General features: G+C 39.4%; 3 protein-coding genes, 4 long non-coding RNA genes, 1 other non-coding gene and 3 pseudogenes across 17 annotated transcripts; 9 read left to right on the forward strand and 2 right to left on the reverse strand.

Annotated features, from left to right (window-relative positions):
* Positions 1 to 1534: 1534 nt before the first annotated feature.
* Positions 1535 to 127494, forward strand: Cpvl (carboxypeptidase vitellogenic like). Its single transcript, XM_087206592.1, is given in 12 exon segments — positions 1535 to 4223; positions 13658 to 13776; positions 30488 to 30601; positions 31690 to 31748; positions 33165 to 33244; positions 38161 to 38227; positions 51058 to 51180; positions 51709 to 51840; positions 55770 to 55868; positions 57404 to 57577; positions 88512 to 88694; positions 127107 to 127494. Coding segments are annotated over 12 exon segments (1476 nt in total). The 5' UTR covers positions 1535 to 4005; the 3' UTR covers positions 127215 to 127494.
* Positions 74290 to 84466, forward strand: LOC147829206 (wee1-like protein kinase 2 pseudogene; annotated as a pseudogene).
* On the forward strand, positions 116154 to 121814 carry LOC147829207 (glutamine synthetase pseudogene; annotated as a pseudogene).
* A 20606-nt stretch (positions 127495 to 148100) lies between the features above and the next one.
* Positions 148101 to 159296, forward strand: LOC147829208 (uncharacterized). Its single transcript, XR_015449315.1, has 2 exons — positions 148101 to 155982; positions 156476 to 159296. It is a non-coding gene; the product is annotated as an uncharacterized LOC147829208 (long non-coding RNA).
* A 5693-nt stretch (positions 159297 to 164989) lies between these two features.
* Positions 164990 to 280611, forward strand: LOC147829209 (uncharacterized). 3 transcript variants are annotated; one of them, XR_015449313.1, is made up of 3 exons: positions 164990 to 165248; positions 188282 to 199076; positions 208487 to 280611. It is a non-coding gene; the product is annotated as an uncharacterized LOC147829209 (long non-coding RNA). The 3 variants fall into 3 exon arrangements; XR_015449311.1 differs by lacking the exon at positions 208487 to 280611 and adding an exon at positions 199656 to 208478; XR_015449312.1 differs by lacking the exon at positions 208487 to 280611 and having other exon boundaries at positions 188282 to 193404; positions 194030 to 208478.
* Positions 165244 to 170074, forward strand: Tril (TLR4 interactor with leucine rich repeats). The gene has a single exon (XM_004839495.4). The coding sequence runs from the start codon at positions 166108 to 166110 to the stop codon at positions 168541 to 168543; it is 2436 nt and encodes an 811-aa protein (XP_004839552.1). The 5' UTR covers positions 165244 to 166107; the 3' UTR covers positions 168544 to 170074.
* Positions 277764 to 695839, reverse strand: Creb5 (cAMP responsive element binding protein 5). 8 transcript variants are annotated; one of them, XM_087206598.1, is made up of 14 exons: positions 695680 to 695759; positions 685617 to 685643; positions 683413 to 683426; positions 675079 to 675092; positions 620230 to 620301; positions 614419 to 614512; positions 602424 to 602545; positions 529350 to 529522; positions 380152 to 380278; positions 374161 to 374271; positions 297487 to 297810; positions 293163 to 293390; positions 285100 to 285208; positions 277764 to 284195 (listed from the first exon to the last, which is right to left on the reverse strand). In XM_087206598.1, exons 1-14 carry the CDS (start codon positions 695757 to 695759, stop codon positions 284032 to 284034), a joined length of 1659 nt encoding a protein of 552 aa, XP_087062724.1. In that variant the 3' UTR covers positions 277764 to 284031. The 8 variants fall into 8 exon arrangements, with proteins under 8 accessions (XP_087062724.1, XP_004839553.1, XP_087062719.1 ...); XM_004839496.3 differs by lacking the exons at positions 675079 to 675092; positions 683413 to 683426; positions 685617 to 685643 and having other exon boundaries at positions 695684 to 695839; XM_087206593.1 differs by lacking the exons at positions 675079 to 675092; positions 683413 to 683426; positions 685617 to 685643; positions 695680 to 695759 and adding an exon at positions 692186 to 695062.
* Positions 637534 to 649635, forward strand: LOC147829210 (uncharacterized). Its single transcript, XR_015449314.1, has 3 exons — positions 637534 to 637585; positions 642759 to 642896; positions 649008 to 649635. It is a non-coding gene; the product is annotated as an uncharacterized LOC147829210 (long non-coding RNA).
* LOC147829211 (FUN14 domain-containing protein 1 pseudogene) lies at positions 652488 to 669499 on the reverse strand (annotated as a pseudogene).
* A 97-nt stretch (positions 695840 to 695936) lies between the features above and the next one.
* LOC110348072 (uncharacterized) lies at positions 695937 to 703010 on the forward strand. The gene is made up of 5 exons (XR_002393040.2): positions 695937 to 696030; positions 696871 to 697006; positions 698223 to 698338; positions 701253 to 701346; positions 702211 to 703010. It is a non-coding gene; the product is annotated as an uncharacterized LOC110348072 (long non-coding RNA).
* Positions 703011 to 876597: 173587 nt separating this feature from the next.
* LOC147829212 (U6 spliceosomal RNA) lies at positions 876598 to 876704 on the forward strand. Its single transcript, XR_015449419.1, has one exon. It is a non-coding gene; the product is annotated as a U6 spliceosomal RNA (small nuclear RNA).
* The last annotated feature ends 32186 nt before the right edge of the window (positions 876705 to 908890 follow it).

A 908890-nucleotide genomic window follows, 5' to 3' on the forward strand; every position in this document is an offset into this window, starting at 1 on the left:
GAGGTATAAATTATTGCTATCATGGCTGATGCCAAGCTATGAAAATGACTACTGAACAGAGTTGGAAAGAGATATACAGAAGCAAATCAGACCACCAGACCAAGCAAAAAAACATGAGTCCAGATCTCAGATAATAGTAAACTGTTCTAAAATTGTTAGGAAGTAATGAGCTTTGAGTATATTTTAAAACCTATGCTTTAGAATACAACTCATTCCACAGTAAGCATTTAGAGTTTAATTTTTACCAATGGCTATGTTGAATAACTGGCTCTCAGTTTTCCTGGAAATTTAGCCATCAGCTCTCTTGGGCCAGCTCTACACACCAACAGGGACACAAAGAAGTTGTTGTCTTGCCAGAGTCCACTGATGAGTAGCAGTGGCAGAGCCAGAATTGATAGTTCTGTTTTTATAATCAGAACTTCCTTGGAAAGATTTACTTATCTATATTTCTGTTTGTTTATTGCATTGTCCAACAGTCTGTGAGAAGGATCATTACAGGCTGATATGAGGCAGTGGTCAGTATTTCAATAACCAAAAATGGGACAGTGAAAAGCAGATTAGATTTAGAGTTATAAATAAATCCTAGCTTTGAGCCTTGGCCTTACCAGTTACCAGTGGTGCAGCCTTGATCAAGTCAATTACTCGTCTGGCTTCAGTTTTTCAATCTGTCAGATGGAGAAATTGGGCCACATGAACATTTAATGTCTCAGGCAGGTCACATGACTCATTGTTTAGATCAGTCATTAAAACAAGTATTTGCTTAGTACCAATTATCTGCATACTTGTTATGAACTCTAGGTAGAATTAAATGTGAATATAATCATAATAATGTAACACCAGCTTGCCTTTATGCAGAGCCTTCTAATTTACCAAAGAAAAATTTACTTTGAGCGTTTGAGGTCTTGAGGCTTTAGAACATCATGACATGTATTCATGGAATGTTAAGAGAAAGAATGACACATTTTAGAACAGCAAACAGAAGAAACACAAGAGGTCATAACCAGGTAGTGGTAAGGAATAGGAACAAACATTTTTTTTGCCATGTCTATTAATTCCTTCATTTGTTTTAAGAAACAGTAAAAAAAATCATAAAACTACTTTTTTCTGATTATAAAATTATTATAGAAAACTTAGAAATTCTTAAGGAGTATTTAATAAGGAGAAAATACCACACAGCCAGTCTAGTATTGTGTATTTCTTTACCTGTTTTCCAAAACGTTCTCAGTCGTCATTTTACTTACTGTTCGCAATTTTGTCTTTTTGGTGTACAGTAACTGATATCTTATTATAGGAAGTTGAAGTTGTTGATTGTTTATTATTCCTAAGAAAAATAGCTCCGTTTAATATTTTAGAATTGTACATTTGACATACAGTTTCCAACTATAATATTTAAAATTTCATAAGACAATTTTATCAGATCATATACTTTTGAACTTTAGTTTGATTCTGTCAAAATTATTCAATTTCACCTAGATTTTATTCCATTTTTAAACATTATTAAGAGAAACATTTTGCCTGAATTCTTCAGTATGATATATTTCAACTGGAAATAGCACTCATGTTTTTATATTAAAGTAGATATAATAAAGTGTATAGTTAATAGACTTTATTCACTTTCTATGGGAGATAGGCTGTGTGTAGTATAGGGTTTATTAGTTTAGAAAGTGCTTAATAAGTGTTTAATAAGTTTAAAAAGATTCAGGCTAATTTAAGATGACCAGAATCATTTGAGAAGAGTGTTACAAAAACCTTACTGGAGCATTCATGATAATAGCTTTTATTATCATTAGGAGAGATGACAACTAAGCATAGTTGAGGAACTCTGTTAAATGAGAACTGTGAAATGAAGTATGTTGTTGCTTTAATTCACCTACATATTAAGCCATGACTCAAACTGGAATTGATTAAAGGTTGATGAGATCTACTAAACTGACCCAACTCTAACATTTGTGTATTAGATTTATGTCAATTAAAACAAGAACAGTTTTACCTCTGTCATTCTTTAACATCTTTGAGTCAACCTCTGCTTTATAAGGGAAGTGCTGTAACTACCATGGTTATTTAAATATTAATAGTTTCCATTAAAGGGCTCTGGAGGTTTGCAGCTGGAAGACTGAGACTAGATGGCATGATTGGTTTCTTGTTTCGCCCCCTCCCCCCACCAAGGGATGGGGGGACAAACCTCTTACTGGAAGAGCTTCTTCCATTATTTTTTAACATGGCATTTGTTTTTCTGCATTAGACAGTAGGAATTTTTATTTCAGGGAGTCTTTGAAAGTAGCTATACTATTTAAACATCAGCATAACACATAATTATAAAAAATATCTTAACAGGGCCATAGTGGCCATTACCCTTGGGCTTTTGGGGAACTTAATTTCAGTTTTTTAAATTCATTCTGTTCTTCATTATAGTTAATAACAGGCAAAAGCATTTTTCAGCTCTCTATTGTATTTCTGTGGGCCTATTTACATTAAGTGTGAGGAATTCTATTAAGTTAATTCTGGGAGACAGGACAAGGGTCATATATTCAATCAAGTTATGAGTATACACTTTGGTCTTGATAGGGAAATGTTGCTGAAAAGCTTTTTAAATTTGCTACAACCAATATTTTCATATTATGCCAAATTGATTTGCAATAAGCATGCGGTTAATAGATTTTTACACATTTTGTATTTTTAAAATGTTCTAATGGCTTGGCATTTTAAAGCACTGAACAATCAGAAGCATTGTATTTGCATAATTGTATATTTCTTTTGCATCTGGAAATCTGAGTGAATAGAGTGTTTATTTAATGTATTTTATTTAGAATTTAGCACTAAGAACTTGGATCACGCTTAAATAACTAGTGGTAGCGCAGAATGATGAAATGGCAGTGGAGGGGTGGTCATGTGCTCAGCAGGGTCAGGATTAGGTAGAGTCAAGAGAGGCACTCACCCTAAGTGGAAAATTGGAGAGAATGTTAAAAAAAATAACCTGAGTAAGCAAGATAAATAGTACTTTAATGCAGTGTTTGAAAAAACATCCATATAATGGAGGAAAAATCTATGGCAAAAACAAAACAAAACTATCCTATAGTGCTGGCCTCAACTGAAGTCAAGTCCTGGTTTCTCTACTTTCACACCCTTGCCCCAGAAACTCACTTGTGTCATTTTTTTAATCTAAAGTTGGTGATAAGAATTCTCAGTTTCTTGATAGATTTATTAGGAGATTCAAATCAGCCAAAAATACATGGAAAAGCTCATTGTAAACATGACATACATTTATGTGCAAAAGTTTAGGTAGCTAACCATACTATTTTAAGCCATTATGATGATCAGCCCTGATAAATACTCTCAGCAAGCATCAGATTTGAAGAAGCTCAGAAAACTTTGTTGCCAATGTATTTTGGGGCCTAAATTCTTGAGTTTACCTGTAGGTAGTAATGGAGCAATGGGGGAGGGACCTGAAAATACTACTCCTCTCTCTTTTCTTTTTTCTTCCTTCTTGGGGACATAACCAGAATCCATTGCTCATTTTAAATTCTCCATGGATCACTGAGGTCTTCTCACCTTTGCTCAAACTGCTATTCCATGCACTGGTAATTCCTTTGCTAAGTTCCTCCACCTTTTATTCATATCACCTTTGGTAAGGACATCACCTGAAATGAGCTCTTAATCTTCTGCCCTCCTATAGAGGCAGAATGGTCTCTACTACTCATTTGGTGATCAGTCATAAACTCCTCCTTGTCTTGAGGTTTTAGCTTCTCTTCCACTAAGTTTACTTTCTAGGCCACATTTTAAAAATATATAAATTGTTCTCCAGTTACATTATAAATATCTAAAAGAATCCCTCTATAGGTTGGGAACATCCAAATGAGCAGGGTCTGGATCTGTCTTAATCGTGGTGCTCTTCAAGGTGCTTGGCAAAGAGCCTTTCCAGTCAATGAAAAAAGTTTTTGAGGGAATAAATGAATTTGTTGCATGTAAAGGGGCTAGGAAATATTGATCTTTGGATTTATTTGTGAAATGCTACTGTTTTCCATCCTAGACTCTGAAGAAATGGTTGGTGCCATGTGGAAGGTGATCGTTTTCATGGTCCTGCTGACATTCAGTCCCTGTGATGGTCTGTTTCAGTCCATATACCGAAGGGCCCAGGTATCCATGCCACCTAAAGGAGATGCAGGACAGCCTTTACTCCTTACCCCTTACATAGAAGCTGGGAAGCTCAAGGAAGGTGAGTTTGAGTCAGAAAACCACTGGCATACTTTCAATAGTTTGGGATATTTTCTAAGCAGTTATCTCACAAAAAGGAAAATATATTCTGATATTTTTACTTGATTGTTTTATTTTAAATATTAATGATTTGATGTCACATATTATCTGAGTTTTGAGCTAACATGAGAATTAGGGTTGGATTATTTATGCAGTCGAGTTGCAGCATTTCTACTTATAAAACGAGTGAGTGCCTGTCCCCAGTGGGCACTTGACAAGGCTGCTGCTAACCTGGAAACTGCCTACATGTCAGTCAAGCATTCTGTGTGAACTTATTTGCACATCTCAGCAAAGCAAGGTGGACCACCTTGTACATATGAAAACTAAAGGAACACATGGAAGGACTTGCCAGAGTCCACGCAGACACCATCTGGTAGATGCTGGCTTCCCATGCAGATGGCATCACCACATCCACTTTGCTGTGCCCCCTCGCCTGGTGAGTTACACACATGGCTAGGCCTCAGTTTTCTCATTAATAAGGTGGATATTTCACAACTTGCCCAACTTGCACAGTGTTAAAAGATTCCAAAAAGAAAAACCAGGTGAAAACTCTGTAAATTACTCTCCAAATATTAGTGTTTTCTAATGGATTTATTTATAGAGTCTGGGGTTTGCTATAACTATTGTTAAAAGAAATGAAAAAAAAAGAAAAGAAAAGTATAATTTGGTGTTATCAGAGGCTAAAATTTATGCACCCCATCTGCTTTTAATGCTTCTCTGTGCTTAGGTAAGTTGCTGTGTGGATAAATGACTTCATTTCTCTGGAGGCAGCTATTTTGAGGAGCCCTGTAAAGAGCAGCAGAGAAATGAGGTGTTGACTAGAAGCAAAGGTAGGGTCAATGAGGATCTTTAAGAGGACAGGAGAAAAGGTGTGTACTGATGGCAATGACAGGGGAGCACTGGGGTGAGGGAACCACTGTCGAGAGACTGTGTTTAAGGAGGAGGGAGACCTAGAGGCATTGGCATCTGCTCAGGAGCCTGACATTTATCCTGAGAAACACACGAGAAGGCAGAATTTCTCCCTGTGCACCTAGGAGGTTGGTAGATGGGATGGGATGGGAATGGTAAATGGCAATTTTAGGGGGAATGATCATTTTAGAGATCAAAAATAGGTCTAAATACTCTATAACGAAGTTTAAAATAAATAAGATTTTCTTTATTTGAAGAGTTCATACAGCAAACAGGGAACAGGATGTCATCATTTTTGTTTTCTTTAAAATCAAAGCATTCTTGTATCTTAAGGGTATGTTTAAGTCCTGCTTATATGTCTTTTTCGGAAATTCATGTCTATGTCGGTTCCAAGTTTTACCATCTCTTTCTAAAGAAAGGTGTGAAGACTTTGATAGTATGTTCAGTGTATTTTAAAAAGGACTCATTTTTCCTTGATGTGGAAAAGTTGTGAATAGATGGCTTTCTGATTGTGTAGGCAAATTCTGTTTTCATTTTTCTTTTTTCTCTCTCTCTCCATCCATTCAGCTTTCCTTTTTACCTGGGGATTGAACTCAGGGCCTTTGCACAGAGCTATATCTCCAGATTTTCTTTAAAATTTTTTTTTTTTTTAAATTTTGAGACAGGGTCTTGCTAAGCTGCTCAGGCTAGACTCAAACTTGGATCCTCCTGCCTCAGCTTTCCAGATTGCTGGGCAGCATGTTCACCCAGACCTGAACTGGATCACAATGCACTCATTTTAGATTCCTTAAAAAATAGATACTAATGACTTCACTTAACAGTAATTCGATCAGACCATTTACTTTAGAACTGAAAAGGAATTAAATAATCATTATAACCAAACCCTACCACTCCATAAATGAGAAAATCAAGATTCAAATCTCTTACAGGACTTGCCTGAGGGGATGCAGTTAATAGAGATGGGGTACCAGAGATGTATGTAGGACCCAGTCTTCAGACATCTGCTCTGTGATTTGCCTGCTATAATTTAATTATTTGCTAAAGAAGGTGTGGTCTTCTGAAGACGAGACACACACGCAAAAAACAAGGAATAAGGCAGTACACCCTAAAGTTCTAAAATATCACAACAGAATTAGGTATGCTGGAAATTTTGAGAAGAAAGCTATTGGTCAACATAACTGAGGGGAAAATATGAGGTGTGTGTGGACAAAAATATGGCAAATGTTTAAATAAAAAATATATTAGAGTAAAAGACACATTGCCGTTAATCCCTGCAACACTGCCTTTCGCTTTGAACACTGTTTTTCCATCATTCTTGCTGCTTGCTGAAGTGGTTCTGGAAGTCCTCTTTTGTGAGTGTCTTTAGTTGTGCTTATCTGGCTGCCTCAGTGTCCTGAATAGATTCAAAATGTTTATGGTAATTTCTGTCAAATAAAAACATTACAGTGTGTCCTCATCCATATTATTCACCAAGTCTGCCTCTTCCCTAAAGTCAAAATGACCATGAAAGAGAAATGTTTTAAATTGATTCAGGACATCAAGGCACCATGCAACTAAAGATACTCATGAAGAAGGACTTCCAGAACTACTTCAGAAAGTGGCAAAAATGATGGAATAAGAGTGTTCAAATCAAGAGGGAGTTTTTAGGGGAGGATTCATATCAACGTCTCTTACTGTAACAAATTTTTTAAGAAGTTTAAACAGTCACTGGATATTTTGATCATACTCCTTAATACTATTACTAGTAGTAAAAATAATAGGTAATAACATTTTGTAATTATATCCCTAGTGCCCAGCATAGCACTAGTATGTAATAAGCACTCAATAAATATTTATGCAATTTAAATTTGAGTCATAACCATGTGCCAAGTATTGTGTTTCTACATCTATTAGCTCAGTAAATACTCATAGCAACCCAAATGAATGTATACATATCATTCCCATTTCATAGATAGAAAACTGAGGCCCAGAGAAATGAAGTACTTTGTCCAGAGATCTAAAATTAGGAAGTGGCAGAGCTGGAATCACAACCTATGCCTGCCAGTTCTAGAGCCAGAACTACGGACCACTCAGCTATGTGATTTGCTTGACATGCAGGTGTGGGTAAAATCTGAGTAAGAGAGAGAAGTCTGTGCCTGCTGAATGAGGGCAATAGCATAAAAAAGGCATTAAGTGAAAGTGACCATGGAGTGTCTGTGTCATGCATCTGATAAAACCAAGTGAAAAGAATGTTGAGAAATCCACCTGAGGGCTTTTCTACATCCCTCCTCTTCTGCTTTTTTCACCTATGAACATTTCACCATGACTGGCACAAGCAGTAGCAGAGAAGAGTCCAAGGCGGGTAATTTATCTTTTGTCCTTCTGTGTCGAGCCTGGTAAATCTTCATCCAATCAGTGACAGTGTTTAAGATATTAAATCTGTATATAATGTCACTTTCCAAAGTTATGTTATACAAGCAGAATCTTTGAATGGAATTTTAAGTGGCTGATCCAAAAGCTGATACATCTGGGCATTCAGATGCAATCCTGACAACATAATTAAGGATAATCTTATTCATCCGCTTTACTGAAGTTCAGGAAGCTCTGGACAGATGGTCAGCTCTGTCCCCTAATTCCCTTTTGTTTATCAAGTCTGTCAAAACCCTAGGAACGTGTGTCTTAATATCTCAGTGGAACATTTTTGAGATAAACAATAGTTCACAAAAAGACAAGGGATTTTTTAAAAATTTTCAATTAGCTGGCTTGGCTTTATGTAATTGTAATTACATATTTACTTTCTCTGCAGCTTAGAGTAAATCCTTACTTTCTGACACAAAATGAATACAAAAAGCAATTTTAGCATATTTGTAAACAGCGCATTTTCACTAATTTTAAAGAATATTTTGCTGTTGGGTCCTAATTTACTACCTATGGGTTGGTAGTGTCTTGTCTATACCTGTGATGATTCAAGTGTTGTGAATCTAACAGGCACCATAAGAAGCTGACTCAAGCTGTTCTTTGTCCACACGCCAATCTTTTTGAAAGTGTTAATATTGTAAACACTAGTAACAGCACTAAGTAACAAGGAGGAAGTGAAATCACTTCAAAGAAAACCTTTTCCTTTTCTTAACTGTTTTGAAACATTTGTATGGTGAGTCATGGTGCCAGGAAGATAAAAATTCCTGTGTCCTGGCAGTTTGTTTCCACATTCCATTAGTAGACTGTGGAAGCATAAACAGGACATTCAAAAATACAAAAAAAATCATATTAGTTGAAAGAACTTCCAATCATTTTACTGTGATTTGCTGAATGGGAACTTAAAATGTGAAACAGGGCAGAACACTTTTTTATGGACTATGTCACTAGGGAAAAGGTTTTCTAATGTCTTAAGATATCCACAAGGCCTGCCTTCTTTAGAAGGTTTTTATAAAAATAAGTGAATCCTAGAGCAATGTCACTGTGGCTGTTATAGTTCATTCATTATTTTCTCATTCACTCACCCATTCATTTACATTTATTCATTAAAATGTATTTATTGTATGTCTTTAGTGTGAATCAGCATACTAAGTCCCAAAGGATACAAAGGTAAATAAGATAAATTTCCTGCTTCCCAACAGCTCCTGATGGAGGGGGGGGAAGGGATGAAATGTTCCTAAGTACAAGGTAGGAGAGAAGCCACTTAGGCATCCCCAGGAAGGGAAGGATGAGTGAACATCTGAATTGTTCTGAGAGCAGGCCAGCGGACCCTGGGCTGCTCTGGTCTGGGAGACAGATCGATTCAATCATCTTTGGCCCATATTCCATTCCCTCCAGCTCCTTTCTATTATATATTTTTTCTTTTTCTCATTATACTTTGACCCTTCTCATTTTTCTCTGTCTTCTTTCTCAAATATGCTCCTAACTTGTTTACCTCTCTCTGCTCAGTCTACATCTCACCATTACCAATTCTCAGTTTTTACTTTTGTGCCCTCTTTTTTGGGGAGTGGATGGGTGGGGGTATCTCTGTTTGTTTTTCAGAAGAATAATGGTTTTGTTTAAGATACGTCATAGGCATTGTGAATGTTGTCTGACCCTGGAGGGTGATCTTTCTTTGTGCTATTCAAGAGTAGAAATAAAGCAGAGGACAAGGAGAAATGATAGCTGGAAGGAAGAGTGTGGAGAGGTGTTAAAGGGAGCCAGTAAAAACCACATTCCACAGATACCTCCCTTTCCTTAGTTTTCAAAATCTTCTCTCTCTTTTTATTGCCTTTTTCTGGTGGGAAGATGTCTTAGTACATTTGCTGTTGCTGTAACTGTGTAGCACAGACTGAGTAATTTACAAAGAATAAAGGTTTATTCAGCTTATAGTTCTGAGGGCTAGGAATTCAAGGTCAGATAGCTGAATCTGGTGAGGTTCTTCTTGCTGGTGGGGACTCTTCTGCCATATCCTGGTGCAGTGAATGGCATCACCTGATGAGACAGAACATCTCAAGTCACCTTTCTCTTCCTCCTCCTGCAAAGCCACCACCTGGTTAGATTAGGGGTCCACCTTCATGGTCCTCCTTTAACTTAAATTGCCTCCCAATGGCCTCACCACAAGCAGATTAAATTTCCACTCCTGAGAACTCACAGTGGGTATTAAATTTCAGCATGAGTCTTGGTGGGGACCTTCAGACCATCATAGGAGGGACATGTCTCACTGGGCAGATAATGGGAAGAGCTACAGTGTTTGGATTAATCATCCTTCCCTGGGAGAACTCGGCTGACCCAGAAAAAGGCAAATCTTCCAGACTTCTAGACTTCACTTGGCATGGCCCATGGGCTAATGATAACTGTGCCTGTCATTGGTTAGACCTTTACTTTAGCTCCAAGTCCCTGCTGAGCATGTTCCTAAGCATTTTCTTCATTTGATCCTTACCAGGTGCCCATGGTGAGGGAATCAGTATCCTCATTTTCCCCAAAAGGAGAGGCTCAGAGGTAATGAGACTTGCTGGGGGCCTAGTTGGGATTACAAATCGAGGTCTGTCCAACTGGGCACCCCATGCTCTTCTCTTATGCCAGCCTGGCAGGGTCCTAAGGCAACCAACTGCCCATTGAGACCTTTCCTTTGTCCCCACCATGGCCTCTACTCCCACGTGCTCCCTGTTCCCAATCCTCAGGTACATTTCACATGTATGCGGCAGGTGACAATAGCTGTGCTCCCTCCAGGTGTCTTCTCCCTGCAGGTTGAGCATGTGAGGACTTGTGTATTCCTGTGGTCCTAGAAGGTATCCACCTTTCATAGATGAGAAGCTGAAGCACAGAGGGGCTGATTGCTGCCTGATGGGTCACAAAGCTTGTCTATGGCAGCACTGGGATCCACACAGTGCTCAGAAGGAACTGTGTTCTGGATGAGGTCCCCTTTAGGGAGGCATGCCCATTTTGAAAGAGGAACTTGCAGCCTCTGAGTCATGTTGTGTTGGTGAAAGTTTAACCACTAGCTTTCAGCAGGGCCAGGACTGTAGCACCAATTCCCTGGGATATAAACCTTCTTACTACACCTGATTTCATGCAGTTGGTGATGTGGCTGAGGGCTGAGCTGGGGACAATGCTAACGCAGTGTTCCACAGCCTGTTGCCTCCTGCCCAGAACTGAAAGTCTCCACTAAAGGACGCTACTCTTTCACCCGGACTTCCCCTCCTACTTTCTTACCCTCCACTCTGTTATCTATTTTCTATTCCTTTTCCACTCCCTTTCAAATCACCACTTCTCCCATTCTCTGCTATTTGCAGCTGCTGACTAATATAATTGAGAGGCCTTGTAGCAGGGCAGGGGAAGTAACAAACCCTGCAGCCTGACTGCTACCATATTTCCCCGAAAATAAGACTGGGTCTGATACTAATTTTTGCTCCAAAAGATACAGTAGGGCTTATTTTCAGGGGAGGTCTTACTTTTCCATGTACAACAATCTACATTTATTCATTTAGTCCTGTACAAAAATCTACATTTATTCAGATACAGTCATATCATCTTCTTCTAGAACATCATCATAGCTCTCTCAACCCCAGTTCTAGCCTGAATTTCTTGTGACTCCATTTCCTGTAGAACCACTGGCCCCAATCTTGCATGTCCAGCCACAGAGCCCTCTTAAATGAGCACTTCTTGTCCATGCAGCCTGCTCATAGTGCACTGGCAACACAGTTGTCAGCCATTTTATCCCATGAATTCTTCACCCAAGTCATAACGTCTTGCAAGCTAGGTTTCCCCAAGTTTCCATTAAATCAAGTGTTAATTGAAGACTTACAAGACAGGAGTGGCAACAAAATGATGACAGTGAAGAATGATGGTCCACACAAAAGAAACAAAAGATTGCAGGCACTAAAATTCGGAAAACATTTCTTTATTTCACATGAGTGCCTTAAGTGCATCTGTTACAACAGATGACATATTGAATTATAAAGATTCATATTAGGCACAACCATGTCTGTTCACTATCAAATGTGCATGTTATTCGTGCATTGTATCTGTACTTTGATCACTGGGCAGTTAGTCTGGAGTTCATCTGTTTATTTTTTTATTCATTAAGTTTATTGGTACATTTTAGATATACAGTATGATGACATTCATCATGGGAATTTGTACCTTTACATAATATATCTTGGTTCTTATTTTTTTCTCCATTCCCCTGCCTTCTCTTCAACCCCTCCACCCTTCCCTGTTTACAAAGACTTTGTTTCTGATTTCTCATATTTATTCCTTTCCCTTCTTTCATTTCCCCTATCCCTCCTACTTCCCCTTCCCCTTTGGACCTTTTCTTCCTATTTCACATTATCTAATATTCATGTTGATCCTTATTTACACTATCAGGTTCTCACACCAGAGAAACTATTTGGTATTTACACATGTGTGTCCAGTTTCACTTAAGAGTATGGCCTCAATGTGCATCCATTTAGCTATAAATGTCTCTGGTTTCTCATTCTTTATGGCTGAGTAGTACTCCATTTTATAAAAAAAAAAACACATCTTCTTTATCCAGTCTCCAGTTGATGGGTAATTGGGCTGCTTCCAATTTTTAGCTATTACAAACTGTGCTGCTATAAACATGGGTGCACATATATAGCTGTGGTATGATTCTTTTAATTCTTCTGGGGTAGCCAGCAGGGGAATAGCTAGGTCAAATGGGACCTCCAATCCTAGTTTTTTGAGGTATCTCCATACTGATTTCCACAGTGGTTGCTCCAGTCTACACTCCTACCAACAGTGGAGAAGGGTTCCTTTTTCCTCACAGCCCCGCCAGCATTTGTTATTGGTTGATTTTTTGATAGCAGCCATTCTTTCTGGAGTGAGGTGGAATGTCAGTGTTGTTCTCATTTGCATCTCTCAAATCACCAGTGATGTTGAGGAGTTCATCTTTTTATATAGGCATTTACTTCTCATCCAAAAACACTCACTTGGGTATTTACAAATACTTAATTATAATTTATATTATCATTTATTCTAAGTATTAATATCAATACTATTTATTTACATTTAATTATATATTAATGTATCATTTTATAATTCAGTATGTCTATCACATGTTGCAGTGGATGTACTAAATTTGTCCATCTGGCTGACAATCTTAACTGGGATTATTTTTGCGCTAGAGCTTATATTATAAGCATCTTAAAAAATCTTGCCAGGGCATATTTTCCAGTTAGGTCTTATTTTTGGGGAAACATGGTAGATTTAAATCCCAGCTCTCCTTCACTACCTGTGTGACCTTGGGCAAGTTGCTTAATCTCTCTGTGCTTCAGATTTCTCATCCGTAAAGTGGAGATAATAATTATGTCTCCCACATAATGCAAAGCCTTTGGTACAGTGGCCTTAATTCCTAACTCTTGTGAGTATCATTTACACCTAGGTGTCCTCAGCTGTCTGAGGATACCCTCTTTCTCTTTCCCCATCCCTGCCCCTCTTCTGCCATAAGAAAGCCAGGATCTCCTTGTTCTACAGTGCTCCATATATGGTTTCCCCAGAGGAGCCGTGAGATCACCCCAGCTCATTGCTTGCATCTCCCCTCTCCCCACCACCTCCAGACCCCAGGCCCCATAGGCCTCAGTCCCCACCCCCCATGCAGGAGACTGTGGAGAGCACAGCCCTCCCCAGGCCTGAGGGCCACTGAGATGCATCATTTGCTGGCACCCTACTTCTTTTGGGTCATGTGACTTTACCTTGCCCCTTTCTGTGTGGCCCAATGTGAACATGGTGGTTTACTCAAAGTGTAAAAGGTGATTTTCTTTTCATCTTTAAAAAATCTTACCCAGTTCATAAAATATTTTTGGATCACACCCAAAAATAAAAATGCTTAAAAATGTCAGTCATCCCTGGCAAAACTGTTAATACAAATGATGTTGGATTGGCCAGAGGAAGCTGAAATTTGCTGTGGTAAAATGCCAAGCCCCTTGGGCCTCCTGTATCACTTCTTCCCAGATCTAGTTCCTGGGGAAAGTCTAAGACTGAGATGGCTCATGCGGCACTTTTCTCTAATCCCTGGGTACATTTTCTCTTTCTCCACCAGGGAAAAAATGAGTTTGGTCAGACCTTTTTCAGAACTGAATGTGGAGAGTTACTCTGGCCACATCACTGTGAACAAGACTTGGAACAGCAACCTCTTCTTCTGGTTCTTTACAGCTCAGATAGGCCATGAAGGGTCCCAGTGGGAGAGCAGGTGGTACCCCTTGCTTTTGGGAATGGGAATATATATAAATGTGAAGCAACTCTGAGTGACATTCCTGTTTATGGGCAGGAAACAAATGTTTGTAGAGGTTAGAGGGGGTCCAACTTTTATTTGGAATATTAGTACTACCACTTTCTTCCTTCCTGCTACAGTCTTCTTCCTATCTTTTTATTGTTTTGTTCTAAAAATAGTAGGGTTAGGATGGACAGTGGGGCGCCTACCCCAGGAGGTGGAAAGGAATGGAGAGTTGCTGAAATGAACAGGTAACATACATGTAAAGTGAGTCCACCTTGCTCTCCTATGGATGCCCTGTCTGTGGACTGTAGAGGTCACTCACCTTTTTAGGTCTCCGTAGACACATCTGGGATGTCTGACCCTTTGCCAATACTATTTAAATAGCTCTCTTCCAAGTGCATGGAGTAGACACTTTAAGTTTTGGGGTGCTATTGGGAGTATTGATGGAGGTGTTACGATGCTTAAATTTTATCCCACACACAATGCAGAGTAATTTTCTATTTTTATTCTCTACAGTGGATTTGCTTTAAAAGGCAGAGAAAGCAAAGAAGAGCTATCCTTTGGAGGGTGGTATTCATATTTACATATGATTTACATATAGCAATATTACATATAATAACTGGTAAATTGCTTAAGCCAAGGTCATTTTCAAGGTAAATTGTTTTTACTGGTACTGTTGGGCTATATTTTCTTCACTTTTCATTTCTGCTTTCTCAGCCACATGACCAGACCATTCCAAACCAGTCTGTTGTGGGGTGGGATGAGGTAGGATGGAGATGGGGCATATGAGCAATGCAGAAGAATTCCAGGTATTTTTTTGGTGTGAGACTGTCACCTCTAGACCCTAGAGAGTTTTTAATTTCTCTCTTAGCGGTTACTGTTGAGTGCGGAAAGTCAGGTGCCTTCAGCTCAGCATTTAAGGAGAATCCCTCAGGGCAGGACAGGTGCGTGAGACGAGGTCAGCACCAAGTGTGAGAGCTCTCCAGCCTCCCATGCCTGTCCTTGTGGTGCCCAGCTGGAAACCGGAGTGGCAAGGAATATGGTGGTGCTCTGTCCCCAGAGCTGTTCTATCAGGCACAGAGCAAGATGTGGAAGGCGGATAATGAACCGTCAGAAGCAGGCAGAAAATAACCAGCTCAACTGTCTTAAGGAGACTTGTTATAAATTAAGCTTAGCCTAGAAATGTGACCTCTTTCTAGTAGCTGGGATTTTCTTTTCTTTTCTTTTCTTTTCTTTTCTTTTCTTTTCTTTCTTTCTTTCTTTCTCTTTTTAAAATTTTGGCCATATTTGTTTCAGACATCAGATATATACTTGAGTCCATCCTAATTTAATGATTTTTGTGAGTTCCTAACAAGTTTTTATTCTCAAAATCATGTTTGTTTCTTGACTTCAACATCTATATGTATTTTTTCCACACATCATTAACTAATCTCTATTTACTCCCCAAAGTCTACTACCCAGGTCTCTCTGAAGTGTCTTACTTAATGATCTAGAAAAATATAAATATGGATTTATTAAAGACCAACATATAAAAATTGTACATCTTTGTGGGATACCATGTGATGTTTTGAAACATTGCACATATTTTGGGGTACCAAATGATACATGTATATATTGTATAATGTTCAAATTAGGATAAGCATATTTATTTCCTCAAATATCTATCATTTCTTTGTGGTGAAAACATTTAAAATCTTTTCTGCTGGCTTTTTGGAAATATTCAAGACGTTACCAAAATCTCTAGTCACCAGAACGTCTCCTAATTGTAACTTACTACCTATTGACTATCCTTTCCCCAAACCTTCCTATGTGCTACCCTCTTCACCTTCTGGTAACTACTCCACCCTCAACTTCTGTAAGATCAACATTTTTATACTCCTCAGATGAGTGAGATCGCAGAGTAATTGTCTTTCTATGCCTGGCTTGTTTCACTAAACATAATGTCCTCCATTTCCAGTCATGTTGTCACAAGTGACAGGATTTCGTCTCTATTTATGGCAGAATAGTGTTCTACTGTGTGTATTTACCACATTTTCTTTGTCCATTCATTAGCTGATAGGTACTTAGACTGACTCCATTTCTTTTGGTGGGAATGTAAATTCATACAACCATTATGGAAAATAGTATAGAGGTCCTTCAAAAAATTTAAACTAGAAATACCATATGATCCAGCAATCCCAGGACAGGGTATACATACCACCAAAATGAGATTAGTATGTGAGAGAGATGTCTGCACTCCCATGTTTATTGCAGCACTACTCACAATAGCAATAAAATGGAATCAACCTGTTTTCTGTTTTTCGGTTTCTTAAATTCTATGCCTTCCAGAAACTATTCTATACACTCGCATTTTATATCACATCTATCAATATCAATGAATACAGTCATTTATTAACTTCTTTGCATTAGTTTTCTTTGCTATGATAATAATTTGTCACAAACTGAATGTCTTAAAACAATGTTGATTTTATCATTTCACAGTTTTTGGGTCCCAAGTCTGACAAAAGTCTCAGTGAGCTCAAATGAAGGTGTGGAGAGGACTTTGGTCCCCCGGATGCTCCAAGGGAGAATCCATTCTCCTTGCCTCTTGCAGTTTCTAGATGCTACTTGCCTTCCTTCGCTCATTCCTTCCCCTGTTTTTGAAACCTGTAGTGCCAGGCTGAATCCCTCCTTTAGCTGAATCCTTCTCACGTTGTGTCACTCTGATTTCCATCCTTCTGTCATTTTGCTTTGTCTGATTCATTTTCTGCCTCCTTCTGCTGCTTTCAAAGGCCTTTGTGATTATGCCCAGATGATCCAGGATAATCTTATTTTAAGGCCAGTTGATCAGCAGGCAGCCTTATCTCCCCTTTTTCCTGGAACCTAACAGAGTCACAGATTCTGCAGATCAGGGCATTTGGGGGGAGCTATTATTCTGCACAAAATAAATACCAGACGATTTTGTTTAGACTGGTAATTCTCAACATGTTCTTTCTCAGTGACCCTCACATTTTGTAGTGTTTAAGATTCCCTCTGACTGGTTCTGCTGCCGGCCTCGAAAGTGCAAGGTCCTGATTTCGATCCCAGGTACCAAAAAAAAAAAAAAAAGATTCCCTCTGACTTCCCTTAGAGATTCTGACTTCTAAATTAGGAGAGGCCCATAAATTGCAAAATTACCAGGTGGACCACACTTCCTGAAACCACTGTTTTAGCCTCTGGGCCTCTGTCCTGTGCCTGTAGCTGCTGGCCCCAAAGTGGCCCACACTTTCACTGGAGAGAAACACCTAGAGCAGTCAACCAAGCTGGAGAGTGTGATTGTTCCCTGTACCTATGCGACATGGGGTTAGAATGGGCGTCCAGAGGGGCAAGGGCAACCTTTGGAAATCAGCTTTCGTAATCCTGCTTGGACCTGTTGAGCTCAGCCTCCACCCCGCCCATCTTCCTCTTCCTCTTTGTTCCCTGACCCACTCCTCAGCTGCAGAAACCTGATTCCTTTCTCTTCTGCTTTGTTACCTCTTTATATACCAGTAAGTTCCTCACTGACTTCTGAATAATCCGGATTTGTAAAAACAAGAATTAATAGTAAGGGAAGAGATCAAACAGAAACAAAACAAAAACCCAGTGTTTTCTTTCTTCCCCTCCCCTTGAGCAGGTGAACAGTTTTGTCTAATGTAGAGGGTGTCCCTGGACCATAAATGGTTCGGGGAAAGAGATTCAGGTTCTGCCTGTCCTGCTGTTGCCAGAATAAGTCCTGAAACCTCTGTTCTTTAAACAACAGCTGGTCAGTTAGTGTTTTGTAATTTTTCCTCCTTAATTAATGAAAACCTGACCAGATTATGTTCTTTTAGATCCAGTTCTATAGACATGAACACATCCTTACGTGATCCAAGAAGACATAAAAGTCAGGCCATCAGAACAGGAAAGGTCTTTAAGTATGTGATGTTCCATTGGAAGTGGTGGATGCAGCTTTAGGGAGAGAGGGACAGAGATGGAAAGACAGTACCATAGACAGGTGTCACCATCGGGCAGCTGGGACTAATAGTTCCCAGACTTCCTCACCAAGAAGCCCACATGCAGAGCCAGATACAGCTTCTAGCTGTAAATTATACAGCAGGACCAGTGCAAGGTGAAGTAGATAAAGGCATGCAAGAAGGAAAAGCACTTTACTAAAACAGGGGGAAGGCCCTTTCTCTGGGCAGAAATAGGAGTTCTTTGTCCATCACAGGGAAGCAGCTGACACTGTTTGTCATCAGGAGAGAAATGACCCTTTAAAAAACCAAAGGTAGAGAAAATAGAGATCCAGGAAGGATGCCATACTTGTAATATCCTCTGAGTAATTTTTTGGAATGCAGTGTCTCAAATTAGTTTTTGTCTTCCTGTTATTTCTGAGACTCCCTTTGCTATTGTATACAAATCAGTACCTAATAAATTCCAGAACTCCAAATTGGTGTGTGGTGGTAATAGAGCAGGAGAAATGAGTAGGCATTCTGCCTGGCATAAAAAGTATAATGAAACCAATAAAAACTCAACAACTAGAGTGGCTGTTGTTAAGTGTACATTGACTACATGCTAAGCACTGGCTTTTTCTTATTTTAGCCTTATAAGAGTCACAGGAGGGAGGAATTATTCTCCTCATTTTATAAATGAAGAGGATGGCAGAAAGTAAATAATTAACCCCAAGTTACCCAAATAGAAATTGGCAGAACTGGAATTTAAAACTAGGTCTCTAACCCATAAATCTTTCCTTTTGACCATCATGTGTTAGATACTGAGAAAAATAAAAGGTAGTCATGGAAGGCAGTAGCATGTGTATAAAAGTATTGCTCTTTAAGCTAGTCAGGCTTTGGTAAAAGTGGCTCCACCTCTTGTGCCACATGTGACCTCAGCACATTTCCTCATATCTCTGAGCTTCAGTTTCCTTGATTTAAATTAGGGATCAAAATAGTTACTAGGCAGTGGTTTTGAAACAGCAGCAATATTGTGGTTTTTTGAGTAGTGCCTGATACATAGTAAATACACCATAGTTATTGTTATTTCATTATGATTATGGTTCCTTTTGTGTTATTAACACAAGTACTGCACTATGCACAACTAAGCCAGTCACAATTTGGGAGATTAAAGAAGACCGAAAATGGAAGGAAATTCCAAATCAAAAGGACCTAATCACCAGCCAAGAATGTGTACTAATTGGTATTAGATAAGGAAATTACTAAGTAACATTGGGATTTGCCATATTTAAGAAGATAAAGGACATTTAGATTATTAGTGCATACAATTATCTTCCTTCTTATTAGAGATCTCCAATATTTTACTCCATCTGATGTACTCTGGAGTTGTGTAAGCAAAACTTACAGATTAATTACCTCAGATATCATGGGGCCCAATCTGGGGGAATTAAGAGTTAGACTAGGACCTTTTATCTGTAGTTCCCATCTTGTTCCTCTGACCAAGGAAATGGCTGGGATTCCTGGAATCCTAGCCTCTGTTAGCTGATCACACAGGGCTGAAACAGGGTGAGTCATACTGGCATCTGGGGCAGCATAGAAGGAGATACTCAGGATTTTGCAGTGTGGACCATGTATAGTCAGATACCAGCAAAATCAAGGTGGCACAGGATTAGGCTAACAGGGCACCCTTAAATCAATCATCCAGTGAAGGAGAAAGGAACTGCCCTGATGAACCTAGTCCAAAACAGAAGGTGTTCGCTCTTGTAGTATAAGAGTATATTCCGAACTATAAGTGAGAGCAAGCAAGACAGCCTCTTCTGGGAATGAAGGGATAGAATCAGGCCTCTCAGGACCTCCATGTGGTGCCAGGTACACTCACTTGTCTGGGCATCTGAACTTCTTCAGGAAAAGTCTGTGGTAGAAGTCAGCCAATTGGCTGATCCTCATTCGAACTACCTAGGAGCTTAAAAACTATGATGGATCCCCCTGTTCAGTGTCCAGCCCTAGCTAGTAGGGACTCTGGTCCTGCTAACCTAGAGAGGGCCCAGGGATCAGTGTTTCTGACATGCTCTGTAGTGACCCCAAGGCAACTAGTCATTGGCTTGAATCAGAAAAAAGAATGGGAAGGTCAGGACAGAGATTCTAATTCCAGGCTATAGATCCTGGCAGTGTAACTCAAGATAGGACATTTATACTTCCTGAGCCTCAGTTTTCTTGCATAGAAACAAAGATGTGAAACCAAGGAAATGCCTAAGGTTTCATTCCATTCTTGCCTTCTTTTTTTATAGTTTAAGCCAGGTTGCCTGCAAGAAATGTTTAAATGTGCTGCCTAAGCTATAAAGATAACCAGGAGCTCTACACCAGAGTATGAGCTGAGTGAATGAGCTCTTGAGTTTGCAGCCTCTCTGGTAGCCTCTAGGATAGTCCCTCACAATCTTTGTCCTTTGGTGTATGTGCCTTTGTGTAGTCCCTGCCCATTTGGAACCAAGGCTAGCCTTTATAACCACTGCACAATGGCAGAAATGATGTTGTGGCTTCAGGCTGGATTATAAAGGGTAGGGTGGTGTGTACCATCATCTCTTGAATCCCTTATTTGAAGGGGGGACAGATGCTATGCTGGGAACCCCTTAAAGCAGCCATGTAGAGGAATCCATGTGGAGAGGAGATGAGGCTTCTGCCTTTGAGCAGCACCAAATTTGGAAGAGGTTGATCTAGCCCCAGTCAAGCCTTCAAATAGCTTCAGCCCAGATGTAAATTGACTGCAACCTCACAAGAGACCCTGAGCCAGGACTACCCAGCCAGACCTCTCCAAAGTCTTGACCCACAGAAAGCATGAATGACAATATATCATTGTTTTCTTAATCCATCAAGTTTGGGAGAGATGTTATGCAGCACTGGATAGGAAATACTCCCCCTTAACTTGTTCATTTGGGCTGTGACTATGATATCTTGTGACAGGTGGCATCTACTTCCTAACCTTATGGCATGGGAACCTAAGGATTGGTGATTACTATGGGTGTGTGTGTGTGTGTGTGTGTGTGTGTGCTGTTGTTGTTGTTGTTGTTAATAGTGGTATTTTGCCACTTGATTTCAATTCTCCCTCTTACTTTCTCCTCAAGAAGAGTTTTAAGCATTTTGCCTGTTCACTGAGTTTGATATTAAGCTTTGTCAGTAGAGGGAGCTGGAGGGACACTGCAGGAGGAAGTTGGCTTCTCTTCCTGTTCTCTATCCTGTTTTGCTTTTTCTTGGCCTTACTGCCCAGCCTTGCCATCAGTGCTTTTGTGAGAACATCCAGTGACACTCAGCCTTAGCCATACACCCCAGGCCACTAAGATCCTCAGGAAAGGTTACAGCCCTGGCTCTGTCCAAGTAACCACTTGGGTGTGCAGCCCCCAAACATGAACATCTTGTATATTTGTCATTTTTTTATAGCTGGGACAAAATACCCACAACTTAAAGGAGGATACGTTTATTTTCAGTGGATTCAGTCCATAGTTGGCTGGCTCCAAGGCAGAAATTACATGGGAGAATGTGTATGCCATTCTCCCATGTGAAGGGACTGTTCACATGGTGGCCAAGAAGCAGCATGAGAGAGAGAAGGGAAGAACCAGGAACAAGTATACTACACCCTTCCAAGTCATGTCCCTAGTGATCCACTCCTTCTGACCAAGCCCCACCTCTGAATGTGAGACTTTTGGGGGACATTTTGAATCTAAACTATAACATTCTGCCCCTCACCCCCAGAAGGATCATGTTCATGTCATTATGCAAAATACACTTAGTCTATCACTAAGAACCATCAAAATCTTAACAGTTCCAGCATTGCTGAAAAATCCAAGTCCAAAGTCTCTTCTTGTACCCAAGGCAAACTCTTAGCTGTGAGCCCCTGTAAAGGATAAAAAGAAAGTTAAATACTTCTGATATTCAATGGCACAGGGTAAACATTCCCATTCCAAAAAAGGAGGAATAAGTGGGTAGACAGAAATCAGACCAAAGCAAGACTGAAATCCAGCAGAGCAAACATTAAATTCTATAGCTGCATGTCCAGCATCCAGGAAGGGTCGTTGGGAGATATGAGCGCCAAAGAGCTTGGGTAGCCTTACCTCTATGATCTTGCTGATTGCAGCCCACATGGCCTTTCTTTTGTACTGTCTCCACTTACTGACTATGGCTTTCCTTAGCAGATGCTCTATGTATTTGTATCTCAAATTTCCTGGGGTTTCCACTTAATTTCTGCTTTACTCTTACAACTGCATGTACTGCCCTGTCATGGGCTCCTTGCAGACACTGTGGCCCTGTCATATTTTTGCATGGCCTGAGGCTTCCTTATGATATCTTGGAGAAGCTTTCATAACCTTATAACTCTTGCATTTTGCATGCCTGAAAAACCAGCATTCAGTGGATGACACCAAGGTTCACTGCCAGCTTGAGCAACAGTAAGGCCCCCTTGAACCACAGCTGTAGCAGCCGCTGCGTATCTGGATGGCTGAACTTAGGCACTTCACAAGGCAGCCCTGAATAAGCAGGGTGACCCTAAATGAGCAGGCTTCCCAGGGACTATGTCTTCTCAAATGAAACATTTACAGTTTTGCATCCTTGAGCCTGTAATGGGTAGAGTCTTGCTGATTTATGAGATGCCCTCAAAGCATTTTTCTTCATGTCTCTGTATAAAGAAATTAGCTTCTTCTTAATGCTACTCTTTTCAATATATGTGCTATCCTTTGTTCCAACTTTGCAGGTGCTCCCCTTTCAGGTGAAACTGTGTCTCACTTGTACCTAACCACGCTTGTGTTACTTAGGCCTTCTGAGGCCAAACACCGCAACTTGTAACACAGGTAAAGATCAAATGTTTTCAGCTGAAAAAATTAACTGATTAATTGCAGAGTGAAAATTTCTGAGTGGCTTCAGTCTTCTGATTGGATCCTAAGTGATAGAGCCACCCATTATTTCTCTCCTGCTCAGAGACACCCAAGCAAGAAGTGGACTGGCATGAGGATCCAGGAAAGGCCTTGGAGCTGGAGCACAGCAGCCAGTTTTTCTCAGCTCTGTTCTGTCCAAGGCCACAGTTACACTCACTGTGCTTTGTTCTTCCCACTTGGCAGGTCAACGTGCTTTGCTTCTCCTGGCATTGGGCTGATTTGGTCAAAGTGCAGTTTCCAGGTTTCTTTGTCCTTAGATTGTACAGTCGCCAGGGAATAATGGCTTCTCTTTGTACTACAGTATGATTGGCCCACTTTGGATCAGGTGTTCTTCCTTGATCCAATCAGATAAGGCTGAGAGTGCTGAGTCATATGATATAAATATAGTGAATGGGCCTTCTCCATGATGAATGGAAAGTTGGTTCTTAGAAAAGGAAATGTGGGCTAGACAGATTTCTTAAAATACATCTGCTATAGGTGGCTACAAACCCATTGGCAATGCAAGAAAGATCTGGAGAACATGACAGTTGTCTTCTTCATGCTCCCTTATTTATCGTCTCTTTGTCCTTATGTTATCAGGGATCTGGAAGAACAGAGGGTTATAAGAGACAAAGCAAAGAGAATGAAGTAGCTAAAATGATAAACTATAGAGCAATATATTCATAGGGATGTTTAAATTCTGCAAAACTTTTGAGTACCTGATTCCCTTTGGGTAATGAAAATTTAACGTGAAGAAATAAATAACTAACCTTTTCAGTCATTTTCTTCTGGTACACCATGAAGAGAGAGTAAGACTTCTTCTCCTCCGCCCCCCCATTCCCATTTTCCTACAGATTTTTGGCAGGAGGCACAGACAGCAGCCATAGCTACTTGGGAAAGGGATGAGGTCCAAGTAGGAAGATTAGGGAGGAGGATAGAAGAGAAGATGCTAATGGGCCTGAAGCTGATTCAAATTGATAAATCAAAGCATGATGGGAATCTGAGGGAATCTTGAGAATGGCATAAAGAGGACTCACACAGAAGAACTTTTGAAAAAGTTAATTTTCTATATGATGATACAGTGACAATGATTGTGGTAAAGGCAGACTGAGCGAGTTTCAACAGCAAGTACTACAAGTAAAATTGCTTTGAAAATCACAGATGTTTTAAGCAAGTTGTTCATATGTGTTGGAAGTATGTGTGTGGAATTAAAATAGTTTTACATACCTATTTAACAACTCCAGTCACAAAACAAATTGCTTTTGAAATGCAACCCTCTGCCTTGATTAACACCATTAGTGTGGCAGCTGAAGTACCAGTGGAAGGGAATCTGTGTGGTAAAGTGGGAGTCCATTGAAAGGTCCTTGGAGGAATTTAAAGACATTTACTTGGGGGTACTAATGACTTCAATTAAGATAGAACACGTTACTTAAACCAAGCAAATGCTCAGGCTCTGCATGTAGAAGTGTGAAGAAGGCCTTAATTAATTTACTAATCGCACTTCCTATCTTAAGTAGTACCATGGATTTGGATCTATTAGTGGTTTAGTTTTTGTTTCCTCTCCCCAATTGTAGTATCTTTCCTGGGGTAGAAGGAGAAGGGTGGCTACAGTTTTGTACCCAGCCCTAGGGGTCAGAAGATGCCCATCTGCTTTGAATGACTTCTTGGTCCAAAGTGTTGCCCTAATGTGATGAGATGTCTAACATTCCCCAGAGCCGTCCTAATAAAGTCCTCAGAACACAACCATATTCCTGGAAAGTACTGTAATTAGCAAGTCTTTAGGCCCCCAACCCCATCTATTATCTCACCCTTTTAGTGTCACGCAAACGGTCTAAGTGAGGTTATCTCTACTGTCTCTCTAATGCAAAGGAAAACCTGGGGTCTATCTGATGGGAGATGAGGTGAAAATGAAGACTTGGAGCTCATTGTGGTGATGCTACCTAGGCAAGACATAGCCATCTGGAAAGAAGAGGGGCAGATTAGTAGTAGTTTAGTTTCTACGAGTTTTGCTTGCTTCAAATGACAGCCCATGAAGACATAAAGTAGATTTTGTTTTCACCATCATTGTGAATAAGCAATGAAATGTGCTAGTGTAAGAAGTAGTGACATTTCCTTCTGTAGAAAATCTGACACAGAATAGGTAACTTGCCTCCTGGGCTGTTCATCTGGAACAATCCCAAAGGAAGGGGTATCCAAGTTCATGAATGGCCACCAGGGGTCGCCAGAATAATTGAAAGGGCTTCTGAGGTAAAGCCCCCATTGTTTCTTGTTCTCCAAGGAAGGGTCCAGCTTTGTTAGACCTGCATGCCCACCTCTTCTGTTGCTAGACATACTTCTCACTGAAAGATTTAGGATTCTTTTGCCCCTTTTACAATATTTATAATTTCCTTTTTTATCATTACTTCTTGCTACAGTACTTAGATCTGTAAGTTGTTAATAGAGATTTGATTTTCTTTCTGTGTAACTGTTTACCATTAGAGTACTCATCTTAGCTCAAGTATTCCCTCGTCAAAGGCTCTCTTTGAGCATTCAACCTACTGACCCTCTCTTACTCTTCCATATCATCCATCCATCTATCCATTTGGTTATTATCTGTCTTCCCACTCCATCAGAAAAAAACAATCATTAAAAAAAAAAGTACGAGGCACTGTTTTTAGTGCTGTACATAAATCAACTGTATAAATCTGCACAACAGCCTTATAAATTAGAAATTATTATCTGTATTTTCAAGCAGAAGACACTGAGACTCAGAGAAGTTACAAAACTTCCCAAGGACACACAGCTGTAAAATAGAATAATTGAAGTTTCATCTCTGGCAGTCTGGATTCAGAATCCATTGTTCTTAACTGTTGAGTATTCTGCCTGACCATGAGTAGGAGTTAGTCTGCATGCACAGCTCTAGACAATGCCCTGTGAGTAGTTGGTGTTATGTTAGATGAATGAATGCAATGTACTAAATTTATAGTGTCATGCTGTTCGGCTGAAAGATGGTATGTACTGCTGGGAAGAGATGTCCACAGCAGGCTGTTGAGTGAACACAGCAGATATAAATGATTGATTAGATGTAGCCTGATCCTATTTGAAAAAAAATATATAGCATACTTAACAGGGATAAGATATATGAACGCATGTGTGTGGCAGCGTATATATATTTATGTAGCATACACAAAAATCTGAAATGGTAAATATCTCTGTTATCATTTCTAGAAAGGGAGATTTTTTAAAAATACCAGCATTGAAAAAAAAGACTTTAGATAAGAATAAATACTCATTTTAATGCCGGTTATGGTGGCACATGCCTGTAATACCAGCACTCAGGAGGGTGAAGGAGAAGGATCCCTGGGAGTTCAAGCCCAGCTTGGACTACACAGTCAGTTCAAGGCCACCCTGAGCTACATATGAGTCTCTGTCTCAAAAACAAAAACATGCACACACCAAAGAGTAGATACTTCTTTCATCATATTAATAGTCTTGAATTTTTTTAAAGCTTAAAAAATAAATGCACTAAATCTGTTTGATACATTCTTGAGTTATAGTTTTAATATGATTAATATTTTTAAAATTCTAAGTTTGGTGACACTGTAAATAAATTAAAGTAGTTATTTCTTACTTCATTTCACTTGAAGTTTTGCAATGTGGTTTTGTTCTGGATGTTTTCATTTACTTTTCTGTTTTCCTAAGTGGGGGGCAGGACATGGGAGAAGGTCTCCATCTCCACGATTGAGATTGGAATGTACTATTTTAAGGATTATCCATAGTAATTTCATGTCATTATTGTGGACATATAAGTTAATACTATGTAGTTAATATTGTGAATCTTGACATTATGATGTCATATTATATGTCTACCTGCAGTGGTAGAATTAACTCTTGGGTATTTAGCATTAGTCACACAGGTCTTTATTTTCTGGTACTGACTTTTACATTTCATCCTAGATAAGGGCAATACTAGTTTGCGGACTGGTTGGCTCATCCATGTAGAAAGATGTAGCGTGGGTTTTCTTTAAAAACAGGATTCTTCAGGGGTTGTTGAGTCTCATTCACCTCCTTCAGGAAAGTTTGAGAACCCAGGTCAGCTGAGGTTGGAGGTGTGTGTGTGTAGCTCTTATTAGTTAAGCATTCCAAGAATGCAGTGTCCTGTGCTTCACGGTTGCATAAGAAAGACTTTTGGCACCATGGTGTTTGACTTGACTTTGTAGTGTGGCCTCTCAGGGTCAGGCATTTTTCCTGAGAGTCACTTTCATTTTGCCAGGTCACAGGAAGAGACACAGACATGCATGGCTAGGAGAGGGAAGGGTGGAGGTCTGGCAAGGATGAGCACAGACCAGAGGCCTGGGGGATCTGACAAGGCAAATTCCTTCCACCTCATAGATTCACAGCCCTGCTTGCAGGTGAGAACCACCTGACAGCTTTTAAAAAAGACTTGGGGTATCTGACTCCTCCAGACCAAGGGAAATGCAATCTCTGCAGATTGAGCCTAGGCAGGAGGATTTCTTAAAAACCTCACATGATCCAAACTTGAGTGACCCTGGCTCCCTGGGAGTGCTCTGTGGCCTCTGAGAGTTCACATGGACATTCATGGGGGGTGAAGGGGGCTGGATATGCTCGGGAATCAGTGGGCCACTGCATCTCACATTCCCCAGGAGGCCAGAAAAGCAAGGGTGACTTCCTTCCAGATCCTATGGTTTTTCTACCCCTTAACATGTTATTTCATGCCACTCCTGAATGATTATAAATAGAAAGTGATTCAGTGAGTGGTATTAAACAGCAGGAGAGAGGATTTGAAAGGAGATAAATGTCATATAGTCAAACATACCACACACCATGGGCCCAGGCAAATTAAGGCAGAGCTAGTTATTTCTGTAGCAAATTTCACATGGATTTTTTCATCAAAGCATCCATCCAAGCCTGTGAGAAAGGCATTATAACCATTTGGCAGATGAGGAAACTGAGGCCAAAAGAAGCAGAGAGCCAGGATGTCTCAGCTATTGCATGGCCAGAAAGAGCCACCCGCTGCCTGGATCCCAAATCCAGGGCTCACTCTCTTCCTCAAAGCATTTAAAAGCTGTCTTTCATTTTAATGTTTCCTGCTGAGACTTAGCAAACAAGACCCTGGTTCTCTCAATGTGACCATGAACATTTGAACATATGAAGCAGGAAGACTAACTTGTGAAAACCAACCAAGGAAGCTGTGGGCTAAATAGCAAGAAAAAATTACCAAACAACCCAGTTTTCTTCTCCTGTTTATCCATAACTTCCTGGTATTTATCTAAAAGGATTGTTAATATTTGCAGAATGTACAGTCGGGTACCACTTAATGATAGGACATATTCTGTGAAATTCACTTCAGCCAATTTCATCACATGAACATCATAGAATATATATGCATAGACTGAGATGACTACAAATGTCATAGTGTGGTATAATCTCATGGTACTGCAGCTATATGTGTGATCCATTGTTGACCAAAATATCATTATGTGGTTCTATATACTACTCTCTAGGCTTTACAAAAAGTAATTTATTTAATCCTCCCAACAACTATATGATATATGTAAGTGCTGTTGTTAATCTCCATTTCACAAGTGGCACAACTGAGGTCCAGAGAGCTTAGGCAGCTTGTTGCAAGTCACTCAGCTTGAGGGTTTTAAAACCTACATTTGAGTCCCAGTATTTTGGAGCAGAAGCTCACATACTTGGCTAATGTACTGTGCTCTTGTCGCTACAGCCCTGTTGATTGGAAGTCTCTGTCTGATTGTGGGCTCCTACTCTTTCTACTTCTTTCCTTAATTGTAATAATCATTTACATTTACTGTTATGGCTTGTACTGGATGTCCCTCCAAAGCCTCATGTAGGCATAGATAGGGCTTGTTGGAGGTGGCTGGATCAAGGAAGTGTGATGCTGGGACCAAGTGGGTGGCACCACCCAAGGGCCGGGTAACCTGGATGAAATACAAAGGCAGGCTTTCTTGCTGCTGTCATTGCTTGCTGCTTGCTGCCTTCTTGCCTGCCCTGATTTGCCATGGACTGTTTATTCTCCTTGATGTCCCTCTGTCATGCCACCTTGCCTTGGAGCCAGCTGACTATGGACTGAAACCTCTACAAACTCCTCTAACTTTCAGTGTTGAGTATTTTGTCTCAGCAATGAGAAAAGTAACTAAGACATTTACTGTGCTTTTATTATGCATTAGACATTGTTCAAAGGCTTTGATTATGTCACTTCATTTTTTCATGCTTAGAATGGACCAAGAGGTGGCCTCTCAGGTGAAGGCTGTTCTCTAGCCCATGGCCATTCTCACCAGCCCTCTCAGCAAAGGAACCCTTTCAGAGCTTCTAAGGGAACCTCTGGCAGATTTTTGGTGCTGGAGAAGTCCCTCTGTGCCTTCTGTCATTGATCAGGTCTTTCCTCAGATGCTTGGCAATGACCTCCCAGTCACTTCTGCCACATTAGCTTTGCCCACAACCACAGCCTCCTCACTTAGTCCAGGCAGATGGAGCCCAGCCACTCAGACTTCAGTGGCACTGTTGTGTGTCTGTACACTTGGGGAAAGTAGGATGGGGGAAGATTACTTCATTCTGGCTATAGTAGTAGAATCTTTGTTTGCTGAGCCTGGAGGACCAAACATCCAGAGAGCAAGAACATCAGTGAAGGTCACCGTTAGATCCTGCTCTGAGCCCTGTAGGGGCCAAAAGACTGTCTTTCAGTGACTCTAGAGGACTCACACTTGGCCAAGCCCCACTGCTCTCCCTACCCACTTCCTTCCTGTTGGAGGATTTGCTGGGCGTCCATTTCCTCTGTCCAAAGATTTGCTCCCTGGCTCTCCACATGGGGCTGGATCCTTCTCTACCTTCAGATCTCAGTTCAGCCCTCAAGACCTCATTGAGATCTCTGCTGCACCTCCTGTCTAAAGTGAGCTCTGCTGCTTTCCAGCCCTCCTCCTTTCCTTTTCACACTCCTTAATCCTATTTTTTCATTACTCACTGTCTGTATTTCTCCCTTTGAAACTGTAAGCTCTGAAAGAATGACAGGGCTTTCTTTTTCTTTTTCACTCACTCCTCAGCTAGGTACCTCATGCCTAGCTGGGTATCTAGCCTCTATCAGTGTTCAATAAATGTGTGCTGACTGGAAGAATGAAAAAACCTTCTGTTATCGGAGGTGAAGGTATTGACACCATTGCCAGGAGCTGATTTTCAGCATTCATGCTCTGCCAGTGACCTTTCTAATTTATGTTTCTCTCAATCCCCTAATAAATACCTGGCTTGCTTAGGAGTTTGTGACTCTTATCTGCATCAGCTGAGAGACCCTGGGAGCCTGTCTTCACCTCAGTCTTCCCAGTGTTGAAGGAAGTTGCTCTGTTCCCTTTGTTCACCTTCTTGGAGAATAAAATTAGAAAGCCTACTTGGGTTCTCAGTGAAAGGGTGAGGAAAACTGTCACTGAGGAGAATGAGTTCTTTGTTGTACCTCAGTTTGAAATCTAGAGGTGAAATGGAGGAGCCTCCCATTCCTAGGCAGTGTGGTAGGTGTCTAGCAGCACACACAAGCAAAGCTTCTACATTCAAGAGGATTTCTGTCTATTGGCAAGAAAAGACTGACCTGAATAACAAGAGTCAGCAGCATGGAAAGCAAATACTAATTCCCCAAAACAAGAGATGACCTATGTTTGTAGTGGAGAGCGCTCCCTGGGGTCTAGGAGGGCTTTGTTAGATGTAACCAAAGTGTGGAAAGCAAAGAGGCTTGGGGGAAGCGTACTTAGATGTATTCTGTGGCTTGGTGAGTGTTTTGTGGCTTGAGGAGTTTTCTCTGTGGTTACTGGCTTTTCTGTTTCTCTAGGTACAGCCAGAGGATGCCCCAGTTGTCCTCTGGCTCCAGGGTGGGCCAGGAAGTTGATCCATGTTTGGACTGTTCGTGGAACACGGACCTTACGTCGTCACATGTAACATGACTGGTAAGTGTTGCTTGGACTGTATTTCCTATGCCGAATCCTTCATCTGCACCTTATATCTGCTCCAAAACTAATTTAGAGTAAATACCGACCCACTGGGAATAGTTTAACAGTTCCAGATTATAATAACACAACTTTCTGCCAGTGCCTGTCCAAGGAGGAGGAGCTCCACTCGGGTAAGTGTCCCGACTGGCCTACTTTCTCCCTTGAAATTTGGGTGAAAGGTTCTAAGCCATTTTCTTAAAGTCTGCTGCTGACTCAAGCATTCTCGGCTTACAAAAACAGTTGGTATTTATTACTATTTGGAAGAGTCCTCTTGCATAGGCCTAATGGGGGAAATTATAACCCTAATTATTCACACCAACTGAACCCTTTATGGTTCAGTTGCTTGAATGATCTGATATTGTGGAAGTGAGATGGGTGGGGGCTGGGCTTGTGGAAGGAATGGAGAGAAGGCCACATCTGGCTGGAACTCAAGTTAGACTCCATTTTATCGTCTAATTTGTGGGAGATTGTTTACTTTCCCTGGGTCAGAATTCAGAGTTTGTACTGGCTTATGACACATTACAAACACTTGTGAACAGGTTTTCTTGAAATTGTTGCTCTCTTCAACAGAGAGAGAATGGGTGAGCAGAATGGAAATTAACAGGATTTGGATGGTCAGGATAATCTGATTATAGGTCAGGATGGAAGGACATTATGGCATAGGTGGTTTGTCCATGTTTCTTCATGAACTAGTTGCATGGGCTTTTGTTTTTATTTTATTTTATTTTATATTTTATATTTTATATTGGTACCCGGGATTGAACTCGGGACCTTGCGCTTTCTAGGCAGACGGCAGAACCGCTGAGCTAAATACCCGGCCCTCAAGCTTAATTTTAAATGTAGAAACCCTTCTGGGTTGGGGAGAAGTCATGGAGAAGAATGGAGAGGAGAAGGTCAAAGTGCTGGAGTCTGGTCCACACTGCAGCAGCATGACACAGTGTCACAGGGACACCCAGAATTCACTAGGACAGGTGGATGTCCTGGGCTCCTGACTAGAGTGAGCATGTTTTGTTAATAACTCAACCTCAACCCTCTTCTTTTAATAGTTCATGCCAGAGATTTCCCTTGGTCCGCCACACTTTCCATGCTCTACATTGATAATCTGGTAAGTAGGACATGGCCCTATGAGATGTCTCTCTGTCCATGTGAAGTGTCTCATTGCTGGCTTCTCTGTCATTTTTCTTTTCATTAAGTTTAGTTATGTGCTACGTAACAGCATTTCAGTCAATAGCAGACCACATGTACTATGGTGGTCTTACAAGATTGTAATGGAGCTGAAAAACTCCTGTTGCTTATGATTCATACTATAACTTTGCAATGTTTAGATACACAAATATGTATTGCATTATAATGGCTCATGGAATTCAGTCCAGTAACATGCTGTATAGGTTTGTAGCCTTGGAGCAAGGAGTTGTAAATATATATATATATGTATATATATATATATACATATAACATACAGGGGCTATAAATACCATCCTTTTTTCCCAATCTATAATTGTATATTTAAAAGAATGTGAATTAAATGTTATGTTCTCTGAGTGCTTGGGGAAAAAATATTCACATTTGGGGAGTGCATTCCTTATACAAATTATTGGCACAAAATCCCTCCTAGCTTCTTTGATTAATAGCTCAGGTGTATGAACTTCTAAGTGTAAGGCAATATTAATTTAAAATTGGTCTTCATTATTGTAAAACTCCTTATCTACTGAAGATGAAATGGCAATATGGCCATATTTCTCACTAACAAAGAAAAGAAGAAGAAAAAACTCCACATAAGGCTAAAGAGTTCCTTCTTGACAAGACCAAGCAATAGACCCTCCAGATTTCAGAAAGGGGACAGCCATGGTCCTTTTGATTCTATAGCAAGACTAGAAAAGGTGAATTCTTATTCCTTAAGATAATATCTGGCAAGCTGGGTGTGGTGGTGTACACCTGTAATCCCACCCCTCAGGAGGCTGAGACAGGAGGATTGCTGTGAGTTTGAGGACAGCCTGGGCTACATAGTGAGTTCAAGGCCAGCCCAAACTACACAGTGAAACTCTGTCTCAAAAAAAAAAAGAAAAGAAGATAACATCTGGCAGAAATCAAGACAGCTTAGCAGTGGCCACAAGGTAAATCTTTATTTTGTTTAGGCTTTGGAAGTGAGAGGAGTAGGTAACACTCATCATCCTCTTGTGTATATGGCTAAAGGCAGGGGTGATGGCAATAATTTGAAGTCAGTCAGGTGTGGTGGTGCACTCCTGTCATCCCAGTGCTGTAGGAAGCTGAGGCCCAACCTGGACAATTTACTGATTTAGCAATACCTTGTCTCGAAACATAAAAACAGTCTGGAGATGTGGCTCAGTGTGAAAGCACTGGGTTCAATCCCTAGTACTGTAATAGCAATCAATCAAGAAATCTGAAGTCAGAGGCTTGGCCTTTGGAATAAGTATGGTCACCTTCCAGTGTGGGTGCTACTTGGAGGCCCCAAAGCACACATGTCTCTGTGTTTATACCTGCTTCTTCATTTCCCCTTCAGGTGGGCATAGGCTTCAGTTTTACTGATGATCCCAAGGGATATGCTGTCAACGAGGATGATGTTGCGAGAGATCTGTACAGGTGAAATGCCCTGGCTTTCTCATGGTCTCTAAAAGCAAGCATTTTTCTATCTCATTAGGAAAATTCTTCCCCTGCTAGAACTAGTATTCTTTGGCCCTTGTCCAATTTCTGAAAAATTGTTAGAGATACTTTTATCTAAGGACTTACATTCAAGTATATGCACAAACACATGTATACACTCCTAACACAGTATACTTTTCACTTTGTTGTCATTGATAATCATGAAAGTACCCAGCAGAGAAAGAACAAGAGGTAATACCTTCAGGCATTTTGTAATTTTGTGAAAAAAAATTTAAGAGAAAATAGAGACAGTGCAAGTCAAAGATTATTTTTTAAACCTTTCAGCCAGCTGTGTTAGAAATTTGTTTGTTTTCCAAAATTTTGTCTAACTTTGCATGTGCCAGAAGATATCTTTCCAGATATTTGTTTGTCTTCTTTCCCAGGATTTCTCCTTTTGTGACCTTCAGATGCAATTTTTTACTCTCTTGCTTCTCTTTCATTTACTTTTCCAAGCTGAAAACGTGGCTCTGCTAGCCATTCTCTTCCTTTTCCCTTTTCTGTTACAAAATTTTCGTTTTGTTTTTTTTAAAAAAGGAAAAATGTAAGGCTATAAGCCTGATTAAACACTATATAAATATACTTTATTATATAAGTTATATAGATAATTTCTTCCCTTCTTTTTCTTATATCCATTATAACTATTTTTAATACTTTAAAACAAAAAGTAAATGACCTTTCATATTTGGTCAGATTTTTCCAGTCTATAACTATTCCTTGAGACCAAGTTCTGATTTCTTTCAGGTCAGTAGGGTACCTACCACTTGATGTATCCTGGCAATCTACTAAAAGGACTCGACTGCTCAGGAGTTAACCAGCGGCCCCAGCCCACCTCTGCCCATATTCTTCTAATTGTTGCTTAAGTGAACCTAGCCCATCCCCAAAGTGAAAATGTATCTGATAGGATCAAAGTTTTCTGATCTCTGACAAAAGCTTTTTATTTTATAGTTCTTTCTCCCCAAGGCAGATAGATGACTGGGGAGAGAGGAAAGAGAAAATTCTGGGTCTTTTTCTCAAAAACAACATTCTTTCCCACTGCTGAACCAGGAAAGTATATGACTGCTGTCTTCTCCATTTTCATTTTCCGTCTGATGTTTTTCTGTCTGATACTTTCAATTTCGGAGGGAGAGTTAGGTCTGCACATCTCTGCTCCTAGGTACCTCGGATCCTCACAGACAGCCCCTTTCCCTTTCCCTCTCCCAGCTCCTGCTCTTTCCACAGCCAGGACTAGATGGCTTGAGAAATTGACTCAAGCATCCTGTCTCTCATTTAGCACTATGGGCTCTCATTCTTCTAATAGGAAACCTACTCTGCCCACCCCCGCGCCAGCCCTCTCTGGCTTAAATCCAAACAAGCTCAGTTGTTTAACTAGCAAACGCCCTGAGGGTAGAGGTTCTGTATTAAAGAAATGCATCAGCGCCCGGGAAGACAGAGCAGTGCAAAGCCCCTGTCTTCCCCCACCCTAAAGATGCTCCCAGCTTCCCATTGACCCTCAGTGTGGATATTTACTGCTGACATGTGGTACATCTCCTCTTGCATGACATGTAAAGAGAACCTATTTCAAAGCATCCATTGTTTATAGCTGTTTTAGTTCTCTTTGCTTCAGGCTCTAAGAACTGGAAAATAGCTAATCAAGGGTAGTGCAGAAAACTGATTTCAGCTGTTTCCTTTATAGTTTACACTACTCGTTTCCTTTTGTGACTACATGTTTCTCTCCGGCTCTCCAGATGGGTGTTTGAAATAAGAAGGTTGCTTTGAAACGTGTAAATGGGCTACTACTGCAGATTTAAAGAGTAGGCCTTTCTTCTTCTCCCTTTGAAAACCATATTCCTTTTTTTCCCTGAAAACCCCATTCTTTTTTCCTATTAACAGTGCCTGGTTGTAAGGAGTAGCCTCCTAAAGAGGCATTTGCCGTTCACATTTATGCTCTTTTTCTTTGTGTTCAGAAATGCAATTTTTTCAACTAACAAGATGTTAATTAAGATTCTCTCTTGTTGTCTCCACTTGGATTGTACTGTTAATACACAGGAGGCCAAATTTACTAAAACATAATAAATGTGTCATTTTAATTAGGATATCCTAGCTGGTGGTACTGTCTTTGTGCCACTCGTTATCTGTGGAGTCACACTGTATGCCAGAACCCAGCCCTGGTGCTGGTAAACCTGAAGTGAGCAGCTGCACAGCCCCTGCTATCCCAAAGCTTGGGGTCTAGTTGTACCTGAAGTCATTTCTCAGCTGCCAAATAAGAGTGCTACTGTCATTCTGTTCTTGTGTTGGTTTCTAATGAGAACTGCTACGATTGGCTAGATGAGAATTCCTGGGAATGCAGTTATGAAACAGATTTCCTGTCTGGGCAGAGGACACTGTGTGATCCATGCAGGGTGGAGAGGAGCACAGCTCAGCCACCCCGGACATGGAAGCACTGAGAAGAGGCCCCTCTTGAATTCTCCAAAACAACGGACCCACCAAGATTCTCATTGCTGCGTTTGTTTCATTTCATCCTCAGTAACCTTAGCTACACTTGCTTGGCTTTTGTTGGTATGAAGCTCTTGCTTAGATTAGTTGAATTCCATCCTCCCGGATATCGTGTTTAGTATCCTCCTGACACCATCAGAACTGACCAGATTCCAGCCCTGAGTTTGGGTCTACAGTGCAAGATCATTTCCACCCACCTTCTCTGTCCCACGTCCACTGACTTCCCCTTTCAAAAAACTGTCTCAGAAATAATTGTCGCCTGGTCATTCTTCCTTGGAATCTCTGTTTCTCCTTATTGTCCTTCAATGTATCTTTCTGCCAGCAGATAGCCTTTAACTAGAATTCTGTTTATAGATATGTTCTTTTCACCGTGCTGCTCAGGTTGGCAGAAGGAATCAGTTGGAAGATGCATGCTTTCTGTGCCACATAATTCTCATCCCTGGACAAATGCAGAGAGACATATATGTATATGTAATCTATTTGATCAGTTCTCCTTCTAGAATTTGAAGTTTCACACAGGCATGAATCTGGATTCTATTTTTAAGTAGACCCTCACCATGCAATAAGAAGAGCCTTTGAATTATAGTTAAATGAACAAGTTAAAATACAGTTCATCTAGTTCAATGGCATATGTGAATCTAGTTTACTAAATTAGCCCTTTTCATTCTTTGCCTCTGTGTAAAAAGACCTATAAAGGGCTTGCTTTAAAAAAGGTCAGTTTTTAAAAATAGATTAAATGTGAAATTAAAACTCTATAACTTCTTCAGAGTTCTTTGCTTTGGAAAATTCAGCTAGAGAATTTTGGCATTTCCTAGCCAGAAGTATCTGGGAGCCTAACTCCTTCAATTTAGATTGCCACATAAAACACAGAATGCCCAGTTAAATTTGAATTTCAGATAACCAATGAATAATTTTTTTAGAGTAAAGTATATGCCTGACAATATTTGGACATTCTCACACTAAAATGTTATTTATCTGAACTTCACATTTGATTAGACACCTTGTATTTTAACTTGCTAAATCTGGCAATCCTAATCACTGTTCAACAAGTACTACAAGGAAATAAGCTTTCAGCTGAAGCATAAACCTTATCAAGATTTACTCTATTATATTATCTATTGCTGTTCCAACAAGCAGGATGATATAAAGGAACTAGTCTTTAGTTTGAGGGTAGGAGAGGGAAGGGTGAAGAATGATCTCCTATTTTTATCTCTGCTCCAAAGCCAGCTTATTTCTAGCACTAACATGGAAGCTATAAAAATGCAGCTTCCCAGATTTAGTTACTACAAAGGCCACTATAAATAATAAAATAGAGAAATGCACCGAAACTCTGCAGTAGTGTTTCATGGTGAATTTTTATGGAGCCTTTGAAAATTAAGTATAGCCAGGATCATGGTGGTTGTAATAACCCAATTTTGCCTCCCTGTAACCCTTGAACTTTCTCCCTCTCATGGGTTCACAGAGCCTCTTTGCCTTTCATCTTCTCTTGATGGTTTGTGGTGATTAGTCCCTCAGCGGGAAGCTGGGCCAGAAACCCTCCCTAGCTTCTCAGGCCTTGTAATCTGGGTCAGAACATTCATAGGACTTCTGAGTTTCATGCACTTTTATCTCCTTTTTGAGAGATTTTGGTCAAGTAGATAATTATCTAAATATCCACCCTTTTCTTGCTTAATATGAAATAATTCCTTGAATCTATTTAAGTTTATTTCAGATAACTCACTACAGTCTTTAGTAAATGTGACTTCTGTTTCTGAGCTCAGCGATCACTTTAGTGCCTGTTGTCATTGCTAGTTTCCCTTTAGATTATTTGGTTATTAAAACACTGACACTGTGAGAATTCCGTTAGAAATACATTATTTAGGGTCCCTCGCCATGGGGGTTGGTCAGTAACTAGGGATCCTATTGCTTCTCCAGAAACCTAGGTTAATGGGGCTCTAAATGGTTACATAAGGGATCACTAAATAATCTGAGACAGGAGGATTGCAAGTTGGAGTTTAGCCTGGGCAATTTGGCAACACAGCAATTTAGTGAGACCCTGTTTCAAAACTGAAAAAAGCAGGACTGGAAATGTAGTTCAGTGCAAAGGCCTTAGGTTCAATCTCCAGTAGTGGAAAAAAATGCTAAACAGGTGAAAGCAGAGATTTGGAAATCTGCCTGGAGTGTTGCTGTCCACTTAGTATCATATAAGCCCACAATATTTTCTAACCACACAGAAGGCAGTATTATTATGCCCACAAAACTTAAAAATGCCCTACAGGTGCTCACAACAGAATGGTATCTTATTTTATATAGGAACCCTTATTGTCAAAGGGTTAGAGTTGGTAGCAACACATAAAATGATTTTGATGCATTTTTTGGATTCATTTGTTTTGTTCTTCTTGCAGTGCACTAATTCAGTTTTTCCAGTTGTTTCCTGAGTATGGAAAGAATGATTTTTATGCCACTGGGGAGGTGACTTGAAGACATATTTTCTTGTGTGCTTTAAGCATCATCAGGCCTGAAATATATTGACAACTGTCACTTATTCATTAAAATATATATATAATGCATGCATAAATGATGTATATTAATATTGAATCATTCCATATTCAAAAATCTCAAGTTGTCTTCAAATGATCTTCTGTAGTTATTTTTAATCAAGGGCTCAATAAAGGTTTATATATTAGGATGGGTACAATGGGTTGTCATGTTCAGTCATCTGCCTTTTGTATTGCTGTCATTCGTGGTGATGATTTTGAAGAGACTAGGCCATGTGCCTTGTAGAATATCCCATATTCTAAACTTGTCACATGCACTCCTCAGTGCTTAGATTAGGTGAAAACATCAGGAGCCACATTATGTTTGTAACTCTTTAAGGTAATGCTAACCTGGATCAATTGGTCAAGGTGGTGTCTGTCACAGCTCAGCATTGTAAACACATCTGTTTCTACTTATAATTAATAAATAATCCAAGACCATGTGAACATCTGTTCCCCCAAATCTCTCTCCCAGTAGTTTTAGTATCTATTGATGACCTCTGTCAGAATTTGTTATTACACTGGGTGTTACAGTAGTTTGATTTCTCTAATCTCTGTTTGTATAGGTATCATCTGGTATTCTTCTGTAGAAAAGACCTCTCCTTCTGCTCCCTCTCTGTCATTTACTTTTTTAAAAATCACTGACTCAAGCATTATTTTTACTTAATCCATCAAATTTTATTGTGATCATTGTTGTTTTTATGCTTATGTTGTTCTAATTTTGTATATGGTGATCCCCTTCAAGCTGATTCCTGTGCCCTTATGACAATCTTTGAACATTTACTTGTGTTTTGTCACAAATACACATTCTAGAAGCATCTTTTCCTAACTTAGCCCTTTGTCACAGTTTAGTCTTACATGTCTTTCAGAAATCCCTGTGGTAAAGTTTTTGTCCCTAAGCCCATGGTGCTGTTGGGAGGTGATGGAACCTGTAGGAGATAGGAACTAGTAGTTCTCATTAGGTTATTGGCATATGTCCTTGAAGGAATATTAGGACCTAAACTCTCCTCTCTCTTTATTGGTCACCCTGCTTCCTCCTCCATGCACTCCTGCCATGATATACTGTGCCATCATGTGCCCCAAGCAACAGGGCCAGATGACTATGGACTGAAACTTCTGGAACCATAAACCAAAATTAACCTTTTCTCCTTCTAAGTTATTTATCTCAGGTATTTTGTCACGGTGACCAAAAGTTGACTAACATACATACTCTGACCTGTCATTTATTCTAGGAACCCTGGTTCCTTTTCATTGGAATGTTATTTAGAAACCAAGTTCTGACCACTAGATATACCATTGCTACTAGGTTGTCATTTCTGTTGGACTTTGTCTGTGAACAGAGTTAGGAAACATAGTTTTTGTCATTGCTTTTCCTCATTGCTGAGACAAAATATCTGACACCCAAAATTAAGGGAGGAAAGGTTTATTTACCTCACAGTTTGTACAGGTTATAGTTCATAGTTGGCTGTCTCCAAGGTAGGATGGCATGGCAGAGGGGCATTGCAGAGGAGCATTGCAGAAGAGAAACAGTTCATGGTGGGAAGAAGGCAGCAAAGCAGCAAAGTAGCAAAGAAGTGGCAAGCAAAAAGCAGTGACAACAGTAGCCCTCTTTCTGTACCTTATAGTCTATCCAGGCTACACACCCTTAGGGTGGGTAGCACTCACACCCGGGGTGGGAAACCCTTAATCCTAGCACCACACTATGAATCAATCCCAGCATCACATCCTCTAGATACAGCCACCTCTGAAAAGCCCCACCTATGATCACATGAGGCTTTGGGGTACATCTAGAGATGAGCCATAACATAAAAATAACTTACCCCTCTTCCCATAATTCTAATTCCCCATCACAGGGTTCTTTTCTCCTGTCCACGCTGCTTATCTGTATAATCCTTTCTCATTGAGGCCCGTGGTTCTTAGCAGCATCATGATGTATTTACTTTTGGTTGAATCCTACAATATACCCCAGATGGCTTCAGAATTGCTAGAGCAGTATTTTTTTTTTTTTTTTTTTGGTACCAGGGATCGAACTTGGGACCTTGCACTTCCTAGGTAGGCAGCAGAACCACTGAGCTAAATCCCCCCAGCTGCTAGATCAGTATTAATGGCCAACAAGAAACCTCCAAATTTCTTTTCTGAGGACTTTGTCTCTTATTCTTCTTTGGTCCTTTCAGTTGGCTTTGTGCCTTTCTGGTTTCGTTCTCAGGTAATTTCTTTTCACCTGGTACCCCTATCCCCTCTCCCCATCCCAGTGCTGGTATACATGACTAGCTCAAATTCTTTTTCCCAGCAATCCCATCCATATTCCTGAATCAGGCATTTGGATCACATGACCATCCAAGAACGAATAACTTGGGTCAGAGGGAAGGAATGTGCAAATTGGCCAGCATGGTGCCCAGGCCTATCCTATGGCCCTGGGTGGGGAAGGATTTTGCTGAGTCCTCCCCGTCTGAACCTTCAGGCCAGAGTGTGGGAGGTGAGTGATGTCCAGAGAAAGATCCAAGTGTTGATACCAGAGCAAGGGCTGGGAGGATCCTGGACAAGCACATCCACAAATGTTCATGCTAAGGGAATGAACGAAGAAAATGGTTTCCATTTTCCAGGTGAATGGGAAGCTCATGAAACTTTCTCTTCTTGAGCATGCTTTCTTCTCTTTCTAAGCTATTTGGGAAGGATGATGAACATATTGTACTGGAGGGGTTTTTTGGCCATTTGTCCAGTTGGGATTATTTAGGAGCTCTACAAAGAAGTTCTTGCTATTTCTTGCCTTTTAACCAATTTCGGAAGCAGGTTGGGGAAAGGGGTGGGATGTGATACTCTGGCCAATTGATGGCAACTCTGGAAAATGCCTGTTCCTTCCCCTCAACAGAAGAACAATCTGCTGATCTGTGTAATTGCTTATCTTGCAAGTAGTGTGGTGAAGTTGTTAACCATGATGTTGACTAGTCAGTAAAACTGCCAGATCTTGGGTGAAAAATTTGATTTACCTATTTTGTTTCTGCTTGGTGGTTTTATGCATGTTATTTCCAATTGTATGTAGGAAAGGACAATTTTCCTTTTACATCCTTCACTGCCAGGATGAATATTCTTAGGGAAATCTGTGCCTTCAAGTGATGGAGGAAGATGTGGATGAGGACAGGCAGGGCCTGTGGTAGGGAAGCAGTTACCGGGTAGCATCATTTTCATAAGAACCACACAGATCCATTCGGTCTGAGGGCACATCTCTTGTTAGAAGGAGGAACATGGAATAATGGTGCCTCAGCAGTCTGTTATTATTAGAAGTTATGTTTCTCCAGTCTACTTGGTTGCGTCTGTTTTGTCTTCTGTATTAAGTTCATGAGGAAGAATGAAGAAGGGGAAAAACTTCTGGATTAGTAATTAGGAGGCCTGGGATCTCACAGGATGATTCTGGGAAAATCTTTTAATTTCTTGGACCTCTTATTTTCATCTTACAATTAGAGGGGTTGGTTTTAATATTAGATCACTTCCAAGGGGGTGTTTTGCTTCATTAGAAGTTTAACTGCAGTTACCTAGACTTACCCTCATAATGTCTATATATAATTATAGTTTTAACATAGTACCAACCCACCATCCTGGCTTTCCACCTGCTTCCCCCTAAATGATTAGATTTTTCTTGAAAAGAAAATCCTTTCTTTTCTGAACTCTTAATTTGCTCATACTCTTAGAGAGGGTGAACAAATAATGTCACTCAATTTATAGAATCGTCCTAGAAAAATAAATGCATAAACTCAGAAATTGTAGACACTTTTCAATGCCAATGCAGTGGATCTAATATACCCTTCATATTTGTGTGCTGTGAATGAAGATAGCCAGATGTTCAAAATGCTGAGAGCAACAGTTCAGAGGCTTGATTTTGGTGTAAGGGAGTCTGGAAATAATAATAATACCTGCTGCATACCATTGTTTTGAGCATTTAACTGGATAATCCTGCTTGAGATTTACCATAGTGACTGGCTGTGATGAGCACCTAACACATGATGCCCCTTATTACCATTCATGTTGAAAAGCTGGATTGATCTGTTATGGCTCCAAAGCATATGACCCAATGCATGTAGACAGGGGCTGAAGTGTTCAGAGAAGCTCTGCTGTCTCGTTGTTGGGATGTGACATCGTCTCCTCTGTTCTGTGCCTGTTATTTTGAGTTTCTCCCTCCCTCCCTTCCTCCTTCCCTCCTTATCTCTCTCTCTTTTTCTGGTGTGGTACTGGGGATGGAGCCTAGAGTCTTTTCCCTGGGGCCTCATGCATGCTTAACAGACAACCTATTGCTGAACTAAGTCCCCAACCAAAATCATTTTTAAAAGAAATAGTTTATTTTGTCCAAAAGATGAAGATGGAGCTTAGAAGTGGACCTTAGAAGTTGTTTTTTTTTTTTTTACGGACAGCAACAAAATTTGTCAGGTCCTATACCAGGCTCTTGGGGCCCACTGTGCAGACCAGAGAGAGCAGTGTGGGCCTGCAGTGGGCGCAAAGGAAAAGGAGAGCTGCTTTGTCTCTTTCCCTTCTTCTCTTTATTTCTGCCCAGAACACCAACTGGAATTAATTTTCTCTAAAGAGAGACAAATGTGTCTGTAAATCACCCTCCTCAAGGCATGAAAAAAATGCACTTCAAAAGGAAACAAGCTGCGTTTAATTCCCATAATTAACTTTCTTTTTAAGTGTTATCCTTTCCAAGCCAGTAACTATTAGCGAGACTGCTCTTGTTCCTGAGGCACAGACACACTGTACAGTCCTCTTCAGCATCCTCAAGTCTCACTAAATAGTTAAAGTAAAATAGCCCTCACTGGAAGGCAGGAAGGTGCCAGGACCAAGGACATTGCCCATTGTTCTCTGAGCAGCCAGCTTTGTGGACCACTGTAGGCATGGGGCAGTTTAACCATGGATGGCCACTGTCAAATGGCAAGGCGTAAGGTTTGAACTGGGCACCTTTTCATTGGCAGAAAAGGACCGATTCCCTCTACAAGAAATTTTGGGTCCCTGGTTAGTTAGAAGGCCAAATACAGGAAAAACTCTGAAGCTAATTAAATACTACTTATGAGCTCAATGGGATACTTTATTTTTGTCTGCATGGATAGAGTCCTGTTGGGAGCACAGTGTCTGAGAACTTTCATTGATAGCACTGTGGTCTATCACAGTGAGGTGGCAGGGCCCTCCTGCCATGTTTGCTTAATTTGTGTCATTGAATACTAAGCACAGTGCTTCCTGAAAGGCTGCTATTAGATAAAGTAAAAATAGTGATGATATTACTCTCCAGTATCTTTTCATCTCCCTCTCATTGCTCCTGTCACCTTGCCATATGTCCTAGGCCCTAGGGACTCTTCTTTTCCAGGACCATCCTATGCCCAGGCTCCTACTCTTAGTGTTCCACTCCTTGATTATATTGTGCTTGAGCTTATTTCTCCATGTCTCTTCCATTCCTGGCATGATTGTTCTGTTCTCATCCCCCACTCAGACGTATCAGCTCATTTTCCATTAGAAAGGACATGATAAGTGAAGCCCAGTACTACCAATATGTTTGTATTTGAATAGAAAACAGTTGCCTGCCCATAGGAAGATATTTTTAGTAGGGGAGTTATAAGCACTAACATGCAAGTAGAGGGCTGACATCAAAGTCTGGATGGGAGAACCATACTAGCAATAGGCCTGGAACCATCCTGTGTAGGCCTACACCATTAACCTGTTAATCTAGGTTTGGGTTCATAGTCAGGGCATGTGGTGACTAGAAGAGCTTCAAAAACATCTAGTTCATGTTTTGTTTTTGTAGATCTCATATGAGAATATTTATTTAGAATGAATCACACAGCAGGCATTTTACTAAGCAATGTATTACCTCAGTTAATCCTCATTGCCACTTCATAAAGTAGTTATTGTCATTATCCCCACTTTACAGGTGAGGTGCCTGAGGCTTAGAGACATTAGATATGGCTCACCAGTGCCTCCCAGCCAGAAAACAGGGGATCCAGAATTGGAAGCTGCGAGCCTGAAAACTGTAGTGTAGGAATGAGCTGCAGGATATGGTCCTACTTGGGAAGATGCTGTCTGGAGCTGGGCCTCCTCCTTCAAACGCTGTCTCCTTCCTCCTGAGCAGATCTTCTTTCCATGGAAGGGAGTCAGACATCTTTGTTCATATTTCCTGCAGATTCCCCAGGGTTATAACCTTATATAAATAGAAAAGAAACTCTCTTGTTCTCTGAATAGCTCTTGTCTTTTTGGCCAAATCTTAGTTTTAATCATAAAGACTTGGCTTTGATCATAAAGTTTTATAGAGTGAATGGAAGTTTCAAGTGATATAAAGACTCGAGGTCCTTGGAATGCAATTATTTCTCAAGGCTTGGAACTTGCTGAATTTTATTAGATAGCATTCAAGCTGTTTTAACTCTTGCGCCCATGACAAATGTCTATTTTCAATTATGCCTGTCTGCACTTGCCAGTATTTTCTTTTAGAATTGGAGATGGATTTGTGACTGTTTAATGAGTTTAGTATTGTAAAAAATCAAGGTTTGAGCTGCAACCTGAACGAGGGCATATGGAAATGTTTGCACGTTGGACCTCCAGCTTTTGGAGAGTCCATCCAAGTCAAACCAATACATGTTTATCGAGTCTTTAATGCATGGAGAACAGGAGTAAATCAGAAGTCATTATGAGCATTTGCTGAAGTGAACTACCATTCCAGACTGAGCAGCTAGAAACATCAGTAGTACCTGATTAGATGGGATGTCTGGGTTGGGGCAGGAAATGCTAAGTTAAATCTATTACGCAGCTGCTACCTTCTGAATTCTATCTACAGAGAGCAAACAATGGGCTCCGTTTGTTGACTGTGGCCCAGAATGTTCATACTCTTTATTTAAAAGTCAAATTAACTCTAGTCTTCATTTTAAACAAAAAAGTTTATTCATCTGGTTGAGTCACCTGGCTTCAAGCTGGGTTTCTCCAAATTGGCACCCAGGTCAGAGTAAGAGGGAGAAAGATTCATCTTTTTCACCTATGCTTGTCACAGTGGATTTTTTTTTTAAAGATGCATCTTCCCAATACTAAAAGAGAATGTACCGTTTGGAAGGCAGCACGTACCTTTGCATGAATTTATGTGACTAAAAGTTGGCTGCAGATCAGAATCTAGCTGTTGTGTGTCTATGCCTGTAGGTTTTGCAAGTTTCTTTTTAAGATCATATTCAAGAGAAAAGAGATGCTCTGATAAAATCATATTCTTGATAGAAGCATTTTTTTAAGCTTCAACAATGTGGTCTCGAAATTAGATGACACATGGTCTAGAAATGTCTAGGAAGTTGTAGCGATTACTACAACACTGAAGTTCCAGCTTTCCTCATTCATTAATTTTCTGAATTGGCCCTTTGAAGGCCACACTTCTCTCCTCAGTGAAAATGATGGTATTGAGTGAATAAGATGCTATCTGCCCCAGGGCTAAATGAAGTCAAGGTTGCCCTCGCCTAATCCTTGGCTCCTGCTATCTATTATACGCAGGGTTTTCACCCGTTTTTGTGGCTTCCTTTGTGTTTTTAATTTTTAAGCCATTAAAGTTATCTTCTTCCCTCTAGTCCATCACCATGTATAGTGACAGCTCTGACATAATCTAGGAAGAGTTGGAAGACAAGGCATGTATATCACTCCAGCCACTTCCTTTGTTTCTGGTGATGTGGAGGAGTTCTCACCAGCCCAGGCATGAATTTTTCAAAGAAGCATCATCCCAGTGAGTGGCTGAGTAAGTCAGGGCAGAACACAGCAAGGGGCTCAGTGATGCTCAGGGTCCTCCACACACCATTGCTGATGCTGAAATCCATCATCCACTCTTTCTGCCAGGCAGGCGTGGGAACTAATGCCTACCTCTGGATGGGGAAACGCCTAGGCTTAGGTGCATCTTTTCCAAAGCCATTGCTCGTAGTCACTGATAAAGTTCTGTGTGTTTTACCATGAAATGTATACCTAGAAGCAAGGCAGAGTTTGACTATAACTGTGTCTTATTCTTTTCTGCTAAACTTCAGTAAGAAATTTAGCCGACTGAGAATAGCTTAAACAATGGTAACTGCAAACATATGTGAAATTTCTGTCAGAGGACTTTGTTTCCATTGTAAGATTATTCTCTGACTTTTTTTCCCCCTTCTGGAGAAGTGGATTGAAGCTTAATTTTAAATATGGAATCTTATTTCATCTCTGAAAAGTAGCTAGGTGGCAGGGGTATAGTAAGTCAGCTATGAATGTTGTTGAAACATGTAGGAAGGGAGAGATTCAAATGGAATACACACTTACAAGTTTCTTTAAGTCTAATTTCATTGTACTTTTACACATCTGGATAATTAACCAAGCATTACATTCTCTCTAGACTATTTTTACAAGTACAATATGCTCTTCACGTGATTTCCATTAGGCTCTTCCAAACATTTAAGTACTCAGAAAGATTACAGACCAAGATTCAAAACTACTGTTCCACTATGATGTTGAGACCTTTTTCTCATGGGGGAAATAAAAGATCGAGAGCTGAATTCTGAAATCTTTTTGGTATAGTAGGAAAATTGGAGGTTTATTGCTTCTTTAAGCTCCAGCAAATGCAAGTGTGTACAAACACATTAATATCTTTGGTTGTTCTTCTTCTTGGAGGTGTGCTCACATATGGTCACGACAGGAAAAATTAACCAAACAAGAGCAGTGCTAGAATTGGCAGCTTGAAGCTCCTCTAAATATTAGAAAGAAAGAATAAGGGGAAATTAAAATCCAGATGTGTCAATTGGGAATGTTTGGATTGTCCTGTAAGATATTTATGTTTTATCTGGTAAACTTTTTATTTGAAGGTCACTGCCAAAGTCTAAAATAATGTGTCAGATAGTTTCTGGCCCCACTTTTTCTCTTTCCTTTTATAATTGCTTTGATGTAGCTCTGAGCTTTTATGAGGCCAAGATCTGATCTGATGTTAGGAGCTTAGTGTTAATTCATAGACACCATTGACCAGCTGCTGCCCACATTGGTGAACACCACGGGGAGGTCAGAGAAACGGCGGGACTGAGAGTTCCAGCTGTGGTTACTATTGTCATTATTAAGGACAGAACTCAGAACAAAAGGAGCAAGCGTTCTTAAAAATACGAGATCACAGGGCTAAGCCTAAGGGACCACAGAGGCTACTTCTAATTTTAAGAGAGTTACATCTTAATCTTTCCCCTAAAATATGGGGTTCTATTCTATTTAAAATATATACAGACAGGGGAAAACTAGGTAAAATATACTTGATTTATTATGTGATTTTCATTTGAAGTACTTGCGGTGGTCAGAGATTGTTAAATTGAGAAATAAAAATTTCAGAAAGAATAAACCTGGTTTTGCAAACAAAAAGAAAGATATCTCAACAAAGAGGGTGAAAATTGAAATTTCCTTATATGTTTTTATGTCTGTTTTCCAAAAAGTAGTCCTATAATTGCCTGCCATGTGACAGCCTGAGTCACTCATCCAATGGAATGATTAATGAAAAAAGCAATGAAGGATTTGTCACATTGTCACAAAGCAAGGAAGTGTGTGATTGTGACTAGAAGTAGGAAAATGAGATAAGTATCATCACCATTAGGTTAGCAGATGTGGACTGAATATTGAAGAATCTGTTTATGGAAGTGATTATAGAATTAGCCATCTAACTGTCTTGTTTTTCATATATGATCAGCTTAGAAGCAAGGAATAGATAAAAACAAGATTGGGTCCTAGTGTGGGGGATGAGAGACCCCTGGTGCATTCCTGATTTGAGTATGATTTTATGTGAAAAACGATGGTTTTGTAGATGGAATTCATATTAGGCACATGACTGAAATGCACAGACCTGCTTGTTTTCATGATTGCAAAATATAGGAAAATAATGTTTACTGTAAATGGACTTAAATTAAAGTAAGTGAAATAACCTGGTTCACAGTAGATGCTCAAAAGTCAAGTGAGTGTTCCTTCTTAATTTCCTGCTTGGTCATAGGCCAGGTGCACATGATGGTCACAGGAAGAAGGGGCCCATAAAATTGTGGATGTCTTAGGCTAAATCACTACCTGCATAGTGATTTCAACTGTATCCCCTTCCATCTCAGAAAGAATGAAGTCAGGTGCTTCACTGGTAGGCCTAACCCTAAGAAAGCCTGAGAGATAGTATCACTGAATAAAAGATAAACTTTTTAGCATTTGCACTAATTTCCAATAGAGAAAAATATTTAGAAATAATGTTAGGTGAGTCACTTATCAAGTATGTTTTTATGTACCTACATTGTGCTGGGTAATATATACTCTGTGGGAGTAATAATTCATGAATTGATAAACTTTGCTCCATCACATTTAAGTCAAAGTTTCCATAATGTGTTTTCAAAAGACATTGTGAGTTTTACAAGGGCAAGCTTTGTGCCTTATTCATTTTTGTGACTTCTCAAGTATCTAGCATTAATGCCTTTGACAAAAGAGTTGTTCAGTAAGCCATTATTGAATAAAGACTAAATAATATGTCTCTACCAATGAAATAATTACTCAAAGAGGTGTCCTTTTTTGTATCTTACAGAAATTTTATTTCAGAAATGTCCACTTATGGCCACTAGCAAGAAAACATACCAGGGCCGGGGATTTAGCTCAGTGGCACCATGCCTGCCCTGTAAGTGCAAGGTTCTGAGTTCAATCTTTGGTACAAAAGAAAGAAAACGTACCATAGTTATGCAAAAAATCAAATTTTAGATATATAAACATCTTTATAGCTAAAATGTACTTATGAGTATGAATGAATAAACTGCTTTGATTCAATACTTTGCCTAAAAATTTATTACTGCATAAGAGGAATGCATCAATGAGGAGATCTTGTATAAATTACATAAATTATATTTTTTTATTATTAACTTGGAAGAAGTTTAAATTTTGGAGTACGGTCTGGTCCAGGTTTGGTCTGGCTCCATCACTTAACCTCTCTGTCCTGATGTCCTATCTTGAAATGTGCATAATGGTGTCCCCAGCATGTGGCTCTGATATGGATTAACTAAGACCTCTCAGGGGTTCCCAGCCTTTGAACCACAGACCTCTGGAGAGCTCTGGAGACAGTGCAAGGATCTGTGTACTTGAAGGTACCCACAGGAGGGTTATAGTCCCTCTTGAACATATATGCATTTTTTTGAAATGCATGAAGATTCATCCCTTTGAAAGCTGTCCATTGAGCACTAACAAATAACATCAGGCACAGTGGACATTAATAAATGAAGCAGTTGCATAGCCCTATATTCAGGGATCTTCTAGGTTGGGTGGGAGAATAATAGTGCATAAGATAAATAAATGTAAATTTATTGGACAGTGATAAAGACTAAGGGTAAAGTAAAGGAGAGAAGGGGTGTATACAAATAGGGAAGAAGGAATATTTTTATTTATTTATTTATTTATTTATTTATTTATTTATTTATTTTGGTACTAGGGATCGAACTTGGGTCCTTGTGCTTGTGAGGCAGGTGGCGGAACCACTGAGCTAAATCCCCAGCCTGGAATATTTGATTTTAGATAGGTGGCTAGGGAAAGTGTCTCTTAGAAGGGCTCATTTAAGGAAGTGAGGAAATGAATTATATGGGTGTCTGTAGGAAGAGCATTCCAGTGGAGGGAACGGCTAATGCAAAAGCCTGGTGGACATGCTTGGATTATGTATAAAACAGTCTGGGAGCCAGTAGCAATAGAGAAAAATGAGCAAGAAGATAGTAGTGGATAAAGTGGAAGAGAGAAAGGCTTATGTAAGCCTTATGGTCCAGAAAAGCCCTTTGCTTTTACTCTAAGGTGGGTGCGAAGTTACTAAGACATTTAACCAGAGAGGTGGCCAGAGCAAGTAATGGAATGAGGATATGAAAAAACACCATACTGTGAATACTTTCTGATAGAATACATAGAGTTCGCAGGCTTGGCTGATCTACTTTTGTGGGATGCAAGAGGAAGAAATACATATAAGGAATTGACAGCAAGATTTTTGAGCTGAGCAATCTGGACAGAGTTAACGTGAATTGAAAGGGAAGCTTCAGGAAAGGTTGGGGATTGGGAGCTTCATTTGGAACGTAGGAAATTTAGGATCAGACATACAAGATGCTAAGAGGACAACTTTTGATGGAAAAAATACAAAATTGTTTAAAAAATATTACTGGGCCAATTGTAGCACTTTTTTCAGCATAGTCTAAAAGTAGAACTATTATCATGTTTGTTAGAGGAAAGGATATCCATGAAATCTTTTGACCTTGGAAAAGGACCTTATGCTACAAAAATATTGGGAATAAAGATAAATTCAAGTGAAAATTTCAGTGGCCAATAAATATTATTTTCTGTTTCCCCATCTATTCCTTTAATATACATTGATTTCAAAATTTGTATCATTATATAGATTTTTGAAGTCTTTAGGTTTAGACAAGATTTTTTTCCCTTTCATAAAGCTTGAAAGGAACTTTCTGTTTAAGAAAGCCCAACAGTTATGAGAATTGCGTTCACTGTCTTACATCATTTTATTTTGGAAGGAAGTTAAAATGCTGACTTTTATTATATGTTTGTTATTTTTGGTGTACCTAAGCTATGACTTACATGTCACTTGGTGCTGTTGGGTATGTTAAAAGAAGTGAGAGACAGAGATTTTTGCTATTGTGGAATTGGCAATGTGAAGGCAAGATGGTACCTCTGAAGGAAGTATTGCTGTGTCACTGTTATTTTAATTAGCTTAAGCACATGTAATTGTACTGGTCTCAGTTTGTGACTGTCTATTCTAACTTCTGTCCTTTTCAGTCTTATGCAGGGAAATATGTACCGACCATTGCATACTATATCCACTCTCTCAACCCTGTGCGGGAATTCAAGATCCACCTGAAAGGAATTGCTCTTGGAGATGCATACTCTGATCCCGAATTGGTAAGTGTCTTGAATTTTCTTTCCCTCTTGTCTCTTAGAGATATTAGATCCTTTTTTTTTTCTGGTACCGGGGATGGAACTCCAGACCTTGCACTTGCAAGGCAGATGCGGTGCCACTGAGCTAAATCCCCAGCCCATTAGATCCTTTTTGATCAGAAGAACACTATTCTTACCTTACAGGCCTTACTTGATAAAGGGCAGTTATTAGATGACTTTATGACTTAAATCTTCAACTTTATGTTGTAGAAGATGTCACTCTTCTATGACAGCCTACCTTCACTGTGAGTGCAATAGAGTGTGCATCTGTATCTGTGTGTGTGTGTGTGTGTGTGTGTGTGTGTGTGTGTGCTGGCACAGGTGTGAACTTGTGTGTTTTGTGGGGTGCATGTGTATGATTGTCTTACTTGGCCAATTCCAGCACAAAATTGACAATTACAAAGGGTTACTTTGTGAACCAAATGAGTTTCCCAACCCCTCCATCTTTCTCTCTCTCTCTCTGGCATTTGTACATGTCTCTTTTGTCTTCAGATTATTGGGGGCTATGCAGCATTCCTGTATGAAATTGGCTTGTTGGATGAGAAGCAGAAAAACCACTTCCAGAAGCAGTGTGATGAGTGCATAAAACACATCAAGGAGCAGAATTGGCAGAAGGCCTTTGAAGTGAGTTCTCGGGCCCTGTGCTGCCCTTGAGCAATTAAAACCAGCTGAGGAGAGGGGGAGTCAGTAGAAGCACCATGGTGCTCAAGCATTTCTGTGTGAGAGAAGGAATATCTGTTCTACTGTCTCAGATCACCAGGGAGATGAATGGACGCATAATGAGGAAAAGAACTGTCTGCATTTCTTTGAATTTACTTTGTCTGTGTTTTAAACCTGCAATCATATTGGAGTGTTTATCTAACTGTGCCTTTCATTAACTATTCAGATTTCGTTAAAAGCTGTAGGACTTAAAGGCACACCCGATCATATGGAAATCAGAAGAGAGGCAACCTGGGAAGTGGATGCACAACATATGCTCTAAGCAATTTAGAAGGGTTATGTCCATAAATAGAGGTTCAGCTGGAAAAGTGACCACAGTGTGCACCAAGTGTTGCATGTTCCTGTGTATTAGGAACAAAGATTGTGAAGTGTGGTAATTTGAAACTTTTATGAAGAGCCATTGGTATTTGTGAATGTTGTTACATTGCTGTCCTAAAATTAAACTAGAGAATCTGATAATATGGTTATATTTTTCATCCATTTGGTTACATAAAATATAAGAGGGTAATAAATACTATGATAAAGAGAGCTAAATGTTTTGGTCCAGTGCAGAAAAAAAAGCCATGCTAAAACAATCTACCTTAGGAGCAGCTTGCTATGTTTACTAAAGAGTCATTCTGTTTGACACATTGGTCCATGAGACAAGGACTAAATTTTGAGGACTTTAATCTGCTTGTTATTGGACATACATACTATCACAGTATATATACCTACAGTTGTGATGGTTAGTTAGGCAAAAGCCTGATAGTAATAGTCTTCTGATTACTGCTGATCCTCTGGTTCAGTTCAAAATAGGAGAAGTACGAACTGGGAGAGAGAGGGAGTAACTTGAAGTCATCCTCCATTATACAAGTATACTTCATTTTTCAGGACACTGCCTGAAATTTCCCAAGGCAGTGGCAACCCTTACTCTGAATTCTGATGGCACCAAGCTGTGCAAATGGATTGAGAGAGGGAAGTCCCTGCCATCCCTAAGGGCTCCAATGGGCCCTCTTTTCTGGGTCAGGAACCAGATGTGGCTGCTATGTATACAGTCAAAGTTTCTTCTGCTTTTGTAAATAGGAAGGATGAAGGATCTTAGAGGAGACATATAGAGTTGTGTTCCAGCTTGCAATGACATTATTATTATTATTATTTGGTACCAGGGATTGAACTCTGGGCAATGACATTATTTTCAAGATTGGTTTTAGACAATCTGCTATTGGAGTCAGAGATGGGATCAAAGATCGAACCTTTAGAATTAATACCAAATTTTATGGGGCGTGACACCAGGTGGCAAGTGAGATATTTGATATGTTTTTGAAGAAGCATATAGGGATTAAGTAGTGTAAAGAACATGAACATTTGAGAAGCCTGAAGGTATGAAGAAAGCAGGTAGGTGATTGTGGCATGTGATATAAAAGCCTAGAAACCCATTGGATTAGGAAGACTGTTGAAATGATTGAGTCTTTTATGTATTCAGAAACAATAAGAATATGGCCCAGGAGATAAAATGGAGTCTCTCCCCAACCAGATTCATCAGAAAAACAAACAAAAATGAACAACAAAACTGAAAACCTTCAAGGCTTGGGATGTCTTGTTGATCATTGGTCCAATATCTTGAGTGATGAATTTAAACATAAAGACCTTTGATTTTTCAAGGAAAATGGGGAGAATAATAGGACAGTAAACAATCAGTGACTGAAATATGTATTGTCTGTAGTGAAATCCTGAAATCAAAGAGAATGCAAATGCTAGAATCTTGAACCTGTTTGATGCTCTGATACTTTAATATTATTTCATTAATTGAAAAGCAGTAACTCACAGGTGGAAGAGACTTTAGAGATAAGAGTGTAATACATACATGTGCACACATTTTATTGTAAGGATTTTGGGGCCCATGGGGTGCAATGAATTGGAGTGCTGTAGTTTTCAGACATTCTATAAAAATCCTATTATAGCTTAGAGATTTTGCAGTGTACACAATGGCTGCTCCTTGGTCATGTCTTATCTCCCTTCCTGTGGCAGTGTTCTGGATTGCAGGGTTCTCCTTGTGAAATGAGTTATAACTAGGAGCTGAACTTCGTGGGTCTGGACCACCCACCTTATTTGTTTGACAGCAGATAATGTGTTACTCTTTCTACCACTATCAGTGGGGTTTCTTGGGCCAACTACTTAACTTTTATGTGTCTGTTTCCTCACCTAAAATTAGGGTCATAATATCTTATAAGAAACCTAAATTCATGCTTGATGATTTGTTTAAATGTACTGAATTCATTTTTTTTTTTTTGATACCAGGGATCAAACTCTGGACCTTGTGCTTGCAAGGCAGCAACAGAACCACTGAGCTAAATCCCCGGCTCTGAATTCCTTTTTTAAAGTCCTTTCAAAAGAACTCCTTGCAACTTAATGTCACACACATCGCTCAGATCCTTGTTCTCTTCTGTAACTATTCTCTTCATCTTCTTGCTCTCCCTAACCATTGCCCTGCGGTGATGATACTGAGTCCCCTGCAGCAGTGCTACATAAGGACTGTGCTCTCTCTTACTTTCTTTTCCCACTGTGCTCACGGGGATAGTTGTAGTGTCTTTCTTGCTTCTCATCGTGCCTCCTCTTAAAGCACTGAGCTTTGCAAGTCATGTCTTCCATCACTTTTTACAGTACTTAACTACCGGTGTCAGGATCACTCCTTCTCCGGCTAGTTTAACTCCTGCCTCTTAAGTGCCTTGCTCATGTCATAATTCCTGCTGATTGCAGTATCTGCATGGACGATTCTTTTAATATTTAATCCCTCAATTCCTTAGCTTTCTGTTTTTCAGTGCTCATGTTCTGCTTCTTAGCTGTACATTTCCATTACCAAAATCAAAACAAAACATAAAACCACCAAACACTCCATAATTTCAAATTTAAGCATCTATCTCCAACTACTACCTTCTGTTCTTCAGCTCACTTGTGCTAAAAGACCAACTCTAACAGTCCTGCAACCTGTTCCTTTTCAACCTGTTGATCTTGCTACCTCACGATCATCTCCAGCTCCTCAAGTCTTCTCTCTAACTTACACCCAAGGTCATACATTTCTGACCTTTAAGCCCCTTCACTCTTCCTCCATCTCCTTTGGCTACACCATAATCCTAGTTAAATCCACCTTGCTGCCACTTCCTCCCTGCCCCTGCAGAACTGTATGTGGCTGGAGACATGCACACAGGCCTGCTGACCCCACTCACCCTCTGCTGAGCCTGAGTTTTCCATAACAGCAGTCTATAGATAAGATCTACTAGCTCCAAGCCCCTGCATCTAGGCCCACATCCTTTGTCCTCTCACCTTCTTATCCTGTGGGTTTATGATCTGAGTTAAGGCAACCCTTTCCATTAGGCTCCTTCCCACCATCAAGGGCTCTAGGCTTGCTGTTTCTTCCACCTGTAATGTTTTTCCCCTAGTTCTCTCTATGACTTGCTTCCTTCCATCCAGCTAGATCTTAACTCAGATGCTACCTTCTAAGTGATACACCCTGCCTGCAGTGTTCCCTGCACATGAGTTTGTACACCCATGCCACCTTCTATGACAATTCTCCTTATTACTCTCTAACCTACTACCTACTACCTGTTTTGTCTAGTAATGCTTCTTGATTGTCTCCTCCTAGAATCTAACATCCAAGAGGTAGGATTTTGGTCTGCCTTATTTACTGAAGTTTCCCCAATGTCTAGGACGGTGCTTAGCACAGAGATGTGCAATGAATGCTTGGTGAATGAATCAATGAAGGAATGAAAAGTTTCCAACCAAATGAAATGACAAAGGCCCATGTGTGTTCACTCTCCTGACATTTATCTTTTCTTTCTCCCTCTCTTCCAACCTAGGTGCTGGATGAACTGTTAGCTGGTGACTTAACAAGCAAGGCTTCTTTCTTCCAGAATGTGACAGGATGTACTAGTTACTATAACCTTTTAGAGTGCACGGTAATGACAAGATGTTAAAAACCATAGTAATGTTTGCTTAAAACATTTGGCAAAAAAAGCTTTCTCTGATTTGGGAAATATTATATCTGATTTTATACCAAACAGATATGTCCAAACTGTAGTGCTTGATTTGATCCACTGACCTGTGGGATTTAGTCACTGCCAGTGTTGTATACATTATCATCTGGTCATAGAGAATGTGATATTCCTGATAACACAGAAGGATTTCTGATGAGCCCAGTACACTCCTCTCCACCAAAAGCTTGTTACGTGGAGGGTCCCTTCACAAAGAAGGGGCAAGCTGGGACTGCAGTCCTAGGTGATCAGGTCTCAGTCTCAAGCCTGGGTATTAGTGTCATCCAAATGCCCACATTCTTTGTTCTATACTTAAGATGGCTTGGATAATCAAAGCTGCCACCGCATTTATGAAAATATTTGCTTTGTCTTACTTTTAACTTGAGATGTTTAGTGCATTTAGTATGGCCCTCACTTCAAGGCCTCAGGAATATTTCCTAAAGTAGTCAAGTAGTTTCTTTCATAAAAGTAGGCCAAAGTTGATGTTTTTTATGTAGAACTAATCAAATAAGAGAAAAGGAACCAAAGCAGGGGTTTGGATTTGCATAATCTTTGTCTAGATTTGACAGTACATTCAGTTTTTTAAATTGCCTCATGTGTGAACTATTTGTAAACATAACATGGTCAATTTCAGTGGAATTTGCCAACTCTGTGGTTTTGGATTTAGATTCCACCAAGAGCAGACCACATATTAAGGAAGAGAGAAACTAATTTGTGATTGTATTTTTTTTCTCTACAAAGTAATATATTCATAGTTAACAAAAATTTTTGATGAAGTACAACATTGTTGAATCAAAAGCCTCATGGTTTTTTGTCCTTTTTTAACTTAAAGTTTTTTTTTTAAAGCATTTATTATTTTTTATTCCAGCATAATAATTATTGCAAGATATTTGTGGAGTGTTTTTTTTAATAAGGCTCATGGAGAAATTTCTTTTGTCATGTCTCCTTCATAAAGTATCACCTGTTTTTACAGCTGATATATTTCTCCTCTTTAAGTTATAGCCAGTTGATATTTTTGTATGGCTTTAAAATCAGCAGAACACAAAAAAGAAATTTTTGACTTTTAATCCACCACCCACCCTAGGCCCTTTGAGATGCACTTGACCTTGCCATAGCAACCAACAAGGAACCACCAATTTGGATACTCTCACCTCCTTTCCCTATCTTTGCCTCTAAGGGATTTTCTAATTGTAGTCACAAATTGCAAAAGATTAGTTTCTGAACAGGAAAGTTCAGCATTTGCAGATTGGAATTGGCTGCAAGAGTACCACATCATTCATATTTATTTGTAATAAAAGAAGCTCCTTAAATCACCTCAAAACCTCCCAGTTAAAATTTCAAGACTGTGGGCAATAGTCATGTCACATCTTAGGTACCGTGCTACATGTTATGAGAAACTGGCAGCTTTTCCTGACACAGAATCGTGTTCCCTAATTTGTTTCTGATGTACCCTCTGCTAGGATCCTGAGGACCAAAGATACTATGAGAAATTTTTGTCACTCCCAGAAGTGAGACAAGCTATCCACGTGGGAAATCGGACCTTTAGTGATGGAGCTGAAGTTGAAAAGTACTTGCGAGAAGATACAGTAAAATCGGTTAAGCCATGGCTAACTGAAATCATGAACAATTATAAGGTAAGCAAGGAACTTCCTTCATTGTCTATTTGAGGAACTTTTCAGATTTCCCAGAGTAGAGATGAATTTCTTTGATTTTAATTTCACTTCTGCATTTTTTTTACTTTTATGTTACCTCCAAACATAACGTCTTTGACTTCTTTGAATTAAATGTTTTATTATTTTTCTTTTTAATTAAACTATTTCCTCTAATCAGTCTTTAAAATAAAGTTCCCAGTGGCACTTCCCAGATCTCACTCTGAGAAAGAAAAGGGAACACAACAGAAAAGATGACTGGCCTTTTGTAAGAGTCAGTTTTTCTTTAGTGTTTGCTTAATAATATGGATTGCAATGGAGTCAGGAATAAATGAAATCAACCGGTTGTTCCAAAAATGCACTTTGCCTAATAATTACATTCATTCCCTTTATGCAGTGACAGTTGTTTCTGTATCTGCTTTACACCTAACACTGCTGGGCTGTCAGTGTCTGAGCACATTGCTGTGCCGAGGCATATGAGTCAGGCACTGTATCATCTGGTTAGGGTGTTCTGCCTGATTTGCTGCTGGAGATATCAGTGGAAATGAAATCACAGGAAGTTGCCCTGCAGACTCAGGGAGAGGAGCCATGGATCCTAGAACTCTGGAGCAAGTGACAGGGGTGAGGGCATCCTGAGTAATGTTATTTCTTTCCCAGCTGCTGGTCTCACACTTCCTCCCCTCATCCTCCAGGGTTGTTATCATTTGTCCTAGGGACATCTGTGGGGCAACCCTGAAGGGTAAGTGTACTAGAGGACACTGGGTGTAGCTTCCTCCCTACATCTGGCAGAAGCAAGTGTAATACTTGGAACAAGTAAAAAAACAGGGAAGCCCGAACTCCATAAAGTAGCTTTGAGTGAATCAGAAGAAAAGGTATCATTCCCTTAAAATCTTTATTTCTATTTCTCAGGAATCATCCAATATATTGCTTTTGTTAACCCAGACTTTTTATAGCCATTTGCCAGCATGAAGAATATTCATTTCTACCATGCTTCTGTTAGCAGTGTGGACCCTTTGGATTGTTCCGTGTATGGTCTATAGTACTGTCCAGGGAGTCCCTGTCCAAGTGTTCCCTTACTAGACAGTATTTCAGTGGAAGGCCCACTTTTCTGGTCCTGCCCTTAGTAAACAAAATTTGACATGTGAATTTTGTTCAGAATAATTTACGGCCAAGTGTATACACTGTCTGCAGACCTTTCACAGGCCCACAGAATTGATGAAATACTTTCTAGGAAAGAAAGGGTCTAACTGGAAGAGACTAGCAATTCAACCATCCTGATGTTTGGTTCTCCTGGGCACATATGATGGCCTTCAGTGCTTGCCTGCCGGGGACCTCCTCTGACCATCTCTAAAAAGCACTGTTGCCCGTTCTCTTCTCTGAGCTCCACTGTGGTTGTACTTAGCACTCAGTACTGCCGTCATGGGCTCTCAGTCTGACACCTGTACTAGAACTGACCCAGAGCAGATATGCATTGCCAAGGAATGAATGAAAGACAAATCAGTACTATACTAAAAAAGATATCTAACAAAACAGTCCATAATCCATTAGGAATTTATCTTCCACAAGTTCACTAAATCAAAAAGAGCTTAGGTCTTGTGTTTTAAGACATAAATAATCTGCTCTAATATAACATTAAGGAATACTGAATGGATTTGTTGAGTGGAAGTTCTCATGTACATTATCTGTGCTCTTGAGAGACATGTATGATTCCTTTCTCAGCCATATAAGGACCGATGATGTGAACTTGGCTAATACTGACTAATCACTACAGGATGTTCACCAGATCGATGAAAGAGCATGTAGTGATTGGAGGGATGCTACCTTTCTGTTCATGTTGTTCATGTAACCCAAAGCCACTCTTGTAGTCTGCTCAGGCTGCTGTAACAAAATAATACTCCATTGGATTGAGTAATTTATAAGCCACAAAAATGTATTGGTCACAGTTCCGGAGGCTAGAAGTCCAGTATCAGGCACTGGCATCTAAGGTCTGGTGAGGGCTCATTCTGTGCTCCATAAATGATGCCTTCTTCTGGCATCCTTTCATGGAAAAAAGGCAAACAAGCCCCAGACTTGGCCTCTTTTATAAGGATATTAATCCTATTCATAAATGTTCTACCCCCCCCACCCCGATTTAATTTCCTCAAAGTCCCCACCACTCAATATGGTGGGAATTAGGTTTCAACATAGAAATTTAGGAGGGAGTCTATAAATATTCAACCCATAGCACCTATCAGAATAAATTCCAGTGGAATCAGAATATTTTTATACTTTCAACTCTGAATTAGTTTTCAGAAAAAGAACAATTGAGTGATGCAGATAACCCATGCTTCTACAAAGAAAAGAGAACAAAATGTGCAGTGAAATCTGAATGCAGACCATCAGTGGCCACTTGGCACACAGATGCGTGTTTGCTGGTGCAGCTGGCATTGCCCTTTGGCAATGATTATCTCTGGCTTGTCTGTTATTGATGACATTGATGACGAACTTCAGTGTAAACATAACAGATTTGGAACAAGTTAGGTTGGCTTAAGACATTGGTACCCTTATGGTCATATTTATTTGAGACTCAGTTCTCATTTGTCAGAGAAAGTATAGGGCTTGTTTCTATTCATAGGAACAGAGGAACAAGTCTTTTCCCAGCACTAGATTTATTTTAGCCACTGTAGAATATCTCTGGCAGGGTGAGGAATGCCTTCTGATGGGAGAACATTTTCATATAGTTCCTGCATAAACATTAGTTTCTGTGTAAACTACTAGAAAATGTAATCCTCTTTTTACAGTGATCTAAATGAGGTGTATACTCAAAAGTCATTTTCTCTTCAGTAATTTCAGATGTGTGAGTGGAATCCTGACATACATTGGCAGAGTACAAAATAACTGGAATGAGAAATAATCTGTTGGACTATATGACTTCTTTAGGATTAAATCAGTTCAAAATATTATTGGTATTCTTTGAAGTTGGCAGGGAAAAGAGCAAGGTGTCATACACGTTTTCATGTCACACTTACTGAGTTTGAGTTCCAGTTCCACTGCTCACTGGCTGTAGTCTTTTGCGGGAGAACATGTGCACTCTTTGTGTGTCCGCTTACTTATCTGTAAAATAGGAATAAGAATGGGACTTAAAGTGTGAGTTTTTTTAAGGTTTAAGTGAGATTATGTATGTAAAACACAAAAAACATGTATGTATGTAAAACTTTTGAAAAGTGTCTGGTGAGCCAAGCACAGTGGTGCAGGCCTATAATACCAGCTGTTTGGGAAACTGAGGCAGGGGGATTACAAGTTTAAATTTTGCCTGGGCAACTTCGTAAGACTTGTCTTGAAATAAGACATTTAAGAAGGGCTGGGAATGTAGCTCAGTGCTAGAGCACCCAGGATTCAATTCCTAGTACTGAAAAAAAAGTGGTTAGTGGTTAGAAAGTGCTTGTGAGTATAATTTATTACCAAGAATGTTCAACAGAATTTTACCAAAAGCCTCTGAGATCCTGCTACATATAAAAGTTATACAAGAAACTCTAAAAAACAGAAAAATAAAAAAGTTTTAATAGGTCACCAGTTTCATGTCAAGATGTAAGGAGTTTAGAAGTTGCCACTCTGTCCTAACAGCAGTAAAAAACAGAATAATAAGCTCTTCTTGATTTTGTGTGAAAAAAAAAAAAATGAGGTCACAGGGTAAACAACTGCCCTTCAAGTTGGAGAGCCAAACAGGGGCCTATAGAGAGGCCAGCTGACTGGAGCAGAAACCCAGGTATGGAAACCTCTACAGAACAAGAGGTGAGGTGGGAAACCTGGCACTGTAACTGATGAATTACTACACACCCAAAGTGGTCAAGTCTGAGCGTTTAAAACTTCAGGGGGATGCAGTAAAGGAGAGGAGGACTCTATACTTTTGTGAATTTTGCATCCAAGAGGACAACCTGGTTCTCATAGTGAATATTGGAGGAAAATTCTTTAATGGTTCCAGCAGGAAGAAGGGAGAAGTAAACATTGTAAAATATGTTAGAGCATTCTGTTTTTAGCGAGGCCTGCTAGCAGGACAAACTGTTTTATGAGAGCATAGCTTACAGGAGTTTTCTCAGAGCCTAACAACTCGAGGCAGATAAATATAAATGCTCCTCAACTTAAAACGATATTACAGGGCTGGGGATTTAGGTCAGTGGTTTCGGCGCCTGCTGTGCAAGCGCAAGGACCCGAGTTCGATCCTCAGTACCAAAAAACAAAAACAAAACAAAATGATATTACATTCCAATTAACCCATGGTAGGTTGAAAATATCATTAGTGAAAACTGCATGTAGTACAATCTACAGACATCATAACTTAGCCTACTCTAACTTAAGCTCAGAACACTTACATTAGCCTGCATTTGGGTAAAATCATCTAACACAATGCCTATTTTATAATAAAGTGTTAAATGTCTTATGTACTTATTGAAGACATGATGGGATGTGAAATCACAAAATACAGTATCCAAAAAAATGCAAGCAGCATAATGCATTATATAGTATGGTTGTTTACCATTATGGTCTCATAGCTGACTGTGAACTGCAGCTGACTGCCACTGCCCAGTATCTTGAGAGAGTATTGCACTGTATGTGGCTAGCCTTGGAAAAGATCGAAATCCAAAATTTGAATTTCTGTTGAATATATGCCATTTTCACATCATTGCAAAGTCAAAAAATTCTAAGTCACCCATCTTAAATCAGGAGCTCCAGCTCACTTTAGCCTGCCACATCACGTAAGGAAAATATCCAACTTCTGCCCCCTTAGGCCCATCTTGTTTCACCTGGGTGGAGGAACAACTGAGACACACTGGTGAAGTTAACAGTTCAAGGGCACGGGCTTTGAAAAGACTAAGGCCTGATAGTAGGACTGTAGAATATGTCTCCTACCCCTACATCGTACACCACATTACTAAAAGTCTATTTGCTGAACTTCTTTTTACCCAGTACATTATGACCAACTTTCAATAAAATCTTACAAGACATACTAAAAGGCAAAACATCCAGTTTGCAGAAACTGAACAAGCATCAGAACCAGAATCAGACATAGCAGGAATGTTGGAATTATCAGACCAGGAATTTTTTTTCAAATTATGATTAATATGCTCAGAGCTATAATGGAAAAAGTAGAACAACATGGAAGAACAGATGGATAATCTAAGCACAGATATGGAAATTCTAAGAAAGAATTAAATAGATATGTTAGAGATCAAAAACACTGAAACAGAGCTGGGCATGGTGGCTCATGCCTGTAATCCCAGCACTTGGGAGGCTAAGGCAGGAAAACCACTGTGAGATTGAGGCCAACCAGGACTACATGGCATGGTCAAAGCCAGTCTGTACTGTACAGTGAGACGCTATCTCAGAACAAACAAACAAAAGCAAAACAAAACGCTATAGCAGGAATGAAGAATGCATTTGGTAAATTCATTAATAGATTAGACCCAGATGAGGAAAGAATCACTGAGCTTGAGATATGAGGATAGAAACATCTTAAAACTGAGAAGCCAAAAGAACAAAGGCAAAATACAAAAAGAATATCCAAGAACTGTGGGCCAACTAAGTAAGATGTAACCTAGGCATAATGAGACTATCAAAAGGAGACTAGAAAGAAAGGAACAGAAGCAATAATGACGGAGACTTCCCCTAATTTAATGTCAGAAACCAAACCACAGATGGAGCAAGCTCAGGGAACATCAAACAGAGTAACTCCTTCCCCCGAAAACCAAAAAACTAGGCACATCCTATGCAAGACCTTTTCAGTCAAGAAATTGAAGGAATTTATTAAAAGACCTTTCAAGAAATGTTTTTAAAAAGTTCATTACCCAGGCGCTGTTGTGCAGCCCTATAATCCCAGCTACTCAGGAGGATGAAGCAGGGGGATCACAAGTTTGAGGCCATCCTGGGCAACTTAGCAAGACCTTGTCTCAAAATGAATTTTTAAAAGGGCTGTTTAGTGGTAGAACACTTCCCTAGCATGCATGGAGCTTTGGTTCAATCCCTGGTACCACAAAATAAAATAAAATAAAATATATTTTTAAAATCTTCAAAGAGATGAAAAATGATGTAGGTCAGAAAAGTAGATCCATATAAAGAAATGAAGAGCATCAAATAATGAGTAAGTTAAGATGAAATGATTGCCTATGTAGAAAATTCAAAGAAATTGATAAAAAAAAACTTCCAGAAAATTATAAAACAATTATAATAAGGTTTTCAAGATATAAGGTTAATATACAAAATCAGTCACTTTATGTCAGCCTTAAACAAGTGGAATTTGAAATTAAAACACAACAATATTTACATTAACACCCCCTCAAAATGAAATACTTAGATATGAATCTAATATGCATAAGAGCTGATGAGGAAAATTGCAAAACTCTTATGAAAAGTATCAAAGAGTTAAATAGATGGAGAGATATTCCCTGTGCATGGATAGAAGGACCCAGTTTTGTTAAGATGTCAGTTCCTCCCAATTTGATCCACAGAGTCATCGTAACCCCAGTCAAAATCTATCAGCAAGCTGTTCTGTGGATATGGGCAAATTGATTCTAAAATTTTGCATTGAGGGTCAAAAGACTCAATAATCAATACAACAGCGAAAAAGCATAAAGTTAGAGGATTGACAACATACAACTTCAAGATTTACCATATAGTTACAGTAATTAAGGCTGAGATTTTGGTAAAAGAATAGACGAATAGGTCAGTGGAACAAAATCAAGAGCTCAAAAGTAGGCCCACATAAATATACTCAACAGTATTCAACAAATTGGAAAAGCTCATGAACTGAGGAAAACCAGTTTTTTCTACAAATGGCACTGGAACAACTGAACACCAACATGCAAAAAATAAGAATCTAAACAAAGATCTTACACCTTCACAAAAATTATTTCAAAATGAATCAAGGATCTAAATGTAAAACACAAAACTATAAAACTCGTAAAAGATAACTTAGAAAAAATGTAAATGACCTTAGATATGGTGATGACTTTTTATACAACACCAACGGTACTATCCTTGAAGAAATAATTGTGAAACTGGACTTTATTAAAATTAGTAAGTTCTGCTTCAACAAAAAGCAATGTCAAGAGAATGAGAAGATAAGCCACAGACTTGTAAAAAATAACTGCAAAAATACATCTGAAGATAGATTATAATCTAAAATATACGAAGAGGGGCTAAGGATATAGCTTAGTGGTAGAGTGTTTGCTTAGCCTATGCAATATCCTTCAATCCTAAGCTCTGCAATATATACAAAGAACATTGAATGCTGAAAATAAATGAGCTACCATGGAGGAATCTTAAATATATATTACTTAATTAAAGAAGCCAATCTTAAAAAGCTACATACCGCATGTTTCCAACTATATGGCATCCTCAAAAAGGCACAACTATGGAGACAGTAAATGATCAGGAGTTGCCAGGAGTTGGAGGGAGAGAGGAATGGACAGGTAGAGAGTTTTTAGAATAGTGAAACTGTTCTGTAGGGTACTAGAATGACAGATGCATGTTTTTATGCAGTTTTCAAAAACCAGACTAGCATCAAGAAGAGTGAGCTCTACTGTAAACTGTGTATTTGGGGTGATTTAATGATGCTTCCATGTAAACTAAGTAATATGCATTTTAACAAATGTACATATGTGGAGCATGCCAATAGTAGGCAATAGTGTATGGAGGCAGCAGGTGTATGTGAAACCTGTACTTTCTGCTCACTTTTGTTATGAATCTAAAATTTCTTTAAAGATAAAATGTATTTATTTAAAAAATAAAAAGACTTTATTATCAGCCTAGTAAGATATTGATACCAGTATATTTGATAAAAGGTGAATTCAACTCCTACTTCCAGCAGAATGGTAGAATAGACGTTGTAAAGGACTCCTTCACTGAAGTTCAACTAAACCCAGGATAAATGACAACAAACACATTGTAATGCCTTAAACAGAGGGACAAGTCTGAGTTGGCTGTGGTGGCAAATATGTATAATCCCAGCACTCTAGGAGACTGAGGCAGAAGGATTGCAAGTTGGGCAATTCAGCAAATTAGTGAGACCCTGTCTAAAAATAAAAAGTTGTAGAGCTCAGTATGAGGCCCTTGGGTTCAATCCCCAGTGCCACATAAAAGGATGAAAGGAAGGAAGAAAAGAAAGAAGGAAGGAAGAAAAGAGGTGATCTGAAATCAAAAATGCAAAAACACCACCACCTCCAAAAAAAGACAGAGAGCTGAATCCTGTGGGGCAAGATCAGGAAAAGCAGGATGGCCTGAAGGGCCAGTGTCGCATTGCGGCAGTTGGCCACTGTGCTGAGTTTGGCCACTATCCTGTGCCTCATAAAGTGAGGTTGCTGAGTTGACAATCCAGCACCAGGCCTGTGAAGGGCCTGATCTCGTCCCATGTTGGTAGTGATCTCTTGCAAGCAGCAGAAGTAAATATGCAAAACCCAGAGGTGTTTTAATCTCATATTTTTCATAGCTAAATTCATCAAAATGTAAATTTGTAATTAAAAAAATCATCTAACACAAGTAAATGGGGTACCATGACTTGAGAATAAACAGAAACATTTGTAGGGAACGTGCATAGCTGAGGTATTTAATCTATGGGAAATATGTTATAACCAATGTGAAAATATCAAATATGGCTAAGTGAATTTGAAGGAGAATAAGTTAGCAGTTAAAATGGCATAGTAGTTGAATTTAAAACTAAATGCTTGGGTTAAAAATAGATTAGACATTGCTGAAGACAAATTTAATGAATCAGAAGATACATCTGAAGAAATTAACCAAAATGGAACACAGGAAGAAAAGAGATATGAAGATAAATCAAGAAGAAAATATTTAACATGTGTCTAACCAGAATCATTGAAAGTGAGAATAGAAGGAGTGAAAGAAAATCAAATTTTAGGAAACAGAAGTTGCTGAAAAATTCCATACTTGATAAGTCAATCCGCAAATCCAAGACGCATGAGTAGATCAAGCAATGGGGGAGAGAAGGAAAGTGAAAAAAATTAGTACAGTACTTAAGCTTATTTTAATGAAATTCAACAATACAAAAGCAAAAGCGTTATCTTTTAAGAAACAAGAAAGCAAAAGGCTATCTACAAAAGGAGAGCAATTAGACTGAAAAAGACTCCTCACTATCAGCAATGGAAGGCAGAGCAGTTGAGTAACATCTTCAATGTGTTAAAAGAAAATATTAATAATCTAAAATTGTGATTAAAGCTATATTACAAGTAAAAAGGCAGAATAAAAGTATTTTCAGATTGAACAAAAATGATTTCAAATGCATTTAGAATAAACAGATTTTTCCCTGAAGGAACTTTTAAAGACTAAGAAAAAGAAATAATCCCAGCAACAATGTCTGAGACACAAGAAATATTGAACATGGAAACTGAAAATTTTAAATGAAATTGCTAGTAACTTTTTTGAAAAGTCTGATATGTGCATTTTAAAAAGAGAACAAAGATACTGAACATGAATAATGTAATCAGGCTGATTTACTCAATATTTGTATATCTATGACCATGATAATTATCAAACCTTAAATACTTTAAGGAATTTGCATCATATGTCACATTTTCTGATTATGATTAAAGTAAAGATCAATAACAAAAATAAACATAAAAGTATGCAAAAATAGAAAAAATCATAATTATTTATTAACTCATGAATTTAAAAAAAGCTAAAAAAGAGGACGACCTCAAACACAGCAAGAATTTTAAAAGGTATTACAAGAATACTAAAGAAAAGCTTATTCCAGACACTCTTAAACAGATAATATGGACAAAAATTTTGAAAATACAACTTTAAAAAGTGATTCAAGTAGAAACTGAAAGGCTTAATAGTCCTAATCATTGAGTAAATTGAATTAGTAGTAAAAAAAAATTTACAAAGAAACATCATACCAAAATTGCTACAAATGACAATTCTACCAAACTTTCAAGAAATTGATTATCCCAGTCTTATACAAACTTTCACAGAGAATAGAGAAAGAAAACACACTTCAGTCGTTAACAGAGGACTATGTCATATTACTACCAAATTAGATAAGAAAGAGAAAACCATAGGGCAATCTCACTTAAGAATACATGTGTGTGTAAAAATCTTAAACATATTACTTAAAAGTCCTAATCCATCAGATGAAAAAAAAGATCATTAGGTTGATGCCATGAATGTAAAAACATTTTCCCATTAAAAAAAATCTATCTTGTAATTTACCACACTAAAATGTTAAAAGAGAGAAAGGATTTTCATTTTAATATGAATTGGATAAAATTTACTCCCCTTTAGAATAAACCTTTTAACAATCTAGAAGCAGTATTTATGTTGGATTCCTATGGTTGCTAAAACAAATTCATCCAATAATTTGATGGGATAAACAACAGAATTTTTTCTCTCACAGTTCTGGAGATAAGAAACCTAAAATCCATTTCATTGGGCTGAAATCAAGGTGCTTATAGGGCTACTCTGCCTCCAGAGGCTCCATGGGACCGTGCATTCTTGATACTTCCAGCTCCTGGTTGTTGGCTTGTGGCTTATCATCCCACTCTGCCTCTGGGTCCCATTGCCTTCTCTTCTGAGGCCTACCTCCCTCTCTAAGAATGCATGTGATTGCATCTAGAGCTCTCCTAGATAATTCAGGATCATTTCCCCATCTCAGCATCCTTCAGAGAATCACACCTGCAAAGTCTTTTTTCCATATAAGGTATCATTCACATGTTCAAGGTAATAGGAATGGATAGCTTTTTGAAGGAGGCATTGTTCAGCCTACAACAGCTAGTGACGATAAGATTTTCTTGATGTGATAAAAATCTACCCAAACCTAAAATAAATAGTATGCTATCTTATAAAACATAATAGAATTCCTTTTAAAATCAGTTTGTAATGATGTAACAAATAATTTATAGGCAAAAATTCTAATGAAGAAATGTACAAGAATTAATGGAGTAGAAAATCATTATTTGACAAATACTACAGTAGTAGCTGTTTCAGGCAAGAATCATCAATGGATTCTAAGATGAGTGAATGAAATATTATGAGAAACAGGATATTTAAATCATTTCAAAGTATCCCCTTAAAAATACTTATTATGAAGGGGAAAATGGGGACACACCAGGTATACATGAATGAAAGTTAGCATCACCAGTAATGGTACAAATCAACATGATGTGCCTCTTAATGAGTTGTACTGGGAAGAACACATTACCACTAATGTGATATTCTTTCCAAAATGTGTAGCATTAATTTCATCATGAGGAAACATCACACAAACCAAACTGAGGTCATTCCACAAAGTGGAATACTCATAAAAGTGGGTATTCATAAAAGATCATGAAAGGCTAAGGAATTGTTTCTGATTGGAAGAGACTAAGGAAACTTGAAACTAAACATAATGACCCTTTCTTGGAGCCAGAGTGAGGAAAAGATTATTAGTGAGAAGCTGGAAACTTTTGAATATTCTGTAGGACAGAAAATAATAATAAATAAATGTTAATTTCCTGGTTTAGATAATTATACAATAGTTCTGTAAGTTGTTAACATTTGGGAAGCCTATGTAAAGGATATACAGGAATTATTTGTACTATTTATCAGATTTTTTTGAAATATAATTCACATATGACAAATTCACCCTGTGGCTTTTAATGTATTCACAAATTTTTGCAACCATAGCTACTAAGTTCAAAACATTTTTATCACACCCCGCAAAAAAACAAACTCTTATCCTCTAGCAATCACTCTCACCCTTTCCTACCTGCTAACCCCTGGCAGCCACTAAGTGATTTTCCATCTCTATAGGTTTGCTGTTTGGACTAATTCATGTACATAGAATGGTGCAATATGTGACCTTTTGTGTCTGGTTTCTTTCACTTAGCATAATGTTTTCAAGGTTTGTCTGTGTTATAGCATGAATCAGTATTTCATTCCTTTTTACTACCAGTTTCTTTGTATAGCTATTCTTCATTTTATTTATCAGTCAAAAGACATTTTGTTCCACTTTTTGGCTATTAATAATGCTGCTGTGGACATTTATGTACAAGTTTTTGTGTAAGCATAGTTTCAGTTTTCTTTGGTAGGTGTGTAGGAGTGGAATTTACTGGGTCATTGTGTTAACTCTGTATTTAACATTTTGAAGAACTGCCAGAATTTTCTGAAGTGGCCTCACCATTTTCATTTTCACCAGTAATGGACGAGAAGTCCATTTTCTTCATATCTTTGCCAACACTTGTTATTGTTTGATATTTTGATTATAGCTATCTCAGTGAATATAATGTTATTCCATTTGGTTTTGACCTACGCTTCCTTAATGACTAATGATGTTGAACACCTTTTCTTCTTTGTTCATTTTTAAATCTTTGGAGAATGTGTGTCTGCATCTTTTGCTCGTTTATTTTAATTGGTTGTATTTTAATTGGTAAGCAATAAATGTTCTTTATATATTGCAAATACAAGTCCCTTATCAGATACATGATTTGCAAATATTTTTCCCCATTTTCTGGGTTGTCTTTTCATTATCTTGATAATGTCCATCAAGGCCGCAAATTAGTTTTGGTCTAGTCCAGTTTACCTGTGTTTTCTTTCATTGCCTGTGATTTTGGTATCATATCTAAGAAACCAGTGCCTAACCCAAGATAACAAAAAATTTTATATTTTCTGCCAAGAATTTTTTAAGTTTAGCTCTTAGTTTTCATCAATAGAAATTAATAAACTATACCCAGATGTAACAACATGAAGACTCTTAGAAACATAATATGGAGTGAGGAAAGTATGTCACAGCAGGTCACAAACAGAATATGCACAAAAGCAAGCACAAGTGGTAATATCTGATTGTAGGATACCTGCATTTATGTTAAAACTTTTTTTTTTTGGTACCAGGGATTGAACTCAGGTCCTTGTGCTTGCAGGGCAGGCGGCAGAACCACTGAGCTAAATCCCCAGCCCACTGTTAAAACTTATTTTACAAAGGGAAGAAAATTTTAAACCTGAACTTCAGGATAGTGGTAATCTCTTTGGGAGAGACAGAGGGTGGGACAGGACAGAAGTACATTGGGTAGATTAAATGGTATTCGTAGCATACTAATTCTTAAGGGATAGTGCATTTGTGATTGTATTTATTATGCTTCCAAACTTACAGATATACTACAATATTTTTTGCATGCCTTGTTCTTTTTTATTAGAATTATTAACACATTATATTTGAACAAATTAATGGGATTCTCTGATATTTCTTTTCATGCATACATCATGGATTGATCACATATGTTCTTTATCATAGGTCAAATATACATAGTAAAATTTTAAAGGAGGCAGGCTGTGGTTAGTGTTCTGCAGAGAATTAGTTGACCATGTTGTGACTACTCAGTGACCATTTGGACTACTCAGTATGGCAGAGCCCTAAAAATCTCTCTACAGGCTTTAGAAAATTGTGAGGCATTATAGTGAAGGCCATGACACTCATCTACTCTCAGAGAATTCTACCAATTTTCCTCACTCATAGAACATGATGACATAATTCAAAATAGCAGAAAACTAAATCTTTTGTCTCTGCTCTGCATACCTAGTGGGAGACATATGATTTACTTTGCAAATCACATTTCCTTACATCTCCCTGGTGGTAGCTTTGAAGTGCATTCAGGGTCAGAAGTCAAGTGGCTTGGAACTTAACTTCTATCTTCCAATCTGTAAAATTCTATCTATCTTTCAGGCAACATAAAAGCAACTGTCTTACTTGTTTTGTTTACCACTCTATATTCAAGGCTTAGCACAGGACCTGGCACATAGTGGACACTCAATAACTTTTAATAAATGGAAGAATTATCATGGGAGCAAAGGAAATGATGAAAGGTTTGACAGAAAGTAGATGTTACTTAATACATTTTACTTCCTTTAATCTTCCCTTTCCCTATCATTCTGAGACTGTATTTCCATGACAGCTGTGATTCTCATGGCACCTTTGTATAGTAAGAACCTGGGAAACTTTTAAAAATACCTAATTATGGCCCACTCCACCAAAGATGCTGATTTAGCTGCCTGGCCTTGCAAATAGCACATAGTAGTGCGCAATACAGTTGGGAAATAAAAGAAGGGAAAAAAGCAGGATTTAAAAGATGCAGTTGAAAGAACCACAGATGGCAATAAGCTGTCTTTACAACAAATTGATATTCAATTATAAGTACAAATAATTTACCATCTGAATGTTCCTTCCTCTTTTTAATAGAAGTTAAAACAAAATAAAAAATATAAATGCATTTATATTTTGATTATAAGATATATTTTGGTTTTTGAAGAGTGGAACGTGGTGGTAGGTGGATAGGGCATCTCTAGAATCTTGGAAACTTAGCCCATATTCTGCAAGAACTGTTGGCTTTGAAACTTCTCCTTGTAGAGACTCCCTGATCCCTTAGTCCTTCGTGATAAAGGAGTTTCACTGTTTTTGTTTTCCTAAAAGATTTTGTAAATGTTTTCAAATTCTCTTTGTCTTATTATAATACTTGCGTTCTTAAAAAAAAATAAACATATATGATGTATTTTCAAAGACTGTGTAAATAAGTGCTTGTGTGTGCTATGTATTTCCCACATGAAACCATTATTTTAACAAATAGGTGCTATAGCTCTATTCACAAAGGCCATTTATATCTAAAACCACCCACTACTCTTGGATTTGAGGTTGCTCCTATTGCAAAACTGCCTGGAAGACTGATGCAGTTTTAGAAGGTACCATTGCCAAATGCCACTTCTTATCAAAATATGCTTGTGCTTTTAAAAGTTAAGTGGCTTTGGGGTAGAGCTTAATATGCTGTGTTTAAAAGTTCATCTAGTCAGGAAATTGTAAATATAAAGTTACATTTCCCTGTCACTTATCATTCTACAGCTCATTAAATTTCACCTAATTGCATCTTCAGAATTCAGGATCTTAATGTTTCTCAGCTTCACTACCAGACTGAAATCTTAACATCCAGGTCATTAGTTTTATTTACTGATCCTAGCCCATCAAAAGATCTTCATTTAGGAATGGGTAGTTTCTGATTTATGGATGTGACACAGAAGTTTGAAAGGTAAAGATTTCTAGTAAGTCTAACTCACGTTAGCAGCCTAATTGCTTGTAGCATTTCCCTTAAGAATATCTCCTGATGACAAAATGTGGATGGTACCGTTTCCCAGGAAACTAGATTTGATAAGTGTGTAGCATACCAAGATGAATTTAACACTTAGTGAGCCTAATTCTTCAGTTGTTAGTTGGATCCATGCTTCCCAAAAACCACAATGAAGAAGTCTGACTTTATTGACCTTATCTGTTTGCAGTCACTTTTCTTCCCTTTGACGATAGTGAAGGCAGTGCCAGCACCACTCCATGAAAAACTTGACAGAGAAGAAAGTAGTTCCCAGTGAAGCATGATGGAGGAGAGGGATGCTTATTCTCGGACATTTGTTTTATGTAATTGTAGCCTATAGATAAGCAACTGCCAGTCTGCAGGCAAATAAAAGGAGTATCCACTCAAAAACGAACTTATTCTGCAGAATTTCTTGGGAATTCATTTTACTTGTTTTGGTTAGCAAGCATAGCATTAATTGTTTTTTTATGACACATACTTCTTGACTTTAATTTTTTTTAATCTTTAAGCACTCCAAGGAATACAGGGAAAAGTGAATACCAATAAATTATGAAATAGAATTTTACTTCACCTGAATTTGCTATACTTTTGACATCTTTTTCTGTTTTTTACAATTTTTATTAGGGGCAGTGTTCAAAATAAGTGCCAGTGTGTGCGGTTTTTTATTTTTCTTTTTATTAAGCCATTCCTTAACATATCTTACCCCAGGAATTGTTTTAAGTTGCTTTGGTTGATGCACCATCATCATCTTGCAAGGACTTTATTTTGTTATTTGAAAGTATTTCATGCTTAAAACATTAGACAGTATGTTGTAATTTATGACAACAGGAAAAGTACAGTTTAGTCTGAAGTCGCCCGTGTATGGCAGGGTAAGGGTGCTTGGGAGAGAAAGATAATAAATGGCAATAGCATTTCTTTTGCAGATTCTAGGAAACTAACAATCGATGAGCAAGGAGGTCCATATTTAAATCTAGTTGCTAGGAATCCAACTGCGTGAAACAGACAATTCCATCAGTTGTCTTTACTTTGAAAAGATAAATTAGGAAAGGCTGGAGGGAGTATTTCTTTCTGGATATAGTTAGTAGTATTTATTAGCAATAAATGTCATCATGCTGAGCATTCAGTCTTTATTATTCATGCCACAGTATAACAGAAGCAAATGAAAAAAGTTGACACAGTTATTTTAAAGGACTGGACGTCTATAACAGTGCATGCCCAACATCATCCACTGGAGTGTAGGAGGATCTAGTACAAATTTAATTACCTTTATAAAGGAAACAATGGACTTTAGGCATGTTTAAAATATGGATTGGCCCTGGGGTTGCTAATTTAGTTTGTATGTTAGAGGGTCACAAAATCAGATAGGACAGAGTCAACATGCAAAGCCGAGCTTTTGGTTTTGTGTTTACGTTTTTAATCATCAGCATCATCATTTGAATCTATTTGCCGCTCAGGCTGACCTCATGTCCACAGCTCTTCCCACAATAGTTCCTGTTCTTCCATCTGAGAACAGATGGTCAAAAGTGCCATAGTTACTACCTCCAGGGCTCTCTCAGGACCTTTTCGTCACTGGATTTGCCCAGCCTACATGGTAGAAGCTGTCCTGCCACACCTTTGCCATGGCCAGTCTGTGGCACCTACTTGCTTATTATTATTATTATTATTATTATTATTATTATTATTATTATTATTATTATTGCTCCCAAGTCTTGTCATTGGGGAGTAGTCAACACAGCATTCCTATATCACTGCGACTGAATGAAGCTGGTGCCTTCAGCCACACTTTCAGAAAGAAGAGCCCTGGGCAGGTGCCCACCCCTGACCTCTCTGTCTTGAGTTTCCTGCCCCTTTGTAGGGCTCTCTTCATTCTGCTTATTCAGCTTGTTCCTGCAACCTGCTGCCAGTCCCCTTATTTGTTACAGTGATTTCCATCATCCTTTTGAACCCATTTGACATTCTCTGGAAAGAAAAGGAAAAGGATGCTTTATTCTCTGAACAGGGGGGAGTTTTGTTTTTGGAAGAGGAAAAACCACCAAAAAACCTAATTGCAAGCTAATGGGGTGGCTTTGATGAATAGAGCTATTGAGAGCATGAGGCAGAGAATCTTGCACCTGACTGATACCAGGTTTTCCTGTGTAGATAAAAACAAAGAGCACAGCAGAAGTTAGACTTTTCTCTCTTAAGAAATATTCAGTTAGGAAAAGTAAGCCAGTCAATCAGGCTCTTGCTTCCTTCTGTGAGATCAACCTGGTTGGAAACTTTTCATTAACGTCACTACCCACCTGGTGGGGGTCTGGGGATTGGTAACAGGTGGAAGTTAGACTCCAGGAAGTGGCTTTTCTAGCTCTTGGGATGAGTGTCTACTGGCTGTCACTCTCAGTCACCTTGTACGGGAAAGACAAAATAATCCTCATCCAAAGAAAACTAGAATTTTCTCAACCTGGAAAGCAAGTATGTTATAGGAGAAGGTTATGTCAGTGGCCCAGCCAGACTCCACAGTGGACAGCATGCACCCCGCCGATCCTCACTGAATACTCTCAGCCTGCCTTCCATTAGCCTTATTCTTTTCAGTACCTTCTGAGCCTCTAGATTTATGGCTTTGTAAGTTGCTTAGCATTTCTCCTGTGACAAGGCTGCCTTATTCTCTCTACTGGCACTTGGGGTTACTCTAGCTGGGAAGGGTCATCTCCCTTACCAGTACTGTATTAGAAACAGTATTTCTGGTTTCCCTACCCCGCCATATAATCCTTGGTGAATCTACTCAATTTTTAGCCATGCTATTGTGTTTTAAACGTGAGGAAAGGTGGTATGCCAGCGCTGAACAACAGAAATATAATACAAGCTACTTACATAATTTTAAATTTTCTAGGAGACGTGCTAAAACTATAAAAGCAACAAGGGAAATCAATTTTAATAATATATTGTCTTTAATGCTATACATTAAAAATATAGGGCTGCGGATGTAGCTCAGTGGCATAGCTCCTGCCTTCAAGCACAAGGTCCTGAGTTAGATCCCCAGTAAAGGAATATATATATATATATATATATATATATATATATATATATATCTTGCAACCAATACTAGAAAATTATTGAGGTATTTTACATTCTTTACTTTGCACTAAGTCTTCCAACTCTGATGTGTATCTTAGACTTATAGTACATCTCAATTTGGGCTAGCCACATTTTAAGTGTTCACTAGCAACTGGATTGAGCGGGATAGGTTGTATGTACTTAACTATCTATAAATTAGAGCATTTTTTATTTGCAAGGCTATTTCTGTGTTGGTTAGCTTGTGTGCGGATGTATACTTGTTAATTAAATACATTTAATGATGTGAAAAGTGAAAAAGAAATTGGCCCCTTGACTCAACTTCAGGGAAGTAAAAGCATTGGCAAGCACATTATAGTATTTGGATATGACCTTTGAGTGTTATCTTGAAGCTGACCTCTGGAAACCAGGGAGGACAATTCTTTTCTGAGATTAGTCTGGGAAGTTGGCAAGTCTGCTTCTGGGGTACTTGCAATGCATTCAAATCCAGTTATTAATCATGGAGATTTTGAGCGCAGAGGGGATGAGACAGAGGACATGAGAACCAGAACGAAAGACTCCCTAGATTGGACCTCCAGGACTTTTATATTCGAACTATAGGAAAATATCATTCTAGACCATTACTAAAAGTCATTTTAAGTGGGCTGTTGCAGGTTGTTAAACTTTTAAAGATCCTGGAATTGAAGGGGTGGTTTTCTGCATCCTTTTCAAGTTGGCTTTGCTTCTTATTCCCATCTGAAAGCAGCTAAATTATTTAGCATGAAGTTGCAAGAAAGCAGCAATAATTTTTTTGGCTGTAAGATATTATTTATGTAATCACTGGACACTCAGACACGTTGGTCCATTTTCATTTCTCTTTATGCATGTTGGCAAAACCAGCTTGTAGGGTATTGGCAGGCATATGGTGGGTGTTTATTCTCAGCTCACTTTCCCTCTTCCTTTGTCTTCGTTTTTGCTTAAACTTGGAAACAAAACTTCTCTCTATAAGAACAACTTGGTTGCAGAAGTGACTGTTGTTTCATTTAATAGTTGCCTTTTTTTCTACCCCAATCTTCTCTGAGCAGCCGTAGGACTTAGGCTTCCTGTCATATCCCTAACTCCCTGCAAGATCTCCAGGAAGAAAGAGGGCTGAAAGTACAAGCCATGGGTAACTGGGGCCAAGCCCTTGTCCAAAGAAAGGATAACAACTCTACCTCTTAAACGTTATGCTCCTTAGCTGAGTTAACGTCTTTTGTTTGGCCGCTGTGCTTTTGGGAAACTCCTGGGAATTATCAATTGTTGAGCTGGATATTAGTGAAATTGATTCTCTTCTATTTAGAGGAAAAGCTCCGGTGGGTCATACTAATTGCTTCAAGCAGAAAGAACTCCTGGCTCCATTGGAGTTTGTAATAGAAGAATGATCAGTAAAGCAGCCAAGAGAGGAAGTGTGGAGGGCTATGTTGTAGGAGTTTCATCGATTTAGCATCTGTAAGGAAGTTTCTTTTTAAAAATTTTTTTTTGATTAGTGAACAGGAGAACATTCAAAAGTAAGACAGATAGAGGCCAACTGGGAATGCTGTGCAGCCTGGAATAGCTTAGGCTGCTGTTCAATCATTTCCCCAAACAGGAAACCACAAAATGTTAGAGATTAAGGTCACTAGATCATTGGGAAAAGAGCATAACTTTGTCTGCAAAGTATTATGATGTATTGTAAATGGGCCAAAATATAAACATAAATCTTTCGTCTAAAAATGCAACAACAAAAACCCAGCCTTCTCACAAAAGCACATTTGCTTTCCTGTTGTACTGAGAGACCAAAGCCTCCTCCTGCCCAATTTTCTGTAATTTTCCTAATAAGTGGAGGAATAAGCAGACTACAAGGAGAAAAGCTTTGTGATCTCTGCCGGTGACACACGTGTTGTGTTTTGTTGTGTTTTTTAACAACACAAAAAGGTAAAATTTAGGTCAGTAAATGGACTGTGGGTGGTTTATTTTCAATTGTATACCTTTATACTGGCATCAATAAAGTACACCAAAATGCATATTTACATACAGCTCTGCCTCAGGTTTTATAGTATATATGAAAAGCATGAATCTTGTTTTTCACATTTGATTATCTGGTGGCATCCCCTAAATTTATCGAAGTGAAAATCTGAGTCTAGAGGGTATGGGGTCTCTCCAGATAAGTCTGCAAGACATTCTTCTGCTGTTGTCTTTGACTAACATGGTTGGCTGCTTTCTGTCCACCTCAAAAATATTTTAACCTTTAGAGGCATAACTCTGTAAAATAATCATCATCTGATTCTGCTTGTAAAGTCTATACAAGGGAGAGGATTTCTTGCTGAGAGTTAAATCTATGAATAAACTAATGATGTATGTATATCTAGAACCTGAAACATTTATGGTTTGTCAAAAATGACTGAAGTTTTTAGGAGGGATTAAAAGAAAGTGAAACTGACATTTTTTGGCCCCTCTTCCAAAGAAAACTTCAAGAAGAAAAAGAGCAAACTTGCCTTTCCTCTTCTAATTATTCACTGCTTTGAAAAGTTGTTTTTTTTTAATCACCCATATTATAAGGACGAGGATTAACTCTTTTCCTATCTGGTCCTTGGGTGCTCAGGCTCTTGGCTCTTCAAAAATATTTGTTGAATAAATAGAGATTTCACATGAGCTGGTTAAACAAGCAAACAAGCAAACAAGCATCCTACATACCCAAGTGAGCTTCACTCTTCTCCCACTCAGACAAAGGCCATTTCCTGTCAGTTTCAGATGGCAGTGGCACTCGACTGCTTGCAGTGCCATGGAGGAAATATATGAACAGAATTGAATTGAGACCTAGTGATCTTTTGACCTCTCTCTCTCTCTCTGTCCCATCTCAGAGACACCTCTTCTTAAAAAATAAAAAGCCCCCAAACATTACCACAAGCGTTGAATAAGTGACAAGTGCCCTGTGCCCCTGCCCTGTGTGTAAGGACACTAGGGAGGGTGAGGCTGTGTCTGATGGGGAGAGCCACTGCCTGTTCTCAGCTCACAGTGGCCGAGTGGAAATACAGGCCCAGCATGGTCAGACTTCCCAATATTGATATGTAGGCTGTTTTAGTTTGGGCTCCTATGACATCATACCATAGACTTGGTAGGTAAAAAACAACAGAAATTTATCCGTCGTGGTTCTTAAGACTGTAAGTCTGGGGTCAGAGTACCACCATGGTCACTTCTGATGAGGGTTCTCTTCTGTGCTGCAATTACTATATTGTATGTTTAGATGGCAGAAAAGAGTACTAGAGCGCTCCCTGGAATCCCTTTTGTAAGAGCTCTGGTCCCATTCAGGAGGGCTCCACCTTCATGAACTTATCACCCCCCAAAGCCCCACCTCCTAATATCACATTGGGGGTTTCAACATAAGACACAAACATTCAGTCCATAACAGTGACATCCAAATGGAAAAAAAATAAAACCACTATTAAAACAAAATGAATATATCTGCAAGCTGAACACAGGTAATTTATCCTTCATACAGAGTAATAAAATTGGTAAAACTCTGTTCCTCCTATCTGCCTTCCCCAATAACTCTTGGATATGGATATTCCATTTCACAGAGAGAGGGAGTAGATGACATATCCAAGATCACTCTTGGTAAGTGCAGGTCTTGGTGGGCTGGGCCAGGCTGGAGTTAAACACTTTCATTCACTTCTGCTGTTGTGTCAGATCAGTGACACAGTACAGTTCTGTTAAAATTCTAACTCTGATATCCCAAGTCACAAATCTAATCCACAGGTAATATTTCATTTGGAAATTGTTGAGCTGTTATGTATTTTATCTTACTTCAAATGTGGTGACAGTGATTAACACCATTATCAAAAATGTTCGGTTTTGAACATTTATTTTATGCCTGAAATGCTTAGAGCATCACATGCATTATATTATGTAATTCTCCTGGTTCATATTTATTTTTCTTATACTCACTTTACAGATGAAGAAACTGAGTTCTGGATAGATGAACTTAATCAACATAATTCTGCTAGTTAGTCATAGAGTTAGGATGCAAATCTAGCCAGAGCCTACCCCCTAAACCAGTGATGGCAAACCTTTTAGAGCTTTCAATGATAACCACCAGCTGGCTGCAGCACACATGCTATAGGTTTGCCACCACTGCCCTAAACAATAAAAAACTGTCCTTCATTCTAAAGAGTCATGCTTTCCTTTAGGTTTGCTCCCTGTGTTTGTACACATAGAACAAACCACTGTTTGGTGTGTTCTTTGGGGGTAGTGACCCTAGGCAGTGCAAGAGGGCTTAGAAAGAAGCACACAGTTTGAACTCCTGTAAATACAAACTTGAATATCTGTCACCTAGTGGATGATCATGGGCACACTAGCTCACCTTGCACTCTGCCTGTTTGTGTCTGAAATGGAATAAATAGCACCTATCTTACCAAATTCTTAGCACAGTTCCTGCAACATAAGAATGAGAGAGCACTAGTATTACTCAAATTTTTCCCTTAAAAAGCTATACTCTTTACTTTTCTAGCATTTAAGCATGGGAAATTCCTTGTGATCTTGAATTCCATACTTCAAAATTACATGTGTCTTTAGAGGAATAATTTTTAAATTTATGATTTTAACTTTCAAGAAAAGATTGAGCTACCACAGCCAGTGTGTGTAAAATCAATAGTGAAGAGTATGTGATCTTAGGAGTTTAAATACACAGAGTTTATTCTAGCTGGATGTCCTCTTCCTGTTAGCCTATATCCAAAAGAGACAACCAGGTATCCAACACAAAAAGACCATCTGTATATTCTGAAGGAATGGAAGTCTTTGAAATCATTATCAGATTATCAGCTTGCTCAAGAAGGGGAAAACTAAATGCACTAACACCTGTCCCACATCAAACTCTGGGCTAGGAGCTTTGAGTACATGTTTTCATAGATTCTCACTGCAATTTGGTGTAGATCTTACCATCTTCATGCCCAGAAAAGGGGACAGAAGTTCTTGGAAGTTAATCCACATGTTTGAGTATTGCCAGTCACAGCATGTTAGCATGAATGCCTTTGGTCCAGTGGTGCACACAATTGTATTTCATGGTTTTTAGCAACAGAAACAAATCTAGTTACTTGAAGCTTTAGAGGAATTGATGAGAAGACAAGATGGGTCACAGAAGTCATGGAAAAACTAAGATGAAGAAAGACAAGGGTCAGGGAAAATCTCGGGAATCTAGTAGCAAAACAGTGGGCAACTCCTCAGGGAACTCTGTGTCCCTCTGCCCACTTTCTAGGGGAAAGTGTGTGAGTGTCATGTGCTCATCCTTCACAAGGAGCAGGCAGTGCAGCATGATTGACAGGCACCACTGAGGCTCTATCCACCAAGAGCAAGGCTCCCCGAAGTATAGTCAAGAGAGAAGAGAGTGGATACTGACAAACAAAAACAGCAGATGATACTATACTGCATTGTATAAAACCTCTAACTATTACAATTCTCCACCCAGTGATTGTCAATAGATTCGGGAGGGGGCAGGCACTGTGCAAAGGCTGAAGATGCAGCAAGTATTAAGAGTCCCTGTCCTTGAGTTTTTGATAGAATTCCGCAGCAGCTTAAAAAAGGACACTGCCTACAGCAGGAGTGAGGCTTCTGCCGCCAACTGTGACATCCTTGTCTGTAGAGTCACAGAGAGGAATGAGCAATGTCAGCACACTGGGGCAAACAGGCTGAGACTATTTCTAAACAGGAGACAGGGGCTGTGTCTCACACTCAACTAGCTCTCAGATTCCGGAGGCTTTTGGTAGCACTAAACCTTTAGTTGTGAGGAGTCAATGAATGCTTGTTGGTTTGAAAGAATTGAGCTCCTTTCTGACATAATTATAGGAAAGAGTTTGGGAGTTCTGAAATTCGTCTGGCACCTCATTGTACTGGTTTCTGTAACAGCAGAGTGAAGATGGCCAGGGCTGGGGATTTAGCACAGTGGTACCATGCCTGCCTCGCAAGCGCAAGGTCCTGAGTTTGATCCCCGGTACTAGGAAAAAAAAGTGGAGATGACCAGTGTAATCTTTCTTTCTTGTCCCTACTTCATAAAGGAGATAAAAATTAAGCCATATGCCAATGAAAGCACTTTGAAAATTAAAAAATAAAAATGCATTTTTCATCATTACCTTTTGACAAAGTTTTAAAAAATCCTTATACCAGGCACGGTTGTGCATGCTTAGAATTCTAGCACTTAGGGGGCTGAGGCAGGAGGAGGATTGGTATAAGTTCAAGTCCAGCCTGAACCACATATAGCAAGACCCTGTCTGAAACAAACGAAAATAAAAAAAGCCTAAGCTGTTAGCTGATAGAGATAAAGGCAAGCTGAAGTTGTGGAACTTGTTGCTTTCAGTTCTTTTCTCCTTCTGTCTGTACATTCATTGTTCCCTTCTGAGAGATCTCGCTACATTATAATCACCTTCACTGAGATGGACGACAGAGGTGTTAACAAAGGGCCAAGTCAGAAATTACACGTTTCCTTTCATGAAGAAGAGTCTGAGAATGAAGGGCAGAAGACAACACAAGGAGGCCCTGAGCCAAAGCCCCAAGAAGAGCAAGGTTCAGGATGTGAAAACCTCAAGCCCAGGCACCAAGAAAGATGAGACTCAAGATTCAGAGACCCCAAGTCAAAGCCCCCAAAAGGGCGAGGCTCAGGATGTGAAGACCCCAACCTAAAGCCCCAAGAGGGGTGAGGCTTGCGATGTGGAGGTTCCCAGGACTCCCCTCAAGAACATATCTGAACTCTGGACATCTCAGGAGAAAGAGAAGGACGTCCAGGTTCGCTTCTGAAGACTCCAGGACCACAGCGTCCCAGGTATCCTGTGACACCAGCACCAGCTGCTCATAGGAGCAGCCTGCAGCAGGGTGACAACCCTTCCACTCCCAAAAGTCTGTTGAGCCAGCGGATGAGTTCTTCAGCAAGGAAGGTCCTCTCCGGAAGCTCTAAGCATTATGTGGCCCACACCTGGTTACCTCATGGATGAGGCCTCCTCACTGTCTCTAGTCAATATTAACCCTTTCACCCCTGAGTTCTATAAGAAAATAGTCCTTCAATCAAAGGGCAAGAGGAAAGTTCCAGGAGATCCTGAGGAAGCTGGTGCAGAGAAAGGCAAAGTACAACGAATGCTGCCTCCCAAGGAAAGTATTCTATGAGGAGTTAACATGGCTTCCTGCTTTGAAAAGGAATTCTTGGAGCTAGAAAAAATTGGAGGTGGGAAATTTGGTATAGTCTACAAGTGCATTGAGAGGCTGGATGGATGGGTTTATGCGATAAAATGCTCTACTAAACCTTTGGCACTATTATCAAAAGAGAATTTGCTTTCGCATGAAGTTCACGCTCATGCAGTCCTTGGACATCACCCCATGTGGTATGCTACTATTCCTCATGGGCAGAAGATGACTGTGTGATCATTCAGAATGAATACTGCAATGGTGGGAGCTTGCAATCTGCTATATCTGAAAATATGAAGTCTGGTAATCATTTCTAAGATCCAAAACTCAGAGGTATCCTTCTGCAAATTTCCTCGGAGCTTAAGTATATCCATAACTCTGGCATGGTACTCCTGGACATCAAGCCAAGTAACATCTTCATTTGTCATAACACACAAGGTGATTCTCCTGCAGTCCTGGAAGAGGTTGAAAATGAAGCTGATTGGTTTCTCTCTGCCAGTGTAATATATAAAATTGGTGACCTGGGACATGTGACATCAATAAGAAAACCCCAAGTGGAAGAAGGAGATGCTCGCTTCCTAGCTAATGAGATTTTGCAAGAGAATTACTGAAACCTTCCCAAAGTCAATATATTTGCCCTAGGATTAACAATTGCAGGGGCTGCAGGGACAGAGATTTTACCCTCCTGTGATGTGGTGTGGCATCACATCCGCAAGGGTAACTTTCCAGACATTCCTCAAGAGCTCACAGAAGATTTTCACAGTTTGCTTTATTCCATAAAGCCCCCAGAAAAAGATTTTGATCACCGAAACTTCCTCTTACAAAATGGAAAAACTAACCCACTTGAAGGCCCCAAAATTTCAAGTCACCCTAAATAGCATGTAAGCCAAGATCACAAAGCTACTACAGTTTCTTATTAGCAGTGGTCTCAGGTACAATAATTGGTCGCCACTTTTCTTCCCAATTGTTATATTCCTAATGCTACCTATCAACAACTTAAGTATTTCTTACATTTTCTGATGAATGAGAATACATGAGTGTCTGAACTGAAAGAATAAAATAGCCTTAGGATTGTGCTGTTGCCAATTTCTCACCAAAGATCCCAGAAAGAAAGAAAATTTGGCTTGAGTTGAAGTAAGACCTTACAAGAAAATGTGCCTGGATTTAGACAGTGCTTCCCATGTTATATGTCGCTACTCCTAAAGGAGAATTTCCAGCCTCTCTGAGCAACAGTTTTCTTAAGGTATTTTGTGAATGGAGCCAACCTCTCTGATATTGTATTTGTTAACTGAATGCCTCCACCATTATATGAGGTGGGTAGAGATAAGACCACAAATAGTGTGGATATGCTTGGGCTAGTTATTAACTTGTGAACCAAAAGCACTGGAGATGGAGGGCTCAAGGGAAAGGCGATGTGCTGTTCTGTCTCAATTTGTCTTAACCCTTTTGTGGCTGTTGATTGGTTTTGATTTTCTGGTTATCACCAGTTTCTCTTGATTTTGGCAGAATTTGGCTTTGTTTCCTGTGATTTTAAGCATATTTTTATTCAAATCCTTTTCTGTGTTCATTTTAGAGGGTAGAATATTTGTAAATAAAGGTTTTATCTTGTCCAAAAAAAAGAAAAAGCCTATAATCTAAAAACTTATTCACATCTCTCATAAATGCTTGAATTATGGAATGTATTTTTTAAAGATTGTCTATGAACAAAAATTAAACTTTATGACTAGTTGTCATGAAAACTTCAAAGCTGTACCATTTTAATTATTCCAAGTTACTCTCCCAAAAAACCCATCTTTTGTCAAACTGAAGTACACAGCCTCTTAGAATTTTTTTTATTTTGCCATTTTTTTAATATAAAAAATTCTAACCACATTGACCAAAAAGAAAAAAGAAAAAAAGAAAAAACTAGACAATAGTCAAGCTAAAACAAATTCACCATACTTTGTCTTAATTGCCAGGATTTTGATGTCTTTCTTCCCCAAGTTTGAAGCACATTGTTAAATGTAATAATTGCAGAGTGAAAACAAATAGAATCATGGTTTTTTTCATTGATTTTTTTCGTATGTAAACATTTTTCCATGTCACTGCATAACCAGCTATTTCAGTGACCTAACCAGCCAGCCCTTGAGGAACTGAAAGGAAAATCTCTGAAAGGAATGCCTTCATTCCTTAATCAAGACCTCACAGCTGACCAGAAAGGAAAGTGAGTGTTCCGGGCGCTGCCTGGTACAACACTGGAAACCAACTCAACCAGTCCTTTCCTATTTTGCTCCAGTCATTCTGACAAGGGAAGTGTAGCTGAAAGCTGCGTTCATTTCCGTCTCTGCTCCTCTGGCTTTAGAGTTTGTTGCTTAAAATACCAGCAAGCCTCAGGGGTAGGTTTGTCCCAAACTGTCCCAGTTTTAGCACTGATTGTCCTGCATCCTGGGAAACTCCTCAGTCTGGGGCAGACAGGGAGGGTTGGTCCTCCTACCGGGAGAAAAGTGGGTGAGTGTGTGCAAATCCATCACCATCAGCCAACGTGTCAAGCTTTGGTGCTGCCCTGGGACTTTGAAGGTCAGGATGGAGGTAGCCAACATAACCACACCCACCTGGCTTCTCAACTCACAGACACTGGCTCCTGCAGTTTCTCACCCACCCACCCAGCCTACAATGGCAGCCTACAGGCACACACAGGATGTTGCTGTGGGCAGTTAAGGGAGTACATACAAATTTCAACAAAAATAAAAGTGCCAGGATTCTTATATTGAATGCTGGCCACCTTTAATGCCAGTTCTAAAATCACTTTGCTTGATCATTGTATTAGTCAGGATTCTCAGAGGAATAGAACCAACAGAATATAGATCACTGTAAGAGAATAATTGTTAGAATGCCACACACAGTCAGAGGTTAGTCTCACAGTAGCTATCTGCAGGCCAGAGACCCAGGGAAACCAGTAACTGCTCAGTCCAGCAGCAGGGAGCCTCAGAGACCAATGACGCAGTCCCGTTCTGAGCCCAAAGGCCCAGAGGTCCCTGGAGAGCCACTCGTGTGAGTCTGCATTAAAGGCTGAAGAATCTGGAGTCTGGTGTCCACAGGTGCAAAAACTGCATCCACTCAAGAAGTGTGGCACGGGCACACGCACAGGTTTACCCCTGCTTTTGCCTTTTTTGTTTTATCCAGGCCCCCAGCCGATTCGATGGTGCCACTCACAATCAAGGTGTGTTTTTCTTCCTCAGTTCATGGTCCCACACGTCGCTCATCTCTGGAAGCACCTTCACAAACATACCCACAAGTGTGGTGTACCCAATTTTCTAGGTGTCTTCTAGTCCAGTCAAGATGACGAAGAAGACTAACCATCACAATCTTAATTCTGTTTGCTGTTGTTGTTGTTATTGCATTTGACTAAAATGCCCTTTGCTTTGCAAAGGATGGACTTCCGATTGCCTCCAAAGGTAGACCTTCTACATATTGCATGCACAGAACTATGCAGTTCAGACCTCCACTGCTTTGTTTCAGAGAGTTGGTGCTCTTGTTTTAACGAGGCTTAAGAAGGGACATACCTCAGTTCAGTTCAATAACAGATCCTGTACTTCTGTGCATATAAACCTGTTTTTTATTGTAACCTGTGGATTTTGCTATCGCCCCTTAAAAATAAAAGAAAATTCATATTGACTTTCGAACATAGTACTTATAGCAAAGGTAGCTGGAAGGAATCTTCTGGAAAAAGATACAAGCTGCATATAGTGGCCATGGAGAACAAAAATAGATAAATACTTGTATATTTGCCTGTTAATCAGCACATTTTGAATGAATACTAAAAGAGGAATTACTTTGTACATGATTATCTTTCTTAACCAGCTATAATCAGGCCTTCCTAGAATGGTGAAGTATTTAGGCTTTGTTTGCTGGTACCTATCATATATAATTGCTTCCATACTGTTGGCCAAAACAGCTGTAGAAGGTTTTGCATAGGCCATAAGTACTCAGGGCCTTTGGGGTAATTGTTTTTGTATAAACAGTGCAAATATTTTGTTGCTGTAGTTGAGCTGAACTTTTAAAAGAAGCTTTAAATCTATCAGGACTTTTTCCTGTGGGTGTCTGTGAAGGAGCATGGGGTGGTGATGGTGACTCCTAACATGAAAGGCTGCATGTTCCTGCACTAGGGGCCCAGAGCTCTTTCATCTTAGTCTAAATCCTGTCCCACTGCTGCTTGAGGATTTGGAGTGTGTAAAACTCCTGGACTTTTTAATTATGTTTAAGCCTTTTAAGAAGCCCATACCATGAAGGAAGAGATGGAAACATATGCAGGTAACATTTGATATCCAAATAGAGGATTCAGCCAAAGTCTGTACTCAGCCCCAATCACAGCCTCTAAATAGATCAAAGGTTACATGAAGTTAAGGAAAACTGTTCTGATGAGTAGAAGAGCAATACTTTATGATGACTAACGTTCTGTTAGTTTCATAACATAACAGTAGGAAACAGATGGAGAAATTACGTAGATTTCTACCATCTAAATCAACTGTATTACTTTTTTTCAAACTTCATTTTGTGCATATAAATGGATATACTGATTTTACACTCATAACTGTGATATACCTTATATTTGACTTTCAGCTTTCATACTTAGCATCATATATAGGATGAGCATTTCCCGCATTGTGATGTGGTTCAAAGATTTTAAATGGGTTTACAATATCAAGTGAAATGCCTCTACTCCTGCATATTTAACTACTTAGCAATTATAAGACTTTTAGATTGTGCTTTGAGTTCTTAGAATGAGATTCAGTGAATATGATTATGTAAATTTTACTTATTTGGGCTTATTTTTATAGAATACACTCCATAAATTGAGGTTACTGGAACATAGAATCTCAACATTTTTAAGTCTTTTCACACAAATTGAAAATTGTTTGGTGGGCAAGGAGAAGAGTTACTTCAGCATTGTTTTTCCTATGATATCTATCAGTTTGTAGGGGGGAAATTGCATTTGAGGACTAAAGGACATTCCTTTCTTTTTGACAAGTGGCACGATATTGAAGAAAAGGATGCCTTGGAAGTGAGATAGCAAGCATAGCTCCTCCAGTCGGTGACAGATCTGAGGCACCCACATCTATCTTTCTGCTTCAAAAAATTATGGTTGTTACTGAACTCAGTGTAGGCAGACAGAGCAATATGGATTAGCAACACCTGAGAGAAAGCCCCATTTGCCAGCTCCTGCAGGGTCTGAATGTGAAGTTAATGAAATGCAGGCTTTGTGAAATCCTAAGTGTAGTATTCTTCAGTTGCACTAAAATAAAACCAGAGTCCTAGCTATACAATCAAATGAAGCACACATACACAGGCATAAATATATATATTTCCCTGGGTAATACAGCACAAATATTTCTGCAACCAAGAGCGGACCTTTGTAGATTACTATGAAGAATAAAACCAGCAACAAAGTTGCTCTTATGTATGACTCTCTGAAAGGAAGTGACACTCTGATCTCCAGGCTGGCCTCTTTGAGCACTGTATCAGAGAAGTTCAAGTTTCCTTTTCTCTGTTACTGGCTCACTCTCTGTTTAAATCAATTCACTGGCTTCATTTTTCTGAATCTTGTGTTTGCGGATGGCTCGATTTCATTTCAGGTTCTGCTATACAATGGCCAGCTGGACATCATTGTGGCAGCTTCCTTGACAGAACGCTCCTTGAGGACCATGGACTGGAAAGGAACCCAGAAATACCACAGGATGGAAAGAAAAGTTTGGAAGATCTTTAAATCTGATAGTGAAGTGGCTGGTTACGTCCGGCAAGTGGGTGACTTCCATCAGGTATGAAAACACTTGGGGGCATGCATTCCTGGAAATGGGATAGTAGGATTGAAAATAAAACCCAAGTGCCAGTAAGACATAGCTGGCCTAAGCAAGGCATGGAGCAGCCAACATGTCTGTTCTGTGGCCCAACTTTCTACAGACAACAGTGGTCTAAGTTCATATTAAAGTACATAGGAATAATGCCAAGCACTGTGGCACATACCTATAATCCTAGCACTCTGGGAGGCTAAGTTCAAGCCCACCCTGCATAACTTAGAGACTTAGTGAGACCCTGTCTCAAAATAAAATAAAAAGGGCTGAGGGTGTAGCTCAGTGGTAGAGCACATGCCTAGCATGTATGAAGCTCTGGTTAAATCCCCTGTAGTAGACAAAATAAAAAAGTACATAAGACTTGATTCAAAGCAGAGAAAGTCTAGACTTTGCTCAGGAGATAAGAAGATAATTTAAAAAGACAATACTCAGCCCTAAGGAGCAAATGATTAGCAATAGTCTATTTGGGAAATAAGCGGAGCTTGCCAGATCTGTGACCACACTTTTGAATCACATATACCGCCTTTGGACAAAATCTCTCTAGCTGATACCTCTAATGTAATCTCAACTTTAGGAATCAGACATTAGTTATGTAATTTTCTTTTCTTGCAACATCCTTTTCAATTTTTGGAATAAGAGCACTCTGGCTTCTCGAAACAAGTCAGGAAGCATTTTCCTTCTTTTAAGTGTCTCAATTAGATCTTTCAAGTGTTGGAAGAAGCCATTGGTGAGCCACCTTGCCCTGATGGGTTTTTTTGGAGTAAACTTTAAATTACAGAGTCAATGTCTATAGCTAATATGGGATTAAGCACCTTTTCTATTTCTTCATGTATTAGTTATCAGAAGCTGTAATTTTTTCAGAACTTTATTTCATCTAAAATTTCAAATTCATGAGCAAGCTGCTTTTATAGTGTCATCTTACTGTCATTTATTGTCTCTTGAAATCTGTAGTAACATCAGTAATTGTTCCTCTCTTGCCTGAGATATAACAAGTGTGTTATTTTTCTCAAAGAACCAATTTTTGTCTTTGTTGTATTTTTCTTTCTATTAATTTGTGCTTTTATCCTATTTTCTTCTTACTATTATTTCCCTGTGTGTGGTTTAATATTCTTTTTTTCTTTAGCTTTTTAAGATAGATACTTAAAACATGAATTTTCATCCTTTCTTCATGGCTAACAGAGGCATTCAATATGTTGAATGTCTTAATCATGGCCGTAAGTGCACCCTAAAATTCATCATGTTTTTATTATAATTTAGTTAAAAAGTATATAATTTCCATTTTGTTTTATCTTCTTTGGCCAATGGATTATTTTAAATTGTATTGCTTAATTTCCTAACGTTTTGTGTATACTGTTCTTGCATTTATTTCAAGAATAACATACTCTGTTACAGCTCTGTGATCAAAAAACATATTCTTTATAATTTCAGTCATTTGAAATTTACTAATACTAGTTGAAATACTAATTATTTAAAATACTAATTATTTTTTGCACATATTCCTTATATATTTATAAATAGTATATATTCTTCACTTGATTGTAATGTGTTATATGTCACCTAGGACAGTTTTTAATAATTTTGTTGTTCCTTTCTTCATATCTCCCCCCCATACCTTTGTTCCTTATTTGTCCCATTAGTTTAACAGGAGAGGTCTGTTAAAATCTCACACTGGAGATTTTCTATTTCTCCTTTTAGATCTATTTTTACTTTTTATTGTGTCTCTTTTAAGCAGTGGGTAGTGGGGTTTTATTTTTGATGGATCCTGACAATATTTTTTAATTGGAGTAATCCATTTACATTTAATGTAATTGCTGATTGTTTTAAAATTTACTGTTTTACTATTTGTTTTCTATTTGTCCCATGTGCTCTATATTTCCTTTTTCTTATTGCACTCTTCTGTATTACTCATGTTTTGTATAATTTTATCTTTTCTCTTCTACAGATTTGTTAGCAATAAATTATTTCAGTTGTGTTTAGTGATGATACTAAAGTACGATATAAATTCTAGACTCATTTAATCTAATAAATTAGAATGTCACCGCTTTTTGGATAAATGTAAGATCTTCAGAGCACTTAATCTTTTTTACTGTCTATCTTGCTTTTTGTGTTTTTCTTTGAAAGCTGTATCTAGTTTAGATACTATACATTATTTACAGCATTTGATACAGCCAGTAGTCACTGAATGTCATCCACATGTTCTCCCTTTTTCAGTTACTCTTCATTTCTTGCATTTCTGGCCTAAATAAATCTCCTTAGTGTTTATTTTAGAAATATTATGTTGACAACAGCATCCCTATTTTTGTCTTAAAACGTCTTTCTGTTCCTTTTAATTGTGAAGGACATTTCCTATGTAATAGAATCTTAGCATGGCAGTTATTTTCTTTCAGCAGATAAAAAAGATATTGCTCTATTGTCCTCTGACTTGCAACAGTTCCAATGAGAAGTCCACCATTAGTTTTATTGCTGAAGGCAGTCCTAGTTTTATTTTGGATTTTTTTTTCCCACCTGACCACTTTTAAGATTTCCTGGTTTTGGTTTTCCAGAAATTTTACTCTTTGCACTTAACATGGTAATATATGTATATATATCTTGCTTGGGTTTCTTGGGCTTTTTGAAACTATGGCTTGAATTCTGTTAATTTGGAAAATTTTCAGTCATTCTCACTTTAAATATTGCCTTTCTCCACTCTCCTTCTAAGGCTGTACTTATAGGGATATTAAACCTTTTTATTTTATCTTTTATAGCCCTATTTCCATTCCTTTTTCTCTGCATGTTTCAGTTTTGATATTGTCTACTGACATTTCTTTTACTTCTCTGTTCTTCTGTACTGCTATTTCTTTTTTGTGTGTATATGTGTGTGTACTTTTATTAATGCATGTTTCTATTATGGATAATGATGTTCATTTGTGAGAACTGGTACATGCATATAATATATCTCATTTTGGGGGGTACTGGGGATCGAACTCTGGATCTTGTGCTTCTGAGGCAGGCGCTGGAACGACTGAGCTAAATCCCCGGCCCTAACATATCTTGATCTTTTTCAGTCCCTCTCTTTTTCTTCCCTTATCCCTTAATCATCTTCCTTATTTCTAAGAGTCTACCTTCTGGTTTCCTATGATCTCTTCTTTATTTTATTAATTTATAGTTTATGTTTCTCATGGAAGAGAAAGCATGTGATATGTAGCTTTCCGAGTCTGAGTTATTTCAAGTGAAATAAGTCTGTTGATCTCAAGTCCTATTCATTTCCCTAAAAATGACATTATTATTTCATTTTTCTTTATGGCTGAATAATAATCTATTGTGTGTGAATATATACCACATTTTCTTTATTAATTCTTCTATTAAGGAATCTAAGCGGTCTAGAGGTTAGCTATTGCGAATTACATTGCTAGAAACATGGATATAGATGTGTCACTGTAATCTGATGTCTTTAGTTCTTTCAGGAATACACTCAGGAGAGGTATAGCTGGGTCAAGTGGAATTTCTACTTTGAGTTTTCTGGGGAATCTCCATACTGATTTCCGTAATGGAAGGATTCCTTTTCCCCATATATTTGTCAGCATTTGTTGTTTTTTATGTTTTTGATGATAGCCGTACTGACTGGGATAAAATGAAATCTCAAAGTTATTTTGATTTGCATTTCTCTAATAACTAAAGATGTTGAACATCTTTTTAAAAGTTTCTGTGCAGTTCATCTGCCTGTATTTGGATGGGTCATTTGTTTGGGGGTTTTTCCTTTTGGTTCTGTATATATTCTAGATATTAGTCTTCTATCAGAAGAGTAGCTACCAAAACTTATCTCCCATTTTGTAGGTTGTCTTTTCATTCTGTTAATTGTCTTTGCTGTGCAGAAGCTTTTTAATTTGATGTAATCCCTTTTGTGGGTTCTTGGTATCATTTCCTGTGCTATTGGAATTCTATTCAGAAGTCTTTGCCTGTGCCTATGGCTTCAAGTGTTTCCCCTAGTTATATTCCAGAAGATTCAGTTTCTGGTTTTATATCTAGGTCTTTGATCCATTTATATTTGATTTTAGTATAGGATAAGAGATAGAGATCTCATTTCAATCTTTGTAAGTGAAATTTTCCCAGCACCATTTGTTAAAGAAGCTGTCTTTTCTTCAAAGTATGTTTGTGGCTCCTTTGTCAGAAAATCATGTAGCTATAGGTTCATGGGGTTGTTTCTGTGTCTCCTGTTCTATTCCATTCTGTCTTTATGTCTGTTTTCATGCCAGTGCCCTGCTATTTTGTTATTATAGATGTGTAGAATAATTTGAAATCCAGTATTGTGAGGCCTCCAGCCTCTCTTTTTTGTCTCAGGACTGCTTTGATTATTCTTAGTCTTTTCTGATTCCAAGCAAATTTTAGGATTGTCTTTTCTATTTCAGTGAAGAATGTTGTTGGTGTTTTAAAAGGCATTGCATTAAATCTATAGATCACTTTTGACAATACGGGGTTTTTTTGCACTTTATTAAATTCTTTTATTGGTGCATTGTAGGTATACAACACAATTACATTTCTCATTGGGAATTGTACCTTTACATAATGCATCTTGGTTCTTATTTTTTCCCCATTCCTAGTTATTTTAACAATGTCAATTCTACTGACCCAAGCACAAGGGATGCCTTTTCATTTTCTAATATCATTTTCAATTTCTTTCTTCAGAGTTCTGTAATTTTCATCATGGAAGTCTTTCACCTCCTTGTTTAGGTTGATTCCCAGGAATTTAATTTTTTTGAAACTATTATGAACAGAATTGTTTTCCTGACTTCTTTTGTAACGGGTTCTTTATTAGCATATGAGAATGAATTGATTTCTGTGTGTTGATTTTGTATCCTGTCTGCTGCTATTTCTAGCATCCTGTTTAACTCATTTATTCAGTTTTAAAACTGAAATTTGCCCCTCCTTTCAAATTCACGTGGCTCTATACCAAATAGGGCTATATGTGGAGATAGGGCTTATCAGTATTAATTAAGATAGATTGGAATCATAAGGCTGAGGTTTTGATTTAGTGTCCTTAGTGTCCTTATGAGAAGAGACACTAGAGCGTTTGCTGGCTTGTGCTCTCTCTGCCCTGTGGGATACAAGAAGGTAGCCATCTGCAAGCCAGGGAAATGATCCTTACCAGAAACTGAACTGGCCAGCACCTTGGCCCCCACAGCCTCCAGAACTGTGTGAAATAAATTCCTTCTGTTTAAGCCCCTAGCCTTTTGTATCTCATAGAACTGTTGAGAGCACTCGATTAAATTAGTAAGTATAGAGTATTACCTGACTCATAGTAAATTTTGTTATTTTTATTTTTTAACCCTAGATCATTAAGAAATATATATATATATATATATAATAAAATTCAAATCTGGGAAAATATTTCATTTAAAATCAACCCACAGAGAATAGTAATATAGTAAGAATAGTAATATTCAGGTATTCAAGGCAAATACGAATGTGGAGCTGCCAAGGAGGGATGGATGTCACCTCTCCTGTGCCTGGCCTGCTTTTTGATGAGAAGCACAGCAGCATACACAGGGTTTCCTCCAGATTCCTTGAGTGTTGCCTCCACCACCTGTTTTTTCTGTCCCCCGGATAGCCCTGTGCAACACTCCAGTGCCTGGCGCTGCACACATATCTTGCTTGGCTCCCTGCACAAAACGTCCAGCTTGGGAGGCCAGATTGCAGCTTCAGGGCAGCGTGTGCCACAGAGGTGGGAAGAGGAATTGGCTGCCAGTCAGAAGCCGGTGGCAAATATCACACTAAGCCCGCTGACTCTTCTTGTCAATGCAAAACACATTTCGAGATGAAATGGCGCTTCTCTGGCTGCCAAAAACTGGGTAACAAAAGAAGCAGGGTCCACATATGTTTGTGATAGGGAGCATTTTACCACGCAGCAAGAGATCTGCATTTTATGTAGGTGATTTTAAAATGTTGGCGCAGATCCTTCCCCCTTAGTGCTTCAGAGTTGGACTGGGGGGCGCGTGGAGATGAGGAATGAAGGAGGAAAGGGCTCCCATGTGAACAAAGGCATTCTCTGTGAGGCTTGGATCTGAGAATACTGTCCAAATGTCAAGCGTCTGATAATGAAGAAAACGGACCTCAGCCACGGACTTGCTTTTCAGTATTAGACACACAAAACAGAAGCGCGGGTATGTATCGGCCAAAAAAGAAAGCACACTCTGCCAACCACCACAGCTCTTAATTTAAAACATTGAAACCAAAGTAGATTTGTCTCCCTGTGGTTACCTAAAATGTCTACTTCAAGGTGTGACAGTTCTCCTTGGGGAGCAACCGGCAACTGAGAGAGAAAACTGTGCTCCCCACAACTCCAGATACCACCCCCACCCCACCCACACCCACACACATCAGTGCAGCCTTCCGAGGGCAGGTGAAGCATGAGTGTTCTGAGCTCATCTGTGGGCTCTGACCTGGAAGACAGCGAGTCTCTGGTATTCGTGCCATTCTAAAAATCAGACCCTGCCTTTTAGTGTCATCTGAGGCCCAGACTTTCTGAGCCTTGGTTTGTCTGTCAAATGCAGGAATGCAGGGTATGGAATGAATTACCTCTAAGAGATCTTCTAGAAAAACCTAAAATGCCTATTTTTTTTTAATCAATGCCAAGAGGTGCTCAGCTCAGTTAGCAGAAAATTTGACTTCAGCAAATCTTATAACTTTCTGTATACTTACCTATATGTGTGAATATATATATATATATATATATATATATATAAAATTTTCTGTTTATATCTGGGGAGGGAGAGAGAGAGAGGGGGAGAAGAGAGAAAGACTATATATAAGTTGCAGTTCCCAAGCGAAGGGTTGACCAAGATCATGGGTAGCCACGCATGGTCATTGGCCCTGAGCACTTACTAATGTTATCTCTGGTCCCAGAGGTCTGATCCTTTGTCTTTGGCTGTGCATACTCCATGGTCATCATGGTCCAGGCCACCCTGCTGCTCCTTCTGGGATCTTTCTGTGCCCTTTTCCAAATGTTAAAGTTGCTGGCCTGTGTTGATGTTTTCATTGCTTTCAGAACGCATTCTGTTTTGTGCTTACATCATCAAGTTGTCATAACAGCCCCAAGGACATTTTTTATTATGTTTTGGTGTTTGGTTTTTTTGGGGGGAGGGGGTGGGTACCAGGGATTGAACTCAGGACTTTGTGCTTTTGAGGCAGGCACGGTGCCACTGAGCTAAATCCCTGGCCCCCCAAAGACATTTTGAATCCATATTTAGATTTTTTAAAATTTTAATCAGAATTATAGCCACACTGGTGAATTGCTTTAATAATATGCTTCTAGTTTAAACTCCATTAAGCTAAATGTCTTAAAGAAAGCAATTATTTCCATTTTTTGGCTTTTATTTTAATAAAGATAGTTTTGAGATTCCGTGAGGTTTAAGTCATTCATCAAATTTTCATTCTTGACAAATCTTAGCAGGTGTGGGTTCTGCTATCATGCATGAGTTTTGCACAATTAACAACAAACCTGATTTTGCTGATTTTAGTTTGAGTGATGGGTATTTTTTTATTTTATGTTTTTAGTATCAGGATCCCTGCAAGTTTATTCAGTAATTGATGGATGGATTATCTCAGCTGGTAGCATTGTATAGTTGGAACCAACATTAGATCTCATTTTCCAGGTGAAGACCTGAAAGGTTAAAGACTTGGAGATTAAATGACTTTCCCAAAGTCTCCTTCATATTTCTAGTCCTTACTGAGATGAGATCCCCATCCCCCTAGCTCCCAGCCCCATGTTTTCCTACTGCATAAGCATACCCACTGCTAAAGTGATAGAGTGTCAGCAGTATATGTACCAAGGCAGGTGAAATCTGTCATAATTAAAGCAGGCCTGGGAATTAATGGATTTCACACCTGAATCCTACCTTCCATAGACACAGACTGCCAGGTTGTTTTTAAAGGTACTCACTTGAGCTTAATTGGTAATGAGTCCAGATTCATCCAGTGGTAGGAAAGCTTGTGGCTTTATCTACAAACTTGTGATATTATAAAAGAACACATACTGGAATTGGGGCAGTGTACAGAGAAAACCTGTTGGGTAAGGCTGTGAATAAGAGAGAGCTGGGCAGGGAGGGCAGGGAACATCCTCCGGCTCACAGTCTGGAGCTTGGAGCAGAGCTGGGAGAATATCAGAAAGGGAATGTGGGGGCTTGATGGTGGGCTCACAGGCACATGTCTTCATTTTTAAGCAGTGAGGAGCTGCTAATGGACTGTTGTGTTTTTAAGGGGATTGAACTCAGGACTGTTGTGTTTTTAAGTACATTTTCATAGTTTTGGGAGGGGGCAGGAGTTTAAAATGGCAGCAATAGGAATGAATTTAGGCTGGAAGACCCTGGAAATAGTGTTGTGTTAGGAGCTTTTTAAAAAATTAGTGTATTTTGCATTACATAATACATTCCTGTTAGGAAATTTATATATTATATATCATATATTTTATATATGATAATTATATATGATATATATCATATCTTGATTCATTCATATATAATATATATCCTAATATATATTGATTCATTTAGCAACTTTGTTGGGAGGAGATTCCCAATCTATTTCATAAGACCATCTTCTTGACACTTGATTCTCAACTCCTAAAAATAGAGGCTGAGGGAAGTAAGTTTTGAGGTATCCCATTATGAGAGCTAGGTGTCCTCAGGATGAGCATGGCATGCTGGTGAACCTGCTCCCCTTCTCAGCTGTAGTAGCACATAGAACCCCTAAAGCACAAGCCCTATGCCAAGACTTATACCTCAACCCTGCCCCTGCCCCTGCCCCAGGCTTGAGGTATGGAGGCCTCAGATGTATGCTCTCCCTCACTCTCCTCAAGGACTTCTCCCAAATGTCCTGTCTTCCAACAGAAACTAGAAGGGCTGGGGATTTAGCTCAGTGGTTCCACCACCTGCCTCACAAGCACAAGGTCTCAAGTTTGATCCCCGCTACCAAAAAAAAAGAAGAAAAAAAAAACAACAGAAACTAGGCCTCTACAGGTTACTTCAAGAAAAACAGAAGGCAAAGAACACAGCATGCCCAAAGCTGACTCTTCTGGAGATCTATCACATTGGAGGGTGGTTAATGAGAGGAAGGTGGACTGTTGTGTTCAACAGAGCTGGTTTGAATTTCAGGTTTGCCGTTTTCTAGCCATGGGCTAATTACTAGTTAATTCTGTAACATTTGGGTGGGAGCCATTACTTTATAGGGATGCGGGGATGGTCAGAGGAGTTGCTAAGGGTGGCTACCAGTTCTTCAGCATTTATGAGAGCTCAAGTGTGGTCTACCGTGCACCTTTCTATCCAGGAGCTTATGGAATCTCGTTGCTACCTTGCAAACTGTGTCATGATGTTTACTAATTTTTAAAGGAGAAAAGAGAAGCTTTACCTAACAAAATTTGCTTCAGGCTTCAAATAGTAATGGTAGCTAAGAAGGAACAGCCCAAGTCTCAAACTTTCCACCTTACCACGGTATCACTAAGTGCCTGTGGAGCAGCGAGGGGGCTGAAAACTCAGACTGCCCAGATCTACGACACATGCCCACCCCTCCCCGAGAGTATGTGGTGGTGGCAGTGGGGAGGGGCATGTGGTGGTTTACACTGTACTTGGCAGCATATGCAGACCACATACCATTTTGTTGCCTAAGGGCAAGAGCACTACTTACAAGGAGAAGGAAACTAGAGAAAGTGTATTATACGGAGAGAAAGCAATACCAACCACCACTTGCCAACTGTGCTTTCCTAAATCTAACATTAACATTAGTTTGTTTCTTTGACTCCCAGCAATTCAAAAATTTAGGAAAGCATCACCACAGTAATTGCAATGGAAGGCTAGAATTTGAAAGTTTCTCCAGACAATCCACAGTGGGAGTAATAGAGCTAACCACCTGCCTTTCTTGGATTTTCTGTCCGCACTTCAGTTTTTTAGGATTTTAACAAAACTGGGAGCATAATGAAGAGTGATTTTCCAGAAGGTCTTCCCCAAGTCCTTGATTGTACTGACGTGACTAGAGGAAGCAGACAGCAGCACATTCAACTTGTGCATTTCATTAGTTCAGAGAGGATGAACTTTTTAAAAGAACTGAGTAAAGTGCCTGTTGCATAGATTTGAGACAATGATTACCAAATATAGTTGACTCCCTGGAAAAAAAAATGTTGGCTCTGTTACAGCAATTTTTTAAATGAATTTTATTGGTACAGTTTAGGTATACAATATAAGGACATTGATCATTGGAAATTTGCACCTTTACATAATGTCTCTTGGTTCTTATTTTTTCCCCATTCCCCTGCCCTCCCTTCAACCCCTCCACCCCTCCCTATCTATATAGACTTTGTTTCCATTTTTTCATTTTCTCATATTAATTCCAGTCCCTTCTTACCTTTCCCCTATCCCTCCCACTTCCCCTTCCTATTTCACCTTATCTATTATACTTTTTAGTCCTTATTTACCCTTTCAGTTTCTCACACTAGAGAAACTATTTGGTATTTACACATGTGTGTTCTATTTATTTCATTTAAGAGTATCACCTCAATGTGCATCCATTTAGCTATAAATGTCTCTAATTTCTGATTTTTTATGGCTGACTAGTACTCCATTTTATTTTTTAAAAACCACATTTTCTTTATCCAGTCTCCAATTGATGGGCAGTTGGGCTGCTTCCAAGTTTTAGATATCACCAATTGTGCTGCTATGAACATGGATGCACATATATCACTGTGGTATGATTCTTTTAATTCTTTGGGAAAGATACCCAGCAGGGGAATACCTGGGTCAAATGGGACTTCCAGTCCTAGTTCTTTGAGGTATCTCCATACTGATTTCCACAGTGGTTGCACTAGTCTAGACTCCCACCAGCAATGGAGCAGGGTTCCTCTTTCCCCACAGCTGCACCAGCATTTGTTATTGGTTGATTTCATAATAGCAGCCACTCTTTCTGGGGAGAAGTGGAATCTCAACATTGTTTTCATTTGCATCTCTTGAATGACCAATGATGTTGAACATTTTTTCATATGTTTATTTGCTATTTCTACTTCTTTGAGAAATGTCTGTTCGCTTCAGATGCCCATTCTTGGACTGGGTCTTTAAATTTGGAAGGTCTGATTTTTCAGAATTCTTCATAGATAGATTCTAGATAGTAGACCTTTGTCTGAGGAACAGCAGGTGAAAATTTTTTCCCACATTGTGGGTTGTCTCTTCACACTGTTGGTGGTTGCTCTTAATGTGTAGAAGCTTTTTTTCTTTCTTTCGTTTTTTTTTGGTACCAGAGATCAAATTTGGGACCTTGTACTTGCAAGGCAGGTGGCAGAACCACTGAGCTAAATCCCCTGCCCAGAAGCTTTTCTAGTAAGAAGAGATCCCACTTGTTGTTTTGTTTGTGCTAGTTGACGAGTAACTGAGGTTTTGTTCATAAAATCGTTTCCTATACCAATGTCTTCAATTCTGTTCCAGCTGGTTCAGCGTTTCTGTTTTAATATTTAGATCTTCATTCCATGGCGATTTTGCTTTAGTGGTGAGAGATACAGGTCTAGTTTTAATCTTTGGCAAGTTGAAACCCAATTTTTCCAGCACCATTTATTAAAGAGGCTATCTTTCCTCCAGTGAGGGTGTTTGGCTCCTTTGTTGAAGATGAGATGGCTGAGTGTGTCTGGCATTGTTTCTGCATCTTCTAATCAGTTCCACTGGTCCTCAAGTCTGTTTCTTTGCCAGTACCATGCTGTTTTTATCACAGTAGCTTTATAGCATAGTTTCAAATTGGGGGTTATGATACCCCCTGCCATGTCTCTGTTGCCTAGAATTGCTTTTGCTATTCTAAGTGTCTTCTGGTTGCAAATGAAATTTTGGTTTGTTTTCTCAAGGCCCATGAAGTATGCTGCTGGGATTTCAATTGGGATTGCATTGAGTCTTTGTACCAGTTTTGGAACTATGGCCATTTTACTATGTTGCAAGGGATGTCTTTCCATTTTCTGATATCATCTTCAATCTCTCTTTTCAGAGTGCTATAGTTTTCAGAGAAGAGGTCTTTGATTTCTTTTGTTAGGATGCTTCCTAGGTATTTCAGTTTCTTGGATGCTGTTGTGAAAGGAATTATTTGCCCTGTTTCTCTCTCAGTGACTTTATTGTTCGAGTATAGGAAAATTATTGATATTTGTGTTGACCTTGTATCCAGCTGCTTTACTGAATTTGGTTATTAAGTCTAGAAGAATTTTGGTGGAATTCTTGGGGTCTTCTATATAGAGTATCATGTCATCTGCAAATAATGACAGTTTGACTTCTTCATTTCCTATCTTTATTCCTTTTATTTCTTTCTCCTGTCTAGTTGCTGTGACTATTGTTTCCAAAACTATATTGAACAGGAGTGGTGATAGTGGACATCCTTGTCTTGTTCCTGATTCTAGTGTGAAGGATTTCTGTTTTTGATCATTTAGTATGATATTGGCTATTGGTTTTTCATAGATGGCTTTTATCAGATTGAGGTAGAGACCATCTATTCCAATTTTTTGTAGGGTTTTATCGTAAATGCATGTTGGATTTTGTCAAATGCTTTTTCTGCATCTATTGAGATGATCATATGATTTTTGTTCTTGGGTCTATTGAGATAGTGTATTACGTTGATTGATTTGTGTATGTTGAACCATCCCTGCATCCCTGGGATAAATCCCGCTTGATCAGGATGTATGATCTTCTTGATGATCAGTTCTGCATTCTATTCGCCAGTATCTTATTAAGGATTTTTGCATCTATGTTCATTGGTGAGATTGGCCTATAGTTCTCTTTTTTGGTTGGGTCTTTCTCTGCATTGGGGATCAAGGTGATGCTTACTTCCAGGAATGAATTTGGGAGTATTGCTTCCCTTTCAATTTCATTGAAGAGTTTAAACAGGAGTGGCAGTAGTTCTTCTCTAAATGTCTTGTAGAATTCAGCAGTGAAGCCATCAGGGCCCAGGCTTTTCTTAGTTGATAAGTTTTTAATTACATTTTCAATTTCATTGGTTGATATTGAGTTGTTCTGAATTTTTCAGTCTTCTTCGTTCAACTTTGGTAATTCATACGTATCTAGGAATCTGTCCATTTCTTCTGTGTTTTCCATCTTATTGGTGTATAGATTCTGGAAGTAGGTATTGATGATCCTCTGGATTTCTGCTGGGTCTGTTGTAATTTCACCCTTTTCATTCCTAATTGCATGGATTTGGGCCTTTTCTATCCTTCTGATAAGGTTGGCTAAGGGTTTGTCAATTTTGGTTACTTTTTCAAAGAACGAACTCTTGGCTTCATTGATTTTCTGTATCTTTCTCTTTGTCTCCATTGCATTGATTTCTGCTCTGATCTTTATAATTTCCTCCCTTGTATGAGCTTTGGGGTTGTCCTGCTCTTCTTTTTCTAGAAGCTTGAGGTTCAGCATCAGGTTGTTTAATTGGGCTCCTTCTGTTTTCATAATATGAGTATACACTGCTATGAATTTCCCTCATAAGACTGCTTTCATTGTGTCTCATAGATTCCGATATGCTGTATTGTCATTGTCATTTAATTGAAGGAACTGTCTGATTTCTTCTTTAACTTCCTCTGTGACCCATTGGTTATTCAGAAATGTGTTGTTCAGTTTCCATGTGTTTATGAAATTCTTGCGGTTTCTTTTGCTATTGATCTCCAATTTCATCACACTGTAGTCTGATAATATACAGGGGATAACTTCAGTTCCTTTGCACTTACTTAAACATGTTCTATGTGTGAGTATGTGGTCTATTTTGGAGAACGACCTGTGTGCAGCTGAAAAGAATGTTTATTCTGATTTTGTGGGGTGGAAGTCTCTGTAAACATTTGTTAAGTTCATTTGTTCAAGAGTTTGATTGAGTTCTAGTATTTCATTGCTTTTTTTGTCTAGTTGATCTATTTGTGACAATGGGGTATTGAGGTCCCCCACTATTACTGTATTAGTGCTTATTTGATTTTTCTTGTCCACTAATACTTGTTTTATATAGTTGGGCACACTAGAGTTTGGTGCATATATATTTGTGATTGTCATCCCTTCCTCTGGGGTTGTTTCCTTTACAAGGATGTAGTGCCCTTCTTTGTCTCTTTTAATCAGTGTTGGTTTGAAGTCCACTTGATCTCTAAAGAGGATAGCTACCCGTACTTTTTGAGGGGTTCCTGTAGGATACAGTATTGTTTTCCACCCTTTAACTTTCAGTCTATGAGTTTCTTTTTGAATTAAGTGTGTTTCTTGTATGCAGCATGTTGTTAAATCTTGTGTCTTGACCCATTCTGCCAGTCTGTTTCTTTTGATTGGTGAATCGAGACCATTAACATTGATGGTTATAACTGATATGTATTGACTTATCATTGTCATGACTTTTTATTTTTATTGGATTCTGACTCTTTGCTTTAATTTCTTGTTGTGCCAGTAGATTCATTCTGCTAGCCTTCCTGGGGTTGTGCTCTTCATTGTCTTTTCCTAGGATTTTGTCTAAAATTTTTTGGAGTCCTGGTTTGGTATTCATGAAGTTCCTAAGGTGCTCTTTGTCATGAAAGTATCTTATTTCTCCATCAATTTTGAAAGATAGTTTTGCAGGGTACATCAATCTGGGTTGGAGGCTGTTTTCTTTTAGGGCTTGGAATATGTCACTCCAAGCTCTTCTTGCCTTGATGGTTTGTGTTGAGAAGTCTGCTGTGATTCTAATGGGCTTTCCTTTGTTTGTGATTTTTTTTCTTTTCTCTAAGTGCTTCTAGAATTTTGTTCTTCTGTTGGGTTTCTGGAATCTTAACTAGTATATGCCTATATGTAGTTTTTTTTTTATTAATGCTAGTTGGAGTCCTGTATGCCTTACTTATCTGTATACCAAGTTCTTTATCCCTGCTTGGGAAGTTTTCTGCCATCACTTCTGTGAACAGTTTTTTTATGTCATCTGCACTCTCTCCTTGTTTTTCATTGACTCCAATCAGTCTTATGTTATTCTTCCTTGCATGGTCTAGCCGCTGCTGGATTGATTTCTCATGGTCCCTTACAATTTTAAAGCAATTTTTCTTTTCCTGGTCACTAAATGCAATCTTATATTCTATATCTGAAATTCTGTCTTCACATCGGCTCATTCTGCTGCATAGACTTTCAATGGAGTTTTTAATCTCCTGGAAATCTGTTTGTATCTGTTTTATGGATTCCATTTGTTTCCTATGTTGGGATTCCATCATGTTCCTCAGCTCCTCTATTTTTTTTTAAATCTGTGTCCTCTCTGGATTTATTAATCATGTCTTGCACTATGGGCACAATCTCTGCTATTATCTGAGAAATTATTTTTGATTTCATTTTTCCCAGATCCTCTTTTGTTGCCAGTTCAGGGAGTCTAGGTAGTTGAGTATCAGATTGTTCCATCACCCTTCTCTTTGGTGTTTGCTTTAAGTGATCTGGAAATCTGGTTTTGAGATTTGTCTAAATGTCTTCTCATTTCGGGGGATGGGGGAGGTGTGCTGGAGGTCCCTGGGAGACTCATCTCCTTGGTTCTAGGAGCGGCTCTGTTCCTCGGTGCTGGGAGCAGTGGTGTTACACCATTTTTTAAACAGAATGTGCATCTCCCTTTCCTCCAGTTCTGTTTCCTTCTACAAAAAGGAGTGTCCTAATTCATGGATTCTGAGTCTCCATCTTCTAGACCAAAACCAGTGCATGATTCTCACACTGCACCCCCACCTCTGAATAAGAACTGCATTGCAATCACAGGTTGGGTTTTCCAGAAGCAGCCATTGAGGCAAAGTTTGGTACAAATTGTTTAGGAGGGCATCAACACCAGTGGAAGGAATGGGAAAGTAGGATTGGACCAGGAGAGAAATGAAACTATGATGCAGGCCAGACAAACTTTCAGGAAGCTCTGGGAAAGGCATTTCCACATTGGGCCAAAATAGCCGGGACTTTCTGTCCCCAGCTGCTCAGTCACCAAATGTGAGCTGCCCTAGGTCTGGTATCACCTTGGGAAAGGCCACTCTCTGCAACTGAGGCCACCCCGAATGGCTGACAGCCTAGTGTTGTCTGCTGTCCCTGAAGAAGGGACGCATAGTACCTCTCTCTGTTAGTCACAAAGGCCACCCAGGTAATGTTCTTGCTAGCTCTGAGGAATGGGGACACAGACAGAAGGAGCTGGTGGTTTGCCAAGGACCGATGAGAAATTGGTCTTCTTTTGTTGGCATGATACACAATTTTGCCTAAGCTTTCTTTGCAATGTCTTATATCTGCGTCAGAAAGATCCATCGGGCCTTGGTTTTCAACTCATATCAATGTTCCAAGACTCCAACAACTGATCTTTCAAAAAAAATCAAGAGTTATCAGTAAATATTTTCTTTTTCCATTTATTTATTGTGGCATAACAAATCACTACAAAACCTTAAAACAACAATTTATAATTTCTCACAATTATGCACATTGAGTGGGCTCAGCTGGGTGGTTCTGATTCACAGGGGGCAGGCCTAGGTCACACATACAGCTGCATTCAGCTGGGAGCTTTACTGGAGGTGGGACATCTGAGAAATCCTCTCTTCTCCAGTGCTGCCTTGATGTAGCCTCTTGTGTAGGAGTTCTTCACAGAACTCCAGCTTGGCTCCCAAACTGGGAAGCAAAGGGTGCCAGTGCCAGAGTCCTAGAATATTCTTTCCATTGCATTGCATCAGTCAAAGCAAATTGCAAAGGAAGGCAAAACTCTTCTTGGAGGGAAAGAATGGCAGAGAATTTGCAGCCGTCATTAATCCACTACCTCTCCCTTAACATCCATGTCTCAATCCTTACAGATGCAGATTCCCTGGCTTTCTCTCCAGAGATCTTGGCTTTATTACTGTGGGGTAGAAACTGAGCATTGGCGTTTAAGGTTCTTAGGGGATTCTAACCTGCAGTGGGTTGGGGAACTCTGAAGTCTGCTGCCTTTTGTCCTGTTGACACTGCCATGCTTCCATCTTGTGGGAACCCCGTGTGGTTTATGTGTGGAGAAACTGGCATCCTGATTTCTAAAGGCTGCCCTAAACCCTGGCCTGTTTCACTTACTTATAGGCCAACCAGAAATTTGAGAATATAGTTTTACTCTTAACAAACCAGCAATTGAGTTGAAGCATCACACTGAAAGAAGCGTCTCCTAGTTGCTTGTATCCTCTGACACAGCACTTGTTCTCTGAAATCCACAGCCCAAACCTTGAGCTACAGTTTAGACTTTATTCTGTGCCATACATTGTGAGTTTACAAGTCGCCTTTGTTCACTCAAATCACTGATAGACTGTTGGTAACGTAGACTCGCAGAAAAGTCCTTTATTTATTCAGAGTTGGAGCTTCCTTTTCTCAGCAGAGTTCTGAGCTGTACTGAAATTACGTGCTCCTGGTGTGTGACACAGAGAGTAGTGCATCTGTGCTGCCCTCCAACAAAGAACCGACTGTGTCATCCGGGTTGGAGTTGTGCTTCTCAGCAAAGGCACGGTGCACCTGCCACAGTGAACTTATTCCTGGATTATTAATGAATGATCAGGTAGTATAATAGATTTATAGAATTCCATGTCAAAGGAAAAACAAGTGCAGAATTTTAGAGTGTGGAGTGCTATTATGAATACATGTGCTATTTCCATTAGGTTATTTAATAACTATTCATTACTTAATAAGAACTTTAGTAAGTTCTTAATCTGGGATACATACGGTCTATGGTTTAGATTCAAGGAGTCAGTGCACTTAGAAAGGAAAAAAGAATCACATCTTCAGTTTTACTAACCTCCAAAGGAAATGGTATTTCTTTATGAAATTTAGCATTACTTTCCGTGTTGAATGTAGACAACAAATCACAATGGCATTAGCAATAGTTTTGACTTTATCACTAATAGAAAACAAATATTTTCATATCACATGCACTGTCATAAATACCTTGAAACTTTTATGCTCATCTCTACTTTAAAATTAGAGTAACTATTAAGCCCACTGATTACTTTTATAGAATATATTAATATAGAAATATATATATACACACACATATAAGCCTTGTCACAAAGTTGTGTTTTACTATATTATTTCCATGTGATAACATCATTTGTATACTCTAATGTATGTATGTATGTACAATTGGGTTTCTGTATCCCTTGTTTCTGTATATGTAGATTTAATCAACCACAGATTGGAAATGCAGTTAAGCCTATGATGGTTGCATTTATACCTAGCACATACAGACTATTTTCTTGTCCTTATTTCCTAATCAATACAGATTAACAACTATTTGCATAGTATTTACATGACATTAAATGTTATAAATAATCTAGAAATGACTCAAAGTGTCCAAGAGGCTGTGCACAGGTGATATGCAAATATTGTGCCAATTAATATAAGAGACTTGAGCATCCACTGATTTGGGTACGCATGGGGAATCTTGCAAATATACTGAGGTATATCCGTTTATGTATTTGTGTTTCTAGAAGAGTGAGACATTAATCGGTTTGGGATATTGAAAACATTATTGTAGAAGCCAGCCCCCGACAGCCATAGGGATCTTTTGCGTGTGCATGCACGCGCGCACACACACACACACACACACACACACACGCACACGGAGGAAGATTTGTTATTAGGATGAGTTGAGTTAATGCTTACAAACTGCTTGACGCTGTACATGGTGTCTTATTAGCATGTAATAAATATCTGTTCCCATTGCTCTTACGAACCCCTCCCAGCATTCATCTATTTTCACAGTGTAAGAAGTCCTCCTTCTGCTCATGCAGTCCTCCCAATACTATCATGCAGAGTATAGTATTAAAAGTTCAAATGATGAAGCAAGTTCAATAGCATTTATCAGATAGTCCTGGAACTACTACCATTGTGCCCAGTTATAGCTTCATGGAGACCAGGAAACTCTTGGTGAGAGGTAGAAGCAGCAGAGAAAGCTAAAGGGGTGTTTGACATTTTGGCCACATGGCAGCCTACTTTTTTTTTATTAAATTCTTTTATTGGTACATTGTAGGTATACAACACAATTACATTTCTCATTGGGAATTGTACCTTCACATAATGCATCTTGGTTCTTATTTTTCCCCATTCCTAGCCCTCCCTTCATGCCCTCCACCTTTCCCTATTTACAAAGACTTTATTTCCATTTTTTCCATTTCTCATCATTTTTCCTTTCCCTTCTTTCCTTTCCCCTGCCCCTCCCACTACCCCTACCCCTTTGGACCTTTTCTTCCACTTTTACATTATCGATTATTCATTCTAATCATTGGTACATTTTAGGTATACAATATAATGACATTCATCATTGGAAATTTGCACCTTTACATAGTCTCTCTTGGTTCTTATTTTTCACCCTTGCCCAGCCCTCCCTTCAACCCCTCCAGTCCTCCCTATTTACAAAGATTTTGTTCCTATTTTTCCATTTTCTCATATTAATCCCATTCCCTTCTATCCTTTCCCCTAGCCCTCCCACTTCCTTCCTCTTTGCCCCTTTTCTTCCTATTTCACATTACCTATTATACATTTAGTCCTTATTTACACTTTCAGTTTCTCACACTAGAGAAACTATTTGGTATTTACACATGTGTGTCCTATTTATTTCACTTAAGAGTATGGCCTCAGTGTGCATCCACTTAGCTATAAAAGTCTCTAATTTCTCATTTTTTATGGCTGAGTAGTACTCCATTTTATAAAAAAAACCACATTTTCTTTATCCAGTCTCCAGTTGATGGGCATTTGGGCTGTTTCCAAGTTTTAGCTATTACAAACTGCGCTGCTATGAATATGGGTGCACATATATCACTGTGGTATGATTCTTTTAATTCTTTGGGGAAGATCCCCAGCAGGGGAATAGCGGGGTCAAATGGGACTTCCAGTCCTAGTTCTTTGAGGTATCTCCATACTGATTTCCACAGAGGTTGAACCAGTCTACACTCCCACCAGCAGTGGAGCAGGGTTCCTCTTTCCCCACAGCCCCGCCAGCATTTGTTATTGGTTGATTTCATGATAGCAGCCATTCTTTCTGGAGTGAAGTGGAATCTCGGGGTTGTTTTCATTTGTATCTCTCAAATGACCAGTGATGTTGAGCATTTTTTCATGTATTTATTTGCTATTTCTACTTCTTTGTCTGAGAAATGTCTGTTCATTTCAGATGCCCATTTTTGGATTGGGTCTTTAAATTTGGGAGGTCTGATCTTTTTAAGTTCTTTATAGATTCAAGATAGTAGACCTTTGTCTGAGGAAGAGCAGGTGAAGATTTTTTCCCACATTGTGGGTTGTCTCTTCACACTGCTGATGGTTTCTCTTGCTGTGCAGAAGCTTTTTAACAAGAAGAGATCCCATTTGTTGATTGTTTGTGCTAGTTCACGGGCAACTGAGGTTTTGTTCATAAAATCTTTTCCTACACCGATGTCTTCAAGAGTTCTACCTAACCTCTGTTCCAACTGGTTCAGAGTTTCTATTTTAATATTTCGATCTTTAATCCATTTTGATTTTAGTTTAGTGCATGGTGAGAGGTATAGGTCTAGTTTTAATCTTTGGCAAGTTGAAGCCCAATTTTTCCAGCACCATTTATTAAAGAGGCTATCTTTCCTTCAGTGAGGGTGTTTGGCTCTGTAGTCGAAGATGAGATGGCTGAGTGTGTCTGGCGTTGTTTCTGCATCTTCTAATTTGTTCCACTGGTCCTCAAGTCTGTTTCTTTGCCAGCACCATGCTGTTTTTATCACAGTAGCTTTGTAGTATAGTTGCAGGTTGGGGGTTGTGATATCCCCTGCCATGTCTCTGTTACCTAGAATTGCTTTTGCTATTCTGGGTCTCTTCTTATTCCAAATGAATTTTTGGATTGTTTTCTCAAGGTCTATGAAGTATGCTGCTGGGATCTCAATTGGAATTGCATTAAATTGATATAGCAGTTTTGGAAGTATGGCCATTTTCACTATATTAATCCTTCCTACCCAAGAGCAGGGGATGTCTGTCCATTTTCTGATATCATCTTCAATCTCTGTTTTCAGAGTGCCATAGTTTTCAGAGAAGAGGTCTTTGATTTCTTTTGTTAGGTTGATTCCTAGGTATTTCAGTTTTTTGGATGCTATTGTGAAAGGAATTATTTCCCCTATTTCTCTCTCAGTGAGTCTGTCATTGGTGTAGAGGAAAGCTATTGATTTTTGTGTATTGACCTTGTAACCAGCTACTTGACTGAATTTGGTTATTAAGTCTAGAAGACTTTTGGTGGAGTTCTTGGGGTCTTCTATATAGAGTATCATGTCATCTGCAAATAATGACAATTTGACTTCTTCATTACCTATCTTTATTCCTTTTATTTCTTTCTCTTGCCTAATTGCTGTGGCTAATGTTTCCAGAACTATATTGAAGAAGAGTGGTGATAGTGGACATCCTTGTCTTGTTCCTGATTTGAGTGTGAAGGATTTCAGTTTTTGACCATTTAGTATGCTATTGGCTGTTGGTTTTTCATAGATGGCTTTTATCAGATTGAGGTAGAGACCATCTATTCCAATTTTTTGTAGTGTTTTTATCATAAATGCATGTTGGATTTTGTCAAATGCTTTTTCTGCCTCTATGGAGATAATCATATGGTTTTTGTCCTTGGCTCTATTGATATAGTGTATTACATTAATTGATTTTCATATATTGAACCATCCTTGCATCCCTGGGATGAATCCCACTTGATCAGGGTGTATGATCTTCTTGATGATCTTCTGCATTCTGTTTGCCAGTATCTTATTAAGGATTTTTGCATCTATGTTTATTAGTGAGATTGGCCTATAGTTCTCTTTTTCAGTTAGGTCTTTCTCTGCTTTGGGGATCAAGGTGATGCTTGCTTCCAGGAATGAATTTGGGAGTATTGCTTCCCTTTCAATTTCATTGAAGAGTTTAAACAGGAGTGGCAGTAGTTCCTCTCTAAATGTCTTGTAGAATTCAGCAGTGAAGCCATCAGGGCCCAGGCTTTTCTTAGTTGATAAGTTTTTAATTACATTTTCAATTTCATTGGTTGGTATTGGGTTGTTCAGAATTTTTCAGTCTTCTTCGTTCAACTTTGGTAATTCATACGTATCTAGGAATCTGTCCATTTCTTCTGTGTTTTCCATCTTATTGGCATATAGGTTCTGGAAGTAGGTATTGATGATCCTCTGGATTTCTGCTGGGTCTGTTGTCATTTCACCCTTTTCATTCCTAATTGCATGGATTTGGGCCTTTTCTTTCCTTTTTCTGACAAGGTTGGCTAAAGGTTTGTCAATTTTGTTGATTCTTTTGAAGAACCAACTCTTGGCTTCATTGATTTTTTGCATCGTTCTCTTAGTCTCCATTGCATTGATTTCTGCTCTGATCTTTATAATTTCCTCCCTTGTATGAGCTTTGGGGTTGTCCTGCTCTTCTTTTTCTAGAAGCTTGAGATTCAGCATCAGGTTGTTTAATTGGGCTCATTCTGTTTTCCTAATATGCATATTCACTGCTATGAATTTCCCTCGTAAGACAGCTTTCATTGTGTCCCATAGATTCCGATATGTTGTATTGTCATTGTCATTTAATTGAAGGAACTGTCTGATTTCTTCTTTAATTTCTTCTGTGACCCATTGCTTATTCAGAAGTGTGTTGTTCAATTTCCACATGTTTATGAAATTTTTTGAGTTTCTTTTGCTATGGATCTCCAATTTCATCACACTATGGTCTGATAATATACAGGAGATAACTTCAATTCCTTTGCACTTACTTAAACATGTTCTATGTGTGAGTATGTGGTCTATTTTTGGAGAATGACCCATGTGCAGCTGAGAAGAATGTGTATTCTGATTTTGTGGGGTGGAAGACTCTGTAAACATCTGCTAAGTTCATTTGTTCAAGAGTTCGATTGAGTTCTAATATTTCCTTACTTATTTTTAGTCTAGTTGATCTATCTGTGACAGTGGGGTGTTGAAGTCCCCCACTACAATTGTGTTAGTGCTTATATGACTTTTCATGTCCGTTAGTATTTGTTTTATATAGTTGGGTGCACTAGTGTTTGGTGCATAGATATTTATGATTGTCATCTCTTCCTCTTGGATTCTTCCCTTTACAAGGATGTAATGTCCTTCTTCATCTCTCTTAATCAGTGTTGGTTTGAAATCTACTTGATCTGCCAAGAGGATAGCTACTCCTGCTTTTTTTCGGGTTCCTGTCACGGAGTATTGTTTTCTACCCTTTAACTTTCAGTCTGTGAGTTTCCTTTTGAATTAAGTGTGTTTCTTGTATGCAGCATATTGTTGGATTTTGCTTCTTGACCCGTTCTGGCAGCCTATTAATAGCAAACAAAAATGGCTAAATTGAGCAATGAGGATTGCTAAAGGATTGTTTAACAATAATTCCAAACATCCCTGCTGAAAGTAAATGAGCCACATCCAGCTTTTTAAAATGATTTTTATTTGTACTTAGTTTCTAACATATGGAAACAGAGAAGAAGGGAAATATAACCACTTAGAAATATAACCACATCCCCAGTACCAGAAAAAAAAAAGAAAGAAATATAACCACAGACTATCAAAGCAAAAGTCCTAAGGATCTGGCAACTGCCTGTTCTTCTGCTGTCTAGCTTGGAGATGTGGATATTTATTTCTGTTCCTAATATGTATTGTTTTATACAGCAACCAGAGTCCCAAGGCTCAGATTCTGCCACCAGAGCTGTCTTCTTGGAGCTGCTGTGGGAAGGGACATCCCACTTCTTCCTTTGTTCAGTTCCATTGCTTCTCCCTGACCTTCCCACCTCCTGTTTTGTGACATAGGCTCCATCTCATCATCTCTATGTTGGGAAAAGCAGAAAGCAGATTGGATCTTTTAAAGATTCACTTTTTGTGAGTTTGAATACATTAATCAGCATTTTTTCTTTTTAAAAGTGAATACAAAATACATATGAAAGAATAGTTATAATGCTTGTATAAGATAAAATTATGATATTGAATACCTTTTTATTTACCAGCAAGGTCAAAAAATACTAATTAGTCTCCCTCCTCATTACCAGTAGCCTGCCTACCCTATGCCTGTGGAGTTTAACCATTATCACACATTTTGTTATTATCTTATTCCTTTTTTTGATATGAATCATTTTAGTGTAGATAAACCTATCTGTAAACAGTATTTTACTTTTTGTGGTTAATTTTATATAAGAAGAATTGTTCTTTATTTTTCAGTAACATACTTGTGCTCTTCAACATTGTTTTCTGAGATTCACCCATGTTGATATGTTCAGTTGTGTTTTTCTTTTTTCATTGCTGTATAGTATTCCACAGCGTGATTATATTGGATCGTGTCTAACTTTTTGCTACTACAAATAGTGCTGCTATGAACATCTTTGCACACATCTCCTTGTGCCTGTGTCGGTGTCACTAGGTAATTTGTTTTCCAAGCTGATTGCATCCTTACCAGGCATGTCTAGGGATTCTGATTATTCCATTATTTCAGCAAACAGTTGTATTTCTCTGTCATCATCTTTCACCTAGGCTTGTTAAATTAAAGGGGGAATTAATGTCCTTAACATTCATGATTTGTATCCTCTTTCTTTTGCTGTCTCCTGTCTTCTTTCTTGACCACCATCAAATTAAAGGACTCGAGCGTCCACACACACAGTGGGGTGTGGTGCACACATCATCACACCCACGTCTTGGTGGTGCTTTGCTCATACAGGTGTGCTTTTCTTTCTGGGATCCTGTGCTGAAGTTGGCTACCACACTCCCCAGCTTTCAATTCATTTCTGCCAACAGTGGCTCAGTAGTAAGAAATAACTAAGAAAATCTACGGGTTTCACCTTATGTCTTAATTTTCAGTCAAGCTCCGACTTCTCCCCTCAGGAAGAAAACCTGGATCCCTGACAGAGTCCTCTCTTGCCCATCACTTGTCCATTGAGGCAAGAGAGAGAAGTAATTTTGCCAGTTGCTTTGCTTCGAGTCATACCAGAAAGTTAAGGATAGGTATAATGGCTGAGTATCCTCTACCCAGTTCCTCCCCTCCCATTTCTCACATCTGCTCTATAATATCCTCTGCATTGGCCTCATTTGATTCATTTCCTAATTCTCGTCACAGAAACCACAAAGAACTGCTTAAAAAGAAAAACACTGCATTTATACAAACCAATAAAAATAGTGCTGCATTTTGAGGCCATGAAAAATACTCATGAGGGTTATCCCACATCATAAACTCCAAAATGAAACCATTTCTGGCTGTGGTGTTTTAAGAGATACATTTCAAATGTATATTTTAAGTTGCTATTGTTTAATATTTTTCCTTCTCCAGCCCCCTCCTTAGCTGGTCCTAACCAGTTTCCCGCCTCATCTGTCAAGCTGCCTCCTGTGCTTTTTCCAAGGCCCAAGTTCGGTCCCATCTGCCCCTTGTTTCCGACCTGGTCCTGACTCACATAGCTTCAGGACAGTCTCAGCCCTGCTTGAGTACTGAAGATACTTGATCTCACCTCTGCTTCCTCTTTCTCACCCTCCTTCTCAGTTAGAATCCTGAGACAACAGGAAACCCTTGTCATTCCCCAACACACACCCAGGAGTCCACTGGGATCCCCTCCCCTCCTCTAAGACCCCTCTGCTGAGTGCCTGGAAAACTATTTCCGGCTCCAGAAGCCCAGCCAGCCAGGCAGCCAGCCATGACCCTGCCCCAGCACGTCCTTCTCCTAGCTCAAAGCACAACTCCTATTGCAGGCACCACCTGGGGTTCCATAATTTAACTCTTTCATTGTCCTCCTGCCTTCCTCCTCCTCTACATACACTGTGCCATCCTGAGGACAGGAATAAGGTGTCTCTGTTGCACACACTTACCATAGTTCCTGGCACCAAGCAAAGGATCAGTGAGTGAAAATCAAATTGGCCCCTCCTTCATCCCTGCACTTCTCTCCTCTGCCTCTGAGTGTGTGTGTGTGTGTGTGCGCGCGTGCGCGCGTGCTGCATCTGTCATACAGTGCTGTGGTTACTCACCATTTGCACACACCAGTGTGTCTTGTAAGAAATGACTAGACGTGCTGAGATAATGAATAGTTCAACGTAATTCCCTTCAAACTGAAGGAGGCATTATTTAAAGATTACTTCCTTTCTGTGTTCCATAGGAGAGGGAAAAAAAGAGAAGTATTCTGAAACACAAATTTATGGAAGGACTTGGAGAATTTCATTATCCCAGTCCTGATGAGAGCGTCCTCTCCTTTTTAAAAAGAATTGGATTCTTGGTTTTTGTTTTGTTTCCTTTGCTTAAAAAATACCTCACAGCTTGCTTCCTGAAAACAAAGGAAATAATAAACAGTAGCAACTCCCAATTTTATTCTGATTATTTGCCAAGAATCTTCTTAGTTCATATGGCTCTATTTCATTAGAGAGGACCGATTAACATAAGAAAAATGCTACTAAATTAAGCAACCCAAATATGCACTTACTTAATGCTCTGGGAGCTAATTTATTGTATTATTTAAAATATAAATTGGCTAGCAGATCTATTTATTGAGGTATAACAGCTAGGCAACAATGCATAATTTTCTCTTAGCTGTTGAGTGTTTTTTAATAACCTATTGAAATTTAAAAGAGAACCATTTCATTAAATGGAATGTGCATAAATACTAAGAAGTCTAAAATTTAAAGATTTTTCTACCCATGGAGGATGGGTTTTAAAAAATTAATGGTATCTTTAAAACAAAGAGTGAATTGGGGTTTGCTTTTTAAACAGTAACTTTTAATTCTTTTAATTTGAAGTGTAACCAAAGACTCACAAACTCACTTGTGGGAATGTTAAACAGAGCTAGAAAATAAACAAATAAGGTAGAGAGTGCAGTGAGGTAGAGACAGTGGCAGTGGAAGGAACATAAAGTTGTGTTGAAATAAGGCCAAGGGTCAGCTGGATTAAAGCACTATTTTTGCCTTGGACAGTTTTTGATTGGGCAGTAAAAAGTGTTATTTCTACAAATGGGATCATGAAAATGCCATCCCATTTGGCATGCTCTGTACCCTAAATTCCTGAGTCCTGAGGACATTCAGGAATTCTGGGGCTCCATAAGGTATGAGTCAACAATAGAATTGATTCCAAATACCCTGTGTGGTCTGGCATTTTCTTAACCAGACCAGCTGTGAGCATCTCAGGGGCTCCAGTAGAAGCAGGAGGACACTGCAGATGCTGAGATGTGGCCTTGAGACTCCAGTATTGCCAGCTGTCCTGGAATGCAGAGAGGGAGGGTGAATGGAAAGGCCCTCTTCACCTTTCTGCACATATCTGAAACTCAGAGAAAATTTGGATCTTACCATTTATCCACTTCAATGGATATTTCTTCAGCTAACCTTGAAAAAGAGGAAGAAGCCCAGAATGTTTCCTCTTTCTCTGGGAGAGACAAAATTTCAGAGAATGAATGGTCCGACAGCAAATCAGAGGCATTCATTTGTATGTTTTGCCAATTTCCATGGTATAAATACTCCCTTCTTGGCTGATTTATGGTTACCTACTTGACCACTAAATTTGAAGGTGGGCACAAAGTGCATGATTTACCTTTGTTATCAAGTGAAAAGAGAGCTCAGCACACCTCTGCTATAGCCATCCTGTGCTGTTGTTCACAGGAAGCACCGCTTTAGCAGTTTGGCTGGCTCTTGTTCTGTGATACCCAGAAGACCATGAGCCAGAATCTGAGTCCTCACAACACCCTGACTGAGAGCATTGACTGCTGCAACCTCTGTCCTCCCCTCCCCCACTCCCATCCTCTCCTTGGAAAGAAACTACACATGTAGATCCAAAAGCAAGACCCTGAGGAAGTGTAAAGAGTGAACTGAATTCTGCTTTTGACCCTCTGGTGGATATCAAATATAAAATCTGAACTCGGAGGGACCAGATGAAGAAGAGAAGTTTCAATTACTTCTTCATTGCCTCAAATCCTGTGTTGCAAAGTGGGTTCCTAAAAGGGAAAAAAAAGGCAGAGCAGCTTTTTGCCATTCTGCTAAGACAAGTAAGGTCTTGCCTGGTTGACATTGCTGTGTAGGAAGAAGAGGATGTTTAGCCCTTCGTGTGGGGAAAGGGAGAGGGGGCGGAGGGAAAAAATGAGATGCGTCACGATGCTGCCCAGCTTCAGGAATAAAACGCCACAGACACAATTCAGTCTAGCATTTTGATGGAGGTTTGATTTCGCATCCAACCTGCTTTCCTACTTTAATTGGGACCTTTCCCATGGGGAGGAAGGGTTCATAATGTGGAAATCAAAAAAGCCTGGCAGATAAATATTTCACTTTCTGAAGAATGTATTATAATTCTTTCTTTCAGAAAACTACACTAATGAACTATAGCTTCTTAGTATTGTAACTTATGCTTTTACCTCCACCAATTAAAGGGGGAAACTATTATTTTGACTGTAAAAATTTGATAATGAGGATAGGATGACAGTTAAGTGCTTATTTTTTCCCTTTCTCAACCTATGGTGCAGTTAATGCATGTTTGGGGACTGAGTATCATGTAATATATTATATGCATTGTCTCTTTGGGTCCTTATAGAGTCAAATATACTAAGTGACCAACCATTCCAGATGTTCTGACTTTTTTTTTTTTTTTACCTTTAGTTCTCTATTCCTGGAAACTCCTTGGTCTCAGGCAAATTGAGAGAACTAGTCACCCTAAATTTTATCTCCATTTTACAAATGAAAAAATAGAGGCAGTTAAGTCACTATGCCAAAGTCCCAGAGCTGGGCTCAAACCCAGATCTGCTGAATCCTGGTCTACTGAATCCTGGTTCATCCTCTTAACCACCTTATCAAGTCATTTCCTGCTACACTGTTCTGTGCTTTTAGGTTTCCATTAACTACAATGACCAAGGGAAGAGAAAACTCTAATTTTCTTCATTCATCCCAACCTTGCTTGAAGTTACCAATTTCTTGGAGTTCATATAGAGGGGAAATTTTGTAACTTTTAAAAATTATTGTTCAACACATTCATAGCACATCTAACTTATCCAATGAGATGACACTAAGAGACTTAATTCAAGGGTCTTCACCACTCTGATATTAATTTTGTATCTCTCTAAAAAGAAGGAATATGTTACTTAATCAAAAGATTTCTTCTAACTTAAAGAAACCAAACATTTTCTTCCATTTATCTCACCCTTTTATCTCATCTAATTTAGGAGTCATAATAAACTCCCTTTGACCACTATTAACTTGCTGGTTGTACATGATTTTATTATCTTTCCTTTTAATGTTTACCTAAGATTAAGAAATATGTCATAATTTAAGGAAGCCAACTTAGGGTCTGTACATCTAACCAGTTTCCAAGTATGCCAGTATACTTTTCAACTCTTCAACTCAATTTATGCATTTTTGTGTAAATGCCTTTTTAAAACTCCTACATAGTTCAAACTCCAAAAGATATTATTAATATTAATTTCCATTATTTTTGCTCACATATGTAAATTTTCAATTACTCTTCATTCTTTTGTACATTTCCATGTTTCTATTAGGGATAATTTACTTTGGGCTGAACAATAGTGTTTAAAGTTTCTTTTATTGTAAGTCTGGTGGTAAAAGCTCTTTCAGCTATTTATTTACTTGAAAATATCTTTGTCAGGTCTTCATTTCTGTAGAAATTCTGGCAATTATTTTCTTTCAGAACTTTACAGATACCATTTTATTATCTTCCAATTTTCATTATTTCTGTTATCAATCCACTATCTTGCTTTTATGGTATTGAAACCAGTGTTTCTTTTCCTAGGACAGGTTTTAAGATGTTCTCTATCTTTGGTTTTATTATGTGTATTTATGCAATCAATTTTCTCTGTGTTTCTCCTATTTAGGATTTCTTAAGCTTCATCAGTTTTGAAATTTTTCAGTCAGTATCTCCAAATGTTGTTATTTCTTTTGGTCTATTCCTTCCTTATATTTTATTCTAGGACTCCAGTGGAAAAGAAGTTAAGTATTTTGTAGTCCCAAATCTTTTTTTCTCTTTTCTGTATTTTCTAGACCTTTATTCTCCAATTAATATGGAGATTTTTGGCTAACCTAGAAAATGTGAGCTTTCAGTTCATACATTTTTTTCTTCCATTGTGTTTAATCAACCACTAAACTATTGAGTTCTTAACTTCAGTTAACAATGAATAAATAACTTCAGTTCTAGAATTTACACTTTTTCTTTTTTGATATATTTTAATCCTCCAGTGAATTTTCTGGTTTGCTCCCTAACTTCTTAAATATTTTGTTCACAGTTAATTAAAACTCTACACCTGATAAAACCAACGGCTGCTTCGTTTATGGTCTTTCAGTTGTCTATTTTTTTCCCCTTGGTTTTTAGTCACTTGATCTTGTCTTTTAGTGTGCACAGTAAATTGGGTAGAATATTGGACAAAGCATATAAAAAAATGTAAGAAAAAAGATGTTATTTCTCCCTCAAAGGATTTAATTTCTTCTAGAAAACAGTTGGAGTAGGAGTAGATCACATTCATTCATCCAAGGACTGAGAGAATTGTTTCAGTGCTGGGTGTCAAGGTGCATTAGCCCATCCTATTTCTGGTTTTCCCATGTCCTTGTCTTTTGGCACCAGCCCTTGCTCCTCCTCCACATTTTTTTCCTTTAGGGATTTTCTCTATTGTGAGTTTTTGGTCTCCCTCATACTATAAAACTGTTGAAAGTTTTCTTTACTTTTTTATTCTTTCATCTTTTTTGTTTTATTTTCTTTGTGGTTTTTGCTTGTTTGTTTATTTGATTTGATTTTTGCTTGGCTTCTTGATCATAGAAGCTTAGAAACTCATGAATTACACAAAAGAAAGATCACACAGAGAGCAGAGAGAAGCACAGGGCTTGTGAGCAAAACATCAGCCTCGCTCCACTCACCTCATTCTCCTGGATGCTGTGCTTCTGCTCACTGCCCAGAACATCTTCCACTACGGTCACCTCAGCGAGTTCCCACTTGAGCAAAGGCATCAAGCAGGTATACATGTTCCTGCCTCAGGGTGACAAAGTGCAAGCCATGTATATCTGGATTGATGGCACTAGAGAAGGGCTGCACTGCAAGACCTGCACCCTGGACTTTGAGCCTAAGTGTGTAGAAGAGTTGCCTGAGTGGAATTTTGATGGGTCTAGCACTTTCCAGTCTGAAGGCTCCAACAGTGACATGCACCTTATCCCTGTTGCCATGTTTCGGGACCCCTTTCCACAAAGACCCCAATAAACTGGTGTTCTGTGAAGTTTTCAAGTGTAACCAGAAGCCTGCAGAGACCAATTTAAGACACACCTGTAAATAGATAATGGACATCGTGTGCAACCAGCACCCCTGCCTGGTTTGGAATGGAGCAGGAATATACTCAGATGGGGACTGATGGCCACCCCTTTGGTTGGCCTTCCAACAGCTTTCCCAGGCCCCAAGGTCCATATTACTGTGGTGTGGGAGCAGACAAAGCCTATGGCAGAAATACTGTGGAGGTTCATTATCGGGCCTGCTTGTACGCAGGAGTCAAGATTATGGGGACGAGCGCTGAAGTCATGCCGGCCCAGTGAGAATTCCAAGTAGGACCCTGTGAAGGAATCTCCATGGGAGACCATCTGTGGGTGGCCTGTTTCATCTTTCATTGTGTATGTGAAGACTTTGGAGTGATAGCAACCTTTGATCCTAAGCCCATTCCAGGGAACTGGAATGGTGCTGACTATTGCACTAACTTCAGCACGAAAGCCATGCGGGAAGAGAATGGTCTGAAGTCCATTGAGGAGGCCATTGAGAAATTAAGGAAGCAACACCAGTACCACATTCGTGCCTATGATCCCAAGGGGGCGCCTGGACAATGCCTGGCACCTAACTGGATTCCATGAAAGCTCCAACATCAATGACTTTTCTGCTGGTGTAACCAGCTGTAGCACCAGCATCTGCATTCCTTGGACTATTGGCCAGGAGAAGAAGGGTTACTTTGAAGACTGTCACCCTTCTGCCAGTTGTGACCCCTTTGCTGTGACAGAAGCCCTCATCTGCACGTCTTCTCAATGAGACTGGCAATGAGCCCTTCCGGCACAAAAACTAAGTGGACTGTACTTGCAGCCGCCGTTGAGCGCCTCCTAGTTCTTTGCCTTCCTCCAGCTCTTCCCCGTCTTCCAGTTGTCCTGCTTGTCCCCATTGTAACTCAAAGGGTGTAACATCAAGGTCTTTTTATTCCTCATGCTCAGTTAATCTTGCTTTCTTTGGCCAGGATAAGAGGGGTAAAGTTCTTAATCTTTTCACACCCACCCACCCCCTCTGTCCCTGTCACGGAAACTTTAATGCATTAGTTGGGACACAGGTATGGAAACAAACTGCTTTCTCCCTCAAGTGTGCTTGTCCAGTAGGTGTAGCTATCCAGATGGAGCAGATGTGTTTGTGAAACAGCAAGGGAGGAGATTTTTATTGCTCATGGTAGCTGAAAGGGGAAAAACCTGATATGGGTTAAGTGAGGATCTCTCTTGATGGGAAGCTCTATTTTCAAAGGTATAAGTAGAAATTAGAGAAGGAAGAACGGTTAGGGATCAGGGAGGAATGCCCTTTCTTGGTTTCTTGCTGCAATGCTCCCCTATTGGGGCTCCAGCCGCATCCCCATGAACACAAAGCTGAGTAAACTGGTGGATATCCCTACCTTCAAAGAAGAAAGGGTCCTTACCACCTGGTCCTCCATTTATAACACAAAGCAGAGTAGTATTTTTATATTTAAATGTAAAAACAAAAAAAGTATATATGGGTATGTGGATATGTGTGGGTTTTTTCTAAAAGGAGGAAATCATTCTAGTCACTAGGTGCCAAATTTGGTGTAGAAATAAGGATCTCCTTTTGGGTAGGGGTGGTAAATGTGGCTCTTAGTCCTTCCTTATCAAGTAAGGTTGTCCCCGTCCTGCCCACCTATCAGCAGAAAGAGGACACTGGACAGTTAGCAGGTGGATACACAGTCCTGGCCATCACCTGACCCTTGTGGTTGGGTTTAAAGACACACGCATACGTGTCCACAGCTGAGTTTAGAAGTATGAGTTGGCTGGTCAACTTGACCATGTCACTGATGGGTATAGGAGTTCTATTCTGGTGGGGCTAGCATGTCACTAAAACAGGCCTTTTGATATATTAAATTTTTAAAAAGCAAAACAAGTTTAGATTTTAATCACATTTCTAGGGTTTTTAAGTATAATTTTACAGAATTGCCTGTTTGCTTCTACTGTCTCCTTCCACTCTGCTGTCAGAGTTGGGGATAGGACTAGACAGAATTAAAACACTTGTAATTTTGTATCCTAATGTCTTTCCTCCCAGTGGAGAATATTCTTGTTTCTTAAGGAGTTGTTCTTTTAAAATAAACCCCACCTCCATTCCTTAAAAGGAAAAGACCACACAAAATGCTGGGCCCACTTCTCTGCAATCCTCTTTTTCCCATGATCTTGGTCTCTCAAGCGCTCTTGCTCTCTGTACCTTTAAAGAACATTTGTTTTCATCAAGCTTCTAGTGTTGTTCACTGGTGCGAGGTTGGTTTGATACAAGGAACTGAGTCATAATCAGAAGTGGAAATCCCAAATTATAATATTCTTGCAACTGATTAAGTAAGATGGTCCATATAGGAAGCCCTTTTGGGGTGCTGTGGAGCAGACTGAAGGTCTGTCTTGACTCCTGCAGGAAAGCATACTACCACCACCATGGTGGCTACATGTGGGCCTCTTGAAGCTTCTAGAAGCCCCTTTTGCCTCCTACTCAATAATCATGTCCAACACTATAAGTGCATGATGAGAAACATCAATGATAGTTTTCCCTGAGTGCTGCTGAAACAACTATTTCCCTTGATCCCTCCCCTGTTTATTTTTGAAAGTGCCTTTCCTCATTCTTTGTTAGGAAGTCCCTTTGGCTTGTTTTTATTCTCATTTCCAATTACCTTTTCTTTGTCATATGTCTTTATTTGAGTGCATATTCATTTTGTTTCTACTTATAGTTAGTGTCTGAAAACTAAAAGGCAAGATTTAGTAAATGTGGTGTGGAACAAAAATAGAGAAAGAACTTCGGTGTAAATCAGAGAGCTGTATAACAAGCAAGAGTCTCCAGAGTGTATGCATCACTGGGTAATGGATATCAGGATAAACCAATTGTTCATATTCTATTCCCTAAATATGCATCTCTCATAGGTCTCTTTTCTCCTGTCCTGACTAACAGCACGACCCTTTGTAAATCTACATATTTCAGAAGCCTGAAATGAGGGTGGGGGAGGGGGAGGGGCTCTCGTTTAACTTTAATATCTGGTTAATCACTGATTTTATTGGTTCCACCTCAACATTCTCATTCCCTTCCCTTTCTCCCTCTCTTTTCCATAAGCCTACATCATCTCTTACCTGATCTAATCATCTACGTATTTGCCCCTTTGCCCCAGTATCACTGCCTTCCAAGTCAGCCTCCTCACTAGATATTAAGTAACTTTTCTGTAATACATATCAGAGCATGTCACTCCCCTATTTCAACCTGTCTAGAATCTATCCAGGATAGGCAGATCCATAGAGACACAAAACACATCAGTGGTTTCCAGGGCCTATGAGGGAAAGGGGAAGGTGTAGGGTTACTAACGGGTATGGTTTCTTTTAGAGTGAAGAAAACATTCTGCAACTAGATAGTAGCAATGGTTGCACAACACTGTGAAGGTACTAAATGATACTGAAATGTGACCGTTAAAATGGTTAAAATTATAATTTATCTCAAGTGTATTTTACCATAGTGAACAAAACCCCTAGAGTATCAGATCTGTTCATCCAGATATTCACAGGAGCATCACACTTTCCTTCCGTCCTCCTTCTAATCCTTCATGGTCAGGGCCATGTGGAGACTGCTGTGTGTGCATGTGTGTGGCATCAGGCGACACTACTCTACACTCTTGGCAGTGCATCCCTCCACCCCTTCCCTACCCACTCTGTCCGTTCAGGGACCTTCTCTGAGACCCCTGAGAAGTCTCCCTGACACATCTGCATCACAGAGTCTACTTTGAATGTCCCTGAATTTAGATCCCGAATCTTGATATCTAAAAAGGTACAACTAGGCAACATTTACTGTTGGGTCCAGTATCTAGATCCAAGGAGAATAGTATCATTTTTTAAAAAATAAAGTGGAATGAAGCTTTGTTTGCATAACCCTTTTAAAATTCATGACGCATTTGTGACTGCCTTGGAACATCTAGAACACATGAATTTAGAGGCACCCCAAATATACAGTGATGGTGATGAGACTATTTTCCTCCAGGGAGCCTTGAGATTAATCTTGTCACATGTAATTATGTAATCATGACTCTGCTGTGTTTTTTCACAACCTCTAAAAGCTGCTGAGTGGTTTGTGTCCTTAATTTGTGAGCAGTGAGGTTTGGCTATAAATAACTGCATAGGTTATCTTTCAGCACTCATAAATTCATTTTTGAGATTAGCATCAGTAAAGTGCTAAATGTGAATCAGCTTGAGAACATACTTTGTGTGGGAATTTGGGGACATGTGAAACGGCCTTTGTTCCTAAAGGAGTTTTTTTCCCTGATCTTAATGACACTATGTCCATGTCATTGGGTCATTACATGTGACAGCTCAGAAATTGAACCAAGGTTGGGCCGGTTGCTGAGAAAGCATAATGCCTAGCCCTGTCAGCTCTTCTTCACCAGTTTGTTTTCATGAATGCACAGGACATGAGGGCACGGGTATGTGACTGCACATCAGGGGAAAAACACATTTACCAGGAAAAACTAAAGTGACATCATGAGTAAGTGTGAAGTAGGTTTCTAGTTCTATTCTCCCTTGATGTAAGTAGAGAATTCCCTGGCTCGCCATAGAATAGACAAAGTTCTGAGCAGTGGATCCTAACAAACAGTCTTGAGACTGGAAACAGCAGTTGCCGCCCTTTGGACTTGCTACAGATGCAGATTCTTGAGCCCCTCCATAGACCTTCAGCATCAGAAAGCCTAGTGGTTTTATATACATGCAAGTGTAAGAACCACTATTTTAAACAACTCCTTTAAGCCAAGATTACTGATACAAATATCAGAACAGTGAGTGTTCTAGGGTAGTTAAGTTGGTACAGACATCTTGATTTTGAATTTTAAATGCAGATCATTGTTGGGAGAATGATGTTAATGACTAATATTTATTGAATACCCAGGCCCAAGTACTGTGCTAAGTGTTCCATGGACAGTATTTCATTATATCTTTATGTAACTCACAATGACCCCAAGAGGTAATGCTTCTTTCCCAAGCACTGTATGGTCAAAGGAATGGAGGCTCAGAGAAGTTGAGTTACTGTTCAGTATTACACAGCTTGCAGTGCCTCTTGTCATATGTGTGCGCTCTGATTCTGGAGCCTGGCTGTAATCCACTGTGCTTCATTAGCCATAGCTCTGGTTCTGAGGGCAGGAAGACCTTTAGCTCTTGGGTGTTTGGTTTATTGCTGTTCCGGACCATTGCTGCCAAACGCATTTCCAGTTGAAGCAGCTGGATTCTGTCACACAGATGACTTGGCTAAGTGTCCTCAGCTGGGCTGAAACTGCACTGAAATCCCTCATCAGATCCCCCACTGAGGCCAGAGATGTGGATGACAGTCGGCAGGGAGAAGACTGTAGCCTGGGCCTGAGAGGAGCGAACGTTTTCTCGTAGAGCTCCAGGAAGTATCCCTTAGTCACACGCGTGTTTGTTTGCAGCCTGTGACAACCTGTGGCACGTGTTGGGTTCCAGGGCATGAGTGGGTACAAATGGTGGATGGGATCCAAGTCATTCAGACCCCAGTGACCACGGGTCAAGTATAGAATGAAGCAGCTTCCATTTGATAATGTAAAAGGGTCCAGTCCAGTCCCACATCCATAAGCATCTCTTATGACCCCAGAGGGCTGCGGAGAGTTGGATAAGTTACCCTGTGACTGAGCTTGAAAGTTTAGCTGTGATTTAACTGAAAAATCTGGTGTTTGTATCCGGTGTCAGGGTTCTAGCTGATTATCTCACAAGTGTGTCACTTGGGAAAACCACCTCACAGCTACAGTTAGCTCAGTCACCTTAATGCTCATGTGAATGATGCTGCCTCCAGTTGTGCAGTCCACAGCTTGGAGAGCTGTGAGCAACAAGTTATGGTCTATCTCATAATGTTGATTCTCCTTACCTCCAGCAAGGGTGTGAAATGGCAGGTGGCGGGGGAAGAGTGGATATATTTTAGCATAATAAATGAGATGTTTTTTCCTGCTCCATTCCCATAGATTGAAGTAGGGAAAAGGACTCAGGCTCCTAAGAAGGGCCTTGTGAAGGTGATCTTTAGTTGCTGATTGTTATTCGGCAGCTAGAAATTAGAGGAAATGATCCCAGTGTTGCATGGGTGTACTCACTCTGTCCTCTGGTGACTTTGTCCATTCTGCATAAGGACATCTCTGACCACACTGACCTCCTACATGTGGTGCCCCAGCACTCACTGTTGGTCCTTGCCCTCTAGCATTGGATCATGAAGGCTTCCCATGGTCCTCTGCTTGGGGTACTGGCTGGCAGGACATGCAAAGCCTTCATTCATCCAGGCAGAGCCCAGCTCATGGGGGCCCTCATGCTGATTAGAACTCACCTCAGCTAGAGGTGATTGAAGAGTACTTTATCCAGCTAACAATGGCAGGGGTAGCAGAGCTACACTGTGAGTCTACACTTAAGACTGGGATGGTTCACACGATTTCAACTTTACTCAAAAGAAGAAACTTTGCAAATACGCACTGAACCCTGGTTGATGTGATCTGGAGGTATTTGTGGGAATTGTATTGCTGTCCACATTTTACTTGGAATGTCAAAAGATAAGATGAATTAATGGATGGGTGGAGGGCTGAGTAAAGACATCTATGTGTAAGAAAGCAAACACAATGAATCTAAATGGTGAGCATAGGAAATTGTTTCAAATTGCCAAATGCTTTGATAACACAGCCTTGCAGGGGAACAAAGAGTGTTCTAAAAGGTGTGAAGGATTTCTTTCTGTTGTGCGTTTTCTTCTAAGAGAATCAAAATATCCCCTTTATTACTGTTAAAAGCTAAGATGGCAAATACTACTTAATGCGAGGGCCAAGTTGGCTGGCAATGAAAATGTAGTATTAGGTAGGCTCTGTACTCAGCTGCACAGACCTGGCCTAGTGTAGGCCTCCCCACTTGCAAGTTCCAGCGAGGTAAGGCCCTGCCCAGATCAGGTAGAGGGGGAGAACACACAGATCAGTCCCAAGAGGGAAAAAGACCAGTAATTTTCAAGATTTATACACATGAATAGTAAACATAACTGAGTAAAATCAAAGAAGTATATAATTGAAAACTTTCCTACCTTTAAGATACCTATTAAAACTATCAAAAGCAGGACAATCAGCATATCCAAAGGCTTGGGTTCATAGAATATATTCTGTATTTCATAAAAGCTTTAAATGCTTTAATCTGAATTAAAACTTTCCGGTAATTTAGAAGGTCCATTTCTCTAAATCTCAAAGTATCTTTTGTCTTTCTTCTTTAAGGTCATTGTTCAAGGTGGAGGACATATTTTACCCTATGACCAGCCTCTGAGAGCTTTTGACATGATCAATCAATTCATCTTTGGAAGAGGATGGGATCCTTATAATTGATAAACTACTTTTCTAAATGAGAACATCAGGAATTTTAACCTTTGCAAAGAAAATTTGGAAAACTAAAAATATCATATAGATAAGAAATATATCTTTTTATATCTATAAGATGTTTCTCATCAATAAAAATTATTTACCCTTGAAACACATGAGCTTTTGTTTTGGGGGGAGATGGTTTGTTACAAAATGAAGAGCTGTATGATTTAAATTAGAGAATAGAAGGATTGGATTCTGTGACACTGATTCATGCAGCAGTGAATAAATGAGATTTGAGACCCTTTACTAGGAATTTCTAATCCTTCCTACAGGTACATGAAAAGTGCAATAAATGGATGAAGTTGTAATATCCTGTTCTATAAATAACAGAAGAGTTTGTCATACAATACATACATCTGAAGGCATTTGTAAATATTATTGTATAAGAATAGCTGAATTATCACCCTCACAGGAACGGATGAAGTTATAACAGTTGTGAGGAAGAGATTTTTGAATATAGAAAATCAACATGAAAGGTAACCTGAAATGCTTTGAAACAGATATCTTCTATATAAAAGGAATGACATACCAGTTCAGGATAAACAGGGCTTCTTATTCAGAGATCATACTTATCTTACTTTTTCTTTATTTTTTTGTTTATTCGTTCATTTGATATTTTTTATCAAACTTCCTACAGGCCACATTAAATGAGTCACTTTTGAGTTTTAAATTCTCTACTTCCTTTCAGCCCCAATAAAGAACAACTTAATTTTATTAAGTCATTGTTGGAATTAAAATTAGAGATAACCTGGCACCAAAATATAGACCTTTAGAAAGGTACCTACATTAGTAATTCTACCACTAAACTGTCATATCCAGGCATATCCCTGTGCCTTATGCAGTGTGTGCACACATCTCTTTGAAATTCTGCAGCACATTTGGCTTCTCAACTTCACTTCCCTCTCATATTCCTGAATTCACCCTCTGGAGAATTAAATTTAAAAAGTCGAAGCCTGTTCTTGCTGCAATTATTGAGTTTGTTTTTTTTAGTTTCTCATTTTGTGCCTGATTTCATTCAGACTTGTGATCCTCCCCCTTTTTTCTTCATTGTCCCCACGTTTTAAAAGTCACCAAATTAAAAATTCTGGTCAAAAGCACATTTTTTTAAATTATGCAGAAAAAATTGGGGCAGGGTAAGGTGCAAAACATTTTTCAGGTAGCTCCTCATTTGTGCATTCTGAATTTGCCAATATGGCCTAGTCTCCAAAAATTTATTTGTAACTAATTTATTAATACTGGGTCCGTATTTCATGTAAGCTTTAATTACTTTGATCTGAATTAAAACTTTCCATTGATTTATAATGTCCATTTCTCTAAATTTCACAGTGATCTTTTGAGGTCATGCACAGAGGTGGTAAAAAATTTGAGTTGTCTAATACACATTCCCAACTGAGGTTGAACAAATGAGGGCCAGGGATTTAGCTCAGTGTGCCACGCCTGCCTTGCAAGAGCAAGGTCCTGAGTTCAATCCCCAGTACCAAAATAAAAAAGAAAAAGAAAAAAAGGAAAGAGAACAAATGGGACACTCTACCTTTTTGTTCCAGCTTCCATACTGGAAACAAGTGTCCTTTTCCAGTTGTGCTTAGTGCCACTTTTTGTGCTTTTAATGCTTAGCATTGCTGATTTTGCTGTCTAAAATGATCCTGAACGTAGTACCTAAGTGCTGTCTAGTGTCTCTAGAACGTGCACGCACATGTGCGCACACACACACACACACACACTCATGTGCTTTATGGAAAAAAGTTTCATTCAGTCCTGAGTTAAACTGCTGGCTCTAAATTCAATATTGATGAATCAACAATATATATTGAGTAAGGTGACTAAGAAACATATGCAAAACAAGGTTATGTGTTGATAGGTTGACAGGAATGTGGTGATGAGAAGCTAGAAGCAACCTAATCTTACATTTCCCTTAGGAGCAATGGCTCAGAATTTGCTAATTCAGTGTTAATGGAGATTTTCTAGAATATAGCTACAATGAACAAAGAGATTCAGTTGTGTTTACAAAGCTCTCCCTATAGGAGCTGGTGCACAATAATAGCTCAATAAATGGAATCATGGATTTTTCATTTTTATTACCTGTCTGCCCCAGGTACTAAGACAGTGGGGAGTATTGGAGAAGGTTAAGGACACAACTTGCCAGACCCTCCAGGAGCAACCCTTGCCAATTCATCAGAGGCTGATATCCCATGGAGATGGAATCTGAATCTGTTTTACAAAAAAAGGGAGAAAAGGGTAGACCAGAGACTAAAGAAAAACAAGTTTTTAAAATGTAACTGGAGAGATTCCTAGCATTTGCACCTTCTATGGGATGTTCAAGACAATTCATTAATGTGCAGGGAGAAAATTCTAGAATGTCTATACTTGTTTCATTTCAAAATGAGAACATAGTAAGCCTTACTAATATTTAACTCTAGATACTCAACATGCCCTCCCTCAGCCCAGATGTGAAGACAGTCCAGTGACCCATGTGATAGTCATTACTGTCAGCAGACAACAGTACGGAGTGGGAGCTGTAGAGAGGAAGGCCCCAGAGAAGCATTTCTCATGGCTCTGGGTCCAGCATGTTTCCAAGAATTGCAATTACAGGCATATAGGATGTTGTCATTGTGATTAATTTTGTGTGATTAATTTTATAAAAACAAAACCTTCCAACAGTAAGGCCTTTATAACACTTGTCACATGAAAGGGGGTGGCCTCTTGGGTCTCGTACCACCCTAGTTAGAAGCAGTCATACAGTCTTTCTTTGATAAAGACGAGCGCTACAGACTTGCTGTCAACTCCTGTCACAGCAAGTGGCTACTGTGAGTGTGTCTCTTAACAGGTATCGTTTATTATTTTAAAAAGCAAATTCTGTACAGTCCATCCTTGCAAGGTAAAAGTGGTAATTTCACAATTAGAAAGTTAATTTCTTTTAAAAGAAACTTGAATCTATGGCAACAGTGTTTTGAAAACAGATGTTTGGAAATGTTTCCATCTTAATTACAAGCACATTACAAAAATGAAAACATCCCTAAAATCCAAGAAAATACCAACAAAAGTCTTTATATAAAATCTAGAGGGGATTGAGAAATGAGCTTTGGGAGTTCAGCTTGTGGAATGAGACGTTTCTTTCATTTGGATCTACATATTGGTGTGAAATATCTTTTAGTTGGACTTTATTTTGTTGTTTTTGTTGTTATTTTCTTTGGTACCAGAGATCAAATTAGAGACCTTGTGCCTGCCAGGCAGGCTTTGTGCCACTGAGCTACATTCCCGGCCCTTCAGTTGGTCTTTGAACCAGTTATTGAAATAAAGGAAACATAAAACCAGGGGTTTAATTACTATTTTATAAAAGGGTAGCTCAAAAATATCTGAAAATATTAAAAGTTATTCAACATGTTGATCCTATCAACAGCATTAATATTTTAGAAAGCAAAAATGTCTTGCGTTATTAAAAGTCAAATACAATTTTTTAAAGTATTTTAAATTTCATCTGTATTTTATTCCTTTTCACTTTGATTAAAATTTCATAACATAAGTATCACTTATACAGTAGTGGCATGATCATACTTTATAAACAGAAAAGCACATTTTGGGGGTATGTCTTCAGCATGTGTCTGTCTGTCTGTCTATCTGTCTGGGAATCTAAGCCAAGGCCTTGCACATGCAATGTGAATACTCTACCACTGAGCTACATCTCCCATCAGCAATGTTTCCAAGATAGTATTGACAGAAAAAGAAATGTACAAACCATTTCTTGAGAGGACAGAAAAAGTCTAATTCAAAAGTAGCCTTAAATTCTGCAGCAATTTTCTTTAAGTTTAAAAGCATCTAACGAAGGAGAGAGGAGAGGGGGAAAGAAGTAGGAAAGGAGGAAGAGAGAAAGGAAGGTAAGGAGAATAGGAGGGAAGAAAGAGGCAGTGGAATGCATGATGTGCCTTATGTTGAAAGTTTTGCTAATCAGATTTTTGGAAACTCTCAGAGGCAGAATCCCCTCTACTGAAAATGAGCTAATGCACATTTGAATTGTGATTCTCAGGAAATTACTGAGTTGTCATTTAATTATTTATATGAAGTTCTCAAATTATCTTTTCTCATGGACCAAAAACATGATAAATACAGCCAGAAACCAAGGCCTGAGATCTTGCAACAAGTTTCCTGACTTAAACCCTGATTTACAAAAGGTCTGGGATCCTTTCCTTTCTTCTTGTGAATAACAGCACCCCTGCTGTCATAGCTGGTGATAAGAGTGTCAGTCGTAGGCCATTTAATCCCCTAGTTCTAAACTCAGAAACGATATTCCTTGTGCAGAGCTCTGGAGCCAACAAGCCTGGCCCAAAGATGACGGGCTGAGGCCATTTTCTCCACTGTCACAGGAAGAGTTTGTCCCCTGGGATGACATACAGCTACCTGCACAGATGTGTTTACTTTTTCTTGCATGTTGTAGTAGTTATTGCTATTAAAATCCTGAAGATTTAAAAAACATTTCAGAAAAAAAATCTGAAAGTAATTAATTTTGTTGCCCCTAAAACAGCAAGCCTAGGAATTAAAAGCAGACTGTTGTGATTTATATCTGTTAGAACCCAGGGAAAGACATCTGTTCAATCATTTTAAAGGGATTTCTGGCAACCTCAGGAGTGTGACTCAGAGCTATGCGTTTGCCTGGGCTCTGTGTGTTTGAGGAGGAGGCCGGGGCTGTGCATACTGCTTAAATGGATCTCACAGGAAACTTTGCTGCATCTAGCTAGATCTTTGGGGCAAACATAAATCTTTTTCTTAAACTGCTAATTTTCAAATAGTAAAAGGAATTGTTCATTGCAGAAAGTTAAAAGGAAAAACCTCCCCTCACCAATTCCATACCACACCCACTGCAGGCCACTGGTAACTCATCCCAGTCCCAAGACTGCACCCAATGGGTAAGCCACAAGGACTACCACCAAAAGAAAGCCGATATGGTGACCAGAAGAAAGGGCACCTGGACCCCCGACAGCCCAAAGCCAAAAAGTGCCCAGCACGTACAGATGTCAAAGCTCAGCAAAGGATTAAAGACAATCTCTCCAGGCTTGTCATTCAGCAGGAACAGTCATCGGTAGTTTTCCTAATATCCCAATGTATAATACAATAAAAACTCACCCGTACAGTGAGCAATTTCTGATGATACATTACATTCTTGTACATGAGTCAAACAGGGAAAAAAAGGACTTGAGAGGGCTGAAGGACGGAAGAATGTTATCTGTAGAGAGGAGGAAAATCCAGTATTTCTATCCATCAGCCCCATGAACAGGAAGTTCCTTGCATGCCTGATTCAGTAATGCTTCAAAGCCTTTCATCGTGGTGGGCCACAGAGAGCCATCAAGGGGACAGGACCTGTTATGGGTGCTAAAGACACACAAGCAAAGCTTCCCACTCCCCTGACCTGCAGACCTTTCGAGTGGGGGAGAGAGTGTGAGACAGGGAGTGACCACTACCCAAAGAACTAATCCCAGAGTGCTATGTGCTTTATAGAGGAAAGCCCAAAGTGCTGTGCAGCAGAGAGTAGGAGTGACAACTACTTGAGCCAATGAATGAGGTAGCAGGCTGGAAACTCTCAGGAAATAAGCAGCACTAGTGATGAACCTAGTCCTCAAGAGTGGTGAGGCTCTGGGCACCCAGTACATCTGCCTTCTCTCCTCTAATTTTTATCCTCCATCCTCTAATAGCTCATTTTTTTGTTGCAAACTCTGAATTCTAAACTGACAACCCTAAGATTCTATAATGATAGCATAGGAGGTAAGACTCCCATATTAAGATGATTAGAATAAATCCGTAATGATCATGCTTCCCTTTTCCCATCTTGTCTCCTGAGAGCCAGGGAAAGATCTAGAAGAAGGTCATCTCTTTGAAAGTCCTTCCATTAACTGCCTCAGTGGCATGTGTAATGGAATTTCTTTACTAAAGTCCTCACATGCTGGATGGGAGCATGCTGACAGGCTGTCCTTTACCAAGTTCCCATTTCCCCCAGAGAGGGGAACATTCTTTAAGGAGGATTTTTTGAAATGGTTCCATAGTGTGACTCAATGGAGGGAAATGCTAGAGGCTTTGGAGAAAAAATAAACAACTTAAAAAAAAAAAAAATATATATATATATATATATATATATATATATATATATATATATATAGCTTCTATCAAAAAAGGCTTTGAGTGATGTTTCCCTGAAAAACTGAAGTTGACCCCAGACAGAATGGAGGGAGAAATGTAGAAGTGTTTTGTTTATTCAGATGAGGTTGTTCAGAGTGAAATTTTAGCAAGATGCATCTCCCCGAGTAGGGCTGTGTAGGGCAAAGGAAATGGAATCCTTAATACATCACAGCTCCCTCAAATGAGTGCCTCTCCCTTGGAAAACCTTGACATTTGTTAGACTGGAGCCTCAAAATATGTCCCTAAAGTTCTAGTGTCCTCCCTCTGTCATAAGAAATATATTTTAACTGAGCCAGGCTCTGTGGAGCTTTGTTTCTATGCTCAAAAGTTTTCCTTTCTGACTGGTTAGAGAGAGAAGGAGGAGGCACCAGTCCAGGGAGCATGTGAGTCTGAACCCCAGTTCCAAATTTTCTGTTATTTCCAACTCTTCAGTGGACTCTCTCTCTCTCTCCCTCTCTCTCTCTCAGCTGTAATACAGTAAAATGATTTCATAGTCACATATTCAATTGAGAAGCATTACAAGGAAGAGAAGAAGAATTCAGCAATCCTGTGTTACCAGATGAATATGTCCAGATATGATAACCAAAACCAGATGGCTTAAAGCTACTCTTGCCAACACCCACGTGGAGGTGTGTGTGTTATTCTTTCCTACTTCTTGCTCTATGCAAATCCCGACATTACCAACAGCAGGTAGCATAAAATGAAAACCAGAGGCCAGAATCTAGAGGGACAAGAATAGTATGGAAGTCTTGGAAAAGACACCAAAAGAGGTAGGTAAGTGTTGTAATCCTAGCACTCTGGGGTGCTGAGGCAGGAATATCTAAAGTTTGAGTCCAGCCCCAGGAACTTAGTGACTTAATGTGTCCAACCCCCAGTAGCAAAAATTAAATAAAAGTTAAATAGAGATAAGTTCTGGAAGCATTTGATGCAACATCTGGTAGCCTCCCCAGAGAGGTCAGTGAGCTTGGGGCTCACACCTACTCTGAAGCTCAGGAGCAGGCCCAACAGCCACCTTGGAAGCCCTAAACATTACTAGCCTTTGTGATGAACTGTTTCTCCACCTCTGCCCAAACAAAGCCACCAAGCAAAGCAAACAGCTTGGCATTTGAAGTAGAGAGCAAGTGACAGTGAATTTGTCTTGGGACAGAATCTCAACAGCAGGAAACAGACCATGTAAGTGAGGGAGCTTGGCACCGAATAGTCAGCTACTTTTTTCCATGTGTACTATGCTGAGAGATTCTGGCATCTTATTAAATTTCTAAAAAGTAAATTTCTAAATAATGTCATACCTGTAAGTAAGGAAGAGCATTTTCTAGCAAAATCCCAAGAGCATAAAAACTTAATTGTGCTTCAAACTGAAGATACAATCTAAAGGCCATAAGATTATTCTTCTCATGTCTGCCTGGACAAATTTCACAAAATCACCATCAAAGGATACAGATCATTTTGTTGCTATTGTTGTTTGAGTGTGTGTGTGTGTGTGTGTGTGTGTGTGTGTTACTCCCACCCTCTCCTTTTTTAAAGTTTTGAGACAGGGTCTTCTAAGTTACTAAGCTGCCCAGTTCAAACTTGCATTCCTCCTGCCTCAGACTTACAAAGAAAGAAAATGTGAGACTGCAGGAGTCTTCTTTTTGTTCCTCAGCAACTGATGCTTTATGTTCTGCCATGCAGCTGCTTCAAACTGTGTTCAAGCTCAAGCTTCAAAGTGCCCCCTTCCTCTCCACACAGGGCTCGTCTTCCACTGGACTGAGGAGACCAGAGCGAGCCTGCCTTGGCACCTGGCTTCTGCTGCAGCAGCATCCGGACCCCCATTCTCTTCCCATCACACAACGTCCTGACCTTTCTTCTGAGCTCCTCCCCACAGCTCCAGCTGATGCAAACTCTGATTCAAATGACAGACTGGTCACCTCTCCCTCCACACGAGCACACTCCCTTGGCTGTCTCCGGGAAATCTTCATGTTTACTAGGCTGGAGTCTCAGAACAGGTCCTTACAGGTTCTAGTTTCCTGTGTCATTTGAAATGTAAGTGTCTGCAATTCTCCAGTCTGCTGAGAACCTGACCATTTTTACAGTCACCATTTTCCCTTGTCCTCTTATATTCAACCCATGGCTAAAGCCTCTCTGTTCTACTTCAGCAGCACCTTTGGCCTCTCTCTTCTTCCCCTTCGGTTTCTAGACCATTGCAGAGGCTACTGGAAGGCAACCCTGCTTCTAGCCTTCCACAAGCCCCTCCTCCTATCCACCCTCGACAGCACTGCTACTTCAGTTTCTGTGCACAACCTGATCTGCTCAGCCCCTGACTCCATGGCTGCGGAGTGCTGCCAGGATGACGTCAACTCCCCTCACAGATCCCCGAGCTTTGAAGGCCTGCCACAAACTGGCTCCAGGTACCTTTTTTGGTTTCTTTTCCCACTGCTCAAATGCATCAAGTCAGAAGAGATTATTTACCTTCACTCACACACCACCCATTTTCTCTTTGCTCCTGCCTCTCCTTCTATTCATCAGGCTCCATCAAATGAAATCCTGCCAAGCTTCAAGGCCCAATTAAAAATATAAGATGCCATTAAGCCTTCTGCCTTCTTTGGTTTCTTTCTCCACTCCGTTCTTCCAAATAAAACCACTTTCTGCTGTGTATGCTCTGTCTTATTTCTGAAACACACATCCCCGCCTGCTGTCAGTTATGTGAAGTTTTCCCTTTTCTTTTGCTATTCTGGCCAGAATCCATGGACTCCACACTGGAGGGCCTTGCCTCAGGGAGCTGAGCTGCAGAATGACAAGCAGAAGGATACTGAGAGTGCTTCTGTCTTTTGCTTTCCAAAAGCCAGAAGCCCAAGGGGTCTTTCTCTTGTTCATTGCTGTATATCTGCTATCTAGAACAGTCCTTGGCACATAGTAGGCACTCATTAAACATTGTTGAATTGAAGTCAGGTTCTCTTCCTCAAGGGAACGCTTGTGATTCATGTATTTAAAATGTCAGGAATGAATATCTGAGGAAGCAGAATGCCTTGGCAAAAACATCAAGAAATGCCAGACTTAAGGTAATTTCCCCAATGGAGCCAGTTCTGTGGGTTCTGCTTCTGGGTGAGGCTCAGCCATGCCAGACCCTAGAGAGGGAGAACTGCCAGGTGGAGCCTCTAGGGGGCTGCAGCCACAGGGAATGAGGTTTTCAGCCTTTCTTGGGAGCAGCAGGAGGACACCAGGCGTGAGGGCCCACAGGGACAGGCAGGATGTGATAGCCTCCTGGCAAAAGACTCTCCCCCAAATCTCTGTCACTACTAGGACTCTGTAACCCTGACCACAACCCTGGGCATTTGTGAAGAGACAGGAGGGGAGGAACAACTGAGATGAGGGTTCCCACTTGCCCAGCTCAGTGGAAACTCAGATGAATGGCAATAACGTCCATTAAAGCCGAGGTGGGGAGGCGTATTTATTATCACCTGAACTTGTGTGTTGATATTCATTCCTGATATTTTAAATACATGAGTCCCAAGTGTTCCCCTTGAAGAAGAGAACCCGACTTCCGTTCAACTCTATTTATGGAGTGTCTACTATGTGCCAAGCACTGTTCTAGATGCTAGGTATACAGCAATGAACAAGAGAAGGACCCCTTCCTCCAAGACATCACATATTCGTGGGAGGTCACACATTCCTCTAGAGATGCACAGTGACCAGTGAGGCAAAGGAAGTGTGGGCAGGCTAAGGGGAATAGAGTTTGAGTGTCAGGAGAGGCCTTGCTGACTGCTGACCACTGAGAAGGGCCCAAAGGAAGGGCAGCCATGATGATCCCCATGATTGGACTAGAGGAGGACAGAATGGGCCCTCGGGACCAGAGAGGGCCCAGACCCTGAGAAGAGAATAAAAGCTCAGCCACTGGAGGAGGGTTGGGCTGACAGAGCCCTGGAGGGAGACAGATCAAGGTAAAGGCATTCGACTTTCTCCCTTCGCTTCTCCCTAGAGTGCCAAGCACACAGTATGTGCTCAGGAAATATTCATTGGCCAGAGGATAGACCACACATGGCGATTTATGCCATACTTAGAAATCACACATAACACATGAAATTATGAATTCAGGAAACACAAAAATAACCCATAAACACGGAGTACAGATAAGGCTACTTTTAAACTTTCAACATTTTTTCCTCTAGTCTTTTATTACTGGTACATTGTTTTCTTTTTCCATACTGGAAATATTACGCCTGTTTTCTTCACTTCATCATATTATACATTTTAAATATCATCCTTTAAGTCACTGCAACTCTGTTTCTCTCTAATTGGTTTTAGCAACTTGGGCAAAGTCATTTTAAGGTGACCAACTATTTCTAGGACCACAGTGGATGCTCAGTAGCCACTAAATTGTATGAAGAGGGTAACCCATGGGCCACCAAACCCTGAAGAACAAGGCAAGTGGCAGGGACAGTGTGCTGACCCATAGGCTCCCTTGCTGCAGGATACCAAAGTCTGGTCTCCCACCCAGGGAAACCCTGGGCAGGGGCTTGTCATGATGATCAACATGGTCCCTGTGAAAATGTCTCCTCCCCATTTGGGGTCCAGGTACTGGATGATTTCCTAGAGAGGCATTCTGTTCCCATCAGGCCTCTGTTGTTACCTCTATCTGTTGTTATCTCCCCTAGCTGTCCCTAATTCTCTGGGTGAATGTCTCAGCTTGATTTAGCACCACTACTTGTGGCTTCTTTAAGGAATAAGGCTATTTTTTAACAAAATGAAGCATAGATCAAACCAAATAAAACCATCCACGGATACAACCAATCATAAATTGGAAAACACAAAATATATTTATTTTCAATGTCCAAGATTAAAACTCTTATTTTATGAAAATAAACATGTGCTTGGGTATTAAAAAAAAATCAGAAAGGTCTTAATAGAAACCAGACAGCAAGTCTAAGCTCTTCCCTGATGTGCCACCCATTCATTCTTCCATCGGCTTTTGGGGACAGCTCTCTGGAAAAGCTTTGGGGCCTCTGTGTCCCAGGAAGAGAGAGGGCCATGCCCTCTCTAAAAAGCACAGTTCTGTTAAATTTTTTGGAGCACGTGCAAATTTTACAGGTGAATCAACATGTTTATGGTCTGAAGATGTTTTTGGCTCTGTTGAAGCAGTTTATTCCCATGAGCAACAAATGAATTTATTCAAGACTTGCATTTTAGGAAGGAAAACAAACCTGAGGCAGGACAAAATTAATGGGAAACTTAAGGAGTAAAAAACCTCACCACCACCAACAAACAGTCCTCAGTTTGGCTGAGATGATTAAAACCAGATGGAAAATGGATCCCAGGTGCCCAGGCGGGTGGGGTGTCTAAGGACAGAGCAGCTTCCTCTTGGCTGGCACTGCCAACAACATCCAAATCACTTGCAAAGCAGAGAAGTATTTCCTTCCTTCCTCTTTCTCCCTTTCTCTTCTTTTTCCCTTTCCCTGGAGTTACAGGGATGTTCTATGTTGGAACTTTTCCAAGTGAGAAGGTGTATGATGGGGCTGGAGACCAAACCTGAAGGATGGGGTAGGTGGGGCTGTGTGATTGTGGTCGTCTAGGATTGGAGATGTGATTTCTCATCACCATCCCCAAGCTGTGGCTTTCAAAATAAGACTTCCATCCCTGAGATAATAAAAGGTGCATTCATCTGCTTCTATGGCTGTCTTACAATCAATTCATGGTGGCTTATTGGGTGCTTTGAGCTTAACCAGACCTGCACATAGCCTCAAGTCTAATTCTATCACAGGGCTTCTAATGTCATCACACAGAGCCTCTGGCAACAAAGCCATTTTCCAATTGCTAATATTCTTTCCCTTCCATGCTCATCCTGCCAGAATCATTTGCAGCTCTGAGTCTGAATCTCCCCAGAAAAGATATTTTTTCCTTGGCAAGATGGTTTCCAGAGAACAATTTCCATAAGACAAATGAATATAAAATTCCTGTTCATTACAATCAGAACAATAGCAAAAAAAAAAAAAAAAGTAAAAAACATAGTAAAAAACATTCACGAACATTGATGCTGCAAGAAGAAAAGAATCCTATAGAAATTCTTCACGCAGTACTTTTTAATTTTAGTTTTTATCACATTGGTTACTACACCCATTTAGTGAAGGACACTAGTTTATTCTTCATGTCAACAATTTGTTGATGTTTTAATTCAATACAGAAGCCCTTAAGAAAAGTGACATGAGGTCTAGAAGAACAGAAACTTTTGCCTATTGTATTCAGTCATTTATTCACAGCTCCTAGCAGAGCATCTGGCACTTTGTAAGTGTCCATTTGTATGAGGTGTGATCAAAAACATGGTGAATGTTTAAATTTTAAACATTTTATTGGAGAAGAAAGAGACATTGCCATTAACCCCCTTCAGAAGAGACTCCTTCATTTTGAATGAAATTATCCCATCATTCTTTCCACTTTCTGAAATTCTGGAAGTCCTTTTTTGAGAGTGTCTTTAGTTGAGCTGCTGTCATTGCTTTGATGTCCTGAATCAAATGAAAACATTAACCTTTCATGGTCATTTTGACTTGGGGTAGAGCCAGAGTCTCATGGTACCAGATCCAGCGAATAAAGTGGATGAGGATACACCATGATGTTTTTATTCATCAGAACCTGCAGTAAACATTTGATCAATGTGCAGTGATCATAAAATATGATGGATGTTGGAAGTTTAAAAAGTTATCACAGTAAGAGATACATCGTCATTAATCCCCCCTCAAAATACTCTTTACTTTTAACACACCCCATCATTCTTGACAATGTGTTCTTTATTATAATAAGTTTTTAAAAATTTAAACATTCACCATATTGTTCGATCACCCCTTGTCTTGATTGTTGAATAAAATGAGGTGTTTTCTAGTGAGAAACTGTGAGTTTGGCCAACTTTTGAATTTTGTGATGTTTTATGTGAATCAGTGTTATTTATTTATCTTTAAGTTAAGGAAATTTTGACCTAGCTCCACTCTTGGGAAACAATGAGGTCCTTGAAATGGAATTTTTAAAACTTAGCTTATTTAAGTGGGCCTGGTGGTGCCCAGCTGAAATTCCAGCTACTCACGAGGCTGAGGCAGGAAGATCATAAGTTCAAAACTATCCTGGGCAACTTAATGAGAGCCTGTCAAATAAAAAGGGGGGGGGGAGGAAGGAAGGAAGGAAGGAAGGAAGGAAGGAAGGAAGGAAGGAAGGGAGGGAGGGAGGGAAGGGCTGGGGATGTAATTGAGAGGTAGACAGCCCCTAGGTTCAATCTCCAGTTTCAGAAAAAAAATCTAACTTACTTTAGATTTGTAAACTACTACTAGGTATCTAGAAATTCAGCCCTTTCTTTAACTACAAATAAAAACTCTGTTTTGTGTGGGTATTATTCACTTGCCTGTTGCTGGGACAAAATACCTGACACCTACAACCTAAAGAAGGAGAGATTTATTTGGCTCAGAATTTCCAATGGATTCAGTCCAAAGTTGGCTGTCTCCAAGGCAAAAACACATGGTGAAAGGGCCTGGCGGAGGACATCTGCTCACCCCATGGTGACCAAGAAGCAGAACACAAAGGGAGGAGCAGGGAACAAGAATACACCCTTCTAGGTCACACCCCCAGGGACCCACCTCCACCCAGGCCTCACATCCCAACACCACATTCAGCTATTAAACTCATCAATGGATGAATTCACTGACAAGTATAACACCTCTACGATCCAATCACTTCCAAACACATGAGACTCCTCTGTTAGTTACAAGTTAAGACCTGCCAGCAATAACACACTGATTATTCCCCCTCCTTTATGACTGAGAAGAAGACTCTAGACTCAGGTAGAAGAAATATAACTCAAATTAGATATGGTAATCATCTCAATTCCCTTCCTCTTTGGGTAAAACATAAGTGTTCCGTTATGAAAAATACTCCATATTGTTTTATCCTTCATCACTGTTAGCTACTTGAGCCAGTGGTTGAAGAGTTGAGAAAATATACAATTTCAACCTCTGCTTTTCCCAGTTAAAAAGAGATGATTTAATAGTTTAGAACTCCAGCAACTATTGGCCCCATTCCAGATGAAGCTGGGCGGTGATTCTTAAGTGACTTTTTAAAAGTTTCTCTCATTTATAATGAAAATATAAACTAAATTCCAGACTGTTGCATGACCTTGACTCACAGAGAAAAGTCTGTCCCACAAGTGTTGACAGCTAAGGAGGAAGCCATTGGTACTTCCAGCAATAAAATTGGGGCTGGGATGAAAGAAGTAGAACTGAATCCTTTAAACAAAAATTCAGATTAAAAATGTGCATTTTCTGGGATTTTCTTTAAAGCTGAGCATAGCAGATATTATGGTTTATTTCTAGATGTCCCTCAAAGCCACATGTGATCATAGGTAGGGCTTTTGGGAGGTGATTGGCCCATAGGGTTGCTATATTCATCAGTAGATTGATTCATCCACCAATGAGTTTATAGCTAAAAGTACAGTTTGGGGGGTAGAGTCTGGTTGGAAGAAGTGGGTCACTGAGGGCCTGACCCAGAAGAGTATATCCCTCTCCCTGGCTTCTCTGCTTGTTCTCTGCTTTCTAGCTGTCATGCCCCTCAGCCATACTGTTTCTTCTTGAGAGGGCCGGAGATTTAGCTCAGTGGTTCTGGCGCCTGCCTCAAAAGCGCAAGTTCCCAAGTTCAATCCCCGGTACCAAAAAAAAAAAATCATCATCTGTTTCTTCTTGAGAGCCAGCCAACCATGGACTGAATCATGAGCTAAAATGAACCTCTCCTCCTTTAAGTTTCAGGTATCAAATATTTTGTTCCAGCAACAAAGAAAGTGACTAATTTGTGATCTTGTCAGACCTAGAGCTTCTAAGAGTTTCTTCTTGTACTTCACAACTTGCATATGGAATTTCAGTAAAGAAAATAACAATGTGCCTTTGAGGTATGAAATGTTCATGTTTCTCCTGTTTTAATAGTTTTAAAACCAACTTTTGTTTTGTTAAATGTGTATATGATCCAGTTCCAAACTTACCTGTGGATATAACTACCCAGAAAATGAGCAAATCAATGTTACTTTTTTATCTTGGATAACTACTGTTTTATATAGTAAATGTTGAGTATTAGCTGTTCTTCTAACTATACTAGAAATGAATATAAGTGTTATGTCTTAATATTACTGAAATATAAAATTTAAATTTTTAGACTTTCTTACTTTTTCAACTGAGAATTTGGAAATGTAATTCATTCACATCTTCTAGGTTTCAGTTCCACAGGAAATGTAATTTAATAGAATTTCAGTTTCTGCGAGTTAAATGGATTTGGCTATTGATTTGTTACCAGCATTAGCTGATTATTAGACGGGTATTTTGTTATTGTGGCTGACAAGAAGGTTGACAGTGTAACAGCATTACTACCAAAAGCAGCTTTGGTCTTAGGCTCTAATTAGAATTTTTGTACCATACTAGTTTGGATTTGCCAAGGATTTATGTCTTAAAGGGATTATGTCACAGATTATAGAAGTTGAATCCTCGTGGAACAAGGTTAGATTTTCATTTTAGGCCTCCAGCTCTGGATGCCTATTGACCAGGATGGTTGTGAATATTTGAGGATTCCTGTCACATCCGAAGTTGCCATGGCAGTGTAGACTGGCTAAAGAGAAATTCTCCTAAGGGATGGCTGACTGGAAGCTGGCATAGCAATGCACACAGGACCCAAATCCCAACAAATCTGAGAGCTAGGAATAGGACAACAAAATCATCTGAACCCTTAAAGTTGAGAAGACAACAAAAGTACTCTTTAATTAATTAAAGTTGATAAAGTCAGAGAACAGTGTTGTATGGCAGCATTAGCTCAGGACTGGGGACGTCTTCCTTCTCTGTCTTGCGGAAGCAGAGGTTCAGAAGGCTGCAAGGGGACAGAGGTGGCCACATGGGGTGGAGCGCCTTGTGCTCGTCTAGTCAGTCAGCCTGGCCCTAGGTGACCAAGGGAGCAGGCTACACAGGCGGAGTAAGGAACACTGCCCACATGTCATTTAAAGTATTTCAGAATCAAGAAAAATTTTTCTAGGGAGCAGCACAGTGAAAGAGCTGTAGAATAAGCACAATAATGAAACTAATTGAACTTCTACTTGAGCTACTACTCCAGGAGAAGGCGTTAGCTGTGCAATTAGCTTATTTCCTCAAGGGAAAACTTAGCCCTATTCTTGGGAGGACCTTCCCAGAATGCTAGTTGGAAGACACATTCAGATGACATTAATCACAAAGAGAATGGGTATGACCATTGCCCGGCATCCACACCGAGCACATTTACTTATTTACTTTTTTTTTTTTTTTTGGTACCAAGGATCGAACTCAGGACCTTGAGAGGCAGGGAGTGGAACCACTGAGCTAAATACCTGGCCCATATTTACATTTTTGAAAAGCAACAAAATAAGCCTCAAGGTGCTTGCAGATCCTTTGGAAGAGATAAGGCCAGCACATACATCGATAATACTTTAGAACATTTATTAAGCAATAAACAACCAGCTGCAGATGGATGCTTTTTGGATTCCAGACACTAGTTTAACCCTATTTCAGCCATTTGGATCTGTGCATAAGAGCTTTGGCGTATATAATTCCAAATGGGGAAGACACAGACATTGCCAACCAAGTAAGTACCTTATTGATGGTTTCTCAAATGGAAATGTCCTTCATGCTCTTACTGTAAGAGAAGACTGCAAGAAACCTAAATATCTATTAACTGGGTTTTCTTATATAAATATGATGCATTCTTTAAAAAAAAACAAGTGAGTCTGAGGGAGCTTGTTATGTACTGAAATGGGAAAGTCTCTGTATCATTTTCTGTCCACATAGAAATGTAGAAATCATTATATACATTTCAAGCAGAGAAGAATGTAATGTAGGGAACTGGTTAAAAATTTTCTGCAAGGGCTGAAGAGCAACTAAGGCAGGGGTTCTTGCCTAGAGCCTGGGTGGCTGCCACTGTCCCTTGGTGGGATCTTTCGAGCAGACTCTCAGGGCTGATGTTGCTGAATTCACTCCCAGGCTGCTGGAGCCTGTAGCACATGCACTCCAGCCCAGCTGCTGTTCCCATTGCCAGAGGAGGGAAAACTAATCTAACTCTTCCCCCCCACTCTGGAGCCTACCATTGGAATGACCTCACATGACATCAGCCTGATGAGGGAAGCAAAGAAAGGGATGGAGGATGTCTAGTAGGATGGATTTGGATTTAAGAGCCAGGAGACACAATCCAGTATATCTACACTGTTGCTACACAGCATGGACACATTCCATTGCAACCACCAATAACAACACAGTACTGAGAAATAATGCTGTTTTGCTCTGGTCCCCACACAAAACTTGCAGCCTATCAGTTTACTCAAAACATCTCTCTGAGCAATACATTCTAAAAAGGTATTGTTAACTCAAAAATCAAAAGAGGTACAAAACATGGCAGTCTTTTCTTAGAGGTGGTGCCAAGTATAGTAATTTATCTTTCACTTTGGAAGGAAATGCCATATTCTCCAGAGCACAGGACCATGGAAAAGTCACCAAGGTAGTAGGCTGTGATGTTTTGGGCATTATCTCCTGCCATCAGGCATATGTATATGTTATTATTAAAGCATTTGTGGCCTGCCTTTTATCATGTCAATGAGACAGTATTCTCTACAGACTATCAAAATGGTGGAGGCCCCCATGCAGTAGGTCTTGTCTGTGAGCAGCAGATCCTTAGATCCACCTACCTGCCTGTGCTGCAGGGGCATCAGAAGGATAGCAAGAAGGCTGCAGGGATTAGGGCAGAGTGAGCAAAAATAGATGAGATCAGAGACAGATGGTGTGTGTGTGTGTGTGTGTGTGTGTGTGTGTGTGTTCACATATGTGTGTGGGGTGGGAACAGGGCTTCTCACACAGCCTCTGAACACTGTAGAGTCTTGATCAGAGGGATGGTATGACTTGATCAGCACTAACAGGTCACTCCAGCTGTTCTGTTCTATGGCGAGACAAGGCTGGAAGCAGGAGGTCACTGAAATAACCTGGGTAAGCAAAGATAGCTGTCTGGATGGGGTGTGGGAGGTGGCAGTGATGAGGGGGTGGTTAGAACCTGAATATGTTCTAAAGGTAGAACCTAATGGATTGAGCATGAAGTGTGAACAAGATTGAGGTTAAGAATAATTCTGTTTGATGTGTAAATACCAAATAGTTTCTCTGGTGTGAGAAACTGAAAGTGTAAATAAGGACTAAATGTATAATAGGTAATGTGAAATAGGAAGAAAAGGGGCAAAGGGGAAGGAAATGGGAGGGCTAAGGGAAAGGATAGAAGGGAATGGGATTAATATGAGAAAATGGAAAAATAGGAACAAAATCTTTGTAAATAGGGAGGACTAGAGGGGCTGAAGGGAGGGCTGGGCAAGGGTGGAAAATAAGAACCAAGAGAGACTATGTAAAGGTGCAAATTTCCAACGGTGAATGTCATTATATTGTATACCTAAAATGTACCAATGATTAGAATGAATAATCGATAATGTAAAAGAGGAAGAAAAGGTCCAAAGGGGTAGGGGTAGTGGGAGGGGCAGGGGAAAGGAAAGAAGGGAAAGAAAAAATGACGAGAAATGGAAAAAATGAAAATAAAGTCTTTGTAAATAAGGCAGGGTGGAGGGCATGAAGGGAGGGCTAGGAATGGGGAAAAAATAAGAACCAAGGTGCATTATGTAAAGGTATAATTCCCAATGAGAAATGTAAATGTGTTGTATACCTACAATGTACCAATAAAAGAATTTAATAAAAAAAAAAGAAAATGCAAAAATGGAAACAAAGTCTTTGTAAATAGGGAGGGATAGAAGGGTTGAAGGGAGGGCAGGGGAATGGGGAAAAATAAGAATCAAGGGAGATTATGTAAAGGTGCAAATTTCCAATGATGAATGTCATTATATTGTATACCTAAAATGTACCAATAAAATAATTTTTTTTTTTTAAAAAAAGAATAATTCTGTTTTTCCCCCTTCACTGGAAGGATGGAATGAGTACAGTATTACCTGAAATGACAGGAGGGCAGCTTTGGGAGGATTTTATATGTGATTAATTAGATTACCTCAATGGTATTTGAGATGTTTAGTATTTCAAGATAGAAATATTGTGTTTACAAAAGAGATCCAGGCCAGGGACAATTTAGGATTCTTTAAGGTAGAGACAGTATTTATATAATGCTGTCTCATTAGATTAGAGGGGGCACAGACAGGAACAAGGCCCAAAGACTGGGTCCTGGCATATTTCAACCTCATGCCATTGTGAAGGTGGGAATAAATCGGGAAACAGAAGGGAGAAAAGGCAGCTTGTAAGGTGAGAGGAGGGTGTGGTATCCCTGCAGCCAAGTGATGTCTCTGTCAAAAACTGCTGTCAAGCAGAATAATAGGAAGACCAAGTCGTCACCACTCAATAGAGAGAGAGTTACAGGTGACTTGCTGAAAGCAGTTTGGGTAAATAAAGTGGGGCACTGAAAGTTCTAGCTAGAAAAGATTCAAGAGAGTGAGAAGAAAAGGACTTGAGACAAGTTTAGACATCTTTTTCTAGATGTTTCAATGCAAAGGAGGGCAGAAAAATTGGGGACTATTGGAAGGGGCAAGTGTTTTTGAATGATTTTTCCTTTCACTATGTGAGAAATTACAGCATGTTTGTATTCTAATTGAAATGATCCAGTAGAGAAAGCAAGGGATGATGATCTAGGAGAGAATCATCAGATGACACAAGGTTGCCCCTCCAAGCAGACAGGCACTTTCAAAGGCTGCTGGGGAAAATGTAATCCAGTCAGGCTTTTTGAAGGAAATCAGCATTACATAAAAATTAGAGAGGCACATAGTCTTTGACATAGAAGTTTTATTTCCAGGATTCTAGTCTACAAATATACTAGCATCTATGTACAAAGATATTTCTATGTATTATTTATTGAAACATTGCTCATAATATAAAAACCTGGAATGAACCTAAGTATATTTATAGTAACAAATAAGTCCATGTGGAATATTGTGGTAACATTGAAAATGAAGTAGATCTATACACATAGATCTGGAAAAACCTACAAAAAGAGAAAAAGATCAAGGAACAGAAGAGTACATAGTATAATTCTACCTGTCAGGAGAAAAAAAAAGGAATAAGATGACACAAGGTTATATAAAATGTATATTTTTATATGTACATAGAACAATTTTGAGAGCTCTTACAAATATTTACTTTCTATTGGATAACCTCCAATGTTCCAATTATTTTTAAGTACATTTACTTACCTTAAAATTAATAAAGTAGGAAATGCACTGAAATAAAATAACTCTGCCCATTAGTTTATTAATATAAAATATATTTTTATATAATGTTTAAGGAAGAATGCCACAACTTTCTAGAGCTATTTTAGAAGGTAATGGGAAAGATAGCAAATGAATCCTTTTAAATTGATTTTGACTGAACTAATATCTAGCAAGGTCTTTATTCAATAACTTGCAATTTTGGAATAGAAAGTCTCATTATGTATACCCAATGTAAAATATTTTAGTTTCAAAGTGTGTTTCTGTTGTGCATACTATAAAACTCAATAAAAACATAGTGAGTTGAATCTGATCATAATTACATGAATGTCAATTCTCACCATTTGGGAAATGGGATTTAAATACAAAACATTATTTAGGCTCCTTTCTTTTAAAGGTGGGTTTGTATCTGTATATGTATGTGTTTAATGCAGTTTAGCACCTTTCATTTTTTAGCTTATTGGCCAGAATATAATGGTACTATGAACTAAACAAGAAAATCATTTTGATACAGTTAGCAAACTAATCATACCATTAACAATTGAGAAGTTATTAATTCTAGAAGAAAAGGAAGATAAGACCAATTTCCTGAAGCTGAAATCATCACTGAAGCTAGAGTTTAAAGCTGTAGCTATACAGAACAAAGGGCGAATTTTAACATAAAGATTTTAGAAATTAGTACTTGTTAAAAATAGAGAACTATATCCATTAGGTACTTCTGAGAAGGGAAAGTGGAAATTCATCATTTTTAGTGCCTGTCATCCTGGAATCTCTTATTTAGTGCTTTCATGAACTGCATTCCTAATAATGAACACACTATTGGTCTTCATAGATGACAAGACCTTGAACTGCTTTCTAAAATATCAAGGAACACTGTATTTTTCTCAACGTTTCTAGCTAGCATAGTTATTGTAATCAAATCTTTTAAAAACTAGCATTATGTGTTACCTAATATCATTAGATATAGCAATTCTCTCATTTCCTAACCCCAAGAATATCTTCAGCATTAGGGATTCTCTTCTATTTATTTAAGCAGGCATGTTTTTCTTTCCCCAGATTACTGAATTATTTATTAGGTACACAGTATTCATGTTCTATGCTAAGTGCTACTTCTCTCCCCTTTCATAACTGGAGTGCAAGTACATATTCTATTTCATTATGAATTTTAAAGACCACCTGAATCTAAAGTATAATTCATAATGATGGAAGGATAAGGGTAGCAGTATGTTTTCAAAAACATTAGGAATTTCTTGTTCACACTGGGTATATTTTTGCTGCTTTTTTATTTGCTAACAGACACTGATATATAGGCAGTGTATAAAATCTTTACACTAAGGTGCAATTATTTGTAGGCAAGAGCCACACCTTGACAGACTTCCAAGATGAAAAAGGCTAAAACTTGGTTTGTTGACGAAATGCTTGTCCATTTCAATTCAAACAAGAATTGATTGATGGAGCATTCTCAGAATTTAAAGAAGTCTATGTAAGATGCTGAAGACCTGTATTTTTTAAACTGTGGTGCAAGAGAATCATCTGGGGGTCTTGTTAAGATGCAGAGATGGATCACAAGTCTGGGGTGGGGCCAGACAGTTTGCATTCTAACAGGATGTTAATGACGCTGGCCCACAGAACTCATCTAATACAGTAAGGCACAGAAAAGAGGTCTGTGTTCCTGGTTGCATTTTATGGGAAAATTTAAAAGAAATACAGATGCCCAGGTCCCACCTCAAATCATCTAATCAGAATCTCTAGGGATGTGAGTAGGCTTTGCTCATTTGCTAATATTCCCCAGGTACTATGGGCTGAATTGTGTACTTCCCAAATTCATATGGTGAAGCCCTAGTCCCCAATTTGATGATGTTTGTAGGTGGGATTTGGTTTAGATGAGGTCATGAAATTGGGGACCTCATGATGGGATTCAGGCCTTCGTAAGAAGAGACTCATACCTCTTTCTGTCCCTGTCTTTGTGTTTCTATTTCTATCTATCTCTGACTCTGTTTATCTCTCTGTTTGCCAGCCTCTCTCTCTCTCTCTCTCTCTCTCTCTCTCTCAATGCTTTGAGAGAAACAGTAAGAGCACAGCTGTCTCTAAATCAAGAAAATTGTCTTCACCAGAACCCAACCACACCAACATGGTAACTTCAGGCTTCCTAGTACAGAGCTGAGGACAATGAACCTCCATTATCTATACCACTCAGACTACATGCAATGTTTGGTCATGGCAGCCTGAGCAAATTAACACACCAGGTGATTTGATTCTAATCATATGAATTGTAGGTAGACAGTTATTGCTAAAAGGGATATTGAAAGCATACTTTTAAGTCATTTTTAGGGCACTGACAATCTACCTGAGGAGCTAGTGCTTGAGCCTTTAAGAGGCATGAGCAGCCATGTGCAAGGCTGGGTGGGTCAGAGAGGAAGCGTGTTAAGATAGACAGAACAAGAAAGATGCCAGGGTTTGGGTAATGGGAGAAGAGGACTGTGCCACTTTTTAAAAATCTAACTGAAGTCTGCATTTTTTAAGCCATGAAATCATACTTTACATTTTACAATAAAAAGACTGCATACATATTAAGTATTCAGTTTTAAATTCTGACTACTATGTACATGCATGCAGTTACTACTCAGTTAAGATATGGAACGCTGCCATTATCCCAGAAAGTTCCTGTCCAGCTAAATGACCACCGTTCCCAGAAGCAAGTACTGTTCTGATTTCTATCACCACAGATCAGTATTGTCCGTTTAGAACTTCATAAGAATAAAATCACACAGAATGTGCTTTCGTGTGTCTGGCTCTGTTAGCATAATTATTTTGAGATTCATCCACATTATTGCATGTATCAGTATATCTAATTCCTTTTAATTTGAGTGATATTCCATTGTATATCACAATTGGTATTTATCCACTTAACTGCTTTTGGACATTTGCATTATTTCCAGTTTGAGGCTATTAAAAATAAGGTCCCTATATTATTCTTGAAGTCTTTAAAAACAAAGCAACATATTTTCAAACCAGGCTGGTGGTTCATTCCTGTAATCTCAGCACTCGAGGAGGCTGAGTCAGGAGGATTGCAACTTTGAGCCCAACCTGGGCAACTTGGCAAGACTCTGTCTCTAAAGAATATAAAATAGGACTGAGGATGCAGCTCAGTGCAAAGGAACTGGGTTCAATACCCAGTAAGCACACAAAAAGATTCATTTTTTAGTATACACTCATCTGCCTGATGAGCTCAAGACTTTGAGAAATAGTTTGGCATAGCAGTTAAGAATTTGAGTTCTTGGAGAATAATCTAGAAGTATGAAGAAAATTATGGGCTTAATATTCTTTTGACTCAGCGATCCCACTTCTAGAAATCTGGCATGTATATATTTCTGCAGTACAATGAATTCGTGAAAACCTGTGAGCTCTTAATAATGATAGAAAGAAAGAAACTAGGAAAACAATCAGTCATCATCACTGACATTATTCATGAATTCTTCTCTTTGAAGCTGATAATTAAAGGGCAAAGCATTTTCCTGTTTCCCTGGTACAGAATGTTTTTCAGTGCAGCAAGTAGATAGAGTTGATTAGGGGAAACTCTTCTTTACCAAGGAATGGCAGCTAATAAATGTAAAGGGAATGAAAATATTTTAAAAATATGTAATGAATATCAATTAAAGCAAACATTTAACGGATTTGACTATGACATGAACAGCTGAGCAAAGAGTTTACATCTGTATGGAGTTAAATATCTCCACACAAAATACTTTCTGGTCCCAAGGGGGGAAACTTCACTCTACAGCAGCAGGAGCTAGAGGAGAAGCCATCCTAACACCCAGAGGAGAAAGATACAGAACACTGCCAGAAAGTTCTGTCTACTTCTTTCTGGCCAATTCCTACCATTCCCAGAGGTCATCACTGTTCTGATTTTCATCTCCATAGATTGGCACATTCCATTTTAGAACTTCTTATGAAAGGAGAGGTACAGCTGGGTGAGGAGGGTACATAACCTGTAATCTCAGCATTCTGCAAGGCTGAGGCAGGAGGATTGAAAGTTCCAGCCTAATCTGAGAAACCTAGTGCTTTAGCAAGGCTCTGTCTCAAAAATTTTAAAAAGTCCTGGGGATGTAGCTCAGTCTGGGTTCAATCTCCAGTACCTTAAAAACAAAAGCAAAACAAGCCAAACAAATAACAGCAACAAAACAAGAATACAGAAGGATGTGCTCGGATAATCTGAATTTTAGTAATGGTAGGCACTAAATGGAAAGCATTTTCTTATCTAGTGCCAAATAAACACATTACAGTGCTCAAGATGTATTCTAGACTGAATTTATGAATATGAGTCAATCGAACTTCCAATTTGCAGAAAATATAGAGGACAGAAGGCTGGACAATGTAAGAAAACAATGGGATAAACAATGGGATAAACACTAAAGTAAATTAGTAGATGATTTTTAAAAAGATTGTTTTATACTTTAAAATACCTAACCAATATATACATTAGATATAATGCATGATCCTAATTTAACTCCTAATTTGGATAAGCCATCTTTGAGGGAGGCTTATTAGGGTAATTTGAAGATGATCTGAGTAATACATGTAATGAAAATTTATTGAAAGAAAAAGAATCACTAAAACAGGCACTGTTAAGATTCAGAGATAGTCTGTCCCCCACAAAAGCCACTGCCAATACAACAATGTCAAGAGGAGGTGGAATCTATGAGAGGCAATTAGGTTATGAGGGCTCTGTACTCACAAGAGGGTCAATGTTGCTCTCATGAATGTGGGTTAGTTATCATGAGAGTGGATTTTTAGAAAAGCAAGTTTGGCTTTTTCCTATTTCTTTTCTCACCTTGTGATCTCTTTCACACTTGCCTACTTTCCTTCTGCTTCTCCACCCTACACGAAGCAGCATGTGTTCTTCACCAGAAACCGAGGAGAAACCAAGGTGGTCCATGCAGTTGGACCACCAGAACTGTGATCTAAAATAAACTCTTGCCTTTTCAAATTGTCCAGCCTCAGTCATTATGTAATAGCAACAGAAGAAGAAGGATGTAGATGGGTAGTTTACAATTTATGATCTCATTTGAGTTAAAAATATGTATACAAAAAGATCTAGAAATGATATATATATATATAATAAAAAGTCAACAGTTATAATTGTTGGTGGGTGTATTGATATTTTATTGCTGACATAAAAACATCAAAAACTTGGTGGCATGAGCAGAGGATTTAGCTCAGTGGTTCTGCTGCCTGCCTTGAAAGCACAAGGTCCCGAGTTCAATCCCTGGTACAAAAAAAAAAAACAACCTCGGTGGTTTATGAAACACATGTTTATTATCTTACAGTTCTGTAGATCAGAATTTCAACATTGGTCTCATTGAACTAAAATCAAGGTTTGAGTGGGATAATTTCTTTTCTAGCAGCTCAGCGGTTGAATTCCTTTCCTTACTTTTCCAGCTTCTAGATCCCACCTGCATTCCCTGGCTCATAGCACCCTTACCATGGCCTCTGTCTGGATGTCCCTCCAAAGCCTCATGCTGTCTTTTTCAAAGGTAGCAAAATCTGGAATGTGTGATGCTAGGATTAAGGGTGTGTGATTATTAAACCAACCACTACAGGTAAGTGATTGGTTTGGCACCGCCCTGATCCCAGGTGGTCTGAATAAGATAAAAGGAGCAGAAAGACACTGTTAAGGTGCCTTGTTGCCTTTGCCACCTTATGCACACCATGTTGTTTCTCCTCTATGAGGCCTGCTTGCCATCCCTGTCTTGTAGCCAGCTGACTATGGACTGAAACCTCTATGAACTGCAAGCCAAATAAACTCCTTCCCTTTTAACTGTGGGTGTCAGGTATTTTGTCTCAGCAAGGAGAGAAAAGTAACTAATACAACCCTCCTCCATCTTCAAAGCCAGCAAAGTTTGGTCCTTCTTGCAGTATAGCACTCTAGACTTTTCTGCTGTCCTCTTCCACTTTTAAGGACTCTTGTAATTACATTAGGCCCTCTTGTATGCTCTAGAATAACCTTTAAGTCAACAGAATACAATCTTAATTCAACCTGGAATCTTACTTTCCCTATGCCATGAGGCCTGACATATTTATAGGTTCTAGTGATTAGTATAAAGATATCTTTGAGGTGTCATTACCCAGTCTTTCATGGTGGAAATACAGTGTTTTCTTGTGAATTTGTATTTTCTGACTTTCTACAATGTATATATCTGCTTCTGTACCAACAAAAGGCTATTGTTCATTTAAAAATAATTATAACAATGGAGGATCAAATAATACAAGTGGTAAAATTGTTGAGATGAGCACCGGGGGGGATTTAGCTCAGTGGTTCCCCCGCCTGCCTTGCAAGTGCAAGGTCCCAAGTTCAATCCCCAGTACCAAATAAAAGAATTGTCAAGATGAGCACACACCTATAAGGACAAAGAAAACATTGACCTAATTACTTTGAGAATAGATACTGGTATCTTGGAAAGTTTCCACTGGAAGAATCATAACTGCTGCAGTTCAAAAAATATATGTGAATGGGCAGATGACTTCTTCTAAAAAATGTTATCCATCAAAAGTGACTCCAGCAATGACAAGGACACTATGGTCAAAGATTCATGTGAAGAACATGCATATGATTTTTCATAAAATGTGAGTGCAAGTCCCCCTCTGTCACTTTCTAGCTGTGTGACCTTGGGGCAGTTATTTAACCTCTCTTTGCTTCAATCACATTATCTATGTGATGGGATTAATAACTGTACTTTCCTCATGAGTCCTTGGGGATTAAGTGCCTTAGTATTGTAGAGGGCTTAGAGCTGTGCCTGGCACATGACCAACACTCTGTAAGTACCAGTTGTTAATGATTATTCTTCTGGCAGATGTTTGTAGCCACCTGTCCTGGATGGAAAATCATGCTACCACCTCAAGGAATAATGGGAGTCACATACTGATTATCACGGGGTTTTTTTTAACCTGAACATACTGGAATAATTACCCTTAGGGATCACTGCTGAACTTTTCCCTAATGGTCAGGTTCCCAGGAAACACTCCATCACTAGCAGGTGACTAAATTGTATTTTGCAGAATTAACAGTTATTTAGCTTAGAATTAATAACACATCAAATGGTGCTTTCCACTCTGGGGTTCTAACACTTGTATCCTGGTGGAAAGAATGGTCTAATGATTTGTTAGTTGACAGCTTGGGGGTAAAACAAGGAAGCTGTGCAGATCTGTGAGAGACTGGTGTCAACTGTGTGATATATTCCCTGCTTACTGTGGATTAATATTAAACCAGTTGTATTCCACGGGTTGGTGAGATCAGTCAAGCATAACCTGGAAAAGCACTGTGCACTGTATAACATGCAGATTAAATAAAACAACTTATTTAAAGAACTGTATCTCTAACAAATTCCAATGGATCGAATAATGTTCCACTGAAGAAATGCAATCATTTCTTTTAATGTTTAAAGAGGGAAGGGATCATAGAGAGCATTTAACCTACTGTCCCTCAAACCAGGTCAACAGTCCTATCTGCCATCGCTAGGATGTTTCTTATTTATTTTCTGCAGGGCTTCTCAAAGCTTTAAATATGCTCTTGTGCACCAAGTGTCTGAGACCTGGTCATGGCATGGAGAGCCAGAGTCCCCTTTTCCCTTGCATAATTTTTTTGCATCACAAGAGCCATGACTAATGATAAGAACCCTTGGGGCAAACACTGATAGATTACAACCCCACATCACTTCACGGGGCAGGAAACCGATGTCCATTGAGGTCAAATGGTTTGGCATGTGCACTAAGTGACTGCAGAGCAGGCCCAACACCTAGGGTTGTATGAGCAGCAGGAGAACCTGGCTGCTGAAGACTGTGTTCTTTGGTTCCAGGTCACCTGCAGAAGAGCAATGAAACAACAAAAAGACGGAAACAGAACCTACAAGGAAAGCTGGAAGAACCTGAGAGTGTGGCTTCCTCCTACTTTAGTTTGAATGTATTCTCTCTAAAATTCAGGTGTTGCCAATGTGATAGGATTAGGAAGTCTGGCCTTTGGGAGGTGATAAAGTCATGAAAGCTCCCCTAGGGAATGGGATCAAGACCAGACTCTTTGTTAGGTGTTACACAGGACACCAGGAAGCTATGCGTAAGTGTGGGCCTTACCTTTAAGAACTCCAGGTTCTCACTGAGAAGACATGCATGTTGAAGCATCAGGATCAATCCTATTTTCACAGCACTTGTCATGTTCTAATTCTCCCACATACATTTTCCTGTAGGCTCCTACATTCGGCAAGTATGATTTGTCCCCTTTTATAGATCAGAAAATCAACCATGGACCAGAGACTGCAGTGGCCCAAGGACAGTGACGCAGTAAGTAGACACCATCTTCCTATGCCCATATTCATCACACAGAGACCATAGTTTATGACAGACATTTGGCTTTTTATGGCAACTGCAAATGCTTTGGGGATATTTACACTGTACATAGTGAACTGTTTGAATATCCAAGGTTATTTCCATTAACAAGATTGATTTTTAAAAAGAAGGTTTATAAGAAAAACCATTTGTAACAGGGAAGGACATGGCAGGACAATGGGGAAAGCAAGAATGAATACGGCATCGTAGACAGTTTTACCAAAGATATTCAACTGTAAAAGCAAATGTTCATTGTAGAAAAATTTTGATTGTAGAGAAAAAACAAAATGAAGTATCTGCACTCTCATCAACAAAAGAAAAGCAGTGTTCAACAATCCCTTATTCCCTCAATTTCTAAGGCAATGCACACTATAAAACTTGACAATGTACGTTAAACTTTTGAATATTCTTTAGTTTAAAATATCTAAATGATGACAATTGTTTTCAGTCTGCAGAGTATGACAGCGGACAATGAAAAAGATGCTAAGACCTTTCATGTTTGAAGTTCCTCAGATACATTTTGGAAATGAAGTCTGGGTGAAGGGAGCTGTGGGGGAGTGTCTTTACCGACCTATTAGCATTCTACCAGCAGAAATATTTGATCCTGCCTGCTCCAAGGGCTCCAGTACTGTGACTGGTGTCTTTGATCTTGTATCCTGTCCCAGCATATGGTGTTACTAAGCATAATCAAAGTGCATATCTTCATAGAAAATTACAGAGACTCTGAAAAGGGGGGAATGGATGCTTCCTTCCTCTAATTTCCTTCTCTGCCATGTTCTTGGTTTTATGTAAAAAAAAAAAAAAAAAAAAAAGTTGGGTTTTTGATGAAATCTGCAAACACTTTTAGGGTATTTACAATATACATAGCCAATTACTTAACTGTCCGAGATTATTTCCATTAGTGAGATTGATAGGATGTTCTGGGCAGCATGGGTAAGGAAATGCCTCCTTCTTTGGCTCTAGAGTGACATTACAATAAGGAGACATTTGTAGCTCCAACAAAGGGAGGAGGGGCTTGACACATGTATATCCAGGTTTTGGATATAAATCTTTGAAAATTTACAGGATGAGTTGCTAATCCTTTAACCCAATATTCTTCTAAAGAGTATCAAATTCCAATGAGTTGAATGATGTCCCACTAAAGAAATGTAATAGATTCCCTAATGTTTTCAAATGTAATAGATTCCTTAATGTTTCAAGATTCCTTAATGGAAGGAATCTTAGAGAGCATTTAATCCCTCTTCCTCCAATTAAATCAGTAGTCCTATCTGGCTTTGTGGGTGCTTACTACAAATGTCTTTAAGCCATTAATTATAACAATTCAGATCAAGTTCTGAGAAAAATAGTCACTTTTTTTTCTGGCAGCAGGGGATTGAACTCAGGGTTTTTATACCAAGATACATCCCTAGCATTTTTGTAACTTTTTATTTTGAGACAGTCTCTCATTAAATTGTCCAGGGTGAGCTCAAAATTTTGATCCTGATGCCTCCATTTTCCAAAGTACTGGGAATACGAGCATATACCACCATGCCCAGCTAATCTTTTAAGAATTAAATTCCCTTCAAAATATCTGAGTTCACTTAAAAGAGGTGACAATTTCTGATACATAAATTGAAAACAAAACTCATATTTGTTGAGTTTGATCCTCTTTTTCCGCCTAATGAACATTTTGCTGTGAAGTTGCAGTGATTGTGATGAAATTGGACCTAGGCAAGCTTGTGATTTGGAATCACCTGGACCCAGAAGACTTCATATGTTCTTTTGCATGGTTCCTTATTACTGTGCCAAAGGCTTTCATAAATTGTCACTGTCACAGGAAAACTATACCGCCGAAGGACCAATCAGAAAGTCTAGTCAAAGCCAGTGCAGGGTGCACCCTTCCCCTCCCCTGGTGCTGCCCTCCTCCCCTCCTTTCCCTGCTGTCTCTTTTCCTTCCTTTTCCTTTCCCTCTCCTCTCTCTTCGCATCTCTCCCCTCCCACCCCTCCTCTCCCTCCCTTCCCTGTCCTCCTCTTCCTTTTCTCTCTTCTTTCCTTTTCCTTTCCCTCTCGTTTCCCCTCCCCTCCCCTCTCCTCCCCTCCTCTCCAATCCTTTTTCTTCTCCTTTCCTTTCCAGATCTCACTGTACCTACCATGGAGGTTGAGGCAAGAGGAATTCAATTTCAAGCCCAGCCTGGGCAACTCGGCAACTTAGCAAACTCTGCACCCCAAAAAATATTTTTTAATGGGGAGAGGGGCTGATGATGTAGCTTAGTACAAAGGCCCTGGGTTCAATCCCCAGTATTGAAAAAGACTGGAAGGAGGAAAGGAGAGAGAGAGGAAAGGAAGGGAGAACCAAGGAAGAGAAGGAAAGAAGAAGGAAGAAGGAAAGGAAAGGAAGGAAGGAGGAGAGAGAGAGCAAGGCTGGCTGATCAAGTACAGAGAAGCCCCTGCACAGCTGGACAGGTTGTTCACAGCTGCTGTCCCTCCTATGCAGTCAGTGCCAACAGCTAACTGGCCAATGCCTTACTGTACCAGTCATTACATATTTGGAATAACCCCCTGACTGGCCCCATTAGTTGGACACATAGGTGAGTGCTAATGATGAGTCTATGAAGATCCATTGGCAAAAAACCTGGGGTCAGAACCCCACGGTTCAGGTGGTGATCGGCACTCTGCCAGTACAGCAGCAAATCATACCAGAAGTTAGCTAACGTCCCTAGTGCTTAGCATCCTCTTCTCAAAATTGGGCATATGAGTAATTCTCATCTAATTGATATTTATACTAGTATGAAACCAGATATTAGATATGAAAACATTTTCATTTTTAAAAATAATTTCAAAGAAAACCAGTAATTATACATATTGAGAAAACATGAAAAACTAGAGTGTAAACAAAATTATTTCCTCATCATCTAAAGCCAACAACTATTAACATTCTTGTTTATTTGTATGAAAGCTTTAAAAATTCAGTATCTGTTACTGAATGGCCCCAAAATGAAATAAAGCAAGCCTATTACCCTTCCAGAATGATAGGGCTATAAATGTCTAAATAAATATCATTAATGTAGTGTGTAGAAATCCAAGTAAGAGAATAGTAGAAATTAGTACCATAAAGCACAATTGCAAGTCTGGTTCTTAGAAATGACAAATATTTTAATACTTCAAAATAAAGATATAGGGCCAGGGATTTAGCTCAGTGGTTCCGCCGCCTCCCTTGCAAGTGCAAGGTCCCAAGTTTGATACCTGATACCAAAAAATAAAAAAGTAAAAAATAAATAAAGATACTTTCATGCCTGGAGCATTTCCTTAGGCTACTGACTCCATTTCATTCTAGGGAAAACAACATTATATTGCTGTTATAAAGTTTCAGTTCCATGTAAACAAACTCTGCACTGTAACCATAAATAGCCTGTGGATTTGCCTTATTTCCTAAGTCATTATGTTCAGTCAACATCTGCCTTTCCTTTTTGGCTTTCCAGAGAGTCTATAGTTCCAGAGAACTGTAGTTCTTGTATATATACTAATTGTTTATACATTTTGATTTCAAATAAGCTTCTTTGGATTGATGAATTTTCCACATACATAAAAACCCACAGTGTTGGAAGCATTGTAAAGTGCCTGAAACACAGTGTTTGCTTTCTAAAAAGTTTTAGTTCTCTATTATTTTCCTTTCAAAAACTAATTGCTATTCCATTGTCTTTACCCCTGATGGCACCCCTCCTGGACCACTGGTGTATATACATTTGTCTCCTCAGCCATCCTGAGCCTTCTGAAGATGTGGCTCTTGTCTCATTCCTCTTTCCTGCTAGCAAAAAAAATATTGAAATGCCTCAACAAGTCCTTAAAAACTCTAGGTCAGTGTTTCTAAAGTTTTGATCAGACAATACGTGGGAGGTGCTAAGTAAAGTCTGTAGGCCCTGTTCTGAAGGTTCTATGGGCCTGGGCCTGTATTTTTTAGATCTCTTCAGTAAAACAGGGATAATCATATGTGGGTGGTCAGGGTAGTCAGCTTCATTGGCTTTGGCACCCACCTGGAGGACTGGGGAAGTACACTTAGAGTGTCTTGGTGAGTCATAGAAGGGTGATCTTCCATATCTGGTCCCACCCATTCCTCTCAGGTGCTCCTCCCCAGCTCCGTTCATGGTTTGCAAGAACCAAGCAGCTTTCCTCCACCATGTCCTTCTGCCCTAATGTTCCTGCCTTGGACTCAGCTGATCATGGTCTGAGTCCCCCGAAACCATGAGCTAAATTAAACCTCTTCTCTGTTAAGCTGTCAGTGTCAGGTATTGCGTCCCAACAACAGAAAATCTAATATGTCATAGTTTCTGCCATACAGTGTAGCTTCAAAAACAAATGAATCATTGTATGTTAACTGCTCATATCGCAGCCTGGCTCTCAGTATGTACTATATAAGTGTCAGATGTTATTATTGCTCTTAGATATTGATCATCCCTACTCTACAAATGAAAAATCTAAAACACTAAAATCTGATTTTTTGTTGAAAAGGTTTCAGATTTCAGAGCATTTCAAAAGTTTAGATTTTTGGATTAAGTACGCTCAACAAGTAAAAACATCTTTGGAAATATTCCAAAATACAAACACTCCAAAATCTAAAACACACCTTGTTCCAAGCATTTCAAATTAGAAATTTCCAACCTGTATGATCAGCTGATTATAAATACATGTTTTGAATTACTGTCTATTTGTTTCCTCAAACCTGAGCGACATATAAACTATCTAGTGAATTTACAAATGTAGATGCTGTGGCTTTTCTGCCCAGAGATTCTGCTTTAATAAGGCTGGTTCCTAGCCAGAGACCTGGATTCCTGTATTTTTCAAAGGGAGCATTGGCAGATATTCTGTAAACCAGCAGTTGTCTCATTCACATTCCGATCTCCAAGGAAAAGAAACTTGTCTCACAGGCTGGCATTAAGATGTGCTCGTTCACACAGAGAAAGATAACTCTGGGGGTCATTTACTAGCATGCAGAGAGACCCCTGAGGACTCTCCAGTTTCCTACTTCAAATGTGTCAGGGGCCACACTGGCTGTCTGGAGTTGGCTCATGAGGGTGAAGGAACAGCTGCCCTCCCTACAGGCCGCCCTGCCCTGGGCAAGCTCCAGGACACTGCTCCAGCAGGGTTGGCCGGCCCTACCTCCTGACCCCACTGCAGGGGAGCCTTGGCTGCAGCTCTCCTCCCCTGGCCCACCTTGTACCAGGGCAGTCCTGGGCCAACTCATGCCAGCTCCAGGGGCTACTGAAGATATGGCCTGGAATCCTCCATGCCTCTACAGGTGAAGGTGAAGGGAGCAACAAGCTCTTTAGGAAAACATAGTACATCCCTTGCGAGCCCGAGAAGATGAAGATGTCATGCCTGGGCAAGAGCACGGAGAGTCCTTACACCACACTTACATGTCAGAGAACTAGCCCAAACTCGCCTATCTGTGCATCTGACCTCTGAAACTACCCTCCAGTGCATTTGAAATTTAAAGTGCAAGCTTCCAAAAATGAAATGAAAAAATTGTTTCACTTTTGAATAGCATTCCTTCCTGCATTTCCAGTTGTGATAATGCTAATTATACATTTAAGTGTAGTCAATACTTGAGTCTCCTGGAACCCGATCAAGCCTGGATCTATCCATTAACAAAGACATTGCTTAGTTAAGAGATAGTTATTTTGATGCAGACAACTGTGCCCTTGCTTTTACTAAAGAGCATTGTTTTTCATAGAAAATTAGGCTAGCCTATGTTATAATAAAGGAGAATTTACATTTCCCAAAACATGCTTTCTTTCAAGCTCCTAGAATTTTGTCCCTGTTCTAAATCAAACATATACTTTCCTTTTACCCTCAAAGCACCTCTCGATATTGGATGTGAAAGGAGACCAAAACCCCTCTTTCCAGGTTTCACTCCTGTGTTACTAGAGGTCTCCTGGGGAAACCCTGGACACAGCTCCAGCTGGGGCTTCCCCGGGCCCTAGGGGAACATACACTTGTCACATGAGCAGCTTCCAGGAGAACGGTGGGACCAGACCCACACAGACTTGGGGCATTGCACCGAGAATTCCAGGGTCCAGGAACACAGCTGAGTCAGAGTGTGGGCTATGGCAGAACATCCCCTAAGAGGCCTGAAATCCTGCTCTTAGGAGGAACAGCACAGCCAGAGAAAGACTGGAAATGCCACCTTCTAAAGCACAGAGTTCAGAGTGGGAGCCCACATTGCCCTGGTCAGGGGTGGTGCTGTATGTATAATATCTATATGACCATAGGTATATGCTCATAGGTAAATACCATGATGTGGATGCTCTGGCCACACTTGTCCAACTCTGTGATATCACCGTCACAGATTTTAAGGACCTAGAAGGGACAGAACCAAGGAGATATTCTCCTTGCATAGCATCCACTTCGTTTATTTAGGCAGTGATTTCTCTGAATGTAGTAGTGCAAATATGATGCATTCAACTGCCTGGTGAAATCCTTAAAGACATCAAAGGGGTATTTATTTCAGATCATTATTCAAACTGGGTTGCCTGATGCTGTTAAGGAAGGCAAATGTTAGCAAATGTCATCTCAATGATGAAGATGGAAGATGTGGAAGTCCCTAAATCCTTCTCTTACATGTTTTCAGGCTTCCTCTCCTTGAGGGCTCTCTCAGCTCTGGCCAGGTAACACCACTCAACTCAAGCTCAGCACTCACTTCTCCCACTTGAGAAGCCTGCCTTGACCAGGGTGCCCCCACCCATCCCCTATCACCTGCTGCTGTCACTGCTCCCTGATCATGGGCCTCTCCGCCGAGCTGCCCTGAGTTCCACCTGTATATCTTATCAACCACTCCTGCCCATCCTCATTCTAAGATTTGGCACAAGGCAAGTTCTCACTCACCACTTCTCTTCTGCTCATCAGCAGCAGTAAGGATTCTAAGCAAATGTAATTTTGGAGTTGCTGTTATAATTCTTCATTACCAAGGGATTTAAGTGCTATTGGATTCAAGTGAAATATCATTGTAATGCCTAAAAGAAAATGGTCTGAAAATGATTCAAGCACCTGAGCATGTAGCACTAAAGGAAAGGAAACCATGAGGACATGTGGTAAAGATACCACATCAATTTACTCTGAAGTATTTAAATATCATTCATTTGTAAAGTCAGCCCCAGGCTACTCGCCTTTAAAAGGGGAACATTTGTTTAAAAGGTGGTAGTTACACTTTTCGAGAAAAAATTTATATGCACATGTGTGTTGTCACTTTATCTGTAGATTTCAAAATCTTACTCTCACTGAAACTGGATGGAAGTTGTGAGCAATACCTACCAGAAACTGTTCACACTCGACGTACAGAATGTTATAACCATTGTAAACAGTGTCAACTACACGCAGCAGATGGGTTGCTTGGAGAAAATGGGATGTGATGGAAGATCAATTGTCTTTTGACATGAAACTATGTACAATGTTATTTTACCAGCAGCAATTCAAGACTACTGGTGGCAATACTAAGCCCTGGGTAATGATACCAAAGCACAAAAGGTAAAAAAAAATATTGAATACTTTCAAAGAGCTGATAACTTTGTGTAAACTGGGGTATCTATAAGTGATGGATGGTTAATCAAACTCAAGTGGCTCTCTGAGGGCCCTCATGTACTCTGCAAGTCTTCTGTGAAGGGTCTGGAAGAGAAGAGGCTTATGAAAGGGGTGAGGTCCTATGTCTGGTATTCCTCTTCCATACCAGGCCTCTCTCAGCCTCCAGCCTGTTCTCCATCCAGGAGGTTGTGGGTGGATTCAGCTCCATTCCCTATATACCTGGGTCCAACAGGAAGTTAGCATTCTTCAAGTAGTCTTTCCTCTAAAAGTTTTGGATCGTTTCTATTGCTGGCAAAGACTGAAGGTCCTCCTGACAACTTTTTTGGCTTAAATTAGGAGTGTGGGTCCCCTCTTTGGGGCAGCCACACTTCCACAGAAGTCAAGAACTAGAGGGGCATCAGAAGGTTCTCACAATAAGAATTAAACACCAAACCATCTGGGCAACCTCCTATTTCATCTTGGTAAAGCAGACACGCTGTTTCCCAAGTTCACCTTTGACTCACTACCCCAAGCAAATCACAAGCAAACCTGGTTGATACACTGCCCCAAAAGGACTTTTCTCTCTACTTACCTGGATCTTCCACACCCATCTCCCTCCAAAGTCAAGTTCCCTGATCAGCCGTGAACTCCTCACTTCCACCCTTCCAGCGCTTTCATCTTTCTCTAAATTTAAAACCAGCCTCTATCCCTTCACTTCCCTGTATTAATTTCTCACTGGGGCAATGAAACACTGGAATTATTTTTTTAAAAAAACATTCAAGTCTTTGAAGTTTTCTCAAGACCTCATATTTTTGTCTTTCCAAAGTATTGCCCCCCACTAGATGTCATCCTGGAGGTGAGGATGTCTCTTCATTTTCCCAGCTGTTGCTCAAAGTAGATTCTAGAAAGTTAACATTTTCTGAATACCGTGGGGTGAGAATGAGCTGTTATTTTTTACAAGGTAGTCTGCATATACAAAGTTTTGTTTTGTTGATATAGGGTGTTACCAAGTTGTTTAGTTGACAGGGCTGGGCTGGAAGTGGTGTTCCTTCTGCCTCAGCCTCCCAGAGTGCTGGGATTACAGCATTAAGAGCTATCTCTTGCCCATTCTCATTTGTAGTAGGGGCTGCCCACAGGAGCTACCGATAAAATCCACCATTCTCAATTGATAATAAATTGTATCTCCCCCAACTAAGCCAGGTCTGAGCACTTCTGGACATAAGACTTTGAAAAGCACTGCAAGCCCAGGCATAAAGTAGGAGGAGGGCCTGCAGGTAACATAGGTCTGTGAAGGTTATTTTATATACATGAACGTGTTCACGGCCTCCCCCAGGGCTCTGAGACTGGAAAATTAATGGAGCTGAATCACCAAAATCTGACGGAGATAGTCTCACGGTGGCAGAACCCGTTCCAAGCTTTCTTTCTTCTGCTCTGTCCTACCGCAAGATCCAGCAAATATTCAGATCAAACACCTAGAAGGGGCGGGGCCTCTCCTCCGCCCGGGTTCCTTGTCAAAGACCAAATCACGCAAAAGTCCTGATGGGCTGAACTAGCCTCTTCAGCAGCGGCCCACCGACAGTCTTCTTCAGTCAACCTTGTGTTCCCCCAAACTTCCCAGAGAATGCTGGCGAACTCTGCGCTGCCCAAACTTGCCGCAGGCTGGCACCTGGGAGAGCAACCGAATTAAAACGGTAAGGTGAAGCGCGCTCCCACGGCTCCGCAGCGGCTGGTCTACTCGCCTAAAATAAAAAGGTCTCTGTCTGCAAATCTCGTTTGCTCGCCCGGTAATCCACCCCCGCCCCCAGCCTTGCCTGTGCGACCCGTACAGCTGTTTTTAATCCCTATTTTTCTCACTTAGCGTCCCGGGCTCTGGCTGACCAGACGCGGAGCCACTTAGTGTTTCCTCCTCCCCCTGCTGGGGTCTGTCCTCCCTCCGCCGTCTCCTTTTTCTTCGCCTGCGTCCCCGGGGGGCAGAGTGTGGGAAGAACGAATTTCCGCCCGGTTTGCTCGCTACTCGACGACTTGGGTCCCTTCCGGACGCAGCCCGCGCGCTCCCCGGGTGGTTCCACCCGGGCTGCGCTCGGATTCCCGGACCAAGACCGAGGGGGCGCCGGCTGCGGGGGCCGAGCCCCCGGGGCTCCACAGCCAAGCCGCGCCCCCAGGAGCTTTTGGAAGGGCGGCCTTCTGCAGCTGGGGAATCCGCTCAGCGGGGAGAATCCGCGCCAGGGAATCCAGCTCTCCGGACTCCGCTGCAAACAAAAAGCACCAGGTCTTGCTCCCCCCCCGCCCCCGAAAGAGTTTTCTGCAAAAATGCAACAAGTAGCACCCGGAATTCGCCGAGCGCCCTGAGCGCCTGACTTGGCCCAGCGAGGCCCGCCTGCAGAGACAGGGGCCAGCCACCGGACAAAGAACGGAGGAGGGGCTGGACTGCGCAGTGAAGTCCGAAAGAGGCCATTTAGCGACTCTGGCCAGGCCAAGGGGAATGCAGAGGAGACACAGAGCAGGCAGGCTAAGAGGACGATCCGGCCGCAGCAAGCAGGGCGGGCGGCGATGGAGGCTGACCTCGCCGTGCGCTTCCTGCTCCTGGTGTGCGGCTGCCTCGCGCTCCCGCCGCGGGCCGAGCCGGTGTGCCCTGAGCGCTGCGACTGCCAGCACCCCCAGCACCTCTTGTGCACCAACAGGGGGCTCCGCTCAGTGCCCAAGACCAGCTCTCTGCCTAGCCCGCAGGACGTGCTCACCTACAGCCTCGGAGGCAACTTCATAACTAACATCACCGCCTTCGACTTCCACCGCCTGGGGCAGCTCAGACGGCTGGACTTGCAATACAACCAGATCCGCTCTCTGCACCCCAAGACCTTCGAGAAGCTCTCCCGGCTGGAAGAGCTCTACCTGGGGAACAACCTTTTGCAGGCGCTAGCGCCTAGCACGCTGGCCCCGCTGCGAAAGCTGCGCATTCTCTATGCCAATGGCAATGAAATCAACCGCCTAAACCGCGGCTCCTTCGAGGGCTTGGAGAGTCTGGTCAAGCTGCGGCTGGATGGGAACGCCCTGGGGGTGCTGCCAGACGCAGTCTTCGCCCCCCTGGGCAACCTGCTGTACCTACATCTGGAATCTAACCGGATCCGCTTCCTGGGCAAGAACGCCTTCGCCCAACTGGGCAAGCTGCGCTTCCTCAACCTGTCTGCCAACGAGCTGCAGCCTTCCCTGCGCCACGCGGCCACCTTCGCCCCGCTGCGCTCCCTCTCCACTCTCATCCTCTCGGCCAACAGCCTGCAGCACCTGGGCCCGCGCGTTTTCCAGCACCTACCGCGCCTCGGCCTTCTCTCGCTCAGGGGCAACCAGCTCACGCACCTCGCGCCAGAGGCCTTTTGGGGATTGGAGGCCCTGCGCGAGCTACGCCTCGAGGGCAATCGGCTGAGCCAACTTCCCTTGGAGTTGCTGGAACCTCTGCACAGTCTAGAGGCGCTGGACCTAAGCGACAATGACCTGTCTGCCCTGCACCCCGCCACCTTCGGCCACCTGGGCCGACTGCGAGAACTCAGCCTGCGCGACAACGCGCTCAGTGCCCTCTCCGGGGACATCTTCGCTGCCAGCCCGGCCCTTTACCGGCTGGATCTAGATGGCAACGGCTGGACCTGCGACTGCCGGCTGCGGGGCCTGAAACGCTGGATGGGCGACTGGCACTCGCAGGGCCGGCTTCTCACCGTCTTCGTACAGTGTCGCCATCCCCCGGCTCTGCGGGGCAAGTATTTGGATTACCTGGATGACCAGCAGCTACAGAACGGGTCCTGCGCGGATCCCCCGCCCTCGGCGTCCCCGACAGCCGACAGCAGGCGGCCCCTCCTCCCCACACCCTCGGGGGAAGAGGAGATGACGCCCCCTGCAGGAGGTTTTGCAGAGGAGCTGCCACCGCAGCCACTGCCCCAACAGCGGGGGGGATTTCTAACTGGAGTGGCCTGGGACGAGGCCGCCAGGGAGCTCCTGGGTAACCACAGTGTTCTAAGGCTGAGCCGGAGGGGCCCAGGCCTTCTGCAGCACGCGGACCCCTCTGCAGCTGCTGCCATGGGCCCAGCTCCACAGCCCCTGGACCTGCACGAGAAGCCCCAGCCTGGACGTCCGACCCGCGCCGGCCCTTCCCGCGCGGACCCCACACCGACGGCCGAGCCCGCCCTTGCATCATCGCCCGCCCGCCGCGCAGCGAAGCAGCGCCTGGCCTCCGAGGAGCAGCAGGAGCGCGCTGCCCAGTCCGACGGCGGGGTTGGCCTGCCGCCGCTGGTGTCGGATCCGTGCGACTTCAATAAGTTCATTCTGTGCAACCTGACGGTAGAGGCTGTGGATGCCAACAGCGCCTCGGTGCGCTGGGAGGTTCGTGCGCACCGCAGCCCTCGGCCCCTGGGCGGCGCGCGCTTCCGCTTGCTCTTCGACCGCTTTGGCCAACAGCCCAAGTTCCACCGCTTCGTCTACCTGCCCGAGCGCAGTGACTCGGCCACGCTCCGCGAGCTGCGCGGGGACACCCCCTACCTAGTGTGTGTCGAGGGCGTGCTTGGGGGCCGAGTCTGCCCCGTGGCCCCCAGAGACCACTGCGCAGGGCTGGTCACCCTGCCGGAGCCTAGTAGCCAGAGTGGCGTCAACTATCAGCTGCTGACCTTGACCCTGCTGGCCGTCAACGCGCTGCTGGTGCTCCTAGCTTTGGCTGCCTGGGGGTCGCGCTGGCTGAGGAGGAAGCTGCGGGCCAGGCGGAAAGGCGGGGCCCCGGTCCACGTTCGGCACATGTACTCCACCCGAAGGCCCCTGCGCTCCATGGGCACCGGCGTCTCTGCTGACTTCTCTGGATTCCAGTCTCACCGGCCGCGCACCACCGTGTGCGCGCTCAGCGAGGCCGACCTCATCGAGTTTCCCTGCGACCGCTTCATGGACAGCGCTGGTGGGGGCGCTAGTGGCAGCTTGAGGCGGGAGGACCACCTCCTGCAACGATTTGCAGACTAGATGCAGGACCTCCAGGAGACCATCTCAGTGGTCTTAAAGTGCCTCTCTGGGGCCCCTCCACCCCACCTCAGTGGAAAGCCTTCTTTTATCAAATCTCCTACTCCCTTTTTGTGCATTTGCCAGAGAATCCAAGGGGACAGAGAGCCACTCACCAGTACTTGTGAAGTAAATGGATAGTACTTGGTGCTTAAAGCCAATAGTAGGGGACGGCTGGATGGTGGGGCAGAGGTGGGAGACTTTGGTGCCACTAGGGAATGGTTCCTGGATTGGATGCAATGCACTCATCTGGCCTCCTTTGGGGTAGACAGGAGTGCTTGTATCCCCAGCGTAGCCAGAAGGATTCTGGTGCATGCTTTATGTTTGCCCAGTGTCAAACAGAGGAGATTTATTTCTATTTAAGGATAAAGGAACTTGACACCATTACAAAGGAAGTTTGGCAACTGACCACACTGGTTTGGTGGTCTCTGCCAAGGAGGTTGTTGTACACAGGTGGAAACTCTCACCTAGGAACTCATGTATGTTGGCTGAAGGTGCATTCAGGAAACTGGAAGGTTAAATAACAACAGACACTATTTTTTTCTTCAACAATGTGAAGAGCTCTGATATTTAACAAACTGATGGATACAGACTGTTTTCGTTAGAGTGGGCTGTTTGATTATTTTCCTTTTAACATGAACAGGATAAGAACGCTGGGCAACTTTGACAGTAACTAAAACTTACGTACTTTCTCAGGAGACAGTTGCATGCAAGACCTCTCTGTCAGGGTTGCTCCTGTGGTTTCAATTGTATTTTTTAGACCTATTATGGAAAAGGAAATTTCAATACCAGATTTGATAAAAGAATGTAATATGTATGTAACTGATGACTCCCTAGGGAACTCTGGGTTCCAGCTCACTTACCACATCTCTGACAGTGTGTCCAGATGGGAATAAATGCAAAGTGCTTATTGCATTTTTATCAGTGACACTCACTTGACTGTGCCTACTTCTCTTGAGTTTCGGTTAAGTGATAAAAGTGATTTCCTAATGGGGAAGCAGAAGATAATTGTCCAGGCTGGGGGTAGCTCAGTGGTAAAACACTTGTTTAGCGTGAATGTGTGAGGCCCTGGGTTTGATGCCCAGCAAAACAGGGACAAAAGAAAAGGTGATTGTCAATTGACAGTGTTGCCTTTGACCACATTAATGCTTTTCTTTGTATGAAATAGATGAAAAAATTATGGAAAACAAATGTGAAAAGAAATACATCAGTGGGTGTCTGTTTCTACTAAAACCAGGAAATTGTTATGAGTATTTAAACCTCACTGTGAAATAATTATATGTTTTCAAATTAATCCCTCTACTACCCAGTGTTTTATTGTGTTATTAAATCTTATCTTTTAGTAAATAGTTGTATTTATCTTCAGTGTTTTATTTTAAACTTAGGGTTAGGCTGTCTTGCTTGTTCAGTGTTTTTAGCTATCTAGGATATTTTCGTTCCCTGATATTTATGAAGTACATGTTTATCATTAAATGGAGTGGTTGCGTGTACATTACTAATTGTGTGGTCTAAAAATGCAGTCACTAAGAGGGTATGCTCTATGGTTCCATTTACTGTAGCTATGGATTTATTAGCAGTGGAGCACCGTGGAGACCACTAGGATGGTGCTAACAGTCGATCTTCTGTGTAGGGCCGCCAGCCCTGAGGGTCGTGATGTCTCAGGGAATCCATCACAGCCCGGAGGTCCTTCAACCCAATTCACTCCATTTATGTTTGGCCTAGATTGAGCCAGGCCTGCCCTCATCCCAACCACTGAGCAGGTATCCAGGGAATCTAAATTAACTGGTTTTTGTTTATGTTCAGATGAGTAAATGTCCAGATCACTTAAACTACAGCTGCTTTTCTGGCAGTCTTATCCATGGGGCCCAAACTTAATAAACCACAGGAAATAGACTGTCATTCTTTCTTTGCTACCAGCCCTTGTTTTAGATTCAGAGCATATGGGTACATGGGAGAGGTAGAGTTGATCTCTTATTTTCCACCCACGTGGTATCTGGCACCTTTCATATTCCTGGCTTTTTTTTAATGCATAGTGTGATTCCATTTCTTAGCTATTTCTATTGCACAGCAGTGGAATATTGAGTCCCACTGAAAATCTGGAAGAGACCTCTAATTCTGTCTCTCACCCATCTTTTCAACTATAGAACATCATTGAAAATGCCTAATTCCTGCATCTGTGTTCTATTTAAAATAGTTTCACTGAAAAGTCTTTCAGTGGGAAATGAATAAATGTCATACACTGTTATGTTCAGTTATGTCAATAAACCCACTTACTAATATAAAGATGTTTTATTGTTGGAATTTCCAGATATTTTATATACTTTCCTAATGATATGATCCACTTTTCACATCAGTTTTCATCCATGAAAATGAAATGTAAACCTGAAGCTTTTCTATCCTCATTCAATGTTTTTTTACCATTTCCATGGTAGAGTATGAATGCTAGCTTAAAGAAATGGTTGTGTGACTATACCCAAAGAAACAATGAGATGGTTCTAAAGGCTGATGGTCAGCTTCAGCGTGTTTAAAATGCTGTTGAACACCAGTGATGACAAAGTGGATTGGTCTCAGCAGGCATTGCCTCTCTTAAGAAAAGTGAATTAAAAGTCAAACCCTTTGACTCTAATACAAAGAAATTGCCTTGAGTTGGAGGTCATTTTTGCTCTTACTAATCTTATGAAAAGATAAAATTCCTAAAGAAAAAAATATGCTTTTGTATGACTTAGGAGTAGTCATTTAAGAGCAGTCTGGAATATGGTGTGACCCTCAGCTCAGTGGGATTACTGCTTCCACAAGGCAGAGAATTTTCAGTGTTGCTAGGGAGTAAATAATGTGGGACCGGAATGTCTTCATTAATTTGCCACACCCCTGATTTTCACCAAAGTCCAGCAATATAGGCACCTACTGTATATTAAGAAAGTATTAAAATAGACCTGTTACTTGTAGTTAATCACGTCCCCTTCTCTTCTAAGACTTAGAGATAAATGACAACAGAGTATTTCCAGTGCCCGAGATTTATTCAAAATTTCAGACCCAGGATCAGCACCTTCACCATCCTCAGAGAATTATAGCACCATGGAGATTTAGAATAATAATTAACTGTTCAGCAGTACCAGTTATACCATGGCTGTTCAATAGATATTAAATATATCATTAGTAATAGTAGTGTTCTCCTGAACACTGGCCAAGAGGTTGTGTGAAGTTTCAGGAACAAGACATTTCTGCTTAAGTTCCAACCAATTAGAAAATTCAGATAATGAGATTACAGCCACCCTTCCCTCCTTTCTTCTAGTTAATCAGGATCTTTCTATAATTTAGGGTGGTATGATAGCTCTTGAAATGCTTCCTCATGATTCAAAAAAAGTGAATATAGTAGTATTTGACAAACATGTTTGTGTTTATTAAATTCTTGGCGTAAGTTAATTCATCCTTTAGATTGGAAGTGAGGATGCATAAAGTCTTGTGTCTGCAGTGTCTCCCATTTTCTAAACTTTTGACAGTATCCCCGGGTGTCCTTTTATTTGAATGAATACTTTGCATCCACAAAGTATTCAAAAATACTTTTTCTAGAGATCTCAGGCTCCTTTTGCATTAGAGAAACTGAGATAGTTAGATATTACACTTAGCTATCTATATTAATTATTCAATAATTACAAAAGAATAATTAGGAAAGCAATCTTCTTGTTGCTTTATCTTGGGGCAGAATATCTAATTATCCTATTACACCTGTCTGAGAGCATTTAAATTACCAGTGCTGTGATTTCTAATTGACACAGAAACATGGCTTTATACTTTGGTTGTGAAATGATATCAACTGCTAGACAGAAATAAATTGTCATACGCCAGCATTTCAAACTACAGCGTCTCCTGACTATGTAAATCCAGAACATTTCTTTCACAATGATAAAAGCCTATAATGCTGGCATTGTGCCCCAGCTCCTGCAGAGACAGGGCAGCACTGTTGTGTGTGAAGGCCTGCTGTGGCTGTGTCACAGTTACCCCCTTTTCCAAATTAGTTTTTGATGAAGTAATACTTAGCCTGCAGCTGATTTCACAACTAGCTCTTAGGACACGTATGCCAAAGCATGTGAAAACATATTTTTTTTTGTTATTGGTACCGGGGATCTAAGTCAGGTCCTTGCCCTTGCGAGGCAGGTGACGGAACCACTCAGCTAAATCCTCAGCCCCATGAAAAGACATTTTTAATAGTGGTTCACCCTTTTAGACCCTTCCCTCCCACTGTGGTGTCCTTCTAAGGATTTTTACTTCAGGAAATTAAAATTACTACCAATAAAAACAAACACCCATATCAGCACAACATGTTCTGATGCTTGTTTTCAACCTTAAATGGCTCCGCTGACAAAACTCTTGATCTTCTTTCTCATACCCTGTCCTCAAACCCACTTTGAATCAGACTCATTTCTTTCTAACCAAGTGCAGGTGACTTTTGCTGTTTGAGGTTAATCTCCATGAACACACTGGAGTAACCAATATGAAACCATTACTCCCAGGAGAAAGACAGGGTTAGGTTCTTGCAAGCGTCTGGTCACTTACCAATGCATAACGTATTTTATACATTTCTGTTGAAAGACATTCAATATGCATTGTTGATCTATCAACACCGAACTCATGGCCAACAGCACTGTAACTCATGCCAGAACAAAGTGTAGGGCAGACACATCCTAAAACACTTTGCGGTCTTCCTGTGCTTAGGGACATTAGGCTGCACTTCAACACTGTGCCTCGAGGCCGCTTTCATGCTGCAAAATCACCAACCACAAGGCACAAAAATGCTCCACCATGTCACTAAGACAGCAAAGAGGACACCTTTAAAAGTATGAGAGCTGACACAGAAAGGCAGAAGGTTGTTTGACCCCAGGTCAGAGCATGCACCAGTAACTCAAAATTTTCACTTCCCAGCGCAGTCAGCAAATGACCTCGAAAGTGCTGTAGAGAGCTGATCCTGAGGTGACAAATTTTGGTGAGAAGGTGAATTCACAAACATGGAACCAAAGAATAATAGAGCTCAAGTCTGCTTTTCATCCTCCAGCGACCTCCTGTGTCCCCGTTTCTTTACTAGATGCCATAAATTGCCTTTTAACCCCTGAGGAATCTTCTCTTTCACGTTGGTGACCACAGCTATCATTTCACAGATACTTTTGGTAGGTATGTTGCGTGTACCGAATGCACTGTTAAATATGTGCATTGTTGTATGCAAATGGATGTGCTGTTGGTGTGTGTTGTAGGTTTGCATGTATTGAGGGCAGAGGTGGGGAGGTGTGCTTTTTTAAAAACAATTTTTGCCCATTTAATATTTTCTGGTTATTCTGCTCAGAGTGTTTGCTCCCTTGGTGCGTAGACAGTTTTTACTGCTTCTTTGGGGCTTGACAGATACCATAAACATACTATTCATGTATCCTTAAACCCCTATGCACACTTCATCCTTGTCTCCATCTCTCAGGGCATCCACAAAGCAGTGAGCTCCATGCTCCTCTGCAGAAGGCAGCAGCCTCAGCTTCCCTTTTATTTATTTATTTATTTATTTATTTATTTATTTATTTATTTGGTACCAGGGATCGAACTTGGGTCCTTGCGCTTGCGAGACAGGCAGTCAAACCACTGAGCTAAATCCCCAGCCCTTCCCTTTTATTTTCAAAGGCTCCTTGAGGTGCTTTTATTCTATCCATGGTACTCTTTTACTTACCCGAGTCAGTGCCTGACTCTGAGAAGGACTCGGCTGCTTCTCCAAGGATTTCATTGTGTGCTCACGTTATATCTCACATCTTGCTTGGTCCTGTGCCTTTTCTATTTCTGCTTTTACTACTGAACACACACACTGGATCTTGTTTGTGCCTTGTGCTTAATTCTACTTAGGGTGTTGCCCTGTAGCTTGTTAGTTCATCAGTTAACCTCTTTCTTGATTCTTTTAAAAAAATTAAAACCATATTTTCAAATTTACCCCAGAAATTGCAAGATTATTTCACGAAGTTTCTATATACCCTTTACCCAGCTTTAGCAATTGTCAATATTTTTCTGTTGGTTTTATCATTCTCTCTCTCTCGTTCCCATCTGAGAAAAAACTTCAGACATAATGCTCCCGTATCCCCCAATATTTCCCTTAGGGCTGAGAGAAATCGTTTTATGCCCCTTCTTTTAGGCCACATTGCAAGGAATTGAATCAATTAAATCACTGCTTATTCAGAGTTTGGCTTTTCTTGCTGCTATCAGTGCACTACAAACTTGAAATTTCTCTAGTCTTGTGTGGGTTTGTTGGCCGAATAGCGTATTCCTAACTTTTAATTTTTTTATTAGTACATATTTGAAGTGCATAGTGTGTGCATTCCTTGTGAGGGATTGGAATGTGTGTATAACACATCTGAATTACTTTTTCATCCTCCTTCTCTCCCCTCTTCCCCTCCCTCCACCTCTTGATCCCCTTCCCACTTGAGAAAGATCTATCTCCCTACTTCCTATTGTCTATCTTGTATTGTGCTCTTCACTTACATTGTAGGTTTCTCATATAATAGAAACCTCGTGATACTTAATATTGTGTGTCTGATTTATTTCACTTAACATGGTCTCAGGATGCATCCATTTTCCTACAAATGACTCAAATTTATCCTTCTTATGACAGGGTAGTACTCTACTGTGTCAAACACCATATTTTCTGTGTCCATTCATCTATTGATGGACATATAGGCTGCTTCCAAGACCCAGCCATTATGAATTGTGTTGATATAAACATGGGCTTGCATCTATCACTGTAATATGATGTCTTTAACTCTTTTTGGAAGATACCTTAAAGGGGACTAGCTGGATCAGATGGAATTTCTAGTTTTAGCTTTTTGAGGAATTCCATACTGCTTTTCATAGTGGTTGTACTAGCTTACCTTCCCCCCAACAATATAGAAGGATTCCTTTTTCCCTGAAGCCTCACCAACATTTGTTATTTTTGATTTCTTGATGATGGCCATTTTTTCTAGGGTAAGATGGAGTCTCAGTGTTGTTTTAATTTGAATTTCTCTTATGGATAGCTATATTGAACATTTCTTCATGTGTTTATTGGCCATTTGTACTTTCTGAGAAGTGTCTATTTACTATTCACTTAAGTTCCCCATTTTTTGATTGGATCTTTTGTTTCGTGGGGTCTAATTTTTTGAGTTGTTTATTTGTTCTAAATATTATTCCTTTGGGAGCAGTAGCTGCCAAATTTTTTTCCCATTCTATAATTTGTTTCTTCCTTCTGCTGGTTGATTCTTTCACTGTGCAAAATTTTTAAATTTGATATGATGCCATTTGTTGATTTTGAGTACCGTTTCCTGTGCGGTCAGGGTTATGTTCAGAAAATCCTTGCTTATGTCTATGACTTCAAGGGTTTTACTTATTTTATCTTCCAGCACATTAAGTGTTTCTGTTTTAGCATTTAGATCTTTCATCCATTTTGATTTTAGTTTAGTACATAGTGAGAGATATGGGTCTAAATTCAATCTTCTGCATGTGGATAGCCAGTTTTCCCAGAACCTTTTTAAAAAAACGGTTATCTTTCCTCCAGTGTATGTTTTTTGTCCCCTTTGTCAAAAGTCAAATATTTCAATGTGCTTAGGGCTGTTTCTGCATCCTCTATCCTGTTCCGCTCATCTACATTCCAAGGTGACAAAGCTCAAACTGTTTTTGTCCCAGTACCATGCTGTTTATTTTTTTTTAATCACTGTAGCTTTGTAATATAACTTGAAAATCCCAGACTGTGATACCTCTGGCTTTACTCTTGTTACCCAGGGTTATTTTTGTTATTCTCGGTCTCTTCTGATATCATATGAATTCTAGGATTGCTTTCTCCAGTTCTGTGAAGAATGATGTTAGTATTTTGATTGGGATTTCATTAAATTTGTATATCAGTTTTGGAAGTATGGCCATTTGGACTATATTAGTCTTGCCTATCCAGGAACAGGCTGTATTTTTCCACTTCCTGATGTACTATAGTTCAGACTATTATAGCTTTTATTGTAGAGGTCTTTCACTTCCCTGGCTAGGTTAATTTCTAAGTAATTTTTCTTGGTGCTATTTTGAATGATATTTTTTCCTAATTTATCAGTGAGTTCATTATTGGTGTTTAGAAATGCTATTGGTTTTCGTGTATTGATTTTGTATCTTGAGACTTTGCTGAACTTAGTTATTAATTCTAGGAGTCTTGATGGGCCTTTTTTGGGGGGGGTTCTTCTATGTAAAGGATCATGTTATCTGCAAATAATGATAATTTGACTTCTTCCTTTCCTATACATACCCCTTTTACTTCTTTCTCTTGCCTAATTTCTCTTGCTAATGTTTCCAGTACTATGTATTTTGAAAAGGAGAGGTGATGGTTGATATCCTTGTGTTGTTCCTGATTTTAGAGGGAAAGCTTTCAGTTTTTCCTCATTTAATATGATGTTGGTAGTAGGCTGGTCACAAATGTTTTTATCAGATTGAGATAAGGTCCTTCTATACCTATTTTCTTCAGTGCTGGATTTTGTAAAATCTGAATCTGAGTCGGTTGATTTTTGTCCTTGCTTCTGTTTACATGATGGATTACATTTATTGATTTGCGTATGTTGAAACATCCTTGCATCCCTGAGATGAAGCTCACTTGGTCATGATGTATGATCTTTTTCAAGATTTTTTGCATTCCATTTGCAAGTATTTTATTGGAGATTTTTGCATCTACCATATATTCATCAAAGAGATTGGCCTATAGTTCTCTTTTTGGTTGGATCTTTGTCTGGTTTTGGAAACAAGGTGATGCTAGCTTTCAGGAATGATTTTGGGAATTCTCTTTCCCTTTCAATTTCATTAAAGAGCTTGGTGAGTATTGGTATTAGAAATTCCCTGAAGTTTCTGTAGAATTCAGTAGAGAATCTATCTGGACTTGAGCTTTTCTTGGTTGGTAGATTTTTTATTACTGTTTCAATCTCATTGCCTGCTATTGGAGTATTTAGGGTTTTTGTGTCTTCTAGGTTCAATTTTTGTAGTCCATATGTCTCTAGGAATCTATCAGCTTCTTCTGAATTCTCCAGTTTATTGCAGTATAGATTTGAGAAGTAGTTGGTAAAAACCTTCTGGATTTTTAGTTGGCAGTGTCCATTGTGATTTTATCTTTTTCATTTCTAATTGTATTGATTTGGGTCTTTCCTTTTTTTTTTTTTTTTTTTTTTGGTAAGATGGGCTAAGGGGTTGTCTATTTTGTTTATTCATTTGAAGAACCAACTCTGATTCATTGGTCCTTTCTATTTTATTTTTAGTCTCAGTTTAATTGATTTCTGCTTTGATCTTTATAATTTCCTCCTTTGTACTAGCTTTGGGTTTGGGTTGTTCTTGTTTTTCTTAGGATCTCAAGCTACATCATTAGGTTATTTATCTGTCTATTTGTGACAGTGGGCTATTGCAGTCCTGCATTATAATTAGGCTTATGTTTATCTGATCTTTTATGTCCAGTAGCACTTGCTTTATGAAGTGGGGGTGTTCAGTGCATATATGCTAATAATTGTTATCTCTTCCTGTTGAATTGGTCCCTTAACCAATATGTAGTAACCTTCTTTGCCTCTTCTGATCAATTTTGGCTTGAAGTCCACCTTGTCTGAAAATAGAATAGCTACATCTGCTATTTCTGATTCCTGTTCATAACTTTAGTTTTTAATAGTTTCTTTTTAGCAGCATTTATTACCTGCAGAAAAGAAGACATTTTCATGATTTTACACAATGTGATTTTGAAGGGTTTGTACATATGAAATGATATTCTTAAAATGAATTATTAAATTTGTATAATAGTTTTACTAGATGTACAGATTAATATCCAGGAATATGTTTTCTTTTTTTACTTAACTCTTTCTCCTAACATTATATAAAACATGAGAGGGGCTTTCCAAATAAAATTATTAAAAGATTACATTTATAATCAATGGTTCTATAAATCAGATTATATTTATGTAATATATGAAAAAAGTTTAAGTGAAGGAAAGTGAAGAATTGTATACTTTATAAAGCCCTGTGGTTGAGGATTTTGGTGTCAACTCAAGAACATTATCAAATATTTTATCATGAAAGCTTATTTAGACATCTTTCTAAAATTGTATTTTCTTAGAAGGAGCCCTGTCTCATAAAAGGCAATGAGTTTCTATTGCATTCGTTGAATTTAAAACCAAAATTGGTTTGAGAAGGAAGCACATGGAATAATTTACAGATGTTCCTCACCAGCAATGATTGTGAAAACCGTCTAATATTTACAATTGTCACCAAATCTCAGAATTTTAGACACCAAAAGATATCTCACTGTTCAAAGAAAACTAAAATGCTTAATTTTAAAATTACCTACATCAAAAATATTAAGTGACAACATGGCACATCTGATAGAGGGGAGAAGCTCTGTTTGAGATTTTTACCTTGCTTTTATACAAGTACTACTTTGCTATGTAAGACAAATCAAGCACAACTGAAGTGTAGAATATTTTGTTTTTTTTAATTTAATGGACTTTTATAAGCATATTTTGTGTCAGACATGATTTTAAGAGCTGTCCCTGTGCTACCTCACTCAGCCCTGCCCTCCAAAGTAGACACTGTTACTTTCTCAGTATAGAGATTACGCCGAGGCACAGGGAAGTTATGCATCTTGACCAATGTCCCTGAGTCCTGGGGAGATGCTGGAGGTGGATTCGAAGCCAGGCTGGTAGCTCCAGGGTCCTTGCCATCCATCGGTCCTGACACTTTCCACCTCGTGTGCTCATGTGATGGCTGTTCAAACACCCAGGGGTTGTCTTGAAATTCACCATGAAGAATTCTTTTCCCCCCAGTCCAGTACTTTAAAAATCATGCTTTAGTTGGAACTAGTTTGGCCTTTGTTTTGTGCCTATTTTCTCAATTTCTGTAACACCTAAAGGGTACCATCGAGTGTTAAATATTTAACCTTCATATTGCTGTATAGTGAAAGGTTAGTTCTTTCCCTTGGTCTGTGAGCTCAAGACTTCACTCTTGAATTTCTCTTTGTGTCTCCATACTGCTTGGCTAGCACAGGGTTTCTCAGTTCCTGCTTGCTGACAAAATGACAAAGCGGCAGTTCAGTCTTTTCCCACTGAGACACACATGCCAAATACAGTTCACATGAGTGATTTACATTCATGTGCTGGGGAAAGTGATTTAACGGCTGTAATTCCACCCATATATATGCATTTACGTAGTCAGGGTTGATAAGTGACAGATGCTGGAAGAGGGTACATTTGACTAAGGGTACCGCATGATTCTACTTTTCCTATCTTTAATGAATATACACAGTTCTCAAAAAGTGAGCATTTGGAAAATGATACACATTCTTTCCCTTTGCATATTACTAGTAGACTTCAGATTGCTTAGAATAAATCTGGGATTACTATGTCTTATTTATGTTAGTATTCTCATCACCTATCCTGGTGAACATAATAGGTCCTAAATAAATGCTTGTAAAATTAAAAATAAATTTTATAAAGCCTTAGTTCCTTTAGGGAGGGGATTATGGTAGGAGGAATTTTTTATTGATCATTTAAACCTACTGAAGTTTTTGCTTTGTAGGAAATAGAACAAGATATGTATGTATATATATTATATATGACTTTATTTTATATATGAATATATATATCTATATATACCTATATATAGATATATCTTTATTTTCCACCTAGTTCTCATTGTTTAGTTACTTCTTCCCTTACAAAATGACTGATACTTAAAAAAAATTCAAGGCCTGGCAATAATTTATGAATTTCTTCTTGCACCAGAAAGACAAGTGTTTTTGTGAGATAAGGGACATTTCAGCCACACTGTAAGCATGAATTGAAGTACAGGCAACTGGTCTCACCAGGTAAGTGATTATCTGTAGTTGACAGAGTGAGCAGTCTCAATGCCTGATGAAGCTGCTGACCTTGGCATATTTATCATCATTACCCCAGGGGACAGAAACCAATATCTCTGTTCTTGTGAATGCACAGCAAGAAAAGGAAGCTCATTTTAGCAGAAAAGAGTTTGTCTATATAGGTGTGTGACGTGTGCATACGTGTGGGTGGGTAGGGGAGGTACAGAGATGGAGACTGAGAAAGAAACAGAAAGACAAGAGAGAGACACGGAGGGACAGAGAGAATGTTTGCTGTCTTATATTGTCTTTCCCATTTTAACTTTCTTCTATTTTTACTGTAGAGAGAAAATGACATTGGCTCTCATCTGAAGGCTCAGATTCATAATAGATACTCCAGTCTGCAAGACTTCGAGGGGCATAGTTTTCCTTATAAGGGAGCAGAGCAGGGCTTCAAAGTATGGACAATCTGTGCTATCATCTCCCAGGCCCTGATTGCTGTTTGATTACTGGGAGGCCAGAGGTTAGGGATGTGGCCTTGGATAAGGGCTTTGCTATCTCCCCCTGCTCTACCCTGGATGGTAATGACTGCTTTCTGGCCTGGAGTTTACAGGCCAACCTTGGGACTTGGGTCTGCAGATCACACAGCTTCTTTGGTGAGAGCGGTGCAGAGTGGCTCAGAAGCCAGAGTGGGGACAGTGCTCGGTGTTCATGGTCCCAGCACAAGGGTAAGAGCCTGAGAGTGGCTTTATTCTCATGAGGAAGTGGTTGCCATTTGAATGAGGTTGCTAGGGCTGTCATAACAAAGAACTCCAAACTGGATGACAGAAATGTTCTGTCGCACGGCTCTGAAGCCTGAGAGTCCAAGATCAATGTGTGGCAGAGTCCATTCATTCTGAGGCTTTGTAAATCTTTCTCACTGCCCCCCCCACCCCGCTTCCTGTGGTTTGGTCACCGTCTTTAGAAGTCCTTGGGGGCCAGGGATTTAGCTCAGTGGTTTTGCCACCTGCTGCGCAAGCACAAGGACCCGAGTTCAATCCCTGGTTCCAAAAAAAAAAAAATTAGAAGTCCTTGGCATGTAGACAGACCACCCTGATCTCCACACTCATCTTCCCAAGGTTTCCTTCCTGTCTGTATGTCTGTGTCTAAATTTCCTGCTTTTATACAGTCACCATGCACATCGGATTAAGGACCACCCTACTCTAGTATGACCTCATGGTAAGTAATTACATTTGCAGCAATCCTATTTCCACATCAGGTCACACAGTGAGGTATGGAAGGTCAGGACTTCAACATATGAATTGGGAGGATATAATTCAACTTATTACAGCATTCAATCCTTGAATGGTTGATTCAGTTGGAAACATTTTCTTGACCATTAATTAAATAGGGGGAGGCATAACAACGGAGGAAATGGTGGAGTACTTGATGTTTTCTGGCAAAGAACTGGGGTGTGGGAGAGTGAGCCCTATGGGATGAAGTGGAAGGCTCCCTCCTTGCCCGCCAAAACAGTCATCCTTTTGAAGACTCTGACAGCATCTCGGTTGAAATATGACCTAGGGGTCAAAGAGGATTTAAGCCTCCAAAGCTTTTGCAAACTCCCCAAGGTATGTGAATTTCAGCTTCCCAGGCAAAATTATCCAAAGCCCTTGACCTTATGCCTTCAGAAACATGGTAGTACTTGGCCCAGGGGCCTTCCTTCTTTCCTGAGTTCCCGAACGTGGTGGGGTCTGATCAGGAAGGAGCAGTCTCTTGAAGAGTCCTGTCCTTTCAGCTACTTCACTTCCTAATAGTATAGTGTTTTTAAAACACATATGCTGAAGTAGAATGTTGGGTGCTGGTGCTTTGTTAAGTACTTTGTTAAGTACTTCCGTTCTCACAGAAGCCAATAATATTATTATTGGTTGATCATCCCTAATGCAAAAATCTAACATCCAAAATGTTTTGAGCACCAACATGAGAGAACCAGTGGAAAATTCCTCACCTGACCTCCTGACAGGTTGAGGTCAGGAACATTGAAAATATTCTATAAGATGGTTTCCGGCTCTGTGCAGAAGGTGTATATGAAACATAAATGAATGTTGTGTTTAGACTTGGGTCCTACCCAGATATCTCACTGTATATACAGAAGCATTCCAAAATACGAAAAAAGAAATCTGAAGTCCAGAATACTTCTGGTCCAAGCTCTTCAAGGATACTCACCTTGTGTTCCACTTTCTAGGTGAGGTAAACGGGGCTTATATTTTGAAGACTTCCCCAGGCCTCACAGGAGGCAAATCCTATACACTCCATATTTGGATGTTAATCTTTGAGGAATGTAGATTGTTTTTCTTTTAATCTTTAACATCACACTGAGATATGAATTCATTTCGGTCTCCTGTGTTAAGTGGAGACACTGAATTTAGGTGATCTCTTTAGATTCAAATCACTCTGAAATGCATCTAAAATTATGATTTTTATTTTCTTGTTTTGGATGTAAGAAGGAGAGGATGTAGCCTGTCCATATGCATTTTTTTAGATGGAATTTCAACATCTCATCATGGAATTTCCTGGTTGTCAACCAAGTATGTAATCTTTGTATCCCAGAAGGTCATCTATTTTTGTCAGCAATGGAATTATAATCTGGTCATTTGAGGGGCAATCCCTTTGGAACCTCATGTTTTTCTTTTCTTTTCTTCAAGTGTCCATGAACTTCTACTCTTTTTGCCCATGGCCAAACCAGACCAGGCACAGCCTCATTTGTACCTGGCCAACAAGTGACAGATTGCCAGTGTCACTGGCTGGAGAAGCACACTGGTTTCTCTGCTGAGACAACCTTCCACTCTGGGCACCTCTCCTGTGGAGTGGGCCAGAGACCAGGTTTTGACTGATTTAGTTCAGGAAGATGAGCTTGTTGGTGGATATGATAACGCTGCCAATAAAATTCAATTACTAGGTCCCAGAGGACCATAGCAAGCAATAATAAATTAGGAAACATGAGGTTTGGAGTCATCAGAACTGAAATTATAATGGGGATATTGAAAACCAAACAAACAAAAATCCTAAGTATTCATTTAATTATAGATGCTACAGTGTTCCCCACCAAAAAATTAGTTCATCAACTAACCCTTTGTTCTTGTTATAAAAGAATATGACTGAGATGCAGCCAAGAACATTTTCTGTTAATTACTTGGTATTGTTGTGTCCCCAGAGCACACCTGGCTTCTGGGTAATGGTTCCCATAGAGGAAGCAGCAGCCTGGAAAGGCCTCCCAAGGCCACCACACTAATCCACAGGGCTCACAGATGCTGGGAGCCCATGGCCTTGGGTTTCAGGTTGCCATCCAGAGCTGCAGTTTGAATGGGAGGTGTAACCTCAGAAGGTCCAGCTAGCACTTAACCACTGACATCCATCAGGAACGTCAAGGCTTGCATTGTCTCGTTAATTGGAACCAGCTTTCCTGCTATCAGATTCCTTTTAGTTCCTAACCTTTCCACCCTGTCTTTCTTCCTTTGTGTGGCGGTTTATAGCCTTTCCTGTTTGTACCTTCTGCCCATGAGTGGTGCACTAGAAAGCTGCTCTTGGGGCAAAGATGTCTCTGCTCACCTCCACGCCATGCTTACACTTGGGAGAATTTGTTGACATTTCTTCTCCAGAATGAATGCCAAGTGCATAAAGGGAGAAAGAACTTTAAGGTAGTCTAGCTGCAGACTCTGAGATCCATCCTCAGATAATTTTAAAGTTAAAATGCTTTGTCATTGGTGTCCTCCTTCATTGTATTTTCTTTCTTGTTGTTCCAACATCCAATATATAACATAAAACTGACAAACAGAAGGGATATGAAAGAAGATGACAAAGAAACTAAAAATATTTTCTAAATTAGCAGCATTTTCCACCTGTAGTAAAGGTCTGCTGGATACCTACTGAGACCCAGGCATTTTCTTGGCGAATTACTCCCCATCCCCATCCCCGCGTGAAGGACTGGAGGGCTGGAGCATGCTGACTTCATGACCCCATGACCCTGCCAAATCCTGACTCAAACTGGGCATGAAAGAATCTCCCAGGAGTCAGAGCATCAGCCAGTTGTTCGCTGGTGCTAGAGCTTGGCAGTGATAGAGCCCTGGAATTTGGAGCCACCACTTCCAGCCATCTGTGCAGAATTTGAGACAGTGAGAGGGCAGTTTGGCAGTGAATCAGATGTCAAGAGAAGCAGAGACTGAGACTGTCCAGCCTCAGAGACAGGCTGGTCTCTGCTTGGGCTCTGGGTGGCTGTCTCCTTCCTGCTTCTAGACCCCTTTGAAATCTGACTGTACTTTATTGGTGCTTTATTCAGTATCTTTACCTTTTTCCAATAAATTCTCCATTTTTGCTCTAATAGTCTTAAGAACTTGTTTTGTGGTTTTTCTTTTTCAACTGGCAAAAGAGCCCTAAGATATTACTATCTAACAGTATTTTCTTGGGCTTGGATGGCATTTGAGAGCAGGATTGTGAATGGTTGTACTGTAATGTCAATTAAGTAATTAATTAATTAATTGCACCACTGAGATTGAATGCAGAACCTTTGCACTGATGTACATCCCAAGCCTTTTTAATTTTTTTTTTTTTTTTGAGACAAGTTCTTGTTAAATTGCCCAGGCTGGGCTCAAACTTGCAATCCTCCTGCTTTACCCTCCTAGAATGATGGGATTACAGGTATGCACCACCATGCCTGGCTGTACCATGGTAGTTTGAATAGAGTAGACCTAGGTACTAGATGGTGAGAGTAGCGCTGGCAGTGAGAGTGGCCTTACTGGGGAAGGGCTAGCACCTTTTCTAACTGATGATCCATCCTTTCCCCTTGACTGTCACCAGCTCTGGCACGTGCCCTTGCTGCAAGCCCCTTAAACTGCATCTCGAGAGGCCTCCATCCTTCATTACCTCTCATCTAATTCAGCATTTAGCTAATGCCTTTTCCATGACTGTTGTCTCAGGGGCTTGAAAAGATGTCCTAAGATGTTCCCAGATGATGAAAACGTAATGTATTATTTCATCAGAAGCAAGAGAACTGGCAGTTTGTGGCACACTATCTTAGGACTTGCCAAGAGGAGGGAGGACTCTTCTCATTACAATGAGACGGAAGTTTCAGGACATCCAAAGGCAAAATCAGACAGAGGAGTTTACTGTCCCTTTACTCCCTGTGAAATACAATGCTAGGCGGTATTCATACTTTGCCCACACTGCTTCCTGCCCTTTGCCAAGGAGGGATTTCATGGGACTTGCCAGCTGTTCCTGAGACTGCACTGAGTGGCTGGCTGGAAACTGGGGACACACAAAAGGGTTTTGCTTGGATGCCACAGCCAAGTGTGGGGCCTCTGTCCTGGCAACTGCTGACTTTCCCTCGGGCAGAAGCCTGTGGAAATGTCTGATTCTGTCCTCATTTGGCACAATGAATGGCTAAATTCTCTCTCACTGTCAGAAAAAGAATAAGGGAGAACATCTCTAAATAAAGGATAATTAAAGAGGAGATGGTATTCTCTACTGTCTTGGTGTTTGCCATCTTACAGAAAATGTGCATGGGGCTCGATGTATTTTGTTTAAGAACTATGGTCACAATTTATCAACCTTGTATTTTCCTCTTAGAAGGAAAAATCAGAATACAAGGTGTTTGGGTCAGCTATAACACAAACCTTGACGTGTTAGCCCTGTGCCAGGTATATTGTATGTACCTCATTTAAACATCTTGCAGACCCTACAGTTTGAATACATTACTAATTGTCTGAAATGTTGTGACCTGCCTGAAAACTCACACAACTGGTAAGTAACTGAGCTGGAATGTGAATCTAAGTTTACCTGGCTCTGAAAACCATACTAATTCCACTATACTCTGATATGATATCTCTTAGACTTCCCTGATCAGGATCAGGTGAGTGCTTATTAAAATTCTCATCCTAGGTCCCATGCAGATCTAATGAATCATAATTTTCTAGAAATGAGAGCAGGAATTCACTCCAGGTGAATCTTATCAGTCAAGTTAAGTAAATGCTACTTTAATTCTTTAAATGCTTTTTCTAAATCCAATATCTTTTACAAGCTATGTACAAAGTCTTTTCATTTGATAAAAAATTTTAATTTGGAGTCATTTTAGATGTACACATAAGTTTCAGAAATGAGACAGAGTTCTCATACACTAATGAGACAGGAAGGTAGGGCATGGCCAAAATTGGTCAGGAAAAGAGGCATGAGAAGATTCTGGAACACTGTGCAGAATAGTTCCCAAATCCCTGCATGTGTATTTCTTGTGAGAACTCGAGCAGGTTTTGATATGATGACCTAGACCTGATGTCAGCCTGAGGAGTGGATGATACAAAAAGGACTGGCCATGTCGAGTTTTTGCCACTGTGTTCTCTCTTATATGGTGGCTCACCCTCATGTGTAGGGTGTATTTCTTTTCCTATTTTTACTTGGCTCATACCTGCAGAGCCTGTTTCTTTTCCTACCTTTAATAAAATTTTGCTATGGTCTGTGCTTGTCTTGACTAGTTCTTTGCTCAAGACAAAAGAACCTAGAAATCACCCCCAGAAGGAGACTGCAGCACCCCAAACCTGATAACACTACCTCTTGCCTGGTTTTCCTCATGCTAACATCTTACAAACCATGTACATTTGTCAAAACTAAGAAACTAATATTGACCAATTACTATTCACTGAACTCCAGACTTTTTAAAAAAGATTTCACCAAAATTTAGCCACATGATCTTTTACCCAGGACTCAAAGCAGAGTACCTCAGTGCATTTACTGGAGACCCTTTGGTAGTATACAGGTTCTGTAATAAGCTAAACACACATATGTCCAACAGCATAGCAGTTGCACTCCTATATGCATGTACACAAATGTATACAGTAGCACTCTTCAGTGGAAACAAAACCTAGAAACAAGCCATCAATAATAGAATTGATAGACAAATTGTGGAATATTTATGCAACAGAATACTATACAGCAATAAGGAGGAAGGAATTATTTTGTATGTGTAAAATTGCTGATGCATACAGCAAATACAGCGTTTTAGAAGTGATACCATGCAAGGAAGAGTATACACTAATCTATAGCAAAACTAATCTATAGCATTTGTAGTCATGATAGGTTTAGAGGACATGTTAGTCATTTTTTCATCATTAGAACAAATACCTAAGATTGTCAACTTGTAAAGAGAAAAGGATCGTTTTTTCACAGTTTTGGGACTTCTAGTTCATAATTATTCGGCCCCATGTCTTTTAGAGAGGTTATTCATCATGGCAGGAGCATAACCATCATATTATGCAGGAAGTGAAAAAAGAGAGGAAGGGGCTGGGGTCCCACAACATCTTGTGGAAGGAGACCCCAGGCAGGGACCTAGACTTCCCATTAGGCTCTGCCTGTCAAAGGTTTCACTGCCTCCCGAGAGCACCACGCTAGGCATCAAGCCTTTACCACATGGGTCTTAAGGTCCAAACTGAGGCAGTGAGGGAAGTGACTAGGAAGGAGCAAGAGCTTTTGGGGTTGCTGGACTATTTTATTTCTTGGTTTGGATGCTGGTAATGCAGGTGCCTTCACTTTGTGAAAATTCATCAAACTGTGTATTCAAGATTTGTGCAATCTTTTATGTTTCTTTAAATTCATTTCTTACACACACACACACACACACACACACACACACGGGCTTTACCCTCACTGACTGAATCAGAATCTCCAAGACTTCTGCTCTACCGGGTGGATTTTGAAAAAGGCTCATAAATGGTTCAAACAAGCAGGCCAGTTTATGAATATGTGAACTGTGTAGTCACCAAAGGTCATTCTCAGCAGAGTGCTTGCTTTGTTGCTGGTATTGAACTTCTGTTTTCTTTGATTTGTGTTTTGTAGGTGAAGTTCTATAAGATAGTGGAGCAGAGATGTGTGCAGAAGTGTCCACACCATGAATGTCTGCTGATCCCTGCAACTTCATTCAGGACAGTGGACTCACAATTTGTAGGCATTACGAGAGACTCAACACAATGACAAGGTAAAGGTGTCAAGTCTGTAACTGAGTAGGCAGGGAGCTGATGGTCTCAAAGGCCATGCTTTCTCTTCCAACCAGAACTTGCTTTAAATTCAGAAAGAAGGCAATGGCATCCAGTAAGTACGAAGAGCCAAGGATCCCAACCATATCCTACTTTATACCTGTTAGGGCCATGCAATAGGCAACCACCTACCCGGAAATGATGGCTCAAAAGGAAAGGAAAAGAGAGGACAGCCCAGAGCTCTTTTCCTCTGGTCCATGCTCCCTCATCTGCAAGTTGAAGACAGAAACTGTGGGTAGAAAGTGCACACCTCTATGGTTCTGGTGAGAATGAGATTCATATGAGTGCACGAGCTCGGAAATATAAACGGTTTAATTTGTGTGATTTCATGTATGAGTTAAATGTTCTTACATTAGTCTTTAAAATTGGCATTGCATAATATAAAGATGGACATGAAAAAAATCTTGCTAATAATTTAAAATTCTAAGTTTTATTTACTTGGCATGACATTAAATAACAAAAAGCATATGACAAGTCAAGTTGGAGCCTCGAGAAGGTGGCAAAAGCTTTATGTTGGTTCACTAGCTGCACCGCCCCTCTACTTTTGAACAGAGAGCCCCACATTTTTATTTTGCACTGGGTCCCAAAAGTTATGCAGCAGATACTGCCCACCCCTAGCCCAGAGCCACTGTGTCAATGAAGCCACTTAATGCAGTGGTAATTGTGGCCAGTGAGTGGAAGAACATTGTGGGGAGGACTTCCTGCCATGCGGCACAATTACAGCAGTGGAGGAGGCTTGTTTTACATTAACCAGCGCTTCCTGCTTGCCTGACCCAGGCCCCTCTGGATGACTGCTAGATATGGCCCAGGGGCCTATAGGGTTCCTGCTGGATCCTCCCAGTGGCCAAGTGCTTTGGATGTGAAAAGTGAAATGGCAAAGTCCACATGGAGCACCAGTTAGACGTTTGACCTGCCCCAGGCATCTGGCTTTCTCAGGCACCACTCTACATCAGACCACTTCATAGTTTATGTGTACTGTTGGGCAATATTTCTTTTTAGCTTAACTATGAAATCAAAGAAATATCTTCTGCATCTGCCAAACCTGCCAATTCATTAAACACAAATGGGGTGTGTCTGTGCCAAGGCAGCACAGTGGGTTTGGGACAGCAGCTTTAATTTATATCTAAAAACAAATTAGCCTAATGGAGCAGAACAGATCCAAATGGCTGTACAGCCAACGTGCACTCAGAAACCAAGCATGGCTCTCGGGCTGACTAATGAGCACAGTGGCAGGTTCCACTCTGAACTGTTCATTGCCATGTGCCTTTTGGGATAGGGTGTCACCTTTGAAAAAGATTGTCAGCAGGGGTGTGAGGTCTGTCCTTCCCCTTGGAGTGGTACCACGGGGCACATGCAGACAGCTGCTGGCTCTAGGTATGAGCTCCAATGCTTCCTGTGCAAAGGAAATGCCTGCTGGTGGCAGGGTGCAGGATTGCCCCTTGTCCTGGTGAGAGCTGGGCCGTGTGGTGGTGGGACACTCAGTTACGGCTGGGCTGGGCACAGTGAGAAGTCAGCAGCTTGCCCCTCATCCCTCAGCCCAGCCATTGTTTCTCCATCTTCTCTCATAGGCTCCCTGGTTCTCAAATCCCACCCACTCCTAATTCAGACTCATACAATGTCTTTTTTGGGACTGTACAATTGTTTCCCACTTATTCTTCCACCTCCTTCAACCTACCTGTTATGTAGAGCTATGAAAGAATTCCTTTAAAATCTCAACTTTTGATTGTTCAGACCCTTGGATTAAAATCCATTACCACGGAGTTGTGAGGACAACATTTTTTCCCACTGGTGCTTGTTCTGGTCTGAATGTGTTGCCCAAATTCATTCACTGAAATTTAATCACCAATATGATAGTGCTAAAGGGTGGGGCCTTCAGGAGTGATTCAGTCATTGCGGCAGAGTTCTCAGGAATGGGATTGATGACTTTATACAGGAGATGAAAGGAGTGCCTAAGCCCTTCTTGCTTCTGTCCTGTGAGGCAGCAGCCTTCATGGTGCCATCTTGGAAGCAGAGACCTGTCCCTCACCAGACCCTGAGCCTGCCAAGGGCTTGATCTTGGGCTTCCACCCTCTAGAAGAGTGAGGAATACATTTATATTATTTATAATCACTCAGCCTCAGCTATTCTGTTATAGCAGCACAAATGGATTAGGATGGTGCTCAAGGTCCCTTCTACTCTTTCTGGATTGTCTTCCTCTCATCTACCAGCAAGACTCCTTCCCTGGCTTTCTTCAGGGCATATTTCAAATGTTCAAACCAAAGCAGGTGTGCTGTATTCTGCCTCAGCACTGGTTGTATAACACACTCTACACTTCAGTCATCTCTTCTATCGTCTTCCTTCACCCTCCACCTCCCTACCTTGTGCCAATGGCACAGGGACTTTTCTCCTTAGCACATTGTCTGGCACATTGTAGGAGCTCAATAACTATTTGTTCACTGGACTTGAGCCTAGCTGACTTCTCCAGCTCTGCTCCTTGCCACATCCTGCAAAGTCCCTGTGCTCCAGCCACACTGCATCCATGACTAGCTGTGCTGTGCCTCCACACATGAGCACTTTTGGCTCCTTCCTCTTGCTATACAGACCTCTACTCTGCACACCCAGCACGCTCTTCTCCACCCACTGGATCCACAGGAGTCTCAGCAGCTCCATCATGCCTTCACATCAGTGTGCTCTCACTGCACGGATCACAAGAAGAGGCACTGGCTCATTCGGTCATCATCTTGCAAAGACACTAAGCAACCCTAGGAACAGACCCTGCTATTTGTGTCCCCCGCCCCCTACCCTGGTGCTTTAGATGTTTGATGAGTGATATGCAAATGGCATATCCAAAGACTCACAGCTCACTAGTGGCAGGGGACAAACTAGTGCTTACATAGTCCAATCTTCCTTCCATGGGGCTTCACTTGTTATTTCTGTCAAAGAACTCTTGAAAAAAGATTTTAACCAACTTCCTGGAAACTGACAATGTGGTTTCAGCATGCTACAGACTCCAGCTTCCTGGTCCTCCGCCTGTTCCAAAACAAACCTTTCCTTTATTTACCAGGCTCTGAATTCCTTACATTAACCGCAATGTCATCTGATTAACTGTACTATAGGTTTTAGGTATGGAGATTTTGATGAGATTTTGAAATTACTCAGACCAAAAAAAAGTACATTCTGGGAAAATTACAGAGTTTTTAGTATCTTTACCATGATATCATCTTCTTCATCAAAAATTGCAAACACATAAAAGGAGCAAAAAAAAGTCCAATAACAGGAACAAAGCAGGCTTCATAGATTCATAGGGAAGTAGGTGTTCAAGGCATGGCATGCAGGAAGCAGAGAAAGAGTTACAAGAGGAGCCAAGAAAGAAATATAACCTTCCAGGTCAGGCCACAGAGACCCTCCTCTTCCAACCAGGCCCCACCTCCTCACATCAGTTCAGCTATAAACGCTTGTGATCCAATCACCTTCCAGAGGTCCTGCCTATGATTAAATGAGGCTCTAGGGGGATATCTAGATATAAACCATAACATTTATCATCTACTTTTACAGCTCAACAATTATCAGTGGTTTGCAATGTTGCTTTTTATTCTTTGTTTAATTCTTTGAAAGCATATATTACCCATCATTTCACTTGACTTTACTTTAAAATGCCTCATTTGTACAGAATATTATATACAGTGTGTACATATGATATGCCCACACACGTGTTTATTCTCATCCATATCCATACATACATTTATTCATAGCCATGCCATTCGAATGCCCTTAGCATTCCTAACAAAACTAACAATAATTCACTGGAAATATAATAAAATTTTCACAGAGGCATTTGGGAGATTGCTTTTCTGTACCTCTGTAATTATATGACAGAACAGAAATAATGCTCCCCTAAGAAGGATATGGGTACGCATTTCACCTCCTCATACATTTTAGCTTGAATCTTGAAATGCCTCATCCCTTCTTTCTGGGATGCTTGTGAATCTGAAATTGTCTCCTCACAGAGTCTCAGTCAACACTGCTCTGGAGAACTGGGCTCCCTCCGTGACCATCTGCAGGCCCAGGGAGGGCGGTGCTCCCCATGTGCAGGAAGTCTGAAGGCTGAGGTTAAGGTTGGATTTACTCAAGGAGGCATTTTCATTTCCTAGCTTCCTTTTGCCCTGGCATCCCATAAACACAATGACAGGTAACAATAAGGGGAAGACATTCCGATTAGCTAAGTGAATGTCATCTGAGCTAAGCTTTCCAATTCTCAGTATCACCTACCCCACCCACAAAGCCACCAAACAGACATCAGGTTTGGATGACAAAATGCCCTGCAGAGACTTTTTTTTGGCCTAAAAAAGTGTGTCCTCCCTACACGATTCTCCTGGCTGCTTCTAAGGCCAGGGCTGGGGAGTCTGGAGCTCCTTGCTACCCACAACCTCCCAGCGATTCCTCCCCCTTCCTGGAGGCTTCCCTGCCCACTCAAGATCATTTCCTTTCCTTCTCAAGCACTGCTTGTTTTTGCCCGTTGCTAAGCAGCCAGGAGTACTCTGGCTGCTGGCTGTTGCCTCTGCTTGCTGTGCTGCCGTTTACATTCAGATTCAGATTAACCCCATGTGGCCAGACATCCATTAAAAATATGGGGCTGTGTGACAGTATGGAGAAGCCCTTCCAGCAGCCCATAACAAGCCTCACCGGGTTCTTTTCTAGCAGGGTTCCTTTTCTGGAAGGAGGGACATGGAATGGAGAAGGCTCCATGCCCACCACAGGCACTTGGCTTTGAGTTCTGGCCCCACCACCTACCGTGGTAACCCAGTGACTTTTAGGAAGTGGCTTTCCAACTAAGTCTTGGTTTTCTCACCTGTCAAAGCGGGTAATAACATAACAGCTTCTGCAAATGTCCACTCTGAGGCTGAAAGGAGTCAAGTGTACAGAATGTTCAGCCGGGTCCATTATGTGGTAAGAACTCGGGTTAAGGGCTACTAATTCCATCAGCAGGGCACTGACATATCTGTTGTCTGAGCTACCTTTCTCATCGCTGAGGCACAGTACCTGATACCCGTAACTTAAAGGAGCAGAGGCTTACTTGGGCCCACAGTTTGTGTAAGTTTCAGTTCTTGGGCAGCTGGCTCCAAGGCAGGACAGCATGGCACAGGGGCAAGGAAGAGGAATGGCTGCTTAAGACCTGGCACACAGGAAGCAGAGAGTCGAGGGAGGGGCCAGGAGGGAGATACACCCTTCCAGGGTGCATCCAAAGTGGCCTGCTCTGCCCACCCGCCCCACCTCCTAAGAGCAACCCAGCTGTAAGTCTCTATAATTCAATCACCTTCCAAAGGTCTCACCTATGACTATGTGAGGCTTTAGGGGGACATCTAGATATAAAGCACAACATTTATCATCTACTTTTACAACAGTATGAGTGATCTGGTTGACCTGTTGATATTTTTACTCTAAAGTAAAAAAAAAAAAAAAAAAACCCAGGCAACAGAGAGGTGGAGTAACCTGTTCAAAGGCAAACAGCTAAACTTGCATTGCAATCTGATTCCCTCATGACTCCTTATGTGTTTTTACTGCCTTGTCACAGGGTCCCGGAGCTATCTAAGTCTCAAGGTCAATTCCACCCACTTTCTTTGAAGAAGAGAAATTATTTGAAAGCAAATGACTCCATGGGCCTTGCTTCTTGCTTTGAAACAGTTTTACTTTTGATCAATATTAAATCACCCCCAAGATGCAAATTATGTGTGCATCTATTCCCTGTCTGTTTTAATGGTAATGAACAAATAATATGGACTTTGATTCAAGTGAGAACGTCAGAACTACAAAAGGAAAAATTGACCTTGAAGAACACGGTATTGAATCATGCATCCAATCCATGTGACTGGACCACAAGAAAGCTGAATTTCATAAAGGAAAAGATAATGAGAGGGTGTCATGCCACTCATGGAAAAGTAGATGATGTTAAATCTTTTTCTCTAGGCTCTTAATGACTCTAATTACCATACTACTCAAAGCGCTTTTTAGAGTCAGTTAATTCAACTGGTTGCCAAGGAGGCAGAGACTCACATAGGATTCCTGAAACTACTCTTTCAAATTAGGCTGTTTTAGCCCCAGGCTGGACTTCACTGCAGCCTAGTCTTGGTCTCTCCAAGGAATCTAGTGAGCAGAAGTGGACAAGACTTCCAACTTTTGCTTTTTTTTGGTACCAGGGATGGAACTCGGGTCCCTGCAGTTTTGAGGCAGGCAGTGGAACCACTGTGCTAAATCCCCAGCCCAAGACTTCCAACTCTTAAAGAATCAACTGTAACACTACTCAACACTAAGTGGCATTTGGATATTGTTTTCATAATTTTTGTTATATCCTGCACTATTATTTAGTTAATATTTTCTTTAAATTTACTCAGCTTGTACTTTAAAAAATTTAGCAATACTATTAGATTAGTTAGGATAGGCTAGGCTTTGCCGCAGTAACAGATAAACCTGGAAAGTGGAGTTGTTTAATAGAGCCAAAATTTATTTTTCATTCTTCTAAGATATAATGACGGTCAGATCACTTTTCGTGACAGCTTTTCTTGAAGATACACAGTGAAATTTAGATCCTGGCTCCTTCTGTCCTATAATGCCACCTTCCTTAAATGTGGCTTCTGAGCCACTGATACAGAGGAAGAGTGGCTGGAGGGCATACACCCATGGGTCAGTGTTTCGGAGGCCATGTGGTTTCCTCTAACATTCCTCTGGTCACATGGCCCCTCCTGGCTGCAAAGGGGCTGGAAGTAGAGGTTGCACAGGGCTGAGTTCAACTGCCTCTGCCCCAGTGATGGAAAGTGAAAAATAGATATTATCATTGGCTATGAAGGAGAAACCTCATGAGCAGCTGTTATGAAAGCAATGTATTTAATTTTAGATAGGTATTTTTACCCCCTAAACATCCTAGCCTGAGAGTTATTTGGTTTGTTCCAAAGATACTGGGTGGGTAGATGAGAAGGAGAGAAAAAGAGATGGAGCTAGAGATAAAGAGACAGACAGAAAAGGACAGAGAAAGAGAGGGAAGAGAGAAGAGAGAGAGAGGCTTTCTCTCCAAAGAAATCAGGAAGATCAGTAGAAAGTTTTTAATTGAGCTTGGTATGTAGCTCAATGGCAGAGTACTTTCCGATCATTCACAAGGCCCTGGGTTCAATTCCCAATACTGCTGAAATTTTTAAAAAATTAACTATTTTTAAAGTGAAGTTTATTTTTAACTGATGTGACAGCATAAAAACTGTACATGTGCTGCTGTTTCGATGTTCTTGTTACATGACTAGTCTTACCCGTGCCAACCCTAAATCAATCCTCGGTCCGGTCCCCGAAGTTGCCTGGGCAGTGTCCTGCTTACAAATCCTCTCTGGGCCGTGCTGCCCTGCAGGACTGGCCAACTGTGGCCTCGCAGACTTGTGCACGGAGGCTGACTCTGCTCAGGCTGCCAAGGACCCAGACTTGGCAATCACAGTCTTGCCCTGGAGATCTTGTAGATGAAGAGACAGAAGCACAAACCTACTTACAGCACTGGTTGGGTGGCATTCACTGTCTGACCTTGTTCCCTTCGGTTTTTCTTTGAGTACACGAATGGCCTTCAGCTCCAGGGAAACCCATTGTGGGACAAGTACTAAACTGGCCAGTGTTTCCCAGGTACTTTCAGTGGGTGCCATTGAGGCCTCAGACCTTTCCAGAGAACCAAATGCCAAGAGAAACAATATCTGCTTCAGGATGTGGGGAAGCTGGCAGCCTTGTGATTATTGAGTGAAGCTGCTAGATGCAGGTGGAAAGGTGGTAAGATGAGGGCTAGACGAGGAGGTCCTGGTCCTGCTGCTGTGTTGTGCACCATCAAATCTGGGCACAGTTGCTTTCTTAGTGAAAGCAGAGTTTTGGACCAAATGTGGAATTCCGGCAGAGTGGCCCCCTGGTTCAGAGGATGCTTTCTCCTCCAGTCCACTGCCTGTGGATGGGTGGCTTTGGGGTTCTTGCTCTGTACGTTCAGTCTCAGCCAGTCCATCCTGTTATTCTGGTGCCTTTGGGTTGCTCTTTTAGGGTTTGGGGAAATGGTGTTACCCTCATCGGTAATGTGTTTCCATTTACTTATGTCTTAGTACTTGCTTTGTGCCAGGTACTGCTCCCAGGCCCTTTTGCACTACTAAGTAATTTAATGTTCACAATAATGGGTAGGTTTTACACCCATATCAGAGACGGGAAAGCCTAGGCATGGGCAGGAAAAGTAACTTTCTCATGGTCCATTAGGTTGGGAAGCACGGAGCAGAATTCAGTCTCAGGCAGTGTGGATCTAAAAGATCTGAAAGATGGGCCGATCTGTCTCCACATGTGTCACTCAGGCCAAACAAGTGAGCACAGGGGATGCACATCCACAGGAGGTGCCTGGGTTACAGTGCCGCAGGACCGAATGGCGCTCTCCTTTGGTGAAAGCCCACACAGGTGTTGTGGACCTGCCTTCCTGCACCGTGGTTCTGTGGACATTGTGTGGACTAAGTCCCTGCTGTTGGGGTGGGGTGGGCCTTCCCGCCCATTGTACCATGTTGGCCAGCATCCCTGGTCTCCACTCACCAGACGTCTACAGCCCACGACCCCCAGCTCTGAGCGTCAAGCATCTCCAGACCTTGGCCGGTGCCCCTGCTAGGCGCTACTTTGCCTCTCACTCTTAAGACCCACTATTGGTTGAGACCCACTATTTTGATTTTATACTTTGGGCTTATGAGAAGTGAAGGCATCTAGAAATTAGCCTGTTCTGATGTCGAAGGGTTCATATATTCTATCGAATAATTCCCTCTCTTAGAAACTAAAGGCGGGAGTGAGTGGATTTGCTTCCACGGTGTTTTCTCAGTTAATTTTTGATATGGGGAAATAGCTATGGAAGAGAGAGCTGGGGAAGCCCACCCAGCACGCTCCTTTACCACCGCTCTATTGTATCTTAGGTATCTGTACTGTATCTTGGGTCGGCTGTTTTAAGGGGTGATCAAATTCTTAGTTTGCATCATATTGCCCCCTACTGGTCACTTTGTTTCGTAGCACACAGGAAGAAAGTGCTAATAGAACAGTTTGTAGAACCAAGGCCGGGTGGAGACTGGCCCGGGAGGCGGGCCTGGCTGGTGAAGCTGGGTCTCTCCCTTAGTGTTTCTCCCGGGTCCAGACGCACCTTTCCCTGCTCTGTCTTCCTGTAAGGCCACACGGCGACCTTCCCGCCCCCAGCGGGCGCTGGCCTCTTCCCGGGGTCACTGGGCCTCTGCAGACCGAATCCAAAGGTGCTTGTATTTTAAACGGAAAGAGCATCCGGCGGGTGGCAGCGCCTGTGGGGAAGCCTTTTAGGAACGCCCGGAAGAGCTGCTGCGCGGGAGGAGACGTCGTTCAGCTGAGAGCTGCCGGTGGCTCGTGCTCCTTTCTAAGCTGGACTTTAGAAACTTCCCTGGAGGTCTGTCTGCCTCCGGAGTGCTTCGGCCTCGCTCCCACCCGCAGACCATTTAGGTAACCCCAGTGGGACAAGAGAAGTGCTATAAATGCACGTATTTGTCATTTTAAGAGCTCTGGGGAGCCTACTTAAATTTCACATAACTAGAGACGGGTCTAATGGCTTTTCTCCCTGTCGATAGGTGACACTGTGCAATTAGTAACCCTATAAAGCCTTTGAGGACAGCTTTTTTCTACAAGATGGGAATCAAGAGAATAGAGACAAAGAAAGCTGCTCTATTCAATCTTGTCTTCAAGGAGGAAAATTTTAAAACTATCAATTGACTTTCTATATCTGAGCTTATTTATATATTTGACTATCTCAAAACATGATGCTCAAATAACAAACCACTCAAGCCTAGATAATGAATTCATGATCCATAGCTACATTTTTTTTTTTTTTTTTTTGGCAAAAGATGTTTTTCCAGAAAATAAAATTTTATTTAAGGGTATGGGAGCTAGGATTTCCTTTAGCAGTTAACTAAAACAGTCAAGGTGTGTAATTCTAGACTAAAGCTATTAACTTAATTCTAAACCTTTAAAGCAGGTCTGATTTTAGTTCATAGCCACACAGGACAACAAACTGAAGGTCAGATATGCAGACAGTCGGCAGAAGGCTGTGGGTCGGCAGCAGCTGGGTTCTGTAAGAGTTACAGTCTTCCTAAGATAAACGCTCACTCTTTCATTTCTGCTTTGCACAAACACACAGCAGGTGGAGATACCCACGACTCACTTTAACCTGCCTCACATTGAAAACAAGTCCTCTTCTCTTTACTTTTCTCTCATGTCAATGGCTTAAACTGAAGCCTGTGTTTTAAAGCCATAAAACAAGCATAAATGTTTTCTGAAAAGACAGAAATGCCCTAGGAGTACTGGCTGGTTTCTGAAGCTTGGTTAACCTTCTCACCTCTTGCTTTACTTGCTCTGACTCTGGGACCCCAGGTTAACAGGAGGCTGAACCCTGACAGGAGACGTTCCCCAGCAGCCAGGTGACCCCATAGGCCCGTGGGAGGTCAATGTCAGCGTCTCTTCATCTCTTCCGGGTGGCCCTTGACATCCCTTCCTGAAGGAACACTCACTGTAGGGCCCCGGAGAGGATGCGGACCCCAGGAAATCCAAGCTCACTTAGAGCTCTGCAGACACAGGTAACCAATGTCCTGGGAGCTATTTCGGGGCAAAGGCACAGGGCTGTGGAGAGCTCTATCCCAAGAGGTAGGGTTGATGGTCTTCTTTTTTCTCTTCTCTCTCTTTTTTCTTTCTCTTGTTTTGTCTTTTTTTCCCACGTGTAATACTGGGGATTGAACCTAGGGCTTTCACACTTGATGACAACTGCTGTCCATTTTTAAATTTTTGAGATTAGGTCATCCTAAATTGCCCAGGCTGGGCTTAAATTTGGGATTCTCCTACATCAGCCTTCCAGAGCTGAGATTATAGGCCTATGCCACAACTTCTGGCTGAATTGGGTTTTTTCTTTTAAAAAGTATTGACACATAAAATTGTACATATTTATGAAGTGCCATGTGATGTTTCAATACATGTATCATTGTGATAGTGCTCAAATTATAGGTAAATGTATCTATCTGCTCATTTATCATTTCTTTGTGGAAAAATCATTCGCAGTCCTTTCTTCTGACTATCTTCAGATACACAGTACACTATCGTTATCTATAGTCACCCCACTGTGCAGTAGCACACCTGAACTCATTTCTCCCGTCTCTCTGTAGCTTCGTGTCTTCTGATCAACCTTACACCACCACTTTGGGAACTTGAGGACCCTCCACATGCGGAACAGGATGAGGGCCAGGTTATAACAGCTGATCATTGCTGGTTAAAATAACTGGATGATGTTGCTAACAAAATGTCCAAAAAATGCAGGATCTTGTCTTTAGCCATGCAGCGTCCATGGCCGTGTGTAGCTTTTGTCTTATTACTGGATGGCATCTTGAAGCCACCCAAGTGTTTCGGAATAGTCATAAGAGAAGAAGATGTCTCTCTCTTTTTTTTTTTTTAAAGAGATGCTCCTACCCTATGCATTCTTCATCTGTGGAATGAACTGATGACCAAGTCTATTTAAAATTTTGTCCATTTCTCCTTCTCTCCCTTTCGTTCTCTTCTTTTCCAAGAAAGCCATATTTCAGGCATTCCACCCAGCAATAAAGGCTTCAAGATTTATGAGAAAATTTTTCAATATTTTGGGGGCTGAGAGGCAAACTAAAAACTGGAAAAGGCACAGACAGGCATGGGCAGATCCCAATTCTGTGAAACCTAAAGTTTATATGATTTAAAGAGTATATATATATATATATATATATAGAGAGAGAGAGAGAGAGAGAGAGAGAGAGAAACACATATGAATGTTTAAATTTTTGAATATATATTGAATATTGAATATATGAATGTTTAAATTAAAAATATTTACTAGTCAAAAATATTGCCATTAATCCTTCTCAGAATACTCCCCCTTACTTTGAATGCACCTATCCCATCATTTTGCCACTTTGTTAAGCAGTTCTGGAAGTCTTCTTTTGTGAGTGTCTTTAAGAGGTATGATCAGAAATACAGTGAATGTGACTGCTGAGTCCCATCCAATACAAAGCTTATAAAAAATTACAGTGTGCCCTCATCCACCTAGTTCAATAGATCTGTCACCACGCAACTTCTGGCTCTTCCCAAAGTCAGAATGACCATGAAAAGTAGGTGTTTTGAATCCATTCAAGACACTGAAGCAGTCAGGGCAGCATGATTAAAGACAGGAAAGAGGACTCCCAGAATTGCTTCAGGAAGTGGCAGGTCCAATGGATAAATGTGTTCAGAGTGAGGGGGAGTATTCTGAGTGTGACTAATGGCAATGTATCTTTTACTATAATAAAATGTTTTAAAATTTAAACATTCAAAGTAGTTTTCTATTACACCTAGCATTCAAGTACAAATGCAAAATGAAATATGAAAACTAATATCATTTGGAATGCAAAAAGGTTTCACAGGAAGTTACTGGAGACTTGAAAGGTGTATCTGACCTGATGATCTCTTTAGGGAGTTTACCCAAAATGCTTCATTAAGGATCCTTTCTGATTGTAGCCTGGCTCCTCCTGACCTGGGGCACACACTGGCTCAGTTTAGAGCTCACAGAGACCTTTGCTTCGGAAGGACCAAGGCTTGAGCTTCATTTGCTGCTTAAGGTTTGCATGTAGTTTCTGGTGCCACCTACTCAGAAGGGCCAGTAGCAGTGGCCGTCCAGGCAGTTCCAGGCCACTATCGAATGAGGGTCCCGGAAGCGTGCTGGGAGGCTGGGAGCGCATGCCCGTGAGAATATCCATCTGGGTGGGCAGGCAAGGCCTGGTTCAGTCCTGCCTGCTCAGTGCCTATCAGTTGTATGAGTTCATTCACTTCTTGGAACCTCTTTTTCTTTATTTGCAAAACAGGGGTAATTAATGGAGATTGGCATATTAAGCACACAGCAAAATGCCTGGCATAAAACAAACACACATAAGCCTTTTCCTGAGAGAAAAATTTATTTTAAACTTTAGTAGGAAAGTTATTTGTGTGTCTCTTTGCATTTGTCTGACCCCTCCATCCACTTTCACTGTTGACTACAGAAACATTGAATAGCATTTAAAACCCATTTTCCCCAGTTAATGTTCTCCAGCTTGCCTTTCATACTGCCTGTCTGATCCAATCCATCATGTATGTAATCATATTATGCATTGCCTTCTCTATGAATAAGAAATGAGTGGATGGTGTTTTGTTTTCTGCAGTTTCCCTATCATGAGAGACTAGATGCAGTATGCGGATTTCAGCTCATAGCTGAAAGGGCAGATAATAAATCATTTTCCGTTCCTGGGGTGAAGACAGGCTCCTTGGAGATCCTTTGGTGGTGTGGTCAGCACTTGGGACCTGCTCTGCTCTGGTCAGTGGGAATGGATGGAAACAGCAGGCTAGAGCCACAGCTGCCTGGTGTGGTGTGGGGAAGATTTCAAAGCCACAGTGCCACAGTGGCTTAGGTCAAGTGCCTGCTAGGTTTACACTTTCTCTCAAGTACCACTACGGGGTTTGGACACAAATAGCACCAGAGGGCTGCAGAGGGGTTCGCAAGCCTGGGATGCTGGGGAAGATATCACCTTCCCTAGCCATAAAATGGGTTTAAAATATCTTTGCCTGTTTGACTGGATCTTGTGGAGAAAAAAATGTAATAAAGTGAAAATGCCCGGTACGCACGCAGAGACAGTGCACAACACTGCTAGGAAAACGGTAGCATAGACTAACATTATGGAGCCGTTATGAATAACTTCTCAACCCACTTTTCAGCAACGACTTCTTCACACTCCTTACTGTTGCATTTTGGTGTTGCTTTACTATTTAGATAGGTTATAGCAATTATTTCTAAATGTTAAATTCTTTCAAAATAGAGCGAAAGACAACAGGAGAGATAACTCCTTCAGGCCTTCCTGGTCTTCTTCCTTTTCGGGACAATCGTATCCCACAGTGCAAACGTGCTGCTCAAAACGATGAGCTGGCGCCACCTTGTGGTATAAAGGCGTATCACCTTTCACTACTGGGCTTTGAATTTTAAATTGTACAATACTGGTAAATAAATATCAGAAAGTCTACTTTCTCTTTAAATAAAAATATACTTGTTTGTATTCATCTGTTTAAATCATATAGAAGTAATTTAAATTGAATAAAATTTGATAGAATCCCCCTAAGCTGAATTTGTGGACAACTTACTAGAGAAAGTTCCTTGGGATGGATGTACATCCTTGAATATGTGCGAGTGATGAAAAGCAGAATAGTGGCGTAAAGTCTGTCTTTCTGAATTAAGAAAAATGTATTTCTCCCAAGAGTTCTTCCTTAGTCCTCAGATGAAATAGTATACACAATGTGTATATTCCACAAAATGCATTTTAATGGGAATGTAGGGAGGGAATATACTGTAATACTTATTGAACCAAAAATGAGAAAAATTTTAAAGAGTAAGCTCCATTAGAACCACTTACTTATATTGAGCTTTATTTTATTTCTGGTACCGGGGATTGAACTCGGGACCTTGTGCTTGTGAGGCAGGTGGCAGAACCACTGAGTTAAATCCCCAGCCCACCTATATTGAGCTTAATCAAGCAATTCAAGGATGAAGTTCTTTTGAAAATGGTATGCTCACCCTGTATCGTACTTTTTACAACGGAAAGGTCTGAGAAACGATGTGTAGGTTAGGAAAACAGCACAGCAAGGGTTGATTCTCTATTATTTTTAAATAGGTTATGAATGACAATAAATATCATAACTTATTGCTTATTTAACAATGCACTGTGTAAAAGCACTTCACCTGTATTGTTGTTGAATTTCATAATTAGGAAAGAGATTCAATAATGGTTACTTAAAATTATAATGGAATTTTAAAAAATAATAACCAGTGTAAGCAGTCTTACGTTCAAGCTAGGAGGTAAGCAAGCGTCAGCCGTGCTACAAGTTCCATACCTTTGAACGCATTGGGTGGTGCTCGCCCTCTGGTGGCCACGACGGGGATTTACAGATTTAACGCATTTAACATGGTAATGAACACAAGCTCCTGGATTCGAGTTGGTAACTGTGAAGTACTGTCCAGGGAAACTGCAGCCAGTGGTATGCGGCCAGTGAAGTCCAGTCATCTTTGTTCTCATTGAATTCCTGCTGTCGATGAAAGAGAAGGCGTACTCACATCCACTGGCGTGAATTCATTGGATTCTGTGTGGAACGAAGGGCAGGAGCATACAAAATGATGGCTCACCGGCATTAACCAGGGGGCTGCATGCTATTGTCTATTTTCCTCTTTAGCTTTTAAATAAAACGGGTGAAAAATGTTGGAACCCTTAAAAAGTCACTAAAAGCATAAATAAACTGAATCATACCCATTCGGCCCATTTAAAATTGGGAGCTTTGTCTTTTACTTTATCAGTCATTCATGTATTACTTTTATAATAAAAGCAATCTGAAATAAAGAGATGAAAAAGAAAACCAAATATATCCCCCTCTAAAACAAAACATGCCTGTAAATATGATAAATGGGTCAGGTACATGTTGTAATGTATTTTGTGATTTATAAGTTTAAAATATATACCTTTAAATATTAGCACTCTTAGAGCCTGTCTGAAATAGCATACTCTAAAAGTTTTGGTAGAATTTATATTCATTCCTGGATACCTTCCTAGTTCCTGAACCAATGAAATGGAAGAGCTTACTTGACTAGAGATTTGAAATGTTTTCATTACCTGCTGAGGATTGTGAACCAGAAGTTAGAGTGAGAAATGTGTAATCCTTCCTTCAAGTTTCAGTTTTAACTATTTGTGATTGTTGGTCTTATGTTTTTTAAGTCCTTCTTTATGAAGCTGATACAAGGCAAGTAATATTTTTAGACCACAAGAATTAAAAGTCACTCTGATGCCATTTATCAATACCAGGCCTTTATATCAAACAATCGAAGGTCATTTTTGAACTCTATGTCGGATACATTACCTAAAATAAGAATAGATGAGAGGGACAGGGAAGAGGGAGAAGAGGGTTGGGGTGTGAAGTGGAGTCAGATATGAGGTGAGTTTATAAAAGCACTGAATGAAAATGAAGTTCTGAAACACTTTTGGTAAAGGTGAATCATAAATTTGGTTTGAAGTTTTCTAACAGTTGAACAAAGAAGAAACAACATGAATTCCAGAAGTCAGAGGTTGACAAGGCACAAACGAATCAGTTCAGAGAGAGAGACCACAGCTACTGGGCTGTGAAGTCAAGCAAAAATGGTTTCTTGCTCAACAGGTTTATAGTTAAAAATAAGATGCTCACTTGTGGCAGAGGAAGGGACATGAGAGGGAGGTGGGATACAAGGCTGATAAACTCCTTCCTTCTCCTGGGCTGGAGGGAACGTGGCTAGTCAGTCTTTAATTCCTCAGAAGGTATGACTGTCCATTTTTAGTGATTCCCTATTTTTGTCTGTCACAACCCCCACCCCAATGCCACCCTTCCTAGAGCACCCTGAATGTCTAACGGGTCTCTGTCAGGGTGAGCTCAAGGGATTGGATCTGCCAGACTCTTAAACATTTTTGTGTAAGTAATTAGGAATGCTGTCCGGCACCCTCTCCCCTTAGGGTATTTGCATATTTGGAGTTAGTTTTTATTCCCTTAGAATGACAGCTGGGCAGGTGAGTCCACTATCCTTTTTTTTTTCTGTTAATTTTTATGGTGAGGGCAGCACTGGGGCTTGAACCCAGTCCTCACAGTAAGCATGGGCTCTACTACTGGGCTACACCCCCAACCCTGTATACATTTCTTTCTAATAGTGGTTCCATTTCACTTGGCAACATCCTTTAGTGTCTCCTCTAACTCTTCCCTATATTTACAAATTTCCCTTTGCCTCCAGAGATCCCAGGTGGACCCTGGCTGATTAAATTATGTCTTTTTATTTACTGTAGCCTGGTGCTCTCTTCCATACATTTTATTCTAGTATTATTAATTTTCCCACAGCCATTGCCCACTGATATTCAGGGTGGGGTCTTCCACAACCCATCACCCTTTAAATCAGTCTTCAAACAAGACCATTTATTCCCAGTGGCTGATTGTGTCATTTCCCTCCACCCCTCTCCTCTTAATGTTCTTCCCTTAGCATCCAAGGTGACACATAGAAAACACTGGGCAATGACAGACTGTGATGTCCTAACCCAGGGCAATAAATGGACCATTCATCTCACCAACATCTTGGCCTCAGAAAGAGACTTGAAAGGAAAATAAACAAAGTTGTGAATTTGTGTAGGTGGAACCTTCCAGATTTCCTTTCCCAGACAGCACAAGAAATTTAGGCCAAGGGCCCATAAAAATGCAGGCAAATTTTCCTTTACGTGGGGCAGAAGAGGTGCTAGACCCATCTGGCTTCATGATGGGGTGAAAGACTAGAGTCTCCAGGGTTCCTGCTGGTTACTTTCAGTCAGGAGAACATAGTAAGGGTCTAAAAGCAGCAAACCTCACAAGTGGGCACATGTGAACCAAAGGCAGGGATGGCCTTGGGGAGGACCAGCCCTACCAGGAGCTCAGAAATCTCATCCCACTCTGGCCTGTATGATGCAGCCACATCTCTGTGTGTCACCTGCCATCCTCTATGTGCCATCTACCGTGGGACAGATTGTCACTTCTCCCCTGGGATGAGTCTGTACTGGACCTGCCGCGAAGTTGTCACTCATCTTAGGAGGAACAGAGCCACACTAGGCTGCAGCAGTGCTGCAAAGGAAGTGGCAGTAAGTGCAGTTAGCCTGAGTGAGAGGACAGATCTCACGCCATGGTCAGCTCTGCTTCTACTCTCAAGAATCACTGTCTGTGTTTAGAGTTGGTCAGCTATGAGGTTATACAAATATATACCCAAATAATAGCATTTAGGTAAATAATTTCTCTTTCAAGTATTTTGCTTAATATCAATTGATGGTAGTTCATGTGAGGAATAGAGGTTTGCAACTGGTTGCCTTTCTGGTACATTGATCTGTTGTCAACATAAAATTACACTGTTTGATTCATGTAGTTCTTTTTGCCATGAAAGTGCCTTTTCTGACATCATTTCTATCTCTGTTTATTTTTAGCTTGCATTTATTTGAAAACACTGCCTATAATGTTTTTAAATTAAAAATTAATGGTAAAGTATAGCATGCTGTTATGGCTTGTATCGAGATGTCCCCTCAAAACCTCATGCACCATGGGTGGGGCTTTTCAGAGGTGACTAGATCTAGGGTATGTGAATATGGATCAAAAGGGTATGATAATTTAGTCCACTGATTGCTTTAGCATTGTTCAGGGTGTGAATGATGAGAAGGCCTATCCTGGATATGGGTGGCACCAACCAATATGCTCGTAGCCTGAATTGAATAAAAGGGAAAGGGATGTTTGCTGTTGCTTCTTTGTTGCTTGCTGCCTGCCATGCCATGGACTGTTTCTCCTCTGCCATACTGCTCTACCTTGGAGCCAGGCAACTATGGACTGAAATCTCTCCAAACTGTGAGGTAAAATAAACCTTCCCTCCTTTAATTTGTGGGTATCAGGTATTTTGTCCCAGCAATGAGAAAGTAACTAAGACACATGCTTACAGAAATGCAAATGTAGACCTTCATGAATTTTCCATAGTGAGCACCCTACGGTAACCAGTTCCCAGCTCCAGAAAAGGAAAATCATGAGCATCCCAGAAGGTCCCATGAAGCCCCTCCCTGTCACAGCCCCACACTAGAGAGAAACATTAACACAACTTCTAGTGCCAAAAATCAGTTTTTCCTGGTTTTATACTTCATAGAAATTAAATTATATGACTTGTACTATTTTCTCTGACTTCCTTCCTTCATCATTAAGATTGTGATGTTCACTCACACGCTTGTACTTAGAAACAGTATACTCATTCCTGAATAGAAATTCCTTTGGTTGACTATATCATATTATATCCATTTTACTGGTAATGTACATCTGGGTTTTTTTTTCAGTTTATGGCAAGTGCATAGTGCCACTATGATCATTCTTAACCTTATCTTTTATGCACATACACCCACATGCACATGCATTTGTTTGGTATAAAACTGAGTCGGAATTGTTAGGTAATTGGATATTTTATTGTAGTGTTGTTATTTACTAGTAATGTAGATAGTGCCATATAGTGTTCTAGACTAGATGTAGAAATTTTACTCCAAGCAGCAGTGTTTAGTTTCCAAGCAGGGTTTAGTTTCCGCAAACTAATAGTCAGTCTTTTTATACTTTTAGTCCTTCTACCACATAGGTAGTGATATCTCATTGTGCTTTCAGTTTGAATTTTCCTAATGTATAATGATATTAACACTTTATTTTTGCTTATTTGTCAATTGAATATTCTTTTCTGTAAGGACGTACCTGTTCAATGCACTCCTATTTTTCTTTTGGTTTGTCTGCCTTTTTCTTTTTAATTTGTAAAAATTCTTTAGACATTCTCCATATAAGTCCTGAGAATATATATACAGTGGATTCTAGAGTTATGACTGGCCAGACATATGAACAACTTGGGTTACAACTGGAATTTTAGTCTCAACTTACAACCAAAGTCTTGAGTTACAACCCAAATGCCAGCTGCTTGTGCTTCCAGATGGTCTCAGATACAGATTTAACCCTTAAAGAGTTCTGGAAGGAACAGTACAACATCCTTTCCTATGTGGGGTTAATTGAGAAATCCTGAGCCAATGTCTCTCTAAGGACGCTGAGATCTGCCTGTACACAGGAGAGAGACTTTGAAGGCTGTGTAGAGGAGCTTGAGAATTCAGCTGACTAACTTGAGTTACATCCAGCCTTGAAGAATAAATTGAGTTCATAAGTCAAGGGCCCCCTGTACTACAAATATCTTCTCCAGCTCTGTGATTTGCCTTTTCACTCTCTTAATGGTGTTTTATAATGAACAGAAGTTCTTAATTCTAAAGATAGTCAATTATTTTTCCCCAGATGATCAGTGCTCTTATGCAACCCATTTAAGAAATCTTTGCTTATGAAAATAGTCTCTTAAGTTTTTGTTTTATAGGAGCCTTATTGTTTTGTCTTTTGTATTTAGATTATTCATCTGGAATTACTTTTGGGGGTGGTATCAGGTAAAGGATGAAGGAATTAACCAAGCACCATCTCCTGAAGCATTTGTACTTCTCCAATTGAACTGCAGTTGCTGCCTTTGACATAAATCACACAACTATGTAAGTGTTGCTAGATTCTCTGCCCTGTTTTCTGTTTCTGGTCCTTTTATTTATCCTTGTGCTATTACTACACTTTCTTAATTGCCTATAATTTATTTTCAACCTTTTCATGTCTTTTTAGGCATACCCCTTATTAGCAGCATATAACTTGATTGTTTTATAAGTCCACTTTGAAAACAGTTGTGTTTTTAAAAGGTTTCATTTTTTAAACTAAGGCATTTATATTTATTGTTATACTTGATGAATTTGACCTACTTTTATGTTTTCTATTTAGAATTGTTTCATGATTCCTTTCTTTTCATTGTTTATCTTACTTTAAAAATATATAAAACCAAAATAATTTTAACCATTAAAATTAATAAGTTTACAAGTATCCTCTTCATTCATGTCATTGGTATCAACTCTGTTACAGCTGCCAGTGGTTTTTCCTCAGAATTTCTGTGTTCTGTGATTTGCATGTGTCCCCCTAAGTTCATGTGTTGGAAATTTAACCTCCAAGTTCATATGTTGATGGTGTTTGGATGTGGCCTCTTTAGGAGGTGATTTGGGTAAGATGAAGACATGAGGCTGGGGCCTGCATGCTGGCATTAGTGGTTTGATAAGAGAAGGGAAATCAACCGAAGCTAGCATACTTTCTGGGACTTGCCATGTGATGCCCTCTGCCATGTCGTAAATGCAACAGTAAGGTCTATTTGGTAGGTTTCAGTCCACGGTCAGTTGGCCACAGTGCTTTTGGGCCTGTGGCCAGCAGCACATCATGATGAGAGCACCTGGCTTATGTCATAGTGGCTGGGAATTGAGAGAGAGAGAGATCGGAGGGGGTTGTGGTCCCAATATCTCTTCTAAGGTCATAACTCCCTTCCATGGGGTCCTAGCTGTGCACCTCACAGCAGCTGAGAAACAAAGAGAGATGGAGCTGAGCAGCCGGAGAGAGAAAGGGCCTAAGGATGAGCTACACTTTTCCAGGTTACACCCCACTGACCACTTCCTCCAACCAGGCCCCACCTCTAAACATTTCTGCACTGGGGACCAACCCTCAGTACCTGCACCTGTCTTTGGGGAAACTTCATATTTAAATCATAACAAACAGTAACAGAGCGATACACTTCAAAGATTCACATTTTAGTAATCCTTCCACCTTGTATTCTTTGTAAACCATTGAATAGGGTCACCACCTTTGTCATGGTCTCCTTTGTGAGCCAGAGTGCCTTCACCAGCTCTGTGGCCTTATATAAGCCACTTATTGACTCATGATCTTAGTTAACTCAATCCAGACACTGGGGTGAATTCATTAAACTCAGCCTTGGGACGTCTTACAATTAAAACTCTCATGCTTCCATGACATGTCATGTTTATTTTTTATATTACTTTAAAAATAGCCACAAAACAAACCAGCCTGCAGAAACCATAGCTCCTGTATTACTATGCTTTCCTCCCACGTAATTGCTTTTCGTTAACTTTGGGCCAGCATGTGGTGGTGTGGTAGTGAAGAGCTTGTTCTTTACAAAAATATATCTGCTTTACTCCTTTCACTGGCTGGTATGGTCAAGTTAATGTGTCAGCACCAGATGAACTTGTTTATAAGAGCTTTAAAACCGCCACTTCACAGGCCTCTGCTGTGACCCCTACATGGCTAACATAGCAACCTTTGCCCACAGACAAAGAAGAGCCTGCACTTGGGGTTAATAGAATCTTCAAAATTCTCTGACATGATGAAAGACAATAAAGACACATGAATGATGTTAGAAAACACGATGTTAGGATCTATACCCTCTTTTAGGTATCTAAATTTTAACAATGTTTTTCCTACTATTCTACACAAGAAGGAAGACATTTCTATTTAGTATTTCTGTGTTTATTTAGACCAAAATCAGTCCCTTTGTAGAATACCATGATAAGGATAATCTAGTGGATCAGTGAATCGTAACATAACCACACAATAGTGAGATACAAGTAAAAGAAAATGCAATCCAACCCTGGATATTTATCTCTGCACAACTGTAGCTGAGTTCCTTTGCACAGCAGTGTAAGTGGCCAATTTTCTTCCTCTATTTGTTTTGAGCAGTGTGTAGGGAACTCATGTCTGGGTACAAGAGCAAGATGGCCCTGCTGGCAGCAAGTTTCTTTCTCTGTTTAAGTGACTGCCTATAAAATGAAATAATTGTTCTACATATTAAAAGGAGTTTTGGTAATGATTTTAAACTTCACCTCCAAAAACTTTTTTCAGAATCCACCATAGAAATGATTTTAGCATCAAAGACATTGTTTCCAGCTTGTGAAATCCCAGGTTAACCCACAATGGAGCAAAGTTTAATCCTCAGCAAAGCAGGGTTAGCACAGACCTGTGGTATTTTAGTGCCAGAGATTCTTGGAAATGACCTGCAAGATGTATAAAAAGATTTCACCAGTGCATTCAGAGGGAGGTGAAATGAAATGTGTCCAACACTCTGCCCAGGCTGCGTTTGTCCAGCATTTTAAATGAAAGGCAGGTGTTGCTCTGGAGCTAGGTGAGACAGTGATCATAAAATACGCGTTTATCTACTCAAAGGCTGTAGGGCACATGAGCATTTACATCAAAGGCAACATTGGGCTACACAGTGACCCTCAGCCAGGTTGCACAGATACCACAGGTCAGAAAGGACCTCTATTTTGAGATGGTTCTTTTTTCACCTCCTAAAAAGCAAATCAGAATGTAAGGCGATTTAAGAATGACCCCCCCCCCCCAAAAGGGTAGGGGGAGTAACAACAAAATAAAGTGATGAATTCAGTCAACAACTACATAAATGAGCTTGGAAGTGAACTCTTCCTCGGCCCAGCTTTCAGATGAGACCCAGTTCTAGTAGACACCTTGATCCCCACAGCCTTAGGAGGAAGCCCGAGAGCAAAGCACCCAGCTCAGCTGTGCCCAGATTCCTAGGCCAGGGAAACAGCAAGGGAGGAAGTGGGTGTGGTTTTAGGCTGCTGGATTCCAGGAGAGATTTATTACCTACATGGATAACTACTGGATTCTGTGTGATATTAGAAAAACCTCTTAACTCCTAGGGGCCTCAGTTTTTACTTCTGCCTGGTGCACAGAAGGGCCCAGTAAATATTTATGGCCTAAATGATGCAAGATGAAGAGATTAGATGAGATAATGTCTAAGATAAGATCAACAGTACTTGCCTAGAAAGCTGTAACTCTTGATGGTAGATCTGAAATACAGGTTGTATTACTTTCAAGCATTGAGGAAGCGGAGATATAGAATCAACCATTGATGGGGGTGCAGATTGGCAGCCAGATAACTCTGTTATCCCAGATGTGAGTTGGCTTCTCTGGGCATCTTTACACGAGGAAGTCAAGGACTTCTGGAAGCCCTAGCAATGGTTAATGCTCTTGTATCATCTCCCTCCCACTAGTCATTTCTCAGGTTTTCCTCTGTTGATAATTTGTGAACAAGTTGAGATGCACCGTGTCTCATTCATGGCTTTGTGATAGTGCTGTTGTTCTTGAAAACTTTTATTTCATGTTTAATATTTCCAAACGCTGTTGTGCACAATAGATGAACATGTTTGGATGAATGGGTCATTTCTTCATACAACACTGGCACCACATTTTCACTGGAAACATTAGCCTACCATTTCATCAAATGCTTGCTTAAAAATGAAAATTGGGAACACCATGGTCTAGTACTTGTTAGTTAAGCTTTCACTTTTAACACTCATGCCATGCACTTCCAAGCTAAGTACATAGCAGGCATTCATAGAACTACTTGTTGATAGTTAAAGGCTGCAAGCATTTGAAAATATTTGTTGAAGCTCATGGAAATACTAAATGACTACAAAGCTAGTATTTCTTTGGTAACAATGTCTGCTGAAATGAATACTTTCAATGGGAAACAAAAGCTGGTAAAGCATTTACTTTGAATCCGTATACTTACTACTTTAAAACAGAATTCTAAACATGGAAGTCATTTCTGTATGCATATGGCATCGATTAAGAGTGAGGTCTAGGAAAATTTCTCATATGAAAGACTTTCCAAGATTTAAGTATATGCATGAGTGGGCTTGTCCTCTCGTGCCTCCTTAAAAACAGCAGCGCATCCTCCATATCTTAGCTGTCCATATTCCCCAAACATTCAAGCACAGAAACCACAGTAACCTTCACAGTTCTATCTGCATAATTACTTCACAATATTTTGCACTTTTTTGTTGATTAAAAAAAAATTATGTACTACATATTTCCCACTTTTCAAAAAGAGATACAATGAAAATGCATCTAACGCTCCCATTCCTCGGAGGTAACTATTATGAATAATTTCTTGTGTATCCTCCCCCAATTTTTTAATGTACAGACACACCACATCTAATGTAACTGGCCCTCAATATTTAGACTGGTTTTCATTATTAAAAACTTGCTGCTGTTAACTTCCTTGACATTGTGCATGTGTGCAAGTGTCTCCATTTGTAAATCCCGGGAAGTTGGAATTGCTAGACCAAATGATGCAAACATTTAAAAAATTTTGATGAATATTGCCAGACTGAGCCTATTTACATACAAAATAGCAAATACAGATCCAACTCCCACTTTCATCTATGGAGTATACATACCTATATCCCAACTTAACTTGTGTGTCACCAGACCAGTTCATCAAATGAACAACTTTCTTTTTTTACTTGATTTTCTTGACGTACTATTATGGTCAAGTGTCTTTTCATATATTTGTATTCCATTTATACTAATTTCTTTGAACTGGATGCTTCTACACCTCTTTCCTATTTTTCTATCAGATTTTTGGCCACCTCCCCCAATCCCTGCAATTTGAAAATTTCCACTAGCTCTGAGTAGAGCTGTACATTTATAGTGATATATACCAAATCCTAGATCAAGGGTTCTTAGAACAATGTAACCACCATAACATTCTCATATATGATTTTTATTACCCTTTAGCTGCCATGGCTCTGGGCTTTAAAAAATACACATGGTCTGTCTTCCACAAAATGGATTTCAATTTTTAATGTCAGCTCTTAGGGCCTCCGTTTCCCTTCCATCTTCCCCTTAATGATGTGCTTGGGGCTCAGTCTTGGCCTCCAGTATCCTGCTTCTATGAGAGCATTAACTCAGGTCCTGGTTTTCATTGGCTCTTTCTGGATTACTGTGAAGTGCCATGGTGATAATAAAAATAATTGCGTGCTTCACTTGGAAGTGTTAAAGCTAAGGGTCACTCGGAGAAACTGATTTTATCTAGTCAGTATGGGAAGGGTTTAGGAGTCTGGGACCATGGGTTTGTCTTGATCTAGCTAAGGGACTCTTCAGAGAGGCCATGTAAATAGAATATATTTATTCATTCTTTTGTTTTATGTATTTTCTTAAAGGTCACCATTTATATTCCAGTTCTCTATTCTTCATGTGTTGTTTTCTGAGAAATGCAAAGCCTACAGGGAAAATGAACAGTATTCCAGAATCTGGCTCTTTCGAGATTTTCAAAAGTAACTCTTATTGGTATCATTGGAGGCGAGGCTCCCCAGTGCGTCCTACCCCGGCCAAATGCCTGGAGGGTAATGGATTATCTTCCTCTCAGCAGATACCATGGGAGATAGTTGCAATGGTTTATGCATTCTGGCCAGAAAACACTCCCTGCAGACGCAGGGGAGAATTCTTCCTGCGTTCTCCCGCAGAGGTCCGCGGGGACTTAGCCTGGCTCAGGGAGTGTAAACCCCGTGTACTGTAAAGAGACGATCAAGGACAGCATTGGCACTAAGTGCTTGTTCAAAAGTTTCCAACTGTTCTAAGTTTTCAAAAACAGAGAGTTAGTTCTTATGCCTTTAGCCTTAGGGAATACTTAGAGAAAGTGCCTTTAAACACTCCCTCAAAATGTCTAGATTTTAGTAGGAGGAAAGAAAACCATAATAAGAACAAAGCTATTGGTTTTGTTTAGGGATAGGAAAATAGAATGGCAGGAAAAACAATAACAACAACATCTTCCATGGCAAAAACTTATGTTTATCTATGATTTTTAAAGGCATTTTCAGATGTAAAACCAAACCATGGCTGAGCAAAAATTATTTGGTAGCTCAAAAATATTTCCTTGACATGTAATTGTACTGCATAGACAAGCTTGGTAATAATGGACATCTTGGAAAATCAGCAAGAAAAATCTTTAAGTGCAATTCAAACAAACAAAAGAGCTTTCAGAGGTAGAAAAAGAAGAAAAATGAAAGGAAGGAAGGTAGGAAAGAGCAAAAAAGAGAAGTCTTTGAGGTGGAATTGTGTCTGCAGCTAAAATCTAGGATCAGGGTTATTGGAAGATTGATGCCATTACCAAGAGCATATTTAATCAATGCAATTTCATCACAAAATGTTTTTCTGCTTGTTCTACAGAGCTTAAAGGACAAAAGGTTAACAAACACTTAAAATTACTGGTCATATTAAGCTTTTGTTTTGTGATCTGTAGTCCCCAGGGAGGCCTTCAATTTGGGCCTCAATTGACAAAAGGCAGATTCAGGAAATTATTTATTTTGCTCGTTTTTCCATCTGGGCTTCTACATTAATTGAATGGATTCATTTGGTGCCATTTTTGTTCCCTTTAGAATTTTGGTCATGAAAATTAAGAATCATAATTCTAATATCTCACACAGTCTGTGAGTAATGGCAGGATACTTTATTGCATTGACCTTTCCAGTTTTCTAAGTTTTGATTTGCAGAGTTCTTTCCTCCCTTCCAGTTTACTTATTATGATTATTAATGAGGAAGCAGAAAAATGGCCATTCAGTCAAACTTTAGGGAAAGGAACATAATAAATGGTCTCTGTCTAGGATCTAACATTTGCCCCTAAATACAGTAATTATTAGGTTGCTTGATGATATGCTGAATTTTACAAGGCTCTTATTAGGGAAAGAAAAAGAACATAATAAATCCACTAATGTGGGTAATGACTGGTATGGAAATTGAAAATGGTTCAAAATTAACCCACTCCTTTTTTCCATCTTCTAAATGCCCCCTGGGTCCTAATATTATTCATCACAGAAATATACTTGCTTTTCTTTCATTTCAACTAGTTTTGCACTGCCAAGAAGCTCCAGAAGTGTTTGCAATTAAGTGCTATCTGGCCTTACCCAGGCATTGCCAACAAGCAAAACTAAAACTGAAGGAAAATATCTAATAAGTGTGCTTCAGTACACTAAGTTACAAACTGTCCTGTGAGCTCCTCATGTTGGGCCCAGTGCCAGTCCCCTGTGCCAGTCCGAGCAGCATGGGGACTGGAAGGTGCTTACTGAGTGGAAACTCAGCCTTCCCATTAGGTCCTCTGGATGGCTGCTCAAGGGTTACCTAGCAGTCTTCTCTGTTCTGTTTTCCCACTTCTGTATAATAAAAGGCAACAATATAATTAAATGTAGGGCTTTCTGTGTTCCCTTTAAAGGTGCCAAGAGACAAGGGTGAAAAGGGCATGGTGAAGACAGAGATGGGGATTGTTTAAAGGGGGGTTTTCTATTTCATAGCTTAATGAATGTTGGAGGTCAAAATCTTCATTTTTTGCAATGCTATTGTTTAACTTGTTTAATCTATAAAACATGTCTTTGAAATAAATTCTTTATGCCTATCCAAAATATACTCACATGATGAGGATAAAGCTGAAAAAATGCAATTGAAAACAGACTTTAATATCATACCAACTTTCTTGCACATATCTCTAATTGATGTTTGAAAGTTTTTAAAAGCTTAATTGAAATGGGAATGGGTTAGTGAAGATAAAAGTCAAATTCATTTAAGACCAAGTTTCAGGTTTACAAAATAAAATAGAAAAAACAAAAGAAAAACAAAAGTAATAAACCATAAAATCTCATGCTTCATAAGCTATGTAGTAAAGAATTATCTACCATAAAACAAGAACAAACATCATACTGAATAGTAAGGGATTAGAAATACTCTTATTAAAATTGGAAAAAAGAAAAAGATGTCTATTATTATCATATAATTCAACACTACATTGCAGTTTACCAATGTAATAAGATAAGAAAAAGAAACCAAAAGTATAAATGGAAAAAGAGGAACAATCAAAGCATTCACTACTTACAGATATGATTTTTGTTAGGGACTGGCTTGTATATACTTACCTTTATCCTATAATCTTAAAGTCTAACCTCTGCACCTCAGAAAGAAATCATATGTTGGAGGCAAGGTCTTGAAAGAGATGATTAAGTTAAAATGAATAGATGATTAAGTTAAAATGAGTTTTTTGGATTTGTTTTGTTTGTTTGTTTGTTTAGGATGAGCCCTAATCCAGGGTGACTGGTAGCCTTACAAGAAAAGAAAATTTGAATGTAAAAATAAAAATCCCATTCAGCATACCAATTTCAAACTTGAAATAAACACCTAGGTAGAAATCCGGCCAAAAAGCACAAGATTTTAAAGGGGGAAGCTCTAAAATTTTACCAAAATGTATTAAAAGTTTTAGACAAAGGAAAAAATATGTCATGTTCCTGGATGGGGAAAATCAATTGTAAAAATGACAATTCTGGTTTCAAATTAATCTAAAGATTCAGTGAAATGTCAATGAAATTCTCATCGGGATATGTTTTTAAGGCTTAATGAAAGGATTCTAAAGACTTTAAAGGAAAATATCAAGAATTTTATAAGCAATTTTTGAAAAATTAAAGGGGTAGAATTTTCCTTTTAGCCATGAATACGCCATAAAGATACCACAATTAAATCAATGGATATTTGTTTAGGACTAGATCAAACATGCAAAATAGAAAGTATGCATATGTACATAGGAACTTTTAATTGACAGTATTTAAAATGGATTGAGAAAATGTCTATTCAATAGATAATGTTGGGATAATTGACCCACAGCTGAGAAAACAATAAAGTTAGACTTCCAATTAAAGTTATATATGTAAATGGAATTCTAATGATTTAAAACATAAAACACTGAAAATAAACCCAAAGAATTCCCAGAAAAAATATTTTACTTTTTCACTATAATTTTAGGGCAGAGAAGACCTCATTAAGCAAGATGCAAAACAAAATTTAAAACTTCTTTGCAATATCATACATTACAATTTAGAAATCATGGAACAAAGTAGGAGAAAATAGTTATATAATATATAATAGAGAAAAAATTGAAACTTTATAAAGCAGCCTACTAATAATAAAGAAATGGTCAAGAAACCATCAGAATAATAGACACAGGGAAAAACAGTTCATTGACACTTTGAATGGCCCACAGATTTAGGAATTCTGAGCCTCATTCAATTAGAAAATCAAATAAGACAATGAAATATCAAATTGTATCAACCACTGGTAAAAATGAAAAAGATTTACATGTCAAGGCCTGGCAAATGTAGAGAAATGGATACCTTTTTGGAGGCCTTTTTGGAAGGCGATTTAGCAACATTCTGTCAAAATTAAAAGTTTATTATACCCTTTACTTTGAGAGTTCTCTTCTGACAATGTAGCCTAGTGAAAAGCGTACACCTGTGCCCAAAGACGTGCATGCACCACTGCCCAAATCTGTTCACCACAGTGAGTGCCATGCGCTGGTGTGTGCTGGCTGCCTCAGGCTTCCATGACAAACCCCACAGGCTTGGTGACTTATACCACAGGACTGATTGCTTCATTTGTCTGGGTACTGGAAGTCAGTAGGGCTGACAGGTTTCCTCCTGAGGTGTCTCCTGTGGCTTGTGGGTGGCTGCCTTTGCTCTGTCCTCACTTCATCTTTCCTCCGGGTATGTCTATGTCCTAATCAGCCTTTTTTTTTTCTTTTTCTGGTACTGGGGATTGAACTCAGGACCTTGTGCTTTCGAGGCAGGTGCAGTGCCACTGAGCTAAGTCCCTGGCTAATCAGGCTTTCTTATAAGAACACCAGTCCTATTAGATTAGGGCTCAGGTCAGTGATCTTATTGAACTTTAATTATTTATTTAAAGACACCATATCCAAATAAAGCCTTCTCAAGTATTGGGTTAAGACACGATTCAGCCTGTAACAGTTGGAAACCTCCTAAATACAAAAGAGAAAAGTGGTTGTGATACATTCAGGCTATATACAAAGGTCATTAATAATAATGTATGTCAGTGAAAGCTTTTCACAATATTGCTGAGTGAAAAAAACATGTATAATTCCACTAAATGTGAATGGAAGAAGAAAGAGGAGTTGATATGGGTATATAGCAATATGTATGCTGAGAGAGGGAGAGGGAAAGAGAGAAAGAATTGAAAGGTTATGTAGTTGTACCTCAGTATGCTTAGATCTTTTGGTATCCTCTTCCTATAGATACGAAAATATGAAAGTGTTCAATTTTTAAAAATAAAACAGCACAGAATTCATGCATAATCTGGACATATCCTCCCATTGACTTTAAATCATCTCTAGATCATTTATCATACTTAAAACATTACCTACATATCACTTCATTGGAGTGGATTTAGTGTAGTAATCAGCAGAAAGCACATTCAAGTTTTGCTGTTTGGAACTTTCTGAAACTTAAAAAAATATTTTTGATATGCAGTTTTTTGAATCTGCAGATGTAGAAGGGGAGCTGCACACCAAAGTGCCAGGGATGGTTGCTTTTGGGAAGGAGATAGAAATAGAAAAAGAGAGGGCAGGGTAGCAGGTAAAGGTTGAGTCGTGTGCTTTGCTCTGTATACTTCTCTTTGCTTACATATTCTACAATGGGAGCCAAACACTAAGTTACTGAACCAATGAAAATGACATGAGCACATACACCAAAGGAAGTTTGGGGTTTGGGATTGAACAAAACAAAATTTCCAACTATTTAACATTGTTGGGTGTTTTCAAAGTTCTCTTCAGAGTTGAGAGCAGCCCTGAGTCAATTTCTTTTCTCCCTTCTGTTTGCTTTTGTGAGGAGCATGAATTAATGTTCCGATCGCCTGGCAGAGCAACGTTAAAGTGCAAAGAGCAAAGGAGGTGTGATGTGAGAAGGGAGCCCAGCAGCCTTTCCCTAGGAGGCTGCGCCTGCCCCTAGGCCTGGGGCAGAGAATTCGCTGGGAGCTGGCCAGGCCCTGATGAGCAGGTGGAGCCACCGCCTTCCCCGCTGCAGCCACCAGCCCTGGCCTGGGATCTCTGGCTTGTCTGCATCCTGGATGCAGCCGCTGGTCCCGAGCAAAATCTTCAGAACTGACTGAAGATTAAGCCCCCCGTTGCCGGAGCTCCTGGGAGAATTGGAACTCAGCAGGAAATGAGCTGGTGAACAGGAGCCCCAGTACAGTAGAACATCAGCCCTTCTCCTCCACAGTCTAAATATTTGCCATTGTCCTCAAAATAATTTAGATTCAAATATAACACGTGGTTATTGTCACCCTCCCCATAGAGTGGTGGAGGGGTGCCTTGGGGAGAAGCATAGCTGCTAATAGAAAGTTCTTTCATTTTTCTTGTGATGTTGGCTGATTTTCCAATACTTCTACTCTTTTGTCTTCATGTGAAAGTGTCATACTTAATATACCCACCTCGAAAGCATCACGAGGCTTAATGAACTCAGTCTTGAATCTCCTTGTGAAATATAATTATCACTGTATTTATTTTATAACTATTAGAACTTTTCCTCATTTCATGGAACACCACAGCAGCCAATTCTAATTTCTCTCCAGAATTGCAGGGAGTAAAATCTACTTTCCCATTTGTTCATGATGGAGCCTGGCTTGGCAAAGGGACCAGAGCCCAAGAAGAGGGGCTTTCAGAAATGGACGAAGTGAAAAGACAATCTCAAATCTTCCCTCCCCTCTTCCTTAACTCCTCTTGAAATAATAGAGAATGGAAATTTTATAATGTGCTAAAAGTAAATGTCTCCAGGGTAAATTATATGATATATGTATTCCAAAGCTCAGTTGGATTTTGTGAGAAAAATTCCTTTGCTTTACTCTGGTAGACTCCCTATCCCTTGCTATTCACACCTGTTCAGAGCAGCATTTATGTGGAGTAGAGCATTAACTGGAACAGGTCATGCTTAACTACTAAACAAACACCATTAAGGTATTAATAAGAAGTATCTGGTATTGGGCCATCTTGTTTCCTTTTTTAAAAAGTTTTGGGGCTGAGGGGGTAGCTCAGTGGTAGTGTTTGTATAGCCTACAGGAGGCCCTGGGCTCTACTTCCAGTATTACACACACAGAGCCCTTTCATTTTTTGAAATATACACATACTGAACAGTGCACAAACCCTAAGAGCAAACTCAATGGAATTTGAACAAAGCAAATACACCCATGTAATCACCACCCATATCAAAGTACAAACTATTCCTGTCTCCCAAGATATCTTCCTCATACTCCCTCCACATCATCGCACATCCGTTAAAAGTAACGATGATGCTGATTTTTACCACCATAATTAACATTGCCTGATTCCAAAGGTTCTGTAAGTTGTATTATACAATTATAGGCTTTTTCATCTGGTTCCTTCATCGAGCAAGATGTCTGTAACAGTCATGCACATTGATATGTAAGACAACACTGCATTCTTTTCTATTATTCTATAGCATTCCATTGTAGATGAGCCAATATACTTATTTGTTCTAGTGGTGGTATACATTTAAATTTGTTCTTACTTTTGGAATCAAACTGTTAGAACTTGTACATGTCTCATGGATGAATATATGCACACATTTCTGTTGGATATATCCTTAGGAGTGGAAGTGCTGGGTCACAGGCTCTGTGTGTGTGTGTATGTGTGTATACATGTGTGCACATGTGTGTAAGATTTGGTAGACACTACCAAAAGGCTTCCCAAAGTGGCTGTCATAATTTATACTCTCATCAACAGTATATACAAGTTCTACATCCTTGCCAACACAGGCATTATCAACTTATTTTAATGAAAATAAGCGAGTAGGTGTGCAGCATCTTGCTGTGGCTTTAATTGGTATTTCTCCCATGGCTAATTATGCTGAGCACCTTTTCATGTGCCTATTAGCTATTTGGATATTCTCTTTTGTGAAGATCCTACACAAAAATCTTTGCATGTTTTTGCGTTATTTATCTTTCTTTCTAATATTTTTAAATTTTCCATTAGTCCATGTTTGCAGTACATAACGATTATATGCATTGTAAGGAGTTGGTATTGTGCATAACACACCTTAATGATTTTTTCATCCCCTTTCCGACCCTCCTTGCTCCTCCCTCCATCTTTTGTTTCCTTTCTTTTTGCAAAAGACCTGTCTCGCTTGGGCTGGGGATTTAGCTCAGTGGTTCCACCACTTGCCTTGCAAGCACAAGGACCTGAGTTTGATCCCCAGTACCAAAAAAAAAAGAACAAGATCTGTCTCCCTGTTTTTACCATTTATCCTTTTTTTTGCTCTTTAATTTATTTATACTTTGTGCTTCTCATATAAAAGAAACTATGTGATATTTAAGCTTGTGAGTCTGATTTGTTTCACTTAACATTATGGACTTAAGTTACATCCATTTTCCTGTTAATCAAGAATAATTAGAATCTTTCAATACTGAAATTTCCAATCAATGAACAAGATATAATCCTCAGTTTATTTAGTACTGCTTCAATTTCTCTCAGCAATATTTTATACTTTCTGGGTAAAAATGTAAAGATTTTGATGGATTTATTTCTCAGTATCTAGTGTTTTTGATGCTGTTACAGATTCTTATGTAATTTTTGGTAGTACATAGAAATAAAATTGATTATTACATATTAATTTTATAGCTAGATATATGTTAAATTAATTATTGACCCTAATAGTTTCTCTGTAGATTACTTTGCACTTCCTACCTGTACAGTCATATTTTCTGTGAATAATGTTAGATTTCCGTATTTCCAATCTTCATACCTTATGTTTCTTTTTGGCATATTTCATGTGCTTGGATTTCCAATATGATGTTAAATAAAATTGATAAAAGCTTATATCATAGTTTCATTTTTAATTGCTTTTTCTCAATTCTGTGTTTGAGGATTCTTTGCCACCCCTTTCCCTCCCCCCTTCCTTCTATGTTTTTTGGGTAGAGAGAGGTTAATTATTTAGGACTTCACATTTAAGTTCATAAAGAGATTGGTCTGTAATTCCTTTCTTTTTCAGGTTTTACTATGAAGATTATACTAGCAGCATTTTATCGCTCTTTATTTTCTTGAACAAGTTGCATCTGATCAGTGTTATGTCTTCCTTACATATAAGAAGAATTCACCAGTGAAGTCTTCTAGACTTGCCGTCTTTTCGGTATTGTGGTTTATATTGAAATGGCCCCCAAAGCCTTGTGTGTTTGGAAGGTGCTTGGATGATGAGGCGCTTTGCTGAATGTATTAGGTGTGCTGATAGGAGGTGGGGCCTGGTTGGCGGTGAGTCACTGGGGTGTGACCTGGAAGGGTGTATCTCCTTCCCCAGCTCCTCCCTTCTCTCTCTGCTCCCTAGTCTCCATAACAGGGGCAGATTTCCTCCACAGCAAACCCTTCTACCACGCTGATTCTGCCTTAGAACTGACAGATCGTGCATGGATCGAAACTTCTGAAACTATGAGCAAGGATAAACCTCTCCTCCTTTAAATAATGGGTGTCAGATACTGTGTCTCAGCGATGAGAAAGGTGACTAACAACTGTGGGACATTTTCAAGCAGAAATTCAATTTCTTTAATTCGCAAGACTGTTCAGATTTTCTATTTCTTCTTAGAGCAGTTCTTAAAAATTCTTTTCTTTTCAATAAAATTGTTCATTTACATTTTCAAATTTATTGTCATAAAGTTGTCCATACTTCGGCCAGCTATCTCTTGCCACGGTGGTTCTGCAGATCAAAGCATCCCAGAGCTTAGTGGTTTAAACCACCAGGAGTTTATGCAGCTCACAAATGTGCCGGTCGGTCAGGCTTGCAGGCAGGACTCGGCTGGGCACATTATCTCTCCTGGGCTTGACTCAGTCCCATGACTAACGGTCTTCTCATGTTTCTTGTAAGTTTGAAATTTTCAGAAGACCCTGGTTTTATTTGTAGAATGTCGCTCAGTGTGAGTTTGTCTAACGTTTTCTCATTTTTGGCAAGAATGCCTCGAAGAAATCTCATGCCCTTGTCAGTGTATCTTATCGAGGAGTTCATGATATTAGTATGTTTTATTGTCATTGATATTGTCTTTGGCCACTTCATTAGTGTGGCGTCTTCCAGTGGTATTTACTGTAAAGTTTCTCTTTTCTCCACTGTAATTAATAAACAACTTCAGGGAGATATTTTAATGCTATGCAAATAATGTTCTCAAACTTTTGCATAGAAATCCCTGTGTTCAATGTTTAATGGTAATGGCTTCTATTTCCATCTGTATTAACAGAAATGACTCTATATTGAAGAGTTGTTCCTTATCCCTCATTTATTTATTAAGGCATTATTTATAACACTATAGATTCATGGATATTTATTTTAACACATGGGTTATAATCCAGTACTATCATTATTTTGTTACTCAGTTCATTCCAAATTTGGCCAAGAGGATCCCTTGCTTTTTGAGCACTTCCTTATTTCTGGCACTACAAATATTTGAGGTTGGCTTGTCTTTTCCTTGACCTTGCTCCGAAGTCAATCACTTCTTTAAGGAGCTCTGGACTCTTTTATGGGAGAAAAGTGCTTAGAAACTAATTAGTACTAGGTGACCTCTCTCAGGAAAATGAGATAGGAACTATAACTATATATTCTTATGCACACATGAACATCCATTGTATGCCTCTATCTTTTGCTTATACACTAAAAACTTAAATTCATACTAAAATTCAGATTTCAGCCAACAGCACAGGGTTTATTTTCACTTCTCACTTTGTTAATTTTTTGCTTCTATCATAGTATAAAATCTAGCATTGTCTATATTATTTTCTTATTTAGTCAGTCCTAATATACATAAACAAGTTTTGGAATTGTTAAACTGCACCCCTATGAGAAACAAATTTACTAAGTAGGGTGTAGCAACTGTGTAGAATTCTTTTCATTTTTAGTCTTTAAAGGATACAAACAGAATTCTTGTTTTCCAAAGTTACTTAGGTTAGCTCTTTCCCACTTCCTCCAACGTGGTTGTTATTCATTTGTAGAGGGCAAGCTGGATTGGATTTGTAGAGGGCAAGCTGTTTTGTATTTTCTCTTTCCTTTTCTCAAGGATTTAAAACCAGACAAAAGAGTAACCCCACTTCAGTCATTTAAGTAAAGACAACATTTTAGGGATGACACACAGTACCGACAAGATGAAGTGAATCTAAGTTCCTCAATGGCTTAGTGGAGCAGAGATTTGAGATTTCCCACTACCTTTCATGTAAAAGCAGAATAAAACTTAATCTTATTCAAGCCATAGCATATGGTAGGGATGAGAGAGGTGTCTTTTTGTTATAGCAGCTTAGCTTTTATTGGCCTAACACACCATCTAATTGAAACTGATGCTATGCATGCTTTTCTGAAGATATTTGGATGCTTCTCAGGATTAGATTCTCAGAGTAGAGACAGATATAGACCAAGAAGTTACCCATGCATTCATAGATAACAAACAATCAATGAATAGATTATAACAGCAATAACACAGGTAAAATGTTTTCTTACCATGCTTTATGATCTCCAATTAGAATATTTTTCCATTGTAAACTTCATTTCCGTAACAAATATGCTATGATTTAGAATACTTGCAATCCAGCCATGGAATGTTAGTATTTTTCTTTAGTCAATATAAAGTATGCACTGAGAATTTAATAAAATAACCAGCTGGGTGACACTGAATATATTCTCCTCAGTTCTCTGGATGCACACAGAGGGAAGAAAACTGCCCAGTCGGGGAAATGCAAATAGAAGACACCTGGCCAGATAATAATTTGAACCACATCAGTCTGGAGGAGGGAGAATAGGCCCCAGAGGACTGTTCACATACCAAAGTATCAGAATGCAAAAACCGTCCAAGGAGCAATAGTTTTGTCCTGTGTGTGCCATGAACTGGGGTGAGGCCTGGTTTGAAAGGCTAATGAGATTTTGGTCAGCAGGAAATCCAGGTTAAGAATAAGAGAATGAAAGCCTGGGAGCAAGAAGGAAGGAATGGAAGAAAGACAAGTAGGAGAAATATACAAAGAAAACCAGTAAACAAGCTACATAAGCTGCATAGAGAGAGGTTAGTTCATGCTCTCCCTTAAAGGTCATAAAACTTTCCTGTGGGACCTCCCTCTGCAGATGTGCGACACGCCCAAAGGAAGCCTCTGCCGGAGCTCAGTGACACAAGAATCACACCTCATCTCAGGGCCCTTCCAGCTTTCGGCAAAGCTTTTTGAACTTTACACTTCCGCAGAGTTTCAACTTTCACGCAGGCACCTCCCTCAGGCATGTAGGAAAAGCGCCAGAGGGAACAGAGGAGCAACTTTTCTCTAAGGTTTAACTTTTAGGGCTCTGTATTTTCCAGTGGTCTCTTTGTCATGTGACCATTTATGCCCATGGTAGCTAAACCATGGGAGACCTAAGGGCTCCCACAGGAAATTTTCTCCTTAGTCTATCAAGCAGAACAGATGGTAGACCAGAATACCCATGCACTTCCCCAGGGAAAGGAGCCTGGCCTCCTCTACCTCCCCAAGGGGCTAGGTTTACATGTACAGCAAGGCTTTTCAGCTGCAGGTCCTGCATTCATGGATTCAACTGAATGTGGGTCAAAAATATCTGTAAAAATGCATCTATACTCATCATGTGCATTTTCTAATGTCCGTATTTCCTAAATAATACAGGATAACAAATATTTACATAGCACTTATATTGCATTAGGAATTATAAGTAATTTAGAGATGATTTAAAGGATGTGGGAGGGCATTTGTAGATTATATGTAAATATATGCATTTTATGAAAGGGACCCCAGCATTCATGAATTTTGGAATGAGGGAATGGCCTAGAACCAGCACACCACAAATATCAAGGAATGACTTTATTCTTTAGTGGTCTCCATATATTTTTATAGTTGTCTCTCCTTCCTAGAAAACTTTGCCTTTTCACTTTTTGTGCAAGTTTTTCACCAGAGTATGGGAATTTTTAGGCAATTTTTAGCCACTGTCAATTATGAGTTTACATTATTTGTATATGAGTTTACATTAATTACAAGTATACATTTATTTATACAGGAATGAGGATGTAAATTTCACTGCCCAGTATTTTCTAGAAGAATGTTGTCTTTTCTCTTAGAAGGTTAATATAAACTCATAATTCACACTAAATGTGTTTTTTTCATTTAGAGTGTGTTTGTGCTTTTAAAATCATCACTTATAAAATGGTAGAAGGATACATTTAAACATTCTTTAACAAACTGACTTCATGAGCTTGTTTAGAGAACAATGAAAGATAATAAAATGTTACTTACAAGCTATTAAGGATTAATTAAAATACCTAATTAAACCAAAAGATGGGGGAAAAAGAACAAGTAACAGGCGGGATATGTAGAAAACAAAAGGCAATATGGCAGGTTCAAACTTAAATATACTGGTAATTATGCTAAATATAAATGAATGAAAAAACTACAAATAAAGGACAAGTTTGTTAGAGAACAGTAAGACACACCCAAGTATATGGTACTTACATAAGACTTACCCTAACTATGAAAGATATAGAAATATTGAGAAGAAAAAATTGAAAAAGATGTAAAATGCATATATTAGAATAATTAAACTAGTATAGCTATCTTACTAAAAAATAAAGGCTTCAACACAAGAGATATTGCTAAAGAGGGACATTTTATAAAGATAAAAATATGACAAATTCAATCCTGAATTTACATTCAATAAATAAAATAGCTTTTTAATGTGTAAAGAAAAAAGTGACAGAATTAAAAATAGAACCGTTCCTACACTTACAATAGTAGATCTTTAAAACAATTTCTCTCAGCAGCAAATAGAATAAAAAGACAGAAATTGAGCAAATACACAGGAAATTTGAAAAGTAAGAGTAACACAATTTACCAAACTTGTAGAACTCTATGCTCAGCATCTGTAGAGCACACACTTTTACAATCCTCATGGAACACTTACCAAAATATGCCATATTCTTGGCTATAATGCAATCTCAACAAACCTCAGGGGATGGAAACCATATATAATGTTATCTGAATGTAGTAAGATTAAGCATGAAATCAGTGGTAATAAATAAATACTATTGGAAAAAATTCCTGTATGTTTGGAAGCTGAACCATATACTTCTGATTAACTCATGGATAAAAAATGATTACAGTGAAACCTGAAATAATATATTGAACTAGATGATTAAAATATGATATGTCAAACTTGTGGGATGCAACTAAATCTGTTCTTGGAAAGATACACACAGTTTCAAATCTATATCTTAGGAAAGAAAGCTAAGTGAACAAATAGGCTAAGCATCCATTTCAAGTAGGTATGAAAAGAACAGCAAATTAACTTCAGTAAAGTGAAAGCATGTAATAAAGATAAAAGAATCAATGTAATAAGTAATAAATACATGCATAACAGAGAAAAATCAACAAAATCAAAAGTTGTTTTTTGAAAGGACAAAACCCTACTAAGAAGTAAATCTCCACTAATACTTTTACTAATAAGTAAATCACCACTAATACTGAAAATGAGACAGATAAGAGATTATCAAAACCCAGAAATGAAGAGAGGGTTCTTGTATGGAAGACCTCAAGAGTGTAAAGAAGAAAGAAAACCAATTTTATGCAAGTTGAAAGGCAGGGCTCATTCTATAAGGTCAGCAAACTGTGAAAACAAAACCTGAACAAGGATACTATGAGAAAAGAAAATCATAGGCTTATTTTTTTCATAAACAGATTTTCAAAATCCTCAACCAAATTGAGCAAATGAATCCAGCAATATGAAAAAGGATAACCCTTCACAACCATTTTGGGTTTCCTCGAGAAATACAAGGCTGGAATGACTTTTGAAAATCTATGTAGTTCATCATGCTATTAGAAGAAAAGAGAATGCCCAGTGATTCTCCTAACAGCTTCAGGAAATAGTATTAGAATAAACCCTATTCTAGAAAAAGATTTTTAGCAAACTCGAAAATGAAGGGAGCATTTTAAAATTTGATAGAGAATCTTAAAAAAAAGAATCTATCTTCAACTTAATGTGGAAAATTGTTTTCCTTGCACTGGCAAACCAAGCCCTGAAACAGCTGGTAGACTCCTGGGGTGGGCGTGTACAGGTGGAACCCCAGACAAACTGCTTTCCTCCTCAAGCCAATATTACTGAAGAATCATCCCCTATCATTTTCTCACCTCTCAATTATTGGTTTCCATTCTGCTTTCTTTTCATTACACTGTCTCTCTTGCCTGTATTTCATTTTGCTTATTTCTGTCTATTTTCTTGGTAGTAAACTGTTGATTCCCTCTTTGGAACTGTGAGCATGTTTTCTCCAGTAAGTGGCATTTAAATACAAATTGCCAATTTTCTGAAACTTTAATATGTCTTTGTGAACTAATTTTCAAAGCTCCGTAAAGTATGCATTTGTATAGGATCACATTTACCATGTCCAGACTTACTTTTTGTGCACTGAACCGTGTATTGGACTCAACTGTGAGTCTTGTGTGTACTACATTCTCTCTTTCTGCACCTTCATAGAAAATATAAAATTCTATTCATAAACATGACTTATAATACATCCTGGCCACCGCACTTAAAAGATTGTTTGGTTTGTATGCGCCTATCTCCACTGAGGAAGCCCAAATAAACAGCCTAAGGAGTCAATGTCACCATTGAATAGAATTTATTCAACATTCACTGCGCGGAGAATGCTCAAAAGATTTGTACTGTTTATATAGAATGAGTTGTAAAGTGTGTGGTCCATTGAGAGCCAAGAGAGTTTATAACAGAGTGGCTAAGACCCCCCTGAGAAAGCTTCCAGTGCATCCAGTCACCCTGTCTTACTTTATATACATGAAGCCCTGAATAAATAGCACTGAAGAGAGGCAAAGCCATGGCTGCTCTAGAGCGCCCTCAGCATAGGCACAAATGGGGCTTCATTTTCTAATGCATCCATTGCTTTTGCAGAGTATCTCAGCTGATGTCCTGAAGCAAAAACAGAAAAGCTGAATTTTGCCAAAACTTCCTTTGAATCACTGGGAAGTCTGAATTATTTATGTTTAAAGTGACAGTTCCATTACCTGATAATGGAATATATACAGCAGCTGGAATAACTGACATGTATGTCCTATGACACCACCCGAGACCAATCTTAATAATAAACAACAAACAATAGTTCAAAACCCTTAACATCTTTTCTCTTATTCACTTAATTAAAATGTTTGCCCCTTATTCCTTCCCTTAAAAGCTAGTTGGGAGCCCAGTTACAGGGACATCAAGACTTACTATACAGTCAGAATAATTGACACGGCATAGTTTTGGTGCAGAGAAAAAATTTTGATCAATGTAACAGAGCAGAGGGTGCAGCAATCCCTTCCTATATGAGACAACTTGATAGCTGGAAGAGATGTCATTGCAGATGACTAAGGAGGTAGAAGGGTTTTTACTATCCTTAAATATGTTAAATGGGCTATCCACATGGAAAAAATCAAATTGGATACTTACCTCACACTATATGGGAGAAGCTTCAACAGAGTCAAAATTTAAATATGCAAAGTAAAAATTTTAAGGCTTTTAGGCACAAATAAAGAGAATATGCTCATGAATTTAGAGGAACAGATACAGCCTATAGAGAGGAAAAGCCAGACCTGGTGATGTCTGCCTGTAATCCTGGAATATGGGAGGCTGAGTCAGGAGAATTGCCACAAGTTCAAGGCCAGCCTGGACTACACAGTGAGTTGAAGGCCAGCCTGAACTACATAACAAAACCCTGTCTCAAAAAAAAAAAAACAACTGAAAAGAAGAAGAAGAAGGAGGAGGAGGAGGAGGAGGAGGAAGAGGAGGAGCAGGAAGAAAAGAGGAAGGAGAAGAAGAAGGAGAAAAAGACACAAAGACAAGTTTGATACATTTGACTGTCTCAAAGCTGGGACTTGCTGTTTAGCAAAATTCACCATAAAAGGAATGAAAATTGTTACATAATGGGGCAAGATGTTTGCACTCACACAACTGGCAAGAAATTGGCATCCAATGTTTATAGTGCACTATAATAAATTAAAAAACTAATAGTAATACAAAAATAGGCAAAAGAAATAAATAAGTATTTCACTAAGGGTAAACATATATGGTGAGTTACAGAGAGGAAATTTGTTCAACACCATCGGTCATCAGGGAAATACAAATTAAAACTATAATAATGGACTTGATTTTATAGTGACTTGCTAGAGTATTGATGAAGCTATGGATCACAAAAACTTTCATCCCTTGCTAGTGGCTTTATAAACTGATCCACCCACTGTGGAGTAAAATTTCAAACAACATTTGAAAATCTTATAACCCTGAAATTTCACTTTGAATTACATTGTCCAGAGAAACTCTTAGACTATGTTCTTGGAGACACATATACATTCACTAAGAGCATGATTGCTCATGACATGGAAAACCGAATAGCCTAAATGTTTATAAACAGGCGAATGAAAATGTAATATGGAAGAATGCATAATATAATGATTTTTCCATTGATTGGCGTCATATTATAATTATGTTTCAAAGTTTCTATAAGCTGCATATCTTCTTTCCATGTATCAGATATTTTATCATCATCATTGTCATTGTAATCATCAAAGAATCTTACAAATTTTAGAGATAGGATCTCAACTTCCCTGTTCATTTGAGATCCACAGAACGAGAGCCTCACAGTAAGTTTACCCTTTATCCATTCATTTTTCCAGAGGAGTGCATTCGGATTCTACTTCCCGTGTCCTCTCATCTTCCTTCCATTTTGCCAGATTTCCGCTGTTCACGCTTTTTTCTGAAATATTTCCTGGACTTTGAGCCCAGTCTGCACAGGCTTGGGAATTCTCTTGTCCTATCAAGATGACCATACTCAGACTCCTAAGACTGGCTTTCCTTCTAACCTGCTTGCCTGGCAGAGGTGGTTGAACGTTGAACAGCAGGCCCAGAGTGTGGCAGCCAGAAACCCAATGCAGAGAAGCCAGGTGAACACTAATGTTTGGGCCAAAGAGAGACCCAGGGAACTTGTCCACTGCTTACTAATTTACTTAGTAAGTTCTTAAGACAATTCCAAGAATATCTACCTTATCTAGCCCAGGCTTGGACAGCTTCTTTTTCTTTTTTCCATTAAGTTTATTGGTACATTTTAGGTATAAAATACTGTTACATTCATCATTGGGATCTTGTACCTTTACATGATGTATCTTGGTTCTTATTTTTTCCCCTTTCCCTGCCCTCCCTTTACCCCCTCCACCCTTCCCTATTTACAAAGACTTTGCTTCCATGTTTTTCTTTTCTCGTATTTTTTCTTTTCCCTTCTTTTCTTTCCCCTACCCCTCCCACTTCCCCTGCTCCTTTAGACCTTTTCTTCCTATTACACAATATCAGTTATACATTTTGATCCTTATTTACACTTTTAGTTTCTCACACTAGAGAAACTATTTGGTATTTCCACATGTGTGTCCTATTTATTTCACTCAAGAGTATGGCCTCAATGTGAATCCACTTAGCTATAAATGTCTAGTTTCTTTATGGCTGAGCAGTACTTCTTTTTATTAAAAAAAAAAAAAGCCCCACATCTTCTTTATCAAGTCTCCAGTTGATGGGCAATTGGGCTGTTTCCAAGTTTTAGCTATTCAAACTGTGGCGCTATAAACATGGGTGAGCATATGTCACAGTGGTATGATTCTTTTAATTTTGGGGGGAAGATACCCAGCAGAGGGATAGATGGGTCAAATGGGACTTCTAATCCTAGTTGTTCGAGGTATCTCCATATTGATTTCCACAGTGGTTGCACCAGTCTGCACTCCCACCAACAATGAAGAAGGGTTCCTTTCTCCTCACACCTCTGCCAGCATTTGTTACTGGTTGATTTCTTGATAGCAGCCATTCTTTCTGAGGTGAGGTGGAATCTCAGCGTTGTTTTCATCTGCATCTCTCGAATGACCAGTGATGCTGAATGTTTTTTCATATGTTTATTTGGTGGTTTTACTTCTTTGTCTGAAAAATGTCTGTTCATTTCAGATGCCCATTTTTGAACTGGGCCTTTATATTTTGGGAGTCTGATTTTTTTGAGTTCTTTATTCTAGATAGAAGACCTTTGTCTGAGGAGCAGCTGGTAAAATTTTTTCCCACATTGTAGGTTGTCTCTTAGCTCTGTTGGTGATTTTTCTTGCAGTGCAGAAGCTTTTTAATAAGATGAGATCCCAGTTGTTGATTCTTTGTGCTAGTTCCTGTGCTACTGAGTATTTGTTCATAAAGTTTTTTCCTATGCCAATGTTGGACAGCCTCTTAATCAGTAGGGATATGACACACATTGCACTGATCGAACTGGAATTCACAGTGCCAAGATTCTGTGAATTACTTAGAACACACTAAATTTTCTGCTACATGTTGCTACACTGCATTTTACATATGGGTCATGATCAATTGGATAATTGGTTCCACTTGTTCACCCTTCCCCCTATCACATGTGTTGCCATGTGACAGTGCAGCTTTTCCCAGTAGAGGTGGAGTGGACGTTCTGCCCTCCCTGACTTGGGCACAAGCAAGTGGCTTGCTTTGGGCCATGGATATTAGCAGGTGTGATGCACATGGAGACATTCTGCTTCCACTAGGAGGGGACTCTGCCAGGGTTGGCATTGGTCTCAGAAAGACAAGAGCTCTATAGAGCAGACCCGATATGAACTTGCAGCCTGGATCCAAATCAGCAAAGCTACTTTAGCCAACATGCAGATGTACTCAACAGCATAAGTGCCTATTATTGTCAGCCACTGAGTTTTTGGTAATTGACACAGTGTTATTTTGACACCAGGTGACTGATACATTGGACTAAGAATTACTATAGGCTTTCCAGGGACATCAAGTACCAAGGGATTGCTTGTCAATAATGACAGTGTTTTACCACCAAGCCATCATCACCCTTTATCATCATCATTAGGAGCCTGCAGTTGCTGAGAGCTCTGAAGCAGAGCCTCTGAATTTGGTTCCTGGCTGTGCTTCATAATAGCTGCTTAACCCTAGTCAAGTTACTGCTTTAAGCCTTAGTTTACTTATCTACTTACTGTGTTTATCTCTTGGGGATTCCTAGTATTTATTAACATATCAAAGTCACTGAGAAATTCTATAATAAAAAGCTTTAAATTTCTTTAATCTGATTTTCTCTGAAGTTATTTAACTTCCAAATCCTTTTATTTATAGAAAACCATTTACTATCTCAGAAGACTCACATCACTTGGGACATCTAGTGTAGGTCCACTGACTATTGGTTTTCAAATAATGTACCGTGGTCAGCAACCTAGTCAAATGCCCTCCCTTGCAGGATTCTTTGCCAGGTTTTAAAATATTTCCTTTGTAGAATCAATAAAACTTTATAGCTTTTATCTCATTTTCTGCTTAATATGATACTAATCAACAAAGCCTTACTCCTCCAATTTTAAGCATGAAGTCTGTGAGTAATTCTCTAATAGAACTTGACCCATTTAAAAGTGAGAAGTTAAGATCAGAACTATACAGTGTTGCCCACAAAATCACCAAGTTTCCTTAATATTTTCAGGGTTTTACACTGCTTGAAAAATCAAAACTCCACCTTTAGCCCTTGCTAAGGTATCAGATTTGCATTTTCAGTCTCTTGCTCAGCATTTCAACCAGCACTTAAAATTCAAAATGTCCAAAATTAAACCAATCACTAAGTGAAAGGATTCTTCCTAATTTCTTCAGTGCAGTCAAGGACACCACCACTCTCACTGGGATCTCAATTAGAAATCTGAGGGCTATTGGTCCTTTCTCTTGGCAATCTGTCCTCCTAAGCCCAAGTGGTTGCTGGTTCTTATAGATTTCACTACTGTCATACCCTTTATATTACACAACTTTATTGTGACATTCAAGGTCAGAAACTGCAAACTTTCTATATGAAGGGCCTGAGAATAGATGTTTTAGGTGTTGGGGGGCCAAATGATCTCTTTTACAACCCTCCTGCCTTTGTTGCTTAAAAGCAACTATAGGGAATATCTGAATGAAAGGACATGGCTGTGTTCCAATAAAACTTTATTTACAAAACACAGGCTGACAGATTTTAGAAAATGTTATAGATTACTAACCCCTGCTCCAAGCCAGCCTTTTTTATCTCCACACCTAAAATTTGAATTTGTTTAGAGATTTGCAGGTGCTTGTGTGTCTCTGTGTGTGTGTGTGTGTGTGTGTGTGTGTTTTAATCCTTTGTAAGCTTCCAGACATTCCACACTAACAATATTATTTTACTTGGAGGGATAACGTGATAAAATGACTTTCCAAATACCCTCAGAAAGTGATGGAGCCAGGATTCACACCCCTTTTGGCCAGAAAATCTAACACTCTGTTCTCAGAAGTAATCTGAATCACCACCAGCTTCTCAATGATTCCAGTGTTTTGCTTCTGTCTTCCCACTCAGCCTCATAATATGAGCACAGTCTTTTCTCCAGGAATAGCCTCCTCTGTGTCATCTCTGCTCAAACTCTTCAGTGGGTTGCCATTTCCCAGCTGGGTAATCTTCTTATCTAGTTTTTAAGACCTTCCCCACTAGAGACACAGTTGCCTTTCCAACAAAAATTACCTGGCTATCCTCTTGAAATTCGACTTGTCACCCAAAACCTATTTATCTTAGCTACAAAGAATTTTAAGATCTCCTCAGCTGTCTTGGGCTGGTATCTAGGAAGCAAAGTCTCAGCCAGAGTTTAACATGTGCAGTGATTATTAAGCAGCTTTGTGATCCAAGAACAGGGACTGCAATAAGCAACACCTTCAGCCAGAACTTGTGAGCTATGGAGCCACCGTGGTCCTTATGAGGTTTTCTGAATGAGCCAAGGTGGTCAAACCTTTTACTGCTGTGTCAGTCAGCCAGTGGATGTGGGCTTCTATGAAGGGCCACAACTTTGGACAAGGTGGATCCTTGTAGATAGGACAAGTTCTTAGAGGACCTGACTGCTAAAGGTCATATGTCACTAGCGCTCTTGGGCAGCTGGGACAAGTCCTTCATTGAAAGGGGATAATCACTGTAGTATCTGCCACATTAATCATATGTTTAATTTCCTTATAATCTCTCAATTTAACATTTCTTGTGAAGTTTATTAAAAACTGCTTTCTATTACAGTTTTGCATATACTTATGTTTCCATATTTCAATGGTGCTATTTTCCCTTTTTTTGTGTGAGAATCTTAAAGGACATGGAATGGAAAAAGCATGGGTTTCAGACTCAGATATACCTGGTATGAATGTTGCCTTTACCTCTTACTGGATATGTGAACCTGGACAACCCTTTAAACTGCCTGGGGTCATCTTTTCTGATGCAGAAAATCATAATAGCTACTTTACACAGTCATGATGATAATAGCAGGAAATAACAAATACAAAATACTTGGCCCATAGAATTCCTAGATAAATATTAGTTTCCTCCTTTTTAAGGGAAGAGACTTCTTTTGATGTCTCCTGAAGCAATTGTCACAGTGCCATAAACATATAAGGCAGTTGATACATTTTTGCTGAATTGAATCTGCAAGCTTTTAAAAATTTATTCCTATTACTGATGTGAATTCCTCATGTGTAGAAGACCTGTCCATGTTGGATCCAACCTAGAGATTTCGGAAAAAGAAATACGGAAGCAGAGAGTGAGAGATGGGGGTTGGGAGAGGGAAGGAAGTAAAGGATCTCTTACGGGTTTCTTTGTTTGCGGCAGGTTTGAGTGTCTGTATACACATGAGGCTATTGGACCACTGGGTAAACACTTCATGAGTGTCTTGTTGAAAATCTATCCCTTAAAAACCATCTGTCTTAGGAACTATAGGACAGCATCAGACTCACAAAAAATTAACCAAGGCCTTTGTTCTCATAGTTGGCAGTGCTAATGACAGTTTTGGCCCTCTCCTTGAGGCTGTAATCTCTTTTGCAGCAAACAGCAGTAAATGTCAACTCTGAAAGCCACCCAGTTTGACAACAAATGATTTAAGCACTAAGGGTGACAAGAAGACCATATTTTATTGAGCCATTGGGCTGGCTTTGAGGACTTTCTTGCTGGCATTTTATATCAGATGGGCAAAAGTGCCTACAGTAGCAGATGGGATGTGTCAGCTTGGGAACTTATAGATTTTTTAAAATCTCAGCTTGTAATAAAGGATTGAAACTGGAGCTGACTTGCTACATTTCTTTTAAAAAATAATTTTATGCCTTCTCATAATCTGCATTTAGCTAATCATAGAACTGATAATTCCAGAGAATGATTTTGCTCAAGTTCCAATTAGAAGCTAATTGGGACTTTAGATGCCATCAATGACTTTTCAAGAAATCCTTGATGTTGGAAGCAACTTCTTGATATAGCTGAAAATCATAATTTTAATGGAATATCATTAACTGAATTTTCCAAGAAATGAAGGTACAATGGCTCTCATCTCTGTCGTTGCCTGGATGCTAAGTCACAGCACTCATTTATGACCCATGATTCTGATCTGCACAAAGGTGCCCAGCCAGGGAGGTGGAGCAGAATTGAAATCCAGTCTGGGTTCAGATATCCAGCTCTGGCTGCATCCATCACAAGGGGAGAGCATTTTCTAAAACCTCAAGTGCTTTCATTGAGGACAAATACTTTTCATAATTCTATTTCTCTTTATTATGTATCATAGTATAGAAAAACTCAAGGAAAAATAGTTACCCATGGAGAGAGGCAGAAGAGGGATGTAGCTGTTATTATAAAAGGCCAACATAAGGGGTCTTTGTGGTGTTGGAACGGTGGTGTACCTTGAATGTGGTGATGGATGTACAAATCTACACATGTGATAAAATGGCATATTTACTACACATGCACAGATGAGTACAAGTAAAATGAGAACTCTAAATAAGAGTCATGTCTTGTATCAATGTAAGTAGTCTGGTTGAGATATTGTCTTACGAGATTTTACAAAATGGTACCATTTGGGGGCCAGCTGGGTACAGGACAGGGGGGATCTCCATTATTTCTTACAACTTCATGTGAATCTACACTTATCTCAAAATTTAAAAAATTAAGAAAAAACATATCCCAGACTTTACAAGCTATCTCTTTTACAGGGTGGTCTCCTTCCCACTTACGGCAAAGTTTCAGTTTTCAAGGCTAGTGGGGAAAGAATAATGGCTTACCCTGTTTCATGAATAATAACATGACTTGACCAGGACTAGAGGGAAATGATTCTTGATCACTGTCTGTGTACATTACAACAATCTTATCGTGAAGATTTTTTCCCAATGACATTTAAGAGAGAATATAAATGTGGGTGTGCTTGTTTTAAGTAAGTCCCAAGAGGCAGGAGCTTGAGCTTACAAATCTTCAGGAGTGTTTTAACAGTCTGTCAGATTCAGTTGACAATGTTTTATCCATTATGGAAGCTATTTCCATATGATAAAATTAATGGTTTAGAAGGAGATGGAGAAATTTTTTGACATCTAAGCACAAAAGTCATCCCAGGGGCTTTGCAAATAAATCAAACCCAGCATTCCCTCTGTTAATGATGAAAAGCCATGCAAGATCATGCCTCTGTTCCAGAAACATCATTAGTGGGGAAGGAAATAATAATGAAAATATGGGGAAATGTTCCAAGATGTCACATAAAGGCTGTGAAGATTAGAAAATATGAAATACTAACTAAAATGTAGGCAAACATCACAGGAAACACAGACAACACTGTGGGCATGGTAGGCATTTTCCTTTCTTCACTTTGGACAAATAACTTCAGGGGCAGAGAAAGACACCCCCAAAAGGGGACAGAGTAGAAGACAATTCTCTTGTCTCCATTTCTGCTCTCCTTCACTACTCAACACTCAGACTCCCTTGTGTTTTTCCAGGAGAAATAAAGTGATGGGGCATAGAGAATAGGCACTTCTAAGAGTATATTAAGCCACCAGGTTTTAGATGCTGTTAGTGTACTATGATCCCTTCCATTTTCCCCTCTTAATTCTGCTTCCTTTCCTCCAGGTCTATTATCTCTTTCAGATTTATTTAGTAATTTTTCACTAGTGCTGGAGGAAACTTAAGGATGGGCTCTTTTATCCTCCAAATAGCTTTAAAATCAAACTAATAAATGCACATTAGTTGAGTCTGATGGAAAATACCATTTTTTATTTTGTCAAGCTACTGCAGAAAGGGATGACATGCCGCACAAAGAAGGTGTTATGTGCCCTTGTGCTTTTGCAGTAAAATGGACAATTTCATTTATTCCTGTCAGTGCCAGCAATGAACTTGGCCAGTGGGCTTGTCTGGTCCACCAAACTGAGAGGCGTTCATTATAAAACCTTACGAAACGAAGCTGCTGCATAGAAGACATAAAAGGCAGTTGAGTTTCTTCGCCATCAGCACTGTTAGAACTACAGAAAACTGAAATTTTAATCATTGAAGAAAATGTTTTTTATTGAGAATGGTAGAATCTAACTGGTTGGTTCATGACCATCTAGGAATCTGCTAATCTTGGGCAGAAAAAGGTGAGTAGGTAAGGCTCTTTTTGTGGAAGAGTTTTATTCTTTTGCAGCTGTTGGTCAGGAATAATTTGTATTTGTACCACCCAGGTTTTCCTTTATCTAGAAAGTTGGACATTCTGGATCAAGGTCCTTGAAGAGAGAGATCATTCATCTTCTTTCCTAAGAACCTATCCTAGTGTCTCACCTGGCCCTGCCTGTATTCCCCCCAGCCCCACTGTGATGATGCTTCTCTCTCTCTCTCCTCCTGCCCCACATACTCACTGTGAACTGTGAACCTCTCCCCCACAGTGGATTCCTGTGGCTCATAGGGTCTTAGGATGAGGTCTAAAGTCACCAGCCTTGCTTTCACGGCCCTTTGTGACCTATTCCCATGTGCTTCCACAGTCACTCTGGCCTCTTGCCTCTCTGGACCCCATTAACTCCCTATCCCCTTGGCAGCCATTGTCACACCCTCAGCAACATCCTGGTGAAAGACTGCTGAGCTCCTCGACCCACTCATCTGCCATTACACGGTACTCATAGCACTGGCATCTCTCCTGGCAGCTCTGTCAGGTGGCAATTTTACCTCCATTTGTAAACTATTAAGAAACAGCTCCTGGCTTCTCATACTAAATCATAATTTTTGAGGTAGCAGGAATTGCTCTTTTTTTATTGCTTTTTGGTTAAATTCCCAGCACCTAGCTTTGTGGCAGGTACACAGTGATTGCCCAATAAATGTTTGTTGAATGGATGTATAAATGCATAATGCACAAACATGTATTGATGATTAGGCTTGGGAGTGAGGGTTGGGAGAAAGAAAGACTGGAAGGCTGTGTGAGAAAAGCAGAGAGATACAACAACTACAGGGCAGACCTAAACATTTCACGAAGGCAAAGGAGGATCATGTAATTACATCCCAACACATGCAAATTGTGCAGTGTAAACTGAGCCCATGTAAAGATAAGGGACAATGTCTCAGTTCATTCATTAAAAAAAATTCTGAAGCATCTGCTAGGAGCTGTGGTCACTGACAGATACATAGTGATGAGCAAAATAGATGAAGTTCCTGCTCTAAGAGAGCCGGAATTTTATATTTGCAAATAAAGATTGTAAATATAAATTGTTCTTAAATCTATGTAGAAAAATACAGTAGGATGAGAAGATGAGAGTCTAAAAGATATTATTTTAGATTGAACAGTCAAGGAAGATCTCTTCAATAGGGTAGCATGGAGCAGAAATCTGAATAAGGCTAGGGCAGAGGCTCATGGATCCTGAGGCAACAACTTTCCAACTAGAGAGGACAAGTTCAAAGGCCTCTAGGTTACACTGTGTTTGATGGAGGGACAGTTAGGAAGGAATGCCAGAGTCTTCTTCAGGTGTGGGGTTCTTCGTGCTTAGCATTCATGGGTTGGTGCCTGGTCATAAAAGTCTCTGCTCCTTGAAGTAATGAGGAACCTTAATCCCTCTGTACAAGCACTCAGCAACTGGGAACTGTGGGGTGCTTTGCACCTGCTCCTGACCTGACCTTGACTTACTATCCGCCTACCTTTCCCTGATCTCTTCTCACCTTGCGCTTTGTATCCAACTTGTCATCAGCAGCTCTAACTTCTCTGGACTGTGACACTGTCCCAGGGAAGTCAGGCTGCCTTGAGCTGGGGTCAGGCTCCCTGTGACCCAGATGCCTGTCTCAGGGTCTCCCTTAGGCTCTACTGGGTTCCTAGGGCAGAATCGCCCAGGATAGCCATTGACAGTCCTCACTAAGGTGTTGTCTAATAGTCCTACAAACATTAGTCCCCCCCACTTCAAAAATACCGTGTATTCTCTAGTTCTCAAGTTCAAAGGTATGCTTCTTAAGTGGACACAGAAGATAGTTCAGTATGGGTGAGGGGGTTTGTCTGCTTATCACACCTTAGTCACGTCCCTGATGTGGTCTTTACATTATCAGAACATTGAACCTGACTAGCTATGTGATCAGCAGCCCTGTGTCTCCTGGGGGAGGAACTTCACAGCTGCTGATAGCCTCTCTGCAAGAAACTTCTGTAGAAAAGAATGTAGAAAACCAATACCATCCCCTCCCTCAGAAGTGCATAGTGATACTCAGTGATAGTCTGGGAATCTCATTGGCCACTTTCCATCTTTCTCTGGTATGCAATGAATGTTTGCATTTTTGAAGGAAGACACTGTTAATCTTAAGACTAATAAAATAACATGCAGTTCCACAGGTTATGGACTTTTAACAAATGCAACTAATCATTTCTAAGGGGCAGTGGAAAGGGTTGTAGCCATGGTGGAGGTGGAGAAAGTAGGAGTCATTGTTTTTTATTACTGCCCTAACATGCTATTAAAGTAAACCTAAATATTGTAATAAAGAGAAACAATGGTGCCTTCCTTTGAGCTTGATCAGGACAGAAAAAATTATTTTAAACCCTTAAGGGTTATTATAAGATCCTATTTATAAGCATTAGCTATTAAATTATAGACAAGAACTTAGATTTCAGTTACTCATAGGATGCAAAAGGCAAGTGAGAAAAACAATAGCATCCTCCTAGTGCCTTTCTGCTAGCAACAGCATGTATTCCTCTGTTAGAGATCACTGTCAAGTTGTTCGTAGAAAGTGGCTCTTTTGACATTTATTTGTTCAGCCTAATATTTGGTTATTTCAACAATAGTTCTGTTTTACAACTAACCAAAACATGATTACTTGTGTTATGATTACTTTGTATTACTTTCCATTGTTGTGACAAAATACCTAAGGAAGTCAACTTAAGAGAAAGAAAGATTTATTTTGGTTCATAATTTCAAAAGCTTCATGAGCTTCCATGGTTGTCTCTTCATGTTGCTTTAGGACTACAGCGACACGGTACATCATGGTGGGAGAGTGTGGTAGAAGAGGCCAACTCACCTTATGACAGCCAAGAAGGCGAGAGAGAGAGATCTAGGGAGAGAGGGAGACCAAAGTTCCAGAACCCCCTTCAAGAGTGTACCCTCAATGACCTAACTTTATTAAAAGCACACCACCTCCTGACAGTTCCATCTTTTCTCAATAACACAACAGGCTGGCAACCAAGACTTCAACACCCCGGTCTTTGGGGAAGACACTTAAGACCCAAAATAGCGCTGTTTTACTAAATTAATGGGGATACATTAAAATCAAGACGGAGATGGGTTGAACATTGAATCAAGACAGAGAGGTGGATGTTTCCTCATTTCTGGCTGCCCTTTCCTATTGGCACCCGGCTTCCTGGGGGGAATTACAGAATCTCAGATCTGTGGTATAGGAATCCTTTTGGCTTAAGCTTCCCACATGAAGTTTCTTTAGTTGTTAACCAAGAATTCCAACTGATGTATACTTTACGAAGAATAAATAAAATACATAAACAGTGGCCAGAATTTCAGATATACTTAATAACAATTAACCCGAGGCAAAAGTTAAGTCAATTCCGGTCTATATTCCCAGTTGATCCAGTGGGAAAGGAACTTTTCATTTAGACAAAAATCTTCCTTCAAATCACCTTCCTCTCCACAATGACATATTCCTCCATTTTCCCCCCTCTAAGTAGCAAATAGGAAAAGAGCACACCTTAATGTCAACAGAGATGGTGGAAATAAATGGGTTAATGTTTGTGCTTTGTCTTAAACGTCTAGATAGGAAAGTGCTTTTTAGGATGGCAGATGATTATTACTGACTGTTCACTGGGGCATGCAACAGAAAAAAATCAATAGTCACTAACTTCTCAAATCAGTCAAGTTCTTTAAATCCTTGTGTATATAGCTTGACTTATTTTTAAAACTAGAACAAAATATTAGCATAACATGAGATGCTCTTACCATTTAAAAATCTGCTTCCTGTTTATTCTCCTCTATTCTTTATTCATTAAAAGCCTGTATTGCAGCCTTTGCCTGACAGGGAGGCTGTGTCTTTGGGTCTTTCTTACAGCATCAAAGTCCATACTGGTGCCAAATGAACTAGATCCAGGAATTGCTGCTTCCTACCCCCTTCACACACACACATTAATTTTTCTACATCTTCTTTATGGGCCTCTGAGATGATGAACCATCTACTCTTCATTTTATTTGCTCTGAATCCACAGGATATTAGATATGAATGGTTAACTTCCGAATCATTTGGTTTAGCCCTGTTACATTTTGAAGGACAGAAAGCAATAAGAGAGGCAGCAGCAAGGGTTAAACAATACAGCTAGTTAGGCAGTGGAGAGCAGACTGGAGTTTTACTTCTAGCCATAACTTTCCTCCTTTCATTGAAGCTGATGGATTTCTCCTATGGAAATAATTCTGAAGCATGGCCCAGTGGTTTATGTAGTAAAACCATTCAGGTGTTAAAACTATAGCCAGTGCTGTCCAACAGAACTTGCTGCTGTAGCTCAAACAGTCCATATTAACATTGTCCACGCAACTAATGGGCACTTGAAAGGTGGCCAGCTGTGACTGAGAAACTGAAGTTTTTCCCTTTTTACTGTGCAAGTACAGAAAATTCCAATCTAGCCTTCATCAAGCTCCCCCTAATGAGAATACCTTCCACAATAGTTTTGTTTGTCAGAACAAATTAGGGAAGAAATTAACCTTGGCACATTACTATGAACTAACCTACAGAGTTTATTTAGATCTGATCAATTTTTGTCCTACGGCTGTTTTCTATTTCAAGATCCAATTCAGGATCCCCATTGCATTTAGTCACCATGTCCCTTTAAGACTACAGGACATGAATTTATTTTCTTTCAGTGGTACAGAATGTTGACACCTGAAGCATTGCACGGAGCTACACTACCAGCCTTATCTATCTATCTATCTATCTATCTATCTATCTATCTATCTATTTATTTATTTAAATTTTGAGACAGGGTCTTGGTAAATCACTAAGTTGCCCAAGGCTGAGGAGGAACTTGTGGTCCTCCTTCCTCAGTCTCCCAGAGAGCTGGGATTACAAGCTTGTGCCATCAGGCCTAGCTAAGACCTGACTATTTAATTGGATTTAATTTGAGTTTAAATAGCCACATACAGCCAGGGGCTACTGAATGAACTGTGGAGTGCACAAAACCCATCCACATCCCTGGCCACCTTTAACTCTGACATCAGCCCAGTGAAGAGGCCGTCCTACTTCCAAGTTACAGAGGAGCCAGTCTGCGACTTCCGTTCTTCACATCACCAGAGACAGGCAGAGCAGCTGAAAGCTTCCAGGGTTTTCTGACCCTGAGCTGCATGCATTTTTCACCCTCCTGGTGACACATGTGACTTAAAACTCACAGGAGATTCTGCTGTAACATTTATTACTAAGATACGTGGAAAAATCTATAAATCTTAAGACATCTTTTAAAACGCTAACAGCCCTTTGGAGTGAAAAAGGTCTCCCTATTCAGAAAGGGTGGCTCCTCCTCTTGCCGACCTCCGGATCGATGCTGGAAACACAGCCTCAGTCCCTGGACCTCTTCTGTATTTACACTCTCTTCTCAAGTGATCTCATTCAGTTCTGGGCTTTAAATAACATTTATACACTTATGGGCCCCAAATTTATATGCAAGGCCTAACCCTACACCTGCTTCCCTCCTGCAGTCACGTGAATGCCTACTATGCACCTCGAACGTAGAGCTCTCCTGCTTTGATTTTTTTAATGGTACAGTGCAACGATTTGATACATATATAAAAGTGTATTGATTATGCTAAAGTAATTAGCATTTCTTTGTGCTGAAAACTTTTAAACTGCTCCCTCTTCATTGTGTCAAGAATATGAAAAATTGTCCAACTTTGATTCTTGATATTGCCATCTCAGTGAATGGGGCACTTGCTTTCCAGTTACTCAAGCTGAAAACCTAGAAGACATTCTTGATTTTATTTGCTTTTTTTCTTATGTGCAACATTAAACCACACCTGCAAGTGCTGCTTCTGCAAAATACCCATGTATCTCTGGTTGCCATCTCCTTTCTCTCTTGGCTGCTGCCACAGCTTCCAATTAATCAGTCACTAATCAAATCTCATAGCTGGGTGTAGTGGCTCATACTTATAATCTCAGCTACTCAAGAGGCTGAGACAGGAGAATTTCAAGAAGTAGGCCTAGGCAGTTTAGCAGGAGCCTGTGGTGGGGGGAAGGAGAGAGAGAGAGACGCTCATGAGCTCATTGGTACAGTGCTTGCCTCACATGCACTGAGTTCAGTCCATAGTACCCTGAGTTGAATCCACAATAATCCCCTCTCCTCCAAAACAAAGAAAGAAGAAAAAATTCATATAACTTTCCCCCTTAAAATCATTCACTGTTTCCAACTGCCTTTAAAATAAATGCCAACCACCTTGTGACTGTTTTAAAAGAGTCTCTAAATGATCCCCATTTACTTCTTTGGCTTCATTCCCTTTTTGTTTTACTCTGGAGTATTCAGGCCAATTCAGAGCTCTGTGGAATGGAAAACACAAACCCACCAAACAAAAACTCATGGGCCCCCTTATCTTGCAACTGAGATTCCTACTGTCTGGAAGTTTTGCCTCCCATTTTTCGCATGGCTAGTCTCTGTTACTAAGGTCTTAACTTAACTGTCACTCCTCCTAGAAACCTCCTGCAACTGCCCACACACCTCCTTCCACACTGCCTGATTTCTGTCTGAGCAGCACTCATCCATCTCTGAAATGATCTTACTCATTCTTTGTTTCCTTGGTTATCCCACCGGAATGTCAGTCCCATGAGAACTGGGACCTTGTGTTCATTGGGCTCCACATCTCTAGTGTCTTTAAGTGTATGCTTTATGGTAGAAACTCAATAAACAGTTAGAGTGAATGAATGAAAGATGGATCACCTACTAGTACTTATGGGTTGACCATGAGAAGCAATGGAAATTCATTCCTGTTGTCTGATTATTTTCTTAATGGACTCCAGGGTGAGCCCATCATTGGATCTGCCTCTCTGGTGAGATTAGAAAAGTGGGCAGCCACAGCTCTCTGGGCTTCACAGTCATGGAGATAGCAGATTGCACTCCAGCAGTCAAAGGCCTGGTCAGAGATAGAAGAGGCTAGGTGAGGGCAGGAACAAAAACCTTCAAAACCCCGGTGGATTAATACAAAGAAGATTTTCACTCACACAAACTCCAGTGCAATTTGGGTCACCTTCTAAAATACCTCTTCTCTATGTGGCAACTCAATAGTCAAGACTATTTTTGATGCTGTCACAAAAATACTGTCATAGAAGGGGAAGAGAGAGCTGGCAGTTTTCACCCGAGCTTCTAAATGCTTTGGTCCAGAAATGACAAACATTTATCTTCACTTCATAGTCAGCTTATTGTCACTAGTACACAATACTTGACACTCATACCTTAAGGAGGGAGAGGCTTCATTTGGCTCTCAGTTTCAGGACATTCAGTCCATGGTTGGCTGGCTCCAAGGCAGGAACATCATGACAGAGGGGCTTAGCAGGGGAAAGCTGCTCACCCCATGACAGCCAGCGAGCAGAGCAACAGCGCAATGGAACAGTGTCAAAGAGGAGTAGGCCAGGGACCGTTTACGTACTCATGGTCACACCTCCATCGCCCAACTCAAGTTGAAATATCTAAGCTTAACCACCACACAGCCCATGAGTCAGAGCTAGCCACAGGACCCTGACTGATTACAAGAAGTCTTGCATTCATGGAAATAAATGAATATTTGGTGAGTAGAAAATGTCCCTACAACAATATATCTTTGTGCGAACATAAAACAACTAATACCTCTCCACAGTTATAATCTGAAGCTCTACCTAGTCATTGCTTCCGGCTCAGCGTGCAGAATGTCTAGGTCATATAGTATCTCTATAGTATGCTATAGTATGCTGCCTATGGTATCTCTATCAGGATAGGATGAAACCCACGATGGTCCAGCGACTTGTGACCTAAAAGGACAAGTTATCTTCTCCTCCATTCATACTCAATGTATATCAGCAGGACAGGAAAAGGGCAACCACAAATACCTTTTGAACAACAGAAAACTGAAAGACAGCAGTGTTTGGTCACTAATCAGGTCCAAGTTTGCCCAGAGCCTTTAGTTCCACCCTGTAGAAGATTGTTCTTCTTTCATTATTTCCCTTGATCAAATATGAAGTGAGTGTTAGGAAACATGTCTTCCACAGAGTGCCATAGGTTTCTCAGTCCATCTTCTTTCTACTTGTAAAATATCTGCACTCAGAGTTATTTTAATCTCAAGAGAGCCTCTTTCAACTCAAGAGCAGTTTTCTTATCTGTCGACTCTGGTCAATTCTATGAGCCAGCAACCTCACCCCGCACAATTCTCACATAGAAATGATCTAATCTCCATTTCCTCGCTTTCTTACTCCGTGGTCTTCTGTGACCCAGCTTAACAGTGCTGTTTGCTTTGGTGGTAATGCTACTCCTTTCACAGGATCTGCCATGAATCTTTTGATTCAGTTAGGAAAGATTTATTGGGTACTGCATCATTAGTCTGATGTTTCTTCTGAGTTGTTTTTGATCAACTCAAATGTTTTCTCACTATAAGGAATAAAAAAGGAGTCATTTAGCCAACTCGACCAAGCCTCACATTTCTGGAATGTATTTTATTTTGTTTCTTCTTGCAAAATGGCCATTTCATTCTTGAGCTCTTCTTCTCCTATTACCACATCACATATAGTCTACATCAACTCTTCTGTGGAGCCGTGGCCACAGTAATGTCCCCTATATTATGGGAGGCAATAGACTGAATATCATGGCACCATTTTTCCAAAAGTCAACAACAATTTCCTCTCTGCTTACTGTCTACCTGCTGAATCAGTGCCATGTTTTTCAGTTTTGAGGTCTTCTGCTATAGCAGCACCCTTGTTGTAGGGAATCGTTAAGATCCTTTCAAGTTATTGTGTTCTGTGATTCCAAAATGATGTATCTTGATCTCTCCTTCAGCAAAATCCTGTTGGTCAACACTATTGTTGAAAGCATTGGGTGATGTACATAAAGAGATAAATATACTGAGTAAATACTGGTATGCAATAGTGTGACATGTATGAGAAAAATCGCACCCAACATTACCATCTAGAAATAATCATTATTAAATTTTTTATTTTTGGTACTGGGGATCGAACTCAGGTCCTTGCACTTGTGCAGCAGGTGATGAAACCACTGAGCTAAGTCTCCGGCCCAATCATTGTTAAATTTGAGGAATACACTTTGAGACACTGTGCTAGACACAGCTATACAAATATCTATAAATGTATTTTAATTAAAGTGGAGTTAGAGTATTCACAATATAAAGAAGAGGGTGGTGTGTAATCTGAAACTGTAAGTCTTCCATGTTTTGGGGTGCAGTGATAGCATGGCAGCCCAGCAAAAGAAGAGGGACAGAGAGCAAGGGACAAAGCAATCAGCATGAGAAAGGAGGGAGGAAAAGTGCTAAAGAATGTAACTGAGAGGAGTAATTCCTGTTATCCAAGAGGGTATAGTGGTCAAAGACAAGAGTGAGCTTCATTTTGGAGTGTCTGGCAACCACTTAGAGAAGGAGCTTATGGCGAGTTTCAACAAAGGACTCAAAACAGGAAGAGGACCGAGAGAGCAACGGAAATGCCAGGCTTCAGCTCTCTCTTTGGGTGGGTATCTTCCCATTCCAGGCTTTGCAAGAGCTGCAGCCAAGGTTGAGAATGAGATTAGGATCACAGTGGGAGCTGGTAAACAGGGCCCCACGCCACCGTTAAACAGTGAGGCTCTGCTTTTGGAACTCACGTTCTCAGAGCATTGGCTAAAGAGGATATGTATTTTCCCAGGGGAACTCAAGTTGGTTCAAGACTACTGGCTTTGAAGGAGAAAAAAAATTTATTGTATCCTCCCTGTATCACTTAATAAGCTATTTGACTTTGGGCAATTTATTTAACTGCCCTCATAGTCAGTTTCTTCATCTGTAAAATGGGAATAATAAAATTACTTTGGTTGTGGTGAGAAATAAATAATGTACATAAAGAGGATATAGTTAGTGCTCATTGCTGGTACCAGTCCTAATGGTGATGACATTGATGGCCATACCAAGTAGGAAGTGATGGAGACTCTCAGACTCGGTTGCACATTGTAAGTACTCAGAAAGCTTGTAATACCCCAAGGTGTAGGAGACAGCTCACCCACTGCATAGGAATTTCCTGAAGTGGAATCCAGATACCAGGACTTTAATATCTCCCCAGTCAATTCCAATGTGCGTTTCAGATAAAGAATCACTTGTTTAAGGTGACACACTTGGAGAACAGAAGTAATAACTTATTAGATTCAAATGCCTCTATTGCATTAATATTACATTAATCATATTACATTAATCAGGCAAATTTAAAGAGATTGCATTCTAATGTCATGAAGGATGGTCCAGAGGAGTAGTGGGTGTGAAATAACTTGTCCATTTATTCAGTCAATGTTTAATCTTTAGGTGCTAAGAATTAGCAAGTGCTGAGGATTACAAGATGAACAAGAGAAGGAAGCTATTCTTGGGAAGCTGATGGTCAAGTGCCAGAGCTACGCATGAAAACCTACTATGAACTTGAGCAGCAGTGGGTTCACTAAAAGATGGATCCCCAAGAGATCTCAGCTATATTTATTATGGTGAATTTCTCTTAGAAAGAAGTAATGAAATCAATATGTCAAAACTTTGATCAATTTTAGGTGTGGGTATGTGAGTGTGTATTGTATTAGGTGTTTTGCACCTTTCTGTATGTTTGAAATATTTCATTAAAAAGAATATGCTACACTGGGCTAAGTGTTACCATGGGTATAAGCTTAGGATACAAAGGGAACACAGAGGCCAGCTACCCATGTGCAGGAAGGTGGGTAAGGAGAGGTCAAAGAAAGCTTTGGCACTTTAAAAATTTTTAAATTAGGTTTTATTTTTTCTTCTTCAGACAGGGTCTTGCTATGTAGTTCAGGCTAGCCTGGACTCACTATATAGCCCAGGCTGGCCTCAAATGAGAGATGATCCTCCTGCCTCAGCCTCCGGAGTGCTGGGATTACAGCTGTGCACTACCATACCCTGCTCAGAATATTTAAATTTAGCTTTAGTTGACAAATTAAAATGATATACATTTATGGAGTATGATGTGTTGTTATCATATATGTATCCACTGTGGAATGATTAAATTAAGCTAATTAACATATCCATCTCTGCACATACTTAGCATTTCTCTGTGATGAGAACATGAAGCATCTACTCTATCAGTAATTTTAAAACATGCAATACATTATTATTAACTATGGTCACTGTGCTGTGATCACCAGAACCTATTTTCCCAACTGAACTTTGTATCCTTTACTTCATCTCCCCTTTTTCATCAGCCCCCACCCTTGATAACCACCATTCTACTCCCTACTTCTATGAGTTCAGCTTTTTCGAGATTTCACATAGAAGTGAGATCATGCAGTTTTTGTCTTTTTGTGCCTGGCTTATTTCATTTAATATGTTTTCTAGATTCATCTATGCTGTTGCAAATGACAGAAAATGTGGTATATATAACAATGGAATACTCTCCAGACTTTACAAAGAAGAAAATTCTGTTACTGACCCTTTTAAAGCAGGAAGATATCACAGAGGGATTTGCACTCTAGGAAGGTGAAGGGGAGAGAGCAGAGATACGCAGGAAGGAATATCAGTAGGAAGCCACTTGCCCAGGAGATGAGATTTTCAAAAGCCTAAGTCTATGAAGGACTCTGAGAAGAAGCAGAGACTAGAGACACTCTACAGTGAACCCGCAAACCTCAGATACCAACTGGATGTTGGGGTGAGCAAGAGCAAATGTGCGGTACTTCTTGAGTTCCTGGCATGGGCTCTGGGGAAAACACAGTTTCTGGCACCATTCATTCAGCCAGTTAGAAGAAAGGGAAAGAAGACGGTGAGTTCTTTGGGGGACATGTTAGATTGGTGGTGCTCATGGTACATTCAGTGACCACTGCAAGAGGACACATGGGTTTAGGAAAAAGGCCCAAGCCAGAGTTATGACATGGGTCATCAGAGCACTGTTCATTTCACAAGAAGAGGGGATGGATCCAGTTGGAAGGTGGCTAGGACAGGACCCTTGAACATACTTACTTTACACCCATGAAGACTGGAGTAGGGAGGTCATTCCTCAAAGAGGGCTGAGAAGAAACAGACTAACAGGAAGTAAAATCAGGAAAGAATGGTAAATGAGTTTAAAGGAAGGAATGAATTTCAAATAGAAAAGAGCCTGAAAGGCAAATCTTCCCTGGAGAAATCACCCAGACACCCACGGAAGTTATTACTGAATATAGCAATTTATTTCCAAGCCACAGTGATTGTAAGAACAAATTTGGGACACCTGGTTGTAGAGGGTAGACTTGTAGCATGGTGGGTGTATTTGTTGGATGGAAATGTGCAGTGTTATTGTGGTCAGGGAATTGGACTGGATCTTTCAGGTGGAGGTAAGAGATGTTAGAGAAGAGATGAGGTCTTTTATTGAACTCCCCAGGGTGACCTAGGACCACTGGTCTTGCTGATCAATCTGGAGAGGAGGCTCCTTTTTTCCAACCTGGCTGAGCTTGCTTTTGCCAACACTGTACAGCTCTGGTCCATTATCGGTAAGCACCACTCCTTTCCCATATATAGAAACAGTAAGCGCAAAGAAAACTCACTATGGGCTGGATGACTCAGGAGGTTTGGCAGTGGGGCAAACATGTATTTTACTTTCAGTGGTAATAGACTGAGGGCCCCCCAGGCAAAGATTGCTGTCTGCTTCTCTGCATCCTCCTCCTCCTCCTACTGTTTTTGCATAGCTCCAACCATGTGATCAATACCCACCATGGACCCTTCATTAAAGCTGGCTGCTAAGCCAGGTTTGAAAGCTGTTCAGTGTGTGAGTTCATAGGCACTCACCATGCCAGTCATGCTGTCTCACTCTATACCTAACTTTTAGTCTCTAATGTAGCAGCAGATACTGAAGCCTAAATAAGGGTGTAACCACATCTGCTCTGTCCTTCTTTGCATCTCCGGAGTTCAGCCCCTGGCTGGTGTCTACCACCAGCAGACATTTGGAAAATCATTACACCGATGGTTGAAGGGGGATGGCAGTCTTCTTGCACTCTGAATTTCTTAATGTTTTTTCCTGATTTGGGCTGCATGGGTTGCATCAGCTAGAGTTCAACTGGAGACGTACAACCGATATATAGATTAATTGGCTGCTTGCACTACTGTGGAGCTGGCTAAGCAGGCCTGAAATTCATTGCAGTCAGGACGGGAAGATGGGAAGCAGAATGGAACTCTTGTGGGCCCGGCTGAAGGTGTCCACCTGTGGGATTCCTCTGCCTCTCTGAGATCTCTGATTGTGAGGGCTTCATGCTGATTAAGTCAGGCCCATTCACAGGATGCAGTGTAATCGCCCTTAATTAAAGTCACCTAAGTGACTTCAGTAACATCTACGAACCTTCCACAGTGGTATCTAGATTAGTGTCTGATGGCATAACTAATGATAGGACATTAGCTTAGTGGGGTTGACTTATGGAAAAGTATCATGTGAGGTTAAGAATGTGGTAGAGACTGTGGACAGGTAAAGAAAAGAACTCGTGGGGGGCATGCGTGTGTTTAGGCCCAGAGAGAAGGACAGGAGGATCTGGAGAGAGAATGGGGGCTGGAATGCTCCTCCCCAAGGCCTCCCTTTGGAATCCCAGGTCCCTGGCAATCTATTAGGGACGGGAATTGTGTGACACATTGCCCAGGGAGACTGGGACCTTCGGTTCTGCTCTTTCACACATTGAGGTGAGAACGACATTCCCGGGCGGGGCCCAGGCCGGCGTTTTCTGGAGGCAGCAGCCCAGCCTGCTTGCTGCAGGACCAAAGCCGGGCTGGACAAGGCTGCCGTTTCCCTCCGTGGATTCTGGCTCTGTGTAAATTTTGTCATCGCAGCGGCAGAGGGCGCACGGGCTGAGGAAACGGCCGCGAGACCCGGGAGGAGCCCAGCAGGTGCCGAGGGCAGGTATCCCCGAAGGTATCCCCGCAAGGCGACCTTGCTCCCTCCCCGGGACGCCCACCAAGGCTGCCAGGGATCATCTGGGACGGCGGACGGACTCCTCGGAGCACAGCGGGTCCCTTGGCTTTCCTGCTGAGAGGTGGGAGGTGACAGTCGCAGGCCTTAGGAGCAGAGACCCAGGACTTCCGTGCCTCAGCTGTCAATGCTCTCAGGCCCTCCTTCTGACTCGAAGCCCAGTGGGCCACTTCTCCCCTGCTCGGGGGTTCGAAAAGCCTGTGGGGAAACCCGACAGGGCGTCAGCTCTGCCATCTGGGGTTCGCCTCCCTGACACCCCCGGGGGCCTGCGCTGTGCTTCTCATCCCAGCTGCAGCAAAGATCTGCGTTTCCTTTGTGCTTCACCGAGCCTCTCCTAAAATAGAGGCCCAGGGCAAAATAAATTTTTTTCTGTAGTTTTTGTTTTCTAAATCTTGGGGTTCAAAAGGATGTTTGCTTTAGTTGGCTAATGTCACCTATCTCTCCTTTCCTTTTTCACCTTTAAAAGTGCAGGATTTCAGGGAGTGCTTTGTAAAGTAATATAAATTTGGAGGGAAAGGAAAAGTACTGGAGGACTTCAACTACAGTTTTAATCCAATGACTTCAAACCCCAAAACTGGCTGGCTTTATGCAGCTCTCAAAGATGGTTGGGGAACGAGAACAAACAATAGATCAAACAGTTGGAAATGATAAAGAAGGGTCTCTGCACTCATAATTTGCACTGAAACACTCCTAATTTGCACAAGAGGGTCATTTAAACACTCAGGGAGATGGAGCCATAAACACATTTCTTACCCAAACACAACAAAGGTGGGGGAGGGAGGCCGTGTTCTCCTCTTGTCTGCTGTCCACACCTCTGTGGCCTCTGCTTATGTGTGGTTTTGGAAAACTCTGACAGGAATGAGTGTCTGGGAGATTTCTCAGTTGTCAAGAGGCTGCTTATATTTCCTAAAGAAACTCAACCTAGATTCATTATGCCATGTCACAGAGCAAAGATAATTAAATATTTTTCTAAGGCTGCAACTAATCCCAAAACTTGAATATGGGGGGGGCACATATGAAAGGTTTGTAAAATTTTTACTGGAAATGTGCAAAGATGTTGTGTTAAAATATCCTCAGATGAGGAAAATACTCCCTTTTAAAAAACAGTCCCTGATGATTTTCACCCATCTATTCCCAGACCTTTCCTCATAGACTTCAATTAAATAACATAACATCTCTTTTGAATCATTTAGGAAAATATTTATGTGTCAGTGAGAGCAAGAAGAATCTTTGAAAGATCTTAATAATGTATATTAGAGTAAGGTCAAACCTTGTGTTTATGGTTTTCCCTTCATTGAAATCATAGGGTCACGTTAAGGCTTTTCCCTCCCTTTATAAACATGGGCACACTGCTGTAACTTCCTTTACTTGCAATCAGTATGTCCCATGGTTAACAAAGAACTTTTTAGAGAAAAATATGCCCTAATGAAATTCAGTAATTCTTTATAAAAAGAAAAAAGGATCTTTTATATGCATTTTATATGCATTAAATATATAAGCATGGTGTGTACCTGGTAAAGTTGATTTCTGCTGACGGTGTAACCCAGGTAAATCAACAGAGAGTCCAAGGCACATTATAGGGTATACTTTATTGGGTTTTACCTTCAGGTAAAGACTTCTATTAAGAATATACAAGTGCCTGCATACCTAACCTGCCTTGTTTTCCACAGGGCTGTATACATAATCTCTCTTTTTAAATTTGTTTAATCAAAGCTTGCTATATTAAATACATTTAATTGGAATCCAGTGGTTTAAAAATATAAAAATTTACTGCTGTAGAAAAGTTTTGATTGGTGCTTTCCATTAGCGAGTGTTGTTGAGTAAAGTCTTCTAACAGCATATTTGCATTGAGAGAAGAACTGACTTAGCAAAACAGTGATGTTTTCAACTGTACAAATATATTATTTCCCATAAATATTTCTAATGAAAGAGGTGGTCTGTTTCAGAGGAAGTAACTGCAATGAAGAATTTTAAATAATCAGGGGAAAAAAGGTCCCAATCTGATAAATACTTGCAAGCGGACTGGAAGGGTGAATTATTGGGTGTGGAAAGGTAGAGTCTAGCAAACTTCTCTCACATAGGGAATGAAGGAAACTTTATGAGAGTGTGGCAGACGGCATCTGGAAAGCAAACTGTTGTTCTCTTCAGTCAGGGTCTCATCATTTCTTTGAAAAAAGAGACCTCAAATAAAAAGCAGTGTTTTACCCTAAGAAGGTGACAGTTCATGCTGGAAACTGCCAAAATCAAATCAAATCAATCAATAAAAGGAAGAAAATGTTAATACTTTTAAACAAAATTAAATGTAAGAATTTTCATTTCTCTGATTTTTTTTTTGTCAATCAGCACCCAATATTTAGTGTTACTTTGGACATTATTAGATAACAACAAAAGTAAAAATAAGATGTAAGTGTTAAAAGGACTTTTTGCTCCGTTTCCTGTTTGTGATTCTCTAACTCAAGAAAGGATCCATTTCTCAATTGTGTGCTTAAATGTGGAAGGAAGCTAGGAGTAGTTACCTTTAGCTCTCTCATAAGTAACATGTCAGGGCTGTGTCTTATCAACTTCTGGCTTCACATGCCATGTGGAAGAGTTCCCTGTACTGGACTCAGAGGTCTGAGTTTAGATTTTTCTAGCACATAATTTCAATATATTCTTAGAGTGAATTAAGTGCAATGAATATCTTCATGTTTATTACTGGTGTTGTCCTTTGGTAAATTCCTAACAACTGTAATGTTGTGCACGCTTGTGTGTGTGTGTGTGTGTGTGTGTGTGTGTGTAAGAGGGAGAGGGGGAAGAAGGGAAGAGAGAGAGAGAGAATACAAACAGAGCAGCAGGACAAGAGAGAGGCACCGGGATGCTGAGAGCCTCTGCTTTGGAATAGTATATGTTATATATTCTCCATTTCTACTACCTTATTCACAATGAATTTAAAGAAGAAGAATATTAGAGAAATAATTCTCCCTTTCTTTTTTCAAATTGTTGAGAGTTGTAGGTGGCTATTCTATTTTGCTATTGTTTGGAGATGGGAATTAAAATGTGTAATAAAGAGATTACTTTATGTGTATGAGGCTGATTCACAGATTGAAAACTCTGAGAAAGTCCAAAGAGAAACTTGTGTACACATGTTTGTTCTCTCTTTCTCTTTGAAAGCTATCATGTTGGCTGACAGTGAAAATGTGAAGAACATCTCATTCTTATTACCTCCCAGGATTCTTTCTTTGCAAAAATTAATACCTCTATTTAATGAATGTAATTCAATGACAGCAGCAAACAATACTAGTTACAATGCTATGTGTGAAAAGAATGTTATATCTATCATCAAGAATACTTTGCAGAAAATAAAATTTTATGTAAAAATTGACTTGATTGTGGTGAAAGAAAAAAGTTAATGTATTCACATTAAATAGTAAGTAGTCAAAGAAAATATGTGAAAAGATGTCAATTTCCAGATGAAATGTATTCTATTACTATTCACCTAACATTCTGATGCCCGTTTAAATTTGATTAATTAAAGATAAAGTTATGTAACATGTTAATCTTGTGGGTCAATCAAGGGAAATAATAATGATCCCAGTTCCAAGCCGGAATAGAATATAGTTGTTAACACTTTTAGTTATAAAGAGAACTGTTGTCTCAGTTACTTCCAAGCAGGTGTGACTGAATATTGATAGCTTACAAGCGCAAGCTTCTCTGGGCTTGGTGGGGTGCTCCTGTAATCCCCGAATTCTGGGAAGGTGAGGCAGTAAAATCCAAAGTTCCTAACAGCTTGGGCAACTTGGCAACTTAGCAACATCCTCAAAAATAAAAATAAAAACAACTGGGGATGGAGGTCATTGCAAAGGCCCTGGCTTCAATTCTTAGTACAATAGCAACAACAATAAAAACCCAGAAGAAGCAGCTTCATATGCATATAAGCTACCTCTATTATATCATTCAATAATAATAAGCCCCTTTATTCAGCCACTGTAAGGCATCTGCCACTGTACTGAGTGGACTCCAAAGACAATAAGAAGGACACAGATTGACCATAAGAAGGCACAAGCCTGTGGTTCTCAGGAAATTAACTCACTGTGGAATTCAGTTAACTTGGGAGTGTTCTAGTTAATAAAATGCTTCTATAAAATTTCCAAAACACATTTGGGTCAAGAAGTTTAAAACGCCCTGGATATGTGGCCCATTGGTATTCATTACTGCTTGTATTGTGAACATACCCTTATAACCTGTACCAATTTTCTCTTGCACTCTCTTCCTCTGTAATGGTATTTTTGAGGAGAGAGACTTTCTTTTTTGGCCATCCCAGGATCTGTAGTGTTGTATGAAGGAATAAGCCAACACAATTTAATAATGTGCAAATAAATTCAAATTTTAAGGAAAAATATTTTCATTAAAAATACAATTCTTGGGCCAGGGATTTAGCTCAGTGGTTTCGCCACCTGCTGCCTTAGCGCAAGGACCTGAGTTCAATCCCTGGTACCAAAAAAAAAAAAAATACAATTCTTTTTAGCACAAAGTAATGGGTATTTTAAATTAAAATTAAAGTCACATCACAAAGAAAAGTTTAAAGAATAAAATAAATAACACTCACAATTCTACTCAGCACTCGAGGAAAACCACTGGTACCATTGGTACATATGGTGTACCCTTGAGTTATGACGGGCTTGACATTCGAACAACTTGGGCTATGACTGGAATTTTAGTTTTAACTTGTGACCAAAGTCTTGAGTTACAACCTGAATGCCAGCCACTTGTGCTTCCAGATGGTCTCAGATACAAATTTAACCTTAAAGAGTTCTGGAAGGAACATTACAACATCCTTTCCTGTGTGGGGTTAATTGAGAAATCCTGGGCCAATGTCTCTCTAAGCGGACTGAGATCTGCCTGAATAGAGAGAGACTTTGAAGGCTGTGTAGAGGAGTCTGAGTCTTCATTGACCAACTTGAGTTACAACCAGTCCTCAAGAATGAATTGAGTTCATAAGTCAAGGGTCCACTGTATATTTGTCTAGATATTTTTCTGTGAACATACACCTACTTTTTAGAAGCCAAATTATCCATTTATAATATATAGTCTAAACTACTTTTTCACTTGTCAATGTATCAAGAGCACATTTTGCTATCAAAATCTATAAATACAGATTGTCCCCATTTTAAAAGGCTTTAGAGGACTGCACCATATATATATTTTTAATCAAAGTTCTATAATTAACCATTATGTTGTTTTCCAGGAGTATTTTACTTTTTTTTAGTATGAAATTGCAACTTAAAACAGTGGTGAATAGAGCTGAGGATGTAGCTCAGTGGTAAAGTGCTTCCCTAGTGTGCACAAGGCCCGGGGCTAGATTCTCAACACCATAAAACACACAGTGATGAAGAATGCATCATCTCCTGCAAAGGCCATTTTAAAAAACTTAATTCAAACAATCCAGAGTCCATTTGTTGTCACATTGTTATTCTGCTTTGCTAGATTGTGTCTCAGGGATCTTCTCCGGAGGATATATATGTAGTTCTAAAGTAAAGTAAATTTGGTTTCTTTGGCTAATGTTTGCAGTGTCAGGAAAAGAAATTATGAAACACATGAATTCTTCTTGCATTCCTGATGAATTTGGGAATAAAAAATTCTGCAAGAAGAGAAAAAATATCACTCTTCAAATTTATACCAAATGATCACAAAGTACTGACTACAGTTAAGATTTCAAGGAAGACTCATATTGTATGAGAAAAGCATGACTCTAAAATCAATCACCTTGTTGTGCAGCCAGCACTGATGCTATGTTAAGGTCTTTATTGTTGTTTTGAGCATGGTCTATTTTGAAAAAAAATAAATAAATTTCCAGAATGGAAAAATCTATGAAGATAGTAGCTCAGTGGTTGCCTAGATTTGGGGGGAAGGATTGGGAGCTGACAGACAGTAAGAAGAGTGTTTTGCTTTGGGATAACAAAAATGACCTAAGTTTCGTTGTGGTTATAGTGTACAACTCTGTCAATGTGCTAAAAGCTATTGAATTCTACATTTTAAGTTTGTAAATTGTGTGTTATGTGAATTTTAGTTTAATAAGTTTTAAAAAAATAAAAACAAAAAAATCAATTACCTTGTTACATAGACAGCACTGATGATATGAACAAAAAGCTATTTGTGAAATACTTCAGTTCTTTGTGTGGAAATGATAGTCAATCAAAATAAAGGACTTTAATAAATGGTTTGTAGACGTTGGATTCATAAAATGGCTTTAAAAAGTCAAAAGGAAAAAGAAAAACATGGTTAGAATATTTCACGAACTTCCTTCATCTCATCAGGTTCGTGAAGGAATAACAAAACCACTTGCTTTAGTTCTACCCTTTCTGCTCATTTTCTGTCATATGAGGCTTGATTTTTTTCAGTGGCACTGTTTACTGTCATTTACATATGGCTGTAAGATCAAGTAACTGATATTTTCTAATGTGAAGTTTTCTAATGTGAAGTTCCTGTGAAGTAAAAACCCACTCCTTGGGAAGCAAAAAGAAGCAGAAATCCAATTAAAACTCTGTTCAGAAAGTTCTAGAAAAAGCATTAGTGTTTCTGACTGTCTGAGTGCAGACAGATCTGGGGTAATTCTAGTGTCACTATGGAGTTTTGTTATTTCTTTGAAATCTCCAGTTTTAGGATTAAAATCCTGAGTCCTAAATGAAAATCCAGATTTGTTGTGGTGTGGGACAAGAGGCCAGACACTTCCTGCTTTGGTCTTTTCTATCTCCCATCATCTCCCACCAACACCCCACCTGGTAAGTAGGCCTCCTTCAGGTTGCTCTCATGAGGCTGATGACTGTATTCCTGGTTGCCGCACCACGTCTTCCTCTGTCATATTTTGATGGTTCCCTACTGATTTCCTAATAGATGAGGAAGGGTGAGCCTCTTGGGGAAGTTACTGTTTCTTTCCTGAGATGCTCAGTCAATAGGATTAATGCAGGCCAGGGTGGGGAGCAGGGAGGACCCAGCTGAAGTCTTGGCGAGGGCCCGAGAGTGAGCCCCACCTAAAGCTGACAGAACACACGGTCCTGGTCCAAGCTGTTCCACAGATGTGAGCCAGATGCCTTCCAGCTCCAGCTGATGTGGCTTAGTGGACGAAATGGCATCGTCCCCTTAGGAACTCTGTTGCTGATTTTTCACTCAAGAGATTTGCTGCGTGTGGAAACAGTGCCTTAATGGTGACAGCCTTTCACACTCATCTCAGGTGACCTCAGACATGGGTGGCACAGAGACAGCCCAAGGAGACCTGTGCAGAGCCCTTTGCAGAGCCTGCTTCCTGGGCCAGCAAATTCCTCTCTGGTGCAGGAGCCTGACTATATGGTCACGGGGGTGTGTGGGGAGGAACTGAGGCTGGAGGCCAGCGCTGCTGATGCAGATATTTATTATTTCACTGAATGGCTGTTGAGTGACACAGGCTCCTTGCATCCTAGCAAGCTGGCATCCATGGAACATATTTTTAACATGAATCGCAAAAGAAATAACAAGAATATGAAATGGCTAATTAGCCATTTCACAAAAGTCCCGCCTGATGACAGGTTTCTTGGTCAGTCTCTCCATTTGCTAGTTTCTGAGTGGAATGAGGTCAGAGCCCACGAATCCAGGACTCAGCTGAGGCTGGAGATGGAGGGGGAAGGAAACGAAGGAATAAGGGTGAACTATTCAGCATACCTTGATGCATTTATAAGGTACTGGTGAATTTATTACCTTCAAGAAAGTTCTGGGGACCCTTCAGATAGGGTGACCCTGGGGGTGGCCCGTAGTGGCAGAGCAAGTGACCCTAGCCAAGCCTGCTCTCTCTAAGACCTTGGTGAGATATGATGCTGTTCTCCAGGGGATTTTAAAAGCATTCAAAGCAAGTAATCCTGCTCAGTTAGAAGACTGGCTGTAGAGCCACTGTAGGAACTCTGTTTTGGTGTTTCACTGCACAAGCTATCCTAAAACTTGGTGGCTAGAATCAATCATTTTGGGTTGCTCCCAATTTTATGAGTTCTGGCATTCAGGAAGGGCTTGGCCAGGCAGTTCATCTCTGAGCTTTACCTTATTTATTGCTGTAACATTTTTTTCCAGTCCTAGGGATTCAACCCAAGTCCTAGTATGTGTAAGTGAGTGTTCAACCACAGAGCTATATCCCCAGGCCCTGAATTTTTGTAACTTTTAGATGAGTTCTCTCTACCTTTTTTTCTTTCTCTTGTGGTGCTGCAGATCAAACTCAGGGCCTCATGCATGCAAAGCAGGTGCTCCAACCACAGAGCTACATCCTAGCCTCTAATCTGGCGTAACTTTTAAATGAATTATTTTTATCCTCCTTCCCTCTCCCTCCCTTCCTCCTGCTCTCTCTCCCTCTTTCTCTCCTTCCCTTCCTTCCTCAATGCTGGGGACTGAATCTAGGGCCTTAAACACCTACTTTGCCACTGAGCCACACCTCTGGCCTCATCTTAAAGTTGAGTTAAATTATATTAATGGACTTAAGTGAATAAATGCACTCTTACTCCAGGAGCTTGGCCCCATATGTTCATTCATGTTGGCTCAGGAAGAGTGTGAACCGCAAACAAAGCTGGTTTGCTGAAGGGAGTGTTTCATTCTGTAGTTGAGGAAGAAAACCTGTACTTTCACACACAAAGTTGTGAACAAAGAAACTATGAAATCATGGAGAGTTAGTTTTAACTATCCTTTCTTTGCTATCAATCCTACCACTTTGACACCCTCCTGACAGTTCCTACCTGATGTAGCTGCAGGTCAGGATGCACTTGAATATTACACAGACTATTGACATAGGCAGGCACACACACCTACCTATCATCTGTCTGTCTGTCTGTCTGTCTATCTATTTATCTATCTATCTATCTATCTCTATCAGAAAAAGGAGGGGGTGAGAAAGAGGTAAGCTGCTTAAAACACGACTCTGATAGGATTTTTAGTACTGGCACACAGGAAGCGTTGTAGAGAAGTTAAATAATGAATTACTTTTGCCAAGTGTGGTGGCTCACACCTGTCATCCCAGCTCTCTGAGGCAGGCTGAGGCAGGAGCATCACAAATTCAAGTCCAGGCTGGATTTGAATGACTTAGTGAGACCCCGCCTCAAAATAAAAAATGAAAACTATGACAGGGGATATATCTCAATTCTAAGGCCCTGAGTTCAATCCTCAGTACTGAGAGAAAAAAGGAAAAGATTAATGTCATTCTTCTCAAATTCAAATGTAGGCCATTTTACTTATAGACTTTTTTTCCAATACATTTTACCAATCACAGAAAAAGTTGAAGCTAAAAGCAAAAAGTGTTTCTCTTACTTGGATCAAGGGTGAACTGAAGCCATACCACTGATAAGGGAGAAGTTGAAGAGCTGTGAATAGTGACTAACTTGCTTATTTCCAGAAATGGGATTTAATTTAACATTCCCTTCAACAGCTCTTAGCAGATGACGAGGATTGCTCTGGCTGCCAAGTACAGCCTCTTAGGAGATTATCTGGAAAAAAGATAATTTTCTGCACCTTGAGATAAGAGTAGGCAAAATATAGAAACAATAGTTTTGTTGTTAGGTTTAGCAATTTTAAAATTCCATATTCAGCTCTCTGATGGCTATTTTGTCCCTTAGACTAAATGTCATTTTTGCTCAGGTTTTAATGTAATCTTGGACTTTAATCACATTTCTGTAGTTTAGTTTTGCCTACCATCTAGAATGAAGACAGTATTTGCAACACAAAGGAACATGCAGACAAAAGTTCATGCTTGTCTAATTGGGAACAGATTGGAAGCTCTGAGTAGAAGGCCCTGCAACCAGTGACTGTGGGATGTCAAGAGGTCTAGCCCACCAGGGGACTCAGAAGACACTGCCACCTCCAGCCATACTTGACATGCTCATCTGGTGAAAGTTGGTAGCACCGAGGTCATATATTGTGTGTGAGGTCAGAAAATGGCTGCTCTGGGTGGAGGGGACCCACTGAATCAGAGGGATAGTGGTACCATTAGGCTTGAATGTGAACCAAGGAGCCCCATGTGACAGCCTGAAGGAGCTCATGTATGTGGCTCTAGGGTGGAGAGCTTTCTGGACAATTGGACACATGACCCTCCCAAGACAAAATCAGTGGTCCCAGTAGGGAAAAGGCCAGGCTGTGCTGTTCTTCTCAATCCATGTGCATTGTTCAGAAAGGTGCAAGTCAGCATGTTGATCACAAAGGAGTTACATGTGCAAAGAAGTTATCTGAGAAAAGTAAAGGCTCTCATCTGTGCATCATTAGACAAAATGTTCTTGCAGGTAGATATCAAAGCTCTTATGTAGGATTTTTATCTTTATTTTGTGTTGGAGTCTACTGTGGTCATGTATGTATGTGTGTACCAGATAGATAGACAGATAGATAGTAGATAGATAGTAGATACAGATGATGATGATAGCCAGGTAGATAGATAATATATATCTTTGGAATTATAGAAGTTAATGGTATACACTCACATTTCCAAGCCCTTTCTCAGTGTCATGCTCTATACTAGAAGCCATATGGGATTACAGAAACCAGTGAGCTGTACAACCAGTCTAGTTATAGTCTAGTGGGAGAGAGACAAATGCACATAAATATTGGTATGAAGCATATTGTGATAGTGCTATGTTAAGAGAAGATGAAATCACTGTGAGAGTAGATGGATTGATACATTCTAATGGGCACTATCTTGGAAAGGTTTTGTGGAAGAAGGGGCAGTGGGCCTGGGCCTGGAGAATGCAGGAGCAGTGGCGGGGTAGAGGAATCAGTGAGGTGATTTCTGGAAGAGGAAACTGTATGAACAAACCCATCCAGGAAGAAGGTGTGGGCCTTGCATAGCGAGAGGCATCTCTCGAACAATGGAGACAGAGCATGGAGATGGGGAAAAGGATATGGAAGGTGGAGAGATGTGAAAGGATAAGGTAGTTGGAGGTGAACCTGAAGAATTACATCTGGATGGAACAAGTTTCTGGATCTGGGTTTGCTTAGACACAGTGAAGAGCCACTGAGTGTGCAGGAGTTGGAGCAGGGTGTGTGTGTGTGGGGGGGTGGCAGGCTTGTGCATGTGGTGTGTGTGCCAGAGACAGAGAGAGGAAGAGGATGGGGGAGGGAAGAAGAAAAAGAGACAGGAGACCTGTGCTTCAAGAAAGAAGTGATTTGGCAGTTTGGCAGACATGAATGGCATCTGGGAGGCCTGTTTGGGTTTTGCAGCCGTCCAGCTCAGAGCTAGTAAGATTCTGTGTAAAGGAAATTGTCACAATAGAGTAGGTAGAAGCAAGTTTTATGATGAAAGCAAAAATTGCCAGGGCTTGGTGACGCATTACAACTTGGGGTTAGAGGTGGGGTGAAGGCGTGAGAGTTGTGGGAAGGGACTCAGGTCCCTGAGTCAAACACACAGGGTCTTACAATGCCTGAGATGGGAAACAACAAGAAAAAGAAGGAGCAAGTTTGTACACTCAGCACACATTCATTAATCCATGCAGACACTGACTAAGGACTGGGATACTCTTAGGGCCTAAGGCAGATACAGTGTCCCACTGGCACTGGGGAATTTGGATCAGGAAATCATGACAGTAATTTTGTTCCAAGTTACAAACTTAGAGGCTATTCTTCTAGAAGTGACTGGAGAAACATGGGATTGATTGGCTCATGAAGGAGGACATTCATCTGGGAGAAGGAGGTCTCATAAAACTATATGATCCTTCCATCCAAGTTTCATTTAGTGTGACTTAATAGTGTTTTGCTCAGAAAAGAGCACTAAGAAAGAAAGCAATTGTTTCAGGATTTGTCTCCACTAAGGATAAATACAAGAGGTATGCGCATGCGTGTGTGCCTGTGTGCGTGTATTCCTATGCATACACACAGCCATTTGGTGCCTGAAAGACGTTTGAGATAGAATAAAGCACCTCTGCCCTACAAAATCACCTATTCTTTCCTTTTCCCATGATTGCACAAATGCTTGATCTTTTTAAAGTAAAATTCACATAGACGCAGTGCCTCTTGAACAGAGATTGTTTTAGAGTTAGATTTAGATGATCCTGAATTGTTTTCCCAGTCCTGAGAGACTGGCCCACTCAGGTTTGTTAATGGTTGGACTTCTCTTGGTATTTGCTTACATACCACGATCAGGACATGTCTTCAATATTTTATCAGGTTTAAAGGGTGGTTTTCATCCCATGGCATTGTGTGGCTTACAGAATAGACTAGGAAGGAGAGAAAGATCTTGGCCTGTAATAAATGACATAATTTTAATACATATTCTGATATTAAAAGTTAGATTCATGTGATAATGAGATTGTAAGTAGGTATTACAATGCTGGTTTTCTTGTATCAGGAGAGTAGCTATTACAGAGTAGTGTACTCTCCTTAAGTGCATCTCTTTTAGCTGGTTTAATGGATGCTGGGGCATAAAAAATCGGATAGTTCTGACCTGTGTCCATGCTGCCCCCTTGTTCTGGAAAACTGGGCACTGTCTAATTGCATGATTTGGCTATTGCATACCAAAAGGGAGCTCAAATGCTTCTTATAAGTGAATACTTGGAAGGGAGTGGAAATTCATCCATTAGCTGAAAGAGCTGAATGCACTATAGGATGTAGAAGAACCACTCTGCTTGATTATTCAGTGTTTTGTAATCTGAAACTGTAAGTTAACAAGAATAAAATAAAAATGTCCCACCAGCAGAGCATTTATACTTGATCTTAGCCAAAAGGCTGAGAAGTGATTACTAGCAGAGCATTTAAAAAATTTTTAAAATAAGTGATGCAACACTAGTTGCAGCTATTCAGAGAAATTGCCAGTATGCATTTAAATATTTTCTCATCTGCTCATGGATTATAAAATAAGGTCTATTTGTAAATAAATATTTTAATGTTTCCTACTAATTAGAATCACCCTAGAAAACAAGATTTCCTACCTAACCCCTCTCTAGTGCTGGGGATAGAACCCAGGCCTTGAGCAGGCTAGGCAAGCATTCTACCATTGAGCTAATCTCCAGCCCCTATCTGTATCTTTAAACAATAGAATTCCTCAAGTTGTGCATTTGACTAGACTGCCTTGAGGATGGTATTCATGACCCTGCTTGAGAATACAGTACTTGCAGCATGTTATAGATTTTGCTATGAAAGCTCCTCAGCTCCCTTGTCCTGACTGAACTTCCTGATGGATCAACCTGTTCTTATATGAAATCAGTAGTTTTCAAATCTGAGTCACCTGCAGAGCTTGTGAACTCACAGTTCACCAGGTCTCCATCCCAGGGTTTCTGCAGGTAGATCTTGAGACATTGCATTTCTTATAGGTTCCTTGGGTGATGCTCCTGCTGGGGTCAGGGGACGACACTTTGTGAACCACTGAAATCAGTGACTTTCCGGCCCTCTGAATCAGTCACTTTCTTACCCACTCATATTCATGGGCATCCTATTATATTAGTGCAAGAATGTGCACATAAATTGTTCAGTACTCTATGGTACTCCATAGTAAAAAGGCACTATAATTATTTAGCATTTCCTATAGCTTTTCTCTGTCTTGTTTTGTTTTTTCCTGGCTATGACTTACACTGTTGCAACCTCTATGTGTCAAGAATTCAGTAGATTTCCAAGGTGTCTTAGCTGCTGGAAACTATCCAATGAGCTTAATGGAAGTTTTTCTCTCATGACAGCTGATCAACTAATAAACAAAAATTTTCTTCCAATTTTCTCATCAGAAAATGATCTGATCTCTATCAGAAAGCAGATTTTTCACAACTTTCCTAGATGTATTTATGTAAAGTAAGTGATAGATTATCCAACAGTTAAGCTTGATTATGTCAACTGGATTGGCTCAGAGCCTCCTAGGGGATTGGTGGAGGACACTTTGATCTGTCCGGGTGGATCTGAAGGTGTGACCTTGGGCACTCTATCTGGGTCCTTGCTCCTTTCTCTCTGGTGCTGTTCCCCTCCTCTGCTTCCCAGCTGCCATGAATAAAGCAACTTTGTTCCGTCATTACCTTCCACCATAATGTTCCTGCCTTGGAGCCAGGTGGCCATGGACTGAATCCCCTAAACCCTGAGCTAAATTAAACGTCTCCTTTAAGTTGTGGTTGTCTGGTATTATGTGTCATGAATAGGAAAGCTGACTAACAGAGTAATACAGCTTTAAATTTTGAATTTTGTTCTCAAGGTACAAATGATGGCTGCAGTTCTTACTTCTGAGTTTTATTTTATCAGCAAATTAAGTTGCTGCTTTGTAAAAACAATTTAGGCATACACTACGGATAACATTTCCCCTTGATGGAAATTGCAGGCGATGGGCTGAGACAGATATGGGGGGGAGGTGCTGGAAAAGGAGTGGAAAAATGTTGAAATCAATATAAGCAGAGAAGGCTACAACCTGTACCAGAATCAGTGAGTTTCTGTGGTCTTCTTAGGCCCTTTGGTTCTGTTTCTATTTCTTCCTTTGCACAACTAAGTTCTCTAAATTAAGGCCAGAAATGAAGAAGCTCTATGTGAAGGAATACTTTTCAAATTTTAATGTCTCATCAATGACCTGGGGTTCTTGTGAAAATGTGGATTCTGGGTCACAGGGTCTGGAAAGGGACCTGAGAATGAGCATTTCTACCAGCTCCCAGGCAATGCCAATGTGGCTGGTCTGCTATCACCAGGCCCAGCTTCACAGGAAGGTGTCAGGGCAGTCCTGCAGGCAGGGTGAGGCCCTAAAGCATCTCACTGATTTCTTTTCATCACTGCTGTATCATTTTGGGGGACAGGGGGAAGGAGTTACTGAGGGTTGAACACAAGGCTTTCCACTGAGGTACATCTCGAGCTCTTTAAATTTTTAATTTTGCAATGGGATCTCGATAAGTTGCTCAGGTTAGGCTTGAGGTTGTGATCTTCCTGCCTCACCCTCCTAGCTGGGCATTACAGGTGTATATTACCACTCTCAGCTTGTATCTTCTTATTTTATTGCCATTCCATCAAATGTTTGGTTCCCTTACTTCACTGCTGCCACTTACTAAGCCAGAGCTTGTGTGCTTCTCTCTGCTTGATCCAAGTGATTCTGAGGTTGTATAGTTCATATCTGGAGATTATTGAGCAAATGCTCTGCTCAGCTATTTTTCAAATCTCTCTCTTAAGACAGGCATCTTTCTCCTGTGCTCAACTGCCAGCCTGTCTCTGTTTTCCAAATGACTCTCATCCCTTGGTTTGGGTGTTTTAAAGTCAGGGGTTATTTTCTGGCCCTTCTCCTAGCTTTTGAGCACAAAGATGAACTAGGGGAAAGCAGGTGATCCCATGGCTGCTTTTGGCTCACTAGTGGTTTGGTGGGTACCAGCCCCAGCCTAGGGAGTGAATGATAGGATGACAGTTTTTACATGAAAAGGCCAGCTTTCTTCATTTGCATAATTTCAGTCCTTTTCAGTGCCTGGTGTGCATTGGACCCCAGTGAGTTGCTACGCAGGGCAGTGCAATAAATTTTTATTGAGCACCTTGTGTATTTAAGGCACCTGTGAGGATACCAGTCTAGGCTTTTAAGGTGATCATACTCAGGAGAAAAACTTGGACAAAAGGGGAATTCATGTAGGTGAAGACTGAAATAGTGTTCTACTAAGCAGTGACCCAGCAAGTCACTGCTACAATAACCCGGATGGCCAGGCCAGGCTTCTCCCATGCTTTCAAAATCCCCCAACCCGATTGTTAGCATCCATGTTAGCCAAAACAGATCTGGCTACTTCCACAGAATCTGCAACTTTCCTGAATTTTTCCTATAGCCAACATACAGTACTCAGAGATTATGTTTTGTAGCTGCAGTGGAGGTAGTTCAAATTTCTTAGCATGCAGGCTTTCCCTCAGTTTTTCACAAGTAACATTTCCTAGGCACTGTGCTGGCATTCATGAATATCACCTCACCAGGTATGTTTGGTCCTGATTTTACAGGTGCTGACTGAGGCCTTGGGAGGTTAAGTTGCAGGTTAAACAGCTAATGACAGAACCAGCATTCTGGCCTGGAAATGCTGACTTCAGGTTCTTTGTACTTTCTCCTGCCCCATGGGATTTGTGTATTTAAGGAAGAAATATTCCTTAATGCATTGCTCATTTGCAATTTTTATTTTTATTGTCCCTGATGAATTTGTGTTGTACTTTGCTGGTGAGAAGAACTTTAAGATTGTTTAAAAAATAAATACAACTAAGTGGCTTGGAGAGATTGGTTTTGGAAACTCTTTAATGTGAACCTAAATATTTTAATCTCTTATTAGTTAATGCTGTTTTGATTCAGTTACAAAGTGGCCTGGGCACAATAGAGTAAGTATCATCATTCCATCATTAATGTTTAATGCACACTGTTTGGATTTGAAGACTATTGTTGTAGTAACCAGATCTCCCAGTGCAAAGTTCCTCAGATCTGAGAGGCAGGCTGCTCACCCAAACACACAAATTAGGCCTTGTAACTGGGACAGTGTGGGAGAGTTTCATTTGAATGCACTAAAAAACTCAATGTGTAACCAGCCTTATCTTTTCTTGTTTTATTTTAAAAGAGAATTTTCTTATTTTGCTGTTCTAAAAGGCTCCCTTTGAATGATATTAATATAATTTCTAGGGCCAAGAGGTAACACAAACAAAACAAAATATAAAACCACAAAACAAAACATTGACCTAGAAATCAGAAGGCTTGGTGTCCAGTTTCAGTTGTGTGACCTTGAGTGAGTCATTTAATGACCTTGGGCCTCTGATTTCTTGCTGTAGAATGAGAAACTTGAACTAGCTATTCTCTGAAGGTTGCTCTCAGTTCTAGGCCCTATTTTCCTGTTTTCTGCTTATCCTTATAAGACAAAAGAAAATGTCCCTCCCCCCTTCCTTCCTTCCTTCCTTCCTTTCTTCCTTCCTTCCTTCCTTCCTTCCTTCCTTCCTTCTGCATTTGTCAAATTAGTCTACAAGCTATTAAAAAACAAAAACAATTCAGTGAATTATATAACCCTAACCCTACCAAAATGTAACTTAACTTCTTGCTTCTGCAAGATGGGTTCAGGCACCTTTCACCTGCTGCTTCTCTGTCCACCTCAGAATCCACTGCAAGATCCTCCTCTGGGTAGAGAAGAGAGTCTGGAGGATCTGGCAGAGGTTTAGGGGTGAGAACACATCATACTGCCCATGAAAGGTCACGTAGTTCCACTTAGATATTAGTGGATGTAGAAAAAGTGGTTGACCTGTGATTTCCCAGGAGGAAAATAAAATGGTTTGGTGAATGCATAACAATGTCTCATGCATAGTTTATTCATTACAAATATTGATTGAGTGGCTATATACCAAGCGCTGTAGTTACAAAGGAACATGACAGACTTACTTTCTTCTTATGGGTCTTAATTCTAGTGGTGGAAATTAACTGTGCTTGTATGTATGCAATGAAAAAAATATATATATATATGTAATATATATGCTGATTAACTGAGATTAAAAATAACATTGCAAGGCAATAATAGGCAATTTTTGATAACTTATTATAAACCAAGGTTGTATACCCAAGCATCATTCTGAGGGTTTCACATATACATTCCTATCTCTGTCATTTAACCCTTATAGTAGCCTCATGAACCAGATACTCTTATTATACCCATTTTGTGTATTAGAAAGCTGAGTCCCAGCAAGATTAAGTACTTTACCAGATTCTGACAGCCAGAAAGTAGGAAAGCCAAGATATAAACCCAGGTGATGTGGATGGCAGAGCCACACCCTGTCCTGCTGTTCTGAAAGTGTGTACCTGTGTGGAGGCAAAACTCACCTAGCTGTCTCTTTCTTGGTGCCTGCCCATGATTAATTTGCTGAAAACTAAGGAACACATGAGAGGGAATGTGTAAAAGCACTTTGTAAACTGGAAAACATTATAATATAATGTGTTGCTTTTTAAACCACTCCTGACTTGAAAATCCTGGATGGCTTCCTGTTTTCTACAGCATAAAACTTAAATTCACTAGACCATCACTGTCTTGCTCCTGTTTCTTTCTCTCCTCCTCATAGCCTACCACACTATACAGATCCCAGAATAGAGCAGGTCCCAGAATGGGAGCCATATATTCCTGCCCATTTGGCTATCCAGTGTCAGTACATCATTTCTTGCATTCTAGGCCAGCACTTGTTCTAAATCTTCTTTGTACCCTCCATAGTACTAAAAGTAAGCATTAAATAAAAAGTAAGGAGGAACGCAGATAATACAGATTTAAGGTGACTGATACAGACTCAGCCCTTCCCATGAGGCACAGGTAGGATGGTTTTGCACAAGACATTTTGCTCTTGCAACTCTGTTCTCAGGGGCTGGGAAATGGCAAAGAAACAACAGGAAACATGCAGCCCTCAAAGTTCAACCAGAAAGTTTGGCTTCTTAGGGTCAGGAAAGCATTTTGTTCAAAATGGAGTATATTTTGTAATACTGCTGATATGGTTTATATCTAGATGTCTCCCCAAAGCCTCATGTTCTCATAGGCAGGGCTTTTAAAACATGATTGAATCATAGGGGTGCTATAGTTAAACGTGATGTTAGGAGGCAAGGCCTGTTGGAAAAAGCAGATCACTGGGTGTGACTGAGAAGGGTCTATTTCCTCCCTGGATCCTCCTGTACTCTCTGCTTCCTGGGTGTCATAGCATGAGCAGCTTTCCTCAGTGACATGCTGCAATGCTGCTTCTGTCCTGGAGCCAGAGGACATGGGCTGAAATCCCTACAAACGTGAGCCAAAATAAATCTCTCCTCCTTTAAGTTGTATCAGGTATTGTGTCTAAGGGATGAAGAAAGTAAGACAACCACTAAAAGGTAATAGCACACTCTCCAAAACATAATGGTGGAAGTAGCTATACATGGAGAAGATTCATCTAATTGATTTGTACAGGGGCATGGTCTTAGCACTCTTTTAAATAAGAGCTACAGAAGAAAGCACACACACTTAATGAAAGCCCTGTGTTACAGCGGGAGCTTATGACCCAATGTAGCAGATGCTACCCATTCTCCATGTCACCTTTGCTCAAAGAACGTCAGAGTGCTTGGGATAATGACATGTCCAGACTCTAGGGATGGATGATGGGAAGGCTAAACCAGTGTTTCCAAACTTCTCCCAGGTCCTGACTGTAGAATCTGCTACTAATGCATAATACATTGTGCCACCATAGAGTGGATTGGAAGCATCAATATGAGGCTTGGGAAAAAAAATCTATCACATTCTCTTCATATGGTCAAGGTATGATAGAATGGATAAAATACAAATACTTTGAGAGATATGAATTAATAAATTTTGATTTTTTTCAAATAAAATATTTCCTATTTTTTAATGAGAAACTCAAGTTCGCTTCCAGAAACCTAAAATATAATGTCAGATTTTAGGCTTGCAATAAATATAATTTCTCATCCATCTTTTAATGATGATTTCTTCAAAATCGTGATAGTCATCACATAAATTGGTGGCGAGAACTGTATTTATAACCATTCAAAATTTGTAACAGTTGATATATTTTTTGAAAAAATCTAACATTTCTTAGACAAATGTAATATTAAAATTTCATGCGATAATATGAGTGTTTCAATTCCAGTCAAAATGTTCCTATCAAGTGTTGCAAAGCCATCACAAAGTTCTAATTTGTAGAATATCCAGTCCATTTGCAGATAGCCTGGATGCTACTCAATTGCACACAGGTATGTGATGTTAGGACGTGGAGCCTGGTCAGAGGAGGTGGGTCCTGAAACTGAGGAGGTCCTACCAGAGTCTGGCCTGCCAGGAGCCCCAGCTTAACTTCCCTGATCTCCAATCCCTCCTTGGACTCTTGACGGGAATCCCTCCATCCGCACGACAGGCCACCTGTTCCTGTGCATGTGTTAGGTTCTCCAGTAGCTGTTGCAAGGAAGCAGCGTCCCATACCACCATTGAGTACTAGACATTTCTCCTTATGCTCACCACTGAGTGGGAACACAGGGGGACAGCACTGGACACCACTCTATAGGCTACCATCTGAGGGGCTCTGAAAGAACATGCTTAAGCCATAAACACCATTCATGACAACAAGGGCTCAGTTTTACATGCCATAACTGTAACCTATAGGCCATACACAGTACAGTGCACTAGCTGGGAAACTCAGCTCTAAGCAAGCATGATGAGCCTGTTCTATTTCAGAGAGCTGAAAGCCACGAGTGGCCAAATGTCTCAGTTCTGGCCAGTGAAATCCAGCTAAATTGCTCAAGGGTGGAAAGAGTTAAGGGCACATTTTTATTTTCCTAATAAAAGAGGATAAGAGAGGATGTCCTTGGTGCTGATCCTTATCCCATGCCTTCTGTCTTGAGTAGGGATGTGCTCTAGAGCTTCAGCAGTGATCTTGTGACCAGGAGGAAGGAGCAAGCAACAGGGACAATCAACAACACCACAGAGCTGCTGGTGCTGATGTCAGCAAGTGTCAGGAACAATGCCAAGGCCTCTATCTCCAGACTTCTTCTTATGTAAGCAAAATAAGCTCCTAGTCAAGCCAACGGACATTAAATTGTCTGTTGTTTGTGTTCAAACCTGTATCCCTTACACATTACTATTACTATATACCTAAGGACACATAGGGAATGAAAGACATCAGACTCCTTTATTTATTCATCAAAGTATTCTTTAGGACTTTTCCATCCCTGAACAAATATAAATCTAGTTTTACAAACATTTTTAAGAAGAATAACTTAATTTTGACTTGGTATCTGTGAAGTAGGCATGGATATTCACTCTGCAATACACGCAGTTTGTCCCTCTGTTCCACACATTCTCTTTACTATGACAAGGCCCTGATATGTGGAATGACAGTGAGCTGTATCTCCTTTTGTGGATTGGGAAACAATACAACTACCTTCCTGTTAGTGTAACAAAGACTCAAAGGCTGAAGACGGTCAGGGAGTTCCTCATGGTGGCCTTAGGAATAGTACATTGGTTAGACCCCTACGACTTCTAAATAACAGAACCCACTTGAACTACCTTAAACAAAAAGACTTTCATCAGAAGGAGCCTGGGCTATATCACAGTAAAACCGTGCTGTGGAAGAGTTGTGGTGGCAGCAAGCCATTAAGAGCTGCTTAAATAGGAAATGACTATTTGCAGAGCTCTCTTTCTGTCTCTTGCTCTTGCACTCACCATGTTGACTTTCTTTCTCTGGCCACAGACAGAATTCCTTTGCTTGGCAGGAACAGCTCCTGTAGCTCCTGAAGTCTTACATCTTTTTGACACAGTTACCAAAGAAAGAGTCTAACTCCCTAAGTTCCCTGCTTGCTGTCCTGTCTTTGGTTCTCATTCTTTCACTGTGAGCTAAGAGCAGAGTCTAAGAACCTATGGCCAGAGACAATGTCATGGGATCTCTTGCAGGAGCCAGATGGATGAAGAAGCCAGAAGCTTCTTCTGGCAGGGGTTGTGAGCAGAGCTCTCTACAGAGCCACCATAGACACTGTCCCCATGTCACCCTGAGTATGTTAGTGCTGACAGACGAGATGCATAAGGAACAGAGATGAGTGTTTGCTTGAAGTCATAGGAAATCAATAGGCAATTTGGCATTAAAATACAGAACTATTAATTCTTACTTTAGACTGTTACATTCTTTTTAGGCTCTTGTCCTGCCTTCTTTGTAGAGTTTTCATTTCTTTCTTGGAGTCTTGTTGAGAAAAACTCTCCTCTTGTCATAAAGATCTTAACACAGTTACCAGAATACTTGGAAGGCATTTGGGGAGAAGAATATTTTCTAACCTCACCTGAAGAGATACTATTCCAACATCCTTCAAACATGAATGCTTTAGAATCACCTAGAGATCGTAAGGAAAATATAGCAATGATCTTTCTAGGAAAATGTGTGTAAAATTACTTGAAAGTCAGAGAGTGGAAAATCATTAGAAACATGAAAAAATACAATTTTACCCTTGCTGATGGTTCATTCTTATACTTTGAATAGGAAGGCCTACAAGTTGAGCCATATAAGTCATAAATTTTTTTAGCTTTATGAAATTCTTTTGACATTATCTTTTATGAATACTCTTTGTTTCAATTCCAAGCTTTCAATAGAAAAAGAATTCATCATTCATTCAGTAAACATTTTTTACATCTACTCTATGCCTGACTTTGTGCCAGCCTTCCCACTGCACTTTGATCTCTTGGTATATTTTAAGGGTAAGTGACTAGATTTCTATGAGGTTGTTTTAGAGATACCAACTGTTTCCCTTTAGTGATCAGTTTCTCCTCATTCCCCTTTTTGAAATTCTACTCTGCTTTCAGAAGTAGGGGGGTTGAATATCAATAACTTTGACTCTCCTGACAGAGCTGAAGCACTGATGGGGTTTGAAAGAAACACTTGGCCCAATACGGTCAGTCAGATTCTCTCTCCTGGGGAATTGGAATAGAAAGTTGGAGATATCATGGGTTGGTGATAGTTGCAGTTGGGCTCCACATCCTTACAAAATATCTATTAGTCGAGCTTTCTGGACAGGGATCCACTTCCTTTTTTTGAGACAAGAATCTCACTATATAGTCCAGGCTGGCCTTGAACTCACAATCTTCCTGCCCAGATGCTGGAATCACAGGCCTGTGCTACTGCACCTGACTCAAGGGGTCTTCTTTCTCTAAGCAAACCCAGTCAGACTAGAAGATGAATAATAAAGATCAAAGCTGGTGAACCAGATTTAAGTAAAGCATGTTCCACTTAAAATAACTCAAATATAATTGTAGTGGATTGTGTAACCAATTTTAGAGACTCAGAACAATTTTCTTTTTAAACAAAGATTAAGGAATAAGAATTGTTATGAATGAACTGGATTCTCCTATGCGATTCACTTAAGGAACATAAAGGCAGCTCTTCTGAGAAAGTACAAGTACAAAGGACATACAGGAGACCTTTTATAGCCCATTGGGTCTATCTTACAATATTAGTTTCAAGAAATTGGAAGACTGCTGACAGCTGCTACTATACCACTTCCCATGGGTCCAAGGAAATATGTTATGAATGAAGACAAGATGAAACTCAGTGGTTACTAAGAGCTTCATGACTTTATTTCCATGTTTAAACATGACCATTTTCAGTCGTAATATCATTTTGCTAGGTCTGCTACCTAACAATTATTTTTCAGATGTTATAGTTTTTCATCCTTTCAGCCATTTCAGAAAAGCATCTAAAATTGCCAAAAGGAAATAACTTCTGAAGAGGCTCCACATTTTTAGGATTTCATAACAAACATTCAGTCATATGTCACTTAACAATGGGTATATGTTCTGGAACCATGTCATTAGGTGATTTCATTGTTGTATGAATGCTATAGCATGTACTCAGGCAAAGATGACTACAACATCACAGAGCAATATAATCTTATTGGGTCCACTATCATATGTGTGGTCCATTTTTGACCAAAATGTTACACAATCTATAGCTGTATATGGGTTCCCAAACAAGACAAGTTGATTTGATAAAAACTTTTGTTGGATAAAAAAATAAAATTTGATCTAAGAACCCACCAATAACTAACCACAATAGCAAATGTAAGATGGGAGAAAATTATGAAGGTCCAGAGCTGTCAACACTCAAAGGGTAGATGTGAGATCATAATATTTTTTAAGCCAATATTAATGGCTTTTGAAATTGCAAGTGAGTGTGGAATGGTCATTAGAAAGACTCTCCTGAGAACTATGAGAATACTGAATGATTTAAATGCAAATAGAACAGATGGGATTGCATTAGAAAGGCACTCATTTCCTCTAAATTGTTATTTCCGCCCCAATTTCAAATAGTCTGTCCCTCTGTCAGGCTATGTCAGCTGATGTGTCCTGCTACTTGGTTGTAAAATATGGCTGCTCTGGCCACAGGACCAGGTGGATGGGTTGCAATATTTTGAGAACAAGGAAGAGGACAGAAAGAAAAGGGCAGGTCATCCATCCCACATATGTTTATTGTGTACCTATTGTGTGTCCACTTTTCAAGGTTTTGGGTAATAAGGGTAAATAAAATTGAAAATGCCCTTGCTCTTCTGGAGCTTACGCCCTACTTGGGGGAGTCAGACCATAAAAATAGTAGCTAAATGTAAATCATGTTGGATGGCAGTAAATACTGTAGAAGAGTCTGGCAAGGACAATGTGATTTTGGATACAGTCTGACTTCCATTTTCTAAGGCTCCCCCAGCTACCACTAGATTATTTCATTAATCCAGGTGAGAGATGCAGATGGGATGGCTTGGACAAATTCTAACAGTTAAATTGGTGCTAAATAATATCTGGATTCTGATTTTGCCAATGGATCAGATCTTGAGTATGAGAGAAAATGGAAAGTGAGGGGGAAAAAAGGAATAAAAGCTAGAAGAGAAAGGAAATGAAGGAGCTATCTAGAACATATCAAGGGCTGTTATTACCTTTAGGACTTCTCAGGAGGACAAGCCATGCACTCTAGGGTTTGAATGCCTGAGTAGCTCATATGTGATTCTTGGTTCCTAGATATAACCAGAATGTGAACTTAGAGTGCACTGTGTGTCCTGATCGTTCAGATCTGCAAATCCAAGACCTTTTACAGACAAGCATTGAGACCAACCCACTGCGCATGTGTGAGAGAGGAGCCTCAGCTAGGAAGTTGTATGGGTGAGGAATGGGAGTTAGCGATGATCTGGAAAGCAGAGAAATCTCATCCCCTTTTTCCCTCTAGATAAGAGTGACCCAGAGAGGATAAGCTTTGCTTTACAAGGTACAATGAGACTTCGTGAAGAACAGATGTCATTATCCCCAACCCTTCATTTCATCATACAAAGGTTACATATATTATTTGTATTTGAGTGCTTTATTATATTGGAATTGCAGTGATATTAACATTTGTACAAATGCACAAAATCTTGTCTCTTCTTGCTAGAAAGAGATGTAAAAATCTGACCTAGTTGAACAGTCTTAATGAACTCATTGTCCATTGGTAACAATAAATGTGTTCACAATGCAACAAAAAGCTTAACATAAAATTAAACATATTAAATGCTGCAGCAAATATTTACATGTATGTACCCCCAATTTTTCTCCTTCCAACAGGAAGGTGGTTGCTTTACAAATAGACAAACAAACACAGATGCTTTGCTGTTTATACAATGACAAACAACCCCAAGTCCAGAACTTAAAGTGACAGCACCTATTTTTTTGGGACTTCCTTAGTCAACCCTTAGTTTACACAGTGCTAAACTTTTTTTTCAATTACATTTTTTGGACAACATTTATATTACAATTGTCCTAGAACACTGCATCTGAACAGAGCCATTTTTCTGGGCCTTTTCAGAAGATTCCCCAACCCTCTGTTCATTCCAGGGAGGACACTTCAAGCTTTTCTCCCAAACAATCTTTGAAGGCAGCCCTCCTCTCTCTGGGAGGCAGGTGGGACTTAGTGGAGCTTAGAAGGAAAGCGGTGAGCAGGTCTTGTCTACTGGCTGGTTGGTTGAGAAGGGTTCTTTCTCTTAAACCCCCTGTCTTGGGCACCACTGATACCTTTCCTCGTCCCCTGCAGTGTCGGTAGCATTGGCAATTCCAATGGAGGAAACTGGAATCTAATGAGCTTATTGTGTGGAAGATTTTAATGATGTATTTAAAGCTAATTTATTCTGATCCCACATTCTCAGTCCTGAGGCTAAATGATTTTATCTTAAAAAAACAATCCTATAAAGTTCTACAATATAAAGCTTGATGTAAGAAAACTTTAAATGGCTTAGGAAGAACTTTCTAGATCCCGACTTCTAATGAGCTAGACATTGTAAGTTGGTCTGAATATAGCGGTTGATAATTATTGATTCCTTTCTGATGATAAGCTTGGAAAGGTATCAGAGTGCCACTTAAGAGTATTCATCTTTTAACAATTGCTGGCAATTTGGCTTTACCCCCCTCTTCAGCTTCGCTTAAATATTTTTTTCTCAAAAAATAGACTATTTATAAGGAAAAAAAATATAAACACTCTTTAAACAATTTGGCTACAAGCATTACATCACTGAAAAACTGCACAAGAGATAGTAAAATATTTTGAACAGACATACAACTTTTCATTTCACAACATGATGAGCTAGGTTTTTTGTTTTTAAAAATGTCTTCATTTTGGTATTGGGTTTTACTTGTAAGTTTATTGCTCCTGTGTCTTCTTATCCTTCCTTAGTCTGTAATTGTAAAACAGAGGTACTGTCCCTAATCATGTTACAAGGCCACATTGTATTTTTGAGACCTAGGAATAAAATTAATAGGGCAACTGTTATGTCAGTAGCCTCAGAGAGACTATGGCTAGGACAACTGTCAAATGTGCACCATGATGCACAAAAGAATAAGTCTCCTGGCTTATTCAGGACACTTTGGTTTGGAGGATGAGATAGAAAATTCTTAAGTGTAGCTTAGCTGCTGCCTCACATTTGTTGCATAATATAACATTTTGAACAAACATGCTATCAACAAGGAGATAAAGAGTATAAATGATATAGTGTACTGGCTCTTCTTGGCATTCTCGTAGCAGGCTTCATCTAGGCTGATGTGGGAAACACGTCTTAGCTATGCTACTCATGAATGAACACAAATGTACCTGGTGCAAATATTCTGTAAAGTATTTTAAATGATGCAGCTCAAAGCCTCCCAGGAAGGGTGGAAGAGCGAGAGGGGGTGGAAGGCAAGTTTAAGGACAAAGAATAGGTTAGAAAGAGAACGAGGCAAACAGAAAGGGATCAAAAAATCTAAAGTGCAATTTTAAAATATAAATTATTTTCAAAGCAGAAGAGATCCTAAATTGCTACGGTTCACATAGGCACAGTTTTATTCAAATTTAAATGGGTTATTTCCTTTCCCTTCTCCAATATACTTCATAATGGAGCTTGAATGGTTTAAAGCTACCACATACTGTTGGGAAGGGACTAGAAGCTCTGAGGAAGCTGGTAGTGCAAGGCCTTCTAGGAAACTGGGGTGGGGTAGAGTGAAGCAGAGATGAAGCTGATTTTATACTTTTATAAGAAAGCTGTTCCAGTTATAGTTACTGATTTCCTTTAGCTGAACTCTGCTTCCTAAATAAAAGAGCTTACTTTAAAAAGGAAAAGAAGAAATCCATGTTAAAAAAACCTGTTTAGAATGCAGATTAAAAATAACTCACAGAGCAATAAAAATCCTTGACATGTCTATGCACAGAGATCTAAGCAAACATTTCCACCAAATGATGGAGAACAGCCATCTGAAACCCTGCAAAATGAAAATACACACTACTAGAGTAGTTTATTATGGACTAATATTTAAAAAACAAATAGAACCTACAGAAGAATACTGTTCAAATGGAATGTTTAAAAATAACATTTATTAATAAATATCTTATAAAATTCTAAATTAATAGATTCCTGTTCAAATTTTGCTTTGGTCCTTGAATTCCATTGTATACATACATACATACATATATATTTTCTTAGATGGTTTTCTTAACCACAAAGAAGCACATTCTATCCTAACTGGGTGGCTAGTTTTAGAGCAATTACTGATGCTTAAAACTCCCTGGCCAAAGGCTGATCTTTTACTGTAGCTGGTTTATGATTTTAATGACAAACTCAATTAACTCACTACGATTTACTTAACTGACAGGCAACAGCCACCTGTACATTCACCACTGACACCTCGCTCTCAGAATATGCGCTCCATTTAATTTCATTGACTAGATAAGCTCTGAGAAGCATGTGCTCTGAGTAAGTCACCCTTATTATGACATATACCTTAATAGCACACACACTGCTTGTCTCCCACGAGTTGTGTTAAGAAAGTGACTTGCATACATTGATGTAGGGGTAAGAGCAAGGTGAGTAGGAGTGCAAAGGGAAAACATCTGACTTAACACCTAGTTTTGAGATTAGTACAATCATCCATGGCTGAGATTTTTCACTATACCTGTGGCATCATGGATTGGGAAATGTGTCAGAGAGAAACAATTAAGATGCAGATGCCTCCATTTAGGTGAGGATTCACCTGGCTGAAATGCTTTTAGCTATACTACGTAAGTTGTTGGCTCACAGCACATTAGGCAGGGGAGGCACTGTTTAAGTTCCCAATAGGCTGGCAATGACTTCAGAGGCAGATCCTGCCAATAAAGAAAGCCACACAGATAAAGAAAGCCACACATGGGGATAGGAAGTGCCTGCAGGACCTTCCCTCCTAAGCACTGGGGCTCTCAGGGTCATTACCACTGGTTTGCAAAAGTATGCATGGGGTGGGGGGGACTCTAACTGACTGGGAGAGGAGAATGGGTTAAAAGATGTTCTCCAAGATTGGCCAAAAGTGTAGGCTAACAAGTATAGGAGGTAACTTCAGGCAGATTCTGTGACCTAGACCTTTAGGTGAAATCCTTAGTATTGATAGGCCAAGTGTTGGATTTGACCAAAGAATCTTATTGTTTGGTATTTCAAAAACTGACAACCAGCTGGTACCTTTCATTTACTGCATTTCCATACTGTGAATGAATATACCTAAGGGCCCTGAGTATAACAAAAAGACAGTTTATCCTAATTATATATGTTGAGGGTGGTTTGCTAACGTGTGTGGTTGGTTTGCCTACTTTGCATAAAAAACAGATATAAGTGAGCTATAAATAATGCACATCAGTCATACTGTCGAGGTGCTGAATTAGGAAAACTCAGGCAAGTTTTTAACTTCAAAGGCTTTCAGGTTAACAACTAAATATTTCAATCAAGAAGTGAAAGAGAAGTAAACTAAATCATAATTTTAGTGGATTTTAGTGACAGATCACTCACTCCCTGGACATTCTGATATTACTAGTGGATTTTTAAAAAATCCATTTCATTAAGTGCTATGGATGCAGTAAAGTTTTTGCTTACTTAAAGCAAAACATAAAATAAAAATAAAATTTAAAACCCATACAATCACTTCATATAGATGGTCCTAGAAAGGAATTCTGAAAAAATTATTTTTGATTTTAAAACAGAGATACAAATGTTAATTTCTTTTCAAAGCTAAGTCTTAAACATTAGGAAACCAGTTAGGTTAAACCATTTTGTGACTGCCAGAATTTTAAAACAAACTACTAGTTCAGTATTTAAAATACTTGAAAATTATATGTTTGTCTTAAATATAATAGAAAATCCTTTTCATTTTTTTCATTTTTTTCTTTTCTTTTTTTTTCTCCTTTTTTGCATTTGTTTTGATTCTTAGACCTATATCCAAGTCCTAAATTTTACTGAACACTCAAAATCATCTTTTGAAAGCACTGCATACGTGGAAAGGTTGTTGCTAAATAGCGATTTAAAAGTAAGTTATTAGATAAAAACTGAAACTAGTTATAAAAACCATGCTTTACGGCCCTCATATTTTCTTTTTTTCCTCCAAAATAGATTCTTATACTATAGTGAGAGAGAAAAAACACATCCTTCCCTTTTCTGAACTCTTATAAAAGCGATCCATTTTGTAAAATACTGTTCTTTTCAAGCCCATAAACACTCACGCACACGCAGGCACACAAGTTAGGAGGTCAAGCATTCAAATGGAGATGAAACCAGCACTGCCTAGACCACTAGAGAGAAACATTAGCTCCTATTATTTGTGAAACATGATATTAAAACCTTAGCACAGTAGAATGGCTTGTTTCAAGGAGGCACGACTGTGGTTTGGGTCCTATCTGCTTTTCATAATGGCCAAGTCCACATTAACTTGCTGAAAATATAAATCAGAATTATTCAGAAGAGTGGAATAGCCTGTGCCACACCACATCCATGGGATTCCATCAGCAGCCAAATTGCGCCATACTGTTCTGGGCGGGGGCGGGGGCGGGGGGTGGGGGTGGCCGTGGCTGAGAGCCCCCTATGGGGACACTGAACTTGCTTTCTGTCTTTGTTTCTTCAGTAGTTGGTCTGCTTTCACCCACCAGAACAGCAGGGCTGGTTCCATAGGCTTAAGAAAAATAAAAAAAATCTTAGGCTATTAGCAGCTGATGACTGAACAATGTAATCTGTGTAGTGAATAGAGCCCTTCTGAATTATTATATAGTACATGGATTTTCAACATTATAGACAGGCCATATAAAACCAGTTGTAACTCAAGGGTGTGATGTTATAGCCCTGCATCATAATTTGGACTTTCACAATTGGGGCTTACAAAGCTCCCTTCCCTAGTGTCTCCACAGCTGGCACTCAACAGTGCTTCACCTATAACTAAGCCACCTTTTTATTTGCTCTGATTATTAAAAACATTAAATCAGGCACATTAAACATCTCCTGGTTACTATTTTGTGAAAAGCAAGAGTTGAATGAACTCCAGCTGTGGGTTACAGGCAAGTGAAGCAATGGCTACGTCTGCATTTTTGAGGTTTGTTTTTCTTTTCTTTTAACATTATTTTCTTCTTCACATGCAATGCTATAGGGGTGGGGGAGAAGACAGTTCAAATGAAGAGTCAACAGGGAGCCCAAGATACAAGGTAGGAATGAAGAAGAAAATCGGACATTTGAACAAGCGGACAAAGAGGAGAGTGGTGAGACGCTTGGGGGTTTTACTGGAACACTGACGGATCTTATAATTGTTTGTAGTTAGAGAAAAAAAGGTTGTTGGCAAGGCTGTGTGTTTACCTGGGATTCGGATGACATCACGGCACAAACTCAACATGAGTTATGATGTCATCAGGGTTCCTACCCAGTTATCTTGGAGCCGGCTCACTTAACATCTAGGTATGCCTCATTTTGGCTAAAAGCTGTGTGGTTTAACAAGATTTCATTATTTCAGGCAAAGGGCTGGACTGATAAGAATGAAACCATGGCTATATACAGAAAAGGTTCTGTTTATAAACAAGTAACTGGTACCAGAAAATTGGAGGAAAGCACCAAAGCATTTCCCAAGCTGATAGATATTAATTGCATAACTCCCTTTTTTCTTATATAACTAAGTATAAAAGACAACATTTCCCATAGTAACTATAAAAATGAAAGCCAGTCTTTGAAGGGCTGAGGAGTCTTCCAGGTCTGAGTGAATTTTAAAAATGCCCTTAAGAGAAAGGATGCATGATATGCTACAGCTCTTCTTGGAGGCGAGGTTTGACCTGTGCACTTTAAAGAATTGGATTCAGGTCTGTTCTGTGAGTAGTGAGCTGGCTGAGGGTGGAGCTTCCCACGACCTCACTGACCGACGAAGAAGTAGTGATGGTGTTATGCTGGATGACTTGCTGCTGCGGACAAGCTGGGACAGGACTTGCAGGAGGGCTACTCTCTGGACCTAGGAGAAAACACACAGACGCACACACCAATGTAGCTCTCTCTTGTGTGGACTTGCAAACTCCTCAGAAAAAAAAAATCAGTACTAGACATTTGCTTGAAATAGAAGAGTTTCACACATTTTCTTCTGGATGTTAATTTCAAAACTTCATTTTTAATCTGTAGTCACAAGACTATGCCTCTCAGGTTTATAGTTCTGAGCAAAGCCATGCTTTCTACATCAGCAGGATGATTAGATGTGTTTGGTCTTGGTTTGTGAACTTTCCATCTTGTGTTTTCAGATAGCCATCCATATATCAAATGTGGAAAAATACTCACATGTAGTGGGAGAATCTGTGTTGCTCAATCTAAAAAATTATTTGAAAATAAATTGACCTTCAGCCACAAATCACTGTTACTCCCACCATCCCCTACTCAACTTCCATTTAACTTATTGACATTTCAGATGTAGAAGCTGACTAGTGGTCTACTTTACCTACTGGTAAACTGAGAACACGTCACCAGAAAGTAATATACAGTGTATCCCAAGGCACTGGAAGTGATTCATCCAATGCCTACCTCCCAGCCCACGGATTTCTCAAGATGGATAGGCCACTGGTAATTGGCTTCCATCAGGCTACTTTCTTCCTGGCTGCAAAACTGGAATTTGGTAGGATTTTGCAATATAAAATGCTAAGGAAAGTATAGCCAGAAATTATTAGGAGGTGTTGAGCATGGTGTTGGATAGGGGTCAGGAAAGAGGGATCTCCTTGGTAGAAATGCCTGGCAGTCATTCAAGAATTCCAGTATATCTGCCTGGAAGCATAATCTACACTTTACTTTTGCTCTTACAATAAAATTCAATGCAAAATTGGTGGCCAAAAGTTGAACACACACACACACACAAAGTGAAAATAGTGACTCACTTAAATATCCTTGTGATTCTTTCTGCATGGCTGTTATTGGGCAGTCTTTGTGGGTTAATAACAATTGTTTCAGTTGGGCCACTTCGTTTTTCAACATGGAAACTTCATTCTGGAAAGAGATAAATGAAAGCCACGCTCAGGAGACGTGAGAATACAAACCCAAAGCCCAATGCATTTTCAAAAATGAAAGTGGCAAACTTTTGTATAATGTCTACATGACATTAAGGATATTATTTTAAGAGGTTCATCTGAAAACGTGCAGCTTGCCTTGAGTGTAGCCCTCACATTTACCAGGGCCTTTCTGAAGAGATTAGGTTTTAACTCAAGAGCCAAACTCAAGCATAAAAGGCTAGGTCTGAGGATTTAGCTCAGTGGTTCCACCACCTGCCTCGCAAGCTCAAGGTCCTGAGTTTGATCCTTGGTACCAAAAAAAAAAAGAAGAAGAAGAAGAAGAGTAAAAGGCTAGATCACACCCTATTTAGGTGATAGCTTCTGAAGCAGGTTTTGAAAGTGACAATCCCCTCCCCATATTTACTTACTATGTGACCCTAGGCAAATCATATAACCCAGATGACCTCCACCAACCTCATTTCTAACATAGGATTAGAAACAGTACAAAATTATTTAAGTTGTTCTGAGGATTAAATGAGGTAATGGATGCAAACACTTAACAATATTGGGTGCACAAACTAAGCACCCAATAAATTTGAGGAGAATGTGAAGGTGAGGCATGCACTGGAGAAAATTATGTACCAGGACCAGTGGCTTCCAAGTGCAGTAAGAACAGGTGGACTAACCTACTATCAGATTTCCCCCAAACATTCCACATGGGCCAAAGTGGAGTAAGCACATCCTTCTTCCCACTCGCTGCCTACTCACTGGGGCTGTGGAAGCCCAGGTAATGTGTTCACCATCTACTGGCAGGAAGATGGCAGCCCAGGGCGACCCGAGGCAATAAAATTGAGGTCATGATTGGATTCATTTGACAAGTTTAACTAGTTTGAATAATTTCAGTCTATAATCTCCCTCTCCCATATTAAAGTACTATGGATTCTGTTTTTTTTCCTTATTTACTCAGATTTCTACTTCATATAGTAATTCACAAAGGCATGCTCATAGCTTTGTAGAATAATGTTCTTGGCATTCATTGTCTACAAATAGAACTGTAGAATAGATGGCTTGCTTGAAGGTGCTTCCTCTTGATAAAAGTAAACTATAAACATCATGCTATCTAAAATAAGCAGTTTTAAAACTGTGATAAATAATACCCTCTCTCTGGCCAAGGTTCATTTGTGGCTGGCAGACATTATATTTCCCATGTAGGAAATGTTTAAAAAAAAAAAAAAAGCAGGCACACAGAAAAGGCCATTTAATGTTGCTGTCATTAAATTGAATCTACACTTGCAATATGAACTTGACTTTTCAGGCATGTATTTATCACCTAGAGTAGTAAGTTTGGGGTTCTAAAAGTTACTTAAAAATGGAAACCTGTATTAAAGAATCATTCTCATTTCTAAACTCATTTGGAGAGCTCAATGTAACATTATAAGCAACTGCATACTGAGTAACATTAATAACAAAGTAATGAAAATCTCATTTTCAAAAGCTTTTCCTTTTCTCCTCCAAACTGCAAAATAAAAATGCCTATTTCAGAAATTAGCCCTAATGATGAATAAATCACTTAACTGCACAAGAAAATTGCTCTTAAACCTGAAAACATTCATGAAGGCAAAATGCTCCTCCTACTTCTCAGTAAGTATGATTGATAAGGGGCCCTAACAGCTCAAACTGACCTTGTCAATTCTGGGGTAAGTGGGACAACTTTATTTATAGGACAATTTATTTTGGCCTCAAAACACTGACTCTTTCCTCTCTGAAATTATGCCTAAATTCAGATAACCTTTATCGTTTTCCCCAGTTCCCTCTCTGATTAAAATACCATGTATAAAAGAAAGCCACTTTCTGGCCACTATATGAAAGAAATCTGTGGCTAGAAACAAAACAGAAAAGGAAATTATGAGGGGTGTCTGTGTGTGTGCGTGTGTGCATGAAACATCATGTTATTTGCATTTAGGCTACAGAAGTAACACTTTTCTGAAATTACCACTCCCAGACACCTGCCCCTGAGTAGAAACTCTCAGGTATAGATAATGTAGACAAGAGTTCTTAGAAAATGGAATCAAGTTCCAATTTTTAGTGAATCCACACTTTTCTATTCAGACTTAAATAAAACAAACAAGGAACGTATTAAACCCAAACCCTGTTCTCTTGCTTTTTTGTATTTGGGGAAGAAAAAATAACCCTCAGTGGCTGTCTTGGAGATGGTGCGTTCAGGCCTCATTTTTTCCACCCTGTATCCCCCACAGAGCCCTGACAGGCAGCATCCGATCTCTAGGCATAAAGAGTTCATTGCCTCTTTTTAAAGAAAAAAACCCCATAGATTCCATTTTCTGGGTTTCTGCAGCTGCAAGGAGCACACCCCAAATTATTTCACAATAAACCTTTTCCTTCCATAAAACTGTTTTACTATTAAACAGCATCAACCACAGCTCTGAACAGCATATATGGGGTCCTGGCATATCACCAAAGCCTATGCAAAATATATGACATTAATGGCATTTTGTGTATAAATAGCAAACACTATTAATAAACCAGTATGCTTTAACTATATAGAATCCAAGGTTCAGAGAGTTGCAAAAGTTTGTGAAAATACAGGAAGACAGTGAACATTGTCAAAATTGAGCATCACTTAAAATATATAGGAATATGGTCATATTTCTTAATGTAACATGTTAGTCCTATTACTTAGTCAAGTTACAGTTCAAAAATGGTCAATTAATATCCTCAGTAGAGAAGAACAATTGGCCTCTTGTTTAGATCACATGCACATAAAATATTATCCTGCAAGGGACTAAGTAAAGGCCTCACAATCACAGAAATTCATCCGGCAGCAGGCAGTAAGAAAAGGACCTCTCAACTAGGACTAACAGGGTTTGAGGGTGGGGGCATAGCTCTGGGGGTAGAGTGCTTTCTTAGGGTGTACAAGTTCCTAGGTTCAATCCCTAGCACTGATTAAAAAATAAGAGCAAGAGAATAATAGGGCTTACCTTCCTAAATTACTGCACCAAGTATAAAGCAAGAGGTTTGGCCTAGTTCCAGAGTCCCTTTCAGACAGACAGCTTCTTATGCTATGATTGTTTCTGTGTGTTCTTTGTGCCTTCTACTGCAAAAGCTAATTACCTAAGTATTAACGAAGGATTCAGTCTTGATTTTTATTCATTAGTTTACTACTTTTGCTATTCTCAGAAATGCTTGTATTTCAAATCTTATATTTCCCTGGGAAGCCAGTTTTTAACACCTTAGGGCACAGTCCAAAGAACACTGATAGTTTCATCTTAGGGCAAACTTTTGTATGCCATGTATTTATCTATATTGTTGAGAGTCTATGGAAGCTTTGTCAGATTCCATAAGGGGCCTTTGGCTTAAGAAAGGTCAAGAATCACTGCCCTAGAGAAAGGAGAATAAGTTGTGTGCTGCGCACATGCATTATCAATTTAAAGATTCCATATAGAAAGACTGATGTATGAAATGCAGAAATCCTAGGCTGTACTTTAAGTAAAAATCCTTTTCAAGGTAATGTACATAGGATCACCTTGAATTCATTTTGGAAGAGAACAACCAGATAGCAAATATTTCAAAAGGTACGAAAGAAATCAAATGCGGCCTGCAAGTTTAGTAGGGAAATAAAAGCCAGAACTTCTGGAGGCATTTTCCTACTCAAAATTACTTTGCTTTATGAATTGAGAAAAATCACCATTTTAAAATTTTCTATTATATAGCTTATAATAGTTCTAGGTCTTACTATAAAAATATTTTGCAAATCTAAAGTATAAATAATTTTTGATTCTCTTGCTAAAATCAACCCTTCATTTTTTCATTTTTCTAAATAAATTTGGGTTTGCTACTACAAAACAGTCAGTCATTTAAATAGAGACCTTGAGAGGGTAGATCTCTTTGGATTATTTTTAAACCCGTAAGTTTGCCTAGGGATGAAGTAGCACCCCTGTAGAGATATTCAGTACTACAATAACATACTTTAAACACACACTCCAAAAAGTCCCTAATAGCTACATTTATACTTTTTGGCTTGGGGGGGCTGTCATTTCATTATGATAAATCCAGAATGCTTTTTGGTGTAAGCAGTAGTTTGTGCCAAAAAAATAATTATCAAAATGAGCCCTACAATGTCCCCTTTTTTGTATATTAGCTGAGACCAGGTTTGGTTGATTCTGGAACAAAGGAGTTTCAATTTGTCAAGCAACAGTTCCCATCTGGCCTATTCTCTTGCCAAGTCCCAGACCTGGGCTCATGTGTCTAAAATTTCAGCGGCAACTGCGACCATGTGTCTTTGAACTAAAAAAGAAAAGCAATTATTTCCACGGGTGACCAGATGATTTCTATATCCTCTACTGAACACAAATGATCTACTGAGTACCACATCAACATGATTTTACTCACTCTCTCCCAGAAAAATGATATTGATTCCTTCAATTTAAGGACTTTCTAAAATAAAAGGTCTCAAAGCAGTGAGTAAGGTGGATGGGAGACTTGCCTGAGTCCTCATTCTGCTACTTACTGGTTGTGTGACATTTGGGAAGACTCCTCATCTCTCCAAATGTCAGTTCCTCCCTTTATAAAATGTCAGATTGGGTGGCTTCTAATTTTTCCCTAATTCCTATACCTGTGTTGACCTCATGATTTGCTATGAGACTACGAAATAAAGTCTGGGGTTTTGATTTTTGTTTTCTTAGGTCTGGATTTTCCAGTTTGAAACTGGGCAGCCTAACTAGAAGGTTCTGTGTTGGGAAACAACTCAAAAGTGGCAGGTGGCCATCCAGACCTTGGGTATTCCGTTTGGCTGGGGTTTGTTTGCTTAGCACCTTCCATTTCTGTTTACTTAAAATTTGGCTCACTGAACCAGCCTCAAAAGAGACACCTTTTTCTTTTGACAAAGGTCCAGTGAGAGGGAAAGGGTCACTGCAAGGTAGCAGAATCGGCAACGTCCTCTCCAGTATCACAGGGTGTGACGCAGAACACTCAACGTCACAGAAAAGACTGATGGTTGTGGCTTTCATCCTTCTAAAGCAAAGAAGTGGTTGGAAAATATCAACAGCCTTTTCAGAGTTTTTTCTCTTTCTTCAGTACTGTGTTAATAACCATATATTGCTGCCTGTTGCATGGATTAAGTAGGATTTTTCCCCCTGGTTTTTAGGAGCCAGAGTTCTAGTATCTCTTTTCCTTAGACATTTTCGCTCTAAAGACAGGTAAAACAAAAAGCAAAACAAGCAATCATATAATGTATTAAGGTCAAGAAAAGGGTAAATTTACCTTACGGGTTTCCTGAAAGCAATCATAAATACGTACATATCAATTCATGAACATATCTGACCTCAAATTCAATTAGCATCTTTGCTTTGCTGGCTCCCTGCTGTGATCTTTTCATGTTTCATGCTCAAGGACTGCAGACATGATACTTGAACATGAAACACACAATAATTCTGCAAGGAATCATATTAGGTGACACTGATTTAAAAACTTGTTGGCATCTGATACATGTCAGCTAGCCACTCACAGATACTTCATCTAAGGCAGTGGTTCTTGACTCAGGCAAATTCTGTACCACCACCATGCTCCTCGGCCCAATCAGGGGACATTTGCTTGGACAAGATTTTTTGTTTGCCACAACTCGGGGTGTGGGGGATATGCTCTTGAATGCTGGTGTACAAAGGCTGAAGATACTGTAAAATATCCCACAAAGCACAGGCACCACAAAAGAATGATTGGGCCTAAAAGTGAATAGAGTCAGGATGAGAACATCTGCATGTTTCCACCATCCTCCTGCAGCCTTGGAGCTGGTAGCCAATTCCTGGAGTTTCCCCACTTCAGTTAGTATAGAATCAACCACTGCTGACATATTTGCTTGGTCCACACAGACCTGAACTTTTATTTACTTAACATGCCTGTGCAAATTAACTCATCTTAAAATGATTTAGCCTTACCCTTACCAACAATATCTGTGAAACTGCAGGTTTGATGTTCTAATTCCACTTTCAATACACATCAAAATATAAATGTGACTATGAATATTAATGTGGTTATCCACGTTCTACCTAAGAGTTTTTCACAGACTACTGTGCCTGCCAGCTTCTAGACATGGCTTTAAAGGTGTTTAGGTTCAACCATTCCTCTGTGGTTTGACTCCCTGCAATCACATCCTTGCCAAGTGGTCAGGGTGCCAATTCCCATTCACTGATTCAACAAACAGTTCCTGAGTGCGGGCCATATACAAGAAACGGGAGATAAGTGTGTGTGTGTGTGTGTGTGTGTGTAACAAGGCCCCGTCCCAATCTTTTTGTGACACACGAGCTGGGGGAACAGGGAATCATTATATTATTTTCTCCCATATCTGCTATACATTTCCCAATTTCTTGCTTCTGTCTGTCACTAACCCTGATGCATTTAGAAGGAAAAGTGAACACCATAAATTATGAAACTGTACTTTCAATGGATACCTTAAGGCCATCTCCATTTAATAGAATCAGAAATGTGAAGGCTTTGGCACCCTAATTTCTTCCTAAGGTATTGCTCAGCCATAAAGAACAAGAAACCAGAGACATTTATAGCTAAATGGATACACATTGAGGCCATACTCTTAAGTGAAATAAATAGGGCACACACGTGTAAATACCAAATAGTTTCTCTAGTGTGAGAAACTGAAAGTGGAAATAAGGACTAAAAGGTATAATAATGTGAAATGGGAAGAAAAGGGGCAAAGGGGAAGGGAAAGTGGGAGGGGTAGGGGAAAGGAAAGAAGGGAATGGACTTTATATGAGAAAATGAAAGAAATAGAAACAAAGTCTATGTAAATAGGGAGGACTGGAGGGGTTGAAGGGAGGGCAGGGGAAGGGGAAAAAATAAGAACCAAGAGAGATTATGTAAAGGTGCAAATTTCCAGTGATGAATGTCATATATTGTATACCTAAAATGTGCCAATAGAATTAATAAAAAAAAAAGATTAAAAAAAGAAACCTACATGGGTGAAGAGATGAAGGGACCTGTGAACTATGAAAGTGCAGTCTCCTTAATGTAGGCACCTTACCCTTTACCTTCTGCCCCTTGGCCATTCTCTCACAGCCTGGAACTACTGGGTTATAACCCAAAACTCTTCCACTGTTCCCGGGCTGTTTGTCTCCTATCAGCTTAGTTGTTCATTTTTTGCCCTTGGCACACACCGCCCTCCTTTTTGATGTCACATCCTCTGAACTGTACCATTTGCATATTTTGAAGGCTGCCAGAGAGGCCCTGGGTACAGCTCTCCTTCCCCTTTTGCCCAGACATTCCCAGAAGTAGCCTCAGTATAAAATGTCCAGTTAAGCTACCCACAAAAAGCTAAACTCACACAAGTATCAAATCTTGCTGACTTTGAAAACTAGATGGAAACATGGCTTTTCTTTCAGAGCACAATAATCACAAACTTTCCTTTCTTCCTTTAAACACAAAATATAGATAAATGGGCATAAGCTAAAACAACTCCTTCAACCTGGTGGATAGAAACATCTGCTTTTGGCTTGAAGATTGATTCTGTGCCAGAATCTAACTGGCTTTGTAGATATTACATCACCTACTCTACCTAAAAACCCTCCAAAGTTATTATTCCCATTTTATAGACAAGGAAACTGAGAGCCACAGAGGTGAAAGGCAGCAAGTCACTGCTGATCAGGAGCACAAGACCGCTGATCCTGTGCTCCTGAGCTCTGGCCTTGGGACTTTGCTGTGTGGGTCCTTTCTCACCAGAGTCTTGTAGATGGAGCGACTGAAAACTGAATGGGTTATTCTGTTTTGTAGAGTGTCCCAGAATTACTAAGGCTCGATGAGCAGGCCTGCACCTCCTGTGAGGGCCAGCGAAGTGTGTGGCATGACTGCTAGATCAACAAGCGCCTGCAGGGCAGGAAATGCCAGCTCTGCACAGGGCCTTGGAGTCGTGGGGGAGAGAGTGCCGGCACCTGAAGCTGCATGTTTGTCTGGGTGAGTTCTTCTGCTTTCTTTTCCAGTGACATCACCCAGACCTTCCTCTTCTGTCTGCAGCGGGTGGCAGCTGCCCGGTTCCGTTCCAGAAATTTCCGCCGCCTCTCGTCGGGATCCTCGTCCACCACCCTCCGCCGGCGCCCCCCTGTGGGCTGGGGCGGCTGTAGTGTCTGGGTTGGCTGCATCTGTTGTGTGGCTGGTGAAACCTGTAGGCACAGAGAGGGAGGACATGAAGGGCACAGGAAGGACAGGTGGGGTACGGGAAGGAACCACAGCCAGTGTTCAAATGCAAAGCACTGGAAGCCTGTTGGGTTAGTAAGCATATCCAACTTATTTTCTGTGAATGAAATAAACAATGAAATCACACTCATGAAAGAAAAGAAAAAGCATCACTGAGCTATAAAGTTTATGCTATTTTGGCCAGGTAGAGGAATGATTCATGAAAAGGTGGTCTGGTAGAGTTTTCCCTAAGAAGCATTTAGCTGAATTGCAGTAGAGGAAACATTATTTTTGCTCCTTCTGGTGTTAAAACACTTTAGCCAATATACGTCTAGGGGGTTGAAAACAAACCAGGATTATTATCACAATACTGATGAGTGATCTGCCATTTGCAGAAAATCTCTGGACAGGTCGTGGGCTCCTTTCGTTCAAATGATGTTAAAACTATGAACATTAACTAGACATCATCCCCACCGTCAGTCCTGCAGAAAGTACTCTGAAATCTCATTTTCACTCTTTCCCAGGACTAGGTGGACCTGCAGACCCCATGGGTCAGGCTGCTCCTGGGCAGGGTCTTTGAAAACACGCATTGACAGTGAAGTTGCTCTGAGTGCCTTGTACACTTGCACATGTGAGATAGTGAGGAACGGTGGTGTGTTACTGTATACCTACATTATCAGGAAATCCTAGGAGTGGCAAGGCACTTTATTAAAAAGTTTTACTATGCTTATAGACTCCTTGTAAGGTCTGCATGGAACTCAGCAACATCTAAGGGTTTGGAGACCCCCACACATACAGCTTTATTTCTCTCCCTGAGGTAGACACACAGCACCTTGTGAAATTTCCATGACTGAGTCTTTATATGTCTGGACACCTAATGCTTTCCTTAATGCACTTCACTCCTTCCTCCTTCTTCATTCTCCATAAAGGGTGGTTTTCCCCCCTCTCTCCCATTTCTCAGTCACTCAGGTTTATGGCTGTAATACCTATAAAGTTGTTTTACAAGAGACATTTAACCTGCAGGAATAACAGGCAAAAAGTTTTAAAAATGAAACCCAACAACCTTTTCTACCACATTCTAACCCTATGATTGAAATCAATCAGAATGACTGTAATTGCAGTAATAATGGTTAGGGTTGACATCAGCTCACTACTGGTGATATAGTTCAATCCTACGCTCTCAAACCTTCTATGATGAGCTGTAAAAGAATCAGGCTCAGGAGTAAGGTTGAACTGCATCTCAGCAATTTTATCTCAGGCAAAGACATTTCTGAGCCTCTTTACTAGTGATTCCTTTCCTCCTGATCACAGAGGAGTAACAAAATAAATTAATTATCTAAGGTCTTACCAGAGTGGCTGCTGCTGACATAATCCTTGTTATTGGCAAAGATGTGGCACTTGTCATTTCAGATGCTAACTGCTGCAAAGCCAAGCATTAGGTGAGAATGTGCTAACTGCTTGACTATTTTTTGCCTTTTCATTGTATTTGTGAATTAGTGATCACTTACTGCCAGCCCTAGGCAAAACTCTCAAGTAGGCAAAGCTGTGTTTTGATCTCTAGTTCAGGATCAGGATCCTTTCTTTCAATACGGTGTCTTGCTGCCCCAATTTCAATCAACTATTAATTGGTGACACTTTTCCAGTGCTTTCACCCAAAGGGGCAAGCAATGGTGGTGAGGCTTTCAGGCTTAAGGGATGGGTGCTAAGAGAAATTCCTGATGGCCATGAAGTAACACTAGGACACTGAGCTCACATTCTTATATGCACAAAATTCACAAGAAACCAGGAAAAATTGAAAATGCCATCCTAAAATCAGAATTTATGTCCCTAGCAATTATGATTACTTATTACTTTAGGATGGAATTCTTATAACAGAGATGCTCTGAAAGTTTTAATTAATGTGGTGGTGCATACTTGTAATCCTAGCCACTTGGGAGGCTGAGGTGAGGACCACAAGTTTGAGGTCAGCCTGGGCAACTTTGAGATATCCTGCCTCAAAATAAAATAAAGGAATAGGGATGTCACTCATTGATAGAGTTCCCCTGGGCTCAATCTGCACTACAAATTGATTTCAAAAAGACAGAATCTACCCCAAATCATCTTAGAATCTCACAATTACAAGACTTTCAAGAAATCAGTCTTTCTGCTATTCTGATACTCATATGGTTAAGGCAACAGTAATCAGCTAACTTGGTATAATTTAAGAATGGTATTTTAAAATACTGTCTAAATGATCCTGTTCAAATGTTATCAGCACCAACCTAGGTTATTTCCTTTTAGTATAGGATTAAAAAAAAAAGCAACAGCTGGTACAGCTAATTATAATGGCAATTAACTAATTGCATATACAATTGGCCACTTACTGACTTGAAACAGAGGGCAATTGGCTAATTGGTACTTAGCTAATGAATGGCTCTTATATTTAAAGAACTGTTAAACTCGCCTGTGAAATAACTTGCCCACAAAAGCAAGCAAATTTGGATGTTTTCATTTTCCTTAAAAATTAAGTGCATATTTGCCTGTCTTTTGGCCTGGTAGCTTCCTTTCTCCACTTTTCTTTTTCATTTTTGAGACAGGGTCTTGCTCTGCAGTCCAGGCTGGACTTGAATTCACTATATAGCCTAGGCTGGTCTTGAACTCACAGCAATCCTCCTGCGTCAGCCTGAGTGCTAGGATAACGGGTGTGTGCCACCACATTGGACCCTCTCTCCCTTTTTAACACATGTCCTATGTAAAAGTAAAAATGAGTAAAAAAGAGTAAAAATGTCCTCTGGGTGGTAAACTTCTCTGAATTATTCTGGTTTGAAATTAAGCATTGCTATCGTGTTTTGAAAACTTTGGTAGAGATCCTCTTATTTAATACTCATAAGAGCTATGAGCTTAGTCTATTATTACCCCCACTTAATAGAGGGGAAACTGAGGTGTGGGAGGTTAGTCCTCTCTGTCCACAGTCATACAGCCATAAGGTTTTCTCACTCCAAAGACCTGGACATTTGTAGAAGTTTAATGAGTAGATGAGAGTTGCTTGTGGCTGACCCACTTTTGTCAACAGCTGTCCAGGCTTGGTGTACGTTAGCACAGAGGTCCCAAGAGCTCAAAATGCCGACTGATGTGAGGTCTTGTTTCCAGAGGCAGATGATGGAGGAGACAGTGAATAAGTGGTACTTGGCGGTCCCCAGCTTCTGACACAATTCTGACCCAACTGGTTAGGATCTGGCATTGTGGACTGATGGAGGTCATCCAGCTTGAGGATCCGCAGCGTCTAGGGCTCGCTGTGTTCTTGGAGATGCTGTTCATCTGCTTACTACAACCCACTACTGTGCATGGACTCGCCTTGCAGCCTGAGTGACATAATGTCTGCCTGGTCCCCCAACTCTCTGAGTTTAGTCTAAATGTTGGCTTGCTTTCTAGCCACTCCTGATGACTCTCCACCCCTGGGATTTGGCTTTTCTCTTGGTCTGATCATCCTGAGAGCTTGGCTCTCTCTACTTCCTCCAACACATTTCTCATTCAATGGGATAAGTCACCTCTCCTTACCATTTGCAAAGCACCTTACACCCTAACATCCATCAACAAGCTTCTTTGTCTGCATGAATTGTTGCTCTTCAGATTTTAACATTTACCTTACTCAAGAGGATTGCCTGTTGTATTTAACTTCTATGTTACAGGTGTCAAAGTATGATGTTTTAAAGCATAACACCAAGAACCAGGGTTAGAATTAAGTTATTTTTCTCCTTCCTTTTCACATCTTGCATCACTAAGTTAAATTCTTCCCTACCCTCCCATCATTACTACTTCTTTTAGGACTAACTTTGTAACACAAAATATAGGCATTGAAGAACTTAAGAGTTTATATTTTTCCCTAGTGAGTAGACCTGAACTTTACTGCACTGTTTATAGAAATTTTGATTTGACAATGTCTGCTGGGTAACTACGCCTCCTAAGAAATGAACAGAGCTTCCAAGAATGTTAGATAGAAGCTGTGGGTCATCAGACAAGCTTCTGCAGGTGCCTCCAGCATGAGTGCCTATGCTGTTAAGAGGAATGAGACGGAGCGGGGAACAAGATCACGGGAAGGTCTACCTGCGCTTGGTTGCCGGTGTGCAGGGGCGGGTGTGGCGAGGTCTGGTGATGGGCTGGGTGGGCGTGGAGGTGGGAATGAGAGTGGTGATGCGGATGGTTCTGCTGGTGATGTGGCTGAGGGTGAGGATGGTGTGCTGGGTGCTGGTGCTGGTGTGGGTAGGGGTGGTGGGGCGGCAGCGTCTGGTGCTGATGTGGGTGCGAGTGCAGGTGATGGTGCGGCGTCTGGTCCTGCCGGGAGCCCATCATTTCCATCATATGTCCCATGGTGTTCATATTCCCATTTGACATGGCAGCAGGATGGTGAGTCAATGCAGCCTTCAGCCTCTGAAACAGAATAAAACAAGAGGGGACAAGTGAGGTCACTCAGGCACCTAGGGATTTTGAAGCAAAAGGAGGAATATTTTCAGTTCTGTTGTACTTCGGGGTGCTGTTGTTAGCACTTGCTACAGGTAGCAGGAGAGCTTTTCTATGAATGTCATATTTTCTTACATATTAGGATAAGTGGGAGGGTCACTATCGTTCTAACTCCCAACTGAGCCATCACAGCAACTGCATCAGACACCCTGTCAACATTTACATGTTCAGGCGGGCGTGGCAGTACTTCCTTGTAATCCCAGCTACTCCAGAGGCTGAGGCCGTGGGCTTGCAAGTTTGAGCCTAACCTGGGCAATTTAGGGAGACCCTGTCTTAAACTAAACAAAATAAAAAATAAAAAGGGCTGCAGCATTATAAAAACGTTCAGTGCTCTCTGGGTTGAATTCCTAGCAATGTGTGTGAGTGCGTGCATATACACACTCACACACACACACACACAACACACACACACGGACACACGGATCAGATATTCCACTAAAAAGGATTTCTTACCATTCAAACATTCATCATATCCTATTGCTTCCCAAGTGCAAGCACAAACCAAACAAGCATTCACTCTGATAATGCCACTGAGTGGACAGTTTCCATTTGTGTAGGCACTGTGCTTTGTAAGGGTTATAAGAATAAAAGATTTTGCTTCTCAAAAGACTTCTCAGATGCACTGGAGAACTAATTTCACATTTTAGAATGCAGTAAGATTACTAATATTATTTTATGGCTTCAAATTAGCATTAGCAATCCATAACTTCTGGAGGCAATGCATAGGTCTTTTCTATTTGTTACCATATTTCTCATGCCTCCTCCCGATAAACTAAATTTCCTCACACGACTTTTTTTTTTTTAACTGAAAGAAGTAAGTGAGGAAAGTGGAATGCTATGGCTTATTGCACTTATCTGTGTTCTGTAACAGCCACATCACCAGGCTGTGTATATTCCTAAACACAAAACAATGTTCATTAACAAGCAAACAGGCATGGACACAAATAACTTCAACTTGAATCTAAAGCTGCAGTCAGCAACTATTTTCTCCAAAGAGTCAGTAAATACTTTTGTCATTGTGTACCTTACAGTCTCTATCACAACTACTCAGTTCAGCTGAGGTAGGGCAAAAACAGCTATAGACAAAATGTAAATAAATGAACATGATGTTTTCCCATGCAACTTTTCAGGAAAAGAAAAGGTAAATTCCATATGATTTTCACATGATACAAAATATTATTCTACTTTTAATTCCTTCCTGCATCACTTAAAATGTAAAAAACATTTTTAGCTCACATTCTGAAAAAGCCAGGCAGAGGGCTAGGTTTGGCCCCGAGGCCATAGTTTGCTAAGCCCGTTCTCAGGGATCAGTTGGTAAGCAGCTCTGACCCAGTGTCTTCAAGATTGTTTTTCTTCTACACAGGCAATTATCATCCTAATCCTGAGGGGCCCAATGTGCTAAGTACTGTATAATGCATTTACTCCTTGGAAATGTATCCTACACAGAGATGAGAGCCTAATTGGCAAGCTCACATTGGCTTCATAAAGTATTTACTAGGAGACTCAAGTTCTCTCCAGATTTGTGTTCTTATCTGACTGATGACAGTGATGTGTAATCACTGAGAGAGGAGAATAGCATTTAAATGATGATGAAAGCCACCAAACTCTAGCCCTGCACAACAGTAATGATTCTCAACCATTAAACTATTAAGAAATACCAATTTAACTAATCAAAATCTTTAGTTAAACATAATGAGCCTGTACTTGTAAAAAATAAAATGAGGGTGGGATGGCATACTAGGTATAGATAACCACTGAAAACACTTTCCATATGTTGATCCAGTCACCACTTTGTCCACTTGCCTCCTCTTTCAGAAGCGATGGCTACTGACCTTTGTGAAAATAATACTGAGGAAGTTAAGCTTCCTGAACCCCTAGGAAAGATTAGCTGCCGGCATTATGTTTACTACTAAACGGGGAAGTGAACTAATAGTCCTCATCTTGCAGTTTTAGAAATGATTTCATTGTTTTTATAAAAATGCTCATTATAAAAAATTTAAGCAATGCTTAAGAGTGCAATGAAGTCAACCACACAGGAGCCAAATGGATTGTTTATCCTGGTGAGCAAACAGCATTCCAGACAACTCCACATATGCACAGGTAGGGATGAAAGAACTAGTAGGATAACTTTGTAGCAGGGGAATCATAATAAAATTTAAAACCCTTTTTGACTATGGCATAGCAAAAAAATAAAAATCAAATTAAAATTGAAGTTAAATGTTTATTTACCCAAGAAAATTTTCTGAGTGATGTTTCCAAACTTAAAGATGAAAAAAATATGAAAAATATTATATTGAAATCATTATGTTTCACTTGATTTACTGGATAGTAATGATAAACTTTCTAAAAAGCTTTTGGTAATTTCATTATTATAAAGTATATAATTACATGGTAAAAGACAATCATCTGCTGCCTAGCCTTCTCCCCTTAAGCCCTGGTCTCATTCCTCACATATAACCAGCATGTAACTTCAGACATATGCTTACATTTACAAGGATACATTTGCACAAACCCCTATGATAAGGAGTAGTTTTGCATTCTGCTCTCTATCAGTAAAAATAGCTAGCTAAGACTGACGACTAGCATTAATTGAGCACTAACTACGTGTCAGTCCTCATTCTATGTGTTATAAATATCAAGTCTCTAGTCTTCAAAACAACTCTGCAAAAGCTGAAAGCGAAGCAAAGCCATGGTAGGTGAAGGGGAGGTGCCCATTCTCTGCCCAGGAGACAAGGGGTGGGAAAGCATGTCATTCACCCTTTGCCAGAAACAGTAATAATCTGTGCAAAGCCACCACCTCATCATCAAAAGGAGAGGCAGAGAGAAAGAGAAGGAGCTACAATGTTGATGCGAGGTAGGGCTACAGGGTCTGCCAGTAGTCACAGGTTAGCCTCCTTAGTCAGCAGATGAGGGGAGTTCCAGGTACACTCTGTCTGAAGTTTGGCAGAGGGGAAGGTGGATGCAGGGAATTCCCAAGAAGTCACCTGCAGGAGAGGACCATCCAGGGGTCAGCATCCTCACCTCCCTGGTGTTTGTCGGCAACTCACATTTACATTTTCCCCACCCCAAAACATAGATATGATAAGCCTCATGCATCCCTTCTCTTTCTCCCCACTTTCTATCCCAGTGCATCAGAAGTGTCTGCGTGATGTTCAGCAGATGAAAGTCAGAGACTTTATTTTTGTTTTTTGGTACCGAGAATCAAACCCGGGACCTTGCACTTGCAAGGCAAGTGGCAGAACCACTGAGCTAAATCCCCCACCCTGAAAGTCAGAGACTTTAACATGGCCTTTGAATAGTCCATGCAGCGCCAGGTCCTGCACTCCCATCACCCCTCCATCTTCCCTCGCAGCCACACTGGCCTACTTTAGTCCCTGGAGGGAATATAATGTTTCCTCCAGACATGAGGCCTTTGTGTTTGAGACTTTTCTTATCTAGGCTGCCCTTTCCCTTTCTTCAGACATTATCTAGCTCTCAGCTCAGGACCCACCTTAGTAAAATTCTCCCTGGCCTAAATCAATTCCTATTGATAATATGGCGCCAGTTTAGAACCGTATTCCTTTTCTTTTTTTAAAAGACTTGGTTTGTAGTTATAAATAAGAGTTTTAGTATGATTATCCCATTAATATCCATCAATCATCCCAGATCATAAGCTTTATGAGAACATGAATCATTTGACCTTTGCTCAGTGTTAATTTTACAGTTTAAGCATAGTGCCAGATACATATAAGACATGGAATCAATACTTTTATAATGAATGGAAGAATGAAAATCTGAATGAATGAATGAATGAAACTTCTGAGGCTTATGACAAGGCTGCAGCCTTTTCATCTTGGAACACTAGATTCATGTAGGTAAAAATTGGTATGGGAAAATGATTTTACAATTCAACCAAATTTAGCAGAATCAGCTACAGGAGTTATGTAGGCAGATGGTCTGTAAAAGCACTGTTAAAAAGTACTCCCCACTCCCCACATGGCCTGCCTTCTAGAAAATGATGGCAAAGAAAACATAAATAAATAAGAGGAATGCACATTAACTTCATCCTGATATATTTTCCCTGAAAATGAGGCATGGAAAACTGAAAAGCTGTTTAGGAGTGGGTCATCGTGTTTTCTCTTCAATGCTACAAACAACTTTTCCACCTTTAATTAGGAGCAAATGGAGCCTGACAAATAAATACTATGCACCAGATCTTCATCTCTCAAATAATTAGCTTGTACTGTTAAGGGAAATTACTTGATTGCTTCAAGTCTGTCCTTGCATGTTTCACGCCAAGGCAATAACACTAGCGATGCTAATAACATTCCATTTAACTATTTATTCACCCAACAAATATTTATTGGGCTTTGACTAGGGGCCAGGCACTGCGCTAGGCACATTATTATCTGCCCACTATCAGCAGCAAATGGAAGACACATAAAACTAAATCTTATTTTAAAAGCAGTGGAGAGAAAAAAAAATAAACCCTTCAGTGTGGAAAGGAAGACTTCAAGCCCCCCTCAGAAAACTTCAGGCCTTTGGTTGAGTTTACCCTTTGAGCATCAGTCTTTGTCATGTTTGAAGGAAAGCAGTGAAGATAAATGATTATAAAGGTGCTCTGCATATGCCGTATTTGATATCTCCGTGTCATTTCATAACAGTTTGGAACACTTCTAAAAGTCCTAAAGAGCAACTGCACTTTAAATCATTAAAATACACCAAATATAGACATTTGTACCCCAGTCCCTGAGGGATGATAAATGACCAGTGAATGAGTCCACGCTGCATTTTGCAGAATTATTTTTCTTTTTGAAGCTGAACTGTGTCTTGTTTTAAATAATATTCTGCCCAATGCCAAGCAAATGTAAAGGAGAGAGGGAAATTAATGAGCAAATAAATAGATGTTTTTTAGCTCTAAAAACCAGGACTACGATGGAGATAGGACTGTAAGAAGGACAAAATGATTCTGTTGATTTTCCATCCCCTTCTATCACCTTCACTTATTTGAGAGAGTGAGTCAGGAGAGACCAGAGGAGCCTGACACACAGCTGGTTTCAGTCATCAGAGGTAATTTTCCTTCATGTATTTTACCAGTTCCTTGCTCACTGTTCCCAGCAGGAGGATGGACTGCCCTGGATCTGAGTCCTGGTATGAAAGCAGCTGTGGACTTCATCTCTCCCAGCATGGCCATTGCCACAGTGGCCCCACCTAGCACCTCTTTCCTGACCCACATATCTTGGTTTCGCATTACAGCAGGGACTGTGAAAGCCAGGTACACACACATTGTACAGTCATGTATGCACGTGTGCCTGCCTGAGCATACATGTGCAACACACCCACCCACACCCACCTCAGACAACTTCTCCCCCATTTACAACTCACTCGTGCCAATTAGAAACATTTGAGGGACTGTTAAAACTTTTCTTCTCTATCTTCCTCCAGGCAAATTGCTTGTGCTTTATAGACTCTGAAAGCCAAGCTGAATTATTAAACATTATTTAAAATTCAATTGGGTGGGAGATGGGGAAGGTTGGAACATTCTTTCTAGAAAGGTTTTAATTATAAACGGCTGTTGGGCAATATCAAAATGCAGAGTTTCTGGGTTAACCACAAGTAAGCTGTCTATGTACACATATGGCAAAACTCTATTCATATTTCCTTTTTAATGCAAAATAATGACCACCAATGGCCTCCCAAAAGCATTGCTATAAAATGTAATTTCTTTCCTCCCTCTACAGTCCCCAATATGGCTGGCTGATCAACAGAAGTGGTCAACATAGACCTGTCCCCCCCAAATGTTAATAAACTTGTTACCTAAAATCAAACACTTAATATTTTATCAAGAATTCAGTTTTGCCACTTGCTGTGCAGGCGCAAGGACCTGAGTTCAAACCCCAGTACCAAAAAAAAAAAAAAAGAATTCAAATCCACTTATATCTAAGTTACAGTGCTTTAATATTTTGGGAGACTACTGAAACTAAAAACATATTTACATATTTTATAACACAGCTAAAAGTAACTGAAAAACTACGAAATTCACAGAATTTTAGAAACTTGTAGACTAGAAGTATTTTGAATGGCCCAGAATATCAACAGTAGGAGACCAAAGCTTTTCCTAGATATGTGCTTTTAATACCAATGATTATTGACTTGCTGTACATATCAAAGATTTCTGAAATTAAGTCAGAATTAGCTTTAAGAATACCAAAAAACATAATAGTTATCCATTGAATTTTATAACTATAAATGTCAGGTTTAGATTACAAAATGCTTCCAAACTTAAGCAGTAGAAATAGAGGGCAGTGCCATGCTGTGCATGTGGCATTACACAAACTGCCAAGGTAGGAATAGTCTTAATGCTCCAAATCACGCTTGGGCTTCAGGACATGCTATGAGAATTATTGTATAACTCGGACAGCTCGCAGGACCTTACACTCCAAATACATTTCAAGGATGATCATTAAGATAATGAATTAAAGTCATACATATCTTAATCACTTGGAGTGAAAGATATTACTTTCAAAATTTTTATAAAGTAATTCAACTCTGACAATTCACAGTTTAAGTGTTCTTCAGCTTTAGGTTTTAGTTTGTTAATAAAATTTCAAATAAGTTCATCAGATTGGAAGGAGAGATGACCCAGGAGAGGGAGGATGCTATAAGACCTAGATAAAATATTCATATTATTTTTCATGTTAAATTATTAAAAAGTACTGATTCTGAAGATACTGTAAATGATCAGTATAAAATACAAAAAGGCATTATATTGTAAATCAACACTCTACTTATTAGAAAATAATTCCAAGGAAATTTCACAAATAAGGATGTTTCCTAAGAAAATTAGGACTTTGGCAGTTCTAGTCCAAGCAAGTGTAGGAATTGGGTGTTTGAGCAGACCTAAGTGGTAGGTGATACATTGCTTACTGATGGTTAAAAAGCCAAACAAACCTCAGAGACAAATCTTAGCAATTTCTGTACCAGCTTTTTCTATATTAACATCTGAATCATATATTAATTACAGTTCTGGAAGAGTGAGTCTTCAATTTATTCTTGTAAATAAAGACACTAATGACTGCATATCTGTAGAATTATTTTCTTTCAGATATCACTTTCCAGCATCTCTTAGACTTGGCAGCTTTTATAATTCAGCAGAATGGTGAGCATTTACAAGGCTGTATATTTTAGTGAATTTTAAAACAAACTGCTATTCTGAGAGGCAGAGCTAGTCTTAGTTCTACTATAAGACAGCTTTAAACCCTTAGTTAAATAAAGCCCATATCCATGTGACTTCATCTACTTAGCCAAAGAGGGCAGAATCCTTAACTCTCTATTCTCCCAGAGAAAGGACTGGAGGTGACACTTGCCCAGTACATGTGACGTCCTGGGTTTGATCCACAGCTCTGCAAAAAAAATTTAAAAAGCAAAGTAAGAACCTTTTTTCTTCTAACAGGATGCTGACAGAAACTCTTGACTTCTTCTGAGAATTACTAATATCCATTACAGTGACACCTGAAGTGAAACACTGGATTATGAAACAATTAAGACCAAAAAGATATTTTTCCCCAGAATCTAACAGTCAGTGGGAAGGTTTTAGTATTTGTCTCTAGGCCTTTGTCTTCTCTGCAAGACACTGGCACCCTCCTTTTCTTGAAACTGGATGATCTTTTATCTGTCTTAGAAATAATGAGAAAATGCAAAAGCCTTTGGCATCAATGGTATGTGATACAAAGCTAGCAGACAGTGTTCAAGACGGCAGGTAAAGAATCAATATCCACAAAATCTAATAAAAAGAAATTTAACAGGAATTACTGTAACATCTTATGCTTGATTAACAGAAACAAAAACAACAAAAAAAGAACCTACTGTCCGAAATAGGTTAAGGAAGATGTAGCTTGGCACAAACACATATTAAGAGAAGGATGTGTGGATTTTATTTGATTTTATGAAGTATCATTATGGACTGGAATCATCAAAATAGCTGATGTGGTTTTTCAACTGTATTCATAAAACTGGATTAGAGAATTTAATGCTACAGAGTAAAAAGCCTATTCTTTACACAGACCATGATGTTTAAAAGCTCGTGCCCCCTCATCTACTGCCCCCATCCAAAATGTTAACATCACACCTAACAGGTGCTGAGTTTTCTGTAGGAAGTATACCAATTTTCAGCTGTTGGGCATGCATGCTGCTTTCATTTTTTTCTTTTCTACAACACTGTGATGAACATTCTTGCATTCATGTGTCTTGGCATGTTTTCCTGACTATTCCCACAGATTATTCACTATTTTTAAAATCTGATTAAATGATTCATCCAGTTGGGTTCAATTTCTGATGGTGGTGGTGCTGCTGTGTATGCATCTGTGTGCATGTACAGAATAGGGGCCATTAAGTGATATAAAGGGAAGGGGCAGGGGCCACCTGCCAAGCTTTAAAGAGCCTTTATTGGGCCTCATTTTCTCATTCTATCAGTAACCCCATCCCCAGGTGCAATACTATAGGCATGTTCCTCTCAAGCCACTTAGCTCCTTAAGCTTGATGAGATGACCTCAGGTACTAATTTGGCCCTAGAAGACATATGTCGCTTTTGCTGAGAATTTTTAGAGGTGCTGATATACAGTGGACATAGAATAAGTGTTGACTGCCTGCCTGCCTGCTAAGTTTCCTGGAAGTGGGGCCTAACCATGTAATGTATTTGAAGCACTGGCTTATAATTTTCTCCATAGAAAAAAATCCTTTCTGGTGGCAATTGTAGGGAGAATAATGCCATTAGTACACACTACTCACTCCTAAAAGTGCAACACCTGCAAACTTGGGTAATCTGAGGTGAGAACTCTTATCCAGATTTTATAGAAGAAGAAAATTCTATTGGAAAAAAATCCCTTGCTATTTTACTTTGGATGAGCATTTAATCAGAAACATAGGCATAACATATGTTAGAAAAATACATATGAAACATAGAACTTTACATTTATAACTCACTATGCAAAATCCACGCTAATACAGCACTGAGTTCAAGGTTTTAATTGCATAGAAGTCAGGAAATTCAGAGTTCAAGTTCCCACAGTAAACTTCACTCCATCTGTGCATCCCAGGGCCTTTCCGGAGTGGGTGACCTAATTATTTGTCCAAAAGTGGTGCAATGAATAGATTTCTCCCCACTGCTACAGTTCTCATAATCTGAAGCAAAATAGTCAGCAAACAGAATGAACAGAGAACGTTAACTACACAAATTTTACCATTTTTAGTGCACAGCAGTGCTTGGGTGTGTGCTTGGTGATCACCTTGACAATGGTCCCACGATGGTGCCTGAGGCTGGAGCTTAGAACGTGGTGGTGTGCTGCCTGGGTGGAGGTGCCACCACATCACCCTCTTCTTTGACTGATCTTTCTCTCACGTCCCTGTGAGCATGGCTGTATTTATGGGCACTGCCCTTAGTTCCACCCTCAGAGGGCAGCTCAATCGATCTGAGGCCCAAACTTCTACATCTGAAAGCTTGACCATGAGGCTCCCAGGGGACTGGAGAAGGAGCCTTCTCTGAAACTACCTTTGTCCAGCCCGAGGGAGAGTTGTCCATAGGAGTTGATCAATGCTGTCATGTTTTGGGTTCATCTTTTGGCCAGCTGTGTGACATCAGACCTCTGTTGGAGATATTAAGTGTTCTGGTCAAGGGTTCCTGGAACTGACTGTAGTGAGAAGTCTCCAGGTGTTTCTCTCTGATTATATGATAAGCGATTTTATGGAAATACGTGTCTTATCCCTTGGTACCCATAGCCATATCTGAAGCCACCTAACACGGTCTATTCTTGTCCAGTCCTGCTTGTGCCCTTCCTCTCCATGGATGTGAGGAGGAGAATGGGAGGAAGAGAGAGAACAACTGACCCTAAAGTGTCTGCTTGATTTTTGGGGGCATTATGAGTGATACTGGCCCAAGACCACTGGACCAGTAGCCAAACCAAGTTGTTGTAATGATTTCATTAACCTGTTGAAGAAGTTCTGGGTCTGCCTGTACATAGTTTGGATATAGGGTTCTTAACCGAGTGGTCATCTGACAACACGAACTGCACATTTGTCATTAGCCTCTGGGATTGAGCTGGGAATTCATGAAACCACTTCCAAACCCTGGTCTCCCTAAGCAGAGAGGTCCTGTAGAAAACCACAGAGAGACTCAAGATGAATGCTGGTCATCACTTACAAAGCTCCCATCAAGTACATCTTCAGGGTTCTAGGAAAATCTCATCAGGGAGAACAGAGGTATGTGTGGGGAAGACAGAGCAAAACACAAAGCTCCCCCACCACTTGTCTACACTTAAAGTACTTCAAGGAGGACCCATTTATAGTTTATGAAGGATATAAACACTTCAGTAAACAGCTACACTTAAGAAGAGCTTTTGCATTATGCCCAAGAAGATGTATCCAAATCATGTCAGTTCTCATTTATCTCTTTAAAATTCCATTACTGACTGAGTATTGGAAAATATTGAGTATTCTTTAACTACTTGGCATTTTTTTTTTTTGCAGTACCAGGGATTGAACTCAGGATCTTATCCTTGAGAGGCAGGTGTGTTGCCACTGAGGTAAATCCCTGGGCCTACTACTTGGCACATTTTTAAACACTGGATTCATAGGCTCTTGCTAAGCTATTTCTTACCTCTCCATTTCTATTGTTTCCATGGTGTACGATTGAACCAGAGATCTAAATTTACTATTTCATTGCCTACAACACAAGTAATGGGGGTAGAGGGGTGGGGAGTGTGACACTACCTCTTTAAATCACACTGTCACAACTGAGTACCATTCTAAAAATGCCAAATAGAAAGCTTTCTGGTTGATTTATTAATTGAAAATGGCCTCTCAAAGAATTATCTCCTAACAAGCTAAAGATATCATTTTCATGATCTGTCTTCTTTTCTAGCTCAAACGATTTCTTTTCTGATTCCACATTTCTTTTAAGCAACTGCTTGCCAGGGACTGACAGTAATATACTGTACTAGCTTGCCCCTCATTGGTATCTTCGTTCAGAGAAGCCAAATCTCTTTGCAGATACTCAGCCTGTGAAGTAGGTGATAAAGATCACTCCTTACCTTTGGGAGATGTAGAAAATTCCTGTGCAAAAATACTATATTATCTGCTTGGAAATTAATAAAGCAAAGGAAAATAAACCCCTAGTGTTCTTTGTGGTACAGCCTACTTTGCTTGGCAGTCAAGAAAGACAGGAGGCAAAAGGGCATGACGGAAAAAGCAGGAAGGAAGAAAAGAAATACAAAGGAAAGGCAAGCAGATATGGGATGAGGGGCAGGTGCAAAAAAGCAAACCAGCTGTACCAGGGGTGAAAACATGCTCTACTGAAGGGCTTTGGTATTTATTGAATTTCAATGATAAAGCAGAATCACTCTTAAGAGAGAAATGAATTAAGACTGAGTCAAAATATTCCAAACTCAAAACAAGCTCAATTCCCTTTCTTGGAGACTTGTCCACTCCACTCTAGTTTCTAGATAAATTAAGCCCCAAAGGGGGGTTATCAAGTGGTTTCTTCCCCTTATCATATGCCAGCAAGAGAGAGTCTGAATTTGTTGTGGTAGATTAGGAAGAAATCACATCCCATAGGGTTGTTTTTTACATGAAAAACATCATATTTAGAAATTTTCCCACTTCAGTAAGGCTTTCAAACCATGCATGGTTAACCAGGGGCTAACAAAATGGTTAACCAAGCGTGTCAACCACTAAGCAAAGTGGAAATAGTGATGGCAGTTCTAGCAATGGGGAGTTGTTTTTCCATTTTGGTGACACGTTCTAACCAACACCCTGTACTCAGCCCGACTTTCAGAATGGCATGTTGTTGAAAGAGCATATCTGGGTGCCCATAGAGCATAACATGGGTAAAGCCCAGGTTACCAGGGGAAGGCCTTTCCACATTCAAGATTGTTTCTGTAAGGCACATATTGCCACTCTGGGTATGGACTGAAGAAATTTTCTCCATATGAACACATTAAGTGACCTCACCACTTGGTTCTGGTCTGACTAACTGGTGCGACCAAGCCCATCCAAGTGGGAATCACTTCTTAAATAAAAGGTGGATTATTTTTCTTGTATCGTTTCAAGCCCTACTTTTTCCCTTTTCTCTTTTTTCCCCCCTCAAAATTATCCTTTGATTTGTCTCCAAATGCCAATCAGTATAGGAAGTAAATCATATTAAGCTTCCTTGGTGGGACATGACATACTGCATTCCTTGCCAAAAAGTACAACTGTCAATAGACATATATTTGACTTCTCATGCTAGGGTAGCATTTACTATGATTGGTATGATGTTTTTTGAAGAGCTGAGTTGGTTTGTATTATTTAGCAGCTTAAAATTCTCTTTGGAAGTAGGAGTTATATGCACTAAAATTCAATTTGTAAACAAATGAAGAAAGAAATATAGTATTCTTCTGCAACCAATCCCAACTGTTTCCCCTATGGAGAAAAATTTCAAAATCAGATTCCAATAAGAGAGAACCCATCTAAGTGCTCTTGTTCATTCTATTCAATAACTTTAAATTCATTCTGGGTGCCCAATATTGCTTTGCTTCCCTTTGGCAGTTTTGCAATGAAGATTAGAGAGACACAGAGGGAAAATGGATGGAAACAGGAGTCTCTTCATTATTTTAAGTCTTTCTTGTATCACCTGATGTTTTAAAATTTTTTAACTTTTAATTTTTCATTTAAAGATAGACTGTGTACCACAGGATAAAAATGTGGTACTCTAGGAGTTTGTATGCAGGATCCATGCCAATGACATGGATAATTGCTACTATATTAATCTACCATGAGAAGCAACAGTACATTTCTCTTTAATAATTTTGGGCCAGGTTTCATGTGCAGAGATGGTAAGCCTTCTGGGTGTATATTCTCTTTCCATTCAACTATTCTTTACTACGTTGATCTTAAATAGAATTCAGGTTTCTCTAATATCCTCTGTTAATTAAGTAGAGATGTTCCTCAACTAACGATGGGTCTATGGCCGGATAAACCCACTGTAAGAGGAAAGTACCGTAAATTGAAAATGCGTTTAATATGCTTAACGTGCTGACACTGTAGAGTGTCAGTTGCTTAACCTCATGATTACGCTAAGTTCACTGCTGCTGCCCAGCATGAAAAGAGTACTATATTGCATACTGATAGCCCAGGGAAGATCAAAGTTTAGAATTTGAAGTATGGTTTCTACAGAATGTATAGTGCTTTTGAACCAGTTGAAAAATAGTAAGGTGAACCACTGGAAGTCAGAAACTATCTGTATCTTATCAAAGGGATACAACAGGGAATATTTACTTAGGGCCTATGTTGTTTTCCAAGCATTTACCAGTCAAACTCAATGAATGTACTTGTTGGGAAGATTGACCCATGTTTAAATTTAAGATATCCCTAACCAAGGGATGTGGGAGGAGACCAGAAGATACCTGTAGCAGTAGTTTAGTCGATTTCTTCCTAAATGACAATAACTACCCAAGTAAGAGGCAAACACAATCTTGTTAGGTCAACTTTTGTCATTTCAGAACTTAATAGTTACAAAATAATATCAGATGAAATCCACAGATGTCATGAATTAGACCTAATGATTGCATTAAATGATTCATGAATGTATATTTAATATTATTTTCAGTTCAAGCAAGCCTGGTTTAAAATATACTTACATAATATGAAACGTGAAAACAAACTCAGTGGAGTACTAGTGACTATGGTGACAAATATAGGTGGATTCTGTTTATTCTGAGAAAGGAAGGTTGTCAGGACAAATAAGTGAAACATTTCAAATGATATTTAAAGTCATAATCTTTAAGTAATTAGGAAAAACAGCATGACTACCATTTTAAGGAGACTGACATGTCAGATGTGCATCTGAGATTTCACAATTTGATGCTATGACAATATATGCCAGGCTAGGAATACAGAAGAGTAACAACCTTTCAGACCGATGTGCTCCTAGTGGAGCATGAATGATGTACAATTTGGGCTCGGATGTACTCAGGCTGGTTATTAAGTGTTCCAGGCTTTTTCAACCAGAAGAGTGTTTTACTCTGGCTTTGCTTCAGCTAAGCTAATGTAAGCCTCTCGCCCAAGGATTCCTTCTACCTTTCCAACTGACAAATCCTTGCTTCATTTCCTTTGGTACTGTAAAGATCATGCTGAATGACTGGCTGAGCATGGCAGCTTCTCCTCATTCTGCATTGCCTTGGTATTTAGAGGGAAGCTGTTCAGTTTAAGGCAGACTTTTTCAGCTTTTGCATTATTAAAATTTGGGGCTGGATAGTTCTTGGTTTCATTCTTTCAACATGCATTTACTGAGCATTTACTCTATACCCAGTGAGAAATAAAAACTAAAGGCAATACTGTCCATTTCCCAAGAATTCAAAATGTAGTTGATTCTATGACTTATGAGGGCAGTGTGCTATTACACATTAAATAAGTTTTTGAGATTTTAGGTCAAGTTTAGATTGCTCTAACCTGAGTTAAATAGAGACTGCCGGTGTTCTGGGGCTGACAAGCATTTTTTTTAGATTGCAGCATATCAAGTGTATTTAACCATCTCAGGTCTAAATGGGACTTATAGTCATGGCTTAAAGTGGTTCTCAACTAAGGGCAATTTTTGCCCTGTAAGGAACATTTTGGCAATATCTGCTTTTATTTGTGCTTGTTACAATTGGAGAGGATGCTACTAATGTCTAGTAGGTAGAAGCCAGGGATGCTACTAAACATTCTACAATGTACAGGACAGCCTCTACACAAAGAATTATGCAGCCCAAAATTCCAATAATTCTGAAGCAGAAAGATCCTGCCTTTGCCTGACAGCAAGGGAACTAAACTATGACTACATAAGATCTCTCCACTGCTTTAAAGGGGACATCAAAGACCATTGTGATATGGGTATAAAAATTGGTTTATATGAAAATTCAACTAAATTACAAATTATCTTTCTGACATTTCCTCCTTGTTCTTATGAAATTCATCAATGTACTCTGACTTGGAATGGCAATGATAACTGCAACATCAAGAATTTAATGTTCTTTAATTCTAAACTCTAATAATTGGAGAGTTTTGGAGCACAGTTGTGCCAAAACTGTTTCATTTCCCAGACTGAAAAACTAAAAGTCTAAGATTAAGGGCCATGAGATCAAATGACAAGTTCAAGGCTGAAGATCTGAAGATGTATTAGAACCCAGGCTTCCCTGACTACTGGTCCAGGCTTCCTCTGCTACTCTGGGGACTAGTCTGACACTCAGCTGCATCTAAAATAGTAAATAAGAAGCAAAGATGACATGAAAATGCTAACGGCATGTGCTATATATTTTCACTGGCATTAACTCAATATGTTTTGAGGCCAGGCCACTTCTCAGAAGCCACATAATGAGTATGAGCCACTGCCATGGGGGAGTAAAGGGGCAGAGTTTGCTAAACCCGCAGGCATGTGTGCCTCCTCATCTGGAGACAGGTGCTCTTGTGGCAGGATTTGCCAGCCTTCCGGTCTGCACAGGGGTAGGGGCAGATTCCTAAGCCTTTGGAGGAGTGTTATGAGGGGTATCATTGTATGTTCTTTTCTAATGGCAGTTTCTCTCAGCTTTCTTACTCTGACTTCCTAAAATGGTTATAAGACTATTATTCTGTTATTTTTCGAACAATTTCAGCCTTGTGGAGGTCTTTGAAGGGAATCTTGTAAAGCTTCAACCCTGGCATTGTCTTTTCAGTGACTTCTTATATTTGCACATGGACTTTGGCCTGTAAGGTAGGGGCAGAGAAATATACGCCACTTGTCTGAAGAAAAGTAACAATCCTGGGCTCTGAATTAGGCAGAGAACATAGCATTTCTACTTTCAAATAACCACTCAAACTCAGAGATTTCACTAACATTCTCATATGTCTTTTTAGACAGACTAAACCTTCATTTGGTCAACAAGAGTGGGGATGGGGACTTCTCTTCCACTCCCACCCTACCTTTTATCTACTGTGTATAGAATTTCAACAAGGGATGTGGACATCCACAAATCAAAGTGTCTATATACCCTCCCCTTATTTCCTTTCTCAGATCATCTGTAAAATAAAGATTATGTCAAAACAAACTTTAAATTTTAATTTTCTATTTCACATTGCTCATTTTCTATAAAAGGGCTGGAGGAAAGACATATAAAATGGGTGGTTGTGAAACTCAATACAAGTTGGTTATCTTCTTTTTCAGCATCTAATACTATTGCTAATATTCTCCTTGAAACTACCACTGTCTCCTTGACATTACTGGAACTGCCTCATGACCAAGAGAATGGAAAAAGTGTGTGGCCAGTGTATGTGTGAGTGACCATACATGCATGTGCACAGGATAAAGGAGACAGGAGAAGGTATAATGACACATGACCAGGTGTCACAAATAAAGTAGACATCTGCTCCGAGATTTTCCTTTGGCCCTTTAAGCAGGATCCTTGTTGCCATTTTTTTATTCTGTCCCACAGAGTTCAAGTGTATTCTTCAGGAGAGCTGTTTACAGCTCCACAGAGGTGTGAATATCCTGGAGTTCCAAGAGCACAACGCTTCACATTATTAGTTTAGAATGACTTCCATTCCTCTCTCCATCACCCCACTCCCACCCTCATTAAGAAGCTACTGGATCCACAGAGAAGTCTGATACAGCCAGGATTGAAAAGGCCACTGAATGCACAAGAAACTTGTCCTAAACATTGTAGCATAAAAATATAATCAGACATTAACAAGGAATGTAGTCCTCATTTTTGCCTGATTATGGTCAAGGTCAGACTTAAGCAATTACATGAAGTTTATCCACACAGATCCATTTTCATTGAAGAAAAAACATAGTCACCCTTTTGTTACATCTCAAAGCAACCCCACTGAAGGGTAGTGGACTAAGGTGCTGCTCCATATAGCAGTGAAACAGATATGCTCTGGAGAAATGCTCCTTCAGTGTGTAAGTGTTTGGGAGCCCATGAATCAAACAGATCAGAAACCCTGTGTTCACCCAGCAGACATCTGGTGTCGGTTTCCAGACCGTTGCCTGCGATAATTTGTGTGTTATTACATAAGGTAACATCCTATAATGTGAGCAAGTCTCTAAAAATGATAGTGTTAAGCAGGAACACAGACCCAGGTGCCCCCTGATGCAAGTGAACCCTGGGAGGACCTCACACCACACAGTGAGTTAACTCAAAGGCCTAATGATGTCTACACATGGATTTTGCCTGACAAGGACTGTTTATTTTTCTAACTTCGAGCAACTGCACTGGAGACCATCAGAAAAATGAATAAAGAAAATCCTCCATAAATTGTACAGGACAGTTTATAGGCTACATGGTTCTGATGAACCATCCTGAAAAACCAGGCTGTGAAAATCAATACCTTTGGTGTGACTTGTGATGAGCCTTAGCAGACAGAGAAAAGAGGGTGGAAGGAAAGGGTGCAGAAAGCCACTAAGATGTAAAAATGGGTGAAAAGTGAAGAGCACATCAGGCAGCCACTTCAATTCCAGAGTCTGGTGAGACTTTTGCAAAAGGCCTGAAAGCTGTTTGGCATTAGAGGTGGAGCGGGTGAAAGCAGACATCATAACCCTTTGCTCCTGAGCCACATCACACTCCCCTCCCTTAACAAGAATCTTGTGGGCTCAAACCACAGGCTCACATCTGAACCTTTCCTGCCAGGGCACCAGACACATCTTGCTTTCCCACAGACTGGCACAGAATTTCAGCATCCCACCACAGTGCTGGAGCTTAAGGATCCATCACTGGGGCAGCCAAATACAGTTCTCCATACACAGGGGCTGCGTCCTGGCCCTCGGCCAAAGCGAGAAGACCAGGGAGGAGAAAAACAAATCCTATAGCTAAGCAAACTGAGGAGGAGGGTGGGGCCCAGCAAGAAAGGGTTGAAGTGGCTAATTTTTCCACTTTCCCCTGCTGTGGTTAAAGCAGTGACAGATAATTTATCACACATTTTGACTGCACGCCAGCTGGCTGTTTTTTTTAAAAAAAAAAGTAAGAAAGAGTTGTTTATTAATTCAATTAGCTGGCTTATTTATCAGGGCTGGGTTAGCAGGGGCAGAGAGGAGGCCAAAGGATGCCTGAGTCAAGCTGTCTCTCCTAGGCCCTACAGGCAAGTGGAGACACACATTCTTAGCCCCCGGGCTTGAAGTGCCCCACTAGCTGTGTTTACTCTGAATACTGGGGGTGTGGCAAGAAAGCCCATCAATCGGAATGAAATACTAGGGTGGGAAGATGCACAATGCAGGACAAAGTCCTCTGAGTGACGAGAGTCATTAGTGTTTATTTCTCTTTCAGAGGTCATTTTCAGACATAATACTACATCCTTTCTGGACTCATTTTTGGTTGTTGTTTTGGAGGGTTTTTTCTTATTCACTGGCGGTTATTTATAAGCCAGTCTTCCAATATATCAGCAGCCCCCTTGGGATCAGAAGAATGATTTATTCAGCAACTGATTTATTAAAGAAAATTCACAAAAGGTATGTTAATAGCTTGCTTTGTGCCAAGCTCTGTTTGAGATACTTTCCCTTTGGTTCCTGGTTATAGTTAATCCTCACGGGGTAGATGAGATTTGGGACCATTTTACCACTGAGCCAGCTAAGGTACAGGTTTTAATCGATTTACCCTCCTGCCTTGCTCTTGGCTGACCCAGGTACTTGGTGACCTGAGATGACACATCTGCTGCTATCCTTGTGGTAACAAGTAGAAAAGGCAGGAAAAAGAGAGAGAGTTCAACAATTTTATTACTTTTATTTTAAAATAGCCACATCATAAGCAAATAGTTACAAGGTGTATATTCAATTTTGTTTTTATTCAGAATATAACAATTTCCCTCATGAGCTTTACAAATAGAGTATTTTACAAACCTGAAAGAAAATCAGTTTCGGACAAATATATTTGTCCACATAATTCAGAGTGAGTGATACTGTGAATTAAAAATGGTGAGAGAGAAGCCTAATATAAGAGTATGAGAATTTTTTGTGTGAATCGGCTGGTTAACTGAGCAGCAAATGTGACACAGAGATGTGTCAATGCTAAGGCCATATCTGTAACTTTGGTGGGAACACCGCATATTAAGGGAAGATACCATTTTTGAGCCTGTACTAGGGGTGGGTCTAGGGAGAGATATCAGGGCTGGGTCTAGGGTAGGAGAGCAAGGCACCTGAGTTTTCAATTAAATGTTAGTATTTGGAGATTTATTATGCTAGCTTCTTTATATTATGCTGAGAGTTAGAACTTCTTCATTGTACCATGTCAATCACAAATTATATGGGAGCAAGGTTTTGTTTTTTTTTCCAACTCCTGCAAATGCCCTAAATCATTTTTGTCTTTCTCTCCCTTTTTTCATCCCTTCTTTTCCCTCTGCTGTTCTTCTCACCACTGGCCAACTTAATGTTTTGGTTTATAGATTGTAGAACTAACCTTCCAAAGCCCCACCAAATACCAAATCTTTTATAATATTCCCTGTATGGACTTTCAATACCTTAAAAATGGCTGTTGATTTGTATAAAATCAAGTGCAGTTGTATCCCACATTCCTACTCACACCTTTTGTCTTATAAGTTGCCGCTGTTGGAAACTTCTGCTTTCAAAAATGGGAAGGAAGTTTAGTGGCAATGTACTAGTATTTCTTTCATTTCTTCTTTTTATTTTCAGATCAACTTAACCAGAAAGAATTCATTTTTAAGATTAGCATATTTTATCTCAGTTTGGGTGTTTCCTATTTTTCAAATGTGTTCAAGTGTTCTAGTTGAGTGTAGTAGTTTTGGTTTCTGTTGTATGACAGTTTATCAATGGAACTTTACAAATTCTGTGTGGCAGCTACATTTGGAGATATAGCAAGGCCAATATAATGATAGTCCTACCATTTATTTATCCTTTAAATCTTAAAATGATGCTCTCTAAACCTCTTAAAAATTTTCTTCTGCAGTCTTAGGTAAAAAACTCCTATGCAGAATTTCTAGGCAAAGTGAAAACAGATATATGTGCAGGCAAACATCTATTTTTGGTTGAAATATTTATTCATGTGTAGGAAAACCAGCTCAATTTAAAATTCACTTTGTTGAGGTCTAATGTATTTTTGATTCAACAATAATTCTAGTAAAAGTACAGCTTCTAATGTTCATTTTGAGCTTTTAAATATTGTAGAAAAGTCCAAATTTTCTTTCCCAGGACAGGTTAAATGCTATGTATAAATTTCCCTATAATAATAATAATAACAATAATGTTAATAATAATATAGTAATAATAATGTCTTACATTGAATGATAGACTACAGATTAACAAGAAGATTTGTGGAACAGTCCATGTCTTCTCTTTTTTAACTATCTTGTCCAACCTCTCAAATTACTGCATTTTAAATTAAATCCTTTTAAAATTAGTGAGAATATTCTTCTAACAAGTGAAAACTACCTTTGCTCTGAAGGTCTGTCTTCTCATGTGTATGGTAGGAATGCTGTGGACAATTTGCCCTTGAACATTGCTTAACCTTCTAAGTAAGCATTTCTCAGATTGACTTTTGGGGTCTGTTTCCAGAAAGTTGTCATGACAGAGCACAAATGTTACCTTTCAAGTCTGATTCATCTGGAAATGGAAATACTGACAGATAATTCCATTTGTGTAGATTCCTTAAGACCACACATCAACAATTTAGACATTCTTAATTTTCCAACTGTTATCTATTCAGCAACCTGAGCAAAAACACTTAAAAAATATATATATATCAGGCACAATAGAGATTTTTCAGAATATCTCTTGATATTTTCCCTAGAGAGTGGGAATCCCATCTGCTGTGCTAAATGCAGGATAATTGAAGGGCACTGATCTCCTCAAATGGCTTCATTCATTACTGTCTCTGGATCCTCCAGGGCATCTGTTCCTTAGGGGGTCAACTCAGTGACACCCCAAGCAAGACATGTGACAATACAGCCAATCACACGCATGCCTCATTTAGGATGTAAGATGCTGGAAGAAGCTTGGTAGAATGAATGCTTCCTTCCTTAGAGTTCAAGGTTACAGAAATAATATAATTCTATCCCTCAAATTCCAATTTAATATACATTCAGTATCTAGCACTATTTTGGCCAGCACAGTTTGAATATATTTTGCTCTGCTGTCACTATCAGCATAAACTGTGATGCAAGAAAGGGAAAAGATAGGCTACAGCTGCTGAATGCTAAAAAAAAAAAAAAGCATTGTCTTCAATGTAGTTATATGCTCTAGAATATTTCAAGAACAGCTGAAATAACCACTAGTATCAAAGTGCAAGTGACTTAAACAGGCTTGATTTTCAATTATTTTAATATAGCATTAATTATTCTTTGAATTGTGGAGTGCTTTTTTATTTCTTGGAGCTTCTTCATCTCTTTAGTATTAGGTCATGCATGAGTATTCCTGCAATTTCCCCACTTAAGATACAAGAACTAATAAAATAAGGTTGATTTTGTGTGAGAAATGTTTGGGAGTAAAGAGAAGCTGATCTGACTTATGCTCCCCAAAAATCAACTGCCTGGTTGGAGAAATAAAAAACATACACACCACAGTTTAACAACCAAAATGACACAAATGTCAAATTAGTGGGAGGGACACAAGGTGGGCGTTAGAGGAGAGCTTCACAGCATCTGGGGTGGCCAGGGACGCAAGTCATAGTCACATGGGTTTCAAGTGGGTCTTGAAGGCAAAGTGGAGGGTGACAAATATCAAGTTTCTAACACAGCTCAGAGACCTAGTCTAGATACAATAAGAATTTGTCAAAGGATGTTCTTTTTTTATTTCCCTCTGCTCATTGCCAAGACTCTTATTTACTTCAAAAGACCCTTAATGCTAATGACTTATCGAAGTCTACCCTTCTAAGAGTAGATCATACAATTGTTTGATCAATTTCATCTATAAAATGAAAAACATTATCATTGCCACCAACTGATAGCAGTCAGGCTAGGGTGGCTTGGATCAGGGAGGCAGTATAATTTAGAAAAGTGCAGTATTTGTTCTATAAGGGCACTTATTTTCCTCCTTTCTTGATCTAAGAAGGGATATACAGAAACAAGTAATTCCAGTGGATAAATATCCTATAAACTCTTCACTTTAAATCATGGGCTACGTTTGTGTCTTCCCAACCTACTTTCTGTCCCTCTGAAGCAGGCCTGGAGATGCCAGGCTGTGTTCCAGAACAGTACCCTTTCCTCTTCTTCCAGGAAAGAACTTTTCAAATAAGGCCCTAAATGCTCAGTCAGTGTTAGAGAGCACATATACACCTACACACAGTTGAGATGTGCCAACTCCTGACATGAGAATTTTATGAAGCACATCAAAGTCTCTGTTTAATTTAAGTTTATTTTTAATCACATAAAATTCAGTTTGGAAAATTGGTGCCTGGGATTTTCTGAGTCACCAGAAACTCTTTATAAGATTGCAAATCCACTGAGAAGGAAGAACTCTGCTTTCCCATGGCTGATATTTCACAGCAACAGTAAAAATGATCAGTTTCTTCAGATCAGAACAAATGAGATGAATGTTAAAATCTACAAATATATGCTATTAAACCCTAACATAGTGTCAGAATACATTTGATGTTATCTGAGTCCTGAGAAGAATCAAAGGGAAAAAGTAGCCACCAATTTGAAATAAGTTTATTTTGCTAACTTTCTTTTTAAGTCTTATTTAATTTCCCAAATAGTATTTAACATACTGATTCATATTATTAATTATAATGGTCATCTTTCCTCTCCTTTCCCAATTATTCATTTTGTTAATTTTGGCAATATATGAGGGCATTTCCTAATTTTTTAAGGAGTTTCCCAAAAATGATAATAATAAAATTAGTCATTCCATACCCACATACTCTTTATTACCTATATGCCTTTGGAAATAGTTCTTGTATCTGCAAATGAATTTCTTTCTTTTTTAAATTATTATTTTTTTATTTTTTATTTTTCCCATTAAGTTTACTGGTATATTTTAGGTATAAAATACAGTTACATTCATCATTGGGATCTTGTAGCATTACATGAGTATCTTGGTTCTTATTTTTTTTCCCTTTCCCCTGCCCTCCCTTCACCCCCTCCACCCTTCCCTATTTGCAAAGACTTTGTTTCCATTTTTTTCCTTTTCTCATATTTTTTCTTTTCCCTTTTTTCCTTTCCCCTACCCCTCCCACTTCCCCTGCACCTTTAGACCTTTTCTTCCTATTACACAATATCAATTATACATTTTTAAAATTACAATATCAAGATCTAGGAGACATTACCACAGATTTTATAGAATTTAAAAGGATACAGAAAGCATATTTCAAAAATCTGTTTTGAAATAAATTTGACAACTTCTAAGAAGTACCTTGGAAGACAAATTAATGAAACTAACTCTGGAGGAAATATAAAATTTGAATAGCACCTATTAAAGAAAGTATATTCCTAGCTTGAAAACCTACCTATATGACAAAAGCAGGCTCATATACATTTTAACTGATAAGTTATATCAAACAATTAAAGCAGAAAAAAGAAGGAACACTTCTCCCCTCATTTTAGGAACTCAACATTGTGCTAACCCTAAAACTGGATAAAGATAATAGAACAAAAAAGTATGAACATAGACAGAAATTTGTTTAACAAAACAAACTATTAGAAGTCAGATCTGGCAGTATGTAGAAAGTGGTTTTGTTATAGGGATGGCAGTGTTGGTTCAGCATTGGAAGATCCACCCCCAAAAGTCATCATTTTAACAGAGGAAAGGAAGCCATTATGATCCCGTTACTAGTTGGAGAAAAAGTATTGGGCCAAATTCTACAGCTGTTCATGGTAAAAGCTATCAGAAGGCTAGAAGTAGAACAGAAACTTCTCAACAGATTAAAGACATGTACTCCATACTTCCAGCAAGAACGCCTCATATGAATGGAGAAGATACAATGCTTTCTCCTTAAGGTGGGGAACAAGGGCAGATATGCTTACGCTTTATCTGTCCATTAAACTTTGAAACCTAGGCCCCACCAAAATAGTCTGGCAATAAAATAACACAATTAGGATAGGATTGGCAAGGTAGAAGCAAAATCTTTATATGTAGATGAAATGATCATCTACAGAGAAAATACTAAGAAATCTCTAGGAGCCCCTAGAACTTGTATTTGAATTTAGCTGGATTAGAAAACACAAGGTATATATAAAAATTCAGGTCTGTGTATACTTGCTATAAATGAAGAATTGGATATTGAAATTTAAAAGTTATGTAGGAGTACAAAGGACCTAGAAAAGTTAAAAAAAAAAAAACCGAGTTGGAAGACGTTTAGTACCTAATTTTAAGACCTCTTCTAAAGCTACAGTAATCAAGGCAGTGTTGGTGAGGAAAGACATATAGATCATTGGAATAAAACAGAGAATCTAGAACTAGAACCACACATATATGGTCCACTGAGTTTTGAAAAATTATTTAACATTAGCATTTTATAGAATATAAACTCAATTCAAGAGCCGAGGAAGAGATAGTGTTTTCAGCAAACGGCACTAGAACACCTGGTATCCGTATATAAAAAATTAACCTCAATCCTTTATTTCCATACATGAAAATAACTTGAAGGGATCCATGAACCTAAATATGAAAGCCTAAAAGTATAAGACTTTAAGAAGAAATTATAAGGGAAAATGTTTATGAATTCAGGGTAGGCAAGAACTACCTAGGATACAAAAGACATGATGCATAAAAGAAACAAATTGATAAATGAGATTCCATCAAAATTTAGAACTTTAAATGACATCATTAAAATGAAAAATAGTCCTTAAACAGACCATATTTACAATGTATATAACCAGAATATATAAAGAACTCTTAGAGCTCATTAATAGACAACCCAATTAAAAAGTAGACATAAGAAGATTGACAGTATAGCACAAAGAAAGGTGTGCAACTCTAGAACCAGAAAAATTCTAATCAGTACAAAAACAAGACTGAATTATACACTTATTAGGGAGATGAAGTTAAAAGTTTTAAAAGCCTTGTCATGACTTTTTCTTTTTGTTGGATTCTCCCTCTTTGCGTTTAATTTGTCATGCCCAGTGGATTCTTTCTGCTGGGTTTCCTTGGGTTGTGATCCTCATTGTCTTTTCCTAGGGTATTGTCTAAAATCTTTTGGAGTGCCGGTTTGATATTCATGAAGTTCCTGAGGTGCTCTTTATCATGAAAGTATCTTATTTCTCCACCAATTTTGAAAGATAGTTGTGCAGGGTACATCAATCTGGGTTGGAGGCTGTTTTCCTTTAGGGCTTGAAATACATCACTCCGAGCTCTTCTTGCCTTGAGGGTTTGCATTGAGAAGTCTGCTGTGATTCTGATGGGCTTTCCTTTGTATGTAATTTGTTTCTTTTCTCTCACTGCTTGTAGAATTTTGTTCTTCTGTTGGATTTCTGGAATCCTAACTATTATATGCCTATGTGTAGATTTTTTTTTTGATCAAGGCTAGCTGGAGTCCTATATGCCTCACTTACCTGTATGTCAAGTTCTTTTCCCCTCCTTGGGAAGTTTTCTGCCATCACTGCTGTGAACAGATTTTTTAAGTCATCTGCACTCTCTCCTCTTTCTTCATTGACTCCAATCAGTCTTATGTTATTCTTCTTTGCATTGTCTACCAGCTGCTGGATTGATTTCTCATGTTCCTTTACAATTTTAAAGCAATTTTTCTTTTCCTGGTCACTAATTGCAATCTTTCCTTCTATATCTGAAATTCTATCCTCACATTGGTTCATTCTGCTGTGCAGACTTTTGATGGAGTTTTTAATATCCTGGAAATCTGTTTGCATCTGTTTTATGGATTTCATTTGTTTCCTATGTTGGGATTCCATCATGTTCCTCAGATCCTCTATTTTTTTTATCTATGTCCTCTCTAGATTTATTAATCATGTCTTGCACTATGGGCACAGTCTTTGCTGTTACCTGAGTAATTATTTCTGATTTCATTTTTCCTAGATCCTCTTTTGTTGCCAGTTCAGGGAGTCCAGGTAGTTGAGTATCAGATTGTTCCATCTCGTTTCCCTTTGGGATTGCTGTAGATGATCCAGAAGTCTGTTTTTGAGGCTTGCTTAGGTGTCTTCTCATTTCTATGGGGGAGGGGGTGCTTCTGGTGCCCGCCCGTGAAGCTGCAATGGCGGCGGGGGAGCTTCCTTTTGGGTGCTAGAACCGGCTCAGCTTCTCTGCCCTAGGAGCTTGGGATAGCCGTGGGGGAGCTTCCTTCCGGGTGCTGGGGCTCAGTTCATAGAGGTTTCAGTCCATAATCAGCTGGTTCCGAGGCTGGAAAGGCAAACAGGCCTTGCAGAGGAGAAACAACATGGCTCACAGAAGGCAGCAAAGGCAACAAGAGCTGTAAATGAATTTCTTGAAGAAGGAAAGTATTAAGATTTTTATTAAATCTAATAAGTGTTATATCACCAACATGATTGAGAATCACATATTTAAAACAATAATTGGTTTTAATGATCACTGATAGTCATATCTCAAAAAGGGGACAAGCAGGGATAATTTCCCATCCATACATTATTTGTTGTGCCCAAAGTGCTTGAACTGTCAGTTGTCCTCTTTCAATGCATAAGTGGTCCTCTGCTTTTAAGTGACAAATTCTTGCCTTGTCACCAGTGTATTTAAATATTATACAATGTTTTATTAATTGTCCATTAAATTACAAAGTACAACCAGGAAACTCTTATTTACTTGAAGATTGTCTGCAAGTTACTACAAGCTCTCCAAATTTTCTTATGGAATTTTGTTGCTTCCTATTCTTTCCCTGGGAAGGTTAGATAGTTTCTGTATGCCTGTGCTATGTTTCCCACCATAATATGAAAATGAGTTACAGGTATGCACAATTCAGTACAGAAACATCCACAAACAAGAAGGAAAAGATCAATAAGCAGTTTTCCGTCAGGGGGATGGTCCCATAAATCACAGTAGGTTCATATGATGACATGTCCTTCAACCAGAGAAATCATATTTGCAAAGAATATTTATACATACACAAAAGACTAAGAGAAAATATTCTGTTGCTAGTAGTCATCTCTGAACAATTGGCTTACAATTACTTACTTTTATTTATTTTTATTTTCTCCTGTCTCTGTATTTTCTAAAAGTTGTGTTTGTAATTAATATACATTAAAACTGTAATTCTGAAAATTCACTATGCATCAGAAAGTTCAAAAGAAACATAGTGAAGATTTATATTTTGCAACAAAAAAGCCTCCTAATCCCTGATGATTCACAAGTCCTAGAACTTTCAGTGAGAAAACATCTGGCCAGCAGATTAATTTGTTCTTGTTCTGATTGTTTTGGGGTGATGTTTACTCTACTTCTCACTGTCTTGTTTTTCTCTTCATTCAAATATGAATTACTTACCTTGTCACTGCAATATAGTTTTATAAAAGCTCTGTATTTTTAAACAGTATTTTCTTACTAATCTCTTTATACCAGAGACATTTAAGTTTGGCAGATAAGATAAACCTGGAATGTAAATTGCTACAAAGAGTTTTTTCCTTCAAGGAAACTGTATCAAATTGAGGTTAAGATACAACCTGGAATAAGACAATGTCAATCACAAAATGGAAAGGCAAGTATGAAATTGTTAGGGAAATATAAGTATAGTGGTACATCAGGGAATAATACAGTAAATTCAACATTCTTTTAAAATTCAGTACATTGAATTGGGGACTATTATGGTGACAAATTTCATTAGGAATGATCAAGTATTGAGTTCCTCATAATAATCTACATAAAATGGTGCAAGCACTTTGGGAAACAGCTTACAGATCCTCAGAAAATTAAACATAGAGGTGCCATAGCACCCAGTAAATGTATCCTACAGAATATATCCAAGAGCACTGAAAACCCTGGTACACACAAAAACTTGTACATGAGGAGTCACTGCAGAATTACTTATAATCATAGAGATGTACAAGCAAGTCAGATGTTCAGTTGAATATAATATAGACTAATCATACAATTGAAAATTATTTGACAATAAAACGGAATGAAGTACTGATACATGCTACAACATGAATGAATGCCCAAAAGGTTATGTAAATGATAGAAGGTAGTCACAAAGGCCAGATATGATATAATTCCATTCATATAAAATATCCCAAGCAGGCAAGCCAGAGAGACGGAAAGTAGATGAGCTGTTTCCAGACGGTAGAGACTGGAGAGGGGCACAGGATGAGTGACTATGAATAGATGAATAATTTCTTTTTAAATTCTCTGAAACTGATAGTACTGATGGCTTCATAACTATAAATACATTAAAAACCATGGAATTGTATATTTTAAAAGGATGAATTTATGGCATGTGAATTTTCAAATTCAGTTTAAAAACATTTTGGCTTTCATATCATGAGATGTAGTTCCTCTAAACAACAAGCAGAGCTATTATGATTTTTAAATTATTTCAAAGAGATTTCATGTTTTAAACTTAAAAAAACCCAAAACTCAGTTTTATGATTGCTTGTAGATAGAAACATAGAGATTACAAGAAAATCCTGGTCTGCCCCGGGAAGTGAGAATGAGTTTTGAGATAGCACTGCTTCACTTCCTATCCAAGGGAACCCCAAGATCTGACTTCTAATTCTTCATCAGAAGTTGACTTGTAGTGCTCAGGGGATGGATATATAGTGTCTTTTTCCCCATTTTTAAAAGGTAGTAACATATTTGCTAGATTTCTTGTAGGGATTTAGTGCAAAAGAACAAACATGTTTGGAGTACCTACTGGGATCATGGAAAGGCAGTGGGAGCAGGGTAATAAAATACACAGGCAGATGACCTGCCTATGTTACACTGAGGTAAGTGTCCTAACAATGACGTAAAAATTGTAAGAGATCAAATGAAAATACTTTAAATGTGCACTAAGAGAATTATAAATACATTTTGATAATGGAATATCATATAATAGTGAAAGTGAATAAACCACAGTACCATAAGAAACCTGATAAACATTAACTGCAAACAACAACAAAAATATTTTAGAAGATGTACACAGTACAAAATCATTTATAGAAAGCGGGTTTATTGTATTATTTCATATACAGTTTTATATATCTTAAGCATTGCATACTTATTTTTAAAAGTTGTATTAGAGAAAAAACTTATAGGTCACTTCCTATTGAAGGAGACTGGAAGATAAGGAAAGACATTTAGGAGAAGGTGTCTGATGATTTAACACGCAGAGAGGAAGGAAAGACCTTATGGGTAAAGGGAACAGTGTAACCAAAGAAAAATAACAAGGTTTTAGAATAAGGAACTACAAACTTTCCTTAAGTAACAAAGCATTTTAAAGTCTCAGCTTCTTACAGATTTTCAAAATACAGAACACAAAGAACAAAGAGATTTTTATGAATTATGGTGCAGAAAGCTTAATACATTGAAAACAAAACATAACCAGAGCCTTGGTCTGGTTTGGAGGGTTGCAAACTTACTCCTTCTTTTTAATAGTGAGAACAAATTGGGATCCCTGGAATATACCACTAGGGAGATGGTGGGAGAATAATTTTATCCACAAGTATTAAGTTGTTGCCTGAGGACAGCTGAGTAAACAGTTTGCTGAAGTCTGTTTGAGGACTGCCAGCTAGTTACACCCATAATTTCATCTCTATTAACAAAAACAACTCGAATTGTCGCAGTGCCCTGCTTTAGCTACCCCAGGGTTTGGAGTATGTGAATTATGGAGTGTCACTTGAGGAACATTCTATAGCAGTGGGGGCTGTGTTTTGATGTCCTTTCATAACCGCCCCCCACTCCGCTGATTTATGGCATACCAGGCAGAGACCTAAATCAAAACTAGAAAATACGTGTGAAATAATGCAAAACAGAGTCGAAGGGTTGGCAATTCCATAATTATACCTAAAGGGAAAATAATTATGTAATACCATATGGCAACAGTAAGTCTCAGAAAAGCAAATGTCCATACTGTAAATGTAAAATTCTGGGAAGAGCACACACAGTTTTTGAAGAGAAGCAGAGAAAAGGTTTGTCTTTTAAAAGGACCCAGAGACAACTTTGTGAATGTTATTTGCCCTTTGGTAATAGTGTTTATAGGTCAGGAATTGAAAGTTTGAGTGAGTGGAGTGACACGGCCCTCACAAATGAATGTAGAAAATAGGGCAAAATTTGAGTTATTTATTGTTTCTGCTCAGTCTAGACTACTACCTGTAGTAGCCATTGGTTTTACCCACCAGCTGAAATTCTGGAAATGTGAAAGCTACTTATTGATAGAACACAGAAAACTCCAAGTCTTAACAGCAACTATGAAGTAGGAACTAAGTCAACATAAGAAACAACTCACACTGGTGACCTTTAGGTAAAAAAAAAAAAGTGGAAAGAATTCCTTAGTAGTCAAGCATAAGAAACTCTCCTGGGTAAGTCTATCAGTTAATGAACAACCTCTAAATAAAGGGAAATATGAGAGAAATGACCTGGGCAATATTCCAGACTCGTCTTCATGCTGGAAAGCCACCATCCATCCTGCCGAACATTGTGCAGCCCTGGTACAGGACCTGCATGCAAGATGCTAGGAAAAGATTAGGTACCAGAGGCTCTTAGTGGCCAACTTTCTTAATCAAAAATTAGCCCTAGGTCCCTCAAGTCATTCATCTGGGTGGAGCCATACCAGGGACTGCTCTGAAATTGTGTGAACTCTGGGGGCAGAAGTGACAAAAACCTCTCTAAACAGGGAAATTGGAAAAGATAGGGAATTCTTTAAGACATGTTGGAAGGCCAGGACCTTCAGGCCAAATCTGCACAGCTGTCTTTATAAATAAAAATTGTATTGGTAAACAGCCTTGCTCATTTACTCATTCTGTGGTGGCTTTGAGATACAATGGTAGACTTGGATACTTGTGAGAGACACCCTGCAGCTTCCCCTTGGGCGTGCTGGCTGGTCACAGTGTCACCCTGGTTGCTCTTCTGCCCCACATCTCAACACTGTTTAGCTGTTAAACCTGAACATTTAAAAGCCCCAAGCCAACAGGTCTCACGAGTCTAGCCATCTGAAGTGGAGTCTCTCTAAAGAGAGATTCTGCCAATTTCAGGAAACTCCACCAGCGTCTGCTCTCTGAGGAAGTGGCTTTTATAAGTGAAACTATCCCATGTTCCTGGCAGCCAAATGAGGTGGCTTCCCGAGAAAATGGGCGAGTTTCAGAGAATGACAACCACCCTTTGCTGTCCACTTTTTACCAGGCTAGGAAGAAAAAGGTGACTTGTCCCTCATGAGAAATTTATTGCCAGAGGAAAATAGAGTCTCACACATCAATCATGCAGAGGAAGACTAGGATGTTCTCTGACTCTATGAAGTACACTTATTAAACCTTTTCTGAAATGACCAAAGAAATAAAGTGACAAACAAGAAAAATCTCTTCTCCTGAGAGATTGGGCCCCACCCTTCCATCCACCCACCTACCCACAGGGAACTATAAATTAGATATTAAAGGCTCAGCAAATTGGCAGCTGAAGCTTTAAACATTACAAAGTGCCAAGTCTGGGCTCCAATACAGATGCTTTTTTGTTTTAGGCACTGGACATTTAAAAATACACTGAGAAGTTTCTGGAAGAAGTAGAGCTATAGATGAAAATTCCCACATAAAGAGAGCAAGATACAAGAAGAGATGCCCTGTTCCTTGCATGTACTAGGAGCCTGATAAGAATCATTCCATGCATTCACACAGTAACTCTCCAAGGTAGGTATTATTAACTTCCCATTAAAGATGATGCAGGGTCCTAAGTCCCAGGGTCACTAGTAAGCCTATATCCTCACTGGGCAGTATTTAAAAGACAACCACAAACCACAACTGATAACACCTCTTATTCTAAGATGGTTCGCTTGACAGGGGAACATAAACTGACTCTGAATTTTCACTCCAGAAAAAGTCTCATAAAAGGTGAGAACAGAATTTTAAGCCTTGTATTTCCCACCCCCCGACCCCTTGTATTTCTTTTTTCTTTATGCTTGTTCGACCACTGGGGCTTCAGAGACTAATTTATCCAAACTCTCTCACAGAACAAAAAAGGAAACTGAGGCATTGAAATACAGAGTCACTTAACTGAAAACAAACTAATCAATGGGTGGCAAAGCTCTTCTTTTTGGTCTTACTACTCTTTCCTACTCTAAAAAAAGTTTTTTCCAGATTTATTTAGGTATAATTGGCAAAACTATATGATTTTCAGGTGTATAAGATGATTTGATATACATCTATTTTGTGAAATGCTTACCACAATTAACTTATTTAATTTTTTCACCTAGTTGCCCTTTTTATGTTTTGTGGTGAAAACATTTAAGTAAATTTCAAGTATGTAATTCAGTATTATTAATGTAACTGTTAATCTTGATTGTTAACTTGATTGGCTTGAGAGACTTCTACGCGATTAGAAAAGCCTGCTTCCGGGTATTGAGTTATGAGGGTGTGACCTGAGGGACTGTTTCTTGACCCCTTCCTCTGTCTCAGACTCTTCCCCTGCTCTCTGCTTCCAGCCACCATGAGGTGAGCAGCTTTCCTCACCACATCCTTTTGCCATGATGTTTCTGACCTGGAGCCAGCAGACCATGAACTGAAACCTCTGAAACCATGAGCCAAAATAAACCTTTTTTCTTTTAAATTGTCAGTGTCAGGTTATTTGGTACCAGCATGGAAAGCTGACTAATACAATTAACCATAATCACCATGATGTATATTGGATCCTCTGAACTTAATTCATCTTACAACTGAAAGTTTATACCCTTTGATCTACACCTCCCCTTTCTTCCCACTCCTCATCTTTTAAATCACTATATATATTTTCTTCTTCTTTTTTTTCAACATATGAGACAGCCTAGTTAGGGGGGAAAAGAAAAAATAGTATTGGTGTCCTAACTCAAAATTTAAGGAACACCCACCTGTCATCCAGGGTCAAAAACTCTCAGTGTATGATCAATTAATAGCATCACGGTCAATGTGACCACTTTTACCACACATATCTCGGTTTTCTCTCATTTTCTTTATTTTTCTAGTCATGATAACCAAAAGAGTGAATAGGCTAATGAATGAAAAATAAACTATGATGAAAAATCCAAAATGTTCCCATTCATTAAAAAAATAAAAAGTTCCAGTATTTCTTCTCATACTTATTTAGGAGGGTGGGCTAATGAAGATATTCTTGGGCATGACTGCAAGAGACCATATAAATGACCTGGTTTTTGTTGGTTTTCTTTCCCTACCAGGTCTTTAGTGGTGGGATTAAGCTTACTGGCAATTGAGAGCAAATATCCTAGTATAATAGTCTTCCACAGATGCCCAAAAAATCTTGGAAGGAGTATGGGTCTCCAAGTGGCCATAGTTTTGCTTCTGAAGGCAGAACAATCAACTGAGTTAAAGGCAAGGTTGTATCATGTAAACTTTTTTCTTTCTTCTTTCAATAGGTTCCCTTTCCTCACAGCTCCCCTTTTTACAGTTCTCACCTCTTGTACTTAATTTTCCATCAAGGGTAGAAATACAACTGTTGAGTAAAACTGTTGTAGGGAGGAGACTGGTTCAGTATGAGAAGTAGCTTGCTCTGAGCACAATCCCACTGCCAAGAACTGGCCCAATTTCACCATGAGCAGTAGCCCCCTCTTTTGTGGGCATGGAAATGTCTGATTTTAAGGCTGGAAGATGCTCAAGTGACCCTACTCATCTTTTATATCTGATCCAATTTCAGCTTCCTGGATTGTCTTACTGAAGCAAATAACGGATCTCTTCATTTTCACCATGGTCATACTCCAGTTGTCACCATGGGGACCAGAAAATCACATTTCAATCAGATACTCAAGGGCACTTCCCTTGTCCTCCTTAATAAGGAATTAATTCTAAACCCAAGTTCCACCCACTGGAATCTACAGTTAAGTAAACTATTTCAGAACTTCAACAAGACATATACTTCAGGGCTCCCAGTCTGTTTTTTACCTGCACAGGAGGTTCATAAGCAAGCTGGGTATATGCTGAATGAGGCTACAGTTGCCCACCTGGTCAAGAAGGACTGATTTAAACAACTGAGTTTTAGTAAAAGAAAAATAAATCAAGAAGACAAATGTCATCTTACTTACAATCTGCATGTTAATGCTTTATTATTTAGAGAAAACACAGATGTTTTCTTTACTGTATCTGAGAACTGAGTTTACATCCAAGGACTCATGGTTAGAGGTCAACACTCCCTTATTTATAGGACAGAATCTTCTGAAAATTCTGGGGTGAATGACAAAGGTCTTGCTCTCGTTAGGAGGCTACCTGGGGAGAGGAATGAGACTCATTGCAGGCTGTCCTCAGTGAAAACTGTTTAATTCAGATCTCATTGACTGGTGGAAACCACCTCCTTCTGGGACAATTGTCAATATAGGTAACTCATCTGGGTGGGAGGAATCTATGTGGCATTGTAAATGGTGAGACTTGTTTAGACTGATGACTAAATTTCAGTGTTTGTGGGACCTTCTTGACATTTGTCAGAAAGTGAGTGCTTAAGACTTTGACTTACTGAGACAACTACAGCTCCAAGAGAGCCTGTGCATGAATCTCTCCTCACACATACACACTCAAGCTCTCCTCAGGTTGCCACCTTGTCCTCTAACACAGGAAGGAAAAGCACACAAACTGTAAAATAACTCATTGCACCCTAAGGGAAGGTCTGTCTCTCTCAAAATCTCCTCTTTTCTTACACTGCAGATTTACTAGTATAGGAGAATAATTATTGTATCTCATATTGGGTATTAGGGTTCCTTCACTCCTTCTTCATGCAACATGATTTTCAGATTATTTTGGTAAGGAAAAAGTTCCCTCCAGAACTTCATCTCACTTCTACATTCACAGAAAACCTAAAGCATTGGATGTAAGTGCCTCTAACAGCCACGCTCATCTCCTTGAAACTTTTCTATCTCCAAACCCTCTCTCTTCCCACAGAAGGCTTTTTCTTCCCTAGTTTATTCTTATTTCTTTCTGAAGGAAGGGAAGAAGATCCCTCTGTCCTCTCATGGCACTTAATGTCCCCCCACACCCTCCAGTACATGCCCTCAGAATCTTCTCCTCATCCTCAATCTCTTTCCTGATATATCCAACTCAGATTTGATTCTACACTGTTAACCAAATGAGTCTCAAATATGCAAGATCTCAAAATTTGAGAAATTACAGCATTGTGTTCTAATCTTATGGGGACGCTTTTCAACTATCCATTTTCAAACAGTTTAAGGACTTTTGAGTAGTTTTTCTAAAAGACTTTTCTTCAAAGTTTGATTTTTCTTTTTAAAATAAAAATTAAACTTTATTATATTTGTAGGCCACCTGAATGAATGCACAAATTCCTCAAGCAGGGATTAAATTTTAGATGGGTCATGGGAAGGAATGCTCTTTAGGGAACCACTTTTAGGTTAAAGAATTTGACAAAATGGGCTGCTTTTGTTCCCTAGGTGGTCACTCTGAAGTAGGGGCTGGAATAGAAGCAACTTAATTATTTGAAAGTAAATTTCTTCTACATAGAGAGAAACAAACAAAATGCAGGGTAGTAGAGAGGGTGTGTGCCAATTTCCAGTGTACCATCTCCCACCCCATTCCAGGTGAAAGGCTAAAAGTGCTCATTCATCTATGCCAACATCTATCCTGATTCATCTTGGAGTCTTAGGGCCATGTTGGGCTGAATGATTATTTTGCAACAACTCTAATCAGAACCACTGCCAAGTTCTAAATAAACCCAGGTTTGTTAAGATATTTACTAATAGAAAGATTCCTGGAAGGAGAGGGCAAAGTTCAAATAAAGAAAATAATGTCATGTATATATCAATGTGAAAGATGCTGGCTAACTCATCTCAGACTTTCCCTTCTCTCTCTCTCCCTCTTAGATAAGGTTTCCAGCTCGTCAGTGACATACCGCATGCAGCCCAGTCTGGTACACATAATTACACTGAAAATAAATGAAAAATAAAAAACAACTGTACATACGGAGTGAGAGAGCATAAATTAAAAACTGGGCTAAGTTACTTGAGTCCATAAATCCTCAATGCAGTCATTTTGACTTGGTAAAAATTAAGTCATGACATGAAGAGAAAACAGAGTCCTGAGGATTCCTCTTCCAGAATTTTTCTCCTAAGATGCAATTTGAAACTAAATGTGTATTACTCTTTGCTATAATAAACAGACCAAAGATGCAGAAGTAGACTTTAGTGTAGAAATAACGTTTCATGCCCAGCTCTATGTTTGAACTGGTCCACTGATGATTTGTACTCACTATACTTTTCAGAGGTTCAAAGTATGAAATCAGCTTCATTCCACGAGTTATCTTTTAAATAGAACCTCCCTTTGCTGTTTCCTAGTAGAGACTAGTGGGTAAAGGGCCAGAACATCAGAAAAGTTTGCCATGTCTAGCTGACTTGGAACCGAAGGAAGTCTTTCTTATCATTTATTCAGGTCTTAGTTATCCATGAAGACCTTTCCCCAGTGTCCATCTTCACAGCTAAATAGCCATGGTCTAAAGGGCAATCTTAAGTCCTGAGGCTGTAAACTTGACACTGCTGCCTACAAGTGGTCAAAAACTACCTGATTCAACTTCTGTGCTTTCCAGAGGAAGCTAGACAACAATTAGACAAGATTTGATAGGGCCATGTAAGTGCTTTACCGAGAACCAAATGGTGGTGGTGATAAGGATTTAACAAAAATCCTCGAATATGAAGCATCATTTTTTCTTCTTTTCACAAGATTTTTTTAAATTTTCATTTATTTACACAAACTATTTTTTAAGAGACTTTAAAGAGATGTAACATAAAGAAAATAAGTATAATGGCCAAACTAATAGTATATAACATAAAGAAAATAAGCATAGTGGCTGAACTAATAAACAACATTCAATGATTTCTTATAATGCATTAGACATGTATTAAGAAACATACAATATTGTTTATTTTTTATTTGGTGGATATTAGAACTTCCAGTTTATACACTAGAAAATTGTAGCTGCCAGAGGTCTGATTTCAAAGACCTTGCTTTTTCTCACTATATCCCCCCAAAAAACTTCTAAGATTAGAGTCAGTGATGATTTGAGGTTAATTTCCAAACTATACTGCACATGGGCATTAGCATCAGCTCTCTGTCACCTCTGGGTGACACAGGATGGTGGCTCATATTCGGAAATATACGTATGCTCTGTTATTCTTGCACTTCTCTAAGGGCGTATTACAGCACGCCTACCCTAAAGACTGCTGGGCTGAGGAGTGGGAGTGCACTCTAGGAGAAACCGATTTTCTGCTGCAGGAGGCAAAGAAGAGTCTGTCCCTTCAGCCATTCATGTCTCTACCAATATTTCCCTCTTTTACTGCTAGTGCTAACCTTCCTCCTATGATTTTTCCCTTGTTCCCTTCTCTCCTGTGTACTTATATCATGGAGAGAGAGAGGGAGAGAGAGAGAGAGAGAGAGAGAGAGAAACAGAGATGGAGGAGGAAAATTTGATTTTAGGATATTTGTTACAGATGAGAGAGGAACATTCACGTTTCTTGGAATGAAATCTTGATGAAGTTTGAATGACTGTTTTCACATTTTAAAGTGTTAGATTTGCACAAGTGTAAAAAACAGCAAACAGAAACTCTTGTGATTCTGACCTTTAACAAAAGGCTATGTTCAAGAAAAATCACACCAGACTGTGAGCAAAGTAAAGAAGTCCAACATTACCTTCACTCTCTTCAGGTTTTGTCATGACAGACATGACCATCATAGATGAAATACGCAAGGGCTAATTTGTAATAAAGTCTGCCTTGAGACTCTGCCTAATATTTTATAATTCAAAATAATAAAAATGTCATTCATATAAATAGCAGTGAGATAATCAGCTCATCTTTATCACCATTTTGATAACCAATACACTAAATATTTCACAGCAGAGAATTTGACTATAAACTTCCTAATATATAGATCTCTGAAAGATGGCATGAAGGCAAATCATAGTCAGATAAGACACTGGCTAAAGATGATTTACTGACATATCAATAGTGTGTAAATGACCCTTCTAAATCTAATTATCCTCAGAAATAAATTCTTGACAATAACAGAAACAGAAATTACCACTAGCATTTATATTTAGACTCTGTGGAAAAAAACTAAATCCTCAATTACCTCTAAAAATACACAAAACTGACCAAAGTTTTTTAAAAAACTAATAGTCAATCCATGGAGGACACTTATTTCTCACAGGGAGATACAGTTTTACAAATTAACAATATTTGCAAAGAGTTTTAAAAAGTAGAAAAGCATAATATGAAAATAAAAGGCAAATTATAGCTCAGACTTTCTCTTAACCCACCAGAATCAAATAGTCTGAGATGATCCAACAGGAATATTTGCACTAAGCAAATATTTGTACATATAAACTCTCTCACTTTAGTTTTGATCTTTCTCTTAAACATTATGAATTTTACAGCTTGGCAAAGTGTTGTGTTTTCTGTCCAAAACCCAAAAGGCTACTTTCAAAGATTAAAAGTGTAAATTTCTCTGTGAGCCTTTTTTTACAGGAGGATCAGGATCCTCCTTGCATTTTTGCGCTGGCTCATGTGTAACATTATGTGACTTTTTAATGTTATATAATTTATATTTGGGTTGAAATTTAAAAAAAATAATGAATGACATAAGAGCATGCTGGAGAACTTAGGGGTGAATTCGGGTCAATAAAAAGTGATTTTTATATTCATTGGGTAGTCACTGAAGGAAAGGACTCCAGCCCCATGCATGTAATTACTACGGTATCATCAATAAGTAGTATGTTCACACCCCTGATCCCATCATACGCTCAGATCTCAGGAGATATTTCTAATGAAAAAAATACCTGGTAAAAATCACCAACACTCCCAAATAATAGCAGGATAATTTATAAGAATACTGAGAGTCACTGAAAATATAGTCAGAATCCCTTTCAGGTCTGTGCTTTAAGCAGCAAGGCAGAGAAGAAACATGGTGCACTGAAGTAGGACTAGTTTTAAAGGTTAAATGTGGTAGGATGGGGGTGCAGGGTAGAGGTCACTTAACTACATGGGGAATCTATTGATGCTTGGTGATATTAAAGCAATAACTCCAAGGGTTTTATATTCTTGAAGACTATAATCTTCTCCCCATTCCAAGCCCATAAAGAAATAGTGGCCCATCTTTAAAAGCAAATTTTAAAAAGAGGAACTCTTCTTTTTCTATATGGCACTCTTAAAAAGAAATAGATATGTCTTTAAAATGCTCACACACCTCAGAACTTCTTAACAGCAACAAGGGAGGCAGAGGCACAAGGACGGAATTTTCCTGGTTGAGATGGCAAGCATGTTTTTACACTGAAGAAGTGGAGTTGACGGTCAGGAAAAGCTCTACAGGAAAGACGGGGAACTTCCGAGCCTATCACCCTTACGATGCTCTCAGACTGATGAAGACTCACAAGTTATGTTTTAAGCAAGGGAAGCCCACTTCTGTTACAATTCCATTTTTATTTTTTATTTTTTTGGTACCGGGGATCGAACTCGGGTCCTTGCGCTTGTGCAGCAGGCAGCGAAACCACTGAGCTAAATCCCTGGCCCAACAATTCCAAATTTTTAAACCTGATAATCTGTGTCTTTCTGGGTAAACTTTGTGATGATAAGGAACAGGTCCACACTTCAGCTTAACAACTGGATAAATAAGATTTCCTTCAGGATGCTGTGTTTATACCAACCAATGATTCAAGTCAAGATTCTTTAATGGTTTTATTATATGTCTCAGTATTAAACACAGCAAAACACCAAAAATATGTGAGGAAATAGATGAATGAAAAGAAATGAACTGTCTCTTAGTTTCAGACTGCATAAAGGGCACTGAGAGTCTGAAAAAGAAAAAAATTCCCAGTTTAAGTTTAGAACAGACAACTATTTTGCTGGAGAAAAAAGAATGCACTCAGGTTTATCTGGTATTTATTTCATTTTCTTTTATGTTGGTAGGAAGTTAGGTTCAAGATACACAAGGGTCTGGATACATAGTGATATAGAAATAGAAACATTATAAAATGCTCACTAAAATTACAGCACAGCATTATTTTGCTTTAAATTCCATAGAGTTAGTTGTCTTGCCGGAGGATATTTGCATTTATGTTCTGTGTACAATTCAAGTCCTTGTCAATATTAATGAAAGCAAATAGCAAAGTCACTTAATTTTTCTCTGGAAAATTCAAACCACCAAACATAATCTATTGAAAATTCTTTTAAAAGTAGTTGTAGGCTGGGGATTTATCTCAGTGGTGCCACAGCATGCCTCACAAGTGCAAGGTCCTGAGTTCAATCCCCGGTACCAACAACAACAACAAAAAAGTAGTTGTAACCTATGCGACCTGAAAATGCAAGCCATCATTTTAACATGTAACTCTTGAAACTTCTATTCATAGAGAATTTGTTTTAGTAAAACAATTCTATTTTATCTTGACAATGCTTTGAAATGTGGGAGTTTTAGTTCAATTCCTTGAAACTGACAACCAAAAAAAAAAATTAGCTTATGCCAGGGGCCACGGATGTAGCTCAGTAGTGCTGTGCCTGCCTCGCATGCTCAAGGCTCTGAGTTTGAACCCCGGTATCAAAAAAAAAAAAAAGCTTATGCTAAATATGGTAACCAAGTTTAAAAGCAAATAAATATGAGTGTGTCACTGCAATGCCACATGGATATTAGGGAAACTATACAGTTTTAATTTACATGACTTAGCTGGTAAGTTTGCTTCTTTTTTCTCTATATCTTTCTTCCTCTAGAAGTTTGAGAAGGATATCAGTTTCATCCTCAACAAGTTATGCTAATTTAGATTCAGATATTTCACACTATTTTTTACCTTTATATCACAAATTTGCCCCCAAAATCACTTTGCTTCCAAATTAACCAGGATCACGCTATTTTAAAAACTTTCCTAAATATTTAAGGAATCATAGAAGCCTTCCCAAGTCTTGGCTTATATAATTGGCTTATGTTCCTGAATTATCACTTTTGCTCCCCCTCCCACAAATATTTTTATAAAACAAATGATACATACACACACACACCTCATAACACTTAAAGTGACTACATACAGGAAAGAATTTGGACTGTCTCCCAGTCACACAAAAAGTTAGCTATATTACTTGCTCCAACTGAAAGCTCTTGCATTTGTGATGTTGGTACAATGCCAGGAGAAAGGAATCTTTAATTAAAGCTTGAGCTTAAATCTAATTGGATAAATGTACTGTGTGGAGATTTATGCCATGTCCCTCTCAGCAGCTAAACAGTTACCTACTCAGAAAACATCCTGCAGAAGTTGTGTCCACCGACTATTTCTCTTCAGCAAAAGCCTATGAATTTTAGGACAAAAGGGACCCTAGGGGCTGCCTAGTCCTTCATCCACAATTTATAGGTGAGGATGCTAAAGTGAGAGCAGTGAACACCTTGTGGAACCCCAGCTATGGTCTCAGCTACATTCTTCTCTGTTCCAAGAACACATTTCACACCTAAGTAAACAACTGTATATTAAAATAGACTTCTTTTCACCTTAATTTATAGTCCTTTTGTGCTTATGATCCTTGGATGCAGGCTGATTTCTGTGAAACTGTGGGATTTATTTGAATCCCTTTCCTTAGTCTTCCTTCTAACCCAATCTTACACTGTTCGGTGTCATGTCATGGTCCTCCTTCACAACATGCACTTTGTTTTAATGGGTGGGTGGCAGAGAAAGTGCATGTAGACCAAAGCCTTCAAGGGTCCTCCCATGAAGTGAGCACCCTACTTAAGTGCTACTCTTGGTTCGAGTAGAGGGATATATGTTCCTACCACTTGGAAATAAAATGAAAGATAAATTAGTTACATATTCAAAGTGCTTTGAAAATGAAAAGCGCTATTATTACACTGAATTAAATTTCTCTCATATGTTCAGAAACAATTTCATTTGTATTTGCTTTTGGGCCAAGAAAACATCATTAATATGAAAGCCAATCATATGCAGGTTTTTTTCTCCCTCTGTTATCACTTTTTCTTGTCTCTAGACATAGATCTGCCCAGAATGGGCAGATTATTATAAGTCAATGGTATATTTTGGAATGAAATACTTCATTATTTTCTTTTCTTTCTTTTTTCCTTCCCTCTTTCCTTCGGCTTTTCCTCCTCCTCCTTCCTATCTCTTTCTCTCCCTCTCTCTTGCATTACTATGGATGAACCCAGTGTATCCTTAGCATGTACTCTACCTCTACTGTTGAGCTATACCCCTAGCACTTGGAGCAAAATACATTTTAATAAACAGGTTTTTGTAACTGGCAAAACAGTCTATTAACAGGGTAAAATGCTGATTCATAAAGAGACAACCACAAATGATAATATATGCTGTCCATAAGTCAGGGTATGACAGCCCATCAGATGAATACAAACATGCAGAGGCAGCGTTAGCTGAATCAAAATCTGTGGCAGGTCTGAATCATCCCCTGGGATCTTCACGGTGGTATCATCAGCGGGACCTTGTAAACACCTTTCCCCACTGGGGAGGCTACTGTCTTAACCTGCCAGGATGCATAAGAACTGCAGAATAATTTGGCTGGTCTGGTTTTGCTACCACATGTAGACACCCAGTGAAATCTCCAGAGGTGTGTGTGGAAACTCAATCTGATTTAGAAATCAGCTCTCCTGTAGGTAATGTTGTGCTCTAATAAAGATCTGGAAATACAGACTCACATGGTGTAATTAACAGAGTTGGGAAATCAACAAGCCAGAAAACTGTTGATAGAGAAGTATTTCTATTGTTCAAAACATATTTGGGGCATTAGGAAAACAATACCAAATTCTTTCTTTTGGCATCTGCCCTTAAAAGCACATTGGTAATGAAGGGGTCATCAGAGCTGACATCATAGCATAACCAGGGGCCTGAGACCTATTTGTATGTGGTTAGCAGCTAAGTTCTAGTTTACTGCTGATGTCATTAGTCTTGCTCGGGTTAGTGAGGTAGATTAGCAAGCTTTCTTTTTCTTCTACATAATAAACGACCATGGCAAACCACAGACATACACCTGAGCACATCATGTGCTGTGAAAAGTTGCATGTTGTGTAAATTCTGAACAGTTCTCACTGCTGGGGCTGCAGGACCAGCAACAAAGTGGAGTGATGACACAAGACCCCCTTGTTTTACATTCTCTATACTAAGGCAAGTGACCCTCCATCCTGCCTGAGCACAAATGAATGTCAATGGTTTTATAGCAAACTTATGTAGAAAGAAAAGCTGGCAGCCAATGCTCCACTTGGTAAACTCAGTAGGAAATAAAGAAAATGAAGCCCTCATTTAAGGAACATGGTTTGATGTGCATGAATGTGTGCATTGTAAAAATCTAATTGTGCAGCTACACTTTCTGGTAGACTGCACATATGTACTGTAAACCCACAAAGCATACTGCACATCTGCTCTGGTGATTAAAATCCTGTGATAATGTTCTTCACATATATTTTTCTAAGAAATGCTTTGTAAGGGTAAACAACCGAAGTCGGGTTCACATATCTCACAGAAGTAAATGTCAAAATTGAGTAAATTTATATTCTATTGCCTGTTCTTCTCATTTTGGATCTATTTTTTCTTTTACTTGGCAAGATACTTAGCCCAAAACTCGACTGAGTTTTTCAATACAACGTCTGTTGTATGTGTGTTAACAAAAGTGCACTGAATAGGTATTTCAAATACTCACATAATCTTTATATATCTTTTTTATATTAAAAAAAAGTGTATGCTCACAAACACATATACCCATTGCCAACATAATCTCCAAGGGTTTCTTTTTCTATGAAGTGTTTTCTAACAAGGGAAGTTAATCACCCCGGTACAAATTAGGGGTGCTCAGGACTGAGCCATTGGCTCTTTGCTTGGCCTCTCGATAGTGTGTGCTTTTCATTAATGCTGTTCCCTCAGTGGAATTCCTGAGTCTCACTTTAAATACACTTTTCTGTAAGTCAACTAACAAAACTAATTAGGAACTGTGAAAGGCCATATTGATGGAGTAAAACTATATAAACCACTCCTGACAATTCTCCTGGAGGATGCCATACATCATGGGGCTTTGTGCTCCACTTTTAGCCCTTTTTGGGTAGAATATAAATAAACCGAAGTAAAATCTCACATTTTAAAATGACTTTAAAGAACCACATACTTCCTGAAAGAACCATTTTCAAGTTACATATAAACATGCTTAACCATTCTTTACTGCACTAAGTGGCTTGGGGACTTCACAGGGGCACAATTTGGTGACCTGCCGAATGGTGGCACGGAACCTGGCACTGTCTCCCTAAGGCTGTGGTTTGATCTGTCTCGGTGAATTGACAAGTTAGTTCAGTCACAACTAATTTGACTTTTCTTGATGGACCCCCTCAATTCACATGCCAACCTCACACTCCCCAGCTACACTCCAATGAACCGATGGCTTGAACAGGACAGAGACTTGCTCATGAGAATAACAACTACAAACCATGTGACTCTGCACAACTACAAACCACATAATGTGCAGGGGCATTGCCAAGCCAATGGCCAACGCACCTGAGCGGTGCTTCTGTGAGCTACAGAAACAGCCACTGGCCTCTTGAATGTAAACCCTGGGAGAAGGTGAGGGACTCAGATATAGGTGGGTGCAAATCCTACTCTGTCACTTATTCTGTCTGAGGTGTCACTAAGCCCCAGTATGCTCCTTATGAAAGGAGAGTACGATGACATGGGCAATAGGGACAATGGTGGCTGCTATGACTACTACTAAACACACTAGGATGAAACTACCACTCCCATCACTACCACTATTACTACTATCATGACTGCTACTACTGCTATACTACTGCTGCAAAGCCACTACTACTACAGCACTACTATCTCTGCTACAATAGGACTACTAGTACCACCACCACTACTGCCACAATCAACACCGTTACTATGGCTTCTTTCCTCTTATTGCTGCCTACTGCTTCTGTGGCACAGTAGTTAAAGGAATCTACTCTCATTGTCAGGCTGCTGCGTTTAAACGTCGTCTCTGCTACTTACTAACAGCGTAAATTACTTAATCTTCCTTTCCTCAGTTTCCTTCTCTACAAAATAACTATTGGTGAATATCTCATAAGAATGTTGTAAGAATTCAGTGTAGTAGTGTTTATAAAGAAAGCATTTAGAACAATGCTTGGCTTGGGAAACACCCAATAACAGTATGCTAAAAAGATAAGTGTGGCTGACAACTGTAATAATGCAACATGATGGGGAGTAACTGTGTTTAACTTGCTACCGGTAAACAACATGTTGCAGGCTGTCAAAACTCATTTATTAGTAGTTGATTATACAATTTTAGAAAGGTGAGTGCCTGAACCTATTATCCACAAAACTACTGAGCTGCTGTACCCAGGGATTTAAGCACTGAGTGAGGATAGCCAATTGCTCTGTCTTCTCCATCTCTTACTAGAAAGTACTGTTGACTCCAGACAGATATCTCTCAAAATCAGTCCAAGCTCTTGCCCAGTTCAAAACACATGACTGTGGTTGACACAAATAACCAATGAGAAGAAGGCCAGTTTGGAGAGCAGTTAATGAAAGTTTGGGGTTCTCAATGAAAACTTCTGAGAAAAATTTCTGCCCCAGTGCAAAATAAACAGTTCTCCATCTTGCTGAAATGCAAAGTCTGCTTAGACACAATTTACTTAGACAGAGTAAGAAAGGGAGCTGATGGGCCCTCCTCTGGATATGACGTGCCTTCGTGACATTTCTCTCTTCTATGCAGGGCCATAGAGTCACTAAACCCAGCAAGGTCTGTACATGAGGACCAAAAGGCAAATACTGTAAATCCTTCAAGGCAAAAGGGCTCGCATATGCTAGCACTATATATGCTATCATTCTTGGTTTCTGCATCTTCCTATGTTCTGTATAAAAAATTCTATAGCAATTAGTTATAAGTTCCATGAGGGGATAGAACATATTTTACTTTTCTGTATAAAATGTTTGTTAAATGACTCTATGAATTAATAAATTTGAAGAGATCTGAAACACTTCAGAAATACACCCTGTCCTCTGACAATTATAGATTTTATTTTATTTTTTTCCCCATTAAGTTTATTGGTACATTTTAGGTAAAAAATCCAGTTACATTCATCATTGCGATCTTGTACCATTACATGAGTATCTTGGTTCTTCCCCCCCGCCCCATTCCCCTGCCCTCCCCTTACCCCCTCCACCCTTCCCTATTTGCAAAGACTTTGTTTCCATTTTTTTCCTTTTCTCATATTTTTTCTTTTCCCTTTATTTCTTTCCCCTACCCCTCCCACTTCCCTTGCTCCTTTAGGCCTTTCTTCCTATCACACAATATCAATTATACATTTTTTTAAATTACAATATCAAGATCTAGGAGACATTATCACAGATTTTATAGAATTTAAAAGGATATGGAAAGCATATTACAAAAATCTTTTTTGAAATAAATTTGACAACTCTGGAGGAAATATAAAATTTGAATAGCACTTATTAAAGAAAGTATATTCCTAGCTTGAAAAACTACCTATATGACAACAGGAGGCTCATACACATTTTAACTGATAAATTATATCAAATAATTAAAGCAGAAAAAAGAAGGAATATTTCTCCCCTCATTTTAGGAACTCAACATTGTGCTAATCCTAAAACTGGATAAAGATAATAGAAGAAAAAAGTATGAACATAGATAGAAATTTGTTTAACAAAACAAACTATTAGAAGTCAGATCTGGCAGGATGCAGAAAGTGGTTTTGTTATAGGGATGGCAGTGTTGGTTCAGCATTGGAAGATCCACCCCCAAAAGTCATCATTTTAACAGAGGAAAGGAAAAAGCCATATGATCCCGTCACTAGTTGGAGAAAAAGTATTGGGCTAAATTCCACAGTTGTTCATGGTAAAAGCTATCAGAAGACTAGAAGTAGAACAGAACCTTCTCAACAGATTAAAGACACGTACTCCATACTTCCAGCGAGAACGCCTTATATGAACGGAGAAGATACAATGCTTTCTCCTTAAGGTGGGGAACAAGGGCAGATATGCTTACGCTTTATCTGTCCATTAACTTTGAAACCTAGGCCCCACTAAAATAGTCTGGCAATAAAATGACACAACTAGGATAGGATTGGCACGGCAGAAGCAAAATCTTTATATGTAGATGAAATGATCATCTACAGAGAAAATACTAAGAAATCTCTAAGAGCCTCTAGAACTTGTATTTGAATTTAGCAGGATTAGAAAACACAAGGTATATATAAAAATTCAGGTCTATGTATACTTGCTATAAATGAAGAATTGGATATTGAAATTTAAAAGTTATGTAGGAGTATAAAGGACCTAGAAAAGTTAAAAAACAAAAAACAACAAACAAAAAACAGACAAACAAACAAAAAACAGTGTTGGAAGGCATTTAGTACCTAATTTTAAGACTTTTTCTAAAGCTACAGTAATCAAGGAAGTATTGGTGTAAGGAAAGACATACAGATCATTTGAATAAAACAGAGAATCTAGAAATAGAACCACACATATATGGTCCACTGACTTTTGAAAGATTATTTAACATTAGCATTTTATAGAATATAAACTCAATTCAAGAGCCAAGGAAAAGACAGTGTTTTCAGCAAATGGCACTAGAACACCTGGTATCCGTATATAAAAAATTAACCTCAACCCTTTATTTCCATACATGAAAATAACTTGAAGGGATCCATGAACCTAAATATGAAAGCCTAAAAGTATAAAACTTTAAGAAGAAATTATAAGGGAAAATGTTTATGAATTCAGGGTAGCCAAGAACTACCTAGGATATAAAAGACATGATGTATAAAAGAAACAAATTGATAAATGAGATTCCATCAAAATTTAGAACTTTAAATGACATCATTAAAATGAAAAGTAGTCCTTAAACAGACCATATTTACAATGCATATAACCTATGACCAGAATATATAAAGAACTCTTAGAGCTCATTAATAGACAATCCAATTAAAAAGTAGACATAAGATTTTAGGGATGACCTGAGTAACAGTTGGATCTTTGGCTGACAGGATTCATTTCATTCTTTACACAGTGAGCAGCTGCCAGTCTCAGCAGCATAAATAAGCAAGGTTCACTCTTCAATCATTGTTTAACTCTGCCCAAAATGGAACTTGTAATATTCCTGGCATAGTGACATCTTTTCTTATTAATTTTAGCTGATACGTACTTCTCGCATATTACTCCCAGATTCACATTTCAAAAAAACTGATTTCATCATGTCTCTCCCTACTCATGATCCTCCAACAACTCACTGTTGCCTAAAAGATGACTGTTTCCTCAGACTGACATTTCAGAATCCCCCTGGTCTGACCTGAACCCAATGTGCCTTGCTAATTGGCCCCTCCTGCATGAATCTGTGTCTCAGTTCAGCAGGTCAACTGCCAACTCCTGGACACAGGGTTGGTCAGTGGGAGCTGATTCATCAATTTGAAAATTGATGTCCTGAGTAGCTTCTATACATATGGCCTCGTCATCCCTCTCTTTGTACTATTCTCAACAGGAGAAGCCAAAGTCATTTCTCCTTCAACGATCTGCTCATTTCCTGCCTCCTTTCCTAAGTCTTCTCTCTAAGACTAGAAGCATATTTTGCTTCCCTGAACTTCTATCGCACTTCCTCTTTATACCATGCAAGTGGCTCACTGGCCATAAACTACTTTGTTATTTACATCCTGCTCTCCCAATTCATAGAGGCGCTATGCTTCTCAGACTTCTCATGGAATCCCCATACTGTTTAACCTAGCCAACCCTTAAACTCTCATTTGTCCCCAACACAAACTGCTGAAATATAATCTATAGGGTTCAGTAACTTTAAAGAGTCAACTGTACCCATTCTTATAGTACAGCTTCAGGGAGGACTACCTTTTCATGTAGTGGGGGTATGTATGCTCCAGTCTCCGGTAAGATCATTTTCCAGGGGAGATTTTAAAGGCTATTGTTATTCCTGGTGTCATGGCACCTAACAGGGCAGATACAAGCAAAGCACTGGCATCCTTATCTTGAAAATATCTTATTACCTAAATAGGATGCTGCCTGAGGCTGAGTGGAGAGTGAAGGACCCTTCTCCATTGCAAGTCAGGAGGTAAAATGCTTGTTGGAAGAAGAAAGGAGTTCTCACGGCTCTAATAAGGATGGTGCTGGCAAGGGGCTATTTGCCAGCATGCTCGTGGCAACTGACTCATTCTTCTAAGTTAGTAGGAAGTGTAGGTAAAATATGAACTGACATGCATCTTTAACCAATCTTCTGGTGACTCAGCCTCCCACTGCAGGTGAGAGAAATGTATCATAGTGAGGTCCCATAGCCATAGCAGTGATCCCCCAGGGATCTTGTGACAGAGAAGACAGAACTGGAAGGTACAGCCTTTCCTTTGGGAGCAGGCGGCCAGTGTGGGAGTTTAAAGTGGCAGAAACTGTACACTGCCATGCTTCTGGCCACACGCTTCTCCTTACACTTTTCGCTCTCTCCTGGAATACTTGAATTATTCATAACACATGGTGCCATCACTATACACAGGCAAGTGGGGCAGCAGCCCGGCACAAACAAACCAAGGCCCTCTGGGGTGAGAATGACAGTTCTGTGACTTTAAGAAAGAGCTGGTGCACCACGTAGCAGAAAAGCCTGTAGATTCAGCTGTGATCTTACCTCACTCTCCCTTCTGCAGTGACCTCACCCGGCCACAATGCCACTATTCATGCAGATGGAGTGGAACACTGCATACAAAAGTTTCATTTAGGCACATAAACATGAATATTTAGCCTGTTTGATTAAAAATGAAACCTAGATACATGACTTTCCACAATTTGATGGGGCTGAGAAAGATTTTTTAAAAATAAGTTTAAAGACTAACCCTGAAAAGAATAATAGAAAGAGTATTTCTCTATTGGAAAAACTGCATTCCCTGGTAGACCTAGCCTTCTCTCAACTTTTCTTATACCATAGTCCAGTGATGGCGAACCTTTTAGAGCTTTCAGTGCTGCAAACAGCCCACTGTGGCATGCGTGCCATAGGTTCACCACCACTGCATGGTTCTTTGGTACCATAGATTTTCTATTTACCTTCAGAAAGTCAGCCATGGCAAATCTACCTATTGCATCTTTTTCTTCAAATACAGATCAAAATTTTAAATTCTTATTCATTTTATTTAACCAAGCAATTCATTATGCCTCTCTATAACTATGCATGCCTATAGATGCACATAAATACTTGGAATAAATTCAAAAAGTACATGACATTTACCTACTTTCAAAACTATAATCTATATGGAGTTGAAGGGGGAAGTTGGAAAGCAGTTTCAAATAATCCATTTCCCCACACATTTACCACAGCTGGGTAACTGTGGAATTATTGCTGTTTTTAATTTCTCAAAAATATCTTTTTTTAGTTAATAAAAGAAGCCCATGGTAGAAGAATTAGAAGACAAATAAGAATAAAGGAGAAAATAAATCTCAGTTGTGATTTTAACACATAAAAATAACTTCCGATCTTTGGTATTCTAATAAATTGTATGTATAAGAAGACATTAAAAACATTCTATAGCTAGTATTATAATATTTTTATTTTGCCATATATAAGTATTATGATCATTTGAGTATTTTCTCATCATTTTTTAAAAACATGATTTTAATTGTCACACCACATTTCACTATTTTCCTATTATTGGCCATTTAGATTATTTCCAATTTCCCAAATCACATCTATACTTCTTTATAATAGCACTGCAATGAATATCCTGGAATATAAACCTCTGCTTGGGCCTGTGAATTTTTAGGGCATTCTTTTAGGTGGAACTGAAGTATACAGACATTCTCAAGGCCAACAAACTCAAAGTACTTGGTACTTCTTGCCAAAGTTTTTCAAGAACGTGGAATCACATGTATGACATATAATTGACCTCTTAGCCCATGTACTTTTGGTATTAAGTATGTTATGGATCAGTATCTCCTAAAATATTTATTTTCATCAAACATGTATATTTTCCTAAACTTCCAAGTATTTTGCAAATAAGAGAAGATAAGCTCTACTTGCTTCTTTCAGAAATGATAAGTTCCACTAATATTTCTAATTTTATTAGAGGATGAGAATATATTTAAGTATTACCACAGAATACAGTTTTTTAGGGAAAAATGGGGGAAAGGGACATTGTAGTAAATACTGGCTACCAAACTGTGTAATTATCGACATCTACTAGAGAAAGTATATTTTAAATGTACCATAGCTGAAATTGCTATTTAAATTGAAATCTATGGTGAATCTTCTGGAAAAGTGAGAATTTTCTTTGTTAAAGCAAGAGGGAGAATATGAGAACTCCCTCTCTTATTATTGCAATTTTTCTATAAGAAAAATTATTTCAAAATAAAAGTCAAAAGATTAATACACTATTAATTAGCAAAGATTATTACAATATAATTAAAAGAAAAATTTTACAGAACTAAGCAAGAAAGTCCTGGAAGCTGCAAAAATCTTCCTGGATATTTACAAACCACAAGTAACAACGTGACTGAGCAGAAAACCCCCACAGTTCTGAAATGGCTACTTAAACCTGTCTTTACTGAAATCTGAGAACATATTATAGACAAAATTCATTGGATCTTCACATGGCCAGTACGCAAATTCCAAATGTAACAGTTTCCCTTTTCTGAGGAAATGACAGAAGTGGTCATCCCTACAAGCAGAGCTGAGGCTTTCCGAGAAGTTGGGAATGGTATCTGGCTAATAAAGACACATGGAGAAGCAGGAATGTCTTCCCTCTCCTCTGCATCCCCACCAGCCAGTGTGTAGCTGGCTTGTGTGGAAGTCTCATGCTTCCCAGGCTTGTGGACAACCAAACCGCTTACTTCCTTTGTTGGTTAGGGAGGAAGGGAAGAAAACTCCCTTGATGTTTGGTTGGAAGAAGCCTTGAGAATCTAAACCAAAACCTTTCACAGAGAGATAATGTCATTTAGTTCTTAATGAGATTATCAAACAATCCCTTTCTAACCTTACAATTTTTCAGAATCTGTACTCAACCAGACACATAATTGAAAGTTTCCATAGGGATAATTAGGCCTATGTTTAGCACGGTTCTGAAGGCTGATGGAAACCTGAAATTTCATTACCTGACAAATTCATTCCATAAAAATTAGATTTCATCTCTTGACACTTCAATTACATATTTAAAATGAGAATTTAATATATTTAATTGGACAATAATTGGACAATTATTACATGATAATTAGGCGTGAATGTATCATAGAAAATATACCTTCTCTGGGTTTAATTAGCACACTGAAGAAACATCAAAAATAAGACTTATTTCACATGTTTTAAACATCTTTTACTAATTAAAAGGTAAGAAGTATGAAAATGGCAAGAGTCTTTGGCTATAATAAAAAGATAACATATTTTACATTAAGCCTCAAAATGCATTGCTTATATGTCTTGTAGATCAAATACCTATGATACAGGTTAAGCATGATTAACAGACACTCATCTTCTTTTTAAAAATGAGATTCAAAATTTTTCTTGTTGGAAATTTGTAATGGTGAGTCCAGACAACTCCATACTATCTATGTACCATTTCATATAAAGCTCATAAAAGGTCCAAGAAAATTTTAATGATACATTGTTAAAACATGCATACATGTGTGATAAAACTATTTCTTAAGTGCTAAAACACAAATTTCAGGTAGTAGTGACTCCCAGGGTGAGGCAGGAGGTCACAGTGCAGGAGGACATGGGTAGTCAGAAAGGACTGGGGAAGTCTCACTTTGGGGCTGTGAGGTACGTTCACAGGTATTTATGGGCTCATTGTGCTTTATAACATGCATTTATACTACATATATTCTCATTTCAAGAAGGCTAAAGGATGAAAGAAAACCATATTCATTTCCATTTGCAATGCTGTCTATTGCTATGACTGACAGGAAATACAGTGGTCTCCCTTGTGCACATTTTTGGTTTCTGAGGTTTCAGCTACTCATGGTTAATCATGATCTGAAAATATTAAATGGAAAATTCCAGAAATAAGCAGTTCACAAGTTTTAAATTGTTACTGAGTGGAATGATATTTTGTGTTGTCCTGCTAGATCCCACACTGGATGTGAGGTATCCCTTTGTCCAGGGTATCCACACTGTACATACTACCAGCCCATTAGTAACTTAAGAGTTTATCTTGGTTATTAGATTAATTGTCCCAGTATCACAGTGCTTGTGTTTCAGTAACGCTTACTTTATTCAGTAATGTTCCAAAGTACAAGAGGAATGATGTTGGTGGTCTAGATATGCCAAAAAGAAGCTGTGAAGTACTTCCTTTAAGTGAAAGGTGAAAACACTCAATAAGGAAGAAAGATAATCGTGGACTGAGGTTGCTGTGATCCACAGTAAGTATAAATCTTCTTTTGTCTGTGAAATTTTGAAGAAGGAAAAAAGATCTGTGATAGTTTTGCTGCTTCACTTCAAATGGCAAGTTAAGGCCAGTGTGTGATAAATGCTTAGTTAAGATGGAGAAAGGATTAAATTACAGGGCTCAGTATTATCTGTAATTTCAGGTATCCATTGGGGTTCTTGGGACAATATTCTTCACAGATAAGGGAGGACTACTTCACATTTATTATATGCATACACTGATTCATTATTTAAACTTATATTTTTAGTCTAATATATCTAGAAAAGATATAGTGTACTTTACTATGTTGTGCACATTAAAAAAAAACTGTTAGTTGCCAAGAATGATGTCAAAATTCAGCTCTTGGCCTACTTCTTAGCCAATTGGATTCTACTTCTGAGACATGTAAAACTATTTATCTTGCACAAATATCTGGCAACTGCATTAAACACTTCTATTCATACTGATGTATTGGGTACCCCTAGCAACCTAACAAACACAAAATAACCTTAATGATTGCCTTGAAAAATCAGCTGATCCCATCATTATAGACATTGTTGTCACGAGACCTATAAAATGCAGATGATATTTGACAGCACTCAAAGAATAAAGTCTGATTTAATATCAGCATCTATAGTCTCTTGTTCCAATAGAAAGCAACATATAATGAACATAAGGAAAATGATCAGATTTGGCCGATATACCACAGTCTCCCAATTTGGAGTATCTGATGATTTCTTTTTCAAGAATAATCTCATCCAACTTAGTTGTATTCAACCCAGGCCCTTCTTCACTGTTGCTTTAAGCAGGTGGATGCTCTAGCAGCTGGGTGCCACTCAATGGGAAGCAGAGAAGGCCAGAGTGACTCAGACCTGAGGAGTGGCCTGTAAATCTGCCATGTGAGCACTGAGACATCCATCAGGGCGGTGTGCCCTTTCTCCACTGCTGCAGTCATGAAGTCATGGGCCTGCCATGGGGCTAACATATTATTAAAATAAATCACTGGCCTGGAGACTTGCATTTAAATACCAATTAACTCATAAGTAAATGGGAAGGAGCTGACTTGTCTCACCCAGAACATTATTTGGAGAAGTTGCTGAAATTACTACTCTCTGTTGAGGCCTCTGCTTTCACAGATGCTGAAACAGCCAAGGAACAAGGGGCTACTAGAGCATGTGCCTTAGAAAGCTAAGCTTGGATTCTGCTTATAAATCCCTTTCCAATTTTCTTTCACAAAGATAGCTGTACTTGGCTCAAGGTAGCTTCAGTAGGATCATTAACTTTCAAGAGCATTGAATGTTCATTGATGGCTGAACGAAACAATCAAATAAATAAATCACAGGCATTCACTCTTTGGTTGCTTTCTTTGTCCCTGTACAGAGGAGCTGCTACAAAGGAGAATCCACTGGAATAAAAACTGCCTTGAGAAAACCCTCTGTCTTTCACTCAGATTCTTTCCAGGCAGAATCTCGAGGCACCCAAACTCACTATCTCAGGACCCAAGACCTACAAACTATTCGCAGTTCCTAATGCACAGTGGGGCCCTGGCAGGCTGCTTTTCCTCCCTGACAGGCTTCTGAGATGAATCTTTCTTGCTTGTAATGCTCCATGCTGAGTTCTAGCTCCATTTGTTTCATAAATACTGACATCTCACTTCTCAAAGACGCAGGTGCCTCCACAAAGCCTTTCCAGGGCATTTGAAGTCTCCTCCAGAAGTCTGGGCTTTTTTTCCTGGTCTCATAACCCTGAGCTCTAGCAACCAGTCCTTCTTGACTCTGACACATTCTCTAGTTTTGACAGGATTACAATCAAAATGCCGACTCTATCCTCCAAGATTAACAACCTTTACTTTGGATAAAGAGTTTTCTCTTGCCTACACATAACGTTCTCTCTCATGACAGCTAGAGTTACAACTTGGATTTCAAAGCAGTTTATTTGCTTGTCCCATTTATAAAGACCTGAGATGCCCAAAGATTCAGGGATTTACCTCTAAATGTAGCTTATATAGAACTAGACTTGCATAGACTACCATGAAGGCAGCCCAGATCTTGCTTGTAAGAAAACAAAACACTACATGAGCTCTTCTCTGTCCTTGTTCCTAGTGACCTACAGACATGTTATTAAACCTCATGGCCTACTAAGTCATTAATTTTTATCTTGCTTATCCAAAGCCATCATGTAACAAACCTTAATCTGAAGCCATGGCCAAGAGAAGTACCTTCATTGACCTGGTGTATTGTTCTGGCTTTTCCCCTCTGGGACCAAGGACACTACCATAAGCAGGGATTGTGGAGGATTCTCTAAGGGCTACCTTCATGACTCGCTCCAGGTTCCATCTCCATTATCAGTTTTAAAAAGTGTGTTCATTCAAGTGGAGGTATATTATTAACAAATTAGAGGGAACAACTGGTAAACAGGCTATGCCTCTTCATCTACAGAGCAGGCCACAGGCACCCAGCCAGCCTAGCCAGCTCGGCCCAATGTCAGAACCTGGATCTTCCAGAGAGAGAGCCTAGGGAAAAGCCTGAGTGTCTGCCTGGCTTCAAATTAGGATTCAAGGCTATGCATCTTCTCTTTGCTCAGTTCTAGAAGCAGTAGGTGAGGCTTTTTGTCTACGGGTTCCAGACAGAGCTGCCAACAACCCTAGGACACTGCTTCCTCTGTCATTTAAAGGGGATTAGCTCTGACTACCTTTGGACAGAATTTTGCCACATTACATATAACTGTCTTGTTGCTCAGCCGCTTTGCGGCTCTGAATGTTTCTTTCTCCTTTTGGGATTCATTTTGGCTTTAGTATTAATGAGAAGTGATTAATGCCTTCATCAACTATTACTGCTGTGACACTGCTGAGAAGATTCAAAATACAGACTTTAAAAGAATGTCGAGTCACTGAGCAAGAATGGTGTGTAACATGTGTAAATACCGAATAGTTTCTCTGGTGTGAGAAACTGAAAGTGTAAATAAGCACTAAATGTATAATAGGTAATGTGAAACAGGAAGAAAAGGGGCAAAGGGGAAGGAAGTGGGAGGGCTAGGGGAAAGGATAGAAGGGAATGGGATTAATATGAGAAAATGGGAAAAATAGGAACAAAATCTTTGTAAATAGGGAGGACTGGAGGGGCTGAAGGGAGGGCTGGGCAGGGGTGAAAAATAAGAACCAAGAGAGACTATGTAAAGGTGCAAATTTCCAATGATGAATGTCATTATATTGTATAGCTAAGATGTACCATTGATTAGAATGAATAATCGATAATGTAAAATAGGAAGAAAAGGTCCAAAGGGGTAGGGGTAGTGGGAGGGGCAGGGGAAAGGAAAGAAGGGAAAGGAAAAATGGTGAGACATGGAAAAAATGGAAATAAAGTCTTTGTAAATAGGGAAGGGTGGAGGGCGTGAAGGGAGGGCAAAAATAAAAAAAATTTTAAAAAAAGAATGGTGTGTAGAGGCACATGTGTTTGTGTCTCCCTTTTTCTCTTCCTCTCTGTCTGCCTTTCTTGTTCATATAAGATTGCACACAGTACAACCCTTGTATTATTTACTTACTGCAGTGATAAGGCATCCCAGAACTGCCTCAGAAAAGAGAATCTTATTTCTAATACAGAAAACGATTGTAAGTATATGAGTTTAAAAAATAAGTTATAAACGAATCTTATTGGAACTTTTTCTAGAAAACAAAGTAGTTGAGCTTATTTTGATCTGTAAGCTATTTTCTACAGTACAGCCTAAAACTTCCATATCCATCAGCCTTCCTGCCTTAGTATCCTAAAAAATGTCTGCAGACCAATAATGCTTTCCCTTGGGATTTCATTACTGAAAGGGCTCATTAGGAAAGACATTAAAATACGAATTACCTCATAAACTATTTAGCTGTGTACCCAGTGGGAGTGTGCTTATTAGAGCCTAAGCTTTTCACGAATAGAGCTAATCAATTAAACTTCATTAGAAACCAAAAGGACCCAAACAGAATGGATAAATCAGGAACCATCTATGAAAGGACTTGATTGGAAAGAGGCATCTACTGTAACTGCTAAAGTAATGATCAGCTTTTGGATAAAGAAAGCAATTCAAACATTCCTGTCTTGGGCTGGACTCTCTCCAGGTTCAACAGTTTCTAGATGGGTATTTCTCAGGGCTTAATGTCCTACAAACCACCTGAGGGTGTTAATCCTTGACCCCTTCCCCACTGGGGATTGAACCCAGAGATTCATGCATCCTAGGCAAGTGCTCTGCCACTGAGCTTCATCCTCAGCTCCTGAGGGTGTTAATTAAATGCAGGTCTACATCTCTAACAAGCTCCTAGGTGATGCTGAGGGTCCAGGGACCCCACTTTGAGCAGCAAGGGCTTAGTTTATATAATTTAGCTGCAAGTAGCCTTCATGGGATTAAAATGGGCCACTATCCACTGATGCCACACTCAACAGAATTTTTCTGGCTGCTCTATAGTAGTGAAAGAATAAAAAAGTTGTGGGAAGACTGGACTTATAACCAAAATTTGTCTCCCTCCATGTCGCTGAAGAATTTATTTTTGCTAATATTACTGATAAATCTTTTAATATTACACTGAAAAGGTCATTATAAAACTGGCTTTGTGTCTTTTGAGAGACCAACTTCTTTTTTAAAATACATTTTTATTTTAAAATGGCATGCAGTAATTATACATACTTAGGGAGTACAGTGTGACATTTCTATATATGTACACAAAGTGCAGTGCTCTGATCAGGGTAATTGACATATTTATCTTCTCAAACATGAGCCACTTCTTTGTGTTGGGAAGCTTCAAAATCTCTACTAGTGATTTTGAAATATTCAGTTAATTGTTGTCATAGTTACCCTGCAGTTATTTGTCCTATCCACCTATATCCCTGTACCCATGAGCCATTTCTGGAGAGACCAATTTCTAATGGAAATTCCACAGCATATTTTTAGTACAGTAGAGATGACTTTTATTTTCCCCTTAGAATGAGGGCATATTTAGTCAGGCTCCGCAGAATTACATCAAGGTACTGAGCTGACGATGGTGAGCGGAAGCTTTAGGCTAGAATTCCAACAGGAGGCTTCTAGCAGATTGTTGGAGGAAGCATATGTTGTTATTTAAAAGTGGAGAGTCAGAGGGTCCAGTGTACATTAAAAGGCTTAATCTTGGAAGCCTTGGACTTTGCTTTCTTTGTTGGTGTCTCAGAAAACAGTAACAGTCACCATCTCACTAATCATGTCACTTTGAAGGAAAACATCAGCGTTGCTTCCAACCTGATTCTTTTGTGGGTTTTTTTGGTACCGGGGATCGAACTCAGGTCCTTGCACTTGCGAGGCAGGTGGTGGAACCACTGAGCTAAATCCCCGGCCCCCAACCTGATTCTTATGGGGGTATGAAGGACAGTTCTCCTGTCTAGAGACTCCAGCCTATTGCTAGGGAAGTGGCATGCTCTGGTCAGGTGAATCATCTGCTCTGGGGTGAGGGGCTCGGCTCTGCCACAGCACAAATTGGATTCTAAAGTTCACAGCAATTCATGGGCTACTGGCACAGTCGAGGCACATCTGTGCCTGGTTAGCCCTCTGAAGCCAACTGGACATCTCTAACCATTACCATCATGGTGCTGACACAGTATCGAAGACCTCAGCACATTCAGAGCTTGCTGTTGACTCACAAAGAGTGGCACAGAGCCTCCCTTCAAACTCTAGGCTGGTTTCAATCCCATCATCTAATACTAAGACCGAGAATATGGTCAAGTAAGAGCAATCATCCCATTGAGTTGCATATGTAGAGATATGGCTCAGGAACCTCAAAATCTATTCCTGGTTTAGTGACTATCACTAATGACTCAAGATCCACATTGGGATCCCTCAGGATAGCTCTCAATTCCTGATACCAATCATACTTTTAGTCTACTTCTGAGAACATTGGAATGCTAGGTGTTTACCAAAATGTGCTGAGAGAGAGGTGTGACTGGGACACATGAACACTGTTTGGACTTCCTCTGCAGACACACCAGGACCAGGGTGAGGAAAAAGAGGTCCCAGGACACAGCATCGAAGGAGACATCCACTCTCAGACTTCTGCTAACACATCAAGGGCAATTTTTTATTCATGTGCAACTCTGAGCTCAAGTGCTTTCTTAAATCTCTACCTTGGGTATCCTCTTGCCTGCTTTCCAGCTTCCAAAATGGGCCAATCTGCAAACTGCTGTATTAATGAAGGGAGAACTTTCATTGCAAAGACTGACCTGGCCAGGCTTTACAGATTCTCACAGAACTTGGTGGAATTCAAGATTTGATTTGCAAAGATAAATTATGGGGTCTTAGGCTTTTGTTTAAGATTTTAAGATTTGCTTTTGGAAACTCTTACGGGCTCCTCCCATATTCATAGGTAGAAGTACTAATTCTTAGTACCCCAGAAAGTGACTGTATTTGGTAGCAGGGCCTTTAAAGAGGTAATGAAGGTAAAAGAAGGTCGCTAGGGCAGGCCCTAACTCAATATTGACTTGTGTCCTTATAGGAAGACTAAGACCTAGTCACAGCACATAGGATAGATTGTGTGAAGACACGGCGTGAAGATGGCCCTCTACAAGCTGAGGAAAGAGGCCTGGAACAGATCCTTCCCCCATTTAGTCCTTCAAAGGAACAGTCTCATTGACACTTTGATCTTGGACTTCTAGCCTCCAGAACTGTAAGACAATACATCCTTGAAGCCACCCAGCTTATGGTGCTTTTCCTTTGTTATTTCATCTCTAACAAACCAATGCAGAAACATATTGTTTCCTAATATCCTCTTCCCTGGATTTGATTGTCTCTTCCTTTATTCAAAAATAGCCCTGAATCACTATAAACAGTGAGCAGTGGCACCTTAGGGTTGACACTGTCCAGAGGTCTTGACTCCCATGGAGCAGAAGTGAAGCAAGAATTGGGAAAAGTCCGAATTATATCGTGATAGGTGAATGCAGGCTGGTGGGATAATAACTTATGTCTTAATGAATCCAAAATACATTCTCTAGGTGGAAAACGATGTTAAATATTTCTGACATTATTAATGTTCAGGAAAAGACGAAGGATTGTTCTTGTTCTAATATGAAGTAAGCATATAAAAGTGCTTCAATTAGTTCAGCCCTGGCAGAGGGTACGTTTAATCTTTCTATAGGTATCTCCATCACTATTACTTCTGGTTTCCATGAGAAAAAGAATCAATCGATTGCTTTGACATCAAAAAGTCATAATGTATCAATCAAATGTGAGAACAGCACACTTTGGCTATTTTTAAAGGCCATGAAAATGTCGGTATTTTAAGCTAGTGGGAGATGTGTGCTCTTGCTAATGATAAATCCCAGGGACATTGATTTCTATTGTTTTGTGATCATCATTCCTCTGGTTACTAAATCCTATAATGATATGAAACTGCCATATTGAGGGTTACAATACTAAAAGAAGAAAAAGTTCAAGATGCACTTAGTTCCAGAGGTAGTGAGCAGTCTTAAAAGGAAGTAGTGCATCTTGATTGAGAAATGTTCAAAATGCTGTGCCTAAGTAGTTACAGAGTCAGAATCCCCCAGAGAGAAATGTGTTTTCTTGTTTTACTCTCCCAGAAGCCCATGTGGCAGCTTCCATGGCAAATAAAAAGTGCCGTCCTGGGCATGGTGGGAGAGGATCCTGTTCCACACCAGCCCATCCTCCTATCTGCACGTATGGGGCTCCCAGGTGCATTATGAAATAAAAGGCTTTTGTGGCAGTCCTGGGAAAGTAACCATCTCTGACATTTCTAGTAAGGAAAACTGTTTTAAGTTCTGAATGACTGACTTTTAAACACACTTTGGGAACACCACCTACGTGTGAGAATCAGGGTCTGCCTTTACTGGAGTTGTTTGCAGAAGATCTACCTGCAAGTTATAGGGGCAACACCACAAACCTTAGGAACTGTGCTCAATTCCTTAGCACTTCTGGTAACACAACAAACTTTAGTCAAACAGAAATCAACTCATTTAACAAGTGTGTAAAAAAATCCCTGTGTGACCATGATTCCATGGTGTTCCATGAACACCAAGAATGTGTTCCTGGTGATGAGAAACTCAAAAGCATAAGATCCAGATCGAGCATTGTCCTGTTGAATTTCTTCTGCCTGAATAAATATCCAACTACACTTAACTAAATTTTACAAATTACATACCAACTGACAATGGAAAAAATTAAATTCCTCTTTTCTCCCAAGTATGCACATTATCTTTCCCATTACCTTTTTATTTTCTACTGTAAAAAGACACAGAAGTAAGTCTAAGTTATCCCATTGTAAAGGATATTTTAAATAGTGTTCTGGAAAACTGTTTTCCCCATATTTCAATTATATTTTATATAATTTTTAAAGACAAGACCTGAACCTGGATCTCAGTACAATTTACATATATTTTGTTAAGATCTTTCTCTCTCATTCTTATGAATCCTTCTCTTCCTGGATAATTGGAAGAATTCTTTCAGAAGGATTTCCGTGACTGGTGTTGTCCAAACAAGGTACACTATAACTCCCAAAATGGTAAGGCCAGTGGCTTTCATAATAAGCAAGGGCTCAATTGCAGACACTCCCAACAGAGGAAAAATGCCAAACAAAAAAGGAAAATGGTCACTGAACTGATTCTACTTCCAGGAAATCTGCGTGTAATTTCATGGAATAAATGGCCAGGATGAGTTTTATGAATTATATGACTCAGAGAATAAAATGTATATATGTCATGGTTGTTTACTGCCATTTTCCCTGGACTTGTCCACAGTATCTACCCTGTAATTCACCTAGAACTGTTAGTTACATCTTTCATCTATTGGTGCATAAAATCTGCTTTTACAGATCTCTCCAGCATGCAACCCACACATCAGCCAGTGATTTGCATAATCCTTAAACACTCCCCTCTCCCAAATCCTTTTTTTAGCCACCTAATGCAAACTTCCCTGAACTAATCCATGCTCCTGCCATTTAGAAGGGGGACTATTCCGTGTAAGTTGGCACAGCCAAATGAGCTCTCTATTGTATAAAGAACAGTCTTAGTAAAAAGACATTAATGAATATGCCAGTGGAGACTGCCCCAGCTTCTCAGTTGTTTGCTGGACCCTAAAGCTGTAAGAACTTTGTGAAACTTCAATTTTGTTAAACCAAGGTAAGGAATTTAATGCCACTTCCCCATCTGAATCCTAATAGATTTTCAAGACTCAGATCACAAGCAACAACTTCACCAATCCTGCAGATGGGCCTGAACTTCAATCTCCCTTCCCCCACTCCCATTTCCTTACGCTTGAAGTAACCAGTCTCTCTTCTGAACTCAAATATAGGGGTTTTTGTGTGTGTGTGGGGGGGGGTAATTTTAATAATCCCTACCTTGTGAAGGTGGTCCTGTCAGTTATTTTGAAAACAGGATTGTGTCTTATGAATTTTAGTGAAACTTACGTCTTAAAACATAATGTAGTGTAAACAGCACATGCTTCTTGAAAAAGTAATAAATTTAAAAATAACATCTTAAACTAACATTTTAATGCTATTTCCCTTACTATCTCTATGGTTCAGCTGACTCTGCTTATTCTCCTTGGAAAATCAACCCTTCTGAGACTGTTAGTGCTACTTAATCTGGCGCCATTTCATGGAAATTCTATAATGATGGGAATATTCTTATCTGTGCTGTCCAGTATGATATCCACCACCCACATGTAGTTATTGAGTCTTGAGATGTGGCTAGTGGGACTCAGAACTGAATTTTTGATTTTATTTTATCTTAATGAACTTATATTTAAATGGTCACAGGGGGCCAGGGGCTACTGTGTTGGAGATCACGGGAGTGTGTAGGACCTTGACTCACCTGGAATTCTTCTAAAGAGCTGCTGATGAGATCACACTGCCACCAACATGAAGGTGGACTAGGAATTTCCCTTGTACTTGTGTTTTATTATGCCATTTGTTACAACATACATAGTCATCTATTTACCTGATTCCCTCATTGAAGTGTAATTCCCCCACTGCAGTTATATGTTGAGTTATATTTCCAAGAGCAAATTATAAGTGAGCATTTTGAAGGTACTAAATAAAGATTTTTTTTTTTTTTGAGTAAAAGGATGAATGGACTCACTGCTCGGTGGACTAATACAGACATTTCTTTACAACAGATTTACAAAATGGATCTCTTGGAACAAAGTGAACTGGAAACTGAGGGATTAATGGTAATGGGGTGACAAACTATCTTTGTCTAAGGAACACACTCTTTAGCCTCTTTCCCTTACAAACTCAAATGCTGCCTTATGCTTAGCTGGAATTTAGAGGGACAACTTGCTTGTAAACCCCTTGGTCATTAAGCCATGACTCTGTCCAAACTTGTTCTTTAAGAAAATTCCCAGGAGACCTAGTTCACTGCAATGATGGAGTGATATAAACATGCATGTTGCTGTGATCCCATGTTCTCATATATCCATACTGGTCTACAGAACAGCTGGACTCATTCATCAGACTTGAAAATAATCTGGTTTTCACACCCTGCTGTCATGGGTATGGTAGCTCCAAAGGGCTTGTCGGCAAAGACTCTTCATAACATGTCCCAGAGACCCAACAACCTTCATCTAAGGGATGAGGATCTCTAACCCTGCTGCTAATATTTCTTCTAAGTTCATTTGCAAAGTATAAGGAAAATCCTCATTCCAACCAATAATGATCTTAACCATTTTGGAAAGAAATAAATGTCTAAGTTGGCATGGCACTGCTTGTGTCATTTTAGGGTACAGAGTTGAGTCTCAGGGATAGACATATTCCAAATATTTGTGTAACTTAAAGTGATTTGTACAGGAATAGCAAAAGTCTATTTTAAGCAATGGAACTTAATGCTTGGTGAGCCTTTGTTCTTCTATGTAATTTTATCGCTAATATTTTAATACCAAAATATTTAATAGTATAAACTTTTTTTGTATTCATGTTTGTGAATTAACAAGCCATAACACAATAATGTGTGCTTGAGAATACTCTGTACTAAACAGTGATTTCAAAAATAAGTATTTAACTGCTTGAAAAAAGTTTGAGTTTACCTTTACATAGTTCAATTAATCAGCAAATTCAAAGTAACAGCTGCATAACTCTACTGAGTTTTAAACTCTATAAAGTATAAAGGGCTCTAGATAAAGGGCACAGCAGCTAAAATCATTGATCAAAACTAGTAGTTGAATTCTAGAACTGATTTTTGCCCACTTTTTCTAAGTGATCAAAAGTAATTCATTCAGTCTCTCTTAGTCTTGATTTTCTCCTTTGAGACTATAGGTCTTACCAAAGTACACTCTAAACAGCATTAAGCCAGTAAAGGGAAAGCATCCTTTGAATTTGGAAAAAAAGAAAAGAAAAATGTAGAGAAAGAAATTATTAAATGCTAAATGATTATCCTGTATTACTTTATTTAATCCCTAAAACCATTCTAAGAAAAGCCCTACGGCTGCCCAATTTTATAGATGGAGAAATGAAGAACAGGTAAAACAACCAGGTCACTGGGCTGGGGATTTAGCTCAGTGGTTCCGGTGCCTGCCTCACAAACGCAAGGTCCCAAGTTTGATCCCCGGTACCAAAAATCAAAACAAAACAAAACAAAACAACCAGGTCATACAGCTAAGATCCGAGCCGGGCTGTCTGATTTTTGGTGTTGCTTTGTTTCAACCAGTGCTTTATTCGGTTCCTTTGTCATTTTGGAGCACTGGGGATTGGGTCTTGTGCACAGTAGGCCTACCACTAAGCTACATCTCTAGTCCTTTTCACAAACTTCATTTTAATTCAGGGTCTCACTCAGTTGTCCAGGCTGGCCTTGAATTTGTGATCCTCTTGCCTCAATCCCCTAAGTAGCTAGGATTATAGGTGTGCGCCACTATGTCTGGCCATCCTGCTTCTCAAAGGAGGAAAAATAATTCTTACTTTACTCTTAATTCCAGTTGGGAGCAGTGGTTTCCATAAGGGCCTGGCCTGCTAGTCTATGTGAAAGGTGTGAAAATATTCTGTAGATCTTAAAATATGAGCTAACAGCTATTAACCTTATTGTTAGAGACTTGGTATTTTCCAATTTGCCATTCAAGGTTTCAAACATTAAAAAAATAACCCTTGAATTCCATGACCTGTAGTAATTTGAACTTCTGCTAGGGCAGAGGTTTGAATTGGAATGGCTCCCCAGCTCTAGGTGGGAACAGGGGCAGGACAGCAGTGTCATTTTGTTCTCTGCCTGTTCCACAGGGAAATGACGTGTGACATGCATACGTTTGGGCACCATAACAGTGCCAGGAGAATGCCTCGGGAATGTCAGGGAACTACTGGTAAACATAGTTGACACTGGTGATAAATTTTTTCTGGGTCACTGTCACTGCTTCCTTGGTTCCAACCCTGTATTTAGGCTATCAAAGCAGAGACCCAGCATGAAGGGTCACCTCTTTCCTAGAAGGACTAGGAATGTGGGCTCTGCAGCCAAATCCTTGGTTTCCAATTTGCTGGCTGAGGGATCTCAGGCACTGTCCTCTATATCATTTTATTTGCCTCATCTGTAAAGATGAAGACAGCTACCTCAGAGCATTAAAGGATATATGTAAATGCATAGTCTAAGTGCTTTCTGCATAGTTCCTCACTGAATCCTTCCCACATGGAAAGCACATGGTAAGGTGGCCCATGATCAGCACTTGATGCATATTTGCTATATTACTTAATTAATTACTCACATCCATTTATTTGACAAATAGATATTTTGTGCCAACTCTGTGACAGGTACTCAGGTCCCTCCTTCCAAGGAGCCAGACACTAGTAAGGAGGTTAGAGCCTGGGTAACAGAAGACGCACTCAGCTTTAAAGTAATTATTCATATCACTCCATGGGACCTGAACTGTTTATATTTCTTGTTTGTTTTTCTGGCTTGAGAATGAATTCAGCAACATGTAAGAATCCAGGAAGGATGATAATATTTAATATAAATTCACATACTTGCATGGTGACTAGTGAAATGAAAATAGTCAGAGGCTGATTTGTCATAAATTGAACAAGAGCTGAATCCAAGTAATTCTACCTCAGATCATTGTGAATGACACAGACACAAATCCTTCATTTACTGGAGATACTCAGGTAAATACTTAAACAAACAAAAGCTTGGCTAGATTAACAGAGGAAAGATGTAAGAGCCACATTAATGTTCCTAAGGAAGCCAATAATTTTGCAATAAGTAAGTTAAATGAGTTTAAAAATCAGATGGAGATTAGGGGAAAAAAACATAAAACACTGCTTCCAAGCAAAAGAGTGATTTAAACAAAAAATCCACAAAAATCCAAAAAGCTAGTAAACATATTTCAAGGTATGTATGTAGTCTTAGAGAACAGCAGTGGAATTAGTGAAGTAAGGTGGTAAAGCTGGTTAATAAGAATTTGAGAATATAACAACAGGAAGACAGCCTGCCCTATCATTAGTTCTCTGAATCCCAGTACTAATCTTAAGTAAGAAAAATTGCTGTAGCCAGCAGGAGCCTGAGGAGGGAGGATCACTGAGTGCAGGAGTTAGAGACCAACCAAGACAACATAGTAAGACAACAGGCAACAACTAAGAAGAAAGAGGGGAGGAGAAGAAGGAGGGGGAGGAGAAGGAGAGGAAAGAGGAAAAAATAGAGGAGAGAAAATTTTTTTTCAGGAAGATTTTAGAACTGAAGAGTCAAAGCACCATTGTGTCTTATCAAACATAGCAACTGCCCTTGGCTTGGCTGGCAGGGCTCCAGGCTCCAATGCAGAGATGTGGGCAAGTGTGGGAAGGATTCCCACTTATTCAAACATCTCTCTCATCCACTTCTCATGGGCCCTGAATCTCTACCATTTGTGAATTAATCTTTTGAGTTAAAATCCTACCTTCTCTCTGAAACTTAAAAGACACACACACACACAAACAAATCAAGAACACACAGTTTGAGATGACAGATTACTGTATGCCACAGTATCGCCTCTATCTGCAGTAGTTTACCAGACTTTCCTTCCCTCATTCTATCAACAAACATCTAGTGGGAACCTAGTAAATGAAGAAGAGATGCTGAGCTTGGGGCATGGAGCAGAAACAAACTGGCCTCTGCTCTCAAGGTGTCCAGAGGTTGGCAGGGAAGTGGGTATGAAGACAATGACATTGTGAAGCACCAGGAGGAGGAGACAGAGAGGATGCAGTGGAGTCCACCCTCTGGGCAGCCTGGCTCCTGTCCACCTGCTGGGGGTGAAAAGAGTTCATAGGGACTGTGCAGTTGAGCTGAGTCTTGACCAAAGTAGAGGAGTATGCAGAGTTGAAGGGGGATTATATCCAGAGCAGATAGGAGAGGAAAGGCAGCCAAACAGAGTAAGACAGCCTTGGGAAAATGACAGAGCTGGGCATGGGCTTTTAGAGAGGGATCTTGGTGTGCACAGGTGAAAGGGAAGGGGCCAGAATGGACAAGGCACCTGCCTGAAGCCTCTCATGCCATGGAGACATGGGTGTGGTGTGTTCCTCTGAAGGGTGCCAAAAGACAGGAGGGTGTTTCAGAAAAGGGTGCAGGTGAAACACTTTGCCAGCTCTGAAATTCCACCCAAGTGTGCTCCTTATACCACAGATCCCAGCCCCATGCTGGAGTCCATTCACTGACTTGTCTCTCTTGCAACTTTCATCTCTGGGACACGGGGCCACAGCTGGATGGGAGTCTCATCCTCCTGAAACACACTTTCTGCTCTGGTCACTGCACATACAGTTTTGAAATGAAAATAACTAGTGTATACCTTTATTGCTGGGACTTAACTATTCCAAGAACCTAATGATGCCTCTAATTCATATTAAAGCAAATATAACAATAATATAGTGCTCTCTAGCCAGCTTTTTAAACTAACAGGATAAAGAGAATTTTAAAAGGATTTCCACTGAGTAAATGTATCTTCGTTATTTTTAGACTCAAAGATTGGATTCTCTTTTGTTTCTTTAAGAAAATAAAATCCCAAACCTTTAAGAAAACTTTGCCTCCTATCTACCCCAGTGCCATAGCTTCCACCCACCTCAAAGCCTGAATTTTCTGACAGATCCACTGTACTTACCACATAAAAAACCAAATCAAGGCAGGGCCATAATCGCAAAGTGCAAAGCAAACTTTCGTTATTAGCTGTGTTGGCAAAAATCTTGGAAAGTGAAAGCTACATACATTCCAAGAAAAAGACTGAAATATATCTCTACAAAGCAGAGCTTCCCTGTAACAAGATTTGTTAAATTCCCTTTCTTCCCGCCTTCCAACACAAGCTGAACTTAATTGCACGATGTCAGGGACACACATGTGTGCACATATACACAAAGACACAGGGAAGACACGCTTGAAAACTTGTTGAGAGGGGATGTTCTGAACCAGACCATGTGCAGTGTCCTTGCCCATATTTGTTTGATTTTAGGCTTGAGAACATTAAACAAACACAAAAACCAGACCCAGCAATGCGTGTGCTGGGCTGGATGACAGAGGTAATGAACAAATATTGGGATTATATTTCACTTATTGCCATGGTGGCTGAAACAGGGTGGATACTGGGGAAAAGAGAAAGAGATCAAACTGGGCACACAATGAATCGTAGAAGAACACCCGATGGTATGTAGGAGGAGCCAGTTGTGAGGGTGGAGAAGGGAGAGCCCAGGGAAGAGATGTGATCGAAATGGGATCTGCCTCAATACCCCTTTGTGCTTGTCTGAGCAGAAGGCTCATTCACCCCTCCACATCCAGCACACTGCAGACCTCCAGAAGCCAAAGTATGATCCATGCAACCACACACTGATGAGACATGGGAACCCCGGTTGGTGGCAGGCAAAATGAAGGCAATTTGTACTAGATGTCCAGAGACAAAATAGCCTGCAAGTATTTATATGCTGGCTGGAAAGAAATGATAATAGCTTGGTCGTCTCATGTTAGGACCACCAAGTTTCAGAAGAATCAGAGAATCGAGACCATTCCTTCAATCAATCTGACAGTTTATTTCAATTCCCAGGTGACAGAGAAAGCTGTCTGACCCTCTTCTCCCCGACATGCTTTGCCTCACTAATCAACTTCTTTTTTCCCCCAATTTTTATTTTTTACTAGTATTGTTTGCAGTACATAATGATTACATTCCTTGTGGGGTCACTAATTAACATCTGCAGAAAAATGCTTCAAGAGTGGCCTTGGAATGTGCGCTCACAGTCACTGCGTATGGTTTTCTCCATCAATTCCTGACTTGCACTTGGAGAGCAAAGGTCAAGAAATCTGAAAATCAGGAATCTAGGTTCTGATTCCCCTTTTCTACTAATTAGCTTGTGACCTTAGTCAACTTTTTAACTTGAACTTCAGGGCTTTGTTTCTCAAAGAAAAGGGTTTTGTTAAAAAAAAAAAAAATTCCCAAACCCCTTTTCTGCTTCGGAATTTGGCAAATGATAGACAATAATCTCCAAGTTTTTGATTTCAAAGGCAATATAATCAAATGTATCATTTCACATGTTTGAAGTTCTGACCAGAACATGGAATGTAAATTCAATAGGAACCTGTTCTCTCTTGTGGAAATATAAATGATTACTAGCTCGTTTCTTACCAGTTATTTTGTAATCTAATCATTTAAATATTATTTTTAAAGTGGTATAGTATATTCCTACATGAAAATTTCTACAAAAAGCAGCAATGGCAGATGAAAGCTCAAACTTAAAACTAACAAGAAGAAGCTGGGGATTCTCTTAACTCTGAATTGTTGCTTTCAGTTCTTCAATAACCACTAAGCTCAAATTCAGCACTTGTTTGGGGCATATAGAAATACATTCAGTTGATGAGGCCTAGGGTTTAACAGGCATAAATTAAGAGGTGCCTGGACCTGAGCACATCTCATTTCATATAACCAACCTTTGTTCTTATAAAGGCCTTCTCTTATTCGAATAAGTCACCATGGGGACACAAGGGATGGCATGATACAGTAGAAACAGAACAAAAATCCAAGACCTGAGCTCAGGCCTGGGGTGCTATTGTGTGATGCTAGAAAAGTCACTGAACCTCTCTGTGTCTATAAAATGAGAATAGTAATAATTTTTTTTTTTGGTACCGGGGATCGAACTCAGGTCCTTGCGGTTGCGAGGCAGGTGGCAGAACCACTGAGCTAAATCCCCAGCCAAGAATAGTAATATTTTTCTTATGACCCTTCAGGGTTGCCATGAGGCTCCAATGAAACAATACACACGGGAATATGTTCCGAATTGCAAGCCACTCTACCAATACAAACTCACAGGATGATCATGCCTGGCACAACATGGTGAAGGGTCAGGACAAAGTGTCCAATGCCTAGGTTCACGAGCCTGCACCATGTTTACCAGTGGTGCATGTTTCTACAAGTTACCAACTTCTCAGTGTATTCTTTGGAAAATGAGAGGAAGAATTGTATCTCCCTCATCATATTATTGCCAGGAGTAAATAAGAACATATTGCAAGATGCTTAACATGGTTTCTGCAACATATATAAGTGCTTAACTGATGCTGACAACTTCAAATTTCCACCACAGTGCTTTAGGAGGGAAAGTTGCCTATGCATTGGATATGTCATATATATTAGTAAAAGTATAGGTTGTTATTTTTTTTTGGTACCGGGGATTGAACTCGGGTCCTTGTGCTTGCGCAGCAGGCGGCAAAACCACTGAGCTAAATCCCTGGCCCAGTATAGGTTGTTATTGTTGTCAGAAATCTTACATAATTCCTATTCATCTGCCCATTGGACAATAGTTTTCACAGTGGTGAGGAAGGAGGGTTCTGAAGAAAGTGGCCACCTTAGTTTAGTTATAGAGACACATGGCCTCTAGCATGATTCAAAAGTTAATGGGAGCCTCCTTCAAGTCCACAGCACTTCCTGCCTAGCCACAAGCTTCTGCAAAGTAGACAGTCTATTCATTCACTGCTTTTTATTCCTGCACTTTTAGGAAATGAAGCTGGAGATAATTAAAGCAAAGAGGCAAATCGAAGAACTGCATTTCTCGAGAGTGCCAGAGAGATGTTACCTGGAGACTGTCTTTTCATCTGTATACACTTTCTAGCCGGCTCCATAGGGAGTCAAACTTCCCTGTGATTTATCTGGTGGACAGTGGGTGGCCAGGGGGCACCGTAGGCAAACAGTCATCCAGCTAGCTAATTAGGGAGGAGAAAGCCAAACACAAACACATCCAGGTTGACATTCAAAACAAAGTGGATATTTAACCACGGAGTGCTTACTATACTACCCTAGTTCTTGTCTGCCAGTCTGCAAGGAGGAAATCATGAGCCAACAGAAGCTCTGTTAGTAATGTATCAGTACAGCTGACTGAAAAGGCACAATTTGGGTTGAAATTGTGGGCCGGGGTTTAGAGCCTGGACAAGTCCTTTTTATGTACCCATATCCTCCATCTCTAAAAGGCACTGGCTGTCTTATTCTTTTGCTTTCTTTCATTCATTTCTTAATACATATATTTATGTATTTATTCAATTAACTGCAAACCTAAGTATAGAGGAGGTTCTGATAATCAATGACCAAAATATAGCTCGAGCAGCCCATCAGAATGAGAGAAACAGTATTAGGTATTGATTGCTCTTAATTCCAAGGAGGACAATGGTATTCTGATGTCAATTTTTCTAAGTAACACATATATTGCTTTCTTCTCAAGGAAAAAGTATGATAGGTGTTATTTGCAGGTAACTTTCAAAGAAATTAAGTGTAGTCAGCTACTCTTTATAGGCTGACAGCTGGCTTGGACTTTATCTATTTTTATCCCCTCCTTCTCAGCCTCACCTTTGCTCCTTACCCTCCCCTTCCCGTTCCCTTTCCTTACTACAGTTTGGTTCCTTCTCATTATTTCAATTCAATTCAATCCAGTTCTCATTCCTGGGGTGTTTCACAGTTCAAGGTACCTGCATGATGCAAGGATTATCTTCAAGGAGCTTCCACTCAATCAAGTGAGAGAAACACACATATACAATAAGAAAAGACAGAAGTGTAACAAGACATTGAAGCTGGGTCAGGTAGTGAGGCCAGAGCTCTGGTAAAAACACGGGGGAAGCTCAATACTATTAAGAACTCTGCTTCCCCAGGTTACTGGAGGTCTAAACTATGCAACCATCCTTGACCCCCTATTCTTATGTAATATAAATAAAATAATTTGATTTTAATTCTGTAAGGCTGAGGCAGGAGCATTTTTAAGCCCAGGCTGGGAGAGACCTTGTCACAATATAAAAAATAAAAAGAGATGGAGATGTAACTCAGTGAGAAGGCCATGAGTTCAATCCCCAAGAATTTGATTTAATCTAGTAGCTACTGATGTCGGTAGCTATGTGACATTTTTGTCTAAAGGATCAATGTTATGTTTTAAAGGATCAAAAAGCTTTGTCACTGAAGTGTGAGGCTTGAGCCTTTGCTAAGTGGTGTGACACTGAGTCAGTTTTTAAATTTCTCAGAGCCTTTGTTGTCCTGGTTGTAAAGGGGGGACAGTGCCTTTGTCACAGTGCTGAGGACAAAGTCAGGCACAACTATACACACCTTCTTCCTAGTATCAATACTCTGTAGCCTTCACCAACTCTGTCCAAACAGAAGGTACAATCTGGGGACAGAAACCAGAGGTCTCCCCATCCCTGAAAATAGTTGTTTACCTACCATCCTTTATTTTAATCTGTTTCTGTAGGGTCATAGTCTTCTCATTATTAGTGAGACACAGACAGATATATACACAAATACTCCCTCCTCCAACTGATTATTGAGCTTCCAAATTTATTCTCTCTCTCTCTCTCTGTATGTATATATATTTATTATATATATATATATATATATTCTCTCTCTATTTATAAAGAGAGAGAGAGAGAAATATAGATACAGATATTTTGCAGTTATGGGGATTGAACCCAGCACCTCACACGTGCTAGGAAAGCATTCTACCACTGAGTTATATTCTCGGTCCTTTTTAAATTTTATTTTGAGACAAGATCACCCTAAGTTGTCCAGGCTGGGCTTGAATTTTGAATCCTCCTACCTCAGTCTCCTGAGTAGCTGGGATTACAAATGTTGTGGCTTATTATCAATTTCTTTAAGAACAAAAAAATCTCTTTCAAACTAGACAGAATTGATAAAATCCATAAAACTAAATTACAATCAGTCAGAATGATGACAAAACTAACTTAGTACACTGATACTAGACAGTTTACATTAAATCAAAAGATTAGCATGTGTGCTTCTTGATTTAGGATGACCAGATTAATGAATTTGGGAGCTTGCTAAGAACACCCAATTCACTCTATTCCAAAATAAAAAATGAGTGGTTTCAGGTAAAGAAAACAAAGGCATTCTGATGGGAAATCCCTAATCCAGGAGCCTCTAGCATAGCTATGCATGGAAAGCAATCCTGTCTTAAGCGTTAGTCCTCCTTTAAGATCTCCAGGTTTCCCGAGATACTCAGGATGATGGCTTTTGTGAGGGGCCAATGGGAGTTTGAAATGAACACGCAGACACAGGATTCCGGGGAGAACATGTCTGCAGTGCTGTGGAGTGGGCAACACCTCCCCTGGAGCTCTCTGGTTACTTGTGTGCTCTGAGAACACACCCTGCCGAGTGCATTCATCACAATAGCCCGTGTGTGACCTTAGGAAAAGTCCTTGAAAACAGTGAAACAAGAGTCTCAGTTGAAATCTGGAATCCATTCCAGTATTACACAGGAAGAAAATTAGGCATAGAACAACAAAACCCATAGTTCAGAGAAGCCTGGGGAGGCTCTGGCTGACATTAAAATCATGGAAGGTTTTTTTTTTTCTTCACTATTTGGGGTTTTATAAAAGCTTTTCATCTAAGCAGCCCCAAAAGTTGCTAGAAAATACTGTATGGCTAATAGATGGCAATAACTGGTTTCTCCAGTAAATAAAGCAAGCAGAATAAGAACAAAGATGCTGTGTGACATTAAAGTTCATTTAACACTTTTCCAAGCTTCTAAGTAAATGCTATTTTCCCAAAAGTAAGTGGCAAATATATCATTTTCCCCTTTGGATTACTGTTTTGGAAATTACAGGGGGAGCAGGAGTGGGAGCTGGGGCAAAAAGAATAGTTGTGGTCCCTGAGCCCCCAACTCCACGATCAAGTTCATCAGCCCAGACACTGTGGGCCTGGAAATACTTACTCACTTAGAACGTGAATCAGCAGAGTGGTGTGCTTGCTCAGTGAATTTAACTCGGCAAACATTTGAGGGGTGACACTGTTTTTATAAGTACAGATCAATTCCCTTTTGTTTCCAGCTGACATTATTCACTATTGATATGCCATATCATATGATTTATTTCATACACATAAATAATTATAAACCTGCACTACCTTTGGAAGCATGTTTCTTCTTTGCTAGCAAGCAGAGAGTCAGGGCATTTCTGAGTCAAGTAGTGTCATAAAATCCAGTGAAAATCAACTGGCAGAGAAATTTGGTTTGGAATTGCTTTTTAGCATCCCTCTAAAGCTTTTCAAAGTGGGTACAGACCCTGAGGGAAATAAGATTCAGGAATCATCCAACTGGGGCTTAACATCTCAGACCCAGAGCGCTTATTCTACCTGCACTGAGAATTTAATTTTGTTTTTTCTTAAGTACCTTTACAGTTCACTTTTTTATTTTTCCTTTAAAAAAAAAAAAGGTAAATGGCATTACTTTGGTCTCCAAAACAGATGCCAATTTGAACTTTATTCTGCCAGCAAGTATTTGGTTTGGCTCCACAGGGCTTAAGTTGAAAAAATATTTGCCAATTCCAAAAAGATTTAACGAGCTCTGCTGTGGGTGCTGGTGCCATTTGGCACATCATAGAGCTGTGGCACAGCAAAGAGAGCTCTCCTGACCACAGATTTTATTTGCCCAAGGTAGCCAACACTGGGAGTTCAGTTGATTTTTCGGGTCAAGAAGCTGCCCATCAAATGAGTGAAATTTCCAAGAGAAAGTAACCAACGCAGCCATCAAAAGAACCTCTTGCTGACATTAAAAAGGAAGTTCCTAGGTCTGACTTCACCCCTGGACAGGAATTGGTGGCTGACCTTCAGAGCTGTCAAAAGCACCTTTACACCAACATAGTCCCTAACCTGCCAGTCAGCAAGCAGGCCAGATAAATCTCCAACTTCTAGCAAACACCATCTTATCAAATATCAGATACAAAAAATCTGCATGGTATATTTTGCAATCATTTGATTATTTACTAATTGTGGTATCTGAATTTAAGTACATAAAAATTAAATATCTTATTTTAACTAACTGCTAAATAGTATAAGTAAGTTTATATTGCAGTGATAGACATGCACTGCTTTTAATATTATTTAGAGAATACAGATGCATAAATCTATCACCGACACTGGAAAGACTGATTTCACTGCACACAAATATCATATGTTAAAAATCCCTGAAGGTTGTCACCTCAAGTCATGTTTTGCAGTATAGGCTGCGAGAAAATAAAGTTCTCATCTTTTCAAATCAACGTCACATCTGACAACTATAACAAAAAATGCAAAATATTTCCATAATAATGTGTGCTTAAGAATCAAACGTCTATTTTAATAATATGGGAACAGGAAACTGGCATTGAAGCTATAACTACTTTGAGGAAGATGTTGGAACTCTGGATTATTTTTGTTATTTCATATGGCGAGCAAATACACTTGAACATGTCCTACCCCAACTCCCATGGATATCCCCTAACTTCAAAATATCCCTTTCTTTAACACCACATGCCAACCCAATGTTTGGAACACGATTATCTGATATCAAGGGCCTATAATAAATATCCTTGAAAGAGAGCCAGTCTCTGAACTGCCTTTTCAGAGAAAGATCTGTTCACCAAAACAAAGACAGAACCCTCTAGCTGGTTTAACTGACATTGTGGAGTCAGGGTAGAAATCAAAAGAAAGTCATGAAATAGTAAATGGATGATGATAGTTGTTATTTACCATTTTGGCTTCTGAATGCATTGGCTGGACTTGGGGAGAAGCACAGGGGTTACTGAGATTAGGACCTTGCATGCCCATGATGCTGGAGTTCACTGACATTTGTCTCTCCATCTAAGAGAAAGGAAAGCAACAGAATTAGAAGTCTGAGAAAGGCAGTTGGGGCCACAGACAAAGGTGCACTTCCCCTTCAAATGATCCTTTAGTTCTTGAAGAACTCCTGAGAAAACTGGAGGTTTTTGTGTATGTTCAGCAATGTACTCCTGAGCTTTGAACCCAAGCATATCAAAGAATCATACAAAGCACTACCTTCTGTAGAAGATTTCTCCTGTCCAAGACAACTGTTGTCCTGGTAAATCATTTCTAAACAAAATTACTGAGTATTCCACTTATGCACACATTCCAACTATCACCAATCATGCTTGTCTTTATGATTGTAAGAAACAATGTATGCATGGAAAAGGAAAAATATATATATAATACACCAAATGCTCATCTCAGGATAGTTTTGACATTTCTTTCCCCCTAAAATGTATACAGCAAACAGGAATCTTTTGGCAATAAGAAAAACATAAACTTAATTTTAAAATAATATTCTCCAATATGATGGGTCATCCTTTTGCTCTAGCTCATCAAATAGTCAAAATGACCCAGCCCTGATACTTGAGCTGCTTCCTGAGGGCATTTCCTCCTTCTCCCTCACCTGCTCAAGACTCCAAAGAGCTACCTTCTCAGGCCTCACTGCTTAGCTGGGTCTTTGGATAGGTGAAGAGAGCCACTGTGGGTTTTAGATAACACAGGAACAATGCTGACACATTATCCTCTTTCCACTTATCATCCATCTAGGATTAACACTACTCAGATACCTGAACTGCCATTTTTGTCTTCAGGGTGTTCCTATTAAGAAGTAAACACAGGTTGAGCACCCCTTATCTGACATGCTAGGAATGACAAGTGTTTTGGATTTCATACATTTTCGGGCTTTAGAATATTTGCCTAAATATAATAAGATAGCCTCAAGGCAGAACCAAAGTCTAAACACAAAACTCTTATGTTTCATAAACACCTCCTACGCATAGCCCGAAGGTAATTTTATACAATATTTTTAGTGCTCCTGCATTTTGAGTGTCACCCATCACATCAGGCAACATCATGTTGGCAAAATGTTTCAGATTTTGCATTAAGGATGCTCAACTTGTACATTAAATTTTCCATTTCAGTCTAAGAAGGATGTATCTGGTTAACTATTTTCTGTTAGTAGAAAATTAATACTTTTCATAGAATAAGCTAAATCAAGTATACTTAATGCTATTATCATACAGTAAAATAACTATTTTCTTTAGGGGGAAATAGATTATTTAATACAAATATGTTTGCATTTACCAAAAGATGGAAATGAAGAGAATGGTTGGAAATTTGGGGGAATCAAGCATTTGCTCTAAGTTAGCCTAGTTCTTGGAAATTATGGGAAGTTTCTATTAGTTTCAAATCATGGAAGATGGAAAGTGTGGCTAAGAGGGAAGCTTGAAAGTGATCATTTAACTAAAAGTCTCTGAAAGGCCCTTTCACTGTTGAAATTCTGTGACTGTGATTCTGCTTGTGTCTGCCTTCAGGGGCAGGAGCTCAATTAGGGCCCTAGTCTGTGAATTAGCATAGGTGTGAGCTATAAGTTTTCACCTGAATGACTAGAGATACTCTGCCTCCACCCTAGCCTGAATTAATTGATCAGTTACCTGGCAAGGGATGGATATGGTAAGTCAAAAGGAGCTACCCAAGGCAAATTTTCTAAATATTCCAGAGCACTTCAGCAAAACTTTTTGAGGTCTTACCAATTCAGTAAAACCTAACATTCATTCTCAATGCATCCCCTAAATCTCCAGACAGTCTAGATACATTTAATTTTTGAAATCATTGTTTTAATTAAGGTAAAATATCCTTAACATAAAATTTACCATTTTAAACATTTTTAAATACCATTAAGTAAAGTACATTAAGTTCAGTGCCATTAAGTTCATTCATGTACCCTAATTGTTAAGTCATGAAAATTTCAATAGTTCCATTGCTCTAAAAATGCATATTAGTTATAACTCCCACTCCCAGAGGCAGGGGATAGGAGAGTCAGAATAGCATTTGACTACTTACTTCAATAATGACCCTTTGAAAGAGAGAAATCCAAGCACAGATGAACTTTTGCCTTCAGTTTTCCAAAGAAGGCTCTTACAAAAGTATGGGTAATTGTCCAGGGTCTTCCAAGCTACTAGCTATACAAAGAGGTGAGAGTAGGCTGCTTGTGGCTTCTGGATCTAGAGTCGGTCAGCAATCCTTCCCATTTTTTTGGAAGTGTTCATCTATGATTGTTTCTACTCCATGACTCACAAAGTACTAGTTCCAAACAGGCTGATTTCTCTATTTTTAAAAATGGGGGCTGGGGTATAGCTCACTGAACGAGTCTTGCCTTGTACATTCAGGGCCCTGAATTCGATTTCCAGCACCAAGAAAATAAACAAAAATTGCATTTTCCATCTTGTTAATTATTGTCATACAAACAGAGTGTCAGGAGGGGTCTCTACAAAGAAAGGATTTGGTGTTCTGTGTTAACAAGTCTTTGCACCAGAAGCTGAGCTTTGATCAGGTGAATGAAATTAAGAGGCCAGGAGATGGAGTGGCTCTGATGAATGCTGGACAACATTCAGCATTACAGGTAAAATACCCAGGCAGGGGCTGGAGGCGTAGCTTGATGGCAGGGTACTTGTCCAGTATGCTGAGGCCCTGCATTGGATCCACAACGCCACAAAAAACAAAACAAAAACAGAGAACTCCCTCTTCTTCACACACTAAAAACAAGAGCTAGATGCTTCATAGGTTGCTGCACTTCTGTAAGAATAAATGGATGTTCATATTTCTAAATTATTAGTTTAACTTTCGAGATGAGAAATCACAACCCACTGAAGTATTTGTTCTTTTGTCCTGTTCTTCCTACATCCTCAGCATCGAGCACCGTACTTGGCCCATAGAAGGTGCTCAACAGGGTTTTGGAATGAATGAATGATTGAATGAATGAATGACTATATCATTTTGTTTTAGAACAAGGCTTTGTGAAATGTGTGAGTTGATAGTATGCATTACAAATCAGTTAACAATCTCACCTTCACCGAAAGACAGTCTCAACTTTTAACCCTAGGACTTACAGTTTCCCAGGGCAGGAACTCTAGGGAAAGAAGCTGCCTTTCCTCAGAAGGCATCTCATCTTCCTCTGCCATCCTCAGAAGGCCAAAGTTATAAACCTTAGCTAGTGACAGGAAACTAATGAAGAAAAGGGTTGGATTTCAAGGGCCTGAAACTCTTAGGATATACTTAGAGATTTTATATTAATTATCATTAGTAACATCAGCAGCATTCAAGGCCAAAGCTTCTCAAGCTCAGTACTATTGCCATTTTGGGTCAAATAATCACTTATTATGGGGCTGTCCTGAGTACTATGGGACATTTAACAGCATTCCCAGCCTCTGCCTACTAGTGCTAGCATTCCACTCCAGACCTGACAACCAAATGTATTCCCATTCCATTCCAGATGTGACAACCAAATGTATTCCCATTCCACTCCAGATGTGACAACAAAATGTATTCCCATTCCATTCCAGATGTGACAACCAAATGTATTCAGATACTGTCAAATAGCCCCTGGGAGACAGAATTGCCCCTAGTTACGAACTGCTGCTCTAGGCTGACACCTACTGTCATGGTAGCTATTCACACCACAGACATGGGTTTGGCATCCCTGCCTTTTTGTCTACACTGGCTCTTGCCCATGCAGTTGAATCTCTGCTTCTATCCTGGAGTATCAACAAGAAGTCAAGTTCTAGGAAGAGATAATGTGGAGACCAGGGCCAGATACCTTTTCTCTAGGCCCTTTCAGCCCACGTGTCCTACCTTTGTCCCTGGGAATGGTACACAGCTTAGCTAAACATACATACATACAAACATTTCTCTATGGTGGCATTTTTCTGGATAAGGTATAAAAGTTCTAAAAGGAAACTAATACCATATTGGACAAGAGGGATTTAGAATCTAAATGAAGACAGCTTCTGTTGCAAATCAATTGCAATTTGTTCAGCTGAACAAAAGCTGGGAGAATTGCATTGATGGTGCTGTTTTTCTTCATTTACAAAAGAGCATTATGGGTAAAATCAATCAGCTTGATCACCCATTCTCTAGCTCCAGATCACAAAGATCGTTTCCAGCTTGCACCATCCAGTCTTTGTAATGGGAAGGTCCCTTTCTCCAAACTGAGCCCTTCTCCATTCCACAGCCTACCCTTAGAAAATGAACAAACTGTTCAACCAGGGATGATCTAAGTCACTCAATGTGAGTTGAGACGTGAGTTCCAGTCACAACTCTTCACTCACAAACTATGTGACATTAGACAACTCCCTCCCACTTCTTAACTTTCAGATTTTCATCTGTAACGTGGATATTCAATAATTATTGCTACCATATCCCCACATAATTTCCAGGAAAATAAGATGACATAAAAATGTTGACAATTCCGTAAAAATGTTAAAATGCTCTGCGAGCCCTTGTTAATCTCTTGGAAAGATTTTAACTGAGTTGTCCCACCTTCTCTAGGGCTTTTGAGAACTCTTGTGGCTCTGTGAGCCAGAATACCAGCCATGTTCCCCAAAATACCATGCCAAGGAGGATGAGGAAGGACAGGGAGGAGGCCCCATGGAGGGAGAGCAACATCTCCTCCGCAGTAGTATAAATCTCTCTTCTGCATTTATCTATCATTTCAGAGAGTAGCAGTATAATATAATGATTATAAGTGGAAACTCAGTAGTCAGACTACCTGGATTTAAATCCCAACTCCATCACCCACTAGCTATATGACCTTCACCAAGTTACTCAGCACTCTGTGCTTTCATTTCCTCATCTGTAAAATCACTGGAGTAACAGTGTCTTCCTCATTGGAAAAGTGAAGGGATAGAATGCACATAGACTTCAGTAGTGAAAGAATGGGCTTAGTAGCCAAAACTCCTGGGTTCGAAATTCAGCTGTTCTGCTTCTCAGCTGAGCAAGTTAGTCGCTTTACTTTCCTCATTCAAAAGATGGGGGCAGTAATAGGACTACCTCACAGATTGTTTCATGTGTTGACAAAGTGCTTGGAAAGAGACCAGCACACAATAAGCATTCAATAAATGTTGCTAGCATGATTTACGGAACATGATATGCATAAACACATATTAGCAGCTATTATACATGATCATTATTATTGTTATTACAATTATATAATAACGTATTGGCTAGCTCATTGGCAGTTTATGGACAGTGTATACAAGCCAAACTGGACTTTGGAGTGCAGCCATCCCTCGCAGCTAAAAGAGATTGGCTCTAGAACACTCCTCCTTGCCTTTTATACCAGACTTTGTGGGTGTCCACACTCGATGTATAAGAAGGCATAGCATTTGCGTATAACCTATACATATTCTCCCATATACTTAATCTCTCTAGATTATTTATAATACCTACTGCAATGCAAATACTATGTAAATAGTTGCTGTATTGTATTGTTTAAAGAATAATGACAAGAAAAAAGAGTCTGTATATGTTTGGTACAGGTACAATTTAAAAGATATTTTCAATCCACAGTAGGTTAAACTGCAGATATGGAACACCCAGACAGACAGGGCTAACTGTGGTTATAAAACATGATCTCCTTGAGCAAATTCCTCTCCGTGGGTATTGCAACTTCACCAGTCATTAGCAGAGAGATGAGCTCTGCCTCCTAGCAAAGTGCCAAAGGACAGGATGGCCAGCAAAATGCCTGAGATGAGCAGCTGTGCCTTCGAGGCAAACAGGCACACAGCTCAGCTCTCCACACAGAAGCTGCTGCCTGCTTCGCAGTTGGATTAGATCTCAGCTTCTCCTTCCTTCTTTCAGGAGCACTGAGCCTCTGCACTTGGGAGAAGCTTCAATGGGACTCCAAGAATCTCTTACCGGCATCAAGACAGCAGAAGATCCAGGCATGGTTGGGTTAGGCAGGGTCCCAGGCATGGAGGCTGGCATGGGCTGTCTCTGTCTGTTGTGGAGATGTAGCAGAGAAGATAGAGAGCCTGGGACAGGCCTGGGAACAAAGGAAAAACACCAGACATTACTCCTGATGCCCTGGGCCTATTCACCAAGGCCCAGAACCAGTGGGGACACACACACCCGCGTCACATGTGCAGCAGATCAGAGCCAGTGAAGGGAGAGACACATAATTGAGGATATTAGGGAAATAATAACAAATAAAATACACGCCTGATTTCCTTTGCTGCTTCCTAGTAAATATACCAATTCCACTTCATTTCCTGAGCCCTGTTATCTAACAGAGACAAGGCGGGAAGCCTCCCAGCCCTGCTTCTAAGGAAAGGGCCAGGGTGGTGGAATCCTGTGTCTACTGGGAACTCAGCCTTTAAAGCATTTTAGAGCTAGAGGTCTGAGTACATGTGTTTCACCCACATTCTCCCTCACCTCTCTGCCTGGAAGCCCGCCTGGCCCTGCTCTGGATATACTTTCTGCATTTGCAGAGAAAACCCCATTCACAAATTCCTAGCAGAAATTCATTTTGAATTTTTCATACTTCTCCACTGTGAACAGAAAAATCCAGTCAGGCCACAAACTCAAGCAGCCAGACTGTGGGTCACAGTGCCGAGGCCAGCCCTTCTAGGGGTGAGTCCAGAGCACAGCCCCATCACTTCACCCATCTCTCATTTTATATAACTCGAGGTGTTAGGCTGTTTGACAGAAACTGATTTGGGCCTGACCTGCTGGACTTGGGTAAGCATTCCTCAGGGGAATACATAGTTGGAGCTGCTGCTTCAACTTGCCAAAAAGAAAAAAAAAATTAAGGCCTTAAATTGATTTAATGAGCCAGGGAATGTGGAGCTGAGGGGAAAGGGGAATTATTTGTGTTTATTAAAAATGGCAAACGAGTGACCTCCCCAGCTAAATTCTCAATCTCCTGATGTTTTTGCTCTGGGGAGCTATATAAATGTCAAACCATTAAATTAAAGATATAACAACAAACAAAATAAAACAAACAAACAAAGACCTCTCAGAACCTCAGAATCTTCCATGTTAAACAACTTCATCCGGTATGTCACGTGAGAAACTTGTACTTCTAGAATTAGTTTTTTTTCTAAAGAAAAAAAAGGAATCCCCCTCATGTGAAGAACTGGATAAGCTTGGCGTGATGGATGTTTGCTTTCCTCTGCTCCAGGAAACCACAGCCCTATCTGCAGCCCCGTAAGAGGGGTATGAGGAGCTGCTTCTGTGGAGACCATGTGCCTTCCTGGGTGACTCACAAAGAAGTGAGGATTGAGATTGTAGAAAGAACGCCAACATGTTCTTCCTTCACTTTGCTTTTAAAATTCCAGAGAAGATTAAGTTTTCCACTCTTTTTTGCCTGAGAGTTCTTTGGGAAATATAGCTAACTATCACAGTTACACATATCCTACAAGGATTAGTCATAAATTAGTCAAGATTTATATAGTTAGGGAGGTGTATATGTGAAAATAGGAAAGAATATAAAGTCATTCCTTAGAGGTTATGTCAATGCATACAAATTACATTCAGGGTTTTTTTTTAGTAGAATGTGTGTAGAAGTGAATGTAAGTAGCCAGTATCAATGAAATGAGTGTTTTCTAATCAGCAAGTGAAGTGTAGAGAGCATTTCTTGCCGGTGGGACCTCTGGAGTGTGGACTGACAATAAGACCAGGAGGCCTGTGAAGGTCCATGACCTTTCATAGTTTGAAGAGACCTCTGGTTCCAACTGCTGCAAAATACTACAGTAGATTGTCACCACTGAGTCTTAAAATCTATCTCCTTCAGAGGTGATAATGCAAGTCAGATAGGTATAGAGTGGCAATGCTTGTTTTATATTCTCCTGTCTTAACACTCTGTTTGGGAACTCTAATGAAAGGACAACAGTTGTACATCAAAGTATATAATGTTTAGTAATAGTAATTTCCTCCAGGTTCAGGATTAATAATTGGAACTCCTTCATTTGATAATGAGCAAGATTCTTGAGAATACTCTATGTAAGGCTTATTACCCACCTATCCATCGAAACAGATGCCCATACATACATCTATACATACACATATGCATGTACATAGCCTTTTGACATACATCTGTCACTTGAGGGAAAGTTTCAATCACAGACAGGAGCAAACAAAACTTGTTACAGGAAAGACAACTAAAAGCATTTCTTTATATTATGTTGATTTGTGATATCCTCAGGAACAGAGGGTAACGTATTAGCATTATTTACATTCTGTTTCTAACATGGCATACTAAAAAAAATCTTGGCCATCAGTTTTTATAGATGTATTCTTTTTAAAAAAGAAATCAATTAGACAACTAAATGATGAGAATGTAAATGTAAAATTAATTAAATTCAAAATGAGTTTTCATTCTTCCCCAAATGACCGACACTCCCAGTTGTATAGAATAGTTAGGGAATGGTATGTTTCACTGAATTCAATGTTCTGATTAGGTCAGTTATTTCCCCACCATGCATTGCTAAATATTACAATATCAAGTATTTCCTCATTAGTTAAGAAAGCTTTTCAGGGTACTGCGCTCTCTTGAGAGTCTAATTATGGTTTCTAAGTGATACCAATAAGACCAATTAGCAATACACACTTGGAAGGGAAAATGGTTATTTCAGATGCCTATATGTTTAGATTCTGAGTAATTTTGAGGTTCTTGTTTTTCACAGATTCTGTACATTATTTCCTCAACCTCACCCACAAAACTGACAGAATTTTCTAGGCTTCTTACTTGGAGTTTTAAAACTATAAAAACTGAAAAGAGTAGAATCTGTTTCTACCATCACTATGCGCATAAAGAACCAGGGCTGGAGGTGTACAGCTCAGTGGTAGAGTGTTTGCCTACCATGTGCAAGGTCCTGGAGTTCATCCACAGTACTGCAAAAACATTAACAAACAAAAAGGACCAAACTGAGGATTTATTCCATAGAAACAATCTTTTGTCCAGAATATTCGTATTACTAAGGCAAGAGTGATACTAGAATAATTGCACTGTCTAATTCCCTTTGTGTATATAGTACTGAAACAAGAATTATTATCCAATATAGAACAGTTGCATAAAACTCTTTATACTCCACCTGAATAATGCTTCATATTTTTTTGAAGTTTTTTCATATCCCTAATTTTATGAGATCTGAAACAAAGCAATGTGGTAGGTAGGTCATATTATCCCCAGTTTACTAAGAAGTAAACTGAACTCACATACATTTATATTTGCCCAAGGTCACATGGGTCATGAAAGGGAGCAAGACTTATATTCAGCTTGTAAAACAGAGCTTCCCCCATCACACCTTGATGGCTCCCATAACTAAATTACTATTGACTTTTTATGCTAAAATAAATTCATGGTCCATTTCTTTTGATATTCACACTGCTCCCTGGACTTTCCATGAAGTAGTAAAATAATGGAATACTGCTAACATAAGAAATCAATCATCTATGTCAACTTCTATTTTCTTCCTTAAAAAAGTAAACAAACAAAAACCTTCCCACACAACACATCAGTTAGAATTTGAAAATAAGATGGCAAAATAGCAATAAAGTTGTGAAAACAAAGACCCAACAGTCTTTCCTCCAGTGCAGGCTTGTTGCCATGAGCTAATAATTCCAGACTTTGAGCAAGCCGTGCCTCCTTGTTAATAACCATATGCCTCTAGGTAAAGTATTTCTACTAAAAATTATTGAGGCATGGAACAAGGTAAGATGTGTGAGCTCATGTTGGATTGTTCAATTACTAAACTGAGTCCTACAGCATCAAGAGTTTTCCAACTTGACAGATTATTCCTCTTTATACACTTGTATAAACATACTGCTTACAGCCGAAATCTATGTAAGCTTTTCTTTCAATTAAAATGTCAAGGATGACAGACTGTGTTTTCATTGTCCCTAGCAAAATGATAGGCACCACAGCAAGAGATTTCATGTCATCATTTTCCCCCCGAAGGATGTTTTCCAGTCTGGGGGTGTCTGAAAGCCAGGACTGCATCTGCCAGTCTTCCTTACCCCCAGCAAGCCTACTATTTCTAAGGAGCTAGGGACCAGGGCCTGTGCATTTGGGAGGTCAGAGAAGGGTCTCTTCAGACTGCTCTCCTTTCCTAGGTCTTTCAAAACTCTGTGGCACCCCAGGACTATCTAATGAACTATCAGGGCGGACAGAACTACCAGCCATGTGGTCACCTCAAGGAAAGGGCAAATGATGACAAAACATTAGCTCAAAAAATTGGAAGATTAATGTAAGCATGGAAAGCAGGCCATAGACATCGAAGCAATCTCGAGAAGATAAATAATCTCAGCACTTGGTGGAAGGCAGAATTTTTTTAAAAGCTTCAAGGCAAGAAAACAGAAAGAATTCTGGGCAAGAAGTAGGAGATTCGGCCACTTGGGTGCCATGTGAGAAGGGACTTTTTGTGGGCTCTCCATTTCACCTGTCTGATAGATAGACTCTAGGCTATCTCAAAATCCCTTAAGGTCTAAAATTCAGATTCTAAGTCTTGGGACGAAACCTGATGTTTTTAATCTGGCTGGGCTCTAAGATCCATTGTGAGGAGGGTAGTTTAGAACTCAGATCTTAATGTCAAGACCGCGTTTGAAAACACAGCAAGCCCCTCCAAAAGGTGTTCCTAAAAAGGGCTTTGCATTTGATTGGGCCACATTTCTTTCTTACTTAAATGAAACATTTCACAGGCAGAGTAGATGGAGTGTTCATTTGCCATTATACTTGTATTTGCCTATGAAAAGAAATGTGTGCTTCCTTGGGACCTTCTTAAGTGAAATATGTGGCCTAATTTTACAAACTAGTTTTTCTCTGGGCTGGAGAGACTGAAATGTTAAGAAGAGAACATAAATTCTTATATCTTTTTATTTTGCAGTATTGGTGATTGAACTCAGGGTCTCATGCATGCTAGACAAGTGCTCTATTTATTTATTTTTAATAATTTAGAGACACAGTCTTGCTATGTTACTCAGGTTTACTTCAAAATGTGGTCCTCCTTCCTTAGCCTCCCAAGTAGCTAGGATTATAGGTGTGTGCCACTATGCCAGATAAACTCTTACATCTTAGGAGAAGGCATTTTCTAACAAGAAATGCTTATTTAGTCATTCTCTTTTTAAAATTCCCATTTCTGTAAAGAAATAAAATTTTCAGGATAGTCAAATCAAATGAGAAATGGAAAGACAATATATTAATTATTAATTTCTTCCATTGGGTAATAATTCCATTTTTAAATGAGTAGTAAAGATCGTGGGCTCAGGACCAAGACCAGGTTGCAGTCCAAGCTCTGCCATGTATTAGCTACGTGATTGGGCAAGTTACTTGGCTTCTACTTCCTAAACTGTAAAATGAGGGTGACAGCTATATTTACTTCATAGCATTAAATGATTTACTACATGTTAAATATTTGGAAGATGACAAATAAAAATTATTTTTGTTATTATTCTGAAACTTTGACCAAACAACAGGTTAATTATCATACTTCAATAAAGAAATTTTGGCTTGGGCCAGGGATTTAGCTCAGTGGTTTTGCCGCCTGCTACGCAAGTGCAAAGACCCAAGTTTGATCCCCCGGTACCAAAAAAAAAAAAAAAAAAGAAAAAGAAATTGTGGCTTAAACCTGGGATTTTAAAGAATACCAATCCTTAGGGTTAAGGGGCTACAATTTAACCAATATAAAATGTTCAACTTTCTCTACATATACAAGATATTTTTTTTTTAAATCTACCAACTTTAGTTATGTGTTATGGTTCAGGCCTGAAATCCCAGTATTCTGGGAGACTGAGGCAGGAGGATCACAAATTGGAGACCAGCCTAGGCAACTTAGTAAGATCCTGTCTCAAAATTTAAAGGGAAAGAAAAGAAAAGAAAAAATAACAAAGCCAAAATATAAAAAGGTGGGACTGTAGTTCAGTATGAAGGCCCTGGGTTCAATCCTTATACTGGGAGAAAAATTCATCAACTTTAGGTTTCCAAACACATCTACAGAAGCAAATGGATTTCTCTCACCCACAATTTGAGCGAATTGCAAAATGACTTCACATTATTTCTTAGAAAGGGCCCTTGCAAATATTTCCTCAAAATGGAACCTAACTAGTTCCCCAGAGATCAGTCTTTAGTATCTTTTTTTTCCCTGAAAACAGTGACAAAAATCCAACAGAACTAATAATTGGGAAAACAAGAAAGCTGTCTGATACATATTTAAAAAGACAAAATAAAATTATTGTGTCAATTAAAAAGATGTTGAGAGAGAGAGAGATCATATTACCCCATTGCCCGTGTTGTTTATTGAATGAAATCATAGTCTGCACCAGTCTTACCATCAACTTCCTATGACAGACAGCAAATACATTTCCTCTTTTAACAAACAAGACAAAGAAATAGAAATATTTTGCCCTAGAAAAGGTTCCAGTACAACAGCAAGTTCAGCTAAATATGAATTCTTTCCCAATCTCTCTGTAACTCAAGAGAGGGTTTCTGCTAAAGAGCTGATATTTACCCAAAAGACATGTTCCCCATTTACTTTTCTTTTGATGACATGGACATTTAGGTGTTAAGGAAGAAAATTTGCCTGTGTATCTATATCATATTATCTCCCTCACCCCTTAGACCCCGTCTTGTTCTAAAACAAAGAATTAAACAGCAATGCCAAACAGCATCGTCATCTTCCTGATCAGGGGGACACCAGTAAGCCTGTGTTCCTGTGGTGGAAGGTGGAAACACTCCAAGGTCTGTGGCAGCTGGCAGATGACTGCTTCCCAGACATGGCCCCGGGCTCCAAACACCTCCAATTTTGATCGTTTTTCACCTTCCTGGAAGATCTTCCACCTAAGTAATCCTCACCACCTTCTCTAGACAACCACACCAAGTTGGGGACTTTTTTGGAATGTTTTCAGTGCATCCTGGACTATTCTATATAACATTTATCACTGGCTAGTCAATCGATGAATTAATGAAACAATTGATCAACTAAGATCAACTAAGAACCTAGTATGTGTCAAGTCTGACACATTCTCATTTCAGAGGGGAAAACCAGTTTGGCCATTTTGCATAATAATTTATTTACAAATTTCCACTTGGGAAAGATTTAATAACAAATAAATTAAGTGTAATTCTGTAGGCTGTTTGAATTTATCTTCAGATTCCCAATTGTAATCCATCAACGGTTGAGTAAATTTTCTTTTTGTACTGGTAAATGCACCCAGGGGCTTACACATGCTAAGCAAAGTGTTTTTTGTTTTTAATTTTATTTTGAGATAGATTCTCTAAGTTGCTTAGGCTGGACTTGAACTTAAAGCCTCCCTAACAGTTGAGATTACAGGCACATGCTATCATAGCCTGCTAATGATTGAGTGATTTTTTTAGAAGGCCTCTTTTCGCAGTAACACAATAAACTGAAGAAGTCAGAATTCTACAAGACAATAAGTATTGTCTACCATGGCAGACACAAGGAGTGATAAAAATACATTACAGTGAATGTTTAAATTGTAAAAAAAGAAAACCATCCTTATTATAGTAAAAGATACATTGCCAAGAATGATGGGTTAAGTGCGTTTGAAGTGAGGGAGAGTACCTGAGAGGAATTAAGGGCAATATACCTTTTACTTTCACTGTAATAAATCTTTAAACATCTAAACATTCACCATAATTTTTGACCATACCACAAAATTTGAGAAACATGTAGAGCCAGGCAAGGTGGCTCAGGCCTGTAACCCCAGCACTCTGGGGGGCTGAGGCAAGAGGAACACAAGTTGAGCCAAACCTGGGCAATTTAGAGATTTTAAAAGACCCTGGTTTTTTTCGTGTTTTTTTTTTTGGTACCAGGGATCGAACTCGGGTTCTTGCACTTGCGCAGCAGGCGGCGAAACCACTGAGCTAAATCCCCGGCCCAAAAGACCCTGTTTTAAAATAAAAAATTTAATAGGGGCTGGGGATGTAGCTCAATGCAAAGACCTATATGCTTCAATCCTCAGTATCACAAAGACAAATAATAAAATAAAATGATAGAAAACCAAAGAAAGAAGCTCCTAGTAGGTGTTTAATAACTATTTCTTGAATTAATGAAAACATGGATATCAAGTGTCTGATCCACCAGCAATGCGGATTACAAAAACAGTGTTCAATAAATTATCTTCATAGTGATTTATAAGTCATAAGTGAAACTTCAATTTAATTTATACTAACAGCCTGACCGAATCCATTTTTGTTCTTTAAGAGCACACATGGTTATCCCCAGGGTTATCGGTACCACTGCCCTTTAAACTCCAGCTTTCAGATGAGCCCTAGACACATTTATTTTTGCATTGATTAAATAACTTTCATTTGAAATTATATTTTAGGCATTTCATAAAGAAGGCTAAGAAGAATTCTGAAGCTCTGATCTGTCTCTAATTTACATAATGTCCTCACAGCTAGTGTGCCCCACAGTAAGGGTGCACTTTATAATGTTCAGAGCTCTGTGTGCTCAGGCACCTGATAAACTCACACCATGGTCAACCTAACTGCACCTTTCTACATCACACAGATACCCTGAGATCAATGAGGGCATTTTTGGAATCATCATCATCCGGGGTATCTGAAATTAAATATACCATACAAGGTAAATGACGGCCCCTTCTTTTTTTGAAAATCAACTTTGCACCACTTATGTCTTTATTTTATAGATGTAGTATCTGGTATCTTGGAAACCATAACTTCTTTTCCTTTAAATGAAAGCCTGGCTGTGTGAAAGCCAATGGTAGTAATAAAATATAATACAGCTCACAGATCTGCATCCTGCTGGAGCCTAAGCCTGATTTTATAGTGTATGTGCTGCATCCACTCAGGCTGAGGAGGAAAACTAGTGCTTTCAAGTGTTTTAAGCAAAGAGAGTAGTAATAGGAGGGGAGATCTGAATTTATGGTCATTCTGTTAAGACTATTAAATCAATCTTCTTTTTTCCTCTTGGCTTCTTTAATGACTGATTTCTGCACCATTAATCTGAATTAGTCATGGAGTCAGCCTGATTCATTTAAGTTAGCCAAAAACATGGCTGGATTGGTTTCTGATGTACTATTGTCCCCCCAAAAAAATCTATTTTCAAAAATCTGATAGTTCTTCCTTGTAAAGAGCTAAAGACTTTTTATAAAGATCATTTGTAAGAAATCCTCAATGCAGTTTGGCTTCGGCCACGGATCAGACATGCAGACATGAAAAGATGGCTTTTCAATCAGCCGATAACTTCTCGGTTGCATCAATTATTCATACAGTTACACTTAGAAAAGGCAAGTAAATGCAGATCAAAAGACATAAAATGAAAGATTACTTTGAATGTGGCTCAAATAAATGATGCACATCTGACCAGCTGTGGAAAAATATATCTTTATCAAGGCATATCCCTCAGTACAATTTCTTCCTGTCGTGAGTTGTTAATAAGCTTCCTCCTAGCTTCCTAAGGACAAATAAGCAGCCCTCTGATTATGAGCCTTGTCATTTGCATGAGAGTGCTGCTTGCATTCATTCGCTATAAATAAATAATTCATGAAAACATTCACTAACCTACTTGCCTGAATATTCTGCAGAGGCAAAGGCCTCCCTGAGCTTACATGCAGCATGGACAGCCCCCATCCCCATGCCAAACTGTAAACTAGCAATTCTCTTTAGGCTTCTCCTGGCCTTTCAGCTTGACAATTATCATATTTTCATTCAGCAATTTGTGGAATGCACAACCAGCACCAGCCCCTCCCACCCATATTCCAAATTTACAACTGAATTTTGCAGCTCAATGATAATGGTTTCAGCTATAAAAGACTCCAGAAAAGACAGAAGAACTCTGGAAAAGACCTATCAGATCACCAGGGCGGCTGGTTCTCTCTCTGCCTGCACATTCTCCAAGGTACCTTGCTACATTGCCCTCAGTGATAGCTTTAACATCTTGAATCCTAAGGCAGAGTCTCTTTAATACCTGGCCTGGGGAACAAAATGTATGATACCTTCCACCCAGCCATTCTCCAGAATTACTGTATTTCAGCTTCTTAGGGGCTGGCACTGTGATGTATTAGCTCCACTGATACACAGGCAGGGGAAGGGACACAGAGTGGCTTTTGGCAATTGTTATTCTATGCATGGGCTGTGCAACCTGAGGTTGCTAGAAGTTTGATTTCCCAAGTTCTACTCTTGGTGATAAAGTAATGAGGCAATGCTGTGAGGATCAATGCCGTGAAGATCTGGTAGCAGATGTGACATTCTGATACAGGGTTGTTAAAGCTATTTTAACCACCATTGAATCAAATAACCAAAATGCATGGGATTCATGGGAAACATGCTAAAAAACATCTGTATATTGTGGGAGGAAGGAGACTGAAAAGATGGAGAACTCAGAGAAGGTTTCTGAAAAGTACAAGAAAATATTAAAAGGCCAGAAGGGGAGACCAAGGGGGAAAAGTAAAGGGATTAAGAGCCTTTTAGCCAAGGAAAGTGACAGGAGAGAAGGCAGAGATAACAAAATAATTTCCAAGTTTCCAAACTCCTAGAGTCAGAGAATGGTCAGTGACCAATTACCAGTCCTTCAAACCCAACTAAAGCAGAATAATAACAACAATAAATCAGCGGTATGTAGGATTTAAATTAGAACAGACGATCTCCTGAGAACAAATAATGTAAAACAATTAAATGCCTAACTGAGGTTTTGGAATTTCCTCTTATCAAGCTCTAGAAAAAACAGATTTGTTCCTGACTGGCCTGGATTCTAGAAAGGAGGAGGAGGAACTGGCAGACCACTCAGGGTTCTAAATCAGGTGTTATTATTTTCACGCATTCCAGCCAGAGTGGCCGACAGAAATGATAGCGATGGTGCTTGCTGCTATCAGGAACCAGTACAGTGCATGCTCTTCCACAGACCAAGGGCGTGAGGGCTGTGGAACTCACTGATCTTCTGGGCTTCTCCTCAGCAAAGCCATGAGGCTGCAAAACCCTCATCACAGGTACAGTGTGAGGTGACCAGAGAGAATAGTCTGAGTGTGCTCGGCCCTTGGAGGGTGGTCAATGTGTATTCTACTCAAAAAATGATCCATCTGCTTTAGAAAATACAATAAGCACTACAATCATTTAAAAACACAAAGTAATGTTATGTTGTTCTGATTTTAATGTAAGGCATTTGGGGAAAATATCCAGAAACACCCCACCTCTCCGAAGGATCTGGGTTTCTCTTCCATGACTATGAGACCCACTGTCGTCGCTGGGACTGATCCCTACCAAGTGCTCTCACAGCTTGGGGCCGTCTCTCCTCTGGTCTCTATAGGAGACCACTAAACTTGGCACACCATGGGAGCCCCACAGAGGTTTGCTGAACGACTTGATGAAGTTATGTCATCCTAAAGTGTTTCTCATTTCCTAGCAGCTGTACCCCTATGACAGATCCATGACAGGGATCTTTAAATTTTTTTTAAAATTTTCTTTCTTTTTTTGCAGTGCTGGGGATCTAATCCAGGACCTCACACATGCTAGTCAAGTGGTCCACCACTGATCCACAACTCCAGCTCCACAATAGGAGTCTTTAAGGGCCATAGTACTTCGAACACTATCCAGATTTCTAGGGACTGCAGCAGGCTTAGTGCTGACACAAGCGACACTGTGGATGGGGGGAAGGGTGGAGTTTCTAGGAAACTGGGTACTCTTCCTTGTGCAACCTTCCCTGAGCTACCTTTCAAGTTCTCCCACTTTGCAAGGGCACTTATCATGAAGCTAAACTGATATTAATCTGAAACACTTAGTAAAATAGTAGCAATAAAGTTAGTAATAATGACATTTGGCATTTACTCTGCACTTTGCATACAAGGATCTCAAAGGGCTTTTCAACCAGCTTGTACTATTTTCTAAACTACTCATGGATGGATTGGCCACACAAGCAAATAAGCCACTGCAGGGAGGTCCTCTTCCCTGGAGACAGGGTTGGTTCTGTCATTAGGCTGTAAGACTGAAATTGTGGCTACGCTATGTGCCTAAACACACCCACTGCACACAAACACGGGCAGACATCTACGCGCTCAAAGGCAAAGGTGAGAGAAAGACACCTTTTGTCTCTTGGTCCAAAATACGCTTTTGCCAGCATTAGTCAGGTCAAACCTTGGAACTCACATTTATATTTTATAGACTTGTTCTATTTCTATATTTCTCTCACCTCTCTTTTCAAGGTATTTATAAGTACAACTGAAATATCTACATGTATTATTTGAAGGTATGAAGTTGCCAAGGGCTGGTTTTCTTTTAAGTTCATTCTGGGCAGCAAAAAGTTTCTTTAGGTTTAAATGATTAGTTAAAAGCCATGTGTGTGTGTGCATGTGTGCGTGCGTGTGTGCGTGCGTGTGTGTGTGTGTGTGTTGGAGGGGTTACATATAAAGCATCTCTTCTGAAGCACCTTTCCCTCCCTTGGTGGCCCTGTACTTTGCTAAAGAGAATGACTTGCTCAGTTTCCCAAATTATTCCCAAGACAGTCCTACTCCTACTCTCAAATAAATGTGGTATTTGGTGTTTCAAGTTTAAAACTTAATTTGGTATCATTTCAGATGTCTTCCTACAGCTTCATAAACAACTTCCCCAGAGGAACTTGGGGTCTGATTTTAATTTGTGGTAGAGTTATGGGCAAAGTAAATGTCAATTCTAGCTACAGACTATAAATCCCTAATAAAAACAGAAATGGAAAGTGACTGACAGGACACTTAAAGAACATGCCCCAAATTATGCTTGCCCACAGGAAGGAACAGGTCCCCAAGAAATCCCTTCCCTGATTGTAATGAGAGCTTAGTGCCTCCTCAGTTTCCCTTAAAACTAAGCCACTCACTCACCAGAACAGAAAGGCTGAGTTCTACTTTCTCAGGATATGTCAATCTGAAGATCGTAAAATGATAAAGCAAAGAAACCAAGCAGTGCACAGTATAGCTTTGAATGTAAACATCCTATAAGGGCCCCACTTCCCCAGCTGTTCATTTGCCTGGTGATCTTGGAGTGTGTCTTCAATGCCTCCCAGTTTTTGCTTCTTCACTAGAAAAGTGGCTGAGCTAACAGTCTTCAAGGACCTCTCTAGCCTCAACTTATATGTAGGATCCAGAGTGGGTAACCTGACTTAGAGAGAGATCCAGAAGTATTTATTTCAGGAAAGCAACACATGAGTTATAAGCAGATTTTCCTCAAAGTCAGAACAAATGGGTAATTCCTCACTGGCTGCTCTTGAACATTCCTTTTCTTGAACAAAAGAAAAGCTCCTATGGTACTTGAGTGGAGGTAACATTTAGCAAAATAGGGCAGGGACCAGAAATCCTGAGTGGGAGGAGAGGGGATAGTTCCTTCTCACAAATGAACAGTAGTCCTTTTAGGAGTGTCAAATAAAGGTTTCACATTTTCGTGCACCAGAGTAAGTCATTCATGATTTAGCAGAATAACATATTCCAGGACAGGTAGGACAGGTCCCCAGATAAGTAGTTCTGTTTTTTCATTGTGGTGCCATCAGACCCATGGGACTGGATCTAAACTGGACATTTTGAGAATGACAAGAAACCCTTCAAGTCTGTCACCTGCCAGGAAAAACACTGTTACTATGGAGTAGTAGATGCTACCTGATCCCACCTGCTGAAAAGCTAACTTTCCCTACATTGAGCCCTATGGATGATCTGATCTGTGTGGTCCATGGTGCCTGTGTTGGATTTATGTGTCAGCTTCACTGGGCCACATACTGCCTGGAGAGCTGGTTAAACACATTTCTGAGCCTGTCTGTGAAGGTGTATTTGGAAGAGATTAGCATGTGAATTGGTGGGCTGAGTAAGGCAGCAGGACTTCTCCAATTGGGTGGGGATCATGTAATCTACTGAGGTAGGTTCTCTTTTGTTCTGAGCAGAACAAAAAAGTGAAAGAAGGATGTCTTCTCTTTCTCTGTCTGAGAGCTGGGATATGTCTTCTCGTGCCTTTGGTGTAGAACTAATACTGGTGGTGTTCCTGGCTGTTTGGAACAATCAGATTAGGACTAGAATTTATACCTGCCTTTCTAGGTCTCCACTTGGCAGATGGCAGATTAATCTTCATTATTTAATGAACTAATTCCTCAGTGTAGGCAGTCAGGTAGGTAGGTAGGTAGATAGATAGATACTCTTCTACTTATGATGGAGTTATAATCTCATAAACCCATTATAAATTGAAATTATTGTAAGGCAAAAATACATTTAATATACTGAACCTACTGAACATCACAACTTAGCATACTTTAATTACACTCAGAACATTTACATTAGCCTATTGCTGAGCAAATTCAGTACGCAGTGTATGATTTAATAAAGTATTGACTCTCTCCTGTAATGAATAGAATATTATACTGGAACCAGAATGACTTTATAGGTATGCTTTGACATCATCAAAAAGTCAAAAGTTAAACCAGTCTTTCTCTCTCTCTCCCCCTCTTTCTCTTCCTCCTCCCCAATTCTCTCTGGAGAACTTTAATACAATGTTCCATCTTTAGATTACTTTCTGTAGAAAGTGTACTATGTGTCCTATATTTCTTTAAATATATTTGGTAGGACAGGATTAGAATCTATACATTAACTTCGACATTCTCATCATGTATTTCTAATCATTCACCAGGTTCTAGGGACTCCACTCCCAAAATAGACCTGGAGTACACCCACCCACTTGGCACCATTCCCACTACCAAGACTCTATTCCTAAATGTTGTCTTCTCTTATTTAGTTACTTCCAACAATTTCTGCTTCTAGTTTTATTCCTTTCCAATTCAACCTCTTCACTGCAGACCGATGATCTTCATGAACTAAAAATCTAGTCCTGACATTTCCCTGCTCAACATTCTGCCATATATTTTCTTAGGATTTAAGATCTTTAAAAGAGAAAGTATCCTTTAAATGTTATACCTCTTAGATCCCTATAGCATTACTTTCCACCCTTCTACCCACCATGGTTTTCATTCATTTCTCAGAATGTTCCAAGATCTTTCTTACTTCAAGGCCTTGATAAATCCTGAAGCCTCTGCCTGAAATCCTCAGCTATCTGCTCTTTTGTTGACTAACTCTTATCCATCCTTTAGGCCCCCCTTTATATATCACTGCCTTAGAATTTTCTGTTACTTCCAAGTAAGAGGTGTCTCTAATTTAGACAGTCACAGCACCTGTGCCTTTCCTTTGTGCTCTTTTAATAATATGTTTATAGTTAGGATTATATGTTCAGTGCCTGTCCCTTGCCTTAGATTCATACCTGTCTGATGACAGGGGCTGTGTATCTTTTAACTGCCAGAGGTAAAGTCATTCTGATTTCTTTTAACCATTGGAATAATTTGTGCTGAATTTCTGGAATATGCTGCTCCATCTGGATGGAGAAGAAGAAAGGAGAAGATCATAACATAGCTGCAAAGTTTTCTAGAAGTTAAGAGGGTTGATTCAACGTAAGAAAATGCTAAAGTGTTCACCTAGATGCTACTGGTAACAGACATTTCTGCCTTTCTGAAGTCTGAGACTATTTCTCTTGACAAGCACCAAAGCAAGAATGCCAAATGGAAATGTTCATTCCAGGGCTTATGATCTTTGTTTTAGGTTAATGCTAAAACATTCAAATGTTCTTATGACAGTTAAGTGTTTTCCATTTTTGCCAATGGTTTCAATTGCTAAAACTCTCCAGAAGGGTCAAAAGCCATAAATTTTATGTCAAGTTCCCAAGTATCAAATATAAATGCCAAATAAATGTTAATCATAATAAGGCAATAAGAACTAGTTATAATTAACTAGTATAAGTGCCATGGACTACTTTCCTTATAAGGAAGAAAACTTTAAAGATTCTTTTTTTTTCCACAAAAACAAAGTAAACAAAAGCAATGTTTTGAAACTCCAGCGTGGCCAACAGAATTCATTTCCTTAATATGGAGTGGCTTTAGGAGTGACAGGGCAAAGTGGACATGTAAGAATGGCTGTCTACTGCAAACTTCTGGCAAACTCTCTGCCTATTGGTCTACAGCCAGTGTTTGTCTTCACAAATGAATTCCACATCTTTGTTAAGTTAAGTGCTTCTCTTTTATTATTTGAAACATACTTGAAATATTTTGTTTTATGACGTCCTCAAAACTGATACAATTCCCTCCAGATCAAGTAAGATGGAAAAAATCAATTATCATTTTTTTACACTTAGAGAGACTGAACAAAAATTATGCTCCAATTTATCCACCACAATATCATTTGACGTCATATGTGAACAACTCAGATGGGCAGAGTTACAGAGGCCTTTCTGATTATATGATTCTTCATGCAAAATCCCCAAATAATTATTAAATAGACTTCTAGTGGGAGTTGATTTGTAGAAGACTATGTAGTAAGAATAATAGATTTTAAATTACAATCAATTTCTTATAAGAAAGACTGCTGCTGCCTGAACAACCCAAAATATATCAAAAGCCTGAAGTGAGCTTCTAGAAAGTCAGGCACTTTATAGAAGCAAGTCATAGTTTGTAATTCAGAGAACTGATCATATTAAGATGAATTTTATCTGACACAGTTGAAATTTCAAAGTTGGGCCTTTCAGTTGAGCTAATTGGCTTTATTCAAAATAGGAGGAATTCTTAGGACCATTTAAATCAGAAATGTTGGTTCAGAAGGCAGAGAGGGCTAAAAATGAAGCCCAGCTCTAGGAGAAACTAGACTTGTCTTTCCCACTCTTCAAAAAACCCAGTTCTCAAAACCTTCTAATGGGTTTCACTGTTTTCTTTCCAGTGCTTATCATAATCAGGGAACCACACATTTGCATCCCTAATGGACCCTTTTCAAAAGTGTGTTGACATTTCAGTAGGTTTGGAATAGCTCTTAATGCTTCTCACCATTTGGGTAGGTGCCCACAAATCTCCTTATATGACTCTCAACCTATAGACTGTCTGCTTTACTCACAGGTTATTTTTTTAATCCCTGGGAACCTATCTTAATTATACTCTTAAAAAAGTGAAAACTCAGAAGTCAGATGACTCAGAAAATGAGTATCTAGCAGGATACCCACACACAAGAGGCTGCATCTTAACTCCATTTGTGAAACTCCATTTGGTCAGTCAAAAGTATCATCTATGTGTGGTGAATTCACTTAAAAAGCTACTATTTTTACCAAAAGGAAATAGATATAAATAAGACCATCCAGATAAACATAGGTTAGGGGAGAAAGTTGAGACTGAGCAGGCAGATCATCATCCTAACACAAACCGTTCTGCATTTTATTCCTCGCATTTTCTACAAGGACTAAGAAGAACCCAGAGCCTGCAGAGGGACAATTTTAGTTTTTTGTTTGTTTGTTTGTTTGAATAAAAAATGTGATCTAATGGACACCTAACTTTTTTTAAAATTTCCTTTAAAAAAAGCATTTACTTAGCCTATGCCGTACTTCAGGAATTGTGCTAAGAGTCTAGCAGGAATAAAAGATCATTCCTGCCCTAGACAAATTAATCATCAATTAAGGGAAACAGACAAGACATGGAAAGCAGTACAGAATATAACAGGAGATTTTCCCCAAAATTGGGGGAAAAAAATGGGGCTCCAGGGAGCAGATCCCAAAGAAAAGACATGGGAATTGCTTCAAGAAAGATGAGAAGTTAGCCCTGCACCATGTGCATACATAGTGTTCTTAGGTGTGTGTATGGAGAGGCAAGGAGAGTGCTGGTGGTAGACTCCAAGCCCAGCAGTAATTGTGCAAAACAGGTTGTTACAGTATATCAACAAAGACGGGGAAGATATTAAATAACTACTATCAGTCATAGTTTATTGTGATATAAAAACAATCTCCTTAAATAACAACCCTATCTAGAAATACAAACTATCTGATTGATGTGTATGTCACTCAGGTGGATTCCCTAAGCATATCCAATCGAGAACTACATATGCTGAGAATTTTAAAGCTGATTTTACAATATCTCAGGCAGGAGGCTGACTTACAAATAGAGAGAACTGTATTGCGGGACTTTGATCCTTTTTGAATTAGGAAGCAATGGAATAAAAAGGAGAGAGATGTTTGGGGTAAGTTGGAGGGAGAGAGGGAGGGAGGGAGGCACACACAGGCAGCTCTTGGGCAAGGGACCAGGTATTTTCCCCGAATCAAAGGAGCCCTTCTTAGTCCTATTGTTCTTTATAGAGCTGCTTTTAGAAAAGGCAAAAATGGCAAGCCAGAATTTGGCCATACTTTTTCTGATTCTGAATCCTTTTCCTAGACAGAGTTTGGTTTAACTTTCTGTTGAGTATTTCTAGTTTTCAGTTATTTCTTATTTTGAGCTCAAAAAGTACAGATACACAAAAGATGGTGAGGAGAGAGGGGTAGATTTTAACAATCACCGTTATGTACTATGTTCACTGGAAAGGATGCAAGCAGTTTTCTCATTTACTCTCACTTTTGGATACTTTTTGGATACTTATTTTGCAAACAAATTAATTTCGGTTCCCTGACAGGAAGATGCTGTGTGACATGCTGCTCTAGCAAAACAATAAACAGATTTTCCCATGAATTAAGGCACAGAGTTAAAACCTGTAGACTTACATATAGCTTTTATGCAGGGCGCATCTACACTGACTTGAGAATTTTTGATAAAGTACATTGTTATCCCCTAGTTTCTAAGCCAATTTTGGCAGCGACTGAATGCACCCTTCATTTCCAAGGAAAGGAAAGAAAGGAAGGAAGAGAAGGAGGGAGGGAGGGAGGAAGGAAGGAAAGAAGGCAGGCAGGCAGGCAGGCAGGCAGGCGAGCAAACCTTGGTCATCCTGGTTTAAATATGGAAATGAAACAAGGTGGTGCCACAGAGCAAATGGTGCAGCCCAGCGCTTCTCACCCACGCTCTCTCCCTCACTCACTGCACACGGCTCACTCCAAACCCACTCCTGTGCTTTAGCATAGGAAAAATGAGGCTGTAAAAGTGTCAGGCTACTTTTGTCAGGAAGAGCTAGTAAAAAATAATTGGAGCCCATTTAAGACATAAGATGCACAACATTCATAAGATAATTAGTCATGGATGCCTAATACGTTGCTCCTGAGTTTGCTCAGCTAGGAAGAATTCTGACATGCAGAGAAGTTATAATATATAGCTTATTAAATACAGAAGCTGTATCAGAATCCAGCTTTCCGGGACCATTCTCAACAACTTGAAAAACCTCATTCCATGCCCTGCCTCCACCATAGAAAGCATTTCTACACTACAGCTATTTTAATAAGCCAATGGTTATTTTCCTCCAATCTGCTTTCATGGGATTTCCTCCCTTCTCCAAAGAAGCTGGCATTATAATGTCAGACAAATGACTGGTACAACCATGAGTAGCTCTAGACACCAATGAATAAAATATACCCACGGCTGCACATCCCTAGAGTGTATCATTCCACTTTGAAAATGGTATAATTGACATTGGGTAGTATGGGGGGAAATTCAAGTATTTTTGAGTTGTGGGGTTATTTTCTGGTAATTGCCTGACTTGAAACTTTAGTTTGTCAATCGGACACTTCTCTTAGCCGTATAAGTGTTTTTTTGTAGGGTCGAGGGTAAGGGGGTATTAAAGCAGACCTGAGAAAGTGACTAAACCCCACAGGCCTTTTTTCTTGACATATAATTGTTGTCAAAAAGATTCACTATTATGTCTGGGGATGAGGGAACTCCTTGGCATTCTGTGTTCGGTAAAAATGTCTCAAACCATTTTTCAAACATTTTGAGGTTTGGCACGAACCTGAAATCCATCTTGCCAAGCACTTCCCCCCTAATTTTTAAACCCATGTGTCTTTCAAGGGAAATTTAATCCGTATGTTTCTGATTCATTTACACTTAACTCATCAAAATGGTGTTTTGTAAGAGCCATTTGATGTTCAAGGAGTCTTATGGGCTTCTCTCTTTTTATAAGTCTGAAAAGCCTTTCTTTCTGAGAACCAGAAAATTGTATTTTACCAGCTGCGAGCCAAATGATTTGAGCTATGTTAAAAAGTGAAAAACTTGCTACATTTAGGAGGCAAAAAATAGCAGATGCAATGACATAAATAAATGTCCTCATATGTCTGCCAATTAAACATCTAGGGAAGACCACTCAAAACTCCTTTGTTCCCTGAAGAGACCATATCCCCTAAGGCCTAAGAGCAAACTATGAAGCTGAAGCAGGAAAGAACTGTGATTCTATGGCGAAAATTTCCCTGATGCTAGGGACTGGCAGTTGCGATTTCCACCTCAGGATCATTGGACACAAAACTTGCTGCATGTCATTACATAAACCTATTGCCTAGGAAATAAAATGATCGTCACATGCCAGAACTAGAAAAGACTGAATAAATTTCTGGCCCAGGAGTATATGAATTGTGTCCTGAAGCCCTCTGGGTAGTGGTGGGGATCCACTATGGGAGGAGACAGGGACCAGCTGGGGCTCTGTTTCCTATATTGACTTCCATGCAGAAGGATTTTCAAGAAAGCATTCTGAGAGTAAAGTCTGAGGATACAATGCCTTAATTTTATAAGAGTACAAAGAGGTCCCAGGAAGGAATTTTGGAGCTGGAACCAAGCTGGGGATACCACCTAGGTCTCCTGACCTTGTGCCCAGCACTGCAATGACCTGTCCCCTCTAACAGTGCTTTTCAAAGTCTGGCAGCAACTCATCGGTGGGCAAAATAGTGAGAAGTCACCAAAATCAGTTTAATGTGACATCACTAGAATTTTGGAAAAATGAATCGAATATAAGCTATCCAAAAAATATTTCCTATTTCCTAGGAGCAGGAAAGATTAAGCATGATTTTACAAAAATTATTGTGTGTGTGGATACAGAATTGGTTCCAGGACATCCTTCTCCTTCATACCAAAATCTGTGGATGCTCAAGTCCTTTATATACAATAATGTTATCTGGGTGTGGTGACACAAGCCTATAATCCCAGCACTCTGGAAAGCTGAGGCAGGAGGATTGTAAATTCAAGTTGCACCTGGTAACTTAATGAGACGGTGTCTCAAAATGTGAAATAAATAAGAAGGGCTGAGAATGCAGCTCAGTGGAAAGCCCTAGATTCAATCCCCAGTACTGCAAAAAAAGTGTAATGTTTTTATATAACATATGTACATCCTCCTATACACTGTAAATCATCTCTAGATGATTTATAATACCTAAATGCTATGTACATAGTTGTTATCCTGTTTCATTTAAGAAATAATAATAATGAAGAAAGTGTATATGTGTTCATTACAGAAGTAATACCTCCCACCAATATTTTCTATTGCAGATTGGTTAAATCCACAAATGCAGAACCCAGGAAATTGGGTGCTGACTACACATATATAAACAGACACATGTTAGTATATTGGGCTGTGATGTAAAAGTAAGTTTCACTCTGCTGTTCCTTATATCAAAAGTTTCAAAACCACCCTGTCATACAGAAAACCAGCTTTGTGTGCATCTAGTTCAGCCAATACAACTTTCCAATTTGCTTCACTAAAGATCATAGGGCTGGGAAAACCCAACATGGCCCTTCTTATTTCACCAAAGGTGGCTTCATCCACAGTTTGGGAGAAATAGGAGGAGAACAAATGGTTTAGAAGGAGAAGGGAAGGAGGAGGGAGTCAGCAAGTTGAAAAAAGAAATGGTCATGCTTATCTTGTTGTGATTTACAAACAGCAAGCCTGACTTCCCACATACATTTTCCAAGCACTTGGTTATCATTAATTAGTTACAAACATCCTTCCAAGGTTGGAAGGCACAGTAGTTCATCTACACCACGAAGCTTAGGGAACTCTAGGGAAGCTGAATACTACGGCACCTGGGTAATGGCTGTGGGAAGATTAACTGCGTTGAGTAGCTGTGCAGACTCTTGTGATAAAATGCTATGAAAGTGTTGCCTCCGTCCACTGTCAGCTGTCAGAGTCAGCCAGCCTCCTCTTCCCCTAACAGACTAGAGCTGCCTTCTATGGGAAAGGATGCAGAGTCATTCAAACAAGTGTTACCCTTTGCTCTCTTTTTTTTTTTCCAGAACTGTAATGAAGTGACAAGTTCTCTGTGGTCGCAAACTACAGGAGTCTCTGTGGGATTCAGGCACAAAGTGAGGCTGTTTGGGAATTGTGGTCTGAACAGTTCCCTAGGTGGGGAGGCAGAGGGAGGAAGCACCATGACTCGGAGCCCAAAGGTCACATCCTGGAGGTGGGTGGGTGCTGCTTCTGGGGCAGCTTCCAAGCTCTGTCCTCATCGGACATGTATTAAGTGGCCAGGGCTCAGGCAGGGAGAAGGAAGAGAGAAGAGAGTGGTGGGAAGCGGAGAGATCCTAAATCTGAGAGACTCACCCCATCTCATTTATGGCCCATGAATTCTGAGCCAAAGGAGGACACATAACACAGTCCACCCACTAAACAGACCCCAGGGAGCTTACAGCTGGGGGCAAAAAGCAAGTCATCCTGTCTGTCCCCTCATTCCTCCCTCCACAGCAGAGGGTGGAGGCTTTGCACAGCCAGGTACGTGAATGATCCCCACCTTCTGGGAATCCAGCTGACATCGAGGCCTCCTCATCACTCCTCTGGCATCTAAATTTTTCTTTGCACTCTCCGTAATTCTCCATCCCCAGAAGCCAGGATTCAAAAGAGGACTAAGATGTATTAATTTAAGCAAAAAGATAGAATCCCTGTCACTAAAAGTAGACTGGTCTGGCAGGATGAGAACTTTTGCCTTAGAGCTTGGTCCACGTCCTGTTGCCAAATGGCTTTATGATATCAATTGATTGGCCTCAATTTCCAGATCTGTAAAATGGGTGTGTTGGACTCAGCAATCTCTTTTAAGCTTCCCACCTGATCAGCACATTCAGAATAAAAAGATTATTATTCCACTGCTAAGGAAGTTCCAGATGGTTAGAGTGAATCCAAAGCAAATCATGCTGCTTGTAACCTGTACATTAGAGCTTCCTCTTTGACCTTAGAGCAAGGAAATAGCAAAAAGCAGCCATGTTCTGAGCTAAGGCAAGATGTGACTGCAGAAAAATAACCTCACTAGAGGGAGGCTGCTGCATGGTCCATGTTAGGGTGGATGCTGGTGACAGCAAAACTAAAGCAATACAACACGAGAGCAATTTACATCTACATTTATACTAAATGAGTTTATTATAATTGCTGTTATTATGATTAATTCCTGAGGAATTAAATGGGATCAGCCCTTTATTGCAAAGTGCTGCTGAGCTGACTGAAGTATTATGATAAGTAAGAAGGTCAAGAAGAGGTAGACGCAAAAGAAAAATTAATTTATGCCACATAAAAAAGAAATCTACTACTTAACTAAAAAAGGTTACAAAAATTACTTCTTCTTGGTGCCGAAATCAATTACTTTAAAGTGAGACTTTCAACCTTATCTTCTCAGTGATGATGAGACAGTTACCTAGTCTACAGTCACGGTGTGATTTTTTTTTTTCTTTGCCTACCTGCTCATGGCCTCCTTTGCATGCTGTGGCTCAGTTTACCTTTCTGGAAACATTATTGATGTCTAAAATATATCATCATCCATGCTTTCAAAGAAGCCAATTGGTTTCACTATTGAATAGTGTTTACTAAGAGCATTATATTATTGTCTCATAGATTCAATTTCATAGATGAATTAACAGTCTAAGAAAATTTCAATAGAATATCAAAAATCACATTGCTAGCAAAGGACAAAGCTACAGTTAGGACCCAGATCTGTTTAACTGCAAAACCACTCACAGGGGGCTGGGGATTTAGCTTAGCTGTGCCTGCCTTCCAACCACAAGGTCCTGAATTTGATCCCCAGTACTAGGGGGCGGCACTCACAGGGCACAGTTGCATTGGGCCATATTGATGATGAGCAGGCCACACTGTCACCAAACTGCTTGTTTTGCAGACCTTCCTTTAGCAGTGATGCAGGCCCTGTGGAGGGCAGAGGGGCACAGCCAAGTGGGAGACAGGCCCTAAGGCCTGTAAGAGGGCCAGATGGCCTTTCCGCCATTTCAGCACCTGGGGCCAGCCCAACAAGCCTTCAATTCATTGAAGATCTTTGATTTAAAAATAAAATTTGTGAAAAAAAAAAAGATTGTGGGTTCCTAAAAAACAGTAAGTCATGATCAACATTCTGGATTATACAACAAAACCTCTTGGTCCTATTTTCCCATTAAGATGAGTGTGTGTTTGCATTAAGGGATGCTTTGGCATTCATTTGGAGCCATATTACTGGTTTTTCCAGGTTTTGCTTTTTTTTGGCATATCCAATTCTATTTCAGTCATTTGGATGAAAAAAAATTGTAATGCAGAATTGAATTTTGGATATCACATGGAGAGAAAAGAAGACTTTGTAGTCAAAGAGGTCTTGGCTATTGTATAATTAACTATTGTCCCATACTCCATAGGGATAGCAAACTATTGATTAATTCTTCTTGGGTGCAGCATTGCCTCATCAATCATTAAATAAGCTCTCTTGCCAGTGTAGGGACAGGAGGAAAAGACACATGGCCTCGTTCTAAAGCATTTGTGTACTATATAGTAGACTTTACTAAGTCAAGTCAATTGCAGGTTTTAAGAGTGTAGTTCCTTAAGAAACTGTTCTTGTGCAACCAAAATTCATGAAATACACACCTCTGAAAACATCAGTCTTACATCATGCAGTTAACCAGACTAGCAAAGACTGCATCACAAAGTGAAATTTGGGCCAGCTCATTTATATTTGCCTAGCCCACGTTTTCAATGCCATCCATTTTCCTTCCTCCACTTGGCTATTCGCTACATCCCTGCTCTGTGACTCTCTATTCAGGTAGCTGCACACTCACAGCTTCCTATAATCCGATGCAAAGTGAGTTCCCTTTGAGGGCTGGAGGCTCATGAGGACCAGACAAGGGGGAAACAGAAGAAAAAACCAGAGCTTTCACTCACAGCTGCTGCTGCTTGGTTAAATACAGGTCCCTATTAGCCCACCTTGTTTTCTGTCAGGTACAGGACATAGCTCATTCTCAAGATAGTACTAATTTCTGCCTCTTAAAGTTGATCTCGGCTTCCTGACTAGTAAAAACTGTATTTTTTCTGGCGCTAGGGATTGAACCCAGGCCCTTGCACATGCTAAGCACATGCTCTAAGGCCGAGCAACTAAGTAAAATCTAAAATCTAAAACTATGCTGTTACTAAGCAGCTTGAGACATCCTAGGGCCCATTTCAACATAGATTTGCCATCCCAGCATGGAACCCTCAATGTGCCTTTGGGGCCCCATCAATGTCATAGAATTCTACCAACTTTGCCATCATATCGTTTTTCTACTTGTTACTCTGGAAGTTCCCTTCTCTCTAATCTCCAAAAGTGCCATTTGCACTACCCGAAAGAATATATAAGAGGGAGGCAGCAAGTTTAAAAGGGAGCCTCTCCCAACTACATATATACACCGCACATATACGCTATTGCAAATATAAAATTTTTTCAGTAGTGCAAGGAATAGAATCCAGTGATCATGACTGGATTCATTCACTTCCCTTTTGCTTCATTTTCCCATTTGCAAAGCTCCAGCTGAGCACAAACAGGGGTACAAGGGTCATTTTGTCAAACTGCACGTCCTATATCACTTCTTCCACTTAGGACACAAGAAAGCTGGCAGGTGTCATCGGTATAAGCCCTCACCTCACTTTAACCAGAATGGTGCCATTACTTCTGTTTCTGGCACCTGATGTGACCTCAGACCTGCTTGATTTCTAGAATTAAAAAAAGGTATCATAGAAAAGATTAGATGTGATGCTGGTTACAAGATGCTGGTTGGAGTCTGGGGAGGTGGCACCTGCAGCAGTGACTATTGCCATCCTCAATAATGCAGCAGGTGATATTTCTCCCCTGTGATCTCACCATTCACCAGGGACCTTAAAATATTACCTTTACTCCTCACCTCACCTCTACAAAGTAGGTCTGGTTATCTTTATTTTACAGAGAAAATAAAAACCAGCACAGGGAGGTTCAGTGTTCTGACAAAATCATCAGAATTAGAAAGTAGAAGAGTGATCTAAACCCAGGCCTTCTGGACTCCAAAGGCCATGTTCTTTTCAGGAGACCCACACTGCTTCTCTGATCAGTAGCTGCCTGCCTCCCTGAGATCTTCCCTTTCTTTTTATCCCAGATATGTCCAACAAGGGAAGCATGAGAGAACAAAGAGAAAGAACACCATGACTGTACTTAGCCATGGAAGGTTGGCATTGCTCTGCTCTGTGCCCAGCAGACAAGGAGGCAGGGCGTGTGTCTCTTCTGCTGTGTCACCAAAGCTGCCTCCCTCACTTGTTAACACTGACACATGAAGACAAAGCCATTACTGAGGGCAAGCCCCAAGGGAATGGAAACACGGACAGTGACACCAGAATTTCCCACCTGGCTATCTGGGGACTCTTGTGGACAAATTCATCTGTTAGGCCCCTTTCTTTATCAAGTCACAGCAGTGGTGGGAGGTTTGTCTGGGAGATGGTGAGAGAGATGTATGGCAATTCTGACCCTGAGCTTTCATATCAATGAACACAACACACACACACACACACACACACACACACATACCACAAATGAGTACAAGTAAAACTGGGAAAAGCTGAATGGATGGATGCATTGTACCAATGACCATGCCCTGGTTGTGGTATTGTGATAGTCTTGCAAAATGTTACCACTGGGGTAACTGGGTAATGGGTACATGGGATCTCTTTGAATTACTTCTTCAACTGCATGTGAATCTGCAATTATCTGAATAAAATTTTCAACTAAAAACAATCAAAACAAAACCTCTCAAACGAAATGAAACAGTCAACTAACAATGGAATGAACGGCTTTTGCCCTTTAGGTTACCATGAGTAGCCATGATGAACCAAGACAACAAAAGTGCCATCTACTATCACAGCTGGCACACAGGGAGTAGAGTGACGCTGAGCCAGCCAGCACTCCACACCTTGTCTCTCTGTCAGTCACAAGCAGGGCATTTCTGATTATCGGTGAGTAACTGGGAGCCAAGAAACATGAATTGCAATGCTCTAAAAAGAGCAACCATGCTCTTTTATTCCTGAAGAGTTCCAAGTACACAGTCGGCACTCACCAAACTATGTGCAACGACGAAGAGCCTTTACCCCAGGCTTTGTTTCAGCTCCAGGAATTTCTCCCCCAGATCAGCAGAGTCACAGTCCTTCTCTATGCACAATTAAATGGACTCCGTAGATAGATAAATGCATGAAATGTTTTAATAAGGCTATTATCCTAGATAAAAATTTATATACTTTATAAAAAGGCCACTATTTTGGAATTTGGCTGAGAACAGAAGTGTTGCGTGGGAAAATATTACATATTCCATATATATTATATATTTATATATTTTATATATTATATATATATTGCCTTTCATGATCTTTAAAAGTTTTAGACTTCAGTTTCTTTTAAAAACTTGACACTCACTTTTTAGGGGCTGAGCACTTGGCTAGCAGGTGTGAGGCCTTGGGTTTGGCAAAAATAAATAAGCAAACAAAAAGAAACCAACAACAAAAAACGAAGCTTAGTCTTACGTTAAAATTATACTAACACATCAAGCTGTGATGCACTCTTTTGGAGGAATATATTCATTATAAATATTCCTCTGCACCATCCAAAGCACAACCAAAGAAACCAAAGCACAAACACAACCTGTGCTCTTAGCACCATCTTATGAATCTGAATCACTGTGCAACCTTTTCAGAAAGTTTATTGGCCAGGTAAATTCTCCCTTGTCTCTTCTGCTGCTCTCTGAGAGACTCACCTTGGTAATTATGTCTCACTGAGGTCTCCTCATAGGTAGCATTTGAAAACTAAGAATTTCACCACATAAGGAATCTCCATGCCAAAAAGAGAAAACAAACAAAACAAGCTTTGAAGTAGGAAAAGATAACCCCTCTTCATCCTTCTCCATTCATTTCTTTTTTAGGCACTAATTCATCTTGAGTTTAAAATGTATCGTTTTGGGCTGGGGATTTAGCTCAGTGGTTCTGCCGCCTGCCCCAAAAGTGCAAGGACCTGAGTTCCATCCCTGGTACCAAAAAATAAAATAAATAAATAAATAAATAAAATGTATCTTTTTTTCTTTTTTTTTTTAAAGCTATGCCAAATATGTTTTAGCAAACTTTTGAAAGAATGCAGATACAAATGCAGATCTTTTGAGCTACAAGAGACTTCAGAGATCAGGTAAGGCTGGTTCCATGTGTAGGGAAGGGGATTATTGTCCACCTTGTCATCTCCCTCATTTTATAATGCAACCCAGATAGTTTAAGTAATGTGCTCAAGGTCGAGCTTGGGATTAGCACTCTGGCTTTTCCCCACCTCCACAGCATGCTGTTTCCTCCAAAAAGTACTTCTCCCCCACCTCTCCCCATCTACCTCTGCCCAGAAAGGAGGGAGGGCAGAAGACACATAAAAAGTTATGATTAATTACATCCAATACATGCATTAAATGAAAACATAAACCCCTTTGTGGGATGTGCCCCAGGCTGCAGTAGCCAAGGCATATTGGACTTGCTCTCTCCTTGTAGAGGCTTTGGTTTACAACTAATAATGCTGAGTTATTTCAAAAAGTATGCAGCCCAGGCTGTGCATCACGGTACTAAATGTATTTTAGGAAATAAAAACATGGCAATAATTGTCAAAACACAGAAGGGTCTCTCCGTGAGATCTTGAAAGCACTAAGCACACAATCATTTGCCCCAGTCTCCACGTATTTAGTATTAATTCCTCACTCTAAAATACTAATCAGGTGTCCCTAAGATAAATCAATCAGTTTTATTGTCTCGCCCGTTAACCTAGCGTATTATCTTGAAATTAATTCAAGCACGCGAAAGTCTTCGCAATAGCACTGGATTAAGTTCATTGTCACGCGGAACATCAGAAAGTTAAAAATCTCAAGCAAACACACAATTGCTGTTAACCTCAGGTGAAATAATAGGTGAGAAACTGTCATTACTTTTGAGGATCATTGTGTATTACTTTCAAAACCTACACTGTAAATTCTTAATAACAAATAGAATTGCACAATCATGAACTCTTCGTCCTCAGCACAACACAACCAATAGTTTTCCAGTTATTCACCATTCACTAGTTATACTAATCCCCCACTCATCCACTATCACTTCAACCTTTTATGAAAAAGACAACCCTTTTGAGCCATTTAAAAAACGAGAGAGAGAGAGAGAATCATGGTGGAAAATAATACACAGCTGTGATAATATCATGTTTTTTAAAAATACCATAATATAGTTTTACTTTTAAAAATAAAAGATAAAAAGGGGCGTCTGTGAATGATTTAGAGATTGCAGTCTGAAGCCAGTTACAGTCACTGCAATTGATAATAAACTGAAAACCCCTTGAGAGCAGGTAAATGCTTTGCAACCCTGACCCCCAAGCTCTCACATTACTTAACTACCCTGCGGTTCTTGCATTACATCACCATTCAAACGATTGGTCCCTGCATTTTAACTCTCTCCCTGTCTCCTCCGATTAGAAGCGACACCGCAGCACAGAAACTTTGCCGGGAGTTTGTGCTTTCTCGCTTTGCCTTTTATTTGTGGCCCTTTTGCTCCTGTGGTTTTGGTTTACTTGGCTTTTTACAAAAATTTTTGTTCAGCGCAGCCTGTGCTCAACTCATTCAGGTTTCTGTACTGGAACAAAAAACTCAGATTAAAGTGAAAAAGAAATGCTTCTTCGGGACAAGAAGAGGAGCTGAGGGGCTGGGGAAAGAGAAGGAAGAAGAGAAACAAAGACGGCAGAAAGGCGAGAAGGGGGAGAAAAAGAAGAGGAAGGGGAGGAGGAGGAGGATGAAGCCTCATGAACAGAAAGCAGTAGGGGCAAAAATTCTCTAAAACTGAGAAAAAGAAAATAAAATTAAAAACAAACCTCATGGACATCACTGAGGCTGAATTCCCTCCTGAGGTGCAGAACATGAGAGCTCTGGAATGAGTGTGTGTAGAATTTGAGCCAAAGCTTAACTAGCTTGAGTGAGTCATATCCTTCCCATTTGATTCCAGGCCAAATGATGATGTAATGCGCTGGCCCTTCTTTAGCGCCTAGCTCTGGCTCGCTCCCTCCAACTCGCTAGCTCTCTCTCTCTCTCTCTCTCTCTCTCTCTCTCTCTCTCTCTCTCTCTCTCTCTCTCTCTCTCTCTCCTGGGCTCGCGCTCCTCCCCCTTCTCCTTTTTAACTCAGTGCTGGTGAAGTCACCATTTAAATCTGGCAGAACTGAAGCAAAAACTTCAATGTAACCAAAACAGCCCCAGGCTGAGTTCCAGGCTCAGGGAGCCTTCGTGGTGCAATTGCCCTTAGAAACGGGTAAACAGAGGAGGAAACAGTGCAGCCAAGGGATGGCCTGACAGCTGCCATCGGAGAGCTCCGAAAAGGACCAGGGGGTCTGCAGCCGGGGTTTGAAAGGTTCTGATAGAAAAGAGAAAGTTGGTTTAAAAAAAAAATGTCCCTGCGTTTAGAGAAAGGGAAATAACAACGAAGACACATGTAGAGACGGGAATGCAGGGCGTTAGAGAGGGCAGGTTGGAAAGACCAAGTACGAAGAGCCAACTCAAGTCACCAGCCCAGGCGGGCTTCAGTTCAGAACCAGGTGACAGGGTTTCCATTGCCCAGGGCCCTTTTTTCCTGGAGCTGAATGGGGCTTTCTGTTGCTGGATGCCAACCACCTCCCCTCCAGAGACTTCTCCCATCTGACCTCCCTGTCAGCAAGGGCAAAGCCACTTCTGGTCCAAACGTGCGCCAGTGTCTGGAGCCACCAAGGACTGTGAAATCACAGCCACGTTTCTGCTGGCCCATGCTGATGGCTCTTTGATGTGCTAAAGAACCCTCAGCACCTTGCCTTTCTGGGATCAGCGCTACTTTCAGCTGACTTGTTCAAAAAAGTGCAGTTTCCTCCTTTCCAGAACGAAAGATGGGCTACCTTTCCTTAGCTTGCTGCAGGGGCGCCCAGTGAGGTAGGGCTGTCTGTGATTTTATAGAGGATACAGGGAGAACAAATAGTATGTGTGTCTCTTTTTTAATTACAGAGAGAGGAAAGACAGCCCGGGGGTGGTGGGGGGAGTCAAACATTATCCTTCACAAATGACAGTGAAGCCCTTTTAATTGCTGAATTCTACTCTCACTTCACACTTCCCTACCCAGGGCTCTACCTAGAATGGTCCAAACACTTAGTGGCTTTGTTACCATGGCTTTTTAACCCTATCTTGGTGCAGTTTTCTATTTTCCTTTGAAAAAAAAAGTAAGTTTTGAAAATGAGAAGTTCACTAGCATTTTTTTTTAAACCACAAAAGCAGAAGAAAGGCATGAGCTGCAATTTTTTTTTTTTTTTTTTTGCAAACATGATCACAGCTTTTGCTATAGTCTATTGCTCCTAATTGCTTTTGTGGCCAGTAAATCAGGTGATAAACATTTGTCCCTGTGTGTTGCAAAGCAGAGGAGATCCTGACTTCTAAACTCTGGTTTTGCACAAATCTCTTAGTTATTAAAAGTATCTTCTGCTGGGGGGGTCCGGGCTGTTAATCTGAATCCCTTGGAATTTCAATCACAGCTTCAGGGACCATCACTGTACACAGTATGAAGAGTTAAAAAACAAGAGTGGCCCAAGAGTCTGCATGACCCCTGAGGCTAGGCTGGGAAGAGCTTTCTCTAGCAGGCTGCCCTCTGGCAGGACATCCTCAATTCCTCAGTGGCTCCCAGTGACACCTTTATCAAGGCAGGCAGCTCTGAATTAGAGGTGATCAGCCATAATTATAGCTGGCGCCACTGAAGCCCGTGGCCTGACAGCGGCAAATGTGGTTGTTATAAAGTTTTGTCCACCATGTCAGTGGCCTGTATAACTCATTTACGTCTGACTCGCCAAGCGGCCATTGATTTTTCTTCTGCTGCAGGGAATAAATAAAACAACATTTGCAATAGCTCCTCTAATCCTTTACACTTTGAGGCAGGTTGACAAGATTTTGTATGAATGACTCTCTCCTTTTTAAAAGACCCATGGATCATGTTGGTTAGTATAAAGCTAAGGATTTTCATTTTCTCTGTTTTGCTTCCTGCAGTATAACCACCTCATCTGACTCTTCATAGTTAAATGTTTCCTTTTGTAAATTTTAGGCATATCAAAATAAATATGTGGTGGAGCTTTCCAAATTTGTATCTTCCTATAACTCGAGGGGAAAATGCTCTCCTAGGATTTTCTTGTGCCACCTCCCAGGCACCAGGTTAAGTTGTTAGATATAAGGTCCTTGCTGCTGTTTAACGAAGTTGGCAAAAGGGGTTTGTGCTGTGGGTAAAGACTATGTCATGTAGCTTTCAAGCAGATGATGGCTTTGGCTGACAAGCCAGGCACAGACCTCTAAGGAAACACCGGACTCACTGCTTCTGGTGGGGGGAGGAAGGGCCAAGGAGTGTGTGTGGGGGGGTGCCTCTGACCAGGGGTCATCTGACCAGGTCCAGTGCCTTCAGTGCTTCCAGAACCCAAACTCCAAGCACATGGAGCTGGCTGGTTGTACCTGATGGATGATGCCATTAAGCCACCCAAGTGCCAGAACACACTGACATCCCAATAAAACTTCTTTGGGGGTCCTGGCATGTGTTGAAATAAACTTCAGTGTTCAAAGGGGTCTGAATATTTACATTTGTGCTTAATTGTTGGAACATAAGTATCTTCCTCTGCCTCTCCCAAATCAGGCATTTTCTATACTTGCTAGGTGCTCCGCAGCCCCAACTTGACAAGAAACCTTGCTTTCCTATTTCCCTTCCTGTGAACAGCTAATGATAAAGAATATCCTGTTCCTGACAGGAAATTCTCCCGCCCCCACCCAGCCCCTCCACTCCAGTCCTGTGAAGAAGGTGTGCTTTGTAGGTAGATAGGAGCTTACACAATGTTGTGGTCCCAGAAGTAGCCCTGGCCTGCAGGCCGGGCCTCCAGATTAGCTGGCTTGTTCAGGAATGCTTGCAACGCCCTGCTCGGCAGGGTTGTCATCCTTGGGGAGAGGGTGGTGGTACCTCGTGCAGCTGTTGCGTGTAACTCACTCGGCCCCTGATGACACGTTCGGCTCCAAAGAAGTGGAAACCTCTGAGATTTGAGCTTGAGGTTCCGAATGTTTTTGGACTCTCTCCAAAACAACCCCGACAGAAAAGGCACAATTGGAATTCAGAGACTGAGGGGTGTGACAGCGGACTGCGCGACTGAGTGCACTCCCTGTGTGCCCGGGTGAATTTCTGAACTCCGATACATTATGGAAGACACAGCCAACACGAGAAACAATAAAGATCCTTCCTAGAGAGAGCTATTTTTTTTAAGATTTGCATTTATTCTCCTGAAGCAAAAGCATATTATCTCCTTGCAGACGTTGTTGTAAAAAATTTAACCCATGATTTTCAACGGTCTCAGGGGAGCTTGAGGGGCCAGATAATTCCAGAGTTAAATAAGCTGTAATGACTATCACATGTGCCCAACCATAAACCTAGTATTAAAAATTATTCAGAACAAAAGTGGCATCTCTTCCTCTTTTAATTTACAATGACCATCCAGGTGGTTTTCTAAGGCTTCCTTTGCAAATTGCTTCCAGGGGACCTTCCGGTCACAAACCACTGCACACCCACATAGTGTCATTCAGCATTCCCTTCTGCTTGGGTGTCCCATGTTTTCACAGGGGACAGAGGCCGAGAGGCTGTCTGCAGCATGCACCCTAAACCATGTGCAAGCAGGATTAGCTGGCTTAGGAAAATCACTGGGCCCACTAAACTCCAGATATGCTATAGTAAGGGAGATAGTAAGGGAGTGGTCTGTCTCCAATTACTCCTGTCTGTACTGCATCTCCTACACCCAACCCTGGCACCAAGTACCCTGACTGGCTGTTCCTGTGGCCAAATCTATTTTTAATGGACTAAAGAAGAAATACTGAATGAGTCTTAGAAAAAGGAATGAATCCCCAAATGATGGAAGGATCAGGAACCCTTGAGGGGGCCAGGAGATGAGAGCCTCTTGATTACCCCTAAAGCATCATCAATTCTGCTTACTCATAGTTGTTTTGTGAATTTTTCTTCTATTCCATCCTTAAAATATATATGTCATTGTATCACTTGAACCTATCCCAGTGTCTGAAAGGCACTTAATAATTATCTGTTGAATAAATGAATGAGTGAATGAATGAATATACCTTGTAGCTCAGGTGTTATCCTTTCCATAACCTCCCAGCTGGACCACCAGGTTGGGGTAGGAGTGCCCATTCTATCCTAGCAATAAGTCAGTTATGGAAAGCACGTATTTCCATGCTCATTTTCCTCAGCTTCTCCAGGGCTGAGGCTGCTTCTTCATCTCAGCATCCTGAGCACTTAGCAGGAGCCTGGCTCACACAGACTAGGTCCTCAGGAACTGTGATTAGTGGCACAAGACTACTCAGCCTTCCCTGCATGTGGGCCCTCCTGAAAGTTCTTGTTTCCCTTTGCCTCTTTTGCTTACACCTTTTCCGAACATTCTGGAAGACCTGGAGCATCTAGAATGGCTGGAATGATAAGCAGCTCCCAGGAAGGTTGCTGATTGGCCTTCTCCATCCTGCACTGTCCCTTTCTCCTTAGAAGCCTTTCCTTTCCTTTTACTCTCCTTGTCTTGGGTCCACATGGCAGTGATGTCAGAGTGAGTACTCTGAGGTATACATCAGAGGATCTGGCACTAGACTGTTGTCACCAAGTTCCTAATGGGTGGTCCAGGGAAACCGAAACACAAGGAGAGAGGAAGCTAAATCTTTCTGCTGGTGCTGCTGGCATGGCTCCCAGGCACCCTAAGAAAACTGCCACCAGGGCCTACTCAGGCCCAAACTAATAGTGCTATCAATCCTAACCAAAGACTCCCTAAGATCCAGGGTTAGGACTATAGGAAGAAATGGAAATATGGTGGAGAATAGTAGTCCTCACTTTTTTTTTTTGGTACAGGGGATCGAACTCAGGACCTTGTGCTTTCGAGGCAGGGGGCAGAACCACTGAGCTAAACCCCTGGCCTGAGTAGTCCTAACTGTTGTAGGTAGATGTTATAGGGAACCAGAGCCTGACAATGAGGTCAGACTGCACTAAATTCACATTTTCAACCCAAGTTGAGCCAAGGCATGGCATAGTAGTTGACCAGTACTGGCTTGGAGTAATGATATTTGGAAAAGATGGACAGATGATGACGTAAGAGAAAGAGGCCTTTGCAGAGCCTCAGTGGGGCACTGTCGTGAGGGAGGGGATTTACCAAATGCTCACTTTCCACTGTGACCAAGTGTAGTGACCAGGTCACTCTGGATTGAAGCAAGTGAGGTAGCCAAGGTACAAAATTCAAGGAGGTGATCACTTTAGGGGCAGGTTGGCCATTGCTCATCCCTGACAGGGTCTTCTTTGCGACAGCTGAGCTCTAGGGGGCCTCATAGTCTCCTTCATAGCCCAGGCTTTGGCCAGCATTGACTTACCGCTCTCTGTGTATTCATGAGCATCAGCAAGCTCGGTACAATAATATCAGGTGGCACTCTGGCCAGTTGAAAGGAGGTGATGCCTACCACAGATTGGACTCTCCCTCAAAAATGTGAAATCAATCTTTACTTTTTCTCAATTTCTCTATCCTTTAGAGTTCCATTCTGTTGTTTCACTATATTTGTTGTTTGTGTAAAACATCAAAATTATTGCTCTCTGTATCCTTTCTGTGAGAACTTGTGGAAAGCAACAGAGACATATCTGTGATGCGATGATAGCCACCATGGGCTGAGACTAGAACTAAAATTGTCTGATACCAAGTCAGGGATGCAACATGACACCTAACCTGTATCAAGGCATAAGCTCCTTTTATAACCCAGGTACAACCTGGGACTCGGATTGAGCTGTGTGTCCAGAAAGAAGCAATGTCCCTGGCTCAGCAAACAGAATGGGTAATGTATGAGGAAAGAGGACTCATGAGCTTCATGACTGCAATCAGGGACTTTTTCCAAGAGATGAGCTTTGTAGAGAAACATAAAGGAATAGAATATTTTATGGCATAACAGCAAAATAAGAAACGCAGGATTGGGGATTTGACTCAGTGGTAGAGTGCTTGCCTAGCATGCAGGAGGCCCTGTGTTGCATCCTCTGTGCTTGCACATGTGTGTGCAAGAATGAACACACACACATACACACAGAGTAAGAAATGTAGAAGGTTATTTCTCTGCTTCTCTCAGATGATAAGATGGCCTCACACCACCCATTTAGCTCTGGCTGCTTCCCCTATACACCCTAAAATGTCACTGGAGACACATTCTGAGCTGATGGTATAAATTAACACCTGGAGCTCTCCTAGTCCCCTAAACTGCTGGTTGCAAGGCTTCCTCTTTCTGGGTTGGTCTCCGTATTTCACATGAAGGCAAATTTATGGATGCCAGTACCTGGCTGTGATTTGCTAAGAGTTTTTGTCTAGAACAAGATTCTAACTTTTTTTTTTGGTACCAGGGATGGAACTCGGAACCTTGCACTTGCTCAGCAGGCGCCAGAACCACTGAGCTAAATCCCTGGACCTAGAACAGCACTCTGTGGGGACTTTCAAAACTAGTGAATAAAATGTTGTCTCTTAATACATTACAAATTCAAAACACTAAGATATCTTCTTTCTGAGTGGTTTCCCAAAAATCTGGCCCCCCCAAATTGCAACTGCAAATAAAGTTCTCTCTCAAAAAAGATTGAAGTCTTCCTTTGATACCAGCAAGGGATTGATTCCAGGGCACCACAGATATCAAAATCCAAGGGTGCTAACAAACACATGGAAACTGAATAACACCCTCTTGAACAACCAATGGGTCACAGAAGAAATTAAACAGTTTCTACAAGTAAATGAAAATGCCAGTACAACATACAGGAATCTATGGGACACAATGAAAGTGGTTCTACGCGGGAAATTCATAGCAGTGAATGCCCATATTAGGAAAACAGAAATCTAAGATAAATAACCTAATGCAGAACCTCAAGCTCCTAGAAAAAGAAGAGCATAACGAATCCAAAGCTTGTACAAGAGAGGAAATTATAAAGATTAGGGCAGAAATTAATGCAATGGAGACTAAGAGAACAATACAAAAAAAATCAATGAATCAAAGAGTTGGTTTTTTGAAAGAATAAATAAAATCGATAAGCCTTTACCCAACTTTATCAAAAAAAGGAAAGAAAAGGCACGAATCCATGCAATTAAGAATGAAAAAGGTGAAGTCACAACAGATCCAACAGAAATCCAGAGGATCATCAATACCTACTTTGAGAACCTCTACTCCAATAAAATGGAAAATACAGAAGAAATGGGCAGATTCCTAGATACATATGAACTGCCAAAGTTAAATGAAGAAGATATAGAAATTCTAAACACCCAAATTACAATGAGTGAAATTGAAAATGTAATAAAATATTTACCAACAAAGAAAAGCAAAGGTCTGGATGGCTTCACTGCTGAATTTTACAAGACATTTAAAGAAGAACTAATATGCCATTACTCTTTAAACTCATCAAGGAAATTGAAAGCGAAGCAATACTTCCAAATTCACTCCTGGAAGCAACTGTTACTTTGATTCCCAAACCAGGGAAAGACCCAACCCAAAAAGAGAACTACAGGCCAATCTCCCTAACGAACATGATGCAAAAATTCTCAACAAGACACTGGCAAACAGAATGCAGAGGGTCATCAAGAAGATCATACACCCTGACCAAGTCAGATTTATCCCAGGGATGCAAGGATGGTTCAACATTTGCAAATCAATAGATATAATACACCATATTAACAGAGTCAAGGACAAAAACCATATGATCATCTCAACAGATGCAGAAAAAGCATTCGACAAAATCCAGCACCCATTCATGATCAAAATGCTACAGAAAATGGGAATAGAAGGTCTTTATCTTAACCTGATTAAGGTTATCTATGAAAAACAAACAGCCAACATCATACTAAATGGTCAAAAACTGAAAACTTTCACGCTAAAATCAGGAACAAGACAAGGATGCCCACTATCACCACTCCTGTTCAATATAGTTCTGGAAACATTAGCCACAGCAATTAGAAAAGAGAAAGAAATAAAAGGAATAAAGATAGGAAAAGAAGAAGCTAAACTGTCATTATTTGCTGATGATATGATACTTTACATAGAAGACCCAAAAAACTCCACCAAAAGACTTCTAGACTTAATTGACAGATTCAGTAGAATAGCTGGATACAAGGTCAACGCTCAAAAAACAATGGCCTTCTTGTACATAAATAACAGACTCACTGAGGAGAAATTCGGGAAAGAATTCCTTTTATAATAGCATCCAAAAAAAATGAAATATCTAGGAATAAATCTAACAAAGGAAGCAAAAGACCTCTACACTGGAAACTACAGCACCCTGAAAAAAGAGATTGAAGAGGATACAAGAAAATGGAAAGACATCCCTTGCTCCTGGGTAGGAAGAACCAATATAGTGAAAATGGCCATACTTCCAAAACTACTATACAGATTCAATGAAATGCCAATTGAAATTCCAACAATATACTTCACAGAACTAGAGAAAACAATCCAAAAATTCATTTGGAACCAGAAGAGACCTAGAATAGCAAAAGCAATTCTAAGCAACAGAGACATGGCTGGGGGTATCACAATCCCCAACTTGAAACTATACTACAAAGCTACTGTGATAAAAATCAGCATGGTACTGGCAAAGGAACAGACCTGAGGATCAGTGGAATAGATTAGAAGATGCAGAAACAATTCCAGACATGCTCAGTCACCTCATCTTTGACAAAGGAGCCAACCACCCTCATTGGAGGAAAGATAGCTTCTTTAATAAATGGTGTTGGAAAAACTGGATTTCAACTTGCCAAAGAATGAAACTAGACCCATACCTATCACCATGCACTAAACTAAGATCGAAGTGGATTAAAGATATAAATATTAAGACAGAAACACTAAACTTGCTGGGAGATAAGTTAGGTAGAACTCTTGAAGACATTGGTGAAGGAAAAGACTTCATGAACAAAACCTCAGCAGCACGGGAACTAGCAGAATCAACAACTGGGATCTCATCTTATTAAAAAGCTTCTGCACTGCAAAAGAAACCACCAACAGAGCTAACAGACAACCTACGATATGAGAAAAAAATTTTAGCAGCTGTACCTCAGACAAAGGACTACTATCTAGAATATATAAAGAACTGAAAAAAATCAGACCCCCCAAATTCGAAGACCCAATTCAAAAATGGGCATCTGAAACGAACAGACATTTCTCAGACAAGGAAGTAAAAGCAGCAAACAAATATATGAAAAAATGTTCAACATCACTGGTCATTTGAGAGATGCAGATGAAAACAACACTGAGATTCCACCTCACCCCAGAAAGAATGGCTGCTATCAAGAAATCAACCAATAACAAATGCTGGCGGGGTTGTGAGGAGAAAGGAACCCTTCTGCATTGTTGGTGGGAATGCAGACTGGTGCAATCACTGTGGAAGTCAGTATGGAGATACCTCAAAGAACTAGGACTAGAGGTCCCATTTGACCCAGCTATTCCCCTGCTGGGTATCTTCCCCAAAGAATTAAAAGAATCATACCACAGTGATATATGTGCACCCATGTTCATAGAGGCACAGTTTGTAATAGCTAAAGCTTGGAAGCAGCCCAAGTGCCCATCAACTGGAAATTGGATAAAGAAAATGTGTTTTTTTAAAAAATAAAATGGAGTACTACTCAGCCATAAAGAACGAAAAACTACAGTCATTTATAGTTAAATGGATGCATATTGAGGCCATACTCTGAAGTGAAATAAATAGGACACACATGTAAATACCAAATAGTTTCACTAGTGTGAGAAACTGATAGTGTAAACAAGGGTTAAAATGATTAAAATGAATAATTGATAATTTGAAATAGGAATAAAGGTCCAAAGATGAAGGAGTGAAGGGAGGGGAAGGGGAAAGGAAAAGAGGGAAAGGAAAAACTATGAGAAAAGAAAAAAAAATGGAAATGAAATTTGTGTAAATAGGGAAGGGCGGAGGGGGTGAAGGGCGCACAGGTAATGGGGAAAAAAAAATAAGAACCAAGATACATCATGTACAGGTACAAACACCCAATGATAAATGTGAACGAATTGTATACCTAAAATGTACCAATAAAAGAACTAAAAAAACACAAAATCCAAGGGTGCTCAAGTCCTTTAGGTAAAATGGTGTAGCAATGGGCTGGGGATTTAGCTCAGTGGTTCCAGCTTCTGCCTTGAAAGCGCAAGGTCCTGAGTTCAATCCCCAGTACCAAAAAGAAAAAGAAAAGAAAATGGTGTAGCATTTACATATAACCTAGACACACCCTCCAGTGTACCATACACACTTATCTGAATGATTCAAGCCCTGCAATATACTCACTCCACTGGCTGTTTTCATTGCTAAACATTTTTATATGACCAAAAAACCTGCAAAGGTAACAATGAGTTTGAAGAGATTTTGAGGGTGTTAGAAACAAAAAGGAAGCCTTAAACTTCAGAACTGTCTTTGTGGTTTCATTTCTTTTCACAAAGATTCCAGCTGTAGGGTTCTATTTAATAACTGACCTTGCCTTATGCTTAGCAGAGAAGTTCACCAGCACTGATTCATTAAGAGTGTTTCTATAAGGAGAATCAGCCCTCCAACACTGCTGCCTGGAGGGGATGGGAAGAAAAATTTTTTTAACCCTAAACACAAAGCTCTTGGGCTTTCTAAATGAAATTATCTATGTTGTTATTAACTGAGCCCCTGAGTTTAAAAAGTTGCTTTTGATAAGGGAGAATGAATGAAAGAAAAAACTGCTGACCTAATAGTTTGGTTTCCAAACCCACCTCCACATTCTACTGTCCCTCCCAGGCCTGTACATGACTGTGGTTTCTGTATTTACCCCAGAATCCTGGATCCAAAGGTGCAGTTAATCCTGGCTCAGGCTGAAATTTGCCTCAAAACTTTTCAGAAAATGACCGTAGTGACTCCTTTGTCTGCAGTGGTGTAAGCTTCAGTCTTCCTGGAAGTGTAACACTGTGTGATTTAGAGATAATTTATTTTTGCCCTCTCCATTTCTATGGCAGGAAAAAAGGTATCATGATGTCCAAAGCATTTCTTTAGCTTTGTGAGTAAAAAAAAATCTTACATTTTTTATTCCTCACATATTGAAGAATTCCTCTGACATTAATAGAAACAAGAAAAATGAAATCTAAGCATCATCTGGGCCAATACCAGTGCCCAATTCCCTTCCTTTTTCTTTTTGAGATGGGGTTTCCTTGTGTTGTCCAGGTTGATCTCAAACTCCTAGGTTCAAGAGATTCTCTTGCTTCAGCCTCCTGGGTAATGGGACTATGGGCACACCACTTTGCCAGCTCCAATTCCTTTCTTTTAATATTCATGCAAAGTGAAAAGCATGCTTTTAAACTGGTGTTAGAACATAGCTTTTTGAGCAACAGGAGTCCCCAAGAATCTAATGAAACCTTGACCATGGACCTTGGAATGGGTTTGCTGTGTAGGTCACTGGTAAAACACATGCTTAGCATGAGCTAAATGCACAGCCACACAGGACACCATCACTGTATTAAACTTCAACTCTTTTCAGGTAAAGCAGAGCAGGCACATAGAGATGAATCTCAATGTCTTTAAAACTGAGCCCTGGCCTGGCATCCAGACCAGCAGATACAGGCTTTTTCTCTAGCTCATTAGTTCTCAGATTCTGTGTGTCTGAGAATCTCTGGGGAACAGAGTAAAATGTAGATGTGCAGGTATTTTCTCTAAAGCTATGTAAGTAAAGGTGGGGTCCGATAACATTTAAAAGCAAAACTACCCAGAGCTTTTGAGGCCAATGATCTATAGACCACACTACAAGGAAGACTAAATTCTAGGTGATCATCTCAAGGTCCCAGAAATTTTATAAATAAGGGCTGTAGCTGGGTGCAGTGGCATACACTTCTAGCTGCAGCTACTCAGGAGGCTGAGGCAGATGGGTCACTTGAGTGCAGGAATTTGAGACCAGCCTGGACAACAAACATAGCGAGATCTTGTCTCTGAAAAATAAAAATTAAAAAAATAGGTGCTGGGCCTATAGTTCAGTGATAAAACACTTGCCCAGCATAATGCTCAAGGCCTTGAGCTTGATCCTCAGCACCATACAAAAAAAGACATTTTAATAAATAAATGAATTGAATGAGTAAAAGAAAATAAATCCAAATACATGTGTATTTTCCTCATTCAGACTATAAAGAAGCTGTGATTTTTCCTTCTCCTCCTCTTTCTTAAAGTAAAATATCTACAGTGATCTGTTCTAAAATGAACAATGCTCTAAGAATTGGGTATAGTAGTTTTTCCAAAACAGGATGCCTACTGTGGATGGAAAGAAAACATGCATGTTCACAGTAACATAACACCCATCTACATGGATTATAGAATTGTGGTCTCCAGGACCCCTGATAAGATTAGAGTTTCCTGACCTGTGGCTAGTTTTGCAAGGCATTTCTTTTCTGTTTAATATCAACACTTCCAGATGTTTATTTTGCAATATTCCTCATCTCCTAAAGTGACAGTCACAGAGAGGAATACTGTGATGTGTAACAGAGGAGTCTCTGCTGGTGGAGTCAATCACACTTGTGGCATAACTCGGTTATTTTCTTGAACTTTAGTTGAACACTAGTTCTGGTTCTGGGTCCTAATGAATGCCACAGAGACCTGCATAGTTTCCTCCTCCAGGGTCCTTTACCCATCACTTGTCCCAAAGAATGTTTGTTTTAGCCAGTTTTCCATCACTGTGGCAAAAGCCTTTTGTTCTTAACTGGTTTCTGGTCATCTCACAAAAGATTTTAGCTCATAGTTTCAAATTTGCCCCGCTATATACACTGAGAACTGAAGGAAACCCAGTCATATTGTCAAAGGCTGGTATTTGAGACACCAGGGTGGAAGATGGTGGGGGGTATTTTGGTATGAGGATGCTTCTGGGTTCTTCAGTCTATGTTTCAGAAACATAGTAGAAGACAAAACAAGGTTTTCAGGCCTCTAATGGATGAAAGAGGAAAATAAACATGGAAACATGCAAGTAAATAATTTGAGTCATTCTACAAAGAAAATAAAATCAGTTGAGGAGCTGGAGTTCAGGGAGTGGTGCAATATTTTAGTGGTGGTATTCAGGGTAGAATTCACAGAGCTGAGATTTTACTGAGGATTGCATAGTGAGCAGGAGTGAGAGCAATGGGGAAAGAGGTACACAGAGCACACAGTGAGCACTTAGTTGAATGGGCAGGAAGTATGTGCATGTTGTATGCAGGCAAAGAAAGAGGGCTAGGAAGAGAGAGGACAGAGATAACCTAGGAGAGATAACTTGAAATAAACAACTTAAAGGAGGAAAGGTTTATTTTTGGCTTACAGTTTCAGAGGTTTCAGTCTATAGTCTTCTGGCTCTGCTAATTTAGGCGTGAGGCAAGGCAGAAGATCACGGTGGCAGGAGCACATGGAGAAGGTGATTGCCCACCTCCTAGCAGCTGGGAGAAGCAGAGAAAGGGGAGAAGAAGCCAAGGACAAGACATATTCTCCCAGGACGCTACCACGGACCCACTCACTCCCTCTTAACTCTGCCCTATTTCCTCAGTTTCCATCACCTCCCAATAGTCAATGCAATTAAGAACCCATCAATGCATGAACACACTCACATTGATGAGGTCCAAGCCTTCATGATTCAATCCCTTCCCAAAGTCCCACCTCTGAACATTGTTGCAATGAAGACAAAGCCTTCAACACAAGAACATGCGGGGGACATTCTAGATCTAAACTATAACAATGTTAAAAAAACATTTTTCAAAATTCTTTAATTATTAACCTTTCCAACTGCCACAGCCTAGAGAGGAGAGAGTGTCAGTCTACCCACATCCACAAACAAGAGTGACCTGTGAAGGGGAATGAGGATCATACCCTGTGAGTCATCAAGGGCTGCCTCTACTGCTAAGTGGGAATTAAGTGTCTGAATTACAATGATCCTCCTTGTATAATTTGTTTGACCAACTCTTTGACATATCCATATTGTTATATCATTGAACCACAGAAACAGCTACTGTAGCAGATATCACTCACAAAAGCCTAAGGAATAAATGCAGCAGAAACCCTTCCTCGGTGCTGAATGTCTGAGAAATGAATAGCAATAATTCATTAATCCATGAGTACTTATGGGAAAGAGGTGTGCAGGGAGAACATTGGGTAACAATGTTCTCAGAAGGAAAGGACAGTGGGAGATTCTAAGAAGAACAAAGAGGTCTCTCAAGTTTTAGTTACTATTCTTGTAGCTTGGGTCCACCAAGCCCTTTTCATTCTGACACATGAAGGTTTTGGCATCTCCTTCCCCAGAGAAGCCTTGTGATAGCAGAAGGGTCATGCCTCCAAGACTTGCAGAATGAAGAGATATTGATCATTATTATGGCACACATGTCTGGATGAAATCATTTAGGGTAGCAATCTTAGTCAGTGAAGTTCTAGGTACTTTCACTAGTTGGGAGGCTGAGACAGAAGGATTAAAAGTTCAAGGCCAGGCTGGGGAAGTTAGCAAGAATTTGCCTCAAAATTTAAAAAAAAAATGGCTGAGGATGTAGTTCAGTATTCCCTGGTTTTAACCCCCACCACCCACTCCCAAATTTCTGGGTACTTTTCAGAAATAAAACACATACAATTACCAACAAACAGAAAATTGCCTTTCCATTTAGTGGGCAAATTCCTTGATGTTAACTTCTTATGGCAAACTCAGAGCTGGTTGGAGATTTAGCTCACTGGTTCTGCTGCCTGCTTCCCAAGCACAAGGTCCCTAGTTCAATCCCCAGTACCAAAAAAAAAAAAATTAAACTCAGAGCCTTCCCTGTTTCAAATGAGTTGCCATTATGTGCACAAGCATATGTGTACTCCATCCCAAACTGAAATACTACTCACAACATGCACAGGATAGCACAATTGTGCAATGTTAGGTGACTTTGTACCTAGAAGGTCCCTTAACTCACTATGGAGCTGCTCTGTCTTATTCAATCAAAGTTCTGGTATTTTAACAAAGGCTATTTGGTGTTGTCTTGATCTGATCCAAACCTCAGCGAAGTGAAGATCATTCTGTTTCTCTCTCACCTTCCCTTTCACTACCAGTCTCTCTGTTTCCTGACACCCTTTTGTTCTTAACTGGTTTCTGGTCATCTCACAAAAGATTTTAGCTCATAGCTGCAAGTTTGCCCCACTATATACACTGAGAACTCAAGGAAATCCAGTCATATGGTCAAAGCCTGTTATTTGAGACACCAAGGTGGAAGATGGTGGGGGGGTATTTTGGTATGAAAATGCTTCTGGGTTCTTCAGTCTATGTTTCAGAGACATAGTAGAAGACAAAACAAGGTTTTCAGGCTTCTAATGGATGAAAGAGGAAAATAAACATGGAAACATGCAAGTAAATAATTTGAGTCATTCTACAAAGAAAATAAAATCAGTTGATGAGCTGGAGTTCAAGGAGTGGTGCAATGTTTTAGTGGTGGTATTCAGGGCAGAATTCACAGAGCTGAGATTTTACTGAGGATTGCATAGTGAGCAGGAGTGAGAGCAATGGGGAAAGAGGTACACAGAGCACACAGTGAGCACTTAGTTGAATGGGCAGGAAGTATGTGCATGTTGTATGCAGGCAAAGAAAGAGGGCTAGGAAGAGAGAGGACAGAGATAACCTGGGAGAGAAAGTGGGAGCAGTGGAGTCTTGTAGAGATAAGCCATTGAAAAGTCAAAAGAAGGGACTGGCACAATCCAATTTTTATTTTTAAGAAACTGTATTAAATGCTGGGTAGGGAATGGATTGTCACAGAGAAAGAAGTCAATTTGGAGGAATGGTTGAAGGATTTCACAATAGTCTGGGTGATTATCAAGGGAGGCTCTCACTAGGTTGGTAGTAGACAGAACATGTGGCTGAGGACAGAGCCAGGCTACCCTGTGGTAACGGAGCCAGAAGGATTATAGAGCAAGGAAAAGGAGGAATCAAGGATGATTCTCTGTTTTGACCTCATCAACTGCGTGAATGCTGTTGCTAATAGCTGTGTTGAAGAAGACTGGTACTGCAGATGATTTGGGAGGGTCAGGAGTTTTGCTGTGGGCATATTAAATTTGAAATGCCTATTAGACATACAGACAGAGAAATCAGGAAGACAGACGAGTAGGAACATCTGAGCTCAGCAGGGCAGTCAGGGCTGAAGACATCCATTGGGAATCAATTCTGATGGACTGTCTTTAACGCCATACACTGGGCGAGTCTCAGGACTGAGTCATGTAGGCTACTCTTCCAGTAAGAGGTGGGCAGAGGAAAATGAGCCAGAGAGGTGGGCAAAGAACCAGGAAAGGGCCAGGAGAGAGTATTGCGAGCCAGCTGCAGCACCAGAGGCAGGTGACCAGAAGCACAAAGTTGCTAGAAACCAGCAACTGCGTTCCTGTCACTGTGGTCTGCCTAGGAAAAGGATGAGGAGGGAACGCACTCACTCCTTTTCCCCAGGCTGACAATCCAAAAGAAAAAAAGAAAACCTCCTAGAATGCAGAAAATTGGAAGATATTATTCACAAGCAACAGAAAGATAAGGAGCTTAAAAACCACCACCACAATAAAAACTTTCTACCTGCAGTCAAAGCTTTTAGGTCCCTTAATGGCTGGGCTCCTCTCTCTTTTTTAATCACTGTTCTGGGGAATGAAAATGCTGCTAACTTCTAACTAAAGATATGTGGTTTTTATTAGCAAGAGATAAACTTCATGTCAACAAGGGCTCTGCTTTATTCATTACCACCTTGAGGTCTGGCAAAAATGATAAAATTAAAATTACCCATGGGCATTAGATAGAGACCTTCTTTGGCTTCTATGGCTAGGGAGCACCATTATAAAGAAGATTGTAAAGCATGTTTTAAAACAATAAAAGTTATTAATGCACGTTATTTGAGTACTTCTTTGACATCTCTCATTTTGAGGTGTCCCAGGGTGGTTTTGGGGAATGTGGGTGCCCGGTAATTTCCAAGAGCTGCTTTCTAAGAGTGGAAAACAGGAGCAGACACTTTCTAGATTTTTCACCATGTGTGAAAACAGATCTTTGAGACAGATTTTTAAATGGGGGGGGTGTTGAAATGTGCAATGATACCATTGTTTTAGGTCCAGGATGCCCTGGGCAAAAGAAATAGACTCGAGAAAGTCACCACTTTAAATTTCCAAAACAAAATAATAAATTTAGAACTTTAAAAACTAAGTTGTAGATTTTTTTTTTTTGGTACCGGGGATCAAACTCAGGTCCTTGCGTTTGTGCAGCAGGCGGAGAAACCACTGAGCTAAATCCCCAGCCCCTAAATTGTAGATGTTTATGAAAACCCTTATGTTGCTTTAGGTAAATCTGAATTTTGCTAAACAGTAGTGGCATTGGGTCTAGGCAAATAGGTTTCTCTCCTGAAGATGATCCATACTGACTTAGAGAAGGCAAGAAAGGTATGGTATGGGGGTGGGTAGATGCTGGGGTTCAGGAGCCCAAAGTACCCATGAGGTCACACCCTATGATGGTTATTCCAAATTTAGGCAAAAAGACCCTCAAAATTTCAAAGTATTTTATTAACTAAACTTCACAGAACATTAAAGCATAAGGATTTGAAATTCCAAGGTTTTTCATTTTGCGGGAGAGAAAATTGAGGTAACAAGAAATTGAATCAGCCAGAGCCCTGGTACCCGCTTCTAGGTTCTTTCTATTACCCCCTTGGGAGAACTGGGATCACTTTCAGGAACTTTCTTGAATTTGTTCTTGGCTTTGGGCTTTTGGGAGTGGAGGAGGTGCCTGAGAGAGGCAGGCCTGTGGGGCTCAGGGCATTTCCCGGTAATCAGGCCAAGATAGCCAGTTTCCATCAGTCAGAATTTGTCAGAGCTTGTTTCACAGTACATTATTAAATGTGCTGCTGTTTTTGTAACCAAATAAATGCATTAGGAACAGGACATTTTCCCTGCAGTTCTCTATAATATCCTGCATCTGTTCTTAGAAACAGATGAAAAGCAGTAGGGACTCTGGCCTCAATAACATCAATGTACATGTATTGCAAAGCAATCTGTGACCTCTTTCTGTCCTACTCAAACTGGCCCCAAGCTGAAAGCTGAGGTTAGAAGGTGGCATGACTTGGTCAAGAACACAGTGGTATTAACTGGATCCCGTGTCCAGTCCAGTGTGGTGGTTTTTCCCCCCATAATGTAATTGTTCTCCTTGTCTACTGTCCTACATGTGTGCTGTTTTGTATGGAGAAGTGATTTTTAAATTTGGAGGTTTTTCATTCATTGTGGTCAAAAACACATATTAATCCCTCACCCCTATATTCTCCTTTCTTGTACAGGGAATCGAACCCAGGGTCTATATTACTGAACTTCACTCCAGCTCCTGGTAAAATGTGTAGAACTCAAAATTTAACATTTTAAGCTTTTTGGTGTTTGGTGACATTAAGACAGGACTGAAACTTCTGAGGTAGAAAATAATAAAAGTATAGTAATAATTATTATAATAGAATATAAGCTAATTAGTAAGTCCTTATTAAATGCCAAGCAATGTACTAAGAGCTACTCTGTAATATTTTGCTAAATTCTAAAAATATATCTGACTCCTATTCTAATCCTTCTTTTATAAATGAGGAAACAAAGGTTCAGAGAGGTTAAATAACTTGCCCCAAGTAAACAGCTAGACCATTCCAGAGTCAATTCACAAAGTCAGGCAGTTGACTGATGTCTTCAATTCACCACACCTTATTGCTTTATCTTAAGGTCACTAAACAAAACAAAGAACTGAAAGGCTCAATTCTTTCTTGGTTTCTGTCTGATCTTTTTAGGCTTTTAAAAATTTCTTTGATTTTTTTTTAATCTTATTTTTATTTCTCCCTTTTCTCTGCCTCGTTTTAACCTTCACATACTGATGGAAACTAAGTCTCATCAGAATTTTATAAGAGGGAATTGAGAGAGGGAAAAAGTCAAAGCTCTCTTGTGTTTTCCAGGCAATTTGAGAAATTAGAATCATTTCTAGTTGAAATTAGCAGTGTCTAAGACTGGCCCAGGACACTCGCGATCATGTTTATGCTACAGAGTCATTAAAAGAACCTGTTTTCTGAGACAAGATCATGGAAGCATTTGAATTCTTTTTTCAATAAATGTCACTAAATAACCAATCTAGGATACACTTTTTGATAATAAACTGCTGTGGAAAATGTAACTCTTTAACAAGGCAGGCTGTATAGACTGGGGGACCCCCACATGCCATATAAATAGGCACATACCTCCATATTTATTTTTACATTAGTACTTCTGTTGCAGAGATTTGTATTCTCAAGCTTTTTAGATGATACATACAAAGTATGTGGAATTAAAAACAAAACTTTGGACAATTATCTCATAAAAGCCACACATTTCCTCATGCCCTACTCTTTGTATACAATTATTCATGCATGAAATATGTTTGTATTATTTTTAGGAGACAGTTAAGTTCTCCTACTCTGCATCAAGGGATGTAGAAAAGCTTTCTTTCTACTCTTCTCCCATTCTCCCATCCCTTCCTTTTCCCCTTTCCCTTTTTTTCTTCCCTTCTTCCCTTTTGTCCTTCTTTGAGACTGAACACAAGGAATAATGAGCTACATCCCCAGCCCCCAGGCCTTTTAATTTTGTTTGGCAACAGGGTCCCATTAAGTTACCCAGGCTGAGCTGGAACTTGCAATCCTCCTGCTTCAGCCTCCCAAGTAGCTGGGATTACAGATGCACATGACCTCACCTAGCTAGAACATATTCTGAATGACAGAATCACAGCAGCACAGATTCAGGTAAATGATCTTAATGGACAGACCAACTTAAAATCAAGGCAAGAAGACTTCAGATTTGTGCACTTTGCAGATTATGTGCTTACTGGTCTTAAAAACATTTACTTTCTCTTCCATATGGCAGAGTACACTCAGAATGCTGTGGAGCAGAATGGTGATTGCAGGAGAACAACACAGAAAGCAAGAAAAGCAGGACCGGGGATTTAGCTCAGTGGTTTCGCCACCTGCTGCGCAAGCGCAAGGACCTGAGTTCGATCCCCGGTGCCAAAAAAAGAAAAGCAGCCCCAGGTAGCTGGGGCTGTTGTGTCTGGTGAGTCTGTACCCAGAGTGGCCCATGACTTTGAAGGAGAGCATCCCTCCTTGTGGAGGGCACAGGAAGAAGTAGCCCTTAAGAGCAGGTGGAATTGTAGAAACAGTCACTGACACAGGAAACAGATTTCCAGAACTCACAGTAAAACAACAAATGCTCTATTTCTATGAGCTTGGCTTGAAGCCATGGTCATAAAAACCAGAAAAACTGTCTCCCAGTGCCTCTGACGTGTGTCAGTCCTGTGTTGGAGATGGAATCCCACAGTGGTATGTTGTTGTTCTTTCTGTTCATTTTGAAGTAACTTCCAATTTTTAGAAGAGTTACAGAGATAGTATAGAGAGTGATTCCTGTAGGGTCCCTCCAACATCCCCAATGTTAACACCTTATAGAACCTTTTTATGTTTGCCAAAACTAAGGGATCAACATGAAGAGTTAGTATGATATTATCAACTAAACTACAGCCTTTATTTGGATTTCATCATTTTTTTCACTAATTTCTTTCCTAGAAACTAATTCAGGACATAGTCATAATGGGGTTTTAATCATTTTACTCCTTTGCTCAGAAATAAGCTGTTTCTGATAACCAAAGTAAATATTGCTGTTCCTACAGGTGCAAAACTCTACACCATGCAACTTTGATTCATACAAAAATTATTAAAATATTGTATAAAACTACCTTCAGGTTATGCGTACAAAGTATATATGAAACCTAAGTGTATTTTATGTTTGGACTTCGGTCCTATCTGGGGTGGGGGGTAGTTATTGGGCAGCAAGAGGGCCCAAGCCTCTGGAAGATGGATGGAACACAAATCCCTTGAATGTAGGGATTGCAGTGAATTTCCCACGAAACTTCACACACTCACCTACCAGTAAAACCCAATCTATAGAGTGCTCGAGGCACAACAATGTAATTGATTCTGATGTAGATTGAAATTATATCATAAAAATAATATATCTTGAGTATCCTTTCTATGCAAAATGCTTAGGACCAAAAATATTTCAGATTTTGGATGATTTTTAGATTTTCAGAATCTTTCTCTCTCTCTCTCTCTCTCTCTCTCTCTGTGTGTGTCTCTCTCTCCCCCTGGGGATAGGACTCAAGTCTAAACATAAAATACACTTATGTTTCATATATATTTTGAACACATAGCCTGAAGGTAGTTTTATGTACATTTTAATAATTTTTGCATGGATCAAAGTTGAATGGTGTAGAATTTTGCACTTGTAGTAATATGTTGACAATCAAAATGCTTCAGATTTTGAAACATTTCACATTTTAGGTTTTCATATTAGGGAATCTTCAAACTATATAAATAGAACTGATTTCTGTACTTCCTACCTACAATACTGCATTATATACCTGGAGTAGAATTTTTTTTCAACTAAACTCTATTTATAGGAAAATCTAACTCTCTGTAAACTTATTTTGAGTTTTGTATTTTTAAAACTTATTTACTACATTAAATATTTAACCAGTAATTTTTTTAAGCAAATGGGCTCAGACTGATTTTCAGAAAACTACACCTGTGTATATAAAGGACCCATTAGCACTCAGGCGGGGATCTACCTACTGTGTCATTGCTGACACTTCCAGGGTCTCCCTGGAGGTCTCCCATAAGAACAGAGCCCACACCTAGCCATCTTCAGCCTGTGAGAGCTGAGCTGAAGGTGGTATGGCTGCCAGCCACATTACTCACTGGGATACTGAGTCATATATATTTATAAGGGGTGGGCACAGAACATGAAATATCCCTGAGGTGTTTTGCAGCTTGAATGATGCTACTGAGCCTGTGGAATGACAGGGTTCAATTTCTAATTCTGAGTATAACATCCAAGATTCATCTTCACAATTTGAGTGTTACTTATGATCCAAAGTTTCCACAGTCATGCCTTGGAGCTCAACATTTCAGCAATTTCCAAAGAAAAATGTTTACTATTTGTTACGAGATGGAAATGAAAAAAGACACCAAAAAGTAGACTCTTTTTTTTTTTTTTTTTTTTTACTATTTTCCCTTAGAAAGTTTAGACCATTTGATGCATCAGAGGTGAAATGCCCTTGATATGGGATTTTGTAATCTTAGAGTTTAGGAAACACTCTTTGTTCTTCTTTGTGCTTTAGATTTGCCTCTTAATTCTACTTGCATGAGTTCACCTCAAAAGTTAGATCATGCCCACGGTGCACTGCAGCAGCCTCGACCAGACACCTCTGCGTCACTTCTCTTTCAGGCTGAATGACAATTTTCTATCATTCTCTCAACCAGTATTTGCTGAGACTTATTGGTTCAAAACATCCCCCACTCCCCATATGCTTCTCAGATTCCTCTTTTCTACCCAAAGGGGAAAAAAGATAGATCTTACTTGCCTGTTTCTCCTCCTACCTTCTTTATAAAGTTCCTAAATACATTCTTTTAAGTTTCATTTAAACTGGGGCATTTGGTAAGTTGATAGTTATAGCATGCTCACAGCTGTGGGAAAACTGACATAAAAAATAACCATCTTAGAAAAAACGGCCCATTCACAACATGTTTGAGTTTTTATGTTTTATTAGCAATTTGGACTCATTATTGTTTGGGGGAGGAAGGAAGGGAGGTAGATGTTTCTGAAAGTTTTTTCTTTAATGTATTAAGCAGAGTTTTCCAATCAGGTTTAATCCAGCTCTGCTGGGCCCTTTTTAGCTGAGCTGTGGAGGATTCGGGCAATGCTGACCACTGGCCCCACTCATCCTCCCCCCATCCGCCCTCCTCCCTCTCCCATTTTCCCTCTCTGAAATTCATTACCCAGCAGCAGAGGTCAAGCTAGGTATTTCATGTGGCTTCCATAGGAAAATGAAATGACCTCCTTATCTCAACCTAATATGCTCTCTGATCCTTCCCAGCTTTTGTCTTTTTCTTAGTCTTTTGGGCAAAGGCGTTATTATCCCTTGGCTCACAACTACCACACTGTCACTGTGGCTTTGAATTATGACAGCCAGAAAGAGCTGGGTAATATTTAGGAGACTGAGATCACAGACCTCCCTGACACAATACTTAGCCAGGTCTGTCTTCTTTTCAGAGTTCTCATTATTTGTGCCTTTCTGGGACTTTTGGGAGAAGACACTATCTCTGAAATTCCCTTTGTTTCTAGTTTCGCTCGGTCATGGTATTAATCTCCCCTCTTGCCCTGAAAGGCTTGTGCATTTTGGTAGCGAAAAGCATTACTGTAGATGACAAGAGCTCTGTTCCTAATCTTCTGTGATCCTTGGTGAATCTTTGGGATATAAAAACAAACTGGGTGCTGAAATAGTCCTCTGCAGTATATCACTGGAAAATCATCAATTATCACACCAGCGAAAATGTTAAGTAGATATGCATCACGTCTTCCAATACCATTGGTATCCTTTCCCTAGGAACAAAGGAAATATGATGGAAAATGGTCAGCACAACAGGAGTCAGAAGAATGAAATAGGAACCCTTGGAAGGAGAAAGGAAAGAAAGAGGAGAGGGAGGGAAAGAAAAAAAAAAAACTACTTGTAGTATTTTCATCTCTCCTTAGAAAAACACTATGTTAAAAGTCCTACAAACCATTGACACTGGAAAAAATTTAGAATCTGAAACGTCAAATTTTACTTAAAAGGCTGAACTGGTTCAAGCTTCCTTGATTTGGTTCATAGATGGGAGACAAAAATGTGAACTGCACCTCTAAGTTCAGCTTGCTTTCCAGAACTAAGTTGGTAGCCTTCAGAAGGGAAGGTAGTAGAAGCTAGGAAAGCAGAAAATTCCTGTACAATAGATTTCTAGGGTAGAACTTCTAGCATTTTTATCTTGCCATGCTGAGAATTGAACCTAGAGCCTTACACATTTTAGGCAAGTGCCCTACCATGAGCCATACCCCCAGCCCTTATAGTACAGCTCTCAATACAGATCTTAGGGCCAGGAGCATGAACATCCCCCGGAACTGGCTAGAAATGCACAGTTTTGGGTCCCACCCAAGCCACAAGTCAAGTGCTCTGAGAGGGTAGAGATGGGGCCCAGGAATGCTTTCCAGGTAATTTTTCTGCATGCTAAGTTTGAGAAGCTCTGTAAAAGGAATTTAGTCTGTACTTGGGAAGGAATATTGATTACCAAGCCCTCACTCAATAAAACAGCAGTCATACTAAAGTACACACAAGAATACAAGGTACAGAAAAATGTGTTTGTTATGAGAAAATGAAAGAAGAGGATAGAGTACATGAAAACAGAGATTGGAATCTATCTGTCTATCTATCTATCTACCTGCCTACCTATCTACCTATCTATTCATCCATCCTTAGAATTTATCTATCTATCCATCCATCCATCCTCTACCAGGAAGATTAGAAACAATGAACTTCTAAAAGAAAAGCAAATACTAGAAACATATGGGGAAAGAAATCAGATCTCCATATGAAAACAGGCTTTCAGTCTCTAATACCTCAGATGCTTCCAACTGGCAAATATAAAAATGGAAACTTAGGCCAGAGATTTGCGGTTGCCTTAGAGAATCCTTAAGCCTTTGCACACAAGAGGAGAGATAGTCCTCCAGGTAATATCACATCCATTCTACTGACACACATAAGAAACGGATTTTAGTATTAGGGGCAATTTTAATCTCAACTAGACTGATACCCTCACATATATCTTCTCCCTAGGAGTTAGTATTAGATAGTAAACCTGATTGGATGGATGATAGCTAATTCACAAACCAAAGGCTCCCTTGTCCCTTCATTATCCTTCCAGAGTTTGTCCCAGGCAAGAGCTTCAGATAAGCTTCCTCACATCCCAGGACATAGTCACAGGTCATTTGGTAAGGGCAGGAGTGTGTTGTGAGTGTGTGTGCATGTGCGTGCAGTACAGGAGGGGGTTGGAGGAGAAGTCATCATCTGCAGGTAAGTGCTTAAATCAAAGTTTTCAGAGAGATGACAAGTGAGCTTTATGGTTTGGCCCCCAAAGACTTACTGCAGGGAGCAAAAAATCAACAACCTTGTACTGCACAGGTTTGAGCTGGCCAAGTTTAACCACCACCATTTCCTGCTGGAGCAAGCATGAGAGCACACTTAACCCACATTACGTCTGAAACTCTGAGAGGCAGTATAAAGTACCACTGTGGTGAAGCCACCTGGTAAAGTCCTAGAGCTTTTTAGGTACTCCGAGGTCTGCCTCATGAAAGCCCAGACCCCTTGAATATTTTGTAGAATGCACTTCCGGTTTTTGTTTCTCACCTTTTAAATAAAGCAGTAAGGTTGACCCTGAGTGATAAGGATCCATTTCAACAGACTGGATTATCAAAGGAAAGGCCTGGCTTTTTTCTGTCCATTCTCTTTTGTTTCATCTTGCAGTGATTTTGTAAAGTTCTCTGGATGATCAGGCAGCTGGAAGAGCTGCCTATTTTCCTGCTGTTCATTTTGGAACAACCACCATGTCCCTGGGGACTGGCATGCACAGACCTAATATGAAACCCACTCATAGGAAACGGATCCAAACAAAGAACTGTGTTTCCCTATTACATGATGTTTCTGCCCAAGTACAGCATGTCAGTTTCCTCCACAGCTGGCAAGTTTGCCTGTTGTTACAGGAAAAACACTTGTCATTTATTACGTTTATAATTTGTCTGTAATTTTCATAATAAATTGTTGTTATCTTCCCCTTCAAAATAATGTATTAGATTTTAAACTTTTTTAAGTGTAAGGGAAGGATCCTTGGTGTATGGATAAGTGCATGAGTGCACTGTAAAGCTTCTATAAAGCCAGAACAAAACTGAAAAACCAATCAGTTGTTGCTGATTAAAATTTAAAAAAAGAAAACACATTTCCTGAATTCTGTGACTTGGTTTCAATAAAGATGGGGATTTTATATCTGAAGTTTGGTTTCTAAATCCAGCAAGTAATTTATGCCAGTAGACATGCAAATATACCAGAGAAAATAGATAATGTGTTGAAAATATTTTGCTTTTGTACTGGAAGAGGAGGGAAGCAGTTTCTGTCTTGACATGTTGACATAGAGACCTGGATCCATGTGAGTCAGAGAATGTAGGGGCTCAGGGTAGGAGAAAAAAGACAGAATATTTAAGGTAAAACCTTTATCCTCATTCATTATATAAGTGGAAGAAACAGCATCCTCCAAGAGCGGTACATATAAGTAATACATATAATCAGTGTGATGGGAGCACAGTAGGCTGACTCAAGAAAGGCAACCAGGAAAGGGGACGAGGAGGAAGGAAGCAATTAAGGCTTTACAGAGGGGGTGATACCTTAACTTGGGTTTAGAAGCTAGGAAGAAAAATACCAGAATCAGGAGCTAGTGGTATCCTTGAAACAAGGGTCATGTTTTCATTTTTCCTCCACCTACCCATGTCCGAGAAAAAAGGCCCACTAAACTCTCAGTGAATGAGTGCTGAAAAGCATCCAGACAGAAAAAACAGCACAGAGCAAGACAAGGGGCAGCCAAAGCCCTTTAAAATGTTCAAGGTGGCAGAGGACAAGGTTTGTAGAGAAAGAAAAGAGAGGAAGCGAGCTGAGGTCAGCCTGAAAAGCCTTGCCAGTAGCGCCATGGAGGACAGCTTTTCCTTGGGAATCCAGCACATCCCAGAGTGCAGTACAGGGAAGATGAGCTCTGTTGACTTTTAAGCTAGGAAAAGGAATGGGGAGAGCAAAAGGAAGGGCAAAAGTAGAAGAGGAGGAGACATAATTCCATATTTAATTATGCTAAGGAAAATTAGGTTAAACAAAAGTAATCTAGACTTTTTTTTACTATGGAATTTCTCAGATTTTAATAAGGTGATATTTCACCTCCCAGTTAGTGTGGGCAGTACTGGATGGTAAAATTTGGTTCTGTTGGCAATTCTCCATTTGTATGAGTGATTATTTATCTCTACCTCCCCAAGTAGATTATCAGTTACAACAGGGCAAGGACTAGCTCTATTTTTGCTCACCATTGTATCTCCTCTGAATAACAGAAAACCTAGCACATAGTAGGTGCTCAAAAATTGTTGAATGAACAGATGATAGTTGCCTGGGTATAGAATTATAGGTTCAAAATAATTTTCCCTTTTTTTTTGAAGACATTTGGTCTTTGTTTTCTAGCAATTAGGGTTTCTGACGCCATTCTCTATCCTATGCTTTCATTGGTAACCCAGTTTTTTCTTTTTATTTCCTTTAACACTTACAGAACGTTCTCTTTATTTTTACAGATAAGCTATAGGCTATAATGGCTCAGCTATTCAACACATAGCACATTTTTGGCATTGCAATCAGAACAAAATCCATTATTTACAGAGAAATGTGTTCTGATAATCTTAACTCATTTGAACATAGTGCTTTAAAGAATTTTTTTGTTCCAAAGCCACACCTTTTCTTTGGGCTTGCTAACTTGAAGTTTGGGATATATCTGAGGGATCTGGGGAAGTACTCACTTAATTCTGGTGTCTTAGACACCAGTTTACTGGATGATTTCTCCCCTATTCTACTAATATCCTGCAGAAAATTCTCAAAATTTTAGATCTAGTAATAATGATACCCACTGTCATTGCCCCAGTGCTGTTTATACCACATACACACACATATACATATGTGTACATGTGTGCACACATTCCACATATACCCCATTATTTCAAGGGGAGGTAAAGAGGGAAGGTTGATATATAGACTTGGTTTGCCACCTTGAATCATTATATTTGTATTTTATTTTTGCATTGATTGGAGCTATAAAAACCATACTGAAATCTAACTAGGCTTAATCTAATCCAGATTTGCTGTGTATTTAAATTAGGAGGCAGCTGAAAAACTAAAAATAATTGAAAAATATGTTGTCACAAAATATTATGTGTTTATGTAACTTGGTTTCTCACTTTTTCTGCCAAAGGACACCATGAGGATTAACACCACAGCATTCCTCAAGGGCTTCAAGCTGCCTGCAGGCAAGGGATATCTAGCTGTAGAGCATTTTCACAGGACCCTTCAAGAAGAAACCATTTCTGGAATGAGTTTAGAATAAGCGCTTTGCAACTAATACTCTACCACTGCTCAGCAGTGGAAAAGGTACTTCTTTGCCTTTTTTTGAAACTTGGTTTACCTTCTTTTATTTAAAATATCCAACATCCTATCAGGCATTTAACTTTGAACACCATTTCCATTTTCTGAAGTGCTACAGGAACTGATTCCAGCTGCTGAGGGGATTTTCCAGGTACTAATAATTGCCTGCAAAGGCTTTACTCAAGCCTGCCTAATAAACAGGAAAAATCCCATCCGCCCAGCATGCTTATTAAGTAGGTTATTTCAAACACGGATTCTTTTTTTTTTTTTTTGGTACTGGGGATCGAACTCGGATCCTTCTGCTTGCAAGGCAGGCGGCAGAACCACTGAGCTAAATCCCCAGCCCTAAAACACGGATTCTTTTCCACTTTTGTGAGAGAAATGAATCAGTAGGTTAGTGCTCTGAGGCAGAGGATTAAATACACTATGCACTGTCATTTTGCAGATCTCTCAACATGAAGACTTGTGATAAATTATGACATCTGTATCATCTTCAAAGCAATGATTTAAAGATTCAAGACCTAGCCCATAAAGATACTATTGGGAAAGCATCCATGTATTGCGAATAGTCTGTCACATATCTCTGTGCTGTTATTTCCCCTAAAGCAAGAGGCTGCTATCTCTACCCATAGTTTTCACCAGTTGTGCAGCAGCTGTCAGCCCTTTCCTGATCCCCCTCGCCAAGCTAGAGATTCAACATGGCCTTCCCATCACCCCTTGCTTTAATCAGCTCAGAGTCTGTGAAAGCCAGGCTGCATCCTCCTGGGACCCCCAGGAACTGCTGGTGGGCTGCTGGGCCAGACCTCTGTGTGCTGTCCATCTGATAATGTCTCTCGTGTTTCTGTGGACCTCAGTGCAGGCGCTTTGTTCCCGGATGCCTGAGCTCCCTGGTGCAGCTGCAAGGACTGGCTCTTTTTGCAATGAAGATAATTGCTGCATGCACAGAACAGAAACTCCTGCCTCCTCCACCCCTGTTAAGCATCTCTACCCTGCCTGAAACTCCAAGTAAAAGGCAGTACAACAGAAGCAATCTTTAAAACAAAACAAACACTCAGATTAGTTCAAGGGCAGGGGCAGATGGGAGCTATTGTTTTGACCATAATTCTGTTTCTTTCTTGGGTTCTGCAACCAAAGAGTTGGTCATAAAATGGATTTTCCTATTTGACACTGGAATTTTTTTCTCTTATTCTTTGAAAAACAGAAGTCTGAGGCATGTATAGGAGAGGTGATCCCAAAAGGCAATTAAAAACTCATGCTATCATTTGTTTGGAAGTCATAATTTCTAATGTGCAAGCTATCTTCCACCCTTATCTGCATTTATTTGTACAGTGTGCTCTGTGTTAAGGATAAAGGTGCAAAGTAATGCCTGGTGCAGATGCTCATAGTCAAAATATACTGTTTATATAAGAGTATCCTAAGACAGACTATAATGTGCCTGCTCAGTGAGCAGATGAAAAATGGGACCAGCAGTCACCATTTGTTCAACCTGTGTTCTCGGGTGCAAAGAGATTTATACACACAAAAAGCAATAAAAACATCCTTCATATTATTTCTATGAATGAGTTTATGGCTGCAGTCTAATGAGCCATGCCAGCATATATCTAAGCAGCTGGCTTAGGATGGCTGATTGGTTCCACTACTTTACAGAGGAGACACAGTGACTAGAACAGAGGGCTTTGGAGCAACTTCTTTTTTAAAGTGTAGGCCAGGGAGTGTGATGAGGAGTAGAGTTGCAGAGACCAGATGGAATGGAGATCAGTTCAGCTCGAATGCCAACAGCCAGAGTTGTCAAAGCAGGCTCTGGCTTAGTCCCTGAATTCCTCCTGACCTGATAGGTTATATTTGGTAACCAATTATCAAGAGACATCACTTTAAAACTTTCACTTGGTCACCTACTTCTACAGTGCGTGGCATGAAATATTTGCAAACACATCACCATGTATTTAAGATATTTTGTAAAAAAACCCACAAAAAACGATATTTTGTAAGTAGGGCTGGGGATGTAGCTCAGTGGTGCCCTGTCTGCCAGGTAAGTGCAAGGTCCTGAGTTCAATCCCCGGTACCAGAATAAAAAACAAAGATATCTTGTAAGTATGGCAGGGGAGGTGATAGGATTGGTGCCTTTCAGATGGGATAAATGTATTTTCAATGGGTTTATGTGTGTTTGAAGTTTGTCTACACAGAAAATTATTCCATTATTTGAAATCTCTTGAAAACTCCCCTTTTCCTTACTTTTCTTCTTTCCAAAATAGTCTCAAGTGCTGTGCTATGAGTTGGCTGTCCTGGAATATTTTTTTGAAAAATAGGATCCTGAAAAAGAAGTTAAAATCATCCTAGGTGTAAATGTAAAAGATCAGAAAACTGGCTTGTTATAATCAAGGAGAAATGCACTACAAATAAGGTATCCTGGAGTAAACTGTAAATCCCCAAAATGAGTGGAAATACTGGCTGAGCAGAGCCGTGCTTTTTTACAAAAGTCTCCCCTACCACGACTCACCCACTCCTCTGGCCCTTCTTCCAGGCACCGGTGGTCAAAAGTTTGCAATAACAACTGCAAACGCAAGTCCAAAGGTGCGTCCAATTAGCCTTGCTGGGACACCACTTCTCCCTTTTACACTCTGGATTCAGACTTTGGATTATTTATCTACCCTGCTACTGTGAAAATCACCTGATTTTAACTCAGGAATACTGCAAAGAAGGAAATGAATAGGTGCAAATAAATGAGACTGATGTCCTTCGGTTGCTCTTAAGAAAGTTGTGTGTAGTGATATAGCCAAGAGGCTAAATCCCATATTACCCTATTGACTCTGGGAATGAGGAAGTCTCCGCCCACAGCAGTATGTATAATTTGTTTAGGTGTGATGATTATCTTGGCAAAATTCTCGTTATAAATATTTTGTTGTTTTTATTTTCAGTTGAATTAACTTTTAAAAGACAAATTTATGTCCAACTAGATTCTGGTTTTTGTCAATAGTGTCTTTCTGCCTATTATTATGAGTAAATGTTATGATAATGTCAGGTGAACAATTCACATAAGGATGGAACTGGGGTGAATTTTAGACAACTAACTAAACACATTTCCACTTCTTCTTTCTTGATCAATAGAAATTTTATTAAATTGGCTCAATTTCCTACATTTAAAAAATGTTTTGGAATGTGTTAATAAACTGTTAGCTTTCATGAGAATTAGCTAAAATCTGGATGTTATTCCATTTATGGTGTTTGCACAAAGCTCAGTTGACTGAAGACATTTAGAGCTCTCCAAACAGCATTGGTGTGTAATACAAAGATTAAAAGAAAAATCCTATGCATTCACTTGCAAATAGGACACCATTATGGAAGCTAAACTCATACACATCATGACTAACAAAATGCTTTTTCTTTCTTTTTTTCTTTTTTAGTACTAGGAATTAAACCCAGGGCATTTTACCCCTGAGTTCCAGTCCTTTTTAATTTTATATTTTGAGACCGGATCTCCCTAAGTTGCCCAGGCTGGCCTAGGATTTGTGATCCTTCTGCCTCAGCCTTCTAAATAGCTGGAATTACAAGTATGTCCTAGCAAGAAACTTTTTATAATGATAAAAAACCCATAACATAAAGTCAATTATCTTATTTAAGTATATAATTTAACAGAAACCTTTTAAATTTTATTTCATTTAAAGAATTTTTGGTGTAACTTTTCAAACAGGCAAAATGTTTAAAGGGTAATACAATAAAAAACCTACATTTCTACCACTGAACCTAAGAAATTAAAGTTACAAATAAGATTGCAGTTTCACCTGTAAACCCTTTCCAGGTCCTAGCCACTCCCCTCCCCTCAGATACTGAGGCCTTGCATTTATTTGGTGATTATCATTCCTATGACTGTCTTTAAGAACCTAGGTGTGTACATTTAAACCTCTCACTTCTCCATTAGGATGGTTTGTGTCCTCTGTGTTGCCTGGTTATGTGGGAAGTAGTAAGATGTAGTTATACTTTAATTTGAAAGAATATTGCTTATAGACCACTTCATATCTCTAAATCATTCACCATCTCATCACTGGTGAACCCATTCTGCAAACTTAAACGACAAACTGCAGCAAAGGCAAATGAATTATCCAGGGTCACATGACTTCTCAGTTGCAGGATGCAGAAGAAAACACAGAGTGGAGCCTCCCACCCATGTCTACCACTAGCCCACGATGCCGTTGTGCACTAGTGCTTCATAACATATTTATAAGTGCTTCACAATATGTAATAAATCACTATGTATTGATTTAAACAGTGCCATTTCCAAGCCTCAAAGTGCTGTACTGTATTACATACATAAAGGGCTCAAAGCACTTTGCTAGTGACTGGCAGGCAGAAGCAGCTCAGTTAGGAGCCCTGACTTTTCAAGTGGTGTCAGCAAACTGGGTCAGGGAGTGAATTACATCGACTCCTTAGAGCAGCAAAACTCTACTAATTGCCGAGGAGATATGTGTTTAGATTAGGCTTGAATAGATAGAATTTTGATTTGTACAAATCAGTGTTTTCATTGGAGGTTTGTTGTAGCTGCAACTTCAAAGGTGTTAGTATATATTGGCTCCTGGAAATGAAAGATAGCTTTAAACTGTGGAGGAAAGAAAAACAGAAAAAATCTACACACTCCTATCTGCAGCCTCAAGTGACAGGCACTTGTTAATTTCATTCAGATGTCTTTGCATCCAAAAGAAATTCAAATGGCAAGAGCTTGAGATTTAAAAATTCACCATAAAGTGGAGCCAATTGTACCGGCTTTTGTGAGAGCAAATTATTAAATATTCAAGGAATCTTGCAAGTAGGTCCTTTTGTGGGAGGATGCTAAGGACTGAACCAGAACCTCACCTATGCTAACCACATGCTCTACTACTGAACTACGTCCCCAGCCTGTGAGCAGGTTCTTAAATTGTTGGTAGCTTGAGATGGTCCATATTAGGAGCAGTCACACCATGGAAATGGGCAAAAGCTGCAAATTAGCTCCTCCCTCAGCTGGTTTGGGGATACTACTGCTTCTACACATCCTTGGGATGGTAGAGCCTGCACCTGAGTCTATTTTTTTTTTTTTTTTGTACCAGGGATCGAACTCTGGTCCTTGCACTTGCGAGGCAGGCGGTGGAACCACTGAGCTAAATCCCTGGCCTACTTGAATCTAATTTTGACTGAACTCTGTAAAGTCTTTTGATCAGCCTAAGGATTCATTCACAGATAGTTGAATGGAAAAACATCATTATATCTGACAGGTAAATAATGTGAGGCGATATCTAGCATGCTCTCTTGGCTGAGTGGGAAATTTACATTTTCCCACAATGTAACACAGGAAATGGCTAGCATGGAAATAGCTACTTCTAAAGAAATAAAATAAATGTATAATGAATGTTTTCACCTACACTCAGGCTCAGTAAAACACTACTTGCCTTCATTCTGGAGATCTGAAAGAGCATGCCGTGTCCACACACTGACAAGTTACAGAATTACTTCTGTTCCCCAGAAAACGCTCGTACCTCAAAATCCCATCACCCTAAAGTGCCTCAAGGGGAGAAATAGTACAAAATCATATACATTGTTTTGTGAATGTACTTTTCCAAATGGTAACTATAGTTATTTATGAAAACCACTTCCACACTAAAAGCCATTGTTGAAGTGGTGCCTTGGTGTCTTTTGGTTAAAAGGAATATTTTCAATTCAATGTTAACATTTTACATGGAAATTATCCAAGGTAATTACTCCAACTCTCTGCCAAATCAAACACAACTTGTTACTCATTTTCCTAATTTTACTTTCTTCCTAATTTTAGTTTCACTTATGTCTGGGGATACAGAGCTCAAGGCTATTGAAAGTCTGAACATTTATATAAGTAGAAGAAATAAGATTGATTTGGAATATCCATCATCAAGTTTTTGGAGATGAGTACAAAGGCAACTGTATGCCAATTATATTTTATTTTCCTTATACTTAAAAGATATCCTTCCATGGTTGGCATCATTAGGAGTTCATTGTGTTCAACCTATTAGTAACAGGTACCTCAGCTTAAAGCCAGTTCTTTCCCAGGTGGATATGTGTGACTGAAGAATTATGTACTAACAGTTTATTAAGTGTCTAAATTGTACACAGCATAGCTTGCATGTATGCTTGCTTATCCTCAACATTGGTATAGGATATTATTATGTGAAATCATTTCACAGATAGTGAAACTAAGGCTCAAAGAAAGTAGGGAGAGCAAGAAAGAAAGTATAGGAGACAGAATTCAGACCTGCTCTGGTTGGCTTCTTTCCATCATAACACCTGTCTCAGTATAATGCAATCTTAATTGCACCACATAACAATACTCTCCCCTCTATATCTGTTTTCTGTAAGTATGTATGCAGGCATTTTGGAAATTGGAGCCATTAAAAGTTTAGGTTACCAGAATAAATGTATTTGAAACCATAAAGTGAAAACACAATTTCCATCATAACTTTAAAGCAAGTTTAAAATGGGAGCTTTTACATCAGGAATGAAATAGGAATTATAATATGGCTATCCTGTTATTCTAAGAGCAGTAACTAATTTTGAGAATGAAAGCATCATTAATTTGAAATATTAGATTTGAGAGATTATAATTTAAATTATACATTTAAAATACTGCTACAGGTTCATCTTTAAAATTATTGTTATTTTGGGATTACTTTATAACCAAAATACATTATTTTATTATTTTTATTAATCTGCATATACTGATGCTAATAGTTTCACTTTTAACCATAAGAGACCAGTAGATCAAATGTCATTTATTCTATTTTACAAATGAGGAAGCTAAAGCTCAGGCAGATCGAAAGTAGCTGACACAGAATTAGAATTTGACTCTTATGATGTGAAAGCACAAGGGAGACTATTAGAGAAAATGAAGGGGGTTGAGGTACAGAAGGGAAGGGGTGTAACAGGTGATGAAAAGATCAAAGTATACTATGTTCATGCACAACTATGCCAAAATGAAGCACATGATTTTGTATAGCTAATAGACACTAAAAATTTAAAAACCAAAAGCCATTAAAGATGTCTAAACAACTGTCGTAAACATTAAAAAGACAATGTCAAAATGACATATAAAATCAAAATATATAATACTAAATATGATGTTGCTTCTCTGGGTCTAAAATTCCTTTTTAGGTAGGTGAAATAAGAAAACTGGTATGAGAAAAGTGAAGCAAAACTAAATGAAGCTTATGATCAGTACCTTACCTTCCAAATGAAATAAATATTTTTCATTGCTGAATATAAAGAAATTTGATTGTATGACTCTTATCTAGTGCTTCCTCTTAAGTTACCACACAAAACAGTGAACTTACAAGAGTCTGAAATAGTTTTGAAAGCACAAGACCTGGGTACAGTATGTCTGATAAAAGAATGAAAAGTTCAACTCAAAACATAATATGCACATTTAAGAATGCAAATAACACCTTGAATGGGTATGTCTTGATGGGAGGAAAGAAAGTTAAGCGAAATCTTGTGTCTGTCCTATGTTGATACTAAGGGCCTAGTGGATAAAACAGGACCAAAAAAACCTGAAACAAATAGAAAGGCCTAGAAGTCTTTCTTAAGAGTGTTTCAAGCTAATTTAAGGATTATCCCATATGTTGCTTATTCTGTATGTTCCATACATATGCAGCTGTAATATTCACAGGGCACCTGGCTGGACCACTTTTTGAAAAAGTGTTTTCTGAGAAACACTCTTTCTTTCCAGTTCTCCTCCCCCAAGAATGCAGTTATAATCTTCTGTACTATTTTCAGCACAGTCCACTACATTCTAAAAGGATAGTTAACAGTATTTTTCTAAATTGGCCTCTAGTCACTCCTGTGAGTTTCAATAAAAATTACCTGGCACATGCTAAAGTATATTTGTTAAAAGGTATATTTGTTTTACAGGTTAATTTGGCAAAAGGTGCAAGCCTACCTTTCTTACTAATGGAAAAAAATAGCAAAATCAAAATCATATTCTCCAGCCACGAGCTATCTTTATAATTCCCGTTTTGCCTTTCACCACCACTGCCAACTCCGGATTGCTGCCATGTCTGAAAATAACCCCCAAAACAGTTTTTGTGGCAAGTAATAATGTATTTTCCTTTGCTAGGGCACAGATCCTTGCTATCTTTATGTGAACCGAGGAAACATACCAGAAAACTTCAGTGCACTACACCAACATCCAATAATCAGACTGATTAAAATCAACATTTGTTTTTTTTTTCTTTTTTAAAACGAGATGATTGAATTTGAGATGTAAAGAGCCATCTGCTACTACTAAATGTGCTTACTAGTATAGGTGGGTACATGGTCAACTTTGGAAAGCAATTGGTGATGTTCTTCTCCTTTGTTCTTAAGTAATATGTGTTCCAGAAATTTTTTATTTTTCTTACATCATTGAACTAAATAACCTTCTGATGATTTGTTTCCTACTAATCTTAACATTAATTTCCTATGGAAAGAATGTACTGGACTAATTCTTAGTAGCCTGGTGTTTTGATGTTTTAGCGTTCCACTTGAGAGATTTTAGACTATCTGGGTTTACATGATTGAAACAGCATGACTATGTCCTGGCAGAAGCAATCAGTTCAGGCAGCAAAATGATGTGTAGATGGAAATGACCACACAATTGATTTGACCAAAAGCAATCAATACTGCTTATAAAGACAGCAAAAAACTGAACAGATTGCCTGGGCTGCAAGTTCACTCAGAGGCTGCAAGTCGTTACAATTTACAAAGCAGGCAAATGACAGAAAAACCTCATTTTAGAGAATCTGGGTTTCTAGGTATGTAAGAAATGCCCAAGTTAGCATCTGGCATGGAAAAAGTATTTAACAAATGTTACATTTTTGTATTTCATTATCACAGTTACAAATTTTTTTCAAACATTTCACTGCATTATGTGTCTTCCGTAGCAAGGACCACCACACAGAGATATGGGGACTATTGGTATGTACACAGCTCAACCAATGGGCCTAGATGGAAAGAGGAGCCAAAGGAAGTTTAGAACATTCTACGCGACTCAGCCCTTAGCATGTTTCAATATAGGGCAGCTTGGTGGGTTTTGATATGAGAGCTTCCTCTGTAACTTGTACTGTTTCTTATTTTGTCCTAGATATTTTCCAGTAATTAGCTGAATAATTAGCTTATTAGTTCATGACAATATTATCATTCTGATACTTCATAAGAAACCATGATGAAAGATAAGTAATTTGTTCCAAAACATAATTGTATTGATTCATTAATTCAGTCAATCAATCAATCATTCATCAAATAATTATCAATGAAATTCTATCTGTAAGGCACTACGAAGAATACAAGAGCTACCAAGTCAGGTGTGGTGGTGCAGGCCTATTATTCCAGCTCTCTGAGAGGAGAGTTTGAACCCAGCTTAGTCAACTTAGCAACTTAGTGAGAACCTGTTTCAAAATAAAAAAATATTTTAAAGGGTTGGTGTACAGCTGAGGGAGAAGGCCCTGACTTCAACTCCAAATATTGCAAAATAAAACAAGACAAAACCAATAAAATCCAGTAACACACACACACACACACACACACACACACACACACAGATACTAAGACATGATCTCTCCCCCCAAAAGATGATAGTTTAGTGGGAGAATAGTGAAGAGAAGTCTCATGTGAAAAGACAAAACAAATCTTTCTGATTCTGAATCAAATACATTCCAAGTGGGTTGAATACTTGAAAGGATGACCCATATTGTGGATGTTCCATCTGCAAGGCTATGAGTTGGAGGATGCTAAACGTTTTTGTAAAGTGCCAGATAGTAAATATGTCTGTCTTTTGAGGTCATATGTTCCTTATTGCAACTACTTCATTCTGCTATAGACAGAACATGAACAATGGCGAAGGCTGTGTTCCAGTAAAACTTTATTTGTGGACACTACAGTTCAAATTTATGTTGGTTTTATATGCCATGAAATACCATTTTTCTTTTGATTTTTCCCCATTTAAATTATAAAAATTATTCTTAGGTGGTGGGCCATTCAAAAATAGGTGAGATGCTGAATTCGGTCCATGGGCTATAGTTTACCAATTTCTGTCCTATGCTGAAGGCATTTTGGTGGCTTCCTTTCCTTGGAAAATCTTGCTAATGACCAGGAAACGCAGAGATATCAATTCCCTGCTCTTTATATAGTTCACCTTTGGCCACATATGTGAAGTCACTCTGCTGTCCAGGAAAAGCACTGTGGGCTTTCTGCATACCCCGTGAAGGCTGGTCCCTTCCTCATTAGTGGATTTGAAAGTGTTTGATGTTGCTTGTCATCCAGCAAAATTCTAGTTAGATTGCAAAAACTTCATTGGCACCTCAGAATATGGTAGGCAGATCTTCAATCAGAAAGAGAGAAAAACAAGAGGGACTTAAGAAAAGCACAGTGTTCCTTTTTTTGTTTTTTTGAATAAAAGGATCCTCAAGTATATCATGAAAATGCACAGTAATATCTTAGTAATTCTCATTAATCAAATATTGGATAATACCTTCTGAAAAATTATATTCCTCTTTTGGCTAGAGAGGTCCAGCTTTAAAGCCCACATGGCTTCACTGTCTTCACAACAGTCCTCCTGTTTGTGAACTGAGTTGGATACTCTTTTTTAGTCTATCTCCTTTAAATAAAATATTTACCGAGAGAAATCACACATTGTAGAGCTAGTCTAGGGTCTTTCCTCGATATCAATTCTTTGTGATTCCATTAGCATTTATTTTACCACTGAGGACAGACTCCACATACCTCTCAGTCCTCTCTCCAAGTATAGACCCAATTATCTTGAATTCAATATGTTTTAGGTTAAAAATATTACAAGCCTCAAACTTGTTGTAAGAACTTCAAATATCTCAGTTTTACACTATGAAGCTACAATCTGCATAAAATTTCAGCTAGATCTGCTATGTCCAATTCAGTAACTGTTGGCTACATATGGTTATTTATTTTTAAATTTAAATAACTAAGATTGAATAAACAAAATATTAAGTTCTTCTATCACAGCAGACATATTTACATCATTGCAAAAAGTTCTATTACAACATGCTGACCTATATTAAAAATAGGAAGACAATCTTGAGTTTATTTTTATCATCTAAGTGTTATCCTGACCAACTTAATTATTTATTTTTCCTGGCCAGAAGGGTTCAGCTGCAAATTTTCTAATACATCTGGAGCTACCCTGATCTCTGCCCACGTTATGAAGTTGATTCCCTCTAGCCCCTCACTAATTTCAGGAGCTCAACTGTCCTTTGAAAACATTTTCTTTTCCTGCTTAAGAGGACAAGAGTGAGCAATTTCTTCTTATTACCATCAATCTCCACTGATTATCACCCATGTTATGTTCTACATTATTCCCACAATCCATAAGCAATGTTTATAGGTTAATGTAGTTTTTGTTATCCAAAGAAAAAAATCCAGATGCAAAGTGTGTTCTTATTATTGCCATTGTTATTATACCAGGGGTGACCTTTTAGAGAATTTATAATCACCAAGAATTACAAAATAAATAGCAGTAGCAGCACAATAAAAAAAATCATACTTGCAAGAATTATTTCAAACACCAAAGGAAGACAGGAGAACACACACACATACACAAACTACATTTCAAATTCTTAATATTATTTCCAACATTCCCTTTGGGTTCTCAGGTCAAAAGTACTCTTTTCTCTCTAAAAGACTTCTTTCTCCTAAGTTTAAAAGTTTTCTTCTGCTCCTAGAACTTCAAGTTGTGAAAATACGAGTCTATTTTTTTAATCAATAAATATTTTTGTACTTAAAAAAAAGCTTTCTTCCCTGTTATCCTTACTTAGTTAATGCTATCATGGTAACCAACACTATCTTTCTCCAAAACACATGAAATAATCCTTATTCAGAGGCACTTGGAGAATGGAGAGCCTTTTGCACTTTTAACACAATCGGCACAGAGCTGGAGCAATGGGGATGGCTTTAAAACATAAAGTATGCATCGCCTCAAATGGCTCCTTCAAAATATTTGAGGAGATGACAGCACTCAAAAAGGTATGACTGAGGTTTCTCTTTTTCACTTCCTTTTGGTTTTCTTGGCATCTGTGGACTGAAATGTTGCTCTTGGAAAAACAACGTTGGGAGGAGTTCTCATTGAAGAAGGAATTTCAAATTTTCTTAACTACCTGGCTGGATTAGTCTGTTCTCCAGAGAAACAGAAATAGTAGGATATATAATGATATATTTAATGTGAGGAATTAGCTGACAGGATTATAAAGACTGATAAACTTTAGGTTTTACCATCTGTAACCCAGAGGTCCAGGAGAGCTGGGGGTGTAGCTTTCTCATCTAAATGTGCTGGCCTAAGACCCAGAGGAGCCAATAGTCTAAGTTACAGTCTAAATCCAAAGGCTTAAAAACCAGAAACACTGATGTTGAAGAGGAGAAGATGAGGGTCTCAGCTCAGAGACAAATTCACCCTTCTTATGATTTTTTGTTCTATTCAAGTCCTCAACAGATTGGACAATGCCCACTCCCATTGGTGAAGATGATCATTACTCAGCCTATCAATTCAAACGCTAATATCTCCCAGAAACAACCTCATGCAACCAGAAATAATGCTTACCAGCTATCTGAGCCTCCCTTAGTTCAATTAAGTCAACATATGACTCTGTTCACCACACAGACAAAGATTTTTCTTTAAACAAAATATTCGCCTCATGTCTACCTACTTCCTGGTACATACCACTGTCATAGAAACCTTGATTCTAGGCCAGTTCAGTTCTTCCTCTGCCTATTAAAGGAAAAAAACTCTCCAAATATTCATAAGACATGGGTAAATATTCCTTTTCTTCCTTCACATTTCCAATTTTATACTTGACATAAGCGCAGACACAAGAGTTCTATGTGTGCATACCATAGATTCTGGATACAAACAAAAAAAAAGAACCTACTTGGGCACAGTATTGTATTACGGTAACAACCAGCTCTATCCAAAATCCACAAGCAGATCAGACACTTCAGCAGGTTTTTCAAAAAGGAGGAAAAAAAAAATCACTGTCAACAGAACAACTGCACTTTTATGGTTATAATCAGGGAGATCACATTTCTAGTTTGAAATATTTTCTTTTATGAAGATTCAAAGGTAATTAGGATTCTATCATGGTAGTAATTATAATATCAAGGGACTCACACATTGTTGGATGAGAAAATGATTCTTAAAGCCGCCCACCTGTCCACAGCTTCAACTCCTTCTAGGTTTATGCTTTATTATTCATCTGAAGACTGGCCAAAAACCCAGCCAACTGAGTGAAGAGGAGCAGAACTGGAGAGTCCTATCTTGAAAATAGTACTGGAGATCTTTCATCTGAAACAAAGAGTTGGCCATAGACTGCTGGGTTTCCATCCAAGTCTCATCATGTGTCTTTGCTATAATAAGCATAAACACTCAAGTGGGTTTTCTGTGCTAAGTGTAACTGATTATCATTCACAAAGAAGAGAAACTGATAGACTGGCAGAAAGTGGTGTGAGTGGGATGACAAAGCTAACTTTTGTGGGAAAAAAGCGATACTGAGGATCAGTAGGCACTTCAATAAAAAGTTTAGATGCAAATAGATGTACTAGAATTCTTTCAGCTTTTATTTATCTTTCATTTTAAACTATCAGTAATATTTGCCAACAAAATTTTAAGTTGAAACATACATTTTAATCTCTTGACAACCCCCCCCCCCAGGTTCATTCACAAATGGCATCCTTTGTTTTCGGCTTTGGATTGGGGTGCGAGGCCTATGCTTCTAGACTGAGTTGCATTTTTGCCATAATGGGAATCAATTTTATTGATAATGTCTGGGCCCCCTGACATGGGTTCACATCAGAAGGCCAGAAATATTTCCTTGATTCTGCTATTCTGGAAAGGCTGAGGGAAAGGCTTTGAAGAAAGATGCTGAGCTATTGTTCAGCCCTAGGATGTGTGTGAGACACCCATACTAACATACTTATCCTGAGACACTCAGCTATATTACAGGGGCTGCTTTCTTGTAGAGCTCTCTTCTAGCTCAAAAAAGTGATCAGGATTGTGATAAAACTTGACACTTCTTGAAATCTTTCTACATGACAGGCACTTCTTTCTAGCCTTATCACCTGTATTATCTTATTTAGTCTCACAATAAGCTGTTGAAACAGTTATATCTATTATCTCCCTATTACAGATGACCAAACAGAGATACACAGGATTTAAATGTCCTTTCTATGGGCATACAGTTTCCTTCAGTTCAGAGAGGATGTATGTGGAGCAGAGGTTGGGGAGAAAGGATGGTCAAAAGTAACTATGGCAATAGGATGGGTACTAAAAGTGAATGGAAAATGAAATATTACTAACTACTTTAGAGTACAAGAGGAGTGCCAAAGACATGAAGACACCTAGAAATCTGATCCATACTCCAGCCTTTCAGTGACCTTGGACAAATATGCCCTAAAATTAGCTGGAAGATTCTCTTCAGGGATTTCCAAGTGTTTTTAGGATTTCCTAGGAAGGCTAGTTCCATGCAGAAATCTATTTCTCTGCTGATGGATTCTTAGATATACTCACATGACTACAGAAATTGAATGAGAAAGGAAAAAATCATAAAGTCCGGAAGTTCAAGGTAGGTGCCACTGTAAACCATCTGACTCACAACAGTTTCTAGCACTTTGGGGCTAACAAACCATTGTGTGTGTGTTGCTCCCAAAGAAGGGAGGAAGCCTATCCATAGAGAATAATGCACTAACTAAAAAATAAGGGTTAAAATCCATTATCTTCCAGTCTCTTTGTGGGACTTAATCTGTGTATACTCTGACCCAAGACTTAGCACACTTGTTTTTATCCGCCATGACAAAAATGCTCACTATATCCATATATACATTAATATCTCCTCCCATTTATATTATGTCTGATTGCATCTAAAAGTTACAAAAGAGAGTTTAGTCCGCTAGGACTACAATCACTATCTTATCAGAATTGGGGTTGGGACTAATATATGAGCCATCAATTAGAACGTTTTCCACTGCAGCAGTGAAGTTCACATCTGAAGCACATATAGCAGCCTTAGTAAGTATCACCTCACAGCTGGCCCACAGGTTCTTTCCTTGACAAATAGGGACAGGCTGATTGGCAAATCACACTAAAGTTCTTCTATGTAGAAAAGGCCTTTGTATGTGAAATGGCAAAATAAAGTTCAGCTTGAACTATTTTTTAAAAATGGAGTAAAATGAAGTTGGTAAGTGCATGATTCTGAAGAACTGAATAGTTACATTAGTATTAGTAATAGTCTCTTGCTTTCTGGAGTTTTAATTATGTCCCCTGGGACTGGAAGAAGGGTTAGGGCGGGGCATAGAGATTTTAACAGCTTATTTGGTTGTATCCCTACCTTTACTGCTGTTGAACTAAAAGAAAAAAAGGAGAAAAAAAACCTCCACAGGAGAAAATTCTTTGCATTGCAAATAAAATAGTTTTTCCCTGGTTTTTATCAGCATAAGTCCCACTAGGAGCCAACAGCCGGTTTATGTCAATGAACAAGACTTATTGTTTTCAGATTTATTTTTTATAGCTAAAAAAAAAGCATGTTGAACTTAAAGGCAACAAAGAACAATGAAGATTCTAATTTGGGGTTCCAGTGCAATTGCTGGGTTGAATATGCACTGTCTTGCACCCAGCTAATTGTGGGAGAGCTCATTAATTTCTATACTCTTGTAACTTGCTTCACATCATGGCACACACACACACACACATACACATACACACACACACACACAGGAACATATACAGACACATACACGGATATGCTTTTCTTTTTATCCAGAGCACAGATGTGTTTGCTATGTGCATTTCTGGTTTCCATGATCCACCCATAAAAACTAATGGGATAGGGACTGGAGGTCAGAGAAGCAGAAAGTCAAGAATGAAAGAGAACTCCTGAAGGAATAAGGACATTTCATCTGGGATAAGAATGAGGAGGTGACAACACTCCTCAGTGAGCTGGATCCATAAAATCTTTTCTTATTTTAGTTTAACTCACCACTTCATTTTGTCTTAAAGAAAATGATGTAGCTAGAAGAATGAGGGTCCCAAAGTACATTTTGGGGTTCTGGTCCTCCCTCCCAGAAAAAAAAATCCTGCCTGCACTCCACCACCCTTGCCATGCCTGAGTGGAAAAAGTATGCACTGAAAGTCAGCAGATCTTTGTGCTGATTTTGCCCACTACAAAGTTGCTATGTGAGTGTTAGCAGGTCAACAAATTCCTCTGGATCCAAGTTTTTTTATCTGAAAAATGGGTTTTCCAAGGGAACCATCTGGGTCCAATTTTTCTTTTTTCTTTTTCTTTTTTTTTTCTTTCTGGTGCTAAAGATTTAACCCAGGGCACTGTGCACTAAGCCTATGCTTTACCAGTGTGCTACATACATCTCCACCCTAGGTCTAGTATTTCTTGATTCCTCCTTTGAAATTATAGCCCCATCTTCTATAACCCAAACATGATCCCTCAAGATACCCTCTAATGGATGATCACTTGTATCTTGACCCTTCAAACCCAGATTCTGAACTGTTCACTTACAACTTATTAACCATTAATTTTTGAGTTCTCTGAGAGTCACATGGGACACATAATTTTCTCCAGGGTATTAACTAACATTAAGTGCACATTGTCACCTCCAAGTAACACTGCATTTCCACTGGGGACTCTTAAGGTCAGAATGAGGAAAATGGACGGAAGGCTGATGCAGAAACAAAGGGGTGGTTTTCAGTGATGTCTCTTAGGATGACACTGATCAACCATTTGGAGAAACCACAATTCTAAACTGAACCCTGTATGCCAAAGATTTACAGCTGAGGCAAGCAACAAAAATGTGCTTGAGTCTGGGACTCAATTTTAAAGGAGTGCTCAAGAAAAACAAACTATATATTAAAACTCCTTCTCAGGGCTCTGCTGCCACAATGACCAAAGAACTGAATTTGAGGGAAAGTTTTTCTCTTTGTAGCTAGGGAGCTAAGTAGGAAACACCAGCTTGAAGATGGCATGGATGTTGTACATTTGCAGGCAGTAAACAATTTTAAAATGTTATTCTGTCATATTCCCAATTTCAAGGCTCATTTTCTTCTAGTATGTGGCCAGCTCACATTTTATGATTGGTTTTAATTATGGAACTTACCCATATGAAAACTACTTCCATGGTTGTTTTTTACTGTCACTATAAAATACAAAAATGCTCTCAATCTAATTTTTCATAATGTAATTTTATCTCGTGATTATTTAATAGAAAATAATACAAAAGAAGCATTTTGTTCAAATTGCAAAATGAACAGACAAGTACTTGTAGTTTGGGCTATAGCTGCCATTGAAATTGTTATTTCTGCATTGTTGTTTTGGAAAGATAATTTCTCAGATTTGCACCAATATCACAGCACTTTTGGCATGGAGTTCATGAATGTTAAAATACTACAAGAGATGTTTTCTTTGAGCTCAAGTGGTAAAAATGGAAAACCTCTACATGACGTCAGTACGTAGATGGCGATGATGGTTGCTCATGACATTGCTATGGTGTGAGCAACCTGGGTGGAGAACTGGGCTCATGGTGCTAAGCAGGGCAGCAGGGCATACAGAGCATCTGAGGGAAAGGGGTGGTGCACTCATGCACCCATGGTGCCCTAGTACAGGTAATCACTGAGGTCAACACTTTCAATCAAATTCTTTTCAGATCTACAGACTGTGAGGCCTAGATTTTACCCCAAATGGGGAGGAACTGAACTCATTCTAGAATAGAGGAATTATATTCCTCACACACTGATGGAAAAATGGTCCTTTATATGTTTAGCTGAAGAGTGTGTGTGTGTGTGTGTGTGTCCTATCATGTTTTTTGCAGGATCAAGATTGTGGAAAACTAAAAAGACAACCAGAACCACAATCCTGTGGTCCAAGGCAGGATTCATTTCTTCTGACTCCACAGAACTGTTTCTGGCCTCAGGTTGAAATGCATTTAAGTGTTCAAGGAACCTGTTCCTAATGAACTCTTGCCTGTCCCACTTCAAATGTAGTGGGGAACTGTGTTCTGCTACAGATTAGAAAAGGCACCAGTTCAGGACTCCTTGTGGTATGTCCTTAATGGTAATCAGATAAGGCTTGGTGAGGTCTTTGAGTCCATGTTTGATTCCCAGTCTGCATTACTTAAGTTCCAGTAAGAAAGCACGTAGTGAGGAATGATAAATGCCTTCTTTTCAATTCATTCATGTATTATAGAAATTGAAAATGTATTTCTTTTATTAAATTTGGTCAGTGCTCATTTTTGAGAAAAAAGGAATATAGTTGAGGTAGAATCCAAGAAATACCACCAAAGTCCATATTTCCATTTCTTTGTTTAATACCTCTTGGGACATAAAAATTAATCCTACTGAAATGCGTAATCCCTTTGGTAGGGCTAAAGAATGTTTGTTGATATTTTAGTACATTATATTTGTTTTAAGATTTGTTTTATTGTATTCTGATTTAAGAAGAGGCTCATGCTCAAATCAGAAAATGTTCTTTTTGTAGAAAATAGTAAAGGCCAAACAAGATAAGATTATGGCAAAGAAACTTACTATACTCACCCTTGAGCATCACGCTGAATTGTAATTATTCAATTAGGCTAAAGGAACAAATGCTATTCATGTAGCATAGCATGAAGCATGAACAAGGTGTGGGTACTACACAATCCCAGCTCCCTATATTCAATTAAAAATCCTTTTGCTTTTGAAATAGGATTATGTTTTGTTAGGCTGGTCTCAAACTTCTGGCCTCAAGTGATCCTCCTGTATCAGCCTCATGAGTATCAAGGACTTTCATATATGCCACTTCACCTGGCTTTTCATTAAAAACTTTAAAAAAATATATGGCCAAATCATATTCAAATAAATGGCCCTGCTAACTTTACTGTCATACAATAAGTAATTGTGGCAAAAGGTAGATATAGACACTTCACTTTTCTGTATGGTAAAAAGAAGTACGGGAAGGATTTTCTATTTGTGATGTAACTATCTTTGCAGAGGAAACAAAATGTTAGGTTTTGTTGTCTGATCTGTAATGTGAATAGAAAAAACTCATTTGTAGATTATCAATCTTAGTTTTATCATAGATAGGACAGACTAATTTGTAAAGGCTATGCAGAACATATTATTACTAATTGAAGAAATTGTAATTATCAATTGCATTACTGTTTATGATTGTTTATGACTGAGAGAGTATGTATGCCTCCTAGCAATCAACTCTGTGTGTTTGTGTGTATGTATGTGTATGGTCTTTCTTTTCTCCATCAGAATAGAGGCTGGGACCAAGATGTTCTTGGCCAATGCTATAATGATTAATACATATTATAGGTTCTTAATCCATATCTTTGCTGTCATACCTCACAAGAACCATGTATTCAATATGCATAAGTCAAAAAATTTGATAAACATAGGGGAAATCCAGGAAGAACCATCAATTAAACATCATAAATCAATACTTACATCTGGAGAAAGAGTCTTTGTGGCAAATGAGGCAATTAATGAGGATTTTTAAAAATGCATACTAAGTTAACAAAAAAGATGTCTGTCTACAATTTAGACAAATCCATGTAATTTGAACCACTGAACCATTTGAATTCCATTTCATCCTGAGATGATCTGTGGAAGATCTCCTCATTTTTCTTGCTCAAACTATTCACCAACAGTTGAGAAACAGTGGCAGAGTAAAAATAAAAGCTAAAAGTGTAAATCACTTAGTGCTTTACATTTAAGTATGCATTCTCAAATGATTAATTTGTAAAAGTAGGACTCATTTATCAAAAATAGGACATCATTTCTCACAACCTCCTCAATTCCTACTCTAGACAAGGCAAGTTTTTCCCACTGAAGCCTTTGTCCCCTTATTCCTTCTGTGCAAATCCATCCCTCTGCATCTTAACATAGATCCTGGGAGTCTCATCTGAAATCTCACTTTCAGATACACTGTTCCTACCTAAGCATCGAAATCATCTCTCTCCCACTTCCTTTTCCCTCCTCCATTAGTCTCTGTTCTAGCATCCTTCTTATTTCCTTCATATTGAGAGCTGTCACCACTTGGTTGCTACCAATCTTCCTCTCTAGACTGCATGCATCTTGAGAGCAAACTATATCTTGACTTCTATGTAGGAAGCCTAGCAAATGATAGCTTTTCAAGAATTATCTCCTGAGTGAGTGAGTGAATAAATGAATGAATGGATACAGAGAAACTACAGGGCACTGTTGAACTAGAAATGTTCTAAACTAGGAGGCATCATGTGTTCAAATGTGGGCTTAAAAAAATAGCTCTAGCTGCAGGATAAGCTGGATAAGAGAAAGAAACTACTTAGAAGACCAGAGAAAGGGTGAAGATGGCTTAGACTAAGGCAGGTATGATAGGGAAGAAGATAAAAAGATAAATATGATGGGCCGGAGATTTAGCTCAGTGGTTTCACTGCCTGCTGCACAAGTGCAAGGACCTGAGTTCGATCCCCGGTACCAAAAAAAAAAAAAAAAGAAAGAAAAACCGATAAATATGAGACTTTTCACATAGTTTAATAATATATAAAACATAGACTGCCAGTTTGTAGGTTATAATGGAAAATGGAAAGTCTAGGATAACTATGGTGATTTATTCACCCAACAAATAATTGGGGTATAAGAGGCAAGCATAATACCTGGTATCATAGAATTTATAGTCTAAAGGAGAAGACATTTAACAAATAATTATATAAACTATTTTATCACAGCAGAAGAAAGAGTTACACACAGCGACAAGTACATAGTGTGGCTTTTGCTGAGGCAGGGGATGCAGAGACAAGGGGAAAATGTGAATGACATCAGCACCATAGTATGGAGAATCCTTGCCAATCCTTTCATTGGTAACAAGCATAAAAATGCTCTGAACACATTCTATACATGAAGGTTATTATTCTTCCCTCTCTGTATCTCTTACCCCTTCCGCCCCCAACACAGAGTCTTCAGCATGACTCTCAAAGAAGAGCGTGAATGAGTAGCACAAACATGGCTTCTGGCCACTAGCTTTGTGATCTTGCCCCTCATTTTCCTTTTTTACCAAGTGAAATGCACTGCATGAATATATTTACTTGTTGAAAAAGGAGATTAAAACATGAAAATAAAAGAACAGCACATTAAACTTGAAAAAAGAACTACAAGGAAACTGGAATCAATGGTATCTAAGGTTTCATCCAGTTCTGCAATCCTGTGATTTTGTTGCTCAATAGCGATTTGTAAGTTTTTCTGATTCTTTTGGCATGCTCAGTTGACAGGCTGTTGGACATGCTTTGTTCATGTCTTCAGAAGGCTTGGCTCACAGGTCTGGGCCACAGGCGAAATGGCATGGTGAGGGAGGGATTCAGATTGGCCAGGTGGGCTGCCAAGAATTTGGCAAGCACATTGTCAACCAGCATACGCCAAGCTGGGATGTGACGTGGCCCAGAAAACAATATGAATGAATGCATAAAAAGAAATCAAAAAAGACCCTGTGGAGCAGAAAACTGACATAAGTAGGTCTAAAAACAAAACCTTAACCCAGAATAAATATAGATAGATAACAATGACAGATAAAGAAACATAGGACAAATATGAAGAATACTGTTGACTCAACTGTGGAGTACATAGTTTTACAATGGTTAACATCTCTGCTCCTGCAGCTTGCCAGCAGAGGCAGGCATTCTAGTAACCTTTTCAGGATCACACAAAAGACTGAGACAGAGTCAGGATTGGGCTACTGATTTACATACATATCAAGTGCTTACTAGTGCCTGGCATGTAGTAAATGACCAACAGATGTTAATTATTTCTGGTACTAGCACTTAGTAGTACCACTGCTACCTCCTTTCGAACTTTGGATTCATATTTTAAATGAAGAAGAAAGTATGAGAGAGTGGAATAGGTGAATTTAAGGTAGAGTTGAGGAATAAGGTACAAAATCAAAAACCTATTGGTCCCCATGTTTATAGTGGCACAGTTTGTAATAGCTAAAGCTTGGAAAAAGCCCAAGTGCCCGGCAACTGGAAACTGGATAAAGAAGATGTGGTTTTTTTAATAAAATGGAGTATTATGCAGCCATAAAAATGAGAAACTAGACATCTATAGTTAAATGGATGCATATTGAGACCATGCTCTTAAGTGAAATAAATACGGCACACGTGTAAATACCGAATAGTTTCTCTAGTGTGAGAAACTGAAAGTGTAAATAAGGATTAAAATCATTAAAACAAATAATTGATAATTTGAAATAGGAAGAAAAGGTCCAAAGGGGTAGGGGAAGTGGGAGGGGAAGGGGAAATGAAAGAAGGGAAAGGAAAAATTATGAGGAAAGGGAAAAACAGAAACAACGTCTTTGTAAATAGGGAAGGGAGGACAGGGAATGGGGAAAAAATAAGAACCAAGATGCATCATGTACAGGTACAAGCACCCAATGATAAATGTAAACGTACTGTATACCTAAAATGTACCAATAAAAGAATTTAAGCAAAAATAAATTAAAAAAGTAAAATGGCAGGCAAAAAACCCCTATTGGTCAAACCAATCATTAGTTAATGTTAATATTTTCTATGACTTCAAAGATCACAACAATGTATATCTGACCTTTGCCCCCATTGCTGACCCCCCTCCTAGCTTTCATATGATCTAATGGCAGGCTGTCAGGGCAAGATTGTGAAAAGTTCACAGTCTTATTTTCTAACCATGTAATTCAAAATAAAACAATATTTGCGAGGCTGAGGAAAAAGGACTGCTTAAGCCTAGACACCAGCCCTGACCACATACAGAGGCCTTAACTATAAATAAATAAATAAATAAATAATCAATATTAAGATATACAATTTAAAAAGAAAACCTATGGAATGTGTATTACAATTGTAGTATATCAGCACCAATGGCCCTGTGCTAGATTAGAGGGCTGACTTCACAATCATTCCAAGCTTCCTCTCTTTCTCCTCCTATGGAAGCTGGAGGATGAAGCACTTGAAATTCTAGCTTCTCCCGCTGCAGACAGGCAGCCACCTGGTTCCACACTACAAAGACGCAGGGGACAATGGACCACCAGACGACGGTACTGAGTCCTGCCGCTCCCAGCCCCAGAGGTAGGGGCTCCTGAGCCACCGTCCCACTGCTCCTGGTCCACAGGAAGGGGCTTCCCGGCCACCATCCCTCCCACTGCTCCCAGCCCACATGAAAGGGCTTTTGGGCCACGATCCCTACCGCTGCTCCCAGCCCCTATTCCACCTCACCCAGCTCACAGGAGGTAATCCATGCAGGCGCTAACAGCCACCCCCCCATTGAAATGAGAAAACACGGAAATAAGTCTCAAAACCAAACGTCCAGATCACCTACAGCAACCTCAAAGGGAAATGAGATGGAACACTCTGATACTCAACCACCTGGACCCACTCAACTGGCAACAAAAGGGGATCTGGAAGAAATGAAATCAGAAATAATTTCTCAGCTAACAGGAGAAATTGTGCTCCTAGTGCAAGACATGATTAATAAATCTAGAGAGGAGCTGAGGAACATGATGGAATCCCAACAAAGGAAACAAATGGAATTCATAAAACAGATGCAAATAGATTTCCAGGAGATGAAAAACTCCATTGAAAGTCTACACAGCAGAATGAGCCAATGTGAGGACAGAATTTCAGACATAGAAGATAAGATTGCAATTAGTGACCAGGAAAAGAAAAATTGCTTCAAAATTATAAGGGAACATGAGAAATCAATCCAGCAGCTGCTAGATGATGCAAAGAAGAATAATATAAGATTAACTGGAGTCAATGAAGAAACAGGAGAGAGTGCAGATGACATAAAAAAACTCTTCACAGAAATAATGGCAGAAAACTTCCCAAGCAGGGGTAAAGAGCTTGACATGCAGATAAGTGAGGCATATAGGACTCCAAATAGCCTTGATCAAAAAAAAATCTACACATAGGCATATAATTATTAAGATTCCAGGAACTCAACAGAAGAACAAAGTTCTCCAAGCAGTTAGAGAAAAGAAACAAATCACATACAAAGGAAAGCCCATCAGAATCACAGCAGACTTCTCAACACAAACCATCAAGGCAAGAAGAGCTTGGAGTGACATATTCCAAGCTCTAAGAGAAAATAGCCTCCAACCCAGACTGATGTACCCTGCAAAACTATCTTTCAAAATGGATGGAGAAATAAGATACTTTCATGACAAAGAGCAACTTAGGAACTTCGTGAATACCAAACTAGCACTCCAAAGAATTTTACACAATATCCTAGGAACAGACATTGAGGATCACAACCCCAGGAAGCAAAGCAGAATGAACCCATCTGGCATGACAAGAAATTAAATGTAAAGGGGGAGAACCCAACAAAAAGAAAAAGTCATGGCAATGACAAGTCAATATGTTTCAGTTATAGCCATCAATGTTAATGGTCTCAATTCACCAATCAAAAGAAATAGACTGGCAGAATGGGTCAAGAAGCAAAATCCAACAATATGCTGCATACAGGAAACACACTTAATTCAAAAGGAAACTCATAGACTGAAAGTTAAAGGATGGAAAACAATACTCCATGCGACAGGAACCTGAAAAAAAGCAGGAGTAGCTATCCTCTTGGCAGATCAAGTAGATTTCAAACCAACACTGATTAAGAGAGATGAAGAAGGACACTACATCCTTGTAAGGGGAACAATCCAAGAGGAAGAGATGACAATCATAAATATCTATGCACCAAACACTAGTGCACCCAACTATATAAAACAAATACTAACAGACATGAAAAGTCATATATGCACTAATACAACTGTAGTGGGGGACCTCAACACCCCACTGTCACAAATAGATAAATCAACTAGGTAAAAAATAAGTAATGAAATACTAGAACTCAATAGAACTCTTGAACAAATGAACTTAACAGATGTTTACAGAGTGTTCCACCTCACAAAATCAGAATACACATTCTTCTCAGGTGCACATGGGTCACTCTCAAAAACAGACCACATACTCACACACAGAACATGTTTAAGTAAGTGCAAAGGAACTGAGGTTATCCCCTGTATATTATCAGACCATAGTGCAAACAAATTGGAGATCCATAGCAAAAGAAACTCGAAAAATTTCATAAACACATGGAAATTGAACAACACACTTCTGAATAACCAATGGGTCACAGAGGAAATTAAAGAAGAAATCAGACAGTTCCTTCAATTAAATGACAATGACAATACAACATATCAGAATCTATGGGACACAATGAAAGCAGTCTTATGAGGGAAATTCATAGCAGTGAATACTCATATTAGGAAAACACAACGAGCCTAATTAAACAACCTGATGCTGAACCTCAAGCTTCTAGAAAAAGAAGAGCAGGACAACCACAAATCTCATACAAGGGAGGAAATTATAAAGATCAGAGCAGAAATCAATGCAATGGAGACTAAGAGAATGATACAAAAAATCAATGAAGCCAAGAGTTGGTTCTTCAAAAAAATTAACAAAATTGACAAGCCCTTAGCCAACCTTATGAGAAAAAGGAGGGAAAAGGCCCAAATCCATGCAATTAGGAATGAAAAGGGTGAAATTAAAACAGACCCAGCAGAAATCCAGAGGATCATCAACACCTACTTCCAGAACCTATACGCCAATAAGATGGAAAACACAGAAGAAATGGACAGATTCCTAAATACATATGAATTACCAAAGTTGAATGAAGAAGACCTAAAAACTCTGAACAACCCAATATCAACCAATGAAATTGAAAATGTAATTAAAAACTTATCAACTAAGAAACCCCGGGCCCTGATGGCTTCACTGCTGAATTCTACAAGACATTTAGAGAGGAACTACTGCCACTACTGTTTAAACTCTTCAATGAAATGGAAAGGGAAGCAATACTCCCAAATTCATTCCTGGAACCAAGCATCACCTTGATCCCCAAAGCAGAGAAAGACCCAACCAAAAAGGAGAACTATAGGCCAATCTCACTAATGAATATAGATGCAAAAATCCTTACTAAGATACTGGAAAACAGAATGCAGAAGTTCATCAAGAAGATCATACACCCTGATCAAGTGGGATTCATCCCAGGGATGCAGGGATGGTTCAATATACACAAATCAATCAATGTAATACACTATATCAATAGAGCCAAAGACAAAAACCATATGATTATCTCCATAGACGCAGAAAAAGCATTTGACAAAATCCAACATGCATTTATGATAAAAACACTACAAAAAATTGGAATAGATGGTCTCTACCTCAAACTGATAGAAGCCATCTATGAAAAACCAACAGCCAATATCATACTAAATGGTCAAAAACTGAAATCCTTCACATTAAAATCAGGAACAAGACAAGGATGTCCACTATCACCACTCTTGTTCAATATAGTTCTGGAAACATTAGCCACAGCAATTAGACAAGAGAAAGAAAAAAAAGGAATAAAGATAGGTAATGAAGAAGTCAAACTGTCATTATTTGCAGATGACATGATACTCTATATAGAAGACCCCAAGAACTCCACCAAAAGTCTTCTAGACTTAATAACCAAATTCAGTCAAGTAGCTGGTTACAAGGTCAACACACAAAAATCAATAGCTTTCCTCTACACCAATGACAGACTCACTGAGAGAGAAATAGGGAAAATAATTCCTTTCACAATAGCATCCAAAAAATGGAAATACCTAGGAAACAACCTAACGAAAGAAATCAAAGACCTCTTCTCTGAAAACTATAGCACTCTGAAAAGAGAGATTGAAGATGATATCAGAAAATGGAAAGACATCCCCTGCTCCTGGGTAGGAAGGATTAATATAGTGAAAATGGCACACTTCCAAAACTGCTATATAGATTTAATGCAATTCCAATTGAGATCCCAGCAGCATACTTCATGGACCTTGAGAAAACAATCCAAAAATTAATTTGGAACAAGAAGAGGCCTAGAATAGCAAATGCAATTCTAGGTAACAGAGACATGGCAGGGGGTATCCCAATCCCCAACCTGCAACTATACCACAACACTACTGTGATAAAAACAGCATGGTACTGGCAAAGAAACAGACCTGAGGACCAGTGGAACAGATTAGAAGATGCAGAAACAACGCCAGACACACTCAGCCATCTCATCTTTGATAAAGGAGCCAAACACCCTCACTGGAGGAAAGATAGCCTCTTTAATAAATGGTGCTGGAAAAACTGGGCTTCAACTTGCCAAAGATTAAAGCTAGACCTGTATCTCTCACCATGCACTAAACTAAAATCAAAATGGATTAAAGATCTAAATATTAAAATAGAAACTGTGAACCAGTTGGAACAGAGCTTAGGTAGAACCCTTGAAGACATCGGTGTAGGAAAAGATTTTATGAACAAAACCTCAGTTGCCCATGAAGTAGCACAAACCATCAACAAGTGGGATCTCTTCTTATTAAAAAGCTTCTGCACAGCAAGAGAAACCACCAGCAGTGTGAAGAGACAACCTACAATGTGGGAAAAAATCTTCACCTGCTCTTCCTCAGACAAAGGTCTACTATCTCGAATCTATAAAGAACTTAAAAAGATCAGACCTCCCAAATTTAAAGACCCAATCAGAAAATGGGCATCTGAAATGAACAGACATTTCTCAGACAAAGAAGTAGAAATAGCAAATAAATACATGAAAAAATGTTCAACATCACTGGTCATTCGAGAGATGCAAATGAAAACAATGCAGAGATTCCACTTCACTCCAGAAAGAATGGGTGCTATCATGAAATCAACCAATAACAAATGCTCGCGGGGCTGTGGGGAAAGAGGAACCCTGCTCCACTGCTGGTGGGAGTGTAGACTGGTGCAAGCACTGTGGAAATCAGTATGGAGATACCTCAAAGAACTAGGACTGGAAGTCCCATTTGACCCCACTATTCCACTGCTGGGGATCTTCCCCAAAGAATTAAAAGAATCATACTACAGTGGTATATGTGCACCTATGTTCATAGCAGCACAGTTTATGATAGCTAAAACTTGGAAACAGCCCAAATGTCCATCAACAGGAGACTGGATAAAGAAAATGTGATTTTTTTATAAAATGGAGTACTATTCAGCCATAAAAAATGAGAAATTAGAGACATTTATAGCTAAGTGGATGCACATTGAGGTGATACTCTTAAGTGAAATCAATAGGACACACATGTATAATAAATAGTTTCTCTGGTGTGAGAAACTGAAAGTGTAAATAAGGACTAAAATGTATAATAGGTAATGTGAAATAGGAAGAAAAGGGGCAAAGGGGAAGGAAGTGGGAGGGCTAGGGGAAAGGATAGAAGGGAATGGGATTAATATGAGAAAATGGAAAAATAGGAACAAAATCTTTGTAAATAGGAAGGAATGGAGGGGTTGAAGGGAGGGCTGGACAAGGGTGAAAAATAAGAACCAAGAGAGAGTATGTGAAGGTGCAAATTTCCAAGGATGAATGTCAGTATATTATGTACCTAAAATGTACCAATGATTAGAATGAATAATCGATAATGTAAAATAGGAAGAAAAGGTCCAAAGTGGTAGGGGTAGTGGGAGGGGCAGGGGAAAGGAAAGAAGGGAAAGGAAAAATGATGAGAAATGGAAAAAATGGAAATAAAGTCTTTGTAAATAGGGAAGGGTGGAAGGCGTGAAGGGAGGGCTAGGAATGGGGAAAAAATAAGAACCAAGATGCATCATGTAAAGGTAAAATTCCCAATGAGAAATGTAATTGCGTTGTATACCTACAATGTACCAATAAAAGAATTTAACCAAAAAAAAAATTCTAGCTTCTCTAATAATTAGAAGTGACCTGTGATATAGTACTGTCAAATGAAATATAGTGCAGGTTCACGTCCCTGGAATAAATAGCTCAAGTAAAGCTTTGATATTTCCCTTGGGTTGGCAGCCATGGACTGCCCCTCTCCAAATTTCCTGTTATGTCAAAACAACAAACCTGAAGTTCCTTATATCCCCTCGGAGAACAATAGTAATAATACATGAAACATACAAAATCTGAAATTATAAAAGAAGGATATTAAAGATACAGTCTAAAGTTTTGAAAGGAAAACAGACCAAAGCTAGCAATGCAAAATTTGAAGGTAAGTATGATTTCAGTCTATGAACTACAGAGCTGAAGCCCTAGATGTGAGGTACTGGGGAGGACCAGTTTAACAACTGAGGCAATGACACACAGGATAGGGTTTGCAAGGTCCACAGAAATAAGGCAGTGGGACACTGGGGCCTGAGCAATGAATAATATAATGAAAATAGAGTTTCATGATGTGTACCCCACAACAATTTTTAAATAAAAATTGTTAAAATTGTTAAAATGCCAAGATCACATATAAAATACTGTCAATCTCTGACAGAAGAAACTCCAAATTATTATCAATTACCTTAATTTCATTTTTTATTCTGGGAATCTTTACTGATCAGATAGATAGGAAGATAGTCTTTAAAGTTTCAGACTCATCAATTTTCCTTTTGCTTTTTGTTTCACAAATAGACTCTTGGCTACAGATAACAGTGATTTAGAGATCTGGTCTCATTTTATAGGCAGCACAGAATTTGTGCTGCCCAATGACAGGAGACAGACTAGGTCATTATCTTCTAGATTTTGAGATGTATGACCAAGGGGACCTGAGCAGGGAAGTGGGGCCACTACTTTTGTCTTTATTATTTGGAAAAGCTCAGGAAGGCTTTACACTCAAAATCCTCCCTTCCTCCTCACCCTGCCAAGAATCACCCCAAGAGGCCGGCGGATTAAAAGAATGACCAGTGAGTTCATGACCATCATTCTCAGCCTGGCTTAAACTAGGTGCAAAGAGTAGAAATTGTTGATGGAGAGAATGCTCTCTTTACTTCCTCTTCGGATGATATCAAGATTTTTTTCTAGATGTGAGATACAGACAGAAGTAGAAGTAACTCCTAATAATCCAGGAATTCAGGCTGGGAGAATATTCATGGTGCCCAATGTTCAGCATTTCTTTGCTTCACTCACACAGGCACAGTGGAATACTTGATTTAAACTAATCCAGCTTCTTATTTGTGGGAAACGATTTTATTATAAAAGAGTTTTGTTTGTCTTGTTTTGGAATTATCAATATTCTTTTTGAAATAGCAACACATCCTATGGAATGTCAGTGGAGAGGATAAAAGTTCAGATTCTAGAGCTGAGCAATTTGAGTTTGAGCCCTATAGCACTTGTTGTGTGACCTGAGGTGAATTACTTAACTTCTCTGTGCCTTGTTTCATTAATCTGCAAATATGAATTACACTAGTGCTTATCTTATGTGTTTACCATAAGGATTAATAAAGTTAGTATGCTTAAAGTGCTTGGAGAAGTACATGGAACACAAGAAGAGGTATGGAAGGTTCAGGTATCATAATTGGATCCACTGGAACATTTATCATTTGGCCAATGAAACCTCATTATATTCTAGACACTGTTCTACCAACTGAAGACACAGAGTGAACAAGACAAATGAGAGCTCTGAACTTATGATACCTATGTTGTAGTGGAGGAGGCAGATGATAAGCAAAAACAATATACCTTTCAGGCAATGATAAATGCTATTTTGAAATGACAGTGGGTGATGTCATAGAGGGTGACTGAGATCAAGGGCTGGCCGGGCAGAAAATCCTCTCTGGATGACACTGGTCTTGAGACCTCAATTCTATCTCCTCTGTAAGGAACACTAAAAAGAAGCAAGTTGTAGTGTTCTCCATTCTCTGAGCATCTATAATGACAGGTCCTGCCTACTTTAACTTCATATGCTTTATTTACATGCCATAGATATTTTTAAGGATAATGAATAAAACATCTAAAGACCCAGATGTTTGAAAAGTAGGTGCTTGTCTCCATGGACAGTCATCCCAAATGAAGGCACCAGCAGGACAGGAGGGAAGAAGTAAAGAGGGACATTATTGCTGCAGTCCAACATCCTCCCAGGCCCTCCAGGCAGTTCAGACTTCAGACACCCATGTCCTGTCATCAGTCAACTTCAGGAAATTTTTCAAAATTGCTGCCCAATCTGCAAGGACAGAAGGTAAAGGAAATGAGAGAGGGAGGAAGTTCTGCTCCTTGGTAGATGTTGGAAATCAGGGAAAACATTACTTCTATGTTTGTTCAGTCTAGCCACCTAAAATTTTGGTATGTGTGGAAGGATAAAGACTGTTATCTTGTGGAAATGGAACAAACTTCACTTGGTTGGAATGTTAGTCTTGACTCTGATTGGAAGAACAGGGTATGAGCTGTGCTTTGCAAGTGACCAATGCTGTTTTCATTTGCAATAGTTTTTCTTTTTAACATAGGTTTAGGTATTTTAGTTTAAAGACTGCTCTTATACACATATATGGTAAGTTTCCATTTAATCCTGTTTCTCAGCTCAGAGCCTTGAAAGATGCCATTTCTAGGCCTGAAATTTTTCCTGCTCTTCAGTTGGCAGATACCAGATGATTCTTCTCAGAGAGACCATCCTTGGCCACCTTACCTAAGCAGGGTCTCCTATGCTGAGACCTAATTCCCTAATGCTGAGACCTTTCATTTAAGAAAACGAAAGGAGGGAGAGAAGAACCCTTGTCTCAGTTTGTAATTATTCATGTGTTTATTTCTGTATACCTTTCTCACTTAGACTACAGGCTCCACAAAAAGGCAACTACCCATGTCTCTTTTCTCGACAAACACATACCAAATTTGCCAGGTGCTTGGCAATGCAAGATGTTCAACATTTGTTGAAATAAGAGCCTATACCACAGACTTGGGAGGTGGACATTTTTTCAAATGAAGAAATGGAATCTCAAGAGATTAAGTGCCAGGATCACATAGCTGGTGACAGAGTGGAGGTTCTAACTTGAGGTTTGTGTTGCTTAATTTTTAAGGCTTTTTTCTACTACACAAGAGATAGAATGCAACTTGCTAATGGCTGTCAAAGGTACGATAGAGTTTGGGTTTCTAGGTCACCCAATGGGAGGAAGATTAAAGAGGTGATGATTAGGAATCTTTGACACAGAGAAAAACCAATGGTCTCAGACACATTTAGAGAGAAAAGTTTCCATATCTCTGGGTCCACTGAAGCTATCAAATGGTGGTTGAGATCATGCATTCTGGGGCTCTTTTGGTTTTAACCCCAGTCTCACTTTTAACTAGCTCTGTAACGCCAGGTAAATTACTAATGTTTGTGCCTAGTTTCCTTGTCTTTATCACAGGATTGATAATAATGTGTGAATCATGGGGTAGATACTATATATACTGTACCCAGAATATATATATATATATATATATATATATATATATATAAATAATATAAGGGAGGTCCTCCAAAAATAAATGTTCAATAAATACCGAAAAGATCTATAAACACTCCTCCTACATGCAAAAAGTCACTCTCTTAGTTAGCAGGATGATGATCAAAGTGAAAAATGGTTGAAAATATATTTGGAATTTTGGAGACTCTTAACTATACTATTGTCCTTTTTATGGAAATATATTCAACCAGAAATGATTACAGTTTTCAAGCTATAAACCAAAAATTGCCTGTTTTGTTTCCTCATGTGTATTTATATTGCTAGAATTCTGAGCCCCTGTATTTTTCTCAAACTTTTTCAACTGGTGCACACCCAGCACGATGCCTTAAGATGCAATATGTCAGGTGAAAATGAAAAACACATGTTTTATCAGCACTTGGTTTCAAGTATTCATGAGTTTCCAAAAAACAGATTTGAGAATTAAGATTTTTCCAACAGACTAGACTGAGATGCAGATTTCCCATTGTTGCTGAAGTTGCTATTAGAAATAGATAGTCCACCAGCTGGTGTTAGATGTGAGCAAAATTTTCTGCTTTCACAGATTGGGTGATAGCGGGGAATCATGATAAGAAAAAAATTTTTTTTTACCAAACTGGGATGTTGGGTCTAAAAAAAGAGAAAAACTGTGAGAAACAAGACAGTTGTCATATGGGAAAAGGATAAGTAGGTTTAGAATTATGTCCAGTGAGTAGAGCAACTCTTGTGAGTAGACACCCCCAGAAAAACATAATTGGCTTCACAGAAGCAATGTCTAATAATTCAAGCCATCCCAGTAGTTATCACATTGGCAGAATGTTGTGGGAGGCAGTAAGTCCACAGGGTCACAGAATGGGCAGAAGGTGAGCAGCCACCTCTCAGGGCTGTTTGGAAGTTAACCACTGGATGGGAAAGTTGGGCTGGGAGATTTTTTTCTAACCTTGTGAGTCCATTTTTCTAAATGTATCATAGAATTCCATCCTTCCAGGTTATGGAGCATCCATCCTAGCTCAAAAGTTTTATGTTTACACAATCACCATAAATATTGACACTTTTCTGACTGATGGTAGAAATTCAACATAGCCAAAGGACTTTACATATTTATGATGTCTCTGATAAACAAAGATTAACTCTTACAATTTATATCACCGTTCCTTATACAATGTCGAGACAGCTGTTCAGAATAAATGAATCAAGGAAGGTCAGAGGTTTGAGAACAAGACATATAACTCCCAAGAAGCAAAGGTCATCTCAGAAAAAGAATGTGGTGGCCTTGTGTTGAAGGTCTAACCCTAGAAAACCAATGAGTTTTCTGAAAACCATCAGTCTGTTCAATCCTGCCTGTCCTTGCTATTTCTTGGAGTAAAGAAACTCCCTGCTTGCCTGCATGCCTGCATACCTGCCTGCCTGCTCAACAGAATACAGAATTGTTTGTTGGTTGCTCCAGATCTTCTCTGCTCCGTTGAGAGAGGTCAGAAAGAAGAATTCAGAGACCGACAGCAGCTGAGCTTGGCTGACCTGCTCACCGGGTGTGTGATTTCAGAGCAACTCTCTAAGGGAAGGGAGGAGGACAGAGCAATAAATTAGTCAAACGAACTTTCCTACAGGACCTGCTCCATCCTCCTTGCTCAGCCCCTTCTTCACATACTCAGGTGGATGAATACTACCAATCTAAGCTTTGTTGAATGCTTACTATGGTATAAAACCTATTTGCCTGTAATACCTCATTTAATTTCCACAACAGCCTGTATTTATATTACATCAATTTTCAGAGAAGTAAATTGAGGCAGCATTTGGCCCAAGACCACATGGGTTGTAAGTGGTAAACTTGCTGTTGTAAGAGACAGGCTGATTTAGAATTTGAGTTTTTAACGACTGCCCTAAATCAAGTAAGAGAGAACATGAAGAGAGGAGGAACTGCATGTTTGGTTAAAGGTTTTTTAAAAAAATTAATCTGTTTGTTCTTAATGTAGTTAAATCTGTCTATATTCTAGGTCCATTTAGTGATCTTTACCACACTAGACTGTACTCTTTCTGCACAAGAGCTGTTCTTCTTTCTTCTCAACTATTAGCCTGGCCAGTGATAGGTACTGAGCCCCCTGGATGCTGAAAGAATGAAAACAGCACAGGAAAAGTCAAAGGAATTCTGTGTAGAGAAGTCATAGAAACATAGTAGAAGCAATTTCATGTAGCATGTTGTCTCTCATTTCTCAAGTGTTGCTGTTTGATTTTATGGGGCCACCCCTTGGTCACCATGTCTCCTGATTTCCAGAACACTAGCCATTTTTCATAGGGCTTGGTATTCTTTGAGTTCACACTTTTCTCTGCCCCACACCCGTAGCCACTACCTGTCCACATAGAAACTACTGATTCTCTGTAGAGTCATCCCCTCCTTCTCTTCTCTCTTGGAATGCAGATTTCATGTGCCACATCACCTTGACTCTGGAGGACTCTATTTATTTTCCTTGGGTGCTGAAACATCTTTTGCAAGGTCTTGAGGGGAAAGGAGACTGACAGATACTAAGTCTGCTGGGAGAGGTGACCAGACAGGAGATGGACGATAAACAGGCATAGCCGGTTGCAGTGGTGGCCATGGCGGTGATAGGTTTCAGTAAATAAACAGAGGTACATTCAGGAAACCTGTGCAGTCTTACTGTAGCACAGGCCACAAAAACCTCTCGATCGCTGTCTGCCTTTCAGGTCTAGCAGATGAGGCATATGAAAGGTACTCCTTGCTGACATCCTTGGGAGATTAAGTTGATCATGTCAGCCAATGCTATAGTTCCAGGAGGAGCTGCCTGTTAGAATGAGAGAAATTCCCTTCACTGCACTGGGGAGAGTTTCCAGATCACTGGAGAAAGAGAAGTCACTGCCACATGGCAGTAGGTGGATTAGGAGCTTTCACATAAATTGTATCATTTAAATTATAAACAATCCTGCCAAGCAGGAGTCACTCTTTATGTTCTGTAGATGAGAAACCCACATCATCTCCAAACTCACACAGTAAACAATAGCCCTGCCCTTTGTCCTAAGCCACGTGTGAATTTTTGATTTCTTGAACACTCAGTATGTGCCATGCACTGTCGTGGAAATGATTTCTACTCATTACTCTGGTCTGTCTCAGACTAAAGATGAGGTGGAGCTTCTTAGCCATGACAGGCCTTGGCCTGAGGAAAACCATAGAACTTCATCCTTTCCTTTTACTCTGAATGACTACAACTATATGGCAAAAATCTCTTTCCACATTTTAAGAGACATGTCATGGGAACCAGAACTGGCCATTTAAATGAATTTTACATATTTCTGAGCTAAGGCCTTTCAGAGTTTTGGTATTCGAATTTAAGCCAAAAGATTAATTTAGCCCAGTGTTTCTCAACCATGACCTCATGTAAAAATATTACCAATGCCTGGGCTCCACCCTAGAAGTAATGATTCAAACCCTACGGGGACAGGTTTTAAGATCCTCAAGTGACAGCAACAGGTAGCCAGGGCTGAACCACCCTTAAGCCCAGGGGTCCAAGTACCATTTTACCCCCCAAAAACCAAACAAGAGTGGAAGCTCAAGTGGCCTTGGAAATTCAAGGTGATCTTAGATTTCTTCCCATCCAATGTTAGTGATCAGAAACTCAAAGCTGATAATAACGAGGCAACTCTGATACATATTTTAGAAAAAATGGCCAGCAGCCAGAATAGAAGACAGGGAAAGAAAGACCATGCAAACCACCATGTTAATTATGGAAAACCAGATGCCTTGGCAGAAGGCCAGGGGTGTGGCAGAATGGACAGGGGTGGGGAGCAGGAGAAATTTTAGGAGATTAGAAATTTTAATAACTTTGACCATCAAGGGTTGCAAATGGATGCCGAATTGTTTCTAAGTTATTGTAAACCTTGAGAGCAAAACCAGACGAGGAAAGAAACTCCTGTATCACATTCTGGCTGCTTTTCATTTCTCAAGTTAGGGATGGAAAAGAAATGAAGCCTTCCCAGGGCTCCTTTCCCCAAATCTGATTAAAGGCCCCCAATAAGCTCCCATTATAAACAGCAGGGGGAGTAAGACCTGTTTTGCATCGTTCTATGAGCTTTTCCATAGAGTATGAGAAAGAAAAAAAAACTTATTCTTTACCTATTCTTTTACCTATTCTTTACCTTATTCTTTACCTATTCTTGAATAAGTTCTTCCTACTTCCTTGGCAAGAGATGGCAATCTACTTTTGCTCATTTAAAAAAGTAAATGCTCTTTAAAAGCAACAAGGTGGATTTCATTCCTTCACCCAGTGTTTTAAAGTATTGATATAGGGGAGGGATCAAGAGATCTGAGGCTGGTGACAGACTTCCTGTTTGCCTTTTGTTTTTGTTTGTTGCTTTTTTGCTGCGATTGAACCCAGAGCTTCCCGAATGTCGGGCAAGTGCTCTACCACTGAGCTACATCCCTGACCCAATTTCCTGGGTCTGAATCCCAGAAATAACAGTTAGTGGTTGCCTCACCACAGTATATTACTTAATTTCTCATGCCTTGGCTCTCCTGTTTGTTAAAATGGGGATGGTAATAGTAATACACCGCTTAGGATCCTTGTGAGAATTGGTGGGATAACACACAAAACTTAGAGCAAAGCTGGGCATATAGCAAGCAGCAGGTGAGTATTAGCTTATGCTAATATCTAAGAGTCTATCAGGAAACTTTTATCTGAAATGTGAACTATTCTATATTTCAAATATTCTAAATATTATATAACAAAAGGCATATAGCTAAAATCACAAGAATGGTAAAGTTGGTGGAGTATTTGACAAGAAGTATTTTAAAGAAAGAAAGAATGACTTTTCTAGTGATCTATAACAATAATATAAAGAAAACAATGAATTACAGTATCTTAAAGTGGCTGATACATGTGTTAAATATAAAAGGAGCTACCTCCCAGAACAATGAACTCATAAAATTAGTGTACTGTAAAGAAAAGGGACAAAAACCTGTTAGGGTATCTTTATCCCAACTTTCCACAAAGGATGTAGGAGACCAAGCGTCCTAGTTACTTTTCTTGTTCCTGAGACAAAATACCTGATACCCAAAGTTAAAGTGGGAAAGGTTTACTTAGCTCACAGTTTGTAGAGGTTTTAGTCCATAATCAGTTGGCTTCAAGGCACGGTGGCATAACAGACAGGCAGAAGGTACCAAAAGCAAGAACGGACCTCAACAGCGTCCTTCTGCCCCTTTTATCTTATCTAGACTACTTAGGGTTCTGTGTCAGTTACTTTCCTCTCATTGCTGAGACAAAATACCCAGCACCCAAGGTTAGAGGGGAAGCGGTTTATTTGGCTTACAGTTCGTAGAGGTTTCAGTCCATAATCAGCCAACTCCAAGGCAGGGATGACAAACAGCCATGGCAGAGCAGAAACAACATGGCACACACAAGGCAGCAAAGATAACAAGAGAGAGGTTAACAGTGTCTCTCTGCCCCTTTTATCTTATTCAGACTACTTAGGGCAGGTAGCACTCACACCCTTAATCCTAGTGCCCTTGAGCCTAGCATTGCATCATGAATCAATTCCAACTTTATACACTCTAGATCAAGCCTATGACCACATGAGGCTTTAGGGGGACATCTAGACCCAAACCATAACAGGTGGGTAGCATTCACACTCTTAATCCTAGTGCTCTTGAGCCTAGCATGAATCAATTCCAGCATCACACATTGTAGATCCAGCTACCTCTGAAAAAGCCCCGCCCATGACCACATGAGGCTTTGGGGCACATCTAGACAGAAGCCATAATACTAAGCAGAGAAAAGAAGCCTATGGTACTTATGACAAGGTAGGTACTTTTTTGGTCTCATGACAGCCAAAAAACTCTAACAGTAATTATTCCACTAAAATGCATGTTCTTTTGTAATTTCACAAAATTGTTTTTATTGAAAAGATTATCTGCTGGGATACTATATCATTTTAATAAAATGAGTGGCCAGTAAGGAAGACCTGCACTCTTTTCCCCTAAAAAAGACTGATGGCACACTTTCATGGAAGGGGGCCATAGAATAAACATGGCTGCATCACACATTCCTGACCAGGAGAGAGAACTTCACTTGCATGTTTTTTCATACTAGCGCACATAACTTTTTTCCCTGTGGATATTCAGTGAGGCAAGGCAGTTGCCTTGGCTGTATGGAATTCAGCAAACAGAAATGCATAACCAGTGACCACACACTCACATCTGGATGAGGTTTTGGCTGACTGCACTTTGGGATTTTAACTGCAGCCACTAACAAGGATCCCCTTCTTTTTGTCTATATAAGTCAACTCTGAGAGCCACCAGGGAGAGTGACTTTATTTTCTAGTTCCTTCCAAGCCTACCAAGCTTTGAGAAAAGATATTGACTCTCTTGCCCTCTGTACAGCTTGTTCTTGAAGATACCAAAGTCTGGCAAGAAATGAGAATGTTAGAGTAGAGTGAAACATTCTTTTCACTGTCTCATCCATATGTGTGGGGAAAGTGGGCAAAAGTATCTGGCAGAATGGCACATGGTCAAGGCATAGCTTAGTCCTGGCTTGAATGCAACTCCATGCATACTAGCTTTATATTCATTTCACCTCCCAAGCCTCATTTCTTCATCTGTAAAGTAGAGGTAATGATAGTCTCTATCTTTATAATGTCGTCATGGGAATTCAACAAAATGGTGCTTATAAAATCCTTTGTCTTATACTGTATTTTGAAATCCTCACAACAATCCTATAAATACAATGGTAATGCTTTGGCTAATAGAAAGTAAGGCTCAGATATATTATTTAAGGCGCCACAGTCCCTCCGCAAGTAAACAGAGGAAGCTGGGCACGACCCAGGATTGTTCGGCTCTACAGCCTGTGTTCCAGGCATTCATTGCCCATATCACAAACGCCAAGCAAGCTAGGACCAGGGTTCTCAGTTCATTGGGGCCAGCCCTTGTCTTTATAGGCAACAAATACAATTAATAGAAGCTCAGTGAGGAGACCAAACTAATTTAAAGTAAACTGGGAGAGAGAAATGCATATAAGAAATCATTTCCTTGGACGCTGTCCAATGGCTTTTCCTTGATTGATTTGTATCCCAAGCAAGAAAGACTAAAGAGTATATTGAGAAAAATGCTCAACTTGGACATCAAAATAACAGGAGTAGTGACTGGGGTAAGAGAGAGGTGGAGCATTATAGAAAGAGACAGATTCTCCTTTTGTACAAAGCCTAATAGTGTGGTATCTAAAAATATTGATTAAATGTAGTATGGAATTTAGCCATTTGGAATTGTAAACAAAGTTGAGATTTCCAAACTAATTATCACAGAGTATTTATTAATTATTCATTAAATATCAATTATCAAGACATAAGCTTAGCCAAACAAATAATAAGTAGCTTTTTTAAGTATTAGCAGAAATCTAGTTTAACAGTTTCCCATTTTTCTTGCCTGCTTCTGACACTGGCCTCAAATATAGTCACTAAAATCTTGAAAACAAAATTAAAATGAGCTATTAAATGCTTACTTATTCTTTGGCTTTAGAATTTGCACAAATTAGACCTAAAGAGTAGAAAGGTTTTTGCTTATATAATTGGACTTAATACTTAATTTGTATTTATGCATTGGTTTGTGGATTTAAGAATGCTTCATCTTGCTGGGGATTTAGCTCAGTGGTTCCACTGCCTGCCTCACAAGCTCAAAGGACCTGAGTTCAATCCCCAGTACGAAAAAAAAAAAAAAAAAAAAGAAAAAGAATGCTTCATCTATTTATGCAAATTTAAAATGATCTGGTTTAGATGGAATACCTGTAGAGGGCAGCATGTCATATTCATTTAATGGCTGAATCCACAATCTTTTACTAATGATGACTGTGGTCACTGTCATTGTTATGATCATCATCATTTTCATCATTATTCTTATCATATTTTGATCACAGAGAAAATTTCTATAGCAAAGTTTCAAGGTAAACAGAAGATACATAAACTTTCTTCTCTTTTGACTATTAGTATTCTTCATACTTTTCTGATGTATTATTTTATTCAAAATAAAAAATGTTCTCCACTCACACACCACAAAACTCCTCCACCATGTGAGATATTGGCACAGAATTCTGCCACACAGTTAGTAAATAATTCAAAACAGTCTAACACAACATGCAAAGATTATCACTAACAGTGCTACAGGCTGGGGAATCAAATGGAAATAAAAGTTCCTCGCCAAGATATGTTTTCACTTGCATTAGTCTGTGGTCAGAAACAAACACTCCCTGTAGAATCTGTTTCTTTAAGATTCCAAAAATAAATTGATCTGTAAGTGACTTTGCTGTAATACACAGAGTGAGTCAGATCAAGGAGTAAGAGCAATTTATAGAATGTGAACTAAACACTGGCCTGAGACAACCATTTAATCCTCACAAACAGAGACGTGGCACTTCAATTGTGCAGAATTTGGTCTTCAAAGCTGTTTTGAAATATAAAGATTCTTTGTTGTTACTCTGGTTAAAAATATTAGACTATAGCTAAAGGCTACCACAAGATCCAAACATTTAATAACCAGACAATTGGTGTGAAAGTGTGCAGGTGTATATCTATGTGTGAATTCTTGGAACATGTTGCAGATATGCCCATATTCATATATGTATGAGCGGACACTGTATTTGATGCAGAGTGACATGCTGTCATTTCATACATCCTACAAAGTAGTAGGTGGGAGTATTCTGACTTGCATTGTACAGTGACTTAGAGTGCCTTTGTGTGAGCATAATCACTGAACATCTGTGAGCCTCAGTTTCTTCATATGTAAAATGGAAATAAACATAGTACCTACCTCAAGAGGTTGAAATGAGGACTGAATAAGATAAAGCATATAAAGTGCTCGGGACATATAATAAAATGTTAAGAAAGACAGATTCTATTCTATTCCCCTTGGGAATTATGGATGGCAATTTCCTCTTCATACATTTCTACATTTTTGGATTTTTCCTAGAGCATGTCTTTATAGTCCTGAAAATAGATGCCTTACAAGGCAACTCTAGGGGCTACAGGTTGGTGAGGGTTTTCTTTCCTCTTCTGCATGACAAATGTAGTGAACATCTTTAAAGCAAGGGACTGAAGAGAGAGAGAGAGAATATGAGAATGTGTGTATGTGCATAAGAACTCACATTATAACAGGGAATATGTCACCCTTCAGAGCACGAGTTTCATCACAGGCAAACATGTCAACTGCTGGGAGGTCACACTGTCTGCACACAGAACTCAAAAACAGCACATTGCAAAGAGTTGCATGCCAAGAAATACGACTTCATACCACAGTGTTAATCACTGATCACCTCCTTTGTGGTAATAATGATCTCTTTCGGTCCTTGTACAATTAGAATCTGCCTGCCAGTTCCTACTACCCATTCACCCACAAATAAGCCACAAGTGATAAGAAATTTCACCTGGGTGTCAGAGTGAGTCTTTTCTGTTAAGAATGTTCATTTGGATTATAGGCTTTTCCATAATTAAAATAATAAACCAGCCATTTTAGGTTTTCTCACCTCTAGCAACATCCTGGCCTTAACAAATGAGGTGGCAATTGCTATGGTGCCACCATTCTGCCTTCCAGGTATGGTTCCCAGATCACACACCACACTTCCGTCTGGAAGGCTGACTTCACAGTGTACCAAGGATGTATTCTGCTACTCGGGGGGTGAGATCATGGACTGGCATGAATTTATCACTCTTTTAAACAAATGGAGTTGAATTCAATCTACTGACCTTGCTCTGGAGGCTAGTGATACCGGCTGTGTAAAACATAACAAGAGAAAATAAACAAGAGAAAACCACAGTGCGCGTGGTCACTTTGTTCAGAAGGTGACAGAATGGAATTTAGTATGTGTAGGTCTTGTCACATGAACACCCAGAAATAACTGTGACCTAAACATGAGGGTAGGAGACAATCCATTTGGAATTGAATGGATACATTCCATTGTGGTTGTATAGTGTTCAAAATCTATTTTGAGGCAAAAAGAAGATTGCAAATACTTTCCCTTGTCTATAACTATCATAACCTGAACTTTCTGGCTCTCAACATTTTTTAGCAACCCAGCATGCCAATGATTTTTTATAAGCCACCTGACAAACATTATTTTATGAGACTTGAGATTTTCTGTGACTCTTGGATCCACAGGACAGTCAAGACTAGACTGGACTCTGTGACTGATTCTAAGCAGGATATCTCTAGGGGCTATCCTAGTCTCTACACAATTCTAAGGCCACTCAGTTCTGATGGCCCTAGAGAGATGCTGCCATATTAGGCATGTGGAAATGTCCACATCATACTGAAATTATTTTGGAAGTAGCGATTTAACATTACTTTTTGGATTAGCATTCAATTCCAAATTTGGAGCTGACATTTAGGTAAAATTAATTTTATGGACTTCTCATTAGTTTTGTGAAATGTTAATGTCAGCAAGCCTTCCTTCATCCTTCAGTATTAAGTGAATCAAAAAATTTGTCCCTTTTTCTATTTGATTCTCTCTTTGATAACAGCATTTCTATGGCAATCTGTGCAGACACCTGACTCTAAAGTAGTTGCCTGGAAAGGCTTGTTGTAGAATTTGGGTTCTCAATCTATAGCACTTCTTCCAAGTGAATTTAGTTATGGGAGAAATAAAGGAATTCCTTACAAACCAGCTTTCTCATCAGATGTCTCCACAACATAAGACCTCAACTCTGGAATTATTATCTTTTCAATTTCTATAAATTAGATTCCTTCTATATCAGCTACCTTGATAAGAAAGACTAAATCAGAGACCTGACATTAGCCCCTCCACTCAGCTATTAATTTGGGGGAGGGGCTGAATTAGGGGTTGAACCCAAGGGCTTTACACTGAATTACACCCCACATCCTTTTTATTCTTATTTTGAAACTGAGTCTCACTAAGTTGCTAAGTTGGCCTCGCTGCACTCCAATTTATAATCCTCTTGCCTTAGCTTCCCAGATTTCTGGAATTACAGGTCTGCATGACCATGTCTGGCTACAGCTATTAATTTTTATTTCTTTCAACTGATTGGTGGGTTCAAGTACATGTTTGATGGAAGTAAGTTTTAGTTATTGTTTAAATCATACAATAATCTAAGGAAACTAGGATTTAGTTTAAGTTGAGGGCTCCCTAGGGATTCAGGCCTGGAGTTCATTGAAACCATGCTAAAAATGATATCAGGAGACCAGTAATTTGGGATTCACTTAATGTGGTGCCGGGGTCCCATTATTGATTGAGCTAAACAAAAGCACTCATCATTTTAATGCTATTTCTTTATCTCCTTATCCAATTATTTTTTATTGATTAATTTGTTATTTAGGTGTTATCAAAAGTTTACTGGTCAACATCACATCCAGTTCAAAAAGTATAAGATTTATATCAGGCTGGGGATTTAGCTCAGTGGTACCACGCCTGCCTTGCAAGTGCAAGGTCCTGAGTTCAATTCCTGATACCAGAAAAAAAAAAAGATTTATATTAGATCAGCCTTAATAACTGACCATGTCAGTGAAGATGACCTGAACATGGGAACATATTTTTTCTTTATTTAGAATCAGTATCAAATCTTCCCAATTTTTAGAAACACTTTTTTCTTTCCAGAAAACGCTAACAATTCTTAAGCATTTACAGTGCTAAACGCTTCACATGAAGTATTTAATTTCATCCTCATAGTTGTAAGAATGATAAAATCTCTAACAAGAATTGATTAGATCCTGCTTTGGAAAGTTCTTTATAAGTCTTGAAATGCTATGTGCATATAGCAAATGCCTGCTGTTGGCCTGAATAGCTTACAATGTCTGGACACACTTGCCTTCCAACAAGCAAGGAATTTCCTTTTTCTCATTAAATCAAGAAACAAGGTAATTTTTATGGAGATATCTAGCCTAAGCCTATTGATAGCTTGTTATACAAGAATCAAGCAGTTGGAAGTATTGTCTAGCCAGGAGTGGTGGTACCTAACGCATGGTAGACCTCCAGGGGAGGCCTACAGAGATTGTGCTTGCTGGGATGGGAAGCATGTACCAGCCACCTGTGGCCATATCTCCATATAGATCTAGAAGCAGAGAGTGCTACCAGTCCTGCAAGATTACCTGGGCAAAGCCAACAGGTAGCCTGGAGCCCTGAAAAGTGGGACAACTACTCTGTGGGTGGTTGCTCAAGGGAGCCTAGGGCAACACCAGTTCTGAAGTCAGACCTGCATCTGATAGAGAAGCAGATGTGTTGACTCAGGGTAAAAAAAAAAAAAAAAAAAAAAAAAAAATAGAATGAACCTAATTTTTCCAGAGTTTGAATGACGTGCTACTTCTGATAGGATCAGCCAGACTGCAGGTGGTACAAATGAGGGAAATTTTTAAAATATCTGTTCCTTTGCTTTAGCTGTGTCCTGGGTTGCACTATGGTCTCACCCAGTGTGCAACACATGAATACCAAGGTCTTATGGTCTTTAGGATGACACAAGTCCCAGTGGGGACAGTTGTTGCCCTGGCCCTTTCATGGCTCACTTTGTACACTCAACCCTGATTGTCTCCTCTCTGAAAGCTTCCCTGGTTGATGTCTACCCAATAGTTCACATTCAGCATCAATATCAGGTCCTCTGCTAAACTGCCCACCAGAAGTAATTTTTTCCTACCATGTCCTCAGAATGCTTTTCCTTGTATACCTTTTTTGCAGTGTTATCAAACTTTGCCATGTTTCATAATGAGTTGTGTAAAACATCTCTGCCCTACTCACTTCTAAGGAACTGCTTCATGTCATCTGTGTTACTGTGACAGCCAGACTGCATGCTGCTCAAAGGAGTCATTCAATAAATATTCATCAAGTGAATAAATAAATATTTGTTGGTGATAATTAACTTGAACTGAGAACCTCATGGCCTCCAAGACAGGTTCTGAATTGTATAAACGGAGCATTGCTCTCTTTTTTCCCTTATTACTCTTTACAGCTGTTTCATAACACCGCCTGCCAGGAACTGCTCCCAACTCCCATTAGTAAATTATTAAGTGCTAGAAGAGCAGCAGTGCCTTGTGTGATTAAGAACTGGGTGAAACTGTGAAGGAGGGAAGCCCCCTTTTGCTCCTAGTTTTAGAGGTGAGAACTATAGACTTTATTTTTGTGCTGCTTCTATCACAAGCCAGTATGATTCAAATGATAAATTTTGGAACTGTGTTTTCTGCTTCCCTCTTCTCCCCCTGCTCCCCATCTTCCACTTGAGCTACTTTTGATTCACACACCTAGAATAATGTACAAGAGAAAACAGGGTCTCAGTTTCTTATCTGGAACTGGGAGCTGCTCTAAAACAAGATTCCACATTGCTGACTTGTATTCATTTATCAACTGTATGGAATGAGTGGAGAAAGAGAGGGTCTATTGGTCATGTTTCTTCTTAAAATGTGAGATCAATATTATTATATATACAATCAATTAGTGAGAATCCTCCTGATGTTCTTCTAAATTGCTTGTTACCTCCCAGAGATGTTGTTAGATATCCTCTATACAAGGTCCACATAGCAAAAAGACTTTTTGTGGGGAAAATTCCAAATTTAGCTCTCAAGTACGTAGACATTCACTTAAATGATTTCAACTGAATTCCCATGAATCCCAGCAACTTTTCCTCAACTCTGTGAACTTCAGACTGACTGTGAATTGATAATTTTTAAAGTTGGGAGACAGGTCCCTGGGGAGGGGAGGTCGTTTTCCTAATCTTTCTACTTATAGAGTATGTTTGAAATTTCCCATAAGAAGTTTTTTTCAAGATATATTGTTCAGAGTTAAAGCAGAAGACAATTTTTCTGAATTGTTAAAATAAAATGAGATAAAACAAAATAATATAAAAAACTGAAAGCCAAGAAGGATGTTCACATGAAGATAAGAAGTTTTTAGAACTGCAGAGCTCTTATGAGTGGGGCAACAGGAGTCTTTTGCAACTTACTGACAGTGAGTATTCAATCTGTTTGAAACTAGATTAGGCCAGACATAGAACCTACTGGAGTCCAACTCTCACGGGAAAGAGCATGAATTCACTATCCTTTCACTGGTGACAACAGCTGTAGCACTGTATGTTTTAACTAACTAATAACAGGACAGTGTGAAACTATATATTTTGCAATGTAATTAAAGAACCATTCCATAAGCACAAATCAAATCCCAAATGAATAGCACAAATGACTGCTATTTGAATAAACTTTGAAACATCACTGTACTAACTCCTAAGATATAACACTCCTGAAGCACATTCAAGTGCTCCAACTGGCAAGAAAGCTGTCTGGATTTTAAGTTGGCACTAAATGGATGCACTGAAAATGCACTTTGGAAAGGGCATCTATGACCCTGTGCTACTCTGAGCCCATTGGAAAATTGCTGCTGGGGTATTTTTATTAAGATTGGGATCTGATAACCAGAAGAAATCAAGATTTCCACAAATGTCTAATATGCTTGTGCAGATAACTCATTGGCAAGATCTGATCCAAATGTCATGAAATATCAAACACAACAATTTCCAAAAGAGACCCCAACATAGGTAACCAGTGGGTCAAATCAAGGTAGGTAAGGGGACTCCAGAGCTTACCTCTAATCCTGTATTTTAATAACCCTAATCCAATGCAAGAATCATTCTTTATTCAATAAGCATAAGGTCAAAATGATCTTTTATTCTGGCATAATGACTTGATGATTTGACACCTATGGCCACATGAGTGATCCTTTGTAAAAAGCACAGGGCCCAGCCAGGTGGCGATGCGTTACATGACATTCAAGCCTCAGCTGTGTTTCACACTCTGTCCCCCTAGGTTCTCTACCCTCTGCATCTGGGTCAGGGCTCTGGACCCTGGCTTATCCAGTACCTTCAGTGTCAGATCTGATGTATCCTTAAAAATGAACCTTAAAAATTCTTAGACCACCACACATCTGCAATGAGACTTTTTTTCAAGGGAAAAATATTTCTAAGTATTTGGTCAAAACAAACAAAAAGCTCAAGATGTTGACATAGTGGGGCTCCCACTATTTCATTAATGACTTGGTGACTTATACAAACAAAACTATTGGCCTTTGTAGCTCCAGTGGGGAGGTCTACACTTATCCATTCGGATAATCTACAATGGACATCAAATCAGAATTACCCAGAATCCTTTAGTTAATTTCATATTCCTGCATAGAAATAGTTTGGCTTTTCTTCCTATAATGACTGCTGCATTTTGGGAATGAACTAAAATGTCCAAATTTCTCAATACATCTTTGAGAAGGGTTAAGTACAAAAACCCCATTAAACAATAATGGGATTTGTGTGTGAAACATTACACTCTTTGAACATTTTTGAGAAAGTTACTTTACTCTTTCCCCTCCGACTAATAACAATTCAACATTATTTAACATAATCCTACTGACAGGTAATTTCTGACACTAAATTTATTACTGGTCTGCCCTTTGAGAGCATGTTTCACTATTAATGTTTCCTTTTAAAAGCTACAGCATACATTAGATTCTCATACAGAGTTTCCCCCATATTTTCTTTGGAAACCCCTACTTTCTGTGGTATTTTACATTGCCCAAGTCAGTTTTAACTGTATCCTGTATATTCTCTCTCTCTCTGTCTCTCTCTCTCCCTCTCTCCTCCCTTCTAGCAATGTCCAGGAGTCTACTTAACATGCAAGTATTTTATTTTACCATTATTGAGTTTATCTCTAATCAAATAAACAATAACATCAGTACAGCATAGATTTAAATGTTTTTCCTGTTCCTAACTGGATATGTGACTGAGTGAATGAGAAGGCCTGAATTTGACACAACCATGCTGGGAAATGGCAAAGCTGCTGGTGGTGGATGTTGTCCATATAGGGCCAGAGAGACCTGCACGCAGACACCCAGACTGGTACTTCAGGCCCTTCACCTTGAGGAACATATCTGTGATTCTGACTCATTCAGAGAACTGATTTTTTTCCTGGTGAGTCAGCATGAAGCTAGGTATTTTCCTACCTGTGCTCACCATACAAGGGCATTGCTACCTGGAGAGTTAAGTCATCTGCCTCAGAAGGAAACACACACCATCTCTGCTTTTTCTGGAACAGCCTTCCTGGCATCGTGAGCTCATAGACTGGAGCTGACTATGTGGTGTCCTTCCTTTGAGAGGGGGCAATGTCTAAATAGCTAGCTGGCAAAAGGAGTACTGGGACAGATGAAAGTAAGCCTTGCTTGATCTCTCTTTTTTATAAATGTCAGAAGACCAGGTTTGTTATAATTTACATAGAGCAAAATTCATCCTTTTCATATACACCCTTTATATTCCTTTAATGTACAGTCATGCAACCACCACTGCAACAAAGATAGAAAATGATTGTCATCTCAAAAAAGTCTCTCATCCTCCTTTGAACTTAATCCTTGACCCCACTGCATATTCATTTAACAATAACATTCGGAGGATTTACATCAAAGACATGAATTCACCTACAAGCTGATTCATGAACATCCTTGTGGTAAGATTTACTTTTGAAGAGCTTTTGGAACCCCCCAATACCCCCAAAAGCTTGATAATGTTTTCAAGGATACCTATTGGCTTACTTTTGCACTAATGGGTAACCTGCTTCTGGAGAGAAATACATGTAGGAGCCATTGCTCAAGAAAATTGTTAACTTTCCCACTCTTCCACCAAGGTTAAGAGAAAGACTTGTATTTCCCTCTAAATTCAAGGAGAAGAGAATTCCTTAAGTCTTTCACCACAACCAAATTCAAACAAGGAAAAGCGGGGGACTCATATGCTCCCTGCTTCAGCCCCGCAACTCCCTTCACAGTCTGTCCTCCATGGTGGGCATCCAATCTCCAAGGCCACTGAATGGACCTTCAGCCCAGCAGTGTGCAAAAGCCTGTGGTGCAAATCCTTTACCCTGGAGAAGCTGGAACTTACCGGAGATTCTTGCACATTAGAGAAGAGTTAAATTCCTAGGTTACTGGGCCATTAGCAACTCAACCATCCATTTTTCATTTGAAGAAACCTTTTTAAAGGCTGCATTCTTATCTTCAGGAGGCCTATAAATGCAGTTCTTGTGTTTTCATTGGGTTTATTTAGCCTAGGGGATTTAGGGTCCTCTGTTTAGGCAGTAAATTTTCTCCTTTGTGTGAATGTATGTGGTTAATATACTTAAAAATCCATCAGGCAGGGCTAACAAAAATGCAGCCGCCTTTACACAGCAGATTTTGGCAAGAATTCAGTCACTCAGGATGGCTGCACAGTGCTTATAATTGAATTGTGGTCACTAAGCCCAGTGCTATCAACTTCTGTGAAAACGCAAAGCCAGATACCTCTGAGCATGCCTTTCATCACTTCCCCTCTGGCTGCTTCCCCTTGCTGCCAGCTTATCCTCTTCACCTGTTGGCAAAGGGGGACACAAAGAAAAGCCCAAGGCAAAAGGAATCTCTGTTAGAGAAAGACTGATGCCAGGGCCGGGAAAGACAGTACTGAAGAGCTGACAGCAGGAGTCATGGTGCAAAGGAGGGCAGGGGAGAAGCTGCTTCAGAAAAGAAAACCTCAGCATCTCCTCTGAGATCCCCCTTGGGAGGCTTCCATCTCTTGGGTGAGAACCACATTGACACTCAGCCATTCAAATCACACTGTCTGGCTCTCAGGTCACAGATTCCAGGCCCTCAGAGGTTCCCCTGGCAACGGTAACTTGGTCAGTCTGTGGGGTTAGCTAACCCTTTCTCCTTCAGGTTCTGACCTCACGTGTCTGCTTCTCTGTCGTCTTCCTCCTGGCATCTATGCCAAAGCCTGGTCAGCAAGCTATGTGCATGGCAGCCACCAGCAAGCACACCGCCTCTGCCTCTGCAGCTTGGCTACCCTGACTCTTTCCCACAGGATCCCAAAGTACCCCTCACTCACTCTGTGGCACCACACTCAATGGAGTGGCCTTGGTTCCTGCCCGATTTGAACCACTGAACTGAAACGTGGCTGCGGGAAAGAAAAAAAATCCTTCCACTCCAATCTCTCTCAGCCTGAGGATAAAAATGAATCAAAATAAAAAGATGTGCAAGAGGCTTGTTCTGTGTTTAAACTATCTTTTTCTGTTAGGCTAAGGGAAAGCAAAATTATTTCTTATCCACTGCAGGGATTACACTGATTCAACAAGTAGCATTCTTAACTGGAATTTATTGAATATAGCAATTGAACTAGGGCCTTTTGCTGTAGCACCCTTTCCTCATGCTATGCGAAGGATAGAAAAAGTGGCTCTGGGTTTAACCAACAACCTAGAGCAAGTCCTGCTGAAAATGGGCCTTGAAGCTATGGAACCTACAAGCAAGTGGGGTCAGGGCTCAGTAATTCAAGGCAGCCCAGCTCAGATGGCCCCAAAGCAAAGGATAGACTGCTTGATAGGGCCTAAAACTAAGCCATGTCTAAAATGCAGCAGAAAAGTACGTATTTCCTCAAAATTAACTGAGTTCACAATTAACTGCTCTAGAACTACTGTGCAAATTCAAATTCTCGATGCTTACTAAGGCGAGTGACTACATACGTATCTCAGGTCTACATTTTCAGAAAAAAATGTATCTGAAGTGCTATTTAAAGCTACACCCCTGGCATCCTGCTTTAAACCTCAAGATAAGTTATTTGACTTTCTACTGCAACTGCAGATACATAATGACATACAAGTAGGTCATAGATTATGAATGAACACTGATGACTAATTACTACTGATTAATATTTATGCCAATAATTATAAAATCTCCCTGTTAAATTAAGATAATTTAAGAAGAAATATTAAGATCCTATTCTTCTCATATTTGAATCAGACAATACTCACACTTATGTATAACTCACAGTCCCTGTCATTAACCTTCAATGACCTACAATCCATAAGCACCGCTCATATGTCATCATGTGTCAAGCCATCAAGGTGCACCATACCCTGAGGAACTTCAGTGCCCCGGTTTGAAGAAAAGCAGTAATGACTTCTGAAGGACTGAACAATGAAGTCTGATTTTCTAAAAGTTATAGGGTCATCGATACATGTCCTTTTGCCTGAGACTATAGCCTGTTCAACATGCGATGCTGGGGGAGCATGAAGGAGGGAGAGTTAGAGAAGTGGGCAGACTGGGAATGATGGAATATGAGGTTGCAGAGCAGCAAAGAAGAGCTGAGCTCTGCCTGGCTCCAGTCATAGGCTAGTTAGCAGTTTTACCTCCTTACTAGTTCTTCCTTAACAACTCACTTTCTCCTCTCTGTTTGAAAAATAAAACAAGAATAATCACCAAAAGGGTCTTTCTGGCATCTAATTGCTAAAATCCTATACTTACCATCTATGCCCCTCCATACTCACTCCTAGCAAAAATTCACAACTCAAAGAAAACAGGAAAAAAAAAAAGAAAGAAAATCTGTGAATGTATATAAAGGGGAATAACATTCTTAATCCAGCCTTCTCCTACAATTAAGAAAACATATAAACCAAATTGAAGGGCAATGAGAGAGAGAGACAGAGAGAGACAGAGAGAGAGAGAGAGAGAGAGAGAGAGAGAGAGAGAGAGATCTTCATGGTATAAGAGAGGAAGCCATATAAGATCTCTCAGAGCTGTAATGTCATGATTAATAAACAGAGCTCACAGCCAGTGACACTAACCAGGAAATACCATGTCCTGTGCTGTTCAGTGTTTGTTTCAAAGGGCAAAGTCTGGAGGAAAACAAAGGAAGCAGGAAGGAGGAGGAAAGAAGAGAAATTCATTTTAACTACACCACTGTAAACTCTACAAGCAAGCCGAATCTCAAGTCAACTTTTTAAATTTTGTTAGAATAACATTATTCCAAGTATGCACATGGTAAAGAAAAATATATGGACACTGATTTTCCTTTGGGTGAAATCAGTGGTATTTATCATTTTGTGGTTTTACAAATAAAAAGACATTAAACCACCTTCCTTCCAATGCCTCATACTTTCAAGAGTGGTTCTGTAAGAATGTGTCCTCACTTAAACTCTGAGGTCCTGCCTGGTTAAAGGTTTTTCAGTTCCATAACATAAAGGCCAAAACATTCAGTTTTCTTGTATGGCAGCAAAGCAGATCCAGCCCATCACTGTGGAATAGCTCTTTCTGTGGAGGGGTGCAATAGAGATGCACTGGCCTTCCGAAGTCTCTGAGGACGTCATTATGCCCCCAGTGCTGTACAAACACACTGCTCCCATTCAAAGAGCACATGGGCAAATCTTTCCTATTTCCCCTGGCATTCAGGCTTCAGTCCTCACATTTCACACTTTTCTAGATATGTTTCATCCACAAGCTCAGATTTCTTAAATAGTAAAACATTGCCATTTAGTTACGATCTCTCTGAAATGGGTCCAAAAAGATAGTCTGAAAATAACTTATATATTTATCTTAAACTCTAGCCAGAGAAATCACAATCTGGTTTTTCAAAGGATCACAAAATGTGTCCCAGATAAACCTATATTTATTTCAGATTACCTTGTATGAGTAACATAAGATGATAATCCTGAGCCAATATGAGAGAGAGAGAGACTGAAAAAGGCCATATTACAGCAAGTAACAGAATTGGCAGAGGCTTAGCAGAAATGGTTTTAGTGTGGAGTATTCTATAATTGAGAAGCCAAGGGAAAGTGAGCATGAGCCATTTGTGGTTGCCAAAGTCCCTGAGTCGAGGGACAGATGGCTGTTCTCACATAAAGACTGAGCAGGTACTTGAGGGGTGTGTACGAGGAAGGGAATATAAAGGGCTGTGAGTTGAGTCAAGAGTCTGTGGGGAACCACATACCTGTACTCCCAAGACTCTGGGAGGATGAGGCAAGAGAATCTCAAGTTTCAGCCCAGCCTGGATAACCTAGGGACTTAGTGAGGCCCCATCTCAAAATAAAAAGTTTAAAGAAAAAGGGCTGGGGATGTAACTCAGTGCAAAGGCCCTGGATTCGATCCCTAGTAAGCCCCGCCCCATATACACCAAGAGGACATGGAGGCAGCTCACCAGGGAATTACTCATACTATCTTAGCAGGGCAACATGAAATGAATGTCAGTTTCTGAGTTAAAAAATTTCATCCACAGACATGAGATTTCCTGAAGAATAGAATGCAAATATCTCCAGTTATGTCAGAATATTTTTCTTGGTGAGATAAATTATGTTTTAGTGGCATTTCACGTACACTTCAATTTTATAAAATATAAAAAGTGGTGGTTTAATCTCATAGGAGACAAAATATTATCCTAACCATTTCCTCTAGATTGATACAGGATGAAAGGCCAAGGACAGAGTAGGACATATTGCTTTCTAAATCTTACTCTAATTTCAATTCTTCAAACAACTTTATTGAGATAAAATGATATAATCAACTGCATTCATTCCAAGTGTACAGCTGTCCAGTTTTGGCAAATATTACCCATGTTACCACCAATACAATCAAAATAGCAGACATTTTTGTCATTCATGACATTCTCTCTTGTCCCTTTGCAGCCAGTCAGTCCCCTTCCCTGGCCGTGACCAATCTGCTTTATGTCACTGTAGAATGCTTCGCCTGTTCTAAAATTTCACCTAAGTGGAATCATGCCGAATGCACTCTTTTGTGTCTGGCTTCTGTGATCCCAATTTTGCCAAACCTACAGTTTTGCTCAAAGCCTTATGCCCCTCATTCTAAGTCACACAGTCAGGAAAACAGACTCAAATCTGATAATGAGGCCCAAGACGGACGCGTGCCATTTTTAAGAAAGTTGTTAACACAGCAGGAAATAAGGAGCAGGAAGCAGTGAAGGTCAATGCCAGATCATTTCCTTTTGGGGTATTAATTTTAGCACATTGTTTGGGTTTCCCCAAAAAAGATATTTTGAGCATAAGGGAATTCTAAGCATGAAGGCCAAAAATAGAAAATAAGAAGACTCTTTGGATGCACTTTCCCACAAATGCTTGCGGTGTTACGTCTGACGAAACAGATGTGACATAAATGCTTAATGATGAAATCAGGGGAAGATATGGGTCTTCTCACAAGATCTAGAAGAATTTAGACAAAATACAAAAGCACAGAAGTGATTATGGACTATTTCTGAATCTACCCATACTGCTATCACTTAAAATAAAATCTTTCTGGGCCTATAAATTGGCAGTTTACTTGCTACCACTTAACAGCAAACATGAACACTTTCTTTTTAATGTCAGAATAAAAGGGGTCCAGTTCTTTATAGACTCAGTCCTCTATAAGCTATCTCAATTTTAGAAGAATCCAAATGATCAAAATTACCTTTCCTGATGTCCTTCAATATCTTCTTATGTGATCCGGCTCTTCTTAAAACATTTAATGAGAAAAACATAAATCGCTCTGTGTCCCAAGCAATCTAATAAATCATCAAGTTCTGAGTTCTAGTTTCCTTCAAGCTGTTGCCACACAGTGATGGGAAGAGAATACCTTAATTCTCTCAGGTCCCTGGGGTACAACACAAGTAAGAAATCAATTTATATCGTTTTTTTAAATAAATCAAAGATATGTTAGTTAAAATGTTAAGAATATGTTAGTAAAGAATAACATTTGTTACTAAAAACCTTGCTACATCAAATAAAATAATATTGATGCTAGGGGCCAGGGATTTAGCTCAGTGGTTTCGTTGCCTGCTGCGCAAGCGCAAGGATCCGAGTTTGATCCCCGGTACCAAAAAAAACCCCCATATATATATATATATATATAAAATATTGATGCCAATTATACAATTATTTGACTGACAGTACTATAATTCATAAAAAAAAAAACTAGGATCCAGAACAGAAAACAACTAACCGGACGTACATAAAGAAAAAAATGCAGCAAGGTCTATAGTCCTGTCTTCTACTATGCTGTGATTTTATTTTATTAATTATTTAATATTTAATACTGCACTACTTAGTGAAAATTACACTAAATTACTGCCCTAGATTCAGCACTACTTCATTAATTGGATAGACTATCTGACCAATAAAAGAAACCAGGTACCTATCTCGCACCCTCTACTAAAATTAAATCCAAGACCTAGACCTAAAATCAGAAACTTTAAAAGTGCTGGAAGATAACATAGGAGAAACACTTGAAGCCACAGGCAAACACAAAGACTTCTTACATAGGACTCCAAAAGCACAGGAATGAATATCAAGAATCAACAAATGGGATTACATCAAATTGAAAAGCTTCTGGATGGCAAAGGAAAAATTAAAAGAGTGAAAAAGACAACCCACTGAATGGAAAAAAGCTTTGCTAGTTCCTCTTCTGATACAGGAATAATATCTAGAATATTTTTATATAGAACTATAAAGAACAATAACTCTTCAAACAACCCAGTCAGAAAGTGAGCAGATGAACTAACTAAATGAACACTTCTCAAAAGAAGTACAAATGGCCAATGAATATATGAAAAAAAGTTCAATAGTTTTAGTAACTAGAGAAATGCAAATCAAAACTACTTTGAGAATTCATCTCATCCTAGTCAAAATGCCTACCATCAAGAATACAAAAAACAATGAATGCTGGTATGTATGTGGGGAAAAAAGAAACCTGCATCATTAGTGGGAATGTAAGCTAGTACTATGGAAATCAATATGGGAAATTATCAAGAAACTAAACATAGAAATACCATTAGATCTAGCTATACTACTCCTGGATATATTCTGAAAATAATAAAAGTCAGCATAATAAAGTGATAAATGCATATGCATGACTATAGCAACACAATTCACAGTAGCCAAGTTGTGGAAACAATTTAGATTCCCAACAACCATTAATGAAAAAAATAAAATTGGTATATATTCATAATGCAATATTATTTAGCCATGAGAAGAATGAAATCATATCATTTGCAGGAAAATGGATGGAACTAAAGAAAATCATGTTAAGTTAAATAAGCCAGACTCAGAAAGTTAAATATCGAATGTTTTCCCTTACACAAGAAACCAAATAAATAAATAAAGGAGAGATGACAGGAAACTAGGAGGCAGATTTTTGGATCTGGGAAGGGGATCAGCAGAAGAGGAAGGAAAGAGAGAGGGAGTAATGGTACAGTAAAAGATCAAGATATGCTAAATGCATGTACCAATTTACCAAAACAAGTATCATTTGTATCACCAACCTGTACTAATAAAAAATAGAAATTAAAACTAAAAAAAAAAATAACCAAGGTGTAGGTATATCAAACTACTAAACTAAGAGTGATTATTTAAAAGAAAAAGGTTTGATTTTACTAAATAGGAAGTTGGTAGGGGGTATTATTAAGTGGGCTGCCTTATTTTATATCACCTACTTCTGTAAAACAAGGATTTATAAAGAGCCTTAACCATCTGTTCAAAGGACCAAGAGCCATAAGAAAGACAACTTCAACATTTCAGCAACTTCAGGCTAATCTTTCACCTGCATAAGCATCCCTCAAACATCTGCATCTAATGTGATATAACTAGAATTTATCAAATTTCTTTGGTAGCAAGAGTATATGCAGGGATGGTGAGATCTAATCAACAGGTCACCAAGACAAAGATTATATGACTTGTTCTTGATTCCTCACAATCTGTGGTGTTGACTTTGAATAAGTCATGATCCTTCTAGTCTTTTCCCCCTCTTTTGTAAAAAAAAAAAAAAAAAAAAAAAAAAATTACAAGTAAGTCGTGATATTCTTGCCTTAACTTGATTTTTAAAAACAAAAAGATCCACACTAACAGGTTTAAAACCATACAAGTGCCACAAAAAAAAAGGTGAAAGATTAGCATCATTTTATGCATACCATCTTGCTAAATCCTGTTACTCTTATACAAGCATGGCCCTTAAACTTACGAAACAATCCAGCCTCTCGGCCACCGGTCTCCCGAGGACATATTCCTCCTCATGTCAACAATATTTAACACCTCTGAAAACACATTCATGTTACTAAAAGACTTCTAAATCCACATGGAAACCAAAAATCACACTGTGTTTTCTAAACTAAAAACACCATTGGCTTTAACATACTAAGCAACTAATTGAAATGTAGGGGCATAGAGCTTTCTAGAATTTGAACCATAATGTACAAAATAAAACTCTAAATCTGAAATATGGGCAGAAAAGGGCCCCAGACACATCAGTGATGATTCCTCAAAAGCATCATGTTTGTTGGAGGATCTGCAAGCTAAATACAGCTGTAACACGAGGAGTCACACACACTGAGACTGCGGTCATGGCTCATCAGTGGCCACTGTCAACAAAGACAGGCTCTGAGACAACTTCCACCTGGTCAGAAGGCCTAGGCTCTGAGCAGTCCACTGCACATCTAAAGCATCCACCTCCCAGTACTGCCATCTGGCTGAGAGAGGAAGGTTGCAGGAATAGTGATAAGGGAGATGGTACTACATGGAACAAGGATGCAGATAAACTGACCATCCACTCTAAAGGTGATCAAAAGGCCTCAACACATAGAATATGATCAAAACAAAGCACACAGGATCCTATTGGCTAAATTCACAAGGCTTTGAGAAAACTATTCTATATGTCTCTTAGAATTCCTCTAATTATACTTAAAGGTTCTATCATTGAATACTCATCTGGTAGCAATGCATTTATGAATCTGGGGATAGGATGCAGCTGCAGACATTCAGATGCTCGCATTCAAAATGCAGTCAGCCAGTCTTGTGATGACAGTGAGCCCCTGTAAGGGGAATTACCTTATTTTGGTAGGATTGTGAAGACCAATGAGTTATAAATCAACCTAGAAATAAACATATCTTTAATTCTTTTAACTTTTATTTGGAATTGTAGATTTATAAGAGGTTAACCCTAAAATATAGAGAGAGTTTCTCTGCACCTTTCATGCAGTTTCTTCCAAGGGTACATCTTGCACAATTATAGTGTAAAATAAAAACCAGGGAATTAACATTGATACAATCCATGGAGCTAATTTGGATTTCAGTGGTTTTGCATGCATTTGTGTGTGTGTGTGTATTTAGTCTTGTGGATTTTCTCATATGTATAAGTTTGGGTAACCACTGCCACAATCAACACACAAGACTACCATCATCACAGGATTTCTCATGGCACCTCTTAATAGGCATTTCCAGCTCCCAAAACAACCCTAACTCCCAGCAGCCACTAATGTGCTCTCCACCTTTAGAATTTTGACATTTCAAAAGTGTCATATAAGTGAGATCATGCAGCCTACAATCTTATGAGATCGGTTTTTTCCATTAAATTTAATTCCCCTGAGATCCACTGAAGTCACTGTGTGTTATCAACAGTTCATTACTTTTTACTGTTGAATAACAATGATATAGATATACCACAGTATGGTTAACCATTCAACCACTGAAGAACATTCGGAAAGATACCGTTATTTTACAACAGTCCAAATTTGTGAATTCTGACACAGATCAAGTTAGTATGCAAAGTAAAAAGAACTGCCCTTACCAGCGGAAATGTACCACCCCATAATCTAATCACAAATTGATTATATAAGCATATTATACATTTTCCTTATGGTTTTTCCTTTTTGGTAACATATAAAGTTCTTAACTATATTTCCTAATTTTAGTGTACTTACATAAACTTCTACCAAAAATATTCTGCCAAAAGCATACATACCTTTGTGTTCTAGATTGTAATTTGATAACTTCACTACAGCAATCCTTCAATGGCTTCCACAGAGTGCATAATTTTTTTGTTTTGAGATAGACTTGAATGAACAATCCCCAAGACTGCTGAGTACTTTTGATCTGCCTTGCTTAACTTTTCAATCATTTTATCCACTGAGATGTTCCCTACAGTCACCAGAAGTTCCAGTCATAAAGCTTTCTCTTCCCTTTTCTGTCCTTTTATGCTCATAAGACATCACAGATAACAACAAACGTATGAGGAGCATTTGCCCAGATGCAATACATCTCAAAGAGCCTATGAAATTGGTCTCTATTGTTACTTCTATCTCACAGATGAGGGAATTGAGACCCAGAAGGGTTGGAGTTAGAGTGTGTGTCCTTGGTCATACATGTAGACTCAGTATTCAAACACAGGGGGGCTTGTTCTAGAGCCTGTAACCTTAACATTGCTGTCTCCATGTTGCAAAAAGTAGACCCCTGCTGACCTCGTTGCCAAATGCCCTTTTTCTGATTCACTGCTCTCATCCCTGTTCTTGTCTTTTCTTTCTTTTATCCCCTCCTATGTCTCTAGAACAACTCCTTTTCCACCATCACCACCACCACCACCACACTAAAATAGGAAGTCTGTACTGGAATTTACTAAGTAGGGCCTAGGCACCCCATTCTCTTCTCACCCCCTCTCCTTCAAGTAAAACAGAAGTGAAGGAAGGACTGAGTTTCCCTCAAATGCAGCCACTGCAGTGATTATTTGCAGGGAGAAAAATTCAATCTTGGGGATTTGACACATTCCCTTCCTTTAGTTCTTTTGTTCTCTCATTTTGGATTGAACGCACCTAACTAGAAAATGGACAAAGAAAAAAGAAAGAACACAAAACTCATATTGGTTGAAGCAATCCTTTACAGAAAGCCTAGGGGAATGAGGCAGGCAAAGAGCTGTTGTAAGTCTTGGCTGGAATGTGTTAATCTGGAGTTATTTATTTCTCTGTGGTTGCTGAGTCTCACAACTCCTCTAGGAATGAACACATATTTAAAGACCCTAGGATATGTATTTGGGATATTTTTGATAGCTCTAATCCTTGTTACCTCATACCTTTGGCTTTGATACCACATGAATAGCACTAGTGGTATAATTCTTTCTCATTTTACCTTTCATTTGTAACGGAGTAGAAATCATATGAAAAATTTGCCTTTGCTTCACACAAAATATTGCAGCAAACTACAAGCTTTAAAGGACCGTCTGGTTGGTAAAATTTTGATCTCGCCCATAAATTGTGCATTCGCCGGTTATTGCTCCTCTCCCCGCCCCATCCCATCCTTTCTTCTCACGTAATGAAATTAAACATACACAGCCATTCATCTGATACAGTGAGTTGTCTCACAGAAGGGATTCTCAAGAAAGTCATGTTAAAAAGATTCTGCATACACAGAACTGCTCTGTGGGCTCTCTATGTGATCTTCACAATAGTCTAAACTGATACACAGGAAGTCTTGAGCCCAAACGTTTGGTGAGATGTCAAGACAGATTCTGCGCCACTTCTCCATTTCCTGCTCAGCAAGTTCTGGCTTCAACTAGCATTTTCTCTCCAAACCACCAAGGTACATTAGAGAACTCAGGGAGAAGCAAATGTTAGAGAAAAGAAGCTAAGGGGACCATGGAGAAAGGATGGTAGAGCCACCTATGGATGTAAGAGTGGGGATAAAATTGGAGGTAGGAAGTAAGGGGAAGGGTAGGAGTCCCCACAGTGGACTTGCTGCCAGACCTGCCTCATACACTCTCACTCTGCACCACAGACAGACCATCCTCACCCTCTCAAAATGGCCACCATCCTTTTAAATCATGCATTGATTGATCCCCTGTAAGCTTTATAAGACATGGTGGTATTTCTACGTAGGCAAGTCACCTGACCAAAGGATGTACTATAGTATCTTACAGATGGTTGGGTAATGCTTTACATATCTTGGCTGCTCCTTCCTGCCTTCCTGATTTGTTGGGCTGCTTTTGAGGATAATACGATGCTCAGAGGATGAAGTTCTAGCTAAAACAAAACAAAGAATCAGACAAAAAAATTCCTGTGCTCACCTGGAACTTTAAGAATCAAAGTTACTTATTCAGATAGAAATTGATTTTAGAATTTACTGATTCACAGTGATGCAGATATATATATGTTTTTATAATTCATGTAGAAGTCCATGGTTTGCAGAGGCTATGATGTAAAATGTTGCATCTATGTTGGCTAGATAAAATGTAGAAGACCTTTCCTGTATCAATGTACCAATAATTCCTCACCTCAAGACCATATACGGTCCCATATTAATATCACATGTGATACATATCATATATAGTATATATAATGTGTGTTTTATATAGTATACAGTGTGATTAAAATTTTATTACTGAACACATTACCATCAATCCCCATCAAAATAGTCCCCCTCACTTCAAATACACTTATCACATCATTCTTGCCACCTTCTGAGGCAACTATGGAAGTCCTCTTTTGAGTCTTTAGTTGTGCTGTTATGACTGCCTCAATGTTCTGAATTGATTCAGAATGTTTACCTTTCATAATCATTATGACTTTGGGAAAGAAACGGAAGTTACTTGGGACCAGATCTAATGAATAAGGTGGATGAGGATACACTGTAATGGTTTTGCAAACCTGCCTTTCCAATGGATGATATTCCACAGCTCCATTCACTGCATTTTTGTTTTGTTTTGTTTGTACTTTTTTATTTGTACATGTTTTCAGTACATAACGATTACATCACGATATTAGATGATTCTGCATGGAGAGTTAGTACATGTACATAACCCATCTTAATTCTTTTTTCATCCTCTTCCCCTCTCCTCTCTCCCTGCTTCCTCCATTTGATCATACCTAAAGGCACCTCATGAAAGAGGACTGCCATAATTGCTATTAAAAGTGGAAAAATGATGGAATATGTGTGTTTGAGGGGGATTAATGGCAATGTGTCTTCTGCTGTAATAAAATTTTAAAGATTCAATATATATGTGTATATATACACATATAAGTGTATATACACCATACAAGTGTATATACATGTGTATATATGTTTTTGTCCACACTTCCTGACATACCTTGCCTGATAGTAGGTCATAAGACCCTTCTAATTCCAGAGGGTTCCTCTACCATACTCTGAAAGGAGGAATACTGTGCAGACAGGTCAAGAGGAGTCAGAACAGACAGGCTTTGCTGAATTTCCCTACCCAGAGCATTAGCAATGATGCCTACGTAATTAATGAAGTCTCCACAGAAACCTAAAATAATAGGGTTCAAAGAGCTCCAGAGATCTGAACATACAAAGGTTGCCAGAGAGTAGTGCTCCTTGGAGAATGGAAGCTCCCTGACTTCCTTTCCTTACCACATCCTGTGCATCTCTTTATCTGTGTTCCTTGAAATATGTTTTCTAATAAGTTGGTGAAGAAGGCAAGCATTTCCCTGAGTTCTTTGAGGTGCTTAAGCACGTTAACAGAACATGAGGATGGGGTTGTGGGGCTTATAGCTGGTAGGTCAAAAGCACAGGTAAAACAACCTGGGCTTGTGATTGTCATCAGAAGTTAAGGGGGCAGTCTTGGAGACCGAGCCCTCAACTTGTGATATCTGGCACTCTCCATGTAGAAAAAGCAAGCATTGCATTGGGTTAGAAGACACTCAGCTGGTGTCCATTGCATAAAACCAGAATTTCTTGCTGGCCTGTTGGTGGGGGGAAACCTCACAGGTCTGGTGTTAGAAGTGGTCTGTATTGTGAATGTATAGCAGGAGAAACGGAATTTGAATCAATCTCTCTCTCTCTCTCTCTCTCTCTCTCTCTCCCCCCCCCCTTTCATTTATCCTGTAAATAATTCAAGTGAACTTAAGTGAAACTCTGAGAGACTTAAGCTAAAATAATTTAGTTCAAAGCTGGGAATTCAATCACATTCTACAGATCAAATTTCCAACACAATTTGAAGAAAAGGGAATATTTTTATTCCCCGGTAACTTACTGAACAAAAGCAAGTATATTTTTCTTGCAGAAAATTCTCATTAAAATCTGTCAGCCACTAATACAAGAGGAGAGTTGAAGTTTTGTATCAGAACACACTGAGTCAGAAAATTTGTGGGCCCCCTTCTGCCTTTTCCATATCTTGTAAGATAGAAAAAAGTAAGGTGCTCATGTTTTATTCAAAAAATAATGAATGCCCTTAAAAATACGCCACAGAGCATTAAAAATAAGTCTGCCCTACTTTAAACCAAGACTGCCTTTAAATTCTGTGGTGGAAATCTCACCAGTTCTATCTCTGTGGCTGCTCTTAACCATATCAGGTCACCTCACAGAATGTAAATTGCAGAAGGCCAGTTCAACAGAAGGATAAAGTAATGATGGATAGAGTAAAGCAAAGAAGGATTCTGGCCCACGAGATGTTCAATCACTAGTTCTGGGTTAGAGGTGAGTGATACTACACCAGCTTAATGGACTCACTAGTGCTAATTAAGCAGGGACACAAAGAATGACCAAATGCATCATGAGAAGTTGTTATAATTCTTCAAAGAAGTCTAACATTCACAGAAATAATTCACATGCCACGTGTTCAGTGATACTGTCAAGGGCAGCTTTTAAAATGTCCCACCCACATAAAAGAGGCTTCTAGCCATAGAAATGGTCATGCATCCCTTTCTCACTTCTCTTAGATGAGATAATTTGTTAAAGTACAAAATTCATAAATAAATTTTAGGTGCAGCTCATGACTGCTTTTCCTACTGAAGGAAATCAATAGTTTGCAAAAATATAACTACAGGACCATTTTCCTACCTTCTCAGAATTCAAGGGTAATAAATACATTGTGTCACTTCTAATTCTGGTGGAAGGAAGTTCAATGAAGCATGTTGTTGCTTTACTCCTTGCTTTGTTCTCCCATGATTTTATGAAAGTTGTCACTTCTGTAAACCCAACAACAACAAAAGTAACAATGCTAAATAAACTAGGAGGTCCTGAAGGAAAAGATCTCATCCACATAAACCTAATAATAGGAACTATTTCAAAAGACTGCCAGAATCACAACCTTACACAAGGGCTACCACAATCTTACACAAAGAATACTTCTGCAAGGATATCTGCCCAACAACTTTGAACTAAAACCACCCTGTAATTGATCTTTATGGACAAGAATTATTGTATCAGAATAATTTACACAATTCTCTTCGTCTCGCTTTTAAAAACTTTCTCCTGCCTAAAGCTCCTTGAATACACTCAGAGTTTACTATGATATGCATAGTCCCATTGCAGCTCTCCAGCTCTCCCAAACAAACTCATTATCTTAGGAGAATCTCTCTGTTTGCTATTTAGAGTGACACACTGGTGACCACTGCAGGTCCCACATAAGCTGAGTATCTTCTCCAAGCAGAACCTGAGGGACTCAGTGCTCTTGTGGTTTATTAGAGGCCAAAGTCAGGAGACCACTGTGGCTCTAGAGTGAGGTACAGGTAGACTTTATTCTAGGATAGGACTAAGAAGACCAGGTACTTACCCTCATTCTGGTCCAACATCAAATTAAAAGAAAATTCCAAACTGATCTTGGGTTCTTCCCTGGATTATTTGCATAAAATATGACTTGTATCTAGAACAGACCCTCCAGATCCACTGTTTAATTTTTTCTGATCTGGAATCAAATCCCTCCAAATATTCCCCTAGGGCACTATTATCACGTTTTATTGGTGGAAAGTACACTGGAAATGAAATATCCTCTGGAGCTCCCAATGGCCAGCTGAACACAACTGTGGTAGAATAAGCAGACCAAGAGATCAACTTTCCATTTGTAAAAAGGTATACTCTTCTTTTGTATTGCTCCTGAGAGGATGTCTGCTCCTGGTGGCCAAATGTCTCCACCTCATCAGAAAGCAATAGCAGAGGATCAGATGGAAGACCTCATGAAACTCATATTTATCCAAGCCTTGGTTTCCAGGATTGTCCTGTCAATGTGCATTTTGCAGCTGGGAAAGGAAAAGAACTGCATTGCTTATTCTGCCAAGGAGATAATGGAGCCAGTAATTTCCTACGTTGGCCTCTGAAAGGTTTAACTATCCATTAACCACACTCTTTCATTCAAACTAGAACATCACACATTTCATACTTCATATCAAATCATAGGCATAGAACTAGTGCAAATGAATAGTGAATATGTTTGAAGCAGCTCCAGTACTATCTGGTCTGAACCAGTACTATCTTGGCCTCCAAGTCATTAAGCAAACTGAAATTTTTCTCACTATTGAAAATCACTGTCGTGTACTAATAACAACAACAATAACAATAATAGCTAATGCTTCTGTGTCCTTATAATAAATACAATGCTAAATACTTTACATATGTATTAGCTCATCTATTTCTAGTGACAGCAACGTGACTCAACTGCTTATCCACACTTCAGGGATGATGTAACTGAGGCATGGAGAAGGTAAGTGTGTCCAAGGTCACAAAGCAGTTAATTGGCAAAGCCAGAGTTTGAACCCAGGTCTCTGGCCACAAGTTCACGTTCTTAACTAGTTCGAAAGACTTTGCTCTGGCAAAAGAAACTTGTTTTATTTGGATAGAAAAATAAGAAGAGACAATTCTAGTGCATTCTCCTTTCAATAATTTAATATGAACCATTCAAAGTGAGCAATTGAGATGCTTCTCAGAGTCTGTGACTCACTCCTTCTGGATCTCAGAGTCCTGTTATGGAAATAAGCTGCAGTTTAGATCATACTTTTGTTCTAATGTATGCAATGTAAGAAACTGAGTTCTGAGATATCCAGGATGGTTGACTCCCTACTTTTGCCCTTTGAGAAAAGTAAAGTTTCATTTCATCTGAGTGAGAGCATCTCTGATTTTGAAGTGAAGCCTTTGTCTTGGTCCCTGCTGGCCTATCTGCCCCAATATTTGGTAGGAATGATTTTAGGGAGTATTCCGTCTTCATGTTTGATTTGGGGGGGATACTCACTCATCACATTCTATGCAGCTGCTGTGCATTCCCAAAGTCTCATAAAAATAGCACCATATCATCACAGGAGAAAATCATCTGGTCAGAAAGGCAGCCCTTTGGAGGGGACACTGAAATCCCAATATTTAGGTCCACTAAGTAGATGGGGGATGCCTGACATGATTTAGGAGGTCCTGGCCTAGAGCACTGTAGTAAGCATGATGAAAGTGAGACCAAGGATCATATTTCCCAAGGAACACAGAGCACCATACCAGAGGTTGGCGCATGATATCCATCTGCTGAGCTCATGACGCCAGAGAACTTCAACTGGATTGTCATGAAAAGCGGGCTGGCCCCTCCAATTTCAAAAGCATCAGTTCCTATCCACTTTGCTTTGATGGTGTGCAAAATGGGTCTGAAATGTGATCTCTAATTATTCCCAAGGTTGAGGCTGCCAAAAAGGAGCCATAAGCCAGACCCTTTTCCATGTTCAGTCTTCTTCACCAGCTTTGAAATTAAGACCATGTTGGTGGGAAAGGTTGAGAAGTAGAAAAAGGAGGCCTCTTTTATTTTTCCAAATGTTGACAGAAGTTGCACCCCCCCAGAAAAAGGTTAGTTTAGATCCACAGCTGGGTTCTTGCCCTATAAGGTTTGAGGCATAAACAGAACCTACCAAAGAAAGCTGGGTACAACATAGGAATTGAAGTAAAAGCAAAAAGAAATGTTAACATTTTAAAAACTCTGTTTTAAATTAAGTCATTGATTGGTCATTTTTCTCATATACAATATAAATACATACATACATAGTATAAATGGTGCATATAAAGTACCTACTATGTGTCTGACAATATGTTGAGCTCTGTGAAAACAACAGAGGAAAAATAAAACAGACATGATCCCCAAACTCATGCAATATGTAGTCTAGTGACAGTGATAGAAACTAACTGAATATTTTATTCAGATACCTGTAAAATCATAACCCGCTATAAGATGGATCTAGTAGTGGGGCATGACTTGCTCAGAAAGGTTAGGGCAAATTTTTCTGGGAAATTTTGAAAGTTGAGGGTATCACCATACTAAATCAAGCTCATTCTAGCTTTAAGGGGTGGGGTCCTATATTACTAGGTAGTAGACACAGAGGAGAACACAGACATTAGATTATGGGTAGTGGGCAACTCAGTAAATATTAATTGAATCAGTAAAGTTAGAAATACTTGGAGGATGTTCAGAAACCAAAATAATGTAGAGTGTAAGGAAACTGTTGGCAATTGATATTCCTGAATCCTATGAAGTTCACAGAATCTTGTACCCTTATGTAGCTGTAGAAGCTCTTACAGGCTGCCAAATGGAAAAACACAATTCCAGCAGAGAAAACAATGAGAAGGAAGAAGCAACGGAAAACTCCTTGGATGTCCAGTGGATTGATTTTCTGGACCTCACATGTATAAAGGGGCCCCTCACAGGTAGAATTTTCTGATAGTACATGCTGAGAAGTTGAGGTGAAAAATATTTATTAAGGAAAAATGGATTTTTATCTTTAATGTTGATCAGGGTTCTATTCTGCCTTGTTAATTACCCTTTTATTCTTCAATAACCGATTTATTGCCTATGGAGCTCCAGAAACATGATGTGCTAGTGTCAAACTGGGTAACTGGCATCCAAAAAGTCACCCAAGGGGCCAGGGATTTAGCTCAGTGCTGCTACCACCTGCCTCGAAAGCGCAAGGTCCTGAGTTCGATCCCCAGTATTAAAAAAAAAAAATTAAAAACAAAATACTGTTTTAAAATCAAAAAGTCACCCAAGCATGCCACAAGAAGTTTAGAGTCAGTCTGGTGGGATCAGAAGGGCTTGAAATTTTTTTTAGACAGTTGACTGTAACTAGACCAATAACCTAAGGAATATTTAGGAAACTAGGCAGCCTATATTTACCCAGGCCTAAAAGAGAGTTACGTGGGCTATAATTCTTGAAATCAGAGTTGAGGAGGGAGATTACTAGACTTTCCTTCCCTTTGGGTCAAACAGATATCAAATGTGTAAATCCACTCCTCCCCCTCAATAACAGAATAGAGCTGTGAAAGCAATTTCATATTCCAAGATATTTTAATAACTTGATTTCATTTATGAGATTAAGAAAAAGAACCCAATGATAAGCTTCACTTTTTATTTATAACTGATAATTTTAAATTTGGGGGGAGGGGCAGTCCAATGGCTACCACTCATGTCTTTATTTTAAAAAGAAAAGAGGCTGATTTCTCATCTATCTGGGGATGAGCAGTGCATTTGCTAAAGTCAGGCAGATGAACTTAAGAATTACCTGCAGAAGTGACTGACAAGCAGGCTTCCCACTGCTCCGGAAGGAAACAGACTTCAGGGTTCAGCAAGCCTCTTTGCCCACCAGTGGTTACTCGGCTGCCTGCTGCTGGGGATAACCTCTTAGAAGTTTGCAAATAAAGTTTCTTCCTGTAGTTTTACTCTTTCCTACTTGGCAGGCCTTATGTCACTAATGGATCCGAAATTAATGGGTCCTTTCTCCCTTCCTCTCTTGGATCTCTGACAAAATCAGCACATTCTGGGAAATGTGGCAGGCAGTTAGTTATCACCTGTGGCACATCCTGCAGGACTGGGGCCATGCTACTCTCATCACTGCACTGTGCTCCCATCAAATGCCTAGAATACAGGAAAATAAATGTAAAGCACATTTAATACCTCTTTAGATGATATTCATAGAAATTTCTCCAGTTATGGATGGAACACACCAACCATTTCTCTGGAGGCATCTTCTATGTGTGCATAAAATTCAATCAACCAACACAAATGGAGTAGCTACGGTAGAGTGGACACTGTACATGGTGATAAATGTGAGGGTGACTATTGATCTGATGAGTTCTTTCTTGGTGACAGGCTAAGCATTCAGGTTGAAGCTAATGCCATTTTATCAGTACCTGGATTTGTCTTCGAGGTATATGGCTTGCTAGTGTGGTGTACCAGGTTGTGCTGAAGCTCCTCAAGACTACGAGGCACTTAATTCTGTTCTACCATTTATTATCTATGTGATCTTAGGCAAGTAATTTAATCTCTCTGCACTGCAATCTCTTCATCTGTTAAAAAAAGAAAACAACAGATCCTAACAGTATCCCTATTTTACAGATAGGAAAACTGAGGCACAGAAGGTTTCAATGACTAAGTTATATATTTGGTATTGAGTCCATCTAGGTTAGCACCTTGTTGGTAGAACATGTAAACTGATTGCTATGGTGGTCTCAGCTTCACATTCCATGGTGACCCTTTTGCAGATAGCTGAGGAGTTCAGGCTATGGGTCCTTGAACAGATTTTGCTTCTCCACCTCCCCTGGAATAAGACTGACTGACCCTGCAGGATTGAACTCTTGACCTCTGCAGTCTCAGTGCTGCACACTTGCCAGCTGTGTTAGCCAGCCAGGCAGCACAAGGTGATGTGGAGCTACTCACTACAAGCTCTCAGCGCCAAAGGACATCAACTGCCTTTGCTCCCTCATCTAAAATCTTTCCAAGATTTAAGTACACCTTCTAAGTTAATCTGTTTGAAACATTTGCTTAAGAAATCAAAGAAGTAAAAGAGCCTGCTGCTTTGCTCAAAATTGAAAATGAAGATATCTGTCTCTTCCCCCACTGGTTCTGCATTCTATTCCCCCCTCCCCAAGTTCTTTGCAAGAAAAAAAATTATGTTGGCCACAGTTGCAATCAGCTTTAATTCATTCTTTATTGCTGCTCTGGTTTTTTGTTATTTGAGCTGGTTTAACTGTTAAAAGCGTTTCAAATGTTCACATGGTCTGCATTAGGTTACCGAATTAAAACAGGAACAGCCCACCAAATGTAGCTCTCTGAAATGCAAACCACATGAGTTTGATTTCTTTGTGGTATAACTTTAATTGGGTTCAGAGGTCTCGGGGACTTACCTGTCTATCTGCTCCACGATGGCCTAATCTGATAAGACTAACTTAAAGGAACTGGGGAATCAGAATTTTTCCAGCTCTAGTTTCAGAACCAATGCCGGCCACTGGTTCTGTGTTATTGCTTCATCCCATTTATGACTATCTAAACTCAATTCAATTGGTAAGAGCAGCATACTCCCTCAGGGCTTCTCCACTTGCTGTTCTAGCAAGTGTCTGGCATGCACAAAGCATACAGGTCACATACACAAAGGGCTGGGAAATTGTTAAGGTGGATTAGCAACTCAATATTAGCATTGCATACAGTCAGATTTGCATCTCCCCTCCACTCTCTGTATCTCATAATCTACTAAGACAAAAACAATGGTTCAATTGTACCATTCTTGGTCTTTTGATGACACTATCAGCTAATCTCCTCTGGACCCTGCCCATCTTCTGTCACCGCTTTCATACCTTCTAACTTTTCCTAAACTGGCCTTTTTTCCTGATTTCTGAAGGTGGGTGGCAACAAGAAGTCATTGTGATTTAGTTTCTAAGAAAAGCTGAACTTCCCCCCGTGTATGTTTCTAAGAAATAGTTTTTGACAGCAGGACATCCACAAATATTTTCTGAGTATTACAAGCAGGTACTATGTAAGCCTACCCAAAGGGGAGGCTGGGAGGGAGGGAGGGGGAAAATGAACTTATGTCTTATCTAATATAGAGGACAACAGAAGAAAGAAGCCCAAGAAGACTCCTGGCAGCCTGAGGGATGGTATTATATTTGAATGCCATATGAACTACCCTGTCACCTTAAGTGGCAAAGGAGACCTGGGATGTTCTTTGGCCACTGCTCTTCCCTGCTAAGACATCATTCCAGGGGCACAGGGTGGTGACATTGTGAAGAAACGCAATGGTTATCCTGTCTGGAGTAAAAGTAGACATTTGATTTGTAACTAAGCAGAGCACAATTTTATTTAAATAATGAATAAAAGACATTTTCAGTATTTCATCAAAAGTTCATTGATGGCACAAAAGATTTACTTTGGAGATCTGAAAAATGTTAAGACTTTCTAAATTATCTATACACACAAGCACATGAAACTCTAGCCACCTACCAAGCTGGTAGGTAGGTGGTAATGATAATGGCTAATGGCCTTAATGGCTAATGGCACTCTTACTATGTGCCTGATAGTTGTCTCCATTGTCTGGATGAATCGTCACCACAACTTGTACCTTACAAGCAGGTAAAATAAGGGAATATTACCCTTATTTTAACAGCTAAGAGAACAAAGAACTGACCTTCCCCAAGGTCATCTGATGCCAAAGCTGGTATTCTATTCCCATTGTTTCAGGAATAAGCGATTAAGACAAGACAAAGCAGATACATATGGGGATGGTTCAGGAGCTAATGTAGTGCTTCTGCAAAGTGAAGGATTTAACATGGGAGCTTCATGTAGCCATTTCTCTATCTGCTCCGTACAAACTAGAACAGATATCACCAGGCAGAGAAAAAGCTATGTGAATACTCACTATCCAAATATTGAGTACTGTGGAATCTTTTTCATCTGTATAACTAGTTATTAATAATGAGGTAGGCTAGAAAAGACAATGATATCCTACATTTTTAAATGGCCATAAATATATATACATTTCAATCTCCATAAACTTTAACAACAGAAAGAATAGCCATAAACAAATATTGAACTCTATTTAATAATGCATATGCTGAAGCAGTTAGGGTAAGATTATCTGCAATTAAAATAAATTTTTGGCCAGGTATGGTGGCGCATGCCTGTAATCCCAGCACTCAAGAGGCTGAAGCAGGAGTATCCCCATGAGTTCAAGGCCAGCCTAGGCTACATGAGACTCTGTCTCAAACAAAAAATAAAAAATACCTTGTTTGGGAGGCTGGGATTCAAATCCAGGCCTCTGTTTGTGGTAGGCAAGTGCTCTGCCACTAAGGCTCCTAGCCCCATGTACCATACTTTAAAATGAATCAAAAAGCTGACATTGACTGATAGATGGATAAAATATAAATATATGGTAAAGTACTTAGAGTGAAATGATCCTTGTAAAATCTAGATGGTAAATATGCACTTCTTTAAGTTTTTCTATATGCCTCAGAATATTCATAGTAAAATTTCAAAGGAAAAATAAACACACAGTGAATCTTACATTTCTAGGCTGCTAGTGTCTTGTTCCACACTCGACTTCTTTAGAAAGCTGGGCGGGCTGGAAGAAACTATATTTTCACTGGGGAGAAAGGCAGGACTGGCCAATAACTATGTTGTCCCTTTCAGGGAAAATAATGCCAAAATCAAAAGAATAGGTAAAAAATACAGCAGAAGCAAGTAGAAGATACCAAAGTTCAGCATCACTACACACTGTGTCACAGGCAGAGCTGGAAGGAACACTTGGGCTGTACATGGTCCTTTTCAATTTTGAAACCTAGACTGGGAAGGCTAGAAGACTTGTATATCCTTGGAAGAATCAGGTCCTTAGTAAACGTTTGCTGTATGAATGAATGGTGAATATTTTTGTTGAAAGTCACTAAAGAAAATAAAGATATTAAAGAAGATAAAAAATACTGGAAAAAAGCAACTACCTCAACTACTGATATCTTACAGTTTAAACTAAGGAGCTCATACATGATGTTTCTTTTCATTTGTACCCATTTGTATATGCACACCTACACCTAGTCTGTATATGCACACCTAGTCTACATACTAGATCAGAGTTTTTCAAGAGATAAAAAAAGTGAACAAAACACAATCTCCACTGTAGTTCTTAAAACCTAAAGAAAGGCAAACCTAAGTAAAGTAGAGAAATACAGAAATACACAAAGCACAATCTCTGCTTTAAGTTCTTAAAACCTAAGCAGAGGCAAACACAAGGTCTGAAATAGTATGTACCGTGAACAACATAGATGCCTTCTAGTTTTGTTAAGCACTGACTTCACAATATAGGTCCCACATACTGTACTCCAGTCACTGGAAACATGAGTACCATGTAAAGGAAATGCCCCCATCCTGGAGACAGTGCAATCCAAGACATCAGAGGCTAAAACCAGAGCCCTCTGGAGAGCCTCAGATTAATCTTCTGATTCACCCAAAGGGTAGAATTATCTCTTTCTGTCAAGAATTACCATTTCATAGAGGGACCAAGAGATCAGGCCAAAATAGTCTTGGGTCCTTAATCTCCAGTCATAAACTCCTTACAGCCACTACTGTGATTGGACACATGCTGGTAAGGCTGGGTGACAGAAAAACAGTCAGGAAACTGGGTGGGAAAAGGACAAAATTTGTGCCCATGAAGACATTTTTGGTATTGAAAAGGAGGTAATGTTTTCCACTAAAGGGCATCCAGTTGGAGACTGGTCTGAGCTGGCTTTCGTTTTATAACCTCTCAACACATGTGTGTAGTCAAGGCTGAATTTAAAACCTATACCATGAACCTTAGGAAAATAAACCACATTAAACAAGCACAAATTGAAAATATTACACAAGAGATTTCACAGGAAATTGGTCCAAATTTAGCCTTGCTCTTTATGTATTTAAGCCTCTTATTCGTTCCTTAGAACTTTATATCAGGATTTTAATATAAGTTTGCTCTCCTTGGCCCCCACTTCAGTCCACTACCTCCACAATGGCCTGCTTAGTTTTATAAAACTTATTTTTTAACTGCCAAAGAATCCTGCTACCTTTGGCCTGCTCTTTCAGTGCTCATTAACACATGTTCCAAAACAGTTCACTGATGACTCACAGCATCAATGAGTAGGTGAGGTTAAGCACATGCCCCAAACATCCTCTGCAGCACCAGAGACAAACTTTGTTTCTCCGCTAAATATGTGTGATCCCTGCACTAAGCATTCTACAGCGGTGGACTTCAATACTCATTTCACTTAACATATGGCATCAGTTAGGACAAATGTCATCAGCAGCACCCCGTCGCAGTGTCTCTCAGTCTTTTTTTTTCTCTTTCTTTTTTCTTCTCAGTCTTGTTTAGAATCTCTTGCACTGCTTTCTTGTCTTCCATCGATTTATTCTGTTCTGAGTCTTGTTATATTGTCTTTCTCTGAATCTGAAATCACACTCTCCTTTTTTTGAAAAGCAGTCAGGACTAGACAAACAAATGAACTATTTGAAATCCTATGAACTTAATGATCCGCCTTTCACAATGACATGTGAGGTGATCACATGTTATCTTAGGTGGTCACATAGCAAGAAGTTCACTCCCGAAACAACGGCTGCACCACTCTCTCCACCTCAGCTCTGGTTTCCTGCCATCAGAAATGCCCTGGGGGATGCTGCCAAGGCACTCCATTCTGCACCCCTGTGTAGCCAGGCAGCTGCCAGGTGGGAAAAACGATGCCAAACCAGAGGGTGGTTTGTGGGCTGGACACACATGCCCTGAGGCCACGCTGGGCGGTCCCATTCTTTCCCACTTGCTGCTGCCAGCCAGAATGTGATTATTATTGGAGTTTGCTTATAAACCGCTTTATAAGCAAAGACTTATTAAATGAGTGCTTGTTTTGTATTTAGGTTGGAATTTTAAAAATGTTTTCAAAGCCTGCAAATCATGGTGCTTTCCTACTCTTCTTTACTCCACCAAAGGAAAATGCATGCTGGCGAATGTGATTAAATTTATTCTGATCTCTTTCTTTCAGTTTTATAATTCTCTACTTGTATGGAAGTTATAAGGCTCCAAAAGCGTTGAATGACCCATGCAAAGAGTCCAATGCTAGGCTTTGGCTGATACAGGGCAGGGACAACCCAGAGAGCTGGCAGTGACAATTATCCTATTGCTTTTACTGGAACTGAATTGCAGGATGTTTCTTTACAGTTATTATATTCTTGCTAACTCTTATTTTAGCAAATTTAAAGAACATCCTAGATCCTTTCCAGAGCTTCTGGCTGACCTGGGGAAATCTGTTTCCACCTCTTCTCTTCTGACCATAGCAACCACATTTATCCAGGGGTCTTTCATCAGGACTCTGAGAGGAGCATGTGATTTGGAAAACTCCCAAGCAGAGTCTGACCAGTGAGGGTGAGGACCACAAACCGACTCAGTGGTTTGGCTGAGAGAATTGCTTCAATTTTCTGGCTCATTAAAAATATTATGGAAGTCAAGGTGACATAGCAATTTGATGAGCCCATTAAGAGAAAGAAAACCTAGGATTCTTCTGGGTTCATAAAATGCAAGATTCTAAAGATATGAGAATTCAAACAAAATGCTACAGAGGATGCAAAGGCAAGAAGAGCTCTTTCTATTTGTTATACTGATGCTAAACAAACTCTATTGCAAATATTAATTTCCAGATATTCAAATCAACATTGGCCAAGCTCACAGGTGGTTGTGGCCTGCAACCCCCTCGTCAATGATAGGCTCATACAAGGTCTCTGTCACCTTACTCTGAACCCTGTCCCCCACCCCCACCCTGACTGCCACTCTGGGCGGTCACCTCTTGCTCCTTTGACCTCCAACACAATCCTGGTGGTGGCACTTTATTGGTTTTCTTGGAGCATTAGGTTACTTGGAGCATATAAAATATAAAGATTTTTCCTTTGAATCACTCAGCATTCTAGAAGGAAGCAGAGGATGCTTCAAAAAGAATTAGGAAAAGTTAACAGATCAAAAGAACAGTGCAGCCACATCAGCTACTTCCTTTTTCCAAAGCATGTATGAGGCATCCAGCAGCTTAAACCCAGAGCAGTCATGGAAATTAGCACCAGCCTGCAGACTGAGGGGGTGGGAGGATCCAAGACTCCTAAAAGAAATCTCTTGGCAATTAAGCTCAGCGTTTGAAATAACACACACACACACACACACACACACACACACACACAAACACGCGTGCGCGCGCGCATGCACATGCACAAGGTCCATCCTGGGCGATCCTTCCTCAAACCTGTCCCTGGTGCCTTCTTTCCTGTGTCCATCCAGTAAGGGTCTTTAGGCTGCTAGAAAAGCAATAGCAGCTAAGAAATTTCTGGAAAGTTGAGTTTAAAAGCTCCATTCCTACATGCAATGCTGACTTTTAATTCTTTGCAAATTATACAGCTGACAGTTTAATCAACAAAAAGTGTGTACTTCAACATCTAGCAGGTTGTACCTAGCAGAGCAATGCACGGGGGGAGAAAACTACGGTCTTTCTTGTTTATTCCACATGGATTTTTTGCAGCAGCATAGGTGTGCAACTCCAGGAAGATGCATCTCTAATAAGATCTTTCTTTGGAGAATGGCAATGGTGGGTCTGTTGAACCTAGGCAGGCCTTGCCTTTCTGTATCAGTGGAGGTGAGGGCATTCCACCAAACAGGGTCTGGCAGCAAAATAGCTGCTCTCTAGAGAGTAGTTTAATCAATTTGCTTTTTTCTCTTCATGGTTTTATTCCCACATCTGTTACAGTTCAGTAAGAGCAAAATGGAATTATAGATTTCATTTTTGCCACAATTCTGTTGGCAAAGCAGACAGGCCCATAATTACACAGAGACACATGTATTAGTTTCCTACAGCTGCAGTAACAAATTACCACAGACTGAGTGGTTTCAAAGCAATAGAAACGTATTCTCTCAGTTTTAGAAGCTGGAAATCTAAAATCAAGGTGCTAACAAGTTGGCTCTTCTAAAGGCTCTTAGGGAGAGTTTGTGCTTCTCTCCTAACTTCTTTTGTTGCTGGCTATCTGGGGCATTCCTAGGCTTATAGGTGTATCACCCCAATAGTTGCCTCAACATGGAATTCTCCCTGTGTGTCTCTCAGTTCCCGTGACTTCACGTGGTCTTCTTATAAGGACATCAGCCACTTGATTTAGGACCCACCTCAATCTAATATGACCTCATCTTAACTCACTTACATCTGTGGAGACCCTATTTCCCAGACTGTGGTGGCACGGGCAGTAACTCCAGCCACTGGGGAGGCAAAGATCCTATTTCCCAATCAGGTCACATTCACCAATGCACAGGCTAGGACTTCAACACACCTTTTGGATAGATTCCCTTCAAGCCATAACAACACATACATGATAGCTAAGAGATGTAAATAAGTACTTCTTTCCTGTGAGATGAGGACACACTGAGCCTACTAAGGAGGTCGAAGCAAGGAACTGTCTTACAGGCTGAACGGTAGGGTGAGGCTTCTAAGAAAATGGCCTTTATATCCAACTAACCTAGAGTGAAGGCTGGAGTGAGGGAGAGGTAAAATTGTGACAAAAGAGGGAAAAAATAATGGAATCTGGAGGCCTAAACCGAAACAAAGAAAGAGCGAAGATACAGGTGGGGACAGTAAAGCACTTGGTCCACAAATGCCACCCCTTTTCCCCCTGAGTCTCAGTACCTCCTACATCCCTCCTTATGGTCACAGTGTTAGTGTATCCTGTCTAACAGAGTGAACTGAAACCATGCAACTTCCTTTGTTGTTGGTATACTTTTCCTGAGACATAAAAATGCACAGATTTCCATAAAATCTTTATGTAATTCTTCTGACAATTTTCTTTCCTTATATCCAGCTCATGTTTGCATTTCCCCCCCAATCACTCTGGAAGCCACAGCTTGCTTCTCCAAGTTCTTCTACTTTTCACAGGGTAATGACATGAGTGTTTCTCTAGGAAACTTATCTTCAAGATGGTATTCACATAACCATACCCCAAGAAGTCATCTTTTTCTCTTTGTAGTAGGAAAAAAGTATCTCCTAAGTTTATAGTTTTCAAACTATTTTCTTGCTGTAGAGTCCTTTATTCAAAGAAATACTATGTAGCAATCCAATTAAATTAACAAATGTGGAGCTGCTATGGTTGAGGAAGGACCTGGGAGATGTCCTGCCTACCTGGACAGTCTCTATATCCCTCATTCTTGACAGGCCCTAAGCTGGCTCTGTAGGGCCCAGTTTAATGGATTCATGGTGCCCATACCCTAACAGCAATTCATCTTCAGGTAATGGTATGCAGATATCATATCACCATCAATGTTCTCAGATCTACTTGCTTTTTTTTTTTTTTTTAAGAAAACTGGGCAGTTGAGAAAACACCAATCTTCCTAGTGTTATCATATGTCAGGCTGTTTTCTACCTCTTCTCCATCTTGGTGTTCCTCATGTAACTTGCCTAAGTCTCTGGCAGTATGTGTCTGCTCATTCCTCTAAAATCCACCACACACCTAATTTCAGAACAATTAACAAAACTAGCAATGCTAATGATAATTATGGGATGCTTGAGCAGAGAAGACTTAAAATTAAGCCAATTTTAATGGAGAGACAATGTTTAATAAAAGAAAAATCAGACCCATCATCATAAAAACCGATATAATAATTAGACTTTGGAAAACTCCCAGCTTTGCAGAGAAATTCATCATGAGAACATGAAAGATCAAATGCTTTCTGTGGAAACAATTGAAGAATATTCTCTTATGAGAAGACACAAAAAGGACTTGATACAACAGGATATTTGATTTAAAAAATGAAATTTGAACTTAGTAAGGACTGAAATGAACAATATACTTCATGTGACTTTGCAAAAATTATGGTTCCTTGTGAATATTAACATTGAAAAAGAACAAATTCAGTTTCTGTCTTTCCTGAACTCCATGCTCGTGGAAGCCATTTCTCTTGGCCGTCGTTCCTTGCTCCTACATTCCTAGAACAAATGAAAAATGAAAAACCAGCAACTCTATACTCCCATGAAATCTTACCTGAGGACAGGCTTCAATGCTATTAAGAAAGTGCTGGATTCCTGTTTCTTTACAGCACTCCTTTGTCATCTTTTATGAAAACCTAGATGGAAATGCTCCTTTGTAGTATTTTCCCACTAAAGAGTTTTTCTATATATAACATCCAAGGCCACAAATCCCTGGAAATCACTATGCTACAACTTTCATTTATTTGTACAGGCAATTCACTCAAGGAACCTGTTTAGCAAAGGGTAATAACAAAAGAAGTATCGTTTTAATGCCTCACTCAGGATACGCCATTCTTCTGATACCACATCTATGGTAAGCTGTGAACCATGTCACCTTCTGCTTGGCTGACCGGTGGGGCTGACAGACATGGGTCCTCCTCTTCTTCCAGGGAGGTCACCTTGGTCTTCCCTGACGCTGGCTAAGAACTGCAGTGGCTTTGGGAGGAAGACAGGTTGTTTGGGTGACTGTGGAAATAAAGCTGTCATTTTGCAGGGTCTGAGGCGCCAAGTGGAGGCTGCTGGGGTTTTTCTTCCTCTGATTCAGCAGTTTTTAGGAAGCTGTGAGAGGGTCTGATTCTGCAGCTTGAACTACAAACAGCCACCATTGGAGGAAGAGGTGAAGGGGCGGGGACAGACACCACACGGGGGCACGTGCTGTTCTCTTTAAGCTCCCACAGGCCTGCCTGTGACTGTGGTGCAGGCCTTGGCAAGAGACCAAGGAAATCTTGGAAAAATAACGTCTGGAAGGCTATCTTGTCATGCTCTTTTTCCTTTAGAAGTTGGTCAGCCTTGCTACCAGGCACAGCTTTTGTGGCAAACATTCACTGGTTAAAATACACCTAGCTACATTCCCTGAGGTCCCTGGGAAGGGCTTGGGGGACCTTGCGAGTCCAGTTATTTCAAAATGATACAGAAAAAGGAAAGGAAACAATATAGAATCTGGAATCTGGAGAGTTTGTGTGCAAGGAGGCCAAAAAATAAGGAAACAAGGCTTGCCATTTTTCTATTGGATTTCCCCCTATTTGTCATGTTCCCTCTCAGGCCACTCCAAGCCCAGCCTCTCCTGAAGGCCTATCTCATTAATTTTTTTTTTCTATTTATAAGTAAAGAAATACAGCAGCACAAAAAAATTAACTTCGTGTCCAGATTTCAGAAAAGCCAAGAATTTGGACATCCAACCAAAAAAGCTTCCTGTGCCCCAGGATCAGTCACACCGGTTTTGTGTCTGATGAACTTTTCGTTCAATCTGAATATCCGTGGGTGTGAAACCCAGTGGAGTGGACCAGGAGAAGGACGTTGTCCAAACATGCTGAGGCACTTAGTGGGGACTGCTCCATCCTTTGTGTTTGCACAGCTCCTATGAGAAGCCACTGTTTCAGGCAGGCTCCAAACTGCCAACTCAATGAAGCAAATAATAATTATTTCTAATGGCAATAATAATTATGGAATGCAATGGACCCAATATGAGGGTGATTATCTGTGGCTTCAGGTGGGGCAGCCAAAGTGTTTCACATATGCCAGTTATAAATCTCTCCCTCTCTCCCTCCCTCTCTCTCTCTCTCTCTCTTTCCTTTCAGTTAAAAGTTTTTAGCTTTCTCCAACTCCAGACTTATATTCAGAGTCATGGCCAAATGGCAGATGTGAATAACTTGGTGTATTCTTCCTTTTTTTTCTACGAGAGATGGGAAGAAAGGAGGAAGGGAGGAGAAAAACTCCAGGTAAGTGTCTCTGACCCCTGGCTCCACTGCAGATCAATCAGAATCTCCTGGTAGATAGCAAAGCATTCCTTGGTGAGCCCAAGCCCACAGCTAGTGCCACAGCCAATTTTCTATAAAATATTCACCCTTTTCTCTACAGGAAGAGGATTACTACATAAGCTGATGTTCCCTGCCCCCAGGGTATGGATGTCCACTTCTCAGGGACATCAGCATTAGCACATAAGTATATCACCCCACATGACAACAAAGTCAGGTTATCACAGAAATAAAAAATAGCTTCTGGGCCGGGGATTTAGCTCAGTGGTTTCTCTGCCTGCTGCACAAGTGCAAGGACCTGAGTTTGATCCCTGGTACCCCCCCCCCAAAAAAGGAGCTTCATTCTCCTGAAAACATAATCTGTCAACCAACTGGCCATTTTTTTAGATAATTAGAAATTCTTCCATTTTCTAAAAATTAAGCAAAGAGGCCAACATGAATCCACATGAGCTTGTTCTCTTTTAAACTTTTTTGTTTGTAAAAATGGTTCTAAGGTCCTGGTACATTTTATTGTAGTGTAAAGAGATCACACAGGGACATTCAGGGCACTAGGAAAAATCATGCTATGCAGAATACACAGAATGCACCTGGAAAAATTCTTCAAGTGTTTTGAGTAAGGTTATATGCACGTCAAAAGACCTAAATTATGTTCTAGTAAAACAAAATATTATGAAATGTGTGTATACACACACAGGCACACACACAATTTTCATTTGGGTGCACCTGGACTGTAAAATTCCTCATTTACCTTTAACACTGCAGTTTGGTTTAGACTATTTTAAATTCATTCTTTCAATGTTTTAGAGAGGCTATGATTCGGAATATGCATCTGTAAAGTGGCATTTTTGTTTATTTTATCACTAAAAATATACCCTGATACAGAGACTTTAGAAGTCAACTTTTCATTGAGTTTACAAGCTTGTCAAAATGGTTTCACTTCTACAACCCAAACACCACCAAAGTAGAATTGCCCTTTACTTCAGTTTATTTCACTTCAACCTAGTGCTTTACTGATTATCTCTTTAGGTACTCAATTTGAGGAAAATCTTTGTGTAAACAAGGTGAAGTATCATGCAAACCTGAGACCCTTCATATTTTTCAAAATAGTTGGCTTCCTGCCCCTACAGATTCTGAGAAGTACATTATACATCTGACAAGGGTTCCATGGCTTGCTGGCTTGAGGATGGGAATTTATTGTTGCAGTTATCATTATGATTATTCCTGTAGAAAATGTTTATGGGTCCAGGGACTGGAAATAATTCAATAAAGGTCAACTGTAAAATATGGTGCATTTGGTTTGCGAATTACCATATCTGAATGAAGATATGATGGGTACATAGTTATGCAGGAAGTCATTTCTAGCATTTCAAAGGTGTGTGGGGCCATCTGTTCTCTGCAAAGGTCTGTGACCCTGCAAAAGCAACCCAAGCACATTCCAGCATGTCTCTACACTATGCTCACAAGGGTCCTATCATTTTGCAGACTTTAATGGCCTAATCACCAGCCAAAATGCACTTTGCCAAGGGGAGAAAAACTATAAAACTCCAAATTCTTTTAAATATGTCTGGTAGCATTAAGAATGTTTATTACTCTATAGGAACGTTAAATTGATATTTACCAAAAGTACAACACACTCGACAAATAGATCACTAGATCATTTGCTAAACATGAGTCTGTTTTATGGAATTTCTTCTTCAATGGTCCCTATCAGCCAGTGTTGTTGAGTCATGACAAGTAAACATAATTGTTCTTATGAGCTTGGTTTAGAATTGAGAATTTGGGATGGAAGAGAGAACTTCTGAGACAATCTACTTTCATTCTTTCTTTTTATTTTCAGATGGAAAAGTCAGGCCCATCAAGGTCCTGGAGCCTGCTCAAACTCCCAGAGCTAGAGCTGTGGAGTCCAAGCCACTAGACAGGGCTTCTGATCCTTGTAGCAATAGCTTTGTACTGTCTCACTGAATAGGATCCTCTTGAAATGTATCTGAGTTTCAAGGATTCCCTTTACATCCAAATTGGACATTTGTGTATAATTCCCAACCAACCAAAGGTAAAATGTTCATGAGGTCCAAATATTCATTAACTAAATACTTATTAGAGAGGATATAAAAATGATGGGAGAGAAAAACCAATTGGTGTAAGATAAAGGAAAAATTTATGAGAGTACCTGTTGAATAAGTTTCCTTGCCTCTCTGAATGTTCAATTATAGAAATATATGTACATGCACTGGCAACACGGGCTATCTGCAAATTTCTAGAACAGTGCTTCTCAGAATCTACTAGTCAATCCCAAGAGTTATTTACACTTTGTGAGTTATACAGTAGTATGAAATAAAAAGTCCAAAAAACTTGAAATGTCCACTAGAACATTGCTCTGTTACCTGGACATGTTCACTTGCTAAAACATCAAAGTGTCCTTCTAGTTCCAAAGGACCAACTCAGCTTTACCATGTTCCTACTATGCTCAGCCTACAGAGAACTACACATACCAGTCACTTTCTCATGTCAATACTGTTGGTGTCATTCTTCAGTAAATGGTTACACTTAGCCTTGAGGCTCTCTCTAAATACCATCCTATGAGCCATGTGGATCTGCTAAGTGTTCATTCATGCTTCTAGCCTTACAAACAGGAAATACAGAGCCACTTCTGCTATAGGAAAGTCACAAGTACAAAAGTGAGCTTATCATTGCATTTTATATTATAGAAGTACATATACCCTCGACCTTAAATATTTAATTATCTTATCCAAGGTCTACCTGTGGGAAGACATTAATTAATGATATAAATTAAAAGTGTGTGTTTCAAGCCTGCCCCCAAGTAACCCCTTAATAATAATAATGCAGGAAAAGAAGACAATGGGCTACATCTTACCATAGAGCTGTGTGGCAAAATCTTTGTCCAGGTGTCTAGCATCAGACTTGGTTTACATCTTTCACTTTCTTTTTCATTAAGTTTATTGGTACATTTTAGGTATACAATACAGTTACATTCATCATTGGGAACATGCACCTTTACATGATGTATTTTGGTTCTTATTTTTCCCCATTCCCCTGCCCTCCCTTCAACCCCTCCACCCCTCTCTATTTACAAGACTTTGTTTCCATATTTTCCTTTTCCCATAATTTTTCCTTTCCCTTTTTTCCTTTCCCCTATCCATCCCACTTCTCTTACCCTTTTAGACCTTTTCTTCCTATTTCACATTATCAATTATACATTTTGATCCTTATTTACACTTTTAGTTTCTCACACCAGAGAAGCTCTTCGGTATTTACACATGTGTGTTCCATTTATTTCACTTAAGAGTATGGCCTCAATGTGGATCCACTTAGCTATAAATGTCTCTAGTTTTTCATTCTTTATGACTGAGTAGTACTCCATTTTATTAAAAAACCACATCTTCTTTCTTTATCCAGTCTCCAGCTGATGGGCAATTGGGCTATTTCCAAGCTTTAGCTATTACATACATCTTTCACTTTTTAAAGTGTCAACCTAGTTAGATCTCCAAAAATAAGCCGCTTTTAACAGGGTGAGAATAAAAGATCAATTTCTTGATAAGATTAGTTCAAGACAGGAAACCATGCCTATGATGCACACAGTACTGAGTTCCCAACAAACTTACCTTCCCAAGTCATTTTCAAAATTAAATTTTTTAGGGAAATCATTAGCATTTTAGCATGAAAAAGAACTTCGAGGACTTTCTAATGATACGTTTCCGTTTTACAGATGAGGAAGCTTAAACCTGGGGAGTTAAGTTCATTTGGATTCATGGTCAGTGTAGAGTCTGGCTTCTAGTCTAATTCTGGGATTATCAGGATGACCTGCAGTGAGTGATTTAATTTCTGAGCCTCACTTTACTCAACTACAAAATGAGTATATTAATTCCCAAGCCACAGAATTATGTGTATTAAGTCAGTAAAGGATAAGGGAAATGTGGTTTGTGAACACCTGGCAAAGAGAAGAGGTGGATGTCATGAGTCGAACCTAGAAACCAGGTCCCTTTGGCTTCACAAGTCAGGGTCCCTCTCTTAGGTCACCTTGGCCTGCTCTTTCCAAACATCCCACACCCTATTCTCTTTTCAATCTCTGAAATACATGAACACAGCCTGGATCTCAAAGAACTGAGAGCTCTCACTGAACTTGGCTCATAGAGAGAAAAAAGAGAGAAAATAAATTAGAGACAGAAAAGAGTCCTGAATGAGGATTTGGGACCTGGGGCTTTGTTTTTTTGTGGGTTTTGTTTTGTTTTGTTTTTTAGCAGTAGTGTGACTTGAACCCTTCTCACTGAGCTATATCCCAGTCCTTTTAAAAATTTATTTTAAGATAAGGTCTTGCTAAGTCACTAAATTGCCAGGGCTGGGTTTGAATGTGAGAACTTCCTGCCTCAGCCTCCTACTGTGCTGTGATTATAGCAGAGTACCACCACGTCCAGCTTTGTTTTGTTTTCTTGTGATACTGGGGATTGAACCCAAGGACTTTCACAGACAATATTCCTGACTCAACCTCCTGAGTAGTTTAGCTGAGATTTCAGGTGGGTGCCACAATACCAGGCCAAGACTGACTTGATTATCTTAATCACTTGCTTAATCCCTTCACATGTAAATAAAGGTAAACAGATCCAGGAAGCTGAGCACTTGGCCAAGGCTACAAACCCGTTAAGTGGCAAAATCTAAACTGTGGAAAATCCATGATCTCTGAACTCATTGCCAATACTGTTCTATGAGTCCCCTGACCTGATGTGGTTTGGCTCTGAGCAAGCTCCGGCTTTCCAAGTGTAGGTTCTCAGTAGGCTGCACAGAAAACAAATGTCTAGATGGACGTGGGCACAGGCAGGATGGTCTTGAGGTATTTGCTCTACATGCAGACCTTCATCTGTGCCTATCCAAAATAAGTGTGCAGGGGCAAGGGGGCACACAGAGATGCTTATACAGAAACTTCAGGAACTCTGGGAGCCAGGCCTCTGCTTGTAAGATCCAGAAATGAAGTCTTCCTCCAAGAGAAGGTCACAGGTAGAGTCCCTGCATGAATTGGACCAAGTCTGGAGGTTGCACTGCACAGGGCCAGAAATGGTGACTTTCTCCAAGACAAGAAGCCAAATGTAGGGTACCCAAATTTTGTAGACAAAGGCAGGCAGTTCTCTGTGATGACTTAAGGTTTCTTACACATGCAGGCATTTGCTTCCATGTGCGCAAGACACTGTCTGATTCCCTCCCTCGAGGGCCAAGGAACTGTACATTTTTCTAAAAGTATCTAAGCAGCTGCTGGCGGCTCAGTGTCTGTGCACTTCTACCCTAGCTTCTGCAGATGTATGAATGCATAGAACTCTTCACACCACAAACTGAGTAGGAGCCAATTCCTGTGTGCAGATGTTTCTCTCCTCTGGACACACCCATGTGTCTCCTATGGCACTGGTATTGCTATCAACGAGAACATGGAAAAGAATAAGCTTTGAAGTCTAATGGGCCTATGTTCAAAGCTCTCCTGATAAATCACTGGCTGATGACTTTGGACAAGTTATTTCTTTTTTTGGAAAAATAAAACTGGCTTATATAATGCCAACTACTCTGAAGCACTGAAGAATGATAGGATATAAGCCACCTCAGGGCCTAGGGCACAGTAGGTGTTGGATAAATATTAACTTTCTTTTCTTTGGCATTAGTCTGCTAGCAAGGGCTTTTCTAACAAAGGGCTTGATCCATCTAGGAGTGATTTCCTTTTTTCTCTACCAAGTAGGCCAACACGGCTATGTTCCAGGTGAGGAGCTGAGATACCAAGACATAATGGTTGCCTACAGGCAGATTTGGAGAGAAGAGCAGAGGTATGTTTTTGTTTCTTGGGATACCCAGCCATGCACTCTTATGTTCTGGCTCTGCCCCCTTCATCTGGCCACAATACCATGTGGTGTTACAACTTTTTGAATGTTAAGAAACATTATATTTCCTCAAGTATCAGTACTTAATGTTTCGTTCCACACATAAAACCCAATGAGTGGAAGGCTGCTGGCCCCCTTGTCAGACGTAATTTCTCAAGGCTCTGCATGGGATTTAACGGGAGCCATATGGTTAAGCTTGTCAACCCTCCCAGAAAGCATCCCCCCAAAGGGCCCTCGTAAATGTTCTCGGGGCTGTGAAAGATCCAGCAACTTTCTAACAATAAAGCTATGTTCATAGCCATGATATTCAACAAAACACAAAGCAGGAAATAATGGCTTCTGGTCTGAATTACTCAAAGGGGGGCTTCAAGTTGTCCTGGTTAGGGGCTGAGGAACAGTGACAACCGGAGACTTGCCCCTCACTCCCACAGAAGGAAAGAGGCTGGCTTGGGTGCCCTAGCCAGTGGTGGACAGTGACAGTCTTAGCCATGCTCAGCTTGGTTTGAGGCATTTGCAAAAATTCTTAATAATGGATTCATACACAGATGTCTTTACAGAGCTGCTTTGTTATTTCAATCTTTCAACTATGGCTTTTCGTGAACGCATCATTTACCAATCTATCCTCTTATTTATTTTCAGAGCAACAACTGGCACAAACCCAATCTATTAACTATTCTATCTGGATGGCACTTTGGATGACAAGATAAACTCACACAACAAAGCCTCATGATCTACTTGATCAAAAAAGTAGTCTGCTTTTGATACCAGCAAGCCCTGAGAATAGTAAGCTTTCCTTTCAGCTACTATTTTGTTTGTTTGATTGTTTACTTGTTTTGTGTGGCCATGTCCACAGAGTTACATCTGATATTATGCATGTCAGGGATTGCAAAGAGAAAAAGGGGTACAGATGCATAGACAGGGTAAGAGAAGGTATCACTTATGATAAGTATTGCTACCTTTTTATTTTTAGGTAAAATAAGATCTGCTTCCACAACATTTTATATAAATCTCTGGCTAAGTATTAGATCTGAACTGTTTAGCTTATAGTCCCCTACAAATAAATAGGGTTTATGCCAAATATCCAATATCGATGCATCACATGGACATTTATATGCCAGGATTAGAACTCGTGTAAAATCAGGGAGCAATTTAAGACATTCATCAATACATAGATGCATTCTGCAGAATGTATATCCAAGTTTCCTGATATAGCTGGTTAATTCATTATCTTAACCAGAATATTCCAAATTTGTGTATTCTGATGTTAGATGTATGATGTTTCCATTGTAAGCAACTACTGTTAAGTAATTCTCACCAATGATATAATGAACTTATATATTTGGCCAATTCCCTACCCAGAATTAAAAAGCAAAAAGGAAATTTATAGAATACTTTATCAGCTACTCCTATAACCCATCAGAACTCAGTACTGCTACTTATTCTTGTAGAACTCCACAGTTCATCTTATCTTCATTTCTCTCCTGAATCATAAGTGAGCATGAGTTATCTACTATTTCTTACCCCATAAGGAGAAAACAGAATTATTTAGGAGACTGGAATCTATGAAGATTATAGCCACCTACTTAACTAATCATTGGCTCCCACAAAAAATGTCTCATGTGATAAGAGACCAGACAGAGAGAGAGAGAGAGAGAGAGAGAGAGAGAATGAGAGACTTTATACTACCATTATGTGCTCATCCACCATTTTTCCCAGGCTTCACTGACTTGATCCTGAATTAATGAGCCTGTTACATGATATCTAATAAAAATGACTGCCGTGGAGATACTGTTTGGGGTCTGCCACATACTTGGTTCAAGGCTGAATCAATTTCATCTCTATTTAACACATGCTTGTTTTCTGTCTCTCTTGTTTCCTTTCAGCCCATGTCTCACTTTATTTTTTTCCAATCTGGGAAACTTATCTCCTAAAATGCTACCATCAATCAGCCAGAGACACTTCCCGACAGCGTGTCTGCCAGTATGACTGAGCACAAGTAGTCACTAGTTTGGGGATGCCTCCTACACTCCCTACAGCCCTGTGTTTTTCTAGCCTGCCTAACCACATAAGTGCACTTTGGGATATTTATACTAACCTATGGTTTCTATTGAGATAATAGCCCTACTTTTATACAATTGAGCTTAGGGTATAATATGGGTCACTATGGTATGGAATAGAAGTTGCATATGTAGCCGATCTACCTACTTTTAACATTATTTCTTTGGATTTTTACATTTCTACTCATTTTGATTTCCTCTGACTCAGTGTCTGCCCCAAAAGAAAAAAAAAACCCAATTCCTACAACGCCTTCGCTGATAACTGCAGCCATTTCCCATTTTCTAGTCTTTTATGTCAATATCATTTCTAATACATTCAAGTATCTAAGGTCAAATTTTGAAGCATGAAAGGAGAAAGAAAAGAGAGTAAAAGTGGGGATGGTCACAGAAGCCCAGAACTGGTGGCAAGGAAGGAAAGAAGGGGAGCAGGAGCCAGGCTGAGCCATCTCCCACAAAGCTCCAGCCCTGTACACACCCGTGGCGACAGCATAAGAGGCTGTGCACAGGCACAGGTGGGTCCCAGCCTCTTTGGCTGGATGCGACTTAAGCACTGAGCCTGAATGGAGACCTTCATTGCTGTTTGCTGTTTTTGTTGGCCAGTAGCCATGGCAAACATTTGCAGGTGGCTTGGCAAGATTTTGACACTTAAATACTTGAGGTTGTGATAAAAATCAGAATATTACTACAATATGGTTCTGTGCAGCCTCACACACACAGAAAAAAATATAGCATAAGAAAAAAAAGCTATCTGCAATTTCAAATGCTCATTTAAAGACACAGTCTCCAGAGAAAACTCATGTTTTAAAATAAGTACTCATTTCCTCTTTGCTCAGAGAAATAAAAGAGTCAACCCTCCCCAAATGTTACCACCTAGAGTTTCATACTAAATCCACTGGTGAGATGGGCTGAGGTTTTTTCTTGCCGAGACCCCATGATCACCCAGGCACAGTTCTGGATGGATCACATAGAGAAAATGGAAATGACAGATGTACTGGTTTGAATCAACACAGTAATCACAACAGGGAAGAATTTGAAGAAAAGAAGTAGCCTCCTTCAAGCTTGGCAATGAAACAGAGTTCTAAAAGTGACAATTATCTCCTAGAACATACTAGGAAAGACATGTAACACCCCAAGTTGGGGAATAAATGGGAAGAGGGAGTATGTTGGGAGGTTATATGTGCCAGAGAAACACCCCCATCCATCCAGGCAGAGTGACACAGTCTACAGATGTCACCCAAAAGTATAGTCCTGGGCCGGCTGGGTAAATTATTGACAGAGTCAACACCCACCTTAAAATTTAGTGCTAACCCTTAAAAGACTGTTCCATAAAAACCAGCCTTGTAGGAACAATGGGCCAATGCTAAGGGACTCCAACAGGGTAGATGATGAAGGTGGAGGGGGCAGGCACAAGAACTCCAGGGGGGAAGGAATGCTGTAAAACTGCTAGTAAACTCTAGCACATTTTATGTTTTTTCCCCTTGAAAGAAAAATAAAATATTTATAATTAGCTTGCCTAGCTGTGAATTGTCTGCCCAAAGCCAGGGCCCTAGAGTGAAGGAGTCCCTTGAAATTTGGATGCTGTCTTTAATGAATCTACCCTGCCCTCTTAGTATGCATGGGATCTTGCTCCAGATAATGACAACAATTGCTTTCAAAGTCATAAGAAGAAAAGAAATGTTTACCAAAGATTCTTGCTCATTTAGCATGGGCTTCTGTAACAAAGCCAAACATCCAATGACCAGATTAGGTTTCTGTTTCTTGAATGGGAAACCAAGGGTACCTATGGAAAACTCACAGAACAGTCATTACCTATGGCTCACATATTTTAAGGTGTCACCTATCCTGGTGAGCTGAGAAGTGTGAGACATAAGGTACTCATTCTGAGGAATGAGCCAGTGCTCACTGTTGGTGTGGGATTCTCACCCACATGAACAAGGGGCTGGGCACTGGCAAACCGTGGGGCAGCTTTTTGAGTTTCTTTTCAAATCACCACAGTCAATGGTCAACGGAAAATTCAAACTGAATTCTGACGCATGTACCAAACACAGCCAGCTCCTCTTCTTGTTTTAAGAAGACAATTCTGGCAACAGAGAGCAGCCAATTGTCAGAATCCAGCTAGATACATTTACCATGGCTCTTTGGCTTAAGTTACTACCTTTTCTTCTTATGAACTCACATGCTTCAGAATCCTTTATTTCATCTTTACTGCTGTGAGATTAGAAACAACAGACTCCATCTTCATCTGGAGATAAGGATTCTGGGCCAGAAATTCTGCATTTCTACAACACCCATGTTGGTGATGCTCAGGCCATACACTCTGCTCAGCAAGGGGCTGGAGCATTATTCCCATGCTACCAAGGACTGAGAGAAATTTCTGTCACACCATATGATACATGTGCCTGGGATTTGGTGACAGGATGCTACCACCAATTTTTCCTCAATGCCTTACTATTCTGTTTTTACATAAATGAGAGGGAGTGAGCCTGCTTCTTGGGTTTTGTCTGCTCTAGGAATGAGTATGGACTTATGCAGAGGGAAGGGAGAGCTAATAATTATTTTTACAAAGAAGGGTGAGGTATTAGGACTGTAGAAAGACACAGGGAATACAGGTGATGGCCCGAGCAGCTCCTAGGAAGGTAGGGTACAAGCAGGGGTCAGGCAGGCTGGAGAACTCTCCTCCACCATTGTCATGCATTTGTCCCAAGAGCGCTCTGTTCTGGTCTCCATAACTTGCACAAGTTTTCCTACTGTCATCTTAAAATTCACAAATCCTCTCTGAAGACATGGGGACACAGAATGACTTGCTCTCCTCCTCCACATCCAGGATCAAAACAGCTTCCGACAAGCAGACTCCCTTCCCCTTCTCTTGTCAAAAGCATCACTGAGTTCTCAGTGATATCACAGCAGCAAGGAAAACCAACAAATCTGAGTTCCAGGAACAAAGAGAAAGTCCAGAATGTTTTCTGAGCACCAGCCAGGGCCCAGAGACAGCCAAGGAGATCTCCTTACCCGATCTGGCGGTTGGTGGAAGGTGCCTGTGTGATGACCGAGCTGGACTGAGGTGATGGCATGGCTTGCTGAATCACAACGCTGGTATCATGGTTGGGCATCCGGGTGCTGCCAAGCTGGTGAGCTCCAGACCCCGTCATGGCCCCACCAACTGTATTATGCATTGAGATATTCTGCCCAGAGAAGACAGAGGAGAAAGGTCAGGGAGAGGCGATGTTTCATGCTACTCCCAAGCTCTCAAAGGCCAAAACTGGGAATCTGGTCATGTCAACTAAATAGAAAGTTATGGCTTCTGGCAAGCGTTGGGCCCATTCATCATGTTATAACTTACAGCTACGAGGAGATGAAAAATAACTAGTCACCCTCAGAGTAAAACACTAAGGGAAATGCCTTGAAGTCGGCTTATCACTCTGCCCCCACCCTGAAGTAAGGTTTACATCAGGGATATTTAGTGCATACCTTGCCTGACTCAGTGTGATATATACTGCACTGGAAAATGATTTCTGATGTAAATGCATAATATGTGATTTAGCACAGTTATTTCTGTGTCCTGCTTCAAACGATAATCACACTGCGTTATTTTTTGTTTTGTTTTCAGTCCTGGAAAAGTGGCCAACTATATGTATTTTTTTTTCCAGGAAACTACGACTTTTCCAAATTGTAGTCTGGGTGCTTAACAATCTGTGGAATGGGGGATGCTTTGAACCGATGACAGAGCATCTTAAATCTGATGACAAGAGGAAAAGTTGCAACATTCTATTGTATTTCCATCAGATTAGTCTCTAACAATTGCATAGAACAATAAAATACAGAACTATGATGCTTATCTGTTTCTGTCGTCACTGTCTTTCCTTCTAGAATGTGGGATGTCTATGCCCATAACTCTATCCCATGGTATTTGGAGTGCAGTAGACATTCGATAAACACATATTGCATGAATAAACGAATAAAGGAACTAGTGAGACATCTGAGTCACTTAAAGGGATTTGAATAGTGACTCCTTTGTTTAAAAATTTAAAAAATAAGCTAAAATATACAAAATACACCTGTGCCATCCCTCAAGTGGCTGAGGCAAAAGGACAGAGTTTGAGGCCAGCCCATGCTACATAGTAAGCTCAGGTCTAGCCTAGAAGATAGAGCAAGAACCCAGTAAAGAGCGAGCAAGTTCGTGGCCAACTGAAGTAATGGGTAAGGGCACTAAGAGAGTCTCTGTGGATAGTCAGGTATGGCCCTTCAGTATAGAAGGGCTGGGACACGCCAGAGGTCATGTGGACAATGGGTTGAAGAAATAGAGTGTCACTAGCAATTTACTCAAGGAAAAATATGTATCTGTCTGCACTTTGGTGTTAGCAAAGAAAAAAGAAATGTTACCCAGGAGATTTGGAAGTGGTTCTTTGACATTCTTCTGAAAAGCATAGGATTTCCTGCACTACATGTTAAATGATGGTGATAACACATAAGGTATGGGGGCAGGGGTGTCCATCACATGGTACCTTCCCCAGGTTTCTGATTCCTGAACCTTGACCACACAGTTTGTCAGCAGGCCAAATGGAACCTGGGCACCTGGCTTAGACTATGAGCTGACTGTGTCATCAAGGGATCCCAAAGGCTCTTTTTCTCTACTGGGAAGTTTTTCTGATGTGAGAAAACACTGTGGTTAGGAGAGGTAAGATGAAAGGAAACAGTGATTTGCATTAGGATGGCAGTGTAGGCAGGGGTCTGCTTTAGTTCTTTTTATAGGATTTAGAGACTCAGTAAAAATGATGAAAATAAAGGTAATTGTGCTATTTCTTATGAAAGTGAGCCTTAATAAACTTCTTTCCCCAGGTCTTAATGAAGTCTTGATGAGGTAAATAATTTCAGGTATTTTTTTCCCTCTGTGTTGATTCTCAACGGCACTCAACATTTTTCATCTTGCTCTTAGTCACCTATTTTGCCAATAATAGATCTGAGGGCTGAAAGGATTTCTGACTTTCTGTAGAACTATTTCCATGGGCTGTGTACCATGTACCATGTGCTGTATTTAAATACATAAAGAATGTAAATGTATAAAATGAATATAAAATGTATGAGTTACCCCCGACACCTCTTCTCTTCAAATCCCATCTGTAGTCCTCAAATTTACTGTAGAATATCCCTCACTTCTTTCTATCCTTCCATCTCTCCTTCCACCAATCTACACCTAACACCATCAGCTCCCTTCTTGGACTAGGCAGTGGGCTCCTAACTGGCCTCCTTCATTCCTACCAGCTTCTCTTCCTCCTCCTCCCCATTGTACTGCCATGGTGAACTCTTCAAAATGCAAAAGTTATCACATAGTCCATAGCTCTCATCTCGAATCACTGGATGGTTCTGCATGGTCTGGAAGGTACCAAAGTGCTCTGTGTGACCTCCAAGCCTGTGTGGGATTCATCTAACCTCCAAGTTCATCTCACACCACCTTCACTCTAGCTATCTGTGACTCCTCTCATTCCTCTGGACTTCTGCTCCCAGTGTGACCATGTTCCACTGCAATACCAGGTCCTGTGTATGCTGTTTTCTGACACTAATCCTTTTTCTCTGACTCTACCTTCAATTCTCAGGCTGAGCTTCATGTGGGGAAGCCTCCACTGACCTTTCTAGTGATAAGTACCATTTCCTTTTCCTTTATAGGACTTTCCACAAGTTTATAATTATCCTTGATTATCTGATTAGTAAGCACAATGAGGGAAGGAACTAAACTTGATTTTATTCTCCACTGTGTCTCCACTGTCTAGGCCAGCGCTGGCATAAATAGCTGCTTGATAAATACAGAGTACATGAATCAACTATAAGACAATATTCCTGGAATATCCAGGATGATAAAAGCATATCTTTTTACTCTCTGGTAAATTTTTGAATATGTTAATGTCTTGTCTATTCACCTTGCAATCTGAAATTATGCTTATCCTGGTAGAGTTTTAGGTATTATGACACTTGTTAGGCTATGGCCTAGAGAAACAGAAAGGGTTAGGATTAAGAAAGCCACATAGTATGTAGACTGCAGAGGAAACCCTTTGCAAAAATGTTAAATGAACCCTTGAAGGAAGAGAGTGAGGTTCCAATCTTTGACCACTTTGGCACAGCTGACCAACAAACATTCTGTACATCCACCATAAAAAAACAAGGAATGCTAACCTTATGCTGCAATACAAAAAAACAGATTTGATTTCTTCAAAGTAAAGCATGTTAAGTAAAAAACGTACAGCTCCCTCTCAAAGTAAAAGCTGAAGAATCTTTTCTGAGAATGATTGGAAAGAATAAAAGTTACTATCTGGGAATATATCTCACATTGTCCCCCACCAACATTTTTAATTTTTAAATTTTTCATTAATGCATATTAATTGTACATACTAATAGGGTTAGGTGTGATACTTTCATGCACGCATATACATACATTGATCAAATCCAATCTCCCCACCAACATTTTAGAAAATCTCTTTGTCTCTGAGATCTCCACGAGAAATAGAAGAGGCTCCTGAAAGTCATATTCTAACCTTTCAATAATCTCCTCTCTTCCCCCCACAAAATATCAGCTAATTCTTCCACCTTCTTCCCCAGACCCAGAAAGCAATTTCAAAACATTTTGGAAAAATAAGCAATTCAGCAAAAACATTATCACCTCACATTTACAGAAGATGATTTTTTTTCTTTAAGCACTACATAGCAACTCAAACATGAAATTATTTTCTTAGGTCACACTGTTCCAATTATGGATTCAAAACTTGTCTTCATTGAGAATGGAATAGTGCTCCAGAAAAATTAAATATCCTATTTGAAAAACAAAAAAAAATCAGTGGATCTTGCTAGGTTATTTTTGATAGAGCAGGTGTGTAGATTGTAGATCTGAAGATAGTGGAACCATGTCACCAAACAATGACACTGGACAAATGTCAGTATACAGAGGAGGATCAGAGGTGTTGTGTGAAGTTCAGCCTTTGGTCTTTTCTTGTTCAATGCTTTTTATCAATAGCTTGGATGAAGATGTAAAAATCATGCTTGTCAAATCTGCAGCTGATACAAAATTGGGAGGCATAGCTAATGTTCTGGATAGCAGAATCAGGTTTTCCTCAATCCAACTGTGTGATATGGCCTCCAAAATGCTAACACAAATCTAGGTTGTTTTAGGAGTGAAACATCCAGATCAAGGGAAGTAATTATTCCACTGGAGAATAAGTTGGATTGACCACATTTGGTCACCACATTTTAAAGGGGAAATGGACAAATAGGAAGGAATGAAAGTATCCAAAATGCATTGCAGGAAGAATGATAGAGAAATAAGGAAATATTTAGTCTAAAGCAGAGAAGACTTAGAGGGTCATGTTAACTGCCTTCAAATATCTGTGGGATTAGACAAAGTCTGCATTGCTCTATAATTCAAAACATGGAACTGTAATGATAAAAGTCAATAACAACTACAGTTTGAGTATCTATTTTGAAGCAGACACTATGGTAGATGCTTTATAAATTGCATCTCTAATCTTCACAACGAGCCCTCAAGGTAGGTATTATTGTCTTCATTTTAAGATGAGAAAAGAGCAAAACTCCTCACTATCACCATATCGGGCCACCCACTTCTGGCCACCCTTCCCATTTATTTACAGGGTGATGCTTTAAACATATGAATTTAATCTTCTGTCAAATAAATTTACTAATATATAGATACCCAAAGGCAAAATAAGCTTCCTTGTAAAGTGGTGTTTCCAGACACTTGAGTGAAGTCGAAATGAGAAGCCATCTGTCAGGGATGTTATGACAGGATTCTTGCATCAAGAGGGAAGATGGCACTAGATGACCTCCAAGGTCTCTTCTATGGCTAAGATTCTCTCATTTATAATACATGGATCATACTTTGGCTCACATATTTACAGATGATTAGTAATGTATAAAAATTTTGAAAGTATACTGGTGTGAAATTTAGGAGGTCTCTTCTGGTATGGTCTCTCTTTCCTTCCTGGTAGCCATATAACCTGGATAAATTATTCAGCCTCCCCAAGCTCAGTAGCCTCATCATAAAATGAGGAGCTTGGACCACCTGGTCTCCATGATCTTTTCCAGCTCTGATACTACACAAGTCTTTTCTCTTTTTACATTTTATGAGACACTAAATATCCAAACAGACTTTTAAAACTATGATTCATAAGTCTACAGACTTTCATTTTTCTCTTCAACCAGAAGCTTTTGTAGAAGTAAGCTTTCCTAAAATTACAGCTTTCCTCCATACCCAAGGGATCACAATGCAAGAAACGGATCTAACAAAAAGTACAATCTCTCAACCATCAAAGAAGAAAGCTCCACAGACAAATTATCTTCAACTGATTTTTTTCCTTCTTTGGTGCAAATTTCTCAGCAGTCCTTTGACTTCTTCCTCCATTCAGTGTCCTGCAATACTTTGCTCTCTATTCATTGTTTTGAGACATAAAGGGTGTGAATGGGATGAGAAGCAGGCAAATAATGAGTCTTGATTGCATGCTCAGTGAGCTTGAGGTACAGTGGTAATTGTCTTTCTGCATGTATGGGCTTGGAATACAATATGCAAAAAGCAACTCAGTGTATATGAATGTACATCCATGTTCTTAAAAATAACTATAATTTCAGGGTGTGGTAATGAAGGATGAAGGAAAGTGGACCACAATTGAAAGTAAAGGCTGGCGCATACAGGAAAAATGAGGTTGATTCCCATGAGGTCTCAAAAAGTTATCTTCAAATCTATATTCCATCCAACTGCCAATGCGAGGAGACTTTATGGGTTTCTCCATAAAGAATCAGGGTCATCTCCAACGTGTGTTTACAAGTCGAGTTGTGCAATCTTGGAGTTGTCTGCATCTTAATGATGCCCAAGGAAGTTATGAAGACTTTCAAAACCTCCCAGATGTAAACATCCGTGAACTGCATCCAAAAGATGCCCAAGACATTCACAGAAAAACAAAGGTTCTAACCTGTCTAGAAGGTGCTAGGCTTTCTGGAAGGATAGGAAGAATGTCAGAGGGTCTTAGGTCTTCCTTTTGGTGCTCCTGGGAGCAGTTTAGGTATTTTTTTGGAACTTACTAAGGCAGAAATCTGCTCTATGACTGAGGATATAGAGAGATATTAGAGGAGATGGGGAGAGAGAGAGGGGTGCACCAGAGTCTAGGCAGGCCCCCTTGTCTCTCTCTAGAGCATTCACCTCAGCACAGCCACACAAAGCAAGATGGACAACAGGATATGGGAGCATCTCAGGTAACAGCTGCAGGAAGGAGAATGGGAGGAAAGTGTAGGGTACTGTGAAATCTCCAGCCTTGATACATGCATTTGCTTTGCTTTTTCAGAGTTGGCTATTTATTGCTGGAGAATTCTAAGCAGTACAAAAGGAAAACAAGAGCAATGGAATCACTAAGACCAAGGTTCAAATTCACATCAGCTTCATATCATCTATGGTATTTTATTTCAGTTCTCTGAGCCACACCTTTCTCATCTTTAAAGCAGAGACAATAATTTAATGGACAAGATTATGATCAGGATCATGAGAGATAACAGATGTTCTAGGGTTTGACAGCAAATAGGTACTATTCCCTTTCAGTAGAATTCAGAACATGAAGCTCAGAGAGAAATAATACATTCTGGTGGCTACTTCCCATGACTGATATAAGTAGAAATAATATTAATAATGGCTAACACTTATGCATCCTAACCGTATGTCAGAAAACTCATTTAAACTTTATCATCAGTTTAAGAGGTAGGTATAGCTATTCTCTCCCCCTTTCACAAATGAGGAAACTGAGGGTTGGTTAAGTGAACTGATCCAAGTCCCACAGCAAAGAGCTAGAATAGCTCAGACCTAGACAGTTTGGCTTTGGAACTCTTAACCAAGTTCATAACTACTAAGTCATACTGCCTCAAAAGTTTTAAGATAACAAGACTTCCTTGACAAGGCAAAAAATAAAGTAAGCTTGCAATTCTTAACAAGAGACATTAAAAGAAGTAATAAATTAATGCTGGTATGTGGTCCTGAGAATTATCACAACACTAATGTGATTCAATGCCATGACCACCATCTTCAAAACCCTGAGAAGCCTGGGAGTTCACCAATTCTGACTGGCGTCCTTGCCTGAAGAGCACACTCCTTCTGAAGAGATGGAAGATAGTGCAGCAGGTGGAGGACAGCCTATGTACTGTGAAGTAACCCATAGTGGCCTTGGCCCTCACCCAGCCAGAAGCAGACACTCCCCTTGAGGAAGTTCTGGCCTTGAGTCTGTATGCCACTGAGCAGCAAATCTCTTCCACTGTTTATACTCTCCTCTGATCCCCAGACCTCTGTCATTCTTTCTAATACTGGGGTTGAGGCAATGGAGCCCTGAAGCATCCCTGTAAGCATTTTATAACTATTCATTTAATACCATAGTAAAATACTCAAGACAATAAATGTCTTCTCAGGTGCCACCCTTGACTGTGAGAAACAGTTTCCAGGTGTCTCTCAAAGATTCTGCCCTTTCCTTTTCAGATCCTCAAGTCTGGCACTGTCCATGTTTCTGCTCTCATCTCCTCTTTCATTGTCTCGATTTCTTTTGTTGAATATAATCACGTGGTGCTCTGGTTTGGATATGGTTTGCGTGTGTCACTTAGGAGTTCATGTGTTGTAACTTAATCTCCTTTGTGAGGTATTAAAAGGGTAGAAACTTAATCCAACTGTGGTGTTTAGAGGTGGGGCCTTTGGGATGTGCTTAGGATTTGATAAGATCATCAGAGTGGAAGGCCCCATGATTGAATCCTAGTGGCTTACTAAGAAGAGGGAGAGGGACGAGAGGACACAGGCACACATGTTCCCCCGACTCCCCCAGTGAGAAAGCCATCACCAGATGCTGCTCTTTGACCTTGGACCTCCTGAATTGTGAACCAAAATAAACCTGTTTTTATATAACGTACTTAGGCTGTTATTATTAATAGAAAATGAACATATATATATATATATATGTTAAAAGGAAAGAAATGACCATGCCATTTCTAGGTTTCTAGAATTAGTGTTGAGTCAATGTCAGTGTTTGAAGATCTTCAGATATCTTGGACATTAGAAATTTGTCTTATGTCTCTAAACATTGTAGGACCTAACTCAGTGCTCACTAGTAAGGTCTCTCATCTCTCAAGAATCTTTCAGAAAGCTGTACGTTGCATCATGGCACCAGCCTACTGAAACACTCGTGCTGGCCACCCACCACCTCCAAATCATATATTTGAGTCTTTCACAAGCTGGTCCCTTCCAACCTTTGCAATATTATCTCCTAGCAACCTGTCCTCCCTGCTCTTGCCATCACTCACACGTAAGCTTTGATGCTTCCTGACAATTGTGCCTCTTTTTCACTCTTGCACATAATATCTCCTCTTTGTAACCAATTCACTCATTCCCTAAGACCCTGCTCCAGTGTCCTCACTCTTGGGGAATCTTCCCCCACTCTTCTTGGCCTGCTTAGTTTTTCCCTGCTCTGTGTAATCTCCCTATGTTGTCCACACCTCCAGCAGAGAGCCTGACCCATCTCCATAGCACTTCCTCATGAAGCAAGGAATGTGGCATATTCACCTGCAAATAACCAGTGCCTGCCTCCACCGCAATCAATTATTCAGCAAACAAGTAAGTGGTGTGTGATCTGAGCAAGTTTATAGCTTCTCTGTGTTTCAGCTTTTTTGTTTCTTGAGTAGGGTCAACACAGCCTGAGGGTTGTGTAAAGATGAAATTAGGTAGTACAAGTACAGCAGTTAATGCAGTGCTGGACACATCTCCATCAGATGTTAGCAGCCAAGTTTACACTTATTCTTCTTATCATCATCACTCCCAGTGCTAACACCAGCTCTCCACTGGGTGGAATCAATCCACTACTCCTTTATACTTCCACCTCGTCCCATGCATCCTTCTTTCAGAGTTCTTAGAACAGCTTTGAATGCTCACTTATTTCTAAGGTCCTTCTTCTGCCTTCTTTCTGTGAATACTCTGACCACAAGGACAAGGTCTGACATCATAGCACTCTGCTTGGAGCCTAATACAAGGCCAGTCACATAGATGTTTGCTGAGTGAATATATAGAAAAGATCAACTAGTGCTGTGGAAAGAGAAAACAGAAACAGAGAGCTGATTCTGTGCTGCAGTCAGCCCAGCATTTGAGGGAATGCAGATAGAAAGAGAAAGGAAGGACAAACACAGGAATCTGAGAAGCATCCTTCCGTACACACACAGCAGAACAAAGAGATGGTGTCCAGAGCTCATTGTACATGCTCCAAAGACCAAAGGGCTGCCCAAGAGGTCTGGATTTTCATCCAAACTCCAATATTAAGCATATGACCTTGCTTAACTTCTCTAGACTGTCAACTTGACCTTCAGGAATTTCACATCTTACCTTTTCCTTGCTATCCCCCTAGTTCTGGAAGTTTATCACTTGCTATCCTGATCACACAGTTTCTCCTTACTGTTCTTCCACCTTCTAATCCTTCTGGTCCCTCTCTGGCCTCTCCACATGTCACTGGGCACTCAACTAATGTAATTCAGCACTTTCCTAATGCTACTTCCTGACTCAAAAATATGCTATAGCTGCCCACTGCTCTTATTCAAGGCCTACACTTAACTCTTGACTTCAAGATATTTAGCCTCATCTCCTAACACCATCCATTCTGTAAATCCTCACGAACCACTCACTATATGACTCATGAATGCCGATTCCCATCTTCACGCTTTTACCTGCATATTCCTAAACCTGGAATTTCCTCTCTTCCTCTCTGCCTCCTAAGTCCTACTCTCTAGACAAGAAACATATTGGAGGATTGATGGCATTTTCCCAAGTACAAAATGAGGACTGAATATCCTTGAGTCCTTTAATTATAAAGTCAAGAAACAGTAATGATTTGAAAAGAGGTTTAGCTCTTCAGCTTTGTAACATCCATAGTGTTTTATAGCTCTGCTTTTCTTTCTTCTAATCTCTTCATTTTTAGAACAATCCCCTTCTCTTCAGATTCACCATGAATGTCACTTTCTCTGTATCACCTCCCATCTAAATTCACCCTCCTCGGGACACCAATCCTTTCCTTTAAAGCACATTTCACTGTTGTTAGTATTATTATTTCCAGTTTGCTGTACTGTAAACCCCAGGAAGAAAGGGACAGTGCCTGCCTTGTTTCTCCTCTATCACTGGTGCCTAGCTCCATGCCTAGCACAGAACTCAATGACCTTTGGCCAAATGAACAAATGAGCTATGATTTCTGAGGTGATGATATGGGAGCACAGATATATGATTTCATCTTGTTTAAGTCAGGCACCCAGTCATCCTAAGCCTGGGATCCTAACGAAAAGAGATAACATTTGCTGATTTGAGTCCTCATAAGTCATATCAACACACAGAGACCAGTACATGATTCAGCAGCCTCCTTGAATGGTCAACTCAAACCAGAGCCTCTGACCAAAGTGAGGTAGGATAGGCCCTCCTGAGCACCCAGAAGACAGACAGGAAGAGCCAATGTGACACGATTAGAAACAAGAAAAAAACTGGTGTGCTAAGGCTGGTGGGAGAAGGTAAACACCCAGCAACAATGACTTTTCAGGCTCTCACACCTGTGTGGCTTAGAAAAAGAAAGGGTCTTGATAGTCCTGAGGGGGGAGCTGAGCACACAGGGAAATACTGAGAAGTCACATCAAAAGCCTGGTCTGGTAATGCACAAAGCAAATGACCCATTCTAAAATTACTAAACAAATTTCTCTCCCTTCCTTACCAGAACTTTGTCAAGTTACTAAAAGTAAGAGGACGTATAAAACGACCACAGGGATACTGAGGGGTCTATTTCTTCAGCATTTCAAAGAGAATCAGATACTTAATGACCAGAAACATAAACGTAGCACTCTCCTGGAAGCTGCTCACGACAAGTTACAGACTGGGCAGAGAAACCCCTTTGCCTTTCCCTTGTCTCAGCTGCCCCTCCCTGTTCTGCTTCCTCCTGGCCAAAAATGCTGGAGGGGAGGGTTGGCCCGGTGAGATGCAGTTGCTGGAAAACTCCCTTGCCCAGAGCCTTGGTTAGGCATCTGGATTTCTAAATATTTGGCAGTGCCAATGCTCTACCATAAACTAGCAATGCTATCTTCAGTGGGGAAGAAAATGTGCTACAAGATAATCTTCTTCCTTTGAACAATAGAGAATGAGTGAACGTGCACTTCATTTCACTTCTGGTGAAACCAGTCAGGTGCCTCTCCATGAATAGCTTTCCTTTGTGGATTGTTAGGTACTTCGAAAACATTAGTTGCTGCTATGCTATCCTTATGATTAATATGAATTTAGTTGCTTCTTTGTATCCTGAGAAGTGGCTGTTTCACTGGAGGGCAAGTACCTTTGAATTGCCATTGCTTCCAACCAAACTGAAGCATTGTTACTGCTATTTGTTCGATCTTAGAGCAAAACTCCAATGATGTAACAGAGAAAATCAGTGAGAGGTTTAGACTGTCATATATGATCCCGTCCTTATTTATTTATTTATTTATTTGGTACCGGGGTTCAAACTCAGGACCTTGTACTTTCGAGGCAGGCGGCAGAACCACTGAGCTAAATCCCCACCCGATCCCATCCTAATATAGAGACCACATCTTTCTCTGGAGCAGAGCAAACCAAACAGCGTTTGTTATGTAGCACAGGGCATACTGCCACAACCAGGCACAGCAATGTTGATAAAATTCCAGTCAAACAGAAAGAAAGAGACTTACTGCAGGTAAGTGTACAGTTCCCATTTGAGAGTTTGACTACTGTATCCCTTGGGATCCCAGGAGAACTCAAGGGGCACACTCAAACTGGGTAATTTGAGAAGCATTTAATAAAGGGGCTGTTTGCAAAGATGTGAACAGAGTACAGAGAAGTCACAAATTGTATGATATCCTGGGGCTAGCTTCACCAAGGAGCTGTTAGCATCCTTAGGTCCCTGTGAGGAAGAGAACGGAGAGGCTACTAGGACTCAGTGGAGAGAAGGAGGTTAGAAGGAAGAGGGAAGATGAGACACCACTGTAGAGAGGACACTTGGCAAGAGCTGTGGGCCCTGTTCACAGGAGGCCCCTACTGAAGGAGTGTACCCCAAGCTCTGTCTCTTCCCTCTCTAGAACTCACTATGATGCCCGATGGCACTGGCTCAGCCTGATAGCAAAAATGCAGGTTAAAGGTGCTAATCAATGGAGTGTGTACTGTTAGCCTTTGAGAGCAGGCAGCATAGTGGAAATTACCTTGAATGGGCAATCAGAAATACCTAGTGCAATTACGCCTTCAATAAACTTGTATTACTTTTATTTTACAAGCAATCTACATATGCACATCCATAGTGATATATGTATCTATCTTAGGACATCTAAGGGACCCAAAATATCAGAAACCTCATTTTGTGACTCAGTGATACATTTTTCACTCTACCCTACCTCCCGTGACTGAAAAAGAAACGTCACCTATTTCCTTTCTTTTGATTTTTAAACTGCCCAAAGTTAGACTGCCTCTAAATGAACTTGCTCTGCGTTTACCCGTGCATTCAAAACAATCATGACTGGACTGATAAAAACAATGGCAGGCAGCGCTAAGACATGCCTGTCCTGTAGTATGCCCAAGCGACCCAGCCCCACTCCACAAAGATGAGCCCAGACAAGCACGGCTCCTCTGAACCCAGTTACACACCCTGAAAATGAGGTCTCACTTTAGGCCACAGCTTCCTATTTGTCTACAAACCTCCTGGCAAAACAATTGGGCTTGGAAGAAGAAAGGCTTTATATATAAGAGTCACAGAAGGGAGAATTTGGCAGCTGGTGTTTAGGTACCATAAAGCCATTACTGTGCTGAGCTCAACTCTGCTTTCCACCAAAGTTACTGGGCAGGAGGAAAGTAGGTACATTTAGAAGCTGCATTTCTCTACCCTAGACAGCAGAATTTATGGGTAAGCAGAAGCGCTAATGCCATGAAATATTTTTATTTGGGTGCAGCCTCCGATTTTTGCGTTATGGCACCAAGTCTATAGATTCCTGCTCTTTGGCGATTGTACCATTCTTCACAAGTTGATTTTAAGTTCATTTTCATTCTGTGGTGTTCTACTGACAATTCAAGGTGAGACAAAATTACAGATCATTTTTTAGACTAAGTAATAATAGTTCCAAGCCTAAAATAAAAGATGAGATCTCAGGGCAGTCGGAGACTCATATAAGAACCACAGCCACAGTGCTGAAGCCTTCAGTGAGTCACTGAGCCAAAGCCCTTGTAGTTCTCTCCTTGCTCTGATGCTCATGACAGATGTGTGTTTGCCTATTTGTTCCAGAGACCAGTATTTTAAAAAAAATTTTGAGTGTTGTCTGTCTACTTTTAGAGAAAGCCAACTATAGGCCTATGTATTTTCCTACTCATGAAATCATCTTGAAACCCCTTTAGATTAATTTAGAAATTTAAATCTGCCCTAAAAAGTCAGTAGAATCTCAGTACAAAAAGTTTTTGTAAAAGTTTATAACAATCGGTGAAAGGCATGTTTGGACATAAGATGAACTACAATGAATTGAGTTTTTTCCCATGATCTTCACCCATGTGACGCAGCTCTGCCTACAAGTCAGTTGCTTAGTTACACCCAGGACTGATTTCTCTGGGTAGCTAACTCTCTATCAACTCCATTCCCCTACCCATAGAACAACAACGTTTGGAAATAAAATCTCATCTCCCATCTGCTGGCCTAGGAAAAGAAACCAGTGCTTCGAACTGTGGGGTCCTCATGAATACCTTGTCAGCTGTGGTGCTCTATTAATTCCAACATCCTTTCACACCTCCACATTTCATTGAGGTTTAGTTACACACATGTAGAGAAGCTTTTTATGCACATGCGCACACATAATGCCGTTCACTATATCCAAGACAACTGAAAGACTGCCAGTGCAGTGAGTCCTCACAGTGGTTGGATAAAATTCGTGGCAAAGCCAAGGAGTGGGAAGGAACACTCAGCCAGGATGGAAGGGGAAGGTGGTGCTTATGGTCTTTTATCTTATTTTTTGTGACAGGATCCAATTATATCTATTCAATAGTACTCTCTAGTTGCTAGTGCAGATGAATAATGAAAGATTCTCCTTGTATTCAAGCTCTCCCTGAAGTCTGCTTTCCTCTGCCTTGGCTGAAGCATGGGAACATTCTAGATTCAGCCAGTGAGCACACCTAGAGCTTGTGGCAGGCTCAGCCAAACAAAAGGTCACTGAAGAAAACTAGAAAAGCCTTGTGGGCCTTCAGTGAGAGGCCGTGGCTAATAGCTGACCCCGTGAACAGCAGGGTGGATGGAAATGAATTCCATCCCACTTTCAGGCACAGTGTAGCTGCAACCAAAAGAGCACTGGCCTGTGGCGTTACAACATCGTCAATACGCAGGATTTAATTATTAGGGTTTTCCTGTAACTTAGAAAAATGAAAAGGAACAAGAAAAGAAATGAATTCACACAAGTTAAAATAAGTACTAACATCAAAGAAGCTGGGGCAAGAAAAGGAGAAAAAACATTAACAGGAATAGGGACAGGACTTCAGATGGATAAACTCAAAACAGAAGATGGAGCCTGAATGCAAGCTGAGAGACAGGAAGAAAGGAATTCCAAGTTTGAGATAAAGATTCTTCTACAATACTCCTAGGGAGCTCTTCTTCGAACTTTACACTTGAAAGATACCAGAGAGCACCTCAAATTCAACTTCAGGACTTCACAGAGAAGAAAATGGAGACCAGAGGTCCGTATCCAAGAGGACGCAGGTCTAGAATCTAGATCACTAGACTTCATTCAGCAAATAGGAGATTAAATTTTTAGTTCTGCCAAGTGGGAAAAATGAGTTTATCTTTTGTTCTTACTTGGGTTCAATATGTTCAAGCAATAAGGAAACGACTTCATCTTGGGGAAGGGAAAAGTTGAGAGACAACCTAAGGAGGCAGGACTTAGGGTGAAGTGCAGCAGGTAACCATCTGCTTGGCATAACCACTAGGGGGCTAGAGGGAAAATGCACACACTGGCCTTCAGGTTCAGCAACTGGGGTCTCTGAAGACAGGAGACCTAAGGACACTGTTAGTTTGTCAGGAAAGGCACCTGAAGCATCTTCAAAATGCAGCACAATTATAATGCCAACTACAAGAGATGTGTGGTATTTTCTCACAAACAAAGCAAAACAAAACCAACCAAAAAAAGTCCCCCAAACAAACAAACAAAAAAACAGCAAAGAGATGCTTTTGTTCTGACAATTCTCTCTCACACTTAAAAAAGTGCCCAGAACAATTAGAACCATTTATTCTGTGCACATGGGAGTAATGCTCTAATAAAAGGCTTAGGCTGCAAAGTGTGGCTGAAGGGACAAGGAAACACAATTGCCTCTATGGTTTCATATACAGATTGTGTCATACTTAATGCTGAAATCATAAACTATATATTTTTACCCCATCCAAGCTGCCTATTGTGCGCTTATAAACAGGAACCTGGCAGCATGTCAGGGGTGCAAATTGATTTCCTTTCCCAAATAAAATTTTAAAAAGCAAATAAACAAGGTTATGTTGGCTAATGAAACATTACATGCCAGGCTGGGGAAAATTCTTTTCAAATGTATTTTCTTGTGCAAAAGCAACACAAAGCATCTGTGAAAGGCTCTTTCATAAACAACATGTTTACACAAAAATGTATTACTTGAAAGAAAGGAAAGCTATGGTGCATCTCCCATGATATATTTGGATTATGTTTTATGAAATAAATTAGAGGTGGGTAAAAAAGGGGGAGTCCCACTGTGCTAGAGGACTTGAAAATTAACTGGAGCTGCTTAAAAGTAAGATGAAGTTATTCTTGTTTAGAAAATGTTTTGATCTCAATGTTTTCATAATTCCTCATCTAAACTGAAGAAGCCCACCTTGAGCCTTAATTCACTGCCAGGAAGGTTGCTGTCAGAGAAAACTAAGTCGGACCCAGTATGCTCAGAGATTCAGGAAGAGCTAGCCTTGGCTGAATGGCATCAGTGGAAACATCTCCTGGAGAGCGGCCTTTCTTGGCGGAGATGTTCAGACCAGCTGGAAGCAGTTTTAGAAGTCGAATGCCTAGAAAGGATCTCTGGCAATTGCCTACCTCAAACTGTACTACAGAGAATTAATTTCAACTCAGCCAGAGAACCAAAGCCATCCTTTTCTAGGCTGAGAACCCCAGACCAAATCATCCTGCATCATCTACTTCTTTCTCTCATCTCTCAATACAGTACCTTGCTGCTGAAGAAACCAGGTAGGATGAACATTGATACACAAAGTCACAAGACTCATGGCCTATGGCTGGAAAGATGTGGGCCAGTAAGACAGAGAGGCAGAATCACCCCGCTGCAGACAGGCAGGTCTGTGCACACCTTACGGAGGTCCCGAGTCACACGGAAGACGCTGAATCACCCTGCTGCAGACAGGCAGCCACCTGGTTCCACACTACAAGATGCAGAGGACACCAGACCACCAGATCACTGTACTGAGTCCCACTGCTCCCGGCCCAGAGGTAGAGGCTTCTGAGCCGCCGTACTACTGCTCCTGGTCCAGAGGAAGGGGCTTCTGAGCTGCCATCCCACTGCTCCTGGTCCAGAGGAAGGGGCTTCCTGGCCACCATCCCTCCTGCTGCTCCCAGCCCACAGGAAAGGGCTTTTGGGTTACCATCCCTACCGCTGCTCCTGGCCCCTGTCCCACCTCGCCCAGCTCAGAGGAGGTAATCCATGCAGGCGCTAACAGCCCCCCGCCCCAGTCGAAATGAGAAAACATGTAAATAAGTCTCAAAACCAGACTGCCAGATCACCTACAGCAACCCCAAAGGGAAATGAGATGGAACACTCTGATACTCAACCACCTGGACCCACTCAACTGGCAACAAAAGGGGATCTGGAAAAAATGAAATCAGAAATGATTTCTCAGATAACAGGAGAAATTGTGCCCCTAGTGCAAGACATGATTAATAAATCTAGAGAGGAGCTCAGGAACATGATGGAATAACAACACAAGAAACAAATGGATTCCATAAAACAGATGCAAATAGATTTCCAGGACATGAAAAACTCCATTGAAAGTCTACACAGCAGAATGAGCCAATGTGAGGACAGAATTTCAGATATAGAAGATAAGATTGCAATTAGTAACCAGGAAAAGAAAAATTGCTTCAAAATTATAAGGGAACATGAGAAATCAATCCAGCAGCTGCTAGATGATGCAAAGGAGAATAACATAAGACTGACTGGGCTCAATGAAGAAACAAGAGAGAGTGGAGATGACATAAAAAAACCTCTTCACAGAAATAATGGCAGAAAACTTCCCAAGCAGGGGAAAAGAGCTTGACATACAGATAAGTGAGGCATATAGGAATCCAAATAGCCTTGATCAAAAAAAATCTACACATAGGCATATAATTGTTAAGATTCCAGAAACACAACAGAAGAACAAAGTTCTCCAAGCAGTCAGAGAAAAGAAACAAATCACATACAAAGGAAAGCCCATCAGAATCACAGCAGACTTCTCAACACAAACCAACAAGGCCAGAAGAGCTTGGAGTGACATATTCCAAGCCCTAAAAGAAAACAGCCTCCAACCCAGATTGATGTACCCTGCAAAACTATCTTTCAAAATGGATGGAGAAATAAGATACTTTCATGACAAAGAGCACCTTAGGAACTTCGTCAATATCAAACTAGCACTCCAAAGAATTTTACACAATATCCTAGGAACAGACATTGAGGATCACAACCCTAGGAGGCAAAGCAGAATGAACCCATCTGGCATGACAAGAAATTAAATGTAAAGGGGGAGAACCCAACAAAAAGAAAAAGTCATGGCAATGACAAGTCAATACGTTTCAGTTATAGCCATCAATGTTAATGGTCTCAGTTCACCAATCAAAAGAAATAGACTGGCAGAATGGGTCAAGAAGCAAAATCCAACAATATGCTGCATACAGGAAACACACTTAATTCAAAAGGGAACTCATAGACTGAAAGTTAAAGGGGGTGGAAAACAATACTCCACGTGACAGGAACCTGAAAAAAAACCAAGAGTAGCTATCCTCTTTGCAGATCAAGTAGATTTCAAACCAACACTGATTAAGAGAGGCAAAGAAGGACACTATATCCTTGTAGAGGGAACAATCCAAGAGGAAGAGATGACAATCATAAATATCTATGCACCAAACACTAGTGCACCCAACTATATAAAACAAATACTAACAGACTTGAAAAATCATATATGCACTAATACAATTGTAGCGGGGGACCTCAACACCCCACTGTCACAAATAGATCAACTAGACAAAAAATAAGTAATGAAATACTAGAACTCAATCGAACTCTTGAACAAATGAACTTAACAGATGTTTACAGAGTCTTCTACCCCACAAAATCAGAATACACATTCTTCTCAGCTGCACATGGGTCATTCTCCAAAATAGACCACATACTCACACATAGAATATGTTTAAGTAAGTGCAAAGGAATTGAAGTTATACCCTGTATATTATCAGACCATAGTGTGATAAAATTGGAGATCCATAGCAAAAGAAACTCAAAAAATTTCATAAACATGTGGAAATTGAACAACACATTTCTGAATAACCAATGGGTGACAGAGGAAATTAAAGAAGAAATCAGACAGTTCCTTCAATTAAATGAAAATGACAATACAGCATATCAGAATCTATGGGACACAATGAAAGCAGTCTTACGAGGGAAATTCATAGCAGTGAATATGCATATTAGGAAAACAGAATGAGCCCAATTAAACAACCTGATGCTGAACCTCAAACTTCTAGAAAAAGAAGAGCAGGACAACCCCAGAGCTCACACAAGGGAGTAAATTATAAAGATCAGAGGAGAAATCAATGCAATGGAGACTAAGAGAATGATACAAAAAATCAATGAAGCCAAGAGTTGGTTCTTCGAAAGAATCCACAAAATTGACAAACCTTTAGCCAACCTTGTCAGAAAAAGGAAAGAAAAGCCCCAAATCCATGCAATCAGGAATGAAAAGGGTGAAATGACAACAGACCCAGCAGAAATCCAGAGGATCATCAATACCTACTTCCAGAACCTATATGCCAATAAGATGGACAACACAGAAGAAATGGACAGATTCCTACACACATATGAATTACCAAAGTTGAACAAAGAAGACCTAAAAATTCTGAACAACCCAATATCAACCAATGAAATTGAAAAGGTAATTAAAAACTTATCAACTAAGAAAAGCCCGGGCCCTGATGGCTTCACTGCTGAATTCTACAAGACATTTAGAGAGGAACTACTGCCACTACTGTTTAAACTCTTCAATGAAATGGAAAGGGAAGCAATACTACCAAATTCATTCCTGGAAGCAAGCATCACCTTGATCCCCAAAGCAGAGAAAGACCAACTGAAAAAGAGAACTATAGGCCAATCTCACTAATGAACATAGACGCAAAAATCCTTAATAAGATAATGGCAAACAGAATGCAGAAGATCATCAAGAAGATCAGACACCCTGATCAAGTGGGTTTCATCCCAGGGATGCAGGGATGGTTCAATATTCACAAATCAATCAATGTAATACACTATATCAATAGAGCCAAGGACAAAAACCATATGATTATCTCCACAGATGCAGAAAAAGCATTTGACAAAATCCAACATGCATTTATGATAAAAACCCTACAAAAAATTGGAATAGATGGTCTCTACCTCAAACTGATAGAAGCCATCTATGAAAAACCAACAGCCAATATCATACTAAATGGTCAAAAACTGAAATCCTTCACACTCAAATCAGGAACAAGACAAGGATGTCCACTATCACCACTCTTGTTCAATATAGTTCTGGAAACATAAGCCACAGCAATTAGACAAGAGAAAGAAATAAAAGGAATAAAGATAGGTAATGAAGAAGTCAAATTGTCATTATTTGCAGATGACATGATACCCTATATAGAAGACCCCAAGAACTCCACCAAAAGTCTTCTAGACTTAATAACCAAATTCAGTCAAGCAGTTGGTTACAAGGTCAACACACAAAAATCAATAGCTTTCCTCTACACCAATGACAGACTCACTGAGAGAGAAATAGGGCAAATAATTCCTTTCACAATAGCATCCAAAAAACTGAAATACCTAGGAATCATCCTAACGAAAGAAATCAAAGACCTCTTCTCTGAAAACTATGGCACTCTGAAAAGAGAGATTGAAGATGATATCAGAAAATGGACAGACATCCCCTGCTCCTGGGTAGGAAGGATTAATATAGTGAAAATGGCCATACTTCCAAAATTGCTATATAGATTTAATGCAATTCCAATTGAGATCCCAGTAGCATACTTCATGGACCTTGAGAAAACAATCCAAAAATTCATTTGGAACAAGAAGAGACCCAGAATAGCAAACACAATTCCAGGTAACAGAGACATGGCAGGGGGTATCCCAATCCCCAACCTGCAACTCTACTACAAAGCTACTGTGATAAAAACAGCATGGTACTGGCAAAGAAACAGACTTGAGGACCAGTGGAACAGATTAGAAGATGCAGAAACAACGCCAGACACACTCAGCCATCTCATCTTCGACAAAGGAGCCAAACACCCTCACTGGAGGAAAGAGAGCCTCTTTAATAAATGGTGCTGGAAGAACTGGGCTTCAACTTGCCAAAGATTAAAACTAGACCTGTATCTCTCACCATGCACTAAACTAAAATAAAAATGGATTAGAGATCTAAATATTAAAATAGAAACTCTGAACCAGTTGGAACAGAGGTTAGGTAGAACCCTTGAAGACACTGGTGTAGGAAAAGATTTTATGAACAAAACCTCAGTTGCCCATGAACTAGCACAAACAACAACAAGTGGGATCTCTTCTTATTAAAAGGCTTCTGCACAGCAAGAGAAACCACCAGCAGTGTGAAGAGACAACCCACAATGTGGGAAAAAATCTTCACCTGCTTTTCCTCAGACAAAGGTCCACTATCTCAAATCTATAAAGAACTTAAAAAGATCAGACCTCCCAAATTTAAAGACCCAACCCGAAAATGGGCATCTGAAATGAACAGACATTTCTCAGACAAAGAAATAGAAATAGTAAATAAATACATGAAAAAATGTTCAACATCACTGGTCATTCGAGAGATGCAAATGAAAACAATGCTGAGATTCCACTTCACTCCAGAAAGAATGGCTGCTATCATAAAATCAACCAATAACAAATGCTGGTGGGGCTGTGGGGAAAGAGGAACCCTGCTCCACTGCTGGTGGGAGTGTAGACTGGTGCAAGCACTGTGGAAATCAGTATGGAGATACCTCAAAGAACTAGGACTGGAAGTCCCATTTGACCCCGCTATTCCACTGCTGGGGATCTTCCCCAAAGAATTAAAAGAATCATACCAAAGTGATATATGTGCACCCATGTTCATAGCAGCACAGTTTGTAATAGCTAAAACTTGGAAACAGCCCAAATGCCCATCAACTGGAGACTAGATAAAGAAAAAGTGGTTTTTTTATAAAATGGAGTACTACTCAGCCATAAAAAATGAGAAATTAGAGACATTTATAGCTAAGTGGATGCACATTGAGGCCATACTCTTAAGTGAAATAAATAGGACACCCATGTATAAATACCAAATAGTTTCTCTGGTGTGAGAAACTGAAAGTGTCAATAAGGAGACCAAATGTATAATAGTTAATGTGAAACAGGAAGAAAAGGGGCAAAGGGGAAGGAAGTGGGAGGGCTAGGGGAAATGATAGAAGGGAAGGGGATTAATATGAGAAAATGGAAAAATAGGAACAAAATCTTTGTAAATAGGGAGGAATGGAGGGGTTGAAGGGAGGGCTGGGCAAGGATGAAAAATAAGAACCAAGAGAGATTATGTAAAGGTGCAAATTTCCAATGATGAATGTCATTATATGGTATACCTAAAATGTACCAATAATTAGAATGAATAATCGATAATGTAAAATAGGAAGAAAAGGTCCAAAGGGGTAGGGGTAGTGGGAGGGGCTGGTGAAAGGAAAGAAGAGAAAGGAAAAATGATGAGAAATGGAAAAAATGGAAATAAAGTCTTTGTAAACAGGGAAGGATGGAGGGCGTAAAGGGAGGGCTAGGAATGGGGAAAAAATAAGAACCAAGATGCATTATGTAAAGGTACAATTCCCAATGAGAAATATAAATGTGTTGTATACCTACAATGTACCAATAAAAGAATTAAAAAAAAAAATAAGACAGAGAGGCACGTGCAAGACTACCCAGGAGAAAGCCTGGCTGCTGTCTGCCACTGGTCATAGAAGGACAGGAAGAAACTCTTTATCTTACTCAGGAACTTCTGCTCAGGCTTAAATTGTAACTCAGTTGGTTAGAAATCAAGAACAGCATACTCAAAAATCACCAGCTATCTAAGGTGTGAAGCCAGGGCCGGAGTGAGGGATGGAACACTACCTGTGGTGGCCTGTACCCTCCCGCACCCCTCCCACTCACCAAGCAGCCTTGCCCAGGTCCCCAGATCGCTCAGAGCTTTCTCTTCTCCACCACTTTTGAATATGGCAAACACTGTCAGTCTGATGGCCTTGGTGATTAATGAGTAACATTTACAAAACACTAAGGGCTTTCCAGCTCCCATGCTCAAATGCAAATGTTTTTGGAAAATACTCTGGATAACAGTAAAACACAAAAAGGGTTAGTCACCAGTTGGCTGAGAATATGAGCCCAGGAAAGAAGTGCAGAAGGGGTATGTTTTGTAGAAGGATTGGCCTAGGGGATGGTTAGACATCAGGGGGAGGGAAAACACGGAAGAAGGAATCTTTGGGGATTGCAAAATCTCAAAAATGAATAATATTGTTTCTAAAAAAGGCCATCAACTTTGAAAACCCTACACCCTTTTCAATAATACCAAAGATAATGTGAATACACAAAATCTTTTTCTATGTACATAATCCTATAGCGGGTATGCCAATGTGTGAAACCAGACCATATGAAAAATTTCGTTCTTATCCAAAAATAATGATACAAAATCAATCTCTGGGGAGACCTATACACCAACTGGAACCATGAATGTCACTTCCCCTGTTTTCTGTGGAAGAATCAAATTAATCATTGGCAAATTTGATAACAGATGTGTTTCTCAGCAAATCCACATCAAACATTCAAAAAGTAATTACCCCCTGAAGCGTGTGGTGTTCCTATGTACACTTGGCATCAACTGCAGCCTTCAGCCACTTTGCTTTTATCTGACTTGAAGCTGGAGCCTCAGGGTGATACTCCAACTGCTGCTTTAGATTATAAACTCTTAACAGCCCCTCGCTGGAGGGCACTGTGTTTATTGATGCTATGTAAGCAATTTACAGTCCCTTAATAGCACATTCACCACAATGTTACAGTGTTTAACTTGTTAAATTATATTTAGAGCTTCAGGGAAAATTACCTCACTGGCTTCACTAGCTTGGGCTATTGATATCATGCAGGAGTTATGGCAGCATCTACCTGACTGGGGACAGCCATGAGGACATTTTACAGGCTGGAGTCAGAGGGGCAGTGCGGAACTGGAGCAGAGAAGTTAAGGAAGGAAGAGGCTGATCCTGATCGGAAAGATGATGGAGGAGGTGCCGGGGGAAAGAAATGAAAAAAGAGACAGACAAGGGACTGAGGAGAGCAGGACAATATCTTAGAAAATCTCTTCTTAGACTGGAACGCAGAGAAAGTTCAGAGGATGAACACTATGAGTCCAACTTCACACTCAGCCACTTCCACAATAGGCAGTCAATATTCCACTCCTGATCTCCCTGCTCATTAGAAAAATGTTCCGGATTCATGGATCTGGGGAACGGCACTGACACCAGCTACCACAGCCGCTGGTGCAATGGGCTTGGTGTTGAGTGTTTAGCTCTTTAAGACAGAAATATTCCAAGGGAAACAACGGAAGTGTTAATGGAAGAACAAGAGGCCAGCGCAAGAAAAGGAGGAGGAGAAGGAAGAGCGAGAGGGGAGCAGGAAAGGGAGGAAAGAGTAACAGAAGCAGCAGCAGGAACCCAATCCTTATCAGAAAAAGACATAAAGATAAAATATTGTTGAGCCCAAAGCTCAGTGATGTCATGAGACTTCTTCTGAAGCCAAAGGCCAAGTTATTCAAAATCCACCCAAGAGGCTAGGGGACAGGCATGTGAAACCAACCAAGTGGCTGATGTGCTCTGAGGTCTTAGTTTATGTGACCTCTGCTGGCTCACAAAGAGCAAAGGGGCTGGGCAGCAGTGAGGAGTGCTATTGCATGCAATATCTGTGCAAAAACAGCACTTTCTCCACATCAAGGTTGTGAGCCAGGCTTCCTACACTCGAGATACTTAATAATAATAACTAAAAAAATTAAATAGGGAGTTGAAAATAACAGTTAACCAATGAAATAAATGGCATCACTCACCAAGGCATTTGACTACTGTGATCATTAACAGGGCGTTAGGAAGGGAAACAGCAGGTTGTATATATTTCAAAAGGTAGAGAATTGGAAGAGAGGAAAATGCTATCTGGACATGAGCACAGATCTTCCTGTGAGTGTGAAGAGTAGCTAGGTGTGTAGAGCCCATCTCAGAATGTAAAGAAAGCTGGGCTTGGTGGTGCACGCCTATAATCCCAGCACTCTGGAGGCTGAGGCAAGAAGACCACCAAGAGTTGGAGACCAGGCTGGGCTACATGGTGAGTTCAAGGCTAACCTGGACTACATAGTGAGATCCTGTCTCAAAAAACAAAAGAAACAATAAAAAAAGAATGTAAAGGAAACGTTCAATCGGAAGCAGAAAACAGACACTCCTGTTTCTCTTTGACTTGACAGATTTTAATGTTCCATTTAACAGTTCACATTGAACGCGTAAGGTTACACTTCCCAAACTGCACACGTAGGTGCCCCAGGGTGCTGCACTGAACTCACAGGAGCACCACCAGATATTTTACATTCTGAGGGACACACAGCAAGCCTTGACATCTGCTGGACACTGTGCAAATCTGACATTGTCAGTGTTTCAAGATTACATTATACTAGGTAACTATAGATTGTATCACATCTTCACAAGGCTCAAGTTTTAGTGGTTGATGTGCTAAAAAGCCAATACCATGCAAAAATACATATGAAACAGAAAATGAGGGCGGTAGTGTCCTATCTGATTCCACCAAGGTTTGGGATGTTGTGTAGAGCCCAATAGGCACACACACATTTCATTAAAAAGTTGGGGCCAGGGATTTAGCTCAGTGGTTTCACCACGTGTTGCGCAAGCACAAAGACCCAAGTTCGAGCCCCGGTACCAAAAAAAAAAAAAAAAAAAAGACTATGTTTAAGAATGAAATAAAAAGGGCCGGGGATTTAGCTCAGTGGTTCTGCCGCCTGCCTCGCAAGCGCAAGGACCTGAGTTCAATCCCCAGTACCAAAAAAAAGAATTATTCTTATTCTTTTGGTATCTGTATATTATTTATTTCAAATTGCTACCAAGATGCTTCTATAATTATTAAGGCATTTAGACCTCATACTTAATAAGCAGAATAAGGTGGAATTTCTTTTGGTCTGGGTGTGCCAGAACAATTTTACTGAAAATTTGAGGGTATCTGGAACTGAGAAAGTCTGAGACCTTCTGGCCTAGGGAAAACTGATGGAGAAAATGATTTGTGGTAATATTTAACAAAGACATAATCAGAAAAAACATAATTTGGGTTAATCAGCCCGTAGGACAGCTGGCCCTGTGAGTACAAGGAGAAGCTGCTATGTTTTCCAAAGGTCAGCAGAGATTCAGATGGTCTGGAAATTTACTGAGCTAGCATTGGGGATTTCTATGTTCTGAATTTTGGAAAGTTCCCAACACATATAAGGCCAAGAGCCAGATATTTCTGCATGTTTAACTTTCTCCACATTTTTTTGGTCCCACCAATGCCCTAGCACTTAATTATCTTGCTGTGATTATTCTTCACTTTTAAGGTGGTACAGTCAGTGTTATCTGTCACTGAGCATTTATTGAATAGATCGTTTAAAACATCTGAAGAGACATACCACTCATTGTTAGGAAAACCATGAGACCAAGGTCTTTTGTAGTCTGCCAAAATTTGGAAGCAATACCACAAGGTATATTAAAGGGACCTTGCTTTTAGTTACAAATTATATGGAACAGGAAGCTGAAAAGGGCTAGAGAAGACAGGCCTACTTGAATCAAAAGGAATCTTCAAGCTAACCCACCTATGGTCAAATGTTCTATAATGTAAAAGACCAAGAGAACAGCATCAAATTCATGGGCTAATTTCACAGAGTTTAAACTCAAGTTGATGTCAGAGATGAGAATTGAAATGTTTGTCTGGTCACAAAATATACCTAACTAAACAATGAAGAATTGCCTGGAGAATTGTTGAAGCTATTGGTTTGTAACGAGGAGTAAAAGGAATGAGATATAAAATACCGAAGTTCTATTCTTTTTTTTTTTTTTTTTTGGTACCAGGGATCAAACTCGAGTCCTTGCATCTGCGCAGCAGGTGGTGAAACCACTGAGCTGAATCCCTAGCCCCGAAGTTCTATTCTTAATTGCAAATATGTAATTTGATGTTATCTTCAAAATGTCACTTTCTGTGCATTCATTTGTGAACAGTAGTTTACTAAGCAAAATATGTGAAGCACCCCATCAGGTACTCCAAGAACCCCATAAGCACTGTAAGTATAGTATTTGTCGTCAACAAATTAGAAAGAAAAATCTATAAACTTAGAAAATTAAGTGTCAAAAGCAGACAATGCCAGAGGTGACATTAGTTTGTATGTATATCATTATGGATCAAATGAGCGTTTCAGACAATAAGTGTCCAGAGTCGGATGGCTAATCTTATGTGTCAGCTGGGTAGGCTATGGTGATTAGTTGTTTGATCAAACAAAAATCAAGATATTTCCAGGAAGGTATTTTTACATGTGATTTACAGTAGACACTGAGCAAAGTAGATTACACTCCAAAATGTGGGTGGCCCTCATCCAATCAGATGAAGGTGTTAGAAGTAAAGACAAGTTTCCCAAAGAAGTGATTCTGCCTCAATACTGCAAAGCCCAAGTTTTTGGCCTAAGGATCTTGGGCTCAAAACTGCATCAACTCTTTACCTAAATTTTCAGCCTATTGGCCGGCTCTACCCCAGCCCCCATCTCTCACTACATGGGCAAAATGCACATGTATATGAATGAAGATAGATGTAGGTTAGATATAGATATAGATATAGACGATATAGATATAGATATAGATATAGATATACCTGTACTCTCCCACTGGTTCTGTTTCTCTGCAGAATAAAGCAAGAAGTGACTGTTGACTGGCAGAGAGAGGGAGTTCTTCAAGAAGGACAAACTAGAGAAGGGCCTTAAAAAGCAGGATTTAAATCAAAATGAGATTCTTTTCTGCATCCTCACTATTAAAGAATGCAGTAGCATTATCTAAAGTAAGATGTGGCCTTGCAACCTGCAGTTAAAGACAAAATAGACAAGAAAAACAACTTCAAGTGCATACTATGCCTATTTGAGATCATCCTTCAAGTGTATGTTCAAGCAAATCATGGTGGCCACGCTTAGAATTGAACACCAAGAAGAGTTTTTCCTGAATTCTTTTACCAGCTCTTGCCACATGACAATGCCAAAACAGGGAGTTTCCTTCATCACCCTTCTACCAAATTCAAACAAAGCAATTACTCAGCAGTGCTTGATAGAGTTTCTGCCACTTTCGAACCCCATTTCATAAGCAGCAGAGATAAACAGGAAGAAGGGCATCCCTGTCCCATGCTCCACAAATTTCATGCAAGTCTATCCTCAAGTCTACTGCTTAGAGAAAAAAACATGATCTTAACTTAAAAGGTAGCAATTGGGAAAGACACATTCTGAATCTTTGTAATGTAAGTAATGGATTCCTTGCCATCTATGATGAAGATGATTTGCCCCATATTTCTCTTATATGTACATGTGGTTGTTTTTATAAGTTATTGTGAACATTTTTTTCCTGCCTCCATCATAACTTAAAATTTATTAGCTTTTTTTCTTCCTCTCTCTATATTCCCTGAGAATCAACAACAACAAAAAAGATATCACACCCAATAGAAATAAATAAGAAATATGAATAGAAATTTAAGAAAGAGACAGTTCAATGGTACATGAAAGTATGTCCATACTTAGTAGTAATCAGATAAATGCAAATTGAAACAAAAACAGCAAAAAAAGATTAAAAATTAAAAATAAGTATTGGTGGTTAAATAGGAATCTAGGGACCACATGTTATTATGGTATAAATTTCTATGGTCATTCTGAGGAGTTAGGGAATTAAATATGCATAAGCTGTATGTCCCAATATTCTTACACAGGTCCATGCAAGAATGGTGATCATGACAAAGCACCCCTGGTATTTATGGAATGTATGAGAAGGAATATAAATGGAAGCCCACATAAGATATAACTAAATTGGCTAAAGTTATCAACTGAGTAGGAAATAAGTTCTACCTCCTACCTTGGCAAATATATATTCATTGTGGCCTGGAAGCGTAGGTTTCAATTAGTAATTCTCAAAACCTTGAGGTGACCTCCAATGAAACAAAGTGTGGGATATCGGCAACACGGAATATTACTGGATAATGAAAAGGAATGGAATTTTGATACATATTACAACATGACTGAACACTGAAAACATTCCACCCAATGAAAGTCACAGCAGATCACACAGGCTACTATTCAATTTATAAGAAACGTCCAGGATAGGCAAATCCATAGAAACAGAAAATACCTTATGGTTATCTAAGACTAAGGGGAAGTATGAGAAGAAGCAAGGCCTATAGGGTATACGGTTTCTTTCTAGGGTGATAAAAAAATTCTAAAATTGATTGTGGTAACAGGTAAATAAAATGAGTAGATTCCTACAATGGAATGCTATATAGCACTTATTAGTAGCAAAGGTTAAGTATGTAAAAAGGATAGATCTTTTAAAATGTTGCAAAAAAAGATAATAGCTTTCTTCCTTGAGATTTTTTTATGTTAGAGTTGGTCTGCCACCCATTTCTCATATATACATATGGGGTGCCCTTTTTAAAGTTAATCCTCACATTTATTGGAAGCCATTGTTTTTTCCTGGTTCCATCACAATTTAAAAGTTGTTGGCTTTTTAAAAACTTTTTGGATTTTCCACAAGTTATATACATAAGTAACTATGTGATTCACAAGGATACTCACAGATTTCAGAACATACAATAAGTGTATTAAAGTTAGTGCCTACGGGAAGAGAGGAGAATAAGAATAGAAAATGAAAATGGGGGACAACTTAACAAGGGCAAGACTTTATCTCAACCTGATTAAGGCTGTCTATGAAAAACCAACAGCCAACTTCATACAAAATGGTGAAAAACTGAAAACTTTCACGCTAAAATCAGGAACATAACAAGGATGCCCACTATCACCACTCCTGTTCAATATAGTTCTGGAAACATTAGCCACGGCAATTAGAAAAGAGAAAGAAATAAAAGGGCTAAAGATAGGAAAGGAAGAAGTTAAACTGTCATTAGTTGCTGACGGTATGATACTTTACATAGAAGACCCAAAAACTCTACCAAAAGACTTCTAGACTTAATTGACAGATTCAGTAGAGTAGCTGGATACAAGGTCAACACTCAAAAAACAATAGCCTTCTGATACACAAATAGCAGACTCACTGAGAGAGAAATTAGGGAAACCATTCCTTTACAATAGCAGCCAAAAAAAATGAAATATCTAGGAATCAATCTAACAAAGGAAGCAAAAGACCTCTACACTGAAAACTACAGCACCCTGAAAAAAGGAGATCAAGGAGGATATAAGAAAATGGAAAGACATTCCTTGTTCCTGGGTAGGAAGAACCAATATAGTGAAAATGGCCATACTTCCAAAACTGCTATATAGATTTAATGCAATGCCAATTGAAATTCCAACAATATACTTCACAGAACTAGAGAAAACAATTCAAAAATTCATTTGGAACCAGAAGAGACCTAGAATAGCAAAAGCAATTCTGGGCAACAGGAGATATGGCTGAGGGTATCACAATACCCAACTTGAAGCTATACTACAAAGATACTGTGATTAAAAACATCACGGTACTGGCAAAGAAACAGACCTGAGGATCAGTGGAATAGATCTGAAGATGCAGAAACAACTCCAGACATACTCAGCCACCTCATCTTTGACAAAGGAGCCAACCACCCTCATCGGAGGAAAGATAGCCTCTTTAATAAATGGTGCTGGAAAAACTGGATTTCAACCTGCCAGAGATTAAAACTAGGACCATATCTATCACCATGTACTAAACTAAGATCAAAGTGGATTAAAGATCTAAATATTAAGACAGAAACACTAAACTTGCTGGAAGATAAGTTAGGTAGAACTCTTGAAGACATTGGCATAGGAAATGACTTCATGAATAAAACCTCAGTAGCACGGGAACTAGCACAAACAATCCACAAGTGAGATCTCTTCTTACTAAAAAGCTTCTGCGCTGCAAGAGAAACCACCATCAGAGCTAAGAGACAACCTACAATGTGGGAAAAAATTTTTAGCAGCTGTAACACAGACAAAGGACTACTATCTAGAATATATAAAGAACTGAAAAAAATCAGACCCCCCAAATTCAAAGACCCAATTCAAAAATGGGCATCTGAAATGAACAGACATTTCTCAGACGAAGAATTGAAAGCAGCAAATAAACATATGAAAAAATGTTCAACATCACTGGTCATTGGAGAGATGCAGATGAAAACAACACTGAGATTCCACCTTACCCCAGAAAGAATGGCTGCTATCAAGAACTCAACCAATAACAAATGCTGGCAGGGGTGTGGAGAAAAAGGAACCCTTCTGCATTGTTGGTGGGAGTGCAGACTGGTGCAACCACTGTGGAAATCAGTGTGGAGATACCTTAAAGAACTAGGACTGGAGGTCCCATTTGACCCAGCTATTCCCCTGCTGGGTATTTTCCCAAAAGAATTAAAAGAATCATATCACAGAGATATATGTGCACCCATGTTCATAGCAGCACAGTTTGTAATAGCTAAAGCTTGGAAACAGCCCAAGTGCCCGTCAACTGGAAACTGGATAAAGAAGATGTGTTTATTTTATAAAATGGAGTACTACTCAGCCATAAAGAATGAGAAACTAGAGACATTTATAGCTAAATGGATGCATATTGAGGCCATACTCTTAAGTGAAATAAATAGGACACACATGTGTAAATACCAAATAGTTTCTCTAGTGTGAGAAACTGAGAGTGTAAATAAGGATTAAAAGGATTAATAACTAAAAACTGATGCTTTGAAATAGGAAAAGGTCCAAAGGGGTAGGGGTTGTGGGAGGAGATGGGGAAAGGAAAGAATGGAAAGGAAAAAATATGAGAAATTAAAAAAAAAGGAAACAAAGTTTATGTAAATAAGGAAGGGTAGCAGGGGTGAAGGGTGCACAGGTAATGGGGAAAAAATAAGAACCAAGATACATCACGTACAGGTACAAGCAGCCAATGATAAATGTAAACGTATTGTATACCTAAAATGTACCAATAAAAGAATTTAAGCAAAAAAAAAAAAAAAAAAAACAAGGGCAAGAGCAGGTTTTCCTCAGACTAGTAATGACAACATGCTCTGATCTGAATTAGTTTACAATTCAACTCTATGCACTTGAGATTTAAAAGAGAATGTCATAAAGATAAAGAATAAAATTTTAAATATATTATTTCTTAAAGATACAGCAGGTAGCAATGGATATTATACATTTCTGAAAATAGCCTAAACAATGAAATGTATAGCCTCCTGCAGGAACAAGGAAGTATGTCCGCATCTTTTCTGAATGGACTACTATAGTGCTTTGGTCAAAGGCAAAGGACTACATCCTAACTTCCCTTGGAAGGGATACACAACAAGCAGGCAATGAGTAAAGGATTTTATACAAATTAATCACCCAGAAAAATACCAGTCAAAAGATTATGTCAGCTTTCAAAGATCCAGAAAGAGCTTTCAAAGTACCTGCAGGTACAAGAAAAAAAATAGGTAGAGAGAGAAAGAAAAAGAAAGTCCTATTCTTTTCATTTGTTTTATTTTGTTTGGTTTTGCTTCGGCTTTTGAGCATGGACAACAGGAGTGAAGTAAGATTTTATTTTAAATTTTTCAACAATAACTTTGCTAAATTAGAGCTATCTCCAAGAATGTAATATTGATCTGTACAGTGCTAAAATACAAACTCCTACTTCACAGTGACAGACAAAAATGCTGCCCTCCAATGCTTTATCTGGTTCTTCTTACTGTCCGCCTGGCTAATGCTCCAGAGAGGGGCTGACCCTGCCAACCAGTGACATTACGCCGATTTTTCTGTTCCTCTTCACTCCTGCAGGGGCATCCTCCATGGAGCAGCTCACAGATTCATACTGTCTCTTTCCACCTTTGCACACAACTGGGTTAATGGATCTTCCCACCCTGCCCCCACAGCTTCCCACCCTGGGGATGTAGAACAGTATCTTCTAGAGACAATAGTGTACTTTCCAAATGACAGTTCTGCCTGCTCAGGACTGTGCAGGGGTGAGTCTGGGCATTATCCTGTTGTCTCCTCGAAATGTGCTGTTTATCTTAGAAGCCTTGTCCTCTGGAGAATTTTGTTTTCCTAAGAAAATATATTGCTGCCTTTTTTATTTTAACATATTGCAAAGTACAAGGCACGTATGTCAGCCTGCTGAAGCCTCCTGTTTTATGGAGAAGAAAACTTAAATTAAAAAGGGATGCATACTAGGAAACCTACACTAGTTTGTTCTGTTGGAAAAGAGATGGTGTAGAGCTTTGAAAGGTGTGTTGAAACACATATTTGAGATTGCAGACATTTCTTCAAAACTCAGTAATTCATTGACAGCCTTGTGTAGCTGGCATCCTAATCCAACATCCAAAGTTCACATATCTCTGGATCAACCAGGATTTACAAAGCACTGGCCGTATACCAGAGTGTGAGAGAACATAACAAACAATATGTAAAAGCAGTGAGAACAGCTCCTAGAGTCACATTTCAAAGCCATTTTTATTACATTAAAAGCATGCAATCTAGGGGACAACACTAAATAGTAAGTTGCTACAGACAATAATTATTAAAAACTTAGACAATAATTATTAAAATCTCTTCTAAGGAAGTTACTTTATCAGCTATAGACTGTGAAGGACCTCAGACTACTTATGAAACCATTTATCAAACCAAGACTAATCATCACATCTAATCATGATCATAGCACTCATATGAGGTAGATATGATGAACTCTATAGGTGAGAAAACTGAGCTCAGATGGGCTAAGTAACATGGCCAATCACAAATTACATAACCAGTCTCCACATACCTGGTCCAGGAAGCCTTCCTCAATCCTATGCCCACTCTGTGTGGGCTTGCACCAGTCTCAGAAATACAACTTTCAGATGATCTACTTTTATATTGAACACAGATTATGGAAAATCATATTCAAAACAAAAAATCAGCTTCCTTCTTTCTCTAATAGAATGGTCTGAGATCTATGCTGATAAGATCTGGTTAATGTAAGACCATCTCTTCTACCTAGAATAACCTTAACACATACAATGTATGATCTAAAATAATATTTGGAGAACAGATCTTTATATGGCTGACACTGTTATGTGACAGCTATAAAGAATGACAGAAACCTCGGAATTATAATTAAGTACTTTAAAGACATGGGGCAGATAATCTCATTTTGAATACATAGAAAAGAGATGTGGATATATAAGTAGAAAGTCAGCAAACATAAATGTTTAACATTTCTTCCGGAGTCCTATAAATTATGCCTTATGAATAAAAAATTTTTGGAATAATACAAAAGAAATCATTAACAGGGATTCCCCCGTGGGAGGGGCACTTTGGGAGACAAGAGAAAGTAAAGTTATGCTTCACTGTATGCCTGACTGTACTGTCTGAAAGTCGTCAACGTGCACATTTGGCTTTGAGTCTTAAACACTGGCTAAGAGACATTTACTCCAAACACAAATAAGTAAATTTCTAACATTCAAGTACAGAGAAAACAAGCAAGTATGAATATTTAAGTTCTTATGAGGCACATAGGATCACATACAAGAAAACACCCTGTAGACTTAAAATAAAGCTATATGGATATAAGATATTAATAATGATGGTGATCAGGGTAATTATGATGAAGAATAATCACTGTCAGAAGTCCAGTGAAGAACAAAGATACGAGATTAGCCAGGGACTCAAAGGCCACTGTGAGATGAAAGCAGCCAGATGGCATCAGCTGATTTGTTTTTAACAGGATTTAACATTAAGTAATGTACCCCCCAAAATGTACACCCAGTAAAAAAAGGCTGTAATTCCATCTTGGTGTTATGGTGACATGAAAATCCACTCAAGCTTTGCTGTCAGGGTTTATGAAGTTATCAAAGCCCCTTGATGGAATTACAACACTATTATCCACAGCTGGAGGGACATTGCTCCTTATCTTAACACCAGTTAAAAGCACAATGGCACAAAAGGGCACTAAAATACCAGTTCCCTATTAGTGAGCAGTGGGGAAGGAGGACACATCGTACACGCATGCGTGTGAGCACACACACACACACACACACACACACACACACACAGGCCCACCCCTCTGCATTACTCATTACTGGTATGAGGTAAAAAGGGATGCATTTTCCACACTGTCTCTTTCTCAAGATTTAGCAAAGTTGTTCACAGATAACACAGTAACTGAAACACCAAGTGTTTTGTTATCTTCTGGACTTAAAGGAACATGGACAGGTAATCAATTTAGTCCCTGATCCCTGTAAAGGAGTCATCTATATATAAAGCAGGAAAAATGACTGATGATATTTAAAAACAAATAGCATAATGGTTATGATCACAGGGTTTGAATTCCATCTGGGTTGATATCTAGCTGTACCATCTACAAACTGTGATCTTTCCCTTTCTATACTCCCATTGTCTCTAAAATGGAGATAATGGAAGGAACTTCTCTGGCAGTTGTGGGATTAAATGAGGTAACATCAGTTAAATACTTAACACAGAAGAATCTAGATACTAATTAAATAAGCCGTTCTCAAATTTAGCTACTATTGTAATAACAGCAGCATTACTATTTTACTGATTTGGCAATATGTTTAATAGCATAAGCAAAGCTATCAGAAGTTTTGAGTAAGAGCAGAATGCATTTAGAATACAGAAACTAGAAAGAACTGTCAGAATAACCCTAATGTTTGAGTTTAAAACAAAGGAGAAAAACAATGATCTTTGTAAATAAAGTAGAAGCCATTGAGACAAAGTAGTTAGGTGAATAACTAAAAACAGGTAAAGTGAAAGGACCATAAAAACTTTTGAGTGCATACTTTTGACATCTTTTTAATTTAAAATGTATAAATACACATTACTGCCTATTTTCTGATGCAGGTGGCAATACCTTTTCTCTGAGTGTGGGTCTGCTGATTCAGTTCTGAAAGTTCTTTCTTGCATGAGCCACACCAATGTACAGCTGATGGCTTTTACTTTTAGATTTTTAGCAGTAGTGCAGGAACTTAATGACCACTGAGAAGCAACCTGACGGCAGAACCTGTGTGTATTTCCATAAATACTTTCACAAGGTTTTACAGCTCTCATCTATAATTTGATTATGTTCCTAAGACATTCTCTGGGCAAACATTCAAATGAGGTATTTCTTTTTATCTTCACATTTTATTCACTTACATACTATTTAGTTAAGTTGTGCATTTATAACAATAGGTGGAAATACAACTGTTTGCTAGGTACACTAAAAGATATGGTTTGCAAGCACTGCAAGTGTCAGGACGAGGGCAGATGTTTTAAAGGCAGATGAAGAGCATCAGTTGATACAGCAGGTGGGATCAATGGGAGTCTGTTAAGAAAGTGCCCCCTGTGCTCCTGAGTAACATAGCAGAAGGAGGGGATTGGGCTGAAAGAGTCCTAAGTGTCTTTAACTGCAAGAGCTCCCACCTGACATTCTTAAAATTCTACCTTAATTTCTTGTTCTTAACTCTTCTTTGCCATTAACATCAAATACAACACTTAAAGGTAAGACCAAAGGGGAATACAAATGTGCACCAATTGAAAAACTAAGAAAAAGAATGATTTTGAATATAAACACAGACTTTGATGACATGACAGTGCTGGTGCTACTGCTAGTACCTAAGGAGAATTATCTAATTGAATGGTACAGGAGAATTCACTGGGATATGTAGTTAGAAGTTGTGGGCAGAGCAGCCCCAGGCAAAACAGGAAGCCTCCTGCACTATCACACACCCAGCCACAGATGACAGGGCCCTTTTACCTACCACTTCCAAACCCAGGTGCCCACAATAGCCACATTCTCTCCCTTCTCCTTGCTCCTCCTCAATCTAAACTAAAGCGTGTTTTTGTTTTGTTTTGGTACCAGGGATTGAACTCGGGTCCTTGTGCTTGCAAGGCAGGTGGCAGAAACACTGAGCTAAATCCCCGGCCCGACCAAAACATGTTTTTAAGAGGCAATCTAATAAACTCATTCACTCGTAAGATGGCAATTCATGAGACTGATATTTTACCCAAAGGAATTATAGGCTAAAACCAATAAACAAAGTATTAGTCTAAAAGAATAAAGTTCAAATTGTTGAATTACAGGGTATCTAAGAAGATTTAGGATTCTCAGAAAAATTGTACCAGCCCCCTCTAAAATCATATTGAGCAGGAGACCAGGTGTTCCATGCTATAAAACAGGTTGAAAAACTGGCACCAAAATAGTTTTGGGAAAGCCTTCTCTAAAATATGTTAAAGTCTTCAATGTTCCTTGAAAATATAAACTGGTCCCTCAAGACTCCAAGCTTAATGTTAAATTTCCCTGAAAGACCACCACATTACATGTGTACCATGCATCCTTGGAAATAGCCATAACAATTTATGCTTAATGAATGGAAAAGAATGTCGATTTCACTTGCTTTACAACTTGGGTGATGGTGGGCTGGTAACCAAAAATGTCTGTGCTTATTTTCAAAACTGATACCATGACGGTCCATCAACCACTATTTATTGACTTCCCACAAGATGATGACAGTAGATTTTCTCTTTAAAGGATGATAAGTTCTGGGAACATTGACATATTTTCAGCTCTAGGGACTCTGCCTCAGGTCAGGCTAACCTATTGATTAGGGAACAGATCTAAGGAACACCTGACAAAGATGTCACCCACAAAAACGTCTAATTGCAAAATTATTAATTCTTTTATTTATATTTAATAAAATGGGAGTTAGGAATACTGACTTGAACTGGAGAACAGGTCAGTGATAATATCTTGAGAAACAGTTTCTTACCTACTTTGTGCCTTAATTCCCACCCACAATATAATAGTACTTACTTCTTGGGAATACTGTGAGACTTCAGTGATATTTAAAACATACGTCTTGCAGTTTAGGAGCAGATGGCAAGTGAGAGCAGACAGGCAAGTGGGCTAGCAACAGGCAGTGGATATTTATCTACATCCAATAGGATAACTAATAACTATTAATTAGTAATAGCTAACATTATAATAATGTTATGATTGTAAATATAATTATATATTTAAATATATCATTAACTTTTAGTATAATGAAATAATAATAGCTAAAATGCTGAGTACTTACTATGTGCCAAGTGCTGCTCTAAACTTTTAGATATCTATATTTAATATAATATATTTAATATTCCCACCAATACCTCTGTGGGAAACACTGTTACCTCTATTTTACACAAAAAGGAAACTGAGGCATGTAGAGGTTAAGCAACTTGGTGGTGATGTCTGCAATGACTTCTCCAGTAGATTTATTAAAATGGCAGAGTAAAACTATTAAAGTAAATTACAAGAGCAAGTTAATTGTTTCAAGCCATAATGTATGTCTCACAGATTTTCAAAGAATTAAAATTATCCAATGGTTCCGATCAGAGTGGAACTAAACTAGAATCAACAACTGAAAACTTGCAGATGTTTGGAATTCAAACTATCCTTCCAAGTAACCCATGGGATGTGAAAATTATAAAATATTCTAACTGAATGATGCAGTTAAAGTTGTGCTTAGAGGGACATATATAGTTTTAAATGCATATATTTATTAAAAGGATAGAACGGCTGAAAATCAATGATCTAAGTATCTATCTCAAGAAGAGTGTTAAAAAGAAGGGTAAATTACAGCAAAAGTAGAAACTATGAAAAAATAAAGCAGAATCAATAGAGTAAGAAACAAATATAAAATAAAGAGAACTGACTAAATCAAATCTTGATTCTTCAAAAATACTACTAGAATTGACCAATTTCTAGCAAGACTGTTCAAGGGAAAAAAAGAGAGAAGCCATAAATTACATCAGGAAAAAAATATAGAATACAGGAGCATATGCTACTCAAAACAAAAAAAAAAATGAAGAGAATATTTTTAAAGCTTTTTCTAATCAATTTGAAAAATATACTTAAAGGGAAAAACTTCTAGATAATCTGAATTTAAAATGTTGACACTAAAATAAATAGAAAATCTTTATAGATGGAAAGAAAAGAAATATTCTTTCTCTGGTAATTTTAAGATAATGTTTTACAAAGGAGCAATGTAAACAGATCATGACCATTGTTAAATAATAATTGTTCATTGTTGTTATTATTCCATTATTGTTTGAAGTAGCTGCAAGAAGTTACAAGTGGGTAGAGAAGCTTGAATACCACTGTCTGTGGCACAGTCTTCTAACTTTGAACACCAGGAATCTATTTAAAGATTACTAAATCCAAAATCATGTTTCTCTCCTACTTCCAATGAGTCTAAAATAGTCAGTGTTCAATTTACTCTACAGGTGTCTAGCTCCCTTTAATCTAAAGTTAATAAGGTCTCAAAATTATAATATTGGACTTTGCCCTTTACTCTTAACTTCCATGGACTACAACAGGGATTTAAGAGTTTGTTTACAAACATTTTAGTTATATCTCATAGCAACAGAGAAGGACACAGAAACAATATTATCCCCTAGCTCCCATCAAGGAGGAGCAGAGCCACCCCAAGCACCCAGGAAGAACCTTCCAGGTCTCCTTACCGCCCCTCCCAGGGCCAAGGACCACAGCTGCCCCTTACCACTCTCCCCAAGTGCTGAGGAGCAGAGCAGCCCCAGCGCAGATGAGGAGCCTACTGGGCCACCATACCACTGGCCCAGTACCCAGGAGGTGAGCCGCAGGGGCACCAACAACACACACCCCTCCCCACCCTTGAAATGAGAAGGCACATAAACAAGTCTCAAAGCCAGACTTCCAGATCACCTACAGCAACCCCAAAGGGAAATGAGATGGAACAATCTGATACTCAACCACCTGGACTCCCTGAACTGGCAACAAAAGAGGGTCTGGAAAAAATGAAATCAGAAATAATTTCTCAACAGCAGAGATTGTGCCCATAGTGCAAGACATGATTAATGAATCTAGAGAGGCCACAGATAAAAAATTAGAGGAGCTGAGGAACATGATGGAATCCCAACATAGGAAATAAACAGAATCCATAAAACAGATTCAAACAGATTTCTAGGAGATTAAAAACTGATTTAGCTGAGTGGTTTCGCTGCCTGCTGTGCAAGCACAAGGACTCGAGATCGATCCCCAGTACAGAAAAAGAAAAAAACTCCATTGAAAGTTCACATAGCACAATGAGCCAATGTGAGGACAGAATTTCAGATATAGAAGATAAGAATGCAATTAGTAACCAGGAAAAGAAAATTTTCTTTAAAATAGTAACAGATCACACAAAAATGAATCCAGCAGCTGCTAGATGATGCAAAGAAGAATAACATAAGACTGACTGGAGTGAATGAAGAAACAGGAGAGAGTGCAGATGACATAAAAAAACTGTTCACAGGAGTAATGCCAGAAAATTTCCCAAGCAGGGGAAAAGAACTTGACATACAGATAAGTGGGGCATATAGGACTCTGACTAGCCTTGATCAAAAAAAAATCTACACATAGGCATGTAATAGTTAAGATTTCAGAAGCCCTGCAGAAGAACAAAGTTCTAAAAGCAGTTAGAGAAAAGAAACAAATCACATACAAAGGAAAGCCCATCAGAATCACAGCAGACTTCTCAACACAAACCCTCAAGGCAAAAAGAGCTTGGAGTGAGGTATTTCAAGCCCTAAAGGAAAACAACCTCCAACCCAGATTGATGTACCCTGCAAAATGATCTTTCAAAATTGATGGAGAAATAAGATACTTTCATGACAAAGAGCACCTTAGGAACTTCATGATACCAAACCAGCACTCCAAAAAATTTTAGACAGTATTATACGAATAGACATTGAGGGTCACAACCCCAGGAAGTAAAGCAGAATGAACCCATCTGGCATGACAAAAAATTAAATGTAAAGGGGGAGAACTCAATAAAAAGAAAAAGTCATGGCAATGACAAGTCAATACGTTTCAGTTATAACCATCAATGTTAATGGTCTCAATTCACCAATCAAAAGAAATAGACTGGCAGAATGGGTCAAGAAGCAAAATCCAACAATATGCTCCATACAAGAAACACACTTAATTCAAAAGGAAACTCATAGACTGAAAGTCAAAGGGGTTGGAAAGCAATACTCCATGTGACAGGAACCCGAAAAAAAAGCAGGAGTAGCTATCCTCTTTGCAGATCAAGTAGATTTCAAACCAACATTGATTAAGAGAGACAAAGAAGGACACTGTATCCTTGTAGAGGGAACAATCCAAGAGGTAGAGATGACAATCATAAATATCTATACACCAAACACTAGTGCGCCCAATGATATAAAACAAATACTAACAGATGTGAAAAATCATACATGCACTAATACAATGGTAGTGGGGGACCTCAACACCCCACTGTCACAAATAGATAGATCAACTAGACTAAAAATAAGGAATGAAATGCTAGAACTCAATCGAACTCTTGAAAAAATGAACTTAACAGATGTTTACAGAGTGTTCCACCCCACAAAATCAGAATACACATTCTTCTCAGCTGCACATGGGTCCTTATCCAAAATAGACCACATACTCACACATAGAACATGTTTAAGGAAGTGCAAAGGAACTGAAGTTATCCCCTGTATATTATCAGACACTAGTGGGATGAAATTGGAGATCCATAGCAAAAGAAACTCAAAAAATTTCATAAACGCATGGAAATTGAACAACACACTTCTGAATAACCAATGGCTCACAGAGGAAATTAAAGAAGACATCAGACAGTTCCTTCAATTAAATGAAAATGACAATACAGCATATCAGGATCTATGGGACACAATGAAAGCAATCTTATGAGGGAAATTCATAGCAGTGAATACTCATATTAGGAAAACAGAGCGAGCCCAATTAAACAACCTGATGCTGAACCTCAAGCTTCTAGAAAAAGAAGAGCAGGACAATCCCAGAGCTCATACAAGGGAGGAAATTATAAAGATCAGAGGAGAAATCAATGCAATGGAGACTAAGAGAATGATACAAAAAATCAATGAAGCCAAGAGTTGGTTCTTTGAAAGAATCAACAAAATTGACAAACCCTTAGCCAACCTTATGAGAAAAAGGAGGGAAAAGGCCCAAATCCATGCAATTAGGAATGAAAAGGGTGAAATTACAACAGACCCAGCAGAAATCCAGAGGATCATCAATACCTACTTCCAGAACCTATATGCCAATAAGATGGACAACACAGAAGAAATGGACAGATTCCTGGATACATATGAATTACCAAAGTTGAACGAAGAAGACCTAAAAATTCTGAACAACCCAATATCAACCAATGAAATTGAAAAGGTAATTAAAAACTTATCAACTAAGAAAAGCCCGGGCCCTGATGGCTTCACTGTTGAATTCTACAAGACATTTAAAGAGGAACTACTGCTACTCCTGTTTAAACTCTTCAATGAAATTGAAAGGGAAGCAATACTCCCAAATTCATTCCTGGAAGCAAGCATCACCTTGATCCCCAAAGCAGAGAAAGACCCAACCACAAAAGAGAACTATAGGTCAATCTCACTAATAAACATTGATGCAATAATCCTTAATAAGATACTGGCGAATAGAATGCAGAAGATCATCAAGAAGATCATACACCCTGACCAAGTGGGATTCATCCCAGGGATGCAGGGATGGTTCAATATATGAAAATCAATCAATATAATACACTATATCAACAGAGCAAGGACAAAAACCATATGATCATCTCAATAGATGCAGAAAAAGCATTTGACAAAATCCAACATGCATTTATGATAAAAACACTACAAAAAAATTGGAATAGATGGTCTCTACCTCAATCTGATAAAAGCCATCTGTGAAAAACCAACAGCCAATATCATACTAAATGGTCAAAAACTGAAATCCTTCACACTAAAATCAGGAACAAGACAAGAATGTCCACTATCACCACTCCTGTTCAATACAGTCTTGGAAACACTAGCCACAGCAATTAGACAAGAGAAAGAAATAAAAGGAATAAAGATAGGAAATGAAGAAGTCAAACTGTCATTATTTGCAGATGACATGATACTCTATATAGAAGACCCTAAGAACTCCACCAAAAGTCTTCTAGACTTAATAACCAAATTCAACAAAGTAGCTGGATACAAGGTCAACATACAAAAATTAATAGCTTTTCTCTACATGAACAACAGACACACTGAGAGAGAAATAAGCCAAACAATTCCTTTCACAATAGCATCCAAAAAACTGAAATACCTAGGAATCAACTTAAGAAAGAAATCAAAGACCTCTTCTCTGAAAACTATAGCACTCTGAAAAGGGAGATTGAAGATGATATCAGAAAATGGAAAGATATCCCTTGCTCCTGAGTAGGAAGAATTAACATAGTGAAAATGGCCATACTTCCAAAACTGCTATATAGATTCAATGCAATCCCAATGGAAATTCCAACACCATACTTCACAGACCTTGAGAAAACAATCCAAAAATTCATTTGGAATAAGAGGACACCTAGAATCCCAAAAGCAATTCTAGGCAACAGAGACATGGCAGGGGGTATCACAACCCCCAACTTGAAACTATACTCAAAGCCACTGTGATAAAAACAGCATGGTACTGGAAAAGAAACAGACATGAGGACCAGTGGAACAGATTAGAAGATGCAGAAACAACGCCAGACACACTCAACCACCTCATCTTTGACAAAGGAGCCAAACACTCTCACTGGAGGAAAGATAGCCTCTTTAATAAATGGTGCTGGAAAAACTGGGTTTCAACTTGCCAAAGATTAAAACTAGACCTATATCTCTCACCATGCACTAAACTAAAATCAAAATGGATTAAAGATCTAAATCTTAAAACAGAAATACTGAACCAGCTGGAACAGAGGTTAGGTAGAACTCTTGAAGACATTGGTGAAGGAAAAGATTTTATGAACAAAACCTCAGTTGCCTGTGAACTAGCACAAACAATCAACAAGTGGGATCTCTTCTTACTAAAAGCTTCTGCACAGCAAGAGAAACCACCAACAGTGGGAAGAGACAACACACAATGTGGGAAAAAATTTTCACCTGCTCTTCCTCAGACAAAGGTCTACTGTCTAGAGTCTATAAAGAACTTAAAAAAAATCAGACCTCCCAAATTTAAAGACCCAATCCAAAAATGGGCATCTGAAATGAATGGACATTTCTCAAACAAAGAAGTAGAAATAACAAATAAACATATAGAAAAAATGTTCAACCTCACTGGTCATTCGAGAGATGCAAATGAAAACAATGCTGAGATTCCACTTCACTCCAGAAAGAATGGCTGCTATCATGAAATCAACCAATAACAAATGCTAGCGGGGCTGTGGGGAAAGAGGAACACTGCTCCATTGCTGGTGGGAGTGTAGACTGGTGCAACCACTGTGGAAATCAGTATGGAGATACCTCAAAGAACTAGGATTGGAAGTCCCATTTGACCCAGCTATTCCCCTGCTGGGTATCTTCCCCAAAGAATTAAAAGAATCATACCACAGTGATATATGTGCACCCATGTTCATAGCAGCACAATTTGTGATAGCTAAAACTTGGAAACAGCCCAACTGCCATCAACTGGAGTCTGGATAAAGAAAATTTGGATTTTCTATAAAATGGAGTCCCTACTCAGCCATAAAAATATGAGAAATTAGAGACTTTTATAGCTAAATGGATGCACATTGTGGCAATACTCTTAAGTGAAATAAATAGGACACACATGTATAAATACCAAATAGTTTCTCTAGTGTGAGAAACTGAAAGTGTAAATAAGGACTAAAAGGTATAATAGATAATGTGAAATAGGAAGAAAAGGGGCAAAGGGGAAGGGGAAGTGGGAGGGGTAGGGGAAAGAAAAGAAGGGAATGGAATTAATATGAGAAAGTCAAAAAATGGAAACAATGTCTTTGTAAACAGGGAGGGTGGAGGGGTTGAAGGGAAGGCAGAGGAAGGGGGAAAAATAAGAATCAAGAGAGATTATGTAAAGATGCAAATTCCCAATGATGAATGTCATTATACTGTATACCTAAAATGTACCAATAGAATTATTTTTTAAAAAACATTACTATCCTCCATTTCATTAATATTTCACCACTTAACAGATGGGACCAAGGTTTTAGTGGATAGCATGGATGGAACTCAGATCAGAACACATACTTCCAGACTGTAGATTCAGAGTTCTTTCCAGTTCTCTAATGCATTGCTAGAAGAGTCAAAATACATCCTGATTATTCTATGGATTTTTACCAATTCATACAATTGGTAGATTCATAGAAATCTCTTTGGGAACAAGTGCAAACATAGCCAAGGCTCAGTTGTGGCTGGGGATGGCTGGTCCACCAGAGTTACTGTTTCTGTAAGTTTCTTGCAAAATAAACTTTTATTCAAAAGTTTGACACAGAAGGTTTACTTCCTTCACAGTATAATCCAAAAACAGAATCTGGTCTGGAGTTAGGCTCACCTGAATTCAGATCCCACCTACATTATTAACCAGCTTCGTAACTTTGAATCTGTTACTGTGAATCCTTCTCTTCCTCAGTTTTTCATTTGTAAAGTCAAGGTGATAACAGTATATGCTTTATAAGTTTTTGTTTAATGAGGAGAAATCCAAAACAATTAGAACAGTAACTGGCATATAGTTATACTCCAAATAAATAGGATATACCTGTTGGGCATCTTTCTTCTTCTGGTCTATCAGTATGTATAACTTTGCTTTGGCTTTAAATTTTCCAAACTAAAGTCTGCTTTTGCTCACCATTTTTTTTTTTAAAGCAAAACATTGGCATCTGAATCAAAATGCCCCTCTGAATACTTAATGGTGCTTAGAATAGAGAATTTAACCTAAGCAAATGATGTTAGCTCCACTACAAATACTTTCAGGAAATGGCAACGTGAGAGATTTCAACATAAGGCATGTGCTTGGTTAAAATATGTTAAGATACCAAAAAGGCAACATATAGGTTTCTTTCCTGGTATTTTTGCTAAGTGACATTTAAAAATATTTCACTTGAATTTGCTCACATTTGTCGACAGCGATTTATTGCTGATGGGTCTAAATCTTCTTGTACAACAAAGCATGGCATAGCCAGTTAGATGTGTGGCTAGAAACTGCTCCAAATTGCTTAATATAGAACAAGAATGGAGGTGAACCAGAAGGAAGTGTACATACTGAAGGCCTGAAACTGAAATTCAGGTCTCTGTTCTTAGGACAGGCTCCTATCCTTATTTGTTACCTCCAGCAAATCCATTATGAACTTTCAAAATTTGAAAATGCAATATTTCTGTGGTAATTCACACTTCTTCATCTTCTTTTTCATAGACAGCAGCGTCGAGCAGCTCCCAGGTTTGGTCTCAGGTAAATGGCCCTGACTTATTTTAACCGAGAGCACTACAACTCCATTCAGTCATCCAAGCCATCTCTTCCCTCTCCTGTCCTTGTCCATCTCCACTCCCATTTCTGATCCTTACATCAGGAAACTGCCTCAGAGGGTTGTCTTCAACCATGTGCTCCCAATAAATGCAGTTAGTATGCTGCTTTGGAAAAAAGTCTTTCAATGCATGTTATGGAAAATTCTTTCGTGTTTTGATGATGATGCTCAAAAGTGTTCTAAATACTTATTTTTAAATGGAAACCTCACAAAGAAAAAAAATGGATATTTATAAAAGATGACAGACATTGATTTGCTTCATTATTGAATACATTTTACTATTTTCATGTGCTGTCTCATATATGGTATACCTCAAATATATACAACATATATAATAAAGTTTCTTTTAAAAAACCATTTATTAGGACTGGGGATTTAGCTCAGTGGTTTCGCTGCCTGTTGTGCAAGCACAAGGACCCGAGTTCAATCCCCGGTACCAAAAAAAAATTAAAAAATAAAAAAAACATTTATTAGACCTCACTAAATACACGAGAGGTATATAATTCAGTCTCTCTAAACTTGCTTTCCTCACCTGAAAAAATGAAGCTGCTCCTCACATTTGGAAAGATGATTGTGTGAATGATATCAGACTATACATTTTAAGCTTTTGGCACAGTGCTAGTATGTGGTACATGCTTAATACACGGTAGCCAGTACTGAAGGAAACAAACACCCTTAAGCTGAAGGCATGGATAGGCACTGGCACCTGTTCGGGCATTACCCAAATAAAGTTGGTTAAACTTCAGGTTTCTTCACTCACTGGTAGAGTGATCTTTGGCAAGTTACTTACTCACCCTAGGCTTTAGTCTTCTCATCTGTAAAATGGGCAATAAATAGATACTTTTGGTGCTAAATAAGGATTAAGTGGAACTAAGTAAAACTGTGCACCTAAATAATATTAATGGGCAACATGTAACACAATTAGTATATGTTCAGCACCTGGCAAATATTCAGTACACAGTAATAGATATTATTTGCAAATGTAATGATACTATTAATAATGTTAATAATTTAAGACTGATGATTGGCGCTGGAGGTGAATGTTAATCATTAAGTGATTCCACAAGCCCCAGCCTGGTAAGGCCAGCACCACACTGCCTCAGGAAGCTGTCAACTCCTATTGAAAAGAACCTGAGATTTGAACTGGGTCAGGCCTGGAAACAGCAGGGACAGAGTTTCCATCATGAGAAGAATTATTGAGTTTCAGAGCTGGAATGGCGGGCAGGTGGCAAAGGCTACCTTCCAAGGGGATGAACTTCTCAAAATGTAGAGGAAGAAAAGAAGCAAAGAAAGATTAAACAGACCCTGGGAGGTGATCAAGAAACACAGATATGATGCTAGGAGACTCTGCAAAGGCTAGAGCAAGCATTTTCAAACCATTCTTTGTCTTTGAAATAGAAAGAGTCTCCTTCATGGGGCTCACAGGCTTTAAGGTGCTTTTGGAGCATTGGCCTGTTGGCTTCTCAGCATCAGCGAGACAGGAAGGCACCATGTTTCCCTGCCACATAGGTGAGGAAATCAAGATACTCTATGAGGAATGACTTGTGACAAAAAGCACTTCTGCAGTAACAAGAAAGACCCATGGTCTCCAAGGGACCCATTCATAGTTCTGGAATCAAAACTACGATTTGATCTGACATGCTTCAGTTAAACTGCAATATACTTTTTCTCATTTCTTCTCTTTAGATCAACAATCTGATGAACATAACCAAAATGTGGTATCTTGGTGGGACAAAAGTTGGTATGGCCCAACCAAGAAGAAAAGAAGAGGGGAGCTACAGGAATGGCCGGCACAGCAAGGCAGAAAGTAGTGTTTCAGAGGAGCTTATGCTTACCACGACAACGAAATTCTTTTCCCCCTTCCCCCTTTTCTCCTTTCTATTATTTTCCTCCCATTTTCTTCCTTCCTTCTTTTCCTTCCTTTTCTTTTGCTTTTTCCTTTCTGCTTTCACTTCTCTCTCCCTCCCTGAATTCTTTCCTTCTATCTTTCCTCTCCTTTATCCCTCTTTTCTTTCAGTTCCTTTCTCCTTCCTTCCATTCTTCCCTCTTTCCTTACCTTTCACTTTTCCTTACTCTCTTCCCTCCCTCTTTCTCTCTCTCTCCTTTCCTTACTTCTATGATTACCTCTTTCCTTTTCCTTCCCTCTCTTCTTCCTTTCTTCCTCCCTTCATTCTTTTCACCCTTCCCTCCTTTCCTTTTTCTGAGGAAAACGGTTTCACCATGGAGGTATTAGATGTTTGCAGTGAAGAGGGAAAAGCCTCCATATTTAGCACGGAAGTAGAAGTGTTCCCACAGAAAGCCAAGAGTTTGTTAGTAGATCAGGCCCAACCTAGCACACCAGCAGGGTTGCCCCAGCATGACTGTGCTGGGCCTTATTTAAGGAGATGTTACAAAGGGGGTCATGCTGTCTGCAAAGGGCTTGCACCAGGGCTCAGGGGGCCCCGAGACAGGAGCTGCAGGGCATCTGCTCAGCCCTCTGCTAAGGAACAACTGTCAGGGGAAAACAGACTTTTCAAAATGAATAAATAACAAGGGGGGATTTGATGTGGTGCCTTGGGGTTTAAGAATGCAAACTCTAGGGTCACAGTGGGTGAGGCTCAGATCTGGGCTTTGCCACTAGTAGTCATGTGAACTTGAGAAACTCTTTTCATCTCTGTAGGCCTCCCTTTCCAATCTCCAAACTGGGAAAATAAGAGTGTCTGCCTCATAAGCTTATTATGAAGATTCAGTGAGAAGCCGTTCATCAATATTTGCTATGATGATGACAAAGATGACACCTGAAAACCCAGAGCTTTTCAACAAGTGTAAGTGAAGGAAAGCAAGAGACATGAAAGAGGAAATGGAGAGGAAGAGCAGAAGATATTATCTGAGACTCCTACTCCAGTTTGAAAATTCTATTTGGTGGATGAAGAAGGGGCACCCCTCCCTGGGAAGCCAGCAGCAAGTACTATCTTGTAGCAGCAAAATGGGGAGAGGCCCCGAACCACACAGAGACTTCCTTAATTGAAACACAGTTTACAACCCAGCTTACAGCTTACTTCAATCTATATGGAGGGGAGGAACCCAAGCCCAAGGCTTGGAGGAAAGATACTGGAGGCCAGGCTCAGACACTCAGGCCAGAGCATCCATCTGTTCTTCCTAGAAGGCAGGGTTCCTATTTGTTTCATAAAGACTTCCTTGTCTTTCCACATACACAGTAATCTCTGAAAGACAGCACTCTAATTTGAGAAGGAGCCAAGAGCCAGTGGCAAATTCTCTAGTAATGGGACAAGGGGACAGTATAAAGGGCAGTGGGATGAAGGTCTAATCACCTCCCCACACACACCCTTCTTTTTTTTCTTCTGGAAATTCCTTTCCTTGAGGCCTGAGGCACTGTTGGTCTGAGTCTTTTCACACAGTGTTGTAGGCTAACACGGTTCACCAAGCAGATAGAGGATCACTCCTCTAGGGTTGGGGAAGTGGGAATCTGGGTCCTCAAAATGTAACATAAAACCAACCCTGTGCCAAAAGTCAACATGGGGGGTCTGACTTATAAATGTTTATACTTGTTTTTTATTTTAAGAAGTAATGTGGCCTCAGCCTATGGTACATAATGAGTAAAAAGAGGAGGAGAACCAATCTCTCAAAGCTTTACCTCAGGATAGGAACACTACCGGATGTTCAGGTTTGGTTGTTGTGCCAAGAAGTAAAAGCAGACACAGGAATTTTAAACTCCTTTAGAACAGAAGAGGAGATAGTCTGTCCAGCATATCACTGAGCCCTCTGAAATCTTCGTAAGAAATACATGTAAAATGGAGAATTCAAAAATTGATGACATTAACCTTGTAGAAATTATGAAAGCAGAACTGACCAAGGAGATTTTCAAATACCATGTTTTTCAGGAAATCCAAAGGCGCTTTCTGGTCTGCCTTAGTGATGATGTAACTTAACGGGCAGGCATGGATGAATGGAGAGGACAACAGCTCTGCTGATGTGGTGACCAGAATTCCTGTGTGTCTGATGACCCTGAGCAAGATAGTGGGTCTCACCGTCCTTTCTGTAACCAGCAACAACTACTCTTCTTCTGAAGCTTACTATGCTCGTATATGTACAAAGGTTGGGAAAGGTTGGCTTTCCATGGAAGCATGATGCCTTCATTGCACAAGTTCTGAGCCCCATGTCCTGAAAAGCTGCCTCTTCACACATGTGTCCCAATTCATTCGTAGGACATTCCAAGTCCAGAATGGATCTTACCACCCCTGTGTTGTCACAATTAGCAATAAATCTTTCTCTGCCAAACACAGCTCTATGTTATTACTTATATTGACTCTTCCCTATGACATTGGTATTATGACTATTACTCCATTTTATAGATGAGAAAACTATGCCTATGAAGTATGGAAATCACCAAGATTGCATAGCTAAGAAAAGCTGGAATACAAATATAGACAGTTTAGTTCGAAATCCTGTATTCCTACCTTTATGTTACTCTGCTAGCCAAGATGACAAGTTTTTCCTTTAGTCTACTATCTTCAATAAAATATATCTATTTTCAATCATATTGGGGGTGCACTTTTCTTTATTTCCTTAAACAAAACAAAAGTAAACCAACAGAAACAGAACAGCTGAGGTTCTGAGGTCCACCGCCCAAGGTGCAACTGGTCTGAGGCTCTTCCTTCTTGATGTTGTCAGTAGAATACTGTTCACAAAGCACATGCTGATTTGTTTTTCCAGAGTTGGGATGACAGGAGCTGGATTTGATCTATAACTGCTGCATAACAAATCTTCAAAACAGAGTGGCTAAAACAATACAGATTTATTGTTTCACAATTTCTCTAGGTCAGGAATTCAATAACAGCTTAGTTGGGAAGTTCTGGCTCAGGGTGTCTCATGAGGTTTCAGTCAAGACATCCCCTGGAGCTGCAGTCATCTGAAGGTGGACTGGGCTGGAAATTCTGCTTCCAAGATAGCCCACTCTTACAGCTGTTCTGGCAGAGGCTTAATTCTTGGCCACAAGAACCTGTCCATAGGCTGCCTGAGTAGCAAGACATGGCTCTGGTTTCCCACAAACCTAACAAACCCTGTTTTATAAGCAAATGTTGGATTTTCAAATCAAACCAATCATTTTTCCACCAGTAAAGTTTTCACCCCAGTTTTTAATTAAGGTCTCCACCCCCTTCTTTGCTGGCCTACTTTCAGAATACTCGTGTAAAAGAAAACTTAGATCAATCTGTGAGATAGTGTTATGGGCTGAATTGTGAAGTCCTAACCCCTGTTATGTGACCTTATTTGAAAACAGGGTCATCTTAAATGTAATTAGCTAAGACAAGATGATTGTAGAGCCGAATAAGCCCCATTCCAATATGAGTGGTGTCCTTACGAAAAGGGAAAATGTGGACACAGACACACACAGAGAATGCCATGTGCATGTGAGAGCAGAAGTAAGGGGGAATGCATCTCCAAGCCAAGGATCTGGGTCCACAAAGCATCAGAAGCAGCAAGAGCCCTGGAGTGGAATTTCCCTCACAGCTCTCAGAAGGTATCAATCTTTCCATCACCTTGATCTTGGACTTACAGCCTTCAGAATGGCAAGACAATACATTTAAGTTGTTCTATGCTACTCAGTCTATGTGTTTTGTTACCAAAGCCCTGGGAAACTAATATAGATAGGAACAACTGTAGACAAAAAGACTGTAACAGGCAAAGAGTTATGCTTATCTTGTATCTGTGGATCGGCCATGGAGTTTTCCTTAAAAGATTATATTTTTGGTCTCTTTTCCTGCCACCCATTTTTTTAAAAAATTGACCTTCAAAAAGCACATTTTCAAACTGGCAAAAACTCAGAATGGACAGTCAAGGTTTCCTGATCTGGCTAAAGAAAAAGGAAATTTCCTTTCATTTCATGACCACAAGGTATTCCCTCAGCTCATTAAGCACATTTTTCTGGCAGATCTTGTCTTAAGGCCACCACCATTCCTCTCCTCCAGCCTCTGTCATCAGACAGGATACAAGACAGGAGTGCGGGTGGAGATGAGAGGGGACTCTGGAGTCTCAGCTCTGCTTGTTTATTTTGAGACACACTTGTGCTTCAACTTAGGCCATCACAACTGTGGTCAAAGGACGTAGGGTCTGAAGAACACAAACAAAGTTAAGTGTGGCTAAGGGCCAGAGTAAAGTTTTCTTCAGCAGCTTACAAGAAGAGGTATTTTGCATAGCCTTTTATATGATAATCACAGCTCCTTCCTATGTATTGAACTTTGCAGCAAGAAGGAAAAATAAATAAATAAGGCTGACTAATGGCTTGTTTCCCCAGAGGTGGCTTTTTATGGGATCATATGTTTTTTCAGCTTCTCAGTCATAGTTTCCTGCTTGGACACTAGGAGCCCTTGACATTGGCTACAGCTTCATTCATGCACTCTGGACAGCAGCCCAAGCTGCCCCTGAGTAGCTGGACTGGGGTCCAGCTGGACCAAGGCACCTTCCCAGATCACAGCCATGGTGAACCTTGTCCCCTTTGATGAGCTACATGCAGTGGCAGGTCTTTCAAGGCCTATCAGGTCAAGTATAACCATACTTACATGATGTGGTGAAGAAAACCAAGCTTGGGTGGACTGGGCACCTGTTATAGTCTGTAAAAATTCTAAAGCAATCACAGCAATTCAGAATTCCTATGATCCCTGTCATATTCACCACTGTTCCTTCCCACCTCAGAAGCGACTTTTGGAATTGGACAGTCTTGAGTTTAAAATCCTTGTTCTAACATTGAACTTCCTTTCTGAACTTCCCTGCTTATCAGTAAGATGATAGGTGCTAACATACCTCATGGAACTCTTAGAACAGGACATAATTTTGTAACACACTTGGCAGGTAATAGATGCTCAATAAATGAGAGCTAATGCCATTGTCAGGTGTTGCAAATTCCCCACTATAAAGATCAAGCAAAGTGTGCAATCACATCTTGCAGTTGGGTTGAGTAAACAAGCAAGCAAAAAACAACAGTCCTCCAGCCTCTCTATGCAGCTTTTGCTACTTCTGAGTGGGACAAAATTATTCTGGAATGGTTTCTGCTTCCCTACTCTGCTCCCTTCAGAAGGTCATGGTACAAGGTAGTCAGGATGGGAAGAAAGGAGAGAGGCAATTTTTATTCTTCTATTTACCTACCTTGGATTCTGTGGTTTATGGACAAAAGGGTTCATTAAAATCAGCCACCCTTTTCACTCTTAGGTAACTGCAGTTTAATTACACTGAGGCCAGTGGTTTTATCATGTTAAATTTGGGGAGAAGTTGTAATATGAGTCATGGAAAATTTTTTGATAAAACTGTGGAAACTTGGGACTTCTGTGATTTTTTTCCCCTTGCCTCACTCCTTCCCTACTTTCCTGGTCCACCCTTTTCTGCCTGCCAACAGGGCCCGCTGCGGGGAGCCTTTGCAGGAAAGTCTCCCTCCCACCCTCAGCATCTCCCCCTTCTGCCTAGGGCACTGCCTGAGCAGGCCACCAACTGAGCTGCGTGATTAATCCACCTCTTCCATGCATTCTGGGGTGGAAAACTGGATACTGGCTCCTCCCAGGAGGCCAGCTGGTCTCAGGAACCTATGGACTTAACCCCAAGTAACCCACAGGACTATAAGACAGAAACCAGTTGTGTGCTCCAGACCATGGCTTTAGCGTGTTTCTCCCAGAGAAGAACCAGAAATCTGTTGCTCTTCTTCATAAATCACAGCCCTCTGCTTCCAAGGTTGTTGCCTCTGTAGCACAGTGTTTCCTTGGTTATGGGGACTTGCGCAGTCATTCGATGTTCTGCCACCTCTGAGGTCCAACTTTAAACAGACAGGCTCAGAATATCCCTAAAGTTGTGGAGTCCCCCAGAGATTGAGATAATGTTCATAGGATGCCGAAAGAAGGGAAAGGAATATTATATTCTTTGAAAAATGAGAACCACACTTGTTTTGTAATGGTAAAATATGTATTTTAAAAAATGTTTTAACCTATATTAGTCATCAGTTGTATTCATAATCATTAATTTTTTAAACATATTGAAGCTTAAAACTACTTTCACAAAATTTAGAATTGAAATGCTAAGCTGTCACAGTATACTCAAAACTGTCTTGCTGGGATTTCTTTTCAATCAAAAAATATTGTCCTTGATGATTAGAGAACAATTAATACTACTGGAGTGTAGCCCACATCACAAAGACCTGTTCACTTGCAGACAGGTAGAAGCTCCAAAGTTCAAGAAACCTTTGAACAAAATCAAAGTGACATAAAGTATCTATACCTTCAAGAAAGTAGGGTGGAACAAACATCAGTGTAGCTTTGACTTGACTTAAACAAGATATACTCACCATTTACTATGTATATTCTGAGTGCAAAAAGAACTGCTGGATTCTTACAAGTGCTTATGCCTAAATATTATCATACCTTACAAAGTAAATAAAAACAGAAGCTCAAAAAGTTAAGTGACTTGGTTAGGCCACATGGCTAACAGGTCTGGATATCTCAAGCTCTTTCCATATGGGAGGGCCTAATATGTTCTAGCAGATCCCGGCTCCATGGGATATTCACAGCTGTTACACAGAAAAGGGTTCTGTGGTCAAATAACAAATTCAAAAACTACTACTAGGGGGCCAGGGATTTAGCTCAGTGGTTCCGGTGCCTGCCTCACAAATGGAAGGACCTGAGTTCGATCCCTGGTACCAAAGAAAGAAAAAAAAAAAACTACTACTACTAGGTTGAACAAAGTTTCTTTCATGCAGGACTTCTTGCACCCTTTAAAATGCCCACTGGAAATCTTCAAAAGGGAGGTAATATTAAACAAATGGTCAATATACTTCACAAGAGAATTCTTAGAGCAGTGGTTTTCTTAACATGGTGATATTCCAAGTGTAGTTCCCAGACCAACAGCATCAGTATCTCCTGGGACCTTGACACCTACCAGATAGACTTAGACTATCAATCTAGCTTGGGAACCCAGAACCTGTATTTTTACAAGGTTTAGGTGACGCTGGTAATTCTGATGTAGGACACTTCCTCCAAAGAAGGCATATTGGTAAACACTGAGACAGAAGTAGTTGTGTGGCGCTGACCTTAGGATACTTAGCTCCAATAACAAAAGGAAAAATGGATGACACATTCTTACCAAGATAAAGAATTGGTAAGGAAGGAACAAAAGTAATTGTTAAGGCTGGGGATTTAGCTCAGTGGTTTCACTGCCTGCTGCACTAGCACAAGGACCCAAGTTCAATCCCCGGTACCAAAAAAAAAAAGAGTAATTGTTACTTAGGAATGAACAAAATTAATTGTAAGGAAGGAACCGAAGACATTGTTGTGACTGGGAACCAATGCGTCCCCTAAAAGGCTCACTGTGTTGAAAGCTTAGTTTATTGATGGACTTTGAGGAATGGTTGGATCACGAGGGCTCTAACTTCACATTGATGACATCATAATTTAATGGGATTATTTGGAGGTGATGGGGCCAAGAGAAAGTGAGGCCTTCTAGAAGGGAGTGGAGCATGGGGGAAGGCCTTGGGGACAGTATCTGACCCCAGGCCCCTCCCTCTCTTTTCTCCGCTTACGGACCACCGTGAGGTGATTACTTTTGCTTTGCCACACCCTTTCACATGATGTTCCACCTTGGAAGCAGTTGACCATGGAATGAAACCCCTGAAACCATAAGCCAAACTAAATCCTCCTTGTTCGTCTCAAGTATTTGTGACAGCTACAAAAAGCTGACTAATCCAGTAATTATGGGTGTGATGGACCTGAACTAACTCTTGGGAGGTAGAGGAACCCATTTAGACCTGTCTCACTCAAACAGATTTTCAGAAAAGGGCCAAAATATATGCCTGATTCCCTGATAAGCTGCCCTCCTCTGGTACATGATAGAAAAGTTAAGCTTCTGCCTATCGCTATTGATACAATATTTTATGGTTTTCCCATTCTTGGTAAGGGGTACAGAGAAAGTGTTGAGATGTGAAACAGTATGCCACAGGCATAATAAAACTTGAATGAAGTAGAACTAAAGGAACAGAAAGGAGAACGGGGGTCTGCAACATTTGTGACCAAAAAAAAAGATAAAACAAGAATTAATGAACTATATGGTTCAGGACCTATGTTCCCAGCTGGTTAAACTTGCACATGGACTGAATTCTCTCTTGGACCTCTCCTGCAGAAAGACCAGGACTGGCAGGCCAGCAGCACCTCTTTTTTGCACAGCTGACCTTGTCCAGTCCACGTGGCCAGTCTATATGGACACATAGATAAACTCCTTTCTCCACTCGGCTCAAACTTGCCTACCTCAAGAATTCTGCTTTGAATATGCCCAAAGCAATGGTTTATTTTTTCCTCAACAATATTCTGTAATAACCAAAATTCTGGTAATTTTAAATACAGAGATACTGTAAGAAGCATATCTTTCCAAATGCCAAAGAAGGAAAGGAGAGCTGTGAAAAACAGGATAAACAGTTCTATAGATACATAACTGAGGAATAAGTGAATGTGTTCTAAAGATGTTAAGATTTAATTTCAATTGGTTCCAAGGGCACATCTATGATACTGTTCTGAACAAATCATCTTTGAACATTTTTTTTCTAACCTGGAAGTCGGCCTAGCTAACATCTGCCAAGTTTTCCTAAAAATAAATATCGGGTATATTGCATTACCTGAGATGTGAAGGGAAACTTTGGGGAAGCCCTCAGACTTTTGATTTATACAATAATCACCTGAAACAACAAAAAGATTATCTCCTGCTCATTATGTATCATATGTTCTAGACCCATTTCTGTTTCCACTATAGCCCTTTGGGAGGTTTTTAGTCTCTGGGCACACTGCAGCAATGAAAGGGATTTCCGAGTCACAACTACCACCCAAAATCCAGGAAAAATATTATAAGCATACAGTATTTGCTTAATTTCTCATCCCAGATTTGGCACTAAAATCTCAGCAGCCTCTGATTCCTGGGTATAATTTATAATGAAGGCAAGATTATTGAGAACCACTGCATATAAACTGCAATACTATACCTATGAAGTTTCATCTATCAACAACATCCTTCTGAGAAGTAACTCTTATTGCCATTTACACACGAGAAGACAAGAGACTCATGTTATCTTAGTTAACCAAGACCTACCAACAGCACCATCACACACACACCCCAACACACACAAAAATACTGAATTAGGAATCTTTAGCTTGCCCTATTATACTATGGCACAAAATATTTGTCACACTTTATTGTAAGTACTACTTGTACTCTACGTGACTTCTCATTGTGTCCCAATGAAAAACACCTATAACCTTTGCTGAATGAATTAATGAATTTCAAATTCAAAGCCTTCTTGCTTTCAGTTCCAGATTGTCTACACAGTTTGGCTATTAAGCAATAACTGTACTGAATATCTTGCCTCTTTTGTGAATTAGCAAATTTCTTTTTAAAAAAGGACATTAAACCTGTTTAGGAGTTATCTCATTTCACAGAACTAGAAAGCACTTCAGAACTCCTTGCCTCAGATAAGCCAGGTTTTGTCCCTTTGCGAGGTAAGGACATTCAATCACACATTCATGCTTATTCATTCAGTCATTCCAAGAATTCTTCACTGAGCTGCTTCCACGTGTAGGACAACAGTGCTGGGAATACAGATGGGACAGGCAGAGTCTTATGATTATACATCTCACTGTCCCAGAGGGCAGATACAGCAAATGTCAAAATACTAGAAAGGAAGTTAAAAGTGCTCTGAAAAAGGCTGAAAATCACTGTTCAATCAGGGGAGGTGAAGACTGCATCAGTGAGGAGCACTGGGGTTGGCTTCATGGAGTGCCACTCGCAAAGGCTTTCATGGATGGGGTAGATGGATCTGGTCAAAGCTAAGGGGAGGGAGGTCAAAGCTGAGAGTCTGCAGGGGAGGCAACTATATGAGCAAGCCCAGCAAGGAGGTGAAGCCATGGATGAGTTTAAGGAGGGGAGGGTTACTGTATTTTCCTGGAGCAGAAAAGACGTGAAAGACAAATGAAAAGAAAACTGAAATATTAAGTTGAGGTCAGATCATGAAGAACACAAAGCTAACATGAGTAGCCACATTTATTGCTATTTCTACTCAAGTCAGCCAAACTTTCCCTCATACAACTAGCAGTTCCCCAACTAGAATGTAGCTTCGGCGCCCGGCCCTCCCAGCATAGCACCTGGGACATATTAAGGACTCCATAAACATTTGTTGGATGGAATTGGGAGGACATCATGGAAACATTCCCAGTGGTGGCAGGTGGGGGTAATAGAGGAAGGGTGCACTGCAAATCTTCCTTTAAGATCCACATTTGAACACATAATACAAATCATGTTCTACTTTCCAATGAATAATCTATCCTTTTGTCAAAACTCCTATGGCATCCAGAAATAGTGATGTAGCAAAGCCCAAGGCTATGCTTTAAAAGACCCATAGCAGCATCCTCCTGAGAATGCCCTCTTCAAGATAGCCACTCAAGAGGGCATTACTGTACTAGGGTCTAGTGCAACCTCCAAATAATCTCCACACCACAAAAGTTCATTTTTCTCCAGAAGGCTTTGGTCACGGGGACTAGGTATGGAAGAAAATGTCTCACAGCAAGTGGATGTTGTTCACAGAGTACTGGAGCTGAGAGGATTGCCCCATGCCTGGTTTGGAACTGTAAATATGCATCTGGATGGGCAGGAACTACATAGTAGATCACCTGACTTTGGTGGTGTCAAAAAAATGCATATGGAGAGTAAGCTACCTTCTATTCTGATGTTCCAGACTAGCTCTACTGTGTGCATCGACATCTGCAGAACGCAGAAGAACCTGAAGTACAGACTGAAGACTCTGTGGCAGCCTAAGGGGGACTTTTAAAAGACAAGAATACAGTGAGTACAGACAAGATCGTGTATTTGTGGAGGTCAACCATGGCTTGATATTTTGTACAGCTTCTACTGGACATCTTTAAAAGTAATTTATATTGATTTGTACATGTACCATAAGGAAATAAAGGAAGGGACAGTCTGAAATAGTGGAGTGCACAGGAATTTTTCAGCAGACAATCCTATATACAAATTCTGAATTTGCAACTTCCTAGCTTTATGACTTTCAACAAATTACTTAAATGTCTCAGCTTTAATTTCTCATTCTGTAAAATGAAGGTGAAAACATCTATTTCACAGGGTTATTGTGATAACCAGGGAATAATATAAAAGTAAAACGTCTAGAACAGTGCCTGACAAATAGTAGAAGCTCAATGAATGGAAGTGTTTTTATTCTTACCAGTTTATAATCTCCATGTCTAATAATGTGGTGTAATATTTCCCATTATGTCTAAATATGTATAAAATGGGACTTTTCACTTATCTCTATCTTGGAAACTGAATTGGAAAGAAACTTTGGAGTCATATAACCTAAACCTGGATGTAATCGTAACGGATAAATTAATATCATTTCCTAAAACATTCTCCTGGTACGTGAACTCTCTCTGTGCACTAAAAACAGCCCGTATGTATATAGTCTGATATTTCTGGAGAAGGAGGACCATGAAAGGGCTTTGAAGATTGCCAAATGAGAGTCACAAATACATAACTTCTCTGTAGAAGGTAAAAGAAATCCAGTCATTTAGCAAAAGCTATTACTGTTTTAAAATCTACTAAATGTAGGGATTGAAGTAGTAGAATGGTTATAAATAAACAATAAATCATGCAATTATTACTGCTTGAATTTTGGCAAGATAATAAAAAGAGCAGGGATATAGTCAGGAAATAACAGAAAAGATCTGCCTGCCCCCCTGCAATTAGTGATAAACAGAGCTTGGCACAGATTTGAAGCTCCAATATGGCTCTCATTACAGAACCTTGGAACCTGCTCCTGGGGCCAACCTCCACTAGCTTGGAAGAAGTGAGGTAACCAAAATGTCAGTACCCCGCCAACTTCAGATAATCTTTTACTACAGTATTATAACCACCTGGGCTGAAATGACTACCTTATGCCAAGGGAAGACCAATCCACAGCCTTCCAAAATTCTAATTGAGATGTTTCCTGTTCTCAGCTTTTTGATTCTTTCCTTTGTAATACCATAAACACACACACACACACAGAGGTATGCACACGCACAGGTATACACACACATATATACACACAGAGGCACTGTGCAGTGGGAGCCTTTGCTCCTTTCTCCTTCAGCCTTTCCTTTCACCTTCTTTTATTAATGGTACCTCTTAAAGAGATAAATGCTCCCACACAAGTGATATCACTTAAACAGATAAATAGTCCGCACTAGAGAGACACAGCACATGAGGAAAAACCCTGTCTTATTAGACTGGAAACAGACATACTATATTAATGCAAAAATCAGCATATGGTTCTAATAGGCTTTCTTAAGATGATTTATCAGCTGTGATTAAGCCCTCAACCAGCATGTCTATCTTCATAAATAAAGCAAAAGTGCACCTTGCTCTAAAATGTATCTGCAGTATCTTATTACCCAGCCCTGCACACTGCACTCCATTTACAATGTGGCTCTGGGGAGCCAAGAATTTGTGTGCAATCACAAAGTGTGTGCTCCAGAGACACTGCCAAGATTTAGGACTCTTATCTCACAGATAGTCTTACTAAAAGTCCATTACAATGAAGGCTTATCCCCTCTCCCTATGCCACAGAGCTCGGCATTGCTGAAATATGAACAGGTAATTAAAAGGATGTGCCTGATTTTACAGTCAGCCCAGTGACACAGAATCACCAAACAGCTGTTAGGAAAGGGATCTTGGCACTAGGAGCAGGTTACCTCTACCAGGGGTTGTAGGAAGTGGGGACTGCTTTACAAAATCAGGAATGGTCTCTTTCTTCTTTCCAATGTACGGGAAAAGGGGAACACAAATATTAACAATCCTTTTTGGACCTCATTCTCCAGCTGGCTAATACAGTACATCAAATGGTCTCAGTGGTAAACTTGAAAGAGCTCTGCAAAAGCCAGAGGCAGGAGGGTGAGGAAGCAGGTGCTATGACTTGGATATTAAGGAGGAACCAGGGAAACCTGTTGAGGTCAGCAAGTCACAAACTGATGCTTGGAAACTGCCCCAAACCAACCAGTTCATACAGAAGGGACAAGGCTCTTTTGGAATAGTAACCACCCTTTGACAAAATGCCAGTAAGTCCAGCAGGACACACTGAAGAAATCCTATGAAGCAACCAACTAAATCATTACTGTAGGTATGTTCCTTTCAAGACATTCCTAGCACAAGCCAATGCACCATTCATACTCTCCCTTCTAACAGCCACCCATCTGTAAAAATCAGAGCTCTGAGTCCCCTTTCTATATGAGCCTCTTAGACATTTTTTCAGCAAATACACCTCTAGTTCAGTTCATAAAGCATATTTGCAAACAAACCATTGTTATATAATGCAGGTGTTTGTTGTGGCATTGTGAGACTTTTGTCAAAGGTCAGTATAATTTAGAAAGGGAAAGTGAGACAGAACATAAAATAACACTTGGAAGACTCTATTAATGTTATTAACTGAAAATGTACCCTTGCAATGTTTTAGGAGTAGAGCACAGGATAGCTGTGGTCTGTAACTATTGCCTTCAGTTAGAAGAACTGCACTAGTGAGGTCAGAGTAGCTCTTCATGCCTGTGGTCTCAGGTTCCAGCCCCTAGCCCTGGCCAGCTGTCGTGCAGTATGAGCTTCTGGTCACAAAGGGGTCCATGGGAGGCCATGTGTGTTTGGATCTGTGCAAATTCATCACCACTAATGGTAAATCAACAAGTTCACACACAAGTGATAGACAAATTAGTAGTGCCATCTTCCCAGGGGGCAGCAGGTGGCTGTACTTGGATAGCAAATGTCCGTTAAAGCTGAGTTGAACTGGACACTGTGGGTAATTCTAGGCCATGATTAGAATGCCTGCCAGACCTTCCAAGAAACGGGCAAGGAATTATTCCCAAATCTTAGGTTGCCCACTTTGCTTAAAAGGTACACATATTTCTACTCATTAAAACAATACAAAAAAAGAACCTCTAACGAGACTAGAAATAAGGAATTATTCACCTATTTCTGATGTGCAGGAAGACAATACCCCTGTCAGGCAGTGAACAACATTGTGTTACGTGTCTGAACACATGGAGCTTGGATTCCTGTTCCCAGGACCTCTTGTGGTCAATATCAGACAGAACAATCTAGGTAAAATACTGTGGTATGTTAACTTAAAACTCTCTACCTAGGAATTAGCTATAATTTCTATCCTTCAGAGCTCAATTCATTCAAACTACCTGTGTTTATATCTTCAAAGTAGTTAAAAGGCCCATTTTACAAGTGAGAAAAAAAGTGAAGTTACAAGTGACTTTTAGAGAATGATGGAACAGAGTTCAGACTCCTCGTCCTTATTCAAGATCCAGACAGCACTCATTGCTTCACCATCCATGCCTGGGCTTGTGTGAATAATATAAGAAGTGCTGGGAGTCCATTTCTGGGTGGACCAGCAGCACAGAAGAGAGCTCTTTGGCATAGCACACTGCAAAAGGAACCACCAAGATTCTGGACATCTTGTTTCTACTACTAACCAATGGACCAACCAGTGGGTTATAAGTGGAGCTCACAGGCACTCTACATTCTATAGCACTGAAGGTCGTGGTGTCCTTATCCTGGGCTCTGGGCACTCTGGTTGGAGACAATGATTAGGAATGCCTGGCCCAATGTGCCCACAAATCCAGTGATAATATATTCAAAACTGCCCTGGGAGTTTCTGAGCTCTCTGCATAACAAATCATACCAGGAGAAGCCAGGAAGGAGATGACTTTTGTATGATTCAGAATGTCCAACACAGTTCTCACCTATAGTTAACTTAAGAGTCTCATCAAACCCACTGCATTTCCTTGAGGAGATGACTGCTCCCACAGCCTCCATAAGCCTCCATCCCAAAGTAAAGCCACAGAAAAAGGGTGTGCCTGGCACCAGCTCAGGCAGGATTCAGTCAGTACTGTGATCAGCTTTCAAAGTTTTCATACAGCAGATGGTGTCTTCTGTATGTAACTCAAATCCCAGGGATTTCTGAGGCCGCAGCCACACTAAATCCAAAATGTGAGATCCTCACTTCACCAAAGGAACTGGGTACCCCCAGGGTACCTGACAATGAAGTGCAAGGTTGCAGGTGGGATACCCCCTCCCCCAGCTCCAAAGCAATAACATAAAATGGCTCACTTTTGACTTCTGGTCAAAGGCCAAAATAGTGTAGACACTGGTCTCACCTTGCCATTTGTGAGTTTTGTTAGAAAACATGTACTTAGAAGAGTCACTGAGAGCAAAGTTCTCTTAGAATTCCACTTCCTTGAAGACCCAAAGGAGTTCTGGATCTGTCTTGTAAAACAGTCATAGGCACTAACAGATTTACAAAGGCTTTTAAAATTCCAGAAGGCAAAGAACAAGAGGAAACCCAGGAAGGTCCACAGAAGCCCAAATCAGGTGTCCTGTTGGACACAGGAGGGGCAGGCAGACGACAGACAATGTGTGTGTTTCCAAGAGAAATGTTTGATTTTGTTTCCAACTCTACCAGCCTGTGAGCCCCTCTGGTTTGCTAGAGAGAGCTAATTTCATAAAATGAGGAATATAGGTGTAAGTAATTTAGGGGAGGAGGAATCCCATTCCTTCCCAAACTTTCCTAGATCTTTGGACTTTGGTGATCATTGGATGAGGAACAAGGGAAAATGTCCCTGTGTGGCCCTGAAGCAAAAGTCAGTAATTGCACTGTGGGTTTGAGTTGACAGCCAACATGCTGGAAATATGGACAAGAGGAATGCTCGGAATCCCAGTTCCTGGCCTTCACCTTATCAGTATGGAAATAACTTAACAACACACAAATGCTAACTAAGCAAGGTTCCCAGAGTAAATCATTCCCATACCTGCTCTTACACACACTTAATGTTCACCTGAATTTATGAGATGACACAGGCAGAGACTGTATCTTGCAACTATTATATTATTTTCCTTTTCACTTTTTACAATGTCAATTTCTTCTCACATCTCTGTGAGGGCCGCAGGTAAGTGACTTAGCTACAGATGCTCACTGAGTACAATATTTGGTCCAATTTTCCAAATGTGAGTGCTGTTTTCCGCCTGGAACGGAAGCTTCATCTTTAAGTCATTTTATTTGAATCTGAACCAAAAAACAGATCTGTTTTTCTGCTTGCCTTTGGGAACATAGACCTAAGGCCCACAGAGGACAGCTTGAGCTACCTGGCGAATGCAAATGGCTTTTGCGCCTAGATCTGAGCCGCCTCTGTGTGCCTGTATGGTGCGATGGAAATCCAGTATTACTCACAGCTGCAAATTGGTTCCTTTGGAGAAGACGGTGCATTCACTGTCATGACTCCATTTGGGTTAGTACTTTGAAATTCCTTGCTGGCTTGGCTGCCTCCGGACAGGTAAGACAAGATTTAAACAAGCTGAAAACCCAACTCAGACTGGAACAGGAAAATCATCCTAATGTTATACAATGTCCCCTGCTGGGAAAAGCTGCTTTTTTCAAGGCCTTTAAATCTGAGCTTCATAATTGTTTTAGTGAAGATCATCCTAGCCAAATAATTCAATTGCACTAATTTTCAGCTGCAGTAAGGCTGCCTGATGGGAAGGCAGGGGCCGACCAAACAAGCGGTCCTGGAGGGCTGGGTCTGAGCAGACTGTAGTGCCTGCTGAACTCTAGCGCTCTGCTGTGTTTTGAGCTCTTTTTGTTTTGTCTTGTTTTTCTTGCTTTTTTTTATTGCTCCCTCATCTACCCCTTGGTGCTTTTAGATATGTTCTGTGCACTGAATGTTGTAGAATCAGGACATGGCTGAGCATGTGTTGTTACAGTGTATTGTAAGATAAGGTATGGTACTATGTTGATCAAGTTTCCAAGGATCTTACTTTCCCTTTACACCCTTGATGCCCCATACCAACCCTTCACCTTTCAGCCTGGTAATACACGCAGGAGCCTTTAACCACAACCAAGAGACAAACAGCTTTAAGAACAAGCTATGGTTTTTTGTTGTTTTTACTTTTAAATGTTTCAGTTCATTTTCTTTTTAAAAATGGATTTTGGACAGAGATTTAGCTCAGTGGTTCCAGCGCCTGCCTCACAAGCGCAAGCTCCTGAGTTCGATCCCCAGTGCCAAAAAACCCAAAAAAAATGGATTTTATTTTGCAATAATACTCAACACTAGTGTCTATTTAAAGTCGTTAAATTTCAAATACTTTTCTTGGAGCTGGCAATACAAAACTGGAGGTGGAGAGTAAAGGGAAGGCAAGTGGAGACTCTGAGCACACTGCCAGGACAGTGAAGGAGGAAGGAGGAGCGAAGGAGGGTAGGAATGCAAAGCAGAATCTGAAGGCAGAAAGGTAAAATTTGCCTCCAACAGAAGCAGAGGACTCAGAAGTGGTGGTGAGTCTGCAAGAACAGCCCTGAGAATGGCTTTGGGCAAGCCAAGTCAGAGGCAGTAGGGTATACAGTAGACCCTCAAGTTATGACCAGACTGACATATGAATGGCTTGGGTTACAACCAGAATTTTAATCTTAACTTACAACCAAAGTCTTCAGTTACAGCCTAAATGCAGACTGCTTGTGCTTCCAGATGGTCTCACATACAGATTTAACCCTTACAGTGTTCTGGAAGGAACATTACAACATCCTTTCCTGTGTGGGGTTGAGAAATCCTGGGCCAGTGTCTCTCTAAGGACACTGAGATCTGCCTGTGTACAGAAGAGAGACTTTGAAGGCTGTGTAGAGGAGCCTGAGAATTCGATTGACCAACTTGAGTTACAACCAGTCATGCATGAATTGACTTTGTAAGTCAAGGGCCACTGTATTCTAATAGGAACCCCAGTAACAGGTGCTGCTACTGGAGGTCAGAGTCTAAGATTTAGGTCTAAGGTGAAGGCTCGATAAACACATAAAGGCATTGTCTGGGAGGAGGGGCTTGTTTAGAAGTGACACTTGTGGGTTTTCTGAAGAGGAAGGATAAACAAATACCTGAGACTCCATACATGCAAAAGACAAGAGTGCAGAGATGACACTATCAGAGTGGTAGGAGAAAAGCAAGGAGAAGTCCTATGTGCCACCACTCACTCTCTGTCTCATAGATTTTTTTCTTTGCATTTCAAATGGGGAACATATTACTAGTATAACTACCTATAATTATTCCCAGTTAAATAATGGGGCCAAAATCAAATTATCATTAATAACATGTTCAAAATGTCCTTTCTGAACCTGAATATACTTCATGAATATGTAAATACTTCGGTCATTACCATACCCAGTTGCTAGTGAACAGGAAATGCTGCCGCAAGTATGTGATTTCTCCTGCAATATTTTCAACATAACGACAGGTTGCCAAAATTAATGTCCAGAATCCTATAGCAATCATCATGTTCTATATTAGACAGGGTCCAGTCCCTCTCCCAGTCTCTTCTACTCCATAGTTTCAAGTAGAAACATCAGTATCCCACATGAAAACCCCCATCACAGACACAAAATGCACATACCACCTTTCTAACCCACACTTAAGCCTCTGAAAACTTTGGATCAGTTCTCAAGACACCAGGTAGAGATCTACCTCTGTCTCACCAGAACAAATACCATATAATAGAAAATACAAATAAAATCTATGACAAATAATTTAAATAACACTGAACTCAAAAAACGATAAAATCTGTCATAGGCTGGGAGCCATTCATGTGCAATTACTACCACCACTACCTCCCCATTTTAGTTTGCCTTGTGTTGGCTGAAGGCAGGCAGAGCTTCAAAATGTGGAATAATTTAGCATACAAATTAAGTCCTTGGTCTCAAAAGGTAAAGATATATTTTTCCTCTTCTGTCAAAGTTAGGTTGCAAGGATTTAGCTATTAAAGTGCAAAATATGCAAACATGTAACTTTCTAAGGGAGATGAGGAACAAATACTGGTACCCTTCAACAGTATTCTTCCAGGCCATGGGCTTCCCTCACCATCCACATCAAACATATTTTATATTAGGGGTTCACTCTTTATCAGAAAATACATTATATATTTTGTTGCTTTGGGAACACTCTGACTTTCCACCAAAAACAAACACAAAATCCTAGGAGTTTTGTTTTGTTTTGCTTTGTACTGTCCACTCCATTTTAAGTCTGAGGCAGAACCTGAAATGGTATCTTAATTCATTCACATATATGGCAGTAGGCACCAACAACCCTGTTAGGACTGTACTCATTATTCCTAAATCCCAGAGACACAAAACACACGAAATAACTTCCAGTTTATCCACTGGTTTAGTCATGCCCTAGAGTGGGATGCAAAGATCAAGCCAAATTCTCTTCCAGCATCAAATTCCACTTAAGATGAGGGCATAATTTTAACTTAGGAGGAAGTTTGAAGTGATTTATATCTGCACTGTGCTAAAATAGGAGGACAAAAAGAAAACTTCTCATACAAGCCATGGGTTTTCAAATCACTGGGGTGGGGAAAGAAATAAGTTCTCATGTCTGATACCATTGTCAGTGAGTGTTTCTTTTCAGTCATGCTGATAAAAAATGGAAAAGATCAAAAACAGACTCATCTACTAGGATTAAGCAAACATAGTGACTTTTTAGAACCTGGATAAAACCAAGTTTAGGTTTCAGAATATTCTTTTTCTCCAGACTTCTGGGGGAGGGAGGGATTGTTTTACACACATATTTTAGAAGCCACATGTTAACATAACCGGAAACATGCAGCTGTTGCAAGTTTGCTCAACTTGGTGTCTTATTTTCCATCCAGTGCCACTCATCCGCTCCCCAGAGAACAGCCATGCTGCCTAGTGGAAGAACGCAGCGAGGCTGTGTGAGATAGCAAAGGGCTTCCCTCTGCACCCTCTCTCTCCAAGTAACTGGTGGCATCAGGTAGCATGACTTACAGGTACAGAATTTAACCAGATCGCACAGTCTACTTTCTGAGCTGAGGCTGACCTGGCCATGGCCTGTTCTGTGACTCCTGTTGAGCTGGGATCCAAGATCTTAAGATTGTAGATTGTCCCTTGTTCCCATGTGTTAAACAGTCAATACTCTCTGGGGATAGATTGCACTTTTCATCATTTGGGTAGGAATTCTAGAGCATGGAAATGTCCTAATTTGCTATTTCTGCATCAGCATAATGAGTCATATTTAGGTCCTATGGGAGAATAACAACACTTAGCACTTATACAGCATGCTTTTCATCTTCAAGATCTTTAACTATGTTAGGCTGTAATGTTAGATGTCTCTGGGCAAGACAAAGGAGTTCATTTCTTGTCCCTTCATTTGCCCTTCCTTCCTTGCATGCAACACACACACACACACACAATGATGAAGTTAACTCCTGTTTCCTAGATGTATATAATTGAATTTCTTTTTTTTTAAGTAATTAGATGTAAAAGGTTAATTCCTTTTCCCTTTATTTCTTTTTAAAAATCCTTTTATTTTTCTTTTCTCTAACATAGAACACAAAATCAGCACCGATTGTCCTTTCAACATTTCTACAAAGGCTGGGGTCCCCCTCTTCACTTGCTTCTTCATGCATCATCTCTGGCCACTGAGGAGAGTTGGACTCTGGCTTGAAAGATTAGGGAGACTCTGCCCATCTCCATGCTCAGATCTCTCCACTTTACTTCCATTTACTCCTGGCCCAGGTTATTCCATCCTAACCAATGCACTTAGATACCAGCTCTATGTCCATGACACCAAAATCTACACACCCAGGTTGGTCTTTTCCCCGAATTCCAGGCTTCTGTATTGATCTTCCAGTCTAATATCTTCACTTAACAAGTCTAAAAACAAACTTCCTCAACTTTTCCCTCTCCCTCCCTCCTCCTCTCCTTCTGCACAGGCCAAAAGTGAGTTCATCTTTAATTCCCCTCCTCCTATCACTTCACAGTCTAATCCTGTGCCTCTGTCTTCCAAAGATAATCAGAATCTACTCCCCTTCCCCAAAACCTCCACTTTGGGCCAATCTGCTACCACCTTAATCTAGATTCTTTCAAATACCCTACTAATTGGATTCTGCCTTTCTGCCACTCCCCTCCAACAATTTACTTTTAACTTACCAGCCAAAGTGATCTTTCTAAAACATTAAATCAGATCCATCACTCCCCTGCTCAGAACTATTCTCCAACTCACTCACAGTGAAAACAAAGCCCCTCAAGTGGCCTGCAAGGCTCTGCTGGACCTGCCCTCCCTCACTCAGTCTCTACTTATTGTTTGACTTACTGTAGCCAAACTGGACTCTTTGCACATCCTCCAACACACAACCCATCACCCAGCCTCAGGCCTTTGCACTTGTATTCTCTACACTCAGATCACTTTTTCCTCCAATTAGAAGCTGACTCAAGTCTTCTCTCCCTCAGGTCTCTGCTCACAAGTCCACTTACCAAAGATGCCCTCTCTGATCAACCCCACCTCTCCTTAGACCCTTCCCTGCTGCATTTATCTCTACTGCATTTGTCTCCCTTTGACATGCTCTTCGCATTTGTATGTATATTGTTTGTCTTGTCCATCCAAAGTAAGCTACATGAAGGCAACAACTTTTTGGTTTTTAAAATAATGTTTATTTGGTGGTATGCTCACTAATCCCTTGGACCATGCCTGGCATATGGTGGGCACACAAAAAATAGTTATTGAATGAAACCTGATGAACAAAAATGTCTTATATGTTTCAAAATATGGATTAGCTGGAGTTCTAAGTCACAGGCATGCTGAAATTTGTGATTCCTGCTAGTGAATGACAACATGCTTTTCCAAAAGGGAAAATCCCTTATTAAAGAGTTACAAAACTGTGAGCTTATTTTAATATACAAAACTGAGGCAATTGTGGAATGCGTTAGATACACAGATGTTGGGTCTTTTGCCAGTGGACATGACCTGCTATAGCTTGTCCTTATTCATTGAAGGAATGCTTTTGGGAAAAGGTGTAAAGATTAGAAGTTTGTTGAATGGAATATTCTCCAGTGGATAGCCACATGGACTAAGAAAGGATCGATTCTCTATTTATTATTATTTACTATTATTTTTTATTTATTCTACAGCAGAATTTTCTAGATGAAATTGTAGGTAGAAATTTAAAGATGGAGGTCAAGACTCTAAATTTCCCAATATTTTGTTATGAAGTGTGTAGGAAGTTCAAATGAGAACTTTCTCTAGATTAATTAATCCATCCTCTACTTTATGAAAACTTCCTGATGAATCAATCCAAGTCTTTTGTTAAAATATACAGAGGCAAGGGCCAGGGATTTATCTCAGTGGTTTCACCACCTGCTTTGTAAGCCCAAGGTCCCGAGTTCGATCCCCAGTACCAATACAGAGACATATCTATATATATACAGAGACATATATATACAGAGACAAGGAAATCAGAAGAGAGTTGAGATACAGAATTAAAAGAAAATAACTATCTGAATGTAGAGCGTAAGTGAAAAAGAAGAAGGTAACACTTAAGGATAATAAGATGGGCCATGAATAAGGAACTACTATCTGTATTTTTTAAGACATGAAAGAATAAATAAAGTAGGAGTTAGAAGTGGCAATATGCCAAGAATAGTGATAACTGGAGAAGTGTGGTCCAGGGAAAGGTAGAAGTATGTTGTCAGGTTGGGGCTTATTAATCCCACTCCTTATTTCCCTACCCCTGAGGTAGAAGCCACCAACACAGCCCATTTGGCAGGTGGGTGAGTCCCTTGCTATAGGTCTCAAAAGGATTCCCCTTTGAAAACCTCTGGTTGGAATAAAACAAAGAAAGAGGAAACTTCAACACCTGAATGCTGTTTAGCTTCCTGTGCCTATAAGTGAGGCTCTGGCACAAGCTCATACTATCCTTACAGGTCAGCTCCAAACCACAACAGAGGCTGCTGCAGGATCCCGCATCTACAGTTCCTCACAAAATTAACCCATGACTATGGGCAACATTTAAAAGACAGAAAACAAATAGCTTTACAGCTACAATAGTCTTTCTCAAAGTTTCTTAGGTAATTATTTTCATTTTTAAATTTAATGATTTGTATTCCTTCTCAACCCCTTACAAGGAATTTAAAGCAGCTCATGATACACATATAATACAAAAGTATTTTTGTTTTTAAATTAAAAATCAGGATCAGAGAAAATATAAACTGGAACTGAAAGTCTGGCATAGCAGGGAAGTAAATTATTGCTCATCATAGTATTCTAAAATGTTCTCCAACTTAAGCAGTAAACTTGGCATTGTGTTAAACTAGCAGTCAAAACGAAAAAAGAAACAGAATCAGCTACATGAGTCTCATGTCCACGAGGAGAAAATATTTCAGTTCCTCAAGGGAAACAAACCATTTCCTGGAATTCAGATCTGCAAGAACTCCTTACACAGGGCTTCATATAGGAAATCATGAATAATATAATGGAGAATATTGAAAGCCACACCCCTACCATGGGCTTCATGAAACTGTTCTTGGAAAAATGGCTTTAGGAAAGTCAAGGGCACACCCTTCAACTCAAACCATTCTGTAAAAAATGAAGTCAATATGGACTAAGTGCACATCATTCTTACAGTTCAGTTTAATTTAAGAAGCTAACTTGCATTACCTGGAGAAATGAACTTAGCCCCACCCCCAAGACACTATCTTTTTTCAGTAGATACATATTTACCAAAAGAACTAAATTTATTACTCAAATAGAGGAAATTCATTACATGAAACTTTCTTGTTCTCCCTTGCTACTTTCATGGATTTTAAAAAAATCTGCTTCTATTACAATAGAATATAGCATTTTATTTTCTGTTTTTATCAAGTTTATCAAGGCAAATAATAATTGTGTTATATAAGTGTTTATTCAAAAAAAGAGGGAAAGGTGGCCAGCCATAGTGGTATACATCTATAATCACGGCTACTTGGGAGGCTGAGCCAGGAGGATCAGAAGTTTGAAGCCAGCCTGGGCAACTTAGTGAGACTTTGTTGGAAAAAATTTTAAATGTTTACAAAAATAAAAAGACTGGGAATGTAGCTCAGTGCTCCCTGGGTTCAATCTCTAGTACCACAAAAAAAATAAAGAAAAGAAGGGAGGCATTTCATGCTGTTTGGCAGAGGGAGTGGAGAGAGGATAAAGTATAAATTACTAATTATAAATAAAATGAGTTGATTGAGATTTTGTATCCCTCTTTTCATGACTTTTCCTAAAGCAGTACAGACTGAGTACAAGCCCTTGGGCCATCATGATATGAGAAAGTGACAAGAAAAATCTGGTGGAGAGGGATTATTACAATTTCATGAAGTGGAAGACTCAAAGCCTTTGAAACACTGAGAGAAATATCAGAGCCTTTTAAAATTTCTTGTGTGGATGCAACAGCTGGAACTTCGGAATTCTGTACTACCTAGCTGGCCCTTCCTTCAATCATCTTTCACATTCTACATTTCCGTTCAAGGAATGTGTTTACTTTGCTGTTTAGTACATTTTGGCATTCACTAATGCTCTATAACAGCAATGAAAAAAATACTAAAAAGCCTCCTTGTCATATTTACTTGTGACCACATCTCCTTTCCTTAATCCTGCAAAGTGACTTTAAAATTCCAGTACAGTATTATGATAAAAAGCCAAATATATTCTGAAGAGTTTCATAAAGTGAATTAAATTTTTAAGAACAAGTGCAGCCAACCTATTTGTAGCTAACTTACTTGTTTCGCCAACAGCAGATGTTCACTAATCTGACCAGGTAATTTATGAACAGGAAGTAATTATGAATCTGGTAGAGAAGGACTGGAAAGATTATGGAAAACAGACAGTTACATCCTGGGCCAAAATCAGATGAAATCCTCTCTCCTATGATTATTCGCCTGATTTTTGGCCCTTTGTTTCGTTTCTTCTGCACTCACCACCCACAGGAGGCCTGCTGCTCAATACTCAAGAAAATAACACAATTGGTTGAGAATAGAAATAGTCTGAGTTTGTCTAAAAAAGCTTCAAGAACCAGGTAACTTTTGAAGGAGGGGCTTGAACTTCCTTTTTTCAGACAACTATTTTTTCCATGATTTACCTAAACTTTGATTATCTACCATAATTAAGGATTTATCAATTTAAAAAAATTAACAAATGCTTGCACATAGATTATATTCTGTTCCAAAGCCACTTCCACATAATCTGCAGTGCTACCTAGTTTCCATGTGGAAGTTTTCCAGCAGGCATCCAGGGGCCACCTCTCCAGGTAGGTGTCCATCCCAGCCAACCTACCCGCTTGCTGCTCTCCTCTTCCTGAGCCTTCCTGAATTCATGCTCAAAGGAGCAGTCCAGCTCGCTGAAGAGGCCCACTTCCTCACAGTTCTTCAGGAATCTCGTGGGGGTCGGAGTCTGATCTGAAAACAGAGGCCCAGGGATCATGAATGGCTTTCCTCCAAAGCCAGGGGCAAGCATGTGCTAAGTTCATTAATACCCTCCCGACCTTAAAAGATGCCTACTAGCCTTCCAAGATGACAATGTGTAAGAAAATAAAGCCATAAACTCCAAAGCAGGAAAACTATGATGCCTTACAATATGTGAGGGCTTTCCGCACCTCTCTCCGGACAACCTCAGGAGATCTCACTTTCCACTTGTCTGGAGTCCATATCATTCGCACACACATTGCTACATGTGGAATGACCTTTTTTTATTAAAAACTGGGAAAAAATGATTTAGCTAAAATTAAGCCAAAAAATCATCTCTGCCAATGTTAAGACTAACTTCAGGGGGCTGGAAAGAAAAAGACTTTCTAAATTTTTATAACAAACAAAAGGAAACAAACAACCATGTTAATTCCTTTTTCTTAACAGAGAAAGAAAATTCAGCAATTCTATCTCATCCTGGGAACCACAGAGGGACGGTAAAAGGTTCCAAGTCAAACACATTCAGCTTCCATCCTTTAAAAATATCATCTTTAATTTTATTTTCCTTTGCAATAGCCAAAAGAATGTTCTGAAAATGCTCTTCAAAAGGAAAAGTATTTCTTTCATATTCCTAACTTTATAGAGCACTTACTACTGGAGTTGCTGAAGCTACCATTGTGGCAAAATATTTATAAGCCTTTGCAGTTTATATTTTCACACATTTTCTCTGGAATCTAATCTCAAAGATCCGAGAAAGTAAGCAGAGTTGAGGTACACCCTTGTGGTCACTAAGGAAAGGCATGCTCCTTGGTGAAAGTGCACTTGAGTTGACACAAAAAACTGCCTTTTCTCAGAAACAAAAGATAGAAGAATCAGAATGGACCGTGGAAGGAAACCTAGCCATGCTGATATTTCTTTTGCAAATAAGGACAACTGAGGCCCAGAGTGACTGAAGATATTGCTCAAGGTTTCTTGGTGACACCAGGATCATAATCAAAGCCTCATTTCTATTTCCACTGTGTACACGTATGGTCTCCACCAAACCTATGGGAGACACTAGCAAATTGCTTGTGGCACCTGTCCAGCTGACCTGCACTCTAACTCAAGATCTCTTTCTGCACAGTTCTCTAAACCACTGCTATCAGCCAACTGAAGAGTTTCCTTGAGCTGAAATGTATTTGCCATTCCTGTGCTCTACAAATGTCTGCATTACAAGAAACAAGATTTACTTTTATAAATCATACAAAGTAGTTAATCCCAGTAAATCAGTAAATATCAATGAGATTCAAAGAATATCTTAGTATCTGTGAAGTAGAAAATAGTTGGATATCCCCATTGATGTAGCCCTTCTGAGGCAATGTCTCTCAATTCCCTATAGGAAAAGAACATTAAGCCTCTAAATGGTTGAATTGGATTTCAGTGCAGCAGAGTCATCTGCATTCTTCCCCATCCTTCGCCTGACCTCTGAGACACTGAGCTCTCCTGGAAGTATGCAGAAAGCCCACCATGGATGACCACTAACTGAGCATTATCTATAAGAGACAGGTGAATGAGTTTTGTTGAAAATGATTTTATGATTAGTACATGAATTTAATAAGATGCACATATATACCTGTATGTCCAATATATGCATATAATTATTTTGTGTTTATAGAAGACAAAATTAACATTTATGCCGAACTTTGTAATTCATAAACATTTTTACCAATGTTATCTAGAATCTGGGCCTCACACATTTCTATTAGGAAAATACAGTATATATTTTTTTTAGAAATGGGAAAACATTTCCTTTCACATGACCACACAATTTATTACCATCTCACCACTACTACACTTCTGTAATCTTCAGACATGAGCCCTTTTTTATCTAAAGCCAAATGTTTTGCTCTCCCAGGTCCAAACAGCTCTGTTATGTGTGTAAAACACAATTCTGACAGAAATCTAGATTTGAAAATAGCATGATTTGGGGGAAGTTACCTGTATTCCCTGGACTTCATATTGCTCACCTTTCAAGTAAAATTCTAAAGTTTTAGGATTCTACAAATTCTAAAATCACCACTATAATTGTTTAGCTTCAAAAGTCACGATTCATAAGTCAAGGAAATATAGGACTATTTAAAGGACAGTCAAATAGGAACATCAGTAACAGCTGGAACTGCTAATTAAGTTAGAGGTAAGGGCTAGACACAGAGATAAAGGACTTCTCTGAATAAGTGTAAATAGACAAGTTCTGAGAGTAGAAAAAGAAAGATGTATGTACGTGTGTCTCTGTGTGCGTACATTCTTCTATGCCTTGAGTGGTTATTTTATGCTAGGTGTAGCGCTAAGAGCTTTGCATACACCGTCTCGTTAATTTTCACACCAATCCTAACAGGCAAAATTTATTTGCCCTGTTTTATTTATGAGGAAATTGAGTCATGCCTCAGCCCTGATTTAGAAATTGAATCACGTAACTTTTCTGATAAATTACCAGTTACAATAACTGATAATTCTACCAACTCTTGGGCCATTTAAAATGGAACCATTCTTGGAACCATTGAGATCCCTCCTACAGCAGAACTGCATCACAGGTCTCCCAATTCTCTACTACCTTACAAGAATGTTTCTGAGAAAATACCACATAACAGAAATGAAAGAGTAGATCACTTGTCATCAGCAGGAATTTAATTTGCCAGGTTTCAATTTTCCTTTTGCTCCTCTTTGCTTCATTTTTAGACTGAAAAGTTGATGGCCATAATTTAAGGCAGAGAGAAAGTCATCCCAGTAGCCTCCAAGAGACTCCTAAACTCTAGAGCAGTTGGGAGTAGGTCAGGTCCATGACTCCAAAAGCAGGCCGGCCAGGGGAGGGGCTGGGCTCCACACAAAGTAAAGAGATGTTTCTCACCTGCCCTAAAGCAAAACGATTCCTGGCTGTCAGTGCATACTACATACATGAACAAAGGAGGTGGAGGAATGACACAGGAGTGAAGTAACATTGTCCATCATCTTAGGCCCTTTCAGCAATAGGAAACATCAACCATAGGGCACGGAGAGCCAAGATTAGCAGAGATAGTGGCTTCCCTCCTACCCTCAGATCAGAAGGCCCAGATATTTCTACAGTTTTTACCAAATGCAACTTTTTTTTTTTTGCTGTGTGATATTTTAAAAATCCAACTAGATGTCTACATCTACATTTAGAATATACAAGGCTCACTGTTCCTAATTTTTCATTCATTTTCTTGTGGATGAGATATTCTTTCCAGTTACAATGGGAACCAGAAAAGGGAGCTTAACTTTTGGTTTAACATTTATTAGAATTAATATGTCTTTGATCTCATGTAGTACCAGTTCCAAGTTAGCCAGGAAATGTGCAAATGTTCATAAAAAGATAGCTAAATCTATCATCTGCTTAAATAAAAGAGGCAGAGTTTCTTAGTACCATGACAGCTTTCATCAAACTATTGCTCCTACTAACTTGGATCTGAAGTTAGTGGGTAAAATTTATGGTCATTAATTAAAATGTTTGTAAACCACACCTTATTTAGATTCAAGAGTGCACACCAAGCAGCTTCAACATCAGTAATTTCTATATCCTGAATAATAATGGCTACTTTGGTGAATAATGTCCAAGATATGTTACTTCAATAGTGATAGGAGACACCACGGACTTTCAGGAACTGGTTTAACAGCAACTCTGAACTGAGATGATTGTTCAAGGTCTAATGCTCACCTTTCTTTAGTGCTTCCATTTCAGTGGGGAACATCTGAATGAGAGAAAGGGATAACCTCAAATCTCAAACTAACCTAACAGTGAGTAACTTTTGAGTTTGAACCTCGCCTGAGTTGAAAAGTTTTGTTATTTTGCACATCAGACTGGTGCTGCATAAACACCTCCATGCTACCCTTTCACAGAGTTTGCAAATGACACATCAGGTTTCCAGGAGTTCCAAGTATTGGGGACAAGCATAAGTAGAAAATCTTATCCATTTCTCTTACTGTCACATATGTCCTCAGGGAGTTAGTTCTTCGTCAATTAGACAAGAAAGATTGGTACTGAATAAAAGAGAGTGAAATACTGTCATTTGCTCCAAAATGGATGGGTGTGAAGAACATTATGCTAAATGAAATAAGTCAGGAACAGAAAGCCAAATACTGTATATTCTCATTTATATATAGAAGTTAAAAATATTAATCTCATAAAAGACAGTAGAATAGTGGTTACTGGAGGCTAGACAGGAAGAGGGAGGGGGATGGAGAGAGGATATTTTACAGGTACAAGGATGTAGCTAGACAGAAGGAATAATCCCTAATGTTCTATAGCACAGTAGACTAATTATAAGTGATAACAATTAATATTTCCAAACACCTAGCAGAGAGGATTTTTAAAGTTTTCTACACAAAGAAATGATACCCTGATCTTACCATTACACATTGTATATATGTATTGATACATCACACTATTCTCCATAAATATATACAATTACATATCAATTAAAAAGAAAAAATAATTAAAAATAGATTGGCATCTAATAATAGATCTTTTTAAAAAAAAAGATTTTTAAAATTTCTTTGCAAGTTTGGCACATTCCGGTTCCTGGTTCCCTTGTTAGGTCTGCTTCCTGAGTAAAATGAGCAGCAATTTCTCTTCATGGAATTGCTGCCACCTTTGTAAAAGCTGGGGAAGTGATACTTGCCCTGTTGTGAACCTACTTATGCATCTACCTGGAAGAGCACCAAAAACCTGGTCTTATGATTTAAGAACTCATTTATAGGACAGAAAATTCTGCACCATGTAATCAATAACGCAAACCACGAGTGCACGGCTAAAAGTTTTCTTTTGTAAAGAACTCTCAAAGGTCCTCATCAGTTTATCATCTGCTTAACATCAACTGCTTCAGGTCCAGCAAGTATGATTATTGCAATGTAAAAATAAAGGACAAGCGCAAAGTTAATTTCTGAAACCTGATTCTTCTTTGAAAAAGTGTTTAGTCCACTCTACATTTAATAAAAATTTCTATTTTATTTGGTTCAGAGCTGCATTTGAGTTATATGTTTGTCTCTGTTTCTTCAACGATAAAAAAAGGAATAGAAAAGTCTTCAATTTAAGAAAAAAGTGTATAGGGGGAGCCCATCATATATCAGAGAAGAATGTTAGGTCCCTAAGCAAAGTTTTCTCTCTTATTGGTCTGCTATTCTCAACTATGTATGCTATTACTAAAGAACGATCACAAGTAATTTTACATTATTTGAGATCAAATTGATAGTGGCTAGAAAATACAATAAAATCCTCACTAATTTAGGCCAATTACAATAAAGGTTAGTTTGAATTCACGAGCATTCTAATTACAAAGTATTTTTAAAAAGCAATGCATTTTTATTATTTTCATGACTCAGATTCAGCCAATACAATGTGATTTGATGGAATTTCCCAAGAGAGTGGCTCAGTCAATAGCAAAGGAATTAGAATTAGCGTATCAATTTTGGCAAGAGTTAGGACTCTCAAAAAAGGCATTTTCTTAGGTACTTTTAATATTCTCTTCCTAGTTATATTTATCTTTTTAATTTTTCAGCAAATGCTTATTTTGAAATGTTTTCTTAGTTCCCATCCTTTTTTTTGAGGGGAGGTGAGTACCGGGGCTTGAACTCAGGACCTTGTGCTTGCAAGGCAGGTGGCAGAACCACTGAGCTAAATCCTCTGCCCCTGTCTTCTTTTTAATAAAATTCTAATTAAGAGAATTTACATTAAATGAATGTTTAAATACATAGTCCTTTTCCAGCACTTGAGAGGCTGAAGCAGGAGGATCACAAGTTTAAGGCCAGCCTGATATATATAAAGCAAGTTCAAAGCCATCCTGGACTACATAGCAAAAGTGTCTCAAAAAAAACTGAAATACATAATTTTTATAAAAGTAATAATCAATAAGAACATCCAGAACCCCACAGAATTTTAGAAATGCTTCTTTGCAATAAAAGCGCCTTTTATTGTGTGTGAATATACAATGAGAGCAATAGGATCCCCTCAGTAACCATGACATTACTATTTCCATGTTCTGTCCCAAGACACAGTACTGCCAGGGGCCAAACCAGAAACCACTGTGAATCTGGTTTTAAATGATACCATAGCTATGGGATGCTTAAAATCATGCTGGCTGGGGTGACCTAGTGAGAGACGGTACAGATACTCACACACTTGAATCTTATGCTGGAATCTATTCATCACCAACATGGAGAACTGATGGGCCTCTGGGTCAATTAGAAAATACGCTGATAAGGGCATCTCTCACAACATATGCCCACGTGGTTCTAGAAGGCATAGATTTAGATTTAAATTTAAAAAGTATACATTCTGCACCTTCTGACCATCAGCCATCAGCAACCCCAAGTGGTCCAACAGCAATCAAGCCATATTTCGACTTGCTTTAGAGGAGCTGAGCTGATAAGAAGGGTTATTAATGTCATGAGATCATGTTGCTGGTGGCAGAGTGAATTAAAGGAAGCAAGATGGTTTTATTATCAAAGTCTGCCCTGAATAGAGGAAGGCTAAAGCTTAATGCATCCATTTAGTCCCTAATCACCTGGGTTCTCCTACATTCTTTGTCACCAAAACAAAAAGGGCTGGGGATTTAGCGCAGGGGCAACCCACCTGCCTTGCAAGCACAAGGTCCTGAGTTCAGCCCCTACCCCCGTACCAAAAAAAAAAAAAACTGGTTTCCAGATCCAATAGAGACTTGCAAGCCAGTTTTTCAGAATACTTCAGAGTAAGGACTCAAAAATTTTCAGGTGAATTACTCAAAATTCCATTTGCTTGGCCAACTTGAAACACGGAAGAGAAACTGAAAACTACTATAAATATGAATAGCTACTTGCATTCTACTTATCAATATGTTCCTTGCAATGCTAATGTGTTAGTAGAATCTCCTTTTAAAAACATTTGACTACTTGCTCCATTTGATGACTATTGAAGAAATAAGCCAATAGTATGAGATAAAGCAGTTCACAGATTTATATCCAAACATAAGACCGAAATGTGAATACGTTCTTAGCACATGAACTGCACCAAATCTAGGTGTATAGTAAGAAATTTACAGACATACAAGAACTTTGGACAAACTACTTATCTTTTTTATCTTGTTACCTCATATGGAAAAATATTAAGTATTAGATAACATAATGTATATAAAGTACAGAGCACAACTACAAGCATAAAGTAAGGCAAAAAATGGTAGCTATTACAATTATCATGCTGCCCTCTACTGCAAACTATCTCTACCACCCTCTGTCCCTCTGTGCCATAAAGATCCAACAGATTTGCAAAGTGGGAAGTTACTATATACCTTTATTATCAATGGAACTACCAAGAGGAGGTATGTATGGGCAATGTGTGTATGAGAGAGGGGGAGAGGGAGAGATTAACTGTCTGCACGATCATGATCAGCTTCTTGGAGACAAACATTCCACCTCATTAAATCACATTCTTGCTTTCTCCATGGTAAGAAAGAGGTTGAGAGCCCGGAACTAGAGACACTAGCCCTAATCTGGGGATGCAGTTGGGTTCTGAAGAACTCTCTGATCATTTATGTCAGAGGGCTAGTGTGAAAATCCAATCAGGAAGATAGGTTGAAGAGCCTCTTGCCTCTCATCTGTGTGTCAGCTCAAGCTACAGGAAGCTGTGCCTCATCTCATCCTACAGTCTTACCACACCCAGTCCCATTATATTCACAAGTCAGGGAGCAAGGAGCCCTGAACTCACAGTGCTGAACATCAGGTCTTGGCTCAAATGCTGAGAAGCCTTCCCTAACCACCACCTTTACGTGGCCTTCTGACCACTTGCTGTCACATTGTCATATTTTATTTTATTTACTGGTATTTCCTTGTTCACTTATCTGGGCTTTGTTGTTGTTGTTGTTGTTATCTCTCTTCCTCCACACCGTCCTAGAGTGCAGTAAGTTCCACGCGAAGAGGGAGCTCATATGTCTGAGTTCAGCATATCCAGCACCTAGCCCAAAACAATCTTTGTAGGCACCCAATAAGTGTTTGTTGAATGAAAAAATAGTTGGTGATGGAAGGGCAACTTCAGCCCCTCTCCCCACACTGAGACTGGTGCTTCCCCTAACTTCTGTCCATGCACAGACTAGCTGTCTGCAACATTAATTGGGCCATGGTGCCCAGTAGTGGGATTATAGGCATCTGAAGGCCTGGTGCCACACATCTCCTTCTCAGGTTTTCCAAGTGACACACTGACTAGCTTTTACCTTTCGGGAAGCCTCTCAACACTCTCGAACTTCCTTTTCCCCTCCATGTAGCAAAATCTATCACCTTCTAGGTCACACACACACGAGTGTATGTGCATGTGGTTCAACACACGTGTGTGCTGGTCCTAGATTTACTGCAGGGGAGACGAAAACAGTGAGGAGGGGCCATGTGCTTCAATCAAGTTTCTTGAGTTTTTTTATTCCTCCAATTGGAGTTTTCATTTGGAATATAAATTGTTTTCTTAGCTGTAAATAAAGTTGCTTTTGAAATTTTGATTCATTTTGGATTTTTGTTTTCTTTTTTTTTTTCATGTACAGAACCTGAGAATCCTGCTTTTAAAAGGTAGTGATGTTTAACAGCCAAATTTGGAGGGTTCTGGGTGCCTAACCGCAATAGCATTAAAATAAACTCAAAGACTATCTTTTTACCTCTATTCTGAATTTGACCACGATATTCAAATAGAATGGCTATGTCATATAGTAGCTGGTAATTTTGCAAACTATATGTATAAGTTATGTACATTGTCTTCTTCAGACTCCTATTTCATGTTTGTGTCTCCCTTCATTTTCTTATTCTAAATTTGACATAATAAAATTAGAGTTCCTTTTTAACTGATAATTTCCCACTTAACACTTCCAAGGATTGGCAGCAACAGCCACAAACTAATAAGAACCTGGTAAAACAATTGAAAGGCTACAAGAGATGAATCAAAAACTCATTTTAGACAATATATAGAGGAATGTTTCACCCATTGTTCACACATCTCGGCTGCTTTTTTTTTCTATTTAGTTTATTGGTACATTTTAGGTATACAATACAGTTACATTCCTCATTGGGATCTTGTACCTTTACATGATGTATCTTGGTTCTTATTTTTTCCCCATTCCCCTGCCCACCCTTCCCTATTTACAAAGACTTTGTTTCCATGTTTTTCCTTTTCTCATATTTTTTTCTTTTCCCTTCTTTCCTTTCTCTTTCCCCTCCCACTTTCCCTATTCGTTTAAACATTTTCTTCCTATTTCACAATATCAATTATACATTTTGATTCTTATTTGCACTTTTAGTTTTTTACACCAGAGAAACTATTTGATATTTACACATGTGTGTCCTATTTATTTCACTTAAGAGAATAGCCTCAATGTGCATCCACTTAGCTATAAATGTCTCTAGTTTCTCATTCTTTATGGCTGAGTAGTACTCCATTTTATTAAAAAAAAAACAAAACACATCTTTTTTATCCAGTCTCCAGTTGATGTGCAACTGGGCTGCTTCCAAGTTTTAGCTATTACAAACTGGGCCACTATAAACATGGGTGAGCATTTATCACTGTGGTATGATTCTTTTAATTCTTTTGGGAAGATACCCAGTAGAGGAATAACTGGGTCAGATGAGAATTGCAATCCTAGTTGTTTGAGGTATCTCCATATTGATTTCCACAGTGGTTGCACCAGCCTGCACTCCCATCAACAATGAAGAAGGGTTCCTTTCAACCCACAACCCCAATCAGCACTTGTTACTGGTTGATTTCTTGATAGCAGCCATTCTTTCTGGGGTGAGGTGGAGTCTCAGTGTTGTTTTTATCTGCATCTCTCGAATGACCAGTGATGTTGAACATTTTTTCATATGTTTATTTGCTGCTTTTACTTCTTGTTCTGAGAAATATCTGTTCATTTCAGATTTTTGAACTGGGCCTTTATATTTGTAGGATCTGATTTTTTTGAGTTCTTTATATATTCTAGATAGTAGACCTTTGTCTGAGGAACAGCTGGTAAAAATTTTTTCCCACATTGTAGGTTGTCTCTTAGCTCTGCTGGTGGTTTCTCTTGCAGTGCAGAAGCTTTTTAATAAGATGAGATCCCAGTTGTTGATTCTTTGTGCTACTAAGGAATTGTTCTTAAAGTCCTTTCCTATTTGGCTACCTTTTTTTTTTTCACATCTGTACTCAGGGTTCCTTGTAAAACCAGACTACCAGTCTTTCTAAAAGATACTTCATTGTCACTTACCACTGTGTTGGCAATGTCCTACATGTTTGCCACTAATACTCACCTCCTGATCCTCTGCAACCAGGCAGCCCATTTTAGCAATTTAATTTGGGAAAAATAAAGGAAGAACTTCAGAATTTAAATGTTGGGGATTACAAAGCCTTATAGTCTTCTTGCTTGTATGCCCACTGCTGAAGCACTAAATTACACTACCTATGACTCTGCAGAGCACAATAAATGACAAAAGCACAAAGAAAAGCCTCCTTCCTGACCCTTCTAGGCTTTCATAACTCTTGCAAATAAGAGCTCTGCAGACTGTGGGAAAGCTGAAGTGGTAGCTGAAGAGCTGGTTCATTCTAAACCAAACAGGGGCTGAGACAGAAGACACAGGTGGTGGTAGAGAAAAGGGCAGAGGCTGCTGTTGAATGATAAGAGTCTTCCTATAGGCACTATCAAGTCCCAGGCAGGTTCATGAAGTTGTGCAGACGGCTTCACACCAGGACTATGTAAACTGCCACAGCCTGACCATGTAGTCAGTGGGTCAGAGACCTTCGCCTTGCCCTGTTTGGCTGCTGAATATAATCTAATAATTCAGAAGATTGAATAGTAATACTGATAATAAATAAAATGGAAGAGCCATCAAAATGCTAAATCATATAAGCCCCACTGGCCAGATAAATCAATTTCTCTCCTGGTATCAATTAAAATTTGTTCATAGATGTGTTACTTCTTTCATGATGCCAGCAAGAAGCATCATCAGAAATCATTCGATTATTCTGCTGGGATTTATGATTCCCTCTCTGACATTCTTTCCTTGGATCTTCTCAATAACCTTGTGAAATAGGAGTGAAAGATATGATCATTCCATTTTATGGGGAAAGAAACTGAATCCTGAAAAGGTTCAGTTACTTTCTCAAGGTCAAATGTCCAGGTGAGGCAGAGTCCAGGCTAAGGTTCAGGTTTCTACTCCTATCCTGCACTCTTTCTAATACACTGTACTGCCTCTCAAAATGTGAAGGAATGGCAAGTAGTTGCTGGATCATACTATTATTAATTTCTGCTCACATTTACTGAGCATGTACCATGTTTCCATGTATTATTTCATCTCTCCCACTCTTAAGGCAGGTTCTGTTTCTTAAAAAAAACTTCACTGACCATCTCAGGACAGAAATCTCCTTCCACAAAAGATGCCTATCATTTTCCCCTTACAATACTCATTTGATATATATTCACATGAAACTCTACAGTATTTTTGCAAGGTTTTCACTTGCAAGCTCATTAATGATGTTCTCCAGGACCAGAGGCATATCAATCTTTGTATCTCCTATAATACACTGAACAGTACAGTGTGCATCATAAATCTTCAATTAATATGTGATACCTGAATGATTTGTGGTATATTTTGTTATATATTGTTGTATATGGAGCCAAGTTTCACTGTAATAGATATTTCACATTCCAGACAATGACAAGTCACAGTTCTTCAATTACTGGGGTGAACATGAAACTAGCTAATTACATTTCTGCTATGACTTAGATATGTATATTTTCAAAGTACAGAATTTTCCAGTGGGAACTAGCTCACCAGACAGTAAGTACCTTGCACAAAACTGATTGGGTCACCCAAACCCTCTTTGCCTAATGGCTCCTTACCTGATAACATATTATCTGTTTTTATGGAGGGAAACTTCAAAGTCATTTCATGCTTGTGCCTATGAATCATCAGATGGTCCTCTGTTGGAAAGCGCTGTTGGACAAACAGAAAAAAGGAGAGAGAGAAAGAGGGGAAACATTTGGTTTTGTAGCACATATTTGCCATCATAAAGACAAGCATTTATTCAGCATTGGAAACATGACAGAATTACAAAACAAGAAAATCAGTCTGAGAAAGTGTGAAAACATAAGTAAGCAAAGTTTCAAGCTGTTTTAAGCAAGCAAATGCCCTAGAACGTTCCTTTCAAATACACACAAATACATGCATTGCAATTTCCCTTACAATTTGCCAAAGAGGTTGCCTATGTTGCAGAAGGATCTGACTAAGCACTAATACTAAGAACATCTTTGTCTTCAGCCATTCTCTGACTCACCACACCTTCCCTGGAAACTTTTCAAAGCCCTCTGCTTCTTAAATATTTCTTAACTAGTCCCTCAATGTAACCAAATATGCTGACTAGTTAGTAAATTATATATTTCTTTAGGAGCTAGAAGTTTTCATCTGAAGGTAGACTTTAAACGTTGTGTTTAGCTCAAGCGTAAAACAGAAATGGGCTGAGTGTGCACTTAAAGGTATTAAAATAACAAACAAAGTGTGATCACAAAATACGGTGATCACAAATTTTTTTTCAAAATTTAAATATTTACCCTATATCCCTCATATAAAAGTAAAAAATGCTATGCTCTAACACTGCCTAATATCAGGCAGCTTCTTATAAAAGGGAGAAAGTAGGTCTAAGTGAATATTTACTTATGGTAATGAAAAATAACTAATAATGGAACAAGAAAAACTAAATTTTTCTTATTTCTCCTTATGAACATGACAAGGCTATGTCCAAAGTAAGAAAGTGAATTTAGACCTTAACAGCACTTGGACTTTGCAAAACCATGTGGAACTTTTCTTTAGTAGTTACTGTTTTACAGAATAGTATGAAATTAAGTCTAAGGCATGATAAGTATGCTAGACATTATCTATAGATTAACCAAAAGTAGGAGAAATGCATGACATCGAAGAGAATTTGGATTCATGTCAGACTTTGGGAAAGAATTATAGACCATGCTTAATTATTTGACATATCTGCACATGTACACCGTGACATTTGTATAGTATGTTTCTGTTTACAAAGATTTGGTCTATCCATTACCAGATTTTGTTTATAATCATATGTACAATTTTATAGCAACATGACAAATTATTTTTAGTGTTCTATACTCTGTATAGTATAGTAAACCCATATTTTATTGTAATCTTCAGGGAATGATAGTATGATACTTAAAAATGTCTGTTAATAACAAAAATGTTATTTTTGTCTCTCTGACTTTTGCTCACTTGTTGGGACTGAATTTTTTGGCCCTCTTCTGTTGGGTGGAGCCATGTGACTAGCTCTCCCCACTGAGTCATGAATACAAGTAACTTGTTACCCTGGTCTAAAATCCTCTGTCATTCTTCTACCCTATTCATGGTGTAGCATGGAGACTCGAAATTTTGGAAATAGTGACCCCTCAATTATCCTAAATTTCTGAAGAATTACAAACGGTATTTGTGAATTCTAAAAGGTTACAAAAAGCTTCCTGCCCTTCTACAAAAAGAATGTATCCTTGGGTAACAGAAATAAGCCTTTGATGTTTTAAACCATTGAAGCTTCAGGGTAATGTGTTATTGTAGCATACCCTAGCCTAACTTGACTCAGATTGGTTTGTTTGTAATAACTAAATTTAACAGAGTATCTGTTTTGTCAACATCAAATAAAAATATAACAAAAAATAAACTCTGCTGACCATTTCCAAATCTTCCATAATTTACAAAAATCTGAGTTTTTAATTCCTCAGGATAGTTTCAGTTACCTTTATTAGAGTAAAAATCCTTTCTACAAATTATATGGATTTATGTTCAGGAGAATGAGGGTATTCACTGGGCTAAATCTTCTGAAATAGTCTAAAAGTAGTGCTTTGGATAAACATTATTTGGTTAACATTATAAATATTATTAAACATTTGTATCATATAAGTTAGGAGGCAAAAATTTGCAAAGCAAGGTAAATATGCCAGATTTCTGTATGAACAAAAGTTTGTTTTATAATACTTACTCTTTCCAATTCCCAGCACTCTTTCTTCTCCCTGAAAGTTCCCAGGTTATGGGATATCACCAAAGTAAATACCATGATCACAACAACTGCCCTAATTATGAGCTGCTAATAGTCCACCAGAAGACTCCTGGGACTATTAAGTTTCCTTAATTCTAACTCCTCTTTGATTGAAAGATGAATATATTTTTATAATAGTTTGTCAAGAATAACACACTTTTATATCAAGTAGCAACATTAAGTTTTAGATACATCTTTCATTTAAAGCTTGGAGGCAAAGAGGCTTGGAATGATTCCTTAAAATTAAGAAACTTTGTAAATCCTCATTTCTCATTTTTGTCCAACCTTTTTCTCAGTCCACTCAGTCTTCTTAAGGAAATAATCTGCTCCTTCACTGAGATGGTCAAAGTCATTCAAAACCAATCCTATTCAAGGGCTGGGGGTATAGTTCATTGGTAGAGTACTTGCCTAGCATGCCCAAGGCCCTGCATTCAATCTTCATCACTGAAAAAATGTTAAATAGAAGGTTTTTTAATGTATAATTTAAAAATAGAGCCTATTCAACCTTTATTACCTCCTATACCTCAGAATTTGCATGTGACTTCACGGGTTCTCCTTCTATCTCCCGTCTCAGAGCGACACACATGCATGCACCCTTCTGCACAATATCACTATCTACTGGGGATTGGTCCCTGAAGCTCCCATGCTCACTCTTTCCTTCTTTCTCATGGGTTTCTTGCCCTTGACTAAATCCAGCTTGGCTATTCTTTAATTTTAAAAAAGTTGCCGCCCTCTCAGGCTACCATTATATCACTCTGCTTCCCGTCACTGCCTAGTGCTCTTGAAAGAGTTCTCTATGCCTGCCACCTCCGCTTCCTTACTGCCCACTCACTCATTAATCCCTTGCAATCTGGCTTCCACCCCTCTCCTGCCAAATCCAACAGCCTCTGCCCAGTCCTCTAACGATCCCAGCTCTAGCACAGCAGTGTCTGACACCAGTGACCACATGTCTGTGGCATAAATTTATTTATACCCTTTCTGACTTCCAAAAAGAGAGAAGATGGCTTCAAGCAATACATAAAATACAGAGGGAGTACATCAATTAGAAGTAGATGAGCCAAAAAGAAAAAGAAGTGAGACTAAAACCAACATGCATTCCAGCAGCAATCATTCTCAATCAGGGGCAACTTTGCCTCTCAGGGGATATCTGGCAATGTCTGGGAATGTTTTTGTTTGTCACAACTGTGGAGTGTGAGTAGAAGCCTGGGATGCTATTAAATGTGCTACAATGCACAGGACAGCCCTCAAATAATTATTCAGCCCTAAATATTAATGGTGCCAAGTTTGGGAAATTCTGCCATATAGTCTGATGACTTGTATGTCATAAATATCAGATGTGACCAACAATCTTTTCTTTTCTTTTCTTTTTTCTTTCTTTTTTTTTTTTTTTTGAGATGGCAAGGACAGGGTCTTTTTATATTGCCCAGGCTGGCCTTAAACTCACGATCCTATTCTGTAGGTTGTTTTTTCATTCATTGTTTCTTTTGCTGTGTGGAAGCTTTTCAATTTGATGTGATCTCCTTTGCTGATTCTTGGTACTATTTCCTGTGCAACTGGGGTTCTGTTCAGAAAGTCCTTGACTATGCCTATGACTTTAAGAATTTTAACTATTTTATCTTCTAGCAGTTTAAGTGTTTCTGTGTAATCATTATGTGCTGCAAACATTTACTAATAAATTTGCAGTGCTATTATACCAGCCTCCCAAATTGCTGGGATTACAGGAACCTACCACCTCACCTGGCCTTACCCCTTCCTTGAAATCCTCTTCTTTACTGTCATTCACAACCTTTAACATTGATGAGACTCTTAGTCCACCCTAAGCACTCTTTTGCCTTAGCTGGGTCTCTGGAGATCCCATCCATGACGTGCCCCTTCCTACAGTAACTTCCCATTCACTTCCCCAAGTCAGTTTCCTTATTCTATGCTTCAGGTTGATCTACAGTCTTTTTTTCATGTAAGCTGCAACAGACTAACTGATTAATTGATTGTGTGGTTACAGATTTGATCTCTAGACCAGAAGCTCTCTCAGGATAGGGATACATGTGTCTTGTGAGCTGGTCTTTCTCCAGGCAACCAGAATGCCTGACCCATCTGGGCACCCCCAAAAAATGTGCCAAGTAACTTGAATTGAATAAAATTTAATGTCCCATTGTCACAGCCAAAGCAAAGCAAACTTGTCAAAGTACTTGATTTCCATTAAAGAAACTGAGTGGGAATAAGTTTTACCTTAGAGCCAAGTTTTAACTTAGTAAGGTGATGTTCTGCATTGACCATGGAGAGTCCTAGTCTAGCAGGATTTTCCCCAGTTACTTATCAACCTGTGTTTTCCTAGTGATTTCTACTTCTGAATGTCTTCAAAACCAGCTGCTTCAAAATAATTTTCTCTACTGCTTTTCTTATTTACCGTTTGGAAATAAACATTGGCACAAAGATCCTGGTGAAAATTCCAGAACTTGAGCAAAGAATCCTGGTTGCTCAGTTAGCAGCCAATAATACTGGCAACAACATCTTGTGCTTCTATGGCTTTGTTTCTCCAGAAGACTCCCAGTATCTTCCAGAAACTCTCTGGGGACATATTATAATAATGGGCATTACTTCTCACCTGATTCCTAGGCATTGCTCCAGGCACTACTGCCAAGGCATCACATAAACAGGCAGCTGATGAGGCTTGGTTTCCATGAAACCCCTGGACAGTTTAGGGGAAGGGTGTAACTTAGGAAAATGCCTATGTAATGAGTTCTAAACTTTTCTTATATCTCATAAGTGAAGATCTTGCCATGAAAGGGAACATGTGTGGTCATTTTCCATACAGGTGGAAATTGGAACATGGAGCTACCCAAAGGTCAAGAGTTAGAAAAGGTCACCGTCAAGTTCCAAAGGTAAAATACAAAACTCTGATTTCAGGTTAGGGTGTTTCTAATTTCTTAAGGAGTTACATTTCATTATAACAGTCTTAGAAGCAGGAGTAGCAATAGTAATAAGGATAGATATTAAGAGAGTGCTTTTTATGTTCACGTTCTATATTAAACACTCTATAGGCAGCATCTCATCTAATCCCCACACTATTTGAATTATGAGAATCATCAAAACCAAGAGATTCAATCCAGCATGGCAGGACATCTTTCCTTCTTAAAATTTAAATACCTCAGAAAAGTGTAATTTCTAGAAGAGTGGGGAGGGGTAGCTTTTCCTCAAAGTAAAACAAAGTAAGATAAAATTCAGTCTATGATGGTGAGCCATTTCCCCAGTACCCCATGGGCCCAGCTTGTGTCTAAGTGGTTCCTGTGAAAGTAAACACTTCCATGCCCTTTCTGAGATGAGAGTCCTGTGTAGCTAGCTGGTGGGCAGGATGCGTCTGGCTTGGTTCCACAGGAAGTTAGAAGTCAAAATGTCCAAAGTTGTTATATTTCGAGTGAGGAGGGTAGTTCAAAATATTTAAAGTGGAATATGGTAGTGTAAGATGTTAATGGTAATGGCAACGAGGACAAAGACTCTTGGTGAAGAAGGAAAGCCCAGGGCGGGTACGTCTTCAAGGCGAGAGTTTCTTTCCTATCAGGAGGTAGATGTGTTCACTGCCATCCAGAGCAGGGAAGAGCCATTCACTCACCTGGGAGCATCCAGGGGCACTGCACACGAAAGGCCTCTCCTGCTCCAAATTCATCTTGGATTCCTCATAAATCTGAAGGGTCAGAGGGAAAGGAAGGAAGGAAAACAGAAATTTATAAATATCTCCTGCTTCCACCTGAGACATGAGAAAGGCAATGACTCAGAGGCCCCTTTCCAGACCAATTCCCAAATCCTACTTTGCTGGAAGTCATTGGCACCACCAGTCTAGGTTCCTATTTTGATTTCTTGAGTGCATACTGAAGAAAAATGCCACAAACATGTTGCACCAGAAATCTTGCCTGTGATATTGAAATCCACCTGGTGGATGTCATTGCCAGGTAAAACCTACCTTCCCAGGAGATTATGAGGCAACACATATCCGCGTCCTCCTGTCCCCACTGAAAGCTTTTGGGGCTGGTCACTAGGACAACAAAACAGACAGCAGCCAACAGGCCACCAATCCTCAAAGTGAGGGTCAACCCTGAACCATAAGTCCACTGATTTCCCCAGGATCAACCCAGCAAGATTGAGGATTATGCAAACTAATCCTGGAACCAGTTTACCAAACTATTCAGTGGCTAATGGTGGTCTTACATTCTCTTTCATCTCCGGTGTTCCGTAAGGCCCCAGCAAAAATTACCCAAGCTGTGTGGGGATATATAGAAGCCAGCAAATGATTCTTGGATATTTTGTTAGTTTGGCTTTGTAAGCTGATTTGAAATTAATATGAGACTAAGACTGCTGCCTCTCTGATCTAGATAAATTATCTGGAATAAAGTAGCTTTAAGGAGAAAACTCTTATAATCAGGCATATATGAAATTATACCGTAGTCTTTTTAGACAAAGATTCCAATTCTAAATGTCCATTGGGTGAACTTTGAGTATAGTTTATTTTTGCAAATAATCCAAAGCCAATAGAGAATACACAGTTTTGCAGCGATCTTCACGGCAACATAAATTTTGAAAAAATCATAGAAGTACTATGAAAATTTAAGTTACACAATTTAAATAATTTTCTAAATTGTAACTTTTTAAAATCAGTTTTAGAGTTGAATGTATATATGTTACATGTGCTGTTAATGGTACGTTCTCTATTACTGAGTTAAAAGCTACTGCTTTTATTCTGTACACAGAAAGCAATTTGCTTCTTTAAAATGCTACTTGTGGCTAACTGTGAATGGTCTCCCATGGCACCTTCGCCCTGGAAGAGGGCTCTGCTTGGAGTCATAGCAAGCGTGACCCTTTGCTGAAGGAAGCTTCATTCTCTTGCAACCAAAATAAAGTTTATTTTGTGTATCTTTATACTTCTTCCTCCAAAAACTATTGTAGTATCTGTAATACAATGTAATATATATGCAACTTTCATTCTGAAACACAAAGTGAAAACTCTCTTACACTGTTAGTCACATACTAAACAACAAAGTTTGAAAAGTTTAAAATTGTAAAATCTCTTCAAACTGTGCAGTTTTCACAGAATAATACCCTTTCACTCTTGGCAAGTACACATTTGGGTTGTACACATTTATTGAATACAGTGAGAAAATTTAATATCATCCATACAATGTATAATGATGAAATCAAGTAATTAGTATTTCCATTTCCTTAAACCTTGTCATTTCTTAGTATCTGAACTCTTTGAATGCCTCGCCTCTACTTCATAACATCTATAAGATGTTTCTTGTAATTGTAGTCACTCCACTGCATTATATTTAGAAGAAGAAGAGAAAACACAAATATCTTTGGATCTTGCTGCTGCCCTTGTCTGAGGAAAGTTGTGAGCAATTAAAATAACTTATCATGTCTTATTACTCATTTGTTTTTACCATTGCTGATCACAAAGCATCCCTCCTCCCCCCACTATGAATAGTAACAATTTATTTCTAAGTCTCAAAATAAGGAGTGACTTTAAAGCTGCGAAATTATTCCGATTGAAGGTAGAATAAACAATGGAGTAACTGGGTTATCCACTAATTAAATATGTCATATTTTTCTAGTAAATTTTTAAAAATGTTTTCCTAGAGCTTCTCTGTCTCTGTGAGCCCAGTCTACTTGACCACTTCCAGATCATTTAACTACTTCATGCCTAAACGTCCCCTCCTTTACAAGAAGTTATCTGTACCAATGTCCAGTTCACTCATTTCTGTGTCTTATTATTGCTCTGTTGGAGGCCTACTATGGAGAAAAGGGCTGAGTAAGTACTATGGAGAAGTGTTACTGGAACCTCATTCTAATTATTCCATATTTATAAAATTATAAATTGCTCCCTTATTTATCTAGGTGAGTTTTTCTTGAATATCATTTGAGAATTTTGTTTTCTAATATAAAAATGCCCTTTTATCAACATTAAGATTAGAAGACATAAAATGGGAAAGTTCTATACATACACATTTGTGGCCTGCATCTGAAGGTAGTAATTAATGATAATAATTAAACTAGTGTCCAAGAAACAGAATTTGTGAAAATTGGAAGTGCTACTGCTGAAAGTTTAAAGAGATTCATTAATAAGCCAAAGCGAGGAAAGAGACTGACTAAACTCAGGCACCAAAGTATGAAAAGAAAGTCTTTTTCTACTATAATCACAACCCCATTCTCAAATGTGACTCACCAAAATGCTGACTTCCACATAAATTCAGGCCCACTAGCTAATACCTTAGCAATTCTGTTTGCTATTAACATTAGCTACCTTACCTTACTTATGGCTACAATTTGCATAAGAACTGCAGCAAATACCTTGGAAATATACTATGATGATAATATTTTATGATATAACAAAGCTCAGCCATATATATTTACCCTGCCTTATTGAGCCTGCATGATGTGGATGTTACATTTAGAGAAATATGATCATGAAATCTGAGACGTGTCAGGAAAAGAATTATGCCTCAGGAGAAATACAAAGTCTGTCCTCAAATCATTTATAATTTAGTCATCAACAGATTCTACTGCATCACTATTGCCATTTTGTTAGTTTATTTTTTAGACATAAATAAGTCTGTATCAATTTATAACATACTCTGTAATAAATCTGGACCAAACAGTTTGACAACATAACATTGAAATAAAAGTCTTAAGGTAAAATGGCAGTTGCTAATATAAAATAAGTTTAGGTGATTAATGAGGTCTAAGGTGCGTGGGCATGTATATGAGTGTATAAACCTCAACTGCTTTATTGTGATGCTCTGCAGTTCCCACATTTATCTTCTGCAAATAACACTCCCTTGCTAATTCCTAATTGTAGGTGTCTGCAATAGTTTTACTAAATGGTACCACTCTACCATGTAGGCTTCGTTACTTTTATCAGGAAGTATGATCTGGCCTGATGTATTAGTCAAGAGCCATGGTTTATTTTTATGATCTATTATTATGGTTCTTTTCTAGCACATATTGTAGTAATTATTCTCTCAAACCGACTCCTACTAAAGTCCTGCATAGATTCTTTTATCATCCATCAAGTGGGGCAAATTACTCAGACACAGTTTTAGCCAGGTTGATCCACACTCAGTCCTCAGCAGTCTGGCCTCATCTTCTCATTTCCCATCCAGTTGTTTTACTGGCTGGGATTTTTAATAAGCCAAGTTGTGTTTGGCAATCGCCATACCTTGGGCTCCACTACATGAAGCTTCCATAGTAGGCGTTCAATAAATATTTGTGGAATGGATAATGAGTCCTGAATCATCACAATAAACTACCCCAAACAGCCTGCCTATTCTCTACTCCTGAGGCAGTGCTTTTCAATCATTTTTGCCCAAAATCAAGTTTTCAGTAAGGCAAGAGTTTGTGCAAGCCACTTATGCCACTTATTCCATTACAACCTCAGAAGAAATCCCCCAGATTTTCTGGGGAAAAAGTCAAAGTTGCTTTTGGTGGAGAAAGGTAATTTTCACTCAGTTTAATATGCAAATATATTAACTCATTATAAACCAATCTGTTAATATTGCCAGTAACACCTAATGTCCAGTCTATGAACTACATGCAGGCCATATATGACCCGAGAGAACATCCTTTGAAGAACAGAAAGATCCTGTCACTTTGGTTAGAAGCAGTCATAATTGTAGCAGATGCTCCCACCATTTAATAGGTTTTAAATAGTACTAATATTTGTTCCTCTTTTCCAAAATTCAGACTCAATGCTCAACTACAACAAATGCCTAGTGAGTTTAATTTCCCATCAAATTTTTGGAAAACAACAAAAACCCTAATCATCCACAAAGTGAGCTGAGGTTTCCATAGCTGACAAGGAGATGACAGCCTTGATTTACAATTCAAACCCTCAACTGCCACCGGATTGTTCTGGCCTCAAGTGAGCAAGAATCTCTCATTGTTCAGGGTTTGACCCCACAAATTCCTGGTCTAAAATAGGAAATCATCCACAATGGCTGATGCAATCCATTCAAATGCTTTGCCAGCCATTTAGGGATATACTTGGAAATACCATTTCAAGAAAGGCAAACACTATGAAAAGGAAATGTTACTAAAACTTGAATAATCTACAGAAAATACAGCAAATATGACTCTTAAATTTAAGGGTAACAACTGGGGGCGGGGTGACATTGTCCAGTTTACTGTGAGCAGCCAAGATGGTGTTACTCCATCTAAATCACAGGCAGCCATAACAGATCCTTAGTACTAAACTCCAATCTTAATGAAATGGTATAAAAGTGTTGCTGAATGCGGTAGATAAGATTCATGCAGTGATATAGGATTTGGAATAGTAAGACACTAACAAGATTGTTTAAATCTGAAAGCACGGCATATACAATTACCAATACTAAAGTTATGGGATCTTCAAAGCTACAAACTGAAATTAAGCACTAGTACACTGACATGTCTCCATAACCTAGTTATGATGCATTATAAATCTGAATGGGGGCTTGAATTTTAATAGCAATGTTAAATTTTTGAAGTCATTTTTTGTCCTACCGTGTGTGTGGGAAGAACCTTCTTGGCAGGACTCGCATGAAAAAAACCTCACTTCCTTACAGAGTTTCCTAGACACCCAACTCCAGAGAAGGAAACTAGTCCTCCCTAAAAATGTTCAGGACAGATGACAAGTAAGAGAAGCTTGAGTTGGTCACAATGGATAATGCTCTTGCTGGGGTTGAAGATTACCTAATTAATTAAATTTGTTATGTGCACAGCCAATTTGCACTTTGTATTTCTGATAAAAGCAAGTATTTCTCTCAATGTATTGGTCAGAAAAGCAAGAAACCAAGCACAGTAATAACCCAATACACACATTCACCAAAAAACCCTCTACATTTACAGTATTTTATTCTAAGATGCCTGATTCTACTTTCACAGCAAGGGTTCTCCCCACACATGGCTGGTTGTTGGAAAGGAATTATATATTCCATTTGGGACTAAGAATTACTTTCGGAAGGAATACTGTAACTTTCATTATCTTATTTCCTCATCTGTAAAACAGGACCATTGTAGCAAAATATTGTATAACAGGATCATTCAAAGAGGTGTTATTTGAAAAGATAATTGCAAAAGAAAAGTAAAACCTTTAGACTTCAAATATATCTTTATTTTTTTCAAACCTGAATATGTAACTTCAAATGGGAAAATTAATGCCCTTGAATTTCAGTCCAAGAAAATCACTTATTTTTGGAGGATATCTTTGTATATATCTGTGTATCTTTGTGAATCTCTTTGTCTTTATCTTTGTGTGTCTTCTTTCTATAAAACTCGTCTCTTTGTATGTTTACTTCTCTGTGTGTGCCTTTGTCTTGCTATGTATGTGTTTCTGTCTTCTTTTGTGTGTCTGTCTCTTTAGGACTCTCTCTCTCTCTCTCTCTCTCTCTCTCTCTCTCTCTCTCTCTCTCCTCTCACTCTCTCCCCTCTCTCTCTCTCACACACAGACACACACACTTTATCAGTAGTATTCTTACTAGCTTTACTGGTAAAAAGATCGGGTAGGCTTGTTTCCTGTTTCAGTGTTATTCTTGAAGTGGGCTGCAGTTAGAATCTGAATTTCATTGGGCTATTATTATTTGCAGCTGTGTGACCTTTTTAACCCTGCTTTAAAAGTGACATTTCAGCCCTCAAGCTTGTAACGCCTGAATGCTGCAGTTTTCAAACCAGAGATTTATACAAGGAACAAGACCAACAGTGAGACTGTATCTTATAAGTGAAAATTTCACCAGAACTTGGGTATTAATTGGATGTACCCTGCACAATTTACAGCCAGAGCTTGTCCCCAGAAGTGCTGAGCTTTGCTCATAACCCTGCAGTTAAATATTACTACTCCATTCAAAGCAGAAGAGGCTCCCTATCAGCAAAAGCATTCGCCATTTCCTGGTATCCCAAAAGCTCAGACTCCTACAATAGGAGCCAGAGACCTCTGCAGGATTGTGTCACACACTCTATCATGTGTAGGGACTGTCAAAAGTTCGCTTTGCACGAGGTTCACTGTTCCCAGAAGGAAGGATTTCCAAACAGCTTTCAACCCTGGAAACTGACCCGGTCTCACTCCCCAAAGGAGGCCCTACCAGAAGAAAGTGCTGGGGGCTCACGTCCTCTCATGCACTTCAGCAGGGTCTTGTAGTTTTACATATGTGGCGTTTATGCTGTATATGGGAAAGCATTCCAGTGGGATTGGGCTTTCATATGTTAGATTCCTCTTTCTTTTTTTTTAAGCATTCCATATTTTTTTTAAGATATGAGGCCTTTTTTTCAAAGTTACAGACTAATTTCAACTTTTGTTCCGCATAATCCTGTCTTGTAACTTTCCTATCTATGAGTTCAATAGTTCAGAAAACTCTTGCTAAGCACCATTGCGGGGCATTAAAGGTACAGTCTTGAGTCACTGAAACATGTGTGTCTGCCAAGTGTGGGGATTTAGGTCCTTGTTCCCATCGAGTATGTTTTTTGCAGTATGCATCTCATCTCTATGGCATATACATAGTCCACGACACACGAGCGTAGAGATTTTCTGGTTTTGAAGGAAATGTTGAATGTAACCAAATCACTTGGTTTGATTCTAATGAGATGGATGATATCCTCAGAAAACATTCTGGAAAGTGGCAAACTCTTTTCCTTTGTATCTACTCTCATTCTAAACAAATAGGAAAGAAGAAAGGAAACCCAAAACAAGAGGTGATGGAGATTTAGGTTGACATTTGTCATCTTTATTTTCCAGGAAGCCCTTCATTGCCATTTAAAATAATTGTCTTATAAAGTCCTAAGAAGGAAAAACTATGATAGAAAAGGAATAGTCTTCACACAAGTCAACTGCAACTGGCCTCTGAGAAAATACAAGAGAAAGCAGAAGAGTTTTTTCTACTCTTTTTTGGTTTTGGTTTTGCTTTTTAGGAGTTTTTTTGTTCTACTATAAGAAAATCTGCTTCTTTAGAATTACAACACATTTTCAATTGGGACTGCTCTGCCTCCAGGTAATTTTTAATACATTTTAAGTGCACTTTAGTATGAATATTTCAAGATACTCTGAAAAATCGCCTTTATGTCTTGGTTTTCTTTGTACTCATGCAAGTGATTTTATAGGACAGAATTTCTTTCTATCTTCTGAATGTGCATCCTTGCTTCTCCATCAACAATACATATTTGGTCCATTTAATGTATGGGCAAAAATAATAAAATAGCTGAGAATTTTCCTTCTCCTGCATGAATCTGAACCACAAAATGTGGCCAGTGCATAAAACATAGTGGTAATTGTGACCAACTGTTCTGCTTTTGACAGGACAGCAAGAGACTATTTCATCTTATTATTAAATTTTAGGATTGCTATTAATACTGTTAAAGGACATTGGAAAACAGTTCTATCAAAATGGGTGCTTTTGTCCTTGACTCCAGCAGAAAGCCAGGCATTTGCCAAGTTGTATTCTTCACTTGATCTTAGCCAAAAGGCCGAGAAACGATACCAGGTTGTATTCCTAAGTAGCCTGCAGCTGTGTTCAGAGCCTGCTATGCCCCATGCTGTCAGTTGAACACCAGGTAAAAATATACCCCAAGACTTGATTAGATTCCTAACACACTGTGCTTCAAATGTCAAGCATGTCAACATCTGAAGGTACTAGCAGGTCACTTAAAGGCTGTGTTAAGGATTCTTGTCACCCAAAGATTCCATATCATTCTAATAAGGTTCACTTTCTAAATATTAACAAAGGCAAATTTTTCATCTGCTTTCCTAGAGAAAGTATTACTTTCTTGCATAGCCCAGTAAAAAGATTTGGAAATACATGAAGGCAATTTGTAATTGCTACTGTTTCTGGGAGCATGACCACTGGCATTTATTTGGCATTGTAGGGGCCAGGGACATGGAATACTCTGCCACATGCAGAGTAGACTGTCTCATTGCAACACTGGAGTCTCCTAACCAGACAGCCAACAGTAATAATAATATAATCTTCCACTGCCCCCAGCCCATGCCAACACCTGTTTTAAGGTAAAAAACAGACAAGGCTAAGGCAATAGGAAGAGCTAGTCAATAAAAACAAAGACAGTATGCAGGATACAAAATGAAAGTAAGGGTCTAAATGCATGTGTACCTCTGAAAAACTCAGGCAAAGTTAAACTTAGGATGTGGTTCAATCCAATGCCAAATAAAACTTTATGAACATTCAAAAAGCACATGAAATTAACGTTTCCTGTTTGTGTGAGGAAAGGGTGGGGTCTGCTGCCAGTACTTTAGCCACCCATAAGCATACCCTTTGAGCTGTGATCCACACAGCACACAGATGATCAAGCTGGTATAAACTGCAGTAGATTTCTGTTCAGGTAAATTGTCTGGTTCGGCTATCTACAGCCCCCAGTGTACAGTTAACCATACCATGATGAGCACTAGCCCTAGATAGGACCCAGACCCTTGCTCCAAGGCCTTTTCACAAGTTGGTTTTATATTATTACTAGCAGATAATTCATCACATATAGTGTGTTTTGTTTTCTCCTTTCTTAAAACTTAAGTAGAACCCAAGCTTCTAAGCTATGTTTTAATGCTGCTGTCACCATCAGCCATCAGTTTATAGACTTTCAAGGGAAACATCTGACTCCTAACCAACTTCTCAATGATAAAGTTTAATAAGCCAAACACAAAAAAAATACACAAGCACACTTAGATATATGTGTATTTTTTCTTTATTGTCTTGTTCAGTCTTCTTATTGAGGAGTTGATTCTATATACAGAATAAATCAAGAGTTGCAAAGTTAAATTAAGACTCAAATCTCATGCCTAGTTCCTAAAGGAATATGAACAGGATCCTGATCTCCTAAAAGGCAGAATAAGAAATCAGGGCCCTGCACAAGGTTCACCACAGTTAGGAATCATTAAGCTTGCATTTTAAAAGTGCAGAAATAAGCCATATTTATGAAGATCACTAGATCATTTCCATGGATGAGAAAAGTCCCTCATGTCTCACTCAACTTCCTATTAAACAAAAGAACAACTCTCTAAAGCCTATAAATCCACTAAAACATCCTGGAAAAAGGACATGGAAAGAAAAGGCCTTTTCCTTGAACCCCCACCCACCCACGAGGGGTGAGTGCTGTACCAGACTCCAATTCATCAAAAGGTCCAAGCCATTAGCAAACAAACAGACCCCCTTCTGATCCCCCAGGGCTCTGAGCCCCAAACAACAGCACCATTTTAGGAGACCACACTCCAAATCAGCATGGAGAGGAAAGAGGAGTTTTTTTGAATGCCCTGGCTCTCCAGAACCTAGGAACACTGGCTAAGCATGAATGTACTCTCTTTGCTCAGGGGGAATAGGTCAGACCCTAAGACAGACCTTGGGCCTGGATGCTTCCAGAGGGAAGGGGAAAAAAAAGAAGAGCTATGTAGGATGCTCCCAGCAGGGACAAGGCGGGGGAGGGCATCAGACACTTCTGTGGAAGGCTGAACAGAGGCAGGGAAGAGGCTAGCCTCTCAAAAGCACACAGCGAACTGTGGCTGTTCCACGACAGAATTCAAGGGCTCTTCGCAGGGCATTGTTCCCAGGCAGTGATTGATCACCTGTTACAGTGAACTTGTTCAAATCCGATGCAACCTTAGCATGCGTGGAGGTAAAATGGGAAACCAAGGACACTGGTCTCATTCATTCACTTTTACCTCACAAAATTGATGAGCACCTACCATCCATGGGGCCTCCCGCTAGAGGGATAAATAGCCCCTGCCCTCTGGGCCTGGACAGCCAGCAGGGAGGTGAGGTGTCCCCAGATATCTGTGGAGCAAAACAGACTTTTTAAGGCCATAAAGTAGTTTGAGCAAAGTGCTATGAAAGTTCAGAGTCCACAAGAAAGTGCCGCTGCTTCCTTAACCATATCAAATACCAGATAGGCTCCTTTCACAGCTAAATATTCCTTATAATAAGATACTAATTCAAATTCTATGTGCAAGCATACACACACACACACACACACACACACACACACACACACATATCCCTGGAGCATCTTTTAATTGAATTAGAAGGGCTTCTTGTATGCCTTTGTTTTAATTTAGGCTTTATTTTGCTATTAACCCTAATAAGTAAGACTGATTATTTGTGGTAAGCCTAGTTTTGTGGACAAGAGACCAGATTTTCTATTAGAAAATCAACAATTAAATATCTGCTGCTTTGCTTACCAGCTGTGTGATCTTAGGCAAGCTCCTTAACTTCTCTGAACATCATCCTTCTCACAGAAAAAGAGAATGTAAACAATATTGGCATTATCTGACTCACAGGGATATCAGGAGAGTCAGATAGGATGCTATGTGAAAAAGCACTTCATAACCTATAAAATACTATGAAACATTGATCACTGTTTTTATTACACATGTGCTTGCAGCACACAGAGCTCCTGGGTGTTAGATGGCATGAAGAATTATGTCTATGCTCAATGACACGTGTAGAGAGACCGGAGATTCCAAGGGATGTTGAGTGATCATTAAAGAGCTCTTAACTTTCTGTGATTCACTGATAATTTAGCAATTATCAAGCAAATCCTTATCTCCCAGCTTTTTACATGAAGGCTCAGAAGTAACATTATTTTCTTTCCTTCTAAAGAAGACTGGATACCAAGAAAGAACACAAGGTCCCACCTGTGTTCAAAAGCTTGGCTCTGCCACATACCAGCCAACTATAAGCTTGGCAACATGTGTTTGTTTTTCATTGTATGGCATCGAACTATTTTAAAAGGATGACAATAAAACTCACTTTTCACAGCTGTTATAAAAATAAAATAATTACCAGCCTACAGATGGGTTTAATAAATCACTGGAGCCTGGGATAAAAATCTGTCTCTTTCTACCTGAGTAAGCTAAGGAACATGAAACCTCTCACCCTGGGCTTAGGGGGCCAGAGCTGAAGCAGCAAAAGTCTGTTTGCCTTCCCTGAGGCTGCTCCTGACCACAGAAATGCAGGTAAAGTGCTCTGCTGGCAGATCCACACCCTGATCTGTACCTAGCAGCCCTGTGCCTGCAGTTCTGACTTGGTAGAGACAAAGGTAAGAAGGGCGGATGGCGTTCCAAAGGTTTTGTGACAAGGTGAGAAATGCCAGGCCTTCCTATCAGCAGGTGTTTCAGACTCAGAAATAAAACTAATACAGAGGATGACATTTTCTTCACAGCTATTCTCCACCTCAGCTATTTTCTTTAACGAACTATATTTTCTTTTACCATCTTAATTCATGTTCTTATTCTCATTCCTATTTTTCTCTTTTCCCTCTCCTTTTCATCCTCCAAATATTCTATGTGATATTTAATTTTAAAAAGTATTTCTGAGTCAGGGATTTTGGCACCCATTTGTAATACCAGCACTCTGGGAGGCTGAGGTAGGAAGATCAAAACTCCCAGCCCAGCCTGGGCAACATAGTGACTTAGTGAGACCTTGTCTCAAAATAAACTATTTTTTTAAAAGGGGCTAAGGATGTAGCTCAGTGTGAAGGCCCTGGGTTTAATCCACAGTACCACAAAAAAGAAAAATAATTTCTGAATCAGGCATAAAGAGTGAGTTAGTTATAAAAAAAAAAAAAGTCACAGCATAATCAATGATTTGCTCATTTTTAAAATTAATTCAGCCTGTTATTTATTTATTTTTAAATTTTATTCTTTGGTACATTTTAGGTATACAATATGTTTACATTTATCATTGGGTGCTTGTACCTGTACATGATGTACCTTGGTTCTTATTTTTTTCCCCACTACCTGTGCACCCTTCACCCCCTCCACCCTTCCCTATTTACATAGATTTCGTTTCCATTTTTTTCTTGTCTCATAATTTTTCCTTTCCCTTTTTTCCTTTACCCTTCGATTTGCTCATTTTAACTTGAGAAAGTGGAGAGATGGTTTCTCAGTAATAGCAACATGCCCTAACTCAGGGCACTGGGAAGTTAAAGAGGAATAATCCCAGACCTTTGCCCCAAAAGCAGGTCAGATTGCTCTCAGGCTGGAATGCCTAACCACTGGGAGTAGTCAAATTTTTATTTAATGAAAACGCATCCTCTGTATACTACCACATCCTATGTGTCAGGTACTTTTAATCTCAGAAAAGCATTTTCCATCAAGGCTAAAAGAAAGCCTTCCCTGGATACAGCTTTGATTTATCTTCTCCATTAAGTACCTCTGAAGGGACATGGCAGAGCAAAGCAGCTCTAGAGGGGGTTAAGATTGCAATATTCCAATTACTTACAAACCCTATCTACCTTTGCAATACCAACACTGAAGGGTTTCTAGTATTCACAAAGTAATAGAAATATTTAAACAAGGACATCAAGTTTGTGTTTGTAAGATGCTTCAAGGACTTCAAACACAAGTCATAAGCACTAGTATCATTGTTATTTCCTCATCTGTCCTCCACTGTTTCCAAAGAAACAGAAACAACCACTTACACAAACACACACAAAAAGTCCTCTGGACACCCAAGTGAACCAATGTCTCCTTTCTTCTCAAACCACCAATCAGCCAGTCACCAGGCAAACAGCTCAAGCATCAGGCAAGGAAAACATGTTATTTTTTTGGGCAAGCCTTAACTTCACTGCCTACAAAACACAGCCCCATGGGGCACATCCCACACATGGTGAGATTAAGACTCCCATCTCACATTTGAAACCAATAGTTATCAGTCACCGCCTTCGGAAACTGAGGTCAGGATTCACAGGGGAGCACCCTGAGGTCCAAGCTCATTATTCTTGAGCTTTTTAACCCAGACTGGTGCTCACAGCCCAAGCCATCCCTGCAATCCCCCTCCTGCCAAGAATATTCAAACAAAGCCCCAAAGAGAGTAGCATGAGAGAAAATTTGCCCTTTTCACAGAGCCGCATCCCCTGCCAGCACCCGGTGGACAGGATGAGAAGCTGCTGCTCTGTATCAGCACCAGATGGAGAAGCAGCCTGGATGCCTAGATGTCCTCTGAAAAAGGCGGGTAGTGAGCTAAGGTAGGAAACAGAAAGCAAAAACAAACAACACAACCAGGCTTCAGATCGTCCCTTTAAAAAAATGAGGCCATCCAGAGCCAAATTCCACAATGCACAAAAGCCACTTAAAGGGACACCCCAAAGTGCTCATAAGAAATCTTCAAAGTGCTAAGGAGGTTCTGTGGCCACAACCGGGGTCACAGACCCAAAGGTGACAAATGAGACACTCCCAAGAACATCTGGCCAAGTAAGCTGGGCACAGGACCCTTCCAGATGTCACACAGCTCCTCTGCCTTCCCTGGCTCTGACCAGCTGACCTTAGATTCCTGCCCCTGGCTGGGCTGTTTCATGCAGGCTGAGGAGCCCAGGCCTTGTCCCCTCACACCCCACAGGGCTCATGCTTTTCGGGCAGCGGGGACAGCCACATCTTCTCTTGTTTCCCTTGTCTTCCTCCAAGGGATGTCTCAACCGTCCAGCAGGGGTCTCCTGAGGCCCCAGGAGGACCTGCTCCATGATAGACATGTGCAAAGAGCAGCCAGGGAGCAGCTGGCCTCGGTTCCTATAGGCTCACCTCACAAGAGAAAGAGGAAAAAGCAAAATGAACAGACCACAAGCACATAAGCGAAAGAAATGACCCAAGAAAGCAACTGCAGGTTCCAGAAAGAGCAGAGAAAAAGGGATAAGGGGGGGAGGGGTGACAGAATGGGGGACAGGTGAGGAAGTGGTGGGAAGCTCCTGGAAGACGGTCAAGCCCACCTCTCTGAGGGTGCTGTCCCAGCAAGGCCTGCAGAATGGGAAGGAGCCCCTGGGTGAAAAAGTGTATAAGGTGTCCCAGGCAGGGGACTGCAAGGCAAAGAGCTTGTCCCAGGGGCTGGAGGAAGGCCAGCAAGGCTGAGAGGAGGCAGGGCAGGGAAGAGAAGGGTCTCAGCAAGAGGAAGAAGCAGGTAGGCCTCAGGACCCCAAGGGAAGGATGTATTCTGAGAGTGCAATGAGGCCTGGGGATCTTGAGCAGTTAACTTCTCTGCTGTCTGTAACCAGGTGAACCGTGAGGGTTGCTTCCGGTCTGTGTGAAGGTCATAGTCATCCTGGGGCCAGGACAGAGATTTACACAGAGCCAATACTCATCTTCTCATATACTAATGACACAGCCTAGCTCCTGCATAAAGATTTAGACTTCCTCCAAAAATAAGAATGCTGTTCAGGATGAAGATAGAGAGGGAACAGGAAAGAATAAACAGCCCCTGTGGCACAGCCATCACAGGCCAGTGGTATGAACTCTGAGGGCATCTCAGAGGCAATTTCTTCTTCAGTCACCACTTGAGCTGCGGCCTGAGATCGCACTGCCTGGCTTCAAACCATGGCTATGCGACATTGGAGAGGTAACTCCACTTTTCTGTGCCCGTTTCCTCACCTATACGTGGAGATAATAAACCCTATTTCAAAGGCCTTCTTTGATGATTAAATGAATGTATACAAACACATAATAGAATGCATAGAATAATTCCTGGTATACAGTGAATACATAATATATCTTTCCTATTATTATACTTTTCTAACACAAGAGACACTGATTTACCTTTCAAACAGGATGTTGAAGCTTTTTCAATCCCATATTACCAAGTTTAGGACATTCTCAACTACTATTTTTGTTACTTTAACTATTAACGTTATATTTTAGATTTAGTGGCTTAAAGGATATTTTTTGTTAGGATCAAAAGGCATCTGATAAAGTTTTTAGATCTCAAGTCAGCTAGACTTGATTTTGCTTTGATTTGGTTTTTGCAGAACTGAGTACTTTTTGAAGTATACAGGCTCAATTTATCCATTGAAAATAGGTCAAGAAAACTTTAATTGACAAATCATGCTTTATCTCAAGTTGGGTTTTTATATATAAGAAATAATGAGGGATAAAGGTCCAAACATCAACAGATTAACAGGAGTTATAGCTGGGCAATGAGAATATGGCTTTTTGTGTATTTATACTTTCGATTTTTTCTATCAAAACCATCAGTTGGTTGTCTACAAAATAAATCCAAAACAGGGCTGGGGATTTAGCTCAGTGGCACTGCGCCTGCCTCGCTAAGCACAAGGTCCTGAGTTAAGTCCCTGGAACCAAAAAAACAAAAAAAAAATTTTTTTAAATAAATAAAAAACAACAGAAAATAAAAGAAATACATAAGAAGCACGCAGTGATGACAAGATACTATTGCAGTCCTCAGGGCCTGCTCTGCTCTTTGCAATTCTTCATCAGGACCAGTGTGCACAAATTTCCAAACATCTTCGAACACTATTTTTCTTACTTGTGAAATGCACAAACTACTTTTTTTCCACATAGTTTGTGGTAGAGACTTAATGAGACATACAGTGAATGCTCCATACTATTTATAGTCTTTAAGACTAGAAATGTTGGTTCTTTCAATAATTAGCTGTGTGACTTTGGATAAGTCACTTAACCTCTCTCTGCCTTGTTTCTTTAACTTTTATAATAATAGTACTTACCTCATGAGGGTTATTAGTATATGAAGATTAAAGGATTTAACATATGTAAACAATTTAGATCAGTGCTTGGCACATGGTAAGGGCTATGTAACTGCCCGCTCTTATTGCTATTATGAAATCTGAATCTAAAACTTCTGAAAAGCACATGGTTCCATAATCACGGAAATGTGGTTTATTTTTTAGTAACAAAAATAACAAGCAAGAATAGCATAGTATTTTAGTGTCTTTCACTGGCAGAGACATCAATTTTTCTTCATGTATGAACCTGTTATGTTTATGTGGCCAAAAATGTCAAGGTTCTAATTTTTTTATTTGTTTCCATATATTTAAACATAGGCTATAATTTCAGAACTACTCTGCAAATTCTTAATTGCCTAAGCTAATTTCTCCAATGAGCATTTTCTTTGACACTATTCTGCCTCTGTTCTGTCTCCTCAGTGTGCAAGAGGAATCAGGACCTCCTCATGCATATTTGTGAGCATTTGAAGATACATACAGGGGCCCAGGGAGCCCACTTATTTATTAAATATAATGTTTTTGGAGGCCAACCTTGCCTGGCAACATGCTAGTTATTGAGGAGACTTGGATGGGACACAGAATACAGTCAGTCACCAGGAGAGAGCATGGCGGAGTTCCAAATGTCTCCAGGCAGTCCTCAATAGCCTGACACCCCACCTTCTCCTGGACAAACCAAACACCTCCAGGGTTTTCCCACTGTTTCTTTTTAGATAATCTCTCATTAACCAACCTCTTCCCAAAGATGCTGCCCTGGTCAATTGGGTCAACTGGATAAAGACATTAGGCCAATGATGGTTTTCTGATGCTCCTGATCACAGGAAACATTTGTGTTTGCATGGCAGCTTCAACACAGTAGCCCCAAGAAGTGAGCAATGTGGGAAATTCTGACAAATGGGTAGACTGACATGACTTGGGTCTTATTCCTCAGCTCACCACACAAGAGCAACTTCTCATTCTGCCTACAGAAGAAAAATTAGGAATTGCAAACATCCCTAGGAGCAGCAACTAATTTTTATTAGGAAGTCCGTAACAGGTGCTGTAACTGAAATCTGTACTGTCCAAAGTGTGCCCAAGAATCCACAACAAATGGTAGAGAGGACTTCTCAGAACTAGCTTGTGCCAAGTTATAGATTTTCCTTCCTAGATATCCAAAAAAGCAAAAGGCTGGGGAGATAGATTTTGTGAAGATGGGAAGGAATGGGAAGAAAAAGGAGGGAGAGGAGAGAAAGGGGAAGTAAAACGGATCAAAATGCAAAATGCGTATGTGCCAATTCCCCATGACGAATGTATTTAATTATGTATCATAAACATATACAATTTTAAAATGTTAAAGAAAAGAAAAAGAAAAAGGCTGGAAGACCAGGTTGTATCTGTGGGAAAGGTTGGTGGCCTGTAGTTCTAGAGTCTGGGCATATCTGTGATGTCATAGGCAGTCTTAATGATCTTCCATCACCAAGAAGATGGTTTTGCTAGATGGATGATCTTCCTGGGTACGTCCAGATCCATTCTCTCTCCTCTCTGCTTTCTTGCTACCCTAAGAGGCTGCCCTCTTCCCATTGCCCCCCAGACTCCCTCAACTGGAGAGCTGAAGGCTAGAGAAATCACACTTCCACCTCCTATGGTTTCTGCCGGGCCTTGGGTGACAGCAGCTCTATGTCTCCACTCATGCTGAACACCCCTCCCCAGTGGGGTCTCCCTTGGGCACCCTGCCTCTCCAGACCCAGGACTGGAATGGTTCCCTGCTGTGGCTAGTCTTTGGTTAGTCACCCCAATTCTGGACCTAGTACCTGCGTTACATTTTCTTAGGTTACTCCTTTGAGGGTACTATCTCTTCCTGCAGGGACCTTGACTGATACAGTGGTTTACGTCTAACAAATATTTCATCGTGTTCATATGCTTAGAACCACTGTGGCTGCTAAATCTTTCAGATCATAGTACAGATTGTCAAAGACTTGCCCTGTAGTCTCAGAGGTGTTCCGAATTCTATGTAGGAGTCAAAAGAATAGACAGATGCCCCTTGGCTGCCATTATAGTAGCTCTCAGAATCCATGCTTCTAAACAGAGAAATGTCAGACCATGAAGGGGATATCTGTGGTGAGCTAGAGGACTTCTTTGGAAATATTTCCTGACTGGCTCTGTTGGTCTTGTAGTATGAGAAGGTAAATCAGAAATAAGGAAGGGGAGGCAACTAAGAGGTATTAGTGTTTACTTAGTCTTGCCACAACCCTATTGAAAAGGAGTCTTTTTTTTTTTTTTTTTGGTACCAGGGATGGAACTCGGGACCTTGCACTTGCAAGGCAGGCAGTGGAACTACTGAGCTAAATCCCCAGCCCAAAAAGGTGTCTTATTATGCCCGTGTATAGATGACAAAATTCAAGGAAGCAACTTTCCAACTAGAAATAGAAACCAGAGACACCTCTGCCAACCCTGCTACCTACAGGCCTCTCAGCACTCTAAACACCTGTCTCTGTCAAGGCTGCCTGAAGCTTTCCCAGAACAAGCAGTGGAAATTCCTTTATAGCAGCTCATAGTAATAACATTATCTCGAGAAACATTACCTTTCTCAATTTTCCTGAAGTAACAAGCTAAAATTTTGTGAGGTTTTTCCCCTTCTAGTCATATGTTTAGGATAAAAGTGATCAGGTAATAACTAGGTGGAATTTACTAGAAAGACCACAAGAAAAACATAAGAACCTACTTATGGTAATAACACTTTTTCTAAATGAAGGAGTACTATTATGCCCTTCAGGCCTATTTTTATTTAATTTCTTCAATTTGCCTGGGTCTGGCTTCTCGGTTGTCCTTATTTTGGCTGTTTTGCTCCAGCAAGGTGCTGCAGGTCCTGTGAAATCACTGCCTCACAGCTGTGCTTGCAACACTGCACAGAGGACTGAGAAATTCAGTCTCTCTGTTTCCTTTTTAAAACCTGACAGTCACACCTTCTACACTTTAAAGCCACACCGTATGACCTCAGCAGGCTGACATAAATGGACACTTAGGCAAAGGATTATTCATTCAGTGGCTTTTCCATATGGGAAAGAAATAGCCATTAGTGAACCTTTGTGGAGTTTAGCAGTTTACAAAGCCATTTTCCATACATTAATTTAATTTGCTTCTTAGAATGATTTATGGGATGGTTGTATTTTTTCTTATATTACAGATGACGAATCTGAGATTTAGAGCAGGAAAGTAATATGATTGAAGTCATACTACCAGTAAAAGGCAGAACTAAGATTTGAATTCAGGTCCTCACCCCTAAAAACTGGGATATTCTTAACACAGCAAAGCAATCCATTTTCTAGTGCTTTGGGATTCTTCTGCACCTGGTGGAATTAATCTAAGTGTCTGGAGTCCTGACAATATACATATGATACAAATTCATAAATACTGCTCTATAAGGCTCTAAGTTCCATGGGCTGTCTTCAGACATGGAGTGCATACTATCTTCCTCAAGCACCTTTCTGGCCACTGCTGCTCCAGGTCAAGCTTCAAAATGCTCTGTGCCACATTCATAATTCAAGTTCCGCAAACACCCGCTAGGTCTCAGCTTAATACAGGCTCTAGGGAATAATTTAAGGAAATTCCAAATGTTCTCTTGTCCTCCTCTGTATTTCTGTGGTAGCTACTACCATCTTGTGGTTCCTAGATTTGTCTTGAAGCTACAAGGGCCCTGATATTAACACACTTACTATCCTATTTTCAAGACCCACTGAGACTCGGGAATAAATAGGGAACCTCAGAATTCCTTCCCTCCCAAAAGCAGGCCTGGAGAAGATGGGATTAAGTAACCCCACCACTCTAAGTGTCCAGGCTCTTTGTGTGCAATTAGCCCATCACATAACATCTGTGTAGTTATTATGTGCCTCTGTTTCCAGGTGTCCAACCCAGGAACCTACCTCAATGGGCTGTTGTCATACAAAGTTTAGCAGAATATCCAGTACACAGTAGTCACTCTATAAAGGTTATCATTTTCACAGGATCTGTAAGAGAACTGCATAGTTGTATCTTGCAGAAACCCTGCAGTTATGTTTTCAAAAAGTTTAATCCTCATAATAACTTGGAATAAAAGTGCATATGGTATGAACAACTGTAAGTGAACAAAATTAGATAATCTAGATGAAATAGAAAACTTCCTAGGAAAACATAATGTTTACATTGATTTATTTTATGATTCAAGAAAAAAGTTTAAATCTGAACACATCTGTGACAAGCAAAGAATTTAAATTGGTAATGCACACAAAATAAAAATAAAAACAAAAACAAAAACAAAAATCTTCCCACAAAGTAAAGTGCAAGCCTAGATGATTTTACTGCTGAACTCCATCAAACTTTAAAGGATAATTAAGTCCAATAATTCACAAACTTTTCCAAAAAATGAAGACAGAATACTTTCCAACGTATTCTATGAAGTTATTAGTATCCTAATACCCCACCAAGGATTTCACAAGAAAAATAAAAACTAAATAAAACAAAAAACCCCACCAAAACTACACACCTCAAATCTTCACCAGATGTAAAAATCCTCAAAAAAGCTCTAGCAACCCAAATCCAAGAATATATAAAAAGGATTATGTACCATGGCTAAGTGGGATTTGTCCCTGGAATTCAAGGTGAGTTTAACATCTGAAAATCAATCAATCAATAAAACACACCATTTTAATAGAATAGGGACAAAAACTGTATCCTTCTCTTCATAGGCACAGAAAACACTGACAAAATCAGATACCCTTTCATCAGAAGATAATCAATAAACGAGGAATACAAGAGACTTTTCCCCCACCAGTTTAAAGCTGTCTAAATTTTTAAAAATCCCTTTCTTTTGTTCTTGATTCCATGGGAAAAGTTATCAGCTCTCAATGTTTCTCCTTCACTGGAGGTTTTAAGCAGGACAATTAGACAGAAAAAAGAAATGTAAAATATCCAAACTAGAAAGGATCAAGTAAAATTATCTCTATTCACAGAAAATACTAAAAAGTCCACCAATCAAAACAAAAAGAAATAAAGAAAAAGAAACTATTAGGACTAATACATGTTCAGGAACCTTGTAAAATATAAGTTAAGGTACAAAACTCAATTTTGTTTCTATACAGTGGCAACAATCAAAATATAAAATTAAGAAGACAATCTAATCACAGTAAATGTCAAAATAATAAAATACTTGGGGATAAATTTAAGAAAAAATTGCATGTTTTATACCATGAAAACAACAGAACTTCATTAAAATAAAGCCATACCTAAATATATGAAAAGACATTCATGAATTGGAAGGATTAATATTGTTAGATGGCAGTGCTTCTCTAATTGATATATAGATTCTATGCAATTCCATTCAAAATTCCAGTCACCTTTTTTTGTAGAGGTTGCTAAGAAAAATCCTAAAATTCATATGGAAATGCAAGGGAATCAAAATAGCCAAAATGATCTTAGAAAAAGAAAAAAAAAGCTGAGAGATTCACATGTTCTGATTTCAAAATTTATTACAAAGCAATAGAATCACAATAGTACAAAATTGGTCTAAGGAAAGACCTACTGGAACAGAATTGAAAAATCCAGAAACAAACTTTTGCATTTATTATCAATTAATTTTTATGGAGGATGCCAAGATAATTCCATGTAGGAAAAAAATCAACAAATATTTCAACAAATAGTGCTTAGACAACTGGATATCCATATGTAAAACAATAAGGTTACACCTCTACTTCAAACTATGTACAAAAATTAACTGAAAATCATTCACAGAACTAAATATAAGAAGTAAAACTATAACATTCCTAGAGGAAATTTTAAGCATAAATCTTTGTGACTTTGGATTGGGCAATTTATTGTTAGATAAGACATGAAAAGTATGAGCAACAAAAGAAAACAGATAAATTGAACTTCATTAAAATTAAAACCTTTTGTGCTTCAAAAGACATCATCAAGAAAGGAAAAAGACAACCCAGAGAATGGAATATTTCCAAATCATATATTTGATAAGGGTCTAATATCCAGAATATATAAAGAACTATTACTACTCAACAATAAAAAGCCAAATAACACAAATTCAAAAGAGGATAAATTTTTGAATAAATAGTTCTCTAAAGAAGACAACATAAATGACAAGCAAGCACATGATAAGATGTTCAACATCAAGAGTCATCAGGTAATTTCAAATCCAAAGCAAACTGAGATAGCACTTCCAACCCACTAGAATAATCAAAATCAAGAAGACACTTACAAGTGCTGGTGAGAATGCAGAGAAATTACAGCCTTTATATATTGCTGGTGTGTTTGGAAAATGAAGCAGCCACTATGAAAAGCAATTTGACAGTTCTTCAAAATGTTAAAAAGAGTGACCACATGACTCAAAAATTATACTCTTGAGTATAAGCCTCCTCCTCCACAAAAACAAACTATAGGTACACACAAAAAAATGTTAACTTGTAAATGAATGTTCCTGCAGCATCATTCATAATGGCCAGGGACCGGGGATGTAGCTCAGTGGCACCGCGCCTGCCTCTCAAGCACAAGGTCCTGAGTTCCATCCCTGGTACCGAAAAATAAATAAATAAATAAAGACATAATGGCCAAAAAGTGAAAGCAACCAAAATGCCTGTCAATTAATTAATGTATTAAACAAACATGGTATGGCCATATATTAACATATTATTCATTATTAACTAGAGACAAGAAATGGAATACTGATACATGCTACAACCTGCATGAAACTTGAAAACATTACGCTAAATGAAAGAAAAAGACATATTACAAGAAAAAGGCCACATATTAAGATGTTGTGTACATGTACCAACTCCACACAAGGTATGTAAACATTATGTGCTGCAAACACGTACAAAAAAAGGAAGAGGATCAGGAGATGGGGGAGGGAAGGGAAAGGGGAAGAGACAAGGACTTGAGATGCATTAGGTACGTGTACCAACTTCCTACAAGGAATGTAAACACTAAGTACTGCAAATATGAACTAAAAAATCAAAAAATTAAAATAATAAAAAAGCCACATACTGTTTGTTTCCATTTAAATGAAATGCCCCAAATAGGCAAACCCATAGAGACAGAAAATAGATTAATGGCCACTAGTTAGTGAGAAGGAATAATAGAAAGTGACTGCTAATGGGCACAAGGTTTCTTTGGGGAAATAATGAAAATGTTCTAAAATTAGGTAACAGTGATAATTGCAAAATTCTGTGACTATTCTAAAAAACACTGAGTTATATACTTTAAAGGGGAGACTTTATGGTATATTAATTATGTCTCAATAAAGGTGATATCTACTTCTACACATATATAGAAATCTATGAGTGGATTCACTAGATTTTACTACAGTTTTTCTCTTTCAAAAATGGCAAGAGATTTGTAAATTAAGCTCTCCAAGGCTACGAGGTCCATCTCTTGTGATACCAAAGACATTCTGACATGAGTAGTTTCTGCCTTTTTATTTATTTAAATAAAAATGTCTACACACTCAATATTTCCACTAAGGCATTTTACAAACCATCTGTTGGGAAAGTGTTCTGATGACATGAACTTGTAGCTGTCACAGAATATCCTAGAGGTATGGCCTCACATACGTCAGCCATCAGTTCACATCAAATATTCATATTTCATTACTCAAAAAACACCCTAATTTGTAGACTCTAGTCATGATGATTTAATGGAAAATTATGACTACCAACAGGCTTTTATGCAGGAAAATAATTCTCATCCATTTTCTACTCTAAACTCAGAGTGTCCACACTTAACAAGCACAAATGCTGAAACAAATACCTATCAAACATGTGGGAAGCAGCAGACCTTGTGCTGATTGGTGTCCCATATAACAGGTACATCCCAAACAGGTGCTAAAAGCATGTGTGGATGCTTTGCCCATCAAACCCCAAGTCTTTCTTCTTGTTTATCTTACCCTTGTACAACATCTCCTCTGATTGGAACTGCTTTAATGCTGAGGATTTTTATAGGGTCTATATCTCCTGGATAGCCTTTCCTCTTTCCATACTTTCTCTTCCTTTCTTCTTTACCTGTCATTCCTCTCCCTCTTTGATCTCCTATATCTGATAATGATAAATCCTCTCAATTCTAGTCCTCTTAATTCTGTCCCCCTTTCCTCCTCTCATTGCGACCCTTAGCTTAAGCCACGCTCCTCCTTAACTGCATTTCTGGAACAGCTTCCAGTATGGATAGCTGGCCTTTATGAAGCACTTGCACTGTGAAATGCATTTTACTTCATCCTCACCAAACCCTACCAGGAAGGTGTCAGTTATTATTCTTTGTTTTTTTTTTAAAGGAGAAATGCAAGACTCAGTCAGGCTAAGTCACCTGTCCCTAGTTCTGACAGTTGAGTCTGTTGGCCTTCTAGACTTTCATTGTCATCCCACTGTCCCACTCCTAGCCCTGCCATGGGCCACCAGGCTGCCACAGCGATGTTCCTACAACTCAAAGCTAGCACATATTTTACTCCCTTGCTTGCTCTCCTACATTAGCCTCTCAAGTAAAGTGTGAACTCAGTATTGCTTGACAATGGAATCCTAAACCTGCCTGTCTTATTTACAGCCAATTCCTATGTCTGTTAGAAATCTGTTGGGCACAGTGGTATAATTCCAGCTACTTGGGAGGGTAAGGCAGGAAGATCACAAGTTCAAGGCCAGCCTGGGCAACTTAGCAAGATTCTATCTCCAAATAATATGGAAAGGCATGTAGCTTAGTGCCAGGGAGCTTTCCTAGCAGATAATGAAAGAAAAAAAAAAAAAAAAGGAAAAGAAATCATTGTAGGTCTCACCATCTTGATAATAGACACTCTACCTGAGGGGCCCATCTGAGGTCTTTCCACAGTCCCTCAGCCTTCCATCTCTGAGAGTCCTGGGAAGACAAAACTGAATCAAAATTTTATCTCTTTTTTTTTCTGGTAGCAGGGATCAAACTCTTGACCTTGCGCTTTCAAGGCAGACACAGTGCCACTGAGATAAATCCCCAGCCCTTGAATCAGAATCTTAAATCAGAATTAAAACTATAGGCTCTGGAGTCAGAAGCTAGGCTTCCCCTCCAGATTTGTCACTTGCCAGCTATGTGACCAGACAAACATATTTCACCTCTTTGTGCCTCAGTTTCTTCATCTATAGTTAGAGGAAATGATAACACTGAAATGTACCTTACTAGGTTTCTATGAAGTTTTTAAAAAGTAACACACGTGAAGAAATTAGATGCAGTGAGCATGTATATATTTATAGGTATGTGAAGTGGGCAAGACATAGCAGGTACTGGGGACAGTGTGAGGGACAGCAAGGGCAGTAACAGGAACTGCAGCCCCAGGAAAGTCATGAGCTTTATGGTCTTATTACTTCTAAGAACCTCATCTTCTACAAAACAGGGATAATGACAGATATTTTGTAAGACTTCAGTGAGGATTACATAAGATAATATATATAAAGTATGTGTTCAGTGCCCAGAACATATAACAATTACCAACAACAGAACCCCCTAAGCCAGTTAAAGTCAGCACAAACCCCTCAACCCGCCTTCCCACTTGCACACAGCCTGGCCACATCCTTATTAGAAGACATCAGCCAGGCTGTTCCTGTGTATATACCTGAGAATGCCCTCCTCCACCTCTCACTGAAGGCAACGGGGAAAGCAGGGGAAGGAGAGATCTCAGAAGGAGAGATTGAAGCAACCCTTGATGATAAGATTTCAAAATCTCAAACTATCCCAGAAACCCTGGGACCTAATGAGTAAACACTAGTGCTGCATGTCCCTGACCCAATAGCCAGCTTCAGTTTTCCAGGGGGGTTTGCAATACAGCAGGGGGAACCCCAGGACCTGGTTCTTATCTTCAGTGCTCTCCGGCTGTCAGCATGCGAATGCAAGCGCCGACTGCTGAAATGGGAACACTGGCTAACTGGACAAATGCAGAGAAGGCTGGGGTGCGCCACGGGGGACTCAGTGCCAGCTCGGAGGATGTGTTCCCTCGCTAAGAACGTGACCGCCACGAGGCTCGCGTGTTGGTTTTTCCCAGAGGATGAGAAGGAAGCCCAGTTCCACTGGGGCGTTCACGTGGAGGGGCCTAAGGGTGGAGAGGCGGCTCCAAAGGCTACATTCTGTCTTGGCAGGCAGAGTGACAGGGTGTGGGTGTCCCGTCATCAGATCTGCAGGACATCGACCCAGCCCATTACATCAGCAAGCATCGCATCCCTTGGGGAGCCATGAAGGGCAGGCCCACCAGGGTCAGCACCTCCCACAGCAAGGCATTAAAAGCCACTGCTCTGCCCTTTGCCGTTCTTTCAGGACCCTGTGAGAATGGCCACTCCCGTGGCCCACTGCATCACAGGCACCACCTAGGTATTTAATCTATGTTCATACATTTAATTCCCACAACATCCCTTCCAAGAATGCAATCATATCCATATTTTACTGGTGACTTAAGCTGGGCTCAGAGAGGTGAAGTCATCAGCTATGATCACACAGTGTTTTTTTCGAGGCTGGGAATCAAACCTAGGTCTGTCTGAAACTACAACACAGCCTCTGCAGTAACGTCAGAGTCCCTTTCACACAGCTCTTTCCTGCCTATATTTGGGATTATGAAACAATAATGAAAAGCCTTTTTAAAAAAATATACCTGTAAATTTAAATCCAGAATGACATAAGTTTTAATTGCTTTTTCACATTTTTCAAAGCACACTTCCACCCCCATGTGACACGCATTGCAATCCATGAAGCCAGCCCCCATCCCCAGTTCAGCCCATCTCTTTTAGAAAACATACCAAGTCACATTTGTTTGTTTGGTTTTTGTACCAGGGATCGAACTCAGGACCTTGTGCTTGCAGGGCAGGCAGCAGAACCACTGAGCTAAATCCCCAGCCCCCAAGTCACATTTGGAATCACTGTGAAGTTACAAATCCCAGTCAGCTGACTGTGTCTCACCATCGCTGCATGCACCCCTCCTAATTCATTTATTCAACAAATGTTTACATAGGAAGTACTACATTGTCAGGCATCTTGCTAGACACTGAAAGCTTTAAAATCAGTTTCAAGTCTTCCTCTAAGAGCCAAAGCTAAGCCGTCTCCAACTCTAGGTTTCTACTCAGGGTTCTTCTTTCACTCTTGCAGTACAGAGGACTGAACTCAGGGATGCCCTATCACTTTGTTTTATTTATTCATTTATTTATTTATTTATTTATTTATTTATTTATTTATTTTTGGTACCGGGGATTGAATTTGGGTCCTTGTGCTTGCGCAACAGGCAGCAAAACCACTGAGCTAAATCCCCGGCCCTAAAGTTAACTGTCTTTTTTTTTTTCTTTTTCTTTTTTTGGTACTGGGGATCGAACTCGGGTCCTTGCACTTGCACAGCAGGTGACGAAACAGCTGAGCTAAATCCCCAGCCCCTATCACTTTTTATATCTCCAGCCCTTCTTACTTTATTCTGAAACAAGATCTCACTAAGTTGCCCAGGCTGGTCTTGAACTTGGAGCCTGCATCAGCCTCCCGAGAAGCTAGGATTACAGGCAAGTGCTACCACACCTGGTTTAGGATTCTCTCTTGGCTCCTATTCCTGATTGTGGCTCTACTCATCTGGCCAGTGACACAGCTCCCTATAAAGGGCACTAGGGTCCTGCTGTGCTCTTCCAACTCCCTCTCCAGGCCAGGAGATCTGTCCATTGATAAGAAATCTGATGAATAACTACCATCCACCCTGTAGTCTCAGACAGCCTGCCTGTTAGGAAGCTCCAATCCTCATCTTGGGTGCCCAGTGCAAGTCTCTTGATAGGACCATAAACAGTTAGATCATGGATACCAGGCTAATCCTTCACTCAATCAGGCTGGCCCAAGATTCTTTTCTTGACAGGAGACAAATCTAGATCCACGTCCAACTACCACCAATCCCATCTCTGCAAGTGACAAGGTCAGACTTAGTTGAGTTCCAGGACAAGACAGAAATGGCCCTGTTGTTTCTCTGTCTGAAAGCCAGTTTTCTACAAACTTAAACTTTCCTCCATGTATCTACTAGACCCAAGCAAATCGATCTAAAATCCAACCCCTGTCATTGCCTACTGTCAGGAATTTTTAATTCATTTTGCTTATTTTTTTTTCATAACACTTTCTCAAATTTAAGAACAAATCTTAAAAATTATTTTGCCAGAAGACAAATAATAACTTCTCTCAGGTCAGCAATGCCCTAGACCCACAAATGTGTATCAACTGCCTGCCATAGGGAAGGACTTTGTCCTTTTATTTAAGTAAGTAACTATTTAGTATATATAGATTTAGGTTCCTCAGATTAATCTAGCAATGACAAAGTTCAAAATGTTAATGAAAGTTTTACTCAGCAGTAAGTGCTAGGATTTTAGCCAAACAAGAAGGAGGAACACTGCCATGGTTTGGGTGTGGTTTAAATTCCTCCAAGGGTTCTTTGTGATAGAAGATTTGGTCTGCAGGGTGGTGTTGTCTGGAAGACAGAGAACATTTGGGAGAAGAGGCCTAGTGAAAGGTCATATAGGTCCCTGGGGCCTTGCCCTTGAAAGGGATTGTGGGACTCAGTCTCTCTCTGGTTTTGGTTTGAGACATAGTCACATGCTTGCTCCACATGCGCCCCCTCCTTGCCCCCTATTTCTAGCAGCTTAGAACTGGGCTGATACCAGTGCTATGCGCTTGAACCTCCAAAGCCATTAACCTCTTCTTCATAAGTACCCTGTGTCAGATACAGTATTTCATTATAGCGAAGAAAAACTAATACAAGAGCCAAGGTACAGGTCTGGTTAAAAAGAGAGCAAGAATAAAATATTTGAGGTCTGTCCATGTGCAAAATGGCACACATTACACCCATACTTAAGGAAGACCTGCTTACCTGCTCCCCTGCTAAAGGGACATATCTTTCAATAGGTTTCTTTCTTTCTTTCTTTTTTTTTTTTTTTATTTACCCAGGAAATCCACAAAGACTTTGGATCTACAACACCATCCAGGGTTCCCTTCTGGAGGGAATTATCGTGTTGACAAGAGGGTCTTCAAATGCAACCTCCAGGCTGGGCAGTAGTGCCCCCATTAGCAGGCAGTCCAGCACAATGAAGCCCCCAGGCCAAGAACCATGTCAGGTGCCTCCCAGTGACCAATCTGTAACCAGGAGTGGGCCCATTCAAAACAGCGCAAGGGAGATTTGTTTTCCAAGAGCAAAGGAAACAAACTAGGAGACAATTCTCCAAAGACTGAACATTCACAACCAACAAATGCCTGCTGGAAATTTATATGCCTTGAGTGTAAAAGCAGTGAAATTCGATAATCTCAAAGCCACAGATTTGTAACTTGCACTTATGTAAATATTTATGGATTCTTTGGGGAAAAAAATCAATCCTCTCAGCCTTTCTCTTTAGTGCATGCTTCAGAGGGAACATTTTTTTTCTTCCTCCCAAGATGAGGATGTAAACTCTAGCTATTGCTCAGAAAAATTAAGTCAGCAGCCTGCCTAGGAATAATCTAAAATCCATTCGTGCTTTCACTCTAATAGATTATATGGCATTCTCTGCCCCAACACCAGATAAAACACAGGAAAATAGGAAGGGACCCTCTGTGGCCTGGCCTCAGGAAGACTGGGGGTTAAAGTTGACCAGGTCAGTAGCACTTCTGCATAATAAGTATAAAATAAAGGGATCAGTCCATCCTCCATCATTACGGAGGAGCAAAATGCATGCGGTTCTCCACCAGTAATGGCACAAGCACATGCAGGCCTTTTGCCCATATCATTTTGGCTAGAACCCAAACAGCAGCCTGCTCACAACCCCCTTCCTGCTAACCAATGCCTCCTTCACACTGTGCCCCCAAACACCTTACTAAAACACTGGTTTTACTGCTTCACCTCCCTCTCAAGGCCCAACTGAAGCATCAAAGTCCCAAAGTGAACTATGCCCTCCTTAACAGGACCGTGCAGGCACTCCAGTGACCAGGGTCAACTTCATCCCCGCCAGGGTCAGAGGTGCAGCTTGCGAATCTGCGATCCTATAGCTGTGGCCACTACCTGAAAACACCACGCACTGCTAGCATTTCATTTACAGACAGTATTTTTCTTTCGATAGTCAGCAGTGCCCTTTGTCCCTTTCAAGACTTGGTCCAAATACCACCCTAAGGACATTTGTGATCCCCTCTTCCCACCCATTTCCACTTCCAAATCACAGGGCGCTGCTCTGTGTGCATGACTCTGGTAGTTAGAAGCTCTCTCGCCTTGCCCTTCTCATGGCTCCTAGGGTTTAGCCCCAAGGGTTCCATAGTCAGCATTTCAAAATGTGCCTGGAAATTTCCAGCTGCCTACTGGTAAGTGAATGCTTTCAATGCCTCAGGAGTGAGCATGTAGCCGAGGACTTGGAGCAGGCTTCATGAGTAGCTTCACCCTCATCTTGCTTCTTTTGTCAAATGCTACATTCATAACTTCTGCTCATTATTTAACTAAAAGAGCTGAAGTTGGTAGAGGTGCTGTCTTCGTGCACTGTAGTGAGATAGTCAGATCCCACTCTGCAGTTGCTGAGGAAGTACCATTCAAGGAAAGGAGGTGGTGGGCTGAGGCCACTATAAGGTCACTGTGTCAGTATCCACAGGGAAGTGGGGATCATGACCTTCAGCCCTCCATAACCCACCAACGCCACCCCCGAGTCAAGACACCTTTTGCTATATAATAGACTACATGTTCCAAGCGATGAGAGTCATATGTAGGTGGCATAACAACTCATTTATATTTTAAACACCATCTGCCTACAGAGTATCCCAATCCTTTAGAAAGGAATCTTATGTATTTAATAGTATGCCGATGGAGGGGCTGAAGGGAGAGCAGGGGAATGGGGAAAAAAATAAGAACCAAGAGAGACTATGTAAAGGTGCAAATTTCCAATGATGAATGTCATTATATTGTATACCTAAAATGTACCATAAAATTAATTTTAAAAAATAGTATGCCTAAAATAATACTCTTCCAGCTGGATCTTGAGCGCTGGGACTCCATTTCTGCCAACAATGACCAACAAGGGGAGGGCAGAGCCACAGGCAGAACTATCATGACATAAGCTGGTCCTAGGAAAAGTGTGGCATCCACAGATGCTGCAAGGTGGCACTAGGGGACAATTTATCCAACATGAAGGAGGATAAAGAGAAGCCCTAGAAGACACAATGAGGAATGCTGGCAGCAGGGCAGAGCAGGGTTGGGGGACAGCTGCCTACTGCTGTCCCAAGTGCCTCTGGAACCCACATTCAGGTCACCCTGACGCACAGTAACTATCCTGGGGCCGTGTTCACTACAACTACCACCGCCCTGGTTATCAGAACAACTGTCATAGGACCTTAGTGCCTCAGTGCTTTTATTCAAATAATCCTTCTGTAGTAGACTAACCCTATGTCACAATGCCTACATCATTTGCCTCATTTTTCATCACATAGCATTATATCATCTCACATCATCACAAGAAGAATACAACACAAAACATTTTAGGAAAGAAACCACGTTCACACCACCCTTAATACAATATATTATTAAAACTGTCCCATTTTATTAGTAGTCATTGTGCTATTTTCTTTATTTGTCTTTCCCAGCCCACCTTGATCCATTCTCTGCTTTTCTGTCTGGCTGTCTATACCAGAAGCCTGAGCTCTTTGGAGTACACCCTCCAGGCTTCTTTGCTCTCTGGCTTCCACTGTTCAGCCAATGAAAAGAGGGCCAGGAGTTGAGGAGGTGAGAGGACAGAGCCTGGGTATTCTCGCCATATGCCCCTCATTCTTGCATCCTTCCTCTCTTTCTTCTTCAGCCCTCAGGGGAATCTGGAGCCACCATTTACTGCCCTTCTTTTGCAGGCCTAAGGCGCTAAGAGCTTCCTGCTGTCACTCATCACCAGGACCCTCCCCATCCTCCCTTGGTTGGTCCTGGAACCCTGCCTTCACTGTCATTTAAATCTTTTTGGTTAAATTATTTTTACTGTGCTGCTTCTTATCAGGAATAAATACCCTACCAGATATAAATAGTCATCCCTCAGTATCTGTAGGGGGTTGATTCCAGGACCCTCTACAGACAACAAAATCCAAAGATGTTCCAGTTCCTCATATAAAATGACATCATTCTTGCATATAACCTACACACACTCTTCTATAAACTTTAAATCATCTCTGCATTGCTTATACAATCCAATACAATGTAATTGCTGTTTAAATAGTTGTTATACTGTATCATTTAGGGAGTGATCATAAGAAAAAAAGTCTGTACATGTCCAGTACAGGCTCAATTTCTTCCCACATATTTTCAACCTGCAGTGGATTGAATCTGCAAGGCAGAACCTGTGGATGGGAAGAGCCAATTAAATACATAGTTTTATTTGAATTAAGTTTTTTACTTCTTTATTATATTATATTTACAGCTTTTAAAAATTATGTGTCTAGGTAGATTTTTAATCTGTAAAATTCATTACAAAATTATAATTGTTTACTATAAAATATTTGACATAAGGAAGGCTCATTTGAATCTGATGAGGCTAGAGAGAATGAAGGCATAGTATGGGGAAATGTAATGTTAACCAATTGCAAAGAGCTGAGGTTCTGTAGTGATGCTGGAGGGGCTCACAGGCAGACCAGCAGAATATGCCAGAAAACAGAATCAAGCCAGGGAGCTGGCAGTTAACAGCAGAACCATGCAGCGGTGACACCTGCATACCACTTGGAAGACTATAAATACACATGTGTTACATGCATATATACTTAAAGATACAACTATCTTTTTGAGAAACCCTGTGGAACTTATTCAAGAATGTGAGTGCAAAGATCCTCAAGAAATCTGTCAGCTACTTCTACAGCTAGGCAATTGAACTGCATGGAAGAAAAAAAAACCTTATTTACATCCAAGCTCCCAAAACCCCACAATGAAAAGACCACAGCACCAGGACCCATTAGAAAGTGGTGCTGACCTAGGGATGCCCCTCTAGAACAGCTACACTTCTGTGTGCACAAAACACTAAGCAATCTTGTGTCGTGCTTCACTGTATGTCTACAGCACATGCGCATGCACGTACATGTGCAGAGGCACATGAATACACATCACATATCCTCTAGGTAGATTAAGATCATAGTTTTTAAGCTACAGCCTCAAAATCCGGCCAGATTTACCCTGGATTAATAAAGTATACATACACATTGGCAATGTACAGAATGCCATCCTAGAAAAGTGACTAGAATCCAGATCAACTGTAAAAGACTGAAACAACCTGGGCCTTCCTTGTTTATGTCCAAGAAACAGAAAAACTTACATCTGGTGAAACTTTGGGTCTGAGAATGTTAGGTGCCAGCCACACTGAAGAATGGCAGTTTTCCAATAATGTTATTGTAATGAATGCCCAAAATTAAAAGTTTTCCTCCAGGATAGGAACTACCGTTAAGCAAGGCGGCTCCCTCCCAATTATAGTTTATGTCTTCTTCTCTTATGTATCCACATCCTCTCCAAAGACCCCTATAAAGTTTTCCAGGCCACAGCCAGTACACTTGCAGAGTACACCAGAAAAATCTGTAACATACAATACCCAAATCACCTTGAGTAGAGGCACAAAGAGCTTGCTTCAACCTGCAAATGATGGCTACATGGTGTCATAACAGAGGATCTTCTGTCCCCAGTTTCCAGTGCCACAGGGCTATGCATCTACTTCATCATAGTGACCTCCAACTACCATTCAAAAGGGAATTAACTGGGGAGAATATACATTGTAACCCATTTTCTACATTTTGCCAGACTTGAGAAAAATCTAGAGAGCTGGTGTTTGTCTCTTCTTATCCAAAATTTCTCCTTGCCTGTCCAAGACTCACAAATGAACAGAGAGGAGGATATGCAAATCCATGACAAGGTAGAGTATCTAGCCAAGTGGATCTGGCTTCTGTGGCAATCCACTATCTGGGGAAAATTATGGTTTAACATCAGCCATTTGAGTTGCATCAAATATCCTTTTCTAAATCTATGTTGGGCATTTCTTAATTACATATTTTCTCCAGCATGAGAAACTGCAAGCTTGGTAAATTATCCACTTCAATATTTTTCCTGACAGACAAATCAAGTATCAGAACAGCAGTTTAAAACAGCAGGTATCATCACACTGGGATAATTTTTAAGATTTTTTAGGCCCTTCCTTTGGTAGTTGTTTCTAGCAATATATTATGCAAAGTCCTCAGATACCCCCTAATTGATTTTTAAACCCAAGGAGGCATATTACAAATGCCCTTGGATTTTTTTGTTATTTTGATCCAACAAAAAGCAGCAGAATCATTATTATCAATCACAACAGGATCCATCAAACAAACAGCTTGCATTATTCTGACATTCTCCTTTGTGAAAAGACCAAAAATAAATAAAGAAAAACAAAATTAAAACTCATCAGGAATATCAGTTGATTCTCCCAAATCATAGCTTCTCTTATTATTGCAAGGAACATATGATTTCATTCACATGATCCAAAGGAAGTCTAAAGATTCAACCTCATCACTGCCTCAGCTCGCCTCACAAACTAAATCTTTCAATTGGACAGGTCCTAAGGGTAAGGAAACAGCAATGCTTGACCTATTTAAGGACAGAGAAGAGTCAGGGAAAAAAATTAGAGGAAAGCTGACAGGACCTTCTTAGGAGAAACTAACAACTTATTAAGCTTGGCAAAATGCTTTTAAGCAATCAGTGGAGTTTTTTAAAAAGTTATTCAACTGAACATGGATGTTAGGAATATTCCTCTAAGCAAGACCCTTAAATTATAACATTAGTTCCCCTGGAGAAGGATCCTAATACAATATCTGGCCAGGAAAGAGACAAATATTGCATAATCATAACACAGTTAACCAAAAGTACAGAAGAAATACTTGTGGTTTCATGACAGAATGTGAAGGCAAAGCACCTGAACAATGTGAATGTAACTATGAAGCTGTCAGAAGGTGGAATGTGGGAGTGGGGAACAGGGTAAAGAAAGGATGCTAAATGACATTATAGTTGAAGGGTGTCTTAGTCTGTTTTGTGTTGCTATAACAAAATACTTAAGACTAGATAGTTTATAAAGAAAAAGTTTATGTCGTGCACAGTTCTGGAAATCTAAGAGTATGGTCCAAGAGTAAGGTCCCCAGGAAAATGCAGAGCCCAGAGAACCAACAGACTTGGTGTCTTGTCAGGACCAAACAACTCTGAGACATCCAACACTAAATTAAGCAGATCTATGAAAAGTTGGAAGCAATAAAATATGAAACCATACATATGCCATCAAAAAGATTCTCTCAATCACTGAAATAATTTCTTGCAGCTTCTTATCCACCAAAGAAAGGATTCTTTAGCAGATTCCAATTTTTATAAATTTCTGCTCTAAGTCAAAGAAGAGCCCATGGGAAGAAAGAAAAACAGGCTCATCTCAGAAGGCCTCTTACTGTGGGATGGCCATATAACCAGAGAGACTTTAAAAAATTCCACATAAAATTAAGACCATGAGTCACTGTACTATTTGTCTTTCTCTCTCAACTGTGGGCACCTCCACTTCTAAGTACACATAAACGTCTTCCAGCCCCCTCCCTCAGCAGGTACGTGTGTGGGACCCACGTTCCAGTGACACAAAGAATGAACATCCTCTAGCACTGCCTTCTCCCTCCCAACATGGCTAAGCATCATGGAAGTGAGGCTCCACTGAAACATAGGGCTATATTAAGGGGACTCATGCCTGTGATACTAAGTGAGTTGGTCCAAATTTCTTTTTTTAGATTTGTAGCACCTAAAAGGACAAATATATATGAAGGAAGCCTTCAGAGTTGGACTCCCTTTGGAAAACCTTATCTTCATTTCTTAGCATCAGTCCCAACAAAACACACCTCTATGACCTGTCATATATGAACTGGAAGACTAGTCAACGAAGCATTATGGAAAATGAAGTTATTAGTCACTGAGCACACGCTACATACCATTTTTTTAAAAAAAGATACAGTCACCCCTCTGTACCCACAGGGGATTTGGTTCTAAGACCCTCACCCCGACCCTGCAGATAGCAAAAGCTGTGGATGTTCAAATCACTTATATAAAATACTTGTATTTGTGTATAACCTATGTAGATCCTACCACATACTTTAAATCATCTGTAGATGACTTACAATACCTAATAGAATGCACGCGCCACGTAAATACTTGGCAGATTGTATTCTTTAGGGAATAATGACAAAAATGTCTGAAGGTGTTCAGGACAGAGGCATTCTTTTTTCCAAATATTTCTGATCCATAGTTCATTGCTGCAGACAAAGAGGGCCAACTGTATGCACCAGCCCTTGGTTTCAGTACAGTAACAACAATTCTAATATGCATGGAGTGCCTTGTGCTGCATGTAGTATTCTACTTAGTTCTCAACAGAACTAACTCTATGATGTTGATGGTGTTTTGATCTTCACATTTCAGGCAAGAGGTCAGTAACAAGCCCATAGTCACAGGGCTAGTAAGCCCAGATGGACAGCCCCCACTGATGCCCAAGGAGAGTAAAAAACAGCCTTGCCTCTCAAGAGAAGAATTACTTACACACACAGTGTTTAGTATGTAGCAGGCACGCGTTAACGACTTTGTTTAACCCCAATAGCACCGGTATGAGACGGGCGAGACCACTGCTGGAGATGTTTGTTTGGTTTTGCTTTGCACTACAGGGGGCTATACAGGAGGTGGGAAGGTGTTGCTGCACTAAATCCCCAGCCCTTTTTAGCCTTTATTTTGTGACACAGTCTGACTAAGTTGCCAAGGCTAGCTTGAAATTGCAATCCTTTTACCTTAGCCTCCTGAGTAGCTCGAGTTACAGGCAAGTACCATTGAGCTCTGCACGGCTGCTATTTTATAAAGATGCGTTGTCACCCAACTATTAAAAGGCAGAGCCAGAACAGAAACCCAAAGCAGTCCAGTTATTCCATGCTCTCCTCTCACAGAGAGAAGGGTGATGAAGACTTCACACCCTTTCATATGAGGAACATTTGGTTCATATTTTCACTGTGTCATATTTTGGAAGTTGCCAGCAGCCGCATCACCCTGCCCCAAATGCTCCAGTCTGCATAGGGCTTTCTGGTGCTGAGTGGGAAGGGGGAGAGAGAACCCGAAACAAATGGAAGGACCAAATGCAACAAGTAAATTGTGGGCAGAACCATGGAAAGGATCAAAGTTGATGACTAGCCCAATGTTTCCTTTGAAACCACATGTGTTTGTGGGTATTCCATACAGTTCACCCCAGGAAAGGTGCCCTGGCTGCTCCAAGGACTACCACCAGGGAAAAAGAACAGCACAGCATGATTATAGAAGTGACATTTTGCACATCTTTTGTTGGTTTTGTGTTTGGTTCTGTTTGTTGAAGTTGTTTTGCCACTGCCACCAACAGATCTTGGGTATCCTGATCAAAGCAGCATTCATTCTGTCATCTTCTTCTTTTTTTTTTCAATAGCTCTTTAAGTTTATTGCAAACACATCTTTAAAAAGACTCAGCCCTACTATTGAAGCTGTAAGACAATTTTTTTTTTTTTGGTACTGGGGAATCGAACTCATGACCTTGCACTTATGAGGCAGGTGGCAGAACCACTGAGCTAAATCCCTGGCCCTTGACAATTTTTTTTTTATACAGGGTCTCACTATGTATTTCAGGCTGGCCTTGAACTTATTATGTAGCCCAGGCTGGCCTCGAACCTACAGTGATCCTCCTGCCTCAGCCTCCCAAGTGCTGGGATTACAGGCACACGCCACCACATCCAGCTATAAGACAAATTTTTAACTATTGGTACTATACTATGAAGCACAACGAACATCTTATTTAAATAAAAAAAAATAATATTTCACTGGGAGATAGAGCCAACAGATTTTTTTTTCTCATATCCATATCTAATAGTGCTATCTTACTGGCTACTTTTTAAACAGATGCAAATTTTGAAAAAAACGCCAAAAGCCATGTTTTGCTCAAGAACACTATTGTTCAAATACCACACAGGCTGTTTTACAGCAGATACTCATTTGCCAAGCTTCAGATGGCAAAATGCTAAGTTGTGAATTTGGTATTGTCCAGCGAGTTGCTTCTCCCTGCTCTGGAGACTCTGGTGGCATGGGCTGCTGAGAAGTCACCCTGCTGCCACTCTCTTCTCACAGCTGGATCCACTAGGAAGGATCATTCATGTCCTTAAGATGCAAGGCCAAGCAAAAACCTTTCCACAAATCCACTGGATATCACGATGTTCTGTTTGATGAATTCTGTTGCTTCTTCGATTACATTGTTGATTTCAGGTGCTGCTTTATAATATTGCTCGTTTCTTAATCTGTCTTTTGGCTTTGTTTACATCTTTTTCAACTCTCTTCCAGTCGATCTGCACATAGCCACTATGACTGGCGATCTGTAGGAGAAGAAAGCCACCACCTACTGCTGTTGCTCCAAGTTTTCCAACTTTCTGGAACAAAAATCCTGCACACCAGCCAGTCACGCCACCCATTGCAATCTGGGTAGCTACTGAGTATTTTTCTACCATAGGTCCTGATCGGTAGCCAAACACTCGATTCCACCAGTGGTGTCTTCTTGCATACTCTGTTAAATCTAACACTTCATAAGAGTCGTCATCACTTTCATATTCTTAGGGAGGAGGGTTCCAGGACGCCATGATACCGCCTGAGGCCAGTTCTGGGCCATTCTGTCATCTTCTTACATACATTGGGAGAACACTGGTTCCTGAGGCCCATTTTCATTATTAAATAAAACAGGCTCCAAAGATGTTTTGTTATATTTTTGTTTTTGTGGTACTGGGGCTTGAACCCAGGACCTTGCACACACTGAGCAAGTGCTCTTTTTTTAAGCTACATCCCCAGTCTTACTCTCTTTCTCGATTCAACTGTGCTGTTGTGGGGTAGAAGGAAATTTCTTCTTTCTGCAGCCTAGTCTAAAGCAGCTAAGAATAGCCTAGCCAAGGACAGAATTGTTTGCAAGACAAATGGTAGAGAATTAGCCAGAATCATCTGCTCTGCAAGAGGCTGGCCCCATCACAGAGTGTGTCCATAAACTTTCTTGTGTAGCATTTAAGAGTAGAAAGGATCCCTTGAGTTATGGAAGAGACAGGGAGGCATCACAACCCCACTCTGTGATCATTTAGGGGTGACAGAGTTCTCTCTAAAATTTTTTTCCTTCAAATTATTTACTAATTAGATGGAAAGGGGAAAAATGGAAACCAATGTATGATTTCTTCTAAATACTGTCTATAATACATGACATAAAATAAAAGCAGCAGTCTGTTCAAAAAAATTCTTTAATAATTAGATTTTCTCTGACATCAGGGGGAATAGAAACGAGCTCAGGAAATAGAGACAATGGCTTCAGGTGTTGAGCGGGGGCCAGTGGAGAGCAGGCCAGCAGGAGGGAGCTTCTCAGTGTGTTATGCTCACCATGCATACAGGGTCAGGGCTGAACATCACCAAGTCAGTCTTCTTTCCTCTTCCCTGCCACCTCTTGTTTTAAGATAGCTTCTCCACTGATAGAAAAAAACCAGTGAAAGGATCCAACCCCTGCAGTGACTCGGTTGAGACAGGCAATGGTTGAACAGCTAAATTTCATTCACTCTGTTAGTCTAACCACAAACCCTCTTCATCATCCCATCTTCACTTTTATTATTTTCCCAGGAAAACTAACAAATTAGCTCTCTCGGGTGGGCTTACATTGAAGGAGGAGAGAATTTGCAGTCTGGGAGGCCTTTCTTTAGGACAATTTGTTTGGAAAAGATGTTTCTGGTCATATTGTTGACAAGACCTTTTGCTTCTCCCCAGATTCCATCTTCATAATCCTCAAATATTTTATGACAGACTGATGCGGGCACATGGAAAGGGAATCCCACAAGCTAACTCGGGCATTACTAAAAATCTTCATAAAATCATTTAAGGTACCAGTATACAAACATAAAAATGTGGAATAATTGGTGAAGAGGTGTCTTAGTCACATTCCCCATCACTGGAGCACAGTATCTGACACCAGCAACTTGTAGCAACTTATAGGAGGAGAGGTTAATTTTGGCTCATGGTTATAATCCATTGTTGGCCAGCTTCAAAGGAAAAATAACATGGTAGACAGATCTGGAGGAGGAAGACTGCTCATATCATGCCAGCCAGGAAACAGAGAGAGAAGACAAGTGGCAGGGGGGGAACTATACCCTTCCAGCTCACACCCCTAGTGACCTTCCTTTTCGCACTAGGCCCCACTTCCCAAACAGCACTTTCAGCTCTGAACTCATCCATGGATGAATCTACTCATGAGTACAGCACCCCCATGATCCAATCACCTTCCCAAAGCCCCACCTCTGAGTGCTTGAGGCTTTGGGGAGACAATACAGATCCAAACCACAGTAAGGGACAACGGGGAAAAGAATGTGAATTTTTTACAGACACCAAATGATTCCCAAGTTACAAAAAAATATTTCTCATAACAGAATTATCCATGTTGCATCCGCCTTTCAAATCTTTTAGCACCACTGTCTTCCATATGCTGCGAATATGACCTCACAACACCATTCTGACTTCTCTTAGCATCTGCCAAACCACACTCACATCTCAGGCAAGTGTCAGGCATTTGGGCATCTCGGGTTGTGGCAAGCTGCAACGGGGGAACTGATGACGAGAGAGGCACTTGTCCCAAAGGGTTCTTACCATTTTTTAAAGTATAGGTAGGTCGCTGTTTTATATAAGTAGTCATTAAGTACGGAGACAAGATGAGATAGTGGCTGAGGAGACACAGGGTTGAGGGGTAAGGGGACAAGTTAGTGGCTTAGAGTTTGTGTTGACTCTCCTCTCCTCCATTTTTTCGTGATGTAACTTTAACATAAACTTGTGCTCAATAAATATTTCTGAAATGAATGAATAACCACCTCTCTAAATCCAGATTCTTCAACTGTAAAATGGAGATAATGACCATTGGAAGACAATCTGCTGTGGGCCTGTCATTATTCTGTATGTCTTAGAAGCAGCTATATCGTTGACCTTTGCTCTAGAATCTTTTCAAACATGTTTGTATAGTGAAAAGTTCTAGAGGACAGACTTAGTATATCCCTCTGGAGCAAAGGGGAGGTTTGCTTACTGTCCAGTATAGTAAAGATAACGTCTCCCTCGAGCAAAAGTCAGGCAAGGTTATTTACTACAACATTAAAAGAGAATGAGCTTTCTAAGCTAAGAGTTCTTTGACTGTATTGCACCACTTCATGCTCAGCATCCACGTGGACCACTCCACACCATCCTCAGAGGATTGGGAACAAATGCACTGATGTGAATGTGAAGCTAATGCTACTTGCTGGCTGTGAGTAATAAAGAACTTTGTCTCTATCCCAGGAGTCTCATATCTTTTGCCTGCATCCACAAAACTGGATGGGAGGGTAAATCTCAGTTCTTTACAATTCTTAATAATGGCAGTCTGTATCTCAGAATTACTGAGAAAATTAAATTAGGTAAAAAAATGTCTGCAGTGTCTGGACCAAAATAGATACTCAATTAAAATTAGCTTCTATTGGTACCCTATGTAATGAATGATCTTTTAATCTATATATATTTGAGCAGCATTTGTTTATAAATACATTTACTCTAATTGCTCAATAAAAACTATGACAGAAAAAATGTGACTGATATTAATGCTATGGAGAGACTCAAATATGAATGAAACTAACTTGAGACAAACTCTGATGTTGATGACAATACAAAAGCCATACAATCCACAATTTACTGGTCAAAACCTATAAAGCACTGGATTCCTTTTCTAGTTATTTCAACCACAAGCTATAAGGTTGTGGGCAAATTACACGGAATTTTATTTCCAAACTGTGGAACTTAAAGTCATTGACTCTTCATCTGTTACACTGAAGATTAAACAAGATAGCAATTTGTAAAGTGTCTTAACACAATGCCTAGTACATGACATTTACCAAAGGTTGAGTATTATTTTATTCAAAGAGTGACAATATTTTTTAAAAAAGAGTTGTGATGATATTTATATTTTCCAAAGTACCTTCACACTAGTTCTTTAATTCTCTCAGTAATTTGGGGAGCAGGCAGGAAAAATTTGAGCCCAGCTTCACAGATGGGAAACTCAAGGTAGAGGAGCTTATTAAGTGGCTTTCCCAAGTTCAAAGACATAGCAAATAGCAGACATTTTCTTTTTAAACTTTCTTTCCATGTGGACAGCCCCAGAGACTATGGAAAGGTAAAGATCTCTCTGTGCTTTTGAGTAACAGCTCACATATGACCAGGAGCTGGAGAATGCATTTGGCTCAGCTCACCAGCCTTATGGGCTTAGAGCTTTCAACCAAATGCAAACTTTTGGGGTGTGTGTGTGTGTGTGTGTGTGTGTGTGTGTGTGTGTGTGTGTGCATTTAGGTATTGCCAAAAGTAGATGGCTTTCTATTTTTACAAAGGAAGGGGGAAAGCACTTTGAAAGGGATTTAAATCAAGCTCTAAAGTTTTCTTGGACATCAAATAACTCTTAGAGAACAACATTTTGATGAGTTAAGTATAAATGAATCAAAAACATATGGACTAAATTTCCCTTGAAATGCACAAGGGTCTAAAAATTAGAGGGGAAATGCATTGATAAAATACAGTTGGGATTTTATCGAAACCAAAACATTTACAAAACCATTACATATCCCGATGCACCCAACCTCAGTGTACTCTCTTCTGCCAGCCACAGTCAGTCTCCTCGAGCCTTCCCAATAACAGGCTGCCAAATATTCCCTTTCTTGCCAAAGAAAACACTGGACTCCCAGCCACCCCACAGCAGTTTGGATCCTGTCTTGTGTGTGGTTGATGAAACACCTTCAGCCCAAGTAGTGTGAACCCCAATTCTCCTGAATTTTAAGAAGTAGCCTTGATAAAGTGGCTCTGTGTGCCCCATCACAGTGAAGACTTAATATCCAATGTCTGCCTAAATGGTTTTGTAAGTGGCTATTAAATAAAGCTTCCAGCTTGCAGTCCTAAACTAGTAACCTATCAAGCTACTTTCCAGCTTGTAAAATTAGCTAAAGATGAATTTAAAAGCTGGGGCATAGGCTGGCATAAGAGAATAAGGCTGTAATATATCACCAACTGTGCACACCCCTGCAGCAGATCCCAGCAAGCTGGCAATGAGCATGTGATATTAACTGAAGCCCTTAATTTAAGGAAACGGAATCAACCAACTAGCAATTAACAAATTATTCTTAAACAGGCCTCGCTTAAAAATTAAGTTGAATTACCATTTTTCTATAACTCCTAGGGAAAACGCTGACTGTTACTTAAAGTAAACACAACTTAAGCAGATGATGAGCTCTCGCAGAGCATGAAACCTATACTTAAATAAATCAGCATTGTCGGACTAGAGTGCTACATGGATACTCAGCAGAATTCTTGGGCATCTCTGCAAGATTTGACAATGATTTACTGTCACGAGGAGATGACAACTGAGAGCTCTAAGTTTTCCTGTTGGAGTATTTTGCACCCCTGAGACAGGTAAAGTCTACTGGAAGGAAGTGGTTTTCAACCGATATCCCAGAAGCACGTCACAGAAGGAAAGATGATCCTCACTCACCTAAGTACAGACAGTGTTTCTGTGGTTGTTCACTCACTCATTCATTTGCCCATTCAAGAAATATACACTAAGTGTTTACCAGGTGGCAGGCATTTTGCTAGCCCTGGCCATACAAAGCTGAATGATACTCAAAATTAATCACAAATCATGAAGGCAGAGAAACACCGAAATCACAGTGCAACTTCTAAATTCTTTTATAGAGATGCTTTAGAAATCACTTTAAGAAGTGTACAAAATGAAGAGCACTTGAGGGACTGGGGAAAATCTGTGCTTTTGAAGGTGCCACTCTATTCACAGAGGTTAAGATATAGGTCCCAGGGCCAGGGATTTAGCTCAGTGGTTCCGGTGCCTGCCTTGCAAGCACAAGGTCACGAGTTAGATCCCCGGTACCAACAAAAAAGATATAGGTCCTGAAGCTATAGGTTCAAATCTTGACGACATCATTTATTGGCTATGTGTCCTTGGGAAACTACTTTAACCTTTCTGAGCAAAAGGGACCACCTCTGCAAAAGGGATTAATAGTTGATAACGGCAAGTCCTTCAATGTAATGAGTAAACGAATGTTTGGTACATAGTAAGCGCTATTAACTTAACTGGGTATTGCAAGAAGAAAGCATAGAGAGTACTCCAGTTGGCAGAACAGCATGTACAAAGACAGGGGATTATCAAATGTTTGGAAGTTTGCAAGTATGAGGAAAAAATTCACTATAGTAGGTTCATAAAATACATATGGAAAAAAGTTAGGTGTAAATTACATCATATTATGACAAACCTTGTACATCAACCCAAAGAGGTTAGGTTTATCCTTTGGCCAGTTGAGACCTAACAGAGGTTTGATACAGTTAACTTTGGGTTTTCAGCTCATTCTACCTTCAGTGTAGAGCCTGGGGTCAAGAAGATGGCATGGACACAAGAATCAAATGAAAGGTCTGCTTTTATATTTTGATATTTTTTAAATCATCAAATGGAGAGTCTGCTTTTATATTTTAATATTTTTTAAAATCACAGACAACTAGACCTGTTGTGGTAAAGAATAACAATGTAAATGTTGGCACTTTTGGTTGCTCACCAAGGAAAATTGTGGGGCATAGCAAAGCTCAGATATTCCCAGTCCTTATCCTGTTCTCCACATCTTGGTGATTTCACTATTTGCCTGTCTTCCCACCCCACAAAATATTGGACCTGGATTTCAAAATCCACTGTTGGGAGTACATTTGTAATTGCTCAATTTTATTAGTTTTAATGGTGTTCACAAATCACAGAATGTTAAAAGTAGAAGAGAATTTATGGCAATTGCTAAATCCAGTTGCTCCCCACTTGGGGGTCTCTGGATTCCTAGGAAGTCTGTGAAAGTAATAACAGAGATCAGTTCTATTTTCAGCATTTCCAAAGGCTTAACATATATTTAAACAGTTGTTATTCACAATAAAAAGCTTCACATGCCAAGTAAAATGTCAACTTTCTTTACCACTGGCTGCAATGATTTTGATTCAGTGTAGTAATGCCAGTCATCTTGTGTTTATCACAACTTCTTATTGACAATTATAAGTGCCACTAATTGGAAAAGAAAATGAGTTAATTAAAATTTATAAATAGAAAAAAATCAAATATACCAAGCATGGTCGTGGATGCCTATAATCCCAGCACTCAGAAGGTGAGGCAGAAGGATCACCACAAGTTTGAGGCCAACCTGGGCCACAAAGCCAGCTTGAATTACATAGTGAGATCTTATCTCCAAAAAAATCAAATATAAAAATAAGAGAAAACAAGGAGGTCTCTGTTGGTGAAAGGCTGGGTGTCTGTGATCTCTAGACACTATCATAGAGACAGACACCCTCATGGACAGTAACTCACTGACAGAGTTGATATTTTGTTCTCATCCCAGCCCCACCCATTTTTAGACTGTACAACATTCTCTATGGTGTGAATGCCTATTGGAAGTGAAAATATAAATCAGTATTTTGGGGTTATCTACATGTTAAAGGAAACTCTGAACTTCTGCTTTCAAAAAATGAATGAGTTAAGCAATATCTACCCTCAGATAAAATTCTATTATATAATACAAAAGTGTCTCTTGATAGTAGGGTGTTAAGGGAGGATTCTTGAGCTTTGTCTCTCACAAGCTCTAGTAAACACTTAAGGCACTACATAAATGATGCATCACAATGCACCCCAACCACAAATGGTTCCTGAATAAAAGCTTTTTTGGATAACTGGAAAATCTTAGGTGCAGATGGATGACTAGTGTTTTGTATATTCATCCTGAGCCTGTAATCAGATTTTAATTCCATACATGTCTCTATTCTCTTCTATTCTACAACAGATCTCCCCCAAATCACACAAAGAATAGTAAAAATGTTAATTCCCTTTCAGCAACTGCATTTAAGACATAGATGTCATGACACTGTTCATAGCTAATAGGACTGTATCTTTTAATATGCTTATTAATAACATGAGCACTAAGAATAACATCAGATACAATGCCATCTAATTAGATTATAGTACAAACTACACTTTAAATTCCCTGTTTTTAAGTGAAGTAAGTGCTACTACTATACTTCTTGAAATTAGTAGTCACTGAAATTAGATTTTTGTAAGTGGTTTGTAAGATATTTGGTAACAGATTAAACTAATGGGTATCTTATACTGGTAGAAGGTGCAAGAAGGAAGGTGTATGGAACTAGGACTTCAGTTCAATTCTTGCCATACACAGAGCTTCATCTGAAGAAGACATGATGGTGGGCTTTCTTGACAAACTGATCAAAACTTATCAAATTTATCAAACTTATCAAAACTCTCTTGGCAAACTTATCATGGCTACAAGGAAAGGAGGCACCCACAACAGAGGGTAATTGGGGCACTGCTCTAGTAACCAGATGATCTTGGATAAAATCTTGAGGCCCTCTGAATTATTATCCAGAGATAATAATACCTACTAAATAAGACGATAAAAATGCTTAAATATAATAAGTAGGCATCTATTTTCTCAACGTTCATCAACAGTAGTATGAAATCTTTAAACTGCTTAACAGGTACCTCTCTATGTCACCGCAGGTTGGGAGAGTACTTTCTGCTCATCAGATAAGGAGGATGTCGTGAATAAGAGCTGAGTTCGCTGAGGCATGAAGCATTAGAACAAAGTAAAGACAAATTTATTACTGGATTGCACCAAACCAAAGACCTTCAATGCCTACTGTCTTAAAACTGGGAAAGGAAAACTGGAACAACAGATCATATGTTCAACTTTGGGAATTTTATGTAACAGAATAAATGTAATCTGTTTCCCCAAGTTCCATGATCTTGGTAATATGTCCTTGAACACCACAATCAAATGTTGTGAAAGTCTGCGCTGGTCCCAAGTATGAGAGCAAGGATAAATCCAAGTGGAATCTTAGAGACCTGCTCTACTTTGGAACCTAACCTTAAAAGTCAACATTTGATTATTTCCTAGAAAAAAATGTCATGGAATTTCCATGGGGAAAATGATAATTGCATCTAAGCACAGGCAGATAACTTGCCATTATAAGATTTGGAATCTTTCTTCTTGGCATATCTGAAATAGTAGAATTTAGAACTGAAAAAGATCTAAATGGTTTCAAATTCCAGAAATCCACCCTCTTCAGTTATTTTTTTGCAACACAATCAAAGGAATAATACATCAATAATAAAAACAGGTGCCATTCCATGCTCACTTCACAGATCAAGGAAAGGGGTACACCCTCTGCTGTTTTCTACTGAACACACAGGGAGGCTAAACATAAGGAAATAGATTATTTATAGCTGGCACCAACGTCTCAGGTATGTTTAAGAAACATCAGAAAACATGAGTGACCAAAGGCCATATGCACAAATGTACACAACAAACAGGCTGCATAAGACCTCCCCGGCTTGAGTTGCAAGGGCAAGAAACACTGATTTTTACTGGAGAGGGCATATCAGGTTACAAGAAAGCACACATTTAATTTTTATGAGACTGAAAGCTCAGAGAAACACACACACACACACACACACGAACAAAGCCACTTCATGACACATTTATGAAGCCAATGTAGGACCACTTTAAAATAAAACAAAAGGGAAAAGAACTTGATGGTGTCATCAAAAGGTCTCTGAAAATAAACCACAATGCCACAAGCCATTCTGACGTTCTGATACTTTTAGTCTCCTGGCCAGAGAAATGCTAGATCCAAGTAACATCAGTGTGTCTCCTTTCTTTATATAAATACACAGATATAGGATTACTCACTCCTTTCTGGTTTCTACCAAGAATACTTTTTGTTTTTCAGGTAAATCCAAGAGTCACCAATCTCCCAGCTATAAGCCTCAACCCAAGAACGAAGAGCAGCAGAAATGTGGTTTCATACCAGAGCATCTTCTTCCAGCCAAATGTAATTTATAGCTGAGTGTTTGGTTCATCTGTCACACAGAATTTTATGATCCCACCACTTACCATGAAAATAAATATGTGCTCCTCATTCAGGCAAACGAGACTGTTTTAGAAATAAATTGACCCTACCACTAAAACTTGCCATTTACTCAGAAAACAAATGTTTTCATTTTTCCTCCTGAAGAAGATGATGCAGCTGACACTTAAATTTAAGAGGCTGGTTATATGCCCCTCATTCATAAGAAGGCCAGCCCAGGAGATCCTGGAGGTCACTAGAGCTGGAAACATATGATCGTAACTCTGCCAAATCAACTCTCAGCTCTTGTCTGCATGCAGAATCTCCCAGGCAGAAATGAAACACACCTCTCTACTGACAATCATACATCTGGAAATAAAACAATCTTGCAAGATGACACTGAATTTTTACTAGGCCACACACAGCTCTTAACTATCCAGTCCCTCCTAGAGAGTTCCCTTCCTTTGAGCTTCATGTCAATCTTATAAATTTAAAAAGGTATCATTTTCCCATTTATAGATTGGGAAACTGAGCCAGTATGCATTTACCTAACTGTCCAAAGACTCACAACTAATTGTCAGTTAAGGCAGAAAAAAAAAAAGCCAGGTGGCTTAGGTGATAATTTCAATACTCCTTCAATCCTTCTGATTTTAGAGGAATAACAACACATAGTCCCTAGCATATGCTCTAAAGAAATAAACAAGACATTCATACACTAAATTAAACATCATTCAACAACACTATTCATGAAAAAAAAAATCACCTAATGCTAAGTATATACTCTTTTTAACTATTTCAACTCGGAGCTACACTACTTCCATGAATTTATGGGATTACAAAAAATCTTAATAAATTATCCCATTTTCAAAGTTAAAACTGTACAATGAAAGCCAGTACTGCTATTCGAAACATGTCATTTGAAAGGAAACAAAGCTTATGTTTATAGGGAGGGGCAGGGAGGGGCTGAAGGGAGGGCAGGGGAATGGGAAAAAAATAAGAATGGAGATATATTATGTACAGGTACAAATTCCCAATGATGAATATGATCATAGGTATACTTAAAATGTATCAATAAACTCAATTAAAATTTTTTTAAACATGTAACTTGTTAAATTGTTTATATGTATACAACTTTCCTGCTGAATCTCTAAGTAAACTATAATAGTACGACTTTTAATTTTTTGCCAGTAAACTAACCACCCCAGATTATATGACTCATACTGGAATTAAAAGAAGTCAACATGGGTTTAAAAATCAACAGTCTCATATATTTAGTTATTTTATTATTGAGTTAAAATGACCTATAATGAACCAAAATTTTAAAAATCTATATATGTATTTATTAACTGCCATTCTCTCTTCTTGGAACTCCAAAATATTTCTAAATACTTTCAACGAATTTTCAAATTTCTATAATCTTAAGAAATTCAACTAGTATGGGATAAAATAAACATTCCAAAGATACTATGAAGATAATAGGCACAAAAAAAAAAAAAAGGTCTTTACAAATAACTGCATGTCGGTGTTGAATTTTGGCATTTGAGTAAAATTCTATAAAACGAATGAAATTAATGATCTAATCATTATAATAATTAGTAATTATATTTTCCATCGCTGAGAATAATTAATTAGTTGCATACCTTTGAGGTATTATTATCTCCATCCTAAAATGAGGCAGCAGAGATCGAGCTGAGATGAATGGAGCTGCCTCTGGCTACAGGCAGAAGCAGAGAGCAGGACGTCAGACACCTGGGATTCCTGAGCCCCTGGCCTCCTCCACGCACACTCAGCCAGATTACTGTGAGCCCGGCTGGGAAAGGTCATTGCTTAAATGACACAAGCAAGGAGCTGTCTTTCCCCTCTGTCAACTACTCCTCCCAACTGGTGCTACTGACCCTCTTCAGCCTTCACGTGTGATTTTCTTCAGACGGTGGTTTCCTTGGCAGGCTGCCATGGAAGTGTGCAGTTGAGTGAAGTGAGATAAGTAGAAGTCTAGATCTTTTAAAATTTTTATTACAGTAGAAGGAAGAGGGAAATAGAAAAATAGATTAGTAGAAATGAAACTACGGCTAACAGAAGCGGCAGTGTTCTGAAAGTAACCTATGTTTATATATTTACAGGTGCAAAAGTAAGCCACTACATCAGAAGTTAAGAATCAAAATAATATTTTTTGAAAAAAATTTTATCCTAAAAGTATGTGGCTATATATATGTTTCTAAATTTTGAACATTTCAGATGGATATCCTAGCTGGGCATGGTAGAGCACACCCGTAAGCCCAGCCCTTAGGGAGGCTGACGCAAGAGGATGGCAAATTTAATCCAAACCTGGGCAATCCAGCAACTTAGCGAGACCCAGTCTCAAAATAAAAAATTTTTAAAAGGGCCAGGGATGTAGGATTGTAGCTCGATAACAAGGCCTTGGGTTCAAGGGTTTAATCTGCATTATAACCTCCCCCACCAGAAAAAGGCCCACATCCTTCCCATATGTATAAAAAAGTAAATTTCCTAAACAAAATATTAATACTCAAAGAAAAATGGCCAAAAGGTATAGACAAAAACAGATCATTCAAACTGCCAGAACACAAATGGAAATAATGTTTAATGTTCATTGTAATCAAATAAAAGCAAATTAAAACAATGTTTGCAGCAATGTTGACAATTCTTTCTTTTTAAGGACAATTCCCAAATTTTGGCTGGAGGGTAGGGGTGAGAGACACAATTGCACAACTTTGTTATCAATGAGGGAAGAGGTACAAGCTGTTTTGAAAACAACTTAGCACAATGTATCAAACTCCACTGTTGGAACACTTCCTGGGGAAAATAAAAGATGTAAGATTATGGGTGATGTGAAAGAAGGCTCGTCACAATATTATTTATCACTAGAGGATAACCCAAAATGTTATGCATTGAACAATAGGAAAAACTGTTTAAGTAAACCATGACAACTATGCAGCCATTAAAATCATGTTTTCAAAAAATCACGACCCTGGGGGAATGTTCACAAATGTTCACAAAATAATGTTAAGTTGAAAAAACCTAAACACAGAACTACAAATACTCTATAAAATATAACTAATGATATGATATGGATATGAATATGGATGATATGGATGATATAAAGACAGATTATATTAAGGCGATAAATCAAAATCAACAGTGATTACTTTGGGGTAGATTTTTCTTTGTATTTTTCTGTATTTCCTATTTTCAAATCAGAAAACAGTAAATTTACTATTAAATTTTTAAACAAGAAAGAAAAAAAAATCCCTGAACTTGAGATATAATTACTATTTTTTCACTGTTTTTGGTTCAAGCCAGCTGATATTCGTCTTGACTTAGAAACACATAAGCATAACTTAGGAATTAGGATCAGTTCATATTCAGGGGTAAAACTTTAGAACATTCTTTTCCTAGTTATTCTTTCAGGAAAAATAGATGTGCCATTGTTTCTTTTTAGAGGATTTTTCTCATAAGGTCAGCTTCAGGGAGAAATTTGGAGGAAAAGGCAGTTACCAAGACCACTATCTTGGAAATGGTGCCCCCTCATTTTAAAGGCCCGGCGACCACTCTAAATCGCCCATGTGCTTGCCAGCTTGCAAAAGAGCCCTAGGAGTGCAGACAGGCAACAGCCATAAATGACACAACCAAAAAGCAATTGCTGCTTGTTTGAGAAAATATGCACAGAATATGCCAAAAGACTCCTACACTGGGTGTTTTTCTGAATGAATTTCTTCTAAGTTCCGTCACATGAAACTAATGTAATACTAGGAATCTCTATGATATGAGAACCTCATTCCAAATGCATCTACCACATTGCCTAAGCCACTGGCTGGTCAAAATACACAACACTTCAACTCTGTATTAAACACATGGCGTGACGATAACATCCCATTGTAAAGTTTCAGTGCTTGTTTCATCTGTCCCCAAATATGGCTTTTAACCAATAGTTTTTAGAATCTCTTTCAAAAAACAGTTCAATGGGCTAGGATATGGCTCAATGATACAGCACTTGCCTGGCATGGGCAAGGCCCTGGGTTCTATCGCCAGTACAGAAAAGAAGAAAGAAAAACTTCATAGCTGTCTGCAGCCCCCCAAAATCCTACAGCTGGCTGGTTATTACATTTAGATTTAAATCTAAACACCTAGTATAGCTCACCACACATGATATGATTGGATGCTTGCCCAGGTCTTCAATGTCATCTTGAAGCATTTACCCCTTGTTCACTACACTCTAACCACACTGCCCTCTTTCCTTTTACAAATCTATTACAAACAATAAAACCAAGCACATTCACATAGCACTAGGATTCCTCTATACTTTGAATATTCTTCCTTTTAATCTTCAAATAATTAAATCAGCTTTCTTTCTAGACATGGTTCAAAAGAAATGAAATGAATGAAGGAGATATCAATCTAAACTTGCAAATTAACACATCTTTAATTTTGCTGTTCTTAGGAGAAACTGACCAGTTGTTTACTTCTAATATATGAATGATACCTTTTAAATACTTTCCTGTTAAGTAGAGAGGTTGTAAATATCCAACTGGCAACAGCCAGTTTTAGAAGTTAAAAAAATGAATTAGGATTCTTTACTGCTTACAACTCAAAATCTAGAAAGCTTTAACCCCTCCTAACTGAAGTGTTTTGGGGAATACTGGTGAAGTAAACCCTTACTAAAGCCATAACTACAGCATTAACTCACAGTGTTGTTTACAGGCAGTTTGAGATAGCCTCCAGTGATCCCCATTTGTATAATATCTTCCTGGTGACCATTTGTATAATATCCTCCCCTTGACCCAGTGATTTGCTTCTAATGAACAGAACATGACAACTAAGATGGGATGTCATGTCTGAAATTTGACTACAAAGAACAATTGAGACTTTCTGTCCTCACTTCTCTTTCTTGAAGCCCTTGCTTACTCTTGGGAAAGCCAGGTGCCATATTGTGAGCTCTCATATGGAGACTCTCCAGCAATAAGGAATGAATGTCTCAGGCCAACAGCCAGCAAAGACCTGAAGTCTTCCAAGAGCCATACAAGTGAACCTGGATCATCTGTGGCCTACAACAGCCATGTGATTTTGGAAGCAGATCTTCTCCCAGATGAGACTTGAGACAACATACAGGCCTAGTGGGCATCTGGATCATAGAATTATGAGAGACCTTGATCAGAGGACCCAACTAAGCCATACCTAGATTCATGACCCACAGGAATTCTGAGACCGTAGTGTTGTCTGTAGGCAGGCAAGATGTAATTTGTTACGCAGCAACAGCTAACTAAAACAACTGTCTATCACCCAAACTACACACTTGACTTTTTCCTTTTTATTAGGATTACAGTGAAAGGAAATGTAACTCCCTAAAATAGAAGTAAAATCTTAGGTAGAATGGAAATAGAAGATATTCATAATTAGAAATAATTATTCAGAATCTATTCAAAGGGAATGATAGCTGTATTTGGTACTCCAATCATAATGCCCACTCATAATTTAAGTAACATTCAAAAACCCAATTGGTGCTTTCACATTCATGGCCATTTTTGTCCCTCTCCAAATGGCTACAAATAGGTATGACTATCTTCTCCACCTTATAGATGGAAGGATTTCATAAATTCCATGAAAAGAAGGACCTCTCTCTTATTCAACTCTGCTTCCCCAGTGCCTAGCTCCAAGGGGAGCTCTGTAAATATTCAGCACACATTTGTTGAGTGGATGCCTCCCAAACCAATGGTATCTAAAATGAAGAGGCTTTTAGCATCAGATTCTCCAACTGACGTTTATTTACACATCAATTAATCAACAAATCTTCTGTCTCTCTACATACATGTGGTAACACATGCATATGTTTTCATAGAACCAGTTTATGTGTTTCTCAAACAATGCAAGCACTTTTGAAAGGTTCCTTCAGCTTTTTGAAAGACAGTAGGGAGATCATTCCCTAATTTAATCTTGTTTTTCATACAGCTGTACTCTGCCAAAGACAGAGGCTCTGAGCTCTTTTGTGATCTAACAAACCTTTCTTGATAAATCAAATCTCTTCCCTGGGAATCAATTCCTATAATCACCCAGGATGATGCTGGAAACAGACTTTCCTAAGAATCAAAAAGGAGGTCCTCAACCAGCTCAGATACCCTCATCCCACACAATACCCTACAAACCCCCTGCCAGGCCCGACCTCAATGTCCCTGATAAAGTGGCAAGTAGTAACAGGTCTTGTCAAAGGTCCTTATAAAATAATAGATGTTACAGAAATCTCCACAGAAATGCAACAAAGTTGCTCATAAGGAAACATGACGTGGAGAATTTGATTAGGAAGCACATATATCTTAAATTCTTTTCCTTTTCAAAGTATCTCAATCAAGTGATTATTCAATCTTTACTCAAAGTCCAGTCCTTTCTCACACGATACCTAATAAATAAGTATTTGTTCACAAAAGCATGTGAAGCCATTAAATAATCATCAATCTGCATTTTAGGAAGATAAGAAAATAGGTATGACTCTTGGAATTATATAACTACATGTAAAGGAAATGCAAAATATCATGCATGAAGTAATAGTAACATTCATTCAGTATATTGAAGGGTTTGTAATGTGACACTATTAGAAGCAGGGAAAATGGTGATGCGCAAAATGTTTGATCTCTAACATTTCAGAATTTAGAGTCTAGTGGGATATATGAATTTTAAATTTAAACAAGTTAAAAATCAAGGAAAAAACATAACCCTGACAATTGATAAATGCTATGAAGAAAAAGGTAAGGGTAGCAGTGGTATATAAATTAGGGAGAACTAATTTAGCGTCAAATTCAGAAGACACGGAGTGTCTGAGCAGGAATGTCTCAACAAGACTGAAGATTCAAGGGCTCTGTAGCCCAGAAGGGCTTGGGTTTCCAAGGACCTGCATTCTAGTGCTTGGGAAATTGAGGGAGAGGCTGTGTTGTTATGTGAGGCTGGGATAATACGTGCTATCCAAGACCATGGCTCTAATTCTAGCTACATATGCAGCCCAAGTCCTTTCCTTAAGCCCCACGGTCAGTGTGCCACTGTATACTCAACATCTCATTAGGTACCAAACTGAACTCCTGGTCTCCACCAAACTTGTTCCACTGTCATCTTCCCCATCTCCACTGATGGTGACTCCATCCTTCCTTCCTGTGTCTCAGATAGAAAACCATACTACCATCTTCCCTGACTTCTTGCTTACTTCCACAGTCAACTCATCAGCAAGTCTTATCAGTTTACCTTCCAAACAAGCCAAAATGCAAAACTCCTTGGCATCCTCCCACAGCCACCCAGTCCACACCACTACCATCTACCATGACTGCTTTGCAGTCTGCTCCTGGGTCACAACAGAAGTCTTTATAAGTGATGAATCCTTTACTTGGAATGATCCAGTAGCTTCTTACATTGCTGACATGAATATCTAAAGTCCATAGCATGGTCTATGCGTCCCTGATGACCGGCCACATTTTCCCTCACTGTCCCCACATCTGCTTCTTGCATTTCCTCAAACACAGCATTGAACACCCCAGGGCCTTTGTACTAGCAGCTCCTTGCCTGATCTCTCTAGGAATTAACCCTCCCTATTGCACCCCACTACATACTCCTGTGTTACCTTATCAGAAAGGCCGGACCACCTCATTAGAAAGATGAAAGAACGCACTTTATCACTTACCTTGTTGTGGCTTTCTTCTTAGCACTTACTACTCCAATGTGCATTGCCTATTTACCTAGTTGCATAGGGATTCTATCTGTCTGGTTCACTACCATCTCCTTAGAACCCGGAAGAGTTCTAACTAAAGGAAGCCAAGGTCTACTTTTAACCATGTACTTTATTGGGTTGCCACATGGTCATCTCCAGAAATCCTCTCATAATAAAACTATAAATCCCCCAAAAAGAAAGGAGATTGAGTAATGAATATATTACTGAGATGGAAGCGTTGAAGAAGAATGAGGAAGAGTGAGAGAAGTCTGGCCAGAAGGATGAGGAGAAGGGCAATCTATGGTAGACAGGTCTGTCTTTGGCCCCTGAGTCCCTGAGACGGGCACTGTGGCGGATCAGAATGTGCTGAGAGGAAGAGGGGCAGAACTAGAAGTCATAAGAGACGTGTAAGGCAGCTAAAGACCAACTTCATCTCTCATAATTTTGCCTAAACTTAAACCCAGAGGAAGATTTTTTCAACCAGAATGAGGAGGAGATGAGTATCTTCATAACACATATTTTCCTTGCCAAAAGACTGGTCATGTATTTTTTACAATCATTTAAAAAATCCACAGCAAACTAAAATGTCAAACAATAGGGGATGTTAAGAAATTATGACATAGCAACTCAATGTAGTATTATGTATAATCATAGCTTTGAAAATTGTAGCAACATGAAAAATGTCTATGATATAGTTTTAAGTGCAGAAAGCAGAATTTTAAAATGTGTCAATGCTGTGATTAAACCTATTCAAAAATTGGGTTCACTTCTGGACATGAAATGTAAAAATGAAATATCAGTGATTCCCTAGGATTGTGAGAGTCTCTATGATTTACCATCCCACTCCCATTTTTGGATTTCTAAAATATGACAATAATCTCTTTAAATATAGACTTAAAATAGAGTGATTCTGGGGGAAGGGGGCTTTGTCGATAAACCTAAAGAATCTCCCAGGGCCAGTCCTCCCAAGAGCACTCTCCAGACATTGAACAAGTGTGCAAGAGACCCTTTAATCAATTTCCTCAGCATAAATTAACCATGAAACTCTCCGCTCTGTGTAACCACCTACTACATGAGAGTTTCTATGACAGAAAGCAAAAATGGGCAAGATTCAGTTCTTGCTAGTATAATGCTTATAATTCAAGAGAGAGGATTTATGGTAAACACAAAAATAGGCATTCTAAAATAACCTTTTATTAGGAAAATCATACGAAAAATGTTAACTAAGCACTACGGAATTAATTTCTTCATTCAGTTTTTGGTTTTAGAGATCAAGAGATGATGACTGAGAAGGTGCTCGGTGAGGAGTGTTTCCCCGGGCAGAAGTTCCAGGGAAGAGGAGAGTCTGAACACAGCAGAGAGGCACTTGACATGCACCAGACTGTATTGTAGATCTGGCTTGAATACAGAAAAAAACCTATAGGGAAGCAGCTGAGGCTGCTTACGGGCCTTAAAACAGGGTCCAGGAAAGGTTTTTGACCAGGAAAATGATATGTGTAGAGACATAGAGTGGAAATTCATTTGGTAACCAGAATGGAAAGAGTCTGAGTTCAGGGACTAGACAAACCTGTTCCAAACCCCAACTTTCTCATTTACTGGTTTTGTCACATCGGGTCAGTTCCTTAGCTGCTGAGACTCACTCTCTTAATCCATAAAAAGGGTTAATTTTGGCTCCTTGGTAGGTTTGTTGTGAAAGTTGACATGATAGAACAAGAAAGTTGGCAGCAGGACAGAAATTGGAGTCTAGAAGACTCAGCAGTGACATACATGACACTGAGGGCAAAGGCAATGTCGGTGATACACGTGAACTCCAAGCTGGGGGCCTGCAGAACAACAGTGCCCCCACATTAAAATGGGTGGGTCAGAAGGATTACTAGTTTGAGGATTGATTTGTGCCTGAGCATTTGAAAATTAAGGGACAGGAGCAATTCACATGAGAGTAAAGTCACGATGCAGTAGGATATTAAGAGAAAGATGTGGGCTGGACACACAGAACACATTCTGTGAGATTCTTAGTAGTTGATCATTCCTGTTCCTGAGGTCTACAACATAACTACCAACCTCCCTCTACAGCTCACCTGGATACATGCACCCTAAATATGCAAAGGAGTTGTTGAATCAAAATACCTTTTTTGGCATATATTCCAACTGAATTTGGCATCTTATATTTTCCTCCATGGCATGTTATCTTTTTAAACACCTTTGTTGAGACGTAATTCATATACCATATAATTCACCTATTTAAACTATTAAATCCACTAGACTTACACTCTTCACAGATGTGTGCAATGATTGCCACATCCAACTTTAGAACATTTTTGTCACCCTCTTTATGAGGTGTGATCAAAAATATGGTGAATGTTGCTGCCAAGTCCCATCCAACAGAAAGTTGAACTCATTAAAACACTACAGCACGTTCTTGTCCACTTTATTCACAAGATCTGGCACCATGAACCACGCAACTTTTGGCTCTTTCACAAAGTCAAAACGACTATGAAAGGTAAACATTTTGAATTGACTTAGGATACTGAGGCAGCCACAACAGCACAACTAAAAACAATCACAAAAGAGGACTTCCAGAGCTGCTTCAAAAAGTGGCAAGAATGACCGGATGAGTATTTGAAGGAAGCTGCAGTATTCTGAGGGGAATTAGTGGCAGTGTGTATTTTACTCTAATAAAAAAATTTATTTAAACATTCACTGTCATTTTCAATCACAACTGAAATAACATGGGCATGCACACACACACACACACACACACACACACACACACACACACAACCCGACTTTGCTTATCCACTCATCAGTTGGACATTGGGTTGTTTCTGCTTTTTGGCTATTACAGATAACTGTGATATGGAAAGTCATGTACAAGGTTTTGTATGGCTTATGTTTTCATTCTTCTTGAGTATATAGTGAGGAGTGAATTGCTGGCTTGTGAGGCTTATGTTTAACTTTCTGAGGAAATGCCACACTGTTTTCCAAAGTGACTATACCATTTGACAATCCCACCAGTAATGTATTAGATTCCAATTTCTCCACTTCTTCATCAACATTTTTTATTGTCTTTTTTATTACAGTCATCCTAGTGGCTATGAAGTGGTATCTAACTGTGGTTTTCATTTGCATTACCTGATATGTAATGATGTTAAACATCTTTTCATGCACTTTTTGGCCATTTCTTTGGAAAACTGTCTAGAAAGATCTTCTGCCTACTTTGTGCACGTGTGTGTGTGTGTGTGTGTGTGTTGCCCCAGGATTGAACCCAGGGCCTCACACATGCTAGGCAAGCACTCTACCAATGAGCTCTACCAATATCCCTAGCTCTTGCCCATTTTTAATTGGGTTATTTTACTTTTACTTTGATGTGTTTTTAAAATGCGATTTGTGGGGAGGGAGGTACTCTGGATTAAACCCAGGGCCTTCACACTGAGCCACATTCCTAGCCCTTTTCTATTTGTTTTTATTTTGAGACAGGGTCTCACTAAATCACAAAGTTTCCCAGGCTGGGATTAAACTCATGATTCTCCTTCCTCAGCTCTCTGATAGCTGAGATGTGCAACACAGTACCCAGTTTAAAGTGCAGAATGTTGTCTTCCTTGTTTTTATTGTGGAAAATAGAGGTAGTCTATGGGTATATATAATATTGTCTATCAACAATCAGAAAATCAGAATTTTTTTCCTCTCATACTGAAACATCTACAGTCAATCTGGTATACATCTGTGTTTGTGAGAACTGGTGTTTTATGCCCTTGTCAGCAACTATTAGCATTTCAAAACAATAACTGCTCGGCCTGCCAGGATGACAAATTATAGATGGATTTAATTCTTTATTCTCAGGTAAAAAGTTGGTGTTGCCTTTTTTTGCACTGCTCTTTCATGAACCCTAGAGACAAATTCAAGGCCAAACCAAGGACACATTAGCAGAGTGCAGTGTGTTTTTACCTGTTTTTATACATAGTTGGCTTACTATGTTTTGCAGGCTTTGTCTTTAATTTTAAAAATGTAAATCTCCATCTCTGGAGACCTGTTCCGAGTTTTCCTGGGAGTCTATAGAAGGTGTACACTTAGTGTGTGGTCAAAAGTATATAGTTATAAGCCATAGTATTCCCAATCTGCCAATTTCCATGGGGTCCAGGCCCTAAGTGCTGGCTTCTTGAGGGATCCACCTGCTATTATGGGTTGAATTGTGTCATCCCAAAAGAAATACTGGTGAAGCTCAAACCGCCTGTGCCTCAGACAGTGACTTTATTTGTAAATAAGGTACTGACAGAAGTAATCAAGGTAAGCAAGGTCATTAGGATAGACTCTAGTCCCATATGACTACTGTCCTTCTGAAAAGAGGAAGTTTGGAGACAGATACAAAGAATGAAGAGAATGTGCATACACAGAAGATGGTCATCTGCAAGACAGGCAGAGGCCTGGAACAGATTCTCCCTTTCAGCCTTCGGAAGGAAACAACCCTGTTTGGATTTCTGCCTTCTGGCCTCCAGAACTGAGAAGATAAATCTCTGTGGACCAGTTTATGCCACTTTGCTCTGGCAGCCTCAGGACACTGTGGAGTCCAGCGAGGGCCAGAGCTATGACCACCTTGGGGGAGGCTCTCTCCCCATGGGGAGTATTCTCTGATTAAAGTTACAAAAGCTGCATCGCCATGTAGCCCAATGAATGCACTGCAACTTGGTGTGTGTGGATGTGTGTGTGCATGCAATACTGGAGATTAAACTCAGGGGTTGGCACTGAGCTATATCCCAGCCCCTCCTTCCTTTTTTTTGACAGAGTCCGGATAAATTCCTCAGGCTTGCCTTGAACTTGTGATCCTCCTACTCAGCATCAGAGTAGCTAGGATTATAAGCATGTACCAACACACCTGGCAGTACCACACTTTTGCTATGGTTGCACTCTGAGTTTTGGTCTAAGGACTCCAACACAAGCCTCTAGAGCACTGGGCCAGAGCCCTTTCCCTTCTCTACCATCACAAAAGATGACCCTAGTTTCATTACTGGTTCAGACTTATCCTGATTCCATTTAACCTCAAATGAGTAGTCCTTCTCCTGTTCTCTCCTCCTCCAGCTAATCAACCAGTGCCCTGATCATACTGATCAGACTTCTTACATGGCTCGTGAATCTTGCACACTTATACTGCAAAGCTTCACCACTCTTACCTAGAGCACAACAGCCCTTAACTTGGTTTTCTGTCTCCAGACCAACTCCTTCCCCCAACACTAAACTGGAGTGATTTATTTGGTGCCTCTCCTCACAAGAAGTTCTGTGAAGCGAAGGACTGTGCCTTGTTGCAATCATAATAGATGTTCAGAAAGTGTCTAATGAAGGACTGGAGGGAGGAAGGGGTCCTCAGTACCTTAGGCAAACACATTTCAGCAGATGCTTCCTCCACCCACCAAGTCCATCATGCAGAGAAACTTCAGTTTACATAGGGCTCTGGTATTTTAATAGGAAGAGAGCTTCTTGGTTTATGTATGATTATTGCTAATCCTTAGTAACAAAACCCCCCAAATTCCATAAGTACATGTGGCTAGCATAGAGGCAGAGCTGAAGGACAAAGACAAGTAGCAGGAAAGGAAGAAGGGAGGGAAGCATACTTGAATTCGAGTACTATGTCTGGCAGTTACAGTGATACCTCTGTGGTCTAACTCAATTCATTCCAAATTTGTGTTTAAACATGAAAAGTTTGAGAACTGAACATATTTTTCCCATAAAAAATAAACAGAACACCAAACAATTGGTTCGGAGACCCAAAATTACACTTATAAATTCATTTTTCCTGGACTTTAACAATTTCACAATGTTTTCTTCATTTAATTCTATCATGGTTCTCATGGTTTTCCTCTTAGCTTTACTGCTGGTATCACTAACTTTCTTTGGAGCCATGGTTGCAATATTTTATGCAAATAAAGCAGGGGTGGGGGAGCACACTAACAAATGTTTTAAAACACTAACACAATCACTATACATTGTCTGGAAGAGAGCGACACCTAGACTGAAGCCATCACCCCTTTCAGTCTGTAGCAAGATGAGACTTGTGACTTCACTCTCAACCTGTACAGGTTTTTTTCAAGTCAGATTTCACTTTGACTACCTACCAAAGTTATGAACACTGAGTAGATTTTTTTTTTTTCAAACTTTGCTGTTCCTGGAAAGTTCAAGCTTGGAGCCATTCGACAACCAAGTTATCACTGTAATGGGACTCTGCATATCACTTAAACCCTGTGAATCTTGGTCTTTTATACATCAAATGCAGATGATAATACCTGCCCTGCAATCTTTCATTGCATCGTTGTGTCACACTAATAAAACAGGGTATATAAAATTACTTTTAAAATCCTAAGCCAGGTGTGCTGGCTCATGCCTATAATCCTAGCACTCTGGGAGGCTGAGGCAAGAGAATTCCTGGTTAGAGTCCAGCCTGAGCAACCTAAGATGACCCTGTCTCAAACTAAAAAATAAGAAAAGGATTTGGAATGTAGCTCAATGAGAAGGCCCTGGGTTCAATTTTCAGTGCAGAGGGGAAAAAAAAAATCTTTAAAATGTAAGGTGTTACCAGTCAGTGGTTATCTACATACAGATTCTTAAGCAAACAAGCAGTTACTCTCACAGAAAAACACAAATGACAATCTAATAAATGTTAAGTCATTCTCTACCATACATTAGCCTATGTTTAGGAAGTCCTTTACTTTTTTGGTTTAATACAGTTGTGCCTCAGGATCTGTGGGGGATGGGTTCCAGGATCTCTTACACAAAAATCTTCCAGTGCTCAAGTCCTTATATAAAACAGCTTAGTATTTGTATAAAGCCTATGGGCATGCTCCCATGTCCTTTGAACTATCTGTAGATGGCTTATAAAACCTGATACAATGTAAATGCTATGTAAGTAGTTGTTACGCTGTTGTTAACTTTCTATTGCTGCACAAAGTACTGTATCTGAGATAAGCAGCTTAAAAGGAAAAGCCTTTATTCTTGCTCACCATTTCAGAAGATTCACTCTGCGTTCAACTAGCTCTGTCTCCATCCTTTCCCAGCCTCTGTCCAGGCAAAATGTCACGGTGAGAAGCACGGAGAAGCAAAGCTGCTCACCTCACGCAGTGAAGATGCGAGGGAGGGGTTAGGGTCCCAAGATCCCCTTCAAGCCACGCCCTCAGTGACGTCACTTCCTCCCCTAGGCCACACATCCTCACAGTTTCAGCCACCTCCCAGAAGCACCGTCAGCTGGAGAACAAGACTTCGATGTATAGGCTTTAGGGGACTTTTAAGATCTAAAACATACTTGTATTGTTTAAAGAGTAACAAGAGAAAAAACTACATGTAATGACAAGAAAAAAATGTACAGTATCTTTTTGTTTTCAAATATTTTCAACCCACCCAGGTTTGGTTGAATCCATAGATGTAGAACCCACAGTTAAGGAGGGACGACTGTACATGTGAAGTATTCACAAATGCAGGAGGTTGACCCACACGGACCGGGGATTTAGCGCAGTGGTGCCATGCCTGCCTCGCAAGCTCAAGGTCCTGAGTTCGATCCCCGGGTACCACAAAAAAAAGATCGAGCCACAAGAAACTGTCCATAGTTGATCGTGGCAATTTCAGTTTAAAGTCCCTGTGATGGTAGCAGTGAAATGTATCTCAAGATCGAATCACTGTACTGAGAGGTTTTTCACTTTGGAGTCCATGGCTTTTGGACCCATAAATCTTCTGAAGAATTTGTATCAATGTGCATTTTTCTGAAACTGCTTCCTAACTTTCCCTCGGTTTTTTCTTGCTTGTTTCTTATTTTATTTCTCTTTGTGGCACTGGGGATAGAACCCAGAGCTTTAGCTCTGAGCTACATCCCTAGCCCTTTTTTATTTTTTATTTTGAGATAAGGTCTTGGCAGTTCACTAAGTTTCCCATGCTGGGCTCAAATTTGCCATCCTCCTGCTTCGGCCTCCTTAGGTGGTAGGATTACAGGCTGTGCCACCACATCCACCTCATTGTTTAAAAGATTTATGAGCCAAAAATGCCAAGAACAACTGGCTCCTTCACATTGCTTTGAGAAACACTGCTTGTAACAGTTCGGATGATCCATGGCCAGAGAGGTCACTAATTTCTGAGATATTCCATTCCATGGATGTCTAAGTCTACTTGTTTCAAAATTCCTATCTTTTCAGAGCCAAAATGGCAAACACAGCAAACCCTACCTCCCATACAGCAAATCCCCTCCCTCTTCCAATTTTTCCCTGAAGTTAGAAAATAGTATTCTTTTTGTCCACAGAATGAGTCTGAGCCTTCTCCTTTCCAAGTCAAATAGCTCCAATTTCCTTCACCATTCCACCTAAGATTTGCTCTCAGAAGTTTCAGTTCCCAGACTGCGCCCTGTAAACAACTTCTCACTGGTCAATGTCACTGCAAAATCTGAGTTTATGTTCCCTTACATAACTTCAAGGCCACAATACCTGACTTGTCATTGATCTCAGTTGACTGTATTCCTAGCTAAGAAAGATAATGAGGTAAAACCAAATAGAAATGCTCAAATAAGACAAATTGGCTGTGTTTTCAAATTAAATCATATAGTTTTCTAGACAGAGGGCCTACTCAGATCCAAGCCAGTCTCCAGAAAAGCAATGTTCAGTGTTATGTGCCTGGCCCTTGACCTCTCTAGGTTATCCTATGTGTCGGGATCATACCACAAACACACACACACACACACACACACACACACACACACGTCACCTGTCAACATTGGTCCAAAGTGCAAAAGTCCTTCCAATTCTTTTTCTTCTCATTAATACACTAAAGCTACCATGCTTAACATGGAAAGAAAGGTCTATGCATTCTATTTCCCCACCTGGAGAATGGGTACAAGCAAACCTTATTCCTCTTTTTCATAACTGTGATAAAATATACATAACATAAAATTTACTATTTTAACCATTTTAAGTGTACAGTTCAGTGCATATTATCAGACACATTTACAATTGTTACGTAGCCAATCTCAAAATCCCCCTTTTTTACATAAGCATTAAGCAACCAAAGCTATGTTAAAAGAATGTAAGAATTCCTGGAATTTTTAAAATATGTGCTCAATATTAAATAAATATAAGCCATCTACATAATTCACTGTCGTGGCCTTCCTTTCAAAGATACAACGGTTTTTATGATTCAAAATTTTTTCTTTCTAAAAAGAATAATAACAAATCTTGCGTTAAAGGGTTAACTTGTCTTAAGAATGTCCCTGCCAAAGGTCATGCTAAGTGATTATGTGAAATTGTTTCTCCTTGATTTTTGTAAGTGTTTCTGAAGTACATGAACAAAATATAATTATACTTCTTTGCCAGGGCTGCCTCCATCTAATCGGCAGACATCAGTGTTTTGTTTTGTTTTTTTAATGTTTTGAATGGTTGGGAGATTACTATGGGTATTTAGTAAAAAGCGCAATTTCAAATTACACACTGCTTCAGGGTGCCAAAAACACCATGCACCATCATCCTTGATGACGTCCACACAGCACAGCCCTAAGAATGGTGGTTGTTCGTCATCTGGCTTTGCAAAATTGGAAGATGAAATTGTAAACAATGTGTGCTTAGATAGGCCTCATTAGAAAAGAGGGGGGTGCCTTAAATATGGTTCTAATTTTTGTTATTCTAGCAATACCTTTTAATCAACACTAAGCACCTAAATCAATGTTACAAAGAGGCCCTTATCCAAAAGGAATAGGTTTATCCAAGGACATTCTAAAAGAAGATGACAAGCAGATTTACAAGCATATGACCTAGTAAAATTTTGGACCTCACTGGCCAAGGCTTTTATTTATATACATATTCATATAAAAGCATTACCATGTATGTGTGAAAATATTAAAATTGCTTCAACTTTAACATAATGCTTAGAAAAAGATACAAAGTAATCACTCCTTGGCATTAGTCACAAACTACACTATTAATCATGGCCTATATCTCATCCATTGATGACATAGGCACAGAGAAACTACAATGGCTAAATCCAACATATCATCATTATTAGGAGAAAACAAGCCAAATCTCAAAAGCAGATGGCCCACGACCAAGTGTGAAAATAGCACATTGACATAGCAAAAGCTAAATCATTTTATTAAGATCATTCAGAAGTTAAGCTACAGTCTATCTTGCTCAATGAATAGTTAAAGCCCTCTACCTTCAATCCCCAAAACAGACGAACAACTTACATCATTAATCTCAATGTCCCTCCACACAGTCTTCTAACAATCAATCACAAAGTTGCCTGAGAGAAAGTTTCCCTAGATACCACCAAATAAAACAGGTTTGCAACAGATGTCTCCATGAAACTTTTAGAAGAGATCTCATGTCAAGAAGTTAATATACCCTTATGTATTTGTTAATCAGTCCAGGTACGTGTAGCCTGAAGCTGAGGCATAAGAGCTATTAGTAAAGAAATCATTTAAGTCCAAAGAATGCATGGAAAAGCACCAGAAAGAGTATTATTTATAAAGACAGAGACAAGTGTAGTAGTACATACAATCAGAAAATCCCCACCTGGAAGTCATCCAGAGTAGTGCTTGTATTTAGGTTACCTGGCACTAATAAATATAAACTCTTTTCTCACACTTACTGCTCATCTAATCAATGAGCAAAATGACTAGCCTTGTCAATCCCTCAGTTTCTCCATCTACAAAAATGGGAATTAGAGTTACGTGTTAATACATGGAAGCTAAAATTCTTCTAATGAATGACAGTACAGAAGACACAAATATTATCACCACAAAATATGGAAAAACATATAATTTTAAATGTAAAACTGGTTTAAAGTCATATTTTGAAATCATGTGGTCAAATAGGCACATATTTGGAAATAGATGGCTCTGCGGGGGATAATGAGAGAGGATCAGGGTGAAATGACTCATGAATTCGGGAATGCAGGGGTTCTTAGCAGCATGAAGTCTCAAGGGACCAACAACAAGGCCTCTAGTCCCCTCCGCAACCAATGCCACTTGTGGACTCTACAAAAAGATGCTTGTCTCACTGGGATTGGAAATCATTTTTTGCATCCTTCAGTGAATTACATATGCATCTTTTTATTTTTTTATTTAAAAGTGACCTGCTGGGGTGGCACTTGCCTGTAATCCTAGAACTGTGGAGCCTAAGGCAGGAGGTTTGCAAGTTTGAGGCCTGCCTGGATTATATAGTGAGAATCTGTCTCAAAAAACCCAAACATTTTATAAAAGAAAAGGTGACAGAATGAGTGCCTTCAGTCTGGAGGGAAGCATAACTAATATCCCAACCTAAGCAAGTTTGGTCTTAGATAATGTCACAAAGCTTGGAGAGAAGAAACTCTACAGGATCTAGATGTATCCAATGAAGTAAGATTTTCCCTCCAAAAACAGCTAAAGGCAAGTAGTACCAGGGGAAAGAAATTTGCCAGCAAAAACCCAGCAATGTGGGGATCATGACCTTTTCCCAAATGGAGGATTTCTGTGAGGCCATATGTAAATCAAATCCTAAGTTATGGCTTCTAAGGAAAGAGAATATTTAAAACACCCATGTTTGAAACATATATAAAACAAAGCTCATATCTGGTGCTAAAAGTTATCTTCTAAATTGCTCATTCTGTAAGTTTTATTAATTATATTTTTCTAGATATATTTTGTTGAGTGCAGCATGCCTATAATAACTGTTTGCTGCCCTTGAACTCTGAATGAATGCTTTACTTCAATCCCTTTCCTTAAATAGAATCACAGAATATTAGAGAAGATTCCTTAGAGCTCAGTTAGAACTGTGGCTCTCAACCTCTGCTACACATTAGAATCTCTTGTGGAACTTTTAAAAATACAGAGGCCCAGGATCCCACCCCAAGCCAATTAAATCAGAATGTCCTGGAGGAGGGGTGGTAGTGTTTTTTATGAGCTCCCCAGGTGGTTCCATTGGGCTGCCAGGATTAAGAACCATGATACAGCCTTGTATTGTCTGATGCCATAGTTGCTGGTCACACGTGGCTACTGAGCACTTTGAAATGTGGGTAGCCCACATCAAGATAGCTGTAGGGGTAAAATACACACTGGATTTCAAAGGTTTAGTACCAAAAGCGGGGGCGGATATCTCATTAACATTTTAATATTGATTATCTGTTGAAACGATAATGTTTTGGATGAGCTGGGTTAAGCAAAATGTGTTATTAAAATGAACTTTAGGTTTGTTTTTAACCTTTGTAATGTGGCTATCTAAACATTTAAAATTATATATTTGACTTTCACTATGAGACAGTACTGATCAAGACAATATTCTTATCATAGACGAGAATGAGGCAGAGAAGCTGGAGGAGTTCAAGCCAAACTTTGAGGATACCCTATTTCAGTCTGAGGCTCTGCTTTTCACCACAAACCACAGTGATGCAGAGCCACGCTTGGCAGAACCTGTGACACTATCAACTGGACTGCAGACTTTCTCTACTTTGTCTAATTATTTTTTCCAAGATTTGATATTAAAATCAATTTCCCTTCTGGAAAATAGCCCCTCCCTTGGGCATACATTTGTGATTTCTTATTGTGGGGATATTCCCAAAAGTAGAATAGCTGGGATGGTTGTTCAGAAACAATTCCAGGGATACATTAGCGTAAGGAAAATGCAGAGAATGGATGAAGAGGATATTTTACCAGTAGTTGAGAAAACGACCTTGAGGCCCTCAGGTCTGATTTTGAAAAAGTCATCTTCTACACAGCATCATTCCCTGCTCAGAATTTAGATGCCTGAGCCTGTGGTGTTTTTTCTTCCCAGAGTTAATATTTCTCTGGACAGTGTTGTCAATGCAGTGAGGCAAATCAGGCGATTCATAATGGTGCACCAGTCATACCTAGGTGGGCTAGAGAGAATGGACTTTACCCTCAATGTCTTGTACCCTCTGGTGCATGGATTAGCACCTGGGCAATAGAAGTGAAACTTACTTAAAGTGAAAAATCTTGTTTTTATAGGCTGAAACGGTCTTAATAAATCCAGAAAATGAAGATTTAAGTGTATTTCTTCTAATAATCAGCTAATTCACACAAAAACAAAGGGTTTTTTTGGGGGGGGGTGTTTGTTTTGCTTTTTGCTGCCTGTGTTTTTTTCCTTGGAAAGCCGGCAGAGAGGGAATTATACAAAACTAGCTGGAAAAATTACATTTCAGAAATCATGCCTGATCACAAGACCTCCTCGGTGAAGTACAAGAATAAGAGAGACCTGAATCCCCATATAAAACTTCATGCAAAGATCGAAAAAGAAAATCTACGAGTCAGGCCAAACAACATATACTACACATGTATTCAAGATTTCTATTTATATGCTCTTTTCCTCCATCCTAAACACACCATCATAAATAAAACCATCCTAAAAATTATCATAAATAAAATGTTTCATGCTCAGCAGTCCTCTATGTTGCATGCAGGACTTGTACTAGTTGTGAATAGCCACATTTTGGTAGTCGAACCTCAAAGAGCTCCTAGACTCAACTCATTTCTGACAGAATAATCTTTGCCTTCAAACACTTGTACACTGACCTGGAATGATAATATATCACGGACGAGTCCTGGGCAAAAGTACATCTGCTACAGTGAAAATAAATAGTACTTGCTACTCTAACCAACAAATAGAAAGATGATTCACATGAACTTTAAAATAAATAAATTTTCATAACCTTTCCTCAGAGATGATAAAGACAGAAAATAAGAAAAGTCACCACTTTGTTCTGAGATTTCCGTTTAGCCCATTTTCAGTTCTGCCTGGTTTTTATTCTCAAATGAAATCGGATGGTATCATTTTATATGATATGTCTTATAAAATAGTGAGGAAGAAAAGTTACAATCGGTTAGAAGGTCAATATTAGAAAAAAAAAACTTAGTAGATATATAAGAATACACTGAATAGGTCAAGTGCTTATAGTAAGGCAGTTGTTCAAAAGATCTGATAAAAATTTGTCTTTAAATTTAAAATGTTAGTGGTCAAAAGGCTTGAAAAGACCAAAGCACCCAAAGCCATGGTTCATGGCTCATGCTTCATTCACGATAAGGGCATCTGTGGCAGCCTGGCTTGTGGGAAGAGAACCTCACCTGAAAGGCTGGAACCAGGCCTCCATCCCTGGTTTGACACTCTCTAGCTGTAGCCCTTAGGTGAACTAGGAGACACCACCAGGCCTTGGGTCTCCTCTTTTAAGTAGAAATGGTGGCTCGGAAGATCTCCCCTAGCTCCAGTAACCACACAAAGATTCCTGCTTTCTCTCTCACCATCAGAATGTCTAGGCCAAAAGAAGTTCTTTTACTCCCTCCAAGATCAGTCTAAGTCATATACAAAATGGTAGTTTTCCATCCATCTTTGTTCATTTTAGGGTAGAGATTAAAAATGTGAACCTTAAGCAAATAGAAGAAAGCAATTTAAGGAAATTCAGGGAACCTGGTAGGGGAAAAAAAAAATGTCCATGGAACATCTTATGCATTCAGGAACTTATCCTAAATTTTACACTTTACTTTGAAAGTCCTAGAGGCTTCAAACGCTGCAAAAATTGTGTTTCTGGAACAGAGTTATCACTACTTGGAAATTTCTAAAAAGCTTTCTCTCTTTTTAAAAATTTTCTTATGTTAAATCCATGATTTGTGATTTTCAACAAGGGAATACTAATGAATACTCAAAAACACTAATTGCCTGGGGGTTTTTCTAATTACAAAATGTAATAATTCTTTAGCAAAAACATTAAAACTTGATGACATTTTTAAAGTGCTAGACTTTCTATTTAAAGCATTGGTCACAAAATAGATAGCTTACTTAATTCACAAACAGCAGCATGAAAAGTTTCTTTAGTGTCTTTAAGTCTGTACAGCATATATGAGAGTGCTTCTTTCTCACACTAAATATTCAAGGCTTCTTTCTCTGAATTTATTACCTTATTTCAATGGTATAATTTTCTTGAATATAATTCAGAGAAAGAGTCCTAGATTTAAATTTTGAAGCACTAATATATAAAGGCATTGGTTGATTCCCATAATACAGCTGGTAGTCAAACTGGACAAGATAATGAATTGACTGAGATCATTATTCCATCTTCATCCAAGAAAGCTGCCTCTAAAAAAAGATCTTAAATTGCTGTAGAAATCCAATTTGTAAGAAGCAAAAGAAGCATATAGATAGGAAACACCAGCCATGATCACATTAATTTTGTGACTAACGGCATTGCTTTGAAGTGAAGAATCGGGGGGGGGGGGGGACGAAAGATGACAAAAATAAGTCCATCCAAATCCCAAATTTAATCTAACAATACAACCAGAAGTAAATCAACTACAGATACAATGTTTACATGTTGGAGATCCAGCAACCATCATGCTCCTCACAAAGTAATCTTCAGCTTAAGAAGAAAACCAATGCCAGTGCTGAGGAAATACTGTAGGGTGATGTTGCATCATGCTAAAAAGTTATAGTAGGGAATCAGAAGACTGGGAACTTGACATCCGTACAAATAACCATGGAAACTCCATGATTGATTGGTTTTGAACACACAGGTGTTGGAAACTGACAAATAGTTATAATGATGATACTCTACTTTCTAAATTTGAAAGCTAGACAGGGAGAGTCTCTCTGAGAAACTACCATTTATTTAACCCCTTATTCAAACAAAATCTGCAGCAGAACAGATATAGAAATAAAAGCATGGTTTCTACTTTTTTGTGGGAACATTCTAATAAACTATCTGCTCAGATATAAACTATATACAAGGTTACAACCAACATCTCCTTGACAGGCAATTTGTGGACATCAACAATTTACATTAAACACAATTGGCTTGGAGATATTATCAATTAAGCAAATATGTTTACTCTGAGTAATTGAACAATAAAAATCGGTATGAATCAGTAAAGATTTAACAATAACAGACCTACATAAAATGCTGCAGAGAAAATGAGAAAAATTAAAAGAGATACAGTGAGTTCTTTCATCATTCTCTTTGCACATCTCAAAACTAAAGTAATACTTTAAGTTCAATCAATAGTACACTTCTTCAGGGGAGTACACATCTAGGTTTGAATGTGAGAAGTGGAGGTTTTTGTTGTGTTTTGTTTTTAATTACAGGTTTTTTTAAGGACTCCGTCTTACTAAAACTCAAGTATTTATTGAAGTGATGCATGAAAGCTCATGGAAAGGGGAATTCTTACCTGACACATTATTTAACAAGCTTCACAGCTTCCCCACTCCAGTTCACATGCGCATGAACAAGTTTTACCCAGAAAATAATGGTCTTCATGCACAAACATATACCCACACAAAACCCTTATACAAAATGCTACTTATAAATTCCAGGAAACTGACAAGAGCAACGTTAAAATTCTGCACAAAAGAAAAACATCCATTTCCAAATTCTGTCTATGAAAATACAATATTGGTCCCACTTAACCAAGTGCAAAGTGCTTTCTCTGCCTAGGAAGCATATTAAACATTATCTTACCATTATCTGCAGAATAAAATCAGCAACGTGTTGCTTCCTGCTGCCACCAAATCAAATTATTTCTTCCTTTCTTTCTAGTAACTTGTTTTTCACCAGCAGGATTAGAAAGAAAATAAATCTTTGAGTATTTCCTTCAGTATTTCAGACCAAAAGACTGTGAAACCAGCTCTTAGTTAAAAAAAAAAAAAAAAAAAAAAAAAAGAACAGGTCTGGTATTTTACAATCACTTCTGCCCCAGAGGTACCTCCTGGTTCTTGTTCCTCCTTCTCTCCCTCGTTCTCTAAGTTTCTTTTAGCAATGAGAGTAATTTTTCCAGTAGCCTTGAACTCCCTAGATTTAACTGACATGGAAAATGTGACTAAAAACTTGTAGAACTGTCTAGCCTCCAACCCTACACAGAATCAACTTTGTTGTAAGAGTTGAAGAACACCTCGCAAGCAGCTACATGCTCAGTCATACTCCTGCGCTGCGTAGCACCGAACACCAAAGAGCAGTGCGCCATCTAGTTAGCAAGCTGCAATCTCCATCCTACAAGGGGGGACACCTTCAAACCCTGGGAGCTAAGAACTTGTCAGGGTTCAGCTGCTCTAAAGGTCCAATTGTTTATTTAAATAAAAAAAGATATGGCTACTGAGATAATCCACATCTAGTGGATATGGGAAAATTTAGATTATAATGGCACTACAAACTTTTACATCTAACTTTGATTTACAAGATAAAAGCAAGTTTTAAATTAAAAGGGCTTTCTGTTAATAGAGCTTATTATTCTGAAGACGGGAATGATTTTCTTCGAAAGTTGTCCCTGGGTGCATGCCTATTATCTTTGCTTTTCCCCCTTCCACTAATGAGCATTTATCTAAAGAGCCTGTTAATCCTCTGATGTGTGCTTCTGGTCAGAGGTAACAGTTTGAATAAAACCACTAATCACTGATCACTAAATCACTGATCATTAATCACACTCTCCAGGGCCCGTGACCCAGGCCATTTTTTCCTTGAGGTCTGTGCATCACAAACAAGAAGTTTAACATTTTTGATGCCCATGTATTGTGTGTAGGGTTATACTATTTCATCTCTAGTTGTGAATAAATAATAAATACTGCTACAAACTTGGGGAAAGGATGTCAATTAGATCCCAGACAGGAGTTTCACAAATGCTTACCCTACAGCATGGCTTTCACCGAAGAAAGTGGATCTTATTATAACAAAACATGTGTTCTCCGAGAAACTCCCACCTATTTAGAATATAAGTTTTCCTTTACTTAGCTTTCACCAACTCCAAATCAGACAGCACCGGAATCCCCTGCTCCCCTCCATGCAAAGCCTGTTGTTAGTTGTTTTTTTTTTTAATTTAGACTGCACACTTCTCTGACTCCCAAAGAGTTCTTTTTACTTTTACCCCTTGAACAAGTCACACAGGGTTTTTATTCCAACTGCCAGATAGGGAGATTCTGACTCAATTCAATGACTTATGCATTTAACTTCCTCTTTACACACAGAAACTTAAAGAACAGTGCAGAAACACTCAGCAATTTATTGTGTGGTACTTTGTGTTCAACGACTCACATGTTCTCACTTTGGAAATAAAACATCTAATCTTGGTCCTTTCAGCTAAACTTGATTTAGTCAGCTGCTCCCCTCCTAGCCTCCCTCTTGGACTAATGGGTTCTAGGCAGGCACTCTGAAAAGTTAAGCACTTTGTTTGCTGTGGGTGCCTTGCTTTCCTAAGTCACCGCAGGGGCTCAGTATTATCATAACGCTTCTAAACCTCTCCTGAGGTGCCTTTTCTGTCAGGGCTGAGTATTTTCGTCCTGGAGAAGGAGGCTTGCTGGTGCCTTTCTTAAATAATAGAAAAGGGCAGATTGTGCCCTGATCAGGTACTGTGGTCCCCTCTGACACCAGAAGCTCTTACATACACTCCAGGGACGGCGTGTTCGCCCCGGGGAAAGCTGTAAAAGGCGGGGGCGGACCCAGATGATAACGATGTGGGCGGAGGAGGGGTGGAGAAGGAGAGGTTGGGACCCGAGGGCCGCAAAGATGCCCAGGGAATGGGCAATTGCAGGAGGAGGGGGAGGGGGGCAGAGTTGCTTTGTCAGCATTCTAAGCCCCTGAACCCTTGCGTATCTGAAGCTGTTAATCAAACACTTACTGGCCCGCAGAATGACGTAATGGACCTGTATACAGCCTTTATTCCTTGACACATGTCAGAGAGAGGGAAAAATTAAAAATCAAACACACTCTGCAGACTCTGACAACGAAATACACAAACAGCCCACTCCAGTCCTTGACCTTGAATAAGCATCAAGTGGGGGCGGCCTTCGTTCAGAGAAAGTTGAGGGCTTTCTCTACCAGGCGTCCCCTGGAAACACATCTATTTCCCCATACATCTATGCAAGCCCCCACTCCCTCCTTCCTTCCCCGAGAGAAAACATCGCCTCAGTTCTTCCGAGTCTTGCCCCTCTATGAACTTGGTGAAAAGTTTAAGCGGCACGGTGGAGAATCTGCCGCAGAGTAAGGCTCCGCGGCCGGGTGCTGAGCACTGTCGGACGCCGCCGCAGTTCCAGCCCGAGCTGTCATTTGGGTCGGCGGCGGGCAAGAGGTAATGATGCCAGCGGAAAAGGGACGGAGGCAGGAGGCAGCTGGAGGAGCGTGCGCCAGCGGACAGAGCCCCGCCGCTCCCGAGCCTGGAGCGCCCGGAGCGAAAGTCCAGCGCCCCGCAAGGGCGACCTCCCTCCCGGGCGCGCGCGCCCACCAGCCTCGGCGGGCAGCTCTGCTGGACAGGTGGCAGCGGGCTCGGGGGCCCGGGTGCACTCGCCCGCCCGCCCCTAGGTGACCCGGCGTCCTTGCCGCGCCCGCTGGAACTTTGCAAACTTTCTTGGGGGTTCTGCCGCCGCATCACTGGGAAGCTGGGGACACGGACGCGGGGGGCAGGCTCCTGGCTCGTCGTCTCCGCTGCTGCCGCCGCCGCTTGACCACACTTCTGGAGGGGTCCTCACTTTGCCAGGTCTCTGGAGGCAAACACACCCCCCCGATTCATAACTGTCCCCCGCGTCAGGGAAACTCACGCGCGCTCCCACACACGCACGCACGCTGGGGCGGACACGGCGCGGGCTCCAGCGAGCATCTCTCCAGTCGCACGGCGCAGCGGCCACCGAGACGCGCTCCGGGACGGACACGGCGTGGGGGCTCTGGGGCGGCCACAGGACACAGGAGAATTCCACAGTCTACTAATTGGGGCCGGACTTTCCTTCGGTCCGCCAAAATGTTTACAAACACAGATCACCCTCAAAAAAAAAAAAAAAAAAAAAGAAAAACTGCATCGCATCTTCCTTACTCCTTGCCCTGTGACCTGCCCATTGGACCAAGTAACCTCGCGGCTGCTGCGGAGAACCAACCCCTGCAAACAAGTACACTCCCGAGATGGCTCCCGCGGCAAGTGCAACAAAAGTGGCTAAATGCAAAGGCCCCAGAAGTGGCCGAGCCGTATTTTTAGGAACTTACCAAACAAGTGTGGAGAAGGCAAGAGCGGAGCCTGGGTGAAGGGACCACGTTGGACTGAGCAAAGATTACAATACATTCTATTTAGAGTGCATTACATCACCCCCCCGGTGACGTCACGTGGGATTCCTGAACTTCTAAATCATTGCGGTCCGCTGGGGAGGGCGGGAGGGGCGGGGCCAGCACGCCGAGGGGCGTGTTCCGCCCCGGCCCCACCCCTGCCCCGCCCCTCCAGCGGACCCTAGCGCACCCGCCCGGGAGCGGCGGCGGCTGCGGCGGCAGCGGCGACCGCGCAAGCAACAGCTTGCAGAGCCCAGCGCCGTGTGACACGGCTCCCTGACATTAGTGGTGTGAGTCAACTTGGAAACAATCCTGATGGTTTCAGACAGGACCACGGCGGAGGCGCGGACACGGGCTGTCCTGCGGGGAGGGCCTGCTAGGGTCCGAACGGTGTGAGGACTTGGGGGTGGGAGGAGAGAGCTGGGGAGGGGTTGCTGGAGGAAGTGGGGAGAGACTTTCTGCAAATAGAAAAGCAAGACGCTCCCCTTCCCCCACCTGAAGATGTCCACTCCTTATGCCTGCGACAGTCATGACCTCATTGCAGTGTTCCCTGCGTGCTGGCTTCTCGCAGCATTCACTGTCCCTGGACACCCCTTCTTCACACCCCACACCCCACCTCACTTCCAAGGGTGCAACTTCCTCATCTGCACACTCACTTGGTTACACAGCCCACACCCTTTCCAAGTCCCTCACTTCCTGCATCTGAGGAGCAGTGAGGGAAGTCGCTCCTGCAGTCGAAAGGTGAATCTCTGCTAGAGCCAAGCCTTGAGCCTGAATTAGATTCAGCGTCAGAGCCCAAAGGGCCCTTGGCCATCAGTTCCACTGCCTCCTCAGTCGTTGGTCCAAGCTCACTGGCTGGCAGGGCCAGGGCCAGGAGGCAGGATCAGAGCGCCTGGTCTGCAGGGAGAAAGGAGCCTGGCGTTTTCAGCATCACCCAGTCACCATCGCCACAGCACCCTTATCTGGCTTCTTCTCAGAAGTTCTCCCTGTGGCTAGCATCCTAGATGACCAGGGTTGTCCTTGCAACAGCTCACATCTTGCAAAGCACTTAAGACCATGGGAACTCTGTTTCTCACAACTCTGGTACAATAAGAATTAAGACAGGTGGTACAATTGTTGACATTTTGCAGGTGAACTCAGGCCGCCTTCAGAAGGGTAAGGGGCTGCTGGCCTGACATCACTCGAAGAGCAGGTGGTGGCAGTGGGACCACCCCAGCCCTTCTTTTCAACCCCAAATCCCATCCAGTTTCCCTCAGAGAACCAGCGGTAAGTATTGTCTTCTAGTGGGTTATTGGTGAGTAGAGCCCCTGCAAAGAATTTCCTGAGTGTGAGTTCTAGTTTTGCTTCTTTGCTTAGGAATGGTTTAGCCCCCATTAACAAACAATAATCATGTCTGACATTTATGTAACATCTGACATTTGTATAGTACTTCTCATCCCAATGCATCACAGCCGTGACCATGTAGTTTGCCAAAGGATCATGACTGGACTGGCTAGAGATTCTAACACTCTCCTTGTATTGCACATATTTCCGAGTGCCTTTTGACATATTAAGTGTAAGTGCTTTCTATTTCCTTTCTATTAAGCATTACAAGGTTCCTGTCCTCTTTAGTGTTCTTTGGAACCACAGGGACTAACAGCAGTCTGCTCTTCACAGCTTTATGTAGAACTCCTAAGTGAGTTCTCTACTTGTTCTTTTCCTCATGGAGTGGCAAAGAATGGCTCCAGTCCTAACCTGAATGTTAACTAATAAAACTTTACAAGTGACAGCTCACATTACCTAGGTTTATTGAAGGAAGAACTAGCCAGTCTGAAGCAGCTTCTATACCCACGTTATTCTGCACCATAACCAGTACAACTTTCTTCACCTGAAGTACATAGCTACCTCTTTCTCTCTCAAAGAAAAAGTATGAACCCATCAAAGGGAAAACTATATATATCCATATCAGCTCAAGCTGAGGGTCTGTTTTTTTCCAAGCAGCAAACAGGTGCAGACCAAAGGGATAGAGTGGAGAACTAAATAATCAAAGCCAGGGTAATTTTCAAGGCTTTAAAACTTATAAGTAGTTAACCAACATACACATATACAACACTTAATTCCCAGCGTTCTCTAAACAGAAGCAAGTGTGTATGAGTTTTAATGTAATTTTCTAATGGGGACGGTGGGGATAATTATAGTAACTCGAGTTAAGAATTACATCATTTGCATTAATAAATGTGTTTGGCACAGGGAAAAATATGCAAGCACTCACCCTCTTTCTATTAATGAAAGTATTGTAGCTCATGCTGTGATAGGTGAGCATTTCACTATTTTTTGGAAAACTTCATCAAATAATTGGAAAGGAAATCTTTTGCTCCCGAATTCCCCCAGCCCCACACTTCAGCCTCTCATCTCTCAAATCCGGCCAGCAGAGCCTTGTGTTTGTGGACTCGCATTCCTCCCTCCCTCATGCTCACCCACATGCTCACCCACTCTCTTCTAGGATTTCTCCAACCCAAAGTACTATGGTGGCTACAGTTCACAGGAGCAGCCAAGCAAGGGCATCGCTATGGGGAGGACAGCTGGGACATTTGACCCAAAGGGAGCCAGGACCACCAGGTACCAGAAATGCTATCTCACCTCCAGATCTCTTCCCCTTGTGTCCTACAAGACAGGGACTCTTAAACCAGAATCAAGACAAACTAGTCAGGGTACCACCCATCCAAGGCTATCCCCTTCCCCTACGAGACAGCCCAGGGGTGCCATTCCTAGTGCCAAGGAGGTCCAACCTATGAAAACCTGACTGGCACCACACAGACCAATGCAAATAAATGATATGCCCCTGCTAGACTGGAGTTAACCTTTTACCTCCGAATCAGGGAAGAGAGGCCTGAAGAGTCAAAGTAGTGAGCATTTACCAACCCCCGAAGAAGAATTTTAACACTTTTAACAAATGGACACCCCTGCTAGTGCTTGGCCGATGAGTATCAGCCCTGAATAGCACCATCTCAAAGGGCCTCAGGTGGGAAGACATTCTTTACTCCTGTACTTTGGATTCAGTTTTTCTCTAACATTCAGCAATCATTGGCAGCTCTGCCTGGTGATGAAGCCTGATGAAATGAAACAGATTTCCTTCTTCCCTACTCCTAGGCTCCCGCAGAAGTTCTCTCATTTAGTAGGGTAAGCCATAGAGCACCTGGGCACCATGTTAAAGGCAGTTTCTTGGATCAGGCTTCCCCCTAAGTTTTCAGTTCAAAGGCTTGGCACTGGACACAGGATTCTGCATTTGTGACTCTGATGCAAGTGCCTTGGGGACCTCACTTTGAGAGACTCTGGTTAGGAAAATTCTTAAATAGACAGTGACATGGGAGGAAGCTGGTAAGGAGCCAGAAAAGGGCCAGACTGCAACACTAAAGCAATTTTTTTTTCATTTTTGTTTGGTGCATTTTTTAGAGTTTGTTATTGTTGCTGCTGTTCGTTGTTATTTCTCTTATTTTGCAACACTGGTGAAAAATGAGGCACATGCCTGAATAGAGGAGATTCATACACAATGTGTGTCTGTCATTCCTTGCCATCCTATTTGCATATTAGAGCTCATGATGCTGCGTGAACACAAAATTTCCAGGACCCAAGGGGCAAAGGATTTCAAGACTCATATCAAGTGCAAAGTGAACTGGTGATGCCTGTGATCTGAGCGAAATGAGAGTGGGGTAAGGGGGTGAGCAGGCACTGATAACCCCCGAAAGGCCATGCTTTCCTTTCAAACCAGTCTTTTCTTGGGATGCAGCAAAAAAGGCAACAACATTCTAAGAACCACAAACAACCAAGGACCATATCTACTAATGTTAGGTTTCTGCATTAGACAAACACGCCAAAAAATACGACAAAGAAGGAAAGAGAAAGACAGAGTAGCCCATAGTTCCTTTATCCTGCAGTCCTTCCTTATCCACAAGTAAGGGCCCAGGACTTTAGCTCAGTGGTTCCACAGCCTGCCTAGAAAGCGCAAGGTCCCGAGTTTGATCCCCGGTACCAAAAAAAAAAAAAAAATTCAGGTTAGGCTATTACTGGGTTTAGCTTTCCTCCATCCTTACCCACAAGTAAACAAAAAGCAGAAAGTGGGCAGAATGTGTGCTATAAAGAGGACCACGTTCATCTTATTTAATGTGTCCACTGTTCTGGGAAGAAAAAAATACATACGCGCATCTCAGCTGTGAAATACAAATTGTATGATTTGAGTGACTTCATATGTAAGTTAACTGGCCTTATATTTACTGTTGAAACTTGCATTGCTCCATATAAAATGAATTAAAAACAATGCTTATAATTTAACATTTTAATTTTTATTAAATGACTTTAAATAACAAATTAAAAGCACCACAACAAGTCAAGAGATTGATTCTGAAAGAAAGAAAAAAGCTTTCTATCTAATATCTTTAGTGGCACTGTTTCTTGGCTTTTAAAATGAGGGATCCTACACTTTCATCTAGCAGTATGATCAAAAGTCATAAAGCATATTCTGATACAATCCACCATGTCCCTAAGTCCATGCTCAGAGTAGAAGATGTGACAGCCTCATCTTTGTCATTTACTAGGTGTGTGACCAAGATCAGTTCTTTAATCTCTGAACTTCAGATTCTTCATATGTAAAATAGAGAAATATCAGCATTGACCTTGTAGAATATTGCAAAGATACAATGAGTTAATATATTTAAAATATTTAAAACCATCCTGGCACATAGTAATTACTGAAAGAAGTGTTAGACACTACTATTATGCATTACAAGTTTTGGGGAGAATTGAATAAAATAATTTACATCAAGTGCTTAGCAATGTGCTTGGTGTTTAGAATGTACTCAGTAGATGTTAGCCGCTGAAATTGGATGTAAGATGTAATATTAAAGTTCTATAGATTTGAATAGAGAAATCAATCCAGTTAGTCCTCAAATTAACGGTCTTCTTTTAAACCACTTCTACTGGGAGACATTGCCTTTAAATAACTAATCTGCACTGAATCTGTGGGAAATAGATCATTTTATGCAGGTAGACAGTCTAGTCAGTGCCACTGCAATTTATCCTCCTGGTCTTGACATACAAATGCACTTTTATACTAGCAGTTGTGTAACTATCAACTCTTGAATGTTTCAGGGTTTCAAGAATCACTTCTTAAAATCCTCACAGGTACAACTTGAAAATGCCATGTTCATGCATTAGAGGTGGGAGTGCAAGGCAACTCCAAAATATTGTTTAGCAAAGGACAACTAGGTCACTTGGCTCAAGGTTGGGGACCTCACTTGCAGACCATCAATTACTGATGGCTTGACCTACTGTTATATGGAATTATTCTTATAAAATGTATTGTATATTCCTGAATCTGGCTGAAAATCAAAAGCTTCACCTATCCCAAAGAGTATTAGTGTTAACATCCCTATAAAAGTCACGCTTATCTTAATGTGTTCTTTTTTTTTTTTAAAGACAGACTTGATTAAAGGAGAAACTACTCAATCTTTTTTTTTCCCTCTGCTTTGTGATTAAGTGAAAGAGATTGACACCTGCTCTGAATAATGACCCAGAGAACAATGCTGTGTCAGCACACTCCAAAAAATCTAGTCATTTCCTGAAGATCAATGGTAAGTGGAAAGTAACGGTTTAACAATAATTAGAATGTTTCATATATAGGGAGGTTCATTTAGACTAAAACATTATTGATATCACATAAATTAATATTGAGCATCATCTTGCATGAACTGATATTTCACACACCACCTCTTTTTATATCATCGTTAACCACATGTTTAACTCATGTACTGCTGAAGTAGAAGGTTATTCTCATCTATTTAGGGCACTTATAAGAACCTGATGTAAATGATTCTTGAGAATCTCAGGAGCTTTTAAACCTAATTGATCAGCCCTTCTTCCTCATACTTAAATAATATGGAATATTTAAAACCTGTAAAGTTACACTGAACCTCATTTGGATCATGACTGTTAGAAGCGGAGTCAGAAAAGTAGAAAGCTTCCTCATCCTTTCATCTCCTTTATCCCGGTTTTAAAATATTCTGTCTATAGCTTTCAGGACAGTGACCTAACTTGGCACTTATGGAGCCTGCAATATAAACACCAGCACACTGGTACATTGTACTGTTTAGCAAAACTATCGATTTTCAGGGCTGCAGTGGCTAACTATGGCAAAATCTGAGGGAAGAAAAGCACACTATTATTTGTGAGCACCAACCGTGGGTCAAAGCCATTACATATTTTATCTCATTCAATCCTGACAACTCTCAGTGAAAGGTATTATCTCTCCTAATTCATGGGGGAACTGAAGTTCAGAGAAGCTAAGTTATTTGACTGAAGCCACACAGCTAGCAATTAAGGCAACTGGCTTCCAGTCCTACTTTGACTCGAGAATCCACATGGCCCATCAGAACTCAAGATAGAAAAGCACTGTGCCTCTCAGGGATCAATTTGCTTGGATTTGTATCCATTTCTAGGCTAATTCCTGCACTTGTATGCGTCGGAGGGGTGCAGCAGATCTATTTAAAGAAAAGCAGAGGGCCCTGCAGAGCAGGATCCTGGCCATCACAGATGACCCAAGCACATCACAGCCCTGTCAGTGTTGGGGACTGTGGTCTGGAGATCCAGCAGCTGGTCTGAATACTTGTGGTGGCAGAGGGCTGTGGATTGTGGTTTTGGATCTTTAGCCCCAGTGAGAAGACACATCAGCAATGGTGAAGAAGGCAGAAGCTGCTGGTGTGGAGGCCCAAGCGACTCTCTCAACACCAACTGACTGTGCTGGAGGAATACAAAGGCAAAGGCAACTAAGAGTCATCACCAGATGGCTGGAACTCCAGAACCCTACTTATTCCTCTCATTGCAATAGTCACTCATCTAGGCAACATAAGTATGAGAAGGTTTACATTAGGGTTTGGAGAATACAAGTACTTGCTCTCCCTCCATAGCCTAAGAGGGCCCTTGATGGGTCTCTCATTTTTTAAAATGGAAATGTTTTTTATTGTTTCTGTAGGTTATAAAAATAATGAATGCTTGTAAAAACCTCAAATAACACAGAAGTATATAAAGTAGAAAGTAAATTTTTCCCTATAATCCCATCCAGAGATAACCATGATTAACAGTTTGAAGAATATCCATCCAGAAATTGTATTGCACATACAAATGTGAGTCCTATGAATGTGATTAAACTACATATTCTATTCTCCTCCTGCCTTTCCACTGTACAATTTATTGTGGACATCTGCCCATGGGAATACAATAAAATGACATCATCCTTTCTCAAGGCTATATAAGTTTCCATTGTTTGCGTTTAGTTATCAATTCACTGTTAATGAATATTCATATAATTTCCACTTTTTGCTATTATAATCAGTGCCACAGTGAACAACTGTTTATGCTCTTGTACATAACATCCATAACTACTTTGCATAGAAATGGTATCACTGGGCCACAGGCATACAGTCTTTGACTTTCAATGATTGATATGATTTTTTTACTTTAAGATGATACAAAAATGATACACATGCAATAGAAACTATACTTCTAGCTTTAAACTTTGATGTTTCCCTGGCTAATTAGCTGCATTTGCCAATCAGCCATAAAAGCACATGGGTAAACAGCTGGTACCCCACAGTGTGTGGTGTTGTCCACTTGTGATATTCACTGAGTTAGGTGCTCAAATGCACTTTCTATTTACAATATTTTCATCTTACAATGGACTTATTGAGATAAACAAATCTCCCCCACCCCTCATAGGGCATAGACCCAGGGTCTTTGCACTGAGCTACATCCCCAGCATTTCTTTTCTTTTCTCTCTTTCTTCCTTTCTTCCTTTCTTCCTTTCTTGCTTTCTTCCTTTCTTCCTTCCTTCCTTCCTTCCTTTCTTTATTTCTTTCTTTCCTTCCTTCCTTCTTTCTTCAGACAGGGACTCAGTACATTGTTAGGTGCCCAGGATAGGCTTGAACTTTGGATCCTCCTGGCTGCTCCTTCCAAAGCGCTGGAACTACAGGTGTGCACTGCCACACCTGGCAAGGATGTACCCATCTTAAGTCAAGGAGCATCTGTGTTTTAAATTTTGTTATATGTTGCTTGCCACTCTCCCAAATGGTAGTACCAACTGACTCTCCAACTGACAGTAAGTGAGAATATTGATCTCATCCCTGCACCCTGATCAGCCCAGGACATCCCCAGACATTGAGTATGTGACAAGAATAATAAGCTTAAAAATTACATCTTTTATGTTAATCATCATCTCATTGATTTCTAGTTGAGCATTTTTTCATGCATGTCTCCTGCTAGTATCTCTGCTCTCCAAGATGTTTACCTTTTATGTGTCTAATTTGTAAGAGCTCCTTCTGTATTTAAGATGGGAACCTTGTCTTCTATTATTTATTTTGCAGATTTTTTTTCAGTTTTTTTTTTTTTTTTTTTTGGTACCGGGGATTGAACTTGGGTTCTTGCACTTGTGCAGCAGGCAGTGAAACCACTGAGCTAAATCCCCAGTCCAGTTGGCCTTTTGACTTTTAAACTTTCCAAATTGGACTTTTAAATTTTTATACAGTCCATTTTTGCTATAGTGTCTAGACTCGGGCCATGATCAGAAAGGTCTTCCCAGCCCTAGCTTTTAGTTCTATCTTGACTAGCCTCTTTGGTTCTTCCCATACTGTGAGTTTAGCAAACCAAAATTGTGACATGTTGGTGGGTATATGTGATAGAAAAGCAGATGGGAAGAAAAAATATTATCTGCTCTTAACATTTAGTAATGTGGTAATGTGATTTTACTTTAATTTTAAGAGAAAACTTTCCAATATTTTGGCCTAAGGTAAAGCTTAGAAAGATGCTGACAAGCCCAGTATGCTGTGTAATATAGAGTGTATATTCTCTTTATTAGCTATGAATATGGCAGTGAATGATTTTTAAATTTGAAGTCAGATGATTCCACTGATAAGAATAGGAAAGTTTCATTTTAAGTAACTGATGCATAGTCTACCACAACAATGGCCCCATGTTTAGTTGTTGGACCAACCATGAGGAATGCTAAGTCAGCAATGCTCAACGTGCACCCTCCCTTCACCTTTGCCACAGAAGCTCCCATTATTCCAGAGGTATTCTATAGCTGCTATTCCTTCACCACCCAGAGCCCTGTTCACAAGACCTGACACAAAAACAAAACACTAAAGTACAAAACAAAACACTAAAACCTATGTTCAATTCAAACATGCAGTGAAGGAGAAAATAGTGAGCCTGTTGGAAGCAGAAGAGTCAGGAGCTTTAAACTTAGAGCTTCAAATTAACTCCAGATTCAGTGAGACCAAACCTCAGTGCCAAGGGGAGAGAAATGAGTTGTTATTTAATGGGTACAGAGTTTCTTTTGGGGATGATGAAAGAATTCTGGAAATAGATAATGGTGATGGTCATCCAATATTGCAAATATACTTAGTGTCACTTAGTGTGCACTTAAAATAGCTAAAATGGTACACCTTATGCTATACATTTTTTTACTATGATTAAAAAAAAGATTTAAAAATGAACCCCAGCTGTACCTCTTATCAACTATGTGGACAAGTTTCTACCCCCACCCCATATGCTTCATGGATTACTCATCTGCAGAATGGAAAAGGTGGTGATAGTTCTGGTTTTGACGGTTCATATAATCAAAGTTGGCTCTTGTTACAGTAACTTATGAACTTGAAGTCTGTTTTTTAAAGCTCTAGTATTTGGTGTAGAGTCCTCCATTTGTAGGATTTTTATGTAAAAATCAACAAGTTCAGTTTTTACTTAGAAGACAAATTTTTACTTATTTGATGTCTCTTGTAAGACTTTACTCTTAAAAGATGCCAGTAATTCACTCATCCAGATAAATTAGCCAAGAGGCAGCTGTGGCATGGTGAATCTCCTGTTGGAGATCTTTACTACCCCACCAACCCCAAATCTGTAAGGAGAGAAAGATGTGCCATACTCCAGAAGCTGGCTTCAGCCCAGTAGGGCCAGAAAGATGGGATCCTTATCTTTCATGGTTGGCCCCACCCTATGCCAAGTTTTGTTTCCCCAAATAGATCCTTCTGGAATACAGCTGCTATCACTCATTCAATTGTCAAGGGGCTGCCTTCTTGGAAAGAAATACCATTGTTTATCCCCCTGAGGGATGTCACACATCCACACATATGGGACTTAAATCAAGGCTTTGGGGGTTTTTTTCCAACCCACACGTTGGATTTTTTTTTCCTCCTTTATATTCTAACTTGAATAGTGATGTTTTAAAATAAATTCTTCTTGAGAAATTAGTTTCCCACATTATTTAACCCTTGAATTCAAGACATTGTCATGATAAGAAAACTCTTCTAGAAAATATCTGCATGGCATAGCCTGTGGCATTTGGAATGCTTATAAAATAATCTGTATTCATAAAAAGAGATTAGTTTTACCCCTCTTTTTATATTCAAATCCCAGTAAATGGATAAAGGCTAGACAATCCAGAGTATACGGGGAAGGAAAAGAGAGACAAAGGAGAGAAAGATATATGGACTGAGACAGGAATAAAGAATACAGAAATTACGGCTTTGTTCTTATGGTATTACCTGCCAGAATAGAAAAAATAGCAGCCAAGCGTTCTGGTCCTGTTTCCCAAAAAATGCAATTAAAATGATTAAAATAAGTAAAACAGACACAGGAAACATATAGAAAAAATATATTTCCTGCGTGCTAAGCCTCTGATCCCATTAAGTACTTAAATAATATCTTCCTGACATCATGATTATATAAATAACATGCTACTTTCATATTTATAAGATTGAGAGATTATATTACTAGCTTATGAAAAACATGTTTAATTTGCAATTTTTAAGTGACACTGATATAGATTAGTATATATTATAGAATTAGATACATATGCCATAGATGCTAGTTTTATATTTTATCATAAACATACTCAACAGGTGCAAAAATACCACCTAAAGTAAAACAAAAGATAATATATCTTCTGACGATAAAAACATATCTGCCTTGCATCAAAAAAAAAAAAAGAAAAGTATATGGATATTCACATCCTTCTTTCTCAAGCTTATCTAACTCCTTCTCAGGCACAGTGCCATATATCTATAAGCCTTTGTATCTCCTGATTAAAAGAAAATAAGTATAGAATCATGTTTGCTACAGTCTGCTGCCAAAAACCCATGTCTACAATCCATCATTAAAATGTGACAGTCTATAGCTATAAAGAAAGAAAAACCTCAGTCGTCATGCTCATTTGCAAATGTTTCAGGGGCTGGAGATTGTTTGGCAATCCTGCTGTTTCTAGGTTATTTGTGGAATAACCAGTTTAATTGAGCCGATGATTGCCTTGTGTCTGCATTGCACTTCTGACTTAGATCTTTATTTCTGCAGTTGGCATCAATTTGTGCTATGTGGCAAGGGAATGGCATGCATTCAGCAAACCCGAATTCCAGGGTTCCAGCCCACCCTTTCTTTTCCTTTGCCAATCTGATTTCTGAGGAATTTGCCTAGAGTTGCTACAAGAAAAAAAATGGTAATGAAATTCCTTTGCAGTATTTTGTAGGCCATTTGGTAGAATTTCTTTGAGTTGGGATTCTTACCCTCCCCAAGGTAAAATGGTTTTATACCATTATTAAAGTGGAGGCTTGCTTAGGATGTTCTCTGTAATTGGAGCATATCCCACTGCATGTAGTACACAATGTAAACCAACCTGTTGTAACGTGGAGAACAGTGCAAGGCAGATATTTGCTACCCAACTGAGTCAGTCGGAAAAAAGAAAGGGGTAGAGGGAACCTGAGTTAACACCAACTTTGTCCTGACTTGCACTAAGACTGTAGCATGGAGGAAAATTGAAAACAGAAACATCAGAAAGATCAGTGAGAAAGCAGGGCCTCTCTTTCTTCCTTTACTTTGTTCCTAACAAATAAATGTTCATCTTCACCCACTCTAAATCATGTCCCTGGAATGAGGACTGTATAAAAGGGAAGTTCATATTGCAAAGCCCATACAGAAAGAAACCACCCTTGGCCACTAATGGAAATGGCTCCATCCTGCAGTGGAATGGGCTTGTCTCCCCGGAGAATAAGTGAATACCCCAGGCTTGCTGAATGCTGGAATCTGAGATTATGATGAGAACAACAGACCTCATTTAAGTGTGTTTAAATGAAGACCCTAACATAGACCCTTTTCCAAAGAAACCTTAGACATGATTCTTAGGTACATAGAGAATTTTGTCTAAAATCTCCCATATATTTTCCTCCTTCCCCCATCCCAACCCCCAAGAGAAAGGCCTGCAGCTCTTTTCCCCTTTCAGGGAAGAGAGACAAATTGTATCCTTTTAAAGTACAAAGGGAGGTAACTTTCACTAGCATTTCTGAATACAGAGAAGTCACTCCAATTCAAAGAAGGTATACAACCAATAAGTGTGCTAAAGGAAAACAGAAGAGTATGATCATTCTTCCTCTCTATAAATAAATCATTCACATGCAAGGAGCTAGAGATGAATTTCCAAATGGGCTTCTATTCCTGGCACATCTTTGAGCAGCATTGCTCCATTCTTGGTGAGGCCAAACAAAACCTAATCACCAAGTAGATACAGTGTATCACTGGATTACCATAAACACACAGGCAAATGTGGGTGACACTTGCCTGTGATGAAAATTGGAAGGTAGGGACTCTCTTTTGCCCTGTATTCTATAGGAAGAAGATGAAGGCTTCTTAAGGACATTTTTCCTCTACAAGATGACACCGCCTGTCTGAAAGCCGAGTATATTCAGAATTAATATAGCTGCTTCAGATTCCTTTTTATTAGTATTAGAATGGTACATCTTTCTCCATTCCTGTAATTTTAATTTATGCATGCACTTATATTTAAATTGGGTTTCTAGTGGACAACATATAGGTAAGTCTTATTTCTTTTATCCATTCTGTTTGCCCCTGTCCGTTCATTGGTATCATTTGTCTTTAGACCATGTATTTAAAGTGGTTATTGATGCAGTTGGATTAATTACTACCCTATTTGTAACTATTTTTCTATTCTTTGCTCTTTTTTTTAAATTTTTGTTTTTGTCTCCCACTCTTTCTTCTGCCTTCTTTGTACTTTTAATGAAGTACTTAATATGATTTAATTTTCTCTTTTCTGTCAGTTATACTTCTTTTTAAGAAAATTTTTATTAGTTTCCCTAGAGTTTGTAATATACATTTACAAATAATCCAAGTCTAACACTATGCCACTTCACAGAGAATCTCATAACAGAGAATTTCCATTTTCCCCTCGCATCTCTTACAATGTTATTGTCATTCCTTTTACTTAAAAGGAAGCCATAACCATTCAATACATTGTAGCTATTATAACTTGGAACAAACTGTTATCTGTTATAATGTTGTTGAGTTTCAGCTGTGAGGAAAAGGATGACGACTTCCAAGCTCCTTACAGGTCAGTCTGGATGCCGAATGTTGACTTTTATTCACACAAAAGTGAAACCAAGGTGGTGATTTAGCTCAGTGGTTCCAGCGCCTGCCTGGAAAGTGCAAGGTCCCGAGTTCGATCCCCAACACCCAAAAAAAAAAAAAAAAAGAAAAAGAAAGTGAAACCAAGAGGGAGTAGAGAACTGCTAATTAAGATCTATAAGAAACAATAGAGACCAAACACAGGTCAGTCCTCGGAATATCAAGATAACTCAGAAGAGTTGAAATGAGTAGGGAATGGGTAGAAACGTAGCCGAGAGAAGGGCTTAGAGGAAAGATGGTTGGAAGTCTAAAGCTTTAGCTTCTTTCTATATGGAATGCAGATTCTAATGAAATAGTGATTCTAGTCAGTCTCAATAGAAATAGCTGTGGTTTCTTAGCTAAAATCATTGCTACTTTGTGGGTGGAGACTGCTTTACTGAAAAAAGACAAGTGAGAGTCAACAGAGAGGGTCTAAACTAGCATTAAATCTGACCTTACTAAGGGTGATATTGTGTCAGGAGACAGACAAGTCAAGCTGTGGGACTGAAATGTCACCTGTACTCTTCAATCCTCCCAGTGTCCTTTTCCAGTATCTGTTAAAATGAAGATTTGACTGGATGAACTACATGATCACTCTGTACCATTCTGACATTCTAACATTCTATGAAGGGTAGAGGCACCATGAAAATACTGACCTATCATTAGTCAAGGGCAAGACTGAAATAGACACAAGGGTGAGACCCTACAAGAGAAATATTCTGTAACCCATGAGCTGTAATTCCACGTAAACCTGGGATGTCAGAAGCAAGGCCATGACACATCAAATGAACTTACCACTTGAGGAGAATCATAGATAAGGCAACCACAGCACGGAGTCCCAGATGTCAGGATATTCTGGCCCCTCTGATCAAGAACGTGGAGAAGTGGGCTGGGAACGTAGCTCAGTGGTGGAGCACTTGCCTACCATGCACAAAGCCCTGGGTTTCATTTCCAGTACTATAAAAACAAAACAAAACTGGGGAAAAGGTGGGTTCTTTGACATTTCTAGAACAATCACAGTAGGAAAGGAAAAATTCCCTCCAGTTGGACCTGGCTAGGAATGCAAAGGTTACTGGGAAGCAGGTCAAGAACATAGAAAATAAAACTGTTCCTTAGTACATGAATAGTAAAGAACAGTGGGGGTGAGAGACAGAGGTAAGGAGAAAAGAGAAAAAAAGAGACCAAAAATTCATTTGTTGTTCTGTGATTTGGTGGGAAGAACCATATCCAACCCCTCATGGACTTTTGGAATACTTAGATTGGGCTAATAGCAAACCATACAGGTGACAGTCATCAAAAGGTGCCTCAAGGTCACTAGCCTCGGGTCAGAATTGGAATAGACCTGGTTCTACAGCAAAATTCCAAGTGGCAAATTCTTCATCAAGCAGTTTTTCAACAGCCCATTCTTTTGATTTTATTACTCTTGTGCTATAATTATATTGAAAAGCAGGAAAATATTTGTAGTTGCTTATGTGATTATTTTCAGAAGATCGTTTTATGGCATATGATGGTCTATTCATGGCTAGAAATCGAATTTAATTAAAAGATCAGGGAGTCAAGAGGAATAAAAAGAAAAACTATCTGCTGGGTGTGTTTGTGCCGGGGCTGTGTGAGGCTACTTACTGAGTTTGTTGATGATCTGAGCCATACATCATCCTTCAACAGAGAGTTTATTTTCTTTTTACAGACGGGGGTAATGCCTAATTCCCAAGAGCACACATAAACTGTACTTACTGAAATCTACAAAAGGTCTGAAGACCACACCAACATACATGAAAAAAAGGATTTGGTAAAATTATGAAGTAATCATAAATTTGAAATAGAATAAAAAGCTAATTGATCATACAAATGTAATTGCTTCACCCTATAAATAATTTAACTGAAGAAAGCCAGCAGAAAATGTATCAAGGTGGTGAGATTCTGAGTAAATTATTTTCTTTGTTCTAGTCTTTAAAATCTACAAATCAGTTATTCAACAAAGACTTTTAAAAGTTCAAACAACAATAGAAGAAATAGAACAGGAGAAATATGCTGCACATGTTATTCAACCCATCTTTCAAAGAGTTAAATGTGCATAAGGAAAGTCTAAGCTTGAGTCCGAATCATAAACTTGATTTGAACTCTGTTGTCAATTGCCAGGGAAAGCATTCCAGACTCTAAGAAACTGTTTGATTTTTTTTTTTCCTTCCTAGCTTCAAGAAAATGCTGGAGGGCCTAGAGGGCTCCTGGCATGTAAATTGTAGCCATCAGGAGAAAACCCCACTGTACTACCAAGCAGGGCTTTCAAAGTCATTTTCCTAGAGTTGCTTGTAACGCTGCCACACAGGCAGGGTCAAAGTGGGATAGAGAGCTCCTCTGGTTTGAAATTAACCAAGTGATGCGGAGGAAAAAGAAGCACTTTGCCAAAACCCCAAGATAAAAGCAATCAAGAAGAGGTGTCTGTCAGTATCTAGAATTGCTTTGTAAGCAATGGATGCAAGACATCAAAGCCACCAAAAGGAAAGATGTCTTTTCAGTGCCACTTTTGGAGAGTGATAAGTAACATATTTCATTTCTGGTTTCATAAGGTTATTAACTGTTTCTTTTATTTAAAAAAAGAGCAAAATGTTTTCTGTGAAGGTTTGTCGATAAGCATTAGTGTGGTACTGAATTGTGTGCCTTTTTATGAACAGGCTGCACAGTAAAATAAAACACTACCAGAGCTTTCACACAGCAGATCAATTAATTAACTTATCTCCGTGAATACTGTTCTCGCTGAAACTTATTAAAAGTCTGATTCATCAGCAGAGCCCCAGGCAATCATCAATTGCTTCTCAATAATACAAAGAAAAATACGCTATGGTTATGTTCTCATTTAATATCCTAAGAAGATCCTCTTTGCCCTTTGTCTTTGTTTGAAAATATCTCTATTAAGAGTTAAAAATAAAAGGAGAAAAACCTTTCCTACTTGACATGAAATATGTTATGGCAGGGAACTGAGGGAGTAAATTACAGAGCCTCTAGGATACCAGATTAAGAGGAGACGCTGGACTTTCTCAAAGACACACAAATCATTCAACATGTAGCACAACAGGGCATACAGTGTGTTATCGATGCCGAGTTCCAAGCACCATTGTTAATACAGACCAGAGGAGGAATTGTTCATTAAATAATAAAAGGGGGAGGGGAGGGTGCACGCAGGCTTCCGCGTTAAATAAACCAGCTGAGGGATCCCAGCTTCGAAAGTATTAAATAGCTTACTGGTTATTAGTCTGCTTGGAGTTTAGGTTTAAATTCAACTCCCAAATATCACTTCTAAGTGGAAACTATAATTTATGAATGCTTCCTTATTTAAAAAAAAAGAAAAAAAGTTTAGTATAGTTGACAATGTCAATAGCTCCCTCTTCAGGAAGTTCCGAGCCCAAACGTCCTTAAATTTGAAAAAAAAAAAAAGACGGGGGGCGCTGTCGGGGGAATACCATCTGAGAACAAGATTAAATTGAAGAAATATCTGGACTGTTCGTGATGTCTCTATTTCACATGGACATTTAGAAATTTGCAATGAATCAAAACAAAACCACAGCCAGTAGCTTTTGTATTATTTGTGTATTTGTGTATATGTAAAAACTACATACTGTACATATATGGTGGCAGTTAGGTGACAGTGAGTCACCAAGACATTTCAGAGCGAAACAAAGAAATTCCTAATTTGCCTTTTTTCCTTTATACTGAGATATCATCAAGTTTTTCCCTATTCTAAGATTTACTAGTTGCAAATTTACAGCATTTCTCAAATTCCTTTAAAGATACTAATAGAGTTCATTTTTTGAGAATGCAATAAAATAAATAGTATTTGTGTGCACAAATAAAAATGTGCACACCTTTCAAACTATTTTGCTAATTTCATTACATATGCTTGAGGCTTTTGCATATGAGAAAGTCCTAACACCGTTGATACAAAGTTACACCTGTGTGAATCTTGAAGGTGATTGCCTAATAACTACAGGTAGCTCCTCTCCATGATCAATGGCTTCAGGTCCAGACTCAGAAGGCAGAAAGTATTTGAAGAAATAGTTTCGAGTAAATCTACTCACGTCACCACAGCCTTGAAAGTCTGAGATGCAAGCTTCTTATCTCATGGCTGTAATACATCAAATGACCTTGTGCAATGATTTAACCTCACCCTACTTGAGCAAGTTATCACAATTTGAGAGAAATTTACTTCTAATTTCAGAGACACCTCAAGAGTTATTAGGAGTGACACACAAATACCAGTTCCAAGAGTTCAGGCATTATCATTTTGGGTGATCGATGAAATGAGCAAAAAGTTCAGTGCCTCGGTTTTAGTCTCCATGTTGCTGGATTTTTTTTTAAGTCAACTTGTCTGAAATTTAGTTTCTTCATCAGAAAAAAGTAATGAAAAACTTCTGTTTTGGAGAAATATTTGGAACTATGTACACAGAGATGCTGGATAAAATACAATCAACACCTTTTTAATAGTTGAACTCATTAAAAAAAAGAAGGGTAGGCAAATAGCTGAGCTCATAAGAGCTGGAAAGCCAGTGTTTACCTGAATCTATGGCCACCCTGTAAGCATTTGCCAACCCTGATAACCAAGAGGCTTGAATGTTAATGGCCACACTGGGATGTAAGCAAGACAGGGAACTGGAAGTGAGACCTCAAATAAGGCCAAAATAATGAAAGGGTCCATCTTCCATATAAATCATTTAAAGAGAAAAAAGGAAGACTTCGGTTTCTTCCTGGGTTCTGGGTCAGAATATTACATCTTCCCTAAAAATGTTCAACTTCAAGCCTGTCCCTTAAAGGAGTTACATTGATATTACCTGCATAACCTGGGAAAGTTCAAGCAAGAAATTGACCCCAAGAGACCCAGATGGGTAGTGTCTTACAGGGCTTAGGAGAAGTAGATATTAGTTGTTGTAGGGACTTACCTTCAACTCAGGGCTTGCAGCATTCATCCAGGTAAAGCTGAGTAGGAACTTGAAATCCAAATGCACAAGTCACATGAGTGACAGTCAGCAGAAGCAGCAACAGCTGAATTAGACCATCAGGAATTTTATATATTGGAGTAGGTGACGCTGAATAAAGTAACTAGGTACAAAGTGTTAGTGAAGTAAATGAAAGTTTTTTAAAAACCCAAGGAAGTAGTAAAATATCAGATAGATATTTTAAAAACTGAAAATAAAATTTAATAGAATAGAATAGCTTAATAAATTAGTCAAAGCAGAAGAAAGAATTGATAAACTTGGAAATAATATTTAAGGAATGAACCAAAACAATGAGGGAAAACCCAAAGAAATGGTAACTGTGAAAAAATATGGAAGAAAAACAGGATCAATGATTAATAAATGTCCAACTGGAGTTTAAGGAGACAATTTTAGAAAAAATTCCTAATGATAGTGGCATGGAATTTTTCAGGATAGATGAAAGACATGAATTTTCAGGTTCAAAAATGACAAGTCCCTCCACAAAAAATAAATCATGAGTCCCAACAAAAATAAATAATAAGAAGCTCACACCTATACCTATCACAGTGAAGCTACAAAATACAAAAGACATGACAGTATTAAAAACAACTGAAAAAAAACAGATTATCATAAAAGAAGGATATTTAATCTAGCAACAGAGTTCTCAGCAGCAATAAAAGCCAGACTATACTAAGGAGAAAAAAAAACTAAAAAATGTTTAGAGAAATCATCAACCGATAATTTTATAACAAAAGAGCAAGAACGAAATAAAGATATTTTACACAAACTAAATCTGTTAAAAGATCCTCCATTAAGCAGTTCTGAAGGATGTGCTTCAGAAGACAGAATAATGATTATAAAAAGGGGTTAAGCTGCCAGGAAGGTAGACAAAGGAGATGCAAATAAGTGGGTGAATCTAAACAAACATTGACAGTGTAAAAGAACAATATTCATTTCTAAATTGGGAAAGTAGAAAAGGGCGGCCCAAATGAGGGGATAACAATATAACTGGGAGAGTGATCAGAAAGAGTGAGTGTGTGTGTGTGTGTGTGAGTGTGTGTGTATCAGCCAAAATACAGCTATTCTGATAGACATGAGGGCAGGAGACCATGACTTCTGCCAGCTGGGTTCACCCATGAACTATGACCATGAGACTGCAGGGCTCTACAGAATAATATGGAAGCTCTCTAAACTGCATGATATCTGAGGAACCTTGCAACATTCATATTCTACGTCTGTTATTGTGTTTCAGTAATATTTAATTTTTATTCTAAAAACAGAGTTCAAAAATCACATATTTTTTTAACCTCTTTTTCCCCCTCTTGTGTATGTAGCTTCTTCCATTGACTTCCAACTAGAATCCAGTCAAAGAAATGGCACAGAAATCTCACCTGTGGCTCCTGGGTTAACAAGTAAAGATGATATCCATGAACAACATTTTGGATTTGAAAAAGGAAATCTGACCTAGAAACATAGTTCTATGGCCAGGTAAGAATTATTTTTAAAGGGCATTAATACTCTTTATATTTCACTATTTAATATATAAGAAGAAAACAACACTGAAATAAATGTTCATTTGTGCTATAGTGATGTTTTATCATTTCCTTTAAACTGTGAGTTATATATACATATTTTTAAAATACAGATGCATACTCAAAGATAACTAATGTTCATATCTCCATTTTTTAAAAAGAGACCTCTTAATTTTATAAACAGTGATTTGGTATTTTTCAACGACTTCAAAATATAAAGGATTCTCAGGTTAATACAAAGACACCTACAATTTAAATCCTTCTCATGCAATTATTTTAATTTTAATAACAAATGTTTACAAATTTGAGCTTAAATTGATTATAGCATTCGATGGCAGGGTTTCAGAGAAACTCAGATTAACATCTTTTTTATTTATTCAATGGAAAAATAAAAACTTGGAAAATGCTTTCACAGAGGCTTTGTTTTGGTGTCCTGAATTTCTATATGCACCAACTACTCTGTTAGCTCTTTGAATATTTCTGTACTGGTAACCTTTCTTGTCAGGTTACAGGTAGGAAACAGAACATATACTAATTCATGTGTTCCTAAGATATTAATAAACACAACATTTTGGGGGGTTAGATTAGGAGAGGTAACTACTTTGACAGCTAAGATGCTTTTTTAAAAAAAAACATAAATGATCTGTTTTCAAATATGAAGATCCTAATGTTGACTCCTGCCTGGTTATCTGAAGGGTAGGGGTGGGAACTCTCACTGGAAGCAGTAGTGTAGATACTATGATTATAAGCTACTAAATTTGTGATAATCTGTGACACACTGACAATAGAAAACTAATACAGAAACCATTCAAAAGACCATTGTAAAGCTGTCACACTGTGAGCTCTGAAAAGAAATTTGCTGCCTTTTCTTACTTTGTTATGATATCATACACTCATTTTCCACTCACAGTGGTGCACACTGGGGTTGCCATTGTTAATCTTGCAATTGTACTTTTCCAGTTAAAGACGCTTGGCCTTTGGCCTCTTTTTCATTCCCAGCGTGTCTGGTGGGTGGCCTGTGATGTCTGGCTGCTAACCTTAAGTGATATTTCATCCGATCTAATAAGCACTCAGCTCAGATGGTCGCCTGTGCATATGTCACAAGGAACAGCTCCCATGGGACCCAGAAGAGGATTCATTCTCCAAAGAGAAGTAAAGCCTACATTGATAGCATATAAAATAAAGACTCCTTAAAATGTAAAGAGCAATGAGGTTGTTTCACCCCTTCCTTATGCTTTTAGAGAAAGACAAAATTTAAATCTTAAGAGACATGTTTGCCTACTTGACTCTTCAAAGACATAGAAAGCTAACTAATAAAATTTGTCTTAACCTCCTTCCCCAGCTTCTATACTCCCCCAACTGGCTACTGTTTCCCAACTAACTTTTCCATTCTTCTGCTAATTTTGTAGTCTAGAAGCATTGGAGTCATATTTTTTCTCCTTTGGCTTAGCCCTTAGAAGGGTAGCTCACTAAGTTTTCTTTTTCTCTGAGTCTCTCTTTCTTTGTTTTTTTTGGTACTGGGGACTGAACTTGGGTCCTTGTGCTTGCACAGCAGGTGGCCAAACCATCTCTTTCTTAATTTTAACATACATGCATCAAACTACTCTGATTGCCCCAGGTCTGTGCCTGGTGGCATGCAAGTTGGTCTCTGCCCTGAGAAACCCCTCTCAGATTCTCCCTGTATAATCCACGCCTCTTCTGCCTTCATTTCTGCACCACTCACTCAACACTCTACAATGATTCCTACTGCATCGGTCTGAAATATAAATCTTTCTGCTTGGTTTTCTACACAGCCATTTCCCCACTCCTCCTCAACATTTTTTCCCTCTTTCAGACAGCCAGTCAATCTTCACTCATTGAATCTAGTCTCTCTCTCTCTCTCTCTCTCTCTCTCTCTCTCTCTCTCTCTCTCTCTCTCTCTCTCTCTCTCTCTCTCTCTCTGTCTCTTCTCCTTCCTGGCTACAGAAACTTTACTCTGCCATGTGCTCCCTGCCATGTTGTTTGGCCTCACCATGGGCCTGGAAACAACAGAGCCAAGGGACTATAGACTGAAACCTCTGAAACTGTGAGCCAAAAAAAAATTCTTCATCTTTTGAAGTTGTTTATCTTAGCAATAGAAAGCTAACAAAGCAGTTTTAGTGGGATTTGGGTAGATGGAGACAAATAAGATAATCAGAGTTTCAGGTGCTGTTGTAGATGGGCACTGTGACAGTACCAACAAGGGATAAGGGAACAATTCTTCAGGTAATGGCAGGTTAGAGAAGGCTAGAAGAGGAAAGGAATAATTGAGAGATTGATTGTTATTCTGAGAAATGACTGTTTTCCAGAACATTCTGGGATGAACAGTAGACTCTATGATGTATGATGGCTGATTTTCAGTGTCAAGTTGACTAGATCACAGGATACTCATCTGGTAAAGCATTATTTATACTTAATCACTGCATTAATTACTCTCAGTGCTTCAGTAGGCACCAAGCATGCCCCTCTTCTGCTGAAAGGGAAGCCCGGGTGTATTTTGTTTTGGAGTAGAATGACTGGGCTGCTCAGGTGTGTCTATGAGGGCAGTTCTATCAGGCAACATCCAATCAAAGGGGGCAGGGCTGAATGGAACAAAGAGTTGGAGGAAGGCAAAGTTTCTCTTGCTATTTCCTGCCCTTGGACATCAGACTCCAGGTTCTCTGGCCTTTGATTGGAGAACTTGCACCAGTAGTCCCAAAAGTTCTCAGGCCTTTGGCCTCAGATGGAGAATTATACTATCAGCTTCCTTGATTCTAAGAACTTCAAACTTGGACTGAGCCACCCTACCAGTTCTCTAGCTCGAAGACAGTGAATTATGGGATTTCTCAGCCTCTGTAAACAAATTCCTCTAATATAGTACTTTAGCCCCCTTTTTAAATATCTTTGTATATATACTATTGGTTCTGTCTGTCTGGAGAGCTATGACTGAAACAAACTATAACAAGGGGTAAGCAAAACTCAACTATTACTAATTTCTTCTTGGAGAGGAGCTCACCTTACTGTTCTATTCTGTACTTAAAAGTGATTTTTTTTTTCTCAAGAAGGTTAAGAAAACATCAAAATTTATTAGAGGTAGACCAAAAAGCAAACCCATAAGCTCATTCTTCTGGGATATTCTGGGCTTTATCCAACCATGAAAGTAGAAGAAAGTGTTTCCTAGAATGTTCCCAATAGTTTCCCAATAGTTTTGCCCTACAACTAGATGGAGATGTATGGTATAACTGAACTTGAAAACAAATTTTTTTCTTCTGTTTGATCCTCCAAATAACTTATGCTAACCCGATGGGAAATCAAAGTCTGAAAACTAACTGATATTTTGAAGGGCTCTGGGAAGAACATTCCATTTCACAGCGGTTTGACCGGGTTTCTTAAATTTACTATCATTGGTTTCCTCCTCTTTAAAATGAGGATAACAGTAGCATCTCTTTTGAGGACTAAATGAGCATAAATGTGAAAGCAAATTATCTTTTGAGGTGAGGACTCAGTACATGTGGGTTCTCTTCCCTCTTTTGGGTTAAAAGATTTAAATACTGTTAAATTGCCTCTCAGTCTAAAAATCCTAAAACAATAAATACTTCTAAGTGCTGTATGCTGGAATTTTCATTAACACATTGACTGTCTTCCAACTGACTGATAAGCAAAGATGAGTCTCAGACAGGTAGGGATTCAAAAAAATCTACATGAGCTCCTCAAGGTCATACCACCAGAAAGCAGAGCCCCAAAATGGCTATGCATTCTACCAACACCAGTCTAGCTTCCATTGCTGTTACCACCTGATAAGATGCATGACTTTTTAACTACAGACAGTCCAAGTCTAGGTCAAAGTTTATTCCATTTACCTCTGACTCTCTTCTCCCCCAGGTATGATGCCAAAGACCTTCTACTAATTTCTAATTGCCTGCTGGTGTTTACTTTGTTTCTTCAAAGTGCCTTCGATGGCTGTAAAACTTACTTTTAACCGCAGCGGTATTCTTTTGTTTCTCTGCAGCAATCTCACACTGTCACAGCAGACCTTCTTTTTGCCAGAAAGTGAAATTAATGGCAGGGAGGGAAGGCAGCACTGGGTAGTCAGCAAATGTGATGAGCACCCTGGACTGAGGCTGGTAAAGTTGTGTGCAAATGCTGTGTGAAAGCAGTCATAGTGCATTCTGCCATGCCATCTCAATGGCTTGGAAGAAAATGGTAAATATGCTCGAAGCATAACTTCCCTCTTTTCTTAGAGAGCTTTAAATGGCCTTAGAGTAGATGTCTTTAGGATCAATAACATTTGACAGGTCAGCGTTTTCCCAGGAGAAAGGATGCCTAAGGCAGTGGTTTGCAAACTCTAGTGTGCATGAGAATCACCTGGAGGGCTTGTCACTACACTGATTCCTGAGCTCCTCCTCCAGGGACCCCATCCTATGGATCAGGAGTAGGGATTCAGGAATGCACATTGTTAGCTGCTGGTCAGGAGCACCTCTTGGAGAACCATTGAAAATGAGCAGTGCAATGTGGACTGCACAGTAGAATCCCCTGGACAGCTTTTAAAGATCCCAACACCCAACCATATGCAAATTGATTAAATCTGAACTCTAGGGTGTGACCCAGGCATGAGGATGTTTAATGCTTCTTGGTGATTTTAATACGCATTCAAGGCCATGGCCCTGGGTGCTTGATAGCCACTTATGGGCTTTCTCCACAGCTCCTGAGTTGAGCAAGGTAGGTATCTTGATGTTTACTTTTTTCAATAGAAAAGAAAGTGTTTATTACTCCCAGTGGAAATATGTTTAGCTGTTCTAGATTTCAAAAAAAAAACTATGGGTATCTCAAAGATAATAGCCCTCAGAACCTTAAAAAATATTAAGGTTGAACAAAATAAATTGTGATAAATGTAATTGCTTTGGAGGAGCAAATGGTACAAGTTAGTATATTAGAGCAATAGACAGCATCTGTGTCCAGGCTTCTGGTAGTATGCAACTTTACCCTTTGGTTTAATCCATCATTATTCATCATCATTGTTTTATTACAATGGCTCAGCTAATTTAAAAGCCTGTTATTTCTCATTTTCATTTCAATATAAATTTAATTTTTCAACCAAGCCTTTATCAAGGCAACTGTTTCAACATTCAAAAAGGCATCAGAGAATGGGAAAAGTAGATTTCAGAAACTACAGATTAGCAAGGTTAGTATCAACTCTCTTGTAACATTCCAAAGGGAATTGTTTAGAAAACACTAAGAACTGATCTTTGGGAACCAGCATAGGTTGCCCAAAATCAGTATCTTGCCAAACCAGTCACATTTCTATCTCTGACAGACTTGCAGGTCAAGAAGATCAAAGGAATTTCCATCATGAACAAATATATATCTTTATTTCAGCAAAGAATTTGACATCCTGTGGGTAAGTTGAAGACATGAATGACAGAATGAACGGTTGAATGGATTTGTAGCTGGCTGAACAGCTCTGCCCAAGAAATGCTGACTCCCTGATGAATCACTGCCCACCTGAGGGGCAGACTGGGGCAGACTCCCAAGTGCTATCAATGGTTTACGTAGTCCAAAATATCCATTAATGATGGATGAAGACACAAAGACATGCTTATCAAAACTGTAGGTGTGACAAAGCTGGGACAGAAGCCTAATTCATTAAATGTCAGGTGAACTTAAGTCGAGGGGAACAAACTAAGATAACAGGCTGACATGAATAAGAGTAAACTTAATAGGGATAAATGCAAAGCCATCCATTGAAAATTAAATGTAGACACATGGGAGGTTGAGATGAAGAACAAACAGTTTTTTGAGGAAAAAAAATCCCGAGAGTTTCAAGTGATTCTAGCCTGGATAAAAGCAGTATAGACTTATCTTTTAAAATTCTCAGATCTTTGAAAATCTATGAAAGTTAAGACTATCTCTTGACAATGCCCAAAGTCATAAATTGTTTACAGTTTCAAGTGGATCATGGAGGCCCTGGAGCCCATGTCACCCGGGATATCACATACCCCAAGTTATAATTACTACCATACAAGTTACAGCAAACCAGCTGTTTTATTAAGATATAATATTAAAAAAAGAAATAACAGCTCTAAAGACCTTGGTACATCTTACAGTCTTTAGTTTACACTATTCAGCTTAATGTAGAGATTGAAAACTGGAACACATTTAATAGTGAAGGAAGTTATTCTAAATAAAGAACATTTAAAGGAACCTGAGAAGTTTACCCTTAAAATTTTTATGGGAAACATAAGTCGTCCAAAAGTCAGAAGGCTGACATTTGAAAAAGAGTGCAGACTTATACTAACTCTATACCAGTGCTATCCAGTAGAAACGTGTCAGCTACGTGTCATTTAAAATTTGCTAGTTGCCACATTTTAAGTAAAAACTTTTTAATGATTTTAACAAAACAGTATACTGTATTTAACACAAAGTATCAAGAACGCAATCTAAATTTTTTCAAATGGAGTTTTTGAAATTTGGATTGTATTTTCTATTCACAGCACATTTCAGTTAGGACTAGCCCCCATTTCAAGTGTCGTGTAGCTAGTGGCTACCATGTTGAACACTATAGCTCTGTAGCTGCCCACAGTAAAAGAGGAACAATAAACGTTAGAGAAGAACTTTCTAATAGAACTGTCCAAAAATGTAATAAGTCCTCCTGTAGAGTGTTAAGGTCTTAGTTTCTAGACATGTTCTAAGACGAGGATTTCAAGGATTAATCGAGCATTTCATCATAGAGTGCATTCTGGGTTACATACTTTTGTAGTCCCTTCTGATTCTGAGGATATAATTATCTGATTGATGGGTTTGAGAATTGAAATTATTTGAATCACTAACATTATGATATTCAAGACATCCTTTCCTAAGATCTTGCCCATTGAGTTGTGTAAATATAAGGCAGGTCTCAGCCACAGAGCCAGTTTGCCCCTGCTCTGTCTGTTGTAGTGCCCAGCCAAAGTTATCCACAAAGGCAGTGCAGATTCTTGGCTCAAGTTCTGACATGAGGCTGAAGAAAAACTATTATAGCATCACCAAGCTAAGCTCAGTCTGGAAATAACTCTCCCAGAACATGTGTCCAACATACACACTTAATTGTGCACTCATCCAACTGTCTCACCGTTATTTCTAGTTTTGCATTAAGTTCATTAATAGAAAATTAAGTGCTTAGCTATGTGGAGCATAAAGGTACTTCTCTGACTCAAAAGGGTTATTCAAAAAGGAAAGCAATCTAGGAAGTTAGACCTTTAGCTTGTGTTTAACCAAGTCCTGGGCCTCACTGCAACAGCTGATGACTGGCACCCACACACAATCAATCTGACCCACATGGGTAAGCGGGGTCTGATGAGCCATCTCCTTGCAGTCCACATACAGCTGCAGTCTAAAGACTCTGGAAAAGGCACAGTGGGGAGGAGAGGAGCTGTGGAGTTTGATTGCATGAGGTCAGTCCCTCCTGGTATCTCTCACTAGCTCTGTATTCCCAGACAATTGACTTATTTCTTCCTCATTTTCCTCACATGCAAAATGGTAATGATGATGGTTTTTATGGATTGTGAGGATTAAATGAAATAACCAAAGCAAAAACACTTACTCTGAATTAAACATGGTTCTCTTCTTGTCAGTTGGAGAAATCCAAGTCTGGAAACTGTCTAGGCTCCTCTATTTGCTTTTCCCACCACTAACATAGTCCATTTTGAATGTTTTCCATGTCTAGAGCTGAGCAGCTATATCCCTGATGATAGCTGCATGGACCAGCATCTCAGAAACTCAACTGTTCCATGATACCCACTTAAAAAATAATTTTTCAGGGTCTGGATGTGTAGCTCAGTGATACAGTGCTTGCCTAGCATGCACAAGGCCTTGAGCTTAATCTCCAGCAACACAAAACAAACTAAATAATTTTGCAGGTAAATTTTTTCAAACCAAACAAACAAAAAAAAGCAAAATCTTTGAGTTTGATGAATTTCAATAACAGGATCCAGTTTAAAATCATTTCCAATACCTCCTCCTTTCCTCCTGCAAATGATCTCATCTTCTTCTGCCTCATAGGGTAGAAAAGAGCCAGTTAATGGGTATTAGAGGGAAAGTCTTTCAAATGGAACTGATTGAGGGTGGAGTGAGTTTCCTTGTGCAGTGGTAGTACACTGTTCTTGTGTATTTTCTGATAGAGACAGGGTGCCCGTCGGTCAAAGGTTTCATGGTATTTCTGCACAGGGTGGGACTGGGAAGGCTAATCCTGAAGGCCACTCTCAGTCTGAGGCTACAATGACCTGACTGAAACACTGAGAACTAAGGTTGCTTTAAATATCCAACAACCACTCTCATCTCCAGTCCCAGGCAACCAACCTACTGTCTTTACAGATAAATTTTTTCCTAGAAATTTCATACAAATGAAATCATATACGTTTATGCATCTGGCTTTTTCATTTAAATGTTTTTAAGTTCATTCATCTTGTTGTGTCAGTATTTCCCTTTTTCTTTTTTCTTTGTTGCTGAGTTATTCCATTGTAGGGATTTAACCATATTTTGTTTACCTACTTGTTTATGGACATTTGGTTTGTTTCCTGTTTGGAGCTGTTAAGAAAATACTGCTATGCTATGAACATGTGCACACAAGTGTTTATGTAGAAATGTCTCAAGTGAAACTGCTAGGTCATGCTCTAAGTGTATGTTAAACTTTTGAAAGAAACAGCCAAATTTTTCCAAAGCTGCTGAACCATTTGGTTCCCATCAGTGATGTAGAAAGGTTTGTATTTCTGTTCGCATTTCCAGCACTTCATATTGCCAGTATTTTTATCTTATACATGTTAGTGGGTAAGAAATAGTATGTCCTTATGACTTTAACATGCATTTCCCTAATGACTCAGGATGCTGAGCACCTTGTTATATGCTTATTTGCTATCATACATCTTCTTTAGTAAAGCATCTATTCAACTCTGTTGATATCCAGGCTTTTAAAAATACAGCCTGACCAGAGGCCACCTTGGTAATTATTAATTCACTCTCCTCCTGAGGGGTTGATTGGTCCCCACAAATTATTTTACCATTTATGAAAATTGAAAAATCATACAAGGAGTAAGAAACAAGTATTGGATGGACTTTGGTTCATTGATGACACTTTATAAACACTACTAGCACTTCTTTTTATAAAAAGTGTTTTTATTTTCCCTAAATGGATGTACTGTATGTATATGACTATGCATAGGGTATATATTGATTACAGAAAACTGAGTATATAAAAGCATTAAGAAAATGTAAATGACTTACCAATTCTTACTATCTTGTCACTTCTGTACATTTTTAATATAATGTGCACTAGTTTAAAAAAATAAATTTCTAAAACACATATAGGTTCCAAGATGAAGAGCAACTTTCCTGCTAAAAATTTCTCCTACTACCTTGACTGCTGGAGGAGTGACTTGCCCCTACTCTCCTGGTGTCCCATCAGGAGAGACAAGATGAGTCTGGATTTACTCCAGGAGAGGGGCTAGGAACCAGGCCCTCAGCCAGGATATAGTGGCAGATAGAAGACTATGAGAGTGCAAGTCCTAATGCTGTTTAGCAGGTGAGGACACCTAGGCCTAGAGGGCCAGAGTGAATTTCTTGACCTCCGGCAAAACAGAGCCACATAGGAAACGGAGCCAAGGGTCCTTCCTTACCCACCCAAGCACCCTTCCAGCCTGGCCACACTGCTTTCCCCAGCATGATTAAACCTTACACCTTGCTCATTCAGAGCCCATTTTTTGCCAGCCAGTTCTATGTTTTAAAATCAAAATTAAGTATTTCAGCATAATTTTTTTTCAGCATAATTTTTAAAATAGTTGCACAGTGCTCAATTTGATGATAGGAAAATCTTTCATTCCACGAAAGGTACTTTATAAGGCTGTCTTTCCAAAGAAAAACCTTAAAATTTTGCCATGTGCAAAATATCTACTTAATTAACATGAACACTCATATTACAAGGCAATTAAGATGATTTATTCAAAGAGCTTTATAGTCATGCCTTAGTAACAATCTATAATAAACTAGAGAAATAAAAGCAATAATACTATCATCCTAGTTAAATGTAAGCATCATAAATAATATTTACACCTTGAAGCAATTCATATATCTTTCCTAAATAATAAGACTATAATGTGGACCTTTTTCGTCTTAGTGGAACAAAATACATTGCTGAGGTTTATTTCTTATTTTATTTTATTTTACTTTATTTTTTGCATCCAAAGAAAGACTTTCCCTGCTCTACATTGGACTACTTTTTTCTTGAGAAACAGTTTAAACTTACAGGGACACCCTCATTATTGCCCAGCTGCTCTTTCCAGGGGGAACCCTTCTCAAACACAGAGAAACAAAATTACTCCCAGTGCCTGGTTCCCACACTTTGACGTTACTGGTTGCGTTATATTATAATACATTTGTTGTTTGTTGGTGATTTATTTGCCTCTCCTATTAAATCATTGATCTGCCTTCTTTGAGAGCAGAGTTGCTGTGAGGAGTAATTACTGGTGTGTGTAAGGCTCTGACACCCAGCAAGTGTGACCTTGTGTTACCTGCTGCTACCATCGCTGTCTTTATAATTTACTATGTTCTGGGCTCCCTACTGCCCAAAACAGACTCTGGTACAAACACAGAGACCAATGGGGGGCCTTTGAAGAACTGGCATCTTAAGCAGCTAAGTACTAGCAATTAAGATGGTGCCATTTTGGATAAAGATTTTTCCTGCCTTCTCCAGCAGATTTTAGGGGCTATTTCCGGGGGAATGGTGGATCCTATTCCAAGTCCCAAACACTGGACCCTCACAGCTGCATGCTGGAGGAGAGCATGTGGGGAAAGCAAGCAAGTGCCAGGAAAGAAGTTTAGAGGTGCCAGAGAACAGGTGCTTGCAACCACCTGGAGGACCAAAAAAGGCATGCCACGTTAGCAGTCTTGTTCCTGGGTGTTGGAGACAGTTCCGAGGGAGGGTGGCTAGGAAGGGACTCTCTGGCCCCATTGCTTTGCTGCCTACAGGGAGATGCTAAGGACAGCTAGGAGACTGTTTTGGGGTCAACCTCGATGCTGTTCTGCCAGAATGTTCTGCAGCCCGGGGCTCTTCGCCTTTTCTGCTGTCTGCCCCTCTCTTACCCTTTCTGCCTCTGCTGTCCTCTGCTCATCTTTCGTGTATTTACTTTCTTCTTGGTTTTGTCCATATGGCTTTCGAGTGCTGCTGTCCTCACGGGAGAAGGGCCTGGTCCCTGTGCTCTAAGTTACTCTGAGTTGGTGTATTCCTCAGAGTTTGGAGTTCTCTTTCCCACTGCTGCTTCCTGCACAAAATGTGCTTTGACACTAGAAATGTGGTTTTTAAAAAAAATTTCTGGGTTTGGCAAGTGCAATCTTTGAGTAATTAAAGCCTTATGTAGGCAGCCCTGGGGGACCTTCTACTGTTAATAAATCCCGTGAAATACTATTTCTTCAACTCCTCCATGTAGTTAGTTCTCAGAGGTCTTTGGAACTACAATATGTGTATATGTACATATGTATGTGAACATATACACTAAATATAGAATCATTTGCAAAGTAACTCTACCTTACTCTGCATTATTTAAGTATGAAAAATGTTTTCCACAAGGATAATTTCTTATGGTCAGGTAGGAGTAAGTTCTGGTGTGCTTTTGCCCAGTAGGGAGACTATAGATAACAGTAATGTACCATGTGTTTCAAAAATCTAGAAGAAAAGTATTTGAATAAATAAATGATAAATGTTTAACTACCATAAATAAGTGATAAGTGAGGAGAAAGATACATATGCCACACCATCACCTGGTACCTCATAAATATGTGAAATTTTGTTTTTCTTTTTAAAAATTTTTTTTAAATGTACAACTTTATCATTTACTAAACACACACATATACAAAAATTAAAATTATTCAAAGAAAAGCAATGCAAGGGAAAAAACTATAATAATATTCAAATATAATAGAACTCAACCAAAGCAAAACTGAAAAGTACTTAAACATTTTTCCATATAATTTTTAAAAAATCTCAGGCATTAACGAGACATCAAACATTTTGTTTTTCCGTATCAGTTAAAACATGATTTAAATTTTTAAAAATAGAAATTGTATAACTAACACAATTTTCTCTATTTCTACATATTAGTAGGGGCTCATACTATTTTACTATATTTCTTAACAGTTCCTGAACAAACCAGAATGTCATCTTTATACCTTCAAACACCTCACTTTTATGAGGTGTTTTATAATTACCACACTTTCACTACAAGATTGCATTTACTTCATCCAACAACTCTGTATTTTTTTTTCTTATTTTACAAATGACAAGAATGAGCCACAGAGATGTTGAAGCTTTCTTCTCTAAGCACACAGTCCAGCTGTGAGTGGTAATGGTGACTTGATTACAGGATTGCTGAGCTTGAGACAGAATACATCCTACTTCAGTCTCATAAATCATGAAAAGCCAGAAAGGCTTCAACCTCTAAATTATAGAGTTTGTCCCATATTTCTCTAATCAAAAATACAACCACTTCTCCCTCCCATTGTTTCTTCTGCTCATTATAGCTTGCTCCCCTGATCATCATTAAATTAATACAGAGATGTAAAAAGTCTCACTTCTACCTGTGGTTCTTGTCATGAGTAAATAAATATAACTAATGAACTTAAGTATCCAGAAAAAGTAGTGTCCAGGGTTATAAAGCTTGTAAATGTTTTCTACTAGAACAAAGAGTGATAACCACTGGCCTCATTGGGATCCACAAATGCAGAGCCTGAGACAGGGATTTCCTCCTTGCAATTTATCAAGGTATTGCTGCTATGAGGAATGATCAAAGAGGGAAGTCATCAGAGGAGAAAAGGGGAAGGAGGTGGTGTCTAGTGGAGATGAGCTTTAGCCCATCCTACTCTGGTGTGGCAGGATTCCCCTGAGTTGGCCTTGCCTTGGAGAAGGAAGCAAGATTTTGTAACCCCACCCCACTCTGTCACTGCCCATGTGACAGACAGACCAGTATCAATAAAAGTATCTCTACAACTACAATTAGTTGGGAATCTAATGGGTGCCAGTCACTTATCTGTATTAGTCCCAGTTCTTAATCCTATAAATCAACTTCATTTCATATATGAGGAAACTGAGATAGAAAGATGAAATAATTTCTCACATGTTCATGTATTGCCTGGATCGCTAACTTAATTCTCCTGTGAACACTATAGGGCCATGCTCTTGTACTTAAATAAAATTGTAGCAAACAGTGAAGTTTTCTGTACCCATTCAACACATATATATTGAGCATCTACTATGTGTTTGACTCATTTAGGTAACTGGAGGATAAAAAAGACAGGAAGTACTTCTGCTTTCATAGAGCTTACATACATAAAATGATAGAAGTCATTTCTAATAAGATGTTTGCTGCATAAAAATATCTGTTAATGAGCTAAAGGAAGTCAGTCAGGGGAGGGCTCTGAAAGATGTTACATGAGGTAAGGACTGAGGAAGGAAAACAAGATGGTAATGCTAGAGAAAAAAAAAAAGCAAACTTGGCAGGTATAGAAGGACGAGGATTTTTGTGGCTGGAACTGAGTGAATGAGGGAGCAAAACAAGACACTGAACTGGGTCCAGAAAGGCAAGCAAGGTCCAGACCACACAGCCCTCTTAGATTCAGATAGAATTGGAACATTTTAGTGTTTCAGGCAATAGAGTAACATTTTTAAAAGATCTTTTTTTGTATTTTCTTTGCATTTCTGGGGAATGAACACAAGACTTCACACATGCTAGGAAACAATCTTCCTCAGAGTTACCCCTCTCACCCCCTTTTATTTTTTTATTTTGAGACAAGGACTTGATAAATTGCCCAGGCTGGCCTCAAACTTTCAGTCCTCCTGCCTCAGCTTCCTGAGTAGCTGGGATTACAGGCATGAGCAGATTAAATGACACTGACTGGTTTGTGGTGCATAATTTGCATGGGAAGTAGCAGAAAGAAAGCAGGAAGACCAGCAAGGAGGTTTCGAGACCTCCAGATGAGCCAGGATGGTGATGTCACAGGTTAGAGAATAGTGAAGATGATGAAGAGATGCAGATGGATTTTGGATTTGTTTTAAACATAGCATCATGGAGCTTGCTATGGGGCATGATGAAAAACAAAATTCAAGAATAACACCTAGGCTTTTGAATTTAGCAATTAGGAGAATGATGGTACTATTTTCTCAGGTGTGGAAGATTACAGAACAAGAGTTTGGTGAGAAATAGTGTTAAAGAATCATGAATTCCTTCTTAGACAAGGTTAGTTTGCAATGCCAATAAGGCATTCACACAGGAAATCAAGTCAGAAATTAGATGTAGGAATTTGAGCTGCAGGGGGGATGTCAGGAGGGCATGTGGATGTATGAGTTTGGAGCATCAACTTATGGACAGTACTGAAAGCACTGAGGCTGAGAAAGATCTCCCAGGGCAGAGATAGCCAAAGAAGGAGGGGGACTCTGGAATGATGGCCAGGCACGCAGGGTCTAGAGATGAGCAGAGGAGGTAAAGCCAGCAAAGGGACTGAGGAGGAAAACCAGAGGCACCATTTAAAAAAGTGACACCAACTTTAAATGTCCTTCTCTAAAAACTCACCTTCCTGAAAACAAAACTAGAAAAGGTAAGATGTTTTCCACCCCAACTTCCTTTCATTATCACCCATTTCTCATTTTCATCTGCTCAGATCTTACTGTAGCACTGTACCCTGTAGTCTAAAAATATCTCAGGCACAAGAAAAGAAATGATTAGAAAGACTGGTGCCAGTTTGATGAAGTTAATATTGTACTATGAGGCGCTACTTCTGTGTGAGTTAGGCGATGTCTAGTTTTTTGCTTTGCACAAAATTTTAGGTGAGTCTAACTGGAATTTGAGCTGGTAGTTCAGAAGTAGATCTTTGGGAGATACTGTTTGTGATCAATCTATGATTTGGAATACATAAATCCGAAGAAATTCGAACAATTGATCGGCACTTCTATGATAAAGTTTCAATCTACTTATTTATATAAACATATTGTCTTGGAGTTTACATCTTTTAAAAAGAGAAAATAGAGAATTGATGTTGAACTGTAAATAGCAATAGTGAGTAGCGAATTAATGAACTAATTGGATAGTAGAACCCTAGCCAACTCACAAGAATTTATATTTATAATAAAATTATGTTTTCAGGTTAATACTTTTTCTTCAAAATTTGTAATCTACACTATTTATGTCATTTTGGTGAAGTGTATTAAATAAAATAACTAAAGATAACTAAATCTAAAAGAAATGTTTTAACTTTAGAGTCTTATAGATGACTTAAAAGGTTGATTTTGATCTGAAAACATAATTTAGTTGCAAAGAAGTCAGTAGAGTGATAAATATTGGGAAAAAGTTGTGTGGGGAATGGTGGATAAAATATAAACTTAAGGGAAAGGGAACAATGTAAAACTTCTGTTGAAAAATTATTTTCTAAATGGATTATGGTAGGGATCAAATTTCTACAGTATTTAGATTCCACTGTGCACAATTAAAGAGAGCGTTATAAGAGTTTTATTTTAAGATGTCAATATTTATAAAATACTGGAAATTCTATCCCTAGCAACTATTTAAACTTATGATAAAAAATATAGATGTCAATTCTAAAAGTGTGTTAGTGTTTACAAAGTTTTACCAATCCTTTTAGAGGGTCTATGAGTAAAAGTGTTTGAAAACAACATGTGGAAGTCAAGAGAGGAAAGGGTTTTGAAGACAGAGTGTTGAGCTGTGTGGCACACTGGCCTCAGGTGGGGCACAGTTGACGCCCAGAGTAGCTTCAGTGGAAGGAAGGAACCTCTGTGCAGTGAGTTGAGGAAATAATAAGAGGTGAGGAAGCAGAGGCTTCAAGTAAATGTAAATTTCAATAAATTTTGCATGAAGGAGAACAGAAATTTAGCTATGAAGAACAGAGAAAAGAGACAATAGCTGGAGGTGTATGTAGGATCAAAAGAAGGTAGATAAAGAAAGGAGGTATTACAACACATTCATTGACAATCAAAAAACCCATAGAGAAGGAGAAACTGATAATGCTTGAGAGGAAGGAGAGAATTCCAGGCTGGGAGTGGGATCTGAATCACAGGTGAAGTATGGGCATATCTCCCACTGGAGTAAGAAAGAAGGAATGTGATGTAGGTAAGGAGGCCAATACTATTATCTCCATAGATAAAGGTGATGGATAGTAAAACATGTTATGGGTCAAGGTATTTGTCATCTTGATATGATCAAAATTTATTGTAGTGATGATAATACAATAAAATGAGATAGAAGGGTAGGGTGTACCAAAGAGAAGAATGTTGAAGACTGATACTTCAGAGGAGATGAAATTAGTGGTTTAAGCAAGGAAATTGATAGTGAGGTGGAGTGGAAGGAAGGTAATTAGAGATGATGAAGTTGAGTAATGAAGAGCCTAAGACTGGCTGGATCGCCCATGTGAATATTACAGGCATATAATGAAGAAGATAGCAAAGCAGGTACCAATCTTAACAATGGATGTAACTGGGAGGCTAAGAGGGCTTTAAGAGAATATTGGGCATGAACATTATTAAAGGAAGTGGGGCTTCTAAAAGATGAGGCAGGAAAAAAATCACTAACAGGCAATGGGTAGCCAGAAGATCTATCCGACCTTGAGGCTCTGAGGTATGTGGAGCATGAGAGAAAAAGGAGTCATCACCTAAGACAAATATCAGAAAAGTGGGTGCCAATAGAGCAAGACAGTCAAAGGCTGCTCAGAGAGGAGGCTGCTGAAGACAGACTGAGGATGCCAGTATATAGTGTGGAGGTGCATTGGAGAGAGTCTGGGTGATGCTGAGGGGCCCGGGAAGTTAATCCTTCTGTGGTGATGTCAGTAATGATAGAATTTCTCTTGTTGACTGCAAGGAGGAAGATGTACTATCCTCACATTCTAATGTCCAGAGGATTTAGCTTGAACATACATGATTGGATGTTCTTGGCCCTCTGGTTCTTCATTTCTCATTGACAGCAAAAGCACACATTTACAGCACACACTGTGACAAGCACCTGTAGTTTCAACTACTCAGGAGGCTGAGGTAGGAGGATCAATTGGGTCCAGAAGTTGGAGGCCAGCCTGGGCAAGAAATCAATACCTGGGAAGAGGGAGAGTAGAGGAGTGGAAGAGGGAAAAACGGGCAATGTGAGGAGTCAATCAAAACGAGCAATGTAGCAAATCAACCAAAGAGAAACTATGCTTATAATTGGGCTCAGAAAGCTGGCCTCTCTCTCTCTCTCTCCTCTCTCTCTCTCTCTCTCCTCTCCTCCCCCCCCCCCCACCTCCTTGATGTTCCTGCAATTTGGGTACATCACCACCAGGGAGCAGTGATGTCACAATCATGGGATCTAAGGCTAGCATTGCCTGTTATTTCAAGGAAATAGTTTTCTGACCAGACTTTCAAAGATATCCAATAGACTTTAATGCCAGTTGAGGAAACAAATTCTTTACAGAATGAACTGAAAATACCAAACATTAAAAGATTCGCAGGTAAGACAAGCAACTTTTAGAGAAACAGGCAATTTGATTTTTACTTATTCATTTCAACAAACCTAAATTTTAGATCTTAGCATAATTTGGCTCACAGATTTTGATTAGATTAAGTCTTTACTATAAATTCTTGACTTCTAAATAAAGAGGAAAAACCTTTTTTGTGTGTAAGTTAATGTCATTAACTCAGAAATAATGCATATCAAGGAAGTAGGAAAGAAGAGACCAGTATTTGAGAACTATGATAATTTTCCCCACAACTCCTATTAGATCAGCATTGAAATGGAGATCAGCATCCCTCCATTTCACAGAATAGCAAAAAGGATATCATTTAGATTATGGAGGCTTTTAGCATTACATAGCTGGACAGTGGGAAGCCAAGATTCAAGCCTAAATCTTCTTGTTTCCACAGTTCATTTTCTTTGAAGCCCCAGTGCTGCCCAGTGCAGAGTATGGAATGGAGAACAGAGAGGTACAAAAATGAGTATGATGCGGTTCTCACTTTCAGGGTATTTACAGCTTAGTATGGGACTGACAAATGCATAAGTTCAAACACATTGTCCTGTGGATGAGATCAAAGTTGGATGGAAGATCAGAAGAGAGGTTTCTTGGGGTGGGACTTGAAGGATGGACAGATATTTATCAAAGGAAGGATACATGACCACGTGCTTGGCTCCCAAGCAGCAATCACATTTCTTTTGAGGTCAGTAGCCCAAATATAGACAACTGTAGCCATTTTCCTTTGACTTCACCCAACCTGATCAGAGGAATTATGTGTTTGCCTTCTTTACATCCAAAGAGCAAGAGACACTGCTTAGGATATCTGTGTTTAAAGGCAGAAGGGGGTGGGGAGTGGGAATAGTTAGGTGTCCCATGATGTCGTTAATAATGCAAAAGACAAAAATCTCTCTTGCCCTCTACTATTGCTAAAATGTGTAGCTACTCTAGAGACATCACCTGATACTTCTTTTTTAAGTGACCCAGGGTGATACACTGTGGCTGTGTCTAGGGCTTAGCTGAGTTTTTAATATGCTAAAAATTTTAACTGACAAATACTTTCTCCCCTAGCATTAGAACTTATAAAATTCTTGTCCTCGGCAGAACCCTTCAAATAAATTTAAAACGCATAGATTTATTTATTCATCAAATAACCAGTTGAGATCTGGGGGTGTAGCTCAGCAGTAAAAGATTTGCCTAGCATGCACCGGTCCTAGTTTTTATCCTCAACACTAAACAAACAAACAAACAAATAAATAAAGCCGAAGTAATTATTATTATGCCTGCCCTAGAAATGAGACTACCAGGCTTCAGAGGTGTTGAAATTTTTCAACTGGCTTCCTTGGAGACTTCATGATTTTTTTTTTTAATTTTGCAAAGTTTTTTATCCAGTTTTCTTTTTAATGCCTCTACTCAAGAACCATGCAGATGGTGACTACATGAGCAACAGTTAAATGTACAATTTGACTTTACTAGTAAATATTAACTACAGTGTATTCTATCAAATCTAAACTTGGAATAACTGCTAGTATTATCAATAACTAGCAAAATCAAGAATTTCAATTCTGTGTTCCTATTACAAATATTTTCTTTTTCATCTTAATAAAAAAGCTGCTTAAATTGCTCATATATTTATAATGATGAAATTCTATACATAATATTCTTTGTAAACTTAAAAATGATTGGCATATTTAAAGCCAGTAAGCAAATGTGATTTGTTATGAAGCTGTTATTTCAAAACAAAGTGAAGCTTATCAGATTTTCCCCCTCAAACAGTTATACTTCTGGTCCAGAGAATGAAACTAAATTAAAAACAACAGTTAATGAATTTAGTATCTCTTTCTCATGCTTATCTGTAGCCAGTGTCATAGTTTGGCTAGACTACTCCCAGATAGACACAATATATGTTTCCATTCTGTAAAGATACTAAAACTTGGTCTGACAAACACTAAAGATAAATGGGAGGGCTGATAACTTCAAATGTGTATTTTACAAGAAATATACCATATACTTCTGAGAATTTGCTTGAATCAATATTTTAAGTCATATTGTTGCCCAATTCTATTAGCCAAATGTAAAGGGTTCAGTGCAGGATAGAGCTAAAACACTTTGCTAATTTATGTTTATTGATAAGGAACTTGGCTAGAGAAGGAAGAATAAGCTTTTACTTCAATAAAGAGTGTGGCTTTAGAATTTGGAACTTAATATTGCTGCAGTGCTAGTGGGAAAAATATAGTTGGAAACTACCACCTAGGACACAAATCCATGCCATCACTCCCATCCCATCTACCAGCAGACACCATTCACAGAATGCAATGGTTCTGTTTATTGGATCATTGGTGGGTAAGTGATGAATTAAGACTTTTGGATGCAAGCAACAGCACCAATTCTGGAAATGTATTGGAAAGCTCTGAGAGCCCTATCAAGTCCACAGGACTTGAGCAGACAAGAACAAAAGGGCTCCGTGGAGTTGGGAAGTAAGATCAGGCCCAACAAGAACGCTCAGGTTGATGTACAGCTGCACGTTTCCATCTCTTCCTTTGGTGCACAGGAGTCAGCCTCCTGGAAGGGATTGTGTGATTGGCCAAGACTGCTCACATGCTCACTCCTTGGCTGAGCTGGGACAGGGAGAGAAAGGATGCGGCCTTTTTCACTACCTTTGAGATTCATCTGGATTTATATTTCCACCAAGACCTCACATGACTGGGGAAAAGGAATTCTTCAAATGGAATCCAACGTACTGTTGAAGCAGGGAATGGATATGAGGCTGCCAAAATGATGTGAGTGTTTACTAACATAAGTTTAGGAAGGGCTGATGATCAAGTTCTGCGAATACTCTGGTAGGATTCCAGGGAGAGTCATTGAAGGACTATTGGGTATGAAACAGGGTTATAAACATAACACCTGCCAGGCACTGGGCTATGACTTAGTTGCATTATTTTATTCAGTCTACATAACAACTCTCCTAAGTGTTCTCACTATTATTTCTGTCTTACAGTAAAATGAAAAATAATCTTGATGTTTGTTAGGATAAAGCAGGGTTTTAAAACCATAACACTATTGAGATTTGAGGCCACAAAATTCTTTCTTGGGGGTGGAGGTGTGCTTTGTAGGATGTTCTGCAGCATCTCTGTTCCCTAACCACTAGATACTGGTAGTTCCTTGCCCCTCAGCTGTGACAACCGAAAGTGTCTCCAGATGTTGCTAAATAAACTTAGGGCAGAATAATATTACTGCCAGTGGATAACAACTCAGATGAAGTAATTTTCCCAAGTCACACTGGTAAGGATGCTGTTAGACCCATCTAAATGTAAAGCCCAAACCATCTGTTTGCGACACTTTACAGTTTACAAAGCACTTTAAAAATATTTTACTGAATATTGGCAAATTACAATTGCATATATATGGAGGATACAAAGTGATATGTATACACACGCACAATAGGGAGTGGTTGAATCAAGATAATTAAGTCATCCATCACCTCAAGTACCATTTAATCCTTGCTTCTCTCTGAAACATTGCATCCTTTGAGCAATATCTCTTTCCTTCCACCCCCACCCTCAGTGTCTGGTAACCATCATTGTGTTCTGTGTTTCTGAGTTCCCTTGTTTTAGATTTCAATTTTGTTTTTCTTTGTCTGGATTATTTCACCTAGCATAATGTCCTCCAGGCTCATCTATTTGGTCACAAATAACAAAATTTCTCTCATTTTCAAGGCTGAAGTGTATCCCATTGTGTGTATATCACATTTCTTTACCTATCCACCTATTAATGGTCCCTTCGGTTGATTTTGTAAGTTGGTTATTGTGAATGATGCTGCAATCATCATGAAAATGTAATGTTTCTTTGATGTAATGCTTTCAGATCCATTGGATATATACCCAGAAGAGGACTGCTGGATCACATGGTAGTTCTATTTTAAAGTTTTTGAGAAACTTCCATACATTTTTCCATAATGGCTGTACTAATTCACATTCCTACCAACATTGTACAAGGGTTCCCTTTTTTCCACATCCTCACCAACACTTCCTATTTTTCATCTTATTTATAACATCCATTCTCACAAGCATAAAGTGATATCTCATTGTGATTTTAATTTGCATTTTCCTGATGATTATTGAAGTTGAGGATTTTTTTCATTTATCAATTGTCCATGATTATATTGTCTTTAGAGAAATATCTTTCTTATTTTTTAAATCAACTTATTTCTCTTCTTCCTATTGAGCTATTTGTATTCCTTATATGCTTTAGATATTAACCTCTTATTGGATATACAGCTTGCAATTACAGTACTTTCTCCCAATCTTTAGGTTGTCTCTTCATTCTTGTTTTCTTTGAGGTGTAGCAGATTTTTAGTATGATGAAATCTTATTTGCCTATTTTTATTTTTGTTGCCTGAGCTTTTGGAGTCAAATTGAAATAATCATCACCAAGACCAACCTTATATAGTTTTTTCCCTGTTTTATTCTAGTAGTTTTATAGTTTTAGGTCTTGTTTAAATCTTTAATCCTTTATGACTTGATTTTCCAGGTGGTGTGAGGTAAGGGTCCAGTATCATTCTTCTGCATATTGATATCCAGTTTTCCCAACATCCTTTATTAAAGAGACTTCTTTTCCCATTGTGTGTTTTTGGCACTGTAGTCAAGTCAATTGGTCATAAATGTGTGGGTTCATAAAGCACTTTCACATGGATTATTTCACTGTGTCTGACAACGCTCTTGTGGGGGAGGTAAGACGAGTTTGGTTGGCTTCCTATTTCTTTTGAAGAAATGGAGTTTCATGTACTTTTTGACTTGTCTAAGATCACTCAACTCTTGATTTTTCAAGCTAGCACTCTAAATCCTCTTTGTGTAGGTTTTGTTTGGTTGGTTTTGAGAGTTGTTGGTTGGTTTGCTTGCTTCCTACCCAGTATTTTTTTTTTAGCTTGCCACAATTTTAAGTGATAGAATTAACATTGAGAATGAATTCCTTGAACAAAATGTTAAGGAAATACATAATTGTCCTTAACTGATTAGGTCTGACTATTTTATAAGAAGTAGGAAGACAGAGGAAAGTAAAGAAACAGGGAGAAAGGGAGGTAGAAAAGAAGCAAAAATAAATGGATTCTCTGAAGTTTTCTCCTCACTCACACCAACAGCACCCCTCCTGAATAAGAATTCAGTATGCATCCGAAAGAACTGAAGGGGAAATGTCTTTTGGGTTTCATCCCAGGACAGCTTCTTCTAACATGCTGAAGCACAGTTTTATTTATGACTCAGAGGGAGGACTGACTCACAAATACCACTTTACCACTTAGCCTTTCACTGAAGGTCCATGGCCAAGACCAGGTCAAATGCAAGGCAGTTTGGAGTAAGAGATCAGATGAGCTCATGGTCCAAGGCAGAATGGCTGCACATGCTTTGGGAAAGAAAGATTTGACAGCTGGGATGTTCATGACTTAAAAGCAAAGCAAACTCCTAGCTAATCAGGAACCACGGCGATGCCTAAAAAGAAAACGACATGCCTTGGTTAATTAGCAGGGCTCTGCAACCTTGTCCCATCTGCATGGAAGTGGTAACCAGCAAGGATAGTCAAAAACTACTAATGATCCAGATGCTGACAGGGCACCAACCCTCATCACTGGCCTATCCAGCCACCACTGGCCTATCCAGCCACCACTGGCCACATGTCTCAGAGACACAGCAGCTGCACTAGCCATGGTGAATGTGTGACTATTCAGGGGGGGCAATATGAGGTAGTAGGGTTGCGTGAGCAAAAGCCCAGGTTAAACCAGCTCTTCTCTTTTTCAACCTCTCTCATGCTATAGCCCAGTGTAGCCAGGTAGACAGAGCTTATGAAGTCATCAGACCATATTCAAGGCCTAGCTCTGATTTTCGGTGGGTGTGACCTTGGCCATGGTCCTTACTTTCTTTTGAACTCAGTTTCTTCATCTATGAGATAAGAATAATCATGCCTGTCTTACCAGGATTATTGTGAAGACTAAATGAAAGTGCAAGATAGTGAATGGCATATAGTAGGTGCTCACTAAAGGCAATAAGGTCCTTCATTATGGAATCTCAAACCCAGCTTCTTTCTGCTATAATAGCCTCATCCCCTTCTGGTATCAATAAACACATACTAAATACAATAGCTTGAGTTTAAATTCTACCTTCCCATTGTATTCAGCTTATAACCCCTCAAGTATCCTCTTCTTTTACTTTGAGAAATCTTTCCTTCTTTTCATGAACCACAGCCACTTCCGAGAATTCTTTAATGAAAGAATTGGATAGAGTGGTAGTAAATGCTATTCCTAGCAATTGCTTCTGTAGTGAACTCCTGGCACAAAACTGTATTTACTTAGTTCTTGTCATACATAGAATAATTCTAAGACATATACAGTACTCCCTGATCTTTGAGAGCATATTCTTACTGATATTCATTCATGCACACGAAGTCATGCATCTTTAGGGAGACAAAAAGCTTAGCAATAAAAGAAAATGATTTCTTTATCTTTAAATTGGTTAAATGAAAAATACCCCATGAAAAAAATTTAAAATTAAAAATCCAAATCAATAGGATTTCTTAACCAATGGCTGCAAGTAGCAATATCCTACCTAAATCATACAAATACCTAAATATATAATTTACTCTATCTGTCTCCACTGCCAACAAGTTATATATCCAGACCTGACTTCACTTTCTCCCAGTAGAAACTCCTGCCCACAAGAAAAGATAGAAAACTCAGAATCTCTTCCAAATTAAAGTGTAAAAACGTTGATAGACATTGAAAGTTGCTGATAGACATTGGAAGTTATTTCTAAAGTAAGTTGCTTTTCAAGAATCTAGACTCATGCTAAAGAAAGATGTGGAATTTGGGCATCACCAGGTAAAATTTAAGAAGAAACCAGGTAAGCAGCCTTTCTATTATCTGTCTCTGAAGAGTAAGGAATGTACTTCAATTTAAGATTTGTTTTTGATGTGTATCCAGTATCTCTTTGTGTGTGTTTTGGGGATTCAGGCAAAGAATGAGAAAGCTGGAAATATGGCAGGGCCTATGGGCTTTTGTCTTACTATGTATTACAAACCAGCTTTCTTCTTCTGTAAGAACAACTATGGCAGGGTGGCTAATTGTTCTTTCAGTAACCATGTGGCCTTTTCTAATAGTGGTGACATTCTTTACCTCCAGGAATGGAGACACATTGTCAGCCCCCTTGCAACTTGATATGGACATGGGACTTAGCCTGGCCAGTGGGAAGTGTCATGGGACAGCTTCCAGGAATGTAATTCAGAAAGAGTGTAGATATGCCTTTTGTCAATTCTTCTCTGTCCTGTGGCAGAAATATAGCATCACTGAGTGGCGGCTGGGGTAAGGGCCAGCCACAGAGCAGAAGCAACACAGTAAAGAGAGTCTGGAGTCCTGACCTCATGGGTCACCAGCCCTGGCCACCTGCCTGTCCTTTTACTTGAGGCACAAGACACATTCCTTTGAACTTGTATTTTGTCCCAGTTGTTTGTTTCTTAGAATTTTCTCTCACAGCTGTGCAGTCCTTACTAATATGAGAGGTGAGTGTAGGATCTCAGGATAGCCCCCAAAGCCTATTGATTGCTCCAGAGGTTTTATGTGGGCTCTTGTTCAGCTCTTAGTTGTAAATTTATCATTTGAGTAAATTGCCACTGTGTGTCACTTTTTCACTAGCTAAATACATTCACAGTGCCAGGTGACTGCTTAAAGTAATGTTGCAAAATATAACCTATTTCTTTTTTGTTGTTGTTGTTAACTTTATTGCTATATTTTATAATACATAATGATCACATTCATCATAGGGAATTTGTACCTGTACATAATATAACTTGATCCTTTTTTCTTTTTTCCCCACCTCTTCCTTTCCCTTCAACCCCTCTTCCTCTCCTTATTTACGAAAGCTTTGTTTCCATTTTTTCCTTCTAGTCTCTTTTTTTCCTTCCTTCTTTACCACCTCCCCTACCCTTTGTCCCACCCCCATTCAAACATTTTCTTCCAATTTTGATCCTTATTTACACTTTGGGTTTCTCACACCAGAGAAATGGTGCAATATTTAAACGTGTGTCTGATTTGTTTCACTTATGAGTATGGTCTCAAGGTGCATCCGTTTACCTATAAATGCCTCAAGTTTATCCTTCTTCACAGCAGAGTAGTTTTCAGTTGTATAAAAATACCACATTTTTATCTATTCATCCATTGATGGGCATTTGGGCTGTTTCCAAGATTTGGCTATTACAAATAGTGTTGCTATAAACACAAGTGTGCATATATCACGGTGGTATGATGTTTTAAATTCTTTTGAGAAGATACCAAGAAGGGGAATAACTGAGTCAAATGGAACCTCTAGCTTTAGTTTTTTGAGGACTCTCCACACTGATTCCTACAGTGGTTGCACCAGTCTACACTCCCACCAGCAGTGGAGTAGGGTTCCTTTTTCCCCACAGTCCTTCCACACTTGCTATTGGTTGATTTCTTGATAATAGCCATTCTTTCTGGAGTAAGATGAAATCTCAGTGTTGTTTTCCTTTGAATTTCTTGAATGACTAGTGATGTGGAACATTCTTTTATATATTTATTTGCCATTTTGTACTTTTTCATCTGAGAAGTGTCTTCATTTCAGATGCCCATTCTTTGAGTGAATCTTTAAATTGGGGGAATCTAATTTTTTGAGTTCTTTATATATTCTAGATGTTAGCCTTATGTGTGGGGAACAGCTGGCAAAAAATTTTTCACACTCTGTGGGTTGTCTCTTCACTCTGTTGGTGGTTTCTTTTGCTGTGTAAAAGCTCTTTAATAAGATGAGATCTCGTTTGCTGATTCTTTGTATTATTTCCTGTGCAATCAGGGTTAATAAAACCTATTTCTAAGTTGAGAGTGTCTTGCACATATACATGGGTGTCATAATATATACCCACCTTTCATTGAGATAGCAGCTGGATAGGTAGAAAGCCTTCTTTCCAGCATGCCACATCTGGGAAACTCTGAGAGCCCAATTGCCCTTTCATTTTGTCAAGGAGTAGAAAATAACTCATTGTCTACCGTGGGCTTAAGTGCCCCCTGATTTATTTACCTATCTGCATTCAATTAGAAAAGTGCCATTATTTTCTATTTATTTGTAGATGTCATTTTGGTTATGCTGGTACTTTACTGTATGTTGTTCACTTCCCTGAGCAGAGAGGTGTGTTTACAAAGCCCTTCGCCATAATTAGTGTCATTCAGTGGAACAAGGCACCTCTGTTTCATACCTGTCACAGCTGTCATGCTCTCTTCAGAACGAATTGCAGTGATAGACGACTTGAGTCACCCATTTCTTTAGAAAGTAGTGTAAAAAGTGTTATTGCAGTGGACCTGGCTCAAGGGGAAGCCGTATCAGGTGTTACACTCTGTGACAGCCCCAAGCTGAGAGAGAGCCTCCTCTGTTACATTTCCAGTTAATTATGCCTTTACTTTTCAGTAGCTTCATGTCATAAAAACGTGGCAGGTAGTCGATTCGGATTAGCTTTATCCTGTCAAGTGATGGCAGACCTCAGACGACACATTAATCAGTGGCTGTTGGCTTGGGTATTCTGTACATGTGAATACCACTGTGCGTGTTTAAAAGGTGGGGGAGGAGAATGGGAGAGCATTTTTATGGGTATGTATTTCATTAGAATTCCAATAAGAGGACAGTGTCTGTTTGAAAAATATATATAACATGCTCCATTGGTGTTTAATTTTTCTTTAAGATACTTTCTTACTAACATAAATTGCTGGAAGGAAAAGCATGGTGTAGCTAATATTTTTCTCCAAACATAAAGCCTTATGAAAGCTTCAAGGTACTTTTAAAAACAATTGTCCTGATCTTTTCCATTGTTTTGGGCACCTCAGATGTAGTCACAGACCAAATATACTTTGTCCCATGCCACACTCAGGGTCAGCAGCAAAGGCTGAAGGAACTGGTCAGGCTTTCTCTGTGCTATCCAGAGCAAATGCTGCTCAGAAACATTGTTACCACACAGGGAACAAAAGTATCATGGGTAACAGAGCTCTGCTCCAACCATCAACATAACAGGTGGACTGGAGACATTTCCTTCTCATGCTAGAAGAACCCAGAAATGCGTACTCAGGAAGAATGCAATGGAGAATGGAAAACTGCCTGGATTAATGCCTGCCACTTCCGAAGGGATGCTTCCTGCTGTGACAGAAGGTATCACAGACAGAGGCTTAACCCATCAGTACCTTTATTGCTCGTTTAATAAGACATTTGAATGTAGCAAGGCCCTGCTGGTCTGGAGAATCCATGACATCACCACAGACCCAGATCCCTTCCATCCTTCCCCGTGTGGGCAAAATTCTTCCACATGTCCCTTCAGGGTCAAAAGATACTCCAGCCATCAGCTTCTGGCCTGGCCTCCTTTTCCCTGGTTATCAACAAGTTCAACTGTTTCTCAGAAGCCCACAGGCAAACTGCAGCATGTAGCCACCCCTAGCCAAACAGCTGGGAAAGCAAACATCTGGAATTTTTGTCTCTAAAGCGGGACATGGGCAAAGTAGAAAGGAATTGAGAAAGGCTGATGAGTCAAACAACCAAGAGAGACACAGGGCAGCCCCTGGCAATGCAGAGATGGCAAGCTGAAATTAGCTAGATAGTAGCCCTCATTCTCCACTTAATGTGGACATGGAAGCACAACCTTAACGTTGCAGCAATCTATTCTCAACCCTGCAGTCAGAGGCATTTTGTTACATTATGTCCTGGTCAAATCCTTTGTCCACTAAAAACTCTTAATGACTCCCCACTGATCTCAGGACATCACATTCCTTAGTGTGCTTAATGATGTCTTTAAGGGTTTGCTTATTACCTTAAGAACTTTCTCTTCCTCAACTCTACCCCTTTGTGCCTGATACTCTGGTTCTTTTGAACTTCTTTCAGTTTTTCAAATGCACCTCATTTTCCCATTTTTGTCTGCTGTTCCCTCTGCCTGAAACCCTACCTACACACATACACATGCTTCTCCATCAAGCTAAACTTCTTGTTTCTTTAGTTGTCACTGGAGATAATGAAATGATTTCCTCTGAGGAGCCACTCCTACTCCAAAGTCACGTTCATTGCCCCTCCTAAAGGCTTTCCTGGAAACTTGTACTTGTTTTTCTCAGTGTCAGATCCAAGACAGGATTTGGGGAAGAAAATGAGGCATTTCTATGAGAAAGAACAAAGATGAGAAAGAGCAAAGACAAACTTTACCTGCTTCTTTCACTTGATCTCACTCTGGGGCCCTAGTCCAGTGTGGCAAGATAGGGGTTGGCCACAGCCTAGCAGTTTAGTGCAGTGGATAATATTATGTGATGTAAAGTCAAACAGCCTTGGTTCAAACCCCAGCTTCACCACTGATTAGCCAAGAGACTCTCTGGGTCACTTAGCCTTTCTAAGTATTGGTTTCTTTTTCTGTAAAATGGGAATAAAAGCAGCATCTATCTATACTTGATACAGTTGGTTGCCCCTTCAACATCTATCCCTACTTCAGTGAATGGTTTCTGCAAAGGTCTTCTACTGCAAAGAAAGTGAGATGCCAAGAAAAATAGGTCCCCTCTTTTTCTCTAGAAGTTAACACGAAGATGTGACCTGTGGCAGTTGTCTTGCAAGTTTGAAAGGAGCAAAGCCAAACACAGAATGGCTCCCACTGAACAGCTAAACGGGGTGGGGGGGATGATAAATATGCCAACCCTGTTGCTGCTCAACCTCTAGCCCTCTTATTACAAGAGACAATGGATTTCTTTATCACTTAAATCATTTCTAGGTGTTTTTTTTTCTTGTTATAGGTATGAAAAATATCTTAGGTAATATACTTCCAGTGAGGACTGTAAGAATGAAAAGAATTAAGCATGTGAGGCACTAGGTGCAGGATTGAGCCCAGAGGAAGCCCAAGATACTTAATGCCGTTGTCAGCCAGGTGACTCTACCAGGTCAATGACAAAGTTCTTTACATGGCTCAGGCAAGTGCAGATAGCTATGAAAGATAAACTTTAAAGGAAAAGATTTTGTCTGAATGAAATGCCTTAATTTTCATCAGTACCCAGTCCAAAACCAAAAATTCTGTGAAGAATAAGAATAATTTTTATTATAACATGGCAGCTCTACACCGTTTGTTTGTTTTGTTTTTTGGTACCGGGGATCAAACTCTGGACCTCGTGCTTTCAAAGTAGGCGGCAGAACCACTGAGCTAAATCCCCAGCCCCAATACCTTTTATTATAACATGGCAGCTCTGGCATCAATTGATACCAGAATATTAACACTCAAATCATGTCTACTTATTAAAAAAATTTTTTTAAGGAAACTAAAATCAGACACTTAAAAACTGGAAACTTTAACTTGTTGCATGTGGTTGCCATGAATGGCCCAGTTTTCTAAATGGGCTTGATTTATTTGGGCGATGTTAATTTACATTTGTCCTGTTCACTCATCACTATCTATTTATTACCAAACTTTTTTTTTATTGCAGACTATAAATTCCTCCAGAACATATGGACCACATAACTTTTTTGGATACCTAATTAACAAGGATTTTTTTTGAAACTAATTATAACAAAATATGGTACATTTAGTTTAATTTTCAATGTAATGCTTGAAGGTGCATAGGAAATTTAGCTTTGTGGCTGAGAGATGGGGAAAGCTGCCATGTATACACTCCATTCCCAAGAGCAAGTCTGGGAAACAGATGCTCAGAGGAGCAAAGGAGAGATGAGGATAATGAAAAAGTGTATATTAAATGATATCAATGATTAAAGGCCAGGATGTAGTTCATGCTCATTAATAGATGAGGAGAAAGAAATAGGAAAGGGAAATCTCAAAGTTATCAAAGAACATAAAAGACAATCTGCTCTTGGCACAGGCAACCTGCCTTTCTCCTGGCTCCTTTACAAACATCTTTCTTCCTCCTTTGTGCAGTTCTGGAGTGTGATGGGCAACCACCGGATGTGTGTACTGAACAAGAACTATCTCCTGTGACAGGAAAAGAGCCCTGCACCCTTGGAAAACCTGATGCTAATGATTGTATGGCCTTAGGATTGTTTTGATAGGAGAATTGTTTCAGGAAGCTATCAGGAAGAGTGGAGGTGATTTCCAAAAATCACATACATTTTTAAATCAAAAATGCCTTTTTAATTTATGCATTGTGGAGTTTTTGCTCTCCCTGCCATCCCAGTCTCTGCTCACAGTTAGTTCTTAATTTGGGTCTACAGAAATGTATATCATCTGCCTTGGTATTTTACTTTGTTCACTACACAAACGTGTCTGTTGAGCACTGGGGATATACCTCAGTGATAGAGGGCTTGCCTCCCATGTGCAAGGCCCTGGATTCAACTCCCACTGGCACACACACACACACACACACACACACACACACAAATAAAACTATATGGTGGAAAGTTGTAAGATACATTGGCACATTGTACAAATAGTGATTAAAAAGCCCAGCTCAAACTGGCTCAAGCAATAAAAAGGGAATGAATTGGCTCACATGATTGGAAAGTCTACAGATAATATTTATTTCAGGTAAGGCTTGACTGATCAGCTCAGTGTCACCAATGATCTGGCTTTCTCCATTTCTCTGCTCTTCCTTCTGTAGTTTGCCTTCATCCTTAAGCTCTTCATAGAGCCCTCCTCCCCTGGCCTCACCTTTGAAGCTTAGGGCTCTTGCTGGAATCACAAAGTGAATGTCTATTTGCCATCCTTACACCACCATACCATGCAATCTTGTAGATTCCATTGAGGGAAAAGACAAATTTCTCTTCTCCAGAAATCTTAGCAAATTTTTTTTTCTCATCTCAATGACTACTACTGGACGAAGACCCTGTCCCTGAACAGATCACAGTAGCTAGAGGCAATGGACACTGCACAGTGATTGGCTTAAGCCAATTAGGACTCTCCCATAAAATTTTAAGGAGGATAAAATTCCATCCACACCATGATAAAAATGGAGGCAGAGAGCTTTCCCAAAAGAAACTTGAAGGATTATAAATCAGGAGAAGAAATGTGCTCTGTGCACTGAACAGCAGCACCTGCTCACATGGTCTTTCCTCTCAGATATACCATGCAATGGGGTATTGGGAAGTTGTCAGATGAATGGACATGAGCCAGCTTTAAAAATACAGATATACATATGGATATGAACCTGGGCATAGACATCTTAGTATACTCTCTTTGGTAACCTTTCCCATTTTGACTCTGAAAGACAAAAGCAAGCACTTTATGCTGCATCCTGTCAGTGTTGGTTAAATGCCCTTATCCGTGGGGAATTTCAGGGTGTTCATGTTCCTCTCTAATTGCCTCAGTGTTATACCCAGCCTGTGGCCTAAAAGGCCTTAATTAGTATTAAAAACAATCATTTGATTAAATAATTTATCTGTAAATAAAAATGAGACCTGATGTTTTCCTGGTCAGCACCTCCCACCTTTTCCCCAGAACTGCCTCACAGGGAACAAGGTTCATAGCAAGCTCGCAAGTGTCTAGCACAGGGTTCTTGTAGGGCAGATAAGTGAACAAGTATAAGACATTGAATGAAGAAGATAAAAACACAAGAATCAAAGTAAAAAAGGAACAGTCACTATGGTCACAACCCCTGTTGTATGTCATCTCCTGGTGTCCTTCTATCACTGGAGCTGAAGTTCCTGATTAAACAGATAACCATTCACACTAACTTTGCTTTAAAAAATAAATCCCACTGGGCTGATTGTGTACCCACTTTCTTGCTTGGCTCATAGGGTATAGGGACTCTAAGAAAAAGCAAAACGATAAAGCTGTAAGAGTTCCTACCTCTCCTATTGGCTACTTCTCTCCAAATCAAATCAGTACCAAAGCTTACATCCTTTCTTTGCCTTTTCTGACTGCTAAGGGACACTGGATTGAAGGGAGATGGGAAGAATTTGGGTCAGAAAATTGGGAAAATCTATTACAGTTTAACTGTGGGTTACAATATATTGCTAATTTGACTTGCAAATTCACGAAAGCTGAGATTGAAAGTGGGTTTTAGCTCTCTAAGATTCTTCAAAAGAAAAGTAAACAAGGAGTCAAACATTGCAAATAGTCATAGGTACTCTTTTACTATATTTCCTTTTAACCTTCTAAGATTATAACCACTGTCCAAATACCTTGCTGAGAGCTCTCAAAACACCAGAATTACAGAAAAACCATTCATCTTTGACCAATTGATGCTGGTGAGCAGTGGATAGTCTTCCCTTTAGGGTGGTTACTGCCACCCTGAAGCTTGGGATTGTGGAGCAGATGATTAGCTGACAGGGTCCAATCTGCATCTGGCCATGTTTGTCAGTCGAATTCACTTTTCTATGCCAAATGTCTCTCCCCAGCATTAATACTATCACTTAAGAAATGAGAACAACGGGGCCAGGGGTTTCGCTGCTTGCTGCGCAAGCGCAAGGACCAGAGTTCAATCCCCGGTACCAAAAAAAAAAAAAAAAAAAAACGAAAGAAATGAGAACAAAAGCTAGGCCAAAGTCAGTTTGGCTATGCCATAAAAAACCCTCATGTTTGAAGCAATTTATGCAGCTGCCTGGGAAGCCAGGCCCAAGAGGCTGTCATGTATGGCTACTGAGCACATGGCCCAGTGGGAGTGTTCTATGCAAGGAATATGGCTGTTGGCACAACCTTGTTCTTTACCTGGATCTGCTTGAATTGCTGTCTGATTGCCAGGAAATGCAGCAGACCTTTGGGAACTCTTTAAGAAAAAAAGCCATATATTTCACGTGACTTGTGAATGGAAAGATGGATGGTGTCAGCAAGCCATCTTGCTGCCAGATCAGGCAAAATACAAGCATGATGGGAATTTAGATTATACAGAAAGACCCTTTCATAGACCTTATTTAGTAATAGCTAACAATAATGGTAGCTTACAGTACTGAGTGCTCATTATGGACCAAGTAAAATGCTGGCATTTTAGATATACAGTCATCCCTTGATATCCAAGGAAGATTGGTTCCAGGACTCCCTTGGATACCAAAATCCTAATATGTTGAAGTGCCTGATATAAATAATACAGTACTAGTCTATGACATCCTCTCCTATACTTAAACTCATCTTTAGATTACTTATAATACCCAACACAATGCAAATGTTACAAAAAATGGTTGTTATACTGAATTGTTGAGAGAATATGACAACAAAATGTCTGTACATGTTCAGGACATATGCGATTTTTCCCAAATATTTTGATCCATTGTTGGTTGAATCAGGAGGTTCAGAACCTGTGAAGACAGAGGGCCAACTTTATTGCCTCTAATTTTCACCACCACCCTTCAAGGAGGGTGTATGTGCTTATCATCATTTCATAAACAAGCAAGCTGGTGCCCAAAGAAGTGACATGACTTGTTTGGGGATACCAATGTGTGGTGAGGAGTTGCAGACTCATTGTTTTTCCGTTCCTGAGCCTCACCTACTGCTGTGCCCTACTCCACCCCTGCAGAATAAGAAGCTGTGTGGGTAACTGGTGATGTTTTGCACACCAAACCTCTGGACTGATCATTGAGAGGGTTAGAGTGAATAACACATGGAATCTCGGCACACCAGACAACCCATCCCCAATCCAGGGCAGTATTTCCCTGCCCCACATGGAAGCCCCCTCTTCCCCTGGCTTCCCTAGCCAGAGCGTTGGGTCCATGATGAACTTCAAACCAGGTGGATGGCTTGGAACACAGCAATCTTTCACAGATCCCAGTTCTCCCCAGCTCAGGATGGAGGGATCTGGTAACAAATGGGTTGAATTATGGGGAATTTGAATGTGTTTTCTTGGACAGAGTTGATGCAATTATGAAATAACCCCATTTTAAAAGTGTGTTGTCCATATGCCACTACAGCTGAGTCTCTTCACGAACAACAGACGCCTGGCCATTTCATGCGAAGTCATACCCCACATGCAAAGTGGATGTACATAATCTGGGAAAGGATTCCAAAGTGAAATGAAGCTATTGCATTGAAATTTCAAGCTATTGTAACTTAGGCAATCCTGGACAGGGAGAAGGGTAGCGTTAGTATTATTTAGAAAAGAAACAACAGCTGTTTAATGATACTCTAGGAATTAGAAAAACCTCATAATTTGCCAAGATGACCCAAATGTTGTGACATATTAAATGCTGACATCGAAACATGCTCGAATGTGAGTTCCCCAGTGCTTACTCACTTCATTTTTTAAGGGGAAAGGTTTTTTTGGTAAAAGAATTTTCTATTCTTGGCCTCGGTCTAAACATTTCCCTCCTTCCTGCCTTCTAAATGGTATTAAATCAAAGACCACTTTGAGCTGCATAGGGGCAGGGTACAGGGTCCCTCCAAAAATAATGAAATTTCCTGTTCTAGTCATACAACCCAAAATGGCTGAAGCTACACACTAAAACTCCCTCTCTCCTTCCCTCCCTCCCTCCCTCCCTCTCTCTCTCTCTCACACACACACACACACACACACACACACACACACGAACATTAATTTAAATCTAAAGGATGAAATTGCATCAGTGCCTTGAGAAATATTTCTTAAAATTAAAACTGCATGTTTGCACGTAAGAGTAGATTTGGCTGTTTGAACATTCTTGTGGTGTTATAAGGCCCAGGTCCATGATGTTCAAAATTTGCTGCCATGAACAGGGAGACATTCCAGACACCCACAAGGTTCTTTCTTGCCCCATGGCCATCTTCTGCAGCTTCTCACAGCTGGGTTCACGGATCCTCCTCACCTATGTGGACTCAGCCACCTCTGCCTTTCCCTCACTCCCACCCCACCACAGGGTTCAGAGCAACTGGTTTGTAAGAGGGGAAGAGGAAGCAAATAGTCTTGGCCAGTTCCTCTCATTCTTTCCTACCATCAAGGCCAATCCCATGCGTCTTACTATATTATTTCTTCCCTTTTATATCGACTCAGCTTCTAATGTTCCACTCCTCTCATTCACCGCCACTAAGCCCTCACGTTCCCCAGGATGCAGCTTAGGGTGAATATTGGCATGGACTCCCCAGACCTCTCTTCAGAATAGAAGGAGTCAGTCTTTCTGGGAGCATAGCCAGCAGATAGCCCTCGGCTCTTGGCCATCTTTGAGAATTGCTTCTTTTGGAAAAATGTGCCTGGCCCCAAATCATGCCGCTTTTTAGCCATAGCTTGGGTCCAAAGACTGATCAATGTGAGGAGAAGAAAGCCTGCATACCTCATTCCCCAAACTCAGGACAATTTAGGGAAGGTTTTTCTTGCTTCCCCATGAGGTTTTTTTTTGGGGGGGGGGTGTCTCAGCGCTATGGTCTAAATGTTTGTGTTCCCCAAAAACTCAAATGTTGAAATCTTAATCCTTAATGTGATAATTTTAGGGGATGTGGCCTTTGGGAAGAAATTAGATCAAGAGAGGATGGAGCCCTCATAACTGGCATTAGTGCCTTTATGGAAGAGACAGAAGAAACCTGGCTGATCCCTTCAACCATGTGAAGACACAGTGAGAAGGCAACATTTATGATCCAGAAATCAGGATCTCACCAGACACCTAATCTCCTAACACCTTATCTTGGACTTCCCAGATTCTATGAGAAATAAATGTCTATTGTTTGTGAACCACCTAGTTGATGGTATTTTGTTATAGCAAACCAGACTAAGACAGCATCTCAGCAAACATCTCCCTCTACTTAGTCAGGCTTTCCATTACTTCTTTCCACAAGCATTGATCACAAGAGCATTCCCAAATGCTGAGTTGTATCTCAGAATCTGCCTCTGGGACCTCAACCTGTGCCATTCACCCTCCAGTGCCCCCTTCTGGTGATGTGGGGTCTGGATCTAACCTGAGCTTGAAGATAATAGGATTGGCTTCTGCTTGGGCCACCATGCTGGTCTAGCCCCTGTCATCACCGGGCACTCTACGGGCTCCATCATGATGTTTGGGTCATATCACTTCTATCAGACAACCTAGCCCCTCCCCCCGGAGCCGTGTCACCATCTGCCAGAACTGAGACAGCCTGTTGCTGACTTGTGCCCTGAAATCTTGTGCCTGGTTCACACTAGGCTGAACTTCTGCAGTGAACACAGAACCATCTTCTTTGCAAGCCTCACCTACAGTGCCCTAAAGGATGAATTAAGATCAAATTGGCTCATCTCAGACCATGTGGCTTCCACAGACACAACTAATTTGTGATAGCACAAGGGACATCAGTAGCTCAGTAGGATCTCAAAAGTAACCACTGAAACTCAGATATGGTTTTGTTTCTTCTATAACCTGTGACTGTCAAGGCTTCAAAGGTCCAGCAGGGAGGTGGGACAGAGGGAGGGGTCACACGTATAGGCAGGGTGGCATTCACACAAACAAAGAGCTCCTTTTCACACCTTACAACTTTATAAAAGCTTGAAGCTCAAGAAATCGTGCAGGGCCGGGGATTTAGCTCAGTGGCATCTTGCCTGCCTCACAAGTGTAAGGTCCTGAGTTTGATCCTGGGTACCAAAAATACAAGAAGAAAAAGAAATCTTGTCACCATGTATTTCAACTCTACAATCACAATGTTGCCTTCACAATGAACATTTCAGAGGCAAGCATTTGCTAATTTAATTTTATTTACTGAACACCTATGTATCAGTCAGTGCTTACTAGAGAAACAGATTTAATGCAAGATATAGAAATACCATATATAACAATTTACAAGGTTGGCCTACAATGGCTCCCCACAGAGTCAGGTGTGAAGGCGTGCAAAAGGGCTGACTGCACTGGAGATCCAAAGGATCCAGTTGAAAGCCCGGAGCTCACTGTCGTGTCCCGTATGCATCTGTATCAAGAGATCAAAGGGTCTGAAATGGTAGGCTGAAGGGTCTGTCCTGGAAGCCAGGAGATGATGACAAGGTGAAGGTGAAGTCTGGAGCTCCTCTGAAGAAACAGAAATGAGCCTTCCTTCTTCATTTCCTTTTTATACCATTCAGACAACAAGCCTTCCTAGGGTTGTTGATCCAATACAGTAGGGCATTTCTTACTCAAGTTGACACAATTAGTTAACTATCAAAACCTACAAATCCCCTTTCTTTTTTTCTGATCAGTAGTTCAGACCTTGTCCTTGTGCTTATTTTGCTGAATATATTGTCTGAATGAATGGGTTACAGTTACCTTCTTAGCTATTTCCAGCTCAGGATAAAAAGGGGCTTCTGTACACTGGTGCTTCCTCCTCACTCTGCCTATCCTTCATACTGTGCTCAAATATACTGCCACATCAAGGCAGCAAATAGGACACAAGAATGGTGGTGACAAATATGTTTATGTACTTGAGGTTTTACACTTAAGCATTGGTGTCACTGACGGCAGAGAACAGAGGAAAGCAAGACACTCTCTGCTTATATCACCATTTTCCTTTCTCATGGTTGTCCTGTGCTTTCCTAGCTGAGATTTTACCAACACAAAACTATTCTCTGTGTCTGTGAACAATTCTGTCTCCCAACCTCTGGCTCCCAAATGGTTTCCACTTCCCTCTCCACATCATACCTGTCCATCAATGTCTACTCACAGCCCCACATCCTGTACAAAACTTTCCCAGGCTCACTTCTGACTTCCAGGAAAGGGTTAAAGGTAGACATAATCTAGTGAGCTTGGAATCTATCCCTGTGTCTTCCAGAGTGAATCACTGAATAGATTACCAATGAGCACAGGCAAGAGAAAGTGACGATTGGCAAGGGGTTATGTTATCTACCATGTACACGTCATATTATTGGGGGCAATTCAGTATATAGCAACAAATGGTTATTGGGCAACTTTTATTTTTCACAACAGGCACTGTATTAAGTATGACAGGGAATGAGAGACAAAGGAAGGTGTAAGCCCTTTCTCAAATGGTCAAAATGAAAGCCAACGCTATGAGATAGAGGTTGTGTGGGAGATGAAGACAAGACAACCAGTAGGAGCTTAGTATCATGCAGGAGGTGATATCTTGAGTAAGAGCTAAAGATTATCTCTTACCTTCTCCTAGTCAGCACTGCAATGTTTAACACTGAAGGAAACATAAAATACCTCCCCATTGGGTGTGAGTGACTGATATGATGGAGTTAAAAGTTTAGTCACAGAATTATTTCAGATAATTGAAATGATGGGGAAAAAAATCAATTTTCCCAATAAAAAACAGGGGTAACTGTATAATCTTAAAGGTTTAAAGAAAAAAATACCAACATAGAAAGAAATTCTTATGAGATAGAGTCAAACTTAAAAGGAAAAACAAAACCTTCCCTAAGTTCTGATGACAGTTATACAAAAGTCCCACATGAATTTTTTAAAGAATATACATAAGCTACTCTTCAAATACAAGTTAGGAGCACTCCCATTTTATAGATGTTCAGTGAAAAGATGAAGGAGTTTTAGTTAATCATAGTCAAAATAAAATAGCAATCTGCTATCCAGAAAGTAGCAACTACTTCACAAAGCTAACAAAAACATCAGCCAAATTAAAATAAGTGTATTGTTCAAGTCAAAAACAATAATAGTCTTACTGTATTGATGAGGCCAGATTTATAATATCATATGTCAAAATGGCTATTGCACTTTAAGAGGAACATTAGCATCCATCAATAGGAGATTGGTTAAATAAATTATAGTAATCCACACAATGGAAACCAGGTAGCTATTAAAATGATGATGTGTAGCTACATATATTAACATGGAGAGATGCATACGACAAGTTATTTAATGAGGAGGAAAAGAGGGCTAAGAAGAGTCAATATAATGCTATCCAGTTTGTAGATATACTGTAGATATATTTTGTAGATATATTTTAGCATTCTATAATGCTTATTTGTCCACATATACTTGACAGTTTAGTTGGCCCAAGAGAAGACTGTTGGAAAGTGTGAGAAGAAGTGATGGTGTACATGGCCTCAGTCCTCAAATACTTCCAAGCTTGGTTCCATCAAGCAAAGGAGCCAGCAAGCTCGTAGTTGTTCCCTACTTGTTGCTGCTACCATGCAAATGTACACTGAGTATCTATTATATACCAGTACTTAGCCTGTGCACTGGGAATGCATAAATAAAATGCTTGTGTTAGTTATCTTTCTCATGTTGCTGAGACTAAATACCAGACACCCAAAGTTAGAGGGGAAGGGGTTTATTTGGCTTGCAGTTCATAGAGGTATCAGTCCATAATCAGCCAACTCCAAGGCAGGGATGACAAACAGGCATGGCAGAGCAGAAATAACATGGTACACACAAGGCAGCAAAGGTAACAAGAGAGTTAACAGCATCTCCCTGCCCCTTTTATTTTATTCAGACTATTTAGGACGAGTAGCACTCACACCCTTAATCCTAGTGCCTTTGAGCCTAGCATTGCATCATGAATCACTTTCAGCTTCACACACTCTAGATCAAGCCTATGACCACATGAGTCTTTGCGGGGGACATCTAGACCCAAACCATAACAATGCTGTACCTTTAAAAATCCAGGGTAGAGCAGAGGAGAATGACAATACACTTATTTTCTGAGTCTGCCATTATAACTTGGTGGTTTAAAACAACAGAAATTTATTGTACATTGTTCTGGAGGCTGGAGGTCCACAATCAACCTTGGGGTCAGGCCATGATCCTTATGGAGGCCCTAGGGGAGAATCTCTTCCAGATTTGGTGGCTGTTGGTGTTTCTTGGCATTACTTGTCTGGCAGTAATCACCTCAGTCTCTACCTCCATCTTTGCATGGCCTTCTCCTCTGTCTGTCTCAAACCTCCAATTGTTTTTTTTTTCCATAGGGACAGTTGTTCACTAGATTTATGACCTATTCAAATAATCCAGGATGATATCCTGGATGATTATCCTTAATCACATCTGCAATACTCTTTTTTCCAAATAAGTTACCTGCCCAAGTTTTGGGTAGACATCTTTTGAAGATGTGTCATGTACATGTATTAAGTACCTGCAATGAATGCATTCATTGTGAGTACCAAACATATACTAATAAAAAAGTAAAAGGAAACTAAATATAGAAATCTATTTGATCCAGCTATACCTCTTTAGAGTATCTTCCCAAAAGTCATCATATTACAGTGATATATTCATACCTATGTTTATAGCAGCACAATTCATAATAGCTAAATCTTGAAAGCTACCTATAGACCATTAAAAGCTGAACGTATGAGAAAATGTTGTATATATACACAATGGAGTACTACTCAGCCATAAAAAGGAGAAATGGCTAAACAAATAATCAAAAAGATATGATAACATGATTCTAGAAGTATGTGTAAAGTATGGGGGTAAGAGAATCAGAGTGGAGGAGAGGAAATCTAGTACATCTGTATTGGCATTTAGCTATTTGCTCTTCTCTAGCTCCCACTAGACCATTCACAGCAGGGGAGCTATCACCTGCCCCCCAAGGAGAAGAATTGGAAATTGCTTCATAAAAGTCAAAACAAACTCCTTTATGTAACAAGCACAGATATACATATAGGACACAAACATATACAGCATGTCTACAATATTAAGATTTTCATGGGATGGAAGGGTGACTTGGGGGAGCGTCCAAAAAAGCTCCTTCAAAGAGCAAGAATAAAACATAGTTGACGAACACCAAACTAGGCCAAAACTCACAAAACCAAGGAATTGTCATAGTCCTCAAAGGTAGGAAAAGTACTGTTTACACACTGATGGAATAAATGGATGAAACTTCAGGGAGACAGAGTGGGCCTTCCTGCTGAGGAGCAGCATTCTAGCTGGTAGAGCTGACTAATTGTGAACTAGGTCTCTCTCATGAGGTGGCAAAAACCCTGCCCTCAGAAATATTCTAGTGGAGGCCAAATGAGAATTTTCACAAGAAATATGTCAGGACTACTATAGAAATACTTGTTACACTTCATCAGGATGTGACAAACAAATGTCACAACACCATGAACACTCTTGGCTATTTGTCCAGTTGTTTTGGCTTTTACACAAACCAAGTCCAATTGTTTGCAAGTCTGAATGTCTCTCTTATCCTTCAGAAGGCTTAGCCATCACCTTAGAAATTCCACCAAGAAGGAAAAAATAACTACCTAATGAAAATTGACCCTGTTTCTTTCTACCTGCCTTCCAGCTGGGAGGCCTGTGTCATAGTCTATGGTGGTTTCTTTTTTGCTATTTTACTTTCACTATTCTGTTTTGCAAAGACTCTATGAGTACTAAAAATTATATGAATTATCAAAGATTATGAATCTTAGGTAAGTCACTTTCGACCTTTTATTGACAATATTTCCAGTTTGGTCTAGCTGCAAAGCACTATGGGATTTAATATCATTAGAGAGAGAAATGACTGCACTGATAAAGGAGATTTAATATGCAAGACTCCTTCTGTAACACATGCTAAAACATTGGATTTTTAGAAAATTAAGTACTATGTTTACATAGGAGGTCATTTATCCCCCTTTTCAATTATCTAGAAATTGGGTAAAATGATGAGATAATTGATTAAAAGGTCTATAAATTTGAGTCACTTTGAGCAGCTGGTGTTTCATAGCCAATGTGTGATACCAAGGAAACCTTCAAAACAGGAAATAGCAGACTCAACTTGAGAGTTGAGCTGTGATGAATTTGTACTTTTCAATTTTGCACAATGATTTGCAGATGTCTAGGGAAACCTGTGGCCGGAGAGGGCAGCTTGGGCCACGTTCGCCCTTCCATAGCCCTGGCCTTGCAGACACCATGGGAAGGCCCCCTGGGTTGCTCAACTGCTGCCAGCACAGACAAACTGGTGTGAAAGGTGTTTCACATTATTTTGTCTCTGAGAGAAAACAGTTCCACAAAGCCATCCCTTTAAAAAGCACTTAAGCATCTGCTCATATTGAATGTATTTGGCTTAATTTTGTTTCTCTGACCAGAGCCACAAGGGAGGGCACAGCCAAATTGTGAGATCTACTCCTGTACTAACATCAGGAGAATTTATGCTCCTCTGTCCTATAAATGCCATAGGGTGCCCAGGGCATAAATTGTCACGTTATGTGGGGAGGATTGCAGTTTATCATTGACAAAGAGCGGCACCCTTTCATGGCTAAAACTGGACTTGAAATTTCTCACTCTGGGGAATTTTTTTCCCATGGAGGGGGTGCTGACTCCAGATTCTCACACACCGTGCTCCAGCAATTCTATTTAGAGGGGCGGGGGGGGGGGGGAAGAGAGAGAAGGAAGTTTAAACAAGTTGGCAGCAGGTCAAAAATACCACCATTCTGGTTTTCATGAATGTTTAAAATTTGAATCCGGGTTTGCTTTTTTAGTGCAGCACTTGGGCACAGAGCCAGCCTGAGAGGCACAGCCCCAATATGAAGCTTTTTCTCCCCAGTGTCACCCCTCTCTGTGGCTGGAAGGCCAGCATGAGAGTGAACTCTGGAAACTTCTGGAAATACAATCACAAGCACAGCTCCTACCCAGCCTGTGATCCACTAACAGCACAACCACAACCACATCTACAGTGAAGAGCAAATAATGCAGGAAAAAGGGATAGAGGTGAGTTCAGCTAGTAGATTTTACAATTGTCGTTATCCTATGAGATGAGAGTGTCTGCTTTCTGTGAGGAATTTGCATGTATATTGATCCATATTAATCTATCACAGTGTTGTTGGAATCACTCAGCTGCTCCTTTGAAGGGAGAATTTCCCAGGTGCTATTTACAGAGCTTGTGTGACTTGCCATTGCAGAACAAACAGGATGTGCTTCTCAGAAAGGAGAGTGTAAGTCACAGGCATTGTTCAGCTGGCTTTACTACAAGTGTATTTGCATATGGTTTTCTCAGAATAGTATCTACACCATAAAGATGTATATGGTGATAGCCAAGCACTCCCTCAATGCTCTAAGTGATATTTTTCAAGGGATGCCTCCTCATAGCTGAATCATGCCAGGAAATTCTGAAAATTCTGAGCCCATTCCTAAACATACAAACCAGATCTCTGGTGGTGACCTGTATTCTAAATACTACTCCAAGATGATTAAATTTTTTTCTGGTACAGAGGATCAAACTCAACGCCTCACACTTGCTAAGCATGTGCTCAACCACAGTGCTACACTCCCAGCCCACCTTCTTAAATCTTATTTTGTTTTGGGACTGAGGATTGAGCTCAGGGCCTTGGGCATGCTGGGCAAGAGCTCTACAACTGAACTATATCCACAGCCCAATGTGATTAATTTTGGTAATGTTTAAGAAATGCTTTCCAAAAGCAGAGCACCTCCTGGTATGTGGCTATATGTTTAGGCAACCTCCACCTAAACTTGGAGAGTCTGTTCAGATAAGCAGTGCTCAGGAATACTATTTTTACTATTGTTATTATTTAGAATGAGCACTTAAAAGTCTTTGACAGTTAGGGTATCCTAATGGCAAAGGAGAAAAGCCAGATGGGAACTTGGCCCCCATCTTAAAAATACACAGCCCTTGTTCATTCATTCACATACCTTGTTCTGAGGGCTTTTTTCTTGCCAAGGATATTTGAAACTACTTGAAAGTGAGCTTTGTCCTTTACTGAAAATGACAATTGAGTTGCAGTCATATCCCTTTTGTGTTGGGGAGTGCCTCAGTTACTCAGAGTTTCTCATTCCTTTCTTGTGGCCAGCTAAAGGCATGATATATAATGAAAATAATGTTTATAAATTGGATTTTACTAGAAAGAGAAGCTGAAAGCAAATGAAGGCTTTGAGTTTAGATTAAATACAGTAATGGAAGGTTGTTGTCCACATAAAGCACTTGCTCTCATTCATTCTTCAAGGTTCATTTGACACAGCAGACAACTGAGTCTGGTTTGCAAGAAATCCTAGAAGCAAATAGGAGGTAGACCCACATGTTGGAGGGGCACTGTAGTTATTTAAACAGTATGCTTCAAAACAGGAATGCTTATTTTTATTTTTTGATCTCTCAGCTGGTAATTTTGATGGATTATGAGAACAGAAGCTAAATGTAATAAGGAGTCTGAACAAAACCAGACTTGGCTTTTTTTTTTAAGGAAATGGAATATAAAGTAACTCATTTATGCCTAAATTGAGTCTCAAAGAAGCCATCTTATTTGCCACAAATCAGGCCTCATAAACAATTTTTAATATCTGTGTTAGCATTTTCTCTCTCAGAGGAAAGTGTAAAAATCATGAGTGAAATTCTCAGAACCTATGTTTACAGATGTTAAAAGTTAGAAGTTTTTGCCAAACAAAATGTCAGTAAGTAAAAAAAAAATGAAATAAAGGATTAAAAGCTCTCAAGAGATCTGATTGTAAAGGCAATAGAAATTCCAAATTGTAGAGAAGTGGAAAGGATAGAGACAAACAAGAAATGCTGTTAATAAATGTCAATTAACACATACTACAATAGTACCTAAGCTGTATACTAATAAACTTTTAATGCAAGTAACCAATTTTTATCACACATCTACTTGTACAGGGAACACTGCTGACTTGCAGATGAGTATCAGGTTTATACAGTTAAATCTCTATTTCCTTATAGTGGCCCATTGTGTTTTACTACAACCTATAAATCAGATCATCAAGTCACTCTGAGATACGTGACAAAATGCAGATTCATTGGTATGAAGTATTTCTTGTACCGAAATTTATAACTTGTGGGCAAGGTTAACATATAACACACTAGAGAGAAATAACCATTGCTTTATTTGTTACATCTACTCTGTTTTGGACTCATAGTCAGGTAAAATTTACTAATGACAGTGTCTATATGTTTATCAACTTATAACTGCCTAAGACATTCTTTAACTTGAGACTGCATGGAAACAGCAAAGGATATATGAACAGTAACTAAACCTAATTCTACAATAAGAATTAAATATAACTTTGTATGACCAATTTTAAAGTTTAATAAAGGCAAATTTCCTAAAGCAAAGACACATGGTAGAATAACAATCAGAAGGACAGATATTCTGGCTGCCTTGTTCATTAGTATGTCCGTGGCATTTAGCATTGTGCCTGATGTGGATACTCAACAAATATTCAATATATGAACAAATGAATGACTATGTACTGGAGAGTTATTAGTGGTTAATATTGAACAGTAGTTGGCCAAGGAGACAATCTATGTGACCAGGAGGTGGGCTATATAAACTGAGATACATCCAGGATAATGAGAGTCAGGAAAAAAGGGCTACAATTATGAGAAAGGGGTTGGTTAGAACAAAGTATGTAGTGTTGGAATGGAATTGTCTCAGTGTGAATTCATGGTTTGTAAGACAGGTGATAGATGATAGACGAGAGAGATGTATGTCTTCTCTAGTTCTAACTGAGGCCAATACACAATGATACCTCAGTAATAATGAGCCCATCTAGAATCTGTGTCTTGATTAAACACTATCCTCCACTAAAAGGAATCAAAGGCCCTTGAAGAAATGACTGGTTCCAGAAAAAGTGTAAAATGAGCCTGAAACATCTTTGTGTGTCAGAACATAATAAAGTACTCAAAGAATGACAGAAGCATGTCAAAAGGACATAAGAGCCAGCTTGAAGAGATTCCTATTGGCCAAGTTTGGAACAATTTGAACACCAAAAATAATGTTAGTTATTGATTATAATCTATTGGATAAAATAAGAATTCATGATTTGGTAATATAAATAACAAGGATAACGTTTAAGCCAACATCTGAATGAGAAGAGTAGCTCTATGTAGTAAAGGAGCATGATTTCTTGAGATCATAGGAAGACTTGCACATGGGTCCTTGGCCTAAGATGACCTTGCTGTGTTTGAGGAACAAAGAGAAGGCCAGTGTGGCTGAATCATGCCCAGAGTACACAGTAAGGTCAGATGAGATAGTTGGAGAAGTCAACCCCTAGACCAGATTGAGCTTATAACCAGCACAGGAAGGTTGAATTTTATTTCCAGTGTCATGGGAAGCCTTTGGTAGGGCTTATATTTGACTTATATTTTTTAACCATTTCTCTGGCTGCTGTGTAGAGAATGGATTACAAGGGTGCAAGAGTAGAAGAAAAGAAATTGGGTAACTCATTGTAGTTGTTGAAACTAGGCAAGATGATGGCACATGGAAGAGTGGTGGTATTGGATGTGGGAGAAGGGGCAGTTTAGGGATATCTTCTGAGGGAGTGTTGACAAGTCTAGCTGATAGATTTGACATGGAAGGGTAAAGAAAAGAGAAAATCAAGATCCTGACCTTTTGGTTCTAACAGTTAAGTGAATAACAAGACTGCTTATTGAGATGGGGTGGCTAGGAGAGAAGATTTGGGAGTGGAAATCAACTGTTCTGTTTTGGCCATGGAAAGTTTGAACTCCCTACAAATATCCATGTACAGATGCAGGTTGACAACTGAATATAGAAAATCTGAAATTACATAGAAAGGTCAGCAGACGTAGAGAGGCAGATTTGAGTCATTTGTGGGCAGATTATATTGAAGACCCTAAGGCTTGATGAGATTGCCCATAGATTAGAAAATGACTCAGAAATATACTCCAGAAAAGTATGAAAGAATTAAAGGTGTTGATGTTTGTAATGATGTATCTTGGCATTTAAGATAGGTACACAGGCAAATGAGGGCAATAAGGGAGGTGACTGATAGTGAAAGCCAATGTTTGTGAATGGTTGATTCATCAACTAGGAAGATGAAATGCTTGTGTGTACTAGTATAGGAGAGACAAGACAGAGAAAGGGGATGGAGGTGAGGGTATTGGGACTGTATAGCCATAGAAGGCAAAAAAATGGATCATTGAAGATGATGTGATTGAAGAACTGGGAGACCAATTTTATTTGTTTTATTATTATATGTTTGTGATACACAATAACTACATTCAACTTGGGAAATTGGTACACATTCATATCACATCTTAATGATTTTTACTTCCTTTCCCCCTCCTGTCTTCTCAGATCCCTCTCACCAAATCCCCATCCCATCTCCACAAAGTCTACCTCTCTGATTCCCATCATCTATCTTTCTTTTTATTCTTTAAATTATTTATATTGGGGTTTCTCTTATTACAGAAACCATGTGATATTTAACCTTCTCTGTCTGATATATTTCACTTGGCATTATGATTTCTAAGTGTATCCATTTTTCTACAAATGACTCAAATTTCTCCTTTTTATGGCTGAGTAGTACTCCATTGTGTATATATACAACATTTTCTCATACGTTCAGCTTTTAATGGTCTATAGGTAGCTTTTAAGATTTAGCTATTATGAATTGTGCTGCTATAAACATAGGTATGAATATATCACTGTAATATGATGACTTTTGGGAAGATACTCTAAAGAGGTATAGCTGGATCAAATAGATTTCTATATTTAGTTTCCTTTTACTTTTTTATTAGTATATGTTTGGTACTCACAATGAATGCATTCATTGCAGGTACTTAATACATGTACATGACACATCTTAATTCTTTTTTCATCCCTCCTATCTCTTGGGACTCTTCAATTTGCAAGAGATTCATCACCCTATTTCCTATTATCTATCTTTTATTTTACTCTTTAATTTATTTATACTTTGGTTTTCTCATATAAGAGAAACAAGGCTGAGGAGCAGAGCTGCCTCCAGTGCAGAGGAGGTGAACTTTCCGGGCCACCATACCACCACCCCCAGTGCCAAAGAGGTGAGCCATGCAGGCGCCAGCAGCACAGATCAATCCCCACCCCCACCCATTGAAACGAGAAGACACATAAACAAGTCTCAAAACCAGACTTCCAGATTGCCTAAAGCAACCCCAAAGGGAAATGAGAAGCAACAATCTGATACTCAACCAACAGGACTCACTGAACTGGCAACAAAAAAGGATCTGGAAAAAAAGAAATCAGAAATAATTGTTCAAATAACAGCAGAGATTGTGCCCATAGTGCAAGATATGATTAATAAATCTAGAGAGAACACAGATTAAAAAAATAGAGGAGCTGAGGAACATGATGGAATCCCAACATAGGAGACAAATGGAATCCATAAAACACATGGAAACAGATTTCTAGGAGATTAATAACTCCACTGAAAGTTTATGCACCAGAGCCAATGTGAGGACAGAGTTTCAGATATAGAAGATAAGGCTGCAATTAGTAAACAGGAAAATAAAAATTGTTTAAAACAGGAAGGGACCACAAGAAATGAATCCAGCAGCTGCTAGATGATGCAAAGAAGAATAACATAAGACTGATTGGAGTCAATGAAGAAACAGGAGAGAGTGCAGATGACATAAAAAAACTGTTCACAGAAGTGATGGCAGAAAACTTCCCAAGCAGGGGGAAAGAACTTGACATAGAGATAAGTGAGGCATATAGGACTCCAAATAACCTTGATCAAAAAAATCTACACATAGGCATATACTAGTTAAGAGTCCAGAAACCCAACAGAAGAACAAAATTCTACAAGCAGTTAGAGAAAAGAAACAAATCACATACAAAGGAAAGCCCATCAGAATCACAGCAGACTTCTCAGCACAAACCCTCAAGGCAAGAAGAGCTTGGAGTGAGGTATTTCAAGCCCTAAAGGAAAACAGCCTCCAACCTAGATTGATGTACCCTGCAAAACTATCTTTCAAAATGGATGGAGAAATAAGATACTTTCATGACAAAGAGCAACTTAGGAACTTCATGAATACCAAACCAGAACTCCAAAAAATTTTAGACGATATCCTAGGAAAAGACAACAAGGATCACAACCCCAGGTGGCCCAGCAGAATGAATCCATCAGGCACAACAAGAAATTAAATGCAAAGGTTGACAATCCAACAAAAAGAAAAAGTCATGACAATGATAAGTCAATATGTATCAGTTATAATCATCAATGTGAGTGGTCTCAGTTCACCAATCAAAAGAAATAGACTGGCAGAATGGGTCAAGAAGCAAGATACAACAATATTCTCCATACAGGAAACACACTTCATTCAAAAAGAAACTCATAGACTGAAAGTTAAAGGGTGGAAAACAATACTCCATGTGACAGGAAATCAAAAAATAGCAGGAGTAGCTATCCTCTTTGCAGATCAAATGGATTTCAAACCAACACTGATTAAGAGAGACAAAGAAGGACACTTGTAAAGGGAACAATCCAAGAGGAAGAGATGACAATCATAAATATATATCCACCAAACACTAGTGCACCCAACTATATAAAACAAATACTAACAGACATAAGAAATCAAATAAACACTAATACAATAGTAGTGGGGGACCTCAATACCCCACTATCACAAATAGATCATAGCTTTAAGATCTGCTTTCCTACAAATCCAAAGTATTATAAAGGAAGGCTATAATGAATTCTAATATGCTTCTAGTGCATCTGAATGTCACTTGGTGATATCTATCAAAAGAAAATATGTTAATATATTCTGATCCTGAAATCCACATCTGAGCATTTACCATACAGAAAAATGTATGCACATTAGTATTTTACATGGACACACACACACACACACACACATAAACACACATATGATGCAATATGGTGGGTATACAATTTGTTCTCTGCAACATTTATAAAATAAAAAGATTTCAAACAATTTAAGTGTCCATCATAAGAGAGTGATTAGATAACATTGGTATATAAATATCATAGAAAAATACCTGACTGTTAAAAACAGTTATACTGCTCTTTTTGTTAATGGAAAGTTAAGTTACTCAGATCAACCCTCTCGCTGAGAAGAATTGAAAATGCAGGATAAAGCATTTAAAATATATATCCCTTTAGCAAAAGAAGACAAATGAAAAAGATATCTGAGCAAATACAGGAACCCAGAGACATAACTGAATGCAGCAGCCACTTATATCCTGCATCATGCATCAGTTCCAGCAATATTGAATTTCTACGTGTTGGGGTAAAAGGAAAGAAATCAAAACCCACACCAGGTGGAAAATATAATCTGAAAACCCTTTCACTAAAAAGGTACCCCAGGACAGGACTGAACCAGAAATAAAATCAACACCCCATCCCCAGAAGAATGCAAAGGAAGTTGCCCTCATGCTGGCTGAACAGGGGGAAACCCAGGCTGAAATTTTTAAACCACAAAATAGTCCTCACAGAGATTTTTACCTCAAACTGACATCATGTGGCTGGTGCAAAAGAACCTCAATCTATGAACTTAGCTTAAAGTGATTAGAGAATAACAGCACAGATTTTTAATATGACAACAGGGAAGGTGCCTCTCCAGAGGGGCACCTTTACTGTTGGCTCCAACAACACCTACATTTATTTTTTCAAACGTAATGAGGAGCACATATTCAAACATAAGCAAACACCCAAAGAAATTAATCATGAGGAGCAAAAAGAGCAGAAATAACAGAAAGTATAAATAGACCCACAAATAACAGAGGTACTGGAATTATTAGACACAAGCTTAAAAGTGTGTGCTATTATTGAAAACATAAAAAGTGATCTGGCATTTTAAAAAAGAGAATTAAGTTGAATGTCTAGAAATGAAACCAGTAACTCAAATTAAAAACAATGCATGAGTTTAACAGCATTAGACACAGCACAGATTAAGAAGCATGGACCATATAGTCAGGTCTGGAGCTGTGTGCCTGTATTTTCAGCACTCTAGAAGGCTGAGGCAGGAGGATTTCAAGTTTAGGCCAGCCTGGGCAATTTAGTGACTTAGCAAGAACCTGTCTGAAAAAAATTTAAAAAGAATTGTGTGTTTTTTTCAGTGTAACGACCCTGGGTTCAAGCCCCAGGGCTAAAAATTTCTTTTTAAATAAAGCATGAATAATAGATAACAAGGTCTAGCATATGTTTAATAAAAGTGACATTTTCAGTGGACTGAAAGTGACTACCAATGCAGAATTCTGTATATTTCTCAGTGATAATAGCTTTCAGAAATGAGGACAATAAAGACCTTGATATAGGCAAACACATAATTTATTATTAGCGAAACCTCATTCAGAAAAATTCTACAAAAGATGCTGCAATCAGAAGAAATTAGATGGAAGATTGGAGATATAAGGAACAGTTACATATACAAAAGGAAAGAGAAAGAGTGAGTACATAAGAATTTCAAACAGAGGACAAGGGATGCTTGGCTGGTATGAATGAAGCTCTGGGTTCAATCCCTAGAACTGTTAAAAAAAAAAAAGAATGGGAGGCAGAAAGAAAAGTTGATGGCACAAAGGGAGGGAAATAAGACAGAGGGTTAGACAACATACATGGATGAACCCAGCCCACCCCCACAGCAGTCCCACACAACTTCCAGAGAAAGGCTGGCAGATGTCTAAATGCAGAATTCATCATGGAAAAACTAAATTCACCTGTTAAGTAAGAAGGGACGATGATGCTAATTTGTAGGTATGAGGGGTAGGGTCTGTCAAACATCCTCAACTGATAATATGACAAAGGCAATAAAAATGGAAATGATACCAACAATTCTATGTAAATGTGGGTGTGAGTTTTGGAAATGAGTAAGTGAAAATTGCAGTCTATATATGTAAATAAAAGAATGAAGAGGTGAAGGCAACATCTATTTATACAGGCTGGCCGGCCATCAAACTGGACTGAAGAAGTGGCTTGGTCTTGATGTAATCACCTCCTTTTCAAGTTTCCTCCTTAATTCCATAAGTCTCAATCATCCATTTGTCATGGGTTCCCAAAGCAAAGATACTTTTAGAGTTTGACTTTTGGCTGCCTGTTCACTACAGCACAGCCTCTCCAGTTCAGCATGCTTCCTTCCAGCTTTAACATCTCTGTTGCCAGAGTCAAGATGAAAGAGATGGAAATATTGGTATCATCTTGTATGTAGCTTAAGAAACTCTGGTAAGATGGCTTCTATATGTTGAGTTGGTCATCTAGAGAATAAGAGGAGAGGAAGGTGTTTTGGTATATTAGGCTCACAGAGTCCAATGATTTCTGAGTCAGAGCAAATTATCTAATTAAATGCAAGAGAAACCACCAACAGAGCTAAGAGAAAACGTACAATATGGGAAAAAAAATTTACCACCTGTTCCTCAGACAAAGGACTACTACCTAGAATATATAAAGAACTCAAAAAAATGAGACCTCCCAAAATATAAAGACTCAACTAAAAAATGGGCATCTGAGTGGAGGAGGCTTCTGGGTAGGCATGCCATGGCTCGCAGCACAGAGGAGGCCTCCAGGTCAGCATGCCACAGCTCCCAGCCCAGAGGAGACTTCCAGGTCAGTGTGCCACAGCTTCCAGCCAGGAGGAGGCTTCTGGGTAGGTGTTCTGTGGCACCTAGCCTGGAGGAGGCTTCTGGGTAGACGTGCCACAGCTCCCAGCACAGAGGAGGTGAGCCAAGCACCCCCCATTGAAATGAGAAGACAGGTAAACAAGCCTCAGAACCTGACTTCCAGATCACCTACAGCAATCCCCAAAAGAAACAAGATGGAACACTCTGACACTCAACTACCTGGACTCCCTGAACTAGCAATGAAAGAGGATCTGGAAAAAATGAAATCAGAAATAATTCCTCACATAACAGCAAAGATTGTGCCCATAATGCAAGACACGATTAATAAATCTAGAGAGGATACAGATTAAAAAATAGAGGACCTGAGGAACATGATGGTATGACAATACAGGAAACAAATTGAATCCATAAAACAGATGCAAACAGATATCCAGGAGATTAAAAACTCCACTGAAAGTCTATGCAGCAGAATGAGCCAATGTGAAGACAGAATTTCAGATATAGAAGATAAGATCAAAATTAGTGAACAGGAAAGAAAAAATTCTTGAAAATTGTAAAGGACTACAAGAAATCAATCCAGCAGCTGCTAGATGATGCAAAGAAAAATAACATGACTCATTGGAGTCAATGAAGAAACAGGAGAGAGTGCAGATGACATTAAAAAAGTATTCATGGAAGTGATGGTAGAAAATTTCCCACACAGGGGAAAAGAATTTGACATACACATAAGCGAGGCATGTAGGACTCCAAATAGCCTTGATCAAAAAAATCTACACATAGGCATATAATTGTTAAGATTCCAGAAACCCAACAGAAGAACAAAATTCCACAAGCAGTTAGAGAAAAGAAACAAATCACATACAAAGGAAAGCCCATCAGAATCACAGCAGATTTCTCAACACAAATCCTCAAGGAAAGAAAAGCTTGGAGTGATGTGTTTCAAGCCCTAAAGGAAAACAACCTCTAACTCAGACTGATGTACCCCACAAAACTATCTTTCAAAATTGATGGAGAAATAATATACTTTCATAACAAAGAGCACCTTAGGAACTTCATGAATAGCAAACCAGCACTCCAAAAAATTTTAGACAAAATCCTAGGAACAGACAATGAGGATCACAACCCCAGGAAGCCCAGCAGAATGAATCCACTAGGCACGACAAGAAATTAAAAGCAAAGGGGGGAGGATCAAACAAAAAGAAAAAGTCATGACAATGATAAGTCAATATATATCAGTTATAACCATCAATGTTAATGGTCTCAATTCACCAATCAAAAGAAATAGACTGGCAGAATGGATGAAGAAGCAAGATCCAACAATGTGCTGCAAACAAGAAGCACACTTAATTCAAAAAGAAACTCATAGGGCCGGGGATTTAGCTCAGTGGTTTCGCTACCTGCTGTACAAGCGCAAGGATCCGAGTTCGATCCCTGGTACCAAAAACAACAACAAAAAAAAAAACAAAAAGAAACTCATAGACTGAAAGTTAAAGGGTGGAAAACAATACACCATGAGCCAGGAACGTGAAACAAAGCAGGAGTAGCTATCCTCTTTGCAGGCCAAGTGGATTTCAAACCCACACTGATTAAGAGAGACAAAGAAGGACACTATATCCTTGTAAAGGGAACAATACAAGAGGAAGAGATGACAGTCATAAATGCACCAAACACTAGTGCACCCAACTATATAAAACAAATACTAATGGACATGAAAAACCATATAAGCAGTAATACAATAGTAGTGGGGGATCTCAATACCCCATTGTCACAAACAGATCAACTAGACAAAAAACAAGCAATGAAATACTAGAACTCAATCAAACTCTTGAACATATGAACTTCACAGATATTTACGAAGTGTTTCACCCTACAAAATCAAAATACACATTCTGTTCAGCTGCACATGGGTCATTCTCCAAAATAGACCACATATTCACTCATAGAACATATTTCAGTAAGGGCAAAGGAATTGAAGTTATCCCCTGTATATTATCAGACCATAGTGGGATGAAATTGGACATCAATAGCAAAAGAAACTACAGAAACTTCGTAAACACATGGAAATTGAACAACACACTTCTGAATAACAAATGGGTTACAGAGGAAATTAAAGAAGAAATCAGACAGTTCCTTCAAATAAATGACAATGACAATGCAACATATGAGAATCTGTGGGACACAATGAAAGCAGTCTTATGAGGGAAATCCATAGCAGTGAATACTCATATTAGGAAAACAGAGCGAGCCCAATTAAACAACCTGATGCTGAACCTCAAGCTTCTAGAACGAGAAGAGCAGGACAAACTCAAAGCTCATACAACGGAGGAAATTATCAAGATCAGAGAAGAAATCAATGCAATGGACACTAAGAAAAGAATACAAAAAAATCAATGAAGCCAAGAGTTGGTTCTTTGAAAGAATCAACAAAATTGACAAACCCTTAGCCAACCTTATCAGAAAAAGGAAAGAAAAGGCTCAAATCCATGCAATTAGGAATGAAAAGGGTGAAATGACAACAGACCCAGCAGAAATCCAGAGGCTCATCAATACCTACTTCCAGAACCTATACGCCAATAAGATGGAAAACACAGAAGAAATGGACAGATTCCTAGATACATATGAATTACCAAAGTTGAATGAAGAAGACCAAAAAATTCTAAACAACACAGTATCAATCAGTGAAATTGAAAACATAATTAAAAACTTACCAACCAAGAAAAGTCCGGATCCTGATGGCTTCACTGCTGAATTCTACAAGATATTTAGAGAGGAACTACTGCTGCTCCTGTTTAAACTCTTCAATAAAATTGAAAGGAAAGCAATACTATCGAAATCATTCCTGGAAGCAAACATCACCTTGATCCCCAAAGCAGAGAAAGACCCAACTGAAAAAGAGAACTATAGGGCAATCTCACTAATGAACATAGATGCAAAAATTCTTACTTAGGTACTGGCAAATAGAATGCGGAAGATCATCAAGAAGTTCATACACCCTGGCCAAGTGGGATTCATCCCAGGGACGCAGGGATGGTTCAACATACACAAATCAATCAATATAATACACTATATCAATGGAGCCAAGCACAAAAACCACATGATCATCTCAATAGATGCATAAAAAGCATTTGACAAAATCCAACATGCATTTATGATAAAAACCCTACAAAAAATCAGAATAGACGGTCTCTACCTCAATCTGATAAAAGCCATCTATGAAAAACCAACAGCCAATATCATACTAAATGGTCAAAAACTGAAATCCTTCACACTAAAATCAGAAACAAGACAAGGATGTCCACTATCACCACTCCTGTTCAATATAGTCTTGGAAACACTAGGCACAGCAATTAGACAAGAGAAAGAAATAAAAGGAATAAAGATAGCAAATGAAGAAGTCAAACTGTCATTATTTGCAGATGACATGCTACTATATTTAGAAGACCCCAAGAACTCCATCAAAAGTCCTTTCGGCTTAATAACCAAATTCAATAGAGTAGCTGGATACAAGGTCAACACAAAAATCAAGAGCTTTCCTCTGCAGGAACAACAGACTCACTGAGAGAGAAATAGAGCAAACAATTCCTTTCACAATAGCATCCAAAAAACTGAAATACCTAGGAATCAAACTAATGAAAGAAATCAAAGACCCCTTCTCTGAAAACTATAGCACTCTGAAAAGAGAGATTGAAGATGATATCAGAAAATGGAAAGACATTCCCTGCTCCTGGGAATGAAGGATTAATATAGTGAAAATGGCCATACTTCCAAAACTGCTATATAGATTCAACACAATCCCAATTGAAATTCCAGCAGCATACTTCATGGACCTTGAGAAAACCATCCAAAAATTCATTTGGAACCAGAAGACACCTAGAATAGCAGAAGCAATTCTAGGCAACAGAGACATGGCAGAGGGTATCACAACCCCTAACTTGAAACTATACTACAAAGCTACTGTGATAAAAACAGCATGGTACAGGCAAAGAAACAAATCTGAGGACCAGTGGAACAGATTAGAAGATGCAGAAACAAATCCAGACACATTCATCCACCTCATCTTTGACAAAGGAGCCAAACACCCTCACTGGAGGAAAGATAGCCTCTTTAATAAATGGTGCTGGAAAAATTGGGTTTCAAATTGCCAAAGATTAAAACTAGACCTATATCTCTCACCATGCACTAAACTAAAGTCAAAATGGATTAAAGATCTAAATATGAAAACAGAAACACTGAACTGGCTGGAACAGAGGTTAGGTAGAACTCTTGAAGACACTGGTGTAGGAAAAGACTTTATGAACAAAACCTCAGTTGCTCATGAACTAGCACAAACAATCAAGTGAGATCTCTTTTTACTAAAAAGCTTCTGCACAGCAAGAGAAACCACCAGCAGTGTAAAGAGACAATCCACAATGTGGGAAAAAATTTTCACCTGCTGTTCCTCAGACAAAGGTCTACTGTCTAGAATCTATAAAGAACTTTTTAAAATCAGACCTCCCAAATTTAAAGACCCAATCCAAAAATGAGCATCTGAAATGAACAGACATTTCTCAAAGAAGTAGACATGGCAAATAAACATATAAAAAAATGTTCAACATCACTGGTCATTCCAGAGATGCAAATGAAAACAATGCTGAGATTCTACCTCACCACAGAAAGAATGGCTGCTATCATGAAATCAACCAATAACAAATACTGGTGGGCTGTGGGGAAAGAGGAACCCTGCTCCACTGCTGGTGGGAGTGTAGACTGGTGCAAGCACTGTGGAAATCAGTGTGGAGATACCACAAAGACCTAGGACTGGAAGTTCCATTTGACCCAGGTATTCCCCTGCTGGGTATCTTCCCCAAGGAATTAAAAGAATCATACCACAGTGATATGTGTGTACCCATTTTCATAGCAGCACAATTTGTGATAGCTGAAACTTGGAGGCAGCCCAATTGCCCATCAACTGGAGACTGGATAAAGAAAATGTGGGGTTTTTTCTAAAGTGGAGTACTACTCAGCCATCAAAAATGAGAAATTAGAGATATTTATAGGTAAATGGATGTACACTGAAACAATACTCTTAAGTGAAATAAATAGGACACACATGTGCAAATACTGAATAATTTCTCTAGTATGAGAAACTGAAAGTGTAAATAAGAACTAAAAGTTATAATAGTTAATGTGAAATGGGAAGAAAAGGGGAAAAGGGGAAGGGGAAGTGGGAGAGGTGGGGAAAGGAAAGAAGAGAATGGAATAAATATGAGAAAATGAAAAAATGGAAACAAAGTCTTTGTAAATAGGGAGGGATGGAGGTGTTGAAGGGAGGGCAGGGGAAGGGGGAAAAATAAAAACCAAGAGAGATTATGTAAAGGTGCAAATTCCCAATAAATGTCATTATATTGTATATGAAAAATGTACCAATAAAATTAACTTTAAAAAGAGAAACAATATTATATTTAATCATGTGTGTCTGATTTATTTCACTTAACATTATAGATCCAAGGTGTGTCTATTTTCTTACAAATGACTCGTATTTATCCTTCTTTATATCAAAGTAGTATTCCATCATGTATAAATACCACATTTCCTTTATCCAGTCATCTGTACTGATGGGCATATGGGCCATTTCCAAGGCTTAGCTATTATAAATTTTGCTGTTGTCAAATTATTATGCATGAATTATTATATTATGACTTTAACTCTTTTGGGAAGATACTTAGTGGAGGAATAGTTGGGTTGAATGGAATTCTGCATTTTGTTTTTTGAGAAATCTCTATGCTAATTTTCATAGTGGTTGTACAAATTTATATTGCTATCAGTAATGAAGAAGGGTTCCTTTTCCCCTCAACCTTGTCAGCATTTATTGTGTTTTTAGTTCTTGATGATTAGCCATTATTTCTGAAGTAAGATGGAAACTCAGTTTTGTTTTGATTTGCATTTCTCTAAAGGCCAAAGATGGTGAACATTTTTTTGTTGTTGTTAAATTCTTTTATTGGTACATTGTAGGTATACAACACAATTACATTTCTCATTGGGAATTGTACCTTTACATAATGCATCTTGGTTCTTATTTTTTCCCCATTCCTAGCCCGCCCTTCACGCCCTCCACCCTTCCCTATTTACAAAGACTTTATTTCCATTTTTTCCATTTCTCATCATTTTTTCCTTTCCCTTCTTTCCTTTCCCCTGCCCCTCTCACTACCCCTACCCCCTTGGACCTTTTCTTCCTATTTTGCATTATCGATTATTCATTCTAACCAATGGTACATTTTAGGTATACAACATAATGACAGTCATCATTGGAAATTTGCACCTTTACATAATCTCTCTTGGTTCTTATTTTTCACCCTTGCCCAGCCCTCCCTTCAACCCCTCCATTCCTCCCTATTTACAAAGGTTTTGCTCCTATTTTTCCATTTTCTCATATTAATCCCATTCCCTTCTAACCTTTTCCCTAGCCCTCCTACTTCCTTCCCCTTTGCCCCTTTTCTTCCTATTTCACATTACCTATTATACATTTTACTCCTTATTTACACTTTCAGTTTTTCACACCAGAGAAACTATTCAGTATTTATACATGTGTGTCCTATTTATTTCACTTAAGAGTATTGTCTCAGTGTACATCCATTTAGCTATAAATGTCTCTAATTTCTCATTTTTATGGCTGAGTAATACTCCATTTTATTTTAAAAAACCACATTTTCTTTATCCAGTCTCCAGTTGATGGGTATTTGGGCGGTTTCCAAGTTTTAGCTATCACAAACTGCGCTGCTATGAACATGGGTGCACATATATCACTGTGGTATGATTCTTTTATTTCTTTGGAGAAGATCCTCAGCAGTGGAATAGCAGGGTCAAATGGGACTTCCAGTCCTAGGTCTTTGAGGTATCTCCATACTGATTTCCACAGTGCTTGCACCAGTCTACACTCCCACCAGCAGTGGAGCAGGGTTCCTCTTTCCCCACAGCCCCACCAGCATTTGTTATTGGTTGATTTCATGTTAGCAGCCATTCTTTCTGGAGTGAAGTGGAATCTCAGCATTGTTTTCATTTGCATCTCTCGAATGACCAGTGATATTGAACATTTTTTCATGTGTTTATTTGCTATTTCTACTTTTTGTATGAGAAATGTCTGTTCATTTCAGATGCCCATTTTTGGATTGGGTCTTTAAATTTGGGAGGTCTGATCTTTTTAAGTTCTTTATAGATTCGAGATAGTAGACCTTTGTCTAAGGAAGAGCAGGTGAAGATTTTTTCCCACATTGTGGATTGTCTCTTCACACTGCCGGTGGTTTCTCTTGCTGTGCAGAAGCCTTTTTATGAGAAGAGATCCCATTTGTTGGTTGTTTGTGTTAGTTCATGGGCAACTGAAGTTTTGTTCATAAAATCTTTTCCTACACCAATGTCTTCAAGAGTTCTACCTAACCTCTGTTCCAACTGGTTCAGAGTTTCTATTTTAATATTTAGATCTCTAATCCATTTTGACTTTAACTTAGTGCATGGTGAGAGATATAGGTCTAGTTTTAATCTTTGACAAGTTAAAACTGAATTTTTCCAGCACCATTTATTAAAGAGGCTATCTTTCCTCCAGTGAGGGTGTTTGGCTCCTTTATCAAAGATGAGATGGTTGACTGTGTCTGGCGTTGTTTCTGCATCTTCTAATCTGTTCCACTGGTCCTCAGATTTGTTTCTTTGCCAGTACCATGCAGTTTTTACCACAGTAGCTTTGTAGTAGAGTTGCAAGTTGGGGATTGTAATACCCCCTGCCATTTCTCTGTTACCAGAATTGCTTTTGCTATTCTGGGTCTCCTCTTGTTTCAAATGAAATTTTGGATGGTTTTCTCAAGGTCCATGAAGTATGCTCCTGGGATCTCAATTGGAATTGCATTAAATCTATATAGCAGTTTTGGAAGTATGGCCATTTTCACTATATTAATCCTTCCTACCCAGGAGCAGGGGATGTCTGTCCATTTTCTGATATCATCTTCAATCTCTCTTTTCAGAGTGCTATAGTTTTCAGAGAAGAGGTCTTTGATTTCTTTCTTTAGGTTGATTCCTAGGTATTTCAGTTTTTTGGATGCTATTGTGAAAGGAATTATTTTCCCTATTTCTCTCTCAGTGAGTCTGTTATTGGTGTAGAGGAAAACTATTGATTTTTGTGTGTTGACCTTGTAACCACCTACCTGACTGAATTTGGTTATTAAGTCTAGAAGACTTTTGGTGGAGTTCTTGGAGTCTTTTATATAGAGTAGCATGTCATCTGCAAATAATGACAATTTGATTTCTTCATTTCCTATCTTTATTCCTTTTTTTTCTTTCTCTTGTCTAATTGCTGTGGCTAATGTTTCCAGAACTATATTGAACAAGAGTGGTGATAGTGGACATCCTTGTCTTGTTTCTGATTTTAGTGTGAAGGATTTCCGGTTTTGACCATTTAGTATGATATAGGCTGTTGGTTTTTCAAAGATGGCTTTTATCAGATTGAGGTAGAGACCATCTATTCCAATTTTTTGTAGGGTTTTTATCATAAATGCATGTTGGATTTTGTCAAATGCTTTTTATGCATCTATTGAGATGATCATGTGGTTTTTGTCCTTCATTGATATAGCATATTACATTGATTGATTTTGTGTATGTTGAACCATCCCTGCATCCCTGGGATGAATCCCACTTGATCAGGGTGTATGATCTTCTTGATGATCTTCCGCATTCTGTTTGCCAGTATCTTAGTAAGGATTTTTGCATCTATGTTCATTAGTGAGATTGGCCTATAGTTCTTCTTTTTGGTTGGGTCTTTCTCTGCTTTGGGGATCAAGGTGATGCTTGCTTCCAGGAATGAATTTGGGAGTATTGCTTCCCTTTCAATTTCACTGAAGAGTTTAAACAATAGTGGCAGCAGTTCCTCTCTAAATGTCTTGTAGAATCTCAGCAGTGAAGCCATCAGGGTCCGGGCTTTTCTTAGTTGATAAGTTTTTAATTACCTTTTCAATTTCATTGGTTGATATTGGGTTGTTCAGAGTTTTTAGGTCTTCTTCGTTCAACTTTGGTAATTCATATGTATCTAGGAATCTGTCCATTTCTTCTGTGTTTTCCATCTTATTGGCGTATAGGTTCTGGAAGTAGGTATTGAAGATCCTCTGGATTTCTGCTGGGTCTGTTGTCATTTCACCCTTTTCATTCGTAATTACATGGATTTGAGCCTTTTCTTTCCTTTTTCTGATAAGGTTGGCTAAGGGTTTGTCAATTTTGTTGATTCTTTCAAAGAACCAACTCTTGGCTTCATTGATTTTTTGTATCATTCTCTTAGTCTCCATTGCATTGATTTCTCCTCTGATCTTTATAATTTCCTCCCTTGTATGAGCTCTGGGATTGTCCTGCTCTTCTTTTTCTAGAAGCTTGAGGTTCAGCATCAGGTTGTTTAATTGGGCTCATTCTGTTTTCCTAATATGCATATTCACTGCTATGAATTTCCCTCATAAGACTCCTTTCATTGTGTCCAACAGATTCTCGTATGTTGTATTGTCATTGTCATTTAATTGAAGGAACTGTCTGATTTCTTCTTTAATTTCCTCTGTGACCCATTGGTTATTCAGAAGTGTGTTGTTCAATTTCCATGTGTTTATGAAATTTTTCGAGTTTCTTTTGCTATGGATCTCCAATTTCATCACACTATGGTCTGATAATATACAGGGGATAACTTCAATTCCTTTGCACTTCCTTAAACATGTTCTATGTGTGAGTATGTGGTCTATTTTGGATAAGGACCCATGTGCAGCTGAGAAGAATGTGTATTCTGATTTTGTGGGGTAGAAGACTCCGTAAACATCTGTCAAGGTCATTTGTTCAAGAGTTTGATTGAGTTCTAGTATTTCATTACTTATTTTTTACCTAGTTGATCTATCTATTTGTGACAGTGGGGTGTTGAGGTCCCCCACTACAATTGTATTAGTGCATATATGACTTTTCATGTCAGTTAGTATTTGTTTTATATAGTTGGGTGCACTAGTGTTTGGTGCATAGATATTTATGATTGTCATCTCTTCCTCTTAGATTGTTCCCCTTACAGGGATGTAGTGTCCTTCTTCATCTCTCTTAATCAGTGTTGGTTTGAAATCTACTTGATCTGCAAAGAGGATAGCTACTCCTGCTTTTTTTCAGGTTCCTGTCGCATGGAGTATTGTTTTCCATCCTTTAACTTTCAGTCTATGAGTTTCCTTTTGAATTAAGTGTGTTTCCTGTATGCAGCATATTGTTGGATTTTGCTTCTTGACCCATTCTGCCAGTCTATTTCTTTTGATTGGTGAATTGAGACCATTAACATTGATGGCTATAACTGAAACATATTGACTTGTCATTGCCATGACTTTTTCTTTTTATTGGGTTCTCCCCCTTTACATTTAATTTCTTGTCATGCCAGATGGGTTCATTCTGCTTTCCTTCCTGTGGTTGTGATCCTCAATGTCTGTTCCTAGGATATTGTGTAAAATTCTTTGGAGTGCTGGTTTGGTATTCATGAAGTTCCTAAGGTGCTCTTTGTCATGAAAGTATCTTATTTCTCCATCCATTTTGAAAGATAGTTTTGCAGGGTACGTCAGTTTGGGTTGGAGGCTATTTTCTCTTAGAGCTTGGAATATGTCACTCCAAGCTCTTCTGGCCTTGTTGGTTTGTGTTGAGAAGTCTGCTGTGATTCTGATGGGCTTTCCTTTGTATGTGATTTGTTTCTTTTCTCTGACTGCTTGGAGAACTTTGTTCTTCTGTTGTGTTTCTGGAATCTTAACAATTATAGGCCTATGTGTAGATTTTTTTTGATCAAGGCTATTTGGAGTCCTATATGCTTCACTTATCTGTATGTCAAGCTCTTTTCCCCTGCTTGGGAAGTTTTCTGCCATTATTTCCATGAAGAGTTTTTTTATGTCATCTGTACTCTCTCCTGTTTCTTCATTGGCTCCAATCAGTCTTATTTTATTCTTCTTTGCATCATCTAGCAGCTGCTGAATTGATTTCTCATGTTCCCTTATAATTTTGAAGCAATTTTTCTTTTCCTGGTCATTAATTGCAATCTTATATTCTATATCTGAAATTCTGTCCTCACGTTGGCTCATTCTGCTGTGTAGTCTTTCAGTGGAGTTTCTCATGTCCTGGAAATCTATTTGGATCTGTTTTGTGGATTCCATTTGTTTCCTATGTTGGGATTCCATCATGTTCCTCAGCTCCTCCCTAGATTTATTAATCATGTCTTACACTAGGGGCACACTGTTATCTGAGAAATTATTTCTGATTTCATTTTTTCCAGATCCCCTTTTGTTGCCAGTTGAGTGGGTCCAGGTGGTTGAGTATCAGAGTGTTCCATCTCATTTCCCTTTGGGGTTGCTGTAGGTGATCTGGAAGTCTGGTTTTGAGACTTATTTATGTGTTTTCTCATTGCAACTGGGAGGGCGGGGGAGTGCTGTTGGTGCCTGCGCAGATTACCTCCTCTGAGCTGGGAGAGGTGGGACAGGGGCCGGAGCAGCAGTAGGGATGGGGGCCCAAAAACCCTTTCCTGTGGGCTGGGAGCAGTGGGAGGGATGGTGGCTGGGAAGCCCCTTCCTCTGGACCAGTAGCAGTGGGACGGTGGCTCAGAAGCCTCTACCTCTGGGCTGGGAGCAGCAGGACCCAGTATCGTGGTCTGGTAGTCTGGTGTCCTCTACGTCTTTGTAGTATGGAACCTGCTGGCTGTATGGGGGGGGGGTGTCCAGTGGATTGCTGCAGGAGCGCAGCTGGTGAACTTTTTTTTATGTACTTATTGGCCATTTGTACTTCTTCTGAAAAATGCCTATTAATTTCAATTGTCCATTTTTTATTGGACCTTTTGTGGGGGGGGTCTAATTTTCTTGGGGTCTAATTTTCTTGAGTTCTTCATACATTCTAGGTATCTTAGTCCTCTGTCTGAGGAGTAGCTGACAAAAATTTTTTTTTCTCAGGCCTGGGTATTTAGCTCAGGGATTTAGCTTTGCAAGCGCAATGTCCTGAGTTTGATCCCCCATACCAAAAAAAATTTTTTTTTCTCAGTCTGTAGGTTGTCTCTTCACTGTGTTAGTTGTTTCCTTTGTTCTACTGAATAAATTTAATTTGATATGATCCTACTCATTGATTCTTGTTGTTTTTCTTATAAAATTGGGGTTTTTCAATCCAAAAATTCATTTGGAGCAAGAAGAGACCCAGAATAGCAAAAGCAATTCTAGGTAACAGAGACATGGAGGGGGTATCACAATCCCCAACCTGCAACTATACTACAAAGCTACTGTGATAAAAACAGCATGGTACTGGCAAAGAAACAGACCTGAGGACCAGTGGAACAGATTAGAAGATGCAGAAATGATGCCAGACACACTCACCCATCTCATCTTCGACAAAGGAGCCAAACACTCTCACTGGAGGAAAGATAGCCTCTTTAATAAATGGTGCTGGAAGAATTGGGCTTCAACTTGCCAAAGATTAAAACTAGACCTGTATCTCTCACCATGCACTAAACTAAAATCAAAATGGATTATAGATCTAAATATTAAAATAGAAACTCTGAACCAGTTGGAACAGAGGTTAGGTAGAACTCTTGAAGACATCGGTGTAGGAAAAGATTTTATGAACAAAACCTCGGTTGCCCATGAACTAACACAATCAACAAGTGGGATCTCTTCTTATTAAAAAGCTTCTTCACAGCAAGAGAAACCACCAGCAGTGTGAAGAGACAACCCACAATGTGGGAAAAAATCTTCACCTGCTCTTCCTTAGACAAAGGTCTACTATCTCGAATCTATAAAGAACTTAAAAAGATCAGACCTCCCAAATTTAAAGACCCAATCCAATAATGGGCATCTGAAATGAACAGACATTTCTCATACAAAAAGTAGAAATAGCAAGTAAACACATGAAAAAATGTTCAATATCACTGGTCATTCGAGAGATGCAAATGAAAACAATGCTGAGATTCCACTTCACTCCAGAAAGAATGGCTGCTATCATGAAATCAACCAATAACAAATGCTGGTGGGGCTGTGGGGAAAGAGGAACCCTGCTCCACTGCTGGTGGAAGTGTAGACTGGTGCAAGCACTGTGGAAATCAGTATGGAGATACCTCAAAGAACTAGGACTGGAAGTCCCATTTGACCCCGCCATTCTACTGCTGGGGATCTTCCCCAAAGAATAAAAAGAATCATACCACAGTGATATATGTGCACCCATGTTCATAGCAGCACAGTTTGTAATAGCTAAAACTTGGAAACAGCCCAAATGCCCATCAACTGGAGACTGGATAAAGAAAATGTGGGGTTTTTTTATAAAATGGAGTACTACTCAGCCATAAAAATGAGAAATTAGAGACATTTATAGCTAAATGGATGTACACTGAGACAATACTCTTAAGTGAAATAAATAGGATACACGTGTATCAATACTGAATGGTTTCTCTGGTGTGAGAAACTGAAAAGTGTAAATAAGGACTAAATGTATAATAGGTAATGTGAAATAGGAAGAAAAAGGGCAAAGGGGAAGGAAGTGGGAGGGCTAGGTGAAAGGATAGAAGGGAATGGGATTAATATGAGAAAATGGAAAAATAGGAACAAAATCTTTGTAAATAGGGAGGACTGGAGGGGTTGAAGGGAGGGCTGGGCAAGGGTGAAAAATAAGAACCAAGAGAGATTATGTAAAGGTGCAAATTTCCAATGATGACTGTCATTATGTTGTATACCTAAAATGTACCTTTGGTTAGAATGAATAATCAATAATGTAAAATAGGAAGAAAAGGTCCAAAGGGGTAGGGGTAGTGGAAGGGGCAGGGGAAAGGAAAGAAGGGAAAGGAAAAAATGATGAGAAATGGAAAAAATGGAAATAAAGTCTTTGTAAATAGGGAAGGGTGGAGGGCATGAAGGGAGGGCTAGGAATGGGGAAAAAATAAGAGCCAAGATGCATTATGTAAAGGTACAATTCCCAATGAGAAATGTAATTGTGTTGTATACCTACAATGTACCAATAAAAGAATTTAATAAAAAAAAAATTGAGGTTTTATTCAGAAATCCCTTGTCTAAGCCTATATCTTCAAGTATTTGATATATTTTAATGTTCCAGCAGATTCCATGTTTTGGTTTTTATATGTAAGTCTTTGATTCATTTTGATTTGATTTTAATGTAAGGTAAAAAATAATAGATCTAGATTCATTCTTCTGTGCGTGGATAACCAGTCTTCCCAGCACAATTTGTTAAAGAGGATATCTTTTCTCTAGTGTATCTTTTTGACCCCTTTGTCAAAGATTGGATGGCTGAATATGTGTCCTTGATTCTGTTCCATTGACCCACATGTCTGGTTTTGTGCAAGTACCATGCTGTTCTTATCACTGTGGCTTAGTGATATAACTTCAAATCTAGGGTTGTAGTGGAGAGGCCAACTTTAATATCAGATTATAAATTCACTTTTAAACTTGATAACATCTCAATTTGTTAAATGGTCTTTCTTCTTCCATGTTTCTTACTCCTTCCAAAGTCTAAGAAGACTAATTTGAAAAGAATAAGGCATAAAGTAAATAATCAGAAAAAATAGTTCTGCTAGGTAGATAGAGTTGAGTTTCAAAAAATTTTTAACTTTGGGCCCGGGGATTTAGTTCAGTTGTTCCACTGCCTGCCTCAAAAGAGCAAGGTCCTGAGTTTGATCCCCAGTACCAAAAAAAATAAAATTAATTTTGTTTTACCCAGTTACCCAATTATCCCCAATAGAACACATTTTTTTAGTAACATACTTAGGAAAATACTGATTTAATGTTTCTGAGCAGAGGAGTACAAAGGTCTTTGTGAATGATTCTTTCTATCTACATCTCTAGGGTTGGCCGTTGGTTAAAAAGTATATTTTCCCACTCCATCCCCACCCTAGTTTTCATGAGTAGATAAAATGATTTATCCAGTTAGTACTGGCTTTATGAAAACAGAATTAAATCTGATTTCTCCTTTCTTTTTGGTACTGAGGATTGAACCCAGGGCTTTGGCACCAAGCTACATTCCCAGCCCTTTCATTGTTTTTAAAGTTTGAGACAGGGTTTGCTAAGTCACTGACTTATTTATCCATGTTGGCCTCAAACTTGCAATTCTCCTGACGCAGCCCTCCAGGGTTCTTGGATTACAGGTGAGTATCACCATGCCTGGCTTGATTTTGACATCTTAAACCAAAGAATCATTTCACAACCAAAATAGGGTTTTAACCGGCTGGTAATTCATTTCACATATATTCAGCGATTCACATATATTGTCAATATATTCACATATATTGACATTGTCAGTGCCAGCTTCAGGGAGATGTGACACAGGTCCACATTTAGAAGGAGATCGTCTCTTGGGGCTTTAATGCTCTGTGATCACCATCTTGAAACTTGCTAATAATTTTATCTTTCAGTGTGTTTTTGTACATGAAGTCTAATGGAACAATAAGGCATGAGTGAGGACTCATGGCCTCTACACACACGCAGTCCCTCCTTGCAGGGACAGGTTCTTGGGCCTCCCCTCATCCCTGCTGCCCTGTGCCCTGGGTGGAGCCTGGACACAAACACAGTGAGAGTCACAGGTAGATGCACACTTATAGTGTACCAAGCTTCGGGGAGGGCTCAAGCACTTGAGAGGATCTACACTTGCCCCAGGCATAGCCCTGTGCCTGAGAAGTATGTCATTCAGTAGCAAACAAAGATCACAAACATCTGGGGTAAGAGAGAGAAAAGCAAAAAAAGGAAGAAGATTTTTTTCCTCCAGTGTCCCAGTGCCTTACAAGTTTTACCTTCTTTAATCTCTCAACAATCCTTTCAGATCAGTACTGCTGTTGCCGCATTATACAAATGAGGAGGGAAGCTAAGTGATTTGCCTGTGGCAATGCCAGGGTTAATCTCACTTCAGAGTCCATGATCTCCACCATTCCCATTCTGTCCCTCAATGTCACAAACCAACTCTGCAGGGTTGTACCTGCATCTGTCTCTTTATACAGACCCTTCAGAATACATACTTTACTTATGTTTGTCTTTCCACTCATAAAACTCTTTTCTCTAATTTAAAACTGTTTTTCTGCTTTAATAATACACAACTAAGGGAAGTGCTGAATAATCTTGACTCTGTGGAGGGAAGTGAGAGCTCTGAAATTTAAAACTTCTCTGCTTAAGTAGTCAACAAGTGTAGGCAAGCATAATTTGTTCATCTACCAATAATTATCTTGGCTGGGAATATGGGCCCATATTTGGCCTGAAACCTTAATATAGAACAATCTTCACCCTATTTCCCATAATCTGGAGCTAATTCTTTATGTATGTCAGGGTGTTAGGATGCAGGCAGGAGTTGTAATGCAACAGGGGATGGGGAAGCCTGACAAGGATGATCGTGCTGTGAGATTCACATAGGCCAGGGAACTTGTGTAAGCTTCTATCTAAACTGCCAGCATTTATCCCTGCCAGCTTCCCTGGATAGGATCCTCTGACATTGAAGAACCTTTGGCTTCCCTGTTGTGGAATTTTCACCTCTTTGACAAGGGAATAATTTTTAAAAACTTTTTCATCAAGGGAATAACTTTCAGCTATACCCTTTATAATTTGTACTGAATATCTGGGGTTACAAAACAGAAAGAAAAAATTTTGTAGTGCAAAGATTTATAAAGGGAAATTGTGCCATGAGAATAAATAATAAGAAGTCCAGCTACCTTCCCAGCTCCCTGCCATCCAAAGGCTTTATAAATTAACACTATCTCCAAACTATGGGGATAATACTTGAGAAAGTGGAAATAATAAGTAAAATTCCTACAGTTTGGGCTGCATGGGGAAATCTGGGGGTATCCCTGAGGAGAGGTGGTAGGGCTGTGAGGATGTGTGGAAATGAGAGGTCACTACTTCCGCCTTCATTAACTCCAAACAGACACCCAAGAGGCAGCCAGTAGACTGAGGAACAGAAATGGTGGCTTCGTGAATGCATGGAAGTCCTGCCTCCTCTTTCAGAGAATAATGGAGGAAATACTTTCAGTGGGAATCTGGGGGTCACAGAACAACATATATCTATCTGCTCTCTTTCATCCTAAGCTGCGTTGCTACTCTGCAATGTGGAAAGATGAAAATAATCTGACTTATGGGTAAAGATATCCTATGTATTGGAAAAATGAAAAAAGGCCTGCAGGGATTAATCTATAAAATAAGCACTTCTGCTCTTATTAGTGAGTTGTTCTGTTCAATTTGACCCACCGGCTTTCTGTAGAGGCCATGCAATATGACAGACCCAATGGGGATAACATTTTTCTTTCTTTCCCTCACCTGAACGTTCCCCCTAAGGATCACTGTCCTTCTCAAGGTAGGGTGCAGTTCTTGAGGTAGGTTCTATCCCCTGACCTTGAAGAAACTAGGAAAGAGGATTGGATGCCCTTACGTGTCTCCACCAACTGAATTAGCACATTTAACTTGCAGATGCCATGGGTTCCTTTAAATGACCTGAAAGAAATGCCATCAATAAGGTTAGCCTAGCATTGGAACCTGTTGAATGGATGATGTCTACAAGAAATTATCTGGTCTTTTACATTTTTGCTTCCCCTCATACTCATTTGAAAGTGTTATATTATCAATCTGCCAAATTGTAAGCAAATGGATTTTGTTGAACCTTGAAATTTCTGTCTCTTCAGTATAGCAGCTTAGAATGCAAGGTGGTATTTTGTGTCTCATCTAAGAGTGCAGCGTCTAAGTGTGTGACTTGCAGGACATTAGTCTCTCCTAGCTGGACGTGCTCCCTCCATCAGGGTGGGCAGTCCAGCTTGGATTTCTGCAGGCATTCCTGAGCAGGAGCCCCAAAAGGGAGTCAGTGAGGTTGGAAACAGATATGTTGTTAGCCATACATTCTTTAAAAAATAAACAACACCTACAGTTTCATTTTAAACTACTAATTTCTTGAAGGGTGTAGTAGGGATATTTTGAGACTCAGAAAAGAAATTCATATACTCTTACAAATAGCCCCTATTTTATTTTTGCAGGCCTCTTTTTTCTGGCATAGATATTTCTAGAACATCTGCATCTTATTTGCTGAGGCATCATTATTGCCTCCTGTTCTTAGACCAGTATGTTGCATATTGGCCCCATCAATAATGCAACATTCATGTTATCAAATCAAACATTATGGTAACCAGAATAAGCTTCATTTCAGAGGATTTATAGAAAACAAACATAAGTTGAGATAGATTGGAATCCCGTAATCACTCTAAATTTTTTTTTAAATTCTAGGTAAGAATGGTAAGAATGCCTAGACGGTTTCTAAACTAGATAACTTCATATGTTTGGAAAACAATTGACTAGAAATAAGAATTTATCAGAAATTTTGGAATACTGTTATTTTATTGCTGGAAAATCCCAGAAAAGTATATGCAATTTTTAAAAAATGACCTAAAGAGCGAAGTAGATTCTCAGTGCATTCCTCTCTGCTTGTGGTTCACTTTGCCTCATCATGAATGACTAACATTTCAAATGCTGAATGACCATCAACTGTATGTGCTCAGTCCAGGCTGCTGTGATTCTATCTGGAGCTCAAGAAATAGAGACCCAGTTCCTGTCCTATGAAGCCTAGAACTGAAAAGGAGTGACTGACCTGATGTGATAGAAGAATAAAATAAACCACACTGTATGTTAGTGTTGATAAACATTTGTTGATGTTTACTAATATGCAACATCCTATGCTAAAGACTTTAGATGCATCACCTGATTCTCACAACAATACAATGGAGGAAGAAGATAAAGAAGAGTAAACACTTAGGAGATGTGCTAAGACCTGGGTTCAATGCCCAGCTCAAAAATAAAAAGCTCCAGGGCTGGGAATTTAGCTCAGTGGTTCCGCCATCTGCCTCACAAGCACAAGGTCCCGAGTTCAATCCCCGGTACCAAAACAAAGGCCCAAATCCGATGATCATGAGTTGTGAGGCTAAGCTTCACACCATGTCTTTATGAGTAAATCCAAGGCAATGGCTTTCAGGTCCCGTGTATTTTTCTCCTAATACAGCATCAGCTATTGCTGCTTTAGAATTCATAAGAACTGCAAGCTGAGATTTTAAAAAGACGCCACTTTCCCTTCCCCACTCAAAGTATGTTTTGAAGTCTGAAATTTTGTATCTTAAAATTTGAAATTTATGGGATGCCCCAGGTAGTACAAGGGAGAAACCAGCTGTTTACTCTTTTTGGTATGGGAAACCATAGCCAAAAGTCCACTTCTGCACCAAAGACTACAACTGTTTGCACCCACCCTGGTTTCATGCTGACTGGGATTTCACTGCATTACACCACCATAGGGTCAGGTGAACTCGACAGAATCTCTTGACCTTTTCTGCAGGAGATGCCAACTTCCACTGTGTCACAGGGCGAGGCTGGAATGGAGACACGGGCAGCAGGAAGTGATCACCATCAAATACATACTATCCGAGGAGGAAATAAGATGGATTTTATTAAGCATAAGGTCTCCTTGTGTATTCCTGGCAAATACCTGCCTGGATGTCAACTCCATCAGTTTATCAGCCAGAAAAGACAACTCTTAAAGCAGGACTCATATTCAGAGTGAGAAGAGCTGACATTTGGAGCAGTTGGGGAAGGGTGTAAAATCATACTTATTGTTAGCTCAACTCCACACTTACTCTTTCAACGTCTTTGCAAGACAAGTAGTAGTAACCCTATTTTAAAGATCAGTCTACGTGAGGCTGATCTTGGAGAAGCCCCACGCACCCAACTGCCTTCTACCACAGACCTTGCACATTGTGAATCAACTAGTAAATGCTGAAAGTGTTTCTAAATGTAACCACAGTAACAGCTGTTGACCGGGCTGCACAAGGCGGCAGCATGACTGCTGTAAACTAGAAGTGATTCTGCCAATTATGTACAAAGAAAGATGAAACACTCTTGTTGAGTAAGTCTCTAAAGCCACATGCTGGGGACTCCCTAGCCTTTTCACTCAGCTAAAGCCAGGCTGGTGGCAGGAGTGATGCGAGATGCCAACGGACAGCAGGAGCTGCCAGGATCTGGCAGTGCATTTCTGTGGCTTTCATTTATTCCTAACACAAACAATATTTAGTTCCCAAGCTCTCTGGATCCTGATTGATTTGTCACTTTCTTTATTTTTCTCTCCCTTTAGCTCCCAATTTAAATGATAAACTACTTATTACTGACACCTCCTTTTCCCCTGGGCCAGCAGTCTCTGGGGGTGATCTTTTCTGTTCAGCTTTTCCCAGGCCTAGGCAGGCATTTCCTTGGCTTCAGGGGCTCCAGTGTTTGTCTGCAAGTGCTCCAGGCAGATGTCTGCAAATCACTCACTGACAGATTTATGTGCAGCAACCTCTGCCTCCACCCAAACCATATCATACTTGTGGGTGAAAGTACTCGGAGGCCAAGTTCACCAAGTCCTCTCAAGCACATGCGAAACCGAGACACGGAATTGCAATGGCATCCTGCCCACCCCACCCCCAGCTGCCGTTCCTTACAAACCCTGGATTCTTCAGCAATGCTCCTCTCCCTGGCCTGTTTTCTACCCAAGATCTGGAACCATTTGGGGCTCCAGGTTTTTGAAATGAGATTAAAAGTTCTCTTTTACAGCACTTGCTGAAAAACTCCTCAGAGGAAACATGGTTGGCAGGTAGAAAACCCAGGACCTGTCTCCTTGAAAATCACAGCTGTGTTATCTTTTTCTTCCCTTGATTGCTTCCAGATTATCACCAGGGCAGCCAGCCAGAAAGCCAGTCCTCTGTGTCCCAGAGCCCACCTCTGGCAAGAGCTCATTTCTACGCAGAAGGGAAAACATTTGGAGATATGTAGCCAGTGATGCGCAGAGCTGGGGAGGAAAAACTTGCCAGTGAGCGTGGCCTTGCCGCCCAAGCAAGTCAGCACAGGGAGCTAGATCAGGAGCTGATGGGGCAGGAAGTTTACCAAAGCATCAAGAAGAGACCAACACAAAAGATCCCTTTCTGAAAGGAAAGAGAGTTGTGAGTGGAGGGAAGAGCAAAATGAAAACACACCCATGTGAACCTGGCAGTGATGAAATCTTCTGTTGGAGAACAGACTCCTTTATTCAGTGTCTCCTGCCTGCCTTTGCAGATCAAGTCTTGTACAGAGTCTAGCTGGCTGGCAGCATCTTCTTCCTCTGGGTCCTCTGGCACCTGCTGGGTGCACAGGTCTGACTGATAGGAGTGGCTAAGGAGGTGGCCACCTGGGCTTTGGACAACTTCTACAAACAGTCACCATGATTTCTGCAAAAAGACTACAGAGAATCATTGGCTGGCCAGAAGTCTCTTCAATAAAACTCATTACACAGGAAAAATAGGCTTATGGGAGATGGATTTGTGCTGCAGTTCTTATTAGTGTGACAATGTAAATGAATTGTGCCCTTAGGAAATCATTGTTGTGGCAAGAATCATCCAGAAATTGACACATACTTTGAGCCAATGTTTGTTTTGTGCTACTTTAGGCTGGGACCACATTAAGCACCAAATATCTCCCGTGATTTAAGCACATACTAGGCTCTGAGCCATACTGGCATCCCACGGAGTGTTAATAGTTTGTCAGCAAAATAAATTCCTCTCACTGGACTAAGGCTAGAAAATTCTACCTTATATCAATGGTAGGACCTGGTAGCTTCTGCTCCTTCCACTCTGTTTTTCCATTCTGCTTTCTTATATCTTCTTAAGTTATATCCTTTAATTTCCACCTTATGTTAGTTTTCTGTAACAGAACAAGTGAACTGAGATGAGGTCCTTAAAGTACACCTGATGATAATTGTTTTGTCTTTGTAACAGCTTAACAAATAAATACAGGTTTTTCTATTTTTTAAAAAAGAAAATACTACCTTAAACCAAGTTAAACAGGTTTCTCTAAAGATGGGCAGTAAGTAGCCTTTGATACACCAACATGCCTGCTAGCAGCATTTGCCAAATGTATTGACGATAAAATGCTTTCTCACAATGTTGCTTCCTAAAATTAAATTGAACATCAGTGATTCAGGGCCCACAGTTGGGAAGAACTACTATAAGCCCTTTGGTGAAGAGTAGTGGAGACCTAGGGCAAAGTTCACCTTCAGGAGTACTCCTGACTTTCTTTTCCTTATAGTAGATATGTTGCTGCTACTCACCTTTACTCCAAAAGGCAAGAACTAGTGTAGAAATACGTTATTCACCAGACACTGCGCTGAGAGTATTGCATGTAATACCCCATTATATCTCACAACAATCTGTGGTGCTAGTATCATTACTCACCCATTTTTGATCAGACACTGAAAATGAGGTTCAGAAGTATTAAGGTCACAAAAAAGTGATACTTTAAAGCTCCTGCAGGACTAAGATTTGCACCCTGTAGTCAACAGCAAGAAATTGATCTGCTTAGAACGAGAGGTGAAAATGGGTAATAAAGATGGGACCATGGCCAAGGGTAAAAATGCCAATTTGCTCAATGAAGTCATGTACCACTTAATGACATTTCAACCAGTGACAGACTTCGTGAACAATGGAGATCCCATATAATCATATTTTTAGTAAAGTCACTATCTTAATATATGGAAGCACACTTTATAAGGCCAGAATCAGGTAGTGACACACGCATTTCTTAAGACTTTTTCCTGTTGTTAAGTGATATATAATTGTACTTAAACTTCCAGGCTTTAGGTGCAGAAGAGCAATTCATTTCAACTTGAAGTGTCTTCCTAAGCCCTGCCTGCCTTAATATGGCTTTTGTACTTCTAATTATTAATTAGTCTTTTACCAAATATGCAGTGAAAGAATATTCACATGGCTACAAGAATCAGCAGGATAGCCACTCTTCAAAGACAGCAAATGACCAATTTTCCTTTGGAGACATAGATTTGTTTCTTTAAAAGTGAGACCCTGTCTGAAGCTCCACTAGAAAATCGGCCCCAAATAATTCTTTGATTCTTTTCTGAAATATTCTGCAAACTTTTATGGGGGTTGTTTTGGCATGGCCAATATTTTTTCAGTGGTGTCAACTTTTTTGTGCTTACCTATTCCTATTAAAATTATATATTTTTGTAGTTACCAATAAAACTCATTGTATGGTGTGCTAGAATAAATCTTGAAATCTCCCTGAAGTGCTAGAAACTTTCAGATATATGGCCATTACATTTTTATTTCTTCAGCAAATGGCTTGTGTGCCAAAATACGCAATTCATTGCTGGAATGGTCACGAGTCCACAAAGCTATGTTAAAACCATGGAGGAGCAGTGAATTGTCCATTGCTAGAAATCTGTATCCATTCAACTGGGAGTGGCTATTCTAGTTTTCCGTGGGACTTTCTCAAGTGGTAGTTTCCCTATGTATCTCCCACCCCTAAACACATTGGATGTTAAAACACATTTGTTTGACTGAAATTGTTATCCCAGGAAAAGATCAGATTTTTTTCTCCTTAGAATGGCTTGATGTTTTTGCCATATTTTCAGAGTGCCCATACAGTCAGTTTATCTTTTACCCTTAGAATAGTGAGTCACAAACCAAAACTAATAAAAATACTCTCTGTCCATGCTATGACGGATAGTTTTTTAACTCTGCTGTCGAAAGGGCAAGACAAACAACCTATGCGTGAAAGGGGCAGGGAGGTGGTATACAGATTAATTTGAAAAAGAACTTTCTAAAAGGTTAAGCAGGTTAATGCTCCAAGATATCACCTATTAGATGTGCAAAGCAATCTTAGGAAGTTAGGATTCTCCCTGTCTCTCTCCCTCTCTTTCTCTCTCTCTCTCTCCCCTTGGCATTGTGATCAATGGTTCTCAAAGTATGATCCCCCAAACAGGCATTATCTACCCAAGGGTATGTTAGAAATGAAAATTCTCAGGATCTACTCAGACTTCTGATTCCTTATACTTAATGCTGGAGCTTAATAGTTTGGATTTTAACAAGCTCTCCAGGTAAGTCTGATACCTGCTAAAGCTTAAGAAAGACTGGCCTGAACTAATAGTTGGCAAGAGGATTCAACCAAGACATGAGTGATTGGACTGGATAGCCACCAAACCCTGTAATTACACAAGTCTAATGAAGTTCTTTTTCCTGCATTATTTCCTTTTTGGACAGGAGGAACCAATGCTCTACCAACATTCAGGCCTAAGCCCTGGGTAACATTATAGATTATGCAAAAGGAACTAAAATATATTAATGCAACTATTATAAACCTTGAAACTGTAATGGATTGAGGAATTTTTAAAAAGCTAAATGTTAATAACTGGGACCCACCCAAAATGTCTAGAGATAGAGTTTGGATCTATATTTTACCAGATACTTTAACAACAATTATCTCATTCAGTCTCCAGAATAATCTTATGAGATAAATATTATTACCATTATTACCATTATTACCATTCCTATTTTACAAGTACAAACTACTTAAGTACAAACTACTTAAAGTACAAAACTACTTAAAGTACAAACTACTTAAAGTACAAAAACTTAAAGTTGAATGACTTGTCCAAATTCACAGAGCCAGTGAGTGCCTGAGCTGGGATTCAAATATAAGTATAAATAGACTTAACACCCATATTCTATCTCCTCCTGTCCATGCCAGAGACTTCTGGGATACATGTAGTCCCCAGGCCACTGTGCTGCCCTCTGGCTGTGTGAGCCACTGCAGTCCTGTAGCTATTGCCCACCATTTGTGATTCCACCACTCTATGCCTTCCCCCCTATGAAGTTGTACTAGGTGTAGTGAGTATTTTATTCTCTCACAAAGATGCTTTCCGTCAATGAGAAGAACAAAGGCTGCCTTTGGATTGGGTCATAAATGCATCCAAGAAGGCCCTTATAAGCTAACTGGACTCTAGTTGCTAAAATTTTACTTTCTATCCATGAGTTAAATGTTTTCTTCCAGTGAAATGAAAATGGCCCCAAAGGAGGACATATTGAATTGGGACCAGCCAACTATATTTCAGTTGAGGGCACTAGTTAGAATTCACTAATCTTTTCCAACCTAAAAGAGGGTCTCTAGGTGAGGTAGATGAATGAGAGCCCAATGTATGAGAGCCCAAGGCCCTTCTAAGGAGGACAGGCTTCAAAGGAGGGAGGAGAAAGAAGAAGAAATAGTCATCCCAATACCAAGAGCATGATGGGAAGTACAAAGGAAAGGGGCCACCTAAGCAGAAGACGATCACTGAAAAAGAGGCATGTGGATAACAGAGACAGTGCTGGCCAGGTGACCATTTGCTAGGAAAGGTTCTGGTCAGTAACTCTGTGTTTTGGTTGTTTTAGTCAGGGTCTTCGGTTACAAGCAGCAGAACTCCAGAGAGGTGACGTAGCTGAGCCAGGCATTGGCAGAGAGAGGGCCAGCTCCCAGGACTCCTGTCTTCTTGTTTTCTAAAGGAATGTACCTTAACTTGAAATTAAATCAAAATCAGCTGGAAATGGGTGAAAATTAAAGAAAAGAGATCAAGTGCATCAGTGGCTACACTAATTTACGGGGGTAGAATCTAAAGAACTTTCTATAGGACCAAGAAACTTTTTAAATCTATATAAAGAGGACAACTCCAAAGGTCTGTTTTGGATCATTATTCCATGAGAGGGTGACTGAGGACTGTGGAGGGATGTTTTTGAAGGCACTGCACAGGGTTTCAACTGCTCATTTCCCTTTGGTCTGAAACAACCACAGCTAAAGCTCTGCATGCTTCTTCAGAAATAGGTCCTAAGGGGCCATGAAAAAGAAACTGATAGAAACAGAACTTGCCTCCCTTAGAAGAGGAGCCAGCTAAGATCACTTGGTCATGATACCATTTACATAGTCTCCTTAAGTGCTGCTCAGGCTCACCCTTGTTGGCTTCACAAAAACACATTTGTATTTAATATATCTGTACTTTAAAAGAGATTAAAGAGACATAAGAAGTCAATCTCACATGTGTACTCTATCTGGACCCTAATACAAACAAAAAAACTGTGAAAAGACATTCTTTTTTTTTTTTTTGAGACAGGGTCTGGCTAATTCAGGCTGGTCTTGGACTCACTATGTAGTGCAGGCTGGCCTCAAACACATGGCAATCTTCTTGCCTCAGCCGCACAAGTGCTGGGATTATGGGGGTGCACTACTACACTCGGCCTTGTAAACAGATATACTTGAGACAATTGAAAAATGTATTATGATCTCCATAGTATATGATACAAAGTTCTTTATGTCAAATGTAATAATGAATTCAGGCCGTACCACCACTCCCACTGCAAAGGAAGGGGCTTCCAGGTCGGTGTTCCACCGCTCCCAGTGCAGAGGAAGGGGATTCCAGGCCACCATACCACTGCTCCCAGTGCAGAGGAGGTAAACCACATGGGTGGCAACAGCACCCACCACCACCCTACCCCCTCCCCCATCAAAAAGAGAAGACACATAAACAAGTCTCAAAACCAGACTTCCAGGTCACCTACAGCAACCCCAAAGGGAAATGATATGGAACACTCTGATACTCAACCACCTGGACTCCCTGAACTGGTAATAAAAGAGGATCTGGAAAAAATGAAATCAGAAATAATTTCTCAGATAACAGCAGAAATTAAGCTCATAGTGCAAGACATGATTAATAAATCTAGAGAGGAGCTGAGGAACATGATGGAATCCCAACATAGAAAACAAATGGAATCCATAAAACACATACAAATAGATTTCCAGGAGATTGAAAATTCCACTGAAAGTCTACACAGCAGAATGAGCCAATGTGAGGACAGAATTTCAGATATAGAAGATAAGATTGAAATTAGTGAACAGGAAAAAAAATTGCTTCAAAATTGTAAGGAACCATGAGAAATGAATCCAGCAGCTGCTAGATGATGCAAAGAAGAATAACATAAGACTGATTGGAGTCAATGAAGAAACAGGAGAGAGTGCAGATGACATAAAAAACTGTTCACAGAAGTAATGGCAGGAAACTTCCCAAGCAGGGGAAAAGAACTTGACATACAGATAAGTGAGGCACGTAGGACTCCCACTAGCCTCAATCAAAAAAAATCTGCACATAGGCATATAATTGTTAAGATTCCAGAAACCCAACAGAAGAACTAAGTTCTAGAAGCAATTAGAGAAAAGAAACAAACCACATACAAAGGAAAGCCCATCAGAATCACAGCAGACTTCTCAACACAAACCCTCAAGGCAAGAAGAGCTTGGAGTGAGGTATTTCAAGCCCTAAAGGAAAACAGCCTCCAACCTAGATTGATGTACTGCAAAACTATCTTTCAAAATTGATGGAGAAATAAGATACTTTCATGACAAAGAACACCTTAGGAACTTCATAAATACCAAACCAGAACTCCAAAAAATTTTGGACAATATCCTAGGAAAAGACAACAAGGATCAAAACCCCAGGCGGCCCGGCAGAATGAATCCATCAGACACAACAAGAAATTAAATGCAAAGGGTGAGAATCCAACAAAAAGAAAAAGTCATGACAATGATAAGTCAATATGTATCAGTTATAATCATCAATGTGAATGGTCTCAGTTCACCAATCAAAAGAAATAGACTGGCAGAATGGGTCAAGGAGCAAAATCCAACAATATGCTGCATACAAGAAACACACTTAAATCAAAAAGAAACTCATAGACTGAAAGTTAAAGAGTGGAAAACAATACTTCATGTGACAGGAACCCTAAAAAAATAAGTAGTAGCTATCCTCTTTGCAGATCAAGTGGATTTCAAACCAACACTGATTAGGAGAGACAAAGAAGGACACTACATGCTTGTAAAGGGAACAATTCAACAGGAAGAAATGACAATTATAAATATATATGCACCAAACACTAGTGTGCCCAACTATATAAAACAAATACTAACAGATATAAGAAAACAAATAATCACTAGTATAATAGTAGTGAGGGACCTCAATACCCTACTGTCACAAATAGATAGATCAACTAGACAAAAACTAAGTAATGAAATACTAGAACTCAATCAAACTCTTGAACAAATGAACTTAACAGATGTTTACAGAGTATTCCACCCCATAAAATCAGAATACACATTCTTTTCAGCTGCACTTGGGTCATTCTCCAAAATGGACCACATACTTTCTCACAGAACATGTTTAAGTAAGTGCAAAGGAATTGAAGTTATCCTCTGTATATTATCAGACCATAGTGAGATGAAATTGGACATCCATAGCAATAGAAATCACAAAAATTTCATAAACACATGGAAATTGAACAACACACTTCTGAATAACCAATAGGTCACAGAGGAAATTGAAGAAATCAGACAGTTCTATCAATTAAGTGACAATGACAATACAACATATCAGCATCTATGGGACACAATGAAACAGTCATATGAGGGAACTTCATAGCAGTGAATACTCATATTAGGAAAACAGAGCGAACCCAATTAAACAACCTGATGCTGACCTCAAGCTTCTAGAAAAAGAAGAGCAGGGCAACCCCAAAGCTCATACAAGGGAGGAAATTATAAAGATCAGAGCAGAAATCAATGCAATGGAAACTAAGAGAATGATATAAAAAAAATCAATGAAGCCAAGACTTGGTTTTTTGAAAGCAAAAACAAAATTGACAGACCCTTAAACAACCTTATCAGAAAAAGGAAAGAAAAGGCCCAAATCCATGCAATTAGGAATGAAAAGGGTGAAATTCCAACAGACCCAGCAGAAATCCAGAGGATCATCAATACCTACTTCCAGAACCTATACGCCAATAAGATGGAAAACACAGAAAAAATGGACAGATTTCTAGATAAGTATGAATTACCAAAGTTGAACGAAGAAGACTTAAAAATTCAAAACAATCCAGTATCAATCAATGAAATTGAAAAGGTAATTAAAAACTTATCAACTAAGGAAAGCCCGGGCCCTGATGGCTTCACTGCTGAATTCTACAAGACATTTAGAGAGGAACTACTGCCACTATTGTTTAAACTCTTCCATGAAATTGAAAAGAAAGCAATACTCTCAAATTCATTCCTGGAAGCAAGCATCACCTTGATCCCCAAAGCAGAGAAAGACCCAACCAAAAAGAAGAACTATAGGCCAATCTCACTAATGAACATAGATGCAAAAATCCTTACTAAGATACTGGCAAACAGAATGCGGAAGATCATCAAGAAGATCATACACCCTGATCAAGTGGGATTCAACCCAGGGATGCAGGGATGGTTCAACATACGCAAATCAATGAATGTAATACACTATATCAATAGAGCCCAGGACAAAAACCATATGATTATCTCCATAGATGCAGAAAAAGCATTTGAAAAAATCCAACATGCATTTATGATAAAAACCCTAGAAAAAATTGGAATAGACAGTCTCTACCTCAATCTGATAAAAGCCATCTATGAAAAACCAACAGTCAATATCATACTAAATGGTCAAAAACTGAAGTCCTTCACACTAAAATCAGGAAGAAGATGTCCACTATCACCACTCCTTTTGAAACATAAGCCATAGCAATTAGACAAGAGAAAGAAATAAAAGGAATAAAGATAGGAAATGAAGAAGTCAAATTGTTGTTGTTTGCAGATGACATGCTACTCTATATAGAAGATCCCAAGAACTCCACCAAAAGTCTTCTAGGCTTAATAACCAAATTCAGTAGAGTAGCTGGATACAAGGTCAATACACAAAAATCAATAGCTTTCCTCTGCAGGAACAACAGACTCACTGAGAGAGAAATAAAGCAAACAATTCCTTTCACAATTGCATCCAAAAAACTGAAATACTTAGGAATCAACCTAATGAAAGAAATCAAAGACCCCTTCTCTGAAAACTATAGCACTCTGAAAAGAGAGATTGAAGATGACATCAGAAAATGGAAAGACATCCCCTGCTCCTGGGTAAGAAGGATCAACAGTGAAAATGGCCATACTTCCAAAACTTCTATATAGATTCAATTCAATCCCAATGGAAATCCTAGCAGCATACTTCACAGACCTTGAGAAAACAATTCAAAAATTCATTTGGAACAAGAAGAGACCCAGAATAGCAAAAGCAATTCTAGGTAACAGAGACATGGCAGGGGGTATCACAATCCTCAACTTGAAACTACACTACAAAGCTACTGTGATAAAAACAGCATGGTACTGGCAAAGAAACAGACCTGAGGACCAGTGGAACAGATTAGAAGATGCAGAAACTACTCCAGACACACTCAGCCATCTCATCTTTGATAAAGGAGCCAAACACCCTCAATGGAGGAAAGATAGCCTCTTTAATAAATGGCGCTAGAAAAATTCAGTTTTAACTTGTCAAAAATTAAAACTAGACCTATATCTCTCACCGTGCACTAAACTAAAATCAAAATGGGTTAAAGATCTAAGTATTAAAATAGAAATGCTGAATTGGCTGGAACAGAGGTTAGGTAGAACTCTTGAAGACATCGGTGTAGGAAAAGATTTTATGAACAAAACTTCAGTTGCCCGTGAACTAGCACAAACAATCAACAAGTGCGATCTCTTCTTACTAAAAAGCTTCTGCACAGCAAGAGAAACCACCAGCAGTGTGAAGAGACAACCCACAATGTGGGAAAAACATCTTCACCTGCTGTTCCTCAGACAAAGGTCTACTATCTCAAATCTATGAAGAACTGAAAAAGATCAGACCTCCCAAATTTAAAGACCCAATCAGAAAATGGGCATCTGAAATGAACAGACATTTCTCAGACAAAGAAGTAGAAATAGCAAATAAACACATGAAAAAATGTTCAACATCACTGGTCATTCGAGAGATGCAAATGAAAACAATGCTGAGATTCCACCTCTCTCCAGAAAGAATGGCTGCTATCATGAAATCAACCAACAACAAATGCTGGCGGGGTTTTGGGGAAAGAGGAACCCTGCTCCACTGCTGGTGGGAGTGTAGACTTGTGCAACCACTGTGGAAATCAGTATGGAGATACCACAAAGAATTAGGACTGGAAGTCCCATTTGACCCAACTATTCCACTGCTGGGGATCTTCTCCAAAGAATTAAAAGAATTATACCACAGTGATATATGTGCACCCATGTTCAGAGCAGCACAATTTGTAATAGCTAAAACTTTGAAGCAGTCCAAATGCCCATCAATTGGAGACTAGATAAAGAAAATGTGGTTTTTAAATAAAATGTAGTACTACTTAGCCATAAAAAATGATAACTTAGAGGCATTTATAGCTAAATGGATGCACATTGAGGTGATACTACTAAGTGAAATAAATAGGACACCCATGTATAAATACCAAATAGTTTCTCTAGTGTGAGAAACTGAACGTGTAAATAAGGACTAAAAGGTATAATAGATAATGTGAAATAGGAAGAAAAGGTGCAAAGGGGAAGGGGAACTGCGAGGGGTAGGGGAAAGAAAAGAAGGGAATGGAATTAATATGAGAAAATGAAAAAATGAATACCAAGTCTTCGTAAATAGGGAAGGCAGGGGAAGGGGGAAAAATAAGAACCAAGAGAGATTATGTGAAGGTAAAAATTTCCAATGATGAATGTCATTATATTGTATACCTAAAATGCACCAATAAAGTAAAATTTAAAAAATAAAAAATAATGAATTCACAATTTCTGCATATTTTAGAACACTGGAGGATATAAAGGCCAAAATAATTCAGTGAAAAAGAGGGTGATGAATACAAGCAAATGTGGAAGATCTTAAGAACTGGATAAATGTACTTCCATGGAGTTTGAAATTTTATAATTATAGAATTATTATACAAATATATCTATAAATATATAACTCTGCTCTTGTAATCACTCCTGAGAGCAACATCTATGTCAAACTTCCTAGCTGGAAAGAATGTTAGACCTTATCCAGTGTGCTCCACCCATCACTGTGTCCCAGATGAGGGACCTGACACCCCCAAAGCTCTTCTAAGTGGATGATCCAGGAGTAGAATCTGTATCTCCAGCCAGTGCTCCTCCACCTAGCAGCATCAGAACAGTATAAATGCTGCTTTCTTTGTGTTATAAGGTCTTAGGCAAGGTATGTCTCTGTGATTATTTTACAGAAGTGAATCTGGGCTGGAGCAAAGGAACACTTCCTTTGATCATTCTGTTTTCATTAAATGATTCTCCTATTCTCTCCTTTACCCCACTCTCCTGTTCTTTTCTCCATTCCTAAGCACACCTCATCCTCCTAGCATCCTCTACCTTTCTTGAGCTCATGTCACACTTTGAGGCATCTGTGTCACTCTCCCATGTCTAGCCCTTCCTCATGAAATGTCACTTAGCTTCACAGTCCAGCACAGTGCAACTTTGAAGTTCTTCTTCCTCTCCTAGCCACATTCCCTCCCTTTCCTGGATACCCCAACCCTTTATCTTGAGCCTCATTAGAGTCCTTTTTCTCCTTTTTTACAACTAGACACCCAAGCACATCAAAACTTTTGATGGTCTCATGCTAGGAATGCTAAGACAGGGTATCAGTGGAGAAAAGAAAGAAGCCAGGACCAGAGGGCCTTGTAGAACCAGGAGGTCTCACATAGGGGCACAGTTGGCCCTGGAAATGGTGATGGAGGGAAGTAGAGCTTTGAGCTAAAATCCAAACATGCCTTAGAAAGGAGGCAAAAGAAGCCTGAGCTTTCTGTAACTGGGAGCCAGCCTGGGAGGGGAAGGCTGGTAGGTGAGCTCTCATGGGGTTGGTAAAATCAAGTCAGGCACCAGGCAGGAGCTCAAACTGAGAAGCTGGTGAGGGTTAAGCAGGATGTCAGCTGAAAGGGTCAGCCTCTATTCCAGCACAAATCAGGATCAGAAGGCAGAAAACCCAGAGGAAGAAAGCCAATAGGATGTGTGAGGGTCTGAAACAGAGGGAGATGGAGAAGGAGGGGAGGTGTGGAGAGAGAGAGATTATTTAACACAGTTATAGAAGATGGCAAATTCAAAATTTGCAGGGTGGCAAACAGGCTGGAGACCCAGGAAACTAGCACAGTGGACCCTTAAGTTATGACCAACCTGCGATGTGAACTACTTGTGTTACCGCCAGAAGTTTAGCTTTAACATACGACCAAAGCCATTAGTTACAACCCAAATGCCAGCTGCTTGTGCTCCCAGATGGTCTCAGATACAGATTTAACCCTTAAAGAGTTCTGGAAGGAACATTACAACATTCTTTCCTCTGTGGAGTTAATTGAGAAATTCTGGGCCAATGTCATTCTAAGGACACTGAAATCTGCCTTTATACAGGAGAGAGACTTGGTATATGTGCTGCTGAAGCAAGCACAGGAAAGAGACTTGGAAGGCTGTGTAGAGGTGCCTGAGCTTTCAGCTGACCAACTTGAGTTACAACCAGCCTTTGGGAATTAATTGAGTAAGCAAGTCGAGGATCCACTATATTATTCTGAGTCCTAAGGCTATAGGGTTATTTTGTTCCAATTAGGTCTTCAGTTGATTGGATGAGACCAACCTACATTATGGAGGGGAATTTATTTTACTCAAATCCCACCAACTTGTAATATTAATCCCATCCAACAACACCCACACTGAAACACCTAGAATATTTGACAAATATTTGGGCACTGCATGGTCCAGCCAAGTTGACATATAACATTAACCATAAGGAACAAACATAAAAGGTGTCAACTAACTGCAGAAACTAAAGAGTGGTGATGGGCCTTGTACCCAGATGATGAACATGTCCTGATTCCTGCAGGGGACAGGAGATCATTGGCCGAAGAGCAGGTAGAGCTGGACTAGAGGGGCTGTACTGGGACCTGGCAAGAGATGGTTGGCTTTGTCAGCTATCAGAGAGGGAGGTGTGGGCCTCCATGCCCACCACTAGTGCCCAGACTCTGGAACCAGGCCATCTGGGTTTGCATCCAGGCTCACCACTGGTCGGCTAGGATGAGCTGCTTCCTCTCCCTGAACATCAGCTTTCTCCTCTGTAAAATGAGGCTAGTAGTAGTATAGAAATCAAATATAATATCTAATGTCAACAGGTTAAATGTTTGTAAAGCACAAAGCAGATGTGGAAAGACTGGTACAGTGTTAGTGCTATAGAATTGTTTGTTGGTATTAGCTGTAAGCACTACAGTAGCTTCTACATAGTGCTCCAGGTACTCAGGCAAGTTCAACCTGAAATCTTTCTCTAAATAATGCAAGATGAAAAGGGAGCCAGCCACATAAAGACTGTGTCTTACACATCAGTCTCATGATTTTAAAAAGGCAAATCTATTTAGATTGCCTAATTAAAACCTTTGTATGATTTTCTGCTGCCTTAGGAAAGAGACTCAGATCACTACCATGGTCTCTAAGCTGCTTAATTTGTTCTAGATATGTCTTGGCATGGAATTACCTCTTATCCCTCTCCTCCAGGATCCGCAGGCCGTGGGCATACCAGGTTTCTCTGCATTCCCTGACTGCTTCTCAAGGCCTCTGCATGGCTTCTTCCCACACCTGAGCCAGCTACCCTGGGCTCTGTCCTGCCTACCTACCAACTCCTGCTCATCATAAAAGGCTCCGTTTAAGGTAAAGTCTCAGGCTGGGGTGTAGCTCAGTGGTAGAGCACTTGCCTAGCATGCAAGGCCTTGGATTTGAGCCCAAGAATTACAAAACAAAAGTCCCTCCAAGACGTGCACCTGTAGCCTCTGCTCTAGCTGATAGAACTGGGCTTACACTTCAGCCACTGTCTGCCTTCCTCCTCACTCACAAAGACCCTCAGGCCCAGGCCAACACTGTACGAGTCACAGCTGAACCTTTGGGGTCCAGTACCATGGCAGGCACATGAGCTCAATAACTATGTGTTGAAAGAAATTAATAAATCTAGAGGCGACAGAAATCAGCTTTCAGCCAAGTCCAACTGATTCATAGTGGCCACCTGAAATGCTGAGTTGCGCAGAGTTCTGAAGCTCTGCCATAGGTAACTGTCTTCGTCTGTTTGCACTGCTTCCCTAAAATACCTTCGACTGGGTAATTTATAAAGAACAGAAATTAACTTCTCACGGTTTTGGAGGCTGTAAGTCCAAGATGGTAACCAGATTTGGTGTCTGCTGGGGGACCTAGTTACTCTTTCCAAGATGACACCATGAAGTTGCATCTTCTGGAGGAGACGAACACTGAATCCTCACATGGTGGGGGTGATGGAAAGGGTGAACTCGCCCTCTCCTTTTAAGGTACCCACTCATTTGTGAGGACAGAACCCCCATGGGCCAGTCTTCTCCTGAAGTCCCCTCCTCCTAATACTGTCACCATGGGAATTAAGTTTAACATAAGTGCTGGAGGGGACACAATCATACCATGGCATTCGGGGAGGGTGAATGTGTCCTGTTGTGAACAGTGTCTGCCGTAACTGGCAGGTACTGGAGGAGGAGCAGAGGCACCTGAAGTCATCTCTTTGTGTGCTAAGAGTAACTCTTTGTGTGACACTGTGCTGGGTTTAATGGCAAGCAATAAAATTAAGAGGAAAAAACTAGGAGGGTAACTCTTACCTGAATAGGCAAAGCTGGTGAAGTTACATTTATACTGAAAAAGTAAGGAGACTAAATTTTAACATCAATTAGGTGCATATTTTAGCTATCATCCTCACATCTCATATGTATTCATGAGAGAGAGAAAGACGGGGGCGGGGGGGAGATTGATTCCTGGAACTGAATTCAGGGAGTGCTGAGCTACATTTTCAGCCCTTTCTATTTTTATTTTGAAACAGTCTCTCTTGGTACCCAGCCTGACTTCAAAGTTGGAGGTCCTCCTGTCTCAGCTTTCTGAGTAGCTGGGATTACAGACATGCACCACCATGCCAGCCATGAATATATTTTAATGTCTATAAACTCCTACCTACATGTATAGGCCCTGATTGTTTTTCATCTTACTTTGAGAATCTCGTGCCACCATGAGCAATAAAAACTTTTGACTTGGAAATCTGTCCTGTAGGACACCAACCCACTTAAAACTCGGCTGTAGCTTCAAAAGACAGTAGGGGTGGTACGTGGGGAAACTGGTAGAAGTTAGAGGCAGACTCCTAAGGGTTCTGTGATGGTCCATAGGTTATGATACCTTCTCAGCCTCAGTGTCTGCCTCTGCGAAATGGACTGTTAGAAAGCAGGAGCCCAGCAGCCACATAAAGAGCACTCAGTAAACTGTAACTTGAACAGCTAGTACTCAGTTTGCCAGTCTGAGGATTCATGCAGGCATGAATACCAAATGTTGTGCTTAATGACGTGCGGGCTGGTTGTATCTAGAGCCTAATACAGTCTGTCTTTCTCTGGCAGGCAGCACAAAGTCACACAGGGATATCACTGCAGCATGTGTGCTTCAAGTGAAAAGTTGGTATTAATTTGAATTGTGATCAGTTACAAATTGACTAAAAGCAAGTTGTAGAAAAGAATATCTCCCATTTTTGAAATTTTTTAAAATTTTACATTTATTTATTTATTTATTTATTTATTTACAGTACTAGAAGTTGAACCCAGGTAGTATGGAAGTACATCCCCCACCCTTTTTATTTTAAGACAGAGTCTCTCAAACTTGCCCACAGTGACCTCGAACTTGTGATTCTCAGCCTCCTGAAAAGTTGAGCTCATTAGGTGTGTGCCACAGCAGAAAAAAACAAATATTTTTAAATTAAAATCTACAGAGATGTCAATACATGTAGGTACACACACACACACACACACACACACACAGTTTTAGATATATTGACAAATATCAGAATGGATTCACACATGATCTAACAATAGTGACCTCTGGGAAAACTATCTATTCCTATATTATTTAAATTAGTCGACAAGAAGAATGTATTGCTTGAATTAATAAGGGAATGAATGAATGAACCAGTTAAAAGTTTTTAGATCTGTGGAAGCGGACTGATGATATGCTCTGCTAAGGCCAGCCCGGAGCTGTCCCAGAGAGGTGGGAGAGTGTGACTGCCAGAGATATGAATGCTGAGTCACAACAATTGAATGAAGTCCCTGCAAGGGGCTACCATGCATCAGCAAGCTCCTCCCCGCTGTTCCACTCTTCCCTCTGTCAGCCCCAGATGCTCAGAGCGAAGCCCATAGCACCTTCTCAAAAGTGCTCCCACGGCCAGGAATTTAGCTCTGTGGTTCCGGCGCCTGCCGAGCAAGCCCAAGGTCCCAAGTTCGATCCCCCATACCAAAAACAAACAAAAAAACAAATCAAAACAAAAAAAAAGTGCTCCCAAGGCTCTTCTGAGTGACAGAATAGCTAGCAGTCCCCAGAAGGTGGGTGACTCTGGAATCTGCCCTGATGTTGAAGAAATATCAGGGAGCCAAAACATTGGAGATGAGAAAGAAGCGCGATTCCAAGCTGTGTCCTAATCTGTAGGTTATTGTAGAGATGGTTCTTCTACTTGAGAAGAGCCAGAAAGGCTGTGGATGTGAATTGTAAGAGTGGGAACTGAAAAACTTCCCTGAAAGAAGAATGTTAAATATTCCTAGACTATGTTTAAGACAAGATTAGCATCTCATAGTTTCGTAAATTGTACAAGGAGGCTAGAGAAGATAACTTAAAAAATAATTAAAAGTTGTTTCTTAGTTACAAAATTTGACAAACACGTTGCAAATTTGGAATCCATGAAAAATCTCAGTGAAGAAAAATGACTTTACCATTCACCCCAGAGACTGTCGCTGGGCACACTTTAGTGAGAATCCTTCCAGGCTTTTGATTCCATACATGTGTACAATTTTTTTTATCAAAATCAGACCCATAGAGTCATATGCTATGGCATATATGGTATAAAGACGCTACGATTTATCTGCCAGTTCCCAAGTATTGGATATTTGTATTGTTTCCTTTTTTCTATAACAAAAAAGTTAAGCCGTGTTACAGTTGTTGTTTCCTTTTTTAAAACATAATACCATTAATCTTTATACATGCTTCTCATTATTTTCTTAGAGATTTCCTAGGTGAAAGAGATATGAAAAAGTTTGCAGTTTTCCATTACTATTGTCCATCTGTGCCCCAGAAAAGAGGCAACAAACACACCTACCAACAGGCTAGAAAATGTTTTTCCTTCCTTCCACACTCGTTAAAATTGGATATTAGCATTTGAGAGAGGAAGATGCAAAAGAGTAATTTAATAGGGAGAAAATATATCCTGTTTAGATGATAATTTCTTTGATTACTTGTGAAGTTGAGCATTTTCCAAAAACTAGTTATTGGATATTTTATATGACTTCTTGTGCCATGAATCTATGATTTGGACAGAGTCAAATATACCCACTCATTTTCTTTTCTCATAAATATTTATCTGTTTAAATAATAGGTTGGTGTATAGTTAAACCAAACCAAAATGTCTGCTCACACAAAAATATTACCAGGACCCTCATTTACTTTTTCCCTCTAAAACTACTCACATCTTTACTAGAAGATTTTTACTAAAAGATTAAAAAAACCAGGATAGAGTTTTTTGTCTGTTCTTGCTTTCATTAATTACTGTAATAACATGGCTCAGTTTATACATTTGAGCTGCATTATAGCGTTTTGAATGCCAATATAGGAATCATCAAAACCCAGCTGTACTTTTGAGCCATTTATTCTCTTATTAACAAGGTTGCTTGATTTTTATTCTAAAACTAATTTATTTCAATTCATTTTCATTGCCAATGTAAATTAAGTAGGTATTTTCTTTGCATATATTTAAATTTTATTTTTGAAAACTCGTGCAAAGATATTATAAAGTCTAGTTAACATTAATCAGGTCCATATTTCTCAAATTCTCATTTGCAATAACATTAACTTACATATGTATGTATATTTTGGATCTTTTCCATGAGGTTTTAGAAAGTGCAAATTTGGCCATAGGGAAGCAAAACTGGATATTTATATCAATCCCATTCTTTTTACTGACCCATAGAATTTCCAACACAATATACAATTCCTATTTGCCTTCAACAACCATACAAATATTTGTGTCAAACAACCTAATCAGAAGGCATGTATGCATTTATTAGGTGTTGGTATATTTTTACATTTGGTAAAGTTAGAAAACCAAACAGAACCATCTCTTTACATTAAAATGCTTGAGCACTAACTAGATAAAGATTGCCTAATTCTTCCCTCTTGATTTATTGTTACAGCATTTTAAGAGGGTTTTATTGCTTCTTTCTTGTAGTAAAATGAAACTATAGTCCCATGTTACTTTGTTTTTTTATTTGGTTTTAGTTAACTGTGCCAAAATGTAAGTGAGGGCCTAAATTTTTACCTGGCCTCAAAAATTAGGCTTATGGATTAGGTTGATCAACAATGATATTTTCAAGAACCAAGAGCACTAATCTAAATAAATAAGGTTCACAATATATCTGCTTACTAAACATATGTTGTACAAATACTTGGAAATAGGCAAGCTGCAATTAATTCTAAGATTAAGACTAGCAATTTAGACCTGTGCTCTGAATTTAAAAAAAAAAAAAAAGATTGGTGGGGGAAGGTGGGAGAGCAGTTCTGTATTCTGCCTTCATCTGGCAAAATAGCATTCCCTTTCAAGTTTGATTTTTACAGTAATTTAATCACCACAATTGGTGGGCAAAGAAGAGGTGATTTCTATAATTCTTGTGGGTCCAAAGCCAAACAGATGTGGTTTTCGGTTCTCCTAAAGTGATTTTCCACATTGGTCTTTAAAGGTGATTTTTAAAACCTTTTTTTGCTCTGCTGGAGAAAGTGCTGGCTCTCCATGGAAAGTCAGAGGTGGAGCCCAAGGGGCCCCAAAGACTCCCAAGCAGGACCCTGCCCGCCTCTTTCAGCTCCAGCTCTATCATGAGCTCAGTCTTGCTTTCTGGGACTTTGGAAAAGACATGAAAATTTGCTGGTGCTCAGATTCTTTGTCTGTAAAATGAAGGAATTGCATTCAAAATCTGCACTTTCTTCCAGCTCTCAGTTCTATGAATTCGTTATATTAAACTCCTACAATTTAGATAATTACATTCTATATAGTTTGATACTTTTAAAATAAACACAGCAAAATCCATTAAAGTTTGAAGTTTGAAACCCATTGAAGATTTTACTTTAATATGTATGAATCATTCAAACTAAGACAGATTTTTAATGTGTGATGTTCACCAAAGAGAATTATATAAATATTTGTTTTAAAATGCTTTGAAATGGTATTTATTCTTGGTAGAAACTAAAAAATTAATTCCCTCAAAACCCTCAAGTTGTTAATGAAATACTTAATGTGATGTGAAATAAGCAGGGTTTTTTTATTTGCTGCTTAAAAGCTAGACAATTAATATTTTAATGTGATTTGTTGGGATAGTGAAATTTCACACATCATTATTTTTAGCTTAAATAATATACTACATTTATTATAAAAGAAATTAAAATTTCTAATGATGCATAGGTCATTTAGATATTCTTTGAGTTTATTTTTAAAAACATCCAACCCATTCACTTAGTATTTTCCAAAGCAGTTTCAATTTAAAACTCCTTAACAAATTATCAAAGTTATAACTTCACTCAGTCATTTTATCTACTTAGCAAACCTCTAGGGATCTTTGTCTCAAGGTGAAATGTTTTGGTACTAGACACCAAATCCAAAGAGAGAGCTTTTGGACAATTGCTTCTGTCACATTAGACAGTTACCCTGGAAACCCCACTACGTCATTATGCCTCGTGCAACCTTCTCTTCTGGGCTATACAAAATCAGTCTGCACACAGCCAAAATTTACATCAAGGTTGCATCTTCTAGAGATTAGAATGCTTTTTTTTTTCTACAGCAAAAAGTACTTTTAGACAATAGGCATCTTATGAACACCAAGATCCTGATTCGGTAGATCTACGGTTAAACCTTAGTTTTAATTTCTAATTCACTGCTCAAAGTCCCAGAGCTAACAGCATGAGCATCATCGAGGTCTGGTTGGGAACCCAAAATTTCATTCCCCTCCAAACATAATGACTGTAGAAGCTGCATTTAACAAGATCCCCAGATGACGTGTACAGACTTAGTGCTTGAGTAGCATTAGTCTACCTCAGTGTAAGGATTCTCTCCAAATGGGTTTTAGTCAATTCTAAGTTTTGCTCCCACACATTAGTCTAGTGAGTGGATTCTTCCTCCCATGTACACAAAAGCATAAAAATTTCTTCCAGACTGTTTGACTACAATCCAAGGACAGCTGAAAGAACACTTACTCTGATGTTATACAAACCTGAACAATTCCCAATCAAAAGGGAAGTTGGAGCAACTTTCCACCCAAAGCAGTGGTTCTCAAATCTGTCTACACATTAGAATCACCTGGAGAGCCTTTTTAAACAAGCAAAACTGAGACCAGACTTCAGACCAATTAAAACAGAATCTCCAGAACAGTGGTCTCAAATTTTTTATGCATCTAAGTCAGTGAAGAGCCTGTTAAAACACAGATGGCTGCACCTCCAAGCTACCCTGACTCAGGGGATCTGGGTAGGGCCTGACAATCTGCACTTCCACCACCTTTCCAAATAACGCTAAAGATGTTTGTCTGTGGACCACACTTTGAGAACCACTGTTCTCAGGGTTTGGCCTTGAGTATTGATTTTTTTTTTTAATTCTTCAAGAGAATTTAAGGTGTAGTCAAGTTTGTTAACTACTATCCTAGGGAAAGACAAGATGAGTTTATAAAATAAAAAGATTTGTTCCCATGTAGCTTGCGAAATCTGTTTCATCATAGCAAATCACACACACTACTGCTCAACTAATTCTAGCCTAGACTCTCCATGGTTTGAAAACTTCTTGGCGAAATGAAATGTTCAATAAGGTTTCTGCTTAAATGTGTTTTTTTTCACTACTAATAGGTAAATCTCTCAAAAGCAGAGGCTATGTCTTCTTGTCTTTGGTCTTTTGTTTTATTTTGATTTCTATTTGAGGCTATCTCTTGAATACACTTTTGTACCCCTATGTACTAGGGACAGAGGTGGGCATCTAAGACATGTCCAATAAGTGTAGATTGAATCTATCTACTGTCTCTCCAATACCAGCCACCTGGATTGGGGCTTACACTCTGTTGAGAAAAGGGCCTGCTTGCCTGGAGCTTTTATTTTTCATGAAGCTGCCTTAATAATATATAAATGTAATAAAAATTTCTGAGTGTTGCCACAAATATTGAACAAGCAAATTATCTTCTCACAGCCCATTTAGCCACACAGAAATGTGATATCCTCTAGGGAAGCCAAAGCCTGAGAACCAACTGGCACCATACGGGACAGGTGGGAAGTCCTGCTCGAGCACTCCCAGAAGAGGCAGCAAGAGTCAGAGGTTGAGGAAGGAGAGCCGTCTCCCTGCATGACTGAAATGAAACACCTAAGATTAAAAACAAACAAATAAAGAGAAATGAGTATAGAGCACAAAATGCATAGCAGATATGCCAGGGATTAAAAAGACAACAAACACATTACTTAAAAATAGATCTAGAGATATTAGGAATGATTGAATGATTTTACTATCAAAATCTTGGTGATAAAGATTCTGGACTGATTCTTAAAATATACAATGTGTAAATTCAATTTTAAGATAATGTTGATGTCAATCAAACATATTATCTAGTGTATATGTATAAGTTTATCCTGATCTCCTCAATCTTAGGAACATAAGATCGCAAAATATATCTGCTGGACATAGAGTATATGTTCAGCAAATGTGTATTGGTGTGAATTGCATAATCAGCACTGATGAATAAAACTTCCCAGGTTCTTTAGATAGCATGAGCAGAAACAAACAGTATTTATCCTTTCGATGACAAAAAGGAAAACTTCCCAAGTTCTTTAGATAGCATGAGCAGAAACAAACAGTATTTATCCTTTCGATGACAAAAAGGAAATGATACCAGCAGCCCTCTCTGATAGAATTTTCCGGGAGGATAGAAATGTTTTATATCTGTATCATACAATGTAGTAGCTACTAGCTGCTTTAGGCTTTTGAACAATCAAAATGTTGCTAGTGTGACTGAGGGTATGAATTTTCATTTATTTGTTTGTTTGTTTCTTTATTGAGATGGAGTCGTATTATGCTGCCCAGAGTGGCCTCAAACTTCTGGGCTCAAGTGATCCGCTTTTCTCAGCCACTCAAGTAAGTAGTGCACATTACTGCACCTGGTTCTGAAACTTTATTCAACCTTAATTCCCTTAAATTTAAATTTAAATAGCCACACATGGCTGGGCCTACCATACTGGACCTCCAGGAATAGAAAATAATGCCAGAGTATAAGTGATTTAGTCATATTTTTCTGCCCACAAATTCATAACCAAAATCTGTCTCTCACTCCAATACTTGCATTCATCAGATCAAAAAGACAAACCTAAAAAATACTGCTCCAGTGCATTTCATATAGAATAACAACAGAAAGACTTCCAATGTGAAATCCACACTCTTTGAAAAGCCACAGACTTCCTCACTTTTATAAACAGTCGCAAAGAAAAAGCAATCACAATGGGCAGCAGCTCTTGTGTTTATAAATTCAAGTCCTTGGGGTAGAGGGAAAAGGCTGTATTAAAGGCCAGACTTCTTTACAGACTTCCAATTGTGCCACCCAGTGGCAATATGCTTCGTTGAATTTCTGACTGCAATCGGATCCCTGTGCCCCAAGAATAACTCTGCATGGTCAGGATGCTAAGCAATGAGGCAGAGATGATGACAGATCAGGTGCCCTAACCTGTCCACTCGTGTGATTTTGTCACATTTATTTCAGTGTTAAGGGAATCCATACGTTATCTTCTAACCTTTCATAGAAGGAATACAAAATAGCAATGACCATTAGGTGGGTTATTAATTGTATTTAAGACTCAAGAAAATTCTACCTGAATTCTTTAAACCAGATATACTTACATTACAAGAAATTTACCTCCTTAAAAAAAAAAAAAAAGAAAAGAAATTTACCTCCTGCTCATCAAATTTTATATGAAGGTGTTAGATGAGTCTTTGCCTTTGATTAAGACTTTTTTAAAAGAAATTAAAGATTTGGTGAGCCAGAAACATTTGGTAACATCATTTTCTGAGGATTTAAAAACACTTCAACATAAAATTAAATGCAGATGTATAATTTGAGAGTTCACGAATCATCAGTTTATGTACATTTATAATTACACTAAACCTAGGTATTCCAAAAGCCGCAGTCATCTCTGGCTATTGTAGTGAATCCTCTGGTAAAGAATTTGAGCGGCATTTTGAGTCTACGTATCCATGGGGGATTGGCGGATGTTGGAGTCTCTTGTATGAAATGGCGTGGTATTTGCACATAACCTACAGATGTCCTTCTGTATACTTTTAGTCATCTCTAGGTGACTTATAATATCTAATACAATGTGAATGTTGTGCAAAAGCTGTTATGGTATATTGTTTATGGAATAATAGGGAGACAAAGTCTGTACATATTCAGTTCAGATGCGATTTTTTCCCCAAATATTTCCCATTTGTGATTGGTTGATCTGCAGATGCAAAATCCAAGGACATGGAGGGCTATTTGTATTGCATTTTCCCAAGAACTCACTGTTAGAGAATTGTATGTAGTATTTGTTTTATTTTCCAATTTCACATTTCCACTCAGGAAAAAAACGCTTGATAGGAGATATAGTTAAAATCATTAGCGATGCAGATTCTAAGAAACAAATGTCTTAGGAGGAAAAGGCTGTAGTAGAAAATAATTGGTGCTGTTCAGCATTCATTGTCATTTTAATGTAAGCAGACGGCACACCTCTCATTTGCCATGACTCAAGAGGGCTCCAGTCTATACTAAGTTTGGTAGAGAATCTTCCTGGGGCTCAGGATCTTTCAAAATGTAACTCCAGGGAACATTTTAAAGTGACAGAGCTGCAAATCTTCCCTAGAACAAATGCGGAGTCCAAGCATAAACATAAAAAAATAGCATGACTTTAACGTTGGCCCAGTTGGCATGTGTTGACACTTCTGTTGGCAGTTTTAGTAGAAAGACAAAGACTGAAAAACAAACTAAGTCTTAAAGGAGACTTTAAGAGCTGTTTTGTGTACCAAGATCTGCACTAGAGAAGTAGAGCAAGCTATTGGTTATCTCCTGAGGATTTCTAGGTCCTCCTCAGAAGTGCTCTGCACCAGTTTCCCCAGTGTCCTGCCTAGAGGCTATTCTCTGTACACAGTGGGAACTTGGCACATTTATTTCTCAACACCGTGATTCAATCCTTCTTTGACTTCTCCATGCATGTTTGGTCCCATGGCCTTGGGCAGGCTACTCACATTCTAAGCAGACCAAATGGGAGTCCAGGACCCCAGTGAAGGTACAAAGCATCACATGAAGTTTTTTGATCCCTGGGACAACAGTAGGAAAAGTAGAAGAGAGAGCTGGTGTCTTGTGTGAGGCCACATGCCAACTTGGAGTTTAGGTAAAGAACCATACACAATACAGTTAGCCCTGTGTATCTGTGGGTTCTGCATTCCTGGACTCAACTAATCTTAGAATGAAGATACAGTATTTGAAAAATATTGCATTTGTACTAAACATGTACAGGCTTTCTAAATCATGATTCCTCCAAACAGTGGAATTTAACAATTATTTACATAGCATTTATATTGTATTAGGTATTATAAATAATGTAGAAATAATTTCAAGTTAGCAGTAGGACATGTACAGATTACACAAATACATACCATATTATATAAGGGACTCAAGCATCCATAGGTTTTGGTATCCTTGGGGGTTCTGAATCAATCTCCTGTGATAACAAAGGATCTATTGTAAGAAACAAGAAGCGAGGAAGAGGATTCCATAGTGAAGGCTTCCCAGAAACCCCAGGGACTCCTCACTGTGAACTTTATAAGCACTTCTTTCATGGCACTTACCTTCCAACCTAGTGGTTACTTATTTACTCCTCTTTTTCCACCAGCAAAAGTCTTATCGTAGTCATGTTTTTATTCTCCACAACAGACAGTCCCTTACACATAGAAGGTAATCAACAGATGTCTCTGAAATTCAGTAACATGAAATGAAGTCTTATCATCTGGATTTTCTAAAAGGGAGCATTTATTCAAAAGTTTACTATTTCCTCTTAAGTACTATTCTTTATTCAGAATAGATTAAGAGTGATTTAACAACAGAATAATACATTCAGAATTTTGTGGGTTAGTAGAAATGCAGCTGGAATAGCTTGAAGATGCTGGTGTAGCTGCATCAGAGAAAAACAAAAATAATACAGCTATTAAGAAAAATCATGAAACGAACGCACAAGGCTGAGCTCAAAAGGAAAGAAGGGAGAGAGGAAAGGAGAAAGGGAAAGATAGAAGCAAAAGAAGAAAGAACAATTTCATTTATGAACTTAATTTTTTTTAAAAATCCTGAATGTGAGCAAACAGAATCAACAGCATTTTAAAATAATTGAACCAGGGGCCAGGGATTTAGCTCAGCAGCATTGCACCTGTCTTGCAAGTACAAGGTCCTGAGTTCAATCCCCGGTACCAAAAAATTAATTAATTAATTAATTAATTGAACCATAACCTAGTATGTGTTAATTTGAGAATTGTAAGAATGTTTAAATTTTAGATGATCTACTAATTTAATTCACCATTTTCAGACCAAAGGGAAAACTCCTATGATCTTTGTTTAATGCTGAAAATATATTTGATAAAACTCAATATCCATTCTCTTTTGTAGTGGTAAAACATACAAAAAATTTACTACTTTCACCATTTAAAAATATTCAGTTCAGTGACAATAGGTACATTCATATTTTGTGTAACTCTCATTGGTATACATCTCCAGAACTTTTTCATCTTCCCAAAATGAAAGTCTGTACCCATTAAACATTACCTGTCCATTCCACTCCCAAACCCCGACAATCACCATTGCAATTTCTGTCTCTATTAATTTGACTATTTTCAGTACAATACTTCATATACATGTAATGTCTTCAGAGTTCATCCATGGAGTAGAGTGCGTCAAAATTTTTTCCTTTTTAAGACTGAATAATATTTCATCATATGTATACACCACATCTTGTTTATTTATTCATCTATTCATAGACAATTGGGTTACTTTTAATTGTTCAAATAATGCTGCTATATCTGTTCAAGTCCTTGCTTTTGGCTCTTTTGAATATATATCCAAAACTGGAATTACCAGGTCATATAGTAATTTTATGTTTACTTTTTCTAAGCCTACTCTTGGTTTTATTTTTTAAAACCCTCTTAATCAAAAGAAAATAGAATAGGCCTGGGATTTAGCTCAGTGGTTTCACCTCCTGCTATGCAAGCGCAAGGACCTGAGTTCGATCCCCAGTACCAAAAAAATAAAAGAAAAGAAAATAGAATAGATGAATCTTTCTTTACTATGACAAAATATTCTATCTCAATGCAGAAGCCAGCATCATGCTTACTGGGGAAACTAAAATTATTTATATCAACACCAAGACCAAGATGACGACATGCATCATTACTATTGTCACATAATATTGTTTTGGAAATATTGTCCAAAAAGTGAAAGGAATATGAAGATACGAGATGAAATAAGAACATTTGAAAAAGGAAATCAAATTGTCATTATTTGTTTTCTATGGCTTGTGTGCTTAGAAACCCTAAAGAATCAACTAAAGAAATGTCCCAAACAAAAAGAGAATGTGGTAAGATAGCTGGGCACCATTATCAATAGCTTTAACATGCAAAAAGTCCTGAGTTAGAAAAAGAAATCAAATGCCTAAGATAAAAACGGGAAAAGAACCTTGAAACAGTATTCAAGCATGCTTATTAGAATAAAGGTATAAATCAGAACAACACTATCCCGTCTGCATCAAGTTGTCCTTCAGACACCATGCACTCATCTCCCCATCTATTCAGTGACTGCAGGTTGCACGCCTGTACTCTGGGTGGGGCTGGAAGAAAAGAATCCCTGGACTGGAAAACAGGATCCCTGGATACTATTAGATCCTCGTGTCAATTCCCAGAAATCAGTGAGATATATTATTCCTTTCTCACACAAATCCAAAAGACTGTTATAATGGCATGCCACATGAAGACGGATATGGACTAATGAGCATGCTTATCACTGTTGGTGAAAAAGTAAATTTGTACAGCCCCTGTGGAGAGCAACTTGTCAGAATTTATCAAAATATAAGATGTATCTCCCTTTTGACTCAGTGATACCAATTGTAGTAATTATCCCTATCAATATATCAGTATGAAGGGCTGGGGATTTAGCTTAGTGGCACCACCCCTGCTTGGTAAATGAAAGGTCCCAAGTTAGATTCCTGGTCTATATATATATATATATATATATGTATATATATATAAAATATATATATACATACATGTATGTATGTGTATATATATATACATATATCAGTACGTAAGAATCATGACATTCACGTAAAGTTATCCATTGGACATTGTTTATAAAAACTAAGTCAGGAAACAAATCCATCAATAGGAAACTAGTTGAATAAATTGTGGTACATCCATACAATGGGCTACTGGAGGTCACTAAGAATAATGGAGGCCATTTCTCTTAGTGCTGATACTCAAGAATTTCCAACAAATAGTATTATTTAGAACCATTCAAAGAAATGTGTACAGTGTGCCACAATTTATGTTCCTAAAATAAGAGAGAGAAGAGAAATAATATATATGGGTTTTTTTGTATTTAATGGGAAACTGGGGAATGTAGACATCTGTGGAGAGTGGAATGAAAGAAAAACCTTTCTGGTTTCTGCAAAATATAACCGTATTTCCTATTTTTTAATTATTTCATTAAAATGTCTTAAGTTGAGGTAACTACCCAGCTACAGACTTAAATTACAAAGAGACCTTGCATCTATAGTCAATTGCTAAGACGGCAGTCTTAGGGGAAATAATTTCTTCTAGTTGACTTTTTCCAAACTGTTGTCAAGACAACCTTCCCTTTCTCCACAACATTGAGAGAATTAGGTGTCAACCTGGCATGGAGACAGAAATAGCTGCAGAATTCCAAACATGGATGGATAAGAAGGCCATGAAGATATTGTTCTTATAGATTCATGTAACACCTTGTAAATAACTTCTTGCCCGGTGAGGGCTCAATAAATGTTGCTGATTCATCTGTCACATGAAAGCATATTAACTCAGAAGGACTAGCTGAAGTCATTTAATCAGAAAATCAATTTCATTTTCCTTGTCCTGGGGAAATTGTTTCTGCTAAGTTTAGAAAAATGTAAAGGTAATTACGTTGTGTCAAGGATTCAAATGGAAAGCCAGGGGTTAAAATGGTGTGAACAAAACAGATGCAAATCAATTTGCTTTCCATTATAGTCGCTGGCCTTGGGCACAGCCACATATGGAAGTCATGTTTACTATTTCAAAAATATAGTATCACTTTACTGTGTAATATTCAAAGTCCCACTTTCCATTACTTATTTTCTTTTTCTTTTTTAAATTTTTGAGCCATGTCTGGGCCAACATTTAACATTAAGTCTACTAGAAAAATTGCAAACTTGCTTCCCTCCCCCTGCACTTTACTTCTTGTGGTCCTAAGACCATGATTGTATCAGATATTAATGTATGATCCAACCACCAAATGGATTTTATTGAAGTCGCCGTAATTCCACCACCAGAAAACATGACAAATATCCAACATGTCAAAGAAGATTTATGCTTGGTTTTGAAACCCATTATCTTTTAGGAAATATTGCATAGTATGATTCACTGAGTGGTAGCAGGCTCGTATAACCCAAGGTTTTTCTGTATTGATTTCACAGAGTCTGTATAACAGATCTGAGTGTCTGTGCTTTGCTAGGCTCACTCAATTAAAAGCAAAATCAGCTTCAGTGATCGTTGGCAAGAAATAAATATGCCCCACTCTACTAGAAATCTCAGATTGAGCTTCTCCATGCTGGGGATAACACAACCCACATTTTCCCTTTGCTGAAGGCAAATTCAAGGAGGGAAAATGTGTTGCTTTGACTACAGTGATTGAACAACTGGTTGGAGTGCTGCTTCTCACTGCTGATAAATGAAGTGAAACCCATCCAGATGTACACAATAATGGAATCTGAAGGGGCCTTAAAGATCTCTGGTCCCAGCCTCTCACTTAACATCAACCCAGACTCAAAGAGAAGTGACTCCAATGGTAAGGCTCCATCCTTCCTCCATGGCTACCCGCTCCACTCATGCCCACTATGGCAAAGGCGCAGCGCAGAAGGGAGGCCACACAAGGAACCATGGCCACTTTCCCTTTCTACTTCACTTAGGGGCATCCTCTTGATTAGTTAGGTGAGAGTTTTACACACTCTTTTAATGAAACCTCATGACTTTGCAATTTGGGGTGAGATGAGGCAGGAAGTGGAGAAAAGCGGCTGTAGCAGAGGGTGTTCAGAGTTACCTTTAGGGGCCATTTGAACAGACTGCTCTTAGTCCATGTGCTGTAGCCAGGGTTCAAGCCCTCGCGATGCTCAGCTAGGGGACCAGCCTCCTGTTCCTTTCAGACTTAAATTTTCTGAGTTTAGGAAGCCAACCTCCATCGCTGCCCTCAGTTTACTAAGACTTTTCTTAGGCATCAGACACACCTGACAAGTCTCTCTTTCTTAAAATGCTTTTCCTACTCTACTTCCTTGGCCTTACGGCCCACTAGTTTACCTTCTATCTCACAGATATCTCATTTGCAATCTGATTTTTTTTCTCTCTCCCTGACCTTCCCTTTCCTCTCACTTGCTGTCTCCAATTAATGGTTAATAGGTATATTACTCCTAATATGTCCCAGAAAGAACTCATATTTCTTTTCTCCCATTTCACCTCTTAAATGAGGACGTGTCAAGGAGACAAGGCCAAAGCCCCCAAGTGTATCTCTTTCCTGAACAAGTGGGGGATGGAGAGGCTTCCAGCTGTCTGGCCCCTGTGGGTGAAGGCTTTGATTCCTCAGGGAGCCAGCACTGACCTTCAGAGGACCAGCACATTCTGCAATGTCAGCTCTTTGCTGCGTGTGGCCCATGTGTAACACAAACTCAGCCGAGCCTCAAGGAGTCACAAAATAGCTCCAGATCGTGATAGCATAAGCCAGTCCAGAACTAAGAAAAGAGATTAGAGAAGCTCATTTTTGTTTGCTGGGTGGGTTGGTTGGTTGATTGGTTTTGCTTTCTGTAGAGGGAGTTGAACTCAGGTCTTCACACTGAGCTACATCCCCATCCCTTTTCCATTTTTTATTTTGAGACAATTGCTCACTGAGTTGCTAAGTTGCCCAGGCTGAGCTTGAACTTATCCTCCTGCCTCAGCTTCCCAGAGTACTAGGATTATAGGCATGTGCCACCATTCCCAGCTCTGTTTCTTAGTTAGTGAAAGATTCCTTCCCCTAAAACAACAGGAGAGTAGAGTTAGCATTCCTGTGGAAAACAGGGGAGAAAAGCCTCACTGAAGCAATGCTATCAGTGAGAAGTGCTGCTTCATGTTTTCCAGGGTTGTAGCTGTAATTGATGCTAGAGCCATGTTTGGAGCTGTCAGGCTCTTACACAGAGCAAACTGGTAGGAAGAGTCAGCAGGAAGAAGAAATGAGATTGTAGAAAGCAAGCTAGGGCCCATGGCTTCTTACCTTAAGCATTATTTGATGATCTGAATTACAACTCTTATTTTCCGTAGACATTCTTATACTTGGAAATAACGATGTGCAGAGGACCATAATAGTGATTATGACCAAGGCAGGCTGGAAGAGTTAACCCCTCAATTGGCTTGTTTATAGAAGTGACTTCTGGCTGAAGCCTACATGCTGAGGTCAGGGTAACTCGCACCCAAATTCCATTCCCACAACTAAAGCCTTCTGACTAGAAGAACAATGTCCAAATTACAATCATATTTTGTCTATTCTGTTCCTAATTTGAGAATGCTTTGTCTTGTCCTATATAAGCCTTGTTTACATTAATTTCCATAGAAACCACACGTTGCCTTTACCCAATTGATTGCCAGTAAAAGTCAGTGCCTGGGACTGGCCAGCACCTTTGTTGGTTGCACAGGCATTGGTCATCCTGGCACCCCCGCTTTCTCTTTCTTAGTTCTGTCTCTTGGTCTATTTTATTTCTTAGGCCTGCATCATACACTGGGCAGGTGGGGACTAGAGACTTACTGCAGTAGTCTCTGGCGACCGTGCTCAAAATATTTCTAATCCAGGGTTTCTCAACCTCAGCACTGTTACATTTTGGGCCAGAAAATTCTCTGTTGTTTGGACTGTCCTGTACATTGTAGGACATTAGCAGCATCCTTGGCCTCTAAAAAATAATAGATGCCAATAACATCATCTCCCGGCTACCATTCTACTTGTACCCTGAGGGACGTAATCACCCCTGGCCTGGGCTGCTGTTCTCAGGCTCCTGAGCTCTTAGTACATAGCCCTTGAGAAGCATGTTCTTTAGTTTCCTTATGTGGGAGGGACTCAAACAGTGCATATAGGGAGTGAGGGAGCAGGCTGGGCAGAGGGAGATGGTGAGCAGACATGCAGCTGCAATAAAGATATCGACAGATCCCATGGGGCTCTCACTCGGCAGCCCTTCAGGTTTCCTAAGTGCAGGCAAAGTGCAGAGCCCTCCTGCCTCCTAGTCACTGGCCAGGGCTTGACCTTGTCAAGTCAGCTCCCTTCTGCACACAGCCATTTGCTAAGAAAATCTCTGTGAGTGAGCAGTGTCCACTATCAGAAGAAAAGAGCTTCATCTGCTTCAAGGCCACAGTCATAAGAACTGATCTTGGCTCTCTGTAGAATGCACTGCTAGAAAGCTTCTGTTTCACAATCACAGCTTTCTTTCATAATCCAGTTGCTGTCACTGTCCAAGAAAATTAGCAGAGGTACTTCTGACCCTGATCCTTTCTGAAATTTATCTAATTTGAATGTGAGGCTTGCAAGTTGAGTTTTACAGGATAGGTGATGAGGAAGGGATTTGATCAGTCAGCTACTACGTGACGCAGGGTCTGCCAAGGCTCTGCCTCTGACCCAGACTTCTGTCCTCTCAGCATGACTGGTAGGTGACCCAGCCATATTCCAGATATGCCTGTGCTCACTTCCCATGAGCCAGGGAGCACTGCCCCATCAGGAAAGCTTTCCAAGATGGGTTTTATTTGCAAGTTGGCCAAACCCCCTCTTTACCACTTTACTTGGGTCTGCAGATGTGTTACTACTTTGATATGCTTGTTTCTATGGCACTTAACACTCAATAAATATCATATCAAACTAGAACAGGGTGTAGAAATGTTTACCTTTGGCTTTGCTCTCCATTAGTAGTGTAAATTGTGCAATGGAAAGAAAGCATAGAGAAGTACTTTGTCTGAGGCCATGCAGGACAAGTAATGGAGCAAGAAACAGAGAGCAGGCCATTCTGTTTCATTGCTTTTACTCAGGTACTCTGGCCACTGAGTGTTCTAACTGCAAGATGCAGGCTAAGTAGGGCATTGACTTCTATTTGAGTTTACAAATTATAAAGTATTGCACATCATTGATAGTCAAATCCTTGTGATTGAGAAGGAGGGAGGTAACTCAACAAACTGAAGCACACCTAGAAGCTCTTTCAATAAGTAAAAAGAAATATTGTGGGGCTTGGCACCTCAGAGATGTATATACTACTTCCCCGTGCAGTAGAGCAATGTAGGGGAACACATAGACACAGAACTAATATTTACTGAGCATATACTACACAGGGCACTGTTCAAAACATTTTTGGTGTATTAGGTCATTTAATGCTCATCATACTCTATGAGTTCAGTAATATTATTTTGCCTCTAACACAAGTGAAAGAATTGATGCCCATAGAAGAATAAATTACTTGCCCATGCATGATCTCTCAGTCAGTAAGTAGCAAAGCAAGAATTTACATCCAGATTTTCTAGCTCTGGAATCTACACTTTTCAGAACCCTAATATGCAAAGATAGTGTCCTTGCTAGGGGCAGGACCTACTATATTGACCCACTTCATGGATATAGCCTGGGCAGTTGCACAGGGCCTGGACACAGGAGGACTTGCACTGGATCAGTCCTTGTGGTAGACAGCTTTCCACCACTGTGACAAAATACTTGAGAGATACAACTTACGGAGGAGAGGTTTATTTGGGCTCACGGTTTCATAAGTTTTAGTCCATAGTTATTTAGCCCAGTTATTTTTAGGCACACAATGAGATAGTGCATCATGGCAAAATGAGTAGTGGAGCAAAGCTACTCCCTTATGACAGCCAGGACGTAGAGTGAAGGGGACAGCAGGGCTCCAATATGCCTTTGAAGAGAGCATCCTCAGTGACCTCACTTCCGTTAGGTGCTACTTCTAAAGCTCCACCTCCTCCTAGCAGTGCTCTAGGCTGACAGTGAAGCCTTTAGGATATGGCCTTGGGGGGACATTTCAGACCCAAACCATATAGTGCTCTACTGTCATTGTCCTGAAATTCTTAATAATTATGACAAGGGATCCTGTGTTTTCATTTTTCACTGCACCCAGAAATTTATGTAGTAAGTCTTGGATAGGAAATACTGATGAGCAAAATCATTCCTTAATGACTTTACTTAATTTTAGATTATCTTTCTTGACTATTAGGATTTCTTTTCATTGAATGCTTCTGCTTCTGTCTCTGTCATTGGTGCCTTTTGGATGTGACTGAATTTCCACAAGTATCTTAGAATAATTTAAGCTTACAAAAATTTGTCCCCCCCTAAATTGAATTCTAATTAATTTGGTAATGGTTTCCCTGTCCCAGACACCAGCTTCTATTCTGCCTAGGCAAGGGCACATAAGAGTCCAGAAGACAGGAACCAGACTGCCTCTCTTGGTTCAAATTAATGTTGATACAGACTAAAGAGGCAGGAATAGAATGACCTCCTAAGGCCAGCTTATTCACAGTGTCTAAATTCAGGGGTAATTTAGCAGAAAGGAGGGCTTTTTACAAACTGTCCATTCACTAGGAGGCCAATGTGATAAGCAATGCTCTCTTTCAAGAAGTTCTTGAGCATGTTTTATGCATACATCTGAAGGACTAAGGTGATATCTCACTATGTATGGGCAGGAAGAAGTTACATACTTGATTAAAGGTGAAAACTCCTTTCAAAGAAAAAGCAGTGTACAGAGCACTCGATCCTAGTCCTAAACTGGTCTCTTCCCTGAGTGTTGCCCTAGCTACCTGTCTGTTGTGACTCCTCCTAGGGATATGTTGGATGAGCTGTGTCTTTATTATTTATTTTTAAAGAAGGAGATTAGAATAAAACAAAAAGTAATTTAAATCAGAAAAATCTGAGACATAATTGGTCTCCAGTCAAAACAAGGCCAGGGCTAAAGCTAAGGAGATATATAACTAATGAACGTTTGACATCAAAATGGACAAAATATAAATGTTTTCTTTAATTTAAGTGGAAACAAAGAGATAAAATAACTGCCACAAAAAAGGCAGAGGGTCTGGCATGCGCCTATAGTCTTAGCTATTTAGGAGGCTGATGCAGGAGAATCACTGCATCAGGAGTTCCAGAGGTCAGCCTGGGCAACATAATGAGACTCTGTCTCAAAAAAAAGTATTAATTTTTTTTTTGCTGTACCAGGGATCGAACTCAGGACCTTGCACTTGTGAGGCAGGTGCAGCACCACTGAGCTAAATCCCTGGCCTAATTTTTTCTTTTTTTTGCATTCACTCACATGTCCAAAAATGTTAATTAGGGGTTAAGAAATGGTTGTAGTTTCCTATAGAGTGTAGTCTAAATTAGAGCATATTTTATTGAAAAGAGAGCTTGATGTATTTCTTCTAAACAGTACAGTCACTTATGGAGTTTTTTTTTTTTTGGTTTTTTGGGGTTTTTTCTGGTACTGGGGATCAAACTCAGGACCTTGTGCTTGTGAGGCAGGCACTGTGCCACTGAGCTAACTCCCCAGCCCACTTATGGAGCATTTATAATGTTCTGATTCCTTTACCACGTACCAAGGAGGATGCCCAGGAATAGACACGACTCTGATGAAGACAGACCTAGACTCACAAAACAGCAGCAGTTATTAATACCTCTTCGCTGCCATCCTGAGCACATCGCGCCATGTTTCATTTAATGCCCACAGAAATTTCGGTGAGGACTTTGAAGACTCAAAGTCACAAAGGTAGTAAGTGTTAAGGGTGGAGTTTATTACAGGAACAAGGTGAGTGAGGTAATGACCCTCGAGGCAAATGTGGTGTGAGGCAGGCAGCAGAGGTGGGGACCTCAGCAGGGAAGAAACCAATAGGCACTTTCCTTACTTGGTTGATTTGTTTGGATTTGGAGAGGTTTGTAAGAATTTTCTGTTTATCCTCTCGCTCCACACATTTCTTTCCCCTAAGTCACCCCCTCTCTTAATTCCCCTAGTATATGGAGAAAGAAATTATGTGCCCTGGAACGGACTGAATTTAGATTTGGTTTCTAAACAAACTTTTTTATTGTTTTTTGTTGTTTTTTTTACCATTTCGTTATCTGTGGGACATTGATTAAAAATCACCCCGATGTTATATTGCCATTGACTCCTTATTTGTAAATTTGCTTATCCTTAATACATGCATTTGTATATGCATTCATAAATAAATACACAAATTGAAAAAAATGGGCTCTTTCAACTTGTACTTTCTGGTGAAAAACAGCATTACGCAGTCAAACATGGAAATGGATCAAACTAATATCACCTTTGTACGTGACTTTGAACAAGGGTCCATCTGCACCTAACCCAGGAGCCAGGCCAAAGGAGAAAGTCAGAAAGTGACATAGATCACATCTGCCACATAAGAACAAGAGACTTTAGGGAACCTAAGGGCCACTGAGGTCCTGATGGAAGGGAATTTCAAGAAATAAAAATCTATGATCACAGAGAACTTCAACTCTGAAATTTTTCAAATAACAAAATTCATTCATACATTTACACCTTTTGGCCCGGAGCCCATTTTTCTACACAATATTTGGTCAATATAGTAGAATATGTTGTTTGAATCCTTACCAAAGCACAATATTAAAATTCCCTCAACATGAGAAATCACAGATTCATGCTTTCAATTCTTAACCCAGAAGCAAAGATGGGGGGAAAACTCTTACATAAAGAAGACTTCATCCAACAAAGCATACAACATAACCTTTGTGTTAGTCAGCTTGTCATCACTGTGACAAAATATCTGAGATAAACAAAAGTTAAAGGGGGGCCCACAATTAGTATTTTGGTTTTCCAAATATTCTTCTATGCATTACAATTTAAAACATATAACATATATATTTTAACACTGTATATATATATATGATCATCACTGTGAGAACATACATAACATTACTTTGAACGAACAAGCTATAATTTTTAGACATTTTTGTTCTCAACATATTGCTATTACTTATCTTACTATTAAGTTAATGAGCAAGTCTTGACACATATCTGCAATTATTTTTGTAAGTATATTCCAGGAAATGGGATTGCTGATTGAAAAAATATACACATTTTTAAGGTCTTCAGCCTATTTTGCCAAATAAGTTTCTATTTATTCAGTCACCCTGCTGTGTGCTTAGTTCCATATCTCAGTCTGAATTACAGAGAGCAGTAAAATAAGCATAATTGTTGCCTTTATATAGTTTAAGATCTGGACAGTGAAAGAGCATTAAACAAATACCCACCTATAATAAGTCAGAGTACCATGAGAAGATATAATGCAGGGATCTAATTTATATAGGTCTATCATGGCACATCAAGAAAGTTACATTGTGATTCTGAAGCTGAGACCCCAAAGTGAAGAGTACAGGGACAAGCAGTCAGAGAGAGGGACAAGCAAAGTATGAAGGTTGTAGGAAAAGCACTCCACAAAAAGGAACCCAAAGAAGCCTTAGGGCTTGTGCTCAGTGACTGGGAGGGGTTGTGTACATTGCAATGAAAACTGTCACAGAAGAGTTTCTGCACAGAAGTCATGTGGCCTGATTTGCATATTTTAAAAGATTCCTTCCAGCTGCCCTAAGCATGATAAGTAGTGAGACCATGTAGAAGATTAATACAATTGCCCAGAAGGTCAGTGGGGGGTATCTTGGAAGAAGGCATTGGAGAAGACATGGAGAGAAGTGGGAGCACTAAAGATATATTTGCCACCAAATCTACAGTGATAGTGGCTCAGGTGAGGGTCAATTTTCCCGAACTCTTGCACTATGTTTTTTTCTAGCTAAAAATAATTAAAATAACAAATATAATAATAAAACAATTAAAATAGCACTGCAATCTTGCTTCCATTTGTATTGTTTTGCTTACTAGTCCTTAAAGATTTCTCATTTATAAGTAGTTTGAATTCACTTTTTTCTGCACCAGCAATGGGGATCTTTGCCCCCTGCATGACTAAATCATACTTTTTCTTGTTGCTTGAGTATATGTTGCCTAGGGTTAATGTAACAAAATGCCACAAACTAGTGGCCTAAAACCACAGAAATGCATCTCACAGTTCTGGAACTAGAATCAGGGTGCTAGCAGGGCCACTTTCCTTCTGGAGTCTCCTAGGGGGAGCTGCCCAGCCTCTTCCAGCCTTTGGCAGCCCAGGTGCTCTTTGGCCTGTGAATGTATCACCCAATCTCTGCTCCTTCTGTATACGAGGCTCTCTCTATGTCTGTGTCTCCTCTTCTTACAAGGACACTCGTCATACTGAATCAAAAGCCCTCCCTACTCCAGTATGACCTCATCCTGACTAATTCAATCTACAGTGCCTATTTCCAAAGAAGGTCTCATTTTGAGGTTTTGAGGGTCAAGATTGCAATATATATATTTGGGAACACAATTCAACCCACCACAATTCATAAGAGATCTTAAGGTGCTACAAATATTTCTGTCAGCTTGTCATTTGTTTTGTTATCGTATTTATAATGTTTGGGATAAGGCAGTTTTAATTTTATGAATTTAATCTATCAATTTTTCTTTTACTCAATAAATATTTATCAAGTACCTACTGGTTTTTGTAGATGCTGTGCTAGCCCCCTTGATCCGAAGATGAGTCAGAGTTGGGTGTCTTATCCTTATGTGCTCAGAGTCTGTGAGGCATATATGTAAACAAATATTTGGTAAGATGACTGCAATGACAGGTTTGAACTAGTGTGGGTGGCAGAAATAAGTGACTGGTCGGCTAAGATGGGTAGTTCTACAGAGGAGGTCCTTCAGCGGTAGTTAAGGAATAACAAGGTTCACTAATTATGCCTCCAACAGGAAGTTTCCAAGCTGGCAGTTCATAAAGCAAGGTACTCTGAGTGCAGTCTGTGGACTACACCAGTGTCACTTGAGAGTTTGTTAAAAATACAGAACCTCAGGGCCTGGGATTTAGCTCAGTGGTTCTGGTGCCTGCCTTGTAAGTGCAAGGTCCTGAGTTTGATCCCCGGTACCACAAAAAAAACAGAATCTCAGGCTCTGCCAAATCAAAATCCACATCTCAACACCATCCCTGGATGATTTGTGAGAACATGAGACTCTGAGAACCACTCCCTATTCTTTGGGAGTCCTTTTCCAGATTTACAGTCAGCAGCCTCTGTCCATGATGGTAAGGACAGTATTAGAAACTACCCTAGGACCTTTGCAAGGAGGCTTTTAAAGTCAAGATGCTAATTAATACATCAAATGAGCAGCCTTCACCCCATTGCTTCATAATCCATGAGAAAAGAGACTCGTTTGCACATTTCAGGGTAATCACAGCAGAAGCAAGGGGACATGTGTTCCAGGGGTGACCCTGGCATAACCCTGTGATTCAGACTGAAGATAAGCCATGAAGAATCCATGCTGGGATCAGCTGTTCCAAAGGGATTTGTCTCCTCTGTTATAACTGAGCAGGTGGTTTGGGGCAAAGGGAAACTTTGGTTTATTTGTGTAAGCAGTCAAATGAAGGAAGTGTCTTTTTGGAAAGGAGATGGGAACAATTTCTGGGGTGCTAATTGGGTAAAGTGGAGGAGATGGGGAAGAGGACGAAGAGGTGGGGAGAGAAATGAGAAATAAGAATTGAGAGGGAAAGAGAACAATCACTAAAGTATACCAGCTGTTAGGGCACTCAAATACCAACCTTGTCTGCTTCAAAGCCAAGTTCAATTCTGCATGGTAAAAACGAAGGAAGCCAAGGTACAAAGTCTGTCCTAGGGTGTGTAACTAGAGACAGGGGAAACAGACCCCCCAGCCTCCAGGTATAAAATGTTCCTTAGGATACACTGTGAAATACACAGTCTCTCTTAGGTTGACTCAGTTGTGGGTTTTAGTGGAACAAAGACTAGAGCCCATCTTGCTGTATGCTGAAAAACTGTAACATGTGGCATTGAACGCAAATATTAAACTGAGCCAGTATTTACTGCCTGCTTCATATGCAAAAAAGAAAAAAACCTGTCACTGATATTAGAGGGAGTTTAGGAGAATTCATTTCAGTTTGACAAATAAATATCAAGACTTGCTGCCCATAGTTCACTGTGCTGGCAAGGCTGCCATGTACATTCAGGTAGATGTGGACTGCTCAACTGCAGGTACCCCTTAGAACTGGGCATGGCATGATCCACGTAGGCACACACAGCTGTCCTGGAGACAGCCATAACTAGAAAAAAACTGTTAGGTTAGGACAACCCCATTGAAATCCATTTGTCTTCATATAATATTCATAAAAGTTATTTTAGGGCTTCATGGGCCATTCTTGAATGTGTTTTCAGATGGGCATTTCAAAATTGTTATTTTTGAGTTGCCCACTTGTTTAAAATTTATCATTCAGATCTGTATGATTATTTTGAGCTTTCTTTTTTCCCTTCCTTCCTTCCTTCTTTCCTTCCTTTTTTTCTTTTCTTCTGTTTTTAAGGCAAAACACACAGAATAGTCAGTAATGGATTGCTTTGTCATACAGAATGCTACAGAGCAGCAGCCATCTGACAATTCTATCACAAGATCTTTTTATAAAGGGAAAATATCACATTTTGGTTTTTGCAATTTAGCCTAATAATGATCAGTTCAAATTTCTAACCTACAGGCAAACAAATTTTGAAGTCACAGATTTTAAGAGTTTGAAATCTGTTACTTCAGTGTGATTATAAACTTATCTTAAAATACTTTTTATTTTTAAAAATATCATATACCCTTATGCTAAATGTACAAAAAGAAATAATGCAATGTGGCCCTTAGACTTAAGTGTAAGTTAAACCTAAAAAGTTTTCCTAAAAAATACATAAACATAAATTTTTATAAACTTGGATTAAGTAATAGTTTCTTAGATATAATCCCCAAAACCCAGATGGTAAAAGAAAAATAAATTAATTAGACTTTATTAAAATTTAAAATGTTTCTGCTTCAAAGGGCAACAGCAAGAAAACAAAAAAGTAACCCACAGGATAATAGAAAATATTACAAATCATATACCTGATAAAAGAGACATCTATGCAGAATAAAGAATTTACAATTGAACAATACAAAGACAAGTAACCCAACCAAAGAAAAATGACCAAAGAATTCAAATAGACATTTCCCCAAAGAAAATATACACATGGCCAACAGGCACACAAAAAGATGCTCAATACCAATAGTCATGATGAAAATGCAAATCCAAACTACAATGATGAAACTTCCCATGCAGTAGGATGGCTGTAAAAAAAAAAAAAAAATGGTGAACAATAACAAGAGCTGGTAACAATGTGAAAAAATTGGAACTCTTATACAGTGCTACTGGGATTGTGAAATACTATAGTCATGTGGAAAAACTGCCAAGCAGTTCCTTAAAACTTTCCTCCAAAAGGTTAAACAGAGTTATCATATGACCCACTGCACTGTTAGGTACATATGCCAAAAAACTGAAAAAAATATTTCCACAGAAATACTTGTTCATAAATGTTCATATAATCATTATTCATACTAGTCATAATGTAGAATATTATTTGGCCATTAAAATGAAGTACTGGTGCATGCTACAAGAATGAACCTTGTAAAGATGTTAAGTGAAAGAAGCCTGACACAAAAAGCCACACATGGTATTATTCCATTTGTATGAAACATCCAGAGGAAAATCTATAAAGATAGCAGAGTTAAGGGCTGCTAGAAGACTAAAGAGAGAAACAAATGGAAATTACTTCTAATAGGTACAAGCCTTTTGGGCATGATAAACTGTTCTGTAATTAGGTAGTGGTGACAATTGCACAACATATGAATACACTAAAATCCACTAAATTGTACACTTAAAGTGCACACTTAAAGGATAAATTTTATGTGATATGAATATCTCAATAAGCCTGTTTTTAAATATTTATGTCTTTCAGAAAAAGAAAGGACAGAATGAGACAAATTCATCCCAAGTCCAAACATTTGAAAATCCCACTGTAAAATTTTATTCAGAAAGATGAAAAATATGAACGGAATGTGCAATTAGTTAATGGTTCACAACTGATCAAGTAACTCCACAATTAACTCACTCAAGTGATTTCTACTTAGAAATGGTATTACATGAACAAACCTTGAAGGTTCTTTCATGAGGCTTCAGAATACACTCTAAATGAAGCTCCCAAAAGTGTTTGCACACTGAGATAGTTAAGAGGAGGAGGCATGATATCTAAAATCTATTCCCAAATTCTTCAGCCGTAAAAACAATAGCCTTAAGTGTAAATAGAAAGAGGTAAAACAAACATGCAATAATAATTGGTGAATCCAGATAAAGATGTACAGTAATTTGTTATACTACACATGCACCTTTTGTGTACATTAGAGTTCTTACAAAATGAAAAGCTAAAAGATAAGAAAGTGGATTATCTTTCCTCCTTGCTGTTGACAGAAGGGGACAGCCATCTCCTATTGGGCATCATGTTGCCCTCATACTTCTTGTGAAGCCCAAGATTGTCAAGGAGGACCAAGAAATGCAGCACCAGTTGGACCATATGTCAAGAGCAAGCATAAGAGGCTTAACACAGAGGCACTGGCAACAGAGTGTGGAGAAGACTCAAGAGCCAGCTCTCCAAGACCAGGATAGGTTATGGGCCCCAGTGGCCATCAGAGTCACCAAGCCTGATGCCAGTTTGCTCAGTGAAGAAAATGAATAGATGACTCATGCACATTTTATTTGTACTTAAATAAAACCACAAAGGCTGAAAAAAAGAGTAAAGTGACTCTCTTTGGGAATGAGAGCGGTCCTAATGCAAAGTCCCTGTAACTTCCTACATGCATTCACCTGCCACCTTCGAAATGAACTAGCAAAAGGCAGAAAAAGGAGTGTCCCTGTCATACCACCTGTTCTTAGTTTCCGATGTAAGTTTTGTGGTGATGGATGACATCTGAAAAGGACATCCTTCCTTAATCAACAACTTAAGAGTGTCACTGTCCTCGCTCTTGGTTAGTCAAGGTGTTCGGGACTCTGTCATATGTGTTTGCATTTCAGTTTCTTCTCCTATTCCCTTATTCCAAAAGTATTTTTAAATTAGTTAATCTAAACTACAAAAACTATTTCTACACACATAGGCAAATGGCTAAAAGGATACTTAGTAGGGACTAAAAGGTGGAAAAGATTTACACTTCTTCATGTTCAGTGTTTGCTTCATTTGCATATCCTTCATGAGCATATACTACTTTTGCAGCTGAAAAAGCACTGCTCAAGTGTAAGTTACTTTGTCTCTATAATTTGCTTGAAAATAATTTAGCAAAAAATAAAGAAAGAAAAATTAAGTAAATGTGGGAAATCTTGATAATTATTGAATTTAGGTAATGGACACATGGCAGTATTGTATTCTTCACATTTGTGTACATTTGAATTTTTAATGATAAAAAGAATTGTGTTTGTGGTGCTGGGAATAGAAGTCAGAGGCTCATGCATGCTAGCCTAGAGCTCTACCACTGAGCTACACCCTAAACCCTATCAAATGTTTTAGAAGACCCCTAGAAAAATAACATTTTTAAGTGAAGGAGAATGAGGGAGAAGAAAGTAGAATCTACCCCACAACAATAACTTTGCTGTCACAGTTTTGAAGAATATTTAAGAGTACTGGGAATTGCTTGTTCTATAACAAGGGCTGACAACCACTTTCTGTAAAGGGCCAAATAGTAAAAATCTCTACCACAACTACTTAATCCTACCATTGTGGAGCAAAACCAGCCATAGACAATGCATACATGAGTACTCATGGCTGAGTTCCAGTAAAACTTTTGTCTATGGACACTGAAATTTGAATTTCATACAATTTCCACATATCACTAAGCATTAATTTTTAAAAATTTTTCCAGTGGCCGGGGATTTAGCTCAGTGGTTTCGCTGCCTGCTGCACAAGCACAAGGACCTGAGTTCGATCCCTGGTACCAAAAAAAAAAAAAATTTTTCCATCATTTAAAAATATAAAACTCTTCCCTGGCCTATAAACTGTCAAAAGGCCTTAGGCTATGTTTGCCAAAACCTGCCCTACAGTATCTCAATACTTACTTTATCATGTGTACAACGCAGAAGTGCATCTTAACTTCTCTCTATCAAAAACTACCGCAAGGGCCGGAGGTTTAGCTCAGTGGTGCCAATACCTGCCTGGCAAATGCAAGGTCCTGAGTTTGATCCCTGGTTCTGCACCAAAAAAAAAAAAAAAAACCTACTGTGAGGAGTTAACCCAAAATGAGAATAGTTACAATCTCAGGGTGATTTTTATTTTCTTCATTATATTTTGACATTTTCTAAATGTTTTTCAATTTACATATACTTTTGGTAATGTTTTTTAAAGTCTCATTTCACTATCCTTGAAAGGAGAGAGAGGAAAATACAACACAGAGATTAGGATCTTGCCTGTCTGTCCTGCGTGGCCTCTGCCAGCCAGATTGGATTAAAGAACTTCTGAGGATTTCCTTCCTGTTCTGTGATTCTGTCTCCTCACACAATCAAATGCCTTTCAATTTGGAAAGCAATCCTCTTTCATACTTCAGTATGAATGTAAATTTCCAAATTTTAGTCCTGTAGATGAGGGATGCCCCTCTTCCCATCTAGGCAAATGTGATTAGCAATCCTGCCAGTGTTCAGGGAGACAGGCAGCCTGCTTCTCTGCTCCCAAAATGGAAAACACAGCATTGAAAGCAAAACCAAAAGACACCCCCTGGAAGGCCACAAGGGGGCAGAGAATCTGCAACCCAATGAAAAGCAGTTTGGCCTCAGAGAGAAGGTACTTTTTTTGTAAATTGTCCAAGTATCTAAATCCCTTTCAGAAACCAAATTAAGATTATTATAAAGATTTCATTTTGTTCATATGAAATGGCAATTCACAAAATTGAGAATTGTCTTTTTCTTGGTGCTTAGATAACTAGGTTCTTGCAAAAGGCCCAAGCAAGTTTTCTTTTTGCGTGGTCTGATGTAAAGGTTCTGGAAAATTTACAACTTTTTCTTCCTAAACAAGGAGACTTTTTTCCTACCTCACAAGGAACTATTGCTTTTTGTTTTTTATATATAGCAAGATGCAGCACATCAAATTTGAGGGAAGAAATGCCTGTGTATTACAATCCTCCCATAAAAGATTCAGGAATAAAATGGAAAAGTATTAAAGATATGGACAAAGGAACCATCACTAAATCTGTTTACCTATGTAAGTCATTCTAATGAAGTAGCCTAATGATGTGTCCTAGTTAATTCACAAATTTGAAAATAATATAGAAATTCAACTTTGGCCTTTTCCAAGTAGCAAATAATAAATAAAACCTAATATCTGTACCTAACGTTTATTCAGCACTTTTTTTTGTTGTTTTGTTTTGGGGTTTTTTGGTACCAGGGGTCGAACTTGGGTCCTTGAGCTTGCAAGTCAGGTGGTGGAACCACTGAGCTAAATCCCCGGCCCCTATTCAGTACTTTATAATATCAAAAAAATACTTTCCAACCTCACCCCAGAAATAATGGCTGCTATCAGGAAATCGACAAATAACAAATGCTGGCAGGGTTGTGGGGAGAAAGGAACTCTTCTCCATTGTTGGTGGGAGTGCAGACTGGCTCAACCACTGTGGAAATCAGTATGGAGACACCTCAAAGAACTAGGACTAGATGTCCCATTTGACCCAGCTATTCCCCTGCTGGGAATCTTCCCAAAATAATTAAAAGAATCATACCACAGTGATATATGTGCACCCATGTTCATAGAGGCACAGTTTGTAATAGCTAAAGCTTGGAAGCAGCCCAAATGCCCATCAACTGGAAATTGGATAAAGAAAATGTGGTTTTTTAATAAAATGGAGTACTTCTCAGCCATAAAGAATGAAAAACTAGAGTCATTCATAGCCAAATGGGTGCATATCGAGGCCATACTCTGAAGTGAAATAAATAGGACACACGTGTAAATACTGAATAGTTTCTCTAGTGTGAGAAACTGATAGTGTAAACATGGGTTAAAATGATTAAAATGAATAATTGATAATTTGAAATAGGAAAAAAGGTCCAAAGACGAAGGAGTGAAGGGAGGGGAAGGGGAAAGGGAAAGAGGAAAAGGAAAAACTATGAGAAAAGGAAAAAAATGGAAATGAAATCTATGTAAATAGGGAAGGGTGGAGGGGGTAAAAGGCACACAGATAATGGGGGAAAAAAATAAAAACCAAGATACATCATGTACAGGTACAAACACCCAATGATAAATGGAAATGAATTATATACCTAAAATGTACCAATAAAAGAACTAAAAAAATTAATAATAATAATAAATACTTTCCATGTATCTTTAAGTGATCACTATTAACCCAGGTATATATGTTACTGTTCCACTTTTGTAAGTGGAAAAATTCATTTGTCTAACTATTTCTCCCCTGGATATTCCTGCCTGAGGCTTTCTGAGTTCACAGCCTGCCCTCTTGCAATCTTCCCACCAAAAGAGAGGGAATCTGCTCAATAATATCTGTTATTAATAAACATAGTTCTTCTTCATAAATATGAACTGACCAGCAAGAATCACAAGAACAAGATCCCCTTGACCTTACTCCTATCTCTATCTTTCTCCTTTCCTTCATAGAAAAATTCTTTGAATAGTTTCATACTTCCTGTCTCCAACTTTCTCCTCTCATTCATTTTTCTTTTAACTTTTAAAGTTTTTAATTATGATAAATATGCATAAAAGTTACCATCCTAGTCCTTTGAAGTGTGCTATCCAGTAATGTTCAGTATTTCCTATTCAGCCAATCTCCAGACTTTTTCCTCTTGCCTAACTGAACTCTAATACCCATTAAGTAATAACCCATTCTTGCCACCCCTAATTTTCAACATCCAATATTCTCCTTTCTGTAGCTCTGAATTTGATTACTCTAGGTACCTTATATGAGTGGAATCATATTACATTTATAGCTTTGTGAGTGATTTCACTTGGCATAATGTCCTCAAGTTTTACCTATGTTGTAGTATGAGTCGGAATTTCTTACCTTAAGTCTGAATAATATTCTACTGCATCCGTACCACACTCTGCTTATCTATTCATCCACCAATAGAAATTTAAATTGTTTCCACATTTTGGCTATTGTAAACAATGCTGCTATGAACATGGGTATACACCATGCTCTCTCAAACTCTCTCTAATCAGGTATTCATCCCAACCACCCCCCAGAGACTCTCATTGAGGACACAAATGTCCTTCATGTTACTAACTCCATTGAATGTTTCTTACTCTTCATATTCCTTGACCTGTTTTAGTATTTGACATTTTTTTAATCACTTGCCTCACTTGGATTGTAGTATATCACAGTTATGTGGTTTTTCTCCTTTCCTGGTTGTTGTTTTTTTTTGTATTAAATTCTTTTATTGGTACATTGTAGGTATACAACACAATTACATTTCTCATTGGGAATTGTACCTTTACATAATGCATCTTGGTTCTTATTTTTTCCCCATTCCTAGCCCTCCCTTCATGCCCTCCGCCCTTCCCTATTTACAAAGACTTTACTTCCATTTTTTCCATTTCTCATCATTTTTCCTTTCCCTTCTTTCCTTTTCCCTGCCCCTCCCACTACCCCTACCCCTTTGGACCTTTTCTTCCTATTTTTCATTATCTATTATTCATTCTAATCAATGGTACATCTTAGGTATACAATATAATGACAGTCATCATTGGAAATTTACACCTTTACATAGTCTCTCTTGGTTCTTATTTTTCACCCTTGCCCAGCCCTCCCTTCAACCTCCCTATTTACAAAGATTTTGTTCCTATTTTTCCATTTTCTCATATTAATCCCATTCCCTTCTATCCTTTCCCCTACCCCTCCCTCTTCCTTCCCCTTTGCTCCTTTTCTTCCTATTTCACATTACCTATTATACATTTAGTCCTTATTTACACTTTCAGTTTCTCACACCAGAGAAACTATTCGGTATTTACACATGTGTGTCCTATTTATTTCACCTAAGAGTATCGTCTCAATGTGCATCCATTTAGCTATAAATGTCTCTAATTTCTCATTGTTTATGACCGAGTAGTACTCCATTTTATTAAAAAAAAAAACACATTTTCTTTATCCAGTCTCCAGTTGATGGGCATTTGGGCTGTTTCCAAGTTTTAGCTATCACAAACTGTGCTGCTATGAGCATGGGTGCACATATATCACTGTGGTATGATTATTTTAATTCTTTGGGGAAGATCCCCAGCAGTGGAATAGCTGGGTCAAATGGGACTTCCAGTCCTAGTTCTTTGAGGTATCTCCATACTGATTTCCACAGTGCTTGCACCAGTCTACACTCCCACCAGCAGTGGAGCAGGGTTCCTCTTTCCCCACAGCCCCACCAGCATTTATTATTGGTTGATTTCATGATAGCAGCCATTCTTTCTGGAGTGAAGTGGAATCTCAGTGTTGTTTTCATTTGCATCTCTCGAAGGACCAGTGATGTTGAACATTTTTTCATGTATTTATTTGCTAGTTCTACTTCTTTGTCTGAGAAATGTCTGTTCATTTCAGATGCCCATTTTTGGATTGGGTCTTTAAATTTGGGAGGTCTGATCTTTTTAAGTTCTTTATAGATTTGAGATAGTAGACCTTTGTCTAAGGAAGAGCAGGTGAAGATTTTTTTCCCACATTGTGGGTTGTCTCTTCACACTGCTGGTGGTTTCTCTTGCTGTGCAGAAGCCATTTAATAAGAAGAGATCCCATTTGTTGATTGTTTGTGCTAGTTCATGGGCAACTGAGGTTTTGTTCATAAAATCTTTTCCTACACCAATGTCTTCAAGGGTTCTACCTAACCTCTGTTCCAACTGGTTCAGAGTTTCTATTTTAATATTTAGATCTTTAATCCATTTTGATTTTAGTTTAGTGCATGGTGAGAGATACAGGTCTAATTTTAATCTTTGGCAAGTTGAAGCCCAATTCTTCCAGCACCATTTATTAAAGAGGCTATCTTACCTCCAGTGAGGGTGTTTGGCTCCTTTGTCAAAGATGAGATGGCTGAGTGTGTCTCAGGTTGTTTCTGCATCTTCTAATCTGTTCCACTGGTCCTCAGGTCTGTTTCTTTGCCAGTACCATGCTGTTTTTATCACAGTAGCTTTGTAGTAGAGTTGCAGGTTGGGGATTGTGATACCTCCTGCCATGTCTCTGTTACCTAGAATTGATTTTGCTATTCTGGGTCTCTTCTTGTTTCAAATGAATTTTTGGATTGTTTTCTTGAGGTCTGTGAAGTATGCTGCTGGGATCTCAATTGGAACTGCATTAAATCTATATAGGAGTTTTGGAAGTATGGCCATTTTCACTATATTAATCCTTCCTACCCAGGAGCAAGGGATGTCTGTCCATTTTCTGATATCATCTTCAATCTCTCTTTACAGAGTGCCATAGTTTTCAGAGAAGAGGTCTTTGATTTCTTTCATTAGGATGATTCCTAGGTATTTCAGTTTTTTGGATGCTATTGTGAAAGCAATTTTTTGCCCTATTTCTCTCTCAGTGAGTCTGTCATTGGTGTAGAGGAAAGCTATTGATTTTTGTGTGTTGACCTTGTATCTAGCTACTCTACTGAATTTGGTTATTAAGTCTAGAAGACTTTTGGTGGAGTTCTTGGGGTCTTCTATATAGGGTATCGTGTAATCTGCAAATAATGACAATTTGACTTCTTCATTACCTATCTTTATTCCTTTTATTTCTTTCTCTTGTCTAATTGCTGTGGCTAATGTTTCCAGAACTATATTGAACAAGAGTGGTGATAGTGGACATCCTTGTCGTGTTCCTGATTTGAGTGTGAAGGATTTCAGTTTTTGACCATTTAGTATGATATTGGCTGTTGTTTTTTCATAGATGGCTTCTATTAGTTTGAGGTAGAGACCATCTATTCCAATTTTTTGTAGTGTTTTTATCATAAATGCATGTTGGATTTTGTCAAATGCTTTTTCTGCATCTATGGAGATAATCACATGGTTTTTGTCCTTGGCTCTATTGATATAGTTTATTACATTCATTGATTTGCATATACTGAACATCCCTGCATCCCTGAGATGAATCCCACTTGATCAGGGTGTATGACCTTCTTGATGATCGTCTGCATTCTGTTTGCCATTATCTTAGTAAGGATTTTTGCACCTATGTTCATTAGTGAGATTGGCCTATAGTTCTCTTTTTCAGGTGGGTCTTTCTCTGCTTTGGGGATCAAGGTGATGCTTGCTTCCAGGAATGAATTTGGGAGTATTGCTTCCCTTTCTATTTCATTGAAGAGTTTAAACAGTAGTGGCAGTAGTTCCTCTCTAAATGTCTTGTAGAATTCAGCAGTGAAGCCATCAGGGCCCAGGCTTTTCTTAGTTGATAAGTTTTTAATTACCTTTTCAATTTCATTGGTTGATATTGGGTTGTTCAGAATTTTTAGGTCTTCTTCATTCAACTTTGGTAATTCATATGTATCTAGGAATCTGTCCATTTCTTCTGTGTTGTCCATCTTATTGGCGTATAGGTTCTGGAAGTAGGTATTGATGATCCTCTGGATTTCTGCTGGGTCTGTTGTCATTTCACCCTTTTCATTCCTAATTGCATGGATTTGGGCCTTTTCTTCCCTTTTTCTGATAAGGTTGGCTAAAGGTTTGTCAATTTTGTGGATTCTTTCAAAGAACCAACTCTTGGCTTCATTGATTTTTTGTATTGTTCTCTTAGTCTCCATTGCATTGATTTCTCCTCTGATCTTTATAATTTCCTCCCTTGTATGAGCTCTGGGGTTGTCCTGCTCTTCTTTTTCTAGAAGCTTGAGGTTCAGCATCAGGTTGTTTAATTGGGCTCATTCTGTTTTCCTAATATGCATATTCACTCCTATAAATTTCCCTCATAAGACTGCTTTCATTGTGTCCCACAGATTCCGATATGTTGTGTTGTCATTGTCATTTAATTGAAGGAACTGTCTGATTTCTTCTTTAATTTCCTCTGTGACCCATTGGTTATTTAGAAGTGTGTTGTTCAATTTCCACATGTTTATGGAATTTTTTGAGTTTCTTTTGCTAGGGATCTCCAATTTCATCACACTATGGTCTGATAATATACAGGGGATAACTTCAATTCCTTTGCACTTCCTTAAACATGTTCTTTGTGTGAGTATGTGGTCTATTTTGGAGAATGGCCCATGTGCAGCTGAGAAGAATGTGTATTCTGATTTTGTGGGGTAGAAGACTCCGTAAACATCTGTCAAGGTCATTTGTTCAAGAGTTTGATTGAGTTCTAGTATTTCATTACTTATTTTTTACCTAGTTGATCTATCTATTTGTGACAGTGGGGTGTTGAGGTCCCCCACTACAATTGTATTAGTGCATATATGACTTTTCATGTCCATTAGTATTTGTTTTATATATTTGGGTACATTAGTGTTTGGTGCATAGATATTTATGATTGTCATCTCTTCCTCTTGGATTCTTCCCTTTACAAAGATGTAGTGTCCTTCATCTCTCTTAATCAGTGTTGGTTTGAAATCTACTTGATCTGCAAAGAGGATAGCTACTCCTGCTCTTTTTCAGGTTCCTGTCGCATGGAGTATTGTTTTCCATCCTTTAACTTTCAGTCTATGAGTTTCATTTTGAATTAAGTGTGTTTCCTGTATGCAGCATATTGTTGGATTTTGCTTCTTGACCCATTCTGCCAGTCTATTTCTTTTGATTGGTGAATTGAGACCATTAACATTGATGGCTATAACTGAAACATATTGACTTGTCATTGCCATGACTTTTTCTTTTTATTGGGTTCTCCTCCTTTACACTGGATTTCTTGTCATGCCAGATGGGTTCATTCTGCTTTCCTTCCTGTGGTTGTGATCCTCAATGTCTGTTCCTAGGATATTGTGTAAAATTCTTTGGAGTGCTGGTTTGGTATTCATGAAGTTCCTAAGGTGCTCTTTGTCATGAAAGTATCTTATTTCTCCATCCATTTTGAAAGATAGTTTTGCAAGGTACATCATTCTGGGTTGGAGGCTGTTTTCTTTTAGGGCTTGGAATATGTCACTCCAAGCTCTTCTTGCCTTGTTGGTTTGTGTTGAGAAGTCTGCTGTGATTCTGATGGGCTTTCCTTTGTATGTGATTTGTTTCTTTTCTCTGACTGCTTGGAGAACTTTGTTCTTCTGTTGTGTTTCTGGAATCTTAACAATTATATGCCTATGTGTAGATTTTTTTTGATCAAGGCTATTTGGAGTCCTATATGCTTCACTTATCTGTATGTCAAGCTCTTTTCCCCTGCTCGGGAAGTTTTCTGCCATTATTTCTGTGAAGAGTTTTTTTATGTCATCTGGACTCTCTCCTGTTTCTTCATTGGCTCCAATCAGTCTTATTTTATTCTTCTTTGCATCATCTAGCAGCTGCTGGATTGATTTCTCATGTTCCCTTGTAATTTTGAAGCAATTTTTCTTTTCCTGGTCACTAATTGCAATCTTATCTTCTACATCTGAAATTCTGTCCTCACATTGGCTCATTCTGCTGTGTAGACTTTCAATGGAGTTTTTCATGTCCTGGAAATCTATTTGCATCTGTTTTATGGATTCCATTTGTTTCTTATGTTGGGATTCCATCATGTTCCTCAGCTCCTCTCTAGATTTATTAATCATGGCTTGCACTAGGGGCACAATTTCTCCTGTTATCTGAGAAATTATTTCTGATTTCATTTTTTCCAGATCCTCTTTTGTTGCCAGTTCAGTGGGTCCAGGTGATTGAATATCAGAGTGTTCCATCTCATTTCCCTTTGGGGTTGCTGTAGGTGATCTGGAATTCTGGTTTTGAGACTTATTTACATGTTTTCTCATTTCGACTGGGGTGGGGGGCTGCTAGCGCCTTCACAGATTACCTCCTCTGAGCTGGGTGAGGTGGGACAGGGGCCAGGAGCAGCGGTAGGGATGGTGACCCAAAAGCCCTTTCCTGTGGGCTGGGAGCAGTGGGAGGGATGGTGGCCAGGAAGCCCCTTCCTCTGGACCAGGAGCAGTGGGATGGTGGCTCAGAAGCCCCTCCCTCTGGGCCGGGAGCAGGGGGACAGAAGGTGGCTCAAAAGCCCTTTCCTCTGGGCTGGGAGCAGCAGGAGGGATGGTGACCAGGAAGCCCCTACCTCTGGGCCGGGAGCAGCGGGACTCAGTACCTTGGTCTGGTGGTCTGGTGTCCTCTGCATCTTTGTAGTGTGGAACCAGGTGGCTGCCTGTCTGCAGCAGGGTGATTCAGTGTCTTCCACGTGACCCAGGACCTCAGTAGGGCATGGGCAGACCTCCTTTCCTGGTTGTTTACTCTTTTTCTTTTTCTGGTTCCTTCTCATTTTCTTCATTTCCAGGCTTTGGAAAATTTCTAGGCTTAGTCATTGGATCTCTTCTCTTTTGTATTTTATCCCTAAAGAATTCCATTCAGCATTAAGGCTCTAAATTCTACTGTTATGCTGACACTATTAAATTTACCTTTGTGCCTCAGATCTCTGCCAGAACTTCCCACCACCTCCTGGCCATTCCCAAATGGATAATTAATAGCATAAAAAATAATATATCCAAAACTGAGCTCTTCATGTTCTCTTTTCATTTGCCTCTCTGCCCAAGAGCTTCCTTATCTTAGTTCATGACAAGTCCACCCTTCCACTTGCTCAGACCAAACAACTTGGAGTTGTTCTTCTCTCTCCCACACCGGTTCTCTCCTTCAAATCTGAACATCTGTTGATTCTACTTTAAATTGAGGAAGTATGAGTATAAATAAATTTGATCTCTTCCCACCAAGCCCAATGTCCCTACCATGATCCAGGCCAACTGCGATCTTGCCTATGTTACTGAAACAGCTTCCAAGTTTTTCTCTGATTCCACATGTATTTCCCTTTGCTGGTTGCTCCACATAGCAGTCAAAGTCATTCTGGGGAACCTAAGTAAGAGTGTGTCATTCATCTGAGCAAAATCCTCTAGTGGCTTCCCAGTTCATCCAGAATAAAAGTCAAAATCTTCCCATGACCTACAAGGATCTGGGTCCTCAATACCTTCTGATCTCATTTCCTAATTGATCCCCAATATTCACCAACATTGCCACAGAGGCGTCCTCATTTCTCCTCCCACCTGGGAGTCAAGAGCCCAGCTCAAGGTCTTTTCACTCATTATATTCTCCATATGGAACATTCTCCAAGTCTCTGCCTGCCTAGATCCTCCACTTAAGACATTTACACAAAATTCAATTTGTAAATGAAGTCTTCCCTAACTATCCCATCCAACAATTCAAGCAAACAAAGCCTAACCCAACACATATTCCATGCCCCCATTTTCTTGCTCCATGTGTAGAGTTTGTGGCTAAGATATTACACATATCAATATTTAACCTTTTTTTTTTTTTTTTTTTGCAGTACTGGGGATTGAACCCACTGCCTTCAAATTGAACTACATTCAGAATCATCTGCTCTCCTCTCCTTTTAAAAATTTTGATCTTGGTAAGGATCTTAATAAGTTGCTAATTTACCCAGGTAGGATTGAATTTGGCAATCCTCCTGCCCTCAGCCTTCCAGAGTTCTGGTATTACAAGTGTGCCACTATATCCAGTTCATATTTTCATATTTATTGTATTCTCTCTCTCTCTCTCACACACACACACACACACACATGCACACACACACACTATTAAGGAGATTTTTATCTACTGTGTTGATTGCAGCATACTCAACGTCTAAACAAAGCCCAGAGATTGTACACACTCAATTTATATGTGTTGAATAAATAACTAAGTGAAACATGAATTCATAATCAAGAGCCAGCAAACACACAGAAAATAAATCACCATGAGCAAGTCCACATATCACAAAAAACATATTTAGAACTCTTTCCTCAAAAGATTTCAGGTATTGAAGTTATCAGAAACAAAATATAGCTATATAGAAATGTTTCTTAAATTAAAAAATAGAATGTTTATAAGTAACATACACTACCAAAAGAGATGGGAAGACTCATAAAAGAATCAAATTAAAATTTTAGTACCAAAAATATAATTGTTGAAATTTCAAAACTCTGTGGATGGGCTAAACAGAAATTAGTCATAGCTAAAGAATATTAGTAACTTAATTTATACCATATGCAAGTATTAAGTCAAAATATATCAAGGACCTAAACATAAGTGTTAAAACTTAAAAAAAAAATTAGAAGAAAACATTGGAGAAATTTTCATGACATCAGATTTGGCAAGGATTTCTTGAATATGATACCAAAGTACAGGCAACAAAAATGAAAGATAAATTGAACTACACAAAAATTTAAAATTTTCTATTCACTAAAGATACAACAGAGTGAAAAGGCAGGGAGAAAATATTGGTAGTTCATACATCTGATAAGAGATCAATAATATCCAGAACATGTAAAGAAATCCTACAATTCTTTGGGTAAAAAACAGACACTGATTACAAAACTGGGCAAATAACTTGAATTGACATTACTCCAAAGAAATCTATAAAGGGCCAATAATCATGTGAAAAGATCCTCAACGTTAATCATTAAAGAAATGCAAATCAAAACTAAACTGAGCTACTACTGCACACTCATTAGGATAGCTACTATCAAAAAATAAAAAAGTAAGTGTTGGCAAGGATGTGAAGAAATTAGAATCTTTGTTCACTGCTAGAGGGGATGCAAGGTGGTATAGCCACTATGGAAAACAGCATGACAATTTCTCAAAAAATTCAAAAATAGAATTACCAGGGGATCAAGCAAGTCTTCCTCTGGATATAAACCCAAAATAATAAAAAGTTGGGTCTCTGTGAAATATTTGTACCTAATGTTTATAGATGCATTAATCCCAATATCCAAAGGGTATCCCACATGTCCACTGATGGAATAGATAGACAAAATGTAATATACACATGCATACAACAGAATATTGTACCACCTTGAAAAGGAAAGAAATTTTGACCCATGCTACAATATGGGTGAATTTTGAGATCATTTCACTGGGTGAAATAAGCCACTTATGAAATTATAAGTATGATATAATTCCACTCATATGAGATGTCAAGAGTCAAATTCCTAGAAAGAAAGTAAAAGGATGGCTGCAAGGAATCAAGAGGAGGGGGATATGCACAGTTATTTAATGGGCAGAAGTTTCAGTTTTGCAAAATGAAAAACATTCTAAAGATTGGTTCCATAACAATGTGAATACACTGAACACTACTGTGGCAGATCAGTTCAGGGTTCCTTTACTCAACTCATATGGAAATCATAAATCAGCAAAGTGCAGCTCTGTTAGCAGCCCGGATGTCACCAGACAACTCCAGATAATGCTAGATGCTAACAGTTGACACAGCTGGTTACTGGTCTCTGCTGCTGGTGGCTGCCACCATCTGATGCCAGCTTGTGCTGGACACTATTGAATGCTGGTCTCTGCTGCTGCCAGCCATTGCCCTTTAACAATGGCCTGTGCTGGACACTGTAGTTTTACTCTGTCAGTTGCTGCTATCACTGATCTTCTTCCATGTCTGGTTGCTAGAGCTTTTCAGGGCTAATGACTCCTAGTGTTTATTACTCTTTATTTTAAAGTGACTACTCTGCCTACACTACTCAGGACAAAAACCCTGAGTAGATTTACAGGACCTTCTGAGCCCACACTACCCAAGGAATAAATCATGAGCAGATTTACAAGACCACTGGAGTCAGTCTTTAGCAGGACCTGGGTGGCAGCACAAGAGAGTCAGTTCCCCAGAGGAAACCCTCTGAGCCTAACCTGAGAAATGTCAAGGGGCTACTGTTTGTATAGTAACTGCAGGCCCATTATTGGTCCAAGTATGGGCCTATGATTGGCTCAAATTCAGGCCTGCTGAAATTTAATTTGTTCGTCCAAGTTCAGGCCTGTGATGATTCAAGTGGAAGTAGACTCCAGGACAGCTGTAGCTGTTAAAGCAGCAACTCAGTAAGAGGGCAGGGCAACTAGAGCTTTTTGATTGGTAGCTGTCACATCTGGGGAAAATGGCAGGGTTGAAACTGGGGAATCTTTGGGACAGCTACCTATGGTCACTATTGCTAATTGGAGTTTGGGGAGGCTAGGGAAGTTAACAATGCACTCAGATTCTTCCCTCCGATCCTATCCACATCAAGATGGTTCTGCTCCCTACCCTTCTTCAAAAAGGTGACAGCGAGGGCTGGGGATTTAGCTCAGTGGTTCTGCCGCCTGCCTTGCAAGCTCAAGCTCCCAAGTTTGATCCCGGGTACAAAAAAAAAAAGGTGACAGCAGCATCTGAACCAGAATGGGGGGAGGAACACCATGCTGACAGACAGCCACTACATTCCTGTCAGAGCAGCCTGGTGGACAGTGGCAGCTAAACAACCAAGGAGGACACCAAAACGAGTTTTCCTAGTCTATTGGGAGCTGGAAGGGGGAGCAAAGGGGAGTGAGGAGTCATGATAGCCACTGGCCAAACCACACCCTCGTTTCTGGCCAGCACAGCAAAGGGAAAAGTCAGGCACTTTTGGACAAACAAGCCCCTCACCCACTGGAACTAGTCATACACCTGCACTTGGACCAACACCAGTCCTGCAGCTATATAAGCAGCACTCCCATCACAAGGGAAAGGTCCTATAAATCTACTAAGGATTGTTATCCTAAGGTGTGTGGACAGAGAATTTGTTTGTTTTTTTTAAAAAAAAAAAAAAAAGAGCAATAAACACTAAGGCCTGTTAATTGTGAAGTACTCCAGAGACCAGCAGCCAATGAATATCAGTGATAGAGAGCACCACCTGTCAGAGTCAACCTACAGCCATAGGCAGCCCACACAAGCAGATGGCAGCGATGGGCTGTGGCATCAAATGGTGGTGGGCAGCAGGAGCAGTGACTGTCCACTGACTGTATCAAATGACAGAGTCCAGCATTATCTAGCATTTTCCAGTGGCATCAGGGTCACTAGCAGAGCTGTGACTCACAATTGCCGACTCATAATTGCTATCTGAATTCAGCAAAAGAACTCTCAACTGATTCACAACACTGCTAAACTGTACATTTAAAAATCATTAAGATGATACAGTTATGTGAATCATATTTTGCCATAATTTAAAAATAAAAACTAGGAAAAAACAACACTATCTGTGTGGTTTTTCCATATCCCTGACCATGTGAAATACCTTGAGGTTATTTGTCCCAAGGACAGATGATGCTTGACTAAAATAAAATTCTAGTTGCTAAGATTTCATACAGTCAAACAATGAAACAATTCAGTGGGAGTCAGAAAGTATTGCAGGTTTCCATTTTGAATGTGCTTGTGGCATCATGCACCTTGTTTTCTAGTACTTACCTTGGCTCTCATTTTATTGGTTTTGTGTTAAACTAAACTTGGCCATCTGTCTACCTCGAGTCCCTAGGTTACAAACTGCAGCCTAACTTAGTACATAAATAAAAGAGTAATTTAAGAGTATATTTTGTAACAAATAGTTTCTGTCAGCCAATCACAGACTGCTGACTGATCAAGCTATATCTTGTACCTCTCTTCCATTTTCTGTTTAGAGATATTGCCCGTCCACCTTATGAAGCAAAGATCTCCTGGTTCTGAGAGCTGCTTGATCCATCTGCTTTGCAATTTATTTGCTCAAATAAGTTCTGTTAAATTTAATTTGATGGAAGATGATCTCTCTCTCTCTCTCTCTCTCTCTCTCTCTCTCTCTCTCTCTCTCTCTCTCTCTCTCTCTCTCTCTCTCATGCTAGAGATTGATCCCAGCAGGGTCTTAGGTATGCTAACCGTGCTGTACTGTCTTACCACTTAGCTCCACCTCCAGCAAAGATTTTTCCTTTAACAACTTATTATTTCATTAATGAGAAAGCAGGGAGGGCCAGGGATTTAGCTCAGTGGTTCCACTGCCTGCCTCGCAAGTGCAAGGTCCCAAGTTCAATCCCCGGAACCAAAAGAAAAAAAGAAAAAAAAGAAAGCAGGGAGCTAGTCTGATTTTCACTTGCTGCTGTATCCTCAGTACTCACTGATTGTATACTAAAAGCAGAGACACTACTAAGAAATAGTAAGAATGTAGCTACCATTTGTTACATATCTTCTATGTGCTTTAATTTCTCATGTACTCCTCACAACTCAACCTAGTAGTTTCTGTTATTATCTCCAAAGTTTCCACAGGTAAACAATAGAATTAATCTGTAACATTTCTTTAGTTTCTTCTTTCTTCTTTTGACCTGCAGGCTGTCTAAATCAGTGATCTTTTCATGGGCTGCCTAAGACAGCAGAATCAACAGCAGCTGGGAACTTGTGATTTGTGCCCACCCCAGACTCACTAAGAAAGGGCTTGGCAGGCAGACAAGCGCTGCACGTGATTCTGATGCAGGCTACAGTTTGAGGGCCACTGCTATAAGGATCCAACTAGATCTTTTTGTTTGTTTCTTTTTACTTTTTCCCCCTAAAAAAAAACAAAAAGACAACAAAACAACAACAAAACAACAAAAAAACTCCCATGAGCAGGACTCTGTTAATAAGAACAAGACTGAGTCATTTGTAAGTCAACTGTTTGTAAATTTTGAACTTAACACTATGAATATGTACATTAAAAGGTAAGAAGAAAAAAAGAGATAAGAAGAGAGGTTTTGTTTTCCTATTTTTGCTGCAAGTCCAAAAGTTACCATTTCACTCATTTTATTGAAGACGCATGTTTGGATTGCCTCATTGTAAAGGAGAGTATCTCATATAAAATTTTCTTTACAAGTTCACATTTCTCAAAGTTCTCTCCCTTATATGTAGCCTCCTGCCCAAAGAACTTTTAAATTTTTTTTACAAGGGCTTAGGGTGTGGTTCAGAGGTAGAGCAATGGCCTGGCATACATGAGGCCCAGGGTTCAATCTTCAACATGGCAGAAAAAAAATTATACTGATAGTAATGTAAACAGTTGTTTTACACTAAAAAGTAGGTCTTCAAAACTTGTTGGATTTGTAATATATTTACTGTAAAAATCTAGTTTTGTAGACATATAGCTTTATGATGTTCAATGCTACCATAAAATCAACATATGTATATAGGGAAAGAATCAATTTAATGGTACCAGGCGAAAGTGAGTCTGACAATTTCTTCCCAGGAACCCTAACTTTTTGAAAAAATATGTTTTCCTGTTGTGGTAACCTCTGCCAAATTATGTGAAGCTGTGATTTTCTGAAATGTAGTTTGGAAAAATGTATGCTCCAAGAAAATTAGTTAAAAGAGAAAGCATTGCATTCACAATATGAAGAGATACAAAATGAATTTGAAAGTTTCTTTTCCCTAGGGGTTCTATGTAAGGAGCACTGGGAGAAGAGAAAGCAAATTTCCGCTAACATGTTGGTAAACTCTAGGAAACTGTTTCTAGTCCCTCAAGTTGAAACAAGTCAGAATTCTCCACAAAGCTGGCCTTAATTCATGTGTGATATTATTAGGTGCTGAAGTGAAGTAACGGGTAATTTGTCATTCTTTTTTTTTTTTTTTTTTTTGTACCAGGGATCGAACTCGGGTCCTTACGCTTGCGCAGCAGGTGGCGAAACCACTGAGCTAAATCCCTGGCCCCTAATTTGTCATTCTTAATATGATCAAAATTAATATCTGCCTGATTCCCATGACCTTTTCTTTAAAAATGATATTATTTTCTTATCTATTCTTCTGCTCTTCAAATCCAGGTCTCAGCTTTCAGTGTTTTGTATTGAGTGCTAACAGCACGCATTTACGGAGCAATTGCTCTCAGCCAAGTACTACTCTAAGGAATCCTAGTCATTTCATTCAACTCTCACAGCACCTTTGTGAATGGGAGGTGACACTTTTTGTGCAGGAGGGAACCGAAGATAAATCAGGAGATTTGCCCAAAATCAGTGTGGTAATTGGTGTAACCACTACCAGGAAGCAAAAAGTGATCTATCTTATGTAAAGTTACCGTTCCTAAGCAAATTAAGAAACAAAACTCAAAACAAACACACAAAACCAATGTAGACTAGAGGTAGACTAACAGTCTGGTAAATACTTGCAGAGATGAAGTAAAGTAGTAAACGAGGACTTTAATTCAATTAAAGAAATCAAGTTGTTTTTAACAACACCACAGTTTCCAGGAAATTGCAGGAAGGTTGTGTTCCTCACAGAAAAAGAAAAGAGGTGGGGAAGATTTTCTATCTGTATAATTACCATGAATTCTCCAGGTCACTAGAACAGTGCTTCTCAAATTGCAGTCCATGGGCCACAGGGGCCATAGGTGAGAGATTGTTGCTTATAAAAATCTAAGCCCCTGTAGAGCTGTTGAATTATAATCTCTGGAGTGAGGTCTGGCAGTCTGCATCCTAACAAGCCCTCCAGAAGATTTTGGTCCACACTCAAGTTTGAGAACCACTGCTTTAACATTTATTTGTGAACTACTAGGAAGGCTGATTGGTACAAACCATGTTTGCATGTTTAACCCTTGGACTGGCTTACTGAGGACAAAGTTAAGAATATTAATCTAATTCAGCTAAGAGTGTTACCAACAGTAACCTAATGATCCCCTAGGTTCAAAATAACAGTATCAAACACCTTTCAAAGGTTTATAATGTACCAGGGGCCTCTAAGTGTTTTATAATGATTAACTCATTCAGTCCTCATAACAACCTATGAAATATTTATTATTTTTTTAATATTTACTATTTTTGGCTTCTTTAATGAATGATGCCTCTAACACTGGGAAAGTCTGAGTAACCTGTGCAGGTCACAGAGTAAATGCTGTTGGGACTTAAACCCTGGCCACACGTATCCAGAGTGCCTGTTCATAACCGCTACACTAACGTGGGGCCACCAACTTTAAAAAAAATGTATTCAAAGGAGATTTCTAAGCAAAAAAAAAAAAAAGGAAAAACTTACCCAAGAAATTTGAAGTCTGTAAGATGTGTTATGTACATGTACCAACTCCACACAAGGAATGTAAACATTATATAGGCAAGCTTGTACCAAAAAAAAGGAAGGGGATCAAGAGGTGGGGGAGGGGGGAGGGAGATGAAGGGAAAGGGGATGAAAAAAGGAATTAAGATCTGTTATGTGCATGTGCCAACTTCCACAAGGAATGTACACATTATGTATGATAAACATGCACTAATTTAAAAAAAAAAGGGAAAAAATGGAATTCTAAAGATTTTAATTCTACCTGTCAAACGAGTCAGTATATTAGAGGCCACGGTAAAGGTTCGCCAAAATATGTTCTCCTGACACTTAGAGTGCCTGGAAACTTAGGTTAGTCCTTTGGGACTTTTGGAAGAAATGTTAAGCTTAGATGATTTTGTGCATCTATTGATTTTAGTTATTTGTGATGCATTTTATTTCTATTCTTTTACTTCCAAATGATATCATCAGCTTCATCTTGTACATTTATCCCCAGCTATATTGAAGAACATCAGAAAGCAAATCACTCTGACAGATGAAATGTCCACTCCATTGGCTATATTTTGGCCTCGAAAAGGAGCATAATAATTACAGTAAAAATGTTGCTACAAGCTCCACCATTTTTCTTCTCAGCATTGCATTAGTGGTACTTTCAGACCTTTTCTGAGTATCTGACTCACTGGCTCCATACCAGTATTAATTTTTGCTTTATTAGCATATGTTTCATTAACCAAAACATGAAGTATGCAGGTTATGAACTCAGAAAGCTCCATAACTTCATGCAATTTCTATGGCTCTCTTAGCTGGAGGATCAAAACTGGATATCCTGTATCCCCTGAACCAGAAAAGTTTTCATTGCTGCCGCTTTGCAAAAGAGTTAGATTTGCTTGTGACCAAGGAGAGGAAAGGTTGGGAGAGTAGGCAGATGCCAGGTAGGATGACACCAAGGCAATTCCAGAGTAGCAGTCTCCATGTCAAAATGAATGTGTTATGAATTTTTTTAAGTGCTGAATGGAGAGCACACCAATAATAAACTTAAAATATCATTTTTGTTTTGACAAAAGTGTTGACTTTACGAAGTCCTCAATACTACCATTACTCTATAGGGGATTTCTTGTGTTGTACATAACAAAGGATAGAAGACCAAGAGGAAAGGAGAATGATGACAATGCACACCATTTGTGAGGATTATAAAGCAGGAACTTCTGAAGCCTTTTCTTTCAGCAAGTCCTCAATCCTGTGTCCTACATAAGTGTGTAGCTGTCCCAGATCCTTGAGGAGATTGTTGGAATCTTCCAGCAAATGAAAAGAAGTAGGTTTCTGTCAATGACCTGCTCTGGTCCCCCTTGGAATTCCCTCCAAGGATGTCATTGTTATACCCAATATTACCCAAAAAAATCCACCTCCCAAAGCACAAATAAATGGTGAGGATCTTGCTGAACAGTTCTAAGAACAAGAGAAAAGAATTTCATGGTACAGTCTCGGCTAGAGTGGGTTAATAAAGATCTCTTAAAAGAGAGGGGTGTGCACGTGGGTGTGTATGTGTGTGGTGGGGTTTTGGGGGGTTTTTTTCAGAAAAAATAAAGTATCATTTTGTAGCTCAAACTGGTCTTGAGCTTGCCATTCTCCTGCCTCAGACTCCCAAGTGCTGGTTATGGGCATGCACAACCACGCCCAGCTAAATGAGAGCATTTAAAGAGAAACAAAGCTAAGGACTTGTAATGAGACAATCTGGAGCATGAGAAATGTGAGGATAAGAAACAGTGAGTGCCAAGCCCCAAGACAAAGACAGGTTGGCATGTTTGAGAATCAGAAAGAAGGTGAATGTGGCTAAAAGAGGTCTGCAGGAAGTGTTGTTCATCTGCAGAAGGGAAAGAATTTGTCTGGCATGTAAATCACAGCCTAATCCTTCTGCAAGAAAGTCTTGCCAAAAAAGAAAAGAAAGGCAAAACAGCTGAACCGAACTGTACTTACCAATGTAATTGATCTTTTATGGTTCATATTCTTTTGCACAGGGGTGAGGGGCTCTCCGGAAATATGGAAAATATATTGAAATGTTTAGGATGATTTCAATTTGACATAATTTTTGTAATTTAGTTTAGCAATTTAAAGATATCTTGAATTGTTAAATCTAACAAGTTTCATTATTAAAAAGAAAACTGAAATATGTTAAAAATACACTTGCTGATCACCACTACACTTACACTTTTTTCATTTGTTTGTTTCTTGAAGTCACTATGTAGCCCAGGCAGGCCTGAAGCTCGTGGTAATCTTCCTGTCTCAGCCTCCTGAGTGCTGGGATTACAGGCCTGCATCACCACGCCTGTTTTACATTTCCATTTTTAGTAATATTTCATTCTTTATTTCAATGCATATATATCTTCAGGAAGTTTCATGCTGTATTCATCTGCTTTTTTAATTAATAAAAAGTCACACACATTTTATATACTTGGAAATAAAAATAATAAAAATCACTTAAACAACTATATAATAGCCCATAAGGTTTTTAACAGTTGAGAACCCTCATTTACTCTATATTGCCTTGTTGCTTTCTAAAGAGTAGTGGATAATTAAGAGTTTAAAATGTTTCTGCCAGGGGTTTTGTGCAACATAAAACCATTGGTGCCTGTTAAACATTTTGTCTTTAGAATTCTCAGTTTTGAAAGAATTGACATGCACCAATGAACTTATGTGAAATATTTTCTTATATATGCACATGTATTTCTACAATTTAATTAATAAAATTGCCTATTATGATAATTTCTGAGAAACACAAAATCCAATTGGGAAAACAGGAAATAAAGAATCTCACCTATATACACCCAGCAGCAAATCAACCAAACTAATTCACAAAAGGAGAGGACTTTGTTCAATCTCATCTAGTTTTACTAAGCATACTATTTAATTTTGATGCATTAACTAGATTTTAGTAATTCACAGAGCTGAACATGAAGATTCTTCTTCTATTTAGTTTTTCAGGGACATTAAGATCCTAGCCTTTTTTGGCATGGTAACAATATCATCAAGTTTCAAAGTCTTATTATCCATTTCCTGACTTCCCAGTCGCTCTCAGTTTTAAGTCCACACTGGCAGACATGAGCTGCCAGTAACCCACATACAACCCCTGTCCTCTGTGACTTTAAAAAGAAGGCATGGTTTAAAGATAGCCAGGCCCAAAGCCAACTTGTGATTATATTGAGTTCCTGTTCACATGAGCATTCCAGCCCACTTAGACTTTATCAGATCTAAAAAGACTAACAATTTGTTGTGTTGAGCAGGCAGTTCTCATAGATATCAAGCTGAGCATTAAATAACATCCTTTCCCCTGCTTGGTGTGTGTCTTTGATGTGAACCCTATATTAAATCCAGTATGGAGAGGGTAGGAAGTACCACTTTTCCATGGAAATGTTTACTTGTGGGATTCTATAGAGAGTGCATTAAGCACTTCTTGTCACCTGCAAGGGTGATCATTTCAAACTGCAAGTCACACAATACTCGAAAGAAACTTCCAGGTAAAGGCTGACCAGAGGGACAGGTATGGCAGTGCTGAATGGAATTGCTGTTTGTGGATAAAGACTTGAGGCCAGGAAATAATTCAAAATGGGGAGAAGCCTTTAGATAACAGCATCTTCAAGAGCAATCACTAACCAGCCGCGGGCTTCCCATGGGCAGAAAGAGGAGGAGCCTGTCATTTCCATTTGGTCCCTCCAAGCACATGGCAGGCACTGCTGACATTTATGAAACCATCTTCAAAAGTTAGAAGAAAATTAAGGTCCACCTGTCACCTGGCCTTGCCATGGGAAAACTGCAGGTGGATAGCACCAAAAGGAGAAGCTACTTTCAAAGCTTCTAGCAAAATAAATCACAATAGGAAATACTTCATTAAAGGTTTATTTTTAAAATGCATTTATTAAGTAAATAGAAATTTTAAGAAAAAGGGAAATTACTAAAACAGTATTTCCATTGAATTTTTAAAAAGCCAATCTATCTTGTTATATATTTTTGAGGCCAATATTTTCAACTCAGTAACATGAAATGTTTTTATATTTAGAACAAAAATTTTTCTCTGCACTTAGAAATATCTTACCTGATGAGTGGAATGCTATCAAGAAAATTGGCTAATGGGTATATTGCTTGATTTGTACTATGGCATATGTCCTGGTTAAAAAATAAAGTTCAAAAAACAAGTGGGGAAAATGCCCACATTCTCTCATTTAAGAAGACGAATGTTTCTTGATTGCATTTATATGCAAAACCTAAAAAAGTAGAACTTACGGAGGTAGAGCAGAATGGTAGCTACTTGAGGCTGAAGAGATGGGGAAAGTGGGGAAAGGAAAATTTTGGTCAATGTGTACAGAATTCCAATTAGACTGGAAGAATAAATTTTGAGTCCTATTTTACACCTTGGTGACCATAGTTTATAATAATGCATTGTTTACTTCAAAATTGCTAGAGTAGTTTATTTTTTTAACCCAAGACCTCATACATGACAGACAAGTACTCTCCATCACTGAGCCACATGCTTAGCCTTGCTAAGAATAGATTTTAGGTATTATCACCACCAAAATAATGAGTAGATGAAGTAATGGATATGTTTAGCTTGATTTAATCTTGCTAGCATTTATACTTATATCAAAACACCACATTGTACTCCATAAATATGTACAATTATTGTCAAGTAAAATTAAGAAAAATAAATTTTATCAAGCCAAAACCAGAAACAAAAAAGGAATTTAAAGTAAGTAGTTGAGGGCTGGGGATTTAGCTCAGTGGTTCTGCTGCCTGCCTTGCAAGCGCAAGGACCTGAGTTCTATCCCCAGTACCCCCCACCCCCCCAAAAAAAGTAAGTAGTTGAAATAGATTCTATGTAACTGTCAATAGAATATTTTGGAATGGTATATTTTATTGTTGAAAGATACTTTTCTTAACCTCTTACCATATGAAAAAGTTAAGTTGTAATAAATCATAAACCTAAAAGAAGGACCAAAGCTAGAGGTATCTGGAAGAAAAGCTTTGTAAATATTGGTTAGGCAAATAATTCTGAAATAGGACACACTAAGTATGATCTTTTTAAAAATTAATAAATTAGATTTCATCAATTTAGAAGCATCTACACTTTAAATAATATGATTACGAGAATGAAAATATGCCTATAATTCCAGCAATCTGGGCAGAAGACTAGAGGATCATAATTTTGAACTCTACCTAGACAACTTAGCAAAACTCTGTCTCAATATAAAAAAATAGAAGGGGCTGGGGAAGGCCCTAGGTTCAATTCCAGCACTGGAAAAAAAAAATAGAGGCCAGGGATTTAGCTCAGTAGTTCCGCCGCCTGCCTCACAAGCACAAGGTCCCGAGTTCGACACCTGTACCAAAAAAAAGAAAGAAAGAAGGAAAGAAAGAAAGAAAGAGAAAAAGAAAGAAAGAAAGAGAAGGTAAGCCACACACTGGGACAAAATATTTGCCAACCACTATCTCAAAAAGGATTTTTAATAAGACTATATAAAGATGCGCTGGGCATTTAGCTCAGTGGCACCATGCCTGCCTGCTTCACAAGCACAAAGTCCTGAGTTCTATCCCTGGTACCAAAAAAAAAAATAAAAAGAATATACAAAGAGCTCTTTACAGTCTAATAAGAACACAAACAACCTAATTTTTCAAACTTTATCAAAAAAAGATATGTGAATGGCAAGTAAATGCATGAAAAAATGTTTAATATCATTAATTCCCAAGGAAATGCAAATCAAAGCCAAAATGAGATACCACTATATACTCCTTTGAATGGTTTTTAAAGAAAAACAATAATGGACAAAAGCAAGTAGTGGTGAGAATTCAGAGCTCTTCAAATCTTCTATGTTGCTTATGAGGATTACCAAAAACCAGAAAACAACCCAACTATCTTTGAATGTAGGAAGGGTAAATTAACTATTCTGCAACCATGCAGTGGAATACAAGTAAGCAGTAAAAACAATGAACAAACTGCTGACTCACATGAGGTGGACTAATTGCAAATCCATCTTACAAAGTGGAAGAAGCCAGATTCAAAATGCATATATCCAAATGCTGGATTCTAAGTGCACAGGTATGGAGAAGCATTTCCCTGGGTCCTGAATGGTCTTGGAAACATCAGGAGGAAAGAAGTCAATTAATCCAGGTTGAGGGCCTTCTACAAAATAGTAAGTTTTGTCTCTTGGAAGTGTAATATCTAGTGGACAAGTCTGAGGGTTCTAGGTTAAGAAACTAAGGACACATATCAACCAAACACGCCAGATAAAGATCCATCTATTTCTAGTTCCAAAAGGGATAAAAGACTTGAGACAATTAGCAAAATTTGCATAGAGACTTGCCATTAAGTTATATTATAAAATTATTTCTAGGATTCATAGCTTTAATAATGGCATTGTGGTTATAAGGAAGAATGCTCTATTTTTCAGGAAGAGTATGCTGAACTCTTTAAGGATAACATGTTATGATGTGAACAACCTACTTGCAAATTCTTCAACAAAATATGTTTAACTGACTAGTGAGCATCCACATTATGGTTGTGAACATGTTGTGTTAAATAGATATTCTTTCATGACTATTGGAAGCATAGATGGATATGATCTGTACAGTAAACAATTTAAAAATGTCAAATGTGCAAACCCACAAATCTTGTAATGTAAAAATTCTTCCTCTGGGAATTTATCCTGTAGATAGACTAGTATATATATGCAAAATGATTCATGTCCACCAGTAGAGAAATGATAAGATAAATTATGGTTTATGCATACCGTAAAGTACTATGCAAGAAAAAAAGAAAGAATTTAGTGATATGGGAACATCTCTAACATCTAATACTAAGTGAAAAAAAAGTAAGGTACTGAGCAGTGTTATAATATGCTTCTATTTAATTCAGAGAGGTGATACCTTTATGCATAAACACTTTTTTTCCAGGATTCATAGAAGGTTAATCACAGTGATTGCGTGGGGAGAGGAGAACTAGACAACTAGAGGAGGGCTAGGAAAAGAGAGATGTTTTAGCATGATCAACCTTTTCCATTTTAAATGTATAAATAAATCATTTATTCAAAACAACAATCCATAAAACGAAATTTCAAATATCAACATGAGTATCAGACAACATTTAATAAGTGTAACATATTAAGAATTTATAGGCAATAAGAAAAGGAGGGAGAGGTGAGAGCAGTCAGCCCCTGCTGAGATGGTGGAGAATATTTTGTTATTGGCACTGTTTAGAATGCTGGTGTAGAACAACTACAGTAGCTTTTATTAGTGGTTTTAAGTTGTCTATAGGAAATATACTCCCCTATGCTACCTGCACCCAGGGTAGACTGCTCTCTCCCATTAGCCTGTCTCTAGCATGCTACTGCCCCAAGAGAATGCTGGGAAAATATCATGAGCAAGCAATTCACACAAACACACACACATACACATACACACACACACACCCCAGAAAAGAAAAAGAAATGCTACATCAAACTATGTTCAACTTCATTACTCATATTTTAGTGCAAATCAAAACATTTATCAATAACATTTTTCACTAAGCCAATTTTTTACATGAAATGTTGACAAGTGAATAAAAAAATAGAAAGTGTAGTGTTTTTTACATCTACATTATGACAGACTATGTGGAGCAATTGTTTAAAAATTATAAAATATTTATTGACTTACAACTGTTAGTAAGGTAATGTAAACCATATGTAGAGAAAGAAACAAGTTTTTGATTGTGGTACAATTTATATATGCTACTTTAACCAGTTTTAAGTGTACAATTTAGTGGCAGTAAGTGCTGTGCAATCATCACCACTATCCAGCTCCAAAATATTTTTTGTATTAAAAAATTGAATCTCAATTAAACAATAACTCTCCATTTCCTCCTCTCCTCAAACCTTAGATCCCCCCATTCTACTTTGTTTCTGCACATTTGACTTGTCTAAGTAACTTATGTAAGTGGAATTAGAGAGTAGTTGTCTTTCATCACTGCACCACTTCACTTAGCATCATGTCTTCAAGGTTCATCTACGTGGTAGCTCCTACCCGAATTTTATTCCTTTATAAAGCTGAATAATATGGTGCAAATATACTACATTTTATTTATCTATTTTTTTTGTAAATTCTTTTATTGGTACATTTTAGGTATACAACACAATTACATTTCTCACTGGGAATTGTACCTTTACATAATTCATCTTGGTTCTTATTTTTTCCCCATTCCTAGCCCTCCCTTCACCCCCTCCACCCTTCCCTATTTACAAAGACTTTATTTCCATTTTTTTCATTTCTCAGCATTTTTCCTTTCCCTTCTTTCCTTTCCCCTGCCCCTCCCACTACCTCTACCCCTTTGGACCTTTTCTTCCTATTTTGCATTATCGATTATTCATTCTAATATTCATCTATTTATTTATCAATAGACAACTTGACTTGTTTCTGCCTCTTAGCTACTATGAAGATTATTAAGAAGACTGTGTGCTATGCACATAGATGTGCAAGTGTCTATTCCAATTCTCGCTTTCAATGCATTTGGTGATATACCAAAGGAGAGGAATTGCAGAATTATGTGGTAATATTAGTTTTAATTTTTTGAGGAACTGACTTAGTGTTTTTCACAGCTATACCATTTTTCATTCCCACCAACAATGCACAAGGTTCTCCTCTATATATCCTCTCTAGTAGTAGTATAGTAGTAGTAAATATTTTCTATTTTTTAAAATTGTTTTAAATTATAGTCATGTTAATGGATATGAAATGGTATCTCATTTTGCTTTTGACTTGCATTTCCCTAATTATTAGTGATGTTAAACATTCTTCCAGCTACTTACTATAAAGAAACTATTTGGGGGGCCAGGGATTTAGCTCAATGGTTTCGCCGCCTGCTCCGCAAGTGCAAGGACTCGAGTTCAATCCCTGGTACCAAAAAAAAAAAAAAAGAAACTATTTTTATAAAAGAAATAAATTTTAATAAAAAAATCTATTTCATAAAGGAGGAAAATAAAAGCATAAGTATCAAAATACTTATAGTATGTTGAGGGTTCAGCAACTACTGACTCCCTTCTCCTAGTGTCATGATAAGAGAACGATACTTCCTGGTCACTGAAGTTGGGCTTATCCACATGCTTTGTTTTGGCCAGTGGACTGTGGCAGGTGTGACCTGAGGCCTTAAGGGGTGTCACATGCTTCCACTAATTCTCTGAGCAAACGTGTTCCATGTCACCACCAAGCCCAAGATGCAAAGTGACACTGCTGGAACAAACCTAAACTTGGCATGTACCCAGAAACAGAGCTGCCACACTGACCCATACAACTGTGAGCAAAAAATGATTGCTTACTACGGTATGCCATTGAAATTTCTAAGGTCACTTTTTACGTGTAAAAGTTAACTGATATAAAACCCCCAAGGCAAGAAGAGCTTGGAGTGATGTGTTTCAAGCCCTAAAGGAAAACAGCCTCCAACCCAGATTGATGTACCCTGCAAAACTATCTTTCAAAATTGATGGTGAAATAAGATACTTTCATGACAAAGAGCACCTTAGGAACTTCATGAATACCAAACCAACACTCCAAAAAATTTTAGACAAAATCCTAGGAAAACACAACGAGGATCACAAACCCAGGAAGCCCAGCAGAATGAATCTGCCGGGCATGACAAGAAATTAAAAGCAAAGGGAAAGGATCAAACAAAAAGAAAAAGTCATGACAATGATAACTCAATACATATCAGTTATAACCATCAATGTTATTGGTCTCAACTCACCAACCAAAAGAAATAGACTGGCAGAATGGGTAAAGAAGCAAAATCCAGCAATATGTTGCATACAAGAAACACACTTAATTCAAAAAGAAACCCATAGACTGAAAGTTAAAGGGTGGAAAATAATACTCCATGTGACGGGAACCTGAAAAAAAGCAGGAGTAGCTATCCGGTTTGCAGACCAAGTGGATTTCAAACCCACACTGATTAACAGAGACAAAGAAGGACACTATATCCTTGTAAAGGGAAGAATCCAAGAGGAAGAGATGACAATCATAAATATCTATGCACCAAACACTAGTGCACCCAACAATATAAAACAAATACTAATGGACATGAAAAACCATATAAGTAGTAATACAATAGTAGTGGGGGACCTCAATACCCCATTGTCACAAATAGATAGATCAACTAGACAAAAAACAAGCAATGAAGTACTAGAACTCAATCAAACTATTGAAGATATGAACCTAACATATGTTTACAGAGTGTTTCACCCTACAAACTGAGAATACACATTCTTTTCAGCTGCACATGGGTCATTCTCCAAAATAGATCACATACTCACTCATAGAACATATTTAGGTAAGTGCAAAGGAATTGAAGTTATCCCCTGTATATTATCAGACCATAGTGCAATGAAATTGGAGATCAAGAACAAAAGAAACTGGCAATGAAATTGGAGATCAACAACAAAAGAAACTGCAAAAACTCCATAAACACATATAAATAGAACAACACACTTCTGAATAACCAATGGGTCACAGAGGATATTAAAGAAGAAATCAGACAGTTCCTTCAAATAAATGACAATGACAATACAACATATCGGAATCTATGGGACACAATGAAAGCAGTCTTATGAGGGAAATTCATAGCAGGGAATATGCATATTAGGAAAAACAGAGCGCGCCCAATTAAACAACCTGATGCTGAACTGCAAGCTTCTAGAATGAGAAGAGCAGGACAAACCCAAAGCTCATATAAGGGAGGAAATTATAAAGATCAAGGAGGAAATCAATGCAATGGAGACTAAGAAAACAATACAAAAAAATCAATGAAGCAATGAGTTGATTCTTAGAAAGAATAAACAAAATTGACAAACACTTAGCCAATCTTATCAGAAAAAGGAAAGAAAAGGCCCAAATCCATGCAATTACGAATGAAAAGGGTGAAATTACAACAGACCCAGCAGAAATCCAGAGGATCATCAATACCTACTTCCAAAACCTATACGCCAATAAGATGGAAAACACAGAAGAAATGGACAGATTCCTACATACATATGAATTACCAAAGTTGAACGAAGAAGACCTAAAAATTCTGAACAACCCAATATCAACCAATGAAATTGAAAAGGTAATTAAAAACTTATCAACTAAGAAAAACCCGGGTCCTGATGGCTTCACTGCTGAATTCTATAAGACATGTAGAGAGGAACTACTGCCACTACTGTTTAAACTCTTCAATGAAATAGAAAGGGAAGCAATACTCCCAAATTCATTCCTGGAAGCAAGCATCACCTTGATCCCCAAAGCAGAGAAAGACGCAACCCAAAAAGAGAACTATAGGTCAATCTCACTAATAAACATTGATGCAATAATGAACATAGATGTAAAAATCCTCACTAAGATACTGGCAAAAAGAATGCAGAAGATCATCAAGAAGATCATATACCCTGAACAAGTGGGATTCATCCCAGGGATGCAGGGATGGTTCAACATACGCAAATCAATCAATGTAATACACTATATCAATAGAGCCAGGGACAAAAACCATATGATCATTTCAATAGATGCAGAAAAAGCATTTGAAAAAAATCCAACATGCATTTATGATAAAAACCCTAGAAAAAATCGGAATAGATGGTCTCTACCTCAATCTGATAAAAGCCATCTATGAAAAACCAACAGCCAATATCATACTAAATGGTCAAAAACTGAAATCCTTCACAGTAAAATCAGGAACAAGATGTCCACTATCACCACTCCTTTCGAAACATAAGCCATAGCAATTAGACAAGAGAAAGAAATAAAAGGAATAAAGATAGGTAATGAAGAAGTCAAATTGTCATTATTTGCAGATGACAGGCTACTCTATATAGAAGACCCCAAGAACTCCACCAAAAGTCTTCTAGACTTAATAACCAAATTCAGTAGAGTAGCTAGATACAAGGTCAACACACAAAAATCAATAGCTTTCCTCTACACAAACAACAGAGTCACTGAGAGAGAAATAGGGCAAAAAATTGCTTTCACAATAGCATCCAAAAAACTGAAATACCTAGGAATCAATCTAACAAAAGAAATCGAAGATCTCTTCTCTGAAAACTATAGCACTTTGAAAAAAGATATTGAAGGGGATATCAGAAAATGGAAAGACATCCCTTGCTCCTGGGTAGGAAGGGTCAACATAGTGAAAATGGTTATACTTACAAAATTGCTATATAGATTCAATGCAATCCCAATTGAAATCCCAGCAGCATACTTCACAGACCTTGAGAAAACAATCCAAAAACTCATTTGGAACAAGAAGAGACCCAGAATAGCAAAAGCAAGTCTAGGTAACAGAGACATGGCAGGGGGTATTACAACCCCCAACCTGAAACTATACTACAAAGCTACTGTGATAAAAACAGCATGGTATTGGCAAAGAAACAGACCTGAGGACCAGTGGAACAGATTAGAAGATGCAGAAACAACGCCAGACACACTCAGCCACCTCATCTTTGACAAAGGAGCCAAACACCCTCACTGGAGGAAAGATAGTCTCTTTAATAAATGGTGCTGGAGAAATTGGGTTTCAAATTGCCAAAGACTAAAACTAGATCTATATCTCTCACCATACACTAATCTAAAATCAAAATGGATTAAAGACCTAAATATAAAAACAGGAATGCTGAACTGGCTAGAACAGAGGTTAGGTAGAACTCTTGAAGACATTGGGGTAGGAAAAGACTTTATGAACAAAGCCTCAGTTGCCCATGAACTAGCACAAACAATCAACAAGTGGGGTCTCTTTTTACTAAAAAGCTTCTGCACAGCAAGAGAAATCACCAGCAGTGTGAAGAGACAACCCATAATGTGGGAAAAAATTTTCACCAGCAGTCCCTCAGACAAAAGTCTACTATCTCGAGTCTATAAAGAACTTAAAAAGATCAGACCTCCCAAATTTAAAGACCCAATCCAAAAATGGGCATCTGAAATGAAAAGACATTTCTCACACAAAGAAGTAGACATGGCAAATAAACATATGAAAAAATGTTCAACATCACTGGTCATTCGAGAGATGCAAATGAAAACAATGCTGAGATTCCACCTCACTCCAGAAAGAATGGCTGCTAACATGAAATCAACCAACAACAAATGCTGGAGGGGCTGTGGAGAAAGAGGAACCCTGCTCCACTGCTGGTGGAAGTGTAGACTGGTGCAACCACTGTGGAAATCAGTGTGGAGATACCTCAAAGAACTAGGACTGGAAGTCCCATTTGACACAGCTATTCTACTGCTGGGTGTCTTCCCCAAGGAATTAAAAGAATCATATCACAGTGATATATGTGTGCCCATGTTCATAGCAGCACAGTTTGTAATAGCTAAAACTTGGAAACAGCCCAAATGCCCATCAACTGGAGCCTGGATCAAGAAAATGTGGGTTTTTTTAATAAAATGGAGTACTACTCAGCCATCAAAAATGAGAAATTAGAGACATTTATTGCTAAATGGATGCACATTGAGGCAATACTCTTAAGTGAAATAAATAGGACACACATGTGTAAATACCAAATAGTTTCTCTGGTGTGAGAAACTGAAAGTGTAAATAAGGACTAAAAGTTATAATAGATAATGTGAAATAGGAAGAAAAGGGGAAAAGAGGCAGGGGAAGTGGGAGGGGTAGGGGAAAGGAAAGAAGGGAAAGGAATTAATATGAGAAAATGAAAACATGGGAACAAAGTCTTTGTAAATAGGGAGGGACGGAGGGGTTGAAGGGAAGGCAAAAATAAGAACCAAGAGAGTATGTAAAGGTGCAAATTTCCAATGATGAATGTCATTATATTGTACAACTAAAATGTACCAATAAAAGGACATACACACACAAAAACGTTAACTGATATAGAGAGGTGTCTCTGGGCAGTGAGATTAGGAATGATTCCTCCTCATTTATTCTTAGTATTTTGCAAATTTTTTACAGTATATATTTATTGCTTATAAGGTGATAACAAATAATCTGGAATATTTTATACTTCAATATTAAGAGTGTTTTTTCATGTTATAAATGGCATATTTGAAAAACAATTTTATTTAAATTTTGTATTTGTTTCACAATGATCATGTGTTACATTTGTAGCCAAGAAAAAAAGACCCCTAAATATCTCTCTCTCAGTCTCTCTCTCTCTCTCTCTCTCTCTCTCTCTCTCTCTCTCTCTCTCTCTCTCTCTGTTAAATCCAAACAGAATCCAAAAAAGAAACTTCAGGATTTAGTAGTGAAGCCAAGTAGACTAAGGATAAAAATATCTTGCTTTATTTGTTGCCTGGAAAATATAAAGTGACTGCAAATGGGCAATGGGTATCTCTTTGAGGTATTAAAAATGTTCTAAGATTGCAATGTGATTATGTTTGTATAACCATGTAATTTGCTAAAAGTTGTTGAGTTATATACTTAAAATGAGTGAATTTCATGGTCTGTGAATTATACCTCAATAATTTTTTTAAAAAATTCTTCCTTATATGGTGTTTTAAAGAAATAGGCTTTAGTTTCAAAAACTGGAACCACAGATAACCCTTTCTCCCAATAAATACACAAATACTAACAATAATAAAACCAAAAATAAGTACACAGACTCCCATTGTGTACTTCCACGGCCACTGAAAGGACAGAATCATTAAAAGGCAAACTTGAATGAAGCAAAGAGTCTTCAAGAGAAACAGAAAAGCTCCAGTCCCCAAATTAACAGGGACACTTTCTTTCAATGAGAAAATTATGATTTGCCAATCACAAATCAGTTCTCCCAAACAGTATGTAAGAGTCAGACTTGGAGGCAGCAGGTTAGCAGTGGGGTGGGTCAGTGCCTCTGGAAGCCACACAACTTGAGGATGGGCTAGGAAACATGACATAGAAGCACACCTGCACCCAGCCTTCTAACAATAGTTGTACCCTACAGATCACTTTCACTGCCTCTTCCTCACCTACAGGCTAACTAGTCAGCTATGGAACCTACTCAAACTACTGAAACTTGCAAAGTTCCAATGAATGAGTTGAATGGTTCCTTGGAGAAACTGCGCTGTAACCAAACATTCCATGGTTGGTTCAGAGATTAGTTTACTTGAATCAGAATGATTTGCTATTTATTTATTTTTATTTATTTATTTATTTATTTATTTTGGTACTGGGGATCGAACTTGGGACCTTGCGCTTGTGAGGCAGGCATCTGAACCACTGAGCTAAATCCCTGGCCCATTTGCTAGTTATTTATTTGTAGTAAAAACTCTGTATCCCAGGCCAAATGTGCTAAATCAGGGATTCTATCTGGAAGTCTTCTTCTTGTCAAACTTCTAGGCTAACTTCAAGCTCTTGTAATATAATAGTTGCCATGACAACTGAGGGGAAAGTTTTGGTCAACAGAATATAATCCAAAAACAATTAAAAAAAAAAACCCTTTGAGCAGCTTATTCTAAGCCAAAGGGAATTTGAAAGATACCCCAAAAGGAAAAAGTCTCACAGTTATAAAACCTGGGGATAACAAGACAACAGAAGACTGATGGCAGAATCAAACTGACAAAACAAGCAACATGACTGGGCCAATCACCTCTGTTTACTGTTAGCCACTTTGCTTATAAGGTGCTCAGGTTTGGTAGTTTGATCTGATTGGGAGATTTCCAAATCTTTAGTTCATGTCCCAACTTTGTGTCCTTTGAGCTGGGTCCCAAATGCACTAAATGCTATAGGTTTCCAGAAATCTCATACTTGAAATGATTGAGTTTTGATTTGCATGCTTCCTCAATCACCCTTGAGTTAGTTTTGGCTTGACAGCCCTTCAAGGAAAATCTGCTCTTGCAAAAATTAAATTAAGACAAAACTAGATAAAATGTTAGAAAAGAAAAACAACTTATCTTTGAGGTGTATTTGGGGGGAACTGCTTTTTCTGTGTGTAATGGGAATTATCTTATTGTTTTAATGCATCATTTATTCTCTCTTCATCTGATGACTGCCCCTGACTTTCCTCCTCCAGTTTTTAGCTATGTGCTTTAGGAAGCTAACTGCATCCTAAGTTTCAGGAGGAGGCTGTGACTAAGCTTGGCCACTCAGAAGCTTTATACTCCTCTGACCGCAGTGATTGGTTCAGGGTTATACACATGACCCAGTCAGGACTAACAGGATCAATCCCCACCCACTGAAGCAATTGATAGAGTCCTTTTAATATCATCATATTTGTCCCTTGGGTTGGAAGGTACTGTGTCATACTGAAGATAACATAGCACCAACTGATAAAAAGTCATGTTTTAAACTTGACCTTGCTTCCAATAAGCTGTGTGACCTTGGACAAATCACTTAAACTCCTAGTCTTCCTGGACCTTGTTCTTCTCATCTGCAAAATTACTTAAAAGTTTCTGTGAAGATTTTATGAAAGGAAAAATATGTGAAGGCACTCATAAATTGTAAAGCCTTACTGAAACGTGAGGCCTTGCTTTTTCCCTTCACAGCAGCTCAAACTCAAATGATCATGTAGGGATATCAAGGACTGTCCAATGCCCTTGAAAACAAAAAGCATTCCCCAGGGCCGGGGATTTAGCTCAGTAGTGCCACAGCCTGCCTTGAAAACACAAGGTCCTGAGTTTGATCCTCAGTACCAAAAAAAAAGAAAAAAAAAGCATTCCCCAAAAAGAAGAGAATCTGGAGCCACAAAATGTCAGAGCCAAAGAGGACTTTGCCAATATCTGGCCCAACCCCCAAATTTCACAGATAGGGAAATTTGCTCTGTCTACCCTTGAAAGGGAGAAAATGAGATAAGAACTAAGATTGCAACCATAGGCTAGGTTCCCCCACATTACATTAAAGCAATCAGATAATCAGCTATGGCCTTTTAATCCAGTGACTATGCCTGGGTTTGGATAATGTGGTATCTTAGCTTTATGATAAGCAACTTCACCTACAGAGAAATGATACAAAGGAAGGAAGGAAGGAAGGAAGGAAGGAAGGAAGGAAGGAAGGAAAGAAGAGAGAGAGAGAGAAAGAAAGAAAGAAAGAAAGAAAGAAAGAAAGAAAGAAAGAAAGAAAGAAAGAAAGAAAGAAAAAGGAAGAACAAAAGGAAGGAAGAGAGAGAGATAGAAAAAGAGAGAGAGAAAGAAAGAACCATCATCCTACCTCTTGCACACAACCTGGCCCTCTGAGTTCTAAAATGAAAGGAAAAGAACTTTGCAGTTGGAAAAAATTGCTGAGCCATGTGTCTGAAATACTTAATGGATCACAATGGAGATTTTATTTAATTTTTTTTCATTTTTCCTGTTGGTGAAAACCACTCCTGCCAAGAAATTACTTGCCAAATGGTGACTTCATTTTTGACTGGCAATGTGATGTTTAACAGCTGACATCTGACAAGTTCTAAAAAAAAAAAAAAAAGAAAAGAAAAGAAATATGTCCCTTAGCTTGCATAGCAAAAGGACGGTTGCAAAAATTCAGAAATGTACATGTAATTTCAAGAATTTTGTATGGAAAAGGGTTCTTTAAAAAAAGTCACATCTGTTCAATATTTTTAAAGACTATAATATTAAAAATACCTAGTACTCACGAAATATAAAAAGTTTATGTATATTAAACAGTACTCATCACAACAGTTCTATGTGGTCGATGCTATTTTTATCATCCACAGATTTGAAGTGAGGCCCAGAGATGTTGAGGAACTTTCCTAAAGCCTTACAACAGGTAAGCAATTGAGCTGGGATTTGAGAATACAAAGCTTGGCTCCGTATCTGACTGCTTAACTACTCTGTTTTACTAACCTTCTGTTCATCTCATACATAGAATACTGTACCTTATATTTTCTCTAACAAAAAACTTGTGCATGAAATTAAAATCTATTCTAATTTTTCTTTCTAGAACATTTGTTCAATCATAGCATAAGAAGAAAGTAGAGTAAGGATGCAGGTTTGGAGTTCAGTTACTGGCTAGTAGTTTTCATGACCTTGGGCAAGTTCCTGAGCCTCTCTCAGTTTCTTCTTCTGTAAAATAGGTCTACTAATGGTACCTAAATCTCAGTGCATCTGCTGGTGTAAAGGGAGATAGCTTATGCAAAGTGCAGAGCCCTGTGTCTGTTGTATAAGATGTTCTCAGTAAATATCACCCATTCTCATTATCAAAACTATCACCATGCTGTTTCAGATGCCACTTCAGCTCTGTGTTAGTTCCTCTCAGCCTCACCTATCTCTTATTCCAGCCACTCTCCCTCCCTACCCCTGCAGCCCAATACTGCACAGGTCCCTGCCTGCTGCTCACATCTGCCACTTACCAGGGCCTCACCTTAGACTGTTGTGTTCCAGTCACCTCCCTGCCCTGGGACATCTGTTGACCCCAGTAAATAAGACCGGGGGCACTTGGTTGACACCCAAGGATGTACGGCTCAGAAGTGCTGGGCAGAGAACCCTTCAAGAGTCAAAAGTTGCGGTGTTTGTTCTCCCCTTTCAAAGGGTAAATTAGTTTCCTAGGTCTATCATAGAAAAGCACCACAGACTGAATGCCTCAAACAACAGAAATTTATTTTCTCACAGGTCTGGAGGCTAGAAGTCCAATATCAAGGTGTCAGAAGATTTGATTTCTCCTGAAGCCTCTTTCCTTCACTTGCAGATAGCTGTCTTCTTGTTGTGTCCTCACCTGGCCTTTCCTCTGAGCACATCCATCCCTGATGTCTCTCTGTAGATCCAAATTTCTTCTTACCATAGCACTAGTAAAGATTAGATTATGGCTTAGCCTACAGGATCATTTTAACTTAATCACTCTGTACAGGCCCTATCACCAAACATAGTCACATCCTGACACACTGGATTAGGGCTTCAACCTACAGATCTTAGCAGGGACACAGTTCCATCCAGAAGCATTTCATCAGGGTCCATTTAAGATCCTGTGGGACAGAGCACCCAGTTGACCTTAGTGGAAATTTTACCCTTCTTCTCTTGGTTTATATGTCTGCCTCTCTGGAACCATGCTTGACAATCAAGTCTTTACACGTATGCCTCAGTCTCAGACCCTTCTTCCCGGGGATCTGAGACTATAGATGAACTCTTACTGCAGGGTCAACCAGATGAGCCAAATGTGGCCCCAGCTGCGCTTTTAGGCCTCACTGGCAAGCTGCACTGGGCTTGTGTGGACTAGCCATACCACAAGTCTCTTCTCTGCCTCCACATGACACAGGGTCTTCATCTGCAAGTGACAAGGATGATCCCTCTCTCCTCTTCAAGTTCTATAACAAAGCCATGTTTTGTCTTCCTGTGCATGATCATTTTAATTCTGCTGGAGATGAGTGATTATCTCCATGCCAAATATTCTAGGAAAATTGGATAGGAAAAAGATGTTCCAGATTTGCAGAAAAAAGTGAAGAGAAAACCAAACAGTAATTTAAAAAGTATATAAATTCATGCTCAAGTATACATAAGAAAAGTTAACAGATATGCAGCTGGCCAACCCCAGATTTTAATTGCAATCCATCTTCTACTGGTCAAAACATGTACAGCAGCCAAACCCAAAAACAGAAATGGATTAATGCACACATGCTCTTCCACACATATACATAAACACATACCTCTGAGCATTTTGTTATTTTATACTATGTAAAAGCAGCAAGATGTGGATGCAAATGGATTTTTCATGTATTTCTCTTGGTATTATGGCCATATTCAATATAACATCCAGTAAAGCAGAAATTTTGATGAAGTTTATGGTCTGTCTCTATTTCTTTGGAATTTCTGTCTCTTCAAAGTGAAAATGTAAACCTGGCTTTAGACCTGGAAATAACTCAGGCTGCAACCAAGTGCATTATCAACAAACAGTGACTGTGTGGTCTGAAATATAAAGTAACATGAGAAGAGTTTGAAGACAAAACACCAGAATATTAATTACATATTCACTAATTTATTCTGACATACTTTAGGAAAGATAAAAGGGAAATTTCATATATTTTCAAGGGAAGAAAATGTCTTAGCATCAATAAGTTCCCAGGGAATTATTTAAATATATTCTATTCATTTCTATGGGTTTTTTTTTTCCTTTTAGTCCTCAATTCTTTGCCATTATAAATGGATAAAATCCATGTGTAATCCATATTCCAACTTAATCATGTAGATTTCTTTAAAACAGCAAAACTCACTAATCACATCAAGTAGTGAATGTGGTGAATATAAATTACCAAAAAGTATTTGTGTGCATTTGGAAGCAATAACAAAGTGCTCTTTTAAATATTCTATACCATAGATATAACTTAGACCTCAGTCTCCTGCTTGTCTTTTGGGAATGAATTGAGTTGCTCATGTTTCACCTTTCTATTCCCTGTGAAGTGTGTGTCAAATAAATTAAAAGTATAAATACATGCCCAATTTGAAAAGGCAAATCTGGATGAGAACCCTGAAACAATATTGCCTAGTGTCATATTAAAATTGATATGGGGGTACCCAAGCAAAAAAATTCCCAGTAGTGAAAACAAGAACCATCAACCCACTGCCAGAATCTGAATGATCTCCCCGATTCTTGGCTCCAGAAAAAGAGACCATCATCTAGGCAGGAAGTCAGTCATCCTTTCACTCCTAGCTTGCCCCAAAAGCCAAGTCCAAATAGAAATATGAATCCTAGACCAACCAGGAAAATAGAAACTCCACCCTTCTACGTGACTTCTGCATTTTGAGGTAACCATGAGTCTGATAGAGGAATGAACACAATTCACATTGCTCTTGTGAAGCAGACTTTTAAGCAGAACATCAGCTAGTTTTATATCCATTTAGAAATTAACTATTATGCTTTAGATTTAAAATACCCTCAAAGGCCAAGTGATGGGCTTCAGGGAAGTGATCGGATCATGAAGGTATTAACCTTATCCATGGATTAATCTATCGATGAGTCCATAACTGAACGGGTTAATAGGAGGTGGGGGCTAGTCATGGGGTGTGAATCATGGGACTGTGACCTTGGAGACTATATCTGGACCTCAGAGTCTTCCTCTCTGATTTCTCCCTCCTTAGTCCTCTCCTCCTTTTTTCTCTTCTTCTTCTTCCTCCTCCTCCTCCTCCTCCTCCTCCTCCTCCTCCTCCTCCTCCTCCTCCTCCTCCTCTTCTTCTTCTTCTTCTTCTTCTTCTTCTTCTTCTTCTTCTTCTTCTTCTTCTTCTTCTTCTTCTTCCTTCTCCTCCTCCTCCTCCTTCCCCCCCACCTCTCTCCCACCCTCTCTCTCTTTCTCTCTCCTTCCTGATTTCAATGAAGTGAGTAGATTTCCTCTGCCTCACCGTGGGCCTAAAGCAATAGAGTCAGCTGACCAAGGATTGAAACCTCTGATTGCATGAGCTAAAGTAAACTTTTCCTCCATTAAGGTAAATTTCTCAGGTGTTTGTCACAGCATTGCACAGCTGACTAACATACTGACACTCTGAGAAAACAATTGGGAGTAGGGAAGAATGGGAATGGAATGGTAAGACAAACAGGAAACAGATAACCATTCCTTTTCCCTCTAATAGCTAGAATGGGTCACGTTCTGACCAAGAACTACAGCTGCAGTTGTTGCAAATGCCCAGGAACTTCAAGAGACGTCTGCCTTGGCCACAGGAGGCTTGAAGCATGAACCAATCCCAGATGAGTCTGCCTTGTGGCCATTCCTGATGACTCCACCCTGTGACATCCAAATAGCTGTGACACAGTAAGCTTGAGATTTTGACTAATCCCAGCTGACTTCACCCTGTAGCCAATCCCTGAAGGCTCTACCTGTCCAGGCTTGAAATGTGGACCAATCTCAGATGATTCTGCCCCCTCTGTCCTCTACATAAGCAGCACACCCTCATACTCCTTGGGTTAGTCTAGGAGGGCTCCCTCTAGACCTGTGCTGCAGCATAAGACCAAATAAAGCCTTGCTCCGGTGGTCCTATAAATTTGCTTATGATTCACTTTTTCGGTATCAGGGGATGGAAAGGCCTATAAATTTACTCAGGACTCTTACCTTGGATAGTGTGGATGGCGCAGTCATGTTAAAAAGAGCAATGAATACCAGGGGCTGCTACCATTAAAGAGCTCCAGAAATTGGGGGCATCTATTGGTGGTAACTAACAGTGAACACCAGCAACAGCAACCGATGCCAACCATCAGCATTGACTAATAGCAGCAACAAGTTTTAACCTGCAGCATCTACAAGCAGAAACCAGTAGCTTTGGACAGAGACCAACCTAGACCTATAGAGAGCCTTGAGAAGCAACAAAAGCTATTGTGGGATGGGGCTAAGGGTGGGGGTTGAGACTTGGCTGTTGAGAAGCTGATGGAGGTAGCTAAAAACTGCCATAGGCTGTAGCACTAAGGGTTGAGAGCCACTGGAACTCAATGACCAGAGCTGTACTTTTTCAATTTATGATTTCCACCCAAATGGTATCAAGAAAACCCTGGACCGATTGGCAATACTAGCATATTGTACCATGGGTGTTGTGGCCTTCACAAGAAAGTGACATCATGGGAACAGGAAAATCCCAACTTTTTCGTGCACCTTCCATGAAGAGTGACAAAGACCCAGACGTGACTGCAATACAATCCAGCAAGCGGAACTAGAAAAATCCTGTGAAGCCACAGAGAAGGAAACCTGGTGTGTGTCAGGCAGGGTAAGTGCTGTAGAGAAAGTCAAAGCAGACAGCGGGAGAGAGGGAATGCAGGATGGGGTTAGGACTGGGGACAGGTGGTCAGGGAAGGCCTCTGAAAGAGATTACATGGAACAGCGTCTTGTAGCAAAGAGGAAGTGAATATGCACATGTGTGGGGAAGAGAGGTCCAGGCCTGTGAGTGAGCACCCTGGTATCTCCTGATCTTGAGGTGACTGCTGCTTTGTCCTTTCAGTCCAGTCAGGTCCCAGTTGTTTCTCCCAACTGCAGTTCCGCAACTTCCTTCTGTACTCTAGAACCTTCTCAACACTGACCTCCTTATCCTAGGGCAATAGACTTCCTGGCCCAGACTTCACCATGGAAGGGCTGCAAAGGAAAGACAAGACTGCCAAAAAATACATACAAACTATACTCAGAAAAAAAAAACTTGAATAAATATTTTAACACTAAATTTATTGAGACATCATGAGATTAATATGTTACCTTTGGCCCCTGCAATTATAAGAGGTGCTCAAAGTGGTAGTCATTAGCTTCTAGACATTTAATATTTTTTCCTGAAGTGTGTATACATTTTTTGGTGGACTTTGATATATCTCCAGAAGTTTTTGTAGATTTGTAAAAATTAAATGTTTGCATGTAAATAATGACATATCTCATTATCTCATAATGAAGATTGAATTCAGGTATATATATTAAATTCAAATATATATTGCCTGAAGGTCATTTTATACAATGTTCTTTGTACGCTTGCATTTTGACTGCTACCTGTCACATGAGGTTAGGGTGGAATTTTCTACTTGTGGCATCACATCAGTGTTCAAAAAGCTTCAGATTTTGGAATACATCCAAATTTGAATTTTCAGACTGGGATGCTCAACTCATATAAAGGCAATAGTACTCACTCTCAAGAATGCAACATCTCAGAAAGTAAATAATCCCTGTATTCTACTCAGGAAATTTCTGAAAAATATATTCAAGTGACCAAGATATTGATGAAAATCAAGAACTCCAAAAAGAGGATATTGTTGCTGAATAAATAACCAGAGGAGTCCTCAGCTACTCAAGTTGGGACCTGAAATCAAATTCTCCCAGTGGGAGCTACGTAGGGGGAGTGGTGCAAAGCATGGCCCTACTGTGCTCCCTTCATTTCAGCATCTTCACAGCGATTCTCTCTACTTCCCGATGCCAGGAAATGGGTTTGTTGAGCCACATCTTTCAACTCTCTGTTCAGAGGAAATTATTTTCGTGCTTAAAGGCCACTTAAAACAGTAGTGAATAGTGTTCTCTTCCAGCATTTGCTATTAATAGCTACACCAGTCACTCTGTTAAGAAATTGAACCAGAAGAATCATTTTTCAAAAGCAGGATGACATAGTGCAACATAATGTGCTGTGCATAATGCACCACCTTTTTTTTTCTGCCCTGGAACATAAACGATGGTGTGCTGCACCTTTGAAAGTCACAGAGAGAGTCGTGAGTCATTGAGGTTTCATTGGGAAAGACTTCTGATCCCTAAGTAGCACATATGATCTTTCACTGAGCTTCTTCATACTGTCCTTCTAACAGGACATAAACATGTTCCTGTGTTAACAAAATTTTAATCCAACATATTTGGAGTGGAGAAGAGGGGAGAGAAGAGGGTGGAGGAGAGGGAATGACAAAGAAATGTACCAAAGTATTAAAGGAAAGGATAGTTTCTCTGGGGAATGAATTTCTAAGAGATATTTTTCCAGCTTCATATGATTAATAGATATTTTTAGAACAAATTTTATAAGAAAATAGCATATGTAATTTCATGTATAACATGTAATTGCAACTGTGTAAAATGAATATGTTAAAAGAAAAAATACATCACAATTTAAATCAGACTATTAAATTTCTTCCCTACTCTTTATTTTTATTTTTCAGATTCTTAATAGGAGTGTGTATATTAGTTCTGAAATGGGAAGAAATTTTTCTTAAATTAAAATAAGATGTTAAGTGATGTGAGCTTGCTTAAAAAGAGAAAAGAGACTGATGTTTTTGGATGCCGAAACAGTAATTGTTAATTATAAACAATTCTCATTTTCATCAAAACTGATTAGGTGGTTTCTACTTATGCTTCCAATAGAAGCCAGTGTTTTTAGCTGCAAAGAGCTGAATTTCTTTCATCATAGTTTAGAGTTCAAGCTGCACATGTAAGTTCAACAGAGCATTAATAAAAATGTGTACTGAATGAGCCCAAATTAACAAGGAGGGGCTAACAGATCATCAGTCTCAGTCTTAAGATGGATTAAGTACTCAGACCTTTCTAGGCAGATCTCAGCAGGTGCTCAGAAGGAGACTAGACATTTTGTGTACCCTTCTTCATGCGACCCAATTCAATTTTGGATACTAGTTCATTCCTTAATTCACTATAGACCTCAGAAGCTAAAGTTAGAAAGAATACCCATGAAAGTAGGATATTTGTGGGTATGGCTTTGTTCAGATGTACCCCTAAAGCCTCATGCAGATGAGATGGGGCTTACTTTATTAAGGTGGCTGAATCTAGAGTGTGTGATGCTAGGATTAAGAGCATGTGATTACTAAACCACTACATGTAGGTGATTGGTTTGGCACCAACCTAATTCCGGTAGTCCAGACAAGATAAAAGGAGCAGAAAGACCCTGTTAAGCTCTCTTGTTACTTTTGCTGCCTTCTGCTGCCATGAACTGTTACTGCTCTATTATATGCCACCCTACCTTGGAGATAGACTATTATGGACTGAAACCTCTACAAACTGTGAGCTAAATAAACCCTTTCCCCTTTAACTTTAGATGTTGGGTATTTTGTCTCAGCAATGAGAAAAGTAATTAAGATACTTGTCTACTAGTCTTGCTGATACCCTTCAAAGGTGGCAGGTGCTCAATATTTGTGGAATAGAAAAATCTACTCAATATGCCATATTTACTGATGGTTGGATAATAAAAACAAACAAGTAAAAGGCCAATTAACAGCAAAGATCTTCAATTCCAGGTGGATACAACTGCCTACACAATCATAAAAAGAACCCCTCCAGGAGGCATGGACTACTAGCTCCAACTCCTTAGTCTCTGGCTTGTGTCCACCATTTTGAAGGAATCAGTGCCTTCCCCAACAAGATCACTATAGGACCACTTCTCCCAGAAACGAAGCTCCAGCCAATGTTTGAATGAAGACTTTGCAGTTCAAGATCTCCTACTTTCCAGATGGCTGACCATCTAAGAAGCCCTTACCTTCAGGAAGACCCACCTCCCATCACTAAAACAACAGTGTATCAGAATTCAGTCAGACACTGGCACCTTCTCCGCATGTGGGAACATTTGGTCTGAAATAACACCAAGAAGGAGCCATCCACAGAACTACATGTGCTGGGCTGTAGGATTCCCAGGCCCGCCCTGTGCTGTCTTCATATCTGCAGAGAGAATCTAGACATCTTGCTCCAGCTCTCCTGGAAGAACTATAGATTTGGTAACTCGTTGGGAAGCAAATGATCCCTAAATTCATAGTAATCTAAATCTATATTAAGAACAAAGGAATACTTCCATAAAGAAACACACTGCCAAGATTTCACCTCACAATAAAAATGATATTTTACTTTACTTTGCCATTAAAGTTAATTGTTCATTGTCTTAAATCTTTCCACTTCTGAAAGAAGTACCACTTTTTCCTTTGCATTACCAGACCACCAAATGGTTTTCTCAAAGTAGACATCAAAGCAAGCTCTCTCAAGGCATATTTCTCAAAGATTGCCCCAGCCACTTTGCCTAGAGTCTTAGAAAAATGTAAATTCTCAGGGACCTGCCAAAGATCTTTGGCATCAGAATTTCTTAAGAATGTGCCCCAGATTTTACACTTCAATTTCCTTTGCTCATTTTGGCACCATATATAGTAAAATTGGAATGATACAGAGAATCCTGGCATGGCCCTAGTGCAAGGATGTCATGAAAACTCATGAAATGCTCCACATTTCAGTGCTTTCCCAAAAAATTATGTTTTTTTTTAATCAGTTTTCTAACCTAGTAAAAAGAGTTGAGAAAAGTAATTAATTAATTAATTTTTAAAAATATATTTCCTAAGGAAAAATATTTGGCTTACGGCATGTTTGCAGTTCATGAGTGATGAATAAATTAACATAGAAGGGAGGGTCATGAGTGATAATAATATAAACTAAGGAACCCAAGATTTTACTCTAGGAAAATACCTGAAGTGTTTTGTTTTGTTTTGTTTTTTTCAATTAATCTCTTCCTACCCTGCCTTCCATGTGTTCCCATTAGTATTACATAAGTTACTGGAACTCAGACATAGCTCCAAAATCTTGTTGCACCTAATTGGCAGATAACAAAGTGATTCAAAAAGTGCTCATATGCAGAATTCATAAGCACCTTTGTAATCTGGCCATAGCCAATACTGACTGGCCATTTAATGTTGTCCATCTACTTTATACATATTATCATTTTTAAGCCTCATGATAAATGATAAAATTTTATAATAGATATCATCTTATAAAATAGATATTATCTCAGTTTTGTAGTGGAAAAAACTGAGACCTTGAAAGATTCTGAACCTAGGTGCTATAACTAGAATCTTAAATATCCCCCACATATTGGTTAAGGGCTTGGGCCCCAGGGCAGTGCTGTTGGGAAGCTTGACATCTTTGGGAGGTAGGGCTTTATGGGAGATCTTCAGGTCCTTGATAGCATGCCTCCCCCATGGGGGCTTTGGCACGTCCAACTTCTTGGCTGGCCTGTCCAACCTTTGCCTTTTGATTTCTGACTGATAAAAAGGTCTTCATTCTACCATGTGCTCCAGCCATGATGTGTTACTTTGCCACAGGCCCACAGTAACAGGGCCAACTGATCATGGACTGGAAACTCCAAAACTATGAGGCAAATAAACCTTAGGAGTTAATTATCATGGGTATTTCATTATAGTGACAGAAAGCTGACTAACACACCAAGTGTGTTCTGTTTGTCACCCAAAGCCTGGGCTCTTTCTCTGCACCTGATGATGATCACACACCCCAGCAGTGTTAAGTAATAGTTTTCTCTTTTTTTGTTCTTGAATCATTTTACACTTGTACTTTTCTCCTGCCCAGGTATATTCTACATGCTTACTGGTACCTACGCAGAAGGTGCCTGCTTAGAGTTAATTTCTTTCATTTAAACCTTTGTTTTCTCCTAAATTCACCCTTTTGGTTTCTCCTAAAATTCACATTTTATTACTCTATGTGTATTAATACTACATCAGTTTCTGAAAAACTTTTAATAAGGAAAGAGCAGCACTAATGTGAGATGCCAAAAGCACAGGGTTATAAGGAGACACCTTCCCAATCCAGGGAAAGGGTACAAATGGCTGGGGGCTCTCCATTCATGTTTTCAGGCAGGACCAGCATGCCAAGCAGGTCTATGCTGACCTCTTAGGATCCATGATAGTTCTGTTATGCCAACAGCTGAGATTTTTAGAGAATTTCTGTGTATAAAGTTGGGGGAAATGTTAAGCACTCAGAGCAAGGCTAAGAATACAGTTGCATTAGTCAGTCTTTAGTAACTAATAAAATACTTGAGATAACTTAAAAAGGAAAACATTTATTTTGGTTTATAGTTTGGGAGGTTCCAGTTCAAGACCAGGCAGACCCAATACTTTGCATCTTTGGTAGGTAAGCCAGACAGCAATTGTGGGAAGTATGTGGTAGAGCAGACTGCTCACCTCATGGCCAGGAGCCAAAAAAGAGAATGAAGAGGAAACCAGCATCCCATAATCCCCTTTGAAAGCACCCCAATAACCTGAGGACCTCCCACTAAGGCCCCACCTGTAAAGTTTGCACTGCCTCCCAGTAGCAGCACCCAGGGACCAAGCCTTTAACACACTGGGAGGACATTCAATACACCTTTAGCAAGAGTTAGCATCAATTAAAATAGGTATGTTTGTTATTCACACTACTTTTTTGTTATTTTCTGCTGTGAAAAAATGAGGTGTTTTTAGATTATGATTTAATTTAGTAAATCAACTTTTATGAGCTTTTCCTCAAAAGTTAGGCCAGTATTGCTTTCATTGTTCAGAAAGGAAATGATACAGAGGTTGTTTAACATCTGAGATGGCAACGAAGGACAGAAAGAAGATGTGTAAAAGTCTGGGCATTTGCTTCTTTCCTTATTTCCATCTGAGTGTGGTTTTTAATTGCAAGTCCTATGAGGATAGGGAAGGTGTCTGTCTGCTTCACCTTGTTATCTCTGGAGCCAGCACAGCTAAAACAGAGAAGGTATAATGTGATGAATGCTGAATTTGAAGTCCTCAGAAATACTATCTTGGCTTCATTACAGTGATTTTGTATTTTCTAACTTGTTACAGCACGAGAGAATTAAATGTAGTAATTGTCATGTCTGAGCACATGCAACATTTCAAACATTTCTGTCATTAAATATATGACTATAAAAATGGAATAAAGCAAAATATAATAGATTGGAGCAGTGTGGAAGAATTAATAAGCCCAAATTCAAAAATATCATTATATTTGTTGCTATTTTTCTCTTTCCTTTTATTCTAGAATGATATTGCTTTGCTTCAGGAACAATGAATCATTTGTCATATGCTCTCTTCAAAACAAAATAGCTATGTATGATGGATTTATAGACAAATTACTTCTTAGATCTAAAGATGTGAGGATAATACATTTATGGCTTCTGATTAATAGCAGTCACAGGAATATCTTACTTAACTTTTAAGGTCTAAAAAAATATTGACCTTTAGACTAATATGAATTTATTCAGATGGGTCATAGATATGGAAAAATGTTATTTCTTTTCATAGAGTTATTAAAGTAAAATGGCTTTGTTTGATTTTCAAAAGCTAAATACTAGTCAGGGTTATTGGACATAGGGTCATAAGCAATTTAACTATCGCAGTTTACACTCATCCTATGAGAATCATTGATATTTGTGTACTAGAATAAGAGAATTATAGAATAATATAATTAGAAAGGACTTCAAGAGATCATAAGGTACGGGCTTTGTCGATGCACACACTGAAGACTAGGCAATTTGTTTTTTAAAAGTCTGAAAAAAGCATGCCTTCTGACTCAGTAATTCCACTTCAAGGAATTTATCAGATATTTATATAAAGATATAGGTACAAAAACTACATCATAGCCCTGCTTATAGTAGCATGAAACTGGCAATAGCCTAGGTGTGTGACAGTGGAAGATTAATAAAGTACTCGAGTCATATTTGCTGACGTGAAAAATGTTCACCATTTCTTGTCAGGTTAACAAAAAAAGTGGAGGAGACAAGTATGGTTGGTGCAATGCCATCTTCTCAAGTTCAAAACTGTGCCTGTGTGTGAGTGTGTGTGTGTGTGTGTGTGTGTACACTCGCATATGAAAAATAACTATCAAACCTTAGTAGTGTTTCGATTAGACAGCTCTGGAGCCTCACATCTCCCCCGCCAGCCTTTTCACTCCTGTCACTGCTGTGGAAACCAACCGAGCAGGTGTCATTGGACAGCACTTCGCGTCAGCCCGGAGGAGGTTCTTTCAGCCTGGGCTGTGTACAGAAACGCCTTCATCTTCTACTGGCGGCGCAGACAGGGAGGAACAGGGCAGATAGCGCCGCGTGGGGTGACCCTTGACCAAGGAAGCATGGGAGCGTGTGACTAAATATGCAGTGTGCTGTTTCACAACGCTCTCTCACAAACAGCCCTACTGTGTGTGTGCACCAGTTACTCCCACTAGGTCAGCCGAAAGCTCCCAACCTGAAGTCACTGAACACAAAGTTGGCGAGAGAAGTGCACAGTAGGCTATGCCGAGCTGAGTCAGAGGCTCCTGCGCGGCACTGGATTGCACTCACCTCTCCCATCTCCGGAGTGAGAAATTAGAAGCACACTCTTCAGGTCTCCTCCGAGGGCACATGAGGAGACTGAGGCCTCATCACCGAGTGGTGAAGAATTTGATAAAGCACCTTTGAAGATAGCCTTTCCCCCTTCACCTGCTTCCCCTTTTGTAGCCTACTTCTCATTTTCCGGAAGCGCTTCCCAAAAGGAATCAACCTACCGGTGAGCCTTTGTCTCAGGTCTTTCTGGGGAAACCTACAGATGACAGAGGTTATAAGGGCAAAAGACAGTTCTGGGTAATAGAGATTTTTAAAATTTTTTGCTTTAAATGTTCTCAATTTCTTGCGTCAGACATGTCACTTGCATAATTTAAAGGAAAATAAGTGTTATTTAAAATCGTGACTAAGCCAGGGACAATGGCATACACTATGGTCCCAGCTCTTTGATATTAGAGGCAGGAAGATTATTTGAGCCCAAGAGTTTGGGACCAGCCTGAGCAAAACAGAGAGACCCCATCTCTTACAAAATAAAACGAAATAAATTTGCAAATTGGAAAACATTGTACAATTTGGCAAGAGATAGCTGACACTCCAGCACACATGTGTTGCTTTCCTTACCGGCTAGTTCTGTCATCCCATTTTGCAGATATAAGACTGAAGGAGAAAGAAAGAAGAATGGAACCAGGAATCTCCCCACCATTGGTTATTTTTGTTTGCTTTTGTTTTGGGTTGGTTTAGTATTTCTTTAATTCCTCCAAGGGTCACATATATGTCTCCACTAAAGAACAATAAAAATAATAACCACAGATGTAAGAGTTGATTCACAAAGTTTAGTGAATGGAAAAATAATTTTGGCATACTATTCACATTTATAAATAAACTAAGTTTTCAAAACTTCTCAGTTAACAGAGACGATGACATTTTTGTTACGTATTTTCAGCAAATGTTTCATTCTGAGAAAATCTCTGTAGAGAACAAAAATTTTACAAGCAGAAGAGAATTTTAATCCTAGAGATGAAAAGTCTAAAATGCATAGGAATCAGACATATTCCAGGAAAATGTAATAAAACAAATGTTAATGTTCATAATATTAAAGAAAAATACATATAATAGTATTAACTCCAACAAGAAATATGTGGAATCCATGTATAGAAAAATTGCAGACTTTTACTGAGAGATATGAGTATTAGAAAAATTGAGAGATTTCCAAATAAAGGGCCTTGGAGTCCTTCACCCAATTCCCCATGGAAAAGATCAAAGAAATCCAATTAAATCTTCTCTGATTATACTGGAGGCCTCAGAGAAACTTTTCTGCTTACCTCTTTCTTTTTTGCTTTGTCTGGAGTCTGTCCACCTGTCTATCTTTTTCCCTCTCACTCTTAATTATATATGTGTGTATGTGTATAAATATAGTTATAGGTAGATATAACTACATGTGCATACATATGTATATATACATACACATATATACATATATACACACACACACATATATATATAAATCACGAGTCACTTAATGACAGGATTCAGTCGAAGAAAGGTCTCAGTGTCATTGGGTGACTCCATCATTGTGCAACCATCATACATGTAGAGTGAACTCATATAAATTAAGACAACTACATCACTAGGTGATATCATCTTATGGGACCAGTGTTGTATATGCGGTCCATCATTGACCAAAACATTATATGAGGTACAAGACTACATACACACACACATAGGTACACATATATATAAAACTGTAACTATGAAAAGATACACTCAAAGATTTTAAAAGTCTATGAAATTTCTTCTTTAACATTTCTATTTTCAACAAAAGTTGTATTATATATTTTATAGTCAGAAAATATTTTAAATCAAATAGATTTTATTCAATTTTCATCACAGTTTAAAATTTTTTTTAAATTCAGTTCAAATGGAGTATGCTTTCAGACTCAGAAATCTCAGACATAGAAAGTGCAGCTCTGTCCCTAGGCAACTTGTGTCATTTATCTTGTCGACACTGTGTCTTGGGTGCTAGTATTTATTTCCCTCTTTCTTCTGCCCTGGAAGCAACTCAGCATCAAATTGTGTCACATCTTTCCCAATTTCTTGTGACTTTAAGTGTTCATTTTGGGGATAATTTTGTTTACTCATACTCTCTTTGACTTGTCCTTTTTTTTTCTTGGTGCATTATGCTACTGTATTTCATGTATTTTTATAATCTGCCTCAAATTATTTTTGGAAGAAAAAGGACACAAAGATTAAGTAGAATGGAGAACACACTGGGTTCCCTCAAGTCCTTCCCTGAGAAACACAGCTTGGTACAGTGCAAAGCAAAATTAAGTGGAAAGGCAAAGACGGGCTTTCCAAACCTGCCCTTTACACAAGCTAGGCTGGAGCTGAGTCGCTTCTCTTTCCTGGACCTCAGTCTCCGACTGATTGGCTTTCTTCCCTAAAATCCTTGGAACTTCTTGTCTTGGTTGCCCTGTCTTGTAAGAGTCATAAATAACACCTATCATAAAGTAAGTATATGTGAACCGGTTCACTTTTCCTGAGGCTTTAACTTTTAATGAAAGTCTACTCTCTGTTACATTAAAATCGTCACACTTCCTAGCCTAGAACCCAACTTCTCAGAATTAATTCTAGAGCATTTCTTTGAAGACTGTTATCAAGATATTTCTAGCCATCTCATTTATAATGGCAAAAAAAGGATTTGATACAACATAAATATTGAGCTATTTGGAACCAAGATAAGTAGTTTCTTAAATGTAATTTGCAAATAAAAAATATTAAGATCATATAAAAATGTGGAATTGAATATATGTGATAGCATGAGTATTTTATGATTTATTAAATATAAATATTTTATTATATAGTAAGTATAACATAATTATACACTATTAACAATAATTTAACTAATAAATAAATCTATTAAAGTATGTGCAATGTCAGAAATGAGTGTACAAGAATTTAAATAGCTAAGTTTAAAGTAGAGTATTAATTGTACTGTTTATTATGACAGGAAAAAATAAAATGATCATTGCTAATATCAAAGTATTAGTTTGAATCCTTAGATTCAAATTTTTGGTACATTAACTTATGCTGGTGTTAGTGCCCCAAAATCTGTTCAAATCGTAAGTTCTCCATCATCAGGCCTAATGATTATTTGAGAAAATTCCAAAGTAATTTTTTCCTCATGAAAAACTTTGAATAATCTTATTTACAATAAAGACTAAAAGGTATAATAGATAATGTGAAATAGGAAGAAAAGGGGCAAAGGGAAAGGGGAAGTGGGAGGAGTAGGGGAAAGGAAAGAAGGGAATGTAATTAATATGAGAAAATGGAAAAATGGAAACAAAGTCTTTGTAAATAGGGAGGGATGGAGGGGTTGAAGGGAGGGCAGGGGAGGGGTGAAAAATAAGAACCAAGAGAGATTATGTAAAGGTGCAAATTTCCAATGATGAATGTCATTATATTGCATACCTAAAATGTACCAATGATTAGAATGAATAATTGATAATACGAAATAGGAAGAAAAGGTCCAAAGGGGTAGGGGTAGTGGGAGGGGCAAGGGAAAGGAAAAATGATGAGAAATGGAAAAAATGGAAACAAAGTCTTTGTAAATAGGGAAGTCTTTGTGGAGGGGGTGAAGGGAGGGCTAGGAATGGGGAAAAAATAAGAACCAAGATGCATCATGTAAAGGTACAAGTTCCCAATGAGAAATGTAAATGTGTTGTATACTTAAAATGTGCCGATAAAAGAATTTAAGTAATAATAATAAAAAAAGAACTAGAAGCATGATGTTTACACAATTATCCACAGATATGGAAAAAAATGCTTCTCAAAAGAAAGACATATTGAAGGAGGAGGAAGAAAGCTATTTAGACTTGGGTAAAAGCTCCCAAAAAAGAACCACAATGGTCCCTGAGCAAGTCTGGCTAGGCGGAACCGTCTGATAAACTTGGGGGTCTGAGAGCAATTGAGGGCTGTCTTAGTCCTTATGTGCCTCACAGAATTGCCAAATCTTGTGATAGTCTCCCACTCTATCCTGATAGACCAGCAGCAGCAGAGTGATAACAGAACAGCCTATCCAGGCAGTCTTAGGTGAGAGTACTGGAAAGCCTTTGGTCTATCCCGAGTGTCCTGAGAAAAATTAGCTCAAAGCCACAGCATTCCCTGTTCCCCCAGTATACTAGCAAGGAAGTGACCCAAGAGGTTCTGGATCAAAAAGACTCAGAGATGAAATTAAGATATCAAATCTCATGCTTTATTAAATCAATTTAAAACACACATCAAGAAACAGGGAGAAGGAGATGAAGTAAGGTAATGTACTCAGGAAAGGGTACAAGCAAGGTAGAAGGCACACATCATCAGAAATTGGATTAGGAAGTCAGTGCACATCAGTGCCCCAATCAGCCTTCCCTGCTAATGGTGTGACTATAACAGACAAAAGTGAGTAAAGAGGCCCAAGGGACAGATACTTGTGGAACCAACACAGTCCCTTCTTTTATAGGAGAAACTCTGGGGTGGTGTCCTGTATATCTGGATAGAGCTATGGCTCACCAAGTAGACTCAGGAACAGCTGTAGATTTTATGTAGTAGAGGATATTCATGGCTAGAATGAGTGTTACCAATGGATGGCCAATTCCAGACATGAATAGAGAGCACCTCACCTGGCTCATGTGTGTTTTGAGTGTGTGTAATGAGGACCAGGTCCCTTTGCTGCCCATGTATGTTTAGTGCTTTATGAAAATTTGGTGTCTCTTAGTTCTTCTGTCTGTCCCTATCTGTGTCCAACATTCATATGCCCTTCTTACTTTATCGTGCTTAACATGTTGTACAAGTTCCTAACTTCCTTATCTGTATTTAACACATCTTATGAGCATTACCATCTCACTTCTACTTTTTGTGGCAGAATTGAACATTCTCAGATATTAGAGCAAATGTATATTCACCCAGTACCCCCATTCCTAGACACATACACAACACAAGGTCATAAATAATAGAATGGGCAGGAAACCAGAAGATACATTCTCTTGAGAAACCAGCAACCAGAGATCAAATAGGTACGGGTACATCTCAGCAGATGACAGTTGGAAGATTGAAATCCAGAGCCCCTTAAGAAGGCTTGTAAAACTTAGAGGCAAAGTAGGGATGAGATGAGGGGGATCCTCTGAAGTGGCTGAGAAATCTGTGCTTTGATAGAGTGCATCCTGCACAGATTACATTTCCCACTGTTGGGAAAAATGGGGACTCTGGATCTATGATGTTCAAGTGGTGGATAGTTTATCTGACACCATAGATATAAGTAGAACATTTTTATCAATTCAGAAGGTTCTGTAGGACAGCACACTGTGCTGGATATAAACTGGGTTATAGAAAAATTAATGTCACATCCCTGGAATACCGAAACTTACGGGCTGATGTTACTCCTTGCTATAAATAGTCACCATTTCTAGAGCATGATCAACTTTACTTTTACTTTTTTCTTTTTACAGAACTGGGAATTTAACCCAGGGATCTTACACTGAGCTACACCCCTAGAACCCTTTTTAATTTTTTGAGACATATTAGTAAGTTGTCCAGGCTGGGCTTAAACTCAATTCTGCCTCAGCCACTCTTTCCAGAGTACTAAGGTTAGATGAATCTTTTGTTTGTCTGTTCATTGCTTTGTTTTTATTTTCTTTAGCTGGACACAGAGGCACATGTGTGTAATTATAGCACTCTGGGAAGTTGAGGCAGGAGGACTGTGAGTTTCAGCCTATCTTGAGCAATGTAATAACTTAGAGCCTGTCTCAAAATAAAAACGGGCTGGGGATGTAGCAAAGTGGGAAGGCCCCAAGTTAAATCACTAGTACTGCAAAAAATTTTTTTTTCTTTTAGGTAAATGTTCTACCACTCAGCTATACCTCCCAGCCCCCAGCCCAGAAATATTCTTATCCAGTCAATTGCTTTCATTTAATTTTCTCTGTGTTCAGTGGCCTACATTTTGAAGATAGCTAGCTGCTAGAAATGGATTCCTCAGAATAGAGTGAGACAAACATTGACTGCAGAAAAAGAATCATGGTATCATTTGCTAGATAAGTTTATATCTCAGAGGAAATATAAGAACTGGATTTTTTGCTGAGTGAGAATGGAATCACTGGTGGCTTTAAAGAGGGGAGGGACATGATCTGATATATGCTTTAAGAGACTCACTCTAGTTGGTAAGGGGAGAATTAATTGTAATGGTACAAGGTTGACATGGGGAAACCATTTATTGGGCAGAATCCAGGCAGACATGATGGATCCTGTTTGGCCCAAAGTTATGATAATAGAGCAATTAGGAAGTATTCATCATATTCTGATCAGATGAGAGAGCTGGAGAACTGCTGATGAATTGCAGCTAGAGTATGAGAAGGAGAGAAGAACAAAGGAAGAGTCCATGTGCTTTGGCCTAGGGAACTGGAAGAAGGGCATTTCCATTTGAGTTGGGAAAAAGAATCCAGATTGGTGGGAGTGTTTTAGAACTAGCCACATTTGGAATGAGAGCTCCATCGCCCAAGTAATGGCTCCAAATGCACAGCTGCAGTACAAGTTGAGAGGGGAGGACTAGACATATGTAAAATTGTGTATGACCAATATATAGATGGCATCAGCCATGAGACTTAGATAAGATCATTAAGGGAATGAGTGGGTGATTGAAGCTAGAAAAGAGAGGTGCTCTTCAGACTGATCTCTGAGACATACCAATATTTGGGGTGAAAGCAGTCTGGAAGACTGAAGAGAAGCAATCAGAAAAGCTTATCAACCAAGATCATGGGGTCCAAATTAAGAGAGTGAACAACAAATAATAAACTGAGGTTGATAGGTAACAAAAGATGTGCACCACAATTTGATTTTTTGAGTCTGGAAACACAAAGGTCATTGGAGCCTAGAAGGATAGATTTTGGAGAATGATGGACTGAGAGCCTGACCAGGTTGTGTCCCTGGGTCCCTACAATGTCTGCTCATCTCTGTGAAGAGTAAAAATCCAAAGGATTTAGCAAATTGTTATTGACTTGAGTGGACCAAGTGAAACAAATCTTTTGAGAGAGATGTATTCTTGGAAGATATGACAAAACAACTGAAAACTAAACAAAAAATATAACCAGAAAATCATGAATCTCAAAGTACAAACTCATATTGAAAAACACATCAGCTCTAGAGTTGTGAAAACACCCAAGATTATTCACGCTAATGTTAAATAAATTTCCTCATGTTAACTTTAATTCTGTGCCATTAAAACTCTTGGATTTTTAGATTTATTCATAAATTGTAGTTGATGTCTTAAGAGGGATCAAATTAGACTAATAGAGAATAGGATCAGTCTCACTAGGATGTTGTTGGGTTTTCTTGTAATAAACATTTTATTGAAGAATATATAATTAAAATCCCATCCTTACCACTTCATCAGAGGAAATCTCTTTTAATGAGTTCTGGGTTTAATTCTTTCTTGCATAATAAGCTTACATATTTCTTCAAAATTTTGTCGATTTAAGATGTTATTAATCAAAATATTCAAGATCATTCAAGAGATTGCCAAAAAGGATCAGAACTTAATTCATGTTTATTACTGTTTTTTCTCCCCTCCTCGAAAATGTTAGTGACTCTTACTTAAGTTCTTTTATAGGTTATTTCCATAATGTACTTCAAGTTCTTTTTTCATTAACTTTGATCATTTCCCCTTAACTTGACTTTAATAGATAAACATATTAGAACTTTGTATCATTTGGATATTAAGTGTCTCCCAAAAGCACATATGGCTGTGCTCACTTTGGCAACACATATATACCAAGGGCTCATATGCCAAAGGATTTTTTTTACCACCTATGGTGCTATTGGGAACTAGTAGGAGCTTTAGTAGGTAGAGCCTAGTGGAAGGAAGTTAGGTAATTGGGCTTGCAATATTGGGACCCCAACTTCTTCATATCTCTCTTTGCTTCTCAGCTGCCATGAGGCAAACAGGCTTTTTCTGCCAAGTACTCTTGCCATGATGCACTCTGCCACCACAGGCCCAAAGCAATAGGGCCAACTGATCATGGGCCAAAACCTCTGAAACCATGAGCCAAAATAAACCTTTCCTCCTTTTAAGTTGACTTATCTCAGGTGTTTGTCACAGTAACAAAAAGCTGACCATCACAGAGATACATGATAACTCCTCATCTCTCTCTTCATCCTCATTTTTGTTACTGTACCTCGAGTTACCAATGCTCATTCCCTATCATTTCTGACCTGGATCATTGCAGTAACATCCTAAGTCCTTTCCCCCCATCCTTCCACATTCTAATCCAGTGAATCTCAAATTTGAACATACATCAGAATCACCCCCAGTGCTTCAATTCAGCAGATGTGAAGTAAAATTGGGACTCCATCTCTAGTAAGTTCCTGGATGAAGTGATGCTCCTGGTCCAGCACCATCCTTTGAGAACCACTTCTCTCAGTCATTCTTCACACTGACACTGAGCTTGTAAGCATTGGTGTCTGGACAGGACCCATCATAGTCTTTTCTTAAGCAAGTATATTGTGATACAGCTTGAATCATACATTTGTATGCATACCATAAAAATTACCTTTTTGTGTTCTATCCAATCACTTTTAGAGCATTCACACAATTGCATAGACAATACCAAAGTCAATTTTGGAATTATGAAAGAACCTCTGCATCCCTTAGCCATCATCCTCAATTTTTAAAATTTTGATGATGTTGTAATAACCAGCTTTACACTACTACAATGAAATAATTGAGGCAACTAATTTTATAAAGAGAAAAGCTTTATTTAACTCAGAGATTTGGAGGTTCAAGTCCCAAATTGGCATCCCCACTGGTTTGGCCTCTCTAACAGATAGCAATGGCAGGAGAGTGTATGTCAGAGTGAGTGGTCATATCTCAAATTACAGCAGATAGAGAAAGAAGACACCAGGGTCCCATAATTCCATTTGAGTGCATTCCTCCTACCTGACCTGAGGACTTCCCATCAGACTCCCAAAACCCAAAAATGGACCTTTGGGGGATGCTCAAAATATATCCAGACCAAAGCAGATGTCCAGTTCACATTATGTCTTACTGTTCTCTGTATCCCTAGCACTTAATTCAATACCTGGCATATAGTAGGAATCAACCACTGTTGGATGGATGCAAAAATGCAACCAATTCAGTTAATAATCTATAACTAAGGGGCTGGGGATTTAGCTCAGTGGTTTCGCTGCCTGCTGCGCAAGCGCAAGGACCCAAGTTCGATCCCTGGTACCAAAAAAAAAAATCTATAACTAAGAATCTACCATAAAATAAAGAAACATAGAATAGATTAAAGCAAAAACTGCTAATTACCTCCTAATATCCAGACTTTTTTGTAGCAGAACCTCAATTTACATTTGGGTACATTGCCCTCCAGATAAAAGACTACATCTCTCATTGTCCCTTAAGCTATGTTGGCCATGTGATTAAGTTCTAACCATGAGATGGAAGTAGAATTATCATGCTGAACACCTGAAAAGCCTTCCCAAAATGGAGGGATCCCACCTTTTTCAGCTTTTCTTCCTTCCTGCTACCTGTAACTAGGATGTGATATTTGTAGCTGTCACAATCATACTACACAACAAGAGAAAAGAAACAGAGAGCTGGATGAGCCTATGTACCTGAAGACCAAGAAGAATTTTATACCACCCTTTACAGGAAAACTACATATACTTCTAACACTTAAGCCTCTCTTTTTGTAATCTTAATTACTTGGAAACTAATCTAATCTTCACTGATTTACAGAAGTCTATACTCTTTCCATCACAGCACGGGATTCAAGGCATAAAAATACCTCTGTTCTTATTGTTGAATTGTCAGCTGTCATATTCCTTTCGGCATCCCTTGGTGTCAACACCAAAGTTTCACAATCTGTTATAGCAGCACTGATTCATTGAAAGAGAATGTGGTCTGGAGTCAGACAGTATTAGAGTCAATCCTAGCTCTGTCTCGCCATAAACCTTACTGCCCTGACTTCTCCCATCAGGGGTCCTAAGAAACCCTACTTGCAGGCCTGTTAGGAAGCTGAAACAAGATGAGGCTGTGACACATACAGAGAAGCTACTGACACATGGCACGTAAATACTTCGGCCTGCATGTTTGCAGTCTCTCGTGGGAGCTTGGTTCAGAAATGAATTCGCTTATAACGTTCTTGATTATCTCATGGAATCCACAGAAAACACAAGACATTCTGATTTAGAAGCATCTGAGTCACAGTACAAATTCCAGGAGGGCAGGGACTGTCTTATTTACTGCTGTGTCTCTATTGTTTAGAAACAGTGGGTGCTCACAGATGAATGAATAAAGCATCATAAATTCCTGGCCCCAATGCCTCAGAATCAACATTATCATGAATGTCACCTAGATTGAGCACAGACCCATGTCACTGGCAGTGACCCATCAGATCTACATGAGCATCTCCTGAGGCCAGTGCCAGGCCAGCCTCCAAAGCATCCTTTACAGTTGTTTCAGGGGTCTTCGAACTCTGCAACCTAAAAAAGGTGACATCATGCTCCAAGACCATTAATAAGTAGTAGGCCATGGGATACAAGGGAAAGTCACGGCCTAGCAAAATAGAAGCAACTGCAGACAATCAACCTTTGTTTACAATAATAAAATTATTATTTTTTTCTGTTTTGGGGGAGAGGTGAAAAACTCTGGCCAGACCCTGATTTACCTACTCTATTAAGAATTCTCTTCTCCCTGCGCCAGAGCTCAGAGGAGCTAATTATTGAAAATTGCTACGAGATGCTTTACAAAATCGAATGCTCCTCTAGTGATTCCAGCAGATGCCTCAGGAGAACAGCAACATTTCCTCTCCTGACTATTTTTATATTTCAAAAGGTTTAACTGAAGAACCAAGCAATCCCCCCTGGAAATTCCCTCCTGACATCTGTAAAATAAGGAGGAAACAAGTATAACCATCTCAGACTTCAGATATTCATTTTGAGAAACAGGTGCAAGCTCTGGGTCCCGCATAGCAAAGGCAGATGTCCATGTTGATCCACCAACAATTTTCAGGAAGCAGACTTTGCAGAGAAGATAAATTTAGCATGAGTAAAAAGATCTGGAGCACAAGCCATAAGACAATGTAAGGGAAAGGAAAGCATATGGCACCCCGTACACAGGCAGGGAAGTTTTCATTAGGGCTGAGCCCTCCTTGCCCTGAAAAGGAATGTGGTCCCCCGTGTAATGATGTAGCTTTCTCCCTGTCTTTGCTCTATCTTCCTGGTCTTCTGTTGGTCTTCAGAGCTCTATAACTGAATGGCTGAAAGATGGATGCATGTTACAGCATGGATAAATATCATGCTGAGTGAAAAACACCACATTTGTGTGAAATTTCTAGAATAGACAAACCTAGAGGGACAGAACATGGATTAGAAGTTACTGAGGGCTGGGGCAGAAGGATGGGGGATGAGGAATGATAGTTAAAGGGGTTAGGGCTTCTTTCCTGAGGTGATATAAATGCTCTAAGGTTGACTGTGGTGATATTTGCACAACTCCAAACATGCTGGACCACTGAATGTGGACGCTTTAGTTCATGATATGTGAATTATTTCTGAATAAAGCTCTTAAAAAAACTTTATGGCCTAATTTAAATCACATTATGCTTTATGTAAAAATTTACATAATTTTTACTGTGATTCTATTCCAGAAGGAGACACTCTGTGGGTGGGATGGGTGAGTGAATATTTAATTGACATAATTCAGAGTTTTCCAATGGGTACTCCAGAGAATAGTAGGTTTTTAGGGTTAATAGATATGATAACGATTCTTTGTTAAGACATCCGGAGTCAAGGAAATTTAGAAATTTCAGTTAATAAATTTAACTCTTTGCTGTTGGAGTGGTCAGAGCTTTAATATGCAGACATACACTGTGAATCTTCAAGAGAGGAGAGCATGCATGGTTTACCAACCAGTTTAATCTGGAAACCTTTCATCACAGAGCATCGTGCAGAGTTAGCCTTCCACAACACGTGAGCCAGTGAAGGCTGGTATCTGTCTCCAGTCCCAACAGGAACCCTGGGAATAGAGGTCATCGTAGAAAATTAATCACACAACTAATACTGTCATTTACAGGTCTGCATCTGTTTTTTAGGGTTCGATGACAACCATTGTTTCTGCTTTCTAAATTCTTTTCATTCTATATTTAATAGTTAAAATATAGTATGATTTAGAATAGAAATTGTCCTCTTTTCTAAGTCATAAGAACTTCTCTAATATGACTCTGCCTGCTTCTGTGAAGTGGAATTTGTGTAAATTTTCTCCTGAAATAGAAAGTCACTCGAAGAACATATAAAAATCCCCAGTAATCCTTTTATCCTTGGTCCTTGGGTCAAAGAATTCTCCTAGCATTCCCCTTTTTGTATTTTTCAGAAAAGATGCATTGGTGGGCCAAACTGGAAAGGTTTTGGATTGCTCAGATTTCATTAATTTTATAAAATATGCTTTCAAGTATTATAATAACCATTAAAATTAAATGGCATATTTGAAATTAGTGAGCAAATGCTTAAGGACATTCCTCTTCCCTGCTTCCCTATTCCTCACTTGCAGCAGTACAGAAAGCACAGCAATCCAGGCTGTGGCCTGGCACAGGTCTCTCTCCTATCTCTTTCCTGCCACTGCCTCACGCCTGGAGTTCCATTCCAGACTCATTTAGAAACAGAACTGCAAGACGAAAGGGAAGAGCTGGGCCTGGTGGTACCTGACAGGAGTCTAGCCCCTGGGAGACTGAGGTAGAAGGAACACTTGAGCCCAGGATTTCAAGACCAGCCTGGGCAATATAGGAGAGGGAGGGGGAGCGAGAGAGGAATGAAATGGATAATTACTGAGCATAATAACTGGATAGATAGAACCTGAGGAAATTCTAGGCTGAGGAGGGCACCAAGCAGAGAACCATTAGATACTCCCTTCAATATGACACCTATTGGTAGCTCCAGTTATATCTAATGACAAGAATCATTACATAGATCTTCACAGTTTACAAAGCACATATGCAGTATCTCACTCCTTCTAACAACAGTAAGAGGAGCCTCCTCTCTCTTCATTCTACAGACACCAGAATTGGGGAAATTAAGAATCAAGACAGGGCTAGGGATTTAGCCCAGTGGTTCCGTCACCTGCCTTGCAAGCGCAAGGACCCGAGTTCCATCCTAGGTACCAAAAAAAAAAAAAAAAAAAAGAATCAAGACAGAGATTCTCAGAGCACTGTGGAATAGTGATTTGACACCAAAGCTTCTAAATTCAAAACCTATCCTTTTTCCACTTCCATCCAACTGTTAGAAAGGCTGGCTGGGAATAAATCCTTGAAGGACAGAAAAGTTTATTTTCTGCCCTGTGCTCAGCATGATTGTTATTTTTTTGTCTTGCTTAAAGGCATGTAGGTACAATATGTTTAAGCAAATAGATTACTTACTTCTAATTCTCTTAGGAAAAGGTCCCCACATGTTAAAATAATCACTTACCCATCAAATGTTTTACTTGGATTTTTTTTCAGTCTTGCAAATGTTTGTTTATCTTGCAGTTTGGTCAAGGTCATTTTGAAAGAAGTCCATGGCAGTTATTCACAAAGGATAGCAATAAACATATTTCCTAACTTCATGTCTGTATTTTCTAACAAATCTGTACTCCTAAGCTTTACACTGGGACAGGAAGCAATGTGAACAACAGTTCAAAGACCTATGCTATGTATTAATTTACTACTGTAGTCAACACCCATTATGAGCACCTACTATGTGTTAGGCAACAATGCCAAGGGCTAGGCATTCAATAAATGATGACTTGTACCTACTTTTGTAGAACCGACAGTTAAATACAGTAAAGCTTATAGCCAAACATAGCACAGTGATAAATGATAAGGAAAAGAAAGATCACAAGGTCATAGGAGAGGCATAGGAGCATGTCCTAGACTTAGACATTGGAGAGATTTCCTTGGGGAGGTGACATGCAGACTGGAGGACAGGGGGAAGACAGTGGCATCAGAATCAGAGGCAAGAATTATTATCCTAGCTTTGCATTAGGGTCACCTGGAGAGCTTTTAAAATTGCTTCTCCTAGCTGCCATCCAAGCCAATCCATCTGAGTCTCCATCTGAGTTATTTTTATAACTTCCCAGCTGAGTCTAATGTGTGGCCAAATAGATGAATTCGAACAGTCTGAGTATTGCTAACTTTTCCTAGCAGCTGGGAGAAAAATGTTTTTGTGGAATTTCTGTTCTCTTTTCATACACAGCAGGAGAATTATTCTTCCTTGGCCCATTGAGATTATGAGCAGTTGTGTGACTTTCTTTTACTGATGCATAGTGAGCAGCAGTGATGTGTGTCTTTCCATGATAAGGTAGTAAGAGCTGTTCATCTTATGTTCTCTTCCTCTACCTCAGTGATCCCTGAAGATCTATCCTGAGATGGTACCATCCTTAAATAGAGGGAACAATGAGGTCAAAGCAGTCTGGAGTGCTGAACCATCACACAAAGAGCACTTACCTTTCAGAGCCACTCAGAGTATTTGCTATTTTAAATCTCTAAGATATTATGATCTTTATTACAAAGTCATTAGGGATGCACAAACCAGAAAAACAGCCAGAAAGTAAACGAGTGCATGGGGCCCAGTGACTAGAGGATTTTTTGCCTACAGGAGAAGTGAGTAAATAAAAAAATCCATGGAGGATTATGATACTAGGTCTCTGACTCTCTATTAAGAGAATATTAAATATGGAAAGGAGGGATGATTGTATTTGAACTGAACTGGAAGCACTATTATGAACTCAAATACAATAGAAAGACAGAGAATGAATATTGATGTTTCTGTGTTCTAGCATAATTTCATGCACTGAGAGACCCTAGAAGCAGCAGTGGACCAATAACAGTAAGAATGCCAAGCATATTGATTTGTAAAAACTGTTGTCCACTAACTAAAGAGGTCTTAGAAGAGGAGACTGATTTCAGGGCCATGGCAATAAAAACACAATTTGCTTTTGCTTTTCTTTTAAGTCAGAAAGAATTTAATGGCAGGAAGTAAGGAAGTATTCAAAAATTGATGGGGGATGTCAGGATATAGAAACCAATCTGAATGTGGGAAAATCTGGAACTATTTGAGCATTGAAATAAATAACGATAAGAACTGATTAAAATCCACTGAATAAAACATCATTGAGTTCATGCAGATTTAAGAAAACAGAGAGGGAAAAGAGAGAGTTCTTCTTTATAGTAGCATGAGAGCTATTGAATGTAGAAGAAATAAGAGAAACCAAAAATCACCATTTGACAACAATAATAATAATAATTAACTCAGGGGAGAAATGATGAATGCTAAAATTTGTTTGCAAATGTTAGAAGACAAATGGAATATTTACATAGTCTCAAAGTATCTTACCATAAAAGACATATTCATTATAAAGGAAAAAGAATAACTCCATGGACCATAACCTGGCAAAACCACCTTATTCAGGTGTACCATCAAATATAATATCATCAAATTAAAATAATGCACCCTCTGATAGGATGCTAAAATTTAGCATTATTTATATATCCACGTAGAACCTGATTCTATGAGGAAGTAGCAGACTACATATAATGAAGGAATGTTCTACAAAATAACTTTCCTATTATTTTAATAAACAATACAGTAGTAAAAGTCAAGGCAGGACTATGAGATTGTTCTCAACTGAAAGAAACTGAGGAGGTGTTGACCAAAGACAACATGTACTGCTGTGTGGGATCATTTTGCTAGGAAGGACATTATTGGTACCATCAGTGGAACCTGAAAGAGGACTTTGAGTGATGACTAGATGTGTGGACACTAGAGTGATTTATCAAAGAATTATTTTCACTTTGTTGTTTAGTCATTCAAATAAGTATCCAGAGTATATGCCAACAGAATATGCCTCAGAAGGCCACTGAGTTCAAATATGAAAGGAAAAAAAGACCCCAGGTTGTGAGCTTTTCCCTCATGCTTATCACAGGTAATTTTTTTCACCAGAAGAATATCAGAAGTTTCTTAAATTATCCTCAAAAAGGGCTACATATTACTTTTTGTTATCCTAAGCAGTCTGTAAACAATAGAAAATTAACTAATGTTATTTAACTGTTTCTTACGGTGGACATTTAAGTTGTTCTAAATATTTTTAATTAGTACATGTTTGCAGTACACATCTTAATTTATTTTTTCACCCCGACCTTATCTTTTGGTTCCCTTCCCATTTGAGAAAGATCTATCTTCCTACTTCCTATTATCTTTTATTTTGCTCTTTATTTAGAATTTGGTTATTTATATAAGAGAAACTGAGTGACATTTAAGTTTGTGTGTCTGACTTATTTCACTTAACATTATGGTCTCAAAGTGCAACCATTTTCCTACAAATGACTCAAGTGTATTCTTCTTTATGGCAGAGTAGTATACCGTTATGTATAAATATCACATTTTCTTTATTCATTCATTTGCTGATGGACATATGGGCTGCTTCCAAGATTTAGCTTTATGAATTGTGCTGCTATAAACATGAGTATTGTTGTAGTCAGAATTTGCAAGGTAATAGATTTAATACAGGACACATAATTTATAGGATTATTTTATAATTGTCACCCAGAAAGTCAAATGCAGAAAAGTGCAAGAGATCTGTCCACATACTAGAGGCCCAAAGAATCCAGCCAAGGTCCTGGATCCCATGGCAATGTCTCACACATGTCCAGCTAAAGGCCTACAGTCCAAGGCAATATCCTCCACGAGTCCATCCAGAGGCCTAGAGCCCATGGCAATGTCTCATGCAAGTCCATATGGAGGATCTGCGCTGAGAAGGCCCAGAGTCAGTGGTAGAAGCTAGAAAGTCTATGCTGGTGGGGTGAAGGATTTGTGCCACCAAGCTATGGGGTTTGCACTGGAGCCAGGAAGCAACACTCAAGGCAAAGACCAGAGCTCTCCTGAGGAGAACAGCAACAATTCCCCAGCCAAGGTGAGGACTCAAGCTTCACTGACCATGAGAACAGCAATGTCTGTACCAGGAAAACCAACTGTGGCAAGCTTCTCCAAGAAAATCAACAGCATACAATCTTCCTGTCCAGTTCTCTTTTTATGCCATTGGCAATAATCCTCAGGTAGGTCTTCCATGCCCAGAACCACACTGACTCAGTGCAGCTGGGCATTGCAAGTTGACCATTTATTTAATCCACCACAAGTATGCATGTATCATTGTAATGTGATGTCTTTTACTGTTTGGGAAGACACCTAGAATGATAATAGCTGGGTCAAATGGAATTTCTGATTTTAGTTTTTTGAGGACTCTCTACACTGAGTTCCATAGTGGTTGTACTAGTTTACACTCCTACCAACAATGTAGAAGGGTTTCTTTCCCTTTGCAGCCTTGCCAGCATTTGTTATTGTTTGATTTCTCAATGATAGCCATTCTTTCTGGGGTAAGATGGACTCTCAGTGTCGTTTTAATTTGCCTTTCTCTAATGGCTAGTGATGTTAAACATTTTTTCACGTGTTTATTGGCTATTTGTACTTCTTCTATGAAGTGTCTACTTATTTCACTTGCCCACTTTTTGATTGGGTCTTTTATTTTAGGTGGTCTAATTTTTTTGAGTTATTTATATACTCTAGATATTAGTCCTCAGTCTGAAGAATAGCTGGCAAAATTTCTTCCCAGTCTGTATGTTTTCCTTTTACTCAGTCTTTTTTTGTTTTGTTTTGTTTTGTTTTTTGGACTTGTTTTGCTCTGCAGAAGCTTTTTAATTTGATATGATCCCATTTGTTGATTCTCAGTACTAATTCCTGTGCAATTGTGCTTCTGTTCAGAAAGTCCATCCCTGTAACTTCAAGAGTTTTTACCAATTTTATCTTCCAGGAAGTTAGGTGTTAATGTTTTCACATGTAGTTCTTTAATCCAGTTGTGCTTTTAATTTAGCACATGGTGAGAGATATGGGTCTAGATTTGATCATGTGGACAGCCAGTTTTCCCAATACCATTTATTAAAGAGGCTGTCTTTACTCCAGTGTATGTTTTTGACATCTTTGTCAAAGGTGAAATAGTTGAGTGTACTTAGATTGGTTCTGCATCCTCTGTTCTGTTCCATTGATCCACATGTCTGTTTTTGGGTCACCATGCTGTTTTTGTCACTGTAGCTTTGTAATATAACTTTATTTCAACAATTGTGATGCCTCCTGCTTTACTGTTGTTACTCAAGATTGCTTTTGCCTTTCTGGATCTCTTTTTGTTCCATATAAATTTTTAAATTGTTTTCTTCAGTTCTGTGAAGAATACTGTTGGTAGTTTGATTAGGATTGCATTAAATCTGTATATCAATTTTTTGGGGGAGGGTACTGGGATTGAACTTGGGTCCTTGCGCTTGCGAGGCAGGCAGCGGAACCACTGAGCTAAATCCCCAGCCCTGTACATCAATTTTTGAAATATGGCTATTTTGACAGTATTGGTTTTCCCTACACAGGAACAGGGGATATCCTTCCATATTCTGATGTCCTCTTTGATTTCTTTTTTCAACGTACTGTAGTTTTTGTTGTAGAAGTCTTTCACTTCCTTTGTCAGGTGAATTCCTAAGTATTTGATTTTTCTTGATGCTACTGTGAATGATATTTTTAAAAATTGCTTTCTCAGTGGGTTCATTACTAGTGTATAGGAACACTATTGATTTTTGTGTGTTGATTTTCCACCCTGATACATTACTGAATTTGGTTATTAATTTTCATGGTCTTTTGGTCAATTTTTGTTTCTTCTATGTAGAGGGTTATATCATCTGCCTGTAACAATAATTTGACTTCTTCCTTTCCTATACATATCCCTTTTATTTCTTTTTCCTGCTTCATAGTGCAGTAAATGAGTTCTACATCCAATCATATGAAGTATTCATACCGAATGTCCATCTGTACTGGGGACTAAAGACCAATCTAGACTCTACTTTCCCTGATAAAGGAGTATAGTACATGAAGAAAAGCAATTCCTGCCCTTGTCTAACTTGCAATCATACTGAAAAAAAATCTAGTCATCAGTATATCCATCATGTCATCTAGATCATACAACTTTCATAAAAAGCAAAAAGGAAATATCACAGTTCTGAATATTTCTCAAAACCTTTTTTCTTATCTTGAAAGTGAATGATTTTGTGGACTCTTTAAATATATTATACATATTTAATCCCCCTAAAAACCCATATGAAACTGGGGGGAATGTGGGACATGGAGAACAATGGGGGAATGAGTAAAGTATGTTATGTGTGTGTACAAATCTGCCAAAATTAAATCTGTATAACCAGTAAGACCTAATAAAAATGGTGGGGAAAAAAGAAAAAAAAATTTACTCCTGAACAACAACAAAACAAACAAACAAAAAATAACTGTTATTTTAAAAATACAACAGAGATCGTCAAGTAAGTTATAAAATAAGTTTCTACTTGGTGTGTTTTCCTTAACTTAACACTTTGGGCTGTTTTAAATCAGGCATTATGAACAAATCCTTGACCATCTCTGGCTGTATTAGTTCGCCATGGCTGCCATGACAAAGTACATGGACTGGGTGGCTTAGACAACAAAGGTTTATTTTCTCACAGTTCTGGAATCTGAAAGTCCAAGGTCAAGGATTAACTTCTTCTGTGGCCTCATTCACTGATTTGCAGATAGCTGTCTTCTCCCTTTGTCTTCACATTGTCTTTCCACTGTGTTTATCTGTATCCTGATCTTCTTTTATAAGCATGGCAGTCATATCGGATTAGCCCATCCAAATAACCTCATTTAACTTATTTAACCTTAGTTACCTTTTTAATGGCTAGCTCCAAACTCGGTCACATTGTAACCTATTGGAAGTTAGAATCTCATAATAAAAATTTGGGGGGGTATAATTCAGCTCACAATGCTAGGTATTGCTTAAGAATTGCTCTTATTGATCCCCAGTACCAAAAAAAAAAAGAAGAAGAAGAATTGTTCTTGTTATCTGGATTGGAGATTTTATCAATAATAACACCTGCATATTTTTAAAAAGAGATAAAGCTCATTCCATAATGAGACTTTTTAGAAAATTTTCAGAGCTACATGGACAAAATCAGTGCTGGAGAAGTGCCTACTAACTCAGAAGCTGGTCAGGTCTCTCCACACCATATGGCTGAAAGATTACTTTTGTTATTAAATCCATGTTGGTCTCTGTCATCCATAGGCTTACTTTTTTTTATAGTCAGAACACTATGGGGCTTTAGGAGGTGACAGCCCTCACAATGCCTTTATGACAACAGTTGAAGCAGTTATGTCCAACACAGCTGGGTATCTATCATGATCACAATCTAATGCCCACCATTTCTAGACAAGCCAAGATGGCATTTGAGAATATAGCTTTAAGATCTGCTTTCCTACAAATCCAAAGTATTATAAAGGAAGGCTGTAATGAATTCTAATACACTTCTAGTGCATCTGAATGTCACTTGGTGATAGCTATCAAAAGAAAATATGTTAATATATTTTGATCCTGAAATCCACATCTGAGCATTTACCATACAGAAAAATGTATGTACATTTGTATTTTATATGGACACACACACACACACACACACACACACACACATACACACACACAAGATGCAACATGGTAGGTATAGAATTCGTTCTCTGCAATATTTATAAAATAAAAAGATTTCAAACAATTTAAGTGTCCATCATAAGAGAGTGATTAGATAACATTGGTATATAAATATCATAGAAAAATACCTGACTGTTAAAAACAGTTATACTGCTCTTTTTGTTAATGGAAAGTTAAGTTACTCAGCTCAACCCTCTCGTTGAGAAGAATTGAAAATGCAGGATAAAGCATTTAAAATATATATCCCTTTAGCAAAAGAAGACAAATGAAAAAGATATCTGAGCAAAGACAGGAATCCAGAGATATAACTGAATGCAGCAGCCACTTATATCCTGCATCATGCATCAGTTCCAGCAATATTGAATTTCTATGTGTTGGGGTAAAAGGAAAGAAATCAAAACACACACCAGGTGGAAAATATAATCTGAAAACCTTTTCGCTAAAAAGGTACCCCAGGACAGGACTGAACCAGAAATAAAATCAACACCCCATCCCCAGAAGAATGCAAAGGAAGTTGCCCTCATGCTGGCTGAACAGGGGGGAACCCATGCTGAAATTTTTAAACCACAAAATAGTCCTCACAGAGATTTTTACCTCAAACTGACATCATGTGGCTGGACCAAAAGAACCTCAATCTGTGAATTTAGCTTAAAGCGATTAGAGAATAACAGCACAAATTTTTAATATGACAACAGGGAAGGCCAATCCTCTCCAGAGGGGCACCTTTACTGTTGGCTCCATCAACCCTCACATATAATTTTTCAAAGATAATGAGGAGCACATGTTCAAACGTAAGCAAACACCCAAAGAAATTAATCATGAGGAGCAGAAATAACAGAAAGTATAAATAGACCCACAAATAACAGAGATACTGGAATTATTAGACACAAGCTTAAAACTGTGTGCTATTACTGAAAACATAAAAAATGATCTGGCATTTTTAAAAAGAGAATTAAGTTGAATGTCTAGAAATGAAACCAGTAACTCAAATTAAAAACAATGCATGAGTTTAACAGCATTAGACACAGCACAGATTAAGAAGCATGGACCATATAGTCAGGTCTGGAGCTGTGTGCCTGTATTTTCAGCACTCTAGAAGGCTGAGGCAGGAGGATTTCAAGTTTAGGCCAGCCTGGGCAATTTAGTGACTTAGCAAGAACCTGTCTCAAAAAGAATTTAAAAAGAGTTGGAAGTGTTGTTCAGTATAATGACCCTGGGTTCAAGCCCCAGGGCTAAAAATTTCTTTTTAAATAAAGCATGAACTATAGATAACAAGGTCTAGCATATGTTTAATAAAAGTGACATTTTCAATGGACTGAAAGTAACTGCCAATGCAGAATTCTGTATATTTCTCAGTGATAATAGCGTTCAGAAATGAGGACAATAAAGACCTTGATATAGGCAAACACATAATTTATTATTAGCGAAACCTCATTCAGAAAAATTCTACAAAAGATGCTGCAATCAGAAGAAATTAGATGGAAGATTGGAGCTATAAGGAAGAGTTACATATATAAAAGGAAAAAGAAAGAGTGAGGACATAAGAACTGCAAGCAGAGGACAAGGGATGCTTGGCTGGTATGAATGAAGCGTTGGGTTCAATCCCTAATACTGTTAAAAAGAAGAATGGGAGGCAGAAAGAAAAGTTGATGGCACAAAGGGAGGGAAATAAGACAGAGGGTTAGACAACATACATGGATGAACCCAGCCCACCCCTACAGCAGTCCCACACAACTTCCAGAGAAAGGCTGGCAGATGCCTAAATGCAGAATTCATCATAGCAAAACTAAATTCACCAGTTAAGTAAGAAGGGACGATGATGCTAATTTGTAGGCGTGAGGGGTAGGGTCTGTCAAACATCCTCAACTGATAATATGACAAAAGCAATAAAAATGGAAATGATACCAACAATTCTACGTAAACGTGGGTGTGAGTTTTGAAAATGAGTAAGTGAAAATTGCAGTCTATATATGTAAATAAAAGAGTGAAGAGGTGAAGGCAACATTTATTTATACAGGCTGGCTGCCCATTGAACTGGACTGAAAAAGTGGCTTGGTCTTGATGTAATCACCTCCTCTTCAGGTTTCCTCCTTAATTCCATAAGATTCAATCATCTACTTGTCATGGGTCCCCAAAGTAAAGATAGTTTTAGAGTTTGACTTTTGGCTGCCTGTTCTCTACAGCACAGCCTCTCCAGTTCAGTATACTTCCTTCCAGCTTTAACATCTCTGTTGCCAGAGTCAAGGTGAAAGAGATGAAAATATTGGTATCATCTTGTATGTAGCTTAAGAAATTCTGGGAAGATGGCTTCTATATGTTGAGTTGGTCATCTAGAGAATAAGAGGAGAGGAAGGTGTTTTGGTATATTAGGCTCACAGAGTCCAATGATTTCTGAGTCAGAGAAAATTATCTAATTAAATGCAAGAGAAACCACCAACTGAGCTAAGAGAAAAACCCACAATGTGGGAAAAAAATTTACCACCTGTTCCTCAGACAAAGGTCTACTACCTAGAATATATAAAGAACTCAAAAATATGAGACCCCCAAATATAAAGACCCTATTAAAAAATGGGCATCTGAAATGAATAGACATTTCTCAGACAAACAAGTAAAAGCAGCAAATAAACATATGAATAAATGTTCAACATCACTGGTCATTTGAGAGATGCAAATGAAAACAACGTTTAGATTCCACCTCACCCAAGAAAGAATGGCTGCTATCATGAAATCAACCAATAACAAATGCTGGCAGGGTTGTGGGGAGAAAGGAACCCTTCTTCACTGTTGGGAGTGCAGACTGGTACAACTACTGTGGAAATCAATATGAAGATACCTCAAACAACTAGGATTGGAAGTCCCATTTGACCCAGCTATTCCTCTACTGGGTATCTTCCCCAAAGAATTAAAAGAATCATACCACAGTGATATATGTGCACCCATGTTTATAGCAGCACAGTTTGTAATAACTAAAACTTGGAAACCCCAATTGCCCATCAACTGGGCAAAGAAGATGTGGTTTTTTAAATAAAATGGAGTACTACTCAGCCATAGAGAATGAGAAACTAGAGACATTTATAGCTAAGTGGGTGCACATTGAGGCCATACTCTTAAGTGAAATAAATAGGACACACTTGTGTAAATACTGAATTGTTTGTCTGGTGTGAAAAACTAAAAGTGTAAATAAGAATCAAAATTTATAATTGATATTGTGAAATAGGAAGAAAATGTCTAAAGGAATGGGGTAAATGGGAGGTGAAGGGGAAAGGAAAGAAGGGAAAAGAAAAATATGAGAAAAGGAAAATCATGGAAACAAAGTCGTTGTAAATAGGGAAGGGTGGAGGGGGTGAAGGGAGGGCAAGGGAATGGGGAAAAAGTAAGAACCAAGATACATCATGTAAAGGTACAAGATCCCAATGATGAATGTAACTGCATTGTATTCCTAAAATGTACTGATAAACTATATGGAAAAAATTTATCTAATTAAAGCCATTGTTGCCCCTTCTCTGAAGACCCTCAAAGACATAGGCTATTTGAGCAATGTGGTGCCTCATAGAGGTGGGTAGGGAACAATCCTCTCATCTGTAGCCATAAATAGATATCCTATCTTTCTTGCTGCCTCTTATAGTTTGGATATGATATATCCCCCAAAAGGCTCATTGTGTTAAAAGGATTGGTTGCTGAGGGAAGTTATTGCATCATGAGAGCTCTAAATTCATAATCTGTTGGTATATGGAAAGAAAAGGAAGGTAGGGCCTCATTGAAGGGAGCTGATCATAGAACCATGTCCTTGGGAAGTAGGTCTGGTCCCTGGCTCCTTCCTTTCAGCTTCTTCCCTCTCAATTCCTGGCTGCTATGAGATAAGCAGTTATCCTCTGATGTGCCCTTTTTAAACTGGTACATGTTTACACTACATAATAGTTGCATTCCTTGTTGAGGAGTGGGTATATGTACATAACACATTTTAATTTTTTTTCATTCCCTCCTCCTCTCCTCTTTCCCCTCCCTCCATCTCTTGATGCCCTTCCCATTTACAAAAGATCTATTTCTCTACTTCCTATTATCTATTTTTTATTTTGCAATTCATTTATATTTCAGGTTTCTCATATAAGAGAAACCATGCAATATTTAAGCTTGTGTGTCTGTCTGATTTATTTCACCTAACATTATGGTTTCGAGGTGCACTCATTTTCCTACAAATGATTCAAGTTTATCTTTCTTTATGGCCGAGTAGTACTTCATTGTATATAAATACCTCATTTTCTTTATCAAGTCATCTGTTGATGGAAATATAGGCTGCTTCCAAGATTTAGCTCTACTAATTGTGCTGCCGTAAACATGGGTATGCATGTATCACTGTAATATGATTTCTTTAACTGTTTTAGGAAGGCACCTAGAGGGTAAATAGCTGGGTTGAATGGAATTTCTACTTTCAATTTTTTTAAGGAATCTGCATACCGATTTCCATAGTGGTTGTATTAGTTTATATTCCCACCAACAGTATAGAAGAGTTCCTTTTCCCCTTCAGTCTCACCAGCATTTGGTATTATTTGATTTCTTGATGATAGCCATTCTTCCTGGAGTAAGATAGACTTTGGTGTTGTTTTAATTTGCATTTCTCTATGACACACCCTTTTGCCATGATGCTTCTGCCTCACCAGAGGCCTGAAGTCCATGGAGCCAGCTGGCTGTGGACTGAAGCCTCTTAAACCTTTCCTCCTCAAGCTGTTTACCACAGGTATTGGTCACAGTGACAGAAAGCTGACTGGCACTCAGCCACATCACAATCTGAATTCCTCACTGCAGCCTCCTCTGGGTCTTCCAGAAATGACCTTTCCTGAGCTAGGAATGAACCTACAGTTAAATCCCTGAAAGAATCAGAAATAAGTTGCCAGTTTTCCCAGGACTTTCCCTAGTATTAGCACTGGAAGTCTCCGTCCAAGAAAACTTCAGTTTTAGGCAAACTGGGGCAATGGCCACCAGTGTGGCCATTCTGCTGTCCTTTCTTTTCATTTTTAGTATTTTTTGGTCTCTCTTGTTCGCTTAGAATCCAAATGACTTCAAATTCATGAAACAAATAAACATGATTAAATAGAATTCAAATAATAAGAATAAAGATATCAAACTATATGTACATAGTTTCATTTCTCTGTGTGTGTGTATCATATATATATATATATGATACACACACATATGTGTAGTTTGTATGGTATCTGAAACATGTCTCATATTTCCCTCAAAATTTCAAAGATCCTATAGTGCATTTATTCCCTGTCACCCTCGGGGAAACTTCAGTTTGGGATCTATGGGCAGAATGGTTAAGTGGTCAGCTTCTAGAGTTAGTTGCTTGGGTTCAAGTCTTGGCCCCTTCCCTTATGTATGAGATTAAGCATGTAATGAGGTTTCTTGGAGCTTTAGCTTTCCTTGCCTGTTGAAGGGAATTATAATAGTAGCTGCTGTGACTTGGATGTGTTCCCCAAATGCACATGTGTTAAAGGTTTTATTACCACCATCTTGAGCATTTAAAAGGTGATGAAACCTTCAAGAGGTGGGGCCTAGTTAGAGGAAGTTAGGTCACTGGTAGGATCCCCTGTAGGGGATATTGGGGCCCTGGTCCCTTCCTCTCTTTCCTTCTGGCTACTACAAAGTGAGTGGTTTCTTTTGTCATGTGTTCCCACCATGATGTACTGCCTGGCCACAGACCATGGACTGGACCAAAAAAAACTATGAACTAGAATAAACTTATCCTTCTTCACTTGATCTTAGCCAAAAGGCCGAGAGGCGATGAACTTATCCTTCTTATAAACTGATTTTGCAAGTTTTTTTTGTCATAGTGATAGAAAGCTGTAACACAGTAGTCATCTCATAAAAATGGGGTAAGAATGTAATGAGTATATATAAAGTTCTTGGAAAGAGTTGACATTGGATCATTAAAACATAAGCTCCATTGGGTAGGGACTTGGGTCTTTTTGTTTATGCTTTTATCCCCAGTGCCTACAACAGTGCCTGGCACTGTTCTAGTACTTTTTTCTGTTCTTGCTTTTAAATACATCACAGGAAGGGAAGTCTTTAATGTAACTGACCGAGCAAACCTCAAAGGAAGTAGAGAGAGCAGGTGAGAAGTAGGACCAAGATCTGTACTCAGTTCCTCCATGGAAGTTCTATCTTCATTGTGGAAACAAGGAGGCTTGGAGACCTTTGTACCAGGCTTCTGGCACTGGATGCATCATGAGTTGCAAGCAGGCCTTCTTTCTGGCCTCTCCCTGCAGGTTCTATCAGTGACTCCCTTCTGTGCTATCTTAGTGTTATCAGACTAACTCATTACCCAGGCAATGTGGGGACAGTTGGAGGGAGTAGGTCCTCCATCAGTGCCATTGCTTGTGATCAACTTGTACAAAGGCAAGCTAAGTCACTCTCCTCTACAGCTTCTGTTTTCCACAGCTTCTGTCTTCTCTGGTGACCTATACCAATTCCTCTTTGTCCCAATGATTGGCTTCTTTTTAAAAAAATTTCAACTGCTCTATCATTTTTTAGTTTATTTATTTAATCTACAATTTAGTGGTTTTAATTTTTAAAATTTGACAAAGATTGAACTGACACACTTGGTGAATACTGTAAATTAATCTGGGGAATAATACCATTTTAATATTAAATTTTCCAGTGGAATGTTTTTCCATTTACTTGGGTTTTTAAAATTTCTTTCAACAATATTTTTCCTGTTCAAGACTTGTACTTATTTTATTAAACTTATTCCAAAGCATTTTGTCCTCTTCGATACTATTGTGAATGGAATTGTTTTCTTAATTTTATTTTCAATTATTCATTGGTAGTACATAAAAGTAAAGCTAATTTTTGTACATTGCTTGTGTATCCTGAAATCTTGCTGAACTCATTTGTCAGTTGCAATAGTTATGTGTGTGCATGTGAGTGTGCATATTCCTTAGCATTTTCTATATATAAGATCCTGTCATCTGTAAATAAATGATTGGCCCTTGAATATTGGATTTGTCAGTCAAAAGTCAATTTAGGGGCTGGGGATTTAGCTCAGTGGTTCTGCCGCCTGCCTTGCAAGCACAAGGACTGGAGTTGAATCCCCAGTACCCAAAAAAAAAAGTCAATTTAGGAGAAGAGAGCAGGGGAATACTAGCATCCAGTTTACAGAAGCCAGGGATTCTGCTAAATATCCTACAATACACAGGGTACATTCCCACCCAGATTTTCTGGCTCAAAGCATCAATACGCTATAGTCAAAACTGAAATAAAGGTACAATTTTCAAAAATGTCCTATTCTATCACTGGCCCCTGAACCTTTCTTCCCTAAAGGATTCTGAAATGTGGAATGTTTAGGGAATGATTTCCAGCCCATAGGGATTGCCTGATGGAGGTAGAGACATGTCCAAGGCCGTGGGTCAGCAACCCCATGAACAGCTGGACTAAGTGGTACATAATCTGTGCAACAGAGATCAATGCTTGGCACAGAAAATATCCCTCCCCCAGCTGTCCCTGGTGCCAGTGGCCATGTGTGATAATTACTATGGTGCCCGCACAGGATATTAGGTTTTGAGAAGCTTGATGCTTATGTCTGGCAGTGTGAGTCCTTCAAGAAATAAATCTACAGTATTAGACACTGGGCCTTCGTAGGGACTCATGCAAGTGAGGGGCCTGAAATGGAAGTGTCACTAGCTATAGGGTAAATCTGCCAGAGAGCAGTGGGACCAACTGTACATGGCTTCGTCTCCCTGCTTTT

Source organism: Heterocephalus glaber, unplaced genomic scaffold, assembly GCF_053883595.1.
Source record: "Heterocephalus glaber isolate CG9 unplaced genomic scaffold, H.glaber_assembly_v1.0 deba00000676, whole genome shotgun sequence".
Taxonomy (NCBI): Eukaryota; Metazoa; Chordata; class Mammalia; order Rodentia; family Bathyergidae; genus Heterocephalus; species Heterocephalus glaber.

Coding starts and splice junctions, on each gene's coding strand:
- Creb5 (XM_087206598.1), bottom strand. CDS start 695,759: ATGTATTGTAATCTTTGCTCAGTCCAACGTGGTCCCTTCACCCAGGCT. Junction 529,523..602,423: donor AAGAGGAGAGCAGCAAGCGG/GTAGGTTGGCTG, acceptor TTCTCTGGGCAG/AATATCTCAATGCATAATAC. Junction 293,391..297,486: donor ACACCGGCAACCAAGCGCAG/GTAGACCTTCCC, acceptor CTGTGCCTACAG/GTTTCACCAGCCACACAACA.
- Tril (XM_004839495.4), top strand. CDS start 166,108: ATGGAGGCTGACCTCGCCGTGCGCTTCCTGCTCCTGGTGTGCGGCTGC.